This window comes from Pantherophis guttatus, chromosome 15, assembly GCF_059756535.1.
Source record: "Pantherophis guttatus breed Tessera chromosome 15, ASM5975653v1, whole genome shotgun sequence".
Classification (NCBI taxonomy): Eukaryota; Metazoa; Chordata; class Lepidosauria; order Squamata; family Colubridae; genus Pantherophis; species Pantherophis guttatus.
Window position 1 is genome coordinate 17762813 of NC_142077.1, and position 1153433 is coordinate 18916245.

Genomic DNA, 1153433 nt, shown 5'->3' on the forward strand with positions numbered 1-1153433 from the left:
TCTCATTTCAATGGCTGGGGTGAGATTTTAATTTCACAAAGAGGAAAGTTTACACATTTTTAAAATTAAAATAAACAGAATTTCTAAATTCTACATCCTTTCAACCTGTGCAGAAAATAATGTTAAAACTATAAATATTTTAGCTATTTTCTATAAGCTGTTTGACGACACTATTTTCTTTAACGTCCAATTTCACTTCATCTTCCGATCTTTTTGCTCTGCGTCTCCCATAGATTTGCTTAAGGCTGACTTTTATCATTCTTTGCTTTTAATTGCTGTACATCTCATGGATCACACTCTACAGAGCTTAAGAACTTTTTCTACAGAGTTTGATAATTTCTCTCTTTTTTTGGTGTTCACTTTTGATTTTCTTCTTTAAAAGTCTAAGTTTTCCTTTGTTTTTTTTTAAATATATTTTTAAACATTCCTTCATTTTCTCTGACCTTCCCTCCTTCTGATTCTGGGCTGCATCTGAACAGAAGAAATCAGATTTCGCATTCAAATCCTCCGGTTCTTTTTTTAAAAAAAACATTTTATTAGATTATAGAATAAAATACAAAAATAAAAAAACAAAGAGGAAGAAATGGGAGGAGGGGAAAGAGAACGGGGGGAGGGAGAAAAGAAAAGAAAAAGTGCTGACTTCAGACTTCCTCTGTTGCAGTAAAATAAAGCATTACAATCGAATCTCAACTTTTTACTTTTCCATAATAATATAAATGGTTTTGTAAAAGAAAGCAGATTTCACATTCAAATCCTCCAGTTTTCAGGGATGGCAAAAGTCCCGCCTCTCTCTCTCTCTACTGGCTGCTTCTATTCCTGGCCCGCCCCCTTCGTCATGATAACCCTGTAGCCAATCAAACGGGGGGAAGAGACGGTTGCCTGGGAGCTTCCCTGCCCTCAGCCTGATGGAGAACAGGCTGAAGAAGCTAAGCCAAAGGGGGGCGGGGTCAAATAAAGAGCAGAATTCAGAGCTTTGGGGGGGGGATGAGAAAGAGGCAAAACCTCCCAGAATTGCAGAGGGAGGGGGGCTTAAGACCCTTCCCCAGAAAAGGCTGCAATGAAAAGGGTCTCCTCAGCTGGGGGCTCTGGAGGGGCCATGGGGGACCCCCATCTTCCTCAGAGTGATGGAGGGTCCCCTCCAGGGTGAGGCTGTCTGTCTTTTATTCCTCCAGGGCAACCCCGGATCCCCCTCAGAAGACCCAGCCCTGCATGGCTTCTCCCCACAGGAGCCTCTCCTGGAAAGACACGGAGCCCAAGCGAGGCTGGAGAAACCACGGGAGCTGCGTCCCTCCAACATTCAACCCTGGGACCCATAAACCAGTTTAGTCTCTTCCCAGGAATGCCCCAGATCCCCTTCTCCTCCTGGGCTTGTTCCATGGGTCTGGGCTTTGCTTTCCCCCCTGAGTGCCCCATGCATGGAAAGAGGTGGCTGAGCAACATAGGATATGGTCTCCCCCATTTCCAGGACTCAAAATCCAGAAGTTGGATTTTGCAGATCAGCTTTCCATCTGCAACACGAGGGTCCTGAGCTCCCCTTCCCTCCCTCCCCTCCCTACATGGAGAGAGAGGCAGCCTTGATTTCTCCATCTCTTTTCACTTGGCTTTCTCTAACTTCTATCTCCCTCCCCCCCCTCTCCCTGTGATTTTTTTTTAACTCCACAAAGTTCTAAAAACAAGTTTTTCACTAAGATTGATTTTGTTCTAGCAGTCTGGCTACACTATGCCATCAGCTCTTTTGTGCGATGCCCTTGAGCATTAGCTTTCAAAATAAAGTAAATTTTGGCTCCAACTCAGCTGGCAGCTATTTCAGATCTGTGACATACTCTGGCATTAATTGGCCCACAGAGTTTTGTCTTTCATCACTATACAAACAAATATCAGATGTATTTATTTCTTCAGCCACAGGTGCCGTGTATTCCCTGCATGGAGCTCCCAAACCTCTCAATTCTAGATGATGGATTTAATTCCATCTCTGCCCCTGTTATTATGAATCACATGGAGATTATTTCCCTTTCATTTCCCTCCAGAGAATTTCCCAACAATCTCTGACTGCAAGAACTAGCTGAATTATCCAGGGATCCCTCCTGAGAGGGAGAATTATGATAAAAGTTTCAGCTCTGCTGTTTGGCCAAATCCTCCAGGGGAGACTTTGGGCAGAGAAATATGGAGTTTGGGGACAGGCAGAGTCTGTGCTCTTGAATGTACATCTCTCTTCTTTCCAGGTGAAGCTGAGTGTTTCTCTGTGTTGAGAAAAAGCACCTGGATTTTCCACCTTGTGAGAGTCCTTTGATTCTTTTAAATCTTCTTTAGAAACAGGAAAGGGATCCATTGATTCACGCCATGAATTATGGACCTCCTGCTTCTGCTTCTGATGCTGCTTTTGTCCCATCCAGTCTCTGGGAAACTGAGAATGAAATGCCTGCTGAGTTTGGAGAACCAGGATTTGAAACCATGGAGCTACTACAGACCAGGAGACCATCTAATCGGTATAGTCACCAGTGGATCGGAAAGTTTACATATAAAGTTGCTTTTCAACGTGGCTCCTTCTCTTCAGTTTGTTTTCCATGATCTGTAAGTCATTCAGGGTGATGGAGTCCCTCCATTCTAACACTCTCCTTCTTTTCTTTTCTTTATTTTTCATTTATTCCTATATTGGGGAATATGTCTAATTTCCTGAATGATTTTGATTTCCATGGCTTCTCTCTTTGGTCTGATTTTGTGAAAGAGACTCAAAAAGGGGTCTGAAAAAAAGCTGAACGGACTCCAGATTATTTTCCTCTCTCTGTTCAATCCTTAATTTATCATTTGAATAATGAGTTTTATTTAAAGTAGTGGTGGAATCAGTTGTAGTTGCCTCACACCATTTCCATATTTGTGTAACTGATCATTGCTTTTGGATCAATGTTGGTTTAAGGCTCAGTAGACTTGTGGAGGATTATATATATTATATGTAACAAAAGTATTTGTTGTGGCTGTTGTAGTTGCCGTACCTCAGCCCATTTCCATACTTGTGTAACTGATCATTGGTTTTAGATCAATGCTGGTTTAAGGCTTCTGGAGGATTATTTATATTATATATAACAAAAGTATTTGTTGTGGCTGTGGATTATAATAACTTTTTTTTCAATAGGACTTTTTATGAATTTTTGTATTGCTTAAAATTCATTTTCGCCATTCAAATGGTCAACAAGAATTCCCATCTCTTGCGCAATCTCACACTTGGCTACAACATCCATAACAATTATTTCAGCACTTTCCACACTTCAGATGCCTTGCTGGACATGCTCTCCACTGGAGAAGCCAATGTCCCCAACTACAGCTGTGGAAGGAAGGAGAACCTCCTGGCTCTTCTTGATGGAGCCGAGAGAGAGAGATCTCCATCCAGATGTCAACATTAGGAGCCACCTACAAAGTCCCTCAGGTTTGTGTGTGTTTTTCTCCCTCTGGTAAAGGGAAGGGTGGGTGGTGGTGGATGAGCAATAGATGCAATCATGTCTTCTCCATGGAATTCAAGAGCTGCTTTTCTGCATATTAGCAAAAACGTCAATATTTTACCCCATTATGTTCATGTTGAGATTAATCATAAAAGGCCTGAAATGCAAGCAATACATTCCCTGGAGAAGACATTCTACCAACTATTTAACTGATCAAAAAATATCCCTGGTTGTTGGGGCCTCTATTGGCATCTTCATTTTCACACATAAATGATGCCTGCCCTATCCAGTCAGATTGAAGTTGGCAATAATAGCATTTTATCTATCTAAAATGTGGAATAAAAATTACTCTAGCAATTATAGGCCAAATAGACTAGCAGATACTGTGGTTAAAATTTATGCCATGATCCTCTTAGTTAAGCTTGAGAAAAATTCATTCCTTGCAGAAGGTTTTAGGTAGAGTTAAATGCTATATTGATTTTGTAAGAAATAATGCATAAATTAATAATCTAATATTGGCAAAAAGTTTGTCCTGAAATATCTAATCTATATCAGTGAGGTAAAACAAGGTTTGCTGCTTTCTAGATGTTAGTGCAGCATTTGACTCAATAAACAGAGAAATATGATGGAGAAAATGTTTTGCCCTCAAAATGGAGCTCAGCCTGTTGGCCCTGATCCAAGCCCTTGTTTGAGAGGGAGGTTTGGGCTCAATGGAGCCTTGAGAAGAAGGATCTATGCTTACCAAGGGGGAAGGGAAAGAGGCATATTTGAACCCTTGTTCTTCAGTATAGATTTGAATGACTTACTAGGACTAATGCAGGGTCAAAAAACAGATCATAAATAAATGTTATTTCATTTTTTGACAAAAATAACTAAATTAGTGGACCAATGAAATGCAGTGCATGTAGTATACAGTACTTGGATTTCAGAAAGGCTTTGACAAAGTCTTCCACAACCTATTTCTCAGGAAGCTAAAAATATGTGGGATGGACAGCATCACCCCCAGATGGAGTCAGCCTGTGGTCCTCAATGGAACTACGTCTGCATGGAGGGAAACAAGCATTGGGGGACCCCAAGGTTCCATTTTAGGCCCAGTTCTCTTCAACATCTCCATGACTGATTTGGATGAGGGGAGAAATGGAGAAATCATCAAATTTGAAGACAACACTAAAGTGGCAGGAATAGCCAACATCAAAATAGGCTCAAGATCCAGATAGATCTAGGAAGACTTGAATCCTGGGCCTATCTAACAAAATGAAATTCATTGTAGAGAAAAATAAGGTTTTATACTTAGGTTAGAAAAACCAAATGTCCACTTACAGAAGAGGTGAAACCTGGCTCAATAAGTGTAACTGTGAAAGGGATCTTGGAGTCCTAGTGGACAATCACTTAAATATGAGCCAGCAGCAGCTAAAAAAAGCTAATTCAGTCCTAGGTTTCATTAACAGAGGGATAAAATCAAGATCATGTGAAGTATTAGTACTGCTTTATAATGCTTGGCAAGACCACACTTGGAATAGTGCAATTGGTCACCATATTATAAAAAAAATGTAGAGACTCTGGAAAGAGTGCAAAAAAGATGATTAAGGGCCTGGAGACTAAAACATATGAGGAACAGTTGCAGGAATTCAGTATGTCTACTCTAGTGAAAAGGACAAGGGGTGACATCATAGCAATGTACCAATATTTGGGGGGCTGCCACAGAGAAGAGGAGGTCCACCTATTTCCCAAAGTACTAGAAGGCAAGACAAGAAACAATGGAGGGAAACTAATCAAGGAGAGAAACAACCTAGAACTAAGGAGAAATTTCCTAATGGTGAGGAATGGAACGTCTCCCCTTCAGAAATTATGGATGGTCCATCACTGGAGGCTTTTAAGAAGAGACTGGACAGCCACTTGTCTGGAATAGTATAGATAGATACAGATTAACAGAGTTGGAAGGGACCTTGTAGGTCATCTAGTCCAAGCAGACCCTACACCATTTCTGACAGTTGACGGTCCAGTCTCTTCTTGAAAGCTTCCAGTGATGAAGCTCCCACAACTTCTGAAGGCAACTTTATCTCTTTATTTCCAGGTTGAATCTCTCCTTGTTCAGTTTCCATCCATTATTCCTTGTCCGGCCTTTGGGTGCTTTGGAAAACAGCTTGACCCCCTCCTCTCTGTGGCAGCCCCTCAAATATTGGAAGACTGCTATCATGTCTCCCCTGGTCCTTCTCTTCACTAGACCAGCCATGCCCAGTTCCTGCAACCGTTCATTGTATGTTTTAGCCTCCAATCCCCTAATCCTCTTGGTTGCTCTTCTCTGCACTTTTTCTAGAGTCTCAACATCTTTTTTATAGTGTGGTGACCAAAACTGGATGCAGGATTCTAGGTGTGGTCTTACTAAGGCTTTATAGGGTGGTATTAGTTCCTCTCTTGATCTTGATTGTATCCCTCTGTTAATGCAATTTAGGATTGCATTGGCTTTTTTGGCTGCCACTGCACACTCTAGACTCATATTTAATTGGTTGTCCTCTAAGACTCCAGGAACCTCTCACAGTTACTGCTATTATGCCTGGTTTACTGCTTGAACAGGGGGTTGGACTAGAAGACCTCCAAGAGCCCTTCCAACCCTTTTATTTTGTTATAAGTTCTGTTATAGGTATACATGTTTAGCCTGCTAAATTCTTATTGGAATACACTGATTTATACAGATAATGTGATATTATCATACTTACACATTGGATTGTATAGACTTTGATTGTTTTGTCTTAATAATTATTTGATAATTTATAAAGCAAGTTTAAAAGTTATGGTCTTTGTGAAATGACATCCTAGCCATAGATGGTCAGCCATTAGAGCAAGTAACACCTTTCCTTACTTGGGGTTGTTTTCTCTGAGCCTGAATCTTGGCTCCCTCATCATCCAAGGAGCTCAGTTAGAGAAAGGGCAGGAGAGAAAGTGGTGCTTAAATGAAAACCTCATAGCTCTCCAGCTTCCTCAGCCCCAATTATTAAAGTATACGAGGCCCAGTTTTCCCCCATGTTCTTACATTAATCTGATGTTTGGGGCTCCAGAGAGAAACCACCAGCAGAACCAACCCAATCTCAGCTTCTGAGGAGGATCTTGGGGTGGACAAAAGGACTCCAGCTGCTGCCCTCAGAGCAGATTTGGGAATTTACACAATTTCTGCTTTGCCTAAATTCAGAAAATATGGGTATTATTGGCATAAAATGTAATCTATGGAAACTGACAGGCTCTGAAAATTGTGGCTGTTGGAACAGACAAAACTTCAATTAAGGACCAAACTTGGATTATGCAACTGACAAATCTTATTAGGCTTTGAGGTCTGCCTGTTTCTTGTATAACTGGAGAAAGAAGTTAAAAAATTTCCTCCAGAAAGAATCTGGGATAGAGAAGCAAAAAAAGATGCAGCAATCCTTGAAAATTATAATAGGCTCTTTTTTGGAATAGAATATTCCAGTTGGCATTTGCACATGTTAATCTAATTGTGAGAAATTGTAGGGGTGATACAGTAATATGATTTACATTTTTATTGTTTTTTAATTTGCTTATTATTTTCCATTATTATGATACAATCTTGCTAATATTCTGTCTTTAATATTTTAAACAATGTCTGATTAACAATCTATTCTAATACATTTATGAGAACCAGGTTGGATTTATTAAAATCTAATATTTTGGACTTGATCTGTCCCCAAATATAACACAGCATTCTTCATTGCTTTTTCAGATCAGTCATAAAATTGTTTCAGAGGCTCTGAGTGATAAAAGGAAATTCCCCTTTTTCCACTGGATGAATCCTAAAGAAGGGATCCAGTACCCAGCAATTGTCCAAATTCTCCTCCATTTCAGATGGACCCTGATTGGCCTCTTTGCTTCAGACACAGAGAAGGGAGACAATTTCATGAGGATTTTTCCTCCTATGCTTGTCAGGAGTGGAATTTGTGTGGTTGTATCACAACTGTTCTCTACAACTGGACACACAACAGCCCTCAGGGATTCCCTCTCTAAGTGGAGACAAGTCAACGTCTTTGTTCACTTCATAGAAAATGTTTCCATTTGGGAGAGAATTCTTCCTTTCCATGAAACATTTATGTGTCTTCCAGGACCCATTGAAGGGAAAGTCTGGATCCTCACAAATTTTTTTGGGTATAAAATGAACAACCGTAGACTTCTCAAATACATCCATAGTATTTGGAACTTTCGTTATCTGGCAAAAAAAAGGCCAAGAGATTCTGCCTTTGAACCCCTTTTCTTTGTGGAAGAAAAGTTTCAAGATCCTTATTTCCGCTGTTCTCTTTCAAAAAACGTCTTTTCTGTCAAAGGCCGCAGAAGATGCACCCAGGAAGCCCCACTGAAGTCCCAGTGGAAATGGGACAGGATCCGGATCCCAAATGACTACCATGAGTACAGTATCATTCAGACTCTGGCCCAGGCCTTGAATGCCGCTTATTCCTCCAGTTCGAGGAGGAGAAGGAAGGAGGGAGAAAAGAGTTTGGGGTCTCCAAGGCTGCAGCCATGGCAGGTATGGGGTCCTAATATGGATCCATTAATCTGAGATCCTTTGGAGGAGGAATCCAGAGGAGAAGGAGGGGAACCATCTCAACAGATCTGTCCAATTCGATTACTCAGGGAATAATGGTTGCAAAGAGTAGATACCGTGGCATTTTAATATTAAACTCTGCTCATTTGAAAATGCTGTATTCTTTTTTGAAATGAATTCCTGTATTTGTGGGTTTGTGATGAGCATGGTGGAATTTCCCCTTTGTTCCGTCCCCACTGCAGGTGGGTCTGTGTGCAGCTCAAGAGGCAGCTAAACCCCCCTCTTCTCCTCCAGTGAAAGGGAGCCTGGGGTGGATCTGGGTCTTTCATTGGGAGAAAAGGGCACGGAGAAACTGAGGAAGTGCAAAGAGTGAGAATCAAATATAAATAGGAGATAGGCAGCATTAACTAACAGCCAACAAAGAAGCAGCTGGAACCTCTCCAGCGATGCTCCGTGTGAGGGACGGAGGCCTCCGGATGACCATGTGTCTCGGTCAAACCGGCTGCTTCCGTCTCCTCCAAAGGCTGAGAGAAAAGGGAGTCTGGCTTCAGACCATACAGTTAGGCTTATCTGCCCCCGGCCACTAGGTGGGGCTAGAGCAACAACTGCACAATAGATACATGTTGTGGCATGACCACCTTTATAAATTTGGAGGAGACACTGAGACCATCTAGCCCAACCCCTCCTCTCTGCAGGAATCCCACTTAAAGCTTCTCTGACTGATGGCTGCTCAGTCTTTGCACTCAGACAATCTGTGAAGAGGAGACTGAACTTCTCTGCTTTACTGGCTCAGCTCTAAAACAGCTCAAACTTTTATCATATTTTTTTCTCTCCTTCAGCTAAAATCTCCTCTCTTGTAACTGAATTCATTTTTCCACATCTGACACTCTGGAATAATAGTGAGCAGATCTTATGCTTGTGTGTAACCTGTGTCAGTGATTGGAAGAGGGCTGCATCCTCCCTTCTCCAACCGAGAGATTGTGTCAGTTGGAAAAGGGGCTCCCAGACTCCTCCTGATCTTCAGCTCTTCTCCTTGTTCTCTTTCCTCAAGGCTAAGAGCAGCTCCTTTGATCTCTTCCTTGGCTTATTTCTCCTTCCCTGAAGTTCACTTAGATTTTGTGCAAATTCTCCTCCAAGAGTGGTGCCTGCAAGGGGACCTGGTCCTTGAGTTGGGGTCTCCCCTAACCAGAATGTTCACTTCCTGAGATTCTTATGGCTGCATTTGCCTTCTTCCCATGAACATCTCCCTGCTGACTCAGATTCGGTTTCCAGTTAACTACGATTTTGAGATCATTTGCACAAACATAAATATAAAGTTTGGTATCCCTCATCTTTCTTCCAGTCCCTCATTCATGTTCTTATATGAGACTCTATTGTTAGTAAAGTCCTAGTTGTTAAAACTCAGATATTTTTCTATTGCTTTTTACTCATGTACCCTTCTCTGTGTGGTGATGATAAATATTGTTTCTGGAAACTTGATATTCCTCTTATTAAATTTTATTTTATTCAAAAAGGTAAAATACAAGTTTTGGAAAATAAAACTATTACAAAGACAAAACAAAACTGGACAAAATATATATTTTTTAAATTGTGCATTAAAAACAGACAAAAACTTGCATATTGTCCCCCCAGTTGAATACAATACAGCAATAATAGTTTCTCCCCCTTGCAAAATAGGCCCACAGTTATAAACTATATATCTGTTTGCAACTACTTGACTTGTCATCTATCTGCTGTATATAAAAACGGAGTTAACAGGCAATCCAACAATAAAGTTAAATTTAAAAACTTCAAAATTGTCTGTTATCTGCTATTGTATTTAACTCACAGAAAACTTACAGGAGCTTCTTATCTATCACTACAATCATTATCTCTGATTCATCCAGAATCTGTCCAGGGTTAACCACCTTTGTTTGATTCTTAATAATAATTCATTTCCTTAAAATTGTAATTAGGATCTTTCCCAACAACTGCTTTCCATTCCCCAAAGTAATAGGGCCTCCTGTACATTGAAACACAAAGACTCTTAAGACTTGTTTTCCAGTTAAATATGACAAGTCCATTCCCCAATCTCCCTCAATCTTCTTGAAAGAATCCATTTCATCAGTCATCCGTTTTGTCCACTTTGAGTCTTCAGGGTCCATGGCCTCTCCAGCCATCTCCAAGCAGCCTGCCTTCAAACCAGACTCCTCCTTCAGGGATGCCAGCAGGAAATTAAGTTCCAGTCCATCCATCCAATCCATCCGATTCAACAATTGTTGCTTGCTTCTGATTATCGTCTTTAAGTTGATTTGAAACCATTGTTATTTCATCAAACGTTTTAAATGAAGTTTCAAATAAGGCTTGTCAGTTGAAAAGCTTGATATTCTTTAAATGAGATCAAAGTAGGTTACTCTAAGATAGTATTAATTATCGTATTAATGACAACGTAGAAAAATTGATGAGCAATGGCAAATTGTTATCCATCACCTTCTGGTTTCCTAGGAAAGATTAAAAAGAGTTAAAAACTATTTGAGTATCATTTTGAAGACAGTTTTTATCCACTTATTATCCAGCCCTCAGTTTTCTAATCACATCACACAATTGTTTGTGAGTCCTTTATTGAAATCCAATGATATCACCAGAGTTCCCATCATCTATTTAGGAAGTGTAATGATGTGTGAGAATGGCTTTTGGGGTGACTTTTGGGAAGAGAGGCTGCCTAGGGAAGGATCAGAGAAGAGGGGAGAATCCTGCAGCTGCATAATGGGAGAGAAAGAAACTCAGAAAGGATCCTGGCTAACTTTTCAGGCTGAGAAAAGAGTTGGTGGGAGATTTGTTCTTTCAGATCTGCAACATTTTTTTAATATTGCATTACAATTGATTAGAATTAGCACATCTGGAGGTGTTTTCCATCAGGTTGACCAGGGAGAAGATTAGCCTGAGAACTTTCTTCTTAATCAACCCATGCTTTCTGGGAATCAACCTCTTGATTGCAAAGAGTTTATGAATCATCTTTTTTCTTTCTCTGTTCATTTTATTTGTCATCTGCTCTAGAATGTTCCCTATATTTGACCAATTGTATCAATTATGTACTTTTTCTATATTTTGTCAGTATAGGATTGACAAATTTTTCTCAAACTTTTTCATTCACTTATGAAGATGATGACAGTATTTGTATCCTAATTAAGCATATTTGAAGATCCGACAATTGTAGAACAAAGATTCAATGTGGGATAGAAACAAAGTTCTCTGTTTTTCAAATTCCTGGATGTTCCCATTCTAGTTTCATCCCTTTCTGGAGAAGAATGAATTTTGGAATATTTCCCACTTTGAAGTGTACTTGGACCAAAGTGGAGAGATAACAGCAGATCTGACCTTTGGCAGCTACTTGGTTCTCCCCAAGGAGGATCCCAGGAGAGAGATTCTGGCGTATTCTCTGAGACAGAGGCTTACTATCATCCAAGATGCTCTTTCACAGCTGAAGTTGCTCAATAAGGTGGGAGAAATTTTGGTGTCTTTTCTCTGTTTTCCAAAGCCTGAGGTCCCATTTCAAGTGGGCAAAGCCTAGAGTCTCCAGGGTGGTGGTCCTCCCATGCCAGGTGGTGTCATCTCATGGAAGTTCTTCAACAGACGGGACCTAAGTGGAGTGGCTTTGCCATGTTTTATGGAAACCTTTCAAGATCTTACTGGTCAGAGGTTTCTTTCTTCATCACAGTTTAATTTCATATTAAAAAAACTAATAGAATAAAATTTCCTAAATCTTTTATAGTAAACTTTATTATTTTATTTATTTATTTATTTATTATTTAAATTTCTATACCGCCCTTCTCCAGAATAGGACTCAGGGCGGTGAACAGCCAGAGTAAAAAACAATACATACAAAATTTAAAAGCAATTTAAAATAATTAAATATTATTGGCCGTAAATTAAAATAACCCAATTTAAAATCAATTTAAAATTAATTATTAGTTTTAATAAGAATATATCATCATATTTAAATCTTTTTTCAATTCTATCCCTCTAGACTACATTAAATAGAAAAGTATTGTATTTTATTTATTTATTTATTTATTTATTTATTTATTTATTTATTTATTGGTTCAATTTATATGCCGCCCTTCTCCAGAGACTCAGGGCGGCTTACAATGCGTTAAGCAATAGCCTTCATACTTTTGTATATACCTGCTTAGTAGGGCTTTCCCCCCCCCAAGCGGTTCTTTTTTATACAAAGTCAGCTTATTGCCCCCACAATCCGAGTCCTCATTTTACCTACCTCGAAAGGATGGAAGGCTGAGTCAACCTTGAGCCTGGTGAGATTTGAACTTGCAGTAATTGAAGGCAGCTGGTGTATTTATTATAATGTTAAATTCTGAAAGCAAAAGGGAGGAACTAAAGGAAGAACCTGCCAGTTTTACCTCCTGCATCTGTTTAGAAGTAGTCAGAGGTTTCATGTTTACCTCAGTGAAGACCAGAGGCTATTTGTCTCCATCCATTTCTACCTCCATTTTCCATGGACGGAGAGTCCTAACACCTTTTCTTTGGCATTCCTTGTTTTTCTGCTCAGTCCCTGCCTCAGTCCAAATGTGTGGAAAGTTGTCATCCTGGATTTGTCAAGAGGGCTCGAGAAGGAGAGCCAGTTTGCTGCTATGACTGCGTTCCTTGTCCGGAGGGGACCTTCTCCACTCAGGAAGGTGGGTCACACTGAGGAAAATGGGAGGCTTTGTGGAACTGGATCCATCCAGAACAGGGGTGAAATGCTCCCGGTTTGGACCGGATCACCTGATCTGGTAGTGATGGTGGCGGGTGGTTCGGAGAACCGGTAGCAAAAATCCCCGCCCCCCCCATGCCCAACTGAGCCATACAATCATCAGAGGCTTTTTTTTTTTTTACTTTTAAAAGCATTTTTTCTATAACCTCTTCAGCCAAAAAATGCTTTTAAAAGTTTTTTTAAAAAGCCTCTGATGATCGCGTGGCTCAGCTGGGATCATCAAAGGCTTTTAAAAGAAAAAAACCTTTTTTTTCTTTTAAATGCCTCTGATGATCCAAGCTGAATTGCCTGATTGGCAGAGGTTTTTTAAAAAAGCCTCTGCTGATCAGGCAACTCAGCTGTGATCGTCAGAGCCTTTTGAAAGCATTTTTTTACAACCTCTTCGCTGAAGAGGTTGTAGAAAAAATGGTTTTAAAAGTTAAAAAAAATTGGCCACAACCACTCAGTCACATTACCCCACCACCAAGCCATGCCCACAGAACCGGTAGAAACAAAATTTAGATTTCACCACTGATCCAGAACCTTTTCATGAAAGTGCAAGTTAAAAGACAGATCGAAGATCACATGGGTTTTTATTTTTAACCTGCACAATTTCTTATCTAAATGGAAGTAAATCAAAAAGACTTGCAAGGTGGACTTCCGGTTTGGTGTCCCAGCGATGCAGTCAGGGAAATAGCGGGCTCTAATGAGCACCGCAAAAACCCTGACTGACGAACCGCCGCCGATGGGTCTTTGGACCGAACCTGTCTTGTAGGGACAGGGGAAGGAGAGGGGCGCCTCGGATGGCCGAGAGGAACAGGCAAGTTGCTCGGAGGCCGGAGGGAACCCTCTGAGTCAGCAGTGGGGGAGGAAGCCATAGCGGCTGCCACAAAGCTGGGACAAACCGGGAAAAGAATTGTGCAGGAGGAAAGAAGAAAGAAAGAACGATGTGCTTTGAAGCCGGGTGAGTGACACCCACCCAGGCGAGAAACAACGTTAGACTATGGACTTTTACTAATAAGACCCCTAGCCTTAAACAGCGGCTGTAGATTTGTGGGGCTTGAAGATTTTGCAAAGTAACAATAGGGGATAACGACCCATTAAGGAATTTACTTTAGTACTGATTGTTTTGGAAGAATTGGCTATTAACAAACCAGAAAACTGAGTTTTCCTTCAAATTGGAACAGATTTGATCTTTGGAAAAAGAGAAAAGCGACAAATAAGGACTTAACACCTTTAAAAGTTAGATGAAGCGAGGCGAATGGATGGTTATATAATTGCTTCAAAATGGAGATTGCTGTGACTAAGCAAAAAGTGTAAATTGCAGAGACTTGCCTTCTGCTTGAAAAAGAACTATTTTGACTGGCTATTTACCCTGGATTACTTAGAAAATAACTATGGATTTTTGGATTTTGGAGATTCCTATTCTGCCTATGGGTGGTTTTATAAAGAAAGAAGAAAAGAATGGAACTAATAAAATCGAAACTAACTGGCACAGGGACAAAAGAAGTGACGCAGGAACAAAAATAGGGAAACTGATGGATTTTACATGGAACAGACTTTACAATAGAATTAAAATGATATACAGAGTTTCAAACATGGATATATTGATTTTGAAGTGGAATACCTATGGACAGATAGGGAAATGTAGAAATAAAATAGATAAAATTAAAATCTAATGCTTAAATGTCTAAATGTTTAAATGAGTTTTAAATATAAACAGGAGATATATATGGAGAAATAAAGATGGAAAATAAAGGAAGGTAATTAAAATAGAAATTTGATGTTAAGGTGGTTAAAATGATATTTTTATAAAAGCATAAGAGTATATATTGATATGAGACAAACTTAAGAAAATTTATTAGACTATGGGAGAACAAGTGGAGAATATGTTTGATGTAACATGTTTTAATTTTAAACTGTAAACAAAATTGAGAATGGTAAATATGATTAAATGTGAATGATTAATGAACTATTGGATGATAAAATAAGAAACACAGATTTAAGCAACAAATTGTGAATGAATTTAATGTATGTTGGAAATGATCAACATTAAGAAATAGGTTGGGAAACACTCTGAAGAGTATATTTGGAAATAATTAAATAATAGATAAATATATTGAAAAGAAAACACTCAAAACAAGATATGCAGGGTATCAGCCAAATGATCGTTGGAGGTATGGAGGAGAATATGCTGGAAATCAGCCAAAATAAAATATGCTGGAAATCAGCCAAAATAAAAAAATGCTGGAAATCAGCCAAATAACAGTTTGAGTTATGGAGAAGAATATGCTGAAACTCAGCCAAAATAAAATATGCTGGAAATCAGCCAAATAATAGTGGGAGATACAGAGGAGAAAATACTGGAAAATAGCCAAATTAATATGGGGTGAAAAAAAATATGTTGGAAGACAATTAAAATGAAGCAAAACGATTTTGAGATTATTTTGTGTAAAATGAAATGTGTAATAGATGATAAACTCAAGAAAATTGACAAAGTTTAAGATCTAAAGATTGGATGAAATGGGTCCAGATATTAAGAAATACAGCTAGAATTTGATTTATAAAGTGAAATAAAAATATAGCTGTATATATTGGAAATTAAGATTCGTGGTGATAAAATAGTAAGGTAAATACTTAGATCCAGAGGTTATAATATTCTTAAATTTGTGTTTTGATATTGATGTTAAAAGAAGTAATGGAGAAAATTTAGGAAGGAGTTAGAATGAATTTTGATTTATAATTGCATATAAAAATGAATGGAGTTTATTTGGGAATTAAGATTTGTGGTGATATAATAGTATGGCTTAAATTAAGATGTTAGAATTTATGTTAAAAAATTTTGTTTTGATTTGTAATTTTAAAAGACGCAATGAGGAAATTTTGAATGGAGTTTGTTAAAAAATATAAGCGATTGTACCTATCTATGACCGGATCAAGACTTCATTCTTAAAAGATATGTTTTATGTTTATGTTTGAAAAAAATAAAATAAAAAATATTTTAATATTTTTTAATATTAAAATTAATAATTAATATTTTAAAAAATATTTTTAAAAAAAGACTTGGAAGGAGGGGCTGGGAAGAGATGGGAGGAGGGGGTGGCAGACTGGGCAAGCTTTACTAACAGCAGAGGAAATATCTCTTCTGCTTTTTAGTTTGGATATGTGCTGCTAAGTTCACCTTTCTAGGAACATCTCAGTTCTTTGAAACTAGATGAATTGTTTGAGGTCCACCTTCTGAAAGGCCTTGCAATCCACTGTATATTGGCTCCTCCCCTTGAGGATCACTGAGAAGGTGTCACTGGGCCATAATGTGGTGCTGTGGATAGTTATGGGGGGGGGATCTCATTACACAAATATTCTGCCAGTCATGTAGATCAATCAATCAATCAATCAGAATAGAGTAGAAGGGACTTTGGAGGTCTTCTAGTCCAGCCCCCTCCTCAAGCAGGAGACCCTAAACCATTTCAGACAAGTGACTGTCCAGTCTCTTCTTAAAAACCTTCAATGTTGAAGCACCCACAACTTCTGGAGGCCAGCTGTTCCACTGGTTAACTGCTCTCACTGATAGGAAGTTTCTCCTTAATTCTCCTTAAGGTTGCTTCCAGATGTTACAAGATACTGAAGGTATCCTCCAAGTCCAGGATATTAACTGCCATGAGGCAGGACTCAGGATGTTTGTCTAAAAAGATTATATGATTCATTATTAACCTCTAATAATGTAGGTTCCTATGAAGATTCTACACATTACACAGGAAATAATTAAGATCCTAGGACTTCCCTTAACTTCATATACCTAGCTACATTTTTTAATAAAAATATCCTTTTTTAAAAAAACATTTTTTTTATTTTTTAAAATACACAAACATACAATACATCTTATTCGGTCATAAGTAGGTACAATTACTAATTTCTTTTTAACAAAAACTTTTTCCAAATCCCCACTAATTACCATCTTTTTTTTTTAAAGAAAAATGTCTAACTTATATTAATTTACACAAATCAATTACCTTTCTATTATTTCACCTCAAATCTTAATTTCCAAATAACACAACTTAATATTCTATACCATTATTGCCATAAATTCTATCTAATTAAAAATGTCTTAAAACCCATTACCTAAATCTTAAAATCCTTAACCAAATATCATTTCAATTTCTTTTTCTTTTAGCATGGATGGATATATCTTAAAAATATAAATCATCAAGATATTTACACAGTATTTTAACTGTTAACATTTATCATCTTCATTTTACTGTTTATCTCAACATAGTCACCTTTATTTTAACTCTTCATCACAACATAATCATTTCATTATTAATATTAATTCCAGTATAATCATCTCCCAGTATATAATCTTCATCTTAATCATCTTTTTTTGGCTGTTAATATCAGCATAAACTTCTTAAATTTTACTGTTATACCCAGTATAATCATCTTATTTTACTGTCAATCCCAGCATAATTATCTTTATTTTTACTGTTATACCCAGTAGAATCATCTTTATTTTTGCTGCCTATCCCAGCATAATCACTTTTCTTTTATTTTACCATCTATCTATACATTACTTATTCATATTCAATCACATTATCATTATCATCTTTGTAGCACTTTAACATTTATTTATTTATTTATTTATTTATTTATTTATTTATTTTATTTTATTTTATTTTATTTTATTTTATTTTATTGAATTTCTATACCGCCCTACTCCCGAAGGACTCAGGGCGGTGAACAGCCATGAAATAAAACACATACATATACAAAATTTAAAATCGAATTAAATGAATTAAATAAATTTGGCTGAATTAATACCCATAATTTAAAATAATTTAGACATAGTTCTTGCACCAAACACGTCCTTATATAAATTAATAAATTTCTTTTAACCTATTCTGTTCCTCTTATATTCTAACTTCCCTCTTTATTTCAATTTTTATGTATCTATAACAAATTCTTCTCATATTCATATTCATTCTTATCCCTCTTTTAAAACCTCCTTTTTATTATTACTATCCATCTATACACTGCTTTTTCATTTTTAATCACATTGTTTTTATCTTCTTTTTTCCAGCTGTGTGCATCTTATTCTTCATTTCCTTGTCTGTTAGCATATATTCAATTTCAATGTTCTCAATTAAATTCTCCATATATCAATTTAATTCTTTTTCTTCTATTTCAAGCAAATCACATCAATTTTCTTCTTTTGTTCCTGCGCCATTTGACTTCTTTTGTTCCTGCACCAATTAGTCCAATTATAGGAGTTCCATTATATTTTCCCTTTCTTTTCACCAAAGTCCAGCCGCCTGCAGACAAAGAAAAAACAGCTCCACTGCCAAAATCCCATGGTTGTTATCTGTAATATTCACAATGTTCCCAAACAAAGAGCAAGTTACAATGTTTCTTTTGAACCAGAAGGTGTCTCTCTACAATCCACAATTTCCATTAGTCATGCAAATCGCTATTTTGTTTCAATCATATAACATTCCTGCTTGATTCTCTCCTTCTTCTGTGTTTTAAAAATAATAATTCTTTTTTTTCCGCTTCTTTTCATTAAGAGTCCAATTCAAATTTAAAGCTTGATCAGTTTTGAACCAGATCTCAATGTTTATTTTTCCAATTTGGTCTATTCAAATATCAATTTTCAGTCGGGACTTTTTCTTTTCTTTTAAAAATTTAATTCTAAAATCTTCTATGCCCCATAGTTAGTCAGCTGCTGTTTTAAGGCTATGGGTCTTTCAAATAAAAAACCATTACTCCAAACGTTGTTTCTAGCCTGGGTTGGTTGTAACTCACCCTACTTCAAAGAGCATCGTTCCTTTCCGCTTTCCTCCTGCACATCACTTAGCCCGGTTTGTCCCAGCTTCGTGGCAGCCGCCATGGCTGCTGCCCCCCACCGCTTACTTACCGAGAGTTCCCTCCGACTTCCGAGGAACTTCCCTGTTCCTCTTGGTCGTCCGAGGTGCTCTCCTTCTACCCTGTCCCTGCAGGACGGTTCTGGTCCGGAGACCCATCGGCGATGGTTCGGCAGTCGGGGTTTTCGCTGGGCTCCACAGAACCCGCTATTTCCCCAGCTATCTCGCCGCGAAGCCAACCCCCCCCCACCCCCATCCCCAAAAATATTCTTCTTATGCTCTTTTTAATGAAATAGTTAAGAAATACTTCTTGGAAAATGTCTGTGGTATCAGCTATTATCCAAAGAAGATTTTTCTTGCAAGAGAAAAGGACAGAATATTAAACTCTACTCTTCTGCGCATGCGCAAGATGGTGACTTCCCTGTGACTCCGGTATTTTGGGGGGGTGATTATGGCTTCAGGGGGGCCTTGAAGGGCTGAATTTCGATCGCTGCAGCCCTGGCCCAGCTGGAGGAGTGTCGGGGCTCTCTGCTGAGGGGTCTCCGGCTTCTTAGAATGTCCTGGAGGCTCGCGGAGGCTCGCGGAGGCTTGCGGCTTGTGGAGACGGCGAGAGCGGCCCGAAGGAGGAGGGGGCGGCGGCAGACCTCCCATGTTGAAGGCGGCAGAGCCAGGAAGACAGCGTCAGCGCCGCGGCGATGGCGGCGGTGCGGCACCCTTGTCAGGATCCTCGCCAGCCCAATCTGCCCCCTGGACATGTGCTAGGGCGGTGAGGGGGGCGAGGTGAGGACGGGGAGGCTGGCAACGGCGGTGGCGGCGATGCTGGCGGCGTGGAAATGGCGGCCGCCGGCTCAAGGAAGGGGCCACCGCAGTTTGGTCTGTGGGAGTGTTGGAGATGGTGGCAGCTGCTTACTTGTGGCGTTAGATCTCCTGGGTGATTGTGGGGCGTTGTTTGGCCCTTGGTCGTCCCAGAGGCCTTCATGTTGATCTATGAAGGCTGGGCGAGATGAGCAGCATGATTATAAGGAAGATCTGGGGGGATGGGGGAGAGCTGGACCATGACTGAGGGTTTTCCCCCCTCTGGCGTTTGTTGCCTTGGCTCTCCTCTTTCCCCCCCCCATCATCATCTCCTGGACTAGGTGTCATCTTGACCTCCCTGTAGTTTTTTGGTGGCTATGATCTCCACCGTTGAGCCTGCCCTGGACTATGTGGACTGACCTGATCCCATTCTTTCCCTCCATTGAATGGAGGTTTACATCTGGGGATTCAAGTCTTGGTGGAGTGGGTCTACAGCTGCTGTCTCACCTCCGGTTCTCTGGACGATCGTGGTTGACCAGCCGCCGTGAGAGTGGGGCTGGGTCACCCTTCACCGGTTCAAAACAGCATTCTTACTCCTGCCATTGCCGTGAGAGGGCAATGAGGTCCTATGTGTCCCATTGGAATTCTATTGAAGCCTGGCATTTACTCTTGACTGTGATAACATCAAATTGTCCCCTGGCTATTGGCCATGGATTATCACCTCCCCTTGATGTCCAGATGTACTCGGTGAATGACCTTCGTGCCCTGCGAGATTCCCCCCTCTCGCAGGTTTGGCTCTCTTCGTTATCGAGGGCCTATCTTGATGACGGGCGTTGGAGCCCCGAGAGATGGCATGCAGCAAAGAAGAGTTTGAGGGGTTTTTTAAGTGGGTTTTTTAGTGGGTTTTTAACAAACATTTTAAGGGGTTCGGGGGGGATTAGGGTGAGTTCTGGGGGAAATCCAACGGGTTCAAGACCAGCCTTAGCGAAGGGCTGCGACATTAGGGACGTAGAACCGGAGGTCGGGGAGGGGGTTGGAGTTCGATTTGAAGAGGGCTGTTCCATCAGCATAGTGAGTGGGAGGGGCAGATATGGCGGTAGCTGGGGACCACATCATGTTCGGGGAATGCGCACTCGCTATTTTAGAGTGATTGCGCACTCCGGTCCCCAATGCTTTTCTCGTTTCCCAGGCTGTCCAGATCCCCAGGGCCAGAGCCTCCGACTGATGTTATACAACGCCAGATCCGTTGTTAATAAAGCCCCCCTCATTCACGATCTTATTCAGGAGGGGGAGGCGGACCTGGCGGGCATTACGGAGACCTGGTTGGGCCAGGAGGAGGGAGTTCCCCTCGTGGATATATGCCCACCAGGCTTCCGTGCATTTCATCAGCCGAGGGCTCAGGGCAGGGGCGGGGTGGTGGCGGTTATTATAAAGGAAGGTCTGGATCCAAGGGAGACCACTGTTCCACAGATAGCCGGATGTGAGTCCCTCTTTGTAAAGTGGGGTCGTGGAGTACAGATGGGCTTGTTGGTCACGTACCTGGCTCCCTGCCACGTGGCAACGGCCCTGCCCGAGCTGCTTAATGTTATAGCCGAGGTGGCGGAGGACACCCCCAGACTTGTTATTATGGGGGATTTCAACCTGCCATCTATCGGTGAAACGTCTGAGGTGGCTCGAGAGTTCATGGCTTCAATGACGGCCATGGACCTAACTCAGTTAATTCATGACCCCATTCACACAGGGGGACACACTCTGGACTTAGTTTTTGTCTCTGGTCAGTGGTTGAGTGGCCTTGATATAGGGGATATAGCCATCGAACCCTTGTCATGGTCTGACCACTTGCTCCTTCGACTGGACTTTCTAACCGCTGCACCCCGCCGCAGGGAGGTGGAACCGACCAGGTGGTTCCGCCCCAGGCGCCTGATGGACCCTGATAGGTTCCAGATGGAGCTTGGGCCATTTCCTGAGACTCTGGCTCATGACTCGGCTGAAGACCTGGTGGCCGCCTGGGATAGTGCGGCTGCCGGGGCCTTGGACCGTGTCGTGCCTTTGCGGCCTCTGACCCGGCACCGAACTCACCTAGCTCCTTGGTTCTCCGAGGAGCTTAGGGAGATGAAGCACCGGAAAAGACGCCTGGAAAGTAGTTGGAGGACCAGCCGCTCCGAATCCGACCGAACACTGGTGAGGTCTCATATTAAGACCTACCTAGTGGCGATAAAAGCGGCGAAATCTAGCTATTTTGCCGCTCTTATCGCGTCATCAGATAATCGCCCGGCCGCCCTGTTTAGGGTGACCCGCTCCCTCCTCCATCTGGAAGTGCGGGATGACCCCTTGCAGGGCCGAGGTGAGGACTTTGTGCAGTATCTGTATGACAAAATCGCTGTACCAACCAGCGGGCTGAGCCTTGGTACTACAGTGGTTTAAAGCACCCTGTTATTAACACCAGCTGCCTGCAATTTACTGCTGGTTCGAATCTCTCCAAGGCTCAAGGTTGACTCAGCCTTCCATCCTTTCTAAGGTAGGTGAAATGAGGACTCAGTTTGTGGGGGCAATAAGCTGACTTTGTATAAATATACAAAAAGATGAAGGCTATTGCTGAGCACATTGTAAGCCGCCCTGAGTCTTCGGAGAAGGGCGGCATATAAATCAAATTTAAAAAAAAAAAAATAAAAAAAAAATAACAGACCTCCGGATTTTTCGTCGGGCCCTGAAAACCCATTTATTTCAACTAGCGGGGCTGGCTTGAGTTAATTTTAAATTAATTTTAAATTGGGTTATTTTAATTTACGGCCAATAATATTTAATTATTTTAAATTGTTTTTAAATTTTGTATGTATTGTTTTTTACTCTGGCTGTTCACCGCCCTGAGTCCTATTCTGGAGAAGGGCGGTATAGAAATTTAAATAATAAATAAATAAATAAATAAATAAATAAATAAATAAATAAATAAATAAATAAATAAATGTTGCTTTTTTGCTTTCTCAGATACGGAAAAATGCACCAAGTGTCCAGATGATAAATACCCAAATGAGGACAGAGTCCAATGTATCCCCAAAGTCATAACCTTCCTGTCTTATGAAGAACATCTGGGCATCATACAGGTTTCTTTTGCCCTACTCTTGTTCTTAACCACAGGCCTTGTTTTAATCATCTTCATTAAGTATCTAGAAACTCCCCTTGTCAAAGCCAACAACCGGGACCTCTCCTACATCCTCCTGGTCTCCCTCCTGCTTTGCTTCTTCTCTCCTTCTCTCTTCATTGGTCAACCAAGGAAAGCCACCTGCCTTCTCCGACAAACGGTTTTCAGCATCATCTTCTCAGTTGCCGTTTCTTCTCTCTTGGCCAAAACCATCACGGTGGTGCTGGCCTTCCTGGCCACAAAACCAGGAAACCAAGTGATGAGATGGTTGAGGAAGAGTTTGGCCAACTCCATCATCCTTTCTTCTTCTGCTGTCCAAATTATCATCTGCTCCATCTGGCTGGGAGTTTCTCCCCCCTTCCCTGACTCTGACCTCCACTCCCAGCCTGGAGAGATCATCCTGCAATGCAACGAAGGGGCCGTTGTCATGTTCTACGTCACCCTCAGCTACATGGGCTTCCTGGCTGCCATCTGCTTCACGGTGGCTTTCCTGGCCAGGAACCTGCCTGGGGCCTTCAACGAAGCCAAGCTGATCACCTTCAGCATGCTGGTCTTCTGCAGTGTCTGGGTGACTTTTGTGCCCACCTACCTGAGCACCAAAGGGAAATCCATGGTGGCTGTGCAGGTCTTCTCCATCCTGGCCTCCAGTGCTGGTCTGCTGGGCTGCATCTTCATCCCCAAGTGCTACATTATCCTTCTGAGGCCAGACCTCAACACAAAGGAGCATCTTATGGGTAGAACAAATGTAAAAACCTGAGACATAACACCCTAATACTTAAAGGGATTGTAAAATGTTATTTCATTTGAAAGTACACATTAATTATTTCCTCTTAAATTGTATTCAGGAGTCAAAAAAATAATATTGACATGCTTCCAAATGAGAAATGACTGTAATTCTTTTATCTTTTCAGCTCAATAAATTTTGCTAAAGAGAACTGTGTAGAAGTCTGTGAACAGAGAAATTTTCTGTTCAGCAACAGCTACTGAATGTGACACCTTATAAAAAATAATTCAGACACTTCTTCCTACAGCTAAAAGTGTGTGTGAGAGAGAGTGAGGAGGAAAAGAGGCCAGGAGGAAGCTGTGGGAACAGCCTGGTTGCCTGATCCTCTCCGTGAAAATGACAGAATGATGTGAAATGCCATGTTTGACTGGCTCTCAGCTGAGGAGGGAAATCTTCATCTCTCTTATATAATTCTTTCTTGATTTCCTCATAAAAACCTCCTTTGCAGAAAGAATTCAGCAGAACAACCGTCTGGGATTTCAGTTTGGGGTTGTTTTTATTTGTTGTTTGGTACTTTACACCAAAATAAAAAAATAAATAAATAAACTAAAGTGTGTAAAGAAATTTCTGCTGTATACTTTTTCTTTCATCAACCAGAGAAATAAAATAGCAGTTTTCAGGCTGTTTAATTTTCCACTTTACAATTTGTACGTAAAGCATTTCTTGTCTGTGAAGGGCTGGAGAAGACGCCCAGAGAAAGGGGACCTGGAGACTCTCCCCAGGAGGAGGTTGAGGGGATCCTGTCGAAAGGCAGCCGCATCACTGACCAGGTCACAAACCTTCAATGCTGCATAATATTCATCCAGGTCCAAGAAGGGGGTGAATAGAGGGGGGGGGGACTTCCTGGTTTCTAGGGAGAGGCACCCATGGAAGCTGTTCTGCTCTCCAACCACACAGATTGCTCTTCAATTGGGAATCAATGTTTTGTTCTCAGAATGGCTCCTAATTACGAATAATTTGCAAATTTCATTTTAAGGAGCTAAGAAAAGCTCTGATGGATCAGACCAAAATCAGTGTAAGATCCACAGTGACCATACAAATCCCTCTGGTTCTCCCACAAGCAGAAGGCGGAGAGACTTATGGCTTTGCCCAACATGGAACAGGCATTTTCCCACAATTTCACTTTCCTCCATCACACCACACAATATTGGACACTCGGCCATCTCACAGTCTAGGAATCCCCAATTCTGGCATCCCACATTAATCTGAGAAAACATTTTCCATGTTTCACAGCCCCAATCCAAAAGTACTCAGGTGGGATTAGAACTCAGGAGTCTCCTAGGGATCAGCCCAAAGTCACCCAGGAAACTTTCTCGCCTAAGGGAGGATTAGAACTCAGAGCCTCCGAGACCTTGGCTCAAACTCGCCCAGTTGGCTTTCATGCCTAAGGCAGGACTCGAACTCACATTCTAATTCTAATGAGTCTAACGATTGCCTCAAAGTCACCCATGTGGCTTTTATTTGAAAGCTGGTTTTGAAAGTTTGGATCTCTGCCCCTCCCAGGGCACTCCTGGCCCCCCTTATTCCCCCCCCCCAGAACAAAAGGTTCTTTCTGCCGCTGCTTCCCTTCTCCCCTCCCCCGTCGCCCGAACAGACAGCTGTCACTCAAGCCCCCGTCCTGCCGCCTCCCTCCCGCCGCCTTGTCCCCGCAGGAGCCTCCTCGGGGCTGGCCGGGAGCCTCGCCAGGGAGCCGGTGGGGGCGGCTGGACAGGCTTCTTCCCAGCCGGGCTGCAGGTGTGGCGGGCGGGCTCTCCCTGCGCCTCTTCCCTCCCGGGCCACGTCGGGGCTGCAGCTCCAGCGGCCCCCGGATCTGAGAGCGGGAGGGAGGAGCCCCGGGGGAGAGGGGCAGCCGAGGACCCTTCAACCCCCCCCAGGACCCAAAATCCCCCCTTCTGCCTCTGTCAAGGGCTGCGCTGAGGGCCCCCCCCCCAAAATACCCGGATCTTCTGTGTGGGGGGGGGAAGTTGCGGGGGGTGATGGGGAAGCTCATCGTTTTTGCCCCCCCCAAACTACCAAGGGCAACATCTGGGCCAGGTGAGGCTTCGTCCCCCTTGCGGGAGGTACAAGAGATGGCAGCCCTCCAGATGCCTCCCGCCCCTCTTCAGAGACCGAAGCGCTGATCGGAGGAGGCGGTGGGTTGAGGAGGCGCTTAAGAGAAAGGCTGCTTTTCTAGACCTGAAGGGGGGAAATGGGGGGGGCAAGGGATTGGCTGCCCTGACCCTCACCGTAACCCTCCGCGGGTGGGAGGTTGAAGGGGCGACCTCAGGGGAAGGCTGAGCGCTCCGGCTCCTTTCCAAAAAGCCACGAGGGATTTTGGCAGCGCTGGGCAAGGACTCAAAAGTCAGCGGAGGTTGTGTGGCTGGTGAGCCTTGTTCCCACGTTCCCCGGATGCAAAGGGAGTGGGACAGGGAAGGGGCGGGCTGTAAGTTTGGGCAAGGAGAGAGGAGGGTGGGGAGGAGCCTTACTATCCATCCGTCCATCCTCCATCGTCCATCCATCCATCCATCCATCCATCCATCCATCCATCCATCCTCCATCCATCCATCCATCCATCCATCCGTCCGTCCATCCATGTCTGAGACTAGGTTGAGTGTCCATCTCTCTCCATTAAATCCATAAAGAGAAGGTGGCCTTTCTCTCTAATCTCCTGTCAACAGCCTCATCAAGGCCCCCCTGGAGAATTGGGGATTTGCATGGAGTCTGTGTGAGTTGGCGGGAAACGAAGAGGGAAAGAGGGATGGTAAGAGGAGGGGGAGGGGAAGGAGAAGGGAAGGGGAAGAAACCCCCAATCCCCTTTCCTTGTCTTTGGATGATTTTCTAAGTTCAAACACCCGAACAACAATCAGCCTGACCTGCTCAAAACTTCCGAGATCAAAGCAATCCGAAGGCCGCCCTCTTCAGAAGGGACCCCGTGCAGCTGTCTGGGCTTCTGGGCATTTGTAGATTTCTCTCCCTCCCTCCCTCTCCCCCTCCCTCCCCCACCCTCTCCCCCTCCCTCCCGTCTTTTCGGTCCACGGACTTTTCCTCCCTCCTCACGCAGCATATTTGTGACCTTCCCTTACGCAGCAGAGCAAACCCCACCCAGCCAGGCTACCTCAAAACCAGCCCAAAATACCCAGCAGCTGTCAATCATCCCCGGCCACATCGCGTCCCTGCGGCAGTTGAAGAGAAAGGGATCCAGCGGGACGGCCTGTCTGAGAGGTTTGACCGAGGAAGGGAGGGTGGAGGGGCCTCTGCAGATCTCCAGAGCCGGAAGGTCTGACGGGGAGGATCTGGGTCCACCTGAACTCAAACAAAAGGAGGATTTCATGCCCCCCCCCGAATCTGAGCACCTGCCATCTTTTCTATCCTCTCCCAAGACAGAGGAAGCCCCTCCTTCTCCAGATGTTGCTGTCTACAGTTGTGGGAGTGAAAAAGGGCTGAGTTGTCTCTATCACCCCTCCCCCACCTGCAACTTCCCAATAAACCCCACCCCGAGATATGGAGAGGGAGGGGGGGAGGGAGGCAAGGTTCTGGAGTCCCTAGGATTTAGCCCAGCCGCTCTCCACAAAGGCAAAGGGGGAAATGGGGGAGGGTCTGGACTTAGGCACAGCTATTCTATTCTATTCTATTCTATTCTATTCTATTCTATTCTATTCTATTCTATTCTATTCTATTCTACTCTACTCTACTCTACTCTACTCTACTCTCCCCAGAGAAAAAAGAGATTTTAAGCTTTATTATTAATTCAAGAGAATTAAACAAAACCATAAAGGCACAGCCTAAAAAGCATCCATCTCAAGCAAGATGACCCCCAATCTCCCCTAAACTGCCAGGATCTGCTTAAGGACGACAACCAAGAGACCCGAAGGGCGGCCAATTTCCAGAGGACCCAGCGCCAAGCTCCATCCAGAGGCTCCCAAGTCAAAGGCAACTTTGGGGCTTCCATCCCAGTCTGGACTCAGGACCTCCTGCCTGTTTCCAGGGCACCTCAATTGGGGCAGCCCAGCCTGGCTGCATGGAGACCCTGGTTATGGCCCCCTCCCAAATGCCTGAGAAACTATGGAGGAGCTGATGGTTATTTCAACGATCTTGGGGTTCTCTCTTCTCCCAACATCCAATTTCAAGTAGAAGTGAGAGACAAGCAGGTTAGTTCAGAAGGAACTCTAAACTTCTGGAATCTCCTCAGTGTGCAGAAGAAATCAAAATCTCTCATTCAACCCCCTGAACTAAGGATGGTCTTGCACAGTTGTTACTTCAGGGGCCAATCTGGGTTCTGGGGGGAGGAAATTCCAAAGGGCCACAGAGGGTGTTGGGGTCTGTTGGAGGGAATGGGGAGCTCTGCAGGGGCCACAGATGCCCCACTTAAAGAATGCCTCCTCCCTCACCCCTGGACCTCTTTCCATCTGTTGGGCACTTTCAGGGAAAGAGATTTTCCAGCTCTGGACCAAAAAAAATTTGAAATCTGATCTTCCCTCCAATTCTTCTACCGGACAGCATCTCTCCTTCCCAGCTGCCCCAAACCTCCCACCTCAAAATCTCAAAATCTCAAAGGGAAATTGAGGGAAGCCGGTCGGTTCTATAAAAGAAAAGAAATGGGCTAGAACTAGAGGACCCAGGATAGAGAGGAGAGGGAGGGGAGATGGTGGGTTGTGAGGGAGCTGAGTGATCCACTTGATCCCTTTGACCTTGGACAGAGAGATCCAAAGATGATCTCCAGTGCCTGCAAGAAACTCCTGCAGTCTTCCCAGTTCAAGGACATAAAGGCAGTTAAGCCTCCCTTCCCTGTATTTCCTCTTCCCTCCTTCCTCCTCTCTCTCTTTCTCCCTCCCTCCCTCCCTCTCTTCCCCCCTCCCCAAGTCATTCAGCTCCTCTTTCCAAGGTCTTTCACTCCCAGTTTTTCCTTTTCCCTCCACAGACTTTGTCTGGGACACTCCGGATGTCTCTTCCAGCTTCTGACTCTCCATCTTGAAAGACCCACAGTTCCTGGGGGGTCTCTGAGGGGACACCCCCCCTGCATCTCTCCACAGCTGGATGCAAGATTGTGATGTCACACAAAAGGTCCTGAAACCTCTCCTGGGCTGATTGTGGACTGGGCTACATGGGGTCATCCATCAGGGCTCCCTCTGAGGGTCTGCCCAGTGTTTGAGGGGAAGCAACACAGCAGGAGCCCCCCCCAACCTCATTGAAGGAGCTGAGGGAGATCCTGGGAAGGAAGCAGATCTGAAAACGGGATCCAGCAGGTCACTGGTCACCTACTAGACATTTAAAATTAAATTCAACAGCCACAGAGGTCCCAGTTCATCTTTCCTTGCCCACAATGACTTCTCCTCCACCTTTGGCCCTTTGCCTTTTTCAGCAGGAAGCCTCACTTCTGGAGAAAGCCCTGAGATGCCCTCACCCAGCCTGTGTTTCCTAAAAATGCTCCAGGAGCCCCAGAAGCCTTCGTGGAAAGAAGCTTCGACAGAGACTGGCCCTCTGCTTTTAAGCACCCCAAGTCTGGGTTAGGTTTTGACTTTCCCCCTTTGCAACCACATCAGGTGGCAGAGACCTTGGGGGACGCCTGTCAAACTCTGGTTGCCCATCCCCATCTGAAAGGCAGAGGAATTGGAGGATGGAAGCAGGTAACACTAAGGAGACCTCAGCTGCTCCTTGACCTCTCTTCTGACCAAACTTTGAGGGAAAAGCTGGGAATAGCTCCACATTTGATTCTTTGGATTTTAATCGACCGATTGCATTTTCCATTATTGTCACTATTCCTCGATTCCTTTAAATTATAATTTGCCCTCCCTGTTCAACAATTGTCCTAAAGGATCGTTGAGATTATAAGAACTGGAAGACAAACACATGTACAGTATTATGTCCTGTTCTGGAATATACGGTAGCTTCTCTCGAAACCTATATTCCTGCGTGCTGCATTGGAGGATGGAGGCAGAAAGCAGGTCAGGCTGGGAGAAATCCTCTCAATTCTGGAAACCTGCAGAGACCCGGCTGACTCCTTGCACACGGACTGGGCTGCCCCAAACCCCACGTCCTCAGGACGGTCTGGTAGACAGGAGAGAGGTGGGGTCCTCCCCCTCCCCCTCTGTTGAGAGGGGGCTGTTCCGTTTTAACGTAGATGGCCTCTTTGACCCTCTTTCCAACCAGGGGTCTCCTCTGTCCAGAGGGAGGACTTTGTTCTCTCCGAAGACAGCAACAGGGTCCTTTCCCCAGTTCCAAGGAGGTCTCCCCCCATTTGCCCTCTGATTCAGGGGACCCTGAGGGTGCAGATGAACCCCCAGGTGGCCTCAAGGCCTCTCAGAGAGCCCACGGCTGACCTTCACAATGCTAACCACCCAACAGCTGCAAGGAGGAGAGATCCTTCCATTCCCCACCATTCAGTCAGAACCGAAGAAGCTTCTTGGATGAGAAACGAAACGTATTCAAGGGGGAAAAAAAACAAAAAATTCCAGCTGTCTTTTGAAAAGCACCTTTGGGATGTCGCTGAAGATGCCCCAAAGAGGGATGGTGCTTTGTGGATTCTCCGCCCCTCAACCCCAAATGTGAAGGAACCCCCCCCCTTTCTGTGGGTCAGGAAGACATTTTGCCAGTTTTCCTCCAAGGGAAATTTGCATATTCCAGCTGTGGAACAAGAAGCGCTCTTAAAAGAAAAGGCTCCTTTTGATTATTTTTTATTCAGATTATCATGGCATAAAATAGAAAATAAAGGTAGTAAAGAAAGGGGAAAGGGAAAGGCAGATAGAAGAAGGACAGAAAGGAAAGGAAAGGAAAGGAAAGGAAAGGAAAGGAAAGGAAAGGAAAGGAAAGGAAAGGAAAGGAAAGGAAAGGAAAGGAAGAGAGAAGAAGGACAGAATGGGAAAGGAAAGGAAGAGGAGAAAGGAAAGGAAAGGAGTGGAATAAGTAAGGCTGAACAACCAAAGCCTAAAGATCCGGGGACCCCTTTGGCTCAAGCAGTGGGATTCCTGGCCAAGCGAAGGAGGCACAGGCGGAATCGGTGGGGCTGGATTGGGGGGGAGGAAGCATTTTCCTGGAACTTCGGAATAAGGAGCGCCTAGAAAAGCGTAAGAACCAATGAGAATTCTCCCTTCTTTGGCGTCATCGGTCTCCGGGCAGAGTCTCCCCTGACTTCACCTGATGGAAGAGACTTCGGCGCAGAGAGAGAAGCGGAGAAAGGGGGAGGGAGGGGTGAAGAAAGGGGGAGGGGTTCAGGTGAAGCCACAAAGGACTCTGCCCGGAGACCGATGACGCTCAAGCAGGGAGAATTCTCATTGGTGCAACCGCTGGTTCTGGCCCTTCCCACCTCCAAAGTCCGAGATGGACGCTTCCTCCCCCCAGTTCAGACCCCCGATCCCTCCTCTGGGGCCGGAAGCATCTGGCCAGGACACGCGCACACACACACACACACACACACACACACACACACACACACACACACACACACACATACACACGTACACGTTTCATTTCACAGATGAAGATTTCTGCCTAGGACGTGCCCAGAAAAGCGTAAGAACCAATGAGATTTCTCCCTTCTGCGGCGTCATCGGTCTCCGGGCAGAGTCTCCCTTGACTTCACCTGATGGAGGGGAGAGTTGGGCGCAGAGAGAGGAGCGGAGGAAGGGGGAGGGGGATATTTTCAGTCTTGGGGGCCGCAGCTCAAGGGGGGCTCATGCCAGCCCTGCAGGGGAGGGTGGGCTTCCTTTTGCCCTCCCTCCCCCGATCCGGCGTGGAGTGGGGCCGCAGGGGATGACTGAAGGGGAGGCGCAGCCCCACAGCCAGCGAGGCCTTGGGGGTCTCTGAGAGGGCTGCCTGGGGAGTCCTTGGGCGCCTTCACACACACACACACTTTATGATTGGAAGTGCCCCTCCCCCAACCCCCGGGGGTCCCTCCCTGCCCCTCCCGGAAGCTCCTGCCTTTAGCTCCCTTCCTGGCAAAGGGGCTGCCGGAGGGTCTGTGGGGGTTTCGGACCCACCGCAAATTAGAGCTCGGTTTTGGGTTCAAGAACCGCTGTTGGGGATGTCAATGGGGGGGGGGGATAAGAAGGGGGGAAGCGGGAATCCCTGGCTGAGACTCCTGAAGGGAGCAAAGAAAGTGGAGGGTCCCGTCTAGGGCTGCCATGAACCCCCTTGAGCTGCTTCCCCCCCAAAATACCGAACAGATCCCCCCCCCACATACACACACACACATTTCTCTGTTTCTCTCTCTGCTATGAACTCCCTCCTCCTCCTCCAGGTGAAGCCACAAAGGACTCTGCCCGGAGACTGATGACGCTCAAGCAGGGAGAATTCCCATTGGTGCTCCCTCTGATTCTTGTCCTTCCCACCTCCAAAGTCCGAAATCAAAGCTTCCTCCCCCAATTTAGAACCGCCGATTCCTCCTCTGGGGCTGGAAGCAGCTGGACACACACACACACACACACACACACACACACACACACACACACACACACACACACGTTTCATTTCACAGATGAGGGTTTCTGCCCTGGGGAGAGGTTGGGGTGAGGGTGGGGCTGGATGAGAAGAGGGGAGCCGCCCCCCATAGCCAGGGAAGACTTGGGGGTCCTTTTGTTGGGTTGTTGTATATTTTATTCTTCTGCACTGACCCTCCCAGGGATGTTGTGCATGAGAGGGGAGTCCACGTCAGTCTCATCCATCAATGAAGAGAAGGTGGCACTTCTGGGTGGCCTCCTGTCCAGGCGGTCCCAATGAAGGAGGAATTGGCATTCCGTCTGGGTCGCTGCCTGGAAAGAGGAGGGGGAGAGGAGAGAAACCCCTTCCCCTTCCTTTCCCTTTGGGGGAGTCTGGAACTGCAAAGGACTGAAGAGGAATCAGCCTGACCTGCTCAAAGCTTCAGAGGTCAAACCAGGGAGAAGGTTTCCCTCTTCAGAAGGGACCCCAAGTCTTCCGGCCATTCCTTGCTCTCTCTCTCTCTGCCCCCCCCCCTTTCCCTCTCCATCCGGTCTTTTCCTTACCTGCCGTTTTCCTCCCCCATCACCTGCCACCAGGTGTCCTCAGCATATTTGTGAAGTTCCCTTACACAACTCTTATGCAGCAGAGCAAACCCCACCCACAGTCGACCTCAAAACCAACCCAAAATACCCTGGAACTGTCAATCATCCCCAGCCAGATCGAGGTCCCTGCCACAGTTGAAGAAGAAAGGATCCAGCGGGAAGGCCAGTCTGAGAGGTTTGAGGGAGGAAGGGAGGGGGAAGGGGCCTCTGCAGATCCCCAGAGCCGGAAGGTCTGGAGGGGAGGAACCGGGTCCACCTGAACTCGAACAAAAGGAGGATTTCTGCCCCCCCCAAAATCTGGGCAGCTGCATCTTTTCTCTCCTCCCCCAAAGCAGAGGAAGCCCCTCCTTCTCCAGATGTTGCTGTCTACAGTTGTGGGAGTGAAGAAGGGCCCAGTTGTCTCAATCATCTCCCCAAACCTGCAACTTATACACCCGACCCCAAGATCGGGTTTGTGGGGGGGGGCGTTCAGGAGCCCCCAGGCCTCAGCCCAGATGCCGCCCACAAAGGCAGAAGGAGAAAGGGGGAAAGGGGGGTCTGGCCTTGTCCTCGCACTCACGACTAGTGCAGCATCCCGTTGGACACATAGTCACAATTTGGGTGCCTGGCAATCAACATGGATTTATGACAAGTAAAATCAGGGGGCGAAACGGCGTTTGTTTTCGGCTTTTCCAAATCAGCCTGCTGCTGCATCCTACAGGTAGTCCTCCACTTACAACCAGAATTGGGACCAGAAATGGCATTGCTAAGCTAGGCGGTTGCTAAGTCAGTTGTGCTGAATTTTACGATGTTTATTGCCACCGTTGTTAAGCGAATCACTGGGGTTGTTGAGTGAATCCTGCAGTCATGAAACAAACACCGTTTCACCTACTGACTTTACTGGTCATAAATCCATGTTGATTGCCAGGCACCCAAATCCTGACTCTGTGTCCAAGGGGATGCTGCACTAGTCATAAGTGTGAGGACCCATCATAGATGGCTTTTTTAAATGGCCGTGGAACTTGGAACTGTCGCAAAATAAATGGATATAAATCGAGGACTCCCTGTAGCTTTGTAGGGTCCCACTAATGTGGACATCTGGATGGAGATGTCCATCCTGTCAGCTGCATCCAGAGGAGCCGAAGGGAGTGGTCCTTCCTCCCACAACCGTCCCTGGGAACAGGGGCTCCTCCAGTAGAGAGCACGTCCAGCAAGGCCTCTGAAGGGCCAAGTGGATTCTCTTAGTTGTCAGGGAGGTTGTGGCCAAGTGTGAGATTGTGCAGGAGCTGGGGATCCTTATCCACCAATTGAATGGCAAAAATACACCATAGTATATTAAAGTCACTGATAGAGAAGTTCTTTTACACAAAATGCTCATGTTATTCTTATATCATCATGAATAGAAGCAAGAAAATCCTTTTTTTTCCCAATTTAATCCTCTTTGTCTCCACCAGCTGACTGAGTCTCAAGCCAACCCAGATCCAAAACCAGAGGCAAATGGTAGTTACTCATCACCTTGACATTGAATGAGTGTTGAGAAGGTGGGATGGAGATAGTTCTCCACCAGAGTTAAGAGTCACAAACAAACCATTATTTGTAGAAGGACTAATTTTTCTCTGGCCATTAAAGGGAATTCAAAATAATTCAATCCTTAAAATAGAACTATCATAAAAGGAAGAAGATTTTTTTTAATGTGAGAAACATTTACCAATTCTAAAAAAAACCTAATTTGTTTCTATAAGGATCAGGAATTGTGTATCAATCAGCAGTTATAAAAATATGGGGCTGGGCTGTGCAGGGGCCACTACAACTGTTTTAATCACTACTTTAAACAAAAGTTAGCATTCAAGTGATGAACTCAAGTTTGGATGGAGAGAGGAAAATAATCTGGAGTTTTTATGGTTTTTATTCCGTCCCATCTTTGGATTCCAGCGACTTCCAGAAAATAAGAGAAAAAGAGAGAAGCTTTGGAAATCCAGACCATTCAGGAAATTAGACAGGTCCGTCAATACAGGAGTAAGTGAAATAAAGAGAAAAGAAGGAAAGTGTTAGGAATGCAAACAGAGGAAAGGAAACTCCAGCACAGGGAATGATTTAGGAATGAACAAGGAGGAGCCTGGCTGGAAGTCCTTGTTGTATGCAATCTTCTTGTTCAACTGAGGATTCTCCCCATGAGATGGTCTCCTGGCCTGGAAGAGCTTCCCCTTCAGCCTCTCCCATCTCGGGTGGCCCAGGAGAAGCTCCGGGTATTTGGGAGGCTGTTGCCTGGAGGGGATGAGATCTCCCTGGACCAAATTCTCTCCCTCCGACAGCCGAGGCTCTTTTCCATATATATATAAACCACCCAGATTGACCCAGACTCCATACTCACAAACTAGAAACTTGAATTTGATTTGGGTTTTTTTGTCTCTCATTTCAATGGCTGGGGTGAGATTTTTATTTCACAAAGAGGAAAGCTTACACATTTTTTTTAATCAAAATAAAGGAAAATTCTAAATTCTACATCCTTTCAACCTGTGCAGAAAATAATGTTAAAACTATAAATATTTTAGCTATTTTCTATAAACTGTTTGATGACACTATTTTTTTAAACGTCCAATTTCACTTCATCTTCCGATCTCTCTGCTCTGCGTCTCCAATAGATTTCCTTAAGGCTGACTTTTATCATTCTTTGTTTTTGATTGCTGTATATCTCATGGATCACACTCTACAGAGCTAAAGAACTTTTTCTACAGAGTTTGATAAGTTTTCTTTTCTTTTCTTTTCTTTTTTTTGGTGTTCGCTTTTTATTTTTCTTCTGTCAAAGTCTAAGTTTTCCTTTGTTTTTTAAAATATATTTTTAAATATTCCTTCATTTTCTCTGACACTTCCCTCCTTCTGATTCTGGGCTGCATCTGAACAGAAGAAATCAGATTTCGCATTCAAATCCTCCAGTTCTTTTTTTTTTTTTTAATATTTTATTAGATTATAGAGAGGGCCTCCTCAGGGTGCCGTCGGCTAGACAATGCCGGCTGACGACCCCCAGGAGGAGAGCCTTCTCTGTGGTGGCACCTACCCTATGGAACAATCTACCCCCAGAGGTACGAGTGATCTCCGACCTCCGGATTTTTCGTCGGGCCCTAAAAACTTATTTTTTTCAGTTAGCCGGTCTGTCTTGATTTTAGGGTTAGTTTTAAAATTTTAATATTGATTTTAATTGACAAGTTTTAAATTATGGGCCAAATTTATAAATTATTTTAACTTTATTTTTAACTGTGATGTTTGTATAGATGTTTTTATCTTGGCTGTTCACCGCCCTGAGTCCGAAAGGAGAAGGGCGGTATAGAAATTTGAATAATAATAATAATAATAATAATAATAATAATAATAATAATAATAATAATAATATACAAAAAAAAACAAAGAGGAAGAAATGGGGGGAGGGGAAAGAGAAGTGGGGGGAGGAGAAAAGAAAAAAAAGTGCTGACTTCAGACTTCCTCTGTTGCAGTAAAATAAAGCATTAAAATCGAATCTCAACTTTTTAGTTTTCCATAATAATCTAAATAGTTTTGTAAAAGAAAGCAGATTTCGCATTCAAATCCTCCAGTTCTCAGGGATGGCAAAAGTCCCGCCTCTCTCTCTCTCTACTGGTTGCTTCTATTCCTTGCCCGCCCCCTTCGTCATGATAACCCTGTAGCCAATCAAAGAGGAGGAAGAGATGGTTGCCTGGGAGCTTCCCTCCCTCAGCCTGATGGAGAAGAGGCTGAAGAAGCCAAGCCAAAGGGGGGGGGTCAAATAAAGAGCAAAATTCAAAGCTTTGGGGGGGGGATGAGAAAGAGGCAAAAGCTCCCAGAAAGGCACAACACTACTGGCAAGAGATTAAGAGAATAATTGAAGAAACAACGAGGCAAAGTGTAGAAATGAAACCAGAATTCTTTCTATTTGGAATGACCACAACACAGTGTACCAAGGAGATAAAATATCTTACCATCCACATATTGACAGCGGCACATATAGTGTACGCTCAGAATTGGAAATCCGAGATAATACCAACAGAAGAAAAAATAATAACAAAAATAAATGAATGCGCAGAGATGGATAGGCTCACAAAAGAGCTCCAAGATAAAGAGAACACTGACTTTTATTTAGTTTGGCAAAAATGGTACACATAGTTAGAAGGAAGGATAGGGCCAACAACATAGGACACTAGGAGAACATAACTCAAGAATTGTAGAAATAGATACATGAGCCGTAGGATTGTATAAATAAATGGTTAATATGATTGTAGAAAGATACTGCTGAGCTTCTATGAACGTATTAAGGTATAAGCAAGTAAATTTGTAAATAGTATGATTAAGGAAAATTGGTTAAATGGACATTAATCACCGATGCGAAGGTTTTCTAGAAGTTAGTCGATTGACTTTTTGTTAATGTATAAGTGTTTACATGTATTTGTGTTTTATGTTTGTTTATGTTAATAAAAATTAATTAAAAAAAAGAAAGAAAAAAAAGTGCTGACTTCAGACTTCCTCCGTTGCAGTAAAATAAAGCATTAAAATCGAATCTCAACTTTTTACTTTTCCATAATAATCTAAATAGTTTTGTAAAAGAAAGCAGATTTCGCATTCAAATCCTCCAGTTCTCAGGGATGACAAAAGTCCCGCCTCTCTTTCCCTCTATTGGCTGCTTCTATTTCTGGCCCGCCCCCTTCGTCATGACAACCCTGTAGCCAATCAAACGGGGGGAAGAGACGGTTGCCTGGGAGCTTCCCTGCCCTCAGCCTGATGGAGAAGAGGCTGAAGAAGCCAAGCCAAAGGGGGGGGAGGTCAAATAAAGAGCAAAATTCAAAGCTTTGTGGAGGGGATGAGAAAGAGGCAAAAGCTCCCAGAATTGCAGAGGGAGGGGGGCTTAAGCCCTTCCCCAGAAAAGGCTGCAATGAAGAGGCTCTCCTTAGCTGGGGAGTCTGGAGGAGCCACAGGGGACCCCCATCTTCCTCAGAGTCATGGAGGATCCCCTCCAGGGTGAGGTCGGCTGCCTTTTCCTCCAGGGCAACCCCAGATCCCCCTTAGAAGACCCAGCCCTGCATGGCTTCTCCCCACAGCAGCCTCTCTTGGAAAGACACAAGGCCAAGCAAGGCTGGAGAATCCCCAGGGGCTGCGTGTCCCCCCCCCCACATTCAACCTTGGGATCCATATACCAAGTTAGTCTCTTCCCAGGAATGCCCCAGATCCCCTCCTTCTTCCTGGCCATCCTGGGCTTTCTCCATGGGTCTGGGCTTTGCTTTCCCCTCAGTGCCCAGTGCATGGAAAGAGGTGGCTGAGCAACATGGGATATGGTCTCCCCCGTTTCTAGGACTCAGAAGATGGAACCTGGAGGGAGATTTTGCAGATCTGCTTCCCTTCCCCACTATGAGGCTCTCCAGCTTCCTTCTCCCAAGAGGGGCTCCCCATTCAGCAGGGCAGAGTCCTGTCTGGCATCCCTGCAAGAGCCCCCTTGCCTGGCCTGTGCATGGGAAAGGGTAGCAGGGGAACATGGGACATGGGCTTCTGCATTCCCAGGTCTCTGAAGATGGAAGTTGGATTTTAAAGATCAGCTTTCCATCTGCAACACGAGAGTCCTGAGCTCCCCTTCCCTCCCGTCCCCTCCCCACATGGGGTGAGAGGCAACCTTGATTTCTCCAACTTTTTTCACTTGGTTTTTTTCTAACCTCCCTCTCTCTCTCTCTCTCTGATTTTTTTTAACTCCGCAAAGTTCGAAAAACTAGTTTTTCACTTGTTGATTTTGTTCTTAGAGACTGGCTGCACTATTGCATCAGCCCTTTTGTGTGATGCCCTTGAGCATTAGCTTTCAAGATAAAGTAAATTTTGGTTCCAACTCAGCTGGCAGCTATTTCAGATCTATGATATACTATGGCATTAATTGGCCCCCAGTGTTTTGTCTTTCATCACTATGCAAACAAATATCAGATTTCTTTCTTTCTTCAGCCACAGGTATCGTGTATTCCCTCCAGGGCCACTTTCAAGCATGGAGCTCCCAAACCTCTCAATTCTAGATGACCGATTTAATTCCATCTCTGCTCCTGTTATTTTGAATCACATGAGGATTATTTCCCTTTCATTTCCCTCCAGAGAATTTCCCAAGAATCTCCCAGTCCAAGAACTAGCTGAATTATCCAGGGATCCCTCCTGAGAGGGAGAATTATGATAAAAGTTTCAGCTCTGCTGTTTGGCCGAATCCTCCAGGGGAGACTTTGGGCAGAGAAATATGGAGTTTTGGGACAAGCAGAGTCTGTGCTCTTGAATGTACGTCTCCCTCCTTTCCAGCTGAAGCCGAGTGTTTCTCTGTGTTTGAATCAGGAAAGCATCTGGATGTTCCACCTTATGAGAGTCCTTTGATTCTTCTAAATCTTCTTTAGAAACAGGAAAGAGATTGATTGATTCACGCCATGAATTAGGGACCTCCTACTTCTGCTTCTGATGCTGCTTTTCTCCCATCCAGTCTCTGGGAAGCTGAGAATGAAATGCCCGCTGAGTTCGGAGAACCAGGATGGAAAACAACCACAGAGCTACTACAGACCAGGAGACCATCTAATCAGTATAGTCACCAATGGAAAGGAAATACTGCATACAAAGTTGCTTTTCAACGTGGCTCCTTCTCGTCAGTTTGTTTTCCGTAATTCGTAAGTCATTCAGGGTGATGGAGTTGCACTCCCTCCATTCTAACACTCTCCTTCTTTTCTGTTTTTTTTTCCTTCATTTATTCCTATATTGGGGGATATGTCTAATTTCCTGAATAATTTTGATTTCCATGGCTTCTCTCTTTTGTCTGATTTTGTGAAAGAGACTCAAAAAGGGGTCTGAAAAAAAGATGAAAGGACTCCAGATTATTTTCCTCTCTCAGTTCTGTCCTTAATTTATCACTTGAATAATGGATTTTATTTAAAGTAGTGGTGGAATCAGTTGCAGTTGCCGTATCTCAGCCCATTTCCATATTTGTGTAACTGATCATTTCTTTTGGATCAAAGTTGTCTTAAGGTTCAGAAGACTTGTGGAGGATTATATATATTATATATAACAAAAGTATTTGTTGTGGCTGTTGATTATAATAACTTTTTTTTTAATAGGACTTCTTACCAATTTTTTTATTGCTTACTATTCATTTTCAACATTCAACTGGTCAGTAAGAATTCCCAAATCTTCCACAACCTCACACTGGGCTACAACATCCATTATAACTATTTGAGCACTTTCCGCACTTCAGATGCCTTGCTGGACATGCTCTCCACTGGAGAAGCCAATGTCCCCAACTACAGCTGTGGAAGGAAGGAGAACCTCCTGGCTCTTCTTGATGCAGCCGAGAGGGCCATCTCTATCCAGATGTCAACATTAGGAGGCACCTACAAAGTCCCACAGGTTTGTGTGTGTGTTTCTCCCTCTGGTAAAGTGAGGGGTGGGTGGTGGTGGGTGAGCAATAGATGCAATCATGTCTTCTCCATGGAATTCAAGAGCTGCTTTTCTCCATATTAGCAAAAATGTCAATATTTTACCCCGTTATGTTCATGTTGAGATTAATCATAGAAGGCCTGAAATGCAAGCAATATATTCCCTGGAGAAAACTTTCTACTAACTATTTCACTGATCAAAAAATATCCCTGATTGTTGAGGCCTCTATTAGCATCTTCATTTTCACAGATAAATAATGTCTGCCATATCCAGTCGGATTGAAGCTGGCAATAGTAGCATTTTATCCATCTAAAAAGTGCAATAAAAATTACTCTAGCAATTATAGGCCAAATAGATTAGCAGATATTGTGGCTAAAATTTATGCCATGATCCTCTTAGTTAAACTTGAGAAAAATTCATTCCTTGCAGAAGAAGCAGAATGTTTTAGGTAGAGTTAAATGCTATATAGATTTTATACGAAATAATGCATAAATTAATAATCATATATTGGCAACAAGTTTGTCTTGAAATATCTAATCTATATCAGTGAGGTAAAATAAGGTTTGCAGGCTTTCAAGATGTTAGTGCAGCATTTGACTCAATAAACAGAGAAATATGATGGAGAAAATGTTTTGCCCTCAAAATGGAGCTCAGCCTGTTGGCCCTGATACAAGCCCTTGTTTGAGAGGGAGGTTTGGGCTCAATGGAGCCATGAGAAGAAGGATCTATGCTTACCAAGAGGGAAGGGAAAGATGCATATTTGAACCCTTATTCTTCAGTCTAGATATGAATGACTTACTACAACTAATGCATGGTCAAAAAACAGATCATAAATAAAAGTTTTTCATTCTTTGACAAAATTGACTAAATTCTCAATGGAACTACGTCTGCATGGAGGGAAACAAGCATTGGGGGACCCCAAGGTTCCATTTTAGGCCCAGTTCTCTTCAACGTCTTCATGAATGATTTGGATGAGGGGAGAAATGGGGAAATCATCAAATTTGAAGACAACACTAAAGTGGCAGGAATAGCCAACACCCAGAATATAGGCTGAAGATCCAGATGGATCTAGTTAGACTTGAACCCTGGGCCTATCTAACAAAATGAAATTTAATGTAGAGAAAAGTAAAGTTTTATACTTAGGCTAGGAAAACCAAATGTCCACTTACAGATGAGATGAAACCTGGCTCCATAGCAGTAACTGTGAGAGGGATCTGGGAGTCCGAGTGGACAATCACTTAAATATGAGCCAGCAGCAGCTAAAAAAAGCTAATTTAGTCCTAGGTTGCATTAACAGAAGGATAAAATCAAGATCATGTGAAGTATTAGTACTGCTTTATAATGCCTTGGCAAGACAACACTTAGAATAGTGCATCCAGTTTTGGCCACCATATTATAAAAAAGATGTAGAGACTCTGGAAAAAGTGCAGAAAAGATGATTAAGGGCCTGGAGACTAAAACATATGAGGAACAGTTGCAGGAATTCAGTATGTCTAGTCTAGTGAAAAGGACTAAGGGTGACATCGTAGCAATGTACCAAAATTTGGGGGGCTGCCACAGAGAAGAGGAGGTCCACCTATTTCCCAAAGTACTAGAAGACAAGACAAGAAACAATGGATGGAAACTAATGAAGGAGAGAAACAACCTAGAACTAAGGAGAAATTTCCTAATGGTGAGGAATGGAACGTCTACCCTTCAGAAATTGTGGGTGGTCCATCACTGGAGGCTTTTAAGAAGAGACTGGACAACCACTTGTCTGGAATAGTATAGATAGATACAGATTAACAGAGTTGGAAGGGACCTTGTAGGTCATGTAGTCCAAGCAGACCCTACACCATTTCTGACAGATGACGGTCCAGTCTCTTCTTGAAAGCTTCCAGTGATGAAGCTCCCACAATTTCTGAAGGCAACTTTATCTCTTTATTTCCAAGTTGAATCACTCCTTCTTCAGTTTCCATCCATTATTCCTTGTCCGCCCTTTGTCCGCCCTTTGGGTGCTTTGGAAAATAGCTTGACCCCCTCCTCTCTGTGGCAGCCCCTCAAATATTGGAAGACTGCTATCATGTCTCCCCTGGTCCTTCTCTTCACTAGACCAGCCATGCCCAGTTCCTGCAACCGTTCATTGTATGTTTTAGCCTCCAGTCCCCTAATCCTCTTGGTTGCTCTTCTCTGCACTTTTTCTAGAGTCTCAACATCTTTTTTATAGTGTGGTCACCAAAACTGGATGCAGGATTCTAGGTGTGGTCTTACTAAGGCTTTATAGGGTGGTATTAGTACCTCTCTTGATCTTGATTGTATCCCTCTGTTAATGCAATTTAGGATTGCATTGGCTTTTTTGGCTGCCGCTGGACACTCTTGACTCATATTTAATTGGTTGTCCACTAAGACTCCAGGATCCCTCTCACAGTTACTGCTATTATGCCTGGTTTCCTGCTTGAACAGGGGGTTGGACTAGAAGACCTCCAAGGTCCCTTCCAATGCTTTTATTTTGTTATATGTACTGTTATAGGTATGACAGCATGTTTAGCCTGCTAAATTCCTATTGGAATACACTGATTTATACAGATAATGTGATATTCTCATACTTACACTTTGGATTGTATAGACTTGGATTGTTTTGTCTTAATAATTATCTGATAATTAATAAAGCAAGTTCAAAAGTTATGGTCTTTGTGAAATGACATCGTATCCATAGATGGTCAGCCATTAGAGCAAGTAACACCTTTTCTTACCTGGGGTAGTTTTCTCTGAGCCTGAATCTTGGCTCCCTCATCATCCAAGGAGCTCCGTTAGAGAAAGGGCAGGAGTGAAAGTGGTGCTTAAAGGAAAACCTCATAGCTCTCCAGCTTCCTCAGCCCCAATGATTAAAGTATCGGAGGCCCAGTTTTCCCCCATGTTCTTACATCAATCTGATGTTTGGGGCTCCAGAGAGAAACCACCAGCAGAACCAACCCAATCTCAGCCTCTGAGGAGGATCTTGGGGTGGACAAAAGGACTCCAGCTGCTGCCCTCAGAGCTGATTTGGGAATTTACACAATTTCTGCTTTGTCTAAATTCAGAAAATATGGGTATTATTTGCATAAAATTTAACGTATGGAAACTGACAGACTCTGAAAATTGTGGCTGTTGGAACAGAGAAAACTTCAATTAAAGACCAAACTTGGATTATGCAACAGACAAATCTTATTAGGCTTTGAGGTCTGCCTGTTTCTTGTATAACTGGAGAAAGAGATTAAAAAATTTCCTCCAGAAAGAATCTGGGATATAGAAGCAAAAAAAGATGCAGCAATCCTCGAAAATTATAATAGGCCCTTTATTGGAATAGAATACTCCAGTTGGCATTTTCACGTGTTAATCTAATTGTGATCAATTGTAGGGGTGATACAGTAATATGATTTACATTTTTACTGTTTTTTAATTTACTTATTATTTTCCATTATTATGATACAATCTTGCTAATATTCTGTCTTTAATATACTAAACAATGTCTGATTAACAAACTATTCTAATACATTCATGAGAACCAGGTTGGATTTATTAAAATCTAATATTTCGGACTTGATCTGATCCCAAATGTAACACAGCATTCTTCATTGCTTTTTCAGATCAGTCTTGAAATTGCTTCAGAGGCGCTGAGTGATAAAAGTAAATTCCCCTTTTTCTACCGGATGGTCCCCAAAGAAGGATTCCAGTACCCAGCAATTGTCCCACTGCTCCTCCATTTCAGATGGACCCTGATTGGCCTCTTTGCTACAGACACAGAGGAGGGAGAGAATTTCATGAGGATTTTTCCTCCTGTGCTTGTCAGGAGTGGAATTTGTGTAGTTATATCACATCTGTTCTCAACACGTGGATATACAGCATACCTCAGGGATTCCCTCTCTAAGTGGAGACAAGTCAACGTCTTTGTTCACTTCATACAAATTGATTCCATTTGGGAGAGAATTCTTCCTTTCCATTTAACATTTATGCGTCTGCCAGGACCCATTGAAGGGAAAGTCTGGATCTTCACAAATTTTGAAGCGTATCTAATGAATAAGCGCAGACTTCTCAAATACATCCATAGTATTTGGAACTTTGCTTATCTTGCAAAAAAAGGGCCAAAAGATTCTGCCTTTGAACCCCATTTCTTTCTGGAAGGAAAGTTTCAAGATCTTTATTTTCTCTGTTCCCTTTCAAAGAACGTCTTTTCTGTCAAAGGCCGCAGAAGATGCACCCAGAAAGCCCCACTGGAGACCCAATGGAAAGGGAATGGGATCCGGGTCCCAAATGAGTATCACTATTACAGTATCATTCAGACTCTGGCCCAGGCCTTGAATGCTGCTTATTCCTCCAGATCGAAGAGGAGAAGGAAGGAGGGAGAAAAGACTTTGGGGTCTCCAAGGCTGCAGCCGTGGCAGGTATGGGGGTCCCGATATGGATCCATTAATCTGAGATCCTTTGGAGGAGGAATCCAGAGGAGAAGGAGGGGAACTACCTCAACAGATCTGGCCAATTCAATTACTCAGGGAATAATGGCTCCAAAGAGTAGATACCATGGCATTTTGTTTTTGTTTTTTGTTTTGTTTTTTTAAATTAATTTTTTATTCAACATTTATATCTTTAACATCCTTGTTACATTTTTACAGCTTTCCGATACCGACATCTGTAATAATACCTATAGATATTCTTGGTAATTATCTTTGTTTTGTTTTTATTTATTTTCAGGCCTGCTACTATTCCAAATTTCTCTATTTCTAGTAGGAGTTTTTCTCCTGTTTCCAAAGGGTCCTCTAATATAAATGCCATGTTGTTATTGTTGTCTGAAATTTTTTATATACTTCCGCCGGAATTCCATCTGTCCCTGGTGTTTTGTTATTTTTCTGTTTTTTAATTGCCTCTCTTAACTCTGTTAATGTAATTTCCCCTTTCAACATTTCCCTATCTTCATCTGTTATACTTGGCAAGTTCCTCTCCTGTAGGTAATTTATAATATTTTCTTCTTTAATGTTTTCTTGACTATATAGTATTTGAAAATAATTTTGAATAATATTTTCCCCCCCTCAATTCTATGGAGCAAATTTCCTTGCTCGTCTCGTAAATATTGTACCAACTTTTTAGCTTTTTCTTTTTTCAATTTGTGGGCGAGCCATCTCCCTGGTTTATTTGCCGATTCAAAATAGTTTTGTTTTGCCAATTTTCTATTCCTTATCATTTCTTCCTGTTCTAGTATATTAATTTTATGTTTCATTAACTCCATTTCCTTTCTGACTTTCCTGTTTTGGGGATCTTTCTGAAGTGATAATTCTAATTTTTTCAGCTTCTCCAATGTTGACATTCGTTGTTCCTTCTTCTCTTTGTTTCTCCTCACCATATATGCAACAGTTATCCCCCTTATTCATCACCTTCAAGTTTCATAGGAAAGATTAAAAAGGGTTAAAAACTATTTCAATATCATTTTGAAGACAGTTTTTATCCACTTATTATCCAGGCCTCAGGTTTCTAATCACATCACACAATTGTTTGCGAGTCCTTTGCTAAAATCCAGTGATATCACCAGAGTTCCCATAATCTATTTAGGAAGTGTAATGATGTGTGAGAAAGACTTTTGGGATGAGGGGAAGAGAGGCTGCCTAGGGAAGGATCAGAGAAGAGGGGAGAATCCTGCAGCTGCATAATGGGAGAGAAAGAAACTCAGAAAGGATCCTGGCTAACTTTTCAGGCCAAAGCGCTCGCTGCCCCGGCCGACCTAAGAACGATGATTTGGCCGACTCTACAAGACATCCTAAAGGCACACTACGCACCTCAAGCGTCCTCTCTGGTAAAAAGGCATGAATTTTATCAGAGGGACCAGAAAGAAGGGGAGACGATTAGTGAGTTTGTAGCAACCTTATGGGAAATATCCGCCGCATGCGACTTCATGAGTCCGGAAGAGACCATGAGGGACCATCTGGTATTGGGACTGAGAGACCTAACACTATAGAGCAGGCTGCTGGCCAGACCACAAATCACATTCAAGGAGGCTTTGGAAGAAGCATCAGCAACCGAAGCTTCCCAGAAATCCGCGGCAGCTATGAAAAAAATGAAAAACGGGCCACCAGTAAAGGATGAAGCCTCCGTGCATTATGAGGAAGCAGAGACAGAATCGGGGGAAGAAGAAGAGGAGGACGAGGTCCACTATCTACAATCCAGACGTAGGGAAAAGCCACAAGCAAAAGGAAGGAAAGAAATCTGGTGCTCGGGATGCGAAGGAAATCATCCACAATCTGAATGCACATTCTGCAATGCTATATGCCAGCAATGTGAGCGGAAAGGGCACATAGCAAGAGCCTGCAGGGCATCACAGCCAGCATCCAGAAGAAACCGGCCGCCCCGTTCACCACCCAGTAACAAGAGATTCCCATCCGGAGGAAAAAAGCAGCCTTTTGGATGAGGGCAGAGGAGCGAGAACCACAGAGTAGACCGGGGAGAGACCCACCATACCATCGTGGTGGGCCATGCCAGCGCGGAAAAGCAAACAAGATGGCGTTGACCATCCTCAAAGAAGGGAGGCCCTGTAAGATGGAGGTCAACTCAGGGTCCAGCCTATCAATGGTATCATGGACAACGATAAAGAAGCTAATTCCGCACATCACCAGCCGTGATCTAAAACGACAACAGCTAACACTCATCGACTACCAGGGCCTCAAATTCCTGTAGTGGGCACCGGCACGTTCAACATCGCATACAAGAACTTCAAAGCCAAATTGCCTCTCACCATAGTGGACAGAGACAGGCCCAGCCTATTGGGTATGGAGTGGTTCGAACCGCTTGGACTTGCAATTACCGGCATCCACCATATCTGAGATGACGGCTGGAAGGAAGTCCTAATGAAGGAGTTTGCAGAAGTTTTTAACGGCGAGCTTGGCAAGTATAAGGGGTCCCCAATTACCTTTAGCCTAGATCCACAGGTAGCCCCTGTCCGGATAAAGCGCCGAAGGGTCCCATTTGCTCTAAGGCCTAAGATAGATGAGCAACTAGACAAGCTGGTTGCTCAGGGAGTCTTAGAACCTACAGATCACGCAAAGTGGGAAACCCCTATAGTGACACCCATCAAGCCAGATGGGTCAGTACATTTGTGCGGGGACTACAAAAGTACCATTAACAAGGCACTTCAGCAAAACGCATACCCCATGCCTGTAGTGCAGCACCTATTGCATTCGCTGGGCTGGGGAAAGATCTTTGCGAAGCTAGATTTGGCGCAAGCATACCAACAGCTCCCAGTAGACAAGGCCACCGCTGAAGCCCAAATGATCGTCACTCACAGGGGGGCATTTAAATGCAAAAGACTACAATTTGGGGTGAGCGTAGCGTCCAGGTATTCCAGAGCCTGATGGAGCGGCTTCTGCAAGGAATCGACAGAGTTGTCCCTTACTTTGACGATGTCCTCATATCAGCAAAAGACCTAACCCAATTGAAGCCAAGATTGCAGGAGGTACTGGCAAGATTTCAAAAAGTAGGGCTTAAGGTGAAGAGAGACTGCTAGGTGAAGTGCCACCTAGCAGAAAAACAGGTTGAATTCTTGGGGTATCTAATCAACGGGTCGGGGATCAGGCCCACACCCGGAAAGCTGAGAGCCATCAAAGAGGCCCCTACACCCAAGAATAAGATGGAGCTGCAGGCATTTCTGGGGTTGCTTAATTTTTATAATATATTCTTGCCACAGAAAGCGACTACTGCTGAACTGCTCCACTGGCTACTGGACAGAATGGTAGAATGGAGATGGGGGGCTACCGAAAAGAAGGCATTTGAAGACATAAAAAAAAACTATTGACGTTGGACAGAGTACTTGTGCAATACAGCGGGACAGTGCCAATAAGACTAACGTTTGATGCGTCCCCCTTCGGCATTGGAGCGGTATTGAGCCACACCTTGCCAAATGGAAAAGAAGCCCCCACTGCATTTTTCTCTTGGACTCTGTCAAAACCAGAAAGAAACTACAGCCAACTGGACAAAGAAGCATTGGTTGCAGTAGCCGGAATAAAACAGTTTCACGAATACCTCTACGGTCGGAAATTTGAACTCATAACCCGCCACAAACCGCTACTTGGTATCATAGCGGGGGAAAGACCCACACACCCCCATCCTGTCACCCCGAATGCTGAGGTGGATAGAATTCTTGGCTGCCTACAACTATACACTCCAACACAAACCAGGAAAAACGATAGACCATGTGGATGCCCTAAGCAGATGCCCACTTCCAGAAATGGGAGAAGATCCTGCCCCAACAACAACTACACTCCTCATCGAAACCTTGGAGGAAAACCGGATATTGGCAGCAGACATCGCGAGAGCCACCATCAGAGACAGGACATTGGCACGAGTTTTAAATTAGATCTGGAAAGGGTGGCCAGAAGAAGGCGTGGACTCAGAATTCCTGCCATTCAAAAGGAGAGAAAACGAACTCTCGGGGCTGAGGGGTTGTGTACTATGGGGAGACAGGGTCGTCATTCCAAACACACTAAGACAAGGAATACTGAAGCTGCTACATGAAGGACACCCAGGTATCGTGACGATGAAGGCTCTACCTAGGAGCTATGTATGGTGGCCCGGGATGAACAAAGAAATTGAAGCAAGGGTGTCAACCTGCGAGCCTTGCCAAGAATTCCAAGCAGCCTCGAAATCAGCGCCCACCCACGATTTGGAGAACCCGGGAACACCATGGTCTAGACTGCATATCGACTTCGCCGGGCCATGCAAAGGAAACATATTCCTAATTATTGTAGACGCATTCTTGAAATGGTTGGAGGTGGCTCTTATGAAATCAACGACATCAGAAGCCATTATACTAGTGCTAAGAAGGCTATTCGCCACTCTCAACCTACCCGACCTCATAGTCTCCGATAACGGCCCCCAGTTCACAGTGAACTCTTTTGAGATGTTCTTAGCAGAACAAGGGATACGACACGCATTGTCAGCATTGGGAAAACCTTCAACGATCGGATTGGCTGAACGAATGGTCAGATCCACAAAAGAAACGTTAACAAGGTTGGGACCAGGGGACATACAAGCAAATATCGACAAACTACTAGCAATACAACACATCACACCAAGCACCACAACCCACTGGAGCCCAGCAAAACTACTGATGGGAAGGAAATTGAGATCCCCACTAGATAGACTACACCCCCAGTACAGCTCAGAAAAACCAACCGATTCTACGAGCCGAGTCCGGGAGTTCCAGGAAGGAGAGAAAGTCTACGCCAAGAATCTGAACGGAAGCCCCCTCTGGGTACCGGCAGAGATAACACACAAGTAACGGGCCCACTATCATACAGAGTCCAGACGGAAGATGGACAGCACTGGAAGAGGCATATAGACCAACTCAGAGGATGAGTCACGAGAAACGAGAGCGAGCCGGAAAAGGACTGCCAAAAGATTTGGAAAGAAAAAAATACAACGGCAGAAGCGGCGCTACCACAACGGCAAAGAGAAAACTCAAACCCAGATCGAAACACAGGAGACTTAACTGAAGGCCGAGAGGAAGAGCAGGATCCTGGAGAAGAACGCCAAAGACAGCCGAGGGGAGCAGGAAAAGAAATTGAACAGAATAGATCCAACCCAGCCCCAGAGTTCGAGAGAGTTCCAGAGACAGCACCAGGAGAGCAGCAGAACTCGACCTCTCACTCCGAGGACACACAACCGACGGATCTGCGCAGATCCAGTCGAGCCCCACGGTGACCCGCCTACTTGCGGGACTATGTTGCATAGCGGACACCGGATTGGCGGACACTGAGTTAAGTATCGAGTGACAATTCAAATAGTCCTATCAGGAATCAATCCTGAGAGCGGGAACTTTAAATAAGCATCAGTGGCTGAAGCCGGGGACAGCTCCCGTATAAAAGGAGCTGTTGCGGCTGCTAGCGCCATTGCAACTACAGAGTTAAATAAATGTGTAAGCTATACAACGAGTCCTCTCCTTCTTTGCACCCACGATCTAACAAATTGTATCAATTATATACTTTTTAAATATTTTGTCAGTATATCAATTGACAAATTTTTCTCAAACTTTCTTGTTCACGTATGAAGACGATGGCAGTATTTGTATCCTAATTAAGCATATTTGGAGATTAGACAATTGTAGAAGAAAGATACAATGTGGGATAAAAACAAAGTTCTCTGTTTTTCAAATTCCTGGACGTTCCCATTCTAGTTTCATCCCTTTATGGAGAAGAATGATTTTTGGAATATTTCTCGAAGAAAACTGTACTTGGACCAAAATGGAGAGATAACAGCAGATCTGAGCATTGACAGCTTGTTGGTTCTCCCCAAGGGGGGTATCAGGGAAGAGATTCTGGCATATTTTGAAAGACAGAGACTTTCTATCAACCAAGATGCTTTTTCACAGCTAAAGTTGCTCAATAAGGTGAGAGAAATTTTGGTGTCTTTTTTCTGTTTTCCAAAGCCTGAGGTCCCATTTCATGTGGGCAAAGTCTAGAGTCTCCAGGGTGGTTGGCCTCCCATGCCAGGTGGTGTCATCTCATGGAAGCTCTTCAAGAGACGGGACCTAAGTGGAGTGGCTTTGCCATGTTCTATGGAAACCTTTCAAGATCTTACTGGTCAGAGGTTTCTTTCTTCATCACAGTTTAATTTCATATTAAAAAACCTAATAGAATAAAATTTCCTAAATCTTTTACTGTAAATTTTATTATCAGTTTTAATAAGAATATATCATCATATTTAAATCTTTTTTCAATTCCATCCCTCTAGACTACATTAAATAGAAAAGTCCTATATTGCGGTGTTAAATGCCAGAAGCAAAAGGGAGGAACTAACGAAAGAACCTGCCAGAGTCTCATCTCCAAAACCTGTTTGGAAGGAGTCAAAGATTTCATATTTACCTTCATGAAGCCCAGAATCTACTTGTCTAATGTTTATTTTCCCCCATTTTCCATGGATGGAAATCCTAACATATTTTCTTTGGGATTCTTTGTTTTTCTGTTCAGTCCCTGCCTCAGTCCAAATGTGTGGAAAGTTGTCATCCTGGTTTTGTCAAGAGGGCTCGAGAAGGAGAGCCAGTTTGCTGCTATGACTGCGTTCCTTGTCCGGAGGGGACCTTCTCCACTCAGGAAGGTGGGTCACACTGAGGAAAATGGGAGGCTTTGTGGAACTGGATCCATCCAGTTCATGAAAGTGCAAGTTAAAGGATAGATCGCAGCTCACATGGGTTTTTTATTTTTAACCTGCACAATTTCTTATCTAAACAGAAGTAAATCAAAAAGACTTGGAGAGAGATGGGAGGAGGGGGTGGCAGACTGGGCAAGCTTTACTAACAGCAGAGGAAATATCTCTTCTGCTTTTTAATTTGGATATGTGCTGCTAAGTTCACCTTTCTAGGAACATCTGAGATCTTTGAAACTAGATGAATTGTTTCAGGTCCACCTTCTGAAAGACCTTGCAATTCATTGTTTATTGGCCTCCCTTGAGGATCACTGAGAAGGTCTCACTGGGCCATAATCTGGTGCTGTGGATAGTTATGGGGGGAACTCATTACACAAATAATCTTCCAATCATATAGATCAATCAATCAGAAAAGAGCTGGAAGGAACCTTGGAGGTCTTCTAGTCCAGCCCCCTGCTCAAGGAGGAGACCCTATACCATTTCAGACAAGTGACTGTCCATTCTCTTCTTAAAAACCTCCAATGTTGAAGCACCCACAACTTCTGGAGGCCAGCTATTCCACTGGCTAATTGCTCTCACTGATAGGAAGTTTCTCCTTAATTCCAGGTTGCTTCCAGATGTTACAAGATACTGTAGGAATCCTCCAAGTCCAGGACATTAACTGCCATGTGGCAGGACTCAGGATGTTTGCCTAAAAAGATTATATGATTCATTATTAACCTCTAATAATGTAGGTTCCTATGAAGATTCTACACATTACACAGGAAATAATTAATATCCTAGGACTTCCCTCAACTTCATATACCTAGCTACATTTTTAAAGAAAAAAAATATCCTTCTTATGCTCTTTCTAATGTAAAGAAATTCTTCTTGGAAAATGTCTGTGGTATCAGCTGTTTTCCAAAGAAGGTTTCTATTGGAAGAGAAAAAAACAGAATATTAAAGAAATGTTGCTTTTTGTCTTTCTCAGATACACAAAAATGCACCAAGTGCCCGGATGATAAATATCCAAATGAGGCCAGAGTCCAATGTATCTTCAAAGCTATAACTTTCCTGTCTTATGAAGAACTTCTGGGCATCATCCTGGTCTCTTTTGCCCTACTCTTTTTCCTAACCACAGATCTTGTTTTAATCATCTTCATGAAATACAGAGAAACTCCCCTTGTCAAAGCCAACAACCGGGACCTCTCCTACATCCTCCTGGTCTCCCTCCTGCTTTGCTTCTTGTCTCCCCTTCTCTTCATTGGTCAATCAAGGAAAGCCACCTGCCTTCTCCGACAAACAGTTTTTAGCATCATCTTCTCAGTTGCCGTTTCTTCTCTCTTGGCCAAAACCATCACGGTGGTGCTGGCCTTCCTGGCCACAAAACCAGGAAACCGAGCAAAGAGATGGTTGGGGAAGAGCTTGGCCAACTCCATCATCCTCTCTTGTTCTGGAGTCCAAATTCTCATCTGCTCCATCTGGCTGGGAGTTTCTCCCCCCTTCCCTGACTCTGACCTCCACTCCCAGCCTGGAGAGATCATCCTGCAATGCAACGAAGGGGCCGTTGTCATGTTCTACGTCACCCTCAGCTACATGGGCTTCCTGGCTGCCATCTGCTTCACGGTGGCTTTCCTGGCCAGGAGCCTGCCTGGGGCCTTCAACGAAGCCAAGCTGATCACCTTCAGCATGCTGGTCTTCTGCAGTGTCTGGGTGACTTTTGTGCCCACCTACCTGAGCACCAAAGGGAAATCCATGGTGGCTGTGCAGGTCTTCTCCATCCTGGCCTCCAGTGCTGGTCTGCTGGTCTGCATCTTCATCCCCAAGTGCTACATTATCCTTCTGAGGCCAGACCTCAACACAAAGGAGCAGCTCACAGGCAGAACAAATGTGAAAACATGAGACGTAACACCATTATGATATTGGAAAAATTATTAAAGTTTATTTATTTGAAAGGAGATATTCTTTCCATTTAGATAGTATGCAGGAGTCAAAGAAACTCAAATGTATATGTTTCAAATTTGGAAATTGTTGAATTGTTCACAAAGGAGCAGCTTACAGCCAGAAGAAATGTGTAAAAGTGAGACTGAGGAATTTCAACTTTTAACATTTTTCAGTCCAAACATAGAAAATGGTCCAAGCTCTTCTCCATGCATGAGGGGGCCAACTATTTTTCTTGAAATAAGTAAAGGGTGTGTGGAAGATTGTGAGGAGACAAATTTGAACATGTCTAACTCTTCTTCCTCTTCCTCTTTTCCCCACAACAATCGCCCTGTGAGGTGGGCTTGTCTGAAAGAGAGTGTCTGTCCTGAGGTCAGCAAACAGGCTTTCAGGGCTAAGGCAGGACTTGAACTCAGGATCTCTTGCTTCCTAGCCTGATGCCTTAACCATTGTCACTGTTAAGGGAGGGCGGATTTTGGGGAAAGGCCCTGCTGGTCACCACTGCCGCCTCGTCTTCCAGCAGCAGCCCTGAGTCCAGCAGGGCCCTCCAATCCCCAACCCCCACCCCCAAAGGTCTTTCTGGGGTAGAGCAGCCCCATCCGAGAGCAAAGGAGAGAAACTCCTGGACACAGAGAGCCCCTCCCCCCATCACAGCCCCTCCCTCTTGCCAGGGTTCAGGTAAGACTCACTGCCTGTAGGGGGCAGCATAGAGTCTGGCCCTGAAGTCCTAGCTGGGCCCTGGGAATTGAAATCGGGGCCTCCAGGTGATTGGCTCAAAGCCAGTGGTGGGATTCAGTAGGTTCTCATCGGTTTGCTTGAACCGGTAGGTAACCACACCCAGCCACGCCCCTTGCCAATCCCAACCACTCACCGCTGATAAGGCTGATATGTCAGACAATGGCTTTGCCATGTTGCCACCGAGGTGAACCTTCAGCCGAACGGGCAGGTCTGGAGCGGATCTCCCTCCCGTGGTATGCCTCCTCCCGCATTTAATTTTGGAGCCACCCGGGGGAGGGAACCCCCCCACCCTTCACCCCTGAGTCATGATCCCTGCCAACATTATGCAAGCCAGCCCAGCCCAGCCCAAACCCGCGAGCGAAGGAACGATCGCCCTCCCCAGCCGGCTCTCGGCCGCCCTCCACCCGGTCAGGTTGTGGGGGTGCCTGGCCTCCCAGCTGCTCCCCCCCGCCCTCTGGAAGGGCAGCAGCAGCAGCAGCTCCGTCGTCCCAGCAACGCTGCGCAGCCTCTGCGGCCTCCTGTTGGGCTTCCCGGCTGCCTGGGGAGGGAGGGGGAAGGAAGAGGCCAGCCGGCTCTTCGGAAGCACCGCTGGCTCTGCCCTCCTGCCTCCGCTCTTGCACAGGGGGAGGCGGCGCCTTCTCTCCCGGTCAGCAGAGGCTCCTGGGGGGGAAAGGCGGCCGGGGCCGGTCCGAGCTTGGCTGGGAACCTCACGTAACGCCCGGAAGGAATCCTGGTGCTGCAGCCGCCACTCTGGGCGCTAGCCAGGCAGGAGACTGCGAGCTCCGGGGTCTTCCGAGGAGCCCGGCCGAAGGTTCCCCCGCGGAGGCTCCGGGACTCCCGATGACGGGACGGGTCCTTGGGGCCCCCAGGAGCTCCAGCCCAGCCTCCGCCGCAGCCAGTGGCGCAAGGAAGTCCGGCGGGGCTCCTGGAGAGGCAGAGGTGGCAGGAGGCCGATCCGGGGCTGCTTGTAGCACGAAGGTTCCTCCGGGGCTTTGAGGCTCCTGGCTGCAACGGGCAGCAAAGCTGATGCAGCAGCTGGGAAAGGGGGGGGGAGAAAGGGTCCCATTGCAAAGGTACGCGCAGGTCAGAGGGGGGAAGAAATGCCAACTTTGGCCTCCTGGTGTGGTGCGGGGCTTTGGGCAAAGGCTGGAGGGAAGGGCCTCTGGCTCCCTCTCGCCCTCCCTCCCTCCCTGCCCAGCCTCGGGTGATGCAGGCAGAAGCTCCCGCTGCCCTGTCCAAGGCCGCTGTATGTGTGTGTGGGGGGGGGGGACGGACGGGGTCCTGGGGAGGAAGCCATGCTCCCTTGACAGCCGGACCAAAGGATGCAAAGAGCCCCCACCGGCTCCTCCGACAGCGGCCTCGCACAAGGCACCGGGGCTCCGTCTGCAGGCAAGCTGGACCGGGGAGGGGGGAGCCCGAGCGAGCCCTGCGGAGGGAAGGCAGGCAAAGGGCGAGCGAGGGCAGCCGCAGCATCCTGGAGCCCCTGCAATTCCCTCCGATCGGCTCCCCCGCCTCTCCTCTGCCCCCGTCAGCCAGCCTGCCAGCCGGAGGTGAGTCGGGGGGCTTCACTGCGTTCCAGGCGTTTCCCACCCGAAGGGCAGGCCGCCTTTGCCATGGGGGGAGGGGTTTGGGGAAGGCGGGGGGGGGAATGGGGGGGGGCAGAGGAGCCGCTTTCAAGCCATTGGCTTTTGCGGGGTGGAGAGTCTCCCCCCAGGCAGAGGCACCCTGCCCATTTCGGTAGCCCCCCCCCCCTTTCCTAGGGAAAATATTTTTTAAAAAAAATCCCTGCAAATGGTTTGTAAAAAAAACGAGAAGCTTTGCCTCCGCTGGGCGGTAGAGCTGCATCTCTCCTGAGTGCGGAGAGGCTGAGGAGAAGGCTTGGCTGCCTGCCAGAAAGTCTCTCCGGGAGCCTCACCTGTGGCAGAGATGAGACCCTCACCTGGCTCCAGCCCCCGATTCCCCTTCAGCCTTGCCAGATGAGGAGCAGCCCTGGCAGACTCTCCAAGCCTGAAGCAGAAGGGAAGGAGGGTGGGAGAGGGAGACCCAAGCCAACCTCTGTGTGTGTGTGTGTGTGTGTGAGGGAGAGGGAGGGGGGGAGGGGGAGGGAGAGGGAGGGGGAGAAGGAGAGGGAGGGGGGGAGAGGGAGGGGGAGAGGGAGAGGGAGGGGGCTTCCTGGGGGTGCATTTTGGAGAAGCGTCAAGAGAAATGCCAAAAGGAGAATCAGTTTGGGATTAAAGTCCAAATGAAATGGGGTCTTCAGGGAAAGGAGACATGAAGAACTTTCAACTGCAGGATTCTAAAACTCTCCTTGAGAGGAACGTCTGGAGGCAGCTCTCGAACTCCTCAGTCCGGAGGGAGCAAAAGAGGGAGGGTCCCAGTGAGGGTCTCAGCCAGTGGTGGGTTCCAACCGCTATTACCACCGGTTCCCTTCGTCCATGCGCTTTGCCTGCCATCTCCCTGAACTGGGGAGAACCGGGAGCAACCCACCTCTGGTCTCAGCTATTTGGTTTAGGAATAAGAGAATAACAGAGCTTAAAGGGACTTTGGAGGCCTTGTAGTCCAGGGGCCCCCAAACTTGGCAGCTTTAAGGCTTGTGGACTTCAACTCCCAGAATTCCTCAGCCAGCCGTGCTTGAAGTCCACAAGTCTTGAAGCTGCCAGGAGAATTCTGGGAGTTGAATTCTTCTCTGTGGGGGCGGAGCCCAAATTGAAATGTCGCCCCTTGGATCTGGAATGAAAGCTCCAGAGAGTCCAGGTTTCCCTCTCCAGGCCCAGATGATGAAGGGGAGCTGAGAGGGAAACACCACAAAAGATTAAATATTATTCGTATCCAAAAGGCCTTGTGAAAATGTACCTAAAGGAACACAGGGGTCTTTGCCAGCTCAAGGTGTCCTCCCCGCTGCCTGCAGAGGCCAAGTATGGCTTAAGGGTCAGAGTATAGGCTGCCCCCTACAGGCAGTGAGAGGGACCGCTAACTCATGGAAGGACCCGGTGGAGGAAGGACCCTGAGTGCTGACTGGAATTCTGGGAGTTGAAGTCCACACCTCTTCAGGTTGCTAAGGCTGAGAAAAACGCTCTAGTAAACCCTTCACTGGGCAGTTGGACAGATGACCTCTGAGGTCTCTTTCGACTCCATTTGTCCATTATTCTAACTCCTCCCCTCTTTACGGAGGGCAAAAGAATCCTCTCCAAAAAGGGACTTGGGTGACAAAATGGAGGATGCGGGGTCTTTTCCAGCTTTAGCTGTCGCTCTCAGTGCCTGTGGAGGCCAGGTGTGGCTTAAAGGCCAGAGTATAGACTGCCCCCTACAGGCAGTGAGAGGGACAGCTAAAGCGCAGCCTCCTCCATTTTGTGGCGGGAACCTCTAGTAGAAAGAAGGAAAGGAGGAAACTGGATGTAGCTAGAATTCTCTTCATGGCTTTTTTCATCCCTTTTCAGATTCTGTTCTGTGTGTGGAACTTAATCTCTTCTTTTGGCTGCTTGAATAAAGCCCATCTTGGTTGAAGCCCCGGAGTTTCCTCAGGGCCTCCCTGTCTCCCCCTCAGGCCGGCTGAGCCCCTGAGTCCCAAGGCCGGAGCTTCTCCCCTCGATCCCCTCCTGGCTCCCCAGAATTAGAATATTATGAATTACCCCCAGAGAAGCAAATAGCGCTGCTGTTTTCAGATGCACAAAAGGTGTTTGATAACGTGAATTATGGCAATTTATGATAAAACAGTTGAAAATGATGGATTTTGGAGACAGATTCATAAATATGATCCAAACTATATAGAGAGACCAAGCGGGCAAAGGTGAAATGACAAAGAAAATAGAAATCAGAAAAGGAACAAGACAAGGATCCCCTTTATCTCCATTATTATTTATATTGACATTAGAGGTTTTAAATAGAAAAGTGAGACAGGAAAAGGAAATGAGAATAAAAAAAGAAGATTATAAATTACAAGCATTTGCAGATGATTTGGTGTTTATTGGAAGCTCCAATAAAGACAGCGCCAAAACTATAAGAGCAAATAGAAGAATATGGGAAAGTAGCAGGACTGAAAATCAACAAATATAAGACAAAAATATTAGTTAAAAATATGAGAGAAAATCAAAAAAAGGAGATGATAGAGAAACTGGATATCCAAATTGTGAAGAAAGTGAAATATTTGGGCATCCATCTGACATCAAGATATGCAACACTCAAGGAAGACAATTATAAACTGAAAAAACAAATTGAAACAGACCTGGAGAAATGGAGAAACTCGCAATTACCACTAATGGGTAGAATAGCATTAATAAAAATGAATGTATTACCAAAAATATTATTTTTCTTTCAAACTATACCAATAAAACGAGAAAAAAATACTTTGAAGAGCTGAAGAAAATATATATTTACTAAACCTTTACTGCACAAACAACACGCATACCTCACATCAAAAATATGTGTTTGTATGTAAACCATGTATTTCTATGTATGTAACGTGTATATGTAAATATCATGTGCCTGCCATCAATTAGACATTTAGAGGGGTTTTTGTCAAGTTAAGTGTCTAATTCATTCGCATTACTTCCCACCATAGTCCTGCAAGGGTTAACATAACCACATATCCCATCATGCCACCTTACCTCTGACTCCTCCCCCTGGATATAAGAGGCCCCACCACGAGGCCATCCAGCAGTTCCAGATGTGTACCTGCAAGAGATAGAGGAAGGTCAGTGATTGTCAATTGAATGGGCCTAGGAATAGTCCAGGCCTGCAATAAAGAGCTGGACAGAAGATATACCTGTGTCTGGTGAGTTATTGGGCTAGATCCATCACCTTAACATGTTCCATGTTGGGCAAAGCCAGAAGTCTCTCTGCCTTCTGCTTGTGGGAGAACCAGAGGAATTTGTGTGGTCACTGTGAATCTTAGACTGATCTTGGTCTGATCCATCAGAGCTTTTCTTAGCTCCTTAGAATGGAATTTGCAAAGGGATCCTGTTTGCAATTAGGAGCCATTATAAGACATAAAAATTGATTACCAACTGATCAGCAATCTGTGTGGTTAGAGAGCAGAACAGCTTCCATGGGTGCCTCTTCCTAGAAACCTGAAAGTGCCCCCCCCCCCCGTTATTCACCCCCTTGTTGGACCTGGATGAATATTATGCAGCATTGAAGGTTTGTGACCTGGTCAATGATGCGGCTGCCTTTAGCCAGGATCCCCTCAACCTCCTCCTGGGCAGAGTCTCCAGGTCCCCTTTCTCTGGACATCTTCTCCAGCCCTTCACAGATAAACCAGGCATGGAAGAGGAGCAGAGAAAATGCTTTAGGCAGAAATTGTAGAGAGGAAAATTAAATGGCCTGTAAACTGCTATTTTAATTCTCTGGTGGAGGAAAGAAAAAAATACAGTGGAAAATTCTTTACACTTTTCATTTTTTAATTTACTTTATTTATTTATTTATTTTGGTGTGAAATACACACCAAAAAAGAAACAATCCTAAACTGAAATCCCAGACAGCTGTTCTGCTGAATTCTTTCTGCAACGGAGGTTTTTATGAGGAAATCAACAAAGAATTATATAAGAGAGATGAAGATTAATGATCCTTTGGGATAATTGTTGAACAGCCGGGGCAAATTATAATTTAAAGTAACATAAAATGATAAGCAAATAAATCATATTTCTGTCCTAAAGGAGCTAGAGGAACAGTCACAATAGTGAAAACTGATGGGTCAATTAAAATTCAACCAATAAAGCCTATTGCTAGTCCCAGCCTTTTTCCTGAAACTTTGGTCAGAAGAGACATCCATGTAGAGCTGAGGTCTCTTTAGTCTTCTACCTCCATCCTACCATTGATCTGCCTTTAAGAAGGGGATGGGGGACCAGAGTTTGACATGCATCCATCAAGGTCTCTGCCAGCCGATTTGGATGTAAAAACTAAATGCCGAAAGCAAAGATGCAGTCAAGAGTTCGGGTGCTGCAAAGCAGAGCGCCAGTCTTCATGAAAGGGGATTCCCATGAAGGCTTCTATGGCCTCCAGAAGCTTTTTTAGAAAATCCGTGGTGGGTGAGGGCATCTCAGGGCTTTCTCGAGGCTTCCTGCTGCCCTCCGTCCTCCTCCCCCTCTCCATAGAAAAGGCAAAGGGCCAAAGGTGGAGGAGAAGACATTCTGGGCAAGGAAGGATGGACTGGGATCTCTGCTGATCTTAACTTTAATTTTAAAAGTGAGGTGTAGGTAGATGACTTGTGACCCTTCAGATCTGTTTCCTTACGGGGATCCTCCTCAGCCCCTCCACCAAGGAGGGGGCTCCCAATGCGAGGCCTTCCTTCCCTTGAAGGGCTGGGCAGACCCCCAGAGGGAGCCCCCTTGAAGCAGCACCAGACAAAGTCAGCCCAGGAAAGGTTTCCTGGCATGTTGTGATATGTCCTATTCATTGATCCAGCGGTGGGGAGATGCTGGGGGTGCCCCCTCAGAGACCCCTCAGCAACTGGGGACCTTTGAAGAGAAGCTAAAAGGGGGATTCTGAGAGGCCTCAGGCAAAGTCTCTGGCGTAAAAGAAGGGGGGAAATGGGGGTGGAAAACGGAGGGAAGGACCTCCAAGGTTCCCAAGAAGCTCAGCACACAGAAGGTCTTTAACCTGCTAACTGTCTTAAGGAGGGGGAAGGGAAGAGAAAGGGAGGGGGAGAGGGAGAGAGGAAGAGAAGGAGGAGGGAGGGAGAGGAGGGATGGAGGGATGGAAGAGAAAACGAAGGGAAGGGATGCTTAACTGGCTTCCTATCCTTCAACTGTGAACTGTGCAGGAGTTTCTTGCAGGCCCCTTTGAATCTCTCTCTGTCCAAGGTTAATGGGATCAAGTGGATCACTCAGGTCCCCCTCAGTCCATCATCTCCCCTCCTGCTGCTTTCTGTCCTGGATCCTCTGGCCCACTCCTTTCATAACACTGGCTGGCTTCCCTTCATTTCCTGGGAGATTTCTCTTGGGAGGTGGGACATGGGAGGCAGACGGGGCAGCTGGGAAGGAGAGAGGCTGTCCGGTACATGATGTGTGAAAAGATCGGATTCCAAAGGCGGAAAATCTCTTTCCCCCAAAGTGCCCAACTGATGGGGAGAAGGAAGGAAGGAAGGTGGAAAGAAGGCCAGGGGTGGGGTAGGTCTCTGTGGCCCCTGCAGAGTTCCCCATTCACTCCAATGGACCCCAACACTTTCTGTGGCCCTTTGGGATTTCCTCGCCCCAGAACCCTGATTGGCCCCTGGAGTAACAATTGCACAAGAGGGGGGCTGTGCCCATGGCCAGAACCAAAGCCCCTTTGCCTTTGTCAACAGCAGCTGGGCTGAGGCCTGGGGGCTCCCGAACCTCCCCTCCCAGCCCGATCTCGGGGTCAGGTTTATTGGGAATGGAGGTGGGGGGGGTGATTGAGACAACTTGGCCCTTCTTCACTCCCACAGCTGTAGACAGCAACATCTGGACGAGGGGCTTCCTCTGCCTTGGGGAAGGAGAGAAAAGATGCAGCTGCTGAGATTCGGGGGGGGGGGAACCCACTTATTGTTTGAGTTGAGGCGGACCCGGTTCCTCCCCATCCAGACCTCCCGGCTCTGGGAATCTGCAGAGGCCCCTTCATGAGGGCCCTTCAGTCCCTGGAGACCCTCCCTTCCTCTCTCAAACTTCTCAGACTGGCCGTCCCGCTGAATCCCTTTCTCTCCAACTATGGCACCGACCTCGATCTGGCCGTGGATGATTGGCAGCTCCTGGGTATTTTGGATTGGTTTTGAGGTCGACTGGCTGGGTGGGGTTTGCTCTGCTGTGTAAGAGCTGCGTAAGGGAACGTCACAAATATGCTGTGGACACCTGATGGCAGGTGGTGAGGGAAGAAAAATCCATGGACTGAAAAGACGGGAGGGAGGGGGAGAATGTGGGGGGAGAGGATGTGGGAGGGGGGAATCAACAAATGCCTGGAAGCCCAGACAGCCGCAGGGGGTCCCTTCTGAAGAGGGCGGCCTTCCGATTGCTTTGATCTCGGGAGTTTTGAGCAGGTCAGGCTGATTCTCCTTCAGTTGTTTGTACTCAGAAAATCATCCAGTCAAGGAAAGGTCACAGGCTTTCTTTCCCTTCCTGCCCCCTCCCTCCTCCTCTTTCGATCCCTCTTTCTCGTCCCCTCCCCCTCCCTCCCCTCCCCCTTTTCCTTTGATCCCTCTTTCCCTTCCCATCAGTCCACACAGACTTCATGCAGCTTCCTAATTCTCCAGGATGGCCTGGATGAGACCTTTGGACAGGATTTTAAATAGAAATGCCACCTTCTCTTTATTGATTTATTTAACGGAGAGAGATGGACACTCAACCTAGTCTCAGACACACCCGGATGGATAGATGGAGGGATGAACGGAGGGACGGATGGACAGTAAAGCGCCTCCCTGCCCGCCTCTCGCCTTGCCCAAACATACAGCTGTCGTGCCCGCCCCTTGCCTGTCCCTCTCTCTTGCACCCGGCTAAAGTCAGAACAGGGCACACCAGCCACACAACACACCAGCCGCACAAAAGCACACAATACTTCCACTGGCTTTGAAGTCTTTGCGCCACGCTCCCCAAACCCCTCCCTGCTCTTTGGAGAGGAGCCTTAGGGAGCAGCCTTCGCCTGCGGTCGCCCCTTCAATCTCCCACCCGCGGAGGACGCATCGCGCCAATCAACCGACTCCCCCCCCCAATTTTCTCACTTTCCCCCCTTGACGTCTAGAAAACCAGGATTCCTTTTAACGGCTCCATCAAACCAGAAACTCCTCCGATCAGGGCTTCGGTCTCTGAATAACGGGGGGAGGTTCTGCATCTGGAGGGCTGCCATCTTTTGTATCTCCTGCAAGGTGGAGGAAGCCTCACCTGGCCCAGATGTTGCCGCCTGGGGAGCAAAGATGGGTTGAGCTTCCCCATCATCCCCGCAACTTCCCCACAAACAGAGATCCAGGTATTGGGTGGGGGAGTCTGGGAGCGAAGGGGCCTCGGCACAGCCCTTGACAGAGGTAGAAAGGGGGCTTTTGTTATGTTAAAAAAGATCAAGCCAAACAACTACATATAATTAGAATCAGAATATATGTTTTATTTTATTTCTAAAATAATAAGTCTATCCTTTTTCTTTCTATGTACATTACATCACTTGAACACAGACGAGTGGAGAAGGTGAGTACCTTTTATATCAGGTGGGAGGGGGAAGTGGAACATTTCATTATGGGACATGTAGTTAAAATAGAACATGTTATATTGATGATGTTTATTCCAGATTGAAACAGTCTGGTATTTCATCTCAACAGCTTTGCAGTTCTGGGTGGGGAAGGGCCCCTCGGATGCCCCTCCGTGGAGCGCCCCTCCGTGGAGCGCCGCGGTGGGAGTGCCAGGTCAGACAAAGAGCGGGGAAGCCACTAAGAGGGGGAGGGACAAGGAAACCCCCCCTTACATGGATGCAGATAAAAAGGGGGGGATTTACACACACACACACACACACACACACACACACACAGAGGCTACGAAAAGTTTTGCTTCCCTCCCCCAACTTCCTTCCAAGAGCCTCCAACTTTGCAGCTACTGCTGCTTCTCACTTCTCATGCCCCAATGGCTGCAACCTTGGCTGGAGAGCAACCTGGCCCGGAGTTTGGGGAGGGTCGATCTGCTCCTCCCGAGACCGGTGTTACAATCTGATGAGCGGCCGCCCAGCAACGGGAGGTTTCCTGATCGGCTGAGCTGATAGCTCGGCCGGTGGGAGGTGTGAATGTTTTAAAGGGTTTTATTGGCCGCGCGAGCCCAGCTGCAATATAAATAGCGGCTGCGCGCGACCGATGTCAGGTTACGTATTTTAACCCTTGTGTTGTTGCTGGAATAAACCGTGTTGCTTATCTTGGTCTCTTATCCGCCGTTCTCAATTCAGAACAACCGGCTTTCCCGCCGCCCTCTCCGCAGCACCCGTCTGCCTCGCCCACCTTGCAGAGTCGGGGGGGCCTCCCCCTGCAGCCCCCTCGGGTTTCTCCCGCTCCCAGCTCTGGGACCCACGCTCTCCCCTACCCCCAGGTCCTCTGGCCGCTCTCCGCGGTGGGGGAGCTGCAGCCTCTGGAGATGGAGCCCCGACATGGCCCGTGGGGAAGGGGTGCTCACCTGCACACCCGCTCCGGTCCTCCCACTTGCTGCGCTCTGCCCAGCTCCCTGGCAAGGCTCCCGCACAGGCCTGAGGTGGTTTCTGCAGGGACGAGGTGGCAGGAGGGGAGGGGCCTCAGGCAGATCGCCTGCTGAGGGTGCTGCTGCAGGACAGGGACTTGAGTGACAGCTGTCTGTTTGGGCAAGGGGGAGGGGAGAATGGAGGCGCAGCTGCAGGAGGAAACTTTTGTGCTGGGGGGGAGAGAAGGGGGGCAAAGTGTGCCCGTGGAGGGTGCACAGAACCAAAGCCAGACGAAGGATTTTGCTCCACTCACTAAACTTTTAAAACCAGTTTTAAAATAAAAGCCAAATGGGCGATTTTGAGACAATCATCAGGAGATTGTGAGTTCTAGTTCTGCCTTAGGCATGAAAGCCAGCTGGGTGAGTTTGGGCCAAGATCCAGGAGGCTCTGAGTTCTAATCCTCCCATAGGCATGAAGATTTCCTGGGGGACTTTGGGCCAATCACCAGGAGACTCTTGAGTTCCAGTCCTGCCTTAGTACTTTTCGATTGGGGGTATGAAACTTGGAAATATTTTCTCGGATTAATGTTGGATACCAGAATTAGGGATTCCTAGAGTGTCCAATATTGTGTGGTGTGATGGAGGAAAGTGAAATTGTGGGAAAAGACCAGTTCCATGTTGAGCAAAGCCATAAATCTCCGCCTTCTGCTTGTGGGAGAACCCGAGATAATTGTGTGTTTACTGTGAATCTGTTAGAGTTTCTTACAAAAATCAAATCCAGAAGCACACAGAAACTGATTCAGCTGGATTCATTAACTTCTTTATATACACAATAATACATGAAGTAAGTTTACAATACCAGCAGCAGATTCATAGTTTCATTTCAGCTCAGAACAGCAGACAAGTTCACACACTGGTTTCAGTTTCTTTTCTCTGCACAGACTCAGAAGCTGCAGACTAAGACATGCACTGGCTCCAGTCTGTCTCAGCTCTCAATTAACTGACTTAGTTGCTATGCCTATTCATTGGCTGACTTTGTTACCATGTCTTCCCAGTCATGAACATTCTGACAGAATCTTAGACTGACCTTGTTCTGATGCCATCAGAGCTTTTCTTATCTCCTTAAAATAGAATTTGCAAAGGAATTCTACTCACAATTAGGAGTCATTCTGAAACATAAAAATTGATTACCAATTGATCAGTAATATCTATGGTTCGAGAGCAGAACAGCTTCCATGGGTGCCTCTTCCTAGAAAGCTAGAAGTCCCCCCCCCCTCTATTCACCCCCTTCTTGGACATGGATGAATATTATGCAGCATTGAAGGTTTGTGACCTGGTCAATGATGTGGCTGCCTTTAGACAGGATCCCCATAACCTCCTCCTGGGGAGAGTCTCCAGGTCCCCTTTCTATGGGCATCTTGTCCAGCCCTTCACAAACAATACAAGCTTGGAAGAGGAGCAAAGAAAATGTTTTAGGTAGAAATTGTAGAGTGGAAAATTAAAGGACCTGAAAACTGCTATTTTATTTCTCTGGTTGATGAAAGAAAAAAAAATACAGTAGAAATTTCTTTACACATTTTATTTTTTTATTTACTTTTTAAATTATTATTTTGGTGTGAAGTTCATACAAAAATAAAAAACAATGTCAAACTGAAATCCCAGACAGTTGTTCTGCTGAACTCTTTCTACAAAGGAGGTTTTTATGAGGAAATCAAGAAAGAATTATATAAGAGTGATGAAGATTTGCCTCCCCAGCTGAGAGCCAGTCAAACATGGCATTTCACATCATTCTGGCATTCTCACAGAGATGATCAGGCAACCAGGCTGGTGCTTGGTTCCCACAGCTTCCTCCTGGCCTCTCTTCCTGCTCACTCTCTCCCTCTCACACACACTTTTAGCTGCTGTCAGTAGGAACAAGTGCCTCAATTATTTTTTATAATGTGTCACATTCAGTAGCTTTTGCTGAACAACAAATTCCTCTAAATGACTTCTACAGAGTTCTCTTTAGCAAATGTATTGAGCTGAAAGGAAAGGGGGCTACAACAATTTGAATGAACAAGTCATTCAACAATTTCCAATTATGAAACATATAGATATGATTTTCTTGATTCCCCCATACTATCTAAATGTAAAGAATATCTCCTTTCAAATAAAATAAACTTTAATAATTCTTCCAATATCATAACAACATCACCCCCGGAAATACGTAAGATCCCCGACCTCCGGGTATTTCGCTGTGCACTGAAGACCCTGTTGTTCCGCCAGGCCGGGCTATCGACATGATAATTTTAAATTGGGTTATTTTAAATTTCTGGGGTTTTAAATTGAGCCAAATTTATTTAATAATTTTAAATTTTAAATTGATGTTTGTCTTGTGTTTTTAAATAGGCTGTACACCGCCCTGAGTCCTTCGGGAGAAGGGCGGTATAGAAATAAAATTATTATTATTATTATTGGTTAATCTTTAGTGAGATTCACAGCCTTTGAGGCTGGTTAATAGCTCAGCAGCTCGAGTCCTAACCAAGGACCTAGGAGCTGTTAAGGTATCGTCGGAGGATGTAAGCTGTTCCGAGTAAGGTGGTTTTTTGTAGAGTCAAAATGTTCAAGTCCGGCAATTTTAGAATTTCTAAATAGCGGGGTAGCCCTTTGGGTATTGCTCCGAGGGCTCCAATTACAATCGGGACAACACACGATTTCTTTTTCCACAGTCGCTCAACTTCAATTTGTAAGTCCCGGTACTTGGTGATTTTTTCTTGCTGCTTATCTTCAATTCGTGCATCACCAGGTATTGCAATGTCAATGAACCATACTTTTTTCTTTTCAACTATTGTTATGTCAGGTGTGTTGTGGACCAAGTGCCTGTCAGTCTGAATCCTAAAGTCCCACAAGATCTTGAGTTTCTCATTCTCTAAAACTTTCTCAATCTGATGTTCCCAGTGGTTTTTGCTGTACTCAAATCCAAACTTCTGGCACAATTTCCAGTGAATGATCTTAGCAACACGGTCATGGCATTGTAGGTAGTCAGTTTGTGAAATTTTGCTGCACCCACTGATCAGGTGGTCGACTGTCTCATCTTTCTCATTGCATAGGCGGCATTTGCTGTTGGTGGTAACATGTTGAATTTTTGTCTTCATGCAGTTTGTGGCTAGGGCTTGTTCTTGAGCTGCCAAAATAAAGCTTTCTGTTTCTTTTTTCAGTACTCCTGATCTTAACCAGTTCCAAGTTAGTTTCTGGTCAGCTTTGCCTTCAATACTTTTCAAGTATTGGCCATGCAGAGCTTTGTGTTTCCAATTTTCAGCTCGCTGCTCAATTACTGCTTTCTTATATTCTGCTTTTGTTTTAGTTGTCTTTAAAAGGCCTCCTTTATTTACTTCCTTAATCATTGGTTCTTCACTTTTCTGGATGTAATCATTCAAGCTGCATTTTTCTTCTTCCACAGTCTGCTTTACTTGTAGGAGTCCTCGACCACCCTCTGCTCTTGGTAAATATAATCGGTTTTTTTATTATTATTATTATTATTATTATTATTATTATTATTATTATTATTATTATTATTATTATTATTATTATTATTGTGTTACGTCTCATGCTTTTACATTTGTTCTGCCCGTAAGATGCTCCTTTGTGTTGAGGTCTGGCCTCAGAAGGATAATGTAGCACTTGGGGATGAAGATGCAGCCCAGCAGACCAGCACTGGAGGCCAGGATGGAGAAGACCTGCACAGCCACCATGTATTTCCCTTTGGTGCTCAGGTAGGTGGGCACAAAAGTCACCCAGACACTGCAGAAGACCAGCATGCTGAAGGTGATCAGCTTGGCTTCGTTGAAGGCCCCAGGCAGGTTCCTGGCCAGGAAAGCCACCGTGAAGCAGATGGCAGCCAGGAAGCCCATGTAGCTGAGGGTGATGTAGAACATGACAACGGCCCCTTCGTTGCATTGCAGGATGATCTCGCCAGGCTGGGAGTGGAGGTCAGAGTCAGGGAAGGGGGCAGAAACTCCCAGCCAGATGCAGCAGATGGTAATTTGAACTCCAGAACAAGAGAAGATGATGGAGTTGGCCAAGCTCTTCCCCAACCATCTCTTCACTCGGTTTCCTGGTTTTGTGGCCAGGAAAGCCAGCACCACCGTGATGGTTTTGGCCAACAGAGAAGAAATGGCAACTGAGAAGATGATGCTGAAAACTGTTTGCCGGAGAAGGCAGGTGGCTTTCCTTGGTTGACCAATGAAGAGAGAAGGAGACAAGAAACAAAGCTGGAGGGAGACCAGGAGGATGTAGGAGAGGTCCCGGTTGTTGGCTTTGACAATGGGAGTTTCTCGACATTTAATGAAGATGATTAAAACAAGGCCTGTGGTTAGGAAGAAGAGAAGGGCAAAAGAGACCAGGATGATGCCCAGATGTTCTTCATAAGACAGGAAGGTTATGACTTTGGGTATACATTGGACTCTGGCCTCATTTGGGTATTTATCATCTGGACACTTGGTGCATTTTTCCGTATCTGAGAAAGCAAAAAAGCAATATATCTTTAATATTCCCTCCTTTTCTCTTGCAAGAAAAACCTTTGGATAACAGCTGATACCACAGGCGTTTCCCAAGAAGTATTTCTTAACGATTTAATTAAACAGTCACTCCTTTGAAATGGCATAAGGTCTCCTGCTTGAACAGGTGGTAGGACTAAAAGACCTCTAAGGTTCCTTCCAGCTGTAATCTGATTGATTGACTGACTGATTGATTGATTGATTGATTGATCTACATGACTGGCAGACTATTTGTGTAATGAGTTCCCCCCATAACTATCCACAGCACCACATTATGGACCAGTGACACCTTCTCAGTGATCCTCAAGGGGAGGATCCAATTAACAATGAATTGCAAGGTCTTTCATAAGGTGGACCTAAAACAATTCATCAAGTTTCAAAGAACTCAGATTTTCCTGTAAAGGTAAATTTAGCAGCATATATCCAAACTAAAAAGCAAAAGAGATATTTCCTCTGCTGTTAATAAAATTTACCCAGTCTGCCACCTCCTCCTCCCATCTCTTCCACAAGGCCTCCCATTTTCCTCAGTGTGACCCACCTTCCTGAGTGGAGAAGGTCCCCTCCGGACAAGGAACGCAGTCATAGCAGCAAACTGGCTCTCCTTCTCGAGCCCTCTTGACAAATCCAGGATGGCAACTTTCCACACATTTGGACTGAGGCAGGGACTTAGCAGAAAAACAAGGAATGCCAAGGGAAATCCATTAGGACTCTCTGTCCATGGAAAATGGAGGTAGAAATGGATGGAGACAAGTAGCCTCTGGTCTTCACTGAGGTAAACATGAAATCTCTGACTACTTCTAAACAGATGCAGGAGGTAAAACAACTGGCAGATTCTTCATTTAGTTCCTCCCTTTTGCTTTTGGAATTTAACATTACAATAAAGCAACGTTACTTTTTTTTTACTTTATTTATTTATTTACCTTTCTATTTAATAAAAATCTATTTCATAAAGTCTTGAGGGATGGAATTGAAAAAAGATGAAAAAAGTTTTAAGTATGATGGTCAGTGGTGGGTTGTCCCTGGTTCGGACCGGTTCTATAGAACTGGTAGTAAAACTGGTGGGAGGCTCCGCCCACTGACCCTGACGTCATCAGAAGCGATCTGCACACGTGCAGAAGTGAATTGGTAGTAAAGGTAAGTAGAACCCACCTCTGATGATGATATATTTATATTAAAATTGAGAATAAAGTTTATTGTAAAAATTTTAGGAAACTTTTATTCCATTCGATTTTTTAACCATCCTGGAGACTCTAGGCTTTGCCCACTTGAAATGGGACCTCAGGGTTTGGAAAACAGAGAAAAGACACCAAAATTTCTCCCACCTTATTGAGCAACTTTAGCCGTGAAAGAGCATCTTGTTTGACAGAAAGTCTCTGTCTCTCAAAATATGCCAGAACTTCTCTCCTGACATCCTTGGGGAGAACCAATAAACCCCAAATGCCCATATCTGCCGTTATCTCTCCATTTTGGTCCAAGTACATTTTTTTCTGAGAAATATTGAGAAACTCGTTCTTCTCCAGAAAGGGATGAAACTAGAATGGGAACATCCAGGAATTTGAAAAACAGAAAACGTTGTTTCTTATCCCACATTGAATCTTTCTTCCACAATTGTCTAATCTCCAAATATGGTTAAATAGGATACAAATACTGTCATTATCTTCATAAGTGAATGAAAAAGTTTGAGAAAGATTTGTCAATCATATACTGACAAAATGTAGAGAAAATGTTGGCAGGGGGGCAGAGGTTGGTCTCAAAGCGCCTTGTTTGTGGGGTGCCACAAGGGTCGGTCCTCTCGCCGCTCCTGTTCAACATTTATGTGAAGCCGCTGCGTGAGATCATCTGTGGTTTTGGGGTGCGATGCCATCTGTACGTGATGACACTCAGCTGTACATCTCCACCCCAGACCACCCCAATGATGCCCTTGAAGTGATGTCCCAGTGTCTGGAGGCCGTGCGGGTCTGGATGGGGAGGAACAGACTTCGACTTAACCCTTCCAAGACCGAGTGGCTGTGGATGCCGGCGTCCTGATATAGCCAGCTGGTGCCATCGCTGGCTATTGGGGGCGAGTCATTGACCCCCACAGAGGGGGCTCACAACTTGGGTGTCCTCCTGGACACACGACTGTCTTTAGAAGAGCATATGATGGCTGTGGCCAGGGGGGCTTTTTATCAGGTGCGCCTGATACGCCAGTTGCGCCCTTTCTGGATCGGGACTCCTTATGCACAGTCACCCACGCCCTCGTCACGTCTCGCCTGGACTACTGCAACACTCTCTTCATGGGGCTCCCCTTGAGGAGCACCCGGAGGCTCCAGCTGGTCCAGAATGCGGCCGCGCAGGTGATTATGGGAGCGACATGGCACTCCCATGTAACACCTCTCCTGCGTGAGCTGCACTGGCTCCCGGTGGTCTTCCGGGTGCGCTTTAAGGTGTTGGTTCTCATCTTTAAAGCGCTCCATGGCTTAGGGCCAGGGTATTTACGAGACCGCCTGCTGCTTCCGATAACCTCCCACCGGCCAATACGCTCTCACAGAGAGGGCCTCCTCAGGGAGCCGTCGGTCAAGCAATGTCAGCTGGCAGCCCCCAGGGGGAGGGCCTTCTCTGTGGGGGCACCCGCCCTGTGGAACGAGCTGCCTCCTGGAATACGACTGATCCCGGACCTCCATACCTTCCGTAAGGCCCTGAAGATTTATTTATTCCAGCAAGCCGGCCTAGCCTAAATGGTTTTTAATGGGATTTTTAAATTTTATAGATTTGGAGTTTTAAATTGGGTGGCCAATTGATTTAATCTCTTTTAATTATCTTAACTTTTGTATTGTATGTATTTTAATTTTGGCTGTTCACCGCCCTGAGTCCCTTTGGGAGAAGGGCGGTATACAAATTAAATTAATAAATAAAAATAAATAAAATATAATTGACATAATTGGTCAGTTATAGGGAACATTCTAGAGCAGTTGCTAGTTACTTCCACTATTCAAAGTCATTCCATTAGATATCCTCCAGGTTTTCAAGGTTGGTCCTTTAGTAATCTTAAAGTAGATAAGTATAGAACTGTAGATAATACAGCAGACTTCTAGGTGTTGTTCTTCTCTTATCAAAATTTTCCAAGGTTGTTTTATTATTCTAGGAGTATGACATAGTATATATCCATTCACCAGTAGATGGCATCTTCAGCTTAAAAATCAACGTTAAAAATCCACTTTAAAACTATTCTACCAGTTATATATTTTAAGTTGACTCAAACAGAATATTCAATAAACAGTCAGATGTTCAGCATTTTAAAATGCCTGATCAAAGTCATCCCAGTAAGATTTATACATCGAGTCTTTTCGTATTTTATAGCTTTTGCTTATTTCCTGTTAGGGTGCAATTTCTCTCTTCCTCTCCTTAATTGCAACTTAAAAACATTCCAGAGAGCCTCTTTTCCCAGATTGATTTTTTTTTTCCTAAGCAAAAATTAAAATTCACCTCACCCAACTCTAAATCACTGTCCACTCTCACTGCTCCAGCACTATCTTAGTTTCTTTGGCTGCCCTTGATTCACGGCGGCCATGATGGCTGCCTTGTCTTCATCAGAGAGGGAAGAAACTCAAGGTCTAGCAGGAGAGCTGCCGCTCTCCGTGACCTGCAGGGTGCCCCTTGGTGCCCCTACAGGGCGACATTAGCCCTTTGGGGGGCCCTCCAACGAAGAGGATTCAGCGTGGGGGTGCTGAGACCCGCTCCCCTGCGTCGATCTTGCAGCGACATCACTGGAAGTCAAGCAGCAGCCATGTTGAATGCTGTTTCTCTCAGCCACAGCGCTTTCCGGATGGGACTTAGAGGAAAGCAGCAGCTCACTGCTACTAAATTGCACAAAACGCTCTCTCTCCCAGCAAGAGCAGCAATGGAGAGAAGCAGCTGCCGACCCAGAGAGCACTTGGAACATCTCTGCCATCAACCAAGACTCAGCAAGAGACGGCTGCAAGATCTCTCCTGCAGCACTTTCCGGATGGGACTTCTTACAGGTAAGAAGAACCGTCCAGGTCTGGTGCTTCGGCCTGAGGGGCCGTAGTTTGAGGCCAGAGGGGGGCAGCGGCACGTGGGCGGAGGCTCTGGGGCAAGACCAGAGCCGGGGATTGGCACGTTCCCCATCCCCACCGAGGCAAAGGGCAAGTGGGTGGAGGCTTCGGGGCAAGGCCGGAGCCAGGAAATGGTGTGTCCCTGGGTCCCAATCCGACATGAAGGGTGAGTGGGCAGCATACTTATCTTTGGTGAGCAGAGCGGGCGAGGCCTGGAGATTAGCTGGGCCTCATGGTGAAGGGAAGATAATATACAGGGTGGGGTGGGGCGGGGTGAGCGGGGCCAGCTGGTGGTGAAATTTGCCAATTCTCCAAATTGTGCAAAATCTTAACAACCGATTTGCCCGAACTGGTCCAAACCGGCTGAATCCCACCCCTGCCTTGCAATTGAAGGAGAATTTGCAAAAAATCTACATGAACTTCAGGGAAGGACAATGAAGCCAAGGAAGAGATCAAAGGAGCTGCTCTTAGCCTTGAGGAAAGAGAACAAGGAGAAGAGCTGAAGATCAGGAGGAGTCTGGGAGCCCCTTTTCCAACTGACACAATCTCTCGGTTGGAGAAGGGAGGATGCAGCCCTCTTCCAATCACTGACACAGGTTACACACGAGTGTAAGATCTGCTCACTATTATTCCAGAGTGTCAGACACGGAAAAATGAATTCAGTTACAAGAGAGGAGATTTTAGTTGAATGAAAGGAAAAAATATGATAAAAGGATGAGTTGTTTTAGAGCTGAGCCAGTGAAGCAGAGAAGTTCAGTCTCCTCTTCATGGATTATCTGAGTGCAAAGATGGAACAGCCATCAGTCAGAGAAGCTTTAACTGGGATTCCTGCAGAGAGGAGGGGTTGGGCTAGATTATCTCAGGGTCTCCTCCAAATTTATAAAGGCTGTCATGCCACAACAGGTATCTATTGTGCAGTTGTTGCTCTAGCCCCACCTAGTGGCCGGGGGCAGATAAGCCTAAGTGTATGGTCTGAAGCCAGACTCCCTTTTCTCTCAGCCTTTGGAGGAGATGGAAGCAGCCGGTTTGACCGAGACACATGGTCATCCAGAGGCCTCCGTCCCTCACACGGAGCATCCCTGGAGAGGTTCCAGCTGCTTCTTTGTTGGCTGTTAATTAATGCTGCCTATCTCCTATTTATATTTGATTCTCACTCTTTGCACTTCCTCAGTTTCTCCATGCCCTTTTCTCCCAATGAAACACCCAGATCCACCCCAGGCTCCCTTTCACTGGAGGAGAGGACGATTTAGCTGCCTGTTGAGCTGAACACAGACCCACCTGCAGTGGGGACGGAACAAAGGGGAAATTCCACCATGCTCATCACAAACCCACAAATACAGGAATTCATTTAAGAAAGAATACAGCATTTTCAAATCAGCAGAGTTTAATGCTAAAATGCCATGGTATCTACTCTTTGGAACCATTATTCCCTGAGTAATTGAATTGGCCAGATCTGTTGAATTGGTTCCCCTCCTTCTCCTCTGGATTCCTCCTCCAAAGGATCAAAGATTAATGGATCCATATTGGGACCCCCATACCTGCCACAGCTGCAGCCTTGGAGACCGCAACGTCTTTTCGCTCTCTTTCCTTCTCATCCTCAATCTAGAGGAATAAGCGGCATGCAAGGCCTGGGCCAGAGTCTTTATGAGACTGTAATATTTATAGTGATTTGGAATCCGTCTTCTGTTCCTTTTCTCCTGGGTCTCCAGTGGGGCTTTCTGGGTGCATCTTCTCCGCCCTTTAACAGAAAAGATGTTCTTTGAAAGAGAACAGAGAAAATAAAGATCTTGAAACTTTTCTTCCACAAAGAAATTGGGTTCAAAGGCAGAATCCCTTGGCCTATTTTTTGTCAAAAAAACAAAATTCCAAATACTATGGATGTATTTGAGAAGTCTGCGCTTGTTTAGTGTGTACCCTAAAAAATTTGTGAGGATCCAGACTTTCCCTTCAACGATTCCTGGCAAAAGAGTAAGTGTTTCATGAAAAGGAAGGATTCTGTCCCAAATGAACTCATATTCCATGAAATGAACAAAGACGTTGACTTGTCTCCACTGAGAGAGGGAATCCCTGAGGGAAGCTGTGTATCCAGTTGTTGAGAACAGTTGTGATATAACAACACAAATTCCATTCCTGACAAGCACAGGAGGAAAAATCCTCATAAAATTCTCTCCTTTCTCTGTGTCTGAAGCAAAGAGGCCAATCAGGGTCCATCTGAAATGGAGGAGCAGTGGGACAATTGCTGGGTACTGGATCCCTTCTTTGGGGACCATCCGGTAGAAAAAGGGGAATTTACTTTTGTCACTCAGAGCCTCTGAAGCAGTTTCAAGACTGATCTGAAAAGCAATGAAGAATGCTGTGTTACATTTGGAGTCAAATCAAATCCAAAATATTAGATTTTAATAAATCCAACCTGGTTCTCATGAATGTATTAGAATAGTTTGTTAATCAGACATTGTTTAAAATATTAAAGACAGAATATTAGCAAGATTGTATAATAAAAGTGGAAAATAATAAGGAAATTTTAAAAAAAACATTGTAAATTATATTACTGTATCACCCCTACAATTTACAGCAATTAGATTAACATGTGCAAATGCCAACTGAAGTATTCTATTCCAATAAAGGGCCTGTTATAATTTTTGGGAATTGCTGAATTTTTTTCTGCTTCTATATCCCAGATTCTTTGTGGAGGAAATATTTTAGCTTCTTTCTCCAGTTATACAAGAAACAGGGAGACCTCAGTTCCTAATAAGATTTGTCAGTTGTGTAATCCAAGATTGGTCTTTAATTGAAGTTTTGTCTGTTCCAACAGCCACAATTTTCGAAGTCTGTGATTTTCCATAGATTAAATTTTATGCCAGTGCTCATATTTTCTGAATTTAGACAAAGATGAAATTGTGTAAATTCCCAAATCAGCTTTGAGGGCAGCAGCTGGAGTCCTTTTATCCACCCCAAGGTCCTCCTCAGAGGCTGAGATTGGGTTGGTTCTGCTGGTGGTTTCTCTCTGGAGCCCCAAACATCAGATTGATGGAAGAACATGGGGGAAAACTGGGCCTCCGATACTTTAATCATTGGGGCTGAGGAAGCTGGAGAGCTATGAGGTTTTCATTTAAGCACCACTTTCACCCCTTTCTCTAACTGAGCTCCTTGGATGATGAGGGAGCCAAGATTCAGGCTCAGAGACTACATGACCTATAAGGTCCCTTCCAACTCTGTTAATCTGTATCTATCTATACTATTCCAGACAAGTGACTGTCCAGTCTCTTCTTAAAAGCCTCCAGTGATGGACCACCCACAATTTCTGAAGGGGAGACGTTCCATTTCTCACCATTAGGAAATTTCTCCTTAGTTCTAGGTTGTTTCTCTCCTTGATTAGTTTCCATCCATTGTTTCTTGTCTTGCCTTCTAGTACTTTGGAAAATAGGTGGACTTCCTCTTCTCTGTGGCAGCCCCCCAAATATTGGTACATTGCTATGATGTCACCCCTCGTCCTTTTCACTAGACTAGACAGACTGAATTCCTGCAACTGTTACTCATATGTTTTAGTCTCCAGGCCCTCAATCAACTTAGTTCCTTTTTTCTGCACTCTTTCCAGAGTCTCCACATCTTTTTTACCTCATTGATATAGATTAGATATTGCAAGACAAATTTGTTGCCGATATTAAATTATTAACTTATGCATTATTTCTTATAAAATCTATATAGCTTTTCACTCTACCTAAAACCTTCTTGTTCTTCTGCAAGGAATGCATTTTTCTCAAGTTTAACTAAGAGGATCATGGCATAAATTTTAGCCACAATATCTGCTAGTCTAATTGGCCTATAATGGCTAAAGTCCTTTTTATTCCACTTTTTAGCTAGATAAACTGCTACTATTGCCAACTTCAATCCGACTGGATAGGGCAGGCATTATTTATCTGTGAAAATGAAGATGTCAACAGAGGCCTCAACAACGAGGGATATTTTTTGATCAGTTAAATAATTGGTAGAATGTCTTCTCCAGGGAATGGATTGCTTGCATTTCAGGCCTTTTATGATTAATCTCAACATGAACATAATGGGGTAAAATATTGACATTTTTGATAATATGGAGAAAAGCAGCTCTTGAATTCCATGGAGAAGACATGATTGCATCTATTGCTCACCCACCACAACCCACCCCTCACTTTACCAGATGGAGAAAAACACACACAAACCTGCGGGACTTTGTAGGTGCCTCCTAATGTTGACATCTGGATGGAGATCTCCCTCTCGGCTCCATCAAGAAGAGCCAGGAGGTTCTCCTTCCTTCCACAGCCGTAGTTGGGGACATTGGCTTCTCCAGTGGAGAGCATGTCCAGCAAGGCATCTGAAGTGCGGAAAGGGCTCCAATAGTTGTCATGGATGTTGTAGCCAAATGTGAGATTGTGCAGGAACTGGGAATTCTTGTTGACCATTTGAATGGCCAAAATGAATAGTAAGCCATTTTTAAAACTATAAATATTCCTATTGTAAAAAAAATAATATAATCAACAGCAGCAGCAAATACTGTTTTTAATATATAATCTTTCAGAAGCTGACTGAACCTTAAACCAACTTTGATCCAAAACCAATGATCAATTACACAAATATGGAAATTGGCTGAGGTACGGCAACTACAACTAGTTTAACAACTACTTTGAATACAATTCATTATTCAAATGATAAATTAAGGATTGAACTGAGAGAGGAAAATAATCTGCAGTCTGTTCATTTTCAGACCCATTTTTGGATTTGAGTCTTTTTCACAAAATCAGAGAAAAGAGAGAAGCCATGGAAATCAAAATCATTCAGGAAATTAGACATATTCCCCAATATAGGAATAAATGAAAAAAAAAAAAAACAGAAAAAAGGAGAGGGTTAGAATGGAGGGAGTGCAACTCCATCACCCTGAATGACTTACATATAACGGAAAACAAACTGAAGAGACGGAGCAACGTTGAAAAGCAACTTTATACTCAATCTTTTATCTCCACTGAAGACTATACCAATGATATGGTCTCCTGGGCTGTAGTAGCTCCATGGTTTCCCATCCTGGTTCTCCAAACTCAGCGGGCATTTCATCCTCAGCTTCCCAGAGACTGGATGGGACAAAAGCAGCATCAGAAGCAGAAGCAGGAGGTCCATCATTCATGGGGTGAATCAATGAATCCCTTTCCTGTTTCTAAAGAAGAATTAGAAGAATTCAAAGGACTCTCACAGGTTGGAATATGATCCAGTTGCTTTCCTTCTTCAAAGAGAGAGAAACACTCAGCTTCACCTGGAAAGGAGGGAGACGTAGATTCAAGAGCACAGACACTGCCTGTCCCAAAACTCCATATTTCTCTGCCCAAAGTCTCCCCTGGAGGATTCGGCCAAACAGCAGAGCTGAAACTTTTATCACAGTTCTCTGCCTCAGGAGGGATCCCTGGATAATTCAATTAATTATTGGACTCAAAGATTGTTGGGAAATTCTCTGGTGAGAATTGAAAGGGGAAAAATCCTCATGTGATTCATAATAATAGGGGCAAAGATTGAATTAAACTCATCATCTAGAATTGAGAGGTTTGGGATCTCTATGCTTGAAACTGACCCCAGAGGGAATACATGGCACTTGTGGCTGAAAATAAAAAGAAATGTGACATTTGTTGGCATTGTGGTTTAAGAGAAAAATCCCAGGGGCCAGTTAATGCCTGAGCATGTCACAGATCTGAAATAGCTCCCTGTTGAGTCAAAGCCAAAATTTACTTTATTTTGAAAGTTAATGTTCAAGGGAATCACACAAAAGGGCTGATGCAATAGTGTGGCCAGTCTCTAAGAACAAAATCAACTTTAGTGAAAAACTAGTTTTTCGAACTTTGCAGTTAAAAAAAAAGTCAGAGAAAAAGAGAAAGAGAGAGAGGGAGGGAGATGTTAGAAAAAAGCCAAGTGAAGAGAGATGGAGAAATCAAGGCTGCCTCTCACCCCATGTGGGGAGGGGAGCTCAGGACCTTTGTGTTGCAGATGGAAAACTGATCTGCAAAATCCAACTTCCATCTTCAGAGACCTGGGAATGCAGAAGCCCATGTCCCATGTTCCCCTGCCACCCTTTCCCATGCAGAGGCCAGGCAAGGGGTCTCTTGCAGAGATGCCAGACAGGACTCTGCCCGGCTGAGTGGGGAGCCCCTCTTGGGAGAAGGAAGCTGGGGAGCCTTGTGGTGAGGAAGGGAAGCAGATCTGCAAAATCCCCCTCCAGGTTCCATCTTGAGTCCTGGGAAGGGGGGAGACCATATCCCATGTTGCTCAGCCACCTGTTTCCATGCATGGGGCACCCAGGGCAAAGCAAAGCCCAGACCCACGGAGAAAGCCCAGGATGGGCAGGGAGGAGGAGGGGATCTGGGGCATTCCTGGGAAGAGATGAACCTGGTTTATGTGTCGACGCAGCCCCCGGGGTTTCTCCAACCTCTCTTGGGCTCCGTGTCTTTCCAGGAGAGGCTCCTGTGGGGGAGAAGCCATGCAGGGCTGGGTCTCCCAAGGGGGATCTGGGGTTGCCCGGGAGGAAAAGGCAACTGGACTCACCCTGGAGGGGACCCCCCGTTTACTCTGAGGAAGAAAAAAAAGAAAAAAAGGCTGCAATGAAGAGGCTCTCCTCAGCTGGGGGCTCTGGAGGGGCCACAGGGGACCCCCATCTTCCTCAGAGTCACTGAGGGTCCCCTTCGGGGTGAGGCTGGCTGTCTTTTCCCCCAGGGCAACCCTGGATCCTCCTTGGAAGACCCAGCCCTGCATGGCTTCTCCCGCACAGGAGCCTCTCCTGGAAAGACACGGAGCCCAAGCGAAGCTGGAGAAACCCCGGGGGCTGCGTCCCCCCCCAACATTCAACCCTGGGACCCATAAACCAGGTTACTCTCTTCCCAGGAATGCCTCAGATCCCCTCCTCCTCCCTGCCCATCCTGGGCTTTCTCCGTGGGTCTGGGCTTTGCTTTGCCCTTGGTGCCCCATGCATGGAAACAGGTGGCTGAGCAACATGGGATATGGTCTCCCCCGTTTCCGGGACTCAGAAGATGGAACCTGGAGGGGGATTTTGCAGATCTGCTTCCCTTCCTCACCACAAGGCTCCCCAGCTTCCTTCTCCCAAGAGGGGCTCCCCACTCAGCCGGGCAGAGTCTTGTCTGGCATCCCTGCAAGAGCCCCCTTGCCTGGCCTGTGCATGGGAAAGGGTGGCAGGGGAACATGGGATATGGGATTCTGCATTCCCAGGTCTCTGGAGATGGAAATTGGATTTTGAAGATCAGCTTTCCATCTGCAACTCAAGGGTCCTGAGCTCCCCTTCCCTCCCTCCCCTCCCCACATGGGCTGAGAGGCAGCCTTGATTTCTCCATCTCTTTTCACTTGGTTTTTTTCTAACGTCTCTCTCTCTCTCCCTCTCTCCCCCCCTTCTCTCTCTGTCTCTCACTTTTTTTTAACTGCAAAGTTCAAAAAACTAGTTTTTCACTAAAGTTGATTTTTGTGAGAGGGAAAAACCTCTCAACATATTGCTGCAACTAATTGATTGATTGGTTTGAACATTTTGAATGAGCCAATCAGAGCACAGCTTCCTGGCTCTGAGTTTCCCGCACTTTCCAGTGGTCAGTTGGTCAGTATATAAGTGGAGCAGGCCTGCAGCCACTTCAGCGCCTCAGAGCCTCTCAGAGAGAACCTCCAGAGCTGAGTCCCTGCCTTGCTCCTGAGAAGGCCTACAAAGAACGCTGGGCGCCTCCCACGTTTGGGAAGAAGATAAGAGCTAATGGACCTTGCTGAGAGGAGAATCTTTTAGGCTGTTTGATGCCTTCTTGTAGGTTTTGCTTTTATGTGTTTTTATTAAAGTAATTTATCAAGACTCCTCTGTCAACTTTGCATGCTTCAGTGCATTTGTGTGTGTATTGGGCCATGGTCCATTCGTTTACAGAACCCCTCCTTCACACCCTGATTATTAGTTCTGTCAGGAAATCTCTTCTTATTTGTAGGTTGCATTTCTCTTTGCTGGGCTTCCACCCGTTGCTTCTCTTCCTGCCTTCAGGGGCTCCGGGGGATGAATGGAGCCCCTCTTCTCCGTGAGAGCCACCCAAGCATTGGGCGATGCTGTCCCATCCCCTGCAGCCCTTCCCTTCCTTAGACCGGACATTCCCCCTCCCTTCATCCGTCATCCCCTGGTTCAGCCTCCGGACCCCCCACCCTCTTTCTCGCTCTGCTCTGCCCCCTGAGGGAGTCGCCCTTGGAGACTGAGGCTGAGGGGGTTTGGGTTGGGGGAAGAGGTGCAGACTGCCCTGCCCCCCCATCCTGCACCACCCCGCTTCTTTTGGCCCATTGTGCTCCTCCTGTCCGCAGCTGCTGGCTGTGCCCAAGGCCAGACCCCCCCCTTTCCCCCTCTGCCTTTGTCAAGGCGGCTGGGCTGAATCCCAGGGGCTCCCGAACCTCCCGCCCCCGCCTGATCTCGGGGTTGGGTTTATTGGGAAGTTGCAGGTGGGGGGGAGGGGTGATTGCGACAACTGGGCCCTTCTTCACTCCCACAACTGTAGACAGTAACATCTGGAGAAGGAGGGGCTTCCTCTGCCTTGGGGGAGGAGAGAAATAAGGGCAGCTGCCCAGATTCAGGGGGGCAGAAATTCTCCTTTTGTTCAAGTTCAGGTGGGCCCGGTTCCTGCCCTCCAGACCTTCCAGGTCTGGGGATCTGCAGAGGCCCCTTCACGAGGGCCCTTCAATTCAGACCCAGGAGACCCCCCCCTTCCTTGGTCAAACGGCCCAGACTGGCCGTCCTGCTAGATCCCTTCCTCTTCAACGGGGACCTCGATCTGGTCGGGGATGATTGACAGCTCCTGGGTATTTTGGGTTGGTTTTGAGGTCGACTGGCTGGGTGGGGTTTGCTCTGCTGTATTAGAGCTGCGTAAGGGAAGGTCACAAATATGCTGTGGACACCTGGTGGCAGGTGAGGAGGGAGGAAAAGTCCGCGGACCGGAAAGATGGGAGGGGGGGAGGGAGGGGTAAGAGGGGGAAGGAGGGAGGGAAATCAACCAATGCCCAGAAGCCTAGAGAGCTGCACGGGGTCCCTTCTGAAGAGGGCGGCCTTCCGATTGCTTTGATCTCTGGAGTTTTAAGAAGGTCAGGCTGATTCTTCTTCAGGTATTTTTGTAGTTACAAAATCATCCAAAGACAAGGAAAGGTGGGCACGGTTTCTTCCCCTCCCCCTCCTCTTTTGATCCCCCTCTCCCTTCCTCTCCCCCTCCCCTCCCCACCTTTCTCTTCCCCTCCCTCCCCTCCCCCTCCTCTTTCGATCCCCCTTTCTCTTCCCCTCCCCTCCCCATCCCCTTTTGATCCCCCTCTCCCTCCCTCTCCCCCTCCCCTCCCCCTCCTCTTTCGATCCCCCTCTCCCCTCCCCTCCTCTCCCCACCTTTCTCTTCCCCTCCCTCCCCTCCCCCTCCTCTTTCGATCCCCCTCTCCCTTCCAGTCAGTTCACACAGATTTCATGCAAATTCCTAATTCTTCAGGATGGCCTGGATGAGGCCATCGGACAGGAGATGAAATAGAAATGCCACCTTCTATTTGTCTGTCTGTCTGTCTATTTATTTAACGGAGAGAGGTGGACACTCAACGTAGTCTCGGAGAAACACGGACAGACGGACGGACGACGTGTATGAAGGCGCCTCCCCGCCCTCCTCTCGCCTTGCCCAAACATCCCACCGCCCCTTGCCCGCCCGCCTCCCTTTGCACCTGGGAAGGTTGGAACAAGGAACACCCCACTGGCTTTGAAGTCTTTGCTCCGCTTCCAAAACCTCCCGCGGCTCTTTGGAGAGGAGCTGGAGCGCTCAGCCTTCGCCTTCGCCCCTTCGACCTCCCACCCGGGGAGGCCCCGCCACGCTCCGCCACACATCAGTGCCTTCCGCCCTGCCCTTAAAACCTACTTTTTCCAGCAAGCCGGGCTGGCTTAAGAAGAAATTTTTAAAATGTTTTAATTGGTGTGTGATTTTTAAATGTTTGGGCCAAATTTATATATATTTTAATTGTTCTTAATATTTGTAGTTCATGTTCTTAATTCTGGCTGTGCACCGCCCTCAGTCCTTAGGGAGAAGGGCGGTATATAAATTGAAAAAATAAAAAATAATAATAATAAATAAAAACAGTCCCCCCCCGCCTTTTCTCATCCCCCCCCCTCACGTCTAGAACCCCAGGCTTCCTTTTAACCGCCTCTTCAAAGCACAACCTCCTCCAGGCAGGGCTCCAGTTTCTGAAGAACGGCGGGAGGTTCCGCACCTGGAGGGCCCCCCTCTCCTCTCCCCTCGCCTGGCCCAGGTGTTGCCGCCTGGAGGTTGGGGGGCGGAGACGGGCTGAGCTTCCCCACAACAGAGGATGCGGGCCTTGGGGGGGTCCGGGAGGGGCTCAGCGCAGCCCTTGGCGGAGGCAGGAAGGGGCTTCTCAGTCCTGGGGGGGGGAAGGGCCCTCCGGGGCTTCTGGGCAGCAGCTGCCAGGCGGGAGGAGCGCCGGGTCGGAGGAAGAGCGGAGAGGGGACCGAGGGGGGGGGCGGGAGGGACGAGGGGAGCCCCTTATCTGGGTGCAGTTCAAAGGGGCGATTCCTCCTTCCAGGAGCCTCCGACTTCGCCCCTCCGGCCTCTGCGGGGAGCCGGCCGCCCCCCCTCCCCCCCTCCCCGCCCGACGGCCGCCACCTCGGAGGGGGCAAAACCTTCCAGGGAGCCCCGTGGGGGCCGATCCGCTCCCCCCAAGCGCGGCTTCCCCGCCGCCGCCCCCTCCGCAGCGCCCGCCTCGCCCGCCCACCTCGCCGCGTCTGTGGGGAGAGGGAGAGAGGCCCCCCTGCAGCCCCCGGGGGTCCCTCGGAGCCCCACAGGCCGCCCGCCTGCCCTCCCCCCCCGGCTTCTCCCGCTCCCAGATCCTGGGGCCACGCTCGCCTCCCCCGGGTCCTCCGGCCGCTCTCCTCGGTGGGGCCGCCGCAGCCTCTGGAGCCGGAGCCCCGACGTGGCCCGGGAGGGAAGAGGCACCTATCCAGTCCCGCCTTAGTTCTTATTGAATGGGGGTGTGAAAGTTGGAAATATTTTCTCAGATTAATTTGTGATGGCAGAATTAGGGATTCCTAGAGTGTGAGATGGCCGAGTGTCCAATATTGTGTGGTGTGATGGAGGAAAGTGAAATTGTGGGAAAAGACCAGTTCCATGTTGGGCAAAGCCATAAGTCTCCCTGCCTTCTGCTTGTGGGAGAACCAGAGGGATTTGTGTGGTCATTGTGAATTTTAGACTGATCTTGGTCTGATCCATCAGAGCTTTTCTTATCTCCTTAAAATGGAATTTGCAAATTATTTGCAATTAGGAGCCATTCTGAGACCTAAACATTGATTCCCAATTGATCAGCAATCTGTGTGGTTGGAGAGCAGAACAGCTTCCATGGGTGCCTCTTCCTAGAAACCAGGAAGTCCCCCCCTTCCCTCTATTCACCCCCTTCTTGGACCTGGATGAATATTATGCAGCATTGAAGGTTTGTGACCTGGTCAGTGATGCGGCTGCCTTTAGACAGGATCCCCTCAACCTCCTCCTGGGGAGAGTCTCCGGGTCCCCTTTCTCTGGGCATCTTCTTCAGCCCTTCACAGACAAGACAAGCAGAGAAAATGCTTTAGGTAGTAATTGTAGAGTGAAAAATTAAAGGGCCTGAAAACTACAATTTTAATTCTACAGTTGATGAAAAAAAAATACAGTGGCAATTTCTTAATACACTTTAATATTTATTTATTATTTTGGTGTGAAGCACATACAAAAACAAACAAACAAACAAACCAATCCCAAACTGAAATCTCAGACAGCTCTTCTGCTGAACACTTTCTGCAAAGGAGGTTTTATCAGGAAATCAACAAAGCATTATAGAAGAGGGATGAAGATTTCCCTCATCAGCTGAGAGCCGGTCAAACATGGCATTTCACATCATTCTGGCATTCTCACAGAGAGGATCAGGCAACTAGGCTGGTGCTTGGTTCCCACAGCTTCCGCCTGGCCTCTCTTCCTGCTCACTCTCACACACACTTTTAGCTGTAGGAACAAGTGCCCAAATTATTTTTTATAAGATGTCACATTCAGAAGCTGTTGCTGAACAGCAAATTTCTCTGAATGACTCTTACAGAATTCTCTTTATTGAGCTGAAAGGGAAGAGAGCTAGAATTACAGTCATCCAAGAATTTCCCATTTTGAAACATATAGAAATTATTTTCTTTGACTCCTGCATACTATCTAAATGGAAAGAATATCTCCTTTCAAATAAAAGAAACTTTTAACAATTCTTCCAATATCACAATGGTGTTATAGCTCATGTTTTTACATTTGTTCTGGCCGTGAGCTGCTCCTTTGTGTTCAGGTCTGGCCTCAGAAGGATAACGTAGCACTTGGGGATGAAGATGCAGCCCAGCAGACCAGCACTGGAGGCCAGGATGGAGAAGACCTGCACAGCCACCATGGATTTCCCTTTGGTGCTCAGGTAGGTGGGCACAAAAGTCACCCAGACACTGCAGAAGACCAGCATGCTGAAGGTGATCAGCTTGGCTTCGTTGAAGGCCCCAGGCAGATTCCTGGCCAGGAAAGCCACCGTGAAGCAGATGGCAGCCAGGAAGCCCAGGTAGCTGAGGGTGACGTAGAACATGACAATGGCCCCTTCGTTGCATTGCAGGATGATCTCTCCAGGCTGGGAGTGGAGGTCAGAGTCAGAGAAGCGGGGAGAAACTCCCAGCCAGGTGGAGCAGATGATAATTTGGACAGCAGAAGAAGAAAGGATGATGGAGTTGGCCAAGCTCTTCCCCAACCATCTCTTCACTCGATTTCCTGGTTTTGTGGCCAGGAAGGCCAGCACCACCATGATGGTTTTGGCCAAGAGAGAAGAAACGGCAACTGAGAAGATGATGCTGAAGACCGTTTGTCGGAGAAGGCAGGTGGCTTTCCTTGGTTGACCAATGAAGAGAGAAGGAGACAAGAAGCAAAGCAGGAGGGAGACCAGGAGGATGTAGGAGAGGTCCCGGTTGTTGGCTTTGACAATGGGAGTTTCTCGGTATTTAATGAAGATGATTAAAACAAGGCCTGTGGTTAGGAAGAAGAGGAGGGCAAAAGAGACCAGGATGATGCCCAGACGTTCTTCATAAGACAGGAAGGTTATGACTTTGGGGATACATTGGATTCTGTCCACATTTGGATATTTATCATCTGGACACTTGGTGCATTTTTTTGTATCTGAGAAAACAAAAAAGCAACTTTCATTAATATTCTGTCCTTTTATCTTACAAGAAATGCCTTCTTTGGATAAAGAGCCTTGGTAGTACAGGGGTTTAACGCACCCTGTTATTAAGCTGGTTATTAAGACCAGCTGCCTGCAATTACTGCAGGGTTCGAATCTTGCCAAGGCTCAAGGTTGACTCAGCCTTCCATCCTTTCTAAGGTAGGTGAAATGAGGACCCAGTTTGTGGGGGCAATAAGCTGACTTTGTATAAATATACAAAAGGATGAAGGCTATTGCTGAGCACATTGTAAGCCGCCCTGAGTCTTCGGAGAAGGGCGGCATATAAATCAAATTAAAAAAAAAAAAAACAGCCGATACCAGCGGCATTTTCCAAGAAGTATTTATTAAAGATTTCATTAAAAAGAGTATAAGAAGGATTTGTTTAAGAAACGTAGCCAGATATATTAAATTGAGCAAAATTTTAGGGTGTTAATTATTTCCAATGTAATGTGTAGAATCTTCATAGGAACCTACACTATTAGAGGTTAATAATGAATCATATAATCATTTTAGGCAAACATTCTGAGTCCACCTGACAGTTAATATCCTGGACTTGGAGGATACCTACAGCATCTTGTAACACCGAGAAGCAACCTGGAATTAAGGAGAAACTTCCTAACAGTGAAAGCAATTAACCAGTGGAAAGAGCTGGCCTCCAGAGTTTTGGGTTCTTCAACACTGAAGGTTTTTAAGAAGAGACTGGACAGTCACTTGTCTTAAATGGTATAGGTTCTCCTGCTTGAACCGGGGGTAGGACTAGAAGACCTCCAAGGTCCCTTCCAGCTCTATTCTATTCTGATTGATTGATTGATCTACATGACTTGCAAAATATTTGTGTAATGTGTTCCCCCATAACTATCCAGAGCACCAGATTATGGCCCAGTGACACCTTCTCAGTGATCCTCAAGGGGAGGATCCAATATACAGTGGATTGCAAGGTCTTTCAGAAGGTGGACCTAAAACAATTCATCTAGTTTCAAAGAACTAAGATCTGGTGTGAAATCAAGCAGGTTCTAGTTCAAAGGACCGGCAAATACCACCTTTGGCTGGTCCCAGAGTGGGTTGGGAATGGAGATTTTTCAATATCCTTCCCCTGCCACACCCACCAGCGATGCCCACCGAACCGGTATGCAAAAATTTTGCATTTCACCCCTGACTCCAATGTTCCTAGAAAGGTAAATTTAGCAGCACATATCCAAACTAAAAAGCAGAAGAGATATTTCCTCTGCTGTTAGTAAAGCTTGCCCAGTCTGCCTCCTCCTCCTCCCATCTCTTCCCAGCCCCTCCTTCCAAGTCTTTTTGATTTACTTCCGTTTAGATGAGAAATTGTGCAGGTTAAAAATAAAAACCCAGGTGAGCTTCGATCTGTCTTTTAACTTGCACTTTCATGAAAAGGTTCTGGATGGATTCAGTTCCACAAAGCCTCCCATTTTCCCCAGTGTGACCCACCTTCCTGAGTGGAGAAGGTCCCCTCCGGACAAGAAACGTAGTCATAGCAGCAAACTGGCTCTCCTTCTCGAGCCCTCTTGACAAATCCAGGATGACAACTTTCCACACATTTGGACTGAGGCAGGGACTGATCAGAAGAAAAGGAATGGCAAAGAAAATACGTTAGGACTCTCTGTCCATGGAAAATGGAGAGAGAATTGGATGGAGACAAGTAGCCTCTGGTCTTCATTGGGGTAAATATGAAACCTCTGACTACTCCTAAACAGATGCAGGAAGTAAAACAATTGGCAGATTCTTCCTTTAGTTCCTCCCTTTTGCTTTTAGAATTTAACATTACAATAAAGTACTTTTCTATTCAATAAAGTCTAGAGAAATAGAATTGATTTTTTTAAAGTATGATGATATATTCTTATTAAAACTGAGAACAAAGTTTACTGTAAAAGATTGAGGAAGCTTTTATTCCATTAGATTTTTTAATGTAGAGTAAAAACTGTGATGAAGAAAGAAACCTCTGACTAGTAACGTCTTGAAAGGTTTCCATAAACCATGGCAAAGCCACTCCACTTAGGTCCCGTCTCTTGAAGAGCTTCCACCACCTGCCATGGGAGGCCAACCACCCTGGAGACTCTACGCTTTGCCCACTTGAAATGGGACCTCAGGCTTTGGAAAACAGAGAAAAGACACCAAAATTTCTCCTACCTTATTGAGCAACTTTAGCCGTGAAAGAGCATCTTGGTTGATAGTAAGTCTCTGTCTTTCAAAATACGCCAGAATCTCTCTCCTGACATCCTCCTTGGGGAGAATCAAGATGATTTTGATGCCCAGATCTGCTGTTATCTCTCCATTTTGGTCCAAGTACAATTTCCTCTTAGAAATATTCCAAAATTCATTCCTCTCCAGAAAGGGATGAAACTAGAATGGGAACATCCAGGAATTTGAAAAGTAGAAAACTTTGTTTCTTATCCCACGTTGAATCTTTCTTCCACAATTGTCGAATCTCAAGATATGGTTAAATAGGATACAAATACTGCCATTATCTTCATAAGTGAATGAAAAAGTTTGAGAAAAATTTGTCCCTCATATACTGACAAAGCATAGAGAAAATATCATTGACACAATTGATCAATTATAGGGAACATTCTAGAGCAGATGACAGATAAAATGAACAGAGGGGAAAAAAGATGATTCATAAACTCTTTGAAAACAGGAGGTTGATTCCCAGAAAGCATGGGTTGATCAAGAAGAAAGTTGTCAGGCTAATCTTCTCTCTGGTCATCCTGATGGAAAACACCTCCAGATGGAGAGTGGCTGGCTCTGGAGAATTTGATCGCTGAAGAGGGAGCCGGGCTTAGAGAGGGGAGAGGCACTACCGATCAGTGCTTAGTTCTTCATCAACTGATGGAAAAATACATTTCAAATAGACCTGCATCATTCTACGCCTGCTTCAGAGATCTCAAGGCAGCCTTTGATACGGTTCCCAGGACTAAGCTATGGGAGAAGCTGGAAGCTGCCTCAATTGACCACAGGCTTCTTCATCTCTTACCTGCCCTACATACTACAACATCCCTCAAGGTGAGGTGTGATATGCAGGGGTCCCTCTCGAAGTCAGTTAAAACTCAAAAGGGGGTTAAACGGGGGCATTTTGCCCCCCCCCTGCTTTTCAACTTTTACATAACCGGCATGGTAAAATGGCTAAACAAACCAAATCACCCCCCCCCAAAAAAAATAGGTGACCGAAGCATCGCCCTCCTGCTCTATGCAGATGCCCCTGTGATCCTCTCCAGGACACCAGAAGGCCTGAAAAGAGCCTTGCGAGCCCTTCTCCAGCACTGCAATTACAATAAACGGGGCATAAATGATGAGAAAACAAAGATCAAAAAGGCCAAAACTTGATTCATGGTATCTAAATGGCCGCAAAACAGAGCAGGGAAGCCCCTTCAAATCCCTGGGGGTGGCCATTCAGGCCAAGGGTTCAAGAGAGATGCAGCTGCCCTGGGCCAAAGATCAGCCAGCACCATTCTTCATTGTTTCCGCACAAAGGGAGGCTACTATGTCCCTGCTGCTCTTAAGCTTTTTGTGCCCAAGTCGCTAGCACAGCTCCTTTATGGGACGTTGCTCGGACCGTCAGCTTCATGTTTTACATCATTAGAAGTAGTTCAGTCCAAATTCACCAGATCAATTCTCCAGGTGCCACGTTGTGTCTCAAATGCACTTCTGCGCCTGGAGACAGGATTGAGAGAAGACGAAGCAAGAATCCGTATAGCTGTTGTGGCCCACCAGTGGCCAGTGGAGCTGGCAGCAGATTTGGACAGTGAGGAGGTTGGGGAGGGACATGGGCCAGTCCTGGAGTCTGGGGGAGGCTCTGATGAGGGCTCTGTGGTAGTGCGCACACATTTGCGAACCGGTAGGGAAGGTAAGTGAATTTCACCCCTGGATTCTCCCTTCTTCTCTGATCCTTCCCTAGGCAGCCTCTCTTCCCCTCATCCCAAAAGTCATTCTCACCCATCATTGCACTTCCTAAATAGATTAAGGGAACTCTGGTGATATCACTGGATTTCAATAACGGACTCACAAACAATTGTGTGATGTGATTAGAAAACTGAGGGGCGGATGGTATGATAACTAAGTGGATAAAAACTGTCTTCAAAGTGATACTCAAATAATTTTTAATCTTTTTAAATTTTTCCTATGACACCTGAAGGTTCTGTTTGTTTACTTGATTGATTAGTCCATGGGCCAAATCAAAGTGCAGAGTTCCAAACACAAATTACTAAATTACTAAAATCCGATAAAAACAATTTAAAATGAGATTGGAATAGAATACAATAATATATGGATAAATAAACTATGATAAAATTATATTTCAATATCACCCCTTCAGTCTACCCCAATCAGCCCCACATATGCCGATCTCAACTGAGCCATTTTGCTCAAGTACTGAGCTGTATTAAATGTTGTTTTCAAATTCTGGCTGCAGATAAGGTGAGTCGTTTTGATATGGGATTCCCAATGGGTCCTTCGTTTGGTATATGGACCAAGGTACCTGCCTCTCACCCTCTTCTGCAGGCAGCAATCAAATAGGATGTGAGCCAGGTCTTCTGCCTCTGCCACTCTGCAAATGCAGAGACGTCCATTATAAGGTCTAGAGTGGAATCTCCCATATCTGACCATTGTGTCCAGCTGTTTGAATCTCGCTCGCGTAAATCTCTCCCTAAGATGTTTTGGCAGTTGTAACTTTAAATAGTTGTCTAGTTGAAAAGTAGGTTGGTATTTGCTCAGCCATTTCAACTTACCCACCTTACTGAGAATAGCCATGTCATTTTGTGTTTCTATATCCTTAATTCTTTGGGCAGCTGTTTTTTTGAATCGTTCTCCTGTTACGCAAGAGACAGGAAGGCCACAGCTACTTCCACAATTAATCAGTTTAGTGATCCAAGAGGTTTGTGATTGTGAGTTTATCTGCTCCAGTAAGCATAACTTGGGGAGTCTATCAGTCTCCATTTCATTGACTTTGTGCCAGTGGTTATATGCTTTGATCTTGGATAGTGGATGAATTGTATACATTCCCAATTCAGCTCTAACTGCTGCAGCAGATGTCCTTAGATCTACACCCACAATACAGCTCAGGTGCTGGGACTGTGTTTGTTCTAGTACTGTGGTTGAGTAGAAATCCCAAACTTCTGCTCCATACAAGAGCATAGGGGGAACCTTTATATACTTTAATTAATGGGCCAGGGATTGAAGGTTAGGGATAACTTTTTGCTATTGAACATCAATTTTTCTATGTTGTCATTAATACAGTCAAGTTGATAAATCCCCTTCACGCAAGATTTGATCTAAGATGTAGATCCTAGAGTAAGCTAATTTTATGTGATTTAATTTAAAGAATATAAAGTTTTTCTACTTAAAAACCTTATTTCAAACTTATTTCAAAGTTTGATAAAATAACAATGCTTTTAAATCAATTTAAAGATGATAATCAGAAGCAAGCAACAATTGTTGAATCGGATGAATTGGATGGATGGACTCGAACTGAATTTGCTGCTGGCATCCCTGAAGGAGGAGTCTGGTTTGAAGGCAGGCTGCTTGGAGATGGCTGGAGAGGCCATGGACCCTGAAGACTCAAAGTGGACAGAAGGGATGACTGAAGAAATGGATTTTTTTAAGAAGATTGAGGGAGATTGGGGAATGGACTGGAGAACAAGAAGAAGAGCTGAAGATCAGGAGGAGTCTGGGAGCCCCTTTTCCAGTGGTGAGATTCTACCGGTTTGCACCGGTTCAGTAGAATCGGTTGTTAAGTAGTTAAGTAGTTTTAAATAGTTAAGCAGTTTGGAGAACTGGTTGTTAAAAGAAATCTCCTTGTTTTTTTTCTACTTTACAGGGTTAATCCTGTAAAGAATTACAACATTCGGTGTTGTCTCCTAGCCTAATGTTTATTGCCCTGCTTACAGAAACTGCCTCTCCGGCAGTATGCCTAGACTTACTGTTGCTTCCGGTTCCGGAGGTTCTCGGAGGATTTTTTTTTGCTTTACTTTCTTAAAGGGGAAGGGTTGTTTTAAGCTTTTTATACGGCTGTTGGGAGGAAATACTCCCCTGTTGGAGTTCTTCCAGCCAGGGTGCAATGATCAGCACTTTAAAGAAATAATTGAATAACGAAGCAGAAGCTTTTAATGACAAGGAACCAAGATGAGTGACATTCAGCAAGGCTTATTGGCTAGCTAGAAAGATTCACATTCAAATGTGAGTTTCTGACTTTTGGTCTAAAACTGGTTTTGGTGAAGTTTAATTCTGTGTTTAGTGATGAGATAATTTTCCCTAGTTAGCTTTGTTTGGAAGGAAAAATGTTAATCTCTGTTCCTGAAAAGAAGCAGCTTTGGAAATCTGACTAGTTCTGTGTCTATTTGTTCTGGTCATTGGTTTAACAAGCAACAGATAGTCTGTTTGCTCCTTTGCTTCATTCCGGAGAGCTTAAATGACCTCTCTGCTAAAGGGTTTCACTTTATGAGCAAGAGTTGGCTGCTGATAGTTATCACTGCATTTTAACTATTTTAATTCCTCAAGGTGCTCTGGCACCCTGCCTGATTTGTAACTCCAGTTTGCAGGTATTTCTAATCTAATGATTGGTATTTAGGGCAGCTTTTTGCAAGCAAAGAAGCTTCTTGTACAGGTAATCCTTGACTTACAACAGTTACAATGGCACTGGAAAAAGTGACTTATGGCCGTTTTTCACACTTACGACCATTGCAGCAAACTGTCATTAGGGCAAAGAAGCGATGCCACATGACCACTTGGCCACACCCACCTGGTCACATGAAGCACCACAGTTGTGAAATGAGTGACACGGTTGTTAAGAATGCTGCAATGGGCATAAATGATGACCAGTCATAAGTGCGAGGAACGGTCAAAAGTGCCAGGAACTGTCAGAAATCACTTTTTTCAGCCCTCTGGGTAGTCCCTATCTGCATATGGACTACTCAGAGGGCTGAAAAAGTTATTTTTGACCGGTTTTCGCACTTTTGACCAGTCCTCGCACTTATGACTATCCTCAAATTTTACGTGTTTTGCCCTATCTTGTCACCATGGTGAAGAGAAGCAGTTGTGAAATGAGTGACATGGTTGCTAAGAATGCTGAAATGGGCATAAATGTGAGGATAGTCGTAAGTGTGAGGACCAGTCAAAAGTGTGAGGGCCGGTCAGAAATGACTTTTTTCAGCCCTCTGAGTAGTCCCTATACACATAGCCATGGCCACCCGGTCACATGATCAACTAGTCACGCCCACCCGGTTACATGACCTCCAAGCCACACCCATCCAAATAAGCCACGCCGACAGAACCGGTTGTTTAAAAAATTGAATCCCACCACTGCCTTTTTCCAACTGACACAATCTCTCGGTTGGAGAAGGGAGGATGCAGCCCTCTTCCAATCACTGACACAGGTTACACACGAGTGTAAGATCCGCTCACTATTATTCCAGAGTGTCAGACATGAAAAAACGAATTCAGTTACAAGAGAGGAGATTTTAGCTGAAGTAGAGAAAAATATGATAAAAGGATGAGCTGTTTTAGAGCTGAGCCAGTGAAGCAGAGAAGTTCAGTCTCCTCTTCATGGATTATCTGAGTGCAAAGACTGAGCAGCCATCAGTCAGAGAAGCTTTAACTGGGATTCCTGCAGAGAGGAGGGGTTGGGCTAGATGGTCTCAGGGTCTCCTCCAAATTTATAAAGGTTGTCATGCCACAACATGTATCTATTGTGCTGTTGTTGCTCTAGCCCCACCTAGTGGCCGGGGGCAGATAAGCCTAACTGTATGGTCTGAAGCCAGACTCCCTTTTCTCTCAGCCTTTGGAGGAGACGGAAGCAGCCGGTTTGACCGAGACACATGGTCATCCGGAGGCCTCCGTCCCTCACACGGAGCATCTCTGGAGAGGTTCCAGCTGCTTCTTTGTTGGCTGTTAGTTAATGCTGCCTATCTCCTATTTATATTTGATTCTCACTCTTTGCATCTCCTCAGTTTCTCCTTTTCTCCCAATGAAACACCCAGATCCACCCCAGGCTCCCTTTCACTGGAGGAGAAGAGGGGGGTTTAGCTGCCTGTTGAGCTGCACGCAGACCCACCTGCAGTGGGGACGGAACAAAGGGGAAATTCCACCATCCTAATCACAAACCCACAAATACAGGAATTCATTTAAGAAAGCGTTTTCAAATGAGCAGAGTTTAATATTAAAATGCCATGGTATCTACTCTTTGGAACCATTATTCCCTGAATAATTAAATTGGCCAGATCTGTTGAGTTGGTTCCCCTCCTTCTCCTCTAGATTTCTCCTCCAAAGGATCTAAGATTAATGGATCCATATAGGGACCCCCATACCTGCCACGGCTGCAGCCTTGGAGACCCCAAAGTTTTTTCTCCCTCCTTCTTTCTCCTCCTCATTCTGGAGGAATAAGCGGCATTCAAGGCCTGGGCCAGAGTCTGAATGAAACTGTAATATTGATAGTCATTTGGGAGCCTTCCTCTGTTCCATTTCCATTGGGTCTCCATTGGGGCTTTCTGGGTGCATCTTCTGCGGCCTTTGACAGAAAAGACGTTCTTTGAAAGGGAACAGAGAAAATAAAGATCTTGAAACTTTTCTTCCACAAAGAAATTGGGTTCATAGGCAGAATCCATTGGCCTTTTTTTTAGCAGATAACCAAAGTTCAAAATACTGTCGATGTATTTTAGAAGTCTGCGCTTGTTCATTGGATACGCTGCAAAATTTGTGAAGATCCAGACTTTCCCTTCAATGGGTCCTGGCAGACGCATAAATGTTTCATGGAAAGGAAGAATTCTTTCCCAAATGGAATCAAGTTCTATGAAGTGAACAAAGACGTTGACTTGTCTCCACTTAGAGAGGGAATCCCTGAGGGCTGTTGTGTATCCAGTTGTTGAGAACAGTTGTGATATAACCACACAAATTCCACTCCTGACAAGCACAGGAGGAAAAATCCTCATGAAATTCTCTCCATTTTCTGTGTCTGAAGCAAAGAGGCCAATCAGGGTCCATCTGAAATGGAGGAGCAGCTGGACAATTGCTGGGTAGTGGAATCCTTCTTTGGGGAGCATCCGGTGGAAAAAGGGGAATTTCCTTTTATCACTCAGAGCCTCTGAAACAATGTCATCACTGATCTGAAAAAGCAATGAAGAATGCTGTGTTACATTTGGGATCAGATCAAGTCCAAAATATTAGATTTTAATAAATCCAACCTGGTTCTCATGAATGTATTAGAATAGTTTGTTAATCAGACATTGTTTAAAATATGAAAGACAGAATATTAGCAAGATTGTATCATAATAATGGAAAATAATAAGCAAATTAAAAAACAATAAAAATGTAAATCATATTACTGTAACCCACCCCTATAATTGATCACAATTAGATTAACACGTGAAAATGCCAACTGGAGTATTCTATTCCAATAAAGGGCCTATTATAATTTTTGAGGATTGCTGCATCTTTTTCTGTTTCTATATCCCAGATTCTTTCTGGAGGAAATTTTTTAACTTCTTTCTCCAGTTATACAAGAAACAGGCCGACCTCAAAGCCTAATAAGATTTGTCAGTTGCATAATCCAAGTTTGGTCTTTAATTGAAGTTTTGTCTGTTCCAAGAGCCACAATTTTCAGAGTCTTGTCAGTTTCCATAGATAAAATTTTATGCCAATAATACTCATATTTTCTGAATTTAGACAAAGCAGAAATTGTGGAAATTCCCAAATCAGCTCTGAGGGCAGCAGCTGGAGTCCTTTTACCCACCCCAAGATCCTCCTCAGAGGCTGAGATTGGGTTGGTTCTGCTGGTGGTTTCTCTCTGGAGCCCCAAACATCAGATGGATGTAAGAACATGGGGGAAAACTGAGCCTCATATACTTTAATCACTGGGGCTGAGGAAGCTGGAGAGCTGTGAGATTTTCATTCAAGCACCACTTTCACTCCTGCCCTTTCTCTAACTGAGCTCCTTGGATGATGAGGGAGCCAAGATTCAGGCTCAGAGAAAACAACCCCAGGTAAGGAAAGGTTTTACTTGCTCTTGTTGTGGAAATAGGGAATTAAAGAACCATCCCTTCAGGGCAGACAGAATCAGTTTATTTATTTATTGCAATAAAGGATCAAACCTTGGCATTGCTACCATAAAAATGGAGGTCTGACGAAGTATGATTTTCAGCTCAAAGCATTTATACAGTTTCAAACAAAGGATTCTGTGAAGTCAGCAATTCATATGGTCATATACATTTGTCATTTTTAATTGACATTTCCTAATTACTGAGTTTGTTACTATCTTTGCAAAACAGTTATAATTTTTCTAAGAAGTTACTGAAGCATAATATGGTCATCTCCTCTCTCCGACTTTAAAATGTAAATCACCTACACTGTCCTTATCTGTGACAACTGAGAGGCCTTGAAGTAGAAATCCTACTTGGAAGGAATGTGCCTGCCTACGTGCTGGATACAATTAAAGCATTTTCTCTTTTACAATATTAAGAACAAAGAGGGCCCTTCAGTGATCATCTAGTTGGACCTGCTTTTACTTTATTTATTACTTTATTTGTTACTTTCCCACATTACTCTAATGGCTGACCATCTATGGCTATGATGTCATTTCACAAAGACCATAACTTTTAAACTTGCTTTATAAATTATCAGATAATTATTAAGACAAAACAATCCAAGTTATACAATCCAATGTGTAAGTATGATAATATCACATTATCTATATAAATCAGTGTATTCCTATAGGAATTTAGCAGGCTAAACATGTGTACCTATAACAGAACTTATAACAAAATAAAAGGGTTGGAAGAGACCTTGGAGGTCTTCTAGTCCAACCCCCTGTTCAAGCAGGAAACCAGGCTTAATAGCAGTAACTGTGAGAGGGTCCTGGAGTCTTAGTGGACAACCAATTAAATATGAGTCAAGAGTGTGCAGCGGCAGCCAAAAAAGCCAATGCAATCCTAAATTGCATTAACAGAGGGATACAATCAAGATCAAGAGAGGTACAAATACCACCCTATAAAGCCTTAGTAAGACCACACCTAGAATCCTGCATCCAGTTTTGGTCACCACACTATAAAAAAGATGTTGAGACTCTAGAAAAAGTGCAGAGAAGAGCAACCAAGAGGATTAGGGGACTGGAGGCTAAAACATAGAATGAACGGTTGCAGGAACTGGGCATGGCTGGTCTAGTGAAGAGAAGGACCAGGGGAGACATGATAGCAGTCTTCCAATATTTGAGGGGCTGCCACAGAGAGGAGGGGGTCAAGCTATTTCCAAGGAATAATGGATGGAAACTGAACAAGGAGAGATTCAACCTGGAAATAAAGAGATAAAGTTGCCTTCAGAAGTTGTGGGAGCTTCATCACTGGAAGCTTTCAAGAAGAGACTCGACCGTCATCTGTCAGAAATGGTGTAGGGTCTGCTTGGACTAGATGACCTACAAGGTCCCTTCCAACTCTGTTAATCTGCATCTATCTATACTATTCCAGACAAGTGGCTGTCCAGTCTCTTCTTAAAAGCCTCCAGTGATGGACCACCCACAATTTCTGAAGGGGAGACCTTCCATTCCTCACCATTAGGAAATTTCTCCTTAGTTCTAGGTTGTTTCTCTCCTTGATTAGTTTCCCTCCATTGTTTCTTCTCTTGCCTTCTAGTACTTTGGAAAATTGGTTGACCTCCTCTTCTCTGTGGCAGACCCTCAACTTTTGGTTAGAAATTCACATTGGTTATATTATAAATTAAGAAATCAAATTGAAACAGATTTGGAAAAATGAAAAAATTTACAATTATCTTTAATGGGGAGAATAAGCATTAATCAAAATGAATGTATTACCAAGATTGTTGTTTCTTTTCCAAACAATTCCGATAAAGTTGGAGAAAAAAATACTTTGAAAGTTTGAATAAAATTATGTAAATACATATGGCAAGGGAAAAAAGCGAGAATTAACCTTAAATTGCTTCAAGACTCCAGGTTTACAGAAGGATTTGGACTACCAAACTGGAAATTGTATCATCAAGCGGCGATGTTAACATGGATTAAAGAATGGATCTTATTGAGAAATATAAAACTATTGACGTTGGAAGGACTCTACCTACAACTAGGATGGCATGCTTTCTTATGGTATGGAAAAAAATGGATTCATGGATATTTCCAGAGACATTGTGTAAGGAATGGCTTGTTGGTAGTTTGGGAAAGAATGAAAGAAAAACATTATATGGAAGTACCAATGTGGCTTTCAACAATAGAAATGTTGACACATCCAAATACGATTAACATGGACAAGATTGTAAGATATAAAGACATTTTAACAGAGAAGGGAGAATTAAAACAGAAACAAGACTTAGGAAAAAAAGGGATTGAGACTGACTGGTATACACGGCTGCAGATACAATCAAGATATGATAAAGACTTGAAACAATACGGTTTTAATTTGGGGGAATCAGAGTTGGATCAGATAATGGTTGGAAAGGATGAAAAACGATTAAAAGACTGTATAATTATTTGTTGCAAATTAGATTGGAAGGTGATGAGATAAAAGAGACAATGATTACATGGGCGAAAAATTTTGGATATGCAATAGAATTAGAGAAATGGCAACAACTATGGGAAAGGAATTATAAATTGACAATGGCAATTACATATAAAGAAAATCTGTTTTATAGGTGGCATATGCCAGCAGAAAGATTAGCAAAGATGTTTAAGGATAAATCAGCCAAATGTTGGAAATGTTTGCATTTGCCGGGATCATACTATCATATGTGGTGGTCATTTTTTACAGCCACATATTGCTGGCTCATATTTAAGGGATTGTCCACTAGGACTCCAAGATCCCTCTCACAGTTACTGCTATGGAGCCAGGTTTCACCTCATCTGTAAGTGTACATTTGGTTTTTCTAGCCTAAGTGTAAAACATTACTTTTCTCTACAATGAATTTCATTTAGTTAAATAAGCCCAGGATTCAAGTCTATCTCGATCTATCTGGATCTTGAGCCTATTTTGATGTTGGCTATTCCTGCCACTTTAGTGTCATGTGCAAATTTGTTGATTTCCCCATTTCTCCCCTCATCCAAATCATTCATGAAGATGTTGAAGAGAACTGGGCCTAAAATGGAACCTTGGGGTCCCCCACTGCTTGTTTCCCTCCATGCAGACGTAGTTCCATCGAGGACCACAGGCTGAGCCCATCTGGGGGTGATGCTGTCTATCCCACATATTTTCAGGTTCCCGACAAATAGGTTGTGGTTTACTTTGTCAAAGCCTTTCTGAAATCCAAGTACTGTATACTACGTGCACTGCATTTCATTGGTCCACTAATTTAGTCATTTTTGTGAAAGAATGAAATAACATTTATTTATGATCTGTTTTTTGATCCTGCATTAGTCCTAGTAAGTCATTCATATCTAGACTGAAGAACAGGGGTTCAAATATGCATCTTTCCCTTCCCCCTTGGTAAGCATAGATCCTTCTTCTCATGGCTCCATTGAGCCCAAACCTCCCTCTCAAACAAGGGCTTGGATCAGGGCCAACAGGCTGAGCTCCATTTTGAGGGTCATCCATTTTCTCCATCATACTTCTTTGTTTATTGAGTCAAATGCTGCATTAACATCTAGAAAGCAGCAAACCTTGTTTTACCTCACTGATATAGATTAGATATTTGAAGACAAATTTGTTGCCAATATTAGATTATTAATTTATCAATTATTTCTTATAAAATCTATATAGTTTTTCACTCTACCTAAAACCTTCTGCTTCTTCTGCAAAGAATGCATTTTTCTCAAGTTTAACTAAGAGGATCATGGCATAAATGTTAGCCACAATTTCTGCTAGTCTATTTGGTCTATAATTTCTAGAGTAATTTTTATTCCACTTTTTAGATGGATAAAATGCTACTATTGCCAACTTCAATCTGACTGGATAGGGCAGGCATTATTTATCTGTGAAAATGAAGATGCCAATAGAGGCCCCAACAACCAGGGATATTTTTTGATCCGTTTAATAGTTGGTAGAATGTCTTCTCCAGGGAATGTATTGCTTGCATTTCCGGCCTTTTATGATTAATCTCAACATGAACATAATGGGGTAAAATATGGAGAATATGGAGAAAAGCAGCTCTTGAATTTCATGGAGAAGACATGATTGCATCTATTGCTCACCCACCACCACCCACCCCTCACTTTACCAGATGGAGAAAAACACACACAAACCTGTGGGATTTTGTAGGTGCCTCCTAATGTTGACGCCTGGATGGAGATCTCTCTGCTAGCTCCATCAAGAAGAGCCAGGAGGTTCTCCTTCCTTCCACAGCCGTAGTTGGGGACATTGGCTTCTCCAGTGGAGAGCATGTCCAGCAAGGCATCTGCAGTGCGTAAAGTATTCAGATAGTTGTCATGGATGTTGTAGCCCAGTGTGAGATTGTGAAGGAGCTGAGAATTCTTGTTGACCGTTTGAATGGCGAAAATGAATTGTAAGCCATATAAAAAACCATAAAGTTTCCTATTGTTAAAACATGTTGTTATAATCAACAGCAACAACAAATACTTCTTTTAATATTTGTATTCTATGTTTTTTATCTTGGCTGTACACCGCCCTGAGTCCTCAGGGAGAAGGGCGGTATATAAATTGGAAATTAAATTAAATTAAATTAAATTAATATATAATCCTGCAGAAGTTTACTGAGCCTTAAACCAACATTGATCCAAAAGCAATGATCAATTACACAAATATGGAAACGGGCTGAGGTACAGCAACTACAACTGATTCCAACCACTACTTTAAATTCATTATTTAAGTGATAAATTAAGGATTGAAGTGAGAGAGGAAAATAATCTGGAGTCCTTTCAGCTTTTTTCCAGACCTTTTCTGTTCCCCAGGCATCTGGCTCCACTGGGAACAGGCAGATAAACTCTAGCAAACAGGTTACATACAGATCGTTTATTAGGATCAAGGTGAATCATGGTGAGTCATGTTGAGATGCATCCTTATTGCATAATCTCTCCCATTTCCTAGTGTAAAGGGATGGTAGTTCTGACCCCCTATTCAGAAAGCATCTTTCTTTCTTCTGGGGTAATTCCAAATGTCTTTGTTCTTTGTCTTTGTTCTGAAATCCAGGCAGAAAGCCTCAGTGGCCAATCAGCCACACAGATTTGGTCACTTGTCCTGGACTACATTTCCCATAATGCAATCTCTCACTACATCCCCCCAATGCAATCTCTTAAGGGGACAGCTCTTAATCCTTAAGGTAACTAACTCACCACAACTCACTATCTGTAACCGCACAAGACCCATTTTTAGATGTGAGTCTTTTTCACAAAATCAGACCAAAGAGAGAAGCCATGGAAATCAAAATCATTCAGGAAATTAGACATATTCCCCAATATAGGAATAAATGAAACATAAAAAACAGAAAAGGAGAGTGTTAGAATGGAGGGAGTGCAACTCCATCACCCTGAATGACTTACGGATCATGGAAAACAAACTGAAGAGAAGGAGCCACGTTGAAAAGCAACTTTGTATGCAATATTTCATATCCAGTAATGACTATACCAATGAGATGGTCTCCTGGACTGTAAAAGCTCTGAGGTTGTTTTCCATCCTGGTTCTCCAAACTCAGCAGGCATTTGATTCTCAGCTTCCCAGAGACTGGATGGGACACCAGCAGCATCAGAAGCAGAAGCAGGAGGTCCATAATTCATGGGGTGAATCAATCAATCCCTTTCCTGTTTCTAAAGAAGAATTAGAAGAATCAAAGGACTCTCACAAGGTGGAACATCGAGTTGCTTTTTCTCAACACAGAGAAACACTCAGCTTCACCTGGAAAGGAGAGAGACGTACATTCAAGAGCACAGACTCTGCCTGTCCCCAAACTCCATATTTCTCTGCCCAAAGTCTCCCCTGGAGGATTCGGCCAAACAGCAGAGCTGAAACTTTTACCATAATTCTCCCTCTCAGGAGGGATCCCTGGATAATTCAACTAGTTCTTGGATTCAAAGGTTGTTGGGAAATTCTCTGGAGGGAAATGAAAGGGAAATAATCCCCATGTGATTCATAATAACAGGGGCAGAGATGGAATTAAATCGGTCATCTAGAATTGAAAGGTTTGGAGTCTCCATGCTTCAAATTGACCCCAGAGGGAAAACACGGCACCTGTGGCTGAAGAAACAAATAAATCTGATATTTGTTTGCATAGTGATGAAAGACAAAATTCCAGGGGCCAGTTAATACCAGAGCATGTCACAGATCTGAAATAGCTGCCAGCTGAGTTGGAACCAAAATTTACTTTATTTTGAAAGCTAATGCTCAAGGGCATCGCACAAAACGGCTGATGCAATAGTGTGGCCAGACTCCAAGAACAAAATCAACTTTAGTGAAAAACTAGTTTTTTGAACTTTGCAGGGTTAAAAAAAATCTAAGTGTCTCTGCTAACTGCATAGCTGTGGCTGAGGATTATGGGAAACCTGGAACTTGGACTTGGAAAAAGATTCTTTAAAGCAAGCAGCGCCCATGATTTCTCCCAACGCTTGGCAGGAGAGAGAGCTGAAGCCAACCCAGTGAGGGTAATAACCACATTCCCCTTTTAAATGTGGCTTCATAAACACCCAGCAACTCCAGTATACTTAGGCCTGGCCTAACTGGGAACTCTGGAAACCAGCATCCAAAAGCATCTCTGAGGCTCCAAGCAGGAGAAAGAGCATCAAAATCACATGTTAATCTTCTGAACCAGGGGTGAAATGCTACTGGTTCGGACCGGTTCGGCTGAAATGGTAGCGGTGGCGGCGTGTGGTTCGGAGATATGGTAATGGTGGCAGCACGAGGCTTTGCCCACCCACCTGAATGTCGTTACTTCCAGGTTTTAACCAGGAAGCAACCTGTTTTTGACCCTCTGTCCATGTGCAGGAGGCTTTGCGCATGTGCAGAGGGACCAAGCATACACGTGATGCATGCGTGCTCAGAGCGCTTGCTTTCGAACTGGTAGGGAAGGTAAGTAGATTTCACCCCTGCTCTGAACACCCATGGAGAGATCTCTGCAAGCCTCTGTCAAGCTTTGTCCAGACATTGTGGCAAATCACGGACCCCCTCCAGCCACAAGGATTCATTTCTGTCTCTCTCCCATTAGCCCAACTCTATTGCCTGAATGCCGAACCTGGAATTGGTTCACACAATGGGCTAAACAATGTATTGCAGTGGGTTGCGGAAAACCCCAAAGCCAAAAGCAGAGCCTATAAAACGTTTTCCATCCTGTCTGCAGTCTGGCCTGTCTGCGTTGGCCATCATCCCATCGCTGGTTGGGGGTGAATCTAGGGGAGTTCATACAACACCCTTAATCCAGGTTCATGAAGGAGAACTGCTACGTTGGCATAATGGGCCATGCCAGAATGCATCAATCAGATGCCAGGTTAGCGTGATGACCTGCTTCACACATGGACACAGGATGGGGGAAGGTTCCCAGGCACCCAAATGTGTGAAATGGAGTCCACCTATTTCAAAATCTCAGTCCATATTTTCAGGGGCTTCATGGGCGACCAAGGACGAGACCCCTGGTCCTCAGAGGCTCCTTTGGGGATGGAAGGGAGAAGGAGGCCGCTTTGAGATTGGTTCCCTCTAGAACCCAACTCCTTTGCGCCCCCAGACAAGATTCAGGACTGAATCTTCAGCTGCAATGCCCAGCTCAGGTGCACCCAGCTGTCATGGAAAGCCTGGAAACATCTGGATGCCCTTAACATCAGCTGTGGCCCACTCAAGTCAGCCCAGGAAAGAGGGTTCCTTCCCAATCCAGGTTAAGGAGGCCACAGCCTCCCATGCTGGTTAAAGGCCTTTGGTCACTCAGCTCAGTTAATCAACCACCTGGTGAGACATTCAGAGGTCACTCCTGAAAGGGCTCCGCTGTGGGGTCCTGCAAAGGGGACGGAAGGGGTCAGGGCAGTGCTGGGCTTGGCTGAGGAGGGCCAGATCCAATCCTGATCCCCCAAGAGGCCTCGAAAGCCCAGTTTAATCTCCCAAGAAACTCTGCTCCTGCCTCAGCCGGCTATTCTGGCCAGGACCAAGCTGGTTCCTCTTCACACAACCTCTGGCCCCTGGGGGAACAACCCCCACCTGCCAGATCCAAAGCTAGCAACCCAGACTTCGACCCCCCCACCCCATTTCCCCCACCTCAGCCCTTCCCTGAAATGCCAGACGGACCCCTTCTCCATGGGGTGCCCCACTTCCCAGATAAGGAGGAAGAAGCACCTGGCTGCCCCAGGGGGAAATTGGCAGCTGACTGCATTTCCCCACTAGACCCCACCAGCCTCGCCTGGCCTGCAGGTGCCCAGGGCTCACCTGGGAGGGCCACCTGTCCTCACCTGTGACGTCAGAGTCCCTCTCCCTCCCAGCCAATCCCAAGGAGGGCCCCTCCCTCAGAGGAGAGCTTTCCGACAGCACCTGAGCTGCCCAGACCAGATGGGGTGGGGGGCTCTCTCTGCCTCCCTCTCCCCCAGCACCCCTCCCTCACTAAGAAGGGGGGAGGACCTCTTAAAGACCCCTTGGCCCTGCAGGACCCCTGCTTGCCCCCTCCTCACATCACAGCCACCTGCAAAACTCTGTCCACATTCACCCCGTTGGAGGCCGCTCGACTGGCAAGGAGGAAGCCAGGTGCAGGGAGGCCCCTCAGCCTCAGCCAGCCGGGTGTGGAGGTGGTCAGAGAGCCCCCCAGATCTCAGCAAGGTTGCTCAGAAGTGGTTGCCATTGCCTCTTTCCCAGGGCTCTGAGAGAGTGGCTGGCCCAGAGTCTCCTAGCTGGCTCGGTGCCCGAGGCAGGACTAGAACTCAGGGTCCTCTGGGATTTAACAACCACCACACCCAACTGACTCTGGTGAGATCCAGGCAGCCCACTTAACCCGGTCCCTTCCCCTATGGCCACGTTCACATTTGCAACTTTTAACCATGGTTTGTTTCCTGAGGCTGAACCTGTTGGCCGAGGAGTTGGTGGATTATGGGAACTCCGAAGGATCTTAATTCATTGGAGAGAAGCTGAACAAGAGGATACACAGGGAGTCCTCGACTTAAGACAGTTCATTTAGTGACCGTTCAAAGTTACAACAGCCCTGAAAAATGTGAGTTATGACCGTTTTCCACAGTTACGACCTTTGCAGCATCCCCAGGGTCATGTGATCAGAATCCAGATGTTTGGCCACTGATTCATGTTTATGACCCTTATGGCTGTGTCCCAGGGTCACGTGATCCCCTTTTGCGACCATCTCATGAGCAAAGTCAATGGGGAAACCAGATTCACTTAACAACCGGGCTACTAATTTAAGAACTGCGGTGATTCATTTAACGACTGTGGCAAGAAAGGTCATAAAATGGGGCAAAACTCACAATTGTCTCACTTAACAGTAGAAATTTTGGGCTCAATTGTGGTCGTAAATAGAGGACTACCTGTATCGGGGACACTTTTCTTCTCGCAAGGACCACGTTCACACCACACACTTGAGACCAGGCCGGGGTCCTCGCAGCCCCCCTGAGACAAACCAGAGGTCCACGTGGAGCCTCCTCAAAGCCCATAAGAAACTCCGGATGACAACAGCCCCCCCCCCTCCCCTCCTCTGGGGCCTCCCCTGGGACAAAGTCAGGCATTGGGGTGGGCTCATTCCTGACCGAGAAGGGGCTTCCTCCCCTCTGGGCAGAACCCGGCTTCGGTAAGACATGGCTGGGAACATCCTGGAGGAGAACAGAGTCTAATGGCACATCAACCTGGCATTGAAAAACCACAGCTTGAACCCGGAGCCACCCAGGATCTGGCCTCCAGGCCCTGAGAGCGGAATCTGAGGGACGTTGAGTGGGAGAACTTCCAAGTGGTGGACGTGGGATATGGACCCTCCTCTGTTCTTCCCTGTCAGGATGGACCTGCCTGCCCCTTCAGTCCCCGCTCCTCACTCAGCCCCCCAGTTCCCCCTTCTAGGCCAGGAAGTCCATATTAATGTCCTCTCACCCCCGGTGAAGACACCCGATCCCTGAACAATCGATCCAAAGAAAGCAGGAAGGAAGGAGTTCCAACAGCCCCTTCAAACCCCTCGGAGGATTTTGGGTATAGAAAGTCTCAGCCTCAGAGATGGGAAGGTCAAAGGGGTCCCTCCCCCCCCAAGTACATCCCCACAACAGAGGAAGCCCCACCAGATCTCCAACAATCATGTCTCTGGAAATCAGGTTGCACCAACCACCACACTGTGGGCCTCACCACCATCTTTGTAGATGATAAGATGGGTGGCCAATAAATTGAATAAATAGATAGATAGATAGATAGATAGATAGATAGATAGATAGATAGATAGATAGATAGATAGATAGACACAGAGAGAGAGACAGAGAGGTGATAGATCTCAGCTGCAGACCTTACAGTCCATTCTTTATTTAATAAACTAAGAAAGGTCAAAATATAAAGAATCTTAGTGCATTATATGAACCTGGAAATGACAAGAAAAAAAATAAAAACTTCCATTCACTTTATAATTTTCTGCCTATTTATTCAACAATATACTCCACAAATTCTTAATGAGCTTAATGCTTCTTAATGCTTCTTAATGAGCTGTTATCCAAAATTTAATATTGCTAGAAAAAGATGGGAAACGAGCAATTTTAAAGGCAGCTGCAATGTGGATCAATATATGGGATTCTGATATAAAACCGAATTCCAAACAGGCCCCACTCTTAACCTTGGGCAGAGTTGAAGGGCACTGATGGCCTCCTTGGCATTAGAAGACAGGCAACAGGAGAGTTCAACGGCATTGACTTCAAGTGGCCCCAAACTCCATAACTCTGGGTGACCTTCCCAGCAATCTCTGGAGACAAGAGGCCACGTTGAAGGACAGCAGAAGTCAATTGTCTCCTCTATTGAACTATCTTCCCCAGCATCACTTTCTGGACCCCAACAGAACAGGGTCCCCAGGGCTGTATCTGTAATTTTTCACTAACCTGCTTTTCTCCAGCCTCTCCTCTGCACATGGAGCCCTAAAAAGTTTAGGATCCCAAGAGGAGAAGTTGCTTCTCTCTGTAATTATAACCATCTGGGCCTTTGAGACCTGTGATGCTATTTCTCCTGTTTTTGACTTTGATGTAAACATCAGATTGAAGCCACAAGCAAAGGCTCTTGTATGAGAAAAGGATAAATTCCTTGGGTCAACTTCTCTGGGAACACATTTTGGGACAGGTAGAGGCTCTGCTCTTGGTTGTTCCTTTCTCTCCTGTCCAGATGAAACTGAGTCGTTCTCTGTTTATGTCAGGAAAGCTACGGGCACTTCTCAGAGTCTTTGCAGCTTCCCAACCGTTCTTGCTGTTGGTGTTAGAAACAGGAAAAGGATTAATAAAGCTCCATGAATTATGGACCTCCTGATTCTGCTCCTGATGCTGCTGGTGTCCCATCCAGTCTCTGGGAAGCTTAGAAGGAAGTGCCCGCTGAGTTTGGAGCACCAGGATGGAAAACAACCATGGAGCTATTACAGGCCAGGAGACCATCTCATTGGTATAGTCATAACGGAAAAAGTAGTACCAGATATAATGTTGCCTTTCCACAGGGCTCCTTCTCTTCAGTCTCATTCGTAAGTCATTCAGGGTGATGGAGTTGCATTTCCTCCTTTTTCTAATTCTAACGCTCTCCTTCTTTTCTTCTTATTTCACTTTTATATCACATGACCTGCCTGAATGATTTTGATTTCCATGGCTTCCTTCTTTTGTCTTATTTTGTGGAAGAGACTGAAATCCATAGATGGGGTTGAAAAAAACTGAAGGAAATCTAGATTATTTTCCTCTCCCCATTCACTCCTGAGTTCATCACTTGAATTCATTTTGTTTAAAGGAGGGATTGAAACAGTTGTAGTTGCCTCTGCCCAGCCCATTCCCAGATTTCTACAACTGATTATTGGTTTTGGATCAATATCCACTCAAGGCTCAGTAGGCTTGTGGAGGCAAAAAGGAATAAATTCTTTTAAAAAGTTACTTGTTATTAATAATAACATGCATATTTTTTACAGTAAGTTTTTTTATGGTTTTTCAAAAACCCTATGATTAATTTTCACCATTCAACTGGTCAACAAGAACTCCCAGCTCCTGCACAACCTCACACTGGGCTACAACCTCCATGACAACTATTTGAACACTTTCCGCACTTCAGATGCCTTGCTGGACATGCTCTCCACTGGAGAAGCCAATGTCCCCAACTACGGCTGTGGAAGGAAGGAGAACCTCCTGGCTCTTCTTGATGCAGCTAACAGGGGCATCTCCATCCAGGCATCAACATTAGCAGACATCTACAAAGTCCCACAGGTTTGTGTGTGTTTTTCTCCCTCTGGTAAAGTGAGTGGTGGGTGTTAGTGCAGTCCCTGCAGAAGAACAAGAAGGTTTTAAGTAGAGTAAAAAGTTTCATCAAGTTGTATAATAATTAATCAATAAATTAATACTCTAATATTGGCAACAGATTTGTTTTCTAATCTAAGAATGTCGAATTACACAATATATCAGTCGGGTAAACTACAGTTTCCCGACTTTATAGATGTTAGTGCAACATTTGACCCAAAGAACAGAGAAATATGATGGAGAAAATGGAGCCATGAGAAGAAGGATCTATGCTTACCAAGGGGGAAGGGAAAGATGCATATTTGAACCCTTGTTCTTCAGTCTGGATATTAATGACTTACCAGGACTAAGGAAGGATTCTCATGTACATGTCTAAAATGCTAAATTATTTATTTATTTAGCGTATGGCAAAGGTATAATTATTCCGGAGTCTACAATGTTAGTACATTTATTCGTTTCACTGCCAAAGAGTGCGAGTCCATTCAGTTTGTGCCCATGAGCTTCTCTAGGGTTCACCACAGGGGGTGAACCAGCTCCGCACCAGAAAGCCGAGAGGTGTCCTGTGGCATCATCTGGGCCTTCTCTCGCCACCGATGGTGCCTCACAGTTGGGTGTCACATCCGAGCAAGTCCAGCACTGGCAGGGGCCCAGCCATCTGCACGAAACACGGCACATTTCCCACCAAATGTGGGACCTATACTCTGTGCACAATTATTAGGCAAGTTGTATTTTAGAGGATTAATTTTGTTATTGAACAACTACAGTGCTCTCAGTCAATCCAAAATGTTAATAAACCTCAAACCTGAACATTTAAGAAAGTCAAAGTGAGGTTTTGGCTTTCTTAGGAGAATATCTATGTATTCTATTATACTGTTAGTGTGCAGACTTATTATGCAACTAAATGAAAAATGAAAATTTGCCCATCTCACCCGTTTATTTGCATCTGTTAAAATGAGAATAATAAACAAACAACTCAAAATGTACAAATAAACTGAAAGTTCACAAAAAAATAAGTGACCAATATACCCACCCACCTTTTCAGTAACAGTCGTAAGCCTTCCCTTCATGGAGTCTGTCAGTTTCTTCATCGGTTGATGATCCACTTTTTGTGCAGCAGCAACCGCAGCCTCCCAGACCCTCTTCAGAGAGGAATAGAATCAGTGGTGGGTTCTAACCGGCTTTACTCCGGTTCTCTTCATGCAGGCGCTTCGCGCGCGATTGCCACGAATATAATATAATATAGTAAACAACACCTTATCTAGAATTACTTTTCTCTGAGACTGAATCCTGGATCTGCCATCATCAAAGGAGCCCACTTAGAGCAACAGCAGGATTGAATTTACTGCTTAAACTTAAAAAAAAATCATAGCTATCCAGCTTTCTTCCTAATTTATATAATGCCAAAGTTACCCCCCGGGCCTTCAATCGAACTGAAGTTTGGGGCTTAATATCTACCTCTACTGGAACAAACCCAATCACAGCACCTGAGGAGTATTTTGGGGGTGGATAAAAGGACTTCAGGTGCTGACTCAGAGCTGAATTGGGAATTTATACAATTTCTGCTTTGTCTAAAATCAGGGGAAATATAGTCACGTGGAAAAGAAAGTTCACCCTCCTTGAGTTCCATGATTTTATGTATCAGGGCAGCTGATAAAAACCACCTACTCTTTAGCAGTTCTTAAAAGGAGTAACTACAATCTCAGATGAACAACAGTACATGACATATTATACCATCTCCTCATTTATTTTACAAAAAGAAAGCCAAAATGGAGAAGCCACATTTCAAAAACTAAACACACCTTATGATACAATAACTCGTAGAATCCCCTTTAGTAGCAGTAACTCAAAGTAATCCTTTTCTGTTTGACTTTATCAGCCTCTGACATGGTTGTGAGAGAAATTTTGGCCCCCTCTTCTTTACAACTTGGCTTCAATTCATTGAGGTTTGGGGGGCTTTGTTTCTGCACAAACAAGGTCCCACCACCACATTTGAGGTCCCACCACCTCATTTCAATTGGGTTGGGGTCTGGCATTGACTGGGCCATTGCAACGCCTGGATCCTTTCCTTTTTCAGCCATTTGCTGGTGTGCTTGGAGTCATCATCCTCTTGCATGACCCAAAGTCCACCAAGCTTCAGCTGTCAATCAGGTGGCCTCACATTGGACTCTGGAATACTTTGGCACACAGAGGAGTTTATGGTTGACTCAATGATCGCAGGGTGCCCAGGTCCCGTGGCTGCAAAAGAAGCCCAAATCCTCACCCCCTCCACCCTCATGCTTGGCAGTTGGTGTGTTATGGTGCTGATATGCTGTGCGTGGTTTTCACCCACCTGTGGTTTTTTCTGTGCATTATGGCCAAACTTCTCCACTCTGGTCTCGTCTGTCCAAAGGAGAATGTTCCAGAAGTCTTGTGGTCTCTTCAGGTGCAACTTGGGAAACCTCAGCCGTGCTGCCATGTTTGTTTTAGAGAGAAGTTTCCTCCTGGCAACCCTTCCAAACAAACCAAACTTCTTCAGTCTTTTTCTGATTCTGCTGTCAGGAACTGGAACATTTAACAGGCTCACTGAGGCCTGTAGAGTCTCAGGTGGAACTCTTGGTCTTTTTCTGCCATGTCTCTGAGCATTTCACGGTCTGACCTTGGGTGAACTTGCTGGGATGGTCCCTCCTGGGAAGATTGGCAGCTGCCTCGAATGTTTTCCCCTTCTGAACAATCTTCTTTGCTATAGAATGATGGACGTTAAATTGCTTGGAAATGGCTGTGTAACCCTTCCCAGATTGATAGGCAGCAACAATGGCTCCTCTCAGATCACTGCTGGAGTCTTTGCCCTTTGGCATTGTGTTAACACAGACCTCAATGCTGGAGACCAGAAAACTCCTGAAACTTTGGCTTTTATAGAGGCCGTCACACTTGTGATGATCGATTAATCCAGGTCCCTTGATCAGCAGCACCAGGCTTCCTCTCAGCCTCTTCACACCCATGGAAGCAGTCAGGGTGTCCTTAGCCTTTCACACCTGGCTCCTCCATTTCGGCTCTCTTTCTGTAAAATAAAGGAGGACAACTAGATGAGACAGAAATAAATAATAAATAAAAATAATAATTTTAAAAAATCAGAAGATTGCTTCACCAAGAATCTGAAATATTGAATGACAACTGCATAAGAAAGAGAGAGATCAGAGTCTTGGACTGCACATTAGACAAACAACCTATTGGGAAACTTGTGTTAAAGCAACACATTTTCTGTGCAGTCAGAATTAAACATTTACAGCCCTTTATTGGAACGAAACATTCATTTGACATCTTGCATATGTCGATCTGATTGTAATAAATTGTAGGGGTGATACAGAAATATGTTTTATGTTTTTATTCTTATTCTTGTTTATTTTATTTGTTTCTTTTATTCAATTTTCATGTACAGTGTTGTTAATGCTTTGTATTTAATATTCTGTTTCTTGACATGGCATAACAGCTACTCAACAACAATCTATTTAATTTGTTCATCAAAACCAAGTTGAATTTATTAAAAAATAAAGTTGTGGACTTTATCTGACCCCCAATATAACACAACATTCTTCATTGCTTTTTTAGGTAAATCCTGGAACTGTTTCAGAGGCTCTGAGTGATAAAAGTCAGTTCCCCTTTTTCCAGCAGCTGTTCCCCAAAAATGGATTCCACTACCCAGCAGTTGTCCAACTGCTCCTCTACTTCAGATCGACCCTGATTGGCCTCTTTGCTTCAGACACAGAAAATGGAGAGAATTTCATGAGGATTTTGACTCCTGTGCTTGTCAGGAATGGAATTTGTGTGGTTATATCGCAACTGTTCTCAACAACTGGATATACAGCTTCCCTCAGGGATTCCCTCTCTCAGTGGAGACAAGTCAACGTCTTTGTTAACTTCATAGAACATGTTCCCATTACAGACAGAATTCTTCCTTTCCATTTAACACTTATGCGTTTGCCAGGACCCATTGAAGGGAAAGTCTGGATCAATACAGCTTTGGGAGCATATGAATTGAGAAAGCACAGACTTTTCAAATATGTCCATAGTATTTGGAGCTTCGTTTTTCTGCCAAATGAAAGGCCAAGAGATTCTTCTTTTGAACCCCATTTCTTTGTGGAAAGAAAGTTTCAAGATCATTATTTCCGCTGTTCTCTTTCAAAGAATGTCTTTTCTGTCAAAGGCCGCAGAAGATGCACCCAGAAAGCCCCACTGGAGACCCAGGAGAAAAAGGACATGATCTGGATCCCAAATTACCCCCATTGGTACAGTATCATTCAGACTCTGATCCATGCCTTGAATGCTGCCTATTCCTCCAGATCGAGGTGGGGAAGGAAGGAGGGCAAAGAGAGTTTGGGGGCTCCAAGGCTGCAGCCCTGGAAGGTATGGGATCCCTATATGGATCCATTAATCTTAGATCCTTTGGAGAAGGAACCCAGAGGAGAAGGAGGGGAACCTTCTCAACCACATTGTTCTTCAGAAGGTTAACACATTTGGCCAATCTAATTGCTTGACACATAACTTTCTAAGCACCAGACACCATGAGAGATAAATTTTGGTTCTAAACACTGCTAATTTTAAAAGGATGTATGCAGTGGTGGGATTCAGATAATTTAACAACTGGTTCTCTGCCCTAATGATTTCTTCCAACAGCCAGTTTGCCAAACTGCTCAGAAAGTTAACAACCGGTTCTCCCGAATTGGTGCGAACTGGCTGAATCCCACCACTGGATGTATGCATTTTTAAATATATTATTGTTTTATGGTTTTCTGATTCGCATAGTTGAATTTTACCTTTATAACTTTGAAGGACACCCTGAGACCGTCTAGCCCAACCCCTCCTCTCTGCAGGAGTCCCAGTCAAAGCTTCTCTGACTGACGGCTGCTCAGTCTTTGCCTCCTCAGTGAAGGGGAGGCTGAACTTCTCTGCTTTGAGGGCTCAGCTCTGAAATGGCTCCTCTTTTCAGGGTCTTTTTCCTCTCCTTCAGCCAGAATCTCCTCCCTTCTGACTGAGCTCATTGCCCCATTTCCCCTCCTCCCTCTGGAACAACATGGAGGAGATCTGGAGCTTCTGGGCAACTTCTTCCAGTTATTGGAGGAGGGCTGCAGGAGGCAGGATTGGATTTACGACCACAACTGAACTCAACATTTCTGTTGCTAAGCAAGATGGTTGTTAAGTGAGTTTTGCCCTATTTTATGACCTTTCTTGCCCTTTCTTGTTAAGTGAATCACTGCAGTTCTTAAGTCAGTAACATGGTTGTTAAGTGAATCCGGCTTCCCTATTGATTTTGCTTGTCAAAAGTTCTAAAAGGAACTTTTAGAACTGTATAGCATAAGGGGGATATAATAATATTATTAGAAAGAAAGGGTCAGCGTATGGGGGGTGGAGCAAAGGGATGGTAAAGTACTATATAATCTGTTAGGAATTTGGGTTTTATTTTGGAGAAGCCACAGGGGGAGGGGAGGGGGAGGGGGGGTTAGGGAGGAGGGGGGAAGGGGGAAAAATTTGTATTTGAAAAACTTTTTCAATAAAAAAAAAAGTTCTAAAAGGAGATCATGTGACCCTCAAACTCTGCAACCATCGTAAGAGGATGCCAAGAATTCAGATTCTGATCACCTGCAGACCCTGGGGATGCTGCCATGATCGTGGGAAAAACTATCATAAGTCACTTTTTTCAGTGCGTTGTAACTCTGAACGGTCACTAAATGAACAGTTTCTCATAATCATCCTGATGTTTTCTAGGCATTTATGAATAATCTCTTTTTTCCTATGATTTATTTTCTTTGTCACCTGCTCTAGAATGTCCCCTATAACTTATTAATTGCATCAATTATATTTTGTTAATATATATTTTACCAATATATGGTGGAGAAATTTTGGTGAAATGTCTTTGATTTTTATTCATGAAGATAGCAGTAACATCTATTTTTCTAAATAAGCATATTGTGATGTCAGACAACTGTAGAAGAAAAAATCAAATGTATAAAAACTAAATGGGATGATAAAAAGAAGATTTCAGATTTTAAACTTCCTGGATGTTCCCCTTCTAGTTCCATCCTTTCCTGCAGAAGAAGGAAAGGTATTGCAATATTTCTGATAAGAAACTGTACTTGGATCAAAATGGAGATCTAGCAGCAGATCTGGGAATCGGGAGCTCCTTGATTCTCCCCAAGAAGGATCCCATTCAACAGCCAATGGGAACTTTGGAAAGACAGAGACTTACTATCTTCCAAGATGCTCTTTCACGGCTAAAGTTGCTCAACCAGGTGGGAGAAATTTTGGTGTCTTTCCTCTTTTTTCCAAAGATTTATGACCCATTTCATATGGACTAAGCCTAGTTTCCAGGGTCCATGACCTTCACTGGGAATTGAACATGAGGAGTAGAAACCTTATAGTTTCCTTTCTATAGGCCCCTTAGGAGGGTTCAATACTATCGACCAAGCTGTTCTTCAGCTGCTGTAATACTGAAGATTCTTTGTAGCTGGTTCAGCCATGTCCAACCTGGGATGAGAAACCCTCAAGTGCTGGAGGTTGTGTTGTTAAGAGCCTCAGGTTCGCTTGTTCCTTGTCCTGAAAGAGCAAAGCTGAAGGGGATTCTGTTGAAGAAACCCTGAACTGAGGTTTGGACTGAATGAGATGAAATTGGATCATGGCTGGATGGAGCTCCTGGGGTCCCATTGGAGAGAAGCTTCCTCTTGTCCTGCTTAGGGAAAGGCCATTGGGAAATGGTTCCTTGAAAGGGCAGCTCCATGGTCTGTGATGTTTTTAAGTAGTCCAGACCTGGTCAAAGGTAGCCATATCTGTCTTTCTTCCAACTGGGGGGAGCAATTGACCTTCTGCCCCTAGGAAGGAGGTCCAAGACTTTCAGGTCACATAAAATGAGAGTGACCAGTGATTTAATCCCTTGACCCAGAAACCTGAAACACAACTTTGACTCCAAGGTCTCCCTGATATCAGAAGTAATGAGAGGGATTTTGACAGTAAATGTTACTTAATTTGGCCTTTGGACATTAAGAGGGTTCTTCATATGAAAATCCTTGAATGGCCTTGTTTATCTTGAGTGTTAGCTACCTTCAGTCCCTCTGGGCAAAAGGAGTCTCCCAATTTAAATAACATTAAATGCGGGTCTGTCTTTCCATGCCAGTTGGAGTCTCCTAATTGCAGTTCAACACAAAGGACTTTTTCTTGGATAACTGGATGGGCCTCAGAAATATCTCCTCCTGACCCAGGACTCACACTCATGTCCCCTCTGTTGCAGCCAAAGATTTGCAACTTAATCTTTTTCAGGAACACCTTTTTGTGATCTCCCCTCAATCTCACTACAATTCTAGAAACTATGCAGAAACCTTTAGTCTTAATCAGGGGTGAAATGCTCCCGGTTCGGACCGGATTGCCCAATCCGGTAGCGATGGAGGCTGTGGTTCGGAGAACCGGTAGCAAAAATCCCTGCCTCCCCCCCCATGCCCAGCTGAGCCCCACAATCATCAGAGGCTTTTTTTTTACTCTTAAAAGCATTTTTTCTACAACTTCTTTGGCCAAAAAATGCTTTTAAAAGTAAAAAAAAAAAAAGCCTCTGATGATCACGCAGCTCAGCTGGGATCGTCAAAGGCTTTTAAAAGAAAAAAAACCCTTTTTAAAAAGCCTCTGTCAATCAGGCAACTCAGTTTGGATCGTCAGAGCCTTTTGAAAGCATTTTTTAACAACCTCTTTGCCGAAAAGAGGAAAAAATGTAGAAAAAATGTTTTTAAAAGTAAAAAAAAATTGGCCACGCCCACCCAGTCACATTAACCCCCCCCCACCAAGCCACGCCCACAGAACCAGTAGTAACAAATTTTAGATTTCACCACTGGTCTTAAGAAAGGAGAATATTGGTAGCTCAGGACTGACATGAGGGCTCCTTGGTGCTCTCTGAGCTTGCTTGTTTTCTTCCAGGCGTTTCATTACCCAACTAGGTAACATCAGCTATAATTTATGAGGAATTTTTGCTTTGTCTCTTAACGGGGAGACTGTTTTGAACTAGTGTCAAAGGGGAGCAGCTTTGCAAGGCTTTCTGTAGTCCAGGAGAAACCTTTCCAGACCCTACTGGTCAGAAGTCTCCTTTTTAATAACATTTTACTCTACTTAAATAACTCTTTATTAAATAAAATAATTTAATAAATCTTTGAGAATGACTGTATTCAAAAATTTAATATGATCATCATCACCATGGATAGATACTTAGGAAGATACTTACACCCTGGCCAGGGTCTCTTTTCATTTTTACAATTGGGCAGAAGACACCGAAGCAGAGCCAGCCAGACAAACAGGTTTAAAAACAGCTTCTACCCCTTGGCTGTCAGACTCCTAAACACAATCACAATCTCTCCACGTATATATGGAAACGTATGACTAGTTTATTCCCAATCACTTGTATAAGGATTATTCTCTATACTATTTATATTGTATAGGGATGCGGTAGCTCAGTGGCTAAGACGCTGAGCTTGTCGATCAGAAGGTTGGCAGTTCAGCGGTTCGAATCCGTAGTGCCGCGTAATGGAGTGAGCTCCCGTTATTGTCTCAGCTTCTGCCAACCTAGCAGTTTGAAAGCACGTAAAAAGTGCCAGTAGAAAAATAGGGATCACCTTTGGTGGAAAGGGAACAGTGTTCTATGTTGACATTAAGTCATGCCAGCCACATGACCAAAGAGATGTCTTCAGACAGCGCTGGCTCTTCGCCTTATTTATTTATGTTGTCTTGTATTTTTGTTATGGATTGCACCAATAGAGGCTAAACCAATTTAATAGTATACATGATGTACAATGACATAAAGGATGTTATTATTATAGATGAAGAGCGTTTTAATTCAGCCATGAGGAGGAACTGATTGTTTGTCACTTAATGCTTGAATCTTTTCTCAATTCCATCTCTCCAGACTTTATTAAGTAGAACAATTCTTTATTGCAATGTTAAATGCCAGAAGCAAAAGGGAGGAATTAAAGAAAGAAGCTGCCAGGGTCATATCTCCTAAACCTGTTTGGAAGAAGTCAGAGATTTCACAGTTACCTCAGTGAAGCATAGAGGCTACTTATCTAATGTCCATTTCTCCTCCCATTTTCCATGGATGGAGATCCTAACATATTTTCTTTGGCATTCCTTTTCTTCTGCTCAGTCCCTGCCTCAGTCCAAATGTGTGGAAAGTTGCCATCCTGGATTTGTCAAGAGAGCTCGAGAAGGAGAGCCAGTTTGCTGCTATGACTGCATTCCTTGTCCGGAGGGGACCTTCTCCACTCAGGAAGGTGGGTGACACCAGAGGAAAGGAAGGCCTGGTGGAAATGGATTTATCCAGTGCATTTTGATGAAAGTGCAAATTAAAACATGCCTTGAAGCTCAACTCTTTTTTGTGTTTATTCAAAATGCATTAGAAATCCTCCAATTTTATATAGTTAGCTATAAATGTATTAGAAAATTATATTATCATTATTTTCTGTGGAATGGTTAAAGAACAAATCTTGAAAAATGTTGCTGGAATCAGTCCAAACAAAAAAAAGGACTTCTTGAAATGTAAAGGACAGAATATTGAGGAAATATTGCTTTTTCCTTTTCTCAGATACAGAAAAATGCACTAAGTGCCCCGATGATAAATATCCAAATGAGGACAGAGTTCAATGTATCCCCAAAGTTGTAATCTTCCTGTCTTATGAAGAACATCTGGGCATCATCCTGGTCTCTTTTGCCCTCCTCTTCTTCCTAACCGCAGGCCTTGTCTTAATCACCTTTATTAGATACCGAGAAACTCCCCTTGTCAAAGCCAACAACTGGGACCTCTCCTACATCCTCCTGGTCTCCCTCCTGCTTTGCTTCTTGTCTCCTTCTCTCTTCATTGGTCAACCAAGGAAAGCCACCTGCCTTCTCCGACAAACAGTCTTCAGCATCATCTTCTCAGTGGCCATTTCTTCTCTCTTGGCCAAAACCATCACGGTGGTGCTGGCCTTCCTGGCCACAAAACCAGGAAACCGAGTGAAGAGATGGTTGGGGAAGAGCTTGGCCAACTCCATCATCTTCTCTTGTTCTGCTGTCCAAATTATCATCTGCTCCATCTGGCTGGGAGTTTCTCCCCCCTTCCCTGACTCTGACCTCCACTCCCAGCCTGGAGAGATCATCCTGCAATGCAACGAAGGGGCCGTTGTCATGTTCTACGTCACCCTCAGCTACATGGGCTTCCTGGCTGCCATCTGCTTCACGGTGGCTTTCCTGGCCAGGAACCTGCCTGGGGCCTTCAACGAAGCCAAGCTGATCACCTTCAGCATGCTGGTCTTCTGCAGTGTCTGGGTGACTTTTGTGCCCACCTACCTGAGCACCAAAGGGAAATACATGGTGGCTGTGCAGGTCTTCTCCATCCTGGCCTCCAGTGCTGGTCTGCTGGGCTGCATCTTCATCCCCAAGTGCTACATTATCCTTCTGAGGCCAGACCTCAACACAAAGGAGCAGCTCACAGGCAGAATAAATGTAAAAACATGAGATATAACACCCTAATATTTAAAGGGATTGTAAAATGTTCTTTCATTTGAAAGTACACATTAATTATTTCCTCTTAAATGGTATTCAGGAGTCAAAAAAAATCTACATGTTTCCAAATGAGAAATGACTGTAATACTTGTATCTTCTTAGCTCAATAAATTTTGCTAAAGAGAAGTCGAAGTCATTCAGAGAAATTTTCTGTTCAGCAACATCTACTGAATGTGACACCTTATAAAAAATAATTCCGGCACTTCTTCCTACAGCTAAAAGTGTGTGAGAGAGAGAGTAAAGAGGAAAAGAGGCCAGGAGGAAGCTGCGGGAACCAGCCTGGTTGCCTGATCCTCTCTGTGAAAATGCCGGAATGATGTGAAATGCCATGTTTGACTGGCTCTCAGCTGAAGAGGGAAATCTTCATCTCTCTTATTTAATTCTTTCTTGATTTCCTCATAAAAACCTCCTTTGCAGAAAGAATTCAGCAGAACAACTGTCTGGGATTTCAGTTTGGGGTTGTTTTTATTTGTTGTTTGGTACTTTACACCAAAATAAAAAAATAAATAAAAAAACTAAAGTGTGTAAAGAAATTTCTGCTGTATACTTTTTCTTTCATCAACCAGAGAAATAAAATAGCAGTTTTCAGGCTGTTTAATTTTCCACTTTACAATTTGTACGTAAAGCATTTCTTGTCTGTGAAGGGCTGGAGAAGACGCCCAGAGAAAGGGGACCTGGAGACTCTCCCCAGGAGGAGGTTGAGGGGATCCTGTCGAAAGGCAGCCGCATCACTGACCAGGTCACAAACCTTCAATGCTGCATAATATTCATCCAGGTCCAAGAAGGGGGTGAATAGAGGGGGGGGGGACTTCCTGGTTTCTAGGGAGAGGCACCCATGGAAGCTGTTCTGCTCTCCAACCACACAGATTGCTCTTCAATTGGGAATCAATGTTTTGTTCTCAGAATGGCTCCTAATTACGAATAATTTGCAAATTTCATTTTAAGGAGCTAAGAAAAGCTCTGATGGATCAGACCAAAATCAGTGTAAGATCCACAGTGACCATACAAATCCCTCTGGTTCTCCCACAAGCAGAAGGCGGAGAGACTTATGGCTTTGCCCAACATGGAACAGGCATTTTCCCACAATTTCACTTTCCTCCATCACACCACACAATATTGGACACTCGGCCATCTCACACTCTAGGAATCCCCAATTCTGGCATCCCACATTAATCTGAGAAAACATTTTCCATGTTTCACAGCCCCAATCAATTAGAACTAACGTGGGATTAGAACTCAGGAGTCTCCTAGGGATCAGCCCAAAGTCACTCAGGAAACTTTCACGCCTAAGGGAGGATTAGAACTCAGAGCCTCCGAGACCTTGGCTCAAACTCACCCAGCTGGCTTTCATGGGGAGGCAGGACTAGAACTCACAATAGTCTAACGATTGTCTCAAAGTCACCCATGTGGCTTTTATTTGAAAGCTGGTTTTGAAAGTTTGGATCTCTGCCCCTCCCAGGGCACTCCTGGCCCCCCTTATTCCCCCCCCCAGAACAAAAGGTTCTTTCTGCCGCTGCTTCCCTTCTCCCCTCCCCCGTCGCCCGAACAGACAGCTGTCACTCAAGCCCCCGTCCTGCCGCCTCCCTCCCGCCGCCTTGTCCCCGCAGGAGCCTCCTCGGGGCTGGCCGGGAGCCTCGCCAGGGAGCCGGTGGGGGCGGCTGGACAGGCTTCTTCCCAGCCGGGCTGCAGGTGTGGCGGGCGGGCTCTCCCTGCGCCTCTTCCCTCCCGGGCCACGTCGGGGCTGCAGCTCCAGCGGCCCCCGGATCTGAGAGCGGGAGGGAGGAGCCCCGGGGGAGAGGGGCAGCCGAGGACCCTTCAACCCCCCCCAGGACCCAAAATCCCCCCTTCTGCCTCTGTCAAGGGCTGCGCTGAGGGCCCCCCCCCCAAAATACCCGGATCTTCTGTGTGGGGGGGGGAAGTTGCGGGGGGTGATGGGGAAGCTCATCGTTTTTGCCCCCCCCAAACTACCAAGGGCAACATCTGGGCCAGGTGAGGCTTCGTCCCCCTTGCGGGAGGTACAAGAGATGGCAGCCCTCCAGATGCCTCCCGCCCCTCTTCAGAGACCGAAGCGCTGATCGGAGGAGGCGGTGGGTTGAGGAGGCGCTTAAGAGAAAGGCTGCTTTTCTAGACCTGAAGGGGGGAAATGGGGGGGGCAAGGGATTGGCTGCCCTGACCCTCACCGTAACCCTCCGCGGGTGGGAGGTTGAAGGGGCGACCTCAGGGGAAGGCTGAGCGCTCCGGCTCCTTTCCAAAAAGCCACGAGGGATTTTGGCAGCGCCGGATGAGGACTTCAAAGTCAGCGGAGGTTGTGTGGCTGGTCTGCCTTGTTCCCACGTTCCCCGGATGCAAAGGGAGTGGGACAGGGAAGGGGCGGCTGTAAGTTTGGGCAAGGAGAGAGGAGGGTGGGGAGGAGCCTTACTATCCATCCGTCCATCCTCCATCGTCCATCCATCCATCCATCCATCCATCCATCCATCCATCCATCCTCCATCCATCCATCCATCCATCCATCCGTCCGTCCATCCATGTCTGAGACTAGGTTGAGTGTCCATCTCTCTCCATTAAATCCATAAAGAGAAGGTGGCCTTTCTCTCTAATCTCCTGTCAACAGCCTCATCAAGGCCCCCCTGGAGAATTGGGGATTTGCATGGAGTCTGTGTGAGTTGGCGGGAAACGAAGAGGGAAAGAGGGATGGTAAGAGGAGGGGGAGGGGAAGGAGAAGGGAAGGGGAAGAAACCCCCAATCCCCTTTCCTTGTCTTTGGATGATTTTCTAAGTTCAAACACCCGAACAACAATCAGCCTGACCTGCTCAAAACTTCCGAGATCAAAGCAATCCGAAGGCCGCCCTCTTCAGAAGGGACCCCGTGCAGCTGTCTGGGCTTCTGGGCATTTGTAGATTTCTCTCCCTCCCTCCCTCTCCCCCTCCCTCCCCCACCCTCTCCCCCTCCCTCCCGTCTTTTCGGTCCACGGACTTTTCCTCCCTCCTCACGCAGCATATTTGTGACCTTCCCTTACGCAGCAGAGCAAACCCCACCCAGCCAGGCTACCTCAAAACCAGCCCAAAATACCCAGCAGCTGTCAATCATCCCCGGCCACATCGCGTCCCTGCGGCAGTTGAAGAGAAAGGGATCCAGCGGGACGGCCTGTCTGAGAGGTTTGACCGAGGAAGGGAGGGTGGAGGGGCCTCTGCAGATCTCCAGAGCCGGAAGGTCTGACGGGGAGGATCTGGGTCCACCTGAACTCAAACAAAAGGAGGATTTCATGCCCCCCCCGAATCTGAGCACCTGCCATCTTTTCTATCCTCTCCCAAGACAGAGGAAGCCCCTCCTTCTCCAGATGTTGCTGTCTACAGTTGTGGGAGTGAAAAAGGGCTGAGTTGTCTCTATCACCCCTCCCCCACCTGCAACTTCCCAATAAACCCCACCCCGAGATATGGAGAGGGAGGGGGGAGGGAGGCAAGGTTCTGGAGTCCCTAGGATTTAGCCCAGCCGCTCTCCACAAAGGCAAAGGGGGAAATGGGGGAGGGTCTGGACTTAGGCACAGCTATTCTATTCTATTCTATTCTATTCTATTCTATTCTATTCTATTCTATTCTATTCTATTCTATTCTACTCTACTCTACTCTACTCTACTCTACTCTCCCCAGAGAAAAAAGAGATTTTAAGCTTTATTATTAATTCAAGAGAATTAAACAAAACCATAAAGGCACAGCCTAAAAAGCATCCATCTCAAGCAAGATGACCCCCAATCTCCCCTAAACTGCCAGGATCTGCTTAAGGACGACAACCAAGAGACCCGAAGGGCGGCCAATTTCCAGAGGACCCAGCGCCAAGCTCCATCCAGAGGCTCCCAAGTCAAAGGCAACTTTGGGGCTTCCATCCCAGTCTGGACTCAGGACCTCCTGCCTGTTTCCAGGGCACCTCAATTGGGGCAGCCCAGCCTGGCTGCATGGAGACCCTGGTTATGGCCCCCTCCCAAATGCCTGGGAAACTATGGAGGAGCTGATGGTTATTTCAACGATCTTGGGGTTCTCTCTTCTCCCAACATCCAATTTCAAGTAGAAGTGAGAGACAAGCAGGTTAGTTCAGAAGGAACTCTAAACTTCTGGAATCTCCTCAGTGTGCAGAAGAAATCAAAATCTCTCATTCAACCCCCTGAACTAAGGATGGTCTTGCACAGTTGTTACTTCAGGGGCCAATCTGGGTTCTGGGGGGAGGAAATTCCAAAGGGCCACAGAGGGTGTTGGGGTCTGTTGGAGGGAATGGGGAGCTCTGCAGGGGCCACAGATGCCCCACTTAAAGAATGCCCCCTCCCTCACCCCTGGACCTCTTTCCATCTGTTGGGCACTTTCAGGGAAAGAGATTTTCCAGCTCTGGACCAAAAAAAATTTGAAATCTGATCTTCCCTCCAATTCTTCTACCGGACAGCATCTCTCCTTCCCAGCTGCCCCAAACCTCCCACCTCAAAATCTCAAAATCTCAAAGGGAAATTGAGGGAAGCCGGTCGGTTCTATAAAAGAAAAGAAATGGGCTAGAACTAGAGGACCCAGGATAGAGAGGAGAGGGAGGGGAGATGGTGGGTTGTGAGGGAGCTGAGTGATCCACTTGATCCCTTTGACCTTGGACAGAGAGATCCAAAGATGATCTCCAGTGCCTGCAAGAAACTCCTGCAGTCTTCCCAGTTCAAGGACATAAAGGCAGTTAAGCCTCCCTTCCCTGTATTTCCTCTTCCCTCCTTCCTCCTCTCTCTCTTTCTCCCTCCCTCCCTCCCTCTCTTCCCCCCTCCCCAAGTCATTCAGCTCCTCTTTCCAAGGTCTTTCACTCCCAGTTTTTCCTTTTCCCTCCACAGACTTTGTCTGGGACTCTCCGGATGTCTCTTCCAGCTTCTGACTCTCCATCTTGAAAGACCCACAGTTCCTGGGGGGTCTCTGAGGGGACACCCCCCCTGCATCTCTCCACAGCTGGATGCAAGATTGTGACGTCACACAAAAGGTCCTGAAACCTCTCCTGGGCTGATTGTGGACTGGGCTACATGGGGTCATCCATCAGGGCTCCCTCTGAGGGTCTGCCCAGCGTTTGAGGGGAAGCAACACAGCAGGAGCCCCCCCCCCAACCTCATTGAAGGAGCTGAGGGAGATCCTGGGAAGGAAGCAGATCTGAAAAGGGGATCCAGCAGGTCACTGGTCACCTACTAGACATTTAAAATTAAATTCAACAGCCACAGAGGTCCCAGTTCATCTTTCCTTGCCCACAATGACTTCTCCTCCACCTTTGGCCCTTTGCCTTTTTCAGCAGGAAGCCTCACTTCTGGAGAAAGCCCTGAGATGCCCTCACCCAGCCTGTGTTTTCTAAAAATGCTCCGGTAGCCCCAGAAGCCTTCGTGGAAAGAAGCTTCGACAGAGACTGGCCCTCTGCTTTTAAGCACCCCAAGTCTGGGTTACGTTTTGACGTTCCCTCTTTGCAACCACATCAGGTGGCAGAGACCTTGGGGGACGCCCGTCAAACTCTGGTTGCCCATCCCCATCTGAAAGGCAGAGGAATTGGAGGATGGAAGCAGGTAACACTAAGGAGACCTCAGCTGCTCCTTGACCTCTCTTCTGACCAAACTTTGGGGGAAAAGCTGGGAATAGCTCCACATTTGATTCTTTGGATTTTAATCGACCGATTGCATTTTCCATTATTGTCACTATTCCTCGATTCCTTTAAATGATAATTTGCCCTCCCTGTTCAACAATTGTCCTAAAGGATCATTGAGATTATAAGAACTGGAAGACAAACACATGGACAATATTATGTCCTGTTCTGGAATATACGGTAGCTTCTCTCGAAACCTATATTCCTGCGTGCTGCATTGGAGGATGGAGGCAGAAAGCAGGTCAGGCTGGGAGAAATCCTCTCAATTCTGGAAACCTGCAGAGACCCGGCTGACTCCTTGCACACGGACTGGGCCGCCCCAAACCCCACGTCCACAGGACGGTCTGGTAGACAGGAGAGAGGTGGGGTCCTCCCCCTCCCCCTCTGTTGAGAGGGGGCTGTTCCGTTTTAACGTAGATGGCCTCTTTGACCCTCTTTCCAACCAGGGGTCTCCTCTGTCCAGAGGGTGGACTTTGCCCTCTCCGAAGACAGCAACACGGTCCTTTCCCCAGTTCCAAGGAGGTTCCCCCCATTTGCTCTCTGATTCAGGGGACCCTGAGGGTGCAGATGAACCCCCAGTGGCGTCAAGGCCTCTCAGAGAGCCCACGGCTGACCTTCACAATGCTAACCACCCAACAGCTGCAAGGAGGAGAGATCCTTCCATTCCCCACCATTCAGTCAGAACCGAAGAAGCTTCTTGGATGAGAAACGAAATGTTTTCAAGGGAAAAAACTCAAGAAATTCCAGCTCTCTTTTGAAAAGCACCTTTGGGATGTCGCTGAAGATGCCCCAAAGAGGGATGGTGCTTTGCGGATTCTCTGCCCCTCAGCCCCAAATGTGAAGGAACCCTCCCTCTTTCTGTGGGTCAGGAAGACATTTTGCCAGTTTTCCTCCAAGGGAAATTTGCATATTCCAGCTGTGGAACAAGAAGCGCTCTTAAAAGAAAAGGCTCCTTTTGATTATTTTTTATTCAGATTATCATGGCATAAAATAGAAAATAAAGGTAGTAAAGAAAGGGGAAAGGGAAAGGCAGATAGAAGAAGGACGGAAAGGAAAGGAAAGGAAAGGAAAGGAAAGGAAAGGAAAGGAAAGGAAAGGAAAGGAAAGGAAAGGAAGAGAGAAGAAGGACAGAATGGGAAAGGAAAGGAAGAGGAGAAAGGAAAGGAAAGGAGTGGAATAAGTAAAGCTGAACAACCAAAGCCTAAAGATCCGGGGACCCCTTTGGCTCAAGCAGTGGGATTCCTGGCCAAGCGAAGGAGGCACAGGCGGAATCGGTGGGGCTGCATTGGGGGGACGGAGGATTTTCCTGGAACTTCGGAATAAGGAGCGCCTAGAAAAGCGTAAGAACCAATGAGAATTCTCCCTTCTTTGGCGTCATCGGTCTCCGGGCAGAGTCTCCCCTGACTTCACCTGATGGAAGAGACTTCGGCGCAGAGAGAGAAGCGGAGAAAGTGGGGGAGGGGTGAAGAAAGGGGGAGGGGTTCAGGTGAAGCCACAAAGGACTCTGCCCGGAGACTGATGACGCTAAGGCAGGGAGAATTCTCATTGGTGCAGCCGCTGGTTCTGGCCCTTCCCACCTCCAAAGTCCGAGATCGACGCTTCCTCCCCCCAGTTCAGACCCCCGATCCCTCCTCTGGGGCTGGAAGCATCTGGCCAGGACACGCGCACACACACACACACACACACACACACACACACACACACACACACACACACACACACATACACACGTACACGTTTCATTTCACAGATGAAGATTTCTGCCTAGGACGTGCCCAGAAAAGCGTAAGGACCAATGAGATTTCTCCCTTCTTTGGCGTCATCGGTCTCCGGGCAGAGTCTCCCTTGACTTCACCTGATGGAGGGGAGAGTTGGGCGCAGAGAGAGGAGCGGAGGAAGGGGGAGGGGGATATTTTCAGTCTTGGGGGCCGCAGCTCAAGGGGGGCTCATGCCAGCCCTGGAGGGGAGGGTGGGCTTCCTTTTGCCCTCCCTCCCCCGATCCGGCGTGGAGTGGGGCCGCAGGGGATGACTGAAGGGGAGGCGCAGCCCCACAGCCAGCGAGGCCTTGGGGGTCTCTGAGAGGGCTGCCTGGGGAGTCCTTGGGCGCCTTCACACACACACACACTTTATGATTGGAAGTGCCCCTCCCCCAACCCCCGGGGGTCCCTCCCTGCCCCTCCCGGAAGCTCCTGCCTTTCGCTCCCTTCCTGGCAAAGGGGCTGCCGGAGGGTCTGTGGGGGTTTCGGACCCACCGCAAATTAGAGCTCGGTTTTGGGTTCAAGAACCGCTGTTGGGGATGTCAATGGGGGGGGGGATAAGAAGGGGGGAAGCGGGAATCCCTGGCTGAGACTCCTGAAGGGAGCAAAGAAAGTGGAGGGTCCCGCTGCTTCCCCCCCCCCCAAAATACCGAACAGATCCCCCCCCCCACATACACACACACACATTTCTCCGCTTCTCTCTCTGCTATGAACTCCCTCCTCCTTCAGGTGAAGCCACAAAGGACTCTGCCCGGAGACCGATGACGCTCAAGCAGGGAGAATTCCCATTGGTGCTCCCTCTGATTCTTGTCCTTCCCACCTCCAAAGTCCGAAATCAAAGCTTCCTCCCCCAATTCATAACCCCCGATTCCTCCTCTGGGGCTGGAAGCAGCTGGACACACACACACACACACACACACACACACACACACACACACACACGTTTCATTTCACAGATGAGGGTTTCTGCCCTGGGAAGAGGCTGGGGTGAGGGTGGGGCTGGATGAGAAGAGGGGAGCCGCCCCCCATAGCCAGGGAAGACTTGGGGGTCCTTTTCTTGGGTTGTTGTATATTTTATTCTTCTGCACTGACCCTCCGAGGGATGTTGTGCATGAGAGGGGAGTCCACGTCAGTCTCATCCATCAATGAAGAGAAGGAGTCACTTCTGGGTGGCCTCCTGTCCAGGCGGTCCCAATGAAGGAGGAATTGGCATTCCGTCTGGGTCGCTGCCTGGAAAGAGGAGGGGGAGAGGAGAGAAACCCCTTCCCCTTCCTTTCCCTTTGGGGGAGTCTGGAACTGCAAAGGACTGAAGAGGAATCAGCCTGACCTGCTCAAAGCTTCAGAGGTCAAACCAGGGAGAAGGTTTCCCTCTTCAGAAGGGACCCCAAGTCTTCCGGCCATTCCTTGCTCTCTCTCTCTCTGCCCCCCCCCCTTTCCCTCTCCATCCGGTCTTTTCCTTACCTGCCGTTTTCCTCCCCCATCACCTGCCACCAGGTGTCCTCAGCATATTTGTGAAGTTCCCTTACACAACTCTTACACAGCAGAGCAAACCCCACCCAGACAGTTGACCTCAAAACCAACCCAAAATGCCCTGGAACTGTCAATCATCCCCGGCCAGATCGAGGTCCCTGCCACAGTTGAAGAAGAAAGGATCTAGCAGGATGGCCAGTCTGAGAGGTTTGAGGGAGGAAGGGAGGGGGAAGGGGCCTCTGCAGATCCCCAGAGCCGGAAGGTCTGGAGGGGAGGAACCGGGTCCACCTGAACTCGAACAAAAGGAGGATTTCTGCCCCCCCTCTAATCTGGGCAGCTGCGTCTTTTCTCTCCTCCCCCAAAGCAGAGGAGGCCCCTCCGTCTCCAGATGTTGCTGTCTACAGTTGTGGGAGTGAAGAAGGCCCAGTTGTCTCAATCATCTCCCCTAACCTGCAACTTATACACCCAACCCTGAGATCAGGCTGGAGGGGGAGGTTCAGGAGCCCCCAGGCCTCATCCCAGATGTTGCCCACAAAGGCAGAAGGGAAAGGGGGGGTCTGGCCTTGGGCACAGCTCCCCTCGCCCCTCCCTCCATTCGATTCTCAAGGTCTCCAAGGAAGAATCGCCCAAGTCTGGGCTCCATTGTCCAAAGGCATCGGAATGCAATGGGCTTTTGAGGGGCCTGGAGTCTCTCTGGAGCTGGGATGGGATTCTTTAGGAGGATGAAAAGCCTTCTGTGAAATTGTCCCTTCCTTGTGTCTCTTTTCCTGCCTGCTGTGGGCAGGAAAACATAGTGGTTAGTGACGGGTGAGCCATTGGCCCTGCGCCCACCTGGCTGGACCCTGAGCTGAGAAGCTGGCAGGTCATCAGGGAAGGACCTCCCCATCGCCCACACCCCATGGACCCCTCCCTCCCTCCCTCCCTCCCTTTGGGGCAGGGCTGGTTAGCTGGCTCTATTTCAAGATGGAGGCTAAGAACTCTTGAGCCACGTCTTCATTCTTGGCCTTTTGTGGAGGGTTGGAGGGTTCTTCTGAGGGGCTTGTCCAGAGCAACAGAGGCAGGAGAAGACACACAAGTGGGAGGCCGCCACTCAGGATGACTCATTGCAGGGGATTCTTCCTCTTTCCTGGAACTGAGGAGGGAGGCAGGAAGTGGGGGAGGGGAAAGAGCTCCTGGGTGCAATCATGGAGTCCATCTCCAGGAGGGGATCCAGGAGGCGTCTTAATCTGTCCCTGGGATGGATTTCCTCAGCTTGGCAATTTCAGATAGGTCCAACTACAACTCCCAGAATTCCCAGCAGAGCTTTGATTGCATCATCGTGGATGCTTGTGACCGATGGGCCACCCAGCCCTGGGCCTTTTTGGAATTGTAGTGGATGCACATGCTGGATGATGGAAGGGAGAAGGGGGCTCCTGGAGGCCATCCACTCGTGTGCCATTTGCGGACTGGATTCAGGCAAAACATGAGGACGTAAACCCAAAGGAACCAAATTGTGGGCTTCCTATGCTGTTTAATCCAGTGTTTGTCAACTCTGGCAACTGAAATTTATTTATTATCAGTTTTAAATTTTTTGAATTAAGCTGGAGTGGAAAGAAGAAAAGAAGATAAGTATAGAAAAAAGACCATTGCACCACAAGACACAAACACACACACACACACAGAGTTCACAAATCCTTCATCTATGCAAGATGTAAAGGTTTTTGCAAGAGTTTCAGGAAAGGAGACCCATAGTTATAGCAGCCAAAGCCCACTTGACATCTTTAAGTAACTCTTCAGAAGCTGAAATTAAGAGCAGGATTTCCTTGAGGAATCAGCCCACAAATTTCTCCTTCCAAGGTTGGAGATCAAAAGGCAGAGAGGCCATTTCTGTGCTAGACTTGAGATGCCCTTCAAGAGGAGAGGGGCCTGGGCAGTTCCTGGGAGCTACCGGTGTCAGCGTTCCAAATTAGGCTTTCTTCCAGCGCTGACATAACAAGTTGAAGCAGAAAGAGCGGAAGCTTGATTTATTGCTGAGCTGAACTTTTACCTAGTTTTGTATATACAGATAGGGTTTCCTGGGAGACGAGGGTGGGGGCTGCATTCCTGTGAAAAGAACGTGCCGGGATGTAGAGATGGATCTGTATGATGGCCAATGGGACGTGGGGGCTGGAGAGCGGAAGAGGAGGGGGTTGGAAGGAGGGGCCAGTTTGGCTGCAATTTGAGTCAGAAATGTCGGATTCTGCTATGCTTAAAAATAAAATGTTTCATTAGACAGCTTGCGCTTGAGAATGAAGTTTATTCAAGATAGCACCGAAACCTGACAGACAGCCAAACTCTCCTCCAAATCCAGGCTGGCTGAGTTTAAATCATCCCGTTCCCTCCCAGACATCTGGTCGGACGGACTATGGCTGAAGCCAAGCTCTCGGAGGAAAGCCTGCTTCAAGAAACGGGAGGAGCAGAAGCGGTCGTGATTCCAGCCAACTTGGAAAATACAAAGGTAAAAGATAAAGAAAAACCCCTAAGTGAATTGGGAAGGGCGAGCTGGGGATGGGAATGGCAGCGAAGCCCAGACAAGGCAGCACCTCCCCACCCCACAATGAGAGACGAGGCAGAGGACTACCAACACCAAGGCTGGCCCTCCAGAGCTCAGCACAGAGAGGAGAGGGCAGAGAGGGAGGAACCACCCCAGTTCAGAGGGAAATTCGATGGTGACCCAGACAACCTCGCCCAATTCCTCGATTCAGCTGAGATATACATAGAGCGGTTCGGACACCTCTACCCTTTCCCCAGAGCCCTAGTGAATGCTATCTCGGAAGGGCTGGAGGGAGAAGCAAAGAGGTGGTCAGCATCACTCTACAAATACAGGGCCCCCCAGCTACAAAATGCGGATGGGTTCTTGCAACTATTGAGAGCCCGTTATGAGGAGGAGGAGGAGGACCCCTATGTGGAAGACGAGCTCAGAAACCTAATGCAGAGGGGGAAGCCCATCAGAGAGCATATCCGTGAATTCAGGAGAGTCATTGGGACACTGCCTCCCCTACCAGAGCGATTGCTGGTGTATTTTTTTAGAACAAGCCTAGATAAAAGAATTTCCCAAGTGACTGCCTATCGTGACATCCCAAACTGACTCGCTGAATGGTTCCGGGTAGCGATAAAAGTCGACAGAGGGCTGCGGGCGAGTGACACGTCAAAACCACCAGAGTGAAGGGAGAGAGGCCGGATGTCAGCGTTCCAAATTAGGCTTTCTTCCAGCGCTGACATAACAAGTTGAAGCAGAAAGAGCGGAAGCTTGATTTATTGCTGAGATGAACTTTTACCTAGTTTTGTATATACAGATAGGGTTTCCTGGGAGACGAGGGTGGGGGCTGCATTCCTGTGAAAAGAACGTGCCGGGATGTAGAGATGGATCTGTATGATGGCCAATGGGACGTGGGGGCTGGAGAGCGGAAGAGGAGGGGGTTGGAAGGAGGGGCCAGTTTGGCTGCAATTTGAGTCAGAAATGTCGGATTCTGCTATGCTTAAAAATAAAATGTTTCATTAGACAGCTTGCGCTTGAGAATGAAGTTTATTCAAGATAGCACCGAAACCTGACAACCGGTCCAAGTGAAAGTCCAAGGACCTGCTCACTAATGTTGAGCTCCACTGTTATTTTAGGTCTCCCGGAGCTGCAGCAGCAGACACAACATCAAAGGTTCGGTCTCTGGTCTACAAACAGAGCTGCACCTGTGTTGGCAAACACATCTGGGTCCCCATTCTTGGAGGAAGGTGGACTTGTTGCCAAGCATGAATCAGGACCAGGCATTAATTCACATCTGGAGGCCATCAGATTTGGGCAGGCTGTTCTAATTCATTATCAGCAACTAACAGAGACTTAACAGCAATGAATGAACAGGCCCCTGTCCAGCAATTAAAGGTCGGTTCTGTCCTATTTTTTTAGATGTGATCACTGCAACCTCAAAGTGATGGTGCATTTTTTTAAGTCAGAAGAATTGTTCCTTTATCTGAGGAAAGTATTCACTACACGAGGAACAGTCAACTCTATCATATGTCTTTTTAGTCCCCTTCTTGGTAAATTGAATTGCATCAAATCAAATCAAGTTTATTACATCAAAGACCAGAGATCAGAACAAATAAAAAGACTCAAGGAATATCCAGTTAAAAATCCTAGAATGAAATAATAAAGAACAGATAAACTCTAAATTAAAACCACAATTTGGCATCCAATGTCAGTTACACATGGCCTAAGGATATTATAATATCACTCCTTAAACTGTGAGGCCCACAGTCATTAAATCCAAAGGAGGAGTAATGCAAAAGGATTTGCTACCTTAGTTGTGTGAAATAGCTATGGTGGATTATTCCGTGTTTCCCATGAATCCCCAGCGCTGGTGCGGAGGATCTAACCACCTTTGCTGTAACCACAGTCTGTTCCTCCTTAAGCAGCCACTGGAGCTAAGCAGAGTCGGAATGGCCAGGATGCCTATTGGTTATTGGTTTAAAATATCTCCATAGAAAGAGCATCATGTCCAACTGTCTGTCCAGGAGAGGGTGGAGGATTGGGGGAGAGAGGGAGGGAGGGAGGGAGGTGGGGTGGGGGACTTGCTACCTCGTGTGCCAGGTGAGTCTGGCCAGAGCCGGATCTGGGAGCCAGAACTGAGCAGCCGAATAGGCTGAGCAGTCGGGGGCCGAACAGCCCGCAGGAGTGGAGGAGAGAGGAGAGCAGCCAGAAGCTGGAGGGGAGCCCAGGGGTCCCCAGGAGAGGCCGAGGGGGAGCAGAGACCCCCCAGAGGCTGCAAAGGCTGAGGGAGCAGGGGGGCAGAACGGGAGGACAGGGCTGGGTGGAAGGTCTCAGAGGAGGCAGAAGCTCCTGCTGCTCCAGAGCCTCTCAGGGGGAAGCAAGAGAAGGAGGAGGCCATGCCTAACATCTACCTGCACTTTTGCTCCCCCACATCCTCATGCAGACACCCCATACCACCCCATAGATGGCCTCTCCCACCGGTCAGACCAGCACATCCACACCACACCAGACCCAACTCTCAGCCCATAAAGAAACTGGCAAACGTCCCATTCAGCCCCTCTGGCTCTGAGCCTCTGGGGAGCCCCCCAAACATACTTCATCAAGCCCAGGGAACTGAACCAACAGGAACAGTCCAAGAGGGTTGGAAGGGACCTTGGAGGTCTTCTGGTCCAAGCAATGCTCCAGCAGGCTAAGAGTTGAGTCTTTAAGAGAGCTGACTCCAACAAGCTAAGAGAGATCTAACACAATGAAATTCAAAGTAGAGAAAAGTAAAAGTCTTACACTTGGGTAAGAAAAACCGAAAGTACACACACATAGACTGGGTGAAACCAAGCATAATAGCAGTAACTGTGAGAGGATCCTGGAGTCTTAGTGGACAACCAATTAAATATGAGTCAAGAGTGTGCAGCAGCAGCCAAAAAAGCCAATGCAATCCTAAATTGCATTAAAGGAGGGATACAATCAAGATCAAGAGAGGTACTAATACCACCCTATAAAGCCTTAGTAAGACCACACCTAGAATCCTGCATCCAGTTTTGGTCACCACACTATAAAAAAGATGTTGAGACTCTAGAAAAAGTGCAGAGAAGAGCAACCAAGAGGATTAGGGGACTGGAGGCTAAAACATACAATGAACGGTTGCAGGAACTGGGCATGGCTGGTCTAGTGAAGAGAAGGACCAGGGGAGACAGGATAGCAGTCTTCCAATATTTGAGGGGCTGCCACAGAAAGGAGGGGGTGAAGCTGTTTTCCAAAGCACTTGAAGGCCAGACAAGGAATAATGGACGGAAACTGAACAAGGAGAGATTCAACCTGGAAATAAGGAGAAATTTCCTGACAGTGAGAGCCCATCAACCCATGGAACAGAAGTTGCCTTTGGAAGTTGTGGGAGCTTCATCACTGGAAACTTTCAAGATGAGACTGGACTACCATTTGCCAGAAATGGTGTAGGGTTAGTAGAACGTGGAATGCGGAATTTGGAATGTGGAACTCAGAATTCGGAACACGGAATGCGGAATTTGGAACTCAGAACTCGGAATTCGGAATGCGGAATGCAAAATGAGGAACTCAGAACTCGGAACTCGAAATTTAGAATTCAGAATTTGGAATTCCGCATTCCGCATTCCACATTCTACATTCTGCATTCCTCATTCTGAATTCCGGGTTCCGCGTTCCGAGTTCCGAGTTCTGAATTCCGAATTCCGAGTTCTGAGTTCCGAGTTCCAAGTTCTGTATTCCATATTCCGCATTCCGCATTCTGCGTTCCAAATTCAGAGTTCCGCATTCTGTTTTCCAAATTCCAAGTTCCGAGTTCCGAGTTCTGCGTTCCAGGTGGGAGGTGGGCGCAGGCCACAAGGCTGGCTGCAGGGTGAAGCGATCAGATGTGGTAGGTCAGGGGTCTGCAACTTTAAACACTTAACCTTAAACAGTTAAAAACAACCTTAAACCTGGGTGGGCATTGCCAACTCCATATCATTTACTCCCACCCAGTCACATGACCACCGCCAGCCACACCTATTCAGTATTTTCTTTCAAACAGGTATCTCTGTGTGTCTCTTTCATCTCTCTCATCTTTCTTTCTCCACCCATCTATCTCTCCTTCATCTCTCTTTCTCTCCATCTCTCTTTCTCCTCTCCTGCCTGGGCAACGGCGGCAGCACACCATCATGTCACCCCCTCGGCCTGGAGGTGGCATCTTAGGCCTGCGCCCACTGTGTTGTGGCTCCGACCCCCGAGCCCATCTTATCGGAGGAAGAAGGCTCCAAACATGAAGGAGAGGAGCCGGCCAGGCCTCCCTCTCCAGGCCCCTCCTCTCTGGCAACGCCTCAGGTGTCTGCCAAGGGAGAGGAGATTGGCCAGGAGCCAGGTGTCTCCGATGACAGTGACGGTAATAAGTTGTTCCTGGATCCACGCCAACGAAGGCAAGATAAACGTTTGCAGCAGATGAGGAGGCGTGCCAGGGATTAAGCTGAGTCACTGGACCACACCCCACAGGCTATATAAGAGAGTGTGGTGGCCATTTAGACTCTGTGATGGACAAAGCTAACTTCTGGCTAGTCACTTTGTACAACACCGAATCTGCTGAAGTTTCCATGTTTGAGCTGGACTGTTTTGGAAACTGTGTGTATTTGTTGCTGTTATCTGGTGGAGGGACACTGCCTCTTCTTGTAGTAAAGCACTTGGCCGACGGTTATCGTATTGCTGCCAAGTTCCTGATAACGAACCTTGTGTGTGCCAAGTAATACTTTAACCCCCGGCTGGCTGTTTGTGCGTGTGTGGGGACGGGGACAGAACACACTGCGCATGGGCCTTCCCAGCTGTGCATGCAGCCGGCTCTGGTTGCTCTTACTGAACCTCACAATGGGGCAGATGGTGCCCCTCCTCCTCCTGGAGCCCATTACGATGTGGAGCATTGGCTGCAGCCTGGTCAGCCAGTGTTCCGGGGCGGAGAAAAGTCGCACGTCTCCCCCAGCGACTGGATGGAGTAGGGTAGGCTGGCGCCGTGCGGGCGGGAGGCAGCCTCAGAACAGTCCTGCTGGGTCAGTGGCAGGACGAGATGCTTGGATTGGGTAGCCAGCGGCCGCCAGCCGCTGGCCACGCGATCCAAGAGCCTTGCTAGCCACGTGGCTGCTGACCACAGCCTATCCCCATCCAAGCACCTCGCTAGTGAATGGCGGCCAAAGATTTATTTTTTCTTCAGCCACAGGTGCCATGTATTCCCTCTGGGGCCAGTTTCAAGCACGGAGCTCCCAAACCTCTCAATTCTAGATGAGGAATTTAATTCCATCTCTGCCCCTGTTATTATGAATCACATGAGGATTATTTCCCTTTCATTTCCCTCCAGAGAATTTCCCAACAATCTCCAAGTCCAAGAACTAGTTGAATTATCCAGGGATCCCTCCTGAGAGGGAGAATTATGATAAAAGTTTCAGCTCTGCTCTTTAGCCGAATCCTCCAGGGGAGACTTTGGGCAGAGAAATATGGAGGTTTGGGACAGGCAGGGTCTGTGCTCTTGAATGTATCTCTCCCTCCTTTCCAGGTGAAGCTGAGGGTTTCTCTGTGTTGAGAAAAAGCAACTGAACTTTCCACCTTGTGAGAGTCCTTTGAATTCTTCACCTTCTTCTCTAGAAACAGGAAGGAGATTCATTGATTCACACCATGAATTATGGACCTCCTGCTTCTGCTTCTGATGCTGCTTTTGTCCCATCCAGTCTCTGGAAAGCTGAGAATGAAATGCCTGCTGGGTTTGGAGAACCAGGATGGAAACAATCCATGGAGCTTTTACAGCCCAGGAGATCATCTTCTTGGTATAGTCACCACTGGAAAGGAAAGATTGCATACGAAGTTCCTTTTCAACATGGCTCCTTCTCTTCAGTTTGTTTTCCATGATCCGTAAGTCATTCAGGGTGATGGAGTTGCAGTCCCTCCATTCTAACACTCTCCTTCTTTTCTGTTTTTTATTTTTCATTTCTTCCTATATTGGGGAATATGTCTAATTTCCTGAGTGATTTTGATTTCCATGGCTTCTCTCTTTGGTCTGATTTTGTGAAAGAGACTCAAAAGGGGTCTGAAAAAAAGATGAAAGGGCTGCAGATTATTTTCCTCTCTCTGTTCAATCCTTCATTTATCACTTGGATAATGAGTTTTATTTAAAGTAGTGGTGGAATCAATTGTAACTGCCATACCTCAGCCCATTCCCATATTTGTGTAACTGATCATTGCTTTTGGATCAATGTTGGCTTAAGGCTCAGTAGGCTTCTGGAGGATTATATATATTATATATAACAAAAGTATTTGTTGTGGCTGTTGATTATAATAACTTTTTTTTACCATAGGAATTCTTATACTTTTTTACATTTCTCACGATTCATTTTCAACATTCAAATGGTCAACAAGAATTCCCAGTTCCTGCACAATCTCACATTTGGCTACAACATCCATGACAACTATTGGAGCCCTTTTCGCACTTCAGATGCCTTGCTGGACATGCTCTCCACTGGAGAAGCCAATGTCCCCAACTACAGCTGTGGAAGGAAGGAGAACCTCCTGGCTCTTCTTAATGGAGCTAGAAGGGACATCTCCATCCAAATGTCAACATTAGGAGGCACCTACAAAGTCCCACAGGTTTGTGTGTGTTTTTCTCCCTCTGGTAAAGTGAGGGGTGGATGAGCAATAGATTCAATAGATTCATGGAATCCAAGCATATTTGCAAAAAAGTCAATATTTTACCTCATTATGTTCATGTTGAGATTAATCAGAAAAGGCCTGAAATGCAAGCAATACATTCCCTGGAGAAGACATTCTACCAACTATTTAACTGATCAAAAAATATCCCTGGTTGTTGGGGCCTCTATTGGCATCTTCATTTTCACAGATAAATAATGCCTGCCATATCCACTTGGATTGAATTTGGCAATAGTAGCATTTTATCTATCTAAAAAGTGGAATGAAAAGGACTCTAGCAATTACAGACCAAGTAGACTAGCAGATATTGTGGCTAAAATTTATGCCATGATCCTCTTAGTTAAACCTGAGAAAAATGCATTCTTTGCAGAAGAATCAGAAGGTTTTAGGTAGAGTGAAAAGCTAAATAGATTTTATAAAAAATAATGGATAAGTTAAATTGGCAACAAATTTGTCTTGAAATATCTAATCTATATCAGTGAGGTAAAACAAGGTTTGCTCCTTTCTAGATGTTAGTGCAGCATTTGATTCAATAAACAGAGAAATATGATGGAGAAAATGGATGGCCCTCAAAATGGAGCTCAGCCTGTTGGCCCTGATCCAAGCCCTTGTTTGAGAGGGAGGTTTGGGCTCAATGGAGCCGTGAGAAGAAGGATCTATGCTTACCAAGGGGGAAGGGAAAGAGGCATATTTGAACCCTTGTTCTTCAGTCTAGATATGAATGACTTACTAGGACTAATGCAGGATCAAAAAACAGATCATGAATAAATGTTATTTCATTCTTTGACAAAAATGACTAAATTAGTGGACCAATGAAATGCAGTGCATGTAGTATACAGTACTTGGATTTCAGAAAGGCTTTGACAAAGTAAACCACAACCTATTTCTTGGGAAACTGAAAATATGTGGGATAGACAGCATCAGCCCCAGATGGAGTCAGCCTGTGGTCCTCAATGGAACTACGTCTGCATGGAGGGTGTTGCAATATTTTTAGGATCAGACTCAATAATAATAATGAGAGTTAGAGGTTTAAATATATTTCTCTTTAATTATAATAGGCATTCTATATTCACTGAATATTCACAGATAGAAGCAAAGAAAATGGTGAAGGTGGCTCCTTATATATACAAAGGGTGGAGCCAAGAGTGGGAGTGGTGAATTATGAATACATTAAGAGTCAAAGAATAAGTTAACCCCTGATATCCCATATATACATTATTTACACATTAGGGAATAAGGCATTTACATCTGACAAATCCCCCTCTAAATGCCGGTTCGCTATACAACACCAATTACATTCAGATTCAGGACAATATAAGACATACAATTTGGAAGTTAAGTATTTGTGCTGTTTAGAAGGTAAAGGCTTCGTCAATATGTCAGCTAATTGTTCAGAGGTATCACAATGTACTGCTTTGATAAATCCATCTTGAGACAATTGTCTCACATGCTTAAATTTTATATCTATATGCCTGGATCTTTGTCCAATGGCATCGGATCTAGATATTTCAATGGCCGCTTTATTGTCTTCATGCATAACAAAAGGCAAAGCAGGTTTTTTCCAAACATCTGAAATTAAATCATTAAACCATACAAGGTTATTTGCAGCTTTGGATAAACAAACATATTCCGCTTCTGTGGTTGAAGTGGCTACCAGTTCTTGTTTACCAGTGTACCAGTAAACTGGACAGTCATTTAACAGAAAAATATAACCAGAAGTACTTTTTCTGCATGATATATCTCCAGCCCAATCCGCATCTGCGTAACATGTAAGTCTTGGTTCTTTATTATCACTAGGTTCTAATACTAGGCAAAAGTCTAATGTACTTTTCAGATATCTTAAAATTCTTTTGACAGCTTCCCAGTGATACATTGTTGGTTTGCTAACGTGCCTTGATAATAAATTGAGTGGTAATGCAATATCTGGCCTGGTCCAATTAGATATATAAAGAAGTGAACCTATGACTGATCTATAAAATGTATTATCCCTGAATTCAGGGGAAGATTCATCAGTATTTCTAAGGAAATCAGTTTGCATAGGAGTGTCACAGGGTTTGGCATTGTTTAAATTGCATTTGTTTAGAAGTTCAATAATGTTATCTTTCTGAGTAAGTTTGAATCCCCTTCTAGTTTTGTTAATTTGTACACCAAGGTATTTGTTTACTTTACCTAGAGATTTCAACGAGAAATGTTCATTTAACTTGTTTACAAAGATTTCTCTTCTCTCTTTGTGTTTTCCTATATATAAAATATCATCTACATAAATCAATACAAATTCAATGTGATCATCACTCTTTTTGACAAAGAAACAGTTATCAGCAGTGGTAGCGTTGAAATCCATGGTCTTAAGTACTTTTACCAAGCAATCGTACCATCTTTTGCCAGATTGCTTTAATCCGTATAAACTCTTGTTCAATAGCCAAATTTCATTTTTATTAGTGTATTGACTGTGAGGTGCTCTTACATATATTTCCTTATCTAGTTTTGCGTGTAGGTACGCAGTCTGTATGTCATATTGAAATACATCAAGATTGAGTGCGGATGCTACTACTAGAGCTGTTTTAACACTCTCTGTTCTTACTGTGGGGGAGTATGTGTCAGTATAGTCCTCCGGATATTTTTGTGCATAACCTTGTGCAACCAATCTAGCTTTGTATAAGGTATTGCCTCCTTCTAGGTTCTTAATTTTATAAATCCACCTGGTACCAATAATTGTTTTATCTTTGGGTGCAATCGCAGGTGTGAATACATTTAATCCTTGCAAACTTTCCATCTCTTTTTTCATAGCTAGTTCCCATTTTTCCTTTTCTTCACGAGGTAGTTTTAATACTTCCTCATATGTATTAGGTGTTATTTGTTCACCATCCATATGCATTATGTAATCTCTGTATTTATTTGGTATTTGATTTCTGTTGTTCCTAATAGCTCTTTCTGGTTTGCTATGGTAGTCATGTAAATATCTTGCTTCCTTTTTTGTTAATGTGTCTGTCTTTATTTTGTGTTGACTATTTGTCCATGTTTTGGTTTTGTTTTTATTTTTGTTGACATTTTGATTTTCTATTGTCCCTTCCTCACGAGATTTGGTATCTTTGCATTTATTCGGAAATATTTCATTAAGATGTAATTTAGACCAGTTGGCCTGTTCATGGAACACAGCTGTTCTGGAAACTATAAATTTATTATTATTATCAATGAATCTGTACCCTTTGGTGCCAGTTTCATATCCCATAAATCTTAGTCTTCTGGATACGTTTTCTCCCTTTCTTCTCAACTGTTTGGGTATGTGTACGTCTGCAGTGACCCCAAATATGTGCATGTGTGCTAATTTTGGTTTCCTATTATACATCACCTCATATGGTGTCTTATTCACAATACTGGACCAGGTTCTATTTTGAGTGTAATTTGAATAATGTAGGGCTTCTGACCAAAATTGTTTGCCTAAACCAGCATCCTCTAATGTGCATCTAATCATGGTTTGTAATGTGGAATTCTTTCTCTCTGCAATCCCGTTCTGGAACGCAGAAAATGGACTAGACGTGTAATGTAGCATTCCTCTATCCTTTAACCATTGGGAGAATTCTTTAGACATGAATTCACATCCCCTATCTGTCATAATTTGTTTTATTCTGATATTATGTTGTGTTTCTATGCATTTGTAAAATTCCTTAAATTTTTGAAAGGTTTCATCCTTGTGTTTTAATGTGTAAACAAAACCATAGCGACTGTAATCGTCTACTATTGTTAGGAAGTAACGTTTTCTATAAGTGATTGATGGAGTTAATGGGCCAACTAAGTCCATGTGTACTAAGTCAAAAATTTTGTTAGTTGATCTGGTGGATTTTTTTGGCCTGGGACTAGTTTTTAATTTAGTAGATTTACATACTGAGCATTCCAAATAATTTTCACAATTTTTTATTTTGACACCTTCTGCGTGTTCAGTCATTTTTTGTACTACAGGAAAACTTGCATGTCCTAACTTCCTATGTAAGATATGAGCACACTCGTCATGAATTGGTTTACCTATTTTTGGTTTCTTCTCATTGTGTGTATCTGTGTGATCATGAGATATTTTACATTCATCATTGTCACTTACTAATATTTTCATCATCTGCCTCAATACAATCTTCCATATTTGAATCAATGTTATGTAACCATCTTTCTTTTGTTATCAGATAGGGTAGGCCTCCTTTAATCATCACAGTGCCTACATTTGTTTTATTCTTCTCTAAAGTTGCTTTTCCCTTTGAGAAAACTATATTGATGTCAGAATCTCTGCTTAGTTTTATGGCACTTAGTATGTTATGAGGTATTTCTGGTATTAACAATACCCCCTCTATTTTTCCTAGACCAGGCAAGGTCACATTCCCTCTGCCTAATACTTGAACTTTTTCTTGATTAGCTACCTTTATTACAAACTTATCTTCTGTAAATGAAGACAATATATTTTTGTTATTAGTGGTGTGATTAGTTGCTCCAGAATCAATAAGCCAATTATTGTTCTCATTTTGTTGTGTTTTAGTGCTGTCTTGTTTATTTAGTCCATTCAGTGAACCAGATTTTCTCTCTTTTGAATTTTCTCTGCCCCCTCTACTTTCTCTGTAATTTGGTGGGCTTCTATATTTATGTCTATCTGTGGAAGACTGTCTATAATTGTATTTATTCCTATATTCTGACCTATGTCTTTCCTTTGAAATTTTGGGACAATCTCTTCTATTGTGTTCTCTGGACCCACAATTGTGGCATTTAAAAGTTTCATTATATTTTTCTTGGAAAGCTACCTTCCTAAAAGATTTGTGTTCTGTGTGATTGCTATAACGATTTTTTCTTGAATTGTCTTCTGCTATCAATTTGTTAGACAGACTTTCTATTGACAAATATCCTAGATTGATGGTGTCTAAGTGTGACATAAAATTATCCCATGATGAATCAAGTGAGTTGATAATAACACTTTTCATTGTTTGATCTGAAATCACTTCCCCCCTCAAATGCAGCTCAGCTCTTATTTTGTTTAAAGATATTAAATGCTCACTTATGGAAACCCCTGGTTTTACTCTGGAAGAAAAGAAGTCCTTAGACATTCTTGTGGTGGTAGCTACACTATCGCTGTGAAACAAATTAAACATGCATTGAATTATTTCTGAAACAGTTAGATTTGGTTTGATGCTATGATACATTGCAGGAGACACGCTAGATATTATTAAGAAAAATGCCTTATGGTGTAAACAATCTATTTTTAAAGTCCAAGGTCTTCTTGGGGGACTAGTGATAAAAAATAGTAAATTTTCTTTCATAAAGACAACCTGGAGCTGTTGATACCATTCTTGTAAATTAATGCCATCAACCCTAAGTTTTGGGAAGTCACTGGGTAAGTTACCCACATTATTTTGTCCATTACTTACAACCTGAGGTAGTCCGTGGTCTCGCAAGTGTAGGAAATTGCAAAACGGCATGGGGATGCTCGCAACGAGTCTGCGCGGTTCTCTGGCCAGTTCAAGTCTTTCCGGACCGTCTACGTAGTTTCGCACATGCGCGTTGTTCATTTCTTCTTTGACGTCGTCGTGGAAGGTTCTCTCCATTGTAGCTCGCTCGCTCCGCTCCTCTTCAGACGAGTCGGTCTCTGGCTCGGTCTTAGGAGTTCTGATGGCGGCGACTGTTCTTCTCTTTCTTTTGGGTGCGTTGGCACTTGCTTCGGTCTGCGGTGTAGGGCGGAATCGACATGGCTCTCTGGGCTCGGGCGTCGTCGTTCTCGAAGTCAGGATGGGAGCGTGCAGGTCTTGAAGTATCGGCTTGTTCGCTTGCTTCTTCGTTGGCGCTTTGGAAATTTTTAATTTTGGCCCAAATGCAGCAAAAAGCGTCTTCATTGCTGACTTTACTTGGGATTTCGTTAAGTCGTCTTCATTTTCTGATTCTGGCTCTTCCGAAGAGTTTGAATCCTCCTTTTCACTTTCGTTGTCTGATAACGTTTTTCGCGCCAGAAATTTTGAACTGAGCATTTTGATTGGCTCTGCTTCGTTCACTTTGGAGGCTTGTTGAAACCAAGATGGCTGCCATTCAAAATTTCGCGCGGGATCACATTTTTTCTTTTTCATAACGACTTTCTCTGTAGTCATATCACTCACAGTTTTTTGGTCTTTGGGTTTCTCTTTAGCGATGTTTTTCTCTCTCGCTGCTCCGCTGTTCTTCAGCATTTCTTGGAGGTTCGCGATGAGGCTTTCATCATTCTTCTGGCTTTTTAATAACTTCAGTATCTCTGACCTGAGTTCGTTATTTTCTATTTCGATTTCCTCCTGGCCATCATTTTCATTTATTAATTCTTCTTCTTCAGTGGTGTATTCTTCGGATTCTCTCGAAATCGCGTTTGTGGATTCGTTGATTATTTCTTGTTCAGTTTCTATTTCTTTGTTGTAGGCCCTGGTGTTGGGTCTATCTTTCTTAGACATTTTTAGGTATTTATTGAGTCAATTAACCATCCTCTGCTACCAATTTGTTGCAATATTTTTAGGATCAGACTCAATAATAATAATGAGAGTTAGAGGTTTAAATATATTTCTCTTTAATTATAATAGGCATTCTATATTCACTGAATATTCACAGATAGAAGCAAAGAAAATGGTGAAGGTGGCTCCTTATATATACAAAGGGTGGAGCCAAGAGTGGGAGTGGTGAATTATGAATACATTAAGAGTCAAAGAATAAGTTAACCCCTGATATCCCATATATACATTATTTACACATTAGGGAATAAGGCATTTACATCTGACAGAGCGAAACAAGCAGTGGGGGACCCCAAGGTTCCATTTTAGGACCAGTTCTCTTCAACATCTTCATGAATGATTTGGATGAGGGGAGAAATGGGAAAATCAACAAATTTGCACATGACACTAAAGTGGCAGGAATAGCCAACACCCCAGAAGATAGGCTGAAGATCCACATGGATCTAGGTAGATTTGAACCCTGGGGCTATCTAACAAAATGTAATTCAATGTAGAGAAATGTAAGGTTTTACACTTAGGCTAGAAAAACCAAAAGACCACTTACAGATGAGATGAAACCTGGCTCCATAGCAGTAACTGTAAAAGGAATCTTGGAGTCCCACTTAAATATATGCCAGCAATATGTGGCAGCAGCCAAAAAAGCCAACGCAGTCCTAGGTTGCATTAACAGAGTGTTGTGGCTCCGTTGCCTGAGCCTGGGCTATCGACAGATGCAGACTCTGAGAGTGAGGGAGAGGAGTTGGCAAGGCCTCCCTCTCCAGGACCCTCCTCTCTGGCAATGCCTCCGGAGGACACTGAAGGCCAAACGATAGGCTCAGAGCCAAGCACGTCCCCGCAGCCACAGGTGGACAGCGACAAAGGAGGTAAGTGCTCGCTGGACCCTCGGCAGAGGCGCAGGGAGAAGCGTGCACAGCAGAGGGGAAGGAGTGCCAGAGATTAGCTGAGTCACTGGACCACACCCCACAGGGTATAAATGTGGGTGTTGTGGCCGGTTCAGTTTGTGACGAGCAAAAACTGGAAATACTCCATGATCTCTGCGTTACTGGACTTCTGCCTGCTTTATCAGACTGCATTTGGATTAATCCTTGTATTGTTGACACTCTGCCTGTTTTATCGGAATGCTTGCAGTCTAATCTTTGTTTTGTGTGAGTAAAGTCTGAATTGGCAGCTAGCCACTGGGTTGCTGCCAGCTTTATCTTCAAAGAGTTTTGTCGTGTGGCTTATTAACTCCGGGCCGTCTGTGGGGGTGCGGGGACAGAACACAGAGGGATAAAATCAAGATTATATGAAGTATTGATACCCCTTTATAATGCCTTGGCAAGACCACACTTGGAATAACACATTGGTCACCATATTGTAAAAAAAAGATCTGGAAAGAGTGCAGAAAAGAGGAACTAAGATGATTAAGGCCCTGGAGACTAAAACATATGAGGAACAGTTGCAGGAATTCAGTATGTCTAGTCTAGTGAAAAGGACGAGGGGTGACATCATAGCAATGTACCAATATTTGGGGGGCTGCCACAGAGAAGAGGAGGTCCACCTATTTTCCAAAGTACTAGAAGGCAAGACAAGAAACAAAGGATGGAAACTAATCAAGGAGAGAAACAACCTAGAACTAAGGAGAAATTTCCTAATGGTGAGGAATGGAACGTCTCCCCTTCAGAAATTGTGGGTGGTCCATCACTGGAGGCTTTTAAGAAGAGACTGGACAGCCACTTGTCTGGAATAGTATAGATAGATACAGATTAACAGAGTTGGAAGGGATCTTGTAGGTCATCTAGTCCAAGCAGACCCAACACCATTTTTGACAGATGGCAGTCCAGTCTCTTCTTGAAAGCTTCCAGTGATGAAAGTCCCACAGCTTCTGAAGGCAACGTCTGCTCCATTGGTTGATTGCTCTCACTCTCAGTAAATTTCTCCTTATTTCCAGGTTGAATGAGAGGAGGTAGAGCTGATGTTGCGACGGTACAATGGACGATCTTGAAGCTCTGAGATCGCCATCGATATCTCTGCTGCTGGACAGTCCGTTTTGGACCTCACCATCCCGTAGAGATGGTGATAGTGGAGGGCACATCCTGCTGATCCCAGGGACATCGCAAAATCCCTGGTTGATCCAGGAGAAGCCCTTTTTTCCAGCGGTGAAGAGGCAGCCATTCAAGCTGCTGAAGTTGGGACAGCTCCAGAACGGAGGAGATCAGAAAGAAAGTGTGACAGTTTGGTGAGATTTTTAAGGATTTTAATTGAGAGAACACCCTGAGGTTAAAATAAAATTAAAATTGAAGACAGAAGAGGTTAAGCGGTGGAATTAAGCCCGAGTCTAAAGTAGTTATCCCTATTTTTTTTTCAATATATCTTTACGTTTATGGACACTTTTACTTTTTAATTTGGACTGGACTGGATTGAATTGGAGATTTCCATTTTTTTTTTAATTAATAAATTTTTGGTGCCTTTTTGTATAAATTGGTTTTATTCTTTGTTTACTTTTTTACTTTTTTCTTTATTTGATTGTGTATTGGATATAAGAAGGGAAAATAAGTGGAGATAATAAGTAACACTGCCATCTAGTGGATTGGAAGTATTGTGGGTTTTTTTTTAGTTTAAGAAAGTAACAACTGTGTTTCTATGTTACACATCAAGGACTTTATAGATAAGATAGTGGGAAGAACATCAAAGACTGTTCATATGATTGTTTATTCAGGTGTTCTCCTGGGAAACTATCAATGGCAGGAGTCTGAGTTTGAAAAGAAAGAGATTGCAGTGACTCTGGAAAGAGAGCTGTAAATATTATTTGAAACTCAACAAAAGAGTTTTGGTGTATTATACAGTGGTGGATTTTCCCTTCAAGACAAAAGGTTTGTTTTCTTCTTTCTTCTTTTTTCTTTTTTGGTGTTGCTTCTCCGCTTCCCCCTTATTTAATTATCATTAGTTGGACAGTGACCTTTTGGAAGACATTCAACTTTTTCATACACATATAGATTTTTGTCTATGGGCTTTTTTTCCTTTTTTTGGGGTGGGGGGCTTTGTGTTCTTTATCATTCTCCTTCTTTGAATGGAGATTGTTAATGTGGTCAATATCTTTCATTTAACTGGATTAAGGCATACAAGAGCCTGAAGATTTTTTTCTTCCTTTTTACATATAAGTGGATTAAGGTATAGAAGAACCTGAAGATTTTTACTTGTTTAAACTTTTGGCAATCACTATACAGAAATGAGTAGAAAGGCAACAGCTGTTGGCTCTTTCACATCAACTCCTTCCTCTTCGCCATCTGGAGGACAACGATCAATACAGATGATGTTGTAACAGTAAAAGGAGAAGGAACGAGAGAAGGAAAAGGAAGCGACACTGCAGATGATTTGGCAAGGAATTCAAAACATACAATCAAGAGTAGAGAATATTGAACAGAGAGCAGAAAAAATTGAACAAACAACAGAAAAAACAGATGAAAAAGTGGAGAACATACACCAAATGATGAGGAAATATGAGGATAGATTTCAAAAAATTGAAGAAAAGGAAGAACAAAGGGATAAAAAAATTAGAGATATTGACAGTAGATTGGATGAGGTTGAACGAGACAAGAGTGGAATAGGATGGGAGATGGACAAATCAGAATTTTACCTCAGATTTCAAAATATAGAAGAAGAAAAGGGTGAAAACTTGGCAGAAAAAATTGATAGAAATCTTAGCAGAAGCACTAGAAATTTCTAAAGAAAAAATGATGGATGGCATAGATGAGGTATTTCAAGTCTTTACAAGATACGCAATAAGAAATAAGCTACCAAGAGAAGTCCACATAAGATTCACTAAGAAATCAATTAAAATGCAAATACTGCAGATCACAAGAGAGAAAACACTGAAATATAAAGATAAGGAAATTGTGGCTCTGAAACAAATACCAAAAAGAGTGAAAGAGATGAGAAGAGAATATCATTTTCTGACCAAAATACTACTCAAGAAAGGTGTGAATTATGGATGGTTGATACCAGAAGGTCTTGTGTTTACATGGCAACAACAAAAATACAGAATAGATTCAATTGGGCCTCCTCAGGGTGCCGTCCGCCAGACAGTGTCGGCTGGCGACCCCCAGGGGGAGACCCTTCTCTGTGGTGGCACCCACCCTCTGGAACAACCTCCCCCCAGAGATACGTACAATATCAGACCTCTGGATTTTTCGTCGGGCCCTGAAAACTTATTTATTTCAACTAGCCGGGCTGGCTTGATCCCACAGTTTTGGGTTAAATTTTAAGTGATTTTAAATTGGGTTTGTTTTAAATTGCGGCCAAAAATATTTAATTATTTTAAACTGTTTTTAAATTTTGTATGTTTTGTTTTTATTTTGGCTGTTCACCGCCCTGAGTCCTATTGGAGAAGGGCGGTATACAAATTGAAACAAATAAATAAAATAAATAAATAAATTGACAAAGCAAAAGCATTCTAGGCAGAATATCTTAGAGAGAAAGAAGAGGAAAGAGGAAGAGAAGATACATTGATTGAATTGCAAGAAGAATGCTCCGCAATGACTGAAAAAGAAGAAGGCGCAGTGGGTGGCAACATGGAATACAGAGAGCAACGTGAACCAAGGTCTACTAGAGCAATAAACCCTTCTTATAAAATATAAATATGGAAGAGAAAAAATTGATTACAATAAACATAAATGGACTTAACTTAGCCATTAAAAGAAGAAAGATATTTCATAAATTAGAGAAATTAAAGTTTGATATAATTTGTTTACAAGAGGTACATATTAAGAAACAGCATGCACAAATATTGATACAGCCAAAATTAGGGAAAATATTTACTTCATTGCCACAATGTAAAAAAAGAGGAGTTGTTTTATATATTAGAGACACAATCCCAGTGGAGCAAATTTACACAGTTGATGATGGAAGAATCTTGATGGTTGAAATAATAGATAATAATGTGAAAATACTTTTAATAGCAATATACGCTCCAAATGACAACAAAGAAGAATTTTATAGAAAATTACATACAAAAATAATTGAGTTGGATAATGACAATATTTGTATGATGAAGATTTCAATGGCATAGTAGACGAGAAACTAGATTACAATGCACAGAAAACAACAAAGCAAAGTAGAAAGATTCTTTCGAAATCTTTCTTTAAAATGATAGAGGAAACAAATTTGAAAGACGCATGGAGAGAAAGAAATGCAAAAAATAGACAATATACTTTTTATTCAAATAGATATTCATCATGGTCTAGAATAAATATGATATGGACGACAGTGGAATTGACATTTAACATAGAAGAAATTGATATAGAAGCAAGTACCTGGGCAGATCATAATCCAATGATAATGAAATGGAAAGGACAAAGGAGAAGATCTAGATGGACCTTAAATAATACAATATTAAAAGAAAAGGAATTTGTACAGAAAATGGAGAAAGAATTGGCTTTTTTCTTTAAAGAAAATAGAAAAAAGGACACATCAATGCAAAATCTTTGGGATACAATGAAGGCCTATGCTAGAGGCCTGATAATAGACTATACAAGGAAAAGAAATATTAAGAAAAGACAAGCTTATAAAACATTAGAAGATTATTACAAGAAACTTGAAAAAGAATTACAGAAATCTCCACAAAATAAGGACATTAAAATAAAAATGGACACAATTAAACATAAAATGGGATTAATAGAAAAAGAGGATTTAGCACAAAAAATTAGAAGTGCCAAACAGAATTATTTTGAAGATGCAAATAAACCAGGTAGATGGTTAGCATGCAAACTGAAAAAAGAGAGGGAATCAAGAAAAATAACACAACTAGTAGACAACCAAGGGCAAATGAGATATGGGAATAAAGAGAAGAAAAAAATTATACAAGATTATTATAAGAAATTGTATGAACATGAGAATATTGAGGAGGAAGATGTTGAACGATACCTGCAGAAAGCGAATTTACCCCAGATTTCCAAAGACACTGAAATGATGCTAGAAGGAAATATAACAATCATGGAATTAACTGAAGCGCTTAAAAAACAAAAGAATGGGAAGGCAGCAGGCCTGGATGGACTGCCAGCGGAATATTAAAAGACGCTACAGGAATCGTTGGGTCTCCCATTGTTAGAAGTCATGAACGAAGTTATGTTAAAGATGAAAATACCCAAGTCATGGTCAGAAGCATATATTACACCGACCCACAACCAATCAAGAACTATAGGCTCATATCCTTGTTAAATTCAGACCATAAAATCTTCACTTCGATATTGGCAGACAGACTCAAAAGATACTTAAATAATCTCATACACTCTGATCAAAATGGGTTTCTGCCAAAAAGACAGATCAGAGACAATTTGAGGATAATTCTGGACACTTTGGAATATTATGAGGCACACCCTGAAAAACAAATGGCTTTGATGTTTCTAGATGCACAGAAAGCCTTCAATAATGTGAATTATCGAAGCTTCTTCACCCCCAATTATTAAAGTATACGAGGCCCAGTTTTCCCCCATGTTCCTACATCAATCTGATGTTTGGGGCTTCAGAGAGAAACCACCAGCAGAACCAACCCAATCTCAGCCTCTGAGGAGAATCTTGGGGTGGGTAAAAGGACTCCAGCTGCTGCCCTCAGAGCTGATTTGGGAATTTACACAATTTCTGCTTTGTCTAAATTCAGAAAATATGGGTATTGGCATAAAATTTAATCTATGGAAACTGACAGACTCTGAAAATTGTGGCTCTTGGAACAGACAAAACTTCAATGAAAGACCAAACTTGGATTATGCAACTGACAAATCTTATTAGGCTTTGAGGTCTGCCTGTTTCTTGTATAACTGGAGAAAGAAGTTAAAAAATTTCCTCCAGAAAGAATCTAGGATATAGAAGCAAAAAAAGATGCAGCAATCCTCGAAAATTATAATAGGCCCTTTATTGGAATAGAATAGTCCAGTTGGCATTTGCACGTGTTAATCTAATTGTGATCAATTGTAGGGGTGACACAGTAATATGATTTACATTTTTATTGTTTTTTAATTTGCTTATTATTTTCCATTATGATACAATCTTGCTAATATTCTGTCAGATGTAAATGCCTTATTCCCTAATGTGTAAATAATGTATATATGGGATATCAGGGGTTAACTTATTCTTTGACTCTTAATGTATTCATAATTCACCACTCCCACTCTTGGCTCCACCCTTTGTATATATAAGGAGCCACCTTCACCATTTTCTTTGCTTCTATCTGTGAATATTCAGTGAATATAGAATGCCTATTATAATTAAAGAGAAATATATTTAAACCTCTAACTCTTATTATTATTATTGAGTCTGATCCTGAAAATATTGCAACAAACTGGTAGCAGAGGATGGTTAATTGACTCAATAAATACCTAAAAATGTCTAAGAAAGATAGGCCCAACACCAGGGCCTACAGCAAAGAAATAGAAACTGAACAAGAAATAATCAACGAATCTACAAACGCGATTTCGAGAGAATCCGGAGAATACACCACTGAAGAAGAAGAATTAATAAATGAAAATGATGGCCAGGAGGAAATCGAAATAGAAAATAACGAACTCAGGTCAGAGATATTGAAGTTATTAAAAAGCCAGAAGAATGATGAAAGCCTCATCGCGAACCTCCAAGAAATGCTGAAGAACAGCGGAGCAGCGAGAGAGAAAAACATCGCTAAAGAGAAACCCAAAGGCCAAAAAACTGTAAGTGATATGACTACAGAGAAAGTCGTTATGAAAAAGAAAAAATGTGATCCCGCGCGAAATTTTGAATGGCAGCCATCTTGGTTTCAACAAGCCTCCAAAGTGAGCGAAGCAGAGCCAATCAAAATGCTCAGTTCAAAATTTCTGGCGCGAAAAACGTTATCAGACAACGAAAGTGAAAAGGAGGATTCAAACTCTTCGGAAGAGCCAGAATCAGAAAGTGAAGACGACTTAACGAAATCCCAAGTAAAGTCAGCAATGAAGACGCTTTTTGCTGCATTTGGGCCAAAATTAAAAATTTCCAAAGCGCCAACGAAGAAGCAAGCGAGCCCAGAGAGCCATGTCGATTCCGCCCTACACCGCAGACCGAAGCAAGTGCCAACGCACCCAAAAGAAAGAGAAGAACAGTCGCCGCCATCAGAACTCCTAAGACCGAGCCAGAGACCGACTCGTCTGAAGAGGAGCGGAGCGAGCGAGCTACAATGGAGAGAACCTTCCACGACGACGCCAAAGAAGAAATGAACAACGCGCATGTGCGAAACTACGTAGACGGTCCGGAAAGACTTGAACTGGCCAGAGAACCGCGCAGACTCGTTGCGAGCATCCCCATGCCGTTTTGCAATTTCCTACACTTGCGAGACCACGGACTACCTCAGGTTGTAAGTAATGGACAAAATAATGTGGGAAACTTACCCAGTGACTTCCCAAAACTTAGGGTTGATGGCATTAATTTACAAGAATGGTATCAACAGCTCCAGGTTGTCTTTATGAAAGAAAATTTACTATTTTTTATCACTAGTCCCCCAAGAAGACCTTGGACTTTAAAAATAGATTGTTTACACCATAAGGCATTTTTCTTAATAATATCTAGCGTGTCTCCTGCAATGTATCATAGCATCAAACCAAATCTAACTGTTTCAGAAATAATTCAATGCATGTTTAATTTGTTTCACAGCGATAGTGTAGCTACCACCACAAGAATGTCTAAGGACTTCTTTTCTTCCAGAGTAAAACCAGGGGTTTCCATAAGTGAGCATTTAATATCTTTAAACAAAATAAGAGCTGAGCTGCATTTGAGGGGGGAAGTGATTTCAGATCAAACAATGAAAAGTGTTATTATCAATTCACTTGATTCATCATGGGATAGTTTTATGTCACACTTAGACACCATCAATCTAGGATATTTATCAATAGAAAGTTTGTCTAACAAATTGATAGCAGAAGACAATTCAAGAAAAAATCGTTATAGCAATCACACAGAACACAAATCTTTTAGGAAGGTAGCTTTCCAAGAAAAATATAATGAAACTTTTAAATGCCACAATTGTGGGTCCAGGGAACACAATAGAAGAGATTGTCCCAAAATTTCAAAGGAAAGACATAGGTCAGAATATAGGAATAAATACAATTATAGACAGTCTTCCACAGATAGACATAAATACAGAAGCCCACCAAATTACAGAGAAAGTAGAGGGGGCAGAGAAAATTCAAAAGAGAGAAAATCTGGTTCACTGAATGGACTAAATAAACAAGACAGCACTAAAACGCAACAAAATGAGAACAATAATTGGCTTATTGATTCTGGGGCAACTAATCACACCACTAATAACAAAAATATATTGTCTTCATTTACAGAAGATAAGTTTGTAATAAAGGTAGCTAATCAAGAAAAAGTTCAAGTATTAGGCAGAGGGAATGTGACCTTGCCTGGTCTAGGAAAAATAGAGGGGGTATTGTTAATACCAGAAATACCTCATAACATACTAAGTGCCATAAAACTAAGCAGAGATTCTGACATCAATATAGTTTTCTCAAAGGGAAAAGCAACTTTAGAGAAGAATAAAACAAATGTAGGCACTGTGATGATTAAAGGAGGCCTACCCTATCTGATAACAAAAGAAAGATGGTTACATAATATTGATTCAAATATGGAAGATTGTATTGAGGCAGATGATGAAAATATTAGTAACAGTGACAATGATGAATGTAAAATATCTCATGATCACACAGATACACACAATGAAAAGAAACCAAAAATAGGTAAACCAATTCATGACGAGTGTGCTCACATCTTACATAGGAAGTTAGGACATGCAAGTTTTCCTGTAGTACAAAAAATGACTGAACACGCAGAAGGTGTCAAAATAAAAAATTGTGAAAATTATTTGGAATGCTCAGTATGTAAATCTACTAAACTAAAAACTAGTCCCAGGCCAAAAAAATCCACCAGATCAACTAACAAAATTTTTGACTTAGTACACATGGACTTAGTTGGCCCATTAACTCCATCAATCACTTATAGAAAACGTTACTTCCTAACAATAGTAGACGATTACAGTCGCTATGGTTTTGTTTACACATTAAAACACAAGGATGAAACCTTTCAAAAATTTAAGGAATTTTACAAACGCATAGAAACACAACATAATATCAGAATAAAACAAATTATGACAGATAGGGGATGTGAATTCATGTCTAAAGAATTCTCCCAATGGTTAAAGGATAGAGGAATGCTACATTACACGTCTAGTCCATTTTCTGCGTTCCAGAACGGGATTGCAGAGAGAAAGAATTCCACATTACAAACCATGATTAGGTGCACATTAGAGGATGCTGGTTTAGGCAAACAATTTTGGTCAGAAGCCTTACATTATTCAAATTACACTCAAAATAGAACCTGGTCCAGTATTGTGAATAAGACACCATATGAGGTGATGTATAATAGGAAACCAAAATTAGCACACATGCACATATTTGGGGTCACTGCAGACGTACACATACCTAAACAGTTGAGAAGAAAGGGAGAAAACGTATCCAGAAGACTAAGATTTATGGGATATGAAACTGGAACCAAAGGGTACAGATTCATTGATAATAATAACAAATTTATAGTTTCCAGAACAGCTGTGTTCCATGAACAGGCCAACTGGTCTAAATTACATCTTAATGAAATATTTCCAAATAAATGCAAAGATACAAAATCTCGTGAGGAAGGGACAATAGAAAATCAAAATATCAACAAAAATAAAAACAAAACCAAAACATGGACAAATAGTCAACACAAAATAAAGACAGACACATTAACAAAAAAAGAAGCAAGATATTTGCATGACTACCATAGCAAACCTGAAAGAGCTATTAGGAACAACAGAAATCAAATACCAAATAAATACAGAGATTACATAATGCATATGGATGGTGAACAAATAACACCTAATACATATGAGGAAGTATTAAAACTCCCTCGTGAAGAAAAGGAAAAATGGGAACTAGCTATGAAAAAAGAGATGGAAAGTTTGCAAGGATTAAATGTATTCACACCTGCGATTGCACCTAAAGATAAAACAATTATTGGTACCAGGTGGATTTATAAAATTAAGAACCTAGAAGGAGGCAATACCCTATACAAAGCTAGATTGGTTGCACAAGGTTATGCACAAAAATATCCGGAGGACTATACTGACACGTACTCCCCCACAGTAAGAACAGAGAGTGTTAAAACAGCTCTAGTAGTAGCATCCGCACTCAATCTTGATGTATTTCAATATGACATACAGACTGCGTATCTACACGCAAAACTAGATAAGGAAATATATGTAAGAGCACCTCACAGTCAATACACTAATAAAAATGAAATTTGGCTATTGAACAAGAGTTTATACGGATTAAAGCAATCTGGCAAAAGATGGTACGATTGCTTGGTAAAAGTACTTAAGACCATGGATTTCAACGCTACCACTGCTGATAACTGTTTCTTTGTCAAAAAGAGTGATGATTACATTGAATTTGTATTGATTTATGTAGATGATATTTTATATATAGGAAAACACAAAGAGAGAAGAGAAATCTTTGTAAACAAGCTAAATGAACATTTCTCGTTGAAATCTCTAGGTAAAGTAAACAAATACCTTGGTGTACAAATTAACAAAACTAGAAGGGGATTCAAACTTAGTCAGAAAGATAAGATTATTGAACTTCTAAACAAATGCAATTTAAACAATGCCAAACCCTGTGACACTCCTATGCAAACTGATTTCCTTAGAAATACTGATGAATCTTCCCCTGAATTCAAGGATAATACATTTTATAGATCAGTCATAGGTTCACTTCTTTATATATCTAATTGGACTAGGCCAGATATTGCATTACCACTCAATTTATTATCAAGGCACGTTAGCAAACCAACAATGTATCACTGGGAAGCTGTCAAAAGAATTTTAAGATATCTGAAAAGTACATTAGACTTTTGCCTAGTATTAGAACCTAGTGATAATAAAGAACCAAAACTTACATGTTACGCAGATGCGGATTGGGCTGGAGATATATCATGCAGAAAAAGTACTTCTGGTTATATTTTTCTGTTAAATGACTCTCCAGTTTACTGGTACACTGGTAAACAAGAACTGGTAGCCACTTCAACCACAGAAGCGGAATATGTTTGTTTATCCAAAGCTGCAAATAACCTTGTATGGTTTAATGATTTAATTTCAGATGTTTGGAAAAAACCTACTTTGCCTTTTGTTATGCATGAAGACAATAAAGCAGCCATTGAAATATCTAGATCCGATGCCATTGGAAAAAGATCCAGGCATATAGATATAAAATTTAAGCATGTGAGACAATTGTCTCAAGATGGATTTATCAAAGCAGTGCATTGTGATACCTCTGAACAATTAGCTGACATATTGACGAAGCCTTTACCTTCTAAACAGCACAAATACTTAACTTCCAAATTGTATGTCTTATATTGTCCTGAATCTGAATGTAATTGGTGTTGTATAGCGAACCGGCATTTAGAGGGGGATTTGTCAGATGTAAATGCCTTATTCCCTAATGTGTAAATAATGTATATATGGGATATCAGGGGTTAACTTATTCTTTGACTCTTAATGTATTCATAATTCACCACTCCCACTCTTGGCTCCACCCTTTGTATATATAAGGAGCCACCTTCACCATTTTCTTTGCTTCTATCTGTGAATATTCAGTGAATATAGAATGCCTATTATAATTAAAGAGAAATATATTTAAACCTCTAACTCTTATTATTATTATTGAGTCTGATCCTGAAAATATTGCAACATATTCTATCTTTAATATTTTAAACAATGTCTGATTAACAAACTATTCTAATATATTCATGAGAACTAGGTTGGATTTATTAAAATCTAATATTTTGGATTTGATCTGACCCCAAATCTAACACAGCATTCTTCACTGCTTTTTTAGATCAACTATGAAACAGCTTCAGAGGCTCTGAGTGATAAAAGGAAATTCCCTTTTTTCTACCACTTGCTCCCCAAAGAAGGGATCCAGTACCCAGTAACTGTCCACCTGCTCCTCCATTTCAGATGGACCCTGATTGGCCTCTTTGCTTCAGACACAGAAAATGGAGAGAATTTCATGAGGACTTTCCCTCCTATGCTTGTCAGGAATGGAATTTGTGCTGTTATATCACAACGATTGTCAACAACTGGATATACAGCAGCCCTCAGGGAGGCCCTCTCTAAGTGGAGACAAGTCAATGTCTTTGTTCACTTCATAGAATTTGATTCCATTTGGAAGAGAATTCTTCCTTTCCATGAAACACTTCTACATTTGCCAGGACCCATTGAGAGGAAAGTCTGGATCCTCACAAATTTTATAGGGTATCCAATAAAGCAGCACAGAATTCTCAAATACATCCATAGTATTTGGAGCTTTGGTTATCCGACAAAAAAAAGGCCAAGAGATTCTGCCTTTGAACCCCAATTCTTTATGGAAGAAAAGTTTCAAGATCTTTATTTCCGCTGTTCCCTTTCAAAGAACGTCTTTTCTGTCAAAGGCCGCAGAAGATGCACCCAGGAAGCCCCACTGGAGACCGAATGGAAAGGGAACAGAATAAGCTTCATAAGTAACTATCAATATTACAGTATCATGAAGACTCTGGCCCATGTCTTGAATGCTGCTTATTCCTCCAGATCGAGAAGAAGGAAGGAGGGTGAAAATATCTTGGGGTCTCCAAGGCTGCAGCCATGGCAGGTATGGGATCCCAATATGGATCCATTAGTCTTAGATCCTTTCAAGGAGGAATCCATCTCAATAGATCTGGCCAATTTAATTATTCAGGGAATAATGATTCCAAAGAGTAGATACCATGGCATTTTGATATTTTGCACTGCTAATTTGAAAATGCTGTATTCTTTTTTAAACAAAATCCTGTATGTATGGTTTTGTGATTAGCTTCATGGAATTTTACCTTTATAAATTTGGAGGAGACCCTGAGACCATCTAGCCCAACCCCTCCTCTCTGCAGGAATCCCAGTTAAAGCTTCTCTGACTGATGGCTGCCCAGTCTTCTTTGCATTCAGACAATCCATGAAGAGGAGTGAACCTCTTCTGCTTTACTGAGCCTGCTTTACTGGCTCAGTTTTAAAACAGCTTCTCCTCCAAACTTGGTGCCAGCAAGGGGACCTGGTCCTTGAGTTGGGGTCTCCCCAAACCACAACGTTCACTTCCTGAGATTCTTATGGCTTCATTTGCCTTCTTTCCATGAACATCTCCCTGCTGACTCAGATTCTGTTCCCAGTTAACAACGATTTTGAGATCATTTCCACAAACATAAATATCAAGTTTGGTATCCCTCATCTTTCTTCCAGTCCCTCATTCATGTTCTTATATGAGACTCTATTGTTAGTCAAGTCCTAGTTGCTAAAAATCAGATATTTTTCTCCTGCTTTTTACTCATGTACCCTTCTCTGTGTGGAAATCATATTGTTTCTGGAAACTTGATATTCCTCTTATTAAAATTTATTTTATTCAAAAAGGTAAAATACAAGTTATGGAAAATAAAACTATTACAAAGATAAAGCTAAATTAGACAAAACATTTTTTTAAAAATTGTGCATTAAAAACAGACAAAAACATGCATATTGTCCCCCCAGTTGAATACAATACAGCAATAATAGTTTCTCCCCCTTGCAAAATAGGCCCACAATAATAAACTTCTACACATTTACTTGCAACAACTTGACTTGTCATCTATCTGCTGTATATAAAAAACATATTTAACAGGCAATCCAACAATAAAGTTAAATTTAAAAACTTCAAAATGGTCTATTATCTGCTATTCTATTTAACTCACAGAAAATTTACAGGGGCTTCTTATTTACCACGGACCACCACAATCATTATCTCTGATCCATCCAGAATCTGTCCAGGGTTAAACATCATTGTTTGATTCTTAATAATAATACATTTCCTTAAAATTTTAATTAGGTTCTTTCCCAACAACTGCTTTCCATTCCCCAAAGTCAGAAGACCTCCTGTAAATTGAAACACGATGACTCTTAAGACTTGTTTTCCAGTTAAATATGACAAGTCCATTCCCCAATCTCCCTCAATCTTCTTGAAAGAATCAATTTCATCAGTCATCCGTTCTGCCCACTTTGAGTCTTGAGGGTCCATGGCCTCTCCAGCCATCTCCAAGCAGCCTGCCTTCAAACCAGACTCCTCCTTCAGGGATGCCAGCAGCAAATTCAGTTCCAGTCCATCCATCCTATTCAAGAATTGTTGCTTGCTTCTGATTATCGCCTTTAAGTTGATTTAAAACTATTGTTATTTTATTAAACTTTTTAAATGAAGTTTCAAATAAGGCTTGTAAATTGAAAGACTTTATAGTCTTTAAATCACATCAAATTAGCTTATTCTACGATCGTATTAATTACCATATTAATGACAATGTAGAAAAATTAATGACAAATGGCAAATTGTTATCCATCACCTTCAGATTTCATAGGAAAGATTAAAAAGGATTAAAAATTATTTGAGTATCATTTTGAAGACAGTTTTTATCTACTTAGTTATCATACCATCCACCCCTCAGGTTTCTAATCACATCACAAAATTGTTTGTGAGTCCTTTACTGAAATCCAGTTCTATCACCAGAGTTCCCATAATCTATTTAGGAAGTGTAATGATGTGTGAGAATGACTTTAGGGATGAGGGGAAGGATCAGAGAAGAGGGGAGAATCCTGCAGCTGCTTAATGGGAGAGAAAGAAACCCAGAAAGGATCCTGGCTAACTTCTCAGGCTGAGAAAAGAGTTGGTGGGAAATTTGTTCTGCAAAATTTTGTTAATGTCGCATTACAATCAAATAGAATTGGCACATCTGGAGGTGTTTTCCATCAGGATGACCAGGGAGAAGATTAGCCTGACAACTTTCTTCGTGATCAACCCATGCTTTCTGGGAATCAACCTCTTGTTTTCTCTGTTCATTTTATTTGTTATCTGCTCTAGAATGTTCCCTATAATTGATCAATTGTATCAATTATATACTTTCTCTATATTTTGTCAGTAAATGATTGACAATTTTTTCTCAAACTTTTTCATTCACATATGAAGATAATGGCAGTATTTGTATCCTAATTAACCATATTTGGAGATTAGACAATTGTGGAAGAAAGATTCAATGTGGGATAAGTAACAAAGTTCTCTGTTTTTCAAATTCCTGGATGTTCCCATTCTAGTTTCATCCCTTTCTGGAGAAGAACGAGTTTCTCAATATTTCTGAGAGAAAACTGTACTTGGACCAAAATGGAGAGATAACAGCAGATCTGGGTATTGAAAGCTGGTTGGTTCTCCCCAAGGAGGATCCCAGGAGTGAGATTCTGGCGTATTTTCTAAGACAGAGACTTTTTATCAACCCACATGCTCTTTCACAGCTGAAGTTGCTCAATAAGGTGGGAAACATTTTGGTGTCTTTTCTCTGTTTTCCAAAGCCTGAGGTCCCATTTCCAGTGGGCAAAGCCTAGAGTCTCCAGGGTGGTTGGCCTCCCATGCCAGGTGGTGTCATCTAATGGAAGTTCTTCAACAGACAGGACCTAAGTGAAATGGATTTGCCATGTTTTATGGAACCTTTCAAGATCTTACTGGTCTGAGCTTTCTTTCTTTATCATAGTTTTATTCTACATTAAAAAACCTAATGGAATAAAAGTTTCCTCAATCTTTTACAGTAAACTTTGTTCTCAGTTTTAAGATGAATATATCATCATATTTAAATCTTTTTTCAATTCCATCCCTCTTGACTTTATTAAATAGAAAAGTCTTTTATTGTAATGTTAAATTCTGAAAGCAAAAAGGAGAAACTAAAGGAAGAATCTGCCAGTTGTTTTACCTCCTGCATCTGTTTAGAAGTAGTCAGAGGTTTCATATTTACCCCAATGAAGATCAGAGGCTACTTCTCTCCATCTAATTCTCCCTCCGTTTTCCATGGATGGAGAGTCCTAACATATTTCCTTTGGCATTCTTTGTTTTTCTGCTTAGTCCCTGCCTCAGTCCAAATGTGTGGAAAGTTGTCATCCTGGTTTTGTCAAGAGGGCTCGAGAAGGAGAGCCAGTTTGCTGCTATGACTGCGTTCCTTGTCCGGAGGGGACCTTCTCCACTCAGGAAGGTGGGTCACACTGAGGAAAATGGGAGGCTTTGTGGACCTGGATCCATTCAGAACATTTCATGAAAGTGCAAGTTAAAAGACCCATTTAAGCTCAGCTGTATTTTTTTTTTTAACCTGCACAATTTCTTATCTAAACGGAAGTAAACCAAAAAGACTTGGAAGGAGCAGGAGGGACTGGGAAAGAGATGGGAGGAGGGGGTGGCAGACTGGCCAAGCTTTACTAAAAGCAGAGGAAATATCTCCTACGCCTTTTAGTTTAGATTTCAGGGGTGGGTTCTGCTTACCTTTACCACCAGTGATTGCCTATGTCATGTAGATCGATCAATCAATCAATCAATCAATCAGAATAGAGTAGAAGGAACTTTGGAGGTCTTCTAGTCCACCCCCTGTTCAAGTATGAGACTCTATACCATTTCAGACAAGGGATTTCCAGTCTCTTCTTAAAAACCTCCAATGTTGAAGCACCCACAACTTCTGGAGGCCAGCTGTTCCACTGGTTAATTGTTCTCACTGATAGGAAGTTTCTCCTTAATTCCAGGTTGCTTCCAGATGTTACAAGATCCTGTAGGTATCCTCCAAGTCCAGGATATTAACAGCCATGTGGCAGGACTCAGGATGTTTGCCTAAAACGATTATATGATTCATTATTAATCTCTAATAATATAGGTTCTTATGACGATTCTACGCATCACACAGGAAATAATTAACATCCTATGTCTTCACTCACTTTCATATACCTAGCTACATTTTTTAAAAAATATCCTTCTTATGCTCTTTTTAATGAAATAGTTAAGAAATACTTCTTGAAAAATGTCTGTGGTATCATCTGTTATCCAAAGAAGTTTTTTCTTGCAAGAGAAAAGAAAAGAAAATTAAAGAAATATTGCTTTTTTTCTTTCTCAGATATGGAAAAATGCACCAAGTGTCCAGATGATAAATACCCAAATGAGGCCAGAGTCCAATGTATACCCAAAGTCATAACCTTCCTGTCTTATGAAGAACATCTGGGCATCATCCTGGTCTCTTTTGCCGTTCTCTTCTTCCTAACCACAGGACTTGTTTTAATCATCTTCACTAAATACCGAGAAACTCCCATTGTTAAAGCCAACAACCGGGACCTCTCCTACATCCTTCTGGTCTCCCTCCTGCTTTGCTTCTTGTCTCCTTCTCTCTTCATTGGTCAACCAAGGAAAGCCACCTGCCTTCTCCGACAGACAGTGTTCAGCATCATCTTCTCAGTTGCCGTTTCTTCTCTCTTGGCCAAAACCATCACGGTGGTGCTGGCCTTCCTGGCCACAAAACCAGGAAACCGAGTGAAGAGATGGTTGGGGAAGAGCTTGGCCAACTTCATCATCTTCTCTTGTTCTGCAGTCCAAATTATCATCTGCTCCATCTGGCTGGGAGTTTCGGCCCCCTTCCCTGACTCTGACCTCCACTCCCAGCCGGGAGAGATCATCCTGCAATGCAACGAAGGGGCCGTTGTCATGTTCTACGTCACCCTCAGCTACATGGGCTTCCTGGCTGCCATCTGCTTCATGGTGGCTTTCCTGGCCAGGAATCTGCCTGGGGCCTTCAACGAAGCCAAGCTGATCACCTTCAGCATGCTGGTCTTCTGCAGTGTCTGGGTGACTTTTGTGCCCACCTACCTGAGCACCAAAGGGAAATCCATGGTGGCTGTGCAGGTCTTCTCCATCCTGGCCTCCAGTGCTGGTCTGCTGGTCTGCATCTTCATCCCCAAGTGCTACATTATCCTTCTGAGGCCAGACCTCAACACAAAGGAGCAGCTCACAGGCAGAACAAATGTAAAAACATGAGATATAACACCATTATGATACTGGAAGAATTGTTAACGGTTTATTTTATTTGAAGAAAGATATTCTTTCCATTTAGATTGTATGCAGAAGTCAAAGAAAATCATATGTATATGTTTCAAATTTGGAAATGATTGAATCCTTCACAAAGGAGCAGCTTACAGCCGGAACAAATGTGTAAATGAGGAATTCCAACTTTTAACATGTTCCACAGTCCAAACATAGAAAATGATCCAAGCTCTTCTCCATGCATGAGTGGGCCAACTATTTTTCTTGAAATAAATAAAGGGTGTGTGGAAGATTGTGAGGAGACAAATTTCTTGGGAGAAATGGGAGCATGTTAGCAAGACAGAAATATAGAAGGAATGTATGGAGCAACATTGATGCCCTCATTTCTCAGTACATTTCACCCAAACTGCTGTGGCAACGCAACTGAGATGTTTCTTTTTGTTTACACAATAACTCTTTCTTGAGGGTAGCAACAATACAAGGCTGGGGAGGTAACTTGAGTCTTGCTAATTCTGAATATTCATGCTCACATCATCTATTAAATGAAATATGTATGATTATCATTTTCTCCTCCTTTCCTGAAATGTATAAATATGAGTGCATCCTTTTGTCTGCATCATAAATAATGATTGCAGTGAGCCTGGATTATTGGTTTTTTTTTGGGTCCTGTGTTTGATTACATAGAAGATGTTGTCAGCAGTGGGATTCACAATCTTCCATCTGCCACTAGGGACAACAAATGGGGCAGCCCTATAGGGTGAATGTTGTGAGATTGGTCCCATAACCCCTTCCACTGCCACATAAAGGCCACCATAGGAGCTTCTGTCAGACCACAGTCTGTGTCCAATTGTCTTGTGGCTGGAAAGGTTTGTGGTCCCTTCCGTCCCAGTTTCTCAGCCACCCTGGCCCTGCTGTGGGCTCAGCCAAGCGATGTCTGGAGTTATCCAGGAACTGAGGGGGAATTTGGCTTTGCAGAGTGAGTGGGACCCTCTGTTGAAGAATGGAGACTGACCCAGAGGTTCTGTGCAAACTCCCTTTTTTCCTGTTGTCTGAATGGAGGAATTCATCTGATCCCAGGCAGGGAAGGAAGTGGATGATGGGGCTCAGGTAGACTCTGATTGGGGAAGGAATCTTTCCCAAAGAAACAGGGAAACCTGCTGTGTCCCAGGGCTGGGAGGGGGTCCGAAGCCCCCAAAGGCTGAAAAAAAGGGAGTGAGTGAAATCGGAAGATATGATAAAAAAAAACTCTTCCTCCTTCTGAGAAGAGAAATTCCTGTATCTGCACAAGGCTAGGACAGATTCCATGCAAACAGAAGCAGGAAAGACAGTTTTTATTTTTGTTAGATTTTTCCCCAGTGTTTTATTATTTTTTCAAATAACTAAAGGAGGTGAACATCTCCAACTCTTCTTCCTCTTCCTCTTTTCCTCACAACAATCACCCTGTGAGGTGGGCTTGTCTGAAAGAGAGTGTCTGTCCCGAGGTCACCAAACAGGCTTTCAGGGCTAAGGCAGGACTTGAACTCAGGATCTCTTGCTTCCTAGCCTGATGCCTTAACCATTGTCAATGTTAAGGCAGGGCAGATTTTGGGCAAAGGCCCTGCTGGTCCCCACTGCCGCCTCGTCTTGCAGCAGGACCCCAAGTACCCCCCTCCCCCCCCCAGGTCTTTCTGGGGTAGAGCAGCCCCATCCGAGAGCAAAGGGGAGAAACTCCTGGATACAGAGAGCCCCTCCCCCCATCACAGCCCCTCCCTCTTGCCAGGGTTCAGCTAAGACTCACTGCCTGTAGGGGGCAGCATAGAGTCTGGCCCTGAAGTCCTAGCTGGGCCCTGGGAATTGAAATCGGGGCCTCCTGGTGATTGGCTCAAAGCCCCCAGCTGCCTTTGACGCCTAAGGCGGGACTAGAACTCAGAGTCACTTACTGATTGGTTCAAAGTCATTAAAGCCCCACCTTTTCTTGATAGCTTGCAAGATAGGCTGGCCACTGCCTCCTCCTCAACCTACCCCTGGCATTTCCTGGTGGTCTCCCAGCCCTGCTTAAGCTTGTCCAAATCAGACTGCTGCTGCATCCTACAGCTAGTCCTCCACTTACAACCAGAATTGGGACCAGAAATGGCATTGCTAAGCTAGGAGGTTGCTAAGTGAGTTGTGCTGAATTTTAAAAATGTTTATTGCCACCATTGTTAAGCGAATCACTGGGGTTGTTGAGTGAAAAATGCAGTCATGAAACAAACGCCGTTTCGCCCACTGACTTTACTTGTCATGAATCCATGTTGATTGCCAGGCACCCAAATCCTGACTCTGTGTCCAAGGGGATGGTGCCCTAGTCATACGTGCGAGGACCCATCATAGATGGCTTTTTTCAATGGCCGTGGAACTTGGAACTGTCGCAAAATAAATGGATATAAATCGAGGACTCCCTGTAGCTTTGTAGGGTCCCACTAATGTGGACATCTGGATGGAGATGTCCATCCTGTCAGCTGCATCCAGAGGAGCCAAAGGAAGTGGTCCTTCCTCCCACAACCGTCCCTGGGAACAGGGGCTCCTCCAGTAGAGAGCAGGTCCAGCAAGGCCTCTGAAGGGCCAAGTGGATTCTCTTAGTTGTCAGGGAGGTTGTGGCCAAGTGTGAGATTGTGCAGGCTCTGGAATCCTTACCCACCAATTGAATGGCAAAAATACACCATAGTATATTAAAGTCACTAATAGAGAAACTCCTTTACAAAAAATGCTCATGTTATTCTTATATCATCAGGAATAGAAGCAAGAAAATCTTTTTTTTCAATTTAATCCTCTTTGTCTCCACCAGCCGACTGAGTCTCAAGCCAACCCTGATCCAAAACCAGAGGCAAATGGTAGTTACTCATCACCTTGACATTGAATGAGTGTTGAGAAGGTGGGATGGAAATAATTCTCCACCAGAGTTCAGAGTCACAAACAAACCATTATTTGTAGAAGGACTAATTTTTCTCTGGTCGCTAAAGGGGATTCAAAATAATTCAATCCTTAAAATAGAACTATCATAAAAGGAAGAAGATTTTTTTAATGTGAGAAACATTTACCAATTCTAAAAAAATCCTAATTTGTTTCTATAAGGATCAGGAATTGTGTATCAATGAGTGGTTATAAAAATATGGGGCTGGGCAGGGGCCACTACAACCGTTTTAATCACTACTTTAAACAAAAGTTAGCATTCAAGTGATGAACTCAAGTTTGGATGGAGAGAGGAAAATAATCTGGAGTTGTTACGGTTTGTATTCTGTCCCATCTTTGGATTCCAGCGACTTCCACAAAATAAGAGAAAAAGAGAGAAGCTTTGGAAATCCAGACCATTCAGGAAATTAGACAGGTCCGTTAATACAGGAGTAAGTGAAATAAAGAGAAAAGAAGGAAAGTGTTAGGAATGCAAAGAGAGGAAAGGAAACTCCAGCACAGGGAATGATTTAGGAATGAAACTGACAAGGAGGAGCCTGGTTGGAAGTCCTTGTTGTATGCAATCTTCTTGTTCAACTGAGGATTCTCCCCATGAGATGGTCTCCTGGCCTGGAAGAACTTCCCCTTCAGCCTCTCCCATCTCGGAAGGCCCAGGAGAAGCTCCGGGTATTTGGGAGGCCATTGCCTGGAGGAGATGAGATCTCCCTGGACCAAGTTGTCTCCCTCCGACAGCCGAGGCTCTTTTCCATATATATATAAACCACCCAGATTGACCCAAACTCCATACTCACAAACTAGAAACTTGAATTTGATTTGGGTTTTTTTGTCTCTCCCTTCAATGGCTGGGTGAGATTTTTATTTCAGAAATAGGAAAGCTTACACATTTTTTTAATCAAAATAAAGGAAAATTCTAAATTCTACATCCTTTCAACCTGTGCAGAAAGTAATGTTAACACTATAAATATTTTAGCTATTTTCTATAAACTGTTTGATAACACTATTTTTTTAAACGTCCAATTTCACTTCATCTTCCAATCTTTCTTCTCTGCATCTCCAATAGATTTGCTTAAGGCTGACTTTTATCATTCTTTCCTTTTAATTGCTATATATCTCACAGATCTCACTCTACAGAGCTAAAGAACTTTTTCTACAGTGTTTGATAATTTCTCTTTTTTTGGTGTTCCCTTTTTATTTTTCTTCTGTCAAAGTCTAAGTTTTCCTTTGTTTTTTTAAATATATGTTTAAATATTCCTTCATTTTCTCTGACCCTTCCCTCCTTCTGATTCTGGGCTGCATCTGAACAGAAGAAATCAGATTTCGCATTCAAATCCTCCAGTACTTTTTTTTTTTTTAAACATTTTATTAGATTATAGAATAAAATACAAAAATAAACAAAACAAACAAAGAGGAAGAAATGGGGGGGAGGGAGAAAAAAAAAAGCGCTGACTTCAGACTTCCTGTGTTGCAGTAAAATAAAGCATTAAAATCGAATCTCAACTTTTTACTTTTCCATAATAATATAAATGGTTTTGTAAAAGAAAGCAGATTTCGCGTTCAAATCCTCCAGTTCTCAGGGAAGACAAAAGTCCCGCCTCTCTTTCTCTCTAGTGGCTGCTTCTATTCCTGGCCCGCCCCCTTCGTCATGACAACCCTGTAGCCAATCAAAGAGGGGGGAGAGACAGTTGCCTGGGAGCTTCCCTGCCCTCAGCCTGATGGAGAAGAGGCTGAAGAAGCCAAGCCAAAGGGGGGGGGTCAAATAAAGAGCAAAATTCAGAGCTTTGGAGGGGATGAGAAAAGAGGCAAAACCTCCCAGAATTGCAGAGGGAGGGGGGCTTAAGCCCCTTCCCCAGAAAAGGCTGCAATGAAGAGGGTCTCCTCAGCTGGGGGCTCTGGAGGGGCCACAAGGAACCCCCATCTTACTCAGAGTCACGGAGGGTCCCCTCCAGGGTGAGGCTGGCTGTCTTTTCCTCCCGGGCAATGTGGGATCCCCCTTGGAAGACCCAGCCCTGCATGGCTTCTCCCCCACAAGAGCCTCTCCTGGAAAGACACGGAGCCCAAGTGAGGCTGGAGAATCCCCGGAGGCTGCGTCCCCCCAACATTCAACCTTGGAACCCATAAACCAGGTTAGTCTCTTCCTAGGAATGCCCCAGATCCCCTCTTCCTTCCTGGCCATCCTGGGCTTTCTCCGTGGGTCTGGGCTTTGCTTTCCCCTGAGTGCCCCATGCATGGAAAGAGGTGGCTGAGCAACATGGGATATGGTCTCCCCCGTTTCCAGGACTCAGAACATGGAACCTGGAGGGGGATTTTGCAGATCTGCTTCCTTTCCCCATCATGAGGCTCCCCAGCTTCCTCCTCCCAAGAGGGGCTCCCCACTCAGCCGGGCAGAGGCCTGTCTGGCATCCCTGCAAGAGTCCCCTTGCCTGGTCTCTGTATGGGAAAGGGTGGCAGGGGAACATGGGATATGGGCTTCCTCATTCCCTAGTCTCAGAGAATGGAAGTTGGATTTTGCAGATCAGCTTTCCATCTGCAACATGAGGGTCCTGAGCTCCCCTTCCCTCCCTCCCCTCCCTCTCCCCCTCCCCTCCCCACATGGTGTGAGAGGCAGCCTTGATTTCTCCATCTCTTTTCACTTGGTTTTTTTCTAACCTCTCTGTGTTTCTGTCTCTCTGTGTGTTTTTTCAACTATGCAAAGTTGTGATTACTTTTTCATTAAAGTTTAATCTCTTCATCTTTTTCACTTGCTTTTTTTTCTAGTTAGTTTTATTTTTACTTAAATTGATTTTGCTCTAGGAGTTGGTCACACTATTGCATCAGCCCTTTTGTGTGGTGCCCTTGAGCATTAGCTTTCAAAATAAAGTATATTTTGGTTCCAACTCAGCTGGCAGCTATTTCAGATCTGTGACATGCTCTGGCATTAACTGGCCCCTGGAGTTTTGTCTTTCATCACTATGCAAACAAATATCAGATTTATTTGTTATTTCAGCCACAGGTGCCATGTATTCCCTGCATGGAGCTCCCAAACCTCTCAATTCTAGATGCCCCTGTTATTATGAATCACATGAGGATTATTTTCCTTTCATTTCCCTCCAGAGAATTTCCCAACAATCTCTAACTGCATGAACTAGTTGAATTATCCAGGGATCCCTCCTGAGAGGGAAAATTATGGTAAAAGTTTCAGCTCTGCTCTTTGGCCGAATCCTCCAGGGGAGACTTTGGGCAGAGAAATATGGAATTTTGGGACAGGCAGAGTCTGTGCTCTTGAATGTATGTCTCTCTCGTTTCCAGATGAAGCTGAGTGTTTCTCTGTGTTGAGAAAAAGCAACTGGATTTTCCACCTTGTGAGAGTCCTTTGATTCTTCTAATTCTTCTTTAGAAACAGGGAAGGGATTCATTGATTCATGCCATGAATGATGGACCTCCTGCTTCTGATGCTGCTTTTGTCCCATCCAGTCTCTGGGAAGCTGAGAATGAAATGCCCGCTGAGTTTGGAGAACCAGGATGGAAAACCATGGAACTATTACAGGCCAGGAGACCATCTAATCAGTATAGTCACCAATGGAAAGGAAAGATTGCATGCAAAATTGCTTTTCAACGAGGCTCCTTCTCTTCAGTTTGTTTTCCATGATTCGTAAGTCATTGAGGGTGATCGAGTTGCACTCCCTCAATTCTAACACTCTCCTTTTTTTCAGTTTTTTATTTTTCATTTCTTCCTATATTGGGGAATATGTATAATTTCCTGAATGATTTTGATTTCCATGGCTTCTCTCTTTGGTCTGATTTTGTGAAAGAGACTCAAAAAGGGGTCTGAAAAAAAGCTGAAAGGCCTGCAGATTATTTTCCTCCCTCAGTTCAATCCTTAATTTATCACTTGGATAATGAGTTTTATTTAAAGTAGTGGTGGAATCAGTTGTAGTTGCTGTACCTCAGCCCATTCCCATATTTGTGTAACTGATCATTGCTTTTGGATCAATGTTGGCTTAAGGCTCAGTAGGCTTGTGGAGGATTATATATATTATATATAACAAAAGTATTTGTTGTGGCTGTTGATTATAATATTTTTTAAACAATAGGAATTCTTATGTTTTTTCATATGGCTTGATTTTAATTTTTACCATTCAAATGGTCAACAAGAATTCCCAGCTCCTACACAATCTCACACTGGGCTACAACATCCATGACAACTATTGGAGCACTTTTCACACTTCAGATGCCTTGGTGGACATGCTCTCCACTGGAGAAGCCAATGTCCCCAACTACAGCTGTGGAAGGAGGGAGAACCTCCTGGCTCTTCTTGATACAGCTGACCGAGATCTCTCCATCCAGATCTCAACATTAGGAGGCACCTACAAAGTCCCACAGGTTTGTGTGTGTTTTTCTCCTTCTGGTAAAGTGAGGGGTGGGTGGTGGTGGGTGAGCAATAGATGCAATCATGTCTTCTCCATGGAATTCAAGAGCTGCTTTTCTCCATATTAACAAAAACATCAATATTTTACCCCATTATGTTCATGTTGAGATTGATCATAAAAGGCCTGAAATGCAAGCAATATGTTCCCTGAAGAAGACATTCTACCAACTATTTAACTGATCAAAAAAATATCCCTGGTTGTTGGGGCCTCTATTGGCATCTTCATTTTCACACATAAATGATGCCTTCCATATCCAATGAAATGCAGTGCATGTAGTATACAGTACTTGGATTTCAGAAAGGCTTTGACAAAGTAAACCACAACCTATTTCTTGGTAAGCTAAAAATATGTGGGAGAGACAGCATCACCCCCAGATGGGCTCAGCCTGGGTCCTCAATGGAACTACGTCTGCATGGAGGGAAACAAACAGTGGGGGACCCCAAGGTTCCATTTTAGGCCCAATTCTCTTCAACATCTTCATGAATGATTTGGATGAGGGGAGAAATGGGGAAATCATCAAATCTGAAGACAACATTAAATTGGCAAAAGTAGCCAATATCCCAGAAGATAGGCTGAAGATCCAGTTGGATCTAGATAGACTTGAATCCTGGGCCTATCTAACAAACTGTAATTCATTGTAGAGAAAAGTAAGGTTTTATACTTAGGCTAGAAAAACCACTTACAGATGAGGTGAAACATGGCTCCATAGCAGTAACTGTGAGAGGGATCTTGGAGTCTGAGTGGACAATCACTTAAATATGAGCCAGCCATCTGTGGCAGCAGCCAAAAAAGTAAATTCAGTCCTAGGTTGCATTAACAGAGGGATAAAATCAAGATCACATGAAGTATTGGTACTGCTTTATAATGCCTTGGCAAGACCACACTTGGAGTAGTGCATCCAGTTTTAGTCTCCATATTCTAAAAAAGATGTAGACACTCTGGAAAGAGTGCAGAAAAGATGATTAAGGGTCTGGAGACTAAAACATATGAGGAACAGTTTCAGGAATTCAGGATGTTTAGTCTAGTGAAAAGGACGAGGGATGACATCATAGCAATGTACCAATATTTGGGGGGCTGCCACAAAGAAGAGGAGGACCACCTATTTTCCAAAGTACTATAAGACAAGACAAGAAACAGTGGATGGAAACTAATCAAGGAGAGAAACAACCTAGAACTAAGGAGAAATTTCCTAATGGTGAGGAATGGAACGTCTCCCCTTCAGAAATTATGGATGGTCCATCACTGGAGGCTTTTAAGAAGAGACTGGACAGCCTCTTGTCTGGAATAGTATAGATAGATACAGATTAACAGAGTTGGAAGGGACCTTGTAGGTCATCTAGTCCAAGCAGACCCTACAGCATTTCTGACAGATGACGGTCCAGTCTCTTCTTGAAAGCTTCCAGTGATGAAGCTCCCACAACTTCTTTTTTTTTTTATTGAAAAGTTTTAAAATATTTTTACAAACAAATTTCCCCCCCCCTTCCTCCCCCCACCCATTCCCTTCTCCCTCCCCCCCTCCCGACTTTCCAGAGCAAAATACAGGGTATCGCATTTAACAAACATAATCAAACATAAACAAACTAACTATAAGTTCTTAACTCCCCCTTACACTTTAACTCCCCCATACATACCAAAATATAAGAATAGAAGAGTTCACCTAAATATTTCATTCATAAGCTATTTGCAACTTTTTAGTCCCATTTTTGTTTTGAATATAATCAATCCATCTTCTCCATTCCAATATGTATCTTTCATTCGAGCGATCCTTCAAATATGCAGAGATTTTAGCCATCTCCGCCAAATTAGCTACTTTTAACGTCCATTCTTCAATAGTAGGTAGGTCTTCCTTCTTCCAATACTGCGCCACCAAAAGTCTGGCTGCAGTTATTAAGTTCAGAATCAAATTAGTCTCTATAACCGTACAATTATACCCAATAAAAACAACTGTGGAGTAAATTTTATCTTCTTTTTAAGAATATTTTGTATAATCCACCATATCTTAATCCAAAATGCCTTAATTTTTTTACATGTCCACCATATATGATAATACGTTGCATCATCACATTTACATCTCCAGCACGTAGGTTGTAAACTTAGATACATACAAGCTAACTTTTTGGTATCTAAGTGCCATCTATAAAACATTTTGTAAAAATTTTCCCTCAGGTTTTGGGCTTGGGTAAATTTTACATTTCTAACCCATATTTTTTCCCATGTATCCATCATTATTGGTTTCCTGATATTTTGTGCCCATTTTATCATACAGTCCTTCACTAACTCAGTTTCTGAATCTATTTCTATCAATGCATTATACAACCTTTTAATATGCATTAGACTTTGATCCCTAATTTGTTTTATCAAATTTTCCTCATTTTGCAAGATACCAATTTTCTGATCCTCTTTCCATCTCTTGTACAACTGTCCATACTGAAACCAAGTTTGAATTATCCTTTCTTCCTTTAATACCTCTAAAGACTTTAACTGCAATGTACCTCTTTCCATAATAAGAAGCTCTTTGTAAGTAATCACATCTTGTTTCTGTTCTACACTTATATTCTCTATCGTATGTCTAGGTATTGCCCATATAGGTAATTTATTATTTAATTTATATTGATACTTTTTCCATACACGTAGTAATGCATTCCTTAATATATGACTTTTAAAATTCTTGTCCACCTTTTTATCATATAGTAAATATGCATACCATCCATATAACAAATCATATCCCTCAATATTCAATATTCTCTCTTCTGTTGAATTAATCCAATCACTAATTGCTGAGAGGGCAACTGCCTCATAATACAATCTTAAATTAGGCATTTTGAGACCTCTTCTTTCACATATATCTTGCATTATTTTTTGTTTTATTGTCGGTCTCTTTCCTGCCCACACAAAATTAGTAATGCCCTTCTGCCATTCATTCAAATTTCCATCTTTTTTCAATATTGGTATCATTTGAAAAAGGAATAAGAACTTTGGCAAGATATTCATTTTCACTGCAGCTATCCTTCCCAACAACGATAGTTGCAATTTTTTCCAGTTTTCCATCTCTTTCTGTATTTTTTGCCACAACAATTCATAATTATGCTTATATAAGTTTGCATTTGATGTCATAATATAAACCCCTAAACATTTAACCTTTTTTACTGTTTCAAATCCTGTTATTCTTTCTATTTCTTCTTTTTGACTTATAACCATATTTTTAATTATTATCTTTGTTTTCCCTGCATTTATTTTAAATCCAGATACTTGTCCATATTGATTAATTATATCCATTAGACCTATAACCGATTGTACTGGTTGGGTCAAAGTCACAACCAGGTCATTTGCGAATGCTCGTACTCTGTAATCATCATGCCTAATTTTAATTCCCCTTATTTTATCTGAGCCACGTATTTTATTCCGGCCTTTGGGTGCTTTGGAAAACAGCTTGACCCCCTCCTCTCTGTGGCAGCCCCTCAAATATTGGAAGACTGCTATCATCCCTTCCCTGGTCCTTCTCTTCACTAGATCAGCCATGCCCAGTTCCTGCAACCGTTCATTGTATGTTTTAACCTCCAGTCCCCTAATTCTCTTGGTTGCTCTTCTTTGCACTTTTTCTAGAGTCTCAACATCTTTTTTATAGTGTGGTGACCAAAACTGGATGCAGGATTCTAGGTGTGGTCTTACTAAGGCCTTATAGGGTGGTATTAGTTCCTCTCTTGATCTTGATTGCATCCCTCTGTTAATGCAATTTAAGATTGCATTGGCTTTTTTGGCTGCCGCTGCACACTCTTGACTCATATTTAATTGGTTGTCCACTAAGACTCCAGGATCCCTCTCACAGTTACTGCTTTTAAGCCTGGTTTACTGCTTGAACAGGGGGTTGGACTAGAAGACCTCCAAGGTCCCTTCCAACCCTTTTATTTTGTTATAAGTTCTGTTATAGGTACACATGTTTAGCCTGCTAAATTCCTATTGGAATACACTGATTTATACAGATAATGTGATATTATCATACTTACACATTGGATTGTATAGACTAGGATTGTTTTGTCTTAATAATTATCTGATAATTTATAAAGCAAGTTCAAAAGTTATGGCCTTTGTGAAATGACATCATAGCTATAAATGGTCAGCCGTTAGAACAAGTAACACCTTTCCTTACCTGGGGTTGTTTTCTCTGAGCCTGAATCTTGGCTCCCTCCTCATCCAAGGAGCTCCGTTAGAGAAAGGGCAGGAGTGAAAGTGGTGCTTAAATGAAAACCTCTTAGCTCTCCAGCTTCCTCAGCCCCAATTATTAAAGTATACGAGGCCCAGTTTTCCCCCATGAACCAACCCAATCTCAGCCTCTGAGGAGGATCTTGGGGTGGGTAAAAGGACTCCAGCTGCTGCCCTCAGAGCTGATTTGGGAATTTACACAACTTCTGCTTTGTCTAAATTCAGAAAATATGGGCATTGGCATAAAATGTAATCTATGGAAACTGGCAGACTCTGAAAATTGTGGCTCTTGGAACAGACAAAACTTCAATTAAAGACCAAACTTGGATTATGCAACTGACAAATCTTATTAGGCTTTGAGTTCTGCCTGTTTCTTGTATAACTGGAGAAAGAAGTTAAAAAATTTCCTCCAGAAAGAATCTGGGATAGAGAAGCAAAAAAAGGTGCAGTTATCCTTGAAAATTATAATAGGCCCTTTATTGGAATAGATTACTCCATTGGCATTTGCACGTATTAATCTAATTGTGATAAATTATAGGGGTGATACAGTAATATGTTTTACATTTTTTTTATTTTTTTATTTTTTAAAAAATTTGATTTATATGCCACCCTTCTCCGGAGACTCAGGGCGGCTTACAATGCGTTAAGCAATAGCCTTCATACTTTTGTATATTTATACAAAGTCAGCTTATTGCCCCCACAAACTGGGTCCTCAATTTACCTACCTTAGAAAGGATGGAAGGCTGAGTCAACCTTGAGCCTGGTGAGATTCGAACTTACAGTAATTGCAGACAGCTGGTGTTAATCATAATGCTATTAGTCTGCTGAGCCACCAGGCAGACTAATAATTTAATAATAATTTGCTTATTTTCCATTATTATGATACAATCTTGCTAATATTCTGTCTTTAATATTTTAAACAATGTCTGATTAACAAACTATTCTAATACATTCATGAGAACCAGGTTGGATTTATTAAAATCTAATATTTTGGACTTGATCTGACCCCAAATATAACAACATTCTTCATTGCTTTTTCAGATCAGTCATACAATTGTTTCAGAGGATGTGAGTGATAAAAGGAAATTCCCCTTTTTCCACCGGATGTTCCCCAAAGAAGGATTCCAGAACCCAAGAATTGTCCAGCTGCTCCTCCATTTCAGATGGACCCTGATTGGCCTCTTTGCTTCAGACACAGAGAAGGGAGAGAATTTCATGAGGATTTTTCCTCCTATGCTTGTCAGGAATGGAATTTGTGTGGTTATATCACAACTGTTCTCAACAACTGGACACACAACAGCCCTCAGGGATTCCCTCTGTAAGTGGAGACAAGTCAACGTCTTTGTTCACTTCATAGAACATGTTCCCATTAAGGACAGAATTCTTCCTTTCCATTTAACGTTTATGCGTCTGCCAGGACCCATTGAAGGGAAAGTCTGTATCCTCACAAATTTTTGGGGGTATCCAATGAACAAGAATAGACTTCTCAAATACATCCATAGTATTTGGAATTTTGGTTATCTGCCAAAAGAAAGGCCAAGAGATTCTGCCTTTGAACCCCATTTCTTTGTGGAAGGAAAGTTTCAAGATCTTTATTTTCTCTGTTCTCTTTCAAAGAACGTCTTTTCTGTCAAAGGCCGCAGAAGATGCACCCAGAAAGCCCCAATGGAGACCCAATGGAAATGGAACAGAGGAAGGCTCCCAAATGACTATCAATATTACAGTTTCATTCAGACTCTGGCCCAGGCCTTGAATGCTGCTTATTCCTCCAGATCGAGGAGGAGAAGGAAGGAGGGAGAAAAGAGTTTGGGGTCTCCAAGGCAGCAGCCGTGGCAGGTATGGGGGTCCCTATATGGATCCATTAATCTTAGATCCTTTGGAGGAAGAATCCAGAGGAGAAGGAGGGGAACCATCCCAACAGATCTAGCCAATTCAATTACTCAGGGAATAATGGCTCCAAAGAGTAGATACTATGGCATTTTAATATTACACACTGCTCATTTGAAAATGCTGTATTCTTTCTTAAATGAATTCCTGTATTTGTGGGTTTGTGATGAGCATGGTGGAATTTCCCCTTTGTTCCGTCCCCACTGCAGGTGGGTCTGTGTGCAGCTCAACAGGCAGCTAAACCCCCCTCTTCTCCTCCAGTGAAAGGGAGCCTGGGGTGGATCTGGGTGTTTCATTGGGAGAAAAGGGCACGGAGAAACTGAGGAAGTGCAAAGAGTGAGAATCAAATATAAATAGGAGATAGGCAGCATTAACTAACAGCCAACAAAGAAGCAGCTGGAACCTCTCCAGAGATGCTCCGTGTGAGGGACGGAGGCCTCCGGATGACCATGTGTCTTGGTCAAACCGGCTGCTTCCGTCTCCTCCAAAGGCTGAGAGAAAAGGGAGTCTGGCTTCAGACCATACAGTTAGGCTTATCTGCCCCCGGCCACTAGGTGGGGCTAGAGCAACAACTGCACAATAGTTACATGTTGTGGCATGACAACCTGCATAAATTTGGAGGAGACCCTGAGACCATCTAGCCCAACCCCTCCTCTCTGCAGGAATCCCAGTTAAAGCTTCTCTGACAGATGGCTGCTCAGTCTTTCAACTCAGATAATCCATGAAGAGGAGACAGAACTTCTCTGCTTTACTGGCTCAGCTCTAAAACAGCTCATCCTTTTATCATATTTTTTTCTCTCATTCAGTTAAAATCTCCTTTTTTGTAACTGAATTCCTTTTTTCCGTGTCTGACACTCTGGAATAATAGTGAGCAGATCTTACACTCGTGTGTAACATGTGTCAGTGATTGGAAGAGGGCTGCATCCTCCCTTCTCCAACGGAGAGTTTGTGTCAGTTGGAAAAGGGGCTCCCAGACTCCTCCTGATCTTCAGCTCTTCTCCTTGTTCTCTTTCCTCAAGGCTAAGAGCAGCTCCTTTGATCTCTTCCTTGGCTTATTTCTCCTTCCCTGAAGTTCACACGTAGATTTTGTGCAAATTCTCCTCCAAGCGTGGTGCCTGCAAGGGAACCTGGTCCTTGAGTTGGGGTCTCCCCAAACCACACCATTCACTTCCTGAGATTCTTATGGCTGCATTTGCCTTCTTTCCATGAACATCTCCCTGCTGACTCCGATTCTGTTTCCAGTTAACTACGATTTTGAGATCATTTGCACAAATATGCATATCAAGTTTGGTATCCCTCATCTTTCTTCCAGTCCATCATTCGTGTTCTTATATAATACTCTATTGTTAGTAAAGTCCTAGTTGCTTAAAATCAGATATTTTTCTTCTGCTTTTTACTCATGCACCTTTCTCTGTGTCCTAATCATAAATATTGTTTCTGGAAACTTGATATTCCTATTAAATTTTATTTTATTCAAAAAGGTAAAATACAAGTTTTGGAAAATAAAACTATTACAAAGACAAAACAAAACTGGACAAAATATATATTTTTAAATTGTGCATTAAAAACAGACAAAAACATGCATATTGTCCCCCCAGTTTTTTTAAAAAAATTTATTTTAATTTGATTTATATGCCGCCCTTCTCCGGAGACTCAGGGCGGCTTACAATGCGTTAAGCAATAGCCTTCATACTTTTGTATATTTATACAAAGTCAGCTTATTGCCCCCACAAACTGGGTCCTCAATTTACCTACCTTAGAAAGGATGGAAGGCTGAGTCAACCTTGAGCCTGGTGAGATTCGAACTTACAGTAATTGCAGACAGCTGGTGTTAATCATAATGCTATTAGTCTGCTGAGCCACCAGGCAGACTAATAATTTAATAATAATTTGCTTATTTTCCATTATTATGATACAATCTTGCTAATATTCTGTCTTTAATATTTTAAACAATGTCTGATTAACAAACTATTCTAATACATTCATGAGAACCAGGTTGGATTTATTAAAATCTAATATTTTGGACTTGATCTGACCCCAAATATAACAACATTCTTCATTGCTTTTTCAGATCAGTCATACAATTGTTTCAGAGGATGTGAGTGATAAAAGGAAATTCCCCTTTTTCCACCGGATGTTCCCCAAAGAAGGATTCCAGAACCCAAGAATTGTCCAGCTGCTCCTCCATTTCAGATGGACCCTGATTGGCCTCTTTGCTTCAGACACAGAGAAGGGAGAGAATTTCATGAGGATTTTTCCTCCTATGCTTGTCAGGAATGGAATTTGTGTGGTTATATCACAACTGTTCTCAACAACTGGACACACAACAGCCCTCAGGGATTCCCTCTGTAAGTGGAGACAAGTCAACGTCTTTGTTCACTTCATAGAACATGTTCCCATTAAGGACAGAATTCTTCCTTTCCATTTAACGTTTATGCGTCTGCCAGGACCCATTGAAGGGAAAGTCTGTATCCTCACAAATTTTTGGGGGTATCCAATGAACAAGAATAGACTTCTCAAATACATCCATAGTATTTGGAATTTTGGTTATCTGCCAAAAGAAAGGCCAAGAGATTCTGCCTTTGAACCCCATTTCTTTGTGGAAGGAAAGTTTCAAGATCTTTATTTTCTCTGTTCTCTTTCAAAGAACGTCTTTTCTGTCAAAGGCCGCAGAAGATGCACCCAGAAAGCCCCAATGGAGACCCAATGGAAATGGAACAGAGGAAGGCTCCCAAATGACTATCAATATTACAGTTTCATTCAGACTCTGGCCCAGGCCTTGAATGCTGCTTATTCCTCCAGATCGAGGAGGAGAAGGAAGGAGGGAGAAAAGAGTTTGGGGTCTCCAAGGCAGCAGCCGTGGCAGGTATGAGGTTCCGATATGGATCCATTAATCTGAGATCCTTTGGAGGAAGAATCCAGAGGAGAAGGAGGGGAACCATCCCAACAGATCTGTCCAATTCAATTACTCAGGGAATAATGGCTCCAAAGAGTAGATACTATGGCATTTTAATATTACACACTGCTCATTTGAAAATGCTGTATTCTTTCTTAAATGAATTCCTGTATTTGTGGGTTTGTGATGAGCATGGTGGAATTTCCCCTTTGTTCCGTCCCCACTGCAGGTGGGTCTGTGTGCAGCTCAACAGGCAGCTAAACCCCCCTCTTCTCCTCCAGTGAAAGGGAGCCTGGGGTGGATCTGGGTGTTTCATTGGGAGAAAAGGGCACGGAGAAACTGAGGAAGTGCAAAGAGTGAGAATCAAATATAAATAGGAGATAGGCAGCATTAACTAACAGCCAACAAAGAAGCAGCTGGAACCTCTCCAGAGATGCTCCGTGTGAGGGACGGAGGCCTCCGGATGACCATGTGTCTTGGTCAAACCGGCTGCTTCCGTCTCCTCCAAAGGCTGAGAGAAAAGGGAGTCTGGCTTCAGACCATACAGTTAGGCTTATCTGCCCCCGGCCACTAGGTGGGGCTAGAGCAACAACTGCACAATAGTTACATGTTGTGGCATGACAACCTGCATAAATTTGGAGGAGACCCTGAGACCATCTAGCCCAACCCCTCCTCTCTGCAGGAATCCCAGTTAAAGCTTCTCTGACAGATGGCTGCTCAGTCTTTCAACTCAGATAATCCATGAAGAGGAGACAGAACTTCTCTGCTTTACTGGCTCAGCTCTAAAACAGCTCATCCTTTTATCATATTTTTTTCTCTCATTCAGTTAAAATCTCCTTTTTTGTAACTGAATTCCTTTTTTCCGTGTCTGACACTCTGGAATAATAGTGAGCAGATCTTACACTCGTGTGTAACATGTGTCAGTGATTGGAAGAGGGCTGCATCCTCCCTTCTCCAACGGAGAGTTTGTGTCAGTTGGAAAAGGGGCTCCCAGACTCCTCCTGATCTTCAGCTCTTCTCCTTGTTCTCTTTCCTCAAGGCTAAGAGCAGCTCCTTTGATCTCTTCCTTGGCTTATTTCTCCTTCCCTGAAGTTCACACGTAGATTTTGTGCAAATTCTCCTCCAAGCGTGGTGCCTGCAAGGGAACCTGGTCCTTGAGTTGGGGTCTCCCCAAACCACACCATTCACTTCCTGAGATTCTTATGGCTGCATTTGCCTTCTTTCCATGAACATCTCCCTGCTGACTCCGATTCTGTTTCCAGTTAACTACGATTTTGAGATCATTTGCACAAATATGCATATCAAGTTTGGTATCCCTCATCTTTCTTCCAGTCCATCATTCGTGTTCTTATATAATACTCTATTGTTAGTAAAGTCCTAGTTGCTTAAAATCAGATATTTTTCTTCTGCTTTTTACTCATGCACCTTTCTCTGTGTCCTAATCATAAATATTGTTTCTGGAAACTTGATATTCCTATTAAATTTTATTTTATTCAAAAAGGTAAAATACAAGTTTTGGAAAATAAAACTATTACAAAGACAAAACAAAACTGGACAAAATATATATTTTTAAATTGTGCATTAAAAACAGACAAAAACATGCATATTGTCCCCCCAGTTTTTTTAAAAAAATTTATTTTAATTTGATTTATATGCCGCCCTTCTCCGGAGACTCAGGGCGGCTTACAATGTGTTAAGCAATAGCCTTCATACTTTTGTATATTTATACAAAGTCAGCTTATTGCCCCCAAAAACTGGGTCCTCAAGTTGAATACAATACAGCAATAATAGTTTCTCCCCCTTGCAAAATAGGCCCACAGTTATAAACTACACATCTATTTGCAACTACTTGACCTGTCATCTATCTGCTGTATATAAAAAATGTAGTTAACAGGCAATCCAACAATAAAATTAAATTTAAAAACTTCAAAATGGTCTGTTATCTGCTATTGTATTTAACTCACAGAAAACTTACAGGAGCTTCTTATCTATCACTACAATCATTATCTCTGATCCATCCAGAATCTGTCCAGGGTTAACCACCTTTGTTTGATTCTTAATAATAATTCATTTCCTTAAAACTTTAATTAGGATCTTTCCCAGCAACTGCTTTCCATTCCCCAAAGTCACAGGACCTCCTGTAAATTGAAACACAATGACTCTTAAGACTTTTTTCCAGTTAAATATGACAAGTCCATTCCCCAATCTCCCTCAATCTTCTTGAAAGAATCCATTTCATCAGTCATCCGTTCTGTCCACTTTGAGTCTTCAGGGTCCATGGCCTCTCCAGCCATCTCCAAGCAGCCTGCCTTCAAACCAGACTCCTCCTTCAGGGATGCCAGCAGGAAATTAACTTCCAGTCCATCCATCCAATCCATCCGATTCAAACAATTGTTGCTTGCTTCTGATTATCGTCTTTAGGTTGATTTAAAACCATTGCTATTTTATCAAACTTTTTAAATGAAGTTTCAAAAAAGGCTTGCAAATTGAAAAGCTTGATATTCTTTAAATCAAATCAAATTAGCTTATTCTAAGATCATATTAATTACTGTATTAATGACAACATAGAAAAATTGATGACCAATGGCAAATTGTTATTCATCACCTTCAGGTTTCATAGGAAAGATTGAAAAGGGTTAAAAACTATTTGAGTATCATTTTGAAGACAGTTTTTATCCGCTTATTATCCACCCCTCAGGTTTCTAATCACATCACAAAATTGTTTGTGAGTCCTTTACTGAAATCCAGTTCTATCACCAGAGTTCCCATAATCTATTTAGGAAGTGTAATGATGTGTGAGAATGACTTTAGGGATGAGGGGAAGGATCAGAGAAGAGGGGAGAATCCTGCAGCTGCATAATGGGAGAGAAAGAAACTCAGAAAGGATCCTGGCTAACTTTTCAGGCTGAGAAAAGAGTTGGTGGGAAATTTGTTCTGCAAAATTTTGTTAATGTCGCATTACAATCAAATAGAATTGGCACATCTGGAGGTGTTTTCCATCAGGATGACCAGGGAGAAGATTAGCCTGACAACTTTCTTCTTGATCAACCCATGCTTTCTGGGAATCAACCTCTTGTTTTCAAAGAGTTTATGAATCAACTTTTTTTTCTCTGTTCATTTTATTTGTTATCTGCTCTAGAATGTTCCCTATAATTGACCAATTGTGTCAATTATCTCTATATTTTGTCAGTATATGATGGACAAATTTTTCTCAAAGTTTCTTGTTCACTTATGAAGATAATGGCCGCATTTGTATCCTAATTAAGCATATTTGGAGATTAGACAATTGTAGAAGAAAGATTCAATGTGGCATAAGAAACAAAGTTCTCTGTTTTTCAAATTCCTGGATGTTCCCATTCTAGTTTCATCCCTTTCTGGAGAAGAACGAATTTTGGAATATTTCTGAGAGGAAACTGTACTTGGACCAAAATGGAGAGATAATAGCAGATCTGGTCGTACGGGGCTTCTTGGTTCTCCCCAAGGAGGATCCCAGGCGAGAGAGACTGGCGTATTTTAAAAGACAGAGATTTTCTATCGACCAAGATACTCTTTCACTGCTAAAGTTACTCAATAAGGTGAGAGAAATTTTGGTGTCTTTTCTCTGTTTTTCCAAAGCCTGAGGTCCCATTTCCAGTGGGCAAAGCCTAGAGTCTCCAGGGTGGTTGGCCTCCCATGCCAGGTGGTGTCATCTCATGGAAGCTCTTCAACAGATGGGACCTAAGTGGAGTAGCTTTTTGCCATGTTTTATGGAAACCTTTCAAGTTCTTACTGGTCTGAGCTTTTTTTCTTCATCACAGTTTAATTTCATATTAAAAAACCTAATAGAATAAAATTTCCTAAATCGTTTACAGTAAACTTTATTATCAGTTTTAATAAGAATATATCATCATATTTAAAACTTGTTTCACCTCCATCCCTCTGGACTACATTAAATAGAAAAGTATCTTATTATAATGTTATATGCCAGAAGCAAAAGGGAGGAACTAAAGGAAGAATTTGCCAGTTATTATACCTCCTGCATCTGTTTAGAAGTAGTTAGAGGTTTCATATTTATCTCAGTGAAGACCAGAGGCTACTTGTCTAATGTCCATTTCTCCTCCCATTTTCCATGGATGGAGAGTGTTGCAATATTTTCAGGATCAGACTCAATAAAGATAATAGAAGTTAAAGCTTTAAATATATTTCTTTTTAATTATGATAGGCATTCTATATTCACTGAATATTCAAGGTAGAAGCGACGAGAATGGTGAGGGTGGCTCCTTATATATACAAGGGGTGGAGCTAGGAATGGGAGTGGTAAGTTATGAATACATTAAAGTCCAAAGAATAAGTTAACCTCTGATGTTCCATATATACATTATTTACACATTGGAGAATAAGGCATTTACATCTGACAAATCCCCCTCTAAATGCCGGTTCGTTACACAACACCAATTACATTCTGATTCAGGACAATATAATACATATAATTTAGAAGTTAAATATTTGTGTTGTTTAGAAGGTAAGGGTTTTGTTAATATGTCAGCTAATTGTTCAGAAGTATCGCAATGTATTGCTTTAATGAATCCGTCTTGAGACAGTTGTCTCACATGCTTAAACTTTATATCAATATGCCTGGACCTTTGTCCAATTGCATCGGATCTGGATATTTCAATGGCCGCTTTATTGTCTTCATGCATAATAAATGGTAAGGTGGGTTTCTTCCAAACATCAGTGATCAGATCATTGAACCATACAAGGTTATTTGCAGCTTTGGACAAACAAACATATTCCGCTTCTGTAGTAGAAGTGGCTACTAGTTCTTGTTTACCAGTATACCAGTAAACTGGACAATCATTCAATAGAAAAACATAACCAGAAGTACTCTTTCTGCATGATGTATCACCAGCCCAATCTGCATCAGCATAACAAGTAATTTTTGGTTCTCTGTCATTATTGGGTTCCAACATTAAACAAAAATCTAATGTACCCTTCAGATATCTTAGAATTCTTTTGACAGCTTCCCAATGATACAAGGTTGGTTTACTAACATATCTTGACAATAGATTGAGAGGTAATGCAATATCTGGCCTAGTCCAATTAGATATATAAAGGAGTGAACCTATAACTGATCTGTAAAATGTGTTGTCTTTAAACTCAGGGGAAGATTCATCAGTGTTTCTAAGAAAATCAGTTTGCATAGGGGTGTCACAGGTTTTAGCATTATTTAAGTTACATTTGTTTAGGAGTTCGATGATTTTATCTTTCTGTGTAAGTTTGAATCCCCTTTTAGTTTTGTTAATTTGCACACCAAGGTATTTATTCACTTTACCCAGAGATTTCAGTGAGAAGTGTTCATTTAACTTATTTACAAAGATTTCCCTGCTCTCTTTATGCTTTCCAATGTATAAAATATCGTCCACGTAAATTAATACAAATTCAATATGATCATTACTTTTTTTTACAAAGAAACAGTTATCAGCAGTGGTGGCGTTGAAATCCATGGTCTTAAGTACTTTTACCAAGCAATCGTACCATCTTTTGCCGGATTGCTTTAATCCGTACAGACTCTTATTTAATAACCAAATTTCGTTCTTATTAGTGTATTGACTGTGTGGTGCTCTTACATATATTTCCTTATCTAATTTTGCATGTAAGTATGCGGTCTGTATGTCATATTGGAATACGTCCAGATTGAGTGCAGATGCTACTACAAGGGCTGTTTTGACACTCTCAGTTCTCACTGTGGGTGAATATGTATCAGTATAGTCTTCTGGATATTTTTGTGCATAGCCTTGTGCAACTAGTCTAGCCTTGTATAAGGTATTGCCTCCTTCTAAGTTCTTAATTTTATAAATCCACCTGGTACCTATAATTGTTTTATCCTTAGGTGCGATCGCAGGTGTGAATACATTTAATCCTTGTAAACTTTCCATCTCTTTTTCCATAGCTAGTTCCCATTTTTCTCTTTCTTCATGTGGAAGTTTCAATACTTCTTCATATGTATTAGGTGTTATTTGTTCTCCATTCATATGCATTATGTAATCTTTGTATTTATTTGGTATTTGGTTTCTATTGTTTCTAATAGTTCTTTCAGGCTTGCTATGGTTATCATGCAAATATCTAGCTTCCTTTTTTGTTAATGTGTCTGTCTTTATTTTATGCTGACTATTAGTCCAAGTTTTGGTTTTGTTCTTACTTTTGTTAATATTTTGATTTTCTGTTGTTCCTTCCTCGCAAGATATCGTATCTTTACATTTATTAGGAAATATTTCATTAAGGTGCAATTTTGACCAATTGGCCTGTTCATGGAACACAGCTGTTCTGGATACTATAAATTTGTTATTACTATCAATAAATCTGTACCCTTTGGTTCCAGTTTCGTATCCCATGAATCTTAATCTCCTGGATACGTTTTCTCCCTTTCTCCTCAATTGTTTAGGTATGTGTACGTCTGCAGTGACTCCAAATATGTGCATGTGTGATAATTTGGGTTTTCTATTGTACATCACCTCATATGGTGTCTTATTCACAATACTGGACCAGGTTCTATTTTGAGTGTAATTCGAATAATGTAATGCCTCTGACCAAAATTGTTTGCCTAAACCAGCATCCTCTAATGTGCACCTAATCATGGTTTGTAGTGTGGAATTTTTCCTCTCTGCAACTCCATTTTGAAATGCAGAAAAAGGATTGGACGTGAAATGTAACATTCCTCTATCCTTTAACCATTGGGAGAATTCTTTAGACATGAACTCACATCCCCTATCTGTCATAATTTGCTTTATTCTGATATTATGTTGTGTTTCTATACGTTTGTAGAATTCCTTAAATTTCTGAAATGTTTCATCCTTGTGCTTTAATGTGTAAACAAAACCATATCGGCTGTAGTCATCCACTATAGTTAGGAAGTAACGTTTTCTATAGGTAATCGAGGGACTTAATGGACCAACTAAGTCCATATGTACCAAATCAAAAATATTGTTAGTTGATCTGTTAGATTTTTTTGGTCTGGGACTGGTTTTTAGTTTGGTGGACTTACATACTGAGCATTCCAAATAATTTTCACAATTTTTTATTTTGACACCTTCTGCGTGTTCAGTCATTTTTTGTACTACAGGAAAGCTTGCATGTCCTAACTTCCTGTGTAAGATGTGAGCACACTCATCATGAATTGGTTTACCTATTTTTGGTTTCTTTTCCTTGTATGTATTTTTGTGATCATGAGTTATTCTACACTCATCATTGTCACTGTTACTGACATTTTCATCATCTGCTTCAATACAATCTTCCATATTTGAATCAATGTTATGTAAACATCTTTCTTTAGTTATCAGATAGGGTAGACCTCCTTTTATCATTACAGTACCTACATTTGTTTTGTTCTTTTCTATAGTTGCTTTCCCCTTTGAGAAAACTATATTGATATCAGATTCTCTGCTTAATTTTATGGCACTTAGTATGTTGTGAGGTATTTCTGGGATTAATAATACCCCCTCTATTTTCCCTAGACCAGGCAAGGTCACATTTCCTTTGCCTAGTACTTGAACCTTTTCTTGATTAGCTACCTTTATCACAAACTTATCTTCTATAAATGAAGATAATATACTTTTGTTGTTGGTGGTGTGATTTGTTGCACCAGAATCAATAAGCCAATTGTTATTCTCATCCTGCTGTGTTCTGGTGCTGTCTTGTTTATTTAGCCCATTCAGTGACCCAGATTTCCTCTCTTTTGAATTTTCTCTACCCCCTCTACCTTCTTTGTAATTTGGTGGGCTTCTATATTTGTGTCTATCTGTGGAAGATTGTCTGTAATTATATTTGCTCCTATATTCTGGTCTATGTCTCTCTCTTGAGACTTTGGGGCAGTCTCTTCTACTATGTTCCCTGGATCCACAATTGTAGCATCTAAAGGCCTCATTATGTTTATCTTGAAAGACTACTTTCCTAAAAGGTTTGTGGTCTGTTTGGTTACTGGATCGATTTTTTCTTGAATTGTCTTCTGCTATCAATTTGTTAGATAGACTTTCTATGGATAAATATCCCAAATTAATGGTATCTAAGTGTGACATAAAGCTATCCCATGATGGATCAAGTGAATTGATAATAACACTTTTCATTGTTTGATCTGAAATCACTTCCCCCCTCAATTGTAGCTCAGCTCTTATTTTGTTTAGATTTATCAAATGCTCACTTATAGAAATCCCTGGTTTTACTCTAGAGGAAAAGAAATCCTTAGACATTCTTGTGGTTGTAGCTACGCTATCGCTGTGAAATAGATTAAACATGCATTGAATTATTTCTGATACAGTTAGGTTTGGTTTGATGCTATGATACATTGCAGGAGACACGCTAGATATTATTATGAAAAATGCTCTATGATGTAAACAATCTATTTTTAAAGTCCAAGGTCTTCTTGGAGGGCTAGTTATAAAGAATAGTAAATTTTCTTTCATGAAAATAACCTGAAGCTGTTGATACCACTCTTGTAAATTAATGCCATCAATTCTAAGTTTTGGGAAGTCACTGGGTAAGTTACCTACATTATTCTGTCCATTACTTACAACCTGGGGCAGTCCGTGATCTCTCAAGTGCAGGAAATTACAGAACGGCATTGGGATGCTTGCAATGAGTCTGCGCGGTTCTCTGGCCAGTTTAAGTCCTTCTGGGTCGTCTACGTAGTTTCGCACATGCGCGTTGTTCATTTCTTCTTTGGTGGCGTCGTGGAAGGTTCTATCCCTTTCAGCTCTCTCGATCCGCTCCTCCTCAGATGAGTCGGTCTCTGGCTCGGTTTTTGGGGTTCTGGTGGTGGTGACGGTTCTTTTCTTCTTTTTGTGTGCGTTGGTATTCGATTTTGTCTGTGGTGTAGGGCGAAATCGGCATGGCTCTCTGGGCTCGGGCGTCGTCGCTTTCGAAGTCAGGATGGGAGCGTGCAGGTCTTGAGTCGCCGGTTTGATTTCTTGCTTCTTCGTAGATGTCTTGGTAATTTTCAGTCTTGGTCCAAAAGCAGCAAAAAGCGTTTTCATTGCTGATTTTACTTGAGATTTTGTTAAATCGTCTTCACTTTCTGATTTTGGATCATCTGAAGAGTTTGAGACTTCTTTCTCACTTTCTTCGTCTGATAGTGTTTTTCGCGCCAGAAATTTTGAACTGAGCGTTTTGATTGGCTCTGCTCCATTCTCTTTTGAAGTTCGTTGAAACCAAGATGGCTGCCATTCAAAATTTCGCGCGGGATCACATCTTTTCTTTTTAACAACTATTTTCTCAGTAGTCATCTCACTTACGATTTTTTGATCTTTGGGTTTTTCTTTAATGACGTTTTTCTCTCTCGCTGCTCCGCTGTTCTTCAGCATCTCCTGGAGGTCCGCGATGAGACTTTCATCATTCTTTTGGCTTTTTAGTATCTTTAATATCTCTGACCTGAGTTCGTTATTTTCTATTTCGATTTCTTTCTGGTCATTATTTTCACTCATTAGTTCTTCTTCTTCAGTGGTGTATTCTTCGGATTCTCTCGAAATCGCATTGGTGGATTCGTTGATCATCTCTTGATCAGTTTCTATTTCTTTGCTGTAGGCCCTGGTGTTGGGCCTATCTTTCTTGGACATTTTTAATTACTTATTGAGTCAATTAACCATCCTCTGCTACCAGCTTGTTGCAATATTTTCAGGATCAGACTCAATAAAGATAATAGAAGTTAAAGCTTTAAATATATTTCTTTTTAATTATGATAGGCATTCTATATTCACTGAATATTCAAGGTAGAAGCGACGAGAATGGTGAGGGTGGCTCCTTATATATACAAGGGGTGGAGCTAGGAATGGGAGTGGTAAGTTATGAATACATTAAAGTCCAAAGAATAAGTTAACCTCTGATGTTCCATATATACATTATTTACACATTGGAGAATAAGGCATTTACATCTGACAGAGAGTCCTAACACCTTTTCTTTGGCATTCCTTTTCTTCTGCTCAGTCCCTGCCTCAGTCCAAATGTGTGGAAAGTTGTCATCCTGGATTTGTCAAGAGGGCTCGAGAAGGAGAGCCAGTTTGCTGCTATGACTGCGTTCCTTGTCCGGAGGGGACCTTCTCCACTCAGGAAGGTGGGTCACACTGAGGAAAACGGGAGGCTTTGTGGAAATGGATCCTTCCAGAACATTTTCATGAAAGTGCAAGTTAAAAGACAGATCGAAGCTCACATGGGTTTTTTATTTTTAACCTGCACAATTTCTTATCTAAAAGGAATTAAATCAAGAAGACTTGGAAGGAGGGGCTGGGAAAGAGATGGGAGGAGGGATGGCAGACTGGGCAAGCTTTACTAACAGCAGAGGAAATATCTCTTCTGCTTTTTAGTTTGGATATGTGCTGCTAAATTCATCTTTGTAGGAACATCTGAGATCTTTGAAACTAGATGAATTGTTTCAGGTCCACCTTCTGAAAGACCTTGCAACTCATCATTTATTGGCCTCCCTTGAGGATACTGAGAAGGTGTTACTGGGCCATAATGTGGTGCTGTGGATAGTAATGAGGGGAACTCATTACACAAATAGTCTTCCAATCATATAGATCAATCAATCAATCTATCAATCAGATTAGAGTAGAAGGAACTTTGGAGGTCTTCTAGTCCAGCCCCCTGTTCAAGGAGGAGACCCTATACCATTTCAGACAAGTGACTGTCCAGTCTCTTCTTAAAAACCTCCAATGTTGAAGCACCCACAACATCTGGAGGCCAGCTGTTCCACTGGCTAATTGCTCTCACTGATAGGAAGTTTCTCCTTAATTCCAGGTTGCTTCCAGATGTTACAAGATGCTGTAGGTATCCTCCAAGTCCAGGTTATTAACTGCCATGTGGCAGGACTCAGGATGTTTGCCTAAAAAGATTATATGATTCATTATTAACCTCTAATAATGTAGGTTCCTATGAAGATTCTACACATTACACTGGAAATAATTAACATCATATACCTAGCTACATTTTTTAAGAAAAAAAATACCCTTCTTATGCTCTTTTTAATGAAATAGTTAAGAAATACTTCTTAGAAAATGCCTGTGGTATCAGCCGTTATCTAAAGAAGGTTTTTCTTCCAAGAGAAAAGGACAGAATATTAAATATATATTGCTTTTTTGCTTTCTCAGATACGGAAAAATGCACCAAATGTCCAGATGATAAATACCCAAATGAGGATAGAGTCCAATGTATACCCAAAATCATAACCTTCCTGTCTTATGAAGAACATCTGGGCATAATCCTGGTCTCTTTTGCTCTACTCTTGCTCCTAAACTCAGGCCTTGTTTTAATCATTTTCATGAAATACCGAGAAACTCCTCTGGTCAAAGCCAACAACCGGGACCTCTCCTACATCCTCCTGGTTTCCCTCCTGCTTTGCTTCTTGTCTCCTTCTCTCTTCATTGGTCAACCAAGGAAAGCCACCTGCCTTCTCCGACAAACGGTTTTCAGCATCATCTTCTCAGTTGCCATTTCTTCTCTCTTGGCCAAAACCATCACGGTGGTGCTGGCCTTCCTGGCCACAAAACCAGGAAACCGAGTGAAGAGATGGTTGGGGAAGAGCTTGGCCAACTCCATCATCCTTTCTTCTTCTTCTGTCCAAATTATCATCTGCTCCATCTGGCTGGGAGTTTCTCCCCCCTTCTCTGACTCTGACCTCCACTCCCAGCCTGGAGAGATCATCCTGCAATGCAACGAAGGGGATGTTGTCATGTTCTACGTCACCCTCAGCTACATGGGCTTCCTGGCTGCCATCTGCTTCACGGTGGCTTTCCTGGCCAGGAACCTGCCTGGGGCCTTCAACGAAGCCAAGCTGATCACCTTCAGCATGCTGGTCTTCTGCAGTGTCTGGGTGACGTTTGTGCCCACCTACCTGAGCACCAAAGGGAAATCCATGGTGGCTGTGCAGGTCTTCTCCATCCTGGCCTCCAGTGCTGGTCTGCTGGGCTGCATCTTCATCCCCAAGTGCTACATTATCCTTCTGAGGCCAGACCTCAACACAAAGGAGCAGCTCACAGCCAGAACAAATGTAAAAACATGAGATATAACACCATTGTGATATTGGAAGAATTATTAGATTTTCTTTTATTTGAAGGAGATATTCTTTCCATTTAGATAGTATGCAGGAGTTAAAGAAAATCATATGTTTACTGTATGTTTCAAATTTGGAAATTATTGAATTCTTGACAAAGGAGCAGTTTACAGCCAGAAGAAATGTGTAAATGTGAGACTGAGGAATTTCAACTTTTAACATTTTCCACATTCCAAACATAGAAAATGGTCCAAGCTCTTCTGCATGCATGAGTGGGCCAATTATTTTTCTTGAAATAAATAAAAGGTGTGTGGAAGATTGTGAGGAGACAAATTTCTTGGAGAAATGGAAGAATGTTAGCAAGACAGAAATATAGAAGGAATGTATGGAGCAAAGTTGATGCCCTCATTTCTCAGTACATTTCACCCAAACTGCTGTGGCAACTGAGACATTTCTTTTTGTTTACACAATAACTCTTTCTTGAGGGTAGCAACAATACAAGGCTGGGGAGGTAACTTGCTAATTCTGAGTATTCATGCTCACATCATCTATTAAATGAAATATGCATATGTACGATTGTCCTTTTCTCCTCCTTTCCTGGAATGTATAAATATGAGTGCATCCTTTTGTCTGTAAAAATTTCCTCCCACTATTTTTTGGAGGGAAATTCCTCCAATGGACACTGAATAAATAACAATTGTAGTGAGCCTGGATTATTGGGTTTTTGGCTCCTGTGTTTGATTCCAGAGAAACTGGTGTCAGGAGTGGGATTCACAATTTTCCATCTGTCACCAGGGACAACAGATGGGGCAGCCCTACAGGATGAGTATTGAACCCATATTGATCCCATAACCCTTCCCACTGCCACATAAAGGCACCATTGAGGAGTGTGTGTGAGGCCACAATCTGTGTTTAAGTGTCTCTTGTGGCTGGAAAGGTTTGTGGTCCCTTCCGTCCCAATTTCTCAGCCGCCCTGGCCCTGCTGTGAGCTCAGCCGAGCGATGGCCGGAGGCATCCAGGAACTGAGGGGGAATTTGGCTTTGCAGAGTGAGTTGGACCCTCTGTGTGGAAGAATGGAGACTGACCCAGAGGTTCTGTGCAAACTCCCTTTTTTCCTGCTGTCTGAATGGAGGAATTCAGCTGATCCCAGGCAGGGAGGGAAGTGGATGATGGGGCTCAAGCGGACTCTGAGTGGGGAAGGAATCTTTCCCAAAGAAACAGAGAAACCTGCTGTGTCCCAGGGCTGGGAGGGGGTCCGATGCCCCACTGGTGCCCCCAAAGGCTGCAAAAGGAGAGAGTGAAATTGGAAGGGATGACTAAAAAAAACCCTCTTCCTCCTTGTGAGAAGAGAAATTCCTGTATCTGCACAAGGCTGTAACAGAATCCATGAAAACAGAAGCAGGAAAGCCAGTTTTTATTTTTGTTAGATTTTTCCCCAGTGTTTTATTATTTTTACAAATAACTAAAGGAGGTGAACATGTCCAACTCTTCCTCTTCCTTTTTTTCCCACAACAATCACCCTGTGAGGTGGGCTTGTCTGAAAGAGAGTGTCTCTCCCGAGGTCAGCAAACAGGCTTTCAGGGCTAAGGCAGGACTTGAACTCAGGATCTATTGCTTCCTAGCCTGATGCCTTAACCATTGTCAATGTTAAGGCAGGGCGGATTTTGGGCAAAGGCCCTGCTGGTCACCACTGCCGCCTCGTCTTCCGACAGAACCCCAAGTCCCCCCTCCCCCTCCCGGGTCTTTCTGGGGTAGAGCAGCCCCATCCGAGAGGAAAGGAGAGAAACTCCTGGACACAGAGAGCCCCTCCCCCCATCACAGCCCCTCCCTCTTGCCAAGACTCACTGCCTGTAGGGGGCAGCATAGAGTCTGGCCCTGGAGTCCTAGCTGGGCCCTGGGGATTGAAATCGGGGCCTCCAGGTGATTGGCTCAAAGCCCCCAGCTGCCTTTGATGCCTAAGGCGGGACTAGAACTCAGAGTCACTTACTGATTGGCTCAAAGTCACTAAAGCCCCACCTTTTCTTGATAGCAAGATAGGTTGGCCACTGCCTTCTCCTCAACCTACCCCTGGCATTTCCTGGTGGTCTCCCAGCCCTGCTTAAGCTTGTCCAAATCAGACTGCTGCTCCATCCTACAGCTAGTCCTCCACTTACAACCAGAATTGGGACCAGAAATGGCATTGCTAAGCTAGGCGGTCGTTAAGTGAGTTGTGCTGAATTTTACCATGTTTATTGCCACCGTTGTTAAGCGAATCACTGGGGTTGTTGAGTGAATCCTGCAGTCATGACACAAACGCCGCTTCGCCCACTGATTTTCCTGGTCATAAATCCGTGTTGATTGCCAGGCACCCAAATAGTGACCTTGTGTCCAAGGGGATGCTGCACTAGTCGTAAGTGCGAGGACCCATCATAGATGGCTTTTTTCAATGGCCGTGGGACTTGGAACTGTCGCCAAATGAATGGATATAAATCGAGGACTCCCTGTAGGATACTTGGTTAGGGACTGAACCAGCGGTGAAATGTAAAATCAGTTACTACCAGTTCTGTGGGCGTGGCTTGGTGGGGGGGGTAATGTGACTGGGTGGGCGTGGCCAACTTTTTTTAACTTTTAAAAGCATTTTTCAGGTTGTAGAAAAAATGCTTTTCAAAGTAAAAAAAAAAAAAAAGCCTCTGATGATCGCACAGCTGAGCTGGGCTTGTGGGGGGGGGGGGAGGGGGGGCAAAGGGATTTTTGCTACCGGTTCCCTGAACCACCCGCCGCCATCGCTACTGGATCAGGAGATCCGGTCAGAACCGAGAGCATTTCACCCCTGCCTTGGGGGGAGGGGAAACAGGGTCAGGGCCCAGGTGCGAATTATGTGAGCTCAGAGTTGGCTTCCCTTGGTCCGTGCCTACCTGAAGCTCCTAATCAACACCTGGATTTCTTCTGAAGCTCCGCTCGAGGCTCACGATTTAATTAGGGCATCGGTCGGAACCCTGACAGCCTCCCTGAGCCCCATCGTCCACTTCCCAGCTAGCATGAATTACCTTGGCTAAACCAGGTGAAAAAGCCAAGGAAGCCGGCACTTTTCAGACTCCTTGCCGGCCTTTGCGAGACAAACTAATTCAAATCAAATCACAAAATGCACAAAACCAGCCTCTAAATTCCAAAATGCTGCAGAAGAAACTGCATCCAAATCCCCGTCCTGACCGAACCGAGAATCGAAGGCTGTGGTGGCTTCCGCCTCCGTTCAAGCTTCTTTTTGAGCTGCTGGCTTCCCTCTTCCTTCTTCCTCGGATCCTCCCAGCTGAGGACCCAGCGGATCCCTTCCCTGAGATTGGCAAGATCCTGCTGATCTTGCGCAGAATCCAAAGGATTCCCCCTCCTTTGATCTAGAAATTAGAAATCCTCCTGGGTTAAATACCAGGCAGGTAGGAGTTCATACAGGGGATCTTCCTTAGTTTCCCCTAATGAATATAGTACAGGTAAGTCCTCGACTGACAGGAATTCTTTTAGTGACCATTCAAAGTTACAACGGCGTCACTGAAAAAAGGTGACTTATGACCATTTTTTACACTTTCGACCTTTCTAGCATCCCTTTTGATCGCTTGATCAGAATTCAGCCACTTGGCAAATGGTTCGGACTTATGACCGTCGCTGTGTCCCAAGGTCACGGGACCCCCCTCTTGCAACTTTTCCACAAGCAAAATCAAGGGGGAAGCCAGATTCACTTAACAACCATGATACAAACTTCACAACTGCTGTGATTCACTTAACGACTGTGGTGAGAAAGGTCGTAAAATGGGACAAAATTAACTTAACAAGTATCTTTCCTAACAACAGAAATTTGAGGTTCAATTGTGGTCGTAAGTCAAGGACTACCTGTAACTCCTTTTTCATGCAATGTCCTGGTGTCTGATCTTTGTCTCATCCCAGCTATGAACTCAGCCTAAAGTCTCCTCTGATATCCACCGTTTCCCTCGTCTCCTGATAACCCCATTCCTTCCTTCACCCTCCGTTGTGGCTGACATAGTCAATGGGGAGGTGGGGGATCTGGCAGCCCCTCTTAGTTCCTCAAACTGATCTCCCCCCCACCCCCCTTGGATGCTTTCCTCCCAAGGTCCTCCTGGCTGGAGGGGCAGAGAGGAGCCAAGGGCTGGCTTTTCCAGGGGGGTCTGTGGATGGGAGCCTCCCCGGTGCTTCCTAAACCCCTTGAGAAGCTCCTGTTCAATGTAGGCTTCCTGGCCATGAAAAAGAGCATGGAGTGAGTTAGTTCAAGGCCAGTTTGACCTTCCTTTGAAGGACTCTTGGAATCTTGTGCTGCACAATTTATATCAGGAAGGGAAGTTGGGTTCTGCCAGCTGTAGGTTTCTGATTTGGCCATTACTAAGTGAATTACGGGGTGTTTTTTTTTATGCTTCACATGATAATGAGTCTCTTTAGAGCCAGACTTTTACTGTTTTTACTACTTTTATTCGTTTTTCAACACTGCACTGTTGCCCTGCCTGGTGGATGCTCTCAGGACAAACTGTATAAAATATACACCATCCTCATTCAGATACTGTTAAGTCTGCTGTTCTCTATAACCTTCACACAGATCATAAGATTTCTACTGTCCATCATACAAATCAAATGGACAGAAACAGAAGCAATCTGGGCGCCAGGTGCTGAATTCTGTGCAGCCTCCCTCCCCCCACCTGCTGTAAAGTAAGACATCCCCCCAAAATAAGACTGAATATCCATTGTTTTATACTTAAAATGGTCACGAGGGCACAGAACCGGTTGTTAAATTATTTGAATCTCACACCTGCTGGATTTTGTTGAACTCTTTTCCATTGATGGGTGGGGCCATGCAGGCTATAAAAGCTTTAGTGGAAGAGAGAGAGAGGGAGGGAGGGAGAGATGGACCCAAATGAGCTGCTGCGGCCATCCCTTGACAGACCCCAGAACGTCCTTGGAGACCCCTGGAAAGTGACTTTGTTTGTCCTTGGGGTCTATGCATTGGTTGGCCTCTGCGTTTTCTTCCACCAGTGCAGGTAAGTGGCTCCTGATCAGGGGAGTGGCCTCCCCACAACCTGGGGAGCCCTGGGGCACTGAAAGCCTCCCAAAATGTTGGTGGGACTAACAGGAGAAAGGATAGAGTCCCTCAGGGGTGGAAGGGACCTTGGAGGTCTTCTAGTCCAACCCCCAACCTTTTCTTTAAAATCTCCACTAATGGGGCCCCCATTAAGAATAGGTTTATTATCCTTGTTAAGAAAAGAATGTACCAGTCAGTGATATTTTATTCTCTTTTTCTTCTCCAATCCCCAGAAAAAGGGCTACAGAACTGCTGCGGCCATCCAGAGAGAAAGCACCAAAGTTCCTTGGAGACCCTGGAAAGTGACCTTGTTCCTCTTTGGGGTCCGTGCTTGGTTTGGCTTCTGCGTTGAAGGGGTTGCAAGCGTCACCAGAAGCACCAGCTGAAGATGTGGAGGCCGCCATCATCACGGTGGAACCCTACATACCCGAACCCATCAACCCCAAATTCACCATCATTGATGAACGAAGAAGGATGTCAGACATTCTACCTTGCACGACAATGTGATGGTTGGTAAGTGTTCGAACTAATTTGGTTGTCAGTTTTTCTTTATTTTTCTATTTGAAAGATATTGTTATTATTGTTGTTGTTATTTAATTCTTAATGCCTTTTGTTTTGCATTTCTTGCTTTGGGGTTTTGGGTGGGGGTGGTTGGACTATGGAAGCCAACAGGAAAGAAAACTAGGAGCCTTTGATCTTAATTTGGTTGCTCAGTTTTATTAATTGTTTTGTTTCTCGCTTACTGTTTCTTTATTATTAAAATATTCAATCTCTGCTTCTTTTGCCCCAGGACAAACAGCGGCCATGGCTGAGATGCCATCCATCGCATTGTTGACCAGGGCTGAACGTCTGGCATCGTCTTTCATCAATGATGGTGATGTGGGAAGTGATGGATTCCAGTATGGAGGTTCCACCGTGATTGAAGCCGCCTCCTCATCTTCACCTGGTGCTTCTGGTGACACTTGCAACCCCTTCAACGCAGAGGCCAAACCAAGCATGGACCCCAAAGAGGAACAAGGTCACTTTCCAGGGTCTCCAAGGAACTTTGGGGGTTTCTCTCTGGATGGCCGCAGCAGTTCTGTATTTGTAAATATGTATTATACATGCAATATATATAACTATGTAATATACCTTTTCTTCTGTTTGTGTATTTGAGGCTGCAATAAATTAATTTTAAATTCAAGATTGCTCTCTAAATATTTCTTCTTTCAGATCTTCTTTCTTTCAGATTTATTTTGGTCTGATTTTTATTTATTTATTTATTTATTTTGGTGTCTCAGAAACGTCTCAGCATTTTAATGGGGTCTGTAGACTTTCTACCTTGCACGACAATGTGATGGTTGGTAAGTGTTTGAACTAATTTGATTGTCAGGTTTTTCCCATTATGATGATATTATTGTTATTTAATTCTTGGATGGATTCCATTCAAGAGGCGGAAAAACCCAGGTGACTGCAGTCAGTGGACAACTTGGAGGCGGCAAGAAGTGAGTGGACCAAGGACTTGTCCACAAGAAGAGCCCTAGCTGAAGGGAGAGGATTTGGGGTCTCTTGAGGTCACCTGGTGTCCTTGGTTGCTTTGCATTTCCTGCTTTGGGTTTTTGGGTGGGGATGGCTGGCCTTGGAAGCTAAAAAGAAAGAAGAGTGGGAGCCTGGTACTTTTAAATACTAATTAGGTTGCTAAGTTTTATTTATTTATTGCTTCTTGCTTATTTATTATTTTATTATTAAAATATTAAATTGGTGCTTGTTTTGCCCCATGATGAATAACTGCCATCAGTGAAATCCCAAAACAATTGGAGCCCCATTTGGACACCCATGGCATTGACAACCTCACCATCGGTCAATTGCCAAAGGCCGCTTTCCTTGGAAGAGCTGACATCCAATCTGGCTGACGGTGTGAAGAACCACAATCCCCCTGTGAGGCAGGACCTTGACGTGGTTGTGGGGCTTGTGTGCTCAGAGGAAGATGAGGGCTACACCTGAGGTTCAACCATACTGGACAGGACTCATGAGAGGAATCGGACAAAGAATGCCTCTCCCATAAACAATAGGGAAAAACACACATGACAGAAACCCAGGTGGGCTCTCCAGTTGCCCAGGTCAGGAAGGACCGTGCCAGGGGTTCAAATTCCTGGACATCTGGTGGAAAATGACCTGCAGGACTCAAGACTGCTGGCTGAGCATCCAGGGATGGCAGCTGCTGAACCACTGGAAGGAAAGTGTTTTTCCGACTCTCCCCAAGATGGCAGCCAGACTCAGCAGGGTGTTTTTTCCCCTGCTCCTGGTTTCCTCACCTGAACTGGTTCTTTTCTTCCCTTTTTTCTTTTTATGCACTTTTTAATCTAGTTTTATTTATCTTTGGGGGGCTTGTTTGTCATTTTTTTTTCATTTTTTGGAGGTTTTGAATGAAATAAAAAAAATGATTTAAAAAAAAAGAAATGATATGAGAAAAAGTACAAATGAAATCTTAATGAAAGATTCACATTGTAGCTGCCATTCGTTTGTTCTTATATAAAATAGGAGAGCTTGTTAAGTCCTCCTGCTAAAAATTATATATTTTTCTACTGGATTTTACTTATGCACTCTATTAGGAATTCATAGATATTGTTCTAAAAACTGGGTGGTATTTTTAAAACAACATCAAAGTAGCTTTGTCTGAGAGTTGATATAAAGGTTGCATCCTGAAAAAATCCTATTTCTTCAACTATCCTGCCTGTATTAATGACAATATAGAAGAATAGATGGAAAAGATGCTGCACAGGGAATAATCAGATAAGGGGGGAGAGGAGCTCCCAGGTGCATAATTGGCAGAGAAAGAACCTCAGAAAGGACCCTCCCTCACTTTTCAGGCCTCCAAAAGCGTTGGTGGGAGATTTGTACTTTCAGACATGCAAGATTCTCTTATGTGCCCTTCCAATAAAGTAGAGTTACATCATGTTTCCCATCTGATGTACCTGGGAGAAGATGTGGGGGGGCTTGCTACCTAGTGTGCCAGGTGACTCTGGCCAGAGGCGGATCTGGGAGGTCAGATGTGGCTGCTGCAGACTTTTGAGGTGCTTCTGCTTGTTTTCTCTCATATTCTGACTTTCTCAGTTGGCTGGAGTGGCTTTTCTCCACATGGTAACTGTGGTCCATCTCAGCCAGTTCATGCTGTAGACTCTGGAGGAATTTCTTATCTTCTGGCGGAAGGTTCCTCACCTCTACAAGGTCTTTCTCAGAGTCACCTTCTCTTCGTTGAGATGGACACTTGGCTAGTGACCTCATGCAGTTCTTTGTGGAGTTCTTCAATGTATTTCACCAAAGATTTCTTCTCTAGCTCTAACTGATGGCATGATCTTCTGCAGGTTTTCTGCAGGTCTTCCGTTGTGGTCTTAAGTTGATCCACTTTCTCCTGGAGACAGCTGTGCTGATCTTTCATCTATTGATTTTTTTTTCTGGAATTTCTGGGACTGAAAGTCAAAGGAGTCTCTCAGTTCATCAACCTGGAGGTTGGGACCTTCAGTGGTTGCTGAGAGATCGCCCAAGGACATTGACCGTATGACCATTTCTTCCTTGTTGCTGACCTGTTTGAAAAATGGAGAGACACAGTCACATCCTCTCTCAGTTCAGGGCTAATTTTGCTAACCTGCCTTCTCCATTCTGGCTTTTTCCTACGGTTTTGGAGTCCATCATCTTCTGCTAGAATGAGATGCAGGAGGAGTGACGACCCAACAATCTGCAGAGGGGTCTCCTGGCAAAGGAACCTTAAGATATAATCTACCCAGATCTGTTCTCAACTAAAAACCACCAGGTTCAAAATATCATATTTGAGGGCACATCAAGTGAAAACCAGCTCTCTGGAGACGTTCCTAATGCTGGGAAAGGTGGAAGGGAAGAGAAGGAGAGGACAATTTGGGGTAAGGTTAGTGGATTTGATTATTGTGTGGAGGGGTGAACTTTAGGGAGACCTGAAAATCCAGACTGGGGACAGGTCATCTATCTACCTCTTTGGCCACTCAGAGTCCACACAGTTTCAATGCTGTCAATCAATGCAGACGAAGCTCCCTGGAGAGGTCGGTAATGCTGACATGGGTGAAGGAAAGAAAAGAAGGGAAGGATCACTAGTAAGCAGCTATAGTGGGGATGGGGGAAGGTTGGGAGACCCGAAGGACCAGGTTGGGGCAGATCTACATGGAGAAAATCATCTATGGGCTGCTAGGCATCAACATTCAACTTGATGACATAGAATTAATCCATCAATCAGTCAATCAATCAATCAGGCAGGCAGTTGACTTACAAGGTCCCTTTCAGCTGTAGGCTTCTATTGACTACTTCCTTTTCATTGTCATCTTAACCTACAAATAGGGAACAGATGAGGGTTAATACAATCAAATGACAATAGCCTACATCAGTCATTAAATTACACGACAACAACTTTGTGTAAAACCCACAGTCTTGGCCCCTTTAACACATGGATGGTCTTCAACTCCCAGAATTCTGCATGCTGGCTGGTTGGAGAATTCTGGAAGTTGAAGTCTCCCCCCCCCCATACCTTAAAGGGGTCTAGTTCAAGAAACGCCAACAGAATCCCTCAATACTGATCTCTCTTCAAACTATCCTGACTTCCCATTTGATTCCAAGTCCAACTCAAGGCATATTGTTGCTCAAAACCCTCCAAAGGAATCGGTATCGGCTCTCCATCAATTTGGACGTCTTTGTATTGCTATGATTTCTGATAACAGGAAAAGGTGATGACCATTGGAATTAAGACAGATCCCCCACAAGTACTTACGAATCCCATATCTCAGCCACGAAAGCCAGGTGGGTGACCTGGAACCAGTCTCTCTCTCAGCCTTCACAAGGTTGTTTTTGTGGGGATGAAGGAATCTTAGATTCGTTCACTGCCTTGAGCTATTTAGAGAAATAATAAAGGTGGTATAAAAACCTAAGTGTCAGGTATTTTGTCGCCCTTCTTTTGGCCGGCCCCGGTAGCTTTTGGCGGTGGCTTGGAGAAACATTCGGCCGCCCGGTGACCTTCCTTCCCACATTTGAAACAGGTGAAAGGCTTTGACTTGGGCTTGAATTCGGTCATCCCGTCAGTCATCTTGGGTGCCCCCTTACGGTAGAAAGAGGATGACTGGTCCCCCATCCGCCTTCCTCGGAGTTCGCTCCGTTTCAGCTCGATCTCCACATCCTCAGCTATTATGTACCATCTATCCAAATCATCAGGGACCCCTATGTTTCTGCAGTCTCGATATATCTCTTCATTCAATCCATCCTTGAAACTCTCCAAAAGAGCCATTTCTGACCAGCCTGTCATATAGGGTGCCAGTTCACGAAATTCTTGGATATACTCTGCCACCGGCCTCCGGCCCTGCTGAATGCTCTTCATTCTGAGTCTCGCCTTTCGTTCAGCTAAATGGTCTTCAAAACGCCTTCTAAGGGCCCTCATGAACTGGTTGTAATTTCTCAGCAGGAGGGAGTTGTTATTGTGGAGAACCACCATCCACTCAGCAGCTACTCCCTCTAGGGCATTCGCGACGCTTCTGACTTTAGCCGCCTCTGTTTCGTAGTCCTCCCCCCAGTCCTGCATGTGGTTCCACACTTGGGTCAGGAAAAATCCCAAGGCTTTAGGATTCCCATCAAACTTCCCAGGAAGGGGGGGGATTTTTGGCTTTTTACGTCTGCGGGGGGGGGGGGGCTGCAAGGCTGGGGTTCTCTGGCCGGCTGCATCTTTCCCTCGAGCTGCCGAAGCCTGGGATGTTGCCTCCTCAAGCTCTTCCTCTCCCCCGCAGGCTGTCTCTTCTGGCTCTCCCCTGGGGCTTGCTCCCCCCTTCTCCACAGGAATTCCAAAAGACTCACAGTTTTTTCTGCTTTCTTCTACATCACGGAAAAGCTGCAAGGCTTGTTCTATCATGAGACATTCTTTCTGTTCCTGCATCCACACTGCCTCTTTTTTTCGGGGTCTGGAAGTTGTCACTCCCCGGGGGTCCTCCCCCCAGTCCGGCAGTCTCCCCACTCCTTTCGACCATCTGGCTTCCTCCGGCTCCAAGCGGAGTTTTTCCAACCATTCTGCAGTCTCCTTTTCCGACTGGAGGGCGGCTGAACTCACTGCCCCCATCTTCTCTTCTCCCTCACTCCCTCGATCTGACATATTTTAAATTTACAGTCCCCTCGGTTTTTGTCCGGGATGACTGGATGTGACTTCCAGCTTTACCTGGGTTGCTATCTTTTCATATTCAGTAAAAGTACTAAATTCTTCAAAATGCTTGAGTTTGGGGTTTTCTTTCCTGGATACTGAAGGAAGCATACCTGACACTAAGTAATAAAAAATGAAAATAAATGAATACTTGAGTTGCCAAGCCAAATGTGTTTGGGAAATAGCTACTATCTGGCCAATGGAATCACAGTTTAGGTTAACTTCCCCAAATCAGGTCAACCTCTAACTTTGGGGTCACAATCTCAATCCAACTGGGACAGCCTGGAGCCAATTTTTGGGCCTTAAGCCTTGCAGATTTTTTCTAGCACACTTCACTGCCAGCCAGCCAGCCAGCCCCAGCCCCTTTCCTGAGACAAGGACCTTCGACATGGTGGATGAGGAGTTTGGTGACAGGTATGGAGGCTGCAGACATGGCAGGTATCAGCATGTCTGTCGTGTTTGGTTGAACCTCATTTCATTCATTTCCCCCGCTCCTTAATTCTGCCTTAAAGGGGAGGGTCTCTCCCTCCTGAGGAGCCCAGGCGAGGGAGGCCCTGCGATGCCCCCAGTGCTGCCATCCAATCCAGCCACTTTCCAGGGATGCTGAGCAGAGCCTCCATTATGTGGTCCAGACTCCCCAAGGATGCTGGAGGTTGCCAAGGCAACAGCCAGCCAATGAGCTCAGGAGGAGCCTCTGACGTCACAAGCCAAGGCCCTGATTGGCCTGGGCCTGAGATTTGAATAATAACCCCCAACTGCCTGCCTTCACCTGGGGGCGGGGCTTATCCAGGGATGAACCGACTCTGAAGGGGCTTTAAGCCCCGAATTCCCTTCAGCCACAGCGGCTCCTTCTGAGGGGGGAACCGTTGGTCGCCTGGAGAGGTCGGGGAGCCCCAGATTCTGCCCCTTCTGTGGGGATGGAGCCCAAATTGAAATGTCGCCCCTTGGATCTGGAATGAAAGCTCCAGAGAGTCCAGGTTTCCCTCTCCAGGCCCAGATGATGAAGGGGAGCTGAGAGGGAAATACCACAAAAGATTAAATATTATTCGTATCCAAAAGGCCTTGTGAAAATGTACCTAAAGGAACACAGGGGTCTTTGCCAGCTTTAGGTGTCCTCCTCGCTGCCTGCAGAGGCCAAGTATGGCTTAAAAGACCAGAGTATAGGCTGCCCCCTACAGGCAGTGAGAGGGACCACTAAATCATGGAAGGACCCGGTGGAGGAAGGACCCTGAGTGCTGACTGGAATTCTGGGAGTTGAAGTCCACACCTCTTCAGGTTGCTAAGGCTGAGAAAGACGCTCTAGTAAACCCTTCACTGGGCAGTTGGAGGGATGACCTCTGAGATCTCTTTCGACTCCATTTGTCCATTATTCTAACTCCTCCCCTCTTTACGGAGGGCAAAACAATCCTCTCCAAAAAGGGACTTGGGCAACAAAATGGAGGATGCGGGGTCTTTTCCAGCTTTAGCTGTCCCTCTCACTGCCTGTGGAGGCCAGGTGTGGCTTAAAGGCCAGAGTATAGACTGCCCCCTACAGGCAGTGAGAGGGACAGCTAAAGCGTATCGTCCTCCATTTTGTGGCGGGAACCTCTAGTAGAAAGAGGGAAAGGAGGAAACTGGATGTAGCTAGAATTCTCTTCGTGGCTTTTTTCATCCCTTTTCAGATTCTGTTCTGTGTGTGGAGCTTAATCTCTTATTTTGGCTCCTTGAATAAAGTCCATCTTGGTTTAAGCCCCGGAGTTTCCTCAGGGCCTCCCTGTCTCCCCCTCAGGCTGGCTGAGCCCCTGAGTCCCAAGGCCAGAGCTTCTCCCCTCGATCCCCTCCTGGCTCCCCAGAATTAGAATATTATGAATTACCCCCAGAGAAGCAAATAGAGCTGCTGTTTTCAGATGCACAAAAGGCGTTTGACAACGTGAATTATGGCAATTTATGATAAAACAGTTGAAAATGATGGATTTTGGAGACAGATTCATAAATATGGTCCAAACTATATAGAAAGACCAAGTGGCAAAGGGGAAATGACAAAGAAAATAGAAATCAGAAAAGGAACAAGACAAGGATCCCCTTTATCTCCATTATTATTTATATTGAGATTAGAAGTTTTAAATAGAAAAGTGAGACAGGAAAAGGAAATAAAAGGAATGAGAATCAAAAAAGAAGAATATAAACTACAAGCATTTGCAGATGATTTGGTGTTTATCATGGAAGCTACAATAAAGACAGCGCCAAAACTATAAGAGCAAATTGAAGAATATGGGAAAGTAGCAGGACTGAAAATCAACAAATATAAGACAAAAATATTAGTTAAAAATATGAGAGAAAATCAAAAGAAGGAGATGGCGGAGAAACTGGACATCCAAATTGTGAAGAAAGTGAAATATTTGGGCATCCATCTGACATCAAGATGTGCAACGCTCAAGCAAGACAATTATTATAAACTGAAAAAACAAATCGAAACAGACCTGAAGAAATGGAGAAACTTGCAATTACCACTAATGGGTAGAATAGCATTAATAAAAATTAATGTATTATCAAAAATATTATTTTTCTTTCAAACTATACCAATAAAACTGGAGAAAAAAAAATACTTTGAAGAGCTGAAGAAAATAACGTGGAAATATGTGTGACAAGGATAGAGCAAGAATTAACATTAAAATGCTACAAGATGCAAGAACTAGAGGTGCTTGGCTTGGTGGGCGTGGCAGAGGAAGATTACTGCAAAATCCCCATTTCCTCCCGATCAGCTGGGACTCTGGAGGGAGAGAATAAATGGGGGTGGCACCAGTCAGAGGTGCAATTTACCGGTTCCCCAAACTACTCAAAATTTCCGCTACCGGTTCTCCAGAACTGGTCAGAACCGGCTGAAACCCACCTCTGTTCCAGTCCTGCCTTAGTCCTTTTTGATTGGGGGTGTGAAACTTGGAAAAATATTCTCAGATTGATGTGGGATATCAGAATTGGGGATTCCTAGAGTGTGAGATGGCCGAGTGTCCAATATTGTGTGGTGTGATGGAGGAAAGTGAAATTGTGGGGAAATGCCTGTTCCATGTTGGGCAAAGCCAGAAGTCTCTCTGCCTTCTGCTTGTGGGAGAACCAGAGGGATTTGGGTGGTCACTGTGAATCTTAGACTGATCTTGGTCTGATCCATCAGAGCTTTTCTTATCTCCTTAGAATGGAATTTGCAAAGGGATCCTGTTTGCAATTAGGAGCCATTATAAGACATAAAAATTGATTACCAACTGATCAGCAATCTGTGTGGTTAGAGAGCAGAACAGCTTCCATGGGTGCCTCTTCCTAGAAACCAGGAAGTCCACCCCCCCTCTTATTTACCCCCTTCTGCGGGAAGGATGTGTATTTATGTTTGCCAACAAATTGGACTGGAACATGCACACTAGTACACCTTTTTCCTAAAATAGGTGTTGTCAGTGGAGAACATACCATCCCTGTTCCTCTCATGGGGCATGTTCAGAAACAGGCACCAATCCTAGTCCTACTATTAGTAATCATGGGGATAGGAACTGCAGTGGAACAGGTGTAGGTGGAGTGACACACTCAGTAGTACAGTTTCAGCAATTATCAGAGGAGCTCCAAGAAAGCCTGAACCAAATTGCTGGAACCCTGGTAGAAGTCCAAGACCAGATAGATTCATTGGCAGCAGTGGTCCTACAAAATCAACGTGCCTTAGACCTCCTAACCGCAGAGAGAGGAGGTATGTGTGTATTTCTGGGAGAAGACTGTTGTTATTCAATTTTATTTATTGATTAGCCCTTTGGGCCATATCAAGTGCAGAATTACAAAGACAAATCATTACAAAGGTTTGGTAAAACAAATTAAGTAAGATTGGAATAACTCGCAATTAAAATACAATTAAAATAAAATACGATCTAAAATAAAATTGGGATAAAATACAATAATTTAAAGTACCATTTACATATAATTAAAATTATATTATAATGTCGCCCCTGCATCTACCCAATCAGTGTTAACTGCTATTAAAATTACATTGTTAGATCAAGTGGTCATTCTTACAATCTACCGCATTTTGCTGCACCAACTTTGTCCTCCTTCCCATCAACTTTACCACAAATTTAGCAATCCATTTTACCAACTGCAAGTTGGAACCTAACAAACAATATCGCAAAAAGTGCTCTTTAGACTTAGGGGTGCTGGTATAAAAGATCCTGCCCAGTTGGTGTTTCCTCAGGTCTGAATATAAGGGGCAATCAAAAATTACGTGGGACGTTGTTTCAACTTCCCCCGTCCCACATAGACAGACCCTTTCCCTTACAGGAATACCCTTATATCTACCCCAGAGCATATTTGTTCCAAGTTGGTCCAACCTTTTGTAAAGAATCTTCTCAGGACGGGAAACAAAGGCACAGTTAAATATTTTTCTATTTTGAAAATTTGTTTATTGGCTGATAACCAGGGGCAAACTTTTACTGCTGTCACCTGTGCAATATCCAATTGGACACTTATGTCCTTAAATCTCTCTGAAATCCAATTTCGGATCTGCCTATAGTCGTACTGCTGCCAATTTAAAGGGATACCAGAGCTAGATACCTGCTTCAGAACTCTTGATAACCAGTTATTTTTATTACTTGAGATAATCTGCTCCATTAGCGCTAATTTTGGTAACCTGCCTTCCTCCATCTCGATTATTCTCAACCAATAATAAACTGTTGTTTCTATATGAATAAATCAGATGTGGTCAGAGAAATTGCCAAGGAATTGCAGGATAGTGCATCCAAGATAAGTCAGAGGTTACAAACAACTGACAGGTGGTTTTCTTGGTTGCCTGGATCCGGCTGGATTAAACAAATGTTATTCTTGTTGATATGGCTGTGGCAGGCCTAGCTTTTATTCCTTGTGCAATCCCTGTGCTGAAACAGCTATCTATCAGAGCAATGAAAGAGATACAGACCGAGAAGGAATTAGTTTTGACAGAGCGCTTTCTTGAAGATAGAAACTCTGAAACAGATACATATGTAGAAATGGAGTCTGGAAAAGAATGGAGGGAGTACTTCCAAGGATTAATAGAGTGAAGATCAAGAAATACCTATCTCTTGCCTAGATTAGTCATATTTTGTTAGATATTATATGTTAGCTTTGTTTATCTAAAGGAATGGAATAATATTTACTAAAGAGTTGAACATGTAAGGAATGGTGAAAGTTTCTGCATGGAAAAACTTTCAAAGTGGGGAATAATGTAGATAAAAGAAATAATGTGAATAAAAAAAGGAATCATACAGAGTCAGATATATGGGCTCTGGGGGACCCCCTCTATTCACATTATTATAAGGGGAAGACGTGCTTAGATACATGAACTCTGAGAGAACCTCTCTATTCACATTATTATAAGAGAGGAAAGTGCTTGTTGGAAATTACATTAACAAACAGTTAAACCCCATTAAGTGGTAATATATCTTCTGAGACCTAGATGTCACGAAAAGAACCGCCATATGGAAAACATCTGAGTGACCTCACTGTGAATGACACAAAGACCTATATGTTACAAAGAGTTACCTAATCCAATAAATTTACCCAAGGACAGCAGTAACTCTCCCATTAGCAACTACAAGCACTTAAGAAAAGTTGTGTGGCTAAGATAATTTTATAAACTAAAATTAATTGTTTAAATAATTAGATGAACACATTATCCAATGTATGTAACCATATAGGGAAAATCGGATGTATGATCTCATGTTAACCATATATAGAAAATGTATGATCTCACTGAATCCTTTGTCTTAGAAATGTATAAAACCGTTGTATCAGAGTTCTCTGGTTGTTCAAAGCTCCAGGTACAAAACTGGCTCTGAACCTTGCGCAATAAAACTGTCTCTGGCTGACCTAGGAATGTTGCTTGGTCCTTTCATTCCACAACAGTCCCTCCCTCCCCTCCCCACATGGGGAGAGAGGCAGCCTTAATTTCTCCATCTCTTTTCACTTGGCTTTCTCTAACTTCTCTCTCTCCCTCTCTCCCCCCTTCCCCCCTCTCTCTCTGTCTCCCTCTCCCTGTGAATTTTTTTTAACTCTGCAAAGTTTGAAAAACTAGTTTTTCACTAAAGTTGATTTTGTTCTCAGAGACTGGCTGCACTATTGCATCAGCCCTTTTCTGCGATGCCCTTGAGCATTAGCTTTCAAAATAAAATAAATTTTGGTTCCAACTCAGCTGGCAGCTATTTCAGATCTGTGATATGCTCCGGCATTAACTGGCCCCCGGAGTTTTGTTTTTCATAACTATGCAAACAAATATCAGATTTATTTGTTATTTCAGCCACAGGTGCCATGTATTCCCTGCATGGAGCTTCCAAAACTCTCAATTCTGGATTTAATTCCATCTCTCCTCCTGTTATTTTGAATCACATGAGGATTATTTCCCTTTCATTTCCCTCCAGAGAATTTCCCAACAATTTCCAAGTCCAAGAACTAGTTGAATTATCCAGGGATCCCTCCTGAGGGGGAGAATTATGATAAAAGTTTCAGCTCTGCTGTTTGGCTGAATGCTCCAGGGGAGACTTTGGGCAGAGAAATATGGAGGTTTGGGACAGGCAGAGTCTTTTTTCTTGAATGTACGTCTCCCTCCTTTCCAGCTGAAGCTGAGTATTTCTCTGTGTTGAGAAAAAGCAACTGAATGTTCCACCTTGTGAGACTCGTTTGATTCTTCTAATTCTTCTTTAGAAACAGGAAAGGGATTCATTGATTCACCCCATTAATTATGGACCTCCTGCTTCTGCTTCTTATGATGCTTTTGTTCCATCCAGTCTCTGGGAACCTGAGAATGAAATGCCCGCTGAGTTCAGAGAACCAGGATGGAAAACAACCACAGAGCTTTTACAGCCCAGGAGACCATCTCATTGGTATAGTCACCAATGGAGATGTAAGATTGCATAGAAAGTTGCCTTTCAACGTGGCTCCTTCTCTTCAGTTTGTTTTCCATGATCCGTAAGTCATTCAGGGTGATGGAGTTGCACTCCCTCCATTCTAACACTCTCCTTCTTTTCAGTTTTTTATTTTTCATTTATTCCTATATTGGGGAATATGTCTAATTTTCTGAATGATTTTGATTTCCATGGCTTCTCTGTTTTGTCTGATTTTGTGAAAGAGACTCAAAATGGGGTCTGAAAAAAAGCTGAAAGGGCTGCAGATTATTTTCGTCTCTCTGTTCAGTCCTTAATTTATCACTTGAATAATGAGTTTTATTTAAAGTAGTGGTGGAATCAGTTGTAGTTGCTGTACCTCAGCCCATTTCCATATTTGTGTAACTGATCATTGCTTTTGGATCCATGTTGGTTTAAGGCTCAGTAGGCTTGTGGAGGATTATATATATTATATATAACAAAAGTATTTGTTGTGGCTGTTGATTATAATAACTTTTTTTTCAATAGGACTTCTTACGAATTTTTTTATTTCTTACTATTCGTTTTCAACGTTCAACTAGTGAACAAGAATTCCCAGCTCTTCCACAACCTCACACTGGGTTGCAACATCCATGACAACTATTTGAGCACTTTCCACACTTCAGATGCCTTGCTGGACATGCTCTCCACTGGAGAAGCCAATGTCCCCAACTACGGCTGTGGAAGGAAGGAGAACCTCCTGGCTCTTCTTGATGCAGCTGGCAGGACCATCTCCATCCAAATGTCAACATTAGGAGGCACCTACAAAGTCCCACAGGTTTGTGTGTGTGTTTCTCCTTCTAGTAAAGTGAGGGGTGGGTGGTGGTGGGTGAGCAATAGATGCAATCATGTCTTCTCCATGGAATCCAAGAGCTGCTTTTCTCCATATTATCAAAAATTACAATATTTTACCCCATTATGTTCATGTTGAGATTAATCATAAAAGGCCCGAAATGCAAGCAATACATTCCCTGGAGAAGACATTCTACCAACTATTTAACTGATCAAAAAATATCCCTGGTTGTTGGGGCCTCTATTGGCATCTTCATTTTCACAGATAAATAATCCCTGCCCTATCCAGTCGGATTGAAGTTGGCAATAGTAGCATTTTATTTAGATAAACAGGGGTAGTCAACCTTTTTATACCTATACCTATGTATACTTTTTATACTTTTGTATCTCTGTTAGTAGTAAAATTTTCTAACCGCCCACCGGTTCCACAGTAATGGTGATTTTCAGAAATTTAAATTTTCACGGGGAATTTTATGAAAACCTAATGAAAATGTTTTTAAATAATGCTATGAAATTTTTTTTAAAAAGTCAATTAAATTTTTTAAAAAAGGAAAGTGGTTCAGTATCGGACAAAACCCCTACCACCCACCATGAAAGCTGGAATGCCCACTAGTGGGCGGTAGGGACCAGGTTGACTATCACTGATCTAAAATGTGGAATAAAAATTACTCTAGCTGTTATGTCCGCACAGGCGTGAGCAGAGACTTTTCTTCTGCCATGCAGGTGTGGGACATATTTTAATGTTATTGGTTAAGGCTGATAGTTTTCCTTTAAAGGGGGCTATCAGCTGGAAGTTGCATGTTGGTTTTACTGAGTCATTATCTGCAATAAACATTGCTGCTAGAAGTTTGGCTTCTCATCTGTATTCCTACTCCCACACATTCTATTGGCGACGAAGGAGGAATTGCTGGGCCCTGAGCCAAAGTAGAGATAAAAGAGGCACGCGTGAGTGGATACTGTTTGTTTTGGAAAGACAATGGCTAACTCACCACAGTTTGTTCTGTTTGATCCTGAAACACAGATGTGGGACTCTTATCCAATTCTTTTTTATTGTATATTGGAAGCTAATGACTATACCAATATCACAGACAATAGTAAACGAGCACTTTTTTTGAGCATTTGTGGAAAAGAAGTGTTTGAGATGGCGAGGGTCCTCATTGTGCCCCAACACCTGCAGACAGTTCCTTGGGACATATTATTAAGCAAATTGAGGGAACATTATGCTCCTCCACCATCTTGCATTGCTAGAAGACATGCATTTTACCATAGGGACCAGGCGGAGGGTGAGTCTATCAGTTGTTATATTGCAGCCCTCAGGAAAGCAGCTATCTATTGTGAATTTAGCAACTTAGATGAAGCCCTTCAAGAAAGATTGGTCTGTGGGGTTTGGGATGTTCGATTACAGAGATGATTATTGGCAAAACCAACATTAACGCTACAGACAGCAGTAGAGGAGGTGCAAGCTGTTGAATCATCGAATCAATCGATGGAAGAAATACAGAAGCTGGGCAGCCCCCTGGCAGCTAGAAGGGGGGAAACCGTCCATCAGGGAGAGGTGGAATTATGGGAAGACACTGAAGATGAGGGAAATAATCATGATGATGTCCATCTGTTGAGAGCAGCTAGCAAGGAGCATAGATGGACAGAGGATTGAAAGTTGTTGTCCTCGTGTATAGGGTGCGGCAGAAACCACCCAAGAGCTATATGTCGCCATAAAAACACCATTTGTAGACAGTGTGGGAAGAAGGGTCACTTAGCACAAGTTTGCCATGCCGCATTGCTTGCCCCCCCAAATGGACAGACTTCAATTCAAAATAGGGGGGGAGAGTGGCCCACTGAGACTAAGAACCCCAGAGGACAAGTGTTTTACCATTAACACGGATGCGTGTTGTTCAGAAAGGGTGAGCAATCAAACTGGGATTCCAGGAAGTAGTAAAATTTACAATATTCCAGGAAGTAGTAAAATTTAAATTTTCCCACAATAATGGATTCAGTGGAAGTGGATACAGAGTCAACAACAACAATTGTATCCTGGCAGACTCTACAGAAATTGGTGCCACATGGAGCCAAGCGGAAACTTATGCGTAGTTGTATTCGTTTGAGAGATTATCAAGGAAATAACATCCCCATTAAGGGTAGCGGAATGTTCCACGTAGAATATAAAGACTTCTCCAGGCCACTTAAATTGGTTGTTGTTGAAGGCACATTGCCTAATCTCCTGGGACTGGATTGGTTTGCAGCATTGGGGCTAGAGATTACCGGGGTTCATAAAATATAGGGAGAAACCATCGGAGAGTTGAGTAAAGAATTCGCCGATGTGTTTGATGGAAAGTTGGGAGAATATAGGGGTACCTCGATATCCTTCAGTTTGGACCCCAAGGTGGCACCAATAAGAATGAAACTGAGGAGGGTGCCATTTGCACTAAAGTCCAAAGTTGTCGAACAACTAGATAAACTGATTCAGCAAGGCTTACTGGAATCGATGGACAACGCCAAGTGGGAGACCCCTTTTGTGACACCAGTGAAACCAGACGGGTCGGTCCGAATTTGCACGGATTATAAATGTATGTTGAATAGGGCTCTTCAGCATAATGCTTATCTGTTACCAGTGGTGCAGCACTTGTTACATTCATTGGGGGGGGGTTGTAAGATCTTCGCAAAGTTAGATCTTGCCCAAGCGTATCAGCAGCCCCCTGTAGATGATGCCACTGCAGAAGCCCAAACAATCATAACGTATCGGGGGGAGGCGTTCCGTTGTCACTGCCTACAGTTTGGGGCGAGCGTGGCCCCAGGGTTGTTTCAAAGCCTGATGGAACATTTGTTATATAGCATCCCTGGGGTTGTGCCCTATTTGGATGACATGCTCATCTCTGCTACCAACAAAACGGAATTATTTGAATGACTACGACTAGTGCTACAAAGATTTCAAGAGGCTGGACTAAAGGTAAAGAAAGAAAAGTAAATCAAGTCGAGTTCCTGGGATACCTGGTCAATGCATCTGGATTGCACCCCATCAAGGAGAAAGTACAAGCTATATAGGCTGTGCCAACACCAAGGAATAAGAGGGAACTCCAGGTCTTTTTAGGGCTCCTCAATTTCTATAGTGTGTTTTTGTGACAAAAGGCATCTGTTGCTGAACCACTACATCAACTATTGGGAAAAAAGGTGCCATGGGTATGGGGGCGCAGAGAAGCAGCTGCATTTGTGGGGGTAAAAAAATTAATTTCCTCGGATAGCGTCTTAGATCAGTTTAATGAATGTCTGCCGCTAGTCCTGACGTGTGATGCATCCCCATTTGGAGTAGGGGGAGTTTTGAGTCATTGCCTTCAGACAATCGTGAGGCTCCAATAGCATTCTTTTCTAGGACATTATCATCTGCCAAGAGAAACTACAGCCAACTTGATAAAGAGGAGCTGGCTGCGGTGGTGGGAATTAAGAGATTTCACAAATATGTTTATGGAAGGAGATTTGATTTAGTGACAGATCATAAGCCACTTTTGGGACTAATCATGGGGGACCGGCAAACACCACAGGTCCTGTCCCCAAGAATGACGCGTTGGGCAGAATTCTTAGCAGCATATAGTTATCGACTTATACATCGACCCGGCATAGAACTGGGCCATGCTGATGGCCTAAACCGATGTCCGCTACCTAATCTAGTGGAGGATCCAGCTCCAGCAGCATCAGTACTGCTGATTGAGACCATGCCATCCATTCTTGTTACGGCAGCAGAAGTGGCAACCCAGTTGAGAAAAGACTGAACAATCATGCAAGTGTTAAACTGGGTATGGAGGGGATGGCCTAAAGAGACAGGGAGTGCAGAGTTTAAGCCATTCCGGGCAAGGCAATACAAACTTTCAGTGCAGAAGGGTTGCCTATTGTGGGAGAATCGGGTAGTGATACCCTCAAGGCTAAGGAAATCATTATTAGAGATTCTACACGAAGGCTACCCCGGAGTTGTAAGGATGAGGGCGTTGGCCCATAGTTATCTGTAGTGGCCAAATATAGACAGAGATATTGCAGAGCGGGTGGTGTTGTGTCAAGCATGCTAGGAATCGAGACCGGCACCTCCTACAGCACCACCACGGGACTGGGAAACACCAAAAGGCTCCTGGTCTAGAATACATCTCGATTTTGCAGGGCCAATAAAGGGCTTGTCCTTCCTAATTGTTGTGGATGCCTATTCCAAATGGCTGGAGGTAGCCATAATGAGGTCAACCACAACAGATGCTGTTGTGAGAGTATTAAACAAAATGTTTGCAACACATGGGTTGCCGGGCATGTTGGTATCGGACAATGGGCCGCAATTTACGGCAACAGCATTCGAGATATTCCTAGTAAAGCGAGGAATATGTCACACCCTGGTCGCACCATTTCACCCCATGAGTAACGGGTAGATGGAGTGAATGCTGTGAATAACAAAAGAGGCTTTGACTCGAATGGGTCCAGGGGACTATCAGGAAAAACTTGATAAGTATTTGTTCAACCAACACGTCACTCCCTGTGTAGCCACCGGAAAGAGCCCAGCCAAATTACTTATGGGTTGCCATCTGAGAATAAATTTAGATAGAATACATCCCAATTATTTGACAGAAACCCTCACAGACTGGGAAAGTACGGTCAGAACCTTTAAGCAAAGTGATCTAGTATACACCCAGAATTATATTGGTCAACCCATATGGGTGCCGGCACAGATTATATATGTTATGGGTCCCCATTCATACTGGGTGGAGCTTGAGGATGGGCGCCTGTGGCGCCGACATATCAATCAGCTTCGGAGCCGAGTGAGGGGGACAGTCATTAGGGAGCTGGAAGAAATATACTGGGGTGGGAATCTAGAAGAGCGAGAGGAACAACAATGCAGTGAAAGTGTATCTGAAGGGCTGATGCCAGTGCAGAATGAAACACCTGTTATTGAGGGTCCATTGCCATGGAGATCATCTCGCTTCTCCCCATCTCCAACTGAGGGATATCTTCAGGAGGGGCCCCCAGAGAGTATGTGTAAGCCATCTGATGTAGTTGAAGAATCGTCGAGAATGCAGTCGACGTGTGAGGGCCCGACAGAAATACAGGAGAGCCACCAGTTGATGTGAAGCCTCCGTAGACCAATGTATCTGGATGATTATGTTTGTGGTATATGAAGTTTCCCCGAGGAAGGGGCAAGGGGTATTATGTCCGCGCAGGCGTGAGCAGAGACTTTTCTTCTGCCACATAGGTGCGGGACATATTTTAATGTTATTGGTTAAAGCTGATAGTTTTCCTTTAAAAGGGGCTATCAGCTGGAAGTTGCATGTTGGTTCTACTGAGTCATTATCTGCAATAAACATTGCTGCTAGAAGTTTGGCTTCTCATCTGTATTCCTACTCCCACACATTCCACAAGCAATTATCGGTCAATTAGACTAGCAGATATTGTAGCTAAAATTTATGCAAGGATCCTCTTAGTTAAACTTGAGAAAAATGGATTCCTTGCAGAAGAACCAGAATGTTTTAGGTAGAGTGAAAAGCTATATAGATTTTATAAGAATTAATGGATAAGTTAATAATCTAATATTGGCAACAAATTTGTCCTGAAATACCTAATCTATATCAGTGAGGTAAAACAAGGTTTGCTGCTTTCTAGATGTTAGTGCAGCATTTGATTCAATAAACAGAGAAATATGATGGAGAAAATTGATTCCCCTCAAAATGGAGCTCAGACTGTTGGCCCTGATCCAAGCCCTTGTTTGAGAGGGAGGTTTGGGCTCAATGGAGCCATGAGAAGAAGGATCTATGCTTACCAAGGAGGAAAGGAAAGGTGCATATTTGAATCCTTGTTCTTCAGTCTAGATATGAATGACTTACTAGGACTAATGCAGGATCAAAAAACAGATAATAAATAAATGTTATTTCATTCTTTGACAAAAATGACTAAATTAGTGGACCAATGAAATGCAGTGCATGTAGTATACAGTACTTGGATTTCAGAAAGGCTTTGACAAAGTAAACCACAACCTATTTGTCGGGAAACTGAAAATATGTGGGATAGACAGCATCAGCCCCAGATGGAGTCAGTCTGTGGTCCTCAATGGAACTACGTCTGCATGGAGGGAAACAAGCAGTGGGGGACCCCAAGGTTCCATTTTAGGACCAGTTCTCTTCAAAATCTTCATCAACAATTTGGATGAGGGGAGAAATGGGGAAATCATCAAATTTGAAGACAACACTAAAGTGGCAGGAATAGCCAACACCCCAGAAGATAGGCTGAAGATCCAGGTGGATCTAGATAGACTTGAACCCTGGGCCTATCTAACAAAATGAAATTTAATGTAGAGAAAAGTAAGGTTTTATACTTAGGTTAGAAAAAACAAATGTACACTTACAGATGAAGTGAAACCTGGCTCAATAAGTGTAACTGTGAGAGGGATCTTGGAGTCCGAATGGACAATCACTTAAATATGAGCCAGCAGCAGCTAAAAAAGCTAATTCAGTCCTAGGTTGCATTAACAGTGGGATAAAATCAAGATCACATGAAGTATTAGTACCGCTTTATAATGCCTTGGCAAGACCACACTTGGAATAGTGGATCCAGTTTTAGTCTCCATATTATAAAAAAAGATGTAGAGACTCTGGAAAGAGTGCAGAAAAGATGATTAAGGGCCTGGAGACTAAAACATATGAGGAACAGTTGCAGGAATTCAGTATGTCTAGTCTAGTGAACAGGACGAGGGGTGACATCATAGCAATGTACCAATATTTGAGGGGCTGCCACAAAGAAGAGGAGGTCCACCTATTTTCCAAAGTACTTGAAAGCAGGACAAGAATCAAAGGAGAGAAACAACCTAGAACCGTGATGGCGAACCTATGGCACATGTGCCACACGTGGCAGGCGGAGCCATATTACTGGGCACGCCAGCTCAGCTCTGGGGCGCATGCGCGTGTCAGCCAGCTGATTTTCGGGCCTTCTGGGCCCACCAGAAGTAGGGAAACAGGTTGTTTCCTGCCTCTGGAGGGCCTGGGGGCAGGGTGGGGAAGGCCCATTTTTCTTCCTACCTGGCTCCAGATCCTCTCTGTGTATCTGGGAAGGGCGAAAACAGCCTTTCCCACTCCCTTGGAGGCCCCATGGAGGCTGAAAGGGCCCATTTCCCGACTCCCGGTGGGACAGGAAGTGAAGTTTTTTCCTGTCCCCAGCCGCCAGAGACTCCTAGAGAGGCTCCTACAGACTCCTAGAGAGGCTCCTACAGACTCCTAGAGAGGTTCTGGAGGCTGGGGACAGCAAAAAACATCACTTCCTGTCCCACCGAAAGTCGGGAAATGGGCCCTTTCAGCCTCCGTAGGGCCTCCAAGGGAGTGGGAAAGGCTGTTTTAGCCCTTCCCAGATACACAGAGAGGATCTGGAACCAGGTAAGAAAGAAAAACGAGCCTACCAGGCCATCATGTGCCAGGAACAGGGGGGAGGGGGTTGCGCATGCATGCGTATGGGCACGCATGCGTGCGTGACCCTCCCCCACCCCCCCTCTCCTGATACGCGACGGCAAAAAGGTTAGCCATCACTGACCTTGAACTAAGGAGAAATTTCCTAATGGTGAGGAATGGAAGGTCTCCCCTTCAGAAATGGTGGGTGGTCCATCACTGGAGGCTTTTAAGAAGAGACTGGACAGCCACTTGTCTGGAATAGTATAGATAGATACAGACTAACAGAGTTGGAAGGGACCTTGTAGGTCATCTAGTCCAAGCAGACCCTACACCATTTCTGACAGATGACGGTCCAGTCTCTTCTTGAAAGCTTCCAGTGATGAAGCTCCCACAACTTCTGAAGGCAACTTTATCTCTTTATTTCCAGGTTGAATCTCTCCTTCTTCAGTTTTCATCCATTATCCCTTGTCCAGCCTTTGGGTGCTTTGGAAAACAGCTTCACCCCCTATTCTCTGTGGCAGCCCCTCAAATATTGGAAGACTGCTATCATGTCTCTCTTGGTCCTTCTCTTCACTAGACCAGCCATGCCCAGTTCCTGCAACCGTTCATTGTATGTTTTAGCCTCCAGTCCCCTAATCCTCTTGGTTGCTCTTCTCTGCACTTTTTCTAGAGTCTCAGCATCTTTTTTATAGTGTGGTGACCAAAACTGGATGCAGGATTCTAGGTTTGGTCTTACTAAGGCTTTATAGGGTGGTATTAGTACCTCTCTTGATCTTGATTGTATCTCTCTGTTAATGCAATTTAGGATTGCATTGGCTTTTTTGGCTGCCACTGCACACTCTTTGCCTTCTTTTTTTTTTTTGCTGCTGGCTCATATTTAATTGGTTGTCCACTAAGACTCCAGGACCCTCTCACAGTTACTGCTATTATGCCTGGTTTACTGCTTGAACAGGGGGTTGGACTAGAAGACCTCCAAAATCCCTTCCAACCCTTTTATTTTGTTATAAATTCTGTTATAGGTACACATGTTTAGCCTGCTAAATTCCTATTGGAATACACTGATGGATACAGATAATATGATATTATCATACTTAGACATTGGATTGTATAGACTTGGATTGTTTTGTCTTAATAATTATCTGATAATTAATAAATCAAGTTCAAAAGTTATGGTCTTTGTGAAATGACATCATAGCCATAGATGGTCAGCCATTAGAGCAAGTAACACCTTTCCTTACCTGGGGTTGTTTTCTCTGAGCCTGAATCTTGGCTCCCTCATCATCCAAGGAGCTCAGTTAGAGAAAGGGCAGGAGTGAAAGTGGTGCTTAAATGAAAACCTCATAGCTCTCCAGCTTCCTCAGCCCCAGTTATTAAAGTATCTGAGGCCCAGTTTTCCCCCATGTTCTTCCATCAATCTGATGTTTGGGGCTTCAGAGAGAAACCACCAGCAGAACCAACCCAATCTCAGCCTCTGAGGAGGATCTTGGGGTGGGTAAAAGGACTCCAGCTGCTGCCCTCAGAGCTGATTTGGGAATTTACACCATTTCTGCTTTGTCTAAATTCAGAAAATATGGGCATTGGCATAAAATTTAATCTATGGAAATTGACTCTGAAAATTGTGGCTGTTGGAACAGACAAAACTTCAATGAAAGACCAAACTTGGATTATGCAACTGACAAATCTTATTAGGCTTTGAGGTCTGCCTGTTTCTTGTGTAACTGGAGAAAGAAGTTAAAAAATTTCCTCCAGAAAGAATCTGGGATATAGAAGCAAAAAAAGATGCAGCAATCCTCAAAAATTATAATAGGCCCTTTATTGGAATAGAATACTCCAGTTGGCATTTGCACATGTTAATCTAATTGTGATGAATTGTAGGGGTGATACAGTAATATGATTGACATTTTTATTGTTTTTTAATTTGCTTATTATTTTCCATTATTATGATACAATCTTGCTAATATTCTGACTTTAATATTTTAAATGTCTGATTAACAAACTATTGTAATACATTCATGAGAACCAGGTTGGATTTATTAAAATCTAATATTTTGGACTTGATCTGACCCCAAATATAACACAGCATTCTTCATTGCTTTTTCAGATCAATCTTGAAACTGCTTCAGAGGCTCTGAGTGATAAAAGCCAATTCCCTTTTTTCCACCGGATGAATCCCAAAGAAGGATTCCAGTACTCAGCAATTGTCCCCCTGCTCCTCCATTTCAGATGGACCCTGATTGGCCTCTTTGCTTCAGACACAGAAAATGGAGAGAATTTCATGAGGATTTTTCCTCCTGTGCTTGTCAGGAGTGGAATTTGTGTTGTTATATCACAACTGTTCTCAACAACTGGATACACAACAGCATCCCTCAGGGATTCCCTCTCTAAATGGAGACAAGTCAACGTCTTTGTTCACTTTGTAGAATTTGATTCCATTTGGGACAGAATTCTTCCATTCCATTTAAAATTTATGCGTCTCACAGGACCCATTGAAGGGAAAGTCTGGATCCTCACAAATTTTGTAGGGTATACAATGAAAAAGCACAGACTTCTCAAATACATCCATAGTATTTGGATCTTTGATTATCTGTTAAAAGAAAGGCCAATGGATGATGCCTTTGAACCCCATTTCTTTGTGGAGGAAAAGTTTCAAGATCTTTATTTCCACTTTTCTCTTTCAAAGAATGTCTTTTCTGTCAAAGGCCGCAGAAGATGCACCCAGAAAGCCCCACTGGAGACCCAGGAGAAAGAGAACAGGATCCTGATCCCAAATCACTATCAATGTTACAGTATGATGAAGACTCTGGCCCAGGCCTTGAATGCCGCTTATTCCTCCAGATTGAGGAGGAGGAGAAGGAAGGAGGGAGAAAAAACTTTGGGGTCTACAAGTCTGCAGCCGTGGCAGGTATGGGGTTCCGATATGGATCCATCAATCTTAAATCCTTTGGAGGAAGAATCCAGAGGAGAAGAAGGGGAACCATCTCAACAGATCTGTCCAATTCGATTACTCAGGGAATAATGGTTGCAAAGAGTAGATACCATGGCATTTTAATATTAAATTCTGCTCATTTGAAAATGTTGTATTCTTTTTTAAAATGAATTCCTGTATTTGTGGGTTTGTGATTAGCATGGTGGAATTTCCCCTTTGTTCCGTCCCCACTGCAGGTGGGTCTGTGTGCAGCTCAACAGGCAGCTAAACCCCCCTCTTCTCCTCCAGTGAAAGGGAGCCTGGGGTGGATCTGGGTGTTTCATTGGGAGAAAAGGGCACGGAGAAACTGAGGAAATGCAGAGAGTGAGAATCAAAGATAAATAGGAGATAGGCAGCATTAACTAACAGCCAACAAAGAAGCAGCTGGAACCTCTCCAGAGATGCTCCGTGTGAGGGACGGAGGCCTCCGGCTGACCATGTGTCTCGGTCAAACCGGCTGCTTCCGTCTCCTCCAAAGGCTGAGAGAAAAGGGAGTCTGGCTTCAGACCATACAGTTAGGCTTATCTGCCCCCGGCCACTAGGTGGGGCTAGAGCAACAACTGCACAATAGTTACATGTTGTGGCATGACAACCTGCATAAATTTGGAGGAGACCCTGAGACCATCTAGCCCAACCCCTCCTCTCTGCAGGAATCCCAGTTAAAGCTTCTCTGACTGATGGCTGCTCAGTCTTTGCATTCTGACAATCCATGAAGAGGAGACTGAACTTCTCTGCTTTACTGGCTCAGCTCTAAAACAGTCCATCCTTTTATCATATTTTTTTCTCTCCTTCAGCTAAAATCTCTCTTGTAACTGAATTCATTTTTCCGTGTCTGACACTCTGGAATAATAGTGAGCAGATCTTACACTCGTGTGTAACGTGTGTCAGTGATTGGAAGAGGGCTGCATCCTCCCTTCTCCAACCGAGAGATTGTGTCAGTTGGAAAAGGGGCTCCCAGACTCCTCCTGATCTTCAGCTCTTCTCCTTGTTCTCTTTCCTCAGGGCTAAGAGCAGCTCCTTTGATCTCTTCCTTGGCTTATTTCTCCTTCCCTGAAGTTCACACGTAGATCTTTTGCAAATTTTCCTCCAAGCGTGGTGCCTGCAAGGGGACCTGGTCCTTGAGTTGGGGTCTCCCCAAACCAAAACATTCACTTCCTGAGATTCTTATGGCTGCAATTGCCTTCTTTCCATGAACATCTCCCTGCTGACTCAGATTCTGTTTCCAGTTAACTATGATTTTGAAATCATTTCCACAAACATGCCTATCAAGTTTGGTATCCCTCATCTTTCTTCCAGTCCACCATTAATGTTCTCATGTGAGACTCTATTGTTAGTCAAGTCCTAGTTGCTAAAAATCAGATTTTTTTCTATTGCTTTTTACTCATACATCTTTCTCTGTGTCCTAATCATAAATATTGTTTCTGGAAACTTGATATTTTTTTTTTTTTTTTTTTTTAATTTGATTTATATGCTGCCCTTCTCCGGAGACTCAGGGCGGCTTACAATGCGTTAAGCAATAGCCTTCATACTTATTCCTCTTATTAAATTTTATTTTATTCAGGCAATCCAACAATAAAGTTAAATTTCAAAACTTCAAAATGGTCTACTATCTGCTGTTGCATTTAACTCACAGAAAATTTACAGGAGCTTCTTATCTGCCACAGACCACCATAATCATCATCTCTGATCCATCCAGAATCTGTCCAGGTTTAAACATCTTTGTTTGATTCTTAATAATAATGCATTTCCTTTAAAAAATTAATTAGGATCTTTCCCAACAACTACTTTCCATTCCCCAATCTCCCTCAATCTTCTTGAAAGAATCCATTTCTTCAGTCATCCGTTCTGTCCACTTTGAGTCTTGAGGGTCCATGGCCTCTCCAGCCATCTCCAAGCAGCCTGCCTTCAAACCAGACTCCTCCTTCAGGGATGCCAGCAGCAAATTAAGTTCCAGTCCATCCATCCATTCAATCCATCCGATTCAACAATTGTTGCTTGCTTCTGATTTAAATTGATTTAAAACCATTGTTATTTCATCAAACTTTTAAAATGAAGTTTCAAATGAGGCCTGTAAATTGAAAGACTTTATATTCTTTAAATCACATCATATTAGCTTATTCTAAGATTGTATTAATTACTATATTAATGACAACATAGAAAAATTTATGGGAAATGGCAAACTGTTATCTATCACCTTCAGATTTCATAGGAAAGATTTAAAAGGGTTAAAATTATTTGAGTATCATTTTGAACAGTTGATAACTTAGTTATCATACTATCTGCCCCTCAGGTTTCTAATCACATCACGTGAATCTGCCTTTCTTTGGGGGAAGGAGGGGACCCTGGATTACATTTATACTTTACCTTCTACCCCTTTCTTCCCCCCATGTATCTTGTATCCTGCAGCCCATTGATTTATAACCTTTAGCCTGGTGCCTAAGCGGCCTGGCATTTTCTCACCTTTTGGGGAGCGTAAGGGGAGGGGGGGCCATGTGTCGGAAGAGGACCCTGGGAAAGTTCTCTTATCATTTCCTCACACCTATGGGTACAAAAACATCTTCACACCTGTGGATTGGCTGAATCCCCACTGGACTGTTGGGAGGGTTTCTACTTTCCCTTATTCTAACTGTGTTGCCTGAGAGCCCCCAGAGCCTCCTTTGATTCCGTCCTTCCACCACTCCTTCCCAATAAAAGCTTCCTTTTGAAAGGCCAAGTTTCAAGAGTCTGTACTTTCCTGAATGAGGAGGAGAGGCCGGACCTTACAGAGTCCTTTCCTGAAATCCAGATGTCACCAGAGTTCCCATAATCTATTTAGGAAGTGTAATGATGTGTGAGAATGACTTTTGGGATGAGGGGAAGAGAGGCTGCCTAGGGAAGGATCAGAGAAGAGGGGAGAATCCTGCAGCTGCATAATGGGAGAGAAAGAAACTCAGAAAGGATCCTGGCTAACTTTTCAGGCTGAGAAAAGAGTTGGTGGGAGATTTGTCCTTTCAGATCTGCAACATTTTGTTAATGTCGCATTACAATAAATTAGAATTAGCACATCTGGAGGTGTTTTCCATCAGGATGACCAGGGAGAAGATTAGCCTGACAACTTTCTTCTTGATCAACCCATGCTTTCTGGGAATCAACCTGTTGTTTTCAAAGAGTTTATGAATCATCTTTTTTTTTCTCTGTTCATTTTATTTCTTATCTGCTCTAGAATGTTCCCTATAATTGATGAATTGTGTCAATTATATTTTCTCTATATTTTGTCAGTATATGATCGACAAATTTTTCTCCAACTTTTTCATTCACTTTTGAAGATGATGGCAGTATTTGTATACTATTTAACCATATTTGGAGATGAGACAATTGTAGAAGAAAGATTCAATGTGGGATAAGAAACAAAGTTCTCTGTTTTTCAAATTCCTGGATGTTCCCATTCTAGTTTCATCCCTTTCTGGAGAAGAATGAATTTTGGAATATTTCTGACAGGAAACTGTACTTGGACCAACATGGAGAGATAAAAGCAGATCTGGCCATTCAGGCCTTCTTGGTTCTCCTCAAGGAATATCCCAGGATACAGACTCTGACATATTTTGAAAGACAGAGACTTACTATCAACCAAGATGCTCTTTCACGGCTAAAGTTGCTCAATAAAGTGAGAGAAATTTTGGTGCCTTTTCTCTGTTTTCCAAAGCCTGAGGTCCCATATCAAGTGGGCAAAGCCTAGAGTCTCCAGGGTGGTGGGCCTCCCATGCCAGGTGGTGTCATCTCATGGAAGCTCTTCAACAGACGGGACCTAAGTGGAGTGGCTTGCCATGTTTTATGGAAACCTTTCAAGATCTTACTGGTCTGAGCTTTCTTTCTTCATCATAGTTTTATTCTACATTAAAAAACCTAATGGAATAAAAGTTTCCTCAATCTTTTACAGTAAACTTTGTTCTCAGTTTTAAGATGAATATATCATCATATTTAAATCTTTTTTCAATTCCATCCCTCTTGACTTTATTAAATAGAAAAGTCTTTTATTGTAATGTTAAATTCTGAAAGCAAAAAGGAGAAACTAAAGGAAGAATCTGCCAGTTGTTTTACCTCCTGCATCTGTTTAGAAGTAGTCAGAGGTTTCATATTTACCCCAATGAAGATCAGAGGCTACTTCTCTCCATCTAATTCTCCCTCCGTTTTCCATGGATGGAGAGTCCTAACATATTTCCTTTGGCATTCTTTGTTTTTCTGCTTAGTCCCTGCCTCAGTCCAAATGTGTGGAAAGTTGTCATCCTGGTTTTGTCAAGAGGGCTCGAGAAGGAGAGCCAGTTTGCTGCTATGACTGCGTTCCTTGTCCAGAGGGGACCTTCTCCACTCAGGAAGGTGGGTCACACTGAGGAAAATGGGAGGCTTTGTGGAACTGGATCCATGCAGAGTGTTTCCATGAAAGTGCAAGTTAAAAGACAGATCGAAGCTCACCTGGGTTTTTTATTTTTAACCTGCACAATTTCTCATCTAAAAGGAAGTAAATCAAAAAGACTTGGAAGGAGGGGCTGGGAAGAGATGGGAGGAGGGGGTGGCAGACCGGGCAAGCTTTACTAACAGCAGAGGAAATATCTCTTCTGCTTTTTAGTTTGGATTTCAGGGGTGGGTTCTGCTTATCTTTACCACCGGTTCACACAATGGGAGCATGCACGCTTCTGCACATGTTCAGATCTCTTATGATGACGTCCGGTTCGGTGGGCGGAGCCTCCTGCCGGTTTTACTACCGGTCCTTGCAAACCGGTCCAAACCACGGGAAACCCACCACTGTTGGATATGTGCTGCTATGTTTAGCTTTTTAGGAACATCTGAGTTCTTTGAAACTTGATGAATTGTTTCAGGTCCACCTTCTGAAAGACCTTTCAATCCACTGTATATTGGATCCTCCCCTTGAGGATCACTGAGAAGGTGTCACTGGGCCATAATCTGGTGCTGTGGATAGTTATGGGAGGGAACTCATTACACAATTATTCTGCCAGTCATGTAGATCAATCAATCAATCAATCAATCAATCAATCAATCAGAAGAGATCTGGAAGGGACCTTGGAGGTCTTCTAGTCCACCCCCTGTTCAAGTATGAGACTCTATACCATTTCAGACAAGGGATTTCCAGTCTCTTCTTAAAAACCTCCAATGCTGAAGAACACACAACTTCTGGAGGTCAGCTGTTCCACTGGCTAATTGCTCTCACTGATAGGAAGTTTCTCCTTAATTCCAGGTTGCTTCCAGATGTTACAAGATACTGTAGGTATCCTCCAAGTCCAGAATATTAACTGCCATGGGGCAGGACTCAGGATGTTTGCTTAAAATGATTTTATGATTCATTATTAACCTCTAATAATGTAGGTTCCTATGAAGAGTCTACACATTACACAGGAAATAATTAACATCCTAGAACCTCCCTCACCTTCATTAACCTAGCTACATTTTAAAAAAAATATCCTTCTTTTGCTCTTTTTAATGAAATAGCTAGGAAATACTTCTTGGAAAATGCCCATGGTAACAACTGTCATCCAAAAAAGGTATTTCTTGAAATGTAAAAAAAACCCAGTATATTAAAGAAATATTTCTTTTTGGCTTTCTCAGACACACAAAAATGCACCAAGTGTCCAGATGATAAATATCCAAATGTGGACAGAGTCCAATGTATCTCCAAAGTCATAACCTTCCTTTCTTATGAGGAACATCTGGGCATCATCCTGGTCTCTTTTGCCCTATTCTTGTTCTTAATCACAGACTTTGTTCTAATCATCTTTATTAAATACCGAGAAACTCCCCTTGTCAAAGCCAACAACCGGGACCTCTCCTACATCCTCCTGGTCTCCCTCCTGCTTTGCTTCTTGTCTCCTTCTCTCTTCATTGGTCAACCAAGGAAAGCCACCTGCCTTCTCCGACAAACGGTTTTCAGCATCATCTTCTCAGTGGCCGTTTCTTCTCTCTTGGCCAAAACCATCACGGTGGTGCTGGCCTTCCTGGCCACAAAACCAGGAAACCGGGTGAAGAGATGGTTAGGGAAGAGCTTGGCCAACTCCATCATCCTTTCTTCTTCTGCTGTCCAAATTCTCATCTGCTCTATCTGGCTGGGAGTTTCTCCCCCCTTCCCTGACTCTGACCTCCACTCCCAGCCTGGAGAGATCATCCTGCAATGCAACGAAGGGGCCGTTGTCATGTTCTACGTCACCCTCAGCTACATGGGCTTCCTGGCTGCCATCTGCTTCACGGTGGCTTTCCTGGCCAGGAACCTGCCTGGGGCCTTCAACGAAGCCAAGCTGATCACCTTCAGCATGCTGGTCTTCTGCAGTGTCTGGGTGACTTTTGTGCCCACCTACCTGAGCACCAAAGGGAAATCCATGGTGGCTGTGCAGGTCTTCTCCATCCTGGCCTCCAGTGCTGGTCTGCTGGGCTGCATCTTCATCCCCAAGTGCTACATTATCCTTCTGAGGCCAGACCTCAACACAAAGGAGCAGCTCACAGCCAGAACAAATCTAAAAACATGAGATATAACACCATTATGATACTGGAAGAATTGTTAAAGGTTTATTTTATTTGAAAGGAGATATTCTTTACATTTAGATAGTATGCAGCAATCAAAGAAAATCATATTTATGTGTTTCAGAATGGGAAACTGTTGAATGACTGGAATTCTTGTAGTTCCCTTTCCTTTCAGCTCACTAAATCAGCAACAGCTATTGAATGTGACACTTTATAAAAAATAATTTGGGCCCTTGTTCTTCCTGACAGCATCTAAAAGTGTACCTGAGAGAGAGAGAGAGCAAGCAGGAAAAGAGGTCAGGAGGAAGCTGTGGGAACCAGCCTGGTTGCCTGATCCTCTCCCTGAGAATGTCAGAATGATGTGAAATGCAGTGTTTGACTGGCTCTCAGCTGGGGAGGGAAATCTTCATCCCTCTTATATTGTTCTGTCTTGATTTCCTGATTAAAACCTCCTTTGCAGAAAATGTTCAGCAGAACAGCTGTCTGGGATTTCAGTTTGGGGTTTTTATCTTTGTGTATACTTCACACCAAAATAAAAATAAAGTAAATAAAAGAATAAAGTGTATAAAGAAATTTCCACTGTGTTTTTAACTTTCCTTCACCAGAGAAATAAAATAGCAGTTTTCAGGCTGTTTAATTTTCCACTTTACAATTTGTACGTAAAGCATTTCTTGTCTGTGAAGGGCTGGAGAAGGTGCCCAGAGAAAGGGGACCTGGAGACTCTCCCCAGGAGGAGGTTGAGGGGATCCTGTCTAAAGGCAGCCGCATCACTGACCAGGTCACAAACCTTCAATGCTGCATAATATTCATCCAGGTCCAAGAAGGGGGTGAATAGAGGGAAGGGGGGGACTTCCTGGTTTCTAGGAAGAGGCACCCATGGAAGCTGTTCTGCTCTCCAACTACACAAATTGCTGATCAATTGGGAATCAATTTTTATGTCTTATAATGGCTCCTAATTGCAAACAGGATCCCTTTGCAAATTCCATTCTAAGGAGCTAAGAAAAGCTCTGATGGATCAGACCAAGATCAGTCTAAGATTCACAGTGACCACACAAATCTCTCTGGTTCTCCCACAAGCAGAAGGCAGAGAGACTTAAGGCTTTGCCCAACATGGAACTGGTCTTTTCCCACCATTTCACTTTCCTCCATCACACCACACAATATTCGACACTCGGCCATCTCACACTCTAGGAATCCCCAATTCTGGTCTCCCACATTAATCTGAGAAAATATTTTCCAACTTTCACACCCGCAATCAGAAAGTACTAAGGCGGGACTGGAACTCAAGAGCCTCCTGGGGATTGGCCCAAACTCCCCCAAGTGGCTTTCCTGCCTAAGGCAGAGCTAGAACTCCCAATCTCCCAGTGATTGTCTCAAAGTCTCCCATTTGGATTCTATTCTAAAGCTGCTTTGAAAACTTTAGTGAGGGGAGAAAAGTCCCTCGGCTGCCTCTGGTTCTCTGCACCCTCCCCGGGCGCTCCTGGCCCCCCCTTCTCCCCCCCCCAGCACCCAAGGCCCCTCCTGCCCCTGCGCCTCCCTTCTCCCCTCCCCCCTCCCCCCCAACAGACAGCTGTCACTCAAGCGTCCTGTCCCGCTCCCTCGCGCCCAGGTCGGGCAGGGCCACCCCCAGCAAGGGGTCTGCCTGAGGCCCTCCCCTCCCCTCCCCTCCCCACAGGAGCCTCTTCGGGGCTGGCCGGGAGCCTCGCCAGGGAGCCGGTCGGAGAGCAGCGGGCGAGCGAACGCCTGGACGGGCTTCTTCCCAACCGGGCTGAGGGGTGGCTGGCGGGGTTCCCGGCGCCTCTTCCCTCCCGGGCCACGTCGGGGCTCCGGCTCCAGAGGCTGCGGCGGCCCCACCGAGGAGAGCGGCCGGAGGACCCGGGGGAGGCGAGCGTGGCCCCAGGATCTGGGAGCGGGAGAGGACGGCGGTGGGGGGAGGGCAGGCGGGCGGCCTCTGAGGGACCCCCGGGGGCTGCAGGGGGGCCTCTCTCCCTCTCCCCACAGACGCTGCGAGGCGGGCGGGCGGGTGGAGGGGGCGGCGGCGGGGAAGCCGCGCTTGTGGGGAGCGGATCGGCCCCCACGGGGCTCCCTGGAAGGTTTCGCCCCCTCCGAGGTGGCGGCCGTCGGGCGGGGAGGGAGGAAGGGCGCCCGGCTCCCCGCAGAGGCCGGAGGGGCGAAGTCGGAGGCTCCTGGGAGGAGGAATCGCCCCTTTGAGCTGCACCCAGATGAGGGGCTCCCCTCGTCCCTCCCGCCCCCCCCCCCTCAGTCGCTTCCCCGCTCTTCCTCCGACCCGGCGCTCCTCCCGCCTGGCAGCGGCTGCCCAGAAGCCCCGGAGGTCCCTCCCTTCCTCCCCCAGGACTGAGAAGCCCCTTCCTGCCTCCGCCAAGGGCTGCGCTGAGCCCCTCCCGGACCCCCCCAAGGCCCGCAGCCTCTGTGCTGGGGAAGCTCAGCCGTCTCCGCCCCCCAACCTCCAGGCGGCAACACCTGGGCCAGGCGAGGGGAGAGGAGAGGGGGGCCCTCCAGCTGCGGAACCTCCCCCGGTGCTCAGAGACGGAGGCGCTGAGCGGAGGAGGAGGGGGGGGAGGAGGCCGTTCAAGGGAAGCCTGGGGGGGGAGAAAATGGGGGGGGGTCGGTTGATTGGCGGCTCAGCGTGGTGCGTCCTCCGCGGGTGGGAGGCTGGAGGGGCGACGGCAGGCGAAGGCTCCTCTCCAAAGGGCGGGGAGGGGGTCGGGGAGCGCGGCGCAAAGGCTTCGAAGGCAGCGGAGGGGCTGGGGGGCCTCAACCTACTCAACCTAGTAGATACACGGATGGATGGACAGCAAAGCGCCTCCTCACCCCCCCCTTGCCTTGCCCAAAGCCCGCCCCTTGCGTGTCCCCCTCCCTTTGCACCCGGGGAAAGTGGGGACAAGGACACCAGCCCCCCCCACGAAAGTCCTCTCCTTGTAGGGTGTGTGTGGTTCCTTCTCTGCCAATGTCTTTAAACCTTTCTGCCCCAAGCAGGCTGGGCAGGTCCTTCTCCAGGATTGTTCATGGCCCCTGAACGGCTTGAATTTCACAGGGGAAAATCCTCTTCCCAGGACTGGGATGCTCTTTCCTTGATCATGGGGCTGCCTTCTTTATAGCTGCCCGGGAGACTGTGGAGATCTAGGATCCACCATCTATCTCCACACTACACGGCTCTTCCCCAATCTGTACGGTGATGTGCATTTTTCTTTCCTCTATGGGCATCAGAATGCCCTGTTATCCTGTGCGCAAAGGCTCTCTTCGGGAGGAAATTTGTACAGGCCATTGAAACTATTTATTCTAAACAAACGGCAAAAGTAATGATAAATGGAGGATTGACGGATGCGATTGAAATAGAAAAAGGCACGAGAGACAAGGATGTCCTTTATCCCCACGGTTGTTTATATTGACATTAGAAGCTTTAAATAGGCGTGTCAGAGGAGAAAAAGAGAGAAAGGGCATGAAGATTCGAAAGGAAGAAGACAAGCTCCAAGCTTTTGCAGATGATTTGGTTTTTATTATTGAAGAACCATTAACGACAATAAGTAAATTAATAGAAATTATTGGAGATTTTGGAAAAGTAGCTGGTTTGAAAATTAACAAGGATAAAACGAAAGTAATGACTAAAAATATGTTGGAAAAAACAGAAAGAAGAGTTGATGGAGATTTCGAAAATGCAGATCACAAACAAAGTGAAATACTTGGGGATACATTTAACACCAAGATGTAGTGCTCTGAAAGAAAACAATTACAACAAGCTTAAACCACAGATAGGGCAAGATTTGTTGAAATGGGGCAACTTCCAATTGTCTTTGATTGGCAGGATTTCAACCATTAAGATGAATGTCTTGCCTAGAGTCTTGTACAATTCCAATTAAGTTGGATAAAGAATTTTTTATAGACTTAGATAAAATGATAACGAGATATATATGGCAAAGGAAAAAGGCGAGAATAAAGTTAAAGCTGTTACAAGATGCTAAATCAAGGGGGGGCTTCGGTCTGCCCAATTTTGAATGGTACTATCAAGCTGCAAGTTTAACGTGGATAAAAGAATGGATAACTCTGAGGAATACTAGACTATTAAATTTGGAGGGACACGATTTGTTGATGGGTTGGCATGCTTTCTTATTGTATAAAGGAACAAAAATACAAGGGTATTTTAGAAGACATCAAATACATGAAGCTTTTATGGTTGAATTGGGAGAAGGTTAAAAAACTTTATTATTTGAAAATACCTGTTTGGGTATCCACAGCAGAGGCTTTTTCTTAATATTTCGTAATATTTATTGCAAAAGTTTTACAATTACATTTTCACCCCTTTTTTTCACCCCCCCACCTCCCTCCCCAAACTTCCCGTCCTCCCTAGCCCACCCTAACCCTCCCCCCCAGACTTCCCTATTATATACTCATAACTAATAATACTGATATATATACCTGAACCCATCCCTCCCCCTATATAATTTTCCCTCTTTATCTCTTTACATTAAAATATTTCTAATACATTGTTTTCAAATAAAAGCTATTTGGTACTTTCTAGTTTGGTATTTGTTCTGAACATATTCTATCCACCTTTTCCATTCCCATTCATAAGTCTCTTGTGAACAATCTTTTAAATATGCTGAAATCTTCGCCATCTCTGCAAAACTGGCCATCTTCAAAGTCCATTCCTCGATAGTAGGCAAAGCTTCATTCTTCCAATATTTACCTATCAACAATCTTGCTGCTGTTATCATATACTGTCAGATGTAAATGCCTTATTCTCCAATGTGTAAATAATGTATATATGGAACATCAGAGGTTAACTTATTCTTTGGACTTTAATGTATTCATAACTTACCACTCCCATTCCTAGCTCCACCCCTTGTATATATAAGGAGCCACCCTCACCATTCTCGTAGCTTCTACCTTGAATATTCAGTGAATATAGAATGCCTATCATAATTAAAAAGAAATATATTTAAAGCTCTAACTCCAATTATCTTTATTGAGTCTGATCCTGAAAATATTGCAACAAGCTGGTAGCAGAGGATGGTTAATTGACTCAATAAGTAATTAAAAATGTCCAAGAAAGATAGGCCCAACACCAGGGCCTACAGCAAAGAAATAGAAACTGATCAAGAGATGGTCAACGAATCCACCAATGCGATTTCGAGAGAATCCGAAGAATACACCACTGAAGAAGAAGAACTAATGAGTGAAAATAATGACCAGAAAGAAATCGAAATAGAAAATAACGAACTCAGGTCAGAGATATTAAAGATACTAAAAAGCCAAAAGAATGATGAAAGTCTCATCGCGGACCTCCAGGAGATGCTGAAGAACAGCGGAGCAGCGAGAGAGAAAAACGTCATTAAAGAAAAACCCAAAGATCAAAAAACCGTAAGTGAGATGACTACTGAGAAAATAGTTGTTAAAAAGAAAAGATGTGATCCCGCGCGAAATTTTGAATGGCAGCCATCTTGGTTTCAACGAACTTCAAAAGAGAATGAAGCAGAGCCAATCAAAACGCTCAGTTCAAAATTTCTGGCGCGAAAAACACTATCAGACGAAGAAAGTGAGAAAGAAGTCTCAAACTCTTCAGATGATCCAAAATCAGAAAGTGAAGACGATTTAACAAAATCTCAAGTAAAATCAGCAATGAAAACGCTTTTTGCTGCTTTTGGGCCAAGACTGAAAATTACCAAGACATCTACGAAGAAGCAAGAAATCAAACCGGCGACTCAAGACCTGCACGCTCCCATCCTGACTTCGAAAGCGACGACGCCCGAGCCCAGAGAGCCATGCCGATTTCGCCCTACACCACAGACAAAATCGAATACCAACGCACACAAAAAGAAGAAAAGAACCGTCACCACCACCAGAACCCCAAAAACCGAGCCAGAGACCGACTCATCTGAGGAGGAGCGGATCGAGAGAGCTGAAAGGGAGAGAACCTTCCACGACGCCACCAAAGAAGAAATGAGCAACGCGCATGTGCGAAACTACGTAGACGACCCAGAAGGACTTGAACTGGCCAGAGAACCGCGCAGACTCATTGCAAGCATCCCAATGCCGTTCTGTAATTTCCTGCACTTGAGAGATCACGGACTGCCCCAGGTTGTAAGTAATGGACAGAATAATGTAGGTAACTTACCCAGTGACTTCCCAAAACTTAGAATTGATGGCATTAATTTACAAGAGTGGTACCAACAGCTTCAGGTTATTTTCATGAAAGAAAATTTACTATTCTTTATAACTAGCCCTCCAAGAAGACCTTGGACTTTAAAAATAGATTGTTTACATCATAGAGCATTTTTCATAATAATATCTAGCGTGTCTCCTGCAATGTATCATAGCATCAAACCAAACCTAACTGTATCAGAAATAATTCAATGCATGTTTAATCTATTTCACAGCGATAGCGTAGCTACAACCACAAGAATGTCTAAGGATTTCTTTTCCTCTAGAGTAAAACCAGGGGTTTCTATAAGTGAGCATTTGATAAATCTAAACAAAATAAGAGCTGAGCTACAATTGAGGGGGGAAGTGATTTCAGATCAAACAATGAAAAGTGTTATTATCAATTCACTTGATCCATCATGGGATAGCTTTATGTCACACTTAGATACCATTAATTTGGGATATTTATCCATAGAAAGTCTATCTAACAAATTGATAGCAGAAGACAATTCAAGAAAAAATCGATCCAGTAACCAAACAGACCACAAACCTTTTAGGAAAGTAGTCTTTCAAGATAAACATAATGAGGCCTTTAGATGCTACAATTGTGGATCCAGGGAACATAGTAGAAGAGACTGCCCCAAAGTCTCAAGAGAGAGACATAGACCAGAATATAGGAGCAAATATAATTACAGACAATCTTCCACAGATAGACACAAATATAGAAGCCCACCAAATTACAAAGAAGGTAGAGGGGGTAGAGAAAATTCAAAAGAGAGGAAATCTGGGTCACTGAATGGGCTAAATAAACAAGACAGCACCAGAACACAGCAGGATGAGAATAACAATTGGCTTATTGATTCTGGTGCAACAAATCACACCACCAACAACAAAAGTATATTATCTTCATTTATAGAAGATAAGTTTGTGATAAAGGTAGCTAATCAAGAAAAGGTTCAAGTACTAGGCAAAGGAAATGTGACCTTGCCTGGTCTAGGGAAAATAGAGGGGGTATTATTAATCCCAGAAATACCTCACAACATACTAAGTGCCATAAAATTAAGCAGAGAATCTGATATCAATATAGTTTTCTCAAAGGGGAAAGCAACTATAGAAAAGAACAAAACAAATGTAGGTACTGTAATGATAAAAGGAGGTCTACCCTATCTGATAACTATAGAAAGATGTTTACATAACATTGATTCAAATATGGAAGATTGTATTGAAGCAGATGATGAAAATGTCAGTAACAGTGACAATGATGAGTGTAGAATAACTCATGATCACAAAAATACACACAAAGAAAAGAAACCAAAAATAGGTAAACCAATTCATGATGAGTGTGCTCACATCTTACACAGGAAGTTAGGACATGCAAGCTTTCCTGTAGTACAAAAAATGACTGAACACGCAGAAGGTGTCAAAATAAAAAATTGTGAAAATTATTTGGAATGCTCAGTATGTAAGTCCACCAAACTAAAAACCAGTCCCAGACCAAAAAAATCTAACAGATCAACTAACAGTATTTTTGATTTGGTACACATGGACTTAGTTGGTCCATTAAGTCCCTCAATTACCTATAGAAAACGTTACTTCCTAACAATAGTGGATGACTACAGCCGATATGGTTTTGTTTACACATTAAAGCACAAGGATGAAACATTTCAGAAATTTAAGGAATTCTACAAACGTATAGAAACACAACATAATATCAGAATAAAGCAAATTATGACAGATAGGGGATGTGAGTTCATGTCTAAAGAATTCTCCCAATGGTTAAAGGATAGAGGAATGTTACATTTCACGTCCAATCCTTTTTCTGCATTTCAAAATGGAGTTGCAGAGAGGAAAAATTCCACACTACAAACCATGATTAGGTGCACATTAGAGGATGCTGGTTTAGGCAAACAATTTTGGTCAGAGGCATTACATTATTCGAATTACACTCAAAATAGAACCTGGTCCAGTATTGTGAATAAGACACCATATGAGGTGATGTACAATAGAAAACCCAAATTATCACACATGCACATATTTGGAGTCACTGCAGACGTACACATACCTAAACAATTGAGGAGAAAGGGAGAAAACGTATCCAGGAGATTAAGATTCATGGGATACGAAACTGGAACCAAAGGGTACAGATTTATTGATAGTAATAACAAATTTATAGTATCCAGAACAGCTGTGTTCCATGAACAGGCCAATTGGTCAAAATTGCACCTTAATGAAATATTTCCTAATAAATGTAAAGATACGATATCTTGCGAGGAAGGAACAACAGAAAATCAAAATATTAACAAAAGTAAGAACAAAACCAAAACTTGGACTAATAGTCAGCATAAAATAAAGACAGACACATTAACAAAAAAGGAAGCTAGATATTTGCATGATAACCATAGCAAGCCTGAAAGAACTATTAGAAACAATAGAAACCAAATACCAAATAAATACAAAGATTACATAATGCATATGAATGGAGAACAAATAACACCTAATACATATGAAGAAGTATTGAAACTTCCACATGAAGAAAGAGAAAAATGGGAACTAGCTATGGAAAAAGAGATGGAAAGTTTACAAGGATTAAATGTATTCACACCTGCGATCGCACCTAAGGATAAAACAATTATAGGTACCAGGTGGATTTATAAAATTAAGAACTTAGAAGGAGGCAATACCTTATACAAGGCTAGACTAGTTGCACAAGGCTATGCACAAAAATATCCAGAAGACTATACTGATACATATTCACCCACAGTGAGAACAGAGAGTGTCAAAACAGCCCTTGTAGTAGCATCTGCACTCAATCTGGACGTATTCCAATATGACATACAGACCGCATACTTACATGCAAAATTAGATAAGGAAATATATGTAAGAGCACCACACAGTCAATACACTAATAAGAACGAAATTTGGTTATTAAATAAGAGTCTGTACGGATTAAAGCAATCCGGCAAAAGATGGTACGATTGCTTGGTAAAAGTACTTAAGACCATGGATTTCAACGCCACCACTGCTGATAACTGTTTCTTTGTAAAAAAGAGTAATGATCATATTGAATTTGTATTAATTTACGTGGACGATATTTTATACATTGGAAAGCATAAAGAGAGCAGGGAAATCTTTGTAAATAAGTTAAATGAACACTTCTCACTGAAATCTCTGGGTAAAGTGAATAAATACCTTGGTGTGCAAATTAACAAAACTAAAAGGGGATTCAAACTTACACAGAAAGATAAAATCATCGAACTCCTAAACAAATGTAACTTAAATAATGCTAAAACCTGTGACACCCCTATGCAAACTGATTTCCTTAGAAACACTGATGAATCTTCCCCTGAGTTTAAAGACAACACATTTTACAGATCAGTTATAGGTTCACTCCTTTATATATCTAATTGGACTAGGCCAGATATTGCATTACCTCTCAATCTATTGTCAAGATATGTTAGTAAACCAACCTTGTATCATTGGGAAGCTGTCAAAAGAATTCTAAGATATCTGAAGGGTACATTAGATTTTTGTTTAATGTTGGAACCCAATAATGACAGAGAACCAAAAATTACTTGTTATGCTGATGCAGATTGGGCTGGTGATACATCATGCAGAAAGAGTACTTCTGGTTATGTTTTTCTATTGAATGATTGTCCAGTTTACTGGTATACTGGTAAACAAGAACTAGTAGCCACTTCTACTACAGAAGCGGAATATGTTTGTTTGTCCAAGGCTGCAAATAACCTTGTATGGTTCAATGATCTGATCACTGATGTTTGGAAGAAACCCACCTTACCATTTATTATGCATGAAGACAATAAAGCGGCCATTGAAATATCCAGATCCGATGCAATTGGACAAAGGTCCAGGCATATTGATATAAAGTTTAAGCATGTGAGACAACTGTCTCAAGACGGATTCATTAAAGCAATACATTGCGATACTTCTGAACAATTAGCTGACATATTAACAAAACCCTTACCTTCTAAACAACACAAATATTTAACTTCTAAATTATATGTATTATATTGTCCTGAATCAGAATGTAATTGGTGTTGTGTAACGAACCGGCATTTAGAGGGGGATTTGTCAGATGTAAATGCCTTATTCTCCAATGTGTAAATAATGTATATATGGAACATCAGAGGTTAACTTATTCTTTGGACTTTAATGTATTCATAACTTACCACTCCCATTCCTAGCTCCACCCCTTGTATATATAAGGAGCCACCCTCACCATTCTCGTAGCTTCTACCTTGAATATTCAGTGAATATAGAATGCCTATCATAATTAAAAAGAAATATATTTAAAGCTCTAACTCCAATTATCTTTATTGAGTCTGATCCTGAAAATATTGCAACATATACAATATTAATTTTATTTCACCCCGTGTAAAACCCTTAACTATACCCAATAAAAACAATTGTGGAGAAAATTGAATTTTTTTCTTCAAAACATTCTGCATGACCCACCATATTTTTATCCAAAAAGCCTTAACTTTCCTACAGGTCCACCAAACATGATAATACGTAGCATCCAAACATTCACATCTCCAACATTTTGGCTGAACATTAGGGTACATACATGACAACTTTTTAGGATCTAGATGCCATCTATAAAACATTTTATAAAAATTTTCCCTCAAATTCTGCGACTGTGTAAATTTAACATTCTGAACCCAAATTTTTTCCCATGTTTCCAACATCACTGGTTCTTCAAAATTTTGTGCCCACTTAATCATACAATCTTTAACTAATTCCGTTTCTGAATCCCTTTCTAGCAAAACATTGTAAAGCCTTTTAAGCCTTGAGGAGCACCCGGAGGCTCCAACTGGCGCAGAGTGCGGCCGCGCGGGTGGTAATGGGAGCGACATGGCGTTCCCATGTAACACCTCTCCTGCGCGAGCTGCACTGGCTCCCGGTGGTCTTCCGGGTGCGCTTCAAGGTTTTGGTTACCACCTTTAAAGCGCTCCATGGCTTAGGACCCGGGTACTTGCGGGACCGCCTACTACCACCAATAGCCTCCCACCGACCAGTACGCTCCCATAGAGAGGGGCTCCTCCGGGTGCCGTCAGCCAAACAATGCCGACTGGCGGCCCCCAGGGGGAGAGCCTTCTCTGTGGGGGCACCTACTATCTGGAACGAGCTCCCCCCAGAGATACGGAGGATCCCGGATCTGCGCACCTTCCGCCGCGCCTTAAAGACCTTACTATTTCACCAGGCCGGCCTGGCCTAATTTTCCCCCTCTTTTATAAAAGATTTTTAAAATTTTAAATATTTTAAATATTTTAAATATTTTTTAGTATTTATATATTCAATTTTAAATTGGTTTTAAAAGTTTGGGGTTTTAAATTTGTCGGGGCCAAAATTATTTAATTTGATTTTATTCTATTTTTTAAATTTTGTATTGTATGTGTTTTTATTGTTTGGCTGTGCACCGCCCTGAGTCCTTCGGGAGTAGGGCGGTATAGAAATCTAATAAATAATAATAATAATAATAATAATAATAATAATAATAATAATAATAATAATAATAATAATAGATAATAATAATATGCATTGGACCTTTCTCTCTTATATGTCTAACCAATTCTTCCTCATGCAACATAATACCAGTTTTTTGGTCCTCTTTCCATCTCAATTGTAATTGATTATATTGTAACCAGGTTAAATTAATCCCTTCGTCCAACAGTGTCTGCAATGTCTTCAACTGCCATCTGCCCGCATCTGTAAAAAGAACCTCTTTGTATAAAAACCCCCCGAGTGACATTATATTTGTATTCCACAAGGTATGACCAAGATCCAGCCATAGCGGTATTTTATAATCCCATTTGAGTCAGTGCTTCTTCCAAACTCTCATCAAAGAGTCTCTAAGTATATGACTTTTAAATACTTTATCAACTTTGTCATCATAAAATAGGTAAGCATGCCATCCAAATTCAAGATCAAAACTTTCTGCATTCAATATTCCAGCCTTTTTACTTCCAAACCAATCACTTGTTAAAGTTAAAGCTGCTGCATCATAATATAACTGTAGGTTTGGAAGTTTAAGGCCTCCTCTTTCTGGAACATCTTGCATAATTTTCAATTTCACTCTCGGCTTTTTCTCGTTCCAGACAAACTTATTAAGTCCAGTTTGCCAAACTTTCAGTTGTTTATCACTTTTAAGCACCGGAATCATTTGAAACAAAAACAGAAATCTTGGCAAAATGTTCATCTTAACTGCTGCTATTCTTCCAAGTAAAGACAGTTGCAGCTTTTTCCAAGTCTCCATGTCTTTCTGAACCTCTCGCCACAACACCTCATAGTTATTTTGAAACAATTTCATGTTTGATTCTGCAACCTGAACTCCAAGATATTTTACCTTAGGTACAATTTCAAAACCTGCCCTCCTTTCAAACTCATGTTTACGATCTTGTGTCATATTTTTGACTATCATTTTAGTCTTTTTTGAGTTCACTCTAAAACCTGAAACTCTACCATAGTCTTGTATAATGTCGTTCATCAAGATTATTGATTCCATTGGTTGTGATAGGGTAACCACCAGATCATCTGCAAATGCCTTTATTCTATAATCCTCTTGCCTTATCATTATGCCTTTCAAAATTTTTGAGTCCCGTATTATATTTAGCAAGACTTCCAATATTAAAATAAATAAAAGTGGGGACAACGGACATCCCTGTCTTGTTCCTTTTTCAATTTTAAACTCTGTCGTCAAACTTCCATTAATAATAATCTGTGCTTTTTGCTCTTGATAAATTGCTGAGATCGCCTGTATAAATTGGTCCCCAAAGCCCATCTTTTTTAAAGTCTTTAGTAGAAAATTCCAATCCACTCTATCAAAGGCCTTCTCCGCATCCAAAAAAACCAGCACTGCAGAAATCTGTTTATTCTTATCAAGATATTCCAATAAGTCTATTACTTGCCTTACATTGTCCTTCATATATCTGCCCTCAATAAATCCCGCTTGGTCCGCATGAATCACCTTTTGGATTACTGGCATCAACCTGTTGGCTAATACCTTCGCATAAATTTTATAGTCTGTGTTCAAAAGAGATATTGGTCTGTAGTTCTCTGGTTTTTTAGGACCAACTTGTTCTTTTGGTATCAAAGATATATAAGCAGTTGTCCAGGATGGGGGTATTTTACCCCCTTGTTGAATATTGCAAAATAAATCTCTAAGTTGTCCCACCATTTCGGCTTGTAAAGTTTTGTAATACACTGCAGTCAAACCATCCGTGCCAGGAGCTTTGGCTGTTTTTAGCTGTTTAATTGCTGCTGTTATCTCCTCCTCTGTTATAGGATAATTCATTCTTTCCTTTTGTTGATCAGTAATTTTTGTAACTCTCTTATCCTTTAAATATTTTTCTATAAGTCCATTCTGCACCTCTTCTTTGGCATATAGTTTAGTATAATAATCCACAAAAGCTTCTTTAATTAGTTTTTGTTGAAAGATTTCTTTCCCTCCAATATCAATACTATCAATAGTCCGTATACTTTGTTTTTTCCTCAATGTGTAAGCCAACCATCTGCCCGGTTTGTTAGCGTTGCAAAATGTATTATGCTTCGCATATTGTAAACTTGTTGCAACTTGTTCCGCCATAAGCATTTGAAATTGGTCTTTCAAAAGTTTTATAGCACTTCGTATTCTTTCATCTGTTGGATTTTTAATAAGTAACTGTTCTTTATTCTTTATTTCCATTTCCAACTCAGATCTTTTCTTTTGTCGGAGCAGTCTATGTTTAGAGTTCATGTAGATGAGTACCCCTCTCATATAAGCTTTACTTGCATCCCAAACAATTTCAATTGGGGTACCTTTATTCAAATTTATTTCAAAAAATTCTTTCAAGTGCTTTTTAAGTTCTATTGTATTTTTTTCATATCTAAACAAGTTCTCATTTAATCTCCAAGAACGTCTCTCAACCTTATCCATCTCAATTTCTATCCATACAGGGCTATGGTCAGTCAGAGTTCTTGGAAAAATCTTTGTTCTTTTTGTCTTAACAAGTAGATCATTTGACAACAGGATAAAATCAATCCTAGAAAAAGATCTATGTCTATCCGAAAAAAAAGTATAGTCCAATTCATTTGGATTATGTATTCTCCAAACATCTTTTAATTCCATATCTTCTTTCATATCAAAAAAAAGTCTGTGGTAATCTAATTCTAGACTTTGCCAAGCTCTTTTTATCTAGTTTAGAATCAATTACTCCATTCCAGTCTCCCATAATTAAAATAGATCTATAGTCCCATTGCAATATTTTAGTATGTAACATCTTGTAAAAATAATCCTGTTGTTGGTTGGGAGCATAAATTCCAATCAAAAGAATTTGACCATTTGCTGTGAGCAATTCAATTGCTACAAACCTACCATCTTGATCTGCTTCTATAACTTTCGCTGTTAATTTTTTATTTACATAAATAACCACACCATTCTTTTTCTGCAAAGTTGAAGATATATAATGTGCTCCTAGTTTTGAATTTATCAAATATTTTTGATCTTGAGTTGTGATATGCATTTCTTGTAAACATATTATATCATTATTAAATTGTTTCAAATATGTAAATAATTTCTTCCTTTTCTGTGCTGAATTCAACCCATTGACATTCCAAGATAGACACTTAAAGGTCATCAGCCTCTTTCTGGAGCACAGAGCAAAATATTTGAAGTTCATCCGAGAGCTTCGATCTCGCTCCTCCCATAGCTCCACTCTCTTGTACGATACTCTTAACTGCCTTCTTGTCTTGTCTTTCCTGTTGTTGTTGTTGCTTTTGTTTAAGTAGCTTGGATTGGGCTCTAGTTATACGTTGATCTTTAACTTCTGTCAACTGAATCAAATCCAAAATTGGAGAAGAATCCAACAAGGGCTCACTCAGAAAACCTCCTTCTGCACCTTGCACTACTTCTAATTTCTGCTTGGACTGTTCTTGCAATTGCCTCTCTTCACTCTCTTTAATCTCCAAAACTGTGGATGTACGTGGAGATGGTGTTCTTTCCTTAAGAATAGTAGTGTAAAAGTGTTGTGCCTTCTCCACGGTATTCAACCGATACCCTTCTCCCTTGTATCTAAAAATTAACCCAGCTGGTGCGTCCCACCGGAAGGGTATCTGTAAATTTCTCAGTTCCTTAACAAGAAAACCAAATTCTTTTCTGGCTTTCAGCATTTTAGGAGGTAATTCTTTAAAGATTTGAAGTCGTGAACCCCCCACTTGTACAGAAGTATAAAAAGATTTTTGCAGGATATCATTTCTAATTCCTCTTTCTGTAAAGTATATGACCACATCTCTAGGCAGTTGTCTTTGTCTGGCCACCCAAGAGTTCACTCTATAGATTTTATCTATTTTGTGAAATACCACATCAGGATTAACTTGTAGGATCTTGGCCAAGGCTTCAGAACAAACTTGTCTCAAATCCTGTCTCTCCTCCTCTCGAATTCCCCGAAGCCGTATGGCGAATTCCATCGCCCGGAATTGTATCATAACAATCTCATCATCAATTCTCTGCATTTTATTATCAACTTCATCAATTTTATAATCATTGTCTTTCATCTTGACATTAACTTCTGATTTGAATTCTTCAACTTTATAATCAACTTTCCCAATAAATTCTGCCAGGCCAGACGCCACTTCTGATATTTTTTTGGTCACCTTATTTTGATTCTGTTTCACCATGTCTTTGACTTCATTAATTTCCTGCATAAGTTCCTGATGTGATTTTTGAAATTTATCATCTATCTCCTGTTGACATTTTTGAAATTTGTCATCCAGAGTTTTAGAAATAAATTCTTTTAAATCTCCCACATCAAATTCTTTTTTCTGAGTTTGTAGCTGTTGAGCAGGGGGAAGTTGCGTTTGCTGTTTGTGTGTGGGGGATCCCCCCCCAATGCCTTCCCTTCCTGCTTCTTTGAAGCCATCCTGGCTCGTGATCTAGTTTTTCTAAAGAGGGAAGTTCCTTTTCCTTTCCCTCCTGCACAAAGACTTCTAAAAAAGTCCCCCAGATTTGATCAAACAAGGGTTAAAATAAAGCAGAGTCCAATATTGAAAAGGGAAAAAAATTTCCCAGTTATTTCTCTTATAACAAGCAAGGCAGCTTAGTAGCAACTTGGAAACTTTGTAGCAAAACAAAATAACTTCACCAATCCACACTCGCTGGCTCGTTAACTCTGAAGCTAGGTGCCATGTTTTTTCAAAGCACTTTCACTCATTCGCATTGTCTCAGATTGAAAAGTCAACAAAGTGCTAATACTTGCGTTTCCAAATTTCAGGATTCAGGTAGTTTCGCTGTTTATTAATATTTCGTAATATTTAGAAAGGAAGAAACTATCAGGTATAGTGAACTATTGGATGAAAAGGGTGAACTCAAATTAAAACAGAAACTAGAGGAACAGGGATTTAAGATAGATTGGTTTTCATATATGCAGATATTTTCTAGGTATCGAGAAGATTGTAAAGGGTTTTACAATGCTTTGACTAATTTAGATAAGATTTTAATGGGAGCTTATGATTATATTATTAAAAAGTTGTATGGGTTTTTGCTAGAGTTAAAACTGGAAGAAGAACAAGTTAAAGAATCGATGGTAGCATGGGGGAAAAATTTTGGTTATGGGATTGATTTAGAAAAATGGCAAAAATTGTGGTCTCATAATTATAAAATGACAATGTCTACAGCATATAAGGAAAATTTGTATAAGATGTTTTACAGGTGGCACTTATCCCCATCGAGAATCGCCAGAATGTTCCAGAACAAATCGGAGAAGTGTTGGAAATGTCATCAGACCCCAGGATCCTATTACCACATGTGGTGGACATGCCTAGAAGCAAGGAGATATTGGACTAAGATACACATGTGGTTGGAAAAAATGACCAAGAGACACATAGACTTTAAACCAGAGATATTTTTATTAGGGATCTTACCAGAAATATATAACAAAGAACTGCAGTATTTAACTGTGAATCTTCTAACAGCAGCTAGAATTGTATTTGCTAACAATTGGAAAGAAGAAATGATACCTTCGGATGAAGAAATTATTAGGAAAATGTTGGACTGTGCCGCAATGAGTAAACTGACATTTGAAATAAGAGAGCAGGAAGAAAAACAATGTTATTTGATATGGGATTTATTTTACCACTGGGTAGATAACAAAAAATGGTGATATGGAAGCAAATGTTGAAATACTTAAATGATGATACAACTGATATATTTTATGTAAGATTAAATTTTGGATATGCAGCACTATTGTGAAGAGAGGAGAGGGCACTAGGGATGCAAACCGACCGATGTACTGTCTGTACTTCATTGAATGAACGATGTTTGTATGTTTTCTTTTTCTTTTTTTGTTTTAAAATAAAAAATGATTTGGGGGGGGGGAAAGGCTCTCTCTCTTGCGGTTCTGTCTCCTTCCCGCCTGTAGTTTGAGTTTGGTGCCCTCTGGAATCCCCTTTGTTGGGAGGCTGCCTGTGGTTGGGATATGCAGGCAGGCTCGCTCTGCACACTTCTGCAATGTGCCCCCTCTTTTCACACCATTGGCATCTGGTATCCTTAAACCTACAAGCCGACCTGGGGTGATTCCCTTTGCATCCTGCACACCACGGGGTTCCCTGTTGTGCCTCATTTTGCCTCAGCTTTCTCTCTGCTTTGAGTCTATAGATCTCTTTTCTTCTCCTTCTCCTTCTCCTTCTTCCTCTTCTTCTTCTTCCCGCTTCTCTCCTCTTCACCCCCGTCTATGTATCTATAGTCAGCCCCCCTGGAGGAATGGAGACTTCCTGACTTGGGGTTATCGGTCAACGGCTTATCAGAAAGTTCAGCTGCCCTCACCTCTTCCAGTACCTCTTTTAAAGAGAGCTCTTTCTTAGACACTAATTTCCTCTGCAATCTCAGGTCTCTCATGCCCACAAGGACTCTGTCCAGTAGCATTTGATCTACCTTTTCGAATTTGCAACCGGCTGCTATATCCCTCAACTTGGTAACTTAGTCATTAATGGTCTCACCTGGTTGTTTCTCTCTATGGTAAAACTCGAGTCGGTGGGCGAATGGCGATGCTGCGGGGGCATAATGTTCCTCCAGCATTTCTTGTCATTCCTTCCATTCCATGGTTTGATGTTCTTTGGGGCAGCCAGGCTTTCAGCCGTCTTGTACAGGCGGTTGCCACAATAGCTGGGGAACAGGGCTCTCTTTCCTTCGTCCCCAGTTCCTCGCAGGCCATTAGCTTCCAGTAAAATCCTGCATTGTCCCATATATGCGAGCCAGTCATGTTGGTTCGGGTTGAAAGGTTCGGGGGGAGCGTAGGGAGTCATTCTGCCGGCCGGTGTTGGAAGAGAAGGCAATCCGGTTGGAGGGGGGGAATCGCCATTTTGAAACATATCGAAATGATTTTCTTTTCTTGCATACTATCTAAATAGAGAGAATTAATATCTCCTTTCAAATAAAAGAAAATCTAATAATTCTTCCAATATCACAATGGTGTTATATCTCATGTTTTCACATTTGTTCTGCCTGTGAGCTGCTCCTTTGTGTTGAGGTCTGGCCTCAGAAGGATAATGTAGCACTTGGGGATGAAGATGCAGCCCAGCAGACCAGCACTGGAGGCCAGGATGGAGAAGACCTGCACAGCCACCATGGATTTCCCTTTGGTGCTCAGGTAGGTGGGCACAAAAGTCACCCAGACACTGCAGAAGACCAGCATGCTGAAGGTGATCAGCTTGGCTTCGTTGAAGGCCCCAGGCAGGTTCCTGGCCAGAAAAGCCACCGTGAAGCAGATGGCAGCCAGGAAGCCCATGTAGCTGAGGGTGACGTAGAACATGACAACGGCCCCTTCGTTGCATTGCAGGATGATCTCTCCAGGCTGGGAGTGGAGGTCAGAGTCAGGAAAGGGGGCAGAAATTCCCAGCCAGATGGAGCAGATGAGAATTTGGACAGCAGAACAAGAAAGGATGATGGAGTTGGCCAAGCTCTTCCCCAACCATCTCTTCACTCGGTTTCCTGGTTTTGTGGCCAGGAAGGCCAGCACCACCATGATGGTTTTGGCCAAGAGAGAAGAAACGGCAACTGAGAAGATGATGCTGAACACTGTCTGTCGGAGAAGGCAGGTGGCTTTCCTTGGTTGACCAATGAAGAGAGAAGAAGACAAGAAGCAAAGCAGGAGGGAGACCAGGAGGATGTAGGAGAGGTCCCGGTTGTTGGCTTTGACAAGGGGAGTTTCTCCGTATTTAATGAAAATGATTAAAACAAGGCCTGAGTTTAGGAACAAGAGAAGGGCAAAAGAAACCAGGATAATGCCCAGTTGTTCCTCATAAGACAGGAAGGTTATGACTTTGGGGATACATTGGACTCTGTCCACATTTGGATATTTATCATCTGGACACTTGGTGCATTTTTCCATATCTGAGAAAGCAAAAAAGCAATCTATCTTTAATATTCTGTCCTTTTCTCTTGCAAGAAAAAGCTTCTTTGGATAACAGCTGATACCACAGGCATTTTCCAAGAAGTATTTCTTAACTATTTCATAAAAATAGCATAAGAAAGATATATTTTTTTATTAAAAAATGTAGCTGGGTATTTGAAGTTGAGGGAAGTCCTAGGATGTTAATTCTTTCCTCTGTAACGTGTAGAATCTTCATAGGAACCTACATTATTAGAGGTTAATAATGAATCATATAATCGTTTTAGGCAAACATCCTGAGTCCTGCCACATGGCAGTTAATAACCTGGACTTGGAGGATACCTACAGTATCTTGTAACATCTGGAAGCAACCTGGAATTAAGGAGAAACTTCCTATCAGTGAGAGCAATTAACCAGTGGAACAGCTGGCCTCCAGAAGTTGTGGGTGCTGCAACATTGGAGGTTTTTAAGAAGAGACTGAAGAGTCACTTGTCTTAAATGGTATAGGGTCTTCTGCTTGAACAGGGAGCTGGACTAGAAGACCTCCAAAGTTCCTTCTACTCTATTCTGATTGATTGATTGATTGATTGATTGATCTATATGGCAGACTATTTGTGTAATGAGTTCTCCCCATAACTATCTGCAGCACCAGATTATGGACCAGTGACACCTTCTCAGTGATCCTCAAGGGAGACCAATAAAAAATGAATTGCAAGGTCTTTCAGAAGGTGGACCTGAAACAATTCATCAAGTTTCAAAGAACTCAGATGTTCCTAGAAAGGTGAATTTAGCAGCACATATCCAAACTAAAAAGCAGAAGAGATATTTCCTCTGCTGTTAGTAAAGCTTGCCCAATCTGCCACCCCTTCCTCCCATCTCTTCCCAACCCCTCCTTCCAAGTCTTTTTGATTTACTTCCGTTTAGATAAGAAATTGTGCTAAAATTGTGTTAAAAATAAAAAACCAGGTGAGCTTCAATCTGTTTTTTAATTTGGATCCAGTTCCAGAAAGCCTCCCATTTTCCTCAGTGTGACCCACCTTCCTGAGTGGAGAAGGTCCCCTCCGGACAAGGAAGGCAGTCATAGCAGCAAACTGGCTCTCCTTCTCGAGCCCTCTTGACAAATCCAGGATGACAACTTTCCACACATTTGGACTGAGGCAGGGACTGAACAGAAAAACAAGGAATGCCAAAGAAAATATGTTAGGATCTCCATCCATGGAAAATGGGGGGAGAAATAGACATTAGACAAGTAGATTCTGGGCTTCATGGAGGTACATATGAAGTCTTTGACTCCTTCCAAACAGGTGTAGGAGATGTGACCACGGCAGTTTTTTTCTTTAGTTCCTCCCTTTTGCTTCTGGCATTTAATACTGCAATAAAGGACTTTTCTATTTAATGTAGTCCAGAGGGATGGAATTGAAAAAAGATTTAAATATGATGATATATTTTTATTAAAACTGATAATAAATTTTACTGTAAAAGATTGAGGAAACTTTTATTCCATTAGATTTTTTAATATGAAATTAAACTGTGATGAAGAAAGAAACCTCTGACCAGTAAGATCTTGAAAGGTTTCCATAGAACATGGCAAAGCCACTCCACTTAGGTCCCGTCTGTTGAAGAGCTTCCATTAGATGACACCAACTGGCATGGGAGGCCAACCACCCTGGAGACTCTAGGCTTTGTCCACTTGAAATGGGACCTCAGGCTTTGGAAAACAGAGAAAACACACCAACATTCCTCTCACCTTATTGAGCAACTTTAGCCGTGAAAGAGCATCTTGGTTGATAGAAAGTCTCTGTCTCTCAAAATACGCCAGAGCCTCTTCCATGACATCCTTCTTGGGGAGAACCAAGAAGCTGTCAATGCTCAGATCTGCTGTTATCTCTCCATTTTGGTCCAAGTACATTTTTCTGTCAGAAATATTCCAAAATTCATTCTTCTCCAGAAAGGGATGAAACTAGAATGGGAACATCCAGGAATTTGAAAAACAGAAAACTTTCTTACATTGAATCTTTCTTCTACAATTATCTCATCTTCAAATATGGTTAAATAGGATACAAATACTGTCATTATCTTCAAAAGTGAATGAAAAAGTTTGAAAAAAAATTGTCAATCATATACTGACAAATAGAGAGAAAATATAATTTATAATTATAGGGAACATTCTAGAGCAGATGACAAATAAAATGTAAAAGATGATTCATAAACTGTTTGAAAACAAGAGGTTGATTCCCAGAAAGCATGGGTTGATCAAGAAGAAAGTTGCCAGGCTAATCTTCTCCCTGGTCATCCTGATGGAAAACACCTCCAGATGTGCTAATTCTAATTAATTGTAATGCAACATTAACAAAATGTTGCAGATCTGAAAGAACAAATCTCCCACCAACTCTTTTCTCAGCCTGAAAAGTTAGCCAGGATCCTTTCTGAGCTTCTTTCTCTCCCATTATGCAGCTGCAGGATTCTCCCCTCTTCTCTGATCCTTCCCTAGGCAGCCTCTCTTCCCAAAAGTCACCCCAAAAGCCATTCTCACACATCATTACACTTCCTAAATAGATTATGGGAAGACTGGTGATAGAACTGGATTTCAGTAAAGGACTCACAAACAATTTCGTGATGTGATTAGAAACCTGAGGGCTGGATAATAAGTGGATAAAAACTGTCTTCAAAATGAAACTCAAATAGTTTTTAACCCTTTTTAATCTTTCCTATGAAATTTGAAGGTGATGAATAACAATTTGCCATTGGTCATCAATTTTTCTATGTTGTCATTAATACGGTAATTAATACGATCTTAGAATAAGCTAATTTGATGTGATTTAATTTAAAGAATATAAAGTTTTTCTACTTAGAAACCTTATTTGAAACTTCATTTAAAAAGTTTGATAAAATAACAATACTTTTAAATCAACTTAAAGGTGATAATCAGAAGCAAGCTACAATTGTTGAATCGAATGGATTGAATGGATGGACGGACTGGAAGTGAATTTGCTGCTGGCATCCGTGAAGGAGGAGTCTGGTTTGAAGGCAGGCTGCTTGGAGATGGCTGGAGAGGCCATGGACCCTGAAGACTCAAAGTGGACAGAACGGATGGCTGATGAAATGGATTCTTTCAGGAAGATTGAGGGAAATTGGGGAATGGACTTGTCATATTTAACTGGAAAAAAGTCTTAAGAGTCATTGTGTTTCAATTTACAGGAGGTCCTGTGACTTTGGGGAATGGAAAGCAGTTGTTGGGAAAGATCCTAATTAAAATTTTAAGGAAATGCATTATTATTAAGAATCAAAGAATGATGTTTAACCCTGGTCAGATTCTGAATGCATCAGAGATAAGGATTCTGGTGGTCTGTGGTAAATAAGAAGCTCCTGTAGATTTTCTCTGTGTTAAATACAATAGCAGATAACAGACCATTTTGAAGTTTTTAAATTTAACTTTATTGTTGGATTGCCTGTTAAATACATTTTTAATATAGAGCAGATAACAAGTCAAGTAGTTGCAAATAGATGTGTAGTTTATAACTGTGGGCCTATTTTGCAAGGGGGAGAAACTATTATTGCTGTTTTGTATTCAACTGGGGGGACAATATGCAAGTTTTTGTCTGTTTTTAATGCACAATTAAAAAAAATATTTTGTTTAGTTTTGTTTTGTTTTTGTAATAGTTTTATTTTTTGAAGCTTATATTTTACCTTTTTGAATAAAATAATATCAAGTTTCCAGAAACAATATTTATGATTAGGACACAGAGAAGGGTACATGAGTAAAAAGTAATAGAAAAATATCTGATTTTTAGCAACTAGGACTTGACTAACAATAGAGTCTCATATAAGAACATTAATGAGGGAAAGGAAGAAGTATGAGGGATACCAAACTTGATATTGCTATTGCTGAGCACATTGTAAGCCGCCCTGAGTCTTCGGAGAAGGGCGGCATATAAATCAAATAAAAATTAAATAAAAAAAATAAAAATATGCATGTTTGTGAAAATGGTCTCAAAATCGTAGTTAACTGGAAACAGAATCTGAGTCAGCAGGGAGATGTTCATGGAAAGAAGGCAAATGCAGCCATAAGAATCTCAGGAAGTGAATGGTGTGGTTTGGGGAGACCCCGACTCAAGGACCAGCTCCCCTTGCAGGCACCACGCTTGGAGGAGAATTTGCACAAAATCTACGTGTGAACTTCAGGGAAGGAGAAATAAGCCAAGGAAGAGATCAAAGGAGCTGCTCTTAGCCTTGAGGAAAGAGAACAAGGAGAAGAGCTGAAGATCAGGAGGAGTCTGGGAGCCCCTTTTCCAACTGACACAAACTCTCCGTTGGAGAAGGGAGGATGCAGCCCTCTTCCATTCACTGACACACGTTACACACGAGTGTAAGATCTGCTCACTATTATTCCAGAGTGTCAGATGTGGAAAAATGAATTCAGTTACAAGAAAGGAGATTTTAGCTGAAGGAGAGAAAAAAATATGATAAAAGGATGAGCTGTTTTAGAGCTGAGCCAGTGAAGCAGAGAAGTTCAGTCTCCTCTTCATGGATTATCTGAGTGCAAAGACGGAGCAGCCATCTGTCAGAGAAGCTTTAACTGGGATTAATGCAGAGAGGAGGGGTTGGGCTAGATGGTCTCAGGGTCTCCTCCAAATTTATAAAGGTGGTCATGCCACAACATGTATCTATTGTGCAGTTGTTGCTCTAGCCCCACCTAGTGGCCGGGGGCAGATAAACCTAACTGTATGGTCTGAAGCCAGACTCCCTTTTCTCTCAGCCTTTGGAGGAGACGGAAGCAGCCGGTTTGACCGAGACACATGGTCATCCGGAGGCCTCCGTCCCTCACACGGAGCATCGCTGGAGAGGTTCCAGCTGCTTCTTTGTTGGCTGTTAGTTAATGCTGCCTATCTCCTATTTATATTTGATTCTCACTTGTTGCATTTCCTCAGTTTCTCCGTGCCCTTTTCTCCCAATGAAACACCCAGATCCACCCCAGGCTCCCTTTCACTGGAGGAGAAGAGGGGGGTTTAGCTGCCTCTTGAGCTGCACACAGACCCACCTGCAGTGGGGACGGAACAAAGGGGAAATTCCACCATGCTCATCACAAACCCACAAATACAGGAATTTATTTTTAAAAGAATTCAGCATTTTCAATTGAGCAGTATGTAATATTAAAATGCCATGGTATCTCCTCTTTGGGACCATTATTCCCTGAGTAACTGAATTGGCCAGATCTGTTGAGATGGTTCCCCTCCTTCTCCTCTGGATTCTTACTCCAAAGGATCTCAGATTAATGGATCCATATGGGGACCCCCATACCTGCCATGACTGCAGCCTTGGCGACCCCAAACTCTTTTCTCCCTCCTTCCTTCTCCTCCTCGATCTGGAGGAATAAGCGGCATTCAAGGCCTGGGCCAGAGTCTGAATGATACTGTACTCATGGTAGTCATTTGGGATCCGGATCCTGTCCCATTTCCACTGGGACTTCAGTGGGGCTTCCTGGGTGCATCTTCTGCGGCCTTTGACAGAAAAGACGTTCTTTGAAAGAGAACAGCGGAAATAAGGTTCTTGAAACTTTTCTTCCACAAAGTAATGGGGTTCAAAGTTATCATCCATTGGCCTTTCTTTTCCCAGATAACCAAAGTTCAAAATACTATGGATGTATTTGAGAAGTCTGCGCTTGTTTATTTTATACCCTGCAAAATTTGTGAGGATCCAGACTTTCCCTTCAATGGGTCCTGAGAGACGCATAAATGTTAAATGGAAAGGAAGAATTCTCTCCCAAATGGGAACATTTTCTATGAAGTGAACAAAGACGTTGACTTGTCTCCACTTAGAGAGGGAATCCCTGAGGGATGCTCTTGTGTGTCCAGTTGTTGAGAACAGTTGTGATATAACAACACAAATTCCATTCCTGACAATCATAGGAGAAAAAATCCTCATGAAATTCTCTCCATTTTCTGTGTCTGAAGCAAAGAGGCCAATCAGGGTCCATCTGAAATGGAGGAGCAGGTGGACAATTGCTGGGTACTGGATTCCTTCTTTGGGATTTATCCGGTAGAAAAAGGGGAATTGACTTTTATCACTCAGAGCCTCTGAAGCAATTTCAATATTCATCTAAAAAAGCAATGAAGAAAAAGCTGTGTGATATTTGGGGTCAGATCAAGTCCAAAATATTAGATTTTAATAAATCCAACTGGTTCTCATGAATGTGTTAGAATAGTTTGTTAATCAGACATTGTTTAAAATATAAAAGACAGAATATTAGCAAGATTGTATCATAATAATGGAAAATAATAAGCAAATTAAAAAACAAAAAATGTAAATCATATTACTGTATCACCCCTACAATTCATCACAATTAGATTAACACGTGCAAATGCCAACTGGAGTATTCTATTCCAATAAAGGGCCTATTATAAATTTCGAGGATTGCTGCATCTTTTTTTGCTTCTCAATCTCAGATTCTTTTTGGAGGAAATTTTTGAAATTCTTTCTCCAGTTATACAAGAAACAGGCAGACCTCAAATCCTAATAAGATTTGTCAGTTGCATAATCCAAGTTTGGTCTTTAATTGAAGTTTTGTCTGTTCCAACAGCCACAATTTTCAGAGTCTGTCAGTTTACATAGATTAAATTTTATGCCAATGCCCATATTTTCTGAATTTAGACAAAGCAGAAATTGTGGAAATTCCCAAATCAGCTCTGAGGGCAGCAGCTGGAGTCCTTTTACCCACCCCAAGATCCTCCTCAGAGGCTGAGATTGGGTTGGTTCTGCTGGTGGTTTCTCTCTGGAGCCCCAAACATCAGATTGATGTAAGAACATGGGGGAAAACTGGGCCTCCAATACTTTAATCACTGGGGCTGAGGAAGCTGGAGAGCTATGAGGTTTTCGTTTAAGCACCACTTTCACTCCTGCCCTTTCTCTAACTGAGCTCCTTGGATGATGAGGGAGCCAAGATTCAGGCTCAGAGAAAACAACCCCAGGTAAGGAAAGGTGTTACTTGCTCTAATGGCTGACCATCTATGGCTATGATGTCATTTCACAAAGACCATAACTTTTGAACTTGCTTTATAAATTATCAGATAATTATTAAGACAAAACAATTCAAGTCTATACAATCCAATGTGTAAATAGGATAATATCACATTATCTGTATAAATCAGTGTATTCCAATAGGAATTTAGCAGGCTAAACATGTGTACCTAGAACAGAATTTATAACAAAATAAAAGGGTTGGAAGGGACCTTGGAGGTCCTCTAGTCCACCCCCTGTTCAAGCAGTAAACCAGGCTTAATAGCAGTAACTGTGAGAGGTTCCTGGAGTCTTAGAGGACAACCAATTAAATATAAGTCAAGAGTGTGCAGCGGCAGCCAAAAAAGCCAATGCAATCCTAAATTGCATTAATAGAGGGATACAATCAAGATCAAGAGAGGAACTAATACCACCCTATAAAGCCTTAGTAAGACCACACCTAGAATCCTGCTTCCAGTTTTGGTCACCACACTATAAAAAATACGTTGAGACTCTAGAAAAAGTGCAGAGAAGAGCAACCAAGAGGATTAGGGGACTGGAGGCTAAAACATACAATGAACGGTTGCAGGAACTGGGCATGGCTGGTCCAGTGAAGAGAAGGACCAGGGAAGACATGATAGCAGTCTTCCAATATTTGAGGGGCTGCCACAGAGAGGAGGGGGTCAAGCTGTTTTCCAAAACACCCAAAGGCCAGACAAAGGCCGGATGAGGAATAATGGATGGAAACTGAACAAGGAAATAAAGAGATAAAGTTGCCTTCAGAAGTTGTGGCAGCTTCATCACAGGAAGCTTTCAAGAAGAGGCTGGACCGTCATCTGTCAGAAATGGTGTAGGGTCTGCTTGGACTAGATGACCTACAAGGTCCCTTCCAACTCTGTTAATCTGTATCTATCTATACTATTCCAGACAAGTGGCTCTCCAGTCTCTTCTTAAAAGCCTCCAGTGATGGACCACCCACAATTTCTGAAAGGGAGACATTCCTCACCGTTAGGAAATTTCTCCTTAGTTCTAGGTTGTTTCTCTACTTGATTAGTTTCCTTCCATTGTTTCTTGTCTTGCCTTCTAGTACTTTGGAAAACAGGTGGACCTCCTCTTCTCTGTGGCAGCCCCCCAAATATTGGTACATTGCTATGATGTCACCCCTCGTCCTTTTCACTAGCCTAGACATACAGAATTCCTGAAATTGTTCGTCATATGTTTTAGTCTCCAGGCCCTAAATCATCTTTTCTGCACTCTTTCCAGAGTCTCTACATCTTTTTTATAATATGGTGGTTAAAACTGGATGCACTATTCCAAGTGTGGTCTTGCCAAGGCATTATGGAGTGGTACCAATACTTCATGTGATCTTGATTTTATCCCTCTGTTAATGCAACCTAGGACTGAATTAGCTTTTTTGGCTGCTGCCACAGATTGCTGGCTCATATTTAAGTGATTGTCCACTAGGACTCCAAGATCCCTTTCACAGTTACTGCTATAGAGCCAGGTTTCACCTCATCCGTAAGTGGACATTTGGTTTTTCTAGCCTAAGTATGAAACCTTACTTTTCTCTACATTAAATTTCATTTTGTTAGATAGGCCCAGGGTTCAGGTCTACCTAGATCCATCTGGATCTTCAGCCTATCTTCTGTGGTGTTGGCTATTCCTGCCACTTTAGTGTTGTCTTCAAATTTGATGATTTCCCCATTTCTCCCCTCATCCAAATCATTCATGAAGATGTTGAAGAGAACTGGGCCTAAAATGGAAACTTGGGGTCCCCCATTGCTTGTTTCCCTCCATGCAGACATAGTTCCATTGAAGACCACAGGCTGACTCCATCTGGGGGTGATGCTGTCCATCCCACATATTTTCAGCTTCCTGAGAAATAGGTTGTGGAAGACTTTGTCAAAGCCTTTCTGAAATCCAAGTACTGTATACTACATGCACTGCATTTCATTGGTCCACTAATTTAGTCATTTTTTTCAAAAAATGAAATAACATTTATTAATGATCTGGGTTTTTTTTTTTATCCTTCATTACTGCTAGTAAGTCATTCATATTTACACTGAATAAGAAGAAATATTTAGACAAGGGTTCAAATATGCATCTTTCCCTTCCCCCTTGGTAAGCATAGATCCTTCTTCTCATGGCTCCATTGAGCCCAAACCTCCCTCTGAAACAAGGGCTTGGATCAGGGCCAACAGTCTGAACTCCATTTTGAGGGCAAAACATTTTCTCCATCATATTTCTCTGTTTATTGAGTCAAATGCTGCACTAACATCGAGAAAGCAGCAAACCTTGTTTTACCTCACTGATATAGATATTTCAGAACAAATTTGTTGCCAATATTAGATTATTAATTTATGCATTATTTCTTACAAAATCTATCTAGCTTTTAATTTTACCTAAAACATTCTGGTTCTTCTGCAAAGAATGCATTTTTCTCAAGTTTAACTAAGAGGATCATGGCATAAATTTTAGCCACAATATCTGCTAGTCTATTTGGATGATAATTGCTAAAGTCCTTTTCATTCCACTTTTTAGATGGATAAAATAAAAACTATTGCCAACTTCAATCCGAGTGGATAGGGCAGGCATCATTTATGTGTGAAAATGAAGATGCCAATAGAGGCCCCAACAACCAGGGATATTTTTTGATCAGTTAAATAGTTGGCAGAAAGTCTTCTCCAAGGAATTTATTGCTTGCATTTCAGGCCTTTTATGATTAATCTCAACATGAACATAATGGGGTAAAATATTGAGAATATGGAGAAAAGCAACTCTTGAATTCCATGGAGAAGATATGATTGCATCTATTGCTCACCCACCACCCATCCCTCACTTTACCAGATGGAGAAAAACACACACAAACCTGTGGGACTTTGTAGGTGCCTCCTAATGTGGACGCCTGGATGGAGATCTCCCTGTCAGCTCCATCAAGAAGAGCCAGGAGGTTCTCCTTCCTTCCACAGCCGTAGTTGGGGACATTGGCTTCTCCAGTGGAGAGCATGTCCAGCAAGGCATCTGAAGTGTGGAAAGTGCTCAAATAGTTGTCGTGGATGTTGTAGCCAAGCGTGAGATTGTGCAGGAGCTGGAAATTCTTGTTGAACGTTTGAATGTTGAAAATGAATCGTAAGCCATATTCAAAACCATAAAGATTCCTATTGTTAAAACATGTTATTATAATCAAAAGCAACAATAAATACTGTTTTTAATATATAATCCTCCACAAGCCTACTGAGCCTTAAGCCAACATTGATCCAAAAGCAAAGATCAGTTACACAAATACAGGAATGGGTTGAGGTACGGCAACTACAACTGATTCCACCACTACTTTAAATAAAACTCATTATCCAAGTGATAAATTAAGGATTGAACAGAGAGACGAAAATAATCTGCAGCCCTTTCAGCTTTTTTTCAGACCCATTTTTGGATTTGAGTCTTTTTCACAAAATCAGAGAAATGAGAGAAGCCATCGAAATCAAAATCATTCAGGAAATTAGACATATTCCCCAATATAGGAAGAAATGAAAAATAAAAAACAGAAAAGAAGGAGAGTGTTAGAATGGAGGGAGTACAACTCCATCACCCTGAATGACTTACGGATCATGGAAAACAAACTGAAGAAAAGGAGCCACATTGAAAAGCAACTTTATATGCAATATTTCATTTCCACTGAGGATTAAACCAATGAGATGGTCTCCTGGGCTGTAAAAGCTCTGAGGTTGTTTTCCATCCTGGTTCTCCAAACTCAGTGGGCATTTCATTCTCAGCTTCCCAGAGACTGTATGGGACAAAAGCAGCATCAGAGGCAGAAGCAGGAGGTCCATCATTCATGGGGTGAATCAATGAATCCTTTTCCTGTTTCTAAAGAAGAATTAGAAGAATCAAAGGACTCTCACAAGGTGGAAACTCCAGTTGCTTTTTCTCATCACAGAGAAACACTCAGCTTTATCTGGAAAGGAGAGAGATGTACATTCAAGAGCACAAACTCTGCCTGTCCCAAACCTCCATATTTCTCTGCCCAAAGGCTCCCTGGAGGATTCAGCCAAAGAGCAGAGCTGAAACTTTTATCATAATTTTCCCTCTCAGGAGGGATCCCTGGATAACTCAAGGAGTTCTTGGACTTGGAGATTGTTGGGAAATTCTCTGGAGGGAAATGAAAGGGAAATAATCTCCATGTGATTCATAATAACAGGGGCAGAGATGGAATTAAATTGATCATCTAGAATTGAGAGGTTTGGAGTCTCCATGCTTCAAATTGGCCCCAGAGGGAAAACACGGCACCTGTGGCTGAAGAAAGAAAGAAATCTAAGATTTGTTTGCATAGTGATGAAAGACAAAACTCTGGGGGCCAGTTAATGCTGGAGCATGTCACAGATCTGAAATAGCTGCCAACTGAGTTGAACCAAAATTTACTTTATGTTGAAAGCTAATGCTCAAGGGCATCGCACAAAAGGGCTGATGCAATAGTGTGGCCAGTTTCTAAGAACAAAATCAGCTTTCATGAAAAAGTAGAGTTAAAAAAACCACATCCACATACAAAGAGAGAGAGAGAGAGACAGAGAGAGAGAAGTTAGAGAAAGCCAAGTTATACGAGATGGAGAAATCAAGGCTGCCTCTCACTGGAAGGAAGGAAGAGAGGGAGGGACTCTCATGTTCATCTGCAAAGATGAAAAAGCTGATCTTCAAAATCCAACTTCCATCTTCAGAGACCTGGGAATGCAGAATCCCATATCCCATGATCCCCTGCCACCCTTTCCCATGCAGAGGCCAGGCAAGGGGGCTCTTGCAGGGATGCCAGACAGGACTCTGCCCAGCTGAGTGGGGAGCCCCTCTTGGGAGAAGGAAGCTGGGGAGCCTTGTGTTGGGGAAGGGAAGCAGATCTGCAACCCCAGTCCCTGTTCTATCTTCTGAGTCCTGGGAAGGGGGGAGACCATATCCCATGTTGCTCAGCCACATCTTTCCATGCATGGGAAAGCAAAGCCCAGACCCACGGAGAAAGCCCAGGATGGCCAGGGAGAAGGAGTGGATCTGGGGCATTCCTGGGAAGAGACTAACATGATTTATGAGTCCCAGGGTTGAATGTTGGGGGGACACAGCCCCCGGGGTTTCTCCAGCCTCGCTTGGGCTCCGTGTCTTTCCAGGAGAGGCTCCTGTGGGGGAGAAGACATGCAGGGCTGGGTCTTCCAAGGGGGATCCGGGGTTGCCCTGGGGGAAAAAGCAGCCGGCTTCTCCCTGGAGGGGACCCTCCGTGACTCTGAGGAAGATGGGGCTCCCAGTGGCCGCTCCAGACCCTCCAGAGCAGGGGTCACCAACCTTTTGGACCTCAGGGACCACTAAAGACATAATGTTAAATCCCGCGGACCACTAATATGATCTGCCTAATGACCGACTGGGTGGGCGTGGCTAGATGGTCATGTGGCTGGATGGGTGTGGCCAACTCAATGTCACTCATCTTGAGGGGTGTCTCGCCGGCCTCTACTCACCCCTCCCTCCCAGCCACTCCTCACCTTCCCCCCCCCAGGCTCTTTAGGGTCCCAACAGGAAGCAGTTGTTGGAGCTAAGCAGGCACCACGAGAAAGGAGTTGGCAAAACAGCTCAGTTCAAACTGGATCTGACCGAGAAGGAGGCTCAGCAGAAGCACCTCACTGAGGACTAGGAGCATAGGCTTTCCAAGCAGAGGGAAGACCTGCGGGAGTGCAAGGCCAGGTACCGGCGCCTGGAGGCTCAGTGGGCTGAGATGGTCAGCCAGTTCCAGACCATGAGGCTGTCCCACTGGAACAAGGTCCTCCGGCTCTTTGCCACCAGCAGCCCTTCCCTCCAGCCTTTGCCCAACGCCCCACATCAGGAGGCTGAAGCAGACCCCAAGGTGGAATTTCTGCCCCCCTCCGACCCACACAAAAAGACCTGGAAGGGGGAGAGTCTCTGCAGCCATCCCGGCATGGGGGACTGCAAGGAGCTGGGGTGGGCCAAGGTGGGACGGCTGCAGCCCATCCTCAGCAGCAGCAGAACAAACTGCAAGGGAGCTCAGGGGCCGGCCGCGAGAAGTCCCAGGCTCCTGGGAAGATGGGGAAGAGGCTCTCCGGTTCTCTGGGCTCCCACTCAGGCACACTTTGACAACTGGACTGTTTCTCTCTACCCCCCTTTCCTGTTTTGTTTGCTGGATCGATGCAGGGGGACATCAACCTAGCTTGAGACTGTGTGCCCAGACCAGGTGCTTTCTCTCGGCCTCCTGCCCGTCTCTGCTTCTGTCAGGCCTTCGGGTGGGAGGCCCGAGATGAAGCACCTGGTCTGGGCACGCAGCCTTCCAGCAACCTCTTTTGTGTTCCTTCTCTCAAGGAGAAGCTTTGTGGTCGATCTGAGTGAAGGAAAAAAGAAAACAGGCAGACTGACGGTAGCTTGTTGATGTCTGTGGGAAAGTCGGTCCCATACTAGTCACAGGACTGGCCCATTGGTCATCCCGGAGCAGCTCCTCCACCCAGGTGCACCGGCTTGCCTGGATGACCAGCCCAGGAGAAGGAGGCACACCTGGCGCAGCGACATTCCCATCCACGCATAGGCACTTTCGCACTTGCAACTAAAGCCACCTGCGTTCCTCCCTCTCCGCCTGCTGCGATCTCCGCTGAGGTTCTCCACCCCTTCCAGAGTCTGCAAAGGAAGAAAGAGCACTGCTCCTTTGAGGTCTTCCACAGCCCTGGTGGAGGGGAGGGAGGGGGATCCTAGCTGGACACCAGCCACAACACCAACTAAGTTTAACACGTAAACGACCTGGTCATGCCTGTTGTGTGAATGCAGCCTCTGCAATCCCCTCCTCAGGCCCAGGTGCATTGGGAGGGCAGGCGAGTGTAGTGAACAACCAAGGGATTTGGGCAACCTTTACATTGCTGGGATGCCTGCAGGATCCCTGGCTTCTGAGGCCAGCAAGGCCCAACGTTTGGGCTCCGGTGCACTCTTCTCCTCCTGGGCGGCAGGAGTTTCACATGCCACTCATTGAAGCACCTGGATTCCCAGGGAGGGAGGGAGGGGCTGGAGCTACTAAACAGGAGGCCAACTAAGTGCCCGAAAGACCCCATCCCATCACTGGGACTCCGGGCACTTCAGAGAGCGGCATGTGAAACTCCAGCCGGGCTCAAGAGACGGAGTTTGCAGGGACTGATGTGGTGCCCCTGCTGGCTACAAGACAAACGTTCATTGCATGTCTCCAGTCCAGGGGCCATAGTTTGAGGAATATAAAAAATGCAAATAATTTTTCTGCGGACCATTAAAATTTTCTTGTGGACCACCACTGCTCCAGAGCCCCCAGCTGAGGAGACCCTTTTCATTGCAGCCTTTTCTGAGGAAGGGACTTAAGCCCCCCTCTCTCTACAATTCTGGGAGGTTTTCCCTCTTTCTCATCCTCCTCAAAGCTCTGAATTTTGCTCTTTATTTGACACCCCCCCACACACACTTTGGCTTGGCTTCTTCAGCCTCTTCTCCATCAGGCTGAGGGCAGGGAAGGTCCTTGACAACCGTCTCTTCCCCCGTTTGATTGGTTGTGGGTTGTCATGACAAAGGGGGCGGGAATAGAAGCAGCCACTAAAGAGAGAGAGCGGTGGGATTTTTTGTCTTCCCTGAGAACTGGAGGATTTGAATGCAAAATCTGCTTTCCTTTATATTATTATAAAAAAGTAAAAAGTTGAGGTTCAATTTTAATGCTTTAGTTTACTACAGCAGAAAAAGTCTGAAATCAACGCTTTTGTTTTCTTTTCTCCCTCCCCCCTCATTTCTCTTTCCCCTTCTCTCCCCCCCGCCCGTCTCTTCCTTTTTGATTTTGTATTTTTGTACTTTATTCTATAATTAATAAAATGTTTAAAGAGAAAAAAAAAGAACTGGAGGATTTGAATATGAAATCTGCTTTCTTCTGTTCAAATGCGGCCGAGAATCAGAAGGAGGGAAGGGTCAGAGAAAATGAAGGAATATTTAAAAATCTATTTTAAAAAACAAAGGAAAACTTAAACTTTGACAGAAGACAAATCAAAAGGGAACACCAAAAAAAGATAAATGATCAAACTCTGTAGAAAAAGTTGTTTAGCTCTCTAGAGTGAGATCCATGAGATATAAAGCAATTAAAAGCAAAGAATGATAAAAGTCAGCCTTAAGCAAATTATTGGAGACGCAGAGCAGAAAGATCGGAAGATGAAGTGAAATTGGACGTTAAAGAAAATAGTGCCGTCAAATAGCTTATAGAAAATAGCTAAAATAGTTATACTATTAACATTACATTCTGTGCTGGTTGAAAGTATTCAGAATTTAGAATTTCTGTTTATTTTAATTTTAAAAATGTGTAAGCTTTCTTATTTGTGAAATAAAAAACTCACCCCAGCTATTGAAGGGAGAGAGACAAAAAAAATCCCAAATCAAATTCAATTTCTAGTACTTTGTTAGTATGGAGTCTGGGTCAATCCAGTCTTTGGTGGTTCAACAAAAATATATACTGGCAACAATTGGTGGCAGAGGTGGGATTCCTCCAGGAGATCTCTTGGTGCTCCCAGTGCAAAGGAAAAGTGCCTCAGCTGTCGGAGGGAGACAATTTGGTCCAGGGAGATCTCATCCCCTCCAGGCAATGGCCTCCCAAATACCCAGAGTTTCTCCTGGGCCATCCGAGATGGGAGAGGCTAAAGGGGAAGTTCTTCCAGGCAGCAGTGGGATTCAAATTTTTTAACAACTGGTTCTGTGGGCGTGGCCAGGTGGTCGTGTGACTGGGTGGGCGTGGCCAACTCAACATCACTCATGTCAAGGGGCGCTTTGCCCAGCCCCTCCCCTCCTAGCCACCCCTTGTCACCTGCGACCTCAACGTATCTATAGTTCTGTAAAATGTTCACTTTTTTTCGACTTTATTATCTGCATCTATATCCCATACATATACTTTCATGGATAGGCAGGTCACAAAACAGGCTTTTGAGGGGCTGCCAGAAAGAAGGGGGGGGCAATGTATTTTCCAAAGCAGCAGAAGGCAAAAGAAGAAGCAATGGGTGGAAGCTGAACAGAGAGAGAAGCAACCTAAAACTAAGGAGAAACTTCCTGACAGTGAGAAGAATTAAGCCATGGAACTGCTTCTCTTCAGAAGTTCTGGGTGCTCCAACACTTGAGGTGTTCAAGAAGAGACTGGACAGCCATTTCTCTGAAGTGGTCGAGGGTCCCCTCCAAGGTCCCTTCTAAGTATGATTCTGACCCCTTTCCCAGGCCCTCCGCTCAGATCTGGCATCCTCAGTTTTCCTGCCTGAGCAGGGGGTTGGACTAGAACAGGGGTCTTCACACTTGGCAGCTTTAAGACTTGTGGACTTCAAGCATGGCTGGCTGGAGAATTCTGGGAGTTGAAGTCCACAAGTCTTAAAGCTGCCAAGTTTGGGGGCCCCTGGACTACAAGGCCTCCAAAGTCCCTTTAAGCTCTGTTATTCTCTTATTCCTAAACCAAATAGCTGAGACCAGAGGTGGGTTGCTCCCGGTTCTCCCCAGTTCAGGGAGATGGCAGGCAAAGCGCATGGACGAAGGGAACCGGTGGTAATAGCGGTTGGAACCCACCACTGGCTGAGACCCTCACTGGGACCCTCCCTCTTTTGCTCCCTCCGGACTGAGGAGTTCGAGAGCTGCCTCCAGACGTTCCTCTCAAGGAGAGTTTTAGAATCCTGCAGTTGAAAGTTCTTCATGTCTCCTTTCCCTGAAGACCCCATTTCATTTGGACTTTAATCCCAAACTGATTGGCCTTTTGGCATTTCTCTTGACGCTTCTCCAAAATGCACCCCCAGGAAGCCCCCTCCCTCTCCCTCTCCCCCTCCCTCTCCCCCCCTCCCTCTCCTTCTCCCCCTCCCTCCCCCTCCCCCTCCCCCCCTCCCTCTCCCTCACACACACACACACACACAGAGGTTGGCTTGGGTCTCCCTCTCCCACCCTCCTTCCCTTCTGCTTCAGGCTTGGAGAGTCTGCCAGGGCTGCTCCTCATGTGGCAAGGCTGAAGGGGAATCGGGGGCTGGAGCCAGGTGAGGGTCTCATCTCTGCCACAGGTGAGGCTCTCGGAGAGACTTCCTGGCAGGCAGCCAAGCCTTCTCCTCAGCCTCTCCGCACTCAGGAGAGACGCAGCTCTACCGCCCAGCGGAGGCAAAGCTTCTCGTTTTCTACAAACCATTTGCAGGGATTTTTTTTTTTAAAAAAAATTTACCTAAGAAATGGGGGGGGGCTACAGAAATGGGCAGGGTGCCTCTGCCCAGGGGGAGACTCTCCACCCCGCAAAAACAAACGGCTTGAAAGCAGCTCCCCTGCCCCCCCCATTCCCCCGCTGCCTTCCCCAAACCCCTCCCCCCATGGCAAAGGCGGCGTGCCCTTCGGCTGGGAAATGCCTGGAATGCAATGAAGCCCCCCAACTCACCTCCAGCTGGCTGATGGGGGCAGAGGAGAGGCGGGGGAGCCGATCGGAGGGAAAGCGCAGGTGCTCCAGGATGCTGCGGCTGCCCCCGCTCGCCCTTTGCCTGCCTTCCCTCCGCAGGGCTCGCTCGGGCTCCCCCCTCCCCGGTCCAGCTTGCTTGCAGACGGAGCCCCGTTGCCTTGTGCGAGGCCGCTGTCGGAGGAGCCGGTGAGGGCTGGCTCTTTGCATCCTTTTGTCCGGCTGTCGGGGGAGCATGGCTTCCTCCCCAGGACCCCGTCCGTCCCCCCCCCCGACAGCCGGACAAAGCCAGGCAAAAGGCCAGCCCTCACCGGCGCCCAGCTTCTCCGGCAGCGGCCTTGGAAAGGGCAACGGGAGCTTCTGCCTGCATCAACCGAGGATGGGGAGGGAGGGCGAGAGTATGGTGGGACAGGTAACAAATAAAATAAATAAATAAAAAACACGGGTCCAGTTAGATAGTCACTGAAGGGCCCTCTTTGTTCTTAATATTGTAAGAGAGAAATTACTTGCAATTATATTCAGAACACAGGCAGGGACATTCCTTTGCCAGGATGCTTACTTCAAGGCCTCTCAGTTGTCACAGATAAGAACAGTCTACGTGATTTACACCTTGAGGTTAAAGTGACAGAGATGTCCACTTTGTTGTTTCAACAAAAGATAATTTGAAAAATATGCTTCAGTAACTTTTTAGAAGAATTATTATAACTGTTCTGCAAACTCAGTAATTAGGAAATGTCAATTAAAATTGATAAATGTATAGGACCATATGAATTGCTGACTCCACAGAATCCTTTGTTTGAAACTGTATAAAAGTTCTGAGTAGGTAATCATATGGCGTTCAAGCCTCCATTTGAAAGGTTTGATCCTTTATTGCAATAAATAATTAAACTGATTCTGTCTGCCCTAATTGGGATGTTTTCTTAATTTCTCATCTCCACAACATCTCTACAACAAAATTGGCACCCGGCAGAGGGGACTTTGAGAAGCAGAGATTTTTTCTTCCTAGGCGATCTGCCCCAGCGGGACCGGCCTTTTTGCATCGAAGAATCAACAGCCGGCACAAGACTCCTTTGAAAGTCTCTAGAATTCTTCGTTGGGAGACGGCCGTATGCTCGCTGGCGAAGCAGCTTCAGCCAAGGACCCACAAAAGGGCAGACAAGACCCAGTAACTCCGCAGACGGCCGAAGGAAGACAGCGCCTGCCAGGCAAGTAAATCATTTAAACGGGGAAAAAGATAGGTCTGTCTATTTTTGAGACAGAAAGGGGATCTGATCAATCTCCTGAGAGGGGAAAATGGTGTTTTTCAACCCTCTAGATTAGGCTGTGAAGGGAGGATAAACCAACGCAGTTTCTGAAGGTGATGTCGAGCCTCGGTTGGGTCTCGCCATCACTAGGGAGGACGACGAGGAGGGGGCAAGCTGTTGGACTCTCCGGGGGCGTGTCATCAGCTGTTTGAGAAGTCTTTACCACCCGCACACAAAACGAAGCAAACTCTTTCATCGGAGATGGGGGGGGCATGGTGTTTGCAGATGACGCTGCCTTGTGCTGTAACAGAGGCGCGCTCCTCCTACAGGCCAGCTTGAGGAAGGAGGGATGATGTTGACTGTTTGATTGTTAATTGATTTATTGTGCTCCTCCTTCAGGCCAGCTAGGGGAAGGAGGGGTGATGTTAACTGTTTAATTGCCACTTGATTTATTGCTGTGTATATAAAAGGCGCTACACTGCGATTGCGTGTAGCGCTAACTTTAAACCTTGTTTCTGGCTTGTGCCTTTCTCCTGCCTGTGTTTGCTGTGCTGAACCTAATTAAAGGATTGCAACTGCTTTATTCCATTCTGGTGTTGGCTTGTTTCCAGTGCAGTTGGGTGGACTGGCCGAGAGAAAGTTAGCGCTCCCCCCACTCACCAATTTCAACTGCCTACGTTCCCTAGCTGCAGTCTGGTGGGAAAGGCTGTCGGTGATGGCAGAAGGGACGGCGCTGGGTGATTCGGAGTTGGAGGTCCCTCTAGAGGCTGACGTGGAGGAGGTGGTTGTGGAAGAGGAGAAGCTACAAACTGCAACCCCTCATCAACCGGTAGTCAGATCCAAGCTGTGCCAGCCACGTGAGGAGGACTGTGTGGAGACGGCTGGTGCGCAGAGTCAAGGGCTAGACCCTTCGGGACAGATTTCCAGTGGGGGCTGGTGGCCTAGTTCTACTCATACCGGGCCCCAGTGGCCATCTACCCCCCCATTGGGTCCATCATTTAGAGGTTGGCGGGAGAGACGTTGGACAGACGAGGAAGAGGCGGATTGGGGCTATGATAATACAGGGCCTGAATCCAGTGCTATGGATGCCATAAGAGATCGGTTTGGAGAAGGGAGTTTCCGGGACGCCCCGTCTTGGCAACCCTGGGCCGCTGGGGCGGAACCGTTACAAGGCAAGTCTTGGCAGGATGAGGGCCTTTCCCGGCCAGAGGCTCGGTTTCGCATCGCTAGCCCCAAATTCCGAAGGGAACAGGAAACAGGAAAAGGAAAGGGCCAATTCGAAGACCGGGACTACCACCTGCCTAAGAGGGAGGATAGCACCAGGGGCTCCGAACAGCCATCGACCAGAAGAGAGGTAGGAGCTGGAAGGTGGGCACAACGTCCTGTGGGGGAACGGAGGCCCGTTGGAGATCTGAGGAGAGATGGGGAGAACAGACCGCATGTACCACCCCCAGCATGGATCCCGGTTCCTGGGATGTGGGCACCACCTCCAATCTGGGGCCCTCCTGCACTGCAAACCACCTTTGACGGGAGCCCAGACCGTGTGGCGTTGTTCTTAAACCAGGTGGTTAGTCATCTAGACCAGTATGGTCGCTGGTATCCATCACAATGGGCCATGGTGGTAGCCATTACAGCTGTGTTAACTGGTGATGCAGCAGACTGGGTGGCGGGATTACATCGCAACCATGCTAGAGAACTAGTGGACGTGGGTAGGTTCTTGGAAGCTCTCCGGTCTGCTTTTGAGGATGACTCCAGTGTACAAATTGCGGAAGGAGATCTTGTAGCTCTCAAACAGCGGGGTGTTCCTGCAAAGGACTATGTACGTGATTTCCGGAAAATTGCTAGTCGCTTAAGGAACTGGCCCGAACGGATGCTAGTCCAGCAATTTCGGATGGGGCTGGATCGTGAGTTACGTCAAGCCTGTGCGTACCGAGGCCTGGCTCCGCGTCTGGCTGTTTGGTTTAAAGCCGCTATTGAACTGGACATTACACTCCGGGAGTTTAGGCCTCGGTCGGAAGTTAATGTGGGACAGAGACGGGTTCCCACGGAGAGGGCCTCAGAAAAGCTGCCAACCACGCGGATTCAAGTACCTCCGCCCAGCAGCGTCCTACCTGAAAGGTCTCAGCGACCGGTGTTTCGTTGTTTTCGCTGCAATCAGATAGGACACAGAGCGGCTGAATGTCCTGTACCTCCGGTACGAGTACAAACCCGAAAGCCGGCTACGGGGGTAGCGACCAGAGGCCAACCACGGCAGCCACAAGAACGTACCCAAGCACTTCAAGGACCAAAGTCCGTCGTAGATCATCAGGTTCGTGATATTACACCAACCACTGTGGCGGGGAGATTCCCGGTGGTGTCAGGGGACAGTGATGACAACGAGCCGGAGGACCCTATGGTGAGCAAAACTGTGTTCCCTTTTGTCATACCTGTGGTGCTGAGGAATCCCCGAAACACAACGGGTTTCCAGTATGGTGCTTTAATAGACATTGGATGTACCCGTTGTCTGGTGCGGAGAAGTGTGGTGGATGCTCTGGGCCTACAGATAAAAAAGCTAAAAGTTCCTGTGAAGTTCGAACAGATGGACGGGTCATTATTGGGGGGGGGGGCGCCTGCTAACCATGTAACTGAACAAGTGTTGTTGGTGATAGGTGAACATCAAGAGTCCATCCAGTTTATTGTGGTTGAAAAAATGATAGAGCCAGTTATTCTGGGTCTCACATGGTTAGATAAATGGCAACCTCACATCTGGTGGGAGGGAGGTTATCGTAAGCTTAGAATCCCTTTGGGACCTGCTGTCCCGTCCCCTGCTTCTTCAGTGGGACAGTCGAATGAGGGACAGGACAATAGCTGTGCCTCCACAGAGGTGTTGCTTACACCGGACTTTCCTATTGTTTACCAAGACCTTTCAGCCGTGTTTAGTGAAGAGGAATGCGAAGTACTACCCCCCCCCATCGGACTACGGATTGCGCTATCGAGTTGGTGCCTGGGGTTAAGTTACCGAAACCTCGGATGTATTCCATGACCCAACAAGAATTATCCGAGTTATGACAATATATCGACAAAAATTTAGCTCGAGGTTTCATCGTCCCTAGTAGATCTAGGATGGCTGCCCCAGTCTTCTTCAGGGAGAAGAAGGACGTGGGGTTCGGTTATGTGTTGACTTCCGAGATTTGAATGGAGTATGTATAGAACATCTATACCCCCTTCCACTTATGAAGGATTTGTTAGCTGCGCTATCTACAGGACGGGTATTTACAAAACTCGATTTACGGGAAGCGTACTACCGAGTACGTATCAAACAGGGCGATGAATGGAAGACCACTTTTAACTGCCCTCTTGGTAGCTACCAATATAGAGTTATGCCGTTTGGACTTCAAGGTGCTCCAGCGGTGTTCATGCAGCTTATTAACGAAGTTTTGCATGAACATTTGTATAGAGGAGTTCTTGTTTATTTAGACGACATTCTAATATATACGCGCACCTTGGAAGAACACGTTGTGTTAGTCCGTCAGGTTTTAGAGAAGTTGTTAGCGGCTAAACTGTTTATAAAGCTTTCGAAATGTGAGTTCCATAAGTCGAAGATAGATTACCTCGGGTACAGGATCTCAAGCGATGGGATAGAAATGGATCCACGTAAAGTCCAAGCTATAGTTGAGTGGCAAGCACCGAAAACCAGGAAACAACTCCAAAGTTTCCTTGGTTTCGCGAATTTCTATCGCCAATTCGTCCCTGCATTTGCCGCTATAGCACTACCGTTAACAGACCTGTTACACACTAAATCTCCTGTGATAAAACCAAGACCAAACCAGTTATTGCAGTGGACAGCTCAATGTCAAAGTGCGTTTGAACAGTTGAAATATCTTTTTACCAGAGAACCGGTACTTAAACACCCTGATCTGTCTCGTGAATTCATCGTTCAAGCCGATGCTAGTGACGTTGCTGTGGGAGCTGTGTTGCTGCAAAAAGATGAACAGGATAGGATATGCCCTTGTGCTTATACCTCACGTAAATTAAACACCACAGAGCGAGGGTGGGCGATCTGGGAAAAGGAGGCCTTCGCTGTCCGTTGGGCTCTACTTACGTGGCGTCACATCCTGGAAGGGGCTACTATCCCATTTGAGGTATGGACGGACCATAAAAATTTAGAGGCATTACAAACGCCTAGACGTCTGTCCCCAAAACAACTACGCTGGGCACAATATTTTCGAAGATTCAATTTCAGACTCAAATATGTGCCAGCAGGAAAGAACTTCCTCGCCGATGCACTTTCTCGTATGCCACAATATAACAGTAAGCGCGAGGAAGTAGTGGAATCTCTTATACCACCTATTGAGAGTGGGCATGCAGTTGCGGCGGTGTTACGGAAAGAAGCGTCCTTCTTAACGAATCTTCGGATAGCTATCAGCCAGGATACATGGGTAAATCAAAACCAAACGTCAGTAATCTTACGAGATGGATTAGGGTGGAATGGGGATCGTTTATACATTCCAGAACCGCTTCGAACTACAGTTTTAAGACGGTGCCATGATGCCAAACCAGCAGGTCATTACGGTTTCCTTAAAACACTTCACCTGATTAGACGCCAATTTTGGTGGCCACGAATGCGTGGTGAAATTGAACGTTATGTTAAATCGTGCCCCACATGCGCAGCAGCAAAACCATGGTCAGGAAAACCACTTGGTCGATTACAATCGGTGGCTGATCCTAGTCGTCCGTGGGAGGAAGTGGCGATGGATTTTATAGTAGACCTACCGCCCAGCAATGGACATACCGTTATTTGGACAGTAGTAGACCTATTTTCAAAGCAGGCGCATTTTATACCCTGTCGGGGTTTACCATCTGCCCGACGATTGACAGACATGTTTATACAACATATCTACCGCCTTCACGGGGTCCCGAAGCGTATTATATCGGATCGAGGTGTCCAGTTCACCGCCCAGTTTTGGAGATCTTTCATTCACAGGATAGGGTCCACTCAAGGATTAAGTTCAGCCTTCCATCCCAGTACAAATGGAGCAGCTGAACGGGCTAATGCCACTGTGGAACGATATCTACGTTGCTACGTTTCGTATCAGCAAACTGATTGGTCTGCCTTACTCCCGTTCGCTGAAGTCGCGTACAACAATATCAGCCACCGTAGCACGGGATTTTCTCCTTTCCAAATCATCTATGGAAGAGAATTCCCTGCCATACCTGAGGTAGAACCTCCAGCTACAGGGGTATCTACACATTCCGGTTGGGCCGACAAGATCCGACAAACGTGGCCAGCGGTAAAAACGGCACTTCAAAAAGCAGCAAATGAATACAAACTTTATGTTGATAAAAAAAGAGCCGACCCAAAACCGTTTTCTGTAGGGGATCACGTGTATCTATCGACAAAATACTTGAAATTACGATTACCTAGTAGGAAACTAGGTCCCAAATACATAGGTCCTTTTCCTATAATACGTGTGATCAACCTGTCACTGTCATGCTTAAGCTACCTTCACTGTTAGGAAAAATACATCCTGTTTTTCATAGCAGCCTCCTTAAACCTGTCAAAGAGGAAAGGCCCACACATCAGCCTGTTTCCCCGGGACCGAGTCATTCAGATCAATATGAGATAGATAAAGTATTGGATTCACATCTACGTAGAGGCAGGTTACAGTACTTAGTACGGTGGAAGGGTTATCCACTAGCACAAGCATCTTGGGTAGCAGCTCCAGACGTTCATGCCGACCGGTTGCTCCGTCGGTATCATCGTAAATATCCAAATAAACCAGGTCCCAGTGGGTAGAACGGTTGCTATGCTAACATCTTTATTTTATTTCCTGCAGGTGGACTCCTGGTAGAGAGGAGCCGCCTGTCGAGCCTCGGTTGGGTCTCGCCATCACTAGGGAGGACGACGAGGAGGGGGCAAGCTGTTGGACTCTCCGGGGGCGTGTCATCAGCTGTTTGAGAAGTCTTTACCACCCGCACACAAAACGAAGCAAACTCTTTCATCGGAGATGGGGGGGGCATGGTGTTTGCAGATGACGCTGCCTTGTGCTGTAACAGAGGCGCGCTCCTCCTACAGGCCAGCTTGAGGAAGGAGGGATGATGTTGACTGTTTGATTGTTAATTGATTTATTGTGCTCCTCCTTCAGGCCAGCTAGGGGAAGGAGGGGTGATGTTAACTGTTTAATTGCCACTTGATTTATTGCTGTGTATATAAAAGGCGCTACACTGCGATTGCGTGTAGCGCTAACTTTAAACCTTGTTTCCGGCTTGTGCCTTTCTCCTGCCTGTGTTTGCTGTGCTGAACCTAATTAAAGGATTGCAACTGCTTTATTCCATTCTGGTGTTGGCTTGTTTCCAGTGCAGTTGGGTGGACTGGCCGAGAGGTGACTGTTGAGTGTCCAGGGCCTCAGATCGTTGGTAGTGTATTAGAATGGGTGGGAAAAACAGTGTCCAGCGGACACCGTTACAAGGAATGCTAGCCCACTTTCAAACCGCTTTTTCTGAAACTTACAGAGGTCCTCCATGCAATCCTGACAAGTTAAAACACTTCTGCATCAACGTTTGGACAACTTTAGGTGTGAAATGGCCAGCAAGGGGCTCACTCGGTCCAATAATAATTTCAAAGGTGCATAAAATTATAACACAGGAAGGATTTTGGGAACAGTTTCCGTACATTGATCAATGGCAGCTCACTCAAATGGCAAACCCCAAATGGCTTAAAAAGTATCAGTTGTAATGTGTGTGTGTGTGTGTGATGGCAGAACAGAATAGGAAAATCAAACAGGGAGCTAAAACTAAGATTTTCAGCCAGGAAGAGGAGGAAGAGACAAACCGCCCCCCTCCCTATGCTCCCCTTCCTGCAGCACCAAAACAAAACATTCATTCAGCGCAGCCTGCAAACATTCCACCTCGGAAACCTAATTTACAAGTCAAAAGAGAAGTTAAGAGTGAAGGAGAACAAGAGGAGACAGAAAGTCCTGTTAGTTCCCGGACCAGATCTCAAACAAGTCTTAAAAAGGTAGCGATTGTAGCTCCTTTAAGAGAGATGCTGGATCATGGACAGGACCCACAAGGTCAGCCTATAATTAGGTCCTTATTACAATATCAGCCCTTCACAACAACGGATCTTTTGAATTGGAAGCATCAATGGTCCGTTTAGCAAACAATGGTCCGTTTAGCAAAAAACCCTTTGATTTTGTTGACCTCTTCAACACTCTTATGCAAACTCACCGACCCACGTGGGGAGATATCCAATTGCTGTTAAATACATTGCTTTCTATGGACGATAGAGAGAAATTCAAGCTTGCTAAAGGAAAAGTATTAAACCGTGTTAAGGTTATTGTTGTTGTGTTACCAACCAGCAGAGTAGATTGCACAGAGAAACGTTGCTGAGAGCAATGAATAAAAGATAAGCAAACTGGTTTATCAAAAGCTTACTTTATAGTAGAAAAACAGTCTCATAGTCTTTAAACAAATTCCAAGTCTTTGCCAGTAAATCAGTCCAGTAGTTACAGAATCCTCTTACTCAACAAACAGTAGTTGGTTAGAATAACAAACTCACTCTGGTTCACAAACCACGATGGTTGCAGATCCATCCAATGATAATTACAGATAGCAACTCCTCTCAATGGTAGCTTATCATCACAGCAGCATCATAGCAGCAACCTCTCAACAGCATATCATAGCAGCAACTGAACACGTTGCAGTACCTTGCTTAAATATTCTTACAACCAGTAATTATGTGATTACAGCATGACTCAGCATTAAGGCCACATAATACATTTACAGATAAAGTAACAGTACACTTATATTGCCTGGACAACATAGTTAGGCTCAAACCATATCCTAACAAACCGCATGTTTCCTGATGCTAATCAAGTGGCCGCGAAGATAGCAGCTGCCGCAGAAATAGACCCCAACTGGGATAATAACCATCCCCCACATCAAACGCTGCTAAATAACTACCGCCTCTTATGTGTAGAAAGTTTGAGAGAGGCTGCAAAAGGTCCTGTTAATTATGCAAAGACCGCCACTGTTTTGCAGGAAAAAGATGAATCCCCGGAAGCATTTTTAACTCATTTGATTGAATCTTATAAAACTCATACAGGCATAAATGTTGAGGATCCTGCAAACAGATTTATGTTGAATGAAAGGTTTATCAGCCAGAGCGCTCCTGATATCAGACGCAAACTTCAAAAGCTAGAGGGCGCTCTTGGCAAGAATACTTCTGAATTGCTAGAAGTTGCTAAGAAGGTTTATTTGAACAGAGAAAAAGAGGAAGAAAAAAGGCAAGTTGCTAAGGACAGAAAGCAGACGGAAATGTTAGCTTTGGCGCTGGGTGGGGTCGTTTTAGGACCAACTCAGTGCGCATTTTGTGGGGAAAATGGTCATTGGAAGAAAGAATGTCCCCGTAGAAGGATGGAACCCAGAGAAGTATCCTACGGGCGTGGATTTCAGATGGTGAGAGGAAGTCATAGAGGAGGATTTAACGGAAGGTCTGTGAGAGGGAATATGAGAGGAGTTTTCAGAGGAAGAAGAGGAAATGAGAGGCAATTTATTTCACCCAGCCAGTCAACCCAGAATCCAGAAGTTATCGGCTTAGCTGATATGGACTGGGACGATTGAAGCTGCCTCTGCTCCGCGGCTTCACCCTGCCCCCCGGAGCTCTTGATGGATTTATGGGTGGGAAAACATCACGTACGCATGCTGGTTGATACCGGAGCCAGTCGATCAGTAATTAACACACAAGTGGCTCCTTTGTCAGCTAAGAAGATTAGAGTCCAAGGCATTTCTGGCGATGCAGTCACACAGTCTCCTGAAACCAGTTAAATGCAAAGTTGGAAACGGCTTAGTAGAGCATCAATTTTTGTAGATGCCTAATTGCCCAGTTCCACTGATAGGCAGAGATTTGCTTTCTAAACTACAAGCCACTATTTCTTTCAATGATAATGGACAGTACTTAACAGTAACACACCCAGTGGAAGAAACGTGGCGATTAATGCTAATGCAAGACACACTCATTGAAAGCAATTGGGAGAAATTCAATGTTCCTACCTTATGGGCAGAAGACAATCCCCCTGGGCTTGCTATATTTGCATCCCCAGTTGAAGTCAAGCTGAAACCAGGATGCCAGCCCATTAGAGTATCCCAGTATCACATTCCACAGGATGCGGCTACAGCCATCCAAGTCTTAATTGACAAATTCTTAGCTGCAGGCATATTAAGGGAAACTAAATCCCCATGGAACACTGCAATATTACCCATAAAAAAACCAGATGGGGGGTTTAGACCGGCACAGGATCTAAGACCCATCAATAATCGGACTGTAACGCTTCATACAATTATGTCTAATCCATATATTGTACTTGGAACTATCCCTCCTTCAGCAACATGGTTTTCAGTCATAGACTTGAAGGATGCTTTTTTCACAATTCCCTTACATCCTGATAGCCAGGATTTATTTGCCTTTGAGTGGAAAGACCCTAACTCACGTCGCCATTCTCAATATACATGGACTAGGTTGCCTCAAGGGTTTAAAAATTCTCCAACTCTTTTTGGTCAAGCCCTTGCTTTGGACTTACAACACTTTCAGCCAATTCAGGAAGGTGATTGTCTCCTTCAATATGTAGATGATGTCTTAGTGACAGGAACCACACAGGAGAATTGTTTTAAAAATACCCAGATGCTTCTGGAATTACTGAGAGACTGTGGTTACAGGGCTTCCAGAAAGAAAGCACAATTAGTTAAAAAGGAAGTTACATATTTGGGATATAATTTGTCTCAAGGCCAAAGAAACTTGGGCTTACCTAGAAAACAGGCAATTTTACAGCTGCCCCCACCTAAAACCCGAAAGGAATTGAGAGGCATTTTGGGAGTCATGGGCTTTTGCCGTTTATGGGTCCCTAATTTTGCTCTCCTGGCCAAGCCTTTGTATTCATCGACTCGAGGCGCTGAAAACGATCCTTTTGAATGGGGCAAAGAGCAAATAAATTCCTTTGAGCAATTAAAGACACTTCTCACATCCTGCCCTGCTCTCGGATTGCCAGATCTCACTAAGCCCTTCCGTCTCTATGTAGACGTCCGTCATAATGTGGCTTTAGGGGCGTTGACACAACAGCAGGGATCCTGGCACCGGCCTGTAGCTTACTTATCTAAACAACTTGACGCCCCGGCCCAGGGATGGCCGCACTGTCTTAAAATGCTGGCTGCTGTCTCAGAACTTGTGAAAGATACAAACAAACTGACTTTTACTTCAGACGTAGCAGTTTATACATCACATGCTCTGCAAACTATTTTAGAACATAAAGGACATTTGTGGTTGAGTAACCAACGGCTGCATACATATCAAGCACTCTTGCTAGACAATCCTCAAATTACTCTTCATCAATGTGCAACTATTAACCCGGCTACCCTCATGCCAATACCAGATGCATCTCTCCCACTGCATGACTGTTTATATGTTTTAGATCATCAATATTCCTGCAGACCAGATTTAACTGACACCCCTCTTTTACATGCTCAGCTCACTTGGTTTACGGACGGATCCAGTTTTGTAGAACACGGGACTAGATATGCGGGCTATGCAATTGTTAGTATACAAGGGGTCATTGAAAGTTCGTCCCTTCCCGTGGGCACCAGCGCACAAGCAGCAGAATTATGGGCTCTTATCCGTGCATTGGAATTAGCCTCAGGCAAAACTCTTAACGTCTACACTGACAGTAAATATGCCTTTTTGACTATTCAAGCACATGCTGCTATTTATAAAGAAAGGGGCTTCACTGATTCTTCAGGCAAATTAATACAACATGCCTCTTTAATCGAAAGGTTGATCAAAGCTGCAAAGTTTCCCAAGTCTTTAGCTGTTATCCATTGCCCAGGTCATCAGAAGACAGACACCCTCATTGCCCAAGGCAATCGATTTGCTGATAAAGAAGCTAAACTCGCAGCACATCAGCCCATAGACAAAACGAATTCTCATCTCTATTTGGCACATGAAATTGACTCATACATTGAGAAATCCCATCCAACCTATACACCTGTGGAAAGGGAAAAAGCTGTCGGGGATCTCAAAGCCACTCTTGTGAGGGGATGGTACACACTTCCAGACAATCGCCCAGTGGTACCAGTTTCCCTCGCTTGGCCCCTAGTAATGGAAGCACATCAAACATCGCACATCGGCAAAACAGCTTTGGCCCAGCAATTACAGGCTGCTTTTTACATTCCTAATTTGCAGAGCCTGGTGGCCAAGGTCACTTCTCAGTGTTCCACTTGTGCTCAAGTAAATGCCAGGCAAGGACCACGTTTACCTGAAGGACAACAGCCCATCTCTCACTTGCCAATGGACTATTTAGTAGTGGATTTCACTGATATGCCCAGATGCAATGGTTATAAAGCTTTGCTCACTTTTATTGACACGTATTCTGATTGGCTGGAAGCCTTCCCTACTCGAAACAAGTTAGCTATACAAGTTGCACGCTTTCTTTTAAAGGAAATAATTCCAAGATTTGGCTGCCCATCTCACATCAGTTCTGATAATGGCCCTGAATTTGTACAACATATAAATCGCCACTTAGCTGAAGCAGCAGGTGTAAAGTGGAGATATCATTGTTCTTTTCGACCTCAATCGGCTGCAAAACTTGAAAGGGCTCATCGCTCATTGAAAGCAATCATTACCAAGCTGTGTCTAGAAACACATTTGCCATGGCTTCAAGTTTTTCCTATGGCCTTGTACATTTTTAGAACTACCCCACGAACCAAATACCAGTTGTCTCCTTTTGAACTTTTATATGGAAGACCCCCGGCTTTGTTCAAACACCATTTTCAAGGTTGGCCTGACTTAGCTCAGAAAGGGGGAGTGGAAGCCAAGAGATTACTTTTGCAGTTACAACAACATAACAATCATGTTAACCAATTAAGGCATTATATGCAGGAGTGCAGACCACCCCCTATTACAACAGCAGGTCATAATTACAAGCCAGGTGATAGAGTGTGGGTGAAACATTGGAAAGATGAACCTTTAAAGCCTAGATGGAAAGGACCGCATACTGTTGTGATGTGTTCACCTCTTGCAGTTAAAACGCTAGAAGGCAAATCCTGGATCCATTGGACGAGGCTGAAACCGGCGAACCAGGCTGATCCAGTGACGTACGAGGTGATACAGATGGAGAAACCCCTAGTGCTGAGATTTAAAAGGAAGAACACGCCCTGCTGAACCCTACCGGCAACAGGCTCTCTACGCACGGTGGTGATCGCCAGCCCTGCTGAATCACTCCGGAAGCTGATTCTCTACGCACAGCGGAAGATTCATCAGGAGGACAACGACCTTCACAGTGCACATATACATTCTCTTAGCTTTCATATAACTCTTTCATACACATGTTAATGTCATTAGAAGTTTGGGAGTACGCCTTGTGGGTATTTGTTTTTCTAATCTTGCTAGTAATTTTGTTTTACATATATAAGGAACATTTTTGTGGTAGACCTAGGATTTTTCTTGCTACTGCTATATCCCAAACCAACACGCACCACTAACTCTCTCCCTGACCCTGACGTTGTGAGCTACACACCACAGTGATTATGTTTTGCTTATGGCTTTGGACATTATTTGCTCTTGCATTCTCAAGTAACCATGTAGGGAACATTGATTCCCTAGATGACTACACTTTAGGTCAAGTTCACTCACGCCAAAAACGCATTGTATATGCACGAGGTCGTTACCTTAAACCTAAGACAACTCCACCACCTAAGGTTCCTATCTTGACATACCCAGCTGAGGGGGGAGTAGATAAGGAAAATGGGCCTTTGCAACAATTACATAGAGGAGATTATATATCACGGATTCTGGAATTAAGTCAAGATCTTGTTAATCAGTATAACCCTACCCTAGGTGAGAAATGCTGGTTATGTCTATCTGCTGACCCTACATCTTATCATGCTATTCCTGTAAAATCAGAACTTTGGGTTAAAAAAAAGGCTACAATTCTCCTTGAAAGGGATAGTAAAGATAAAGTACCTGTCTCACCAATACAAGGAGATTTTTATGAAGCATTCAAACGATTGGGAAAAAGTTGTCTTCCTATCACAGGCCCAATTGCTACAGGTGTAGACCTCATAAGAACACCTTCTTTGTGTGTAAAGAGACATCAGAAACTTGGTAGGCCTGTAGGATCCCTGACAGATGAACAATGTCAGTCAGTAATATATTTTGGCCCTAAAATAAACTTGGTGGACATAAAATTAACAAAGGGAATTTTTCCCTCTGCTTACCGCAAATTTCAACAAAAGGTTACTTTCACAGCTCCACCTGAACTGAACTTTAGAAAGGAAAAGTGGGGTGGAGGGAATCTGTCCTTTGAAAGTTGTCCAAGACCATTTTGACCTCCAAGATTTCCCCTTTGGTTCAACTTACAGTCCAAATCAGGTTTATGTATCCTTTTTCCACCTGGAAATACTACCTCTCGATATGTTTTTGAAGGTCCAATTCTCAGAGATAAGCAGAAGGACCCTTCACTAGAAGTCCCATTACAACCTTTAGCAGGGATGTTTGTAGCAGGTACTCTAGGTGTTTGGACTAATGAAAACAACCGAAGAATCCATGCCTTTTCCATGAACATCGGAATATGCGTGGAAGAAAAAGGAGTGTTTTTTCTGTGTGGAACTAATGCATATTTGTGCATACCAACAAACTGGACTGGAACTTGTACACTGGCCCACCTTTTTCCTAAAGTAGGTGTGGTCAGTGCAGAGCATGCTATTCTTGTTCCCCTTTTGGGACATGTCCAGAAGAGGGTCCCTATACTCATCCCACTGTTTGTGCTTATAGGCATGGGTACAGCTGTTGGGACAGGTATAGCAGGACTCACACACTCAGTAATCCAATTTAGACAAATCTCAGAAGAGCTACAAGGAAGTTTGAATTGAATTGCTGGCACTTTGATCGAGGTCCAAAATCAGATAGATTCCTTGGCGGCAGTGGTGTTACAAAACCGACGTGCCTTAGACCTCCTGACAGCAGAAAAAGGAGGAACGTGTATATTTTTAGGTGAAGATTGTTGTTTCTACATGAACAAATCAGATGTGGTCAGAGAAGGTACTCGGGAATTGCAGGATAGGGCTTCCAAGATAGGTCAGAGGTTACAAGCTTCTGACATGTGGTTTTCTTGGGTGCCTGGGTCCGGCTGGATTAAGCAAATGATATTTTTGTTCATATGTGCCATCACTGGCTTAGCATTCATTCCATGTGTAATACCACTCCTCAGACAATTATCCATAAGAGCAGTACAGGAGATTCAAGTTGAGAGGGAACTAGCTCTGACAGAGCATTTTCTTAATCAACTTGGTCCCTACCCTGTGGAAGAACCTACAGATTCTGAGGCAGATCCATATGTGGAAATGGAACTGGTGGAAAGATGGAAAGAATCTTCCTAAGACCCAGGAGAGTGGAAACAATCATGTATAATCTTTTATGTGCCTTTATTTCTTATATTTTGTTAGGATTTTTATATTATAGAGTTGTTTATTGGAACTTTTTATACTCAGTAGTTACACTTATAAATAGGTTGTGGAAATTTATGCATAGACAAACTTCCAGAGGGGGGAGAAAAGTAGTAAAGTAATAAATAAAGTAATAAATAAAGTAAAAGCGGGTCCAGCTAGATGATCACTGAAGGGCCCTCTTTGTTCTTAATATTGTAGAAGAGAAAATGCTTGCAAATGTATCCAGCACGTAGGCAAACACATTCCTTTCAAGTAGGATTTGTAAACCAAGGCCCCTCAGTTGTCACAGATAAAGACAGTCTGGTGATTTACATTTTGAAGGTCAGAGAGACAGAGATGACCATATTATTGTTTCAACAAGAAGATAATTTGAATCTATGCTTCAGTAACTTCTAAGAAGAATTATAACTGTTTGGCAAAGATAGTAACAAACTCAGTAATTAAGGTATGTCATTTTGTGTAACAAATGTCTGTGATAATAAGAAATGCTGACTTCACAGAATCCTTTGTTTGAAACTGTATAAAGGCTTTGAGCTGAAAATCATAGGTCGTTCAGACTTCCTTTGGTAACGATACCAGGTCTGATCCTTTATTGCAATAAATAAATAAATAAACTGATTCTGTCTGCCCTGAAGGGATGTTTCTTTAATTCCTTCTTCCACAACACTTTCCCTGGACATCTGGTCCAGCCCTTCACAGAAAATAAATCCTTTACGTACAAATTGTAAAGTGGAAAATTAAACAGTCTGAAAACTGCTATTTTATTTCTCTGGTTGATGAAAGAAAAAATATACAGTGGAAATTTCTTCACACACTTTAGTTTTTTTATTTACTTTGTTTTTTTTTATTTTGGTGTAAAGTACCAAACAACAAATAAAAACAACCCCAAACTGAAATCCCAGAAAGCTGTTCTGCTGAATTTTTCTGCAAAGGAGGTTTTTTTTTTTTTGTTTTAAGTTTTACAAAAAAGAAATACAAATTTTTTTTACCCCCCATGTTCCCCCAACCCTTTCCCCCCTTCATCCCACTCTCCCCCCCAGACTTCCCAGAGCAAAATACAAGGTATTTCATTTAATCAATCATAAACTAGATTAATCTACTTATCCTCAAAGTACTAACTCCCCCCCTGAAACCTTAACTCCACTATAGATAACCTAATACTTCTAATACTAACATTCATTCATAAGCTATTTGATATTTTCTTGTCTGATACTTATTTTGAATATAATCAATCCATCTTCTCCATTCCGATACGTATCTTTCTTGCGTGTGGTCCTTCAAGTACGCTGAGATTTTCGCCATTTCTGCTAGGTTTGTTACTTTCAATATCCACTCTTCAATGGTCTGGCCTAACTCTCCCTTTTAAATTGGCTTTTAAATTGGGTTTTAAATCTCTTTTAGATAAATTGGATGTTTTAATCTTTGAGCCTAAATTATTTAATCTGTTTTTTAATAGTTTTTAACTTTTGTATGTCTTTGTATTTTATTTATGGCTGTTCACCACCCTGAGTCCTTCGGGAGTAGGGCAGTATACAAATATGAAAAATAAATAAATAAATAAATAAATAGTAGGCAAAGAGTCCTTCTTCCAATATTGAGCTACCAGCAGCCTAGCTGCTGATAATAAGTTCAAAATCAATTTAGTCTCTGAAACTGTACAGTCCATAGTTATACCCAATAGAAACAATTGAGGAGTAAATTTCAACCTTCTTTTCAAAATGTTCTGCATCACCCACCAAATTTTTATCCAAAATGCCTTGATTTTCTTACAGGTCCACCATATATGATAATAGGTTGCATCATTACATTCACATCTCCAACATTTAGCTTGCAAATTCGAGTACATACATGATAATTTTTTAGGATCTAAGTGCCATCTATAAAACATTTTATAAAAATTCTCTCTCAAATTTTGTGCTTGCGTAAATTTAACATTTCTGACCCAAATCTTTTCCCACGTTTCCATCTTCACTGATTCCTGAAAGTTTTGTGCCCATTTTATCATACAATCCTTAACCAATTCCGTTTCTGAATCTATTTCCAATAATGCATTGTACAACCTTTTAATATGCATCTGACTTTGATCTCTAATCTGTTTCACCAGATTTTCCTCATTTTGCATAACCCCAATTTTTTGATCCTCCCTCCATCTAGCTTGAAGCTGACCATACTGAAACCAAGTATAAATTATCCCTTCTTCTTTTAATTCATCTAAAGATTTCAGTTGCAACTTACCCCTTTCCAAAAAAAGAAGCTCTTTATAAGTAATCACCTCTGTTTTTTGCTCTATACTTATATTTTCTATTGCATGTCTGGGATTTGCCCATATAGGTATCTTATAGTTCAGCTTATATTGGTACTTTTTCCAAACCCTCAACAATGCATTTCTGAGTATATGACCCTTAAACACTTTATCCACTTTTTTTTCATATAACAAATAAGCATGCCATCCATATAACAAATCATAACCTTCTATGTTTAACATTCTTTCTTCAGTTAAGTTAAACCAAGCACTAATTTGAGATAAAGCAGCTGCTTCATAATACAATCTTAAGTTAGGCATTTTAAGACCTCCTCTCTCACGTATATCCTGTATAATTTTCAGTTTCACTCTTGGTTTCTTCCCAGCCCAGATAAAAGTATTAACCCCTTTCTGCCATTCCATCAGATTTCCATCTTTTTTAAGCACTGGTATCATTTGGAACAAAAATAAAAACCTAGGTAGTACATTCATTTTTATTACTGCTATCCTTCCCAGTAGTGATAGTTGTAACTTTTTCCATTTTTCCATTTCTTTCTGTACTTTTTGCCAAAGAATTTCATAATTATTTTTAAACAATTTCGTATTTGAGGCCGCAATATATATTCCTAGATACTTAACCTTTTTAACTACTTCAAACCCCGTTATTCTCCCTAAATCTTCTCTTTGAGTTATGGTCATATTTTTAGTTATCATCTTTGTCTTGTGTAGATTTACTTTAAATCCAGATACTTTGCCATATTGAGCTACTATGTCCGGCATATAGGGAGCCGCTTCTATAGGTTGAGATAAAGTAAGAACCAGGTCATCTGCAAATGCTCTTAGTCTATAATCCTGCTGTCTAATTACAATTCCTTTTATTTTGTCAGAATCACGTAACTTATTTAACAAAACTTCTAAAGTTAAAATAAACAACAAGGGAGACAAGGGACAACCCTGCCTCGTACCTTTCTCAATTTTAAACACATCTGTTAAACCTCCATTAATAATTATTTGTGCTGTTTGTTCCTGATATATTGCTCTAACTGAATGTATGAAATACTCCCCAAAGTGCATTTTTTCTATTATCTTAAACAGGAATTGCCAATTCAATCAATCAAATGCTTTCTCTGCATCCAAGAATATGAACGCTGCAGGGACCTGGTTATTTTTTTCCAAATATTCCAATAACTTTATAATTTGCCTAACATTATATCTCATCTGCCTCCCTTTTATAAAACCTGATTGATCATTGTGAATAACTTGTTGCATAACTGACATTAATCTATTCGCTAATATCTTAGCAAAAATTTTATAATCCATGTTCAAAAGTGAAATTGGCCTAAAATTTTCAGGTTTGATACAGTTTTGATCTTCCTTCGGAATCAATGAAACAAAAGCTGTTCTCCAAGAGGGTGGAACTCCTCCCCCTGATTGAATTTTACAAAGTAGAGCTCTAAGCGGCTCTACCATTTCAAGCTGTAAGTTCTTATAATAAACAGCTGTTAGTCCATCCGTTCCTGGAACTTTCCCTGTTTTTAATTGCTTAATTGCCGCAACAATCTCCTCAGAAGTTATTGGTTGATTCAATCCTTCCTTCTGTTCCAATGTTAATTCCAAAATATTCCCTTCCTTTAAATATCTATCTATATCTATACCTTGTATTGAGTCCCTAGCATATAACTTTGTATAAAATTCCAAAAAAGCCTTTTTAATCATATTCTGTTGGTAAACTTCCTTACCTCTATATTCTATCTTACTAATGACTCGTGATTTCTGTTTTTTTGTCAACATGTAGGCCAACCACCTACCTGGTTTATTGGAATTACAAAATGTATTATGTTTAGCATATTGTAAACTAGTTGCCACCTGATCAGCCATTAACATATTAAATTGCCCTCTTAGTATATTTATTGTTTCTTTTACTTTCTTATCTCCTGGATTAGAAATAAGTAATTGTTCTTTCTTTTTTATTTCTTCCTCTATCTCTTTACGCTTCTTTTGTTGTTTTAATCTATATTTATTGTTCATATGTATTAAGATACCCCTCATGTATGCCTTGCTAGCATCCCAGACCATTTCCATAGGAGTACCCTTATTCATATTAATAACAAAAAATTCTTTCATTTGTTTTTTAAGCTCCTTTACATTTTCTTCATATCTAAATAAGTTTTCATTTAACCTCCAAGACCTCCTTTCCCCCCTCTCCTGTTCAAATTCAACCCAAACCGGACTATGATCAGTTAAGGTTCTTGGACATATCTTTGTCTTCTTCACCCTGGAAATAAAATCATTTGTGATTAGTATAAAATCAATCCTGGAGAAGGATTGGTGGCTATCAGAAAAAAAAGTAAAATCTTTTTCCTCCAGGTTACGTTCTCTCCAGATAGCTCTCAATTCTATCCATCATATCAAAAAAAGATTTAGGTAATTTTGCACGTGCTGAAGTCTTTGATAAGCTCTTTTTATCTTTCTGCGTGTCAATTACTCCATTCTAGTCACCCATTAAAATAAAAGATTTATAGTCCCATTGTATTATTTTAGTATGTAAAAATTTATAAAACTTGTCTTGTTGCTGATTAGGGGCATATATTCCAATAAAAAGCATTTTTCCAGTCTGTGTTAATAATTCAATTGCAATATATCTTCCTTGATCATCTGCCTCAATTAAATTAGCTGATAGTCCTGTTCTTACATATATAACTAGTCCATTTTTCTTCTCTGGTGCTGATGCCACAAAATTTGTACCTAATCTTGAATTTATCAAATATTTTTGGTCTGATAATCTAATATGTGTTTCTTGCAAGCAAATAACATCATTGTTAAATTGTTTCAAGTAGTGAAATACTTTCTTTCTTTTTTGTGGTGAATTTAGGCCATTGACATTCCAAGATAGGAATTTAGTTGCCATCTTTAGCCTTTCGAAGCCGTATGAGTATCAGCTGAAGCTCCTCCTCCACCTTACTCTTCGGCCTAGCCCCCCCCCCCGCTTCTGTTTTTTGGACTTCTAGAGATAAATCTTAAGATTGTTGCTTTTTTGATTGTTGTTGCAATTTATAAATTGATCGGGTCAGTGTTGTGCTTTCGGGTCTCCCTTCTTAGGTGGTTCCAAAGTTGGGGGTAAACCCCCAAGATCCAAATCTTCTTCCATGATAATTCCTCCAGCTGCAACTTCAGCATAGGTTTGTATCTGTTTTCCATCTTTTTCTTGTTATAACATCTCCGTTTTCTTCCTCCCCCCCCCCAGTGAGGGTGGGTATCCAGCTTTTAAAACATTTACATAGAAATCTTTTGCCTTCCAGACTGTGTTTAACCGGTATCTTTCTCCATTATAAGTCACTATTAGACCAGTTGGAACGTCCCATCTGTATGCCACTTGTTGATTTCTCAACTCATTTACCAGAAAGTCAAAGTCTTTTCTATTTCTCAACATCTTTGGAGGAATCTCTTTCAAAACCACCACCTCTTGCCCAGCCACCTGAATGTTATTCTTGTAAGAAGCTTGTAGAATTTCATTTCTGATCCTCCTACTTTTAAAATAAATCACCACATCTCTTAGCAGCTGTCTTTGTTTTGCCAACCAGGAATTAACCCTGTAAATTTTATCAATTTGAATTGCCACATCTTCTGGTCTTTCTTTAATTATCTCCACCACAGCATCAGCACAAATGTCTTTTAAATTTTCTTTGCTATTTTCCTTCAGGCCTCTCAGTCCAAACTCCATAGATCTTTATTGTAACATTACCAATTCATCATCCACTTTCTCTGTTCTGGTCATGACATCACCCATTTTGCTTTCCAAATTTAAGTTCGCTTCATTAATTTCTTCAACTTTCCCATCAAGCTGAATAAAAAGGTTGGAGAGTCCTGATACAGCAAAAACAATATCCTCTCTTATTTTATTGTGTTCATCTGCAACTGCTTCCTTGATCGAGCTTATATCCTCCTCAATTTTCTTAAATTTCCCTTCAACAAGTAGTGCTAAATTATTCATTGCTTCACTCATTGCTATTGCTTGATTATTCATGGCTTCTTTCATAACTTCCTTAAAATCATTAAGTGCTGCATCTTGACTCTGGGTCTGGCTCTGTGAATCAGCCGGAAATTGTGCTTTCTGTGTCACCACTGACACAACAGGAGAACCTCCCCCTCCTTTAACAACTCCTGGTTTCACTTGTCTAGAAGCCTTTTTTTTTCCCTTTCACCCCCCTCTTTTCTTTAAAAGCCACAAAGTCTTTAAAGATGTTTATAATTTATAGTCTCTAATTTGCCAGGCAAAGTCTCTTTCTTCCACAAATTCTCAGTTCCCAGCAGTTAATAGGCAGCTAATCCACTCTCCCAGAGCAAAGTTCTCAAGCACTTTCGTTTCTGGCTTTCACTTTCAAAACCAAAACAAAGACGCCATCTTCCGCCTCCAGCTTAAGATTCAATTTGAAACAAAGTAACTTCAGAGTTAAGCTCTGTACTTTTAAGGCTTGTTCTCCTGTTTTCTGCTCAGCCTGCGCTTGAAGTCAGTCAAACTCACTTTTAAAAGCAGGATCAGATCGCGGCTTCTCGCTCTGCTTTTGCAGAGTCGTCCTGGCTCTGGAGCTTCTTGGCAGGCTGGCTGAGGAGCTCTCAACCTCCAAGCCTCTGGAAATGTTCCAGAGGGCTTTCAGGGAGCTCTACTCGTGCCCACTGGCTCTCCTCTCCTTCTTTTCCTGAAGGAGAGTTTTTCAGCCGCTAGACAGCCGATTTGCCCTGTCAAAGCGGCTTTTATGGAGACGCAGGGCTGGCGGTCATAAATGACTGTCCACGGAGCCTGCGGTGCCAACCGGAAGTCCCTGTAAAGGAGGTTTTTATGAGGAAATCAAGAAAGAATTATATAAGAGAGATGAAGATTTCCCTTTTCAGCTGAGAGCCAGTAAAACATGGCATTTCACATCATTCCGGCATTTTCACGGAGAGGATCAGGCAACCAGGCTGGTTCCCACAGCTTCCTCCTTGCCTCTTTTCCTCCTCAGTCTCTCATACACACACTTTTAGCTGTAGGAAGAAGTGCCGGAATTATTTTTTATAAGGTGTCATATTCAGTAGCTGTTGCTGCACAGCAAATTTCTCTAAATGACTTCTACACAGTTCTCTTTAGCAAAATTTATTGAGCTAAGAAGATACAAGAATTACAGTCATTTCTCATTTGGAAACATGTAGATATATTTTTTTTGACTCCTGAATACTATTTAAGAGGAAATGATGTGTACTTTCAAATGAAAGAACATTTTACAATCCCTTTAAATATTAGGGTGTTATATCTCATGTTTTTACATTTGTTCTGGATGTAAGATGCTCCTTTGTGTTGAGGTCTGGCCTCAGAAGGATAATGTAGCACTTGGGGATGAAGATGCAGACCAGCAGACCAGCACTGGAGGCCAGGATAGAGAAGACCTGCACAGCCACCATGGATTTCCCTTTGGTGCTCAGGTAGGTGGGCACAAAAGTCACCCAGACACTGCAGAAGACCAGCATGCTGAAGGTGATCAGCTTGGCTTCGTTGAAGGCCCCAGGCAGGTTCCTGGCCAGGAAAGCCACCGTGAAGCAGATGGCAGCTAGGAAGCCCATGTAGCTGAGGGTGACGTAGAACATGACAACGGCCCCTTCGTTGCATTGCAGGATGATCTCTCCAGGCTGGGAGCGGAGGTCAGAGTCAGGGAAGGGGGCAGAAACTCCCAGCCAGATAGAGCAGATGATAATTTGGACAGCAGAAGAAGAAATGATGATGGAGTTGGCCAAGCTCTTCCCCAACCATCTCTTCACTTGGTTTCCTGGTTTTGTGGCCAGGAAGGCCAGCACCACTGTGATGGTTTTGGCCAAGAGAGAAGAAACAGCAACTGAGAAGATGAGGCTGAAAACCGTTTGTCGGAGAAGGCAGGTGGCTTTCCTTGGTTGACCAATGAAGAGTGAAGGAGACAAGAAGCAAAGCAGGAGGGAGACCAGGAGGATGTAGGAGAGGTCCCGGTTGTTGGCTTTGACAAGGGGAGTTTCTCTGTATTTCATGAAGATGATTAAAACAAGGCTTGTTGTTAGAAACAAGAATAGGTCAAAAGAGACCAGGATGATGCCGAGATCTTCTTCATAAGACAGGAAAGTTATAACCTTGGGGATACATTGGACTCTTTTCTTATTTGGATACTTATCATCTGGACACTTGGTGCATTTTTCTGTATCTGAGAAAGCCAAAAAGCAATATGTCTTTAATATTCTGTTTTTTTTACATTTCAAGAAATATCTTTTTTGGACAATGCCTTCTTCCAGGAATATTTTCCAAGATGTGTTGCTTAACCATTCCACAGGAAAAAAAAAGATAATATAATTTTATAATATCTTTATAGCTAAGGAATATGAAATTGGAGGATTTCTAGTGCATTTTGAATAAACAAAAAAAGAGTTGAGCTTCAATGCATGTTTTAATTTGCACTTTCATCGAAATGCTGCAGATAAATCCATTTCCACCAGGCTTTCCTTTCCTCTGATGTCACCCACCTTCCTGAGTGGAGAAGGTCCCCTCCGGACAAGGAACGCAGTCATAGCAGCAAACTGGCTCTCCTTCTCGAGTCCTCATGACAAATCCAGGATGGCAACTTTCCACACATTTGGACTGAGGCAGGGACTAAGCAGAAGAAAAGGAATGCCAAAGAAAATGTGTTAGGACTCTCCGTCCATGGAAAATGGGGGGAGAAATGGACATTAGACAAGTAGATTCTGGGCTTCACTGAGGTAAATATGAAATCTCTGACTCCTTCCAAACAGGTGTAGGAGATGTGACCCTGGAAGGTTCTTCCTTTAGTTCCTCCCTTTTGCTTCTGGCACAACACATTGGAATAATAAAGGACTTTTCGACTTAATAAATTCTGGAAGGATGGAATTGAGAAAAGATTTAAGCATTGTGACAAATGTAAAGGTTCCCCCTCATGACTGTATTAAAAGGCATTCCTCCACTCTTCATCTATCTATCCATGGTGATGATGATCATATTAAATTTTTAAATACAGTCATTGTCAAAGATTTATTAAATTATTTTATTTAATAAAGAGTTATTTAAGTAGAGTAAAACGTTATTAAAAAGGAAACTTCTGACCAGTAGGGTCTGGAAAGGTTTCTTCTGGACTACAGAAAGCCTTGCAAAGCTGCTCCCCTTTGACACTAGTTCAAAACAGTCTCCCCATTAAGAGACAAAGCAAAAATTCCCCATAAATTATAGCTGATGACGTTACCTAGTTGGGTAATGAAACGCCTGGAAGAAAACAAGCAAGCTCAGAGAATATCAAGGAGCCCTCATGTCAACCCTGAGCTACCAATATTCTCCTTTATTAAGACTGAAGGTTTCTGCACAGTTTCTAGAACTGTAGTGAGATTGAGGGGAGATCATGAGAAGGTGTCCCTGAAAAAGACTGAGTCGCCAATCTTTGGCTGCAACAGAGGGGACATGAGTGTGAGTCCTGGGTCAGAAGGAGATATTTCTAAGGTCCATCTAGTTAGCCATCTAGTTATCGGGAAGACCTTTTCTTGAACTAAAGTTGTGTTTCAGGTTTCTGGGACAAGGGATTCTCTCACTGGTCACTGTCATTTTACGTGAACTGAAAGCCTTGGACCTCCTTCCTAGGGGCAGAAGGCCAATTGCTCCCCACCAGTTGGGTGAAAGACAGATATGGCTACCTTTGACCAGGTCTGGACTACTTAAAAACATCACAGACCATGGACCTTCCCTTTGAGGGAACCATTTCCCAATGGCCTTTCCCTAAGCAGGACACGAGGAAGCTTCTCTCCCAATGGGACCCCCAGGAGCTCCATCCAGCCATGATCCAATTTCATCTCATTCAGTCCAAACCTCAATTCAGGGTCTCTTCAACAGAATCCCCTTCTGCTTTGCTCTTTCAGGACAAGGAACAAGCGAACCTGAGGCTCTTAACAACACAACCTCCAGCACTTGAGGGTTTCTCATCCCAGGTTGGACATGGCTGAACCAGCTACAAAGAGTCTTCAGTATTACAGCAGCTGAAGAACAGCTTGGCCAATAGTACTGAAGGCTCCCAAGTGTCTATAGAAAGAAAACTATAAGGTTTCTACTCCCCATGTTCAATTCCCAGTGAAGGTCATGGACCCTGGAAACTAGGCTTAGTCCACATGAAATGGGTCATAAATCTTTGGAAAAAAGAGGAATCACACCAAAATTTCTCCCACCTTGTTGAGGAACTTTAGCTGTGAAAGAGCATCTTGGAAGATAGTAAGTCTCTGTCTTTCCAAAGTCCCCATTCGAAGTTCGATGGGATCCTCCATGGGGCGAATCAAATGGCTCAGGATTGACAGATCTGCTTCTACATCTCCATTTTGATCCAAGTAGAGTTTTATAATGGAAATATTACAATACTCATTCTTCTGCAGGAAAGGATGGAACTAGAAGGGGAACATCCAGGAAGTTTAACATCTGAAAGCTTTTTTAAAAAAAATCCCATTTAGCGTTTACACATTTGAATCTTTTTTCTACAGCTGCCTAACATCAAAATATACATTTAGAAAAATAGGCGTTACTCCCTTCATAAATAAAACAAAAGTTCAGCAAATTGCTCAACCCTATATTGGCAAAATATATATTAACAAAATATAATTGATGCAATTGGTAAATTATAGGGGACATTCTAGAGCAGATGATAAATAAAATGAATCATAGGAAAAAAATTATTTATAAACGCCTGGAAAACATCAGGTTGATTACGAAAAATGGTTCATTTAGTGACCATTTCAAAATTACAACGGCACTGATCATTTTCCCAGGATCATGGCAGCATCCCCAGGGTCTCCAGGTGATCAACATCTGATTACTTGGCATCCACTTATGATGGTTACAGCATTTTAGGGTCTCCTGATCTCCTTTTGCGAGTTCTGACAAGCAAAATCAATAGGGAAGCCAGATTCACTTAACAACCATGTTAACAACTGCGATGATTCACTTAAGAAGAAAAGGCAAGAAAGTCATAAAATAGGGCAAAACTTACTTAACGACCGTCTTGCTTAGCAACAGAAATGCTGAGCTCAACTGTGGTCGTAAATCCCATCCTGCCTCTTCCAATAACTGGAAGAAGTTGCCCAGAAACTCCAGATCTCCTCCATGTTGTTCCAGAGGGAGGAGGGGAAATGGGGAAATGAGCTCAGTCAGAAGGGAGGAGATTCTGGCTGAAGGAGAGGAAAAAGACCCTGAAAAGAGGAGCCATTTCAGAGCTGAGCCCTCAAAGCGGAGAAGTTCAGCCTCCCCTTCACTGAGGAGGCAAAGACTGAGCAGCCGTCAGTCAGAGAAGCTGGGACTGGGACTCCTGCAGCGAGGAGGGGTTGGGCTAGATGGTCTCAAAGTGTCCTTCAAAGTTATAAAGGTAAAATTCAACTATGCTAATCACAAGCCCATAAAGACATGAGTGTATTTAAAAATGCATACACCCTTTTAAAATTCAGGGGCCTGGTGGCTCAGCAGACTAAAAGCATTGTGATTAACACCAGCTGTCTGCAATTACTGTAAGTTCGAATCTCACCAGGCCCAAGGTTGACTCAGCCTTCCATCCTTTCTAAGGTAGGTGAAATGAGGACCCAGTTTGTGGGGGCAATAAGCTGACTTTGTATAAATATACAAAAGTATGAAGGCTATTGCTTAATGCATTGTAAGCCGCCCTGAGTCTCCGGAGAAGGGCGGCATATAAATCAAATTTAAAAAAAAATAAAAAATTAACTGCGTTTAGAATCAAACTCTATCTGTCGTGGGGCCTGGTGCTTAGAAGATGATGTCTCCAGCAATCAGATTGGCCCAACCGTTGATCTTCTGAAGCCCAATGTGGTTGAGAAGGTTCCCTCCTTCTCCTTTGGGCTCCTTCTCTGAAGGATCTAAGATTGATGGATCCATATTGTTAGAAATAGGAAAGCAGCAATAAAGCCGGTTTGTGGGGGCAATAAGCTGACTTTCTATAAATATATACAAAAGTATGAAGGCTATTGCTTAACGCATTGTAAGCCGCCCTGAGTCTCCGGAGAAGGCGGCATATAAATCAATTTTTTTAAAAAAAATTAGCACAGCCCCCCCATCCCCAAGGCTCTCCCCACTTCTCTTCTCTCCGTATACCAATGACTGCATCTCTAAGGATCCATCTGTTAAACTACTGAAGTTCGCAGGTGACACAACAGTGATCGGCCTCATTCGAGACAATGATGAATCTGCATACAGACGGGAGGTTGAACAACTAGCCTCGTGGTGCGACTGGAACAATCTGGAACTGAACACACTCAAAACCGTAGAAATGGAGGTAGACTTTAGGAGAAACCCTCCCATACTTCCACCTCTCACAATACTAGACAACACAGAATCCACAGTAGAGACCTTCAAAATTCTAGATTCTGCCATATCACAACACTTAATGATAGTCATAGGGTTATAATTATAGTCATTAAGTGTTTGACCTTATGATTCTTGATGAACGTATCTTTTCCTTTTATGTACACTGAGAGCCTATGCACCAAGACAAATTCCTTGTGTGTCCAATCACACTTGGCCAATAAAAAAATTCTTTTCTATTCAAATCCACCCGGATCAAAGAATGCAAGAGATTTTATGCCCTTCCTCCCGTCACTCAACACTGTCCTGCTTCCCCATTGGCTGAAGGACTAGCAAGCTCTCGGCCTATGCGGAGCTCCTTTTCAACTCCTGGCCTTATTTTCCCCAGCAACCCCCTGTCTCCATGGCCTGGTGTGATTCTGCATCAGTAACTTTCCATTGCTCTTTTGCGTAAATCGGTTATATTTTGAAATGTGTCCATTAAGCTCTTGCTCAGAAATCCCTCCCCCCTTTTCTTTCTAGACTTTTCCGAACCACTTTGTTCACTCTAAGAACAATACCATTTTAACTAGTTTTTCAAAAAAATCCTTAATATTCTAGTTCTTTATTTTCTTTATTTATTACGCAGAAGTGGAAGCTGTAATGAAACATTATTTTAGAAGCAATTCTTCATATCCCACAATATCGGAACTCCCATACCTGCCACGGCTGTAGCCTTGGAGCCCCCAACCTCCCTTCACCCTCCTTCCTTCCCCTCCTCCATCTGGAGGAATAGGCAGCGTTCAAGGCCTGGACCAGAGTCTGAATCATACTGTAGAAAATGTAATCATTTGGGATCTCTCTTCTGTCCCATTTCCACTGGGTGTCCAGTGGGGCTTTCTGGGTGCATCTTCTGCGGCCTTTGACAGAAAAGACGTTCTTTGAAAGAGAACAGAAAAAATAATAATCTTGAAACTTTTCTTCCACAAAGAAATTGGATTCAAAGGCTTCATCCATTGGCCTTTCTTTTAACAGATAACCAAAGATCCAAATACTATGGATGTATTTGTAAAGTCTATGCTTTTCCAATGTTAATCTTCCCAAAGCTGTATAGATCCAGACTTTCCCTTCAATGGGTCCTGGGAGACGCATAAGTGTTAAATGGAAAGGAAGGATTCTGTCCTTAATGGGAACATTTTGTATGAAGTGAACAAAAACGTTGACTTGTCTCCACTTAGAGAGGGAATCCCTGAGATATTCTGTATAACCAGTTGTTGAGAACAGTTGTGATATAACAACACAAATTCCACTCCTGACAAGCATAGGAGCGAAAGTCCTCATGAAATTCTCTCCCTTCTCTGTGTTTGAAGCAAAGAGGCCAATCAGGGTCCATCTGAAATGGAGGAGCAGGTGGACAATTGCTGGGTACTGGAATCCTTCTTTGAGATTCATCCGGTGGAAAAAGGGGAATTTCCTTTTATCACTCAGAGCCTCTGAAACAATTTTACGACTAATCTGAAAAAGCAATGAAGAAAGCTGTGTTATACTGGGGGTCAGATAAAGTCCAAAACTTTATTTTTTAATAAATTCAACTTGGTATTGATGAATAAATTAAGTAGATTATTGTTGATTAGCAGTTATGCCATATCAAGAAACAGACTATTAAGCACAGTGTTAACAACACTGTATATAAAAATGGAGCACAAGAAACAAATTAAATAAAAAAGAATAAGAATAAAAAAACATATTTCTGTATCACAACTTATTGCCATCAGACCCACATGTCTATGGAGATTCTCAGTCGTCCAGGTTCTTCAGCTCTGAATGAGAAGCAAAAGGTCCTCAAAGAAAAACCAGAAAGTCCAGTTGCCTCTTGAAAAAAACAACTTTGGGACAATCAGATCCAGATGTGCAGGTGTCAAGTGAGCGTTTCGTTCCAATAAAGGGCCGTATTATATCTTTAATTCTGACTGAACAGCAAATGTGTTGCTTTAACACAAGTTTCCCAATAGATTGTTTGTCTAATGTGCAGTCCAAGGCTCTCATCTCTCTCTTTCTTATGCAGTTGACATTCAATATTCCAGATTCATGGTGAAGCAATATTTGCTTATTTATTTATATACCACCTTGATCATTTCTGGGCTGTTCTCTAGTTACACAAGAGATAGGGAGACCACAGCTCCTAATATAATTTGTCAGATGCATCATCCTAGAGAGCTTTATGTGAAATTCTGCATCTTCTATCCCAGAGAACTTGGGGAACTCTGTCAGGTTCCAGAGGTTTAATTGTACACTCAGAAATTCAGCCATGTGGAAAAGGAAGGAGACCCTCTGTGAGGTCCCTGGTTTCATGTATCTGGACAGAGGAAAAAGCATCTGGTCTTCAGTAGTTCTTAAAAATAGGTAAATGCGATGGCACCGCAGGCTTCGATGGCTGCTCCTTTTGGAGTGCTAGCCCCGGGATCTTGTTAAAGCCGCTAGAACAGCGAAAATCAGCTGTCTAGTGGCTTGGAAACTTTCCCCTCGGGAAAAGGGGGTAAAGAGAGCAGCCAGGCTTAGGTAGAGCTCCCCAAGAGCCCCAGGAACAATTCTGGGGGCTTGAAGGGTGAGAGCTCCCTGGAAGCCTGACACAAGCTTTGGACCCTGGACGTTTCTGTTTTAAGCAGAACAAGACGCCGCGACCACTCCTGCAACAATCTTGCAACATACTGGATACAAAAGCAGGCAGAGCGAAGCCAGGAGGGACTCTAATTGCAAGTACTAAACTTTAACTCCTGTGTATTGAATACTTCCTTCTTGATTGCCAAGGAAAGAAAGTGAAAGGAAATGGCGCCGAGTCTTAATTGGGCATGGTAATGAAAGTTAACTGTAAAGTACTCTTCAGTGCTGACAGCCCTTGCTGATAATAATTGAAATTTGTTTTAAAAGAAAGAAGAATTAAATTGGACTGCAGATAAATTCAAAACTTACTGAGGACTGGAAACTAATTGGAAATTAAGCTGATTTATTGGACTTTGTTCTGGCTGTTGTAAAAGTTTTAAATTGAAACTGAAAATTGGAAAATGGCTTCCAGGCAAATAAAAACTGCTGTACCCAAAAGTACTGGGAGCTCTCCTGCCCCACCATCTAAACCGCAATCTTTGTCAGCCCCAGTAGAACCACAGGTTTTAACACTGGAAGCCTTGCAGCAAGCTTTAAAGCTACAAGCCTTTACTTTAGAGGGGAAAATTACCTCTGCCTTTGAGGAAAAAATGAAGGAGGTGACTGAAAAAATGAACATGGTGACTGAAGAGATGGTAGAAATTAAAGACGTAATTCAAGCTCGGAACAAGGAAATTAGAGAAGACATTATCTTTGCATTTCAGGGTTTGGCAAGCCATATTGAAGGGTTAGATGAAAGACTAGAGGAAATTAATCAATCCAACGTGAACCTGGAGAACAAAATGGGGGAGGTTCAGGCACAGATGGAGAGGGCAGATTTAGAGGTGATGATGATACAATACAGGTCGATGGAATTTGCCATAAGAGTAAAAGGTCTGAAAGAAAATAACCAAGAGAACCTGAGAGAGATTTTTGCAGAAGCCTTTGTACAGATAACTGGGGAAAGAAAGGAAGATCTGGAATGGCAAATTGACAAAAATTTATCGTGTAAATTCATGGGTGGCCAGACAGAGAAATTTACCAAGAGACATTGTAATCTACTTCACAACAAGGAGGATAAGAAATGAAATTCTACAGGCTTCTTATAAAAACAAACTCCAAGTGGCAGGGCAGGAGGTTTTAACATTGAAAGAAATCCCCCCCAAAATGTTGAGAACAAGGAAGGACTATGCCTTTTTGGTGGAAGAACTCAGAAAGCGCCAGATACAGTATAGATGGGAGGTTCCAACTGGAATGGTGGTGAATTATTCAGGACAGAGATATCGTCTTAATACAGTATGGAAGGCAAGAGATTTTTACTCCAACGTATTAAAGGCTGGAGGTTCATCTTCCCCAGAAACTAGAAGTAGAAAGGAAGCAGAGGGAGCAAGAAAGGGAGAGAAAGAAGTTATGCAGGCCCAGGCCCAGGCTCAAGGAGGGGCCTTGATTGCTGAAGAAGATTTATCACAACTTACGAGCTCGGCCCAACACCTGGAGCTATTTGGCAAAACAGAGGAACCAAAGGACCAAAGGCAGACTCAAGCAGCAACTAAACGTAAAGAGGAATTAAAGGTGCAGCAAGCCCAGATAAAAATACAAGAAACTACAAAAACAGAAGCAGTGATGGGGGTGGGGGGAGCAAGGCCGAAGATCAAAGTGAAAGATGACCTTCAGCTAATGCTTCAAAAGCTTCAAATTGCCAAAGATGGCAAATAAATTCCTAACTTGGAATGTCAATGGTTTAAACTCACCGCAAAAGAGGAGGAAAATATTTCACTACTTGAAACAGTATAAAAATGACATTATTTGCTTACAAGAGACACATATTAGAACGAAAGATCAAAAATATTTAATAAATGCAAGGTTGGGGACACATTTTGTAGCATCTGCCCCAGAAAAGAAAAACAGTATAGTTATATACCTAAAAAAAGGCTTAATAGCTAAATTAACTGAAGCAGATGTGCAAGGAAGATATATTGCAATTGAAACTTTAATAGAAGGGAAAAACACTTTTGATTGGAATATATGCACCAAATCAACAACAAGAAAATTTCTACAAGATTTTACATGCTAAATTAATACAATGGGACTACAAATCGTACATATTGATGGGAGATTGGAATGGAGTTTTGGATACTAAAAAGGACAAAAAAGGATCTTTGCAAAATACTCAAAGGCATGCCAGATTGCCTAAATCCTTTTTTGATATGACAGAAGACATGGAGTTGAGAGATATTTGGCGAGAGAGGAATGTAGAAGAAAAAGATTTTACTTTTTTTTCTGATAGACCAGTCATTTTCTAGGATTGACTTTATATTAATTACTAATGACTTCCTTTCCAGGGTGAAGAAAACGAAGATATGTCCAAGAACATTAACAGATCATAGCCCAGTTTGGATGGAATTAGAACATGAAAAGGGACCCAGGAAGTCCTGGAGGCTGAATGAAAATTTGTTTAGATATGAGGAAAATGTAAAAGAACATAAAAAATGTATGAAAGAATTTTTTGTTATGAACATGCATAAAGGTACATCTATGGAAATGGTTTGGAATGCAAGTAAAGCATATATGAGAGGTATTTTAATATATTTGAACAATAAATATAGACATAGACAGGAAAAAAATGGAAGGAACTAGAAGAGGAAATAAAAAATAAAGAGCAAGTATTAATATTAAATCCAACAGACAAGAAAATAAAAGAAGCAATCAATTTATTGCGAGGGCAATTTAATATGTTGATGGCAGACCAGGCGGCAACTAATTTGCAATATGCCAAACATAATACTTTTTGTAATGCTAACAAACCAGGTAGATGGTTGGCATATTTGCTTAGAAAAAAACAAAAGTCATGTACCATAGAGAAAATAGAATATAAGGGTAAAGAGGTGTATCAGCAAAATATGATTAAAAAAGCATTTTTAGAATTTTATACGAAGTTGTATACTAGTGATAAGATCCAAGGTACAGATATAGACAAATATCTACAGAGGGAGAATATCTCTATAGTCTCAGAAGAGCAAAGGGAAGGTTTGAATCAATTGATAACCTCTGAAGAAATTGTTTTAGCAATTAAACAACTGAAAGTGGGAAAAGCCCCTGGGACAGATGGATTGACAGCTGTTTATTATAAGAGTCTGCAGACAGAAATGGTGGAACCACTTAAAGAATTATTTAACAAAATACAAACTGGAGGAGAAGTGCCTCCTTCCTGGAGAACAGCATTTATTTCCTTGATCCCAAAGGAAGACCGATCATACTCAGCCCAAAAACTATAGACCCATATCACTTTTAAACACAGATTATAAGATTTTTACTAAAATACCAGCAAATAGGCTGATGCCAGTTATGCAACAAATGATTCATAATGATCAAACTGGTTTTATTAATAGGAGATATATGAAAAGTAATGTAAGGCAAATAGTTAATATATTGGAGTATTTGGGAAAGAACAACTAGGTCCCTGCGGTGCTTATATTTTTAGATGCAGAGAAAGCGTTTGATCGATTGAATTGGAATTTTTTACTGAAAATAATTGAAAAGATTCAGTTTGGAGAGTATTTTACACAATCTATTAAGGCAATATATCAGCAACAAACAGCCCAAGTAATAATTAATGGTAGTTTAACAGAAACTTTTAACATAGAAAAAGGAACAAGACAAGGATGTCCCTTATCTCCATTACTGTTTATTTTGATTTTGGAACTTCTGTTGAATAAAATACGTGGCTCAGATAAAATAAGGGGAATTAAAATTAGGCATAATGATTATAGAGTACGAGCATTCGCAGATGACCTGGTTGTGACTTTGACCCAACCAGTACAATCGGTTATAGATCTAATGGATATAATTAATCAATATGGACAAGTATCTGGATTTAAAATAAATGCAGGGAAAACAAAGATAATAATTAAAAATATGGTTATAAGTCAAAAAGAAGAAATAGAAAGAATAACGGGATTTGAAACAGTAAAAAAGGTTAATATTTAGGGGTTTATGTTATGACATCAAATGCAAAATTATATAAGCATACTAATGAATTGTTGTGACAAAAAATACAGAAAGAGATGGAAAACTGGAAAAAATTGCAACTATCGTTGCTGGGAAGGATAGCTGCAGTGAAAATGAATATCTTGCCAAAGTTCTTATTCCTTTTTCAAATGATACCAATATTGAAAAAGATGGAAATTTGAATGAATGGCAGAAGGGCATTACTAATTTTGTGTGGGCAGGAAAAAGACCGAGAATAAAACAAAAAATAATGCAAGATATACATGAAAGAAGAGGTCTCAAAATGCCTAATTTAAGATTGTATTATGAGGCAGTTGCCCTCTCAGCAATTAGTGATTGGATTAATTCAACAGAAGAGAGAATATTGAATATTGAGGGATATGATTTGTTATATGGATGGCATGCATATTTACTATATGATAAAAAGGTAGACAAGAATTTTAAAAGTCATATATTAAGGAATGCATTACTACGTATATGGAAAAAAGTATCAATATAAATTAAATAATAAATTACCTATATGGGCAATATAGACATATAGACATATATTGTCTAAACCTAGACATACAATAGAGAATATAAGTGTAGAACAGAAACAAGATGTGATTACTTACAAAGAGCTTCTTATTATGGAAAGAGGTACATTGCAGTTAAAGTCTTTAGAGGTATTAAAAGAAGAAAGGATAATTCAAACTTGGTTTCAGTATGGACAGTTGTACAATAGATGGAAAGAGGATCAAAAAATTGGTATCTTGCAAAATGAGGAAAATTTGATAAAACAAATTAGGGATCAAAGCCCAATGCATATTAAATGGTTGTATAATGCATTGATAGAAATAGATTCAGAAACTGAGTTAGTGAAGGACTGTATGATAAAATGGGCACAAAATATCAGGAAACCAATAATGATGGATACATGGGAAAAAATATGGGTTAGAAATGTAAAATTTACCCAAGCCCAAAACCTGAGGGAAAATTTTTACAAAATGTTTTATAGATGGCACTTAGATCCCAAAATGTTAGCTTGTATGTATCCAAGTTTACAACCTACGTGTTGGAGATATAAATGCGATGATGCAACGTATTATCATATATGGTGGACATGTAAAAAAATTAAGGCATTTTGGATTAAGATATGGTGGATTATACAAAATATTCTTAAAAAGAAGATAAAATTTACTCCACAGTTGTTTTTATTGGGTATAATTGCAGATTGTACGGTTATAGAGACTAATTTGATTCTGAACTTAATAACTGCAGCCAGACTTTTGGTGGCGCAGTATTGGAAGAAGGAAGACCTACCTACTATTGAAGAATGGACATTAAAAGTAGCTAATTTGGCGGAGATGGCTAAAATCTCTGCATATTTGAAGGATCGTTCGAATGAAAGATACATATTGGAATGGAGAAGATGGATCGATTATATTCAAAACAAATATGGGACTAAAAAGTTGCAAATAGCTTATGAATGAAATATTTAGGTGAATTCTTCTATTCTTATATTTTGGTATGTATGGGGGAGTTAAAGTGTAAGGGGGAGTTAAGAACTTATAGTTAGTTTGTTTATGTTTGATTATGTTTGTTAAATGCTATACTCTGTATTTTGCTCTGGGAAGTTGAGGGGGGGGGAGGGAGAAGGGAATGGGTGGGGGAGGAAGGGGGGGAAATTTGTTTGTAAAAATATTTTAAAACTTTTCAATAAAAAAAAGAGGAGGTAAATGCAACCTCAGGTGAACAGCAACACAGGAGATATAACACCCTGTCCTCCTTTATTTTACAGAAAGAGCCGAAATGGAGGAGCCAGGTGTGAAAGGCTAAGGACACCCTGACTGCTTCCATAGGTGTGAAGAGGCTGAGAGGAAGCCTGGTGCTGCTGATCAAGGGACCTGGGTTAATCGATCATCACAAGTGTGACGGCCTCTATAAAAGCCAAAGTTTCAGGAGTTTTCTGGTCTCCAGCATTGAGGTCTGTGTTAACACAATGCCAAAGGGCAAAGACTCCAGCAGTGATCTGAGAGAAGCCATTGTTGCTGCCTATCAATCTGGGAAGGGCTACAAGGCCATTTCCAAACAATTTAATGTCCATCATTCTATAGCGAAGAAGATTGTCCAGAAGGGGAAAACATTCGAGGCAGCTGCCAATCTTCCCAGGAGGGACCATCCCAGCAAATTCACCCAAGGTCAGACCGTGCAATGCTCAGAGACATGGCAAAAAAAGACCAAGAGTTCCACCTGAGACTCTACAGGCCTCAGTGAGCCTGGTAAATGTTCCAGTTCCTGACAGCAGAATCAGAGAAAGACTGAAGAAGTTTGGTTTGTTTGGAAGGGTTGCCAGGAGGAAACTTCTCTCTAGAAAGAACATGGCAGCACGGATGAGGTTTCCCAAGTTGCATCTGAAGAGACCACAAGACTTCTGGAACATTCTCCTTTGGACAGACGAGACCAGAGTGGAGAAGTTTGGCCATAATGTACAGAGCCACGTTTGGTGGAAACCACACACAGCCTATCAGCACCATGACACACCAACCGCCAAGCACGGAGATGGAGGGGAGAGGATTTGGGCTTCTTTTGCAGCCACGGGACCTGGGCACCCTGCGATTATTGACTGGGCCATGGACTCCTCTGTCTACCAAAACATTCCAGAGTCCAATGTGAGACCATCTGTCTGACAGCTGAAGCTTGGTGGACTTTGGGTCATGCAAAAGGCTGATGACCCCAAGCCGACCAGCAAGTGGCTGAAAAAGGAAAGGATCCAGGCGTTGCAATGGCCCAGTCAATGCCAGGCCCCAACCCAATCGAAATGAGGTGGTGGGGCCTCCAGAGAGCTGTGCAGAAACAAACCCCCACAAACCTCAGTGAACTGTTGTAAAGAAGAGGGGGCAAAAATTCCTCCCACAAGGATATGAGAGGCGGATAAAGTCATACAGAAAAGGATTATTTCAAGTTGTTGCTGCTAAAGGTGATTCTACAAGCTATTGTATCATAAGGTGCATTTAGTTTTTCAAACATGGCTTCTCCGTTTTGGCTTTCTTTTTGTGAAAGAAATGATCACATGGTGTAATATGTCCTATTTTGTTCTTCATCTGAGGTTGTATTTACCTCCTTTTAAGAAGTGCTAAAGAGCAGGTGGTTTTTATCCGATGTCCTGACACATAAAATCGTAAGAACTCAAAGAAGGCGAACTTTCCTTTTCACATGACTGTATTTCCTCTGATTTTAGAGAAAGACGAAATTGTGTAAATTCCCAACTCAGCTCTGAATCAGCACCTGAAGTCCTTTTATCCACCCCCAAAATACTCCTCAGGTGCTCTGATTGGGCTTGTTCCAATAGAGGTAGATATTAAGCCCCAAACTTCAGTTCAATAGAAGGGCTTGGGGGTAACTTTGGCATTATAAACTCATCTAATAATTGGGGAGAAAGCTGGATAGCTATGATTTCCTTTTCCAGGTTCATCATTTAAACTTTAAATTCAGTCCTGCCATTGCTTTAGGTGAGCTCCTTTGATGATGGCAGATCCAAGATTCCATCTCAGAGAAAAGTGACACTGAGTAAAGAAAGGTGTTACTTGCTGCATTGGCCACGTTTGTTTTCCAAAGACCAAAACTTTTGACTTTGATTGATCAATAATCAGAATTATTATCTCAGTAGGAGCCACCTTTTCTCCAGAGTCCACGCCAGAGGTCAGCAACCTTAAACAGTCCAAGAGCCACTTGGACCTGTTTCCTACAGAAAAAAACCACACCGGGAGCCACAAAACCTGGGTGGGTGTGGCCAACTCAATGTCAGTCACTCCCACCCAGTCACTTCCACTTCCACCTCCACCCTGTCCCATCCAGCCACACAACCATTCTCTATGTCTCTCTCCCCCTCTCCCCTCTCTTTCTGTATCCCTGTGTCTCTCCCTCTCCCTCTCTTCCCCTCTCACCTGCTCTCTATGTATCACTCTGTATGTGTCTCTCTATGTCTCTCTTTCTCTCTGTGTGTGTCTCCCCCCTCCCTTTGGGCGACCGTCCTCCTCCTCCCACTCTCCTCTCATGACTCCCTGGCCGGGAGCAAAGGACAGCAAAGGGGTGTGTGGGGTGGGCGGCCGCTCGCTTAAGGAGGGTCTTAACAGGACACGGCTTCTCTCCTGCACTAATGCTCCAGTCATCGCCTGGCCATGTCATCACCCACCCCTGGCAGCTCTTTGGCCGTGCGCGGAGGGAGTGTCTTTCCTGAGGGAGGAACTTGAACTCTGTTGAGGCCATTGAAAAGTTCTTGTGGATGTGTCATAGTTGCATATTAGGAAGTCATGGGAATTGCCAAAGCAATGTGTTCCTCTCTCTCTTGTCCGACATAGATAGGAATTACCTTGGGGATTTGTGCTGCCATTTCAAAGTGAGGTGTTTCCATTCCTCTCACATTATTGATTGGCCCCGCCCCTCTTATTTCGTTTTTTGGACTCCATCCCGAAGCAGCAGGAAGTGAAGGCTGCCTTAGGTGCAAATGTGGCATGAAGGCAGGTCCAGGGCACCTTCGCTCCTTCACCCTCCTCCTCCTCCTCCTCTCGTAACCCCCTGGCCAGCTGTGGCTGAGCTGGGAGCATGCGATTTTTAAGCATAAAACATAAAACACATCTTTTTAGAGCAAGGGTTTGATCCGGTATAACATAAGTATGTTCCAAACCATACTGGTAAATTTGGACAATTTTTTTTCCCCAGAATTGAATAAATATATTAGGAAATTCATCTGGGTGGGGGGGAAACCTAGGATCTCACTTAGAATTTTACAGGAAAAAAGGAGCGGGGGGGGGGGGGTTTCGGACTCCCTGATTGGGAAATATGTTATAAGGCAGCTAATTTAGTGTGGATAAGGGAATGGGTCATCTTAGAAAACAAAAGAATCCTAACTCTGGAAGGCCACGATTTGCAGAGAGGGTGGCACGCTTACCTATGGGATAAAGACAGGGGGGAAAAAAAACATAATTTCATAGGCACAAAATTAGGGACACACTAATACAAACTTGGACTGAGATTAGGCAACGGCAATATATGAAAGTCCCGAAGTGGCTTTCTATAATGGAGGCCTCGCTACATCCCAGTATGCTGGGAATGGAGAAAATGTGTAGATATAAGGACATTCTGGATGGCGGAGGAAATCTCAAATCCAAGGATTCTTTGAGAGAACAAGGTATTCATATTGACTGGTGACTTACACCAGTAAGTGACTGGTGGTCTAGATATCAAAAAGATAAGGAGGAATTCGGTGCAGAAATAGGATCAAATGGATTTGATAAGGTTTTGATGGGAACGGGAAAAAAATGTTGGCCAAATTATACAATTATTTATTAGAATACGATAGGGTGGAGGAGGTGGTTAAAAATCAAATGACTGCGTGGGCAAAGAACATTGGGCATAGTATAAATTTGAATGATTGGGAAACTATCTGGAATAAGAACTTTAAATTGACTAGAGCAGTAACGTATAAAGAGAATCAATATAAAATGCTATACAGGTGGCATTTAGCCCCCGCAAGATTAGCCAAAATTTACCCAAATACAAATTCAAATTGTTGGAAGTGTGGCCACCGCCAGGGTACCTTCTTCCATATGTGGTGGACATGCCCTGAAGCAATGAAATACTGGAAAAAGATTCGGAAATGGATACAAGAAATAGTTGGAGAAGACATTGATTTGGCACCGGAAACATTTCTCCTGGGAATATTAAAAAGGGCCTATGGCAAAAAAAAGAGGTATCTAATAATACACATTACTACAGCTGCCAGACTGATATATGCACAATATTGGAAAGAAAAGGGATTACCACCAGAAGAGCATATAATTAGAAAAGTATTTGACTGCGCAGAGATGAGTAAACTAACTTATGAGATAAATGAGGATGAAAATTCGGATTACTATATGGTATGGGAAGGGTGGTATAAATGGATGGATGATAAAATAAAGGAAGGAGTAAGGGATGGTGTGATCACTAAAAGGAATAAGTAATTTAAGAGACACCATGTATATATCCTGTATATATGTACAAACACTGCTTAACCGATGCTAGTAGAATTGTAATATTATGTAACTTGATAAAATTAAAAAAAATTAAAAAAAACATAAGTATAAGTTCCATATTTCATCCATTAACATCTTAAAGAAAAAAAAGGGAAAAAAAGAACAAATCTAAACCCAATTTTTATCATTCCGTCTAGCATCTTATTCTAGCATTTGACATTCTACTATGTAATCACCCTAAAACTCCAAATCTAAACAGGTCTTTATAATATTCACTTATCATTTTAACAATCAGTATTTCATATATTTTCCTTACCTCAAAGACCCAAATCAAATCAATGTTTCTTTTAAATCACATCTAATAACCAACATAAAATATTTTACTCCTCTCTTAAAAACATTTCAAAATAATTCACTTTAAAAATTTTTCCACATTTCCACCTATAATTTATTATACCCAAAATATTGCTGCACTAACATCTATAAAAGCTAGAAAACTGTGGTTTACCCGACTGACATATTGTGTAATTAGATACTTCAAAACTAATGTGTTGACAATATTAGATTATTAATTGATTGATTATTATACAACTTTATGAAACTCTTTACTCTACTTAAACCTTTTTGGTCTTCTGCAAGGAATTCACTTTTGTTCCACCCAATCTCAAATTTACTCAAGAGGAACAAGCAATATATTTATTTATTTATTTATTTATTTATTTATTTATTTATTTATTTATTTATTTATTTATTTATTTATTAAATTTCAGCCACAATATCTATTAGTCTAACTGGCTTGTAATTGCTAGATTCCTTTTTATTCTATTTTTAAATATATATATATATATAGATGCTACTATTGCCAGCTTGAATACAACTGCATATGGCAGGTGTTATATATATATATATGTGAAAATCAACATGCCAATAGTTTATCCACAAATAGGATATTTTTTGAATAGCTGGGAGAAAATCCTCTTCAATGACCTTATTGCTTTTCAGGCCTTGTATGAGAAATTTGAACAAGAACGTAAGAGAAAAAAACATATCTGACATGTTTACTAATATGGAGAAAAGCAGCTCTTGAATTCCATGGAGAAGACATGATTGCATCTATTGCTCACCCACCCCTCACTTTACCAGAGAGAGAAAAAAGATACACAAACCTGTGGGACTTTGTAAGGTGCTGCTAATGTGGATGCCTGGATGGAGATGTCCCTGTCAGCTGCATCAAAAAGAGTCAGAAGGTTCTCCTTCCTTCCACAGCCGTAGTTGGGGACATTGGCTTCTCCAGTGGAGAGCATGTCCAGCAAGGCATCTGAAGTGCGTAAAGAGCTCAAATGGTTGTCATGGATGTTGTAGCCCAGTGTGAGGTTGTGCAGGAGCTGGGAGTTCTTGTTGACCTCTTGAATGTTGTAAATGAATGATAGGGTGTATATAAAACGGTAAGAAAGCACACTGTAGAAAAATGTTCAAGTAATTATCAACAGTAACAACAAACATATTAAAAGAATTTATTCCTTTTTGCCTCCACAAGCCTACTGAGTCTTAAGCCAATATTGACCCAAAACCAATAATTGGTTATAGAAATCTGGGAATGGGCTGGGCAGAGGCAACTACAACTCTTTCAGTCCCTCCTTTACACAAAATGAATTCAAGTGATGAATTCAGGAGTGAACGGGGAGAACGGAAAATAATCTGCATTGCCTTCAGGTTTTTATAACCCCATCTTTGGATTTGAGTCTTTTCTACAAAATAAAAAAGGAGGCAAGTTATAGAAATCAAAATCATTCAGGAAATTAGACAAGTCCTGCAATATAAAAGTAAGTGAAATAAGAAGAAAAGAAGGAGAGTGTTAGGAGGGGATGCAGCTCCATCACCCTGAATGACTTACGCATGAGAAGGTATTGGAGCACTGTGGAAAGGCAATATTATAGGCGATATTAGTGTTTCAGTTGTGACTATATCAATGAGATGGTCTCCTGGCCAGTAAAAGCTCCACGGTTGTTCTCCATCCTGGTGGTCCAAACTCAGAGGGCATTTCATTCTCAGCTTCCCAGAGACTGGATGGGACACAAACAGCAGCAGAAGCAGAAGAAGGAGGTCCATAATTCATGGAGCTTTCTTAATCCTCTTCCTGTTTCTAACACCCACAGCAGGAACAGTTGGGAGAATTCAAAGCACTCTCAGAAGATGGAAATGCCAGCGACTTTCCTGACATAAACAGAGAAACACTCAGCTTCACCTGGAAAGGAGAGAAATGTACAGTCAAGAGCACAGATCTTGCCTGTCCCAAAACTTGTTCCCACAGAGCTTGACAAATTTATCCTTTTCTGATACAAGATCCTTTGCATATGGCTTCAATCTGCTCTCTCTATCACAGGTATGGAGATCTCCAAGGCCCAGATAATCATTATTAATTAAGGGAGAAGCAACTTCTCCTCTTGGGATCCTGAGCTTCTTCTGGGCTCCATGTGCAGAGGAGAGGATGGAGAAAAGCTTGTTTGTGAAAAGCCACAACTACACTCCTGGGGTCAATTCCTGTCGTGGTTGTGGTGTCAGATCCCTAAAAGTGATACTGCCATTCAAGTGGAGGAAGGGGGGATGTGGATTCGATTTACTAGCATGGCCTGTGTCATCAGATATTTTACAACCTATATCCTGGCGCCAAGGAAGCCTGAGATTCCCTTTACCTGCAGGAATTTATATGATAGCCATGTGGGTTGTCTCACTTTAAAGGGAAGTGGTGGGAATGCATGTTTGTTCGGGTTCTCAAAGGAAATAGTAAAGAAAACATCTTCACACTTGTGTATTGGCTGAAATCTGCATTCTGACCTAAAGGGAGGGGTCTCTACCACTTTAATCCTACTTGTCTTGCCTAAGGGTATTCAGATCTTGCTTTACCTGGATGGCTTTCCCTTCTGCTTAATAAAAGAAATCCTTTTGAACAACTACGTTTCAAGAGTTCTCATATTCTTAATTTGGAAGGAGAGGCGATCCTTACATGTGGTCCTTTCTGTCAGGACGTGTTAGGAAAGTGATGCTGGAGAAAGATAGTCCAATAACAAGGGAATTGACCTCTGCTGTCCTTCAACCGGGTCTCTTGTCTCCAGGGATTTGCAGGAGAAGGTCACAGAGAAGTATGGAGTTTGGTGCCACTCTAGGTTGGTGACCCTTAACTCTTGTGCTGCCTTTCTTCTTAATGCCAAGGAAGCAATCAGTCCCCTTGGATTCTGCCTAAGGTGAAGACTGGGATCTCTTTGGGCTTTTCTTTTATATCAGAACTTCATAAATTGGAGCTGATTTTAAAAAGTGGGACCCCTATGACTTTCCCATCTCTGAGGCTGTGGGGTGAAGCCCCCTTCCCTAAAAAGCCTCCGAGTGCTTTGAAGCTGCTCTTGAGGCACCTGAGTCCCTGGTTCATTGGGATCCATTGTTGACGGATTGTGTCTCTTCTCTGGATGAGGAAGACGGAGACGTCCCCCTTTGCCCAGAAGGGAGAATTGGTGAGGGGGCTGATCTGAAGGGAGAGGAGGGTCCCCATCCCAGGTTCTCCTCTCAGGGCCTGGCTAGGAGGTCCTGGGGAGCTCTGGGTGGAAGGCCAGGCGGAGGCCTGGGAAGGGGCTCCTCTCCTCCCAGAGGGTCTCTGCCGGGTCTCCCTGGAGCCTGGAGGGGCCCAGAGAGGAGGGAGCCAGAGACGGGGGCCCAGGAGAGGCCCAGGGGAGGGGGGCAGGGGCGGCTGGGGCCGCTTTCCTCTCAGGGAGGCCGGGGGGACCTTTCCCCACACTGGGCGGAGGAGAGTCTGGGCTGAAGAGGAGCCTCACAGGAGGAAGAGCCTCTCCGGCTTCTCTCCCATGGTCTCCATCCAGGCTCCCACCTTCCTCCCCCCCTGGAGAAAGTTTAGGCCTGGATGGCCTTGAAGTAGTCCGCCTCCCTCCCTCCCGACCTCAGCTTAGTTAGTGCAGAAGATCCTCTCCTCCCATAAGGCCCTGCCTGTTCCTGCCCCCTTTGCCTCCCCTCTCGACTTCAGCCCTAAGAATAGGAAACGTCTGGAAGTCTCTCCCCTTCGACCCTCCAGTGCCTCCCCTGGACCCCCCCCGCTTCTCCAGAGGTCCCTAAGGTCCCCCAGCCCCCCTCCCCCTCCCCCTCCCCTTCCTCCTCCCCCTTCCCTTCCCTCTCCCCCTCCCTCCCCTCCCCCACCCTTTCCCACTCCCTCCTCTCCTCCTCCCCCTCCCTTCCCTCTCCCCCTCCCTTCCCCCTCCCCCTCCGACCATCCCCCCTTTTCTTCTATGTACCCTGAGAGCTTCTGCACCAAAGACAAATTCCTTTGTCTCCAATCACACTTGGCCAATAAAAAAAATTCCATTCCTATTCCTATTCCTATTTCTTATTCTATTCTATCCTATCCTATTTGTACTCATTTCATGTGTTTATGGCTATGTTTTGCTATTTATTTCCATTTATTTTGGCCATTTTATAATGTCCATGTCTATGTTTATACTGATACTTGTTTCCTTGTACTTGCTGACAAATTAAATAAATAAATAAAATAATAAATAAATAAATAAGCGAAGGGGGTTGGCGGGATGTGTGAACCGGATCAGAGTTTGGCATTCAGGGAAAAGAGGTGGGAGAGTGGCAGAGGGACAGAGAGGTGTCTTTAGAGATCGGGGGGGTTGGGGGTTTTCAATGATTTCACACAATTTCTGGACAAACCTTGATAAGAGACTTGCAGAGCTTTGTGGTTGTGTGTTCAGAGGATCGAATTGGTGACTTTGTATCAGCCGGATCTCCAGCCTGGGATTCTCCTAAGATGCATGCTTGCTATCGGTTGCCATAGTAACGGGGAGGGGGGGTATTTTGGCATTTGGGTTGGGGGGCTGAGCTGGTGAGGTGGAGACCCCTCTGAACTAAAAGGGAGTTTTGCTCTCATGAATGACTGAGCTGCTGAGTGGAGTTGTTTACACCCAGTCAAGGCCAACCGTCCTAGGACTCCAGGTGGATGAAAACACCTGAAGATGGGCTCCACAAGACACTATGGGGGTTGGACTTTCAGCCTGGGTCCCTGGGGGGGGGACGGGATTTGGGGAAATTTTCAACGTGTAACTTTCAAGCCTTTTGAATCAGATCTTGCCTTGCTTTTGCCGCTACCATCTCAAACTCAGTAAAAGGACCTTTTCTCTACTTCAATGGAGTCGGGGGGGGGGGTCTTTCTCGGGTTTTGAACGGAGGCAGGCCTGATACTTTGATTCCCCTCCTCCCACTTGGAGCCCCAGAGATGGCTTTGGATGCTGGTTTCCAGAATTCCCAGTGAGGCCATGGCTCAGGATACTGGGGCTGCTCCCCAGAGCAGAAAGGCTGGGCGTGAATCCCATCAAACTGAAGAAGGGAGAATGTGGCTGTGACCCTCCCTGGGTTCCCTTCTCTCTCTCTCTCTCTCCTGCCAGGCGTTGGGAGGAAGAATGGAGGCTGCTGCTTTCATGAGGCTTTTTCCAAGTCCTTTGCTCAATGTTGGCTTAGAGAGTTCTAAGAACCAACCAGGATGGCTTCCAAACCAGGATCAGGTCTTAAGAGTTATAAGTCAGTCCAATTAATTGTGGCACTTCTGATGGCCATAACAAATCACAGTTTCTGCATTATGAAGCTGTCCAAGGGATGATGGTCTCTTCAGGTGTCTGTTGTTTTTCAAAATGGAGGCAACATGTGGAGAGTTGTTGGCCTGCATCCATGTTTTTCAAACTTTAAGATGAATGGACTTCAACCCCCAGAATTCCCCACCCAACAATGCAGGGACTTCATCATGCTGGCCAGAAAATTCTGGGAATTAAAAGTCCATTCATCTTAAAATTCCAAGTTTGAAAAATGCAGCTCTACATTCCTCCCTTCTATAAGGAGTTAAAACCCTGCACCAAGAATTGGCTAACTCACACGTTGCTCAATAAGCCAGACACATTTTTTTCTCCCTCTCTCTTCCGGACAATCCCAGATCCCCCTTGGAAGACCCAGCCCTGCATGGCTTCTCCCCCACAGGAGCCTCTCCTGGAAAGACACGGAGCCCAAGTGAGGCTGGAGAAACCCCGGGGGCTGCGTCCCCCCAACATTCAACCCTGGGACCCATAAACCAGGTTCGTCTCTTCCCAGTGTGGGAAGCCCCCCCCCACTCCTAGAAGAATGAAATATTTTGGGAAATATGAAAAAGGGAGAATATTATATTTCACCAAAGGAGAAATGGAGAAAGAGGCTTTTAAAGACAGAAAGCAGACTCGGTCTTTAGAATTCACCCACCACCATTTAGCAGAAGACACAGAGCTCACTACATGGCACAATTTCCTAAGGGCATTTCAGGCATTGCACAACCCCTCCCCCTCCCCCCAGCAGCATTTCAGGACCTGCACAAAATCCTGGCATTCGTCCAGCTAGTTGTTCAGCTGGTCCAGAGCTCTGGTGGTTCTGCTTCATCAATCAATGGACCTTCTCCCCAAGGAGCCTCCATTTTATTTCCAGCGTCTTTCTCCGGATTGGAACTGAACCAGATGGATTTTCACTTCCAACACCAGGAATGGCGGGGTGGAGGGTGGGGAGCTGCCCCAGATCCCCTCCTCCTTCTTGGCCATGCTGGGCCTTCTCTAGGGGTCTGGGCTTTGCTTTCCCCCGAGTGCCTCATATATGGAAAGAAGTGGCAGTGGAACATGGGATATGGTCTCCCCCGTTTCCAGGACTCAGAAGATGGAACCTGGAGGGAGATTTTGCTCTGCTTTCCTTCCCCAACACGAGGCTCCCCAGCTTCCTTCTCCTAAGAGGGGCTCCCACTCATCCAGGCAGAGTCCTGTCTGGCATCCCTGCAAGAGCCCCCTTGCCTGGCCTGGGCATGGGAAAGGAAGGCAGGGGAACATGGGATATGGGCTTCCTCATTCCTTGGTCTCAGAGAATGGAAGTTTGAAGGGGATTTTGCATAACAGCTTTCCATATCCCTCCCTCCCTCCCTCCTTTAAAGGGGTGAGTGGCTTCCTTTATTTCTCCATCTCTTTTCACTTGGTTTTCTCTCACTTCTCCCTCTCTCTGTTTGTCTGTGCATGTGGGTTTTTTTTCCAACTATGCAAAGTTCTGATAAGTAGTTTTTCACTATTTTTTCATTTAGTTCTTAGAGTCAGGCCACACTATTACATCAGCCCTTTTGTCATTGAGCATCAGCTTTCAAAGTAAAGTAAAGTTTGGCTCCAACTCAACAAGCAGATCCGTGACATGCTCAGGCATTAACTATCCCCCCAAGGTTTTCTCTCTAATTGCTATGCCAACAAATGTCACATTTCTTTTTATCTTCAGCCACAGGTGCCGTGAATTCCCTCTGGGGCCAATTTCAAGGCTGTAGATCCCAAAGCTCTCAATTCTAGATGACAGATTTAATTCCATCTCTGCTCTATCATTATGAACCACATGGGAATTATTTCCCTCTCACTTCCCTCCAGAGAAACGTCCAACAATCTCTGAGTTCAAGAACTAGTTGAATTATCCAGGGATCCCTCCTGAGAGGGAGAATTATTACCCTCCAAGTTTCTGCTCTGCTCTTTGGCCGAATCCTCCCGGGAGACTTTGGGGAGAGACCCAGGGAGTTGGGGGCAGCTTCTCTCTTCTCCCCCCCTGGCCCCAAAGGCCCCGAATGGAAAACTTTCCTGCCAGAGAACCTGGCTTCAGGCAAAAAGTTTCACTGAACAATTTCAGACTCTGGACTTCCCTCCCCACTGAAGATCAGGGCTGCCTGGATCCCTTCCCATCAAAGGGGGCTACTCTGGGGAAAAGAAGAGCTGAGGGCAAAGGGAGCCCCCTTTCTGCCACCCAGGATCACCCCAGAAAAGATCCCCCTTTTCCATTTTCCCAAAAGAGAGCTCTGCTTTCTTCCAATTGGTGCAAGTTTCTTCTTGAGTCCCTTGTATTGTCCCCCTTCAACGCCCCCCCTGCAAGCCCTTCTTTATCATGTAGAAGGGTTGGGGGTCCTGGGCCTTCCAGATGTGGTGGGGTAAGAACTTTCTCCCTCTTCCACTGGGGAAATTGGCTGGGAATGGTACCTTTGGGGCTTCTCCAGATGTGGAAGAGAGACGTCACTTTGCTCGGCAGGGTAGTTATCAATATTCTACTCTGAGATTTGGGATAGTTTGTGTCTGTGTGAAAGGGGGGGGAGGCCAAAGAGAAAGAAACACTAGAACAACCCCAGAACTCCACCCTCCAACAGATATCCTGGACCACAAAACCCATAATTCTCTCTTAATACCAGACTTCTCCCCCCCACCCCCTGGGAGAATCCACCGTTCCTTTCCCATGGGGAGGGGCAGCCAGGCCCTTTTAGCAGCACCTGCCAGAAAGGCCCCTTGTAGCCTCCCCCCAACAGCCCCCCAAAAAAACCCCCGGTGGCACCCATCCGAACAGTTCAACGCAGGGAAAAGGAGGGCGCAGAGTGGAGCCAGATTGCCTCGTGAGTCCCCCCCCCTCAGAACCCCCCCAGCTTGAGGGAAGCCTCCGAGCCTTGCTTACAGAACACCCTGGAGAAGTGGCCTCCATGGCTTCAGAGGACAAACGGAGCATGCGCGAGAGAATGTTGCCCGCAGTCGCTCCTGGATGGAGGGGGAAGAATTCCAAATGGGAGGATCTTTTGCAAGGAAACTGGAACTCCTTTCCGCTCTAGGACTCAACACCTCTCTGGCCTTAACCCTTGCAATGCGCCTCAATCAGACCAGCATAAATGAGGCGGCCTATGTACATGGACTAAAGACTGTCAATTGGCGTCTCCTCTGTGTCCCCCTCATACACTCCCCCCACCCATCAGATCTAACCCCGCTTGGATGGCGGCATGAAGGAGGCAAAAGGCACGTCTCTCGCAAGCAGAGCTGCCATGGCCGGCAGGGACCAGAAGGGGGAGCCCTCCGTAAGCGGTGAAGTCCTGGCAGCCTGCGACCCTCAAAAGAGAACTCAGCATGCGCATCTGCCCTTTTTCTGTCTCTGCTTCTCTCGCTCCCCCGCCTGATGGAAAGACATGTGGGTCCCCTCTCCCCCCTGCCCTTTGCACCCAGACACCTTCCAGCCCCCCCCTACAGGGCCAAGAGGCTGCAAGAGGGCCTGGCAGGAGGGAGGGGCCAGGAGGAGCATCCCCAGGGTCCCACCAGATGAAAGGCTGCAGGGGGGGATTCTTGCAAGGAGGGGGGTTTCCTATCTCCTCCCAGCCACAATCACAGCCAACACAGGAATTTCTCTCCTTTTAGGCTTTTTTTCCTCTCCCTGCCAGGAATGTTTGGATGCTCTTTGGGAGCACCAGGAAGGAATCCCTCCTGCCCTTTGGGGGTGTCCCCAGCATTGCTGGGGAGACCCCCAAAGTGATCACTGACCCCCGGACAATCCAGGATTTCCCTGCAGGAAAGGAGCTGCTGGCAGCATTGCTGGGGGTTTCTTGCTGGGAGGGGGGGTGTTTTGGGACCCCTCCTGGGAGGGAGAGAGATACAAGCCTTCCCCTCCCTCTGTGTGTGTATGTGTCTGTGTATCTGTCTGGGGCCCTTATGGCACTCCAGCAGAAAGTTGGGTGGGTCAATCCTCTCCAAGACTTGGGTGGGGGGAGGTTGGGGGACCCTCATGGGAGGGAATGGGATCTAAGCCCCCTACTGTTACATCTGTCAATTAGTCTGCCTGCCTGGCCCCTTATGGCCCCTCAGCTGGACTGTGAGGTTACTGGGCTAATCCCGTCCAAGACTCAGCCTGGCTGGATCCCCCTCCCCTCCGCAGGAGGGAGGCCAAAAGGGAGGGAGAAGGTTGGGAAGGGCCGTTTCTGTCCAACTCCAAGGAAGGGAGCTCTGGGCAGACTCCCTCCGTCCACTTAGGGGACCCACTTGGGACCCCAGAGAGGGATGCTTGCCTGGTCCTGAAGAGCCAGCCTGGAGGGACCAGAGATCCCAGGCACTTTGGACGCCCTTCTCAACCAGAGACCCTGGAAGAACCGCTGGTGCTGGCCCAAAGGGATGGAGGCGGATTCTGTGCCTGGAGCAGGTGGGCAGAGGCCCCGGAATGTGCTGCTGGCTGCCCCGAACCCTTTCAGATCAAGAGAAATGAGAAAAGTCCCCCTTTGCAAAGCCAAAGGAGAAAACAGCCTAGCCAGGACTGTGTTGGGGGAAATGCTAGTTATTTGGGGGTAAGAGGGGCAGCTGCATCCCATTGGATTGCACCCCCGAAAATACTCTTTAACCTGGAGGTGATCCGTGGGATCGGTTGGAGAGAGGAAAGGATCTCGTGTGACAAGGAAAGCTTCTCCCTGTCTGGAGGGGTAAAGAGCTCCTGGAACAGGCCGAGGGAATTCCTGGTCTCCAGAAACCACTTTCCTCTTGGCAGGTCCAGGAGGTTCCATGTCAGCCCCATGGAAAAGGGGCTTTGCAGGGCAGCAGAGGTGGGGAAAAGCCCCCCCCGTCATTCTGGGAAATGGGCCTCTTGGGAAGCTCTGGCCAAGCCTCAGGACAAACAATCCACAGGAAGGAACCACACAAGTTTTGGTCTACAACATCCCCACTTCAAGAGTTGTGTTACCCGGAGGGGCCCTGGGAAAACAGCGGCTGCCTCCACCATCCTTTGTGGCTGAAGCGGGAAGACCCCAGAAGCTCAGATGGGACACCTGGGGGTCCCGGAGCAGCTCTGGCCATCCTGTCCCTGGAGACCAGAGCTGGATTTGGGACGGGGGAGGGGAGACCTTTCCCCAGCAGAAGGCTTCTTCCTCAGCCCGGAAGAGGAGGAGGAGCCGCAGGGGGAGGATTCCCAACAAGGAATAAGAGCTGATCCGTTTTCCTGCATCTTCCATGCCTCCCTGCTGGTCTTTCCTGGGACGGAGGCCGGAAAGAAAAAATCTCTCTTCCCCTTTGCTTTGCCCGGATTGTTTCCCTTCTCCCGGCTGGCTCAGAGCTGGCAAAATGGGGTTCGAATTCAGCCCTTCTTGGCTGCTGCCTTTGACTCCCCCTTTTCTTGGCTTCCAGGTGAAGAGGCTGTCATGGAGGGGACCCCTCCCACGCAAGAGGGAACCTGTACGCCCCTCCCCCCAACAACCACACTCTGTGTGTGTGTGTGTGTGTGTGTGTGTCTCCCTGGGGGATCTAACTCGGGACTCATCCCAGGGGAGGAAGGGCTCCGTCTGAAGGCAGCAAAGTCCCAGGACTTCCCACCTGCCTCCATTCATCCCCTTCTGTCACAGTCGCACTCTGGCCCTTTGTGCGCGATTGTGTGTCTTTGTGTCAAATCTCGCTTCACCATTTGGGAAGGAGGCTTCCAAATAAGTCTATAGACGACAATGGAGGCCAGAATTTTATGTTGCTAAATAAGGCAGTCGTTAAGTGAGTTTTGCCCCATTTTACAACCTTTCTTGTCACAGTTGTTAAGTGAATCACCACAGTTGTTAAGTGAATCACCACAGTCCTTAAGCAAATCTGGCTTCCCATTGACTTTGCTTGCCAGAAGGTCCCAAAGGCCATCACCTGAGTCCGAGACACTACGACCGTCATAACTTTGAGACAGTTACCAAGCATCTGAGTTTTGGTCCCGTGACCATGGGGATACTGCAATAATTGTAAGTGTGAAAAAGGGTCATAAGTCCTTTTTTAGTGTCCTCATAACTTTGAACCGTCACTAAATGAAATGTTGTAAGTGGAGGTCCCTTTGTTCTTTGTCCACCGCTGTTTCAGCAGAGACACAACTGTCCTCGCAGCTGCCTTCTGCCTCAGTCGGAGTCCCCAGATGCTCTCCAAGGGCAGCCCCACAGAGAGAGCTCTGCAGTAGTCCATCCTGGGGGCGAGCAGGGCATGAGTGGCCGTGAAGGGAGCCAGGTGGCCCAGGAAAGGAAGCAACTGGGGCAAAACCCAAAACTCTGCCATGGCCCCTCCTAACTACGGCTGCCCCTTGATCCTCAGGCAGGAGTTGTGGCTCCAGAAGGACCCCCAGATCAGGCCCTGGGGGGGGTCTGGGCTGGTGCCCCCCATTCATCCATCCTCAGAGGTGATAAAGTCCCAGAACCAAAAGGAGAAAACAACTCAGGAGCCCCCTTCACTCCTGCCAGGTTCAGCTGAAGGTTTTGTCCCCCATCCAAAGTGCTGGGACCTTCAGGCGCCTGGAGAAGGACCCTGGTCTCTCTTCCCGGGACCCTTTTGTCTTCCCAAAGAGAGGAAAGGAAAGTTGTGGTTGCTCCAAGAAGCAAAGTCTCCCCTTGTGGAGGGGCAGAAACAAGGACGAGGAGGGGGCTTTATAGAAGCAGGAGGGGCTCCTGGAGGAAAAGCTCCTTCAGGCCCCATTTCACTCCCCTCTGCAGGAGATGGAAAAAAGGTTTATGGTTTCTTAGAGGTGACTTTTTCCTCTTTAGTCCGGTCTTTCCTGCCACTCCCTCATTCTCTGAGTCTAACGGAAGTGGGACCCACTTAGGAATAGAGACAAATCAGTTTCTCCTGTGGCCGACAGGAAAGGCCCAGCAAGGAGGCCTTAAATTGTCTGGGATGGAGTCAGAAGGAAAACAACCTCAGGATCCTCCAATTATAAGCAGAGAAGAAAAATATAGTGGTGGTGGTAAAAGAAGACACACAAAGTAGGTAGATGGATCTCTTGTTCTTCTATTTTAATGGGAGTTTCTTTATTTGTGTCTAGGAGTGGATGAGCCAAATCTTGCAAGGAACTGGACGTAACCCGGGAGGAGAGTCCCCTCCATCTCAATGGGGACCTCAAAAGGCCAGATGAAAAGCAGCCAGAGAGCCAAGAGGAGAAACCATTTCAACCCTTGATGGGTGGAAAGAGTCTCAGGAAGAGGAGATCCCTCCCTTCCCATCAAAGGATCCCCTCAGGAGGAAACCAGATCCATGCACGGAGTGTGGAAAGTGTTAAGTGTGGGTCGAGTGAAGAGGCAGGGCTCTCGGCTAAGACAACAGCTCGTTTATTTGGTAGACTGGTAGAAAAAGTGAGTGAGTGAATGTCCAGCAGCTCCTCTTTTAAAGGGAGCTGTCTGACAGCTCAGCCACTGAGATCTCTTGAATTTCCCACCTGTAGTGTGAACCAATCAATTTAAACCACCTGTCAGATCCCTAAAAGTGATACTGCCAATCAATTGGGAGAAGGGGGAGACTTGGATTCAATTTACTAGCATTCCCTGTGTCAACAGATATTTTACAACCTATATCCTGGCGCCAAAGAGCCCTGAGATCCTCTTAACGTGGAGGAATGTTTATGATAGCCATGTGGGTTGTTTCACTTTAAAGGATAACAGTGGGAATGCATGTTTGTTCGGGTACTCAGGGAAACTAGTAAAGAAAACATCTTCACACTTGTGTATTGACTAAAATCTGCATTCTGACTAAAAGGGAGGGGCTTCTACTGATTCAATCCTACTTGTCTTGCCTAAGGGTATTCAGCTCTTTCTTTAACTGGGTTGCTATCACTTCTGCTTAATAAAAGGATCCTTTTGAACTATCACGTTTCAAGAGTCTTTACTTTCTTAAGTTGGAAGGAGAGGCAATCATTACAGATGGAGAAGAGGCTGAAGAAGCCAAGCCAAAAGAGTGGGGGGTCAAATAAAGAGCAAAATTCAAAGCTTTGGGGGGGATGAGAAGGAGGCAAAAGCTCCCAGAATTGCAGAGGGTGGGGGGGGGCTTAAGCCCCTTCCCCAGAAAAGACTGCAATGAAGAGGGTCTCCTCACTTGGGGGCTCTGGAGGGGCCACAGGGGACTCCCATCTTCTTCAGAGTCATGGAGGGTCCCCTCCAGAGTGAGGCCGGTCACCTTTTCCTCCTGGGCAACCCTGGATCCCTCTTGGAAGACCCAGCCCTGCATGGCTTCTCCTCCACAGGAGCCTCTCCTGGAAAGACACAAAGCCCAAGTGAGGCTGGAGAAACCCCAGGGGCTGCGTCCCCCCCCCAACGTTCAACCCTGGGACCCATAAACCAGGTTGGTCTCTTCCCTGGAATGCCCCAGATCCCCTCCTCCTTCTTGGCCATCCTGGGCTTTCTCCGTGGGTCTGGGCTTTGCTTTCCCCTGAGTTCCCCATGCATGGAAAGAGGTGGCTAGGCAACATGGGATATGGTCTCCCCTGTTTCCAGGACTCGGAAGATGGAACCTGGAGGGAGATTTGCAGATCTGCTTCCCTTCCCCACCACGAGGCTCTCCAGCTTCCTTCTCCCAAGAGGGGCTCCCCACTCAGCCCGGCAGAGTCCTGTCTGGCATCCCTGCAAGAGTCCTTGCCTGGCCTCTGCATGGGAAAGGGTGGCAGGAGAACATGGGCTTCTGCATTCCTGGGTTACTGAAGATGGAAGTTGGATTTTGAAGATCAGCTTTCCATCTACAACACGAGGGTCCTGAGCTCCCCTTCCCTCCCTCCCTCCCTCCCCACATGAGGTGAGAGGCAGCCTTGATTTCTCCATCTCTTTTCACTTGGTTTTTTTTCTAACATCCTTCTCTCTCTCTCTCTCCCTCCCTCCCTCCCTCTCCCCCCCTCTCTCATTTTTTGTTAACTATGCAAAGTTCGAAAAACTAGTTTTTCACAAAGTTGATTTTGTTCTTACAGACTGGCCACACTATTGCATCAGCTCCTTTGTGCGATGCCCTTGAGCATTAGCTTTCAAAATAAAGTAAATTTTGGTTCCAACTCAGCTGGCAGCTATTTCAGATCTGTGACATGCTCCGGCATTAACTGTCCCTCTGAGTTTTGTCTTTCATCACTATGCAAACAAATCTCAGATTTCTTTCTTTCTTCAGCCACAGGTGCCATGTATTCCCTCCAGGGACACTTTCAAGCATGGAGCTCCCAAAACTCTCAATTCTAGATGACCGATTTAATTCCATCTCTGCCCCTGTTATTATGAATCACGTGGAGATCATTTCCCTTTCATTTCCCTCCAGAGAATTTCCCAACAATCTCCAAGTCCAAGAACTACTTGAATTATCCAGGGATCCCTCCTGAGAGGGAGAACAGTGATAAAAGTTTCAGCTCTGCTGTTTGGCCGAATCCTCCAGGGGAGAGTTTGGGCAGAGAAATAGGGAGTTTTGGGACAGGCAGAGTCTGTGCTCTTGAATGTATGTCTCTCTCCTTTCCAGGTGAAGCTGAGTGTTTCTCTGTGTTGAGAAAAAGCAACTGAATCTTCCACCTTGTGAGACTCGTTTGATTCTTCTAATTCTTCTTTAGAAACAGGAAAGGGATTCATTGATTCACCCCATGAATGATGGACTTCCTGCTTCTGCTTCTGATGCTGATTTTGTGCCATCCAGTCTCTGGTAAACTGAGAATGAAATGCCCGCTGAGTTTGGAGAACCAGGATGGAAAACCATGGAGCTACTACAGACCAGGAGACCATCTAATCGGTATAGTCACCAATGGAAATGAAATACTGCATAGAAAGTTGCTTTTCAATGTGGCTCCTTCTCTTCAGTTTATTTTCCATGATCCGTAAGTCATTCAGGGTGATGGAGTTGCACTCCCTCCATTCTAACACTCTCCTTCTTTTCTTTTCTTTTTCTTCATTTATTCCTATATTGGGGAATATGTCTAATTTCCTGATTATTATTTTTTTTTATTATTTGATTTATATGCCGCCCTCCTCCGGAGACTCAGGGCGGCTTACAATACGTTAAGCAATAGCCTTCATACTTTTGTATATTTATATAAAGTCAGCTTATTGCCCCCACAATCCGGGTCCTCATTTTACCTACCTTAGAAAGGATGGAAGGCTGTGTCAACCTTGAGCCTGGTGAGATTTGAACTTGCAATAATTGCAGGCAGCTGATGTTAATAACAGTGCTTTAGTCTGCTGCGCCACCAGGGCTTTTGATTTCCATGGCTTTTCTCTTTGGTCTAATTTTGTGAAAGAAACTCAAAAATGGGTCTGAAAAAAAGCTGAAAGGGCTGCAGATTATTTTCCTCCCTCAGTCTAATCCTTAATTTATCACTTGGATAATGAATTGTATTTAAAGTAGTGGTGGAATCAGTTGTAGTTGTCGTACCTCAGTCCATTTCCATATAAGTGTAACTGATCTTTGCTTTCGGATCAATGTTGGTTTAAGGCTCAGTAGGCTTGTGGAGGATTATATATATTATATATAACAAAAGTATTTGTTGTGGCTGTTGATTATAATAACTTTTTTTTTTAATAGGACTACTTACGATTTTTATTTTTGCTTACTATACATTTTCGTCATTCAAATGGTCAACAAGAATTCCCATCTCTTACACAACCTCACACTTGGCTACAACATCCATAACAACTATTTGAGCGCTTTCCACACTTCAGATGCCTTGCTGGACACTCTCTCCACTGGAGAAGCCAATGTCCCCAACTACGTCTGTGGAAGGAAGGAGAACCTCCTGGCTCTTCTTGATGGAGCTGACAGGGAGATCTCCATCCAGATGTCAACATTAGGAGGCACCTACAAAGTCCCTCAGGTTTGTGTGTGTGTTTCTCCTTCTGGTAAAGTGAGGAATGGGTGGTGGAGGATGAGCAATAGATGCAATCATGTCTTCTCCATGGAATCCAAGAGCTGCTTTTCTCCATATTATCAAAAATGTCAGTATTTTACCCCATTATGTTCAAGTTGAGATTAATCAGAAAAGGCCTTAAATGCAAGCAATACATTCCCTGGAGAAGACATTCTACCAACTATTTAACTGATCAAAAAATATTCCTGGTTGTTGGGCCTCTATTAGCATCTTCATTTTCACAGATAAATAATGCCTGCCCTATCCAGTTGGATTGAAGTTGGCAAGAGTAGCATTTTATCTATCTAAAATGTGGAATAAAAAGGACTCTAGACCAAATAGACTAGCAGATATTGTGGCTAAAATTTATGCCATGATCCTCTTAGTTAAACTAGAGAAAAATTCATTCCTTGCAGAAGAACCAGAAGGTTTTAGGTAGAGTTAAATGGTATATAGATATACCATTAAATATGCCATATAAATCCAATAAATAATAATAATAATAATAATAATAATAATAATAATAATAATAATAATAATGCACAATTTAATAATCTAATATTGGCAACAAATTTGTCCTGAAATATCATATTTCATATTGACTCATATTTAATTGGTTGTCCGCTAAGACTCCAGGATCCCTCTCACAGTTACTGCTATTATGCCTAGTTTACTGCTTGAACAGGGGGTGGACTAGAGGACCTCCAAGGTCCCTTCCAACCCTTTTATTTTGTTATATGTTCTGCTATAGGTACACATGTTTAGCCTGCTAAATTCCTATTGGAATACACTGATTTACACAGATAATGTGATATTATCATACTTACACATTGGATTGTATAGACTTGGATTGTTTTGTCTTAATAATTATCTGATAATTTATAAAGCAAGTTCAAAAGTGATGGTCTTTGGGAAATGTTCATGTCTTGGATAGACTACAAGAAAGCATTTGATTCAGTTCCCCATAGCTGGATCAAGAAATGCCTGGAAATATTAGGCATCAGCAGCAACATACAAAAATTCATGGAATCTTCAATGAACCTCTGGAAAACAAAACTTATGGCTAATGAAGAAGAACTGGGTGAAGTTGAAATTAAACGAGGCATTTTCCAGGGCGATTCCCTTTCACCCCTACTTTTTATACTCTCAATGCTACCACTGACAATCATTTTGAAGAAGATGAACTGTGGATACGAACTTGCAAAGAAAGGACTGAAAATCTCACACTTGATGTACATGGATGATTTGAAGCTGTTTGGTAAAACAAAAGCTGAACTGAATTTATTAATTGAAAACACAAAAGAATTCAGCCAAGACATTGGTATGCAGTTTGGAATTGACAAATGTGCAACAATAGCAACCAAAGCAGGCAAGATCATAGAAGAGGATGGAATAGAACTAGAGAATGAAGAAATGATAAAGGCAGTAAAATCAGAAGAAGGCTACAAGTACTTGGGAATTTTAGAAGCCTCTGACTTAATGCATAATAAAGTCAAGGAATTAACTTCAGCCAAGTACATTCGACGAATTCGTAAGATATTAATGTCCAAATTGAGTGGAGGAAACATCATAAAAGCCATAAATACCTGGGCTATACCTGTGATTAGATACTCTGCAGGAATAATTGACTGGACCCAGATGGAGTTAGACAATTTGGACAGAAAAACAAGGAAGCTTATGACAATGAATCATTTATTTATTTATTTATTTATTTGTTTAAATTTCTATACCGCCCTTCTCCAAATAGGACTCAGGGCGGTGCACAGCCTAAGTAAAAACAAAACATACAAAATTTAAAAAACAGTATTAAAATAATTAGATATTCTGGCCGTAAATTAAAACAACCCAATTTAAAACCAATTTAAAATTTAGCTCAAGCCAGCCCAGCTAGTTGAAATAAATAAGTTTTCAGGGCCCGATGAAAAATCCGGAGGTCTGTTATTATACGTAACTCCGGGGGAAGGTTATTCCAGAGGGTGGGCGCCGTCACAGAGAAGGCTCTCCCCCTGGGGGTCGCCAGCCGACATTGTCTGGCGGACGGCACCCTGAGGAGGCCCACTCTGTGCGAGCGTACTGGCCGGTGGGAGGCTATTGGTGGCAGTAGGCGGTCTCGTAAGTACCCCGGCCCTAAGCCATGGAGCGCTTTAAAGGTGGTCACCAACACCTTGAAGCGCACCCGGAAGACTACCGGGAGCCAGTGCAGCTCGCGCAGGAGAGGTGTCACATGGGAGCGCCTCGTCGCCCCCATAATCCCCCGCGCGGCTGCATTCTGGACCAGCTGGAGCCTCCGGGTGCACCCCAGGGGGAGCCCCATGTAGAGAGCGTTGCAGTAGAATCATGCCTTGCACCCTAAAAGTGATGTTGACCGATTATATTTACCAAGAGCAGAGGGTGGTCGAGGACTCCTACAAGTAAAGCAGACTGTGGAAGAAGAAAAATGCAGCTTGAATGATTACATCCAGAAAAGTGAAGAACCAATGATTAAGGAAGTAAATAAAGGAGGCCTTTTAAAGACAACTAAAACAAAAGCAGAATATAAGAAAGAAGTAACTGAGCAGCGAGCTGAAAATTGGAAACACAAAGCTCTGCATGGCCAATACTTGAAAAGTATTGAAGGCAAAGCTGACCAGAAACTAACTTGGAACTGGTTAAGATCAGGAGTACTGAAAAAAGAAACAGAAAGCTTTATTTTGGCAGCTCAAGAACAAGCCCTAGCCACAAACTGTATGAAGGCAAAAATTCAACATGTTACCACCAACAGCAAATGCCGCCTCTGCAATGAAAAAGAAGAGACAGTTGACCACCTGATCAGTGGGTGCAGCAAAATTTCACAAACTGACTACCTACAACGCCATGACCGTGTTGCTAAAATCATTCACTGGAAATTGTGCCAGAAGTTTGGATTTGAGTACAGCAAAAACCACTGGGAACATCAGATTGAGAAAGTTTTAGAGAATGAGAAACTCAAGATCTTGTGGGACTTTAGGATTCAGACTGACAGGCACTTGGTCCACAACACACCTGACATAACAATAGTTGAAAAGAAAAAAGTATGGTTCATTGACATTGCAATACCTGGTGATGCACGAATTGAAGATAAGCAGCAAGAAAAAATCACAAAGTACCGGGACTTACAAATTAAAGTTGAGCGACTGTGGAAAAAGAAATCGTGTGTTGTCCCGATTGTAATTGGAGCCCTCGGAGCAATACCCAGAGGGCTACCCCGCTATTTAGAAATTCTAAATTTGCCGGACTTGAACATTTTGACTTTACAAAAAACCACCTTACTCGGAACAGCTTACATCCTCCGACGATACCTTAACAGTTCCTAGGTCCTTGGTTAGGACTCGAGCTGCTGAGCTATTAACCAGCCTCAAAGGCTGTGAATTTCACTAAAGATTAACCAATAAATAATAATAATAATAATAATGCACAATTTAATAATCTAATATTGGCAACAAATTTGTCCTGAAATATCATATTTCATATTGACTCATATTTAATTGGTTGTCCGCTAAGACTCCAGGATCCCTCTCACAGTTATTGCTATTATGCCTAGTTTACTGCTTGAACAGGGGGTGGACTAGAGGACCTCCAAGGTCCCTTCCAACCCTTTTATTTTGTTATATGTTCTGCTATAGGTACACATGTTTAGCCTGCTAAATTCCTATTGGAATACACTGATTTACACAGATAATGTGATATTATCATACTTACACATTGGATTGTATAGACTTGGATTGTTTTGTCTTAATAATTATCTGATAATTTATAAAGCAAGTTCAAACGTGATGGTCTTTGGGAAATGACATCATAGCCATAGATGGTCAGCCATTAGAGCAAATAACACCTTTCCTTACCTGGGGTAGTTTTCTCTGTGTTAGATCGTGGGCGCAAGAAGGACTGGACACGCAATAGAATTAAACACTTTTATTAGCTTCGTAAATAGCGATGGGAATGCTGGCCGCAGCAGCTCCTTTTATAGCTAGGAGCTGTCCACGGCTTCAGCCACTGACATTACTCTGAATCTCCCGCTCCCATTCCTGATTGGTCCGTTCAAATCTGCCATTCAATACTCAACACCCCTCCCCTCTAGTCAGCATAACCAATCCTGAAGTCTCTAGGCTATGTAGTCACGTAAGTAGGCGGGTTGTCTCGGTGTGCGACTAGACCTGCGCAGAGCAGTCGTCCCAGCGTTCTTGGAGTGAGAGGTCTGTGACTCTGCTGGCTCTGCCTCCGGAACTCTCTCGAACTTGCTCGCTGGTATGGACTTATTTCCTTGGATGTTACTTCCTTCCTTCCCCAGACGACCTGGTGGACTGTCACTGGCGTTCTCCTCTTGAACTTCAGGTAAGTATCCGCTGTCTCTTCTTGGGTTTGAGTCTTTTCCTGTGCTGTCTTGTGGTTATGCCTGTGGTAGGGCCTGGTTCCTTTCTGTGCATTTTTCCTTCCTTTGCTCTTGGGCATTTTCTGGTGGGCCTTGTTCATTTCTGGCCACTCGGCCTCTGATCTGGTCGATGTGCCGCTTCCACTGTTGGCCATCCTCGGTCTGTAATCTGTAAGCCAGTGGTCCTGTGAATTGGGTTATTTCTCCCGGTATCCATAGGGGGTTACCGTTGAAGTTCTTAGCGTAGATTTTGTCCCCCACTTGGAATTGCCAGATCCTGCTTGTGGAATCGGTTGGTTTTTCCGTGCTGTACTGTGGGTGCAGCCTGTCTAATGGGGATCGTAACTTCCTCCCCATTAATAATTCCACCAGGCTTCGGTGTGTGGATGCGCTCGGTGTAATGTGCTGGATGGTCAGTAATTTGTCTATTTTGGCCTGCATGTCCCCAGGCCCCAGCCTTGCCAAAGTTTCCTTGGTCGTTCTCACCATCCTTTCAGTAAGCCCGTTCGTGAATGGTTTCCCCAGTGCTGATAATGCGTGTCGGATTCCTTGGCTGGCCAGGAACATCTCGAACGCATTAGCTGTGAACTGGGGCCCATTGTCTGACACCAACAAGTCGGCCAGCCCATGTGTTGCTAACAATCTTCTTAAAACTCGGATGACGGCCTCCTTGGTTGTCGATGGCATTAGGCAAACCTCCAGCCATTTGGAGAACACATCCACTATTAATAGGAACATGTTGCCCTGGCATGGCCCGGCAAAGTCTATATATATTCTGGACGAGGGTGTTCCCGGATTCTCCCAATTGTATGTGGGTGCAGTGTGTGGTGCTGGTCATGACTCTTGGCAGGGTGTGCAGGTTGCCAACCATGCCTCTATCTCCTTATCCATTCCAGGCCACCACACATAGCTTCTTGCCAATGCTTTCATCTTCACGATTCCCAGGTGCCCCTCGTGTAGCATGTTTAAAATGTCCTGCCTTAGCACCCTGGGAATTATGACTCTGTCTCCCCACAATATGCACCCTTTTAATCCCGACAGCTCGGTCTGCCTTGATTTGAATGGTTGGAATTCTGCATCCACATTCGCTTCCGATAACAGACAATTAAAAACATTTTAAAAAGTGTTAGGCCAGCCCGGCTTGCTAGAAAAAGAAGGTTTTAAGGGCACGGCGGAAGGCACTGAGGTCTTGGATTCTCCTTATCTCTGGGGGCAGCTGATTCCAGAGGGTAGGTGCCCCCACAGAGAAGGCCCTCTCCCCGGGGGTCATTAGCCTACATTGTTTGGCTGATCGGCCCCCCGAGGAGGCCCTCTCTGTGGGAGCGCACAGGTCGATGGGAGGCCATCGGTAGCAGCAGGCAATCTCAAAGATAACTTATGGTCGGTGATAAGTTCGAATTTCTGCCCATACAAATACTCATGGAACCTCTTTATTCCAGCTACTGCAGCCAATGCTTCCTTATCTAATTGGCTGTAGTTCTTTTCCTTGCGGCCCTTTGTTCATCTTTTTCATGGCTGCTGCGGATTTCTGGGATGCTTCTGATGCTGTGGTTTCTTCCATCGCTTCTTTGAAAGTTATTTGCAGCTTGGCCAGTAGTCTACTCTGCAATGTGAGGTCTTTTAACCCCAACACTAGCCGATCCCTCATAGCTTCTTCTAAGTTGGAAAAGTCACAGGCTGCAGCTATCTCCCTCAGGGTCGCAAGGAATTCACTTATTGATTCCCTTTCCCTCTGATCCCTCCAGTAGAATTCATGTCTCCTTACCAGGGATGAAGCTTGGGGAGCGTAGTGTGCCTTTAGGATGTTTTGTAGAGCCGGCCAGGACATTATTCTTAGCTCGGTCGGGGCTGCGAGCACTTTTGCCATCTTGAATACGGCGGCACCGCAATGCGTGAGGAATATAGCTCTTTTTCTTTGTTCCGACAGGCTCAATAGATTGTTCCCCTCCAGGAACACATGGAATCTTTCCATGTAAGATTCCCAGTCTTCTCCAGCTTGGTTGAAAGGTGCGGGTGGGCTGATAGAAGGCATGGTGATAGCCGATGATCTGACTGGTGTTAGTAGTCGTTGATTTGGATGGCTGACGATTGCTTGTTGGAGGTTCAGTGCTTCGTTCTTTGTCCTTCAGAATCCCACCTTCGTCGCCAGTGTTAAATAGTGGGTGCAAGAAGGACTGGACACGCAGTAACGGTAAATACCTTTATTAGCTCCGTAAATCGCAATGGCAATGCTGGCTGTGGCAGCTCCTTTTATAGCTAGGAGCTGTCCACGGCTTCAGCCACTGACGTTACTCTGAATCTCCCGCTCCCGTTCCTGATTGGTCCGTTCAAATCTGCCATTCAATACTCAACACTCTGAGCCTGAATCTTGGCTCCCTCATCATCCAAGGAGCTCAGTTAGAGAAAGGGCAGGAGTGAAAGTGGTGCTTAAATGAAAACCTCTTAGCTCTCCAGCTTCCTCAGCCCCAATTATTAACGTATACGAGGCCCAGTTTTCCCCCATGTTCTTACATCAATCTGATGTTTGGGGCTCCAGAGAGAAACCACCAGCAGAACCAACCCAATCTCTGAGGAGTATCTTGGGGTGGCTAAAAGGACTCCAGCTGCTGCCCTCAGAGCTGATTTGGGAATTTACACAATTTCTGCTTTGTCTAAATTCAGAAAATGTGGGCATTGGCATAACATTTAATCTATGGAAATTGACAGACTCTGAAAATTGTGGCTGTTGGAACAGACAAAACTTCAATTAAAGACCAAACTTGGATTATGCAACTGACAAATCTTATTAGGCTTTGAGGTCTGCCTGTTTCTTGTACAACTGGAGAAAGAAATTAAAAAATTTCCTCCAGAAAGAATCTGGCACATAGAAGCACAAAAAGATTCAGCAATCCTCGAAAATTATAATAGGCCCTTTATTGGAATAGAATACTCCAGTTGGCATTTGCACGTGTTAATCTAATTGTGATAAATTGTAGGGATGATACAGTAATATGATTTACATTTTTATTGTTTTTTAATTTGCTTATTATTTTCCATTATTATGATACAATCTTGCTAATATTCTGTCTTTAATATTTTAAACAATGTCTGATTAACAAACTATTCTAATACATTCATGAGAACCAGGTTGGATTTATTAAAATCTAATATTTTGGACTTGATCTGATCCCAAATGTAACACAGCTTTCTTCATTGCTTTTTCAGATCAAAGTTGAAATTGCTTCAGAGGCTCTGAGTGATAAAAGGAAATTCCCCTTTTTCCACCAGATGAATCCCAAAGAAGGATTCCAGTATTCAGCAATTGTCCACCTGCTCCTCCATTTCAGATGGACCCTGATTGGCCTCTTTGCTTCAGACACAGAAAATGGAGAGAATTTCATGAGGATTTTTCCTCCTGTGCTTGTCAGGAGTGGAATTTGTGTGGTTATATCACAACTGTTCTTAACAACTGGATATACAGCATCCCTCAGGGATTCCCTCTCTAAGTGGAGACAAGTCAACGTCTTTGTTCACTTCATAGAAGATGATTCCATTTGGGAGAGAATTCTTCCTTTCCATTTAACATTTATGCGTCTGCCAGGACCCATTGAAGGGAAAGTCTGGATCCTCACAAATTTTGCAGGGTATCGAATGGACAAGCGTAGACTTCTCAAATACATCCATAGTATTTGGAACTTTGGTTATCTGAAAAAAAAAAGGCCAAGAGATTCTGCCTTTGAACCCCATTTCTTTGTGGAAGAAAAGTTTCAAGATTTTTATTTCCGCTGTTCTCTTTCAAAGAACGTTTTTTCTGGCAAAGGCCGCAGAAGATGCACCCAGAAAGCCCCACTGGAGACCCAGTGGAAATGGAACAGGATCCGGGCCCCAAATGAGTATGAATATTACTGTATGATGAAGACTCTGGCCGAAGCCTTGAATGCCGCTTATTCCTCCAGATTGAGGAGGAGGAGAAGGAAGGAGGGAGAAAAAACTTTGGGGTCTACAAGGCTGCAGCCATGGCAGGTATGGGGGTCCCTATATTGATCCATTAATCTTAGATCCTTTGGAGGAGGAATCCAGGGAATCAACTCAACAGATCTGGCCAATTCAATTACTCAGGGAATAATGGTTCCAAAGAGTAGATACCATGGCATTTTAATATTAAACTCTGCTCATTTGAAAATGCTGTGTTCTTTTTTTAAATACATGTATTTGTGGGTTTGTGATGAGCATGGTGGAATTTCCCCTTTGTTCTGTCCCCACTGCAGGTGGATCTGTGTGCAGCTCGACAGGCAGCTAACCCCCCCCCCTCTTCTCCTCCAGTGAAAGGGAGCCTGGGGTGGATCTGGGTCTTTCATTGGGAGAAAAGGGCACGGAGAAACTGAGGAAATGCAAAGAGTGAGAATCAAATATAAATAGGAGATAGGCAGCATTAACAGCCAACAAAGAAGCAATTGAAACTTCTCCAGCGATGCACCGTGTGAGGGATGGAGGCAGTAGGGGGATTCAATTTTTTTAACAACCGGTTCTGTGGGCATGGCTTAGTTGGGGGTGTGGCTAGCTGGTCATGTGACTTGGTGGGCGTGGCTAGCTGGTCATGTGACTGGGTGGGCATGGCTGGCTGGTCATGTGACCGGGTGGGCGTGGCTATCTACATAGGGACTACTCAGAGGGCTGAAAAAAGTCATTTCTGACTGGTCCTCGCACTTTTTTTTTTTTATTGCAAAAGTTTTACAATTACATTTTCACCCCTTTCCCCCCCCACCTCCCCCCCCAAACTTCCCAACCTCCCTAACCCTCCCTAACCCTCCCCTCCCCCCAGACTTCCCTATAATATACTCATAACTGGTAAAAAGAAAACACAACAACAAAAAAAACCCCCTTAATATAACACTTATATGTAAACTTGAACCCCTCCCTCCCCTGTATAATTTTTCTCTTTACCTCATTACATTAAAATATTTCTAATTTTTTCTAATATTTTCAAATAAAAGCTATTTGATACTTTCTAGTTTGATATTTGTTCTGAACATATTCTATCCACCTTTTCCATTCCCATTCATAAGTCGCTTGTGAACAATCTTTTAAGTATGCTGAAATCTTCGCCATCTCTGCAAAACTGGCCATCTTCAAAGTCCATTCCTCGATAGTAGGCAAAGCTTCATTCTTCCAATATTTACCTATCAACAATCTTGCTGCTGTTATCATATACAATATCAGTTTTGTTTCACCCGATATAAAACCCTTAACTATACCCAATAAAAACAATTGTGGAGAGAATTGAATTTTTTTCTTCAACACATTCTGCATAACCCACCAAATTTTTATCCAAAAAGCCTTAACTTTCCTACAGGTCCACCAAACATGATAATACGTAGCATCCAAACATTCACATTTCCAACATTTTGGCTGAACATTAGGGTACATACATGACAACTTTTTGGGATCTAAATGCCATCTATAAAACATTTTATAGAAATTTTCCCTCAGGTTCTGCGACTGTGTAAATTTAACATTCTGAACCCAAATTTTTTCCCATGTTTCCAACATCACTGGTTCTTCAAAATTTTGTGCCCACTTAATCATACAATCTTTAACTAATTCAGTTTCTGAATCCCTTTCTAGCAAAACATTATAAAGCCTTTTGATATGCATTGGACCTTTCTCTTTTATATGTCTAACCAATTCTTCCTCATGCAACATAATACCAGTTTTTTGGTCCTCTTTCCATCTCAATTGTAATTGATTATATTGTAACCAAGTTAAATTAATCCCTTCGTCCAACAGTGTCTGCAATGTCTTCAGCTGCCATCTGCCCACATCTGTAAAAAGAACCTCTTTGTATAAAAACCCCCCGAGTGACATTATATTTGTATTCCACAAAGTATGACCAAGATCCAGCCATAGCGGTATTTTATAATCCCATTTGAGTCGATGCTTCTTCCAAACTCTCATCGAAGAGTCTCTAAGTATATGACTTTTAAATACTTTATCAACTTTGTCATCATAAAATAAGTAAGCATGCCATCCAAATTCAAGATCAAAACTTTCTGCATTCAATATTCCAGCCTTTTTACTTCCAAACCAATCACTTGTTAAAGTTAAAGCTGCTGCATCATAATATAACTGTAGGTTTGGAAGTTTAAGACCTCCTCTTTCTGGAACATCTTGCATAATTTTCAATTTCACTCTCGGCTTTTTCTTGTTCCAAACAAACTTATTGAGTCCAGTTTGCCAGACTTTCAATTGTTTATCGCTTTTAAGCACCGGAATAATTTGAAACAAAAAAAGAAATCTTGGCAAAATGTTCATCTTAACTGCCGCTATTCTTCCAAGCAGAGACAGCTGCAGTTTTTTCCAAGTCTCCATGTCTTTCTGCACCTCTCGCCACAACACCTCATAGTTATTTTGAACCAATTTCATGTTTGATTCTGCAACCTGAACTCCTAGATATTTTACCTTAGGTACAGTCTCAAAACCTGCCCTTCTTTCAAGCTCATGTTTACGATCTTGTGTCATGTTTTTAGCTATCATTTTAGTCTTTTTTGGATTCAGTCTAAAACCTGAAACTTTACCATAGTCTTGTATAATGTCCTTCATCAGGATTATTGATTCCATTGGTTGTGATAGGGTAACAACCAGATCATCTGCAAATGCCTTTATTCTGTAATCCTCTTGCCTAATCATTATACCTTTCAAGATATTAGAGTCCCGTATTGTGTTTAGCAAGACTTCTAGTGTTAGAATAAATAAAAGTGGGGACAACGGACATCCCTGTCTTGTTCCTTTTTCAATTTTAAACTCTGTTGTCAAACTTCCATTAATGATGATCTGTGCCTTTTGCTCTTGGTAAATTGCTGAAATCGCCTGTATAAATTGATCCCCAAAATCCATCTTTTTTAAAGTCTTTAATAGAAAATTCCAATCCACTCTATCAAAGGCCTTCTCTGCATCCAGAAAGACCAGCACTGCAGGAATCTGTTTATTCTTCTCAAGATATTCCAATAAATCTATTACTTGCCTTACATTATCCTTCATGTGTCTGCCCTCGATAAATCCCGCTTGATCATCATGAATCACCTTTTGGATTACTGGCATCAACCTGTTGGCTAATACTTTCGCATAGATTTTATAATCTGTATTCAAAAGAGATATTGGTCTATAATTCTCTGGTTTTTTAGGACCGACTTGTTCTTTTGGTATCAAAGATATATAAGCAGTTGTCCATGATGGGGGTATTTTACCCCCTTGTTGAATATTGCAAAATAAATCTCTGAGTTGTCCCACCATTTCAGCTTGCAAAGTTTTATAATACACTGCGGTCAAACCATCCGTTCCAGGAGCTTTGGCTATTTTTAACTGTTTAATTGCTACTATTATCTCCTCCTCTGTTATAGGATAATTCATTCTTTCCTTTTGTTGATCAGTAATTTTTGTAACTCTTTTATCATTTAAATATTTTTCTATAAGTCCATTCTGCACCTCCTCTTTGGCATATAGTTTGGTATAATAGTCCACAAAAGCTTCTTTAATTAATTTTTGTTGAAAAATTTCTTTCCCTCCAATATCAATACTATCAATAGTCCGTATACTTTGTTTTTTCCTCAATGTGTAAGCCAACCATCTGCCCGGTTTATTAGCGTTACAAAATGTGTTATGCTTCGCATATTGTAAGTTTGTTGCAACTTGTTCCGCCATAAGCATTTGAAATTGGTCTTTCAAAAGTTTTATAGCACTACTTATTCTTTCATCTGTTGGATTTTTAATGAGTAACTGTTCTTTATTCTTTATTTCTATTTCCAGTTCAGATCTTTTCTTTTGTCGAAACAGTCTATGTTTAGAGTTCATGTAGATAAGTACCCCTCTCATATAAGCTTTACTTGCGTCCCACACAATTTCAATTGGGGTACCTTTATTCAAATTTATTTCAAAAAATTCTTTCAAATGCTTTTAAAGTTCTGTTGTATTTTTTCATATCTAAACAAATTCTCATTTAATCTCCAAGAACGTCTCTCAACCTTATCCATCTCAATTTCTATCCATACTGGGCTATGGTCAATCAAAGTTCTTGGAAAAATCTTTGTTCTTTTTGTCTTAACAAGTAAGTCATCTGTCAACAAAATGAAGTCAATCCTAGAGAAGGATCTGTGTCTGTCAGAAAAAAAAGTGTAGTCCAATTCTTTTGGATTATGTATTCTCCAAACATCTTTTAGTTCCATATCTTCTTTCATGTCAAAAAAGGTCTGTGGTAATCTGATCCTAGACTTTGCCAAACTCTTTTTATCTAATTTAGAATCAATTACTCCATTCCAGTCTCCCATAATTAAAATAGATCTGTAATCCCATTGCAGTATTTTAGTATGTAACATCTTATAGAAATGGTCCTGTTGTTGATTGGGAGCGTAAATTCCAATCAGAAGAATTTGGCCATTTGCTGTAAGCAATTCAATTGCTACAAACCTACCATCTTCATCTGCTTCTATAACTTTAGCTGTTAACTTTTTATTTACATAAATAACCACACCATTCTTTTTTTTGCGAAGTTGAAGATATAAAATGTATTCCTAGTTTGGAGTTTATCAAATATTTTTGATCTTGAGTTGTGATATGCATTTCTTGTAAACAAATTATATCATTATTAAATTGTTTCAAATATGTAAATAATTTCTTCCTTTTCTGTGCTGAATTCAACCCGTTAACATTCCAAGATAAACACTTAAACATCATCTTCATCTTTCTGAAGCAAAGAGCAGAATAATCGAAGGTCATCCGAAAGCTTCGATCTCGCTCCCCCCATGGCTCCAGTCTCTTGTGCAGTATTCTTAACTGCCTTCTTGTCTTGTCTTTCCTGTTGTTGTTGTTGCTTTTGTTTAAGTAACTTAGCTTGAGCTCGAGTTATACGTTGATCCTTAACTTCAATCATCCGAACCGGGTCCAAGATTGGAGAAGATTCCAGCAAAGGCTCATCCAGAAAACCTCCTTCTGCGCCTTGCATTTCCTCTAATTCCTGCTTAGACTGTTCTTGCGATTCTCGTTGAGGTTGCTTCTCTTCACTCTCCTTAATCTCCAAAACTGTAGATGTACGTGGAGATGGTGTTCTTTCCTTAAGAATAGTAGTGTAGAAGTGCTGTGCCTTCTCCACGGTATTCAAACGATATCTTTCTCCCTTATATCTGAAAATTATACCAACTGGGGCGTCCCACCGGAAAGGTATCTGTAAATTTTGCAATTCCTTAACAAGAAAGCCAAATTCTTTTCTAGCTTTCAGCATTTTAGGAGGTAATTCTTTATAAATTCCAATTTGTGAGCCCCCCACTTGCACAGAAGTGTAAAAGGATTTTTGCAGGATATCGTTTCTTATTTCTCTATCTGTAAAATATATGACCACATCTCTAGGTAATTGTCTTTGTCTGGCCACCCAGGAATTCACTCTGTAAATTTTGTCTATTTTGTGAAAAACCACATCAGGATTAACTTGTATAATCTTGGCCAGGGCCTCAGAACAAACTTGTCTCAAATCCTGTCTTTCCTCCTCTCGAATTCCTCGAAGCCGTATAGCAAACTCCATTGCCCTGAATTGTACCATGACAATCTCGTTTTCAACTCTTTGCATTTTATTGTCAACATCAGCAATTTTATAATCATTGTCTTTCATCTTAACATTAACTTCTGATTTAAGTTCTTCAACTTTAAAATCAACTTTCCCAATAAATTCTGCCAGGCCAGATGCCACTTCTGATATTTTTTTGGTCACCTTGTTTTGGTTCTGTTTCACCATATCTTTAACTTCATTAATTTCCTGCATAAATTCCTGATGTGATTTTTGAAGTTTATCATCTATCTCCTGTTGAGATTTTTGAAATTTATCATCCAAAGTTTTAGAAATAAATTCTTTTAAATCTCCCACATCAAATTCTTTTTTCTGAGTCTGTAGCTGTTGAGCAGGGGGAAGCTGCGTTTCATGTTTGTGTGTGGGGGATCCCCCCCCTGTTGCCTTCCCTTCCTGCTTCTTTGAAGCCATCCTGCCACGTAGTCTAGTTTTTCTAAAGAGGGAAGTTCCTTTTCCTTTCCCTCCTGCACAAAGACTTCTAAAAAAGTCCCCCAGATTTGATCAGATAAAAGCTGAAGTAAAGCAAAGTCAAGTATTGAAAAGGGAGAAATTTTTCACTTGTTTCTCTTATTACAAACAAGGCAACTTTGTAGCAACTTGGAAACTTTGTAACAAAGCAAGATAACTTCACCAATCCACACTCGCTGGCTCATTAACTCTAAGGCTGAGCGCCATGTTTTTTCAAAGCACTTTCACTCATTCGCATTTTTCTCAGATTAAAAAGTCAACAAAGCGCTAATACTTGCGTTTCCAAGTTTCAGGGTTCAGGTAGTTTCGCTGTTTATTAAGGCTGGTTCTTTTCGCTTTGAGTTTCCTGCAGCCGGCTTGTTCTGCAAAAGCAGAATCGTCCCATGTCGCCCGGAGTTTCAGCAGGTTGGGAGGGAGCCGCGCCTGTTCTCTCCCCAGAAACAATTCCCTGGGGGGTTACAGGGGCTCGACCTGTGCCCTGCGATCTCTGCTTCAACAATCCTGAGGATTTTGAAGTTTTCGAGCCGCTTCTGGGTCGCGAAGCGGCTCTACAGGCGGCGGGGCTGGCGGAGCTTCAAAAGGCACCGCCGTCGCCGAAGACAAGGAAACCGGAAGTCAGGTCCTCGCACTTTTGATCGGTCCTCACACTTATGACCATCCTCACATTTATGCTCGTTGCGGCATTCTTAACAACCGTGTCACTCATTTCACAACTGCTTCTCGTCATCACAGTGACAAGATAGGGCAAAAACGTAAAATGTTGAGGACAGTCGTAAGTTCGAGGACTGGTCAAAAGTGCGAGGACCAGTCAAAAATAACTTTTTCAGCCCTCTGAGTAGTCCATATGCACAAAAGGACTACCCAGAGGGCTGAAAAAAGTGATTTCTGACAGGTCCTCGCACTTTTGACCAGTCTTCGCATTTATGACTAGTCATCATTTATGCCCATTGTAGCATTCTTTTTTTTATTTTTTTATTTATTTCTTTACAAACAAAGTATTTATTCACATACAGATCGTGACGGGAGCTTTACACAATATATTAACTTCAGTCAAAATATACAAATAAGATATAAAATCTATACTAACCTTATCTTCTTTTTAGTCTATTATTCAACCATTGGTCCCAGCATTGAAAATATGCGGAATCCTTTTGATCTCTCAAAATTTTTATTAACCTGTCAGCTTTTGCATATTCCATAATTTTTCCCAAAATCAAATCTTCAGCCGGCAAGTCTTTCCCTTTCCAATATTGAGCAAAGCATATTCTTGTTGCAGTTATGATATATACAATCAAACACCATGTATTCGTGCCTATCTTATCTGGCCTTATATTTAATAGATAGTATTCTGGTTTTAGTTGTAATTTATATCCAGTGATTTCTAATATCCATCCCTGTATAAGTCTCCAAAGCTCAATTACCTTGGGGCAGGTCCACCATACGTGAAAATAAGTACCTATCTCCCCACATTTCCAACAGTTTGGGGAGAGTCCTGGGAACATTTTGGATAGTCGGGCAGGAGGGAGATGCCATCTATACACCAACTTATACAAGTTTTCTTTGTAAGTGGTTGCCACCAGGAGTTTCAGTTGTTTCGTCCATATTTCTTCCCATTTTACCAACTCAGTTGAGTAACCAATATTTCTTCCCCAGGCAATCATTGAATCTTTAACAGTCTCATCCCCTATCCAGTAATTTATTAAGAGTTTATAAATCTTGGATAACATTCTTTCCTCCTTTCCTAATATAATATTATCTATTTCTTGCTGGGTCATATCTATGCCACCTTTTTCCTTGTCTTTCTTATGTTTAGAGCTGATCTGGGCATAAAACCACCAATCCAATTCTATTCCCTGAAGATCTAACTCAGTTCTTGTTTTTAAACGGCCTTGAGCATCCAATAGCTCCCGATAAGATAGGTGTTTTTCTTTATTGTAAAGTGAGCTATATGTTATAGCTTCTAGTGAGACCAACCAAGACGGGGTCAAGAAGTAGAATTTACCCTTATTTATTTATTTGTTTGTTTAAATTTCTATACCGCCCTTCTCCAAATAGGACTCAGGGCGGTGCACAGCCTAAGTAAAAACAAAGCATACAAAATTTAAAAAACAGTATTAAAATAATTAAATATTCTGGCCGTAAATTAAAACAACCCAATTTAAAATCAATTTAAAATTTAGCTCAAGCCAGCCCAGCTAGTTGAAATAAATAGGTTTTCAGGGCCCGACGAAAAATCCGGAGGTCTGTTATTATACGTAACTCTGGGGGAAGGTTATTCCAGAGGGTGGGCGCCATCACAGAGAAGGCTCTCCCCCTGGGGGTCACCAGCCGATTTTTCTCCATGTTTCAATTAAGATGTTCCTTAGATAATGACTTGCAAAGCGCATATATTTTTTAACCTTATCTTGCCAAAGAAAATAGTGCCAACCCTGTTGTAATCCCGAACCTTCCAGAATCAACAATCGTCTTCTTCTCAGCAGGATCCATTCCCTTATCCAAACTAAGTTTGCAGCCTGATAATAATATTCCCATTTTGGTAAGCTGAATCCCCCTCTTTCTTTCACCTCTTGGAGCATTTTAAGTTTAATTCTTAAGCATTTTAAGTTTAATTCTTAAGACTTTTCTATTTTATCAAGCTGGCCTGGCCTAAATCTTCCCCCTTTTTAAATGTGGAAATTTTAAATTTTTAAATTTTAAATTCGTCTTTTTATAGGGGTATGGGTAAGGCATTTTAAATTGGGGAGCCATCTTAGATTTAATTCTGTTTTAAACGTATTTTAATTGTTTATATTGTATGTTTTTAACTTTGGCTGTGCACCGCCCCGAGTCCTTCGGGAGAGGGGGCGGTATAAAAATCTAATAAATAAATAAAATAAATAAATAAATAAATTCTGGGCTTTTTATTTTGCCAGATAAATTTAAGGACACATTGATTTAGCTTTTTAAAGAAATTGTTGTCTAATCTAGCTGGTGCTGTATAAAATAGATATGTCCATTTTGGGAGGATATAGGATTTTATAATCGCGATCCTACCTAATAGAGACGTCTGAAGGTTCTTCCATTTCTCTAAGTCTTGTTCTGTTCGTTGAAGTAATTTCAAGTAATTATCTTCTTTGATTGTTGAGCATTTGGCTGTTAATATAATACCTAGATATCGTAATTTATTGACAATTTGAAATCCCAAATTCGCTTCTAATTCCTTCCCCTGCTTTGTTGTTAAATTTTTAATGATAACCTTCGTTTTTTCCTTATTTATTTTTAAGCCCACTACATTTCCGTATTTTTCTAACTCATAGATCAAATTTGGGCCCGATAGAATAGGATCTTCCAATATAAATACTAGGTCATCGGCATATGCTTGGACCTTATATTGTTGGTCCTTAATATACAATCCTTTTATCCCCGAGTTGCACCTAATTTCCCTCAATAAAGGTTCTAATGTTAGGATGAATAGCAACGGAGAAAGCGGGCACCCCTGTCTAGTTCCTTTCTCGATGCAGATTTGTTCAGATACATCTCCATTAATTAAAATTTTGGCAGACTGCTTTGAATAGATTGTTCAAATTGCCCGGATAAACCTTTCCCCAAATTGCATGTGTTGTAATAAGCCCACTAAAAAACTCCAGCTCACTTGGTCAAAGGCTTTTTGCGCATCCACAAAAACCAAAGCCAGTTGTGTTGCAATATTTTTAGGATCAGACTCAATAATGATAATAAAGATTAGAGGCTTAAATATATCTCTCTTTAATCTTAACAGGCATTCTATATTCACTGAATATTTACAGATAGAAGCAAGGGAAATGGTGAGGGTGGCTCCTTATATATACAAAGGGCGGAGTCAAGGATGGGAGTGGTGAATTATGAATACATTAGGAAACAAAGAATAAGTTAACCCCTGATATCCCATATATACATTATTTACAGGTTAGGGAATAAGGCATTTACATCTGACAAATCCCCCTCTAAATGCCGGTTCGCTATACAACACCAATTACATTCAGATTCAGGACAATATAAGACATATAATTTTGAAGTTAAATATTTGTGCTGCTTAGAAGGTAAAGGCTTCGTTAATATGTCAGCTAATTGTTCAGAGGTATCACAATGCACTGCTTTGATAAATCCATCTTGAGACAATTGTCTCACATGTTTAAACTTTATATCTATATGCCTGGATCTTTGTCCAATGGCATCGGATCTGGATATTTCAATGGCTGCTTTATTATCTTCATGCATAACAAAAGGTAAAGCAGGTTTTTTCCAGACATCTGAAATCAAATCATTAAACCATACAAGGTTATTTGCAGCTTTGGATAAACAAACATATTCCGCTTCTGTGGTTGAAGTGGCTACCAGTTCTTGTTTACCAGTGTACCAGTAAACTGGACAGTTATTTAACAGAAAAATATAACCAGAAGTGCTCTTTCTGCATGATATATCTCCAGCCCAATCCGCATCTGCGTAACAAGTAAGTTTTGGCTCTTTGTCATTACTAGGTTCTAATACTAAACAAAAATCTAATGTACTTTTTAGATACCTTAGGATTCTTTTGACAGCTTCCCAATGATACATAGTTGGTTTACTAACATGTCTTGACAATAGATTGAGAGGTAATGCAATATCTGGTCTGGTCCAATTAGATATATAAAGAAGTGAACCTATGACTGATCTATAGAATGTATTATCTTTAAATTCAGGGGAAGACTCATCATTGTTTCTAAGGAAATCAGTTTGCATGGGAGTGTCACATGGTTTAGCATTGTTTAAATTGCATTTGTTTAGAAGTTCAATAATTTTATCTTTCTGAGTGAGTTTGAATCCCCTTCTAGTTTTGTTAATTTGTACACCAAGGTATTTGTTTACTTTACCTAGAGATTTCAACGAAAAATGTTCGTTTAGCTTATTTACAAAGGTTTCTCTTCTCTCCTTGTTTTTTCCTATATATAAAATATCATCTACATAAATTAACACGAATTCAATGTGATCATCACCTTTTTTTACAAAGAAACAGTTATCAGCGGTGGTAGCGTTAAAATCCATGGTCTTAAGTACTTTTACCAAACAATCATACCATCTTTTGCCAGATTGTTTTAACCCATATAGACTTTTGTTCAATAGCCAGATTTCATTCTTATTAGTGTATTGACTGTGTGGTGCCCTTACATATATTTCCTTATCTAGTTTCGCGTGTAAGTACGCAGTCTGTATGTCATATTGGAATACATCAAGATTGAGTGCAGATGCCACTACCAGAGCTGTTTTAACACTCTCTGTTCTCACTGTGGGAGAGTATGTGTCAGTATAGTCCTCCGGATATTTTTGTGCATAACCTTGTGCAACTAATCTGGCTTTGTATAGAGTATTGCCTCCTTCTAGATTCTTAATTTTATAGATCCACCTAGTACCTATGATTGTTTTATCTTTAGGTGCGGTCGCAGGTGTGAATACATTTAATCCTTGCAAACTTTCCATCTCTTTTTTCATAGCTAGTTCCCATTTTTCCTTTTCTTCATAAGGGAGTTTTAATACTTCCTCATATGTATTAGGTGTTATTTGTTCACCATCCATATGCATTATATAATCTCTGTATTTACCTGGTATTTGATTTCTGTTGTTTCTAATAGCTCTTTCAGGTTTGCTATGGTTGTCATGCAAATATCTTGCTTCCTTTTTTGTTAATGTGTCTGTCTTTATTTTGTGCTGACTATTTGTCCAAGTTTTGGTTTTGTTTGTATTTTTGTTGATATTTTGATTTTCTATTGTTCCTTCCTCACAAGATTTTGTATCTTTGTATTTATCTGGAAATATTTCATTAAGATGTAATTTAGACCAATTTGCTTGTTCATGGAACACAGCTGTTCTGGAGACTATAAATTTGTTATTATTATCAATGAATCTGTATCCTTTGGTGCCTGTCTCATATCCCATAAATCTTAATCTTCTGGATACGTTTTCTCCCTTCCTTCTCAACTGCTTAGGTATATGTACGTCTGCAGTGACTCCAAATATGTGCATGTGTGCTAATTTGGGTTTCCTATTATACATCACCTCATATGGTGTTTTATTCACAATATGGACCAGGTTCTATTTTGAGTGTAATTTGAATAATGTAAGGCCTCTGACCAAAATTGTTTGCCTAAACCAGCATCCTCTAATGTGCATCTAATCATGGTTTGCAGTGTGGAATTCTTTCTCTCTGCAACCCCATTTTGGAACGCAGAAAATGGACTAGACGTGAAATGTAGCATTCCTCTATCCTTTAACCATTGGGAGAATTCTTTAGACATGAATTCACATCCCCTATCTGTCATAATTTGTTTTATTCTGATATTATGTTGTGTTTCTATGCGTTTGTAGAATTCCTTAAATTTCTGAAAGGTTTCATCCTTGTGTTTTAATGTGTAAACAAAACCATAGCGACTATAGTCATCTACTATTGTTAGGAAGTAACGCTTTCTATAAGTGATTGATGGAGTTAATGGACCAACTAAGTCCATATGTACTAAATCAAAAATTTTGTTAGTCGATCTGTTGGATTTTTTTGGTCTGGGACTAGTTTTTAGTTTAGTTGATTTACATACTGAGCATTCCAAATAATTTTCACAATTTTTTATTTTGACACCTTCTGCGTGTTCAGTCATTTTTTGTACTACAGGAAAACTTGCATGTCCTAACTTCCTATGTAAGATGTGAGCACACTCATCATGAATTGGTTTACCTATTCTTGGTCTCTTCTCTTTGTGTGTATTTGTGTGATCATGAGATATTTCACATTCATCATTGTCACTGTTACTAACATTTTCATCATCTGCCTCAATACAATCCTCCATATTTGAGTCAATGTTATGTAACCATCTTTCTTTTGTTACTAGATAGGGTAGGCCTCCTTTAATCATCACAGTACCAACATTTGTTTTGTCCTTCTCTAAGGATGCTTTCCCCTTTGAGAAAACTATATTGATGTCAGAATCTCTACTTAGTTTTATGACACTTAGTATGTTATGAGGTATTTCAGGGATTAACAATACCCCCTCTATTTTTCCTAGACCAGGCAATGTTATGTTTCCTCTGCCTAATACTTGAACCTTTTCTTGATTAGCCACCTTTATTACAAACTTATCTTCTGTAAATGAAGATAGAATATTTTTGTTATTAGTGGTGTGATTGGTTGCCCCAGAATCGATAAGCCAATTATTGTTCTCATTTTGTTGTGTTTTAGTGCTGTCTTGTTTATTTAGTCCATTCAGTGAACCAGATTTTCTCTCTTTTGAATTTTCTCTACCCCCTCTATTCTCTCTGTAATTTGGTGGGCTTCTATATTTATATCTATCTGTGGAAGACTGTCTATAATTGTATCTGCTTCTATATTCTGGCCTATGTCTCTCCTTTGATATTTTGGGACAGTCTCTTCTATTGTGTTCCCTGGACCCACAATTGTGGCATTTAAAAGTTTCATTGTATTTTTCATGGAAAGCTACCTTCCTAAAGGGTTTGTGTTCTGTGTGATTGCTAGAACGATTTTTTCTTGAATTGTCTTCAGCTATCAATTTGTTAGATAGACTCTCTATGGATAAATATCCTAGATTGATGGTGTCTAAGTGTGACATAAAACTATCCCATGATGAATCAAGTGAATTGATAATAACACTTTTCATTGTTTGATCTGAAATCACTTCCCCCCTCAGATGCAGCTCAGCTCTTATTTTGTTTAGAGATATCAAATGCTCACTTATGGAAACCCCTGGTTTTACTCTAGAAGAAAAGAAATCCTTAGACATTCTCGTAGTGGTAGCTACACTGTCGCTGTGGAATAGATTAAACATGCATTGAATTATTTCTGAGACAGTTAGGTTTGGTTTGATACTATGATACATTGCAGGAGATACGCTAGATATTATTAAGAAGAATGCTCTATGATGCAAACAATCTATTTTTAAAGTCCAAGGTCTTCTTGGAGGACTAGTGATAAAGAATAGTAAATTTTCTTTCATAAAGATAACCTGGAGCTGTTGATACCACTCTTGCAAATTAATGCCATCAACTCTAAGTTTTGGGAAGTCACTGGGTAAGTTTCCCACATTATTTTGTCCATTACTTACAACCTGAGGTAGTCCGTGATCTCGCAAGTGCAGGAAATTGCAAAACGGCATAGGGATGCTCGCAACGAGTCTGCGCGGTTCTCTGGCCAGTTCAAGTCTTTCCGGACCGTCTACGTGGTTTCGCACATGCGCGTTGCTCATTTCTTCTTTGGCATCGTCGTGGAAGGTTCTTTCCATTTCAGCTCGTTCGCTCTGCTCCTCTTCAGACGAGTCGGTCTCTGGCTCGGTTTTAGGAGTTCTGATGGCGGCGGCTGTTCTTCTCTTTCTCCTGTGTGCGTTGATATTTGATCCGGTCTGCGGCGTGGGGCGGAATCGGCATGGCTCTCTGGGCTCGGGCGTCGTCGCTCTCGAAGTCAGGATGGGAGCGTGTAGGTCTTGAGGTATCGGCTTGTTCTTTTGCTTCTTCGTTGGCGCTTTGGAGATTTTTAATTTTGGCCCAAATGCAGCAAAAAGCGTCTTCATTGCTGATTTTATTTGGGATTTGGTAAAATCGTCTTCGCTATCTGATTCGGGTTCTTCTGGAGATTTCGAATCTTCCTTTTCACTTTCGTTGTCAGATAACGTTTTTCGCGCCGGAAATTTTGAACTGAGCATTTTGATTGGCTCTGCTTCGCTCCCTTTGGAGGCTTGTTGAAACCAAGATGGCTGCCATTCAAAATTTCGCGCGGCATCACATCTTTTCTTTTTCATAACGACTTTCTCTGTAGTCATATCACTCACAGTTTTTTGGTCTTTGGGTTTCTCTTTAGCGATGTTTTTCTCTCTCGCTGCTCCGCTGTTCTTCAGCATTTCTTGGAGATTCGCGATGAGACTTTCATCATTCTTCTGACTTTTTAATATCTTTAATATTTCTGACCTGAGTTCGTTATTTTCTATTTCGATTTCCTCCTGGTCATTATTTTCATTTATTAGTTCTTCTTCTTCTGTGGTGTACTCTTCGGATTCTCTCGAAATCGCGTTTGTGGATTCGTTGATTATTTCTTGTTCAGTTTCTATTTCTTTGCTGTAGGCCCTGGTGTTGGGCCTATCTTTCTTAGACATTTTTAATTATTTATTGAGTCAATTAACCATCCTCTGCTACCAGTTTGTTGCAATATTTTTAGGATCAGACTCAATAATGATAATAAAGATTAGAGGTTTAAATATATCTCTCTTTAATCTTAACAGGCATTCTATATTCACTGAATATTTACAGATAGAAGCAAGGGAAATGGTGAGGGTGGCTCCTTATATATACAAAGGGCGGAGTCAAGGATGGGAGTGGTGAATTATGAATACATTAGGAAACAAAGAATAAGTTAACCCCTGATATCCCATATATACATTATTTACAGGTTAGGGAATAAGGCATTTACATCTGACAAGTTGTTTATCAATGTGGGTTTCATAATGTTCCAAAACATTCATGATTATTCTCACGTTGTCTCTAATCTGCCTACAGGGTAAGAAGCCATTTTGATCTTCATGTATAGATTGACTTAGGAAACCTTTTAGCCTCTCTGCTAATACTGCCGCAAATAGTTTGTAGTCTGGGTTAAGGAGCGAAATAGGTCTATAATTCTGGATTAGGGATAAATCACTACTATCCTTCGGCAAGAGGGTTATTAATGCTTCTGACCAGGAGTTCGGGATCTTTCCCTCCCGGATTACCCCATTAAATAGGTCTGTCATGTAAGGGTTTAAGACTTCCCAAAGTGCCTTATAATATTCTATCGGGAGACCATCCGTACCGGGAGTCTTTCCTGTTTTTTGTTTTCCCATAACCCTTTCAATTTCCCCTTCCATTATCTTCCTGTCCAGTATTTCCCTAGACATATCCGATATTTTAGGTAGGTCAGATTCTTCCAGGTATTTCCTTATTTCCTGCTCAGGCTTATCTTCTTTTCTATATAAGTCGGTATAAAATTCCTGCACTATTCTTTTCTTCCCTTCTTCCCCTGTGATCCAATCACCATTTCCATCTCTCAAGTTGTGAATTCTACTCTTTTCCTTTTCTTTTTTTAAACGGTATGTAAGCCATCTTCCCCTTTTTATTTGCATTTTCAAATTGTCGTTGTTTCATCCACCTAATTTTTTTTTCTAAATCCTCTTGGTCTAGTAAATTAATTTGGTGTTGCACTAATTTCAAATTCATATTAAGTTTTCTATTGTTTGGGTCCTGTTGCAACACAACCTCACTTCTTGTCAGGTCTTCTAATAATTTGTCTCGTTTAGCCTTCTCCTTCTTCCGTTTCCCAGCTGTATAATTTATCACTAAACCCCGAAACACTGCTTTAGCTGTTTCCCATACATTTAAAAAGTTTGCATCTTCATTATTATTTTCCCGGAAGAAAAAACCCATCTCCTTCTTTACATAAGTTAAAAATTGTTCGTCTTTGAGGACCCTCACATCCATTCTCCACCTAGGCCTTGTTTTCAACCCTCCCCATGATATCAAGAGTGGATTATGGTCTGCCCACTCATTGACACCTATCTCTACTTTCTGTGTTCCCTGCCGCAATTCCCCCGACATCCAAGCCGCATCTATCCGCAACCAAGATGAGTGCCTGGCAAAGAAGTATGTGTATTGTCTATCTTCTGGATGTTTTTCCCTCCAAATGTCTTTAAGTTCAAATTCTTCTTGTATTTGATGGCAAATAGTAGGCAGTCTTTTCTTTACAGAGCTCTTTTCCCCCTCCTGTTTCCTGTTTTCAGTTATATAGTCTTTATCTTTATCATCTATGGTGTTAAAGTCCCCCACTACACAAATGTGTGAGTAATCATATTCTACCAATTTACTATAGAGACTCTGAAAAAAGTCTTTCTGATTCCCATTGGGTGCATAAATACAAACCAGTAAGCATTTTTTACAACAAATTTCTACTTCAATCATTAGAAGTCTCCCTTCTTCATCTGCAAAAATTAATTTCGAGTTTATATGCCTTTGGACATAAATTGCTACTCCTCTTTTTTAGTTTCCGCTAAAGACGTATATAATTGACTCAGTTTGGTATAATTCAATAAATAAAGATGTACTTCTTGAAGGCATATTATATTCAGACATGCTTTTATTAATTTATTAAAAATCTTTTTTCTCTTATTTGGGCTATTCAGCCCATTGATGTTAATTGACAATAGACGAATTTCCTCCCCCATCCCTTCTCCCTTCTGTTGCCCTTACTTGCCTTCTGCTTGGAGTTTCTTTTTTGTTTGTCTTGTTTCTCCCTGGCTCAGTCCCTCAACTCCTATCTCTGGCTCTATTTGCGTCTGTCCTCTTCCTTTCTTTCTCCCGCCTAGCTGTTCTGGTTCCCCTCTCTCTTCCTACACTAATAATTCTTCCCCACTCTTGCTCTCCGACTCTTCTCCCACATCCGATTCTGAGGGGTTCATATATCTGATAAGAAAATCTCTGGCATCTCTAAGGTTGTCAATTCTCACTTTTTTATCTGCCCACGTAAATTGTAACCCTTCTGGTAATAGCCACCTATATAGCACTCTGTGTTTTCTTAGTTGAGCAGTTAAGAAATGATAATTTCACCGTAATTCCCATACCCGTCTGGGGAGTTGTTTCAGAATTATCAGTTGTTTGTCTTTATATGTTACCGTTTTGTCTCTGGACTTCAAAATCACTTCTTCCCTAAGTGCTTTCTTGGATAACCTAACATGGACCTCTATCGGAAGTTTCTGCCTCCTGGCGTAACTCATATGTACACGGAAAACATCATCAATATCTCTCAGAACATCTTCCTTAGCTATCTCCAGAATCCCAGCCAGAATGTCTGCCACTATATCTCTTAGAGGCTCCCCCTGTTCTTCCACCACATTTTGTATCCTCAGATAAAAAGCTGATCTTTCCATCTCGAGAAAAATAAATTTTTTTTCGAGGGCCCTATTCACCAAGAACTGCTCTCTTTCATTTCCATCCAGTCTCTCCTCACATTGTCCCACTCTCTTCTCTACATCTTGTACTTTACTCTCCTGTTGTGTCAACGCCCCCTGCACACCTTCCAGTCTCTTGTTCAACATTTTAATATCATTTCTGACAGCTCCCAGCTCCCCTTTAAGATCTGATGTTAAGTCCTCTAAGTTTTTGGAGATAACTTCTTGGTTTTTTGTCATCACCTCGTACATTGTCTGCAATATGTTCTGTAGATTTGATAGTGATGGAGGTTTCCCTGCAGCAGCTAGATCATCCAAAGATTGGATGATCCTGTCACACCCCATTGTAGCATTCTTAACAACTGTGTTACTCATTTCATAACTGCTTCTCTTCACCATGGTGACAAGATAGGGCAAAAACATAAAATGTGAGGACGGCCATAAGTTCGAGGACCGGTCAAAAGTGCGAGGACCAGTCAGAAATGACTTTTTTCAGCCCTCTGAGTAGTCCCTATGCAGATAGCCATTACCACCAGGTCACATGACCAGCTAGCCATGCCCACCCAGTCACATGACCACCAAGCCACACCCCCAACTAAGCCATGCCCACAGAACCGGTTGTTAAAAAATTGAATCCCACCACTGCATATAACCAACTGGCACAAAGTCAATGAAATGGAGACTGATAGACTCCCCAAGTTATGCTTACTAGAGCAGATAAACTCACAATCACAAACCTCTTGGATCACTAAACTGATTAATCTTGGAAGTAGCTGTGGCCTTCCTGTCTCTTGCGTAACAGGAGAATAATTCAAAAAAACAGCTTCCCAAAGAATTAAGGATGTAGAAGCACAAAATGACATGGCTATTCTTAGTAAGGTGGGTAAGTTGAAATGGCTGAGCAAATACAAACCTACTTTTCAACTAGACAACTATTGAAAGTTACAACTGCCAAAACATCTTAGGGAGAGATTTACGCGAGCGAGATTCAAACAGCTGGACACAATGGTCAGATATGGGAGATTCCACTCTAGACTTGATAATGGAGGTCTCTGCATTTGCAGAGTGGCAGAGGCAGAAGACCTGGCTCACATCCTATTTGATTGCTGCCTGCATAAGAGGGTGAGAAGCAGGTACCTTGGTCCATATACCAAAGGAAGGACCCATTGGGAATCCGATATCAAAACGACTCACCTTATCTGCAGCCAGAATTTGAAAACAATATTTAATGCAGCTCAGTACTTGAGCAAAATGGCTCGGTTGAGATCGGCATTTGTGGGGCTGACTGGGGTCGACTGAAGGGGTGATATTGAAATATGATTTTATCCTATTTTATTTATCCATATATTATTGTATTCTATTCCAATCTCATTTTAAATTGTTTTTATCAGATTTTAGTAATAATTTGTGTTTGGAACTCTGCACTTTGATTTGGCCCATGGACTAATCAATCAAGTAAACAAAGATAATCTTCCGGTGTCGTAGGAAAAATTTAAAAAGACTAAAAATTATTTGAGTATCATTTTGAAGACAGTTTTTATCCACTTAGTTATCATACCAGCTGCATGTTTCTTGAACCCTTGACCTGAATGGCCACCCCCAGGGATTTGAAGGTGGTACCTGCTCTATTTTGTGGCCACTTAGATACCATGAATCAAGTTTTGGCCTTTTTGATCTTTGTTTTCTCATCATTTACGCCCAGTTGATTGTAATTACGGTACTGGAGAAGGGCTCGCAAGGTTCTTTTCAGGCCTTCTGGTGTCCTGGAGAGGCTCACAGGGGCATCTGCATAGAGCAGGAGGGCGATGCTTCGGTCACCTATTTGTTTTGGGGGGGGGGTGATTTGGTTTGTTTAGCCATTTTACTATGCCAGTTATGTAAAAGTTGAAAAGCAGGGGGGGCAAAATGCCCCCATTTAACCCCCTTTTGAGTTTTAACTGACTTCGAGAGGGACCCCTGCATATCACACCTCACCTTGAGGGATGTTTTAGTATGTAGGGCAGGTAATAGATGAAGAAGCCTGTGGTCAGTTGAGGCAGCCTCCAGCTTCTCCCATAGCTTAGTCCTGGGAACAATATCAAAGGCTGCCTTGAGATCTATAAAGGAGGCGTAGAATGATGCAGGTCTATTTGATACGTATTTTTCCATCAGTTGATGAAGAACTAAGCACTGATCGGTAGTGCCTCTCCCCTCTCTAAGCCCGGCTCCCTCTTCAGCGATCCAATTCTCCAGAGCCAGCCACTCTCCATCTGGAGGTGTTTTCCATCAGGATGACCAGGGAGAAGATTAGCCTGACAACTTTCTTCTTGATCAACCCAGGCTTTCTGGGAATCAACCTCTTGTTTTCAAAGAGTTTATGAATTATCTTTTTCCCCTCTGTTCATTTTATTTGTCATCTGCTCTAGAATGTTCCCTATAATTTACCAATTGTGTCAATTATATTTTCTCTCTATTTTGTCAGTATATGATGGACAATTTTTTCTTAAACTTTCTCATTCACTTATGAAGATGATGACAGTATTTGTATCCTATTTAACCATATTTGGAGATTAGACAATTGTAGAAGAAAGATTCAATGTGGGATAAGAAACAAAGTTTTCTACTTTTCAAATTCCTGGATGTTCCCATTCTAGTTTCATCCCTTTCTGGAGAAGAATGAATTTTGGAATATTTCCAGCATTAAATTGTACTTGGACCAAAATGGAGAGTTGACAGCAGATCTGATCATCAAAATCTTCTTGGTTCTCCCCAAGGGGGATCCCAGGAGAGAGATTCTGGCGTATTCTCTAAGACAGAGACTTACTATCATCCAAGATGCTCTTTCACGGCTAAAGTTGCTCAATAAGGTGGGAGAAATTTTGGTGTCTTTTCTCTGTTTTCCAAAGCCTGAGGTCCCATTTCAAGTGGGCAAAGCAGGGGTGAAATGTTACCAGTTTGCTCTGGTTTAGGCAAACCGGTAGTACCGTATTTTCCGGCGTGTGACTGGGCGTATAAGACGCCCCCCCCCAATTTTCCTGTTAAAATATAGGGTTTGGGCTACACTCGCCATGTAAGACTACCCGCACACCAAATAAAAATTAAAAAACATCAGATTTGATTTCAATATGGTAATTTTAATTCAAATGCTTATGACATGCAGGTACTTAGCAGGAAAACTGTCACTTATAAACATATAATTGACTTGGCGTGGCCAAGTCAATGTCACTTCTTTGCCCTTTTTTAACCTATAAAACACAACACAACACAACTGGCTCACCCACAATGTAAAAGCAGCTGTGCTAGACCTAAAATGGCCCCTGCAACAAGCAGGAACCTCACACAGCCACAAAAAGCCCCAAAAACCAACTTTCACACTTTACACACACAAAATTCCACATACAGCTTTGTGAGATTTTGTGTGTTTGTGTAGTTAGAGTGAAAAGCTACAGAAACATACTAAATCTCAGAAAGCTGCACAAATATTATTTTAATTTATTTTTATTTTTATATAAAAGCAGCTAAATTTAAAACTTCCTAAACTTTAAATGGCTAGGTCTAAAAAAACAACAACTAAAAAACCTCCCAATTAACCATTTTTTTTAAAGCTCCCAAAGGGGGAAAAAAGTTACCCAATAGAGCAGGGGTCTCCAAACTTGGCAACTTTGAGACGTGTGGACTTCAACTCCCAGAATTCCTCAGCCAGTTTTGCTGGCAGTTGAAGTCCACAAGTCTTAAAGTTGCCAAGGTTGGAGACCCCTGCAGTAGAAGGTACAAGGCAGGCAGGAAGACAGGCAGGCAGATAGAGCTGTTCACTGATGAGCTTGATTGCAGGCAGGGAGATTCAGTTGCTTGCTGATGCAATGGATTGCAGGTATTGCGACCAGCAGCTAAGGTAAGCAAGCTGGAGGCTGGGGGTGGGGGTGGGGGGGATTTTTGCTACCAGTTAGCAGGCAACTCAGCTGGGATCGTCAGAGCCATTTAAAAGAAAAAAAAAGGCTCTGATGATCGCGCGGCTCAGTTGGGCATGGGGGGTGGGGGCAGGGATTTTTGCTACCGGTTCTCCTCTTCTCTCCAGCGTATAAAATGACCCCCGACTTTTGAGAAGATTTTCATGTGTTAAAAAGTCGTCTTATACGCCGAAAAATATGGTAATAAAAACAATCAGTTCGGGCAAACTGGTAGTAAAAAATACTTTTAAAAGGTAAAAAAAGGTTCCAACGATTGCGCAGCACAGCTGTGATCATCAGAACCTTTTTTTTTTTACCTTTTAAAGCAATTTTTTACTACCTATTCGCCCGAACCGTTGGTAAAAAAAATGCTTTAAAAAAGTAAAAAAAAAAAAGAAAAGTTGGCCAAGCCCACACAGTCACATGACCACCCCAAGCCACGCCCACCAAGCCACGCCCACAGAACCGGTAACAACAATTTTTACATTTCACCACTGGGGCAAAGCCTGGAGTCTCCGGGGTGGTTGGCCTCCCATGCCAGGTGGTGTCATCTCATGGAAGCTCTTCAAGAGACGGGACCTAAGTGGAGTGGCTTTGCCATGTTTTCTGGAAACCTTTCAAGACGTTACTAGTCAGAGGTTTCTTTCTCCATCACAGTTTTACTCTACATTAAGATTATTTATTTATTTATTAGTTCGATTTATATATGCCGCCCTTCTCCAGAGACTCGGGGCGGCTTACAATGCATTAAGCAATAGCCTTCATACTTTTGCATATACCTGCTTAGTAGGGCTTTAAAAATCTAATGGAATAAAAGCTTCCTAAAATTTTTACAGTAAACTTTGTTCTCAGTTTTAATAAGAATATATCATCATACTTAAAAAAATATCAATTCCATCTCTCTAGACTTTATTAAATAGAAAATTACTTTATTGTAATGTTAAATTCTAAAAGCAAAAGGGAGGAACTAAAGGAAGAATCTGCCAATTGTTTAACCTCCTGCATCTGTTTAGAAGTAGTCAGAGATTTCATATTTACCCCAATGAAGATCAGACGCTACTTATCTCCATCCATTTCTCCCTCCATTTGAGTCCTAACACCTTTTCTTTGGCATTCCTTGTTTTTCTGCTCAGTCCCTGCCTCAGTCCAAATGTGTGGAAAGTTGCCATCCTGGATTTGTCAAGAGGGCTCGAGAAGGAGAGCCAGTTTGCTGCTATGACTGCGTTCCTTGTCCGGAGGGGACCTTCTCCACTCAGGAAGGTGGGTCACACTGAGGAAAATGGGAGGCTTTGTGGAACTGGATTGACAGATCGAAGCTCACCTCGTTTTTTATTTTTAACCTGCACAATTTCTTAGGTAAATGGAAGTAAATCAAAAAGACTTGGAAGGAGGGGCTGGGAAGAGATGGGAGGAGGGGGTGGCAGACTGGGCAAGCTTTACTAACAGTGGAGGAAATATCTCTTCTGCTTTTTAGTCTGGATATGTGAAGCTAAGTTTACCTTTCTAGGAACCTCTGAGATCTTTGAAACTAGATGAATTGTTTCAGGTCCACCTTCTGAAAGACGTTGCAATTCATTGTTTATTGGCCTCCCTTGAGGATCACTGAGAAGGTGTCACTGGGCCATAATCTGGTGTTGTAGATGGTTATGGGGGGAACTCATTACACAAATAATCTGCCATATAGATCGACCAATCAATCAATCAATCAATCAATCAATCAATCAGAATAGAGTAGAAGGAACGTTGGAGGTCTTCTAGTCCAGCCCCCTGTTCAAGCAGGAGACCCTAGACCATTTCAGACAAGTGACTGTCCAGTCTCTTCTTAAAAACCTCCAATGTTGAAGCACCCAAAACTTCTGGAGGCCAGCTGTTCCACTGGTTAATTCCTCTCACTGATAGGAAGTTTCTCCTTAATTCCATATGGCTTCCAGATGTTACAGGATACTGTAGGTATCCTCCAACTCCAGGAGATTAACTGCCATGTGGCAGGACTCAAGATGTTTGCCTAAAAATATTATATGATTCATTATTAACCTCTAATAATGTAGGTTCCTATGAAGATTCTACACATTACACAGGAAATAATTAACATCCTAGAACCTCCCTCAACTTCCTATACCTAGCTATATTTTTTAATTAAAAAAATCCTTCTTATGCTCCTTTTAATGAAATAGTTAAGAAATACTTCTTGGAAAATGCCCATGGTAACAGCTGTCATCCAAAAAAAGTATTTCTTGACATGTAAAAAAACCAGTATATTAAAGAAATATTGCTTTTTGGCTTTCTCAGATACACAAAAATGCACCAAGTGTCCAGATGATAAATATCAAAATGTGGACAGAGTCCAATGTATACCCAAAGTCATAACCTTCCTGTCTTATGAAGAACTTCTGGGCATCATCCTTGTCTCTTTTGCCCTTCTCTTCTTCCTAACCACAGGCCTTGTTTTAATAATCTTCATTAAATACCGAGAAACTCCCCTTGTCAAAGCCAACAACCGTGACCTCTCCTATATCCTCCTGGTCTCCCTCCTGCTTTGCTTCTTGTCTCCTCTTCTCTTCATTGATCAACCAAGGAAAGCCACCTGCCTTCTCCGACAAACAGTTTTCAGCATCATCTTCTCAGTTGCTGTTTCTTCTCTCTTGGCCAAAACCATCACGGTGGTGCTGGCTTTCCTGGCCACAAAACCAGGAAACCGAGTGAAGAGATGGTTGGGGAAGAGCTTGGCCAACTCCATCATCTTCTCTTGTTCTGCTGTCCAAATTATCATCTGCTCCATCTGGCTGGGAGTTTCTCCCCCCTTCCCTGACTCTGACCTCCACTCCCAGCCTGGAGAGATCATCCTGCAATGCAACGAAGGGGCCGTTGTCATGTTCTACGTCACCCTCAGCTACATGGGCTTCCTGGCTGCCATCTGCTTCACGGTGGCTTTCCTGGCCAGGAACCTGCCTGGGGCCTTCAACGAAGCCAAGCTGATCACCTTCAGCATGCTGGTCTTCTGCAGTGTCTGGGTGACTTTTGTGCCCACCTACCTGAGCACCAAAGGGAAATCCATGGTGGCTGTGCAGGTCTTCTCCATCCTGGCCTCCAGTGCTGGTCTGCTGGGCTGCATCTTCATCCCCAAGTGCTACATTATCCTTCTGAGGCCAGACCTCAACACAAAGGAGCAGCTCACAGGCAGAACAAATGTAAAAACATGAGATATAACACCATTATGATATTGGAAGAATTGTTAAAGTTTTTTTTAATTGAAGGGAGATATTCTTTCCATTTAGATAGTATGCAGCAGTCAAAAAAAATCATATGTATATGTTTCAAATTTGGAAATTATTGAATTCTTCACAAAGGAGCAGCTTACAGCCAGAAAAAATGTGTAAATGTGAGACTGAGGAATTTCAACCTTTAACATTTTCCACAGTCCAAACATAGAAAATGGTCCAAGCTGCTCTGCATGTATGAGTGAGCCAACTATTTTTCTTGAAATAAATAAAGGGTGTGTGGAAGATTGTGAGGAGACAAATTTCTTGGAGAAATGGGAGCATGTTAGCAAGACAGAAATATAGAAGGAATGTATGGAGCAACGTTGATGCCCTCATTTCTCAGTACATTTCACCCAAACTGCTGTGGCAACGTAACTGAGACATTTCATTTTGTTTACACAATAACTCTTTCTTGAGGGTAGCAACAATACAAGGCTGGGGAGGTAACTTGCTAATTCTGACTATTCATGCTCACATCACCTATTAAATGAAATATGCATATGTACGATTGTCCTTTTCTCCTCCTTTCCTGGAATGTATAAATATGAGTGCATCCTTTTGTCTGTAAGATTTGCTCCCACTATTTTCTGGGGAGAAATTCCTCCAATGGACACTGAATAAATAACAACTGCAGTGAGCCTGGATTGTTGGTTTTTTGGCTCCTGTGTTTGATTCCAAAGAAATTGGGGTCAGGAGTGGGAGTCACAATCTTCCATCTGCCACCAGGGACAACAGATGGGGCAGCCCTATAGGGTGAGGGTTGTGAGATTGATCCCATAATTCTTCCCACTGCCACATAAAGGCACCATTGAGGAGAGTGTGTGAGACCACAGTCTGTGTCCAAGTGTCTCTTGTGGCTGGAAAGGTTTGTGGGGTGTTTGTGGTCCCTTCCGTCCCAATTTCTCAGCCGCCCTGGCCCTGCTGTGAGCTCAGCCGAGCGATGTCTGGAGGTATCCAGGAACTGAGGGGGAATTTGGCTTTGCAGAGTGAGTGGGACCCTCTGTGTGGAAGAATGGAGACTGACCCGAAGGCTCTGTGCAAACTCCCTTTTTTCCTGTTGTCTGAATGGAGGAATTCAGCTGATCCCAGGCAGGGAGGGAAGTGGATGATGGGGCTCAAGCAGACTCTGATTGGGGAAGGAATCTTTCCCAAAGAAACAGAGAAACCTGCTGTGTCCCAGGGCTGGGAGGGGGTCCGATGCCCCCACTGATGCCCCCAAAGGTTGCAAAAAGGGAGAGAGTGAAATTGAAAGGGATGATGGAAAAAAAGAACTCTTCCTCCTTGTGAGAAGAGAAATTCCTGTATCTGCACAAGGCTGTGACAGATTCCATGCAAACAGAATCAAGAAAGCCGGTTTTTATTTTTGTTAGATTTTATTTTCATTGATTTATTATTTTTTCAAATAACTAAAGCAGGTGAACATGTCCAACTCTTCTTCCTCTTCCTCTTTTCCCCACAACAATCACCCTGTGAGGTGGGCTTGTCTGAAAGAGAGTGTCTGTCCCGAGGTCAGCAAAGAGGGTTTCAGGGCTAAGGCAGGACTTGAACTCAGGATCTCTTGCTTCCTAGCCTGCTGCCTTAACCATTGTCACTGTTAAGGCAGGGCGGATTTTGGGCAAAGGCCTTGATGGTCACCACTGCCGCCTCGTCTTCCAGCAGGACCTCTTAATCCCTCCCCCTCCCGGGTCTTTCTGGGGTAGAGCAGCCCCATCCAAGAGCAAAGGAGAGAAACTCCTGGACACAGAGACCCCCCCAACCCCTCGGGTTCTGGAGGTGGGTCCTTGCAATAGTCATTGTCATTAAGTGAGTATTTCCGACATCGGCTGGTCACTCTGCAGGTCCCAGAGGAATGAAAGCCCCCCTGCCCTTGGTGTGGTGGGATCAGCCCCATGAATTGGACGGCTGCATCCAGGCGGTTTTCTTGAGAGCAGGAGAGGTCGGCCTCTGCCTTTTTCTCTCTCTCTGCTTTTTCATTTTTTTCTCAGTTTATAATATAAAATGCAGAAATGCAGGAGAAAATGGGAGGGAAAATGGGGGAGGGAAAAGGGAGAAAAAGCTTCCGACTCCCTTCTCCACCGAACCCTGGCATCTCCTGGTGGTCTCCCAACCCTGTTTAAATCCAAGCCTGCTTCAGCTTTTCCAGATCCGTCCGCTGCTGCATTCTTAAGATAAGTCCTTGACTTAAGACCAATATTGCAATTGCTAAGCTGGGCGGTTGTTAAGTGAGTTGCTCTCAGTTTTGCAATGTTTCTGCCATGCTTATTAAGCAAATCTCTGCATTGTTTAGTGAATCAGGTGGTCATTAAGCAAGTTCAGCTTCGACCTTTGATGTTGCTTGTCGTATTTCCGTGCCCGTTGTCAGGAGCGTGTGACCATGGGGATGCTGCTTTCAGTCATACGTGCGAGGACCCGTCATAGATCCCTTTTTTCAGGGCCATCAGAACCTGGGACTCTCCTGGTTGTAAGCAGAAGACGACTACGGGGTCCTTGATTAGGGACGGTGTGAAATTGAATCCCTGCGTTTCTTCAGCCACCTTCTCACCATGGCTTCTTCAGCTGAATGATCCCTGATCCTTCCTCCCATTTCTCTTCCAACTCCTCTTCAGCTGGGCCTGGAGAGGAAAGCCTGGATTCCCTGGCTCTCTAATGCCGGACTCCAGATACAAGGGACCACCTTTTAATTTGGACTGCACCCCCAAACAAGGGGAACAACCTGTGGCTTCCCAGCTCTCCAGACAACTGACAGCTGTCCGTTCAGATGGACGAGCTCTGATTGACGGGATTCAGGGCTTCCTTGTAAGAGCCCTTTAAGATTCAGTGGATAAGCCCCGCCCCCAGGTGAAGGCAGCCGTTGGTGGTTATTATTCAAATCTTAGGTCCCGGCCAATCAGAGCCTTGGCTTGTGACATCAGAGGCTCCTTTTAATCTCATTGGCTGGAGCTCACCATGGCAACCTCCAGCATCCTTGGGGAGTCTGGACCACATCATGGAGGCTCTGCTCAGCATCCCTGGAAAGTGGCTGGATTGGATGGCAGCACTGGGGGCATCGCAGGGCCTCCCTCGCCTGGGCTCCTCAGGAGGGAGAGACCCTCCCCTTGAAGGCAGAATTAAGGGGGGGGAGATGAGTGAAATGGGGTTCAACCAAACATGACAGACGTGCTGAGACCTGCCGTGTCTGCAGCCTCCGTACCTGTCACCAAACTCCTCATCCACCATGTCGAAGGTCCTTGTCTTGGGAAAGGGGCTGGGGCCGGGCGGCTGGGGGGCAGCGATATGAACTAGGGAAAAAAATGGCTTCGGGATGTCCCAGTTGGAGAGGCATTGAGACCCCAAAGCTGGAAACTGACCTGGGGAAATTAAGCTAAAAAGGGATTCTGTTGGCCAGATGTAGTTATTTCCCAAACAGACTCAGCCTGGTGATTGACTTATTGATATATTTTTATTTTTTATTGCTTAGATTTTTTATCCACCTTTATTGTTTCTCTAAATAGCTCAAGGCATGAACATACTGAAGATGCCTTTGTCTTCACAACAACCTTGTGAGGTAGGCTACGGCTGAGAGGGAGGGACTGGCCCAAGGTGACCCTCCAGATTTTCGTGCCTTGGATGGGGCTGGTAAGTACTTGGAGGGGGGGGCTCTTTCCTAATCCGAATGGTCACCTCCTCCTTTCCCTGTGATCAGAAGCCCCCTAGCAGTGCCAGAGATGGCCGAATTGATCGATCGCTGATTCTGACCCCTTTGGAGAGTTTCAATAGATGAGATGCCTCGAATTGGAGCCAGAATCAAGTGGGAAATCAGGACAGTTTGAAGGGAGACCAGTTGTGATGGATTGTGTCAGTGTTTCTCAAACTGGGCCCCTTGAAGGCATCTGTGGACTTAAGGCCGGTTAGCAAAATGTCCCTGAACTGAGAGAGGAAGTGACTGTGTCTCTCCATTTTTCAAACAGGTCAGCACCAGGGAAGAAAAGGTCCTTTAGGGAAGATCCTTGGGGAATCTCTCAGCGAGCAGTGATGGCCTCCATCTCCAGATTAACCAGCTGAGTGGTTCCTTTGACTTTCAGATCCAGGAATTCAAGAAAGACAAACAACGGATGGAAGGTCAGCACAGTTGTCTCAAGCAGACATTGGATCAACTTCAGACCACAACAGAAGACCTGCAGAAAACTCTGCTGAAGAACAAAGGAAGGTTGGACCATGCCAACACGATGATCCCCCAGTTAGAGCTAGAGAACAAATCTTTGGTGAAACACACTGAAGAACTCCAGAAAGAAATGTCTGAGGTTACTAGTCAAGTGGCCTTCCTCAGAGTTGAGAAGGCTGCCTTAGAACCTCTGAGAAACTCCTCAAAGAGGTCTGGAACCTTCTTAAGGACTTAAGAGGCACCTCTAGAGTCTTCAGCATAGACTGGCTGAGATGCACCAAGGTTACTTTATGGAAAAAAGCCACTCCAGCCAACTGAGGCAGAAACTCACCCCTCTTCAGAATGTGAGGGGAAATGAGAAGAAGCACCTCAACAATCGGCATCAGCAGCAGACCTCTGTTTACCAGGCCACAATGGAAGACCAGCAGAAAACTCTGGAGGACAAGAGAGAAGGAGTGAACCAGGTCAGAATGGCCATCCAAGAACCAGAGCTGCAGAACAGGCGTTTGAAGAAAGTCAGAGAAGGTCTCCACAGAGAGGTCACCAGCCAAGGGGGCTTCTTCAGAAATGATGTTGGCAATCCTGAGTGACCAGCACATGGCAGAACTTTGCTGACACTCTCTCCCCATAGCTGGAATGGAGGAATGGGGGCCTTTTACCCATTTGAGAAAGAAAAGAGACTCTTCCCTTCCTTTCCCTTGAGTTGCCACCCAGTGTGCCAGGGGAGTCATGGGAGCCCCACCCTTACCAGGGGAAGCCCCTCCCTTAACCCCACCTTACCAGTCACTGCAGGACTGCCAGATGAGCTGAAAGCCTCCCAGCCACCCAGCATCAGGCCCTGGAGCTTCTCACTCACCCTGCCTACTGACCCAGCTACTGCTGGGCACGTCTCGGCTGCGGCATGCCCCAGGCAGGGTGAGTGAGAAGTGCCCCACCGGCCAGCCACTGAAGCTCCGCCACTGCAGGAGAGAGGGAGAGAGAGAGAGAGAGTGAGAGAGAGAGATCCGATCCAACCTTGGAGGGCTGGTGGTGATGTTCCCTCTCTCTCTCTCTCTCTCTCTCTCTCTCTCTCTCTCTCACACACACACACACACACACACACACACACACACACACACACTGGTCTCTCACCCCCCATCCCCCCATGGCAGCGACATCCCTTCACTAACCTGCTTTCCAGCTCCGTTCTCCGCTGAGCATGCGGGGGAAGAAGTCTGTGGGACTCTGGTAAAAAAACCCACCATAATTGAGACCTTCCAACTTTTCAGGCAAAAAAAAAAAAAAAATCTCGCAAAGTTTGAAGGTCTCAACTGTTTCTTTTACTGGAGTCCGAGACTTCTGTCCGTTCCCTGCATGCGCAGCGGAGAACGGAGCTGGAAAGCAGGTTAGTGAAGGGATGAGGCTGCCTTGGGGGTGGGAGTGGGGGGGGGCTAAGGGACCTCTGTTTGTGTGTGTATATTTGGGTGTGTGTGTTTGTGTGTGTGTGTTTGTGTGTGTGCGTGTGAGAGAGAGGGAGAGAGAGAGCATATTGCTGCCAGCCCTGGATAACTCTCCGAGGTTGAATCTCTCTCTCTCTCTCTCATACACACACACACTGTCCTTTATTTGGGATCGCAGCACAGAGGCCTCTCCCAAAAGCTGAAGCCTTCGGATGGAACATTTTGGGGACGTCCTGTGGTCCCAAGGAAAGAACGATTGGTAGGAAAATGTGGGGGGGGGAGGAGGAGGTTTGCTCCGAAGCGACAGCAGAACGTTGCACTTGGGAGGCTCCACGGGTAATACCGGTATTGGATTGCACGTCCTGCTCCAGTGAGAGGGGGGGCATGCAGGGGACTCGGTGGCCAGGGAAGACGGGGTTTTGGGGTGCAAAGGAAGAAGGGATGATCTCCCTTTCCCTCCTCCATTTCGCTGCAGGGCCGCCATGGAGCTCATGCAGGGGAGCGTGACTGCTGGCGAAGGGGGCCCTGGCAGGCAGGCGGCTGGGGAGGTGCTCCAGAGATCTGGGCCGAGTTGCCCGGCCCTCGCTGGCTCAGCTGATTCACGGGCTGCAATTAAGGGGCCGAGCCTCCATGGAGTGACCGGGGAAGGGAGGGGCTGCCTCCTGTGCTGGCCATGCCCTCCCCTTCACTTATATTAGGCCCACCCTCAAAAAATCAGGCTAGGACTTATTTTCGGGGTAGGTCGTATTTTCTGGGAAACACGGTATTTCTTACCTGTCCAGTTGTTCCAGCAACTCTTGGTTCTTCCTGAGGAGCTCCTGGCTCTTCCCAGCTTCCTTCAGAACCCTGCAGTGGAGATGGAGGTTTTGGAGTTCCAACATCTGGATTCTGTAAAATAGGAAGACAAGAGGGAAATGAGCCCCCTCAGGTCTTCCCTTGAATCATCAAACCCTTTTAAAATGAAAACTAACTAAAATGCCTGGCACTTCCTTTGTTTTACCCAGCCTTACGTTTTAATTAAAAAAAAAAGTCGCTGGGTGAGATCATCCGTGGTTTTGGGGTGAAGTATCATCAGTATGCAGATGATACTCAGCTATACATCTCCACCCCGGACCACCCCAATGATGCCCTTAAAGTGATGTCCCAGTGCCTGGAGGCTGTACGGATCTGGATAGGGAGGAACAGACTCAGGCTCAACCCATCCAAGACCGAGTGGCTGTGGTTTCCGACGTCCCGATATAGTCAGTTGGTGCCATCACTGACTATTGGGGATGAGTCGTTGGCCCCCACGGAGAGGGTTCGCAACTTAGGCGTCCTCTTGGACTCACGGCTGTCTTTAAAAGAACACTTGACGGCTGTGGCCGGGAGGTCTTTTTATCAGGTTCGCCTGATTCGCCAGTTGCGTTCCTTTCTGGATCGGGACTCGTTAAATACGGTCACTCATGCCCTCGTCACTTCACGCCTGGACTACTGTAATGCTCTCTACATGGGGCTCTCCTTGAGGAGCACCCGGAGGCTCCAGCTGGTCCAGAATGCGGCCGCGCGGGTAGTTATGGGAGCAGCATGGCGCTCCCATGTGGCTCCCCTCCTGCGCGAGCTGCACTGGCTCCCTGTGGTCTTCCGGGCGCGCTTCAAGGTCTTAGTTACCACCTTTAGAGCGCTCCATGGCTTAGGACCGGGGTACTTACGAGACCGCCTTCTGCCACCAATAGCCTCTCACCGCCCAGTACGCTCCCATAGAGAGGGGCTTCTCAGGGTGCCGTCAGCCAAACAGTGTCGACTGGCGGCCCCCAGGGGGAGAGCCTTTTCTGTGGGGGCACCCACCATCTGGAACAAGCTCCCCCCAGAGATACAGAAGATTCCGGATCTGCGCACTTTCCGCCGTGCCCTCAAAACATTCCTGTTTCAGCAGGCCGGCCTGGCCTAACTTTCCCTTTATATTGCTTTTTGATTTTATTTTAAACTGGGATGTCTTGAATTATCTAGGACCAGAGTGTTTAGTATATTTTAATTGGTTTTTGTTTAATTAACATTTGTATTACATGTATTTTTTATCGTTCGCTGTTCACCGCCTTGAGTCCCTCAGGAATAGGGCGGTATATAAATTTAATAAATAAATAAATAAATAAATAAATAAATAAATAAATAAATAAATAAATAAATAAATAAATAATTACTTGAGTTTTGCCATTTCTGTTGCCACAGCTACAGTGCCAAGTTCTTCTCACAGGAACCAAAGCAGGAAGGATTTCAATGATTTATTAGGCACTTCAGAAATGCTCAGAAAAACTGACAAATCGGTAGATCCTGTCTACATCGCCACCATATTCTGAAGGGATTTGATTCGCTTCTTCAGTCTTCACAACATTATTTAAGTGCAAATGAATAAATGTTTACTTTCAGTATTTAGCATTACATAATCTACAAGTACCACAAAGGAATCTTCAGATCTTAAAACCTTTCCCCCCCCCTTTTTTGGCTTTCATACCAGAAAAGGCAGCAACCAATTCAAAACAATTTCCAAACTTTCTAATGGGGACAGAAGGGGGAGAAGACTGAACTGGTGAGAGCCGAGGGGGAGCCGAGAACTGAGGTCAGTGAGCAGCAGAGGAGGAGATCAAAGCAGGGACCTCCTAAATTCAGAGGATTTGGCCAGGAAAAGTCCCTGTCAAGAGATTCATGATGTCTCCCACCCATCCAGGCAACGTAATTCAACGCAGAACGTTGTGTAACGTGTGTCCAGGGTAGGGAGCTAAGGAGAATTGAATAGGAAATCCTGGAAGAGAAAGTCAGGGTTTCTCACCTCCGCAGTTTCTCCTCCACCTCCCTGCAGAGTTCTGCGTTCTTCTCCGAAAGCTGGGCGTTTTGACGCAGGAGTTCCTCAGTCAGGGAGAACGACTTGTGCTTTCTGTTGCTGTAAATAGGAAAACCAGAGAGAAATTAGACCCTTAAGTTTTTTACTTGACTCATCAAACATTTTCTTCCACTGAAAAATATTAAAAATACCTTTATGTTTGTGTCGGTGTATAAATTCAGTCTTGCTATTTCTACCAACAATCCTTTTACCATTTATTGGGTCTTTTAGACAGGCTCCATAAAAATGGCCAATGGGTACAGTTTGAGGGATTTTTGATAAACCTCCAGGGTAGTCTTAAGGGATTTGATTAGTGACTTAATATTTAAGTCACTTCTTAAAGTGACTTAATCACTTTAGTCACATAGTCACATAAATCTTAGTCATCAACTAAGGTTTAATGTGTTGATAAGAGTTGTTTATAAGAGTTGGATTATTTAAGTTTTTACTTCAGTATTTAGCAAAGAAAGTCTACACACCCCTATTAAAAGGCCAGGTTTTGGAAATGTAAAATAAAAAATCAGACCAAGATAAATCACTTCAGAGTACTTCCTCCTTTAACATAACATATAAGATGTACAATTCAAGTCGAAAAACAAACTGAAATCTTTGAAGGGAAAAAATTGATGTTAAATAGGTGAAAAATCCATTAAGGGGACTCTGCTCAAGCCCCCATCGAGTTCAGCTGTTGAGTAGGGGGTTTCTGACATTTCTTCAGGTGCCTCTTACAGCAACAGCCTTGGTCTCCACATCTTCTAAGCCACCAAAGTCACCAGGCTCACAGGGAAGCATTATTTGCTATGTGAGAGAATTGATCTCTCAGCCCAGGGGTGAAATCTAACAGGTTCTGGAGAACTGGTAGCAGAAATTTTGAGCACTTTGGAGAACCAGCTAATATCACCTCTGGCTGGCCCCAGGAGTGAGGAGGGAATGGGGATTTTGCAGTATCCTTCCCCTGCCACACCCACTGAGCCACGCCCACCGAGCCACACCACGCCCACCAAAGCCACACCCCCAGAACTGGTAGTAAAAAAATTTGGATTTCACCACTGTCTCAGCCTGATTCGTTCACATAATAAAAGGATAATGTGAAGATTTGCCATCCTTAGTAATGGACACTTAGACCATTCCCCAGAAGATTTAGACTGCTTACCTGAGGGGGGCGGGGGGTGATGGACCGCTGAGGAGGAGGCCCTTTTTGGATGGGGGGCAGCTGGCTGGCACCTGAAGCCTTCTGCTGAAAAGCCATGGAGGTCATGAGGACGTTGGGCCTGGACACAAGGGAGACCCCCAAGCCCAGTTAACACAGGCACCCTGGGTCCTATAGATGGGTTGGAACTATATAGTACATATCTCCGTGTGCCTCCGTAAGCCCAAGTCCAGCGTCTCTTCTGGTACCACTGGGGAAAAAAATAGACTTCTTTAAAAACACAAACTTATTGACTGCGATTAAAGACATTCATTTTTTCAGCCACAGTTTGATCTGGGTTCTTTATTCCCCAATATTAGGAGCCAGCTGATACTTCTGGCATCTAAACTCTTCACCCTTCCTGCTCAAGTTAAGGAGATAGTGTTGTTCTTTAATTGAATTCTACCTCTATTTGTAGACTTTCCCTTCCTTTTCATTACAGGGTTGAGTAATTACTATTCTAACTGCTAAAGTATATAAAGCCCCCCTCATTTGTGATCTTATTCAAGAGGGGGGAGCGGACCTGGCAGGTATCACGGAGACCTGGTTGGGCCATGAGGGGGGAGTTCCCCTCGTGGAGATGTGCCCATCAGGCTTCCGTGCATTTCATCAGCCGAGAGCTCAGGGCAGGGGCGGGGGGGTGGCGGTCATTTTAAAAGAAGGTCTTGATCCGAGGGAGACCACTGTACCTCAGATAGCCGGATGTGAGTCCCTTTTTGTGAAGTGGGGTCATGGGGTGCAGATGGGTCTGTTGATCACGTACCTGGCTCCCTGCCACGTGGCAACGACCCTGCCCGAACTCCTCAATGTTATAGCCGAGGTGGCGGCTGATACCCCCAGACTTGTGGTCATGGGGGATTTCAACCTGCCATCCATCGGTGAGACATCTGAGGTAGCTCGGGAGTTCATGGCTTCCATGACGGCCATGGACCTGACCCAAGTAATTCACGGCCCTACTCATATGGGGGGACACACTCTGGACTTAGTTTTTATCTCTGGTCAGTGGTTGAGTGGCCTTGATATAGGGGATGTAGCTATTGAACCCTTGTCATGGTCTGACCACTCGCTCCTTCGACTTGACTTTCTGACCGCCGTACCCCGTCGCAGGGAGGCGGAACCGACCAGGTGGTTCCGCCCCAGGCGCCTGATGGACCCTGATAGGTTCCAGATGGAGCTTGGGCCATTTCCTGAGACTCTAACTCATGACTCGGCTGACGACCTGGTGGCCGCCTGGGATAGGGCAGCTGCCGGGGCTTTGGACCGGGTCGTGCCTTTGCGGCCTCTGACCCGGCACCGAACTCACTTAGCTCCTTGGTTTTCCGAGGAGCTGAGGGTGATGAAGCGCCGGAAAAGACGCCTAGAGAGCGGTTGGAGGGCCAGTCGTTCCGAGTCTGACTTGACACTGGTAAGGTCTCATATTAAGACCTACCTAGTGGCGATAAAAGCGGCGAAATCTAGCTATTTTGCCGTTCTTATTGCATCATCAGATAACCGCCCAGCTGCCCTGTTTAGGGTGACCCGCTCCCTCCTCCATCTGGGAGCGCGGGAGGACCCCTTGCAGGGCCGAGCTGAGGATTTTGTACAGTATCTGGATGATAAAATAACTCAGATTCGGGAAGACTTGGCCGCCAACTGGGTTAGTTCAGACGAGACGACTGAGGCAGGCCTTGAGAGTGTTATCTGGGAGGAGTTCGATCCTGTGGCTCCCGAGGACGTGGACAGGATCTTGGGGCGGCTGAACGCAACCACATGTTTATTGGACCCGTGTCCCTCCTGGTTGGTGCTGGCTTCCCGGGAGGTTACACGAGGCTGGCTCCAGGGGATTATTAACGCTTCTTTGAGCGAGGGTGTCCTGCCGGCCGCCTTGAAAGAGGCGGTGGTGAGGCCTCTCCTCAAGAAGCCATCCCTGGACCCGGCTGTTTTGGCTAACTATTGTCCAGTCTCCAACCTTCGCTTTATTGCGAAGGTTGTTGAGAGTGTGGTGGCGCGACAGCTTCCCCAGTACCTGGATGAAGCTGTCTATCTGGATCCACTCCAGTCCGGCTTCAGACCTGGGTACAGCACGGAAACGGCATTGGTCGCGTTGGTGGATGATCTCTGGAGAGCCCGGGATAGGGGTTCTTCCTCTATCCTGGTCCTATTAGACCTCTCAGCGGCTTTTGATACCATCGACCATGGTATCATGTTGCGCCGGCTGGAGGGACTGGGAGTGGGGGGCACCGTTTTGCGGTGGTTCTCCTCCTATCTCTCCGACCGGTCGCAATCCGTGTTGACAGGGGGGCAGCGGTCGACCCCAAGGCGCCTTGTTTGTGGGGTGCCGCAAGGGTCGGTCCTCTCGCCCCTCCTGTTCAACATTTATGTGAAGCCGCTGGGTGAGATCATCCGTGGTTTTGGGGTGGAGTTCCATCAGTACGCTGATGATACTCAGCTGTACATTTCCACCCCAGACCATCCCAATGATGCCTTGGAAGTGATGTCCCAGTGCCTGGAGGCCGTGCGGGTCTGGATGGGGAGAAACAGGCTTCGACTCAACCCTTCCAAGACCGAGTGGCTGTGGCTGCCGGCGTCCCGGTATAGCCAGCTGACGCCATCGCTGGTTATTGGGGGCGAATCATTGGCCCCCACGGAGAGGGCCCGCAACTTGGGTGTCCTCCTGGATGCGCGGCTGTCTTTAGAAGGGCATATGACAGCCGTGGCCAGGGGGGCTTTTTGTCAGGTTTGCCTGATACGCCAGTTGCGCCCCTTTCTGGACCGGGACTCCCTACGCACGGTCACTCAAGCACTCGTCACTTCTCATCTGGACTATTGTAACGCTCTCTACATGGGGCTCCCCTTGGGGTACACCCGGAGGCTCCAACTGGTGCAGAATGCGGCTGTGCGGTGGATTATGGGAGCGACGGGGCGCTCCCATGTGACTCCTCTCCTGCGCGAGCTGCATTGGCTTCCGGTGGACTTCCGGGTGCGCTTCAAGGTGTTGGTGATCACCTTTAAAGCGCTCCATGGCTTAGGGCCAGGGTACTTACAGGACCGCCTTCTGCCACCAATAGCCTCCCACCGGCTGGTTCGCTCCCACAGAGAGGGCCTCCTCAGGGTGCCATCGGCCAGACAATGCCGGCTGACAACCCCCAGGAGGAGAGCCTTCTCTGTGGTGGCACCTACCCTATGTAACAATCTACCCCCAGAGATACGAGTGATCTCCGACCTTCGGATTTTTTGTCGGGCCCTAAAAACTTATTTTTTCCAGTTAGCCGGTCTGTCTTGATTTTAGGGTTAGTTTTAAAATTTTAATATTGATTTTAAATTGACAAGTTTTAAATTATGGGCCAAATTTATAAATTATTTTAACTTTATTTTTTAACTGTGATGTTTTGTATAGATGTTTTTATCTTGGCTGTTCACCGCCCTGAGTCCGAAAGGAGAAGGGCGGTATAGAAATTTGAATAAAGTAAAGTAAAGTAAAGTCAAGTGTTATAATAAGCCTCTCTTTAATTTCATCCTACCTCTATTTGAGAACTTCCTCTTCATTCTCATCCATTGTAGGAAATTGCCTGCCATTGTCACAGAGGAAATGCTCTTTCCTTCAGCACTCAACCCCTTGGGTGACCCAGAGCAGCCCAGGAGACCTTCTATGACACGGGCTACGATGTCACAACCTTTGGCCCAGCTGTGGGGAGAGGCCAGGGGTGCCCCTTGGCAGCTCTGGGCCTTCCAGGAGGAAGGGGTTGCAAGCCCAGATAGAGATCCTGGGAGGTCTCAGGCAAAGTCTGTGGAATAAAAAAAGAAATTTTTTTCTTTCTAGAATATTTCTTATTCTATTCTATTCTATTCTATTCTATTCTATTCTATTCTATTCTATTCTATTCTATTCTATTCTATTCTATTCTATTCTATTCTATTCCATTCCATTCCATTCCATTCTATTGTATTTCATTCCATTCCTGTTTCTACTCTATTCTATCCTATTCTAGTTCTATTCTATTTCTAAGGATCAGGAATTGTGTATTAATCAGCAGTTATAAAAATATGGGACTGGGCTGGGCAGGGGCCACTACAACTGTTTTAATCACTACTTTAAACAAAAGTTAGCATTCAAGTGATGAACTCAAGTTTGGATGGAGAGAGGAAAATAATCTGGAGTTGTTACGGTTTTTATTCCATCCCATCTTTGGATTCCAGCGACTTCCACAAAATAAGACAAAAAGAGAGAAGCTTTGGAAATCCAGACCATTCAGGAAATTAGACAGGTCCGTTAATACAGGAGGAAGTGAAATAAAAAGGAAAGAAGGAAAGTGTTAGGAATGCAAAGAGAGGAAAGGAAACTCCAGCACAGGGAATGACTCAGGAATGAAACTGACAAGGAGGAGCCTGGTTGGAAGTCCTTGTTGTATGCGATCTTCTTGTTCAACTGAGGATTGTCCCCATGAGATGATCTCCTGCCCTGGAAGAGCTTCCCCTTCAGCCTCTCCCGTCTCGGAAGGCCCAGGAGAAGCTCCGGGTATTTGGGAGGCCATTGTTTCAGAAATAGGAAAGTTTACACATTTTTAAAATTAAAATAAACAGAATTTCTAAATTCTACATCCTTTCAACCTGTGCAGAAAGTAATGTTAACACTATAACTATTTTAGCTATTTTCTGTAAGCTGTTTGACGACACTATTTTCTTTAACGTCCAATTTCACTTCATCTTCCGATCTTTTTGCTCTGCGTCTCCAATAGATTTGCTTAAGGCTGACTTTTATCATTCTTTGCTTTTAATTTCTGTACATCTCATGGATCACACTCTATAGAGCTAAAGAACTTTTTCTACAGAGTTTGATAATTTCTCTTTTTTTGGTGTTTGCATTTTATTTTTCTTCTGTCAAAGTCTAGGTTTTCCTTTGTTTTGTAAAATATATTTGTAAATATTCCTTCATTTTCCCTGACCCTTCCCTCCTTCTGATTCTGGGCTGCATCTGAACAGAAGAAAGCAGATTTCGCATTCAAATCCTCCAGTTCTTTTTTTAAAAAAATAACATTTTATTAGGTTATAGAATAAAATACCAAAACAAAACAAAAAAAACCCAAAGAGGAAGAAATGGGAGGAGGAGAAAGAGAAGTGGAGGGCAGAGAAAAAAGAAAAAAAGTGCTGACCTCAGACTTCCTCTGTTGCAGTAAAATAAAGCATTAAAATCAAATCTCAACCTTTTACTTTTCCATAATAATATAAATGGTTTTGTAAAAGAAAGCATCCAAATCCTCCAGTTCTCAGGGAAGACAAAAGTCCTGCCTCTCTTGCTCTCTACTGGCTGCTTCTATTCCCATCCCCTTCATCATGACAACCCTGTAGCCAATCAAAGAGGGGGAAGAGCTGGTTGCCTGGGAGCTTCCCTGCCCTCAGCCTGATGGAGAAGAGGCTGAAGAAGCCAAGCCAAAGGGGGGGCATCAAATAAAGAGCAAAATTCAAAGCTTTGGGGGGGTGAGAAAGATGCAAAACCTCCCAGAATTGCAGAGGGAGGGGGGCTTAAGCCCCTTCCCCACAAAATGAAGAGGGTCTCCTCAGCTGGGGGCTCTGGAGGGGCCACAGGGTACCCCCATCTTCCTCAGAATCATGGAGGGTCACCTCCACGGTGGGACAGGCTGCCTTTTCCCACAGGGCAACCCCGGATCCCCCTTGGAAGACCCAGTCCTGCATGGCTTCTCCCCCACAGGAGCCTCTCCTGGAAAGACTATGGAGCCCAAGCGAGGCTGGAGAAACCCCCGGGGCTGCGTCCCCCCAACATTCAACCCTGGGACCCATAAACCAGGTTAGTCTCTTCCTAGGAATGCCCCAGATCCCCTCCTCCTCCCTGGCCATCCTGGGCTTTTTCCGTGGGTCTGGGCTTTGCTTTCCCCCTGAGTGCCCCATGCATGGAAAGAGGTGGCTGAGCAACATGGGATATGGTCTCCCCCATTTCCAGGACTCAGAAGATGGAAGTTGGATTTTGCAGATCAGCTTTCCATCTGCAACACGAGGGTCCTGAGCTCCCCTTCCCTCCTTTCTTCCCCATCCCTTCCCCACATGGGGAGAGAGGCAGCCTTGATTTCTCCATCTCTTTTCACTTGGCTTTCTCTAACTTCTCTCTCTCCCTCTCTCCCCCCTTCCCCCCCTCTCTCTCCCTGTCCCTGTGATTTTTTTTAACTCTGCAAAGTTCGAAAAACTAGTTTTTCACTAAGGTTGATTTTGTTCTTACAGACTGGCTGCACTATTGCATCAGCCCTTTTCTGTGATGCCCTTGAGCATTAGCTTTCAAAATAAAGTAAATTTTGGTTCCAACTCAGCTGGCAGCTATTTCAGATCTGTGACATGCCTTGGCATTAACTGGCCCTTGGAGTTTTGTCTTTCATAACTATGCAAACAAATATCAGATGTATTTATTTCTTCAGCCACAGGTGCCGTGTATTCCCTCCGGGGCCACTTTCAAGCATGGAGCTCCCAAACCTCTCAATTCTACATGACCGATTTAATTTCATCTCTGCCCCTGTTATTATGAATCACATGGGGATTATTTCCCTTTCATTTCCCTCCAGAGAATTTCCCAACAATCTTTGACTGCAAGAATTAGCTGAATTATCCAGGGATCCCTCCTGAGAGGGAGAATTATGATAAAAGTTTCAGCTCTGCTCTTTGGCCGAATCCTTCAGGGGAGGCAGAGAAATATGGAGTTTTGGGACAGGCAGAGTCTGTGCTCTTGAATGTACGTCTCTCTCATTTCCAGATGAAGCTGAGTGTTTCTTTGTGTTTGAAGAAGGAAAGCAACTGGATATTCCACCTTGTGAGAGTCCTTTGATTTTTCTAATTCTTCTTTAGAAACAGGAAAAGGATTCATTGATTCACCCCATGAATTATGGATCTCCTGCTTCTGCTTCTGATGCTGCTTTTGTCCCATCCAGTCTCTGGGAAGCTGAGAATGAAATGCCTGCTGAGTTTGGAGAACCATGATGGGAAACAACCGGAGAGCTTTTACAGCCCAGGAGACCATTTCATAAGTATAATCACCACTGGAAATAAAATATTGTATATAAAGTTGCTTTTCAATGTGGCTCCTTCTCTTCAGTTTGTTTTCGATGATCCGTAAGTCATTCAGGGTGATGGAGTTGCAGTCCCTCCATTCTAACATTCTCCTTCTTTTCAGTTTTTTATTTTTCATTTATTCCTATATTGGGGAATATGTCTAATTTCCTGAATGATTTTGATTTCCATGGCTGAAAGGGCTGCAGATTATTTTTGTCTCTTTATTCAATCCTTAATTTATCACTTGGATACTGAGTTTTATTTAAAGTAGTGGTGGAATCAGTTGTAGTTGCTGTACCTCAACCAATTCCCATATTTGTGTAACTGATCATTGCTTTTGGATCAATGTTGGCTTAAGGCTCAGTAGGCTTGTGGAGGATTATATATATTATATATAACAAAATTATTTGTTGTGGCTTTTGATTATAATAACTTTTTTTTCAATAGGAATTATAAAGAATTTTTATATTTCTTAATATTCATTTTCAACATTCAACTGGCCAACAAGAATTCCCATCTCTTCCACAACCTCACACTTGGCTACAACATCCATAACAACTATTTGAGCACTTTCCACACTTCAGATGCCTTGCTGGACACGCTCTCCACTGGAGAAGCCAATGTCCCCAACTATAGCTGTGGAAGGAAGGAGAACCTCCTGGTTCTTCTTGATGCAGCTGGCAGGGACATCTCCATCCAGATGTCAACATTAGGAGGCACCTACAAAGTCCCACAGGTTTGTGTGTGTGTTTCTCCTTCTGGTAAAGTGAGGGGTGGGTGGTCGTGGGTGAGCAATAGATGCAATCATGTCTTCTCCATGGAATTCAAGAGCTGCTTTTCTCCATATTAGCAAAAATGTCAATATTTTACCCCATTATGTTCATGTTGAGTTTAATCATAAAAGGCCTGAAATGCAAGTAATAAATTCCCTGGAGAAGATATTCTAGCAACTATTTAATTGATCAAAAAATATCCCTGGTTGTTGGGGCCTCTATTGGCATCTTCATTTTCACACATAAATGATGCCTGCCCTATCCACTCAAATTGAAGTTAGCAATAGTAGCATTTAACCTATCTAAAATGTGGAATAAAAATTACTCTAGCAACTATAGGCCAAATAGATATTGTGGGTAAAATTTATACCATGATCCTCTTAGTTAAACTTGAGAAAAATTCATTCCGTGCAGAAGGTTTTAGGTATAGTTAAATGCTATGTAGATTTTGTAAGAAATAATGCATAAATTAATAATCTAATATTGGTAACATGTTTGTCTTGAAATAGTTAATCTATATCAGTGAGGTAAAACAAGGTTTGCAGGCTTTCTAGATGTTAGTGCAGCATTTGACCCAATAAACAGAGAAATATGGAGAAAATGTTTTGCCCTCAAAATGGAGCTCAGCTGTTGGCCCTGATCCAAGCCCTTGTTTGAGAGGGAGGTTTGGGCTCAATGGAGCCATGAGAAGAAGGATCTATGCTTACCAAGGGGGAAGGGAAAGAGGCATATTTGAATCCTTGTTCTTCAGTCTAGATATTGTCATAAGTAAATGCCTTATTCTATAACAAGAGATATGTATATATGTACAGGATATTAAGAGTTAATTTATTCCTCCTCCTTTAATGTATTCATATGTAATCACCCCCATCCTTGACTCCTCCCCTTTGATATAAATAGAGAATGCTTTTACCTCATGCTTGCTTCTCACTGTAAAATCTGACAGAACAAGTAGAATGCCTGTTATGAATAAACTCTTCTTTAACTGAAGAAAAATACTTCTGAATTTATTATTGAGTCTGATCCTCAAAATATTGTAACAAACTGGTAGCAGTCGATGGTTGAACTGACTCAATAAAATCCAACATGCCTAAAAAAGAAAGACCCAACACCAGGGCAAATGATAAAGAAACAAAAACAGATCACGAAATGATCGACGAACCAATAAATATAACAATCAAAGAATCTGAAGATAACACCACAGACATCGAAGAAACAGCAGATGAAACCGACAACCAAGAAGAGAACGAAATAAAAGACAAAGACCTCAGATCGGAGATACTGAGGCTAATAAAAAGTCAAAAAGATGACCACAAACTCATCGCGGAACTCCGAGGCTTCTTGGAAGAAAACGGAGCAGCGAGAGAAAAAGACATTGAAAAAGCCAAACCCGAAAATACAAAAATGGTGAGTGAACCTACAACGAAAGAAAAAATGACCAGAAGCAAGACCAGAGGTCCCGCTCAAAATTTTGAAAGGCAGCCATCTTTTCTTCAACCGGCCACAGAAATGAACACGGCTGAACCAATCAGAATGCAACATTCAAAAACTCTGGCGCGAAAAAACACAAAAAATAACAAAAAATATATTTATTCTTCTGAAGAGTCAGAAACAGATACAGAAGAATCATCCACCGAACAAGAAATCGAAACACCCATGAGAAAACTATTTAAAACATTTGGCACAAGTCTAACAATTTCAAAAGAATCGATAAAAGCCGATAATGCAAAAATACAAAAGAGACGAAGAAATAAACAGACACCTCAAAGCCTGCACGACTCGATCCGGACAACGATGATGACGACGCCTGAACCCAGAGGGCCCTGCGAACTTTCCCCCACACCGCAAACGATCCAAAGAACAAAATACCCCAAGCAAGAAAGCTCCAAAGAGAAGAGACGAACCACAGCTGCCAGCAGAACACCCAAGATCGAGCCGGAGACCGAATCATCAGAAGGAGAGCACTACGAGGGAGCTACAGCAAAGAGAACCTCTCCCAGCGGCTTCAGCAGAGAAATGACCAACGCGCATGCGCAGATGAACACAGAGAACTACAATGAACTTTATGAAGAAGGAGAACCTCTCAAGCTCATCAGCAGAATACCCACACCATTCTGCAATTTTCAACATCTACAGGACCATGGACTACCCACAGTTGTAAGTAGTGGGAATAATAATATTGGGAATCTACCCAGTGATTTCCCAAAACTTAGAATTGATGGCATCAACTTACAGGAATGGTGTCAACAAATTCAGGTTGTCTTTATGAAAGAAAATTTATTATTTTTTATAACCAATCCTCCCAAAAGACCTTGGACTCTAAAAATGGACTGCCTGCATCACAGAGCATTCTATTTAATAATTTCTAGCATATCACCTGCCATGTACTACAGTATTAAGCATAATCTTACTGTTTCAGAAATAATTCAATGCATGTTTAAATTGTTTCACAGTGAAAGTGTAGCAACAACCACTAGGATGTCTAAAGATTTCTTTTCAGCCAAATTAAGATCTGGAACCACCATAAGTGAACATTTAATATCCTTAAACAAAATCAGAGCAGAATTACATCTAAGAGGAGAAATAATATCAGAACAGACAATGAAAAGCGTTATCCTTAACTCATTAGATTCATCATGGGATAACTACATATCACACTTAGACTCAATCAATCTAGGATACTTATCCATAGAAAGTCTGTCAAACAAGTTAATAGCTGAAGATAATTTGAGGAAAAGTAGATACAATGCATACACAGAACACAGACAGGCAAAAAGAGTAGCCTTCCAAGAGAATCACCAAAAAACAATTGAATGTTACAATTGTGGATCCAGAAAACACTCTAAGGGAGATTGCCCCATGTTTCATAGGGAAAGACAAAACCGTGACTATAGGGGTAGATATCAAGACAGGCAATCATCTATTGATAGATACAGATATAGGGACTCCCCAAACTACAGAGAACGCAGAAAGGATAGAGATAATTCAAGGGATAGGAAATCAGGATCATTAAATGGATTAGATAAACATAACGATGTCATCACACAAAAATCAAAAAATAATGCTTGGCTCATAGATTCAGGGGCGACTAATCATACAACAAATAACAAGAAAATACTGTCTTCATTCACAAATGATAAATTTATGATAAGAGTAGCCAATCAAGAAAATGTTCAAGTCATAGGGAAAGGAAATGTAAATATACCTGGTTTGGGTAAAATAGAGGGGGTATTGTTGATACCAGAAATATCACATAACATACTTAGTGCAGTGAAATTAAGCCAAGATTTCAACATAAATATAATCTTCTCTGGAGGAAAAGCAATACTAGAAAAGAATGGGACTAAATTGAATAGTGTAATTATCGAAGGGGGTCTACCCTTTCTTGTAACAGAAGATAAATGGTTGCATAACATTAATGCAAACACTGATGACGACATTAACATAGACAGTGAACATAGTAACAACAATGACAATGAAGAACCCAAAACACACTATAATCACAAAGACACACCCACTAGTGATACACACAATAACAAAAGGCCCAATATAGGCAAACCAATTCATGATGAATGTGCACACATGTTGCATAGAAAATTGGGACATGCAAGTTTCCCTGTAATACAAAAAATGATTGAACATGCTGATGGCGTTAAAATAAAGGATTGTAAAAACTATTTAGAATGCTCAGTATGTAAATCATCAAAACTCAGAACTAACCCAAAACCAAAAAGGGCAACAAGAACCTCTAACCAAATTTTTGATCTGGTACATATGGATCTGGTTGGTCCATTAACACCATCCATCACATACAAAAAAAGATATTTCCTAACTATTGTAGATGACTATAGCCGTTATGGATTTGTTTATACTTTAAAACACAAAGATGAAACTTTCCAAAAATTCAAAGAATTTTACAAACGTGTAGAAACACAACACAATATCAAAATAAAACGAATCATGACAGATAGGGGATCCGAATTCATGTCTAAAGAATTCTCACAATGGATAAAAGACAAAGGAATGCTACACTTCACGACTAGCCCATTTTCTGCGTTTCAAAATGGTACAGTAGAACGAAAAAACTCGACACTGCAAACCATGATTAGATGTACATTAGAAGATGCTGGTTTAGGAAAACAATTCTGGTCAGAAGCATTACTATATTCAAACTATACCCAAAATAGGACCTGGTCTAGCATACTAAATAAAACACCATACGAAGTGATGTACAATAGGAAACCTAAAATTTCACACATGCACATATTTGGGGTTACAGCAGACGTACACATACCAAAACAATTAAGACGTAAGGGAGATAACGTATCCAGAAGGCTTAGATTCATGGGATATGAAACAGGCACAAAAGGATATAGATTCATTGACAGTAATAACAAATTCATAGTCTCAAGAACAGCAGTGTTTCATGAACAGGCCAACTGGTCTAAGATACATCTTAACGAGATAATCCAAAATACTAAACCAAACATTAAACAACAAGACAGAATAGAAAGAGAGAAACATGAACATAACACACATGATGACAAAAACAAAACATGGACAGGTAACCACACCAGGATAAAAACAGATTCATTAACCAAAAAGGAAGCAAGATATCTACACGATAATGAGAGCACTCCAATAAGAACAATCAGGTGTAACAGAAGACAATTACCTAATAAGTATAAGGATTATATAATGTGTGTGAATGACGAGATACCAACACCTAACACATATGAGGAAGTGTTAAAACTTCCCATGGAAGAAAAAGAAAAATGGGAATTAGCCATAACAAAAGAAATGAACAGCTTGCGTGAATTAGGTGTATTTACACCAGTCCCTGCACCTAAGAACAAGACAATTATAGGCACCAGATGGATATTCAAAATCAAAGATTTAGAAGAGGGTAATAAATTATATAAAGCTAGATTAGTCGCACAAGGTTACGCTCAAAAATATCCTGAGGATTACACTGACACATACTCTCCCACTGTAAGAACTGAAAGTGTTAAGACAGCTTTAGTCATAGCGGCTATACTCAATCTTGATGTCTTTCAATATGATGTGCAGACTGCATACTTACATGCAAAACTCGACAAAGAGATATATGTAAGGGCACCTCATAGCCAATGTACAAACAGAGATGAGATCTGGTTACTTAACAAAAGCTTGTACGGATTAAAACAATCCGGCAAGCGTTGGTATGAATGTCTTGTCAGCGTGCTTAAAAATATGGATTTCAAAGCCACAACTGCAGACAATTGCTTTTTTGTTAGAAAGGAAGGTGAATCATTAGAATTTGTGTTAATCTATGTGGATGATATTTTGTATATAGGCAAACATAAAGAAAAGAAAGACTTATTTGTATCCAGACTAAGTGAACATTTCTCTTTAAAGTCGCTAGGAAGGGTAAACAAATACCTTGGAGTTCAAATCAATAAGACAAGAAAGGGATTCAAATTATCTCAGAGAGATAAAATTATAGAACTTCTGGAAAAATGCAATTTAAGAGATGCCAAACCTTGCGATACTCCTATGCAGACTGATTTTTTAAGGAATATGGATGAATCTTCGCCTGAATTCGAGAACAATACATTGTATAGATCAATTATTGGTTCTCTCTTGTATATATCTAATTGGACCAGGCCTGATATAGCTCTGCCACTTAATTTATTATCTAGACATGTAAGTAAGCCACTTATGTATCATTGGGAAGCAGTCAAACGAATACTAAGATATCTAAAGCACAGCATAGATTTCTGCCTACTCTTAGAACCCAATAATATTAAAGAACCTATTATCACCAGTTACGCTGATGCAGACTGGGCAGGTGACATCAAATGTAGAAAGAGCACCTCAGGTTATGTATTATTTTTAAATGGTTGCCCAATATTCTGGTACACTGGGAAACAAGATTTAGTAGCGACTTCCACTACAGAGGCAGAATACGTCTGTTTATCTAAAGCCTCAAATAATTTAGTATGGTTTAATGATTTATTATCTGATATTTGGAAAAATCCAATACTACCATTTGTCATACATGAAGATAATAAGGCAGCTATAGAAATATCAAGATCTGACGCCATTGGTCAAAGATCCAGACATATAGATATCAAATTTAAACACGTCAGACATTTATCTCAGGATGGATTCATTAAAGCAATCCACTGCGAAACCTCAGAACAAATAGCTGATATATTAACTAAACCTTTACCTTCTAAACAACACAAATACTTGACATCAAAATTACAAGTACTATATAGCTCTGAATCCGAATGCAATCATTGTTATATATCGAATCGGCATTTAGAGGGGGATTTGTCATAAGTAAATGCCTTATTCTATAACAAGAGATATGTATATATGTACAGGATATTAAGAGTTAATTTATTCCTCCTCCTTTAATGTATTCATATGTAATCACCCCCATCCTTGACTCCTCCCCTTTGATATAAATAGAGAATGCTTTTACCTCATGCTTGCTTCTCACTGTAAAATCTGACAGAACAAGTAGAATGCCTGTTATGAATAAACTCTTCTTTAACTGAAGAAAAATACTTCTGAATTTATTATTGAGTCTGATCCTCAAAATATTGTAACAGATATGAATGACTTACTAGGACTAAATCAGGGTCAAAAAACAGATCATAAATAAATGTTATTTCATTCTTTGACAAAAATGACTAAATTAGTGGACCAATGAAATGCAATGCATGTAGTATACAGTACTTGGATTTCAGAAAGGCTTTGACAAAGTAAACCACAATCTATTTCCTGGGAAGCTGAAGATATGTGGGATAGACAGCATCACCCCCAGATGGAGTCAGCCTGTGGTCCTCAATGGAACTACGTCTGCATGGAGGGAAACAAGCAGTGGGGGACTCCAAGGTTCCATTTTAGGCCCAGTTCTCTTCAACATCTTCATGAATGATTTGAAGACAACACTAAAGTGGCAGGAATAGCCAACACCCCAGAAGATAGGCTGAAGATCCAGATGGATCTAGGTAGACTTGAACCCTGTGGCTATCTAACAAAATGAAATTTAATGTAGAGAAAAGTATGGTTTTATACTTAGGCTAGAAAAACCAAATGTCCACTTACAGATTAGGTGAAACCTGGCTCCATAGCAGTAACTGTGAGAGGGATCTTGAAGTCTGAGTGGACAATCACTTAAACATGAGCCAGCAATCTATAGCAGCAGCCAAAAAAGTCATTGCAATTCTAGGTTGCATTAACAGAGGGATAAAATCAAGATTGTATGAAGTATTGGTACCGCTTTATAATGCCTTGGCAAGACCACACTTGGAATAGTGCATCCAGTTTTAGTCTCCATATTATAAAAAAGATGTAGAGACTCTGGAAAGAGTGCAGAAAAGATGATTAAGGGCCTGGAGAATAAAACATATGAGGAACAGTTGCAGGAATTCAGGATGTCTAGTCTAGTGAAAAGGACGAGGGGTGACATCATACCAATGTACCAATATTGGGGGGGCTGCCACAGAGAAGAGGAGGTCCACCTATTTTCCAAAGTACTAGAAGGCAAGACAAGAAACAATGGATGGAAATTAATCAAGGAGAGAAATAACTAGAACTAAGGAGAAATTTCCTAATGGTAAGGAATGGAACGTCTCCCCTTCAGAAATTGTGGGTGGTCCATCACTGGAGGCTTTGAAGAAGAGACTGGACAGCCTCTTGTCTGGAATAGTATAGATAGATACAGATTAACAGAGTTGGAAGGGACCTTGTAGGTCATCTAGTCCAAGCAGACCCTACACCATTTCTGATAGATGATGCTCCAGTCTCTTCTTGAAAGCTTCCTGTGATGAAGCTCCCACAACTTCTGAAGGCAACTTTATCTCTTTATTTCCAGGTTGAATCTCTCCTTGTTCAGTTTCCATCCATTATTCCTTGTCCGGCCTTTGGGTGCTTTGGAAAATAGCTTGACCCCCTCCTCTCTGTAGCAGCCCCTCAAATTTTGGAAGACTGCTATCATGTCTCCCCTGGTCCTTCTCTTCACTAGACCAGCCATGCCCAGTTCCTGCAACCGTTCATTGTATGTTTTAGCCTCCAGTCCCCTAATCCTCTTGGTTGCTCTTCTCTGCACTTTTTCTAGAGTCTCAACATCGTTTTTAATAGTGTGGTCAAAACTGGATGCAGAATTCTAGGTGTGGTCTTACTAAGGCTTTATAGGGTGGTATTAGTACCTCTCTTGATCTTGATTGTATCCCTCTGTTAATGCAATTTAGGATTGCATTGGCTTTTTTTTCTGCCGCTGCACACTCTTGACTCATATTTAATTGGTTATCCACTAAGACTCCAGGATCCCTCTCACAGTTACTGCTATTATGTCTGGTTTACTGCTTGAACAGGGGGTTGGACTAGAGGACCTCCAAGGTCCCTTCCAATCCTTTTATTTTGTTATAAATTCTGTTATATACACATGTTTAGCCTGCTAAATTCCTATTGGAATACACTGATTTACACAGATAATGTGATATTCTCATACTTACACATTGGATTGTGTAGACTTGGATAGTTTTGTTTTAATAATTATCTGATAATTTATAAAGCAAGTTTAAAAGTTATGGTCTTTGTGAAATGACATCATAGCCATAGATGGTCAGCCATTAGAGCAAGTAACACCTTTCCTTACCTGGGTAGTTTGCTCTGAGCCTGAATCTTGGCTCCCTCACCATCCAAGGAGCTCAGTTAGAGAAAGGGCAGGAGTGAAAGTGGGGCTTAAATGAAAACCTCATAGCTCTCCAGCTTCCTCAGCCCCAATGATTAAAGTATTGGAGGCCCAGTTTTCCCCCATGTTCTTACATCAATCTGATGTTTGGGGCTCCAGAGAGAAACCACCAGCAGAACCAACCCAATCTCAGCCTCTGAGGAGGATCTTGGGGTGGACAAAAGGACTCCAGCTGCTGCCCTCAGAGCTGATTTGGGAATTTACACAATTTCTGCTTTGTCTAAATTCAGAAAATATGGGCATTGGCATAAAATTTAATCTATGGAAACTGACAGACTCTAAAAATTGTGGCTGTTGGAACAGACAAAACTTCAATGAAAGACCAAACTTGGATTATGCATCTGACAAATCTTATTAGGCTTTGTGGTTTGCCTTTTTCTTGTATAACTGGAGAAAGAAGTTAAAAAATTTCCTCCAGAAAGAATCTGGGATAGAGAAGCAAAAAAGATGCAGCAATCCTTGAAAATTTTAATAGGCCCTTTATTGGAATAGAATACTCCAGTTGGCATTTGCATGTGTTAATGTAATTGTAATAAATTGTAGGGGTGATACAGTAATATGATTTACATTTTTATAGTTTTTTTATTTGCTTATTATTCTCCATTATTATGATACAATCTTGCTAATATTCTGTCTTTAATATTTTAAACAATGTCTGATTAACAAACTATTCTAATACATTCAGGAGAACCAGGTTGGATTTATTAAAATCTAATATTTTCGACTTGATCTAATCCTAAATGTAACACAGCATTCTTCATTGCTTTTTCAGATCAAAGTTGAAACTGCTTCAGAGGCTCTGAGTGATAAAAGTAAATTCCCCTTTTTCCACCAGATGAATCCCAAAGAAGGATTCCAGTACCCAGCAATTGTCCACCTGCTCCTCCATTTCAGATGGACCCTGATTGGCCTCTTTGCTTCAGACACAGAAAATGGAGAGAATTTCATGAGGATTTTTCCTCCTATGCTTGTCAGGAATGGAATTTGTGTGGTTATATCACAACTGTTCTCAGCAACTGGATACACAACAGCCCTCAGGGATTCCCTCTCTAAGTGGAGACAAGTCAACGTCTTTGTTCACTTCATAGAATTTATTTCCATTTTGGAGAGAATTCTTCCTTTCCATTTAACATTTATGCGTCTGCCAGGACCCATTGAAGGGAAAGTCTGGATCCTCACAAATTTTGCAGGGTATCCAATGAACAAGCGTAGACTTCTCAAATACATCCATAGTATTTGGAACTTTGGTTATCTGGGAAAAGAAAGGCCAATGGATTCTGCCTTTGAACCCAATTTCTTTGTGGAAGAAAAGTTTCAAGATCTTTATTTCCGCTATTCTCTTTCAAAGAATGTCTTTTCTGTCAAAAGCCGCAGAAGATGCACCCAGAAAGCCCCACTGGAGACCCAGGAGAAAAGGAACAGGTTCCAGATCCCAAATAACTATCAATGTTACAGTTTCATTCAAACTCTGGCCCAGGCCTTGAATGCCGCTTATTCCTCCAGAATGAGGAGGAGGAGAAGGAAGGAGGGAGAAAAGAATTTGGGGTCTCCAAGGCTGCAGCCATGGCAGGTATGGGGGTCCCAATATGGATTCATCTAATCTTAGATCCTTTGGAGGAGGAATCCAGAGGAGAAGGAGGGGAACCATCTCAACAGATCTGGCCAATTCTCAGGGAATAATGGTTCCAAAGAGTAGATACCATGGCATTTTGATATTAAACTGTGCTAATTTGAAAATGCTGTGTTCTTTTTTAAATAAAATTCCTGTATTTGTGGGTTTGTGATGAGCATGGTGGAATTTCCCCTTTGTTCTGTCCCCACTGCAGGTGGGTTTGTATGCAGCTCAACAGGCAACTAACCCCCCCTCTTCTCCTCCAGTGAAAGGGAGCTTGGGGTGGATCTGGGTGTTTCATTGGGAGAAAAGGAGAAACTGAGGAAATGCAAAGAGTGAGAATCAAATATAAATAGGAGATAGGCAGCATTAACTAACAGCCAACAAAGAAGCAGCTGGAACCTCTCCAGGGATGCTCCGTGTGAGGGACGGAGGCCTCCGGATGACCATGTGTCTCGGTCAAACCGGCTGCTTCCGTCTCCTCCAAAGGCTGAGAGAAAAGGGAGTCTGGCTTCAGACCATACAGTGAGGCTTATCTGCCCCCGGCCACTAGGTGGGGCTAGAGCAACAATAGCACAATAGATACATGTTGTGGCATGACAACCTTTATAAATTTGGAGGAGACCCTGAGACTATCTAGCCCAGTGGATCTCAACCTGGGAGTCGCGACCCCTTTGGGGGTCGAACGGCCATTTCACAGGGGTCGCCAAAGCCCTCTCTCGCCCCCCCCGCCTTCACTCACCCTCACCCTCTGCCCACTCCCAATCTATTGCTGCCTCCGGAGTCCCAGCTGATGGCTAGAGGGAAAAAAAACTTTAAATTCTTGTCGCGGGGCTTCAAAGAGCTAGCTGCAAAGAGGTAAATTCCTGGAGCAGATTTTTTTCCCCCTAGCTATGCTGAAAAAGCAAAATTGAAAGTAAACAGGCTGCAACATGACAAAATGAGGCAGAGAGATTTCTTTTTCTTTTTCCTCACCAAAAAAGGTAGGTGCAAAACTACAAACAATGGGAAATTTAGGGCAAGAGGAGGTTCAAGATTTTAAAACACAGAAGAAAAAAAGCTCTATTTAACTAGGGAATTGTAATAATTGAGATACTATTAATTGTATATTTCTGAAAGCAGAAATGGTTAAGTTGTGGTTTGGAGGAATATATGGGGGAAATTATTTGGTTTATTATTATTGGTAAATATAATTAATTGATTTGTAAGAAATTGGATTGCATGGAAATAATTGGAATATTCATGTTCATATTGATTAATATACAAAAAAGATAGTTATATAACTAATTGATTTATATTAAAATGTTGAATTTGTATTAAACAACTGTATTACATAATTAACCAATGTGAGGATGGATATAAAAATAGATGACAATGGGAAGGGGTATAATATAGAATAGAAGGGAAAAATTGAATTTGATTAAGATTAGAGATGAGGATGAAGGGTAATATTGGTTTTTTAAAAAAATAGATTTATTTTATTTATTTTTATTTTATATTGGATTTCTATACCGCCCTTCTCCCTAAGGACTCAGGGCGGTGTACAGCCAGATTAAAAAACATGCAGAACAAATATTAAAAACAATTAAAAGATATATAAATTTGGCCCAATTAAAACTCATTTACCAATTAAAAACGTTTAAAACATTTAAAAACAGTTAAAAATTTCATCTTAAGCCAGCCCGGCTTGTTTAAATAAATGGGTTTTAAGGGCGCGACGGAAGGCACTGAGGTCTTGGATTCTCCTTATCTCTGGGGGGAGCTGATTCCAGAGGGTAGGTGCCCCCACAGAGAAGGCCCTCCCCCTGGGGGTCACCAGCCTGCATTGTTTGGCTGATGGCACCCCGAGGAGGCCCTCTCTGTGGGAGCGCACGGGTCGCTGGGAGGTCGTCGGTAGCAGCAGGCGGTCTCGCAGATAGCTAGGCCCTATGCCATGGAGCGCTTTAAAGGTGATAACCAACACCTTGAAGCGCACCCGGAAGACAACTGGGAGCCAGTGCAGCTCGCGCAGGAGCGGTGTTACATGGGAGCGCCATGCTGCTCCCGTCACTACCCGCGCTGCTGCGTTCTGGACCAGCTGGAGCCTCCGGGTGCTCCTCAAGGGGAGCCCCATGTAGAGAGCGTTGCAGTAGTCAAGGCGAGAGGTGACGAGGGCATGAGTGACTGTGCACAGGGAATCCCGATCAAGAAAGGGCCGCAACTGGCGAATCAGGCGAACCTGACAAAAGGTCCCCCTGGTTACAGCCGTCAGATGTTCCTCCAAGGACAGCTGCATATCCAGGAGGACTCCCAGATTGCGAGCCCTCTCTGTGGGGGCCAATGACTCGCCCCCAATAGTCAGTGATGGAGTCAACTGACTATATCGGGATGCCGGGAGCCACAGCCACTCAGTCTTGGAAGGGTTGAGCTTGAGCCTGTTCCTCCCCATCCAGATGAGGAATAAATATGGTAAAAAGGAAATATAGAAATTGTAAATTTAATTGAAATGACTAAATACTGCATTGGAAGAAATATCCTTCTGGGTTCTGCTCCAAGTGGGGAAAAAGACACTGGAAACATGGAGACTGCTTGGAAAGATGGTTTAATGGTGGACAGGATCAATGGCTTGATGGGGCCCATTGTGTTAGTTTCTGTTGCTATTGTGTTGCAAATGTCCTTTGACAAAGGATTGACTTTCTGCCTCTGGCCCATTAACAAAGGGTGGGGGGCAGGAAGGTGGGAGCTGCTTTGTCTGTAAAATATGCTTCTCCATTTCTCACCCAGGTAGGGAAATATAATATTCTGCCTTTTTAATATTTTCCAAAATATTTCATTTTTCTAGGAAAGGGGTGGGTGCTAACTTCCTACAACTGTTTAAATTTGTGAACCGGCCAAATACTCTGTTCAAAGAAAATACGTTGTATGTTTGTATGTGTGTTTCTAATTATTGCTATTTATTCCTATTTGTTCTCTTTTATTCTTTAAAGTTTAACAATTCATTCTTTATCTTAATATCTTAATATTTGTTTGGGGTTGGCTTTCTTCCCTTTCATCTTTTTTATTGTACAGCAATCTTTCTCCTCAAACCTACCACCTCTCTCTTTTCTTTCTTTCTTACTTTCTCTTCCCCCCTTCTTCTTCTTCTCCCTACTTCTTCTTTCTTTCTCCTTCTCCTCCTCTCTTCCTCCCTCTCTTACCTTCCCTCCTCCTCTAATTTCCCTTCCCTTCCTTCATCCCTCTCTATTGCTGTATCCTTTTATGCATATGGACTACTCAGAGGGCTGAAAAAGTTATTTTTGACTGGTCCTCGCACTTTTGACCAGTCCTCGAACTTACGACTGTCCTCACAATTTACGGTTTTTGCCCTATCTTGTCACCATGGTGAAGAGAAGCAGTTGTGAAATGAGTGACACAGTTGTTAAGAATGCTGCACAGGCATAAATGTGAGGATGGTCATAAGTGAGAGGACCAGTCCAAAGTGCGAGGACCTGTCAGAAATTACTTTTTTCAGCCCTCTGAGTAGTCCCTATACACATAGCCATGGCCATCCGGTCACATGACCAGCTAGCCACGCCCACCCAGTCACATGACCTCCAAGCCACGCCCACAAAATAAGTCACGCCCACAGAACTGGTAGTAAAAAAAATTTAGAACCCACCCCTGGTTGGGGGTCACCACAACATGAGGAACTGTATTAAAGGGTCGTGGCATTAGGAAGGTTGAGAACCACTGCTCTAGCCCAACCCCTCCTCTCTGCAGGAATCCCAGTTAAAGCTTCTCTTGATGGCTGCTCCGTCTTTGCACTCAGACAATCCATGAAGAGGAGATTGAACTTCTCTGCTTTATTGGCTCACCTTTAAAACAGCTCATCCTTTTATCATATTTTTCCTCTCATTCAGCTAAAATCTCCTCTCTTGTAACTGAATTCATTTTTCTGTGTCTGACACTCTGGAATAATAGTGAGCAGATCTTACACTCGTGTGTAACCTGTGTCAGTGATTGGAAGAGGGCTGCATCCTCCCTTCTCCAACCGAGAGATTGTGTCAGTTGGAAAAGGGGCTCCCAGACGCCTCCTGATCTTCAGCTCTTCTCCTTGTTCGATTTTGAGATCATTTCCACAAACACACCTATCAAGTTTGGTATCCCTCATCTTTCTTCCAGTCCATCATTCGTGTTCTTATAGGAGATTCTATTGTTAGTCAAGTCCTAGTTCCTAAAAATCAGATATTTTTCTACTACTTTTTACTCATGCACCTTTCTCTGTGTCCTAATCATAAATATTTTTTCTGGAAGCTTGATATTCCTCTTATTAAATTTTATTTTATTCAAAAAGGTAAAATACAAGTTTTGGAAAATCAAGCAATTACAAAGACAAAAAAACCCCCTACACAAAACATTTTTTTAAAAAATTGTGCATTAAAAACAGACAAAAACATGCATATTGTCCCCCCAGTTGAATACAATACAGCAATAATAGTTTCTCCCTCTTGCAAAATAGGCCCACAATTATAAACTACACATCTATTTGCAACTACCTGACTTGTCATCTATCTGCTATATATAAAAAAAGGAGTTAACAGGCAATCCAACAATAAAGTTAAATTTCAAAACTTTAAAATTATCTGTTATCTGTTTTTGTATTTAACTCTCAGACAATTTGCAGGGGCTTCTTATCTACCACAGACCACCACAATCATTATCTCTGATCCATCCTGAATCTGTTCATGATTCAATATCTTTGTTTGATTCTTAATAATATTTCATTTCCTTAAAACTTTAATTAGGATCTTTCCCAGCAACTGATTTCCATTCCCCAAAGTCACAGGACCTCCTGTAAATTGAAACTCAATGACTCTTAAGATTTGTTTTCCAGTTAAATATGACAAGTCCATTCCCCAATCTCCCTCAATCTCCTTGAAAGAATCCATTTCTGCAGTCATCCGTTCTGCCCACTTTGAGTCTTGAGGGTCCATGGCCTCTCCAGCCATCTCCAAGCAGCCTGCCTTCAAACCAGACTCCTCCTTCAGGGATGCCAGCAGCAAATTCAGTTCCAGTCCATCCATCCATTCAATCCATCCGATTCAACAATTGTTGCTTGCTTCTGATTATCATCTTTAAGTTGATTTAAGACCATTGTTATTTCATCAAACTTTTTAAATGACGTTTCAAATAAGGCTTGTAAGACTTTATATTCTTTAAATCACATCAAATTAGCTTATTCTAAGATCGTATTAATTACTGTATTAATGACAACTTAGACAAATTGATGACCAATGGCAAATTGTTATCCATCACCTTCAGGTTTCATAGGAAAGATTTAAAAGGGTTAAAAATTATTTGTGTATCATTTTGAAGACAGTTTTTATCCACTTAGTTATCATACCATCCGTCCCTCAGGTTTCTAATCACATCACACAATTGTTTGTGAGTCTGTCAGATCCGTGAATCTGCCTTTCTTTGGGGGAAGGAGGGGACCCCGGATTACATTTATACTTTACCTTCTACCCCTTTCCTCCCCCCCATGTATCTTGTATCCTGCAGCCCATTGATTTATAACCTTTAGCCTGGCGCCTAAGCGGCCTGGCATTTTCTCACCTTTTGGGGAGCGTAAGGGGAGGGGGGGCCATGTGTCGGAAGAGGACCCTGGGAAAGTTCCCTTATCACTTTCTCAGAGCCGCGGGTACAATAACATCTTCACACCTGCGGATTGGCTGAATCCCCACTGGACTGTTGGGAGGGTTTCCACTTTCCTTTATTCTAACTGTGTTGCCTGAGGGCCCTCAGAGCCTGCTTTGATTCCGTCCTTCCACCACTCCTTCCCAATAAAAGCTTCCTTTTGAAAGGCCAAGTTTCAAGAGTCTGCACTTTCCCGAATGAGGAGGAGAGGCCGGACCTTACAGAGTCCTTTCCTGAGATCCAGTGATGTCACCAGAGTTCCCATAACCTATTTAGGAAGTGCAATGATGTGTGAGAATGACTTTTGGGATGAGGGGAAGAGAGGCTGCCTAGGGAAGGATCAGAGAAGAGGGGAGAATCCTGCAGCTGCATAATGGGAGAGAAAGAAACTCAGAAAGGATCCTGGCTAACTTTTCAGGCTGAGAAAAGAGTTGGTGGGAGATTTGTTCTTTCAGATCTGCAAAATTTTGTTAATGTCACATTACAATTAAGTAGAATTAGCACATCTGGAGGTGTTTTCCATCAGGATGACCAGGGAGAAGATTAGCCTGACAACTTTCTTCTTGATCAACCCATGCTTTCTGGGAATCAACCTCTTGTTTTCAAAGCGTTTATGACTCATCTTTTTTTTTTCTCTGTTCATTTTATTTGTCATCTGCTCTAGAATGTTCCCTATAATTGACCAATTGTGTCAATTATATTTTCTCTATATTTTGTCAGTATATGATTGACAAATTTTTCTCAAACTTTTTCATTCACTTTTGAAGATAATGACAGCATTTGTATCCTAATTAACCATATTGGGAGATTACACAATTGTAGAAGAAAGATTCAATGTGGGATAAGAAACAAATTCTGTTTTTCAAATTCCTGGATGTTCCCATTCTAGTTTCATCCCTTTCTGGAGAAGAATGAATTTTGGAATATTTCCAGCATTAAACTGTACTTGGACCAAAATGGAGAGATAACAGCAGATCTGGCCTTTCAGGCTTCCTTGGTTCTCCCCAAGGGGTATCCCAGAGAAGAGACTCTTGCATATTTTCAAAGACAGAGACTTACTATCAGAGGAGGTGCTCTTTCACTGCTAAAGTTGCTCAATAAGGTGAGAGAAATTTTGGTGTCTCTTCTCTGTTTTCCAAAGCCTGAGGTCCCATTTTAAGTGGGCAAAGCCTCGAGTCTCCAGGGTGGTCCAGGGTGGTTGGCCTCCCATGACAGGTGGTGTCATCTAATGGAAGTTCTTCAACAGATGGGACCTAAGTGGAGTGGCTTTGTCATGTTTTATGGAAACCTTTCAAGATCTTACTGGTCAGAGGTTTCTTTCTTCATCATAGTTTTATTCTACGTTAAAAAATCTAATGGAATAAAAGCGTCCTCAAATTTTTACAGTAAACTTTGTTCTCAGTTTTAATAAGAATATATCATAATACTTAAATCTTTTTTCAATTCCATCTCTCTTGACTTTATTAAGTAGAAAAGTACTTTATTGTAATAAATTGAATTTATTGTTAAATTCTGAAAGCAAAAGGTAGGAATTAAAGGAAGAATCTGCCAGTTGTTTTATCTCCTGCATCTGTTTAGAAGTAGTCAGAGATTTCCTATTTACCTCAGTGAAGACCAGAGGCTACTTGTCTCCATCCATTTCTACCTCCATTTTCCATGGATGAAGAGTCCTAACATATTTTCTTTGGCATTCCTTGTTTTTCTGCTCAGTCCCTGCCTCAGGCCAAATGTGTGGAAAGTTGTCATCCTGGGTTTGTCAAGAGGGCTCGAGAAGGAGAGCCAGTTTGCTGCTACGACTGCGTTCCTTGTCCGGAGGGGACCTTCTCCACTCAGGAAGGTGGGTCACACAGAGGAAAATGGGAGGCTTTGTGGAACTGGATCCATCCAGGACCTTTTCATGAAAGTGCAAGTTAAAAAATAGATTGAAGCTCACCTGGGTTTTTTATTTTTAACCTGCACAATTTCTTATCTAAAGGGAAGTAAATCAAAACGACTTGGAAGGGGAGGCTGGGAAAGAGATGGGAGGAGGGGGTGGCAGACTGGGCAAGCTTTACTAACAGCAGAGGAAATATCTCTTCTGCTTTTTAGTTTGGATATGTGCTGCTAAATTCACCTTTCTAGGAACATCTGAGATCTTTGAAAGTAGATGAATTGTTTTAGGTCCACCTTTTGAAAGACCTTGAAATCCACTGTATATTGAATCCTCCCCTTGAGGATCACTGAGAACATGTCACTGGGCCATAATCTGGTGCTGTGGATAGTTATGGGGGGAACTCATTACACAAATAGTCTGCCAGTCATGTAGATCAATCAATCAATCAATCAGAATAGAGTAGAAGGAACTTTGGAGGTCTTTTAATCCTACCTCCTGTTCAAGCAGGAGACCTTATACCATTTCAGACAAGTGACTGTCCAGTCTCTTCTTAAAAACCTTCAATGTTGAACCACCCACAACTTCTGGAGGCCAGCTGTTCCACTGGTTAATTGCTCACACTGATAGGAAGTTTCTCCTTAATTCCATATTGCTTCCAGATGTTACAAGATACTGTAGGTATCCTCCAAGTCCAAGATATTAACTGCCATGTGGCAGGACTCAGGATGTTTGCCTAAAAAGATTATATGATTCATTATTTACCTCTAATAATGTAGGTTCCTATGAAGATTCTACACATTACACAAATAATTAACATCCTAGGACTTCCCTCAACTTCATATATCTAGCTACATTTTTAAAGGAAAAAAGATATCCTTTTTATGCTCTTTTTAATGAAATAGTAAAGAAATTCTTCTTGGAAAATGTCTGTGGTATCAGCTGTTATCCAAAGAAGGTTTTTCTTGCAAGAGAAAAGGACAGAATATTAAAGAAATATTGCTTTTTTTCTTTCTCAGATACGGAAAAATGCACCAAGTGTCCAGATGATAAATATCCAAATGTGGACAGAGTCCAATGTATCTCCAAAATTATAACCTTCCTGTCTTATGAGGAACAACTGGGCATTATCCTGGTCTCTTTTGCCCTATTCTTCTTCCTAAACTCAGGCCTTGTTTTAATCATCTTCATTAAGTATATAGAAACTCCCCTTGTCAAAGCCAACAACCGGGACCTCTCTTTCATCCTCCTGGTCTCCCTCCTGCTTTGTTTCTTGTCTCCTCTTCTCTTCATTGGTCAACCAAGGAAAGCCACCTGCCTTCTCCGACAAATGGTTTTCAGCATCATCTTCTCAGTTGCTGTTTCTTCTCTCTTGGCCAAAACCATCACGGTGGTGCTGGCCTTCCTGGCCACAAAACCAGGAAACCGAGTGAACAGATGGTTGGGGAAGAGCTTGGCCAACTCCATCATCCTTTCTTCTTCTGCTGTCCAAATTATCATCTGCTCCATCTGGCTGGGAGTTTCTCCCCCCTTCCCTGACTCTGACCTCCACTCCCAGCCTGGAGAGATCATCCTGCAATGCAACGAAGGGGCCGTTGTCATGTTCTACGTCACCCTCAGCTACATGGGCTTCCTGGCTGCCATCTGCTTCACAGTGGCTTTCCTGGCCAGGAACCTGCCTGGGGCCTTCAACGAAGCCAAGCTGATCACCTTCAGCATGCTGGTCTTCTGCAGTGTCTGGGTGACTTTTGTGCCCACCTACCTGAGCACCAAAGGGAAATACATGGTGGCTGTGCAGGTCTTCTCCATCCTGGCCTCCAGTGCTGGTCTGCTGGGCTGCATCTTCATCCCCAAGTGCTACATTATCCTTCTGAGGCCAGACCTCAACACAAAGGAGCAGCTCACAGCCAGAACAAATGTGAAAACATGAGATATAACACCATTGTGATATTGGAAGAATTGTTAAAATTTATTTTATTTGAAAGGAGTTATTCTTTCCATTTAGATAATATGCGGGAATCAAAGAAAATCATATCTATATGTTTCAAATTTGGAAATTATTGAATTCTTCATAAAGGAGCAGCTTACAGCCAGAAGAAATGTGTAAATGTGAGACAGGAATGTCAACTTTTAACATTTTCCACACTCCAGATGTAGACAATGATCCACGCTGTTCTGCATGAATGAGTGGGCCAACTATTTTTCTTGAAATAAATAAAAGGTGTGTGGAAGATTGTGAGGAGACAAATTTCTTGGAGAAATGGGAGCGTGTTAGCATGCCCTCATTTCTCAGTACATTTCACCCAAACTGTTGTGGCAATTGAGACGTTTCTTTTTGTTTACGCAATAACTCTTTCTTGAGGGTAGCAACAATACAAGGCTAGGGAGGTAACTTGAGTCTTGCAAATTCTGAATATTCATGCTCACATCATCTATTAAATGAAATATGCATATGTATGATTGTCATTTTCTCCTCCTTTCCTGGAATATATAAATATGAGTGCATCCTTTTGTCTGTAAGATTTCCTCCCACTATTTTCTGGGGAGAAATTCCTCCAGTGGACACTCAATAAATGTCAGAGTAAATGTCTAATTCTCCCAGGCAGGGGCTGGCACCTCCCCATATCCCATCATACCCCCTTACCTCACACTCCTCCCCTGGTATATAAAAGGGTCCTACACGTGGGCATCCAGCAGTTCCAGATGTGTGCCTGCAAAGACAAGACAGAGGTCAGTGACCTTTATCCTGAATTGGGCCTAGGAGGACTCTAGGCCTAGAATAAAGAATCAATGAAGAGATACCATTGTCTCCTGTGAGTTATTGGGTTAGATCCATCCAGCACTAACAAATTGGTAGCAGAGGATGGTTACCCATAACTCTAAAGAATGACTGAACAAGCCGTTCACTCTGATAAGAAGAGCAGAGTAAACACCAGGGCATTCACCAAGAGGATGGCTGCTCAACTGACACCCAAAGGTGCCATGCCAAGAGCCACCCCAGCTGGAAGTGGACAGGACATCGAGCTGGGCCCACTCCTCTGCAAAGAGAGACCACGGGAGGAAGCAGATGACCATGAAAGAGAAGGGCCACAAGAGGAAGACGAACTGAGAATGGCCCTGCTGAAAATGATGGAAGCGCCCATCAGCAATGGAGAGCTCATCACGAAACTCCAAGGCCTCCTAGAAACCCATGGAGCAATGATGAGCACCCAAGAAGACGCCAGCCCGGTAAGGGAAAGGGAAGAGGATTCCCGCGCAGAAACCCCGGACATAGAGGGGCTCAGTTTTGCGCCAATTTCCCGGTGGCCATCTTGGAATGGCCAGTAACCAATGGGAAGCCGGGATTTGAATCCAATGGCGGGAAACAGCCAAGGCCCCAAAACAAATGGGGGGCATCCAGAAAACAACTGCAATAGACAAGTCCAAGTAAATCAGAAATTGCCTAGCGTGCTCGAGATAGAAAAAGCAATGGAGACTCTAGCAGCAGCCTTTGGCTCCGCATTCAAGCCTCCTGCACCAACCACAAGCTGCAAGGAAAACCTCGAGGGCCAAGAAGGCACCAGAGTGACCACCGGCTTCGAGACACCAACTCTATCACTACCAAAGGGGGCAACGTGCTTCCACGACGAACAAGAAACCCCGACCGCCTATGGAGCAGAACAAAGGCAGGACTCGAACTCACCACCCGCCTCACTAACTATGAGGGATCCAAGAGAAGAGAGACGTGCCAGCTACCTACCTGCTCTGCGACCTCTGCCAGGCTTCTCCAACCGACCAGGGGCCAGCACATCCGGATCAGGACCAGCCATTGCCACCGCCGCTGCTGCTGCGCCACTGATCCTCAAAAGTTCTCGACTTACGACCGTTTCGATCCCGAGCCTCCAGCCATTCTTTGCCAGGGACTACACAGCCCAGCAGCGACTTCCAGGGTCCCACGATGCATCCAGACCCACCAGGGGTGAGTCAAGGGCTCCACCAGCAGGCCTAGGCCTAGGCCTGAGAACTGCAGCCATGAGCTCCCCTCCAGCCGGCCTCCAGCATGAAATGGGCCTCGCACATGCTCAGACGCCACCTGCAGGAAGAGAAGGGAGGAACATAGAGATAAGTCAGAACATAGAGACAAGTCAGTACAGACTAGCCATTCCCATGCCATATTGTGAGTTCCCTCACTCACAAAACCATGGACAGCTACCCTCTGTAAGTAACCATTCTAACAATTCTGGGGCTTTATCTGTCAACTTTCCCAAACTGCAAATAGATGGAAAAAATCTTCTAGAGTGGAGTCAACAGCTGCAGATAGTTTTTATGAAAGAAAACTTACTTTTCCTAATATCAGATCCACCCCTGAAACCCTGGACTTTTGAAATTGACTGTAACCACCACAGGGCTTTTTGTATTTTGTTAACCAGTATTTCTCCAACTTTGTACCCAAGCATAGGGAATCACATGACAGTGCATGAAGTGACACAAAAACTTTATAACCTTTTTTACAGCAGAAGTAGAGCAACCACAACTAGGATTTCCAGAGAATTCCATTCTGCCAGACTTTGACCAGGGGTCCCCATGAGTGAACACCTCTTAAAACTTAACGCAACCAGGACTGAATTAATGCATAGGGGTGAAGCAATCACTGAGAAGAGTATGATGAGTACAGTCATAAACTCTTTAGACAGTAGCTGGGACAACTTTGTGATGCAATTGGACAGCCTCAGTCTAGAACACTTAACATTAGACACACTCACTAACCGCCTTATTGCAGAGGATAATTTAAGGAGGGACCGCCACATGTCAAGAAGGGACCCCAGACCCACCAAAAGGGTTGAGTTCCAGGACAGGGGAAAGGTTGCCCCAAAGTGTTTTTCCTGTGGGTTCAGGAATCATTTAAGGAGGGATTGCCCCAGAGGTGATAGGGACAGAGGATATAGAGAGAGACGGTCACCAGACCGCAGACATTTCAGGGAACGGGGACGTGGGTGGTCACCCAACCCTAGAAAAAGCAGTGAACGCAGGGATGCTTCCAGAGATAGCAACCCAGGGACCATGTACGGCTTCAGGCATGGTAAAGCAGACCCCAAGCAGGGGACAGATGAGAACATGTGGCTTCTGGATTCAGGAGCCACTAATCATACAACACACAACCCCAATCTATTGACCTCCCTCGTAGAGACAGACTTCAAGATCAGAATGGCTAACCAGAGCACAGCCAAGGTCATAGGGAGAGGGAATGTACATATACCAGGGGTTGGGGAAATAGAGGGGGTACTGTACATGCCAGAAATACCGCACAATGTCTTAGCCATTGCAAAGCTCACAACAGACACAGACACAGAGGTAACATTCAAGGAAGGTAGGGTACAGATACTCAACCAAGGAAAAAGGGTTGGCAAGGTAACCACACATGATGGATTACCGTACTTTACACCCAGTGAGAACAACGAGGGAAGTATAAACACAAGCATCACCCATGACCAGGGGGAAGACACTGAAACTAGAGGGGGACCCCAGGAGGAAACAAACACTGTGTCACCAGGCAAAAACAAGGTATCCGTGGGAAAACCCATCCATGACAATTGTGCCCACCTCCTTCACAGAAGGCTAGGACATATCAGTTTCCCGGTTGTAGAAAAAATGCTAGGATGTACAGAGGGTTTGAAAGTAAAGGACTGCAAAAATTATTTGGAGTGTTCAGTGTGTAAATCTTCAAAGATTAAGGTCAAAGCGAGGCCCAAAAGGTCAGAGCGCACAACTGACCACCCATTTCAGCTAGTACACATGGATTTAGTGGGACCACTGAGACCTTCCATTGGACACAGGAAAAGGTTTTTCTTAACCATAGTAGACGACTACAGCAGGTATGGCTATGTGTACTCTCTCAAGCATAAAAATGAGACATTCCAAAGGTTCAAAGACTTTTATAAAAGGGTGGAACTACAACATGGGGCGAAAATCAAACAGATAATGACTGACCGGGGCACAGAATTCATGGCCAAGGACTTTGCAAAATGGTTAAGGGAGAGGGGCATATTGCATTTTAGCTCCACCCCTTTTTCCCCATTCCAGAATGGGGTCTCAGAACGAAAAAACAGATTGCTCCAAACAATGATGAGGTGTGTTTTGGAGGACGCTGGAATGAACCAATTATTCTGGTCAGAGGCACTACACTATTCAAATTACACACTAAACAGGTTGTGGTCAAGCTCAATCAATAAAACCCCATACGAACTAATGTACAATAGAAAACCCAACCTAGCCCACCTACACGTATTTGGTGCCCCAGCTGATGTCCACATTCCCCGACAGCTAAGGAAGAAGGGAGAAAAGGTGTCAAAAAGACTAAGGTTCGTGGGCTATGAGCCTGGAACAAAGGGATTCAGATTTGTGGACTGCAATAACAAATTCATTGTGTCCAGGTCTGCGGAATTCCATGAGCACTCAAATTGGTCAAAGCTCCACTGCAATGACATTTTCCTTGGCAGAGACATGCAACCACATAACCAAAGTGACAAAGAACTGACCACCAGGGAGCCAGAGGAAACTGAAACAGACAGACCCAAACACCAAGAACTGAAAGCCGAGGAATGGAAAGAAGGACACCCCACACTGAACCTAGATAGCCTCACCGAAAAAGAAGCCGAATGCCTGCATGAAGCAGATACGCCTCCAGACAGACCAACTAGATCCAGTAGGAACAAGTTACCAAAGAGACTAGAAGATTACGTCATGTCCATACACACAGAGCATTTCACACCCAGTTCCTACGAAGAGATGCTCGGCCTCCCCGAGGAAGAAAGGGAAAGGTGGAAGCAAGCCATGGAAAAGGAGATGGAGAGCCTCCGAGAACTACAGGTATACTCGCCAGCTCAAGCACCTGAGAACAAAAAGCCAATTGGGACCAAGTGGGTGTTCAAAGTCAAAACACTCAAAGACAACAAAACGCTCTACAAAGCGAGGTTGGTCGCACAAGGCTTCGTCCAAAGGTACCCGGAAGACTACACGGATACCTACTCCCCCACAATCAGAGCTGAGAGTGTCAAGAGCGCCCAAGTAATTGCCACCATCCTAGGGCTGGAAGTATTCCAATTCGACGTGCAAACCACATATCTACACGCAGAATTGGATAAGGAGATCTATGTTAAGGCCCCACCAGGATACAACGATGGGAAGGACAACACATGGCTCCTGAACAAAAGTTTATATGGACTCAAACAGTCTGGCAAGAGGTGGTACGACTGTCTAGCCAAAGCTCTCAACACCATGGGCTTCAAAGCCACCTCTGCAGACAAATGTTTTTTCACAAAGAGAGAGGGAGGAGCATTCGAAGGTGTTCTTGTGTATGTGGATGATATATTCTACATAGGGAAGCAAAGGACCAAATGCGATAAATTTGCTACCGAGTTAGGAAATCATTTCTCTCTGAAGTCACTAGGGAAGATAGACAAGTACCTAGGGGTGCAAGCGATTAAGACTGACAAAGGCTTCCGGATCTCACAAAGAGAGAAAATCATGGAACTGTTATCCAAATGCAACATGTCAGGGGCAAAACCCTGCGAGACACCCATGCAACTGGACTTCATAAGGAGCATGTACAATGAAGCTGAACCCTTCGTTGACAACAAGCTGTACAGGTCGACAATAGGCTCGCTACTCTACATCGCCAACTGAACGAGGCCTGACATCGCTCTGGCCGTCAATCTACTGTCCAGACACGTGAGCAAGCCCACCGTCCTGCACTGGGATGCCATAAAAAGACTGCTCAGGTACCTGAAACACAGTGTTAACGCCCAGCTGTGCCTCGAACCAGACCTGTCCAAGAAACCCAAGTTAACCTGCTATGCAGACGCTGACTGGGCCGGGGAGGCCAAAAGTAGAAAAAGCACTTCCGGGTACGTAGTCTTCTTAAACAATTGCCCTATACATTGGTATACGGGAAAACAGAAGCTGGTGGCCACTTCTACCACCGAAGCCGAATTCGTCTGCTTATCAAAAGCCGCAAATAACCTAGTGTGGTTTGATGATTTACTTACTGACATCTGGGCCGAACCAACATACTCCATAGTCATACATGAAGACAACAAGGCGGCTATAGAAATATCAAAAGCAGATGCCGTGGGACAGAGATCAAAGCACATAGACATAAAATATAAACACGCTAGGCAATTCTCAGAAATGGGGTTCATTAAAGCCATATACTGTGACACTGAACAAAAAACAGCAGACATACTCACAAAGCCACTACCTCAAAAGCAACACGCATATCTCACATCAAAAATATGTGTATATTTGTAGATCATGTGTTTTATGTGCCTAACATGTATGTTCACAGATATCATATGTCCGCCATTAATTAGACATTTAGAGGGGGATTTGTCAGGGTAAATATCTAATTCTCCCAGGCAGGGGCTAGCACCTCCCCATATCCCATCTAACCCCTTACCTCAGACTCCTCCCCTGGTGTATAAAAAGGTCCTACACGTGGGCTCCCAGCAGTTCCAGATGTGTGCCTGCAAAGACAAGACAGAGGTCAGTGACCTTTACCCTGAATTGGGCCTAGGAGGACTCCAGGCCTAGAATAAAGAATCAATGAAGAGATACCATTGTCTCCTGTGAGTTATTGGGTTAGATCCATCCAGCATTAACAAACCAGCCTTCCTTTTAAGCGCCTCCTCAACTCACAGCCTCCTCCGATCAGGGCTTCGGTCTCTGAAGAGTGGCAGGAGGTCCCCTGCCACCTACATCTGGAGGGTTGCCATCTCTTGTGTCTCCCGCAAGGTGTACGAAGCCTCACTGGCCCAGATGTTGCCGTCGGTAGTTGGGGGGGGAAGACGGGCTGAGCTTCCCCATCACCCCGCACAACTTCCCCATGCACAGAAGATCCGGGTATTGGGGGGGGGGGTTTGGGAGCAAAGGAGCCTCAGCGCAGCCCTTGACAGAGGCAGAAAGGGGGATTTTGGGTCCAGGGAAGGGCCCTCGGCTGCCCCACCAAGGCTTCTGGGCAGGCAGCTGCCAGGCAGGAGGAGTGCCGTGGTAGGCGTGGCCGGTGGGGCGAGGGACAAAGGAAGCCCCTTTCACTGGAGGCAGATCAAAAGGGGGGATTTACACCCACCCGCTCGCCGGCCTCGCTGCCTGCCTTGCAGAGTCTGTGGGGAGACGGAGAGAGGCTCCCCCTGCAGCCCCCTCGGGGTCCCGCCTGGGTTCAGACCCCCCGAGGCCTCCCGCCTGCCCCTCTCCCCCGGGGCTCCTCCCACTCTCAGATCCGGGGGCCTCTGGAGCCGGAGCCCCGACTTGGCCCGGGAGGGAAGAAGCGCAGGGAGACCCTGCCCACCACACCTGCAGCCTGGCTGGAAAGAAGACTGTCCAGCCACTCGCCCGCCCGCCCGCTGCGCTCCCACCGGCTCCCTGGCGAGGCTCCCGGCCAGCCCCGAGGAGGCTTCTGTGGGGACAAGGCGGGGGGAGGGGAGGCGGCTCAGGCAGACCTGGGCGTGAGGGAGGCGGCAGGAAAGGGGCTTGAGTGACAACTGTCTGTTCGGGCGACGGGGGAGGGGAGAAGGGAAGCAGCGGCAGAAAGAACCTTTTGTTCAGGGGGGGGAATAAGGGGGGCCAGGAGCTCCCTGGGAGGGAGCAGAGATCCAAACTTTCAAAACCAGCTTTCAAATAAAAGCCACATGGGTGACTTTGAGACAATCATTAGACTATTGTGAGTTCTAGTCCTGCCTCAGGCATGAAAGCCATCTGGGTGAGTTTGAGCCAAGGTCTCGGAGGCTCTGAGTTCTAATCCTCCCTTAGGCGTGAAAGTTTCCAGAGTGACTTTGGGCTGATCCCTAGGAGACTCCTGAGTTCTAATCCCACCTTAGTACTTTTGGATTGGGGCTGTGAAACATGGAAAATATTTTCTCAGATTAATGTGGGATGCCAGAATTGGGGATTCCTAGACTGTGAGATGGCCGAGTGTCCAATATTGTGTGGTTTGGAGGAGGAAAGTGAAATTGTGGGAAAAGACCACTTCCATGTTGGGCAAAGCCATAAGTCTCTCTGCCTTCTGCTTGTGGGAGAACCAGAGGGATTTGTGTGGTCACTGTGAATCTTAGACTGATCTTGGTCTGATCCATCAGAGCTTTTCTTAGCTCCTTAAAATGGAATTTGCAAATTATTCACAATTAGGAGCCATTCTGAGAACTAAACATTGATTCCCAATTGATCAGCAATTTGTGTGGTTGGAGAGCAGAACAGCTTCCATGGGTGCCTCTCCCTAGAAACCTGGAAGTCCCCCCCCTCTATTCACCCCCTTCTTGGACCTGGATGTAATTACGTACAAATTGTAAAGTGGAAAATTAAACAGCCTGAAAACTGCTATTTTATTTCTCTGGTTGATGAAAGAAAAAATATACAGTGGAAATTTCTTTACACACTTTAATTTTTTTATTTACTTTATTTTTTTATTTTGGTGTAAAGTACCAAACAACAAATAAAAACAACCCCAAACTGAAATCCCAGACAGTTGTTCTGCTGAATTCTTTCTGCAAAGGAGGTTTTTATGAGGAAATCAAAAAAGAATTATATAAGAGAGATGAAGATTTCCCTCTTCAGCTGAGAGCCAGTCAAACATGGCATTTCACATCATTCTGACATTCTCAGGGAGAGGATCAGGCAACCAAGCTGGTTCCCACAGCTTCCTCCTGGCCTCTTTTCCTGCTCTCTCTCTCACACACACACTTTTAGCTGTAGGAAGAAGTGCTGGAATTATTTTTATAAGGTGTCACATTCAATAGAACAGAAAATTTCTCTGAATGACTCTTACAGAGTTCTCTTTATTGAGCTGAAAGGGAAGAGAGCTAGAAGAATTCCAGTCATTCAACAATTTCCCATTTTGAAACATACAAGTTTTATTTGACTCCTGAATACTATTTAAGGGGAAATAATTAATGTGTACTTTCAAATGAAAGAACATTTTACAATTCCTTTAAATATTAGGGTGTTACGTCTCAGGTTTTTATATTTACTCTGCCTGTGAGCTGCTCCTTTGTGTTGAGGTCTGGTCTCAGAAGGATAATGTAGCACTTGGGGATGAAGATGCAGCCCAGCAGACCAGCACTGGAGGCCAGGATGGAGAAGACCTGCACAGCCACCATGGATTTCCCTTTGGTGCTCAGGTAGGTGGGCACAAAAGTCACCCAGACACTGCAGAAGACCAGCATGCTGAAGGTGATCAGCTTGGCTTCATTGAAGGCCCCAGGCAGATTCCTGGCCAGGAAAGCCACTGTGAAGCAGATGGCAGCCAGGAAGCCCATGTAGCTGAGGGTGACGTAGAACATGACAATGGCCCCTTCGTTGCATTGCAGGATGATCTCTCCAGGCTGGGAGTGGAGGTCAGAGTCAGGGAAGGGGGGAGAAACTCCCAGCCAGATGGAGCAGATGATAATTTGGACAGCAGAACAAGAAAGGATGATGGAGTTGGCCAAGCTCTTCCCCAACCATCTCTTCACTCGATTTCCTGGTTTTGTGGCCAGGAAGGCCAGCACCACCGTGATGGTTTTGGCCAAGAGAGAAGAAACGGCAACTGAGAAGATGATGCTGAAAACTGTTTGTCGGAGAAGGCAGGTGGCTTTCCTTGGTTGACCAATGAAGAGAAGAGGAGATAAGAAGCAAAGCAGGAGGGAGACCAGGAGGATGTAGGAGAGGTCCCGGTTGTTGGCTTTGACAAGGGGAGTTTCTCGGTATTTAATAAAGATGATTAGAACAAGGCCTGTGATTAAGAACAAGAGTAGGGCAAAAGAAACCAGTATGATGCCCAGATATTCTTCATAAGACAGGAAGGTTACAACTTTGGGAATACATTGGACTCTGTCCTCATTTGGATATTTATGATCTGGACACTTGGTGCATTTTTCTGTATCTGAGAAAAGGAAAAAGCAATATTTCCTCAATATTCTGTCCTTTACATTTCAAGAAGTCCTTTTTTTGTTTGGACTGATTCCAGCAACATTTTCCAAGATGTCTTCTTTAACCATTCCACAGAAAATAATGATAATATAATTTTCTAATACATTTATAGCTAACTGTATGAAATTGGAGGATTTCTAGTGGATTTTTAATAAACACAAAAAAGAGTTGAGCTTCAAGGCATGTTTTAATTTGCACTTTCATCAAAATGCTCTGGATAAATCCATTTCCACCAGGCCTTCCTTTCCTCTGGTGTCACCCACCTTCCTGAGTGGAGAAGGTCCCCTCCGGACAAGGAACGCAGTCGTAGCAGCAAACTGGCTCTCCTTCTCGAGCCCTCTTGACAAATCCAGGATGACAACTTTCTACACATTTGGACTGAGGCAGGGACTAAGCAGAAAATCAAGGAATGCCAAAGGAAATGTGTTAGGATCTCCCTCCATGGAAAATGGGGGGAGAAATGGACATTAGACAAATAGATTCTGGGCTTCACTGAGGTAACTATGAAATCTCTGACTCCTTCCAAACAGGTGTAGGAGATGTGACCCTGGCAGGTTCTTCCTTTAGTTCTTCCCTTTTGCTTCTGGCAAAACACATTGCAATAAAGGTCTTTTCTACTTAATAAAGTCTGGAGAGATGGAACTGAGAAAAGATTGAAGCATTAAGTGACAAACAATCAGTTCCTCCTCATGGCTGAATTAAAATGCTCTTCATCTATAATAATAATAACATCCTTTATGTCATTGTACATCATGTATACTGTGAAATTGGTTTAGCTTCTACTCAACCTCCAGCACTTGAGGGTTTCTCATCCCAGGTTGGACATGGTTGAACCAGCTACAAAGAGTCTTCAGTGTTACAGCATCTGAAGAACAGCTTGGTCAATAGTACTGAAGGCTCCCAAGTGGCCTATAGAAAGAAAACTATAAGGTTTCTACTCCCCATGTTCAATTCTCAGTGAAGGCCATGGACCCTGGAAACTAGACTTAGTCCACATGAAATGGGTCTGAAATCTTTGGGAAAAACAGGAATCACACCATAATTTCTCCCACCTGGTTGAGCAACTTTAGCTGTGAAAGAGCATCTTGGTAGATATTAAGTCTCTGTCTTTCCAAAGTCCCCATTAGCTGTTCAATGGGATCTTCCTTGGGGAGAATCAACCAGCTCATGATTGCCAGATCTGCTGCTACATCTCCATTTTGATCCAAGTAGAGTTTCATAATGGAAATATTGAAAAACTGATTCTTCTGCAGGAAAGGATGGAACTAGAAGGGGAACATCCAGGAAGTTTAAAATCTGAAAGCTTTTTTTAAAAAAACCCATTTAGCCTTTACACATTTGAATCTTTTTTCTACAGCTGTCTAACATCAAAATATACATTTAGAAAAATAGGTGTTACTACCTTCATAAATAAAACAAAAGTTCAGCAAATTGCTCAACCATATATTGGCAAAATATATATTAACAAAATATAATTGATGCAAGTTATAGGGGTTATGATGGTAAGTTATAGGGGACATTCTAGAGCAGATGATAAATAAAATGAATCATAGGAAAAAGATTATTCATAAATGCCTGGAAAACATCAGGTTGATTATGAAAAATGGTTCATTTAGTGACCATTCAAAGTTACAACAGCACTGAAAAAAGTGACATGATAGTTTTTCCCAGGATCATGGCAGCATCCCCAGGTGATCAACATCTGAATTCTTGGCATCCACTTATGATGGTTGCAGCGTTTTAGGGTCGCCTGATCTCCTTTTGCGACTTCTGACAAGCAAAATCAACAGGGAAGCCAGATTCACTTAACAACCATGTTAACAACTGTGATGATTCACTTAAGAAGAAAAGGCAAGAAAGTCATAAAATAGGGCAAAACTTACTTAACGACCATCTTGCTTAGCAACAGAAATGCTGAGCTCAACTGTGGTCGTAAATCCCATTCTGCCTCTTCCAATAACTGGAAGTGAAGCGGGATTCACTAATCCCAAATTAGTCAGGAGACAAGACCACAGAGATCCAGAGAAAACAGGCTTTATTGAATATTGCTAGCAATAGGCCCAGTGCAGTAACCTGACAAATACTGAGCCCCGAGCAACGCCCTGAGGCAGGTTTTATAGGTTTCATGATCATAGCATACTTCAGTTCCTCAATATGCATACATACAGATAGTTAAACTGGAAAAGTACAAATACAGAAGTAACCTGGAAAAGTACAAAAGCAGAAGTATATGGGTATACAATACGTGCCAGTTACACAATTACAATGGTTACAACATTATAGTTACGACAGATTGCTACAAATGTCAAGTTCCCTTCTAGGAGTACAGATGTAGGAGAAAGGGCAATACATTTATAGATGCGCTATAAATGATATAAAAGCAAGGCCTTTAAGATACATACTGTTAGGATACACCATATGAGGGGCTCTCCTTCATTCCCCCCTGTTGAGACTTTGCCAAGTCATACAATTACTGCAAAGTTTCATTTTCGATGTTACTTTCCTCGATAAGTTTCTGGTATTCCCACCAGGCCATGGCTCGGGCCGTCTCACGAATGCGCTGAGCTGGATCCATAAGACCAATGATAGGAATATGTAAGAGGTGGTTGACTAAGGGCTGTGAGAACCGTAGGAGTTGCCGTTAGGGTATAGACCCGTTGGCCAGAGGAATTGGAATAGAAGAATCCCTCAAGAACTTGTTCAATAACAACTATGTCACAAATAAGGGCACAGTCAATACACAAAACACAATCAATACAATGGGAACAGCAGCAGGAATCACAGGGGCAGGGGCAAAACCAGCACATGAAATCAAGGCAATGCCGATGGGACTTGCCTCCCAGAGCGCAGGGTGAAGCGAGGAGCGTTGCCCGTGCGATGGGTATTAGCCTCCGGAGTAATACCTGCAGGGGGTTCCTCTTCGGCTCCCGTTCGTAGAGGGACAGCTTCCGGAGTGTCACCAGAAGGGGCAGCCACAGGTGCAGCGCGTGGACCTGATTAACCACATCCCAGGCCATGTGGCCTGGGAGGAAAACACGAGAATCGGGCAAGACCCACCAACCCCCCTGTTGGGAAGCATCGAGTTCACGGGCTTGGGCAAGTTCAGATGCACTATAATGAGGCTGCATAGATTCTGGGGGGTCCCATAAGGCGAGGCAGTGCACCTGCGGGTTGAAAGGTCGCAACGCTGCATGGCGAGCCTCCCGGTCAGCCTTATGGTTACCCAGTTGTGTGTCCGAGGGTGATTTCTGATGGCCCCTACAGTGCATGACAGCCACCTTGCGAGGGGCCCAAACACTGTCCAGCAGGCGGAGGATTTGTGGACCATACTTGATGTCCTTTCCCCCTGCTGTAATAAGTCCCCTCTCTTTATACAATGCCCCGTGGACTTGAACAGTTAAAAAAGCATATTTTGAATCTGTGTAAATGTTAACATCCATATTTTGAGATAGTTCAAGGGCTCTAGTTAAAGCATGGAGCTCCGCCAACTGTGCACTAGTACCAGGAGGGAGGGGTTCGGCTTCCCATATATCAGTAAGGGTAACAACAGCATATCCAGCCTTGCGAACCCCATCCAGAAGGAAACTAGTGCCGTCAGTGTACAGTACATAGTCAGGACGGGGAAGTGGGACATCTGACATATCAGGGCGGCTGGCATATGTTTCCCCAATAGTCTGAATACAATCATGGGCTGCATCAAGATCAGGTTCAGGAAGGAGAGTTGCAGGATTTAAGGAAGTAGATTGCTTTAGAACAATCATGGGGTTGTGAGTTATCAGGCCTTGGTATTTAAGCATTCGGGGATTGGTTAACCACAAATGGCCTTTTGTTTCCAAGACAGCCTTCAAGGCATGAGGGGTTTGTATTTCAAGTTCCTGGCCAAAGGTGAGCTTGGACGACTCTTGAGTAAGAAGGGCCGTGCCAGCAACAGCCTTGAGACAGGCAGGCCAACCCCTCGCAACAGGATCCAGCTGCTTGGAAAGATAGGCTACAGGGCGATGCCAGGTTCCTAACCTTTGGGTGAGAACCCCGACAGCAACATTTTGTTTAGTATCCACAAATAACTGAAAAGGTTTGTCTAAGTCTGGCAAGCCCAAACTGGGGGCTTGCATCAGAGCATGTTTTAAACTTGAGAAACTTTTCTGTTCCTCTTTTCGCCAGAGGAGCGGCTCTCGGTCACTGCCTCTGGTAGCCTCATATAGGGGTTTTGCAAGGAGGCTAAAGTTAGGAATCCAAATACGGCAAAACCCAGCAGCCCCCAGAAACCCCCGGAGTTCCTTTTTGGTCCGTGGGGTGGGGAGGCGGCAAATAGCTTCCTTTCTTTCATGACCCAAGGTGCGTTTTCCAGGCTCAATATCATAGCCCAAGTATCTAACTTTTTGCAAAACCAATTGTGCCTTTTTCCGAGAAGCCTTATAGCCCAGTCGCTGTAGAAGGTGTAGGAGATCATAAGTGTTTTGCCAGCATATGTCCTTTGTCTGGCCAGTGACCAGCAGGTCATCAACATACTGCAACAAGACCTCCGGCTTGGGGAGGTTCAAAGCTTCCAAATCAGCTGCGAGGGCATTCCCAAACAGAGTGGGGGAGTTCTTATAACCTTGAGGCAACCTGGTCCAAGTATACTGCTGTTTACGACCAGTAGCCGGATTTTCCCACTCAAAAGCAAAGAGATGCTGACTCTTTTTATGGACTGGGATGGTAAAGAATGCATCCTTAAGGTCTATGACCGAAAACCATGACGCAGTCTGGGGAATCAAGCCCAGAATAACGTACGGATTTGGGACCAAAGGATGAATGGTCACGGTAGCGGCATTTACTGGCACTAAATTTTGAACCGGACGGAAACGGCCATCCCCCTTAGGAATAGGTAAGATCGGGGTGTTCCAGGCCGATTCAGTAGGGACCAGAATGTCATGTGCCAGATAGAGATCAATTACTCCCTGTATAGCTTGCATAATGTGTCTAGGGTAAGCCCGTTGACGAAGGCGAATTGGATGTTTGGCAGGGAGCTCCTCAACAACAATGGGCGTCTGATGGCGAGCAAACCCAGGGGGGTTGTCCTCAGCCCACAAGGAAGGGACATTAAAATCCTCCCAACCGGAGTCTGCTACGATTTCATGTAAAGCCATTAAGCGCCATGCTTCCTCCTGGGGAACGTCCACCGAGACCTTGCCATATGTCAAAGAAGTAGAACCGTCCGGCTCAAAAGAAATCTGAGCCCTTAATTTACTCAACAAGTCTCGCCCCATAAGGGGAAGAGGGCACTCCGGCATGTAAACAAATTGAGTTATCGTTTTACCCCCCGTGTGACAAATTAGGGGGTTGAGGAATGGGCGTTTGATTGGCTGGCCTGCGGCCCCCCGGACCGTGATGGTATGCGAGGAGGGCTGGGCCAAGGGTTTGGTTATGACGGATCGGGTAGCCCCTGTGTCTACAAGGAAGGGAATTGGCTTGCCTCCAATTGTGAGACTGACCATGGGTTCAGGGAGGCATGCCGAGCCCGGTCCGTTTCAGTCCCATTCCTCGACTTCGGCCAGACCAATGAGGGGGGTATTGGACGCCCCTCGTCCCCTCCCTCGAAAGGGTCTGCCTCATCCACCTCGGCCGTCTCGGGCATAACCTCCCCGATTTCCTTCCTTGGCACGTTCCAGTTCTTTTTCAGGGCATTCTCCCTTCCAGTGGCCAAATCGCTTACATATGGCACACCGATTTGGGTCCAGGGGTCCCCCTGACCCCCGGCTCCGATTCCGCCCCAGGGGTCCCCCTGACCCCTGGCCCCTTGGGCCGCCCCAGGGGTCCCCTGACCCCTCAAGCCTCTACCCAGTCTTGGCCCATCTCGGGTGGCAGGCCCGCTCATCAAAGCTGCAGCAAGCAATTCTGCCTTTTTATGCATTTTTTGCTCCTGCTTCTGTTCCTCAATTTTGTCCCTATTTGCAAAAACTTTCCTCGCCACTTCCATCAGTTCACTCATTGATTTCCCAAGAGCTCCCTCCAATTTCTGCAATTTTCGCCGTATGTCAGGGGCTGATTGAGAAATGAAGGCCATTGCCAACATGCGAGCATTTTCAGGCTGAGTAGGGTCTATGGGGGTGTACATTCGGTAAGCATCTAACAGTCGGGCATAGAAGGCTTCCGGGGCTTCACTAGCACCTTGGATCACCAAAGAAGGTTTTGACATGTTGGTAGTGGGTTTCCCCGCCACCTGGATTACCTGCACCACAAGGCGCTGGTAATCCTGAAGGGACCTAAGATCCTCGATCTTATAAGGGTCCCATCTTGGATCCTCAGAGGGAAAATTTCTAGCCACCCAGCGTTCAAAAGTCATATCCCGGGCTTGCATAGTTCCTTTTAAGATTTTAAGGGCGGCATTCCTAATCTTTTCCCTCTCTTCCGGATTGAAGATGGTACTCATCAACTGCTGTAGATCCCTCCAAGTTGGATTGTGGGTATCTACAATAGTTTTAATCAAATCAGTAACCTCTGCTGGTTTGTTACAAAACGGACCATAATGCATTTTCCAGTTTAAAAGGTCCGAGGAAGTAAATGGGACGTGTTGAAACACAGAGACAATTACAGGCTCTCTGTTTGGTTCAACGACGGACTGATCTACCCTCCTGAGAGGGCTCAGGATCAGCTTCCTCACTCTGCCTGGTATTCTTTGAGTGAGTTCGATCAGCTATGGGGCCTTCCTGTTCCCCAAGGGGCAACTTCTGTCCCCCCACTGCTCCTTCTAATTCATCAGAGGAGGGGGTGATCTGTTCGCTTTTCTGGGTTTGTCGCTCCTTTGGGCGGGCCCCCTTGTCCGCTCCATCCAAACTGGTTTGGGCGGAGCGGTCAGCTGGGCTTGGTACCCCCGGTGAGTCGGGGATGCCCAAGTCATCGAGGGCTCTCAGGAAGGTATCAGCTCCTTCCCCTGCACTGCTAGAAACTGAGGTGCTTGCCCTAAAGCCTATTTGTCCCTCCCCCCGAGGGAGATATGGCGGCGGATTGGGCAGCTCCTCTGGGCAGCTAGGAAGGATGGTGGGGATTGTTTTTTCCTTTTATATGGCAAGGTGCGGGAAACCAATAATCTACACCTTGCAGCTTTGCACTTTTGTAGCCAAATGGGGGGATGTTGTACTAGAGTAAGCCAGACATCGATGTATGGGGCTTGGTCAGGATGTCCTGTGGTGGGGTGGAAGACCCTCTGGTGTACTTGTAGTACTATCCCTAGGTCCAGCGACCCTGCTGCTGGCCAGCCTACTCTGAGTTCTGGCCAGTCCACCTCACAGAACACCCGCAACCGCTGCCTACTCCATCTTATGCCGTAATCCTGGCTAATATAGGCATCTTTGAAATGTTTTAACATACATGCCAAGGGGGTCAAAGGCGTACTTCCACCTCCACCCATTTTCCTCCCAGGGCACCAGACAAGACAAATAGGTAAAGGGGTGTGGGAAGAAGGTAAGGGGTCCTTCTTTCCCAGGAAAACACGAAGGATTCTCAATCACTCTTCCCCGGCCGCCAGCCCCGGACACTCAACGGTCACTGGACGGAATCGCGGGGTACACTCACACCAGTCGTGCACGACAAACCTCCCACCTTGGGGTCCCTCTGACCCTGGGGTCCCCCTGACCCCTCGTACCTTCAGGGAAAGGGTGATCAGGCACTTCCCCCCCACTCCTCCACCCGTCCAGTGGCCAGTTACATATGCTCCCTCCCCCTGAGGGAGCTTGGCCCTAGACCGGCTAGTGGTTATTCCCCTGGGTGACTCTTACCTTCCCAGCAACCCCCCGTTGTCTGGATATACAGGCTGGTCCCTAGCCCAGGGGTTCAGGTACTTGCCTGCCGGCGTCCTTTTCTTCTTCCTCCAGCTGGATTGAAACTTGCCTGGTCTCGTGGTCTCTCTCTCAGGCGGTTCTTGGAAACGTCAACCGACACTGCGAAGGGCTGGCCCCACGGGGAAGCCCCTCGGACTAAAAGAGTCCGATGGCGCCTGGGACTTTCCCCGATCCTCCGAGTCCCCTACAGTGTGGCGACGATCCAGAGGAATCTAAAAGTTCCGTTGTCTCCTGGCTGGCTCGCCAGAAATGAAGCGGGATTCACTAATCCCAAATTAGTCAGGAGACAAGACCACAGAGATCCAGAGAAAACAGGCTTTATTGAATATTGCTAGCAATAGGCCCAGTGCAGTAACCTGACAAATACTGAGCCCCGAGCAACGCCCTGAGGCAGGTTTTATAGGTTTCATGATCATAGCATACTTCAGTTCCTCAATATGCATACATACAGATAGTTAAACTGGAAAAGTACAAATACAGAAGTAACCTGGAAAAGTACAAAAGCAGAAGTATATGGGTATACAATACGTGCCAGTTACACAATTACAATGGTTACAACATTATAGTTACGACAGATTGCTACAAATGTCAAGTTCCCTTCTAGGAGTACAGATGTAGGAGAAAGGGCAATACATTTATAGATGCGCTATAAATGATATAAAAGCAAGGCCTTTAAGATACATACTGTTAGGATACACCATATGAGGGGCTCTCCTTCAGAAGAAGTTGCCCAGAAGCTCCAGATCTCCTCCATGTTGCTCCAGAGGGAGGTGGGGGAAATGGGGAAATGAGCTCAGTCAGAAGGGAGGAGATTCTGGCTGAAGGAGAGGAAAAAGACCCTGAAAAGAGGAGCCATTTCAGAGCTCAGCCCTCAAAGCAGAGAAGTTCAGCCTCCCCTTCACTGAGGAGGCAAAGGCTGAGCAGCCGTCAGTCAGAGAAGCTTTGGCTGGGACTCCTGCAGAGAGGAGGGGTTGGGCTAGATGGTCTCAAAGTGTCCTTCAAAGTTATAAAGGTAAAATTCAACTATGCTAATCACAAAACTATAATGAGATGAATGTATTTAAAATGCATGCATCCTTTTAAAATCAACTGTGTTTAAAACCAATCTCTATCTCTAGTGGGGCCTAGTGCTTAGAAGATGATGTCTCCAGCAATCAGATTGGCCCAACTGTTGACTTTCTGAAGCCCAATGTGGTTGAGAAGGTTCCCCTCCTTTTCCTTTGGGTTCCTTCTCTGAAGGATCTAAGATTGATGGATCCATATTGTTAGAAATAGGAAAGCAGAAATAAAGCAAGGAAGGCAATCTGGTACCCAAAAGGAGCAAAAGTTTATCAAAGCATCTGCAATTAGCACAGCCCCCCAACCCGCCCCCACAAGGCTCTCCCCACTTCTCTTCTCTCCGTATACCAATGACTGCATCTCTAAGGATCCATCTCTTAAACTACTGAAGTTCGCAGGTGACACAACAGTGATCGGCCTCATTCGAGACAATGATAAATCCGCATACAGACGGGAGGTTGAACAACTAGCCTCGTGGTGCGACCGGAACAATCTGGAACTGAAGACACTCAAAACTGTAGAAATGGTGGTGGACTTTAGGAGAAACCCTCCCATACTTCCACCTCTCACAATACTAGACAACACAGAATCCACAATAGAGACCTTCACATTTCTAGGTTCTACCATATCACAAGATCTAAAATGGAGACCCAACATCAAAAACGTCATCAAAAAAGCTCAACAAAGAACGTTCTTTCTGCGCCAACTCAGGAAGCTCAAACTGCCCAAGGAGCTGCTGATCCAGTTCTACAGAGGAATTATTGAGTCTGTCATCTGCACCTCCATAACTGTCTGCTTTGGCTCTGCAACCCAACAAGACAGACACAGACTTCAGACAATAATTAGAACTGCAGCTTCAATTACAAAACAGGGTGTGGGTTGGTTACAAATCTTTTGTGCATCTTCACCAAATTCATAGCTTAAAATTTACAGTTTACCTAAATTCTCATATATCGACCTAGTTATAGGTTATTATCCTCATTTTTAAAAAAAATTTTATTAAATTTTATTTCTTTAAAAAATAATACAAACAGAAGATTTATCGACAAACAGATCGCGGTGAGAACATTACACAATACATTACATTAAATCTGAATATACTGATCAAAAAAAGTAAAAGTCTAATCTAACATTATCCTCTTTTTATTCTATCATCTAACCAAACATACCGTAGGTCCCAACATTGGAAATATGCGGAATCTTTTTGATCGCTTAAAATTTTAGTTAGCCTATCAGCTTCTGCACATTCCATGATTTTCCCTATAATATCTTCAGACGGTAGGTCTTTACCCTTCCAGTTTTGGGCGAGGCATATTCTAACCGCAGTTGTGATATAAACAATCAAATACCATTTGTTAGTGACTATTTTATCTGGCCTGATGTTTATTAAGTAAAATTCAGGTTTCAATTGTAATTTGTGTCCAGTAATTTCTAACAACCACCTCTGGATGAGTTTTCAAAGTTCAGTTACTCTGGGGCAAGTCCACCATACATGGAAGTAGGTACCTAGCTCCCCACACTTCCAACAATTTGGGGAGAATCCAGGAAACATTTTGGATAGTCGAGCAGGAGGAAGGTGCCACCTGTATACCATCTTGTACAAATTTTCCTTATAAGTGGTAGCCATCAAAAATTTTAATTGTCTAGACCAAATTTCTTCCCATTTTGCTAAATCAATTGAGTGACCAATATTCCTCCCCCAGGCAATCATTGAGTCTTTGAAGATCTCATCACCTATCCAACGGATAATTTAAAAATTATAAATCTTAGCTAGCATTTTTTCCTCCTTCCCTAATATAATCTTATCTAATACCTAATACGTATCAATACCTCCTTGCTCCTCATCCTTTTTATATTTGGAGTTAATCTGATCATAAGACCACCAATCCAATTCTGTTCCTTGTAGGGCTAGTTCGGTTCTTGTTTTTAAACAGCATTGGCTATCAAGCAGCTCGCAGTAAAGTAGATGTTTTTTCTTTATTATATAGTAGAGTATATGTCATGGCTTCTAGCGGGACCAGCCAGGAGGGGATCAGAGAGTAAAATTTATCTTTGATTTTCCTCCATGTTACAATTAAAATATTCCTCAAATAATGGCCTGCAAAGCACGCATGTTTTTTTACCCTCTCCTGCCAAAGGAAATAATGCCAACCATGTTGCAACCCCGAACCTTCCAGAATGAACAGCCGTCTCCTTCTCAACAAAATCCAATCCCTTACCCAAACTAACTTTGCGGCCTGGTAATAATACTCCCATTTAGGCAAACCAAATCCCCCTCTGCCCTTCACCTCTTGGAGCATTTTAAATTTAATTCTAGGTTTTTTATTCTGCCAAATATATTTAAGGACACACTGATTGTTTAAAAAAATTGTTGTCCAATCTAGCTGGGGCTGTGTAAAATAAATAAATCCATTTTGGGAGAATATAAGATTTTATGACCACGATCCTGCCTAATAGAGAGACCTGCAACTTCTTCCACTTCTCTAAGTCTTGTTCCGTTTGTTGGAGAAGTTTCAAATAATTATCCTCCTTAATTGTCGAACACTTAGCAGATAGTAGATTGCCTAAATACCGTACTTTTTTTAGCAATTTGGAATCCCAAATTCAATTCTATTTCCTTCCCCTGATTTGTTGTCAGATTTTTAATCAAGACCTTGGTTTTTTCCTTGTTTACTTTTAGGCCTGCCACAGCTCCATATCTTTCTAATTCATAAATTAACTTCGGGCCCGATACAAAAGGATCTTCCAGTATAAACACAAGGTCATCAGCATACGCTTGTAATTTATACTGCTGGTTCTTGATATGTAGTCCTTTTATTCCTGAATTTCATCTAATTTCCCTCAATAACGGTTCCAATGTTAATATAAATAGAAGCGGAGAAAGTGGGCATCCCTGTCTAGTACCTTTCTCAATACGGATTTTTTCAGATACATTCCCATTAATCAGAATTTTTGCAGACTGTTTTGAATAAATTGCTCAGATTGCCTGAATAAAATTATCCCCAAATTGCATATAATGTAGCAGGCCAAGTAAAAAGCACCAACTCACTTGATCAAAAGCTTTTTGCGTGTCCAAGAAGACCAAAGCCAGCTGCTTATCAGAGTGAGCTTCATAATATTCTAGATTATTCATAATTATTCTCATATTGTCTCTAATTTGCCTGCAAGGTACAAAGCCGTTTTGGCCTTCGTGGATAAATTGGTTCAGAAATCCTCTTAATCTGTCTGCCAATATCGCAGACATAATAAGAACATAATCCTCTTTGGATTATATGGGGAGATTTGAAAACAAGGCCCAGATGGAGAATAGATGTGAGGGTTCTTAAAGATGAGCAATTTTTAATTTATGCAAAGAAGGAGATGGAATTTTTCTTCCAGGAAAATAATACTGAGGACACAAACTTTCCGAATATATGGGATACAGCTAAAGCAGTGTTTCGGGTTTTAGCAATAAATTATATAGCTGGGAAACGGAAGAAGGATAAGGCTAAACAGGATAAGCTATTAGGGGATTTGGCAAGAAGTGAGGCTGCATTGCAACAGGATCCAAATAGCAAAGAATTGGGTATGAATTTGAAATTGGCGCATCATCAAATTAATCTTATAGACCAGGAGGACCTAGAAAAGAAAATCAGATGGATGAAACAGAGACAGTTTGAAAGTGCAAATAAACCGGGAAGGTGGCTTACGTATCGAGTAAAAAAAGAGAAGGAAAAAAGTAGAATTCATAACTTGAAAGATGATAACAGTGATTGGATTGTAGAGGAAGAGGGGAAGAAAAGAGTAGCGCAGGAATTTTTCACTGATTTATATAGAGATGAAGAGAAATCCGATGATGAAATAAGGAAATATTTAGAAGAGTCCGACTTACCGAAAATTCTGGATATGTCCAGAGAAATATTGGATAGAGAATTTATGGAAGGAGAAATTAAAAGAGTCTTAGGGAAACAAAAAACAGGGAAGACCCCTGGAATGGATGGCCTTCTGATGGAATGTTATAAGGCATTATGGGAAGTTCTAGGCCCTCATATGGTAGAATTATTTAATGGGATAATTCGGGAGGGATTGACTCTGGATTGCTGGACAGAAGCACTAATAACCCTCCTGCCGAAGGAAGGTAATGACTTATCTCTGATCCAGAACTACAGACGGATCTCACTTCTCAATGCAGGTTATTATCCTCATTAATCATTTATTTGACTATGGCTATTTCTTCCCTCAATATTATTCAAAATATTCTAAGATTTGAGTTAATTTTCATTATAACATTCATTTCATCCTCCTAGATTTACCCAATAATAATACATCTTTATCTTATATTTCACATAATTCTATAATTCTTGTATTGTGAAGATCTCTACCATATTTTATTTCCATATTTCTTTATTTAACCATTGATAAAATAGGTCCCATATCTTAGAGTATTGTTTATCTTCTTCTTCTCTAATTTCAAATATCAATTTGCTCATTTCAGCACATTCCATTATTTTCTTAATAACTTCATCCTGTGTTGGTATTTTCTCATTTTTACAATTTTTAGCAAATACAATTCTAGCCACTGTTAGTATATCTCAACTCTCTATTATATATTTCGGGTACAATCCCCAATAAAAAAAATGTCTGGTTTAAAATCTATGTGTTTTTTTGTCATTTTTTCCAACCATGTGTGGATTTTAGTCCAGTATCTTTTGGCTTCTACACATGTCAACTACATATGGTAATATGAACCTGGTATCTGATGACATTTCCAACATTTTTCAGATTTATTCTTGAAAAGCCTGGTGGCGCAGCTGACTAAGTGCAGTTAAAGTGGCACCAGCTGCCTGCAATTACTGCAAGTTCAAATCTCACCAGGCTCAAGATTGACTCAGCCTTCGAGGTAGGTAAAGGATTGTGGACCCGGATTGTGGGGGCAATAAGGTGACTTTGTATAAAAAAGAACACCGCTTAGGGGCCCCCGAAAGCCCTACTAAGCATCGAACCAATAAATAAATAAATAAATAAATAAATAAATAAATAAATAAATAAATAAATAAATAAATAAATAAACAAACAAACATTCTAGCTATTCTCGTCGGGGGTAGATGCCACCTGTAAAACATCTTCTACAAATTTTCTTTATATGCAGTTGACATTGTCATTTTGTAATTTTGCGGCCATAATTTTTGCCATTTCTCTAACTCAATTCCATGTCCAAAAATTTTCCCCCAAGCAATCATTGCTTCTTTAACTTGTTCTTCTTCCAACTTGACCCTAATAAATATCCATATAATTTTTTAATTACGTTTTCATCAATACCTGTTAAAATTTTATCTAAATTAGTCAAATTATTGTAAAAACCTTCTGTCTCAAAATCTTTATCATATCTAGAATGTATTTGCAAATAGTAAAATCAATTCATCTTTATACCTTGTTCTTCTAATTCTTGCATAGATTTAAGTTCACCCTTTTCATTCAATAATTCACTATATCTAACAATTTGTTCCTTTCTAAATGTTATAGAATATCAGAATGCTTCAATAGTTGATAACCAGACTGGAATTTTGTGAGAGAAAAAGTTCCCTCACAGTTGCTGTGCCTATTAATGACTTTTGGCTTAGATATTTGAATAAGCCAATCAGAGTGCAGCTCCTAGCTTTGAATCTCTCGGGCTTTTCTAACTGCCACTGAGACAGTATATAAGGAGCTGCTTGCCAGCAGACAAAGCAGTTCGGGATCAGAGGCAGAGCTGAAGTCACTAAAGCCTCCTCCTTCTGAGGAAGGAAGACCCGGACTCCAATCGCACAGAGTGATTGTAGAAAGAGCTGACTGGACACTGCAAAAGGAAACTGACTACTGATATTCTTTTATAGACTTTGTTTTACTTAATAAAAACAGTTTAGTTTGAACTCTTCTGAGACCTGCCAGTTTGGTGAATTGTAAATAGATAAGGTTGCAGTCTATCAACCCTCCATAACAAATTTTTAAATAATGTTGTCTTTTGATCTTCTCCCAGTTTAATAGCAAGGCCTCAGGTATAAAATGTCGTCTAAAATACCCCTGCTCCGACAAAGAGAAGATGTATCTTATCGAAAATTGTTAAAGCCAAAGTGGATATAGCATGTTTGCAAGAAACTCATATTAAGCTATCTCAATCGAATTTATTGAAATGTCCAAAAGTAAGGAAATTATTTGTAGCGGCTACGGAAGAGAGAAAGAGAGGAGTAGCAATTTATGTAAAGGAACATCTCTAGCCGAAACAATTATTCACAGATGAGGAAGGAAGAATGCTACTATTGGAAGTGGAATTATTGCATAGTAAAGTATTACTAGTAGAAATTTATGCTCCTAATACCAAACAGGGATCTTTCTTTCGGAGAGTACGACGGGAAATTTGAGATTTGGAATATGAGCAAATATGTCTCTTGGGCGACTTCAATGCAGTAATTAATAAAACACGAGATTATAAGACGGGGAAAAATGCAAAAGGGGAAAATAGAGGACAGGACAAGAGGATTTACCTATTATTCCCCCAGGCATAAATCGTGGTCCAGGCTGGATATGATTTGGTTGTCGCAAGAGCTTAGCACTCAAGTGATGGAGGTCAAGATCATGCCGAATGATTGGGCGGACCATAACCCAGTATTAGCTGTTCTAAAGAAGTAAGGGAAGAATAGGAAGAGATGGATGATGAGACTGGAGATTTTGAAAGAACCTGAATTTATACAAAAATTAAAGACAGAAGTGGCCCTCTTTTTTCAAGAAAATAGGATGCCAGGAATGTCCCTTCAGACAGTATGGGATACTGCTAAAGCCTTTATAAGGGGTATGATTATTAAATATATGGCCATTAAACATAAAAAAGAAGAACAAGATAAGGGTGAGATATTGAGTAAATTAAAAAAGGCTGAGGAACAATTGCAATGTAAACCTCTGAATCTGGAAGCAAAAGAACAGATAATGTTGTTGAAACATCAATTTAACCTGTTAGACCTGGATATGATGAAAGATAAGATAAAGGGGGCAAAGCAGAAACATTTCGAGACAGCCAATAAACTAGGAAGATGGCTTACATTTAGATTAAAAAAGGAGAAACAGAGTAGACGAATTGAGCAACTAGAAGATAAGGATGGGAATTTAATAAGAGATAAGGGAGGGAAAGAAAGGATTGCGGTGGACTTCTATAAGGAATCATATAAGAAGGAGGAGATCCAGGCAGGAGAGATGAAAAAATATATAGAGAATTCAGACTTACCTAGGATATCTGATTTGGCAAAACAAATTTTGGAAGAGGAAATTACTCTAACGGAGATTGAAAAAGCAATAAAGAAGCAAGAGAATTCAAAAACACCGGGTACAGATGGATTCCCGACTGAATTATATAAAGCATTGTTTGAATTAATGGGGGAACACATGAAAGATTTATTTAATGAGGTGTTGGGAAAAGCAGAAATCCCCCACTCATGGAGGGAGGCCAATATTAGTTTAATACTTAAGGAAGATCCACCACCAACAGATATAAAAAACTATAGACCAATTTCCCTCCTGAACTCAGATTACAAAATATTTACAGCAATTTTAGCAAATAGACTGAAAGGCTTTTTAAATGAATTTATACATATTGATCAAAACAGGTTTTTACCATCACAACAATTACGAGATAATCTGAGAATTATGTTAAATGTACTTGAATATTATGAAAACCATCCAGGCAAACAGGTTGCTTTAGTTTTTATTGATGCCCAGAAAGCATTTGATAGGGTCATTTGGGAGTTCATATTATTACAATTAAAGCATATGGGTTTTGGACAAAGATTTATAAATGCAATCAAAGCCATCTCTTCTAAACAGACTGCCAGATTATTGATAAATGGTGATTTGAGGGAAGAATTTTCTATTGGTAAGGGTACAAGACAAGGCTGTCCTCTCTCCCCCCTACTCTTTATATTGTCGTTAGAGACCCTACCGCGTAAAATAAGGAATGAAGAAGGAATAAAAGGCTTTAAAATTAGGGATCAGATATACAAAACTCAAGCCTTTGCAGACGATATGGCTTTTATTTTGGAAGATCCTATAAGCTCTTGTCTATCTTTGTTGGAGAAAATTGAAGAATTTGGGGCTGTAGCGGGCTTGCTAATTAACAAAAAGAAGACAAATATTCTAACCAAAAATATTCTAGAGAAAGGTAAACAGGATTTAGAGGAAGCAACAGGACTTAAAGTGGTCAGTAAAATCAAATACTTGGGAATCGAGTTAACGGGTAGATGCTCGAGCATCCAGGAGGATAATTATATTAAATTATTAACTCAAGTAAAGAAAGATCTAAACAAATGGGGTAAAATTCAATTGTCACTCCTTGGACGGGTAGCAACAATAAAATCCTATGTTTTTACCCAAATTCAACTTTCTCTTCCAAACGGCGCCAGCGAATTTACCCAAAAACTTTTTTATAGATCTAAATCAGGCTGTAAATTTATATGGCAGGGGAGGAAACCCCGAATTTAAAAGAAATGATGCAAGAGATGAAAGAAAGAGGGGGTCTGGGCCTACCATGTTGGGGAAATTATTATTCAGTTGCTTTATTAGTGTGGGTCAAAGAATGGATTGCTTTAAATAATAACTGTCTTCTTAGGATAGAAGGCCATGACTTACAACAAGGTTGGCATATGACGCTCTGGCGAAATAATACTCCACAAAGTAAATGGTTTACTCGGCACTATATAAGGAACATTTTAATTCGAAATTGGAAGAAGGTTAGTAAAAAATATTATATTAAAACACCGTGTTGGATATCACCTTTGGAAGCTCTGACGTATCCCAAACTATTTAATTTGGCGAAAAAATTAACGTATAAAGATCTGTTGAATGCACGTGGAAAGCTAAAGTCAAAACAGGAGTTGAATTTTCAGGGATTTCAATTGGATTGGTGGAATTACCTGCAGATCCAATCAAAATATAAAAGAGATCGAGCTAGAAATGGCATAAATGTGGAGCTGCAGGAGTTAGATAAAATTCTGTTAGGCCAGGAAAAAGGCATGATCTCCAAATGCCATAAACGGTTAATGAAGATAGAGATTGGTGAGGAAATAATAAAAGATACGATGATTGCCTGGGGGAAAAACTTTGGTTATTCAACTCACCTTGAAAAATGGCAAGAGGTGGGGAAATATGAGATTGGTAGTATCTACCACACATAAAGAAAATATTTATAAGATGTTATACAGATGGCATCTTCCGCCAGATAGATTGGCAATAATGTTTAATGGACAGTCCACTGGATGTTGGAAATGCGGATTTGAACGCGGTACCTATTATCATCAATGGTGGATGTGTCCAGAAGCAATTAAATTTTGGGGAAAAATTAAAACATGGCTGAAAGAAATCCTAAACCAGGAGTTTGAACTGCGTCCAGAGACGTGCTTGCTTGGCTCCAAACCAGAAAATGTTAAAAAAGATTTGTGGTACCTCATACTACACATCATCACTGCAGCAAGAATAACATTTGCTCAATTCTGGAAAGATAAAAATATCCCACCTGATGAAGCAATAATAAAGAAGATTTTGGATTGTGCGGAAGCAGATAGATTAACCAAAAAACTGAAAGATAGAGACCAAACGCAAACATGTTTATCTTGGGAAAAATGGTATAATTGGCTATCGAAAAGAACATCGAAACTAAATTAGAAGATTATAAATAGACATTGTATTTACTGACAATATTTTATTGTATATTTAAAGTGAGGTCGGATAGACCTGATTGATTCAAAAATTCAAAATAGGTCGTTTCGTCTCCTCCAGAATGTAGTATGAATTTATTGTATAGGTTCGTACTAAATATTTGATTACGGATGTATTATTTATATGTATTTATGTTCTTTATTTTGTTCTCTTGTTTTGTTATTTGTTTGATGTGTTGTTGTCTTTTTTTAACTATAAATGTAAATAAAGATTATTTTTTTTAAAAAAATAAAATACCCCTGCGTTTTTGTTCCCTTGTACCATAAAAAAGCGTGCCATCCCAACAACAAATCATGTCCTTCTAAAGTCAATAATCTAGTATTTCTTAACATTATCCATTCCTTAATCCACATCAGACTTATTGCTTGATAGTATAATTCCCAATTAGGCAGGCCAAATCCTCCTCGTATTCTAGCATCTTGCAACAATGTTAGCTTTATCCTCGCTTTTTTGCCCTGCCAAATGTATATCAACACTATTTTATTTAAATCTTCAAAATTCTCTTTCTCCAACCTAATTAGAATTGTCTGGAACAAATATAGGATCCTGGGTAATATATTCATCTTAATCTTTGATATTCTCCCTATTAGTGATAGTTGTAAATTTTCCCACTTTGCCAAGTCTGTCACTATCTGTTGTTTGAGTTTATTATAATTGTTCTCTTTGAGTGCACTACATCTTGCTGTCAAGTATATCCCCAAGTACTTAACCTTATTTGTGACCTGCATCTTCAATACTTCTGCCAGTCCTTTTTGTTTTATTGACATATTTTTGTCAAAATCTTCGGGGTTTTTTTTTATTTTTCTTTTCTTTTTTTTCTTTTAATTTGATTTATATGCCGCCCTTCTCCGGAGACTCAGGGCGGCTTACAATGCGTTAAGCAATAGCCTTCATACTTTTGTATATTTATACAAAGTCACCTTATTCCCCCCACAATCTGGGTCCTCATTTTACCTACCTTAGAAAGGATGGAAGGCAGAGTCAACCTTGAGCCTGGTGAGATTTGAACTTGTAGTAATTGCAGGCAGCTGATGTTAAAGCAGTGCTTTAGTCTGCTGTCTTTATTTACTTTCAAACCTGCTACTTTTCCATATTCTCCTATCTCGTCTATTTTGTAATTGAAGATGGTTTTATATGTTTGTTTAAAAATAAAAAAAAATAAAAAAAAAATAGAACTGCAGAAAAAACAATGGCTACCAACCTGCCTTCCATTGAGGACCTGTATACTGCAGGAGTCAAAAAGAGAGCTGGGAAAATATTTACAGACCCCTCGCATCCTGGACATAAATTGTTTCAACTTCTACCCTCAAAATGATGCTACAGAGCACTGCATACCAGAACAACTAGACACAAGAACAGTTTTTTCCCCAATGCCATCACTCTGCTAAACAAATAATTCCCTCAACACTATCAATTTACTAAGTCTGCACTACTATTAATCTTCTCATCATTCCTATCACCCATCTCCTCCCACTTATGACTGTATGACTGTAACTTTGTTGCTGGTATCCTTATGATTTATATTGATATTGATTGTTTCTTGATTGCTTATTTGTACCCTATAGAATAGAATTTTTATTGGCCAAGTGTGATTGGACACACAAGGAATTTGTCTTGGTGCATATGCTCTCAGTGTACATAAAAAGAAAAGATACGTTCACCAAGAATCATAAGGTAGAACACTTAATGATGGTCATAGGGTTATAATTATAGTCATTAAGTGTTCGACCTTATGATTCTTGATGAACGTATCTTTTCCTTTTATGTACACTGAGAGTCTATGCACCAAGACAAATTCCTTGTGTGTCCAATCACACTTGGCCAATAAAAAATTCTATTCTATTCAAATCCACCAGGTGGACCTGGATCAAAGCATGCAAGAGGTTTTATGCCCTTCCTCCTGTCACTCAACCCTGTCCTGCTTCTCTATTGGCTGAAGGACTAGCAAGCTCTCGGCCTATCTGGAGCTCCTGTTCAACAATATGGCCTTATTTTCCCCAGCAACCCCCTGTCTCCATGGCCTGGTATGATTCTGCATCACTAACTTTCCATTGTTCTTTTGCATAAATCGGTTATATTTTGAAATGTGTCCATTAAGCTCTTGCTCAGAAATGCCTCCCCCCTTTTCTTTCTAGACTTTTCTGAACCACTTTGTTCACTCTAAGAACAAGACCATTTTAACTAGTTTTTCAAAAAAATCCTTAATATTCTAGCTCCTTATTTTCTTTATTTATTACGCAGAAGTGGAAGCTGTAATGAAACATTATTTTAGAAGCAATTCTTCACATCCCACAATATCGGGACCCCCATACCTGCCACGGCTGCAGCCTTGGAGCCCCCAAAATCTTTTCTCCCTCCTTCCTTCCCCTCCTCCATCTGGAGGAATAGGCAGCATTCAAGGCCTGGGCCAGAGTCTGAATGAGACTGTAGAAAAGGTAATAATTTGTGATCTTTCTTCTGTTCTTTTTCTCCTGGGTCTCCAGTGGGGCGATTTCGGTGCATCGTCTGCGGCCTTTTACAGAAAAGATATTCTTTGAAAGAGAACAGCGGAAATAAAGATCATGAAACTTTTCTTCCACAAAGAAATGGGGTTCAAAGGAAGAATCTCTTGGCCTTTCTTTTCCCAGATAAGTAAAGATCCAAATACTATGGATGTATTTGAAAAGTCTGTTCTTTTTCAATGTTAATGTTCCCAAAGTTGTATAGATCCAGACTTTCCCTTCAATGGGTCCTGGGAGACGCATAAGTGTTAAATGGAAAGGAAGAATTCTCGCTGTAATGGGAACATTTTCTGTGAAGTGAACAAAGACGTTGACTTGTCTCCACTTAGAGAGGGAATCCCTGAGGGATGCTGTGTATCCAGTTGTTGAGAACAGTTGTGATATAACCACACAAATTCCATTCCTGACAAGCACAGGAGGAAAAATCCTCATGAAATTCTCTCCCTTCTCTGTGTCTGAAGCAAAGAGGCCAATCAGGGTCCATCTGAAATGGAGGAGCAGTGGGACAATTGTTGGGTACTGGATCCCTTCTTTGGGAAGCATCTGGTGGAAAAAGGGGAATTTGCTTTTATCATTCAGAGCCTCTGAAGCAATTGTATGACTGATCTGAAAAAGCAATGAAGAAAGCTGTGTTATATTGGGGGTCAGATAGTCCAAAACTTTATTTTTTTAATAAATTCAACTTGGTATTGATGAGCAAATTAAATATGTTATTGTTGATTAGCAATTTTGCCATATCAATAAACAGAATATTAAGCACAGAGTGTTAACAACACTGTATATAAAAATGGAGCACAAGAAACAAATTAAATAAAAAAGAATAAGAATAAAAAATATATTTCTGTATCACAACTTATTCCAATCAGACCCACATGTCTATGGAGATTCTTAGTTGTCCAGGTTTGTCAGCTCTGGATGAGAAGCAAAACGTCTTCAAAGAAAAACCAGAAAGTCCAGTTGCCTCTTGAAAAAAGCACCTTTGGGACAATCAGATCCAGATGTGCAGGTGTCAAGTGAGCATTTCGTTCCAATAAAGGGCCATATTATGTCTTTAATTCTGACTGAACAGCAAATGTGGTGCTTTAACACAAGTTTCCCAATAGGTTGTTTGTCTAATGTGCAGTCCAAGTCTCTCATCTCTCTCTTTCTTCTGCAGTTGACATTCAATATTCCAGATTCTTTGTGAAGCAATCTTTTGATTTTTTTAAATTATTATTTTTATTTATTATTTATTTCTGTCTCATCTAGTGATACAAAGAGATAAGCTCCTAATATAATTTAGGAGTTATGGATTATGCAATTTCAGTTGCATAATCCTAGAGAGCTTTATTTGAAATTCTGCATCTTCTAACCCTGAGAACTTGGGGACTCTGTCAGGTTCCAGAGGTTTAATTGTACACTAAGAAATTCAGCCCTGTGGAAAAGGAAGGAGACCCTCTGTGAGTTCTGTGGTTTCATGTATCAGGACACAGTAAAAAGCATCTGGTCTTCAGCAGTTCTTAAAAGGAGGTAAATGCAACCTCAGGTGAACAACAACAACACAGGAGATATAACACCCTGTCCTCCTTTATTTTACAGAAAGAGCCGAAATGGAGGAGCCAGGTGTGAAAGGCTAAGGACACCCTGACTGCTTCCATAGGTGTGAAGAGGCTGAGAGGCAGCCTGGTGCTGCTGATCAAGGGACCTGGATTAATCAATCATCACAAGTGTGACGGCCTCTATAAAAGCCAAAGTTTCAGGAGTTTTCTGGTTTCCAGCACTGAGGTCTGTGTTAACACAATGCCAAAGGGCAAAGACTCCAGCAGTGATCTGAGAGGAGCCATTGTTGCTGCCTATCAATCTGGGAAGGGTTACACAGCCATTTCCAAGCAATTTAAAGTCCATCATTCTATAGCAAAGAAGATTGTTCAGAAGGGGAAAACATTTGAAGCAGCTGCCAATCTTCCCAGGAGGGACCATTCCAGAAAGTTCACCCAAGTTCAGACCATGCAATGCTCAGAGACATGGCAGAAGACCCAAGAGTTCCACCTGAGACTCTACAGGCCTCAGTGAGCCTGTTAAATGTTCCAGTTCCTGACAGTAGAATCAGAGAAAGACTGAAGAAGTTTGGTTTGTTTGGGAGGGTTGCCAGGAGGAAACTTCTCTCTAAAAAGAAGATGGCAGCACATCTGAGGTTTCCCAAGTTGCATCTGAACAAACCACAAGACTTCTGAAACATTCTCCTTTGGACAGACGAGACTAGAGTGGAGAAGTTTGGCCATAATGCACGGAGCCACGTTTGGTGGAAATCACACACAGCATATCAACACCATGACACACCAACTGTCAAGCATGGAGATGGAGGGGTGAGGATTTGGGCTTCTTTTGCAGCCACGGGACCTGGGCACCCTGCGATCATTGACTGGGCCATGGACTCCTCTGTCTACCAAAACGTCCCAGAGTCCAATGTGAGACCATCTGACTGACAGCTGAAGCTTGGTGGACTTTGGGTCATGCAAAAGGCTGATGATCCCAAGCAGACCAGCAAGTGGCTGAAAAAGGAAAGGATCCAGGCGTTGCAATGGCCCAGTCAATGCCAGACCCCAACCCAATTGAAATGAGGTGGTGGGGCCTCCAGAGAGCTGTGCAGAAATAAACCCCCTACAAACCTCAATGAACTGTTGTAAGGAAGAGGGGGTCAAAATTCCTCCCTCAACATTGTGAGAGACTGATAAAGTCACACAGAAAATGATTACTTCAAGTTGTTGTTGCTAAAGGTGATTCTACAAGCTATTGTATCATAAGGTGCATTTAGTTTTTCAAACATAACTTCTCCGTTTTGGCTTTCTTTTTGTGAAAGAAATGATCACATGGTGTAATATGTCCTATTTTGTTGTTCGTCTGAGGTTGTATTTACCTCCTTTTAAGAAGTGCTAAAGAGCAGGTGGTTTTTATCCGATGTCCTGATACATAAAATCGTAAGAACCCAAAGAGGGTGAACTTTCCTTTTCACATGACTGTATTTCCTCTGATTTTAGAGAAAGGGGAAATTGTGGAAATTCCCAACTCAGCTCTGAATCAGCACCTGAAGTCCTTTTATCCACCCCCAAAATACTCCTCAGGTGCTGTGATTGGGCTTGTTCAGTAGAGGTAGATATTAAGCCCCAAACTTCAGTTCAATTGAAGGGCTTGGGGGTAACTTTGGCATTATATACTCGTCTAATAATTGGGGAGAAAGCTGGATAGCTATGATTTTCTTTTCCAGGTTCACCTTTAAATTTTAAATTCAATCCTGCCATTGCTTTAAGTGAGCTCCTTTGATGATGGCAGATCCAAGATTCCGTCTCAGAGAAAAGTGACACTGAGTAAAGAAAGGTGTTACTTGCTGCATTGGCCACATTTGTTTTCCAAAGACCAAAACTTTTGACTTTGATTTATCAATAATCAGAATGATTATCTCAGTAGGAGCCACCTTTTCTCCAGAGTCCACGCCAGGGGTCGGCAACCTTAAACACTCAAAGAGCCACTTGGACCTGTTTCCTACAGAAAAAAAAACCACACCGGGAGCCACAAAACCTGGGTGGGCATGGCCAACTCAGTCACTCACTCCCACCCAGTCACTTCCACTTCCACCCTGTCCCATCCAGCCACGCAACCATTCTCTATGTCTCTCTCCCCCTCTCCCCTCTCTTTCTGTATCCCTGTGTCTGTCCCTCTCCCTCTCTTCCCCTCTCACCTGATCTCTATGTATCACTCTGTGTGTCTCTCTCTGTGTCTCTCTTTCTCTCTGTGTGTGTCTCCCCACCTCCCTTCAGGCAACCATCCTCCTCCTCCCCCTCTCCTCTCATAACTCCCTGGCCGGGAGCAAAGCGCAGCAAAGGCACATGCGGGGTGGGCAGCCGCTCGCTTAAGGAGGGTCTTAACAGGACACGGCTTCTCTCCTGCACTAATGCTCATGTCATCGCCTGGCCATGTCATCGCCCACCCCTGGCAGCTCTTCGGCCGTGCGCGGTGGGAGCGTCTTTCCTGAGGGAGGAACTTGAACTCTGTTGAGGCCATTGAAAAGTTCATGTGGATGTGTCATAGTTGCGTATTAGGAAGTCATGGGAATTGCCAAAGCAATGGGTTCCTCTCTCTCTTGTCCAACATAGATAGGAATTACCTTGGGGATTTGTGCTGCCATTTCAAAGTGAGGAGTTTCCATTCCTCTCCCATCACTGGTTGGCCCCGCCCCTCTCATTTCGTTTTTTGGACTCCATCCCGAAGTGGCAGGAAGCGAAGGCTGCCTTAGGTGCAAATGTGGGATGAAGGCAGGTCCAGGGCAGCTTCGCTCCTCCACTCTCCTCCCCTCCTTCTCCTCTTGTGACCCCCCTGGCCAGCTGTGGCTGAGCTGGGAGCATGCTCACACATGGGGAGACCCTCCTTAAGTGAGCCACTGCCCGCCCCGTGCCCACCTTTCCTGAGCTTTGGCGCTCGCTTGAGGAGAGGAGGGTCTCCCTGTGCCTGCGCACACTCCCAGCTCAGCCACAGCTGGCCAGGGGGTCACAAGAGGAGAAGGAGGGAAGGAGAGTGCAGGAGCAAAGCTGTTCTGTACCTGCCTTCATGCCACATTTGCACATAAGGCTGCCTTCGCTTTCTGCCGCTTCGCTAACCCACAGGATAATTGTCCTTTACTATCAGTTTAAACCAACGTGTATTTAGCAAGTAGGAGCCTCAGTGGCTTAAAGGCACTGGATCTGTTCCGGCAGTTCGAGTTCTACCACTGCATGGTGGGGTGAGCTCCCTTCACTTGCCTCAGCTTCCGCCCACCTACCGTGTTTCCCCGAAAATAAGACCCTGTCTTATATTTTTTGAACCCCGAAATAAGGGCTTGGCCTTATTATTGGGGGGGGGGTGTTTCTTATTATTTTGGAGGTGCAGGAGGCAGCAAGCGTGGCCATCTCATGGCTGCTGCTGTGTTGCGCTGCTATGGCAGAGCAACACAACCACTCATCAGCTGTTCGCTGGGACAACCAAAGGTGGGAATCTCCCTGATGTTCTTGGCACTTGCCCACTTTCCATCCATCCATCCATCCATCCATCCATCCATCCATCCATCCATCCATCCATCCCTCGCCTACAAACCCCAGCCCCGCTCCTGCCTCTCTGTCGGGCAACTCCCGACTAGTAGGTAAATAGGTACCACTTTGGTGGGAAATGTGGCATGTTTGGTACAGATGTCAGGCCCCTAACAATGCTGGACTTGCTTGGATGTGACACCCAACTGTGAGGCACCATCGGTGGCGAGAGAAGGCCCAGATGATGCCACAGGACACCTCTCGGCTTTCTGGTGTGGAGCTGGTTCACCCCCTGTGGTGAACCCTGGAGAAGCTCATGGGCACAAACTGAATGGACTCGCACTCTTTGGCAGCGAACCAAATACTATGTACTAACATTGTAGACTCCTAGCTAATTATACCTTTGCCATATGCTAAATAAGTAAATATTTTAGCACTTTAGCCATATACCCGAGAATCCTTCCTTAGTCCTGGTAAGTCATTAATATCCAGACTGAAAAACAAGGGTTCAAATATTCATTCTTCTGTGTTACCCCTTGGTAAGTATCGATCCTTTTTCTCGTGGCTCCATTGAGCCCCAACCTCCCTCTCAAACAAGGGCTTGGATCAGGGCCAACAGGCTAGTTACACTTTGCAGGCAATCAATTTCCTCCATCATATTGATCTGCTCTTTGTGTCAAATGCTGCACTAACATCTATAAAAGCTAGAAAACTGTGTTTTACCCGACTGACATGTTGTGTAATTAGATACTTCAAAATTAATCTGTTGACAATATTAGATTATTAATGGATTGATTACTATACAACTTTTTACTTTACTTAAACCTTTTTGTTCTTCTGTAAGGAATTCACTTTTGTTCCACCCAATCTCAAATTTACTTAAGAGGAACAAGCAATATATTTCAGCCACAATATCTATTAGTCTAACTGGCTTGTAATTGCTAGATTCCTTTTTATTCCATTTAAATATATATATAGATGCTACTATTGCCAGCTTGAGTACAACTGCATATGGCAGGTGTTATATTTATGTGAAAATCAACATGCCAATAGTTTATCCACAAATAGGATATTTTTTGAATAGCTGAAGAGCCGGGAGAAAATCCTCTTCAATGACCTTATTGCTTTTCAGGCTTTGTATGAGAAATTTGAACAAGAACGTAAGAGAAAAAAACATAACTGACATGTTTGCTAATATGGAGAAAAGCAACTCTTGAATTCCATGATTGCATCTATTGCTCCCCCTCCACTCACTTTACCAGAGAGAGAGAAAACACACACACAAACCTGTGGGACTTTGTAACGTGCTGATAATGTTGATGCCTGGATGGAGATGTCCCTCTTAGCTACATCAAGAAGAGCCAGAAGGTTCTCCTTCCTTCCACAGCCATAGTTGGGGACATTGGCTTCTCCAGTGGAGAGCATGTCCAGAAAGACATCTGAAATGCGGAAAGTGTTCAAAGAGTCGTCATGGAGATTGTAGCCCAGGGTGAGATTGTGCAGGAGCTGGGAGTTCTTGTTGACCTCTTGAATGTTGAAAATGAATGATAGGGTGTATAAAAAACCATAAGAAATCACACTGTAAAAAAATGTTCAAGTAATTATCAACAGTAACAACAAACGTATTAAAAGAATTTATTCCTTTTTGACTCCACAAGCCTACTGAGTCTTAAGCCAATATTGATCGAAAACTAATAATCGGTTATAGAAATCTGGGAATGGGCTGGGCAGAGGCAACTACAACTCTTTCAGTCCCTCCTTTAAAGAAAATGAATTCAAGTGATGAATTCAGGAGTGAAAGGGGAGAGGAAAATAATCTGCATTGCCTTCATCTTTGGATTTCTTTCTTTCTTTCTTTCTTTCTTTCTTTCTTTCTTTCTTTCTTTCTTTCTTTCTTTCTTTCTTTCTTTCTTTCTTTCTTTGTTCGATTTATATGTCGCCCTTCTCCGGAGACTCAGGGCAGCTTATAAAGCAATAGCCTTCATACTTTTGTATATACCTGCCTAGTAGGGCTTTCGGCCCCCAAGCGGTATTCTTTTTTATACAAAGTAGCTTATTGCCCCCACAATCCGGGTCCTCATTTTACCTACCTCGGAAGGATGGAAGGCTGAGTCAAGCTTGAGCCTGGATCAAAATAAAATAAAATAAAATAAAACAAAATAAAATAAAAAAGGAGGCAAGTTATAGAAATCAAAATCATTCAGGAAATTAGACAAGTCCTATAATATAGAAGTAAGCAAAATGAGAAGAAAAGAAGGAGAGTGTTAAAACTGCAAATGGAGGGGATGCAGCTCCATCACCATGAATGACTTACAGATGAGAAGGTACAGAAGGAGCACTGTGAAAAGGCAACATTATAGGCACCCCTAGTGTTTCAGTTAAAACTGCACCAATGAGATGGTCTCCTGGCCGGTAAAAGTTCAATGGTCTTTTTCCATCCTGGTGCTCCAAACTCAGAGGGCATTTCATTCCAAGCTTCCCAGAGACCAGCTGGGACATCAGCAGCATCAGAAGCAGAAGCAGGAGGTCCATAATTCATGGAGCTTTATTAATCCTCTTCCTGTTTCTAACACCCACAGCAGGAACAGTTGGGAGAATTCAAAGCATTCTCAGAAGATGGAAATGCCAGCGACTTTCCTGACATAAACAGAGAAACGCTCAGCTTCACCTGGAAAGGAGAAAAAGGTACAATCAAGAGCACAGATCCTGCCTGCCCCAAAACTTGTTCCAACAGAGCTGGACTGAACAAATTTATCCTTTTCTGATACAAGATCCTTTGCTTATAGCTTCAATCTGCTCTCTCTATCACAGGTATGGAGATCTCCAAGGCCCAGATAATCATTATTAATTACAGGGAGAAGCAACTTCTCCTCTTGGGATCCTGAGCTTCTTCTGGGCTCCATGTGCAGAGGAGAGGCTGGAGAAAAGCTTGTTTGTGAAAAGCCACAACTACACTCCTGGGGTCAATTCCTGTAGTGCGTCAGCGTCCCAGCACTGACATAGAAAAGGGAGGAGAAGCCTGAACTTTTGCCTGCTAAATCCCTTTGAAGATTCGGTCTCCTCGGAGATGGGGAGGGGGGGAGACATTCCTGTGATCTGACGAAGAAGGAATCAGGAAAGTGACTTGGAAGATAGCCAATGAGAAGCAGAGAATTGGGGATCGGAAAGGGAGGCATTGGGGGGCAAAGGTCAGTACTGACTGCAAAAGAGTCAGGATCAGATTGCTGTGCTCGAATAAAGAGAAAATTTCCTTAAAGATCGGCAGTTTGGAAATTCATTTATTTTTGAGATAGCATCGAAACCTGACATAGTGGTTGTGGTACTTCCTGTCAGGACGTGTTAGGAAAGTGATGCTGGAGAAAGGTAGTTCAATAACAAGGGAATTGACCTCTGCTGTCCTTCAACCGGGTCTCTTGTCTCCAGGGACTTGCAGGAGAAGGTCACAGAGAAGTATGGAGTTTGGTGCCACTCCAGGTTGGTGACCCTTAACTCTTGTGCTGCCTTTCTTCTTAATGCCAAGGAAGGATTCAGTCCCCTTGGATTCTGCCTAAGGTGAAGAGTGGGGCCTGTTTGGGCTTTTCTTTCATATCAGAACTTCATAAATTGGAGCTGATTTTGAAAAGTGGGACCCCTCTGACGTTCCCATCTCTGAGGCTGTGGGGTGAAGCCCCCTTCCCTAAAAAGCCTCCGAGTGCTTTGAAGCTGCTCTTGGGGCACCCGAGTCCCTGGTTCATTGGGATCCATTGTTGACGGATTGTGTCTCTTCTCTGGATGAGGAAGGCAGAGACGTCCCCCTTTGCCCAGAAGGGAGAATTGGGGAGGGGTCTAATCTGAAGGGAGAGGAGGGTCCCCATCCCAGGTTCTCCTCTCAGGGCCTGGCTAGGAGGTCCTGGGGGGCTCTGGGTGGAAGGCCAGGCGGAGGCCTGGGAAGGGGCTCCTCTCCTCCCGGAGGGTCTCTGCCGGGTCTCCCTGGAGTCTGGAGGGGCCCAGAGGGGAGGGAGCCAGAGAGAGACGGGGGCCCAGGAGAGGCCCAGGGGAGGGGGGCAGGGGCGGCTGGGGCCGCTTTCCTCTCAGGGAGGCTGGGGGGACCTTTTCCCACACTGGGCGGAGGAGAGTCTGGGCTGAAGAGGAGCCTCGCAGGAGGAAGAGCCTCTCCGACTTCTCTCCCATGGTCTCCATCCAGGCTCCCACCTTCCTCCCCCCCTGGATCCAGAGGCTTCGGGGCCCCCAAAGAGCTTCCTGGGCCGATCGGCCAGCAGGTCCCCCTGAGGAGAGAAGCCAGGATGGAAGCTCTGAGGGGGGAAGGGAGGCCTGGCCCTTCCTCTCCCCTCGGCTCCCCCAGCTCTGCCTCGGCCTCTGCCCAGCAATGGAACCAGAAGGAAGAAGGTGGAGGCTTTAGATCCTCTGCTGATGGAGGAGGAAAATAAATATTATATATACATATGTGAAAAAGAGGGAAAAATCCTTCATTCCCTGGTTGCCCCCCAGTGTCCCATATCCCCCTCCTGCCCCCATGAAATCAGGGAAAAGGGGATGGGGGGGTTGGGCCTCCCCCCCTTGGGGGCCCTTCAGTGGAGGTCATCTGTCTGAGTGTCCAGTGCAGGGCCTCCCAGGGCAGGTGGCTCAACCTCAGCAAAGGCCTCTGGACTTCAACTCCCAGAATCCCCTGTCCAGCACTCGGGGTCCTCTTTCCACGCTTTAGCTTTCCCTCATGCTGCCTGTAGGGGGCAGCCTGCAGTCTGGCCTTTCAGCCCTAGCTGGCCCCCACAGGCAGCGAGCAGGACAGCTAAAGCGGACAAAGACCCCGCAGGGTCCTCCATTTTGTGGCCTCTTTTTTTCCTGAGGCGATTCTCCCTCCCTCCATTTTGAGGGGAGAAAAACGCTGAGGGGAAATTTTCGGAGTCGGGAAGGTTCCCCAAAGGGGGGGTAGGGGGGTGGGGGGGGGAGACCAGGGCAGGTGCCTAATGGAAGAATTACAGGACTGCTGTTCATCTTTTCTGCACTTTCCACTTAAAACGAGAAGCCGGAATAATCCTCCTGCTTGATCTTCCAACCCTGATTAAACCAAAGCAGCGTCAATGAAGAAGGGAAAGAAAAATGACTCTGTGTGAGGCTTCAGGACAAACACACCCAAATAGACACGTAGGAGGAGAACAGAGTCAGGAGAGTTAAAGGCCTCGTCCTTTTTTCCGGCTGTTTGGGGAGGAAAGAGACGAACTTTCTCTCCATCCATTCCTTCTTCTCCCAGACTGAACCCTCCTCACTCCATCCTTTATTCCAGGGACCTTTAAAGAAAAAAATAAGCCCTGATTATCACCCTGAAAATCAATGGGAACCTTGAAACTGGAAACCTTCATGGAGACTTCCAGAGATCTCTCCGTGTCTCTTCAGAGGATCCACCAGTCACTTTGATTCTCCTCCTCCCACTTGGAGCCTCAGAGATGGCTTTGGATGCTGGTTTCCAGAATTCCCAGTGAGGCTATGGCTCAGGATACTGGGGCTGCTCCCCAGAGCAGAAAGGCTGGATGTGAATCCCATAAAACTGAAGAAGGGAGAATGTGGCTGTGACCCTCCCTGGGTTCCCTTCTCTCTCTCTCTCTCTCCCCTGCCAGGCGTTGGGAGGAAGAATGGAGGCTGCTGCTTTCAAGAGCCTTTTTCCAAGTCCTCTTTATGGATCTCTGTCCTGCCTAAATGGAGTGAATTCCCATCCGCCTCTTCCAAATGCATGGACTTCAACACCCATCATCCTCAGCCACGGCTATGTCGTTAGCAGATGCCAAAGATGGAGGTTCGGAGGAGGCTGTTCTGTCCCCCAAGGAGGAGCCGGTGGGCTCAGTGGTTACAGCCACAGAGAGAAAGAGCCAAGGAGGCTCTCCTGGAAGGTCCTGCCAGCCATTCCTGGTCCAGGGAGGTTTTGGGCCTGAGAGCCTCACTTGGAATATCTGGGAAGGTTTTGTGACTCTGCCTGAGTCTGAAGGGCCAGGAAGGGGCTGAATTCACAGGGCATCTCAGGCTTTGCTCAAGGTTGGCTTAGAGATTTCTAAGAACCAACCAGGACGGCTTCCAAACCAGGATCAGGGTCTTAAGAGTTATAAATCAGTCCAATTAATTGTGGCACTTCTGATGGCCATAACAAATCACAGTTTCTGCATTATGCAATCACTGGTGGTCTCTTCAGGTGTGCTTGTTCTTTTCCAAAATGGAGGCAACATGTGGAGAGTTGTTGGCCTGCATCCGTGTTTTTCAAACTTTAAGATGAATGGACTTCAATCCCCAGAATTCCCCACCCAACAATGCAGGGACTTCATCATGCTGGCCAGGAAATTCTGGGAATTAAAAGTCCATTCATCTTAAAATTCCAAGTTTGAAAAATGCTGGTCTACATTCCTCCCTTCTATAAGGATTTAAAGCCCTGCACCAAGAATTGGCTAACTCACACGTTGCTCAATAAACCAGACACAATTTTTTTTCTCCCTCTCTCTCCCTCTCTCTCCCGGGCAACCCCGGATCCCCCTTGGGAGACCCAGCCCTGCATGGCTTCTCCCCCACAGGAGCCTCTCCTGGAAAGACACGGAGCCCAAGGGAAGCTGGAGAAACCCCGGGGGCTGCATCCCCCCAACATTCAACCCTGGAACCCATAAACCAGTTTCGTCTCTTCCCAGTGTGGGAAGCCCCCCCCCCACTCCTAGAAGAATGAAATATTTTGGGAAATATTAAAAAGGCAGAATATTATATTTCCCTAAAGGAGAAATGGAGAAAGAGGCTTTTAAAGACAGAAAGCAGACTCGGTCTTTAGAATTAACCCACCACCATTTAGCAGAAGGCACAGAGCTCACTACATGGCACAATTTCCTAAGGGCATTTCAGGCATTGCCCAACCCCTCCCCTCCCCACCCTCAGCAGCATTTCAGGACCTGCACAAAATCCTGACCTTCGTCCAGCTAGTTGTTCAGCTGGTCCAGAACCCTGGTGGTTCTGCTTCATCAATCAATGGACCTTCTCCCCAAGGAGCCTCCATTTTATTTCCAGTGTCTTTCTCCGGATTGGAACTGAACCAGATGGATTTTCCCTTCCAACACCAGGAATGGGGGGTGGAGGGTGGGGAGCTGCCCCAGATCCCCTCCTCCTTCCTGGCCATCCTGGGCCTTCTCTATGGGTCTGGGCTTTGCTTTCCCCCTAGTGCCTCATATATGGAAAGAAGTGGCAGTGGAACATGGGATATGGTCTCCCCCATTTCCAGGACTCAGAAGATGGAAGTTGGAGGGAGATTTTGCTCTGCTTTCCTTCCCCAACATGAGGCTCCCCAGCTTCCTTCTCCCAAGAGGGACTCCCCACTCAGCTGGGCAGAGTCCTGTCTGGCATCCCTTGCAAGAGCCCCCTTGCCTGGCCTCTGCATGGGAAAGGGTGTCAGGGGAACATGGGATATGGGCTTCTGCATTTCCAGGTCTCTGAAGATGGAAGTTGGATTTTGTAGATCAGCTTTCCATCTCCAACACGAGGGTCCTGAACTCCCCTTCCCTCCCTCCCCTCCCCACATGGGCTGAGAGGCAGCCTTTTTCTCCATCTCTTTTCACTTGGTTTTTTTCTAACGTCCCTCTCTCTCTCTCTGATTTTTTTTTAACTCTGCAAAGTTCGAAAAACTAGTTTTTCACTAAAGTTGGTTTTGTTCTTAGAGACTGGCTGCGCTATTGCATCAGCCCTTTTCTGCGATGCCCTTGAGCATTAGCTTTCAAAATAAAGTAAATTTTGGCTCCAACTCAGCTGGCAGCTATTTCAGATCTGTGGCAGGCTCTGGCATTAACTGGCCCCCGGAGTTTTGTCTTTCATCACTACGCAAACAAATATCAGATTTATTTGTTATTTCAGCCACAGGTGCCAAGTATTGCCTGCATGGAGCTCCAAATATTCTCAATTCTAGATGATGGATTTAATTCCATCTCTGCTCCTGTTATTTTGAATCACATGGGGATTATTTCCCTTTCATTTCCCTCCAGAGAATTTCCCAACAATCTTTGACTGCAAGAACTAGTTGAATTATCCAGGGATCCCTCCTGAGAGGGAGAACTGTGATAATAGTTTCAGCTCTGCTGTTTGGCCGAATCCTCCAGGGGAGACTTTGGGCAGAGAAATATGGAGTTTTGGGACAGGCAGAGTCGGTGCTCTTGAATCTACGTCTCTCTCCTTTCCAGATGAAGCTGAGTGTTTCTCTGTGTTCGAATCAGGAAAGCATCTGTTTATTCCACCTTATGAGAGTTTTTTGATTCTTCTAATTCTTCTTTAGAAACAGGAAAAGGATTCATTGATTCACCTCATGAATTATGGACCTCCTGCTTCTGCCTCTGATGCTGCTTTTGTCCCATCCAGTCTCTGGGAAGCTGAGAATGAAATGCCCGCTGAGTTTGGAGAACCAAGATGGAAAACAACCACAGAGCTTTTACAGACCAGGAGACCATCTAATCAGTATAGTCATCAGTGGAAGGGAAAGATTGCATACAAAGTTGCTTTTCAACGTGGCTCCTTCTCTTCAGTTTGTTTTCCATGATCCGTAAGTCATTCAGGGTGATGGAATTGCAGTCCTTCCATTCTAACACTCTCCTTCTTTTCTGTTTTTTATTTTTCATTTCTTCCTATATTGGGAAATATGTCTAATTTCCGGAATGATTTTGATTTCCATGGCTTCTCTCTTTTGTCTGATTTTGTGAAAGAGACTCAAAAAGGGGTCTGAAAAAAAAGCTGAAAGGCCTGCAGATTATTTTCCTCCCTCAATTCAATCCTTAATTTATCACTTGAATACATTTTTTTTATTTAAAGTAGCAGTGGAATCAGTTGTAGTTGCCATACTTCAGCCCATTTCCATACTGTGTAACTGATCATTGCTTTTGGATCAATGTTGGTTTAAGACTCAATAGGCTTCTGGAGGATTATATATATTATATAAAACAAAAGTATTTGTTTTGGCTGTTGAATATAATAACTTTTTTTTTTCAATAGGACTTCTTACGATTTTTCTTATTGCTTACGATACATTTTCAACATTCAACTGGCCAACAAAAATTCCCATCTCTTGCACAATCTCACACTTGGCTACAAAATCCATAACAACTATTTGAGCACTTTCCACACTTCAGATGCCTTGCTGGACATGCTCTCCACTGGAGAAGCCAATGTCCCCAACTACAGCTGTGGAAGGAAGGAGAACCTCCTGGCTCTTCTTGATGGAGCTAAGAGGGACATCTCCATCCAGATGTCAACATTAGGAGGCACCTACAAAGTCCCACAGGTTTGTGTGTGTTTTTCTCCCTCTGGTAAAGTGAGGGATGGGTGGTGGTGGGTGAGCAATAGATGCAATCATGTCTTCTCCATTGAATTCAAGAGCTGCTTTTCTCCATATTAGCAAAAACATCAATATATTTCTCCAATTTGTTCATCTTGAGATTAATCATAAAAGGCCTGAAATACAAGCAATACATTCCCTGGAGAAGATATTCTACCAACTATTTAACTGATAAAAAAGGTTCCATTTTAGGCCCAGTACTCTTCAACATCTTCATCAATGATTTGGATGAGGGGAGAAATCATCAAATTTGAAGACAACACTAAAGTGTAATGGCTTAATGGGTGTTTTAAATTACTTGAACTATTTTAATTTAAATTTTAAATTGGTTTTATCGGGGTTTTATCGCTGACCAAGTTTATATAATTCTCTTAATTTGGTTTTTAAAGTGTTGATTTGTTTTTGTATTGTTTTAACATGGCTGTACACTGCCCTGAGTCCTTCGGGAGAAGGGCGGTATAGAAATCTAAACAATAAACAAACAAACATACAAACAAACAAACAAACAAATAAATAAACTGGCAGGAATAGCCAACAACCCAGATGGATGAAGATCCAGATGGATCTAGATATACTTGAACCCTGGGCCTATCTAACAAAATGAAATTTAATGTAGAGAAAAGTAAGGTTTTATACTTAGAATAGAAAAACCAAATGTCCACGTACAGATGAGGTGAAACCTGGCTCAATAAGTGTAACCGTGAGAGGGATCTTGGAGTCCGAGTGGACAATCACTTAAATATGAGCCAGCAGCAGCTAAAAAAGCTAATTCAGTCCTAGGTTGTATTAAGAGAGGGATGAAATCAAGATCACATGAATTATTGGTACCGCTTTTTAATGCCTTGGCAAGACCACACTTGGAATAGTGCATCCAGTTTTAGTCTCCATAATATAAAAAAGATGTAGAGATTCTGGAAAGAGTGCAGAAAAGATGATTAAGGGCCTGGAGACTAAAACATATGAGGAACAGTTGCAGGGATTCAGTATGTCTAGTGTAGTGAAAAGGACGAGGGGTGACATCATAGCAATGTACCAATATTTGGGGGGCTGCCACAGAGAAGAGGAGGTCCACCTATTTTCCAAAGTACTAGAAGGCAAGACAAGAAACAATGGATGGAAACTAATCAAAGAGAGAAACAACCTAGAACTAAGGAGAAATTTCCTAATGGTGAGGAATGGAAGGTCTCCCCTTCAGAAATTGTGGGTGGTCCATCACTGGAGGCTTTGAAGAAGAGACTGGACAGCCACTTGTCTGGAATAGTATAGATAGATACAGATTAACAGAGTTGGAAGGGACATTGTAGGTCATCTAGTCCAAGCAGACCCTACACCATTTCTGACAGATGACGGTCCAGTCTCTTCTTGAAAGCTTCCAGTGATGAAGCTCCCACAACTTCTGAAGGCAACTTTATCTCTTTATTTCCAGGTTGAATCTCTCCTTGTTCAGTTTCCATCCATTATTCCTTGTCCAGCCTCCAAGTGCTTTGGAAAATAGCTTGACCCCCTCCTCTCTGTGGCAGCCCTTCAAATATTGGAAGACTGTTATCATGTCTTTCCTGGTCCTTATAAGTTCCGTTAAAGGTACACATGTTTAGCCTGCTAAATTGCTATTGGAATACACTGATTTATACAGATAATGTCATATTATCATACTTAGACATTAGATTGTATAGACTTGGATTGTTTTGTCTTAATAATTATCTGATAATTTATAAAGCAAGTTCAAAAGTGATGGTCTTTGGGAAATGACATCATAGCCATAGATGGTCAGCCATTAGAGCAAGTAACACCTTTCCTTACCTGGGGTTGTTTTCTCTGAGCCTGAATCTTGGCTCCCTCATCATCCAAGGAGCTCAGTTAGAGAAAGGGCAGGAGTGAAAGTGGTGCTTAAATGAAAACCTTTTAGCTCTCCAGCTTCCTCAGCCCCAATGATTAAAGTATCTGAGGCCCAGTTTTCCCCCATGTTCTTACATCAATCTGATGTTTGGGGCTCCAGAGAGAAACCACCAGCAGAACCAACTCAATCTCAGCCTCTGAGGAGGATCTTGGGTTGGGTAAAAGGACTCCAGCTGCTGCCCTCAGAGCTGATTTGGGAATTTACACAATTTCTGCTTTGCCTAAATTCAGAAAATATGGGCATTGGCATAAAATTTAATCTATGGAAATTGACTCTGAAAATTGTGGCTGTTGGAACAGACAAAATTTCAGTTAAAGACCATACTTGGATTACTCAACTGACAAATCTTATTAGGCTTTGACGTCTGCCTGTTTATTGTATAACTGGAGAAAGAAGTTAAAAAAATTCCTTCAATACAGCATATAAGGAAAATTTGTATAAGATGTTTTACAGGTGGCACTTATCCCCATCGAGAATAGCCAGAATGTTCCAGAACAAATCAGAGAAATGTTGGAAATGTCATCAGACCCCAGGATCGTATTACCACGTGTGGTGGTCCTGCGTAGAAGCAAGGAGATATTGGACTAAGATACACACGTGGTTGGAAAAAATGACTTCGAGACATATTGACTTTAAACTTGAGATATTTTTATTAGGGATTCTTCCCGAAATATACAACAAAGAATTGCAGTATTTAATCGTGAATCTGTTAACAGCAGCTAGAATTGTATTTGCAAAACATTGGAAAGAAGAAACGATACCTAAAGATGAAGAAATTATTAGGAAAATGTTAGTCTGTGCCGAAATGAGTAAATTGACATTTGAAATAAGAGAACAGGAGGAAAAACAATGTTATTTGATATGGGATTTATTTTACCAATGGGTAGATAATAAAAAATGGTGATAAGCTAGCAAATGTTGTATTTTTTAAGTGATAAATGTAAGTAGATTATTTCTTATAAGAATAAATTTTGAATAGATAGGGATACTTAGAAGAGTGGTTAGGGCACAAAGGATATTAACTGACTGACGTACTGTCTGTATTTGTTTGAAAGAATGATGTTTGAATGTTTTATTTTTGTTTTTGTTTTTTTTGTTCTAAAATAAAAATCATTTGGAAAAAAAAATTCCTCCAAAAAGAATCTGGGATATAGAAGCAAAAAAAGATGCAGCAATCCTCGAAAATTATAATAGGCCCTTTATTGGAATAGAATACTCCAGTTGGCATTTGCACGTGTTAATCTAATTGTGATCAATTGTAGGGGTGATGCAGTAATATGATTTACATTTTTATTGTTTTTTAATTTGATTATTATTTTCCATTATTATGATACAATCTTGCTAATATTCTGTCTTTAATATTTTAAACTATGTCTGATTAACAACTATTCTAATACATTCAGGAGAACCAGGTTGGATTTATTAAAATCTAATATTTTGGACTTGATCGGACCCCAAATATCACAGAATTCTTCATTGCTTTTTCAGATCAGTCTTAAAACTGCTTCAGAGGCTATGGGTAATAAAAGGAAATTCCCCTTTTTCCACCGGATGAATCCCAAAGAAGGGATCCAGTACCCAGCAATTGTCCACCTGCTCCTCCATTTCAGATGGACCCTGATTGGCCTCTTTGCTTCAGACACAGAAAACGGAGAGAATTTCATGAGGATTTTTCTTCCTATGCTTGTCAGGAGTGGAATTTGTGTGGTTATATCACAACTGTTCTCAACAACTGGATACACAACAGCCCTCAGGGATTCCCTCTCTAAGTGGAGACAAGTCAACGTCTTTGTTCACTTCACGGAATATGTTTTCTTTTGGAGCAGAATCCTTCCTTTCCATTTAACATTTATGCGTCTGCCAGGACCCATTGAAGGGAAAGTCTGGATCCTCACAAATTTTCTATATTTTCCAAAGAACAAGCACAGACTTCTCAAATACATCCATAGTATTTCGAACTTTGGTTATCCGTTAAAAGAAAGGCCAACGGATGATGCCTTTGAACCCAATTTCTCTGTGGAAGAAAAGTTTCAAAATTATTATTTTTTCTGTTCTCTTTCAAAGAATGTCTTTTCTGTCAAAGGCTGCAGAAGATGCACCCAGAAAGCCCCACTGGAAACCCAGGAGAAAAGGAACAGAAGATGGATCCCAAATAACGACAATAATTACAGTGTGATGAAGACTCTGGCCCAAGCCTTGAATGCCGCTTATTCCTCTAGATCGAGGAGGAGGAGAAGGAAGGAGGGAGAAAAGAGGTTGGGGTCTCCAAGTCTGCAGCCGTGGCAGGTATGGGGGTCCTGATATGGATCCATTGATCTTAGATCCTTTGGAGGAGGAATCCAGAGGAGAAAGAGGGGAACCATCTCAACAGATCTGGCCAATTCAATTACTCTGGGAATGATGGTTCCAAAGAGTAGATACCATGGCATTTTAATATTACACACTGCTCATTTGAAAATGCTGTATTCTTTTTTAAATGAATTCCCGTATTTGTGGGTTTGTGATTAACATAGTGGAATTTCCCCTTTGTTCCGTCCCCACTGCAGGTGGGTCTGTGTGCAGCTCAACGGGCAGCTTAACCCCCTCTTCTCCTCCAGTGAAAGGGAGCCTGGGGTGGATCTGGGTGTTTCTTTTTTCTTTTTAGAAATTTTATTAAATTTATAAACATATATACATTAACATTTACATTAACCTCGGATGTGCAGTGGTTATAACTATGTACAAAAATACATTTCTGGTGTCATTTTAATTACTTTTTACTTTTATTTAAGTCACCTTTTTTTCCTTCCTTTCATTTTATCATTCATCCATTCATACCACCTTCCCCACACAGTATAATATTCTGAATTCTCATCATCGTTTATTTCATAGGTTAATTTGGTCACCTCTGCGCACTCCAGTATTTTCCTAATTATAAGCTCTTCTGGCGGTTGGGTTTTCTTTTTCCAATATTGTGCGTAGGCCAGTCTGGCAGCTGTAATTATGTGTGTCAGCATTCCAAATTAGGCTCTCTTCCAGTTCTGACATGAAGACATGAAGCAAAGACCAGAAGCGCTGATTTATTGCTGAGATGAACTTTTACCTAGTTTTCTGCATGCAACAGATAGGGTTTCCTGGGGAACGAGGGTGGGGGCCACATTCCTGTGAGAAGTACGTGCCGGGACGTAGAGATGGATTTGCATGATGGCCAATGGGACATCGGGCTGGAGAGCGGAAGAGGAGGGGGTTGGAAGGAGGAGCCAGTTTGGCAGCAATTAGAGTTAGGAATGTCGGCTATTTCTGTTCTTAATAAAAAGTGATTTATTAGAGACTCTGCGCTTGATAATGGAACTCATTTAAGACAGAACCGAAACCTGACAGACTGCCAAACTCACTCAAAGCCAGGCTGGCTGAGTTTAAATCATCCCGTTCCCTCCCAGACGTATGGTCGGATTGGAGGTTATCCCCCGACACTATGGCTGAAGCGAAGCTCTCGGAGGAAAGCCTGCTTCAAGCAACGAGTGGAGGAGAAGCGGTCGTGACTCCAGCCAGTTTGGAAACTACGAAGGCTCAACTCTCCCCGCCTTCCTTCTCGGAAAAACCTCAAACAAAGAAGCCTGAATCAGATAAGTACCCGGGGACTGTGCCAAAAGCTTCAGAGGCGGAATTCCCCTTTCCCAACGTGAGAGATAAGGGAAAACCTCTAAGTGAATTGGGCAGAGCTTCCTGGCTATGGGAGTGGGAACAAGCCAGAAAACAAAGTAAGCGCCAAGAAATTCTAAGGAAGCCACTCGAAAGCCCCATAGATGAGTTGAAAGAAAAATTTGACCGTGCCACCCTTCAGGGGGAGGAACTATCCTGCAGACCCAAAGAAAAGAGAGAACCAGTCTGGGCTGTGGACCCGAGAGGACGTAGGCCAAGGCGCAGCCCTTCCCCCCCTCACAGCAGGAGGAGAAGGAGCCCAACGATGCATCCATGGGTCCCCCCCCTCCCAGAAAGCAGCAAAGCCTAGATGAGGCAGCACCTCCCTACCCCAGGATGAGAGGCGAGGCAGAAGTCTTTCAACACCGAGGGGGGCCCTACACAGCTCAGCACAGAGAGGAGAGGGTAGACAGGGAGGAGCCACCCCAGTTCAGAGGGAAGTTCGACGGTGACCCAGACAACCTCGCCCAATTTCTCGATTCAGCTGAGATATACATAGAGTGTTATGGACACCTTTTCCCTTTCCCTAGAGCCCTAGTGAATACCATTTCGGAAGGGCTGGAGGGAGAAGCAAAGAGGTGGTCAGCATCCCTCTATAAAAACAGGGCCCCCCAGCTGCAAGATGCGGATGGGTTCTTGCAACTATTGAGAAACCGTTATGAGGAGGAGGAGGACGACCCCTATGTGGAAGATGAGCTCAGAAACCTAATGCAGAAGGGGAAGCCCATCAAAGAGCATATCCGTGAATTCAGGAGAGTCGTTGGGACACTACCTCCCCTACCCGAGAGATTGCTGGTGTACTTTTTTAGGACAAGCCTAGATAAGAGAATTTCCCAAGTGACTGCTTATCGTGACATCCCAAACCGACTCTCTGAATGGTTCCGGGTAGCGATAAAAGTCGACAGAGGGTTGCGGGCGAGCGACACGCCGAAACCACCCGAGGGAAAGGAGAGAGGTCGATCAGACCAAGGGCCACTCAACAGACGGGAACCCCTAACATCACAGCCCTCCCACAGACCAACTGCCCCACGGAGCTCACTGAAATGCTACCGATGTGGGGGGAGCGGCCACATAGCAGCAAGATGTGGAACGCCTAGACCGGGACCAGCTCCACCGCCCAAAGCATGACCGGAACGAGGGCCCAAGCGCGCCACCCACGTGTCGCGGGAAAACCCCCAAAGCCCGGAGTTTTTCGCTCACCTGACCGAAACCAGAGGAACCCCAGATGAGGGAGATCAGTTCCCTGAACTCTACGACACAGAGGACGAAGGCGAAGACGACCCAATGGTGAGTGGACCTGTCCATCCTTTTCTTTTCCCCATACGCTTAACAGCCCCCAAAACAGGGGCCCAAGAGACTTTCCAAGCCCTAATAGACTCTGGTAGCACACGGTGCCTGAAATTCAGTTCTGAAATTGGGAATCCGAGCTAAACAGCTCAAACAACCAATTCGTTTTGAGCAAGTTGATGGGTCCCTAGTGGGGGGAGCGTACGCCACACACTTGACCGAACCCGTGAGACTAGAACTAGCAGATCACTGGGAGACGATCCGCTTCATAATAGCCCCCAAGATGACAGAACCAGTCATATTGGGACTCTCGTGGTTGGACAAATGGGGTCCAATCATTTGGTGGCAAGAGGGGACCCGCAGATTGAGAATAGCAAAGGGGCCCCAACCCCTGCCGCCCCGACCAGAAGAATTCCCTCCCACGCTGAGACCCCAAAGCAGCCCCCCACCACAAAACAAAACACCACCAACACAAGGGTCCCTCCCAGAAGGTACAGTAAAGCAATTAGCAGCCGCACCCACCACCGCTTGTAATGCAGATCAGATCCCAGGGGAGTACCAAGACCTTGCCGAAGTATTCAGCGAGGCCGACTGTGACATTCTGCCCCCCCCACCGCGAGACCGATTGTGCCATCGAGATTATCCCGGGAGCGAAACTACCCAAACCAAAAATGTATGCCATGACGCCCCGAGAAATGCAGGAAATGCAGCACTACATAGACAAAAACTTACAAAGGGGATTTATTGAGCCAGTAAAACCAAGAGTAGCGGCGCCGGTCATGTTTAAAGAGAAAAAGGACGGCTCCATGAGATTGGTGGTCGACTTTCGAAGTATCAACGCTGTATGCGTACAAAACTTGTACCCCCTCCCCCTCATGAAAGACATGCTAGCCCACCTAGCCAAAGGGAAGATTTTCACCAAACTAGACCTTCGAGAAGCTTATTACCGGGTATGCATAAAGGCAGGGGATGAATGGAAAACAGCGTTCAACTGCCCCCTGGGTAGTTTCCAGTTTAAAGTAATGCCCTTTGGTTTGCAAGGAGCCCCAGCAGTATTCATGCAGTTAATAAATGAAGTTTTACGTAAACACCTTTACAAAGGGGTCCTCGTCTACCTGGACGATATTCTTATCTACACGGAGACCATAGACGAACACATACCCCTCGTCCGCCAAGTACTGAAAAAACTGCTACAGGCAAACCTATATGTCAAACTGTCAAAATGCGATTTTCACCAATCACGGCTAGACTACCTGGGCTACCGAGTATCAAACGAGGGGATAGAGATGGACCCAGCCAAGGTCCAATCAGTTCTACAATGGCAACCCCCTCGCACCCGCAGACAACTGCAAAGTTTTCTAGGCTTTGCAAATTTCTACAGACAATTCATCCCCTCATTCGCGAAGATTGCCAAGCCTTTGATGGACCTCCTAAAGACAGGAAGTTCAGCGATGAAACCTCGCCCAGGACAACCCTTACAGTGGGACCTGACCTGCCAACAGGCGTTCGAGACACTAAAAGGATTGTTCGCGAAAGAACCTGTCTTAAAACACCCGGATCCGGAACAGCCTTTTGTCATCCAAGCAGACGCAAGTGATGTGGCAGTAGGAGCCGTGTTACTCCAAAAGAACAACCAAGGTGATCTACAACCCTGCGCCTACACCTCCCACAAACTCACCGATACGGAGAGGCGATGGGCTGCGTGGGAGAAGGAAGCATTTGCAGTAAGATGGGCCTTGTTGACCTGGCGGCACCTACTAGAGGGAGGCCAGAAACCATTTGAAGTCTGGACTGATCATAAAAACCTAGAGGCCCTAAAAACCCCACGAAAACTGTCTCCCAGGCAAGTGCGGTGGGCACAATACTTCAATCGTTTCAATTTCGAGCTTAAGCACATCCCAGGAGGGAGAAATTTCCTGGCTGACGCCCTCTCCCGGATGCCCCAATACAACAGTGAGCGGGAGCAGGTAGTGAATGCCATCATCCCCTCCACCCAAGCTGCGGCCCAAGTGATCACCAGACGGCAACGACGTGACCAGCAAGGCCAACTTGCTAGCGACTTAACTGCAAAATTAAAAAATGAAATGCTGACAGACCCCTGGTATCGGGACAATCAACATCTCTTAACAAAAAGAGATGAACTAGCTTGGAGGGGGACAAAGCTCTATGTCCCACAAAGTTTACGCATCCTGATTCTCAAGAGGAGCCATGATGTTAAACCAGCAGGACACTTCGGGTTCCTAAAGACTTTGCACCTAGTACGAAGGCAGTTCTGGTGGCCACATATGAGAAAGGACATAGACAGTTATGTAAAAAGCTGCACCATTTGTGCCACAATGAAGACAAGGCCAGGGTGCCCGCCTGGATTGTTGCAACCAGTAGCTGAGCCAACAAGACCATGGGAGGAGATTGCAATGGACTTTATAGTAGACCTACCGAGAAGCAGTGGAAATACAGTGATCTGGACTGTAATAGACTTATTGTCCAAACAGGCACACTTCATTCCTTGTAGTGGACTGCCTTCAGCCCGTCAGTTATCCAAATTGTTCCTGAAGCACATTTACCGCCTACATGGAGTCCCCAGGAGAATCATTTCCGACAGAGGGGTCCAGTTCACAGCAAAGTTCTGGAGGGAGTTTCTACGATCCATAGGTTCATCCCAAGGGCTCAGCTCAGCATTTCACCCGAGCACCAATGGGGGGGCAGAAAGACTGAACGCTATGATAGAACAGTATTTAAGATGCTACGTCGACTACCAGCAGTCCAATTGGGCAGACCTCCTATCTTTTGCGGAGGTTGCATATAATAATGCTGTCCACAGCAGCACGGGGCTAACCCCGTTCAAAATAGTGGGTGGCATGGATTTTGTTCCCATGCCAGAATACCCGAGGGAGCCCCCTTCCTCAGTCAGTTTGACCGACTGGATGGCAATGTTGAGACAAACTTGGGAAAATGTTAAGAGGGCGCTGGCAAAGGCGGCTCAATCTTATAAGGACCAAGCAGACAAGCACCGAACTCCCCAAAGACCATTTCAGCTGGGAGAGAAAGTTTACCTCTCCACCAAGTACTTGAGACTTAGACTCCCGAGCAGGAAATTGGGCCCAAAATTTATAGGACCATTTCCTATAATAAAAATAATCAACCCCGTTACAGTGCAATTGCAGTTGCCACGGCTTTTGGGGAAAATTCACCCCGTTTTTCACAGTAGCCTTCTAAAACCTGTAGTGGGGTCTACTTTAAGGCCAACTCCACGTGAACCCCCTGGGCCCCTGGTTATTGGGGGCCAAACGCACTACGAGGTGCAGCGGATTCTTGATTCAAGATGGCACAGGGGGCGCTTCCAGTACTTAATTAAATGGAAGGGTTACCCATTGTCAGAGGCTTCTTGGGTGAAGAGCGCAAACATCCAAGCTGATTGTCTTATAGCAAAATTCCATGCAGACCACCCGGGAAAGCCGGGAGGGGGGGGTGCACAGCCGGGGAGGGGCTGATGAGACTAATCTTGTTGTGTTTTCCCTATGGGATAGGTGATGTCACAGAAGTGAAGGGAGAGGGGCCAGATGTCAGCGTTCCAAATTAGGCTCTCTTCCAGCGCTGACATAACAAGATGAACTTTTACCTAGTTTTGTATGTACAGATAGTGTTTCCTGGGAGACGAGGGTGGGGGCTACATTCCTGTGAAAAGAACGTGGCGGGAGGTAGAGATGGATCTGCATGATGGCCAATGGGACATTGGGGTTGGAGAGCGGAAGAGGAGGGGGTTGGAAGGAGGGGCCAGTTTGGCTGCAAAAATGAAGTCAGGAATGTCGGCTTTTTATGTTCTTAAATAAAAATGATGCATTAGAGAGATTGCGCTTGAAAATGAAACTTATTTAAGATAACACCGAAACCTGACATCAACATTAAAACATTCAATAAATAGTAGAAAGCAACAAGTAGTAGCAATGATCAAACAGTGATGATGCAGAGAGAACAGGTAAAGAGTAGCAGCAAATAAGCAGATAAAATGATATAGTCCCTAAACATGATTCAAGCTTCCCCTTAAGTACATTGGCTACAGAGTTTAGCCAATCAAGATACAGAATGATGCAATACAGTCTTAAAGCAATATAATATCTTTTGACTGCAAACATATTGTATATTAATGGTTTATATATTGCCTGACCAACTAGTTAGACAATAGCCATTTTCTAACAGGACTCTCCTCCCGGGTTACGTCCAGTTCCTTGCAAGATTTGGCTCATCCACTTCTAGACACAAATAAAGAAACTCCCATTAAAATACAAGAACAAGAGATCCGTCTACTTACTTTGTGTGCCTTCTTTTACCACCACCAATATATTTTTCCTCTCTGCTTATAATTGGAGGACCCTGAGGTTGTTTTCCTTCTGACTCCGTCCCAAACAATTTAAGGCCTCCTTGCTAGGTCTTTCCTGTCGGTCACAAGAGAAACTGATTTGTCTCTATTCCTTTTTTAAAAAAATATTTTTATTATTAAAATATAAACAAAAATATAAAGACAATACAAAGACAAACAAAACCCCACCACCTACAAAACCCACACCACATTCTACATATATACTTTTTGTCATCAATAGAATATATAATATATTACTTTACGTATTAATGAGAGAATAGTATTAGACTCTTAATTCAAATGTTTTAAATTAAAAATAATCTTGCATCTTCTCTGTATTCATCTCCTACTATTAATCTTTCACCCTATTTTCTGTCATCTACAGTTGTACTGATTTTCCTTTCCAGCCATTGGTACCATTGGTGCCACACAAGATAATAGTCACTTTCTTCCTTATCCTGGAGTTCCAGCGTCAATTTATCCATTTCGGCACATTCTGTTATCTTTGAGATGATTTTATCTTTGGTTGGGAGTTGGTCTAATTTCCAGTTTTGAGCGAACAGTAATTGTGCTGCTGTCAAAATATGTATAATAAGGTATTTCGTCTCTTTGGTGTATTGTGCTGCTATCATGCCGAATAAAAAGAATTCTGGGCAATCTTCTACTTGTAGGTTCGTTATTTCCTCAATGATTTTCTTTATGTCTTGCCAATATTGTTGAGCCTTCGTACATTTCCACCAAGCATGATAATATGTCCCCTTTTTTGTTTTATACTTCCAACAGAGCGAGGAGGCATTCGGGTATATTTTGGCTAATCGAGCCGGTGGTAGGTGCCATCTGTAAAACATTTTGATAAGATTCTCTTTATAAGATGTGGCCCTTGTCATTTTGATGTTTTGTTTCCACAATTTCTCCCAATTTGCCAATTGAATATTATGCCCTATGTCCCTAGCCTACCTTATCATGTTTTCTTTTACTGTTTCTTCTAATAATTTGTATTTAAAAAGATAGTTGTATATTTTGGTTATCATCTTTTGTTCTGCACCTTGTAAAATCTTGTCCAATTCATTCAGGTTGTTCGAGATTCCATATTGTTTTTTGTCTACTGTGTATCTTGAGTGTATATGGGTATGGGGCCACCAATCAATATTTATGCCACAATTTTGAAGTTGGTGTCTTGGAATAAGTTCGCCTTCCTGGTTTAATAGGTCTTGGAACCGCATCATCTTTCCTATCTCGAGAGTGTTTGGATGTATCAATGCCTCCATCGGGGACCACCGTTTTGGTATTCTGGTGTAATGATTTTTCTTAATTTCCTGCCAAATCTTAAGTAGTGAAGCTCGAATTATATGTCATTAGAAATACATATGTCATTTGTCCGGTCCGTCCCATAAGAAAGCATGCCATCCTCGTGTTAAATCGAAGCCTTCTAAATATAGAGTTCTTTTATTGTCCAATTTCATCCATTCTTTAATCCAGGTCAGCCCTGATGCCTTATAGTAGAGTTCCCAATCTGGTATTGCTAGGCCTCCTTTGTCTCATGAATCTTGTAAAGCTTTGATCTTAATTCTGGCCTTCTTTCCCTGCCATATATAAGTCATTATTGTTTTATTAAGGTTCTTGAAAAAAATCTCTTCCCAGATGTATTGGTATTACTTGGTATAGGTATAATACTCTTGGTAATATGTTCATTTTTATTGAGGCAATTCTGCCCATCAACGACAGTTGTAATCTATTCCAAATTTCCAAATCTTTTTTAATTTGTTTTAGTAATTTAGTATAATTGTCGTCTTTGATCGTAGTTGCTTTTGCCGTCAACCAAATACCTAAGTATTTTATTTCTTTACTATTTGGATTCCTAATCCTTCTTCTAATTTCAACCTCTGTATCTGAGTCATATTTTTCGTCAGTACTTTCGTTTTTTGTTTATTTATTTTGAGGCCTGCGACTTCCCCGTATTCCTCTATCATTGCCATCAGCCTGGGTCCAGATAGTTTTGGGTTTTCCAGAATGAAAGATTACATCATCTGCGAAGGTGAGCAGTTTGTACTCCTCTCCCCAAATCCTGAGACCTTTAATATCTTCCTCCTTCCTGATTTCGTTTAGTAAAACTTCCAATGCTATTATAAATAATAAGGGTGACATGGGACATCCTTGTCGTACTCCTTTCTGAATATAAAAAATTTGTGTCATATTGCCATTTATTGAGATTTTTGCTGTTTGGTAAGAATAGATCTTTTTTAATCAATTTGAGAAATTTCTCTCCACAAACATTGTAAGTGTTGTATTGTAAGAAAGGACCAATTTAAATTATCGAAGGCCTTCTTGGCGTCGAGAGATATTAGAGCCACTTCTTTGTCTATCTTCTGATCATAATATTCCAAAATATTTATCATCGTTCTCAAATTGTTTTTAATCTGTCTCCTAGGTATGAAGCCATTTTGGTCTGGATGTATGCATTTGTGAATTATTGCTTTGAGTCTCTGTGCCAGTATTGACACTTTTTGTCTCTATTCCTAAGTGGGTCCCACTTCCGTTAGACTCAGAGAATGAGGGAGTGGCAGGAAAGACCGGACTAAATAGGAAAAAGTCACCTCTAAGAAACCATCAACCTTTTTTTCCATCTCCTGCAGAGGGGAGTGAAATGTGGCCTGAAGGAGCTTTGCCTCCAGGAGCACCTTCTACTTCTATAAAGCCCCCTCCTCCCTGAGCTGGTGGCCTCGTCCTTGTTTCTGCCCCTCCACAAGGGGAGACTTTGCTTCTTGGAGCACCCACAACTTTCCTTTCCTCTCTTTGGGAAGACAAAGGGGTCCCGGGAAGAGAGACCAGGGTCCTTCTCCAGGTGCCTGAAGGTCCCAGCGCTTTGGATGGGCGACAAAACCTTCAGCTGAATCTGGCAGGAGTGAAGGGGGCTCCTGAGTTGTTTTCTTCTTTTGGTTCTGGGACTTTATCACCTCTGAGGATGGATGGGGGGCACCAGCCCAGACCCCCCCCAGGGCCTGATCTGGGGTCCTTCTGGAGCCACAACTCCTGCCTGAGAATCAGGGGGCAGCCATGGTTGGGGGGGGGTCATGGCAGAGTTTTGGGTTTTGCCCCAGTCGCTCCCTTTCCTGGGCCACCTGGCTCCCTTCACGGCCACTCATGCCCTGCTCACCCCCAGGATGGACTACTGCAGAGCTCTCTCTGTGGGGCTGCCCTTGGAGAGCATCCGGGGACTCCAACTGAGGCAGAAGGCAGCTGCAAGGACAGTTGTGTCTCTGCTGAAACAGCAGTGGACAAAGAACAAAGGGACCTCGACTTACAACGGTTCTTTTAGTGACGGTTCAAAGTTACGAGGACACTAAAAAAGGACTTATGACCCTTTTTCACGCTTACAATTATTGCAGTATCTTCATGGTCATGGGATCAAAACTCAGATGCTTGGTAACTGTCTCAAATTTATGACGATAGGAAGATAGGAAATCCCCCTCCTTGCAAGACCCCCTCCTCCCCACTGCAGCCTTCCCTCTGGTGGGACCCCCTTCCTTGGGATGCTCCTCCTGGCCCCTCCCTCCCTGCCAGGCCCCCTTGCAGCCTCTTGGCCCCAGAGGGGGGGCTGGGTGGGTGTCTGGGTGCAAAGGGCTGAGGGGAGGGGACCCCCGTGTCTTTCCATCAGGTGGGGGAGTGAGAGAAGCAGAGATGGGCAAAAGGCATGCTCAGTTCCCTTCTGAGGTTTGCAGGCTGCCAGGACTTCACTCCCTGTGGAGGGAGCCCCCTGATGGTCCCCGCCGGCCACGGCAGCTCCGCTTGCAGGAGACGCGCCTTTGCCTCCTTCGCGCCACCATCCAAGTGGGGTTGAGATCTGATGGGTGGGGAGGGTGGATGACAGGACACAGAGGAGAAAAGCCCCAACGCCAACTGACCGCCTGTAGTCTGCATACATAGGCCACAGCATCTACGCTGGTCTGACTGAGGCTCAGCGCAAGGGTTAAGGCCAGAGAGGTTTTGAATCCTAGAGTGGAAAGGAGTTCCAGCTTCCTTGCAAAAGATCCTCCCACGTGGAATTCTCCCCCCTCCATCCGGGAGTGACTGCGGGCAACGCTCTCTTGGGCATGCTCCGTTTGTCCTCTGAAGATGCCAAGGCCGCTTCTCCCAGGCGTTCTGCGTGTGAGGCTCGGAGGCTTCCCTCAAACTGGGGACTGGGGGGGGGGAAGGAGAGGTAATCTGGATCAACTCTGCCCCCCTGCAAGGAGGCGGGGCCAGGGGAACTTGGCCCCTCCCTTTTCCCTGCCTTGAACTGTTCGGATGGGCGCTGCAGGGGGTTTGAGAGGGCTGTGGGGAGGCTACAAGGGGCCTTTTTGGGTCCCCCCTTTGGCAGAGTGGGGGGGGGGAAGGAGGGATTCTTGGTGGGCGCTGCTAAAAGGGCCTGGGTGCCCCTCCCCATGGGAAAGGAGCAGTGGATTATCCCATGGGGGAAGAGAGGAGAAATCTGGTATTAAGAGGGAATTATGGGTTTTGTGGTCCAGGATATCTGTTGGAGGGTGGAGTTCTGGGGTTGTTCTAGCATTTCTTTCTTTTTCCCCTCCCCCTCTCTCACACAGACACAAACTATCACAAATGGCAGAGTAGAATTATTGATAATTACCCAGCCCAGCAAAGTGATGTCTCCCTTTCACATCTGGAAGAGCCCCAAAGGTCCCATTCCCCAGTGGAAGAAGGGGAAAGTTCTTACCCCACCACATCTGGAGGGCCCAGGACCCCCAACTCTTCTACACCATAAAGAGGGGCTAATGGGGGGGCGGTGAAGGGGGACAATACAAGGGACTCGAGAAGAAACTTGCACCCATTGGAAGAAAGCAGAGCTCTCTTTTGGGAAGATGGAAAAGGGGGATCTTTTGGGGGGTGATCCTGGGTGGCGGAAAGAGGGCTCCCTTTGCCCTCAGCTCTTCTTTTCCCCAGGGAAGCCCCCTTTGATGGGAAGGGATCCAGGCAGCCCTGATCTTCAGTGGGGAGGGAAGTCCAGAGTCTGAAATTGCTCAGTGAAACTTTTTGCCTGAAGCCAAGTTCTCCAGCAGGAAAGTTTTCCATTCGGGGCCTTTGGGGCCAGGGGGGAGAAGAGAGAAGCTGCCTCCGACTCCCTGAGTCTCTACCCAAAGTCTCCCAGGAGGATTGTGCCAAACAGCAGAGCAGAAACTTGGAGGGTAATAATTCTCCCTCTCAGGAGGGATCCCTGGATAATTCAACGAGTTCTTGAACTTCGAGATTGTTGGGCATTTCTCTGGAGGGAAGTGAGAGGAAAATAATCCCCATGTGGTTCATAATGATAGAGCAGAGATGGAATTAAATCTGTCATCTAGAATTGAGAGCTTTGGGATCTACAGCCTTGAAATTGGCCCCAGAGGGAAAACACGGCACCTGTGGCTGAAGATAAAAAGAAATGTGACATTTGTTGGCATAGCAATTAGAGAGAAAACCTCGGGGGACAGTTAATGCCTGAGCATGTCACGGATCTGCTTGTTGAGTTGGAGCCAAACTTTACTTTACTTTGAAAGCTGATGCTCAATGACAAAAGGGCTGATGTAATAGTGTGGCCTGACTCCAAGAACTAAATGAAAAAATAGTGAAAAACTACTTATCAGAACTTTACATAGTTGGGAAAAAAACCCCACATGCACAGACAAACAGAGAGAGGGAGAAGTGAGAGAAAACCAAGTGAAAACAGATGGAGAAATAAAGGAAGCAACTCACCCCTGGAAGGGAGGGAGGGATATGGAAAGCTGTGATGCAGAATCCCCTTCAAACTTCCATTCTCTGAGACCAGGGAATGAGGAAGCCCATGTCCCATGTTCCCCTGCCTCCCTTTCCCATGCCCAGGCCAGGCAAGGGGGCTCTTGCAGGGATGCCAGACAGGACTCTGCCTGGATGAGTGGGGAGCCCCTCTTGGGAGGAGGAAGCTGGGGAGCCTCGTGTTGGGGAAGGAAAGCAGAGCAAAATCTTCTGAGTCCTGGAAATGGGGGAGACCATATCCCATGTTCCACTGCCACTTCTTTCCATATATGAGGCACTAGGGGGAAAGCAAAGCCCAGACCCAAAGAGAAGGCCCAGGATGGCCAGGAAGGAGGAGGGGATCTGGGGCAGCTCCCCACCCTCTACCCCCCCATTCCTGGTGTTGGAAGGGAAAATCCATCTGGTTCAGTTCCAATCTGGAGAAAGACGCTGGAAATAAAATGGAGGCTCCTTGGGAAGAAGGTCCATTGATTGATGAAGCAGAACCACCAGGGCTCTGGACCAGCTGGACAACTAGCTGGACGAAGGCCAGGATTTTGTGCAGGTCCTGAAATGCTGCTGGGGGGGGAGGGGTTATGCAATGCCTGAAATGCCCTTAGGAAATTGTGCCATGTAGTGAGCTCTGTGTCTTCTGCTAAATGGTGGTGGGTGAATTCTAAAGACCGAATCTGCTTTCGGTCTTTAAAAGCCTCTTTCTCCATTTCTCCTTTAGGGAAATATAATATTCTGCCTTTTTCATATTTCCCAAAATATTTCATTCTTCGGGGGAGGGGGAGCTTCCCACACTGGGAAGAGACGAAACTGGTTTATGGGTCCCAGGGTTGAATGTTGGGGGGACGCAGCCCCCAGGGTTTCTCCAGCCTCACTTGGGCTCCGTGTCTTTCCAGGAGAGGCTCCTGTGGGGGAGAAGCCATGCAGGGCTGAGTCTTCCAAGGGGGATCTGGGATTGTCCGGAAGAGAGAGGGAGAAAAAAATGTGTCTGGCTTATTGAGCAACGTGTGAGTTAGCCAATTCTTGGTGCAGGACTTTAACTCCTTATAGAAGGGAGGAATGTAGAGCTGCATTTTTCAAACTTGGAATTTTAAGATGAATGGACTTTTAATTCCCAGAATTTCCTGGCCAGCATGATGAAGTCCCTGCATTGTTGGGTGGGGAATTCTGGGGATTGAAGTCCATTCATCTTAAAGTTTGAAAAACACGGATGCAGGCCAACAACTCTCCACATGTTGCCTCCATTTTGAAAAACAACAGACACCTGAAGAGACCATCATCCCCTTGGCGGGCTTCATAATGCAGAAACCGTGAATTGTTATGGCCATCAGAAGTGCCACAATTAATTGGACTGACTTATAACTCTTAAGACCCTGATCCTGGTTTGGAAGCCATCCTGGTTGGTTCTTAGAACTCTCTAAGCCAACATTGAGCAAAGGACTTGGAAAAAGCCTCATGAAAGCAGCAGCCTCCATTCTTCCTCCCAACGCCTGGCAGGAGAGAGAGAGAGAGAGAGAAGGGAGCCCAGGGAGGGTCACAGCCACATTCTCCCTTCTTCAGTTTGATGGGATTCACGCCCAGCCTTTCTGCTCTGGGGAGCAGCCCCAGTATCCTGAGCCATGGCCTCACTGGGAATACTGGAAACCAGCATCCAAAGCCATCTCTGGGGCTCCAAGTGGGAGGAGGGGAATCAAAGTGTCAGGCCTGCCTCCGTTCAAAACCCGAGAAAGACCCCCCCCCCCGACTCCATTGAAGTAGAGAAAAGGTCCTTTTACTGAGTTTGAAATGGTAGCGGCAAAAGCAAGGCAAGATCTGATTCAAAAGGCGTGAAAGTTACAGGTTGAAATTTTCCCCAAATCCCATCCCTCCCCCCCCCAGGGACCCAGGCTGAAAGTCCAATCCCCGTCCCACATAGTGTCGTGTGGGGCCCATCTTCAGGTGTTTTCGTCTATCTGGAGTCCTAGGACGGTTGGCCTTGACTGGGTGTAAACAACTCCACTCAGCAGCGAAGTCATTCATGAGAGCAAACCTCCCTTTTAGTTCACATGGGTCTCCACCTCACCAGCTCAGCCCCCCCAACCCAAATGCTGTGCCCCCCCCCCTGTTACTATGGCAGCCGACAGCAAGCATGCATCCAAGGAGAATCCCAGGCTGGAGATCCGGCTGATACAAAGTCACCAATTCCATCATCTGAACACACAACCACAAAGCTCTGCAAGTCTCTTATCAAGGTTTGTCCAGGAATTGTGTGAAATCACTGAAACCCCCAACCCCCCCCCCCCCCGATCTCTAAAGACGCCTCTCTGTCCCTCTGCCACTATCCCACCTCTTTCCCCTGAATGCCAAACTCTGATCCGGTTCACACATCCCGCCAACCCCCCTTCGCTTATTTGTTTGTTTGTTTATTTATTTATTTATTTATTTAATTTGTCAGCAAGTACAAGGAAACAAGTATCAGTATAAACATAGACATGGACACATAAAAAAATGGCACAAAAAAATGGATATAAATTAGCAAACCACAGCCATAAATACAAGAAATGAGTACATATAGGATAGGATAGGACAGGACAGGAAAGAATAAGAATAAGAATAAGAATAAGAATAAGAATAAGAATAAGAATAGAATAGAATAGAATAGAATAGAATAGAATAGAATAGAATAGAATAGAATAGAATAGAATAGAATAGAATAGAATAGGAAATAGGATAAGAATAGAATAGAATAGAATTCTTTATTGGCCAAGTGTGATTGGAGACAGAAGGAATTTTTCTTTGGTGCAGAAGCTCTCAGGGTACATAAAAGAAAAGGGGGGATGGTCGGAGGGGGAGGGGGAAGGGAGGGGGAGAGGGAAGGGAGGGGGAGGAGGAGAGGAGGGAGTGGGAAAGGGTGGGGGAGGGGAGGGAGGGGGAGAGGGAAGGGGAGGGGAGAGGAAGGGCCAGGCCTCCCTTCCCCCCTCAGAGCCTCCATCCAGGCTTCTCTCCTCAGGAGGGACCTGCTGGCCGATCGGCCCAGGAAGCTCTTTGGGGGCCCCGAAGCCTCTGGATCCAGAGGGGGAGGAAGGTGGGAGCCTGGATGGAGACCATGGGAGAGAAGCCGGAGAGGCTCTTCCTCCTGCGAGGCTCCTCTTCAGCCCAGACTCCCCTCCGCCCAGTGTGGGGAAAGGTCCCCCCCGGCCTCCCTGAGAGGAAAGCGGCTCCAGCCACCCCTGCCCCCCTCCCCTGGGCCTCTCCTGGGCCCCCGTCTCTCTCTGGCTCCCTCCCCTCTGGGCCCCCCCAGGCTCCAGGGAGACCCGGCAGAGACCCTCCGGGAGGAGAGGAGCCCCTTCCCAGGCCTCTGCCTGGCCTTCCACCCAGAGCCCCCCAGGACCTCCTAGCCAGGCCCTGAGAGGAGAACCTGGGATGGGGACCCTCCTCTCCCTTCAGATCAGCCCCCTCCCCAATTCTCCCTTCTGGGCAAAGGGGGACGTCTCCGTCTTCCTCATCCAGAGAAGAGACACAATCCGTCAACAATGGATCCCAATGAACCAGGGACTCAGGTGCCCCAAGAGCAGCTTCAAAGCACTCGGAGGCTTTTCAGGGAAGGGGGCTTCACCCCACAGCCTCAGAGATGGGAACGTCAGAGGGGTTCCCCTTTTTAAAATCAGCTCCAATTTATGAAGTTCTGATATGAAAGAAAAGCCCAAACAGGCTCCACTCTTCACCTTAGGCAGAATCCAAGGGAACTGAATCCTTCCTCGGCATTAAGAAAAAAGGCAGCACGAGAGTTAAGGGTCACCAACCTGGAGTGGCACCAAACTCCATACTTCTGGGTGACTTTCCCCTGCAAGTCCCTGGAGACAAGAGACCCGGTTGAAGGACAGCAGAGGTCAATTCCCTTGTTATTGGACTATCTTCCTCCAGCATCCCTTTCCTGACACGTCCTGACAGGAAGGACCACAACCAATACAGGAATTGACCCCAGGAGTGTAGTTGTGGCTTTTCACAAACAAGCTTTTCTCCATCTTCTCCTCTGCACATGGAGCCCAGAAGAAGCTCAGGATCCCAAGAGGAGAAGTTGCTTCTCCCTGTAATTAATAATGATTATCTGGGCCTTGGAGATCTCCATACCTGTGATAGAGAGAGCAGATTGAAGCCATATGCAAAGGATCTTGTATCAGAAAAGCATAAATTTGTCAAGCTCTGTGGGAACAAGTTTTGGGACAGGCAGGATCTGTGCTCTTGATTGTACCTTTTTCTCCTTTCCAGGTGAAGCTGAGTGTTTCTCTGTTTATATCAGGAAAGTCGCTGGCATTTCCATCTTCTGAGAGTGCTTTGAATTCTCCCAACGGTTCCTGCTGTGGGTGTTAGAAACAGGAAGAGGATTAATAAAGCTCCACGAATTATGGACCTCCTGCTTCTGCTTCTGATGCTGCTGGTGTCCCATCCAGTCTCTGGGAAGCTTAGAATGAAATGCCCGCTGAGTTTGGAGCACCAGGACGGAAATACACCATTGAGCTTTTACAGACCAGGAGACCATCTCGTTGGTATAGTTTTAACTGAAACACAAGTATCACCTATAATGTTGCCTTTCCACAGTGCTCCTATACCTTCTCATGCGTAAGTCATTCACGGTGATGGTTGCATCCCCTCCATTTGCAGTCCTAACACTCTCCTTCTTTTTTGTCTTATTTCACTTACTTTTATATTATAGGACTTGTCTAATTTCCTGAATGATTTTGATTTCTGTAATTTGCCTCCTTTTTTATTTTGAAGAAGAGACTCAAATCCAAAGATGGGGTTATAAAAACCTGATTATTTTCCATTCTCCCCGTTCACTCCTGAATTCATCACTTGAATTCATTTTGTGTAAAGGAGGGACTGAAACAGTTGTAGTTGCCTCTGCCCAGCCCTTCCCATGTTTCTATAACTGATTATTGGTTTTGGATCAATATTGGCTTAAGACTCAGTAGGTTTGTGGAGGCAAAAAGGAATAAATTATTTTAAAAAGTTTGTTGTTACTGTTGATAATAACTTGAACATTTTTCCACAGTACATTTTCTTCTAGTTTTATATACACCCTACTATTCATTTTCAACATTCAAGAGGTCAACAAGAACTCCCAGATCCTGCACAACCTCACACTGGGCTACAACATCCATGACAATTATTTGAATACTTTACACACTTCAGATGCCTTGCTGGACATGCTCTCCACTGGAGAAGCCAATGTCCCCAACTACGGCTGTGGAAGGAAGGAGAACCTTCTGGCTCTTTTTGAGGCAGCTGACAGGGAAATCTCCATCCAGATGTCAACATTAGCAGCACCTTATAAAGTCCCACAGGTTTGTGTGTGTTTTTCTCTATCTGGAAAAGTGAGTGGTGAATGAGCAATAGATGCAACCATATCTTCTCCATGGAATTAAAGAGTTGCTTTTCTCCATATTAGCAAACAAGTCAGTTATGTTTTTTTCTCTTATGTTGTTGTTCAAATTTCTCATACAGGACCTGAAAAGCAATAAAGTCATTGAAGAGGATTTTCTCCCAGCTACTCAGCTATTCAAAAAATATCCTATTTGTGGATAAACTATTGGCATATTGATTTTCACATAGATATAACGCCTGACATATGCAGTTGTATTCAAGCTGGCAATAGTAGCACCTATATATAGGTGAAACTTGAACAGTTAGAATATCATGCAAAAGTTCATTTATTTCAGTAATACATTCAATAATGAATTTCTTAGTATACAATTAAATCTCTAGAACCTGACAGAGTCCCCAAGTTCTCTGGGTTAGAAGATGCAGAATTTCAAATAAAGCCCTCTTGGATTATGCAACTGACAAATTATATTAGGAGCTGTGGTCTCCCTATCTCTTGTGTAACTAGAGAAGAAGCCCAGAAATAATCAAGGTGGTAGATAAATAAATAAGCAAATATTGCTTCACCAGAATCTGGAAGATTGAATGTCAATTGCATAAGAAAGAGAGAGATGAGAGTCTTGGACTGCACATTAGACAAACAACCTATTGGGAAACTTGTGTTAAAGCAACACATTTGCTGTTCAGTCAGAATTAAAGATATAATACGGCCCTTTATTGGAACGAAACTCTCACTTGACACCTGCACATCTGGATCTGATTGTCCCAAAGGTGCTTTTTTCAAGAGGCAACTGGACTTTCTGGTTTTTCTTTCTTTTTTTTTTTTATTGCAAAAGTTTTACAATTACATTTTCACCCCTTTTTCCCCCCCCACCCCCCCAAACTTCCCAACCTCCCTAACCCTCCCCTCCCCCCAGACTTCCCTATAATATACTCATAACTCGTAAAAAAAAAAAAACCTTAATATGACACTTATGTATAAACTTGAACCCCTCCCTCCCCTGTATAATTTTTCTTTTTACCTCATTACATTAAAATATTGCTAAAACATTATTTTCAAATAAAGGCTATTTGATACTTTCTAGTTTGATATTTGTTCTGAACATATTCTATCCATCTTTTCCATTCCCATTCATAAGTCTCTTGTGAACAATCTTTTAAGTATGCTGAAATCTTCGCCATCTCTGCAAAACTGGCCATCTTCAAAGTCCATTCCTCAATAGTGGGCAAAGCTTCATTTTTCCAGTATTTACCTATCAACAATCTTGCTGCTGTTATCATATACAATATCAGTTTTGTTTCACCCGATATAAAACCCTTAACTATACCCAATAAAAACAATTGTGGAGAGAATTGAATTTTTTTCTTCAACACATTCTGCATGACCCACCAAATTTTTATCCAAAAAGCCTTAACTTTCCTACAGGTCCACCAAACATGATAATACGTAGCATCCAAACATTCGCATCTCCAACATTTTGGCTGAACATTAGGGTACATACATGACAACTTTTTGGGATCTAAATGCCATCTATAAAACATTTTATAGAAATTTTCCCTCAGGTTCTGCGACTGTGTAAATTTAACATTCTGAACCCAAATTTTTTCCCATGTTTCCAACATCACTGGTTCTTCAAAATTTTGTGCCCACTTAATCATACAATCTTTAACTAATTCAGTTTCTGAATCCCTTTCTAGCAAAACATTATAAAGCCTTTTGATATGCATTGGACCTTTCTCTTTTATATGTCTAACCAATTCTTCCTCATGCAACATAATACCAGTTTTTTGGTCCTCTTTCCATCTCAATTGTAATTGATTATATTGTAACCAAGTTAAATTAATCCCTTCGTCCAACAGTGTCTGCAATGTCTTCAGCTGCCATCTGCCCACATCTGTAAAAAGAACCTCTTTGTATAAAAACCCCCCGAGTGACATTATATTTGTATTCCACAAAGTATGACCAAGATCCAGCCATAGCGGTATTTTATAATCCCATTTGAGTCGGTGCTTCTTCCAGACTCTCATCAAAGAGTCTCTAAGTATATGACTTTTAAATACTTTATCAACTTTGTCATCATAAAATAAGTAAGCATGCCATCCAAATTCAAGATCGAAACTTTCTCCATTCAATATTCCAGCCTTTTTACTTCCAAACCAATCACTTGTTAAAGTTAAAGCTGCTGCATCATAATATAGCTGTAGGTTTGGAAGTTTAAGACCTCCTCTTTCTGGAACATCTTGCATAATTTTCAATTTCACTCTCGGCTTTTTCTCGTTCCAGACAAACTTATTGAGTCCAGTTTGCCAGACTTTCAATTGTTTATCACTTTTAAGCACCGGAATCATTTGAAACAAAAAAAGAAATCTTGGCAAAATGTTCATCTTAACTGCTGCTATTCTTCCAAGTAGAGACAGCTGCAGTTTTTTTCCAAGTCTCCATGTCTTTCTGCACCTCTCGCCACAACACCTCATAATTATTCTGAAACAATTTCATGTTTGATTCTGCAACCTGAACTCTTAGATATTTTACCTTTGGTACAATCTCAAAACCTGCCCTCCTTTCGAGCTCATGTTTACGATCTTGTGTCATGTTTTTAGCTATCATTTTAGTCTTTTTTGGATTCAGTCTAAAACCTGAAACTTTACCATAGTCTTGTATAATGTCCTTCATCAGGATTATTGATTCCATTGGTTGTGATAGGGTAACAACCAGATCATCTGCAAATGCCTTTATTCTGTAATCCTCTTGCCTAATCATTATACCTTTCAAGATATTAGAGTCCCGTATTGTATTTAGCAAGACTTCTAGTGTTAGAATAAATAAAAGTGGGGACAACGGACATCCCTGTCTTGTTCCTTTTTCAATTTTAAACTCTGTTGTCAAACTTCCATTAATAATGATCTGTGCCTTTTGCTCTTGATAAATTGCTGAAATCGCCTGTATAAATTGATCCCCAAAATCCATCTTTTTTAAAGTCTTTAGTAGAAAATTCCAATCCACTCTATCAAAGGCCTTCTCTGCATCCAAAAAGACCAGCACTGCAGGAATCTGTTTATTCTTCTCAAGATATTCCAATAAATCTATTACTTGCCTTACATTATCCTTCATGTATCTGCCCTCGATAAATCCCGCTTGATCATCATGAATCACCTTTTGGATTACTGGCATCAACCTATTTGCTAATACTTTCGCATAGATTTTATAATCTGTATTCAAAAGAGATATTGGTCTATAGTTCTCTGGTTTTTTAGGACCGATTTGTTCTTTTAGTATCAAAGATATGTAAGCTGTTGTCCATGATGGGGGTATTTTACCCCCTTGTTGAATATTGCAAAATAAATCTCTAAGTTGTTCCACCATTTCAGCTTGCAAAGTTTTGTAATACACTGCGGTCAAACCATCCGTGCCAGGAGCTTTGGCTGTTTTTAACTGTTTAATTGCTACTATTATCTCCTCCTCTGTTATAGGATAATTCATTCTTTCCTTTTGTTGATCAGTAATTTTTGTAACTCTTTTATCGTTTAAATATTTTTCTATAAGTCCATTCTGCACCTCCTCTTTGGCATATAATTTGGTATAATAGTCCACAAAAGCTTCTTTAATTAATTTTTGTTGAAAGATTTCTTTCCCTCCAATATCAATACTATCAATAGTCCGTATACTTTGTTTTTTCCTCAATGTGTAAGCCAACCATCTGCCCGGTTTATTAGCGTTACAAAATGTATTATGCTTCGCATATTGTAAGTTTGTTGCAACTTGTTCCGCCATAAGCATTTGAAATTGGTCTTTCAAAAGTTTTATAGCACTGCATATTCTTTCATCTGTTGGATTTTTAATAAGTAACTGTTCTTTATTCTTTATTTCTGTTTCCAATTCAGATCTTTTCTTTTGTCAAGACAGTCTATGTTTAGAGTTCATGTAGATAAGTACCCCTCTCATATAAGCTTTACTTGCGTCCCACACAATTTCAATTGGGGTACCTTTATTCAAATTTATTTCAAAAAATTCTTTCAAATGCTTTTTAAGTTCTGTTGTATTTTTTTCGTATCTAAACAAGTTCTCATTTAATCTCCAAGAACGTCTCTCAACCTTATCCATCTCAATTTCTATCCATACTGGGCTATGGTCAGTCAAAGTTCTTGGAAAAATCTTTGTTCTTTTTGTCTTAACAAGTAAGTCATCTGACAACAAAATAAAATCAATCCTAGAGAAGGATCTATGTCTGTCAGAAAAAAAAGTGTAGTCCAATTCTTTTGGATTATGTATTCTCCAAACATCTTTTAGTTCCATATCTTCTTTCATGTCGAAAAAGGTCTGTGGTAATCTGATCCTAGACTTTGCCAAACTCTTTTTATCTAATTTAGAATCAATTACTCCATTCCAGTCTCCCATAATTAAAATAGATCTGTAGTCCCATTGCAGTATTTTAGTATGTAACATCTTATAGAAATGGTCCTGTTGTTGATTGGGAGCATAAATTCCAATCAAAAGAATTTGGCCATTTGCTGTAAGCAATTCAATTGCTACAAACCTACCATCTTCATCTGCTTCTATAACTTTAGCTGTTAACTTTTTATTTACATAAATAACCACACCATTCTTTTTTTTGCGAAGTTGAAGATATAAAATGTATTCCTAGTTTGGAGTTTATCAAATATTTTTGATCTTGAGTTGTGATATGCATTTCTTGTAAACAAATTATATCATTATTAAATTGTTTCAAATATGTAAATAATTTCTTCCTTTTCTGTGCTGAATTCAACCCGTTAACATTCCAAGATAAACACTTAAACATCATCTTCATCTTTCTGAAGCAAAGAGCAGAATAATCGAAGGTCATCCGAAAGCTTCGATCTCGCTCCCCCCATGGCTCCAGTCTCTTGTGCAGTATTCTTAACTGCCTTCTTGTCTTGTCTTTCCTGTTGTTGTTGTTGCTTTTGTTTAAGTAACTTAGCTTGAGCTCGAGTTATACGTTGATCCTTAACTTCAATCATCTGAACCGGGTCCAAGATTGGAGAAGATTCCAGCAAAGGCTCATCCAGAAAACCTCCTTCTGCGCCTTGCATTTCCTCTAATTCCTGCTTAGACCGTTCTTGCAGTTCTCGTTGAGGTTGCTTCTCTTCACTCTCCTTAATCTCCAAAACTGTAGATGTACGTGGAGATGGTGTTCTTTCCTTAAGAATAGTAGTGTAAAAGTGCTCTGCCTTCTCCACGGTATTCAAACGATATCTTTCTCCCTTGTATCTGAAAATTATACCAACTGGGGTGTCCCACCGAAATGGTATCTGTAAATTTTGCAATTCCTTAACAAGAAAGCCAAATTCTTTTCTAGTTTTCAGCATTTTAGGAGGTAATTCTTTATAAATTCCAATTCGTGAGCCCCCCACTTGCACAGAAGTGTAAAAGGATTTTTGCAGGATGTCATTTCTTATTTCTCTATCTGTAAAATATATGACCACATCTCTGGGCAATTGTCTTTGTCTGGCCACCCAAGAATTCACTCTGTAAATTTTATCTATTTTGTGAAAAACCACATCAGGATTAACTTGTAGAATCTTGGCCAGGGCCTCAGAACAAACCTGTCTCAAATCCTGTCTTTCCTCTTCTCGAATTCCTCGAAGCCGTATGGCAAACTCCATTGCCCTGAATTGTACCATCACAATCTCATTTTCAACTCTTTGCATTTTATTGTCAACATCAGTATTTTATAATCATTGTCTTTCATCTTAACATTAACTTCTGATTTAAGTTCTTCAACTTTAGAATCAACTTTCACAATAAATTCTGCCAGGCCAGACGCCACTTCTGATATTTTTTTGGTCACCTTGTTTTGATTCTGTTTCACCATATCTTTAACTTCATTAATTTCCTGCATAAATTCCTGATGTGATTTTTGAAGTTTATCATCTATCTCCTGTTGAGATTTTTGAAATTTATCATCCAAAGTTTTAGAAATAAATTCTTTTAAATCTCCCACATCAAAATCTTTTTTCTGAGTCTGTATCTGTTGTACTGGGGGAGGCTGTGCTTTATGTGTGGGAGATCCACCTCCTGTTGCCTTCGCTTCCTGCTTCTTTGAGGCCATCCTGCCACGTAGGCTGGTTTTATTAAAAAGGGAAGTTCTTCTTCCTCTCCCACCTCCACAAAGACTTCTGAAAAAGTCCCCCAGATTTAATCAAATAAGAACCAAAATAAAGCAAAGTCCAGTATTAAAAAAAGGAGAAATTTCTCTCTTATTTCTCTTGTTGCAAGCGAAGCAACTTCGTAGCAGTTTAGAAACTTTGTAACAAAGCAAGATGAGTTCAGCAATCCACACTCGCCAGCTCGTTAGCTCTAAGGCTAAGCGCCATGTTTTAACAGTTCACTTTCACTCATCCGCATTTTTTCACTCAGATTAGAAAGCCAAGAAAACTCTAATACTTGCGATTCCGAGTTTCAGGGTTCAAGTAACAGTATGCTGCTTATTAAGGCTAGTTCCTTTTCTTTCAGTTTAAAGTTTCCTGTAGCCGGCTTGTTCTGCAGAAGCAGACTTGTCCCACGCCGCCCGGAGTTCCAGCAGGTTGAATGGGAGCCGCTCCTGTTCCCTCCCCAGAAACTATTCCCTGGGGGGGTTGCAGGGGCTCAACCTGTGCCCTGCGATCTCTCTTCAAAAATCCTAGAGATTTTTGAAGTTTTTGAGCCGCTTCTTAGTCGCAAAGCGGCTCTACAAGCGGCGGGGCTGGCGGAGCTTCAAAAGGCACCGCCGCCGCCGAAGACAAGGAAACCGGAAGTCTGGACTTTCTGGTTTTTCTTTGAAGACCTTTTGCTTCTCATCCAGAGCTGAAGAACCTGGATGACTGAGAATCTCCATAGACATGTGGGTCTGATTGCAATAAGTTGTGATACAGAAATATGTTTTTTATTCTTATTCTTTTTTAATTTGTTTCTTGTGCTCCGTTTTTATATACAGTGTCGTTAACAGTGCTTAATATTCTGTTTCTTGATATGGCATAATTGCTAATCAACAATAATCTATTTAATTTGTTCATCAATACCAAGATGAATTTATTAAAAAATTAAAGTTTTGGACTTTATCTGACCCCCAATTATAACACAACTTTCTTCATTGCTTTTTCAGATCAGTAATAACCTTGTTTCAGAGGCTCTGAGTGATAAAATGAAATTCCCCTTTTTCCACCAGTTTCTCCCCAAAGAAGGGATCCAGTACCCAGGAATTGTCCAAGTGCTCCTCCATTTCAGATGGACCCTGATTGGCCTCTTTGCTTCAGACACAGAGAAGGGAGAGAATTTCATGAGGATTTTTCCTCCTGTACTTGTCAGGAGTGGAATTTGTGTGGTTATATCACAACTGTTCTCAACAACTGGATACACAGCAGCTCTCAGGGATTCCCTCTCTAAGTGGAGACAAGTCAACGTCTTTGTTCACTTCATAGAATATGAGTTCATTTGGGGCAGAATTCTTCCTTTCCATTTAACACTTATGCATTTGCCAGGATCCATTGAAGGGAAAGTCTGGATTTATACAGCTTTGGGAAGATTAATTTTGACAAAGCACAGACTTTACAAATACATCCATAGTATTTGGAACTTTGCTTATCTGTTAAAAGAAAGGCCAATGGATGATGCCTTTGAACCGAATTTCTTTGTGGAAGAAAAGTTTCAAGATTATTATTTCCTCTGTTCTCTTTCAAAGAATGTCTTTTCTGTCAAAGGCTGCAGAAGATGCACCCAGAAAGCCCCTCTGGAGACCCAGGAGAAAAAGAACAGAAGAAAGATCACAAATTATCCCCTTGTGTACAGTCTCATTCAGACTCTGGCCCAGGCCTTGAACGCTGCCTATTCCTCCAGATGGAGGAGGGGAAGGAAGGAGGGCAAAGGGAGGTTGGGGGCTCCAAGGCTGCAGCCGTGGCAGGTATGGGGGTCCTGATATTGTCAGATATGAAGAATTGCTTCTAAAATAATGTTTCATTACAGCTTCCACTTCTGCATAATAAATAAAGAAAATAAAGAACTAGAAAGTTAACGAACTTTTTGAAAAACTAGTTAAAATGGTATTGTTCTTACAGTGAACAAAGTGGTTCAGAAAAGTCTAGAAAGAAAAGGGGAGGCTTTCTGACCAATAGCTTAACAGAAATATTTCAAAAATAAACAATTTATGCAAAAGAACAATGGAAAGTTAGTGATGCAGAATCACACCAGGCCATGGAGACAGGGGGTTGCTGGGGAAAATAAGGCCAGGAGTTGAACAGGAGCTCCGGATAGGTCGAGAACTTGCTAGTCCCCAGCCAATGGGGAAGCAGGACAGTGTCGAGTGACAGGAGGAAGGGCATAAAACCTCTTGCATGCTTTCATCCGGGTCCACCTGGTGGATTTGAATAGAATAGAATTTTTGTTGGCCTAGTGTGATTGGACACACAAAGAATTTGTCTTGGTGCAAATGCTCTCAATCAGGGGTGAAATCTAATTTTTTTTGCTACCAGTTCTGTGGGCATGGCTTAATTAGTGGGTGGGGCTTGGTGGTAAGGTGATTGGGTGGGCGTGGCCAAGTCAATGTCACTTCTTTGCCCTTTTTTAACCTATAAAACACAACACAACACAACTGGCTCACCCACAATGTAAAAGCAGCTGTGCTAGACCCAAAATGGCCCCTGCAACAAGCAGGAACCTCACACAGCCACAAAAAGCCCAAAAAACCAACTTTCACACTTTACACACACAAAATTCCACATACAGCTTTGTGAGATTTTGTGTGTTTGTATAGTTAGAGTGAAACACTACAGAAACACACTAAATCTCAGAAAGCTGCATAAATATTATTTTATTTTAATTTATTTTTATTTTTATATAAAAGCAGCTAAATGTAAAACTTCCTAAACTTTAAATGGCTAGGTCTAAAAAAAGAACAACTATAAAAAACCCCAATTAATTATTTTTTTTAAAGCTCCCAAAGGGGAAAAAAACTTACCCAATAGAACAGGGGTCTCCAACCTTGGCAACTTTAAGACTTGTGGACTTCAACTCCCAGAATTCCTCAGCCAGCTTTTTTGGGAGTTGAAGTCCACAAGTCTTAAAGTTGCAGATAGAGCTGCTCACCGATGAGCTTGATTGCAGGCAGGGAGATTCAGTTGCTTGCTGATGCAATGGATTGCAGGCATTACAGCAAGTGAAGCAAGGCAGGCAGGCTTTGCGACCAGTAGCTAAGGTAAGCAAGCTGGAGGCTGGGGTGGAGGGTGGGGGGAAGAAACTTTTTTTCTTTTAAATGGGTCTGACAATCCAAGCTGAGTTGCCTGATTAGCAGGCAACTCAGCTGGGATCATCAGAGTTTGGATCCTCAGAGCTTGGCTCAGGCTCTGATGATCGCGCAGCTCAGTTGGGCATGGGGGGGCGGGGGCAGGGATTTTTGCTACCGGTTCTCTGAACTGCCCACCGCCACTGCTACCTACTCGCCCGAGCCGATCCGAACCGGGAGCATTTCACCCCTGCTCTCAGTATACATAAAAGGAAAAGATACGTTCATCAAGAATCATAAGGTACAACACTGAATGACTATAATTATAACCCTATGACTATAATTAAGTGTTCTACCTAATGATTCTTGGTGAATGTATCTTTTCCTTTTAGGTACACTGAGAGCAAATGCACCAAGACAAATTCCTTGTGTGTCCAATCACACATGGCCAATAAACAATTCTATTCTATAGGGTACAAATAAGCAATCAGGAAACAATCAATATCAATATAAATCATAAGGATACAGCAACAAAGTTACAGTCATGCAGTCATAAGTGGGAGGAGATGGGAGGTGGGAACGATGAGAAGATGAATAGTAGTGCAGACTTAGTAAATAGTTTGACAGTGTTGAGGGAATTAGTTGTTTAGCAGAGTGATGGCGTTTGGGAAAAACCTGACCTTGTGTCTAGTTGTTCTGGTGTGCAGTGCTCTATAGCCTCGTTTTGAGGGTAGAAGTTGAAACAATTTATGTCCAGGATGTGAGGGGTCTGTAGATATTTTCACAGAACTCTTTTTGACTCCTGCAGTATACAGGTCCTCCATGGAAGGCAAGTTGGTAGCCATTGTTTTTTCTGCAATTCTATTTTTTTTTTGAATTTTTTTTTTTAAACAAACCATCTTCAATTACAAAATAGACGAGATAGGAGAATATGGAAAAGTAGCAGGTTTGAAAGTAAATAAAGACAAAACGAAGATTTTGGCAAAAATATGTCAATAAAACAAAAAGGACTGGCGGAAGTATTGAAGATGCAGGTCACAAATAAGGTTAAGTACTTGGGGATATACTTGACAGCAAGATGTAGTGCACTCAAAGAGAACAATTATAATGAACTCAAACAGCAGATAGTGACAGACTTGGCAAAGTGGGAAAATTTACAACTATCACTAATAGGGAGAATATCAAAGATTAAGATGAATATATTACCCAGGATCCTATATTTGTTCCAGACATTCCCAATTAAGTTGGGGAAAAAGTATTTTGAAGATTTAAATAAAATAGTGTTGATATACATTTGGCAGGGCAAAAAAGCGAGGATAAAACTAACATTGTTGCAAGATGCTAGAATACGAGGAGGATTTGGCCTGCCTAATTGGAATTATACTATCAAGCAACAAGTCTGATGTGGATTAAGGAATGGATAATGTCAAGAAATACTAGATTATTGACTTTAGAAGGACATGATTTGTTGTTGGGATGGCACGCTTTTTTATGGTACAAGGGAACAAAAATGCAGGGGTATTTTAGAAGACATTTTATACCTGAGGCCTTGCTATTAAACTGGGAGAAGATCAAAAGACAACATTATTTAAAAATTTCAGTCTGGTTATCAACTATTGAAGCATTCTCATATTCAATAACATTTAGAAAGGAACAAATTGTTAGATATAGTGAATTACTGAATGAAAAGGATGAACTTAAATCTATGCAAGAATTAGAAGAACAAGGTATAAAGATGAATTGGTTTTCCTATTTGCAAATACATTCTAGATATGATAAAGATTTTGAGACAGAAGGTTTTTACAATAATTTGACTAATTTAGATAAAATTTTAACAGGTACTGATGAAAACGTAATTAAAAAATTATATGGATATTTATTAGAGGTCAAGTTGGAAGAAGAACAAGTAAAAGAAACAATGATTGCTTGGGGGAAAATTTTTTGACATGGAATTGAATTAGAGAAATGGCAAAAATTATGGTCGCAAAATTACAAAATGACAATGTCAACTGCATATAAAGAAAATTTGTAGAAGATGTTTTACGGGTGGCATCTACCCCCGACGAGAATAGCTAGAATGTTCAAGAATAAATCTGAAAAATCTTGGAAATGTCATCAGATACCAGGTTCATATTACCATATGTGGTGGACATGTGTAGAAGCCAGAAGATACTGGCTAAAATTCACACATGGTTGGAAAAAATGACAAAAAAAAAAAATACATAGGTTTTAAACCAGAGATTTTTTTATTGGGGATTGTACCTGAAATATATAATAGAGAGTTGAGATATCTGATTGTGAATGTATTAACAGTGGCTAGAATTGTATTTGCTAAAAATTGGAAAAATGAGAAAATACCAACACAGGATGAAGTTATTAAGAAAATAATGGAAGGTGCTGAAATGAGCAAATTGATATTTGAAATTAGAGAACAAGAAGATAAACAATACTATAAGATATGGGACCTATTTTATCAATGGTTAGATAAAAAAAATATGGAAATGAAATATGGTAGAGATCTTCACAATACAAGAATTGTAGAATTATGTGAAATATAACATAAAGATGTATTATTATTGGGTAGATCTAGGAGGATGAAATGAATGTTATAATGAAAATTAACTCAAATCTTAGAATATTTTGAATAATAATGAGGGAAGAAATAGCCATAGTCAAATAAATGATTAATGAGGATAATAACCTATATACTTAGGGCATTGTTAGCCGCACTTCTTCATAGGGTTTATGTGTGTTTTTCCTCTAGCCAGGTTTTCCCTACGTAACCAAGGTTTTTCTGCAGCCCCAGCTCAGTAGAATCACATCCACTAGATTCTGGGCTTTTTTCTTTCTAGCAGCCAGCAGAAAAAACGTAGGGAAACGTAGGAAAATAGCTACTATACCTTTACAGGGAGGATACATAAGATGTGGGTGTGGCCTACTGATGAAAGCAAACGAGCTGGAAATAGATCTATATAGGTCTCCCACCTAGCAGGAAGAGCTTGCCGGCTGCTAGAAAAGAAAAAAGCCCAGAATCGAGTGGATATGATTCTACTGAGCTGGGGCTGCAGAAAAACCTTGGTTACGTAGGAAAAACCTGGCTAGAGGAAACACACACACACACACACACACACACACACACATAATATATATAAATATATATAAATAAATTTATATTAATAAATATAAATAGTGCTATCCCAGTCTCCCATAAGTCACAGAAGAAACAACATAAAATGTCTGACAGGTCTGAAAGTGATGAATAGAGATTTCATCCCACCATGGCCATTTTAACATCTTTCAACATAGGAAAAAACCCTGATTGCAAAAATATCGCACATTTATACCTATGAATCAAAAGAAATATATATATATATATATATATATATATATATATATATATATATATATATATATATATATATATATATATATATATATATATATATATATATATATATATATATATATATATATATGTTTTCTCAGGTTTTCGCGGGTGTTTGTATGTAGGTCTTTGGTTATTCGGGTCTTCTCCCACGTAAAATTGGAAGTGTCTTGGCGACGTTTCGACGAAGTCTCATTCGTCATCTTCAGGCTGGTGTTCTCGGCTTCGTGCTTCCAGGAGCAATGTGAGATCGCAGCTGTCTCTTCCTTTTAACTGCTAGTGGAGGTGTGAGCTGATTGGGTGGGGACTTGGCTGTGTTCTGATTGGGTGGAGGTGTGTTCTGATTGGTTAGGGGCTTGTAGCTCCAGCTCAGTAGAATCTCATCTACTCGGTTCTGGGCTTTTTTTCTTTTCTAACACCTAGCAAGCTCTCACTGTGAGAGCTACAGCTCTCTACTGAGCTGGAGCTACAAAAAAACCTTGGCTACGTAGGGAAAACCTGGCTAGAAGAAAAACACACATAAACCCTACGAAGAAGTAAGAAATATATATATATATATATATTAGGTTAATGATATGAGAATTTAGGTAAACTGTAAATTTTAAGCTATAAAGTGAAGATGCACAAAAAACTTGTAACCAACCGACACACTGTTTTGTAACTGAAGCTGTAGTTCTAATTATCGTCTGAAGTCTGTGTCTGTCTTGTTGGGTTGCAGAGCCAAAGCAGACAGTTATGGAGGTGCAGATGACAGACTCAATCATTCCTCTGTAGAACTGGATCAGCAGCTCCTTGGGCAGTTTGAGCTTTCTGAGTTGGCACAGAAAGAACATTCTTTGTTGAGCTTTTTTGATGACGTTTTTGATGTTTGGTGTCCATTTTAGATTTTGCGATATGGTAGAACCTAGAAATTTGAAGGTCTCTACTGTGGATACTGTGTTGTCTAGTATTGTGAGAGGTGGAAGTATGGGAGGGTTTCTCCTAAAGTCTACCACCATTTCTACGGTTTTGAGTGTCTTCAGTTCCAGATTGTTCCGGTCGCACCACGAGGCTAGTTGTTCAACCTCCCGTCTGTATGCAGATTCATCATTGTCTTGAATGAGGCCGATCACTGTTGTGTCACCTGCGAACTTCAGTAGTTTAACAGATGGATCCTTAGAGATGCAGTCATTGGTATACGGAGAGAAGAGAAGTGGGGAGAACACACAGCTTTGGGGGGTTTGGGGGGCTGTGCTAATTGCAGATGCTTTGATAAACTTTTGCTCCTTTAGGGTACCGGATTGCCTTCCTTGCTTTATTGCTGCTTTCCTATTTCTAACAATATGGATCCATCAATCTTAGATGCTTCAGAGAAGGAACCCAAAGGAGAAGGAGGGGAACCTTCTCAACCACATTGGGCTTCAGAAGATCAACGGTTGGGCCAATCTGATTGCTGGAGACATCATCTTCTAAGCACCAGGCCCCACGACAGATAGATTTTGGTTTTAACCGCAGTTAATTTTAAAAGGATGTATGCATTTTTAAATACACTCATGTCTTTATGGGTTTGTGATTAGCATAGTTGAATTTCACCTTTATAACTTTGAAGGACACTTTGAGACCATCTAGCCTGTCAGATGTAAATGCCTTATTCCCTAATGTGTAAATAATGTATATATGGGATATCAGGGGTTAACTTATTCTTTGACTCTTAATGTATTCATAATTCACCACTCCCACTCTTGGCTCCACCCTTTGTATATATAAGGAGCCACCTTCACCATTTTCTTTGCTTCTATCTGTGAATATTCAGTGAATATAGAATGCCTATTATAATTAAAGAGAAATATATTTAAACCTCTAACTCTTATTATTATTATTGAGTCTGATCCTGAAAATATTGCAACAAGCTGGTAGCAGAGGATGGTTAATTGACTCAATAAATACCTAAAAATGTCTAAGAAAGATAGGTCCAACACCAGGGCCTACAGCAAAGAAATAGAAACTGAACAAGAAATAATCAACGAATCCACAAACGCGATTTCGAGAGAATCCGAAGAATACAGCACTGAAGAAGAAGAATTAATAAATGAAAATGATGACCAGGAGGAAATCGAAATAGAAAATAACGAACTCAGGTCAGAGATATTGAAGTTATTAAAAAGCCAGAAGAATGATGAAAGCCTCATCGCGAACCTCCAAGAAATGCTGAAGAACAGCGGAGCAGCGAGAGAGAAAAACATCGCTAAAGAGAAACCCAAAGACCAAAAAACTGTGAGTGATATGACTACAGAGAAAGTCGTTATGAAAAAGAAAAAATGTGATCCCGCGCGAAATTTTGAATGGCAGCCATCTTGGTTTCAACAAGCCTCCAAAGTGAACGAAGCAGAGCCAATCAAAATGCTCAGTTCAAAATTTCTGGCGCGAAAAACGTTATCAGACAACGAAAGTGAAAAGGAGGATTCAAACTCTTCGGAAGAGCCAGAATCAGAAAGTGAAGACGACTTAACGAAATCCCAAGTAAAGTCAGCAATGAAGACGCTTTTTGCTGCATTTGGGCCAAAATTAAAAATTTCCAAAGCGCCAACGAAGAAGCAAGCGAACAAGCCGATACTTCAAGATCTGCACGCTCCCATCCTGACTTCGAGAGCGACGACGCCCGAGCCCAGAGAGCCATGTCGATTCCGCCCCACACCGCAGACCGAAGCAAGTGCCAACGCACCCAAAAGAAAGAGAAGAACAGTCGCCGCCATCAGGACTCCTAAGACCGAGCCAGAGACCGACTCGTCTGAAGAGGAGCGGAGCGAGCGAACTACAATGGAGAGAACCTTCCACGACGACGCCAAAGAAGAAATGAACAACGCGCATGTGCGAAACTACGTAGACGGTCCGGAAAGACTTGAACTGGCCAGAGAACCGCGCAGACTCGTTGCGAGCATCCCCATGCCGTTTTGCAATTTCCTACACTTGCGAGACCACGGACTACCTCAGGTTGTAAGTAATGGACAAAATAATGTGGGAAACTTACCCAGTGACTTCCCAAAACTTAGGGTTGATGGCATTAATTTGCAAGAATGGTATCAACAACTCCAGGTTGTCTTTATGAAAGAAAATTTACTATTTTTTATCACTAGTCCCCCAAGAAGACCTTGGACTTTAAAAATAGATTGTTTACACCATAAAGCATTTTTCTTAATAATATCTAGCGTATCTCCTGCAATGTATCATAGCATCAAACCAAATCTAACTGTTTCAGAAATAATTCAATGCATGTTTAATTTGTTTCACAGCGATAGTGTAGCTACCACCACAAGAATGTCTAAGGACTTCTTTTCTTCCAGAGTAAAACCAGGGGTTTCCATAAGTGAGCATTTAATATCTTTAAACAAAATAAGAGCTGAGCTGCATTTGAGGGGGGAAGTGATTTCAGATCAAACAATGAAAAGTGTTATTATCAATTCACTTGATTCATCATGGGACAGTTTTATGTCACACTTAGACACCATCAATCTAGGATATTTATCCATAGAAAGTCTATCTAACAAATTGATAGCAGAAGACAATTCAAGAAAAAATCGTTATAGCAATCACATAGAACACAAATCTTTTAGGAAGGTAGCTTCCCAAGAAAAATATAATGAAACTTTTAAATGCCACAATTGTGGGTCCAGGGAACACAATAGAAGAGATTGTCCCAAAATTTCAAAGGAAAGACATAGGTCAGAATATAGGAGTAAATACAATTATAGACAGTCTTCCACAGATAGACATAAATATAGAAGCCCACCAAATTACAGAGAAAGTAGAGGGGGCAGAGAAAATTCAAAAGAGAGAAAATCTGGTTCACTGAATGGACTAAATAAACAAGACAGCACTAAAACGCAACAAAATGAGAACAATAATTGGCTTATTGATTCTGGGGCAACTAATCACACCACTAATAACAAAAATATATTATCTTCATTTACAGAAGATAAGTTTGTAATAAAGGTAGCTAATCAAGAAAAGGTTCAAGTATTAGGCAGAGGGAATGTGACCTTACCTGGTCTAGGAAAAATAGAGGGGGTATTGTTAATACCAGAAATACCTCATAACATACTAAGTGCCATAAAACTAAGCAGAGATTCTGACATCAATATAGTTTTCTCAAAGGGAAAAGCAACTTTAGAGAAGAATAAAACAAATGTAGGCACTGTGATGATTAAAGGAGGCCTACCATATCTGATAACAAAAGAAAGATGGTTACATAACATTGATTCAAATATGGAAGATTGTATTGAGGCAGATGATGAAAATATTAGTAACAGTGACAATGATGAATGTAAAATATCTCATGATCACACAGATACACACAATGAGAAAAAACCAAAAATAGGTAAACCAATTCATGATGAGTGTGCTCACATCTTACATAGGAAGTTAGGACATGCAAGTTTTCCTGTAGTACAAAAAATGACTGAACACGCAGAAGGTGTCAAAATAAAAAATTGTGAAAATTATTTGGAATGCTCAGTATGTAAATCTACTAAACTAAAAACTAGTCCCAGGCCAAAAAAATCCACCAGATCAACTAACAAAATTTTTGACTTAGTACACATGGACTTAGTTGGCCCATTAACTCCATCAATCACTTATAGAAAACGTTACTTCCTAACAATAGTAGACGATTACAGTCGCTATGGTTTTGTTTACACATTAAAACACAAGGATGAAACCTTTCAAAAATTTAAGGAATTTTACAAACGCATAGAAACACAACATAATATCAGAATAAAACAAATTATGACAGATAGGGGATGTGAATTCATGTCTAAAGAATTCTCCCAATGGTTAAAGGATAGAGGAATGCTACATTACACGTCTAGTCCATTTTCTGCGTTCCAGAACGGGATTGCAGAGAGAAAGAATTCCACATTACAAACCATGATTAGGTGCACATTAGAGGATGCTGGTTTAGGCAAACAATTTTGGTCAGAAGCCTTACATTATTCAAATTACACTCAAAATAGAACCTGGTCCAGTATTGTGAATAAGACACCGTATGAGGTGATGTATAATAGGAAACCAAAATTAGCACACATGCACATATTTGGGGTCACTGCAGACGTACACATACCTAAACAGTTGAGAAGAAAGGGAGAAAACGTATCCAGAAGACTAAGATTTATGGGATATGAAACTGGCACCAAAGGGTACAGATTCATTGATAATAATAACAAATTTATAGTTTCCAGAACAGCTGTGTTCCATGAACAGGCCAATTGGTCTAAATTACATCTTAATGAAATATTTCCAAATAAATGCAAAGATACAAAATCTCGTGAGGAAGGGACAATAGAAAATCAAAATATCAACAAAAATAAAAACAAAACCAAAACATGGACAAATAGTCAACACAAAATAAAGACAGACACATTAACAAAAAAGGAAGCAAGATATTTGCATGACAACCATAGCAAACCTGAAAGAGCTATTAGGAACAACAGAAATCAAATACCAAATAAATACAGAGATTACATAATGCATATGGATGGTGAACAAATAACACCTAATACATATGAGGAAGTATTAAAACTCCCTCGTGAAGAAAAAGAAAAATGGGAACTAGCTATGAAAAAAGAGATGGAAAGTTTGCAAGGATTAAATGTATTCACACCTGCGATTGCACCTAAAGATAAAACAATTATTGGTACCAGGTGGATTTATAAAATTAAGAACCTAGAAGGAGGCAATACTCTATACAAAGCTAGATTGGTTGCACAAGGTTATGCACAAAAATATCCGGAGGACTATACTGACACGTACTCCCCCACAGTAAGAACAGAGAGTGTTAAAACAGCTCTAGTAGTAGCATCTGCACTCAATCTTGATGTATTTCAATATGACATACAGACTGCGTATCTACACGCAAAACTAGATAAGGAAATATATGTAAGAGCACCCCACAGTCAATACACTAATAAAAATGAAATTTGGCTATTGAACAAGAGTTTATACGGATTAAAGCAATCTGGCAAAAGATGGTACGATTGCTTGGTAAAAGTACTTAAGACCATGGATTTCAACGCTACCACTGCTGATAACTGTTTCTTTGTCAAAAAGAGTGATGATTACATTGAATTTGTATTGATTTATGTAGATGATATTTTATATATAGGAAAACACAAAGAGAGAAGAGAAATCTTTGTAAACAAGCTAAATGAACATTTCTCGTTGAAATCTCTAGGTAAAGTAAACAAATACCTTGGTGTACAAATTAACAAAACTAGAAGGGGATTCAAACTTACTCAGAAAGATAAGATTACTGAACTTCTAAACAAATGCAATTTAAACAATGCCAAACCCTGTGACACTCCTATGCAAACTGATTTCCTTAGAAATACTGATGAATCTTCCCCTGAATTCAAGGATAATACATTTTATAGATCAGTCATAGGTTCACTTCTTTATATATCTAATTGGACTAGGCCAGATATTGCATTACCACTCAATTTATTATCAAGGCACGTTAGCAAACCAACAATGTATCACTGGGAAGCTGTCAAAAGAATTTTAAGATATCTGAAAAGTACATTAGATTTTTGCCTAGTATTAGAACCTAGTGATAATAAAGAACCAAAACTTACATGTTACGCAGATGCGGATTGGGCTGGAGATATATCATGCAGAAAAAGTACTTCTGGTTATATTTTTCTATTAAATGACTGTCCAGTTTACTGGTACACTGGTAAACAAGAACTGGTAGCCACTTCAACCACAGAAGCGGAATATGTTTGTTTATCCAAAGCTGCAAATAACCTTGTATGGTTTAATGATTTAATTTCAGATGTTTGGAAAAAACCTGCTTTGCCTTTTGTTATGCATGAAGACAATAAAGCAGCCATTGAAATATCTAGATCCGATGCCATTGGACAAAGATCCAGGCATATAGATATAAAATTTAAGCATGTGAGACAATTGTCCCAAGATGGATTTATCAAAGCAGTGCATTGTGATACCTCTGAACAATTAGCTGACATATTGACGAAGCCTTTACCTTCTAAACAGCACAAATATTTAACTTCTAAATTGTATGTCTTATATTGTCCTGAATCTGAATGTAATTGGTGTTGTATAGCGAACCGGCATTTAGAGGGGGATTTGTCAGATGTAAATGCCTTATTCCCTAATGTGTAAATAATGTATATATGGGATATCAGGGGTTAACTTATTCTTTGACTCTTAATGTATTCATAATTCACCACTCCCACTCTTGGCTCCACCCTTTGTATATATAAGGAGCCACCTTCACCATTTTCTTTGCTTCTATCTGTGAATATTCAGTGAATATAGAATGCCTATTATAATTAAAGAGAAATATATTTAAACCTCTAACTCTTATTATTATTATTGAGTCTGATCCTGAAAATATTGCAACATAGCCCAACCTCTCCTCTCTGCAGGAGTCCCAGTCAAAGCTTCACTGACTGACGGCTGCTCAGTCTTTGCCACCTCAGTGAAGGGGAGGCTGAACTTCTCTGCTTTGAGGGCTCAGCTCTGAAATGGCTCCTCTTTTCAGGGTCTTTTTCCTCTCCTTCAGCCAGAATCTCCTCCCTTCTGACGGAGCTCATTGCCCCATCCACCCCCCCCCAACCCCCATCTGGAGCAACATGGAGGAGATCTGGAGCTTCTGTGCAACTTCTTCCAGTTATTGGAAGAGGCAGGATGGGATTTACGACCACAACTGAGCTCAATATTTCTGTTGCTAAGCAAGACGGTCATTAAGTAAGTTTTGCCCTATTTTATGAGCTTTCTTGCCTTTTCTTGTTAAGTGAATCACTGCAGTTGTTAAATCAGTAACATGGTTGTTAAGTGTATCTGGCTTCCCTGTTGATTTTGCTTGTCAGAAGTCACGAAAGGAGATCAGGCGACCCTAAAACTCTGCAACTATCATAAGTGGATTCCAAGAATTCAGATCCTGATCACCTGGGGATGCTGCCAGGATCCTGGGAAAAACTACTATGGCACTTTTTTCAGTGCCGTTGTAACTTTGAAATGGTCACTAAATGAACCATTTTTCATAATCAACCTGATGTTTTCCAGGCATTTATGAATAATCTTTTTTTCCCTATGATTCATTTTATTTATCATCTGCTCTAGAATGTCCCCTATAACTTATTAATTGCATCAATTATATTTTGTTAATATATATTTTGCCAATATATGGTTGAGCAATTTGCTGAACTTTTGTTTTATTTATGAAGGTAGTAACACCTATTTTTCTAAATAAGAATATTTTGATGTTAGACAGCTGTAGAAAAAAGATTCAAATGTGTAAAAGCTAAATGGGATTTTTTAAAAAAGCTTTCAGATTTTAAACTTCCTGGATGTTCCCCTTCTAGTTCCATCCTTTCCTGCAGAAGAATGAGTATTGCAATATTTCTGAGAGAGAACTCTACTTGGATCAAAATGGAGATGTAGCAGCAGATCTGATTATTGTGAGCTGGTTGATTCTCCCCAAGGGGGATCCCATCGAAGTTCAAATGGGGACTTTGGAAAGACAGAGACTTACTATCCATCGAAAAGGTCTTTCACAGCTAAAGTTGCTCAACCAGGTGGGAGAAATTTTGGGGTCTTTCCTCTTTTTTTCTAAAGATTTGGGACCCATTTCATGTGGACTAAGCCCAGTTTCCAGAGTCCATGACCTTCACTGAGAATTGAACATGGGCAGTAGAAACCTTATAGTTTCCTTTCTATAGACCACTTGGGAGCCTTCAGTACTATCGACCCAACTGGGGGGGAGCAATTGGCCTTCTGCCCCTAGGAAGGAGGTCTAAGGCTTTCAGTTCACGTAAAATGACAGTGACCAGTGAGAGAATCCCTTGTCCCAGAAACCTGAAACACAACTGTAGTTCAAAGAAAAGGTCTTCCTGATATCAGAAGTAAGGAGACAGATTGTGACAGGAAATGCTACTTAGATTTGGCCTTTGCTAATTAAGAGGGCTCTTCATCTGAAAATGAATGGCCTTGTTGATCTTGAGTGTTAGCCACCTTCAGTCCCTCTGCTTGAAAAGGACTCTCCAAATTCAACTACTATTAAATGTGGGTCTGTCTTTCCATGCCAGTTGGAGTCTCTTAATAGGAGTCCTTCAACACAAAGGACTTTTTCTTGGATAACTGGATGAGCCTCAGAAATATCCCCTCCTGACCCAGGACTCACACTCATGTCCCCTCTGTTGCAGCCAAAGGTTTGCGACCTTTTTCAGGGACACCTTCTCATGATCTCCCCTCAATCTCACTACAGTTCTAGAAACTATGCAGAAACCTTCAGTCTTAATAAAGGAGAATATTGGTAGCTCAGGACTGACATGAGGGCTCCTTGGTGCTCTCTGAGCTTGCTTGTTTTCTTCCAGACATTTCATTACCCAACTAGGTAGCATCATCAGCTATAATTTATGAGGAATTTTTCCTTTTTAACTGGGAGACTGTTTGGAACTAGTGTCAAAGGGGACCAGCTTTGCAAGGCTTTCTGTAGTCCAGAAGAAACCTTTCCAGACCCTACTGGTCAGAAGTTTCCTTTTTAATAACGTTTTACTCTACTTAAATAAATCTTTATTAAATAAAATAATTTAATAAATCTTTGACAATGACTGTATTTAAAAATTTACTATGATCATCATCACCATGGATAGATAGATGAAGAGTGGAGGAATGCCTTTTAATACAGTCATGAGGGGGAACCTTTACGTTTGTCACAATGCTTAAATCTTTTCTCAATTCCATCCTTCCAGACTTTATTAAGTAGAAAAGCCTTTTATTATTCCAATGTATTGTGCCAGAAGCAAAAGGGAGGAACTAAAGGAAGAACCTGCCAGGGTCACCTCTCCTACACCTGTTTAGAAGGAGTCAGAGATTTCATATTTACCTCAGTGAAGCATTGAGGCTACTTGGCTAATGTACATTTCTCCTCCCATTTTCCATGGACGGAGAGTCCTAACACATTTTCTTTGGCATTCCTTGTTTTTCTGCTCAGTCCCTGCCTCAGTCCAAATGTGTGGAAAGTTGTCATCCTGGATTTGTCAAGAGGGCTCGAGAAGGAGAGCCAGTTTGCTGCTACGACTGCGTTCCTTGTCCGGAGGGGACCTTCTCCACTCAGGAAGGTGGGTCACACCAGAGGAAAGGAAGGCCTGGTGGAAATGGATTAATCCAGAGCATTTTGATGAAAGTGCAAATTAAAACATGCATTGAAGCTCAACTCTTTTTTTGTTTATTTAAAATGCACTAGAAATCCTCTGATTTCATATTCCTTAGCTATAAAAGTATTAGAAAATTATATTATCATTTTTTTTTCCTGTGGAATGGTTAAACAACATATCTTGGAAAATATTCCTGGAATCGGGTTTTGTCCAAAAAAGTTATTTCTTGAAATGTAAAGGACAGAATATTGAGGAAATATTGCTTTTTCCTTTTCTCAGATACAGAAAAATGCACCAAGTGTCCAGATGATAAATATCCAAATAAGAACAGAGTCCAATGTATCCCCAAAGTTATAACTTTCCTGTCTTATGAAGAACTTCTGGGCATCATCCTGGTCTCTTTTGCCCTACTCTTCTTCCTAACCACAGGCCTTGTTTTAATCATCTTCATTAAATACCGAGAAACTCCCCTTGTCAAAGCCAACAACCGGGACCTCTCCTACATCCTCCTGGTCTCCCTCCTGTTTTGCTTCTTGTCTCCTCTTCTCTTCATTGGTCAACCAAGGAAAGCCACCTGCCTTCTCCGACAAACAGTTTTCAGCATCATCTTCTCAGTTGCCGTTTCTTCTCTCTTGGCCAAAACCATCACGGTGGTTCTGGCTTTCCTGGCCACAAAACCAGGAAACCGAGTGAAGAGATGGTTGGGAAAGAGCTTGGCCAACTCCATCATCTTCTCTTGTTCTGCTGTCCAAATTATCATCTGCTCCACCTGGCTGGGAGTTTCTGCCCCCTTCCCTGACTCTGACCTCCACTCCCAGCCTGGAGAGATCATCCTGCAATGCAACGAAGGGGCCGTTGTCATGTTCTACGTCACCCTCAGCTACATGGGCTTCCTGGCTGCCATCTGCTTCACGGTGGCTTTCCTGGCCAGGAATCTGCCTGGGGCCTTCAACGAAGCCAAGCTGATCACCTTCAGCATGCTGGTCTTCTGCAGTGTCTGGGTGACTTTTGTGCCCACCTACCTGAGCACCAAAGGGAAATCCATGGTGGCTGTGCAGGTCTTCTCCATCCTGGCCTCCAGTGCTGGTCTGCTGGGCTGCATCCTCATCCCCAAGTGCTACATTATCCTTCTGAGGCCAGACCTCAACACAAAGGAGCAGCTCACAGGCAGAATCAATGTAAAAACATGAGACGTAATCTATTAGAATATTTAAAGAATGGTGAAAGTTCCTTTTATTTGAAAGAAGGCAGTAATTATTCCAATTTAAATAGTATATTTTGAAATGGGAAATGGTTGAATGACTGGAATTATTGCATTATTCATCCCAATAAATCTAACTAAGGAGAAATCTGTGAAAGTCATTCAGAGGAATTTAATATTTTGCAGCTCCCAAGAACAGCTTATAATTTGAGCAAAATTATTGGGCTCCTGGGGGGGGGGCAAGGTGGGAGGGGCGGGGAGGGGGCTCCAGCCGAGAGGACGAGGGCCCCGAAAGCGAAAGTGACAAAAGAAAGAGAAGTAGGAAGGAGAGAAAAAGGAGGGGGAGGGGAGGAGCAGCCCCGTCTTCTTAACTGGCTTCCAGAGGCCCGCCAAGCAAGGCTGCTGGGGGGGGGGGAATTGGGGCCTTTGCTAGGCACGGGGTTCCCTCTGAAGCACAACCAAAGCCAAAGTGGCCCAGAAAAGCTGTGATCTCCCTGGTCTTCCCCTGAGGGGATGGGGCCTTCTTGCAGGGGCTGTGGAAGTGCCCCTCCCTCCTTTCTTGCCCCTGGGCTGCACTCCCTTGGCTGCCCTCCACAGTTCCCTCTGGAGTGAGTCGGTCTTCAACGTCCCCTTCGGCTCTCCTGGGCCCCATCTTCCCCCACGGGGAGTCCAGGCCGTCTCTGCCACTCAAGGCGTTTTCGTCTGATTCTTCTGCGCTGCGTTGAAGGCAGTCAGGTCCGACTCGGCGGTTGCTCCTGGGCGCTTCCCTACCTGGACAGAGCCAGACCTCCTGGGAAGCCATGCCTGGAGCTTGGGGGGGCTGCTCACTCTCCCTGCATGGAGGCTGCCTGAGGTGGCCTAGTGGTCCAAGGAGCAGCCTAGGAACGGAGAGATTCTGGGTTCAAATCCCACCAGCTGGGGGGCTCTGGGCCAATCGCTGATCCCAGTCAGCCTTTGCCCCCCTGTGATCAAGACACAACCCTCCCCACTAATGGAGTAGCAAGAGTAATGGGTGAATCCTCTTGGACACCCCAGAGTCAGCGACCAACACAACAACAATGGTGTGGCGGTAGACCGGGGACCATCCAGAGGAGACACCCTGCAGCACCCCAACAAGGTCACCCAGTGTCACCCCAGGGGCAGAGACCAACACAACAACAGCGAGACGGTAGACCGGGGACATGCCACTGAGGGAACCCCTCAACATTCCGGCGAGGGCAGCCAACGCCACCCCGGTGAGGGAGACCTCCACCAACCCAGCACAGCAGACCCACGGCACCCCAACAACAACAAACAACAACCTGACGAGGAAGGCTGAAACCACCCCTGCGAGGAGGGCCTCCACCACCCTGGCGAGGGAGGCCTGCACCACCCCGGCGAGGGAGGCTAACAGCATCTTTGTACCCACATGCAGCAACGACTCACCAGGCAACGCCATCCCAGAAGAGAGGGCCTCTGCCACCCGTGCGAGGGAGGCCTGCACCACCCCGGCGAGGTCAGACAAGTGACACCGCGACCTGGCAGTCACCAAGGGAAGTCATTGGCCTCAACCGAGGGACACCCATACCAGAGCCAGCCAAGACAGAGGGACCCGAGACCCCGATCGGATCCCACCACCACCGACCTGGTAAAGATCAAGGGGAATACCAGGGACTTACCGGGTTTCAGCAGTTCCCCACCGGTCAGTGACGACGGTCGGCGACAGGAAGTCGATCACCCAGGCCAGGAGGAAGACCAGCATCACCAGCAGACAGAGGTCCGAGACCCGGCCGGAGGTGCAGGGGCAGAGCCTGCACACTCGATGGCCGAATCCTGTCTGGTTCCAGGGAGGGAGCCAGTGGACACAGGAGCCCCACCTGTCCAGGATGACAGCGAAGCTCAACTGGGACTGTGCAGGTCATCTAGGACTGTTCGGCGTCCTGCGTACCTGCGCGACTACGTACTAGATGGACTTGATGGACAGACTAAGAACTAGGGGGGGAGGAGTGTTATGTCCTTTTAAGGACATCCGCCGGGGATTGGCCAAATCCACTGGCGGGAAATTCAAATAGCTGTCAGGGGGCGGTGCGACTGCCGGAGTGAATATAAGGAGAGCTCCGGCAGCACAGCGCCAATCTGTTCTTATTGAATAAAAGGTACTGAATGGACCTGAGCTCGTCGCGTCTTCTTTTCCTGCGCCTGATCTAACACTCTGTTCATGGGGAAGTTGCGGAGATGATGGGGAAGCTCAGCCCTTCTTCGATCCCCACACTACAGGCGGCAACATCTGGGCCAGGTGAGGCTTCATCAGCATTGCGGGAGAGACGAGAGATGGCAGCCCTCCCGCCCGTTATTCAGAGACCGGAGCCCTGATCGGATGGGAGTCGGTTGATTGGTGGTGCAGAGTGATGCGTCCTCCACGGGTGGGAGGTTGAAGGGGCGACCGCAGGCAAAGGCTCCTCTCCAAAGAGCAGGGAGGGGGTTGGGGAGCGCGGCGCAAAGACTTCAAAGGCAGCGGAGCTTTTGTGTGGCTGCTGGGCCCTGTTCCGACTTTCCCCGGGTGCAAAGGGAGGGGGACAGGCAAGGGGCGGGCGTCATGGCTCTATGTTTGGGCAAGGCGAGAGGTGGGGGCAGGGAGGCGCCTTACTGTCCATCCATCCATCTGGGTGTGTCTGAAACTAGGTTGAGTCTCCAACTCTCCCCTAAATCAATAAAGGGAAGGTGGCATTTCTCTTTAATCTCCTGTCCAACGGCTTCATCCAGGCCATCCTGGAGAATGATTTTGTAACCACAAACAGCTGAAGAAGAATCAGCCTGACCTGCTCAAAACTTCAGTGATCAAAGTAATCCGAAGGCTCTTCAGAAGGGGCCGCATGCAGCTGTCTGGGCTTCTGGGCATTGGTTGATTTCCCTCCCTCCCTCCCTCCCTCCCTCCCTCCCATCTTTTCGGTCCATGGACTTTTCCTCCCTCCTCATCTGCCACCAGGTGTCCGCAGCGTATTTCTCACGTTCCCTTACGCAGCTCTTACGCAGCAGAGCAAACCCCACCCAGCCAGGCTACCTCAACAACCAACCCAAACTACCCAGGAGCTGTCAATCATCCCCGGCCAGACCGAGGTCCCTGCCACAGTTGGAGAGGAAGGGACCCAGCAGGACAGCCAGCCTGAGCCGTTTGGCAGAGGAAGGGAGGGTCTCCTGGGACTGAAGGGCCCTCGTGAAGGGGCCTCTGCAAATCCCCAGATTTGCGGGGAGGAGGTCTTGGGGGAGGAACCGGGTCCGCCTCAACTCGAACAAAAGGCAGATTTCCCCCCCCCAAAAAAATCTGGGCAGCTGCCCTCTTTTCTCTCCTCCCCCAAGGCAGAGGAAGCCTCTCCTTCTCCAGATGTTGCTGTCTACAGTTGTGGGAGTGAAGAAGAGCCAAGTTGTCCCAATCACCCCTCCCCCCATCTGCAGCTTCCCAATAAAGATCAGTGGGGGGGTGAGGCCTCAGGCCTCAGCCCAGCCCCCGTTGACAAAGGCAGAGGGGGAAGGGGGGAAAGGGGGGGTCTGGCCTTGAGCACAGCTCCCCTCGCCCCTCCCTCCATTCGCTTCTCAGCCAGCAGCTGCCGGGCAGAAAGAGCACAGCAAGGGGTGGGTGGGTTGGACGGGCTTCCTCCTAAACCGGCTGCAGGATGGAGGTGGGGGGCAAGGGCAGCCTGCACCTCTTCCCTCCCCCACCCCAAAACCCCTCGGCCTCAGTGGGCAGAGCAGAGTGAGAAAGAGGGTGGGGGGTCTGGAGGCTGAACCAGGGGGTGACGGATGAAGGGACGGGGAATGTCCGGTCTAAGGAAGGGAAGGGCTGCAGGGGATGGGACAGCATCGCCCAATGCTTGGGTGGCTCTCAGGGAGAAGAGGGGCTCCATTCATCCTCCGGAGCCCCTGAAGGCAGGAAGAGAAGCAACGGGTGGAAGCCCAGCGAAGAGAAATGCAACCTGGAAGTCAGGAGAGATTTCCTGGGAGTGAGAACTAATAATCAGGGGAAGAGTTTGCACCCCAGAAGTTGTGGCTGCTCCATTGAGGGAGGTTTTCAAGAAGAGATTGGACAAGCCTTTCTCTGGAATTATGGTGGGACAGGTAACAAATAAAATAAAATAATAAATAAACACGGGTCCAGCTAGATAATCACTGAAGGGCCCTCTTTGTTCTTAATATTGTAAGAGAGAAATTGCTTGAATTATATTCAGAACACAAGCAGGGACATTCCTTTGCCAGGATGCTTACTTCAAGGCCTCTCAGTTGTCACAGATAAGAACAGTCTACGTGATTTACACCTTGAAGGTCAAAGTAACAGAGATGTCCACTTTGTTGTTTCAACAAAAGATAATTTGAAAAATATGCTTCAGTAACGTTTTAGAAGAATTATTATAACTGTTCTGCAAACTCAGTAATTAGGAAATGTCAATTAAAAATGATAAATGTATAGGACCATATGAATTGCTGACTCCACAGAATCCTTTGTTTAAAACTGTATAAAAGTTCTGAGTAGGTAATCATATGGCGTTCAAACCTCCCCTTGAAAGGTTTGATCCTTTATTGCAATAAATAATTAAACTGATTCTGTCTGCCCTAATTGGGATGTTTCTTAATTTCTCATCTCCACAACATCTCCACAACAGAATCCTTTAGCATCTCCGGCTTGAACAGGGGGTTGGTCTTGAGGACCTCCAAGGTCCTGTTCTGTTCTGTTCTTCTCTGTTCTGTTCTGTTCTGTTGTACTCCATTCTGAATAAGGAGTATTAATTCAAGTGAATTAAACAAAAATGTAAACACCCAGCCTAAAAAAGCAAGAGATTGGGGTTCCATCCTATGCAAGATGATCCCCAATCTCCCCTAAACTGCCAGGATCTGCTTAAGGACAACAACCGAGAGACCCGAAGAGGACAACCAATTTCCAGAGGACCCAGCGCCAAGCTCCATCCAGAGGCTCCCAGTTCAAAGGCAACTTCGGGCCTCCATCCCAGTCTGGACTCAGAACCTCCTGCCTGTTTGCAGGGCATCTCAACTGGGGGAGCCCAGCCTGGCTGCATGGGGACCCTGGTTATTGCCTGGGAAACTATGGAGGAGCTGATGCTTATTTCAACGATCTTGGGGTTCTCTCTTCTCCCTCACCCCAATTTCAAGTAGAAGTGAAAGACAAGCAGGTTAGTTCAGAAGGAACTCTAAACTTCTGGAATCTCCTCAGTGTGCAGAAGAAATCAAAATCTCTCATTCAACCCCCTGAACTAAGGATGGTCTTGCACAGTTGTTACTTCAGGGGCCAATCTGGGTCCTGGGGGGAGGAAATTCCAAAGGGCCACAGAGGGTGTTGGGGTCTATTGGAGGGAATGGGGAGCTCTGCAGGGGCCACAGATGCCCCCCTTAAAGAATGCCTCCCCCCTCACCCCTGGACCTCTTTCCATCTGTTGGGCACTTTCAGGGAAGGAGATTTTCCAGCTCTGGACCAAAAAGATTTTGAAATCTGATCTTCCCTCCAATTCTTCTACCGGACAGCATCTCTCCTTCCCAGCTGCCCCAAACCTCCCACCTCAAAATCAATCTCAAAGGGAAATTGAGGGAAGCCAGTTGGTTCTATAAAAGAAAAGAAATGGGCTAGAACTAGAGGACCCAGGATAGAGAGGAGAGGGAGGGGAGATGGTGGGTTGTGAGGGAGCTGAGTGATCCACTTGATCCCTTTGACAGAGAGATCCAAAGATTATCTCCAGTGCCTGCAAGAAACTCCTGCAGTCTTCCCAGTTCAAGGACATAAAGGCAGTTAAGCCTCCCTTCCCTGTATTTTCTCTTCCCTCCTTCCTCCTCTCTCTCTCTTTCTCCCTCCCTCCCTCCCTCTCTTCCCCCCTCCTCAAGTCATTCAGCTCCTCTTTCCAAGGTCTTTCACTCCCAGTTTTTCCTTTTCCCTCCACAGACTTTGTCTGGGACTCTCCGGATGTCTCTTCCAGCTTCTGACTCTCCATCTTGAAAGACCCACAGTTCCTGGGGGGGGGTCTCTGAGGGGACACCCCCCCCCATCTCTCCACAGCTGGATGCAAGATTGTGACATCACACAAAAGGTCCTGAAACATCTCCTGGGCTGATTGTGGACTGGGCTACATGGGGTCATCCATCAGGGCTCCCTCTGAGGGTCTGCCCAGTGTTTGAGGGGAAGCAACACAGCAGGAGCCCCCCCCAACCTCATTGAAGGAGCTGAGGGAGATCCTGGGAAGGAAGCAGATCTGAAAAGGGGATCCAGCAGGTCACTGGTCACCTACTAGACATTTAAAATTAAATTCAACAGCCACAGAGATCCCAGTTCATCTTTCCTTGCCCACAATGACTTCTCCTCCACCTTTGGCCCTTTGCCTTTTTCAGCAGGAAGCCTCACTTCTGGAGAAAGCCCTGAGATGCCCTCACCCAGCCTGTGTTTCCTAAAAATGCTCCGGTAGCCCCAGAAGCCTTCGTGGAAAGAAGCTTCGACAGAGACTGGCCCTCTGCTTTTAAGCACCCCAAGTCTGGGTTACGTTTTGACTTTCCCTCTTTGCAACCACATCAGGTGGCAGAGACCTTGGGGGACGCCCGTCAAACTCTGGTTGCCCATCCCCATCTGAAAGGCAGAGGAATTGGAGGATGGAAGCAGGTAACACTAAGGAGACCTCAGCTGCTCCTTGACCTCTTCTGACCAAACTTTGGGGGGAAAGCTGGGAATAGCTACACATTTTATTCTTTGGATTTTAATTGACCGATTGCATTTTCCATTATTGTCACTATTCCTCGATTCCTTTAAATTATAATTTGCCCTCCCTGTTCAACAATTGTCCTAAAGGATCATTGAGATTATAAGAACTGGAAGACAAACACATGTACAGTATTATGTCCTGTTCTGGAATATACGGTAGCTTCTCTCGAAACCAATATTCCTGCGTGCTGCATTGGAGGATGGAGGCAGAAAGCAGGTCAGGCTGGGAGAAATCCTCTCAATTCTGGAAAGCTGCAGAGACCCGGCTGACTCCTTGCACACGGACTGGGCTGCCCCAAACCCCACGTCCTCAGGACGGTCTGGTAGACAGGAGAGAGGTGGGGTCCTCCCCCTCCCCCTCTGTTGAGAGGGGGCTGTTCCGTTTTAACGTAGATGGCCTCTTTGACCCTCTTTCCAACCAGGGGTCTCCTCTGTCCAGAGGGAGGACTTTGTTCTCTCCGAAGACAGCAACAGGGTCCTTTCCCCAGTTCCAAGGAGGTCCCCCCCCATTTGCCCTCTGATTCAGGGGACCCTGAGGGTGCAGTTGAACCCCCAGGTGGCCTCAAGGCCTCTCAGAGAGCCCACGGCTGACCTTCACAATGCTAACCACCAAACGGCTGCAAGGAGGAGAGATCCTTCCATTCCCCACCATTCAGTCAGAACCGAAGAAGCTTCTTGGATGAGAAGCGAAACGTATTCAAGGGGGAAAAAAAACAAAAAATTCCAGCTGTCTTTTGAAAAGCACCTTTGGGATGTCGCTGAAGATGCCCCAAAGAGGGTGCTTTGCGGATTCTCTGCCCCTCAGCCCCAAATGTGAAGGAACCCTCCCTCTTTCTGTGGGTCAGGAAGACATTTTGCCAGTTTTCCAAGGGAAATTTGCATATTCCAGCTGTGGAACAAGAAGCGCTCTTAAAAGAAAAGGCTCCTTTTTATTATTTTTTATTCAGATTATCATGGCATAAAATAGAAAATAAAGGTAGTAAAGAAAGGGGAAAGGGAAAGGCAGATAGAAAAAGGAAAGGGAAGGGAAGGGAAGGGAAGGGAAGGAGCCAGAAGCTCGACGGGCCCCGCAACCGCACAGGCGGAATCGGAGGGAGGGGGTGAAGAAAGGGGGAGGGGTTCAGGTGAAGCCACAAAGGACTCTGCCCGGAGACCGATGACGCTCAAGCAGGGAGAATTCTCATTGGTGCAGCCGCTGGTTCTGGCCCTTCCCACCTCCAAAGTCCGAGATCGACGCTTCCTCCCCCCAGTTCAGACCCCCGATCCCTCCTCTGGGGCTGGAAGCATCTGGCCAGGACACGCACACACACACACAGACACAGACACACGTACACGTTTCATTTCACAGATGAAGATTTCTGCCTAGGACGTGCCCAGAAAAGCGTAAAGACCAATGGGAATTCTCCCTTCTTTGGCGTCATCGGTCTCCGGGCAGAGTCTCCCTTGACTTCACCTGAGGGCAGAGAGTTGGGCGCAGAGAGAGAAGCGGAGGAAGGGGGAGGGGGATATTTTCAGTCTTGGGGGCCGCAGCTCAAGGGGGGCTCATGCCAGCCCTGGAGGGGAGGGTGGGCTTCCTTTTGCCCTCCCTCCCCCGATCCGGCGTGGAGTGGATGACTGAAGGGGAGGCGCAGCCCCACAGCCAGCGAGGCCTTGGGGGTCTCTGAGAGGGCTGCCTGGGGAGTCCTTGGGCGCCTTCACACACACACACACACACACACGCACGCACACGTCTTTTATTTCACAGATGAGGGTTTCTGCCCTGGGAAGAGGTTGGGGTGAGGGTGGGGCTGGATGAGAAGAGGGGAGCCGCCCCCCATAGCCAGGGAAGACTTGGGGGTCCTTTTGTTGGGTTGTTGTATATTTTATTCTTCTGCATTGACCCTCCCAGGGATGTTGTGCATGAGAGGGGAGTCCACGTCAGTCTCATCCATCAATGAAGAGAAGGTGTCACTTCTGGGTGGCCTCCTGTCCAGGCGATCCCAATGAAGGAGGAATTTGCATTCCGTCTGGGTTGCTGCCTGGAAAGAGGAGGGGGAGAGGAGAGAAACCCCTTCCCCTTCCTTTCCCTTTGGGGGAGTCTGGAACTGCAAAGGACTGAAGAGGAATCAGCCTGACCTGCTCAAAGCTTCAGAGGTCAAACCAGGGAGAAGGTTTCCCTCTTCAGAAGGGACCCCAAGTCTTCTGGCCATTCCTTGCTCTCTCTCTCTCTGCCCCCCCCCTTTCCCACTCCATCCGGTCTTTTCCTTACCTGCCGTTTTCCTCCCCCATCACCTGCCACCAGGTGTCCTCAGCATATTTGTGAAGTTCCCTTACACAACTCTTATGCAGCAGAGCAAACCCCACCCACAGTCGACCTCAAAACCAACCCAAAATACCTTGGAACTGTCAATCATCTCCGGCCAGATTGAGGTCCCTGCCACAGTTGAAGAGGAAGGGATCTAGCAGGACGGCCAGTCTGAGAGGTTTGCGGGAGGAAGGGAGGGGGAAGGGGCCTCTGCAGATCCCCAGAGCCGGAAGGTCTGGAGGGGAGAAACCGGGTCCACCTGAACTCGAACAAAAGGAGTATCACGAGTGTTTCCAGGATTGCTGTGGCCATCTGCCTACTCACAAACAGTATGGTTTTAATCAAGCCATCTGCTGTTGGCAATTACCTGCAAGCCTTCCCCGCCCTAGTTAATTGCAGGTTAACTCCCTATATAAGCAAGGACCTTTTGCTTGCTACCCGGGCCTAGTCTGATCTAGGCCTAAATGCACAGCTCCTGCAGGAAGCTTGTTGCAATGCCGCAGATGGGAGAAGAATGCAGATAAGGACTCCAGACGCCGCTACAGAGAGACTCCCACGGATGCTTGCCTTTTGCTGTTTTGTAGCACGCAAGCTATCATCGGGACTGCTGTTGCTGGACCTTCTTCCTCCCACAAGCTTCAAGCAATGTTTGCTTTTTGAACTGTTTTTACTTCAGGTGACTTTCAGCTGTGAAGCTCGTGCTGCTCCCATCATGATGGCCTTGATGATGTATCGACGCCGAAGCTGCTTACCTTCATGCTAGCTTTATTCTTTTGTGAACTGTTTTCGGTATTGTGGAGAGGGATCTAGGGAGATAGCCTTGCTTCACATACCCAGATAAGACTTTGTTTTTAATGTGTCTCCTTAAAGACATAGTGCTTTTTAAATGTTTTAAAGTAAATTATATTTTTACACAAGACGCCTCTGTCAGAATCATTTCAGTCTCAGTGTGTTTACTCATGAGCTGGTTCACGGTCCGGGGTACCCCTCAACCCCATTTCGTCACAGTTGGTAGCAGAGGATGGTTTAACGAACTTACGCTCATGTGGTAACGCGCTAGACTGGAATATCTGCAGTTGAATAGATGTTGACTAGGGCAGCAGCAGCAGCACAAAGTATGAAGTCACAAACTGAACTGTCTGGGGCTCAGGCCAAAAATGTTTTGGCTGAAAACCCCCAAACTCTAATTGATTTAGAGAATAGTGGAGCTATAAGTTTTGGAGCAGAGGCCTCAACTCCTGAAGGGCCTAAGATAGTGAATAAACCATCATCACCAAAAGAGGTAGAGACTGGAAGAACGCCACTTCAGGTCTTGAAAACAAATACAGAGGTGGATGATGAGTTTAGGAAGGCAATCCTTCAGTTTTTAGGTTTGCCCACAGTAAGTCAGAACCCGACTGCTGATTCTAGTGAATTATTAAAGAATTCAGCCGTGAAAGGAAAGAAGATCGAAGTCCTACAAAACACCGGATCGGTAAGAGACTTTCAATCTTTTCCTAAAACCCCCACCTCAGACCATAAGTGGGTAATGGGGGATAACAGACTGCCTGATTCAAATGTTCCTGCTTCTTTGTTAAACCAGCATGGCCAAGTTGACATTGCGCCACCTGCTGTTGAAGCCATCATAGATCAGGCTATAAAGACTTTAGCTCCCTTGATGACATCAGTGACTTCTGCTAAAAATTTAAGAGACTCTCATGTTGAGCGTAAGGTTGCAAGTGTGATAGAGACTTTGGCAACCATTTTAGGTGATGGTTTGCAGGCACCATCGGCTCAACAAATAGGAGCTGCGCATCCCAAAGCCCCCCTGATGTCTGCGACTAATTCAGCGCATGCCACGAGTGGGATATATCCATCCGTGACGACATCGACATCCAGGACGGTTCCGGAGGCTACCTCAACTGAAGATAGGAATTTGGGAGCGCGTCCAAAAATTCCTAGAGATGTGCACCAGAGAGGACCCTCAAGTTTTTGTGATCAAGCCAGGATGAGTTTTGCATCCGCACAACGTGAAGTTTTAATCCCTCCCATTGGGGAGGAACGATCGTCAGAATGCCAGATGGAAGACACTGTGCTGTGTGCTTCCATTCCAATGCCTTATTGCCCGTTCCAGGACGGACCACATTTTGAACATCAATTAATGTCTATTTCCATGTTTAATAATGTACAGGTCCTTCCTCCTAATTTTAAAAGTTTAAGTGTGGGTGGAGGAAATTTTAAGGAATGGGTTAAAAGTATTCAAGTAATTTTAATGAAAGAAAATGTTTTATCGTTGCTGTTAAAACCCCCACCTAGACCATGGTCCTTAGAAGTTGATATTTTACACCATAAGGCCTTTTGTATTTTATTGATGTCCATTAACCCTGCACTATATCCCAGCATACCTAGTAACCTGACCGTAACAGAAGTTTGGGTGAAACTACATAAGCTATTTTGTTCAAAAAGCTCCCATGTTACAAACAGAGTTTATAGGGAGTTCTATTCCGCAAAGTTGAAGGCGGGAGTAGATATTAATGAACACTTATGTGAGTTAAACAGGTTAAGGCAGGAATTGATGTTGAGGGGGGAAACAGTGTCTGAACAAACCCTCATTACTGTTATACTCAATTCCCTTGACCCTAGCTGGGATAATTTTATATCGCAACTGGATAATGTTAGTTGTAATAACTTATCTTTAGAAGTGTTATCTGGCAGACTGATTGCTGAAGATAACTTGCGAAAATGCAGGGCGGCTTTTCACAAAAAGGAAAAACCTTTAAGAAGGCCCGATAGTTCAGATAGAGCATATACTATCGGAGAATGCTTCAATTGTGGTTCAAGAGAACATTATAGAAGGGATTGCCCACAAAATGTGAATGCTAGGGCATGTTCAAAGGCACCTTCTGATAATAAATGTAAAAGGAGGCCATTGCCTCCTGGTAGAAAGCCAAGTATAGATGTTCCTAACCACAGAAGGGGTAAAAAGCCAAATGGAGGCAACAAAGGGAACAATCCCAGGTTTAATGATAGCTCTGTAGGTATAGTGGAAACTACTGAGTCAGAGCTTACAAGGGAACAGCGAGAGCAACTATGGTTAATGGACAGTGGAGCCAGTAACCATGTTGTCAGTGACCGAAGGTTGTTTGCTAATATGAGAAGGCATCAATCCATGGTCAAAGTTGCAAACGGTAAAAAGGTGAATGTTGTTGGCATTGGAGATGTTTATATCCCTGGGATAGGGGAGATTCACGGAGCATTGTATGTACCAGAGATAGATCATAATCTGCTAAACCTGATGAGGATATCTGAGAACCCTAGAGTGGAGATTCTGTTCTCAGGAGGAACAGCTGTGATCAAAAACAACAAATGTGTGATTGGGGAGGTTTTGAAGATAGGTGGCTTGCCTTATTATTCCCCCAATACGAATGCTGAGTCCTGCAGTGATAGCAATTATGCTATCTCATTTGGTAGTAACAATGAATCACAGTTAGAACTAGGTGATGAGGATCAAGACTTTCACCAGAGGAAGCCTTGTAAAGACAAATGTAAAGTTAATAAAAAGTTTTTAAATTTTAACTTAGAGTCAGATAGTAGGAAACCTGAAAATGCTAATGCAATTGCTACAGGTGAGCCGCTGCATAGTGAATGTGCTCACTTGATGCATCGTAGATTAGGTCATGTGAGTTTTCCTATAGTAAAAAAGGTAACCGAACACTCAAGGGGAACCAAGATCAATGATTGTAACACATTCCTAGACTGTTCAATTTGTAGGAGTGCAAAGTTGAAGGCGAAATCTGCGCCCAAGAAGTCTCAGAGGTACTCTGAACACCCATTTCAGCTCGTCCACATGGATTTGGTGGGTCCATTTGCACCTTCCGTGGGTAAGAGACGGTACTTTCTTACCATAGTAGACGACCATAGCAGATTTGGATTCGTTTTTCCCCTAATGTCCAAGAGTGAAACGTTGACTAAGTTTAAGGAATTTTGTAACTTAGTCCAGAACCAGCACCAGGTCAGAGTTAAGAAGATCTTAACTGACAGGGGGACTGAATTTAATTCCAGGCAGTTCTCCAGCTGGTTGAGGAGTAAAGGCATAGTCCACTTACGCACCGCGCCTTACTCTAAGTTTCAAAATGGCGTTGCAGAACAGCGCAGCGATGTATTACAAACTATGATGCGGTGCGCCCTAGAGGATTCCGGACTAGACTTCGCGTACTGGGTAGAAGCAGTTAGATACGCGAATTACACCTTGAACCGAGTGTGGTCTAGTGTAGTGCAGAAGACCCCATACGAGGTGCTATACGGCCATAAGCCTAGCTTGGCACACCTCCATGTTTTCGGGGTGATGGCCGACGTTCATGTCCCGAAGGAGCTCAGGAGAAAGGGAGACCCAATCTCTGTTAAACTGAGATTTGTTGGTTATGAGCAGGGCTCCAAGGCATTTAGGTTTGCCTACCCTAACGGGAAATTAATGATATCAAGGTCTGCCACTTTTCACGAAGGGGCCAACTGGAGTAAGATCCATGCCAATGAGATTCTTACTCGGAACCCTTCCCGTAGTCGTCATAGGCAATCGGAGGATGTATCGGAAAACCTACCCGAGGATAGGGATACATCTGGTTCTGGGAAGCGTGCATCCCAGGCACCCTTGAAAAGGGTATTGAAGCGCAAGATGGGGGTAGCCAGGAAGGATAGACGCCCAGCTTCTGAGATGCATAGTGATAGTCACGAGGTAGATGACTCATCGGATGACTCTGATGTAAGTGACTCCCCTAAAGGCAGACCAGTTAGGGTTACCAGGGGCAATAAGCCTAAGAGGTACGACGACTTTGTTACCTCAGTCGACCAGGTTTTGGCCACCCCTCAGAGATATGAGGATGTGTTGGCCTTACCTGACCATGAACGACAGAAGTGGCTGGCCGCCATGGATACAGAATTAGACAGCCTGAGAAGGCTTGATGTATTCATGCCAACAAGATTGCCCAAGGACAAGAGGGTGATCGGCACCAGGTGGCTTTTCAAGCAAAAGCCCATTGAAGGTGGGGGCTTTATCTATAAGGCGAGACTAGTGGCGCAGGGATTTTCGCAGAGATTCCCTGACGATTATCAGGACACCTTCTCGCCCACGGTGCACCCTGAGAGCGTGAGAACAGCTCTCACCATCGCTACCATGCGAGGCGAACATGTATATCAGTTCGATATTCAGACCGCGTACCTGCACGCCCAGTTAGACAAAGAGCTGTACGTGAGGATTCCTCAGGGAGTAAGCCATCGGGAAGACGATGTGTGGTTGTTGAACAAGAGCCTATATGGCTTAAAACAATCTGGTAAGCGATGGTACGAGTGTCTCACAAAAAGCCTGAGAGAGATGGGTTTTTTACCATCATCAGCTGACGAGTGTGTTTTTGTCAAGGAAGATCAGGGCATTAGGGAAACAGTACTGTTGTACGTCGATGACATACTATATATTTGTAGATCAGAGAACAGGCTTAAGAAGTTCTCTGAGGACCTAAGTAAGAGTTTCGCCCTAAAACCATTAGGTCACATTAGCAAATTTTTAGGGGTGCAATTCGTAAAAACCGAGAAGGGGTTTCGGCTCTCTCAGGAAGATAAGATTCAGGAATTGCTTAAAAAGTGTAGCATGGTAGAGGCGAAGCCATGCGATACCCCTATGGCAACAGACTTCCTTAAGAATATGTACACTGAGAGTACGGAGTTTGAGGATAAGACCCTTTACAAGTCCGTGATTGGGTCGTTGTTGTACATTGCAAATTGGACTAGACCAGACATCAGTCTAAGTGTAAATGTGTTATCTAGACATTCTGAACATCCCACACAGTACCATTGGAGCGGAATCAAACGACTCCTGAGATATTTAAAAGGTACTGTGAACTATTCATTGTTATTGGAACCAGAAGCAACTAGAGAATTAAGATTGAGTTGTTTTTCGGATGCCGATTGGGCAGGGGATGTTAGATCTAGAAAAAGTACCTCGGGGTACATTGTATACCTAAATAGTAGCCCCGTGTATTGGTACTCTGGGAAGCAGAAGTTAATTGCAACCTCCACAGCGGAAGCTGAGTATGTGAGTTTGTCCAAAGCTTCCAATAACCTAGTTTGGTTTGATGATCTTCTGGTAAGTTTATGGAGGCAGCCCATGCAACCTATAAAAGTTTATGAGGATAACATGGCTGCCATTAACATATCGGAAGCCGATGCTGTAGGCCAGAGATCGCGCCATATTGATATTAAAATCAAACATGTGAGGCAATTGGTGAAAACAGGTTTCATTAAGACTGTGTATTGTGAAACCAAGGAACAGGTAGCGGACGTGTTTACCAAACCGCTGCCCCGTGACCAACACCTCTATCTTCTGGGAAAAATGTCGATGGCTATGTGAATGTACTTACCATTGATGTATATATGTACCCAATGTAGAATGTATGTTTGTTAACCAGTCAAATAGCCGCAGAGAAGGGGATTGTCACGAGTGTTTCCAGGATTGCTGTGGCTATCTGCCTACTCACAAACAGTATGGTTTTAATCAAGCCATCTGCTGTTGGCAATTTCCTGCAAGCCTTACCCGCCCTAGTTAATTGCAGGTTGACTCCCTATATAAGCAAGGACCTTTTGCTTGCTACCCGGGCCTAGTCTGATCTAGGCCTAAATGCACAGCTCCTGCAGGAAGCTTGTTGCAATGCCGCAGATGGGAGAAGAATGCAGATAAGGACTCCAGACGCCGCTACAGAGAGACTCCCACGGATGCTTGCCTTTTGCTGTTTTGTAGCACGCAAGCTATCATCGGGACTGCTGTTGCTGGACCTTCTTCCTCCCACAAGCTTCAAGCAATGTTTGCTTTTTGAACTGTTTTTACTTCAGGTGACTTTCAGCTGTGAAGCTCGTGCTGCTCCCACCATGATGGCCTTGATGATGTATCGACGCCGAAGCTGCTTACCTTCATGCTAGCTTTATTCTTTTGTGAACTGTTTTCGGTATTGTGGAGAGGGATCTAGGGAGATAGCCTTGTTTCACATACCCAGATAAGACTTTGTTTTTAATGTGTCTCCTTAAAGACATAGTGCTTTTTAAATGTTTTAAAGTAAATTATATTTTTACACAAGACGCCTCTGTCAGAATCATTTCAGTCTCAGTGTGTTTACTCATGAGCTGGTTCACGGTCCGGGGTACCCCTCAACCCCATTTCGTCACAAGGAGGATTTCTGCCCCCCCCTTGGGCACCTGCATCTTTTCTCTCCTCCCCCAAAGCCAAGGAAGCCCTTCCTTCTCCGGATGTTGCTGGCTACAGTTGTGGGAGTGAAGAAGGGCCCAGTTGTCTCAATCGTCTCCCCTCACCTGCAACTTATACACCCGACCCTGAGATCCGGGTGGAGGGGGAGGTTCAGGAGCCCCCAGGCCTCATCCCAGATGTCGCCCACAAAGGCAGAAGGGAAAGGGGGGGTCTGGCCTTGGGCACAGCTCCCCTCGCCCCTCCCTCCATTCGATTCTCAGGGTCTCCAAGGAAGAATCGCCCAAGTCTGTGCTCCATTGTCCAAAGGCATCGGAATGCAATGGGCTTTTGAGGGGCCTGGAGTCTCTCTGGAGCTGGGATGGGATTCTTTAGGAGGATGAAACACCTTTGGTCAAATTGTCCCTTCCTTGTGTCTCTTTCCTGCCTGATGTGGGCAGCAGGAACTGGCATGGGGGTCAGTGACGGGTGAGCCATTGGCCCTGCGCCCACCTGGCTGGACCCTGAGCTGAGAAGCTGGCAGATCATCAGGGAAGGACCTCCCCATCGCCCACACCCCATGGACCCCTCCCTCCCTCCCTCCCTCCCTCCCTTTGGGGCAGGGATGGTTAGCTGACTCTATTTCAAGATGGAGGCTAAGAACTCTTGAGCCACGTCTTCATTCTTGGCCTTTTGTGGAGGGTTGGAGGGTTCTTCTGAGGGGCTTGTCCAGAGCAACAGAGGCAGGAGAAGACACACAAGTGGGAGGCCGCCACTCAGGATGACTCATTGCAGGGGATTCTTCCTCTTTCCTGGAACTGAGGAGGGAGGCAGGAAGTGGGGGAGGGGAAAGCGCTCCTGGGTGCAAACATGGAGTCCATCTCCAGGAGGGGATCCAGGAGGCGTCTTGATCTGTCCCTGGGATGGCTTTCCTCATCTTGGCAATTTCAGATAGGTCCAACTACAACTCCCAGAATTCCCAGCAGAGCTTTGATTGCATCATCGTGGATGCTTGTGACCTATGGGCCACCCAGCCCTGGGCCTTCTTGGAATTGTAGTCGATGCACCTGCTGGATGATGGAAGGGAGAAGGGACTCCTGGAGGCCATCCATTCGTGTGCGATTTGCGGACTGGATTCAGGCAAAACATGAGGACGTAAACCCAAAGGAACCAAATTGTGGGCTTCCTATGCTGTTTAATCCAGTGTTTGTCAACTCTGGCAACTGAAATTTATTAATTATTAGTTTTAAATTTCTTGAATTAAGCTGGAGTAGAAAGAAGAAAAGAAGATAAGTATAGAAAAAAGACCATTGCACCACAAGACACAAACACACACACACACACAGAGTTCACAAATCCTTCATCTATGCAAGGTATAAAGGTTTTTGCAAGAGTTTCAGGAAAGGAGACCCATAGTTATAGCAGCCAAAGCCTACTTGACATCTTGAAGTAACTCTTCAGAAGCTGCAAGTAAGAGCAGGATTTCCTTGAGGAATCAGGCCCACAAATTTCTCCTTCCAAGGTTGGAGATCAAAAGGCAGAGAGGCCATTTCTGTGCTCTCTCCATCAAGATCCAGAGAGCTGAGATGCCCTTCAAGAGGAGAGGGGCCTGGGCAGTTCCTGGGAGCTACCGGTCCAGGTGAAAGTCCAAGGATCTGCTCACTAATGTTGAGCTCCGCTGTTATTTTAGGTCTCCCGGGGCTTCAGCAGCAGACACAACATCAAAGGTTCGGTCTCCGGTCTACAAACGGAGCAGCACCAGTGTTGGCAAACACATCTGGGTCTTTCTCTGAGGAAGGTGGACTTGTTGCCAAGCATGAATCAGGACCAGGCATTCATTCACATCTGGAGGCCATCAGATTTGGGCAGGCTGTTCCAATTCATTATCAACCACTAACAGAGACTTAACAGCAATGAATGAACAGGCCCCTGTCCAGCAATTAAAGGTCGGTTCTGTCCTATTTTTTTAGATGTGATCACTGCAACCTCAAAGTGATGGTGCATTTCTTTAAGACACAAGAATTGTTCCTTCATCTGAGGAAAGTATTCACTACATGGGGAACAGTCAACTCTATCATATGCCTTTTTAGTCCCCTTCTTGGTAAATCGAATTGCATCAAATCAAGTTTATTACATCAAAGACCAGAGATCAGAACAAATAAAAACACTCAAGGAATATCCAGTTAAAAATCCTAGAATGAAATAATAAACAGATAAACTCTATATTAAAATCACAATTTGACATCCAGTATCAGTTACACATGGCCTAAGGATATTATAATATCACTCCTTAAACTGTGGGGCCCACAGTCATTAAATGCAAAGGAGGAGTAATGCAAAAGGATTTGCTACCTTAGTTGTGGGAAATAGCTATGGTGGATTATTCCGTGTTTCCCATGAATCCCCAGAGCTGCTGCGGAGAATCTAGCCTCCTTTGCTGTAACCACAGTCTGTTCCTCCTTAAGCAGCCACTGGAGCTAAGCAGCCTCGGAATGGCCAGGATGCCTATTGGTTATTGGTTTAAAATATCTCCATAGAAAGAGCATCATTTCCAACTGTCTGTCCAGGAGAGGATGGAGGATTGGGGGAAGGAGGGAGGGAGGGAAGGAGGGAGGGAGGGAGGTGGGGTGGGGGACTTGCTACCTCGTGTGCCAGGTGAGTCTGGCCAGAGCCAGATCTGGGAGCCAGAACTGAGCAGCCGAATAGGCTGAGCAGTCGGGGGCCGAACAGCCTGCAGGAGAGGAGGAGAGAGGAGAGCAGCCAGAAGCTGGAGGGGAGCCCAGGGGTCTCCAGGAGAGGCCGAGGGGGAGCAAAGACCCCCAGAGGCCACAAGGCTGAGGGAGCAGGGGGGCAGAACGGGAGGACAGGGCTGGGTGGAGGGTCTTGGAGGCAGGCAGAAGCTCCTGCTGCTCCAGAGCCTCTCAGGGGAAAGCAAGAGGAGGAGGAGGCCATGCCTAACATCTACCTGCCCTTTTGCTCCCCCACATCCTCATGCAGACACCCCATACCACCCCATAGATGGCCTCTCCCACCAGTCAGACAAGCCCATCCACACCACACCAGACCCAACTCTCAGCCCATAAAGAAACTGGCAAACCTCCCATTCAGCCCCTCTGGCTCTAAGCCTCTGGGGAGCCCCCCAAACATACTTCATCAAGCCCAGGGAACTCAACCAACAGGAACAGTCCAAGAGGGTTGGAAGGGACCTTGGAGGTCTTCTGGTCCAAGCAATGCTCCAGCAGGCTGAGAGTTGAGTCTTCAGGAGAGCTGACTTCAACAAGCTAAGAGAGATCCAACAAAATGAAATTCAAAGTAGAGAAAAGTAAAAGTCTGACACTTGGGGAAGAAAAACCGAAAGTAGACATATAGACTGGGTGAAAGCAGGCTTAATAGCAGTAACTGTGAGAGGATCTTGGAGTCTTAGTGGACAACCAGTTAAATATGAGCCAGCAGCAAAAAAAAAAAAGGCAATGCAATCCTAAATTGCATTAACAGAAGGATATAATCAAGAGAGGTACTAATACCACCCTATAAAGCCTTAGTAAGACCACACCTAGAATCTTTCATCCAGTTTTGGTCACCAGACTAGAAAAAAGATGCTGAGACTCTAGAAAAAGGGCAGAGAAGAGCAACCAAGAGGATTAGGGGACTGGAGGCTAAAACATGCAATGAAGGTTGCAGGAACTGGGCATGGCTGGTCTAGTGAAGAGAAGGACCAGGGGAGACATGATAGCAGTCTTCCAATATTTGAGGGGCTGCCACAGAGAGGAGGGGGTCAAGCTGTTTTCCAGGGCACCTGAAGGCCGGACAAGGAATAATGGATGGAAACTGAACAAGGAGAGGTTCAACCTGGAAATAAGGAGAAATTTTCTGACAGTGAGAGCAATCAATCCACGGAACAGAAGTTGCCTTCAGAAGTTTGTTTGTTTGTTTGTTTTTTTATTTATTTATTTATTTATTTATTTATTTATTTATTTATTTATTTATTTATTTATTATTCAAATTTCTATACCGCCCTTCTCCTTTCGGACTCAGGGTGGTGAATAGCCAAAATAAAACATTTATACATAAAGTACGATTAAAAATAGATTTAAAATAATTTAAAATAAATAAAAAGAAGTTGTGGGAGCGTCATCACTGGAAGCTTTCAAGAAGAGACTGGACTGCCACCTGCCAGAAATGATGCAGGGTCTCCAGCTTGGGGGGAAGGGGGTTGGACCAGATGACCTCCAAGGTCCCTTCCAACTCCGTTAATCTGTTTCTAGTTTCTGGAGAGACTGGGAAGGATTCCACGTGTGAATGACCTATACGGTGAATGCAGAAATGCTTAATTCCTTCTTTGAATCTCTTTTTAGGAAAATAGAAAACAAAACAAAATATGAAAAGGACACCGAGAGAGATAGAATCGGGATACAATTCCAAATAGGCACAAAATTCCTAAGGTGGCTGACCAACCGGACACAGTGAGTGGTCCTTCATGGAGCTACATCTACATGGGGGGGGGAAGCATTCGGTGGGGTCCCTCAAGGTTCTGCCTTGGGCCCAGGACTCTTCCACCTCTTCCTCAAAGATCTACGTGAGGGGACAGAAAGGAAAGTCATCAGGTTTGCAGATGGCACCGAGCTTGTGGGAATTATTAGAACATCAGCTCAATTATCCAGAAGGATCTTGACAGACTTGAACGTTGGACCCCACCTAGCAAGATGCATTCACTGGTGAGAAAAGCCGGGATCTGCAGGATCCTTAGCAGGAATCCCCAATGCCTAGCTACAGAACAGGCGGCACCTGGCTCAGCAGTGGTCCCTGTGGAAGGATCTCCTGGCAAAGCACTTGAGGATCTGCCAGAACTCTGCTGCAGCTGACAAATGAGGCCAAGGCAGCCTTAGGCAGCCATAAAAAGAGGGGTAGATCCAAGATGGCGAGAAGTTCTGGTACCGCTTTATGTCTCACTGGTCAGACCACCCTCGGAATACTTTGTCCAATTCTGGTCACCCCAGAAAAGAAAAAGTTGTGGAGATTCTGAAGAAAAGAGGAACAAAGATGATTTAAGGTCTGGAGTCTAAATCACTTGATGGACAGTTGAGGGAGTTTGCTATGTCTGGCTGAGACAAGGTGGGAAGGATTGGGCAGCCATGATAGAATCTTCCGGCACTTTCAGGGGCTCTGACAGAGAAGAGGGGAGGGGCTTCATCTCCAGAGCACTGGAGGGAAGGACAAGAGGAAACAGGTGGGAGTTTGTTAAAGAGAGACCCAATCTGGAAGTCAGGAGACATTTTTCATACAGTAGGAAGAATCTAGCAATGGAATCGGTTGCCTCCCAAAGGAGTGAGGGCTCCATCTCTGGAAGTTTCCAGAGTGGACAAGAGAACCGGAGGGTATAAAGTTCCTGCCTTGAGCAGAGGGTTGGACTAGAAGACCTCCAAAGTCCCTTCCGGTCCTATCAATCTATCTCCTATGTTCTACCATCCCCAAGATGACTTCTCCACCCACCGGCCACTGACCAGCTCTAGTTGGCCTTGGTGGCCCCCGGCTTCCCCCTCCTGTTGCTCCTCTCTTGCAGCCTCTGGAGCAGCAGGAGTTTCTGCCTGCCCCCGAGACCCTCAACCCAGCCCTGTCTTCCAGCTCTGCCACCAGCTCCATCAGCCTTGTGGCCTCCGGGGGTCTCTGCTGCCTCTGGGCATCTCCTGCAGACCCCTCAGCTCCCAGTTCGGCTTCTAGCTGTTCTCCTCTCTCCTCCTCTCCTGCGGCTGCCCTGCTCCCAGCTGCTCGGCTCCTTCGGGTGCTCAGTTCTGGCTCCCAGATCCAGCTCTGGCCAGACTCTCTGCTCTCCCCACAGCAGAGCCCTCACCTTCATCACTGCTGCCCCTCGGCCTCAGCTGGCACTCCGGAGGTTGGATCTGCTGGGTAGCTGGGAGGCTTTCAGCTCAGCTGACAGTCCTGCAGTGACTGGTAAGGTGGGGTTAAGGGGGGGGGCTTCCCCTGATAAGGGTGGGGCTCCCATGACTCCCCTGGCACACTGGGTGGCAAGTCAAGGGAAGGGAGGGGAAGAGTCTTTTTTCTTTCTCAAATGGGTAAAAGGCCCCCATTCCTCCATTCCAGCTATGGGGAGAGAGTGTCAGCAAAGTTCTGCCCTGTGCTGGTCACTCAGGAGTGCCAACATCATTTCTGAAGAAGCCCACTTGGCTGGTGACCTCTCTGTGGAGATCTTCTCTGACTTTCTCCAAACGCCTGTTCTGAAGCTCTGATTCTTGGATGGCCATTCTGACCTGGTTCATCCTTCTCTGTTGTCCTCCAGAGTTTTCTGCTGGTCTTCCATTGTGGTCTGGTAAACAGAGGTCTGCTGCTGATGCCGATTGTTGAGGTGCTTCTTCTCATTTCCCCTCACATTCTGAAGAGGGGTGACTTTCTGCCTCAGTTGGATGGAGGGGCTTTTCTCCATAAAGTAACCTTGGTGCACCTCAGCCAGTTCATGCTGAAGACTCTAGAGGTGCTTCTTAAGTTCTTAAAAAGGTTCCAGACCTCTTTGAGGAGTTTCTCAGAGGTTCTAAGGCAGCCTTCTCAAGTCTGAGGAAGACCACTTGACTAGTAATCTCAGACATTTCTTTCTGGAGTTCTTCAGTGTGTTTTACCAAAGATTTGTTCTCTACCTCTAACTGGGGGATCATCATGTTGGCATGGTCCAACCTCCCTTTGTTCTCCAGCAGAGTTTCCTGCAGGTCTTCTGTTGTGGTCTGAAGTTGATCCAATGTCTGCTTGAGACAACTGTGCTGACCTTCCATCCGTTGTTTGTCTTTCTTGAATTCCTGGATCTGAAGGTCAAAGAAATCTCTCAGCTGGTTAATCTGGAGATGGAGGCCATCACTGCTCGCTGAGAGATGCCCCAAGGATCTTCCCTCAAGGACCTTTTCTTCCCTGGTGCTGACCTGTTTGAAAAATGGAGAGACACGGTCACTTCCTCTCTCAGTTCAGGGGACATTTTGCTAACCGGCCTTAAGTCCACAGATGCCTTCAAGGGGCCCAGTTTGAGAAACACTGACAGAATCCATCACAACTGGTCTCCCTTCAAACTGCCCTGACTTCCCATTTGATTCTGGCTCCAATTCGAGGCATCTCATCTATCGAAACTCTCCAAAGGAGTCAGAATCAGCGATTGATCAATTCGGCCATCTCTGGCACTGCTAGGGGGCTTCTGGTCACAGGGAAAGGGGGAGGTGACCATTCGGATTAGGAAAGAGCCCCCCCTCCAAGAATTTACCAGTCCCATCCAAGGCACGAAAGCCTGGAGGGTCACCTTGGGCCAGCCCCTCCCTCTCAGCCATAGCCTATCTCACAAGGTTCTTGTGAGGGCAAAGGCGTCTTCAGTATGTTCATGCCTTGAGCTATTTAGAGAAACAATAAAGGTGGATAAAAACCTGAGTAATAAAAAATAAAAATATATAAATAAGTCAATCACCAGGCCTAGTCTGTTTGGGAAATAACTACGTCTGGCCAATGGAATCCCTTTTTAGGTTAATTTTTCCATGTCAGTTTTCAGCTTTGGGGCCTCAATGCCTCTCCAACTGGGACATCCGGAAGCCAATTTTTTCCCTAGTTCATATCGCTGCCCCCCAGTCGCTCGGCCCCAGCCCCTTTCCCGAGACAAGGACCTTCGAGATGGTGGATGAGGAGTTTGGAGACAGGTATGGAGGCTGCAGACACGGCAGGTATCAGCACGTCTGTCGTGTTTGGTTGAACCCCACTTCACTCATCTCCCCCCAATTAATTCTGCCTTAAAGGGGAGGGTCTCTCCCTCCTGAGGAGCCCAGGCGAGGGAGGCCCTGCGATGCCCCCAGTGCTGCCATCCAATCCAGCCACTTTCCAGGGATGCTGAGCAGAGCCTCCATGATGTGGTCCAGACTCCCCAAGGATGCTGGTGGTTGCCATGGTGAGCTCCAGCCAATGAGCTCAGGAGGAGCCTCTGACGTCACAAGCCAAGGCTCTGATTGGCCTGGGCCTGAGATTTGAATAATAACCCCCAACCGGCTGCCTTCACCTGGGGGCGGGGCTTATCCACTGAATCTTAAAGGGCTCTTGCAAGCAAGCCCTGAATCCCGTCAATCAGAGCTCGTCCATCTGAACGGACAGCTGTCAGTTGTCTGGAGAGCTGGGAAGCCACAGGTTGTTCCCCTTGTTTGGGGGTGCAGTCCAAATTGAAACGTTGTCCCTTGTATCTGGAGTCCGGCATTAGAGAGCCAGGGAATCCAGGCTTTCCTCTCCAGGCCCGGCTGAAGAGGAGTTGGAAGAGAAATGGGAGGAAGGATCAGGGATCATTCAGCTGAAGAAGAGATGGTGAGAAGGTGGCTGAAGAAACGCAGGGATTCAATTTAACACCGTCCCTAATCAAGGACCCCGTAGTCGTCTTCTGCTTACAACCAGGAGAGTCCCAGGTTCTGATGGCCCTGAAAAAAGGGATTTATGACGGGTCCTCGCACGTATGACTGAAAGCAGCATCCCCATGGTCACACGCTCCTGACAACGGGCACGGAAATACGACAAGCAACATCAAAGGTGAAAGCTGAACTTGCTTAATGACCACCTGATTCACTAAACAATGCAGCGATTTGCTTAATAACCATGGCAGAAACATTGCAAAACTGAGAGCAACTCACTTAACGACCACCCAGCTTAGCAATTGCAATACTGGTCATAAGTCAAGGACTATCTTAAGAATGCAGCAGCGGATTGATCTGGAAAAGCTGAAGCAGGCTTGGATTTAAACAGGGTTGGTGACCACCAGGAGATGCCAAGGTTTGGTGGAGAAGGGAGTCGGAAGCCAAGGCCTTTTCTTTCTTTTTCTCCTTCTCCCTCCCCCATTTTTCCTACCATTTTCTCCTTCATTTTATATTATAAACTAAGAAAAAAATAGAAAAGCAGAGAGAGAGAAAAAGGCAGAGGCCGACCTCTCCTGCTCTCAAGAAAACCGCCTGGATGCAGCCGTCCAATTCATGGGGCTGATCCCACCACACCAAGGGCAGGGGGGCTTTCATTCCTCTGGGACCTGCAGAGTGACCAGCTGAAATACTCACTTAATGACAATGACTATTGCAAGGACCCACCTCCAGAACCCAAGGCGTTGGGGGGGAGCTATTTGTGTCGAGGAGTTTCTCTCCTTTGCTCTCGGATGGGGCTGCTCTACCCCAGAAAGACCCGGGGGGGAGGGGATGACTTGGGGTCCTGCTGGAAGACGAGGCAGCAGTGGTGATCAGCAGGGCCTTTGCTCAAAATCCGCCCTGCCTTAATAGTGACAATGGTTAAGGCATCAGGCTAGGAAGCAAGAGATCTGAGTTCAAGTCCTGCCTTAGCCCTGAAAGCCTGTTTGCTGACCTCGGGAAAGACCCTCTCTTTCAGACAAGCCCACCTCACAGGGTGATTGTTGTGGGGAAAAGAGGAAGAGGAAGAAGAGTTGGACATGTTCACCTCCTTTAGTTATTTGTAAAAATAATAAAACACTGGTGGAAAATCTAACAAATACAAAAACCAGCTTTCCTGCTTCTGTTTGCAGGGAATCTGTCACAGCCTTGTGCAGATACAGGAATTTCTCTTCTCACAAGGAGGAAGAGTTTTTTTATCATCCCTTCCAATTTCACTCACTCCCTTTTTTTCAGCCTTTGGGGGCATTGGACCCCCTCCCAGCCCTGGGACACAGCAGGTTTCCCTGTTTCTTTGGGAAAGATTCCTTCCCAATCAGAGTCCACCTGAGCCCCATCATCCACTTCCCTCCCTGCCTGGGATCAGCTGAATTACTCCATTCAGACAACAGGAAAAAGGGAGTTTGCACAAAATCTCAGGGTCAGCCTCCATTCTTCCACACAGAGGGTCCAACTCACTCTGCAAAGCCAAATTCTCCCTGGCTTCCTGGATACCTCCGGCCATCGCTCGGCTGAGCTCACAGCAGGGCCAGGGTGGCTGAAAAATTGGGACAGAAGGGACCACAAACCTTTCCAGCCACAAGAGACTCTTAGACACAGACTGTGGCCTCCCACACACTCCTAAATGGTGCCTTTATGTGGCAGTGGGAAGGGTTATGGGCTCAATCTCACAACACTCACCCTATAGGGCTGCCCCATCTGTTGTCCCTGGTGGCAGATGGAAGATTGTGAATCCCACTCCTGACACCAGTTTCTGTGGAATCAAACACAGGAGCCAAAAAAAACCAATAATCCAGGCTCACTGCAGTTATTATTTATTTAGCATCCATTGGAGGAATTTCCCTCCAGAAAATAGTGGGAGGAAATCTTAAGACAGAAGGATGCACTCATATTTATACATTCCAGGAAAGGAGGCGAAAAGGACAATCATACATATGTATATTTCATTTAATAGATGATGTAAGCATGAATATTCAGAATTAGCAAGACTCAAGTTACCTCCCCAGCCTTGTATTGTTGCTACCCTCAAGAAAGAGTTATTGTGTAAACAAAAAGAAACATCTCAGTTGCGTTGCCACAACAGTTTGGGTGAGATGTACTGAGAAATGAGGGCATCAACGTTGCTCCATACATTCCTTCTATATTTCTGTCTTGCTAACATGCTCCCATTTCTCCAAGAAATTGGTCTCCTCACAATCTTCCACACACCCTTTATTTATTTCAAGAAAAATAGTTGGCCCACTCATGCATGCAGAAGAGCGTGGATCATTTTCTACGTTTAGAGTGTGGAAAATGTTAAAAGTTGAAATTCCTCAGTCTCACATTTACACATTTCTTCTGGCTGTAAACTGCTCCTTTGTGAAGAATTCAATAATTTCCAAATTTGAAACATATACATACGATTTTCTTTGACTCCTGCATACTATCTAAATGGAAAGAATATCTCCTTTCAAATTCTTCCACTATCATATTTGTTTATATCTCATGTTTTTACATTTATTCTGGCTGTGAGCTGCTCCTTTGTGTTGAGGTCTGGCCTCAGAAGGATAATGTAGCACTTGGGGATGAAGATGCAGCCCAGCAGACCAGCACTGGAGGCCAGGATGGAGAAGACCTGCACAGCCACCATGTATTTCCCTTTGGTGCTCAGGTAGGTGGGCACAAAACTCACCCAGACACTGCAGAAGACCAGCATGCTGAAGGTGATCAGCTTGGCTTCGTTGAAGGCCCCAGGCAGATTCCTGGCCAGGAAAGCCACCGTGAAGCAGATGGCAGCCAGGAAGCCCATGTAGCTGAGGGTAACGTAGAACATGACAACGGCCCCTTCGTTGCATTGCAGGATGATCTCTCCAGGCTGGGAGTGGAGGTCAGAGTCAGGGAAGGGGGCAGAAACTCCCAGCCAGGTGGAGCAGATGATAATTTGGACAGCAGAAGAAGAAAGGATGATGGAGTTGGCCAAGCTCTTCCCCAACCATCTCTTCACTCGGTTTCCTGGTTTTGTGGCCAGGAAGGCCAGCACCACCATGATGGTTTTGGCCAAGAGAGAAGAAACGGCAACTGAGAAGATGATGCTGAAAATCATTTGTCGGAGAAGGCAGGTGGCTTTCCGTGGTTGACCAATGAAGAGAGAAGGAGACAAGAAACAAAGCAGTAGGGAAACCAGGAGGATGTAGGAGAGGTCCCGGTTGTTGGCTTTGACCAAAGGAGTTTCTCGGTATTTCATGAAAATGTTTAAAACAAGCCCTGTGGTTAGAAACAAGAATAGGGCAAAAGAGACCAGGATGATGCCCAGAAGTTCTTCATAAAACAGGAAAGTTATAACTTTGGGGATACATTGGACTCTGGCCTCATTTGGATATTTATCATCTGGACATTCAGTGCATTTTTTGGTATCTGAGAAAGCCAAAAAGCAATATTTTTTTAATATTCTGTCCTTTCATATTTCAAGAAATACTTTTTTTGGACAATGCCTGATTCCAAGAACATTTCCAAGATTTGTTGCTTAACCATTCCACAGAAAAAAATGATAATATATTTTTCTAACAGCTATATAGCTAAGGTATATGAAATTCGAGGATTTCTAGTGCATTTTTAAAAAAGGAAGAAAAGAGTTGAGCTTCAATGCGTGTTTTAATTTGCACTTTCATCAAAATGCTGCGGATAAATCCATTTCCACCAGGCCTTCCTTTCCCCTGGTGTCACCCACCTTCCTGAGTGGAGAAGGTCCCCTCCGGACAAGGAACGCAGTCGTAGCAGCAAACTGGCTCTCCTTCTCGAGCCCTCTTGACAAATCCAGGATGACAACTTTCCACACATTTGGACTGAGGCAGGGACTGAGCAGAAGAAAAGGAATGGCAAAGAAAAGAGGTTAGGACTCTCCGTCCATGGAAAATGGGAGGAAAAAAGGACATTAGCCAAGTAGCCTCTATGCTTCACTGAAGTAAATATGAAATCTCTGACTCCTTCTAAACAGGTGTAGGAGATGTGACCCTGGCAGGTTCTTCCTTTAGTTCCTCCCTTTTGCTTCTGGCACAACACGTTGGAATAATAAAGGACTTTTCTACTTAATAAAGTCTGGAAGGTTGGAATTGAGAAAAGATTTAAGCATTGTGACAAAGTTAAAGGTTCCCCCTCATGACTGTATTAAAAGGCATTCCTCCACTCTTCATCTATCTATCCATGGTGATGAGGATCATATTACATTTTTAAATACAGTCGTCAAAGATTCATTAAATTATTTTATTTAATAAAGATTTATTTAAGTAGAGTAAAAGGTTATTAAAAAGGAAACTTCTGACCAGTAGGGTCTGGAAAGGTTTCTTCTGGATTAGTTCACTAGTTCAAAACAGTCTCCCCGTTAAGAGGCAAAGCAAAAATTCCTCATAAATTATAGCGGATGATGTTACCTAGTTGGGTAATGAAACGCCTGGAAGAAAACAAGCAAGCTCAGAGAGCACCAAGGAGCCCTCATGTCAACCCTGAGCTACCAATATTCTCCTTTATTAAGACTGAAGGTTTCTGCATAGTTTCTAGAACTGTAGTGAGATTGAGGGGAGATCATGAGAAGGTGTCCCTGAAAAAGATTAAGTTGCAAATCTTTGGCTGCAACAGAGGGGACATGAGTGTGAGTCCTGGGTCAGAAGGAGATATTTCTGAGGCCCATCCAGTTAGCCAAGAAAAAGTCCTTTGTGTTGAAGAACTCCTATTAAGAGACTCCAACTGGCACGGAAAGACAGACCCACATTTAATAGTAGTTGAATTTGGAGACTCCTTTTCAAGCAGAGGGACTGAAGATAGCTAACACTCACGATCAACAAGGCCATTCATTTTCAGATGAAGAGCCCTCTTAACTATCAAAGGCCAAATCTAAGTAGAATTTCCTGTTACAATCTGTCTCCTTACTTCTGAATCAGGAAGACCTTTTCTTTGAACTAAAGTTGTGTCTCAGGTTTCTGGGACAAGGGATTCTCTCACTGGTCACTCTCATTTTATGTGACCTGAAAGTCTTAGACCTCGTTCCTAGGGGCAGAAGATCAATTGCTCCCCCCAGTTGGGTGAAAGACAGATAGGGCTACCTTTGACCAGGTCTGGACTACTTAAAAACATCACAGACCATGGACCTGCCCTTTGAGGGAACCATTTCCCAATGGCCTTTCCCTAAGCAGGACAAGAGGAAGCTTCTCTCCAATGGGACCCCCAGGAGCTCCATCTAGCCATGATCCAATTTCATCTCATTCAGTCCAAACCTCAATTCAGGGTCTCTTCAACAGAATCCCCTTCAGCTTTGCTCTTTCAGGACAAGGAACAAGCGAACCTGAGGCTCTTAACAACACAACCTCCAGCACTTGAGGGTTTCTCATCCTAGGTTGGACATGGCTGAACCAGCTACAAAGAGTCTTCAGTATTACAGCAGCTGAAGAACAGCTTGGTCGATAGTGCTGAAGGCTCTCAAGTGGCCTATAGAAAGGAAACTATAAGGTTTCTACTCCCCATGTTCAATTCCCAGGGAAGGTCATGGACCCTGGAAACTAGGTTTAGTCCACATGAAATGGGTTCGAAATCTTTGGAAAAAACAGGAATTACACCAAAATTTCTCCCACCTGGTTGAGCAACTTTAGCTGTGAAAGAGCTCTTTGGTGGATAATAAGTCTCTGTCTTTCCAAAATCCCCATTCGAACTTCGATGGGATCCCCCTTGGGGAGAATCAACCAGCTCACAATTGCCAGATCTGCTGCTACATCTCCATTTTGATCTAAGTAGAGTTCTCTCTCAGAAATATTGCAATACTCATTCTTCTGCAGGAAAGGATGGAACTAGAAGGGGAACATCCAGGAAGTTTAAAATCTGAAAGCTTTTTTAAAAAATCCCATTTAGCCTTTACACATTTGAATCTTTTTTCTACAGCTGCCTAACATCAAAATATACATTTAGAAAAATAGGTGTTACTACCTTCATAAATAAAACAAAAGTTCAGCAAATTGCTCAACCCTATATTGGCAAAATATATATTAACAAAATATAATTGATGCAATTGGTGGGGGGACATTCTAGAGCAGATGATAAATGAAATGAATCATAGGAAAAAAGATTATTCATAAATGTCTGGAAAACATCAGGTTGATTATGAAAAATGGTTCATTTAGTGACCATTTCAAAGTTACAACGGCACTGATCATTTTCCCAGGATCATGGCAGCATCCCCAGGGTCTCCAGGTGATCAGGATCTGAATTCTTGGAATCCACTTATGATGGTTGCAGAGTTTTAGGGTCACCTGATCTCCTTTTGCGACTTCTGACAAGCAAAATCAACAGGGAAGCCAGATTCACTTAACAACCATGTTACTGACTTAACAACTGTGATGATTCACTTAAGAAGAAAAGGCAAGAAAGTCATAAAATAGGGCAAAACTTACTTAATGACAGTCTTGCTTAGCAACAGAAATATTGAGCTCAGTTGTGGTCGTAAATCCAATCCTGCCTCTTCCAATAACTGGAAGAAGTTGCACAGAAGCTCCAGATCGCCTCCATGTTGCTCCAGAGGGAGGAGGGGAAATGGGGCAATGAGCTCCGTCAGAAGAGAGGAGATTCTGGCTGAAGGAGAGGAAAAAGACCCTGAAAAGAGGAGCCATTTCAGAGCTGAGCCCTCAAAGCAGAGAAGTTCAGCCTCCCCTTCACTGAGGAGGCAAAGACTGAAGAGCCGTCAGTCAGAGAAGCTGGGACAGGGACTCCTGCATAGAGGAGGGGTTGGGCTTGATGGTCTTTATAACTTTGAAGTTATAAAGGTAAAATTCAAACCCATAAAGACAATAATTTATTTAAAAATGCATGCATCCTTTTAAAATTAACTGTGTTTCGAACCAAAATCTATCTGTCGTGGGGCCTGGTGCTTAGAAGATGATGTCTCCAGCAATCAGATTGGCCCAACCGTTGACCTTCTGAAGCCCAATGTGGTTGAGAAGGTTCCCCTCCTTCTCCTTTGGGTTCCTTCTCTGAAGGACCTAAGATTGATGGATCCATATTGTTAGAAATAGGAAACCAGCAATAAAGCAAGGAAGGCAATCTGGTACCCAGAAGGAGCAAAAGTTTATCAAAGCATCTGCAATTAGCACAGCCCCCCAACCCCCCCAAGGCTGTGTGTTCTCCCCACTTCTCTTCTCTCCGTATACCAATGACTGCATCTCCAAGGATCCATCTGTTAAACTACTGAAGTTCGCAGGTGACACAACAGTGATCGGCCTCATTCGAGACAATGATGAATCCGCATACAGACGGGAGGTTGAACAACTAGCCTTGTGGTGCAACCAGAACAATCTGGAACTGAAGACACTCAAAACTGTAGAAATGGTGGTGGACTTTAGGAGAAACCCTCCCATACTTCCACATCTCACAATACTAGACAACACAGTATCCACAGTAGAGACCTTCAAATTTCTAGGTTCTACCATATCGCAAGATCTAAAATGGACACCCAACATCAAAAACGTCATCAAAAAAGCTCAACAAAGAATGTTCTTTCTGCATCAACTCAGAAAGCTCAAACTGCCCAAGGAGCTGCTGATCCAGTTCTACAGAGGAATTATTGAGTCTGTCATCTGCACCTCCATAACTGTCTGCTTTGGCTCTGCAACCCAACAAGACAGACACCGACTTCAGAGGATCATTAGAACTACAGCTTCAATTACAAAACAGTGTGTCAGTTGGTTACAAGTCTTTTGTGCATCTTAACCAAATTCATAGCTTAAAATTTACAGTTTACCTAAATTCTCATATCATTAACCTAATATGTGTGTGTGTGTGTGTGTGTGTGTGTGTGTGTGTGTGTGTGTTTATGTTTTCCTCTAGCCAGGTTTTTCCTACGTTACCAAGGTTTTTCTGCAGCCCCAGCTCAGTAGAATCACATCCACTCGATTCTGGGTAATAAATACTTGCAGCCTGAATGAACACACTCTGAGGCGACATCCAACAGCAACCTTTTATCTTTATTAACGAACTACAGTTCGTTACAAAGCATAGCAACAACAACTCCCGCACTTGCCAGCTCCTTTTATACTGAGCTGTCAACGTCTTAACCAATCAGAACAGTTGGAGCAACCAGCCCTTCCACTAGGGGACGCACCTTCACTTTCTTAATATGTAACACTCCTTCCCCCTATAATTGCGCATGCGTTGCCATCAATCACAAATGTAGTCCCTTAAATACGCCGGTCGACGCCGGACCCGCCCTGAACGTCTAGGCTCCACCCCTTCAGCTAAGGTGGGCGGTGGGTTCGAGTACTCAGCACAACTCGGCTCCTCCCCTTGGGGTCTGGAATTTAAGGCTTCCCCTTCCTCCTGCCTAATCTGGTCATTGGCAGGTAAGTGTTCCGATCTTTCCTGGCCTGGGGTGGGTGTGTCAGCTGGAGTCAGGTCATCAGGGTCCTCAGCTGTTGGAGCGGAAGAGCCTACCCCTCATTCTCACTGCTAGATTGACCTGACACAATTCGCCGCGACCTCAATTGGTCCTTATGGCGTTTCCAAATCCTCCCCTGATCCACCTCTATGTGGTAGGAACAGAGTCCCAATATGCTTATGATCTTACCCGGCAGCCATAACGGCTGTCCACCATAGTTTCTGGCGTAAACCAGGTCCCCCAGTTGGAATGGTCGGTATCTACTGTGAGAATCTAACGGTTTGCTCGGGCAATAAAGAGGGTGCAACCGGTCTAACTGTGTGCGCAGTTTGCGGCCCATTAAAAGCTCAGCCGGGCTTTTATTTGTCAGTTGGCATGGCGTGGTATGTTGCGCCAATAAGTATTCCTCCACCCTTTCTAACCAACTCCCCGGTCCTATTTTTGTTAAAGCCTCTTTTGCTGAACGCACAGCTTGCCAGGAACTCCTGAAACGCTGTGGACATAAATTGGGCCCCATTGTCCGACACTAACACGTCGGGCAGCCCATGGGTGACAAACAATTGGCGTAGAGATCTAATTACGGCATCCGAAATGGTGGAACGCATGTGTACAACCTCTACCCACTTTGAAAATGCGTCCGCAACCACCAAGAACGACTGACCCTGCATAGGTCCAGCCAGATCTATATGCAACCGAGACCAGGGGGCCCTCGGTTCCTCCCACACCTGTGGCTGGTCCTTGACTGGCATTGCCATTTGGCTTTGGCACTGCGAGCATGTAGAGACCCATTCTAAGATGTCCCTATCTAGGTGTGGCCACCATATGTAACACCTGCCTAAAGCCTTCATGCGCACCACCCCTGGGTGGCCCAGGTGTAACTTTTTCAATAATGAGTGCCTGAGGGGGGGAGGAATCACCACACGATGTCCCCACAACAAACAGCCGTTCTGGGTGGACAACTCAAATTGTCTCAAAGCATAGGGAGAAGGGACTGGGCGGCCAACCCCGGGCCATCCAATCGAGGACTGTGGATAGGGTTCGGTCTTTCGCCAATAGAGGGGCAACCTCTGCGGCGGTGACAGGCAGCATGGAGTCTTCTATCAGGAACACCGAAGAGGCAGGTACCGGGTCTGCGAGGAGAGCAGGAAGGGGACAGCGGCTCAGTGCGTCAGCGTGCGCGATGTCTTTGCCTGGCCGATGAATCAACTTGTACGAGTAGGCGGCCAAGAACACGGAGTAATGAGTCATTCGAGGTGACAATATCTGCAGGGCTAAGCGGTCGCCGGCCAGGATGCCCAGAAGGGGCTTATGGTGGGTGTATAAATCAAACGAGCGACCGTACAGATAATGGTGGAACCGTTTGACACCGGCCACTAATGCGAGGGCTTCTTTATCGATTTGAGAGTAGTTCCGTTCCGCCGGGGCCAAGGTTTTGGAAAAATATGCTATAGGCAATTCCCGGCCATCGGGGAATTTATGGCTTAGAACTGCGCCTACCCCGTACGGAGACGCATCACAGGCGAGAGTCAGCGGAAGATGATGACAGAATTGCGTAAGGACTGCGTTAGAGGCAAGTAGGCGTTTAACGGAGTGGAAAGCAGTTCGTTCCCTGGCACCCCACTTCCAGGCCGCCCCGCGGTCCAATAAACAGTGCAATGGTTCCGCTACCGAGGCTTTATGCGGGAGGAAGACCGCGTAAAAATTCAAAAGTCCAAGAAAGGCCTGAAGGTTGGCTTTGCAACGTGGAGGCGGGGCATCCATGATGGCAGATGTCTTGGCAGCTGTTGGGTGAATGCCGGTGCTATCCACCAGAAACCCTAAGAACTCCACCTGGAGTACTGCAATGTGACATTTAGCTTTGTTCACTTTGAGACCGGCGTTGCTAAATTGGCGAAGGACCTGGCGAAGTCTGTCCATCAACTCTGGTGTGCTGGTTGCGGAAACCAGAACATCATCAAAGTAGGGTACAACCCCGGGGATTCCATGTAGCAGTCGTTCCATCATGCTCTGGAAAATCCCCGGGGCGACACTGACCTCAAATTGTAGGCGGCGACAACGGAACGTCCCTCCGGTGCATCACGATGGTTTGCACCTCTGCCGTTTTCCTGACTCGATGCGTCGCCAATCCTACTTCTGGGTAACTTGATTGATGATTGGGTGTACTGAGTGCCTATCAAAGTTTCTGTAGCCTTGGTACCGCCCCTTGTGACATTAACCCTTCAGTCTTTTTCACTCAGTGAAAGGGAGTACATCTCAGTGCCTATTCTCCACAGAGAACTTTTCCTTTTTTGTAATCTGTTTGGCTTTAAAATTCAATTTTCTGTACTTTCTGGATTTTTTCTATTTTGGATGCTATTTGGAGGCTTCAGGAGTCGCGGTATTCGGCGTTTGTGGCTAAATTGCCGATCCACCATTTTATCTCTTCATCTTGTGAGTCTGAGGCGCAAGTGGCGGTTTCGGCAGGAATTAAACTGCCGATCCAGCCCGCCTTCCCTAATCGCCGCAAGACAGCTGAGAGGCGCTTTTTGAAGCAGCCCTGCTGTAGGACGTCTGCGGATACCGTGTGAAGTGTCAGAGAGCCGGCCTGGTGGTTTGTGAGTACGGCCGGTAGCATACCGCTCATGGCGGCGTTTGCCTGCAACCTTATAAGTTCCTGGGGGTGCGGTTGGTAGTTGCGCTGATTTCGTGAGGTAATGGATCAGCTTCCACACATGTATTTTTGGGCATTATTGGCTTTGGTTCTCAGGGTCCCTGCGGAATACTTGCATACCCTGCTGCTTTCCCAATGGCGTGGTAACGGTTGTGCTTCCCGCCATTTTATTTTTCAAATGATTGCCCGCTATTAATGCTTTGCTTGTCTGTTTGTGATTGTGGGAAACTGGGGGTTTGCTCCCACCAATTGTTTTATTGCATTAAGAATTTTGGAAGTCTAATTTTGCCTTTTCTCTCTTTTTATGAGGTTTGGCATAGCGGTTTTTCTTTCCAGAATTGCCCTGCGGTCGCCATTTTGCTGAGGTCTCCACAGACAGCTTCCTGACAAAGTGCTGCGTGGCCTGCTAGCAAGATTTTGCAGCCACCTTCTTTTTCGCCCTTCTGACTACCTGGCGATTCATTGGCAGAAGGGAAGTGATTAATTCTAGTTCCTTATTATTAATCCATCTGTATATATATATATATATTTTCCCCAAAAAACCCAACCCAATAATAATAATAATCAAATCAAATCAATCCTTCTGATAATTGATTTCTTAATTTGTTGACCATTCACTTTAAAGTCATTTGATATATATTTTTACAAAAAAAATAAATAAATCTCAAATTAATTGCTGATTTCTTGGGCACATTTCTAAGTCTTCTTTGTGTATCAAGTCCTTTTATACTGTTTATTGAGAGTTATGGGTGATTCCCCTATGTCATCAGATGTTGAAAGGGAAGCTTCCCCTCGCAGGGCTCCTCCTCCCAAGTCTCCTGGTAAAAGAAAGGCCAAAACCAGGGGTGTAGTTAAAGCTGTCACAAAGCCTGTTCCAGCCGAAGCTGTTGTAGACAAGCAAGCTGCCAGTTTGCATAATGCTCTTGAAAAGCAGTTCAACAAGGCTCAGGCTGCTTTACAATCTGGAGAATCTGCTACATCACATGATGAGGACACTCTAGCTCAGCCATCTGGGCATCCTATGTCTGATTCTTCTGAGGCCAACTTGCCTGCTTGGCCACAGGGCGACATTCTTCTCGTACCTCAAGGACACGATCTGCTCTGTACACAGGGTGATCTTGTTATCCATCCATCTCCGGTGCAGTTGCCATCTGGGGCTCCAGATCCTGTCGCCGGTCCTTCCACGTCACAGCCTAATCTGATGACTACTTCTGTTCCGGGTCAAGTATTTGATTTTCAAGCTATGCTTTCCCAAGCATTTACAAATTTTTTATAGACTACTTTTCAACATTCTTCAATGCAGTCTTCAGCTGTGGCTTCAACCGGGCCAGTGCATTCTGCCTCTGCACCTCAACCTTCTACATCCAAGTCCGCGTCTAATGCCCATGGTTTAGAAGGTCCGGATTATGAGGAGGATTATTTTGATGACTTTGAGATGTCTGAGGACGATGAGCCTTCGTCCGACAGACCTCCTTTTCCGGGGCTCTTCAAACCGGCCCTTTTTTCTTCTTTGTTGCGTAAGGCCAAGGCGGCCGCTAATATGGGCAAAGTCATTGACCCTCCTTCTGCCTCACAGGACCAACTGTCTGTGTCTGATTCATTGTTCAAAATGCCTCAACCTGAGCATGAGTATATCCCTTTTCCGGATTTGTTTGGCCAGGTAATCCAACGTCCTTGGGAACGTCCCGGATCCTTGGCTGGTCCGTCGGGCCATAACAAGCGTATGTATTGTGCCACTCCAGACCTGGACTCCTTGCTGCAATTACCATCCATAGAGGAACCGGTGGCTAGTCTCATATCCTCTTCGGTCCTAGCTGGTGATGTCGGGGATGGACTGCAAATGGAGGACAAGTGTGCTGAACTATCGTGCAGAAAAACGCATCAAGAGGCGGCATGGGCAATTCGAGCGGCCACTGCAGCCTCATTTTTTAATAGGGCATCTCTTATTTGGCTTCGCCAATTACGGGACAGGGTGCCTCCAGAGGAGGCCAGAATTCAACAAGATATCACCAAGTTACTGGCTGCGGCTGAATTTGCAGCTGACGCTTCCTTGGATGCAGCAAAGTTCGCTTCAAGGGCCCTTACATCATCTGTTGTTTCTCGTCTTCTATTGTGGCTCAGGCAGTGGCGTGCTGACAATAAGTCCAAGTGGAAACTTACTACTGCTCCATTCAAGGGCTCCTCCCTATTTGGGTCAGCTTTGGACTCCATCCTTGTAGAGGGCCGCGACAAAAGGAAGGTGCTGCCCACATCCTTCAGAAGACTGGATCGAAGAGCTTCTCCTTACGGCCGGCAGTCCTTTCGGGCAGATTCCAACTCCAGCGGATCCTATTACAACCGATCCTACAATCAGGGATACGTCTCCTCAGCAAGTAGATCTTCCTTTCGTGACCGAGGAAGACACCAGACCACTTTCCGTAGACCATTCGGTGGTTCTGGGTCAAAAGTCTTCTGTCGAGGAAAATGACTTCCTGCCTCTCGTGCCGGTGGGGGGCCGTCTTCAGGCATTTTTCCATCAATGGGAGTCCACTTCCACAGATGCCTGGATTCTTCACACTGTCACACATGGCCTCAAATTGGAGTTCCTCTCCTCCCCATCGGATCGCTTCCTTCCATGTCCAACATCAGACAATCCCCTGAAACGTCAACTCATGCTACTCGAGATTCAACACTTGTTAGAAATACAGGCCATAGAACCGGTCCCCATTGACCAACTTGGGACCGGCTACTATTCAATTTTGTTCCTAGTTCCCAAAAGTTCGGGGGGCTGGAGAGGTATACTGAACCTCAAGGACCTGAATCCCTTCATTTTATATCGACGTTTCAAAATGCATTTGCTTCAAACAATTCTTGCATGCATAAGACGGGGAGACCTGATGCAATTTGTAGACATCAAGGAGGCGTATCTTCACATACCTATTCACCCAGACCACAGGCGATACCTCCGTTTCGCCTTCGAAGGACGCCATTTTCAGTACAGGGCCATGCCGTTTGGACTTACGTCAGCGCCCCGAACATTCACGAAAATACTAGCAGCTCTCTCGGCGTCTGTCCAGGAGCGTTCCATCCACATGGTCTGTTATCTGGACGATGTGTTGATCCTGTCATCCTCCAAGATCCAAACAGACAAGGACAGGCAGGTGGTCCTTCAGACTCTTCAGTGCCATGGATTTGTACTCAATCTTCCAAAGAGCCAGTTAATTCCAAGGTCTCGTATTCTCCATCTGGGATCTGTTATAGATTCCCTTCAAGGAATGGTCTTCCTGTCTCTGGACTGGCAAGCGAATATCAGGGACCTGGTGTGACAGGTGATTCTTCAACCAAAGGTGACTGTTTTGCTCCTATCCCAGTTGTTGGGAAAGTTCATCTCATGCATTCAAATAGTGCCGTGGGCTTGTCGCCATTTTCGCCTCCTTCAATGGTTCCTCCTGTCATTCCAAAGGACGGGACAGGCAGACTCTCTACTCAAAGTCACAGTTCCGGACACCGTCAAGACATCGCTACACTGGTGGGAATCCACAGCTCTGCAATGCGGGACTGTTTTTCTGGAACCTCCTCGTGTCACTGTAATGACAGATGCCAGTCTTCATGGTTGGGGGGCCCACCTGGACTCACACATTGCACAGGGCACCTGGGCTCCGTCCGAACTATGACACAGTATCAACTTCTTGGAACTCCGGGCGGTTCGACTTGCACTTCTGTCTTTCCAGCTTCATGTCTACAACAAACACGTCTTAATTCTGACAGACAATGTCACCACAAAGGCGCATGTCAACAGACAGGGGGGCACGCAATCCAAGATCCTGATGGCGGAGACAGAACGGCTGATGGCTTGGGCAGAGGCCAATGTTTTTTCAATAAAGGCAGAACACATTTCCGGCACCAGCAACCTGCAGGCCGATTACCTCAGCAGGAAACATCTGGATCCCTCAGAGTGGCAACTACATCCCCGCCTCTTTCACGACCTCACTCTCAGGTTCGGCAATCCGATTGTGGACCTCTTTGCGACTCCTCGGAATGCTCAGCTCCCCAGATATTCCACCAGATTCCTGTCTCCCACCGCAGAAGGCCACGATGCTCTCCGCTGCCCATGGTCTAATGTATGCCTTTCCCCCGATTCCAGTCCTGCCACGGCTCATCCGGAAGATTCTATCAGAAAAGGCCGAGATTCTGCTGGTAGCTCCTTACTGGCCGAGGAGGCCGTGGTTCGCTGATCTGAAGGGCCTGTCAGTCGGACCGCCTTGGCGAATCCCCAGGGACCAGTTGATACTTCTACAAGGCATGATTCAACATCCAGACCCAGACGTGTTAAAGTTGACCGTCTGGCACTTGAAAGCATCATCCTAAGGAAGGACAATATACCATCAAATACCATTTCAACTATTCAGGCAGCCAGGCGTCCTTCAACTATTTGAACTTATAACGCATCTTGGTCCTCCTTTGCCAGATGGTGTTCTACCAAGCTTGTAGACCCTACTTCACCAACAATTTCGGAAATTTTACAGTTTCTTCAATCGGGTCTGGACAAAGGTTTGGCCCCTTCTACTCTTCGACAGCAAGTGGTGGCCTTGGCCACTGTTTTACCTGGTGAAGGTCGTCAATCTCTCTCTCAAAATTCCAAGATTAAGGCCTTTTTAAGAGGAGCTGCCAATTTATCACCTCTGGTGATCCACCGTTTCCCGACTTGGAATTTGACATTAGTTTTGCAGGCCCTCACATCCGATCCATTCGAGCCCTTGGCCTCAGCCTCATTACGTTATTTGACCCTAAAAATGGCTTTTCTTCTGGCAATAACCTCTGCTAGGAGGGTTTCAGATATTGCTGCTCTGTCGATTCGTCCCGATCTCTGTGTGTTTTTCCCAGATAGGGTCGTTCTTAGACTGGATCCGGCCTTCATACCCAAAGTGAACTCCAAATTTCATAGAAGTCAGGAAATTACGCTCCCTAATTTCTGCCCTGACCCCCGCCATCCTTTAGAGAGACAGTGGTATACTTTAGACGTCCGTAGGGCCTTACAGCGTTATATTAAGCGCACTGCTTCTTTTAGAAGAACAGAGGCCTTACCGGTGTCTTTTTTACCAGCTTCCATGGGACAGAAAGTCTCTTCTCATACTGTAGGTCGGTAGCTAAAAGCCTGTATCTCAACTGCTTACCATTTGCAGGGCAGGGCTGTGCCTGGTGGCATTGTCCCCCATTCCACTCGAAGTGCCGCTACCTCGGCGGCTTGGGCCTCACAAGTGTCTGTGGATGACATTTGTAAGGCGGCGACGTGGTTGTCTTTGTCTTCCTTTGTTTGCCATTATCGTTTAGACTCCTTTGCTTCTGCTGATGCTGCCTTTGGCAGATGAGTTTTACAATCTGTAATATCCACCCAGGGACAGCCAGTGGCTCGACCCCTCCCAGACAATGAGTAAACTTGGGTATGTCCCAGAAGTAGGATTGGCGGCGCATCGAGTCAGGAAAATGGACGTTGTCCTACCTGAACGTCCCTTTTATGCTCGATGCACCGCCAATCCGGCCGACCCGTTTGTCGACCATGGCTGCTGTGGGTGGTGTGTGTTTTTCTTTTGTTTCCTTTTCTGCAGCGTTGCTTCTGTGATCCTGCTTTTGGATTATTCTGACCATGGGTCGGTGTCGTCCTCGTTATCTGCTTCGTGAAAAAGACTGAAGGGTTAACGTCACAAGGGGCGGTACCAAGGCTGCAGAAACTTTGATAGGCACTCAGTACACCCAATCATCAATCAAGTTACCCAGAAGTAGGATTGGCGGCGCATCGAGCATAAAAGGGACGTTCAGGTAGGACAACGTCCATTTCATCGTCCACCCTTAACTGCTGGTATGCCTGGGCCAGGTCTAGCTTGGCGAACACAGATCCCTGGCCCAGGGAATGTAGCAGGTGCTGCACTACCAGAACTGGGTAGGCGTGGCCGAGGAGTGCCTTATTTAATGTCACCCGGTAGTCAGCACAAATTTGGATCCAGCCATCTGCTTTTATAGGTGTAACAATCGGCGTCTCCCAACGGGCAAATTCTACTGGTTCGAGCACCCCTTGCGATATTAGTTTATCCAGTTCCGCATCTGCCCTCAATTTCAGTGCAAAAGGCACACGGTGTGGTTTGAGCCGCCGCGGGGGAACCTGTGGGTCCAGGCTAAATGATACAGGGGTGCCCTTATAACAACCCAGTTTGCCATCGAAGACTGATGGAAACTCGTGGATTAGAGTGTCTAGGTCGGTTGACCGGATGGCATTCACCCCACGAATGGTGAGCCCCAATGCCTCGAACCAATTCAATCCAAGCAAGCTCGGTAACGGGGATTCTACCACCACCAATGGAAGGCGGCCAGTGAACCCCTTAAATTTAACTCTGAAATGTCCAGAACCGATTATTGGAATAGGGGTACCCTGGTTGTCTCGTAAGTACAGGTGACAAGGTGCGAGGCGGCTTTTAGCTATACGAGGAACGAGCTGCTTCAAAGTACTCCATGAGACGATGGACGTCGCCAAGCCCGTGTCCACCTCCATCAGGCAGGGCCGTCCTTCAATTGAGACTGTTAAGCATATTTTCTGACGGACAGGCAGCTTAGCACCAGGATATACCATATTCACTCCCCCCATCTCTCGGCCCCATGAAAAATGGCCTCCTTGGGCACCCGCTCTTCTCAACGGCGCCCGCAATAACCTCTGAGGGGGGGGCGGGGGCGGCGCTGCTGGTTGCGGCGATCTGCAAACCCTGGCGATATGGCCCCTGCGACCACAACGGCGACAAATTGCCTCATTAAAACGGCAAACGGAGCGTGGGTGTTTTCCCCCACAGCTCTTGCAGTCCCCTTGCATCAACTTTGCTTGCCTGCTCGGCTGCTGTGTTTCTTTAATCCGGTCGACGTCCCCCTCTAGATTCTCTTCTCTGTCATCGCTCCACTCATCAGCGTTATAATGAATAGCCTCACATTTTTGTTTAATAAATGACTGTTGTTTAATAAATGACTGTTGGCCCCGGGGAAGGTCGGCGAGGGAGAGAGTGGCTAGCTCAGCGGCACATCAAGGGCCTCTTGGAATGTCAGCTCGGGTTTAGCAATCAGGCCCCATTTAAGATTCTCGTCCCTCACGCCGCTGACCAGTCTATCTAATAAATAGTCATCTAAGTCCACAAATTGGCAATGTCTCGCTGCTTTCCTTAGGGCCGCCACATACTGACTAATTGACTCCCCCTCAGCCTGATCCCGATGATAAAAATGCTGCCTTCTCGCAATCCAGGACGGTGCCGGGGCATAATGTTTTTTTAATTTAAGCATGAAGTCCTCCCAGTTACCAGCGTGAATGGACTGAGGGGCCATTAAAGTCATAGCTGTCTTGAACATTTCAGGCCCACAGAAGCTTAAAAAATACGCACGCTTCCGTTCACTAGACAAGTCCCGATAATCATTGGCTATTCAAACCGGGCTACATATGCCTCCCATGACTCCGTCTTAGGGTTGAACGGGGCAAAATTATGTGAAGCAGCCATTCCCTCCTCAGATCTCTGCGTTAACGTCACGAGAGGACTTTCTCTGTTAATGCAGACTCTCAGACTGCCCGGACACGCTTCTTTTTACTCACGGATGGCCGCCAATACGCATCCCATCCTCGTCGCCACTAATAAATACTTGCAACCTGAATGAACACACTCTGAAGCAACATCCAACAGCAACCTTTTATCTTTATTAACGAACTGTAACAAGCATAGCAACAACAACTCCCGCACTTGCCAGCTCCTTTTATACTGAGCTGTCAACGTCTTAACCAATCAGAACAGTTGGAGCAACCAGCCCTTCCACTAGGGGACGCACCTTCACTTTCTTAATATGTAACACTGGGCTTTTTTCCTTTCTGGCAGCCAGTATTCCTGCTTGTTGCGGGGCCATTTTGGGTCTAGCACAGCTGCTTTTACATTGTGGGTGAGCCAGTTGTGTTGTGTTGTGTTTTGTAGGTTAAAAAAGGGCAAAGAAGTGACATTGACTTGGCCACGCCCACCCAGTCACCTTATCACCAAGCCCCGCCCACTAATTAAGCCACGCCCACAGAACCGATAGCAAAAAAAATTAGATTTCACCCCTGACTGAGAGCGTATGCACCAATACAAATTCCTTGTGTGTCCAATCACACTTGGCCAACAAAAATTCTATTCTATTCAAATCCACCAGGTGGACCTGGATGAAAGCATGCAGGAGGTTTTATGCTCTTCCTCCCGTCACTCAACACTGTCCTGTTTCCCCATTGGCTGGGGACTAGCAAGCTCTCGACCTATCCAGAGCTCCTGTTCAACTCCTGGCCTTATTTTCCCCAGCAACCCCGTCTCCATGGCCTGGTGTGATTCTGCATCACTAACTTCCCATTGTTCTTTTGCATAAATTGTTTATTTTTGAAATGTTTCCTGTTAAGCTATTGGTCAGAAAGCCCTCCCCCACTTTTCTTTCTAGACTTTTCTGAACCACTTTGTTCACTGTAAGAACAATACCATTTTAACTAGTTTTTCAAAAAGTTCCTTGACTTTCTAGTTCTTTATTTTCTTTATTTATTATGCAGAAGTGAAAGCTGTAATGAAACATTATTTTAGAAGCAATACTTCATATCCCATAATATCGGAATCCCATACCTGCCACGGCTGCAGCCTTGGAGCCCCCAACCTCCCTTCGCCCTCCTTCCTTCCCCTCCTCCATCTGGAGGAATAGGCAGCGTTCAAGGCCTGGACCAGAGTCTGAATGAGACTGTACACAAGGGGATAATTTGTGATCTTTCTTCTGTTCCATTTCCATTGGGTCTCCAGTGGGGCTTTCTGGGTGCATCTTCTGCGGCCTTTGACAGAAAAGACGTTCTTTGAAAGAGAACAGCGGAAATAAAGATCTTGAAACTTTTCTTCCACAAAGAAATGGGGTTCAAAGGCAGAATCCATTGGCCTTTCTTTTGCCAGATAACCAAAGTTCCAAATACTATGGATGTATTTGTAAAGTCTGTGCTTTGTCAAAATTAATCTTCCCAAAGCTGTACAGATCCAGACTTTCCCTTCAATGGATCCTGGCAAATGCATAAGTGTTAAATGGAAAGGAAGGATTCTGTCCTTAATGGGAACATTTTCTATGAAGTGAACAAAGACGTTGACTTGTCTCCACTTAGAGAGGGAATCCCTGAGGTATGCTGTAAATCCAGTTGTTGACAATCGTTGTGATATAACCACACAAATTCCACTCCTGACAAGCATAGGAATAAAAATCCTCATGAAATTCTCTCCCTTCTCTGTCTCTGAAGCAAAGAGGCCAATCAGGGTCCATCTGAAATGGAGGAGCACTTGGACAATTCTTGGGTACTGGAATCCTTCTTTGGGGAGCATCTGGTGGAAAAAGGGGAATTTCCTTTTATCACTCAGAGCCTCTGAAACAAGGTTATTACTGATCTGAAAAAGCAATGAAGAAAGTTGTGTTATATTGGGGGTCAGATAAAGTCCAAAACTTTATTTTTTAATAAATTCAACTTGGTATTGATGAACAAATTAAATAGATTATTGTTGATTAGTAATTATGCCATATCAATAAACAGAATATTAAGCACAGAGTGTTAACGACACTGTATATAAAAATGGAGCCCAAGAAACAAATTAAATAAAAAAGAATAAGAATAAAAAAACATATTTCTGTATCACAACTTATTACAATCAGACCCACATGTCTATGGAGATTCTCAGTCGTCCAGGTTCTTCAGCTCTGGATGAGAAGCAAAAGGTCTTCAAAGAAAAACCAGGAAGTCCAGTTGCCTCTTGAAAAAAGCACCTTTGGGACTATCAGATCCAGATGTGCAAGTGTCAAGTGAGAGTTTAGTTCCAATAAAGGGCCATATTATATCTTTAATTCTGACTGAACAGCAAATGTGTTGCTTTAACACAAGTTTCCCAATAGGTTGTTTGTCTAATGTGCAGCCCAAGACTCTCATCTCTCTCTTTCTTATGCAGTTGACATTCAATATTCCAGATTCTTGGTGAAGCAATATTTGTTTATTTATTTATCTACCACCTTGATTATTTTTGGGCCTGTTCTCTAGTTACACAAGAGATAGGGAGACCACAGCTCCTAATATAATTTGTCAGTTGCATAATCTTAGAGGGCTTTATTTGAAATTCTGCATCTTCTAACCCAGAGAACTTGGGGACTCTGTCAGGTTCCAGAGATTTAATTGTACACTAAGAAATTCATTATTGAATGTATTACTGAAATAAATGAACTTTTGCATGATATTCTAATTTTTCGAGTTTCACCTGTATATAGGTGCTACTATTGCCAGCTTGAATACAACTGCATATGGCAGGCGTTTTATCTATGTGAAAATCAACATGCCAATAGTTTATCCACAAATAGGATATTTTTTGAATAGCTGAATAGTTGGGAGAAAATCCTCTTCAATGACCTTATTGCTTTTCAGGCCTTGTATGAGAAATTTGAACAAGAACGTAAGAAAAAAAAAACACAACTGACATGTTTGCTAATATGGAGAAAAGCAACTCTTGAATTCCATGATTGCATCTATTGCTCACCCACCACTCACTTTACCAGAGAGAGAAAAACACACACAAACCTGCGGGACTTTATAAGGTGCTGCTAATGTTGACATCTGGATGGAAATTTCCCTGTCAGCTGCCTCAAGAAGAGCCAGGAGGTTCTCCTTCCTTCCACAGCCGTAGTTGGGGACATTGGCTTCTCCAGTGGAGAGCATGTCCAGCAAGGCATCTGAAGTGTGTAAAGTATTCAAATAGTTGTCATGGATGTTGTAGCCCAGTGTGAGGTTGTGCAGGAGCTGGGAGTTCTTGTTGACCCCTTGAATGTTGAAAATGAATAGTAGGGTGTATATGTCAGATGTAAATGCCTTATTCTCCAATGTGTAAATAATGTATATATGGAACATCAGAGGTTAACTTATTCTTTGGACTTTAATGTATTCATAACTTACCACTCCCATTCCTAGCTCCACCCCTTGTATATATAAGGAGCCACCCTCACCATTCTCGTCGCTTCTACCTTGAATATTCAGTGAATATAGAATGCCTATCATAAATAAAAAGAAATATATTTAAAGCTTTAACTTCTATTATCTTTATTGAGTCTGATCCTGAAAATATTGCAACAAGCTGGTAGCAGAGGATGGTTAATTGACTCAATAAGTAATTAAAAATGTCCAAGAAAGATAGGCCCAACACCAGGGCCTACAGCAAAGAAATAGAAACTGATCAAGAGATGATCAACGAATCCACCAATGCGATTTCGAGAGAATCTGAAGAATACACCACTGAAGAAGAAGAACTAATGAGTGAAAATAATGACCAGAAAGAAATCGAAATAGAAAATAACGAACTCAGGTCAGAGATATTAAAGATACTAAAAAGCCAAAAGAATGATGAAAGTCTCATCGCGGACCTCCAGGAGATGCTGAAGAACAGCGGAGCAGCGAGAGAGAAAAACGTCATTAAAGAAAAACCCAAAGATCAAAAAATCGTAAGTGAGATGACTACTGAGAAAATAGTTGTTAAAAAGAAAAGATGTGATCCCGCGCGAAATTTTGAATGGCAGCCATCTTGGTTTCAACGAACTTCAAAAGAGAATGGAGCAGAGCCAATCAAAACGCTCAGTTCAAAATTTCTGGCGCGAAAAACACTATCAGACGAAGAAAGTGAGAAAGAAGTCTCAAACTCTTCAGATGATCCAAAATCAGAAAGTGAAGACGATTTAACAAAATCTCAAGTAAAATCAGCAATGAAAACGCTTTTTGCTGCTTTTGGGCCAAGACTGAAAATTACCAAGACATCTACGAAGAAGCAAGAAATCAAACCGGCGACTCAAGACCTGCACGCTCCCATCCTGACTTCGAAAGCGACGACGCCCGAGCCCAGAGAGCCATGCCGATTTCGCCCTACACCACAGACAAAATCGAATACCAACGCACACAAAAAGAAGAAAAGAACCGTCACCACCACCAGAACCCCAAAAACCGAGCCAGAGACCGACTCATCTGAGGAGGAGCGGATCGAGAGAGCTGAAAGGGAGAGAACCTTCCACGACGCCACCAAAGAAGAAATGAGCAACGCGCATGTGCGAAACTACGTAGACGACCCAGAAGGACTTGAACTGGCCAGAGAACCGCGCAGACTCATTGCAAGCATCCCAATGCCGTTCTGTAATTTCCTGCACTTGAGAGATCACGGACTGCCCCAGGTTGTAAGTAATGGACAGAATAATGTAGGTAACTTACCCAGTGACTTCCCAAAACTTAGAATTGATGGCATTAATTTACAAGAGTGGTATCAACAGCTTCAGGTTATTTTCATGAAAGAAAATTTACTATTCTTTATAACTAGCCCTCCAAGAAGACCTTGGACTTTAAAAATAGATTGTTTACATCATAGAGCATTTTTCATAATAATATCTAGCGTGTCTCCTGCAATGTATCATAGCATCAAACCAAACCTAACTGTATCAGAAATAATTCAATGCATGTTTAATCTATTTCACAGCGATAGCGTAGCTACAACCACAAGAATGTCTAAGGATTTCTTTTCCTCTAGAGTAAAACCAGGGGTTTCTATAAGTGAGCATTTGATAAATCTAAACAAAATAAGAGCTGAGCTACAATTGAGGGGGGAAGTGATTTCAGATCAAACAATGAAAAGTGTTATTATCAATTCACTTGATCCATCATGGGATAGCTTTATGTCACACTTAGATACCATTAATTTGGGATATTTATCCATAGAAAATCTATCTAACAAATTGATAGCAGAAGACAATTCAAGAAAAAATCGATCCAGTAACCAAACAGACCACAAACCTTTTAGGAAAGTAGTCTTTCAAGATAAACATAATGAGGCCTTTAGATGCTACAATTGTGGATCCAGGGAACATAATAGAAGAGACTGCCCCAAAGTCTCAAGAGAGAGACATAGACCAGAATATAGGAGCAAATATAATTACAGACAATCTTCCACAGATAGACACAAATATAGAAGCCCGCCAAATTACAAAGAAGGTAGAGGGGGTAGAGAAAATTCAAAAGAGAGGAAATCTGGGTCACTGAATGGGCTAAATAAACAAGACAGCACCAGAACACAGCAGGATGAGAATAACAATTGGCTTATTGATTCTGGTGCAACAAATCACACCACCAACAACAAAAGTATATTATCTTCATTTATAGAAGATAAGTTTGCGATAAAGGTAGCTAATCAAGAAAAGGTTCAAGTACTAGGCAAAGGAAATGTGACCTTGCCTGGTCTAGGGAAAATAGAGGGGGTATTATTAATCCCAGAAATACCTCACAACATACTAAGTGCCATAAAATTAAGCAGAGAATCTGATATCAATATAGTTTTCTCAAAGGGGAAAGCAACTATAGAAAAGAACAAAACAAATGTAGGTACTGTAATGATAAAAGGAGGTCTACCCTATCTGATAACTAAAGAAAGATGTTTACATAACATTGATTCAAATATGGAAGATTGTATTGAAGCAGATGATGAAAGTGTCAGTAACAGTGACAATGATGAGTGTAGAATAACTCATGATCACAAAAATACATACAAGGAAAAGAAACCAAAAATAGGTAAACCAATTCATGATGAGTGTGCTCACATCTTACACAGGAAGTTAGGACATGCAAGCTTTCCTGTAGTATAAAAAATGACTGAACACGCAGAAGGTGTCAAAATAAAAAATTGTGAAAATTATTTGGAATGCTCAGTATGTAAGTCCACCAAACTAAAAACCAGTCCCAGACCAAAAAAATCTAACAGATCAACTAACAATATTTTTGATTTGGTACATATGGACTTAGTTGGTCCATTAAGTCCCTCAATTACCTATAGAAAACGTTACTTCCTAACTATAGTGGATGACTACAGCCGATATGGTTTTGTTTACACATTAAAGCACAAGGATGAAACATTTCAGAAATTTAAGGAATTCTACAAACGTATAGAAACACAACATAATATCAGAATAAAGCAAATTATGACAGATAGGGGATGTGAGTTCATGTCTAAAGAATTCTCCCAATGGTTAAAGGATAGAGGAATGTTACATTTCACGTCCAATCCTTTTTCTGCATTTCAAAATGGAGTTGCAGAGAGGAAAAATTCCACACTACAAACCATGATTAGGTGCACATTAGAGGATGCTGGTTTAGGCAAACAATTTTGGTCAGAGGCATTACATTATTCGAATTACACTCAAAATAGAACCTGGTCCAGTATTGTGAATAAGACACCATATGAGGTGATGTACAATAGAAAACCCAAATTATCACACATGCACATATTTGGAGTCACTGCAGACGTACACATACCTAAACAATTGAGGAGAAAGGGAGAAAACGTATCCAGGAGATTAAGATTCATGGGATACGAAACTGGAACCAAAGGGTACAGATTTATTGATAGTAATAACAAATTTATAGTATCCAGAACAGCTGTGTTCCATGAACAGGCCAATTGGTCAAAATTGCACCTTAATGAAATATTTCCTAATAAATGTAAAGATACGATATCTTGCGAGGAAGGAACAACAGAAAATCAAAATATTAACAAAAGTAAGAACAAAACCAAAACTTGGACTAATAGTCAGCATAAAATAAAGACAGACACATTAACAAAAAAGGAAGCTAGATATTTGCATGATAACCATAGCAAGCCTGAAAGAACTATTAGAAGCAATAGAAACCAAATACCAAATAAATACAAAGATTACATAATGCATATGAATGGAGAACAAATAACACCTAATACATATGAAGAAGTATTGAAACTTCCACATGAAGAAAGAGAAAAATGGGAACTAGCTATGGAAAAAGAGATGGAAAGTTTACAAGGATTAAATGTATTCACACCTGCGATCGCACCTAAGGATAAAACAATTATAGGTACCAGGTGGATTTATAAAATTAAGAACTTAGAAGGAGGCAATACCTTATACAAGGCTAGACTAGTTGCACAAGGCTATGCACAAAAATACCCAGAAGACTATACTGATACATATTCACCCACAGTGAGAACTGAGAGTGTCAAAACAGCCCTTGTAGTAGCATCTGCACTCAATCTGGACGTATTCCAATATGACATACAGACCGCATACTTACATGCAAAATTAGATAAGGAAATATATGTAAGAGCACCACACAGTCAATACACTAATAAGAACGAAATTTGGTTATTAAATAAGAGTCTGTACGGATTAAAGCAATCCGGCAAAAGATGGTACGATTGCTTGGTAAAAGTACTTAAGACCATGGATTTCAACGCCACCACTGCTGATAACTGTTTCTTTGTAAAAAAGAGTAATGATCATATTGAATTTGTATTAATTTACGTGGACGATATTTTATACATTGGAAAGCATAAAGAGAGCAGGGAAATCTTTGTAAATAAGTTAAATGAACACTTCTCACTGAAATCTCTGGGTAAAGTGAATAAATACCTTGGTGTGCAAATTAACAAAACTAAAAGGGGATTCAAACTTACACAGAAAGACAAAATCATCGAACTCCTAAACAAATGTAACTTAAATAATGCTAAAACCTGTGACACCCCTATGCAAACTGATTTTCTTAGAAACACTGATGAATCTTCCCCTGAGTTTAAAGACAACACATTTTACAGATCAGTTATAGGTTCACTCCTTTATATATCTAATTGGACTAGGCCAGATATTGCATTACCTCTCAATCTATTGTCAAGATATGTTAGTAAACCAACCTTGTATCATTGGGAAGCTGTCAAAAGAATTCTAAGATATCTGAAGGGTACATTAGATTTTTGTTTAATGTTGGAACCCAATAATGACAGAGAACCAAAAATTACTTGTTATGCTGATGCAGATTGGGCTGGTGATACATCATGCAGAAAGAGTACTTCTGGTTATGTTTTTCTATTGAATGATTGTCCAGTTTACTGGTATACTGGTAAACAAGAACTAGTAGCCACTTCTACTACAGAAGCGGAATATGTTTGTTTGTCCAAAGCTGCAAATAACCTTGTATGGTTCAATGATCTGATCACTGATGTTTGGAAGAAACCCACCTTACCATTTATTATGCATGAAGACAATAAAGCGGCCATTGAAATATCCAGATCCGATGCAATTGGACAAAGGTCCAGGCATATTGATATAAAGTTTAAGCATGTGAGACAACTGTCTCAAGACGGATTCATTAAAGCAATACATTGCGATACTTCTGAACAATTAGCTGACATATTAACAAAACCCTTACCTTCTAAACAACACAAATATTTAACTTCTAAATTATATGTATTATATTGTCCTGAATCAGAATGTAATTGGTGTTGTGTAACGAACCGGCATTTAGAGGGGGATTTGTCAGATGTAAATGCCTTATTCTCCAATGTGTAAATAATGTATATATGGAACATCAGAGGTTAACTTATTCTTTGGACTTTAATGTATTCATAACTTACCACTCCCATTCCTAGCTCCACCCCTTGTATATATAAGGAGCCACCCTCACCATTCTCGTCGCTTCTACCTTGAATATTCAGTGAATATAGAATGCCTATCATAAATAAAAAGAAATATATTTAAAGCTTTAACTTCTATTATCTTTATTGAGTCTGATCCTGAAAATATTGCAACAGTATATAAAACTAGAAGAAAATGTACTGTGGAAAAATGTTCAAGTTATTATCAACAGTAACAACAAACTTTTTAAAAGAATTTATTCCTTTTTGCCTCCACAAACCTACTGAGTCTTAAGCCAATATTGATCCAAAACCAATAATCGGTTATAGAAACATGGGAATGGGCTGGGCAGAGGCAACTACAACTGTTTCAGTCCCTCCTTTAAATAAAATGAATTCAAGTGATGAACTCAGGAGTGAACGGGGAGAAGAAAATAATCTGCATTGCCTTCAGGTTTTTTAACCCCATCTTTGGATTTGAGTCTCTTCTACAAAATAAAAAAGGAGGCAAATTATAGAAATCAAAATCATTCAGGAAATTAGACAAGTCCTATAATATAAAAGTAAGTGAAATAAGACAAAAAAGAAGGAGAGTGTTAGAATGCAAATGGAGGGGATGCAACTCCATCACCGTGAATGACTTACGCATGAGAAGGTATAGAAGGAGCAGTGTGGAAAGGCAACATTATAGGTGATACTTGTGTTTCAGTTAAAACTATACCAACGAGATGGTCTCCTGGTCTGTAAAAGCTCAATGGTGTATTTTCATCCTGGTGGTCCAAACTCAGCAGGCATTTTCTTCCAAGCTTCCCAGAAACTGACTGGGACACCAGCAGCATCAGAAGCAGAAGCAGAAGCAGGAGGTCCATAATTCGTGGAGCGTTATTAATCTTCTTCCTGTTTCTAACACCCACAGCAGGAACAGTTGGGAGAATTCAAAACACTCTCAGAAGATTGAAATGCCAGCGACTTTCCTGATACAGAGAAACACTCAGCTTCACTTGGAAAGGAGAAAAGGGTACAATCAAGAGCACAGATCCTGCCTGCCCCAAAACTTGTTCCCACAGAGCTTGACTGAACAAATTTATCCTTTTCTGATACAAGATCCTTTGCTTATGGCTTCAATCTGATGTCTCTATCACAGGTATGGAGATCTCCAAGGCCCAGATAATCATTATTAATTACAAGGAGAAGCCACTTCTCCTCTTGGGATCCTGAACTTCTTCTGGGCTCCATGTGCAGAGGAGAGGATGGAGAAAAGCTTGTTTGTGAAAAGCCACAACTACACTCCTGAGGTCAATTCCTGTAGTGGTTGTGGTCCTTCCAGTCAGGATGTGTCAGGAAAGTGATGCTGGAGAAAGATAGTCCAATAACAAGGGAATTGACCTCTGCTGTCCTTCAACCGGGTCCCTTGTCTCCAGGGACTTGCAGGAGGTCACCCAGAAGTATGGAGTTTGGTGCCACTCTAGGTTGGTGACCCTTAACTCTTGTGCTGCCTTTCTTCTAAGGCTGAGGAAGCAATCAGTCCCCTTGGATTCTGCCTAAGGTGAAGAGTGGGGCCTCTTTGGGCTTTTCTTTTATGTCAGAACTTCATAAATTGGAACTGATTTTAAAAATGGGGGGCCCCTATGATGTTCCCATCTCTGAGGCTGTGGGGTGAAGCCCCCTTCCCTAAAAAGCCTCCGAGTGCTTTGAAGCTGCTCTTGGGGCACCTGAGTCCCTGGTTCATTGGGATCCATTGTTGACGGATTGTGTCTCTTCTCTGGATGAGGAAGACGGAGACGTCCCCCTTTGCCCAGAAGGGAGAACTGGGGAGGGGGCTGATCTGAAGGGAGAGGAGGGTCCCCATCCCAGGTTCTCCTCTCAGGGCCTGGCTAGGAGGTCCTGGGGGGCTCTGGGTGGAAGGCCAGGCGGAGGCCTGGGAAGGGGCTCCTCTCCTCCCGGAGGGTCTCTGCCGTGTCTCCCTGGAGCCTGGAGGGGCCCAGAGGGGAGGGGGCCAGAGAGAGACGGGGGCCCAGGAGAGGCCCAGGGGAGGGGGGCAGGGGCGGCTGGGGCCGCTTTCCTCTCAGGGAGGCCGGGGGGACCTTTCCCCACACTGGGCGAAGGAGAGTCTGGGCTGAAGAGGAGCCTCGCAGGAGGAAGAGCCTCTCCGGCTTCTCTCCCATGGTCTCCATCCAGGCTCCCACCTTCCTCCCCCCTGGATCCAGAGGCTTCGGGGCCCCCAAAGAGCTTCCTGGGCCGATCGGCCAGCAGGTCCCCCCTGAGGAGAGAAGCCAGGATGGAGGCTCTGAGGGGGGAAGGGAGGCCTGGCCCTTCCTCTCCCCTCGGCTCCCCCGGCTCTGCCTCGGCCTCTGCCCAGCAACGGAACCAGAAGGAAGAAGGTGGAGGCTTTAGATCCTCTGCTGATGGATGAGGAAAATAAACAATTTATATATATATATATATATATATATATATGTTAAAAAAGAGGGAAAAATCCTTCATTCCCTGGTTGCCCCCCAGTGTCCCATATCCCCCTCCTGCCCCCATGAAATCAGGGAAAAGGGGACGGGGGATTTGGGCCTCCCCCCCCTTGGGGGCCCTTCAGTGGAGGTCATCTGTCCGAGTGTCCAGTGCAGGGCCTCCCAGGGAAGGTGGCTCAACCTCAGCAAAGGCCTCTGGACTTCAACTCCCAGAATCCCCTGTCCAGCACTCGGGTCCTCTTTCCACGCTTTAGCTGTCCCTCACGCTGTCCCTACAGTCCGGCCTTTCAGCCCCAGCTGGCCCCCACAGGCAGTGAACAGGACAGCTAAAGAGGCCAAAGACCCCGCAGCGTCCTCCATTTTGTGGCCTCTTTTTTCCTGAGGCGATTCTCCCTCCCTCCATTTTGAGGGGAGAAAAAAGCTGAGGGAGATTTTCTCTCCTCTCCAGCCAGGAGTCGGGAAGGTTCCCCAAAGGGGGGGAGGGAGGTTGGGGGAGGGGAGATCTGCAGCCCCTCCCGGTTCTTTTGGGGGAGCCCCAGAGGATCCCAGGCACAGAGGGGCCCCCAGAGATCATCCAGCCAGACCCCGGCCCAAGCAGGAGCCCCTCCGCCCTCCTGGAGGTTTCCCTCCGGGGCCTCCGAGCTGCCTGTGGGCCCTTTGAGGGCAGCCTGTGTGGGTGGGTGTGGAGGAGGCCTGCAGAGCGGAGGACCAGGGGCCTCATCCTGGGTCGGCCATGGAGGCCCTGAAAACAGGGACTGAGATTCCGAAATAGGCTCCCTCCGTTTCCCTCGTTCTGGTGGGGGGGAACCTTCCCCTCCCTCCCTCCCTCCTTCCTTCCCTCCCTCCCTCCCTTCATCCTCCCTCCCTTCATCCTCCCTCCCTCCCTGTGTGGCTGAGGCTGAGCCCCGGTCCGGTTGCTGCCTTTGGGCCCTTTGAGGACTCCTGTGGCCCCCACAGCCCTCCTCTCCCCTCCCCCTGGACTCGGGGCCTCCTGTGGCCTCCCTGGCCCCCCCTCGGATCAGGCAGGGGACGATGGGCCTTTGCAGGTGGGACGGAGGGCTTCTGGATCCGGGGCTCTGGGCAGCACCTGCAGGGCTTGGAGGGAGCCGTGGCTGAGCCCATTTCCCCCCAAGTTTCCTCCCTTGAAGGCTCTGCTCCCAAGTGGGGCCTGCGAAACCTTGGCCAGGTGTGTCCTTGGAGGCTGCCTGGAGCCCTGGCTGTCTTTGGGAGGCCGAGGCCTTAGAGAGGCTCCAGAGGCCTTTCACGAGGAGAGTCTCTGCTCCCCATGGAAGCCCTCGGAGCCCTCAGAAGAGAGAAAGTTTAGGCCTGGATGGCCTTGAACTAGGCTGCCTCCCTCCCTCCCTCAGAATAGTTAGTGCAGAAGATCCTCTCCTCCCATTAGGCCCTGCCTGTTCCCGCCCCCTTTGCCTTCCAGTGCCATATTATCCCCTTCCAACCACAGGCCTCCCCTCCCCTCCCCTCTCGACTTCAGCCCTAAGAATAGGAAACGTCTGGAAGTCTCTCCCTGATCCTCTCCCCTTCCACCCTCCCCTGCCTCCCCTGGACCCCCCCCCCACTTCTCCAGAGGTCCCTAAGGTCCCCCAGCCCCCCTCCCCTCCCCCTCCCCCCTCGACTGTCCCCACTTTTCTTTTATGTACCCTGAGAGCTTCTGCACCAAAGACAAATTCCTTCTGTCTCCAATCACACTTGGCCAATTAAAAAAAAAATTATTCTATTCCTATTCCTATTCCTATTCCTATTTCTTATTTTTATTCTTATTCTTATTCTTATTCTTATTCTTATTCTTATTCTTATTCTTATTCTTATTCTTATTCTTATTCTTATTCTAATCCTATCCTATCCTATCCTATCCTATCCTATCCTATCCTATATGTACTCATTTCATGTGTTTATGGCTATGTTTTGCTAATTTATATCCATTTATTTGTGCCATTTTTTATGTGTCCATGTCTATGTTTAAACTGATACAAGTTTCCTTGTACTTGATGACAAATTAAATAAACAAACAAACAAACAAACAAATAAGCGAAGGGGGGTTGGCGGGATGTGTGAACCGGATCAGAGTTTGGCATTCAGGGGAAAGAGGTGGGATAGTGGCAGAGGGACAGAGAGGCGTCTTGAGAGATTTGGGGGGGGGGGGTGTTCAGTGATTGCCCACAATTTCTGGACAAACCTTGATAAGAGACTTGCAGAGCTTTGTGGTTGTGTGTTCAGAGGATGGAATTGGTGACTTTGTATCAGCTGGATCTCCAGCCTGGGATTCTCCTTGGATGCATGCTTGTTATAAGCTGCCATAGTAATGGGAGGGGGTGGGGTACGGCATTTGGGTTGGGGGGCTGAGCTGGTGAGGTGGAGACCCATCTGAACTAAAAGGGAGGTTTGCTCTCATGAATGACTGCGCTGCTCAGTGGAGTTGTTTACACCCAGTCAAGGCCAACCGTCCTAGGACTCCAGGTGGACGAAAACACCTGAAGATGTGCCCCACACGACACTATGTGGGACGGGGATTGGATTTTCAGCCTGGGTCCCTGGGGGGGGGGAGGGATGGGATTTGGGGAAACTTTCAACCTGTAACTTTCAAGCCTTTTGAATCAGATCTTGCCTTGCTTTTGCCGCTACCATTTCAAACTCAGTAAAAGGACCTTTTCTCTACTTCAATGGAGTCGGGGGGGGGGGTCTTTCTCGGGTTTTGAACGGAGGCAGGCCTGACACTTTGATCCCCCTCCTCCCACTTGGAGCCCCAGAGATGGCTTTGGATGCTGGTTTCCAGTATTCCCAGTGAGGCCATGGCTCAGGATACTGGGGCTGCTCCCCAGAGCAGAAAGGCTGAACGTGAATCCCATCAAACTGAAGAAGGGAGAATGTGGCTGTGACCCTCCCTGGGTTCCCTTCTCTCTCTCTCTCTCTCTCTCTCCTGCCAGGTGTTGGGAGGAAGAATGGAGGCTGCTGCTTTCATGAGGCTTTTTCCAAGTCCTTTGCTCAATGTTGGCTTAGAGAGTTCTTAGAACCAACCAGGAGGGCTTCCAAACCAGGATCAGGGTCTTAAGAGTTATTAGTCAGTCCAATTAATTGTGGCACTTCTGATGGCCATAACAAATCACGGTTTCTGCATTATGCAATCACTGGTGGTCTCTTCAGGCGTCCTTGTTCTTTTCCAAAATGGAGGCAACATGCGGAGAGTTGTTGGTCTGCATCCGTGTTTTTCAAACTTTAAGATGAATGGACTTCAATCCCCAGAATTCCCCACCCAACAATGCAGGGACTTCATCATGCTGGCCAGAAAATTCTGGGAATTAAAGTCCATTCATCTTAAAATTCCAAGTTTGAAAAATGCAGCTCTACATTCTTCCCTTCTATAAGGAGTTAAAGTCCTGCACCAAGAATTGGCTAACTCACACGTTGCTCAATAAGCCAGACACAATTTTTTCCCTCTCTCTCTCTCCGGGCAACCCCGGATCCCCCTTGGAAGACCCAGCCCTGCATGGCTTCTCCCCCAAAGGAGCCTCTCCTGGAAAGACATGGAACCCAAGGGAAGCTGGAGAAACCTGGGGGCTGCATCCCCCCAACATCCAACCCTGGACCCATAAACCAGTTTCGTCTCTTCCCAGTGTGGGAAGCCCCCCCCCCCACTCCTAGAAGAATGAAATATTTTGGGAAATATGAAAAAGGCAGAATATTATATTTCCCTAAAAGAGAAATGGAGAAAGAGGCTTTTAAAGACAGAAATCAGACTCGGTCTTTAGAATTAACCCACCACCACTTAGCAGAAGACACTACATGGCACAATTTCCTAAGGGCATTTCAGGCATTTAACAACCCCTCCCCCCCCAGCAGCAGCATTTCAGGACCTGCACAAAATCCTGGCATTTGTCCAGCTAGTTGTCCAGCAGGTCCAGAGCCCTGGTGGTTCTGCTTCATCAATCAATGGACCTTCTTCCCAAGGAGCCTCCATTTTATTTCCAGCGTCTTTCTCCGGATTGGAACTGAACCAGATGGATTTTCCCTTCCAACACCAGGAATGGGTGGGGGGGGGGGAGGATGGAGGGGGGGAGCTGCCCCAGATCCCCTCCTCCTTCCTGGCCATCCTGGGCCTTCTCTAGGGGTCTGGGCTTTGCTCCCCCCCCCAAGTGAAATGGAAAGAATATATGGAGAGAAGTAGCAGTGGAACATGGGATATGGTCTCCCCCATTTCCAGGACTCAGAAGATGGAACCTGGAGGGAGATTTTGCTCTGCTTTCCTTCCCCAACATGAGGCTCCCCAGCTTCCTTCTCCCAAGAGGGGCTCCCCACTCATCCAGGCAGAGTCCTGTCTGGCATCCCTGCAAGAGCCCCCTTGCCTGGCCTGGGCATGGGAAAGGGAGGCAGGGGAACATGGGATATGGGCTTCCTCATTCCCTGGTCTCAGAGAATGGAAGTTTGAAGGGGATTTTGCATAACTGCTTTCCATATCCCTCCCTCCCTCCCTCCCTCCTTTCCAGGGGTGAGTTGCTTCCTTTATTTCTCCATCTCTTTTCACTTGGTTTTCTCTCACTTCTCCCTCCCTCTGTTTGTCTGTGCATGTGGGGTGTTTTTCCAATTATACAAAGTTATGATAAGTAGTTTTTCACTATTTTTTCATTTAGTTCTTGGAGTCAGGCTACACTATTACATCAGCCCTTTTGTCATTGAGCATCAGCTTTCAAAGTAAAGTAAAGTTTGGCTCCAACTCAACAAGCAGATCCGTGACATGCTTGGGCATTAACTGTCCCCCGAGGTTTTCTCTCTAATTGCTATGCCAACAAATGTCACATTTCTTTTTATCTTCAGCCACAGGTGCCGTGTATTCCCTCTGGGGCCAATTTCAAGGCTGTAGATCCCAAAGCTCTCAATTCTAGATGACAGATTTAATTCCATCTCTACTCTACCATTATGAACCACATGGGGATTATTTCCCTCTCACTTCCCTCCAGAGAAACGCCCAACAATCTCGGAGTCCAAGAACTCGTAGAATTATCCAGGGATCCCTCTTGAGAGGGAGAATTATTATCCTCCGAGTTTCCTCTCTGCTCTTTAGCCGAATCTTCTAGGGGAGACTTTGGGCAGAGACCCGGGGAGTTGTGGGCAGCTTCTCTCTTCTCCCCAAAGGCCCCGAATGGAAAACTTTTCCTGCTGGAGAACTTGGCTTCAGGCAAAAAGTTTCACTGAACAATTTCAGACTCTGGACCTCCCTCCCCACTAAAGATCAGGGCTGCCCGGATCCCTTCCAATCAAAGGGGGCTTCCCTGGGGAAAAGAAGAGCTGAGGGCAAAGGGAACCCTCTTTCTGCCACCCAGGTTCACCCCCCAAAAGATCCCCCTTTTCCATCTTCCCAAAAGAGAGCTCTGCTTTCTTCCAACGGATGCAAGTTTCTTCTTGAGTCCCTTGTAATGTCCCCCTTCAACACCCCGCCCGCAAGCCCCTCTTTATGGTGTAGAAGGGTTGGGGGTCCTGAGCCTTCCAGATGTGGTGGGGTAAGAACTTTCCCCTTCTTCCACTGGGGAATGGGACCTTTGGGGCTCCTCCAGATGTGAAAGGGAGACATCACTTTGCTGGGCTGGGTAGTTATCAATATTCTACTCTGCCATTTGTGATAGTTTGTGTCTGTGTGAGAGGAGGGGGAGGGGAAAAAGAAAGAAACGCTAGAACAACCCCAGAACTCCACCCTCTAACAGATATCCTGGACCACAAAACCCATAATTCCCTCTTAATACCAGATTTCTACCCCCTCCCCCCATGGGATAATCCACTGCTCCTTTCCCATGGGGAGGGGCACCCAGGCCCTTTTAGCAGCGCCCTCCAAGAATCCCTCCTTTCCCCCCCTCTGCCAAAGGGGGGACCCAGAAAGGCCCCTTGTAGCCCCCCCACAGGCCCCTCAAACCCCCCGCGGCGCCCATCCAAACAGTTCAAGGCAGGGAAAAGGGAGGGGCCAAGGAGCCTTGGTAGTACTAGGGTTTAAGGCACCCTGTTATTAAGCTGCTTAAGACCAGCTGCCTGCAATTACTGCAGGGTTCGAATCTTGCCAAGGCTCAAGGTTGACTCAGCCTTCCATCCTTTCTAAGGTAGGTGAAATGAGGACCCAGTTGTGGGGGCAATAAGCTGACTTTGTATAAATATACAAAAGGATGAAGGCTATTGCTGAGCACATTGTAAGCCGCCCTGAGTCTTCGGAGAAGGGCGGCATATAAATCAAATTAAAAAAAAAAAAAAAAAAGTTCCCCTGGCCCCGCCTCCTTGCGGGGGGGCAGAGTTGAGCCGGATTACCTCTCCTTCCCCCCCCCCACTCCCCAGTTTGAGGGAAGCCTCCGAGCCTCACGCGCAGAACGCCCGGGAGAAGCGGCCTTGGCAGCTTCAGTGGACAAACGGAGCATGCGCAAGAGAGCGTTGCCCACAGTCACTCCCGGATGGAGGGGAGAGAATTCCACGTGGGAGGATCTTTTGCAAGGAAGCCAGAATTCCTTTCTGCTCTAGGACTCAACACCTCTCTGGCCTTAACCCTTGCGCTGCACCTCAGTCAGACCGGCATAGATGCTGTGGCCTATGTATGCAGACTACAGGCGGTCAGTTGGTGTTGGGGCTTTTCTCCTCTGTGTCCCGTCATCCACTCCCCCCACCCGTCAGATCTCAACCCCGCTTGGATGGCAGTGCGAAGGAGGCAAAGGCGCGTCTTCTGCAAGCGGAGCTGCTGTGGCCGGCGGGGACCACCAGGGGGCTTCCTCCGCAGGCGACGAAGTCCTGGCAGCCTGTGAGCCTCAGAAGGGAACTGAGCATGTGCCTGTGCCCTTTGCCCATCTCTGCTTCTCTCGCTCCCTCAACTGATGGAAAAACACGGGGGTCCCCTCCCCTCAGCCCTTTGCACTCAGACGCACCCCCAAACCCCCTCCGGGGCCAAGAGGCTGCAAGGGGGCCTGGCAGGGAGGGAGGGGCTTGGAGGAGCATCCCCAGGAAGGGGTTCCCACCAGATGGAAGGCTGCAGTGGGGGGGGGTCTCCTATCTCCTCCCAGCCACAATCACAGCCAACGCAGGAATTTCTCTCCTTTTAGGCTTCTTTTCCTCTCCATGCCAGGAAAGTTTGGATGCTCTCTGGGAGCCCCAGGTAGGAATCCCTCCCACCTTTTGGGGGTCTCCCCAGCATTGCCAAGCAAAGGGTGGGTGGCCATTGTCCCCCCCCCCACTTCCCCCCTGGAAAATCCAGGATTTCCCTGCAGGAAAGGAGCTGCTGGCAGCGTGTCTGGGTTTATTATTATTATTATTATTATTATTATTATTATTATTATTATTATTATTATTATTATTATTATTATTATTATTATTATTATTATTATTATTATTATTATTATTATTAGATTTATATGCTGCCCTTCTCTGGAGATTCAGGGTGGCTTACAATGTGCTCAGCAATAGCCTTCATCCTTTTGTATATTTATACAAAGTCAGTTTATTGCCCCCACAAACTGGGTCCTCAGTTTACCTACCTTAGAAAGGATGGAAGGCTGAGTCAACCTTGAGCCTGGCGAGATTCAAACTTACTTTAATTGCAGACAGCTGGTGTTAAATTACAGTGCCTTTGTCTGCAGAGCTATCCAGGTTCCCTGCAGGAGGCTGGGAGGGGGGCATTTTGGGACAAACCCCCCCGGGAGGGAGATAGAGACAAGCCTTCCCCTCCCTCTGTCTGTGTGTGTCTGTGTGTCTGTCTGGGGCCCTTATGGATCTCCAACAGAAAGTTGGGAGGGTCAATCCAAGACTCAGGTGGGGGGAGGTTGGGGGACCCTCGTGGGAGGGAGTGGGATCTAAGCCCCCCACTATTACATCTGTCAATCAGTCTGCCTGCCTGGCCCCTTATGGCCCCTCAGATGGACTGTGAGGTTGATGGGCTAATTCCGTCCAAGACTCAGCCTGGCTGGATCCCCCTCCCCTCCGCAGGTGGGAGACCAGAAGGGAGGGAGAAGGTTGGGAAGGGCCGTTTCTGCCCAACTCCAAGGAAGGGAGCCCTGGGCAGACTCCCTCCATCCACTTAGGGGACCCACTTGGGACCCCAGAGAGGGATGCTTGCTTGGTCCTGAAGAGCCAGCCTGGAGGGACCAGAGATCCCAGGCACTTTGGACGCCCTTCTCAACCAGAGACCCTGGAAGAACCGCTGGTGCTGGCCCAAAGGGCTGGAGGCAGATTCTGTGCCTGGAGCAGGTGGGCAGAGGCCCCAGAATGTGCTGCTGGCTGCCCTGAACCCTTTCAGATCAAGGGAAATGAGAAAAATCCCCCTTTGCAAAGCCAAAGGAGAAAACAGCCTAGCCAGGACTGTGTTGGGGGGAATGCTGGTTATTTGGGGGGAAGAGGGGCAGCTGCATCCCATCGGATTGCACCCCCCAAAATACTCTTTCACCTGGAGGTGATCCGTGGGATCGGTTGGAAAGAGGAAAGGATCTCGTGTGACAAGGAAAGCTTCTCCCTGTCTGGAGGGGTAAAGAGCTCCTGGAACAGGCCGAGGGAATTCCTGGTCTCCAGAAACCACTTTCCTCTTGGCAGCTCCAGGAGGTTCCATGTCAGCCCCATGGAAAAGGGGCTTTGCAGGGCAGCAGAGGTGGGAAAAGCCCCCCCCATCCTTCTCGGAAATGGGCCCCTTGAGAAGCTCTGGCCGAGCCCCCACTTCAAGAGTTGTGTTACCTGGAGGGGCCCTGGGAAAACAGCAGCTGCCTCCACCATCCTGTGTGGCTGAAGCAGGAAGACCCCAGAAGCTCAGATGGGGCCCCTGGGGGTCCCAGAGCATCTCCGGCCATCCTGTCCCTGGAGACCAGAGCTGGATTTGGGACGGGGGAGGGGAGACCTTTCCCCAGCAGAAGGCTTCTTCCTCAGCCCGGAAGAGGAGGAGGAGCCGCAGGGGGAGGATTCCCAACAGGGGAGAAGAGCTGATCCGTTTTCCTGCATCTTCCATGCCTCCCTGCTGGTCTTTTCTGGGACGGAGGCCGGGAAGAAAAAATCTCTCTTCCCCTTTGCTTTGCCCGGATCGTTTCCCTTCTCCCGGCTGGCTCAGAGCCTGCAAAATGGCAGCAGAGAGTTCGAATTCAGCCCTTCTTGGCTGCTGCCTTTGACTCCCCCTTTTCTTGGCTTCCAGGTGAAGAGGCTGTCAGGGAGGGGACCCCTCCCAGGCAAGAGGGAACCTGCACAGCCCCCCCCCAACAGCCACACTCGTGTGTGTGTGTGTGTGTGTGTGTGTGTGTGTGTGTGTGTGTGTGTGTTTGTGTGATCTCCCTGGGGGATCTAACTTGGGGCTCATCCCAGGGGAGGAAGGGATCCGTCTGAAGGCAGCAAAGTCCCAGGACTTCCCACCTGCCTCCATTCATCCCCTTCAGTCACAGTCGCACTCTGGCCCTTTGTGTGTGATTGTGTGTCTTTGTGTCGAATGTCACTTCACCATTTGGGAAGGAGGCCTCCAAATAGGTCCTCATCTTATGACCACAATGGAGCCCAGAATTTTATGTTGCTAAATAAGGCAGTCATTAAGTGAGTTTTGCTCCATTTTACAACCTTTCTTGCCACAGTTGTTAAGTGAATCACCACAGTTGTTAAGTTAGCAACACGGTCGTTAAGCAAATCTGGCTTCCCACTGACTTTGATTGCCAGAAGGTCCCCAAAGGCCATCATCTGAGTCCGAGACACTACGACCGTCATAAATTTGAGACAGTTACCAAGCATCTGAGTTTTGATCCCATGACCATGGGGATACTGCAATAATTGTAAGTGTGAAAAAGGGTCATAAGTCCTTTTTTAGTGTCCTCGTAACTTTGAACCATCACTAAATCAACCGTTGTAAGTCAAGGTCCCTTTGTTCTTTGTCCATCGCTGTTTCAGCAGAGACACAACTGTCCTTGCAGCTGCCTTCTGCCTCAGTCGGAGTCCCCAGATGCTCTCCAAGGGCAGCCCCACAGAGAAAGTTCTGCAGTAGTCCATCCTGGGGGCGAGCAGGGCGTGAGTGGCCGTGAAGGGAGCCAGGTGGCCCAGGAAAGGGAGCGACTGGGGCAAAACCCAAAACTCTGCCATGGCCCCTCCTAACTACGGCTGCCCCCTGATCCTCAGGCAGGAGTTGTGGCTCCAGAAGGACCCCCAGATCAGGCCCTGGGGGGGGGGGTCTGGGCTGGTGCCCCCCATTCATCCATCCTCAGAGGTGATAAAGTCCCAGAACCAACAGGAGAAAACAACTCAGGAGCCTCCTTCACTCCTGCCAGGTTCAGCTGAAGGTTTTGTCCCCCATCCAAAGTGCTGGGACCTTCAGGCGCCTGGAGAAGGACCCTGGTCTCTCTTCTCGGGACCCCTTTGTCTTCCCAAAGAGAGGAAAGGAAAGTTGTGGGTGCTCCAAGAAGCAAAGTCTCCCCTTGTGGAGGGGCAGAAACAAAGACGAGGAGGGGGCTTTATAGAAGCAGGAGGGGCTCCTGGAGGAAAAGCTCCTTCAGGCCGCATTTCACTCCCCTCTGCAGGAGATGGAAAAAAGGTTTATGGTTTCTTAGAGGTGACTTTTTTCTCTTTAGTCTGGTCTTTCCTGCCACTCCCTCATTCTCTGAATCTAACGGAAGTGGGACCCACTTAGGAATAGAGACAAATCAGTTTCTCTTGGGACCGACAGGAAAGGCCCAGCAAGGAGGCCTTAAATTGTCTGGGACGGAGTCAGAAGGAAAACAATCTCAGGGTCCTCCAATTATAAGCAGAGAAGAAAAATATAGTGGTGGTGGTAAAAGAAGACACACAAAGTAGGTAGATGGATCTCTTGTTCTTCTATTTTAATGGGAGTTTCTTTATTTGTGTCTAGGAGTGGAGGAGCCAAATCTTGCAAGGAACTGGACGTAACCAGAGGAAAAGCATCCAGAGAGCCAAGAGGAGAAACCATTTCAACCCTTGATGGGTGGAAAGAGTCTCAGGAAGAGGCAATCCCTCCTTCCCATCAAAGGATCCTCTCAGGAGGAAACCAGATCCATGCACGGAGTGTGGAAAGTGTTAAGTGTGGGTTGAGTGAAGAGGCAAGACTCTCGGCTAAGACAACAGCTCGTTTATTTGGTAGACTGGTACAAGAAGTGAGTGAGTGAGTGTCCGGCAGCTCCCTCTTTTAAAGGGAGCTGTCTGACAGCTCAGCCACTGAGATCTCTATAATTTCCCACCTGTAGTGTGAACCAATCGATTTAAACCACCTGTCAGATCCCTAAAAGTGATACTGCCAATCAATTGGGAGAAGGAGAAGGCTTGAATTCAATTTACTTAGCATTGCCTGTGTCAACAGATATTTTACAACCTATATCCTGGCATCAAAGAGCCCTGAGATTCTCTTAACGTGGAGGAATGTTTATGATAGCCATGTGGGTAGTTTCACTTTAAAGGATAACGGTCGGAATGCATGTTTGTTCAGGTTCTCAGGGAAACTAGTAAAGAAAACATCTTCACACTTGTGTATTGGCTAAAATCTGCATTCTGACTTAAAGGGAGGGGTCTCTACTGCTTTAATCCTACTTATCTTGCCTAAGGGTATTCAGCTCTTTCTTTAACTGGGTTGCTATCACTTCTGCTTAATAAAAGGATCCTTTTGAACTATCATGTTTCAAGAGTCTTTACTTTCTTAAGTTGGAAGGAGAGGCAATCATTACAGATGGAGAAGAGGCTGAAGAAGCCAAGCCAAAGGGGGGGGGGGTCAAATAAAGAGCAAAATTCAAAGCTTTGGGGAGATGAGAAAGAGGCAAAAGCTCCCACAATTGCAGAGGGAGGGGGCTTAAGCCCCTTCCCCAGAAAAGGCTGCAATGAAGAGGATCTCCTCAGCTGGTGGCTCTGGAGGGGCCACAGGGGACCCCCAACTTCCTCAGAATCACGGAGGGTCCCCTCCAGGGTGAGGCTGGCTATCTTTTCCCCCAAGGCAATCCTGGATCCCCCTTGGAAGACCCAGCCCTGCATGGCTTCTCCCCACAGGAGCCTCTCCTGGAAAGACACAGAGCCCAAGCGAGGCTGGAGAAATCCTGGGGGCTGCGTCCGCCCAATATTCAACCCTGGGACCCATAAACCAGGTTGGTCTCTTCCCTGTAATGCACCAGATCCCCTCCTCCTCTCTGGCCATCCTGAGCTTTCTCCGTGGGTCTGGGCTTTGCTTTCCCCTGAGTGCCCCATGCATGGAAAGAGGTGGCTGAGCAACATGGGATATGGTCTCCCCCGTTTCCAGGATTCAGAAGATGGAACCTGGAGGGAGATTTGCAGATCTGCTTCCCTTCAGAAGTCAACGTCTTTATTCATTTCATAGAAAATGTTTCCATTTGGGAGAGAATTCTTCCTTTCCATTTAATATTTATGCGTCTGCCAGGACCCATTGAAGGGAAAGTCTGGATCCTCACAAATTTTCTACAGTATCCAATAGACAAGCGCAGACTTCTCAAATACATCCATAGTATTTTGAACTTTAGTTATCTGACAAAAAAAAGGCCAAGGGATTCTGCCTTTGAACTCCATTTCTCTGTGGAAGAAAAGTTTCAAGATCATTATTTCCGCTGTTCTCTTTCAAAGACCTTTTTTTCTGTCAAAGGCCGCAGAAGATGCACCCAGAAAGCCCCACTGGAGACCCAGAAGAAAAGGAACAGAGGAAGGTTCCCAAATCACTATCAATATTACAGTATCATTCAGACTCTGGCCCAGGTCTTGAATGCTGCTTATTCCTCCAGATCGAGGAGGAGAAGGAAGGAGGGAGAAAAGACTTTGGGGTCTCCAAGGCTGCAGCCGTGGCAGGTATGGGGGTCCCTATATGGATCCATCAATCTTAGATCCCTTGGAGGAGGAATCCAGAGGAGAAGGAGGGGAACCATCTCAACAGATCTGTCCAATTCAATTACTCAGGGAATAATGGTTCCAAAGAGTAGATATCATGGCATTTTGATATTAAACTCTGCTCATTTGAAAATGCTGTATTCCTTCTTAGATGAATTCCTGTATTTGTGGGTTTGTGATTAGAATGGTGGAATTTCCCCTTTGTTCCGTCCCCACTGCAGGTGGGTCTGTGTGCAGCTCAACAGGCAGCTAACCCCCCCTCTTCTCCTCCAGTGAAAGGGAGCCTGGGGTGGATCTGGGTGTTTCATTGGGAGAAAAGGGCACGGAGAAACTGAGGAGATGCAAAGAGTGAGAATCAAATATAAATAGGAGATAGGCAGCATTAACTAACAGCCAACAAAGAAGCGGCTGGAACCTCTCCAGGGATGCACTGTGTCAACTAGGTGCGGCTAGAGCAACAACAGCACAACAGCACAACAGATACATGTTGTGGCGTGACAACCTTTATAAATTTTGAGGAGACCCTGAGACCATCTAGCCCAACCCCTCCTCTCTGCAGGAATCCCAGTTAAAGCTTCTCTGACTGATGGCTACTCAGTCTCTGCATTCAGACAATCCATGAAGAGGAGACTGAAATTCTCTGCTTCACTGGCTCAGCTCTAAAACAGCTCATCCTTTTATTATATTTTTTTTCTTTCATTCAGTTAAAATCTCCTCTCTTGTAACTGAATTCCTTTTTCTTTGTTTGACACTCTGGAATAATAGTGAGCAGATCTTACACTCGTGTGTAACATGTGTCAGTGATTGGAAGAGGGCTGCATCCTCCCTTCTCCAACCGAGAGTTTGTGTCAGTTGGAAAAGGGGCTCCCAGACTCCTCCTGATCTTCAGCTCTTCTCCTTGTTCTCTTTCCTCAAGGCTAAGAGCAGCTCCTCTGATCTCTTCCTTGGCTTATTTCTCCTTCCCTGAAGTTCACACGTAGATTTTGTGCAAATTCTCCTCCAAGAGTGGTGCCTGCAAGGGGACCTGGTCCTTGAGTTGGGGTCTCCCCTAACCAGAATGTTCACTTCCTGAGTTTCTTATGGCTGCAGTTGCCTTCTTTCCATGACCATCTCCCTGCTGACTCAGATTCTGTTTCCAGTTAATTACGATTTTGAGATCATTTCCACAAACATAAATATCAAGTTTGGTATCCCTCATCCTTCTTCCAGTCCCTCATTAATGTTCTTATATGAGACTCTATTTTTAGTCAAGTCCTAGTTGCTAAAAATCAGATATTTTTCTATTGCTTTTTACTCATACATCTTTCTCTGTGTCCTAATCATAAATATTGTCTCTGGAAACTTGATATTCCTCTTATTAAATTTTATTTTATTCAAAAAGGTAAAATACAAGTTTTGGAAAATAAAACTATTACAAAGACAAAACAAAATTAGACAATTTTTTTTAAAAAAATGTGCATTAATAACATACAAAAACTTGCATATTGTCCCCCCAGTTGAATACAATACAGCAATAATAGTTTCTCCCCCTTGCAAAATAGGCCCACAGTTATAAACTACACATCTATTTGCAACTACTTGACGTGTCATCTATCTGCTGTATATAAAAAACGAAGTTAACAGGCAATCCAACAATAAAGTTAAATTTCAAAACTTCAAATTTCAAAACTGTCTATTATCTGCTATTGTATTTAACTCAGAGAAAAATTACAGGAGCTTCTTATCTACCACAGACCATAATCATTACCTCTGAGCCATCCAGAATCTGTCCAGGATTAAACATCATTGTTTGATTCTTAATAATAATGCATTTCCTTAAAATTTTAATTAGGATCTTTTCCAAGAACTGCTTTCCATTCCCCAAAGTCACAGGACCTTCTGTAAATTGAAACTCAATGACTCTTAAGATTTGTTTTCCAGTTAAATATGACAAGTCCATTCCCTCAATCTTCTTGAAAGAATCCATTTCTTCAGTCATCCGTTCTGCCCACTTTGAGTCTTCAGGGTCCATGGCCTCTCCAGCCCTCTCCAAGCAGCCTGCCTTCAAACCAGACTCCTCCTTCAGGGATGCCAGCAGCAAATTCAGTTCCAGTCCATCCATCCATCCGATTCAACAATTGTTGATTGCTTCTGATTATCGCCTTTAAGTTGATTTAAAACCATTGTTATTTTATCAAACTTTTTAAATGATGTTTCAAATAAGGCTTGTAGAAAAATTGATGAGCAATGGCAAATGGTTATCCATCACCTTCAGGTTTCCTAGGAAAGATTTAAAAGGGTTAAAAATTATTTGTGTATCATTTTGGAGACAGTTTTTATCCACTTAGCTATCATACCATCCGCCTCTCAGGTTTCTAATCATACCACAAAATTGTTTGTGAGTCCTTTACTGAAATCCAGTTATGTCACCAGAGTTCCCATAATCTATTTAGGAAGTGTAATGATGGGTGAGAATGACTTTTGGGATGAGGGGAAGAGAGGCTGCCTAGGGAAGGATCAGAGAAGAGGGGAGAATCCTGCAGCTGCATAATGGGAGAGAAAGAAACTCAGAAAGGATCCTGGCTAACTTTTCAGGCTGAGAAAAGAGTTGGTGGGAGATTTGTTCTTTCAGATCTGCAACATTTTGTTAATTTTGCATTAAAATTAAATAAAATTAGCACATCTGGAGGTGTTTTCCGTCAGGATGACCAGGGATAAGATTAGCTTGACAACTTTCTTCTTGATCAACCCATGCTGTCTGGGAATCAACCTCTTTATTTTCAAAGAGTTTATGAATCATCTTTTTTTCTCTGTTCATTTTATTTGTCATCTGCTCTAGAATGTTCCCTATAATTGATCAGTTGTGTCACTTATATTTTCTCTATATTTTGTCAGTATTTGATTGACAATTTTTTCTCAAACTTTTTCATTTACTTTTGAAGATAATGGCAGTATTTGTATCCTAATTAAGCATATTTGGAGATTAGACAATTGTAGAAGAAAGATTCAATGTGGGATGAGAAACAAAGTTTTCTGTTTTTCAAATTCTTGGATGTTCCCATTCTAGTTTCATCCCTTTCTGGAGGGATGAAATATTTCAATATTTCCAGCATTAAACTGTACTTGGACCAAAATGGAGAGATAACAGCAGATCTGGGCATTAAAATTTTCTTGGTTCTCCCCAAGGAGGATGTCAGGAGAGAGATTCTGGCGTATTTTGAAAGACAGAGATTTACTATTCACCAAGATGCTTTTTCAAAGTTAAAGTTGCTCAATAAGGTGGGAGAAATTTTGGTGTCTTTTCTCTGTTTTCCAAAGCCTGAGATCCCATTTCCAGTGGGCAAAGCCAGGATGGTTGGCCTTCCATTGCAGTTGGTGTCATCTAATGGAAGTTCTTCAACAGACGGGACCTACTGTATTTTTTGGAGTATAAGATGCACCTTTCCCCCCCCCCAAAAAAAGAGGCTGAAAATTTGGGTGAGTCTTATACTCCGAATGTAGCTTTTTCGAAGTTTTTTTTCCGGCCCTAACGAGGTGCCAGCCAAGTGAAGCGCTCTCCCCCCCGTGCTTTGCCTGCTTCTCTCATTGCTGCTTCCTCTCAGCTGTGCCTTAAAAGCTGTTTTTCATCCCCAAGCAAGGAATAAAAAGTCAGCAAACTAATGTGCTGAGCTGACCAGACTAAGGACGCTAGCCAGATGAGTACCTGGTAGGAAGATTTCCCCCCCACATTTTCCTCCCCCAAAATTAAGCTGCGTCTTATACTCCGAAAAATACGGTAAGTGGAGTAGCTTTGCCATGTTTTATGGAAACCTTTCAAGATCTTACTGGTCAGAGGTTTCTTTCTTCATCACAGTTTAATTTCGTATTAAAAAATCTAATGGAATAAAAGTTTCCTAAATATTTTACAGTAAACTTTTTTCAATTCCATCCTTCTTGACTTTGTTAAGTAGAAAAGTACTTTATTGTAATGTTTAATTCCAAAAGAAAAAGGGAGGAAATAAATGAAGAATCTGCCAGTTGTTTTACCTCCTGCATCTGTTTAGTCAGAGGTTTCATATTTACCTCAGTGAAGACCAGAAGCTATTTGTCTCCATCCATTTCTCCCCCCATTTTCCATGGATGGAGATCCTAACATATTTTCTTTGCCATTCCTTGTTTTTCTGCTCAGTCCCTGCCTCAGTCCAAATGTGTGGAAAGTTGTCATCCTGGATTTGTCAAGAGGGCTCGAGAAGGAGAGCCAGTTTGCTGCTATGACTGCGTTCCTTGTCCGGAGGGGACCTTCTCCATGCAGGAAGGTGGGTCACACTGAGGAAAATGGGAGGCTTTGTGGAACTGGATCCATCCAGAACCTTTTCATGAAAGTGCAACTTGAAAGACAGATTGAAGCTCACCTCATTTTTTATTTTTAATCTGCACAATTTCTCATCTAAAAGGAAGTAAATCAAAAAGACTTGGAAGGAGGGGCTGGGAAAGAGATGGGAGGAGGGGGTGGCCGACTGGGCAAGCTTTACTAACAGCAAAGGAAATATCTCTTCTGCTTTTTAGTTTGGATATGTGCTGCTAAGTTTACCTTTCTAGGAACCTCTGAGATCTTTGAAACTAGATAAATTGTTTCAGGTCCACCTTCTGAAAGACCTTTCAATCCACTGTATATTGGATCGTCCCCTTGAGGATCACTGAGAAGGTGTCACTGGGCCATAATGGGGTGCTGTGGATAGTTATGGGGGGAACTCATTACACAATTATTCTGCCAGTCATGTAGATCAATCAATCAATCAATCAACAAATCAGAAAAGACCTGGAAGGGACTTTGGAGGTCCTCTAGCCCAGCCCCCTGCTCATGCAGGAGACCCTATACCATTTCAGAGAAGTGACTGTCCAGTCTCTTTTTAAAAACCTCCAATGTTGAAGCACCCACAACTTCTGGAGGCCAGCTGTTCCACTGGCTAATTCCTCTCACAAAGGAAGTTTTTCCTTAATTCCAGGTTGCTTCCAGAGGTTACAGGATATTGTAGGAATCCTCCAAGTCCAGGATATTAACTGCCATGGGGCAGGACTCAGGATGTTTGCCTAAACAGATTATATGATTCATTATTTACCTCTAATCATGTAGGTTCCTATGAAGATTCTACACATTACACAAGAAATAATTAACATCCTAGGACTTCCCTCAAGTTCATATACCTAGCTACATTTTTTAAAAAATATCCCTCTTATGCTCTTTTTAATGAAATAGCTAAGAAATACTTCTTGGAAAATGTCCATGGTAACAGCTGTCATCCAAAAAAGGTATTTCTTGACATGTAAAAAAAACCCAGTATATTAAATAAATATTGCTTTTTGGCTTTCTCAGACACACAAAAATGCACCAAGTGTCCAGATGATAAATATCCAAATGTGGACAGAGTCCAATGTATCCCCAGAGTCATAACCTTCCTTTCTTATGAGGAACATCTGGGCATCATCCTGGTCTCTTTTGCCCTATTCTTGTTCTTAATCACAGACCTTGTTTTCATCATCTTCATGAAATACCGAGAAACTCCCCTTGTCAAAGCCAACAACCGGGACCTCTCCTACATCCTCCTGGTCTCCCTCCTGCTTTGCTTCTTGTCTCCTTCTCTCTTCATTGGTCAACCAAGGAAAGCCACCTGCCTTCTCCGACAGACAGTCTTCAGCATCATCTTCTCAGTGGCCGTTTCTTCTCTCTTGGCCAAAACCATCACGGTGGTGCTGGCCTTCCTGGCCACAAAACCAGGAAACCGAGTGAAGAGATGGTTGGGGAAGAGCTTGGCCAACTCCATCATCCTTTCTTCTTCTGCTGTCCAAATTATCATCTGCTCCACCTGGCTGGGAGTTTCTCCCCCCTTCCCTGACTCTGACCTCCACTCCCAGCCTGGAGAGATCATCCTGCAATGCAACGAAGGGGCCGTTGTCATGTTCTACGTCACCCTCAGCTACATGGGCTTCCTGGCTGCCATCTGCTTCACGGTGGCTTTCCTGGCCAGGAACCTGCCTGGGGCCTTCAACGAAGCCAAGCTGATCACCTTCAGCATGCTGGTCTTCTGCAGTGTCTGGGTGACTTTTGTGCCCACCTACCTGAGCACCAAAGGGAAATACATGGTGGCTGTGCAGGTCTTCTCCATCCTGGCCTCCAGTGCTGGTCTGCTGGGCTGCATCTTCATCCCCAAGTGCTACATTATCCTTCTGAGGCCAGACCTCAACACAAAGGAGCAGCTCACAGGCAGAACAAATCTAAAAACATGAGATATAACACCATTATGATACTGGAAGAATTGTTAAAGGTTTATTTTATTTGAAAGGAGATATTCTTTACATTTAGATAGTATGCAGCAATCAAAGAAAATCATATTTATATGTTTCAGAATGGGAAACTGTTGAATGACTGGAATTCTTTTAGCTCCCTTTCTTTCCAGCTCACTAAATCAGCAACAGCTACTGAATGTGACACTTTATAAAAAATAATTTGGGCCCTTGTTCCTACTGACAGCATCTAAAAGTGTGCCTGAGAGAGAGAGAGAGCAAGCAGGAAAAGAGGTCAGGAGGAAGCTGTGGGAACCAGCCTGGTTGCCTGATCCTCTCCCTGAGAATGGCAGAATGATGTGAAATGCAGTGTTTGACTGGCTCTCAGCTGGGGAGGGAAATCTTCATCACTCTTATATTGTTCTGTCTTGATTTCCTGATTAAAACCTCCTTTGCAGAAAGAATTCAGCAGAATTGCTGTCTGGGATTTCAGTTTGGGGTTTTTATCTTGGTGTATACTTCACACCAAAATAAAAATAAATAAAAGAAATAAAAGAATAAAGTGTATAAAGAAATTTCCACTGTGTTTTTAACTTTCCTTCACCAGAGAAATAAAATAGCAGTTTTCAGGCCCTTTAATTTTCCACTCTACAATTTCTACCTAAAGCTTTTTCTCTGCTCCTTTTCCAAGCTTGCCTTGTCTGTGAAGGGCTGGAGAAGATGCCCAGAGAAAGGGGACCTGGAGACTCTCCCCAGGAGGAGGTTGAGGGGATCCTGTCTAAAGGCAGCCGCATCACTGACCAGGTCACAAACCTTCAATGCTGCATAATATTCATCCAGGTCCAAGAAGGGGGTGAATAGAGGGGGAAGGCGAGAACTTCCAGGTTTCTAGGAAGAGGCACCCATGGAAGCTGTTCTGCTCTCCAACCACAGATTGCTGATCAATTGGGAATCAATGTTTATGTTTCAGAATGGCTCCTAATTGCAAATAGGATCCCTTTGAAGCTCAGTCTAAGATCCACAATGAACACTCTGGTTCTCCCACAAGCAGAAGACAGAGAGACTTATGGCTTCACCCAACATGGAAAAGGCATCTTCCCACAATTTCACTTTCCTCCATCAAACCACACAGTTTTGGACACTCAGCCATCTCACACTCTAGGAATCCCCAATTCTGGTCTCCCACATTAATCTGAAAAAATATTTCCAAGTTTCACACCCGCAATCAAAAAGCACTAAGGCGGGACTGGAACTCAAGAGTCTCCTGGGGATTGGCCCAAAGTCACTCGGGAAGATTTCATACCTGTGGGAAGGTTAGAACTCAGAGCCTCCTGGACCTTGGCCCAAACTCCCCCAAGTGGCTTTCATGCCTGAGGCAGAGCTAGAACTCCCAATCTCCCCGTGATTGTCTCAAAGGCGCCCATTTGGCTTTTATTTTAGAGCTGCTTTGAAAACTTTAGTGAGGGGAGAAAAGTCCCTCGGCTGCCTTTGCTTCTCTGCACCCTCCCCGGGCGCTCCTGGCCCCCCTTCTCCCCCCCCAGCACCCAAGGCCCCTCCTGCCCCTGCGCCTCCTGGCTCCCCCCTTGCCTCGCCCAGACAGACAGCTGTCACTCAAGCCCCTGTCCTGCAGCGCCACCCCCAGCAGGCGATCTGCCCGAGTCCCTCCCCTCCCGCCGCCTCGTCCCCGCAGAAGCCGCCTCAGGAGCCGGTCGGAGGGCAGCGGGCGGGCGGGCGGGCGGGCGAGTGCCTGGACGGGCTTCCTCCCAGCCACGCTGCGTGGGTGATTGGCGGGTCTCCCTGCGCTGCTTCCCTCCCAGCCACGTCGGGGCTCCGTCTCCAGAAGCTGCGGCGGCCCAGCCGAGGAGAGCGGCCCGCGGAACTGGGGGCAGGAGAAGCTCCGGGCGGCCTCTGGGGCTCGGAGCCCCCCGGGAAGCCTCCCTCCCTCCCCGCAGACTCTGCCAGGCGGGCGGGCGGGGGCGGCGGCGGGGGCGTCTCGGGAGGAGAGGAGCTGCCCCCGCCGGACTCCGGGCCAGGCTGCAGCCGTCGGGCGGGGAGGGAGGGAGGGGGGGAGGGGGGGCTCCGGCTCCACTCCAGGACAGGCGAGGCAGGAGCAGCAGCAGCTGCACAGGTGGAGGCTCTCGGAAAGGGGGGGGTCTTCTGGTGGCCGTGGCTGTGTGAGAGAGAGAGAAAATCCCCCCCCCTTTTTTTACTTGAATTCCGGCAAAGGGGCTCCCTTTGTCCCTCCCGCCCCCTCAGTCCCTCCTCCGCCCTGCCCCTCCCACCCCGGCGCCCCTCCTGCCTGGCAGCTGGGAAAGCCCTGGAGGGGCAGCCGAGGCCCTCCCCCCCCAGGACTGAAAAGCCCCCCCCTGCCCCTGGTTCCCCCCCCCTTCAGAGCCCTGATCGGAGGAGTTGGTGGTTTGGTGGGACGGTGCAAAGAAAGGTTTCCAGACCTCAAGGGGGGGAGGGGAGGGGAGGGGGGAAAGGCGGGGGGAGGCTCCCCACAGGACAGCCAGGGGTTCGGGCAGCGCGGGGCAAGGTCTCCGAAGGCAGCGGAGGGGCTGCGGTGCCCCGTTCCCACTTTCCCCGGGTGCAAGAGGGCGGGGCGGGCAAGGGGCGGCCGCCACGGCTCTAGGTTTGGGCAGGGCGAGGGGGAGGCGGGGAAGCACCTTACTGTCCATCCGTCCATCCGTGTCTGAGACTAGGTTGAGCGTCCGTCTCTCTCTCCGCTAAACCAACAAAGGGAAGGTGGGGTTTCTATTTAGCCTCCTGTCCAACGGCCTCATCCAGGCCCTCCGGGAGGAGGAGGAATCTGCGGGAAACGAGAAGGAAAAGAGGGATTGAAAGAGAAGGAGGGAAGGGAGGGGGAGGGGAGGGGAGGGGAGGAAACCCCCAATCCCCTTCCCTTGTCTTTGGATGATTTTCTAAGTTCAAACACCCGAACAAGAATCTGCCTGACTTGCTCAAAACTTCCGAGATCAAAGCAATGGGAAGGCCGCTCTCTTCAGAAGGGACCCCCTGCAGCTGTCTGGGCTTCTGGGCATTGCCTGATTTCCCTCCCTCCCTCCCCCTCTTCCCCCTCCCTCCCGTCTTTCCTGCCCATGGACATTTCCTCCCTCCTCACCTGCCACCAGGTGTCCACAGAGTATTTGTCACCTTCCCTTACGCAGCTCTTACCCAGCAGAGCAAACCCCACCCAGACAGCCAACCTCAAAACCAACCCAAAGTACCCAGGAGCTGTCAATCATCCCCGGCCAGATCGAGGTCCCTGCCACAGTTGAAGAGGAAGGGATCCAGTGGGACGGCCGAGGAAGGGAGGGTCTCCTGGGACTGAAGGGGCCTCTGCAGATCCCCAGAGCCGGAAGGTCTGGACAGGGAGGAACTGGGTCCGCCTCAACTCGAACAAAAGGAGGATTTTTGGGGGCCCTGAATCTGGGCAGCTGCATCTTTTCTCTCCTCCCCCAAGGCAGAGGAAGCCCCTCCTTCTCCAGATGTTGCTCTGTACAGTTGTGGGAGTGACGAAGGGCCCAGTTGTCCCAATCACCCCTCCCCCCCACCTGCAACTTCCTAATAAACCCAACTCTGAGATCGGAGGGGGGGGGGTTGGGAGCCCAGCCGCCATTGAAAAAGGCAGAGGGGGAAAGGGGGTTTCTGGCCTTGGGCACAGCTCCCCTTGCCCCTCCCTCCATTCGCTTCTCAGCCAGCAGGGGGCAGGAGGAGCGCAGCAGGCGAGGAAAGACGGGGGTGGGGGTGGGGGTTGGATGGGTTTCCTCCCAGGCTGGATGCAGGATCGGGGAGGCAAGGGCAGTCTGCGCCTCTTCCCCCAACCCAAAAACCCCTCGGCCTCCGTGGGCAGCGCAGAGCAAGAAAGAGGGTGGAGGGTCCGGAGGCTGAACCAGGGGGTGACGGATGAAGGGACGGGGAATGTCCGGTCTAAGGAAGGGAAGGGCTGCAGGGGATGGGACAGCATCGCCCAATGCTTGGGTGGCTCTCAGGGAGAAGAGGGGCTCCATTCATCCTCCGGAGCCCCTGAAGGCAGGAAGAGAAGCAACGGGTGGAAGCCCAGCGAAGAGATATCCAACCTACAAATAAGGAGAAATTTCCTGACAGGGAGAACTAATAATCAGGGGAAGAGTTTGCATCCCAGAAGTTGTGGCTGCTCCATTGAGGGAGGTTTTCAAGAAGAGATTGGACAAGCCTTTCTCTGGAATCCTTTGGCATCTCCGGCTTGAACAGAGGGTTGGTCTTGAGGACCTCCAAGGTCCCTTTCAAATTCTATCCTATCCTATCCTATCCTATCCTATCCTATCCTTTCCTTTCCTTTCCTTTCCTTTCCTTTCCTTTCCTTTCCTTTCCTTTCCTTTCCTTTCCTTTCCTTTCCTTTCCATTCTCCTTTCTTCCTCCACCTCCTCCTCTCCTATCATATTCTCTAGTGAATAAAGAGATTTTAAGCTTTATTATTAATTGAAGCAAATTAAACCAAAATGCAAATGTGAAGCCTAAGAAAAATAGGCGAAGTAGGATGATACCCAGCCTCCCCCAAACGTTTCTTACTGAGGACAATCAAGAGACCTGAAGGGTGACTAATTTCCAGAGGACCCAGCGCCAAGCTCCATCCAGAGGCTCCCAGGTCAAAGGCAACTTTGGGGCTTCCATCCCACTCTGGACTCAGGACCTCCTGCCTGTTTGTAGGGCACCTCAACTGGGGGAGCCCAGCCTGGCTGCATGGGAACCCTGGTTAAGCAGGTTAGCTCAGAAGGAACTCTTAATTTAGGGAATCTTCTTAGTGTTCAGAAGAAAGCAAAACCTGTCATTTGGAACAGGCAGCTGTCACTCAAACCCCTGTCCTGCCCCTCTCCCTGACGCCCAGGTCGGGCAGGGCCACCCCCCCCGGCGCGGGGAGGGTTGGGGGCTCCTGGAAGGGGAGACGAGGGGTGGGGAGCCAACCATCTCTTGCGTGGGAGGGGGGAGATCTCAGTATCCCCCCCCTTTCCTTTTCCTTGCCTCGATCCCGGTAAGGCCAGAAGAGCAGAAGAGCTTTTCATCGGCTATAGATTCAGCTGTCTCAATTCTGCCCCTCCCCCCATCTGGAAAGCCCCCCACTTTCTTCCCCCTCCCCCCATAGTGGCTTCCCCGAGCCGGCGCTCCTAGGGCGGTGCTCCTGCCTGGCAGCTGCCTGCTGAGCAGCCAGCGGAGAGTCAGCCGAAGACCAACCCCCCCCAAAGGCCCCTTTCTCCCTCGGCCTTTCTCAGCGGCTGCGCCCAGGCCCAGGAACTCCCGGAGCCCCCAGTTCGACCGTCTCTTTGCTGGGCAGTTGCCGGGGGAGGATGGGGAAGGCTCAGCTAGTGAGGGCAACACCTGGGCCAGGTGGGGCTTCTTCTGACTTAAGGGGGATGCTGAAGGCGGCAGCCCTCGGGGCACAGGGGGCCTGGAACCGGCCTTTGCTTCGGGGTGAGGGGAGCCAGTTCCTCCCGGTCCAGACCGTCCCAGGCATCTCCCTCCGGCCATTCGGCAATGCCCGCGAATAGCATTGCTCACCCACCGGGTTCAGCGGCTGCTGCTGCCTTTGATGAACGCCGGCGTTTTGCGAGACCTTTGGGCGAAGACTTTTGGGGGAACAGGAGGGCGCAGGAGGAGGCCCTTCTGGAGATCCCCCGGAGCACGGAGGGAGAGGAAGCAGCTCCCATCGCTCAGAAGGAAAGGGACAGGAGGGGGCCGGGAGACTTAAGGGACTCCCCACTCTCTCTCTGAGGGTCCCTGCCCGCCTCCCCGAGCCAGAGAGGGGGAATCCCTCCAGATCCCCTCCTTTCTCGCGTGTCCTCCGGGAAGATCAAGCAAGCTGCCCCTCCCGTCTCTCCCCCCCCATTATTCCACCCTGGAATTCAGCAGCAGCTGACACTCATTCCCCCCACCACCCCCAATTCTTTCGAGACCTTGTCATGTATAAATGCCTCACTCATACCAAATGAGAAAGTATGTCTTGGGATGACTAGGGTTAATCCTTTCCCCTCTTCTGAATGTATCATTCCCAAACCACTCCCTACCTTTAATCCCGCCTCCTTGATATAAAAGGTGGAGTAAATCTCTCCTTCTGTCTTCTTCCTTCAATCACTCTGTGAATGAAGAATGACATCTATAAATAAAATATCTTCTGATTGAATAAAACAAGCCTGAGCATATTATTGAGTCTGATCCTCGAATTATGGCAACAATATGGTAGCAGAGGATGGTTTGATGACTCAATAAAAAGCAGACATGCCAAAGAAAGAAAACTCCAGAAACAAAAAGGAAAGACCCAACACCAGGGCACACACCAAAGAAATGGAAACAGATCAGTGAAATTACAATGAAAATGACAAAAGAACCCGAAAACCTCACTACAGACGAAGAGGTAATCGATGAATCCAGCGACCAAGAAGCAAGCGAGACAGAAAGCAACACACTTAGATTAGAAATACTAAGACTACTAAAGAGCCAAAAAGACGACAAAAATCTCATCGCGAACCTCCAAGACATCATGAAGGATAGCGGAGCAGCGAGAGAAAACTACACCAACACATCAGAGCCAAAAGACCACGAACTGGTAAGCGACTTACACATAGACGAAAATATGACTAAGGCAAAGGCTAGTGATCCCACGCAAAATTTCAAATGGCAGCCATCTTTGATTTGTCAGCCCGCCAAAATGACTGACCCAGAACCAATCAGAAAGCAGAGTTCAAAATGGCCGGCGCGAAAAACTACACAGCAAGAAAAATAAAAAAGAAAAATTCTACTGATCAGAAGAATCAGACACAGACACCGAAGAGACACCAACTGAACTACAAATCGAAATAGCTATGAAAACACTTTTCGCAGCCTTCGGTCCGAATTTAAAAATTTCAAAAGAACCACCAAAAACGCCAAAGACAGCCAATCAAATAACAAAGAAAAGACAAACTGTAAGCTCTAAACAAGAAGATACAGAAACAAACAAACAAACGTCCCAGCATCGATTAAAATCAACTCCGATCCGACCGACGAGGCCACTAACACCTGAACCCAGAGGATCATGCAAGTACTCACCCACACCACAGACACTTCCGGGAGCCAGAGACCTCAGCCAGGACGATTACAAAGAAAAAGGACAAGCCCCGCTTCACATCTGGACACCCAAAGCCGAACCAGAAAGCGAATCTTCAGAGGAAGACCACTACGAGGGAGCTACAGCGGCGAGGCCCTTCCCCGACAGCTTCAGGAACAAAATGATCTATGCGCATGCACAAATACATCCAGACGAACATAGAAGCAGTAAAGAGCAGAAAGAACCGTTCAGACTAGCCGCGAGTATTCCTACACCATTCTGCAATTATCAGCATATACAGGACCATGGACAGCCACCAGCTGTAAGTAATGCAACAAATAACATTGGAAATTTGCCTAGTGATTTTCCCAAATTAAGGATAGACGGTGTTAATTTACAGGAATGGAGTCAACAACTCCAGGTTGTTTTTTTAAAAGAAAATTTATTATTTTTCATAACTAACCCTCCTAAAAAACCATGGACACTAAAATTGGACTGCCTACATCACAGAGCATTTTATTTACTAATCTCCAGTATCTCACCTGCTATTTATCATAGTATTAAGCATAACTTAACTGTTTCAGAAATAATTCATTGTATGTTTAAACTGTTTCATAGTGAGAGTGTAGCAACCACAACTAGAATGTCTAAAAACTTTTTCTCAGCCAGGATAAAATCTGGAACTATTATAAGTGAACATCTATTATCACTAAACACTACTAGAGCAGAACTACATTTAAGAGGAGAAATAATATCTGACCAGACAATGAAAAGCGTCATTATTAATTCATTAGACTCATCATGGGACAACTTCATATCACATCTAGATACAATTAACTTAGGCTATCTATCTATAGAGAGTTTATCAAACAGACTAATTGCTGAGGATAATTTGAGAAAAAGCTGCTAAAATATACATAAAGAGCATAGACAAGTCAAAAGAGTAGCATTCCAAGGCAGGCACCAGGACACAATAGAGTGTTATAACTGTGGGTCTAAAGAACATTACAGAAGAGACTGCCCAAAACTTCCTAGAGAGAGACAAAGACATGACACAAGAAACAGATATCATGATAGACAATCATCCATTGACAGATATAGACACAGAAATTCACCAAACTTTAGAGAACATAGAGGGGGCAGAGACAGCTCAAGGGACAGGAAGTCTGGGTCATTGTATGGAATAGATAAACACACTAAAATCAAAAATCAAGACACAAAAGACAGTGCTTGGCTCATTGATTCCGGAGCAACAAATCATACAACACATGATAAGAAAATATTATCTTCTTTCATTGAAGATAAATTTTTAATTAAAGTAGCAAACCAAGACGAAGTTCAAGTTGTCGGAAAAGGAAATGTAGAATTACCCGGCCTAGGGAAAATAGAGGGGGTACTATTAGTACCTAAAATACCCCATAACATTCTCAGTGCAATAAAATTAAGCAGGGAGTCTAACATAGACATAACATTTTCAAAGGGAAAAGTAACATTAGAAAGAAACAAAACAAACATAAGCAACATAATTATCAAGGGAGATCTACCATATTTAATTACAGAAGAAAAATGGCTACACAACATAAATTCAAACATAGAATCAAACACCAACACAGAAATAGAAGATGGTATAGATAGTGACAGTGAAGAACGTGAAACAGAACATGGTGATGAAACTATACCAGATAACAACACATACACATACAGGAAACCCATAATTGGAAAGCCAATTCATGATGAGTGTGCGCACATATTACATAGAAAGTTAGGACATGCCAAGTTTCCTGTAATACAAAAAATGAGTGAACATGCTGAAGGTATTAAAATAAAAGACTGTAAAAATTACTTGGAATGTTCAGTATGTAAATGTTCAAAATTGAAAACCAAGCCCAGGCCCAAAAAGGCAACAAGGTCAACAAATCATATTTTCAATCTAGTACATATGGATCTAGTTGGTCTATTAACCCCATCAATTTTGAAAAGAATCGGAAAAGACGCCTGGAGAGCAGTTGGAGGGCCAGCCGTTCTGAATCTGACCGAACACTGGTAAGGTCTCATATTAAGACCTACCTGGTAGCAATAAAAGCGGCAAAATGTAACTATTTTTCCGCTCTTATTGCGTCATTAGATAATCGCCCGGCCGCCCTGTTTAGGGTGACCAGCTCCCTGCTCCAACAGGAAGCGCGGAAGGACCCCTTGGAGGGTAGAGCCGAGGACTTTGTACAATATTTGTATGACAAAATCGCTCAGATTCGGGAAAATTTGGACTCTGACTGGGTAGATTCGGGAGGGAGGATGGAGGCAAGTCTTGAGAATATTATCTGGGAAGAGTTTGATTCTGTGACTCTGGAAAACGTGGACAACATACTGGGCAGACTAAGCGCGGCCACATGTTTATTGGACCCGTGTCCCTCCTGGCTGGTGCTGGCCTCTCGGGAGGTTACACGAGGCTGGCTCCAGGGGATTATAAATGCTTCCTTGAGAGAGGGTGTCTTCCCTGCTGCCTTGAAGGAGGCGGTGGTGAGGCCTCTCCTCAAGAAGCCTTCTCTGGACCCAGCAGTGTTGGCTAATTACCGTCCAGTCTCCAACCTTCGCTTCATTGCGAAGGTTGTTGAGAGTGTGGTAGCACGACAGCTTCCTCAGTACTTGGATGAATCGGCTTATCTAGATCCGTTCCAGTCGGGCTTCAGGCCTGGATACAGCACGGAAACGGCATTGGTCGCATTGGTAGATGATCTCTGGAGGGCCCGGGACAGGGGTTGCTCCTCTATCCTGGTCCTATTAGACCTCTCAGCAGCTTTTGATACCATTGACCATGGTATCATGCTGCACCGGTTGGAGGAGTTAGGGGTGGGAGGCACCGTGTTGCGGTGGTTCTCCTCCTTTCTATCTGATCGGTCGCAGTCTGTGTTGACAGGGGGGCAGAGGTCGACCCCGAAGCCCCTTGTATGTGGGGTGCCACAGGGGTCGGTTCTCTCACCCCTTCTGTTCAACATTTATGTGAAGCCGCTGGGTGAGATCATCCGTGGTTTTGGGGTGAAGTATCATCAGTATGCTGATGATACTCAGCTATACATCTCCACCCCGGACCACCCCAATGATGCCCTTAAAGTGATGTCCCAGTGCCTGGAGGCTGTACGGATCTGGATGGGGAGGAACAGACTCAGGCTCAACCCATCCAAGACCGAGTGGCTGTGGTTTCCGACGTCCCGATATAGTCAATTGGTGCCATCACTGACTATTGGGGATGAGTCATTGCCCCCCACGGAGAGGGTTCGCAACTTAGGCGTCCTCTTGGACTCACGGCTGTCTTTAGAAGAACACTTGACGGCTGTGGCCGGGAGGTCTTTTTATCAGGTTCGCCTGATTCGCCAGTTGCGTCCCTTTCTGGATCGGGACTCGTTAAAAACGGTCACTCATGCCCTCGTCACTTCACGCCTGGACTACTGTAATGCTCTCTACATGGGGCTCCCCTTGAAGAGCACCCGGAGGCTCCAGCTGGTCCAGAATGCGGCCGCGTGGGTAGTTATGGGAGCATCATGGCGCTCCCATGTGGCTCCCCTCCTGCGCGAGCTGCACTGGCTCCCTGTGGTCTTCCGGGTGCGCTTCAAGGTCTTAGTTACCACCTTTAGAGCGCTCCATGGCTTAGGACCGGGGTACTTACGAGACCGCCTTCTGCCACCAATAGCCTCTCACCGCCCAGTACGTTCCCATAGAGAGGGGCTTCTCAGGGTGCCGTCAGCCAAACAATGTCGACTGGCGGCCCCCAGGGGGAGAGCATTTTCTGTGAGGGCACCCACCATCTCGAACGAGCTCCCCCCAGAGATACAGAAGATTCCGGATCTGCGCACTTTCCGCCGTGCCCTCAAAACATTCCTGTTTCAGCAGGCCGGCCTGGCCTAACTTTCCCTTTATATTGCTTTTTGATTTTATTTTAAACTGGGATGTCTTGAATTATCTAGGACCAGAATGTTTAGTATATTTTAATTGTTTTTTTTATTATTAACGTTTGTATTACATGTATTTTTATCGTTTGCTGTTCACCGCCCTGAGTCCCTTAGGAATAGGGCGGTATATAAATTTAATAAATAATAATAATAATAATGATGATGATAATAATAATAATAATAATAATTACATACAAAAAATGATATTTTCTTACTGTTGTAGATGACTTCAGTCGTTATGGTTTTGTCTACACTCTAAGACATAAAGATGAAGCATTCCAAAAATTTAAAGAATTTCATAAGCGTGTAGAGACACAACATCACATACATATCAAACAAATCATGACAGACAGAGGGTCTGAATTCATGTCAAAAGAATTCTCTCATTGGCTTAAATCAAAGGGAATGGTGCACTTCAGCTCTAGTCCTTTCTCAGCTTTTCAAAATGGAGTAGTAGAACGACGGAACTCGACATTACAAACCATGATTAGATGTACATTAGAAGATGCAGAATTAGGTAAGCATTTCTGGTCAGAAGCCCTGGTATATTCCAATTATGCACTCAACCGACTTTGGTCTAGCGTCATAAACAAAATGCCATACGAATTGATGTATAACAAAAAACCTCAGATAGCTCATCTGCATGTGTTTGGAGTTACAGCAGATGTACATATACCAAAACAATTACGACGTAAGGGAGACAAGGTATCCAGAAGGCTTAGATTCATGGGTTATGAAATGGGCACAAAAGGATATAGGTTTATTGACAGTAACAACAAATTCATAGTTTCTAGGACTGCTGTATTTCATGAACAAACAAATTGGTCCAAATTACATCTCAATGAAATACTTCCAATAACAAGGCCCAACGTTAATCAACAAAATAAAACTAAGAAAAAGGAACAGACATACAATACACAGGAAAACAATACTAAATTATGGATAGGAAATCGTCCCAAAGTCAAAATAGATTCTCTAACACAAAAGGAGGCGAGATACTTACATGATAATAATGATAGACCAGAGAGGACAATTAGATGTAACAGAAATCAAGTACCTGAACGTTTCAAAGACTATATAATGCACATACACAATGAACCAACAACTCCAAACACTTATGAAGATGTATTAAAACTCCCTTTAGAAGAAAGAAACAAATGGGAACTAGCCATGACTAAAGAAATGGACAGCTTACGGGAACTTAACGTATTCACTCCAGCCCCAGTTCCAAAGGATAAAACAATCATAGGCACTAGGTGGATATTTAAGATTAAAAATTTGGAAGAGGGTAACACACTATATAAAGCACGATTAGTAGCACAGGGTTTTGCCCAAAGATATCCTGAGGATTATACCGACACATACTCTCCTACAGTGAGAACGGAGAGTGTTAAGACAGCTTTAGTGATAGCTTCAGCACTCAATCTTGAAGTTTTTCAGTATGATATACAAACTGCATATCTATATGCCAAACTTGATAAAGAAATTTATGTAAGAGCTCCACACAGCAAAGACACAAATAAAAATGACACATGGTTGTTGAACAAAAGTCTATATGGATTAAAACAATCCGGCAAACATTGGTACAAATGTCTGGTTAATGTACTTAAAGCCATGAACTTTAATGCCACAACAGCCCTGGGGGAAAAGACAGCCAGCCTCACCCCGAAGGGGACCCTCAGTGACTCTGAGGAAGATGGGGGTCCCCTGTGGCCCCTCCAGAACCCCCAGCTGAGGAGAGCCTCTTCATTGCAGCCTTTTTTTCTTTTTTTTCTTCCTCAGAGTAAACGGGGGGTCCCCTCCAGGGTGAGTCCAGTTGCCTTTTCCTCCCGGGCAACCCCAGATCCCACTTGGAAGACCCAGCCCTGCATGGCTTCTCCCCCACAGGAGCCTCTCCTGGAAAGACACGGAGCCCAAGAGAGGTTGGAGAAACCCCGGGGGCTGTGTCCCCCCCAACATTCAACCCTGGGACCCATAAACCATGTTAGTCTCTTCCCAGGAATGCCCCAGATCCCTTCATCTTTCCTGGCCATCCTAGGCCTTCTCTGTGGATCTGGGCTTTGCTTTCCCCTGGGTGCCCCATGCATGGAAAGAGGTGGCTGAGCAACATGGGATATGGTCTCCCCCCTTCCCAGGACTCAACATGGAACCTGGAGGGGGATTTTGCAGATCTGCTTACCTTCTCCACCACAAGGCTCTCCAGCTTCCTTCTCCCAAGAGGGGCTCCCCACTCAGCCGGGCAGAGTCCTGTCTGGCATCTCTGCAAGAGCCCCCTTCCCTGGCTTCTGCATGAGAAAGGGTGGCAGGGGAACATGGGACATGGGCTTCTGTATTCCCAGGTCTCTGAAGATGGAAGTTGGATTTTGCAGATCAGCTTTTTCATCTGCAACACGAGGATCCTGAGCTCCCCTCCCCACATGGGGTGAGAGGCAGCCTTGATTTCTCCATCTATTTTCACTTGGCTTTTTTCTAACTCCCCCCCCCCTCTGATTTTTTTTAACTCTGCAAAGTTCGAAAAACTAGTTTTTCACTAAAGTTTATTTTGTTCTAAGAGACTGGCTGCACTATTGCATCAGCCCTTTTGTGTCTTGCCCTTGAGCATTAGCTTTCAAAATAAAGTAAATTTTGGTTCCAACTCAGCTGGCAGCTATTTCAGATCTGTGACATGCTCTGGCATTAACTGGCCTCTGGGATTTTCTCTTTAATCACTATGCAAACGAATATCAGATTTCTTTCTTTCTTCAGCCACAGGTGTCGTGTATTCCCTCTGGAGCCAATTTGAAGCATGGAGACTCCAAACCTCTCAATTCTAGATGACCGATTTAATTCCATCTCTGCCCCTGTTATTATGAATTACATGAGGATTATTTCCCTTTCATTTCCCTCCAGAGAATTTCCCAACAATCTCCAAGTCCAACAACTAGTTGAATTATCCAGGGATCCCTCCTGAGAGGGAGAATTATGATAAAAGTTTCAGCTCTGCTCTTTGGCCGAATTCTTCAGGGGAGACTTTGGGCAGAGAAATATGGAGTTTTGGGACAGGCAGAGTCTGTGCTCTTGAATGTACGTCTCTCTCCTTTCCAGCTGAAGCTGAGTGTTTCTCTGTGTTGAGAAAAAGCAACTGGATGTTCCACCTTGTGAGAGTCCTTTGATTCTTCTAATTCTTCTTTAGAAACAGGAAAAAGATTCATTGATTCACGCCATGAATTATGAACCTCCGGCTTCTGCCTCTGATGCTGCTTTTGTCCCATCCAGTCTCTGGGAAGCTGAGAATGAAATGCCTGCTGAGTTTGGAGCACCAGGATGGAAAACCATGGAGCTACTACAGACCAGGAGACCATCTAATCAGTATAGTCACCAGTGGAATGGAAAGATTGCATACAAAGTTGCTTTTCAACGTGGCTCCTTCTCTTCAGTTTGTTTTCCATGATCCGTAAGCCATTCAGTGTGATGGAGTTGCAGTCCCTCCATTCTAACACTCTCCTTTTCTGATTTTTATTTATCATTTATTCCTATATGAATTTATTTATTTATTGGTTCAATTTATATGCCACCCTTCTCCGGAGACTCAGGGCAGCTTACAATGCGTTAAGCAATAGCCTTCATACTTTTGTATATACCTGCTTAGTATGGCTTTCGGCCCCCCCTAAGCGGTGTTCTTTTTTATACAAGGTCAGCTTATAGCCCCCACAAACCTGGTCCTCATTTTACCTACCTCGAAAGGATGGAAGGCGGAGTCAATCTTGAGCCTGGTGAATATTGGGGAATATGTCTAATTTCCTGAATGATTTTGATTTCCATGGCTTCTCTCTTTGGTCTGATTTTGTGAAAGAGACTCAAAAAGGGGTCTAAAAAAAAGCTGAAAGGCCTGCAGATTATTTTCCTCCTTCAGTTCTATCCTTAATTTATCACTTGAATAATGAATTTTATTTAAAGTAGTGGTGGAATCAGTTGTAGTTGCTGTACCTCAGCCCATTTCCATATTTGTGTAACTGATCTTTGCTTTTGGATCAATGTTGGCTTAGGGCTCAGTAGGCTTGTGGAGGATTATATATATTATATATAACAAAACTATTTGTTGTGGCTGTTGATTATAACAACTTTTTTTTTCAATAGGACTTCTTACGATTTTTATTATTGCTTACTATTCATTTTCAACATTCAACTGGTCAACAAGAATTCCCATCTCTTGCACAATCTCACATTTGGCTACAACATCCACGACAACTATGTGAGCCCTTTCTGCACTTCAGATGCCTTGCTGGACATGCTCTCCACTGGAGAAGCCAATGTCCCCAACTATGGCTGTGGAAGGAAGGACAACCTCCTGGCTCTTCTTGATGGAGCTGACAGGGAGATCTCCATCCAGATGTCAACATTAGGAGGCACCTACAAAGTCCCACAGGTTTGTGTGTTTTTCTCGGCCTGGTAAAGTGAGGGGTGGGTGGTGGTGGTGGGTGAGCAATAGATCCAATCATGTCTTCTCCATGGAATTCAAGAGCTGCTTTTCTCAATATTAGCAAAAATGTGAATATTTTACCCCATTATGTTCATGTTGAGATTAATCATAAAAGGCCTGAAATGCAAGCAATACATTCCCTGGAGAAGATATTCTAACAACTATTTAACTGATCAAAAATATCCCTGGTTGTTGGGGCCTCTATTGGCATCTTCATTTTCACGCATAAATGATGCCTGTCCTATCCACTCAAATTGAAGTTGGCAATATTAGCATTTTACCTAGTACTCAGTACTCTTCAACATCTTCATGAATGATTTGGAGGAGGGGAGAAATGGGGAAATCATCAAATTTGAAGACAACACTAAAGTGGCAGGAATAGCCAACACCCCAGAAGATAGGCTGAAGATCCAGATGGATCTAGGTAGGCTTGAACCCTGGGCCTATCTAACAAATTGTAATTCATTGTAGAGAAAAGTAAGGTTTTATACTTAGGCTAGAAAAACCAAATGTCCACTTACAGATGAGGTGAAACCTGGCTCAATAACTGTAACTGTGAAAGGGATCTTGGAGTCCTAGTGGACAATCACTTAAATATGAGCCAGCAGCAGCTATAAAAGTCAATTCAATCCTAGGCTGCATTAACAGAGGGATAAAATCAAGATCACATGAAGTATTGGTACCGCTTTATAATGCCTTAGCAAGACCACACTTGGAATAGTACATCCAGTTTTAATCTCCATATTATAAAAAAGATGTAGAGTCTCTGGAAAGAGTGTAGAAAAGAGGAACTAAGATGATTAAGGGTCTGGAGACTAAAACATATGAGGAACAGTTGCAGTAATTCAGGATGTCTAGTCTAGTGAAAAGGAGGAGGGGTGACATCATAGCAATGTACCAATATGTGAGGAGCTGCCATAAAGAAGAGGAGCTCCATCTATTTTCCAAAGTACTAGAAGGCAAGACAAGAAACAATGGATGGAAACTAATCAAGGAGAGAAACAACCTAGAACTAAGGAGAAATTTCCTCATGGTGAGGAATGGAACGTCTCCCCTTCAGAAATTGTGGGTGGTCCATCACTGGAGGCTTTTAAGAAGAGACTGGACAGCCACTTGTCTGGAATAGTATAGATAGATACAGATTAACAGAGTTGGAAGGGACCTTGTAGGTCATGTAGTCCAAGCAGACCCTACACCATTTCTGACAGATGACGGTCCAGTCTCTGCTTGAAAGCTTCCAGTGATGAAGCTCCCGCAACTTCTGAAGGCAAGTTTATCTCTTTATTTCCAGGTTGAATCTCTCCTTGTTCAGTTTCCATCCATTATTCCTTGTCCGGCCTTTGTCCGGCCTTTGGGTGCTTTGGAAAACAGCTAGAACCCCTCCTCTCTGTGGCAGCCCCTCAAATATTGGAAGACTGTTATCATGTCTCCCCTGGTCCTTCTCTTCACTGGACCAGCCATGCCCAGTTCCTGCAACCGTTCATTGTATGTTTTAGCCTCCAGTCCCCTAATCCTCTTGGTTGCTCTTTTCTGCACTTTTTCTAGAATCTCAACATCTTTTTTATATTGTGGTGACCAAAACTGGATGCAGGATTCTAGGTGTGGTTTTATTAAGGCTTTATAGGGTGGTATTAGTACCTCTCTTGATCTTGATCGTATCCCTCTGTTAATGCAATTTAGGAGTGCATTGACTTTTTTGGCTGCCGCTGCACACTCTTCACTCATATTTAATTGGTTGTCCACTAAGACTCCAGGATCCCTCTCACAGTTACTGCTATTATGCCTGGTTTACTGCTTGAACAGGGGGTGGAGTAGAAGACCTCCAAGGTCCCTTCCAACCCTTTTATTTTGTTATAAATTCTGTTATAGGTACACATGTTTAGCCTGCTAAATTCCTATTGGAATACACTGATTTATACAGATAATGTGATATTATCATACTTACACATTGGATTGTTTTGTCTTAATAATTATCTGATAATTTATAAATCAAGTTCAAAATTTATGGTCTTTGGGAAATGACATCATAGCCATAGACGGTCAGCCATTAGAGCAAGTAACACCTTTCCTTACCTGGGGTTGTTTTCTCTGAGCCTGAATCTTGGCTCCCTCATCATCCAAGGAGCTCAGTTAGAGAAAGGGCAGGAGTGAAAGTGGTGCTTAAATGAAAACCTCATAGCTCTCCAGCTTCCTCAGCCCCAATGATTAAAGTATCTGAGGCCCAGTTTTCCCCCATGTTCTTACATCAATCTGATGTTTGGGGCTCCAGAGAGAAACCACCAGCAGAACCAACCCAATCTCAGCCTCTGAGGAGGATCTTGGGGTGGACAAAAGGACTCCAGCTGCTGCCCTCAGAGCAGATTTGGGAATTTACACAATTTCTGCTTTGCCTAAATTCAGAAAATATGGGTATTATTGGCATAAAATGTAATCTATGGAAACTGACAGACTCTGAAAATTGTGGCTGTTGGAACAGACAAAACTTCAATTAAAGACCAAACTTGGATTATGCAACCGACAAATCTTATTAGGCTTTGAGGTCTGCCTGTTTCTTGTATAACTGGAGAAAGAAGTTAAAAAATTTCCTCCAGGAAGAATCTGGGATAGAGAAGCAAAAAAAGATGCATCAATCCTGGGAAATTATAATACCGTATTTTCCGGCGTATAAGACGACTTTTTAACCCAGGAAAATCATCTCAAAAGTCGGGGGTCGTCTTATACGCCGGGTACCCGAATCTGAGTTGCTGGCGCTGACTGATGACACTTTGGGAGCGCCGGCAACATTGAGGGGAAGCTGTACTCTGAATTAGTTCCAACCTACAAGAGGTGCCAGGCAGTGCGCGGCCCACGAGAAAGGAACGCGTCCCCACTCTACCCCGGAATTCGGGTCACCTTCCTTCCTTTCCCAGCAGTCCACGGTGAAAGCGGCGGCGCGGTCGACCTGGGCCAGCGCCTTGCACACCTGGCTCTGAGTCTCCATTATGAGAAGCTCCATGCGACTTCGCATGTCTCCGCCCCAGTCGCGCAGCTCTCGCAATCCGCTCACTGGAGGAGCCATGAAGTGCTCGCACCGCCTTGCCAGATCTTCCTCGTCCTCCTTTCCCCATGGCTTTTCCCGTTGTAATTGCTGCTGCTGCTGCTGCCGCCGAGGCTGCTCCTTCATCTCCGCCCACCGCACCAGACCCAGCCCGGCCAGCACCGCCGTGGCTCCCGCAGTCCAAGAAGATCGGCACCTGGGCTCGCAGGCGAAGGGTGGGAGTGCGCAGCGATCGACGCTGATCGCAGCCACCCACCATCGCCCCAACGGGAAGAACCGCCCGGCAGCGATTCCAAGGAGCCCGAAGCGAACATCCTGGAGCAGCACGGGCTGGCCCAGAGGCTTAAACCCCGGGAGCCCAGGTGCCGAACCCCGCACAGCAGAAAAGACATGACAGCCGGTGCCCAGTTCGTTCTGCAGCCGTCCGGATCAGCGTCCGGGCTCGCAGGCAAAGGGTGGGAGTGCGCAGCGCATTTTCCTGGCTTGGCGCCGATCCGGACGGCTGCAGAACGAACTGGGCACCGGCTGTCATGTCTTTTCTGCTGTGCGGGGTTCGGCACCTATGCTCCCGGGGTTTAAGCCTCCGGGCCAGCCCGTGCTGCTCCAGGATGTTAGCTTCAGGCTCCTTGGAATCGCTGCCGGGTGGTTCTTCCCGTTGGGGCGATGGTGGGTGGCTGCGAGCCTGGAAGAGGTGGTGAAATGCAGAGCAATACCTCGTGGGGAAGGAGTCCGCCGTGGCTCCCGCAGTCCAAGCGACGCCGATCGCTGCCACCCACCATCGCCCCAACGGGAAGAACCGCCCGGCAGCGATTCCAAGGAGCCCGAAGTGAACATCCTGGAGCAGCACGGGCTGGCCCAGAGGCTTAAACCCCGGGAGCCCAGGTGCCGAACCCCGCACAGCAGAAAAGACATGACAGCCGGTGCCCAGTTCGTTCTGCAGCCGTCCGGATCAGCGTCCGGGCTCGCAGGCAAAGGGTGGGAGTGCGCAGCGCATTTTCCTGGCTTGCTTACCTTAGCTCAGTGGTTGGGGGGGTCAAACAACCCTTTCACAGGGGTTTTGATGGTGGTGCAATACAGAAAAACGAGCGCGCAGCCTTCGCCATCCGGAATGAATGGTGCTGTTGTGGCGGTGGGGGAGGGGGCGGCAGAAGCGGGAAGAAGCGGCGTTTGTGATGGCTGGAAGCTGTGGGAGTGAAGCACAACTTTCATTTGTACGGCAGCAGCATTCCGCCTTGGTATATTTGTGTCAGGAGTGGCGCAAGGCAGCCTTTGTTTCCTGCTGCCTGGGACTCAGAGTGGTAAATGGCGTCTGATCCGGAGAGCTGCTGGATTTTGCTCTCTAATCCGGATGCCAAATCGGCCCCCTGCAAACTCTCGTCTCTCAAGGAGCGCTCCCTGAAGCGGGGCTGGAAACTTTGGTTGGACTGCTTGAGAGAGGAGAGCTTGCAGGGGGGCGATCTGATGTCTGCAATGGAGAGCGGCATCCGGCTTTTTCTCTCCGCTGTAAGAGCGCTGTAAGAGTGGCAGCCCTCATCTCCTAATGCTTGGGACTGCAAAATCCAGCTGCTCCCTGGACCAATCACCATTTACCGCTCCGAGTCCCAAACATTAGGAGATGAGGGCTGCCGTTCTTACAGCGCTCTTACAGCGGAGAGAAAAAGCCGGATGCCGCTCTCCATTGCAGACAACAGATCGCCCCCCTGCAAGCTCTCCTCTCAAGCAGTCCAACGAAAGTTTCCAGCCCCGCTTCAGGGAGCGCTCCTCGAGAGACGAGAGTTTGCAGGGGGCCGATTTGGCATCCGGATTAGAGAGCAAAATCCAGCAGCTCTCCGGATCAGACGCTATTTACCGCTCTGAGTCCCAAGCAGCAGGAAACAAAGGCTGCCTTGCGCCGCAAATATAGCAAGGCAGAATCCTGATGCTGCACTTTCAGCAGACAGATGAGGGCTGCCTTGGCCATCGGCTGGCGCAAATATACCAAGGCGAATGCTCATGCCGCACAAGTTCAAGTAGTGCTTCGCTCCCACACTTCTTCCGGCCCTCAGTCTCTCAGGGAGATGCTTGACTTCCTCTCAGCCCCAAGACACTGGCTGGCCCATGAGATGAGAGAGAGAGAGAATGAGAGAGAAAGAGAGAATCAGAATAAGACAGAGAGAGAAAGAGACAAAGAATGAAAGAGAGAGAAAGACAGAATGAAAGAGAATGAGAGAAAGAGACAGAGAGAATCAGAGAGAGAGAGTGAGAGAGAGAGAATGAGAGACAGAGAAAGAGACAGAATCAAAGAGAACCAAAGAATCAGAGAGAGAATGAGAGAGAGGGAGAGAAAATGAAAGAGAATCAGAGTGAGAGAATCAGAATGAGAGGGAGAGAGTGGGGAGAGAGAGAAAGAGGGGGAGAGAGAAAGAGAATGAGAGAGAAAGTGGGAGAGAGAGAAAGAGAAAGAGCGGGAGGGAGAAAGAGAAAGGGGGGGAGAGAAAGGGGGACAGAGAGAAAGAGAGAATGAGAGAGAGTGGGGGGAGAGAAAGAGAGTGGGAGAAAGAGAGAGAGAAAGGGGGGAGAAAGAGAATGAGAGAGAAAGAGTGGGAGAGAGAGAGAAAGAATGAGAAAGAGGGGAGAGAAAGGGAAAGAGTGGGGGAAAGAAAGAATGAGAAAGAGAGGGGGAGAGAGAAAGAGAATGAGAGAGGGGGAGAGAGAAAGAGAGAATGAGAAAGAGTGGGAGAGAAAGAAAGAGAGGGAGAGAGAGAGAAAGCGAAAATGAGAGAGAGAGACAGAGAGGATGGAGAGTGCCTGAAGGACCCCATCCCGTACTGGGAGTCCAGGTGCTTCAGCAAGCGGGGCACTGGATTCGTATTAGTGGTCTGCGAAATTTAAAATTATGAAGTTGGTGGTCCCTGAGGTCCAAAAGGTTGGGGACCCCTGGCCTAAGACCATCGGAAAACACATATTTTTGATGGTTTTAGGAATAACTTTATCGTTGGGGGTCACCACAACATGAGGAACTGTATTAAAGGGTCGCGGCATTAGGAAGGTTGAGAACCACTGCCTTAGCTGCTTGCCTTGCTTCGCTTGCCTGAATCCATTCCATCAGCAAGCAACTCCCTGCCTACAACCAAGCAGGCAGGGAGTTGTGGACTTCAACTCCCAGAATTCTTCAGCCAGCAAAACAAAGCTGGCTGAGGAATTGTGGGAGTTGAAGTCTACAAGTCTTAAAGTTGCCAAGGTTGGAGACCCCTGTTCTATTGGGTACGTAAGTTTTTTTCCCCTTTGGGATCTTTAAAAAAAAATAGTTAATTGGGTTTTTTTTAAGTTCTTTTTTAGACCTAGCCATTTAAAGTTTAGGAAGTTTTAAATTTAGCTTTCATATAAAAATAAAATAAAATAAAATAAAATAATATTTGTGCAGCTTTCTGAGATTTAGTGTGTTTCTGTAGTGTTTCACTCTAACTACACAAACACACAAAATCTCACAAAGCTGTATGTGGAATTTTGTGTGTGTAAAGTGTGAAAGTTGGGTTTTTGGGCTTTTTGTGGCTGTGTGAAGTTCCTGCTTGTTGCAGGGGCCATTTTGGGTCTAGCACAGCTACTTTTACATTGTGGATGAGCCAGTTGTGTTGTGTTGTGTTGTGTTGTGTGTGTGTAAAGCGTGAAAGTTGTTTTTTTGGGCTTTTTGGGGCTGTGTGAGGTTCCTGCTTGTTTCAGGGGCCATTTTGGGTCTAGCACAGCTGCTTTTACATTGTGGGTGAGCCAGTTGATGTTTTTTTAATTTTTATTTGGTGTGCGTTGGAAGAGGGATAGTCTTATACGGCGAGTATAGCCCAAACCCTATATTTTAACAGGAAAAGTAGGGGGTCGTCTTATACGCCCAGTCGTCTTATACGCCGGAAAATACGGTAGATCCTTTATTGGAATAGAATACTCCAGTTGGCATTTGCACGTGTTAATCTAATTGTGATAAACTGTAGGGGTGATAAAGTAATATGGTTTACATTTTTATTGTTTTTTAATTTGCTTATTATTTTCCATTATTATGATACAATTTTGTTAATATTCTGTCTTTAATATTTTAAACAATGTCTGATTAACAAACTATTCTAATACATTCAGGAGAACCAGGTTGGATTTATTAAAATCTAACATTTTGGACTTGATCTGACCCCAAATATAACACAGCTTTCTTCATTACTTTTTCAGATCAGCCATACAATTGTTTCAGAGGCTCTGAGTGATAAAAGGAAATTCCCCTTTTTCTACCATATTCTCCCCAAAGAAGGATTTCTGTACCCAGCAATTGTCCACCTGCTCCTCCATTTCAGATGGACCCTGATTGGCCTCTTTGCTTCGGACACAGAGAAGGGAGAGAATTTCATGAGGATTTTTCCTCCTGTGCTTGTCAGGAGTGGAATTTGTGTGGTTGTATCACAACGATTGTCAACAACTAGATATACAGCATCCCTCAGGGAGGCCCTCTCTAAATGGAGACAAGTCAACGTCTTTATTCATTTCATAGAAAATGTTTCCATTTGGGAGAGAATTCTTCCTTTCCATTTAATATTTATGCGTCTGCCAGGACCCATTGAAGGGAAAGTCTGGATCCTCACAAATTTTCTACAGTATCCAATAGACAAGCGCAGACTTCTCAAATACATCCATAGTATTTTGAACTTTAGTTATCTGGGAAAAGAAAGGCCAATGGATGATGACTTTGAACCCCATTTCTTTGTGGAAGAAAAGTTTCCAGATCTTTATTTTCTCTGTTCTCTTTCAAAGACCTTTTTTTCTGTCAAAGGCCGCAGAAGATGCACCCAGAAAGCCCCACTGGAGACCCAGGAGAAAAGGAACAGGATCTGGATCCCAAATCACTATCACTATTACAGTATGATAAAGACTCTGGCCCAGGCCTTGAATGCCGCTTATTCCTCCAGATCGAGGAAGAGAAGGAAGGAGGGAGAAAAGACTTCGGGGTCTCCAAGGCTGCAGCCATGGCAGGTATGGGATCCTGATATGGATCCATTAATCTTAGATCCTTTGGAGGAGGAATCCAGAGGAGAAGGAGGGGAACCAACTCAACAGACCTGTCCAATTCAATTGCTGAAGGAATAATGGTTCCAAAGAGTACATACCATGGCATTTTTATATTACACACTGCTCATTTGAAAATGCTGTATTCCTTCTTAGCTGAATTCCTGTATTTGTGGGTTTGTGATGAGCATGGTGGAATTTCCCCTTTGTTCCGTCCCCACTGCAGGTGGGTCTGTGTGCAGCTCAACAGGCAGCTAAACCCCCCTCTTCTCCTCCAGTGAAAGGGAGCCTGGGGTGGATCTGGGTGTTTCATTGGGAGAAAAGGGCACGGAGAAACTGAGGAAATGCAAAGAGTGAGACTCAAATATAAATAGGAGATAGGCAGCCTTAACTAACAGCCAACAAAGAAGCAGCTGGAACCTCTCCAGCGATGCTCCGTGTGAGGGACGGAGGCCTCCGGATGACCATGTGTCTCGGTCAAACCGGCTGCTTCCGTCTCCTCCAAAGGCTGAGAGAAAAGGGAGTCTGGCTTCAGACCATACAGTTAGGCTTATCTGCCCCTGGCCACTAGGTGGGGCTAGAGCAACAACAGCACAATAGATACCTGTTGTGGCATGACAGCCTTTATAAATTTGGAGGAGACCCTGAGACCATCTAGCCCAACCCCTCCTCTCTGCAGGAATCCCAGTTAAAGCTTCTCTGACTGATGGCTGCTCCGTCTTTGCATTCAGATGATCCATGAAGAGGAGACTGAACTTCTCTGCTTTACTGGCTCAGCTCTAAAACAGCAAATTCTCCTCCAAGCGTGGTGCCTGCAAGGGGAGCTGGTCCTTGAGTCGGGGTCTCCCCAAACCAGAACTTTCACTTCCTGAGATTCTTATGGCTGCATTTGCCTTCTTTCCATGAACTTCTCCCTGCTGACTCAGATTCGGTTTCCAGTTAACTATGATTTTGAGATCATTTTCACAAACATACATATGAAGTTTGATATCCCTCATCTTTCTTCCAGTCCACCATTCATGTTCTTATATGAGACTCTGTTGTTAGTCAAGTCTTAGTTGCTGAAACTCAGATTTTTTCTATTGCTTTTTACTCATGTACCCTTCTCTGTGTCCTAATCATAAATATTGTTTCTGGAAACTTGATATTCCTCTTATTAAATTTTATTTTATTCAAAAAGGTAAAATACAAGTTTTGGAAAATAAAACTATTACAAAGACAAAACAAAATTAGAAGAAACATTTTTTTAAATTGTGCATTAAAAAGAGACAAAAACTTGCATATTGTCCCCCCAGTTGAATACAATTCAGCAATAATAGTTTCTCCCCATTGCAAAATAGGCCCACAGTTATAAACTATACATCTATTTGCAACTACTTGACCTGTCATCTATCTGCTGTATATAAAAAACGTAGTTAACAGGCAATCCAACAATAAAGTTACATATCAAAACTTCAAAATTATCTGTTATCTGCTATTCTATTTAACTCACAGAAAATTTACAGGAGCTTCTTATCTACCGCAGACCATCACAATCATTATCTCTGATCCATCCAGAATCTGTCCAGGGTTAAACATCATTGTTTGATTCTTAATAATAATGCATTTCCTTAAAATTTTAATTAGGATCTTTCCCAACAACTGCTTTCCATTCCCCAAAGTCACAGGACCTCCTGTAAATTGAAACACAAAGACTCTTAAGACTTGTTTTCCAGTTAAATATGACAAGTTCATTCCCCAATCTCCCTCAATCTTCTTGAAAGAATCCATTTCTTAAGTCATCCCTTCTGCCCACTTTGAGTCTTCAGGGTCCATGGCCTCTCCAGCCATCTCCAAGCAGCCTGCCTTCAAACCAGACTCCTCCTTCAGGGATGCCAGCAGCAAATTCAGTTCCAGTCCATCCATCCAATCCATCTGATTCAACAATTGTTGCTTGCTTCTGATTATCGTCTTTAAGTTGATTTGAAACCATTGTTATTTTATCAAACTTTTTAAATGAAGTTTCAAAAAAGGCTTGTAAGTTGAAAGACTTTATATTCTTTAAATCACATCAAATTAGCTTATTCTAAGATCGTATTAATTACCGTATTAATGACAACATAGAAAAATTGATGAGCAAATTGTTATTCATCACCTTCAAATTTCATAGGAAAGCTTAAAAAGGCTTAAAAACTATTTGAGTATCATTTTGAAGACAGTTTTTATCCACTTATTATCCAGCCCTCAGGTTTCTAATCACATCACAAAATTGTTTGTGAGTCCTTTACTGAAATCCAGTGATATCACCAGAGTTCCCATAATCTCTTTAGGAAGTGTAATGATGTGTGAGAATGACTTTTGGGATGAGGGGAAGAGAGGCTGCCTGGGGAAGCATCAGAGAAGAGGGGAGAATCCTGCAGCTGCATAATGGGAGAGAAAGAAACTCAGAAAGGATCCTGGCTAACTTTTCAGGCTGAGAAAAGAGTTGGTGGGAGATTTGTTCTTTCAGATCTGCAACATTTTGTTAATGTTGCATTACAATTAATTAGAATTAGCACATCTGGATGTGTTTTCCATCAGGCTGACCAGGGAGAAGATTAGCCTGACAACTTTCTTCTTGATCAACCCATGCTGTTTGGGAATCAACCTCTTGTTTTCAAAGAGCTTATGAATCATCTTTTTTTTCTCTCTGTTCATTTTATTTGTCATCTGCTCTAGAATGTTCCCTATAATTGACCAATTGTATCAATTATATTTTCTCTCTATTTTGTCAGTATATGATTGACAATTTTTTTTCAAACTTTTTCATTCACTTTTGAAGATAATGGCAGTATTTTTTTTAAAAAAATGATTTATATGTCGCCCTTCTCCGGAGACTCAGGGCGGCTTACAATGCGTTAAGCAATAGCCTTCATACTTTTGTATATTTATACAAAGTCAGCTTATTGCCCCCACAATCCGGGTCCTCATTTTACCTACCTTAGAAAGGATGGAAGACTGAGTCAACCTTGAGTATTTGTATCCTATTTAACCATATTTGGAGATGAGACAATTGTAGAAGAAAGATTCAATGTAAGAAATAAAGTTTTCTGTTTTTCAAATTCTTGGATGTTCCCATTCTAGTTTCATCCCTTTTTGGAGAAGAACGAATTTTGGAATATTTCTGACAGAAAACTGTACTTGGATCAAAATGGAGAGATAACAGCAGATCTGGGCATTGACAGCTTGTTGGTTCTCCCCAAGGAGTCTCCCCGAGAAGAGGCTCTGGCGTATTTTGAGAGACAGAGACTTGCTATCAACCAAGATGCTCTTTCACAGATAAAGTTGCTCAATAAAGTGAGAGAAATTTTGGTGTCTTTTCTCTGTTTTCCAAAGCCTGAGGTCCCATTTCAAGTGGCCAAAGCCTAGAGTCTCCAGGCTGGTTGCCTTCCATGCCAGGTGGTGTCATCTAATGGAACTTCTTCAACAGACGGGACCTAAGTGGAGTGGAAGTGTTTTAGGAAAATCTTTGAAGATCTTACTGGTCAGAGGTTTCTTTCTTCATCACAGTTTAATTTCATATTAAAAAAATCTAATAGAATAAAAGTTAAAATAAAAAAAATAAAAAGTTAGAATAAAAGACCTACCGTATTTTTCGGAGTATAAGATGCACCATTTCCCCCCCCCCAAAAAAAAGATGCTGAAAATTTGGGTGCGTCTTATACTCCAAATGTAGCTTTTTCAAAGCTTTTTTTTCAGCCCTAATGAGGCGCCAGCCGAATGAAGCGATCTCCCCCCGTGCTTTGCCTGCTTGTCTCATTGCTGCTTCCTCTCAGCTGTGCCTTAAAAAGCTGTTTTTCATCCCCAAGCAAGGAATAAAAAACCAGCAAGCTAATCTGATGAGCTGACCAGACTGAGGACGCTAGCCAGATGAATACCTGGTAGGCAGATTCCCGCCCCCCATTTTCCTCCCCAAAAAGGAAGCTGCGTCTTATACTCCTAAAAATACGGTAAGTGGAGTGGCTTTGCCATGTTTTATGGAAACCTTTCAAGATCTTACTGGTCAGAGGTTTCTTTCCTCATCACAGTTTAATTTCGTATTAAAAAATAAAATAAAAGTTTTCTAAATATTTTACAGTAAACTTTCTTCTCGGTTTTAATAAAATATATCATCATACATAAATCTATTTTCAATTCCATCCCTCCTGATTTTTATTAAATAGAAAAGTCCTTTATTGCAGTGTTAAATGCCAGAAGCGAAAGGGAGGAATTAATTGAAGAATCTGCCAGTTGTTTTACCTCCTGCTTCTGTTTAGAAGGAGTCAGAGGTTTCTTATTCACCTCAGTGAAGACCAGAGGCTACTTGTCTCCATCCATTTCTACCTCCATTTTCCATGGACGGAGAGTCCTAACATATTTTCTTTGGCATTCTTTGTTTTTCTGCTCAGTCCCTGCCTCAGTCCAAATGTGTGGAAAGTTGCCATCCTGGATTTGTCAAGAGGGCTCGAGAAGGAGAGCCAGTTTGCTGCTACGACTGCGTTCCTTGTCCGGAGGGAACCTTCTCCACTCAGGAAGGTGGGTCACACTGAGGAAAATGGGAGGCTTTGTGGAACTGGAACCAAATTCAAAAACAGATTGAAGCTCACCTGGTTTTTTTATTTTTAACCTGTACAATTTCTTATCTAAATGGAAGTAAACCAAAAAGACTTGGAAGGAGGGGCTGGGAAGAGATGGGAGGAGGGGGTGGCAGACTGGGTAGGTTTTACTAACGGCAGAGGAAATATCTCTTCTGCTTTTTAGTTTGGATATGTGCTGCTAAGTTTACCTTTCTTTTTTTTTTAATATTTTTTATTGTAATTTTTTCTTTGCCAAAAGATTAATATGTGGTCAAACAGACAGTGTCATTAATTATAGAAATTGGATTAACACTTCGTATAAACACCACACTATATACATATGTAAATACCTCTTCAACTTCCATATAAATATTATCTATTTTTATTTCTGTTCTCTAGCCACCTATCCCATTTTTCCCACACCGCATAGTATTCTGAATTATCTTTTTCTCTTAATTCTAAAGTTAATTCGTTCATTTCAGCACATTCGAATACTTTTTGAATAATCAGTCCATCTGATGGTAGGTTGTGTTCTTTCCAATATTGCGCAAATGCGATTCTTGCTGCAGGAAGTATATGTAGAATTAACTTATTTCTAAGTTTTCCTTTCTAGGAACATTTGAGGTCTTTGAAACTTGATGAATTGTTTCAGGCCCACCTTCTGAAAGGCCTTTCAATCCACTGTATATTGGATCCTCCCCTTGAGGATCACTGAGAAGGTGTCACTGGGCCATAATCTGGTGCTGTGGATAGTTATGGAGGGAATTCATTACACAAATATTCTGCCAGTCATGTAGATCAATCAATCAATCAATCAATCAGAATAGAATAGAATAGAGCTGGAAGGGACCTTAGAGGTCTCTTAGTCCACCCCATATACCCTAAACCCATGATGTGCGGGGGATGGGGTGTGCGCAGGGATGGGAGGCACGCGCTATGCGCTGGGGCACATGCCATGCACAGCGTGCACACACAGGGGCCGTGTGCGCATTGCATTTTGGGGGTTCAGGCACACGCACACACATTCGCGCACGCACACACTTTGGGCACACGGTCCAGAAAAGGTGAGCCATCACTGCCCTATAACATTTCAGACAAGTGACTGTCCAGTCTCTTCTTAAAAACCTCCAATGTTGAAGCACCCACAACTTCTGGAGGCCATCTCTTTCCACTGGTTAATTGTTCTCACTGCTAGGAAGTTTCTTCTTAATTCCAGGTTGCTTCCAGATGTTACAAGATGCTGTAGGTATCCTCCAAGACCAGGATATTAACTGCCACTCAAGATGCTTGCCTAAAAAGATTATATGATTCATTATTTACCTCTAATAATGTAGGTTCCTATGAAGATTCTACACACACTTCCTGTTTGCTGCTGGCCGCCGCCAGACGTTCCTTAGGGATCGTCAGCTTCCACTGCCTGTTAGAGCCGCCTTCACAACGGAACGGCGGCTCGAAAAAACTCCGTTCCCATGAGGAAACGGAGATAGAGCCGGCAGGGGTGGGTAGAACTCTCTGCAGAGTCCCAAAAGTTTTTCTTTTACTTTTGGGATGGAGCGGATGAGATGCCCCATATCCCCAGCCGTTGCTCCGGGCTTTGGGAGACCTCTGCTAATGCAGAGCCAGGCGTCAAAAGCAAGCTTGCGAATTTGACAGATTACTCAAAGAAAATGTGAGCTGGACCTGTAATACTGAAGCGCAAGTATTTTACTTATCTTTTAAAAATTACTTAAGAGAATAGAGGAAGAGAAAGAGGAAAAAAGTTTCTTTTTAAAATGGCGTCTGCCGCGGCTGGAGAAGAGTTTGAGAGGGAAAGTTCTTCCGTTTTTTATTATTACAATGTAGCGGAATAAATACCACTGGCTACATTTGTAGACAAAACTCCGCTCCTGTTTTTGTTTTTCTCTTTTTTCCCTGGAGGCTTGAGTGTTGCTGGCTGGAAGTCTTTTGTCTTGTTTTTTTTTTTTTTTTCTTCTTCTAACAAAGCCTGCTTAGGCGGAAACATGGCACTGAGGCTTGTGAAGTCAGACAAACAAATAGGTGGGGGGGATTCCCCCACCAAGAATTTAAAGCAATATGTTTTAACTCTTCAGTCCCAGAAACCTGATTTTAATATAATAGAATTTCTCTTAGAGGAGATTGAAAGAAGGGATGAGATTGTGAATCAGCAACTTGAAAAATTTAAGCAGGAAACTAAGGAATTGGTGAAATCCAAGTTTGACTTTTTGCAGCAAAAAATTTTAAAATTGCCAGAATTCATGATTCGGTTGGATACAAATACTAATTTACTAGAGTCAAAAATGGATGAAATTCAAGATAAATTGGACAATAGATTTCAAAAAATTGAAAATGATTTGTTAAATATTCAGGATTATAGTTCAGAAGAAAAATTTAAAATGGATGCTGACCAAAAGTCTGGTAATGTAGAATATCTGGAACAGAGGATTCAAAAAGAGGTTCTAAAGATACAATATAATTTCACAGAATATGCAATAAGACTTAGAGGTTTGCAGGAAAATAACAGAGATGACTTAAGGAAAATATCTTCTGAATTTCTAGCTGGGATTTTAAAGATTCAACCTGAGGAAGTGTTTTGTAGGATTGACAGAGCTTATCGAATAAACTCTTGGACTGCCAAGCAAAGGCAATTGCCTAGAGATGTGGTAATCTATTTTTCAGATAAAGAAATTAGGAATAAAATTGTGCAAAATTCCTTCAATTCTAATTTGCAATTGTATGGAAGAAAGATTTGGATTTACAAGGAACTCCCACCTAAGATATTAATGGAAAGGAAGAAATTTGGCTTTCTGGTGTCTGAGTTAAAAAGGAGAAATATTCAATTCCGGTGGGACGTCCCAGTTGGTATTATATTGAGATATCAAGGAGAAAGATACCAGTTAAATACTGTTGAAAGGGCGGAAGAATTTTATCAAAATAGGTTGAAAATGAATTTAACGTCTTCAGATATAATACAGGATAAGCAGAAGGAGCTGGAACTAAAGACAGAGACTGTACCAGATAAATTGCCTTTGGATTTATCGGATACCCCAGCTGGATTATCTACAAATTTGAGAGAAGTGCCATCTGATTTTAATGTGATGACTTATCAAGGCAAGGACAAGCATGGAAACCAATTAGAGGATATACAAGGGATAAAAAAGAAATGCGAGACACAAAAAATTAGGATGGAGGTCAAACCCACAAAAAGAAAACAAAAAAAGAAATAGGTTGTACAAAAATAGAAATTTCTAACCCAAGCAACAGTGAAGCCAGTGATTTTAAAATATGAATGATTATGTGAAAACATAGAGGAGGCGACATATTGGTCAATATCATCCTGAGGATAGTGGCAGATCTCTGCATTGCCGTAATTTTGGGACATGGAAAGAGCCTCAAATTGATGGTTTTGAATTATCTATTTTGAAACTTCTTTTTGTGTTGATAAATATATTATAATTATCTTGAATTATAAGGCAAGAGAATCACATTGGGACATGCAGAAGATCGGGTTGTTACCCAATACGATGATGGAAATTAATAATCCTGATGAAACCCACAATTATTATTATATGGAATACAATTATAATGTCACTCGGGTGGTTGTTTTTACTTTTATATATATAAGAAGATGTTTACTACTGATGGGGGCAGATATGATTGGAGATCTTGAATAAACTGTTGCATCCGCAAGCTATGTCACCCTATTATGGATGTTGGTTTTAACAATCCAGTGGAAAGACTTCAAGAAGATATTATATGGACTATAAATTTAAAGTTATTGTCTTTTCTTTTTTTTATTTAGATATAATGGAATATATATATATATATATTTTTAAGTAGTGTGGGTAGTGAATTAAAGATATCAAGAATTGTTGTGTATGGTAAATTTGTAAGACAGTGGGTGAATAAGCTAGCTACAGACTGATTAGTTTAAGAAAAGGGATTTTTAAGTGATACATTTAGGGGAGTGGAGGAAATGGATAGAGTGGAATAAATGTTAAATTAGATTTTATGGGGAGCCCGCTTTGAAATGTTATTAAAGTAGGACTTATTGTATAGTTTTAAAGTGGAAGGTGGTTTTGAATTGTTGCAATAATGCATAGATATAAAACACTATTATGCTAAATTAGAGTTATTTTATAATAGTTATAGTATAATGTGTTTGTTTTTTTTTGTTTTGTTTTTTTTTTCTCTTCTTCTTTTCTGAAATGTATGGATAAAGGGGGATTTATAATACTTTTAGTAAGTAAAGGTCAGTATTTTGAGGAGGGAGTAAGTAATCTGTTATGAATTAGGGTTTTTTTTTGTTACGAAGAAGTCACAGGGGGGGAAGGGTGGGGAGGGGGGGTTAGGGAGGGGGGGGAGGGGGGGGGAAAAGGGGGAAAAATTTGTATTTGAAAACCTTTTCAATAAAAAAAAAAAAAAAAAAAAAGATTCTACACATTACACAGGAAATAATTAACATCCTAGGACTTCCCTCAACTTCGTATACCTAGTTACATTTTTTTAAAAAATCCTTCTTATACTCTTTTTAAAGAAATCTTTAATAAATACTTCTTGGAAAATGCCACTGCTATCAGTTGTTATCTAAAGAAAGCATTTCTTGTAAGATAAAAGGACAAACTATTAAGGAAAGTTGCTTTTTGGCTTTCTCAGATACAAAAAAATGCACCAAGTGCCCAGATGATAAATATCCAAATGTGGACAGAGTCCAATGTATCTCCAAAGTTATAACCTTCCTGTCTTATGAAGAACTTCTGGGCATCATCCTGGTCTCTTTTGCCCTTCTCTTCTTCCTAACCACAGGCCTTGTTTTAATCATCTTCATTAAATACCGAGAAACTCCCATTGTTAAAGCCAACAACAGGGACCTCTCCTACATCCTCCTGGTCTCCCTCCTGCTTTGCTTCTTGTCTCCTTCTCTCTTCATTGGTCAACCAAGGAAAGCCACCTGCCTTCTCCGACAAATGGTTTTCAGCATCATCTTCTCAGTTGCCGTTTCTTCTCTCTTGGCCAAAACCATCACAGTGGTGCTGGCCTTCCTGGCCACAAAACCAGGAAACCGAGTGAAGAGATGGTTGGGGAAGAGCTTGGCCAACTCCATCATCTTCTCTTGTTCTGCAGTCCAAATTATCATCTGCTCCATCTGGCTGGGAGTTTCTGCCCCCTTCCCTGAGTCTGACCTCCACTCCCAGCTTGGAGAGATCATCCTGCAATGCAACGAAGGGGCCGTTGTCATGTTCTACGTCACCCTCAGCTACATGGGCTTCCTGGCTGCCATCTGCTTCACGGTGGCTTTCCTGGCCAGGAACCTGCCTGGGGCCTTCAACGAAGCCAAGCTGATCACCTTCAGCATGCTGGTCTTCTGCAGTGTCTGGGTGACTTTTGTGCCCACCTACCTGAGCACCAAAGGGAAATCCATGGTGGCTGTGCAGGTCTTCTCCATCCTGGCCTCCAGTGCTGGTCTGCTGGGCTGCATCTTCATCCCCAAGTGCTACATTATCCTTCTGAGGCCGGACCTCAATACAAAGGAGCAGCTCACAGGCAGAACAAATCTAAAAACATGAGATATAACACCTTTATGATATTGGAAGAATGGTTAAAGTTTCTTTTATTTAAAAGGAGATATTAATTCTTTCCATTTAGATCGTATGCAGGAAAAGAAAAAAATATCTGTTTCAAAATGGGAAACTGTTGAATGATTGGAATTCTTGTAGCTCCCTTTCTTTTCAGCTCAATAATTTTTACTAAAGAGAACTCTGTGAAAGTCATTCAGAGGAATTTGCTATTCAGCAACAGCTACTAAATATGACATCTTATAAAAGATGTGAGCACTTGTTCCTACTGACAGCAGCTAAAAGTGTGTGTGTGAGAGAGAGTGAGGAGGGAAACAGGCCAGGAGGAAGCTGTGGGAACCAAGCACCAGCCTGATCACCTCCGTGAAAATGCTGGAATGATGTGAAATGCCATGTTTGACTGGCTCTCAGCTGGGGAGGCAAATCTTCATCCCTCTTATATTATTCTTTCTTGATTTCCTCATAAAAACCTCCTTTGCAGAAAGTGATCAGCAGAAGAGCTGTCTGGGATTTCAGTTTGGGATTGTTTTTATTTTGGTATGTACTTCACACCAAAATAATAATAAAAGAATGAAGTAAATAAAAAATAAAATGTATAAAGAAATTTCCACTGTATTTTTTTTTCTTTCATTAACCACAGAAATAATAGAGCAGTTTTCAGAGCCTTTAATTTTGCACTCTACAATTTCTACCTAAAGCATTTTCTCTGCTCCTCTTCCAAGCTTGTCTTGTCTGTGAAGGGCTGGAGAAGATGCCCAGAGAAAGGGGACCTTGAGACTCTCCCCAGGAGGAGGTTGAGGGGATCCTGTCTAAAGGCAGCTGCATCATTGACCAGGTCACAAACCTTCAATGCTGCATAATATTCATCCAGGGCCAGGAAGGGGGTGAACAGAGGGGGGGGGACTTTCTGGTTTCTAGGAAGTTCAAATCTCACCAGGCTCAAGGTTGACTCAGCCTTCCATCCTTTCAAAAAAAAAAAAAAGAGGACCCAGATTATGGGGGCAATAAACTGACTTTGTATAAATATACAAAAGTATGAAGGCTATTGCTTAACGCATTTTAAGCCGCCCTGAGTCTCCGGAGAAGGGCGGCATATAAATTAAAGTCAATTAAAAAAAAAGAAAAAGGAGGCACCCATGGAAGCTGTTCTGCTCTCCAACCACAGATTGCTCTTCAATTTAGGCCTCAGAATGGCTCTTAATTGTGAATGGGATCCTTTTGTGAATTTCATTTTAAAGATAATAAGAAAAGCTCTGATGGATCAGACTAAGATCAGTCTAAGATTCACAGTGACCACACAGATCCCTCTGGTTCTCCCACAAGCAGAAGGCAGAGAGACTTATGGCTTTTCCCAACATGGAAAAGGCATCTTCCCACAATTTCACTTTCCTCCATCACACCACACAATATTGGGCACTCGGCCATCTCACACTCTAGAAATCCCCAATTCTAGTATCTGAGAAAATATTTCCAAGATTCACACACCCAATCAAAAAGGACTAAGGCGGGACTGGAACTCAAAGGTCTCCTGGTGATTGGCTGAAAGTCCCTCAGAAAGTTTTCATGCCTAAGGGAGGATTAGAACTCAGAGCCTCCTAGACCTTGGCTCAAACTCACCCAGCTGGCTTTCATGCCTGAGGCAGGACTAGAACTCACAATCTCCTAATGATTGTCTCAAAGTCACCTATTTGGCTTTTATTCTAAAGCTGGTTTTAAAAGTTTAGTGAGTGGAGCAAAGTCCCTCGGCTGTCTTTGGTTCCCGCACCCTCCCCAGGCAGTCCTTGCCCCCCCCACAGCACCAAAGGCTCCTCCTGCAGCTGCACCTCCCTTCTCCCCTTCCCCCTCACTGAAACAGACAGCTGTCACTCAAGCGTCCTGCCCCGCTCCGTCGTGCCCAGGTCAGGCAGGGCCACCCTCCACAGGCAGTCTGTCTGAAGCCCTTCCCTCCCGCCGCCTCGTCCCCGCAGAAGCCTCCTCCGTGCTGGCCAGGAGCCTCACCAGACTCACGAGTGACTCAATGGGTTCCTCCCAGCTCGGCTGTGGGGTTGGAGGGGATGGGCTTCCTGTGCCTCTTCCTCCTGGGCCACATCGGGGCTCCGTCTCCAGAGGCTGCGGAGAGAGAGAAGCGGAGAAAGTGGGAGGGGGGAGACTCTGCCCGGAGACTTGCACAATTGTTACTTCAGGGGCCAATCGGGGTTCTGGGGAGAGGAAGTTCCAAAGGGCCACAGAGGGTGTTGGGGTCTGTTGGAGGGAATGGGGAACTCTGCAGGGGCCACAGAGCCCCCCCCAAAGAATGAGGCCCCAACCCCTGGCCTTCTTTCCACCTTCCTTTCTTCCTTCTCACCATCATTTGGGCACTTTGGGGGAAAGAGATTTTCCGCCTTTGGAATCCAATCTTTTCACACATCATGTACCGGACAGCCTCTCTCCTTCCCAGCTGCCCCGTCTGCCTCCCATGTCCCACTTCCCAAGAGAAATCTCCCAGGAAATGAAGGGAAGCCAGTCAGTGTTATGAAAGGAGTGGGCCAGAGGATCCAGGACAGAAAGCAGCAGGAGGGGAGATGATGGACTGAGGGGAATCTGAGTGATCCACTTAATCCCATTAACCTTGGACAGAGAGATATTCAAAGGTGCCTGCAAGAAACTCCTGCAGTCTTCACAGTTCAAGGATAGGAAGCCACTAAAGCTGTTGCGAAATTTTGAGGATCTGACTCAATAAATGATTCAAGAGTGAAGTATTCAAATATAACACTTTTTATTTACAGTAGGCATTCTATATTCTCTGAAGTATTGTAGATAGAAGCAAGGAGGAGGTGCATACAGCCCCTTATATATTTACAAGGCGGAGCAAAGGAGGGGAGTGGTTACATATGAATATATTAAGGGAGAAAGAATAAATTAACCCCTAATACCCCATGTATATACAATTCACCTATAAGAGAATAAGGCATTTACTTGTGACAAATCCCCCTCTAAATGCCGATTCGATATATAACAATAATTACATTCAGATTCAGAACAGTACAGAACTTGTAATTTAGAAGTTAAATATTTGTGTTGTTTAGATGGCAAAGGCTTAGTCAAAATATCAGCTATTTGCTCTGAAGTTTCGCAATGAACTGCTTTAATAAATCCATCCTGGGATAATTGTCTCACGTGCTTGAATTTTATATCTATATGTCTAGATCTTTGACCGATAGCATCAGATCTAGATATTTCAATAGCAGCTTTATTATCTTCAGGTATGATAAATGGTAATGAAGGATTTTTCCAGATATTTGATAATAAATCTGTCAGGTTTCGGTTCTGTCTTAAATAAGTTCCATTATCAAGCGCAGAGTCTCTAATAAATCACTTTTTATTAAGAACAGAAATAGCCGACATTCCTAATTCTAATTGCAGCCAAACTGGCTCCTCCTTCCAACCCCCTCCTCTTCCGCTCTCCAACCCGATGTCCCATTGGCCATCATGCAGATCCATCTCTACGTCCCGGCACGTACTTCTCACAGGAATGTGGCCCCCACCCTCGTCCCCCAGGAAACCCTATCTGTTGCATGCAGAAAACTAGGTAAAAGTTCATCTCAGCAATAAATCAGCGCTTCTGGTCTTGGCTTCATGTCTTCATGTCAGAACTGGAAGAGAGCCTAATTTGGAATGCTGACATCCGGCCCCTCTCCCTTCACTTCTGCGACATCACCTATCCCATAGGGAAAACACAAGAAGATTAGTCCCATCAGCCCCTCCCTGGCTGTGCACCCCCCCTCCCGGCTTTCCCGGGTGGTCTGCATGGAATTTTGCTATAAGGCGATCAGCTTGGATGTTTGCACTCTTCACCCAGGAAGCCTCTGACAATGGGTAACCCCTCCATTTAATTAAGTACTGAAGGCGCCCCCTGTGCCATCTTGAATCAAGAATCCGCTGCACTTCGTAGTGCGTTTGGCCCCCAACAACCAGGGGCCCAGGGGGCTCACGTGGCGTTGGCCTTAAAGTAGTTTTAGAAGGCTACTGTGAAAAACAGGGTGAATTTTCCCCAAAAGCCGTGGCAACTGCAATTGCACTGTAACGGGGTTAATTATTTTTATTATAGGAAATGGTCCTATAAATTTTGGGCCCAATTTCCTGCTCGGGAGTCTAAGTCTCAAGTACTTGGTGGAGAGGTAAACTTTCTCTCCCAGCTGAAATGGTCTTTGGGGAGTTCGGTGCTTGTCTGCTTGGTCCTTATAGGATTGAGCCGCTTTTGCCAGCGCCCTCTTAACATTTTCCCAAGTTTGTCTCAACATTGCCATCCAGTCGGTCAAACTGACTGAGGAAGGGGGCTCCCTCGGGTATTCTGGCATGGGAACAAAATCCATGCCACTCACTATTTTGAACAGGGTTAGCCCCGTGCTGCTGTGGACAGCATTATTATATGCAACCTCCGCAAAAGATAGGAGGTCTGCCCAATTGGACTGCTGGTAGTCGACGTAGCTTCTTAAATACTGTTCTATCATAGCGTTCAGTCTTTCTGCCCCCCCATTGGTGCTCGGGTGAAAAGCTGAGCTGAGCCCTTGGGATGAACCTATGGATCGTAGAAACTCCCTCCAGAACTTTGCTGTGAACTGGACCCCTCTGTTGGAAATGATTCTCCTGGGGACTCCATGTAGGCGGTAAATGTGCTTCAGGAACAGTTTGGATAACTGACGGGCTGAAGGCAGTCCACTACAAGGAATGAAGTGTGCCTGTTTGGAGAATAAGTCTATTACAGTCCAGATCACTGTATTTCCACTGCTCCTCGGTAGATCTACTATAAAGTCCATTGCAATCTCCTCCCATGGTCTTGTTGGCTCAGCTACTGGTTGCAACAATCCAGGCGGGCACCCTGGCCTTGTCTTCATCGTGGCACAAATGGTGCAGCTTTTTACATAACTGTCTACGTCCTTTCTCATATGTGGCCACCAGAACTGCCTTCGTACTAAGTGCAACGTCTTTAGGAACCCGAAGTGTCCTGCTGGTTTGACATCATGGCTCCTCTTGAGAATCAGGATGCGTAAACTTTGTGGGACATAGAGCTTTGTCCCCCTCCATGCTAGTTCATCTCTTTTTGTTAAGAGATGTTGATTGTCCCGATACCAGGGGTCTGTCAGCATTTCATTTTTTAATTTTGCAGTTAAGTCGCTAGCAAGTTGGCCTTGCTGGTCACGTCATTGCCGTCTGGTGATCACTTGGGCTGCAGCTTGGGTGGAGGGGATGATGGCATTCACTACCTGCTCTCGCTCACTGTTGTATTGGGGCATCCGGGAGAGGGCGTCAGCCAGGAAATTTCTCCCTCCTGGGATGTGCTTAAGCTCGAAATTGAAACGATTGAAGTATTGTGCCCACCGCACTTGCCTGGGTGACAGTTTTCGTGGGGTTTTTAGGGCCTCTAGGTTTTTATGATCAGTCCAGACTTCAAATGGTTTCTGGCCTCCCTCTAGTAAGTGCCGCCAGGTCAACAAGGCCCATCTTACTGCAAACGCTTCCTTCTCCCACGCAGCCCATCGCCTCTCCGTATCGGTGAGTTTGCGGGAGGTGTAGGCGCAGGGTTGTAGCTCACCTTGGTTGTTCTTTTGGAGCAACACGGCTCCTACTGCCACATCACTTGCGTCTGCTTGGATGACAAAAGGCTGTTCCGGATCCGGGTGTTTTAAGACAGGTTCTTTCGCGAACAGTCCTTTTAGTGTCTCGAACGCCTGTTGGCAGGTCAGGTCCCACTGTAAGGGTTGTCCCGGGTGAGGTTTCATCTCTGGACTTCCTGTCTTTAGGAGGTCCGTCAAAGGTTTGGCAATCTTCGCGAATGAGGGGATGAATTGTCTGTAGAAATTTGCAAAGCCTAGAAAACTTTGCAGTTGTCTGCGGGTGCGAGGGGGTTGCCATTGTAGAACTGATTGGACCTTGGCTGGGTCCATCTCTATCCCCTTGTTTGATACTCGGTAGCCCAGGTAGTCTAGCCGTGATTGGTGGAAATCGCATTTTGACAGTTTGACATATAGGTTTGCCTGTAGCAGTTTTTTCAGTACTTGGCGGACGAGGGGTATATGTTCGTCTATGGTCTCCGTGTAGATAAGAATATCGTCCAGGTAGACGAGGACCCCTTTGTAAAGGTGTTCACGTAAAACTTCATTTATTAACTGCATGAATACTGCTGAGGCTCCTTGCAAACCAAAGGGCATTACTTTAAACTGGAAACTACCCAGGGGGCAGTTGAACGCTGTTTTCCATTCATCCCCTGCCTTTATGCGTACCCGGTAATAAGCTTCTCGAAGGTCTAGTTTGGTGAAAATCTTCCCTTTAGCTAGGTGGGCTAGCATGTCTTTCATGAGGGGGAGGGGGTACAAGTTTTGTACGCATACAGCGTTGATACTTCGAAAGTCAACCACCAATCTCATGGAGCCGTCCTTTTTCTCTTTAAACATGACCGGCGCCGCTACTCTTGGTTTTACTGGCTCAATAAATCCCCTTTGTAAGTTTTTGTCTATGTAGTGCCGCATTTCCTGCATTTCTCGGGGCGTCATGGCATACATTTTTGGTTTGGGTAGTTTCGCTCCCGGAATAATCTCGATGGCACAATCGGTCTCACGGTGGGGGGGCAGAATGTCACAGTCGGCCTCGCTGAATACTTCGGCAAGGTCTTGGTATTCCCCTGGGATCTGATCTGCATTACAAGCGGTGGTGGGTGCGGCTGCTAATTGCTTTACTGTACCTTCTCGGAGGGACCCTTGTGTTGGTGGTGTTTTGTTTTGTGGTGGAGGGCTGCTTTGGGGTCTCAGCGTGGGAGGGAATTCTTCTGGTCGGGGCGGCAGGGGTTGGGGCCCCTTTGCTATTCTCAATCTGTGGGTCCCCTCTTGCCACCAAATGATTGGACCCCATTTGTCCAACCACGAGAGTCCCAATATGACTGGTTCTGTCATCTTGGGGGCTATTATGAAGCGGATCGTCTCCCAGTGATCTGCTAGTTCTAGTCTCACGGGTTCGGTCAAGTGTGTGGCGTACGCTCCCCCCACTAGGGACCCATCAACTTGCTCAAAACGAATTGGTTGTTTGAGCTGTTTAGCTCGGATTCCCAATTTCAGAACTGTGGGTAGGCTGATTACGCACCGTGTGCTACCAGAGTCTATTAGGGCTTGGAAAGTCTCTTGGGCCCCTGTTTTGGGGGCTGTTAGGCGTATGGGGAAAAGAAAAGGATGAACAGGTCCACTCACCATCGGGTCGTCTTCGCCTTCGTCCTCTGTGTCGTAGAGTTCGGGGAACTGATCTCCCTCATCTGGGGTTCCTCTGGTTTCGGTCAGGTGAGCGAAAAACTCCGGGCTTTGGGGGTTTTCCCGCGATATGTGGGTGGCGCGCTTGGGCCCTCGTTCCGGTCGTGCTTTGGGCGGTGGAGCTGGTCCCGGTCTAGGCGTTCCACATCTTGCTGCTATGTGGCCGCTCCCCCCACATCGGTAGCATTTCAGTGAGCTCCGTGGGGCAGTTGGTCTGTGGGAGGGCTGTGATGTTGGGGTTTCCCGTCTGTTGAGTGGCCCTTGGTCTGATCGACCTCTCTCCTTTCCCTCTGGTGGTTTCGGCGTGTTGCTCGCCCGCAACCCTCTGTCGACTTTTATCGCTACCCGGAACCATTCAGAGAGTCGGTTTGGGATGTCACGATAAGCAGTCACTTGGGAAATTCTCTTATCTAGGCTTGTTCTAAAAAAGTACACCAGCAATCGCTTGGGTAGGGGAGGCAGTGTCCCAACGACTCTCCTGAATTCATGGATATGCTCTTTGATGGGCTTCCCCTTCTGCATTAGGTTTCTGAGCTCGTCTTCCACATAGGGGTCGTCCTCCTCCTCCTCATAACGGTTTCTCAATAGTTGCAAGAATCCATCCGCATCTTGCAGCTGGGGGGCCCTGTTTTTATAGAGGGATGCTGCCCACCTCTTTGCTTCTCCTTCCATGTCAGGGCATTTATTAATCCCATGTTTGGCTCTGGGACTAATTACCCTGGTTTAAAGGAGGAGATGAATCGAGGCTTATTCCAAGTTGCACTATTCTGATAAAGAAACGCGAAGAAAAGGTTTCTAATAAAACTCATTTATTTGTTATAAAGAAAATAAAACACCTCACTAACTAAGAAAAGTTAATTGTTACATTTTTGAAAATAATTCTTGCCGGCTATCTGAGCCGGACCTCTGGCAAGAGAACAAAGGAAAAGTGTGAAGGAATGTGGGTGGATGCGGAAACACGTAGCTTACTGATAAGAAGTTGGCAAAGCTACGGAGAGTCTGACAGTCCAGAAATAATGAGCTCAGCTGGTAAATAAAATAACGCAGTGACATTCCCCTTCTTTTGCCAGTTGAGCGAATATCAGTACATCATCAAATAAGGCACATCTTCTCACGCAGATACTCGTGTTGAGCTGCTGGAAGTGGTTTGTTGAGCATATCAGCAATTTGATCATGTGTAGATACATATTGCATTTTGACAAAACCTTTTTTCACTAAATGTTTTATGTTTTGGTAACGAATGTCAATGTGTCTGGACCTAGAACCTGTAAAATGAGATTCAGAAATATAAACCACCGATTCATTGTCTTCCATCACTGTGATCGGTCGGATCGGGTGTGTCCAGATATCTGTGACTAAAGCATCAAACCAAGTTAGGGAATTACATGCATCTGAAACACAAGCATATTCAGCTTCAGTAGATGAACAAGAAACAAAATTCTGTTTACGTACTTGCCAATAAACAGGACATCCATTTAAGAACATCATATAACCTGAAGTACTTTTGCGTGATTTCTTATCACTTGCCCAATCAGAATCTGCATAACAACATAATTCTGCATAATCAGGATGTGTTGGTTCTGACAATAACTTCATGTGTTTAGTGTATTTTAGGTATCTTAATAATTTCTTAATACATGTCCAATGAAACTGTTTTGCCTTACCTACGTGTCAAGATAAGAGATTAACACTAAGTGCAATGTTGGGTCTGGTCCAACTACTAATGTACAATAGTGACCCAATGACTGAACGATAAAGTGTTTGATCCTCGAACTCAGGACTTTCTTCTTGTGTCAAGTTGTGAAAATCTGTTTGCATGGGTGTCTTTGTTGTGTTAGCATCTTTCATGTTGCAATGATGCAAAATTTGTTCAATTTTATCTTCTTGTGAAAGACAAAACCCCTTCTGTGTTTTTTCAATCTGAACACCTAAATAAGTGCTAATATGACCTAATGATTTCAATGTGAAGTATCTCTGCAAAGCTTTGGCAAAAATTTCACTCATTTGCTTATTTGGACCAATATAAACAATATCATCAACATAAACAAGAACTATCTCATATGCATTGTTAGATCTTTTTGTGAACACGCACTCATCAGTTTCGGACTTAATAAAGCCCATTGAATTTAGTTTGTCAGTAAGACATAAATACCACATTAAACCAGATTGTTTCAGACCATAGAGACTTTTGTTTAGGAACCAGGTATCCCCTTCTTGCTGTCGGAACCCTGGAGGACTTCTCACGTAGATCTCTTCATCTAGGTCTGCATGTAGATAAGCCGTGTCAACATCAAACTGGAAAACTTCTAAACCAAGGATAGTTGCAGTTGCTAAAGCAATTTTTACACTCTCAGTTCTGACTGTGGGTGAGTAGGTATTTGTGTAGTCCTCAGGATAACGTTGAGCGAAACCCTGAGCTACGAGTCTGGCCTTGTACAGTGACTCACCATTTGGTTTCTTTTTGATTCTGTAGACCCATCGAGTGCCAATGACCTTTTTGTTTGCTGGAGGTTTTGCAGGTGTAAATACTTTAAGTTTCTTTAGACTGTCCATTTCAACCTGCATTGCATCATACCATTTGTCTTGCTCTGAATCAGGGAGCTGCTTGATTTGTGTGAAATTATCAGGTGGAAGTGTAACATTGCAAATCAAAGGCAAGGGTGCTTTTGTCAGTTGCCAAGAATATCGTTGTGGAGGGATCCCTTTTGTGGCCCTCTTAGAACGTCTTGGAACAACTGTCCAATCTTCTTCTGCTTCGTCCTCGTCCTCACTTTCGTCGCCAGCGTCAGCATCCGCGGCTTGCGAAGACGGAGCATCGGGTTGAGAAGAATCAGTGGAATCTTGATCATCAATCTGTGTAGCATCAGCAGTATCATCTCTAGGAAAATAAACTCCAGGATCATTGGAATGAATCCTGGACCAGTCAATATCTTCCTCAAAATTAGCAGATTGGGAAATCACAATTGCATGTTTAGAGTCAATAAATTTGCTCCATTTTGAATTATCATCAATACCCATAAATCTCAGTCTCTTTGCTGCTGGACTTCCTTTTCTTCTTTGAGCTAAGGGAATGTTCACCATAGCATATGAACCAAAAATATGGATGTTTTTAAGATCGGGCTTGTAGCCATACAACATGAAGAAAGGAGTCTGATTTGTTACACTGCTCCAAGTACGGTTGACAATGTAATTTGCATACTTGATAGCTTCACCCCAGTATATCTTACCAAGGTTGGCGTCTTCTAGGAGACAACGCATCATGGTTTGCAGTACCCCTTGTCTTCGTTCTGCGACTCCATTATGAGCCGGTGTGTAAGGCGCCGAAGTCTGATGAAGAATTCCATTCTTACGCATCCAGTCCTGGAAACGCTGAGACATGAACTCGGCACCACGATCACTCTGGATTCTGGCGATGCGAACTTGGTGTTGGGTAGAAACAAGGGTTGCAAAGTCTTTAAAGATCTGAAAGGTCTCTGATTTTTCTTTCATAGGATATACATATCCATATCTAGAGTAATTATCAACAATTGTTAGAAAATATTTTCTACCACCAAATGATGGTGGGAAAGGACCAACTATGTCAATGTGAACCAAATCAAAAATGCGTGTTGACAGGCGTGTAGCACGTTTGGGAATGGCTGCTGCTTTGGATTTGGCCTTCTTGCATACAGCACAATCCAAAAACACCTTACACCCCTTTAGATCCAAACCTTTTGCGAACTCCGGCATCTTCCTAAGAACACGGAAACTGGCATGCCCCAATCTTCTATGCCATTTGTGGATACACCTGGAATGCAAAGGTTTACCAGTTAGTGAATTCTCAACATTAACATTTTTATGCGGAACCTCAGGCTTGCTCTGAGCAACCTGTTTACCAATTCTATTTTTGTTGGCTTTAGGAGCCTTAGGGGTAGCAACAGGATCTCTCTCTGGAGCATCTCTATCTGGGCCTGTGCCTTCCCTTTTTGGAGTTTGCATATTTGCCTGTGTTTGTGTTTTAGGCTTTGGCTTTAAGTAATAAACACCACCAATTAATATGGTTTCAGCAACAATATCTCCATCTTTAACTATGTAACTTGCTTTTTCAAGGTGGTGAACTTGGAACTTTAACATTCTAGACAAGTGACACTGACTAAGCAAATTACTGGTTGCTGTTGGTATGTAATAAACATCAGGAATGAATGCATCGAGCTCTTCAACATAAACAGTTCCTTTTCCTTTGACCTGACAAGGATGATTTGAAAAAGAATAAAGTTCACGTAGTTCTGGTTCAGGCTCGTGCATCTCTGTGAAAAGTTCCTTTCTGTAGGTAACATGCAATGCTGCACCACTGTCCAAAGTCCACAGGAGTCGTCTGTCGTACTCTGGTTGAGGTTGTGGATCATTGGTTAAAGCCAGTGTAGCGAGTGGAGTTTGTGGATCACGCCGGGGACCACGACGACCTTGTCTACCGCCTCTGCCTCTGCCTCTGGAATCTGTTCCTCTGGGCTGGTGCGTGACGGGAGCTGGAACTCGTTGGGGACAATCCCGGGTGGCATGTCCCACACGATTGCAGGTGTTGCATCTTGGCATCCTTGGAGCGTAGGTCCTTCCTCGGAAGGGGCGTCTAGCTGGAGCTCTTGATGCGGGTGGTCCTCTCAAGTGTGGCGTGGCCAACATGAATGCCTCTTCTTCAATTAAAAGTCTACAGACATTGTCCACTGTGCGTTGAGCAATTGGGACTTGGTTAATTTTTGTAACAGCATCTTTCCATTCATAATTCAAAGAGTTAATAATGATGCTGATCATTTGAATATCTTCAATGTTATGGCCTCTTTCTCTCAATTCTGTTCTCAGACCTTTCAGTTTGGTCAAATGTCCTCCAATTTGTTCACCGGGTTTCAATCTCGAACCGTGGAGTTCAGACATGAGTAAACATGAAGATTCAATTGAGATAGGCCTGTAGCAATTTTCCAATTCAGCCCAAATTTGTCGGGCTGTTGTATTTGGTGGAAAAGTGACCTGCAGTTCAGTATCCATGGACATCAATAATGTTGTACGAGCCCTTATCTCTAGATCTCGTATTGCAAAGTCCCATGGTTGTGCAGGAGGGTTAAAAACCATAAAATGAGTGCCTTCTCTAAGAAGCAATAGTGTAATCTCACTGACCCAGGCTTTGTAATTGTGTCCTGACATTTTTAGTTTTGACTCACCAGTTAGTGGAGAGACAGAAAATGCCTGGTGAGGAGCCTGCACTTGGTATGCTGGCTGTGCTGGCAGAAATGCCTGTGGTATTTGCTGTGCCTGTTGTGGACCTAAAAATGGTCTTGGTTGTGCCATTGGAGGTGGGCCAGGAGGTGGCCCTATTTGCACTTGTGGCTGGGGCACATATGCAGGCATTTGTAGCTGCTGTGGCTGATGCACTGGAATCTGCTGTATTCCAGTTGCCATTTGTGCTTGAGCTGCAATATTGGCATGACCTGCTGGAGATGCAATCATTTGCCTTTGCTGTGTTCCATCTAAAAAGGCACCATCACCACCAGGGGGTGTTGGAGTTTGAGCCCGTGGAGACACTTGTGGCGTTTCAGCTTGAATCTCTGAGTGAGTTAGAGACAGGTTTGCCAGGGTCTGCTGTAGTAATTTAAAATGTTCATCTAAGCTCCTTTCTCTTTCAGCTTCCTGTAGTAAATTACTTTCGCCAGCAGATGGTGCTGCACCTTTAGCTTCAGGCAGCTCAGTTTCAAGAAATGATTGCGTGGCAGGTTTATATGTAACTTGATCAGGGAGACTTTCATGTGACGTATGCAGTGCCCTCTGTCTTAATTGGCCTGACACAGAATCCACCAGGGGGAGTGTCTTTGGCTCTGAGCAAGAAGACAAGATGGCCTCTTTTGAAAATCTTAAGTCACGGGATTCTTCCTTATCATGCTCAAGCATAAACAAATCTCTCTTAAATCGAGACAGTTCATTTTCATAATATTTTACATGCTCACGATAGGATTTGATGGCCATCTCACGCTGGGTGAGCTCAGGGCTTTGAGAAGAATAATGAATTACTTCTCTCTCTGCGTGGGGGTGAAAAAGCTTCGCCGTTTGTGGAAACTTTCTTGGCCTGGCACCAAGCACATCGTAATCTGTGGGCTCTGGTAGAATAGATTCATAGCATGCAAATTGAGAAGAAAAAGCTACCGACCTCAGTCGCAGTTCATTATCTTCAAAAGCAGCTGTTCTGATATCTGTCCTTTGATGTGTTTCCGAAAGCATTTTCAGATCTTCTTCACCCATGGCACCTTCTTGTTCCAATTGCGTAGCCGTAGCAAGAGGCTGGAATCTTGAGGGCGTTACTATCTCCTGTTCTTCTTCCAAAGAGGATAAAGCTCTATGCTTCATTTTTCCTTTTTTCTTCTTCTGTTTCGGCATCTTAGCAAAATAATTAGCGTACCTCAGTAGCTAAAAACTAATTGCCTATGCGCTCTTATCAGAAGTAACAAAAACAAGGAAAAAGCCATAAATCAGACCATCCTCGTGCTACCAGAATGTCAGGGCATTTATTAATCCCATGTTTGGCTCTGGGACTAATTACCCTGGTTTAAAGGAGGAGATGAATCGAGGCTTATTCCAAGTTGCACTATTCTGATAAAGAAACGCGAAGAAAAGGTTTCTAATAAAACTCATTTATTTGTTATAAAGAAAATAAAACACCTCACTAACTAAGAAAAGTTAATTGTTACATTTTTGAAAATAATTCTTGCCGGCTATCTGAGCCGGACCTCTGGCAAGAGAACAAAGGAAAAGTGTGAAGGAATGTGGGTGGATGCGGAAACACGTAGCTTACTGATAAGAAGTTGGCAAAGCTACGGAGAGTCTGACAGTCCAGAAATAATGAGCTCAGCTGGTAAATAAAATAACGCAGTGACATTCCAGCCCTTCCGAAATGGCATTCACTAGGGCTCTAGGGAAAGGGAAAAGGTGTCCAAAACGCTCTATGTATATCTCAGCTGAATCGAGAAATTGGGCGAGGTTGTCTGGGTCACCGTCGAACTTCCCTCTGAACTGGGGTGGCTCCTCCCTGTCTACCCTCTCCTCTCTGTGCTGAGCTGTGTAAGGCCGGCCTCGGTGTTGAAAGTCCTCTGCTTCGCCTCTCATCCTGGGGTAGGGAGGTGCTGCCTCAGCTAGGCTTTGCTGCTTTCTGGGAGGGGGGGGGACCCATGGATGCATCGTTGGGCTCCTTCTCCTCCTGCTGTGAAGGGGGGAAGGGCTGCGCCTTGGGGAGGGGCTGCGCCTTAGGGAGGGGCTGCGCCTTAGGGAGGGGCTGCGCCTTGGCCTGCGCCCTCTCGGGTCCACAGCCCAGACTGGTTCTTTCTTTTCTTTGGGTCTGCAGGATGGTTCCTTCCCCTGAAGGGTGGCACGGTCAAATTTTTCTTTCAACTCATCTATGGGGCTTTCGAGTGGCTTCCTTAGAATTTCTTGGCGCTTACTTTGTTTTCTGGCTTGTTCCCACTCCCATAGCCAGGAAGCTCTGCCCAATTCACTTAGGGGTTTTCCCTTATCTCTCACGTTGGGAAAGGGAAATTCCGCTTCTGAAGCTTTTGGCACAGCCCCTGGGTACTTATCTGATTCAGGCTTCTTTGTTTGAGGTTTTTCCGAGAAGGAAGGCGGGGAGAGTTGAGCCTTCGTAGTTTCCAAACTGGCTGGAGTCACAACCGCTTCTCCTCCACTCGTTGCTTGAAGCAGGCTTTCCTCCGAGAGCTTCGCTTCAGCCATAGTGTCGGGGGATAACCTCCAATCCGACCATACGTCTGGGAGGGAACGGGATGATTTAAACTCAGCCAGCCTGGCTTTGAGGGAGTTTGGCTGTCTGTCAGGTTTCGGTTCTGTCTTAAATAAGTTCCATTATCAAGCGCAGAGTCTCTAATAAATCACTTTTTATTAAGAACAGAAATAGCCGACATTCCTAATTCTAATTGCAGCCAAACTGGCTCCTCCTTCCAACCCCCTCCTCTTCCGCTCGCCAACCCGATGTCCCATTGGCCATCATGCAGATCCATCTCTACGTCCCGGCACGTACTTCTCACAGGAATGTGGCCCCCACCCTCGTCCCCCAGGAAACCCTATCTGTTGCATGCAGAAAACTAGGTAAAAGTTCATCTCAGCAATAAATCAGCGCTTCTGGTCTTGGCTTCATGTCTTCATGTCAGAACTGGAAGAGAGCCTAATTTGGAATGCTGACATCATCATTAAACCATACAAGATTATTGGATGCTTTAGACAAACAAACATATTCAGCCTCGGTTGTTGATGTAGCTACTAAATCCTGTTTTCCAGTGTACCAGTAAACTGGACAATCATTGAGGAAGAATATATAACCTGATGTGCTTTTTCTACATATGGTATCACCTGCCCAATCCGCATCAGTGTAGCAAATGAGGATGGGCTCTTTGACATTGTTAGGTTCCAGTAGTAAACAGAAGTCTAAGCTATGCTTTAGGTACCTTAATATTCTTTTGACGGCTTCCCAATGGTACATTAAAGGTTTGCTAACGTACCTGGATAACAGATTGAGGGGCAAAGCAATATCAGGTCTAGTCCAATTGGAGATATATAAGAGGGAACCAATAACTGATCTGTAAAGTGTATTATCTTTAAACTCAGGGGATGACTCATCTATGTTTCTTAGGAAATCTGTTTGCATAGGAGTGTCACAAGTTTTAGCATCATTTAAATTACACTTGTTTAGGAATTCTATAATTTTATCCTTTTGGGAAAGTTTAAATCCTTTTTTGGTTTTACTAATTTGAACTCCAACATATTTATTTACCTTTCCCAACGATTTTAAAGAGAAATGTTCATTTAGTTTTGTTGCGAATGTATCTCTTTTTTCTTTGTGTTTACCTATGTACAAAATATCATCCACATAAATTAATACAAATTCTAAGGAATCATTTTCCTTTTTGACAAAAAAACAGTTGTCTGCAGTGGTGGCATTGAAATTCATAGTTTTGAGTACTTTGACTAGACATTCATACCATCGTTTGCCAGATTGTTTTAATCCGTACAAACTTTTATTCAATAACCAAGTTTCATTTTTGTTTGTGTATTGACTATGAGGTGCTCTTACATATATCTCTTTATCAAGTTTTGCGTGTAGATACGCAGTCTGTATGTCATATTGAAATACATCAAGGTTAAGTGCAGATGCTATAACTAAAGCTGTCTTGACACTCTCAGTTCTTACAGTGGGAGAGTATGTGTCTGTGTAATCCTCAGGATATTTTTGAGCATAACCTTGTGCAACTAATCTAGCTTTATATAATGTGTTACCTTCTTCCAGATTTTTAATTTTGTATATCCATCTGGTACCTATAATAGTTTTATCCTTAGGTGCAGGGGTAGGTGTAAATACATTTAATTCTCGTAAACTGTCTATCTCCTTAGTCATGGCTAGTTCCCATTTTTTTCTTTCCTCAGTGGGGAGTTTTAATACTTCCTCGTATGTGTTTGGTGTTGATACTTCACTATCCATGTACATTACGTAATCCTTATACTTGTTTGGCATTTGATTTCTGTTACTTCTGATTGTTTTTTCTGGCTTGCTATCGTTATTGTGTAGGTATCTTGCCTCCTTTTTTGTTAATGAATCTGTCTTTATTCTGTTTTGACTATTTGTCCAGGTTTTAATTTTGTTTCTATGTGTGTTGTGACTGTGTTCCTCTCTATCTATTTTGTCTTGATGCTTAGTATCTAAATTTGTAGTTGGGAATATTTCATTAAGATGTATTCTAGACCAATTGGCCTGCTCATGAAATACAGCTGTTTTAGAAATTATAAATTTGTTGTTATTATCAATAAATCTGTACCCTTTTGTGCCTGTTTTGTATCCCATGAACCTAAGTCTTCTGGATACGTTCTCTCCTTTACGCCTCAATTGTTTTGGTATGTGTACATCCGCTGTGACTCCAAATATGTGCATGTGTGTTATTTTGGGTTTTCTCTTGTACATTAATTCGTAAGGTGTCATGTTTATAATGCTGGACCAAGTTCTATTTTGTGTATAATTGGAATATTGTAATGCTTCTGACCAGAATTGTTTTCCTGAGCCAGCATCTTCTAATGTGCATCTAATCATGGTTTGTAATGTCGAGTTCTTTCTCTCTACTACTCCATTTTGAAATGCTGAGAAAGGGCTAGACGTGAAATGTAGCATCCCTTTGTCTTTTAGCCATTAGGAGAATTCTTTGGACATGAATTCAGATCCCCTATCTGTCATGATTTGCTTTATTTTAATATTATGTTGTGTTTCTACACGTTTGTAAAACTCTTTAAATTTTTGAAATGTTTCATCTTTGTGTTTCAAGGTGTAGACAAATCCATAACGACTATAGTCATCTACAATAGTCAGAAAGTAACGTTTTCTATATGTGATTGATGGTGTTAATGGGCCAACCAGATCCATATGTACCAAATCAAAAATTTGATTAGTTGATCTTGTTGCCTTTTTTGGTCTAGGACTAGTCCTGAGTTTTGTGGACTTACATACTGAGCATTCCAAATAGTTTTTACAATTTTTTATTTTAACACCTTCAGCATGTTCAATCATTTTTTGTACTACAGGAAAACTGGCATGCCCCAATTTCCTATGCAAAATATGTGCACACTCATCGTGAATTGGCTTTCCAATTGTAGGTTTTTTGTCATTGGATGTGTCATTCATAGATGTGTCTTTGTGACTATGAATTGTTTCATGTTCCTCATTATCACTGTTGCTATTATCCTCATTTTCTATGTTGGCATCAATATTGTGTAACCATTTCTCTTTTATAACCAAATATGGTAAACCTCCTTTGGTAATCACATTACCCAAGCTTGTTTTATTTTTCTCTAGTGTTGCTTTTCCTTTTGAAAAAACTATATTTATGTCAGAATCCCTACTTAGTTTTATTGCACTAAGTATGTTATGAGGTATTTCTGGTATTAACAATACCCCCTCTATTTTTCCTAGACCGGGTAAGTTTATATTTCCTCTACCAACAACTTGTACTTTTTCTTGATTGGCTACCTTAATTACAAAGTTATCTTCTATAAATGAAGATAGTATATTTTTGTTATGTGTTGTATGATTAGTTGCTCCAGAATCAATGAGCCAATCATTGTCATCTGAATGTTGTATGTCGGTTGTATTGTGTTTATTTAGTCCATTTAGTGATCCAGACTTTCTATCTCTTGAATTATCTCTGCCCCCTCTATGCTCTCTGTATTTAGGTGGGCTTCTATATCTATGTCTATCAATGGATGATTGTCTGTTATGGTATCTACTGCTATAGTCATGTTTTTGTCTTTCTCTAAGGAATTTGGGACAATCTCTTCTACAATGTTCCTTGGATCCACAGTTGTGACATTCTATTGATTCTCTAAATTTTTCTTGAAATATTACTCTCTTACTCTGTCTGTGTTCTGTGTAATTATTATAGCGACTTCTTCTTGAATTATCTTCATCTATTAGCTTATTTGATAAGTTCTCTATGGATAAGTATCCTAAATTAATTGTGTCTAAGTGTGATATATAGTTATCCCACGAAGGGTCTAATGAGTTAATGATAACACTTTTCATTGTTTGATCTGAAATTATCTCTCCCCTTAAATGCAGCTCTGCTCTGATTTTGTTTAGAGATATCAAATGTTCACTTATGGTAACCCCTGGCTTTATCCTAGCTGAGAAGAAATCTTTAGACATTCTTGTAGTAGTTGCTACACTTTCGCTATGAAATAATTTAAACATGCATTGAATAATTTCTGAGACAGTCAAATTATGCTTAATACTGTGATACATAGCAGGAGATATACTAGATATTAATAGGAAGAATGCTCTGTGATGCAGGCAGTCCAATTTTAGAGTCCAAGGTCTCTTGGGGGGGTTAGTTATAAAGAATAATAAGTTCTCTTTTAGAAAAACAACCTGAAGTTGTTGACACCATTCCTGCAAATTAATACCATCTATTCTCAGTTTTGGGAAATCATTGGGCAAGTTCCCAACACTATTAGTTCCATTACTTACAACTGGAGGCAGTCCGTGATCTTGCAGATGTTGGTAGTTGCAGAATGGTGTGGGTATGCTTGCAATGAGTCTGAATGGCTCTTTCTGTTCTTCATGTCGTCCGTAGTTGTCTGCGTGTGTTTGCGCATGCGCGTTGCTCATTTCGCTTCTGAAGCTGTCGGGAGAGGTTCTCGCCGCTGCAGCTCCCTCGTAGTTCTCCTCTTCCGATGATTCGGTCTCCGGTTCGATCTTGGGTGTCCAGGTGACGGCAGACGTTTGTTTCTTTTCGTTGAAATAGTTCTTGTTGAGATTTCTGGTTCCTGGAATTGTCTGTGGCGTGGGAGAGTATTTGCAGAATTCTCTGGGTTCAGGTGCCAGTGCTCTCGTCGTTCGGATAGAAGCGGGTTGATTCTGGGGTGTTTGCTTGCTTGCTTGTCTTTTCTTCATTTCTTGATTGCTAGCTTTTGTTGATTCTTTAGTAATTCTTAATTTTGGGCCAAATGTTGTAAAGAGAGTTTTCATTGTTGATTTTATTTGCATTTTGATTGAAGTTTCTTCGATGTCTGTGTCAGATTCTTCTGAAGAGTAGATTTTTTCTTTTTCGCCTTTTGCACTATGCAGGGTTTTTCGCGCCAGACATTTTAAATTCTGTCTTCTGATTGGCTCTGCTTCACTCATCTTAGTGGTCTGTTGAAACCAAGATGGCTGCCATTCAAAATTTTGTGTGGGACTGTTAGTCTTCTTTTTAGTTATATTCTTATCTACAGGCAATTCGCTCACCATTTTTGATTCTTTAGATTCATCTGTTACGATGTGTTTCTCTCTCGCTGCTCCGCTGTTTTTTATGATGTCTTGGAGGTTCGCGATGAGATTTTCGTCATCCTTTTGACTTTTCAAAAGTCTCAGTATCTCTGACCTGAGTTTGTTGTTTTCTATCTCATCTTCTTCTTGGTCATCAGCTTCATCAATTATTTCCTCGTTGTCTGTAGTGCAGTCTTCAGATTCTTTTGATATTATAGTTGTGGATTCATCGATCATTTCTTGATCCTTGAGCCTGGTGAGATTCGAACTTGCAGTAATTGCAGGCAGCTGGTGCTAATTAACAGCACTTTAGTCTGCTGCGCCACCAAGTTACATACACCTAACTTTTAAAATGAAGTTTAAGATCAGGAGAGATCCCAGTCCATCCTTCCTTGCCCGGAATGTCTTCTCCTCCACCTTTGGCCCTTTGCCTTTTCTATGGAGAGGGGGAAGAGGACGGAGGGCAGCAGGAAGCCTAGAGAAAGCCCTGAGATGCCCTCACCCACCCCGGATTTTCTAAAAAAGCTTCTGGAGGCCATAGAAGCCTTCATGGAAATCCCCTTTCATGAAGATTGGCGCTCTGCTTTGCAGCACCCGAACTCTTGACTGCATCTTTGCTTTCGGCATTTAGTTTTTACATCCAAATCGGCTGGCAGAGACCTTGATGGATGTCTGTCAAACTCTGGTCCCCCATCCCCTTCTTAAAGGCAGATCAATGGTAGGATGGAGGAAGAAGACTAAGGAGACCTCAGCTCTACATGGATGCCTCTTCTGATCAAAGTTTCAGGAAAAAGGCTGGGACTAGCAATAGGCTTTATTGCTTGAATTTTAATTGACCCATCACAGTTTTCACTATTGTGACTGTTCCTCTAGCTCCTTTAGGACAGGAATATGATTTATTTGCTCACCATAATTTGCCCCGGCTGTTCAACAATTATCCCAAAGGATCATTAATCTTCATCTCTCTTATATAATTCTTTGTTGATTTCCTCATAAAAACCTCCGTTGCAGAAAGAATTCAGCAGAACAGCTGTCTGGAATTTCAGTTTAGGATTGTTTCTTTTTTGGTATGTATTTTACACCAAAATAAATAAATAAACAAATTAAAGTAAAAAATGAAAAGTGTAAAGAATTTTCCACTGTGTTTTTTTCTTTCCTCAACCAGAGAATTAAAATAGCAGTTTACAGGCCCTTTAATTTTCCTCTCTACGATTTCTGCCTAAAGCATTTTCTTTATCTGTGAAGGGCTGCAGAAGATGCCCAGAGAAAGGGGACCTTGAAACTCTCCCCAGGAGGAGGTTGAGGCGATCCTGTCTAAAGGCAGCCGCATCACTGACCAGGTCACAAACCTTCAATGGTGTATAATATTCATCCAGGTCCAAGAAGGGGGTGAATTGAGGTGGGGGGGGGCACTTTCAGGTTTCTAGGAAGAGGCACCCATGGAAGCTGTTCTGCTCTCCAACCACACAGTTTGTTGATCAATCGGGAATCAATGTTTATGTCTTATAATGGCTCCTAATTGCAAACAGGATCCCTTTGCAAATTCCATTCTAAGGAGATAAGAAAAGCTCTGATGGATCCGACCAAGATCAGTCTAAGATTCACAGTGACCACACAAATTCCTCTGGTTCTCTCACAAGCAGAAGGCAGAGAGATTTGTGGCTTTGCCCAACATGGAACTTGTCTTTTCCCACAATTTCACTTTCCTCCATCAAACCACACAATATTGGACCATCTCACACTCTAGGAATCCCCAATTCTGATATCCCACATCAATCTCAGAACTTTTTTCCAAGTTTCACTCCCCCAATCAAAAAGTACTAAGGCAGGACTGGAACAGAGGTGGGTTTCAGCAGGTTCTGACCAGTTCTGGAGAACCGATAGCGGAAATTTTGAGAAGTTTGGGGAACTGGTAAATTGCACCTCTGACTGGCACCACCCCCAACTATTCTCTCCCTCCAGAATCCCAGCTGATCGGGAGGAAATGGGGATTTTGCAGTAACCTTCCTCTGCCACGCCCACCAAGCCAAACAACCTCTAGTTCTTCCATCTTGTAGCATTTTTATGTTAATTTTTGCTCTCTTTCCTTGCCACACATATTTCCATGTTATTTTCTTCAGCTCTTCAAAGTATTTTGTCTCCAGTTTTATTGGTATAGTTTGAAATAAAAATAATATTTTTGGTAATACATTCATTTTTATTAATGCTATTCTATGTCAGCGTCTCACCGCTGGCATAGAGAGGAGAGAGATAAGCCCTGAACTTTTGCCTGCTAAATCCCTTTGAAGCTGGGTCGTCGTGGAAATGAAGGGAGGGGGGACATTCCTGTGAAATGACGAGACAAGAAGTCAGAGAGTAACTTGGAAGATAGCCAATGAGAAGCAGATAATTGGGGATCGGAAAGGGAGGATTGGGGGACAAAAGGTCAGTCTTGTCCGCATCGAGTCATGATCCGGTTGCTGTGCTCAATTAAAGAGAAGATTTCCTTAAAGATTGGCAGTTTGGAAATTCATTTATTTTGAGATAACATCGAAGTCTGACATTCTACCCATTAGTGATAATTGCAAGATTCTCCATTTCTCCAGTCTGTTTTGATTTGTTTTTTCAGTTTATAATGATTGTCTTCCTTGAGCATTGCACATCTTGATGTCAGATGGATGCCCAAATATTTCACTTCCTTCACAATTTGGATGTCCAGTTTCTCCGTCATCTCCTTCTTTTGATTTTCTCTCATATTTTTAACTAATATTTTTGTCTTATCTTTGTTGATTTTCAGTCCTGCTACTTTCCCATATTCTTCTATTTGCTCTAATAGGTTTGGCACTGTCTCTATTGGAGCTTCCATGATAAACACCAAATCATCCACAAATGCTTGTAGTTTATATTCTTCTTTTTTGATTCTCATTCCTTTTATTTCCTTTTCCTGTCTCACTTTTCTATTTAAAACCTCTAATGTCAATATAAATAATAATGGAGATAAAGGGGATCCTTGTCTTGTTCCTTTTCTGATATCTATTTTCTTTGTCATTTCACCTTTGCCACTTGGTCTCTCTATATAGTTTGGATCATATTTATGAATCTGTCTCCAAAATCCATCATTTTCAACTGTTTTATCATAAAGTGCCATAATTCACGTTGTCAAACACCTTTTGTGCATCTGAAAACAGCAGCGCTATTTACTTCAATGGGGGTAATTCATAATATTCTACTTCTGGGGAGCCAGGAGGGGATCTGAGGGGAGAAGCTCTGGCCTTGGGACTCAGGGGCTCAGCCGGCCTGAGGGGGAGACAGGGAGGCCCTGAGGAAACTCCGGGGCTTCAACCAAGGTGGACTTTATTCAAGGAGCCAAAAGAAGAGATTAAGTTCCACACACAGAACAGAGTTTAGAAAGGGATGAAAAAAGCCACAAAGAGAATTCTAGCTACATCCAGTTTCCTCCTTTCCCTCTTTCTACTGGAGGTTCCCGCCACAAAATGGAGGAGGCTGCACTTTAGCTGACCCTCTAACTGCCTGTAGGGGGCAGTCTATACTCTAGCCTTTAAGCCACACCTGGCCTCCGCAGGCAGCGAGAGGGACAACTAAAGCTGGAAAAGACCCCGCATCCTCCATTTTGTCGCCCAAGTCCCTTTTTGGAGAGGATTCTTTTGCCCTCCGTAAAGAGACGAAGAGTTAGAATAATGGACAAATGGAGTCGAAAGAGACCTCAGAGGTCATCCCTCCAACTGCCCAGTGAAGGGTTTACTAGAGCGTCTTTCTCAGCCTTAGCAACCTGAAGAGGTGTAGACTTCAACTCCCAGAATTCCAATCAGCACTCAGGGTCCTTCCTCCACTGGGTCCTTCCACTCACCGCCTATAGGGGGCAGCCTATACTCTGGCCTTTTAAGCCATACTTGGCCTCTGCAGGCAGTGAGGAGGACACCTAAAGCTGGCAAAGACCCCTGTGTTCCTTTAGGTACATTTTCACAAGGCCTTTTGGATACGAATAATATTTAATCTTTTGTGGTGTTTCCCTCTCAGCTCCCCTTCATCATCTGGGCCTGGAGAGGAAAACCTGGACTCTCTGGAGCTTTCATTCCAGATCCAAGGGGCGACATTTCAATCTGGGCTCCGCCCCCACAGAAGAATTCAACTCCCAGAATTCTCCTGGCAGCTTCAAGACTCCTGGACTTCAAGCACGGCTGGCTGGAGAATTCTGGGAGTTGAAGTCCACAAGTCTTAAAGCTGCCAAGTTTGGGGGCCCCTGGACTACAAGGCCTCCAAAGTCCCTTTAAGCTCTGTTATTCTCTTATTCCTAAACCAAATAGCTGAGACCAGAGGTGGGTTGCTCCCGGTTCTCCCCAGTTCAGGGAGATGGCAGGCAAAGCGCATGGACGAAGGGAACCGGTGGTAATAGCGGTTGGAACCCACCACTGGCCGAGACCCTCACTGGGACCCTCCCTCTTTTGCTCCCTCCGGACTGAGGAGTTCGAGAGCTGCCTCCAGACGTTCCTCTCAAGGAGAGTTTTAGAATCCTGCAGTTGAAAGTTCTTCATGTCTCCTTTCCCTGAAGACCCCATTTCATTTGGAATTTAATCCCAAACTGATTCTCCTTTTGGCATTTCTCTTGACGCTTCTCCAAAATGCACCCCCAAGAAGCCCCCTCCCCCTCCCCCTTTCTCCCTCCCTCTCCCTCCCCCTCCCTCTCCCCCTTTATCCCTCCCTCTCCCCCTCCCCCTCCCTCTCCCCCTCCCTCTCCCTCACACACACACACACACACACAGAGGTTGGCTTGGGTCTCCCTCTCCCACCCTCCTTCCCTTCTGCTTCAGGCTTGGAGAGTCTGCCAGGGCTGCTCCTCATCTGGCAAGGCTGAAGGGGAATCGGGGGCTGGAGCCAGGTGAGGGTCTCATCTCTGCCACAGGTGAGGCTCCCGGAGAGACTTCCTGGCAGGCAGCCAAGCCTTCTCCTCAGCCTCTCCGCACTCAGGAGAGATGCAGCTCTACCGCCCAGCGGAGGCAAAGCTTCTCGTTTTTTTTACAAACCATTTGCAGGGATTTTTTTTAAAAAATATTTTCCCTAGGAAAGGGGGGGGGGGCTACCGAAATGGGCAGGGTGCCTCTGCCCAGGGGGAGACTCTCCACCCCGCAAAAGCCAATGGCTTGAAAGCGGCTCCTCTGCCCCCCCCATTCCCCCCCCCGCCTTCCCCAAACCCCTCCCCCCATGGCAAAGGCGGCCTGCCCTTCGGGTGGGAAACGCCTGGAACGCAGTGAAGCCCCCCGACTCACCTCCGGCTGGCAGGCTGGCTGATGGGGGCAGAGGAGAGGCGGGGGAGCCGATCGGAGGGAATTGCAGGGGCTCCAGGATGCTGCGGCTGCCCTCGCTCGCCCTTTGCCTGCCTTCCCTCCGCAGGGCTCGCTCGGGCTCCCCCCTCCCCGGTCCAGCTTGCCTGCAGACGGAGCCCCGTTGCCTTGTGCGAGGCCGCTGTCGGAGGAGCCGGTGGGGGCTCTTTGCGTCCTTTGGTCCGGCTGTCAAGGGAGCATGGCTTCCTCCCCAGGACTCCGTCCGTCCCCCCCCCCCGACAGCCGGACAAAGCCAGGCAAAAGGCCAGCCCTCACCGGCGCCCAGCTTCTCCGGCAGCGGCCTTGGACAGGGCAGCGGGAGCTTCTGCCTGCATCACCCGAGGCTGGGGAGGGAGGGAGGGAGGGCGAGAGAGCCAGAGGCCCTTCCCTCCAGCCTTTGCCCAAAGCCCCGTGCTGCACCGGGAGGCCGAAGTTTGCATTTCTTCCCCCTCCGACCCGCACGTACCTTGGGACCCTTTCTCTCCCCCCCCCCTTTCCCAGCGGCTGCATCGGAGGGACGAGCCGAGCTTTGCTGCCCGTTGCAGCCAGGAGCCTCAAAGCCCCGGAGGAACCTTCGTGCTACAAGCAGCCCCGGATCGGCCTCCTGCCACCTCTGCCTCTCCAGGAGCCCCGCCGGACTTTCTTGCGCCACTGGCTGCGGCGGAGGCTGGGCTGGAGCTCCTGGGGGCCCCAAGGACCCGTCCCGTCATCGGGAGTCCCGGAGCCTCCGCGGGGGAACCTTCGGCCGGGCTCCTCGGAAGACCCCGGAGCTCGCAGTCTCCTGCCTGGCTAGCGCCCAGAGTGGCGGCTGCAGCACCAGGATTCCTTCCGGGCGTTACGTGAGGTTCCCAGCCAAGCTCGGACCGGCCCCGGCCGCCTTTCCCCCCCAGGAGCCTCTGCTGACCGGGAGAGAAGGCGCCGCCTCCCCCTGTGCAAGAGCGGAGGCAGGAGGGCAGAGCCAGCGGTGCTTCCGAAGAGCCGGCTGGCCCCTTCCTTCCCCCTCCCTCCCCAGGCAGCCGGGAAGCCCAACACGAGGCCGCAGAGGCTGCGCAGCGTTGCTGGGACGACGGAGCTGCTGCTGCTGCTGCCCTTCCAGAGGGGGGGGGGGATAGCTGGGAGGCCAGGCTCTCCCAAAACCTGACCGGGCGGATGGCGGGTTTGGGCTGGGCTGGCTGGATGGCTTGCACATGGTGGCAGGGATCATCGCTCAGGGTGGGGTTGGGGGTGGCTCCAAAATTAAATGCACAGGAGGGAGACCCGCTCTAGACCTGCTCGTTCGGCCAAAGGCTGACCTTGGGGGCAACATGGCAAAGCCATTCTCAGACATATCAGCCTCATCCGAGGCGAGTGGCTGGGAGGGACAAGGGGAGTGGCTGGGCTTGGTTAGCTACCGGTTTGGGCGAACCAACTGAATCCCACCACTGGCTTTCACCCAATCACCAGGAGGCCCCGATTTCAATTCCCAGGGCCCAGCTAGGACTTCAGGGCCAGACTCTATGCTGCCCCCTACAGGCAGTGAGTCTTACTGAACCCTGGCAAGAGGGAGGGGCTATGATGGGGGAGGGGCTCTCTGTGTCCAGGAGTTTCTCTCCTTTGCTCTCGGATGGGGCTGCTCTACCCCAGAAAGACCGGGAAGAGGGGGGGACTTGGGGCTTCCTGCTTTGCTTTTGCCCAAAATCTGCCCTGTCTTAACATTGACAATGGTTAAGGCAGCAGGCTAGGAAGCAAGAGATCCTGAGTTCAAGTCCTGCCTTAGCCCTGAAAGCCAGCTGGGTGACCTCGGGACAGACACTCTCTTTCAGACAAGCCCACCTCACAGGGTGATTGTTGTGGGGAAAAGAGGAGGAAGAAGAAGAGTTGGACATGGTCACCTCCTTTAGTTATTTGTAAAAATAATAAAACACTGAGGAAAAATCTAACAAAAATAAAAACCGGCTTTCCTGCTTCTGTTTGCATGGATTCTGTCACAGCCTTGTGCAGATACAGGAATTTCTCTTCTCACAAGGAGGAAGAGTTTTTTTTTTAATCATCCCTTCCAATTTCACTCACTCCCTTTTTTTGCAGTTTTGGGGGCATCAGACCCCCTCCCAGCCCTGGGACACAGCGGGTTTCCCTGTTTCTTTGGGAAAGATTCCTTCCCCAATCAGAGTCCGCCTGAGCCCCATCATCCACTTCCCTCCCTGCCTGGGATCAGCTGAATTCATTCAGACAACAGGAAAAAGGGAGTTTGCACAGAACCTCTGGGTCAGCCTCCATTCTTCAACAGAGGGTCCCACTCCTCAAAGACAAATTCCCCATCAGTTCCTGGATACCTCCAGACATCGCTCGGCTGCGCTCACAGCAGGGCCAGGGCGGCTGAGAATTGGGACGGAAGGAACCACAAACCTTTCCAGCCACAAGAGACACTCAGACACAGACTGTGGTCTGACAGAAGCTCCTATGATGCCTTTATGTGGCAGTGGGAAGGGTTATGGGATCAATCTCACAACACTCACCCTATAGGGCTGCCCCATCTGTTGTCCCTGATGGCAGATGAAAGATGGTGAATCCCACTCCTGACACCAATTTCTGTGGAATCAAACACAGGAGCCAAAAACCCAATAATCCAATCTCACTGCAGTTGTTATTTATTCAGTGTCCAATGGAGGAATTTCCCTCCAGAAAATAGCAGGAGGAAATCTTAAGACAGAAGGATGCACTCATACTTATACATTCCAGGAAAGGAGGAGAAAAGAACAATCATACATATGCATATTTCATTTAATAGATGATGTGAGCATGAATATTCAGAATTAGCAAGACTCAAGTTACCACCCCAGCCTTGTATTGTTGCTACCCTCAAGAAAGAGTTATTGTGTAAACAAAAAGAAACGTCTCAGTTGCGTTGCCACAGCAGTTTGGGTGAAATGTACTGAGAAATGAGGCCATCAACGTTGCTCCATACATTCCTTCTATATTTCTGTCTTGCTAACATGCTCCCATTTCTCCCAGAACTTTGTCTCCTCATAATCTTCCACACACCCTTTATTTATTTCAAGAAAAATTGTTGGCCCACTCATGCATGGAGAAGAGCTTGGACCATTTTCTATGTTTGGACTGTGGAAAATGTTAAAAGTTGAAATTCCTCAGTCTCACATTTACACATTTCTTCTGGCTGTAAGCTGCTCCTTTGTGAAGAATTCAAAAATTTCCAAATTTGAAACATATACATATGATTTTCTTTGACTCCTGCGTACTATCTAAATGGAAAGAATATCTTTCAAATTCTTCCAATATCACAATGGTGTTATATCTCATGTTTTTACATTTGTTCTGCCCGTAAGATGGTCCTTTGTGTTGAGGTCTGGCCTCACAAGGATAATGTAGCACTTGGGGATGAAGATGCAGCCCAGCAGACCAGCACTGGAGGCCAGGATGGAGAAGACCTGCACAGCCACCATGGATTTCCCTTTGGTGCTCAGGTAGGTGGGCACAAAAGTCACCCAGACACTGCAGAAGACCAGCATGCTGAAGGTGATCAGCTTGGCTTCGTTGAAGGCCCCAGGCAGGTTCCTGGCCAGGAAAGCCACCGTGAAGCAGATGGCAGCCAGGAAGCCCATGTAGCTGAGGGTGACGTAGAACATGACAACGGCCCCTTCGTTGCATTGCAGGATGATCTCTCCAGGTTGGGAGTGGAGGTCAGAGTCAGGGAAGGGGGGAGAAACTCCCAGCCAGGTGGAGGAGATGATAATTTGGAGAGCAGAAGAAGAAAGGATGATGGAGTTGGCCAAGCTCTTCCCCAACCATCTCTTCACTCGGTTTCCTGGTTTTGTGGCCAGGAAGGCCAACACCACCGTGATGGTTTTGGCCAAGAGAGACGAAACAGCAACTGAGAAGGTGAGGCTGAAGACTGTTTGTCGGAGAAGGCAGGTGGCTTTCCTTGGTTGACCAATGAAGAGAGAAGGAGACAAGAAGCAAAGCAGGAGGGAGACCAGGAGGATGTAGGAGAGGTCCCGGTTGTTGGCTTTGACAAGGGGAGTTTCTAAGTATTGAATGAAGAGGATCAAAACAAGGCCTGTGATTAAGAACAAGAACAGGGCAAAAGAGACCAGGATGATGCCCAGATATTCTTCATAAGACAGGAAGGTTATGACTTTGGGGACACATTGGACTCTGGCCTCATTTGGGTATTTATTGTCTGGACACTTGGTGCATTTTTCTGTATCTGAGAAAGCAAAAAAGCAATATATCTTTAATATTATGTCCTTTTCTCTTGCAAGAAAAACCTTCTTGGATAACAGCTGATACCACCAGGCATTTTCCAAGAAGTATTTCTTAGCTATTTCATTAAAAAGAGCATAAGAATGATATTTTTTTAATTAAAAAATGTAGCTAGGTATATGAAGTTGAGGGAGGTTCTAGGATGTTAATTATTTCCTGTGTAATGTGTAGAATCTTCATAGGAACCTACATTATTAGAGGTAAATAATGAATCATATAATCTTTTTAGGCAAACATCCTGAGTCCTGTCACATGGCAGTCAATTTCCTGGACTTAGAGGAAACCTACAGCATCTTGTAACACCTAGAAGCAACCTGGAATTAAGGAGGAACTTACTATCAGTGAGAACAATTAACCAGTGGAGCAGCTGGCTTCCAGAAGTTTTGGGTGCTTCAACATTGGAGGTTTTTAAGAAGAGAATGGACAGTCACTTGTCTGAAATGGTCTAGGTTCGCCTGCTTGAGGAGTGGGTAGGACTAAAAGACCTCTAACGTTCCTTCTAGCTCTATTCTGATTGATTGATTGATTGATTGATTGATTGATTGATTGATCTACATGACTGGCAGACTATTTGTGTAATGAGTTCCCCCCATAACTATCCACAGCACCAGATTATGGCCCAGTGACACCTTCTCAGTGATCCTCAAGGGAGGCCAATAAACAATGAATTGCAACGTCTTTCAGAAGGTGGACCTGAAACAATTCATCTAGTTTCAAAGATCTCAGAGGTTCCTAGAAAGGTAAACTTAGCAGCACATATCCAGACTAAAAAGCAGGAGAGATAATTCCTCTGCTGTTAGTAAAGCTTGCCCAGTCTGCCACCCCCTCCTCCCATCTCTTCCCAGCCCCTCCTTCCAAGTCTTTTTGATTTACTTCCGTTTAGATAAGAAATTGTGCAGGTTAAAAACAAAAAACCCATGTGAGCTTCAATCTGTCTTTTAACTTGCACTTTCATGAAAAGGTTCTGGATGGATCCAGTTCCACAAAGCCTCCCATTTTCCTCAGTGTGACCCACCTTCCTGAGTGGAGAAGGTCCCCTCCGGACAAGGAACGCAGTCATAGCAGCAAACTGGCTCTCCTTCTCGAGCCCTCTTGACAAATCCAGGATGACAACTTTCCACACATTTGGACTGAGGCAGAGACTGAGCAGAAAAACAAGGAATGCCAAAGAAAAGGTGTTAGGACTCTCCGTCCATGGAAAGTGGAGGTAGAAATGGATGTAGACAAGTAGCCTCTGGTCTTCACTGAGGTAAATATGAAATCTCTGACTACTTCTAAAGAGATGCAGGAGGTAAAACAACTGGCAGATTCTTCCTTTAGTTCCTCCCTTTTGCTTTTGGAATTTAACATTACAATAAAGTACTTTTCTATTTAATAAAGTCTTGAGGGATGGAATAGAAAAAAATATTTAAGCATGATGACATATTCTTATTAAAACTGAGAACAAAGTTTACTGTAAAAATTTGAGGAAGCTTTTATTCCATTAGATTTTTTTAATGTAGAATAAAACTATGATGGAGAAAGAAACCTCTGACCAGTAAGATCTTGAAAGGTTTCCAGAAAACATGGCAAAGCCACTCCACTTAGGTCCCGTCTCTTGAAGAGCTTCCATGAGATGACACCACCTGGCATGGGAGGGCAACCACCCTGGAGACTCCAGGCTTTGCCCACTTGAAATGGGACCTCTGGCTTTGGAAAACGGAGAAAAGACACCAAAATTTCTCTCACCTTATTGAGCAACTTTAGCCGTGAAAGAACATCTTGGTTGATAAAAAATCTCTGTCTTACAAAATACCCCAGAGTCCCTAGCTTGGGACCCTCAGGGAGAACGAAGATGCTGTCAAACATCAGATCTGCTGTTATCTCTCCATTTTGGTCCAAGTACAGTTTTCTTTCAGAAATATTGAAAAACTCGTTCTTCTCCAGAAATGGATGAAACTAGAATGGGAACATCCAGGAATTTGAACAGCAGAAAACTTTTTTTCTTATGCCACATTGAATCATTCTTCCACAATTGTCTAATCTCCAAATATGGTTAAATAGGACACAAATACCATGGCTTAGGACCTGGTTATCTACGGGACCGCCTACTACCACCAATAGCCTCCCACCGGCCAGTACGCTCTCATAGAGAGGGACTCCTCCGGGTGCCGTCAGCCAAACAATGTCGGCTGGCAACCCCTAGGGGGAGAGCCTTCTCTGTGGGGGCACCTACCATCTGGAATGAGCTCCCCCCAGAGATACGGAGGATCCCGGATCTGCGCACCTTCCGCCGCGCTGTGAAGACCTTTTTATTCCATCAGGCGGGCTTGGCCTAATCTCTTCCCTTTTTAAACATGTAAATTTTAATCTGTTTTTAAATTATTGGGGTGTTTTAAATTTGTCTGGGCCAAAATGATTTAATCTGATTTTATCTGGTTTTTTAAATTTTTTGTATCTATGTTATTTTATTGTTTGGCTGTTCACCGCCCTGAGTCCTTCGGGAGTAGGGCGGTATACAAATCAAATAAAACAAACAAACATAAACATAAACATAAATACTGCCATTATCTTCAGAAGTGAATGAAAAAGTTTGAGAAAGATTTGTCAATCATATACTGACAAAATATAGAGATAATTGACAAAATTTGTCAATTATAAGCAACATTCTAGAGCAGATGACAAATAAAATGAACAGAGGTGGAAAAAGATGATTCATAAACTCTTTGAAAACAAGAGGTTGATTCCCAGAAAGCATGGGTTGATCAAGAAGAAAGTTGTCAGGCTAATCTTCTCCCTGGTCATCCGGATGGAAAACACCTCCAGATGTCCTAATTCTACTTGATTGTAATGCGACATTAACAAAATTTTGCAGATCTGAAAGAACAAATCTCCCACCAACTTTTTTCTCAGCTTGAAGAGTTACCCAGGATCCTTTCTGAGTTTCTTTCTCTCCCATTATGCAGCTGCAGGATTCTCCCCTCTTCTCTGATGCTTCCCCAGGCAGCCTCTCTTCCCCTCATCCCAAAAGTCATTCTCACACATCATTACACTTCCTAAATAGATGATGGGAACTCTGGTGATATCACTGGATTTCAGTAAAGGACTCACAAACAATCGTGTGATGTGATTAGAAACCTGACGGGTGGATTGTATGATAACTAAGTGAATAAAAACGTCTTCAAAATGATACTCAAATAATTGTTAACCCTTTTTAATCTTTCCTATGAAACCTGAAGGTGATGGATAACAATTTGCCATATGTCATCAATTTTTCTATGTTGACATTAATACAGTAATTAATACGATCTTAGAGTAAGCTAATTTGATGTGATTTTTAGTATAGTATAGTTTATTGAATAGCCCAAAGGCCTTTTCAAACAAAACAGAAAAGAAAAAGGGAAAAAGAGTAAGCTAATTTGATGTGATTTTAAAGACTATAAAGTCTTTCAATTTACAAGCCTTAATTGAAACTTCATTTAAAAAGTTTGATAAAATAACAATAGTTTTAAATCAACTTAAAGACGATAATCAGAAGCAAGCAACAATTGTTGAATCGTATGGATTGGATGGATGGACTGGAACTTAATTTCCTGCTGGCATCCCTGAAGGAGGAGTCTGGTTTGAAGGCAGGCTGCTTGGAGATGGCTGGAGAGGCCATGGACCCTGAAGACTCAAAGTGGGCAGAACAGATGACTGAAGAAATGGATTCTTTCAAGAAGATTGAGGGAGATTGGGGAATGGACTTGTCATATTTAACTGGAAAAAAGTCTTAAGAGTCATTGTGTTTCAATTTACAGGAGGTCCTGTGACTTTGGGGAATGGAAAGCAGTTGTTGGGAAAGATCCTAAGTAAAAATTTAAGGAAATGAATTATTATTAAGAATCAAACAAAGGTGGTTAACCCTGGACAGATTCTGGATGGATCAGAGATAATGATTGTAGTGATAGATAAGAAGCTCCTGTAAGTTTTCTGTGAGTTAAATACAATAGCAGATAACAGACCATTTTGAAGTTTTTAAATTTAATTTTATTGTTGGATTGCCTGTTAACTCCGTTTTTTATATACAGCATATAGATGACAAGTCAAGTGGTTGCAAATACAGTCAGGTCCAGAAATATTGGGACATCGACACAATTCTAACATCTTTGGCTCTATACACCACCACAATGGAGTTGGAATGAAACAAACACAATGTGCGTTAACTGCAGACTGTCAGCTTTAATTTAAGGGTATGTACATCCAACTCAGGTGAACGGTGTAGGACTTACAGCAGTTTGCATATGTGCCTCCCACTTGTTAAGGGACCAAAAGTCATGGGACAGAATAATAATCATAAATCAAACTTTCCCTTCTTAATACTTGGTTGCAAATCCTTTGCAGTCAATCACAGCCTGAAGTCTGGAACGCATAGACATCACCAGACGCTGGGTTTCATCCCTGGTGATGCTCTGCCAGGCCTCTACTGCAACTGTCTTCAGTTCCTGCTTGTTCTTGAGGCATTTTCCCTTCAGTTTTGTCTTCAGCAAGTGAAATGCATGCTCAATGGGATTCAGGTCAGGTGATTGACTTGGCCATTGCATAATATTCCACTTCTGTCCGTTCAAAAACTCTTTGGTTGCTTTTGCAGTATGCTTTGGGTCATTGTCCATCTGCACTGTGAAGCACCATCCAATGAGTTCTGCAGCATTTGGCTGAATGTGAGCAGATAATATTGCCCGAAACACTTCAGAATTCATCCTGCTGCTTTTGTCAGCAGTCACATCATCAATAAATACAAGAGAACCAGTTCCATTGGCAGCCATACATGCCCACGCCATGACACTACCACCACCATGCTTCACTGATGAGGTGGTATGCTTAGGATCATGAGCAGTTCCTTTCCTTCTCCATACTCTTCTCTTCCCATCATTCTGGTACAAGTTGATCTTGGTCTCATCTGTCCATAGGATCTTGTTCCAGAACTGTGAAGGCTTTGTTAAATGTTGTTTGGCAAACTCTAATCTGGCCTTCCTGTTTTTGAGCCTCACCAATGGTTTACATCTTGTGGTGAACCCTCTGTATTCACTCTGGTGAAGTCTTCTCTTGATTGTTGACTTTGACACACATATACCTACCTCCTGGAGAGTGTTCTTGATCTGGCCAACTGTTGTGAAGGGTGTTTTCTTCACCAGGGAAAGAATTCTTCGGTCATCCACCAAAGTTGTTTTCCGTGGTCTCCCGGGTCTTTTGGTGTTGCTGAGCTCACCGGTGCATTCCTTCTTTTTGAGAATGTTCCAAACAGTTGTTTTGGCCACGCCTAATGTTCTTGCTATCTCTCTGATGGCTTTGTTTTGTTTCTTCAGCCTAATGATGGTTTGCTTCACTGATAGTGACAGCTCTTTGGATCTCATCTTGAGAGTTGACAGCAACAGATTCCAAATGCAAATAGCACACTTGAAATGAACTCTGGGCCTTTTATCTGCACATTGTAATTGGGGTAATGAGGGAATATCACACACCTGGCCATGGAACAGCTGAGAAGCCAATTGTCCCATTACTTTTGGTCCCTTAACAAGTGGGAGGCACATATACAAACTGCTGTAAGTCCTACACCGTTCACCTGAGTTGGATGTACATACCCTCAAATTAAAGCTGACAGTCTGCAGTTAACGCACATTGTTTTTGTTTCATTCCAACTCCATTGTGGTGGTGTATAGAGCCAAAGATGTTAGAATTGTGTTGATGTCCCAATATTTCTGGACCTGACTGTATGTGTGTAGAAGTTTATAATTTTGGGCCTATTTTGCAAGGGGGAGAAACTATTATTGCTGTATTGTATTCAACTGGGGGGACAATATGCATGTTTTTGTCTGTTTTTAATGCACAATTTTTAAAAAATGTTTTGTCTAGTTTTTTTTTTGTCTTTGTAATAGTTTTATTTTCCAAAACTTGCATTTTACCTTTTGAATAAAATAAAATGTAATAAGAGGAATATCAAGTTTCCAGAAAAATGTTTATGATTTCCACACAGAGAAAAGTGCATGAGTAAAAAGCAGTAGAAAAATATCTAGTTTTCAGCAACTAGGACTTGACTAACAATAGAGTCTCATATAAGAACATGAATGATGGACTGGAAGAAGGATGAGGGATACCAAACTTGATATGCATGTTTGTGAAAATGATCTGAAAACTGGAAACAGACTATGAGTCAGCCGGGAGATGTTCATGGAAAGAAGGCAAATGTAGCCATAAGAATCTCAGGAAGTGAATGTTCTGGTTTAGGGAGACCCCAACTCAAGGACCAGGTCCCCTTGCAGGCACCACGCTTGGAGGAGAATTTGCTGTTTTAGAGCTGAGCCAGTGAAGCAGAGAAATTCAATCTCCTCTTCATGGATTGTCTGAATGCAAAGACTGAGCAGTCATCAGTCAGAGAAGCTTTAACTGGGATTCCTGCGGAGAGGAGGGCTTGGGCTAGATGGTCTCAGGGTCTCCTCCAAATGTATGAAGGTTGTCATGCCACAACATGTATCTATTGTGCTGTTGTTGCTGTAGCCCCACATTATATTTGATTCTCACTCTTCGCACTTCCTCAGTTTCTCCGTACTCTTTTCTCCCAATGAAACATCCAGATCCACCCCAGGCTCCCTTTCACTGGAGGATAATAGGGGGTGTTAGCTGCCTGTTGAACTGCAAACAGACCCACCTGCAGTGGGGACGGAACAAAGGGGAAATTCCACCATCCTCATCACAAACCCACAAATACAAGAATTTATTTAAGAAAAAATACAGCATTTTCAAATGAGCAGAGTTTAATATTAAAATGCCATGGTATCTACTCTTTGGAACCATTGTTCCCTGAGCAATTGAATTGGACAGATCTGTTGAGTTGGTTCCCCTTCCTTCTCTGGATTCCTCCTCCAAAGGATCTAAGATCAATGGATCCATATAGGGATCCCATACCTGCCATGGCTGCAGCCTTCGAGACCCCAAACTCTTTTCTCCCTCCTTCCTTCCCCATCTCGATCTGGAGGAATAAGCAGCTTTCAAGGCCTGGACCAGAGTCTGAATGATACTGTAAAAGTAATAGTGATTTGGGGCCTGGATCCTGTTCCTTTTCTCCTGGGTCTCCTGTGGGGCTTTCTGGGTGCATCTTCTGCGGCCTTTGACAGAAAAGACATTCTTTGAAAGAGAACAGCGGAAATAAAGATCTTGAAACTTTTCTTCCACAAAGAAATGGGGTTCAAAGGCAGAATCCCTTGGCCTTTCTTTTGGCAGATAACGAAAGTTCAAAATATTATGGATGTATTTGAGAAGTCTATGCTTGTTTAATTTATAATCTACAAAACTTGTGAGGATCCAGACTTTCCCTTCAATGGGTCCTGGCAGATGCATAAATGTTAAATGGAAAGGAAGAATTCTCCCCCAAATGGAAACATTTTCTACGAAGTGAACAAAGACGTTGACTTGTCTCCACTTAGAGAGGGAATCCCTGAGGGCTGTTGTGTATCCAGTTGTTGAGAACAGTTGTGATATAACAACACAAATTCCACTCCTGACAAGCATAGGAGAAAAAATCCTCATGAATTTCTCTCCATTTTCTGTGTCTGAAGCAAAGAGGCCAATCAGGGTCCATCTGAAATGGAGGAGCAGGTGGACAATTGCTGGGTATTGGATTCCTTCTTTGGGATTCATCCGGTGGAAAAAGGGGAATTTGCTTTTATCACTCAGAGCCTCTGAAGCAATTGTATGACTGATCTGAAAAAGCAATGAAGAATGCTATGTTATATTTGGGGTCAGATCAAATCCAAAATATTAGATTTTAATAAATCCAACCTGGTTCTCCTGAATGTGTTAGAATAGTTTGTTAATCAGACATTGTTTAAAATATTAAAGACAGAATATTAGCAAGATTGTATCATAATAATGGAAAATAATAAGCAAATTAAAAAACAATAAAAATGTAAATCATATTACTGTATCACCTCTACAATTTATCACAATTAGATTAACACGTGCAAACTGGAGTATTCTATTCCAATAAAGGGCCTATTATAATTTTCGAGGATTGCTGCATCTTTTTTTTGCTTCTCTATCCCAGATTCTTTCTGGAGGAAATTTTTTAACTTCTTTCTCCAGTTTTCTACAAGAAACAGGCAGACCTCAAAGCCTAATAAGATTTGTCAGTTGCATAATCAAAAGTTTGGTCTTTAATTGAAGTTTTGTCTGTTCCAACAGCCACAATTTTCAGAGTCTGTCAGTTTCCATAGATTACATTTTATGCCAATAATACCCATATTTTCTGAATTGAGACAAAGCAGAAATTGTGTAAATTCCCAAATCAGCTCTGAGGGCAGCAGCTGGAGTCCTTTTGTCCACCCCAAGATCCTCCTCAGAGGCTGAGATTGGGTTGGTTCTGCTGGTGGTTTCTCTCTGGAGCCCCAAACATCAGATTGATGGAAGAACATGGGGAAAAACTGGGCCTCAGATACTTTAATCATTGGGGCTGAGGAAGCTGGAGAGTTGTGAGGTTTTCATTTAAGCACCACTTTCACTCCTGCCCTTTCTCTAACTGAGCTCCTTGGATGATGAGGGAGCCAAGATTCAGGCTCAGAGAAAACAACCCCAGGTAAGGAAAGGTGTTACTTGCTCTACTGGATTACCCTCAAATAGGCATCTATGGCTATGATGTTGTTTTCCAAAAACCATCACTTTTGAACTTGATTTATTAATTATCAGGTAATTATTATGACAAAAGAAATCAAGTCTTCTTCACAGGGTATACAATCCAATATTTAAGTGTGATAATATCATATTATCAGTGCAATCAGTGTGTTCCAATAAGTCTTTAGCAGGCTAAACATGTGTACCTATAGCAGAACATATAACAAAATAAAAGGGTTGGAAGGGACCTTGGAGGTCTTCTAGTCCATCCCCCTGTTCAAGCAGGAAACCAGGTATAATAGCAGTAACTGTGAGAGGGATCCTGGAGTCTTAGTGGACAACCAATTAAATATGAGTGAAGAGTGTGCAGCGGCAGCCAAAAAAGCCAATGCAATCCTAAATTGCATTAACAGAGGGATACAATCAAGATCAAGAGAGGGACTAATACCACCCTATAAAGCCTTAGTAAGACCACACCTAGAATCCTGCATCCAGTTTTGGTCACCACACTATAAAAAAGATGTTGAGACTCTAGAAAAAGTGCAGAGAAGAGAAACCAGGATGATTAAGGGACTGGAGGCTAAAACATACAATGAACGGTTGCAGGAACTGGGCATGGCTGGTCTTGTGAAGAGAAGGACCAGGGGAGACATGATAGCAGTCTTCCAATACTTGAGGGTCTGCCACAGAGAGGAGGGGGTCAAGCTGTTTTCCAAAGCACCCAAAGTCCAGACAAAGGCCGGAGAAGGAATAATTGATGGAAACTGAACAAGGAGAGATTCAACCTGGAAATAAAGAGATAAAGTTGCCTTCAGAAGTTGTAGGAGCTTCATCACTGGAAGCTTCCAAGAAGAGACTGGACCATCATCTGTCAGAAATGGTGTCGGGTCTGCTTGGACTAGATGACCTACAAGGTCCCTTCCAACTCTGTTAATCTGTATCTATCTATACTATTCCAGACAAGTGGCTGTCTAGTCTCTTCTTCAAAGCCTCCAGTGATGGACCACTCACAATTTCTGAAGGGTAGACGTTCCATTCCTCACCATTAGGAAATTTCTCCTTAGTTCTAGGTTGTTTCTCTCCTTGTGTAAGGATCGCCTCTCCTTCTAACTTCAGAAAGTAAGAACTCTTGAAACGTGTTTGTTCAAAAGGATTTCTTTTATTAAGAAGAAGTGACAGCCATCCAGATAAAGCACGATCTGAATACCCTTAGGCAAGACAAGTAGGATTAAAGCAGTAGAGGCCCCTCCCTTTAAGTCAGAATGTAGATTTTAGCCAATACACAAGTGTGAAAATGTTTTCTTTGCTAGCTTCTCTGAGAACTTGAAAAAACATGCATTCCCACCATTATCTTTTAAAGTGAAACAACCCACATGGCTATCATAAACATTCCTCCACGTTAAGAGGATCTCAGGGATCTTTGGCGCCAGGATATTGGTTGTAAAATATCTGATGACACAGGCCATGCTAGTAAATTGAATCCAAGTCTCCCCCTTCTTCCAATTGAATGGCAGTATCACTTTTAGGGATCTGACATGCTACCCTCCTTAGAAACCAAAAGGATCCACCTGTAAAACAAATATACACAATATTTCATGATAGTATATTAACAAGGGTTGTTAGGATATTGGGAGTGAAATTTTCTCAGTAAAATTGGAGCCCTAACATGGTGTTTAGTGACCCATTCATTGTGTGCTGATGGTAAATGTTTCCAAGCAACTAAGTATTGGATTTTCCCTCTGTGGATCCTAGAATCAGGGATTCCCTTGATCTCAAAGTGTTGTTCATGTTCAATCATGATGGGAACAGGTGGTGTAGATGCAGGTGGTCTGAGGGATGAGGTTACTTTTTGTTTGAGTAAACTGATATGGAATACTGGGTGGATCTGCCTGAGTGTCTTTGGAAGAAGTAGCTCAACTGCTACTGGATTGATGATTCTAGTGATGGGGAAAGGTCCAATGAACTTTGGCCCTAGTTTCTTTGATGGTTGTAATGATTTCAGGAATTTTGTAGATAAGTATACTCTGTCTCCAATATGAAAAGGTTTGGGTTCCATGCTTTTCTTGTCAGCTTGAATCTTAAAAGCTTCTCTAGCTTCCTGTAAGGCTAATCTAACCACTGGCCACATGTTTTGCAAATTATCCATACACTCCTTAAGTGAGGGGATGGTTGGTTCTTCCGTGGGTTGTTTAATTTAATTTAATTTAATTTAATTTAATTTAATTTAATTTAATTTAATTTAATTTAATTTAATTTAATTTAATTTAATTTAATTTAATTTAATTTAATTTAATTTAATTTAATTTAATAATTTAATTTAATTTAATTTAATTTAATATTTAATTTAATTAAATTAATTTAAATACCGCCCTTCTCCCGAAGGACTCAGGGCGGTATACAGCCAATCTAATAAAAACAAAACAATATGAATATTAAAAACAATATTAAAATAGATTAAATTCATTTTGGCCTAAAACAATTTAAAATCATATATAAAATCCCCCAGAACAAGACAAATTGAAATCAAAATTAAAATCAATTCAAAATTGAGGAAGTTAGGCTAGCCCGGCTTGATGGAAAAACAGCGTCTTGAGGGCCCGCCGGAAGGTGCGCAGGTCCGGAATCCTCCGGATCTCTGCACCATTCCACAGGGCTGGTGCTCCCACAGAGAAGGCTCTCCCCCTGGGGGTCGCCAGCCGGCACTGCCTGGCTGACGGCACCCTGAGGAGTCCCTCTCTGTGGGAGCGTACTGGCCGGTGGGAGGCAATTGGCGGCAGTAGGCGGTCTCAAAGGTATCCTGGTCCTATGCCATAGAGCGCTTTAAAGGTGGTCACTAACACCTTGAATCGTACCCGGAAGACCACCGGCAGCCAGTGCAGCTCGCACAGGAGGGGGGTCACTTGAGAGTGCCACCTCGCTCCCATAACCACCCGCACGGCCGCATTCTGGACCAGTTGGCGCTTCCGAGTACTCTTTAAGGGGAGCCCCATGTAGAGAGCATTACAGTAGTCCAGGCGGGATGTAACAAGGGCCTGAGTGAATGTGCATAAGGAGTCTCGATCCAGGAAGGGATGCAACTGGCGTATCAGGCGAACCTGATAAAAAGCCCCCCTGGCCACGGCCATCACATGGTCTTCTAAGGACAGCCTAGTGTCCAGGAGGACTCCCAAGTTGCGAGCCCTCTCCTTGGGGGACAGATGTTCACCCCCAATAGTCAGTGATGGTGTCATCTGACTATATCGGGAAACCTTCCTTTTCCAACAAGCCGGGCTGGCCTAATTCTTTTTAAGTGTTTTTAATTGTTTTGTTTATTGTTTTAATTAATGGGGCCAAATTTATATATATATTTTAACTGTATTTTAATATTTGTATTTGATGTTTTTATTTGGCTGTTCACCGCCCTGAGTCCTCAGGGAGAAGGGCGGTATACAAATTAAAAACAAATAAAAAACAAATAAATAAATAAAACACCGGAAACCACAGCCACTCGGTCTTGGAGGGGTTGAGCCTGAGCCTGTTGCTGCCCATCCAGACCCGTACGGCTTCCAGACACCGGGACATCACTTCCAAGGCATCACTGGGATGGTCCAAGGCATCACGGGGTGGAAATGTACAGCTGAGTATCATCAGCGTACTGATGGAAGATCACCCCAAAACCACGGATGATCTCACCCAGCGGCTTCATATATATGTTGAACAGGAGTGGCGAGAGGACTGACCCTTGTGGCACCCCACAAGTGAGGCGCCTTGAAGTCAACCTCTGCCCTCCTGTCAACACAAACTGTGACCGGTCAGAGAGGTAGGAGGAGAACCACCATAAAACGGTGCCTCCAACCCCCAACTCCCCCAGCCAGCGCAGTAAGATACCATGGTCGATGGTATCAAAAGCCGCTGAGAGATCTAATAGGACTAGGACAGAGGAGCAACCTCTGTCCCGAGCCCTCCAGGGATCATCCAGCAGCGCGACCAATGCCGTTTCCATGCTGTACCCAGGTCTGAAACACGACTGGAACGGGTCTAGATAGACAGTTTCATCCAGGTACCGAGGGAGCTGTCGCCCCACCACACTCTCAACAACCTTCACCACAAAGCGAAGGTTGGAGACTGGACAGTAGTTTGCCAAAACAGCCGGGTCCAGAGAGGGCTTCTTGAGGAGAGGCCTCACCACCGCCACTTTCAAGGTGGCGGGAAAAGAAGCGTTGGTAATCCCCTGGAGCCAGCCTTGTGTAACCTCCCGGGAGGCCAGTACCAGCCAGGAGGGACACGGGTCCAACAAACATGTAGCGGTGCTAAGCCCACTCAGAACCCTGTCCATGTCCTTGGGAGCAACAGAGTCAAACTCCTCCCAGATAACGTTCTCAAGACCGCCCTCCCACACCCCATCTGAAACCACCCAGTCGGAGTCCAGGCCATCCCTAATCTGAGCGATTTTATCGTGCAGATATTGCACAAAATCCTCGGCCTTGCCCTGCAAGGGGTCTTCCCGAGTTCCCTGTTGGAGTAGGAAGTGGGTCACCCTGAACAGGGTGGCCGGGCGGTTATCTGCTGATGCAATCAGAGTGGAGAAGTACCTAGACTTTGCCACCCTGATCGCCACTAGGTAGGTCTTGATATAAGACCTCACCTGTGTCCGGTCGGATTCGGAACGGCTGGTCCTCCAACCACTCTCTAGGCGTCTTTTCCGGCACTTCATCTCCCTCAGCTCCTCAGTAAACCAAGGAGCTAAGTGAGCGCAACACCAAATCAGTGGCCGCAAAGGCACGATGCAGTCCAAAGCCCCAGCCACCTCCCTATCCCAGGAGGCCACCAGGTCTTCAGCCGAATCATGTGCCATCACATCCGGGAATGGCCCAAGCTCCATCTGGAATCCATCTGGATCCATCAGGCGCCTGGGGCAGAACCATTTCATTGGTTCTGCCTCCCTGCGGCGGGGTGTAGCAGTATGAAAATCAAGCAAAGGAGAGAATGATCCGACCATGACAAGGGTTCTATTCCTATTTCCCCTATATCTAGGTCATTCAACCACTGACCAGAGATAAAAATCAGATGCAGAGTGTTTCCCCCCGTGTGAGTGGGGCCATGACTTACTTGAGTTAAGTCCATGGCCGTCATGGAAGCCATGAACTCCTGAGCCGCTGCAGACGTCTCGCCGACAGATGGCAGATTGAAGTCTCCCATCACCATCAACCTGGGAGTCTCCACCGCCACCCTGGCTATTACGTCATACAAGTAGATACAAGTCATACAAGCTCAGGCAGGGTCGCTGTCATATGGCAGGGAGCCAGGTACGTAAGCAGCAGACCCAATTGCCCACCACAGCCCCACTTCACAAGGAGGGACTCACAACCGGCTATCTGAGGTACAGTGGCCTCCCTTGGAACAAGATCCTCTTTTATAATAACCGCTACCCCCCCACCCCTTCCCTGAGCCCTTGGCTGGTGGAAAGCCCAGAAACCTGGTGGGCACATCTCAACGAGGGGGAATCCCCCCTCTGGGCCCAACCAGGTCTCCGTGACACCTGCCAGGTCCGCACCCCCTCCCGAACCAGATCACAAATGAGGGGGGCTTTATTGGTCATGGACCTGGCATTACACAACAACAGCCTCAGGCCTGGGTCCCGGGGATCCGTGCAACCCAGATCCCGAGAGGAGCACTGGGGGTCGGGGCGCACCACCGCTTGTAACCAGCAAGTGAGTGCCTCTGAGACACGATGTGGCCGCCTACTCCCACCATACCTGCCCCTCCCACTCACAGTACCAATGGTCAAGCCTTCCTTAGTTCCCAATTTCGCACCTCCCGCATCGCCCTCCGCCCGGTCACCGCCCCCCTCCTGTGGGGTTTCCCCCAACCCCACATAACCACCCCCCCTTAAAATTCCCCCTAAAAATCTCCTCATGAGACCCCTCAACCCCTTTGTTGCATCATGCCACCTCTCAGGGTTCCAAAACCCGTCCTTAAGGTGGGCCCTCGATAGCGAGGAGGGCCAGGCCTGCGAGAGGGGGGAGTCTCGCAGTGCCAAGAGTTCGGCTGCGGTATATGTCATTCAGTTGGGCGGTAAGTGAAGGATGGCAGGGGGACCGATGATCTATGGTAGTGTAACAGTCCATTATTTCCAGTGGACTCCACTGCCCTCTCACAGCAGTAGGAGGAGTCTCCAGGCAGTTCCACATAGTCCTGAGGGCAATGTCCAAGCTGTCGTCTCATGGCGGCTGCCTGGCTGATGTAAAAAATTGATGACCCGGCCCATCTGACATGGCTACTTCCTCACTGATCTCATAATGGCTGTCCTACATCTTCTCCCACTAGGGGTCAAGTTGTAAAAAGATACACCATTCAGCAGGTACCACTCCCCCGGGGGAGAAAGACAGATTGTCCGGAGGCAGGGGGGTGGATGACAGTCCTTTTTTTTTTCTCCCAGAGGCCAGGTCGATGATACACCCGTCACACGCTCCAGTATTTGCCACATAATCAGGGCGGGAGAGGGAGAGGGGGAGGGCAAGGGGGGGAACATCCAAGGGGACCAGAAACCGATCGACCTCCAGCCCCCTCTGACCCCATATCTCTTCCACCCTCCACCCTTCATGGCTTCAATCTCAGGTCTCCAGAGTCAATGCAGGACCGGTGTTAAAGTCCTGCTTCCCAGCCCAAACCTTCTGAGGTAGAGTTCCCACACAGACTTCCTCTGTCAGCCTCTATCGGCCTCTGTTGGCCTCTGCCTCCACCACGAGCCTCCACCTCCAGTTCCTCATATCGACATCACGGTTGTGGCCGCCATTGCCCACCGCCGCTGGCCACCGCGCCAGCCACACCAGGATCCCAGCAGAATCTTTTCCCCCCATCCACATCCCCAGGTCTCCAAAATGTTTGGGGGGGATCCGAGGGGGTCGCCAGGTCCCTGCGCTACCATCACAGCTGCCATCGCAGCCGGCATCGCCGCCGCCGCCCTGGCCACCGCTTTCTCCGACACCGGGAGGCTCCTGTTGATCCGGCGTCTTGGTTACAGCCACCATTGCCCGCCGCCGCCAGCCACCGCATCAGCCTCACCAGGATCCCAGCAGAATCTTCCCCCCCTCCACACCCCCAGGTCTCCAAAATGTTCGGGGGAGATCCGAGGGGTTCGCCAGGTCCCTGCGCTGCCGTCGCAGCCGCCATCGCAGCCGCCACCCTGGCCACCACTTCCTCCGACACTGGGAGGCTCCTGTTGATCCGGAGGCTAGGCCGTCTCTCCCCCGGCGCTCCCGGCACTCCCGGAGCTCCACATACCCAGCCACTGGTGTTTCGGGGGAAGAAAAAGACCTTCCCCCGCTGGGTGGGGTCCCCTAACTGGGGCTAGGGGTGGTGATGTTCATGCCATCCCCCAAAGGGCCCCCCATTGTCCGATCTTCAGCTTACTCGCAACGCAATCTTCTTACTGCCGCCAATTTGGCGCATGCGCAGATGGTTCAGTTCAGGCATGGGGCTGAAATCCTGGCCTGTCGCTACTCTAAAAGGGGTAAAACCAGTGCTTGAATGTACAGCATTATTAAACGCAACTTCAGCAAAAGGCAAAAGTTCGGTCCAGTTATCCTGTTGAAAATTAATGAAACATCTTAAATATTGTTCTAGCACTGAGTTCAAAATTTCAGAATTACCATTAGTACACGGATGAAAGGATATGCTCAACCCCTGGCCAGTACCAAGTAAGCCCAAAAACGCCCTCCAAAAGTTGGAGGTGAATTGAGCCCCTCTGTCGGAGATGATCCTTTGTGGAGCACCATGAAGTTGATAAATGTGTATTAGGAATAATTCGGCTAAACTTTTAGCAGTTGGGATCTTTTGGCAGGGTATAAAATGTGCCTGTTTTGAAAATAGGTCTGTCACAACCCAAATAACAGTATTTCCCTCACTGTTTGGCAATTCCACAATGAAATCCATAGCGATCTCTCTCCAAGGCGCTGAAGGATCAGCTACCTTCTGCAATAGACCTGGGGATTTCCCCTGGCGTCTTTTTGCTGCTGCACAAATGGGGCAGCTAGCTACATAGCTTTCTATGTCCTTTTTTAGTGATGGCCACCAAAATTGTCTTTTAATCAGGTGTAAAGTTTTCACAAACCCAAAATGTCCAGCTAATTTGGAGTCATGGCACCGTACCATTAAGCATAGTCTTTGGCTTGCAGAGACATACAACTTCCCTCCCACTCAAGCCAAGTCTTCTTTCATCAGACAGCTGGATTTGTTGTTCAAAAACCATTCATCAGTGGCCAATGCTTGTTTAAAAGTATGGGTGGTGTCATTGCCCATCAATGTCTCTTGTTTTGCCTGGGATCTGGTGACTACTTTAGCGGCTAGTTGATTGTTTTTTCTTTTTGTTGTTGTTGTTGTTTTTTTAATTTGATTTATATGCCGCCCTTCTCCGGAGACTCAGGGCGGCTTACAATGTGCTCAGCAATAGCCTTCATACTTTTGTATATTTATACAAAGTCAGCTTATTGCCCCCACAAACTGGGTCCTCATTTCACCTACCTTAGAAAGGATGGAAGGCTGAGTCAACCTTAAGCCTTGGAGAGATTCGAACCAGCAGTAATTGCAGGCAGCTGTGTTAAAAACAGGGTGCTTAGACCACTGTACCATCAATTGCACAATGGGTTTGATTACGTCTGACTTTGCACTATTGTATTGCGGTTTTCTGGATAGCACATCCATCAGAAAGTCCCCCCCCCAGGAGGTATTTTAGAGTAAAATCAAACCGTTTTAAATACTGAGCCCATCGTACTTGTTTTGGGGAGAGTTTCCTTGGGGTCTTTAGGGCTTCTAGATTTTTATGATCAGTCCAGACTTCAAAAGGGGTCTTACTGCCTTCTAGGAAGTGCCACCAGGTTAACAACGCCCAACGAACTGCATAAGCCTCTTTCTCCCAAATGGCCCACCTTTGCTCAGTTTCATTCAACTTTTTGGATGTGTAAGCGCAGGGTTGTAGTTGGTCTTGCTCATTCTTCTGAAGCAGGACCGCTCCTATTGCCACATCGCTGGCATCTGTTTGTATGACAAATGGTTTCTCCGTGTCTGGGTGTTTTAGAATTGGTTCTGCTGAGAACAGCCATTTAAGTTTTTCAAATGCCGCCTGGCATTCCATAGTCCAGTTCAATGGCTGCTTTGGTTTAGGATTGTCCTCCCCCTTTGTTTTTAAGAGCGTGGTGATGGGGAGGGCAATCTGAGTGAAAGCAGGGATAAACTGGCGGTAAAAGTTGGCAAAACCCAAGAAGCTCTGTAGCTGTTTATGCATGCATGGAGGCTCCCAATCAAGTACAGCCTGCACTTTTAGAGGATCCATCTCAACCCCCTGGTGTGAAATGCAGTATCCCAAATAGTCAATCTTCTCTTGGTGGAATTCACATTTGGAAAGTTTGGCATAAAGTTTGGCAGAGCGGACTTTGTTTAAAACCGCCCTGACTAGTTTTACATGTTCTGCTTTGGTCTCGGTATAGATTAAAATGTCATCCAAATAGACCAGGACCCCTTTATATAAATGCTGATGCAGCACTTCATTTATTAACTGCATAAACACTGCAGGGGCTCCTTGCAACCCAAAGGGGAGCACCTTGAATTGGTAGCAGCCAAGGGGGAGGGTGTTAAATGCTGTTTTCCACTCATCCCCCTCCTTAATTCTGACATGGTAGTAAGCCTCCCTTAAGTCCAGCTTTGAAAAAAATTTCCCTTTAGCGAGGTGTGCTAGCATATCTTTCATAAAGGGGAGGGGATACATGTTCTCCACACTGATCACATTTAGGGTCCGAAAGTCAATGCAGAGACGTTTTGAGCCATCTTTTTTCTCTCTAAAGAGCACTGGAGCTGCAATTTTTGGCTGGGCTGGCTTGATGAAACCCCTTGCTAGGTTTTTCTCAATAAATGTTCTCAGCTCTTCCAACTCCCTCGGTGACATGCTGTAAATCTTGGGTTTAGGGAGTTTTGCGCCAGGTAAGATTTCTATTGCAGTCAGTGGTGCAGTGGGGGGAGGGGAGCTCATCTGAGGCTTTTTCGCTAAAAACCTCAGCCAAATCCTTGTACTCTATGGGTATGCCCTCAGTTGGTATGGCGTGACCAGGCATGGCTGTTTCTCGATCCTCTGCCCCCTCAGTTCCTTTATGTGGATTCTCAGCAAAAGTCACATTCCTCTGAAATTTTATGATGCCTTGTTTCCAATTGATTTTTGGGTTCCATTTTTTCAGCCATGCAAGGCCCAGAACCAACGGCCATTCCATGCCAGGTGCCACTATAAAGGTAAGCCTTTCCTTGTGGCTTCTGATGCCTATATGTAGAGGCTCGGTAGCAAAAGAAGCTGGCTCTCCTCCTGCTATTGACCCATCTAGTTGGCAGAAAGCGATGGGTTTTTTCAGCTTTTTTACGTTAATCCCTAACTTCCCTACTAGGGATGGGCTGATCAAACAACGGGTGCACCCTGAGTCCACTAGAGTGGAGATATTTATCTCCCTGTTCTGGTTTGGGATAAATAGTGTAAGCGGTTTAATTGGTTTGCTTACCAGTGGTTGATCATCTGGATCGCTTCCAAACGAGTGTGATTCCTCCTGTTCAGATGCCAGGGTTTCCTCCCCAAAGAGGGGAGGGGATGGGAATTCTACGGTCTCCTTGCTCCTCAGGGCAGTCTCCTTCCCACGCCGACCCAGTTTTGCAGGGCCCTCCTCCAGTGGGTGGTTCCGGGCGGGTGTTTGTGAATGACACTCTGCAGCTTGGTGCTCCTCTTTTCCACACTTGAAACAGGCTGAAAATCTCGGAGAAAATGTGGTTTGTGATTTATGGGGATCTTGCTTCCATTGGGGTGAGGATTTCTTCCATGCTCTCCCCCCTCAATACTGGTTTCTGGCCATATCGATCTCAGCTTCTTCGGCAGTGACGTACCATTCATGTAGGTGATTCGGTGCCCCTCGGGCCACGCAGGCATTGTATAGATCATCACTCAGCCCGTCCTTGAAGCAGCTCACCAAAATATCTTCTGGCCATTGCACACAACACGCGAGGTCCCGGAATTCTTCAGTATACTCTGCTACTGGCCGTTGTCCCTGTTTCACCACCTTAATGCGGTCCCGGGCTTTGCGGTCTGCTAGTGGGTCCTAAACCGGTGTCGCAGGGCCATCATGAAATGGTTGAAATCCCGCAGTTCTGGGGCGTTGGCGTTATGTAGGGTCACCATCCATCTGGCGGCAGCACCCTCTAGGGCTAGGGTCACAACTCGCACTCGGGATCCTTGGGTTTGGAAATCACACCCGTACTCTTGCATGTAGGTTAGCACATGTGCCACAAAGGAACCTAATTGTTGTGGATTCCCATCAAACTTCACTCCAAGGGGGGGAGTTTCTCTTTCCAGTTGCGGGAGTCAGGGCTGGTTGGGAATGGGCGCTGCTGCCTGGGGGGGAGGGTTTTCTGGGTTTTCTCCCACTGCTGCTGCGCCATCTGCTCGATAGGTAGGCTCCAGGAGAGGGGTGCCTCCTGTGGCATCATCCGCGACTGCTGCCCTTTCCGCGCCCTTTGGTTGTTCTTCTGGCCCCCTTCGGATATTGAGATTTTCCAAAGTTTCCATCACCAATTGGGTTATATGCCTCTTCAGATAGTCCTCCCTTAGTGGAGTTTCGGTCAGTCCCCCCTGGTCAGCAAGGGCTTCTAGTTCCAGTTTCCACCCCGGTTTTCGGTTGCCACGGTTGAGGGTGACTCCTCTGGTTCTCTCATCCCAGCCATCTTTCTTCCTGATGCCAATTGACCATCAGGGCTTTTCAGGATTCTCCAGGGTTATCTCATCCTCTCCGATGGGGTGCATGAAACAGGCATCTGACTGGGTGGCAGTTGCTGTCTCTCCCCAGCAATCGGTTTCTCCCAGCTCTCTGCTTCGTTCAGACATGGTTTGCAAGGTCCCCTCAGTAAAGCGAAGTGCCAGGCTGCCGATGTTGTCTCAACATTGCCGATCTCGCCTGGCTCCTTGGTTCACCGAGGAGCTGAGGGAGATGAAGCGCCAGAAAAGACGCCTAGAGAGCAGTTGGAGGGCTAGTCTTTCTGAATCAGACCAGACACTGGTAAGATCTCATATTAGGAATTACCTAGTGGCGATAAAAGCAGCAAAATCAAGCTGGCCTGGCCTAAATCTTCTCCCTTTTAAGTGTAAATTTTAATTTGTTTTAAATTACTGGGTATTTTAAATTCAGCCAAATTATTTAATTCATTTTATTCGATTTTAAATTTTTTGTATATATGTGTTTTACTTCATGGCTGTTCACCACCCTGAGTCCTTTGGGAGTAAAATAATAAAATAAATAAATAAATAAGTCGCATTTCAAATGTACAGTCTTTGATAAAAATCATCATTTATTGAGCACAACGATCTTTCCCTAGCTCATTTGGTGCCAAGACTAATTTCCTGGCGTGAAACCCTCCCTTTCCTTTTTCCCCGTCTGTGCTTTCCATTGGCCATCTTCCAAGTCACTCTGTCAGTGCTCTACTATCTCAGCTCAAAGGAATGTCCCCTCTCCCTCTCGTCTCCCAGGAGATGTTGCCTCTAGAGAAAATAAGTAGGTGAAAAGTCAAATGCCCCCTTCTTCTCCTCCTATGGCAGCATTGAAGCAAATGCAGTTTGCAATGCTGACAATTTATATCTAAGACCTATAATCTTTTACTATCAAGCTTTATAGCCAAGGAGATAGTAAAGGATACGATGATAGCCTGGGGGAGAAACTTAGGAAAACCGATGCAACTTGAAGAATGGCAGGGAATATGGAATAGATCAATGAAATTGACACTATCAGCGGCATTTAAGGAGAACTTTTACAAAATGATTTATAGGTGGTACCTCCCACCAGCTAGGATAGCTAAAATGTTCCCTGAAACTTCGGACAAATGTTGGAAGTGTAATTTGGCCAGGGGTACTTTTTTTCACCAGTGGTGGACCTGCCCTCAGATCAGGAAATTTTGGGAAAAGATTCAAAAATGGATGAATGAGATTACAGGTGCAAAGTTTCCCCTAACTCCAGATGCTTACTTACTCGGAATCAAACAAAAAGACGTGGGCAAACAAGATTGGCACTTATTTATCCATATTACAACAGCAGCGAGAATGGCACTTGCCCAGCAATGGAAAAATACAAACACAGAGATCAACTTATAATAAATAAGATATTGAATTGTGCCGAATTGAACAAATTAACGTATTTAATTTGAGAGAGAAAAAAGAATCCATATATTACAGTAATTGGGAACGCTGGTATACATGGTTAAAGAAGAGGACAAACAGAGTAAACAATAGAGTATTAAATACTTAGTTATAATTTGATAGCGTCTGGTATTCAAAATAGTCAATGTTATCTGAACAAAAAGATTTACCGGGATGTAACTATGAATAGGTATCTGGGGGATGTTATGACCCCCAGTCAGTCCTTTTTTGTGGTTGTCTCTATGTATTGTGTTGTTTATATGTTTTTTTATTTGTAAATAATTAATAAAGATTATTTAAAAAAAAAAGATTTTGGCTTGGGCCCTGTCTTCCCCACTGCTGCCTTTGGTGCCCCCTTGTGGAATGAGGAGGATGGCTGATCCCAAGTGCGGCCACCACGGATCCGGCTTCGGGCCAGGTCGATCTCCATGTCTGCTGCCGCTACGTACCAGCTCTGCAGATCTTCGGGGACCCCCCGCGCCCGGCAATCTTTGTAGATGTCCTCATTCAACCCATCTTTATAACTCTCTAATAGGGCCACTTCTGACTACCCTCTCATGAAGGGTGCCAGCTCGCGGAACTCCTGGGTGTACTCCGCCACCGATCTCCGGCCCTGGCAAATGCCCTTCATTCTGATTCTCACCTTTCGCTCGGCCAAGGGGTCCTCAAAATGTGTTCTGAGGGCTCTCATAAATTGGTTGTAATTTCTCAGCAGGGGGGAGTTGTCATTGTGAAGGTCCACCATCCATTCAGCTGCTACTCCTTCTAGGGCTTTGGTAACGCACCTCACTCGTGCCGCATCCGACAAGAAGTCCTCCCCCCAGTCCTGAATATGGTTCCACACTTGGGTCAGGAAAAACCCCAAGGTCTTCGGATCTCCTCCGAACTTTTCTGAGATGGGGGAAATCTTGGGCTTTCTCTGCCTCTGGGGTGGAGCCTGTACTGCCGGGGCCCCTTGGGCTGCTGCATCTCTCTCCTGAGCTCTGGAGGCTTGAGATGTTCCTTCCCCAACTTGCTCTTCCTCTCCCCCACAAGCAGTGGTCTCTGGTTCATCCCCGGGGTGGTCTCCCCCCTTCCCAGTTGGGTAAACATACCTCTCCCAACTTCGGCGGTTTTCATCTGCATCTCTCAGAAGTTGCATAGCCTGGGCAATCATGAGGCTTTCTTTCTGCTCCTGCATCCATGAAGGTTTCCCCCTCCCCCCATTCCCCCTCCCCTCTGCCTCAGATCTTGCTTAATGTCAGGCAGGTTTCACCTCATCTGTAAGTGGACATTTGGTTTTTCTAGCCTAAGTATAAAACCTTACTTTTCTCTACATTCAATTTCGTTTTGTTAGATAGGCCCAGGGTTCAAGTCTACCTAGATCCATCTGGATCTTGAGCCTATCTTCTGGGGTGTTGGCTATTCCTGCCACTTTAGTGTTGTCTTCAAATTTGATGATTTCCCCATTTCTCTCCTCATCCAAATCATTCATGAAGACGTTGAAGAGTACTGGGCCTAAAATGGAACCTTGGGGTCCCCCACTGCTTGTTTCCCTCCATGCAGACGTAGTTCCATTGAGGACCACAGGCTGACTCCATCTGGGGCTGATGCTGTCTTTCCCACATATTTTCAGCTTACCAAGAAATAGGTTGTGGTTTACTTTGTCAAAGCCTTTCTGAAATCCAAGTACTGTATACTACATGCACTGCATTTTCACTGGTTCACTAATTTAGTCATTTTTGTCAAAGAATGAAATAACATTTATTTATGATCTGTTTTTTTTATTCTTCATTACTCCTAGTAAGACATTCATATCTACACTGAATAATAAGGGTTCAAATATGCCTCTTTCCCTTCCCCCTTGGTAAGCATAGATCCTTCTTCTCATGGCTCCATTGAGCCCAAACCTCCCTCTCAAACAAGGGCTTGGATCAGGGTGTCAAGTATTTACAAGCCATTGGGCACATGTGTCATACAGACACTAGTGGAGGCAGAAAGTGCCCCCACCCCTATGTGGAAAGGAGGGGCTTACACTGAGTATAAAACCCCCTCTAACCTTTCCACCATGCTCTCTTTTTATGTTTGTTCTCCATGAGACATGATCTTTGATAAGGGTAGTCACACACGCTGTGTGCCCCCTATCCTAATGGATATTAAGACAGCCTTTGTATATAGTTAATATGCTTTGTTATATGAATAAATACATTTATCACATTTATTCATGCATCTGCCTTTGGACTCTTCTATGCTCCTGGGTGTTTCTACAATCCCAATTTTCACAGAATGGTAGCAGAGGGAATGGTAGCAGAACTCCACTCCAGGAGCTGCTGAAAAGGCAAGATGCCCTCCAAAATAACCTGTGAGAGAAGCTCTCCTGTTGTGACCAGAGGCCTTCAACGGAGGAGAACTTCACAGCAGCCCCAGACTGAATCAACGATGGAAAACATTGAAGGGGGTTTCCATCCAGCTACACCCTGGCAGCCAGAGGCCACCCAGATACAGCACAAGATCCCAGGGGCTGAGCCAGGCAATGTTGGAGAAGGCTTCTTCAGCACTGACGAAGAGGGGGCAGAAGGACAAGATGAAAGCCTGGACAGGCAAGTGGCTGAGATGTCAGAAGAGGAGTGCCGAGCAGTGCTCATTTTCCTCCTGAAGACAAGGGCAGCAGCCAGAAAGAGGCCTGAGAAGGCAGCACCAGAGATGCCTGCCATCCCAGTAAGGACTCCCCTGCCTGATCTCTCCAAGATGGCGCCTGCCTCCAGAGAGACTCCCCCCAAGTTTCCCGCCAAACAAAATGGCCGCCAGGCCACTTCCGTAGGCAACTTCCTCCAAGATGGCGGCTCCCCTGGGCACTTTGCCAGAACCACGAGCCAGGCCATCCCCAGCTCCACAGCCCAGGCCTACAACGCCAGCCAGTCAGTTCAGCATTCCAGCGGCCCAGAGGACCACTTCGAACCCACAAGCCCCTTGCCAGGCCCCGCCTGCCAAGACAAACATCAAAGAGGCCATAGAGGCCCTGGTCGCTGCCCTGGAACTTATGGAGCATGCTCCATTTCCTGCATGTGCCCAGTTGCTGAAGGACTACAAGAAGGAGCCAGACCTAAGCAATCGATCCCAGTCTTAGGGATCCCAATGCCATTCACAACACGCTCTTTTCAGCCATTTGAACAACTCCCCATGCAGTTTAATGGCAATAATTTTGTAACTTTGCCAAATAATTTTGAAAAATTACATTTAAGTGGTCAGAATTTTAAAAAATGGTGTAAAGAGATTGAGATAATTCTCTTAAGAGAAAATACTCTGGACATGATCAAAAGACCACCCCCTTTACCTTGGAGCCCTGAAATTGAGTTCCTGCATAAAAGAGCTTACACAACCCTGTTAAGTTCTATAGACACAGCTCTGTATGCCAGTCTTTCAGATGGACTCACAGCTCAGGAAGTTTGGACTGCCCTATATAATTTGTTCCATAGTGACAATATGGCTGCAACCAGCAGATTGTCAAGAATTTTCCACAATTATAAATTCAAACCTGGTGTCAAAATGGGGGAACATTTGGCAACACTTAAAGCCATGAGGGATGAGCTTATATAGAGGGGGGAGCCTGTTTCTGAATCCACTTTAATTAGTGTGATGTTGAACTCCCTAGACAAATCCTGGAGTCCCTTTATTATTTCTCTAGAAGGGGTTTCTAGGGAACAAAGAAATATAGAATACTTTTCTGGCCGCTTTATTGAGGAAGATTTAAGGCGCAGAGATGAGGAACAACAAGAAATGAAGGAGGCATATCACAGGCCTAGGCCTCAGAGGAGGCGCCAGGACACAAGTGAAAGGATTAATACCCTTCCCACCTGCTTTGACTGTGGCATGCAAGGTCACTTTAAAAGGGAGTGCCCTCGCTCTAGGGCCAACACGGCTGGACTTAAGCACAATAAAAATAAAAGAGGCCGTGGAAGAGGGGGAGGTGGTCATAAAGGATACCAATTCTGTAGTGTCACAGGTGACAATCCCACCTCCCAGGTACAGGATGCTGAGGGGCTGTGGCTTCTTGATTCAGGTGCATCAATGCATATAGCCAACACGAAGCAATGATTTAAGGTTTTACACCCACTCAAGTCCTCAGTAAAAGTTGCCACTGGGAACAAGGCAGAGGTAACTGGGGAAGGCGTGATCAATGTGCCTGGTATAGGAGATGTCACAGGGGCACTGTATGTTCCCTCAGTCAAGAACAACCTTTTAAGTATCTTAAAATTGACTGAGGATAAAAATGTAAAACTGGTTTTTGAGAAGGGTGGAGGTTATGTTTTCAAATGTGGGGGTGTTGTTGGCGATATTGTAAAAATCAACAATTTGACTTATTTTCCCCCAAAAGCAAAGGTCAAAAGGCACAAGAAACCTAACAAGAGGGCTCAGGGAGCTAACGCCCAGATAGAGCAGAAAGCTTCTGTGCCAGCCCCCAGGTTGTCCAAACTCAAGGACCCTGGACCTTAAACCAATGAAGCTTTTAAACCAGTTCCTAGGACATCCAAAACCATTAAGGCTGAGCCCATTAAGCTCACAACTCCTCAGCCAACCCTGAGGAACTCTAAGGTGACCATTAATCCAGTGCCTACTCTCATTACTAAACAGACCAAGGCTTGTAATGGTAAGATACATAAGGTTGACAAAGTATGCATGGGTAAACCTTTACATTTGGATTGTGCTCATATATTACACCGCAGGCTCAGCTATGCCAGCTTCCCGGTTATTAAGAAAATGCAAGATTTTTCTGATGGGCTTAAGATAAAGAATTGTAATACCTATTTGGAATGTGCCATCTGTAAGGCAGCAAAATCTAAAACTGCTGCTATACCTAAGGTCTCTTCCCGTCGTGCAAGGTACCCTTATCAGCTGGTACACATGGATTTGGTTGGTCCTTTTAGACCCTCCCTTGGCAAGGGGCATTATTTTTTAACAGTAGTAGATTATTACTCTCGTTATGGCCATGTATTTATTTTAAAGGACAAAACTGAAGTCTTTACCAATTTCAAATATCTTTACAACCAGATCCAAACGCAACACAAGGTGTGCATAGCTCAGGTAGGGGAACTGAGTTTACATCCAGGACTTTTGAAAAGTGGATGAAGGAGAGAGGTATCCTCCATTTTAAATCATTGCCTCAAACGCCTTCGGAGAATGGCATTGTAGAAAGGAGAAATGGCGTGCTGCAGAATGTCATGAAGTGCCTACTTGCAGATGCCGACATGAGCCAAGTTTTTTGGGCAGAAGCGGTCAAAATGGCTAATTATCTAGTCAACAGGATGTGGAGTAGTGCCATTGACCAAACCCCATACTTCCTAGTCCATGGAAGGAAACCTAGCCTCTCACACCTGAGAATTTTTGATTCCTATGCCTGGGTCCATATTCCCAAGCACCTCAGAAGAAATGGGGGTAAGGCATCAAGGAGGCTCAGATTTATAGGTTATGCAACCGGCAGCAAGGCCTCTAGGTTTGTAGACAAAAATAACCTTGTCATTGTCTCTAGATCAGCTTCCTTTGAGGAGGGGTCAAATTGGTCAAAAATTCATTCCAATGAACCCGGTTATTCCCCTATTAGAAGCAACACTGAACAAGCAGCACCACCTGAAGAGGATGAACCAACAAACTCCAAACAACTGACCAGCGAAGATCCGGATGGTGATGAATCCCTACCTGACTCTGACGATTCAGACAAGGACTCCCTAGGTGACTTCACACCTCCTGCCTCACCTAAACGACCATATCTTCACAGCGCCTGGGACAGAGGCCCGCCCCATTTTGATTGGAAAGATACCTCCGGCAGCTCCAATTCTGACACCGATGCTCCGGATGTCAATGATGATGGTGAGTGGCAATTTCCCAGATGATCAAAATGCTCCAATAAAGGGGTGCCACCCAAAAGGTTGGACATTGGCTGTGTTGCCTCAGTCAACAGCGTTACCATGGCCCCTAAAACGTACATAGATGTCCTCCAGCTTCCCGAGGAAGAACAGCGCAGGTGGAGGGTGGCAATGGAGCGGGAAATGGACAGTCTCAAAAAATTAAAAGTTTTCATCCCCATGTAAGTCCCCAAAAAGAGGAAAGCAATTGGCACCCGTTGGGTCTACAAGGTCAAGCCAATGCCCAACAACAAACTCCTCAATAAGGCCCGGCTGGTAGCACAAGGCTACGCACAGCGCTACTTGCAGGACTTTGATGAAACATACTCCCCCACCGTGAGAGCGGAAAGTGTGAGGACTGCTTTGGTCACTGCAGCAGCACATGGGGAACACATTTTTCAATTCATTGTGCAAACTGCTTATTTACACACACATCTAAAACAAGAAATTTACGTCAGAGGTGCCCCCGGATTCCAGCAGCAGGAAGGCCACACCTGGCTTCTGAAGAAAAGTTTGTACAGCCTCAAACAATCAGGCAGACTGTGGTACAAATGCCTGACTAAAACTCTCAAATCACTGGGTTTCCATCCATCTCCAGCTGATAAATGTACCTTCACAAGGGATACCGAAGGGGGGCTCGAGAAAGTCCTAGTGTATGTTGATGACCTTTTATATATAGGGCCTGACAAGGGGGGATGTATTATATTTGCCAGAACCCTACAAAAAAAGTTCACTCTAAAGTCTTTAGGATATGTGGACAAGTACCTAGGCGTACAAATCAGCACTACACCAAAAGGTTTTGCTCTCTCCCAAAAGGAGAAGATAGAGGAACTCTTGGTGAAATGTAAAATGGAAGATAGCAAGCCAACGGCTATCCCAATGCAGACCGACTATTATGGATTGGCACACAAGGATAGCCCAGAGTTCCAAAATAATACTCTATTTAGGTCAGTGGTCGGCTCATTACTATATATAAGTAACTGGAGCCATCCAGATATTGCCCTGGCTGTAAACCTGCTATCCAGACAATCCTACCCAGTTCCACTGGTTGGCCATTAAAAAGCTATTAAGGTATCTCAAGACCACAGCAGATTATGTGCTTTGCTTGGAACCTGAGAATAGAGACAAGGCCCAATTAAAATGCTTCGTGGATGCGGACTGGGCCGGAGATACCAAGACACATAGGAGTACTTCGGGCTTCTTGGTACTATTAAATGAGGCACCCATCCATTGGCATGTGGGGCAACAGAAATTTGTTTCGGGGTCCACCGCTGAGGCCGAATATGCATGCTTATCAGAGGCAGGGAACGATCTGATATGGTTTGATGCCTTAATTTCTAGCATCTGGACACCATCGACTTTGCCCATCCAAATTATAGAAGACAACACCGGGGCCATAGGCATTGCCAAAGCCTATGCGGTGGGAAAAAGGTCCAGACATATTGATATCCGCTATCAAAATGTTAGGCAACTAGTAGAGATGGGGTTTATATCTTTATCACATTGTCAGACCAAATATCAAACAGCTGATATTTTCACAAAACCTCTACCAGCAGATAGGCACAAAGATCTGTGTAAAAAGTTATGTCTCACAGGGTAAAATCTGTTGTGCATTGCATTTGTATGTTTGCATGCCATTGGCTCGCAAGGAGGGGAACTGTCAAGTATTTACAAGCCATTGGCACATGTATCATACAGACCCTAGTGGAGGCAGAAAGTGCCCCCACCCCTATGTGGAAAGGAGGGGCTTACACTGAGTATAAAACCCCCTCTAACCTTTCCACCATGCTCTCTTTTACGTTTGTTCTCCATGAGACATGATCTTTGATCAGGGTAGTCACACACGCTGTGTGCCCCCTAACCTAATGAATATTAAGACAGCCTTTGTATATAGTTAATATGCTTCGTTATATGAATAAATATATTTATCACATTTATTCATGCATCTGCCTTTGGACTCTTCTATGCTCCTGGGTGTTTCTACGATCCCAATTTCCACACAGGGCCAATAGGCTGAGCTCCATTTTGAGGGCCATCCATTTTCTCCATCATATTTCTCTGTTTATTTATTTATTTATTTTTATTTATTTAATTTGTATACCGCCCTACTCCCGAAGGACTCAGGGCGGTGAACAGCCAAGCAATAAGATACATAAATACAAAAATTTAAAAAACCAGTTAAAATCGAATTAAATCATTTTTTGGCCCAGACAAATTAAAACACCCCAATAATTTAAGAACAGATTTAAAATTTATGTATTAAAAGAGGGAGGAGATTAGGCCAAGCCTGCTTGATGGAATAAAAGAGTCTTCACAGCGTGGCGGAAGGTGCGCAGATCCGGGATCCTCCGTATCTCTGGGGGGAGATCATTCCAGACGGTAGGTGCCCCCACAGAGAAGGCTCTCCCCCTAGGGGTCGCCAGCCGACATTGTTTGGCTGACGGCACCCGGAGGAGTCCCTCTCTATGAGAGCGTACTGGCCGGTGGGAGGCTATTGGTGGTAGTAGGCGGTCCCGTAAATAACCAGGTCCTAAGCCATGGAGCGCTTTAAAGGTGGTAACCAAAACCTTGAAGCGTACCCGGAAGACCACCGGGAGCCAGTGCAGCTCGCGCAGGAGAGGTGTCACATGGGAGTGCCATGACGCTCCCATTACCACCCGCGCGGCCGCACTCTGCGCCAGTTGGAGCCTCCGGGTGCTCCTCAAGGGGAGCCCCATGTAGAGAGCATTACAATAGTCCAGGCGGGAGGTGACGAGGGCATGAGTGACTGTGCGTAACGAGTCCCGATCCAGAAAGGGACGCAACTGACGAATCAGGCGAACCTGATAAAAAATCCTCCCGGTCACGGCCGTCAAGTGCTCTTCTAAAGACAGCCGTGAATCCAGGAGGACGCCCAAGTTGCGAGCCCTCTCCGTGGGGGCCAGTGATTCGCCCCCAATAGTCAGAGATGGCGTCAACTGACTATACCGGGACGTTGGAAACCACAGCCACTCGGTCTTGGATGGGTTGAGCCTGAGCCTGTTCCTCCCCATCCAGATCCGTACGGCCTCCAGGCACCGGGACATCACTTCAAGGGCATCGTTGGGGTGATCCGGGGTGGAGATGTACAGCTGGGTGTCATCAGCGTACTGATGGTACTCCACCCCGAAACCACGGATGATCTCGCCCAGCGGCTTCACATAAATGTTGAACAGGAGAGGCGAGAGGACCGACCCTTGCAGCACCCCACATATGAGGGGCCTCGGGGTCGACCTCTGTCCCCCTGTCAACACAGACTGCGACCGGTCAGAGAGAAAGGAGGAGAACCACCGTAACACAGTGCCTCCCACTCCTAACTCTTCCAACCGGTGCAGCATGATACCATGGTCGATGGTATCAAAAGCCGCTGAGAGATCTAACAGGACCAGGACAGAGGAGCACCCCCTGTCCCGAGCCCTCCAGAGATCATCAACCAACGCGACCAATGCCGTTTCCGTGCTGTACCCGGGCCTGAAACCTGACTGGAACGGATCCAGATACGTTGTTTCATCCAGGTGCTGGGGGAGCTGTTTCGCGACCACACTCTCAACAACCTTCGCCACAAAACGAAGGTTGGAGACCGGACGATAATTTACCAACATTGCCGGGTCCAGGGATGGCTTCTTGAGGAGAGGCCTCACCACCGCCTCTTTCAAGGCAGCAGGAAAGACACCCTCACCCAACGAAGCATTTATAATCCCCTGGAACCAGCCTCGTGTCACCTCCCGAGAAGCCAGCACTAACCAGGAGGGACACGGGTCCAATAAACAAGTGGTCGCGTTCAGTCTACCCAGAATCCTGTCCACATCCTCAGGGGTCACAGGATCAAACTCATCCCAGATAACATTCTCAAGACCTGCCCCTGTCCCTCCTCCTGAGACTACCCAGTCGGAGTCCAGATCTTCCCGAATCTGAGTGATTTTGTCATACAGATATTGAACAAAATCCTCGGCTCTACCCTCCAAGGGGTCCTCCCGCACTTCCTGGTGGAGCAGGGAGCGGGTCACCCTGAACAGGGCGGCCGGGCGATTATCTGATGACGCAATAAGAGCAGCAAAATAGCTACATTTCGCTGCTTTTATCGCCACTAGGTAAGTCCTAATATGAGATCTTACCAGTGTCCGGTCCGATTCGGAACGGCTGGCCCTCCAACTGCTCTCTAGGCGTCTTTTCCGGCGCTTCAACTCCCTCAGCTCCTCGGTAAACCAAGGAGCTAAATGAGATCGGCGCCGGGTCAGAGGCCGCAAAGGCACGACCCGGTCCAGAGCTCCAGCGGCCGCCCTATCCCAGGCGGCCACTAGGTCTCCAGTCGGGGCGTGTGCCAGAGCCTCAGGGAATGGCCCAAGCTCCATCTGGAACCTGTCAGGTTCCATCAGGCGCCTGGGGCGGAACCATCTTACCGGCTCCGCCTCCCTGCGGCGGGGTGTAGCGGTTCGAAGGTCGAGACGAAGGAGAGAGTGATCCGACCATGACAAGGGCTCGGTGACTATATCCCCTATCTCAAGATCACTCAACCACTGTCCAGAGACAAAAACCAGATCCAGCGTGTTTCCCCCCGTGTGTGTAGGGCCATGAATTAACTGGGTCAGGTCCATAGCTGTCATGGAAGCCATGAACTCCCGAGCCACCTCAGACGCCTCGCCCACGGACGGTAGGTTGAAATCCCCCATGACCATAAGCCTGGGGGTATCAACCGCCATTTGAGTCAAATGCTGCACTAAAATCTTGAAAGCCTGCAAACCTTGTTTTACCTCACTGATATAGATTAGATATTTCAAGACAAACTTGTTGCCAATATTAGTTTATTAACATGCATTATTTCTTACAAAATCTATACAGCATTTAACTCTACCTAAAACCTTCTGCAAGGAATGAATTTTTCTCAGCTTTAACTAAGAGGATCATGGCATAAATTTTAGCCACAATATCTATTTGGCCTATAGTTGCTAGAGTAATTTTTATTCCACATTTTAGATGGATAAAATGCTACTATTGCCAACTTCAATCCAACTGGAGAGCAGGGATTATTTATCAGTGAAACTGAAGATGCCAACAGAGGCCCCAACAACTATTTGATGTTTTTTGATCAGTTAAATAGTTGGTAGAATGTCTTCTCCAGGGAATGTATTGCTTGCATTTCAGGCCTTTTATGATTAATCTCAACATGAACATAATGGGGTAAAATATTGACATGTTCACTAATATTCTGAAAAGCAGCAGATGAATTCCATGGAGAAGATATTGGATCTATTGCTCATCCATCACCACCCACCCCTCACTTTACCAGAAGGAGAAACACACACACAAACCTGTGGGACTTTGTAGGTGCCTCCTAATGTTGACATCTGGATGGAGATCTCCCTGTCAGCTGCATCAAGAAGAGCCAGAAGGTTCTCCTTCCTTCCACAGCTGTAGTTGGGGACATTGGCTTTTCCAGTGGAGAGAATGTCCAGCAAGGCATCTGAAGTGTGGAAAGTGCTCAAATAGTTGTTATGGATGTTGTAGCCAAGTGTGAGGTTGTGGAAGAGATGGGAGTTCTTGTTGGCCAGGTGAATGTTGAAAATGAATAGTAAGCAAAAATAAAAATCGTCAGAAGTCCTATTGGAAAAAAAAAGTTATTATAATCAACAGCCACAACAAATACTTTTGTTACATATAATATATATAATCCTCCACAAGCCTACTGAGCCTTCAACCAATATTGATCCAAAAGCAAAGATCAGTTACACAAATATAGAAATGGGCTGAGGTACGGCAACTACAACTGATTCCACCACTACTTTAAATTCATTATTCAAGTGATAAATTAAGGATTGAACAGAGAGGAAAAGAATCTGCAGGCCTTTCAGCTTTTTTTCAGACCCCTTTTTGAGTCTCTTTCACAAAATCAGACAAAAGAGAGAAGCCATGGAAATCAAAATCATTCAGGAAATTAGACATATTCCCCAACATAGGAATAAATGAAAAATAAAAAAGAGAAAAGAAGGAGAGTGTTAGAATGGAGGGAGTGCAACTCCATCACCCTGAATGACTTACGGATCATGGAAAAGAAACTGAAGAGAAGGAGCCACGTTGAAAAGCAATTTTGAATGCAATCTTTCCTTTCCATTGGTGACTATACCAATGAGATGGTCTCCTGGTCTGTAGTAGCTCCATGGTTTCCCATCCTGGTTCTCCAAACTCAGCGGGCATTTCATTCTCATCTTCCCAGAGACTGGATGGGACAAAAGCAGCATCAGAGGCAGAAGCAGGAGGTCCATCATTCATGGGGTGAATCAATGAATCCCTTTCCTGTTTCTAAAGAAGAATTAGAAGAATCAAAAAAACTCTCACAAGGTGGAACATCCAGTTGCTTTTTCTCAACACAGAGAAACACTCAGCTTCATCTGGAAAGGAGAGAGACATAGATTCAAGAGGACAGACTCTGCCTGTCCCAAACCTCCATATTTCTCTGCCCAAAGTCTCCCCTGGAGGATTCGGCCAAACAGCAGAGCTGAAACTTTTATCATAATTCTCCCTCTCAGGAGGGATCCCTGGATAATTCAAGTAGTTCTTGCAGTCAAAGATTGTTGGGAAATTCTCTGGAGGGAAATGAAAGGGAAATAATCCCCATGTGATTCATAATAACAGGGGCAGAGATGGAATTAAATTGGTCATCTAGAATTGAGCGGTTTGGGAGTTCCATGCTTGAAAGTGGCCCCGGGGGAAATACACGGCACCTGTGGCTGAAGAAACAAATAAATCTGATATTTGTTTGCATAGTGATGAAAGACAAAACTCCAGGGGCCAGTTAATGCCGGAGCATGTCACAGATCTGAAATAGCTGCCAGCTGAGTTGGAACCAAAATTTACTTTATTTTGAAAGTTAATGCTCAAGGGCATCGCACAAAAGAGCTGATGCAATTGTGTGACCAGATTCCTAGAACAAAATCGACTTTAGTAAAAAAAAACTAACTAGGAAAAAAAATGAAAAGAGATGAAGAGACTAAACTTTAATGAAAAAGTAGTTATCAGAACTTTGCATAGTTGAAAAAACACACAGAGAGACAGAAACACAGAGAGGTTAAAAAAAATAGCCAAGTGAAAAGAGATGGAGAAATCAAGGCTGCCTCTCACCCCATGTGGGGAGGGAGGGAGGGAGGGAAGGGGAGCTCAGGACCTTTGTGTTGCAGATGGAAAGCTGATCTGCAAAATCCAACTTCCATCTTCAGAGACCTGGGAAGGCAGAAGCCCATATCCCATGTTGCTCAGCCACCTCTTTCCATGCACTCAGGGGGGGAAACCAAAGCCCAGACCCACAGAGAAAGCCCAGGATGGCCAGGAAGGAGGAGGGGATCTGGGGCATTCCTGGGAGACGTCAATGCGGAGAAGCAGCCAAAGATTCTTACTTACTTACTTAGCAACGACAACAACTGCTTTGATGCCAGGAAAATCTCACTCTGGAAAGACACCCATAATTTGGGGCAGCTGGGGTGGCGGAGGGGCTGCACTCCCTGCCCAAAAGGTTCGCCATCACAGTCCTCAAACATCAACTGTCATTTTATGTAAATCTTCATCCATTGTGTTGTAGGAAAGACAGGACCAGGCCAAGCTCTTCAATGTAGGAAAGCTTTATTTGCGCAGGTTCAAACAGCAAAAGCATATCAAAATGTTTGAACCCCGAAGGATTTGCAAGAACAAGCATTTATACTTCTGAATACGTGTACATAAGCAAGGGTGTTACCTTTGACATATATGGTAAGATAGGGAACTAGAAAACACTTGCTACAGACCTTTGGTATTGATAATTAGGAGAAGGGAGTAACATATGTTATCACAGTATTACATGGACAGGATGTTAAGATGAATGACAGGATACGTCTGTCTGGGTCAGCTAGATGAAAATACTTTCTTGCCAATACAGCTGTTTTTACCAACCAGAGAAGAGGAACTACTTGTCTTGACCAAACTTATATTTGCTAACAATGGTACAGACCAAAGTTTGGCCTATCTCAATTGGAATTGATAGTATATGTACGAATACGGGTAATTTTGTGCCTAAGAACAACAACAGTAATAATATACATACTAAGGGTTTTTTCTTCTTCTTCTGGAACTTTATTTTACAAAATCAGGGATTTTATTGTAGTACAATAAATTTTAGTAGTAAGCTTTCTAATCTTCTAATTTTCAGCTCTTCTTCCATCCCTTAAGGGCAGATTCTTCATCCTGGAATCATGTTTTGGCTCTAATGTTACTTTATCTTGCTCGATGAAAGAAATAAAGTTTTGAATGTAAGTAGAGATCAGGAAATCTCTACTTTCTCCGTCTCTGCCATGGATGGTCTGAGAAAGTCAGTGTCTCACCTCCTCAGTCGCTCCGTGAAGTCCTTTCTCATATTCTCCTTTTCTTCGATCAAAGCCCTTTTCTCACTTACGAGGCTCTCAATTTTATGCTGGAGTTCCAGTCTCTCGTTCCTCATCACACTTGTGTTTGTTTCTTTTCTGTAAGTTTAGAAGACCGGAGAGAAATTAGCCTTCTAAGTTTTTTGCTTCGATCACCAAGCATAATTACTGTAAATTCTCAATTATTTTTTCCCTTCATTTGCTTCTATCTTATATACATAAACATATACACACACACAGATATACACTTATTTCCTTTTGACCGCCCAAAAAACGGCTAGGGCTTCTTTTTTGGGGTGGGGGTCATATTTCCAGTCCCAGGAGGCATGGATAAGTTGCCCCTCACACCTCCTTGCCTAACTGTCTTACCAGCAGCTTACTCTGTGAAACAGCTGATCTGCGGGTGGGCTGCTGCCGGCGGCTTCAAGGAGCACGGCCGCTTTTGCAGCCTCAATCTACAGGCTCCGGGCACACAGCTATGCTGAGCCTGGCGGTCTTTGGGCCTAGCAGCCTCCAGTACCTTCCGCCGGAGCTACTCCACGCAGAGATGAGAAGAGAGCTACAGCACCTGTCAGGGCCCGAAGTGAGCCAGGCTCAGCATGGCTGTAAGCCCGATTCCTGCAGCACCGAATAGGCAGGCAGGCCAGCGCTCAGCAGCCCAAAGGCAGCAGTGGGCGAGGCGACATAGGCAGCACAGCTCCACCGGCGGCTGCTCCAAAAGGGGCCCTGGCAGACTGGCAGCCCAGCAGGGCTGATGAGAGCAGAGCTGCCAGGAGGGCAAAGAGGCCCCGTGACACCAGCAGCAACAGGGGCAGCTGCTTGGCGGCCAGTACGGGGCATGCCGCAGCCGAGACATGCCCAGCAGTAGCTGAGCCAGTAGGCAGGGTGAGTGAGAAGCGCCCCACCGGCCAGCCACTGAAGCTCCGCCACTGCGAGAGAGAAGGAGAGAGGGAGAGAGAGAGATCCGATCCAACCTCGGAGGGCTGGTGGTGATGTTCCCTCCCTCCCTCCCTCCCTCCCTCCCTCCCTCCCTCCCTCTCTCTCTCTCTCTCTCACACACACACACACACACACACACACACAGGTCCCTCACCCCCCCATCCCCCCATGGCAGCCTCATCCCTTCACTAACCTGCTTTCCAGCTCCGTTCTCGGCTGAGCACGTGGGGCAAGAAGTCTGTGGGACTCTGGTAAAAAAACCCACCATAATTGAGACCTTCCAACTTTTCATGCAAAAAAAAAAAAAAAAAAATCTCGCAAAGTTTGAAGGTCTCAACTGTTTCTTTTACTGGAGTCCCAGACTTCTGTCCGTTCCCTGCATGCGCAGCGGAGAACGGAGCTGGAAAGCAGGTTAGTGAAGGGATGAGGCTGCCTTGGGGGTGGGAGTGGGAGGGGGGCTGAGGGACCCCTGTTTGTGTGTGTGTGTGTGTTTGTGTGTGTGTGTGTTTGTGTGTGTGTGTGTGTGTGACAGAGAGGGAGAGAGAGAGCACATTGCTGCCAGCCCTGGATAACTCTCCGAGGTTGAATCTCTCTCTCTCTCTCATACACACACACACTGTCCTTTATTTGGGATCGCAGCACAGAGGCCTCTCCCAAAAGCTGAAGCCTTCGGATGGAACATTTTGGGGACGTCCTGTGGTGCCAAGGAAAGAACAATTGGTAGGAAAATGTGGGGGGGGAGGAGGAGGTTGCTCCGAAGCGACAGCAGAGCGTTGCACTTGGGAGGCTCCACAGGTAATACCGGTATTGAATTGCACGTCCTGCTCCAGTGAGAGTGGGGGCATGCAGGGGGCTCGGTGGCCAGGGAAGACGGGGTTTTGGGGTGCAAAGAAAGAAGGGATGATCTCCCTCCTCCATTTCGCTGCAGGGTCGCCATGGAGCTCATGCAGGGGAGCGTGACTGCTGGCGAAGGGAGCCCTGGCAGGCCGGCGGCTGGGGAGGTGCTCCAAAGATCTGGGCCAAGTTGCCCGGCCCTCGCTGGCTCAGCTGATTCATGGGCTGCAATTAAGGGGCCGAGCCTCCATGGAGTGACTGGGGAAGGGAAGGGCTGCCTCCTGTGCTGGCCACGCCCTCCCCTTCACTTATATTAGGCCCACCCCAAAAAAATCAGGCTAGGACTTATTTTTGGAGAAGGTCGTATTTTCGGAGAAACACGGTATTTCTTACCTGTCCAGTTGTTCCCGCAGCTCTTGGATCTCCCCGAGGAGCTCCTGGTTCTCCCCAGCTTCCTTCAGAACCCTGCAGTGGAGATGGAGGTTTTGTTGCTCCAACATCTGGATTCTGTAAAATAGGAAGACAAGAGGGAAATGAGCCCCCTCAGGTCTTCACCCGAATCATCAAACCCTTTTAAAATGAAAACTAACTAAAATGCCTGGCACTTCCTTTGTTTTACCCAGCCTTACTTTTTAATTACTTGAGTTTTGCCATTTCTGTTGCCACAGCTACAGTGCCAAGTTCTTCTCACAGGAACCAAAGCAGGAAGGATTTCAATGATTTATTAGGCACTTCAGAAATGCTCAGGAAAACTGACAAATCGGTAGATCCTATCTACATCTCCAGCATATTCTGAAGGGATTTGATTCGCTTCTTCAGTCTTCACAACATTATTTAAGTGCAAATGAATGAAGTTTTACTTTCAGTATTTAGCATTTCATAATCTATAAGTACCACAAAGGAATCTTCAGATCTTAAAACCTTTTTTTCCCCCTTTTTTTGGCTTTCATACCAGAAAAGGCACCAACCAATTCAAAACAATTTCCAAACTTTCTAATGGGGACAGAAGGGGGAGAAGACTGAACTGGGGAGAGCCGAGGGGGAGCCGAGAACTGAGGTCAGTGAGCAGCAGAGGAGGAGATCAAAGCAGGGACCTCCTAAATTCAGAGGATTTGGCCAGGAAAAGTCCCTGTCAAGAGATTCATGATGTCTCCCACCCATCCAGGCAACGTAATTCAACGCAGAACGTTGTGTAATGTGTGTCCAGGGTAGGGAGCTAAGGAGAATTGAATAGGAAATCCTGGAAGAGAAAGTCAGGGTTTCTCACCTCCGCAGTTTCTCCTCCACCTCCCTGCAGAGTTCTGCGTTCTTCTCCGAAAGCTGGGCGTTTTTACTCAGGAGCTCCTCATTCAGGGAGAACGACTTGTGCTTTCTGTTGCTGTAAATAGGAAAACCAGAGAGAAATTAGACCTTTAAGTTTTTTACTTGACTCATCGAACATTTTCTTCCATTGAAAAATATTAAAAATACCTTTATGTTTGTGTCGGTGTATAAATTCAGTCTTGCTATTTCTACTAACAATCCTTTCACCATTTATTGGGTCTTTTAGAAAGGCTCCGTAAAAATGGCCAATGGGTACAGTTTGAGGGACTTTAGATGCACCTCCAGGGTAGTCTTAAGGGATTGGATTAGTGACTTAAATATTAAGGTTTAATGTGTTGATAAGAGTTGTTTATAAGAGTTGGATTACTTAAGTTTTTACTTCAGTATTTAGCAAAGAAAGTCTACACACCCCTATTAAAAGGCCAGGTTTTGGAAATGTAAAAGAAAAAAACCAGACCAAGATAAATCCCTTCAGAGTACTTCCTCCTTTAACATAACATATAAGATGTACAATTCAAATCAAAAAACAAACTGAAGTTGTGAGAGAAAACTTCTCTCATGGTTTGCTGTGCCTATTGATTGGCTTTGATTGGTTTCTGGTTTGAATGTTTGAATGAGCCAATCAGAGCGCAGCTGTTGACTCTGAGTTTCCCGGGCTTTGTAACTGACACTCACTCGGCCTATAAGGAGCTGCTCTGGCTGCTGAGAGCACACATGGCACATGGCACATTGCTTTCTTACTACTCTCCCGGGTCCCACACAAGAGCTGCAGTCACTTAGCCTCCTTCTCAGGAAGGAAGATCCTGGGCTCCAACCGCATGGAGCAACTGCAAAGAGAGCTGAATGGACATGGCTGAGAGGGAGATCACTACTGATGTTCTTTGTAGATTTTGTTTTCTTTGCTTTTATTAAACTAGTTTGTTTTAAACTCTTCTGGCTCGCCTGTTTGGTGCATTTGTAAGCGGATAAGTCTGAGGTCTATAAAACCTCCACAACAGAAATCTTTGAAGGGAAAAAACTGATGTTAAATAGTAGTCATTAAGTATGTGAAAAACCCGTTAAGGGGACTCTGCTCAAGCCCCCATCGAGTTCAGCTGTTGAGTAGGGGGTTTCTGACATTTATTCAGTTGCCTCTTACAGCAACAGCCTTGGTCTCCACATCTTCTAAGCCACCAAAGTCACCAGGCTCACAGGGAAGCATTGGGGGGGGCAGCATCCTGCTCTGGGGCTGCTTTTCTTCCGCTGGAACTGGGGCTCCAGCCAAGGAGAGGGAATTGTGAACAGTTCCAAGTCTCAGTCAATTTCGGCACAAAACCTTCTGGCTTCTGCTAAAATGCTGAAGATGAAGAGGAATTTCCCCCTTTCGATGCCACAAGGACCCAAACCAGGCCTCCAAGTCAACACAACAATGGCTTCCCTACAAGGAGATTGAAGTTTCGGAATGGCCCTGGCAGAGCCCTGGACCCGAATCCAAGTGGAGACCTGGGGAGGGGACCGGAAGAGGGCTGGACACAGGAGAATCTGACAATTTTGGAGCCCTTTTGCAAGGAAGAGTGGGCAAAGATTTCCAAGGCAAGATGTGCCATGCAGATCGGCTCTAAGGCCGAAAGACTGGATGCTCTCGTAAAATCCGAAGCAGTTTCAACAAAGGATTCTTTTAAAGGAGGCCTCTTTATGCAGCCACGTTCCTGTAAGTTTTGTATTCTCATTTTTCCTCCTAAAAGATTTCCGTTTTTCAATTGAATTGTATAGCTTACGTGTTATATTAAAGGTGGGGAGAAAAGGAAGAGATTTATCTTGGGGTGATTTGTTTTACTTGTCAAAATCTGGGCATTTTGTCAGAGGTGTGTAGACATTCAATATCCGTTGAGGGAAGTCACCCCCCTCCTAGAAGAATGAAATCTTTTGAGAAATATTTAAAAAGGCAGAATATTATATTTCTCTAAAGGAGAAACATGTTTCTAAAGACAGAAACTAGCTCCCTCTCCCCAGCAGATGTTTGGTGCCCATGAAGAAAGACTGGGTCCTCCTATCTACAAGACAAAAGACCTTCAGCTCCAGGGTGAGGGGATTAAGACATGACCCTCCAGGACATAATAGGATCATCCAGTAGCAGACCTCCCTGCATTGCAAAATCTCCTAAAGACGTTGCATCACCCAGCAAACTTCAACCAAACTTATCTCAGACAAACATGACCCCACATGGCCCCATTGGAGTCTGGCAACAGCCAAAAGCATACATGTTCCTGCACAGGAACAGGAAGCTCAAGTTCAAAGCCCAAGAGAAGGTATCAATATCCCTGACTCTCCACTCTACGTGGTCAGCTGCCCAGAATCACAAACCACCACGTGGTTCTGCTTCATCAGTAAAGGGACCCACTTTCCGATCAGCTTCCAGCCTCCATTTTGTCTCCAGGGTCTTCCTCCCGTCTTGGAACTGAGCCAGATGGATATTTGTTCCAACAATTTGGCTCCCCAAGATGGGATTCCAAGCTAACCTGACCAACGGACCTTCCCCGGGTAATCCTCCCTTGCTGGACGGACCCATTGAGTCTCTGGGTGGATTTTTCCTGGAGCTTGGCCGTTTGGAACAGGGTAGTAAAGGGAGGTTTGAGTTTTGAGCTGAGTCCCTCTAAATTTTAACATTAGAGCCCAGAAAAGTGAGGGAAATGTGTATCTCTCCATGCCTGTGTGCAGTGGTGGGATTCAAAATTCTGTGGGCATGGCTTGATTGGTGGGCGTGGCTTGGTGGTCATGAGACTGGGTGGGTGTGGCTTGGTGGGCATGTTTTGTGGGCGTGGCTTGGTGGTCAGGTGACTGGGTGGATGTGGCTGATTGGTCATGTGACTGGGTGGGCGTGGCTAATTTGACGTCACTCATGTCAAGGGTTAGGGTTAGGGTGCCTGGCCTCTCCTCACCACAAAGGCCTCAACGAGATACAATTTCCCTGTCTATTTATTTCCTACTACTGAACATCCAAAATATACTATGTAATCCTATGTACATATGCCATATGTGTACATACATATTACATAGTATAGAGTGTGTATAGGCACACAAAAAGATACATTAGCTACTATACTTACTGTATGTGTATGTGCACACACACACACACACACACACACACAGCTCTTCTAAAACTATACACATTCAACCTCACTTACTGCATTTGGGAAACCCCCCCCCCAGAGTCCACTTTCTGCCACCCATTTAACTGTAACTTCTGTACATTAGAACATGACAGACGCCTTCAGATCTTCTTCCCTAGCCTGACTGTTAGAGCCAGGTGATGTCATGGAGGGAGTAAAATGTGGTGAAACTCACTTAACAACACTCTAGCTTAGCAACCAAAATTTTGGGCTTAATTGTGGTCATAGTCAAGGACTATCTCTGCCTTCCTCTGCATGGCAGCCTTGTCCTAGTAAACTCCTTGTCCTTTCTGGCACTTTTCCTCTCTGTTAGAGGCACCCAAATAATCCAGACGATATAAGGTTTCCTGCTGCAGCAGGAGGTTGGACTAGATGGCCTCTAAGGTCCCTTCCAGCCCTAGATTGCTGTCCTGTTTCAAAGCGTCTTCTGAAGCCACTTCTAGTGCCACGGTTTGTGGTCCTTCCTTCCTTCCTCTTCTCTCTCTCTCTCCCTTCCTTCCTTTCTTTCTCTTTTTCCTTTTTTTTTCTTTCTTTCACATTCTTTCTTTGTCTCTTTCTCTTTCTTTCTTTCTTTCTTTCTTTCTCTCTTTCTCTTTCTTTCTCTCTTTTTCTTTCTTTCTCTTTCTTTCTTGTCTCTCTCTCTCTTTCTTATCTCTCTCTCTCTCCCCTCCCTTCCCTCCCTCCTTCCTCCTTCAAAGGCTAGGAAAGAGAGACCCACCCGAGACACGCGAGGTGGGAGGCCCGAGAGAAAGCGCCTGGTCTGGGCACACCGCCCTCCATGATGAAGCCCTTCCCAGGGAGCAAAGCAAGGACTTACCGATCCTGATCCTGATGGTGAGCTCCAGCCACGGCAGCGGTGGCGGAAGGAGAGCTCCAGAGCGGTGGCAGTGGTGCTCCGGGAGGGCAGCCCTCAGGGCCCCGGGAAAGCGCACAGCCAGGAGTTGCCACTTTGGGTCCTCCCAGTCCAGAAAACGCTGCAGGCAGCAGAGCTTTCCTGTTGGGAGTGAAGTCGGACCCAAAGCTGAATTTCGCTGTGCTGCGAAAGACTCTTTCCCATTCTCAGCAAGAGCAGCAGGGGAAAGAAGCAGCCGCTGACCCAGAAAACACGCCCACAAAATAAGCCACGCCCACAGAACCCGTAGGGAAGATGTTTCGATTTCGCCCCTGTTCTCCTGCCTTTCAGCCCTGCACAGATAACTCTGCAACCTGTGGAATCCAGAATTTTATATTTTATATTTTTGAGATGCAATGTAGACTTACGTGGCATTCTTCTCCCTCGCACTCCTCATCGGTTCCCCCCCCCCCGGATGTTGTAGGAGCCTGGAAAAGTTAAAATAAATAACAGGTGTGGAATATACTTATAAATCAGCTCACTCACCCTCCGCTATCCCAACCCTCACATCTTATTATGACATGAACAATTTCTCAGGTATAACTCTCCTGGTTAAAGAAAAATGGGGTTTTCACAAGGTTATTTGCTATGTGAGAGAATTGATCTCTCAGCCCAGGGGTGAAATCTAACAGGTTCTGGAGAACCAGTAGCGGAAATTTTGACCAGTTCGGAGAACCAGCAAATATCACCTCTGGCTGGCCCCAGGAGTAAGGAGGAAATGGGGATTTTGCAGTATCCTTCCCCTGGAGTGAGGAGGGAGTGGGGATTTTGCAGTATCCTTCCCCTGCCACGCCCACCGAGCCACGCCCACCGAGCCACGCCATGCCCACAGAACTGGTAGTAAAAAAATTTGGATTTCACCACTGTCTCAGCCTGATTCGTTCACATAATAAAAGGATAATGTGAAAATTTGCCATCCTTAGTAATGGACACTTAGACCATTCCCCAGAAGATTTAGACTGCTTACCTGAGGGGGGCGGGGGGTGATGGACCGCTGAGGAGGAGGCCCTTGTTGGTTGGGGGGCAGCTGGCTGGCACCTGAAGCCTTCTGCTGAAAAGCCTTGGAGATCATGAGGACGTTGGGCCTGGACACGAGGGAGACCCCCAAGCCCATTTTACAGAGGCACCCTCGGTCCTATAGATGGGTTGGAACTACATATTACATACCTCCGTGTGCCTCCATAAGCCCAAATCCAGTGTCTCTTCTGGTACCACTGGGGAAAAAAATAGACTTCTTTAAAAACACAAACTTATTGACTGTGATTAAAGACATTCATTTTTTCAGCCACAGTTTGATCTGGGTTCTTTATTCCCCAATATTAGGAGCCAGCTGATACTTCTGGCATCTAAACTCTTCACCCTTCCTGCTCAAGTTAAGGAGATAGTGTTGTTTTTTAATTGTATTCTACCTCTATTTGTAGACTTTCCCTTCCTTTTCATTACAGTGTTGAGTAATTACTATTCTAACTGCTAAAGTCAAGTGTTATAATAAGTCTCTTTTTAATTTCATCCTACCTCTATTTGCGAATTTCCTCTTCATTCTCATCCGTTGTAGGAAATTGCCTGCCATTGTCAGAGAGGAAATGCTCTTTCCTTCAGCACTCAACCCCTTGGGTGACCCAGAGCAGCCCAGGAGACCTTCTATGACACGGGCTACGATGTCACAACCTTTGGCCCAGCTGTGGGGAGAGGCCAGGGGTGCCCCTTGGGCAGCTCTGGGCCTCCCAGGAGGAAGGGGTTGCAAGCCCAGATAGAGATCCTGGGAGGTCTCAGGCAAAGTCTGTGGAATAAAAAAAGATTTTTTTTTCTTTCTAGAATATTTCTTATTCTATTCTATTCTATTCTATTCTATTCTATTCTATTCTATTCTATTCTATTCTATTCTATTCTATTCTATTCTATTCTATTCCATTCCATTCCATTCCATTCCTGTTTCTACTCTATTCTATCCTATTCTAATTCTATTCTATTTCTAAGGACCAGGAATTGTGTATCAATCAGCAGTTATAAAAATATGGGGCTGGGCTGGGCAGGGGCCATTACAACTATTTTAATCACTACTTTAAACAAAAGTTAGCATTCAAGTGATGAACTCAAGTTTGGATGGAGAGAGGAAAATAATCTGGAGTTGTTACGGTTTTTATTCTGTCCCATCTTTGGATTCCAGCGACTTCCAGAAAATAAGAGAAAAAGAGAGAAGCTTTGGAAATCCAGATCATTCAGGAAATTAGACAGGTCCGTTAATAGAGGAGGAAGTGAAAGAAAAAGGAAAGAAGGAAAGTGTGAGGAATGCAAAGAGAGGAAAGGAAACTCCAGCACAGGGAATGACTTGGGAATCAAACTGACAAGGAGGAGCCTGGTTGGAAGTCCTTGTTCTATGCGATCTTCTTGTTCACCTGAGGATTCTCCCCATGAGATGGTCTCCTGGCCTGGAAGAGCTTCCCCTTCAGCATCTCCTGTCTCGGGTGGCCCAGGAGAAGCTCCGGGTATTTGGGAGGCCGTTGCCTGAACAGAAGAAATCAGATTTCGCATTCAAATCCTCCGGTTCTTTTTTTAAAAAAAACATTTTATTAGATTATAGAATAAAATACAAAAATAAAAAAACAAAGAGGAAGAAATGGGAGGAGGGGAAAGAGAACGGGGGGAGGGAGAAAAGAAAAGAAAAAGTGCTGACTTCAGACTTCCTCTGTTGCAGTAAAATAAAGCATTACAATCGAATCTCAACTTTTTACTTTTCCATAATAATATAAATGGTTTTGTAAAAGAAAGCAGATTTCACATTCAAATCCTCCAGTTCTCAGGGATGGCAAAAGTCCCGCCTCTCTCTCTCTCTACTGGCTGCTTCTATTCCTGGCCCGCCCCCTTCGTCATGACAACCCTGTAGCCAATCAAACGGGGGGAAGAGACGGTTGCCTGGGAGCTTCCCTACCCTCAGCCTGATGGAGAAGAGGCTGAAGAAGCCAAGCCAAAGGGGAGGGGAGTCAAATAAAGAGCAAATTTCAAAGCTTTGAGGGGGAAGAGAAAAGGGCAAAACCTCCCAGAATTGCAGAGGGAGGGGGGCTTAAGACCCTTCCCCAGAAAAGGCTGCAATGAAAAGGGTCTCCTCAGCTGGGGGCTCTGGAAGGGCCATGGGGGACCCCCATCTTCCTCAGAGTGATGGAGGGTCCCCTCCAGGGTGAGGCTGTCTGTCTTTTATTCCTCCAGGGCAACCCCGGATCCCCCTCAGAAGACCCAGCCCTGCATGGCTTCTCCCCACAGGAGCCTCTCCTGGAAAGACACGGAGCCCAAGCGAGGCTGGAGAAACCACGGGAGCTGCGTCCCTCCAACATTCAACCCTGGGACCCATAAACCAGTTTAGTCTCTTCCCAGGAATGCCCCAGATCCCCTCCTCCTCCTGGGCTTGTTCCATGGGTCTGGGCTTTGCTTTCCCCCCTGAGTGCCCCATGCATGGAAAGAGGTGGCTGAGCAACATAGGATATGGTCTCCCCCATTTCCAGGACTCATAATCCGGAAGTTGGATTTTGCAGATCAGCTTTCCATCTGCAACACGAGGGTCCTGAGCTCCCCTTCCCTCCCTCCCCTCCCTACATGGAGAGAGAGGCAGCCTTGATTTCTCCATCTCTTTTCACTTGGCTTTCTCTAACTTCTATCTCCCTCCCCCCCCCTCCCTGTGATTTTTTTTTAACTCCACAAAGTTCTAAAAACAAGTTTTTCACTAAGATTGATTTTGTTCTAGCAGTCTGGCTACACTATGCCATCAGCTCTTTTGTGCGATGCCCTTGAGCATTAGCTTTCAAAATAAAGTAAATTTTGGCTCCAACTCAGCTGGCAGCTCTTTCAGATCTGTGACATACTCTGGCATTAATTGGCCTTCGGAGTTTTGTCTTTCATCACTATACAAACAAATATCAGATGTATTTATTTCTTCAGCCACAGGTGCCGTGTATTCCCTGCATGGAGCTCCCAAACCTCTCAATTCTAGATGCTCCTGTTATTATGAATCACATGGAGATTATTTCCCTTTCATTTCCCTCCAGAGAATTTCCCAACAATCTCGGACTGCAAGAACTACTTGAATTATCCAGGGATCCCTCCTGAGAGGGAGAACTGTGATAAAAGTTTCAGCTCTGCTCTTTGGCCAAATCCTCCAGGGGAGACTTTGGGCAGAGAAATATGGAGTTTGGGGACAGGCAGAGTCTGCTCTTGAATGTACGTCTCTCTCCTTTCCAGGTGAAGCTGAGTGTTTCTCTGTGTTGAGAAAAAGCACCTGGATTTTCCACCTTGTGAGAGTCCTTTGATTCTTTTAAATCTTCTTTAGAAACAGGAAAGGGATCCATTGATTCACGCCATGAATTATGGACCTCCTGCTTCTGCTTCTGATGCTGCTTTTGTCCCATCCAGTCTCTGGGAAACTGATAATGAAATGCCTGCTGAGTTTGGAGAACCAGGATTTGAAACCATGGAGCTACTACAGACCAGGAGACCATCTAATCGGTATAGTCACCAGTGGATCGGAAAGTTTACATATAAAGTTGCTTTTCAACGTGGCTCCTTCTGGTCAGTTTGTTTTCCATGATCCGTAAGTCATTCAGGGTGATGGAGTTGCAGTCCCGCCATTCTAACATTCTCCTTCTTTTCTGTTCTTTATTTTTCATTTATTCCTATATTGGGGAATATGTCTAATTTCCTGAATGATGTTGATTTCCATGGCTTCTCTCTTTAGTCTGATTTTGTGAAAGAGACTCAAAAAGGGGTCTGAAAAAAAGCTGAACGGACTCCAGATTATTTTCCTCTCTCTGTTCAATCCTTAATTTATCATTTGAATAATGAGTTTTATTTAAAGTAGTGGTGGAATCAGTTGTAGTTGCCTCACACCATTTCTATATTTGTGTAACTGATCTTTGCTTTTGGATCAATGTTGGTTGAAGGCTCAGTAGGCTTGTGGAGGATTATATATATTATATGTAACAAAAGTATTTGTTGTGGCTGTTGATTATAATAACTTTTTTTTCAATAGGACTTTTTATGAATTTTTGTATTGCTTAAAATTCATTTTCGCCATTCAAATGGTCAACAAGAATTCCCATCTCTTGCGCAATCTCACACTTGGCTACAACATCCATAACAATTATTTCAGCACTTTCCACACTTCAGATGCCTTGCTGGACATTCTCTCCACTGGAGAAGCCAATGTCCCCAACTACAGCTGTGGAAGGAAGGAGAATCTCCTGGCTCTTCTTGATGGAGCTAGAAGGGGCATCTCCATCCAGATGTCAACATTAGGAGCCACCTACAAAGTCCCTCAGGTTTGTGTGTGTGTTTCTCCTTCTGGTAAAGTGAGGGGTGGGTGGTGGTGGATGAGCAATAGATGCAATCATGTCTTCTCCATGGAATTCAAGAGCTGCTTTTCTGCATATTAGCAAAAACGTCAATATTTTACCCCATTATGTTCATGTTGAGATTAATCATAAAAGGCCTGAAATGCAAGCAATACATTCCCTGGAGAAGACATTCTACCAAATATTTAACTGATCAAAAAATATCCCTGGTTGTTGGAGCCTCTATTGGCATCTTCATTTTCACACATAAATGATGCCTGCCCTATCCAGTCAGATTGAAGTTGGCAATAATAGCATTTTATCTATCTAAAATGTGGAATAAAAATTACTCTAGCAATTATGGGCCAAATAGACTAGGAGATACTGTGGTTAAAATTTATGCCATGATCCTCTTAGTTAAGCTTGAGAAAAATTCATTCCTTGCAGAAGAAGCAGAAGGTTTTAGGTAGAGTTAAATGCTATATAGATTTTGTAAGAAATAATGCATAAATTAATAATCTAATATTGGCAACAAATTTGTCCTGAAATATCTTATCTATATCAGTGAGGTAAAACAAGGTTTGCTGCTTTCTAGATGTTAGTGCAGCATTTGACTCAATAAACAGAGAAATCTGATGGAGAAAATGTTTTGCCCTCAAAATGGAGCTCAGCCTGTTGGCCCTGATCCAAGCCCTTGTTTGAGAGGGAGGTTTGGGCTCAATGGAGCCGTGAGAAGAAGGATCTATACTTACCAAGGGGGAAGGGAAAGATGCATATTTGAACCCTTGTTATTCAATCTAGATATGAAATGACTTACTAGGACTAATGCAGGGTCAAAAAACAGATCATAAATAAATGTTATTTCATTCTTGGACAAAAATGACTAAATTAGGGGACCAATGAAATGCAGTGCATGTAATACACAGTACTTGGATTTCAGAAAGGCTTTGACAAAGTAAACCACAACCTATTTCTTGGGAAGCTGAAAATATGTGGGATAGACAGCATCACCCCCAGATGGAGTCAGCCTGTGGTCCTCAATGGAACTACGTCTGCATGGAGGGAAACAAGCAGTGGGGGACCCCAAGGTTCCATTTTAGGCCCAGTTCTCTTCAACATCTCCATGACTGATTTGGATGAGGGGAGAAATGGAGAAATCATCAAATTTGAAGACAACACTAAAGTGGCAGGAATAGCCAACATCAAAATAGGCTCAAGATCCAGATAGATCTAGGAAGACTTGAATCCTGGGCCTATCTAACAAAATGAAATTCATTGTAGAGAAAAATAAGGTTAGAAAATACTTAGGTTAGAAAAACCAAATGTCCACTTACAGAAGAGGTGAAACCTGGCTCAATAAGTGTAACTGTGAAAGGGATCTTGGAGTCCTAGTGGACAATCACTTAAATATGAGCCAGCAGCAGCTAAAAAAAGCTAATTCAATCCTAGGTTTCATTAACAGAGGGATAAAATCAAGATCATGTGAAGTATTAGTACTGCTTTATAATGCTTGGCAAGACCACACTTGGAATAGTGCAATTGGTCACCATATTATAAAAAAAATGTAGAGACTCTGGAAAGAGTGCAAAAAAGATGATTAAGGGCCTGGAGACTAAAACATATGAGGAACAGTTGCAGGAATTCAGTATGTCTACTCTAGTGAAAAGGACAAGGGGTGACATCATAGCAATGTACCAATATTTGGGGGGCTGCCACAGAGAAGAGGAGGTCCACCTATTTCCCAAAGTACTAGAAGGCAAGACAAGAAACAATGGAGGGAAACTAATCAAGGAGAGAAACAACCTAGAACTAAGGAGAAATTTCCTAATGGTGAGGAATGGAACATCTCCCCTTCAGAAATTATGGATGGTCCATCACTGGAGGCTTTTAAGAAGAGACTGGACAGCCACTTGTCTGGAATAGTATAGATAGATACAGATTAACAGAGTTGGAAGGGACCTTGTAGGTCATCTAGTCCAAGCAGACCCTACACCATTTCTGACAGTTGACGGTCCAGTCTCTTCTTGAAAGCTTCCAGTGATGAAGCTCCCACAACTTCTGAAGGCAACTTTATCTCTTTATTTCCAGGTTGAATCTCTCCTTGTTCAGTTTCCATCCATTATTCCTTGTCCGGCCTTTGTCCGGCCTTTGGGTGCTTTGGAAAATAGCTTGACCCCCTCCTCTCTGTGGCAGCCCCTCAAATATTGGAAGACTGCTATCATGTCTCCCCTGGTCCTTCTCTTCACTAGACCAGCCATGCCCAGATCCTGCAACCTTTCATTCTACGTTTTAGCCTCCAGCCCCCTAATCCTCTTGGTTGCTCTTCTCTACACTTTTTCTAGAGTCTCAACATCTTTTTTATAGTGTGGTGACCAAAACTGGATGCAGGATTCTAGGTGTGGTCTTACTGAGGCTTTATAGGGTGGTATTAGTTCCTCTCTCGATCTTGATTGTATCCCTCTGTTAATGCAATTTAGGATTGCATTGGCTTTTTTGGCTGCCGCTGCACACTCTAGACTCATATTTAATTGGTTGTCCACTAAGACTCCAGGATCCTCTCACAGTTACTGCTATTATACCTGGTTTACTGCTTGAACAGGGGGTTGGACTAGAAGACCTCCAAGGTCCCTCCCAACCCTTTTCTTTTGTTATAAGTTCTGTTATAGGTATACATGTTTAGCCTGCTAAATTCTTATTGGAATACACTGATTTATACAGATAATGTGATATTATCATACTTACACATTGGATTGTATAGACTTTGATTGTTTTGTCTTAATAATTATTTGATAATTTATAAAGCAAGTTTAAAAGTTATGGTCTTTGGGAAATGACATCCTAGCCATAGATGGTCAGACAATAGAGCAAGTAACACCTTTCCTTACCTGGGGTTGTTTTCTCTGAGCCTGAATCTTGGCTCCCTCATCATCCAAGGAGCTCAGTTAGAGAAACAACAGGGGTTGTTCCTCTGTCCTGGTCCTGTTAGACCTCTCAGCGGCTTTTGATACCATCGACCATGGTATCATGCTGCACTGGCTGGAAGAGTTGGGGGTGGGAGGCACCGTGTTGCGGTTGTTCTCCTCCTTTCTCTCCGACCGGTCGCAGTTTGTGTTGGCAGGGGGGCAGAGGTCGACCTCGAGGCCTCTTATTTGTGGAGTGCTGCAGGGATCGGTCCTCTTGCCCCTTCTGTTCAACATTTATGTGAAGCCGCTGGGCGAGATCATCCATGGCTTTGGAGTGAGATACCACCAGTACGCTGATGACACCCAGCTGTACATCTCCACCCCAGGCCACCCCAACGATGCCCTTGAAGTGATGTCCCAGTGCCTGGAGGCTGTGCGGATCTGGATGGGGAGGAACAGGCTCAAGCTCAACCCTTCCAAGACTGAGTGGCTGTGGCTCCCGGCATCCCGATATAGTCAGTTGACGCCATCACTGACTATTGGGGGCAAGTCGTTGGCCCCCACAGAGAGGGCTCACAATCTGGGAGTCCTCCTGGATATGCAGCTGTCCTTGGAGGAACATCTGACAGCTGTTGCCAGGGGGACCTTTTGTCAGGTTCGCCTGATTCGCCAGTTGCGGCCCTTTCTTGATCGGGATTCCCTGTGCACAGTCACTCATGCCCTCGTCACCTCTCGCCTTGACTACTGCAACGCTCTCTAAATGGGCCTCCCCTTAAAGAGCACCCGGAGGCTCCAACTGGTCCAGAATGCAGCAGCGTGGGTAGTGACGGGAGCAGCATGGCGCTCCCATGTAACACCGCTCCTGCGTGAGCTGCACTGGCTCCCGGTGGTCTTCTGGGTGCGCTTCAAGGTGTTGGTTATCACCTTTAAAGCGCTCCATGGCATCGGGCCTAGCTATCTTCGAGACCGCCTGCTGCTACCGACGACCTCCCATCGACCCGTGCGCTCCCACAGAGAGGGCCTCCTCAGGGTGCCATCAGCCAAACAATGTAGGCTGGTGACTCCCAGGGGGAGGGCCTTCTCTGTGGGGGCACCTACCCTCTGGAATCAGTTGCCCCCAGAGATAAGGATAATCCATGACCTCAGTGCCCTTAAAACCCATTTTTTCAAGCAAGCCGGGCTGGCTTAAGAAGAAATTTTTAAATGTTTTAATTGGTAGTGAGTTTTAATTGGGCCAAATTTATATATCTTTTAATTGTTTTTTAATATTTGTACTGCATGTTTTTAATTTTGGCTGTACACCACGCTGAGTCCTCAGGGAGAAGGGCGGTATAGAAATTTAAAAATAAATAAATAAATAAATAAAAAGGGCAGGAGTGAAAGTGGTGCTTAAATGAAAACCTCACAGCTCTCCAGCTTCCTCAGCCCCAATGATGAAAGTATCGGAGGCCCAGTTTTCCCCCATGTTCTTACATCAATCTGCTGTTTGGGGCTTCAGAGAGAAACCACCAGCAGAACCAACCCAATCTCAGCTTCTGAGGAGGATCTTGGGGTGGGTAAAAGGACTCCAGCTGCTGCCCTCAGAGCTGATTTGGGAATTTACACAATTTCTGCTTTGCCTAAATTCAGAAAATATGGGTATTATTGGCATAAAATGTAATCTATGGAAACTGACAGGCTCTGAAAATTGTGGCTGTTGGAACAGACAAAACTTCAATTAAGGACCAAACTTGGATTATGCAACTGACAAATCTTTTTTTTTTTATTGAAAAGTTTTACAAAAAGTTTACATATTTCCCCCCCCTTCCCTACCTCAACCTCCCCCCTCCCCCCCTCCCCTTCCCAGAACAAATTACAGGGTATAAACTTCAACAATCATAATCAATCCTTGTTGCAATATTTTCAGGATCAGACTCAATAGATTTAGCAAGAGTTAAAGGTTTAAATATACCTCCTTTTATTTACATTAGGCATTCTATATTCACTGAATATTCACAGATAGAAGCAAGGAAAAGGGTGCAAACAGCTCCTTATATATACAATGGGTGGAGCTAAATATGGGAGTGGTGAAATATGAATACATTAAGAAGTGAAGAATAAATTAACCCCTGATACCCCGTTCATATACTATTTACACATTAGAGAATAAGGCATTTACATCTGACAAATCCCCCTCTAAATGCCGATTCGTTATGCAACACCAATTACATTCAGATTCAGGACAATACAAAACATACAACTTAGAAGTTAAGTATTTATGCTGCTTAGAAGGTAAAGGCTTTGTCAATATGTCAGCTAATTGTTCAGAAGTATCACAATGCACTGCTTTAATAAATCCATCCTGAGATAATTGTCTCACATGTTTAAATTTTATATCTATGTGTCTGGACCTTTGTCCAATGGCGTCAGATCTAGATATTTCAATAGCTGCTTTATTGTCTTCATGCATAACAAAAGGCAAAGCAGGTTTTTTCCAAACATCTGAAATTAAATCATTAAACCATACAAGGTTATTTGCAGCTTTAGATAAACAAACATATTCTGCTTCTGTCGTTGAAGTGGCCACTAATTCTTGTTTACCAGTGTACCAGTAAACTGGACAGTCATTTAAGAGGAATATATAACCAGATGTACTTTTTCTACATGAGGTGTCTCCAGCCCAGTCCGCATCTGCGTAACATGTAAGCTTTGGTTCTTTATTATCGTTAGGTTCCAACATTAAACAAAAGTCTAGTGTACTTTTCAGATATCTTAATATTCTTTTAACAGCTTCCCAGTGGTACATTGTTGGCTTGCTGACATGTCTGGATAATAAATTGAGAGGTAAAGCGATATCTGGTCTTGTCCAATTAGATATATAAAGAAGTGAACCTATGACTGATCTATAAAATGTGTTATCTTTGAATTCAGGGGATGATTCATCAGCATTTTTTAGAAAGTCAGTCTGCATAGGAGTATCACAAGGTTTGGCATCACTTAGATTGCATTTGTTTAAGAGCTCTATGATCTTATCTCTCTGAGTAAGTTTGAATCCTCTTTTAGTTTTATTAATTTGAACACCAAGATATTTGTTTACTTTGCCTAAAGATTTCAATGAGAAATGTTCATTTAACTTAGTTACAAAAGTTTCTCTTCTCTCTTTATGTTTTCCTATGTATAAAATGTCATCCACATAGATCAATACAAATTCTATGTAATCATCACCCTTTTTGACAAAGAAACAGTTATCAGCAGTGGTAGCATTGAAGTCCATGGTTTTAAGTACTTTTACTAAACAATCATACCATCGTTTACCAGATTGTTTTAACCCGTATAAACTCTTGTTCAACAACCAAGTCTCATTCTTGTTTGTGTATTGACTGTGAGGTGCTCTTACATATATTTCCTTATCTAGTTTTGCGTGTAGATACGCAGTCTGTATGTCATATTGGAATACATCGAGATTGAGTGCTGATGCTACCACTAGAGCTGTTTTGACACTCTCAGTTCTTACTGTGGGGGAATACGTGTCAGTATAGTCCTCCGGATATTTCTGTGCATAACCTTGTGCAACTAGTCTAGCTTTGTATAGGGTATTGCCTCCCTCTGAGTTCTTAATTTTATATATCCACCTGGTACCAATAATTGTTTTATCTTTTGGTGCAATTGCAGGTGTAAATGCATTTAATCCTTGTAAGCTTTCCATCTCTTTTTTCATTGCTAATTCCCATTTTTCTTTTTCTTTACGAGGGAGTTTTAACACTTCCTCATATGTATTAGGTGTCGTTGACTCACCATCCATATGCATTATGTAATCCTTGTATTTATTTGGCATCTGATTTCTGGTGTTTCTAATTGTTTTTTCAGGTTTACTATTGTTATCATGCAAATATCTTGCTTCCTTTTTTGTTAGTGTGTCTGTCTTTATTTTGTGTTGGCTATTTGTCCATGTTTTGTTTTTGTTTTTATATTTGTTGATATTTTGCTTTTCTATAGTCCCTTTCTCTTGAGATTTTGTATCTTTGTTGTTACTTGGAAATATTTCATTAAGATGTGTTTTAGACCAGTTGGCCTGTTCATGGAACACAGCTGTTCTGGAGACTATAAATTTGTTATTATTATCAATGAATCTGTACCCTTTAGTGCCTGTCTCATATCCCATAAATCTGAGTCTTCTGGACACGTTTTCTCCCTTTCTTCTTAATTGCTTAGGTATGTGTACGTCTGCAGTGACTCCAAATATGTGCATGTGTGCCAATTTTGGTTTCCTATTATACATCACTTCATATGGTGTCTTATTTACAATGCTGGACCAGGTTCTATTCTGTGTGTAATTGGAATAATGTAGGGCTTCTGACCAGAATTGTTTGCTTAAGCCAGCATCTTCCAATGTGCATCTAATCATGGTTTGTAATGTTGAGTTCTTCCTCTCTACAATCCCGTTCTGGAACGCAGAAAATGGACTAGATGTGTAATGTAACATTCCTTTGTCCTTTAACCATTGGGAGAATTCTTTAGACATGAATTCACATCCCCTATCTGTCATGATTTGTTTTATCTTGATATTGTGTTGTGTTTCTATACGTTTATAAAATTCTTTAAATTTTTGAAAGGTTTCATCTTTGTGTTTTAATGTATAAACAAATCCATAGCAGCTATAATCGTCTACTATGGTCAAGAAGTAACGTTTTCTATAAGTGATTGATGGAGTTAGTGGACCAACTAAGTCCATGTGTACTAAATCAAAAATTTTGTTGGTTGATCTAGTAGATTTTCTTGGCCTGGGGCTAGTTTTTAATTTTGTAGATTTACATACTGAGCATTCCAGATAGTTTTCACAATTTTTTATTTTAACACCTTCTGCGTGTTCAGTCATTTTTTGTACTACAGGAAAACTGGCATGTCCTAACTTCCTATGTAAGATGTGAGCACACTCATCATGAATTGGCTTACCTATTTTTGGTTTTTTTTTATTGTGTGCATCTTTATGATCATGAGATATTTTACATTCATCATTGTCACTGTTGCTAATGTTTCCATCATCTACTTCAATACAATCTTCCATATTTGAATCAATGTTGTGCAACCATCTTTCCTTTGTTATTAGATAAGGTAGGCCTCCTTTAATCATCACAGTGCCTATATCTATTTTATTTTTCTCCAAAGTCGCTTTTCCTTTAGAAAAGACAATGTTAATATCAGAATCCCTACTTAGTTTTATGGCACTTAGTATGTTACAAGGTATTTCAGGTATTAGTAATACCCCCTCTATTTTTCCTAGACCAGGCAAGGTTACATTCCCTCTACCTAATACTTGAACCTTTTCTTGGTTAGCTACCTTTATTACAAATTTATCTTCTACAAATGAAGACAATATATTTTTGTTATTAGTGGTGTGATTAGTTGCTCCAGAATCAATAAGCCAATTATTGTTCTCATTCTGCTGTATGTTAGTATTGTCTTGTTTATTTAATCCATTCAGTGAACCAGATTTTCTATCCTTTGAATTATCTCTGCCCCCTCTATTCTCTTTGTAATTTGGTGGGCTTCTATATCTATGTCTTTCCATGGAAGACTGTCTATAATTGTATTTGTTTCTATATTCTGATCTATGTCTTTCTTTTGAAATTTTGGGGCAATCTCTTCTATTGTGTTCCCTGGATCCACAGTTGTGACATTTAAATGTTTCATTATATTTTTCTTGGAAAGCTACTTTCCTATATGGTTTGTGTTCTATGTGGTTGTTAGAACGATTCCTTCTTGAATTGTCTTCTGCTATTAATTTATTGGATAGGCTTTCTATGGATAAGTATCCTAGATTGATTGTGTCTAAATGTGACATATAATTGTCCCATGATGGATCAAATGAGTTGATAATAACACTTTTCATTGTTTGGTCTGAAATCACCTCCCCCCTTAAATGCAGCTCAGCTCTTATTTTGTTTAAAGATATTAAGTGCTCACTTATGGAAACCCCTGGTTTTATCCTAGATGAAAAGAAATCTTTAGACATCCTTGTGGTGGTAGCTACACTGTCACTGTGAAACAAATTGAACATGCATTGAATAATTTCTGAAACAGTCAGATTTTGCTTAATGCTGTGATACATTGCAGGAGATACACTAGATATTAATAAGAAAAATGCTCTATGGTGTAAACAGTCTATTTTTAGAGTCCAAGGTCTTTTTGGGGGACTAGTGATAAAAAACAGTAAGTTTTCCTTCATAAAGACAACCTGGAGCTGCTGATACCATTCTTGCAAATTAATGCCATCTATCCTTAGCTTTGGGAAGTCACTGGGTAAATTTCCGACATTATTAGGTTCATTACTTACAACCTGAGGTAGTCCGTGGTCTCGTAAATGCAGAAAGTTACAAAACGGCGTGGGGATGCTCGCAACGAGCCTGCACGGTCTCCTCATCGATTCATGTCTTCCCGGACCGTCTGCGTAGTCTTGCGCATGCACGTTGTCCATTTCTTCCTTGAAGTCGTCGTGAGAGGTTCTCCTCGTTGCGGCTCGCTCGTTCTGCTCCTCCTCAGACGAATCGGTCTCTGGCTCGATTTTGGGAGTCCTGACGATGGCGGCTGCTCTTCCTCTTCTTTTGAGGGCGTAGGTGCTTGCTTCGGTCTGTGGCGTGGGGCGGTATCGGCAGGGCTCTCTGGGTTCGGGGGTCGACGCTCTCGTAGTCAGGATGGGAGCGGGCAGGTCTTGAGGCATTGGCTTGCTCGCTCGCTTCTTCGTTAGCTTTTTAGTAATTTTTAGTTTTGGCCCAAATGCAGCAAAAAGCATTTTCATTGCTGATTTTATTTGATTGTTTGTTGAATCACCTTCACTTTCTGATTCTGATTCTTCTGAGGTGTTTGAATCTTCTTTTTCGTTTTCGTTGTCTGATAATGTTTTTCGCGCCAGAAATTTTGAATTGAGTTTTCTGATTGGCTCTGCTTCGCTCACCCTGGAGGTCCGTTGAAACCAAGATGGCTGCCATTCAAAATTTCGCGCGGGATCACCGTTTTTCTTCTTCACAATAATTTTTTCTGCAGTCATATCACTCACTATTTTTGGGTCTTTTGATTTTTCATTAGTGATGTGCTTCTCTCTCGCTGCTCCGCTGTTCTTCAGCATATCTTGGAGGTTCGCGATGAGGCTTTCATCATTCTTCTGGCTCTTCAATAGTTTTAATATCTCTGACCTGAGTTCGTTATTCTTTATTTCGATTTCCTCCTGGTCATCATTTTCATCTATTATTTCTTCATCTTCAGTGGTGTATTCTTCGGATTCTCTCGAAATCGCGTTTGTGGATTCGTTGATTATTTCTTGTTTTGTTTCCATTTCTTTGCTGTATGCCCTGGTGTTGGGCCTATCTTTCTTAGACATTTTTAAATTTTTATTGAGTCAATTAACCATCCTCTGCTACCAGCTTGTTGCAATATTTTCAGGATCAGACTCAATAGATTTAGCAAGAGTTAAAGGTTTAAATATACCTCCTTTTATTTACATTAGGCATTCTATATTCACTGAATATTCACAGATAGAAGCAAGGAAAAGGGTGCAAACAGCTCCTTATATATACAATGGGTGGAGCTAAATATGGGAGTGGTGAAATATGAATACATTAAGAAGTGAAGAATAAATTAACCCCTGATACCCCGTTCATATACTATTTACACATTAGAGAATAAGGCATTTACATCTGACAATCCTAATCTAAACAATTATGACATTTCACATCTCTTGTTTCTTCAATTCCCTAATTACCCGCCTAGCTTTATTACTTAAAGACACACTAAATATCTATATAATCATTCATAACCTATCTGCAATTTCTTATTCCGATATTTATTTTGAATATAATCTATCCACCTTCTCCAGTCTCTTAAATATCTTTCATTTGAATGATCCTTCAGATACGCCGAGATTTTTGCCATTTCCGCTAGATTTATAACTTTCATTGTCCACTCTTGGATTGTAGGTAAATCTTGCTTCTTCCAATATTGTGCCACCAACAGTCTTGCTGCAGTTATTAAATTCAAAATCAATTTAGTCTCTATAATTGTACAATCCGTAACTATACCCAAAAGAAACAGCTGTGGTGTAAATTTCAACCTCTTTTTAAAAATATTTTGTAAAATCCACCAGATTTTAATCCAAAACGCTTTAACCTTTTTACATGTCCACCAAATGTGAAAATAAGTAGCATCCTCACAATTACATCTCCAACATTTTGGTTGTACATTCGGATACATACGAGATAACTTTTTTGGATCTAGATGCCATCTATAAAACATTTTATAAAAGTTCTCCCTTAAATTTTGCGCTTTGGTAAATTTCACATTTGTTACCCATATTTTCTCCCACGTTTCCATCATTATTGGCTGTTCAAAATTCTGCGCCCATTTTATCATACAGTCCTTAACTAGCTCTGTTTCCGAGTCCATCTCTATCAGTATATTATACAATCTTTTTATATGCATTGGGCTTTGATCTCTAATTTGTTTAATTAAATTTTCATCACTTTGTATAACACCAGTTTTCTGGTCTTTTCTCCATCTGGCTTGTAATTGTACATATTGAAACCATGTTTGAATTATTTTCTCCTCTTTCAACACATTCACAGATTTTAATTTTAATATACCTCCCTCCATAATGAGAATATCTTTATACGTAATTACATCCTGTTTGCATTCTATACTCGTATTCTCTATTGCGTGCCTGGGTGCTGTCCATATAGGTATTTTTTCATTTAATTTATATTGATATTTCTTCCAGACACGCAATAAAGCATTTCTCAGTATATGACTCTTAAATGCTCTGTCCACCCTTTTTTCATACACTAAACAGACAAAACTTCAATTAAAGACCAAACTTGGATTATGCAACTGACAAATCTTATTAGGCTTTGAGGTCTGCCTGTTTCTTGTATAACTGGAGAAAGAAGTTAAAAAATTTCCTCCAGAAAGAATCTGGGATAGAGAAGCAAAAAAAGATGCAGCAATCCTTGAAAATTATAATAGGCTCTTTTTTGGAATAGAATATTCCAGTTGGCATTTGCACGCGTTAATCTAATTGTGATAAATTGTAGGGGTGATACAGTAATATGATTTACATTTTTATTGTTTTTTAATTTGCTTATTATTTTCCATTATTATGATACAATCTTGCTAATATTCTGTCTTTAATATTTTAAACAATGTCTGATTAACAATCTATTCTAATACATTTATGAGAACCAGGTTGGATTTATTAAAATCTAATATTTTGGACTTGATCTGTCCCCAAATATAACACAGCATTCTTCATTGCTTTTTCAGATCAGTCATAAAATTGTTTCAGAGGCTCTGAGTGATAAAAGGAAATTCCCCTTTTTCCACCGGATGAATCCTAAAGAAGGGATCCAGTACCCAGCAATTGTCCAAATTCTCCTCCATTTCAGATGGACCCTGATTGGCCTCTTTGCTTCAGACACAGAGAAGGGAGACAATTTCATGAGGATTTTTCCTCCTATGCTTGTCAGGAGTGGAATTTGTGTGGTTGTATCACAACTGTTCTCTACAACTGGACACACAACAGCCCTCAGGGATTCCCTCTCTAAGTGGAGACAAGTCAACGTCTTTGTTCACTTCATAGAAAATGTTTCCATTTGGGAGAGAATTCTTCCTTTCCATTTAACGTTTATGCGTCTGCCAGGACCCATTGAAGGGAAAGTCTGGATCCTCACAAATTTTTTTGGGTATAAAATGAACAACCGTAGACTTCTCAAATACATCCATAGTATTTGGAACTTTCGTTATCTGGCAAAAAAAAGGCCAAGAGATTCTGCCTTTGAACCCCTTTTCTTTGTGGAAGAAAAGTTTCAAGATCCTTATTTCCGCTGTTCTCTTTCAAAAAACGTCTTTTCTGTCAAAGGCCGCAGAAGATGCACCCAGGAAGCCCCACTGAAGTCCCAGTGGAAATGGGACAGGATCCGGATCCCAAATGACTACCATGAGTACAGTATCATTCAGACTCTGGCCCAGGCCTTGAATGCTGCTTATTCCTCCAGTTCGAGGAGGAGAAGGAAGGAGGGAGAAAAGAGTTTGGGGTCTCCAAGGCTGCAGCCATGGCAGGTATGGGGTCCTAATATGGATCCATTAATCTGAGATCCTTTGGAGGAGGAATCCAGAGGAGAAGGAGGGGAACCCACTCAAGAGATCTTCCAATTCAATTACTCAGGGAATAATGGTTCCAAAGAGTAGATATCATGGCATTTTGATATTAAACTCTGCTCATTTGAAAATGCTGTATTCTTTCTTAAATGAATTCCTGTATTTGTGGGTTTGTGATGAGCATGGTGGAATTTCCCCTTTGTTCCGTCCCCACTGCAGGTGGGTCTGTGTGCAGCTCAACAGGCAGCTAACCCCCCCTCTTCTCCTCCAGTGAAAGGGAGCCTGGGGTGGATCTGGGTGTTTCATTGGGAGAAAAGGGCATGGAGAAACTGAGGAGATGCAAAGAGTGAGAATCAAATATAAATAGGAGATAGGCAGCATTAACTAACAGCCAACAAAGAAGCAGCTGGAACCTCTCCAGCGATGCTCCGTGTGAGGGACGGAGGCCTCCGGATGACCATGTGTCTCGGTCAAACCGGCTGCTTCCGTCTCCTCCAAAGGCTGAGAGAAAAGGGAGTCTGGCTTCAGACCATACAGTTAGGCTTATCTGCCCCCGGCCTCTAGCTGCACAACTGCACAATAGTTACATGTTGTGGCATGACAACCTTTATAAATTTGGAGGAGACCCTGAGACCATCTAGCCCAACCCCCTCCTCTCTGCAGGAATCCCAGTTAAAGCTTCTCTGACTGATGGCTGTTCAGTCTTTGCATTCAGACAATGCATGAAGTGGAGACTGAACTTCTCTGCTTTACTGGCTTAGCTCTAAAACAGCTCATCCTTTTATCATATTTTTTTCCTTTCATTCAACTAAAATCTCCTCTCTTGTAACTGAATTCATTTTTCTGTGTTTGACACTCTGGAATAATAGTGAGCAGATCTTACACTCGTGTGTAACCTGTGTCAGTGATTGGAAGAGGGCTGCATCCTCCCTTCTCCAACCGAGAGTTTGTGTCAGTTGGAAAAGGGGCTCCCAGACTCCTCCTGATCTTCAGCTCTTCTCCTTGTTCTCTTTCCTCAAGGCTAAGAGCAGCTCCTTTGATCTCTTCCTTGGCTTATTTCTCCTTCCCTGAAGTTCACACGTAGATTTTGTACAAATTCTCCTCCAAGCGTGGTGCCTGCAAGGGGACCTGGTCCTTGAGTTGGGGTCTCCCCAAACCACACCATTCACTTCCTGAGATTCTTATGGCTGCATTTGCCTTCTTTCCATGAACATCTCCCTGCTGACTCAGATTCGGTTTCCAGTTAACTGCGATTTTGAGATCATTTTCACAAACATAAATATCAAGTTTGGTATCCCTCATCTTTCTTCCAGTCCACCATTAATGTTCTTATATGAGACTCTATTGTTAGTCAAGTCCTAGTTGCTAAAACTCAGATATTTTTCTATTGCTTTTTACTCATACACCCTTCTCTGTGTCCTAATCATAAATATTGTTTCTGGAAACTTGATATTCCTCTTATTAAATTTTATTTTATTCAAAAAGGTAAAATACAAGTTTTGGAAAATAAAACTATTACAAAGACAAAACAAAACTGGACAAAATATATATTTTTTAAATTGTGCATTAAAAACAGACAAAAACTTGCATATTGTCCCCCCAGTTGAATACAATACAGCAATAATAGTTTCTCCCCCTTGCAAAATAGGCCCACAGTTATAAAATATATATCTATTTGCAACTGCTTGACTTGTCATCTATCTGCTGTATATAAAAACGGAGTTAACAGGCAATCCAACAATAAAGTTAAATTTAAAAACTTCAAAATTGTCTGTTATCTGCTATTGTATTTTACTCACTGAAAACTTACAGGAGCTTCTTATCTATCACTACAATCATTATCTCTGATTCATCCAGAATCTGTCCAGGGTTAACCACCTTTGTTTGATTCTTAATAATAATTCATTTCCTTAAAATTGTAATTAGGATCTTTCCCAACAACTGCTTTCCATTCCCCAAAGTCACAGGACCTCCTGTACATTGAAACACAATGACTCTTAAGACTTGTTTTCCAGTTAAATATGACACGTCCATTCCCCAATCTCCCTCAATCTTCTTGAAAGAATCAATTTCATCAGTCATCCGTTTTGTCCACTTTGAGTCTTCAGGGTCCATGGCCTCTCCAGTCATCTCCAAGCAGCCTGCCTTCAAACCAGACTCTTTCTTCAGGGATGCCAGCAACAAATTAAGTTCCAGTCCATCCGACCATCCAACCCATCCAATTCAACAATTGTTGCTTGCTTCTGATTATCGTCTTTAAGTTGATTTAAAACCATTGTTATTTCATCAAACGTTTTAAATGAAGTTTCAAATAAGGCTTGTCAGTTGAAAAGCTTGATATTCTTTAAATGAGATCAAAGTAGGTTACTCTAAGATAGTATTAATTATCGTATTAATGACAACGTAGAAAAATTGATGAGCAATGGCAAATTGTTATCCATCACCTTCTGGTTTCCTAGGAAAGATTAAAAAGAGTTAAAAACTATTTGAGTATCATTTTGAAGACAGTTTTTATCCACTTATTATCCAGCCCTCAGTTTTCTAATCACATCACACAATTGTTTGTGAGTCCTTTACTGAAATCCAGTGATATCACCAGAGTTCCCATAATCTATTTAGGAAGTGTAATGATGTGTGAGAATGACTTTTGGGATGAGGGGAAGAGAGGCTGCCTAGGGAAGGATCAGAGAAGAGGGGAGAATCCTGCAGCTGCATAAAGGGAGAGAAAGAAACTCAGAAAGGATCCTGGCTAACTTTTCAGGCTAAGAAAAGAGTTGGTGGGAGATTTGTTCTTTTAGATCTGCAACATTTTGTTAATGTCGCATTACAATCAAGTAGAATTAGCACATCTGGAGGTGTTTTCCATCAGAATGACCAGGGAGAAGATTAGCCTGAGAACTTTCTTCTTAATCAACCCATGCTTTCTGGGAATCAACCTCTTGATTGCAAAGAGTTTATGAATCATCTTTTTTTCTCTGTTCATTTTATTTTCATCTGCTCTAGAATGTTCCCTATATTTGACCAATTGTATCAATTATGTACTTTTTCTATATTTTGTCAGTATAGGATTGACAAATTTTTCTCAAACTTTTTCATTCACTTATGAAGATGATGACAGTATTTGTATCCTAATTAAGCATATTTGAAGATCCGACAATTGTTGAACAAAGATTCAATGTGGGATAGAAACAAAGTTCTCTGTTTTTCAAATTCCTGGATGTTCCCATTCTAGTTTCATCCCTTTCTGGAGAAGAATGAATTTTGGAATATTTCCCACTTTGAAGTGTACTTGGACCAAAGTGGAGAGATAACAGCAGATCTGACCTTTGGCAGCTACTTGGTTCTCCCCAAGGAGGATGTCAGGAGAGAGATTCTGGCGTATTCTCTGAGACAGAGGCTTACTATCATCCAAGATGCTCTTTCACAGCTGAAGTTGCTCAATAAGGTGGGAGAAATTTTGGTGTCTTTTCTCTGTTTTCCAAAGCCTGAGGTCCCATTTCAAGTGGGCAAAGCCTAGAGTCTCCAGGGTGGTGGGTCTCCCATGCCAGGTGGTGTCATCTCATGGAAGTTCTTCAAGAGACCTAAGTGGAGTGGCTTTGCCATGTTTTATGGAAACCTTTCAAGATCTTACTGGTCAGAGGTTTCTTTCTTCATCACAGTTTAATTTCATATTAAAAAAACTAATAGAATAAAATTTCCTAAATCTTTTATAGTAAACTTTATTATTTTATTTATTTATTTATTTATTATTTAAATTTCTATACCGCCCTTCTCCAGAATAGGACTCAGGGCGGTGAACAGCCAGAGTAAAAAACAATACATACAAAATTTAAAAGCAATTTAAAATAATTAAATATTATTGGCCGTAAATTAAAATAACCCAATTTAAAATCAATTTAAAATTAATTATTAGTTTTAATAAGAATATATCATCATATTTAAATCTTTTTTCAATTCCATCCCTCTAGACTACATTAAATAGAAAAGTATTGTATTTTATTTATTTATTTATTTATTTATTTATTTATTTATTTATTTATTTATTTATTTATTTATTTATTGGTTCAATTTATATGCCGCCCTTCTCCAGAGACTCAGGGCGGCTTACAATGCGTTAAGCAATAGCCTTCATACTTTTGTATAGACCTGCTTAGTAGGGCTTTCCCCCCCCCCAAGCGGTTCTTTTTTATACAAAGTCAGCTTATTGCCCCCACAATCCGAGTCCTCATTTTACCTACCTCGAAAGGATGGAAGGCTGAGTCAACCTTGAGCCTGGTGAGATTTGAACTTGCAGTAATTGAAGGCAGCTGGTGTATTTATTATAATGTTAAATTCTGAAAGCAAAAGGGAGGAACTAAAGGAAGAATCTGCCAGTTGTTTTACCTCCTGCATCTGTTTAGAAGTAGTCAGAGGTTTCATATTTACCTCAGTGAAGACCAGAGGCTATTTGTCTCCATCCATTTCTACCTCCATTTTCCATGGACGGAGAGTCCTAACACCTTTTCTTTGGCATTCCTTGTTTTTCTGCTCAGTCCCTGCCTCAGTCCAAATGTGTGGAAAGTTGTCATCCTGGATTTGTCAAGAGGGCTCGAGAAGGAGAGCCAGTTTGCTGCTATGACTGCGTTCCTTGTCCAGAGGGGACCTTCTCCACTCAGGAAGGTGGGTCACACTGAGGAAAATGGGAGGCTTTGTGGAACTGGATCCATCCAGAACAGGGGTAAAATGCTCCCGGTTTGGACCGGATCACCTGATCTGGTAGTGATGGTGGCGGGTGGTTCGGAGAACCGGTAGCAAAAATCCCCGCCCCCCCACCATGCCCAACTGAGCCATACAATCATCAGAGGCTTTTTTTTTTTACTTTTAAAAGCATTTTTTCTATAACCTCTTCAGCCAAAAAATGCTTTTAAAAGTTTTTTAAAAAAGCCTCTGATGATCGCGTGGCTCAGCTGGGATCATCAAAGGCTTTTAAAAGAAAAAAAACCTTTTTTTCTTTTAAATGCCTCTGATGATCCAAGCTGAATTGCCTGATCGGCAGAGGTTTTTTAAAAAAGCCTCTGCTGATCAGGCAACTCAGCTGGGATCATCAGAGCCTTTTGAAAGCAATTTTTTACAACCTCTTCGCCAAAGAGGTTGTAGAAAAAATGGTTTTAAAAGTTAAAAAAAATTGGGCACAACCACTCAGTCACATTACCCCACCACCAAGCCATGCCCACAGAACCGGTAGAAACAAAATTTAGATTTCACCACTGATCCAGAACCTTTTCATGAAAGTGCAAGTTAAAAGACAGATCGAAGATCACATGGGTTTTTATTTTTAACCTGCACAATTTCTTATCTAAATGGAAGTAAATCAAAAAGACTTGCAAGGTGGACTTCCGGTTTGGTGTCCCAGCGATGCAGTCAGGGAAATAGCGGGCTCTAATGAGCCCCGCAAAAACCCTGACTGACGAACCGCCGCCAATGGGTCTTTGGACCGAACCTGTCTTGTAGGGACAGGAGAAGGAGAGGGGCGCCTCGGATGGCCGAGAGGAACAGGCAAGTTGCTCGGAGGCCGGAGGGAACCCTCTGAGTCAGCAGTGGGGGAGGCAGCCATGGCGGCTGCCACAAAGCTGGGACAAACCGGGAAAAGAATTGTGCAGGAGGAAAGAAGAAAGAAAGAACGATGTGCTTTGAAGCCGGGTGAGTGACACCCACCCAGGCGAGAAACAACGTTAGACTATGGACTTTTACTAATAAGACCCCTAGCCTTAAACAGCGGCTGTAGATTTGTGGGGCTTGAAGATTTTGCAAAGTAACAATAGGGGATAACGACCCATTAAGGAATTTACTTTAGTACTGATTGTTTTGGAAGAATTGGCTATTAACAAACCAGAAAACTGAGTTTTCCTTCAAATTGGAACAGATTTGATCTTTGGAAAAAGAGAAAAGCGACAAATAAGGACTTAACACCTTTAAAAGTTAGATGAAGCGAGGCAAATGGATGGTTATATAATTGCTTCAAAATGGAGATTGCTGTGACTAAGCGAAAAGTGTAAATTGCAGAGACTTGCCTTCTGCTTGAAAAAGAACTATTTTGACTGGCTATTTACCCTGGATTACTTAGAAAATAACTATGGATTTTTGGATTTTGGAGATTCCTATTCTGCCTATGGGTGGTTTTATAAAGAAAGAAGAAAAGAATGGAACTAATAAAATCGAAACTAACTGGCACAGGGACAAAAGAAGTGACGCAGGAACAAAAATAGGGAAACTGATGGATTTTACATGGAACAGACTTTACAATAGAATTAAAATGATATACAGAGTTTCAAACATGGATATATTGATTTTGAAGTGGAATACCTATGGACAGATAGGGAAATGTAGAAATAAAATAGATAAAATTAAAATCTAATGCTTAAATGTCTAAATGTTTAAATGAGTTTTAAATATAAACAGGAGATATATATGGAGAAATAAAGATGGAAAATAAAGGAAGGTAAGTAAAATAGAAATTTGATGTTAAGGTGGTTAAAATGATATTTTTATAAAAGCATAAGAGTATATATTGATATGAGACAAACTTAAGAAAATTTATTAGACTATGGGAGAACAAGTGGAGAATATGTTTGATGTAACATGTTTTAATTTTAAACTGTAAACAAAATTGAGAATGGTAAATATGATTAAATGTGAATGATTAATGAACTATTGGATGATAAAATAAGAAACACAGATTTAAGCAACAAATTGTGAATGAATTTAATGTATGTTGGAAATGATCAACATTAAGAAATAGGTTGGGAAACACTCTGAAGAGTATATTTGGAAATAATTAAATAATAGATAAATATATTGAAAAGGAAACACTCAAAACAAGATATGCAGGGTATCAGCCAAACGATCGTTGGAGGTATGGAGGAGAATATGCTGGAAATCAGCCAAAATAAAATATGCTGGAAATCAGCCAAAATAAAAAAATGCTGGAAATCAGCCAAATAACAGTTTGAGTTATGGAGAAGAATATGCTGAAACTCAGCCAAAATAAAATATGCTGGAAATCAGCCAAATAATAGTGGGAGATACAGAGGAGAAAATACTGGAAAATAGCCAAATTAATATGGGGTGAAAAAAAATATGTTGGAAGACAATTAAAATGAAGCAAAACGATTTTGAGATTATTTTGTGTAAAATGAAATGTGTAATAGATGATAAACTCAAGAAAACTGACAAAGTTTAAGATCTAAAGATTGGATGAAATGCGTCCAGATATTAAGAAATACAGATAGAATTTGATTTATAAAGTGAAATAAAAATAGAGCTGTATATATTGGAAATTAAGATTCGTGGTGATAAAATAGTAAGGTAAATACTTAGATCCAGAGGTTATAATATTCTTAAATTTGTGTTTTGATATTGATGTTAAAAGAAGTAATGGAGAAAATTTAGGAAGGAGTTAGAATGAATTTTGATTTATAATTGCATATAAAAATGAATGGAGTTTATTTGGGAATTAAGATTTGTGGTGATATAATAGTATGGCTTAAATTAAGATGTTAGAATTTATGTTAAAAAATTTTGTTTTGATTTGTAATTTTAAAAGATGCAATGAGGAAATTTTGAATGGAGTTTGTTAAAAAATATAAGCAATTGTACCTATCTATGACCGGATCAAGACTTCATTCTTAAAAGATATGTTTTGTTTATGTTTGAAAAAAATAAAATAAAAAATATTTTAATATTTTTTAATATTAAAATTAATAATTAATATTTTAAAAAATATTTTTAAAAAAAGATTTGGAAGGAGGGGCTGAGAAGAGATGGGAGGAGGGAGTGGCAGACTGGGCAAGCTTTACTAACAGCAGAGGAAATATCTCTTCTGCTTTTTAGTTTGGATATGTACTGCTAAGTTTACCTTTCTAGGAACCTCTGAGTTCTTTGAAACTATATGAATTGTTTGAGGTCCACCTTCTGAAAGACCTTTCAAGCCACTGTATATTGGATCCTCCCCTTGAGGATCACTGAGAAGGTGTCACTGGTCCATAATGTGGTGCTGTGGATAGTTATGGGAGGGATCTCATTACACAAATATTCTGCCAGTCATGTAGATCAATCAATCAATCAATCAGAATAGAGTAGAAGGGACTTTGGAGGTCTTCTAGTCCAGTCCCCTCGTCAAGCAGGAGACCCTATACCATTTCAGACAAGTGACTGTCCAGTCTCTTCTTAAAAACCTTCAATGTTGAAGAACCCACAACTTCTGGAGGCCAGCTGTTCCACTGGCTAATTGATGTCACTGATAGGAAGTTTCTCCTTAATTCCATATTGCTTCCAGATGTTACAAGATGCTGTAGGTATCCTCCAAGTCCAGGATATTAACTGCCATGAGGCAGGACTCAGGATGTTTGTCTAAAAAGATTATATGATTCATTATTAACCTCTAATAATGTAGGTTCCTATGAAGATTCTACACATTACACAGGAAATAATTAAGATCCTAGGACTTCCCTCAACTTCATATACCTAGCTACATTTTTTAATAAAAATATCCTTTTTTAAAAAAAACATTTTTTTTTATTTTTTTAAATACACAAACATACAATACATCTTATTCGGTCATAAGTAGGTACAATTACTAATTTCTTTTTAACAAAAACTTTTTCCAAATCCCCACTAATTACCATCTTTTTTTTTTAAAGAAAAATGTCTAACATATTAATTTACACAAATCAATTACCTTTCTATTATTTCCAAATAACACAACTTAATATTCTATACCATTATTGCCATAAATTCTATCTAATTAAAAATGTCTTAAAACCCATTACCTAAATCTTAAAATCCTTAACCAAATATCATTTCAATTTCTTTTTCTTTTAGCATGGATGGATATATCTTAAAAATATAAATCATCAAGATATTTACACAGTATTTTAACTGTTAACATTTATCATCTTCATTTTACTGTTTATCTCAACATAGTCACCTTTATTTTAACTCTTCATCACAACATAATCATTTCATTATTAATATTAATTCCAGTATAATCATCTCCCAGTATATAATCTTCATCTTAATCATCTTTTTTTGGCTGTTAATATCAGCATAAACTTCTTAAATTTTACTGTTATACCCAGTATAATCATCTTATTTTACTGTCAATCCCAGCATAATTATCTTTATTTTTACTGTTATACCCAGTAGAATCATCTTTATTTTTGCTGCCTATCCCAGCATAATCACTTTTCTTTTATTTTACCATCTATCTATACATTACTTATTCATATTCAATCACATTATCATTATCATCTTTGTAGCACTTTAACATTTATTTATTTATTTATTTTATTTTATTTTATTTTATTGAATTTCTATACCGCCCTACTCCCGAAGGACTCAGGGCGGTGAACAGCCATGAAATAAAATACATACATATACAAAATTTAAAATCGAATTAAATGAATTAAATAAATTTGGCTGAATTAATACTCATAATTTAAAATAATTTAGATATAGTTCTTGCACCAAACACGTCCTTATATAAATTAATAAATTTCTTTTAACCTATTCTGTTCCTCTTATATTCTAACTTCCCTCTTTATTTCAATTTTTATGTATCTATAACAAATTCTTCTCATATTCATATTCATTCTTATCCCTCTTTTAAAACCTCCTTTTTATTATTACTATCCATCTATACACTGCTTTTTCATTTTTAATCACATTGTTTTTATCTTCTTTTTTCCAGCTGTGTGCATCTTATTCTTCATTTCCTTGTCTGTTAGCATATATTCAATTTCAATGTTCTCAATTAAATTCTCCATATATCAATTTAATTCTTTTTCTTCTATTTCAAGCAAATCACATCGATTTTCTTCTTTTGTTCCTGCGCCATTTGACTTCTTTTGTTCCTGCACCAATTAGTCCAATTATAGGAGTTCCATTATATTTTCCCTTTCTTTTCACCAAAGTCCAGCCGCCTGCAGACAAAGAAAAATCAGCTCCACCACCAAAATCCCACGGTTGTTATCTGTAATATTCACAATGTTCCCAAACAAAGAGCAAGTTACAATGTTTCTTTTGAACCAGAAGGTGTCTCTCTACAATCCACAATTTCCATTAGTCATGCAAATCGCTATTTTGTTTCAATCATATAACATTCCTGCTTGATTCTCTCCTTCTTCTGTGTTTTAAAAATAATAATTCTTTTTTTTCCGCTTCTTTTCATTAAGAGTCCAATTCAAATTTAAAGCTTGATCAGTTTTGAACCAGATCTCAATGTTTATTTTTCCAATTTGGTCTATTCAAATATCAATTTTCAGCGGGACTTTTTCTTTTCTTTTAAAAATTTAATTCTAAAATCTTCTATGCCCCATAGTTAGTCAGCTGCTGTTTTAAGGCTACGGGTCATTCAAATAAAAAACCATTACTCCAAACGTTGTTTCTAGCCTGGGTTGGTTGTAACTCAACCTACTTCAAAGAGCATCATTCCTTTCCGCTTTCCTCCTGCACATCACTTAGCCCGGTTTGTCCCAGCTTTGTGGCAGCCGCCATGGCTGCTGCCCCCCACCGCTTACTTACCGAGAGTTCCCTCCGACTTCCGAGGAACTTCCCTGTTCCTCTTGGTCGTCCGAGGTGCCTCTCCTTCTACCCCGTCCCTGCAGGACGGTTCTGGTCCGGAGACCCATCGGCGATGGTTCGGCAGTCGGGGTTTTCGCTGGGCTCCACAGAACCCGCTATTTCCCCAGCTATCTCGCCGCGAAGCCAACCCCCCCCCACCCCCCATCCCCAAAAATATTCTTCTTATGCTCTTTTTAATGAAATAGTTAAGAAATACTTCTTGGAAAATGTCTGTGGTATCAGCTATTATCCAAAGAAGATTTTTCTTGCAAGAGAAAAGGACAGAATATTAAACTCTACTCTTCTGTGCATGCGCAAGATGGTGACTTCCCTGTGACTCCGGTATTTTGGGGGGGGTAATTATGGCTTCAGGGGGGCCTTGAAGGGCTGAATTTCGATCGCTGCAGCCCTGGCCCAGCTGGAGGAGTGTCAGGGCTCTCTGCTGAGGGGTCTCCGGCTTCTTAGAATGTCCTGGAGGCTCACGGAGGCTCGCGGAGGCTTGCGGCTTGTGGAGATGGCAAGAGCGGCCCGAAGGAGGAGGGGGCGGTGGCAGACCTCCCATGGTGAAGGCGGCAGAGCCAGGAAGACAGCGTCAGCGCCGCGGCGATGGCGGCGGTGCGGCACCCTTGTCGGGATCCTCGCCAGCCCAATCTGCCCCCTGGACATGTGCTAGGGCGGTGAGGGGGGCGAGGTGAGGACGGGGAGGCTGGCAACGGCGACGGCGGCGATGCTGGCGGCGTGGAAATGGCGGCCGCCGGCTCAAGGAAGGGGCCACCGCAGTTTGGTCTGTGAGAGTGTTGGAGATGGTGGCAGCTGCTTACTTGTGGCGTTAGATCTCCTGGGTGATTGTGGGGCGTTGTTTGGCCCTTGGTCGTCCCAGAGGCCTTCATGTTGATCTATGAAGGCTGGGCAAGATGAGCAGCATGATTATAAGAAAGATCTGGAGGGATGGGGGAGAGCTGGACCATGACTGAGGGTTTTTCCCCCCTCTGGCGTTTGTTGCCTTGGCTCTCCTCTTTCCCCCCCCCCCCATCATCATCTCCTGGACTAGGTGTCATCTTGACCTCCCTGTAGTTTTTTGATGGCTATGATCTCCACCGTTGAGCCTGCCCTGGACTATGTGGACTGACCTGATCCCATTCTTTCCCTCCATTGAATGGAGGTTTACATCTGGGGATTCAAGTCTTGGTGGAGTGGGTCTACAGCTGCTGTCTCACCTCCGGTTCTCTGGACGATCGTGGTTGACCAGCCGCCGTGAGAGGGGGGCTGGGTCACCCTTCACCGGTCCGAAACAGCATTCTTACTCCTGCCATTGCCGTGAGAGGGCAATGAGGTCCTATGTGTCCCATTGGAATTCTATTGAAGCCTGGCATTTACTCTTGACTGTGATAACATCAAATTGTCCCCTGGCTATTGGCCATGGATTATCACCTCCCCTTGATGTCCAGATGTACTCGGTGAATGACCTTCGTGCCCTGTGAGATTCCCCCCTCTCGCAGGTTTGGCTCTCTTCGTTATCGAGGGCCTATCTTGATGACGGGCGTTGGAGCCCCGAGAGATGGCATGCAGCAAAGAAGAGTTTGAGGGGTTTTTTAAGTGGGTTTTTTAGTGGGTTTTTAACAAACATTTTAAGGGGTTCGGGGGGGATTAGGGTGGGTTCTGGGGGAAATCCACAGGGTTCAAGACCAGCCTTAGCGAAGGGCTGCGACATTAGGGACGTAGAACCGGAGGTCGGGGAGGGGGTTGGAGTTCGATTTGAAGAGGGCTGTTCCATCAGCATAGTGAGTGGGAGGGGCAGATATGGCGGTAGCTGGGGACCACATCATGTTCGGGGAATGCGCACTCGCTATTTTAGAGCGATTCCCAATGCTTTTCTCGTTTCCCAGGCTGTCCAGATCCCCAGGGCCAGAGCCTCCGGCTGATGTTATGCAACGCCAGATCCATTGTTAATAAAGCCCCCCTCATTCACAATCTTATTCAGGAGGGGGAGGCGGACCTGGCGGGCATTACGGAGACCTGGTTGGGCCAGGAGGGGGGAGTTCCCCTCGTGGATATATGCCCACCAGGCTTCCGTGCATTTCATCAGCCGAGGGCTCAGGGCAGGGGCGGGGTGGTGGCGGTTATTATAAAGGAAGTTCTGGATCCAAGGGAGACCACTGTTCCACAGATAGCCGGATGTGAGTCCCTCTTTGTAAAGTGGGGTCGTGGAGTACAGATGGGCTTGTTGGTCACGTACCTGGCTCCCTGCCACGTGGCAACGGCCCTGCCCGAGCTGCTTAACGTTATAGCTGAGGTGGCGGTGGACACCCCCAGACTTGTTATTATGGGGGATTTCAACCTGCCATCTATCGGTGAAACGTCTGAGGTGGCTCGAGAGTTTATGGCTTCCATGATGGCCATGGACCTTACTCAGTTAATTCATGACCCCATTCACACAGGGGGACACACTCTGGACTTAGTTTTTGTCTCTGGTCAGTGGTTGAGTGGCCTTGATATAGGGGATATAGCCATCGAACCCTTGTCATGGTCTGACCACTCGCTCCTTCGACTGGACTTTCTAACCGCTGCACCCCGCCGCAGGGAGGTGGAACCGACCAGGTGGTTCCGCCCCAGGCGCCTGATGGACCCTGATAGGTTCCAGATGGAGCTTGGGCCATTTCCTGAGACTCTGGCTCATGACTCGGCTGAAGACCTGGTGGCCGCCTGGGATAGTGCGGCTGCCGGGGCCTTGGACCGTGTCGTGCCTTTGCGGCCTCTGACCCGGCACCGAACTCACCTAGCTCCTTGGTTCTCCGAGGATCTTAGGGAGATGAAGCGCTGGAAAAGACGCCTGGAAAGTAGTTGGAGGACCAGCCGCTCCGAATCCGACCGAACACTGGTGAGGTCTCATATTAAGACCTACCTAGTGGCGATAAAAGCGGCGAAATCTAGCTATTTTGCCGCTCTTATCGCGTCATCAGATAATCGCCCGGCCGCCCTGTTTAGGGTGACCCGCTCCCTCCTCCATCTGGAAGTGCGGGATGACCCCTTGCAGGGCCGAGCTGAGGACTTTGTGCAGTATCTGTATGACAAAATCGCTCAGATTCGGGAAGGGCTGGCCTCTGACTGGGTATGTCCGGACGGGATGACTGAGGCAGGTCTTGAGAGTGTTATCTGGGGGGAGTTCGATCCTGTGGCTCCCGAGGACATGGACAGGGTCCTGGGACAGCTGAACGCAACCACATGTTTATTGGACCCGTGCCCCTCCTGGTTGGTACTGGCTTCCCGGGAGGCGACACGAGGCTGGCTCCAGAAGATTGTTAACGCTTCTTTGAGCGAGGGGGTCCTGCCGGCCGCTTTGAAAGAAGCGGTTGTGAGGCCCCTCCTCAAGAAGCCCTCTCTGGATCCGGCTGTTTTGGCTAACTATCGTCCAGTCTCCAACCTTCGCTTTGTTGCGAAGGTTGTTGAGAGTGTGGTGGCGCAACAGCTTCCCTGGTACCTGGATGAAGCTGTCTATCTAGACCCGCTCCAGTCCGGCTTCCGGCCTGGGCACAGCACGGAAACGGCATTGGTCGCATTGGTGGATGATCTCTGGAGGGCTCGGGATAGGGGTTGCTCCTCTATCCTGGTCCTGTTAGACCTCTCAGCAGCTTTTGATACCATCGACCATGGTATCATGTTGCACCGGTTGGCGGGGTTGGGGGTGGGGGGCACCGTTCTGCGGTGGTTCTCCCCCTACCTCTCTGACTGGTCGCAATCTGTGTTGACAGGGGGGCAGGGGTCGACCCCGAGGCACCTTGTTTGTGGGGTGCCACAAGGGTCGGTCCTCTCGCCCCTTCTGTTCAACATTTATGTAAAACCGCTGGGTGAGATCATCCGTGGCTTCGGGGTGGAGTTCCATCAGTACGCTGATGACACCCAGCTGTACATCTCCACCCCAGGCCACCCCAACGATGCCCTTGAAGTGATGTCCCAGTGCCTGGAGGCCATGCGGGCCTGGATGGGGAGAAACAGGCTCCGACTCCACCCCTCCAAGACCGAGTGGCTGTGGCTTCCGGCGTCCCGATATAGCCAGCTGACGCCATCGCTGGCTATTGGGGGCGAATCACTCGCCCCCACGGAGAGGGCTCGTAACTTGGGCGTCCTCCTGGATGCATGGCTGTCGTTAGAAGATCATTTGACGGCCGTGGCCAGGGGAGCTTTTTATCAGGTCCGCCTGATACGCCAGTTGCGCCCCTTTCTAGATCGGGACTCCCTACGCACAGTCACTCAGGCACTCGTCACTTCCCGCCTGGACTACTGCAACGCTCTCTACATGGGGCTCCCCCTGGGGTGCACCCGGAGGCTCCAACTGGTCCAGAACGCAGCCGCGCGGGGGATTATGGGGGCGACGAGGCGCTCCCATGTAACACCTCTCCTGCGTGAGCTGCACTGGCTCCCGGTGGTCTTCCGGGTGCGCTTCAAGGTGTTGGTGACCACCTTTAAAGCGCTCCATGGCTTAGGGCCGGGGTACTTACGAGACCGCCTTCTGCCACCAATAGCCTCCCACCGGCCAGTACGCTTGCACAGAGTGGGCCTCCTCAGGGTGCCGTCCGCCAGACAATGTCGGCTGACGACTCCCAGGGGGAGAGCCTTCTCTGTGGTGGCGCCCACCCTCTGGAACAACCTCCCCCCAGAGATACGTACAATAACAGACCTCCGGATTTTTCATCGGGCCCTGAAAACCCATTTATTTCAACTAGCGGAGCTGGCTTGAGTTAATTTTAAATTGATTTTAAATTGGGTTATTTTAATTTACGGCCAATAATATTTAATTATTTTAAATTGTTTTTAAATTTTGTATGTATTGTTTTTTACTCTGGCTGTTCACCGCCCTGAGTCCTATTCTGGAGAAGGGCGGTATAGAAATTTAAATAATAAATAAATAAATGAATAAATAAATGTTGCTTTTTTGCTTTCTCAGATACGGAAAAATGCACCAAGTGTCCAGATGATAAATACCCAAATGAGGACAGAGTCCAATGTATACCCAAAGTCATAACCTTCCTGTCTTATGAAGAACATCTGGGCATTATACAGGTTTCTTTTGCCCTACTCTTGTTCTTAATCACAGGCCTTGTTTTAATCATCTTCATTAAGTATCTAGAAACTCCCCTTGTCAAAGCCAACAACCGGGACCTCTCCTACATCCTCCTGGTCTCCCTCCTGCTTTGCTTCTTCTCTCCTTCTCTCTTCATTGGTCAACCAAGGAAAGCCACCTGCCTTCTCCGACAAACGGTTTTCAGCATCATCTTCTCAGTTGCCGTTTCTTCTCTCTTGGCCAAAACCATCACGGTGGTGCTGGCCTTCCTGGCCACAAAACCAGGAAACCAAGTGAAGAGATGGTTGAGGAAGAGTTTGGCCAACACCATCATCCTTTCTTGCTCTGCTGCCCAAATTCTCATCTGCTCCATCTGGCTGGGAGTTTCTGCCCCCTTCCCTGACTCTGACCTCCACTCCCAGCCTGGAGAGATCATCCTGCAATGCAACGAAGGGGCCGTTTTCATGTTCTACGTCACCCTCAGCTACCTGGGCTTCCTGGCTGCCATCTGCTTCACGGTGGCTTTCCTGGCCAGGAACCTGCCTGGGGCCTTCAACGAAGCCAAGCTGATCACCTTCAGCATGCTGGTCTTCTGCAGTGTCTGGGTGACTTTTGTGCCCACCTACCTGAGCACCAAAGGGAAATCCATGGTGGCTGTGCAGGTCTTCTCCATCCTGGCCTCCAGTGCTGGTCTGCTGGGCTGCATCTTCATCCCCAAGTGCTACATTATCCTTTTGAGGCCAGACCTCAACACAAAGGAGCATCTTATGGGTAGAACAAATGTAAAAACATGAGACATAACACCCTAATACTTAAAGGGATTGTAAAATGTTATTTCATTTGAAAGTACACATTAATTATTTCCTCTTAAATAGTATTCAGGAGTCAAAAAAATAATATTGACATGCTTCCAAATGAGAAATGACTGTAATTCTTTTATCTTTTCAGCTCAATAAATTTTGCTAAAGAGAACTGTGTAGAAGTCTGTGAACAGAGAAATTTTCTGTTCAGCAACAGCTACTGAATGTGACACCTTATAAAAAATAATTCAGACACTTCTTCCTACAGCTAAAAGTGTGTGCGTGAGAGAGTGAGCAGGAAAAGAGGTCAGGAGGAAGCTGTGGGAACCAGCCTGGTTGCCTGATCCTCTCCGTGAAAATGACAGAATGATGTGAAATGCCATGTTTGACTGGCTCTCAGCTGAAGAGGGAAATCTTCATCTCTCTTATTTAATTCTTTCTTGATTTCCTCATAAAAACCTCCTTTGCAGAAAGAATTCAGCAGAACAACCGTCTGGGATTTCAGTTTGGGGTTGTTTTTATTTGTTGTTTGGTACTTTACACCAAAATAAAAAAATAAATAAAAAACTAAAGTGTGTAAAGAAATTTCTGCTGTATATTTTTTCTTTCATCAACCAGAGAAATAAAATAGCAGTTTTCAGGCTGTTTAATTTACACTTTACAATTTGTAGGTAAAGGATTTCTTGTCTGTGAAGGGCTGGAGAAGATGCCCAGAGAAAGGGGACCTGGAGACTCTCCCCAGGAGGAGGAGGAGGGGATCCTGTCTAAAGGCAGCCGCATCACTGACCAGGTCACAAACCTTCAATGCTGCATAATATTCATCCAGGTCCAAGAAGGGGGTGAATAGAGGTGGGGGGGGGACTTCTAGCTTTCTAGGAAGAGGCACCCATGGAAGCTGTTCTGCTCTCCAACCACACAGATTGCTGATCAATTGGGAATCAATGTTTAGTTCTCAGAATGGCTCCTAATTGCAAATAATTTGCAAATTCCATTTTAAGGAGATACAAAAAGCTCTGATGGCTCAGACCAAGATCAGTCTAAGATTCACAGTGGCCACACAAATCCCTCTGGTTCTCCCACAAGCAGAAGGCAGAGAGATTTATGGCTTTGCCCAACATGGAACTGGTCTTTTCCCACAATTTCACTTTCCTCCATCAAACCACACAATATTGGACACTCGGCCATCTCACACTCTAGGAATCCCCAATTCTGGCATCCCACATTAATCTGAGGAAATATTTTCCATGTTTCACAGCCCCAATCAATTAGAACTAACGTGGGATTAGAACTCAGGAGTCTTCTAGGGATCAGCCCAAAGTCACTCAGGAAACTTTCACGCCTAAGGGAGGATTAGAACTCAGAGCCTCCGAGACCTTGGCTCAAACTCACCCAGCTGGCTTTCATGGGGAGGCAGGACTAGAACTCACAATAGTCTAACGATTGTCTCAAAGTCACCCATGTGGCTTTTATTTGAAAGCTGGTTTTGAAAGTTTGGATCTCTGCCCCTCCCAGGGCACTCCTGGCCCCCCTTATTCCCCCCCCCAGAACAAAAGGTTCTTTCTGCCGCTGCTTCCCTTCTCCCCTCCCCCGTCGCCCGAACAGACAGCTGTCACTCAAGCCCCCGTCCTGCCGCCTCCCTCCCGCCGCCTTGTCCCCGCAGGAGCCTCCTCGGGGCTGGCCGGGAGCCTCGCCAGGGAGCCGGTGGGGGCGGCTGGACAGGCTTCTTCCCAGCCGGGCTGCAGGTGTGGCGGGCGGGCTCTCCCTGCACCTCTTCCCTCCCGGGCCACGTCGGGGCTGCAGCTCCAGCGGCCCCCGGATCTGAGAGCGGGAGGGAGGAGCCCCGGGGGAGAGGGGCAGCCGAGGACCCTTCAAACCCCCCCAGGACCCAAAATCCCCCCTTCTGCCTCTGTCAAGGGCTGCGCTGAGGGCCCCCCCCCCAAAATACCCGGATCTTCTGTGTGGGGGGGGGAAGTTGCGGGGGGTGATGGGGAAGCTCATCGTTTTTGCCCCCCCCAAACTACCAAGGGCAACATCTGGGCCAGGTGAGGCTTCGTCCCCCTTGCGGGAGGTACAAGAGATGGCAGCCCTCCAGATGCCTCCCGCCCCTCTTCAGAGACCGAAGCGCTGATCGGAGGAGGCGGTGGGTTGAGGAGGCGCTTAAGAGAAAGGCTGCTTTTCTAGACCTGAAGGGGGGAAATGGGGGGGGCAAGGGATTGGCTGCCCTGACCCTCACCGTAACCCTCCGTGGGTGGGAGGTTGAAGGGGCGACCTCAGGGGAAGGCTGAGCGCTCCGGCTCCTTTCCAAAAAGCCACGAGGGATTTTGGCAGCGCCGGATGAGGACTTCAAAGTCAGCGGAGGTTGTGTGGCTGGTCTGCCTTGTTCCCACGTTCCCCGGATGCAAAGGGAGTGGGACAGGGAAGGGGCGGCTGTAAGTTTGGGCAAGGCGAGAGGAGGACGGGGAGGCGCCTTACTATCCATCTGTCCATCCGTCCATCCATCCATCCATCCATCCATCCATCCTCCATCCTCCATCCATCCATCCATCCGTCCGTCCATCCATGTCTGAGACTAGGTTGAGTGTCCATCTCTCTCCATTAAATCCATAAAGAGAAGGTGGCCTTTCTCTCTAATCTCCTGTCAACAGCCTCATCAAGGCCCCCCTGGAGAATTGGGGATTTGCATGGAGTCTGCCTGAGTTGGCGGGAAACGAAGAGGGAAAGAGGGATGGTAAGAGGAGAGGGAGGGGAAGGAGAAGGGAAGGGGAAGAAACCCCCATCATCTTTCCTTGTCTTTGGGTGGTTTTGTAAGTTACAAATAGCTGAAGAAGAATCAGCCTGACCTGCTCAAAACTTCCGAGATCAAAGCAATCCGAAGGCCGCTCTCTTCAGAAGGGACCCCGTGCAGCTGTCTGGGCTTCTGGGCATTTGTAGATTTCTCTCCCTCCCTCCCTCTCCCCCTCCCTCCCGTCTTTTCGGTCCACGGACTTTTCCTCCCTCCTCACGCAGCATATTTGTGACCTTCCCTTACGCAGCAGAGCAAACCCCACCCAGCCAGGCTACCTCAAAACCAGCCCAAAATACCCAGCAGCTGTCAATCATCCCCGGCCACATCGCGTCCCTGCGGCAGTTGAAGAGGAAGGGATCCAGCGGGACGGCCTGTCTGAGAGGTTTGACCGAGGAAGGGAGGGTGGAGGGGCCTCTGCAGATCTCCAGAGCCGGAAGGTCTGACGGGAGGATCTGGGTCCACCTGAACTCAAACAAAAGGAGGATTTCATGCCCCCCCCCCCGAATCTGAGCACCTGCCATCTTTTCTATCCTCTCCCAAGACAGAGGAAGCCCCTCCTTCTCCAGATGTTGCTGTCTACAGTTGTGGGAGTGAAAAAGGGCTGAGTTGTCTCTATCACCCCTCCCCCACCTGCAACTTCCCAATAAACCCCACCCCGAGATATGGAGAGGGAGGGGGGAGGGAGGCAAGGTTCTGGAGTCCCTAGGATTTAGCCCAGCCGCTCTCCACAAAGGCAAAGGGGGAAATGGGGGAGGGTCTGGACTTAGGCACAGCTATTCTATTCTATTCTATTCTATTCTATTCTATTCTATTCTATTCTATTCTATTCTATTCTACTCTACTCTACTCTACTCTACTCTACTCTACTCTACTCTACTCTACTCTACTCTACTCTACTCTACTCTACTCTCCCCAGAGAAAAAAGAGATTTTAAGCTTTATTATTAATTCAAGAGAATTAAACAAAACCATAAAGGCACAGCCTAAAAAGCATCCATCTCAAGCAAGATGACCCCCAATCTCCCCTAAACTGCCAGGATCTGCTTAAGGACGACAACCAAGAGACCCGAAGGGCGGCCAATTTCCAGAGGACCCAGCGCCAAGCTCCATCCAGAGGCTCCCAAGTCAAAGGCAACTTCGGGGCTTCCATCCCAGTCTGGACTCAGGACCTCCTGCCTGTTTCCAGGGCACCTCAATTGAGGCAGCCCAGCCTGGCTGCATGGAGACCCTGGTTATGGCCCCCTCCCAAATGCCTGGGAAACTATGGAGGAGCTGATGCTTATTTCAACGATCTTGGGGTTCTCTCTTCTCCCAACATCCAATTTCAAGTAGAAGTGAGAGACAAGCAGGTTAGTTCAGAAGGAACTCTAAACTTCTGGAATCTCCTCAGTGTGCAGAAGAAATCAAAATCTCTCATTCAACCCCCTGAACTAAGGATGGTCTTGCACAGTTGTTACTTCAGGGGCCAATCTGGGTTCTGGGGGGAGGAAATTCCAAAGGGCCACAGAGGGTGTTGGGGTCTATTGGAGGGAATGGGGAGCTCTGCAGGGGCCACAGATGCCCCCCTTAAAGAATGCCCCCTCCCTCACCCCTGGACCTCTTTCCATCTGTTGGGCACTTTCAGGGAAAGAGATTTTCCAGCTCTGGACCAAAAAGATTTTGAAATCTGACCTTCCCTCCAATTCTTCTTCCGGACAGCATCTCTCCTTCCCAGCTGCCCCAAACCTCCCACCTCAAAATCAATCTCAAAGGGAAACTGAGGGAAGCCGGTCGGTTCTATAAAAGAAAAGAAATGGGCTAGAACTAGAGGATCCAGGATAGAGAGGAGAGGGAGGGGAGATGGTGGGTTGTGAGGGAGCTGAGTGATCCACTTGATCCCTTTGACCTTGGACAGAGAGATCCAAAGATGATCTCCAGTGCCTGCAAGAAACTCCTGCAGTCTTCCCAGTTCAAGGACATAAAGGCAGTTAAGCCTCCCTTCCCTGTATTTCCTCTTCCCTCCTTCCTCCTCTCTCTCTTTCTCCCTCCCTCCCTCCCTCTCTTCCCCCCTCCTCAAGTCATTCAGCTCCTCTTTCCAAGGTCTTTCACTCCCAGTTTTTCCTTTTCCCTCCACAGACTTTTCCTGGGACTCTCCGGATGTCTCTTCCAGCTTCTGACTCTCCATCTTGAAAGACCCACAGTTCCTGGGGGGTCTCTGAGGGGACACCCCCCCTGCATCTCTCCACAGCTGGATGCAAGATTGTGATGTCACACAAAAGGTCCTGAAACCTCTCCTGGGCTGATTGTGGACTGGGCTACATGGGGTCATCCATCAGGGCTCCCTCTGAGGGTCTGCCCAGTGTTTGAGGGGAAGCAACACAGCAGGAGCCCCCCCCAACCTCATTGAAGGAGCTGAGGGAGATCCTGGGAAGGAAGCAGATCTGAAAACGGGATCCAGCAGGTCACTGGTCACCTACTAGACATTTAAAATTAAATTCAACAGCCACAGAGGTCCCAGTTCATCTTTCCTTGCCCACAATGACTTCTCCTCCACCTTTGGCCCTTTGCCTTTTTCAGCAGGAAGCCTCACTTCTGGAGAAAGCCCTGAGATGCCCTCACCCAGCCTGTGTTTCCTAAAAATGCTCCGGTAGCCCCAGAAGCCTTCGTGGAAAGAAGCTTCGACAGAGACTGGCCCTCTGCTTTTAAGCACCCCAAGTCTGGGTTACGTTTTGACTTTCCCTCTTTGCAACCACATCAGGTGGCAGAGACCTTGGGGGACGCCCGTCAAACTCTGGTTGCCCATCCCCATCTGAAAGGCAGAGGAATTGGAGGATGGAAGCAGGTAACACTAAGGAGACCTCAGCTGCTCCTTGACCTCTTCTGACCAAACTTTGGGGGGAAAGCTGGGAATAGCTACACATTTTATTCTTTGGATTTTAATTGACCGATTGCATTTTCCATTATTGTCACTATTCCTCGATTCCTTTAAATTATAATTTGCCCTCCCTGTTCAACAATTGTCCTAAAGGATCATTGAGATTATAAGAACTGGAAGACAAACACATGTACAGTATTATGTCCTGTTCTGGAATATACGGTAGCTTCTCTCGAAACCAATATTCCTGCGTGCTGCATTGGAGGATGGAGGCAGAAAGCAGGTCAGGCTGGGAGAAATCCTCTCAATTCTGGAAAGCTGCAGAGACCCGGCTGACTCCTTGCACACGGACTGGGCTGCCCCAAACCCCACGTCCACAGGACGGTCTGGTAGACAGGAGAGAGGTGGGGTCCTCCCCCTCCCCCTCTGTTGAGAGGGGGCTGTTCCGTTTTAACGTAGATGGCCTCTTTGACCCTCTTTCCAACCAGGGGTCTCCTCTGTCCAGAGGGAGGACTTTGTTCTCTCCGAAGACAGCAACAGGGTCCTTTCCCCAGTTCCAAGGAGGTCCCCCCCCATTTGCCCTCTGATTCAGGGGACCCTGAGGGTGCAGTTGAACCCCCAGGTGGCCTCAAGGCCTCTCAGAGAGCCCACGGCTGACCTTCACAATGCTAACCACCCAACGGCTGCAAGGAGGAGAAATCCTTCCATTCCCCACCATTCAGTCAGAACCGAAGAAGCTTCTTGGATGAGAAGCGAAACGTTTTCAAGGGAAAAAACCCAAGAAATTCCAGCTCTCTTTTGAAAAGCACCTTTGGGATGTCGCTGAAGATGCCCCAAAGAGGGATGGTGCTTTGCGGATTCTCCGCCCCTCAACCCCAAATGTGAAGGAACCCTCCCTCTTTCTGTGGGTCAGGAAGACATTTTGCCAGTTTTCCTCCAAGGGAAATTTGCATATTCCAGCTGTGGAACAAGAAGCGCTCTTAAAAGAAAAGGCTCCTTTTGATTATTTTTTATTCAGATTATCATGGCATAAAATAGAAAATAAAGGTAGTAAAGAAAGGGGAAAGGGAAAGGCAGATAGAAGAAGGACGGAAAGGAAAGGAAAGGAAAGGAAAGGAAAGGAAAGGAAAGGAAAGGAAGAGAGAAGAAGGACAGAATGGGAAAGGAAAGGAAGAGGAGAAAGGAAAGGAAAGGAGTGGAATAAGTAAGGCTGAACAACCAAAGCCTAAAGATCCGGGGACCCCTTTGGCTCAAGCAGTGGGATTCCTGGCCAAGCGAAGGAGGCACAGGCGGAATCGGTGGGGCTGGATTGGGGGGGAGGAAGCATTTTCCTGGAACTTCGGAATAAGGAGCGCCTAGAAAAGCGTAAGAACCAATGAGAATTCTCCCTTCTTTGGCGTCATCGGTCTCCGGGCAGAGTCTCCCCTGACTTCACCTGATGGAAGAGACTTCGGCGCAGAGAGAGAAGCGGAGAAAGGGGGAGGGAGGGGTGAAGAAAGGGGGAGGGGTTCAGGTGAAGCCACAAAGGACTCTGCCCGGAGACTGATGACGCTAAGGCAGGGAGAATTCTCATTGGTGCAGCCGCTGGTTCTGGCCCTTCCCACCTCCAAAGTCCGAGATCGACGCTTCCTCCCCCCAGTTCAGACCCCCGATCCCTCCTCTGGGGCTGGAAGCATCTGGCCAGGACACGCGCACACACACACACACACACACACACACACACACACACACACACACACACACACACACACACATACACACGTACACGTTTCATTTCACAGATGAAGATTTCTGCCTAGGACGTGCCCAGAAAAGCGTAAGGACCAATGAGATTTCTCCCTTCTTTGGCGTCATCGGTCTCCGGGCAGAGTCTCCCTTGACTTCACCTGAGGGCAGAGAGTTGGGCGCAGAGAGAGGAGCGGAGGAAGGGGGAGGGGGATATTTTCAGTCTTGGGGGCCGCAGCTCAAGGGGGGCTCATGCCAGCCCTGGAGGGGAGGGTGGGCTTCCTTTTGCCCTCCCTCCCCCGATCCGGCGTGGAGTGGGGCCGCAGGGGATGACTGAAGGGGAGGCGCAGCCCCACAGCCAGCGAGGCCTTGGGGGTCTCTGAGAGGGCTGCCTGGGGAGTCCTTGGGCGCCTTCACACACACACACACTTTATGATTGGAAGTGCCCCTCCCCCAACCCCCGGGGGTCCCTCCCTGCCCCTCCCGGAAGCTCCTGCCTTTCGCTCCCTTCCTGGCAAAGGGGCTGCCGGAGGGTCTGTGGGGGTTTCGGACCCACCGCAAATTAGAGCTCGGTTTTGGGTTCAAGAACCGCTGTTGGGGATGTCAATGGGGGGGGGGATAAGAAGGGGGGAAGCGGGAATCCCTGGCTGAGACTCCTGAAGGGAGCAAAGAAAGTGGAGGGTCCCGTCTAGGGCTGCCATGAACCCCCTTGAGCTGCTTCCCCCCCCAAAATACCGAACAGATCCCCCCCCCACATACACACACACACATTTCTCTGTTTCTCTCTCTGCTATGAACTCCCTCCTCCTCCTCCAGGTGAAGCCACAAAGGACTCTGCCCGGAGACCGATGACGCTCAAGCAGGGAGAATTCCCATTGGTGCTCCCTCTGATTCTTGTCCTTCCCACCTCCAAAGTCCGAAATCAAAGCTTCCTCTCCCAATTTAGAACCGCCGATTCCTCCTCTGGGGCTGGAAGCAGCTGGACACACACACACACACACACACACACACACACACACACACACACACACACGTTTCATTTCACAGATGAGGGTTTCTGCCCTGGGAAGAGGCTGGGGTGAGGGTGGGGCTGGATGAGAAGAGGGGAGCCGCCCCCCATAGCCAGGGAAGACTTGGGGGTCCTTTTGTTGGGTTGTTGTATATTTTATTCTCCTTCACTGACCCTCCCAGGGATGTTGTGCATGAGAGGGGAGTCCACGTCAGTCTCATCCATCAATGAAGAGAAGGTGGCACTTCTGGGTGGCCTCCTGTCCAGGCGATCCCAATGAAGGAGGAATTGGCATTCCGTCTGGGTCGCTGCCTGGAAAGAGGAGGGGGAGAGGAGAGAAACCCCTTCCCCTTCCTTTCCCTTTGGGGGAGTCTGGAACTGCAAAGGACTGAAGAGGAATCAGCCGGACCTGCTCAAAGCTTCAGAGGTCAAACCAGGGAGAAGGTTTCCCTCTTCAGAAGGGACCCCAAGTCTTCTGGCCATTCCTTGCTCTCTCTCTCTCTCTGCCCCCCACTTTCCCACTCCCTCCGGTCTTTTCCTTACCTGCCGTTTTCCTCCCCCATCACCTGCCACCAGGTGTCCTCAGCATATTTGTGAAGTTCCCTTACACAACTCTTACACAGCAGAGCAAACCCCACCCAGACAGTTGACCTCAAAACCAACCCAAAATGCCCTGGAACTGTCAATCATCCCCGGCCAGATCGAGGTCCCTGCCACAGTTGAAGAGGAAGGGATCTAGCAGGACGGCCAGTCTGAGAGGTTTGAGGGAGGAAGGGAGGGGGAAGGGGCCTCTGCAGATCCCCAGAGCCGGAAGGTCTGGAGGGGAGGAACCGGGTCCACCTGAACTCGAACAAAAGGAGGATTTCTGCCCCCCCCCAAAATCTGGGCAGCTGCATCTTTTCTCTCCTCCCCCAAAGCAGAGGAAGCCCCTCCTTCTCCAGATGTTGCTGTCTACAGTTGTGGGAGTGAAGAAGGGCCCAGTTGTCTCAATCGTCTCCCCTCACCTGCAACTTATACACCCGACCCTGAGATCCGGGTGGAGGGGGAGGTTCAGGAGCCCCCAGGCCTCATCCCAGATGTCGCCCACAAAGGCAGAAGGGAAAGGGAGGGTCTGGCCTTGGGCATAGCTCCCCTCGCCCCTCCCTCCATTCGATTCTCAGGGTCTCCAAGGAAGAATCGCCCAAGTCTGGGCTCCATTGTCCAAAGGCATCGGAAGGCAATGGGTTTTTGAGGGGCCTGGAGTCTCTCTGGAGCTGGGATGGGATTCTTTAGGAGGATGAAAAGCCTTCTGTGAAATTGTCCCTTCCTTGTGTCTCTTTTCCTGCCTGCTGTGGGCAGGAAAACATAGTGGTTAGTGACGGGTGAGCCATTGGCCCTGCGCCCACCTGGCTGGACCCTGAGCTGAGAAGCTGGAAGGTCATCAGGGAAGGACCTCCCCATCGCCCACACCCCATGGACCCCTCCCTCCCTTCCTTTGGGGCAGGGCTGGTTAGCTGGCTCTATTTCAAGATGGAGGCTAAGAACTCTTGAGCCACGTCTTCATTCTTGGCCTTTTGCGGAGGGTTGGAGGGTTCTTCTGAGGGGCTTGTCCAGAGCAACAGAGGCAGGAGAAGACACACAAGTGGGAGGCCGCCACTCAGGATGACTCATTGCAGGGGATTCTTCCTCTTTCCTGGAACTGAGGAGGGAGGCAGGAAGTGGGGGAGGGGAAAGAGCTCCTGGGTGCAAACATGGAGTCCATCTCCAGGAGGGGATCCAGGAGGCGTCTTAATCTGTCCCTGGGATGGCTTTCCTCATCTTAGCAGTTTCAGATAGGTAGAGTAAAGACCATTGTGCCACAAGACACAAAGACACACAAACACACACACAGAGTTCACAAGACCTTCATCTATGCAAGGTATAAAGGTTTTTGCAAGAGTTTCAGGAAAGGAGACCCATAGTTATAGCAGCCAAAGCCCACTTGACATCTTTAAGTAACTCTTCAGAAGCTGCAAGTAAGAGCAGGATTTCCTTGAGGAATCAGCCCACAAATTTCTCCTTCCAAGCTTGGAGATCAAAAGGCAGAGAGGCCATTTCTGTGCTCTCCCCATCAAGATCCAGAGAGCTGAGATGCCCTTCAAGAGGAGAGGGGCCTGGGCAGTTCCTGGGAGCTACCGGTCCAGGTGAAAGTCCAAGGATCTGCTCACAGATATTTATACCTGAGTCTTCATTTATACCTGAGTCTTCGGAGAGGGGCGGCATATAAATTGAATTAAAATAAAATAAAAAATAAAATAAAATAAAATAAAAATAAATATCCATTCATTTTGCGACAGTTCCAAGTTCCACGGCCATTAAAAAAAAGCCATCTATGATGGGTCCTCACACTTACGACTAGTGCAGCATCCCCTTGGACACATGGTCACGATTTGGGTGCCTGGCAATCAACAAGGATTTATGACAAGTAAAATCAGTGGTTGAAACGGTGTTTGTTTCATGACTGCAGGATTCACTCAACAACCCCAGTGATTCGCTTAACAACTGGCAATAAACATGGTAAAATTCAGAAAAACTTCACTTAACGACCGCCTAGCTTAGCAATGGCATTTCTGGTCCCAATTCTGGTCATAAGTCAAGGACTACCTGTAGGATGCAGCAGCAGGCTGATTTGGAAAAGCTCAAGCAGGGCTGGATTAAAGCAGGGTTGGGAGACTGTTAAATTGGGTGAGTGAAGAGGCGGAAGCAAGGACTTTCATGTATGGTGTGAATTCAGCAAAAGCTACAGCAACACAGCTCCCTTTATATACCTTGCTGGCCTGGGAGCTGACCAATCACAATAGACCGTTTAAACTTCCCACCAAAACTATATACATTACAGGGACCTCCAGGAAATGCCAGGGGTAGGTTGAGGAGAAGGCAGTGGCCAACCCCTCTTGCAACCTATCAAGAAAAGGTGGGGCTTTAGTGACTCTGAGCCAATCAGTAAGTGACTCTGAGTTCTAGTCCCGCCTTAGGCATCAAAGGCAGCTGGGGGCTTTGAGCCAATCACCTGGAGGCCCCGATTTCAGTTCCCAGGGCCCAGCTAGGACTTCAGGGCCAGACTCTATGCTGCCCCCTACAGGCAGTGAGCCTTAGCTGAACCCTGGCAAGAGGGAGGGGCTGTGATGGGGGGGGAGGGGCTCTCTGTGTCCAGGAGCTTCTCCCCTTTGCTCTCGGATGGGGCTGCTCTACCCCAGAAAGACCCGGGGGGGGGGAGGGATTAAGAGGTCCTGCTGGAAGACGAGGCGGCAGTGGTGACCAGCAGGGCCTTTGCCCAAAATCCACCCTGCCTTAACATTGACAATGGTTAAGGCATCAGGCTAGGAAGCAAGAGATCCTGAGTTCAAGTCCTGCCTTAGCCCTGAAAGCCTGTTTGCTGACCTCGGGAGAGACACTCTCTTTCAGACAAGCCCACCTCACAGGGCGATTGTTGTGAGGAAAAGAGGAAGAGGAAGAAGAGTTGGACATGTTCACCTCCTTTAGTTATTTGAAAAAATAATAAAACACTGGAGAAAAAATCTAACAAAAATAAAAACTGACTTTCCTGCTTCTGTTTGCATGGATTCTGTCACAGCCTTGTGCAGATACAGGAATTTCTCTTCTCACAAGGAGGAAGAGTTTTTTTTTTAACCATCCCTTCCAATTTCACTCCCTCCCTTTTTTCACAGCCTTTGGGGGCACCAATGAGGCAGGGGTAGGTTCTAAAAATTTCTACTACCGGTTCTGTGGGCGTGGCTTGGTGGTCATGTGACTGGGTAGGCGTGGCCAACTGAATGTCACTCACATCAAGCGGTGCCTCGCCTGGCCCCTCCCCTCCCAGCCATTCCTTGTCACACCCAGCCTCAACGTATCTCTAGTTCTGTCAAAATGTTGTTCACCTTTTTTCACCTTTATTATCTACATACTAGAGATGCACTTTCCTGGACCACGGAAAGGAGGAAATGGCTCCCATGCTTTGCCCAAGAGCGTGATAGGCAGCCGGCTTTGAAGGGGCTGCCAGAAAGAATGTATTTTCCAAAGCCCCAGAAGGCAAAAGAAGAAGCAAAGGATGGAGACTGAAGAAAGAGAGAAGCAACCTAAAACTAAGGAGAAACTTCCTGACAGTGTGAATCAATAGAGGTGCAGAAATATTTCAGGCATAATTTCACATATAAAATAGCCATTCGTGTAATGCAACCTGCCTATTGTTCAAAACAGTCATTGCTATTATGGCTGATGTTTGACAGCCAGCCTAAAAGTCAAAGATCACAAGAGTGCTTCTTTCTCTGTATGTATACGAAACATCACATACCAGGAATAGCGTATTAAGATGGAGTTATGCAATGGTGGATTTCAAAATTTTTGACGACTGGTTCTGTGGGTGTGGCTTGGTGGGTGTGGCGTGACAGGGGAAGGTTACTGCAAAATCCCCATTCCCTCCCCACCCCACTCACCTGCTCTAGGAAGGAATCAAACTCCCCCCTCTTCATTTCCCCAAATAAAATATTACTCATAGGAAAAGCAAGGAAAAATCAAGCTGCTAAGAAGGAACCTCCCTGATACTCATTCCACATTCCTGCCAGCTGCATAAAGGAAACTTTGTAAGAACAAAACAGCTACTGGTGCTTAGAGATAATAGAAAGTGGAAGCTGGAAGTTCGGCTCCATTTACAAGCAGGCAGAAAACTCATTCAAGACAAGATAATTCACAATGGAAATTGCCCAAACCTTTTTAGAAACACAAAGCCCATGTTGCACAAACCCCAAAACTTCAAAAACATAGAACCATATAAGAAGTCCCCCTCTTATCCAGTTTGTTGTTCAGCTGACCCAGAAACGAACTTCTGAATGTCACTTCACTTCTGCAAACAAAAACTTCCCTCCAGCAGCTGCTTCTTGGCTTCTCAATTTAAAGTGACGGTGTCTTGATTTTTTTTCTCTTCTTTCTCAAGTGAACCCTGGTTTTTTTCCTTCTAGCCGATCAGCTGGGAGTCGAGAGGCAGTGAATAGATTGGGGGTGGTGCCAGGCAGAGGTGGTATTTACCGGTTCTCCGAACTACTCAAAATTTCCACTACCAGTTCTTGCAGATCGGGGAGAACCGGTAGCTACCCACCACTGCAGTGGGGGCATCGGACCCCCTCCCAGCCCTGGGACACAGCAGGTTTCCCTGTTTCTTTGGGAAAGATTCCTTCCCCAAGCAGAGTCTGCTGGAGCCCCATCATCCACTTCCCTCCCTGCCTAGGAGCAGCTGAATTCCTCCATTCAGACCATAGGAAAAAAGGAGTTTGCACAGAACCTCTGGGTCAGCCTCCATTCTTCAACAGAGGGTCCCACTCACTCTGCAAAGCCAAATTCCCCCTCAGTTCCTGGATACCTCCAGACATCAATTGGCTGAGCCCACAGCAGGGCCAGGGCAGCTGAGAAATTGGGACGGAAGGGACCACAAACCTTTCCAGCCACAAGAGACACTTGGACACAGACTGTGGTCTGACAGAAGCTCCTATGGTGGCCTTTTATGGCAGTGGGAAGGGTTATGGGATCAATCTCACAACACTCACCCTATAGGGCTGCCCCATCTGTTGTCCCTGGTGGCAGATGGAAGATTGTGACTCCCACTCCTGACACCAGTTTCTGTGGAATCAAACCAGGAACCAAAAAACCCAATAATCCAGGCTCACTGCAGTTGTTATTTATTCAGTGTCCACTGGACGAAGTTCTCCCCAGAAAATAGTGAGAGGAAATCTTACAGACAGAAAGATGCACTCATATTTATACATTCCAGGAAAGGAGGACAAAATGACAACCATACATATGCATATTTCATTTAATAGATGATGTGAGCATGAATATTTGCAATTAGGGAGACACAAGTTACCTCCCCAGCCTTGTATTGTTGCTACCCGCAAGAAAGAATTATTGTGTAAACAAAAAGAAACCTCTCAGTTGCGTTGCCACAGCAGTTTGGGTGAAATGTACTGAGAAATGAGGGCATCAACGTTGCTCCATACATTTCTTCTATTTTTCTCTCTTGCTAACATGCTCCCATTTCTCCAAGAAATTTGTCTCCTCACAAACTTCCACACACCCTTTATTTATTTCAAGAAAAATAGTTGGCACACTAATGCATGGAGAAGAGCTTGGACCATTTTCTATGTTTGGACTGTGGAAAATGTTAAAAGTTGAAATTCCTCAGTCTCACATTTACATATTTTTTTCTGGCTACAAGCTGCTCCTTTGTGAAGAATTCAATAATTTCCAAATTTGAAACATATACATATGATTTTCTTTGACTCCTGCATACTATCTAAATGGAAAGAATATATACTTTCAAATAAAATAAATTTTAACAATTCTTCCAATATCACAATGGTGTTATATCTCATGTTTTTACATTTGTTCTGGCTGTGAGCTGCTCCTTTGTGTTGAGGTCTGGCCTCAGAAGGATAATGTAGCACTTGGGGATGAAGATGCAGCCCAGCAGACCAGCACTGGAGGCCAGGATGGAGAAGACCTGCACAGCCACCATGGATTTCCCTTTGGTGCTCAGGTAGGTGGGCACAAAAGTCACCCAGACACTGCAGAAGACCAGCATGCTGAAGGTGATCAGCTTGGCTTCGTTGAAAGCCCCAGGCAGATTCCTGGCCAGGAAAGCCACCGTGAAGCAGATGGCAGCCAGGAAGCCCATGTAGCTGAGGGTGACGTAGAACATGACAACGGCCCCTTCGTTGCATTGCAGGATGATCTCTCCAGGCTGGGAGTGGAGGTCAGAATCAGGGAAGGGGGGAGAAACTCCCAGCTGGATGGAGCAAATGACAGTTTGGCCAGCAGAACAACAAAGGATGATGGAGTTGGCCAAGCTCTTCCCCAACCATCTCTTCACTCGGTTTCCTGGTTTTGTGGCCAAGAAAGCCAGCACCACCGTGATGGTTTTGGCCAACAGAGAAGAAATGGCAACTGAGAAGATGATGCTGAAGACCGTTTGTCGGAGAAGGCAGGTGGCTTTCCTTGGTTGACCAATGAAGAGAGAAGGAGACAAGAAGCAAAGCAGGAGGGAGACCAGGAGGATGTAGGAGAGGTCCCGGTTGTTGGCTTTGACAAGGGGAGTTTCTCGGTATATAATAAAGATGATTAAAACAACGCCTGAGTTTAGGAAGAAGAGTAGAGCAAAAGAGACCAGGATGATGCCCAGATGTTCTTCATAAGACAGGAAGGTTATGACTTTGGGGGTGCATTGGACTCTGGCTTCATTTGGGTATTTATCATCTGGACACTTGGTGCATTTTTCCATATCTGACAAAGCAAAAAAGCAACATTTCTTTAATATTCTGTCCTTTTCTCTTGCAAGAAAAACCTTCTTTGGATAACAGCTGATACCACAGACATTTTCCAAGAAATACTTCTTAACTATTTCATTAAAAAGAGCATAAGAAAGATTTTTTTTTTCTTTAAAAATGTAGCTAGGTATATGAAGTTGAGGGAAGTCATAGGATGTTAATTATTTGTGTAATGTGTAGAATCTTCATAGGAACCTACATTATTAGAGGTTAATAGTCAATCATATAATATTTTTAGGCAAACATCCTGAGTCCTGCCACATGGCAGTTAATATCCTGGACTTGGGGGATAACTACAGTATCTTGTAACATCTGGAAACAACCTGGAATTAAGGAGAAACTTCCTATCAGTGAGAGCAATTAACCAGTGGAACAGCTGGCCTCCAGAAGTTGTGGGTGCTTCAACATTGGAGGTTTTTAAAAAGAGACTGGACAGTCACTTGTCTGAAATGGTTTAGGGTCTCCTGCTTGAATAGGGGGCTGGACTAGAAGTCCTCCTTCTACTGTATTCTGATTGATTGATTGATCTACATGACTGGCAGACTATTTGTGTAATGAATTCCCCCCATAACTATCCATAGCACCAGATTATGGCCCAGTGACATCTTCTCAGTGATCCTCAAGGGAGGCCGATAAACAAGGAATTGCAAGGTCTTTCAGAAGGTGGACCTGAAACAATTCATCTAGTTCCAAAGATCTCAGATGTTCTTAGAAAATTAAATTTAGCAACACATATCCAAACTAAAAAGCAGAAGAGATATTTCCTCTGCTGTTAGTAAAGCTTGCCCAGTCGGCCACCCCCTCCTCCCATCTCTTTCCCAGCCCCTCCTTCCAAGTCTTTTTGATTTACTTCCTTTTAGATGAGAAATTGTGCACGTTAAAAATAAAAAATGAGGTGAGCTTCAATCTGTCTTTCAACTTGCACTTTCATGAAAAGGTTCTGGAGGGATCCAGTTCCACAAAGCCTCCCATTTTCCTCAGTGTGACCCACCTTCCTGAGTGGAGAAGGTCCCCTCCGGACAAGGAACGCAGTCATAGCAACAAACTGGCTCTCCTTCTCGAGCCCTCTTGACAAATCCAGGATGACAACTTTCCACACATTTGGACTGAGGCAGGGACTGAGCAGAAAAACAAGGAATGCCAAAGAAAATATGTTAGGACTCTCCATCCATGGAAAACGGAGGTAGAAACGGATGGAGACAAGTAACCTCTGGTCTTGACTGAGGTACATATGAAATCTCTGACTCCTTCCAAAGATGTGTAGGAGATGTGACCCTGGCAGGTTTTTTCTTTAGTTCCTCCCTTTTGCTTCTGGCATTTAACACTGCAATAAAGGACTTTTCTATTTAATGTAGTCTAGAGGGATGGAATTGAAAAAAGATTTAAATATGATGATATATTCTTATTAAAACTGATAATAAAGTTTACTGTAAAAGATTTAGGAAACTTCTTTCCATTAGATTTTATAATATGAAATTAAACTGTGATGAAGAAAGAAACCTCTGACCAGTAAGATCTTAAAAGATTTTCCTAAAACATGGCAAAGCCACTCCACTTAGGTCCCGTCTCTTGAAGAACTTCCATTAGATGACACCATCTGGCATGGGAGGCCAACCACCCTGGAGACTCTAGGCTTTGCCCACTTGAAATGAGACCTCAGGCTTTGGAAAACAGAGAAAAGACACCAACATTTCTCTCACCTTATTAAAGAACTTTAGCCATGAAAGAGCACCTCCTCTGATAGTAAATCTCTGTCTTTTAAAATACGCCAGAGTCTCTTCCATGACATCCTCCATGGAGAGAACCAAGAAGCTGTCAATTCTCAGATCTGCTGTCATCTCTCCATTTTGGTCCAAGTACAGATTTCTGTCAGAAATATTCCAAAATTCGTTCTTCTCCAGAAAGGGATGAAACTAGAATGGGAACATCCAGGAATTTGAAAAACAGAGAACTTTGTTTCTTATCCCACATTGAATCTTTCTTCCACAATTGTCTCATCTCCAAATATGCTTAATTAGGATACAAATACTGCCATCATCTTCATAAGTGAATGAAAAAGTTTGAGAAAAATTTGTCAATCATTTACTGACAAAATATAGAAAAAGTATATAATTGATACAATGGGTCAAATATAGGGAACATTCTAGAGCAGATGACAAATAAAATGAACAGGAAAAAAAAGATGATTCATAAACTCTTTGAAAACAAGAGGTTGATTCCCAGAAAGCATGGGTTGATCAAGAAGAAAGTTGTCAGGATAATCTTCTCCCTGGTCATCTTGATGGAAAACACCTCCAGCTGTGCTAATTCTAATTAATTGTAATGCAACATTAACAAAATATTGCAGATCTGAAAGGACAAATCTCCCACCAACTCTTTTCTCAGCCTGAAAAGTTAGCCAGGATCCTTTCTGAGTTTCTTTCTCTCCCATTATGCAGCTGCAGGATTCTCCCCTCTTCTCTGATCCTTCCCTAGGCAGCCTCTCTTCCCCTCATCCCAAAAGTCATTCTCACACATCATTACACTTCCTAAATAGATGATGGGAACTCTGGTGACATCACTGGATTTCAGTAAAGGACTCACAAACAATTGTGTGATGTGATTAGAAACCTGAGGTCTGGATAATAAGTGGATAAAAACTGTCTTCAAAATGATACTCAAATAGTTTTTAGGAGCAGGAGAAGAGGGAAAGAAAGTAAGAAGGAGGGAGGAGAGGGAGAGGGAAGAGACTGAGAAGAAAGATTGCTGTATAACAAAAAAGAAGAAATGGAAGAAAGGCAACCCTAAACACACATATGAAGATATGAAGATAAAGAAGAAATCATTAAAAAAAATAAAAGAGAATAGATGTGAACAAACAGAAAAATTAGAATTCGAGAGCAAATGAAGATGTTGTTTATATAAATAAATATAGAAATATTGAGATATGAATTAAAGAAAAAATAGGGAAGGAAGATTTTAGCAAAAATTGTAATTGAGTAAAATGTGTTTGAACTTGAAAAACTGAATAAGATAAAATAAGGCCAATATTCTGTTCAAAAAAAGATGCGGGTGAATGCGAGGGGGGGGGAATCAATAAAACTTGATTTTAAAAAAATGATACTCAAATAGTTTTTAACCCTTTTTAATCTTTCCTAGGAAACCTGAAGGTGATGGATAACAATTTGCCATTGGTCATCAATTTTTCTATGTTGTCATTAATACGGTAATTAATACGATCTTAGAGTAAGCTAATTTGATGTGATTTAAAGAATATAAAGTCTTTCAACTTACAAGCCTTATTTGAAACTTCATTTAAAAAGTTTGATAAAATAACAATGGTTTTAAATCAACTTAAACGCGATAATCAGAAACAAGCAACAATTGTTGAATCAGATGGATTGGATTGAATTGAATTGGATTGGATTGGATGGATGGACTGGAACTGAATTTCCTGCTGGCATCCCTGAAGAAAGAGTCTGTTTTGAAGGCAGGCTGCTTGGAGATGGCTGGAGAGGCCATGAAGACTCAAAGTGGACAGAACGGAAGACTGAAGAAATGGATTCTTTCAAGAAGATTGAGGGAAATTGGGGAATGAACTTGTCATATTTAACTGGAAAACAAGTCTTAAGAGTCATTGTGTTTCAATTTACAGGAGGTCCTGTGACTTTGGGGAATGGAAAGCAGTTGTTGGGAAAGATCCTTATTAAAATGTTAAGGAAATGCATTATTATTAAGAATCAAACAAGAATCAAACTGTATGGTCTGAAGCCAGACTCCCTTTTCTGTCAGCCTTTGGAGGAGACGGAAGCAGCCAGTTTGATCGAGACACCTGGCCATCCGGAGATGGCCTCTGTCCCTCACATGGAGCGTCGCTGGAGAGGTTCCAGCTGCTTCTTTGCTGGCTGTTAGTTAATGCTGCCTATCTCCTATTTATATTTGATTCTCACTCTTTGCATCTCCTCAGTTTCTCCGTGCCCTTTTCTCCCAATGAAACACCCAGATCCACCCCAGGCTCCCTTTCACTGGAGGAGAAGAGGGGGGTTTAGCTGCCTGTTGAGCTGCACACAGACCCACCTGCAGTGGGGACGGAACAAAGGGGAAATTCCACCATGCTCATCACAAACCCACAAATACAGGAATTCATTTCAAAAAAGAATACAACATTTTCTGTATTCACATTTAGCAGTGTGTAATATCAAAATGCCATGGTATCTATTCTTTGGAACCATTATTCCCTGAGTAATTGAATTGGCCAGATTTGTTGAGATGGTTCCCCTCCTTCTCCTCTGGATTCCTCCTCCAAAGGATCTAAGATTAATCTATCCATATTGGGACCCCCATACCTGCCATGGCTGCAGCCTTGGAGACCCCAAGATCTTTTCTCCCTCCTTCCTTCTCCTCCTCAATCTGGAGGAATATGCAGCATTCAAGGCCTGGGCCAGAGTCTTCATGAGACTGTAATATTGATACTCATTTTGGATCCTTATCCTGTTCCATTTCCATTGGGTCTCCAGTGGGGCTTTCTGGGTGCATCTTCTGCGGCCTTTGACAGAAAAGACGTTCTTTGAAAGAGAACAGCGGAAATAAGAATCTTCAGACTGATCTTTCAGAAAGAAAAGGGGTTCAAAGGCAGAATCTTTTGGCCTTTTTTCCCCCAGATAACCAAAGTTCCAAATACTATGGATGTATTTGAGAAGTCTACGATTGTTCATTGGATACCGTAGAAAATTTGTGAAGATCCAGACTTTCCCTTCAATGGGTCCTGGCAGACGCATAAATGTTAAATGGAAAGGAAGGATTCTGTTCCAAATGGACTCATATTCTATGAAGTGAACAAAGACGTTGACTTGTCTCCACTTAGAGAGGGAATCCCTGAGGGATGCTGTTATGTATCCATGTGTTGAGGACAGTTGTGATACAACCACACAAATTCCATTCCTGACAAGCACAGGAGGAAAAATCCTCATGAAATTCTCTCCATTTTCTGTGTCTGAAGCAAAGAGGCCAATCAGGGTCCATCTGAAATGGAGGAGCAGGTGGACAATTGCTGGGTACTGGAATCCTTCTTTGGGGAACAGTTGGTAGAAAAAGGGGAATTTCCTTTTATAACTCAGAGCCTCTGAAGCAGTTTTAAGAGTGATCTGAAAAAACAATGAAGAATGCTGTGTTACATTTGGGGTCAGATCAAGTCCAAAATATTAGATTTTAATAAATCCAACCTGGTTCTCCTAAATGTATTAGAATAGTTTGTTAATCAGACATTGTTTAAAATATTAAAGACAGAATATTAGCAAGATTGTATCATAATAATGGAAAATAATAAAAAAATTAAAAAACAATAAAAATGTAAATCATATTACTGTATCACCCCTACAATTCATCACAATTAGATTAACACGTGCAAATGCCAACTGGAGTATTCTATTCCAATAAAGGGCCTATTATAATTTTCAAGGATTGCTGCATCTTTTTTTGCTTCTATATCCCAGATTTTTCTGGAAGAAATTTTTTAACTTCTTTCTCCAATTATACAAGAAACAGGCAGACCTCAAAGCCTAATAAGATTTGTCAGTTGCATAATCCAAGTTTGGTCTTTAATTGAAGTTTTGTCTGTTCCAACAGTCACAATTTTCAGAGTCTGTCAGTTTCCATAAATTAAATTTTATGCCAATGCCCATATTTTCTGAATTTAGACAAAGCAGAAGTTGTGTAAATTCCCAAATCAGCTCTGAGGGCAGCAGCTGGAGTCCTTTTACCCACCCCAAGATCCTCCTCAGAGGCTGAGATTGGGTTGGTTCTGCTGGTGGTTTCTCTCTGGAGCCCCAAACATCAGATTGATGTAAGAACATGGGGAAAACTGGGCCTCAGATACTTTAATAATTGGGGCTGAGGAAGCTGGAGAGCTATGAGGTTTTCCTTTAAGCACCACTTTCACTCCTGCCCTTTCTCTAACTGAGCTCCTTGGATGATGAGGGAGCCAAGATTCAGGCTCAGAGAAAACAACCCCAGGTAAGAAAAGGTGTTACTTGTTCTAATGGTTGACCATTTATGGCTATGATGTCATTTCCCAAAGACCATAACTTTTGAACTTACTTTATAAATTATCAGATAATTATTAAGACAAAACAATTCAAGTCTATACAATCCAATGTCTAAGTATGATAATATCACATTATCTGTATAAATCAGTGGATTCCAACAGGAATTTAGCAGGCTAAACATGTGTACCTATAACAGAACTTATAACTAAATAAAAAGGTTGGGAGGGACCTTGGAGGTCCTCTAGTCCGACCACCCATTCAAGCAGTAAACCAGACATAATAGCAGTAACTGTGAGAGGGATCCTGGAGTCTTAGTGGACAACCAATTAAATATGAGTGAAGAGTGTGCAGCGGCAGCCAAAAAAGCCAATGCAATCCTAAATTGCATTAACAGAGGTATACAATCAAGATCAAGAGAGGTACTAATACCACCCTATAAAGCCTTAGTAAGACCACACCTAGAATCCTGCATCCAGTCTTGGTCACCACAATATAAAAAAGATGTTGAGATTCTAGAAAAAGTGCAGAAAAGAGCAACCAAGAGGATTAGGGGACTGGAGGCTAAAACATACAATGAACGGTTGCAGGAACTGGGCATGGCTGGTCCAGTGAAGAGAAGGACCAGGGGAGACATGATAGCAGTCTTCCAATATTTGAGGGGCTGCCACAGAGAGGAGGGGGTCAAGCTATTTTCCAAAGCGCCCAAAGGCCGGACAAAGGCCGGACAAGGAATAATGGATGGAAACTGAACAAGGAAAGATTCAACCTGGAAATAAAGAGATAAAGTTGCCTTCAGAAGTTGTGGGAGCTTCATCACTGGAAGCTTTCAAGAAGAGACTGGACCGTCATCTGTCAAAAATGGTGTAGGGTCTGCTTGGACTAGATGACCTACAAGGTCCCTTCCAACTCTGTTAATCTGTATCTATCTATACTTTTCCAGACAAGTGGCTGTCCAGTCTCTTCTTAAAAGCCTCCAGTGATGGACCACCCACAATTTCTGAAGGGGAGACGTTCCATTCCTCACCATTAGAAAATTTCTCCTTAGTTCTAGGTTGTTTGTCTCCTTGATTAGTTTCCATCCATTGTTTCTTGTCTTGCCTTCTAGTACTTTGGGAAATAGGTGGACCTCCTCTTCTCTGTGGCAGCCCCCCAAATATTGGTACATTGCTATGATGTCACCCCTTGTCCTTTTCACTAGAGTAGACATACTGAATTCCTGCAACTGTTCCTCATATGTTTTAGTCCCCAGGCCCTTTAATCATCTTAGTTCCTCTTTTCTGCACTCTTTCCAGAGTCTCTACATCTTCTTTATAATATGGTGACCAAAAGTGGATGCACTATTCAAAGTATGGTCTTGCCAAGTCATTATAAAGCGGTACCAATACTTCATGTGATCTTGATTTTTTCCCTCTGTTAATGCAACCTAGGACTGAATTGACTTTTATAGCTGCTGCTGGCTCATATTTAAGTGATTGTCCACTTAGACTCCAAGATCCCTCTCACAGTTACTGCTATTGAGCCAGGTTTCACTGTTGATCTGTTTTTTGACCCTGCATTAGTCCTAGTAAGTCATTCATATCTATACTGAATGAAAAGGGTTCAAATGTGCATCTTTCTCTTCCTCCTTGGTAAGCATAGATCCTTCTTCTCATGGCTCCATTGAGCCCAAACCTCCCTCTCAAACAAGGGCTTGGATCAGGGCCAACAGGCTGAGCTCCATTTTGAGGGCAAAACATTTTCTCCATCAGATTTCTCTGTTTATTGAGTCAAATGCTGCACTAACATCTAGAAAGCAGCAAACCTTGTTTTACCTCACTGATATAGATGAGATATTTCAGGACAAATTTGTTGCCAATATTAGATTATTTATTTATGCATTATTCCTTATAAAATCTATATAGCTTTTAACTCTACCTAAAATCTTCTGGTTCTTCTGCAAGGAATGAATTTTTCTCAAGTTTAACTAAGAGGATCACGGCATAAATTTTAGCCACAATATCTCCCTGTCTATTTGGCCTATAACTGCTGGAGTAATTTTTATTCCACATTTTAGATAGGTAAAATGCTACTATTGCCAACTTCAGTCCGACTAGATAGGGCAGGCATTATTTATATGTGAAAATGAAGATGCCAATAGAGGCTCCAACAACCAGGGATATATTTTGATCAGTTAAATAGTTGTTAGAATATCTTCTCCAGGGAATGTATTGCTTGTATTTCGGGCCTTTTATGATTAATCTCAGCATGAACATAATGGGGTAAAATATTGAGATTTTTGCTAATATGGAGAAAAGCAGCTCTTGAATTCCATGGAGAAGACATGATTGCATCTATTGCTCACCCACCACCACCCACCCCTCACTTTACCAGGTTGAGAAAAACACACACAAACCTGTGGGACTTTGTAGGTGCCTCCTAATGTTGACATCTGGATGGAGATGTCCCTCTCGGCTCCATCAATAAGAGCCAGGAGGTTCTCCTTCCTTCCACAGCCGTAGTTGGGGACATTGGCTTCTCCAGTGGAGAGCATGTCCAGCAAGGCCTCTGAAGTGCGGAAAGTGCTCATATAGCTGTTATGGATGTTGTAGCCCAGTGTGAGATTGTGCAAGGGATGGGAATTCTTGTTGACTACTTCAATGTTGAAAAGGTATATTATGCAATACAAACATTTGTAAGAAGTCCTATTGAAAAAAAAGTCATTATAATCAACAACCACAACAAATACTTTTGTTATATATAATATATATAATCCTCCACAAGCCTACTGAGCATTAAACCAACATTGATCCAAAAGCAATGATCAGTTACACAAATATGGAAATGGGCTGAGGTACAACTACAACTGATTCCACCACTACTTTAAATAAAATTCATTATTCAAGTGATAAATTAAGGATTGAACTGAGAGCGGAAAATAATCTGGAGTCCTTTCACCATTTTTTGAGACTCATTTTTGGATTTGAGTCTCTTTCACAAAATCAGACTAAAGAGAGAAGCCATGGAAATCAAAATCATTCAGGAAATTAGACATATTCTCCAATATAGGAATAAATGGGAAAAAAATAGAAAAGAAGGAGAGTGTTAGAATGGAGGGACTGCAACTCCATCACCCTGAATGACTTACGGATCATGGAAAACAAACTGAAGAGAAGGAGCCACGTTGAAAAGCAACTTTGTATGCAATCTTTCCTCTCCACTGGTGACTATACCAATGAGATGGTCTCCTGGGCTGTAGTAGCTCTGTGGTTGTTTTCCATCCTGGTGCTCCAAACTCAGCGGGCATTTCATTCTCAGCTTCCCAGAGACTGGATGGGACAAAAGCAGCATCAGAAGCAGAAGCAGGAGGTCCATCATTCATGGGGTGAATCAATGAATCCCTTTCCTGTTTCTAAAGAAGAAGTAGAAGAATTCAAAGGAGTCTCACAAGGTGGAATATGATCCAGTTGCTTTCCTGATTCAAACACAGAGAAACACTCAGCTTCACCTGGAAAGGAGGGAGACGTAGATTCAAGAGCACCAACCCTGCCTGTCCCAAACCACCATTTTTCTCTGCCCAAAGTCTCCCCTGGAGGATTCGGCCAAAGAGCAGAGCTGAAACTTTTATCATAATTTTCCCTCTCAGGAGGGATCCCTGGATAATTCAGGTAGTTCTTGCAGTCAAAGATTGTTGGGAAATTCTCTGGAGGGAAATGAAAGGGAAATAATCCCCATGTGATTCATAATAACAGGGGCAGAGATGGAATTAAATTGATCATCTAGAATTGAGAGGTTTGGTAGTTCCATGCTTGAAAGTGGCCCCCGAGGGAATACACGGCACCTGTGGCTGAAGAAACAAATTTGTTTGCATAGTGATTAAAGAGAAAATCTCAGAGGCCAGTTAATGCCGGAGCACTTCACAGATCTGAAATATCTGCCAGCTGAGTTGGAACCAAAATTTACTTATGTTGAATGCTAATGCTCAAGGGCATCGCACAAAGGGGCTGATGCAATAGTGTGGCCAGTTTCTAAAAACAAAATCAGCTTTAATGAAAAAGTAGAGCTAAAAAAATCACATCCACATATAAACAGAGAGAGAGAGCGAGAGAGAGCGAGAGAGCTAAGTTATAAGAGATGGAGAAATCAAGGCTGCCTCTCACTGGAAGGAAGGGAGGGAGGGACTCTCATGTTCACCTGCAAAGATGAAAAAGCTGATCTTCAAAATCCAACTTCCATCTTCAGAGACCTGGGAATACAGAAGCCCATGTCCCATGTTCCCCTGCCACCCTTTCCCATGCAGAGGCCAGGCAAGGGGGCTCTTGCAGGGATGCCAGACAGGACTCTGCCCGGCTGAGTGGGGAGCCCCTCTTGGGAGAAGGAAGCTGGGGAGCCTCGTGGTGGGGAAGGGAAGCAGATCTGCAAAATCCCCCTCCAGGTTCCATCTTCTGAATCCTGGAAATGGGGGAACCCAAGTCACATGTTGCACTTCTACCTCTTTCCATGCATGGGGCACCCAGTGGAAAGCAAAGCCCAGACCCACAGAGAAGGCCCAGGATGGCCAGGAAGGAGGAGGGGATCTGGAGCATTCTTGGGAAGAGACTAACCTGGTTTATGGGTCCCAGGGTTGAATGTTGGAGGGATGCAGCCCCTGGGATTTCTCCAGCCTCACTTGGGCTCTGTGTCTTTCCAGGAGAGGCTCCTGTGGGGGAGAAGCCATGCAGGGCTGGGTCGGGGGTTGCCCTGGGGGAAAAGGCAGCCGGCCTCACCCTGGAGGGGACCTGCGGGAGTGCAAGGCCAGGTACTGGCACCTGGGGGCTCAGTGGGCTGAGATTGTCAACCAGTTCCAGACCATGAGGCTGTCCCACTGGAACAAGGTCCTCCAGCTCTTCGCCACTAGCAGCCCTTCCCTCCAGCCTTTGCCCAATGCCCCACATCAGGAGGCTGAAGCAGACCCCAAGTTGGAATTTCTGCCCCCCTCCGACCCACACAAAAAGACCTGGAAGGGGACTTCTCTTGGTAATTTATTTCATATCTAGTATATACACGATACGTCTCATCAATACCATCAAACATTTTTTCTTTAGTAATTTCTAACACTTCGGACAAGATTTCTGTCATTTTTTGCACCAAATTTTCTCCTTTTTCTTCTTCCACATTTTTAAATCTTAGGTAGAATTCTGATTTATCCATCTCCCAACCTAATCCATTCTTGTCACGCTCAACCTCTTCGAATCTGCTATCCATATCTCTAATTTTTTAATCACTTTGTTCCTCCTTTTCTTCAATTTTTCCAAGTCTGTCCTCATATTTCTTCATCATCTGTTGTATATTCTCCACTTTTCCATCTGTTTCCCCTGTTCTTTGTTCAATGTTCAATGTTCTCTATTTTTAGTTTTATATCTTGTATTCCTTGTAGAATCATCTGCATTGTATCCTTGTCTTTTTCATGTTCCTTATCTTTTTCCTGCTGCAACATTGCCTGTATTGATCGTTGTCCTCCCACTGGTGATGAAGAGGGGGTCGATCCAGCAGAGCTGACAGCTGCTGCTTTTTTACTCATTTCTATAGATATTCCAAATCAAGGCAGTAAAATAAAAAAAATAAAAAAATAGAAGTGTTAGATAGAACTATTTTGAAGATGCTAATAAACCAGGCAGGTGGCTAGCATATAAATTGAAAAGAGAGAGAGAATCAAGGAAAGTAACACAATTATTAGATGAATATGGACAAATGAGATTTGGGAATGATGAGAAGAAAAATATTATACAAGACTATTATAAAAACTATACAGAGGAAGAAAGTGTTAAACAATATTTACAGAAGGCGAATTTACCCCAGATTTCAAAAGATACTGAGATGATGTTAGAAGGAAATATAATGATGATGGAACTGACTGAAGCACTTAAAAAACAAAAGATTGGGAAGGCGCCAGGTCCAGATGGATTGCCTGCGGAGTATTATAAGACTCTTCAGGAAACACTGAGTCTCCCATTACTAGAAGTTATGAATGAAGTAATGTTAAAGAAGGAAATACCCAAAACATGGTTAGAAGCAGGGGTGAAATCTAATTTATTTTACTACCGGTTCTGTAGGCGTGGCTTAATTAGTGGGCGGGGCTTGGTGGTAAGGTGACTGGGTGGGTGTGGCCAAGTCAATGTCACTTCTTTGCCTTTTTTAACTTACAAAACACAACACAACACAACTGACTCACCCACAATGTAAAAGCAGCTGTGCTAGACTCAAAATGGCCCCGCAACAAGCAGGAACCTCACACAGCCACAAAAAGGCCAAAAAAAACCAACTTTCACACTTTACACACACAAAATTCCACATACAGCTTTGTGAGATTTTGTGTGTTTGTGTAGTTAGAGTGAAACACTACAGAAACACACTAAATCTCAGAAAGCTGCGCAAATATTATTTTATTTTAATTTATTTTTATTTTTATATAAAAGCAGCTAAATTTAAAACTTCCTAAAATTTAAATGGCTAGGTCTAAAAAAAAGAACAACTAAAAAAAAACCCCAATTAACTTTTTTTTTAAAGCTCCCAAAGGGGAAAAAATCTTACCCAATAGAACAGGGGTCTCCAACCTTGGCAACTTTAAGACTTGTGGACTTCAATCCCAGAATTCCTCAGCCAGCTTTGCTGGGAGTTGAAGTCCGCAAGTCTAGGCAGGAAGGCAGGCAGGCAGAAAGAGCTGCTCACCAATGAGCTTGATTGCAGGCCGGGAGATTCAGTTGCTTGCTGATGCATGGATTGCGATCGTCATGCGATCAGCAGCTAAGGTAAGCAAGCTGGAGGCTGGGAGAGGGGGAGAAAAAAAGAAACTTTTTTTCTTTTACATGGCTCTGGAGATCCAAGCTGAGTTGTCTGATTCAGACAACTGGGATGTCAGAGCTTGGCTGATCAGATCCATTTAAAAGGAAAAAAAAGGCTCTGATGATCGCGGGGCTCAGGTGGGCATGCGGGGTGGGGGCAGGGATTTTTGCTACCGGTTCTCCGAACTGCCTGCCGCCATCGCTACCTACTCGCCCGAGCCAGTCCGAACCGGGAGCATTTCACCCCTGGTTAGAAGCATATATTACACTTATCCCAAAGGAGGATGCTGACCCACAACAAATCAAGAACTATAGGCCTAGGACTTCCGGTTGGCTCCACGAGCCTCGAAGACATTCTTTTACGAGCGTCCGTTCCCCGGTTCCATTAAAGCCCCAGAACAGCCGACAAACAGCTGTCTGGAGGCTTGGAATCCTCTCCCTCGGCAAAGGGGAGAGAGAAGAGCAGGCAGGTGGAGGTAGATCCTCCCTGAACACCCTAGGACAGACCCTGGGGCACGAAGGGTGCGCGCTCCCTAAAAGCCTGTCAAGCCGCTCCGGACCAGGGACATCTCCGCTAATTAGCGGATTTAGAAGCCGCGACCAATTTTGCTGAATGGAAATGAGGGAATCAACATCTTGAACTAATAGCAGGCGGAACGAGCAAGGAGAAATCAGACTGCAAGTATCTTTTACCTAACTCCAATGTCTATAGCCTCCTTTGGAAGTAATTACTTAGCACTTTGCAACAAAATGGCGATTGAAGCTTGAAAGGGCGGGGGAAACTGAAAGCTACAGGAAAAGTTTTGTTTTGCTGGCAGCCCTTCGCCTGAAAAGAGCTTTTGCGCTGACAGGAGGAGGATTTTAAACGCTAATTAATACTGGGAAATCTTTTGAGGAACTTTTCTTTCTGGCTCTGACTAAATACAAAGACCAATTCTAAACTGGAAATGGCCTCAAAGTCTGTAAAAACTGTTCCCACTAAAGGAACTGGGAGTGCTGGTAGCTCCCCAGCTCATATTCCTAGATTACAAGCCCCTGCTCCTCCAGCAGATCCACAGATTTTAACGTTGGAAGTGTTACAACAAGCCCTTCAAGCTACCCAAACCAAAATTGTTAATGTGATTGATGAAAAAATCAAGGAAACTAATGAAAAAATACAGACTGTGTCAGATGAGATTGCAACTCGGAATCAGAATATTAGGGATGATATATTAATGGCATTTAAGTGTTTGGCAGGCAATATTGAAATGGTGGATAATAAAGTTGAGGAAATTAAACAATCTTCAGAAATTTTGGATAGTAAATTAGGAGAAGCCCAAAACAGAATTCAAAGGGCTGAAGATGATGTAACAATGATACAATACAGAGACATGGAATTTGCTTTAAGATTCAGAGGGGTGAAGGAGAATAAACAAGAGAACTTGAAAGAAATGATGTCAGAGGCATTAGCACCGCTGGTGGGGGAGTCAAAAAATGATCTGGGCTGGCAGATTGACAAGCTGTACCGCGTTAATTCTTGGGTTGCTAGACAGAAACATTTACCAAGAGACATTGTGATATATTTTACTACAAGGAGAGTACGTAATGAAATCCTACAGGCTACTTTTAAAAACAAGCTTCGGGTTGAAGGCCAGGAAGTGATGACAATGAAAGAAATCCCCCCTAAGATCTTGAGAGCTAAAAGGGAGTATGCTTTTCTGGTGGATGAACTGAGAAAACGCCAGATACAGGACAGATGGGAGGTGCCAACTGGACTAGTGGTGACCTACTCAGGAGAGAGACATCGGCTTAATACAATTTGGAAAGCAAGAGATTTTTATATAAATGTATTAAAGGCTGGCACACCCAAATCAACTAAATCACCAGAAGGCAAAAGAAAGAAGGAAGTAATGGAAGATGAGACAGAAGAGCTCTTGACAGTAGTTCAGGGGGGAGCTTTGGCTGGTCAAGAAGAAATATTACAAATTCAAATGGCTGCTCAAGAGTTGGCGCTAATTGATTTATCGTAGGAACCAAAGGATCAAAGACAGACCAGATCGGTGACAGCTAGACTTAAGGAAGAATTAAGACAGCAACAATCCCAGATGGCAACTCAAGAAATGACCCAAGATACTACTAAAACAGGAGCAGTGGGGGGAGCAAGACCTAAAACTCAAATGAGATTAGATCACCAGGATTTGCTCCAGAGGCTCCAAAGGCCCAGAGATGGGAACTAGATTTCTGACTTGGAATGTTAATGGTCTAAATTCACCACAAAAGAGGAGGAAAATTATCTGAAACAGTTTAAAAATGAAGTAATTTGCTTACAAGAGACTCATATAAGAATACAAAATCAAAAATATTTGATAAATGCAAGACTTGGTACACATTATGTAGCAGCAGCACCAGAAAAGAAAAATGGAATAGTTATATATCTGAAAAGAGACTTAGTTGCTAAATTAATTGAAGCAGATAACCAAGGAAGATTTTTAGCAACAGAACTTTTAATAAAAGGAGAAAAAATACTTGTAATCGGAGTTTATGCCCCGAATCAACAACAAGAAAACTTTTATAATTTACTACACTCGAAATTGACACAGTGGGCATATAAAACTTGTATCCTGTTAGGGGACTGGAATGGTGTTTGGGACGTTAAAAAAGACAAGAAGGGACCTAAACAAAATGTGTTAACAAGAGCAAAACTGCCCAAAGCGTTTTGGGAAATGATGGATGATTGGGAGTTGAGAGATATTTGGTGTGAAAGAAACCTGGAAGAAAAAGATTTTACTTTTTTCTCAGACAGACATCAATCCTTTTCAAGGATTGATTTTATATTAATTACTAATGATCTTTTATCTAGGGTGAAGAACACAAAGATTTGCCCAAGAACATTGACAGACCATAGTCCAGTTTGGCTGGAATTGGAGTATGGAAAAGGGCCTAGGAGGTCCTGGAGGTTAAATAATAATTTGTTTAGGTATGAAGAAAATGTAAAAGAGTGTAAAAAATTTATGAAAATTTTTTTTTGTTATGAATATGCAAAAGGGCACATCTATGGAAATGGGATGGGATGCAAGTAAAGCATATATGCGAGGAATTTTGATATATTTGAATAATAAATACAGAAAGAAACAGAATTAGAAGATGAGATTAGTAAACAGGAACAGGCCTTAATAGCTAATCCAACAGATAAAAAAATCAAAGAGGCAATCAATTTATTGAAAGGTCAATTTAATATGTTAATAGCAGATCAAGTGGCAACTAATTTACGATATGCAAAACATAATACTTTTTACAATGCCAATAAACCAGGCAGGTGGTTAGCATACTTGTTAAGGAAAAAGCAAAAATCAAGGACAATAGAGAAAATAAAATATAAGGGTAAAGAGGTTTATGAGCAACAATTGATTAAAAAAAATTTTTTTTAGAGTTTTATTCGAGGCTGTATACTGGTGATAAAATTAAAGATATAGATATAGATAGATATTTGCAGAAAGAGAATATTTATACAATTTCAAATGAGCAGAGGGATAGTTTAAATCAATTGATAACTTCCGAGGAAATTGGGCTAGCAATTAAGCAGTTGAAAGTGGGTAAAGCTCCTGGGACAGACGGTTTGACAGCTATTTATTATAAAACTCTACAGGAGGAAATGGTGGAACCATTGAAAGAATTATTTAACAATATACAACAGGGAGGAGAGGTACCTCCAACTTGGAAGACAGCATTTATCTCGTTGATCCCAAAAGAAGGGCATGATGATACAGATCCTAAAAATTATAGGCCGATTTCATTATTAAATACAGACTATAAGATATTTGCTAAAATTTTAGCAAATAGATTAATGATAGTTACGCAGCAAATGATTCACCATGATCAAACTGGTTTTATAAATGGCAGACAAATAAAGAGTAATGTAAGGCAAATTGTGAACTTATTAGAGTATCTGGGAAGGAACAACCAGGTCCCCGCAGTTCTAGTGTTTTTGGATGCTGAGAAAGCCTTTGATAGATTGAATTGGCAATTTTTATTAAAATTAATAGAAAGGATGCAATTTGGAAAACAATTTGTACAATCTATTAAGGCAATATATCAAAAACAAACAGCGCAAATAATAGTTAATGGTGGTTTAACAGATGCTTTTAACATAGAAAAATGAACAAGGCAAGGCTTTCCCTTGTCTCCGTTATTGTTTGTTTTGACGCTAGAAATTTTATTAAGCAAGATACGTGAGATGGATACAATAAAGGGAATTAAAATTAGACAGCATGAGTACAAGGTACGAGCATTTGAGGATGACCTGGTCGTTACCTTAACCCAACCGGTACAATCGATCACAGCCTTGATGGATATAACCTGCTTATATGGACAAGTATCTGGTTTTAAAATAAATGCAGCTAAAACAAAAATAATAGCTAAAAATATGGTTAGGAGCCAAAAAGAAGAGATAGAAAGGTTAACAGGATTTGAAGTAGTTAAGAAGGTTAAATATTTGGGGGTTTATATTATGATTGCAAATATGAAATTATATCAGTACAACTATGAACCATTATGGCACAAAATACAGAAAGAGATGGACAACTGGAAAAAATTACAACTGTCTTTGCTGGGAAGGATAGCCGCTGTAAAAATGAATATTTTACCAAAATTTCTATTTCTCTTTCAAATGATACCTATACTTAAAAAAGATGAAAATCTGAAGGAATGGCAGAAGGGCATAAATAAATTTGTGTGGGCAGGGAAGAAACCACGAGTTAAACAAAAGATATTGCAAGATACTCGTGAAAGAGGTGGCCTTAAGATGCCCAATTTAAGACTGTACTATGAAGCCGCTGCCCTCTCAGCAATCACAGACTGGATAAACCTAACGGAGGAAGAGATATTGAATATTGAAGGATATGGTTTGGTATATGGCTGGCATGCTTACTTAGTGTATGACAAGAAAGTAGATAAGACTTTTAAAAGTCATATATTAAGAAATGCTCTATTGCGTGTCTGGAAAAAGTATAAATATAAATTAAATGATAGGTTACCAATATGGACAGTACCCAGACACACGATAGAGAACATAAATTTAGAGCAAAAGCAAGATAAGATTACATATAAGGAACTCCTCTATAAGGAAGGAGTCAGATTACAATTAAAATCTATGGAGCAATTAAGAGACGAAGGGATTATTAAGACTTGGTTTCAGTATGGACAGTTGCTGCCCAGATGGAGAGAAGATCAAAAACCTGGTATTTTGCAGCAGGATGAGAATTTGATAAAGCAAATAAGAGATAAAGGTCAAATGCATATAAAAAGGTTGTATAATGCATTAGTGGAAATAGATTCAGAAACAGATTTAGTTAAGGACTGTATGATAAAATGGGCACAAAATGTAGGTGAACCAATAACGATGGAAACATGGGAAAAGATATGGGTCAGAAATGTAAGATTTACGCAAGCACAAAATCTAAGGGAGAATTTTTACAAAATGTTTTATAGATGGCATTTAGATCCAAAAAAACTAGCTTGTATGTATCCAAACTTACAACCCAAGTGTTGGCGATGTGAGTGTGAAGATGCTACATATTTTCATATATGGTGGACATGTAAAAAAATTAAGGCTTTTTGGATAAAAATATGGTGGATTATTCAAAACATTTTGAAGAAAAAAATTAAAATTTACACCACAGTTTTTTCTGTTGGGAATAGTTACGGATTGTACTGTAATAGGGACTAAGCTGGTTTTGAACTTAATAACGGCTGCCAGGTTACTGGTGGCACAGTACTGGAAGAAGGAAGATCCACCCACCATTGAGGAATGGACGTTAAAAGTTGTGCATTTGGCAGAAATGGCAAAAATTTCATCATATCTTAAAGACCATTCAAATGAGAGATATATATCGGAATGGAGAAGATGGATTGATTATATACAGAAGAAGTATCCGAATAAGAAGATTCATATAGCTTATGAATGAAATAATTTTAAGTAGTTTATGTTTGTTTTTCTTGAGTTATAAGGAGTTAAGGACCTAGGGAGAATATGAAATGTAATAATTTGTTAGCATATTTTAGTTTTTGATTTGTGAATGCTATACCCTGTGCTTGTTCTGGGAAGTCTAGGGAGGGGGTTGGGGGGAGGAAGGGGAAGGGAGGGTGGGAAGGGGGAGGGCGGGGTTGAGGGGGGAAGGGTGGGGGGTGAAAATGTTTGTATTTCTTATAAAACTTTTCAATAAAAAAAAAAGTACTATAGGCCTATATCTCTACTAAACTCAGACAATAATGTTGAGTCCTCGCACTTACGATGAGGTCCTCGCACTTACGATGTGCGGCCCTGATTGGCTAAGACGCACCATCCAGCCGGTGGGAGAATACTAAATCCTTATTGGTTGTTGGCTTGACACCTATGGTATAAATAGCTGTCAAACGCCTAGCTCTTTGCTCTGTTTCTCTCTACCTGTTCTATTAGCAATAAACGTTCCTGTTTGACTTTACCTGGTCTCGCCTCAGTTACTGACCCCGGGTTGCCCTATAGAGCACTGGCGACGAAGGATGGGATTCTGAGGACAGAGACAGGTGGTCTACATCTGAAGTCACTAGCGCTAAGCCGAAGCGCTCAGCTGAGTCACTACACGACGAGATGTCCTGTGAGAGGAAAAATTCCCCTCAGAAATAGAGCCCATCCGTCTAAAGGATGGCACTTCCAACATTCGCCCCCTTCAACCAGGCTACAGAAACCTGGAAATCGTATGAGGCACGGTTCGAATGTTTCTTGGAGGCGAATGACTACATGGGGCTGTCCAGCAGCCAGAAAAGGGCGCACTTCTTAAATGCCTGTGGTCCTGAGATGTTCTCTGTCGCCATGGCCCTGCTAGCCCCGGTTCCAGTACAGTCGGTGCCATGGGAGGTCCTGAAGGAAAAGCTCAAGCACCACTACGAGCCCACCCCCTCGCGCATCGCCCGCAGGTACGTTTTCAGGCAAATTTTGCAAGCAGAGGGACAGTCCATTAACCATTACATCGCCTCCCTCAGAACTGCTGCTCTAAATTGCGAATTTGCTGACCTAGAAGACTCTCTGCTGGAGCAGTTCGTGTGCGGTGTGAGGGACCAGAGGGTGCAGCGTCATTTACTCGAGAGAAAGGAGATCACCCTCACAACTGTCATTGAAGAGGCGCAGGCTTGCGAATTATCAAGCAAGTCCACTTTAGAGATCCGCAAATCGCAAACCAGCGCCCCTATCCACAAGCCCAGCACCGTCCACTCTGAAGAACTAGACCCTGAGGTAGCTGAAGAAGAGGATGATGAAGTTAGCTGCCTCAGAACAGTCAAAAGGACAGGGAAACCCCCCAAACAAGGTCTTCGCAGGGTCTCCCTGTCAAGGATGCGGAGAATCACATCCTAGAGCGGCTTGTCGCTTTAAGACCACCATCTGCCGCAGATGTGGTAAAAAAGGACACTTGGCAAGAGTCTGCCAGGCCAATCTGCTTGGCACACCATCCAAGCCATCTAGCAGACCATTCCAGAAAGGGCTGAAGCCGGGCGGTGACTGTTTTGCCATTTCCAAGGCCAACAACGTCCCTGCGAGGTCGGCCCGCCAAGAAAAAATCAGTCCCAACAAGAAAATTTACCTCACGGTGACCCCTTGCCGGATGGAGCTGGATACAGGGTCATCCAAATCCCTAATCTCCTGGGACACCCTGAAGCAGCTAGCTCCAAAAATGCGCAAAAGCACTCTCCTGTCAAGCCAAGTTCACTTCAGAGACTACCAAGGCAACGACATTCCTATCCTAGGTGGCGCCAATCTCTTGGTGGAACACAGAACCTTCACGGCAAGCTACCCCTGCTCATCGTGAGACCCTCTGCCCAGCCTGCTTGGACTTGACTGGTTTGGCGCTCTGGGGCTAGGCATCACAGGCATCCATTCCACCACCCCGCATGACTTTGAAGACATCCTGGCAGAATTCGCAGACATCTTTAACGAAGGCTTGGGTAAATATAAGGGTTCACCTATCACCCTCAATCTAGATCCCAAGATTGCCCCTATTAGGCTTAAGCCTCGCTGAGTGCCTTTTGCGCTCAAGCCCCTCGTTGACAAGGAGTTAGACAAACTCATAGCCCAGGGCATCCTAGAGCCCACAGACCACGCCCCCTGGGAGACCCCTATTGTCATACCTATCAAACCTGACGGGTCAATCCGCATCTGCGCGGATTACAAAAATACCGTCAATAAGGCGCTCCAGGCCAATCCATATCGAGTGCCCGTAGTGCAACACTTGTTGCACTCCCTGGGCAAGGGCTCCATTTTTGCCAAACTGGACATGGCGCAAGCTTACCAACAGCTCCCCGTTGATTCGACCACAGCTTCCGCCCAAACAATTGTTACACACCGGGGAGTTTTCCTTTGCCACCGTCTCCAGTTTGGCATCAGCATTGCCCTGGGCATTTTTCAGGGCCTTATGGAGCAACTCCTTCAGGGGCTGCCTGGAGTCGTTCCATACTTCGATGACGTCATCATCTCAGCCTCTAGCCCAGTAGACCTCAAAGGGAAGCTAAGGACCGTACTGCGCCGTTTTCAAACGGTTGGCCTCAGGCTCAAAAAAGAGAAATGCAGGATTGGGGTGCCCCAGGTAGAGTTTCTAGGCTATCTAATAGATGCATCAGGCATACACCCCACACCATCTAAGACAGCTGCCATCAGAAGGGCCCCCACCCCCACTAATAAAACAGACCTGCAAGCCTTCCTTGGCCTCTTAAATTTCTACAGCTCCTTCCTCCCTCACAAGGCCACTGTAGCTGAACCCCTTCACTGCCTCTTAGACAAAAAGACCCCTTGGCATTGGGGCACCCGAGAAGCCACTTCCTTCTCTGCAGTCAAATCTCTTTTGACATCTGAGGCAGTCCTCGTCCAGTACACGGACAGCCTCCCCTTAATCTTAGTAGCAGACGCTTCCCCCTTTGGCATTGGGGCAGTCCTCAGCCACGTCCTCCCTGATGGCACTGAAGCCCCAAAAGCCTTTTACTCCCGCACGCTCTCCTCCACGGAGCACAATTACGGGCAAATTGATAAGGAAGCGCTGGCTGCAGTGGCAGCCATCAAGCGCTTCCACAAATACTTATATGGCTGTCCGTTCACTCTTGTGATGGACCACAAGCCCCTTCTAGGCATACTGGCCGGCAACATTGCAACACCCCAGGTTCTCTCCCCCCGCGTGTCACACTGGGTCGAATTCCTGGCTGCCTATTCTTACACCCTCCTTCACTGCCCTGGCAAGCACCTTGCTCATGCTGACGCTCTCAGCCGCTGCCCCCTTCCCATCTCTGTATATGACCCTTCTCCTATCTCTCCTGTCCTTCTCATTGACTCTTTACACCTGCCAATCACCGCTGCTGACGTCGCAGCCCACTCTGCCAAGGACCCTCCTGTCCGCAGAGTTTCAGACTGGGTGCGCAGGGGATGGCCACCAGGTAATGTGGGACCTGAGTTCAAACCCTACCATATTAGGCAGCACGAGCTATCTGTGCTGCGAGGGTGCCTGCTATGGGGCGATAGGGTTGTAGTGCCCGCCAAACTACAACAGCCAGTCCTAGAAGCCCTGCACGAAGGACACCCGGGCATAGGGAGAATGAAGTCCCTAGGATGCAGCTACGTCTGGTGGCCAAACTTTAACCACGCTGCCGCCCAGTGGGTTGCAGGGTGCCAACCCTGCCAACTCTCTAGACCAGTGGCCCCGCTGTCCCAGTTAAGGAGTGGGAAATGCCCAAGTCGCCCTGGTCAAGGATCCATGTGGATTTTGCCGGGCCATTCCATGGGCAAACATTTCTAGTGGTGGTAGACGCCTATTCTAAGTGGGTAGAGGTAGTCACCATGGCATCTACCACGTCTGCTGCACTCATAAGAACCCTACAAAGACTCTTTGCCACCCATGGGCTGCCAGACGTCATTGTCTTGGACAATGGCCCCCAGCTATCCTCCGCAGCCTTCCAAGTGTACTTGGCAAGCCACGGGATTCGCCATGCCAGGGTGGCACCCTTTTGCCCTGACAGCAACGGGCTGGCAGAGAGAGCCGTGAGGTCCGCCAAAGAGACCCTGTCACGTTACGGCCATGGGGAATGCAAGAGAAACTGACCCGCTACCTGTTGGCGCAACATGTAACTCCATGCCCCTCGACCAACAGGAGCCCCGCGGAACTTTTGATGGGCTGATGCCTCCACACTGACCTCGACCGCCTTCACCCTTCCTTCGCCTCAGAAAAGCCCCCAGACTCTACTGGCCGGCACCGCAGCTTCATCGTGGGTGACCCTTCATCGCCCCAGAACTTTGGGGGCGAGCCAAGGTGGCTTTCCGGAACTATTGAACAAATCACTGGACCCTACTCTTACCAGGTCTGGCTGCAAGATGGCCGGCTATGGCATCACCATATAAACCAACTAAGAGCTCACTTAACGCCCAGGCCGGAACCCCCAGCCGACCTGGAAAACAGTGCAACAAGCCCAGTCCCTGACTACATACCAACATTCCCTGACTCAAACCCGCCTCCGGAACCAGATTTACCATTCCAGCCACCCGCCGAGGAAGTTGACGTCAGGGTGCCAGACAAGTCGCAGGGAGTTCCGTTGATACCAGGGACTCCTCCAGCTCCTGCCGCCGCCGAACCCGAACTGCGCAGATCAACCCGGCCACGCAGGCACCCTGCCTACCTGGCCAACTACGCCTACTCTGTCCAAGGGGGAAGGGGTGTTGAGTCCTTGCACTTACGACGAGGTCCTCGCACTTACGATGCGCGGCCCTGATTGGTTAAGACGCACCATCCAGCCGGTGGGAGAATACTGAATCCTTATTGGTTGTTGGTTTGACAACTATAGTCTAAATAGCTGTTAAATGCCTAGCTCTTTGCTCTGTTTCTCTCTACCTGTTCTGTTAGCAATAAACATTCCTGTTTGACTTTACCTGGTCTCGCCTCAGTTACTGACCCCGGGTTGCCCTACAGAGCAATGTGAGTGGGAAGTGTCATGTGTATTGGTATGGTGAGGTGGGTGGTGGGTGTCAGGGGTACGGTTGGGATGATTGTCAGGGTCAGGTCTCGATGAGGATTGAGGTAGTTGAGTCGTGGGTGAGGATGATGTAAAGGAATCTGGAATAAGAAAAGGTAAATCATTAATGACAGAAATATTAGCAATAATAGTGTTATCATGTTTGGATTTTATAAAACTGTGTTGATCATCAAGAGATGCTTTAAAATCTATTTTACCTAATTTTGAAGTACTCAAAATATTGTGGCCAAAGGTAGGTGTATAGAGCACTTGACTAATTTTCCCTATACCGGGTATAAAGATAGATCCTTCATATTCAACTGCATTGGAAGTACCATTTGCTGCTGTAATTGAAATACTGGTTGGGTGAATATCATATAATATGGATTTGACATTGGTGGTATGGTGTATGCTTCCAGAATCGATGACCCATAGGTGCGTAGTGTCACGCAGGTATTGTTGGGTGTTGGGAAAGATGCCGAATGTTTGGGATTCGGAGTTAGAATATTATAGATTGTTCAGTATGTTGTCCCCTTCTGTCTTTATAATCGTTGTGTGTGGGACTCTTTCTAATGTAAAATTCATTGTGCATGGATCTTTTAGGTTCAGTATGTTCTTTGATAGTATGATTTCTTTTGTTAGTCTTGTCTGTAGGGGTGTATCCCCTTGTATCATGAGTGTGGGTGGTGTTGTCATCGTGTGGAGGATGGGAGTTGTAGGTATGATGATGTCCTCTATAGTTACAATAATTAAAATTATTTTGATATTGAGAGGGGTGTTTCTGCCAGTTTTGGTAGAATGGTTTGTGTGAAGAATGTGAAGGATGGGAATCATGTTTAGGGTAAAAAGGGTGGTCAAAAGAAGTAGGGTATGTATCAGTATGATAGAGTCTTCTATCTTCGTCTATTAATTTGGATTTGATTTCAGCGACAGTGTACATGTGGGGGGGTAAGGAGTGGAGACTATTAATGAATCCTGACCAACCAGGAATGTGTTTAATAGAATTGAAAATGATACCAATCATGGCAGTTTCAGGTACAGGATGATTGCGTTGAATCAGTTGTTTTCGCATGGATTCGAGGTGGAAAAGATGTTTGGCCATAGATGTGCCAGGTTTATATACGGTGCTATAAAAATGGAGCCTTGGTAGTACAGTGGTCTAAAGCACCCTGTTATTAAGACCAGCTGCCTGCAATTACTGTAGGTTCGAATCTCGCCAGGCTCAAGGTTGACTCAGCCTTCCATCCTTTCTAAGGTAGGTAAATTGAGGACCCAGTTGTAGGGGCAATAAGCTGACATTGTATAAATATACAAAATATACAAAAGAATGAAGGCTATTGCTTAGCACATTGTAAGCCACCCTGAGTCTCCGGAGAAGGGCGGCATATAAATCAAATTTTAAAAAAAAGTCACTGGCAAGAGTAGCGATAGTTGTAGGCAAGGGTTTGTTGTAATGGTTTTGTAAGTATTGCCATACTTCTTGTGCAGTAAAACCTGTAGGTATAGAATGAACAATATCACTTTCTAAAGTTGACATAAGAGTGACATAAACACTATTGTGAAGAAAAGTTAAGTCAGATGACCAAGGTTTAGTAGGGGGAGATTCAATAATAAGAAATGTGCCTTCTCTTAAAAGATGTAAATGAGTTTCTTGTTCGCAAGTAGGGAAATTATTACCTGAGGTTTGTAATTTTTTGAAGTTTGGTGATAAAGGTAATGGGCCATGTTGTTTAAAATGTTGCAAAACAGTTTCAATTTCTAAAGATAAATTTACATTAGTAGGTAAAGACAAAGAATTATTAGTTTCAATATTTAAATCATTACAGTTTACAGTAATAGAAGGCTGAAATGAGTTACTGTCAGCAGAGATAGGTAATTGAACGTCGGATTGTTGATTGGAGTCATTGGGTGTGAGAGAAGATGTTGCAAGTGATTCAACGATAGGAGGAATAATGGAGGTGGTGGTTGTAGTTTGATTCGGAAGAGCTGCTGCGACGGCGTCGGCTGCTGTAGAAGTTAGGTTGGCTTTTGATGCAAAGGCTGCAAAAATCGTGTGAATTTGTTGTTTGGACGGGGCATCTGTAGTGTTGGAGGCGGCAGCGGCAGTGGCGGCATCTTCAGCGATAAGGGGGGAGTGAGGCAGCGGCTGCAAAGACTGAAAAGGATCTTTTTACATTGGAAACAATATTGGTATCAGTAGAAATATATGCAGCTGTTGCAGCTGCAGCGGTATAGATGGGGAGGTCTGCAGCGGCAGCAAAAATAGAAAAGTTCTGAAAAATTTTTTAAAAAATTGGGAGGATTCGAACTCGATGCTCTGGATGAAGAAGATAGGGAATCAGTCTGAATATCTCCAGTTGTGGGGTGGGTAGTAGGATGTATGGGGGTAAGGGGGTTGGATGAGACCTTGTGGTCTGAAGTGGTAGACGTCATTTTGTTTAAAGTGTGGTCATATAAATTGTCAGCCATTTTGTGGACCGCATGGTGGAGTATAGGGGTGGCCATTTTGTCGGCCATTTTTGAAGCCATGCTTTCGGGGAAGGTGGAGGCCATTTTGGAAGCAATAAAGTCAATAGGTGGGGAGGGAGGATTTTTAATAAAATGGGTGTTTAAAAAGTCAGTCTGGGAATCTATGGGTTGAAGTAAAAAATTGTTGCTTACCAGGTCTGGTGAGGTTGAAAGGGTGTTTAACAGTTCAAGAGTTCTTTGAGGAGTTCATCCTGCATTTAGCAGGCCTGTCGCATGTAAAGCTTGATATAAATGCTGTTTTGGAGAAGCTTGAGAAAATAAAAGTTGGTCTGAAGTTATAGGGTTCGAACATACAAGGGATTCAGAAGGTTGAAGTCCTTGATGATAGTCATGAGGTGGAGTAGAATTGAGATCGAAGCAAGGTTGTAAGCATGGGTCTGTTCTTTCGGTGTTCGGGTGAGGAGGAGAAAAAAAAAATTGGTTCCTTTCGTAAAGAGGTTTGTACTTGCCGCGTAGCTTCAATAGAAAGTTTTTTTAGTCTTTTGGATAATGATTGGTGCTGTTTTGTTAAGGATATGGTTAATGCATCAATCTCTTGTAAAGATAATTCGTTCAGGTTCAAGGTTTCCATGTTAGGAAAAATAATTCTATGATTTTAAAATTTACAAAAAAAATTCATAGACCTGAGCAATAATTTTTCATTGTCTGCTACCATTTGTCAGATATATATTGATGGTCGTGCTCATTTGGTTCTATGAGAAAGTTATTTGGTCAATACAGCTTGAGGTTGAAAAGTTGTTTTATTATTTACAAAATATATACATGCATACAATAATGAACAGGGTCTCCTGTTGCACCTTTTACCCTAACTGTATGACTCAGATGTTGAGAGGAGAGAGAAGTTCATGTGTTGTCTCGCTGAGAGATAGATGAGAGAGAGAGAGAGAGAAAAAAAAAGGGAAGATATCCAAGTGGTTTCTGGGTAAGAGTCCAATAAGAGAGTTCATTGGCTGATATAGTCACATGTGATGTCTGTAAAGACTTAACCCCTTCTAGTCTCTGGTGCATCATATGCAGGCAATATTCTGACAGCCTTATTGTAGATTCTAGTCCAAAAGTGAATGTAGCATTGTCAGATTGACAGAAGTTTCAGTTCATTTCCCCTAAGATTCTAATCCTCGTAATGACATACAGGGAATCATGGAGAAGCATACTGAGTGTCGGGTTCCAATTAATGTACCCTTCACAAACTGAACTCTGAGGCATTCCGTTTCCTCAAAGAACAAATTTATTTAGATACATCATCTTGGCACAAACTGGTGGAAAGCCAGTGCTAAAGTTTCCCGTGCTTTCCACCCCACTTAAAGTAAAGGTTTCTCATTTTTCCAAAACAATATGTCACACTCTCCAATCGGGATAAGGGCTGGTTGTTTGGTGACTTCTCTCCTCCTGCTCTGGCCAGCCGGCCGTTGGAATGTATCTGACTCATCGGCTAACTATGTTGCTTTGGCTGAAGACTCCATCCACCTCTGCTCTCCCCCTTCAGCTCCAAACTGCGTCAACCTGAATTCACGTGAGAATAACCCGTGATAGAAACAAATCTCCCCACCGGAAAGGAACCGGCCACTGCCTGGTCAGATTCAGGCTTGACACTGAGTTCCATGGTTCATGAACTGGGATGGAAAGAAGCAGCAAGTGGCTGCCATGCAACTCTGAATGTTATCACCTCTATCCTTCCAACTGTGAGGCTTCAGCAACCCTGGTGCATCACCAGAAATCTCCTTTGCCGCCTTTGGAAAAATGAATGCTTAGCCAAAAACAAATAGGTATCTGACAGGTATGTCTGTAAAGTTGTCTCCCTCTTAGGAACTTGTGAACACGATGGGTACCTCAAAGCGCTGTTGGATGGCATCGTCCACAAGGCTGCGTGCAGGGAGCCACCTGTGGTGATTGCAGTCCAGCCGGTCTAAGAATTCGTGGCCCACCAGCATCATGGCCTTCTGGAACCCAGCCTGGAAAAGAAGCATGGATTTGGCAATTACACTCTCAATCCAGGGACGTTTTTAATTTGGAGCCATGCAATCTGTGCCATGTGGTTATAGGAGGGGACCCTGCTAGCCACTTTCTCTCTCTCTGCATTCCTCAGACAAACCCTCATCTGGCCGCCTCTTTCCTCTTAGCAGCAGAGACATCTGTGAGCTGCTTACATAAAGAGGTACCATGTCAGAATTTCCCAAATACAGGGAGTCCTCGACGTACGATCACAATCGACCACAAAATTTCTGTTGCTAAGTGAGTCATTTGTTGTTGTCCCACTTTATACGATGTTCCTTGCTACAGCTGTTAAGTGAATCCCTGCAGTTGTCCAGTTAGTGATGTGGCTGTTAAGTGAATCTGGCTTCCCTCCTGAAGGTCGCAGAAGGGGATCACATGACCCCAGGACACGGCAACGGTCATAAATACGAACCAGTTGCTAAGCCTCTGAATTTTGATCACGTGACCATGGGATGCTGTGACGGTCATTAAGTGTGAAAAATCAGGCAACCAGGCTGGTGCTTGGTTCCCACAGCTTCCTCCTGGCCTCTTTTCCTGCTCACTCTCTCTCTCACGCACACTTTTAGCTGTAGGAATAAGTGCCCAAATTATTTTTTATAAGGTGTCGCATTCAATAGCTGTTGCTGAACAGCAAATTTCTCTGAATGACTCTTATAGAGTTCTCTTTATTGAGCTGAAAGGGAAGAGAGCTAGAAGAATTCCAGTCATCCAAGAATTTCCCATTCTGAAACATATAGATACGATTTCCTTTTCCTGCATACTATCGAAATGGAAAGAATATCTCCTTTCAAATAAAAGAACCGTTAACAATTCTTCCAATATCACATTTGTGTTATATCTCATGTTTTTACATTTGTTCTGCCTGTGAGCTGCTCCTTTGTGTTGAGGTCTGGCCTCAGAAAGATAATGTAGCACTTGGGGATGAAGATGCAGCCCAGCAGACCAGCACTGGAGGCCAGGATGGAGAAGACCTGCACAGCCACCATGGATTTCCCTTTGGTGCTCAGGTAGGTGGGCACAAAAGTCACCCAGACACTGCAGAAGACCAGCATGCTGAAGGTGATCAGCTTGGCTTCGTTGAAGGCCCCAGGCAGGTTCCTGGCCAGGAAAGCCACCGTGAAGCAGATGGCAGCCAGGAAGCCCATGTAGCTGAGGGTGACGTAGAACATGACAACGGCCCCTTCGTTGCATTGCAGGATGATCTCTCCAGGCTGGGAATGGAGGTCAGAGTCAGGGAAGGGGGGAGAAACTCCCAGCCAGACGGAGCAGATGAGAATTTGGATAGCAGCAGAAGAAAGGATGATGGAGTTGGCCAAGCTCTTCCCCAACCATCTCTTTGCTCGGTTTCCTGGTTTTGTGGCCAGGAAAGCCAGTACCACCGTGATGGTTTTGGCCAAGAGAGAAGAAACGGCAACTGAGAAGATGATGCTGAAAACTGTCTGTCGGAGAAGGCAGGTGGCTTTCCTTGGTTGACCAATGAAGAGAGAAGGAGACAAGAAGCAAAGCAGGAGGGAGACCAGGAGGATGTAGGAGAGGTCCCGGTTGTTGGCTTTGACAAGGGGAGTTTCTCGGTATTTCATGAAGATGATTAAAACAAGGCCTGAGTTTAGGAACAAGAGTAGAGCAAAAGAGACCAGGATGATGCCCAGATGTTCTTCATAAGACAGGAAGGTTATAACTTTGGGGATACACTGAACTTGGTCCTTATTTGGGTATTTATCATCTGGACACTTGGTGCATTTTTCCGTATCTGAGAAAGCAAAAAAGTAATATATCTTTAATATTCTGTCCTTTTCTCTTGCAAGAAAAACCTTCTTTGGATAACAGCTGATACCACAGGCATTTTCCAAGAAGTATTTCTTCACAATTTCATTAAACAGTCACTCCTTTGAAATGGCATAAGGTCTCCTGCTTGAACAGGGGGTAGGACTAAGAGTCCTTCAAGGTTCCTTCTAGCTCTATTCTGATTGACTGATTGATTGATTGATTGATCTACATCAGGGATGTCAAACTCAAGTCCATGCAGCCCTCCCAAGCTCCACTTTCACTGGCAGAGCACTCAGGCCACCACAGGCACCCTTGACATGAGTGACATCGAGCTCGCCAGCCCCCCAGACACGCCCACCTCGGCCCCCCAAGGACAAACATAATCCTGATGTGGCCCTCAATGAAATTGAGTTTAACACCCCTGATCTACATGACTGGCAGACTATTTGTGTAATGAATTCCCCCCATAACTATCCACAGCACCACATTACGGACCAGTGAGACCTTCTCAGTGATTCTCAAGGGGAGGCCAATATACAGATTACAGATCAACAGAGTTGGAGAGGACCTTATAGGTTATCTAGTCCACTCCTCCCTGCCTAAGCAGAGACCCTACACTATTTCTGACAAATGGCAGTCCAGTCTCTTCTCGAAAGCCTCCAGTGATGAAGCTCCCACAACTTCTGAAGGCCTTTCAGAAGGTAGACATATAACAATTCATCAAGTTTCAAAGATGTTCCTAGAAAGGTGAACTTAGCAGCACATATCCAAACTAAAAAGCAGAAGAGATATTTCCTCTGCTGTTAGTAAAGCTTGCCCAGTCTGCCACCCCCTCCTCCCATCTCTTTCCCAGCCCCTCCTTCCAAGTCTTTTTGATTTAATTCTGTTTAGATAAGAAATTGTGCAGATTAAAAAAAACAATGACAGGTGAGCTTCAATCTATTTTTTAACTTGCACTTTCATGAAAAGGTTCTGGATGGATCCAGTTCCAGAAAGCCTCCCATTTTCCTCAGTGTGACCCACCTTCCTGCATGGAGAAGGTCCCCTCCGGACAAGGAACACAGTCGTAGCAGCAAACTGGCTCTCCTTCTCGAGCCCTCTTGACAAATCCAGGATGGCAACTTTCCACACATTTGGACTGAGGCAGGGACTGAGCAGGAAAACAAGGAATGCCAAAGAAAATATCTTAGGATCTCCATCCATGGAAAATGGAGGTAGAAATGGATGGAGACAAGTAGCCTCTGGTCTTCACTGAGGTCAATATGAAACCTCTGACTACTTCTAAACAGATGCAGGAGGTAAAACAACTGGCAGATTCTTCATTTAGTTCCTCTCTTTTGATTTTGGAATTTAACATTGCAATAAAATACTTTTCTATTTAATAAAGTCTAGAGGGATGGAATTGTTTTTTTTAAAGTATGATGATATATTCTTATTAAAACTGAGAACAAAATTTACTGTAAAAGATTTAGGAAGCTTTTATTCCATTAGATTTTTTAATGTAGAGTAAAAACTGTGATGAAGAAAGAGACCTCTGACCAGTAAGATCTTGAAAGGTTTCCAGAAAACATGGCAAAGCCACTCCACTTAGGTCCCGTCTCTTGAAGAGCTTCCATGAGATGACACCACCTGGCATGGGAGGCCAACCACCCTGGAGACTCCAGGCTTTGCCCCAGTGGTGAAATGTAAAAATTGTTGTGACTGGTTCTGTGGGCGTGGCTTGGAGGGTCATGTGACTGGGTGGGCTTGGCCAACTTTTTTTTTTTTTACTTTTTTAAAGCATTTTTTTTTTACTACCAGTTCGGGCGTATAGGTAGTAAAAAAATGCTTTAAAAAGTAAAAAAAAAGGTTCCGATGATCACAGCTGTGCTGCGCGATCGTTGGAATCTTTTTTTTCCCCCTTTAAAAGTATTTTTTACTACCAGTTTACCCGAACTGGTAGTTTTTATTACTACCGGTTTACCTAAACCAGAGCAAACCGGTAGCATTTCACCCCTGCTTTGCCCACTTGAAATGGGACTCAGGCTTTGGAAAAAAGAAAAAAGACACAAATTTCTCCCACCTTATTGAGCAACTTTAGCCATGAAAGAACACCTTCTCTGATAGTAAGTCTCTGTCCTAGAGAATACGCCAGAATCTCTCTCCTGACATCCCCCTTGGGGAGAACCAAGAAGCTCTCAATGGCCAGATCTGCTGTTATCTCTCCATTTTGGTCCAAGTACAGTTTCCTCTCAGAAATATTCCAAAATTCATTCTTCTCCAGAAAGGGATGAAACTAGAATGGGAACATCCAGGAATTTGAAAACTTGAAAACTTTGTTTTTTATCCCACATTGAATCTTTCTTCCACAATTTTCTAATCTCCAAATATGGTTAAATAGGATACAAATACTGCCATTATCTTCATAAGTGAATGAAAAGGTTTAAGAAAAATTTGTCCATCATATACGGACAAAATAGAGAGAAAATATAATTGATACAATTCGTCAATTAGAGGGAACATTCTAGAGCAGATGACAAATAAAATGAAGAGAGAAAGAAAAAAGATGATTCATAAACTCTTTGAAAACAAGAGGTTGATTCCCAGAAAGCATGGGTTGATCAAGAAGAAAGTTGTCAGGCTAATATTCTCCCTGGTCATCCTGATGGAAAACACCTCCAGATGGAGAGTGGCTGGCTCTGGAGAATTTGATCGCTGAAGAGGGAGCCGGGTTTAGAGAGGGGAGAGGCACTACCGATCAGTGCTTAGCTCTTCATCAACTGATGGAAAAATACATATCAAATAGACCTGCATCATTCTACGCCTGCTTCATAGATCTCAAGGCAGCCTTTGATACGGTTCCCAGGACTAAGCTATGGGAGAAGCTGGAAGCTGCCTCAATTGACCACAGGCTTCTTCATCTATTACCTGCCCTACCTGACCATCTGCAGCCAGCAATGGCTTCCCATCGCCCGGCATTCTCACAGGGAGGGCTTTCATCGGGTGCCGTCGGCTAGACAATGTCAGCTGGTGGCCCCCAGGGGTAGAGCCTTCTCTGTGGGCGCGTCCACTCTTTGGAATCAACTCCCCCTGGGGCTTCGGTTGGCTCCTGACCTTCGCACCTTCTGCCGCGAATTAAAAACATGGCTGTTCACATCGCCCAGCCTGGACTGAGGGGGTTTTTGATTATTTTAATTGGTTTTAATATATGTTTAAACTATATATTTATACACCCAGTTTGTGGGGGCAATAAGCTGACTTTGTATATGGGTCATTCGTTTGGTATATGGACCAAGGTACCTGCCTCTCACCCTCTTATGCAGGCAGCTATCAAATAGGATGTGAGCCAGGTCTTCTGCCTCTGCCACTCTGCCAATGCAGAGACCTCCATTATAAGGTCTAGAGTGGAATCTCCCATATCTGACCATTGTGTCCAGCTGTTTGAATCTCACTCGCGTAAATCTCTCCCTAAGATGTTTTGGCAGTTGTAACTTTAAATAGTTGTCTAGTTGAAAAGTAGGTTTGTATTTGCTCAGCCATTTCAACTTACCCAACTTACTAAGAATAGCCATGTCATTTTGTGCTTCTATATCCTTAATTCTTTGGGCAGCTGTTTTTTTGAATTGTTCTCCTGTTACGCAAGAGACAAGAAGGACACAGCTACTTCCACGATTAATCAGTTTAGTGATCCAAGAGGTTTGTGATTGTGAGTTTATCTGCTCTAGTAAGCATAACTTGGGGAGTCTATCAGTCTCCATTTCATTGACCTTGTGCCAGTGGTTAAATGCTTTGATCTTGGATAGTGGATGAATTGTATACATTCCCAATTCGGCTCTAACTGCTGCAGCAGATGTCCTTAGATCTACACCCACAATACAGCTCAGGTGCTGGGACTGTGTTTGTTCTAGTACTGTGGTTGAGTAGAAATCCCAAACTTCTGCTCCATACAAGAGCATAGGGGTAACCTTTATATACTTCAATTAATGGGCCAGGGATTGAAGGCTAGGGATAACTTTTTGCTATTGGACATCAATTTTTTTATGTTATCATTAATACGGTCAAGTTGATAAATCCCCTTCACGCAAGATTTGATCTAAGATGTAGATCCTAGAGTAAGCTAATTTGATGTGATTTAATTTAAAGAATATAAAGTCTTTCAACTTACAAGCCTTATTTGAAACTTCATTTTAAAAGTTTGATAAAATAATAATGGTTTTAAATCAATTTAAAGGTGATAATCAGAAGCAAGCAACAATTGTTGAATCAGATGGATTGGATGGATGGACTGGAACTGAATTTGCTGCTGGCATCCCTGAAGGAGGAGTCTGGTTTGAAGGCAGGCTGCTTGGAGATGGCTGGAGAGGCCATGGACCCTGAAGACTCAAAGTGGGCAGAATGGATGACTGAAGAAATGGATTCTTTCAAGAAGATTGAGGGAGATTGAGGGAATGGACTTGTCATATTTAACTGGAAAACAAATCTTAAGAGTCATTGACTTTCAATTTACAGGCCGTCCTGTGACTTTGGGGAATAGAAAGCAGTTGCTGGGAAAGTTCCTAATTAAAGTTTTAAGGAAATGAATTATTATTAAGAATCAAACAAAGATATTGAATCATGAACAGATTCATGATGGATCAGAGATAATAATTGTGGTGGTTTGTGGTACATAATAACCCCCTGCAAATTTCTGAGAATTAAATAGAATAGCAGATAACAGACAGTTTTGAAGTTTTGACATTTATTTATTTATTTATTTTTGGATTACCTGTTACCTACATTTGTTATATACAGCAGACAGATGATAAGTCAAGTGGTTGCAAATTTATCGGTAGAAGTTTATAATTGTGGGCCTATTTTGCAAGGGGGGAAAATGTATATCTGTCAATATTCAACTGGGGAATAATATATGGGTATGTGGTTTTATCTGTTTTTAATGCACAATTTTTTAAAAAATGTTTCATCTAATTTTGTTTTGTATTTGTAATAGTTTTATTTTTTGAAGTTTATATTTTATCTTTTTGAATAAAATAAAATTTAATGAGAGGAATATCAAGTTTCCAGAAACAATATTTATCATTAGCACACAGAGAAGGGGGCATATGTAAAAAGCAATAGAAAAATATCTGATTTTTAGCAACTAGGACTTGACTAACAATAGAGTCTCATATATAAGAACATGAATGATGGACTGGAAGAAAGATGAGGGATACCAAACTTGATATTTATGTTTGTGAAAATGATCTGAAAATCGTAGTTAGCTGGGAACAGAATCTGAGTCAGCAGGGAAATAAATGTCCATGGAAAGAAGGCAAATGCAGCCATAAGAATCTCAGGAAGTGAACGTTCTGATTAGGGGAGACCCCAACTCAAGGACCAGGATCCCTTGCAGGCACCAAGCCTGGAGGAGAATTTGCTGTTTTAGAGCTGAGCCAGTAAGGCAGAGAAGTTCAGTCTCCACTTCATGGATTATCTGAGTGCAAAGACTGAGCAGCCATCTGTCAGAGAAGCTTTAACTGGGATTCCTGCAGAGAGGAGGGGTTGGGCTAGATGGTCTCAGGGTCTCCTCCAAATTTATAAAGGCTGTCATGCCACAACATGTAACTATTGTGCTCTTGTTGCTGTAGACCCACCGAGTGGCCGGGGGCAGATAAGCCTAACCGTATGGTCTGAAGCCAGACTCCCTTTTCTCTCAGCCTTTGGAGGAGACGGAAGCAGCCGGTTTGACCGAGACACATGGTCATCCGGAGGCCTCCGTCCCTCACACGGAGCATCCCTGGAGAGGTTCCAGCTGCTTCTTTTGTTAGATCCGGCGCAGGGAAAAGAAGACTGGACCAGCTCGATACATAAAGCAACTTTTATTCATTACAAAGTAACGAGTCAAGACTGCTGGCGCGCTGCCGGAGCTCTCCTTATATTCGCTCCCGGCAGACGCACCGCCCCTTGACAGGGATTCAAATCTCCCGCCCGATGGCTGGCAGCCAATCAGGGCGGATGTCCTTATAAGGACATAACACTCCTCCCCCCTTAGTCCGAAATGTCAATCTCATTCACAAACGTTACGTAGTCGCGCAGGTACGCCGGACGCCTCGGCACCCTAGCTGACCTGCGCAGTCTCACTTCTCCTCCGTCTCCGGCCTGGAAGGACGGGGCTCTTTCGTCTCCTGGTTCCCTCTCCGGAACCGGGCTCGGTTCGGCTGTCGAGTGAGCGGGGCCACCCCCAGCGCCTCCGGCCGGACCGCAGACCTTGGATCGCTGGTCCTGGTGGTCTTCCTCCTGTCCTGTGGATCTCTCGCCTCGCCTCGGCTGCTCGGTTCCGACCCGGGAAGAGCGTCTGAGTCTCGGTAAGTCCATTTCTTGCTCTTCCCTGGTCTCCCGGGCGCTGTGGTTCGGTCTCGGTCTGGCTTGCTGCCGCTCGGGTGGCGGTTCCGCTCGGTTCGGGTGGTGCTGGCTCTCGTTGTTGTTGTTGTGCCGTCCGACCTCGCAGGGGTGGCGTTGGTCCCCTCGGTTGGGCTGGCGTCGGTCTACCTTGTCTGGCTGGCGGTGGTCGACCTGGTCGGGGTGTTGTTGCGGTGCTACCTCCGCGGGGCGGCGGAGGTCTCCCCTGCCGGGGTGGTGCAGGTCTCCCTGGCCGGGTTGTTGTCGACTTCCCCTTCCCCCTAGTCCCTGGTCTACCGTTGGTTGGTGCCTGGGGCCATCCTGGTCGGGGTGTCGTTTCTTGGCTGTCTCTTGTGATGGGCGGGGGTCCCCCACGTCGGTGAGTAGTGTGCCACCCTCGCCCGTGGGTCGTGGGTTGCCCGTCTTGGCTGGGTCCCGGTCTACTCGCCTTGAACTGCAGTCTCCCCTGCCGGGCTGGCATGGGCTGCTGTCACTGGTGGGGTGCGTTGCTCCTCCTCTGGGCAGGTCCCGGTCTACCTGCGGGCTGGGTTGGTGGTCCCTGGCCTTGCTGTGCCCGGTGCCCACCTGGCTGGGTTGTTGTTGCCATCCTCCGTGCGGTTGGCCCCGGTCTACCTCGCTGGGCTGCCGGCGTGACAGCATCTGGTAGTGGGCTGGGCCGACCTTGACGGGGTGGTGCTGCTCTGCCTCGCAGGGGTGTGGTAGGCCTACCTCGTCGGGGTGTCGTAGGCCTACCTCGCCGGGTTGTTGTAGGCCTACCGGGTCTGGGTGTGGTAGGCCTACCTCGCTGGGGTGTTGGAGGTCTACCTCATCGGGGTGTTGTAGGCCTCCCTCGTCAGGCTGGTTTTCATGCGCTGCCCCCCACCTTTTTCGGAGTTGGTCGATGTGACGTCTCGCGAACTGTCCATCTTCCAACTCGACGATGTATGATTTGGGGCCGGTTGTGCTGGCAATCTTCCCCTTCAGCCACTTAGGAGAGCCGCTGAAGTTCAGCGCGAAAATTGAATCTCCGTTGCTGAAGGCGCGAAGCGGGCGGCTGGCGGTTGCGGTCACTTCCGGGCTGTATTGGGGGTGCAGCCGGTCCAAGGGTGACCTCAACCTTCTGCCCATCAACAGTTCGGCCGGGCTCTTGTGGGTGGTGGCGTGTGGCGTGATGTGCTGGGTGAGGAGGAAATTGTCTATGCGCTCTTGCCAGTCCCCCGGGCCCATCTTGGTGAGGGCCTCTTTGGTCAGTCGGACCATGCGTTCCGCTTGTCCGTTTCCGGCCGGCCTGTAAGGGGCGGACAGGGCGTGGCAGATGCCCAGTCCCGCCAGGAAGGATTCCATGGCCAAGGATGTGAGCTGGGGGCCGTTGTCTGAGACCAGCACATCCGGTAGACCATGAGTGGCGAAGAGACGGCGCAGGGCTCGGATCGTCGCGTCCGTTGTGGTAGATGCCATGGGCACCACCTCGAGCCATTTGGAGAAGGCATCTACCACGATGAGGAGGTGTCGCCCCTGCATCGGACCCGCGAAGTCAATGTGGACCCTCGACCAGGGGTTGCCGGGGGTCTCCCACTTCGCGACCTCGGATTGCGGCGGCGCTGGGCGAACTTCTTGGCACGGGTCACATCTGGAGACCCATTGTTCAATGTCTTTGTCCATGGATGGCCACCAGACATAACTCCGTGCCAGTGCCTTCATGCGGACGATGCCCGGGTGCCCCTTGTGCAAGGTCTCCAACGTTCGCCGTTGCAGAGTGCTTGGAATCAGCACCCTGTCTCCCCATAGCAGACAGCCCTTCATGGTGGACAGCTCCTCCTGTTTCCTGGCGAACGGGCTGAATCTTTCCTCTGGCTTTCCCGACGGCCACCCTCTGAGGATCCAGGATTTCACTGTGCGGAGTGTGGGGTCCTTTTGGGTGTGGACGGCCACATCTGCGGATGACACCGGGCAGCTGGCGTCGTCATCAATGTGCAGTAGGTGGAGTGTGGGGGCTGGGTCTTCGACCGGCTTCTTCGACGGGCATCTGCTGAGGGCGTCGGCGTTTCCTATGGCTGTGCCTGGCTGGTGCACGAGCCTATAGGAGTAGCCCGCTAGGAAGATTGCCCATCTCGTCATTCTCGGGGACATGAAGGTCGGGGTTGGTTGGTCGCCTGCGAGGAGTCCCAGGAGAGGCTTGTGGTCTGTGACTATGGTGAAGCTTCTTCCGTAGAGGTATTCGTGGAAGCGCTTCACTCCAGCCACGATGGCCAGGGCTTCTTTGTCCAGCTGGCTATAGTTCCGTTCTGCGCCGGACATGGTCTTTGAGAAGTACGCGATTGGGGCTTCCGAGCCATTGGGCAGTTCGTGGCTGAGGACTGCCCCCACCCCGTAAGGCGATGCGTCGCAGGTCAGTCTGATGGGAAGCGTCTCGCTGTACTGAATGAGTACGCTTTTGGACGTCAATAGTCCTTTGATGGCCCGGAATGCCGCTTCCTCTTCCTGGCCCCACTTCCAGGAAGCCGATTTTCCCAGCAGGCAGTGGAGTGGCTCAGCAACTGTGGCTTTCTGTTTTAAAAAAATGGCGTAAAAGTTGAGCAACCCAAGGAAAGCCTGAAGCTCCGTTTTGTTTTTTGGGCTTGGAGCTTCATGGATTGCTTCCACTTTTGATTTGGTGGGGTGGATGCCTGTGCTATCAATGAGGAAGCCCAGGAACTCGACTTCCTGTACTCCTATGATGCACTTGTCCCGCCTGACCCTCAAACCCTTGGCCTTGAACCGCTGCAGGACAAGCCTGAGCCTTTCAAGGAGTTGGGTTCTTGAGTCACCGGAGATGAGCACATCATTGAAGTAAGGCACCACCCCTGGAACGCCTTGGAGAAGGCGTTCCATCATGGATTGGAAGATGCCAGGGGCAGCGCTGACTCCAAATTGGAGGCGGTTGCATTTAAATGCCCCTCTGTGCGTGACAATTGTTTGAGCCTCCGCCGTTTTGTCATCCACTGGCAGTTGCTGGTAAGCCTGGGCCAGGTCCAGTTTCGCGAAAATTGATCCAGATCCCAGGGAATGCAGCAGATGTTGCACCACTGGGACTGGGTATGCGCTCTGTGCCAACGCCTTGTTGATGGTACAACGGTAGTCAGCACAGATGCGCACGGACCCATCATGCTTCAGTGGGGTCACAATGGGGGTCTCCCATGAGGCATGATCGATCGGTTCCAGGACGCCCTGGGCGATCAGCTTATCCAGCTGCTCATCTACTTTAGGCCGCAGGGCAAATGGAACTCGGCGGGGCTTGAGCCTGATTGGGGTGATTCCCTTGTCCAGATTAAAGGAGATTGGCCTCCCCACAAATTTCCCCAGTTTACCATCGAAGACTTCTTTGAACTCTTCGATGATGGAGTCGAGTTCGTCCCTGCGGATCTCGTGGATGCCCTGAAGTGAAAGTCCCAGCGGCTTGAACCACTCCACACCCAACAGGTTCGGTCGGCTGTGCTGCACAATGGTGATGGGTAGCTTTCCATTGAAGTCGTTGTACTTCACCCGGATTGTGGCTCTGCCTAGGATTTCAATGGGGTTCCCGTTGAAGTCCACAAGTCTCGCCTTCGGGGTTTTCAGCTGGGTCCTTTTGTATGCCGGGTTCAGCTGCTGTAGGTGCTGCCAGTCCATGATGGAGTAGGCGGATCCGGAGTCTACCTCCATCTTGCACGGAGACCCCTCTGCTAGCAGCGTCACGTGGAACTTGGTGGTTCCCTCGTCGCTTGTGTGAGCAATGGTGGTGGTCTGGTGCACCGTCCTGTTGCGGGGATATTCCTCCTCCCCGCGCCGGGACTGGTTTGAGGACCGTTTGGATGTCCTCTGGTTATCTTTGCGATTTTCCCTGAATCGTTGTCTGGGTGGTTCCGGGGCTGGATCTGTGGCTCTGCAGGCCTCTGCGATGTGGCCCCTCTTCAGGCATCGGCGGCAGGTCGCGTCCCTCCATCTGCAGTTTGCCCTGGGGTGGTCGCCTCTGCAGCTGCCGCATCGTTCTCCCCGGTCGCCATGCTGTGGGTTTTCCCGCCTGGGAGGGCGGGACACCTTGTGGACGGCCATTTCCTCATCAGACTCGGATTGAGTAGTTGCCTCGTCTGATGAGGTCGGGCCCGACTTGTGGATCTTATGGATCCCCCTTGCTTTTACCATCGCGACGGCTGCTTGCTCAGACGTTTCAGCCGCCGTTGCCTCGTCGAGGACATCTTTGAGCGGAATCTTCTTCCGGCTGAGGAACTTCTTCTGCAGCCCCACATCTCGCATTCCAAACACAATGCGGTCCCGGATGGCATTGTCCACATTGTCGAACTCGCAGTTGGCAGCGATTTGGCGAAGCGCTGCCACGAATTCCTTGATGGATTCACCTTCCCGCTGGTTTCTTTGCTGGAAGGTGAACCTGTTTGCGATGGGGGTGCCTGTAGGTGCATAGTGCTCCTGTAGGACTTCCTGCAGGTCGTTCCAGGACATCTCCTCGATGTCCCTGGGTGCCACGAGGTCAATCGCCATCTCCAGAACGTCCGATTCGCAATGAGCCAGGAAGAGGGCTCTTTTTCTCTCCTCATCGAGGTTCTGGTATCCATTGCCTCGCAGGAACTGCCGGAATCGGACCATGTATGACCTCCACTTCTCCCGGGATGGGTCGAACGGGTTCAGCGCGGTCATCGGGGCTTGCGGGGTGGCCATTCTGGAAGATCGCTGTGGTGTGGTGATTTTGTTCGGTGGGCGATCGTGCCAAGAGTCTTGTGAAGGTTCTTCTCTCTAGTCCTTCGTCGCCAGTGTTAGATCCGGCGCAGGGAAAAGAAGACTGGACCAGCTCGATACATAAAGCAACTTTTATTCATTACAAAGTAACGAGTCAAGACTGCTGGCGCGCTGCCGGAGCTCTCCTTATATTCGCTCCCGGCAGACGCACCGCCCCTTGACAGGGATTCAAATCTCCCGCCCGATGGCTGGCAGCCAATCAGGGCGGATGTCCTTATAAGGACATAACATCTTTGTTGGCTGTTAGTTAATGCTGCCTATCTCCTATTTCTATTTGAGTCTCACTCTTTGCATTTCCTCAGTTTCTCCGTGCCCTTTTCTCCCAATGAAACACCCACATCCACCCCAGGCTCCCTTTCACTGGAGGAGAAGAGGGGGGTTTAGCTGCCTCTTGAGCTGCACACAGACCCACCTGCAGTGGGGACGGAACAAAGGGGGAAATTCCACCATGCTCATCACAAACCCACAAATACAGGAATTCATTTAAGAAACAATACAGCATTTTCAAATGAGCAGAGTTTAATATCAAAATGCCATGGTATCTACTCTTTGGAACCATTATTCCCTGAGTAATCGAATTGGACAGATCTGTTGAGGTAGTTCCCCTCCTTCTCCTCTGGATTCCTCCTCCAAAGGATCTAAGATTAATGGATCCATATCAGGGACCCCCATACCTGCCATGGCTGCAGCCTTGGAGACCCCAAACTCTTTTCTCCCTCCTTCCTTCTCCTCCTCGATCTGGAGGAATAAGCGGCATTCAAGGCCTGGGCCAGAGTCTGAATGATACTGTAATCTTGGTAGTGATTTGGGAGCCTTCCTCTGTTCCTTTTCCATTGGGTCTCCAGTGGGGCTTTCTGGGTGCATCTTCTGCGGCCTTTGACAGAAAAGACGTTCTTTGAAAGAGAACAGTGGAAATAATAATCTTGAAACTTTTCTTCCACAAAGAAATAAGGTTCAAAGGCAGAATCCCTTGGCCTTATTTTCCCCAGATAAGCAAAGTTCCAAATACTATGGATGTATTTGTAAAGTCTACGATTCTTCATTGCATACTCAAAAAAATTTGTGAGGATCCAGACTTTCCCTTCAATGGGTCCTGGCAGACGCATAAACGTTAAATGGAAAGGAAGAATTCTCTCCCAAATGGAACCAAGTTCCATGAAGTGAACAAAGACGTTGACTTGTCTCCATTTAGAGAGGGCCTCCCTGAGGTATGCTGTATATCCAGTTGTTGAGAACACTTGTGATATAACCACACAAATTCCACTCCTGACAAGCACAGGAGGAAAAATCCTCATGAAATTCTCTCCATTTTCTGTGTCTGAAGTAAAGAGGCCAATCAGGGTCCATCTGAAATGGAGGAGCAGCTGGGCAATAACTGGGTACAGGATCCGTTCTTTGGGGAACATTTGGTGGAAAAAGGGGAATTTCCTTTTATAACTCAGAGCCTCTGAAGCAATTGTATGACTGATCTGAAAAAGCAATGAAGAATGATGTGTTATATTTGGGGTCAGATCAAGTCCAAAATATTAGATTTTAATAAATCCAGCCTGGTTCTCATGAATGTATTAGAATAGTTTGTTAATCAGACATTGTTTAAAATATTAAAGACAGAATATTAGCAAGATTGTATCATAATAATGGAAAATAATAAGCAAATTAAAAAACAATAAAAATGTAAATCATATTACTGTATCACCCCTATAATTGATCACAATTAGATTAACACGTGCAAATGCCAACTGGGGTATTCTATTCCAATAAAGGGCCTATTATAATTTTTGAGGATTGCTGCATCTTTTTTTGCTTCTAAATCCCAGATTCTTTCTGGAGGAATTTTTTTTTATTGCAAAAGTTTTACAATTACATTTTCACCCCACTTTCCCCCCCCCAACCCACCCCTCTCTCCCCATCCTAACCCCCCCAACCCCCCTAACCCTCCCCCTCTGACTTCCACAGAATATAATCCCATCAAAATCCCCTTTTTTTTATAAAAACCTGAACCCCTCAAGCCCCCTTATAATTTTTTCTCTCTTCACAATTCATACATTTCTATTTTTATATAACTTTCAGTGAAAAACAATTTGATACTTCCTAACTTGGTATTTTTTCTGCACATAATCTATCCACTTTTTCCATTCCCATTCATAAGTCTCTTGTGAGCGATCTTTTAAATATGCTGAAATCTTTGCCATCTCCGCAAAACTGGCCATCTTGAAAGTCCATTCTTCAATGGTGGGTAAAGCTTCATTTTTCCAATATTTACCTATTGATAATCTCACTGCTGTTATCATGTACAATATCAACTTAGTTTCATCCAATGTAAAACCCTTTACTATACCCAATAAAAACAGTTGTGGAGAAAATTGAATTTTTTTCTTCAAAACATTCTGCATAACCCACCATATTTTTATCCAAAAAGCCTTGACTTTCTTGCAATTCCACCAAACATGATAATATGTAGCATCTAGACTATCACATCTCCAACATTTTGGCTGAACATTAGGATACATACAGGATAATTTCTTGGGATCTAAATGCCATCTGTAAAACGTTTTATAGAAATTTTCCCTCAAATTCTGCGATTGCGTAAATTTAACGTTCTGAACCCATATTTTCTCCCATGTTTCCAACATCACTGGTTCTGCAAAATTCTGTGCCCATTTAATCATACAATCTTTAACCAATTCAGTTTCTGAATCCCATTCTAACAAAACATTGTAAAGCCTTTTAATATGCATTGGACCTTTCTCTTTTATATGTCTAACCAATTCTTCCTCATGCAACATAATACCAGTTTTTTGGTCCTCTTTCCATCTCAGTTGAAGTTGATTATACTGTAACCAGGTTAAGTTAATCCCTTCGTCCAACAGTGTCTCTAATGTCTTTAGTTGCCATCTGCCCGCATCTGTAAAAAGAACTTCTTTATATACCCCCCCCCCGAGTGACATTATATTTGTATTCCACATAATATGACCAAGATCCAACCATAGCGGTATTTTGTAATCCCATTTAAATCGGTGCTTCTTCCAAACTCTCATCAACGAATCTCTAAGTATGTGGCTTTTAAATACTTTATCCACTTTGTTTTCATAAAATAAGTAAGCATGCCAACCAAAATCAAGGTCAAACTTTCTATATTCAATATTCCAGTCTTTTTCCTTCCAAACCAATCGCTTGCTTGAGTCAAAGCTGCTGCTTCATAATATATCTGTAGGTTTGGGAGTTTAAGGCCTCCCCTTTCTGGAGCATCTTGCATAATTTTTAATTTCACTCTTGGTTTTTTCTCGTTCCAAACAAACTTATTCACTCCACTTTGCCATTCTTTCAGTTGTTTATCACTTTTAAGCACCGGAATCATTTGAAACAAAAAAAGAAATCTTGGCAAAATGTTCATCTTAACTGCTGCTATTCTTCCAAGTAATGAGAGCTGCAGCTTTTTCCAAGTCTCCATATCTTTTCGTACATCTCGCCATAACACCTCATAATTGTTTTGAAATAGTTTCATATTTGATTCTGCAACCTGAATTCCTAGATATTTAACCTTTGGTACAATCTCAAAGCCTGCCATCCTTTCAAATTCATGTTTTCGATCTTGTGTCATATTTTTGACTATCATCTTAGTTTTTTTCTGGTTCAGTCTAAATCCTGATACTGTACCATAATCTTTTATAATGTCTTTCATCTGGATTATTGATTCCATCGGCTGTGAAAGGGTAACAACCAGGTCATCTGCAAATGCCCTTATTCTGTAATCCTCTTGCCTTATCACTATACCTTTCAAGCTGTTCGAATCCCGTATTGTATTCAACAAGACTTCTAGTGTTAAAATAAATAACAAAGGGGATAACAGACAACCTTGTCTTGTTCCTTTTTCAATATTAAAATCTGTTGTTAAATTTCCATTAATAATAATCTGTGCCTTTTGCTCTTGGTAGATTGCTGAAACCGCTTGTATAAATTGATCCCCAAAGTCCATCTTTTTCAAAGACTTTAATAGAAAATTCCAATCCATTCTGTCAAAGGCCTTCTCCGCATCCAAAAAAACCAGCACTGCAGTGATCTGTTTATTCTTCTCAAGATATTCCAATAAATCTATAACTTGCCTTACATTGTCCTTCATATATCTACTCTCTATAAATCCCGCTTGATCATCATGAATCACCTCTTGAATTACTGGCATCAACCTGTTGGCTAGTACTTTTGCATAAATTTTATAATCATTATTCAGAAGAGATATTGGTCTATAGTTCTCCGGTTTTTTAGGACCTGCTTGCTCTTTTGGTATCAAAGAAATATAAGCTGTTTTCCATGATGGGGGTATTTTACCCCCTTGTTGTACGTTACAAAATAAGTCTCTAAGTTGTTCCACCATTTCTGCTTGCAAAGTTTTATAATACACTGCAGTCAAGCCATCTGTTCCCGGAGCTTTGGCAGTTTTCAGTTGTTTAATTGCTGCAATTATTTCCTCCACTGTTACAGGGTGATTCATTCTTTCCTTTTGTTGATTAGTAACTTTTGTAACTCTTTTATTTTCTAAATATTTTTCTATAAGTCCATTCTGTATATCATCTTTAGCATATAGTTTAGTATAATAATCTACAAAAGCTTCTTTAATTAATTTTTGTTGATAAATTTCTTTCCCTCCAATATCAATACAGTCGATAGTCCGCATACTCTGTTTCTTCCTTAATGTATAGGCCAGCCATCTGCCCGGTTTATTGGCATTACAGAATGTATTATGCTTTGCGTATTGTAAATTTGTTGCAACTTGATCCGCCATAAACATTTGGAATTGATCTTTCAAATGTTTTATAGCTCCACGTATTCTTTCATCTGCTGGATTTTTGATAAGTAACTGTTCTTTTTTCTTTATTTCTGCTTCAATTTCTAATCTTTTCTTTTGTCTATTCAGTTTATGTTTAGAATTCATATGAATGAGTACCCCTCTCATATACGCTTTACTTGCATCCCAGACAATTTCAATAGGGGTACCCTTGTTCAAATTAATTTCAAAAAATTCTTTCATCTGCTTCTTAAGTTCTATTATATTTTTTTCATATCTAAATAAATTTTCATTTAATCTCCATGATCTTCTCTCAATTTTTCCAATCTCAATTTCTATCCATACTGAACTGTGATCAGATAAAATTCTTGGAAAGATTTTAGTTCTTTTTGTTTTAACAAGTAAATCATTTGATAATAAAATAAAATCAATCCTTGAAAAGGATCTGTGTCTATCAGAAAAAAAGTATAGTCCAAGTCTTTTGAGTTGTGTATTCTCCAAACATCTTTTAATTCCAGTATTCTATTGGAATACTATTCTAGAGTATTCTAGAGTATTCTATTCCAATAAAGGGCCTATTATAATTTTCGAGGATTGCTGCATCTTTTTTTGCTTCTAAATCCCAGATTCTTTCTAGAGGAAATTTTTTAACTTCTTTCTCCAGTTATACAAGAAACAGGCAGAACTCAAAGCCTAATAAGATTTCTCAGTTGCATAATCCAAGTTTGGTCTTTAATTGAAGTTTGTCTATTCCAACACCCACAATTTTCAGAGTCTATCAGTTTCCATAGATTAAATTTTATACCAATAATACCCATGTTTTCTGAATTTAGACAAAGCAGAAATGGTGTAAATTCCCAAATCAGCTCTGAGGGCAGCAGCTGGAGTCCTTTTGCCCACCCCAAGATCCTCCTCAGACACTGAGATTGGGTTGGTTCTGCTGGTGGTTTCTCTCTGAAGCCCCAAACATCAGATTGATGGAAGAACATGGGGGAAAACTGGGCCTCAGATACTTTAATAATTGGGGCTGAGGAAGCTGGAGAGCTATGAGGTTTTCATTTAAGCACCATTTTCACTCCTGCCCTTTGTCTAACTGAGCTCCTTGGATGATGAGGGAGCCAAGATTCAGGCTCAGAGAAAACAACCCCAGGTAAGGAAAGGTGTTACTTGCTCTAATGACTGACCATCTATGGCTACAATGTCATTTCAGAAAGACCATAATTTTTGAACTTGCTTTATAAATTATCAGATAATTATTAAGACAAAACAATCCAAGTCTATACAATCCAATGTGTAAGTATTATAATATCACATTATTTGTATAAATCAGTGTATTCCAAGAGGAATTTAGCAGGCTAAACATGTGTACCTATAACAGAACTTATAACAAAATAAAAGGGTTGGAAGGGACTTTGGAGGTCCTCTAGTCCAACCCCCTGTTCAAGCAGTAAACCAGGCGTAATAGTTATAGTTTATAGTTTATAGTTTATTTGATTTGTATACCGCCCTACTCCCGAAGGACTCAGGGCAGTGAACAGCCAACAATAAAATACATAAATACACAAAATTTAAAAACCCGATAAAATCAAATTAAATTATTTGGCCCAGACAAATTAAAATACCCCAATAATTTAAAAACAGATTAAAATTTACGTATTTAAAAAGGGAAGAGATCAGGCCAAGCCCGCTTGATGGAATAAAAAGGTCTTCACAGCACGGCGGAAGGAGCGCAGATCCGGGATCCTCCGTATCTCCGGGGGGAGCTCATTCCAGATGGTAGGTGCCCCCACAGAGAAGGCTCTCCCCCTAGGGGCCGCCAGTTGACACTGTTTGGCTGACGGCACCCGGAGGAGTCCCTCTCTATGAGAGCGTACTGGCCGGTGGGAGGCTATTGGTGGTAGTAGGCGGTCCCGTAAATAACCAGGCCCTAAGCCATGGAGTGCTTTAAAGGTGGTAACCAAAACCTTGAAGCGCACCCGGAAGACCACCGGGAGCCAGTGCAGCTCGCGCAGGAGAGGTGTTACATGGGAGCGCCATGTCGCTCCCATTACCACCCGCGCGGCCGCACTCTGCGCCAGTTGGAGCCTCCGGGTGCTCCTCAAGGGGAGCCCCATGTAGAGAGCATTACAATAGTCCAGGCGGGAGGTGACGAGGGCATGAGTGACCGTGCGTAACGATAGCAGTAACTGTGGGAGGGATTCTGGAGTCTTAGTGGACAACCAGTTAAATATGAGACAAGAGTGTGCAGCAACAGCCAAAAAAGACAATGCAATCCTAAATTGCATTAACAGAGGTATACAATCAAGATCAAGGGAGGTACTAATACCACCCTATAAAGCCCTAGTAAGACCACACCTAAAATCCTGCATCCAGTTTTGATCACCACACTACAAAAAAGATGTTGAGACTCTAGAAAAAGTGCAGAGAAGAGCAACCAAGAGGATTAGGGGACTGGAAGCTAAAACATACAATGAACGGTTGCAGGAACTGGGCATGGCTGGTCTAGTGAAGAGAAGGATCAGGGGAGACATGATAGCAGTCTTCCAATATTTGAGGGGCTGCCACAGAGAGGAGGGGGTCAAGCTGTTTTCCAAAGCACCCAAAGGCCGGACAAAGTCCAGACAAGGAATAATGGATGGAAACTGAACAAGGAGAGATTCAACCTGGAAATAAAGAGATAAAGTTGCCTTCAGAAGTTGTGGGAGCTTCATCACTGGAAGCTTTCAAGAAGAGACTGGACCGTCATCTGTCAGAAATGGTGTAGGGTCTGCTTGGACTAGATGACCTACAAGGTCCCTTCCAACTCTGTTAATCTGTATCTATCTATACTATTCCAGACAAGTGGCTGTCCAGTCTCTTCTTAAAAGCCTCCAGTGATGGACCACCCACAATTTCTGAAGGGTAGACGTTCCATTCCTCACCATTAGGAAATTTCTCCTTAGTTCTAGGTTGTTTCTCTCCTTGATTAGTTTCCCTCCATTGTTTCTTGTCTTGCCTTCTAGTACTTTGGAAAATAGGTGGACCTCCTCGTCTCTGTGGCAGCCCCCCAAATATTGATACATTGAGGACCACAGGCTGAGCCCATCTGGGGGTGATGCTGTCTATCCCACATATTTTCAGGTTACCAAGAAATAGGTTGTGGTTTACTCTGTCAAAGCCTTTCTGAAATCCAAGTACTGTATACTACATGCACTGCATTTCATTTGTCCACTAATTTTTGTCAAAAAATGAAATAACATTTATTCATGATCTGTTTTTTGATCCTGCATTAGTCCTAGTAAGTCATTCATATCTAGACTAAATAATAAGGGTTCAAATATGCATCTTTCCCTTCCTCCTTGGTAAGCATAGATCCTTCTTCTCATGGCTCCATTCAGCCCAAACCTCCCTCTCAAACAAGGGCTTGGATCAGGGCCAACAGGCTGAGCTCCATTTTGAGGGCCATCCATTTTCTCCATCATATTTCTCTGTTTATTGAGTCAAATGCTGCACTAACATCTAGAAAGCCTGCAAACCTTGTTTTACCTCACTGATATAGATGAGATATTTCAAGACAAATTTGTTGCCAATATTAGATTATTAATTTATGCATTATTTCTTATAAAATCTATTTGGTTTTTAACTCTACCTAAAACCTTCTACTTCTTCTGCAAAGAATGCATTTTTCTCAAGTTTAACTAAGAGGATCATGGCATAAATTTTAGCCACAATATCTGCTAGTCTATTTGGCCTATAATTGCTAGCGCCTTTTTTATTCCACATTTTAGATGGATAAAATGCTACTATTGCCAACTTCAATCTCAGTGGATAGGGCAGACATCATTTATCTGTGAAAATGAAGATGCCAATAGATGCCCCAACAACCAGGGATATTTTTTGATCAGTTAAATAGTTGGTAGAATATCTTCTCCAGGGAATGTATTGCTTGTATTTCAGGCCTTTTATGATTAATCTCAACATGAACATAATGGGGTAAAATATTGAGATTTTTGCTAACATGGAGAAAAGCAGCTCTTGAATTCCATGGAGAAGATATGATTGCATCTATTGCTCACCCACCTCCACCCACCCCTCACTTTACCAGAGGGAGAAAAACACACACAAACCTGTGGGACTTTGTAGGTGCCTCCTAATGTTGACATCTGGATGGAGATGTCCCTGTAAGCTGCATCAAGAAGAGCCAGGAGGTTCTCCTTCCTTCCACAGCCGTAGTTGGGGACATTGGCTTCTCCAGTGGAGAGCATGTCCAGCAAGGCATCTGAAGTGTGGAAAGTGCTAATATAGTTGTTATGGATGTTGTAGCCAAGTGTGAGATTGTGGAAGAGATGGGAATTATTGTTGGCCAGTTGAATGTTGAAAATGAATTTTAAGCAATAAAAAAATTTGGAAGAAGTCCTATTGAGAAAAAAAAAACCAAGTTAGGAAGTATCAAATTGTTTTTCATTGAAAGTTATATAGAAATAGAAATGTATGAATTGTGAAGAGAGAAAAAATTATAGTGGGCTTGAGGGGCTCAGGTTTTTTATAAAAAAAGGGGACTTTGATGGGATTATATTCTGTGGAAGTCAGAGGGGGAGGGTTAGGAGGGGTTTGGGGGGGTTAGGGTGGGGAGGGAGGGGTGGGTTGGGGGGGAAAGTGGGGTGAAAATGTAATTGTAAAACTTTTGCAATAAAAAAAAGAAAAAAAAATTATTATAATCAGCAGTCACAACAAATAGTTTTGTTATATATAATATATATAACCCTCCACAAGCCTACTGAGCCTTAAACCAACATTGATCCAAAAGCAAAGATCAGTTACACAAATATGGGAATTGATTGAGATAGAGCAACTACAACTGATTCCACGATTACTTTAAATACAATTCATTATCCAAGTGATAAATTAAGGATTGAAAAGAGAGAGGAAAATAATCTACAGGCCTTTCAGCTTTTTTTCAGATCCTTTTTTGAGTCTCTTTCACAAAATCAGACCAAAGAGAGAAGCCATGGAAATCAAAATTATTCAGTAAATTAGACATATTCCCCAATATAGGAAGAAATGAAAAATAAAAAACTGAAAAGAAGGAGAGTGTTAGAATGGAGGGACTGCAACTCCATCACCCTGAATGACTTACGGATCATGGAAAACAAACTGAAGAGAAGGAGCCACATTGAAAAGGAACTTTGCCTGCAATCTTTTCGTTCCACTAGTGACTATACTGATTAGATGGTCTCCTGGGCTGTAAAAGCTCCGTGGTGGTTTCCCATCCTGGTTCTCCGAACTCAGCGGGCATTTCATTCTCAGCTTCCCAGAGACTGGATGGGACAAAAGCAGCATCAGAAGCAGAAGCAGGAGGTCCATAATTCATGGCGTGAATCAATCAATCCTTTTCCTGTTTCTAAAGAAGAAGTAGAAGAATTCAAAGGAGTCTCACAAGGTGGAATCTCCAGTTGCTTTCCTAATTCAAACACCGAGAAACCCTCAGCTTCATCTGGAAAGGAGAGAGACGTAGATTCAAGAGCACAGACCCTGCCTGTCTCAAAACTCCCTATTTCTCTGCCCAAAGTCTCCCCTGGAGGATTTGGCCCAACAGCAGAGCTGAAACTTTTATCATAATTCTCCCTCTCAGGAGGGATCCTGGATAATTCAAGTAGTTCTTGCAGTCAAAGATTGTTGGGAAATTCTCTGGAGGGAAATGAAAGAGAAATAATCTCCATGTGACTCATAATAACAGGGGCAGAGATGGAATTATATCCATCATCTAGAATTGAGAGGTTTGGGAGCTCCATGGTTGAAAGTGGCCCCGGAGGGAATACACGGCACCTGTGGCTGAAGAAAGAAAGAAATCTGATATTTGTTTGCCTAGTGATGAAAGACAAAACTCGGGGGGCCAGTTAATGCTGGAGCATGTCACAGATCTGAAATAGCTGCCAGCTGAGTTGGAAGCAAAATTTACTTTATTTTGAAAGCTAATGCTCAAGGGCATTACAATTGTAAGCAGATTAAGGGAAGCCAGTCAGTTTTATGAAAGGAGTGGGCCAGAGGATCCAGGACAGAAAGCAGCAGGAGGGGAGATGATGGACTGAGGGGGAGCTGATTGATCCACTTGATCCCATTAATCTTGGACAGAGAGTGATTCAAAGGTCATCTCTAGTGCCTGCAAGAAATTCCTGCAGTCTTCACAGTTGAAGGATAGGAAGCCAGTTAAGCATCCCTTCCCTTCGTTTTCTCTTCCATCTCTCCTCTCCCTCCCTCCTCCTCCTCCTCTCTCCCTCCCCCTCCCTTTCTCTTCCCTTCCCCCTCCTTAAGACAGTTAGCAGGTTAAAGACCTTCTGTGTGCTGAGCTAATTGGGAACCTTGGAGGTCCTTCCCTCCATTTTCCACCTCCGTTTCCCCCCCTTCTTTTACGCCAGAGACTTTGCCTGAGGCCTCTCAGAATCTCCCTTTTAGCTTCTCTTCAAAGGTCCCCAGTTGCTGAGGGGTCTCTGAGGGGGCACCCCCAGCATCTCCCCACCGCAGGATCAATGAATAGGACATATCACAAAATGCCAGGAAACCTTTCCTGGGCTGACTTTGTCTGGTGCTGCTTCAAGGGGGCTCCCTCTGGGGGTCTGCCCAGCCCTTCAAGGGAAAGAAGGCCTCGCATTGGGAGCCCCCTCCTTGTTGGAGGGGCTGAGGAGGGTCCCCGTAAGGAAACAGATCTGAAGGGTCACAAGTCATCTACATACTTATTTATTTATTTATTGGTTATTTATTGGTTCAATTTATATGCCGCCCTTCTCCGGAGACTCAGGGCGGCTTACAATGCGTTAAGCAATAGCCTTCATACTTTTGTACATACCTGCTTAGTAGGGCTTTCAGCCCCCCCAAGCAGTGTTCTTTTTTATACAAAGTCAGCTTATTGCCCCCACAATCCGGCTCCTCATTTTATCTACCTCGAAAGGATGGAAGGCGGAGTCAACCTTGAGCCTGGTGAGATTCGAACTTGCAGTAATTGCAGGCAGCTGGTGCTAATTAACAGCACTTTAGTCTGCTGCGCCACCAAGTTACATACACCTAACTTTTAAAATGAAGTTTAAGATCAGGAGAGATCCCAGTCCATCCTTCCTTGCCCGGAATGTCTTCTCCTCCACCTTTGGCCCTTTGCCTTTTCTATGGAGAGGGGGAAGAGGACGGAGGGCAGCAGGAAGCCTAGAGAAAGCCCTGAGATGCCCTCACCCACTCTGGATTTTCTAAAAAAGCTTCTGGAGGCCATAGAAACCTTCATGGGAATCCCCTTTCATGAAGACTGGCGCTCTGCTTTGCAGCACCCGAACTCTTGACTGCATCTTTGCTTTCGGCGTTTAGTTTTTACATCCAAATCGGCTGGCAGAGACCTTGATGGATGCATGTCAAACTCTGGTCCCCCATCCCCTTCTTAAAGGCAGATCAATGGTAGGATGGAGGTAGAAGACTAAAGAGACCTCAGCTCTACATGGATGTCTCTTCTGACCAAAGTTTCAGGAAAAAGGCTGGGACTAGCAATAGGCTTTATTGGTTGAATTTTAATTGACCCATCACAGTTTTCACTATTGTGACTGTTCCTCTAGCTCCTTTAGGACAGGAATATGATTTATTTGCTTACCATAATTTGCCCCGGCTGTTCAACAATTATCCCAAAGGATCATTAATCTTCATCTCTCTTATATAATTCTTTGTTGATTTCCTCATAAAAACCTCCGTTGCAGAAAGAATTCAGCAGAACAGCTGTCTGGGATTTCAGTTTAGGATTGTTTCTTTTTTGGTGTGTATTTCACACCAAAATAAATAAATAAACAAAGTAAAGTAAAAAATGAAAAGTGTAAAGAATTTTCCACTGTGTTTTTTTCTTTCCTCAACCAGAGAATTAAAATAGCAGTTTACAGGCCCTTTAATTTTCCTCTCTACGATTTCTGCCTAAAGCATTTTCTTTATCTGTGAAGGGCTGCAGAAGATGCCCAGAGAAAGGGGACCTTGAAACTCTCCCCAGGAGGAGGTTGAGGCGATCCTGTCTAAAGGCAGCCGCATCACTGACCAGGTCACAAACCTTCAATGGTGTATAATATTCATCCAGGTCCAAGAAGGGGGTGAATTGAGGTGGGGGGGGACTTCCAGGTTTCTAGGAAGAGGCACCCATGGAAGCTGTTCTGCTCTCCAACCACACAGTTTGTTGATCAACCGGGAATCAATGTTTATGTCTTATAATGGCTCCTAATTGCAAACAGGATCCCTTTGCAAATTCCATTCTAAGGAGATAAGAAAAGCTCTGATGGATCCGACCAAGATCAGTCTAAGATTCACAGTGACCACACAAATTCCTCTGGTTCTCTCACAAGCAGAAGGCAGAGAGATTTGTGGCTTTGCCCAACATGGAACAGGCATTTTCCCACAATTTCACTTTCCTCCATCAAACCACACAATATTGGACCATCTCACACTCTAGGAATCCCCAATTCTGATATCCCACATCAATCTCAGAACATTTTTCCAAGCCTCCCCACAAATTTCCCCAGTTTACCATCGAAGACTTCTTTGAACTCTTCGATGATGGAGTCGAGTTCGTCCCTGCGGATCTCGTGGATGCCCTGAAGTGAAAGTCCCAGCGGCTTGAACCACTCCACACCCAACAGGTTCGGTCGGCTGTGCTGCACAATGGTGATGGGTAGCTTTCCATTGAAGTCGTTGTACTTCACCCGGATTGTGGCTCTGCCTAGGATTTCAATGGGGTTCCCGTTGAAGTCCACAAGTCTCGCCTTCGGGGTTTTCAGCTGGGTCCTTTTGTATGCCGGGTTCAGCTGCTGTAGGTGCTGCCAGTCCATGATGGAGTAGGCGGATCCGGAGTCTACCTCCATCTTGCACGGAGACCCCTCTGCTAGCAGCGTCACGTGGAACTTGGTGGTTCCCTCGTCGCTTGTGTGAGCAATGGTGGTGGTCTGGTGCACCGTCCTGTTGCGGGGATATTCCTCCTCCCCGCGCCGGGACTGGTTTGAGGACCGTTTGGATGTCCTCTGGTTATCTTTGCGATTTTCCCTGAATCGTTGTCTGGGTGGTTCCGGGGCTGGATCTGTGGCTCTGCAGGCCTCTGCGATGTGGCCCCTCTTCAGGCATCGGCGGCAGGTCGCGTCCCTCCATCTGCAGTTTGCCCTGGGGTGGTCGCCTCTGCAGCTGCCGCATCGTTCTCCCCGGTCGCCATGCTGTGGGTTTTCCCGCCTGGGAGGGCGGGACACCTTGTGGACGGCCATTTCCTCATCAGACTCGGATTGAGTAGTTGCCTCGTCTGATGAGGTCGGGCCCGACTTGTGGATCTTATGGATCCCCCTTGCTTTTACCATCGCGACGGCTGCTTGCTCAGACGTTTCAGCCGCCGTTGCCTCGTCGAGGACATCTTTGAGCGGAATCTTCTTCCGGCTGAGGAACTTCTTCTGCAGCCCCACATCTCGCATTCCAAACACAATGCGGTCCCGGATGGCATTGTCCACATTGTCGAACTCGCAGTTGGCAGCGATTTGGCGAAGCGCTGCCACGAATTCCTTGATGGATTCACCTTCCCGCTGGTTTCTTTGCTGGAAGGTGAACCTGTTTGCGATGGGGGTGCCTGTAGGTGCATAGTGCTCCTGTAGGACTTCCTGCAGGTCGTTCCAGGACATCTCCTCGATGTCCCTGGGTGCCACGAGGTCAATCGCCATCTCCAGAACGTCCGATTCGCAATGAGCCAGGAAGAGGGCTCTTTTTCTCTCCTCATCGAGGTTCTGGTATCCATTGCCTCGCAGGAACTGCCGGAATCGGACCATGTATGACCTCCACTTCTCCCGGGATGGGTCGAACGGGTTCAGCGCGGTCATCGGGGCTTGCGGGGTGGCCATTCTGGAAGATCGCTGTGGTGTGGTGATTTTGTTCGGTGGGCGATCGTGCCAAGAGTCTTGTGAAGGTTCTTCTCTCTAGTCCTTCGTCGCCAGTGTTAGATCCGGCGCAGGGAAAAGAAGACTGGACCAGCTCGATACATAAAGCAACTTTTATTCATTACAAAGTAACGAGTCAAGACTGCTGGCGCGCTGCCGGAGCTCTCCTTATATTCGCTCCCGGCAGACGCACCGCCCCTTGACAGGGATTCAAATCTCCCGCCCGATGGCTGGCAGCCAATCAGGGCGGATGTCCTTATAAGGACATAACATCTTTGTTGGCTGTTAGTTAATGCTGCCTATCTCCTATTTCTATTTGAGTCTCACTCTTTGCATTTCCTCAGTTTCTCCGTGCCCTTTTCTCCCAATGAAACACCCACATCCACCCCAGGCTCCCTTTCACTGGAGGAGAAGAGGGGGGTTTAGCTGCCTCTTGAGCTGCACACAGACCCACCTGCAGTGGGGACGGAACAAAGGGGGAAATTCCACCATGCTCATCACAAACCCACAAATACAGGAATTCATTTAAGAAACAATACAGCATTTTCAAATGAGCAGAGTTTAATATCAAAATGCCATGGTATCTACTCTTTGGAACCATTATTCCCTGAGTAATCGAATTGGACAGATCTGTTGAGGTAGTTCCCCTCCTTCTCCTCTGGATTCCTCCTCCAAAGGATCTAAGATTAATGGATCCATATCAGGGACCCCCATACCTGCCATGGCTGCAGCCTTGGAGACCCCAAACTCTTTTCTCCCTCCTTCCTTCTCCTCCTCGATCTGGAGGAATAAGCGGCATTCAAGGCCTGGGCCAGAGTCTGAATGATACTGTAATCTTGGTAGTGATTTGGGAGCCTTCCTCTGTTCCTTTTCCATTGGGTCTCCAGTGGGGCTTTCTGGGTGCATCTTCTGCGGCCTTTGACAGAAAAGACGTTCTTTGAAAGAGAACAGTGGAAATAATAATCTTGAAACTTTTCTTCCACAAAGAAATAAGGTTCAAAGGCAGAATCCCTTGGCCTTATTTTCCCCAGATAAGCAAAGTTCCAAATACTATGGATGTATTTGTAAAGTCTACGATTCTTCATTGCATACTCAAAAAAATTTGTGAGGATCCAGACTTTCCCTTCAATGGGTCCTGGCAGACGCATAAACGTTAAATGGAAAGGAAGAATTCTCTCCCAAATGGAACCAAGTTCCATGAAGTGAACAAAGACGTTGACTTGTCTCCATTTAGAGAGGGCCTCCCTGAGGTATGCTGTATATCCAGTTGTTGAGAACACTTGTGATATAACCACACAAATTCCACTCCTGACAAGCACAGGAGGAAAAATCCTCATGAAATTCTCTCCATTTTCTGTGTCTGAAGTAAAGAGGCCAATCAGGGTCCATCTGAAATGGAGGAGCAGCTGGGCAATAACTGGGTACAGGATCCGTTCTTTGGGGAACATCTGGTGGAAAAAGGGGAATTTCCTTTTATAACTCAGAGCCTCTGAAGCAATTGTATGACTGATCTGAAAAAGCAATGAAGAATGATGTGTTATATTTGGGGTCAGATCAAGTCCAAAATATTAGATTTTAATAAATCCAGCCTGGTTCTCATGAATGTATTAGAATAGTTTGTTAATCAGACATTGTTTAAAATATTAAAGACAGAATATTAGCAAGATTGTATCATAATAATGGAAAATAATAAGCAAATTAAAAAACAATAAAAATGTAAATCATATTACTGTATCACCCCTATAATTGATCACAATTAGATTAACACGTGCAAATGCCAACTGGGGTATTCTATTCCAATAAAGGGCCTATTATAATTTTCGAGGATTGCTGCATCTTTTTTTGCTTCTAAATCCCAGATTCTTTCTGGAGGAATTTTTTTTTATTGCAAAAGTTTTACAATTACATTTTCACCCCACTTTCCCCCCCCCAACCCACCCCTCTCTCCCCATCCTAACCCCCCCAACCCCCCTAACCCTCCCCCTCTGACTTCCACAGAATATAATCCCATCAAAATCCCCTTTTTTTTATAAAAACCTGAACCCCTCAAGCCCCCTTATAATTTTTTCTCTCTTCACAATTCATACATTTCTATTTTTATATAACTTTCAGTGAAAAACAATTTGATACTTCCTAACTTGGTATTTTTTCTGCACATAATCTATCCACTTTTTCCATTCCCATTCATAAGTCTCTTGTGAGCGATCTTTTAAATATGCTGAAATCTTTGCCATCTCCGCAAAACTGGCCATCTTGAAAGTCCATTCTTCAATGGTGGGTAAAGCTTCATTTTTCCAATATTTACCTATTGATAATCTCACTGCTGTTATCATGTACAATATCAACTTAGTTTCATCCAATGTAAAACCCTTTACTATACCCAATAAAAACAGTTGTGGAGAAAATTGAATTTTTTTCTTCAAAACATTCTGCATAACCCACCATATTTTTATCCAAAAAGCCTTGACTTTCTTGCAATTCCACCAAACATGATAATATGTAGCATCTAGACTATCACATCTCCAACATTTTGGCTGAACATTAGGATACATACAGGATAATTTCTTGGGATCTAAATGCCATCTGTAAAACGTTTTATAGAAATTTTCCCTCAAATTCTGCGATTGCGTAAATTTAACGTTCTGAACCCATATTTTCTCCCATGTTTCCAACATCACTGGTTCTGCAAAATTCTGTGCCCATTTAATCATACAATCTTTAACCAATTCAGTTTCTGAATCCCATTCTAACAAAACATTGTAAAGCCTTTTAATATGCATTGGACCTTTCTCTTTTATATGTCTAACCAATTCTTCCTCATGCAACATAATACCAGTTTTTTGGTCCTCTTTCCATCTCAGTTGAAGTTGATTATACTGTAACCAGGTTAAGTTAATCCCTTCGTCCAACAGTGTCTCTAATGTCTTTAGTTGCCATCTGCCCGCATCTGTAAAAAGAACTTCTTTATATACCCCCCCCCCGAGTGACATTATATTTGTATTCCACATAATATGACCAAGATCCAACCATAGCGGTATTTTGTAATCCCATTTAAATCGGTGCTTCTTCCAAACTCTCATCAACGAATCTCTAAGTATGTGGCTTTTAAATACTTTATCCACTTTGTTTTCATAAAATAAGTAAGCATGCCAACCAAAATCAAGGTCAAACTTTCTATATTCAATATTCCAGTCTTTTTCCTTCCAAACCAATCGCTTGCTTGAGTCAAAGCTGCTGCTTCATAATATATCTGTAGGTTTGGGAGTTTAAGGCCTCCCCTTTCTGGAGCATCTTGCATAATTTTTAATTTCACTCTTGGTTTTTTCTCGTTCCAAACAAACTTATTCACTCCACTTTGCCATTCTTTCAGTTGTTTATCACTTTTAAGCACCGGAATCATTTGAAACAAAAAAAGAAATCTTGGCAAAATGTTCATCTTAACTGCTGCTATTCTTCCAAGTAATGAGAGCTGCAGCTTTTTCCAAGTCTCCATATCTTTTCGTACATCTCGCCATAACACCTCATAATTGTTTTGAAATAGTTTCATATTTGATTCTGCAACCTGAATTCCTAGATATTTAACCTTTGGTACAATCTCAAAGCCTGCCATCCTTTCAAATTCATGTTTTCGATCTTGTGTCATATTTTTGACTATCATCTTAGTTTTTTTCTGGTTCAGTCTAAATCCTGATACTGTACCATAATCTTTTATAATGTCTTTCATCTGGATTATTGATTCCATCGGCTGTGAAAGGGTAACAACCAGGTCATCTGCAAATGCCCTTATTCTGTAATCCTCTTGCCTTATCACTATACCTTTCAAGCTGTTCGAATCCCGTATTGTATTCAACAAGACTTCTAGTGTTAAAATAAATAACAAAGGGGATAACAGACAACCTTGTCTTGTTCCTTTTTCAATATTAAAATCTGTTGTTAAATTTCCATTAATAATAATCTGTGCCTTTTGCTCTTGGTAGATTGCTGAAACCGCTTGTATAAATTGATCCCCAAAGTCCATCTTTTTCAAAGACTTTAATAGAAAATTCCAATCCATTCTGTCAAAGGCCTTCTCCGCATCCAAAAAAACCAGCACTGCAGTGATCTGTTTATTCTTCTCAAGATATTCCAATAAATCTATAACTTGCCTTACATTGTCCTTCATATATCTACTCTCTATAAATCCCGCTTGATCATCATGAATCACCTCTTGAATTACTGGCATCAACCTGTTGGCTAGTACTTTTGCATAAATTTTATAATCATTATTCAGAAGAGATATTGGTCTATAGTTCTCCGGTTTTTTAGGACCTGCTTGCTCTTTTGGTATCAAAGAAATATAAGCTGTTTTCCATGATGGGGGTATTTTACCCCCTTGTTGTACGTTACAAAATAAGTCTCTAAGTTGTTCCACCATTTCTGCTTGCAAAGTTTTATAATACACTGCAGTCAAGCCATCTGTTCCCGGAGCTTTGGCAGTTTTCAGTTGTTTAATTGCTGCAATTATTTCCTCCACTGTTACAGGGTGATTCATTCTTTCCTTTTGTTGATTAGTAACTTTTGTAACTCTTTTATTTTCTAAATATTTTTCTATAAGTCCATTCTGTATATCATCTTTAGCATATAGTTTAGTATAATAATCTACAAAAGCTTCTTTAATTAATTTTTGTTGATAAATTTCTTTCCCTCCAATATCAATACAGTCGATAGTCCGCATACTCTGTTTCTTCCTTAATGTATAGGCCAGCCATCTGCCCGGTTTATTGGCATTACAGAATGTATTATGCTTTGCGTATTGTAAATTTGTTGCAACTTGATCCGCCATAAACATTTGGAATTGATCTTTCAAATGTTTTATAGCTCCACGTATTCTTTCATCTGCTGGATTTTTGATAAGTAACTGTTCTTTTTTCTTTATTTCTGCTTCAATTTCTAATCTTTTCTTTTGTCTATTCAGTTTATGTTTAGAATTCATATGAATGAGTACCCCTCTCATATACGCTTTACTTGCATCCCAGACAATTTCAATAGGGGTACCCTTGTTCAAATTAATTTCAAAAAATTCTTTCATCTGCTTCTTAAGTTCTATTATATTTTTTTCATATCTAAATAAATTTTCATTTAATCTCCATGATCTTCTCTCAATTTTTCCAATCTCAATTTCTATCCATACTGAACTGTGATCAGATAAAATTCTTGGAAAGATTTTAGTTCTTTTTGTTTTAACAAGTAAATCATTTGATAATAAAATAAAATCAATCCTTGAAAAGGATCTGTGTCTATCAGAAAAAAAGTATAGTCCAAGTCTTTTGAGTTGTGTATTCTCCAAACATCTTTTAATTCCAGTATTCTATTGGAATACTATTCTAGAGTATTCTAGAGTATTCTATTCCAATAAAGGGCCTATTATAATTTTCGAGGATTGCTGCATCTTTTTTTGCTTCTAAATCCCAGATTCTTTCTAGAGGAAATTTTTTAACTTCTTTCTCCAGTTATACAAGAAACAGGCAGAACTCAAAGCCTAATAAGATTTCTCAGTTGCATAATCCAAGTTTGGTCTTTAATTGAAGTTTGTCTATTCCAACACCCACAATTTTCAGAGTCTATCAGTTTCCATAGATTAAATTTTATACCAATAATACCCATGTTTTCTGAATTTAGACAAAGCAGAAATGGTGTAAATTCCCAAATCAGCTCTGAGGGCAGCAGCTGGAGTCCTTTTGCCCACCCCAAGATCCTCCTCAGACACTGAGATTGGGTTGGTTCTGCTGGTGGTTTCTCTCTGAAGCCCCAAACATCAGATTGATGGAAGAACATGGGGGAAAACTGGGCCTCAGATACTTTAATAATTGGGGCTGAGGAAGCTGGAGAGCTATGAGGTTTTCATTTAAGCACCATTTTCACTCCTGCCCTTTGTCTAACTGAGCTCCTTGGATGATGAGGGAGCCAAGATTCAGGCTCAGAGAAAACAACCCCAGGTAAGGAAAGGTGTTACTTGCTCTAATGACTGACCATCTATGGCTACAATGTCATTTCAGAAAGACCATAATTTTTGAACTTGCTTTATAAATTATCAGATAATTATTAAGACAAAACAATCCAAGTCTATACAATCCAATGTGTAAGTATTATAATATCACATTATTTGTATAAATCAGTGTATTCCAAGAGGAATTTAGCAGGCTAAACATGTGTACCTATAACAGAACTTATAACAAAATAAAAGGGTTGGAAGGGACTTTGGAGGTCCTCTAGTCCAACCCCCTGTTCAAGCAGTAAACCAGGCGTAATAGTTATAGTTTATAGTTTATAGTTTATTTGATTTGTATACCGCCCTACTCCCGAAGGACTCAGGGCAGTGAACAGCCAACAATAAAATACATAAATACACAAAATTTAAAAACCCGATAAAATCAAATTAAATTATTTGGCCCAGACAAATTAAAATACCCCAATAATTTAAAAACAGATTAAAATTTACGTATTTAAAAAGGGAAGAGATCAGGCCAAGCCCGCTTGATGGAATAAAAAGGTCTTCACAGCACGGCGGAAGGAGCGCAGATCCGGGATCCTCCGTATCTCCGGGGGGAGCTCATTCCAGATGGTAGGTGCCCCCACAGAGAAGGCTCTCCCCCTAGGGGCCGCCAGTTGACACTGTTTGGCTGACGGCACCCGGAGGAGTCCCTCTCTATGAGAGCGTACTGGCCGGTGGGAGGCTATTGGTGGTAGTAGGCGGTCCCGTAAATAACCAGGCCCTAAGCCATGGAGTGCTTTAAAGGTGGTAACCAAAACCTTGAAGCGCACCCGGAAGACCACCGGGAGCCAGTGCAGCTCGCGCAGGAGAGGTGTTACATGGGAGCGCCATGTCGCTCCCATTACCACCCGCGCGGCCGCACTCTGCGCCAGTTGGAGCCTCCGGGTGCTCCTCAAGGGGAGCCCCATGTAGAGAGCATTACAATAGTCCAGGCGGGAGGTGACGAGGGCATGAGTGACCGTGCGTAACGATAGCAGTAACTGTGGGAGGGATTCTGGAGTCTTAGTGGACAACCAGTTAAATATGAGACAAGAGTGTGCAGCAACAGCCAAAAAAGACAATGCAATCCTAAATTGCATTAACAGAGGTATACAATCAAGATCAAGGGAGGTACTAATACCACCCTATAAAGCCCTAGTAAGACCACACCTAAAATCCTGCATCCAGTTTTGATCACCACACTACAAAAAAGATGTTGAGACTCTAGAAAAAGTGCAGAGAAGAGCAACCAAGAGGATTAGGGGACTGGAAGCTAAAACATACAATGAACGGTTGCAGGAACTGGGCATGGCTGGTCTAGTGAAGAGAAGGATCAGGGGAGACATGATAGCAGTCTTCCAATATTTGAGGGGCTGCCACAGAGAGGAGGGGGTCAAGCTGTTTTCCAAAGCACCCAAAGGCCGGACAAAGTCCAGACAAGGAATAATGGATGGAAACTGAACAAGGAGAGATTCAACCTGGAAATAAAGAGATAAAGTTGCCTTCAGAAGTTGTGGGAGCTTCATCACTGGAAGCTTTCAAGAAGAGACTGGACCGTCATCTGTCAGAAATGGTGTAGGGTCTGCTTGGACTAGATGACCTACAAGGTCCCTTCCAACTCTGTTAATCTGTATCTATCTATACTATTCCAGACAAGTGGCTGTCCAGTCTCTTCTTAAAAGCCTCCAGTGATGGACCACCCACAATTTCTGAAGGGTAGACGTTCCATTCCTCACCATTAGGAAATTTCTCCTTAGTTCTAGGTTGTTTCTCTCCTTGATTAGTTTCCCTCCATTGTTTCTTGTCTTGCCTTCTAGTACTTTGGAAAATAGGTGGACCTCCTCGTCTCTGTGGCAGCCCCCCAAATATTGATACATTGAGGACCACAGGCTGAGCCCATCTGGGGGTGATGCTGTCTATCCCACATATTTTCAGGTTACCAAGAAATAGGTTGTGGTTTACTCTGTCAAAGCCTTTCTGAAATCCAAGTACTGTATACTACATGCACTGCATTTCATTTGTCCACTAATTTTTGTCAAAAAATGAAATAACATTTATTCATGATCTGTTTTTTGATCCTGCATTAGTCCTAGTAAGTCATTCATATCTAGACTAAATAATAAGGGTTCAAATATGCATCTTTCCCTTCCTCCTTGGTAAGCATAGATCCTTCTTCTCATGGCTCCATTCAGCCCAAACCTCCCTCTCAAACAAGGGCTTGGATCAGGGCCAACAGGCTGAGCTCCATTTTGAGGGCCATCCATTTTCTCCATCATATTTCTCTGTTTATTGAGTCAAATGCTGCACTAACATCTAGAAAGCCTGCAAACCTTGTTTTACCTCACTGATATAGATGAGATATTTCAAGACAAATTTGTTGCCAATATTAGATTATTAATTTATGCATTATTTCTTATAAAATCTATTTGGTTTTTAACTCTACCTAAAACCTTCTACTTCTTCTGCAAAGAATGCATTTTTCTCAAGTTTAACTAAGAGGATCATGGCATAAATTTTAGCCACAATATCTGCTAGTCTATTTGGCCTATAATTGCTAGCGCCTTTTTTATTCCACATTTTAGATGGATAAAATGCTACTATTGCCAACTTCAATCTCAGTGGATAGGGCAGACATCATTTATCTGTGAAAATGAAGATGCCAATAGATGCCCCAACAACCAGGGATATTTTTTGATCAGTTAAATAGTTGGTAGAATATCTTCTCCAGGGAATGTATTGCTTGTATTTCAGGCCTTTTATGATTAATCTCAACATGAACATAATGGGGTAAAATATTGAGATTTTTGCTAACATGGAGAAAAGCAGCTCTTGAATTCCATGGAGAAGATATGATTGCATCTATTGCTCACCCACCTCCACCCACCCCTCACTTTACCAGAGGGAGAAAAACACACACAAACCTGTGGGACTTTGTAGGTGCCTCCTAATGTTGACATCTGGATGGAGATGTCCCTGTAAGCTGCATCAAGAAGAGCCAGGAGGTTCTCCTTCCTTCCACAGCCGTAGTTGGGGACATTGGCTTCTCCAGTGGAGAGCATGTCCAGCAAGGCATCTGAAGTGTGGAAAGTGCTAATATAGTTGTTATGGATGTTGTAGCCAAGTGTGAGATTGTGGAAGAGATGGGAATTATTGTTGGCCAGTTGAATGTTGAAAATGAATTTTAAGCAATAAAAAAATTTGGAAGAAGTCCTATTGAGAAAAAAAAAACCAAGTTAGGAAGTATCAAATTGTTTTTCATTGAAAGTTATATAGAAATAGAAATGTATGAATTGTGAAGAGAGAAAAAATTATAGTGGGCTTGAGGGGCTCAGGTTTTTTATAAAAAAAGGGGACTTTGATGGGATTATATTCTGTGGAAGTCAGAGGGGGAGGGTTAGGAGGGGTTTGGGGGGGTTAGGGTGGGGAGGGAGGGGTGGGTTGGGGGGGAAAGTGGGGTGAAAATGTAATTGTAAAACTTTTGCAATAAAAAAAAGAAAAAAAAATTATTATAATCAGCAGTCACAACAAATAGTTTTGTTATATATAATATATATAACCCTCCACAAGCCTACTGAGCCTTAAACCAACATTGATCCAAAAGCAAAGATCAGTTACACAAATATGGGAATTGATTGAGATAGAGCAACTACAACTGATTCCACGATTACTTTAAATACAATTCATTATCCAAGTGATAAATTAAGGATTGAAAAGAGAGAGGAAAATAATCTACAGGCCTTTCAGCTTTTTTTCAGATCCTTTTTTGAGTCTCTTTCACAAAATCAGACCAAAGAGAGAAGCCATGGAAATCAAAATTATTCAGTAAATTAGACATATTCCCCAATATAGGAAGAAATGAAAAATAAAAAACTGAAAAGAAGGAGAGTGTTAGAATGGAGGGACTGCAACTCCATCACCCTGAATGACTTACGGATCATGGAAAACAAACTGAAGAGAAGGAGCCACATTGAAAAGGAACTTTGCCTGCAATCTTTTCGTTCCACTAGTGACTATACTGATTAGATGGTCTCCTGGGCTGTAAAAGCTCCGTGGTGGTTTCCCATCCTGGTTCTCCGAACTCAGCGGGCATTTCATTCTCAGCTTCCCAGAGACTGGATGGGACAAAAGCAGCATCAGAAGCAGAAGCAGGAGGTCCATAATTCATGGCGTGAATCAATCAATCCTTTTCCTGTTTCTAAAGAAGAAGTAGAAGAATTCAAAGGAGTCTCACAAGGTGGAATCTCCAGTTGCTTTCCTAATTCAAACACCGAGAAACCCTCAGCTTCATCTGGAAAGGAGAGAGACGTAGATTCAAGAGCACAGACCCTGCCTGTCTCAAAACTCCCTATTTCTCTGCCCAAAGTCTCCCCTGGAGGATTTGGCCCAACAGCAGAGCTGAAACTTTTATCATAATTCTCCCTCTCAGGAGGGATCCTGGATAATTCAAGTAGTTCTTGCAGTCAAAGATTGTTGGGAAATTCTCTGGAGGGAAATGAAAGAGAAATAATCTCCATGTGACTCATAATAACAGGGGCAGAGATGGAATTATATCCATCATCTAGAATTGAGAGGTTTGGGAGCTCCATGGTTGAAAGTGGCCCCGGAGGGAATACACGGCACCTGTGGCTGAAGAAAGAAAGAAATCTGATATTTGTTTGCCTAGTGATGAAAGACAAAACTCGGGGGGCCAGTTAATGCTGGAGCATGTCACAGATCTGAAATAGCTGCCAGCTGAGTTGGAAGCAAAATTTACTTTATTTTGAAAGCTAATGCTCAAGGGCATTACAATTGTAAGCAGATTAAGGGAAGCCAGTCAGTTTTATGAAAGGAGTGGGCCAGAGGATCCAGGACAGAAAGCAGCAGGAGGGGAGATGATGGACTGAGGGGGAGCTGATTGATCCACTTGATCCCATTAATCTTGGACAGAGAGTGATTCAAAGGTCATCTCTAGTGCCTGCAAGAAATTCCTGCAGTCTTCACAGTTGAAGGATAGGAAGCCAGTTAAGCATCCCTTCCCTTCGTTTTCTCTTCCATCTCTCCTCTCCCTCCCTCCTCCTCCTCCTCTCTCCCTCCCCCTCCCTTTCTCTTCCCTTCCCCCTCCTTAAGACAGTTAGCAGGTTAAAGACCTTCTGTGTGCTGAGCTAATTGGGAACCTTGGAGGTCCTTCCCTCCATTTTCCACCTCCGTTTCCCCCCCTTCTTTTACGCCAGAGACTTTGCCTGAGGCCTCTCAGAATCCCCCTTTTAGCTTCTCTTCAAAGGTCCCCAGTTGCTGAGGGGTCTCTGAGGGGGCACCCCCAGCATCTCCCCACCGCAGGATCAATGAATAGGACATATCACAAAATGCCAGGAAACCTTTCCTGGGCTGACTTTGTCTGGTGCTGCTTCAAGGGGGCTCCCTCTGGGGGTCTGCCCAGCCCTTCAAGGGAAAGAAGGCCTCGCATTGGGAGCCCCCTCCTTGTTGGAGGGGCTGAGGAGGGTCCCCGTAAGGAAACAGATCTGAAGGGTCACAAGTCATCTACATACTTATTTATTTATTTATTGGTTATTTATTGGTTCAATTTATATGCCGCCCTTCTCCGGAGACTCAGGGCGGCTTACAATGCGTTAAGCAATAGCCTTCATACTTTTGTACATACCTGCTTAGTAGGGCTTTCAGCCCCCCCAAGCAGTGTTCTTTTTTATACAAAGTCAGCTTATTGCCCCCACAATCCGGCTCCTCATTTTATCTACCTCGAAAGGATGGAAGGCGGAGTCAACCTTGAGCCTGGTGAGATTCGAACTTGCAGTAATTGCAGGCAGCTGGTGCTAATTAACAGCACTTTAGTCTGCTGCGCCACCAAGTTACATACACCTAACTTTTAAAATGAAGTTTAAGATCAGGAGAGATCCCAGTCCATCCTTCCTTGCCCGGAATGTCTTCTCCTCCACCTTTGGCCCTTTGCCTTTTCTATGGAGAGGGGGAAGAGGACGGAGGGCAGCAGGAAGCCTAGAGAAAGCCCTGAGATGCCCTCACCCACTCTGGATTTTCTAAAAAAGCTTCTGGAGGCCATAGAAACCTTCATGGGAATCCCCTTTCATGAAGACTGGCGCTCTGCTTTGCAGCACCCGAACTCTTGACTGCATCTTTGCTTTCGGCGTTTAGTTTTTACATCCAAATCGGCTGGCAGAGACCTTGATGGATGCATGTCAAACTCTGGTCCCCCATCCCCTTCTTAAAGGCAGATCAATGGTAGGATGGAGGTAGAAGACTAAGGAGACCTCAGCTCTACATGGATGTCTCTTCTGATCAAAGTTTCAGGAAAAAGGCTGGGACTAGCAATAGGCTTTATTGGTTGAATTTTAATTGACCCATCACAGTTTTCACTATTGTGACTGTTCCTCTAGCTCCTTTAGGACAGGAATATGATTTATTTGCTTACCATAATTTGCCCCGGCTGTTCAACAATTATCCCAAAGGATCATTAATCTTCATCTCTCTTATATAATTCTTTGTTGATTTCCTCATAAAAACCTCCGTTGCAGAAAGAATTCAGCAGAACAGCTGTCTGGGATTTCAGTTTAGGATTGTTTCTTTTTTGGTGTGTATTTCACACCAAAATAAATAAATAAACAAAGTAAAGTAAAAAATGAAAAGTGTAAAGAATTTTCCACTGTGTTTTTTTCTTTCCTCAACCAGAGAATTAAAATAGCAGTTTACAGGCCCTTTAATTTTCCTCTCTACGATTTCTGCCTAAAGCATTTTCTTTATCTGTGAAGGGCTGCAGAAGATGCCCAGAGAAAGGGGACCTTGAAACTCTCCCCAGGAGGAGGTTGAGGCGATCCTGTCTAAAGGCAGCCGCATCACTGACCAGGTCACAAACCTTCAATGGTGTATAATATTCATCCAGGTCCAAGAAGGGGGTGAATTGAGGTGGGGGGGGACTTCCAGGTTTCTAGGAAGAGGCACCCATGGAAGCTGTTCTGCTCTCCAACCACACAGTTTGTTGATCAACCGGGAATCAATGTTTATGTCTTATAATGGCTCCTAATTGCAAACAGGATCCCTTTGCAAATTCCATTCTAAGGAGATAAGAAAAGCTCTGATGGATCCGACCAAGATCAGTCTAAGATTCACAGTGACCACACAAATTCCTCTGGTTCTCTCACAAGCAGAAGGCAGAGAGATTTGTGGCTTTGCCCAACATGGAACAGGCATTTTCCCACAATTTCACTTTCCTCCATCAAACCACACAATATTGGACCATCTCACACTCTAGGAATCCCCAATTCTGATATCCCACATCAATCTCAGAACATTTTTCCAAGTTTCACTCCCCCAATCAAAAAGTACTAAGGCAGGACTGGAACAGAGGTGGGTTTCAGCAGGTTCTGACCAGTTCTGGAGAACCGATAGCGGAAATTTTGAGAAGTTTGGGGAACTGGTAAATTGCACCTCTGACTGGCACCACCCCCAACTATTCTCTCCCTCCAGAATCCCAGCTGATCGGGAGGAAATGGGGATTTTGCAGTAACCTTCCTCTGCCATGCCCACCAAGCCAAACAACCTCTAGTTCTTGCATCTTGTAGCATTTTTATGTTAATTTTTGCTCTCTTTCCTTGCCACACATATTTCCATGTTATTTTCTTCAGCTCTTCAAAGTATTTTGTCTCCAGTTTTATTGGTATAGTTTGAAATAAAAATAATATTTTTGGTAATACATTCATTTTTATTAATGCTATTCTATGTCAGCGTCTCACCGCTGGCATAGAGAGGAGAGAGATAAGCCCTGAACTTTTGCCTGCTAAATCCCTTTGAAGCTGGGTCATCGTGGAAATGAAGGGAGGGGGGACATTCCTGTGAAATGACGAGACAAGAAGTCAGTGGAGTGACTTGGAAGATAGCCAATGAGAAGCAGATAATTGGGGATCGGAAAGGGAGGGATTGGGGGACAAAAGGTCAGTCTTGTCCGCAACGAGTCATGATCCGGTTGCTGTGCTCAATTAAAGAGAAGATTTCCTTAAAGATTGGCAGTTTGGAAATTCATTTATTTTGAGATAACATCGAAGTCTGACATTCTACCCATTAGTGATAATTGCAAGATTCTCCATTTCTCCAGTCTGTTTTGATTTGTTTTTTCAGTTTATAATGATTGTCTTCCTTGAGCATTGCACATCTTGATGTCAGATGGATGCCCAAATATTTCACTTTCTTCACAATTTGGATGTTCAGTTTCTCTGTCATCTCCTTCTTTTGATTTTCTCTCATATTTTTAACTAATATTTTTGTCTTATCTTTGTTGATTTTCAGTCCTGCTACTTTCCCATATTCTTTTATTTGCTCTAATAGGTTTGGCACTGTCTCTATTGGAGCTTCCATGATAAACACCAAATCATCCGCAAATGCTTGTAGTTTATATTCTTCTTTTTTGATTCTCATTCCTTTTATTTCCTTTTCCTGTCTCACTTTTCTATTTAAAACCTCTAATGTCAATATAAATAATAACGGAGATAAAGGGGATCCTTGTCTTGTTCCTTTTCTGATTTCTATTTTCTTTGTCATTTCACCTTTGCTGCTTGGTCTCTCTATATAGTTTGGATCATATTTTTGAATCTGTCTCCAAAATCCATCATTTTCAACTGTTTTATCATAAATTGCCATAATTCACGTTGTCAAACGCCTTTTGTGCATCTGAAAACAGCAGTGCTATTTGCTTCTCTGAGGGTAATTCATAATATTCTAATTCTGGGGAGCCAGGAGGGGATCTGAGGGGAGAAGCTCTGGCCTTGGGACTCAGGGGCTCAGCCGGCCTGAGGGGGAGACAGGGAGGCCCTGAGGAAACTCCGGGGCTTAAACCAAGATGGACTTTATTCAAGGAGCCAAAAGAAGAGATTAAGTTCCACACACAGAACAGAATCTGAAAAGGGATGAAAAAAGCCACGAAGAGAATTCTAGCTACATCCAGTTTCCTCCTTTCCCTCTTTCTACTGGAGGTTCCCGCCACAAAATGGAGGAGGCTGCGCTTTAGCTGTCCCTCTCACTGCCTGTAGGGGGCAGCCTATACTCTGGTCTTTAAGTGTTCTATCTCCGTCCCCACACACACACAAACAGCCAGCCGGGGGTTAAAGAATTACTTGGTGCACACAAGGTTCGTTATCAGGAACTTGGCAGCAATACGATAACCGTCTGCCAAGTGCTTTACTTCAAGAAGAAGGAGTTTTCCTCCACCAGATAAACACCAACAAATACACACAGTTTTCAAAACAGTCCAGCTCAAACAGAAACCTTCAGCAGATTCAGGCGTTGTACAAAGTGACTAGCCAGAAGTTAGCTTTGTCCGTCACAGAGTCTAAATGGCCACCACACTCTCTTATATAGCCTGTGAGGTGTGGTCCAGTGACTCAGCTTAATCCCTGGCACGCCTCCTCATCTGCTGCAAACGTTTATCTCGCCTTCATTGGCGTGGATCCTTAGAAATAGAATAGAACTAGAATAGGATAGAATAGAGTAGAAACAGGAATGGAATGGAATGGAATGGAATGGAATAGAATAGAATAGAATAGAATAGAATAGAATAGAATAGAATAGAATAGAATAGAATAGAATAGAATAGAATTAGAGTAGAGTAGAGTAGAAACAGGAATGGAATGAAATACAATGGAATGGAATGGAATGGAATGAAATGGAATAGAATAGAATAGAATTAGAATAGAATAGAATAGAATAGAATAGAATAGAATAGAATAGAATAGAATAGAATAGAATAGAATAAGAAATATTCTAGAAAGAAAAAATTTCTTTTTTTATTCCACAGACTTTGCCTGAGACCTCCCAGGATCTCTATCTGGGCTTGCAACCCCTTCCTCCTGGAAGGCCCAGAGCTGCCCAAGGGGCACCCCTGGCCTCTCCCCACAGCTGGGCCAAAGATTGTGACATCGTAGCCCGTGTCATAGAAGGTCTCCTGGGCTGCTCTGGGTCACCCAAGGGGTTGAGTGCTGAAGGCATTTCCTCTCTGACAATGGCAGCCAATTTCCTACAATGGATGAGAATGAAGAGGAAGTTCTCAAATAGAGGTAGGGTGAAATTAAAGAGAGACTTATTATAACACTTGACTTTAGCAGTTAGAATAGTAATTACCCAACCCTGTAATGAAAAGGAAGGGAAAGTTTACAAATAGAGGTAGAATACAATTAAAAAACAACACTATCTCCTTAACTTGAGCAGGAAGGGTGAAGAGTTTAGATGCCAGAAGTATCAGCTGGCTCCTAATATTGGGGAATAAAGAACCCAGATCAAACTGTGGCAGAAAAAATGAATGTCTTTAATCGCAGTCAATAAGTTTGTGTTTTTAAAGAAGTCTATTTTTTTCCCCAGTGGTACCAGAAGAGACACTGGATTTGGGCTTATGGAGGCACACGGAGGTATGTAATATGTAGTTCCAACCCATCTATAGGACCCAGGGTGCCTGTGTTAACTGGGCTTGGGGGTCTCCCTCGTGTCCAGGCCCAACGTCCTCATGACCTCCAAGGCTTTTCAGCAGAAGGCTTCAGGTGCCGGCCAGCTGCCCCCCATCCAACAAGGGCCTCCTCCTCCTCAGCGGTCCATCACCCCCCGCCCCCCTCAGGTAAGCAGTCCAAATCTTCTGGGGAATGGTCTAAGTGTCCATTACTAAGGATGGCAAATTTTCACATTATCCTTTTATTATGTGAACGAATCAGGCTGAGACAGTGGTGAAATCCAAATTTTTTTACTACCAGTTCTGTGGGCGTGGCTTTGGTGGGCGTGGTGTGGCTCGGTGGGCGTGGCTCGGTGGGTGTGGCAGGGGAAGGATACTGCAAAATCCCCATTCCCTCCTCACTTCTGGGGCCAGCCAGAGGTGACATTTGCTGGTTCTCCGAACTGCTCAAACTTTCTGCTACCGGTTCTCCAGAACCTGTTAGATTTCAGCCCTGGGCTGAGAGATCAATTCTCTCACAGAGCAAATAATTTTTTCTTTAACCAGGAGAGGTTATACCTGAAAAATTGCTCCTGTCATAATAAGATGTGAGGGTTGGGATAGCGGAGGGTGAGTGAGCTGATTTATAAGTATATTCCACACCTGTTATTTATTTTAACTTTTCCAGGCTCCTACAACATCCGGGGGGGAACCGCTGAGGAGTGCGAGGGAGAAGAATGCCACGTAAGTCTACATTGCATCTCAAAAATAGAAAATATAAAATTCTGGATCAGTGTGATCTGCTTCCACAGGTTGCAGAGTTATCTGTGCAGGGCTGAAAGGCAGGAGAACAGGGGCGAAATCAAAACATCTTTCCTACGGGTTCTGTGGGCGTGGCTTATTTTGTGGGCGTGTTTTCTGGGTCAGCGGCTGCTTCTTTCCCCTGCTGCTCTTGCTGGGAATGGGAAAGAGTCTTTCGCAGCACAGCGAAATTTAGCTTTGGGTCCGACTTCACTCCCAACAGGAAAGCTCTGCTGCCTGCAGCGTTTTCTGGACTGGGAGGACCCAACGTGGCAACTCCTGGCTGTGCGCTTTCCCGGGGCCCTGAGGGCTGCCCTCCCGGAGCACCACTGCCACCGCTCTGGAGCTCTCCTTCCGCCACCGCTGCCGTGGCTGGAGCTCACCCTCAGGATCAGGATCGGTAAGTCCTTGCTTTGCTCCCTGGGAAGGGCTTCATCATGGAGGGCGGTGTGCCCAGACCAGGCGCTTTCTCTCGGGCCTCCCACCTCGCATGTCTCGGGTGGGTCTCTCTTTCCTAGCCTTTGAAGGAGGAAGGAGGGAGGGAAGGGAGGGGAGAGAGAGAGAGAGAGAGTGAAGAAAGAGAGAGAGAGGCAAGAAAGAAAGAAAGAAAGAAAGAAAGAAAGAAAGAAAGAAAGAAAGAAAGAAAGAAAGAAAGAAAGAAAGAAAGAAAGAAAGAAAGAGAAAGAGACAAAGAAAGAATGTGAAAGAAAGAAAAAAAAGGAAAAAGAGGAAGAAAGAGGAAGGAAGGGAGAGAGAGAGAGAAGAGGAAGGAAGGACCACAAACCGTGGCACTAGAAGTGGCTTCAGAAGATGCATTGAAACAGGACAGCAATCTAGGGCTGGAAGGGAACTTAGAGGCCATCTAGTCCAACCCCCTGCTCCAGCAGGAAACTTTATATCGTCTGGATTATTTGGGTGCCTCTAACAGAGAGGAAAAGTGCCAGAAAGGAGAAGGAGTTTACTAGGACAAGGCTGCCATGCAGAGGAAGGCAGAGATAGTCCTTGACTATGACCACAATTGAGCCCAAAAATTTGGTTGCTAAACAAGAGCGTTGTTAAGTGAGTTTCACCCCATTTTACTCCCTCCATGACATCACCTGGCTCTAACAGTCAGGCTAGGGAAGAAGATCTGAAGGCGTCTGTAATGTATCTTCCTTCCTGAGAAGGAGGCTAAGTGACTGCAGCTCTTGTGTGGGACCCGGGAGAGTAGTAAGAAAGCAATGTGCCATGTGCCATGTGTGCTCTCAGCAGCCAGAGCAGCTCCTTATAGGCCGAGTGAGTGTCAGTTACAAAGCCCGGGAAACTCAGAGTCAACAGCTGCGCTCTGATTGGCTCATTCAAACGTTCAAACCAGAAACCAATCAAAGCCAATCAATAGGCACAGCAAACCATGAGAGAAGTTTTCTCTCACAACTTCAGTTTGTTTTTCGACTTGAATTGTACATCTTATATGTTATGTTAAAGGAGGAAGTACTCTGAGGGGGATTTATCTTGGTCTGGTTTTTTTATTTTACATTTCCAAAACCTGGCCTTTTAATAGGGGTGTGTAGACTTTCTTTGCTAAATACTGAAGAAAAAACTTAAGTAATCCAACTCTTGTAAACAACTCTTATCAACACATTCAACCTTGATATTTAAGTCACTCATCAAATCCCTTAAGACTACCCTGGAGGTGTATCTAAAGTCCCTCAAACTGTACCCGTTGGCCATTTTTACGGAGCCTTTATAAAAGACCCAATAAATGGTGAGAGGATTGTTGGTAGAAATAGCAAGACTGAATTTATACACCGACACAAACATAAAGGTATTTTTAATATTTTTCAATGGAAGAAAATGTTTGATGAGTCAAGTAAAAAACTGAAGGGTCTAATTTCTCTCTGGTTTTCCTATTTACAGCAACAGAAAGCACAAGTCGTTCTCCCTGAATGAGGAGCTCCTGCGTCAAAACGCCCAGCTTTCGGAGAAGAACGCAGAACTCTGCAGGGAGGTGGAGGAGAAACTGCGGAGGTGAGAAACCCTGACTTTCCCTTCCAGGATTTCCTCTTCAATTCTCCTTAGCTCCCTACCCTGGACACACATTACACAACGTTCTGCGTTGAATTACGTTGCCTGGATGGGTAGGAGACATCATGAATCTCTTGACAGGGACTTTTCCTGGCCAAATCCTCTGAATTTAGGAGGTCCCTGCTTTGATCTCCTCCTCTGCTGCTCACTGACCTCAGTTCTCGGCTCCCCCTCGGCTCTCCCCAGTTCAGTCTTCTCCCCCTTCTGTCCCCAATAGAAAGTTCGGAAATTGTTTTGAATTGGTTGGTGCCTTTTCTGGGATGAAAGCCAAAAAAAGGCGGGGGGGGGGGAAAGGTTTTAAGATCTGAAGATTCCTTTGTGGTACTTATAGATTATGAAATGCTAAATACTGAAAGTAAACATTCATTCATTTGCACTTAAATAATGTTGTGAAGACTGAAGAAGCGAATCAAATCCCTTCAGAATATGCTGGAGATGTAGATAGGATCTACCGATTTGTCAGTTTTCCTGAGCATTTCTGAAGTGCCTAATAAATCATTGAAATCCTTCCTGCTCTGGTTCCTGTGAGAAGAACTTGGCACTGTGGTAACAGAAATGGCAAAACTCAAGTAATTAAAAAGGAAGGCAGGTAAAACAAAGGAAGTGCCAGGCATTTTAGTTAGTTTTCATTTTAAAAGGGTTTGATGATTCGGGTGAAGACCTGAGGGGGCTCATTTCCCTCTTGTCTTCCTATTTTACAGAATCCAGATGTTGGAGCAACAAAACCTCCATCTCCACTGCAGGGTTCTGAAGGAAGCTGGGAAGAACCAAGAGCTCCTCAGGGAGAATGAAGAATTGCGGGAACAACTGGACAGGTAAGAAATACCGTGTTTCTCCGAAAATACGACCTTCCCCAAAAATAAGTCCTAGCCTGATTTTTTTGGGGTGGGCCTAATATAAGTGAAGGGGAGGGCGTGGCCAGCACAGGAGGCAGCCCCTCCCTTCCCCAGTCACTTCATGGAGGCTCGGCCCCTTAATTGCAGCCCATGAATCAGCTGAGCCAGCGAGGGACGGGCAACTCGGCCCAGATCCTTGGAGCACCTCCCCAGCCGCCGGCCTGCCAGGGCTCCCTTCGCCAGCAGTCGCGGTTTCCTGCATGAGCTCTGTGGCGGCCCTGCAGCGAAATGGAGGAGGGAGATCATTCCTTCTTCCTTTGCACCCCAAAACCCCATCTTCCCTGGCCACCGAGCCCCCTGCATACCCCACTCTCACTGGAGCAGGACGTGCAATCCAATACCGGTATTACCCATGGAGCCTCCCAAGTGCAACGTTCTGCTGTCACTTCGGAGCAACCTCTTCCTCCCCCCCCCCACATTTTCCTACCAATTGTTCTTTCCTTGGGACCACAGGACGTCCCCAAAATGTTCCATCCGAAGGCTTCAGCTTTTGGGAGAGGCCTCTGTGCTGCGATCCCAAATAAAGGACAGTGTGTGTGTGTATGAGAGAGAGAGAGAGAGATTCAACCTCGGAGAGTTATCCAGGGCTGGCAGCAATGTGCTCTCTCTCTCCCTCTCTGTCACACACACACACACACACACACACACACAGAGGTCCCTCAGCCCCCCCCACTCCCACCCCCAAGGCAGCCTCATCCCTTCACTAACCTGCTTTCCAGCTCTGTTCTCCGCTGCGCATGCAGGGAACGGACAGAAGTCTCGGACTCCAGTAAAAGAAACAGTTGAGACCTTCAAACTTTGCGAGATTTTTTTTTTTTTTTTGCATGAAAAGTTGGAAGGTCTCAATTATGGTGGGTTTTTTTACCAGAGTCCCACAGACTTCTTGCCCCGCATGCTCAGCGGAGAACGGAGCTGGAAAGCAGGTTAGTGAAGGGATGTCGCTGCCATGGGGGGATGGGGGGTGAGAGACCCGTGTGTGTGTGTGTGTGTGTGTGTGTGTGTGTGTGTGAGAGAGAGAGAGAGAGAGAGAGAGAGAGAGAGAGAGAGAGAGAGAGAGAGAGAGAGAGAGAGAGAGAGAGAGAGAGAGAGAGAGAGAGAGAGAGAGAACATCACCACCAGCCCTCCAAGGTTGGATCGGATCTCTCTCTCTCTCTCTCTCCCTCTCTCCTGCAGTGGCAGAGCTTCAGTGGCTGGCCGGTGGGGCGCTTCTCACTTACCCTGCCTGGGGCATGCCGCAGCCGAGATGTGCCCAGCAGTAGCTGGGTCAGTAGGCAGGGTGAGTGAGAAACTCCAGGCCCTGATGCTGGGTGGCTGGGAGGCTTTCAGCTCAGCTGGCAGTCCTGCAGTGACTGGTAAGGTGGGGGTAAGGGAGGGGCTTCCCCTGGTAAGGGTGGGGCTCTCATGACTCCCCTGGCACACTGGGTGGCAACTCAAGGGAAGGGAGGGGAAGGGTCTCTTTTCTTTCTCAAATGGGTAAAAGGCCCCCATTCCTCCATTCCAGCTATGGGGAGAGAGTGTCAGCAAAGTTCTGCCCTGTGCTGGTCACTCAGGAGTGCCAACATCATTTCTGAAGAAGCCCACTTGGCTGGTGACCTCTCTGTGGAGATCTTCTCTGACTTTCTCCAAACGCCTGTTCTGCAGCTCTGATTCTTGGATGGCCATTCTGACCTGGTTCATCCTTCTCTGTTGTCCTCCAGAGTTTTCTGCTGGTCGTCCATTGTGGTCTGGTAAACAGAGGTCTGCTGCTGATGCCGATTGTTGAGGTGCTTCTTCTCATTTCCCCTCACATTCTGAAGAGGGGTGACTTTCTGCCTCAGTTGGCTGGAGAGGCTTTTCTCCACAAAGTAACCTTGGTGCATCTCAGCCAGTTCATGCTGCAGACTCTAGAGGTGCTTCTTAAGTTCTTAAGAAGGTTCCAGACCTCTTTGAGGAGTTTCTCAGAGGTTCTAAGGCAGCCTTCTCAAGTCTGAGGAAGCCACTTGGCTAGTAACCTCAGACATTTCTTTCTGGAGTTCTCCAGTGTGTTTCACCAAAGATTTCTTCTCTACCTCTAACTGGGGGATCATTGTGTTGGCATGGTCCAACCTTCCTTTGTTCTCCAGCAGAGTTTTCTGCAGGTCTTCTGTTGTGGTCTGAAGTTGATCCACAGTCTTCTTGAGACAACTGTGCTGCTCTTCCATCCGTTGTTTGTCTTTCTTGAATTCCTGGATCTGAAAGTCAAAGGAATCTCTCAGCCGGTTAATCTGGAGATGGAGGCCATCACTGCTCTCTGAGAGATTCCCCAAGGATCTTCCCTCAAGGACCTTTTCTTCCCTGGTGCTGACCTGTTTGAAAAATGGAGAGACACGGTCACTTCCTCTCTCAGTTCAGGGGACATTTTGCTAATCGGCCTTAAGTCCACAGATGCCTCCAAGGGGCCCAGTTTGAGAAACACTGACAGAATCCATCACAACTGGTCTCCCTTCAAACTGCCCTGACTTCCCACTTGATTCTGGCTCCAATTCGAGGCATCTCATCTGTCAAAACTCTCCAAAGGAGTCAGAATCAGCGATCGATCAATTCGGCCATCTCTGGCACTGCTAGGGGGCTTCTGATCACAGGGAAAGGGGGAGGTGACCATTCGGATTAGGAAAGAGCCCCCCCCTCCAAGGACTCACCAGTCCCATCCAAGGCACGAAAGCCTGGAGGGTCACCTTGGGCCAGTCCCTCCCTCTCAGCCGTAGCCTACCTCACAAGGTTGTTGTGAAGGCATAGGCGTCTTCAGTATAGTCATGCCTTGAGCTATTTAGAGAAACAATAAAGGTGGATAAAAAATAAAAATATATAAATGTCAATCACCAGGTCTAGTCTGTTTGGGAAATAACTACATCTGGCCAACGGAATCCCTTTTTAGGTTAATTTTTCCATGTCAGTTTTCAGCTTTGGGGTCTCAATGCCTCTCCAACTGGGACATCCCGAAGCCAATTTTTTCCCTAGTTCATATCGCTGCCCCCCAGCCGCCCGGCCCCAGCCCCTTTCCCGAGACAAGGACCTTCGACATGGTGGATGAGGAGTTTGGTGACAGGTATGGAGGCTGCAGACACGGCAGGTATCAGCACGTCTGTCGTGTTTGGTTGAACCCCATTTCACTCATCTCCCCCCCTTAATTCTGCCTTAAAGGGGAGGGTCTCTCCCTCCTGAGGAGCCCAGGCGAGGGAGACCCTGCGATGCCCCCAGTGCTGCCACCCAATCCAGCCACTTTCCAGGGATGTTGAGCAGAGCCTCCATGATGTGGTCCAGACTCCCCAAGGATGCTGGCGGTTGCCATGGTGAGCTCCAGCCAATGAGCTCAGGAGGAGCCTCTGACATCACAAGCCAAGGCTCTGAATATCCACCAGCCAGCAGCCTTCACCTGGGGGCGGAGCTTATTCATGGATGAGCCAATCCGGAAGGGGCTTGGAGCCCCCAATTCGCTTCAGCCGGATCGGCTCCTTCTGAAGGGGGAACCGTCGGTCGCCTGGGGAGGTCGGGGAGCCCCGGATTCTGCCCCTTCTGTGGGGGTGGAGCCCAGATTGGGAATGTTGTCCCTTGGATCTGGAATCTGGTATTAGAGATCCAGGGGATCCAGGTTTTCCTCTTCATGCCCAGATGATGAAGGGGAGGTGAAAGGGAAATAGGCCTAAAAGATCAGATGTGATTCATTTGAAAAGGCCTTGTGAGAAGGTGCCTAAAGAAACATGGGATCCAATTTTGTACAGTCCCAAACAGTCCCTACAGGAAGTCCTCGATTTATAGCCATTCATTTTGCGACAGTTCCAAGTTCCACGGCCATTAAAAAAAAGCCGTCTATGATGGGTCCTCGCACTTACGACTAATGCAACTTTCCCTTGGACACATAGTCGCTATTTGGGTGCCTGGCAATCAACACAGACAAGTAAAGTCAGTGGGCGAAACGCCGTTTGTTTCGTGACTGCAGGATTCACTCAACAACCCTAGTGATTCGCTTAACAACTGTGGCAATAAACATGGTAAAATTCAGAGAAACTTCATCTAGCCACCGCCTAGCTTAGCAATGGCATTTCTGGTCCCAATTCTGGTCGTAAGTGGAGGACTAGCTGTAGGATGGAGCAGCAGTCTGATTTGGAAAAGCTTAAGCAGGGCTGGGAGACCTCCAGGAAATGCCAGGGGTAGGTTGAGAAGAAGGCAGTGGCCAACCTATCTTGCTATCAAGAAAAGATGGGGGCCCTTTAATGACTTTGAGCCAATAGTAAGTGACTCTGAGTTCTAGTCCCGCCTTAGGCATCAAAGGTAGCTGGGGGCTTTGAGCCAATCACCAGGAGGCCCCGATTTCAATTCCCAGGGCCCAGCTAGGACTTCAGGGCCAGACTCTATGCTGCCCCCTACAGGCAGTGAGTCTTACTGAACCCTGGCAAGAGGGAGGGGCTGTGATGGGGGAGGGGCTCTCTGTGTCCAGGAGTTTCTCTCCTTTGCTCTCGGATGGGGCTGCTCTACCCCAGAAAGACCCGGGTGGTGGTGGGTGGACTCAGGGCTGCTGCTGGAAGACGAGGCGGCAGTGGGGACCAGCAGGGCCTTTGCCCAAAATCCGCCCTGCCTTAACATTGACAATGGTTAAGACAACAGGCTAGGAAGCAAGAGATCCTGAGTTCAAGTCCTGCCTTAGCCCTGAAAGCCTGTTTGCTGACCTCTGGACAGACCCTCTCTTTCAGACAAGCCCACCTCACAGGGTGATTGTTGTGGGGAAAAGAGGAAGAGGAAGAAGAGTTGGAGATGTTCACCTCCTTTAGTTATTTGAAAAAATAATAAAACCTGGAAAAAGTCTAACAAAAATAAAAACTGTTTGCATGGAATCTGTCACGGTCTTGTGCAGATAAAGGAATTTCTCTTCTCAGAAGGAGGAAGAGTTATTTTTATCATCACTTGGACACAGACTGTGGCCTCCCACACACTCCCATACGGTGCCTTTATGTGGCAGTGGGATGGGATCAATCTCACAACCCTCACCCTATAGGGCTGCCCCATCTGTTGTCCCTGGTGGCAGATGGAAGATTGTGAATCCCACTCCTGACACCAGTTTCTGTGGAATAAACAGAGGAGCCAAAAAACCAATAATCCAGGCTCACTGCAGTTGTTATTTATTCAGTGTCCACTGGAGGAATTTCTCCCCAGAAAATAATGGGAGGAAATCTTACAGACAAAAGGATTTATTTATTTATTTATTTATTATTCAAACTTCTATACCGCCCTTCTCCTTTCGGACTCAGGGCGGTGAACAGCCAAAATAAAAACATTTATACATAAAGTTACAGTTAAAAATAGATTTAAAATAATTATGCACTCATATTTATACATTCCAGGAAAGGAGGAGAAAAGGACAATCATACATATGCATATTTCATTTAATAGATAATGTGAGTGTCACTGCGTTTTTGTATTTACCAGATGAGCTCTTATTTTTGGACTTTCAGACTTACCGTAGTTTGCCAAAACTCTTATCAGTAACTACTGTGCATGTCTACATTCCTTTCTTCTTCTCTAAAAACTTTTCTATGTTATCCAGCCAAGAGAGGTAGTCGGGAAAGCTTCCAAGATGTAACCTAATTTAGATAGTGAGATGTTCTTATTTCTTTACAAATAAATATGAGTTTTTCTTAGAAAATATACCTTTGGTTTATTTTTTTTAAAGTATACACAAGGAAAATGCCACGATTCACCTCTAACTCAGGCAATTACCCCAGGAAGGTAACGGGGCTGATTGCCGCTCTGACAATGAGCATGAATACTCAGAATTAGGGAGACTCAAGTTACCTCCCTGGCCTTGTATTGTTGCTACCCTCAAGAAAGAGTTATTGTGTAAACAAAAAGAAACATCTCAGTTGCGTTGCCAAAGCAGTTTGGGTGAAATGTACTGAGAAATGAGGGCATCAATGTTGCTCCATACGTTCCTTCTATAGTTCTGTCTTGCTAACATTCTTCCATTTCTCCAAGAAATTTGTCTCCTCACAATCTTCCACACACCCTTTATTTATTTCAAGAAAAAGAGTTGGCCCACTCATGCATGAAGAAGAGCTTGGACCATTTTCTATGTTTGGACTGTGGAAAATGTTAAAAGTTGAAATTCCTCAGTCTCACATTTACACATTTCTTCCGGCTGTAAGCTGCTCCTTTGTGAAGAATTCAATAATTTCCAAATTTGAAACATAGATATATGATTTTCTTTGACTCCTGCATACTATCTAAATGGAAAGAATATCTCCTTTCTAATAAAAGAACCGTTAACAATTCTTCCAATATCATAACGATGTTATATCTCATGTTTTTACATTTGTTCTGCCTGTGAGCTGCTCCTTTGTGTTGAGGTCTGGCCTCAGAAGGATAATGTAGCACTTGGGGATGAAGATGCAGCCCAGCAGACCAGCACTGGAGGCCAGGATGGAGAAGACCTGCACAGCCACCATGAATTTCCCTTTGGTGCTCAGGTAGGTGGGCACAAAAGTCACCCAGACACTGCAGAAGACCAGCATGCTGAAGGTGATCAGCTTGGCTTCGTTGAAGGCCCCAGGCAGGTTCCTGGCCAGGAAAGCCACCGTGAAGCAGATGGCAGCCAGGAAGCCCATGTAGCTGAGGGTGACGTAGAACATGACAACGGCCCCTTCGTTGCATTGCAGGATGATCTCTCCAGGCTGGGAGTGGAGGTCAGAGTCAGGGAAGGGGGGAGAAACTCCCAGCCAGATAGAGCAGATGATAATTTGGACTGCAGAACAAGAGAAGATGATGGAGTTGGCCAAGCTCTTCCCCAACCATCTCTTCACTCGGTTTCCTGGTTTTGTGGCCAGGAAGGCCAGCACCACCGTGATGGTTTTGGCCAAGAGAGAAGAAACGGCAACTGAGAAGATGATGCTGAAGACCGTTTGTCGGAGAAGGCAGGTGGCTTTCCTTGGTTGACCAATGTAGAGAAGAGGAGACAAGAAGCAAAGCAGGAGGGAGACCAGGAGGATGTAGGAGAGGTCCCGGTTGTTGGCTTTGACAATGGGAGTTTCTCGGTATTTAATAAAGATGATTAAAACAAGGCCTGAGTTTAGGAACAAGAGAAGGGCAAAAGAAACCAGGATAATGCCCAGAAGTTCTTCATAAGACAGGAAGGTTATAACTTTGGGGGTGCATTGGACTCTGGCCTCATTTGGATATTTATCATCTGGACACTTGGTGCATTTTTCAGTATCTAAGAAAGCAAAAAAAGCAATATTTCTTTAATATTCTGTCCTTTTATTTTACAGAAAATACCTTCTTTGGATAACACCTGATACCACAGGCATTTTCCAAGAAGTATTTCTTAATGATTTCATTAAACAGTCAGTCCTTTGAAATGGCATAAGGTCTCCTGCTTGAGCAGGGGGCTGGACTAGAAGACCTCCAAGGTTCCTTCCAGCTCTTTTCTGATTGATTGATTGATTGATTGATTGATTGATTGATTGATCTACATGACTGGCAGACAATTTGTGTAATGAGTTCCCCCCATAACTATCCACAGCACCACATTATGGCCCAGTGACACCTTCTCAGTGATCCATAAGGGAGGCCAATAAACAATGAATTGCAAGGTCTTTCAGAAGGTGGACCTGAAACAATTCATCAAGTTTCAAAGATCTCATATGTTCCTAGAAAGGTGAACTTAGCAGCACATATCCAGACTAAAAAGCAGAAGAGATATTTCCTCTGCTGTTAGTAAAGCTTGCCCAGTCTGCCTCCCCCTCCTCCCATCTCTTTCCCAGCCCCTCCTTCCAAGTCTTCTTGATTGACTTCCTTTTAGCTAAGAAATTGTGCAGGTTAAAAATTAAAAAATACAGCTGAGCTTAAATGTGTCTTTTAACTTCCACTTTCATGAAAATGTTCTGGATGGATCCAGGTCCACAAAGCCTCCCATTTTCCTCAGTGTGACCCACCTTCCTGAGTGGAGAAGGTCCCCTCCGGACAAGGAAGGCAGTCATAGCAGCAAACTGGCTCTCCTTCTCGAGCCCTCTTGACAAATCCAGGATGACAACTTTCCACACATTTGGACTGAGGCAGGGACTGAGCAGAAATACAAGGAAAGAAAAGAAAAGGTGTTAGGACTCTCCGTCCATGGAAAATGGAGGGACAAATGGATGGAGACAAGTAGCCTCTGGTCTTCACTGAGGTAAATATGAAACCTCTGACTACTTCTAAACAGATGCAGGAGGTAAAACAACTGGCAGGTTCTTCATGTAGTTCCTCCCTTTTGAGTTTGCAATTTAACACTGCAATAAAGGACTTTTCTATTTAATGTAGTCTAGAGAGATGGAATTTTAAAAAGATTTAAATATGATGATATATTCTTAATAAAACTGATAATAAAGTTTACTGTAAAAGATTTAGGAAATTTTATTCTATTAGGTTTTTTAATATGAAATTAAACTGTGATGAAGAAAAAATAGCTCAGACCAGTAAGATCTTGAAAGGGTTCCATAAAACAAGGCAAAGCCACTCCACTTAGGTCCCGTCTGTTGAAGAACTTCCATGAGATGACACCACCTGGCATGGGAGGTCAACCACCCTGGAGACTCTAGGCTTTGCCCACTTTAAATGGGACCTCAGGCTTTGGAAAACAGAGAAAAGACACCAATATTTCTCCCACCTTATTGAGCAACTTTAGTAGTGAAAGAGTATCTTGGTCGATAGAAAATCTCTGTCTTTTAAAATACGCCAGAGACTCTGTCTTGGGATATTCCTTGGGGAGAACCAAGGAGGCCTGAATGGCCAGATCTGCTGTTATCTCTCCATTTTGGTCCAAGTACAGTTTCCTCTCAGAAATATTCCAAAATTCATTCTTCTCCAGAAAGGGATGAAACTAGAATGGGAACATCCAGGAATTTGAAAAACAGAAAACTTTGTTTCTTTTCCCACATTGAATCTTCCTTTTACAATTGTCTAATCTCCAAATATGCTTAATTAGAATACAAATATTATCATTATTTTTATAAGTGAATGAAAAACTTTTGAGAAAAATGTGTCTATTATATACTGACAAAGCATAGAGAAAATATCATTGACACAACTGATCAATTATAGGGAACATTCTAGAGCAGATGACAAATAAAATGAACAGAGGAAAAAAAAGATGATTCACAAACTCTTTGAAAACAAGAGGTTGATTCCCAGAAAGCATGGGTTGATCAAGAAGAAAGTTGTCAGGCTAATCTTCTCCCTGGTCATCCTGATGGAAAACACCTCCAGATGGAGAGTGGCTGGCTCTGGAGAATTTGATTGCTGAAGAGGGAGCCGGGTTTAGAGAGGGGAGAGGCACTACCGATCAGTGCTTACTTCTTCATCAACTGATGGAAAAATACGTATCAAATAGACCTGCATCATTCTACGCCTGCTTCATAGATCTCAAGGCAGCCTTTGATACGGTTCCCAGGACTAAGCTATGGGAGAAGCTGGAAGCTGCCTCAATTGACCACAGGCTTCTTCATCTATTACCTGCCCTACATACTAAAACATCCCTCAAGGTGAGGTGTGATATGCAGGGGTCCCTCTCGAAGTCAGTTAAAACTCAAAAGGGGGTTAAATGGGGGCATTTTGGCCCCCCTGCTTTTCAACTTTTACATAACTGGCATGGTAAAATGGCTAAACAAACCAAATCACCCCCCCAAAAAATAGGTGACTGAAGCATCGCCCTCCTGCTCTATGCAGATGCCCCTGTGATCCTCTCCAGGACACCAGAAGGCCTGAAAAGAGCCTTGCGAGCCCTTCTCCAGTACTGTAATTACAATCAACTGGGCATAAATGATGAGAAAACAAAGATCAAAAAGGCCAAAACATTCTTTTTTTTTTTAATTTATAAACTTTATTAACAAATTAAAAAAAACACATAAAACACAATTGACAAAAACAAAGAAAAATACATTATACAATAAACAACTTCTGGCGGTGACGACATCGTGAGCTGGGTGAGGAAACGGCAGCTGCCGTCTCTGGAACCCCAACTTTCTTTGATAGAAGCTCTTTAGGAGCTTTTCTGATCCCGTAGAGATCGGGAAATAAGAGAGGAAGTCTTAAAGCCCCTGGACGCAGCGCTAGCGTCGGAGGGGAAATGGGACAAACCCCTCAAATCTATTGGAGAAGAAGTCCGCCCCTCGGGTGAACAGGAGCGATGGCGGCTGCCTAGAGTGAAGCTAATGAGAGAAAGCGGTTTCGAGTGGCAGAGCGAAGTGGAGAATCCTTAGAGGAGAGACGCGATGAAGAGAAACGTGGAGGAGAAGGGGCGTGATCTGATGAACCAACCTGCAGCGGCGATTGAGGAGAGGAGCACATAAACCAGGTCAGAACAGCAGTGAGAGGAAGTATAACCTCGTGGAGTGACTAAGTTGTTCTTTGAGAACGTGGGACTCTAAGACTCTAAAAAGCAGCCGAGCAGTGGTGGTATAAGCACGAAAGAAGAAGACAAATTAAAAGTAAAAGAACTCTAAAATTCAAGGTGAGTTGTTGAATGCTAAGTTGCCTATTGGTGCCATTGAAGATTGCAGTGATAAGATGGAAAGGGAGAGAAGTTGCTTTGAACAGAACGCGGGAGTAGCCATATTTAAGTCACTGAAGAGATTGGACTAAAGATTGGACTAAAAACGTTAAGTACGATCAAAAAGGGGGGAGTAACTTTTCTAGACTCTCTATCTGCCAATAAGTTGGACACATTGTATATATTGTATAGATAGCAAATTATCAGACATTGTAAAGTGATAACAGGAATACACATCACAACTTAAAACTTGCAGAATTTACAATTTATAATTGAAAACTTATTTACTTATTTATTAATCTATATATCAATTTATTCAAGTCATAAACTTTAAATATAGATTGTGTTATGATTTTATAGAATCTGAAAAAATAGGAAGGGGATTGAATGAAATTTAACTAAGATTTTTTGATTGGCATTGTAAAATAAGAGGTGAGAATTGATTGAATATTAATTAATTAATTAATTATTAATTAATTATTGATTTAGTAAAGTTGGCTGTTTAGTAAATGATCATTGGGGGATTAAAGTGTGATTAAAGTGTGATAGTTAATAAGAATAGAAGCAAACCTAGCTGCAGAAGTTAAAGAAACAGAGGATAGAAAATCAGCGCATAAAAATTATATGTTAGCCTGGGAAAATTTCTCTCGAGCATTAAAGATGTCAACAATATCCACTATAACGAAAACAGGGAAAAAACCAGCTGTAAATACTACAACGGTGGCAGCATCACCAATACAACAAAAAACATTAGATAGTATGGTAGTAAAAGAAAAGGAGAAAGAAAAAATGGAAATGACATTAAATACTATGCAAAGCATGTTTTCGATGATACAGGAAACGCTACTAAAAACACAAGAAAAGATGGCAGAGAACCAGGAAGAAATGAGATCACTACACAGAGAAATCAAAAATGAAATTGGAGAAGTTAGGGGAGATATTAAAAATATGAATGATAGAATTGGAGACATTCAACAATCAATAACCGGAACAAAGAATTAGGAAAGCAGAAGCTAAAATAGACTCAGTAGAGATGAAAGTAGAGAAAATGAAACAGAAAACAGCTCAAATAAATAATGAACTGTCCGACTCCTTAGCAACTCTCGACATGGAAAAAGCTTCATATTTTCTGCGGTTCCAAAATATATCAGAAGAGAAAGATGAAGATCTTGGTGAGAAAATGGCAGAGATAATAGCAGAAATAACAGAAAAAGACAAGCAGGATATACAGGGACAATTAGACGAAATCTACCATGTCCATACAAACTACATAAGAAGGCATCGGTTGGCAAGAGAAGTACATGTCAAATTCTCAAAAAGATCAATTAGGGACAAGGTATATATGAAATCCAGAGGAGGGACGTTGACATACAAAGGCAAGGAAATTATAATCCTAAAACAAATATCCCGAAGAATCAGGAATCAGAGTCAACAATACCAGTTCCTAACAAATCAGCTGAATAGACACAAAATAGCCTTCAGATGGCTAATACCGGAAGGGATTCTGGCTACGTGGGAAGATAAAAAATACAAAATAGATACACTAGAGAAAGCAAGAGAGTTTTATGATTCACACTTTAATCAGGAAGACGACCAAGACAATAAAGAGGAAATAGAAAGTAGAAGCCAAGAAGTTCAATTAGAAGCAATACAAGAGAAGGAAGTAAGGACAAGACAAGAAAAAGAAAGAGAGGAGAGAGAAGGTGTGAGGACGAAAACACGGATGGAGACAAGGAATACAAAAAAACAGCTACATTAGATAATGGAAGAGGCCCTGAAACTTTATTTGGTAAATATTAACGGCCTGAATGTATCCAAAAAAAAAAAAAAAAAGATCCCAAACTTTTACAAAACTACAAAAAATAGGAGCAGATGTGACATGTCTCCAGGAAGTACATATAAAAAAAAGACACCAAAAAATCTTAGAAAATTCCAAATTAGGGAAATTATATACATTGTTGGCCTCAAAAAAGAATAGGGGAGTGGCGGTATATGTTAAAGACTGGATCCTTTTGAAATAAAAATATGCAGACGAAGATGGCAGAACAGTCATGATTGAATTATTATTGGAAAATAGGAAAATACTGCTAGTAGTAATATATGCACCGAATCAAAACCAACATGAATTTTTAAGGGCATACACAATAAAATAGTTGAGCTGGAATACGAAGATATTCGTTTAATTGGCGATTATAATGCGATAGTAGATGTGAAAAAAGATGATAAAACGGGTAAAAAGAACAAGAAAAAAAAAGAGATTCTTCCTAAAGAATTCTTCGATATGACCAAAGAACTAAATTCGAGAGATGTTTGGAGGGAAACCCATGAAGACCAGAACCAATTTACTTTCTACTCGCACCCCCACCAATCCCGGTCCAGGATTGACATGGCGTGGATGACCACAAATATCAGAAATGGGGTGGAAAAAATAGAAATAGAAGCGAATCACTGGGCAGATCATAACCCAATACTGGTAAATTGGAAAGGAGTTAAAAGATTCAGAAGATGGACAATGAATCAAAGAAATTGCAAACAAGTAGATTTTTTTTTTTTTAATTTGATTTATATGCCGCCCTTCTCCGGAGACTCAGGGCGGCTTACAATGCATTAAGCAATTTAAAGAAATGCTAGAAAAAGAATTAGATCTGTTCTTTAAAATAAACAAGAAAGAGGATACCTCTATTCAGAATACATGGGACACTGCAAAAGTGTATATAAGGGGCTTGATTATAGTTTACAAAGGGAGAAAGAACAAAGAAAGAAAACAACAGTTAAATAAATTCCAGGAAGATTTAAAAAATATAGAACATGAACTCCAACAACATCCCCAAAATAAAAAGATAAAGGAAGAGTGGAAAGCAATAAAACACAATTTAAATTTGATGAACGAAAAAGAACTAGCACAGAAAATAAAAATGGCCAAGCAGAACTATTTCGAATTTGTGAACAAAACAGGAAGATGGCTGGCCTATAGACTGAAAAAGAACAGAGATAAAAGAATGATATACCAACTTAGAGATTCACAAGGGGAAATTCATTATAGCAGGAAAGGGGAAAAAGAAATCATCCAGACGTTCTATACTGATTTATACAAACAAGAAGAAGTAGAAGTAGAAAAGATAAAACAGTACATACAAGGATCGGATATGCCACCAATCACAGATGAACAATGAGAAGTATTAAATAAACCGATAACTATGTTGGAATTGGATACAGCACTGAAAAAACTAAAAAATAACAAAACCCCGGGACCTGATGGACTTCCGGGGGAATTATATAAGTCTGTGCAGGAAACAATAGGAGAGATTATGTTGGAGGTATACAATGAGGCCTTAGAGAAGGCAAAAATTCCATGGACCTGGACGGAGGCAATAATTACTATCATTCCTAAGGAAGACACTGACCCTCAATTAATCCAGAATTATAGACTGATATCTTTACTAAACACAGACTACAAAGTGTTCACCATAATTATAGCAGAAAGACTTTAAAAAGTATTGAACAATTACATACATTTGGACCAAAATGGATTTCTACCAGGCCGCCATATTAGGAATAACATGAGAGTGATAATAAACGCGCTTGAATACTATGAAGCCCACCCGGAGAAACAATCTGCGCTGGTTTTCCTTGATGCCCAAAAAGCATTCGATAATTTAAATTGGAAATTCCTAAAAGAACAGTTAAAGAATATGCAATTGGGGCCAAATTTGGAAAATATTATAGGGAAAATATATACAAAACAAACAGCGAAGGTAATTGTGAATGACTGACCAATTTGACATAACAAAAGGGGTCAGACAAGGCTGTCCGCTTTCCCCTCTATTGTATATCTTATCTTTGGAGATCTTGTTAAAAAAAATTAGGGAGGACCAAGAAATTAAAGGATTAAAAGTGAGACGAGAAGAATACAAGACCCAGACTTTTGCCGATGATCTCGTACTCATAGCAGAAGAACCACTAGAAGTAATACCAAAACTCCTTAAGAAAATAGAAGACTATGGAGAGGTGGCCGGGTTAAAGATAAATAGAAATAAATCAAAATTACTAGTTAAAAATCTGACAAAAATTCAGGAGACAGATTTGGAAAAAAGTATACAAATTCAAGTGACTAATAAAATTAAATATTTAGGTATTTGGCTGTAACCAAGAATATCCTCTATAAAAGAAAATAATTATGATAAACTAATAACACAGATAAAAAAAGATTTGGATAATTGGAAAAGTTTACAAATCTCATTTATGGGAAGAATTTCCACTATCAAAATGAATGTATTACCAAAATTGTATTTGTTCCAGGTGGCGCCAATTAAATTAGAAAAAAACTTTTTTGCGAGCTTAAACAAGTTAATTTCTAAATTTATTTGGCAGGGAAAGCGCCCACGAATAAAACTAAAATTACTCCAAGACTCTAAGGAAAGAAGAGGAACAGCACTTCTGGATTGGGAACTTTACCACCAAGCGGCAGGACTAGCATGGGTTAAAGATTGGATGGAGTTGAGTAACAGTAGAATATTAACCATTGAAGGCCATGATCTACAAATGGGCTGGCATTCCTTTTTATGGGGCCAAAACTTGATTCATGGTATCTAAATGGCCACAAAATAGAGCAGGGAAGCACCTTCAAATCCCTGGGGGTGGCCATTCAGGCCAAGGGTTCAAGAAAGATGCAGCTGCCCAGGGCCAAAGATCAGCCAGCACCATTCTTCATTGTTTCCGCACAAAGGGAGGCTACTATGTCCCTGCTGCTCTTAAGCTTTTTGTGCCCAAGTCGCTAGCACAGCTCCTTTATGGGACGTTGCTCAGACCGTCAGCTTCATGTTTTACATCATTAGAAGTAGTTCAATCCAAATTCACCAGATCAATTCTCCAGGTGCCACGTTGTGTCTCAAATGCACTTCTGCGCCTGGAGACAGGATTGACAGAAGCCGAAGGAAGAATCCGTGTAGCTGTTGTGGCCCACCAGAGGCCAGTGGAGCTGGCAGCAGATTCGGACAGTGAGGAGGTTGGGGAGGGACATGGGCCAGTCCTGGAGTCTGGGGGAGGCTCTGATGAGGGCTCTGTGGTAGTGCGCACACATTTGTGAACCGGTAAGGAAGGTAAGTGAATTTCACCCCTGGATTCTCCCCTCTTCTCTGATCTTTCCCTAGGCAGCCTCTCTTCTCCTCATCCCAAAAGTCATTCTCACCCATCATTGCACTTCCTAAATGGATTATGGGAACTCTGGTGATATCACTGGATTTCAGTAACAGACTCAGAAACAATTGTGTGATTAGAAAACTGAGGGGTGGATGGTATGATAACTAAGTGGATAAAAACTGTCTTCAAAGTGATACTCAAATAATTTTTAATCTTTTTAAATTTTTCTTATGACACCTGAAGGTTATGTTTGTTTACTTGATTGATTAGTCCATGGGCCAAATCAAAGTGCAGAGTTCCAAACACAAATTATGACTAAAATCTGATAAAAACAATTTAAAATGAGATTGGAATAGAATACAATAATATATGGATAAATAAAATATGATAAAATGATATTTCAATATCACCCCTTCAGTCTACCCCAATCAGTCCCACAAATGCCGATCTCAACCGAGCCATTTTGCTCAAGTACTGAGCTGTATTAAATGTTGTTTTCAAATTCTGGCTGCAGATAAGGTGAGTCGTTTTGATATGGGATTCCCAATGGGTCCTTCCTTTGGTCTATGGACCAAGGTACCTGCCTCTCACCCTCTTATGCAGGCAGCTATCAAATAGGATGTGAGCCAGGTCTTCTGCCTCTGCCACTCTGCCAATGCAGAGACCTCCATTATAAGGTCTAGAGTGGCATCTCCCATATCTGACCATTGTGTCCAGCTGTTTGAATCTCACTCGCGTAAATCTCTCCCTAAGATGTTTTGGCAGTTGTAACTTTAAATAGTTGTCTAGTTGAAAAGTAGGTTTGTATTTGCTCAGCCATTTCAACTTACCCACCTTACTAAGAATAGCCATGTCATTTTGTGCTTCTACGTCCTTAATTCTTTGGGCAGCTGTTTTTTTGAATCGTTCTCCTGTTACGCAAGAGACAAGAAGGCCACAGCTACTTCCACAATTAATCAGTTTAGTGATCCAAGAGGTTTGTGATTGTGAGTTTATCTGCTCTAGTAAGCATAACTTGGGGAGTCTATCAGTCTCCATTTCATTGACTTTGTGCCAGTGGTTAAATGCTTTGATCTTGGATAGTGGATGAATTGTATACATTCCCAATTCAGCTCTAACTGCTGCAGCAGATGTCCTTAGATCTACCCCCACAATACAGCTCAGGTGCTGGGACTGTGTTTGTTCTAGAACTGTGGTTGAGTAGAAATACCAAACTTCTGCTCCATACAAGAGCATAGGGGGAACCTCTATTTACATTAATTAATGGGCCAGGGACTGAAGGTTAGGGATAACTTTTTGCTATTGGACATCAATTTTTCTATCTTATCATTAATATGGTCAAGTTGATAAATCCTCTTCACGCAAGATTTGATCTAAGATGTAGATCCTAGAGTAAGATAATTTGATGTCATTTAATTTAAATATTATATAAAGTTTTTCTACTTAAAAACCTTATTTGAAACTTAATTTAAAAAGTTTGATAAAATAACAATGGTTTTAAATCAACTTAAAGGCGATAATCACAAGCAAGCAACGATTGTTGAATAAGATGGATTGGATGGATGGACTGGAACTGAATTTGCTGCTGGCATCCCTGAAGAAGGAGTCTGGTTTGAAGGCAGGCTGCTTGGAGATGGCTGGAGAGGCCATGGACCCCGAAGACTCAAAGTGGGCAGAACGGATGACTGAAGAAATGGATTCTTTCAAGAAGATTGAGGGAGATTGGGGAATGAACTTGTCATATTTAACTGGAAAACAAATCTTAAGAGTCATCGTGTTTCAATTTACAGGAGGTCCTGTGACTTTGGGGAATGAAAAACAGTTGCTGGGAAAGATCCTAATTGAAGTTTTAAGGAAATGAATTATTATTAAGAATCAAACAAAGATATTGAATCGTGAACAGATTCAGGATGGATCAGAGATAATGATTGTGGTGGTTTGTGGTTCATTAGAAGCCCCTGCAAATTGTCTAAGAGTTAAATATAATAACAAATATCAGACAGTTTTGAAGTTTTGAAATTTAATTTTTTTTGTTTTTTGATTGCCTGTTAACTACATTTTTCATATACAGCAGACAGATGACAAGTCAAGTGGTTGCAAATATATCGGTAGAAATTTATAATTGTGGGCCTATTTTTCAAGGGGGAGAAATGTACATCTGTCAGTATTCAACTGGGGAACAATATATGTGTATGTGGTTTTATCTGTTTTTAATGCACATTTTTTTAAAAAAAATGTTTCATCTAATTTTGTTTTGACTTTGTAATAGTTTTATTTTTGGAAGTTTGTATTTTAACTTTTTGAATAAAATAAAATTTAATGAGAGGAATATCAAGTTTCCAGAAACAATATTTATCATCAGCACACACAGAAGGGTGCATATCTAAAAAGCAGTAGAAAAATATCTGATTTTTAGCAACTAGGACTTGACTAACAATAGAGTCTCATATAAGAACATGAATGATGGACTCGAAGAAAGATGAGGGACACCAAACTTCAAATGTATGTTTGTGAAAATGATCTCAAAATCGTAGTTACCATGTTTTTCGGAATATAAGATGCACCAGAGTATAAGAAGCTGAGGTGAGGAAAAGAAAACAAAGAAATCTCCCTCTGCCTCTGAGCAATTTTGCCTCGTTGCAGCAAAAAGCCTGCTTTACTTTCATTTTCATTTTCAGCATAGCTTGATTAGCACAAGGAAAAAAAAATCTGCTCCAGCAATTTACCTCTTTGCAGCAAGCAGCAGAGCCCTGCACAAAACAGCTGAGAGCAAATGAGCTAAGTATTGGGAGGCTGATCCAATCAACTTGTGCTAATTAGGCTGTGCTGAAGCTGAAAGGAGCTATTTTTTCTTGCTATTTGCTTGCAAGGAGGCAGAGGCCAAAGGGTGGGGGCCAGTGGGTCAGCAGGGCTACATTTGGTGTATAAGATGCACCTAAATTTTCACCCCCTCTTAGGGGGGAAAAAGGTGCATCTTATACTCCAAAAAATACAGTAACTGGAAACAGAATCTGAGTCAGCAGGGAGATGTTCACGGAAAGAAGGCAAATGCAGCCATAAGAATCTCAGGAAGTGAACGTTCTGGTTTGGGGAGACCCCAACTCAAGGACCAGGTCCCCTTGCAGGCACCAAGCCTGGAGGAGAATTTGCTGTTTTAGAGCTGAGCCAGTAAAGCAGAGAAGTTCAGTCTCCTCTTCATGGATTGTCAGAATGCAAAGACTGAGCAGCCATCAGTCAGAGAAGCTTTAACTGGGATTCCTATAGAGAGGAGGGGTTCAGCTAGATGGTCTCAGGGTCTCCTTCAAATTTATAAAGGTTGTCATGCCACAACGTAACTATTGTGCAGTTGTTGCTGTAGCCCCACCTAGTGGCCGGGGGCAGATAAGCCTAACTGTATGGTCTGAAGCCAGACTCCCTTTTCTCTCAGCCTTTGGAGGAGACGGAAGCAGCCGGTTTGACCGAGACACCTGGTCATCCGGAGGCCTCCGTCCCTCACACGGAGCATCGCTGGAGAGGTTCCAGCTGCTTCTTTGTTGGCTGATAGTTAATGCTGCCTATCTCCTATTTATATTTGATTCTCACTCTTTGCATCTCCTCAGTTTCTCCGTGCCCTTTTCTCCCAATGAAACACCCAGATCCACCCCAGGCTCCCTTTCACTGGAGGAGAATAGGGGGGTTTAGCTGCCTGTTGAGCTGCACACAGACCCACCTGCAGTGGGGACGGAACAAAGGGGAAATTCCACCATCCTCATCACAAACCCACAAATACAGGAATTCATTTAAGAAAGAATACAGCATTTTCAAATAAGTGTGTAATATAAAAATGCCATGTTATCTACTCTTTGGAACTATTATTCCCTGAGTAATTGAATTGGACAGATCTGTTGAGATGGTTCCCCTCCTTCTCTTCTAGATTCCTCCTTCAAAGGATCTAAGATTAATGGATCCATATCGGAACCCGATAGGAGCCTTGGTAGTACAGTGGTTTAATGCACCCTGTTATTAACACAGCTGCCTGCAATTTCTGTAGGTTCGAATCTCTCCAAGGCTCAAGGTTGACTCAGCCTTCCATCCTTTCTAAGGTAGGTTAAATGAGGACCCAGTTTGTGGGGGCAATAAGCTGACTTTGTATAAATATACAAAAAGTATGAAGGGTATTGCTTAACGCATTGTAAGCCGCCCTGAGTCTCTGGAGAAGGGCGGCATATAAATCAAATAAAAAAAAAAACAAAACCCATACCTGCCACGGCTGCAGCGTTGGAGACCCCAAAGTCTTTTCTCCCCCCTTCCTTCCCCTCCTCAATCTGGAGGAATAAGCGGCATTTAAGGCCTGGGCCAGAGTCTTCATCATACTGTAATGATGGTAGTAATTTGGGCCCCACATCTTGTTCCTTTTCTCCTGGGACTCCAGTGGGGCTTTCTGGGTGCATCTTCTGCGTCCTTTGACAGAAAAGACGTTCTTTGAAAGAGAACAGCGGAAATAATAATCTTGAAACTTTCCTTCCACAAAGAAACGGGGTTCAAAGGCAGAATCTTTTGGCCTTTCTTTTGCCAGATAACCAAAGTTCCAAATACTATGGATGTATTTGAGAAGTCTGCGTTTGTTCATTTTATACCCTATCAAATTTGTGAGGATCCAGACTTTCCCTTCAATGGGTCCTGGCAGACGCATAAATGTTAAATGGAAAGGAAGAATTCTGCCCCAAATGGAATCCATTTCCATGAAGTGAACAAAGACGTTGATTTGTCTCCACTTAGAGAGGGAATCCCTGAGGTATGCTGTGTATCCAGTTGTTGAGAAACGTTGTGATATAACCACACAAATTCCATTCCTGACAAGCACAGGAGTAACAATCCTCATGAAATTCTCTCCCTTCTCTGTGTCAGAAGCAAAGAGACCAATCAGGGTCCATCTGAAATGGAGGAGCAGGTGGACAATTGCTGGGTACTGGAATCCTTCTTTGGGGAGAATATGGTGGAAAAAGGGGAATTGACTTTTATCACTCAGAGCCTCTGAAGCAATGTCATGACTGATCTGAAAAAGCAATGAAGAATGCTGTGTTACATTTCTGATCAGATCAAGTCCAAAATATTAGATTTTAATAAATCCAACCTGGTTCTCATGAGTCTGTCAGTTTCCATAGATTAAATTTTATGCCAATGCCCATATTTTCTATTTGTAGACAAAGCAGAAACTGTGTAAATTCCCAAATCAGCTCTGAGGGCAGCAGCTGGAGTCCTTTTACCCACCCCAAGATCCTCCTCAGAGGCTGAGATTGGGTTGGTTCTGCTGGTGGTTTCTCTCTGAAGCCCCAAACATCAGATTGATGTAAGAACATGGGGGAAAACTGGGCCTCCCACAGTTGATTAATCTCAACATGAACATAATGGGGTAAAATATTGAGATTTTTGCTAATATGGAGAAAAGCAGCTCTTGAATTCCACAGAGAAGACATGATTGCATCTATTGCTCATCCACCACCACCCACCCCTCACTTTACCAGAAGGAGAAACACACACACAAACCTGCGGGACTTTGTAGGTGCCTCTTAATGTTGACGTTTGGATGGAGATCTCTCTCTTCTCTCCATCAAGAAGAGCCAGGAGGTTCTCCTTCCTTCCACAGCTGTAGTTGGGGACATTGGCTTCTCCAGTGGAGAGCATGTCCAGCAAGGCATCTGAAGTGTGGAAAGTGCTCCCATAGTTGTTATGGATGTTGTAGCCAAGTGTGAGATTGTGCAAGAGATGGGAATTCTTGTTGGCCAGTTGAATGTTGAAAATGAATAGTAAGCAAGAAAAAAATTCGTAAGAAGTCCTATTGAAAAAAAGTTATTATAATCAACAGCCACAACAAATACTTTTGTTATATATAATATATATAATCCTCCACAAGCCTACTGAGCCTTAAACCAACATTGATCCAAAAGCAAAGATCAATTACACAAATATGGGAATGGGCTGAGGTACGGCAACTACAACTGATTCCACCACTACTTTAAATAAAATCCATTATTCAAGTGATAAATTAAGGATTGAACTGAGGGAGGAAAATAATCTGCAGGCCTTTCAGCATTTTTTCAGACCCCTTTTTGAGTCTCTTTCACAAAATCGGACCAAAGAGAGAAGGCATGGAAATCAAAATCATTCAGGAAATTGGACATATTCCCCAATATAGGAATAAATGAAGAAAAAAAAAAACAGAAAAGAAGGAGAGTGTTAGAATGGAGGGAGTGCAACTCCATCACCCTGAGTGACTTACGGATCACGGAAAACAAACTGAACAGAAGGAGCTACGTTGAAAAGCAACTTTGTATGTAATCTTTCCCTTCCACTGGTGAATATACCAATGAGATGGTCTCCTGGTCTGTAGTAGCTCTGTGGTTGTTTTCCATTCTGGTTCTCCAAACTCAGCTGGCATTTCATTCTCAGCTTCCCAGAGACTGAATGGGACAAAAGCAGCATCAGAGGCAGAAGCAGGAGGTCCATAATTCATGGATCAATCAGTCAATCTCTTTCCTATTTCTAAAGAAGATTTAGAAGAATCAAAGGACTCTCACAAGGTGGAACATCCAGTTGCTTTCCTTCTTCAAACACAGAGAAACACTCAGCTTCACCTGGAAAGGAGAGAGACATACATTCAAGAGCACAGACTCTGCCTGTCCCAAAACTCCATATTTCTGTGCCCAAAGTCTCTCCTGGAGGATTCAGCCAAAGAGCAGAGCTGAAACTTTTATCATAATTCTCCCTCTCAGGAGGAATCCCTGGATAATTCAAGTAGTTCTTGGACTTGGAGATTGTTGGGAAATTCTCTGGAGGGAAATGAAAGGGAAATAATCCCCATGTGATTCATAATAACAGGGGCAGAGATAGAATTAAATCCATCATCTAGAATTGAGAGGTTTGGGATCCATGCTTCAAATTGGCCCCAGAGGGAATATACAACACCTGCGGCTGAAGAAACAAATAAATCTGATATTTGTTTGCATAGTGATGAAAGACAAAACTCCAGGGGCCAGTTAATGCTGGAGCCTTCCACAGATCTGAAATAGCTGCCAGCTGAGTTGGAACCAAAATTTACTTTATTTTGAAAGCTAATGCTCAAGGGTATCGCACAAAAGGGCTGATACAATAGTGTGGCCAGACTCCAAGAACTTTAGTAAAAAAAAAAAAAAAACCTAACTAGAAAAAAAACAAGTGAAAAGAGATGAAGAGATTAAACTTTAATGAAAAAGTAGTTATCAGAACTTTGCATAGTTGAAAAAACACACAGACAGACAAGGATTTCCGGTTGATGCCACGGCGATTCAGTTGGGGAAATGGCGGGGCTCTCACGAACCCCGCAAAAACCCCGACTGTCGAGCCACCGCCGACAGGTCTGTGGATTGACCCTGTCCTGTAGAGACAGGGGGAAAGAGAGGGACCCCTTGGATGGCCGAGAGGAACGGGCAGGTTCCTCGGGGCCGGAGGCAGCCCTCTGAGTCAGTGGTGAGGGAATGGCAGCCGTGGCGGATGCCTTGAAGCCGGGGCCAACTGGAGAAGCATCGTGCTGGAGGAAGAAGGAAGAGAAAGAGCGAAGTGTTCAGAAGCCGGGTAAGAGAGACCCAACCCAGGTGGGAACAGCGCTTAAATAATGGATATTTACAAGTGTGCCCCTAGCCTTAATTAGCGGCTATAGACTATCGGGGCAAGAAGATTTAGTAAAATACTTTACAGAAGGAAAAGACCCATTAATGAATCATTGCTATTACCAATTTGGAATGATCGGGTGTTTTTTTTGGAAAGCTACAAAACTTTGAAAATCTTTCTTTTTCAAATGGGAATGGATTATCTTTGAAGAGAGAAAGAGGAAAGAGGCGATAAACAGGAACTTTTTAAAACAAGGGGAAAAGACAAGCAGATAACTATACAATAGACAGAATGGAGATGCCGTGACTCAGTCATGGCAGTCATGGAGTCGAAGCAGAGCCAATTTATGAGAGTTTTTATTCTATAATGGACTTCAGTAGGCAAGAAACAGACCAGCATTTATAATACAACAGCATCTATTGACTTAAAACTGGAACTGAGGAACTGCAGGCAAATCCCTGTAATTGATACTCTGGGACCACACAGGGCCTCAACCAATCACAAGCCTTGAAAAAGCCCCATTAAGCTATTAGAAATGGTGTCTGCATTTAAAAACCCAGGCAGAGAATTTCTCCCCTTTCTCTGCCCTTAAATACCATCAAACGAGACTGCTGCTCAGGTCTGGACCTGAGCAGCAAAAACATAGGGAGCTGACAGAGGGATGTTTCCACAACAACAGCAACACACACACAACCCGCCCCCCCAGCATCTCAACACAAAGGGAATCAAACTGGAGGCTGAGCAAGAGTTGCATCAGTGAGTCTTGCTCAGTCCTCTAGCTTAGCTGAGCTTCCATAGGAAGAGGCAGTCTTCCTCTTCCTATGAGAGATGATGGGGGGGGCGGTTCCTTCACATTTGGGGTTGAGGGGCGGAGAATTGGAAGGAGCCGGGTCGTACAGTCATTCCAAGCAAGAGAGATGCGAGTTTCAAGGAAGGAAATCGTGTTTTTTCTCCCATAAAGTGAAGCTGCGCCTTTCCCGAGAGAGCCGAGCGGAGGATTTCCCCGGGAAAGTGGGGTGAGCCTGGGGAGACGGTAGGAGGGATCCCTGCAGATCCTCTCCGCCTCTTCCTGATTTAGCTTCCTTTTGGATTGGGGGGTGTCTGTGACCCCCAAGTCCTCACTAGCTGTGGGGCTTCCCCTCCCCCCTTGGGATCCAGTGCAGGAACTCTTCCTTCGGCAGCCTCTTCCTCTGGGAAATGAAATGGGCGTCTGGGTCAGAGGCTTCCAGACAGGGGTGAAATGGGAATTTTGAGCAGTTTGGAGAACCGGCAAAGTCCACCTCTGCCTGGCCCCAGAGTGGGGAGGGAATGGGGATTTTGCAGTATCCTTTCCCCAGGAGTGGGGTGGGAATGGAGATTTTGCAGTATCCTTCCCCTGCTGCGCCCACCGAGCCATACCACGCCCACCGACCCACGCCCACAGAACCGGTAGTAAAAAAAAATGAATTTCACCACTGCTTCCAGCCCCAGAGGAGGAATCCCCGGTTCTGCATTGTGGGGAGGAAGCGTTGATCTCGGACTTTGGGGGTTGGAAGGGCCAGAACCAGTGGCAGCACCAATGGGAATTCTCCCTGCTTGAGCGTCATCGGTCTCCGGGCAGAGTCCTTGGGGGCTTCACCTGAAGGAGGGGAGAGAGAAGCGGAGAAAGTGGGAGAGGGGATTTTGGCCTGAGGAACCGCATGGAACTCTCTCCTGCATTGGGTGAAGTCAAGGGAAAGTCTGCCCGGAGACCGATGACTCTCAAGAAGGGAGAATTCCCATTGGTCCCCCTGTTCTTTCTGGATCCTCCCAATTCTGAAGTTGGAGGCAGCCCCATTCTGGGCTAGGCAGCCTTTCTGCGATCCCTTCGCGGAGAGGGGGAACCGGCGGGAAGTTCCACTGCCTGAGCCAAAAGGATGTACAGGAGCTTGAGACAGATCGTTTTCTCAAGGGGGGGAGAGGGGGCTCCATTTTTAAAAGCCTATGGGAACCTGCATAGCAATAATAGCCTGCCCTCTCGTGGCCACTTGGAATGTGGCAGGCTTTAAGTTTAAGGTAAGTAAAAGGAATGGGGGTACAGAAGGGGGAAACGGGAGATGGAGTTGGGCTCTGAACCCTCTTATCTCACTGGAGGCAAAACGGGGTGCAAAGCCCATCAAGGTAAATGAAACCCTTTGCTTTAAAAGTCTTATGGAATGGAAATGGCCTGCCACCTGCTGGCCACCTGGAATATGGCAGGTGATGTAAAGAAACAGATATGATAATAAAAAAAGCTGTAAGCATAGCATGGCTAATTATGAGAAATGCTGCGTGATATTCTTTCCTGATGCTCCATCAAGTCCTTGTGTATGTTGAGACCTTATCAAACTAAGAGACTGAGCAGAAGAGATCTCAAAAACACAGAGAGTGACAATTATGGGGAGAAGCAACTTCTCCGTTTGGGATCCTGAGCTTCGTCTGGGAGAAGAGAGGCTGGAGAAAAGCATGGGAGCGAAAGTCACAGATAAACTGCTGGGGACTCTGTTCTACGGTAGTTGTGGTCCTTCCTGCCAGGACACTTTAATGTCAGCATTCCGAGTAATTCATCTGCCAAAAGCAGAAATTCAAGGCAGGTAGCTTCCTCAAAGAACATGTTTATTGGATACATCCTTTCGGCACAGCCAGTGAAAACCAACTCTAAATGTTGCTGGGGATTTTTGCCTAATTAAAGGAACAAATGTTTCCCTCCCCAGATGCCACCAGTCACATTGTCCAATGTAAGTAGCTGGCAGGCTGCTTGGTCACTCCTCCCCTCCTTCAACTGCCACCGGTTAGAATGACCTTGGTTCCCACAAGAAAACTTTTTGTTTTGACTGCAGTCAGTCGATCTACTTCCCCTTCCCTTCCCCCTTTCAGAGTTCGTGGCAACTATGAGGCAGCAAAAGATGGCTTCAGCCAGGCTCGCTTCAGAGTTGACACGCAGCTTCCGAGATCTGCAAGTGGGCATCACACACCATCTAGAGCAGTAGCTCTCAACCTTCCTAATGCTACGACCCTTTAATATAGTTCCTCATGTTGTGGTGACCTCCAACAATAAAATTATTCCTAAAACCATTGAAAATATGTGTTTTCTGATGGTCTTAGGCGACCCCTGTGAAAGGGTCGTTTGACCCCCAAAGGGGTCCCGACCCACAGGTTGAGAACCATTGATCTAGAGGCTACCATGTGAGGACAAGTCATGCATTGCAAAGTCTGCTTGCAGCTGGGAGACACTTCTAATTAATCTACCGGATCCGCTGCATGGATTGCCCGTGACATGTAGGAGAGACAGGGAGGAAGCTAACCACCAAAATTGCAAGTACACCAAGGAAGCAGTCAGATGAGGAGACCTGAACTTAATGGTAGCCTCACTTTGCAATGAATGAGAACATGCATTCAATTCCGCAGCAACTAAGATTGTTGGTGGAGTAAGTACAAAAATAGCCAGGGAAATGATTGAAGCCTGGGAAATGGGCGCTTTGTCAGTCAACAGGAGTGCTGATTTACCACCAATTTATCAGGTACTTAGGAACTAAGGAATCAGCAGCCAACGACTTAATAGTTGGCCATCAACACCCGAATCAACCAATGAAAAGCCACATGCAACCAGGCACCACATAAATACTATGAATGGGAGAGGCCAGAGCAGAGATTCTGGTAGAGAGACGTTCCCTGAGGATGAGTTAACCCTCGGAAGGAAACTCAGAAACTCTGATCCCGGTGATCGACCCAGATTGGATCCTGCAATCTGAAATCTTTTAGGGATGGGAAATACGACCATAAGTAGAATACTGTGGAAGTGTCCAGGGTCAGCTCAAGTCCATGAAAATTTACTCATTTCTCACTTTTACTCTTTCTAATATACCCCATAAATGGTTGAAACATCGTTTTCTTAAGGAGAAACTGCTGATGGTTACAGCAGAAATACAAAAACTGAATTGCTAAACACACAGACACAAAACACACAGTTATGTTTCATATTTTTTTAATTTAAGAAAAAGTTTCACATTTCAAGAGAAAAAAGCAAGGAGGCCAATTTCTCTCTGTGCTTCCTAATTTACAGGAAGACCATGGAAATTTCAAGGCTGAGGTCAGAAAAAGAGGAGCTCTCCAGCTGAAGAACAAGGAGCTTACGATGAACAATGTCCAACTCATTGCAGAAAAGGAGGAGCTCTGCAAAGGTTTGGAAGAGAAACTGAGCAAGGGAGCAATTTAAAATGAAGATTAACAACAGCAGAGATGCAAGCCCATCCTCCCTTGCCCAGAATATCTTCTCCTCCACCATTGGCCCTTTGCCTTGCTTTTTGGGTGAACTGGGGGGGGGGGTGGAGAGGATGAAGGGCAGCAGGAAGTCTCCCTTCTAGAGGAAGCCCAGAGATGTCCTCACCCACCCCAAAACCTATCTCCCTCCCTTTCCCGTATATCTCTCTTCCCCTCCTCCTGCCCCTTCTCTCCCACTCCGTCCCCGTCCCCCTCCTCCCCCCCTTTGCCCTCCTCCCTTCCCCCTCCCCACCCCTTCGTCATCATCCTCTGCCTCAGCAACATCCAGCCCTCCCTGAAAAGAGCAGGAGAAGTGCAGAATAACATCGTCTCCTTGCTCAACTTCTACACAAAAGAGAGGTCAACAACGTCGTTGTATTGTTGTATTGTTGCATTGTTGCATTGTTGTTTATATGTTTGTTTCTATTTCTTTTTAATCAATAAAAAATTTTAAAAATTAAAAAAAAAGTAAAAACTGGAAAAGTCTGGCTCTAAGAGGATCATGATCATCTGAAGCGTAAAAAAACTCACACAGCCTGTAATTCCCTGAGTAATGGCCGAATCAGATACCTCTAGATGGCAGGACCCAACTTTCCTTCCCAATATAAATGGACCTTCTGTGCAGCACAAGATTCCAAGAGTCTTTCAAAGGAAGGTCAAACTGGCCTTGAACTGAGCCGCTCCCTGCTCACCCACCCCAAAACCTATCTTCCGATTTTCCAAATGAAAATGTTCATGCTAGGACTTTCCCTTCTAGGTGCCAATCATTATTATAATATGACAGGCAGCTTTCTCAGCACATGTCATAAGACGTTGGCTGGGCTGTCCTGGCTCATTCTCAACTGCTACACTGAAGAAATGGCTGGAAACTTTTTTTATAGACTCAACAAAAAAGTCCAGCGGAGAAACAGAGGTAGGAGGCAATTAAAAGACAGAGTTATTATCTACTTAAGTTTAGCAGCAAGTGTGAAGAGATTAGATGCCAGAAATATCAGCTGGCACCTAAGATTTGAGAATAAAGAACCCAGATGGTGTAAGAATGATTGTCAATAAGTTTGTGTTTTTAAAGAAGTCTATTTTTTTTCTAGTGGTACCAGAAGAACAGCTGGACTTTGGCCTCTGGAGACACACCGACGTATGTACTATATAGTTACAGCCAATATCTAGGACCCAAACCATGAAAGTAAACATGGCTCTTTCAGATGAGGGGGCCTGGATTAACTGGGCTTGAGGGTTTTCCCTGTGCTCAGGCCCAACTTCCTTACAATCTCCATGGCTTTTCAGCAGAAGACTTCATGGGCCAGCCAGTTGCTCCCAATATATGAAGGTCCTCTCCCTCAGCGGTCCATCACCCCCCCCCCCATACCCCTCATGTAAGCAGTCTAAATCTTCTGGGGAATGTTTTGAGTGTCCATTACTAAGTATGACAAATGATCATTTTATTATATGAAGGAATCAGGCTGAGAGATCAATTCTCTCCCTTAACAAATAACCTTTTCTTTTAAGCAGGAGAGGCTAGCTGCAGGGAGCTGGAGGGGAGGCAGAGGAGGTAAGAAAGGGCCAGGTATTTTGAGGGAGTTTTCATTTTAAACAAGTTGGATGGTTGGAGTGAAAACCTGAGGAGGCTAATTTCGCTCTTGTCTTCCTCTTTTACAGAATAAATATTTTGGAACAACAGCTGGCATTTGAGAAAGAGGAGTACAAGAGCCTCCTCTGCAGAGTTCTGCAGCACGCTGGGGAGAAAAGGGAGCTCCTCACGGAGATTAAAACTCTCCAAGAACAGCTGGAGAGGTGAGAAATATTTAGAAGGGAATCCTTCCTTCCTTGCTTCCATGAATCGATGCGTTGGAGGAAGAGGTAGAACGAGAAAGAAAGGAATATAAAAGCTTCCTCTGTAGAGTTCTTCAACAAGCTGGCAAGAAACAGGAGCTCCTCACGGAAAACAAAAGACTGAAGGAACAACTGGACAGCTGAGAAACATTTAGTATCACCTATCATGAGAGGGCTAATTTCTGTCTGCTCATAATTTACAGAAATGCAATGTTATTTGAGGAGATGGTGCAGGAAAGAGGGCAGCTAAAAGAAGAACTAAAGGCCTTAAAATCAAAAACTTGAAGTTGAGCGAGGAGAAGGCGAACCAAATTTACACCATGGTATATTAAAGTCACTAATAGAGAAGCTCCTTTACAAAAAATGCTCATGTTATTATTGTATCATCATGAATAGAAAGAACAAAATCCTCTTTTTTGTCCCAATTTAATCTTCAAATAACCTTTTCTTTTAACCAGGAGAGGCTACACCTGAGAATTCGTTTCATGTCGTAATAAGATGTGAGGGTGAGGATAGTGGAGGGTGGGTGAGCTGATTTAAATAGAAGGGAATATGCTGATCTATGCTGGTGCATCTATGCTCCCCTCCTTTCCCTCCTCACCAAGGAGAAATGATTCTCTGTCTCAGCCACATCCAGCCATCCCTGAAAAGGGACAACAGAAGAACATGGTCTCCTCGCTCAACTTCCATAGGTTGTTATTGCTTTATCTTGCTATTTCTCAGTTATTAATACAGTTATTATCATTAACACAGTTATTATTCTTATTATCATCATTATTGTCATTGTTATTTCATTAGTCCTGGAACTGACCAGACTTGAATGACCGGAGTGTCCAACAGTGGCTCATGTCTGCACTTTTGTCTTATCACTTCACATGTGTGCAGCAGGGGAGCCCAAACACTGGGAGCTCCTGAACAAATCTTCCCAGCTTCATAAAACCGACGCAGAACTCTGCAGGGAGCTGGAGGAGAGCCACAGGAGGTGAGAAAGTGCCAGGAATTTTTTAGGGAGTTCTAAGCAGGTTGGATGGTTGGAGTGAAAACCTGAGGGGGCTAATTTCGCTCTTATCTTCGTCTCTTACAGAATAACAGCTTGAATTGGAGAGACAGGAGTACAAGAGCCTCCTCTGCAGAGTTCTGCAACTAGCTGGGGAGAAACAGGAGCTCCTCATGGAGAACAAAACTCTCAAGGGACAACTGGAGAGATGAGAAATTTTTAGAAGGGAATCCTGACATTCTTTCAAATTCATCCCTCCCTCCCTCCCTCATCTATCATGAGAGGGCTAATTTCTGCTTTTCTTAATTTACGGAATTCAAAAATGTTGAATGAAATGGCGGAGGAGCGAGTTCAGTTAAAAAAGGAAAATAAAGACCTTAAAATCAAGAACTGGAAGTTGAGCGAGGAGAAGGCGACCATCCTGCGGAATTTCAGGGAGAGGCTGAGGAGGTGAGAAACACGTAGACAGCAGCCCTGACTGAGGGAGGGAGAGGACCAGGATTCCTTGAAGCCGCTTAGAACTGACTTTCTAAACAAATGAGATCTCCTCCAGCCAATCCTGATCCAGGAGGAGGACTTGAGGAACTTGGAAAAGCTCCCGAGGAATCCCAAAATGGATTGAAACATCTATTGTACTACAAATATCCCTAATTTTGTAAAATAAAGTTCCAAAAGAAGGAGAAAACTTACGAATGTCTGGCTCCTGACACTTTTAGTCCTACATGTATAAAGCTAGGTCTACTATGAGGAGCTCCTGAAGGAAAATTTCCAGCTTGTGGAAGACAACACAGAACTCTGGAGGGAACTGGAGGAGAAACAGAGGAGGTGAGAAATTTTCTGACAGCATCCTTGACTTTCATTGTTGGTCCAAATTTATCTCTAACCTTGTGATTTTTCTAGAGAGAAAGAACTGAGGAAGAACCTCTGCAGGTGACTGATGTACAGAGACCAGCTGGTACCACTTAATAGTACAGAGTCCAAAAGAAACACAAGGGCAGACATTAGAACAATGGAAGACAAGAGAGAAAGTCTTGAAGACGTGAAACCTTTGATGCTGCCGTATAAACCGGAGAAGGAATGGCTGAAAGCTTCTGGGGAGAATCTCAAAGCCAAGAAAGCCCCACAGAGGCTTCTTCTCAGCCATCCAGAGACTCCCTGGCAGGAAGACTCTTCTGGCATCCCTGGTCAACCTTCCAAAGGAAGGTCCTGGAGCCTCCAGAGGGGTTGGCTGGATGTATCCATAATTCTTCTCCAAGAAAAAGGAGCAGAAACACCTCATTGAAATGTGCAGAAATGGAGGGAAGCATCTGTTCAAGCCATTCAAGATCGACAGATGTCTATGGTGGAGATCCACACTCCATGAATTGAGGTGATCTTCCTTCCGAGGGGATCCTTTGATGGAAAGTGAGGGATCTCCTCTTCCTTTTTCCTCCCATTGAGCACTGAAATGGCTTCTCCTCTTGCCTTTTTGGCTGCTGTTCCTCAGGCCTTTGAGGTCCCAATGGAGCTGGATAGGACTCTCCTTCCAGGTCACGTCAGACATCAGATTTGGCTCTGAATCATTCTCATCAACTCCCTGATAAAAATAAAGAAAAGCCCATTAAAATGCAAGAATGAGAGATCCGTCTATGTAAATGGTGTGTTTGTAGCATTGGGTTCCTGCATGGGGGATGGGGTTGGACTAGATGACCATGAAGATGCCTTTCAAAGCTTACATTCTATGATTCTCTGAATGCCTGCAATACAGGTAGTCCTTGACTTATGACCATTCATTTAGCAAGGTTGAAAGTTATGACAAAGCTGAGAAACACAACTTAGAAGGCAAATCCTCACAATGTCCCTGTTTAGGCCTGGAGACTGAACCATAGGAAGAACAGCTGCAGGTTTTGGGTCTGGCTAGTCTGAAGAAAAGAAGAATTAGGGGTGATGTGATAGCAGTATTTCAATATCTGGGAGGCTGCCACAAAGAAGACGGGGTCAAATTATTCTCCAGAGCACCAGAGGGCAGGACAAGAAACAACGGATGGAAACTGAACAAAGAGAGAAGCAGCCTGGAATTAAGGAGAAACTTCCTAACAGGGAGGACAAGTGGCCCGTGGAACTGCCTGCCTCCAGAAGTTGTGGCTGCTTCATCCCTGGAGGTTTTTCAGAAGAAACTAGACAGTCACTTTTTCTGAGATCATTTAGGTTCTCCTGCTTGAGCAGAGGGCTGGACTAGAAGACCTCCAAGGTCCCTTCCAGCTCTATTCTATTCTATTCTATTCTATTCTATTCTATTCTATTCTATTCTATTCTATTCTATTCTATTCTATTCTGGAGGTGGAGGCCTCAGACACAGCCGGTCCCCCATTTTCTGGGCTGCTCTCTCATCAGCCCCCAGGAAGATCAAGACCGTTAAGACAGGACGACCCCTGAGAATTTCAGGAGTTGGTACATTCCAACGGTTCTCTGACTACCCAGAATCCCCCTGTCCAAGTGGTTCAGACCAAAGAAGAAGCAAAAACCCTCAGCTAATAAAAAAGTAAACACCGTTGCCATGACTACATCTACAGGCATCGACCTTGAGATTATCAAAGAGAATAGAATTAGAATTAGAATAGAATAGAAAATGCGGAATGGAATAGAATAGAATAGAATAGAATAGAATAGAATAGAATAGAAAATATGGACTAGAATAGAATAGAATAAAATAGAATAGAAAATGCGGAATAGAATAGAATAGAATAGAATAGAATAGAATAGAAATAATAGAAAAGAAAATACAGAATAGGATAGGACAGGATAACTTTATTGTCACTTTAAATGTACACTAATCAGCATACATTAAAATGGAATTTTGTTGCATAGAGCTCTCAAAGGGCTGCCATCTCCAATGTACACTACATAATCATGACGAAATAAATAAATAAATAAATAAATAAATAAATAAATAAATAAATATTATGCATATACCCACATACACACCTATATTATATGACACAGAGAAACATCACAGTCTTGTTCGGATGTGTACATGTACCTGGTGAGAAAAAGGCATCCTGAGTTTCCCAGGCGGAGGGCATCGGGAGTAAAGCCCCTACAGAATCGGGGAGTCCTGCTGGAAATCCTTGGAAACCCCCTCCCAGAGGGGAGCCAGAGTGGGTGGGTGGGGTCTCCAACAATGCTTCGATATCGATATCTAATTTATATTGTAAGCCTCCCTGAGTCTCCGGAGAAGGGCAGCACATAAATCGAACAAATAAATATGTCAGATGTAAATGCCTTATTCTCCAATGTGTAAATAATGTATATATGGAACATCAGAGGTTAACTTATTCTTTGGACTTTAATGTATTCATAACTTACCACTCCCATTCCTAGCTCCACCCCTTGTATATATAAGGAGCCACCCTCACCATTCTCGTCGCTTCTACCTTGAATATTCAGTGAATATAGAATGCCTATCATAAATAAAAAGAAATATATTTAAAGCTTTAACTTCTATTATCTTTATTGAGTCTGATCCTGAAAATATTGCAACAAGCTGGTAGCAGAGGATGGTTAATTGACTCAATAAGTAATTAAAAATGTCCAAGAAAGATAGGCCCAACACCAGGGCCTACAGCAAAGAAATAGAAACTGATCAAGAGATGATCAACGAATCCACCAATGCGATTTCGAGAGAATCCGAAGAATACACCACTGAAGAAGAAGAACTAATGAGTGAAAATAATGACCAGAAAGAAATCGAAATAGAAAATAACGAACTCAGGTCAGAGATATTAAAGATACTAAAAAGCCAAAAGAATGATGAAAGTCTCATCGCGGACCTCCAGGAGATGCTGAAGAACAGCGGAGCAGCGAGAGAGAAAAACGTCATTAAAGAAAAACCCAAAGATCAAAAAATCGTAAGTGAGATGACTACTGAGAAAATAGTTGTTAAAAAGAAAAGATGTGATCCCGCGCGAAATTTTGAATGGCAGCCATCTTGGTTTCAACGAACTTCAAAAGAGAATGGAGCAGAGCCAATCAAAACGCTCAGTTCAAAATTTCTGGCGCGAAAAACACTATCAGACGAAGAAAGTGAGAAAGAAGTCTCAAACTCTTCAGATGATCCAAAATCAGAAAGTGAAGACGATTTAACAAAATCTCAAGTAAAATCAGCAATGAAAACGCTTTTTGCTGCTTTTGGGCCAAGACTGAAAATTACCAAGACATCTACGAAGAAGCAAGAAATCAAACCGGCGACTCAAGACCTGCACGCTCCCATCCTGACTTCGAAAGCGACGACGCCCGAGCCCAGAGAGCCATGCCGATTTCGCCCTACACCACAGACAAAATCGAATACCAACGCACACAAAAAGAAGAAAAGAACCGTCACCACCACCAGAACCCCAAAAACCGAGCCAGAGACCGACTCATCTGAGGAGGAGCGGATCGAGAGAGCTGAAAGGGAGAGAACCTTCCACGACGCCACCAAAGAAGAAATGAGCAACGCGCATGTGCGAAACTACGTAAACGACCCAGAAGGACTTGAACTGGCCAGAGAACCGCGCAGACTCATTGCAAGCATCCCAATGCCGTTCTGTAATTTCCTGCACTTGAGAGATCACGGACTGCCCCAGGTTGTAAGTAATGGACAGAATAATGTAGGTAACTTACCCAGTGACTTCCCAAAACTTAGAATTGATGGCATTAATTTACAAGAGTGGTATCAACAGCTTCAGGTTATTTTCATGAAAGAAAATTTACTATTCTTTATAACTAGCCCTCCAAGAAGACCTTGGACTTTAAAAATAGATTGTTTACATCATAGAGCATTTTTCATAATAATATCTAGCGTGTCTCCTGCAATGTATCATAGCATCAAACCAAACCTAACTGTATCAGAAATAATTCAATGCATGTTTAATCTATTTCACAGCGATAGCATAGCTACAACCACAAGAATGTCTAAGGATTTCTTTTCCTCTAGAGTAAAACCAGGGGTTTCTATAAGTGAGCATTTGATAAATCTAAACAAAATAAGAGCTGAGCTACAATTGAGGGGGGAAGTGATTTCAGATCAAACAATGAAAAGTGTTATTATCAATTCACTTGATCCATCATGGGATAGCTTTATGTCACACTTAGATACCATTAATTTGGGATATTTATCCATAGAAAATCTATCTAACAAATTGATAGCAGAAGACAATTCAAGAAAAAATCGATCCAGTAACCAAACAGACCACAAACCTTTTAGGAAAGTAGTCTTTCAAGATAAACATAATGAGGCCTTTAGATGCTACAATTGTGGATCCAGGGAACATAATAGAAGAGACTGCCCCAAAGTCTCAAGAGAGAGACATAGACCAGAATATAGGAGCAAATATATTTACAGACAATCTTCCACAGATAGACACAAATATAGAAGCCCACCAAATTACAAAGAAGGTAGAGGGGGTAGAGAAAATTCAAAAGAGAGGAAATCTGGGTCACTGAATGGGCTAAATAAACAAGACAGCACCAGAACACAGCAGGATGAGAATAACAATTGGCTTATTGATTCTGGTGCAACAAATCACACCACCAACAACAAAAGTATATTATCTTCATTTATAGAAGATAAGTTTGTGATAAAGGTAGCTAATCAAGAAAAGGTTCAAGTACTAGGCAAAGGAAATGTGACCTTGCCTGGTCTAGGGAAAATAGAGGGGGTATTATTAATCCCAGAAATACCTCACAACATACTAAGTGCCATAAAATTAAGCAGAGAATCTGATATCAATATAGTTTTCTCAAAGGGGAAAGCAACTATAGAAAAGAACAAAACAAATGTAGGTACTGTAATGATAAAAGGAGGTCTACCCTATCTGATAACTAAAGAAAGATGTTTACATAACATTGATTCAAATATGGAAGATTGTATTGAAGCAGATGATGAAAGTGTCAGTAACAGTGACAATGATGAGTGCAGAATAACTCATGATCACAAAAATACATACAAGGAAAAGAAACCAAAAATAGGTAAACCAATTCATGATGAGTGTGCTCACATCTTACACAGGAAGTTAGGACATGCAAGCTTTCCTGTAGTACAAAAAATGACTGAACACGCAGAAGGTGTCAAAATAAAAAATTGTGAAAATTATTTGGAATGCTCAGTATGTAAGTCCACCAAACTAAAAACCAGTCCCAGACCAAAAAAATCTAACAGATCAACTAACAATATTTTTGATTTGGTACATATGGACTTAGTTGGTCCATTAAGTCCCTCAATTACCTATAGAAAACGTTACTTCCTAACTATAGTGGATGACTACAGCCGATATGGTTTTGTTTACACATTAAAGCACAAGGATGAAACATTTCAGAAATTTAAGGAATTCTACAAACGTATAGAAACACAACATAATATCAGAATAAAGCAAATTATGACAGATAGGGGATGTGAGTTCATGTCTAAAGAATTCTCCCAATGGTTAAAGGATAGAGGAATGTTACATTTCACGTCCAATCCTTTTTCTGCATTTCAAAATGGAGTTGCAGAGAGGAAAAATTCCACACTACAAACCATGATTAGGTGCACATTAGAGGATGCTGGTTTAGGCAAACAATTTTGGTCAGAGGCATTACATTATTCGAATTACACTCAAAATAGAACCTGGTCCAGTATTGTGAATAAGACACCATATGAGGTGATGTACAATAGAAAACCCAAATTATCACACATGCACATATTTGGAGTCACTGCAGACGTACACATACCTAAACAATTGAGGAGAAAGGGAGAAAACGTATCCAGGAGATTAAGATTCATGGGATACGAAACTGGAACCAAAGGGTACAGATTTATTGATAGTAATAACAAATTTATAGTATCCAGAACAGCTGTGTTCCATGAACAGGCCAATTGGTCAAAATTGCACCTTAATGAAATATTTCCTAATAAATGTAAAGATACAATATCTTGCGAGGAAGGAACAACAGAAAATCAAAATATTAACAAAAGTAAGAACAAAACCAAAACTTGGACTAATAGTCAGCATAAAATAAAGACAGACACATTAACAAAAAAGGAAGCTAGATATTTGCATGATAACCATAGCAAGCCTGAAAGAACTATTAGAAACAATAGAAACCAAATACCAAATAAATACAAAGATTACATAATGCATATGAATGGAGAACAAATAACACCTAATACATATGAAGAAGTATTGAAACTTCCACATGAAGAAAGAGAAAAATGGGAACTAGCTATGGAAAAAGAGATGGAAAGTTTACAAGGATTAAATGTATTCACACCTGCGATCGCACCTAAGGATAAAACAATTATAGGTACCAGGTGGATTTATAAAATTAAGAACTTAGAAGGAGGCAATACCTTATACAAGGCTAGACTAGTTGCACAAGGCTATGCACAAAAATACCCAGAAGACTATACTGATACATATTCACCCACAGTGAGAACTGAGAGTGTCAAAACAGCCCTTGTAGTAGCATCTGCACTCAATCTGGACGTATTCCAATATGACATACAGACCGCATACTTACATGCAAAATTAGATAAGGAAATATATGTAAGAGCACCACACAGTCAATACACTAATAAGAACGAAATTTGGTTATTAAATAAGAGTCTGTACGGATTAAAGCAATCCGGCAAAAGATGGTACGATTGCTTGGTAAAAGTACTTAAGACCATGGATTTCAACGCCACCACTGCTGATAACTGTTTCTTTGTAAAAAAGAGTAATGATCATATTGAATTTGTATTAATTTACGTGGACGATATTTTATACATTGGAAAGCATAAAGAGAGCAGGGAAATCTTTGTAAATAAGTTAAATGAACACTTCTCACTGAAATCTCTGGGTAAAGTGAATAAATACCTTGGTGTGCAAATTAACAAAACTAAAAGGGGATTCAAACTTACACAGAAAGACAAAATCATCGAACTCCTAAACAAATGTAACTTAAATAGTGCTAAAACCTGTGACACCCCTATGCAAACTGATTTTCTTAGAAACACTGATGAATCTTCCCCTGAGTTTAAAGACAACACATTTTACAGATCAGTTATAGGTTCACTCCTTTATATATCTAATTGGACTAGGCCAGATATTGCATTACCTCTCAATCTATTGTCAAGATATGTTAGTAAACCAACCTTGTATCATTGGGAAGCTGTCAAAAGAATTCTAAGATATCTGAAGGGTACATTAGATTTTTGTTTAATGTTGGAACCCAATAATGACAGAGAACCAAAAATTACTTGTTATGCTGATGCAGATTGGGCTGGTGATACATCATGCAGAAAGAGTACTTCTGGTTATGTTTTTCTATTGAATGATTGTCCAGTTTATTGGTATACTGGTAAACAAGAACTAGTAGCCACTTCTACTACAGAAGCGGAATATGTTTGTTTGTCCAAAGCTGCAAATAACCTTGTATGGTTCAATGATCTGATCACTGATGTTTGGAAGAAACCCACCTTACCATTTATTATGCATGAAGACAATAAAGCGGCCATTGAAATATCCAGATCCGATGCAATTGGACAAAGGTCCAGGCATATTGATATAAAGTTTAAGCATGTGAGACAACTGTCTCAAGACGGATTCATTAAAGCAATACATTGCGATACTTCTGAACAATTAGCTGACATATTAACAAAACCCTTACCTTCTAAACAACACAAATATTTAACTTCTAAATTATATGTATTATATTGTCCTGAATCAGAATGTAATTGGTGTTGTGTAACGAACCGGCATTTAGAGGGGGATTTGTCAGATGTAAATGCCTTATTCTCCAATGTGTAAATAATGTATATATGGAACATCAGAGGTTAACTTATTCTTTGGACTTTAATGTATTCATAACTTACCACTCCCATTCCTAGCTCCACCCCTTGTATATATAAGGAGCCACCCTCACCATTCTCGTCGCTTCTACCTTGAATATTCAGTGAATATAGAATGCCTATCATAAATAAAAAGAAATATATTTAAAGCTTTAACTTCTATTATCTTTATTGAGTCTGATCCTGAAAATATTGCAACAAAATATACAACCCCTTTGGCCTCTTTGGTCATTAAGTGAGTCCGGCTTCTCCCGTTGACTTGGATTGTCAGAGGCTGGCTGGGAAAGCTGGCTGGGAAACCTCTGGACCACAAAGACTTTGGAATCCGATCTTTCCCTAAATGATGGACCGGACCGGATCTCTCCTTCCCAGCTGCCCCGCCTGCCTCCAATGTCCCACCTCACCAAATAAATCTCCAAGGAAATTAAGTGAAGCGAGTCCGTTTTATGAGAGGAGTGGGCTAGAGGATCCAGGAGGGAAAGGGGGGAAGGAGGGGAGAGGGTGGACTGAGAGGGAGATGAGTGATCCACTTGATCCCTTTAACCTTGGAGAGAGAGATTGAAAGGTCCTCTCTTGGGTCTGCAACAAACCACTGCAGCCTTCATAGTTTGTTTATTTTTATTTATTTTTTATTCATTTTGTTTTATTTATTTGTCAAGCAGGTATTAGATAAAAGATATAAGTATAAACATGATTATGAATGCAGGAAATGGATACGAATAAATGGGGGCAGTAGGACAAGGACGGAAGGCACGTTGGGGTGCTTATGCACGCCCCTTACAGACCTCTTAGGGGGGTCATAATATTATAATATTATGATATTGTACTGTATTGTATAATATTATACTATTACAATGATATTGTAATATCATAATATTGCAATATTAGCACTTAGCGGAACATTCTGTGGGCTCCGTTCTCCTGGGAGCCTTGGGGGGCCTCCCCTCCATCTTTCACCCCCCCCATTTCCTCTTTTCCTTCCAGACCTCTCGGGGTCTCTCTGTTAGCGCGTGTGAGGCTCCCTATGGAAAGGCCCACCGTTGCTGGAGGGGGCAGCCTGGCATCTGCCCACAGCTGGATCAGAGACGATGACATCACAGCACGTGTCATAAGACCTTGGCCGGCTGTCCTGCCTCATTCTCAACTGCTACCACTGCAGGGATGGCAGGAAATTTCTTTTATCGTTTCCAGAAAAAGGTCCAGCGGAGAAATAAAGGTAGGATACAATCAGTGGTGGGATTCAGAAAATTTAACAAATGGTTCTGTGCCCTAATGACCATTTTAAGTATAAAAAAAGTATCTTAAGTCTTATTTTGGGGGAATGTCTTACTTTAGAGCAGGTGGGGGGTGGGGCCTGTGGATAATGAGAAGGAAGGAAGGAAGGAAGGAAGGAAGGAAGGAAGGAAGGAGGGAGGGAGGGAGGGAGGGAGGGAGGGAGGGAGGAAGGAAGGAAAGAAAGAAAGAAAGAAAGAAAGAAAGAAAGAAAGAAAGAAAGAAAGAAAGAAAGAAAGAGGGAGGGAGGGAGGGAGGGAGATTCCGACAGAATCGGGGTTGAAATCAGAAGGGGCTGACCAGGGGTGGGTTCTAAATTTTTTTACTACCGGTTCCCTGGGCGTGGCTTATTTTGTGGGTGTGGCTTGATGGTCATGTGACAATTCTTTAGGATTTAGCAGAGGCTTTTAACTGGTAGCCCAGTAGCCCAGCCCAGACCCCCTTGGGATCAACCCGCAGCCCCCCCTGCCTCCTCAGGCGGTGGAGCGGGTGGGGGGGATGCTTTTCAAGAAGGCACAAGGAGGGCTGAGAGCTAAGATTTGGTCCAGAACCAACCCCAACAGGAAGGTCTCTTATTTGCTCCTTGTACTCCTTGGCTTTGCATTTTTAACAGGTCATAAATTAAATTTCTGATGACGTAACAATGGCTCATAACTCTCCTTTCTAGACAGCTCTTCTCATGTCTAAAAGCAAGAGACTCTTCTCCATCTTTTCTCTGGAGGACCATTTAATCCAGAGCCTTTTAATTCCAGAAGTCCAAGTTTAAAGAATGGACTTCTGGAATTAAAGCTCCATTTTTTAGCTAAAACTTAATTCACACCTGTTAGTTTTGCTTGAGCAGTGTGAACAATTGACAGTGGGATCCTCCAAAGCAGGGGTGGGTTCTAATTTTTTTTACTACTGGTTCTGTGGGCGTGGCTTATTTTGTGGGTGTGGCTTGGAGGTCATGTGACCGGGTGGGCGTGGCTAGCTGGTCATGTGACTGGGTGGCCATGGCTATGTGTATAGGGACTACTCAGAGGGCTGAAAAAAGTCATTTCTGACAGGTCCTCGCACTTTTGACTGGTCCTCACACTTATGACCATCCTCACATTTATGCCCGTGCAGCATTGTTAACAACCATGTCACTCATTTCACAACTGTTTCTCTTCTCCATGGTGACAAGATAGGGCAAAAACGTAAAATGTGAGGACAGTTGTAAGTTCTAGGACTGGTCAAAAGTGCGAGGACCAGTCAAAAATAACTTTTTCAGCCCTCTGAGTAGTCCATATGCACAAAAGAATACAGCAATAGAGAGGGATGAAGGAAGGAGAAGAGAGGAAGGAAGAGAAGGGAGGAAGGAAGGGAAGGGAAATTAGAGTAGGAGTGAGGGTAAGAGAGGGAGGAAGAGAGGAGGAGAAGGAGAAAGGAAGAGGAAGTAGGGAGGAGAAGAAGAGGGGGAAGAGAAAGTAAGAAGGAAAGAAAAGAGAGAGGTGGTAGGTTTGAGGAGAAAGATTGTTGTACAACAAAAAAGATGAAATGGAAGAAAGGCAACCCCAAACAAATATATTAAAATAAAGAATGAATTGTTAAACTTTAAAGAATAAAAAAGAACAAATATGAATAAATAGCAGTAATTAGAAACACACATACAAACATACAATGTATTTTCTTTGAACAGAGTATTTGGCCGGTTCACAAATTTAAACAGTGTTTAGTCATTTCAATTAAATTTACAATTTCTATATTTCCTTTTTTGCCATATTTATTCCTTATCTATTTTTTAAAAAAACCAATATTACCCTTCATCCTCCTCTCTAATCTTAATCAAATTCAATTTTCCCCTTCTATTCTATATTATACCCCTTCCCCTTGTCATCTATTTTTATATCCATCCTCACATTGGTTAATTATGTAATATTACAGTTGTTTAATACAAATTCAACATTTTAATATAAATCAATTAGTTATATAACTATCTTTTTTGTATATTAATCAATATGAACATAAATATTCCAATTATTTCCATGCAATCCAATTTCTTACAAATCAATTAATTATATTTACCAATAATAATAAACCAGATAATTTCCCCCATATATTCCTCCAAGCCACAACTTAACAATTTCTGCTTTCAACACAATATACAATTAATAGTATCTCAATTATTACAATTCCCTAGTTAAATAGAGCTTTCTTTCTTTTGTGTTTTAAAATCTTGAACTCTCCTCTTTTGCCCTAAATTTCCCATTGTTTGCACCTACTTTTTTTGGTGAGGAAAAAGAAAAGAACTCTGCCTCTGCCTAATTTTCCAACATTGCAGCAAACAGCAAAGCCAACCGCCTGCTTTACTTTCAGTTTCGTTTTCAGCTTCATTTGCACAAGGAGAAAAAAAATCTGCTCCAGCAATTTAGCTCTTTGCAGCAACAGAGCCCTCTGCAAAACAGCTGAGAGCAAATCAGCTGAGAGTTGGGAGGCCGATCTAATCCATGAGCTAATTAGCCTATGCTGAAGATGAAAGGAGTTGTTTTTTCTTACTGTTTGCTTGCAAGGATAACTGCACAGGCCAAAGGGTGGGGCTACCCTCCTTGCCTCTTACCGCCCCCCTAAGGCATCCCACCACCCCCCAGGGAGCAGTACTGCCCACTTTGGGAACCACTGGTCTACTCATTTGTTTTAACACTGATCAGCTGTAGGGCGGCCTTTTGAAGCCCCACAGCAAGAGTTTAAACAGTTTTTTCCCTTCTAGCCGATCAGCTGGGACTCAGGAGGCAGCAATAGATTGGGGATGGGGCCAAATAAAAGTAAGAATAATGTGGGGGGGGCAGAGGAGGGGGGGGCACAGTCGGTTCCATGAATCATATCGTCACCACTACCAGCTCAGCGGAACTGGGCCCAACCGGAAGGAACCCACCACTGCTGCAGATCCTCTCCACCTCTTCCTGGATTAGCGGAGGGCTTCCCATCGCTTCCCATCAGATTGGGGGTTTCTGTGACCCCCAAGTCATCCCTGGCTGTGGGGTGCACCTCCCCTCTTCTCATCCAGTGCCACCCAATCCCCAAACTCTTCCTCCGGCAGAAATCTTCCTCTGTGAAAGGAGGAGCATCCATCCCGGCCAGATGCTTCCAGGCCCAGAAGAGGAAGGGGGGGTCTGAATTGGGGGTGGAAGCGTTGATCTCGGACTTTGGAGGTGGGAAGGGCCAGAACCAGCAGCAGCACCAATGGGAATTCTCCCTGCTTGAGCGTCATCGGTCTCCGGGCAGAGTCCTTGGGGGCTTCACCTGAAGGAGGAGAGCCAGTTCTGCAGAGAGAGAGAGAAGCGGAGAAAGTGGGAGGGGGGATCTTGGCCTGAAGAACCGAGCGGAACTCTCTCCTGCATTGGGTGAAGTCAAGGGAAACTTTGCCCAGAGACTGATGATGCTAAAGGAGGGAGAATTCCCATTGGTCCCCCTGTTCTTTCTGGACCCTCCCAATTCCGAAGTTTGAGGCAGCCCCATTCTGGGCCAGGCAGCCTTTCTGCAGTCCCTTTGCTTTGCGGAGAGAGGGAACCGGTGGGAAATTCCACTGCCTGAGCCAAAAGGGTCTACGGCAGGGGTGAAATGCTCCCGGTTTGGACCGGATTGCCTGATCCGGTAGTGATGGAGGCAGGTGGTTCGGAGAACCGATAGCAAAAATCCCTGCCCCCCCCCACATGCCCAACTGAGCCGTGTGATCCTCAGAGGCTTTTTTTCTTTTAAATGCCTCTGACGATCCAAGCTGAGTTGCCTGACCGTCAGAGGCATTTAAAAGAAAAAAAGCCTCTGACGATCAGGTAACTCAGCTGGGATCGTCAGAGCCTTTTGAAAGGATTTTTTACAACCACTTCGCCGAAGAGGTTGTAGAAAAAATGGTTTTAAAAGTTTTTTAAAAATCGCCACGCCCACCCAATCACATTACCCCACCACCACCAAGCCACGCCCACAGAACCAGTAGTAACAAATTTTAGATTTCACCCCTGGTCTACGGGATCTTGAGAAGATCATTTTCTCAGGGGGTGGGGGGGACCCTCAGGAGGGGAAGGGCCAGGCGGGGCCAGGTGAGAGAGGCCAGGAGGCGGGGCCAGGTCGAGGCAATGTCAATAAGTTTGTGTTTTTAAAGCTATTTGTTTTCCAGTGGTTCCAGAGGAGCAGCCCGTCCTGTGGAAACGGGGACCGACGGAGGTATGTCATATTTATTTCTTTAATTGTTTCTCAACACTTACCCAATGGGACCCAAACCCTGGAAGTCAAAATGGCTCTTTTGGGTGAGGGGGCCTGGATTAACCGGGCTTGAGGGTTTTTCCTGGGCTCAGGCCCAACGTCCTCATGGCCTCCATTGCTTTTCAGCAGACGAATTCACGGGCCGGCAACCTGCCCCCTATCAAGGAAGGTCCTCCCCCTCAGCGGTCCTTTACCACCCGCCCCCCCCAAGGTAAGCAGTCTAAATCTTCTGGGGCAGGGGTGGGTTCTAATTTTTTTTACTCCCGGTTCTGTGGGTGTGGCTTATTTTGTGGGCGTGGCTTGGTGGGGGTTAATGTGACTTGGTGGGCATGGCCAACTTTTTTTTTTTAACTTTTAAAAGCATTTTTTCTACAACCTTAAGAGGTTGCAGAAAAAAAATGCTTTGAAAAGCCTCTGACAATCAGGCAACTCAGCTGGGATCGCCAGAGGCTTTTAAAGGCATTTTTTCCCCTACAACCTCTTCAGCTGAAGAGCTTGTAGGAAAAATACTTTTCAAAGCCTCTGACGATATATATATTTCACGGCTGTTATTTTAACTTTTCCAGACTCCTGCAACATCTGGGGGGCGACCGCTGAGGAATCCGAGGGAGAAGAGTGGCACGTAAGTCTACATTTTACCTAAAGAATATAAAATATAACATTTATTTTTTAGATGAATCCTTTGTTGAAACACCTTTGGATTTTATGAGAGCATCTAGTCTTTTGGCCTTAGAGAGCCGATCTTGCCAGGGAAATCTTTGCCCACTCTTCCTTCAAAAGGGCTCCAAAATTGGAACATTGGGCGCTATCTAACAAAATGAAATTCAAGGGTGAAAAAAGTGAGGTTCTACATTTAGCCAAGAAAAACAAAATGCATAGGAACAGTATATGGGGCACCTCGCTCAACAGGAGTAACTCTCAGAGGGATCTTGGAGTCCTAGTGGACAACAGTTTAAACAGGAGCCAGGCGTGTGCAGCAGCTGCCAAAAAAGCCAACCCAGTTCCAGGCTGCATCAATCAAGACCACGTGAAGGGTTAATGCCACTTTTTAAGGCCTTGGTAAGGCCACACTTGGAATATTGCATCCAGTTTTGGTCTCCACGATGTAAAAAGGATGTGGAGACTCTAGAAAGAGTGCAGAGAAGAGCAACGAAGAAGATGAGGGGACTGGAGGCTAAAACATAGGAAGAACGGTTGCAGGAACTGGGTGTGTCTAGTTGAATGAAAAGAAGGACCAGGGGAGACATGACAGCAGTGTTCTCAGGGGCCGCCACAAACAAGAGGGAGTGAATCTATTCTCCAAAGCTCCCGAGGGCAGGACAAGAAGCAGAGGATGGAAACTCTTCAAGGAGAGAAGCAACTTAGAACTAAGGAGAAATTTCCTGACAGTGAGAACAATCAATCAGTGGAACAACTTGTCTCCAGAAGTTGTGGCTGCTCCAACACCGGAAGTTTTTAAGAAGATGTTGGATAACCATTTCTCTGAAGTGGTGGAGGGTTTCCTGCCTGGACAGGGGGGTGGACCAGAAGACCTCCAAGGTCCCTTCCAACTCTGTTGTTGCTGTTGTTATAATTATAATTATATGAAATTGTCAGATTTGGGAGGGGGTCTTCTGCTGTGCCCAGCTCTCTTCCGGTCCCCTTCTAAATCTCTGGATTAGATTCCGAGCCCGGATCATTCATTTGATCTTCTTGTAGGGAAGCCACTGTTGTGTGGTGTGTTTTGGGGCAATCTCTGTAGGGTGGAAGGCATGCAAACGCCAGTCTGTTCGAGGGAGTAGTTGTTTTATAATCTAACCTTTGTGCTTTCAGCCCTTTGTTCTTTGCAATTGACCTGTTTGTGCATTTCTACAACGTCCTGGGCTTTTCCTAAGCTTTGTTTTTCTTTACTCTGCCTGTTTGGTGGTTTCTATATCTTTGCCTGGGTTCTGGTGTGTTGTAAATGTTCTTTTTCTTCACCTGTCTGAGGTTCGGATGACCTCGGTTTCCCTCCTTTGGATGGTTGCTTTAGAGCCTTTTTCCTATTCTAATGTGCTTAGAGTTCTTAGTTGTTTGTATTTGGTTGCAGTTTGTTATCGATTTGGTTTCTAGTTCAGCTTTTAATGGTAAGTGTGTCCCAATAGGGGTTCTTCAGATAATAAGATCTCAGAGCATTTCCCTTCCTACAATGCAACGAAGGGACTTGTTGGGCAATTCCGATGGTGGCTGAGGGCTAATCCTACCTTTGCTCAGAATATCCTGTCTTGAATGGATGACCAAATCTGTATTTGTAAAGGTTGGCCCCTTAGTTTCTACTGAAAGAAAGAGGTACTCGCCTTCTTTCCAAGCAGCCTTTGAGCTCAGAACTCAAAACCCCTTTAAAGCCCTTGTTCCCAACGGCCAAGGTCTGCGAAAAATCCATCCACGGACCCAATGGGTCTGTGCCAGGAAGGGAGGCTTACCCGGGCCAGGTCCGTTGCTCAGGTGAGTTTGAAGTCCCATCTTGGGGAGCCAAACTGATGGAAGAAATATCCCTCTGGTTCAGTTCCAAGCTGGGAGAAAGACACTGGAAACATGGAGGCTGATTGGAAAGATGGTTTATTGATGGACAGGACGACATGGGTTTGAAGTCCTGGGCAGCTGAGCACATGGAGTGGAGAGTCAGGGGTATTGATACCTTCTCTTGGGCCTTGAACTTGAGCTTGCTGTTCCTGTGCAAGAACATGTATTCTATTGGCTGTTGTCAGACTCCCATGGAGCCATGTGCAAATCCGCGGAGTTTGTCTGAGATATGTTTGGTTGAAGCTTGGGCTGATGCAATGGCCTTAGGAGATTTTGCAATGCAGTGAGCTCTGCGGTTAGATAATCCTATTATGTCCTGGAGGGCCATGTCTTAATCCCAAAACCCTGGAGATGGGTCTTTTGTCTTGTAGATAGGATGGCCCAGTCTCTCTTCATGGGCACCAAGTATCTGCTGGGGGCAGGGATTTCTATTTCTCTTTTAGGGGAAATATAATACTCTGCCTTTTTAATATTTCATTCTTCTGGGAGGGAGTGGCTTCCCACAATGGTTATAGCATTGTTTCCTGTAAGGAGAGATTTCTGATTGTTGCAGTAGAAATGGCAACACCGAATTTATGCACACACACAAACATAAAGGTATTTTTAAAATATTTTTCAATTGAAGAAAACGTTTGATGATTCTGGTAAAAATAATCAAGGGACTAATTTCTCTCCGGTTCTCGTATTTACAGCAAAACTCCGAAGGAGGAGCTCCCGCACAAATCTCCCCAGCGTCAGACCACCAATGCAGAACTCTGCAGGCAGCTGGAGGAGAGCCACAGGAGGTGAGAAAGGGCCAGGTATTTTTAGGGAGTCTTAATTTCAAGGAGGTTGGATGGTTGGGGTGAAAACCTGAGGGGGCTAATTTTGCTCCTGTCTTCGTCTCTTACAGAATCGAAACTTTGGAACAACAGCTGGCATTTGAGAAAGAGGAGTACAAGAGCCTCCTCTGCAGAGTTCTGCAGCACGCTGGGGAGAAAAGGGAGCTCCTCACGGAGATTAAAACCCTCCAAGAACAGCTGGAGAGGTGAGAAATATTTAGAAGGGAATCCTTCCTTCCTTGCTTCCTTCCATCTGTCCGTCTATCTATCTATCTATCTATCTATCTATCTATCTATCTATCTATCTATCTATCTATCTATCTATCATGAGAGGCCTAATTTCTGCTTTTCTTAATTTACAGGAATTCAAAAATGTTTGAAGAAATGATGCTAGAAAGAGTCCAACTGAAAGAAGAAGTAAAAGACCTTAAAATGAAGAACTGGAAGTTGAGCGAGGAGAAGGCGACCATCCTGCGGAATTTCAGGGAGAGGCTGAGGAGGTGAGAAGCATGTGGACAGCAGCCCTGACTGAGGGAGGGAGAGGACCAGGATTCCCTGAAGCAGCTTGGTTGAAGCAGGATTCCAGGGTGAAGAACCTGCCCTATAAGGGATGGAGGGAGAGAGGAAAATTAGAATGGGGAGGCCACATTTGATCACTTATGACAAAATCTCCCTTTCTCCTTCTTCCAGAGGCAGAGACTGAAGAGGCTGGAAGATCAGGAAGATCCTCTTCCTCCCCCTCCCCCTCCCCCTTCCTTTCCCTCCTCCCTCCTTCCCATCCCCCTCCCCTTCCCCCTCCTCCCCTTCCCCATTCTCCACCCCCTCCTCCCCCTCCCTCTCCTCCCCCTCCCTTTTCCATATATCCCTCTTCCCCTCCTCCTGCCCCTTTTCTCTCTCCCCATCCCCCTCCTCCTTCTCCCCCCTCCCTCTCCTCCCCTTCCCCTCCTTCCCCTCCCTCACCCCTTCCTCACCATCCTCTGCCTCCCTGAAAACATCCTACACTCCCTGGAAAGAGCAGGACAAGGGAATACCATCGTCTCCTCGCTCAACTTCCCTAGATTGTGATTGATTGTGATTGTTTTATTTTTATTTTAGTTATTATCAGTTATTGTTATATTCCAGTTATATTTTACAGTTATTATCAGTTATTGTTATATTACAGTTATATTTTACAGTTATTATGAGTTGTTGTTATATTACAGGTATATTTTATAGTTATTATCATTAATAAAAATTATTATTGTTATCATCATCATTATTGTCATTGTCGTTATTTCAACAGTCGTGGATATGACCAGGCTTGACAAGTGTGCAGTAGGAGGCCCCAAACCCTGGGACGGCTGTCGTGGTAGGAGAGGTCTGTCCTGACCCTTCCCTGTCCCTACGGTAGATCCCCTCATGTGGACATCTGGATGGAGATGTCCATCCCGTCAGCCGCATCCAGAGGAGCCGAAGGGAGTGGTCCTTCCTCCCACAACCGTCCCTGGGAACAGGGGCTCCTCCAGTAGAGAGCACGTCCAGCAGGGCCTCTGAAGGGCCAAGTGGATTCTGAGAGTTGTCAGGGAGGTTGTGGCCAAGTGTGAGATTGTGCAGGCACTGGGGATCCTTACCCACCAATTGAATGGCAAAAATACACCATAGTATATTAAAGTCACTAATAGAGAAGCTCCTTTACGACAATTGCTCATGTTATTCTTATATCATCATGAATAGAAAGCATAAAAATCCTCTTCCCCCCCCCCAATTTAATCTTCTTTGTCTCCACAAGTTGACTGAGTCTCAAGCCAACATTGATCCAAAACCAGAGGCACATGATAGTTACCCATCAACTTGACATTTTAATGAGAGCGGAGAAGGTGGGAGGGAGATAGTTCTCCACCAGAGTTAAGAGTCACAAACAAACCATTATTTGTAGAAGGACTAATATTTATCTGGCCACGAAAGGGGATTCAGAATAATTCAATCACTAAAACAGAACAATCATAAAAGGAAGAGGATTCTTTTATTGTGAGAAACATTTACCGAGTCTTTAAAAAAAACTACTTTGTTTCTATAAGGATCAGGAATTGGGTATCCATGAGAGCTTATAAAAATAGGGAGCTGGTCTTTGCAGAGGCCACTACAACCGTTTCAATCGCTACTTTAAACGACAGTTAGCATTCAAGTGATGAACTCAAGTTTGGATGGAGAGAGGGAAATCATCTGGAGTTCTTACGGTTTCTGTTCCGTCCCGTCTTTGGATTTCAGCGACTTCCACAAAATAAGATGAAAAGAGAGAAGCTTTGGAAATCCAGGCCATTCAGGAAATTAGACAGGTCCTATAATACAGGAGTAGGTGAAATAAAAAGGAAAGAAGGAAAGTGTTAGGAATGCAAAGAGAGGAAAGGAAACTCCAGCACAGGGAATGACTTAAGAAGGAAAGTGACAAGGAGGAGCCTGGCTGGAAGTCCTTGCTGTATGCGATCTTCTTTTTCACCTGAGGATTATCCCCCTTGGTTTACTAAATAAATCAGTCTTTTACAACAAAGGCTGTTAATTAATTGCATTAACAGCCGCCAAGAATTCAAAGAATAATAACTGAAAGCTTACTATGATTGGCAGAATGCCCAGAAGCAATTTGCAGGAAGCTGATAAGATAAGCAAGACAAGACAGGAGGGTATGTGAATGAAGTTGTTCCCTGGAAATTGCTTCAGTCGGAGTTCCTCCTTAAATAGGCTAAGGGAGTGGCCAATTAGCCCCAAGCCTTCCTCTCTAGGAGACCTCCTCCTGAGGAGCCACTCCTGCCTTTTGGCAGCTCTGCACCAGTGCATCAGGAACAGACTCCTCCTCTTCGTCCTCTTCACTTAAGGGAGCTTCTGAAGGCTCTGGCTGAATCCCTGCCTCTGGCACCACATCTCTGGCACCACATCTTCTCCAGCCTCCTCACTGTCCGACTCGAAAGTCAGCTGCACAGGCTGCTGGCGCAGCACCGCACCAGCCTCCTCGCTGTCTGAGTCAGCTATTAGCTGCACAGGCCGCGTACGGGCCACAACAGCTGGGTGACTATGGGCCAGTCACTCTCAGCCCAAAATTTCAAGCTCAGGGAACAAGCTAGCCATCAATTCCAGTTTCTCAATCAATTCCTATTGCAACCAATGAGCAATCAACTCAGGGGTGCAATTCAGTGGGTTCTGACAGGTTCTGGAGAACCGGTAGCGGAAATATTGAGTAGTTCGGACAACGGGCAAATACCACCTTTGGCTGGCCCCAGAGTGGGGTGGGAATGGGGATTTTGCAGTATCTTTTCTCCAGGAGTGGGGAGGAAATGGAGATTTTGCAGTATCCTTCCCCTGCCACGCCCACCAAGCCACGCCCACAGAACTGGTAATAAAAAATTTCAATTCGACCACTGAATCAACTTGGTACCAAAAGAAAGAAAAAAAGAAAGAGAGAGAGAGAGAGAGAGAGAGAGAGAGAGAGAGAGAGAGAGAGAGAGAGAGAGACGGAGGGAGGGAGGGAGGGAGGGAGATTCTGGCACAATCGGGGTTGAAATTGGAAGGGGCTGACTCGTCCAGAAGGGGGATCCTAACCCACAGAAAGGAAGGAAGGAAGGAAGGAAGGAAGAAAGAGGGAGGGAGGGAGGGAGGGAGATTCTGCCACATTCCGGGTTGAAATCAGAAGGGGCAGACTCGTCCAGACGTTCTGAGAGAGAGAGAGAGAGAGAGAGAGAGAGAGAGAGAGAGAGAGAGAGAGAGAGAGAGAGAGAGAGAGACGCGTGTTTGAAGGAAGGAAATCGCGTTTTCCTTCCGCGAAGCGAAGCGGCGCCTTTCCCGAGAGAGCGGAGCGGAGGATTCCCCCGGGAAGTGGGTGGGGGGAGGGGGAGCTTGGGGGGGGGGGCAGAGTCCTTGGGGGCTTCACCTGGAGGAGGAGGGAGTTCGTCGCAGAGAGGGAAGCGGGGAAATGGGGAGGGGGATCCATGCGGTATTGGGGGGGTGCAGCTCAAGGGGGGGTTCATGGCAGCCCTAGACGGGACCCTCCCCTTCCTTTGCTCTCTTCAGACTCTCAGCCAGGGATTCCCGCTCCCCCCTCCTTCTCCCCCCCCCCCGAGATTCCCCACAGCGAGGCCTGAACCCAAAACCGAGCTCGCTCAGAGACCCCCAAGTCCCCGCCGGCTCTGGGGCTGCGTCCCCGCTTCGGTCATCCTCTGCAGCCCCACTGCACGCCTGATCGGGTGGGGGGAGGGCCAAAGGACGCCCACCCTCCCCTGCAGGGCTGGCCTGAGCCCCCCTTGAGCTGCGCCCCCCCAAGACTGACAAGATTCCCCCTCCCTCCGCTTCTCTCTCTGCGCCCGACTCGCCCCTCCAGCAGGTGAAGTCGACGGAGACTCTGCCCGGAGACCGATGACGCTGAAGAAGGGAGGATTCTCATTGGCCCTTCCGCTTAGTGGCCCGTATAGCCTGCTTGCTCCTTTCCTTCGGCCTTTCTCTGCCCATCCGGCGTTTCTCAGGCATTGCGTCGTCTGAAGCCCCATTCCGCCTGAACCACAATCCTATCCTATCCTATCCTATCCTATCCTATCCTATCCTATCCTATCCTATCCTATCCTATCCTATCCTTCTCCCTCTCCTTCCCCTCCCACTCCCATCCCTTGCCATCCCTCCCCTCCCCTCCCCTCCCCTCCCCTCCCCTCCCCTGCCCTGCCCTGCCCTGCCCTGCCCTGCCCTGCCCTTCTCTTCTCTTCTCTTCTCTTCTCTTCTCTTCTCTTCTCTTCTCTTCCCTTCCCTTCCCTTCCCTTCCCTTCCCTTCCCTTCCCTTCCCTTCCTTTCCTTCCTTTTCCCCTTTACTCCATCCTTCTCCTTTCCCTTCCCTTCCCTTTCCTCTCCCTCTCCCTCTCCCTCCCCTTCCCCTCCCACTCCCATCCCTTGCCATCCCTCCCTCCCCTCCCCTCCCCTTCCCTTCCCTTCCCTTCCCTCCCCTTCCTTTTCTCTTCTCTTCTCTTCTCTTCCCTTCCCTTCCCTTACTTTCCCTTTACTCCATCTTCTCCTTTCCCTTTCCCTTTTCTTTATTACCTTTATTTTCTATTTTATGCCATAATAATCTTAATAAAAATAATAATAATAATACGAGCCTTTTGTTTTAGGAGCGCTTCTTGTTGCACAGCCTCAATATGGAAATTCCTGGGGCGAAAAAACCTCATCCCAATTCCACTCTCCATCTGCCCTTTTCTACTGGCAAAACGTCTTCCTGACCCACAGAAAGAGGGGCGGTTCCTTCCCATTTGGGGGTGAGGGGCGGAGAATGGGAAGGAGCCGGGTCCTCCAGTCATGCCGAGCAAGAGAGACGCGACTTTCAAGGAAGGAAACGGTTTTTTCTCCCGTAAAGCGAAGCGGCGCCTTTCCCGAGAGAGCCGAGCGGAGGATTTCCCCGGGAAAGGGGGGAGAGCCTGCAGATCCCCTCCGCCTCTTCCTGAGTTAGCTTCCCTTCGGATTGGGGGGTGTCTGTGTCCCCCAAGTCCTGGCTGGCTGCGGGGCTTCCCCTCCCCCCTTGGCATCCCGTGCAGGGACTCTCCCTTGGCAGCCTCTTCACCTGGGGAATGAAATGGGCGTCTGGGTCAGAGGCTTCCAGCCAGGGCTGAAATGGACATTTGGAGCAGTTTGGAGAACCGGCAAAGTCCACCTCTGCCTGGCCCCAGAGTGGGGAGGGAATGGGGATTTTGCAGTATCCTTCCCCTGCCACGCCCACCAAGCCACGCCCACCAAGCCAGGCCCACAGAACCGGGGGGGGGATTTGAATTTCACCACTGGATCGGAATCCCCGGTTCTGCATTTGGGGGGAGGAAGCGTTGATCTTGGACTTTGGGGGTAGGAAGGGCCAGAAGAAGCGGCAGCACCAATGGGAATTCTCCCTGCTTGAGCGTCATCGGTCTCCGGGCAGAGTCCTTGGTGGCTTCACCTGAAGGAGGAGAGCCAGTTCTGCAGAGAGAGAGAGAAGCGGAGAAAGTGGGAGGGGGATCTTGGCCTGAAGAACCGCATGGAACTCTCTCCTGCATTGGGTGAAGTCAAGGGAAACTTTGCCCAGAGACTGATAATGCTAAAGGAGGGAGAATTCCCATTGGTCCCCCTGTTTTTCTGGACACTCCCAATTCCAAAGTTGGAGGCAGCCCCATTCTGGGCCAGGCAGCCTTTCTGCCATCTCTTCACTTTGCGGGGAGAGGGAACCGGTGGGAAATTCTACTGCCTGAGTCAAAATATTGCTTAACGCATTGTAAGCCGCCCTGAGTCTCCGGAGAAGGGCGGCATATAAATCAAATTAAAAAAAAAAAAAAAGGATCTACGGCAGGGGTGAAATGCTCCCGGTTTGGACCGGATCTCCCAATCCAGTAACGATAGAGGTGGGTGGTTCGGAGAACTGGTAGCAAAAATCCCTTCCCACCCCCATACCCAGCTGAGCCGCGCGATCATCAGAGGCTTTTTTTCTTTTAAATGCCTCTGACGATCCCAGCTGAGTGGCCAAGTCATCAGAGGCATTTAAAAGAAAAAAAGCCTCTGAGGATCAGGCAACTCAGCTGGGATCGTCAGAGCTTTTTGAAAGCATTTTTTTACAACCTCTTCACTGAAGAGCTTGTAAAAAAATGGTTTTAAAAGTTTAAAAAATGGCCACGCCCACCCAGTCACATTACCCCACCACCACCACGCCACGCCCACAGAACCGGAAGTAAGAAATTTTAGATTTCACCCCTGGTCTACGGGATGTTGAGACAGAGGAGTTCAAGAGCTGCCTCTAGACATTCCTTTCAAGGAGAGTTTTAGAAACCTGCAGTTGAAAGTTCTTCATGTCTCCTTACCCTGAAGACTCCATTTCATTTGGAATTTAATCCCAAACTGATTGGCTTTTTGGCATTTCTCTTGACGCTTCTCCAAAATGCATCCCCAAGAAGCCCCATCTCTCTCCCCCTCTCCCTCCCTCTCCCTCTCCCTCTCCCCCCCCCACAGAGAGAGAGAGAGGTTGGATTGGGTCTCTCTCCTTCCCTTCTGCTTCAGGCTTGGAGAGTCTGCCAGGGCTGCTCCTCATTTGGCTGAAGGGGAATCGGGGGCTGGAGCCAGGTGACGGTCTCATCTCTGCCACAGGTGAGGCTCTCAGAGAGACTTTCTGGCAGGCAGCCAAGCCTTCTCCTCAGCCTCTCTGCACTCAGGAGAGATGCAGCTCTACTGCCCAGCGGAGGCAAAGCTTCTCGTTTTCTACAAACCATTTGCAGGGATTTTTCTAAAAAATATTTTCCCTAGGAAAGGGGGGGGGCTACCAAAATGGGCAGGGTGCCTCTGCCTAGGGGGAGACTCTCCACCCCAGAAAAACCAATGGCTTGAAAAACGGCTCCTCTGCCCCCCCCCCCATTTCCCCGCTGCCTTCCCCAAACACCTCCCCCATTGCAAAGGTGGCATGCCATTCTGGTGGGAAATGCCTGGAACGCAATGAAGCCCCACAACTCACCTCCATCTGGCAGGCTGCCTAATGGGGGGAGAGGAGAGGCGGGGGAGCTGCCTAGCTAGCACCCAGATTGGCGGCTGCAACACAAGCATTCCTTCCGGGCTTTATGTGAGGTTCCCAGCCAAGCTCGGACTGGCCCCGGCCACCTTTCCCACCCAGGAGCCTCTGCTGATCAGGAGAGAAGGCGCTGCCTCCCCCTTTGCAAGACTGGAGGCAGGAGGGCAGAGCCAACGATGCTTCTGAAGAGCCGGCTGGCCTCTTTCTTCCCCCTCTCTCCCCAGGCAGCCGGGAAGCACAACACGAGGCCGCAGAGGCTTTGCAGCGTTTCTGGGACGATGGGAGCTGCTGCTGCTGCTGCCCTTCCAGAGGGTTGGGGGGGGACAGCTGGGAGGCCAGGCACCCCCACAACCTGACCGGGCAGGCAGGCGGCCGAGTGCCAGCTGGTGGAGGGCAATCGTTCCTTCGCTCGCGGGTTTGGACGACCTCCGGAATGCCATGTAATAGCCGTTCCATTATGCTTTGAAACAGCCCCGGGGCCACGCTTACCCCAAACTGCAGCCGGTTGCACTTAAATGCACCCCTGTGGGTAACAATCGTTTGGGCCTCTGCCGTGGCAGTTGTTGGTACGCCTGGGCCAAGTCCAGTTTTGCAAAGACCCTACCTTTCCCCAACGAGTGCAGCAGATGTTGTACTACGGGGACCGGATATGCGCTTTGTTGCAGGGCCCTATTTAATGTGCACTTATAGTCAGCGCATATTCTAATAGACCCATCCGGTTTCATCGGGGTCACAATCGGGGTCTCCCATGTGGCATGATCTACTGGCTCAAGTATCCTTGGGCAATAAGTTTATCTAATTGCTCATCCACTTTTGGCCTCAGCACGAACGGAACTCTTCGATACTTAAGCCAAATGGGAGCCACCCCGGGGTCTAGATTAAAGGAAATGGGTTTCCCCTTATAGTTACCTAATCTGCCATCGAACACGTTGGCGAATTCTTGAAATATGTCTTTGTGTTCCCCACTGCTGATCTGGTGCAGGCCCACAATGTCCAGGTTGAGGGGTGCGAACCATTCTACCCCTAGCAAGGTCAGTCTATCTTTCTCCACCACTGTGAGCTTAAGGCACCCACTGAACTCCTTGAATTGTACCTTGACTTCGGCTCTTCCTAGGACTTTAGTCGTGTTTCCTTGGAAGTCGTTCAGCCTGATGGATTGGGGTTGCAGTTTTCCTCGCTGGTATTTGGGGTTGAGGCGACGCAACGTTGTCCACGAGATGATCATGAAGAATGATCCCATATCCAGCTCCATGTTGCAGTCCCCGCCCTCAATGTTGACCGTTGCATGGAACTTTCTACCTACGCAGGCATCTGAGTGGCCGACGGTTGTCTGGTTGATACTTTTCCCATCTGGAAATCTCTTGTCTCTGCAACGCTCCTTGGTTTTCCCCAGTCGGTAGGTTTCACCCCGTTGTCTCGGGAGGGCGGGTGTGGGTTGCGATGCCCTGCATGCTTCTGCGATGTGCCCCTTCCTCTGGCAGCCCCTGCATACCGTGTCCTTGAATCTGCAGTCCGCTCGGCTGTGGAACGCCATGCATCCAGCGCATCGAGGGGTTTCTTGCTCCCACCTCTTGGGGCTTACTCGCCTGTCGTGATGGACGCGGTGTATGGAGTTCCCTCTCTCCCTGTCGTCGTCGCTTTCGGACCCGTTGGATGACTCCCCCTCTTCACATTGGGTTAAGTGGACTCCGCTCCTCCTGCAGATGTCTGCGGCCGAGCTTTCTGACGATTCTGTGGCTCGGGCTGCCTCTAATGCATCTTTGAATGTGGCGCCCCTCTTTATTAACAGCTTCTTTTGCAAATTCAGGTCTCTCATCCCCAATATAATTCGGTCTTTCATCATTTCCTCCGGGTTTATAAACTCACATTTGCCGGCGATCTCCCTCAGGTTGGCCACAAATTCGTTAATTGTTTCGCCTTACTTCTGACAACGACTGTAGAATTCATTCCAGCTGATCATGGGAGTTGCCGCGGGCGCGTAATGATCACGGAGCGTGCTCTGCAGAGTGGTCCACGTGATGGACTCGATGTCTGCTGGTGCCACGAGGGTTTGAGCCATCTTGAAGACTTTTGGCCCGCAGTACGTTAGGAACAGAGCCCGCTTACGATTGTCTGGAAGATCCTGGTAGTTGTTCACCTCCAGATACATTCGGAATTGGCACATGTAGGTTTGCCATTCCTCTGCCTTCGGGTCGAACACCGCGGGCGCTTGGGACGGGTTTGCAGCCATCGTGTGATTCGGAGGTTGTTGCTCTTCGCTCCCGGTGGCGATGGATTGTCCGAGTTTTCCCGTGCGATCCCACCTTCATCACCAGTGTTAGATTCGCACACGGAAGCACGACTCGGACCCGAAATCCGTTACAACAACTTTATTCAGAACACTTCCAAAACCGAATTAACACGAGGCAGCCGAGGCTTGCCTTTTTAAACCGTTCTATTGTTCACCTTCTAGCCATTGACATCGCTTCTAATTTCCCGCTGTGGCTCTTAGCCAATCCACGGCGGCTTACCTCCTTATATTGTGCGCTCGCACGTAACATGGACAAAGCTTGATAGAGGCTTCCAGAGATCTCTCCATGGGTGTTCAGAGGATCAACTGGTGACTTCGATGCTCTTTCTCCTGCTTGGAGCCTCACAGATGTTTTTGAATGCTGGTTTCCAGTATTCCCAGTTAGGCCAGGCCTAAGAATACTGGAGTTGCTGGGTGTTTATGAAGCCAAATTTAAAAGGGAAATGTGGTTGTTGCCCTCACTGGGTTGGCTTCTCCTGCCAAGCCTTGGGAAAAATAATGGGTGCTGCTTGCTTTAAAGAGGCTTTTTCCAAGTCCAAGTTCCAGGTTTCCCATAATCCTCAGCCACAGCTATGCAGTTAGCAGAGACAGTTAGATTTTTTAAACTCTGCAAAGTTCGAAAAACTAGTTTTTCATTAAAGTTGATTTTGTTCTAGGAGTCTGGCCACACTATTGCATCAGCCCTTTTCTGTGATGCCCTTGAGCATTAGCTTTCAAAATAAAGTAAATTTTGGTTCCAACTCAGCTGGCAGCTATTTCAGATCTGTGATATACTCTGGCATTAACTGACCCCTGGGATTTTCTCTTTAATCACTATGCAAACAAATATCAGATTTCTTTCTTTCTTCAGCCACAGGTGCCGTGTTTTCCCTCTGGGGCCACTTTCAAGCATGGAGCTCCCAAACCTCTCAATTCTAGATGACCAATTTAATTCCATCTCTGCTCCTGTTATTATGAATCACATGGAGATTATTTCCCTTTCATTTCCCTCCAGAGAATTTCCCAACAATCTTTGAATCCAAGAACTACTTGAATTATCCAGGGATCCCTCCTGAGAGGGAGAATTATGATAAAAGTTTCAGCTCCGCTGTTTGGTCAAATCCTTCAGGGGAGACTTTAGGCAGAGAAATATGGAGTTTTGGGACAGGCAGAGTCTGTGCTCTTGAATGTACGTCTCTCTCCTTTCCAGGTGAAGCTGAGTGTTTCTCTGTGTTGAGAAAAAGCAACTCGATGTTCCACCTTGTGAGAGTCCTTTGATTCTTCCAATTCTTCTTTAGAAACAGGAAAGGGATTCATTGATTCACCCCATGAATTATGGACCTCCTGCTTCTGCTTCTGATGCTGCTGGTGTCCCATCCAGTCTCTGGGAAGCTGAGAATGAAATGCCCGCTGAGTTTGGAGAACCAGGAAGGAAAACAACCACAGAGCTTTTACAGGCCAGGAGACCATCTCATTGGTATAGTAACCAGTGGAAATCAAATATTTCTTAAAAAGTTGCTTTTCAATGTGGCTCCTTCTCTTCAGTTTGTTTTCCACGATCCGTAAGTCATTCAGGGTGATGGAGTTGCACTTTCTCCATTCTAACACCCTCCTTCTTTTCAGTTTTTATTTTTCATTTATTCCTATATTGGGGAATATGATTAATTTCCTGAATGATTTTGATTTCCATGGCTTCTCTCTTTGGTCTGATTTTGTGAAAGAGACTCAAAAAGGGGTCTGAAAAAAAGCTGAAAGGGCTGCAGATTATTTTCCTCTCTCAGTCCAATTCTTAATTTATTACTTGAATAATGAATTTCATTCAAACTAGTGGTGGAACCAGTTGTAGTTGCTGTATTTCAGCCCGTTTCCATATTTGTGTAACTGATCATTGGTTTTGGATCAATGTTGGCTTAATGCTCAGTAGGCTTGTGAATGATTCTATATTAAAAGAAGTATTTGTTGTTGCTGTTGATTATAATGTTTTTTTACAATAGGGATTATTATGGTTTTTTATATGGCTTACAATACATTTTCACCATTCAAATGGTCAACAAAAATTCCCAGTTCCTGCACAATCTCACACTTGGCTACAACATTCATGACAACCATTTGAGCGCTTTCCGCACTTCAGATGCCTTGCTGGACATTCTCTCCACTGGAGAAGCCAATGTCCCCAACTACAGCTGTGGTAGGAAGGACAACCTTCTGACTCTTCTTGATGGAGCTAGTAGGGCCATCTCCATCCAGATGTCAACATTAGGAGGCACCTACAAAGTCCCACAGGTTTGTGTGTGTGTTTCTCCCTCTGGTAAAGTGAGGGGTGGGTGGTGGTGGATGAGCAATAGATGCAATCATGTCTTCTCCATGGAATTCAAGAGCTGGTTCTCTCTATATTAGCAAAAATGTCAATATTTTACCCCATTATGTTCATGTTGAGATTAATTATAAAAGGCCTGAAATGCAAGCAATACATTCCCTGGAGAAGATATTCTACCAACTATTTAATTGATCAAAAAATATCCCTGGTTGTTGGGGCCTCTATTGGCATCTTCATTTTCATAGATAAATAATGTCTACCATATCCACTTTGTTAGAAGTTGGCAATAGTAGCATTTTATCTTTCTAAAAAGTGGAATAAAAAGGATTCTAGCAATTATAGATCAAATAGACTAGCAGATATTGTGGCTAAAATTTATGCCATAATCCTCTGAGTTAAACTTGAGAAAAATTCATTCCTTGCAGAAGATTCTGGGTAGAATTAAATGCTATATAGATTTTGTAAGAAATAATGCATATTCATAATCTAATATTGGCAACAAGTTTGTCTTGCAATATCTAATCTATATCAGTGAGGTAAAACAAGGTTTGCAGGCTTTCTAGATGTTAGTGCAGCATTTGACTCAATAAAGAGAAAATTGTGATGGAGAAAATGTTTTGCCCTCAAAATGGAGCTCAGCCTGTTGGCCCTGATCCAAGCCCTTGTTTGAGAGGGAGGTTTGGGCTCAATGGAGCCATGAGAAGAAGGATCTATGCTTACCAAGGGGGAAGGGAAAGATGCATATTTGAACCCTTCTTATTCAGTGTAAATATGAATGACTTACTAGCAGTAATGAAGGATTAAAAAACAGATCATTAATAAATGTTATTTCATTCTTTGACAAAAATGACTAAATTAGTGGACCAATGAAATGCAGTGCATGTAGTATACAGTACTTGGATTTCAGAAAGGCTTTGACAAAGTAAACCACAACCTATTTCTCAGGAAGCTGAAAATATGTGGGATAGACAGCATCACCCCCAGATGGAGTCAGCCTGTGGTCCTCAATGGAACTACGTCTGCATGGAGGGAAACAAGCAGTGGGGGACCCCAAGGCTCCATTTTAGGCCCAGTTCTCTTCAACATCTTCATGAATGATTTGGATGAGGGGAGAAATGGGGAAATCATCAAATTTGAAGACAACACTAAAGTGGCAGGAATAGCCAACACCCCATAAGATAGGCTGAAGATCCAGACGGATCTAGGTAGACTTGAACCCTGGGCCTATCTAACAAACTGTAATTCATTGTAGAGAAAATTAAGGTTTTATACTTAGGCAGGAAAAACCAAATGTACACTTGATGAGGTGAAACCTGGCTCCATAGCAGTAACTGTGAGAGGATCTTGGAGTCTAAGTGGACAATCACTTAAATATGAGCCAGCAATCTGTGGCAGCAGCCCAAAAAGCTAATTCAGTCCTAGGTTGCATTAACAGAGGGATAAAATCAAGAATACATATGAAGTATTGGTACCGCTTTATAATGCCTTGGCAAGACCACACTTGGAATAGTGCATCCAGTTTTAGTCTCCATATTATAAAAAAGATGTAGAGACTCTGGAAAGAATGCAGAAAAGATGATTAAGGGCCTGGAGACTAAAACATATGAGGAACAGTTGCAGGAATTCAGTATGTCTAGTCTAGTGAAAAGGACGAGGGGTGACATCATAGCAATGTACCAATATTTGGGGGGCTGCCACAGAGAAGAGGAGTCCTCCTATTTTCCAAAGTACTAGAAGGCAAGACAAGAAACAATGGAGGGAAACTAATCAAGGAGAGAAACAACCTAGAACTAAGGAGAAATTTCCTAATGGTGAGGAATGGAACGTCTCCCCTTCAGAAATTGTGGGTGGTCCATCACTGGAGGCTGTTAAGAAGTGACTGGACAGCCACTTGTCTGGAATAGTATAGATAGATACAGATTAACAGAGTTGGAAGGGACCTTGTAGGTCATCTAGTCCAAGCAGACCCTACACCATTTCTGACAGATGACGGTCCAGTCTCTGCTTGAAAGCTTCCAGTGATGAAGCTCCCACAACTTCTGAAGGCAACTTTATCTCTTTATTTCCAGGTTGAATCTCTCCTTGTTCAGTTTCCATCCATTATTCCTTGTCCAGCCTCCAAGTGCTTTGGAAAATAGCTTGACCCCCTCCTCTCTGTGGCAGCCCCTCAAATATTGGAAGACTGCTATCATGTCTTCCCTGGTCCTTCTCTTCATTAGACCAGCCATGCCCAGTTCCTGCAACCGTTCATTGTATGTTTTAGCCTCCAGTCCCCTAATCCTCTTGGTTGCTCTTCTCTGCACTTTTTCTAGAGTCTCAACATCTTTTTTATAGTGTGGTGACCAAAACTGGATGCAGTATTCTAGGTGTGGTCTTACTAAGGCTTTATAGGGTGGTATTAGTACCTCTCTTGATCTTGATTGTATCCCTCTGTTAATGCAGTTTAGGATCACATTGGCTTTTTTGGCTGCCGCTGCACACTCTTCACTCATATTTAATTGGTTGTCCACTAAGACTCCAGGATCCCTCTCACAGTTACTGCTATTATGCCTGGTTTACTGCTTGAATGGGGGGTTGGACTAGAGGACCTCCAAGGTCCCTCCCAACTTTTTTATTTAGTTATAAGTTCTGTTATAGGTACATGTTTAGCCTGCTAAATTCCTATTGGAATACACTGATTTATACAGATAATGTGATATTCTCATACTTACACTTTGGATTGTATAGACTTGGATTGTTTTGTCTTAATAATTATCTGATAATTTATAAAGCAAGTTCAAAAGTTATGGTCTTTGTAAAATGACATCATAGCCATAGATGGTCAGCCATTAGAGCAAGTAACACCTTTCCTTACCTGGGGTTGTGTTGCAATGTTTTCAGGATCAGACTCAATAAATCATTTAAGAATTAATAGTTCAAATATATCTCTCTTTATTTACACAAGGCATTCTATATTCACTGAATATTCACAGATAGAAGCAAGGAATGAGTGCGTGCAGCTCCTTATATATACAATGGGTGGAGCTAGATATGGGAGTGGTGAAGTATGAATACATTAAGAAGTGAAGAATAAATTAACCCCTGATATCCCGTTCATATACTATTTACATATTGGAGAATAAGGCATTTACTTGTGACAAATCCCCCTCTAAATGCCGATTCGACATGCTACACCAATTACATTCAGATTCAGAACAATACAAAACATATAACTTAGAAGTCAGGTATTTATGTTGCTTAGATGGCAAAGGTTTTGTTAATATGTCAGCTAATTGTTCTGATGTCTCACAATGCACCGCTTTAATAAATCCATCCTGAGATAACTGTCTCACATGTTTAAATTTTATATCTATATGTCTGGACCTTTGTCCAATGGCGTCAGATCTAGATATTTCGATAGCCGCTTTATTATCCTCATGCATGACAAAAGGCAAGGCAGGTTTTTTCCAAATGTCAGAAATTAAGTCATTAAACCATACAAGGTTATTTGCTGCTTTAGATAGACAAACATATTCTGCTTCTGTTGTTGAAGTGGCCACTAAATCTTGTTTGCCAGTGTACCAGTAAACTGGACAACCGTTAAGGAGGAATATATAACCAGATGTACTTTTTCTGCATGAAGTGTCTCCAGCCCAATCTGCATCTGCGTAACATGTGAGGTTTGGCTCCTTGACATTATTAGGCTCTAATATCAAACAAAAATCTAAGGTATTCTTTAAATATCTTAATATCCTTTTGACAGCTTCCCAATGGTACATTGTTGGTTTGCTGACATGTCTGGACAACAAATTGAGGGGTAAAGCGATATCAGGTCTGGTCCAATTGGAAATGTAAAGAAGGGAGCCTATGATTGATCTATAGAATGTGTTATCTTTGAACTCAGGGGATGATTCATCTGCATTCCTTAGAAAGTCAGTCTGCATAGGAGTGTCACAGGGTTTGGCATCGCTTAGATTACATTTGTTCAAGAGCTCTATGATCTTATCTCTCTGGGAAAGCTTGAATCCCCTTCTAGTTTTACTAATTTGAACACCAAGATACTTATTTACTTTGCCTAAAGATTTCAGTGAAAAATGTTCATTTAGCTTTGTTACAAATGTTTCTCTTCTTTCTTTATGTTTACCTATGTACAAAATGTCATCCACATAGATCAATACAAATTCTATGTAATCATCACCCTTTTTAACAAAAAAACAGTTATCAGCAGTAGTAGCACTGAAATCCATAGTTTTAAGTACTTTTACTAAACAATCATACCATCGTTTACCAGATTGTTTTAACCCGTATAAACTTTTGTTTAATAACCAAGTCTCATTCTTGTTTGTGTATTGACTGTGAGGTGCTCTTACATATATTTCCTTATCTAATTTTGCGTGTAAATACGCAGTCTGTATGTCATATTGGAATACATCGAGATTGAGTGCTGATGCTACAACTAGAGCTGTTTTGACACTCTCAGTTCTTACTGTGGGGGAGTATGTGTCAGTATAATCCTCGGGATATTTCTGTGCATAACCTTGTGCAACTAATCTAGCCTTGTATAAAGTATTGCCTCCCTCTAAATTTTTAATTTTATATATCCACCTAGTGCCAATAATAGTTTTGTCCTTTGGTGCAATTGCAGGTGTAAATACATCTAATCCTTGTAAACTTTCCATCTCTTTTGTCATTGCTAATTCCCATTTTTCTTTTTCTTTAGGAGGAAGTTTTAACACTTCCTCATATGTATTAGGTGTCGTTGATTCTCCGTTCATATGCATTATATAATCCTTGTACTTATTTGGCATTTGATTTCTGGTGTTTCTAATTGTTTTTTCAGGTTTACTATTATTATCATGCAAATATCTTGCTTCCTTTTTTGTTAATGTATCTGTCTTTATTTTGTGTTGACTGTTTGTCCATGTTTTGGTTTTGTTTCTATGTTTGTTGTCATTTTGCTTTTCTATAGTTTTTTTTTCTTGGGGTTTTGTATCTGTGTTGTTGCTTGGGAATATTTCATTAAGATGTATTTTAGACCAGTTGGCCTGTTCATGGAACAAAGCTGTTCTGGAAACTATAAATTTGTTATTATTATCAATGAATCTGTATCCTTTTGTACCTGTCTCATATCCCATAAATCTAAGTCTTCTAGACACATTTTCTCCTTTTCTTCTTAATTGGTTTGGTATGTGTACGTCTGCAGTGACTCCAAATATGTGCATGTGTGCTAATTTTGGTTTCCTATTATACATCACTTCGTATGGTGTCTTATTTACAATGCTGGACCAAGTTCTATTTTGTGTGTAATTGGAATACTGTAGGGCTTCTGACCAGAATTGTTTGCTTAAGCCAGCATCTTCCAATGTGCATCTAATCATGGTTTGTAATGTTGAGTTCTTTCTGTCTACAATTCCGTTTTGGAATGCAGAAAATGGGCTAGATGTGTAATGTAACATTCCTTTGTCCTTCAGCCATTGGGAGAATTCCTTAGACATGAATTCACATCCCCTATCTGTCATGATTTGTTTTATTGTGTTGTGTTTCTACGCGTTTGTAAAATTCTTTAAATTTCTGAAAAGTTTCATCTTTATGTTTTAATGTGTAAACAAATCCATAACGACTATAATCGTCCACAATGGTTAAGAAGTAACGTTTTTTTATAAGTGATTGATGAAGTTAGTGGACCAACCAGGTCCATGTGTACTAAATCAAAAATTTTGTTGGTTGACCTTGTTGATTTTCTAGGCCTGGGACTAGTTTTGAGTTTTGTAGACTTACATACTGAGCATTCCAAATAGTTTTCACAATTTTTTATTTTAACACCTTCTGCGTGTTCAGTCATTTTTTGTACTACAGGAAAACTGGCATGTCCTAACTTCCTATGTAAAACATGAGCACACTCATCATGAATTGGCTTACCTATTTTTGGTTTTTTCTCATTATGTGCATCCTTGTGATTATGAGCTACTTTACATTCATCATTGTCACTGTTACTAATGTTTCCATCATCTAGTTCAATACAATCTTCCATATTTGAATCAATGTTGTGTAACCATTTCTCCTTTGTTATTAAATAAGGTAGGCCTCCTTTAATCATTACTGTACCTATATCTATTTTATTTTTCTCCAAGGTCGCTTTTCCTTTTGAAAACATAATATTAATATCAGAATCTCTGCTTAGTTTTATGGCACTTAGTATGTTATGAGGTATTTCAGGTATTAGTAATACCCCCTCTATTTTTCCTAGGCCAGGTAAGATTACATTTCCTCTACCTATTACTTGGACCTTTTCTTGGTTAGCTACCTTTATTACAAATTTATCTTCTACAAATGAAGATAATATACTTTTATTATTAGTGGTATGATTAGTTGCTCCAGAATCAATATGTCAGGTTTCGGTGCTATCTTGAATAAACTTCATTCTCAAGCGCAAGCTGTCTAATGAAACATTTTATTTTTAAGCATAGCAGAATCCGACATTTCTGACTCAAATTGCAGCCAAACTGGCCCCTCCTTCCAACCCCCTCCTCTTCCGCTCTCCAGCCCCCACGTCCCATTGGCCATCATACAGATCCATCTCTACATCCCGGCACGTTCTTTTCACAGGAATGCAGCCCCCACCCTCGTCTCCCAGGAAACCCTATCTGTATATACAAAACTAGGTAAAAGTTCATCTCAGCAATAAATCAAGCTTCCGCTCTTTCTGCTTCAACTTGTTATGTCAGCGCTGGAAGAAAGCCTAATTTGGAACGCTGACATCCGGCCTCTCTCCCTTCACTTCTGCAACATCACCTATCCCATAGGGAAAACACAACAAGATTAGTCTCATCAGCCCCTCCCTGGCTGTGCAGCCCCCCCTCCCGGCTTTCCCGGGTGGTCTGCATGGAATTTTGCTATAAGGCGATCAGCTTGGATGTTTGCGCTCTTCACCCAGGAAGCCTCTGACAATGGGTAACCCTTCCATTTAATTAAGTACTGAAGGTGCCCCCTGTGCCATCTTGAATCAAGAATCCGCTGCACTTCGTAGTGCGTTTGGCCCCCAACAACCAGGGGCCCAGGAGGTTCACGTGGCGTTGGCCTTAAAGTAGACCCCACTACAGGGTTTAGAAGGCTACTGTGAAAAACGGGGTGAATTTTCCCCAAAAGCCATGGCAACTGCAATTGCACTGTAACGGGGTTGATTATTTTTATTATAGGAAATGGTCCTATAAATTTTGGGCCCAATTTCCTGCTCGGGAGTCTAAGTCTCAAGTACTTGGTGGAGAGGTAAACTTTCTCTCCTAGCTGAAATGGTCTTCGGGGAGTTCGGTGCTTGTCTGCTTGGTCCTTATAAGATTGAGCCGCCTTTGCCAGCGCCCTCTTAACATTTTCCCACGTTTGTCTCAACATTGCCATCCAGTCGGTCAAACTGACTGAGGAAGGGGGCTCCCTCGGGTATTCTGGCATGGGAACAAAATCCATGCCACTCACTATTTTGAACGGGGTTAGCCCCGTGCTGCTGTGGACAGCATTATTATATGCAACCTCCGCAAAAGATAGGAGGTCTGCCCAATTGGACTGCTGGTAGTCGACGTAGCATCTTAAATACTGTTCTATCATAGCGTTCAGTCTTTCTGCCCCCCCATTGGTGCTCGGGTGAAATGCTGAGCTGAGCCCTTGGGATGAACCTATGGACCGTAGAAACTCCCTCCAGAACTTTGCTGTGAACTGGACCCCTCTGTCGGAAATGATTCTCCTGGGGACTCCATGTAGGCGGTAAATGTGTTTCAGGAACAGTTTGGATAACTGACGGGCTGAAGGCAGTCCACTACAAGGAATGAAGTGTGCCTGTTTGGAGAATAAGTCTATTACAGTCCAGATCACTGTATTTCCACTGCTCCTCGGTAGGTCTACTATAAAGTCCATTGCAATCTCCTCCCATGGTCTTGTTGGCTTAGCTACTGGTTGCAACAATCCAGGCGGGCACCCTGGCCTTGTCTTCATCGTGGCACAAATGGTGCAGCTTTTTACATAACTGTCTACGTCCTTTCTCATATGTGGCCACCAGAACTGCCTCCGTACTAGGTGCAGAGTCTTTAGGAACCCGAAGTGTCCTGCTGGTTTAACATCGTGGCTCCTCTTGAGAATCAGGATGCGTAAACTCTGTGGGACATAGAGCTTTGTCCCCCTCCATGCTAGTTCATCTCTTTTTGTCAAGAGATGTTGATTGTCCCGATACCAGGGGTCTGTCAGTGTTTCATTTTTTAATTTTGCAGTTAAGTCACTTGCAAGTTGGCCTTGCTGGTCACGTCGTTGCCGTCTGGTGATCACTTGGGCCGCAGCTTGGGTGGAGGGGATGATGGCATTCACTACCTGCTCCCGCTCACTGTTGTATTGGGGCATCCGGGAGAGGGCATCAGCCAGGAAATTTCTCCCACCTGGGATGTGCTTAAGCTCGAAATTGAAACGATTGAAGTATTGTGCCCACCGCACTTGCCTGGGCGACAGTTTTCGTGGGGTTTTTAGGGCCTCTAGGTTTTTATGATCAGTCCAGACTTCAAATGGTTTCTGGCCTCCCTCTAGAAGGTGCCGCCAGGTCAACAAGGCCCACCTTACTGCAAACGCTTCCTTCTCCCACGCCGCCCATCGCCTCTCCGTATCAGTGAGTTTGCGGGAGGTGTAGGCGCAGGGTTGTAGATCCCCTTGGTTGTTCTTTTGGAGTAACACGGCTCCTACTGCCACATCACTTGCGTCTGCTTGGATGACAAAAGGCTGTTCTGGATCCGGGTGTTTTAAGACAGGTTCTTTCGCGAACAGTCCTTTTAGCGTCTCAAATGCCTGTTGGCAGGTCAGGTCCCACTGTAGGGGTTGTCCCGGGCGAGGTTTCATCGCTGGGCTTCCTGTCTTTAGGAGGTCTGTCAAAGGTTTGGCAATTTTCGCAAACGAGGGGATGAATTGTCTGTAGAAATTCGCAAAACCTAGAAAACTTTGCAGTTGTCTGCGGGTGCGAGGGGGCTGCCATTGTAGAACTGATTGGACCTTGGCTGGGTCCATCTCTATCCCCTCATTTGATACTCGGTAGCCCAGGTAGTCTAGCCGTGATTGGTGGAAATCGCATTTTGGCAGTTTGACATATAGGTTTGCCCGTAGCAGTTTTTCCAGTACTTGGCGGACGAGGGGTATATGTTCGTCTATGGTCTCCGTGTAGATAAGAATATCGTCCAGGTAGACGAGGACCCCTTTGTAAAGGTGTTCATGTAAGACTTCGTTTATTAACTGCATGAACACTGCCGGGGCTCCTTGCAATCCAAAAGGCATTACTTTAAACTGGAAACTACCCAGGGGGCAGTTGAATGCTGTTTTCCATTCATCTCCTGCCCTTATGCGTACTCGGTAATAAGCTTCTCGAAGGTCTAGTTTGGTGAAAACCTTCCCTTTAGCTAGGTGGGCTAACATGTCTTTCATGAGGGGGAGGGGGTACAAGTTGTGTACGCAAACAGCATTGATACTTCGAAAGTCGACCACCAGTCTCATGGAGCCGTCCTTTTTCTCTTTAAACATGACCGGCGCCGCTACCCTTGGTTTCACTGGCTCAATAAATCCCCTTTGTAAGTTTTTGTCTATGTAGTCCCGCATTTCCTGCATTTCTCGGGGCGTCATAGCATACATTTTAGGTTTGGGTAGTTTCGCTCCTGGGATAATCTCGATGGCACAATCGGTCTCGCGGTGGGGGGGCAGAATGTCACACTCGGCCTCGCTGAATACCCCTGCAAGGTCTTGGTACTCCCTTGGGATCTGGTTTGCGTTACAAGCGGTGGTGGGTGCGGCTGCCAATTGTTTTGCTGCACCTTCTGGGAGGGGCCCTTGTGTTGGTGGTGTTTTCTTCTGTAGTGGAGGGCTGCTTTGGGGTTTCAGCGTGGGAGGGAATTCTTCTGGTCGGGGCGGCAGGGGTTGGGGCCCCTTTGCTATTCTCAGCCTGCGGGTTCCCTCTTGCCACCAAATGATTGGGCCCCATTTGTCAAGCCATGAGAGTCCCAATATGACTGGTTCTGTCATCTTGGGGGCTATTATGAAGCGGATCGTCTCCCAGTGATCTGCGAGTTCTAGTCTCACGGGTTCAGTCAAATGTGTGGCATACGTTCCTCCCACTAGGGACCCATCAACTTGCTCGAAGCGAATTGGTTGTTTGAGCGGTTTAGCTCGGATTCCCAATTTTAGAACTGTGGGTAGGTTGATTAGGCACCGTGTGCTACCCGAGTCTATTAGGGCTTGGAAAGTCTCTTGGGCCCCTGTTTTGGGGGCTGTTAGGCGTATGGGGAAAAGAAAAGGGTGGACGGGTCCACTCACCATCGGGTCATCCTCGCCTTCGTCTTCCGTGTCATAGGGTTCGGGGAACTGATCTCTCTCGTCTGGGATTCCTCTGGTTTCGGTCAGATGAGCAAAAAACTCAGGGATTTGGGGAGCTTCCTGCAGTACGTGGGTGATGCGCTTGGGCCCTCGTTCCGGCCGTGCTTTGGGTGGTGGATCGGGTCCCGGTCTAGGCGTTCCACATCTTGCTGCTATGTGGCCGCTTCCCCCACATCTGTAGCATTTCAGTGGGCTCCGTGGGGCAGTTGGTCTGTAGGAGGGCTGTGATGTTGGGGTTTCTCGTCTATTGAGTGGCCCCTGGTCTGGTCGGCCTCTCTCCTTTCCCTCTGGTGGTTTTGACGTGTCACTCGCCCGCAGCCCTCTGTCGACTTTTATCGCTACCCGGAACCATTCAGCGAGTCGGTTTGGGATGTCACGATAGGCAGTCACTTTGGAAATTCTTTTATCTAGGCTTGTTCTAAAAAAATACACCAGCAATCGCTCTGGTAGGGGAGGCAGTGTCCCAATGACTCTCCTGAATTCACGGATATGCTCTCTGATAGGCTTCCCCCTCTGCATTAGGTTTCTGAGCTCGTCTTCCACATAGGGGTCCTCCTCCTCCTCCTCATAACGGGCTCTCAATAGTTGCAAGAACCCATCCGCATTTTGTAGCTGGGGGGCCCTGTATTTGTAGAGTGATGCTGACCACCTCTTTGCTTCTCCCTCCAGCCCTTCCGAGATAGCATTCACTAGGGCTCTGGGGAAAGGGTAGAGGTGTCCGAACCGCTCTATGTATATCTCAGCTGAATCGAGGAATTGGGGGAGGTTGTCTGGGTCACCATCGAATTTCCCTCTGAACTGGGGTGGTTCCTCCCTCTCTGCCCTCTCCTCTCTGTGCTGAGCTCTGGAGGGCCAGCCTTGGTGTTGGTAGTCCTCTGCCTCGTCTCTCATCGTGGGGTGGGGAGGTGCTGCCTTGTCTGGGCTTCGCTGCCATTCCCATCCCCAGCTCGCCCTTCCCAATTCACTTAGGGGTTTTTCTTTATCTTTTACCTTTGTATTTTCCAAGTTGGCTGGAATCACGACCGCTTCTGCTCCTCCCGTTTCTTGAAGCAGGCTTTCCTCCGAGAGCTTGGCTTCAGCCATAGTCCGTCCGACCAGATGTCTGGGAGGGAACGGGATGATTTAAACTCAGCCAGCCTGGATTTGGAGGAGAGTTTGGCTGTCTGTCAGGTTTCGGTGCTATCTTGAATAAACTTCATTCTCAAGCGCAAGCTGTCTAATGAAACATTTTATTTTTAAGCATAGCAGAATCCGACATTTCTGACTCAAATTGCAGCCAAACTGGCCCCTCCTTCCAACCCCCTCCTCTTCCGCTCTCCAGCCCCCACGTCCCATTGGCCATCATACAGATCCATCTCTACATCCCGGCACGTTCTTTTCACAGGAATGCAGCCCCCACCCTCGTCTCCCAGGAAACCCTATCTGTATATACAAAACTAGGTAAAAGTTCATCTCAGCAATAAATCAAGCTTCCGCTCTTTCTGCTTCAACTTGTTATGTCAGCGCTGGAAGAAAGCCTAATTTGGAACGCTGACACAATAAGCCAATTATTGTTCTCAGTTTGCTGTATGTTAGTGTTGTCTTGTTTGTTTAGTCCATTCAGTGAACCAGATTTTCTATCCTTTGAATTATCTCTGCCCCCTCTATGCTCTTTATAATTTGGTGGGCTTCTATATCTATGTCTATCAATGGAAGACTGTCTATAGTTGTATTTATTTCTGTGTTCTGACCTATGTCTTTCTTTTGGAATTTTGGGGCAATCTCTCCTATTGTGTTCCTTGGATCCACAGTTGTGGCATTTAAATGTTTCATGATATCTTTCTTGAAAAGCTACCTTTCTATATGGTTTGTGTTCTATGTGGTTGTTAGAGCGACTCCTCCTTGAATTGTCTTCAGCTATTAACTTATTGGATAGACTTTCTATGGATAAGTATCCTAGATTGATTGTGTCTAAATGTGACATATAATTATCCCATGATGGGTCAAGTGAGTTGATGAAACACTTTTCATCGTTTGGTCTGAAATCACCTCCCCCCTTAAATGCAGTTCAGCTCTAATTTTGTTTAAAGATATTAAATGTTCACTTATGGAAACCCCTGGTTTTATCCTAGAAGAAAAGAAATCTTTAGACATTCTTGTGGTAGTAGCTACACTATCACTGTGAAATAAATTGAACATGCATTGAATAATTTCTGAGACAGTCAGATTTTGCTTAATGCTGTGATACATTGCAGGAGATACACTAGAAATTAATAAGAAAAATGCTCTATGGTGTAAGTAGTCTAACTTTAGAGTCCAAGGTCTTTTTGGGGGACTAGTGATAAAAAACAGTAAGTTTTCTTTCATAAAGACAACCTGGAGCTGCTGATACCATTCTTGTAAATTAATGCCATCTATTCTCAGCTTTGGGAAGTCACTGGGCAAGTTTCCGACATTATTGGGTCCATTACTTACAACCGGGGGTAGTCCGTGGTCTCGTAAATGCTGGAAATTACAAAACGGCGTGGGGATGCTCGCAACGAGTCTGCACGATCCTTTCAGCAACTCATGTCTTCCTGGACCGTCTGCGTAGTCCTGCGCATGCGCGTTGCTCATTTCATTCCTGGAGTCGTCGTGAGAGGTTCTCGTCATCGCGGCTCGCTCGCTCTGCTCCTCCTCAGATAAATCGGTCTCCGGCTCAATCTTGGGAGTCCTGACAATGGCAGTTGTTCTTTTTCTTCTCTTGAGAGTGTTGGTGCTTGCATCGATCTGCGGTGTGGGGCGGTATCTGCAGGGCTCTCTGGGTTCAGGCGTCAGTGCTCTCGTCGTCAGGATGGGAGCGGGTAGATTTTGAGGCTTTGGTTTGCTCGTTTGCTTTCTAGTTGATTTTTCGGTAATCTTTAGTTTCGATCCAAATGCAGCAAAAAGCGTTTTCATTGCTGACTTTATTTGTATGTCTGTTGAATCACCTTCACTTTCCGATTCTGATCCTTCTGAGGTGTTTGACTTTTCTTTTTCATTTTCGTTATCTAGTAATGTCTTTCGCGCCAGAAATTTTGAACCAAGTTTTCTGATTGGCTCTGCTTCGCTCACTCTGGAGGTCTGTTGAAACCAAGATGGCTGCCATTCGAAATTTTGCGCGGGATCACCGTTTTTCTTCTTCACAGCGTTTTTGTCTGTAATTGTATTACTCACTATTTTTGAATCCTTTGGCTTTTCAGTAGCGATGTGCTTCTCTCTCGCTGCTCCGCTGTTTTTCAGCATATCTTGGAGGTTCGCGATGAGGCTTTCATCGTTCTTCTGGCTTTTTAACAGTCTTAATATCTCTGACCTGAGTTCGTTGTTTTCTATTTTGTTTTCCTCTCGGTCATCATTTTCATTTATTATTTCTTCGTCTTCAGTGGTGTATTCTTCAGATTCTCTCGAAATCGCATTTGTGGACTCATCGATTATTTCTTGATCCGTTTCCATTTCTTTGCTGTATGCCCTGGTGTTGGGTCTATCTCTCTTAGACATATTTAAGTTTTTATTGAGTCAATTCAACCATCCTCTGCTACCAGCTTGTTGCAATGTTTTCAGGATCAGACTCAATAAATCATTTAAGAATTAATAGTTCAAATATATCTCTCTTTATTTACACAAGGCATTCTATATTCACTGAATATTCACAGATAGAAGCAAGGAATGAGTGCGTGCAGCTCCTTATATATACAATGGGTGGAGCTAGATATGGGAGTGGTGAAGTATGAATACATTAAGAAGTGAAGAATAAATTAACCCCTGATATCCCGTTCATATACTATTTACATATTGGAGAATAAGGCATTTACTTGTGACAGGTTGTTTTCTCTGAGCCTGAATCTTGGATCCCTCATCATCCAAGGAGCTCAGTTAGAAAAAGGGCAGGAGTGAAAGTGGTGCTTAAAGGAAAACCTCATAGCTCTCCAGCTTCTTCAGCCCCAATGATTAAAGTATCGGAGGCCCAGTTTTCCCCCATGTTCTTACATCAATCTGATGTTTGGGGCTCCAGAGAGAAACCACCAGCAGAACCAACCCAATCTCAGCCTCTGAGGAGGATCTTGGGGTGGGTAAAAGGACTCCAGCTGCTGCCCTCAGAGCTGATTTGGGAATTTACCCAATTTCTGCTTTGTCTAAATTCAGAAAATATGGGCATTGGCATAAAATTTAATCTATGGAAACTGACAGACTCTGAAAATTGTGGCTGTTGGAACAGACAAAACTTCAATTAAAGACCAAACTTGGATTATGCAACTGACAAATCTTATTAGGCTTTGAGGGCTGCCTGTTTCTTGTATAACTGGAGAGAGAAGTTAAAAAATTTCCTCCAAAAGAATCTGGGATAGAAAAGCAAAAAAAGATGCAGCAATCCTCGAAAATTATAATAGGCCCTTTGTTGAAATAGAATACTCCAGTTGGCATTTTCATGTGTTAATCTAATTGTGATCAATTGTAGAGGTGATACAGTAATAGGATTTACGTTATTTATAGTTTTTTAATTTGTTTATTATTTTCTACTTTTATTATACAATCTTGCTAATATTGTCTTTAATATTTTAAACAATGTCTGATTAACAAACTAATACATTCATGAGAACCAGGTTGGATTTATTAAAATCTAATATTTTGGATTTGATTTGACTCCAAATATCTGTAAAGTAACTGTTTACTCATTCTAACAGTAACAGTAACCGAGTTGGAAGGGACCTTGGAGGTCATCTAGTCCAAACTCTTGCTCACACAGGAGACCTAAACTAGGGATTCAAACTGCCAACCATTTCTGATCGACAAGCTCGGGGTCTTAGCCACTGAGCCACCTAGTCAGGCTTATTATAAAAATATGAGCCAGCAATCTGTTGCAGCAGCTAAAAAAGCCATTGCAATTCTAGGCTGCATTAACAGAGGGATAAAATCAAGATCACATGAATTATTTGTATGGCTTTATAATGCCTTGGCAAGACCACACTTGGAATAGTGCATCCACTTTTAGTCTCCATATTATAAAATGATGTAGAGACTCTGGAAAGAATGCAGAAAAGATGATTAAGGGCCTGGAGACTAAAACATATGAGGAACAGTTGCAGAAATTCAGTATGTCTAGTCTAGTGAAAAGGACGAGGAGTGACATAATAGTAATGTACCAATATTGGGGGGCTGCCACAGAGAAGAGGAGGTCCACCTATTTTCCAAAGTACTAGAAGGCAAGACAAGAAACAATGGAGGGAAACTAATCAAGGAGAGAAACAACCTAGAACTAAGGAGAAATTTCCTAATGGTGAGGAATGGAACGTCTCCCCTTCAGAAATTGTGGGTGGTCCATCACTGGAGGCTTTGAAGAAGAGACTGGACAGCCACTTGTCTGGAATAGTATAGATAGATACAGATTAACAGAGTTAGAAGGGACCTTGTAGGTCACCTAGTCCAAGCAGACCCTACACCATTTCTGACAGATGACGGTCCAGTCTCTGCTTGAAAGCTTCCAGTGATGAAGCTCCCACAACTTCTGAAGGCAACTTTATCTCTTTATTTCCAAGTTGAATCTCTCCTTCTTCAATTTCCATCCATTATTCCTTGTCCAGCCTCCAAGTGCTTTGGAAAATAGCTTGACCCCCTCCTCTCTGTGGCAGCCCCTCAAATACTGGAAGACTGCTATCATGTCTTCCCTGGTCCTTCTCTTCACTAGACCAGCCATGCCCAGTTCCTGCAACCGTTCATTGTATGTTTTTGCCTCCAGTCCCCTAATCCTCTTGGTTGCTCTTCTCTGCACTTTTTCTAGTGTCTCAACATCTTTTTTATAGTGTGGTGCAGAGGTGGGTTGCTACCGGTTCGGACTAGTTCGGGAGAACTGTCAGTGGAAATTTGGCACGTTTTCCAGAACCGTTAGTGACCTTTGGCTGGCCACGCCCCCGAACCAGTTCCCGCTCACTCACCCCACCCGCCTAATGCTCGCCCGCCCCGCCCAGCCACTACTTGCAGAATCTACCCCCATACTTCTGCTCACCACTGCTGGCAAAGGTAAAGCCGAAGGGCACGGGTGGCCGGGGGTGGGAGAGCTGGTGGAGGGGTGATACCAGCAGCGGGTGGTGGACCGATGCACGCAGGGAGGGAGGGAAGCGCACGGGAGATTGCAGCAGTGGAGCTCTTCCCGTGCATTTCCCCCAGCCGGCCTGCCCTGCGAAGGAAGCATGCGGGAGATCCTAGCTGCAGTTTACTCATGAGCAACATTGACTAGGAGAAGCAGGGAGAAAGGCCAATAAATAAATAATTTTATTTCTATACCACCCTTCTCCCGAAGGACTCAGGGCGGTGTACAGCCTATTAAAAGCACAAAGACAAACATCAGTTAAAAATAATTAAAATTATTACATAATTTCGGCTCAGATTTAAAACCCCAAAAATTTAAAACACCCAATGTAAAAATCATTACATTGATAGCCCGGCTTGGCGGAACAGCAGGGTCTTGAGGGCACAGCGAAATACACGGAGGTCGGAGATCTTACGCATTTCCGGGGGCAGTTCATTCCACAGGGCAGGGGCTCCCACAGAGAAGGCCCTCCCCCTGGGTGTCGCCAGCCGACATAACTTGGCCGATGACACCCTGAGGAGACCCTCTCTGTGGGAGCAGACTGGCCAGTGGGAGGCTATTGGTGGGAGAAGTCGGTCTTGAAGGTACCCGGGTCCTATACCATGGATCGCTGTAAAGGTGATGACCAGTACCTTGAATCGCACCCGGGAGCCAGTGCAGCTTGCGCAGGATGGGTTTCACGTGGGCACAATGGGTTGCGCCCATAACCACCCGCGCGGCCGCATTCTGGACCAGCTGGAGCCTCCTAGTGCTCTTCAAGGGGAGCCCCATGTAGAGAGCATTACAATAGTCCAGCCGGGAGGTGACAAGGCGTCCCGGTCCAGAAAGGGTTGCAATGGTGCTCATGAGTAAACTGAGGCTCCTAAGGGGGGGGGTCAAGCCTCCCCGCCCACAACATCTTCACCTGAGGGCATCTCTGGCAGCCACTTCCTGTGCCTCCCGTCCCGGGCTCTTCCTGGGAAGAGGCAGGAGGTGGCGGTTTCTTTCGCTGCCTGCGAGCTGCTGGCTGCCTCTAATCTGCAGTTTACTTGTGAGCAAGTTTACTCCTGAACATGGTGCTCACGAGTAAACTGCAGATTACAGGAAGCCGGCAGATGGCTGGCTTACTCGCTCTGCTGCTCGCCTGGCAGAGCGCACTCTGGCAGCTCCAGGTGGTCCCTCAGCCGTTGTGTGCAGGGAAAAACCTTGCAAAGTAAAGGAAAACTTCTCCTGAGTGCGAGAAGTTAATTGCCTCGCACTCCCTGCACACAATGGCTTAGAGATGAGCCAGAGCTGCCACTCTCTGGTAAAATGTGCCTCTCGCAGTGGGGTGCTATTTGGGGTGGCAGGTGGGGCAGGGGATGGGGGGGAGTTCAGCAAGCTTTGCTGTGCTCCCCTCTCCCTGCCGGCCAGTGCCGTTGCATGCAGCCGCTGCGCTGGGACTGATAGGGGCCGTAGCCGCCCTCTCCTGTCTTTCTCCAGCTGGGCGTGAAAAAAAAGGAGGGGGACTTCACACACAAAAGAGAATTCTCTCCTTTGGTACCAGAGCCAAAGATAAAAGAAAGTGGTGGGGAGAAAAAGAGGGAGGGGAGGAACAGGGGAAGGGCATTTTTTTCCTTGTTTTAACTCCTTCCCAGCTTCTGCTTTCTCTGCTCAGCAGCACAGATTTCTTTTTTCTTTAAGGTTAGTCCCCTCCTTCCCAGGGAGAGAAAAAGAAGGCAGCGTGGGATGGTGGGGGGTGGGAGCGGGGGTCTTCTTAGTCCCGGCTGGGACTAAGAAGACTTAATGTCTGGTTAAAATGGGGAGTACTTCCGTTTAAAGAAGAAAAGCATAGCTCAGGCTATTGCTATGATTTTTTGCTCCTATATTTGTTGTTTAGGTATAAATTTTGTTAATGTAGAAATTTTACTTACAGCCTATTAAACAAGGGAGCTAGCTGTCTGCCTGCAATCGTGTGTATCTATTAGGAGTAATTCCCACTGAAAGAGACGAGCCTTACTGCCAAGTAAACATGCATAGGCTTTACATTGAGAGATAGGGTATCGATTAGTATGAGGTGTGTTAGAGAAATGAGAACTTCTGTAACAACAGATACTTTGTGCCAAGACCAGGTGTGTGTGTGTGTGTGTGTGTGTGTGTGTGAGTGAGTGAGAGAGAGAGACAGAAAGAGACAGACAGAAAGAAAGAAAGGGAAGGAGAGAGAGATAGAAGGGAAAGAAAGAGGAAGGAAGGGAGAGAGAGAAAAAAACTGTGCTATTATTTTTAATTGTTCCATTATGTGTTAATATTTTACACTGTCCCTACACCTAGAGTGATTTTACAGCCTTTCTTTTGCCCAGGGCTACCACATATTTTTCAGGGATTTACATGCATTCAGTGACTATAGTCCAGAGCATAAATATGTTTATTTTGTACATGAGGTTGCATAAGTCCATCTTAATACGCTATTCCTGGTATGTGATGTTTTGTATACATACAGAGAAAGAAGCACCCTTGGGATCTTTGACTTTTAGGCTGGCTGTCAAACATCAGCCATAATAGCAATGACTGTTTTGAACAATAGGCAGGTTGCATTACACGAATGGCTATTTTATATGTGAAATTATGCCTGAAATATTTCTGCACCTCTATTGATTCACACTGTCAGGAAGTTTCTCCTTAGTTTTAGGTTGCTTCTCTCTTTCTTCAGTCTCCATCCTTTGCTTCTTCTTTTGCCTTCTGGGGCTTTGGAAAATACATTCTTTCTGGCAGCCCCTTCAAAGCCGGCTGCCTATCACGCTCTTGGGCAAAGCATGGGAGCCATTTCCTCCTTTCCGTGGTCCAGGAAAGTGCATCTCTAGTATGTAGATAATAAAGGTGAAAAAAGGTGAACAACATTTTGACAGAACTAGAGATACGTTGAGGCTGGGTGTGACAAGGAATGGCTGGGAGGGGAGGGGCCAGGCGAGGCACCCCTTGACATGAGTGACATTGAGTTGGCCACGCCTACCCAGTCACATGGCCATCAAGCCACACCCACTGTCACATGACCATCAAGCCACGCCTACAAAATAAGCCACGCCTACAGAAGCGGTAGTAAAAAAATTTAGAAGCCACCCCTGGTGTGGTGACCAAAACTGGATGCATTATTTTTTGTCAAAATCTTCGTTTTATCTTTATTTATTTTCAAACCTGCCACCTTACCAAATTCTCCTATTTTGTCTATCAATTTATTTATTGATTCAAGTGGATCTTCCAATATAAACACCAGGTCATCCGCAAATGCTTGCAATTTATACTCTTGATTCCGGATTTTCATTCCTTTTATTTCTTTTACTTCTCTAATATTTCTATTTAGTACCTCTACCACCACAACAGTGGTGACAGTGGGCAACCTTGTCTCGTTCCTTTTTGTATTTCAATAGCTTCTGTCAATTCTCCATTTATCATCACTTTTGCTATTTGTTTATCATATATAGTTTCTATTGCTTGCATAAATTTCCTCCCAAAGCCCATCTGTTTCAGTTGTAAAAACATAAATTGCCAATTCACATTCTCAAAAGCTTTCTGTGCATCTAAAAACATCAAAGCCATTTGCTTTTCCGGATGTGCCTCATAATATTCCAAAGTATCCAGAATTATCCTCAAATTATCTCTCATCTGTCTTTTTGGTAAGAATCCATTTTGATCTGAATGTATAAAATTATTTAAGAATCTTTTAAGTCTTTCTGCCAATATCGTAGCAAAGATTTTATAATCTGAATTTAGCAAGGATATAGGCCTATAGTTCTTAACTTGTCAGTGTCCTCTTTCGGGATGAGTGTAATATATGTTTCTAACCATGTTTTGGGTATTTCCTTCTTTAACATTACTTTGTTCATGACTTCTAACAACCGGGGACTCAGTGCTTCCTGAAAAGTCTTATAATACTCCACGGGCAATCCATCTGGATCTGGCGCCTTCCCAATATTTTGTTTTTTAAGTGTTTCTGTCAATTCCATCATCATAATATTTCCTTCTAGCATCATCTCAGTCTCTTTTGAAATCTGTGGTAAATTTGCCTTTTGCAGATACTGTTCAACTTTTTCCTCCTCTATGTTTTCTTTTTCATATAGTTTTTTACAATACTCTTGTATGATGTTTTTCTTCTCATCATTCCAAAATCTAATTTGTCCTTGTTCATCTAATAATTGTGTTATTTTTCTTGATTCTCTCTCCTTTTTCAATTTGTATGCTAGCCACCTGCCTGGTTTATTGGCATTCTCAAAATAATTCTGTTTAGCACTTCTAATTTTTTGTGCTAAATCTTCTTTTTCTATTAATCCCATTTTATGTTTGGTTATGTCCATTTTCCTTTTAATGTCCTTTTTTTGCGGAAATTTTTGTAATTCTTTTTCATATTCCTTGTATCATTTTATATGTTTGTCTTTTCTTAATATTTCTTTTTCGTGTATAGTCAATTGTCAGGCCTCTGGCATAGGCTTTTATAGTATCCCACAGATTCTGCGTAGATGTATCCTCTTTTCTATTTTCTTTAAAGAAGAAAGCCAATTCTTTCTCCATTTTCTGTACAAATTCCTTTTCTTTTAGTACTGTAGTATTTAAAGTCCATCTGGATCTTTTCCTTTGTCCTTTCCATCTCATCATCATTGGATTGTGATCTGTCCAAGTATTAGCCTCAATATCAATTTCTTCTATATTTGAAGCCAAATCCATTGCCATCCATATCATATCTATTCTAGACCAGGATAAATGTCTATTCGAATAAAAGGTATATTGTCTATTTTTTTATATTTCTTTCTCTCCATATATCTTTTAAGTTTATTTCCTCTATCATCTTAAAGAAGGATTTCGGCAAAGTTCTACTTTGTTTTGTTATCTTTTGTGGATTGTAGTCCATTTTCTCATCCACTATTCCATTAAAGTCTCCCATCATACAAATATTGTCATAGTCCAGCTCTAATAGTTTCATATGTAGTTTTCTATAAAAGTCATAACAACATAAAAATATGTTAAAAAAACAAAAAGAAAAGCTGGTGGAAGTATCAAGGATGCAGGTCACGAATAAGGTTAAATATTTGGGGATACACTTGACAGCAAGATGTAGTACACTTAAGGAGAATAATTATAATAAGCTCAAGCAGCAGATGGTGACAGATTTGGCTAAATGGGAGAATTTGCAATTATCACTGATAGGGAGAATATCAACTATTAAAATGAATATATTGCCTAGAATTTTATATCTGTTTCAGACAATTCCAATTAGGCTGGGAAAAGAATATTTTGAAGATTTAAATAAAATTGTATTGAAATACATTTGGCAGGGTAAAAAGGCGAGGATAAAACTAAAGTTGCTAGAGCAAGAGGTGGCTTTGGTTTACCAGACTGGGAATTATATTATCAAACTAGTAATCTGATGTGGATCAAAGAATGGATAATGTTAAGAAATACTAGATAGTTGACCTTAGAAGGACATGACTTGTTGGGCTGGCATGCTTTTTTTGTGGTATAAGAGCACAAAAACACAGGGTTACTTTAGAAGACATATTATAAGAGAGTCTTTCTTATTAAATTGGGAGAAGATTAAAAGATATCATTACTTAAAAATACCAGTCTGGCTATCTACTATTGAAGCATTCTCATACTCAATAACATTTAGGAATGTTATTGTTAGATATTGTGAATTATTGAATGAAAAGGGTGAACTTAAAACAAAGCAAGAACTGGAAGAGCAAGAGATAAAAATGGATTGGTTTTCATATATGCAAATACAGTCTAGATATGATAACGGAGGGCTTTTATAGTAATTTGACGAACTTAGATAAAATTTTAACAGGTTCTGATGACCATGTAATTAAAAAACTTTATGGTTGTTTATTAGAAGTAAAATTAGAAGAAGAACAAGTTAAAAAAACAATGATTGCCTGGGGGGAAATTTTTGGTTACGGGATTGAACTAGAGAAATGGCAAAAATTGTGGTCAGAAAACTATAAAATGACAATGTCAACAGCATATAAAGAGAATTTGCATAAGATGTTTTACAGGTGGCATTTACCCCCGGCGAGAATAGCCAGAATGATTAAGAATAAATCAGAGAAATGTTGGAAGTGTCATCGGATCCCAGGTTCATATTACCACATGTGGTGGACTTATATAGAAGCTAAAAGATTTTGGACTAAAATTCACACATGGTTGGAAAAAATGATAAAGAAACATATTGATTTTAAACCGGAGATATTTTTACTAGGGATCTTACCAGAAACATATAATAGAGAACTGAGATATTTAATAGTGAATGTATTGACTGCGGCTAGAATTGTATTTGCTAAAAATTGGAAGGGCGAGAAAATACCGTCGGAAGATGAAGTTATTAAGAAGATTATGGAATGTGCTGAAATGAGTAAATTGACATTTGAAATTAGAGAACAAGAAGACAAGCAATATTATAAGAATATGGGATTTATTTTATCAATGGCTAGAGAATAAAGCATGGAAATGAATTATGAAATATGGAACAAATGTAATAATATAATATATGAAAAGGGCTTCTTTTTTTGTTTTCTTATGGGATGAAAATGCTGTTGTTAAATGACAAATGAGAATAATAATACAAAGAAATACAGTAGATTGATAAATATGAGCAATTAGACAATTCATAAATTAGGAATATGGGATTAAGCACAAAAGATCTGTAACCGATCAATACACTTTCTGCAGTTGTAATGGATGATTTTGCTTTATGTTTGACTTTTGTTTAAAAATAAAAAATTCAGATGCAAAAAAAAAAACTGGATGCATTATTCTAGGTGTGGTCATACTAAGGCTTTATAGGGTGGTATTAGTACCTCTCTTGATCTTGATCGTATCCCTCTGTTAATGAAATTTAGGATTGCATTGACTTTTTTGGCTGCCGCTGCACACTCTTCACTCATATTTAATTGGTTGTCCACTAAGACTCCAGGATCCCTCTCACAGTTACTGCTATTATACCTGGTTTCCTGCTTCAACAGGGGGTTGGACTAGAAGACCTCCAAGGTCCCTTCCAACCCTTTTATTTTGTTATAAATTCTGTTATAGGTACACATGCTTAGCCTGCTAAATTCCTATTGGAATCCACTGATTTATACAGATAATGTGATATTATCATACTTAGACATTGGATTGTATAGACTTGGATTGTTTTGTCTTAATAATTATCTGATAATTTATAAAGCAAGTTCAAAAGTTATGGTCTTTGTGAAATGACATCATAGCCATTAGAGCAAGTAACACCTTTCCTTACCTGGGGTTGTTTTCTCTGAGCCTGAATCTTGGCTCCCTCCTCATCCAAGGAGCTCAGTTAGAGAAAGGGCAGGAGTGAAAATGGTGCTTAAATGAAAACCTCATAGCTCTCCAGCTTCCTCAGCCCCAATTATTAAAGTATACGAGGCCCAGTTTTCCCCCATGTTCTTACATCAATTTGATGTTTGGGGCTTCAGAGAGAAACCACCAGCAGAACCAACCCAATCTCAGCCTCTGAGGAGGATCTTGGGGTGGGTAAAAGGACTCCAGCTGCTGCCCTCAGAGCTGATTTGGGAATTTACACCATTTCTGCTTTGTCTAAATTCAGAAAATATGGCTATTATTGGCATAAAATTTAATCTATGGAAACTGACAGACTCTGAAAATTGTGGCTGTTGGAACAGACAAAACTTCAATTAAAGACCAAACTTGGATTATGCAACTGACAAATCTTATTAGGCTTTGAGGTCTGCTTGTTTCTTGTATAACTGGAGAAAGAAGTTAAAAAATTTCCTCCAGAAAGAATCTGGGATATAGAAGCAAAAAAAGATGCAGCAATCCTCTAAAATTATAATGGCCCTTTATTGGAATAGAATACTCCAGTTGGCATTTGCACGTGTTAATCTAATTGTGATAAATTGTAGGGGTGGGATACAGTAATATGATTTACATTTTTATTGTTTTTTAATTTGCTTGTTATTTTCCATTATTATGATACAATCTTGCTAATATTCTGTCTTTAATATTTTAAACAATGTTTAATATTTTAACAAATTATTCTAATACATTCATGAGAACCAGGTTGGATTTATTAAAATCTAAACTTTTGGACTTCATCTGACCCCAAATATAACACAGCTTTCTTCATTACTTTTTCAGATCAGCCATACAATTGTTTCAGAGGCTCTGAGTGATAAAAGGAAATTCCCCTTTTTCTACCATATTCTCCCCAAAGAAGGATTTCTGTACCCAGCAATTGTCCACCTGCTCCTCCATTTCAGATGGACCCTGATTGGCCTCTTTGCTTCGGACACAGACAAGGGAGAGAATTTTATGAGGATTTTTATTCCTATGCTTGTCAGGAATGGAATTTGTGTGGTTATATCACAACTGTTCTCAATACGTGGATATACAGCATCCCTCAGGGATTCCCTCTCTAAGTGGAGACAAGTCAACGTCTTTGTTTATTTCATGGAATATGAGTCCATTTGGGAGAGAATTCTTCCTTTCCATTTAACATTTATGCGTCTGTCAGGACCCATTGAAGGGAAAATCTGGATCGTCACAAATTTTCTATGGTATACACTAAACAAGCGTAGACTTCTCAAATACATCCATAGTATTTGGAACTTTGGTTTTCTGGTAAAAAACAGGCCAAACGATTCTGCCTTTGAACCCTATTTGTTTGTGGAAGTAAAGTTTCAAGATCCTTATTTCCGTTGTTCTCTTTCAAAGAACGTCTTTTCTGTCAAAGGGCGCAGAAGATGCACTCAGGAAGCCCCAATGGATTCCCAGAAGAAAAGGGACAGGGTCGGGATCCCAAATCACTATGTATATTACAGCCTCATGAAGACTCTGGCCCAGGCCTTGAATGCCGCTTATTCCTCCACATCGAGGAGGAGAAGGAAGGAAGGAGAAAAGACTTTGGGGTCTCCAAGGCTGCAGCCGTGGCAGGTATGGGGGTCCCAATATGGATCCATTAATCTTTGATCCTTTGGAGGAGGAATCCAGAGGAGAAGGAGGGGAACCACCTGAACAGATCTGTCCAATTCAATTGTTCAGGGAATAATGGTTCCAAAGAGTAGATACTGAAGTGGTTTGGGAATAACGAGAGGCACAACCAAGCAAGTGACAACAGCTCTTTAATATACAGTGAGACTTCAGCAAAAACTCAGAGGCTGCAGCCCTCCTTATATACAATCCAGGAGGGACTGTCAGCCAATCAGAAACTTAGGCAGGTTTGAATTTCCCGCTGAAAAGTATCAATACATAACACCCTTCCCTTCCCAGAAGGGACTAACATTCAAATATTTACATAAGTGCACACAAAATCTCACAGGTGCCCAGGCCGAGTTCTCGTCCTAGTTGACCTGCGCAGTTCAGTGTTTGGTGGGGCGTCGAGCTGGTCGGAGGGACTTTCTGTCTCTCCCGGCTCCGCCAATGGAACCTCCTGGATTTTGTTCGGGGTGTGGTTATCCCCGGCTGGGAGTGGCGACTCACTGGGGCAGCGCTGGAACCAGGGCTTGTCAGCTAAGTATTCTCGCGAACCCGGGCTTGAGTTAGCTGTTTTGGGAAAGTTGTTGTAGTTAGGTTCGGAGATGTCTAAATTGATGTTTGCTTCGCTGACTACCCTTTTTCTAAGTTGGTCTATGTGGCGCTTCCAGAGTCTGTCTACCCCCACGTCTACCGTGTAGGATTTTGGGTCTGTTATGCCCACTATGGTTCCTGCAACCCATAGAGGTCCGCTGGCATAATTGCGAGCGAACACCGGGGACCCAACCTGAAACTGTCTTAGCCCAGAGGTCTCTCCCTTGAAATTTTCATGCGAGTAGTTAGGGTGAAGCCTATCTAACACGCACCGAAGCTTCCTGCCCATGAGGAGCTCTGCAGGGCTTCTCCCTGTGGCGGTGCATGGTGTGGCATGCTGGACAGCTAAGAATTGGTCTATCCTGGCCTGCCAGTCCCCGTTATCTAGTCTGGACAGTGCTTCTTTGGCCGTTCTTACAAAACGTTCGGCCAATCCATTAGAAGCCGGGTGGAACGGGGCCGATAGGACATGGCGGATGCCCAGTCCAGCCAAGTAGCCCTCAAAAAGGGTTGCCGTGAATTGCGGGCTGTTATTAGATACCAGGGTATCCGGCAGGCCGTGGTTGGCAAACAGCTTCCTTAGGACCTTGATTACTGCCTCGGCTGTGGTTGAAGGCATTAAGATTATTTCGAGCCATTTTGAGTAGGCATCGACTACAATTAAAAACGTTTGCCCATGAAAGGGACCGTCAAAATCAATGTGGATCCTCCCCCATGGCCCTTTTGGTTTCTCCCACTCTTGGATGGGCGCTACTGGGGGATCAGGACAAGACTCCTGGCAGGGTCTGCACTTCCCCACCCACTCGGAGATAACTTGGTCCATGTTGGGCCACCAAACATAGCTGCAGGCTAAGCTTTTCATTCTAAGGATGCCCGGATGCCCTTCGTGCAGCAATTCTAAGACCCTTGTTCTTAGTTTTGATGGTACTACCACCCTGTCGCCCCACAACAGACAACCCCCTTGCATAAACAGTTCGTTTCGTTTGTTCACATAACCTTGGTATTCCCCCCCGTCCACTTTGACTGGCCACCCCTTCAGAACCCAACCCATCACAGTGCGAATGATTGGGTCCCTAGCTGAGGCTTTCGCCACCTCGGCAGAGGAGATAGGTCCCAAAGTTAAAGTGTCCAGCAGAAGGACGGAGGCTTCTGGTGTTGGGTTGGTCAGTAAGTCAGGTAGGGGGCAGCGGCTGAGGGCATCTGCGTGACCTAAGGTTCGTCCGGGTCGATGGACAAGCTGATACGAATAGGCCGATAGAAAAATAGCCCATCTGGTCAAACATGGAGAAAGAGCAGCGGGGGTGGGCCTATCGCCTGCCAAAAGTCCTAGCAAGGGCCGGTGATCAGTCACAAGTTCGAATTGCTGGCCATAGAGGTATTCGTGGAACTTTTTAACCCCCGCAATTGCAGCCAGAGCTTCTCTGTCCAATTGACTATAGTTTCGCTCTGCGCTCGACAGGGTGCGAGAGTAAAACGCAATGGGCGCCTCTAGGCCGTTCAGCAGTCTATGGCCTAGGACGGCACCAACTCCTACGGGGGAGGCGTCACAAACCAATACAAGCGGTAGCGCTGCGTTGTATTGGATTAGGAAACTGTCTTCCGATAGAAGTCTCTTTACTGCCTCAAAAGCGGCTGCTTGTGGTTTCCCCCAGACCCATGGTACGTTCTTCCCCAATAGTTTGTGTAGGGGATCTGCGATGGTGGCCTTGTCTTTCAGAAACATTGAATAAAAATTGAGCAGTCCAAGGAAGGCTTGGAGCTCTGCTTTGGTCTTGGGGGTAGGTGCGCTCTTAATAGCTCTCACCTTGCTTTCGGTAGGGTGGATGCCTGTGCCGTCCACCCTGTACCCCAAAAATTCAACGGAGGGGACTGCAATCATGCACTTATTTTTCTTCAATTTGAGTCCCGCTTCTCTAAATCTGAACAGGATGTTTCTAACTCTGTCCCCTAGCTGTCGTTCGTCCTGAGCGCTGACTAGGATGTCATCAAAATATGGCACCACCCCGGGAAGCCCTTGCAGAAGGCGCTCCATGGTGCTTTGAAATAGGCCGGGTGCAACGCTCACCCCAAACTGGAGCCTGGTGCATTTGAATGCACTCCTATGAGTTACAATTGTCTGCGCCTCTGCCGTGGCGTCGTCAACTGGCAGTTGTTGATAGGCCTGAGCCACGTTTAGTTTAGCAAAAAATTTTCCGGGCCCCAGGGAGTGTAGTAGATGATGCACGATAGGCGCTCGGCTGCAAAGCCTTGTTGATCGTGCACTTGTAGTCGGCGCAAATTCTAATTGAGCCGTCCGACTTAACTGGGGTCACTATGGGGGTTTCCCATTTTGCATGGTCAACGGGAACCAAAATCCCTTGTTTAATTAATTTGTCCAGTTCCGCATCGATCTTTGGTTTCAATGCAAAAGGCACCCGTCTTGCTTTGAGTCTTATTTGGGCTACGTTGGGGTCTAAATTAAGAGAAATAGGGGTCCCCACATACTTGCCCAACGTGTCCCCGAAAACGTCCGGGAACTCGGTCAGGAGACTGTCCTTTAGTGATGACTTGAACATCTGGTGGACGCCGGTGAAGCCCATGCCGAGGGCTCAGAACCACCCCATGCCCAGAAGGCTAGGGAGCTACTTCGTGACGATGGTCAGCGGCAGGTCTCTTTCGTAGTCTCCGTAGGTGACTCGAAACGTGCCCACACCTTCGAGGGGGACTCGGTTCCCCTGGTAGTCTAGGATGCGCAGTCTCTGCTTGGAGAGCTGGTCCTTCCGGAACGACGGCAGGAGAGTCTTTAGGGTCGCCCATGACATTATGGAGAGAGCTGATCCGGTGTCGATCTCCATCGAGCATGGCTTGCCGTTGATTTCGACCACCGTGCTGACTTTGTCCTCGATTGCCGTGCTGGCCTGGTCTATGTGTATGCTGCGGCCATCTCGCGGTTCAATTTCACACCGTTTTTTCGCGCCGCCATCTCTCATTGGATGCTTCTGGCGCATTGATTCTGGTTGGCTGCGGTGCTCATGTGGTTGGTGTTTTCTGGGCAGAATGGCTCTACAGACTTGCGCCAGGTGCCCTTTCTTCTCGCAACGCCTGCAAATAGCCTCTCTGTATTTGCAGGACAGTCTATCATGATGCCCGCCACAGCTGGGACAGCTTCGCTGGGGGCTGCCCGTGTCTTTTCTCTGGTGCTCCGTTCGGAAGACGTCCTCATCTGACTCGGACTCCGAGCTGGATCCAGCGTCTTCCCTATGCACCAGGGCAGACTTGGGACTGTCTTTGCTGGTCAGCAGACGCTGCAGCATTTCTGCAGCTTTTGTGGAGGCTTCATGAGCCCTGGCCTCGTCTAGGGCTCCAGCAAGCGTTAAATCAGGCTTGGCGAGCAGGCGCCGTTGTAGCCTAATGTCCCGAACGCCACAGATTAGTTGCTCAAGCAACGCATCGTCCAAGTCCCTATAGTCGCAATGAGTTGCGGCTTTTCTCAGGCTGGCCATGTACGCGCTGACCGGTTCTCCCTCTCGTTGAATGCGCTGTCTGAGTTGGTATCGTTGCACGAACTTGGAGGTCACGGGAGCGTAGTGAGCCTGGAGCGTGGCCATCAGGGTGTCCCAGGAGACGGTCTGGACCGGCATTGGCTCACACAGTGACTCTGCCATCTCGAACACGTCCGGTCCGCAGTGGCTTAGGAAGAGGGCTCTCTTCCGATTAGCGGAGAGCCCTTGCATGTCGCTGGCTTCGAGCGAGCATTCAAACCTCGTTAGGTACGAGACCCATTTTTCGCGGGTCGGATCAAAAGGCTTGGGCGGAACGTAGGCAGACATGTTCGGTATGCCTCCTGTAGTTTGCCTCGTCGCCTTGCTGAAGCTCGTGGTCTCACTGGTTCGCTTCTTGTGACCTCTATCCCATCCTCGTCGCCAATGAAGTGGTTTGGGAATAATGAGAGGCACAAGCAAGCTAATGACAACAGCTCTTTAATATACAGTGAGACTTCAGCAAAAACTCAGAGGCTGCAGCCCTCCTTATATACAATCCAGGAGGGACTGTCAGCCAATCAGAAACTTAGGCAGGTTTGAATTTCCCGCTGAAAAGTATCAATACATAACAGATACCATGGCATTTTAATATTAAACTCTGCTCATTTGAAAATGCTGTATTCTTTCTTAAATGAATTCCTGTATTTGTGGGTTTGTGATGAGGATGGTGGAATTTTCCCCTTGTTCCGTCCCCACTGCAGGTGGGTCTGTGTGCAGTTCAACAGGCAGCTAAACTCCCCTCTTCTCCTCCAGTGAAAGGGAGCCTGGGGTGGATCTGGGTGTTTCATTGGGAGAAAAGGGCACGGAGAAACTGAGGAAATGCAAAGAGTGAGAATCAAATATAAATAGGAGATAGGCAGCATTAACTAACAGCCAACAAAGAAGCAGCTGGAACCTCTCCAGAGATGCTCCGTGTGAGGGACGGAGGCCTCCGGATTACCATGTGTCTCGGTCAAACCGGCTGCTTCCGTCTCCTCCAAAGGCTGAGAGAAAAGGGAGTCTGGCTTCAGACCATACAGTCAGGTTTCTAATCATACCACAAAATTGTTTGTGAGTCCTTTACTGAAATCCAGTGATGTCACCAGAGTTCCCATAATCTATTTAGGAAGTGTAATGATGTGTGGGAATGACTTTTGGGATGAGGGGAAGAGAGGCTGCCTAGGGAAGGATCAGAGAAGAGGGGAGAATCCTGCAGCTGCATAATGGGAGAGAAAGAAACTCAGAAAGGATCCTGGGTAACTTTTCAGGCTGAGAAAAGAGTTGGTGGGAGATTTGTTCTTTCAGATCTGCAACATTTTGTTAATGTTGCATTACAATCAATTATAATTAGCACATCTGGATTTGTTTTTCATCAGGATGACCAGGGAGAAGATTAGCCTGACAACTTTCTTCTTGATCAACCCATGCTTTCTGGGAATCAACCTCTTGTTTTCAAAGAATTTATGAATAATCTTTTTTCATTCTCTGTTCATTTTATTTGTCATCTGCTCTAGAATGTTCCCTATAATTGATCAATTGTGTCAATTATATTTTCTCTATATTTTGTCAGTATATGATGGATAAATTTTTCTCAAACTTTTTCATTCACTTTTGAAGATAATGACAGTATTTATATCTCAATTAAGCATATTTGGAGATTAGACAATTGTAGAAGAAAGATTCAGTGTGGGATAAGAAGCAAAGTTTTCTGTTTTTCAAATTCCTGGATGTTCCCATTCTAGTTTCATCCCTTTCTGGAGAAGAATGAATTTTGGAATATTTCTCGAAGAAAACTGTACTTGGACCAAAATGGAGAGATAAAAGCAGATCTGAGAATTGACAGCTTATTGGTTCTCCCCAAGGAGTCTCCCAGAGAAGAGACTGTGGCGTATTTTAAAAGACAGAGATTTGCTATCAGAGAAGGTGCTCTTTCACAGATAAAGTTGCTCAATAAGGTGAGAGAAATTTTTCTGTCTTTTCTCCGTTTTCCAAAGCCTGAGGTCCCATTTCCAGTGGGCAAAGCCTAGAATCTCCAGGGTGGTTGGCCTTCCATGCCAGTTGGTGTCATCTAATGGAAGTTCTTCAACAGACGGGACCTACCGTATTTTTCGGAGTGTAAGATGCACCATTTTCCCCCCCCTAAAAGAGGCTGAAAATTTGGGTGCGTCTTATACTCCAAATGTAGCTTTTTCTAAGATTTTTTTCAGCCCTAACGAGGCGCCAGCTGAGTGAAGCGATCTCCCCCCGTGCTTTGCTTGCTTCTCTCATTGCTGCTTCCTCTCAGCTGTGCCTTAGAAGCTGTTTTTCATCCCCAAGCAGGGAATAAAAAACCAGCAAGCTAATGTGCTGAGCTGACCAGACTAAGGACGCTAGCCAGATGAGTACCTGGTAGGCAGATTTTCCTCCCCTGTTTTCCTCCCCAAAAACGAAGCTGTGTCTTATACTCCGAAAAATGCGGTAAGTGGAGTGGCTTTGTCATGTTTTATGGAAACCTTTCAAGATCTTACTGGTCAGAGGTTTCTTTCTTCACGACAGTTTAATTTCGTACTAAAAAATCTAATGGAATAAAAGTTTCCTAAATATTTTACAGTAAACTTTCTTCTCAGTTTTAATAAGAATATATCATCGTACATAAATCTTTTTTCAATTCCATCCCTTTAAACTACATTAAATAGAAAAGTCCTTTATTGTAATGTTAAATTCTGAAAGCAAAAGGGAGGAACTAAAGGAAGAACCTGCCAGTTGTTTTACCACCTGCATCTGTTTAGAAGTAGTCAGAGGTTTCTTATTTACGCCAATGAAGACCAGAGGCTACTTGTCTCCATCCATTTCTCTCCCATTTTCCATGGACGGAGAGTCCTAACACATTTTCTTTGCCATTCCTTGTTTTTCTGCTCAGTCTCTGCCTCAGTCCAAATGTGTGGAAAGTTGTCATCCTGGATTTGTCAAGAGGGCTCGAGAAGGAGAGCCAGTTTGCTGCTATGACTGCGTTCCTTGTCCGGAGGGGACCTTCTCCACTCAGGAAGGTGGGTCACACTGAGGAAAATGGGAGGCTTTGTGGAAGTGGATCCATCCAGAGGATTTTCATGAAAGTGCAAGTTAAAAAACAGATTGAAGCTCACCTGTATTTTTTTATTTTTAACCTGCACAATTTCTTATCTAAACGGAAGTAAACCAAAAAGAGTTTGAAGGAGGGGCTGGGAGAGAGATGGGAGGAGGGGGTGGCAGACTGGGCAAGCTTTACTAACAGCAGAGGAAATACCTCTTCTGCTTTTTAGTTTGGATACGTGCTGCTAAGTTTACCTTTCTAGGAACATCTGAGTTCTTTGAAACTAGATGAATTGTTTCAGGTCCACCTTCTGAAAGACCTTGTAATCCACTGTATATTGGATCCTCCCCTTGAGGATCACTGAGAAGGTGTCACTGGTCCATAATCTGGTGCTGTGGATCGTTATGGGGGGAACTCATTACAGAGATATTCTGCCAGTCATGTAGATCGATCGATTGATCGATCGATCAATCAGAATAGAATAGAGCTGGAATGGATCTTGGAGTCTCTTAATCCACCCTATACCATTTCAGACAAGTGACTGTCCAGTCTCTTCTTAAAAACCTCCAATGTTGAAGCACCCACAACTTCTGGAGGCCAGCTGTTCCACTGGGTAATTGCTCTCAGTGATAGGAAGTTTCTTCTTAATTCCAGGTTGCTTCCAGATGTTACAAAATGCTGTAGGTATTTTCCAAGTCCAGGATATTAACTGCCATGTGGCAGGACTCAGGATGTTTGCCTAAAAAGATTATATGATTCATTATTAACCTCTAATCATGTAGGTTCCTATGAAGATTCTACTCATTACACCAGAAATAATTAACATCCTAGAACCTCCCTCAACTTCATATACCTAGCTACATTTTCTAATTAAAAAAAATATCCTTCTTATGCTCTTTTTAATGAAATAGCTAAGAAATGCTTCTTGAAAAATGCCCATGGTAACAGCTGTCATCCAAAAAGGGTATTTCTTGAAATGTAAAAAAACCAGTATATTAAAGAAATATTGCTTTTTTGTTTTCTCAGATACAGAAAAATGCACCAAGTGTCCAGATGATAAATATCCAAATGAGGCCAGAGTCCAATGTATCCCCAAAATTATAACCTTCCTGTCTTATGAAGAATTTTTGGGAATCATCCTGGTCGCTTTTGCCCTAATCTTGTTCTTAATCACAGACCTTGTTTTAATCATCTTCATTAAATACCGAGAAACTCCCCTTGTCAAAGCCAACAACCGGGACCTCTCCTACATCCTCCTGGTCTCCCTCCTGCTTTGCTTCTTGTCTTCTTCGCTCTTCATTGGTCAACCAAGGAAAGCCACCTGCCTTCTCCGACAAACAGTCTTCAGCATCATCTTCTCAGTTGCCGTTTCTTCTCTCTTGGCCAAAACCATCACGGTGGTGCTGGCTTTCCTGGCCACAAAACCAGGAAACCGAGTGAAGAGATGGTTGGGGAAGAGCTTGGCCAACTCCATCATCCTTTCTTCTTCTGCTGTCCAAGTTATCATCTGCTCCAACTGGCTGGGAGTTTCTCCCCCTTTCCCTGACTCTGACCTCCACTCCCAGCCTGGAGAGATCATCCTGCAATGCAACGAAGGGGCCGTTGTCATGTTCTACGTCACCCTCAGCTACATGGGCTTCCTGGCTGCCATCTGCTTCACGGTGGCTTTCCTGGCCAGGAACCTGCCTGGGGCCTTCAACGAAGCCAAGCTGATCACCTTCAGCATGCTGGTCTTCTGCAGTGTCTGGGTGACTTTTGTGCCCACCTACCTGAGCACCAAAGGGAAATACATGGTGGCTGTGCAGGTCTTCTCCATCCTGGCCTCCAGTGCTGGTCTGCTGGGCTGCATCTTCATCCCCAAGTGCTACATTATCCTTCTGAGGCCAGACCTCAACACAAAGGAGCATCTTACGGGCAGAACAAATGTGAAAACATGAGATCTAACACAAATATGATAGTGGAAGAATTGTTAAAAGTTTATTTTATTTGAAAGGAGATATTCTTTCCATTTAGATAGTATGCAGGAGTCAAAGCAAATCATATGCATATGTTTCAAATTTGGGAATTATTGAATTCTTCACAAAGGAGCAGCTTACAGCCAGAAGAAATGTGTAAATGTGAGACTGAGGAATTTCAACTTTTAACATTTTCCACACTCTAAACGTAGAAAATGGTCCAAGCTCTTCTGCATGTATGAGTGGGACAACTATTTTTCTTGAAATAAATAAAGGGTGTGTGGAAGATTGTGAGGAGACAAATTTCTTGGAGAAATGGGAGCATGTAGCAAGACAGAAATATAGAAGGAATGTATGGAGCAACGTTGATGCCCTCATTTCTCAGTACATTTCACTCAAACTGCTATGGCAATGCAACTGAGAGGTTTCTTTTTGTTTGCACAATAACTCTTTCTTGAGGGTAGCAACAATGCAAGGGTCGGGAGATAACTTGAGTGAATATTCATGCTCACATCATCTATTAAATGAAATATGCATATGTCTGATTATCATTTTCTTCCCATTTCCTGGAATGTATAAATTTGAGTGCATCCTTTTGTCTGTAAAAATTTCCTCCCACTATTTTCTGGGGAGCAATTCCTCCAATGGACACTGAATAAATAACAACTGCAGTGAGCCTGGATTGTTGGTTTTTTGGCTCCTGTGTTTGATTCCACAGAAACTGGTGTCAGGAGTTGGATTCACAATCTTCCATCTGCCACCAGGGACAACAGATGGGGCAGCCCTATAGGGTGAGTGTTGGGAGATTGGTCCCATAACCCTTCCCACTGGCATAAAAGGCCACCATAGGAGCTTCTGTCAGACCACAGTCTGTGTCCAAGTGTCTCTTGTGGCTGGAAAGGTTTGTGGTCCCTTCCGTCCCAATTTCTCAGCCACCCTGGCCCTGCTGTGAGCTCAGCTGAGCGATTGCTGGAGGTATCCAGGAACTGAGGGGGAATTTGGCTTTGCAGAGTGAGAGGGACCCTCTGTGTGGAAGAATGGAGGCTGACCCTGAGATTTTGTGCAAACTCCCTTTTTCCTATTGTCTGAATGGAGGAACTCAGCTGATCAAGCAGGGAGGGAAGTGGACAATGGGGCTCAGTCAGGCTGTCAGGGTTGCAACCGATGCCCTAATTAAATCATGAGCCTCAAGCTGAGCTTCAAAAGAAATCCAGTTATTGATTAGGAGCTTCATGTAGGCACGGACCAAGTGAAGCCAACTCTGACCTCACATAATTCGCACCTTGGCTCTGACCCTGTAGTGGAATGGAAGGACTAAAAAACATTCCCAGGCCAGTCAGAGACATTTTATTGCGCAAGGTTCAGAGCCAGATTTGTACCTGAAGCTTTGAACAAAGAAAGAACTCCGATACAATGGTTTTTATACATTTCTAAGACAAAGGATTCAGTGAGATCATACATTTTCCATATATGGTTAATCATGAGATCATACATCCGATTTTCCTTCTATGGTTACATACTCTGTTAATAAGTTCATCTAATTACTTAAAGCATTAATCTTAGTTTACAAAATTATCTTAGCCACACAACTTTTCTTAAGTGCTCTGAGTTGCTAATGGGAGAGTTACTACTGTCCTTGGGTAAGTTCATTAGATTAAGTAACTCTTTGTAACATATAGGTCTTTGTGTCATTCACAGTCAGGTCACTCAGATGTTTTTTCCATATAGCAGTCCTTTCCGTGACATCTAGGTCTCAGAAGATATATTACCACTTAAAAGGGTTTAACTGTTTGTTAATGTAATTTCCAACAAGCACTTTCCTCTCTTATAATAATGTGAATAGAGAGGGTCTCTCAGAGTTCATATATCCAAGCACATCTTCCCCTTTTAATAATATGAATAGAGAGGGTCCCCCAGAGCCCATATATCTGACTCTGTATGATTCCTATTTTATTCACATTATTTCTTTTATCTACATTATTCTTTATTTGCTATTTACCTCATTCCCCCCTGTGGAAGTTTTTCCATGCATAAACTTCCATTACTTCCTACACAACACTCTATGTCCCTTAATACACAAAGCCAACATATAATATCCCACAACATATGACTAATCTAGGCAAGAGATAGGTATTTCTTGATCTTCACCCTATTAATCCTTGGAGGTACTCCCTCCATTCTTTTCCCAGACCCTATTTCGACATATGTGTCTGTTTCAGAAACTTTTTTCTTCAAGAAAGTGCTCTGTCAAAACTAATTCCTTCGCAGTCTGTATCTCTTTCACTGCTCTGATAGATAGCTGTTTCAGCACAGGGATTGCACAAGGAATAAAAGCTAGGCCTGCACAAGGAATAAAAGCTAGGCCTGCCACAGCCATATCAACAAGAATAACATTTGCTTAATCCAGCTGGATCCAGGCAACCAAGAAAACCACCTGTCAGTTGTTTGTAACCTCTGACTTATCTTGGATGCCCTATCCTGCAAATCCTTGGCAACTTCTCTGACCACACCTGATTTATTCACATAGAAACAACAATCTTCTCATACCTCCTCTCTCTGCAGCCACAAGGTCTAAGGCACGTCGATTTTGTAGGACCACTGCTGCCAATGACTCTATCTGGTCTTGGACTTCCACCAGGGTTCCAGCAATTTGGTTCAGGCTTTCTTTTGATAATTGCTGAAACTGTATTACTGAGTGTGTTACCCCACCTACACCTGTTCCACTGCAGTTCCTATCCCCATGATTACTAATAGTGGGACTAGGATTGGTACCCATTTCTGAACATGCCCCATGAGAGGAACAGGGATGGTATGTTCTCCACTGACAACATCTATTTCAGGAAAAAGGACTACTAGTGTGCATGTTCCGGTCCAATTTGTTGGCAAACATAAATATGCATCCCTTTCACATAAGAAGATTTACGGAAAAAGCATGTGCTCGGTTGTTCCTTGCATTAGTCCAGACCCCCAAAAGCCCCCACCACAAACATTCCCGTCAGCGGCTGTAATGGGGCTTTTAGTGAAGGGTCCTTTTGCTTATCTGTGAGGATTGGACCTTCAAAAAGATACCGGGAGGTAGTATCCCAGGGGGAAAGAAGACACATACACCTGTGTTGGACCTAATGGAGAACCAGATAGTGAAGCGAGGGGGCTGAAACAGACTAGTGCACCTTTCCTTGGATACCTTCCAGGACCTCTTCCATCCTCCCCATTTTGTGATGATGGCAGCTGGTGGTGATGAGAAAGTGAGTGGTGTGCAGAAGGAAAAAAGATCTTTGGTTAGTTTTACATCCCTAAGGTTCATTCTAGGATCAAGGTACACTTCTGATGGACATTGTTCTTTTATCAGGGATCCTATAGGCCTACCAGGTTTCTGATGTCTCTACACACAGGGAAGGTGACCCTATGATTTAACCAGGTTTCGACCCAATTCCAGTATCCCTGATATGCAATCTCCTCTTTTCAATTGTTGTAGGGGCCCTTCTATTCCCCCCTGTACCGGGATTGTTAAACTCTTAACCTTAGGTCTAGGAGTTGGTTTAGGAATAAGGTACCCACTCCACCTTCTGATGCCACGTTGTTGGCGGGAGTGGACTTGACCCAAAGTGTCCCCATTCAGTGTCTTGATGCTGCTAGGTCCCCTGGGATTCTTGACATCTTCAAATCCTTCCGCAGAGACAAGGGGAATTTCTTGAACATCCACACAACCTGGGGAACTACTGTTCAAGCTAGCATCACTCACTAGACCCTTGGCTAATAGTACCCACAACCCCAAATAAATCATAGTGACTTTATTCCCACACCCACAAGGCCTTAAGAGCGCAAGACCCGAAGTTTACAAGTTCACCATGTTAGGAAGAGGGTTAGGGATATGTGTAACTTGGGGTAGGGCAATATCAATTGTATTAAAACAATACCAACAGAAGGGCTAAAGTAGCTGTTGCCCAAGGTCCCCACACCCCAATCTTCCTCAACCATGAGTGTTTTTAATAAGTGCTTACTGGATACTATCACTGTTAATGGGTTTTACATTACAAACTACAGTCATGGAATGTTGTCTTCCTCCGTTCCAAGCTTCGGCCGTGCGTAGAGAACCAGCTTCCGGGGTGGTTCAGCAAAGCTTGACGATCACCACCGTGCGTGGAGAGTCCGTTGCCGGTAGGACTCAGCAGGGTGTATCCTTCTTGAACCTCAACACCAACGGCCGGTCAGTTGTTGTCACCTGGTATGTGACTGGATCACTTTGGTCTGCGGGCTTCAGTCTCGTCCAGTGGATCCAGGACCGTTCTCCTAAGATCTTAAAAGCACAATTACAAAACCAATACATCTGGGAGAGAGTGCAAAGGGATCTGAGCAGTTGTAGTCCTCTTCAGTTGGGAAACAGCATAGGCAACCACTCAATCCTTCCACTCCTTTGGGGCTGGCATGGGCCCTTTCACTTCCTTCCAGGAACATCCAATCATCATGGTGGAATTTATGGACTGGAAACTTCAAAGGTGGTGTTTGGGCTAATAGTCCTTGTTTCCTAAAAACTTTAAAATATCTGGACAGTTTATACACATATTGTTTCAATACTTTGTCTCTGGTTTCCAGAAAATTAATGCATATGCTTCCTGTAGTGAAAACTACTCCAAACAACAGTTCATATGATGATAATCTTTCTAGGTTGGGTATAATAAAACTCTTGACACCACTGTTGCTGTAGCATTTCTGCAGAGAAAAGCTTCAACCCACCCTGTGAGGTGGTCCACTATGACCAATAAATATTTTACTCTCCCCACTTTTGGCAATTCTGTAAAATCCACATGAATACATTGAAATGGTCTTAAAGCTGGTGGTCTCCCACCCATCTGTTGTTTCCTAACAGCTTGTTCATTCACCTTTTTACAAATCAAACATTTGTTTATAATTGATGTTACTAAAGGATATATCCCAATACAACCATAGCTTTTTAAAAGTTCATCTACAATAGCTTGAATTCCCCAATGATTCCACCCATATTTTGCCAAATGAATGCACTATCCCAAATGCATACAGTATCCAGCATCCAGCATCCAGTATCCCCCCTCCCCCCCCTTTTTTTTTTTAATGTGCCGCCCTTCTCCGGGAGACTCAGGATTATAATGCATTAAGCAATAGCCTTCATAAAGTCAGCTTATTGCCCCCACAAACTGGGTTCTCAATTCACCTACCTTAGAAAGGATGGAAGGCTGAGTCAACCTTGAGCCTGGTGAGATTCGAATTGACAGTAATTGCAGACAGCTGGTGTTAAATTACAATGCATTTGTCTACTGAGCTATCCAGGCTCCCTGTCCATAGAGCTTAATTTAATGAATACAATTCAAAGGTTTGAGCAGACCAATTTCGAGGCAAACCCCTTGTTTCCAGGATTTTTCCGTACTCCCCCTTCCACCCTAGAGGAACCATTTATACAAATTGCTTCTCCTTTCTCCAGGGGGTGTTCCTCCAAATCAGGTCGTATTTTTGTTTGTAAATCAATCACTTCAGCACCATAATGTTCTAATCCAAACTGATCCATTGATCTGGTGTTGGCTAAGAACTGTGCTTGATTCAAATTGTGATTTGTAGTTACAATCAAGTCTGTCTGCTGCATTAAAATTGTTTCATTTGTGTTTTTGTGTGTGTGTGTGTGTGTGTGTGTGTGTGTGTGTGTGTGTTTTCAAAGAGATTGAATGGCTTTTCCAAGTTTGGTAAACTTAATACAGGAGCCTTGGTCAAAGCTTGTTTCAAATTTTCAAGGCTCCCTCTTTCATGTCCCTCCCATTTCAAACTCCAAGGTCCAGATACAATTAATTTTGCATAGAACTATCTTAATTTTTGCTTGTTTATAGATAGAGGCTGAGATGCTACTCCTGTCGGAAGGAAAAAGAAGCCTTTCCCTTTAAGAATTGTTGAAAGGCAGAGCTTTCCCTTCCTGAATTCAAAACTCCCGGCTGGGAGATTACTTCGAAATGATTGGAGGTCAGCTGCTTGAGAGTAGAATCAGTTTATTGTTTCTGGGGAGGCAGGCAAGAAACAAACACAAGCACAGCGTTCGGAGGCTAGCCTGTCATAACTGTAAGAGTAACCATTTGTCCCTTTTTCCCCCAAAAAAACCATCTTTTGATTTGGCGTGTGAATTCTTTGTTTTGTGTGTGTGTGGTTTTATAGTGGTTAAATCCTGTCTTTGTTTGTGATCAGGTTCTTCTGTCCTGGATCTGGCAAATAAGTAATAGTTTTATAGTTCACTCTCTGTTTTTCCTAACCTTTTGTAGTTGTTCGTTCCCTATAATTATTCAGCTTGCCATCTCTGTGTTTTAGTGAATATCTCTCTTTTATAAACAAATTAGCTCCTTCTTCGAAAGGAACAACAATCAAACAAACAAATCTGAAATATATTTGGATCAAACTTTAGCTTCAATTCTCTGCCTTTAGTAAAATGCAAGTCAGATTAAAAAAAATCTTTCAAAATCATTTCTTTTATATAGGTTTAATTAAGCATTTTAAACCTCAAATTTCCAGAAAAAAATAAAATCAAAATTGTATTCAGAGCAGAAAAGCTTTCGTATGCAAATTAAAGAGATCAGCAGCAAAAACCACGTTAGCCGATCTTTCCCCCTCCTTTCTCTGCTCTTTCAGCAGAGAGAGAGATGTCCGCTGAAAAAAAAATCCAACAGCCCACCCTTTTCCTGCTTCTCACTTCCAAAGGAAAAAAGAGGGGGGGAGAGGAAAAAAAAATGTTTTACAGCAGGCAATCAAGCAGGCAACCTGCTTCATTCAGCATTCTTCCAACAAAGCAACACATTCTGCATTTCTCTCTAACCTCCATCATTCACAGACATTTCCCACAAATTATATGAAGGGGAAGTAAAGTGCATTTTCACCAACTTTTACCCTCAAGACACTTCACATTCACGCTGCAATCAAACTGCATACACCAATCTCACATGCAAAAATCTCACTTCATGCAAACCAATCATTACAATTATTCAAACACAAGTTTACTTAATTTGCTAGCCAGCCAAACAATCAAATTCAATTCCATTCAATTTTACACACTATCATTATATATATGTATATATATATTTAACAGAAATCACACCAAATTGATCAAGTCAAATTATCTGACACTTCCCATTTAGACAGGCTTTACCTCTTTACGGCCTGCTAAACCCCAGGTGGGAAGAACAGTAAACAATGTCTTGTTTATTCTTAGTTAAGAATGGCAATTTATCAGAAACTTTATAACACTGCAATTAGTTCTTTTCTCTTACCACACATAAGATCACACATTTTTTTAAAAAAACTTTTATTGCATAAGGTTTTATTTCTCCCCTTTCTTTAGTTTTCATCAAACAGACCCTAGCAAACTCTGCCTGATACTTGAGTAATTAAGGGGTTTTTTCTTTTTGTCTTCCACTGATCAATATTATTACCACCCATTCCAACAACACTACCCCTGGCTCACGACGCTGGACGTTCCGACAGTCGTCTATGAGAACCGCAGAGGTTTAACCATCCGCACAATCCCACACAATACTTAATTCCACAATACTTAAATACTTAATTCCAGAGACTTCAGGACGCCACCTGGTCTCCTGGGGGGGAGTGATCAGGTCCCCTCTGCCACCCCTTTAACAGGTGTGTACCTCTAAACAGAGAGACTTTAACTCTCTGATTTATACTTACCTGTTTTCTTTTTCCTTTCTTTCTTTCTTTCTTTCTTTCTTTTCTTTTCTTTAAGGTCTCTGTGTCTGGCTAACCTTTAAGGATCCTTGACTAGCCTGTTTCGCCAGCGGGTTACGGCACCTCCTCACCGAAAGGTTCCATGGACTTCAAAGGAGTCCTAATGGCCGGCCAGTGGATTTTCCTTGGGGAGGCGTCGGTTCCGCTGGGGCAGGCTGTCTGGCAGAACAAAAGTTCTTTGTTCTCTAGTCCCATCTGGGAGGGTGCCATAAATGTAGTGGAATGGAAAGACTAAAAAACATTCCCAGGCCAGTCAGAGACAGTTTATTGCGCAAGGTTCAGAGCCAGATTTGTACCTGAAGCTTTGAACAAAGAAAGAACTCTGATACAATGGTTTTTATACATTTCTAAGACAAAGGATTCAGTGAGATCATACATTTTCCATATATGGTTAATCATGAGATCATACATCCGATTTTCCTTCTATGGTTACATACTCTGTTAATAAGTTCATCTAATTACTTAAAGCATTAATCTTAGTTTACAAAATTATCTTAGCCACACAACTTTTCTTAAGTGCTCTGAGTTGCTAATGGGAGAGTTACTACTGTCCTTGGGTAAGTTCATTAGATTAAGTAACTCTTTGTAACATATAGGTCTTTGTGTCATTCACAGTCAGGTCACTCAGATGTTTTTTCCATATAGCAGTCCTTTCCGTGACATCTAGGTCTCAGAAGATATATTACCACTTAAAAGGGTTTAACTGTTTGTTAATGTAATTTCCAACAAGCACTTTCCTCTCTTATAATAATGTGAATAGAGAGGGTCTCTCAGAGTTCATGTATCCAAGCACATCTTCCCCTTTTAATAATATGAATAGATAGGGTCCCCCAGAGCCCATATATCTGACTCTGTATGATTCCTATTTTATTCACATTATTTCTTTTATCTACATTATTCTTTATTTGTTATTTACCTCATTCTAATACATTCATGAGAACCAGGTTGGATTTATTAAAACCTAATATTTTGGGCTTGATCTGACCCCAAATATAACACAGCATTCTTCATTGCTTTTTCAGATCAGTGATGTCATTGTTTCAGGGGCTCTGCGTGATAAAAGGAAATTCCCCTTTTTCCACCGGATGCTCCCCAAAGAAGGATTCCAGTACCCAGCAATTGTCACACTGCTCCTCCATTTCAGATGGACCCTGATTGGCCTCTTTGCTACAGACACAGAGAATGGAGAGAATTTCATGAGGATTTTTCCTCCTGTGCTTGTCAGGAGTGGAATTTGTGTGGTTATATCACAACTGTTCTCAACAACTGGACACACAACAGCCCTCAGGGATTCCCTCTCTAAGTGGAGACAAGTCAACGTCTTTGTTCACTTCATGGAACTTGATTCTATTTGGGAGAGAATTCTTCCTTTCCATTTAACATTTATGTGTCTGCCAGGACCCATTGAAGGGAAAGTCTGGATCCTCACAAATTTTATAGGGTATTCAATGAACAAGCGCAGACTTCTCAAATACATCCATAGTATTTGGAACTTTAGTTATCTGACAAAAGAAAGGCCAAAGGATGATGCCTTTGAACCCCATTTCTTTGTGGAAGAAAAGTTTCAAGATCATTATTTTCTCTGTTCTCTTTTAAAGAAGGTTTTTTCTGTCAAAGGCCGCAGAAGATGCACCCAGAAAGCCCCACTGGAGACCCAGGAGAAAAGGAACAGGATCTGGATCCCAAATGACTACCAACGTTACAGTCTCATGAAGTCTCTGGCCCAGGCCTTGAATGCCGCTTATTCCTCCAGATTGAGGAGGAGAAGGAAGGAGGGAGAAAAGAGTTTGGGGTCTCCAAGGCTGCAGCCGTGGCAGGTATGGGGGTCCCAATATGGATCCATTAATCTTAGATCCTTTGGAGGAGGAATCCAGAGGAGAAGGAGGGGAACCAACTCAACAGATCTGTCCAATTCGATTACTCAGGGATTAATGGTTCCAAAGAGTAGACACCATGGCATTTTAATATTAAACTCTGCTCATTTGAAAATGCTGAATTCTTTTAAAAATGAATTCCTGTATTTGTGGGTTTGTGATGAGCATGGTGGAATTTCCCCTTTGTTCCGTCCCCACTGCAGGTGGGTCTGTGTGCAGCTCAACAGGCAGCTAAACCCCCCTCTTCTCCTCCAGTGAAAGGGAGCCTGGGGTGGATCTGGGTGTTTCATTGGGAGAAAAGGGCAGGGAGAAACTGAGGAGATGCAAAGAGTGAGAATCAAATATAAATAGGAGATAGGCAGCATTAACTAACAGCCAACAAAGAAGCAGCTGGAACCTCTCCAGGGATGCTCCGTGTGAGGGATGGAGGCCTCCGGATGACCATGTGTCTCGGTCAAACCGGCTGCTTCCGTCTCCTCCAAAGGCTGAGAGAAAAGGGAGTCTGGCTTCAGACCACACAGTTAGGCTTATCTGCCCCCGGCCACTAGGTGGGGCTAGAGCAACAACAGCCCAATAGATACATGTTGTGGCATGACAACCTTTATAAATTTGGAGGAGACCCTGAGACCATCTAGCCCAGTGGTTCTCAACCTTCCTAATGCTGCGACCCTTTAATACAGTTTCTCATGTTGTGGTGACCCCCAACCAGGGGTGGGTTCTAAATTTTTTTAATACTGGTTCTGTGGGCATGGCTTATTTTGTGGGTGTGGCTTGGAGGTCATGTGACTGGGTGGGCGTGACTAGTTGATCATGTGACCGGGTGGCCATGGCTATGTGTATAGGGACTACTCAGAGGGCTGAAAAAAGTCATTTCTGACAGGTCCTCGCACTTTTGACTGGTCCTCACACTTACGACCATCCTCACATTTATGCCTGTGCAGCATTCTTAACAACCATGTCACTCATTTCACAACTGCTTCTCTTCACCATGATGACAAGATAGGGCAAAAAATGTAAAATGTGAGGACAGTCGTAAATTCGAGGACTGGTCAAAAGCGCGAGGACCAGTCAAAAATAACTTTTTCAGCCCTCTGAGTAGTCCCTGTGCACAAAAGGACTACCCAGAGGGCTGAAAAATGTGATTTCTGACAGGTCCTCGCACTTTTGACCGGTCTTCGCAGTTATGACTGGTCATCATTTATGCCCATTGTACAATTCTTAACAACCATGTCACTCATTTCACAATTGCTTCTCTTCACCATGGTGACAAGATAGGGCAAAAACATAAATTGTGAGGACAGTCGTAAGTTCGAGGACTGGTCAAAAGTGCGAGGACCAATAAAAAATAACTTTTTCAGCCCTCTGAGTAGTCCATATGCATAAAAGGATACAGCAATAGAGAAGGATGAAGGAAGGGAAGGGAAATTAGAGTAGGAGTGACGGTAAGAGAGGGAGGAAGAGAGGAGGAGAAGGAGAAAGGAAGAGGAAATAGGGAGGAGAAGAAGAGGGGGGAAGAGAAAGTAAGAAAGAAAGAAAAGACAGAGGTGGTAGGTTTGAGGAGAAAGATTGCTGTACAATAAAAAAGATGAAAGGGAAGAAAGCCAACCCCAAACAAATATTAAGATATTAAGATAAAGAATGAATTGTTAAACTTTAAAGAATAAAAGAGAACAAATAGCAATAAATAGCAATAATTAGAAACACACATACAAACATACAACATATTTTCTTTGATCAGAGTATTTGGCCGGTTCACAAATTTAAACAGTTTGTAGGAGGTTAGCACCCACCCCTTTCCTAGAAGAATGAAATATTTTGGGAAATATTAAAAAGGCAGAATATTATATTTCCCTACCTGGGTGAGAAATGGAGAAGCATATTTTACAGACAAAGCAGCTCCCACCTTCCTGCCCCCCACCCTTTGTTAATGGGTCAGAGGCAGAAAGTCAATCCTTTGTCAAAGGACATTTGCAACACAATAGCAACAGAAACTAACATAATGGGCCCCATCAAGCCATTGATCCTGTCCACCATTAAACCATATTTCCAAGCAGCGGGGCATTTCGGTTTCCTAAAGACTCTGCATTTAGCACGGAGACAGTTTTGGTGGCCCCACATGAGAAAAGACGTAGACAGCTATGTAAAAAGTTGTACCATCTGTGCCACGATGAAAACCCGACCAGGAAGGCCCCCGGGGCTGCTGCAGCCAATAGCTGAAACGTCAAGGCCATGGGAGGAGATTGCTATGGACTTCATAGTCGAACTGCCGAGGAGCTGCGGAAACACATTGATCTGGACTGTAATAGACTTATTCTCCAAACAGGCACATTTCATACCCTGCAGCGGACTACCCTCAGCCCGCCAATTGGCCAAACTATTCATGAAACACATCTACCGCCTGCACGGAGTACCCAGAAGAATCATCTCCGATCGAGGTGTCCAGTTTACAGCGAAGTTCTGGAGGGAATTCCTTCAATCCATAGGATCATTCCAAGGCCTCAGCTCAGCGTTTCACCCAAGCACCAATGGGGGGGTGGAGAGATTGAATGCCATGATAGAGCAGTACCTGAGGTGCTACGTTGACTACCAACAATCGAACTGGGCGGACCTCTTATCGTTTGCGGAGGTCGCATATAACAATGCTGTCCACAGTAGTACAGGACTAACCCCATTTAAGATAGTGAGTGGCATGGATTTCGTCCCCATGCCAGAGTACCCAAGGGAACCTCCTTCCTCAGTTAGCCTGACTGAATGGATGGCAATGCTGAGAGAAACCTGGGAGAACGTCAAGAAGGCATTAGACAAGGCGGCACGGTCTTATAAGAAACAAGCAGATAAGCACCGAGCCCCCCAAAGGCCGTTCCGAGTAGGGGAGAAGATCTACCTCTCCACCAAGTATTTAAGACTCAGACTCCCGACCAGGAAACTGGGCCCGGAATTCATAGGACCATTTCTGATAGTGAAAATAATCAACCCGGTTACAGTACAATTGTAGTTGCCCCGGTTACTAGGGAGGATACACCCCGTTTTTCACAGTAGCCTATGGTAGGGTCAACTTTAAGGCCAGTGCCACGTGACCCCCCAGGACCCTTGATTATTGGAGGCCATACCCACTATGAAGTACAGCGAATTCTTGATTCGAGGTGGCACAGAGGGCGCCACCAATACTTAATTAAGTGGAAGGGTTACCCCTTGTCAGAAGCTTCCTGGGTGAAGAGCACAAACATTCAACCTGACCGCCTTATAGCTAAATTCCATGCAGATCACCCGGACAAGCCGGGAGGGGGTGGGACACACTCTCGGACGGGGTAAAAGTACTAAACTTGTTGTTTGTCTTGTGCAGGCCTCACTGGGAGAGTGAAGGGAGAGGGGCCGGATGTCAGCACCTCAGAACTAACATAGAAATGGGAGGAGAAGCCTGAACTTTTGCCTGCTAAATCCCTTTGAAGATTCGGTCTCCTCAGAGATGGGGAGGGGGGAGGCATTCCTGTGACCTGACGAAGAAAGGAATCAGGAAAGTGACTTGGAAGATAGCCAATGAGAAGCAGAGAATTGGGGATCGGAAAGGGAGGGATTCGGGGGCAAAGGTCAGTACTGACTGCGAAGAGTCAGGATCAGGTTGCTGTGCTCGAATAAAGAAAAAAATTCCTTAAAGATCGGCAGTTTGGAAGTTCATTTATTTTGAGATAGCATCGAAACCTGACACCAAGAGCACAAAGGGTCACAAGGACAAACAAGTACTAACCCCTCTTAGGGGAATCAAAAGATGGAAGATTGGAAATTATTATCAATGAATGTAAATGGACTGAACGAGAGCAAAAAGAGGAGACAGATATTTACAAAACTAGCTAAAGAAAACATTGACATCATATGCCTCCAGGAAGTTCATATACGGAAACAAGATGAAAAATACCTAGAATACAGCAAATTAGGGAAAACATTTACAGCACTAGCGGGGAAAAAAAAAGAGGAGGATAGCAATATATATCAAGGGAGGGATTGCCGCAGAACAAATTTACGCAGACCCCAAAGGAAGAACATTAATGATAGAAATAAAGAGAGGAAACCTACCAATATTACTAGTAGCCATTTATGTGCCTAATAAAAAACAGGGAGAATATTACAAAAAACTACATGAACGAATATGTAAAATGAAATACAGGAATGCATAGTGGGTTACTTTAATGGGATAATAGACATAGAAAAAGATCCCAGATACCTTCAAAGATATGGCCCAGGAACTACAACTACAGGATGTATGGAAAGAAATGAACAAAACCAAGAAACAATACACATTCTATTCGAATCCGCATCAATCATGGTCCAGGATAGATATGGCCTGGATGACCATGGAGCTAAGGAAGGACATAAAAGAAATCGAAATTGCACCAAATGTATGGGCGGACCATAATCCAATAATAGTAATATGGAAAGGCCACCAAAAACAAAAAAGATGGATGATGGACAAAGAGATTATAAAAGATAAAGACTACACAGAAATGATCAAGAAAGAAATGAACATATTTTTCCAAATAAATACGAGAGAACAAACATCACTTCAAAATCTATGGGACACCATCAAAGCCTACATAAGAGGTTTAACAATTTCCTATAAAGCAAAGAAAAATAGAGACAAACAGCAATGGAAAGATAATCTATTGACAGAACTTGGAAAATACGAAGCAGAACTACAGAAAGAACCCCACAGTAAAATGGTTAAAGAAAAAATAAATCTTACAAGACATAAAATAAATCTAGCCACAACAACAGAAATAGCGAGGAAAATTAAAATGGCAAAACAAAATCAATTTGAACATGCAAATAAAATAGGACATTGAGGGGCTTACAAACTAAAAAAAGAAAAGGAGAAAAGAACAATACATCAACTACAGGACGAACAAGGACAAATGTACCACAGGAATGAGGATAAAAAAAGAATTGCAAAGAACTTTTTTCAGAATCTATACACACAAGAAGAAATTTGAGAAGAAGATGTTAAAGAATAGTTAAGTAAAAAATAAGAGAATAATTGAAAGAACAGGGTACAGACATTGATTGGTGGCTGTACTTACAAATAAAATCAAGATATAAGATGGACATGAAAAAATTTGGAATCCAAAAAGAGCCGAACGAATTGGATAAAATTCTATTGGGAATAGATGATAAATTAATAACTAAAATTTATAATTATCTACTAAAATATAAATTGGAAGAAGAAGTGGTGAAAGAGAATATGATTACATGGGCAAAAAACTTCAGATATAATATTGAACTTGACAAATGGGAAAAAATATGGAGAGTAAATACCAAACTGACAATATGTGTACCCTATAAGAAAAATATCTATAAAATGTTCTACAGGTGGCACCTCCCTCCTGCACGCTTGGCAAAGATGTTTCCTAACACTTCACAAGATTGTTGGAAATGCAGATCACAAAAAGGGACATACTATCATATGTGGTGGTCATGCCAAAAAGCAAAAGAAATTTGGAAAATGATCCAAAAACAATTAGAAGAAATTATTACCCAGAGAGTTCCATTGAAACCAGAAACATACCTATTAGGAATATTAACAAATAATTATGAAAAAGAAATACAATATTTGATAAATCATATCCTGACAGCACCAAGAATTACATTCGCGCAAACTTGGAAATTAGAAGACACACCATTGGAGGACAAAATAATACTAAAAGTAATGGAATGTGCAGAGATGGACAGGCTTACCAAAGAAATACAAGAAAAAGAAGATACGGAATACTACCTGGTTTGGCAACGATGGTACGACTGGTTGGAGAAAAGGAAAAGGAAATAAAAAATAGGACCATACAAAAAAAGAGACAGATTAGCAAGACAGAAAGGGAATACCAACTAAGGAAACAATAAATTAAGAAATAAATTTAAAATATCGTTATATAATGAAAGATGTAGAAATACATATAAAGAAATATAGAATACCGATGTAACTTTCTTTTTCTATTTAGGCTCAAGTTGCAAGACTTGATTTAAATGTATATTTTGTCTATGTTGTGTATTGTCATAACTGTATTTGTTTGTCTGTTTTTTCTTTTTGTTAGTTTGTTTTTAATCAAATAAAACTTTAAAAAAAACAGGGAGAATGTTACAAAAATACATGAACGAATATGTAAAATGGAATACAGGAATATTTGCATAGTGGGTGACTTTAATGGGATAATAGACATAGAAAAAGATTACAAGAGCGGCAAAGACAATAAAAAAGAGAGAGAGAAGTTACCTAAAACCTTTTTCAATTTGATAGAAGAACTAAATTTAATAGATATTAGGAGGACCCTACACCCAAATGAGAGAATATACACTTTTTACTCGAATCCCCAATCGTCATGGTCCAGAATAGACATTATGTGGGTAAATAAAGAATTAGGACTGGAAATTGAAACAGCAGAAATTAACCCTAAGATATGGGCAGATCATAACCCCCTAGAAGTAAAATGAAAGACCCCCAAAAGAATGAAGTTCAGGAGATGGAGATTAAATTTACAAATTTTAAGAGAGAAGGAATATATAGAAAAGATAATGGGAGAATTGAAAATATTCTTTAAAGAAAATGAAAATCAATATACATCCTGAATTAATCTATGGGATACGATGAAAGCGTATTTAAGGGGGATAACAATAACATATATTGCATATAAGAATAAAGAAAAATGGAAGGCACACAACACCCTTCAGGAAGAAATTGGAGATGTGGAAAAGAAACTACAATTAAGTCCAGGAGATAAAGTGATGAAAGAGAAATTGACAATGTTGAGGCACAAAATGAACATATTAGATCAGGAGGAAATGGCGAATAAGATTAGGCAATCCAAGCAATATTATTTTGAAAATGCAAACAAGTCGGGTAGATGGCTGGCCTATAAATTAAAGAAAGAAAATGAAAGGCAGATCATCCAACAATTGGAAGACACGAAGGGAAATTTACAGAATAAAGAAGAAGATAACTTGAAATTGCCCAAGAATATTACACAGACCTTTATAATAATGAGGATGTATCAATAGAAAAGATTGAAAAATATTTATTGGAGGAAGAGCCCCCGCTGGTAAGAGAGGAGGAGAGAGAAAGGTTGAATAAAAAAATTACAATTGAAGAATTAAGAGCGGCAATTTCAAAACTTAAAAATAATAAAACACCAGGCCCAGATGGTCTCCCAGGAGAAATATACAAAAAATTTGATGAAATAATAACACCACAACTATTTGAGATATGCAATGAGGCCCTATTGGAAGCAAAAATACCCGATTCGTGGAGGAAGCTTATATCACACTATTGCCAAAAGAAGGTACTGACCAAAAACAAATAAGAAATTACAGACCAATTTCCCTCCTAAATACGGATTATAAAATTTTTATGAACATAATTGCAGAAAGAATGAAAAGAATATTAAATTCCATGATACACCCAGACCAGAATGGTTCTTACCTGATAGACAAATTAGGAATAACATAAGAATAGTTGTGGATACTCTCGAATATTATGAAGCCCATCCGGAGAAGCAAATGGCTCTGGTATTTTTGGACGCCCAAAAGGCCTTTGATAACCTTAATTGGAAATTCATGATTGAACAAATTAAATTAATGAAATTTGGAACCAATTTTGAGAAAATGATAGAAACAATGTATAAATTACAAAGGGCAAGAATAATAATAAATGGGGACATGAGAAATACATTTCAAATTAAGAAAGGTGTAAGACAAGGGTGTCCATTATCACCACTGCTATTCATTTTGACAGTAGAAACACTGTTAAATAGAATTAGGGAAAAGAACGAAATAAAAGGATTAAAGATCAGGGGAGAGGAGTATAAGATACAGACCTTCGCGGATGATGTAGTGCTTATCATAGAGGAACCTTTAGAAACGGGCCAAAGAATTTTGGAGGAAATAAGAAAGTATGGGGAGGTATCTGGATTTAAATTGAATAAAGGGAAAACTAAAATGTTGGTCAAAAACCTGACAGAAAGGCAAAAGAATGAATTAGAAAAGAAATTAGATTTACAAACTGTAAAAAAAATTAAATATTTAGGGATATGGATATCAGCAAGATGTTCAACCTTGAAAGAGGATAATTATATTCCTCTGATTAAAAAAATAAAACAGGATTTGGAAAAATGGGGGAAATTGCAACTATTACTTTTGGGCAGGATAGCATCGATTAAGATGAATATCCTGCCCAAATTACTGTATTTATTCCAAACGACACCTGTTATCTATTTTTTAAGATAAAAAATTCTTTATAGAAATTAATAAAATAATTAGGAAATTTATTTGGGCCTGGAAAAAACCAAGAATTAATTTGAGGTCACTACAAGACAATAGAAGCAGGGGAGGCTTTGGGCTACCAGCATGGGAAGTATACTACAATGCGGCCACCCTAGTATGGATAAGGGAATGGATCAATCTAAGAAATAAAATAATTCTAGTGTTGGAAGGGCATGACCTACAAAAAGGATGGCATGCCTTTTTGTGGGACATAAAGAAAAAGATGAAAACTTACTTTCACAGACATAGGATAAGAGAAGTATTAATAAGAGTTTGGGATGAAATTAGAAGAAAACAATACATGAAAATTCCGAACTGGCTTTCAATGATGGAAGCCATGATTTACCCAAATACATTAGAGATTAATAAAATAATTAGCTATCAAGAGCTTCTAGATAATCAAAGGAATCTTAAAACCAATCAAGCTCTAGGCAAGCAGGGGAACCATATTGACTGGTGGCCTTACTTGCAAATTCAATCAAGGTATAAAAAAGATAAGGAAGAAATCGGCATTGAGGTGGAAACAAATAGATTAGATAAATTATTGATATGGCCCAGAAAAAAAAGTATTATCCAGCCTATATAATTATCTACTAGAATTCGATTGGGTGGAAGAGTTAGTAAAAGAGCCAATGATAGCATAGGCTAAAAATGTCGGACACAATATAATAATAATAACTTTTATTTGCGGTCACAGACCAAAATACAAATATAGTTACAAAAGAACATGGGGAAAGTAACATCATAAACAGTTGGCTACCAAAAGCCTTGGCTGAGAGGAATTTTTTGTTTTTTTTAAATCTTTTTTTTATTATTAAAAAGTTTTTTGTTTTGTAAACAAACATACATACAATGTATGATCAATCAATCAGTGTATCATCTGAATACATCTTTTTTCATCTTACTCCTCCAATATTTATCATATCTTGATATTATCATTTCATTTGTTGTGACATTTCCCTCACATTTATTTTTCTATTAGTACATTTATCTATTCAACAATTTTATCCCAACCCAACCCTCGACCCCCCTCCCCATCCCGACTTTCCAGAGCAAAAACAGAGTATAACATTTAACAAGCAAAAGCTAAAATATACTAACCTACTACAAAGTTCAAAACTCCCTCACACTCTTTAACTCCCCTTTTACAAATTCATCAACCTCCCTTTTGTAAATTCTCAAAATCAATTGGGTTAAATTCTTTCTTCCTGAATATAAAAGCCTTTTTCTTCGTGTGTAATCCAGTAATTTTAACAATATTACAAGCGTTAACAAACACTGATAAGTTTCATTTTCACCCCTCAAACACCATTCTTTTTCAACATTACTCCCTAATAAGATTCTAAATTAAACATTTATCCTCTTTATTCCTTCATAAACCAATTGTCAATTTCTAACTATTCAGCATTAAAAATTCTAAATTAAACATTTAAAAACTTTAAACATTTTATCACATATACCTTTTAAAATAGTATAATCTTATTTTAAAAGTCTCTTAATACATCAATAAGAACTTTTTAATTCATTTCTCAAAATATAAATTTCAAAACCTTCAAGAAACTATCCCTTAAATTTTTAATTAACCATTTTAACACCTCAACGACTTTTAAAAAGTTAACCATTTTCTCCTCCTGTATATAAAAGCCTTTTTTCCTTGGTATGTAATCCAGTAACTTTAACAATGTTACAAGCGTTAACAAACACTGATAAGTTTCCTTTTCACGCCCTCAAACACCATTCTTTTTCACCATTGCTCCCTAATAAGATTCTAAATTAAACATTTATCCTCTTTAATCCTTCATGAACCAATTATCAGTTTCTAACTATTCGGCATTACTCCCTTATAAAATTCTAAATTAAACATTTTAAAACATATACCTTTTAAAATACTATAATCTTATGTTAAACACTCTAAAAGTCTTTTAATGCATCAATAAGACAGTCTTAATTCATTTCTCAAAATATAAATTTCTTCAAAATATAACCCTCAAAAGGCTATCCCTTAAATTATGTCCAAAACTAATTATAATAAAACACTTCCTTTATATCATTGTCTTAAGATAAACTTTAAAAATACTGGTTTAATTAAACTTTTCAAATTATTACTAAAATCCTCCCCAAAAAAGATTAATCTTCAATTCTTCCTTTCTTTCTATATTTTTTCCAGTCCTTCTTCTTCAATAATACTTTCTTCAACATTGCTCCTCCTCCTGCTTTTATTTTCAAGAATTTTTGAATTTGAATTTGAGGTTGATGTATCTTTGAGATTCTTTCTCTTCTTGAAATTATTCCATTTAATTTAAAACCCCCATAAATCTCTCTCAAGTCCTCCTGATTAGACTCTTCCAAATTCCTTTGCTTTTCTCTCTTGATCTGGAAAGCATCCTTTTTATTTTCCAAAGTCACATTAAACTGAATTTCTGCCCCTTCTTCTTCCAACAACCCACTGCTGTCTGACAAACCTTGAAGTATCGATGCTGTATTCTCCTTAGTCTCTTTATTTTGAGTCAAAACAATTTCCTCTTTCTGAGACCTTTCATCAAAAAAACCTTTCAGTCTTTCCAGTAAAGCAGAGGTTTGTGACTCAAAAATTTCTCATAGTATGACTCTTATTTGTGTATTTGCTGGTGTGTGTAATGATAGTCCTTCAGCACTTTCAAAAGTACCAGCCATTTTTTTTCCTGTTTTATTCAGCTCTCAATTCAAAGTCCAATTATTCACACAATTTAGAAATGTAAATTAGTTGAAATCATCATAGTCTTTTCCATTCCTCCACTTTAAATCTTTTCCTAATGTGTAGTCCGGTAGTTTTAAGAATGTTGCAGGCGTTAACAAGCACTTTCACTAGTAAGTTTCGTTTTCACGCCCTCAGGCGCCATTTTTTCCTCTTTTTAAACGGAGTTAAAGCTCAATACTTGCATTTTGTTGTTCTCCTGATTTGCTCTGCCAGCATCCAAAGTCACAATTTCTTATAATACTTAAAATTGCCTTGCTGGTGTGGTCGCGATGCCTCGGTCTGCAAAGAGCAGACTCATCCCAGATCTGGAGCTAATGAAGGGCTTTCAGGGAGCTCTCACCCTGCAAACCCCAGGCTTAAAAAAAAAAACCTGGGGGTCTAGGGGAGCTCTACCCAGACCCTTCTGCTCTTCTCTCCCCCTTTTTCCCAGGGGGAGAGTTTCGAGCCGCTAGACAGCTGATTTTCGCTGTTCTAGCGGCTATACGGAATCATGGGGCTGGAGCTCCTAACGGAGCATCCATTCGGCGTTCGCGGAGCCACCGGAAGTTGCTGAGAGGAATTTTTTAAGAATTTTTTAATCTTAAAAAAAATTTAGAAACCTGAAAAGTAATGTGTGAGGAGCCATCCCCTAAACAATATAAGGTCAAATTACTAGCATTGGATCCAGAGAGATCTGTTTCTAGGAGAGACAGTAATTTAGACCTGCCTGCGTTATACATAGGGCAGTATAAAAGAACATGCTCCACAGTTTCAACTCAGCTCTATCACAGGGGCATAACCGCTCACTTATCGGGAGCCTCTTGAATCATCCATCCAGCAATGCTGAGGGCAAAACGTTGAAACGAGCAAGGGAGAAGACTCTTCTATACTTAGGGATGGTTAAAGTGTAAAAATATGAGGCCATCCTCAGTCCATAATTGTTAAATTGGCTGAAGATCAGAGGGGGCGGACACAATATTAATTTGGATGAATGGGAGACGATCTGGAATAGAAATTATAGATTAACGAAAGCGGCAAAGAAAATAAATATAAAATGCTATATAGGTGGCATTTAGCGCCCACGAGATTAGCGAAAATATATCCAAACGTAAGCCCCAAATACTGGAAATGTGGATATCACCAAGGTACCTTCTTCCACGTGTGGTGGTCCTGCCCTGAAGCGAAAAGGTTTTAGAGAAAAATTCAAAATTGGCTACAAGAATTAACCAAAGAAAAAATTGAATTGTTACCTGAAATATTTCTCCTGGGAGTACTAAAGATGAAACAAAAAAGATATTTAATCATACATATTCTTACAGCTGCCAGAATAGCCTATGCCCAATTCTGGAAGGGGAAAGACACACCACCAGAGGAACACATTATTCAAAAGATTCTACAATGTGCCGAAATGAATAAGTTGACATTAGAATTAAACGAGAAAGAATACTCTGAATACTATATGGAGGATTGGTATAGGTAGGTGGGTTGACAATCGAATAAGGGATGGATAAAAGACAATGTAAATAGTAAGACACATATGTAAATTACGATATATTACAAAAGATTAACTAATCTAACCTGTACAGAAAAAACACTGCTGGTCCGATTGTATTGTATTGTATCATAATAAATTTCTAATAAAACAAAACAAAAACAAAAAAAACCCAGATAATTTTGAAGTTTTGAAATTTAACTTTATTGTTGGATTGCCTGTTAAATACATTTTTTATATACAGCAGATAGATGACAGGTCAAGTAGTTGCAAATAGATGTGTAGTTTATAATTGTGGGCCTATTTTGCAAGGGGGAGAAACTATTATTGCTGTATTGTATTCAACTGGGGGGACAATATGCAAGTTTTTGTCTGTTTTTAATGCACAATTAAAAAAAATATTTTGTCTAATTATTTTTGTCTTTGTAATAAGTTTTATTTTCCAAAACTTTTATTTTACCTTTTTGAATAAAATAAAATTTAATAAGGGGAATATCAAGTTTCCAGAAACAATATTTATCATTAGCACACAGAGAAGGGTACATGAGTACAAAGCAATAGAAAAAAAAATCTGAGTTTTAGCAACTAGGACTTGACTAACAATAGAGTCTCATATAAGAACACGAATGATGGACTGGAAGAAAGATGAGGGATACCAAATTTGATAGCCATGTTTGTGGAAAAGATCTCAAAATCATAGTTAACTAGAAACAGAATCTGAGTCAGGCAGGGAGATGTTTATGGAAAGAAGGCAAATGTAGCCATAAGAATCTCAGGAAGTGAATGTTCTGGTTTGGGGAGACCCCAACTCAAGGACCAGGTCCCCTTGCAGGCACCACGCTTGGAGGAGAATTTGCACAAAATCTACGTGTGAACTTCAGGGAAGGACAATGAAGCCAAGGAAGAGATCAAAGGAGCTGCTCTTAGCCTTGAGGAAAGAGAACAAGGAGAAGAGCTGAAGATCAGGAGGAGCCCCTTTTCCAACTGACACAATCTCTGGGTTGGAGAAGGGAGGATGCAGCCCTCTTCCAATCACTGACACACATTACACACAAGTGTAAGATCTGCTCACCATTATTCCAGAGTGTCAAACATGGAAAAATGAATTCAGTTACAAGAGAGGAGATTTTAGCTGAATGAGAGAAAAAAATATGATAAAAATTTGAGCTGTTTTACAGCTGAGCTAGTTAAGCAGAGAAGTTCAGTCTCCTCTTCATGGATTATCTGAGTGCAAAGACTGAGCAGCCATCAGTCAGAGAAGCTTTAACTGGGATTCCTGCAGAGAGGAGGGGTTGGGCTAGAATCTAGCCGCTAGATGGTCTCAGGGTCTCCTCCAAATTTATACAGGTTGTCATGTCACAACATATATCTATTGTGCTGTTGTTGCTCTAGCCCCACCTAGTGGCCAGGGGCAGATAAGCCTAACTGTATGGTCTGAAGCCAGACTCCCTTTTCTCTCAGCCTTTGGAGAAGATGGAAGCAGCTGGTTTGATCGAGACACATGGTCATCCCGAGGCCTCCATCCTTCACACGGAGTATCGCTGGAGAGGTTCCAGCTGCTTCTTTGTTGGCTGTTAGTTAATGCTGCCTATCTCCTATTTATATTTGATTTCCACTCTTTGCATTTCCTCAGTTTCTCCGTGCCCTCTTCTCCCAAGGAAACACCCAGATCCACCCCAGGCTTCCTTTCACTGGAGGAGAATAGGGGGGTTTAGCTGCCTGTTGAGCTGCACACAGACCCACCTGCAGTGGGACGGAACAAAGGGGAAATTCCACTATGCTCATCACAAACCCACTAATACAGGAATTCATTTAAAAAAGAATACAGCATTTTCAAATTAGCAGTTTGTAATATCAAAATGCCATGGTATCTACTCTTTGGAACCATTATTCCCTGAGTAATTGAATTGGACCGATCTGTTGAGTTAGTTCCCCTGGATTCCTCCTCCAAAGGATCTAAGATTAATGGATCCATATTGGGACCCCATACCTGCCACGGCTGCAGCCTTTCAGTCCCCAAGTTCTTTTCCCCCTCCTTCCTTCTCCTCCTATTAGATCTGGAGGAATAAGCAGCATTCAAGGCCTGGGCCAGAGTCTTCATGACACTGTAATGTTGATAGTCATTTCGGGTCCTTCCTCTGTTCCTTTTCTCCTGGGTCTCCAGTGGGGCTTTCTGGGTGCATCTTCTGCGGCCTTTGACAGAAAAGACGTTCTTTGAAAGAAAACAGCGGAAATAAGGATCTTGAAACTTTTCTTCTACAGAGAAATGGGGTTCAAAGGCATCGTCTGGCCTGTCTTTGAATACAAAACCAAAGTTCAAGATACTATGGAAGTATTTGAGAAGTCTGCGCTTTCTTAGTGTATACAGTATAAAATTTGTGAGGATCCAGACTTTCCCTTCAATGGGTCCTGGCAGACGCATAAACGTTAAATGGAAAGGAAGGATTCTCACCCAAATGGAATCAAGTTCCATGAAATGAACAAAGACGTTGACTTGTCTCCACTTAGAGAGGGAATCCCTGAGGGATGCTGTTTTGTATCTAGTTGTTGAGAACAGTTGTGATATAACCACAAAAATTCCACTCCTGACAAGCATAGGAGTAAAAATCCTCATGAAATTCTCTCCCTTCTCTGTGTCTGAAGCAAAGAGGCCAATCAGGGTCCATCTGAAATGGAGGAGCAGTAGGACAATTGCTGGGTAGTTGAATCCTTCTTTGGGATTCATCCGGTGGAAAAAGGGGAATTTCCTTTTATCACTCAGAGCCTCTGAAACAATTGTATGACTGATCTGAAAAAGCAATGAAGAATGCTGTGTTATATTTGGGGTCAGATCAAGTCCAAAATATTAGATTTTAATAAATCCAACCTGGTTCTCATGAATGTATTAGAATAGTTTGTTAATCAGACATTGTTTAAAATATTAAAGACAAAATATTAGCAAGATTGTATCATAATAATGGAAAATAATAAGCAAATTAAAAAACAATAAAAATGTAAATCATATTACTGTATCACCCCTACAATTGATCACAATTAGATTAACACGTGCAAATGCCAACTGGAGTTTTCTATTCCAATAAAGGGCCTATTATAATTTTCGAGGATTGCTGCATCTTTTTTTGTTTCTATATCCCAGATTCTTTCTGAAGGAATTTTTTTTTTAAAACAATTTTTTTTTATTTTTCCAACAAAAAACTCTTAAACACAAAATACATCTTTTGAGAGCAAAGGTTTGGTCCGGTCATAAGTAGGTACAATTGCTCACACTTCTTTAACAAATGTGATTCCAAGTTTCATCCGTTTACATCTTTAAAATAAAAGTCAAACCACAAATTTTTTATTACAAATTCTAACATCTTAATCTAAACATTTAGCATTCTATTGTATCACTATAAATCTTAATTCCCAAATAGATACAGCTCATTTTTATATACCATTTTTAGTTTCCAAATAAACACAATTCTAATTTTTATATCATTTTACAAATCAAAATTCCATATATATTCCTTAATCTCAAGATCCATTTCATTAAATCTCTATCTTAACTTCTATTGGTATACATCTAATTTTCTTAGGCTTATCACCAATTACACCTCATTTTACATAAAATCATTTCAAAATCAGTTCACATCAGTTAATTATCATTCAGTCTCTTCTTTTTCACCCCAATTAATTTCCAACATTTTTATATTTAGGCTATTTTCCATCCTATTCTCCTCCACGTCTCCATCCATTTATTTTGTCTGGTTCCCAGTATATTTTTATTTTGGCTGGTTTCCAGCATATTCTCCTCCACTCTTGAGTCTATTGTTTGGCTGATTCACAGCATTTTTATTTTAGCTGTTTTCCAGCATAATTTCCTCCATTCCTCCCGCTGATTACCAGCATATTCTGGCTGATTCACAGCATATTGCGTGGGCTATTTTTCAGCATATTCTCCTCCACGTCTCCCACCAGTTTAGAATAGAATGGTCTTACATCAAATATATTCTCCACATATTCTCTCCTGAGCTATAAATTTTTCTTGAATTTATCCCATATACATACATAATCTTACTTTTCTATAAAAACATCATTTTTATCCATCTTAGAATCAGTTTTCTATATTTATTAATCCATACGCACCTGTTGATATTCCAAATTCATTTAAGCATTTAAATGTTATATTTTCATTTAATCAAACTATTTTATATTCTTATTTCACAACCAAATTTATATATGTATGTATGTATGTATGTATGTGTATATATATATATATATATATATATATATATATATATATATATATATATACACATACATACATACATATATTTTTTTAACCATAAATATTCCATTTCAAATTCAATATTGCCAAATTTAAAAGAAAAAAAAAAGAAGAAAAACACCTCTTATCAATATTCAAACTTCATTTAAACATTTAAACATTACATTTCTCTTTTATGTTCTTATCTCACAACCAAATGTATTCTATTTCTTCCTTTCCCCATCTGTCCATAAATATTCCCTTTCAAATTCCGTGTTGTCAAATTTAAAGCTCTTTAAAAAAAATTTAAAAAACTTTTTTTTTAGTTCTTTTGTAGCATCTATTCCATATAAAGTCCATTTTCTTCCCTTCTTTTGTTGCTGCGCCATTTTCTTTTGTTCCTGCGCCTGTTAGTTTCAATTTTAATAGTTCCGTTTTATTTCTTCTTTCTTTCCACCAATAAAACCACCACTAGACAGATTGGGAATTCCCAAAGGCAAACACTCTTGGTTATTTTCAAAATAATCCAATTTAAGTAGTAGAACACATTGTTTCTCTTTCAGCCAAAAGCAATCTGCAATTCACACTTTCACTTAGTCACGGCAATCCTCCCTTTTGTCAATTATATGGTCATCCGCTTGTCTCTTTTCTTTTAGCTATTAAAGTTATCAGGTTCCTATTCATCGCTTTTTTCTTTCTCCAGAAGTAATCTATTCCAATTTTAAAAAGTTTCTAAATTTTCTGACTTTTTTCAATAGACGATTATTCCAAATCGGTCAGTAGTAAACTAAGCTCTTTGCCCTGGAGGAAATTTTTTAACTTCTTTCTCCAGTTATACAAGAAACAGGCAGACCTCAAAGCCTAATAAGATTTGTCAGTTGCATAATCCAAGTTTGGTCTTTCATTGAAGTTTTGTCTGTTCCAACAGCCACAATTTTCAGAGTCTGTCAGATTCCATAGATTAAATTTTATGCCAATGCCCACATTTTCTTAATTTAGACAAAGCAGAAATTGTGTAAATTCCCAAATCATCTCTGAGGGCAGCAGCTAGAGTCCTTTTACCCACCCCAAGATACTCCTCAGAGGCTGAGATTGGGTTGGTTCTGCTGGTGGTTTTTCTCTGAAGCCCCAAACATCAGATTGATGTAAGAACATGGGGGAAAACTGGGCCTCAGATACTTTAATAATTGGGGCTGAGGAAGCTGGAGAGCTATGAGGTTTTCATTTAAGCACCACTTTCACTCCTGCCCTTTCTCTAACTGAGCTCCTTGGATGATGAGGGAGCCAAGATTCAGGCTCAGAGAAAACAACCCCAGGTAAGGAAAGGTGTTACTTGCTCTATTGGCTGACCATCTATGGCTATGATATCATTTCACAAAGACCATAACTTTTGAACTTGCTTTATAAATTGTCAGATAATTATTTATTTTTTATTTTATTTTATTTTATTTTGAATTTGTATACCGCCCTTCTCCCTGAGGACTCAGGGCGGTGAACAGCCAAGTAAAAACATCAAATATAAATATTAAAATACAGTTAAAATATACATATATAAATTTGGCCCCATTAATTAAAAACAATAAACAAAACACTTAAAAACACTTAAAAAAATTAGGCCAGCCCGGCTTGCTGGAAAAGGAAGGGCACGGCGGAAGGCACCGAGGTCTTGGATTCTCCTTATCTCTGGAGGCAATTGATTCCAGAGGGTAGGTGCCCCCACAGAGAAGGCCCTCCCCCTGGGGGTCAGCAGCCTGCACTGTTTGGCTGATGGCACCCTGAGGAGGCCCTCTCTGTGGGAGCGCACGGGTCGATGGGAGATCGTCGGTGGCAGCAAGCGGTCTCGAAGATAGCTAGGCCCTATGCCATGGAGCGCTTTAAAGGTGATAACCAACACCTTGAAGCGCACCCGGAAGACCACTGGGAGCCAGTGCAGCTCGCGCAGGAGCGGTGTTATATGGGAGCGCCAGGCTGCTCCCGTCACTACCCGCGCTGCTGCATTCTGGACCAGTTGGAGCCTCCGGGTGCTCCTCAAGGGGAGCCCCATGTAGAGAGCGTTGCAGTAGTCAAGGCGAGAGGTGACGAGGGCATGAGTGTCTGTGCACAGGGAATCCCAATCAAGAAAGGGCCGCAACTGGCGGATCAGGCGAACCTGACAAAAGGTCCCCCTGGTTACAGCCGTCAGATGTTCCTCCAAGGACAGCTGCCTATCCAGGAGGACTCCCAGATTGCGAGCCCTCTCTGTGGGGGCCAACGACTCGCCCCCAATAGTCAGTGATGGAGTCAACTGACTATATCGGGATGCCGGGAGCCACAGCCACTCAGTCTTGGAAGGGTTGAGCCTGAGCCTGTTCCTCCCCATCCAGATCCGCACAGCCTCCAGGCACTGGGACATCACTTCAAGGGCATCGTTGGGGTGGCCTGGGGTGGAGATGTACAGCTGGGTGTCATCAGCGTACTGGTGGTATCTCACCCCAAAGCCACAGATGATCTCGCCCAGGGGCTTCACATAAATGTTGAACAGGAGGGGCGAGAGGACCGACCCCTGAGGCACTCCACATATAAGAGGCCTTGAGGTCAACCTCTGCCCCCCTGCCAACACGAACTGCGACCGGTTGGAGAGAAAGGAGGAGAACCACCGTAATACGGTGCCCCCCATCCCCAACTCTTCCAACCGGTACAGCATGATACCATGGTCAATGGTATCAAAAGCCGCTGAGAGGTCTAACAGGACCAGAACAGAGGAACAACCCCTGTCCCGAGCCCTCCAGAGATCATCAACCAACGCGACCAATGCCGTTTCCGTGCTGTGTCCAGGCCTGAAACTGGAACGGATCTAGATAGGATGTTTCCTCCAAGAATTGTGGAAACTGTCGCGCGACCACACTCTCAACAACCTTCGCCAGGAAGCGAAGGTTGGAGACAGGACGATAGTTGGCCAATATTGCCGGATCCAGGGACGGCTTCTTGAGGAGAGGCCTCACCACCGCTTCTTTCAAGGCGGCGGGGAAGTGACCCTCACTCAACGAAGCGTTGATAACACCCTGGAGCCAGCCTCGTGTAACCTCCCGGGAGGCCAGTACCAACCAGGAGGGACACGGGTCCAGTAAACATGTGGCCGCACTAAGTCTCCCCAAAATCCTGTCCACATCATCCAGAGTCACAGCATCAAACTCCTCCCAGGTAACATTCTCAAGACTATTCCTCGTCACCCTGCCCTGATCTACCCAGTCAGAGTCCAAATCCCCCCGGATCTGAGCGATTTTGTCATACAGGTATTGTCCGAAATCCTCTGCCCTGCCTTCCAAGGGATCCTCCCGCGCTCCCGGATGGAGCAGGGAGCGGGTTACCCTGAACAGGGCGGCCGGACGATTCCCTGATGACGCAATAGAGGCGGAAAAGTAATTAAACTTTGCCGCCTTTATCGCCACTAGGTAGGTCTTAATATGTGACCTTACCAGTGTTCGGTCAGATTCAGCGAGACTGGCCCTCCAACCGCTCTCTAGGCGTCTTTTCCGGCGTTTCATCTCCCTCAGCTCCTCGGTGAACCAAGGAGCCACGAGGGATCGACACCGGGTCAGAGGCCGCAAAGGCACGACTCGATCCAAGGCCCCACCAGCCGCCCGATCCCAGGCAGCTACCAGGTCCTCGGCCGAGTCGTGTGCCAGATCTTCAGGAATTGGCCCAAGCTCCGTCTGGAACCTATCAGGATCCATCAGGCGCCTGGGGCGGATCCATCTAATTGGGTCCGCCTCCCTGCGGCGGGGTGTAGCGGTTCGAAGGTCCAGACGAAGGAGTGAGTGATCTGACCATGACAAGGGTTTCATGTCTATATCCCCTATAATAAGACCACTCAACCACTGGCCAGAGACAAAAATCAGGTCCAGCGTGTGTCCCCCCCTGTGAGTGGGGCCATGAACTAACTGGGTCAGGTCCATGGCCGTCATGGAAGCCATGAACTCCCGAGCCATCTCCGACGTTTCACCAACAGACGGCAGATTGAAATCACCCATGACCATAAGCCTGGGTGTATCAACTGCCACCGTGGCTATCACATCGAGTAGCTCGGGCAGGGCCGTTGCCATGCGGCAGGGAGCCAGGTACGTAAGCAGCAAGCCCATCTGAACCCCATGACCCCATCTCACAAAGAGGGACTCACATCCGGCAATCTGTGGCACAGTGGTCTCCCTCGGACCCAGACCTTCGTTAATAATAACCGCCACCCCCCCACCCCTCCCCTGGGCCCTCGGCTGATGGAATGCTCTGAAGCCTGGTGGACACATCTCAACCAGAGGGACCCCGCCCTCCGGGCCCAACCAGGTCTCCGTAATACCCACCAGGTCTGCTCCCCCCTCTTGAATAAGATTGTAAATGAGGGGGGCCTTATTTACCACGGACCTGGCGTTGCACAGCATCAGCCGGAGGCCCAGGTCCTGAGTATCTGAGCCACCTAGTATCCAAGGGGAGCCTTGAGGACCGGGGCGTGCAATCGCTCTCAAGTAGCGAGTGCGCACCCCCGGCACAAGATAAGGTCCTCTGCTCCCGCCATATCTGCCCCTCCCATCCACCGTGCTGATGACATCCCCAATCCCTTGTCCTGCGCCCTCCAGACCGTTACCCTGTGCCAGGCTGGGCCCTGACCTAGGTGGATTACCCCCCCCATCCCCTTTGGTCACCCTCCCAGTTCCCCTTAAAAGATTATTAAAAACCCTAATTAAAAAACCCCTCAATCCCCGCTTTAAAACATGCCACCTCTCGGGGCTCCAAAGCCCGTCCTTAAGGTAGGCCTTCGATAGAGTGGAAGGCCATCGCCGCGAGAGGGGGGCATCTCGCAGCGCAAGCAAATCTGCCGAGGTATAAGCCATACAAGTATGATGAGATGGAAAAGGGGAACCTTGGATGTCAGCGAAATTTAAAGATAGTCATTGAGGTGAGAGATGGCAAAAAAGGCTGGCCAGGATGAAGCTGGGGCCCCTTCACTCTCTCACAGTGATGGGGCGACCAGATCAGATGGTTGCAGTGCAGGCAGATGGCCACAGCCGTTCTCTCACCGCGGCTGGATGTAAAAGGCCAACAATAGTCACTCTCTCCCTGCAGATGGAGCAGCAGTCCTTGACCTAGACTCTCAGCTTCTCCCTCCAGCCTGCAATCTCTCCTCCCCCGAGCCAAGGCCTAAAGGTGGAAATCGGGCGGCAGGAATAAACTAGCCAGCAGCAGAAGGAGATAGAGAACAAACATAAAAATCCAGGAGGGTGATAATAAAGTCCCAGAGTCAGTAGTGATGGAAAAATGGGCCGACCTAATAGAGAGTCCAGGTAGCAACGGGGAGGAGGCCATTTTCATAGGGGGGGGGGGGCAAATCCAAGGGGGAAACCAGATGGTAATTGGAAATCCCCCTCTATCACTCCCCAACTCCCTTCGATGTTCCGGGCCAAATCACCCCCAATAGTCCTGCCCGTTTTCTCCGAGCAAATTCTGCCACGATCTTCCCAGGTCTCGGTCCATGTAGGGGGTTTTCAGGCGCAGCTGACCGCTGGGCCATACACCCCAAACCTCAAATCTGGGCTAAATAACTGTTTGAAGCGGCCAACAGGCCTCCGAGCCTCCGGGTGCCGGGTCCATCGCCTTCCCGCACCCCCCCTCCCCCGGCAGCCCAGCTTTTTTTTTTTTCGGCCACCATCAAATCGAAGGGAGGCTTGGGTCGCTATAGATGATTCCCTCAGCTCCCTCAGTTCTCCATCCGGCTCAGTTAGACTCCCCAGACCACCTTAACTCCTTCACCTCCTACAGTCAGTCCGTAGGATGAAATGCCCGATCTCTGGGGCTCCGCAGCTGTGGAGTCATCGCCGCCGCCGCCCTCCTTACAGCGCTCCGATTACGTCTCCTCGCTGTAGCTCTGCCATCCCAGGGCCAATCCCGATAAGGGATGGCACATCCGAACCGTCAGACCATCGGCATGCTGAACGTGGGGCTCAAGATCACTAAAACAGCCTCCGACGTTTCCAAAGTTCTCCTTTTCCCCATCAACCTCAACAGCGACCCCCTCGGAGGTCCGCCATCTTACGCATGCGCAGGGAATGAGAATATCACATTATCTGTATAAATCAGTATATTCCAATAGGAATTTAGCAGGCTAAACATGTGTACCTATAACAGAACTTATAACATAATAAAAGGGTTAGAAGGGACCTTGGAGGTCCTCTAGTCTGACCCCCTGTTCAAGCAGTAAACCAGGCATAATAGCAGTAACTGTGAGAGGGATCTTGGAGTCTTAGCAGAAAACCAATTAAATAAGAGTCAAGAGTGTGCAGCGGCAGACAAAAAAGCCAATGCAATTTTAAATTGCATTAACAGAGGGATACAATCAAGATCAAGAGAGGTACTAATACCACCCTATAAAGTCTTAGTAAGACCAAAACTAGAATATTGCATTCATTTTTGGTTACCACACTATAAAAAAGATGTTGAGAGTCTAGAAAAAGTGCAGAGAAGATCAACCAAGAGGATTAGGGGACTGGAGTCTAAAACATACAATGAATGGTTGCAGGAACTGGGTGGCCTCTGACCCAGTGCCGGTCTCACCTGGCTCTTTGGTTCACCGAGGAACTGAGGGAGATGAAGCATCGGAAAAGACGCCTGGAGAACAGTTGGAGGGCCAGCCTTTCTGAATCCGACCGAACACTGGTAAGATCTCATATTAAGACTTACCTAGTGGTGATAAAAGTGGCAAAATGTAACTATTTTGCCACTCTTATTGCATCATCAGATAATCGCCTGGCCGCCCTGTTTAGAGTGACCCGCTCCCTGCTCCACCAGGGAGCGTGGGAGGACCCCTTGGAGGGCAGGGCCGAGGACTTTGTGCAGTATCTGTATGACAAAATTGCTCAGATTCGGGAAGACTTGGACTCTGACTGGGTAGATTCAGGAGGGATGATGGAGGCAGGTCTTGAGAATGTTATCTGGGAAGAGTTTGATCCTGTGACTCCCGAAGACGTGGACAGGATTCTGGGTAGACTGAATGCAGCCACATGTTTATTGGACCCGTGTCCCTCCTGGTTGGTGCTGGCCTCTCGGGAGATGACACGAGGCTGGCTCCAGGGGATTATAAATGCTTCATTGAGTGAGGGTGACTTTCCCACCGCCTTGAAAGAGGCGGTGGTGAGGCCTCTCCTCAAGAAGCCTTCCCTGGACCCGGCAGTGTTAGCAAATTATCGTCCAGTCTCCAACCTTCGCTTTGTGGCGAAGGTTGTTGAGAGTGTAGTGGCGCGACAGCTTCCCTAGTACCTGGATGAAATGGTTTATCTGGATCTGTTCCAGTCGGGCTTCAGGCCTGGGTACAGCACGGAAACGGCATTGGTCGCGTTGGTTGATGATCTCTGGAGGGCTCAGGACAGGGGTTGTTCCTCTGTCCTGGTCCTATTAGACCTCTCAGTGGCTTTTGAGACCATCGACCATGGTATCATGCGGCACCGGTTGGAAGAGTTGGGGGTGGGGGGCACCGTGTTGCGGTGGTTCTCCTCCTTTCTCTCCGACTGGTCGCAGTCTGTGTTGGCAGGGGGGCAGACGTCGACCCCGAGGTGCCTTATATGTGAGGTGCCACAAGGGTCGGTCCTCTCGCCCCTTCTGTTCAACATTTATGTGAAGTCACTGGGTGAGATCATCCATGGTTTTGGGGTGAAGTACCATCAGTACGCTGATAATACTCAGCTGTACATCTCCACCCCGGACTACTCCAATGATGCCCTTGATGTCATGTCCCGGTGCCTGGAGGCCGTGCGGATTTGGATGGGAAGGAACAAGCTCAGATTCAACCCTTCCAAGACCGAGCGGCTGTGGTTTCCGGCGTCCCAGTATAGTCAGCTGGCTCCATCGCTGACTATTGGGGGTGAGATCTTGTCCCCCTCAGAGAGGGTTCGCAACTTGGGTGTTCTCCTGGATGCACGGCTGTCCTTGGAAGATCATATGACGGCTGTAGCCAGGGGAGCTTTTTATCAGGTTCGCCTGATACACCAGTTGCGTCCCTTTCTGGACCGGGATGCCCTGCGCATGGTCACTCATGCCTTCATCACGTCCCGTCTGGACTACTGTAACACTCTCCACATGGGGCTCCTCTTGAAGAGCGCTCGGAGGCTCCAACTGGTCCAGAATGCAGCCGCGTGGGTGGTTATGGGGGCAACTCGGAGCAACTCGGTTATGGGGGCAACCCTCCTGCGCGAGCTGCACTGGCTCCCAGTGGTCTTCCGAGTGCAATTCAAGGTGTTGGTCACCACCTATAAAGCGCTCCATGGCTTAGGACTGGGGTATATACGAGACCGCCTGCTGCCAGCAACAGCCTCCCACCGGCCAATACGCTCCCACAGAGAGGGGCTCCTCAGGGTGCCGTCAGCCACCCTGTTCCAACAAGCCAGCCTGGCCTAATACGATTTTTAGAATGGGTGTATGTGTATTTTAATCTATGGGCCAAATTTTTATATATTCAATTTTAAATTGTTTTAAATTTTGTATATTTATATGTGTTTTAATATGGCTGTACACCACCCTGAGTCCTTCGGGAGAAGGGCGGTATAGAAATCAAATAAATAAATAAATAAATAAATAAATAAATAAATAAATAAATAAATAAATGAATGAATGAATGAATGAATGAATGAATGAATGAATGAATGAATGAAAGAATGGTCTAGTGAAGAGAAGGACCAGGGGAGACATGATAGCAGTCTTCCAAAATTTGAGGGGCTGCCACAGAGAGGAAGGGGGTCAAGCTATTTTCCAAAGCACCCAAAGGCCAGGCAAGGAATAATGGATGGAAACTGAACAAGGAGAGATTCAATCTGGAAATAAAGAGATAAAGTTGCCTTCAGAAGTTGTGGGAGCTTCATCACTGGAAGCTTTCAAGAAGAGACTGGACCGTCATCTGTCAGAAATGGTGTAGGGACTGCTTGGACTAGATGACCTACAAGGTCCCTTCCAACTCTGTTAATCTGTATCTATCTACACTATTCCAGACAAGTGGCTGTCCAGTCTCTTCTTAAAAGCCTCCAGTGATGGACCACCCACAATTTCTGAAGGGTAGATGTTCCATTCCTCACCATTAGGAAATTTCTCCTTACTTCTAGGTTGTTTCTCTCCTTGATTCGTTTCCATCCATTGTTTCTTGTCTTGTCTTCTAGTACTTTGGAAAACAGGTGGACCTCCTCTTCTCTGTGGCAGCCCCCCAAATATTGGTACATTGCTATGATGTCACCCTTAATCCTTTTCACTAGACTAGACATACTGAATTCCTGCAACTGTTCCTCATATGTTTTAGTCTCCAGGCCCTTAATCATCTTTTCTGCATTCTTTCCAGAGTCTCTACATCATTTTATAATATGGAGACTAAAACTGGATGCACTATTCCAAGTGTGGTCTTGCCAAGGCATTATAAAGCCATACAAATAATTCATGTGATCTTGATTTTATCCCTCTGTTAATGCAATCTAGAATTGCAATGGCTTTTTTGGCTGCTGCCACAGATGGCTGGCTCATATTTAAGTGATTGTCCACTAGGACTCCAAGATTCCTCTAATAGTTACTGCTATGGAGCAAGGTTTCACCTAATCTCTTAGTGTACATTTGGTTTTTCTAGCCTAAGTATAAAACCTTACTTTTCTCTACAATGAATTACAGTTTGTTAGATAGGTTCAAGTCTATCTAGATCCATCTGGATCTTTAGCCTATCTTCTGTGGTGTTGGCTATTCCTGCCACTTTAGTGTTATCTTCAAATTTGATAATTTCCCCATTTCTCCCCTCATCCAAATCATTCATGAAGATGTTGAAGAGAACTGGGCCTAAAATGGAACCTTGGGGTCCCCCACTGTTTATTTCCCTCCATGCAGACGTAGTTCCATTGAGGACCACAGGCTGACTCCATCTGGAGGTGATGCTGTCGATCCCACATATTTTCAGCTTCTCGAGAAATAGGTTGTGGTTTACTTTGTCAAAGCCTTTCTGAAATCCAAGTACTGTATGCTAAATGCACTGCAATTCATTGGTCCACTAATTTAGTCATTTTTGTCAAAGAATGAAATAACATTTATTTATGATCTGATTTTTGACACTGCATTAGTCCTAGTAAGTCATTCATATATAGACTGAAGAACAAGGGTTCAAATGCATCTTTCCCTTCCCCCTTGGTAAGCATTGATCTTCCTTCTCATGGCCCCATTGAGCCCAAACCTCCCTCTCAAACAAGGGCTTGGATCAGGGCCAACAGGCTGAGTTCCATTTTGAGGGCAATCCATTTTCTCCATCATAATTTTCTTTTTATTGAGTCAAATGCTGCACTAACATCTAGAAAGCAGCAGCAGCAGCATCTAGTTTTACCTCGCTGATATAGATTAGATATTTCAGGACAAATTTGTTGCCAATATTAGATTATTAATCTATCCATTATTTCTTATAAAATCTATATAGCATTTAACTCTACCTAAAACATTCTGGTTCTTCTACAAGGAATGCATTTTTCTCAAGTTTAACTAAAAGGATCATTGCATAAATTTTAGCCAAAATATCTGCTTGTCTATTTGGCCTATAATTGCTAGAGTATTTTTTATTCCACTTTTTAGATGGATAAAATGTACTATTGCCAACTTCAATCCGATTGGATAGGGCAGGCAACATTTATGTGTGAAAATGAAGATGCCAATAGAGGCCCCAACAACCAGGGATATTTTTTGATCAGTCAAATAGTTGTTAGAGTATCTTCTCCAGAGAATGTATTGCGTGCATTTCAGGCCTTTTATGATTAATCTCAACATGAACATAATGGGGTAAAATATTGACGTTTTTGCTAATCTGGAGAAAAGCAGCTCTTTGATTCCATGGAGAAGACATGATTGCGTCTATTGCTCACCCACCACCACCCACCCCTCACTTTACCAGAAGGAAAAACACACACACAAACCTGCGGGACTTTGTAGGTGCCTCCTACTGTTGACATCTGGATGGAGGTGGCCCTACTAGCTCCATCAAGAAGAGCCAGGAGGTTCTCCTTCCTTCCACAGGCATAGTTGGGGACATTGGCTTCTCCAGTGGAGAGCATGTCCAGCAAGGCATCTGAAGTGTGGAAAGTGCTCACAAAGTTGTCATGGATGTTGTAGCCAAGTGTGAGATTGTGCAAGAGATGGGAATTCTTGTTGACCAGTTGAATGTTGAAAGCGAATAGTAAGCAAAAATAAAATTCAGAAGAAGTCCTATTGAAAAAAAAGTTATTATATTCAACAGCCACAACAAATACTTTTGTTATATATTCTATATATAATCCTCCACAAGCCTACTGAGCCTTAAACCAACATTGATCCAAAAGCAATGATCACTTACACAAATATGGAAATGGGCTGAGGTACAGCAACTACAACTGATTCCACCACCACTTTAAATAAAATTCATTATTCAAGTGATAAATTAAGGATTGAACTGAAGGAAGAAAATAATCTGCAGGCCTTTCATCTTTTTTTCAGACCCCTTTTTGAGTCTCTTTCACAAAATCAGACCAAAGAGAGAAACCATGGAAATCAAAATCATTCAGGAAATTGGACATATTCCCCAATATAGGAATAAGTGAAAAATAAAAAACAGAAAAGGAGAGTGTTAGAATGGAGGAAGTGCAACTCCATCACCCTGAATGACTTACGAATCATGGAAAACAAACTGAAGAGAAGGAGCCACATTGAAAAGCAACTTTGCATGCAATCTTTCCTTTCCACTGGTGACTATACTGATTAGATGGTCTCCTGGTCTGTAAAAGGTCTGTGGTGGTTTTCCATCCTGGTGCTCCAAACTTAGCGGGCATTTCATTCTCAGCTTCCCAGAGACTGGATGGGACAAAAGCAGCATCAGAGGCAGAAGCAGGAGGTCCATAATTCATGGCGTGAATCAATGAATCCCTTTCCTGTTTCTAAAGAAGAAGTAGAAGAATTCAAAGGACTCTCACAAGGTGGAACATCCCATTGCTTTTTCTCAACACAGAGAAACACTTAGCTTCACCTGGAAAGGAGAGAGACATACATTCAAGAGCACAGACTCTGCCTGTCCCTAAACTCCATATTTCTCTGCCCAAAGTCTCCCCTGGAGGATTCGGCCAAAGAGCAGAGCTGAAACTTTTACCATAATTCTCCCTCTCAGGAGAAATCCCTGGATAATTCAACTAGTTCATGCAGTTAGAGATTGTTGGGAAATTCTCTGGAGGGAAATGAAAGGGAAATAATCCCCATGTGATTCATAATAATAGGGGCAGAGATGGAATTAAATTGGTCATCTAGAATTGAGAGGTTTGTGAGCTCCATACTTGAAAGTGGTCCCGGAGGGAATACACGGCACCTGTGATTGAAGAAACAAATAAATCTGAGATTTGTTTGCATAGTGATTAAAGAGAAAATCCCAGGGGCCAGTTAATACCAGAGCATGTCACAGATCTGAAATCGCTACCAGCTGAGTTGGAACCAAAATATATTTTATTTTGAAAACTAATGCTCAAGGGCATTGCACAAAAGGGCTGATGCAATAGTGCGGCCAGTTTCTAACAACAAAACCAACTTTAGTGAAAAACTAGTTTTTAGAACTTTGCAGAGTTAAAAAAAAATCAGAGAGAGAGAGAGAGAGAGACGTTAGGAAAAAAACAAGTGAAAAAAGATGGAGAAATCAAGGCTGCCTCTCACCCCATGTGTGGAGGGGAGGGAGGGAAGGGGAGCTCAGGACCCTCGTGTTGCAGGTGGAAAGCTGATCTGCAAAATCCAACTTCCATCTTCAGAGACCTGGGAATGTGGAAGCCCATGTCCCATGTTCCCCTGCCACCCTTTCCCATGCACAGGCCAGGCAATAGGGCTCTTGCAGGGATGCCAGACAGGACTCTGCCCGGCTGAGTGGGGAGCCCCTCTTGGGAGAAGGAAGCTGGGGAGCCTTATGGCCTTATGGGAGGAGAGGATCTTCTGCACTAACTAAGCTGAGGTCGGGAGGGAGGGAGGCGGCCTAGTTCAAGGCCATCCAGGCCTAAACTTTCTCTCCTCTGAGGGCTTCCATGGGGAGCAGAGACTCTCCTCGTGAAAGGCCTCGGCCTCTGAAATACAGCAAGGGCCCACAGGCAGCTCGGAGGCCCCGGAAGGAAACCTCCAGGAGGGCGGAGGAGCTCCTGCTTGGGCCAGGGTACGGCTGGATGACCTCTGGGGGCCCCTTTGGCCATGGGATCCTCTGGGGCTCACCCGAAAGAACCGGGAGGAGCTGCCATCTCCCCTCCCCCCAACCCCCTCCCCCCTTTTGGGGAACCTTCCCGACTCCTGGCTGGAGAGGAGAGAAAATCTCCCCTCAGCTTTTTTCTCCCCTCAAAATGGAGGGAGGGAGAATCACCTCAGGAAAAAAGAGGCCACAAAATGGAGGACGCTGCGGGGTCTTTGGCCTCTTTAGCTGTCCTGCTCGCTGCCTGTGGGGGCCAGCTGGGAATGAAAGGCCGGACTGTAGGCTGCCCCCTACAGGCAGTGTGAGGGACAGCTAAAGCGTGGAAAGAGGACCCCGAGTGCTGGACAGGGGATTCTGGGAGTTGAAGTCCAGAGGCCTTTGCTGAGGTTGAGCCACCTGCCCTGGGAGGCCCTGCACTGGACACTCGGACAGATGACCTCCACTGAAGGGCCCCCAAGGGGGGAGGCCCAACCCCCCATCCCCTTTTTCCTGATTTCACAGGGGCAGGAGGGGGATATGGGACACTGGGGGGCAACCAGGGAATGAAGGATTTTTCCCTCTTTTTTAACATATATATAATATTTATTTTCCTCCTCCATCAGCAGAGGATCTAAAGCCTCCACCTTCTTCCTTCTGGTTCCGTGGCTGGGCAGAGGCCGAGGCAGAGCCGGGGGAGCCGAGGGGAGAGGAAGGGCCAGGCCTCCCTTCTCCCCTCAGAGCCTCCATCCTGGCTTCTCTCCTCAGGGGGGACCTGCTGGCCGATCGGCCCAGGAAGCTCTTTGGGGGCCCCGAAGACTCTGGATCCAGGGGGGGAGGAAGGTGGGAGCCTGGATGGAGACCATGGGAGAGAAGCCGGAGAGGCTCTTCCTCCTGCGAGGCTCCTCTTCAGCCCAGACTCTCCTCCGCCCAGTGTGGGGAAAGGTCCCCCCGGCCTCCCTGAGAGGAAATCGGCCCCAGCCGCCCCTGCCCCCCTCCCCTGGGCCTCTCCTGGGCCCCCGTCTCTCTCTGGCCCCCTCCCCTCTGGGCCCCTCCAGGCTCCAGGGAGACCTGGCAGAGACCCTCCGGGAGGAGAGGAGCCCCTTCCCAGGCCTCCACCTGGCCTTCCACCCAGAGCCCCCCAGGACCTCCTAGCCAGGCCCTGAGAGGAGAACCTGGGATGGAGACCCTCCTCTCCCTTCAGATCAGCCCCCTCCCCAGTTCTCCCTCCTGGGCAAAGGGGGATGTCTCTGCCTTCCTCATCCAGAGAAGAGACACAATCTGTGAACAATGGATCCCAAGGAACCAGGGACTCAGATGTCCCAAGAGAAGCTTCAAAGCACTCGGAGGCTTTTTAGGGAAGGGGGCTTCACCCCACAGCCTCAGAGATGGGAACATCATAGGGGTCCCACTTTTTAAAATCAGCTCCAATTTATCAAGTTCTGATATAAAAGAAAAGCCCAAACAGGCCCCACTCTTCACCTTAGGCAGAATCCAAGGGGACTGATTGCTTCCTTGGCCTTAGAAGAAAGGCAGCACAAGAGTTAAGGGTCACCAACCTAGAGTGGCCCCAAACTCCATACTTTGGGTGACCTTCTCCAGCAGACTCTGGGGACAAGAGACCTGGTTGAAGACAGCAGAAGTCAATTCTCTTGTTATTGAACTATCTTCCTCCACCAGCACTTCCCTGACATGTCCTGACATGAAGGACCACAACCACTACAGGAATTGACCCCAGGAGTGTAGTTGTGGCTTTTCCAAACAAGCTTTTCTCCAGCCTCTCCTCTGCACATGGAGCCCAGAAGAAGTTCAGGATCCCAAGAGGAGAAGTTGCTTCTCCCTGTAATTAATAATGATTATCTGGGCCTTGGAGATCTCCATACCTGTGATAGAAAGAGCAGATTGAAGCCATATGCAAAGGATCTTGCATCAGAAAAGGATAAAAATTTGTTAGATCAAAGTCTGTGGGAACAAGTTTTGGGGCAGGCAGGATCTGTGCTCTTGATTGTACCTTTCTCTCCTTTCCAGGTGAAGCTGAGCGTTTCTCTGTTTATATCAGGAAAGTCGCTGGCATTTCCATCTTCTGAGAGTGCTTTGAATTCTCCCAACTGTTCCTGCTGTGGGTGTTAGAAACAGGAAGAGGATTAATAAAGCTCCATGAATTATGGACCTCCTTCTTCTGCTTCTGATGCTGCTGGTGTCCCATCCAGTCTCTGGGAAGCTGAGAATTAAATGCCCTCTGAGTTTGGACCACCAGGATGGAAAACAACCATGGAGCTATTACAGGCCAGGAGACCATCTCATTGGTATAGTCACAACTGCAACACAAGTATCACCTATAATTTTGCCTTTCCACAGGGCTCCTTCTATACCTTCTCATGCGTAAGTCATTCAGGGTGATGGAGTTGCATCCCCTCCATTTGCAGTCCTAAGACTCTCCTTCTTTTTTGTCTTATTTCACTTACTTTTATATTATAGGACTTGTCTAATTTCCTGAATGATTTTGATTTCTATAACTTGCCTCCTTTTTTATTTTGTAGAATAGACTCAAATCCAAAGATGAGGTTAAAAAACCTGAAGGCAATCCAGAGTATTTTCCGTTCTCCCCGTTCACTCCTGAATTCATCACTTGAATTCATTTTGTTTAAAGGAGTGATTGAAACAGTTGTAGTTGCCTCTGCCCAGCCCATTCCCAGATTTCTATAACCGATTATTGGTTTTGGATCAATATTGGCTTAAGACTCAGTAGGTTTGTGGAGGCAAAAAAGAATAAATTATTTTAAAAAGTTTGTTGTTACTGTTGATAATAACTTGAACATTTTTCTACAGTATGCTTTCTTACCATTTTACATTCACCCTACCATTCATTTTCAACATTCAAGTGGTCAACAAGAACTCCCAGCTCCTGCACAACCTCACACTGGGCTACAACATCCATAACAACTATTTGAACACTTTACGCACTTCAGATGCCTTGCTGGACATGCTCTCCACTGGAGAAGCCAATGTCCCCAACTACAGCTGTGGAAGGAAGGAGAACCTCCTGGCTCTTCTTGATGCAGCTGGCAGGGAGATCTCCATCCAGGCGTCAACATTAGCAGCACGTTACAAAGTCCCACAGGTTTGTGTGTGTTTTTCTCTCTCTAGTAAAGTGAGTGGTGGGTGAGCAATAGATGCAATCATGTCTTCTCCATGGAATTCAAGAGTTGCTTTTCTCCATATTAGCAAACAGGTCAATTATGTTTTTTTCTCTTACGTTCTTGTTCAAATTTCTCATACAAGGCCTGAAAAGCAATAAGGTCATTGAAGAGGATTTTCTCCCAGCTATCCAGCTATTCAAAAAATATCCTATTTGTGGATAAACTATTGGCATATTGATTTTCACATAGATATAACACCTGCCATATGCAGTTGTATTCAAGCTGGCAATAGTAGCATCTACAGGTATATTTAAAAATGGAATAAAAAGGACTCTAGCAATTACAAGCCAGTTAGACTAATAGATATTGTGGCTGAAATATATTGCTTGTTCCTCTTGAGTAAATTTGAGATTGGATGGAACAAAAGTAAATTCCTTGCAGAAGAACAAAAACGTTTAAGTAGAGTAAAAAATTTCATAAAGTTGTATAGTAATAAATGAATTAATAATCTAATATTGTCAACACATTAGTTTTGAAGTATTTAATTATACGATAAGCGCATCTTACCTGCCTTGCAGCTCTGTCGTGTGTCTCACTCTTGTCTGCAGGCAAACACGTTGTAGGGTAAAACCAAACTTCTCGCGAATTCAATCAAAATTGAACTCGCAAGAGGTTCTTTTTACCCTACAAAATGTTTGCCTGCAGACAAGAGCGAGACATGCGACAGAGCTGCAAGGCAGGTAAGATGCGCATCTTGTGTCTCCCCAGTCCCTGGTGAGGGGAAGGAGAAGAGACAGAAAGAGGAGCAAGCCACGTCTCACCCCACGTGTCTTGCTTCTCCCCCGCCCAACATGCCACCCCTCGCGATTAAGAGCTGGGTGCTGTGGAAAAGGGAGCCGGGTGGGTGCAGACTTTGGGCGTCTGGGGCTGCCAGAAGTCACCCGGCAGAGAGGCGGGAGCGGGGCAGGAATTTGCAGGTGAGGGATGGATGGATGGATGGGAGGCGGGCGAGTGCCAAGAACACCGGGGAGATTCCCACCTTTGGTTGCCCCAGCGAACAGCTGATGAGCGTTGCCACAGCCGCACAACACAGGAGCAGCCATGAGGTGGCCACGCTCGCCGCCTCTTGAAACCCCAAAATAATAACCCCCCCCCAATAATAAGGCCAAGCCCTTATTTCAGGGTTCAAAAAAATATAAGACAGGGTCTTATTTTGGGGGAAACACGGTAGGTGGGCAGAAGCTGAGGCAATGATGGGAGCTCACCCCGCCATGCAGTGGTAGAACTCAAACTGCCGAAACAGATCCAGTGTCTTTAAGCCACTGAGGCTCCTACTTGCTAAATACATGTTGGTTTAAACTGATAGTACAGGACAATTATCCTGTGGGTTAGATTGCGTAGACCAGGGGTCAGCAACCCGCGGCTCCGGAGCCACAAGTGGCTCTTTGGGCCCTCTGCCCCGGCTCTCTGTCCCATCACTGGTTGGCCCCGTCCCTCATTTCTTCTTTGCACTTCAGCCCGAAGCGGCAGGAAGCGAAGGCAGCCTTATGCGCAAATGTGGCATGAAGGCAGGTATGGAGCAGCTTTGCTCCTGCACTCTCCTTCCCTCCTTCTCCTCTTGTGGCCCCCTGGCCGGCTGTGGCTGAGCTGGGAGCGTGCGCAGGCACAGGGAGACCCTCCTCTCCTCAAGCAAGCGCAATAGCTCAGGAAAGGTGGGTGCGGGGAGGGCAGTGGCTCAATTAAGGAGGGCCTCCCCATGCGTGCGCATGCTCCCAGCTCAGCCACAGCTGGCCAGGGGGTTACGAGAGGAGGAGGGGGAGGAGGGTCCCTGGAGAGTGCAGGAGCGAAGCTGCCCTGGACCTGCCTTCGTCCCACATTTGCACCTAAGGCAGCCTTCGCTTCCTGCTGCTTCGGGATGGACTCCAAAAAACGAAATAAGAGGGGCGGGGCCAACCAGGGATGGGAGAGGAATGGAAACGCCTCACTTTGAAATGGCAACACAAATCCCCAAGGTAATTCCTGTCTATGTTGGACAAGAGAGAGAGGAAGACATTGCTTTGGCAATTCCATGACTTCCTAATACGCAACTATGACACATCCACAAGAACTTTTCAATGGCCTCAACAGAGTTCAAGTTCCTCCCTCAGGAAAGACGCTCCCTCCGCGCACGGCCAAAGAGCTGCCAGGGGTGGGCGATGACTGGAGCATTAGTGCAGGAGAGAAGCCATGTCCTGTTAAGACCCTCCTTAAGCGAGCGGCCGCCCACCCCATACCCCCCTTTGCTGCCCTTTGCTCCCGGCCAGGGAGTTATGAGAGGAGAGGGGAAGGAGGACGGTCGCCCGAAGGGAGGGGGGGAGACATACACACACACATACAGAGACATAGAAAGACATAGAGAGACACACATACAGAGTGATCCATAGAGAGCAGGTGTAAGGATTGCTTCTCCTTCCAACTTAAGTAAAGACTCTTGAAACATGATAGTTCAAACACAAGTGTGAAGATGTTTTCTTTACTAGTTTCCCTGAGAACCCGAACAAACATGCATTCACACCGTTATCCTTTAAAGTGAATTTTTCCCCCCAACGTGCTATACATGTGGGTCTGATTGCAATAAGTTATGATACAGAAATATGATTTTTTATTCTTATTCTTTTTTATTTAATTTGTTTCTTGGGCTCCATTTTTATATACAGTGTTGTTAACACTGTGCTTAATATTCTGTTTATTGATATGGCATAATTGCTAATCAAAAATAATCTATTTAATTTGTTCATCAATACCAAGTTGAATTTATTAAAAAATAAAGTTTTGGACTTTATCTGACCCCCAATATAACACAACTTTCTTCATTGCTTTTTCAGATCAGTCATACAATTGCTTCAGAGGCTCTGGGTGATAAAAGGAAATTCCCCTTTTTCCACCAAATGAATCCCAAAAAAGGATTCTACTACCCAGCAATTGTCCAGCTGCTCCTCCACTTCAGATGGACCCTGATTGGCCTCTTTGCTTCAGACACGGAAAATGGAGAGAATTTCATGAGGATTTTTCCTCCTGTGCTTGTCAGGAGAGGAATTTGTGTGGTTATATCACAACTGTTCTCAACAACTGGATACACAACAGCCCCCAGGGATTCCCTCTCTAAGTGGAGACAAGTCAACGTCTTTCTTCACTTCATGGAATATGAGTTCATTTGGAAGAGAATTCTTCCTTTCCATTTAACATTTATGCGTCTGCCAGGACCCATTGAAGGGAAAGTCTGGATCTATACAGTTTTGGGAACATTAACATTCGAAAAGCACAGACTTCTCAAATACATCCATAGTATTTGGATCTTTAATTATCTGTTAAAAGAAAGGCCAATAGATTCTGCCTTTGAACCCCATTTCTTTGTGGAAGGAAAGTTTCAAGATTATTATTTTCTCTGTTCTCTTTCAAATAATGTCTTTTCTGTCAAAGGCCGCAAAAGATGCACCCAGAAAGCCCCACTGGAGACCCAGGAGAAAGAGAACAGAAGAAATGTCCCAAATCGTTACCTTTTCTACAGTCTCATTCAGACTCTGGTCCAGGCCTTGAACGCTGCCTATTCCTCCAGATGGAGGAGGGGAAGGAAGGAGGGCGAAGGGAGGTTGGGGGCTCCAAGGCTGCAGGCGTGGCAGGTATGGGGGTCTCAATATTGTCAGATATGAAGAATTGCATCTAAAGTAATGTTTCATTACAGCTTTTGCTTCTACGTAATAAATAAAGAAAATAAGGAACTAGAATATTAAGGATTTTTTTGAAAAACTAGTTAAAATGGTATTGTTCTTAGAGTGAACAAAGTGGTCCAGAAAAGTCTAGAAAGAAAAGGGGGGAGGGATTTCTGAGCAAGAGCTTAATGGACACATTTCAAAATATAAACAATTTATGCAAAAGAACAACGGAAAGTTACTGATGCAGAATCACACCAGGCCATGGAGACAGGGGGTTGCTGGGGAAAATAAGGCCAGGAGTTGAAAAGGAGCTCCGGATAGGTCGAGAGCTTGCTAGTCCTTCAGCCAATAGAGAAGCAGGACAGGGTTGAGTGACAGGAGGAAGGGCATAAAACCTCTTGCATGCTTTGATCCGGGTCCACCTGGTGGATTTGAATAGAATAGAATTTTTTATTGGCCAAGTGTGATTGGACACACAAGGAATTTGTCTTGGTGCATAGGCTCTCAGTGTACATAAAAGAAAAAGATACGTTCATCAAGAATCATAAGGTCGAACACTTAATGACTATAATTATAACCCTATGACTATCATTAAGTGTTGTGATATGGTAGAACCTAGAAATGTGAAGGTCTCTACTGTGGATTCTGTGTTGTCTAGTATTGTGAGAGGTGGAAGTATGGGAGGGTTTCTCCTAAAGTCTACCACCATTTCTACGTTTTGAGTGTCTTCAGTTCCAGATTGTTCCGGTCGCACCACGAGGCTAGTTGTTCAACCTCCCGTCTGTATGCGGATTCATCATTGTCTCGAATGAGGCCGATCACTGTTGTGTCACCTGTGAACTTTAGTAGTTTAACAGATGGATCCTTAGAGATGCAGTCATTGTTATACGGAGAGAAGAGAAGTGGGGAGAACACACAGCCTTGGGGGGCTTGGGGGGCTGTGCTAATTGCATGTGCAAGATGGCGACTTCCCTGTGACTCCGGTGTTTCGGGGGGGTGATTATGGCTTCAGGGGGCCTTTGAAGGGCTGAATTTCGATCGCTGCAGCCCTGGCCCAGCTGGAGGAGTGTCGGGGCTCTCTGCTGAGGGGTCTCCGGCTTCTTAGAACGTCCTGGAGGCTCGCAGAGGCTCGCAGAGGCTCGAGGCTTGTGGAGACCACAGGACGGCGAGAGCGGCCCGAAGGAGGAGGGGGCGGCGGCAGACCTCCCATGGCGAAGGCGGCAGAGCCAGGAAGACGGCATCAGCGCTGCGGCGATGGCGGCGGTGCGGCACCCTCGTCGGGATCCTCGCCAGCCCAATCCGCCCCCTGGACATGTGCTAGGGCGGTGAGGGGGGCGAGGTGAGGACGGGGAGGCTGGCAACGGCGGCGGCAGCGATGCTGGCGGTGTGGAAATGGCGGCCGCCGGCTCAAGGAAGGGGCTGCCGCAGTTTGGTGTGTGGGAGTGTTGGAGATGGTGGCAGCTGCTTACTCGTGGCGTTAGATCTCCTGGGTGATCGTGGGACGTTGTTTGGCCCTTGGTCGTCCCAGAGGCCTTCATGTTGATCTATGAAGGCTGGGCAAGACGAGCAGCATGATTATAAGGAAGATCTGGAGGGATGGGGGAGAACTGGACCATGACTGAGGGTTTTCCCCCCCTCTGGCATTTGTTGCCTTGGCTCTCCTCTTTTCCCTCCCATCATCTCCTGGACTAGGTGTCATCTTGACCTCCCTGGAGTTTTGTTGACTGCTATAATCTCCACCGTTGAGCCTGCCCTGGACTATGTGGACTGACCTGATCCCATTCTTTCCCTCCATTGAATGGAGGTTTACATCTGGGGATTCAAGTCTTGGTGGAGTGGGTCTACAGCTGCTGTCTCAACTCCGGTTCTTTGGTCGATCGTGGTTGACCAGCCGCCATGAGAGTGGGGCTGGGTCACCCTTCACCGGTTCAAAACAGCATTCTTACTCCTGCCATTGCCGTGAGAGGGCAATGAGGTCCTATGTGTCCCATTGGAATTCTATTGAAGCCTGGCATTCACTCCTCTTGACTGTGATAACATCAAATTGTCCCCTGGCTATTGGCCATGGATTATCACCTCCCCTTGATGTCCAGATGTACTCGGTGAATGACCTTCATGCTCTGCGAGATTCCCCCCTCTCGCAGGTTTGGCCCTCTTCGTTATCGAGGGCCTATCTTGATGACGGGCGTTGGAGCCCCGAGAGATGGCATGCAGCAAAGAAGAGTCTGAGGGGTTTTTTAAGTGGGTTTTTTAGTGGGTTTTTAACAAAAATTTTAAGGGCTTCGGGGGGGATTAGGGTGGGTTCTGGGGGAAATCCACCGGGTTCAAGACCAGCCTTAGTGAAGGGCTGCGACATTAGGGATGTAGAACCGGAGGTCGGGGAGGGGGTTGGAATTCGATTTGAAGAGGGCTGTTCCATCAGCATAGTGAGTGGGAGGGGCAGATATGGTGGAAGCTGGGGACCACATCACATTCGGGGAATGCGCACTCGCTATCTTAGAGCGATTGCACACTCCGCTGTAATCCCCAATGCTTTTCTCGTTCCCCAGGCTGTCCAGATTCTCAGGGCCAGAGCCTCCGGCTGATGTTATGTAACGCCAGGTCCATTGTTAATAAAGCCCCCCTCATTCACGATCTTATTCAGGAGGGGGAGGCGGACCTGGCGGGCATTACGGAGACCAGGTTGGGCCAGGAGGGGGGAGTTCCCCTCGTGGATATATGCCCACCAGGCTTCCGTGCATTTCATCAGCCGAGGGCTCAGGGCAGGGGCGGGGGGGGGTGGTGGCGGTTATTATAAAGGAAAGTCTGGATCCAAGGGAGACCACTGTTCCACAGATAGCCGGATGTGAGTCCCTCTTTGTGAAGTGGGGTCGTGGAGTACAGATGGGCTTGTTGGTCACGTACCTGGCTCCCTGCCATGTGGCAACGGCCCTGCCCGAGCTGCTTAACGTTATAGCCGAGGTGGCGATGGATACCCCCAGATTTGTTATCATGGGGGATTTCAACCTGCCATCTATCGGTGAAACGTCTGAGGTGGCTCGAGAGTTCATGGCTTCCATGACGGCCATGTACCTTACTCAGTTAATTCATGACCCCACTCTCACAGGGGGACACACTCTGGACTTAGTTTTTGTCTCTGGTCAGTGGTTGAGTGGCCTTGATATAGGGGATATAGCCATCGAACCCTTGTCATGGTCTGACCACTCGCTCCTTCGACTGGACTTTCTAACCGCTGCACCCCACCGCAGGGAGGCGGGACCGACCAGGTGGTTCTGCCCCAGGCTCCTGATGGACCCTGATAGGTTCCAGATGGAGCTTGGGCCATTTCCTGAAACTCTGGCTCATGACTCGGCTGAAGACCTGGTGGCCGCCTGCTGGGGCCTTGGACCGTGTCGTGCCTTTGCGGCCTCTGACCCGGCACCGAACTCACCTAGCTCCTTGGTTCTCCGAGGAGCTTAGGGAGATGAAGCGCCGGAAAAGACGCCTGGAGAGTAGTTGGAGGACCAGCCGCTCTGAATCCGACCGAACACTGGTGAAGTCTCATATTAAGACCTACCTAGTGGCGATAAAAGCGGCGAAATCTAGCTATTTTGCCGCTCTTATCGCGTCATCAGATAATCGCCCGGCCGCCCTGTTTAGGGTGACCCGCTCCCTCCTCCATCTGGAAGTGCGGGATGACCCCTTGCAGGGCCGAGCTGAGGACTTTGTGCAGTATCTATATGACAAAATCGCTCAGATTCGGGAAGGGCTGGCCTCTGACTGGGTATGTCCGGACGGGATGACTGAGGCAGGTCTTGAGAGTGTTATCTGGGGGGAGTTCGATCCTGTGGCTCCCGAGGACATGGACAGGGTCCTGGGACGGCTGAACGCAACCACATGTTTATTGGACCCGTGCCCCTCCTAGTTGGCTCCAGCTGGTCCAGAACGCGGCCGCGCGGGGGATTATGGGGGCGACGAGGCGCTCCCGTGTGACACCTCTCCTGCGCGAGCTGCACTGGCTCCCTGTGGTCTTCCGGGTGCACTTCAAGGTGTTGGTGACCACCTTTAAAGCGCTCCATGGCTTAGGGCCAGGGTACTTACGAGACCGCCTCCTGCCACCAATAGCCTCCCACCGGCAAGTACGCTCGCACAGAGTGGGCTTCCTCAAGGTGCCGTCCGCCAGACAATGTCGGCTGGCGACCCCCAGGGGGAGAGCCTTCTCTGTGGTGGCGCCCACCCTCTGGAACAACTTACCCCCAGAGATACGCATGATACCAGACCTCCGGATTTTTCGTCGGGCCCTGAAAACCCATTTATTTCAACTAGCTGGGCTGACTTGAGTTAAATTTTAAATTGATTTTAAATTGGGTTGTTTTAATTTACGGCCAAAATATTTAATTATTTTAAATTGTTTTTAAATTTTGTATGTATTGTTTTTTACTTTGGCTGTTCACCGCCCTGAGTCCTATTTGGAGAAGGGCGGTATAGAAATAAGAACAAATAAATAAATAAATAAACTTTTGCTCCTTTAGGGTACCAGATTGCCTTCCTTGCTTTATTGCTGCTTTCCTATTTCTAACAATATGGATCCATCAATCTTAGGTCCTTCAGAGAAGGAACCCAAAGGAGAAGGAGGGGAACCTTCTCAACCACATTGGGCTTCAGAAGATCAACGGTTGGGCCAATCTGATTGCTGGAGACATCATCTTCTAAGCACCAGGCCCCACAACAGATAGATTTTGGTTTTAAACGCAGTTAATTTTTTTTTTTTTAATTTGATTTATATGCCGCCCTTCTCCGGAGACTCAGGGCAGCTTACAATGCGTTAGCAATAGCCTTCATACTTTTGTATATTTATACAAAGTCAGCTTATTGCCCCCACAACTGAGTCCTCATTTTACCTACCTTAGAAAGGATGGAAGGCTGAGTCAACCTTGAGCCTGGGGAGATTCGAACTTACAGTAATTGCAGACAGCTGGTGTTAATCACAATGCTTTTAGTCTGCTGAGCCACCAGGTCCCTGAATTTTAAAAGGATGTATGCATTTTTAAATACACTCATGTCTTTATGGGTTTGTGATTAGCATAGTTGAATTTTACCTTTATAACTTTGAAGGACACTTTGAGACCATCTAGCCCAACCCCTCCTCTCTGCAGGAGTCCCAGTCAAAGCTTCTCTGACTGACGGCTGCTCAGTCTTTGCCTCCTCAGTGAAGGGGAGGCTGAACTTCTCTGCTTTGAGGGCTCAGCTCTGAAATGGCTCCTCTTTTCAGGGTCTTTTTCCTCTCCTTCAGCCAGAATCTCCTCCCTTCTGACTGAGCTCATTGCCCCATTTCCCCTCCTCCCTCTGGAGCAACATGGAGGAGATCTGGAGTTTCTGGGCAACTTCTTCCAGTTATTGGAAGAGGCAGAATGGGATTTACGACCACAGTTGAGCTCAGCATTTCTGTTGCTAAGCAAGATGGTCGTTAAGTAAGTTTTGCCCTATTTTATGACTTTCTTGCCTTTTCTTCTTAAGTGAATCATTGCAGTTGTTAACATGGTTGTTAACTAAATCTGGCTTCCCTATTGATTTTGCTTGTCAGAAGTCAGAAAAGGAGATCAGGCGACCCTAAAACGCTGTAACCATCATAAGTGGATGCCAAGAATTCAGATGTTGATCACCTGGAGACCCTGGGGATGCTGCCATGATCCTGGGAAAATGATCAGTGCCGTTGTAACTTTGAAATGGTCACTAAATGAACCATTTTTCATAATCAACCTGATGTTTTCCAGACATTTATGAATAATCTTTTTTCCTATGATTCATTTCATTTATCATCTGCTCTAGAATGTCCCCTATAATTTACCAATTGCATCAATTATATTTTCTTAATATATGTTTTGCCAATATAGGGTTGAGCAATTTGCTGAACATTTGTTTTATTTATGAAGGGAGTAACGCCTATTTTTCTAAATGTATATTTTGATGTTAGACAGCTGTAGAAAAAAGATTCAAATGTGTAAACGCTAAATGGGATTTTTTAAAAAAGCTTTCAGATGTTAAACTTCCTGGATGTTCCCTTTCTAGTTCCATCCTTTCCTGCAGAAGAATGAGTTTTGCAATATTTCCATTATGAAACTCTACTTGGATCAAAATGGAGATGTAGCAGCAGATCTGGCAATCCTGAGCCATTTGATTCTCCCCAAGGAGGATCTCATCAAACTTCAAATGGGGACTTTGGAAAGACAGAGACCTAATATCCACCAAAGAGCTCTTTCACAGCTAAAGTTGCTCAACAAGGTGGGAGAAATTTTGGAGACTTTCCTCTTTTTTCTAAAGATTTATGACCCATTTCATGTGGACTAAGCCTAGTTTCCAGGGTCCATGACCTTCACTGGGAATTGAACATGGGGAGTAGAAACCTTATAGTTTTCTTTCTATAGACCACTTGGGAGCCTTCAGCACTATCGACCAAGCTGTTCTTCAGCTGCTGTAATACTGAAGACTCTTTGTAGCTGGTTCAGCCATGTCCAACCTGGGATGAGAAACCCTCAAGTGCTGGAGGTTGTGTTGTTAAGAGCCTCAGGTTTGCTTGTTCCTTGTCCTGAAAGAGGAAAGCTGAAGGGGATTCTGTTGAAGAGACCCTGAATTGAGGTTTGGACTGAATGAGATGAAATTGGATCATGGCTGGATGGAGCTCCTGGGGGTTCCATTGGGAGAGAAGCTTCCTCTTGTCCTGCTTAGGGAAAGGAGGTTGGGAAATGGTTCCCTGAAAGGGCAGGTCCATGGTCTGTGATGTTTTTAAGTAGTCCAGACCTGGTCAAAGGTAGCCATATCTGTCTTTCACCCAACTGGGGGGGGGGGAGCAATTGGCCTTCTGCCCCTAGGAAGGAGGTCCAAGACTTTCAGGTCACATAAAATGAGAGTGACCAGTGAGAGAATCCCTTGTCCCAGAAACCTGAAACACAACTTTAGTTCAAAGAAAAGCTCTTTCCGATATCAGAAGTAAGGAGACAGATTGTGACAGGAAATGCTACTTAGATTTGGCCTTTGATAGTTAAGAGGGCTCTTCATCTGAAAATGAATGGCTTTGTTTATCTTGAGTGTTAGCTATCTTCAGTCCCTCTGCTTGAAAAGGAGTCTCCAAATTCAACTACTATTAAATGTGGGTCTGTCTTTCCATGCCAGTTGGAGTCTCCTAATTGAAGTTCTTCAACACAAAGGACTTTTTCTTGGATAACTGGATGGGCCTTAGAAATATCCCCTTCTGACCCAGGACTCACAGTCATGTCCCCTCTGTTGCAGCCAAAGGTTTGCGACTTAATCTTTTTCAGGGAACCTTCTCATGATCTCCCCTCAATCTCACTACAGTTCTAGAAACTATGCAGAAACCTTCAGTCTTAATAAAGGAGAATATTGGTAGCTCAGGACTGACATGAGGGCTCCTTGGTGCTCTCTGAGCTTGCTTGTTTTCTTGCAGGAGTTTCATTACCCAACTAGGTAACATCATCAGCTATAATTTATGAGGAATTTTTGCTTTGTCTCTTAACGGGGAGACTATTTTGAACTAGTGTCAAAGGGGACCAGCTTTGCAAGGCTTTCTGTAGTCCAGAAGAAACCTTTCCAGACCCTACTGGTCAGAAGTTTCCTTTTTAATAACATTTTACTCTACTTAAATAAATCTTTATTAAATAAAATAATTTAATAAATCTTTGACAATGACTGTATTTAAAAATTTAATATGATCATCATCACCATGGATAGATAGATGAAGAGTGGAGGAATGCATTTTAATACAGTCATGAGGAGGAACCTTTACATTTGTCACAATGCTTAAATCTTTTCTCAATTCCATCCTTCCAGAATTTATTAAGTCGAAAAGTCCTTTATTATTCCAACGTGTTGTGCCAGAAGCAAAAGGAAGGAACTAAGGGAAGAACCTTCCAGGGTCACATCTCCTAGATCTGTTTGGAAGGAGTCAGAGATTTCATATTTACCTCAGTGAAGCATAGAGGCTACTTGTCTAATGTCCATTTCTCTCCCCATTTTCCATGGATGGAGAGTCCTAACACATTTTCTTTGGCATTCCTTGTTTTTCTGCTCAGTCCCTGCCTCAGTCCAAATGTGTGGAAAGTTGTCATCCTGGATTTGTCAAGAGGGCTCGAGAAGGAGAGCCAGTTTGCTGCTATGACTGCGTTCCTTGTCCGGAGGGGACCTTCTCCACTCAGGAAGGTGGGTGACACTGGAGGAAAGGAAGGCCTGGTGGAAATGGATTTATCCACAGCACTTTGATGAAAGTGCAAATTAAAACATGCCTTGAAGTTCAACTCTTTTTTGTGTTTATGTAAAATGCACTAATCCTCCAATTTCATATAGTTAGCTATAAATATATTAGAAAAGTATATTATCATTATTTTCTGTGGAATAGTTAAAGAACACATCTTGAAAAATATTGCTGGAATCAGTCCCAAAAAAAAAAAGGACTTCTTGAAATGTAAAGGACAGAATATTGAGGAAATATTGCTTTTTCCTTTTCTCAGATACTGAAAAATGCACCAAGTGCCCCGATGATAAATATCCAAATGTGGACAGAGTCCAATGTATCCCCAAAGTTGTAACCTTCCTGTCTTATGAAGAATATCTGGGCATCATCCTGGTCTCTTTTGCCCTTCTCTTCTTCCTAACCACAGGTCTTGTTTTAATCATCTTCATTAAGTATTTAGAAACTCCCCTTGTCAAAGCCAACAACCGGGACCTCTCCTACATCCTCCTGGTCTCCCTCCTGCTTTGCTTCTTGTCTCCTTCTCTCTTCATTGGTCAACCAAGGAAAGCCACCTGCCTTCTCCGACAAACGGTCTTCAGCATCATCTTCTCAGTTGCCGTTTCTTCTCTCTTGGCCAAAACCATCATGGTGGTGCTGGCCTTCCTGGCCACAAAACCAGGAAACCGAGTGAAGAGATGGTTGGGGAAGAGCTTGGCCAACTCCATCATCTTCTCTTGTTCTGCAGTCCAAATTATCATCTCCTCCACCTGGCTGGGAGTTTCTCCCCCCTTCCCTGACTCTGACCTCCACTCCCAGCCTGGAGAGATCATCCTGCAATGCAACGAAGGGGCCGTTGTCATGTTCTACGTCACCCTCAGCTACATGGGCTTCCTGGCTGCCATCTGCTTCACGGTGGCTTTCCTGGCCAGGAAGTTGCCTGGGGCCTTCAACGAAGCCAAGCTGATCACCTTCAGCATGCTGGTCTTCTGCAGTGTCTGGGTGACTTTTGTGCCCACCTACCTGAGCACCAAAGGGAAATACATGGTGGCTGTGCAGGTCTTCTCCATCCTGGCCTCCAGTGCTGGTCTGCTGGGCTGCATCTTCATCCCCAAGTGCTACATTATCCTTCTGAGGCCAGACCTCAACACAAAGGAGCAGCTCACAGCCAGAACAAATGTAAAAGCATGAGACGTAACACCCTAATATTTAAAGGGATTGTAAAATGTTCTTTCATTTGAAAGTACACATTAATTATTTCCTCTTAAATAGTATTCAGGAGTCAAATAATAATAATATCTACATGTTTCCAAATGAGAAATAACTCTAATTCTTGTATCTTCTTAGCTCAATAAATTTTGCTAAAGAGAACTGTGCAGAAGTCATTCAGAGAAATTTGGTGTTTAGCAACAGCTACTGAATGTGACACTTTATAAAAAATAATTCAGACACTTCTTCCTACAGCTAAAAGTGTGTGTGAGAGAGAGTGAGCAGGAAAAGAGGTCAGGAAGAAGCTGTGGGAACCAGCCTGGTTGCCTGATCCTCTCCGTGAAAATGCCAGAATGATGTGAAATGCCATGTTTGACTGGCTCTCAGCTGAAGAGGGAAATCTTCATCTCTCTTATATAATTCTTTCTTGATTTCCTCATAAAAACCTCCTTTGCAGAAAGAATTCAGCAGAAGAACTGTCTGGGATTTCAGTTTGGGGTTGTTTTTATTTGTTGTTTGGTACTTTACACCAAAATAAAAAAATAAAGTAAATAAAAAAATTAAAGTATGTAAAGAAATTTCCACTGTATATTTTTTCTTTCATCAACCAGAGAAATAATATAGCAGTTTTCAGGCTGTTTAGTTTTCCACTTTACAATTTGTACGTAAAGCATTTCTTGTCTGTGAAGGGCTGGGCCAAATGTCCAGAGAAAGGGGACCTTGAGACTCTCCCCAGGAGGAGGTTGAGGGGATCCTATCTAAAGGCAGCCACATCATTGACCAGGTCACAAACCTTCAGTGCTGCATAATATTCATCCAGGTCCAAGAAGGGGGTGAATAAGAGGGGGGGGGCACTTTCAGGTTTCTAGGAAGAGACACCCATGGAAGCTGTTCTGCTCTCCAACCACACAGATTGCTGATCAATTGGGAATCAATTTTTATGTCTTATAATGGCTCCTAATTGCAAACAGGATCACTTTGCAAATTCCATTCTAAGGAGATAAGAAAAGCTCTGATGGATCCGACCAAGATCAGTCTAAGATTCACAGTGACCACACAAATTCCTCTGGTTCTCTCACAAGCAGAAGAAGGCAGAGAGACTTATGGCTTTGCCCAACATGGAACTGGTCTTTTCCCACAATTTCACTTTCCTCCATCAAACCACACAATATTGGACACTTGGCCATCTCACACTCTAGGAATCCCCAATTCTGATATCCCACATCAATCTCAGAACATTTTTCCAAGTTTCACACCCCAATCAAAAAGTACTAAGGCAGGACTGGAACAGAGGTGGGTTTCAGCAGGTTCTGACCAGTTCTGGAGAACCAGTAGCGGAAATTTTGTGTAGTTTGGGGAACCAGTAAATTGCACCTCTGACTGGCCCCACCCCCATCTATTCTCTGCCTCCAGAGTCCCAGCTGATCAGGAGGAAATGGGGATTTTGCAGTAACCTTCCTCTGCCACGTCCACCAAGCCAAGCAACCTCTAGTTCTTGCATCTTGTAGCATTTTAATGTTAATTCTTGCTCTTTCCTTGCCACACATATTTCCACCTTATTTTCTTCAGCTCTTCAAAGTATTTTTTTCTCCAGTTTTATTGGTATAGTTTGAAAGAAAAATAATATTTTTGGTAATACATTCATTTTTATTAATGCTATTCTACCCATTAGTGGTAATTGCAAGTTTCTCCATTTCTCCAGGTCTGTTTTGATTTGTTTTTTCAGTTTATAATAATTGTCTTCCTTGAGCGTTGCACATCTTGATGTCAGATGGATACCCAAATATTTCACTTTCTTCACAATTTGGATGTCCAGTGTCTCTGTCATCTCCTTCTTTTGATTTTCTCTCATATATTTAACTAATATTTTTGTCTTATCTTTGTTGATTTTCAGTCCTGCTACTTTCCCATATTCTTCTATTTGCTCTAATAGTTTTGGCGCTGTCTCTATTGGAGCTTCCATGATAAACACCAAATCATCTGCAAATGCTTGTAATTTATATTCTTTTTTTATTTTCATTCCTTGTTCCTTTTCTGATATCTATTTTCTTTGTCATTTCACCTTTGCCCGCTTGGTCTCTCTATACATAGTTTGGATCCTATTTATGAATCTGTCTCCAAAATCCATCATTTTCAACTGTTTTATCATAAATTGCCATAATTCACGTTATCAAACACCTTTTGTGCATCTGAAAACAGCAGCGCTATTTGCTTCAATGGGGGTAATTCATAATATTCTAATTCTGGGGAGCCAGGATGGGATCTGAGGGGAGAAGCTCTGGCCTTGGGACTCAGGGGCTCAGCCGGCCTGAGGGGGAGACAGGGAGGCCCTGAGGAAACTCCGGGGCTTAAACCAAGATGGGCTTTATTCAAGCAGCCAAAAGAAGAGATTAAGTTCCACACACAGAACAGAGTTTGAAAAGGGATGAAAAAAGCCACAAAGAGAATTCTAGCTACATCCAGTTTCCTCCTTTCCCTCTTTCTACTAGAGGTTCCCGCCACAAAATGGAGGAGGCTGCGCTTTAGCTGTCCCTCTCACTGCCTGTAGGGGGCAGTCTATACTCTGGCCTTTAAGCCACACCTGGCCTCCGCAGGCACTGAGAGGGACAGCTAAAGCTGGAAAAGACCCTGCATCCTCCATTTTGTTGCCCAAGTCCCTTTTTGGAGAGGATTCTTTTGCCCTCCGTAAAGAGGGGAGGAGTTAGAATAATGGACAAATGGAGTCGAAAGAGACCTCAGAGGTCATCCCTCCAACTGCCCAGTGAAGGGTTTACTAGAGCGTCTTTCTCAGCCTTAGCAACCTGAAGAGGTGTGGACTTCAACTCCCAGAATTCCAGTCAGCATTCAGGGTCCTTCCTCCACCGGGTCCTTCCATGATTTAGTGGTCCCTCTCACTGCCTGTAGGGGGCAGCCTATACTCTGGCCCTTAAGCCATACTTGGCCTCTGCAGGCAGTGAGGAGGACACCTAAAGCTGGCAAAGACCCCTGTGTTCCTTTAGGTACATTTTCACAAGGCCTTTTGGATACGAATAATATTTAATCTTTTGTGGTGTTTCCCTCTCAGCTCCCCTTCATCATCTGGGCCTGGAGAGGAAAATCTGGACTCTCTGGAGCTTTCATTCCAGATCCAAGGGGCGACATTTCAATCTGGGCTCCATCCCCAGAGAAGGGGCAGAATCTGGGGCTCCCCCGACCTCTCCAGGCGACCAACGGTTCCCCCCTCAGAAGGAGCCGCTGTGGCTGAAGGGAATTTGGGGCTTGAAGCCCCTTCAGAGTCGGTTCATCCCTGGATAAGCCCCGCCCCCAGGTGAAGGCAGGCAGTTGGGGGTTATTATTCAAATCTCAGGTCCAGGCCAATCAGAGCCTTGGCTTGTGACGTCAGAGGCTCCTCCTGAGCTCATTGGCTGGCTGTTGCCTTGGCAACCTCCAGCATCCTTGGGGAGTCTGGACCACATAATGGAGACTCTACTCAGCATCCCTGGAAAGTGGCTGGATTGGATGGCAGCACTGGGGGCATCGCAGGGCCTCCCTCGCCTGGGCTCCTCAGGAGGGAGAGACCCTCCCCTTTAAGGCAGAATTAAGGAGCGGGGGAAATGAATGAAATGAGGTTCAACCAAACACGACAGACATGCTGATACCTGCCATGTCTGCAGCCTCCATACCTGTCACCAAACTCCTCATCCACCATCTCGAAGGTCCTTGTCTCCAGAAAGGGGCTGGGGCTGGGGCTGGGTGGCTGGCGGTGAAGTACACTAGGAAAAATCTGCAAGGTTTAAGGCCCAAAAATTGGCTTCAGGCTGTCCCAGTTGGATGAAGATTGTGACCCCAAAGCGAAAGGTTGACCTGCTTAATGATTTGGGGAAATTAACCTAAACTGTGATTCCGTTGGCCAGATAGTAGTTATTTCCCAAACACACTTGGCTTGGCAACTGAAGTATTCATTTATTTTCATTTTTTATTAATTAGGTCTTTATACCGCCTTTATGATTTCTCTAAATAGCTCAAGGCAGTGAACCTATCTAAGATTCCTTCATTCCCACAAGACCAACCTTGTGAAGGCTGAGAGAGGGACTGGCTCCAGGTCACCCATCTGGCTTTCGTGGCTAAGATGAGACTCGTAAGTACTTAGGGGGGGGGGTTGACTTAATTCCAATGGTCATCACCTTTTCCTGTTATCAGAAATCATAGCAATACAAAGACATCCAAATTGATGGAGAGCCGATATCGACTCCTTTGGAGGGTTTTGAGCAATGACATGCCTTGAGTTGGACTCGGAATCAAATGGGAAGTCAGGAGAGTTTGAAGAGAGATCAGTATTGAGGGATTCTGTTGGCGTTTCTTGAACTAGGCCTCTTTAAGGTATGGGGGGGGGGAGACTTCAACTCCCAGAATTCTCCAACCAGCCAGCATGCAGAATTCTGGGAGTTGAAGACCATCCATGTGTTAAAGGGGCCAAGACTGTGGTTTTTACACAAAGTTGTTGTCGTGTAATTTAATGACTGATGTAGGCTATTGTCATTTGATTGTATTAACCCTCATCTGTTCCCTATTTGTAGGTTAAGATGACAATGAAAAGGAAGTAGTCAATAGAAGCCTACAGCTGAAAGGGACCTTGTAAGTCAACTGCCTGCCTGTCTGATTGATTGACTGATTGATGGATTAATTCTATGTCATCAAGTTGAATGTTGATGCCTAGCAGCCCATAGATGATTTTCTCCATGTAGATCTGCCCCAACCTGGTCCTTCGGGTCTCCCAACCTTCCCCCATCCCCACTATAGCTGCTTACTAGTGATCCTTCCCTTCTTTTCTTTCCTTCACCCATGTCAGCATTACTGACTTCTCCAGGGAGCTTCGTCTGCATTGATTCACAGCATTGAAATTGTGTGGACTCTGAGTGGCCAAAGAGGTAGATGGATGACCTGTCCCCAGTCTGGATTTTCAGGTCTCCCTAAAGTTCACCCATCCACACAGTAATCAAATCCACTAACCTTATCCCAAATTGTCCTCTCCTTCTCTTCCCTTCCACCTTTCCCAGCATTAGGAACGTCTCCAGAGAGCTGGTTTTCACTTGATGTGCCCTCAAATATGATATTTTGAATCTGGTGCTTTGTAGCTGAGAACCGATCTGGGTAGATTATATCTAAAGGATCCTTTGGCAGGAGACTCCTCTGCAGATTGTCCATTGGGTCTTCACTCCTCTTGCATCTCATTCTAGCAGAAGATGATGGACTCCAAAACCGTAGGAAAAAACCAGAGTGGAAAAGGCAGGTTAGCAAAATTGGCCCTGAACGGAGAGAGGATGTGACTGTGTCTCTCCATTTTTCAAACAGGTGAGCAACAAGGAAGAAATGGTCAATATCCTTGGGAGATCTCTCAGTGACCACTGATGGTCCCAACCTCCAAGTTGATGAACTGAGAGACTCCTTTGACTTTCAGTCCCAGAAATTCCAGAAAAAAAAATCAATAGATGAAAGATCAGCACAGCTCTCTCCAGGAGAAAGTGGATCAACTTAAGACCACAACAGAAGACCTGCAGAAAACCTGCAGAAGATCATGCCATCAGTTAGAGCTAGAGAAGAAATCTTTGGTGAAATACATTCAAGAACTCCACAAAGAACTGCATGAGGTCACTACCCAGCTGTCCATCTCAATGAAGAGAAAGCTGACTCTGAGAAAGACCTCAAAGAGGTGAGGAACCTTCTGCCAGAGGTTAAGAAGCAGCTCCAGAGTCTACAGAATGAACTGGCTGAGATGGACCACAATTACCATGTGGAGAAAAGCCATTACAGCCAACTGAGAAAGTCGGACTATGAGAGAAAACAAGCAGAAGCACCTCAAAAGTCTGCAGCAGCCACATCTGACCTCCCAGATCTGGCTCTGGCCAGAGTCACCTGGCACACTAGGTAGCAAACCTCCCCCCCCCCCACATCTTCTCCCAGGTATATCAGATGGGAAACATGATGTAACTCTACTTTATTTGAAGGGCACATAAGAGAATCTTGCATGTCTGAAAGTACAAATCTCCCACCAACGCTTTTGGAGGCCTGAAAAGTGAGGGAGGGTCCTTTCTGAGGTTCTTTCTCTGCCAATTATGCACCTGGGGGCTCCCCTCCCCCCTTACCTGATTATTCCCTGTGCAGCATCTTCTCCATCTATTCGTCTATATTGTCATTAATACAGGCGGGATAGTTGAAGAAATAGGATTTTTTCAGGATGCAACCTTTATATCAACTCTCAGACAAAGCTACTTTGATGTTGTTTTAAAAATACCACCCAGTTTTTAGAACAATATCTATGAATTCCTAATAGAGTGCATAAGTAAAATCCAGTAGAAAAATATATAATTTTTAGCAGGAGGACTTAACAAGCTCTCCTATTTTATATAAGAACAAACGAATGGCAGCTACAATGTGAATCTTTCATTAAGATTTCATTTGTACTTTTTCTCATATCATTTCTTTTTTTTTTAAATCATTTTTTTTATTTCATTCAAAACCTCCAAAAAATGAAAAAAAAATGACAAACAAGCCCCCCAAAGCTAAATAAAACTACATTAAAAAGTGCATAAAAAGAAAAAAGGGAAGAAAAGAACCAGTTCAGGTGAGGAAACCAGGAGTAAGGGAAAAACCCCTGCTGAGTCTGGCTGCCATCTTGGGGGGAGTCGGAAAACCACTTTCCTTCCAGTGGTTCAGCAGCTGCCACCCCTGGATGCTCAGCTAGCAGTCCTGAGTCCTGCAGGTCATTTTCCACCAGATGTCCAGGAATTTCAACCCCTGGCACGGTCCTTCCTGACCTGGGCAACTGGAGAGCCCACCTGGGTTTCTGTCATGTGTGTTTTTCCCTATTGTTTATGGGAGAGGCATTCTTTGTCCGATTCCCCTCATGATTCCTGTCCAGTATGGTTGAACCTCAGATGTAGCCCTCATCTTCCTCTGAGCACACAAGCCCCACAACCATGTCAAGGTCCTGCCTCACAGGGGGGATTGTGGTTCTTCACACCGTCAGCCAGATTGGATGTCAGCTCTTCAAAGGAAAGCGGCCTTTGGCAATTGACCGATGGTGAGGTTGTCAATGCCATGGGTGTCGAAATGGGGCTCCAATTGTTTTGGGATTTCACTGATGGCAGTTATTCATCATGGGGCAAAAAAAGCACCAATTTAATATTTTAATAATAAAATAATAAATAAGCAAGAAGCAATAAATAAATAAAACTTAGCAACCAAATTAATATTTAAAATTACCAGGCTCCCACTCTTCTTTCTTTTTAGCTTCCAAGGCCAGCCATCCCCACCCAAAAACCCAAAGCAGGAAATGCAAAGCAACCCAGGACACCAGGTGTCCTCAAGAGACCCCAAATCCTCTCCCTTCAGCTAGGACTCTTCTTGTGGACAAGTCCTTGGTCCACTCACTTCTTCCCGCCTCCAAGTTGTCCACTGACTGCAGTCACCTGGGTTTTTCCGCCTCTTGAATGGGATCCATCCAAGAATTAAATAACAATAATATCATCATAACGGGGAAAAACCTGATAACCAAATTAGTTCAAACACTTACCAACCATCACATTGTCGTGCAAGGTAGAAAGTCTACAGACCCCATTAAAATGCTGAGACGTTTCTGAGGTTTCTGAGACACCAAAAAAAAAAAAAAAAATCAGACTAAAATAAACCTGAAAGAAAGAAGATCTGAAAGAAGAAATATTTAGAGAGCAATCTTGAATTTAAAATGAATTTATTACAGCCCCAAATACAAAAAAGAAACAGAAAATAAAAGATATAATACATAGTTATATATATATTTACAAATACAGAACTGCTGCGGCCATCCAGACGGAAACCCCCAAAGTTCCTTGGAGACCCTGGAAAGTGACCTTGTTCCTCTTTGGGGTCCTTGCTTGGTTTGGCCTCTGCGTTGAAGGGGTTGCAAGTGTCACCAGAAGCACCAGCTGAAGATGAGGAGGCGGCCTCCATCACTGTGGAACCTCCATACTGGAATCCATCACTTCCCACATCACCATCAATGATGAAAGACGATGCCAGACGTTCAGCCTTGGTCAACAATGGGATGGTTGGCATCTCAGCCGTGGCCGCTGTTTGTCCTGGGGCAAAAGAAGCACAGATTGAATATTTTAATAATAATGAAACAGTAAGCAAGAAACAAATCAAAACTGAGCAACCAAATTAAGATCAAAGGCTCCTGGTTTTCTTTCCTGTTGGCTTCCATAGTCCAACCACCCCCACCCAAAACCCCAAAGCAAGAAATGCAAAACAACAAAAGGCATTAAGAATTAAATAACAACAACAATAACAGAATATCTTTCAAATAGAAAAATAAAGAAAAACTGACAACCAAATTAGTTCAAACATTTACCAACCATCACATTGTCGAGCAAGGTAGAACGTCTGACATCCTCCTCCGTTCATCAATGATGGTGATGTTGGGGTTGATGGGTTCCGGTATGTAGGGCTTCACCATGATGATGGCGGCCTCCACATCTTCACTTCGTTGCTCTAGTGACACTTGCAGCCACCTTTTTCTGGGGATTGGAGAAGAAAAAAAGAATAAAATATAACTGACTGGTAAATTGTTTCTTTAGCAATGATAATAAGGCTTATTCTTAATGGGGGCTCCATTACTGGAGGTTTTCTAGAAAAGATCAGAAAACCATTAGGGGGTTGGACTAGAAGACCTCTGAGGTTCCTTCCAGCCCTGAGGGACTCTATCCTTTCTCCTGTTAGTCCCACCAACATTTTGAGGGGCTTCCATTGCCATAAGGCTCCCCAGGTTGTGGTGAGGCCACTCCCCTGATCAGGAGCAACTTACCTGCACTGGTGGAAGAAAACGCAGAGGCCAACCAATGCATAGACCCCAAGGACAAACAAGGTCACTTTCCAGGGGTCTCCAAGGACGTTCTGGGGTCTGTCAAGGGATGGTCACAGCAGCTCATTTGGGTCCATCTCTCTGTCTCTCTGATCCACTCAAGCTTTTATAGCCTGCATGGCCCCACCCATCAACGGAAAAGAGTTCAACAAAATCCAGCAGGTGTGAGATTCAAATAATTTAACAACCGGTTCTGTGCCCTCATGACCATTTTAAGTATAAAAAAATGGATATTAAGTCTTATGTTGGGGGGATGTCTTACTTTACAGCAGGTGGGGGGATGGAGGCTGCACAGAATTTAGCACCTGGCGCCCAGATTGCTTCTGTTTCTGTCCATTTGACTCGTACGATGGACAGTAGAAATCTTATGATCTGTGTGAAGGTTATAGAGAACAGCAGACTTAACAGTATCTGAATGAGGATGGTATATATTTTATACAGTTTGTCCTGAGAGCATCCACCAGGCAGGGCAACTGTGCAGTGTTGAAAAACGAATAAAAGTAGTAAAAACAGTAAAAGTCTGGCTCTAAAGAGACTCATTATCATCTGAAGCATAAAAAAAACACCCTGTAATTCACTTAGTAATGGCCGAATCAGAAACCTACGGCTGGCAGAACCCAACTTCCCTTCCTGATATAAATTGTGCAGCACAAGATTCCAAGAGTCCTTCAAAGGAAGGTCAAACTGGCCTTGAACTAACACACTCCATGCTCTTTTTCATGGCCAGGAAGCCTACATTGAACAGGAGCTTCTCAAGGGGTTTAGGAAGCACCGGGGAGGCTCCCATCCACAGACCCCCCTGGAAAAGCCAGCCCTTGGCTCCTCTCTGCCCCTCCAGCCAGGAGGACCTTGGGAGGAAAGCATCCGTGGGGGGGGGGGGGAGAGATCAGTTTGAGGAACTAAGAGGGGCTGCCAGATCCCCCCCCCATTGACTATGTCAGCCACAACGGAGGGTGAAGGAAGGAATGGGGTTATCAGGAGACGAGGGAAACGGTGGATATCAGAGGAGACTTTAGGTTGAGTTCATAGCTGGGATGAGACAAAGATCAGACACCAGGACATTGCATGAAAAAGGAGTTACAGATAGTCCTTGACTTACGACCACCATTGAACCTCAAATTTCTGTTGTTAGGAAAGATACTTGTTAAGTTAATTTTGTCCCATTTTACGACCCTTCTCACCACAGTCGTTAAGTGAATCACAGCAGTTGTGAAGTTTGTATCACGGTTGTTAAGTGAATCTGTCTTCTCCCTTGATTTTGCTTGTGGAAAGGTTGCAAAAGGGGGTCCCGTGACCTTGGGACACAGCGACGGTCATAAGTCCGAACCATTTGCCAAGTGTCTGAATTCTGATCAAGCGATCATGGGATGCTAGAAAGGTCGAAAGTGTAAAAAATGGTCATAAGTCACCTTTTTTCAGTGACGCCGTTTTAACTTTGAACGGTCACTAAATGAATTCCTGTCAGTCGAGGACTTACCTGTACTATATTCATTAGGGGAAACTAAGGAAGATCCTCTATATGAACCCGTACCTGCCTGGTATTTAACCCAGGAGGATTTCTAATTTCTAGATCAAAGGAGGGGGAATCCTTTGGATTCTGCGCAAGATCAGTAGGATCTTGCCAATCTCAGGGAAGGGATCCGCTGGGTCCTCAGCTGGGAGGATCCGAGGAAGAAGGAAGAGGGAAGCCAGCAGCTCAAAAAGAAGCTTGAATGGAGGCGGAAGCCACCACAGCCTTCGGTTCTCGGTTCGGTCAGGACGGGGATTTGGAGGCAGTTTCTTCTGCAGCATTTTGGAATTTAGAGGCTGGTTTTGTGCATTTTGTGATTTGATTTGAATTAGTTTGTCTCGCAAAGGCCGGCAAGGAGTCTGAAAAGTGCCGGCTTCCTTGGCTTTTTCATCTGGTTTAGCCAAGGTAATTCATGCTAGCTGGGAAGTGGACGATGGGGCTCAGGGAGGCTGTCAGGGTTCCGACCGATGTCCTAATTGAATCGTGAGCCTCGAGCGGAGCTTCAGAAGAAATCCAGGTGTTGATTAGGAGCTTCAGGTAGGCACGGACCAAGGGAAGCCAACTCTGAGCTCACTTAATTCGCACCTGGGCCCTGACCCTGTTTCCCCTCCCCCCAAGGCAGGGGTGAAATGCTCTCGGTTCTGACCGGATCTCCTGATCCAGTAGCGATGGCGGCGGGTGGTTCAGGGAACCGGTAGCAAAAGTCCCTGTGCCCCCCCTCCCCCCCCCACAAGCCCAGCTCAGCTGTGCGATCATCAGAGGCTTTTTTTTTTTTTTTACTTTTAAAAGCATTTTTTCTACAACCTGAAAAATGCTTTTAAAAGTTAAAAAAAAAAAAAGTTGGCCACGCCCACCCAGTCACATTCCCCCCCCCACCAAGCCACGCCCACAGAACTGGTAGTAACAAATTTTACCTTTCACCACTGGTTCAGTCCCTAACCAAGTATCCTACAGGGAGTCCTCGATTTATATCCATTCATTTGGCGACAGTTCCAAGTCCCACGGCCATTGAAAAAAATCCATCTATGATGGGTCCTCGCACTTACGACTAGTGCAGCATCCCCTTGGACACAAGGTCACTATTTGGGTGCCTGGCAATCAACACAGATTTATGACCAGGAAAATCAGTGGGCGAAGCGGCGTTTGTTTCATGGCTGCAGGATTCACTCAACAACCCCAGTGATTCGCTTAACAACGGTGGCAATAAACATGGTAAAATTCAGAAAAACTTCACTTAGCGACCGCCTAGCTTAGCAATGCCATTTCTGGTCCCAATTCTGGTCGTAAGTGGAGGACTAGCTGTAGGATGGAGCAGCAGTCTGATTTGGAAAAGCTTAAGCAGGGCTGGGAGACCACCAGGAAATGCCAGGGGTAGGTTGAGGAGAAGGCAGTGGCCAACCTATCTTGCTATCAAGAAAATTAGGTGGGGGGCCTTTAATGACTTTGAGCCAATCAGTAAGTGACTCTGAGTTCTAGTCCCGCCTTAGTCATCAAAGGCGGCTGGGGGCTTTGAGCCAATCAACTGGAGGCCCCGATTTCAATTCCCAGAGCCCAGCTAGGACTTCAGGGCCAGACTCTATGCTGCCCCCTACAGGCAGTGAGTCTTAGCTGAACCCTGGCAAGAGGGAGGGGCTGTGATGGGGGGAGGGGCTCTCTGTGTCCAGGAGTTTCTCTCCTTTGCTCTCGGATGGGGCTGCTCTACCCCAGAAAGACCCGGGAGGGGGAGGGGGCACTTGGGGTCCTGCTGGAAGACGAGGCAACAGTGGTGACCAGCAGGGCCTTTGCCCAAAATCCGCCCTGCCTTAACACTCACAATGTTTAAGGCATCAGGCTAGGAAGCAAGAGATCCTGAGTTCAAGTCCTGCCTTAGCCCTGAAAGCCTGTTTGCTGACCTCGGGACAGACCCTCTCTTTCAGACAAGCCCACCTCACAGGGCGATTGTTGTGGGGAAAAGAGGAAGAAGAAGAAGAGTTGGACATGTTCACCTCCTTTAGTTATTTGAAAAAATAATAAAACACTGGGGAAAAATCTAACAAATATAAAAACTGTCTTTCCTGCTTCTGTTTGCATGGATTCTGTCATAGCCTTGTGCAGATACAGGAATTTCTCTTCTCACAAGGAGGAAGAGTTTTTTTTTTAATCATCCCTTCCAATTTCACTCACTCCCTTCTTTTGTAGCCTTTGGGGGCACCAGTGGGGGCATCGGACCCCCTCCCAGCCCTGGGACACAGCAGGTTTCTCTGTTTCTTTGGGAAAGATTCCTTCCCCACTCAGAGTCCGACTGAGCCCCATCATCCACTTCCCTCCCTGCCTGGGATCAGCTGAATTCCTCCATTCAGACAACAGGAAAAGGGGAGTTTGACAGAGCCTCCAGGTCAGCCTCCATTCTTCCACATGGAAAGGTCACTCTGACCCCCCCCCAAGCCAAATTCCCCCTCGGTTCCTGGACTCCTCCAGACATCGCTCGGCTGAGCTCACAGCAGGGCCAGGGCGGCTGAGAATTGGGTTGGAAGGGACCACAAACCTTTCCAGCCACAAGAGACACTTGGACACAGACTGTGGTCTGACAGAAGCTCCTATGGTGGCCTTTTATGGCAGTGGGAAGGGTTATGGGATCAATCTCCCAACACTCACCCTATAGGGCTGCCCCATCTGTTGTCCCTGGTGGCAGATGGAAGATTGTGAATCCCACTCCTGACACCAGTTTCTGTGGAATCAAACACAGGACCCTAAAACTCCAATAATCCAGGCTCACTGCAGTTGTGATTTATTTAGCGTCCATTGGAGGAATTTCCCTCCAGAAAATAGTGGGAGGAAATATTTACAGACAAAAAGATGCACTCATATTGTTAGTTATCACCTTTAAAGCGCTCCATGGCTTAGGACCTGGGTACCTACGAGACCGTCTTTTGCCACCAATAGCCTCCCACCGACCAGTTCGTTCTCACAGGGAGGGACTACTCAGGGTACCGTCAGCCAAATTATGTCGACTGGCGACTCCCAGGGGGAGGGCCTTCTCTGTGGGGGCTCCAACCCTTTGGAATGAACTGCCCCCGGAGATACGGAATATCCCTGATCTCCGTGCTTTCCGCCGTGCCCTCAAGACCCTGATGTTTCAACAGGCGGGGCTAAACATATGAACATGTGAATGATTTTTTAAATGTTATCTAATTCTGGGTTTTATTTAATCGACCAAACTAAGTAACAATTTTAATTAGCAATTTTATGATGTTTGTGTGTCTATATTTTTCTTGACTGTACACCGCCTTGAGTCCTACAGGAGAAAGGCGGTATAGAAATATAATAAATAAATAAATAAATAAATAAATAAATAAATAAATAAATAAATAAATAAATAAATAAATAAATATTTATACATTCCAGGAAAGGAGGAGAAAAGGACAATCATACATATGCATATTTCATTTAATAGATGATGTGAGCATGAATATTCAGAATTAGGGAGACTCAAGTTACCTCCCCAGCCTTGTATTGTTGCTACCCTCAAGAAAGAGTTATTGTGTAAACAAAAAGAAACCTCTCAGTTGCCACAGCAGTTTGGGTGAAATGTACTGAGAAATGAGGGCATCAATGTTGCTCCATACATTCCTTCTATATTTCTGTCTTGCTAACATGCTCCCATTTCTCCAAGAAATTTTTCTCCTCACAATCTTCCACACACCCTTTATTTATTTCAAGAGAAATAGTTGGCCCACTCATGCATGCAGAACAGCTTGGACCATTTTCTATGTTTGGACCAGGGGTGAAATGCTCCCGGTTCGGACCGGCTTGGGCGAGTAGGTAGCGATTGCGGCAGGCAGTTCAGAGAACGGGTAGCAAAAATCGCTTCCCCCCCAGCCTCCAGCTTGCTTACCTTCACTCTTTGGACTGAATCCTGAGCTGCTGGTTGCAATGCCTGCCTTGCTTTGCTTCCTCTAATCCCTGCAATCCATTGCATCAGCAAGCAATTGAATCTCCCTGCCTGCAGTCAAGCTCATCGGTGAGCAGCTCTATCTGCCTGCATGCTTGCCTGCCTTGTCCCTTCAATTGGGTAAGTTTTTCCCCCCTTTGGGAGCTTTAAAAAAAATAGTTAATTGGGGTTTTTTTTTAGTTGTTCTTTTTTAGACCTAGCCATTTAAAGTTTATGAAGGTTTAAATTTAGCTGCTTTTATATAAAAATAAAAATAAAAAAATAAAATAATATTTGTGCAGCTTTCTGCGATTTTGTGTGTTTCTCTAGTGTTTCACTCTAACTACACAAACACACAAAATCTCACAAAGCTGTATGTGGAATTTTGTGTGTGTAAAGTGTGAAAGTTGGTTTTTTGGACTTTTTGTGACTGTGTGAGGTTCCTGCTTGTTGCAGGGGCCATTGTGGGTCTAGAACAGCTGCTTTTACATTGTGGGTGAGCCAGTTGTGTTGTGTTGTGTGTGTGTAAAGTGTGAAAGTTGATTTTTTGGGGGCTTTTTGTGCCTGTGTGTGGTTTCTGCTTGTTGCAGGGGCCATTTTGGGTCTAGCACAGCTGCTTTTACATTGTGGGTGAGCCAGTTGTGTTGTTTTGTATTGTGCTGTGTATGTGTAAAGTGTGAAAGTTGGTTTTTGGGGCTTTTTGTGCCTGTGTGAGGTTCCTGCTTGTTGCAGGGGCCATTTTGGGTCTAGCACAGCTGCTTTTACATTGTTGGTGAGCCAGTTGTGTTGTGTTGTGTTTTGTAGGTTAAAAAAGGGCAAAGAAATGATGTCGATTTGACCACACCCACCTAACCAGCAAGCCACACCCACCCAGTCATCTGACCACCAAGCCCCACCCAATAATTGAGGCACACCCACAGAACTGGTAGCGAAAATTTTTAGATTTCACCCCTGGTTTGGACTGTGGAAAATGTTAAAAGTTGAAATTCCTCAGTCTCATATTTACACATTTCTCCTGGCTGTAAGCTGGTCCTTTGTGAAGAATTCAATGATTTCTAAATTTGAAACCTATACATATACATGATTTTCTTTTACTCCTGCATACTATCTAAATGGAAAGAATATCTCCTTTCAAATAAAAGAAACTTTAATAATTCTTCCACTATCATATTTGTGTTATATCTCATGTTTTTACATTTGTTCTGGCTGTGAGCTGCTCCTTTGTGTTGAGGTCTGGCCTCAGAAGGATAATGTAGCACTTGGGGATGAAGATGCAGCCCAGCAGACCAGCACTGGAGGCCAGGATGGAGAAGACCTGCACAGCCACCATGGATTTCCCTTTGGTGCTCAGGTAGGTGGGCACAAAAGTCACCCAGACACTGCAGAAGACCAGCATGCTGAAGGTGATCAGCTTGGCTTCGTTGAAGGCCCCAGGCAGGTTCCTGGCCAGGAAAGCCACCGTGAAGCAGATGGCAGCCAGGAAGCCCATGTAACTGAGGGTGACGTAGAACATGACAACGGCCCCTTCGTTGCATTGCAGGATGATCTCTCCAGGCTGGGAGTGGAGGTCAGAGTCAGGGAAGGGGGGAGAAACTCCCAGCCAGATGGAAGAGATGATAATTTGGAGAGCAGAACAACAAAGGATGATGGAGTTGGCCAAACTCTTCCCCAACCATCTCTTCACTCGGTTTCCTGGTTTTGTGGCCAGGAAGGCCAACACAACTGTGATGGTTTTGGCCAAGAGAGAAGAAACGGCAACTGAGAAGATGATGCTAAAAACCGTTTGTTGGAGAAGGCAGGTGGCTTTCCTTGGTTGACCAATGAAGAGAGAAGGAGACAAGAAGCAAAGCAGGAGGGAGACCAGGAGGATGTAGGAGAGGTCCCGGTTGTTGGCTTTGACAATGGGAGTTTCTCGGTATTTCATGAAGATAATTAAAACAAGGCCTGAGTTTAGGAAGAAGAGTAGGGCAAAAGAGACCAGGATGATGCCCAGATGTTCCTCATAAGACAGAAAGGTTATGACTTTGGGGATACATTGGACTCTGTCCACATTTGGATATTTATCATCTGGACACTTGGTGCATTTTTGTGTATCTGAGAAAGCCAAAAAAACAATATTTCTTTAATATACTGATTTTTTGTCAAGAAATACCTTTTTGGGATGACAGCTGTTACCATGGGCATTTTCCAACAAGTATTTCTTAGCTATTTCATTAAAAAGAGCATAAGAAGGATATTTTTTAAAAAATGTAGGTAGGTATATGAAGGTGAGGGAAGACATAGGATGTTAATTATTTCCAGTGTAATGCATAGAATCTTCATAAGAACGTATAATATTAGAGGTTAATAATGAATCATATAGTCAGACATCATGAATCCTGCCACATGGCAGTTAATCTCCTGAATTTGGAGGATACCTACAGTATCTTGTAACATCTGGAAGCCATATGGAATTAAGGAGAAACTTCCTATCAGTGAGAACAATTAACCAGTGAAAAGAGCTGGCCTCCAGAGGTTGTGGGTTCTTCAACATTGGAGGTTTTTGAGAAGAGACTGGACAGTCACTTGTCTGAAATGGTATAGGGAGGTAGGGTTAAAAGACCTCCAAGGTGCTTTCCTGTTCTGATTATTGATTGATTGATTGATCTACATGACTGACAGAATATTTGTGTAATGAGTTCCCTCCCATAACTATCCACAGCACCAGATTATGGCCCAGTGACACCTTCTCAATGATCCTCAAGGGGAGGATCCAATATACAGTGGATTGCAAGGTCTTTCAGAAGGTGGGCCTAAAACAATTCATCAAGTTTCAAAGAACTCAGGTGTTCCTAAAAAGTTAAAAATAGCAGCACATATCCAACAGTGGTGGGTTTCCCCTGGTTTGGACCGGTTCGCAAGGACCAGTAGTAAAACCGGCAAGAGGCTCCGCCCACCGAACTGGACGTCATCATAAGAGATCTGAACATGTGCAGAAGCGTGCATGCTCCCATTGTGAACCGGTGGTAAAGGTAAGCAGAACCCACCACTGAAATCTAAACTAAAAGGCATAAGAGATATTTGCTCTGCTGTTAGTAAAGCTTGCCCAGTCTGCCAACCCCTCCTCACATCTCTTTCCCAGCCCCTCCTTCCAAGTCTTTTTGATTTACTTCCTTTTAGCTATGAAATTGTGCAAGTTAAAAATAAAAAACCAGGTGAGCTTCAATCTGTTTTTTAATTTGGATCCAGTTCCACAAAGCCTCCCATTTTCCTCTGCGTGACCCACCTTCCTGAGTGGAGAAGGTCCCCTCCGGACAAGGAACGCAGTCGTAGCAGCAAACTGGCTCTCCTTCTCGAGCCCTCTTGACAAATCCAGGATGACAACTTTCCACACATTTGGACTGAGGCAGAGACTGAGCAGAAAAACAAGGAATGCCAAAGAAAAGATGTTAGGACTCTCCGTCCATGGAAAATGGAGGTAGAAATGGATGGAGACAAGTAGCCTCTGATCATCATTGGGGTAAATATGAAACCTCTGACTACTTCTAAACAGATGCAGGAGGTAAAACTGGCAGGTTCTTCATTTAGTTCCTCCCTTTTGCTTTTGGTATTTAACATTACAATAAAGTATTTTTCTATTTAATAAAAGTCTTGAGGGATCGAATTGGAAAAAGATTTAAGCATGATGATATATTCATGTTAAATCTGAGAACAAAGTTTACTGTAAAAGATTGAGGAAACTTCTATTCCATTAGATTTTTTAATATGAAATTAAACTGTGATGAAGAAAGAAACCTCTGACCAGTAAGATCTTGAAAGGTTTCCATAAAACATGGCAAAGCCACTCCACTTAGGTCCCGTCTCTTGAAGAACTTCCATGAGATGACACCACCTGGCATGGGAGGCCAACCACCCAGGAGACTCCAGGCTTTGCCCACTTGAAATGGGACCTCAGGCTTTGGAAAACAGAGAAAAGACACCAACATTTCTCCCACCTTATTGAGTAACTTTAGCCATGAAAGAGCACCTCCTCTGATAGTAAATCTCTGTCTTTTGAAATATGCCAGAGCCTCTGTCTTGGGATATTCCTTGGGGAGAACCAAGGAGGCCTGAATGCCCAGATCTGCTGTTATCTCTCCATTTTGATCCAAGTACAGTTTCTTCTCAGAAATATTGAAAAATTCATTGTTCTCCAGAAATGGATGAAACTAGAATGGGAACATCCAGGAATTTGAAAAACAGAAAACTTTGTTTCTTATCCCACATTGAATCTTTCTTCTGCAATTGTCTAATCTCCAAATATGGTTAAATAGGATACAAATGCTGTCATTATCTTCATAAGTGAATGAAAAGGTTTGAGAAAAAATTTGTCAATCATATACTGACAAAATATAGAGAAAATATAATTGACACAATTGATCAATTATAGGGAACATTCTAGAGCAGATGACAAATAAAATGAACAGAGAAAGAAAAAAGATGATTCATAAACTCTTTGAAAACAAGAGGTTGATTCCCAGAAAGCATGGGTTGATCAAGAAGAAAGTTGTCAGGCTAATCTTCTCCCTGGTCATCCTGATGGAAAACATCTCCAGATGTGCTAATTCTACTTGATTGTAATGCGACATTAACAAAATGTTGCAGATCTGAAAGAACAAATCTCCCACCAACTCTTTTCTCAGCCTGAGAAGTTAGCCAGGATCCTTTCTGAGTTTCTTTCTCTCCCATTATGCAGCTGCAGGATTCTCCCCTCTTCTCTGATCCTTCCCTAGGCAGCCTCTCTTCCCCTCATCCCAAAAGTCATTCTCACCCATCATCACACTTCCTAAATAGATTATGGGAACTCTGGTGGTATCACTGGATCTCAGTAAAGGACTCTGTAAGGTCCGGCCTCTCCTCCTCATTCAGGAAAGTACAGACTCTTGAAACTTGGCCTTTCAAAAGGAAGCTTTTATTGGGAAGGAGTGGTGGAAGGACGGAATCAAAGGAGGCTCTGGGGGCCCTCAGGCAATACAGTTAGAATAAAGGAAAGTAGAAACCCTCCCAACAGTCCAGTGGGGATTCAGCCAATCCGCAGGTGTGAAGATGTTTTTGTACCTGCGGCTCTGAGAAAGTGATAAGGGAACTTTCCCAGGGTCCTCTTCCGACACATGGCCCCCCCTCCCCTTACGCTCCCCAAAAGGTGAGAAAATGCCAGGCCGCTTAGGCGCCAGGCTAAAGGTTATAAATCAATGGGCTGCAGGATACAAGATACATGGGGGGAGGAAAGGGGTAGAAGGTAAAATATAAAGTATAAATGTAATCCAGGGTCCCCTCCTTCCCCCGAATAATGGCAGATTCACGGAACTGACATGCTGCCCTCCTTAGAAAAAAGGAGAGTCCACCTGGAAAGACACAAGAAAACAAATGATACAATAGGTATCTACGATGGTTTGTTTGGATATTTAAGGTACTAGCAGCCTAGTAGTGTATTGAAAGTGGTTTTCCATTCGTCCCCTTCCCTTATTCTGATGGGGTAATATGCCTCGCGTAAGTCCAATTTAGAGAAGATCCTCCCCTTGGAGAGGTGTACCAACATGTCCTTCATGAGGGGGAGGGGATATATGTTCTCTACGCTCACCGTATTTAAATTTCTATACTCCACGCAAAGGCGCAAAGTGCAGTCCTTTTTCTAACGGAACAACACTGGGGCCGCAATTTTTGGTCGGGTAGGTTTGATAAATCCCCTCACCAGATTTTTGTTGATGAATGTTCTCAGTTCCTCAAGTTCCTGAGGGGACATGCAATACATTTTTGGCTTTGGAAGTTTGGTCCCTTGTAGAATTTAATGGCAGTGTGTGCCGCGGTTGGGGGCGGGGGGAAGTTCGTCAGAGCATTCCTCGCTGAAGACCTCGGCTAGGTCCCTGTACTCTTTTGGGATGCCCTGAGTTGGCATAGCCCGGCTGGGCATGGCCGTTTCTTTGCTCCCCCACTTTCCGGGTTTCTTCTCTCGCTCATCTGTGAATGTCACATGCTTTTGGAATTTTATGGTCCCTTGTTTCCAGTTTACTTTAGGGTTGTTTCATGTGAGTCCCAGAACTAACGGCCATTCCATGCCAGGGGCTGCTATGAATGTCAGAGTCTCATTATGGTCCCCCATGCTTATCTGCACAGGCTCTGTGGCCAAAATGGCAGGCTCCTCCTTGCTACTGACCCATCAAACTGGCAGAAAGCGATGGATTTTTTAACTTTCTCAGATGGATCGCTAGTCTCCTTACTAGAGTTGGGCTAATTAGGCATCGGATGCACCCCGAATCCAGTAGTGCCAAGATTTTCTCCCCCTTCCTTCAGCTGGGGATGAACAGTCTTAGGGGTAGGGTGAGTGGTTCAATTGGGTCACTTACCAGTTGGTCATCTTCTGGATTGCTTTCGGGTGGACTCTGGTCCTCCCACTGGGGTGCCGGAGTTTCTTCCCCTGGGGTTGAGGAGAGTCAAAACTCCACGGCCTCTCAGCTTCTTAAGGCAGTCTCCTTTCCTTGGGGGGTTGAGTTTGTCAGCTTCCCTCTGGATGGCCACTCGGGCTTTCTGGTGGGAGTTTTTGAATGGCATTCTGCTGCTTCCTTTCCACACTTAAAGCAAGTTGATGGCCTCGGTGCTAGGTGGATTTTGGCTTGAATGGCTCTCTTTTCCCCTGGGGTGGGGATCTTCTTCTGACCCTTCCTGCTTGGTATTGGTTTCTGGCCATGTCGATCTCGGCTTCCTCTGCCATGAGGTACCATTCATATAAGCGGTTAGGGGCCCCTCGGGCTAAGCAGGCGATGTACAAGTCGTCATTCAGTCTGTCTTTGAACCAGCTCACCAGAATGTCTTCCAGCCAGTCCACTCGGCATGCGAGGTCTCGGAACTCCTCGTTTATTCAGCTACTGGCCGGAGACCTTGCTTCATGATTCTGATGAGATCACGGGCTTTGCAATCCACTAGTGGGTCCTCGAACTGACATCACAGGGCCATCATGAAACAGTCAAAGTTTCACAGCTCAAGGACATCAGTGTTGAGGAGCGTTACCATCCACTGAGCAGCTGCCCCTTCTAAGGCCATGGTCACTATTTGAACTTATGCCCCTTGGGTGGGGAAGTTCTGGCTGTATTCCTGCATGTATGTGAGGACTTATTTATTTATGTATTTATGTGTTTATGTGTTTATGTGTTTATTTATTTAATTTATATACCGCCCTTCTCCCAGAAGGACTCAGGGTGGTGTACAGCCAGAATAAGCACACAGATATAAAATTTAAAAACAATTTAAGAAATATTAAATAGTTTGGCCCATATCTAATTAAAATAAAACTACCCATTTTAGACATTTAAAATTAAGTTAATGATTAAAAAATTTAAAAGAATTAGGCCAGCCCAGCTTGTTGGAATAAAAGCGTCTTGAGGGCCCGGCGGAAGGCGCGCAAGTTGGAATCTCCACATCTCGGGGGGCAATTCATTCCAGAGGGCAGGAGCCCCCACAGAGAAGATTCTCCCCCTGGGGGTCGCCAGCCGACATTGCTTGGCCGATGGCACCCGGAGGAGCCCCTCTCTGTGGGAGCGAATTGGCCGGTGGGAGGCTATTGGTAGAAGAAGGCGGTCTTGTAAATACCCCGGTCTTAAGCCATGGAGTGCTCTGAAGGTGGTAACCAATACCTTGAATCGCACCCGGAGGGCCACCGGAAGCCAGTGCAGCTCGTGCAGGAGAGGTGTTACATGGGAGTGCCATGACACTCCCATAATCACCTGCGCAGATGCATTCTGGACCAGTTGGAGCCTCCGGGTGCTCTTCAAGGGGAGCCCCATGTAGAGAGCATTACAGTAGTCCAGGCGGGAAGTGATGAGGGCATGAATAACCGTGCGTAGGGAGTCCCGATCCAGAAAGGGATGCAACTGGCGAATCAGGCAAACCTGATAAAAAGCCCTCCTGGCCACGGCCATCACATGTTCTTCTAAGGACAGCCGTGCATCCAGGAGGACACCTAAGTTGTGAGCCCTCTCTGTGGGGGCCAATGACTCGCCCCCAATAGTCAGAGAAGGCACCAACTGACTATATCGGGATGCTGGAAGCCACAGCCACTCAGTCTTGGATGGGTTGAGCTTGAGCCTGTTTCTCCCCATCCAGATCCGAATGGCCTCCAGACACTGGGACATCACGTCAAGGGCATCATTGGGGTGGTCCAGGGTGGAGATGTACAGCTGAGTGTCCTCAGTGTACTGGTGGAACAGCACCCCGAAACCACAGATGATCTCACCCAGCGGCTTCACATAAATGTTAAACAGAAGGGGCGAGAGGACCGATCCCTGAGGCACTCCACAAATGAGAGGCCTTGAGGTCGACCTCTGCCCCACTGTCAACACAAACTGCGACCGGTCAGAGAGAAAGGAGGAGAACCACCGCAGCACGGTGCCTCCCATTCCTAACCCCTCTAACCGGCGCAGCATGATACCATGGTCGATGGTATCAAAAGCCGCTGAGAGATCTAATAGGACCAGGACAGAGGAAAAACCCCTATCCCGAGCCCTCCAGAGATCATCAACCAATGCGACCAATGCTGTTTCCGTGCTGTACCCAGGTCTGAAACCCGACTGGAACGGATCAAGATAGACCGTTTCATCCAGGTACTGGGGAAACTGTCGCACCACCATATTCTCAACAACCTTCACCACAAAGTGGAGGTTGGAGACTGGACAATAATTCGCTAAAACAGCCGGGTCCAGGGAGGGCTTCTTGAGGAGGGGCCTCACCACCGCCTCTTTCAAGGTGGCGGGAAAGCAACCCTCACTCAAAGAAGCATTGATAATCCTCTGGAGTCAGCCTTGTGTAACCTCCCGGGAGGCCAGCACCAACCAGGACAGACACGGGTCCAATAAACATGTGGCCACGCTAAGTCTACCCAGAATCCTGTCCACGTCTTCGGGAGTCACCGGGTCAAACTCCTCCTGGATAACACTCTCAAGACCTTCCTCCATCACCCTGTCTGAACCTACCCCATCAGAGTCCAAGCCTTCCCGAATTTGAGCGATTTTGTCATGCAGATACTGTACAAAATCCTCAGCTCTACCCTCCAAGGGGTCTTCCCGTGCTCCCAGATGGAGCCTGGGGGGCCGCCAAAACCTCTAATCAGCTTGCCTTCTGGACTCTGGATCAGCCGCCACAGAAGGTAAGCAGCCTGAACAAAGAGGTGGTGGTGGGGGAGGAAGGTGGCTAGGGCCAGGGCCGCTAAAGGAGGGGAAATGGGGGTGACAGGCAAAGGGAGGGCAAGGAGAGATAGGTGGAAATTCCCTACCTTTCCTAACTTTTCCTGTGGGTGTGGCTAAGTGGGGGAGTCATGTGACTGAGTGGGTGTGGGCATGAGTGACATCAAGTTGGCCATGCCCACTCAGTCACATGCCGCCACACCTAGCCACACCCACCGAACCAGTAGCGAAAATTTTTGAAACCCACCACTGGACAGAATAAAGATGAAATTCCATGATGCTAATAACAAATTCAACCATACAGGAATTTATTTAAGAAAGAATACAGCATTTTCAAATGATCAGTGCAAAATATTAAAATGCCATGCTATCTATTTTTTGGAACCATTATTCCCTGAGTAACTGAATTGGCCAGATCTGTTGAGATGGTTCCCCTCCTTCTCCTCTGGATTCCTCCTCCAAAGGATCTAAGATTAATGGATCAATATTGGGACCCCCATACCTGCCACGGCTGCAGCCTTGGAGACCCCAAAGTCTTTTCTCCCTCCTTCCTTCTCCTCCTCCACCTGGAGGAATAGGCGGCATTCAAGGCCTGGGCCAGAGTCTGAATGAGGCTGTAATATTGATAGTAATTTGGGAACTTTCTACTGTTCTCTTTCTCCTGGGTCTCCAGTGGGGCTTTCTGGGTGCATCTTCTGCGGCCTTTGACAGAAAAGACGTTCTTTGAAAGAGAACAGAGAAAATAATGATCTTGAAACTTTTCCTCCACAAAGAAATGGGGGTCAAAGGCAGAATCCCTTGGCCTTTTTTTTGTCAGAAAACCAAACTTCCAAATACTATGGATGTATTTGAGAAGTCTGCGCTTGTTCATTTCATACCCTTCGAAACTTGTGAGGATCCAGACTTTTTCTTCAATGGGTCCTGGCAAATGCATAAGTGCTAAATGTAAAGGAAGAATTCTTCCCCAAATGGAATCATGTTCTATGAAGTGAACAAAGACGTTGACTTGTCTCCATTTAGAGAGGGAATCCCTGAGGGCTGCTGTATATCCAGTTGTTGACAATCTTTGTGATATAACAGCACAAATTCCATTCTTGACAAGCATAGGAGGGAAAGTCCTCATGAAATTCTCTCCCTTCTCTGTGTCTGAAGCAAAGAGGCCAATCAGGGTCCATCTGAAATGGAGGAGCAGTTGGACAATTACTGGGTACAGGATCCCTTGTTTGGGATTCATCCGGTAGAAAAAAGGGAATTGACTTTTATCACTCAGAGCTTCTGAAGCAGTTTCCAGATTGATTTAAAAAAGCAATGAAGAATGCTATGTTATATTTGGGGTCAAATCAAATCCAAAATATTAGATTTTAATAAATCCAACCTGGGTCTCATGAATGTATTAGAATAGTTTGTTAATCAGGCATAGTTTAATTAAAGACAGAATATTGGCAAGATTGTATAATAAAAGTGGAAAATAATAAACAAATTAAAAAACTATAAATAATGTAATTCATACTACTCTATCACCCCTACAATTTATTGCAATTAGATTAACATGTGTAAATGCCAATTGGAGTATTCTATTCCAATAAAGGGCCTATTATAATTTTTGAGGATTGCTGCAACTTTTTTTGCTTCTCTATCCCAGATTCTTTGTGGAGGAATCTTTTTAGCTTCTTCTCCAGTTGTACAAGAAATAGGCAGACCTCAAAGCCTAATAAGATTTGTCAGTTGCATAATCCAAGATTGTTCTTTTATTGAAATTTTGTCTGTTCCAACAGCCACAATTTTCAGAGTCTGTCAGTTTCCACAGATTAAATTTTATGCCAACAATACCCATATTTTCTGAATTTAGACAAAGCAGAAATTGTGGAAATTCCCAAATCAGCTCTGAGGGCAGCAGCTGGAGTCCTTTTACCCACCCCAAGATCCTCCTCAGAGGCTGAGATTGGGTTGGTTCTGCTGGTGGTTTCTCTCTGAAGCCCCAAACATCAGATTGATGTAAGAACATGGGGGAAAACTGGGCCTCAGATCCTTTAATAATTGGGGCTGAGGAAGCTGGAGAGCTATGAGGTTTTCCTTTAAGCACCATTTTCACTCCTGCCCTTTCTCTAACTGAGCTCCTTGGATGATGAGGGAGCCAAGATTCAGGCTCAGAGAAAACAATCCCAGGTAAGGAAAGGTGTTACTTGCTCTAATGGCTGACCATCTATGGCTATGATGTCATTTCCCAAAGACCATAACTTTTGAACTTGCGTTATAAATTATCAGATAATTATTAAGACAAAACAATCCAAGTCTTCTTCACAGGGTATACAATCCAATGTGTAAGTAGGATAATATAACATAAATCAGTGTGTTCCAATAGGAATTTAGCATGATAAACATGTGTACCTATAATAGAACTTATAACAAAATAAAGGGACCTTGGAGGTTTTCTAGTCCAACCCCCTCAAGCAGGAGCCCTTATACACATATAGACTGGGTGAAACCAGGCTTAATAGCAGTAACTGTGAGAGGGATTTATTAATTTATTTATTTATTAATTTTATTTCTATACCGCCCTTCTCCCGAAGGACTCAGGGCGGTGTACAGCCTGATTAAAAGCACAAAGACAGACAAAATTTAAAAATAATTAAAATTATTAAATGATAGGCTCAATTTAAAACCCCAAATTTAAAATCTCATTTTTAAAAACCAATTAAAATCTTTACCTTGACAGCCCAGCCTGGCGGAACAACAAGGTTTTGAGGGCACAGCGAAATACACAGAGATCAGAGATTTTACGAATCTCTGGGGGCAGTTCATTCCAAAGGGCAGGGGCTCCCACAGAGAAGGCCCTCCCCCTGGGTGTCGCCTGCCGACATAATTTGGCTGATGGCACCCTGAGGAGACCCTCTCTGTGGGAGCGGACTGGCCGGTGGGAGGCTACTGGTGGCAGAAGATCGTCTCGGAGGTATCCGGGTCCAATGCCATGGAGCGCTTTAAAGGCGGTAACCAACACCTTGAATTGCAGCCGGAAGACCACTGGGAGCCAATGCAGCTCATGCAGGAGGGGTGTCACATGGGCACAACGAGTTGCACCTATAACCACCCGCGCGGCCGCATTCTGGACCTCCGGGTGTTTTTGAAGGGGAGCCCCATGTAGAGAGCATTGCAGTAGTCCAGTCGGGAGGTGACAAGGGCGTGAGTGACTGTGCGCAAGGTGTCGTGATCCAGAAAGGGCTGCAACTGGCAGATCAGGCGAACCTGATAAAAAGCCCCCCTGGCCACGGCCGTCATATGTTTTTCTAAAGACAGCTGTGCGTCCAGGAGGACACCCAGATTGTGAACCCTCTCTGTGGAGGGTAAAAATTCACCCCCAATAGTCAGCGATGGCACCAGCTGACTATATCGCGACGCCAGGAACCACAGCCACTCAGTCTTGGAGGGGTTGAGTCTGAGCCTATTTCTCCCCATCCAGACCCGCACGGCCTCCAGGCAGCGAGACATCACATCAAGGGCATCGTTGGGGTTGTCTGGGGTGGAGATGTACAGCTGAGTATCATCAGCGTACAGATGGACTCTCAGCCCAAAACCACGGATGATCTCACCCAGTGGCTTCACGTAAATGTTGAACAGAAGAGGCAAGAGGACCGACCCCTGCGGCACTCCCCATGAAAAGCACTTCGAAGTCGACCTCTGCCCCCCTGTCAACACGAACTGCGAGCAGTCAGAGAGGAACGAGGAAAACCACCGCAATATGGTGCCCCCTATTCCTAACCCCCTCAACCGCTGCTGCATGATAACATGGTCGATGGTATCAAAAGCCGCTGAGAGATTTAACAGGACCAGGACAGAGGAAAAACCCCTATCCCGAGCCCTCCAGAGATCGTCCACCAACGCGACCAATGCTGTTTCAGTGCTGTACCCCTGTCTGAAGCCTGACTGGTACAGGTCCAGATAGATAGCTTCATCCAGGTGCCCGGGCAGTTGTCGTGCCACCACACTCTCAACAACCTTCACCACAAAACAAAGTCTTAGTGGACAACCAATTAAATATGAGTCAAGAGTGTGCAGTGTAGCCAAAAAAGCCAATGAAATCCTAAACTGCATTATCAGATGGATATAATCAAGATCAAGAGAGGTACTAATAACACTCTATAAAGCCTTAGTAAGACCACACCTAGAATACTGCATCCAGTTTTAGTCACCACACTATAAAAAAGATGTTGAGACTCTAAAAAAAATGCAGAGAAGAGCAACCAGGATGATGAGGGGACTGGAGACTAAAACATATGAAAAAGGTTGCAGGAACTGGGCATGGCTGGTCTAGTGAAGAGAAGGACCATGGGAGACATGATAGCAGTCTTCCAATATTTGAGGGGCTGCCACAGAGAGGAGTGGGTCAAGCTATTTTCCAAAGCACCCAAAGGTCGGACAAAGGCCGGACGAGGAATAATGGATGGAAACTGAACAGGGAGAGATTCAACCTGGAAATAAAGAGATAAAGTTGCCTTCAGAAGTTGTGGGAGCTTCATCACAGGAAGCTTTCAAGAAGAGGCTGGACCGTCATCTGTCAGAAACGGTGTAGGGTCTGCTTGGACTAGATGACCTACAAGGTCCCTTCCAACTCTGTTAATCTGTATCTATCTATACTATTCCAGACAAGTGGCTGTCCAGTCTCTTCTTAAAAGCCTCCAGTGATGGACCACCCACAATTTCTGAAGGGTAGACGTTCCATTCCTCACCATTAGGAAAGTCCTTCTTATTTCTAGATTGTTTCTCTCCTTGATTAGTTTCCATCCATTGTTTCTTGTCTTGCTTTCTAGTACTTTGGAAAATAGGTTGACCTCCTCTTCTTTGTGGCAGCCCCCCAAATATTGGTACATTGCTATGATGTCACCCTTAGTCCTTTTCACTAGACTAGACATACTGAATTCCTGCAACTGTTCCTCATATGTTTTAGTCTCCAGGCCCTTAATCATCTTTTCTGCACTCTTTCCAGAGTCTCTACATCTTTTTTATAATATGGAGACTAAAACTGGATGCACTATTCCAAGTGTGGTCTTGCCAAGGCATTATAAAGCAGTACCAATAATTCATGTGATCCTGATTTTATCCCTCTGTTAACGCAGCCTAGGACTGAATTAGCTTTTTTGGCTGCTGCCACACATTGCTGGCTCATATTTAAGTGATTGTCCACTTAAAATAAAGAGAAAAAAGAATACACATTCTATTCTAGTCCACATCAATCATGGTCTAGAATAGACATGGTATGGATGATGAAAGAACTTAGAAAAGATGTAGAAGAAGTGGAAATAATGACAAATATGTGGGTAGATCATAACCCAGTAAAAGTAATATGGAAAGGACAATGGACAAGAAAAAGATGGATGATGAATAAAGAAATATAAAAAGATAAAGAATACATTCAGATGACTGAAAAAGAAATGAACATATTCTTCAGGATAATCACAAAAGAGGAAACTTCTCTTCAAAATCTATGGGATATGGCAAAAGCATACATAAGAGGTCTAACTATTGCATATATGGTGAAGAAAAATAAAAACAAACAGGAACGAGACAACCTGTTAAAAGAGCTTAAAGAATGCGAATCTGACCTACATAAAACGACCAAAGGAAAAATAAATTTGATAAAACATAAAATTAATTTGACCACACAAATAGAGATAGCATGGAAAATTAAGTCAGCAAAGCAAAACCATTTTGAATGTGCAAATAAAACGGGATGTTGGTTGGCGTATAAACTGAAAAAAGAAAAAGAGAAAAGAACGATACACTAATAACAAGATGGGAAAGGAGAGACGCATTATAGAAATGAGGATAAAAAAAATATAGCAAAACTTTTGCTCATATTTTGCTATATGAGCAAGAGGAGATATTTGAAGAAGACATTAAACAATATTTAAATAAATCAGATCTAAGGGAATTAGAAGAGACACACAGGGAAATATTGAATAGACCAATTAGTATGATTGAATTAATGGAGGCAAGGAAAAAATAGAAAAATAATAAAACTCCAGGTCCAGATGGCACCCCAGCAGAATTTTATAAGTCTTGTCAACAACCACTAGATGAAATTATTCTCGAAACTTTTAATGATGCATTTTTGAAGGCCAAAATACCCAATTCTTGGATGGAAGCCATTATCATGCTTATCCCAAAAGAGGAGACAGACCAATCACAAATCAAAAATTATAGACCAATATCGTTACTAAATGTAGACTACAAATTATTTACATTGATTATTGTGGAAAGACTAAAAAAAGTAATAAACGAATATATTCACTCTGATCAGAATGGCTTTCTGCCAAAAAGACAAATAAAAAATAATATGAGAATTATAATTGATGTATTGGAATACTACTAAGCAAACCCAGATAAACAAATCGCACTAATATTCTTGGATGCACAAAAGGCCTTTGACAATATAAATTGGAAATTTCTTACTTTACAGTTGGAAAATATGAAATTTGGCGATAAATTTGTAAATATGATAAAGAAAATATACTCATCTCAAACAGCAAAAATAAATAATAAACGGAGATATGACTGAACAATTTATAATAACAAAAGGAGTGAGATAGGGATGCCCTCTATCCCCTTTATTGTTCATATCATATCCTTAGAGATACTGTTAAATGAAATTAGAAGAAACAAGGAAATAAAAGGACTGAAAGTTAAAAAAGAGGAATATAAACTTCAAGCCTTTGCCGATGACTTGGTCTTCATCATAGAACAGCCAATATCGACAGGACCCAAATTTTTATCACGAATAGAAGAATATGGGAAGGTAGCAGGACTCAAAATTAACAGGCAAAAAACAAAGGCATTAACGAAAAACCTCACAAAACAACAAGAGAAAGAACTAGAAGACAGACTGGGTATACAAATGACAAAAAAAGTAAAATATCTAGGAATATGGCTAACAAACAAAGGATCATCGATTAGAGAAGATAACTACAACAAATTAACAAGACAGATAAAGAAAGATCTAGAAATCTGGAGCAAACTACAGTTATCATTTCTTGGGAAGATAGCCTCAGTTAAAATGAATGTGCTACCAAGAATGTTATTTTTATTCCAAGTGATACCGATAAAATTGGGGAAGAATTTTTTTTAAAGATTTTAACAAACTTATAGCGAATTACATTTGGCAGGTGAAGAAAGCAAGGATCAAAATAAAACATTTACAAGACACGAGAGAGAGAGAGAGAGGAGGATTAGCACACCAAGACTGGGAAACATATTACAAATCAATTTCATTGATATGGATTAAAGATTGGATGGAACTAAAAAACAAAAGAATATTTTCATTAGAGGGGTTCGAGCTACAAAGAGGATGGCATGCTTTCTTCTGGGAGGGAAAAAGTAGACAGCATGGATATTTTCAATGACATTTGATCAGGGAAGCATTGCTACATATAAAAAAATTATAAAAATTATAATTATAATAAATAAATAAATAAATAAATAAATAAATAAATAAATACATACATACATACATACATACATACATACATACATACAGACATGGCAGGGGATAAAAAAGAAACATAATGACAAAATTCCGGAATGGCTATCCACTATGGAGGCACAAATCTACCCAAATGGTCTAGATATTGGCAAAATGAAAACTTACAAAGATCTGTTGAATAATCAAGGGGAATTAAGAAAAAGACAGGAATTGAAAGAATTGGGTACAGACATTGATTGGTGGCCCTATATGCAAATAAAATCTAGATACAGGACAGATTTGGCACAATTTGGATTTCAAAAGGGAACATACGAATTAGATAAAATTCTTCATGGAACAGAGGATAAATTGATAAAAAAATACCCTATAATTATTTATTAAGATACAAATTGGAAGAAGAGATAGTTAAAGAAAATATGATAATTTGGGTGAAAAAAATTTGATACAATATTGAATTAGATAAATGGGAGAAATTATGGAATATAAATTACAAACTAACAATGTCTGTACCTTATAAAGAAAATATGTATAAAATGTTTTATAGGTGGCATCTCCCACCTGCCAGATTGGCAAAGATGTTTCCAAATGCCTCCCCGCTATGTTGGAAATGTAAACATCAAAAAGGAACTTATTATCACATGTGGTGGTCCTGCCAAAAGGCAAAACAAATTTGGCAAACAATTAAAACACAAATAGAAGAAATTATAAATCAACAAATAGAAATGAGGCCAGAAACTTTTTTACTGGGAATAATTACCGGGTCATGTGAAAAAGAAATAAGATACTTAATTATTCACATAATGACAGCAGCACGAATAGTTTTCGCCCAAAACTGGAAAAACAATGACATACCATCAGAAGACAAAATGATTAGAAAAATTATGGAGTGTGCGGAAATGGATAAACTCACAAAGGAGATACAAGAAAAAGATGAAAGAGATTATTACTTAGTCTGGGAGAAATGGTATAAATGGTTGGAGGAAAAAGGGGGAAAAAGTGGGGGGACAAAAGAAAACTAAACAATGGTTAATTAGGTGGAGAAATATGGAAACAAATGGGAAGATATAAATTGTGGAAAGGAAACTAGGTACCTGTTTATGTTAAATGTAAATAAAATATTTAGATTAAGAGAATATATATATATGATATACTAGAAATATATGTATAAAAGATAGATTAAGATAAGAAAGAGAAAATGTATAAATATAGATTACTGATGTGAAGATGTTGAAAAGAAGATGTAAATATCTGTTTTTGTTTGTTTTTTATTTGTTTGTTTGTTTTTTAAAAAATGTTTAATAAAAATTATTTTAAAAAAATAAAAAATAAAGCCATACAATACTTCATGTGATCTTGATTTTATCCCTCTGTTAATGCAACCTAGGACTGAATTGGCTTTTTTGGCTGCTGCCACACATTGCTGGCTCATATTTAAGTGATTGTCCACTAGGACTCCAAGATCCCTTTCACAGTTACTGCAATTGAGCCAGATTTCACCTAATCTGTAAGTGTACATTTGGTTTTCTAGCCTAAGTGTAAAACCTTACATTTCTCTACATTGAATTTCATTTTGTTAGATAGGCCCAGGGTTCAAGTCTATCTAGATCCAGCTAGATCTTCAGCCTATCTTCTGACACTAACTTTAGTGTTGTCTTCAAATGTGATGATTTCCCCATTTCTCCCCTCATCCGAATCATTCATGAAGATGTTGAAGAGAATTGGGCCTAAAATGGAACCTTGGGGTCCCCCACTGTTTGTTTCCCTCCATGCAGACGTAGTTCCATTGAGGACGACAGGCTGAGCCCATCTGGGGGTGATGCTGTCTATCCCATATATTTTTAGCTTACCAAGAAATAGGTTATGGTTTACTTTGTCAAAGCCTTTCTGAAATCCAAGTACTGTATACTACATGCACTGCATTTCACTGGTCCACTAATTTAGTCATTTTTGTCAAAGAATGAAATAACATTTATTTATGATCTCTTTTTTGATCCTGCATTAGTCCTAGTAAGTCATTTCATATCTATACTGACTAACAAGGGTTCAAATACCCAGCTTTCCCTTCCCCCTTGGTAAGCCTAGATCCTTCTTCTCATGCCTCCATTGAGCTCAAACCTCCCTCTCAAACAAGGGCTTGGATCAGGGCCAACAGTCTGAGCTCCATTTTGAGGGCAAAACATTTTCTCCATCATATTTCTCTGTTTATTGAGTCAAATGCTGCACTAACATCTAGAAAGCCTGCAAACCTTATTTTACCTCACTGATATAGATTAGATATTTCAAGACAAACTTGTTGCCAATATATGATTATTAATTTATGCATTATTTCATATAAAATCTATATAGCATTTAACTCTACCTAAAACATTCTGTTTCTTCTGCAAGGAATGAATTTTTCTCAAGTTTAACTAAGAGGATCATGGCATAAATTTTAGCCACAATATCTGCTAGTCTATTTGGTCTATAATTGATAGAGTCCTTTTTATTCACATTTTAGATAGATAAAATGGTACTATTGGCAACTTCAATCTGAGTGGATAGGGCAGGCATTATTTATGTGAAAATGAAGATGCCAATAGAGACCCCAACAACCAGGGATATTTTTTGATCAGTTAATAGTTGTTAGAATATCTTCTTCTTGCTTGCATTTCAGGCCTTTTATGATTAATCTCAACATGAACATAATGGGGTAAAGTATTGACATTTTTGCTAATATGCAAAAGCAGCTTTTGAATTCCATGGAGAAGACATGATTGCAACTATTGCTCACCCACCACCATCCACCCCTCACTTTACCAGATGGAGAAAAAGACACACAAACCTGTGGGACTTTGTAGGTTCCTCCTAATGTTGACATCTGGATGGAGATCTCCCTCTCGGCTCCATCAAGAAGAGCCAGAAGGTTCTCCTTCCTTCCACAGCCATAGTTGGGGACATTGGCTTCTCCAGTGGAGAGAATGTCCAGCAAGGCATCTGAAGTGCGTAAAGTGCTCAAATAGTTGTCATGGAGGTTGTAGCCAAGTGTGAGATTGTGCAAGAGATGGGAATTCTTGTTGACCATTTGAATGTTGAAAATGAATAGTAAGCCGTATGAAAAACTATAAAAATCCCTATTGTAAAAAAAAAAAGTGTTATTATAATCAACAGCAACAATACCTTTTTTAATATATAATCCTCGAGAAGCCTACTGAACCTTAAGCCAACTTTGATCCAAAAGAAATGATCAAATATGGAAATTGGCTGAGGTATGGCAACTACAAGTGATTCCACCACTACTTTAAATAAAATTCATTATTCAAATGATAAATTAAGGATTGAACTGAGAGAGGAAATCTGCAGCCCTTTCATCTTTTTTCCAGACCCCTTTTTGAGTCTCTTCTACAAAACAAGACAAAAGAGAAAAGCCATGGAAATCAAAATCATTTAGGAAATTGGACATATTCCCCAATATAGGAATAAATGAAAAATATAAAAGAGAAAGGGAGGGTGTTAGAATGGAGGGAGTGCAACTCCATCACCCAGAATGACTTACGGATCATGGAAAACAAACTGAAGAGAAGGAGTCATGTTGAAAAGCAACTTTATACCCAATCTTTCATTTCCAGTGAGGACTATACCAATGAAATGGTCTCCTGGGCTGTAAAAGCTCTGTGGTTGTTTTCCATCCTGGTGCTCCAAACTCAGCGGGCATTTCATTCTCAGCTTCCCAGAGACTGTATGGGACAAAAGCAGCATCAGAGGCAGAAGCAGGAGGTCCATCATTCATGGCGTGAATCAATGAATCCCTTTCCTGTTTCTAAAGAAGAATTAGAAGAATTCAAAGGACTCTCACAAGGTGGAACAACCAGTTGCTTTTTCTCAACACAGAGAAACACTCAGCTTCACCTGGAAAGGAGAGAGACGTACATTCAAGAGCAGACTCTGCCTGTCCCAAAACTCCATATTTCTCTGCCCAAAGTCTCCCCTGGAGGATTCAGCCAAACAGCAGAGCCGAAACTTTTACCATAATTCTCCCTCTCAGGAGGGATCCCTGGATAATTCAACTAGTTCTTGCAGTCAAAGATTGTTGGGAAATTCTCTGGAGGGAAATGAAAGGGAAATAATCCCCATGTGATTCAAAATAACAGGGGCAGAGATGGAATTAAATCGGTCATCTAGAATTGAGAGGTTTGGGAGCTCCATGCTTGAAAGTGGCCCCAGAGGGAATACACGACACCTGTGGCTGAAGAAACAAATAAATCTGATATTTGTTTGCATAGTGATTAAAGAGAAAATCCCAGAGGCCAGTTAATTCCAGAGTATGTCACAGATCTGAAATAGCTGCCAGCTGAGTTGGAGCCAAAATTTACTTTATTTTGAAAGCTAATGCTCAAGGGCAACACAGAAGGGCTGTGTAAGGATCGCCTCTCCTTCCAACTTAAGAAAGTACGAACTCTTGAAACGTGGTTGTTCAAAAGGATTTCTTTTATTAAGCAGAAGTGAAAGCCATCCAGCTAAAGCACAATCTGAATACCCTTAGGCAAGACAAGTAGGATTAAAGCAGTAGAGACCCCCTCCCTTTAAATCAGAATGCAGATTTTAGTCAATACACAAGTGTGAAGCTGTTTTCTTTATTATTTCCTCTGGGAACCCGAACAAACATGCATTCCCACCATTATACTTTAAAGTGAAGCAACGCACATGGCTATCATATAAATTCCTCCAAGTGCCGTCGGCTAGACAATGTCGGCTGGTGACCCCCAGAAGTACAGTAGAGCTTTCTCTGTGGGGGCTCCCACCCTTTGGAATCAACTCCCCCTGGGGCTCCGGTTGGCCCCTGACCTTCACACCTTCCGCTGCGAACTAAAAACATGTCTGTTCACATTGCCCAGCCTGGACTGATGGGGTTTGGATTATCTTAATATGTTTAATATGTGTTTAATATGTATTTTAACATGTTTTATCTGGTTTGATTTTAATTGTTGTGAGCCGCCCTGAGTCCTATGGAGATAGGGCGGCATACAAATCAAATAAATAAATTAATAATAATAATAATAATAATAATAATAATAATAATAATAATAATAATAATTGTAATTGTAATTGTAATTGTAATTGGAGCCCTTGGAGCAATACCCAAAGGGCTACCCCGCTACTTAGAAATTCTAAATTTGCCGGACTTGAACATTTTGACTTTACAAAAAACCACCTTACTCGGAATAGCTTACATCCTCCGACGATACCTTAACAGTTCCTAGGTCCTTGGTTAGGACTCGAGCTGCTGAGCTATTAACCAGCCTCAAAGGCAGTGAATCTCACTAAAGATTAAATAATAATAATAATAATAATAATAATAATAATAATAATAATAATAGGAATCTCAGGCCTCTGGCACCAGGATATAGGTTGTAAAATATCTGTTGACACAGGCCATGCTAGTAAATCAAATCCAAGTCCCCCCTTCCTCCAATTGAATGGCAGTATCACTTTTAGGGATCTGACATGCTACCCTCCTTAGAAAACAAAAGGGTCCACCTGTAAAAAAAACAAAACAAAAAAAAATATACACAAGATTTCAAGATTTCATGATAGTAGATCAACAAGGCTTGTTAGGGTATTGGGAGTGAAATTTTCTCAATAAGATTGGAGCCCTAACATGGTGTTTAGCGACCCATTCATTGTGTGCTGGTGGTAAATGTTTCCAAGCAACTAAGTATTGGACTTTCCCTCTGTGGATCCTAGAGTCCAGGATTTCCTTGATTTCAAAGTGTTGTTCACCTTCAATCATGATGGGAACAGGTGGTGTAGATGCAGGTGGTCTGAGGGATGAGATTACTTCTCGCTTGAGTAAACTGATATGGAATACTGGGTGGATCTGCCTGAGTGTCTTTGGAAGAAGTAGTTCAACTGCTACTGGATTGATGATTCTAGTGATGGGGAAAGGTCCAATGAACTTTGGCCCTAGTTTTTTTGATGGTTGTAATGATTTCAGAAATTTTGTAGATAAGTATACTCTGTCTCCAATATGAAAAGGTTTGGGTTCCATCCTTTTCTTGTCAGCTTGAACTTTAAAAGCTTCTCTAGCTTCCTGTAAGGCTAATCTAACCACTGGCCATGTGTTTCGCAAATTATCCATCCACTCCTTAAGTGAGGGGATGGTGGGTTCTTCCGTGGGTAGTTCAGACATGGGGCTGAAATCCTGGCCTGTTGCTACTCTTAAAGGGGGTAAAACCAGTGCTTCGATGTACAGCATTATTAAACGCAACTTCAGCAAAAGGCAAAAGTTCGGTCCAGTTATCCTGTTGAAAATTAATAAAACATCTTAAATATTGTTCTAGTACCGAGTTCAAAATTTCAGAATTACCATTAGTACACGGATGAAAAGATATGCTCAACCCCTGGCCAGTACCAAGTAAGCCCAAAAACGCCCTCCAAAACTTGGAGGTGAATTGAGCCCCTCTGTCGGAGATGATCCTTTGTGGAGCACCATGAAGTCGATAAATGTGTATTAGGAATAATTTGGCTAAACTTTTAGCAGTTGGGATCTTTTGGCAGGGTATAAAATGTGCCTGTTTTGAAAATAGGTCTGTCACAACCCAAATAACAGTATTTCCCTCACTGTTTGGCAATTCCACAATGAAATCCATCGCGATCTCTCTCCAAGGCGCTGCAGGTTCAGCTACCTTCTGCAATAGACCTGGGGATTTCCCCTGGCGTCTTTTTGCTGCTGCACAAATGGGGCAGCTAGCTACATAGCTTTCTATGTCCTTTTTTAGTGATGGCCACCAAAATTGTCTTTTAATCAGGTGTAAAATTTTCACAAACCCAAAATGTCCAGCTAATTTGGAGTCATGGCACCGTACCATTAAGCATAGTCTTTGGCTTGCAGGGACATACAACTTCCCCCCCACCCAAGCCAAGTCTTCTTTCATCAGACAGCTGGATTTGTTGTTCAAAAACCATTCATCAGTGGTCAATGCTTGTTTAAATTTTGGGTGATGTCATTGTCTGTCACTGTTTCTTGTTTTTCCTGGGATCTGGTGACTACTTTAGCGGCTAGTTGACTGTTTTGTACTATAGGTTTGATTACGTCTGACCTTGCACGAATGTATTGCGGTTTTCTGGATAGCGCATCCGCCAGAAAGTTTTTCCCCCCCAGGAGATATTTTAGAGTAAAATCAAACCGTTTAAACTACTGAGCCCATCCTATTTGTTTTGGGGAGAGTTTCCTTGGGGTCTTTAGGGCTTCTAGATTTTTAGGAAAATCTTCTAGGAAGGCATCTTTTAGGAGGCACTTCTAGGAAGTGCCTCCAGGTTAACAATGCCCAACGAACTGCATAAGCCTCTTTCTCCCAAATGGCCCACCTTTGCTCTGTCTCATTCAATTTTTTGGATGTGTAAGTGCAGGATTGTAGCTGGTCTTGATCATTCTTCTGAAGCAGGACTGCTCCTATTGCCACATCGCTGGCATCTGCTTGTATGACAAATGGTTTCTCCGTGTCCAGGTGTGGTAGAATTGGTTCTGCCGAGAACAGCCGTTTAAGTTTTTCAAATGCTGCCTGGGATTCCATAGTCCAGTTCAATGGTTTCTTTGGTTTAGGGTTGTCCTCCCCCTTCGTTTTTAAGAGCTTGGTGATGGGGAGGACAATCTGAGCGAACGCAGGTTGGCGGTAAAAGTTGGCAAACCCCAGGAAGCTCTGTAACTGTTTATGTGTGCGTGGAGGTTCCCAATCAAGTACAGCCTGCACTTTTAGAGGATCCATCTCAACTCCCTGGTGTGAAATGCGGTACCCCAAATAGTCAATCTTCTCTTGGTGGAATTCACATTTGGAAAGTTTGGCATAAAGTTTGGCAGAGCGGAGTTTGTTTAAAACCGCCCTGACTAGTTTTACATGTTCTGCTTTGGTCTCGGTATAGATTAAAATGTCGTCCAAATAGACCAGGACCCCCTTATATAAATGCTGATGCAGCACTTCATTTATTAACTGCATAAACACTGCAGGGGCTCCTTGCAACCCAAAGGGGAGCACCTTGAATTAGTAGCAGCCGAGGGGGATGTTAAATGCCGTTTTCCACTCATCCCCCTCCTTAATTCTGACCTGGTAGTAAGCCTCCCTTAAATCCAGCTTTGAAAAAATTTTCCCTTTAACGAGGTGTGTAAACATATCTTTCATAAGGGTGAGAAGATACATGTTCTCTACACAGATTGTATTCAAATTACGAAAATCAATGCAGAGACGTTTTGAGCCATCTTTTTTCTCTCTAAAGAGCACTGGAGCTGCAATTTTTGGTCGGGCTGGTTCGATGAAACTCCTTGCTAGGTTTTTCTCAATAAATATTCTCAGCTCTTCCAACTCCCTCGGTGACATGCTGTACATCTTGGGTTTAGGGAGTTTCACACCGGGTAAGATTTCTATTGCACAGTCAGTGGCACGGTGGTGGGGGGAGCCTAAATCCTTGTACTCTATGGGTATGCCCTCAGTTGGTATGGCGTGACCAGGCATGGCTGTTTCTCGATTCTCTGCCCCCTCCGTTCCTTTATGTGGATTCTCAGCAAAAGTCACATTCCTCTGGAAATTTATGATGCCTTGTTTCCAATTGATTTTTGGGTTCCATTTTTTCAGCCATGCAAGGCCCAGAACCAACGGCCATTCCATGCCAGGTGCCACTATAAAGGTAAGCCTTTCCTCGTGGCTTCCGATGCCTATATGTAGAGGCTCAGTAGCAAAAGAAGCTGGCTCCCCTCCTGCTATTGACCCATCTAGTTGGCAGAAAGCAACGGGGGTTTTCAGCTTTCTTACGTTAATCCCTAACTTCCCTACTAATGTTGGGCTGATCAAACAACGGGTGCACCCTGAATCCACTAGAGTGGGGATATTTATCTCCCTGCCCTGGTTTGGGATAAATAGTCTTAAGGGGAGGGTAAATGGCTTAATTGGTTTGCTTACCAGTGGCTCATCATCTGGATCGCTTCCGAATGAGTGTGATTCCTCCTGTTCAGATGCCAGGGTTTCCTCCCCAAAGAGGGGAGGGGATGGGACTTCTATGGTCTCCCTGCTCCTCAGGACAGTCTCCTTCCCACGCCAACCCAGTTTTGCAGGGCCCTCCTCCGGTGGGTGGTTCCGAGTGGGTGTTTGCGAATGACACTCCGCACTTTTCCACACTTGAAACAGGCTGAAGATCTCGGAGAGAATGCAGTTTGTGGTTTGAGGGGCTCGTGCTTCCATTGGAGTGGGGATTTCTTCCATGCTCACCCTGCTCAATACTGGTTTCTGGCCATATCGATCTCAGCTTCTTTGGAGGTGACATACCATTCATGTAGGTGATTCGGTGCCCCTCGGGCCACACAGGCATTGTATAGATCATCACTCAGCCCGTCCTTGAAACAGCTCACCAAAATATCTTCCGGCCAGTGCACACGACACGCGAGGTCCCAGAATTCTTCAGTATACTCTGCTACTGGCCGTCGCCCCTGCCTCACCACCTTAATGCGGTCACGTGCTTTGCGATCTGCCAGTGGGTCCTCGAACCGACTCACAGGGCCATCATGAAATGGTTGAAATTCCGCAGTTCTGGTGCGTTGGCATTATGTAGGGTCACCATCCACCTGGCAGCGGTACCCTCTAGGGCTAGGGTCACAACTCGCACTCGGGAGCCTTGGGTTTGGAAATCACACCCATACTCTTGCATGTAGGTTAGCACATATGCCATAAAGAATCCTAATTGTTGCGGATTCCCATCAAACTTCACCCCAAGGGGGGGAGTTTCTCTTTCCAGTTGCAGGACTCGTAGGTGGTTGGGAATGGGTGCCGGTGTGCGTGTAGCCTGGGGGGGGGAGGGGTTGCTGGGTCTTCTCCCGCTGCTGCTGTGCCCTTTGCTCGATAGGCAGGCTCCAGAAGGGGGGTGCCTCCCGTGGCATCATCTACGACTGCTGCCTTTTCAGTGCTCTTTGATTGTTGTCCTGGCTCCCTTCGGATGTTGAGATTTTCCAAAGTTTCCATCACTAATTGGGTTATATGCCTCTTCAGATAGTCCTCCCCCAGGGGTGCTTCAGTCAGTCCCCCCTGGTCAGTAAGGGCTTCTAGTTCCAGTTTCCACCCCGGTTTTCGGTTGTCACAGTTGAGGGTGACTCCTCTGGTTCTCTCATCCCAGCCGTCTTTCTTCCCGATGCCAATCGACCAGCAGGGCTTTTCAGGATTCCCCAGGGTTACCTCATCCTCTCCGATGGGGTGCACGAAACAGGCATCCGACTGGGTGGTGGTTGCTGTCTCCCCCCAGCAATCGGTTCCTCCCAGCTCTCTGCTTTGTTCAGACATGGTTTGCAAGGTCCCCTCAGTAGAGCGAAGGTTGCTTCTCTGGGTTGACCATTTTGCAGATCGTGCTTTCTGTAAGGATCGCCTCTCCTTCCAACTTAAGAAAATGAGAACTCTTGAAACATGGTTGTTCAAAAGGATTCTTTTATTAAGCAGAAGTGACAGCCATCCAGTTAAAGCAAGACCTGAATACCCTTAGGCAAAGCAGTAGGATTAAAGCAGTAGAGACCCCTCCCTTTAAGTCAGAATGCAGATTTTAGACAATACACAAGTGTGAAGATGTTTTCTTTACTAGTTTCTCTGAGAACACGAACAAACATGCATTCCCACCATTTACTTTAAAGTGAAACAACCCACATGGCTATCATAAAACTTCCTGCAGGTAAAGGGGATCTCAGGGCTCTTTGGTGCCAGGATATAGGTTGTAAAATATCTGTTGACACAGGCAATGCTAGGGAATCGAATCCAAGTGTCCCCCCCTCCTCCGATTGAATGGCAGTATCACTTTTAGGGATCTGACAGCTTCCTTCTCCCAAGAGGGGCTCCCCACTCAACCGGGCAGAGTCCTGTCTGGCATCCCTGCAAGAGCCCCCTTGTCTGGCCTGTGCATGGGAAACGTTGGCAGGGGAACATGGGATATGGGCTTCTGCATTCCTGGGTTACTGAAGATGGCAGTTGGATTTTGAAGATCAGCTTTCCATCTGCAACACGAGGATCCTGAGCTCCCCTTCCCTCCCTCTCTTCCCCTCCCCTCCCCACATGGGGTGAGAGGCAGCCTTGATTTCTCCATCTCTTTTCACTTGTTTTTTCTAACTTCTCTCTCTCTCTGTCTTTGTCTCTCCCTGATTTTTTTAACTCTGCAAAGTTCAAAAAACTAGTTTTTCATTAAAGTTGATTTTGTTCTTGGAGTCTGGCCACACTATTGCATCAGCCCTTTTGTGTGGTGCCCTTGAGCATTAGCTTTCAAAATAGAGTAAATGTTGGTTCCAACTCAGCTGGCAGCTATTTCAGATCTGTGACAGGCTCCAGCATTAACTGGCCCCCGGAGTTTTGTCTTTCATCATTATGCAAATAAATCTCAGATTTCTTTCTTTCTTCAGCCACAGGTGCCGTGTATTCCCTCCGGAGCCACTTTCAAGCATGGAGACCCCAAACCTCTCAATTCTAGATGACCGATTTAATTCCATCTTTGCCCCTGTTATTATGAAAGACATGAGGATTATTTCCCTTTCATTTCCCTCCAGAGAATTTCCCAACAATCTCTGACTGCATGAACTAGTTGAATTATCCAGGGATCCCTCCTGAGAGGGAGAATTATGATAAAAGTTTCAGCTCTGCTCTTTGGCCAAATCCTCCAGGGGAGACTTTGGGCAGAGAAATATGGAGGTTTGGGACAGGCAGAGTCTGTGCTCTTGAATGTACGTCTCTCTCCTTTCCAGATGAAGCTGAGTGTTTCTCTGTGTTTGAAGAAGGAAAACAACTGGTTCATATTCCACCTTGTGAGAGTCCTTTGATTCTTCTAATTCTTCTTTAGAAACAGGAAAGGGATTCATTGATTCATCCCATGAATTATGGACCTCTTGATTCTGCCTCTGATGCTGGTTTTGTCCCATCCAGTCTCTGGGAAGCTGAAAATGAAATGCCCGCTGAGTTCGGAGAACCAGGATGGAAAACCACCACAGAGCTTTTACAGCCCAGGAGACCATCTAATCGGTATAGTCACCAGTGGAACGGAAACATTGCATACAAAGTTGCTTTTCAACGTGGCTCCTTCTCTTCAGTTTGATTTCCATGATCCGTAAGTCATTCAGGGTGATGGAGTTGCAGTCCCTCCATTCTAACACTCTCCTTCTTTTCTAATTTCCTGAATGATTTTGATTTCCATGGCTTCTCTCTATGGTCTGATTTTGTGAAAGAGACTCAAAAAGGGGTCTGAAAAAAAGCTGAAAGGGCTGCAGATTATTTTCCTTCCTCAGTTCAATCCTTAATTTATCACTTGGATAATGAATTTTATTTAAAGTAGTGGTGGAATCAGCTGTAGTTGCTGTACGTCAGCCCATTTCCATATTTGTGTAACTGATCATTGCGTTTGGATCAATGTTGGTTTAAGGCTCAGTAGGCTTGTGCAGGATTATATATATTATACATAACAAAAGTATTTGTTGTGGCTGTTGATTATAATAACTTTTTTTTTCAATAGGACTTCTTACAGTTTTTATTATTGCTTAATATTCATTTTCAAGATTCAACTGGTCAACAAGAATTCCCATCTCTTCCACAATCTCACACTTGGCTACAACATCCATAACAACTATGTGAGCACTTTCCACACTTCAGATGCCTTGCTGGACACTCTCTCCACTGGAGAAGCCAATGTCCCCAACTACGGCTGTGGAAGGAAGGAGAACCTCCTGGCTCTTCTTGATGCAGCTAACAGGGGCATCTCCATCCAGACTTCAACATTAGGAGGCACCTACAAAGTCCCGCAGGTTTGTGTGTGTTTTTTTCCATCTGGTAAAGTGAGGAGTGGGTGGTGGTGGGTGAGCAATAGATGCAATCATGTCTTCTCCCTGGAATTCAAGAGCTGCTTTTCTCCATCTTAGGAAAAATGTCAATATTTTACCCCATTATGTTCATCTTGAGATTAATCATAAAAGGCCTGAAATGCAAGCAATACATTCCCTGGAGAAGATATTCTAACAACTATTTAACTGATCAAAAAATATCCCTGGTTGTTGGGGCCTCTATTGGCATCTTCATTTTCACACATAAATGATGCCTGCCATATCCACTCAGATTGAAGTTGCCAATAGTACAATTTTATCTATCTAAAATGTAGAATAAAAATTATTCTAGCAATTATAGGCCAAATAGACTAGCAGATATTGGGGCTAAAATTTATGCCATGATCCTCTTAGTTAAACTTGAGAAAAATTCATTCCTTGCAGAAGGTTTTAGGTAGAGTTAAATGCTATATAGCTTTTGTAAGAAATAATGCATAAGTTAATAATCTAATATTGGCGACAAATTTGTCTTGAAATATCTCATTTATATCAGTGAGGTAAAACAAGGTTTGCTGCTTTCTAGATGTTAGTGCAGCATTTGACTCAATAAACAGAGAAATATGGAGAAAACGTTTGGCCCTCAAAATGTACCAATATTTGAGGGGCTGCCACAAAGAAGAGGAGATTCACCTATTTTCCAAAGTACTAGAAGGAGCCTTGGTGGCGCAGCAGACTAAAGTGCTGTTAAAACTAGCACTTAACTGCCAGCTGCCTGCAATTACTGCAAGTTCAAATCTCACCAGGCTCAAGGTTGGCTCAGCCTTCCATCCTTCCAAGGTAGGTAAAATGAGGACCCGGATTGAGGGGGCAATAAGCTGACTTTGTATAAAAAAGGACACCGCTTAGGGGGGGCCGAAAGCCCTACTAAGTAGGTATATACAAAAGTATGAAGGTTATTCCTTAATGCATTGTAAGCTGCTCTGAGTCTCCGGATAAGGGCGGCATATAAATCGAACTAATAAATAAATAAATAAATAAATAAATAAATAAATAAATAAATAAATAAATAAATAAACAAACAAACAATGGATGGAAACTAATGAAGGAGAGAAACAACCTGGAACTAAGGAGAAATTTCCTAACTGTGAGGAACGTCTCCCCTTCAGAAATTGTGGGTGGTCCATCACTGGAGGCTTTTAAGAAGAAACTGGACAGCCACTTGTCTGGAATAGTATAGATAGATACAGATTAACAGAGTTGGAAGGGACCTTGTAGGTCATCTAGTCCAAGCAGACCCTACACCATTTCTGACAGATGACGGTCCAGTCTCTTCTTGAAAGCTTCCAGTGATGAAGCTCCCACAACTTCTGAAGGCAACTTTATCTCTTTATTTCCAGGTTGAATCTCTCCTTGTTCAGTTTCCATCCATTATTCCTTGTCCGGCCTTTCTCCAGCCTTTGGGTGCTTTGGAAAATAGCTTGACCCCCTCCTCTCTGTGGCAGCCCCTCAAATATTGGAAGACTGCTATCATGTCTCCCCTGGTCCTTCTCTTTTTTTTTTTTTTTTTTTATTGCAAAAGTTTTACAATTACATTTTCACCCCCTTTTTTTTTTCCCACCCCCCCACCTCCCTCCCCAGACTACCCGTCCTCCCTAACCCTCCCTAACCCTCCCCCCCCCAGACTTCCCTATTATGTACTCATAACTAATAACACTGATATATATACCTGAACCCATCCCTCCCCCTACATAATTTTCCCTCTTTGTCTCTTTATATTAAAATATTTCTAATACATTGTTTTCAAATAAAAGCTATTTGATACTTTCTAATTTGGTATTTGTTCTGAACATATTCTATCCACCTTTTCCATTCCCATTCATAAGTCTCTTGTGAACAATCTTTTAAATATGCTGAAATCTTCGCCATCTCTGCAAAACTAGCCATCTTCGAAGTCCATTCCTCGATAGTAGGCAAAGCTTCATTCTTCCAATATTTACCTATCAACAATCTTGCTGCTGTTATCATATACAATATTAATTTTGTTTCATCCCGTGTAAAACCCTTAACTATGCCCAATAAAAACAATTGTGGAGAAAATTGAATTTTTTTCTTCAAAACATTCTGCATGACCCACCATATTTTTATCCAAAAAGCCTTAACTTTCCTACAGGTCCACCAAACATGATAATACGTAGCATCCAAACATTCACATCTCCAACATTTTGGCTGAACATTAGGGTACATACATGACAACTTTTTAGGATCTAGATGCCATCTATAAAACATTTTATAAAAATTTTCCCTCAAATTCTGCGACTGTGTAAATTTAACATTCTGAACCCAAATTTTTTCCCATGTTTCCAACATCACTGGTTCTTCAAAATTTTGTGCCCACTTAATCATACAATCTTTAACTAATTCTGTTTCTGAATCCCTTTCTAGCAAAACATTGTAAAGCCTTTTAATATGCATTGGACCTTTCTCTCTTATATGTCTAACCAATTCTTCCTCATGCAACATAATACCGGTTTTTTGGTCCTCTTTCCATCTCAATTGTAATTGATTATATTGTAACCAGGTTAAATTAATCCCTTCGTCCAACAGTGTCTGCAATGTCTTCAACTGCCATCTGCCCGCATCTGTAAAAAGAACCTCTTTGTATAAAAACCCCCCGAGTGACATTATATTTGTATTCCACAAGGTATGACCAAGATCCAGCCATAGCGGTATTTTATAATCCCATTTGAGTCGGTGCTTCTTCCAAACTCTCATCAAAGAGTCTCTAAGTATATGACTTTTAAATACTTTATCAACTTTGTCATCATAAAATAGGTAAGCATGCCATCCAAATTCAAGATCAAAACTTTCTGCATTCAATATTCCAGCCTTTTTACTTCCAAACCAATCACTTGTTAAAGTTAAAGCTGCTGCATCATAGTATAACTGTAGGTTTGGAAGTTTAAGGCCTCCTCTTTCTGGAACATCTTGCATAATTTTCAATTTCACTCTCGGCTTTTTCTCGTTCCAGACAAACTTATTAAGTCCAGTTTGCCAAACTTTCAGTTGTTTATCACTTTTAAGCACCGGAATCATTTGAAACAAAAACAGAAATCTTGGCAAAATGTTCATCTTAACTGCTGCTATTCTTCCAAGTAAAGACAGTTGCAGCTTTTTCCAAGTCCCCATGTCTTTCTGAACCTCTCGCCACAACACCTCATAGTTATTTTGAAACAATTTCATGTTTGATTCTGCAACCTGAACTCCAAGATATTTTACCTTAGGTACAATTTCAAAACCTGCCCTCCTTTCAAACTCATGTTTACGATCTTGTGTCATATTTTTGACTATCATTTTAGTCTTTTTTGAGTTCACTCTGAAACCTGAAACTCTACCATAGTCTTGTATAATGTCGTTCATCAAGATTATTGATTCCATTGGTTGTGATAGGGTAACCACCAGATCATCTGCAAATGCCTTTACTCTATAATCCTCTTGCCTTATCATTATGCCTTTCAAAATTTTTGAGTCCCGTATTGTATTTAGCAAGACTTCCAATGTTAAAATAAATAAAAGTGGGGACAACGGACATCCCTGTCTTGTTCCTTTTTCAATTTTAAACTCTGTCGTCAAACTTCCATTAATAATAATCTGTGCTTTTTGCTCTTGATAAATTGCTGAAATTGCCTGTGTAAATTGGTCCCCAAAGCCCATCTTTTTTAAAGTCTTTAGTAGAAAATTCCAATCCACTCTATCAAAGGCCTTCTCCGCATCCAAAAAGACCAGCACTGCAGAAATCTGTTTATTCTTATCAAGATATTCCAATAAGTCTATTACTTGCCTTACATTGTCCTTCATGTATCTACCCTCAATAAATCCCGCTTGGTCCTCATGAATCACCTTTTGGATTACTGGCATCAACCTGTTGGCTAATACCTTCGCGTAAATTTTATAGTCTGTGTTCAAAAGAGATATTGGTCTGTAGTTCTCTGGTTTTTTAGGACCAACTTGTTCTTTTGGTATCAAAGATATATAAGCAGTTGTCTAGGATGGGGGTATTTTACCCCCTTGTTGAATATTGCAAAATAAATCTCTAAGTTGTCCCACCATTTCAGCTTGTAAAGTTTTGTAATACACTGCAGTCAAACCATCCGTGCCAGGAGCTTTGGCTGTTTTTAGCTGTTTAATTGCTGCTGTTATCTCCTCCTCTGTTATAGGATAATTCATTCTTTCCTTTTGTTGATCAGTAATTTTTGTAACTCTCTTATCCTTTAAATATTTTTCTATAAGTCCATTCTGCACCTCTTCTTTGGCATATAGTTTGGTATAATAATCCACAAAAGCTTCTTTAATTAGTTTTTGTTGGAAGATTTCTTTCCCTCCAATATCAATACTATCAATAGTCCGTATACTTTGTTTTTTCCTCAATGTATAAGCCAACCATCTGCCCGGTTTATTAGCATTGCAAAATGTATTATGCTTCGCGTATTGTAAACTTGTTGCAACTTGTTCCGCCATAAGCATTTGGAATTGGTCTTTCAAAAGTTTTATAGCACTTCGTATTCTTTCATCTGTTGGGTTTTTAATAAGTAACTGTTCTTTATTCTTTATTTCCATTTCCAACTCAGATCTTTTCTTTTGTCGGAACAGTCTATGTTTAGAATTCATGTAGATAAGTACCCCTCTCATATAAGCTTTACTTGCATCCCAAACAATTTCAACTGGGGTACCTTTATTCAAATTTATTTCAAAAAATTCTTTCAAATACTTTTTAAGTTCTATTATATTTTTTTCATATCTAAACAAGTTCTCATTTAATCTCCAAGAACGTCTCTCAACCTTATCCATCTCGATTTCTATCCATACAGGACTATGATCAGTCAAAATTCTTGGAAAAATCTTTGTTCTTTTTGTCTTAACAAGTAGATCATTTGACAACAAGATAAAATCAATCCTAGAAAAAGATCTATGTCTATCAGAAAAAAAAGTGTAATCCAATTCATTTGGGTTATGTATTCTCCAAACATCTTTTAGTTCCATATCTTCTTTCATATCAAAAAAGGTCTGTGGTAATCTAATTCTAGACTTTGCCAAGCTCTTTTTATCTAATTTAGAATCAATTACTCCATTCCAATCTCCCATAATTAAAATAGATCTGTAGTCCCATTGCAATATTTTAGTATGTAACATCTTGTAAAAATAATCCTGTTGTTGGTTGGGAGCATAAATTCCAATCAAAAGAATTTGACCATTTGCTGTAAACAATTCAATTGCTACAAATCTACCATCTTGATCTACTTCTATAACTTTTGCTGTTAATTTTTTATTTACATAAATAACCACACCATTCTTTTTCTGCGAAGTTGAAGATATATAATGTGCTCCTAGTTTTGAGTTTATCAAATATTTTTGATCTTGAGTTGTAATATGCGTTTCTTGTAAACATATTATATCATTATTAAATTGTTTCAAATATGTAAATAATTTTTTCCTTTTCTGTGCTGAATTCAACCCATTGACATTCCAAGATAAACACTTAAAGGTCATTAGCCTCTTTCTGGAGCGCGGAGCAATATGCTTGAAGTTCATCCGCGAGCTTCGATCTCGCTCCTCCCATAGCGCCAATCTCTTGTGCAGTGCTCTTAACTGCCTTCTTGTCTTGTCTTTCCTGTTGTTGTTGTTGCTTCTGTTTAAGTAGCTTGGATTGAGCTCTAGTTATACGTTGATCTTTAACTTCAGTCAACTGAATCAAATCCAAAATTGGAGAAGAATCCAGCGATGGCTCACTCAGAATACCTCCTTCTGCACCTTGCACGTTTTCTAATTCCTGCTTAGACTGTTCTTTCAATTGCCTCTCTTCACTCTCCTTAATCTCCAGAACTGTAGATGTACGTGGAGATGGTGTTCTTTCCATAAGAATAGTACTGTAAAAGTGTTGCGCCTTCTCCACGGTATTCAACCGATATCCTTCTCCCTTATATCTGAAAATTACCCCAGCTGGTGCATCCCACCGGAAGGGTATCTGTAAATTTTTCAATTCCTTAACAAGAAAACCAAAGTCTTTTCTAGCTTTCAGCATTTTAGGAGGTAACTCTTTAAAAATTACAAGCCGTGAGCCCCCCACTTGTATAGAAGTGTGAAAAGATTTTTGCAGGATATCATTTCTAATTTCTCTCTCAGTAAAGTATATGACCACATCTCTGGGTAATTGTCTTTGCCTGGCCACCCAAGAGTTCACTCTGTAAATTTTATCTATTTTATGAAATACCAAATCAGGATTAACTTGTAAAATCTTAGCCAGGGCTTCAGAGCAAACTTGTCTCAAGTCCTGTCTTTCCTCCTCTCGAATTCCCCGAAGCCGTATGGCAAATTCCATCGCCCGGAATTGTATCATAACAATCTCATCTTCAATTCTCTGCATTTTATTGTCAACTTCATCAATTTTATAATCATTGTCTTTCATCCTAACATTAACTTCTGATTTAAATTCTTCAACTTTAAAATCAACTTTCCCAATAAAATCTGCCAGGCCAGACGCCACTTCTGATATTTTTTTGGTCACCATAATTTGATTCTGTTTCACCATGTCTTTAACTTCATTAATTTCCTGCAAAAATTCCTGATGTGATTTTTGAAGTTCCTGTTGTGATTCTTGAAATTTATCATCCAAAGTTTTAGAAATAAATTCTTTTAAATCTGCCACATCAAATTCTTTTTTCTGAGTTTGTAACTGTTGAGCAGGGGGAAGTTGCGTTTGCTGTTTGTGTGTGGGGGATCCCCCCCCTAATGCCTTCCCTTCCTGCTTCTTTGAAGCCATCCTGGCTCGTGATCTAGTTTTTCTAAAGAGGGAGGTTCCTTTTCCTTTCCCTCCTGCACAAAGACTTCTAAAAAAATCCCCCAGATTTGATCAAACAAGGGTTAAAATAAAGCAAAGTCCAATATTGAAAAGGGAAAAGATTTCCCAGTTATTTCTCTTATAACAAGCGAGGCAGCTTAGTAGCAACTTGGGAACTTTGTAGCAAAACAAAGTAACTTCACCAATCCACACTCACTGGCTCGTTAACTCTGAAGCTAGGCGCCATGTTTTTTCAAAGCACTTTCACTCATTTGCATTTTCTCAGATTGAAAAGTCAACAAAGTGCTAATACTTGCGTTTCCAAATTTCAGGATTCAGGTAGTTTCGCTGTTTATTAAAGCTAGTTCTTTCGCTTTAAGTTTCCTGCAGCCGGCTTGTTCTGCAGAAGCAGAATCGTCCCACGCCGCCCGGAGTCTCAGCAGGTTGGAAGGGAGCCGCGCCTGTTTCCTCCCCAGAAACGATTCCCTGGGGGGTTACAGGGGCTCGACCTGTGCCCTGCTATCTCTCCTCCAACAATCCTCAGGATTTTGAAGTTTTCGAGCCGCTTCTCGATCGCGAAGCGGCTCTACAGGCGGCGGGGCTGGCGGAGCTTCAAAGAGCGCCGCCGTCGCCGAAGACAAGGAAACCCCTGGTCCTTCTCTTCACTAGACCAGCCATGCCCAGTTCCTGCAACCGTTCATTGTATGTTTTAGCCTCCAGTCCCCTAATCCTCTTGGTTGCTCTTCTCTGCCCTTTTTCTAGAGTCTCAACCTCTTTTTTATAGTGTGGTGACCAAAACTGGATGCAGGATTCTAGGTGTGGTCTTACTAAGGCTTTATAGGGCGGTATTAGTACCTCTCTTGATATTGATTGTATCCCTCTGTTAATGTGATTTAGGATTGCATTGGCTTTTTTGGCTGCCGCTGCACACTCTTGACTCATATTTAAGTGGTTGTCCACTAAGACTCCAGGATCCCTCTCACAGTTACTGCTATTATGCTTGGTTTACTGCTTGAACAGGGGGTTGGACTAGAAGACCTCCAAGGTCCCTTCCAACCCTTTTATTTTGTTATAAGTTCTGTTATAGGTACACATGTTTAGCTTGTTAAATTCCTATTGGAATACACTGATTTACAGAGATAATGTGATATTATCATATTTACACATTGGATTGTATAGACTTGGATTGTTTTGTCTTAATAATTATCTGACAATTTATAAAGCAAGTTCAAAAGTTATGGTCTTTGGGAAATGACATAATAGCCATAAATGGTCAGCCATTAGAGCAAGTAACACCTTTCCTTACCTGGGGTAGTTTTCTCTGAGCCTGAATCTTGGCTCCCTCATCATCCAAGGAGCTCAGTTAGAGAAAGGGCAGGAGTGAAAGTGGTGCTTAAAGGAAAACCTCATAGCTCTCCAGCTTCCTCAGCCCCAATTATTAAAGTATCTGAGGCCCAGTTTTCCCCCATGTTCTTACATCAATCTGATGTTTGGGGCTCCAGAGAGAAACCACCAGCAGAACCAACCCAATCTCAGCCTCTGAGGAGGATCTTGGGGTGGGTAAAAGGACTCCAGCTGCTGCCCTCAGAGCTGATTTGGGAATTTACACCATTTCTGCTTTGCCTAAATTCAGAAAATATGGGCATTGGCATAAAATTTAATTTATGGAAACTGACAGACTCTATAAATTGTGGCTGTTGGAACAGACAAAACTTCAATGAAAGACCAAACTTGGATTATGCAAATGACAAATTTTATTAGGCTTTGAGGTCTGCCTGTTTCTTGTATAACTGGAGAGAGAAGTTAAAAAATTTCCTCCAGAAAGAATCTGGGATAGAGAAGCAAAAAAAGGTGCAGCTATCCTTGAAAATTATAATAGTTCCTTTATTGGAATAGGATATTCCAGTTGGCGTTTGCATGTGTTAATCTAATTGTGATGAATTGTAGGGATGATACAGTAATATGATTTACATTTTGATTGTTTTTTAATTTGCTTGTTATTTTCCATTATTATGATACAATATTGCTAATATTCTGTCTTTAATATTTTAAACAATGTCTGATTAACAAACTATTCTAATACATTCATGAGAACCAGGTTGGATTTATTAAAATCTAATATTTTGGACTTGATCTGATCCCAAATGTAACACATCATTCTTCATTGCTTTTTCAGATCAGTCATGACATTGTTTCAGAGGCTCTGAGTGATAAAAGGAAATTCCCCTTTTTCCACCATATTCTCCCCAAAGAAGGATTCCAGTACCCAGCAATTGTCCACCTGCTCCTCCATTTCAGATGGACCCTGATTGGCCTCTTTGCTTCAGACACAGAAAATGGAGAGAATTTCATGAGGATTTTTTCTCCTATGATTGTCAGGAATGGAATTTGTGTTGTTATATCACAACTGTTCTCAACAACTGGACACACAAGAGCATCCCTCAGGGATTCCCTCTCTAAGTGGAGACAAGTCAACGTCTTTGTTCACTTCATAGAAAATGTTCCCATTTGGGAGAGAATTCTTCCTTTCCATTTAACATTTATGCGTCTCTCAGGACCCATTGAAGGGAAAGTCTGGATCCTCACAAATTTTGCAGGGTATAAAATAAACAAGCGCAGACTTCTCAAATACATCCATAGTATTTTGAACTTTGGTTATCTGGGAAAAGAAAGGCCAATGGATGATGACTTTGAACCCCATTACTTTGTGGAAGAAAAGTTTCAAGAACCTTATTTCCGCTGTTCTCTTTCAAAGAACGTCTTTTCTGTCAAAGGCCGCAGAAGATGCACCCAGGAAGCCCCACTGAAGTCCCAGTGGAAATGGGACGGGATCCGGATCCCAAATGACTACCATGAGTACAGTATCATTCAGACTCTGGCCCAGGCCTTGAATGCCGCTTATTCCTCCAGATCGAGGAGGAGAAGGAAGGAGGGAGAAAAGAGTTTGGGGTCTCCAAGGCTGCAGCCATGGCAGGTATGGGGGTCCTGATATGGATCCATTAATCTGAGATCCTTTGGAGGAAGAATCCAGAGGAGAAGGAGGGGAACCATCTCAACAGATCTGTCCAATTCAGTTACTCAGGGAATAATGGTTCCAAAGAGTAGATAACATGGAATTTTAATATTACATACTGCTCAATTGAAAATGCTGAATTCTTTTAAAAATGAATTCCTGTATTTGTGGGTTTGTGATTAGGATGGTGGAATTTCCCCTTTGTTCCGTCCCCACTGCAGGTGGGTCTGTGTGCAGCTCGACAGGCAGCTAAACCCCCCTCTTCTCCTCCAGTGAAAGGGAGCCTGGGGTGGATCTGGGTGTTTCATTGGGAGAAAAGGGCACGGAGAAACTGAGGAAGTGCAAAGAGTCAGAATATAAATAGGAGATAGGCAGCATTAACTATCAGCCAACAAAGGAGCAGCTGGAACCTCTCCAGTGATGCTCCGTGTGAGGGACGGAGGCCTCCGGATGACCATGTGTCTCGGTCAAACCGGCTGCTTCCGTCTCCTCCAAAGGCTGAGAGAAAAGGGAGTCTGGCTTCAGACCATACAGTGAGGCTTATCTGCCCCCGGCCACTAGGTGGGGCTACAGCAACAACAGCCCAATAGATACATGTTGTGGCATCCTTTATAAATTTGAAGGGGACCCTGAGACCATCTAGCCCAACCCCTCCTCTCTGCAGGAATCCCAGTTAAAGCTTCTCTGACTGAGGGCTGCTCAGTCTTTGCATTCAGATAATCTATGAAGAGGAGACTGAACTTCTCTGCTTCACTGGCTCAGCTGTAAAACAGCTCATCCTTTTATCATATTTTTTTCTCTCCTTCAACTAAAATCTCCTCTCTTGTAACTGAAATCATTTTTCTGTATCTGACACTCTGGAATAATAGTGAGCAGATCTTACACTCGTGTGTAACCTGTGTCAGTGATTGGAAGAGGGCTGCATCCTCCCTTCTCCAACCGAGAGATTGTGTCAGTTGGAAAAGGGGCTCCCAGACTCCTCCTGATCTTCAGCTCTTCTCCTTGTTCTCTTTCCTCAAGGCTAAGAGCAGCTCCTTTGATCTCTTCCTTGGCTTATTTCTCCTTCCCTGAAGTTCACACGTAGATTTTGTGCAAATTCTCCTCCAAGCGTGGCGCCTGCAAGGGGACCTGGTCCTTGAGTTGGGGTCTCCCCTAACCAGAATGTTCACTTCCTGAGTTTCTTATGGCTGCATTTGCCTTCTTTCCATGTACATCTCCCTGCTGACTCAGATTCTGTTTCCAGTTAACTACGATTTTGAGACCATTTTCACAAACATGCATATTTTTATTTTTTTTATTTAATTTTTATTTGATTTATATGCCGCCCTTCTCCGAAGACTCAGGGCGGCTTACAATGTGCTCAGCAATAGCAATATCAAGTTTGGTATCCCTCATACTTCTTCCTTTCCCTCATTAATGTTCTTATATGAGACTCTATTGTTAGTCAAGTCCTAGTTGCTAAAAATCAGATATTTTTCTACTACTTTTTACTCATGTACCCTTCTCTGTGTCCTAATCATAAATATTGTTTCTGGAAACTTGATATTATTTTATTCAAAAAGGTAAAATATAAGCTTCAAAAAATAAAACTATTACAAAAACAAAACAAAACTAAACAAAATATTTTTTTTAATTGTGCATTAAAAACAGACAAAAACTTGCATATTGTCCCCCCAGTTGAATACAAAACAGCAATAATAGTTTTGTCAGATGCAAATGCCTTATTCCCTAATGTGTAAATAATGTATATATGGGATATCAGGGGTTAACTTATTCTTTGTTTCTTAATGTACTCATAATTCACCACTCCTACTCTTGGCTCCACCCTTTGTATATATAAGGAGCCACCTTCGCCATTTTCCTTGCTTCTATCTGTGAATATTCAGTGAATATAGAATGCCTACTATAATTAAAGAGAAATATATTTGAATCTCTAACTCTAAATAATATTATTGAGTCTGATCCTAAAAATATTGCAACAAACTGGTAGCAGAGGATGGTTAATTGACTCAATAAATAACTAAAAATGTCTAAGAAAGATAGGCCCAACACCAGGGCCTACAGCAAAGAAATAGAAACTGAACAAGAAATAATCAACGAATCCACAAACGCGATTTCGAGAGAATCCGAAGAATACACCACTGAAGAAGAAGAACTAATAAATGAAAATGATGGCCAGGAAGAAATCGAAATAGAAAATAACGAACTCAGGTCAGAGATACTAAAGATTTTAAAAAGCCAGAAGAATGATGAAAGCCTCATCGCGAACCTCCAAGAAATGCTGAAGAACAGCGGAGCAGCGAGAGAGAAAAACATCGCTAAAGAGAAACCCAAAGACCAAAAAACTGTGAGTGATGTGACTACAGAGAAAGTCGTTATGAAAAAGAAAAGATGTGATCCCGCGCGAAATTTTAAATGGCAGCCATCTTGGTTTCAACAAGCCTCCAAAGTGAGCGAAGCAGAGCCAATCAAAATGCTCAGTTCAAAATTTCTGGCGCCAAAAACGTTATCAGACAACGAAAGTGAAAAGGAGGATTCAAACTCTTCGGAAGAGCCAGAATCAGAAAATGAAAACGACTTAACGAAATCCCAAGTAAAGTCAGCAATGAAGACGCTTTTTGCCGCATTCGGGCCAAAATTAAAAATTTCCAAAGCGCCAACGAAGAAGCAAGCGAACAAGCCGATGCTTCAAGACCTGCACGCTCCCATCCTGACTTCGAGAACGACGACGCCCGAGCCCAGAGAGCCATGTCGATTCCGCCCTACACCGCAGACCAAAGCAAGTGCCAACGCACCCAAAAGAAAGAAAAGAACAGCCGCCGCCATCAGAACCCATAAGACCGAGCCAGAGACCGACTCGTCTGAAGAGGAACGGAGCGAGCGAGCTGCAATGGAGAGAACCTTCCACGACGACGTCAAAGAAGAAATGAACAACGCGCATGTGCGAAACTACGTAGACGGTCCGGAAAGACTTGAACTGGCCAGAGAACCGCGCAGACTCGTTGCGAGCATTCCCATGCCGTTTTGCAATTTTCTACACTTGCGAGACCACGGACTGCCTCAGGTTGTAAGTAATGGACAAAATAATGTGGGTAACTTACCCAGTGACTTCCCAAAACTTAGAGTTGATGGCATTAATTTACAAGAATGGTATCAACAGCTCCACGTTGTCTTTATGAAAGAAAATTTACTATTCTTTATCACTAGTCCCCCAAGAAGACCTTGGACTTTAAAAATAGATTGTTTACACCATAAGGCATTTTTCTTAATAATATCTAGCGTGTCTCCTGCAATGTATCATAGCATCAAACCAAACCTAACTGTTTCAGAAATAATTCAATGCATGTTTAATTTGTTTCACAGCGATAGTGTAGCTACCACCACAAGAATGTCTAAGGACTTCTTTTCTTCCAGAGTAAAACCAGGGGTTTCCATAAGTGAGCATTTAATATCTTTAAACAAAATAAGAGCTGAGCTGCATTTGAGGGGGGAAGTGATTTCAGATCAAACAATGAAAAGTGTTATTATCAACTCACTTGATTCATCATGGGATAGTTTTATGTCACACTTAGACACCATCAATCTAGGATATTTGTCAATAGAAAGTCTATCTAACAAATTGATAGCAGAAGACAATTCAAGAAAAAATCGTTATAGCAATCACACAGAACACAAACCTTTTAGGAAGGTAGCTTTCCAAGAAAAATATAATGAAACCTTTAAATGCCACAATTGTGGGTCCAGAGAACACAATAGAAGAGATTGCCCCAAAATCTCAAAAGAAAGACATAGGTCAGAATATAGGAATAAATACAATTATAGACAGTCTTCCACAGACAGACATAAATATAGAAGCCCACCAAATTACAGAGAAAATAGAGGGGGCAGAGAAAATTCAAAAGAGAGAAAATCTGGTTCACTGAATGGACTAAATAAACAAGATAGCACCAAAACGCAACCAAATGAGAACAATAATTGGCTTATTGATTCTGGAGCAACTAATCACACCACTAATAACAAAAATATATTGTCTTCATTTACAGAAGATAAGTTTGTAATAAAAGTAGCTAACCAAGAAAAAGTTCAAGTACTAGGCAGAGGGAATGTGACCTTGCCTGGTCTAGGAAAAATAGAGGGGGTATTGTTAATACCAGAAATACCTCATAACATACTAAGTGTCATAAAATTAAGCAGAGATTCTGACATCAATATAGTTTTCTCAAAGGGAAAAGCAACTTTAGAGAAGAATAAAACTAATGTAGGCACTGTGATGATTAAAGGAGGCCTACCCTATCTGATAACAAAAGAAAGATGGTTACATAACATTGATTCAAATATGGAAGATTGCATTGAGGCAGATGATGAAAATATTAGTAACAGTGACAATGATGAATGTAAAATATCTCATGATCACACAGATACACACAATGAGAAGAAACCAAAAATAGGTAAACCAATACATGACGAGTGTGCTCATATCTTACATAGGAAGTTAGGACATGCAAGTTTTCCTGTAGTACAAAAAATGATTGAACACGCAGAAGGTGTCAAAATAAAAAATTGTGATAATTATTTGGAATGCTCAGTATGTAAATCTACTAAATTAAAAACTAGTCCCAGGCCAAAAAAATCCACCAGATCAACTAACAAAATTTTTGACTTAGTACACATGGACTTAGTTGGTCCATTAACTCCATCAATCACTTATAGAAAACGTTACTTCCTAACAATAGTAGACGATTATAGTCGCTATGGTTTTGTTTACACATTAAAACACAAGGATGAAACCTTTCAAAAATTTAAGGAATTTTATAAACGCATAGAAACACAACATAATATCAGAATAAAACAAATTATGACAGATAGGGGATGTGAATTCATGTCTAAGGAATTCTCCCAATGGCTAAAGGATAGAGGAATGTTACATTACACATCTAGTCCATTTTCTGCGTTCCAAAACGGGATTGCAGAGAGAAAGAATTCCACACTACAAACCATGATTAGATGCACATTAGAGGATGCTGGTTTAGGCAAACAATTTTGGTCAGAAGCCCTACATTATTCAAATTACACTCAAAATAGAACCTGGTCCAGTATTGTGAATAAGACACCATATGAGGTGATGTATAATAGGAAACCAAAATTAGCACACATGCACATATTTGGGGTCACTGCAGACGTACACATACCCAAACAATTGAGGAGAAAGGGAGAAAACGTATCCAGAAGATTAAGATTTATGGGATATGAAACTGGCACCAAAGGGTACAGATTCATTGATAATAATAATAAATTTATAGTTTCCAGAACAGCTGTGTTCCATGAACAGGCCAACTGGTCTAAATTACATCTTAATGAAATATTTCCGAATAAATGCAAGGATACCAAATCTCGTGAGGAAGGGACGATAGAAAATCAAAATATTAACAGAAGCAAAAACAAAACCAAAACATGGACAAATAGTAAACACAAAATAAAGACAGACACATTAACAAAAAAGGAAGCAAGATATTTGCATGACTACCATAGAAAACCAGAAAGAACTATTAGGAACAACAGAAATCAAATACCAAATAAATACAAAGATTACATAATGCATATGTAACAATGGTGAACAAATAACACCTAATACATATGAGGAAGTATTAAAACTACCTCGTGAAGAAAAAGAAAAATGGGAACTAGCTATGAAAAAAGAGATGGAGAGCTTACAAGGATTAAATGTATTCACACCTGCGATTGCACCCAAAGATAAAACAATTATTGGTACCAGGTGGATTTATAAAATTAAGAATCTAGAAGGAGGCAATACCTTATACAAAGCTAGATTGGTTGCACAAGGTTATGCACAAAAATATCCGGAGGACTATACTGACACATACTCCCCCACAGTAAGAACAGAGAGTGTTAAAACAGCTCTAGTAGTAGCATCCACACTCAATCTTGATGTATTCCAATATGACATACAGACTGCGTACCTACACGCAAAACTAGATAAGGAGATATACATAAGAGCACCTCACAGTCAATACACTAATAAAAATGAAATTTGGCTATTGAACAAGAGCTTATACGGATTAAAGCAATCTGGCAAAAGATGGTACGATTGCTTGGTAAAAGTACTTAAAACCATGGATTTCAACGCTACCACTGCTGATAACTGTTTCTTTGTCAAAAAGAGTGATGATCACGTTGAGTTTGTATTGATTTACGTAGATGATATTTTATATATAGGAAAACACAGAGAGAGAAGAGAAATCTTTGTAAACAAGTTAAATGAACATTTCTCGTTGAAATCTCTAGGTAAAATAAACAAATACCTTGGTGTACAAATTAACAAAACTAGAAAGGGTTTCAAACTTACTCAGAAAGATAAGATTATTGAACTTCTAAACAAATGTAATTTAAACAATGCCAAACCCTGTGACACTCCTATGCAAACTGATTTCCTTAGAAATACTGATGAATCTTCCCCTGAATTCAAGGATAATACATTCTATAGATCAGTAATAGGTTCACTTCTTTATATATCTAATTGGACCAGACCAGATATTGCATTACCACTCAATTTATTATCAAGGCACGTTAGTAAACCAACAATGTATCACTGGGAAGCTGTCAAAAGAATTTTAAGATATCTGAAAAGTACATTGGACTTTTGTCTAGTATTAGAACCTAGTGATAACAAAGAACCAAGACTTACATGTTACGCAGATGCGGATTGGGCTGGAGATACATCATGCAGAAAAAGTACCTCTGGTTATATTTTTCTGTTAAATGACTGTCCAGTTTACTGGTACACTGGTAAACAAGAATTGGTAGCCACTTCAACCACAGAAGCGGAGTATGTTTGTTTATCTAAAGCTGCAAATAACCTTGTATGGTTTAATGATTTAATTTCAGATGTTTGGAAAAAACCTGCTTTGCCTTTTGTTATGCATGAAGACAATAAAGCGGCCATTGAAATATCTAGATCCGATGCCATTGGACAAAGATCCAGGCATATAGATATAAAATTTAAGCATGTGAGACAACTGTCCCAAGATGGATTTATCAAAGCAGTACATTGCGATACCTCTGAACAATTGGCTGACATATTGACGAAGCCTTTACCTTCTAAACAGCACAAATACTTAACTTCCAGATTGTATGTATTATATTGTCCTGAATCTGAATGTAATTGGTGTTGTATAGCGAACCGGCATTTAGAGGGGGATTTGTCAGATGCAAATGCCTTATTCCCTAATGTGTAAATAATGTATATATGGGATATCAGGGGTTAACATTCTTTGTTTCTTAATGTACTCATAATTCACCACTCCTACTCTTGGCTCCACCCTTTGTATATATAAGGAGCCACCTTCGCCATTTTCCTTGCTTCTATCTGTGAATATTCAGTGAATATAGAATGCCTACTATAATTAAAGAGAAATATATTTGAATCTCTAACTCTAAATAATATTATTGAGTCTGATCCTAAAAATATTGCAACAAGTTTCTCCCCCTTGCAAAATAGGCCCACAGTTATAAACTACACATCTATTTGCAACTACTTGACTTGTTATCTGCTCTATATTAAAAATGTATTTAACAGGCAATCCAACAATAAAGTTAAATTTAAAAACTTCAAAATGGTCTGTTATCTGCTATTGTATTTAACACAGAGAAAATCTACAGGAGCTTCTTATTTACCACAGACCACCAGAATCCTTATCTCTGATGCATTCAGAATCTGACCAGGGTTAAACATCATTCTTTGATTCTTAATAATAATGCATTTCCTTAAAATTTTAATTAGAATCTTTCCCAACAACTGCTTTCCATTCCCCAAAGTCACAGGACCTCCTGTAAATTGAAACTCAATGACTCTTAAGACTTGTTTTCCAGTTAAATATGACAAGTCCATTCCCCAATCTCCCTCAATCTTCCTGAAAGAATCCATTTCTTCAGTCATCCGTTCTGTCCACTTTGAGTCTTCAGGGTCCATGGCCTCTCCAGCCACCTCCAAGCAGCCTGCCTTCAAACCAGACTCCTCCTTCAGGGATGCCAGCAGGAAATTAAGTTCCAGTCCATCCATCCATTCAATCCATTCGATTCAACAATTGTAGCTTGCTTCTGATTATTGCCTTTAAGTTGATTTAAAACCATTGCTATTTTATCAAACTTTTTAAATGAAGTTTCAAATAAGGTTTCTAAGTAGAAAAACTTTATATTCTTTAAATTAAATCACATCAAATTAGCTTATTCTAAGATCGTATTAATTACCGTATTAATGACAACATAGAAAAATTGATGACCAATGGCAAATTGTTATTCATCACCTTCAAATTTCATAGGAAAGATTAAAAAGGGTTAAAAACTATTTGAGTTTCATTTTGAAGACAGTTTTTATCCACTTATTATCCAGCCCTCAGGTTTCTAATCACATCACGAAATTGTTTGTGAGTCCTTTACTGAAATCCAGTGATATCACCAGAGTTCCCATAATCTATTTAGGAAGTGTAATGATGTGTGAGAATGGCTTTTGGGGTGACTTTTGGGAAGAGAGGCTGCATAATGGGAGAGAAAGAAGCTCAGAAAGGATCCTGGCTAACTTTTCAGGCTGAGAAAAGAGTTGGTGGGAGATTTGTTCTTTCAGATCTGCAACATTTTGTTAATGTTGCATTACAATTAATTAGAATTAGCACATCTGGAGGTGTTTTCCATCAGGATGACCAGGGAGAAGATTAGCCTGGCAACTTTCTTCTTGATCAACCCATGCTTTCTGGGAATCAACCTCTTGTTTTCAAACAGTTTATGAATCATCTTTTACATTTTATTTGTCATCTGCTCTAGAATGTTCCCTATAATTATAAATTATATTTTCTCTCTATTTCTCAGTATATGATTGACAATTTTTTTTCAAACTTTTTCATTCACTTTTGAAGATAATGACAGTATTTGTATCCTATTTAACCATATTTGAAGATGAGACAATTGTAGAAGAAAGATTCAATGTAAGAAAGTTTTCTGTTTTTCAAATTCCTGGATGTTCCCATTCTAGTTTCATCCCTTTCTGGAGAAGAATGAATTTTGGAATATTTCTGACAGAAAAATGTACTTGGACCAAAATGGAGAGATAGCAGCAGATCTGAGCATTGACAGCTTCTTGGTTCTCCCCAAGGAGGATGTCATGGAAGAGGCTCTGGCGTATTTTGAGAGACAGAGACTTACTATCAACCAAGATGCTCTTTCACGGCTAAAGTTGCTCAATAAGGTGAGAGGAATGTTGGTGTGTTTTCTCTGTTTTCCAAAGCCTAAGGTCCCATTTCAAGTGGACAAAGCCTAGAGTCTCCAGGGTGGTTGGCCTCCCATGCCAGGTGGTGTCATCTAATGGAAGCTCTTCAACAGACGGGACCTAAGTGGAATGGCTTTGCCATGTTTTATGGAAACCTTTCAAGATCTTCCTGGTCAGAGGTTTCTTTCTTCATCACAGTTTAATTTCATATTAAAAAATCTAATGGAATAAAAGTTTCCTCAATCTTTTACAGTAAAATTTATTATCAGTTTTAATAAAAATATATCATCATATTTAAATCTTTTTTCAATTCCATCACTCTGGACTATTAAATAGAAAAGTCCTTTATTGCAGTGTTAAATGCCAGAAGCAAAAGGGAGGAACTAAAGAAAAAAACTGCCGTGGTCACATCTCCTACACCTGTTTGGAAGGAGTCAAAGACTTCATATGTACCTCCATGAAGCCCAGAATCTACTTGCCTAATGTCTATTTCTCCCCCCATTTTCCATGGATGGAGATCCTAACATATTTTCTTTGGCATTCCTTGTTTTTCTGCTCAGTCCCTGCCTCAGTCCAAATGTGTGGAAAGTTGTCATCCTGGATTTGTCAAGAGGGCTCGAGAAGGAGAGCCAGTTTGCTGCTATGACTGCGTTCCTTGTCCGGAGGGGACCTTCTCCACTCAGGAAGGTGGGTCACACTGAGGAAAATGGGAGGCTTTCTGGAACTGGATCCAAATTAAAAAACAGATTGAAGCTCACCTGGTTTTTTATTTTTAACCTGCACAATTTCTTATCTAAAAGGAAGTAAATCAAAAAGATTTGGAAGGAGGGGCTGGGAAGAGATGGGAGGAAGGGGTGGCAGACTGGGCAAGCTTTACTAATAGCAGAGGAAACATCTGTTCTGCTTTTTAGTTTGGATATGTGCTGCTAAATTCACCTTTCTAGGAACATCTGAGTTCTTTGAAACTTGATGAATTGTTTCAGGTCCACCTTCTGAAAGACCTTGAAATTCATCGTTTATTGGCCTCCCTTGAGGATCACCGAGAAGGTGTCACTGGTCCATAATCTGGTGCTGCAGATAGTTATGGGGAGAACTCATTACACAAACTGTCTGCCAGTCATGTAGATCAATCAATCAATCAATCAATCAGAATAGAGTAGAAGGAACTTTGGAGGTCTTCTAGTCCAGCCCCCTGATCAAGCAGGAGACCCTAGACCATTTCAGACAATTGACTGTCCAGTCTCTTCTTAAAAACCTCCAATGTTGAAGCATTCACAACTTCTAGAGGCCATCTCTTTCCACTGGTTAATTGCTCTCATTGTTAGGAAGTTTCTCCTTAATTCCAGGTTGCTTCCAGATGTTACAAGATGCTGTAGGTATCCTCCAAGTCCAGGTTATTAACTGCCATGTGGCAGGACTCAGGATGTTTGCCTAAAAAGATTATACGATTCATTATTTACCTCTAATAATCTAGGTTCCTATGAAGATTCTACACATTACAGAGGAAAGAATTAACATCCTAGGACTTCCCTCAACTTCATATACCCAGCTACATTTTTTAATAAAAAAATATATCTTTCTTATGCTATTTTTATGAAATAGTTAAGAAATACTTCTTGGAAAATGCCTGTGGTATCAGCTGTTATCCAAAGAAGCTTTTTCTTGCAAGAGAAAAGGACAGAATATTAAAGATAGATTGCTTTTTTGCTTTCTCAGATACGGAAAAATGCACCAAGTGTCCAGATGATAAATATCCAAATGTGGACAGAGTCCAATGTATCCCCAAAGTCATAACCTTCCTGTCTTATGAGGAACAACTGGGCATTATCCTGGTTTCTTTTGCCCTTCTCTTGTTCCTAAACTCAGGCCTTGTTTTAATCATTTTCATTAAATACGGAGAAACTCCCCTTGTCAAAGCCAACAACCGGGACCTCTCCTACATCCTCCTGGTCTCCCTCCTGCTTTGCTTCTTGTCTTCTTCTCTCTTCATTGGTCAACCAAGGAAAGCCACCTGCCTTCTCCGACAAACAGTTTTCAGCATCATCTTCTCAGTTGCTGTTTCTTCTCTCTTGGCCAAAACCATCACGGTGGTGCTGGCTTTCCTGGCCACAAAACCAGGAAACCGAGTGAAGAGATGGTTGGGGAAGAGCTTGGCCAACTCCATCATCCTTTCTTGTTCTGCTGTCCAAATTCTCATCTGCTCCATCTGGCTGGGAGTTTCTGCCCCCTTTCCTGACTCTGACCTCCACTCCCAGCCTGGAGAGATCATCCTGCAGTGCAACGAAGGGGCCGTTGTCATGTTCTACGTCACCCTCAGCTACATGGGCTTCCTGGCTGCCATCTGCTTCACGGTGGCTTTCCTGGCCAGGAACCTGCCTGGGGCCTTTCAACGAAGCCAAGCTGATCACCTTCAGCATGCTGGTCTTCTGCAGTGTCTGGGTGACTTTTGTGCCCACCTACCTGAGCACCAAAGGGAAATCCATGGTGGCTGTGCAGGTCTTCTCCATCCTGGCCTCCAGTGCTGGTCTGCTGGGCTGCATCTTCATCCCCAAGTGCTACATTATCCTTCTGAGGCCAGACCTCAACACAAAGGAGCAGCTCACAGCCAGAACAAATGTAAAAACATGAGATATAACACCATTGTGATATTGGAAGAATTATTAGATTTTCTTTTATTTGAAAGGAGATATTAATTCTCTCTATTTAGATAGTATGCAAGAAAAGAAAATCATTTCAATATGTTTCAAAATGGCGATTCCCCCCCTCCAACCGGATTGCCTTCTCTTCCAACACCGGCCGGCAGAATGACTCCCTACGTTCCCCCCGAACCTTTCAACCCGAACCAACATGACTGGCTCGCATATATGGGACAATGCAGGATTTTACTGGAAGCTAATGGCCTGCGAGGAACTGGGGACGAAGGAAAGAGAGCCCTGTTCCTCAGCTATTGTGGCAACCGCCTGTACAAGACAGCTGAAAGCCTGGCTGCCCCAAAGAACATCAAACCATGGAATGGAAGGAATGACAAGAAATGCTGGAGGAACATTATGCCCCCGCAGCATCGCCATTCGCCCACCGACTCGAGTTTTACCATAGAGAGAAACAACCAGGTGAGACCATTAATGACTAAGTTACCAAGTTGAGGGATATAACAGCCGGTTGCAAATTCGAAAAGGTAGATCAAATGCTACTGGACAGAGTCCTTGTGGGCATGAGAGACCTGAGATTGCAGAGGAAATTAGTGACTAAGAAAGCGCTCACTTTAAAAGAGGTACTGGAAGAGGTGAGGGCAGCTGAACTTTCTGATAAGCCGTTGACCGATAACCCCAAGTCAGGAAGTCTCCATTCCTCCAGGCGGGCTGACTATAGATACATAGACAGGGGTGAAGAGGAGAGAAGCAGGAAGAAGAAGAAGAGGAAGAAGAAGAAGGAAAAGGAGAAGGAGAATAAGAAGAGGAAGAAGAAGGAAAAGGAGAAGAAGAAGAAGAAGAAGAGGGAGAGGGAGAGGGAGAGGGAGGAGGAGGAGAAGAGATCTATAGACTCAAAGCAGAGAGAAAGCTGAGGCAAAATGAGGCACAACAGGGAAACCCGTGGTGTGCAGGATGCAAAGGGAATCACCCCAGGTCGGCGTGTAGGTTGAAGGATACCAGATGCCAATGGTGTGAAAAGAGGGGGCACATTGCAGAAGTGTGCAGAGCGAGCCTGCCAGCATATCCCAACCACAGGCAGCCTCCCAACAAAGGGGATTCCAGAGGGCACCAAACTCAAACTACAGGCGGGAAGGAGACAGAACCGCAAGAGAGAGAGCCTTTCCCCCCCCCCCAAATCATTTTTTACTTTAAAACAAAAAAAGAAAAAGAAAACATACAAACATCGTTCATTCAATGAAGTACTGTCTGTAGTGCATCCCTAGTGCCCTCTCCTCTCTTCACAATAGTGCTGCATATCCAAAATTTAATCTTACATAAAATGTATCAGTTGTATCATCATTTAAGTATTTCAACATTTGCTTCCATATCACCATTTTTTGTTATCTACCCAGTGGTAAAATAAATCCCATATCAAATAACATTGTTTTTCTTCCTGCTCTCTTATTTCAAATGTCAGTTTACTCATTGCGGCACAGTCCAACATTTTCCTAATAATTTCTTCATCCGAGGGTATCATTTCTTCTTTCCAATTTTTAGCAAATACAATTCTAGCTGCTGTTAGGAGATTCACAATTAAATACTGCAGTTCTTTGTTATATATTTCTGGTAAGATCCCTAATAAAAATATCTCTGGTTTAAAAGTCAAACCAGCTACTTTTCCAAAATCTCCAATCATTTCTATTAATTTACTTATTGTTGTTAATGGTTCTTCAATAATAAAAACCAAATCATCTGCAAAAGCTTGGAGCTTGTCTTCTTCCTTTCGAATCTTCGTGCCCTTTCTCTCTTTTTCTCCTCTGACACGCCTATTTAAAGCTTCTAATGTCAATATAAACAACCGTGGGGATAAAGGACATCCTTGTCTCTCGTGCCTTTTTCTATTTCAATCGCATCCGTCAATCCTCCATTTATCATTACTTTTGCCGTTTGTTTAGAATAAATAGTTTCAATGGCCTGTACAAATTTCCTCCCGAAGAGAGCCTTTGAGCACAGGATAACAGGGCAGTCTGATGCCCATAGAGGAAAGAAAATGCACATCACCGTACAGATTGGGGAAGAGCCGTGTAGTGTGGAGATAGATGGTGGATCTCCACAGTCTCCTGGGCAGCTATAAAGAAGGCAGCCCCATGATCAAGGAAAGAGCATCCCAGTCCTGGGAAGAGGATTTTCCCCTGTGAAATTCAAGCCGTTCAGGGGCCACGAACAATCCTGGAGAAGGACCTGCCCAGCCTGCTTGGGGCAGAAAGGTTTAAAGACATTGGCAGAGAAGGAACCACACACCCCCTACAAGGAGAGGACTTTCGTGGGGGGGGGGGCTGGTGTCCTTGTCCCCACTGTCCCCGGGTGCAAAGGGAGGGGGACACGCAAGGGGCGGCCGCCACGGCTCTGTCTTTGGGCAAGGCAAGAGGGGGGTGAGGAGGCGCTTTGCTGTCCGTCCATCCATCCATCCATCCATCCGTCTGTCTACTAGGGTGAGTAGGTTGAGGCCCAGCAGCCCCCCAGCCCCTCCGCTGCCTTCGAAGCCTTTGCGCCGCGCTCCCCGACCCCCTCCCCGCCCTTTGGAGAGGAGCCTTCGCCTGCCGTCGCCCCTCCAGCCTCCCACCCGCGGAGGACGCACCACGCTGCGCCGCCAATCAACCGACTCCCCCCCCAATTTTCTCCCCCCCAGGCTTCCCTTTAACGGCCTCCTCCCCCCCACCTCCTCCGTCTCTGAGCACCGGGGGAGGTTCCGCACCTGGAGGGCCCCCCTCTCCTCTCCCCTCGCCTGGCCCAGGTGTTGCCGCCTGGAGGTTGGGGGGCGGAGACGGCTGAGCTTCCCCAGCACAGAGGCTGCGGGCCTTGGGGGGGTCCGGGAGGGGCTCAGCGCAGCCCTTGGCGGAGGCAGGAAGGGGCTTCTCAGTCCTGGGGGGGGGACCTCCGGGGCTTCTGGGCAGCCGCTGCCAGGCGGGAGGAGCGCCGGGTCGGAGGAAGAGCGGAGAGGGGACCGAGGGGGGGGCGGGAGGGAGGAGGGGAGCCCCTTATCTGGGTGCAGCTCAAAGGGGGGATTTACACAAACACACACACACACACACACACAGCCACAAAAAGCCGCCGCAGCCTCTGGAGCCAGAGCCCCGACGTGGCCCGGGAGGGAAGAGGCGCCGGGAGCCCCGCCAGCCACCCCCGCAGCCCGGTTGGGAAGAAGCCCGTCCAGGCGTTCGCTCGCCCGCTGCTCTCCGACCGGCTCCCTGGCGAGGCTCCCGGCCAGCCCCGAAGAGGCTCCTGTGGGGACGAGGCGGGGGAGGGGAGGGGAGGGCCTGAGGCAGACCCCTTGCTGGGGGTGGCCCTGCCCGACCTGGGCGCGAGGGAGCGGGACAGGACGCTTGAGTGACAGCTGTCTGTTCGAGGGAGGGGGGAGGGGAGAAGGGAGGCGCAGGGGCAGGAGGAGCCTTGGGTGCTGGGGGGGGGGGAGAAGGGGGGCCAGGAGTGTCCGGGGAGGGTGCAGAGAAGCAAAGGCAGCCGAGGGACTTTTCTCCCCTCACTAAAGTTTTCAAAGCAGCTTTAAAATAAAAGCCAAATGGGCGCCTTTGAGACAATCACTGGGAGATTGTGAGTTCTAGCTCTGCCTTAGGCAGGAAAGCCAGTTGGGGGAGTTTGGGCCAAGGTCCAGGAGGCTCTGAGTTCTAATCTTCCCACAGGCATGAAATCTTCCCGAGTGACTTTGGGCCAATCCCCAGGAGGCTCTTGACTTCCAGTCCCGCCTTAGTCCTTTTTGATTGCGGGTGTGAAAGTTGGAAATATTTTCTCAGATTAATGTGGGAGACCAGAATTGGGGATTCCTAGAGTGTGAGATGGCCGAGTGTCGAATATTGTGTCGGGTGATGGAGGAAAGTGAAATGGTGGGAAAAGACCACTTCCATGTTGGCCAAAGCCATAAGTCTCCCTGCCTTCTGCTTGTGGGAGAACCTGAGAGATTTGTGTGGTCACTGTGAATCTTAGACTGATCTTGGTCTGATCCATCAGAGCCTTTCTTAGCTCCTTAAAATGAAATTTGCAAATTATTCACAATTAGGAGCCATTCTGAGAACTAAACATTGATTCCCAATTCATCAGCAATCTGTGTGGTTGGAGAGCAAAACAGCTTCCATGGGTGCCTCTCCCTAGAAACCTACAAGTGCCCCCACCCCTCTATTCACCCCATTCTTGGACCTGGATGAATATTATGCAGCATTGAAGGTTTGTGACCTGGTCAGTGATGCGGCTGCCTTTAGACAGGATCCCCTCAACCTCCTCCTGGGGAGAGTCTCCAGCTCCCCTTTCTCTGGGCATCTTCTCCAGCCCTTCACAGACAAGAAATGCTTTATGTACAAATTGTAAAGTGGAAAATTAAACAGCCTGAAAACTGCTATTTTATTTCTCTGGTTAATGAAAGAAAAAATACACAGTTGAAATTTCTTTACACGCTTTAGTTTTTTTATTTACCTTTTTATTATTATTTTGGTGTGAAGTACACACCAAAATAAAAACAATCCCAAACTGAAATCCCAGAGAGCTGATCTGCTGAACAGTTTCTGCAAAGGAGGTTTTTATGAGGAAATCAAGAAAGAATTATATAAGAGAGATGAAGATTTCCCTCTTCAGCTGAGAGCCAGTCAAACATGGCATTTCACATCATTCCTGCATTTTCACAGAGAGGATCAGGCAACCAGGCTGGTTCCCACAGGTTCCTCCTGGCCTCTTTTCCTCCTCACTCTCTCACACACACACTTTTAGCTGCTGTCAGTAGGAACAAGTGCTCACATTTTTTATAAGGTGTCATATTTAGTAGCTGTTGCTGAGCAGCAAATTCCTCTGAATGATTTTCACAGAGTTCTCTTGAGCAAGATTTATTGAGCTGAAAAGAAAGGGAGCTACAAGAATTCCAATCATTCAACAGTTTTCCATTTTGAAACAGATTTTTCTTTTCTTTTCCTGCATACGATCTAAATGGAAAGAATTAATATCTCCTTTCAAATAAAAGAAAATCTAACAATTCTTCCAATATCATAATGGTGTCATATCTCATGTTTTTAATTTGTTCTGGCCGTGAGCTGCTCCTTTGTGTTGAGGTCTGGCCTCAGAAGGATAATGTAGCACTTGGGGATGAAGATGCAGCCCAGCAGACCAGCACTGGAGGCCAGGATGGAGAAGACCTGCACAGCCACCATGGATTTCCCTTTGGTGCTCAGGTAGGTGGGCACAAAAGTCACCCAGACACTGCAGAAGACCAGCATGCTGAAGGTGATCAGCTTGGCTTCGTTGAAGGCCCCAGGCAGGTTCCTGGCCAGGAAAGCCACCGTGAAGCAGATGGCAGCCAGGAAGCCCATGTAGCTGAGGGTGACGTAGAACATGACAACGGCCCCTTCGTTGCATTGCAGGATGATCTCTCCAGGCTGGGAGTGGAGGTCAGAGTCAGGGAAGGGGGGAGAAACTCCCAACCAGCTGGAGCAGATGATAATTTGGACAGCAGAAGAAGAAAGGATGATGGAGTTGGCCAAGCTCTTCCCCAACCATCTCTTCATTCGGTTTCCGGGTTTTGTGGCCAGGAAGGCCAGCACCACCGTGATGGTTTTGGCCAAGAGAGAAGAAATGGCAACTGAGAAGATGATGCTGAAAACCGCTTGTCGGAGAAGGCAGGTGGCTTTCCTTGGTTGACCAATGAAGAGAGAAGGAGACAAGAAGCAAAGCAGGAGGGAGACCAGGAGGATGTAGGAGAGGTCCCGGTTGTTGGCTTTGACAAGGGGAGTTTCTCGGTATCTAATAAAGGTGATTAAGACAAGGCCTGCGGTTAGGAAGAAGAGGAGGGCAAAAGAGACCGGGATGATGCCCAGATGTTCTTCATAAGACAGGAAGATTACAACTTTGGGGATACATTGAACTCTGTCCTCATTTGGATATTTATCATCGGGGCACTTAGTGCATTTTTCTGTATCTGAGAAAAGGAAAAAGCAATATTTCCTCAATATTCTGTCCTTTACATTTCAAGAAGTCCTTTTTTTTGTTTGGACTGATTCCAGCAACATTTTTCAAGATTTGTTCTTTAACCATTCCACAGAAAATAATGATAATATAATTTTCTAATACATTTATAGCTAACTATATAAAATTGGAGGATTTCTAATGCATTTTGAATAAACACAAAAAAGAGTTGAGCTTCAATGCATGTTTTAATTTGCACTTTCATCAAAATGCACTGGATAAATCCATTTCCACCAGGCCTTCCTTTTCTCTGGTGTCACCCACCTTCCTGAGTGGAGAAGGTCCCCTCCGGACAAGGAATGCAGTCATAGCAGCAAACTGGCTCTCCTTCTCGAGCTCTCTTGACAAATCCAGGATGGCAACTTTCCACACATTTGGACTGAGGCAGGGACTGAGCAGAAGAAAAGGAATGCCAAGGAAAATATGTTAGGATCTCCATCCATGGAAAATGGGAGGAGAAATGGACATTAGATAAGTAGCCTCTATGCTTCACTGAGGTAACTGTGAAATCTCTGACTTCTTCCAGACAGGTTTAGGAGATATGACCCTGGCAGCTTCTTTCTTTAATTCCTCCCTTTTGCTTCTGGCATTTAACATTGCAATAAAGAATTGTTCTACTTAATAAAGTCTGGAGAGATGGAATTGAGAAAAGATTCAAGCATTAAGTGACAAACAATCAGTTCCTCCTCATGGCTGAATTAAAACGCTCTTCATCTATAATAATAACATCCTTTATGTCATTGTACATCATGTATACTATGAAATTGGTTTAGCCTCTATTGGTGCAATCCATAACAAAAATACAAGACAACATAAATAAATAAGGCGAAGAGCCAGCGCTGTCTGAAGACATCTCTTTGGTCATGTGGCTGGCATGACTTAATGTCAACATAGAACACTGTTCCCTTTCCACCAAAGGTGATCCCTATTTTTCTACTGGCACTTTTTACGTGCTTTCAAACTGCTAGGTTGGCAGAAGCTGAGACAATAACGGGAGCTCACTCCATTACGCGGCACTACGGATTCGAACCGCTGAACTGCCAACCTTCTGATCGACAAGCTCAGCATCTTAGCCACTGAGCTACCGCATCCCTATACAATATAAATAGTATAGAGAATAATCCTTATACAAGTGATTGGGAATAAACTAGTCATACGTTTCCATATATACGTGGAGAGATTGTGATTGTGTTTAGGAGTCTGACAGCCAAGGGGTAGAAGCTGTTTTTAAACCTGTTTGTCTGGCTGGCTCTGCTTCGGTGTCTTCTGCCCAATTGTAAAAATGAAAAGAGACCCTGGCCAGGGTGTAAGTATCTTCCTAAGTATCTATCCATGGTGATGATGATCATATTAAATTTTTGAATACAGTCATTCTCAAAGATTTATTAAATTATTTTATTTAATAAAGAGTTATTTAAGTAGAGTAAAATGTTATTAAAAAGGAGACTTCTGACCAGTAGGGTCTGGAAAGGTTTCTCCTGGACTACAGAAAGCCTTGCAAAGCTGCTCCCCTTTGACACTAGTTCAAAACAGTCTCCCCGTTAAGAGACAAAGCAAAAATTCCTCATAAATTATAGCTGATGATGTTACCTAGTTGGGTAATGAAACGCCTGGAAGAAAACAAGCAAGCTCAGAGAGCACCAAGGAGCCCTCATGTCAGTCCTGAGCTACCAATATTCTCCTTTCTTAAGACCAGTGGTGAAATCTAAAATTTGTTACTACTGGTTCTGTGGGCGTGGCTTGGTGGGGGGGGTTAATGTGACTGGGTGGGCGTGGCCAATTTTTTTTTACTTTTAAAAACATTTTTTCTACATTTTTTCCTCTTTTCGGCAAAGAGGTTGTTAAAAAATGCTTTCAAAAGGCTCTGACGATCCAAACTGAGTTGCCTGATTGACAGAGGCTTTTTAAAAAGGGTTTTTTTTTCTTTTAAAAGCCTTTGACGATCCCAGCTGAGCTGCGTGATCATCAGAGGCTTTTTTTTTTTTTTTACTTTTAAAAGCATTTTTTGGCCAAAGAAGTTGTAGAAAAAATGCTTTTAAGAGTAAAAAAAAAGCCTCTGATGATTGTGGGGCTCAGCTGGGCATGGGGGGGGAGGCAGGGATTTTTGCTACCGGTTCTCCAAACCACAGCCTCCATCGCTACCGGATTGGGCAATCCGGTCCGAACCGGGAGCATTTCACCCCTGATTAAGACTAAAGGTTTCTGCATAGTTTCTAGAACTGTAGTGAGATTGAGGGGAGATCACAAAAAGGTGTTCCTGAAAAAGATTAAGTTGCAAATCTTTGGCTGCAACAGAGGGGACATGAGTGTGAGTCCTGGGTCAGAAGGAGATATTTCTGAGGCCCATCCAGTTATCCAAGAAAAAGTCCTTTGTGTTGAACTGCAATTAGGAGACTCCAACTGGCATGGAAAGACAGACCCGCATTTAATGTTATTTAAATTGGGAGACTCCTTTTGCCCAGAGGGACTGAAGGTAGCTAACACTCAAGATAAACAAGGCCATTCAAGGATTTTCATATGAAGAACCCTCTTAATGTCCAAAGGCCAAATTAAGTAACATTTACTGTCAAAATCCCTCTCATTACTTCTGATATCAGGGAGACCTTGGAGTCAAAGTTGTGTTTCAGGTTTCTGGGTCAAGGGATTAAATCACTGGTCACTCTCATTTTATGTGACCTGAAAGTCTTGGACCTCCTTCCTAGGGGCAGAAGGTCAATTGCTCCCCCCAGTTGGAAGAAAGACAGATATGGCTAACTTTGACCAGGTCTGGACTACTTAAACACATCACAGACCATGGAGCTGCCCTTTCAAGGAACCATTTCCCAATGGCCTTTCCCTAAGCAGGACAAGAGGAAGCTTCTCTCCCAATGGGACCCCCAGGAGCTCCATCCAGCCATGATCCAATTTCATCTCATTCAGTCCAAACCTCAATTCAGGGTCTCTTCAACAGAATCCCCTTCTGCTTTGCTATTTCAGGACAAGGAACAAGCGAACCTGAGGCTCTTAACAACACAACCTCCAGCACTTGAGGGTTTCTCATCCCAGGTTGGACATGGCTGAACCAGCTACAAAGAGTCTTCAGTATTACAGCAGCTGAAGAACAGCTTGGTCAATAGTAATGAACCCTCCTAAGGGGCCTATAGAAAGAAAACTATAAAGTTTCTACTCCCCATGTTCAGTTCCCAGTGAAGGTCATGGACCCTGGAAACTAGGCTTAGTCTGCATGAAATGGGTCATAAATCTTTGGAAAAAAGAGGAAAGACACCAAAATTTCTCCCACCTTGTTGAGCAACTTTAGCCGTGAAAGAGCACCTTGGTAGATAGTAAGTCTCTGTCTTTCCAAAGCCCCCATTGGCTGTTGAATGGGATCCTTCTTGGGGAGAATCAAGGAGCTCCCGATTCCCAGATCTGCTGCTAGATCTCCATTTTGATCCAAGTACAGTTTCTTATCAGAAATATTGCAATACCTTTCCTTCTTCTGCAGGAAAGGATGGAACTAGAAGGGGAACATCCAGGAAGTTTAAAATCTGAAATCTTCTTTTTATCATCCCGTTTAGTTTTTATACATTTGATTTTTTCTTCTACAGTTGTCTGACATCACAATATGCTTATTTAGAAAAATAGATGTTACTGCTATCTTCATGAATAAAAATCAAAGACATTTCACCAAAATTTCTCCACCATATATTGGTAAAATATATATTAACAAAATATAATTGATGCAATTGGTAAGTTATAGGGGACATTCTAGAGCAGGTGACAAAGAAAATAAATCATAGGAAAAAAGAGATTATTCATAAATGCCTAGAAAACATCAGGATGATTATGAGAAACTGTTCATTTAGTGACCGTTCAGAGTTACAACGCACTGAAAAAAGTGACTTATGATAGTTTTTCCCACGATCATGGCAGCATCCCCAGGGTCTGCAGGTGATCAGAATCTGAATTCTTGGCATCCTCTTATGATGGTTGCAGAGTTTGAGGGTCACATGATCTCCTTTTAGAACTTTTTTTTTTATTGAAAAAGTTTTTCAAATACAAATTTTTCCCCCTTCCCCCCTCCTCCCTAACCCCCCTCCCCCTCCCCTCCCCCTGTGGCTTCTCCAAAATAAAACCCAAATTCATAACAGATTATATAGTACTTTACCATCCCTTTGCTCCACCCCCCATACGCTGACCCTTTCTTTCTAATAATATTGTTATATCCCCCTTATGCTATACAGTTCTAAAAGTTCCTTTTAGAACTTTTGACAAGCAAAATCAATAGGGAAGCCGGATTCACTTAACAACCTTGTTACTGACTTAAGAACGGCAGTGATTCACTTAACAAGAAAGGGCAAGAAAGGTCATAAAATAGGGCAAAACTCACTTAACAACCATCTTGCTTAGCAACAGAAATGTTGAGTTCAGTTGTGGTCGTAAATCCAATCCTGCCTCCTGCAGCCCTCCTCCAATAACTGGAAGAAGTTGCCCAGAAGCTCCAGATCTCCTCCATGTTGCTCCAGAGGGAGGAGGGGAAATGGGGCAATGAGCTCAGTCAGAAGGGAGGAGATTCTGGCTGAAGGAGAGGAAAAAGACCCTGAAAAGAGGAGCCATTTCAGAGCTGAGCCCTCAAAGCAGAGAAGTTCAGCCTCCCCTTCACTGAGGAGGCAAAGACTGAGCAGCCGTCAGTCAGAGAAGCTTTGACTGGGACTCCTGCAGAGAGGAGGGGTTGGGCTAGACGGTCTCAGGGTGTCCTTCAAAGTTATAAAGGTAAAATTCAACTATGCGAATCAGAAAACCATAAAACAATAATATATTTAAAAATGCATACATCCAGTGGTGGGATTCAGCCAGTTCGCACCAATTCGGGAGAACCGGTTGTTAACTTTCTGAGCAGTTTGGCAAACTGGCTGTTGGAAGAAATCATTAGGGCAGAGAACCAGTTGTTAAATTATCTGAATCCCACCACTGCATACATCCTTTTAAAATTAGCAGTGTTTAGAACCAAAATTTATCTCTCATGGTGTCTGGTGCTTAGAAAGTTATGTGTCAAGCAATTAGATTGGCCAAATGTGTTAACCTTCTGAAGAACAATGTGGTTGAGAAGGTTCCCCTCCTTCTCCTCTGGGTTCCTTCTCCAAAGGATCTAAGATTAATGGATCCATATAGGGATCCCATACCTTCCAGGGCTGCAGCCTTGGAGCCTCCAAACTCTCTTTGCCCTCCTTCCTTCCCCACCTCGATCTGGAGGAATAGGCAGCATTCAAGGCATGGATCAGAGTCTGAATGATACTGTACCAATGGGGGTAATTTGGGATCCAGATCATGTCCTTTTTCTCCTGGGTCTCCAGTGGGGCTTTCTGGGTGCATCTTCTGCGGCCTTTGACAGAAAAGACATTCTTTGAAAGAGAACAGCGGAAATAATGATCTTGAAACTTTCTTTCCACAAAGAAATGGGGTTCAAAAGAAGAATCTCTTGGCCTTTCATTTGGCAGAAAAACGAAGCTCCAAATACTATGGACATATTTGAAAAGTCTGTGCTTTCTCAATTCATATGCTCCCAAAGCTGTATTGATCCAGACTTTCCCTTCAATGGGTCCTGGCAAACGCATAAGTGTTAAATGGAAAGGAAGAATTCTGTCTGTAATGGGAACATGTTCTATGAAGTTAACAAAGACGTTGACTTGTCTCCACTGAGAGAGGGAATCCCTGAGGGAAGCTGTATATCCAGTTGTTGAGAACAGTTGCGATATAACCACACAAATTCCATTCCTGACAAGCACAGGAGTCAAAATCCTCATGAAATTCTCTCCATTTTCTGTGTCTGAAGCAAAGAGGCCAATCAGGGTCCATCTGAAGTAGAGGAGCAGTTGGACAACTGCTGGGTAGTGGAATCCATTTTTGGGGAACAGCTGCTGGAAAAAGGGGAACTGACTTTTATCACTCAGAGCCTCTGAAACAGTTCCAGGATTTACCTAAAAAAGCAATGAAGAATGTTGTGTTATATTGGGGGTCAGATAAAGTCCACAACTTTATTTTTTAATAAATTCAACTTGGTTTTGATGAACAAATTAAATAGATTGTTGTTGAGTAGCTGTTATGCCATGTCAAGAAACAGAATATTAAATACAAAGCATTAACAACACTGTACATGAAAATTGAATAAAAGAAACAAATAAAATAAACAAGAATAAGAATAAAAACATAAAACATATTTCTGTATCACCCCTACAATTTATTACAATCAGATCGACATATGCAAGATGTCAAATGAATGTTTCGTTCCAATAAAGGGCTGTAAATGTTTAATTCTGACTGCACAGAAAATGTGTTGCTTTAACACAAGTTTCCCAATAGGTTGTTTGTCTAATGTGCAGTCCAAGACTCTCATCTCTCTCTTTCTTATGCAGTTGTCATTCAATATTTCAGATTCTTGGTGAAGCAATCTTCTGATTTTTTAAAATTATTATTTTTATTTATTATTTATTTCTGTCTCATCTAGTTGTCCTCCTTTATTTTACAGAAAGAGAGCCGAAATGGAGGAGCCAGGTGTGAAAGGCTAAGGACACCCTGACTGCTTCCATGGGTGTGAAGAGGCTGAGAGGAAGCCTGGTGCTGCTGATCAAGGGACCTGGATTAATCGATCATCACAAGTGTGATGGCCTCTATAAAAGCCAAAGTTTCAGGAGTTTGCTGGTCTCCAGCATTGAGGTCTGTGTTAACACAATGCCAAAGGGCAAAGACTCCAGCAGTGATCTGAGAGAAGCCATTGTTGCTGCCTATCAATCTGGGAAGGGTTACACGGCCATTTCCAAGCAATTTAACGTCCATCATTCTATAGCGAAGAAGATTGTTCAGAAGGGGAAAACATTCGAGGCAGCTGCCAATCTTCCCAGGAGGGACCATCCCAGCAAGTTCACCCAAGGTCAGACCGTGAAATGCTCAGAGACATGGCAGAAAAAGACCAAGAGTTCCACCTGAGACTCTACAGGCCTCAGTGAGCCTGGTAAATGTTCCATTTCATGACAGTAGAATCAGAAAAAGACTGAAGAAGTTTGGTTTGTTTGGAAGGGTTGCCAGGAGGAAACTTCTCTCTAAAACAAACATGGCAGCACGGCTGAGGTCTCCCAAGTTGCATCTGAACAGACCACAAGACTTCTGGAACATTCTCCTTTGGACAGACGAGACCAGAGTGGAGAAGTTTGGCCATAATGCGCAGAAAAAACCACAGGTGGGTGAAAACCACGCACAGCATATCAGCACCATAACACACCAACTGCCAAGCATGAGGGTGGAGGGGGTGAGGATTTGGGCTTCTTTTGCAGCCACGGGACCTGGGCACCCTGCGATCATTGAGTCAACCATAAACTCCTCTGTGTGCCAAAGTATTCCAGAGTCCAATGTGAGGCCACCTGATTGACAGCTGAAGCTTGGTGGACTTTGGGTCATGCAAGAGGATGATGACTCCAAGCACACCAGCAAATGGCTGAAAAAGGAAAGGATCCAGGCGTTGCAATGGCCCAGTCAATGCCAGACCCCAACCCAATTGAAATGAGGTGGTGGGACCTCAAATGTGGTGGTGGGACCTTGTTTGTGCAGAAACAAAGCCCCCCAAACCTCAATGAATTGAAGCCAAGTTGTAAAGAAGAGGGGGCCAAAATTTCTCTCACAACCATGTCAGAGGCTGATAAAGTCAAACAGAAAAGGATTACTTTGAGTTACTGCTACTAAAGGGGATTCTACGAGTTATTGTATCATAAGGTGTGTTTAGTTTTTGAAATGTGGCTTCTCCATTTTGGCTTTCTTTTTGTAAAATAAATGAGGAGATGGTATAATATGTCATGTACTGTTGTTCATCTGAGATTGTAGTTACTCCTTTTAAGAACTGCTAAAGAGTAGGTGGTTTTTATCAGCTGCCCTGATACATAAAATCATGGAACTCAAGGAGGGTGAACTTTCTTTTCCACGTGACTATATTTCCCCTGATTTTAGACAAAGCAGAAATTGTATAAATTCCCAATTCAGCTCTGAGTCAGCACCTGAAGTCCTTTTATCCACCCCCAAAATACTCCTCAGGTGCTGTGATTGGGTTTGTTCCAGTAGAGGTAGATATTAAGCCCCAAACTTCAGTTCGATTGAAGGCCCGGGGGGTAACTTTGGCATTATATAAATTAGGAAGAAAGCTGGATAGCTATGATTTTTTTTTAAGTTTAAGCAGTAAATTCAATCCTGCTGTTGCTCTAAGTGGGCTCCTTTGATGATGGCAGATCCAGGATTCAGTCTCAGAGAAAAGTAATTCTAGATAAGGTGTTGTTTACTATATTATATTATATTCGTGGCAATCGCGCGCGAAGCGCCTGCATGAAGAGAACCGGAGTAAAGCCGGTTAGAACCCACCACTGATTCTATTCCTCTCTGAAGAGGGTCTGGGAGGCTGCGGTTGCTGCTGCACAAAAAGTGGATCATCAACCGATGAAGAAACTGACAGACTCCATGAAGGGAAGGCTTACGACTGTTACTGAAAAGGTGGGTGGGTATATTGGTCACTTATTTTTTTGTGAACTTTCAGTTTATTTGTACATTTTGAGTTGTTTGTTTATTATTCTCATTTTAACAGATGCAAATAAACGGGTGAGATGGGCAAATTTTCATTTTTCATTTAGTTGCATAATAAGTCTGCACACTAATAGTATAATAGAATACATAGATATTCTCCTAAGAAAGCCAAAACCTCACTTTGACTTTCTTAAATGTTCAGGTTTGAGGTTTATTAACATTTTGGATTGACTGAGAGCACTGTAGTTGTTCAATAACAAAATTAATCCTCTAAAATACAACTTGCCTAATAATTGTGCACAGAGTATAGGTCCCACATTTGGTGGGAAATGTGCCGTGTTTCGTGCAGATGGCTGGGCCCCTGCCAGTGCTGGACTTGCTCGGATGTGACACCCAATGTCACATGAGGCACCATCGGTGGTGAGAAAAGGCCCAGATGATGCCACAGGACACCTCTCGGCTTTCTGGTGTGGAGCTGGTTCACCCCCTGTGGTGAACCCTAGAGAAGCTCATGGGCACAAACTGAATGGACTCGCACTCTTTGGCAGTGAAACGAATAAATGTACTAACATTGTAGACTCCGGAATAATTATACCTTTGCCATATGCTAAATAAATAAATAATTTAGCATTTTAGACATGTACATGAGAATCCTTCCTTAGTCCTGGTAAGTCATTAATATCCAGACTGAAGAACAAGGGTTCAAATATGCATCTTTCCCTTCCCCCTTGGTAAGCATAGATCTTCTTCTCATGGCTCCATTTTCTCCATCATATTTCTCTGTTCTTTGGGTCAAATGTTGCACTAACATCTATAAAGTCGGGAAACTGTAGTTTACCCGACTGATATATTGTGTAATTCGACATTCTTAGATTAGAAAACAAATCTGTTGCCAATATTAGAGTATTAATTTATTGATTAATTATTATACAACTTGATGAAACTTTTTACTCTACTTAAAACCTTCTTGTTCTTCTGCAGGGACTGCACTAACACCCACCACTCACTTTACCAGAGGGAGAAAAACACACACAAACCTGTGGGACTTTGTAGATGTCTGCTAATGTTGATGCCTGGATGGAGATGCCCCTGTTAGCTGCATCAAGAAGAGCCAGGAGGTTCTCCTTCCTTCCACAGCCGTAGTTGGGGACATTGGCTTCTCCAGTGGAGAGCATGTCCAGCAAGGCATCTGAAGTGCGGAAAGTGTTCAAATAGTTGTCATGGAGGTTGTAGCCCAGTGTGAGGTTGTGCAGGAGCTGGGAGTTCTTGTTGACCAGTTGAATGGTGAAAATTAATCGTAGGGTTTTTGAAAAACCATAAAAAAACTTACTGTAAAAAATATGCATGTTATTATTAATAACAAGTAACTTTTTAAAAGAATTTATTCCTTTTTGCCTCCACAAGCCTACTGAGCCTTGAGTGGATATTGATCCAAAACCAATAATCAGTTGTAGAAATCTGGGAATGGGCTGGGCAGAGGCAACTACAACTGTTTCAATCCCTCCTTTAAACAAAATGAATTCAAGTGATGAACTCAGGAGTGAATGGGGAGAGGAAAATAATCTAGATTTCCTTCAGTTTTTTTCAACCCCATCTATGGATTTCAGTCTCTTCCACAAAATAAGACAAAAGAAGGAAGCCATGGAAATCAAAATCATTCAGGCAGGTCATGTGATATAAAAGTGAAATAAGAAGAAAAGAAGGAGAGCGTTAGAATTAGAAAAAGGAGGAAATGCAACTCCATCACCCTGAATGATTTACGAATGAGACTGAAGAGAAGGAGCCCTGTGGAAAGGCAACATTATATCTGGTACTACTTTTTCCGTTATGACTATACCAATGAGATGGTCTCCTGGCCTGTAATAGCTCCATGGTTGTTTTCCATCCTGGTGCTCCAAACTCAGCGGGCACTTCCTTCTAAGCTTCCCAGAGACTGGATGGGACACCAGCAGCATCAGGAGCAGAATCAGGAGGTCCATAATTCATGGAGCTTTATTAATCCTTTTCCTGTTTCTAACACCAACAGCAAGAACGGTTGGGAAGCTGCAAAGACTCTGAGAAGTGCCCGTAGCTTTCCTGACATAAACAGAGAACGACTCAGTTTCATCTGGACAGGAGAGAAAGGAACAACCAAGAGCAGAGCCTCTACCTGTCCCAAAATGTGTTCCCAGAGAAGTTGACCCAAGGAATTTATCCTTTTCTCATACAAGAGCCTTTGCTTGTGGCTTCAATCTGATGTTTACATCAAAGTCAAAAACAGGAGAAATAGCATCACAGGTCTCAAAGGCCCAGATGGTTATAATTACAGAGAGAAGCAACTTCTCCTCTTGGGATCCTAAACTTTTTAGGGCTCCATGTGCAGAGGAGAGGCTGGAGAAAAGCAGGTTAGTGAAAAATTACAGATACAGCCCTGGGGACCCTGTTCTGTTGGGGTCCAGAAAGTGATGCTGGGGAAGATAGTTCAATAGAGGAGACAATTGACTTCTGCTGTCCTTCAACGTGGCCTCTTGTCTCCAGAGATTGCTGGGAAGGTCACCCAGAGTTATGGAGTTTGGGGCCACTTGAAGTCAATGCCGTTGAACTCTCCTGTTGCCTGTCTTCTAATGCCAAGGAGGCCATCAGTGCCCTTCAACTCTGCCCAAGGTTAAGAGTGGGGCCTGTTTGGAATTCGGTTTTATATCAGAATCCCATATATTGATCCACATTGCAGCTGCCTTTAAAATTGCTCGTTTCCCATCTTTTTCTAGCAATATTAAATTTTGGATAACAGCTCATTAAGAAGCATTAAGAAGCATTAAGCTCATTAAGAATTTGTGGAGTATATTGTTGAATAAATAGGCAGAAAATTATAAAGTGAATGGAAGTTTTTATTTTTTTTCTTGTCATTTCCAGGTTCATATAATGCACTAAGATTCTTTATATTTTGACCTTTCTTAGTTTATTAAATAAAGAATGGACTGTAAGGTCTGCAGCTGAGATCTATCACCTCTCTGTCTCTCTCTCTCTGTCTATCTATCTATCTATCTATCTATCTATCTATCTATCTATCTATCTATCTATCTATCTATCTAATTATTCAATTTATTGGCCACCCATCTTATCATCTACAAAGATGGTGGTGAGGCCCACAGTGTGGTGGTTGGTGCAACCTGATTTCCAGAGACATGATTGTTGGAGATCTGGTGGGGCTTCCTCTGTTGTGGGGATGTACTTGGGGGGGGGGGACCCCTTTGACCTTCCCATCTCTGAGGCTGAGACTTTCTATACCCAAAATCCTCCGAGGGGTTTGAAGGGGCTGTTGGAACTCCTTCCTTCCTGCTTTCTTTGGATCGATTGTTCAGGGATCGGGTGTCTTCACTGGGGGTGAGAGGACATTAATATGGACTTCCTGGCCTAGAAGGGGGAACTGGGGGGCTGAGTGAGGAGCGGGGACTGAAGGGGCAGGCAGGTCCATCCTGACAGGGAAGAACAGAGGAGGGTCCATATCCCACGTCCACCACTTGGAAGTTCTCCCACTCAACGTCCCTCAGATTCCGCTCTCAGGGCCTGGAGGCCAGATCCTGGGTGGCTCCGGGTTCAAGCTGTGGTTTTTCAATGCCAGGTTGATGTGCCATTAGACTCTGTTCTCCTCCAGGATGTTCCCAGCCATGTCTTACCGAAGCCGGGTTCTGCCCAGAGGGGAGGAAGCCCCTTCTCGGTCAGGAATGAGCCCACCCCAATGCCTGACTTTGTCCCAGGGGAGGCCCCAGAGGAGGGGAGGGGGGGGCTGTTGTCATCCAGAGTTTCTTATGGGCTTTGAGGAGGCTCCACGTGGACCTCTGGTTTGTCTCAGGGGGGCTGCGAGGACCCCGGCCTGGTCTCAAGTGTGTGGTGTGAACGTGGTCCTTGCGAGAAGAAAAGTGTCCCCGATACAGGTAGTCCTCTATTTACGACCACAATTGAGCCCAAAATTTCTACTGTTAAGTGAGACAATTGTGAGTTTTGCCCCATTTTATGACCTTTCTTGCCACAGTCGTTAAGTGAATCACTGCAGTTCTTAAATTAGTAGCCCGGTTGTTAAGCGAATCTGGTTTCCCCATTGACTTTGCTCGTGAGATGGTCGCAAAAGGGGATCACGTGACCCTGGGACACAGACATAACGGTCATAAACATGAATCAGTGGCCAAACATCTGGATTCTGATCACGTGACCCTGACGATGCTGCAAAGGTCGTAACTGTGGGAAACGGTCATAACTCACATTTTTCAGTGCTGTTGTAACTTTGGTCGCTAAATGAACTGTCATAAGTCGAGGACTCCCTGTGTATCCTCTTGTTCAGCTTCTCTCCAATGAATTAAGATCCTTCGGAGTTCCCATAATCCACCAACTCCTCGGCCAACAGGTTCAGCCTCAGGAAACAAACCATGGTTAAAAGTTGCAAATGAGAACGTGGCCATAGGGGAAGGGACCGGGTTAAGTGGGCTGCCTGGATCTCACCAGAGTCAGTTGGGTGTGGTGGTTGTTAAATCCCAGAGGACCCTGAGTTCTAGTCCTGCCTCAGGCACCGAGCCAGCTAGGAGACTCTGGGCCAGCCACTCTCTCAGAGCCCTGGGAAAGAGGCAATGGCAACCACTTCTGAGCAACCTTGCTGAGATCTGGGGGGCTCTCTGACCACCTCCACACCCGGCTGGCTGAGGCTGAGGGGCCTCCCTGCGCCCGGCTTCCTCCTTGCCAGTCGAGCGGCCTCCAACGGGGTGAATGTGGACAGAGTTTTGCAGGTGGCTGTGATGTGAGGAGGGGGCAAGCAGGGGTCCTGCAGGGCCAAGGGGTCTTTAAGAGGTCCTCCCCCCTTCTTAGTGAGGGAGGGGTGCTGGGGGAGAGGGAGGCAGGGAGAGCCCCCCACCCCATCTGGTCTGGGCAGCTCAGGTGCTGTCGGAAAGCTCTCCTCTGAGGGAGGGGCCCTCCTTGGGATTGGCTGGGAGGGAGAGGGACTCTGACGTCACAGGTGAGGACAGGTGGCCCTCCCAGGTGAGCCCTGGGCACCTGCAGGCCAGGTGGGGCTGGTGGGGTCTAGTGGGGAAATGCAGTCAGCTGCCAATTTCCCCCTGGGGCAGCCAGGTGCTTCTTCCTCCTTATCTGGGAAGTGGGGCACCCCATGGAGAGGGGTCCCTCTGGCCTTGCAGGGAAGGGCTGAGGTGGGGGAAATGGGGTGGGGGGGTCGAAGTCTGGGTTGCTAGCTTTGGATCTGGCAGGTGGGGGTTGTTCCCCCAGGGGTCAGAGGTTGTGTGAAGAGGAACCAGCTTGGTCCTGGCCAGAATAGCCGGCTGAGGCAGGAGCAGAGTTTCTTGGGAGATTAAACTGGGCTTTCGAGGCCTCTTGGGGGATCAGGATTGGATCTGGCCCTCCTCAGCCAAGCCCAGCACTGCCCTGACCCCTTCCGTCCCCTTTGCAGGACCCCACAGCGGAGCCCTTTCAGGAGTGACCTCTGAATGTCTCACCAGGTGGTTGATTAACTGAGCTGAGTGACCAAAGGCCTTTAACCATCATGGGAGGGTGTGGCCTCCTTAACCTGGATTGGGAAGGAACCCTCTTTCCTGGGCTGACTTGAGTGGGCCACAGCTCATGTGAAGGGCATCCAGATGTTCCCAGGCCTTCCAGGACAGCTGGGTGCATCTGAGCTGGGCATTGCCCACAGTCAGTCCTGAATCTTGTCTGGGGGCGCAAAGGAGTTGGGTTCTAGAGGGACCAAATCTCAAAGCGGCCTCCTTCTCCCTTCCATCCCCAAAGGAGCCTCTGAGGACCAGGGGTCTCGTCCTTGGTCGCCCATGAAGCCCCTGAAAATATGGACTGAGATTTTGAAATAGGTTGACTCCGTTTCACACATTTGGGTGCCTGGGAACCTTCCCCCATCCTGTGTCCATGTGTGAAGCAGGTCATCACGCTAACCTGGCATCTGATTGATGCATTCTGCCATGGCCCATTATGCCAACGCAGCAGTTCTCCTTCATGAACCTGGATTAAGGGTGTTGTATGAACTCCCCTAGATTCACCCCCAACCAGCTATGGGATGATGGCCAACGCAGACAGGACAGACTGCAGACAGGATGGAAAACGTTTTATAGGTTCTGCTTTTGGCTTTGGGGTCTTCCGCAACCCACTGTAAAACATTGTTTAGCACATTGTGTGAACCAATTCCAGGTTTGGCATTCAGGCAATAGAGTTGGGCTAATGGGAGAGAGGCAAAAATTTATTTTATTTTATTTATTTATTTATTATATTTCTATACCGCCTTTCTCCCGTAGGACTCAAGGTGGTGTACAGTCAAGAAAAATATAGACACACAAACATCATAAAATTGCTAATTAAAATTATTACTTAGTTTGGTCAATTAAATAAAACCCAGAATTTTCATTTCCCTCCAGAGAATTTCCCAAGAATCTCTGACTGCAAGAACTAGTTGAATTATCCAGGGATCCCTCCTGAGAGGGAGAATTATGGTAAAGGTTTCAGCTCTGCTGTTTGGCCGAATCCTCCAGGGGAGACTTTGCGCAGAGAAATATGGAGTTTAGGGACAGGCAGAGTCTGTGCTCTTGAATGTACGTCTCTCTCCTTTCCAGGTGAAGCTGAGTGTTTCTCTGTGTTTGAAGAAGGAAAGCATCTGGATCATATTCCACCTTGTGAGAGTCCTTTAAATTCTTCTAATTCTTCTTTAGAAATAGGAAAGGGATTGATTGATTCACCCCATGAATTATGGACCTCCTGCTTCTGCTTCTGATGCTGCTTTTGTCCCATTCAGTCTCTGGGAAGCTGAGAATGAAATGCCAGCTGAGTTTGGAGAACCAGGATGGAAAACAACCTCAGAGCTTTTACAGTCCAGGAGACCATCTCATTGGTATAGTCATTACTGGATATGAAATATTGCATACAAAGTTGCTTTTCAACGTGGCTCCTTCTCTTCAGTTTGATTTCCATGATCCGTAAGTCATTCAGGGTGATGGAGTTGCACTCCCTCCATTCTAACACTCTCCTTTTCTGTTTTTTATGTTTCATTTATTCCTATATTGGGGAATATGTCTAATTTCCTGAATGATTTTGATTTCCATGGCTTCTCTCTTTGGTCTGATTTTGTGAAAAAGACTCACATCTAAAAATGGGTCTTGTGCGGTTACAGATAGTGAGTTGTGGTGAGTTAGTTACCTTAAGGATTAAGAGCTGTCCCCTTAAGAGATTGCATTGGGGGGATGTAGTGAGAGATTGCATTATGGGAAATGTAGTCCAGGACAAGTGACCAAATCTGTGTGGCTGATTGGCCACTGAGGCTTTCTGCCTGGGTTTCAGAACAAAGACAAAGAAGAAAGACATTTGGAATTACCCCAGAAGAAAGAAAGATGCTTTCTGAATAGGGGGTCAGAACTACCATCCCTTTACACTAGGAAATGGGAGAGATTATGCAATAAGGATGCATCTCAACATGACTCACCATGATTCACCTTGATCCTAATAAACGATCTGTATGTAACCTGTTTGCTAGAGTTTATCTGCCTGTTCCCAGTGGAGCCAGATGCCTGGGGAACAGAAAAGGTCTGGAAAAAAGCTGAAAGGACTCCAGATTATTTTCCTCTCTCACTTCAATCCTTAATTTATCACTTAAATAATGAATTTAAAGTAGTGGTTGGAATCAGTTGTAGTTGCTGTACCTCAGCCCGTTTCCATATTTGTGTAATTGATCATTGCTTTTGGATCAATGTTGGCTTAAGGCTCAGTAAACTTCTGCAGGATTATATATTAATTTAATTTAATTTAATTTAATTTCCAATTTATATACCGCCCTTCTCCCTGAGGACTCAGGGCGGTGTACAGCCAAGATAAAAAACATAGAATACAAATATTAAAAGAAGTATTTGTTGTTGCTGTTGATTATAACAACATGTTTTAACAATAGGAAACTTTATGGTTTTTTATATGGCTTACAATTCATTTTCGCCATTCAAACGGTCAACAAGAATTCTCAGCTCCTTCACAATCTCACACTGGGCTACAACATCCATGACAACTATCTGAATACTTTACGCACTGCAGATGCCTTGCTGGACATGCTCTCCACTGGAGAAGCCAATGTCCCCAACTACGGCTGTGGAAGGAAGGAGAACCTCCTGGCTCTTCTTGATGGAGCTAGCAGAGAGATCTCCATCCAGGCGTCAACATTAGGAGGCACCTACAAAATCCCACAGGTTTGTGTGTGTTTTTCTCCATCTGGTAAAGTGAGCGGTGGGTGGTGGTGGGTGAGCAATAGATGCAATCATGTCTTCTCCATGAAATTCAAGAGCTGCTTTTCTCCATATTCTCCATATTTTACCCCATTATGTTCATGTTGAGATTAATCATAAAAGGCCTGAAATGCAAGCAATACATTCCCTGGAGAAGACATTCTACCAACTATTAAACGGATCAAAAAATATCCCTGGTTGTTGGGGCCTCTATTGGCATCTTCATTTTCACAGATAAATAATGCCTGCCCTATCCAGTCAGATTGAAGTTGGCAATAGTAGCATTTTATCCATCTAAAAAGTGGAATAAAAATTACTCTAGAAATTATAGACCAAATAGACTAGCAGAAATTGTGGCTAACATTTATGCCATGATCCTCTTAGTTAAACTTGAGAAAAATGCATTCTTTGCAGAAGAACCAGAAGGTTTTAGGTAGAGTGAAAAACTATATAGATTTTATAAGAAATAATTGATAAATTAATAATCTAATATTGGCAACAAATTTGTCTTCAAATATCTAATCTATATCAGTGAGGTAAAACAAGGTTTGCTGCTTTCTAGATGTTAATGCAGCATTTGACTCAATAAACAAAGAAGTATGATGGAGAAAATGGATGACCCTCAAAATGGAGCTCAGCCTGTTGGCCCTGATCCAAGCCCTTGTTTGAGAGGGAGGTTTGGGCTCAATGGAGCCATGAGAAGAAGGATCTATGCTTACCAAGCGGGAAGGGAAAGATGCATATTTGAACCCCTGTTCTTCAGTCTAGATATGAATGACTTACTAGGACTAATGCAGGATCAAAAAACAGATCATAAATAAATGTTATTTCATTCTTTTACAAAAATGACTAAATTAGTGGACCAATGAAATGCAGTGCATGTAGTATACAGTACTTGGATTTCAGAAAGGCTTTGACAAAGTAAACCACAACCTATTTGTCGGGAACCTGAAAATATGTGGGATAGACAGCATCAGCCGCAGATGGAGTCAGCCTGTGGTCCTCAATGGAACTACGTCTGCATGGAGGGAAACAAGCAGTGGGGGACCCCAAGGTTCCATTTTAGGCCCAGTTCTCTTCAACATCTTCATGAATGATTTGGATGAGGGGAGAAATGGGGAAATCAACAAATTTGCACATGACACTAAAGTGGCAGGAATAGCCAACATCAAAATAGGCTCAAGATCCAGATAGATCGAGATAGACTTGAATCCTGGGCTTATTTAACTAAATGAAATTCATTGTAGAGAAAAGTAATGTTTTACACTTAGGCTAGAAAAACCAAATGTACACTTACAGATGAGGTGAAACCTGGCTCCATAGCAGTAACTGTGAGAGGGATCTTGGAGTCCTAGTGGACAATCCCTTAAATATGAGCCAGCAATATGTGGCTGTAAAAAATGACCACCACATATGATAGTATGATCCCGGCAAATGCAAACATTTCCAACATTTGGCTGATTTATCCTTAAACATCTTTGCTAATCTTTCTGCTGGCATATGCCACCTATAAAACAGATTTTCTTTATATGTAATTGCCATTGTCAATTTATAATTCCTTTCCCATAGTTGTTGCCATTTCTCTAATTCTATTGCATATCCAAAATTTTTCGCCCATGTAATCATTGTCTCTTTTATCTCATCACCTTCCAATCTAATTTGCAACAAATAATTATACAGTCTTTTAATCGTTTTTCATCCTTTCCAACCATTATCTGATCCAACTCTGATTCCCCCAAATTAAAACCGTATTGTTTCAAGTCTTTATCATATCTTGATTGTATCTGCAGCCGTGTATACCAGTCAGTCTCAATCCCTTTTTTTCCTAAGTCTTGTTTCTGTTTTAATTCTCCCTTCTCTGTTAAAATGTCTTTATATCTTACAATCTTGTCCATGTTAATCGTATTTGGATGTGTCAACATTTCTATTGTTGAAAGCCACATTGGTACTTCCATATAATGTTTTTCTTTCACTCTTTCCCAAACTACCACAAGCCATTCCTTACACAATGTCTCTGGAAATATCCATGAATCCATTTTTTTCCATACCATAAGAAAGCATGCCATCCTAGTTGTAGGTAGAGTCCTTCCAACGTCAATAGTTTTATATTTCTCAATAAGATCCATTCTTTAATCCATGTTAACATCGCCGCTTGATGATACAATTTCCAGTTTGGTAGTCCAAATCCTTCTGTAAACCTGGAGTCTTGAAGCAATTTAAGTTTAATTCTCGCTTTTTTCCCTTGCCATATGTATTTACATAATTTTATTCAAACTTTCAAAGTATTTTTTTCTCCAACTTTATCGGAATTGTTTGGAAAAGAAACAACAATCTTGGTAATACATTCATTTTGATTAATGCTTATTCTCCCCATTAAAGATAATTGTAAATTTTTTCATTTTTCCAAATCTGTTTCAATTTGATTTCTTAATTTATAATATAACCAATGTGAATTTCTAACCAAAAGTTGAGGGTCTGCCACAGAGAAGAGGAGGTCAACCAATTTTCCAAAGTACTGGAAGGCAAGACAAGAAACAATGGAGGGAAACTAATCAAGGAGAGAAACAACCTAGAACTAAGGAGAAATTTCCTAATGGTGAGAAATGGAATGTCTCCCCTTCAGAAATTGTGGGTGGTCCATCACTGGAGGCTTTTAAGAAGAGACTGGAGAGCCACTTGTCTGGAATAGTATAGATAGATACAGATTAACAGAGTTGGAAGGGACCTTGTAGGTCATCTAGTCCAAGCAGACCCTACACCATTTCTGACAGATGACGGTCGAGTCTCTTCTTGAAAGCTTCCAGTGATGAAGCTCCCACAACTTCTGAAGGCAACTTTATCTCTTTATTTCCAGGTTGAATCTCTCCTTGTTCAGTTTCCATCCATTATTCCTTGGAAATAGCTTGACCCCCTCCTCTCTGTGGCAGCCCCTCAAATATTGGAAGACTGCTATCATGTCTCCCCTGGTCCTTCTCTTCACTAGACCAGCCATGCCCAGTTCCTGCAACCGTTCATTCTATGTTTTAGCCTCCAGTCCCCTAATCCTCTTGGTTGCTCTTCTCTGCACTTTTTCTAGAGTCTCAACATCTTTTTTATAGTGTGGTGACCAAAACTGGATGCAGGATTCTAGGTGTGGTCTTACTAAGGCTTTATAGGGTGGTATTAGTACCTCTCTTGATCTTGATTGTATCCCTCTGTTAATGTGATTTAGGATTGCATTGGCTTTTTTGGTTGCCGCTGCACACTCTTCACTCATATTTAATTGGTTGTCCACTAAGACTCCAGGATCCCTCTCACAGTTATTGCTATTATGCCTGGTTTACTGCTTGAACAGGGGGTTGGACTAGAAGACCTCCAAGATCTCTTCCAACCCTTTTATTTTGTTATAAGTTCTGTTATAGGTACACATGTTTAGCCTGCTAAATTCCTATTGGAATACACTGATTTATACAGATAATGTGATATTCTCATACTTACACATTGGATTGTATAGACTTGGATTGTTTTGTCTGAATAATTATCTGATAATTTATACAGCAAGTTCAAAAGTTATGGTCTTTGTGAAATGACATCATAGCCATAGATGGTCAGCCATTAGAGTAATGTGGGAAAGTAACAAATAAAGTAATAAATAAAGTAAAAGCAGGTCCAACTAGATGATCACTGAAGGGCCCTCTTTGTTCTTAATATTGTAAAAGAGAAAATGCTTTAATTGTATCCAGCACGTAGGCAGGCACATTCCTTCCAAGTCGGATTTCTACTTCAAGGCCTCTCAGTTGTCACAGATAAGGACAGTCTAGGTGATTTACATTTTAAGGTCGGAGAGAGGAGATGACCATATTATGCTTCAGTAACTTCTTAGAAAAATTATAACTGTTTTGCAAAGATAGTAACAAACTCAGTAATTAGGAAATGTCAATTAAAAATGACAAATGTATATGACCATATGAATTGCTGACTTCACAGAATCCTTTGTTTGAAACTGTATAAATGCTTTGAGCTGAAAATCATACTTCGTCAGACCTCCATTTTTATGGTAGCAATGCCAAGGTTTGATCCTTTATTGCAATAAATAAATAAACTGATTCTGTCTGCCCTGAAGGGATGGTTCTTTAATTCCCTATTTCCACAACAAGAGCAAGTAAAACCTTTCCTTACCTGGGGTTGTTTTCTCTGAGCCTGAATCTTGGCTCCCTCATCATCCAAGGAGCTCAGTTAGAGAAAGGGCAGGAGTGAAAGTGGTGCTTGAATGAAAACCTCATAGCTCTCCAGCTTCCTCAGCCCCAATGATTAAAGTATCTGAGGCCCAGTTTTCCCCCATGTTCTTACATCCATCTGATGTTTGGGGCTTCAGAGAGAAACCACCAGCAGAACCGACCCAATCTCAGCCTCTGAGGAGGATCTTGGGGTGGACAAAAGGACTCCAGCTGCTGCCCTCAGAGCTGATTTGGGAATTTCCACAATTTCTGCTTTGTCTAAATTCAGAAAATATGAGTATTATTGGCATAAAATTTTATCTATGGAAACTGACAAGACTCTGAAAATTGTGGCTATTGGAACAGACAAAACTTCAATTAAAGACCAAACTTGGATTATGCAACTGACAAATCTTATTAGGCTTTGAGGTTGGCCTGTTTCTTGTATAACTGGAGAAAGAAGTTAAAAAATTTCCTCCAGAAAGAATCTGGGATATAGAAACAGAAAAAGATGCAGCAATCCTCAAAAATTATAATAGGCCCTTTATTGGAATAGAATACTCCAGTTGGCATTTTCACGTGTTAATCTAATTGTGATCAATTATAGGGGTGGGTTACAGTAATATGATTTACATTTTTATTGTTTTTTAATTTGCTTATTATTTTCCATTATTATGATACAATCTTGCTAATATTCTGTCTTTCATATTTTAAACAATGTCTGATTAACAAACTATTCTAATACATTCATGAGAACCAGGTTGGATTTATTAAAATCTAATATTTTGGACTTGATCTGATCCCAAATGTAACACAGCATTCTTCATTGCTTTTTCAGATCAGCCGTACAATTGTTTCAGAAGCTCTGAGTGATAAAAGGAATTTCCCCTTTTTCCACCAGATGAATCACAAAGAAGGATTCCAGTACTCAGCAATTGTCCCGCTGCTCCTCCATTTCAGATGGACCCTGATTGGCCTCTTTGCTTCAGACACAGAAAATGGAGAGAATTTCATGAGGATTTTTCCTCCTGTGCTTGTCAGGAGTGGAATTTGTGTGGTTATATCACAACTGTTCTCAACAACTGGATACACAACAGCCCTCAGGGATTCCCTCTCTAAGTGGAGACAAGTCAACGTCTTTGTTCACTTCATAGAACTTGGTTCCATTTGGGACAGAATCCTTCCTTTCCATTTAACATTTATGCGTCTGCCAGGACCCATTGAAGGGAAAGTCTGGATCTTCACAAATTTTGCAGCGTATCCAATGAACAAGCGCAGACTTCTAAAATACATCGACAGTATTTTGAACTTTGGTTATCTGCTAAAAAAAAGGCCAATGGATTCTGCCTATGAACCCAATTTCTTTGCGGAAGAAAAGTTTCAAGATCTTTATTTTCTCTGTTCCCTTTCAAAGAACGTCTTTTCTGTCAAAGGCCGCAGAAGATGCACCCAGAAAGCCCCAATGGAGACCCAATGGAAATGGAACAGAGGAAGGCTCCCAAATGACTATCAATATTACAGTTTCATTCAGACTCTGGCCCAGGCCTTGAATGCCGCTTATTCCTCCAGAATGAGGAGGAGAAAGGAGGGAGAAAAAACTTTGGGGTCTCCAAGGCTGCAGCCGTGGCAGGTATGGGGGTCCCTATATGGATCCATTAATCTTAGATCCTTTGGAGGAGAAATCTAGAGGAGAAGGAGGGGAACCAACTCAACAGATCTGGCCAATTTAATTATTCAGGGAATAATGGTTCCAAAGAGTAGACACCATGGCATTTTAATATTCAACTCTGCTCATTTGAAAACGCTTTCTTAAATGAATTCCTGTATTTGTGGGTTTGTGATGAGCATGGTGGAATTTCCCCTTTGTTCCGTCCCCACTGCAGGTGGGTCTGCGTGCAGCTCAACAGGCAGCTAAACCCCCCTCTTCTCCTCCAGTGAAAGGGAGCCTGGGGTGGATCTGGGTGTTTCATTGGGAGAAAAGGGCAAGGAGAAACTGAGGAGATGCAAAGAGTGAGAATCAAATATAAATAGGAGATAGGCAGCATTAACTAACAGCCAGCAAAGAAACAGCTGGAACCTCTCCAGGGATGCTCCGTGTGAGGGACGGAGGCCTCCGGATGACCATGTGTCTCGGTCAAACCGGCTGCTTCCGTCTCCTCCAAAGGCTGAGAGAAAAGGGAGTCTGGCTTCAGACCATACAGTGAGGCTTATCTGCCCCCGGCCACTAGGTGGGGCTAGAGCAACAACTGCACAATAGATACATGTTGTGGCATGACAAACTTCATAAATTTGGAGGAGACCCTGAGACCATCTAGCCCAACCCCTCCTCTCTGCAGGAATCCCAGTTAAAGCTTCTCTGACTGATGGCTGCTCAGTCTTTGCATTCAGACAATCCATGAAGAGGAGACTGAACTTCTCTGCTTCACTGGCTCAGCTCTAAAACAGCTCATCCTTTTATCATATTTTTTCTCTCCTTCAGCTAAATTCTCCTCTCTTGTAACTGAATTCGTTTTTTCATGTCTGACACTCTGGAATAATAGTGAGCGGATCTTACACTTGTGTGTAACCTGTGTCAGTGATTGGAAGAGGGCTGCATCCTCCCTTCTCCAACCGAGAGATTGTGTCAGTTGGAAAAAGGCAGTGGTGGGATTCAATTTTTTAAACAACCGGTTCTGTCGGCGTGGCTTATTTGGATGGGTGTGGCTTGGAGGTCATGTAACCGGGTGGGCGTGACTAGTTGATCATGTGACCGGGTGGCCATGGCTATGTGTATAGGGACTACTCAGAGGGCTGAAAAAAGTCATTTCTGACCGGCCCTCACACTTTTGACTGGTCCTCACACTTACGACTATCCTCACATTTATGCCCATTTCAGCATTCTTAGCAACCATGTCACTCATTTCACAACTGCTTCTCTTCACCATGGTGACAAGATAGGGCAAAACACGTAAAATTTGAGGATAGTCATAAGTGCGAGGACTGGTCAAAAGTGCGAAAACCGGTCAAAAATAACTTTTTCAGCCCTCTGAGTAGTCCATATGCAGATAGGGACTACCCAGAGGGCTGAAAAAAGTGATTTCTGACAGTTCCTGGCACTTTTGACCGTTCCTCGCACTTATGACTGGTCATCATTTATGCCCATTGCAGCATTCTTAACAACCGTGTCACTCATTTCACAACTGTGGTGCTTCATGTGACCAGGTGGGTGTGGCCAAGTGGTCATGTGGCATCGCTTCTTTGCCCTAATGACAGTTTGCTGCAATGGTCGTAAGTGTGAAAAACGGCCATAAGTCACTTTTTCCAGTGCCATTGTAACTGTTGTAAGTCAAGGATTACCTGTACAAGAAGCTTCTTTGCTTGCAAAAAGCTGCCCTAAATACCAATCATTAGATTAGAAATACCTGCAAACTGGAGTTACAAATCAGGCAGGGTGCCAGAGCACCTTGAGGAATTAAAATAGTTAAAATGCAGTGATAACTATCAGCAGCCAACTCTTGCTCATAAAGTGAAACCCTTTAGCAGAGAGGTCATTTAAGCTCTCCGGAATGAAGCAAAGGAGCAAACAGACTATCTGTTGCTTGTTAAACCAATGACCAGAACAAATAGACACAGAACTAGTCAGATTTCCAAAGCTGCTTCTTTTCAGGAACAGAGATTAACATTTTTCCTTCCAAACAAAGCTGACTAGGGAAAATTATCTCATCACTAAACACAGAATTAAACTTCACCAAAACCAGTTTTAGACCAAAAGTCAGAAACTCACATTTGAATGTGAATCTTTCTAGCTAGCCAATAAGCCTTGCTGAATGTCACTCATCTTGGTTCCTTGTCATTAAAAGCTTCTGCTTCGTTATTCAATTATTTCTTTAAAGTGCTGATCATTGCACCCTGGCTGGAAGAACTCCAACAGGGGAGTATTTCCTCCCAACAGCCGTATAAAAAGCTTAAAACAACCCTTCCCCTTTAAGAAAGTAAAGCAAAAAAAAATCCTCCGAGAACCTCCGGAACCGGAAGCAACAGTAAGTCTAGGCATACTGCCGGAGAGGCAGTTTCTGTAAGCAGGGCAATAAACATTAGGCTAGGTGACAACAACGAATGTTGTAATTCTTTACAGGATTAACCCTGTAAAGTAGAAAAAAAACAAGGAGATTTCTTTTAACAACCAGTTCTCCAAACTGCTTAACTATTTAAAACTACTTAACTACTTAACAACCGATTCTACTGAACCGGTGCAAACCGGTAGAATCTCACCACTGGAAAAGGGGCTCCCAGACTCCTCCTGATCTTCAGCTCTTCTTCTTGTTCTCCAGTCCATTCCCCAATCTCCCTCAATCTTCTTTAAAAAATCCATTTCTTCAGTCATCCCTTCTGTCCACTTTGAGTCTTCAGGGTCCATGGCCTCTCCAGCCATCTCCAAGCAGCCTGACTTCAAACCAGACTCCTCCTTCAGGGATGCCAGCAGCAAATTCAGTTCGAGTCCATCCATCCAATTCATCCGATTCAACAATTGTTGCTTGCTTCTGATTATCATCTTTAAATTGATTTAAAAGCATTGTTATTTTATCAAACTTTGAAATAAGTTTGAAATAAGGTTTCCCAAGTTATGCTTACTAGAGCAGATAAACTCACAATCACAAACCTCTTGGATCACTAAACTGATTAATTGTGGAAGTAGCTGTGGCCTTCCTGTCTCTTGTGTAACAGGAGAACAATTTTAAAAAAAACAGCTGCCCAAAGAATTAAGGATGTAGAAGCACAAAATGACATGGCTATTCTTAGTAAGGTGGGTAAGTTGAAATGGCTGAGCAAATACCAACCTACTTTTCAACTAGACAACTATTTAAAGTTACAACTGCCAAAACATCTTAGGGAGAGATTTACGCGAGTGAGATTCAAACAGCTGGACACAATGGTCAGATATGGGAGATTCCACTCTAGACCTTATAATGGAGGTCTCTGCATTTGCAGAGTGGCAGAGGCAGAAGACCTGGCTCACATCCTGTTTGATTGCTGCCTGCATCAGAGGGTGAGAGGCAGGTACCTTGGTCCATATACCAAAGGAAGGACCCACTGGGAATCCCATATCAAAACGACTCACCTTATCTGCAGCCAGAATTTGAAAACAACATTTAATGCAGCTCAGTACTTGAGCAAAATGGCTCGGTTGAGATCGGCATTTGTGGGGCTGATTGAGGTAGACTGAAGGGATGATATTGAAATATAATTTTATCATATTTTATTTATCCACATATTATTGCATTCTATTCCAAACTCATTTTAAATTGTTTTTATCGGATTTTAGTAATAATTTGTGTTTGGAACTCTGCACTTTGATTTGGCCCATGGACTAATCAACCAAGTAAACAAAGATAATCTTCCGGTGTCGTAGGAAAAATTTAAAAAGGTTAAAAATTATTTGAGTATCACTTTGAAGACAGTTTTTATCCACTTAGTTATCATACCAGCTGCATGTTTCTTGAACCCTTGGCCTGAATGGCCACCCCCAGGGATTTGAAGGGGCTTCCCTGCTCTATTTTGTGGCCATTTAGATACCATGAATCAAGTTTTGGCCTTTTTGATCTTTGTTTTCTCATCATTTATGCCCAGTTGATTGTAATTACGGTACTGGAGAAGGGCTCGCAAGGTTCTTTTAAGGCCTTCTGGTGTCCTGGAAAGGATCACAGGGGCATCTGCATAGAGCAGGAAGGCGATGCTTCGGTCACCTATTTTTTTTGGGGGGGGGGTGATTTAGTTTGTTTAGCCATTTTACCATGCCGGTTATGTAAAAGTTGAAAAGCAGGGGGGGCAAAATGCCCCCGTTTAACCCCCTTTTGAGTTTTAACTGACTTCGAGAAGGACCCCTGCATATCACACCTCACCTTGAGGGATGTTGTAGTATGTAGGGCAGGTAAGAGATGAAGAAGCCTGTGGTCAATTGAGGCAGCTTCCAGCTTCTCCCATAGCTTAGTCCTGGGAACCGTATCAAAGGCTGCCTTGAGATCTATGAAGCAGGCGTAGAATGATGCAGGTCTATTTGATATGTATTTTTCCATCAGTTGATGAAGAACTAAGCACTGATCGGTAGTGCCTCTCCCCTCTCTAAACCCGGCTCCCTCTTCAGCGATCAAATTCTCCAGAGCCAGCCACTCTCCATCTGGAGGTGTTTTCCATCAGGATGACCAGAGAGAAGATTAGCCTGACAACTTTCTTCTTGATCAACCCATGCTTTCTGGGAATCAACCTCCTGTTTTCAAAGAGTTTATGAATCATCTTTTTTCCCCTCTGTTCATTTTATCTGTCATCTGCTCTAGAATGTTCCCTATAATTGATCAATTGTGTCAATGATATTTTCTCTATGCTTTGTCAGTATATGAGGGACAAATTTTTCTCAAACTTTTTCATTCACTTATGAAGATAATGGCAGTATTTGTATCCTATTTAACCATATCTTGAGATTCGACAATTGTGGAAGAAAGATTCAACGTGGGATAAGAAACAAAGTTTTCTACTTTTCAAATTCCTGGATGTTCCCATTCTAGTTTCATCCCTTTCTGGAGAGGAATGAATTTTGGAATATTTCTAAGAGGAAATTGTACTTGGACCAAAATGGAGAGATAACAGCAGATCTGGGCATCAAAATCATCTTGATTCTCCCCAAGGAGGATGTCAGGAGAGAGATTCTGGCGTATTTTGAAAGACAGAGACTTACTATCAACCAAGATGCTCTTTCACGGCTAAAGTTGCTCAATAAGGTAGGAGAAATTTTGGTGTCTTTTCTCTGTTTTCCAAAGCCTGAGGTCCCATTTCAAGTGGGCAAAGCGTAGAGTCTCCAGGGTGGTTGGCCTCCCATGGCAGGTGGTGGAAGCTCTTCAAGAGACGGGACCTAAGTGGAGTGGCTTTGCCATGTTTTCTGGAAACCTTTCAAGATCTTACTGGTCAGAGGTCTCTTTCTTCATCACAGTTTTTACTCTACATTAAAAAATCTAATGGAATAAAAGCTTCCTCAATCTTTTACAGTAAACTTTGTTCTCAGTTTTAATAAGAATATATCATCATACTTTAAAAAAATCAATTCTATTTCTCTAGACTTTATTGAATAGAAAAGTACTTTATTGTAATGTTAAATTCTAAAAGCAAAAGGGAGGAACTAAAGGAAGAATCTGCCAATTGTTTTACTTCCTGCATCTGTTTAGGAGTAGTCAGAGGTTTCATATTTACCCCAATGAAGACCAGAGGCTACTTGTCTCCATCCAATTCTCTCTCCATTTTCCATGGACAGAGAGTCCTAACGTATTTTCTTTGCCATTCCTTTTCTTCTGATCAGTCCCTGCCTCAGTCCAAATGTGTGGAAAGTTGTCATCCTGGATTTGTCAAGAGGGCTCGAGAAGGAGAGCCAGTTTGCTGCTATGACTGCATTCCTTGTCCGGAGGGGACCTTCTCCACTCAGGAAGGTGGGTCACACTGGGGAAAATGGGAGGCTTTGTGGAACTGGATCCATCCAGAACCTTTTCATGAAAGTGCAAGTTAAAAGACAGATCGAAGCTCACCTGGGTTTTTATTTTTAACCTGCACAATTTCTCATCTAAACGGAAGTAAATCAAAAAGACTTGGAAGGAGGGGCTGGGAAGAGATGGGAGGAGGAGGAGGCAGACTGGGCAAGCTTTACTAACAGCAGAGGAAATATCTCTTCTGCTTTTTAGTTTGGATATGTGCTGCTAAATTTACCTTTCTAGGAACATTGGAGTCAGGGGTGAAATGCAAAATTTTTGCATACCGGTTCGGTGGGCATCGCTGGTGGGTGTGGCAGGGGAAGGATATTGAAAAATCTCCATTCCCAACCCACTCTGGGACCAGCCAAAGGTGGTATTTGCCGGTCCTTTGAACTAGAACCTGCTTGATTTCACACCAGATCTTAGTTCTTTGAAACTAGATGAGTTGTTTTAGGTCCACCTTCTGAAAGACCTTGCAATCCACTGTATATTGGATCCTCCCCTTGAGGATCACTGAGAAGGTGTCACTGGGCCATAATCTGGTGCTCTGGATAGTTATGGGGGAACACATTACACAAATATTTTGCAAGTCATGTAGATCAATCAATCAATCAGAATAGAATAGAGCTGGAAGGGACCTTGGAGGTCTTCTAGTCCTACCCCCGGTTCAAGCAGGAGAACCTATACCATTTAAGACAAGTGACTGTCCAGTCTCTTCTTAAAAACCTTCCACTGGTTAATTGCTTTCACTGTTAGGAAGTTTCTCCTTAATTCCAGGTTGCTTCTCGGTGTTACAAGATGCTGTAGGTATCCTCCAAGTCCAGGATATTAACTGTCAGGTGGACTCAGAATGTTTGCCTAAAATGATTATATGATTCATTATTAACCTCTAATAGTGTAGGTTCCTATGAAGATTCTACACATTACATTGGAAATAATTAACACCCTAAAATTTCGCTCAATTTAATATATCTGGCTACGTTTCTTAAACAAATCCTTCTTATACTCTTTTTAATGAAATCTTTAATAAATACTTCTTGGAAAATGCCGCTGGTATCGGCTGTTTTTTTTTTTTATTTGATTTATATGCCGCCCTTCTCCGAAGACTCAGGGCGGCTTACAATGTGCTCAGCAATAGCCTTCATCCTTTTGTATATTTATACAAAGTCAGCTTATTGCCCCCACAAACTGGGTCCTCATTTCACCTACCTTAGAAAGGATGGAAGGCTGAGTCAACCTTGAGCCTTGGCAAGATTCGAACCCTGCAGTAATTGCAGGCAGCTGGTCTTAATAACCAGCTTAATAACAGGGTAGCCTGTACTACCAAGGCTCTTTATCCAAAGAAGGCATTTCTTGTAAGATAAAAGGACAGAATATTAATGAAAGTTGCTTTTTTGTTTTCTCAGATACAAAAAAATGCACCAAGTGTCCAGATGATAAATATCCAAATGTGGACAGAATCCAATGTATCCCCAAAGTCATAACCTTCCTGTCTTATGAAGAACGTCTGGGCATCATCCTGGTCTCTTTTGCCCTCCTCTTCTTCCTAACCACAGGCCTTGTTTTAATCATCTTCATTAAATACCGAGAAACTCCCATTGTCAAAGCCAACAACCGGGACCTCTCCTACATCCTCCTGGTCTCCCTCCTGCTTTGCTTCTTGTCTCCTTCTCTCTTCATTGGTCAACCAAGGAAAGCCACCTGCCTTCTCCGACAAACGGTCTTCAGTATCATCTTCTCAGTTGCCGTTTCTTCTCTCTTGGCCAAAACCATCATGGTGGTGCTGGCCTTCCTGGCCACAAAACCAGGAAATCGAGTGAAGAGATGGTTGGGGAAGAGCTTGGCCAACTCCATCATCCTTTCTTCTTCTGCTGTCCAAATTATCATCTGCTCCACCTGGCTGGGAGTTTCTCCCCCCTTCCCTGACTCTGACCTCCACTCCCAGCCTGGAGAGATCATCCTGCAATGCAACGAAGGGGCCGTTGTCATGTTCTACGTCACCCTCAGCTACCTGGGCTTCCTGGCTGCCATCTGCTTCACGGTGGCTTTCCTGGCCAGGAACCTGCCTGGGGCCTTCAACGAAGCCAAGCTGATCACCTTCAGCATGCTGGTCTTCTGCAGTGTCTGGGTGACTTTTGTGCCCACCTACCTGAGCACCAAAGGGAAATCCATGGTGGCTGTGCAGGTCTTCTCCATCCTGGCCTCCAGTGCTGGTCTGCTGGTCTGCATCTTCATCCCCAAGTGCTACGTTATCCTTCTGAGGCCAGACCTGAACACAAAGGAGCAGCTCACGGCCAGAACAAATGTAAAAACATGAGATATAACACCATTGTGATATTGGAAGAATTGTTAAAAGTTTATTTTATTTGAAAGGAGATATTCTTTCCATTTAGATAGTATGCAGGAGTCAAAGAAAATAATTTCTATATGTTTCAAAATGGGAAATTCTTGGATGACTGTAATTCTTCTAGCTCTCTTCCCTTTCAGCTCAATAAAGAGAATTCTGTAAGAGTCATTCAGAGAAATTTGCTGTTCAGCAACAGTTTCTGAATGTGACATCTTATAAAAAATAATTTGGGCACTTGTTCCTACAGCTAAAAGTGTGTGAGAGAGTGAGCAGGAAGAGAGGCCAGGCGGAAGCTGTGGGAACCAAGCACCAGCCTAGTTGCCTGATCCTCTCTGTGAGAATGCCAGAATGATGTGAAATGCCATGTTTGACCGGCTCTCAGCTGGTGAGGGAAATCTTCATCCCTCTTCTATAATGCTTTGTTGATTTCCTGATAAAACCTCCTTTGCAGAAAGTGTTCAGCAGAAGAGCTGTCTGAGATTTCAGTTTGGGATTGGTTTGTTTGTTTGTTTGTTTTTGTATGTGCTTCACACCAAAATAATAAATAAATATTAAAGTGTATTAAGAAATTGCCACTGTATTTTTTTTTCATCAACTGTAGAATTAAAATTGTAGTTTTCAGGCCCTTTAATTTTTCACTCTACAATTACTACCTAAAGCATTTTCTCTGCTTGTCTTGTCTGTGAAGGGCTGGAGAAGATGTCCAGAGAAAGGGGACCTGGAGACTCTCCCCAGAAGGAGGTTGAGGGGATCCTGTCTAAAGGCAGCCGCATCCCTGACCAGATCAGAAACCTTCAATGCTGCATAATATTCATCCAGGTCCAAGAAGGGGGTGAATGGCGGGGGGGGGGGACTTCCTGGTTTCTAGGGAGAGGCACCCATGGAAGCTGTTCTGCTCTCCAACCACACAGATTGCTGATCAATTGGGAATCAATGTTTAGGTCTCAGAATGGCTCCTAATTGCAAATAATTTGCAAATTCCATTTTAAGGAGATAAGAAAAGCTCTGATGGCTCAGACCAAGATCAGTGTAAGATTCACAGTGACCACACAGATCCCTCTGGTTCTCCCACAAGCAGAAGGCGGAGAAACTTATGGCTTTGCCCAACATGGAACTGGTCTTTTCCCACCATTTCACTTTCCTCCATCACACCACACAATATTCGACACTCGGCCATCTCACACTCTAGGAATCCCCAATTCTGGTCTCCCACATTAATCTGAGAAAATATTTCCAACTTTCACACCCGCAATCAAAAAGGACTAAGGCGGGACTGGAAGTCAAGAGCCTCCTGGGGATTGGCCCAAAGTCACTCGGGAAGATTTCATGCCTGTGGGAAGATTAGAACTCAGAGCCTCCTGGACCTTGGCCCAAACTCCCCCAACTGGCTTTCCTGCCTAAGGCAGAGCTAGAACTCACAATCTCCCAGTGATTGTCTCAAAGGCGCCCATTTGGCTTTTATTTTAAAGCTGCTTTGAAAACTTTAGTGAGGGGAGAAAAGTCCCTCGGCTGCCTTTGCTTCTCTGCACCCTCCCCGGACACTCCTGGCCCCCCTTCTCCCCCCCCCAGCACCCAAGGCTCCTCCTGCCCCTGCGCCTCCCTTCTCCCCTCCCCCCTCCCTCGAACAGACAGCTGTCACTCAAGCGTCCTGTCCCGCTCCCTCGCGCCCAGGTCGGGCAGGGCCACCCCCAGCAAGGGGTCTGCCTCAGGCCCTCCCCTCCCCTCCCCCGCCTCGTCCCCACAGGAGCCTCTTCGGGGCTGGCCGGGAGCCTCGCCAGGGAGCCGGTCGGAGAGCAGCGGGCGAGCGAACGCCTGGACGGGCTTCTTCCCAACCGGGCTGCGGGGGTGGCTGGCGGGGCTCCCGGCGCCTCTTCCCTCCCGGGCCACGTCGGGGCTCTGGCTCCAGAGGCTGCGGCGGCTTTTTGTGGCTGTGTGTGTGTGTGTGTGTGTGTTTGTGTAAATCCCCCCTTTGAGCTGCACCCAGATAAGGGGCTCCCCTCCTCCCTCCCGCCCCCCCCTCGGTCCCCTCTCCGCTCTTCCTCCGACCCGGCGCTCCTCCCGCCTGGCAGCGGCTGCCCAGAAGCCCCGGAGGTCCCCCCCCCAGGACTGAGAAGCCCCTTCCTGCCTCCGCCAAGGGCTGCGCTGAGCCCCTCCCGGACCCCCCCAAGGCCCGCAGCCTCTGTGCTGGGGAAGCTCAGCCGTCTCCGCCCCCCAACCTCCAGGCGGCAACACCTGGGCCAGGCGAGGGGAGAGGAGAGGGGGGCCCTCCAGGTGCGGAACCTCCCCCGGTGCTCAGAGACAGAGGAGGTGGGGGGGAGGAGGCCGTTAAAGGGAAGCCTGGGGGGGAGAAAATTGGGGGGGGAGTCGGTTGATTGGCGGCGCAGCGTGGTGCGTCCTCCGCGGGTGGGAGGCTGGAGGGGCGACGGCAGGCGAAGGCTCCTCTCCAAAGGGCGGGGAGGGGGTCGGGGAGCGCGGCGCAAAGGCTTCGAAGGCAGCGGAGGGGCTGGGGGGCTGCTGGGCCTCAACCTACTCACCCTAGTAGACAGACGGATGGATGGATGGATGGATGGACGGACAGCAAAGCGCCTCCTCACCCCCCTCTTGCCTTGCCCAAAGACAGAGCCGTGGCGGCCGCCCCTTGCGTGTCCCCCTCCCTTTGCACCCGGGGACAGTGGGGACAAGGACACCAGCCCCCCCCCCCCCCACGAAAGTCCTCTCCTTGTAGGGTGTGTGTGGTTCCTTCTCTGCCAATGTCTTTAAACCTTTCTGCCCCAAGCAGGCTGGGCAGGTCCTTCTCCAGGATTGTTCATGGCCCCTGAACGGCTTGAATTTCACAGGGGAAAATCCTCTTCCCAGGACTGGGATGCTCTTTCCTTGATCATGGGGCTGCCTTCTTTATAGCTGCCCAGGAGACTGTGGAGATCCACCATCTATCTCCACACTACACGGCTCTTCCCCAATCTGTACGGTGATGTGCATTTTCTTTCCTCTATGGGCATCAGACTGCCCTGTTATCCTGTGCTCAAAGGCTCTCTTCGGGAGGAAATTTGTACAGGCCATTGAAACTATCTATTCTAAACAAACGGCAAAAGTAATGATAAATGGAGGATTGACGGATGCGATTGAAATAGAAAAAGGCACGAGAGACAAGGATGTCCTTTATCCTCACTGTTGTTTATATTGACATTAGAAGCTTTAAATAGGCGTGTCAGAGGAGAAAAAGAGAGAAAGGGCATGAAGATTCGAAAGGAAGAAGACAAGCTTTTGCAGATGATTTGGTTTTTATTATTATTGAAGAACCATTAACGACAATAAGTAAATTAATAGAAATTATTGGAGAGTTTGGAAAAGTAGCTGGTTTGAAAATTAACAAGGATAAAACGAAAGTAATGACTAAAAATATGTTGAAAAAACAGAAAGAAGAGTTGATGGAGATTTCAAAAATGCAGATCACAAACAAAGTGAAATACTTGGGGATACATTTAACACCAAGATGTAGTGCTCTGAAAGAAAACAATTACAACAAGCTTAAACCACAGATAGGGCAAGATTTGTTGAAATGGGGCAACTTGCGATTGTCTTTGATTGGCAGGATTTCAACCATTAAGATGAATGTCTTGCCTAGAATCTTGTACAATTCCAATTAAGTTAGATAAAGAATTTTTTATAGACTTAGATAAAATGATAACGAGATATATATGGCAAAGGAAAAAGGTGAGACTAAAGTTAAAGCTGTTACAAGATGCTAAATCAAGGGGGGGCTTCGGTCTGCCCAATTTTGAATGGTACTATCAAGCTGCAAGTTTAACGTGGATAAAAGAATGGATAACTCTGAGGAATACTAGACTATTAAATTTGGAGGGACATGATTTGTTGATGGGTTGGCATGCTTTCTTATGGTATAAAGGAACAAAAATACAAGGGTGTTTTAGAAGATATCAAATACGTGAAGCTTTATGGTTGAATTGGGAGAAGGTTAAAAAACTTTATTATTTGAAAATACCTGTTTGGATATCCATAGCAGAGGCTTTTTCTTATCCCGTAATATTTACAAAGGAACAAACTATCAGGTATAGTGAACTATTGGATGAAAAGGGTGAACTCCAATTAAAACAGAAACTAAAGGAACAGGGATTTAAGATGGATTGGTTTTCATATATGCAAATATTTTCTAGGTATCGAGAAGATTGTAAACAAGAAGGGTTTTACAATGCTTTGACTAATTTAGATAAGATTTTAATGGGAGCTGATGATCATATTATTAAAAATTTGTATGGGTTTTTGCTAGAGTTAAAACTGGAAGAAGAACAAGTTAAAAGAATCGATGGTAGCATGGGGGAAAACATTTTGGTTATGGGATTGATTTAGAAAAATGACAAAAATTGTGGTCTCATAATTATAAAATGACAATGTCTACAGCATATAAGGAAAAATTGTATAAGATGTTTTACAGGTGGCACTTATCCCCATCGAGAATCGCCAGAATGTTCCAGAACAAATTGGAGAAGTGTTGGAAATGTCATCAGACCCCAGGGTCCTATTACCACATGTGGTGGACATGTCTAGAAGCAAGGAGATATTGGACTAAGATACACATGTGGTTGGAAAAAATGACCAAGAGACACATAGACTTTAAACCAGAGATATTTTTATTAGGGATTTTACCAGAAATATACAACAAAGAATTGCAGTATTTAATCGTGAATCTGTTAACAGCAGCTAGAATTATATTTGCAAAACATTGGAAAGAAGAAATGATACCTTCGGATGAAGAAATTATTAGGAAAATGTTGGACTATGCCGAAATGAGTAAACTAACATTTGAAATAAGAGAGCAGGAAGAAAAACAATATTATTTGATATGGGATTTATTTTACCACTGGGTAGATAACAAAAAATGGTGATATGTAAGCAAATGTCGAAATACTTAAATGATGATACAACTGATATATTTTATGTAAGATTAAATTTTGGATATGTAGCACTATTGTGAAGAGAGGAGAGGGCACTAGGGATGCAAACCAACCGATGTACTGTCTGTACTTGATTGAATGAACGATGTTTATATGTTTTCTTTTTCTTTTTTTGTTTTAAAGTAAAAAATGATTTGGAAAAAAAAAGAAGAAAGAATTATATAAGATTTCCCTCCCCAGCTGACAGCCAGTCAAACATGGCATTTCACATCATTCCGGCATTTTCACGGAGGGGATCAGGCAACCAGGCTGGTGCTTGGTTCCCACAGCTTCCTCCTGGGCTCTTCTCCTACTCATTCTCTCTCACAAACACACTTTTAGCTGCTGTCAGTAGGAACAAGTGCTCACATTATTTTCTATAAGTGTCCCATAAAGTAGCTGGCAAATTCCTCTGAATAACTTTCAGAGTTCTCTTTAGCAAGATTTATTGAAAGGGGAGGGAACAACAAGAATTCTAGTAATTTGACTTCCAGTTTGCTGTTTGTTGCTGCCAGACGTTCCTTTGGGATCGTCAGCTTCCACCGCCTTCACAACGGAATGGCGGCTCGAAAAAACTCCGTTTCCATGAGGAAACGGAGATAGAGCCGGCAGGGGTGGGTAGAACTCTCTGCGGAGTCCCAAAAGTTTTTCCTTTACTTTTGGGACGGAGCGGATGAGATGCCCCGTATCCCCAGCCGCTGCTCTGGGCTTTGGGAGACCTCTGCTGATGCAGAGCCAGGCGTCAAAAGTAAGCCTGCAAATTTAACAGATTACTCAAAGAAATGTGAGCTGGACCTGTAATACTGAACCGCAAGTATTTTACTGATTTTTTAAAAAAAATTACTTAAGAGAGAGGAGGAAAAGAAAGAGGAAAAAAAGCCTTTTAAAATGGCGTCGGCTGGAGGAGAGGCTGAAAGGGAAAGTCCTTCCGTTTTCTATTACTACAATGTAGCGGAATAAATACCACTGGCTACATTTGTAGACAAAACTTCGCTCCTGTGTCTTTTTCTCTTTTTTTTTCCCTTGGAGATCTGATATTGTTGTTGACTGGAAAGAAGTCTTTCTTGCTTTTTTTTAACAAAGCCTGCCTGGGCGGAAACATGGCACTGAGACTCATAAAGTCAGATAAACAAGAAGGGGGGGGGATTCCCCCACCAATAATTTAAAGGAACAAGTCTTAACTCTTCAGTCTCAGAAACCTGATTTTAATATAACAGAATTTTTTATAGAGGAGATTGAAAGAAGGGAGGAGATTGTGAATCAGCAACTTGAAAAATTTAAGCAGGAAATTAAAGAAATTAAAGAATTGGTGAAATCTAAGTTTGATTCTTTGGACAAAAAATTCTCAAAAGTGGTTAATGGTTTTACAGAATTTATGATACAGTTGGACACAAATACTAATGTACTAGAGTCTAAAATGGAAGAAATTCAAGATAAATTGGACAATAGAATTCAAAAAATTGAAAATGATTTGATAAACACTCAGGATAATAGCTTAGAAGAAAAACCTAAAATGGATGCTGATCAAAAGTATGGTAATGCAGAAAATCTGCAACAGAAGATTGAAAAAGAGATTTTAATGGTACAATATAATTTCACAGAATATGCGATAAGATTAAGAGGTTTGCAGGAAAATAATAGAGATGATTTAAGGAAAATATCTTCTGAATTTCTAGCTGGGATTCTAAAGGTTCAACCTGACGAAGTGTTTTGTAGGATTGACAGAGTTTATCGAATCAACTCCTGGATTGCCAAGCAAAGGCAATTGCCTAGAGACGTGGTGATTTATTTTACAGATAAGGAAATTAGGAATAATATCGTGCAAAAATTCCTTCAATTCTAATTTGCAATTGTATGGAAGAAAGATTTGGATTTACAAGGAACTCCCACCTAAGATATTGATGGAAAGGAAGAAATTTGGTTTTCTGGTGAATGAGTTAAAAAAGAGAAATATTTCATTCAGGTGGGACGCCCCAGTTGGTATTATATTTAGATACCAAGGAGAAAGATATCAGCTGTTGAAAGAGCGGAAGAATTTTATCAAAATAGGTTGAAAATGAACTTAACATCTTCAGGTATAATACAGGATAAGCAGAAGGAGCCGGAAATAAAGGTAAAATATCGAATTATAGAGACTGTACCAGATGAATTGCCTTTGGATTTATTGGATACCCCAGCTGGACTATCTACAAATTTGAGAGAAGTGGCATCTAATTTTAATGTGATGACTTATCAAGGCAAGGATAAGCATGGAAACCTACTAGGGGATATACAAGGGATAAAAAAGAAACATGAGATACAAAAACAAAACCAACAAGACCAATCTACAAAGCAGAATAAAAACCGACCAGATGATACACAATTTGTAGAAAGGAAACCAGGATGGAAACCAAACCCACAAAAAGAAAAGAAAAAGAGAAATAGGTGGCATAAAAATAGAAATTTTTAAATTAGGCAACAGTGAAGCCAGTGACTTTAAAATATGAATGATTATGTGTAAACACAGAAGAGGCGACGTATTGGTTAATATCATCCTGAGGATTGTGGCAGATCTCTGCATGGCCGTAATTTGGGGACGTGAAATGAGCCTTAAACTGATGGATTTGAATTATCCATTTTGGAATTTCTTTTTGTGTTGATAAATATATTATATTATCTTGAATCACAAGGCAAGAGAATTATGCTGGGGCATGCAGAAGATCGGGTTGTTACCCACTACGATGATGGGAATTAATAATCCTGATGAAACCCACAATTATTACTATATGGAATATAATTATAATGTCACTCGGGTGGTTGTTGTTACTTTTATACATATAAGAAGATATTTACTACTGATGGGGGCAGATATGATTGAAGATCCTGAATAAACTGTTGCACCAGCAAGCTATGTTACCCGATTATGGATGTTGGTTCTACCAATCCAGTGGAAAGACCTCAAAGAAGATACTATATGGATTATAAATTTAAAGTCATTGTCTTTTCTTTTTTTTTATTTAGATATAATGGAAAATATAGACACATATTTTTAAGTAGTGTGGGCAGTGAATCAAAGATATTAAGAAATGTTGTGTATGGTAATTTTGTATGATAGTGGGTGAATAAGCTAGTTAGTAGATTGATTAGTCTAAGAAAAGGGATTTTTAAGTGATATATTTAGGGGAGTGGAGGAAATGGATAGAGTGGAATAAATGTTAAACTAGATTTTATGGGAAAGGCGGCTTTGAAATGTTATAGTAACATATATAGAAGATTAAATGTTAAAGTAGGACTTATCATATAGTTTTAAAGTGGAGAAGTTATTCTATAATGTTATAGTATAATGTCTTTTTTTTTTCCTTTCTTTTCTCTTTTCTGAAATGTATGGATAAAGGGGGATGTTATAATATTAATAATATTTTTAGTAAGTAAAGGTCAATATCTAGGGGAGGGAGTAAGTAATCTGTTATGAATTAGGTTTTTTTTTTGTTATGAAGAAGTCACAGGGGGGATGGGTGGGGAGGGGGGGTTAGGGAGGGGGAGGGAGAGGGGGAAAAAAGGGGGGAAAATTTGTATTTGAAAACTTTTTCAATAAAAAAAAAGAATTCTAGTAATTCAAAAATTTCCATTGTGGAACATTTAGATATCATTTTCTTTGATTCCTGTATACTATCTAAATGGAAAGAATATCTCCTTTCAAAGAAAAGAAACTTTAACAATTCTCCAATATTGCAATGGTGTTCTAACTCATGTTTTTACATTTGTTCTGGCTGTGAGCTGCTCCTTTGTGTTGAGGTCTGGCCTCAGAAAGATAATGTAGCACTTGGGGATGAAGATGCAGCCCAGCAGACCAGCACTGGAGGCCAGGATGGAGAAGACCTGCACAGCCACCATGGATTTCCCTTTGGTGCTCAGGTAGGTGGGCACAAAAGTCACCCAGACACTGCAGAAGACCAGCATGCTGAAGGTGATCAGCTTGGCTTCGTTGAAGGCCCCAGGCAGATTCCTGGCCAGGAAAGCCACCGTGAAGCAGATGGCAGCCAGGAAGCCCATGTAGCTGAGGGTGACATAGAACATGACAACGGCCCCTTCGTTGCATTGCAGGATGATCTCTCCAGGCTGGGAGTGGAGGTCAGAGTCAGGGAAGGGGGGAGAAACTCCCAGCCAGGTGGAGCAGATGATAACTTGGACAGCAGAACAAGAAAGGATGATGGAGTTGGCCAAGCTCTTCCCCAACCATCTCTTCACTCGGTTTCCTGGTTTTGTGGCCAGGAAAACCAGCACCACCGTGATGGTTTTGGCCAAGAGAGAAGAAACTGCAATTGAGAAGATGAGGCTGAAAACCGTTTGTCGGAGAAGGCAGGTGGCTTTCCTTGGTTGACCAATGAAGAGAGAAGGAGACAAGAAGCAAAGCAGGAGGGAGACCAGGAGGATATAGGAGAGGTCCCGGTTGTTGGCTTTGAGAAGGGGAGTTTCTCGGTATTGAATGAAGAAGATCAAAACAAGGCCTGTTGTTAGGAACAAGAGGAGGGCAAAAGAGACCAGGATGATGCCCATATGTTCTTCATAAGACAGGAAGGTTATAACTTTGGGGATACATTGGACTCTGTCCACATTTGGATGTTTATCATCTGGACACTTGGTGCAAATTTGTGTATCTGAGAAAGCCAAAAAATAATATTTCTTTAATATTCTATCATTCTATCTTTCAACAAAGATCTTAAACTGATAGCAGAATCAATTTCCAAGATGTGTTCCTTAACAATCTCATCAAAAGAATAGGTATTTTCAAACAAATGTAGAGCAAAGTCTATGAAACTGGAGGAAGTCCTAGGATGTTAATTATTTCCTGGTTAATGTGCAGAATCTTCATAGGAACCTACATTATTAGAGGTTAATAATGAATCAGCTAATCTTTCTAAGCAAACATCCTGAGACCTGACCCATGGCACTTCTTAATATCAGAGGGTTCCTATCCTGGGATATCTAATTGGCTGTCAGAATATCTGTGTAATGAGGTTCCCCCATAACTGCCCACACTACCTCCCTGTGGACCAGCAACTCGGAGATCCTCAAGGCAAGGCCCATGTAGAAGGTATCATAGTAATCCTTCCAGGTGATGGACCTAAGAGAGTTCTTCAAGTTTCAAAGAACTCGGATGGTCCCAGAGAGTTAAATGTGGTAGGAAACATCCACACTAAAGAGAAATTTTCACTTGAAATCGGAATAGATAGGTTTGAGCCAGCCACTATCTCTCAGCTCCCATCTCTTCCCAACCCCTCCTTCAAAGTCTTTTTGATTTACTTCCTTTTAGGTAAGAAATTATGAAGGTTAAAAATAAAAAATGAGGTGAGCTTCAATCTGTCTTTTAACTTCCACTTTCATGAAAATGTTCTGGAGGGATCTAGTTCCACAAACCTCCCATTTTCCTCAGTGTGACCCACCTTCCTGAGTGGAGAAAGTCCCCTCCGGACAAGGAACGCAGTCATAGCAGCAAACTGGCTCTCCTTCTCGAGCCCTCTTGACAAATCCAGGACGACAACTTTCCACACATTTGGACTGAGGCAGAGACTAAGGAGAAAAACAAAGAATGCCAAAGAAAAGGTGTTAGGACTCTCCGTCCATGGAAAATGGAGGTAGAAATGGATGGAGACAAGTAGCGTCTGATCGTCATTGGGGTAAATATGAAATCGCTGACTCCTTCCAAACAAATGCAGGAGGTAAAACAACTGGCAGATTCTTCATTTAGTTCAATGGAATTGAAAAAAGTTTACTGTAAAATATTTAGGAAACTTTTATTCTGTTAGATTTTTTAATATGAAGTTAAATTGTGATGAAGAAAGAATCCTCTGACCAGTAAGATCTTGAACGGTTTCCATAAAACATGGCCAAGCCACTCCACTTAGGTCCCATCTGTTGAAGAGCTCCATGAGATGACACCACCTGGCATGGGAGGCCAACCACCCTGGAGACTCTAGGCTTTGCCCACTTGAAATGGGACCTCTGGCTTTGGAAAAGAGAGAAAAGACAGCAAAATTTCTCCCACCTTATTGAGCAACTTTAGCTGTGAAAGAGCATCTTGGTCGATAGTAAGTCTCTGCCTTTCAAAATATGCCAGAGTCACTTTCCTGACATCCTCCTTGGGGAGAACCAAGAAGATTTTGATGAAAAGATCTGCTGTTATCTCTCCATTTTGGTCCAAGTACAGTTTTCTTCGAGAAATATTCCAACATTCATTCTTCTCCAGAAAGGGATGAAACTAGAATGGGAACATCCAGGAATTTGAACAACAGAAAACTTTGTTTCTTATCCGACATTGAATCTTTCTTCCACAATTGTCTAATCTCCAAATATGGTTAAATATGGTTAAATTGCCCAAGAAATTTTAGAGGAAGACCAATTAATGAATATGCCCGAACATACAATGTCAATTTTAACAGAAAGAGATGTAATTCCAGGCAGAGATATTATGATAGGATCCCTAGTAATCAAAGATTAAGTATTAACTCAAGACGCAAGAAATCACCTAGTCCAAGAAGGGGTAGAGTATCCGAAAGAGAAAATGATAGGAATAATAGTGAATCTGTAAAAGGATTCAGGGATATTGATCCCATCTTTAACATGAGTAAGAAAGGAAATTACTGGTTATTAGACTCTGGAGCTACGTCACATAGTTCATGTGTAAAAGAATTTTTTTTTTTAATTTGATTTATATGCCGCCCTTCTCCGAAGACTCAGGGCGGCTTACAATGTGCTCAGCAATAGCCTTCATCCTTTTGTATATTTATACAAAGTCAGCTTATTGCCCCCACAACTGGGTCCTCATTTCATCTACCTTAGAAAGGATGGAAGGCTGAGTCAACCTTGAGCCTTGGCGAGATTTGAACCCTGCAGTAATTGCAGGCAACTGGTCTTAATAACCAGCTTAATAACAGGGTGCCTTAAACCCCTGTACTACCAAGGCTCTTTTACTTCCTTCAACAAAATGTCATTCAACATAAAAGTAGCCAATCAAAAACTCCTAAAAGTTGATGGGAAAAGAAATGTTCATATTCCAGGTATTGGTAATGTAAGCGAAGTTCTTTTCATACCAGAAATACCTTACAATGTTCTTGCTATTGTAAAATTAAGTAAAGAAACAAAACTAGAAGTATTATTCAGAGATGGTAATGTATTGTTAACTAACAATGGAAAAGAAGTTGGAAACATAGTCATATCAGGAAGACTACCTTACTATATACCATCTCACGAGTCTTTTGAACAGATAAATGCTAACTTTAGTAACGAAGATTAAAATAGTGATGGTGTAGAGGAAAAAGAAGGGGAAGAGAACATAGATGACAATTGTAATACTGATGACTATGGAAAAGAAGGGGAAGAGAAATTAGATGATGGTTGTAATACTAATGATTGTAACACAGAAGGGGAAAATAGTAACAATGTTGATAACATTGATGTTGAACATGTTGTAACTGAACCAATCAATAACAAATGTATTTTTATCGGTAAACCTATACATGATAATTGCGCCCACCTATTACACCGAAGATTGGGACACATTGGTTTCCCGATTATAAGAAAGATGTTAAACTGTTCAAAGGGTCTTAAAGTAAACAACTGTGATAATTATTTAGAGTGTTCTATTTGTAAAAGCTCAAAATTAAAAAAACAGACCCCGACCAAAGAAATCTATAAGGAGCACCACACACATTTTTCAGCTGGTGCACATGGATATAGTAGGCCCATTGAAGCCTTCAATTGGCAACAAACGTTTCTTCCTTTCGATTGTCGACGATCATAGTAGGTACGGTTTTGTGTACACCCTCAAACACAAAAGCGAAACATTTGAAAAATTCAAAGAATTTTATAAGAGAGTCAAAACTCAACATAATATCAAAGTCAAACAGATAATGACAGACAGAGGTTCTGAATTCATGTGCAAAGAATTTGTTAATTGGATTAACAAAAATGGTTTGATACATTACAAAACTTCACCGTTTTTGGCATATCAAAATGGAGTAGTTGAACGCAGAAATGATGTTTTACAGAGTATGGTTAGGTGTGTGTTGGAAGTCACAGGATTAAGTTTTTCATATTGGGGAGAGGCCATTCTATATTTAAATTATATGTTGAATAGGTTATGGTCTAGAGTAATTCAAAAAACCCCATATGAAATCATGCAAACCGAAATTATCTCACTTTCACGTTTTTGGGGTAATGGCCAACATACATATTCCCAAACAACTTAGAAAAATGGGGACAAAATCTCAAAAAGACTGAGATTCGTAGATTATGAGTCCAAAACCAAAGCATATAGATTTATGGACAACAATCATAAAATAATAATTTCAGGATTGGCGAATTTTGATGAAAATGCAAATTGGAGCAAAATACATTCAAACAAAATCATAATAGACAAAAACACACATATAAAGGTAATCAAACACAATCAAAATCTCACATACACATCAACAAATCAATCAAATGTAAAATAGCAACTAAGGATTGGAAAGAAGGCCATCACATTTATTTATTTATTTATTTATTTTTCAAATTTATATGCCGCCCTTCTCCCGTAGGACTCAGGGCGGCTCACAAAATAAAAACAACACAACAGTCCAAATACTAAGATTAGTCAATTTAAAATCCCCAGACAATTAAAAAACCTCATGGCAAATCAGGGAATTTGCTGAAAAAGCCATGTCTTCAGCTCGGCGTGGAAAGTGCATGGAAACATCATTAATACATGAGACATTGATAAAGAGGACACCAACAAATCATCTGAAAATACTAATAATGCAGACAAAAACATCAGAAGATCACCTAGATCAAACACACTTAAAATCTTAAAGGACTATGTGATGTCCATTAATTGTGATGTCACTATGCCCAAAAACTATGAGGACATTTTGACTCTTCCCGAGGAGGAACAAATAACGTGGAAAAACGCCATGCAAAAAGAGATGGATAGTATAAGGGCACTAAAAGTATATACACCAGCTACAGTTCCAAAACACACAAAAAAAATTGGAACACGATGGGTATTCAAAATAAAACATTTAGAAGATAACAAAAATTTATATAAGGCAAGACTTGTAGCACAAGGGTTTTCTCAAAGATTTCCAGATGATTACACAGATACCTATTCTCCTACAGTCAGGTCAGAAAGTGTAAAAACCGCACTAATCATTGCATCAATTCTAAATGAACATGTGTTTCAATTTGATGTACAGACAGCGTACTTACATGCACAACTAGATAAAAAAAATTATGTCAGAGCACCACCAGGAATTGACCAAGATGAGGGCAAAACATGATTATTAAAGAAAAGGCTCTATGGTCTGCAACAATTGGGTAAGCGTTGGTATGATTGTCTTTCTAAAACACTTAGGTTGTTAGGTTTCACCGCAACATCAGCTGACAAATGTGTGTTTGTCAAGAGAGATCAAGATTCCTATGAAAAAGTATTGGTATATGTTGACGATATTTTGGATATTGGTAAAAGTAAATCCAAGCGTGATCAATTTGCTCAAAAGCTCAATGAACATTTTTCACTAAAATCATTAGGAAAGATTGATAAATACCTGGGAGTTCAAATTACCAAAACTGAGAATGGTTTCATACTATCCCAAAAAGAAATTTTTTTAGAATTGTTATTGAAATGCAACATGACCAATGCTAAACCATCTGATACGCCTATGCAGGCTGATTTTATAAGAAATATGTATAATGATGATGAAATTTTTAATGAAAATACACTATATCAATCAACAATCGGTTCATTGCTCTATATAGCTAATTGGACCATACCCGATATATCTCTCCCTGTCAATTTACTATCTAGACATGTAAATAACCCGAAGATATGTCACTGGAAAGCTGTTAAAAGTATCTAAAACATACAATGAATGCCACATTAACACTCACCCCAAACATATCCAAGTCACCAATACTCTCATGTTATGCAGATGCAGATTGGGCTAGTGACATTAAAATGAGAAAAAGCACCTCAGGTTATGTCATATATTTAAATGAAAGCCCAATACATTGGTACATGGGAAAACAAAAGCTTGTATCAACCTCAACTACAGAAGCAGAGTTCATATGTTTGTCGAAAGTGGCAAACAATTTAATATGGTTCGATGATTTAATGATAGACATTTGGAAAGAGCCTGCATATCCAATAATCATATGGGAAGACAACAAAGCCGCCATTGACATATCTAAAGCTGACGCAATTGGTCAAAGATCCAGACATATAGACATTAAATATAAACGTGAGACAGTTATCAGAAATGGGATTTATAAAGGTGGTACATTGTAAAACGAAAGAACAAACCGCAGATATATTAACTAAACCACTACCATCAAATCAGCATATGTATTTAACAAAGAGACTATGTGTAAATATATAAATAGTGTATTATAGTTACAGTACTTGTAATTATTTCGATTAAACCAATCTGGTATTAGAAGGGGTATTGTTGAGATGAGTGTTTTAATCTGGAATAAACATTACCAATATAACATGTTCTATTTAAACTACATGTCCCATAATGCAATGTTCCACTTTCCCCTCCCACCTGATATAAAAGGTAATCACCTTCTCTTTGTGCTTCACTCTCGTTTGTGTACCAGTGATACATTGTACCTAGAAAGAATGTCAATGGATAGACTTAATAGTTTAGAAACAAAATAAAACATATATTTTGATTCTATTTATATTGAGTTGTTTGGCTTGATCCTTTTTAACAAAACAGGGGTAACCTTTATATACTTTAATTAATGGGCCAGGGATTGAAGGTTAGGGATAACTTTTTGCTATTGGATATCAATTTTTCTAGGTTATCATTAATACAGTCAAGTTGATAAATCCCCTTCACACAAGATTTGATCTAAGATGTAGATCCTAGAGCAGTGATGGCTAACCTTTTTGCCATCACGTGCCAAAAGCGGAGGGAGCGCGGGGAGGTTGCCCATGTGCGTGCCCACACCCATAATTCAATGCGCCCTGCGCATGTGTGCACACCTCCCCCCCGCTTTTAACACGCAATGGCATGGTGGGCCCAGTACGCCCGTTTTTCACCCTCCCCGGGCTCCAGAGGATTTCTAGGAGCCTGGGGAGGGCGAAAACGGCCTTCCCCACACATCCTGGAGGCCCTCCGGAGGCGGGAAACAGCCCATTTCCCAACTTCCGGTGGGACCGGAAGGCCCAAAAATCAGCTGGCCAGCGCACGCATACACGCTGGAGCTGAGCTATGGCAATGCTCACGTGCCCACTGATATGTGTCCGTGTGCCACCTGTGGCACCCGTGCCATAGGTTCGCCATCATGGTCCTAGAGTAAGCTAATTTGATGTGATTTAATTTAAAGAATATAAAGTCTTTCAACTTACAAGCCTTATTTTAAACTTCATTTAAAAAGTTTGATAAAATAAGAATGGTTTTAAATCAACTTAAAGATGATAATCAGAAGCAAGCAACAATGGTTGAATCAGATGGATTGGATGGATGGACTGGGACTGAATCTGCTGCTGGGATCCCTGAAGGAGGAGTCTGGTTTGAAGGCAGGATGCTTGGAGATGGCTGGAGAGCCATGGACCCTGAAGACTCAAAGTGGACAGAACGGATGACTGATAAAATGGATTATTTCAAGGAGATTGAGGGAGATTGGGGAATGGACTTGTCATATTTAACTGGAAAACAAATCTTAAGAGTCATCGTGTTTCAATTTACAGGAGGTGCTGTGACTTTGGGGAATGGAAAGCAGTTGCTGGGAAAGATCCTAATTAAAGTTTTAAGGAAATGAATTATTATTAAGAATCAAACAAAGATATTGAATCATGAACATATTCATGATGGATCAGAGATAATGATTGTGATGGTCTGTGGTAGATAAGAAGCCCCTGCAAATTGTCTGAGAGTTAAATATAATAGCAGATAACAGACAGTTTAAGTTTTGAAATTTAATTTTTTTTTTAATTTTATTTATTTATTTATTTTTGGATTGCCTGTTAACCAAGGGTGAAATCCAGCAGGTTCTGACAGATTCTGGAGAATCGGTAGTGGAAATTTTGAGTAGTTTGGGGAACCGGCAAATACCACCTCTGGCTGGCCCCAGAGTGGGGAGGGAATGGGGATTTTGCAGTATCCTTTCCCTGCCATGCCCACGAAGCACACCACACCAGAACCGGTAGTAAAAAATTTTAGATTTCACCACTGCTGTTAACTATATATATATATATATATATTTTAAATACTTTATTGAATTTTCCAATTTTTTAAAAAGACAATGTACAATCACAATCTTGATCCGAGGTGCAATGTTTACACATTTCATAGATCAAACATTAAGTGAATTTCATCCATAGCTATACAATATACAGTTCTATACAATTCTCTACATTTCTATACAATTAAGTCCATTTCGGGTGTCTAACAAATCGTAGCCTATTATCATATTTTTATCCTATTCTTTAACCAGTTATACCAAATTCCCCATATTTCATAGTACTTGAAGTTCTCTTCATTTTTTAGCTCGCTCGTCAATTTAGCCATCTCTGCGCACTCTAGAATTTTATTTATTAATGCTTCTTCAGAGGGGGTAGAGTTGGATTTCCAGAGTTTCGCAAAGGCTAATCTAGCCGCAGTAATAATTTGAATTGCCAATTGGGTTTTATTGTTGTCGAGACCATCTTCAATCATACCTAGGAGGAAGGATTCCGGGGCCAGGGCTATCTCTTGTCCCATTATTTCCGAGAGCCAGAGTCGGATCTTTAACCAAAACTTTTTGGTCTCAGGGCAAGTCCACCACAGATGGTAAAAGGTGCCGACCGTCTTTCCACATTTCCAACATAAAGCAGAAGAATTTGGAAATATTTTGGCCAGCCTGTCCGGGGCTAGGTACCACCTATGCAGCATTTTGTAGTGATTTTCCCTGAATGTTACCGATTTCGTTATTTTGAGATTTTTGTTCCAAGCTATCTCCCAGTCATTGAAATTAAGGCCATATCCTAAATTTTTCTCCCAAATGCTTAGCTGATTTTTAGCTATCTTCTCAGCTCTATCCTCATCTAATATAAAGTTATAGATTTTCGATAGCATTTTCTTATCTGGTCCCCAAATAATTTTGTCAAAATATCCATATTTCATTTCAATACCACGTTTATCTCTATCTTCTTGAAATCTAGACTTAATCTGAAGATATTTCCACCAATCCAGAATAAACCCCTGGTCCCTCAGCACTTCCAAGGGCTTGAGCTTCCCTTCTTCATCCAAGATATCCTTATATGTGCCCATTTTATAGTTCTCTCTTCTATTTGGGGCCACTAGAGCAAGTAGGAGAAATGTACATCTGTCAGTATTCAACTGGGGAACAATATATGCGTATGTGGTTTTATCTGTTTTTAATGCACAATTTTTTTAAAAAAAACATTTCATCTAATTTTTGTCTTTGTAATAGTTTTATTTTTTAAAGTTTATATTTTACCTTTTTGAATAAAATAAAATTTAATGAGAGGCATATCAAGTTTCCAGAAAAATATTTTTCATCAGCACACACAGAAGGGTGTATATGTAAAAAGCAGTAGAAAAATATCTGATTTTTAGCAACTAGGACTTGACTAACAATAGAGTCTCCTATAAGAACATTAATGGTGGACTGGAAGAAAGATGAGGGACACCAAACTTCATATGTATGTTTGTGAAAATGATCTCAAAATCGTAGTTACTGTATTTTTCGGAATACAAGACCCTTTTACCTACCTTTTTTGGTGAGGAAAAGAAGAAAAAGAAATCTCCCTCTGCCTCTGAGAAATTTTACCTCGTTGTAACAAACAGCAAACAGCCTGCTTTACTTTCATTTTCGTTTTCAGCATAGCTTGATTAGCACAAGGGAAAAAAAATCTGCTCCAGCAATTTACCTCTTTGCAGTAACCCAGCAGAGCCCTGCAGAAAACAGCTGAGAGCAAATCAGCGGAGAGTCGGGAGGCTGATCCAATCAACTTGAGCTAATCAGTCTGTGCTGAAGCTGAAAAGAGCTGTTTTTTCTTGCTGTTTGCTTGCAAGGAGGCAGAGGGCAAAGGGTGGGGGCCAGTGGGTGGGCAGGGCTATATTTGGTGTATAAGACCCATCTAAATTTTCACCCCCTTTTAGTGGGGAAAAGGTGCATTTTATACTCTGAAAAATACGGTAACTGGAAACAGAATCTGAGTCAGCAGGAAGATGTTCATGGAAAGAAGGCAAATGCAGCCATAAGAATCTCAGGAAGTGACCATTCTGGTTTGGGGAGACCCCAACTCAAGGACCACGTCCCCTCGCAGGCACCACACTTGGAGGAGAATTTGCTGTTTTAGAGCTGAGCCAGTGAAGCAGAGAAGTTCAGTCTCCTCTTCATGGATTATATGCAGAGACTGAGCAGCCATCAGTCAGAGAAGATTTAACTGGGATTCCTGCAGAGAGGAGGGGTTGGGCTAGATGGTCTCAGGGTCTCCTCCAAATTGATAAAGGTTGTCATGCCACAACATGTATCTATTGTGCAGTTGTTGCTCTAGCCCCACCTAGTGGCCGGGGGCAGATAAGCCTCACTGTATGGTCTGAAGCCAGACTCCCTTTTCTCTCAGCCTTTGGAGGAGACGGAAGCAGCCGGTTTGACCGAGACACATGGTCATCCGGAGGCCTCCGTCCCTCACACGGAGCATCCCTGGAGAGGTTCCAGCTGTTTCTTTGTTGGCTGTTAGTTAATGCTGCCTATCTCCTATTTATATTTGACTCTCACTCTTTGCATTTCCTCAGTTTCTCCGTGCCCTTTTCTCCCAATGAAACACCCAGATCCACCCCAGGCTCCCTTTCACTGGAGGAGAAGAGGGGGGTTTAGCTGCCTGTTGAGCTGCACACAGACCCACCTGCAGTGGGGACGGAACAAAGGGGAAATTCCACCATGCTCATCACAAACCCACAAATACGGGAATATATTTAAGAAAGAATACAGCATTTTCAAATGAGCAGAGTTTAATATCAAAATGTCATGGTATCTACTCTTTGGAACCATTAATCCCTGAGTAATTGAATTGGACAGATCTGTTCAGTTGGTTCCCCTCCTTCTCCTCTGGATTCCTCCTCCAAAGGATCTAAGATTAATGGATCCATATCGGGACCACCATACCTGCCATGGCTGCAGCCTTGGAGACCCCAAAGTCTTTTCTCCCTCCTTCTTTCTCCTCCTCGATCTGGAGGAATAAGCGGCATTCAAGGCCTGGGCCAGAGTCTTCATCATACTGTAACAGTGATGGTCATTTGGGATCCGGATCCTGTCCCTTTTCCCCAGTGGGGCTTTCTGGGTGCATCTTCTGCGGCCTTTGACGGAAAAGACGTTATTTGAAAGAGAACAGAGAAAATAATGATCTTGAAACTTTCCTTTCACAAAGAAATGGGGTTCAAAGGCAGAATCCTTTGACCTTTCTTTTGGCAAATAACCAAAGTTCCAAATACTATGGATGTATTTGAGAAGTCTACGCCTGATCATTGCATACCCCAAAAAATTTGTGAGGATCCAGACTTTCCCTTCAATGGGTCCTGGCAGACGCATAAATGTTAAATGGAAAGGAAGAATTCTTTTCCAAATGGAATCAAGTTCCATGAAATGAACAAAGACGTTGACATGTCTCCACTTAGAGAGGGAATCCCTGAGGGCTGTTGTGTATCCAGTTGTTGAGAACAGTTGTGATATAACAACACAAATTCCATTCCTGACAAGCACAGGAGGAAAAATCCTCATGAAATTCTCTCCATTTTCTGTGTCTGAAGCAAAAAGGCCAATCAGGGTCCATCTGAAATGGAGGAGCAGGTGGACAATTGCTGGGTACTGGAATCCTTCTTTGGGGAGAATTTGGTGGAAAAAGGGGAATTTCCTTTTATCACTCAGAGCCTCTGAAGCAATGTCATGACGGATCTGAAAAAGCAATGAAGAATGCTGTGTTACATTTGGGGTCAGATCAAGTCCAAAATATTAGATTTTAATAAATCCAACCTAGTTCTCATGAATGTATTAGAATAGTTTGTTAATCAGACATTGTTTAAAATATTAAAGACAGAATATTAGCAAGACTGTATCATAATAATGGAAAATAATAAGCAAATTAAAAAACAATAAAAATGTAAATCCTATTACTGTATCACCCCTACAATTGATCACAATTAAATTAACGCGTGCAAATGCCAACTGGAGTATTCTATTCCAATAAAGGGCCTATTATAATTTTTGAGGATTGCTGCATCTTTTTTTGCTTCTATATCCCAGATTTTTTCTGGAGGAAATTTTTAAACTTCTTTCTTCAATTATACAAGAAACAGGCAGACCTCAAAGCCTAATAAGATTTGTCAGTTGCATAATCCAAGTTTGGTCTTTCATTGAAGTTTTGTCTCTTCCAACAGCCACAATTTTTAGAATCTGTCAGTTTCCATAGATTAAATTTTATGCCAATAATACCCATATTTTCTGAATTTAGAGAAAGCAGAAATTGTGTAAATTCCCAAATCAGCTCTGAGGGCAGCAGCTGGAGTCCTTTTACCCACCCCAAGATCCTCCTCAGAGGCTGAGATTGGGTTGGTTCTGCTGGTGGTTTCTCTCTGGAGCCCCAAACATCAGATTGATGTAAGAACATGGGGGGAAACTGGGCCTCAGATACTTTAATCATTGGGGCTGAGGAAGCTGGAGAGCTATGAGGTTTTCCTTTAAGCACCACTTTCACTCCTGCCCTTTCTCTAACTGAGCTCCTTGGATGATGAGGGAGCCAAGATTCAGGCTCAGAGAAAACAACCCCAGGTAAGGAAAGGTGTTACTTGCTCTAATGGCTGACCGTCTATGGCTAGGATGTCATTTCACAAAGACCATAACTTTTGAACTTGCTTTATAAATTGTCAGATAATTATTATGACAAAACAATCCAAGTCTATACAATCCAATGTGTAAGTATGATAATATCACATTATCTATGTAAATCAGTGTATTCCAATACGAATTTAGCAGGCTAAACATGTGCACCTATAACGGAACTTATAACAAAATAAAAGGGTTGGAAGGGACCTTGGAGGTCTTCTAGTCCAACCCCCTGTTCAAGCAGTAAACCAGGCATAATAGCAGTAACTGTGAGAGGATCCTGGAGTCTTAGTGGACAACCAATTAAATATGAGTGAAGAGTGTGCAGCGGCAGCCAAAAAAGACAATGCAATCCTAAATTGCATTAACAGAGGGAGACAATCAAGATCAAAAGAAGTACTGGACTGGAAGCTGACATTGCGGTGAGACGGACAGGAATTGCTGGGGCGCCAGAATTCCTGCTAAAAACTATGCTTCTGGATGGTCCATTTCGGACCCCACAGTTTAGTTTTGACTGTGCTAGTGGAGAGCACATCCTGTGGATCCCAAGGACACTGCAAAGTCCCTGGTTGACCCAGGAAAGCTCTTTTTCTAGCGGCGGAGCAGCAGTCATTGTGGCTGCCGAGGCTGAGGCAGTTTCAGGAAGAGGGAAAGGAATGACAGCGAATCGGACCGATGAGAGAGTTTTACTTTTTTAAATGATACAAAGAACACCCTAAAGGAAAAAAGATTTGGAAATTGGAGACTGGGAGTAAGAGAGGAGAAGCAACAAACTGAATTGGAAATAATCTTTTCTTTTTAACACCCAATTATTCAATTTGAAAGACTTAAGTGTTTTACTTTCACTATTGACCATGACTAGATTGAAAGTGAGAAGATTAGCAATGTTATTTTTTTTTTAATTTTGCCTTTTTAAAAGAAAATAATTGAAGAAACTGGTTTGATTACTTAGATGGAAGCTTTATTCTTTTTTTTTCTCCTTCTTTTTGTATCTTTTTATTAATTTCAAAGGGAAAAGGTTTGGACTTTAAAACAGGAAAGATGGGAGAGTGTTTAATACTGCCACCTACTGGTAATAAAGATATTTTATTTCTATTTTTCTTTAAGTAACAGTCTAGAGATTCATTGTAGCCATAATTAAGTGGCTCTGTACTAGCTGAGACCTTCTGAGCATGCGTGAAGATGGAGGCTCATAGGTGAAGCTCCAATGCCTCAGGGGAGAAGTAGGGCCTGTTGAGGACTCTCGGGGACCCGAATATCAGCTGTTAGCCCCGGCCCAGCAAGAGGAATGTGTGGGCGGCCTGTTGTGAGCTGTTAAGCTCCCCTGGACAATCGGCGTGGGCGGCTGGAGCCGAAAAACGCCGCGAGGCTATGGCGGCGGCGAACGGGAGGCTGGAGCAAGGTTGGGGCGGCGCCGGTTTGCCTTGGTGCCCCTCCCAGCAGCGGCCGGAGCAGGGAGGGGTGTGGGGAGACAGCAGCTCGTTGGAGCGTCGCTGGACACCCCCCCCGGAAAAGCACCCCGACATGGTTCCCGGCTGTCAGCAGCGGCTGCGACAGATGGAGTGGCGGCTGCGGTGGCTGGGGATGAAACAACGGCCGCTGGGGCGGTGCTGGGTGGAACGGCGCTACCCTGGCTGTTTTCAGACCGACTTTAGCCCTTTCTACCAGGGTCGGTTATTTACTGCGGAGGGGAGGAAGGGAAGAACGCAGTCTGACCGGTTGCTGACTCCTGAAGACCCCTGAAGACCGAGGACTTAAAGGGGATTAGAAGACCCTATGGAAACTGGGGGTTTGGCAAAGTTGGGTGACTGGCCTGCCTCCCCCTGGCCTGTATCCATTTTCCCCTCCCCAGCCCCAATCCCCGCCGCGGCCTGATTATGGACGTGGTTGGGGCTGTGGCCGTTTGATCTGGACCTTATCTGCACCGGCACTGGACTGCATTGGACTTATTGGACCACTGACCTGACCTGACTATAATTGACCCCCGGTTTCCGGCTATATCATCAGTCCCAGTCACATTCATAATGCCTTGCTGTGAGGAGAGGCTTAAGCCTGGGTGTGGTCACCGAGGGAGTCACCTTGCTGTTATTGCCACTGAATTAGACCTGTCGATACCAGCCGCCGTGAGAGGATGGCTTGGTCATTGCTTTTTGGGGAATCGGCTTGAGACTCCTCTCCACTGCTGTGAGAGGACAGTGGAGTCCCGGTTTTGATATGCGCCAAAATGGTGAACTGTCTCTCCTGGACCTTTAAATGTACCATCATTGAATCCTTAGCCTTATTCCATTTCCCCAGGCGGACTTGCAGGAATGTATTCACCAGCTGAGCTCTTTGCCTTGCGAGACTCCCCCCTCTCGCAAACCTGGCCTTTCACGTTATCGAAGGCCTACCTTGATGAAGGGCTTTGGAACCCAGAGAGGTGGCATGTTGCGAAGAGGGGGTTGAGGGGTTTTTTATATAAAGTTTTAACAAATGTCTTAAGGGGTTCCGGGGGGGGGAGGGTTGGATCAGAAGTAAGGCCATGGGTATGGGAGATAACCCACTAAGGGGAGGGCCAGGTATGGCTGTGGAGCACGGTGCGGGGGGTGGGGGGCTGGGGTCGAGGGGGGGGCTAAAGTTCATCCAGATAAAGTTTTTACCATCAGTACTGTGGGTGGGAGGGGTAGATATGGTGGGAGCAGGGGGCCATATCATGTTAGGGGAGCGCGCGCCCGCTGTCTTCGAGTGGTGGCGTGCTCCGGCCCCCAAAGCTCCACTCGTTCTCCAGGTGGCGCAGATCCTCAGGGCCCTGGCCTCTGTGTGATGTTATGCAATGCCAGGTCTGTAGTAAATAAAGCCCCCCTCATTTGTGATCTTGTTCAGGAGGGGGGAGTGGACCTGGCAGGTATTACGGAAACCTGGTTGGGCCAAGAGGGGGCGGTCCCTCTCGTTGAAATGTGCCCACCAGGTTTCCGTGCATTCCATCAGCTGAGGTTGCAGGGTATGGGCGGGGGGGTAGCGGTTATTATTAACGAAGGTCTGAGACCGAGGGAGGCCACTGTTCCTCAGACAGCCGGCTGTGAATCCCTCCTTGTGAAATGGGGTCACGGGGTTCAGATGGGTTTGTTGATCATGTACCTGGCTCCCTGCCATGTGGCAGCAGCCCTGCCCGAGCTACTCAGCGTCATCGCTGTGGTGGCGGTTGAGACCCCTAGGCTTATGGTCATGGGGGATTTCAACTTGCCGTCCATCGGTGAGGCATCTGAGGTGGCTCGGGAGTTCATGGCTTCCATGACAGCCATGGACCTGACCCAGTTAATTCATGGCCCTACCCACACGGGGGGAAACATGCTGGATCTGGTTTTTGTCTCTGGACAGTGGTTGAGTGATCTTGAGATAGGGGATATAGTTACCGAGCCCTTGTCATGGTCAGATCACTCTCTCCTTCGTCTTGACATCCGAACCGCTGCACCCCGCCACAGGGAGGCGGAGCTGGTAAGATGGTTCCGCCCCAGGTGCCTGATGGAACCTGATAGGTTCCAGATGGAGCTTGGGCCATTTCCTGAAGCTCTGGCACACGCCTTGGCTGGAGACCTAGTGGCTGCCTGGGATAGGGCGGCCGCTGGAGCTCTGGACCAGGTCGTGCCATGGCGGCCTCTAACCCGGCGCCGATCTCATTTGGCTCCTTGGTTTACCGAGGAGCTAAGTGAGTTGAAGCGCCGGAAAAGATGCCTAGAGAGTATTAGAGGGCCAGTCTTTCAGAATCGGACCGGACACTGGTAAGATCTCATATTAGGAATTACCTAGTGGCGATAAAAGCAGCGAAATGTAGTTATTTTGCTGTTCTTATTGCATCATCAGATAACCGCCCGGCCGCCCTGTTTAGGGTGACCCGCTCCCTGCTCCACCAGGAAGCACGGGAGGACCCCTTGGAGGGTAGAGCCGAGGATTTTGTTCAGTATCTGCATGACAAAATCACTCAGATCTGGGAAGATTTGGACTCCGACTGGGTAGTCTCAGGGGGAGGGACTGGGGCAGGTCTTGAGAATGTTATCTGGGATGAGTTTGATCCTGTGACCCCTGAGGACATGGACAGGATTCTGGGTAGACTGAACACAACCACTTGTTTGACCCATGCCCCTCCTGGTTAGTGCTGGCTTCCCGGGCGGTGACACGAGGCTGGTTCCAGGGGATTATAAATGCTTCGCTGGGTGAGGGTGTCTTTCCTGCCGCCTTGAAAGAGGCGGTGGTGAGGCCTCTCCTCAAGAAGCCTTCCCTGGACCCAGCAGTGTTGGCTACTTATCGTCCAGTCTCCAACCTTCGTTTTGTGGCGAAGGTTGTTGAGAGTGTGGTTGCGCAACAGCTCCCCCAGTACCTGGATGAAACGACGTATCTGGATCCGTTCCAGTCGGGCTTCAGGCCTGGGTACAGCATGGAAACGGCATTGGTCGCGTTGGTTGATCATCTCTGGAGGGCTTGGGACAGGGGCTGCTCCTCTGTCCTGGTCCTATTAGATCTCTCAGCGGCTTTTGATACCATCGACCATGGTATCACGCTGCACCAGCTGGAAGAGTTAGGGGTGGGGGGCACTGTTCTACGGTGGTTCTCCTCCTTTCTCTCTGACCAGTTGCAGTCTGTGTTGGCAGGGGGGTAGAGGTCATCCCCGAGGCCCCTCATATGTGGGGTGCCACAAGGGTCGGTCCTCTCGCCCCTTCTGTTCAACATTTATGTAAAGCCGCTGGGCGAGATCATCCGTGGTTTCGGGGTGAAGTTCCATCAGTACGCTGATGATACTCAGTTGTACATCTCCACCCCAGACCACCCCAACGATGCCCTTGAAGTGATGTCCCGGTGTCTGGAGGCTGTGCGGATCTGGATGGGGAGGAACAGGCTCAGGCTCAACCCATCCAAGACCGAGTGGCTGTGGTTTCCGATGTCCTGATATAGTCAGTTGACGCCATCGCTGACTATTGGGGGCAAATCGCTGACCCCCACGGAGAGGGCTCGCAACTTGGGTGTCCTCCTGGATTCACGGCTGTCTTTAGAAGAGCACTTGATGGCCGTGACTGGGAGGATTTTTCATCAGGTTCACCTGATCCGCAAGTTGCGTCCCTTTCTGGATTGGGACTCCCTACACACAGTCACTCATGCCCTCGTCACCTCCCGCCTTGACTATTGTAACACTCTCTACATGGGGCTCCCCTTGAGGAGCACGCGGAGGCTCCAACTGGCGCAGAGTGTGGCCGCGTGGGTTGTTATGGGAGCAACATGGCGCTCCCGTGTAACACCACTCCTGCGTGAGCTGCACTGGCTCCCGGTGGTCTTCCGTGTGCACTTCAAGGTTTTGGTTACCACCTTTAAAGCGCTCCATGGCTTAGGACCTGGTTATTTATGGGACCGCCTACTACCACAAATAGCCTCCCACCGGCCGGTACGCTCTCATAGAGAGGGTCTCCTCCGGGTGCCGTCAGCCAAGCAGTGTCAACTGGCGGCCCCCAGGGGGAGAGCCTTCTCTATGGGGGCACCCACTATCTGGAACGAGCTCCCCCCGGAGATACGGAGATCCCGGATCTGCGCACCTTCCGCCGTGCTCTTAAGACCCTCTTATTCCAGCAAGCCAGTCTGGCCTAATTTTTCTCCCCTTTCTTTTAAATTTTAAATTTTAAATTGAAATTTTAATTTGTTTTAAATTTATTGGGATTTTAATTGTCGTGGGCCAATATTATTTAATTTGGTTTTAAATTGTTTTTAACTTTTGTATTTCTGTATTTTATCCTGTGCCTGTTCACCGCCCTGAGTCCTTCGGGAGTAGGGCGGTATACAAATTTAATAAAACTCAAAACTTTCACTATTGACCGGGACTGGATTGAAAGTGAGAAGATTAGCAATGTTTTTTTTTTTTTTTAATTTTGCCTTTTTAAAAGAAAATAATTGAAGAAACTGGTTTGATTACTTAGATGGAAGCTTTATTCTTTTTTTTTCTCCTTCTTTTTGTATCTTTTTATTAATTTCAAAGGGAAAAGGTTTGGACTTTAAAATAGGAAAGATAGGAGAGTGTTTAATACTGCCACCTACTGGTAATAAAGATATTTTATTTCTATTTTTCTTTAAGTAACAGTCTAGAGATTCATTGTAGCCATAATTAAGTGGCTCTGTACTAGCATCCTGATAAGAGTGGAGAACATCTGAGAAAGTGAATCTGTATTGTTTATACAGGTGTCTCTCTTGTATTTGCGTGGAGTAGGAGCCTAGAAATATTGTTGATGGCTTTTGTTCTCTTTTGAGCTGCTACTTGCTTTTCTCTTATTTTTTTTAAACTTGTGGCTTCTAAGAAATCACTCTCTGAATGCTTTCCAGATATAAATGTGCCTGAAGGACTTTCTTTTTTTAATTTTTCTTTTCTTTTTTGTTGTTTCTATTTTCTTTTTATATCTCTCATTTTCATTGTTTTTGGGATTTTTTATAACGGTATTGGATTAAGGTATTCAAGAGCCTGAAGATTTCAGCTTTTTGTTATATTTTTTTCATACTTTTTTGTTTTTTCCTTTTGTTTGTTTGTTTGTTTGTTTTATTAGATTTATATACTGCCCTACTCCTGAAGGACTCAGGGCGCTGAACAGCCATAAAGTAAAACACATAAATACAAAATTTAAAAGCAGAATAAAACAGAATTAAACAATTTGGCCCAAGACAAATTTAAAACACCCCAATAATTAATATTAATAATATTAAGCAATAACAATATTTGCTTAATTGGAGACTTCAATGGAGTGGTAGACCCAAATAAAGACTATAAAAGACCTAAAGGCCAAAAGAAAAGGAGGAAAACCTACCAAAACCCTTCTTTGAGATGATGGACGAACTGAACTTGGTAGACATCTGGCGAACCTTACACCCATACAAAAGACAGTATACTTTCTACTCAAACCCCCAAAAATCCTGGTCCAGAATCGATATGATGTGGGCAAGTAGAAATGTAGGAATGGATATCATGTCAGCCGAGATTCCACCCAATATCTGGGCGGACCACAATCCATTGGAGATTAAATGGAGGAGCGAATATAAAAAGGGTAATAGCCGATGGAGATTAAATATGCAATTCTTCCAGGATAAACAAAATATTGAGAGAATTAAGGGAGAATTAAAGACCTTCTTTGAAGAAAACGAAAAGGAACCAACCGATCGAGGAATAATTTGGGATACAATGAAGGCGTTCTTAAGAGGATTGGCAATAGCCTATGGTGCACACAAAAATAAAGAAAAAAGGGAGACCCAGAAGAGACTGTCGGAAGAATTGCAGAAAGCAGAGAAGGAAGTACAACAGAACCCGGACAACGAAACGGCAAAAGAAAATTGGATGTCATATGGCACAGAATAAATATAATTGACGAGGAAAAATTGGCATATGAAATTAAACGATCTAAACAATACCACTTTGAAAATGCCAATAAGTCGGGCAGATGGTTGTCCTATAGAATTAAAAAAGAAAAAGAGAAAGGGATTATTTACCAATTAGAAGACCAAGAGGGCCATATCATTAATACGGAAGAAGACAAATTAGAGATCATTCGTGAGTATTATTCTACCCTGTATAAGGAAGAAGACATCTCCAAAGAAAAAGTAGAGCAATATTTATTGGAAAAAGACCTTCCAGTGATTGGAGAGGAAGAAAGAGAGATGTTAAACAAAGAAATCACAAGGACAGAGTTGAAGACCGCGATAGCTAAATTGAAAAAGAACAAATCACCGGGACCAGACGGACTCCCAGCGGAACTATACCAAAATTTAGACTTAGAGGATATCCTCCTACCGAAATTATTAGATATTTTCAATGAGGCTTTGATAAAATCTAAAATCCCAGAATCATGGAGGGAGGCGTATGTCACACTTCTGCAAAAAGAAGGAACAGATTCTTCCCTCGTTAAATTGATAAAAAACTATAGACCGATTTCCCTCCTTAACACTGACTATAAAATCTACATCAGTATTATGGCGGAAAGGTTAAAGGTAATTTTAAATAAGATAATACATAGCGACCAAAATGGATTCCTACCAGGGAGGCAAATAAGAAACAATATAAGAACAGTTCTAGATGTGCTAGAGTACTAGGAGGAACACCCTGATAAAGAACTGGCGCTGGTCTTTTTAGACGCCCAAAAGGCCTTTGATAATTTGAACTGGGAATTTATGAAGCAACAAATTAACAAAATGGGATTCGGATACAATTTTATGAATACAATAAATGTGATCTATGAGAAACAAAGGGCCAACATATTAGTGAACGGAAAACTAACAAAAACCTTCCAAATCAGAAAAGGGGTGAGACAGGGATGCCCCTTATCACCGCTTTTATTTATCTTGGCATTAGAAGTGTTACTAAAAAGGATCAGAGAAAATAAGCAAATTAAGGGACTTGAAATTAGAAAGGAAACATATAAAACCCAAGCCTTTGCGGATGATGTGGCATTAATTATGGAGGAACCATTAGAAACAGGCATTCAAATTTTGGAAGAAATTGGTAAGTATGGAAAGGTGGCAGGGTTCAAGTTAAATAAATCGAAAACTAAAATGTTAACGAAAAATATGACTGAAGATCAAAAGAAATTGTTGGAGGAGTCAATGGGGATACAAATTGTAAAGAAAATAAAATATCTGGGAGTATGGATCTCAATAAAATGTTCGGCCATCAAAGAGGACAATTACATACCTCTAGTTAAGAATATCAAACAAGACCTAGAAAAATGGGCAAAGCTCCAGATATCCTTCCAAGGGAGGATCGCTGCAATCAAAATTAGCGTCTTACCAAAGATGCTATATTTATTCCAAACTGCCCCAGTTAAATTAGACAGGAAATTTTTTGGGGAACTAAATTCTATTATTAGGAAATTTATTTGGGGAGGGAAGAAACCTAGAATTGCAATTAGAAATTTACAAGATAAAAAAGACAAAGGGGGGCCTTGGATTACCAATCTGGGAAATATATCAAAAAGCAGCAAATTTAGTATGGCTAAAAGAATGGGCAACGTTGAGAAATAAAAGAATCTTGACACTGGAGGGGCATGATCTCCAGAAGGAATGGCATGCCCACTTATGGGACACAGAGAAAAGAAAAGGAGCATACTTCTACAAACATAAAATTAGAGATACTCTAATGTCAACATGGGCAGAAATAAGGCGAAAACAGTATACTCAAGTTCCCAGATGGTTATCAACGATGGAGGCAATTATCTATCCAAATGTATTGGAATTGGGCAAAACAGCGAATTATAAAGAAATATTAGATGGGACAGGAAATCTTAAGATGATGGAAGAATTAAAAGAACTGGGCACACATATAGATTGGTGGACATACACACAAATCAAATCAGGACACAAAAAAGATAAAGAAGAGTATGGCATAGAAATAGGTACCAATGGCTTTGATAAAATATGGATGGGCACGGACAATAAAATTTTGGCTAAACTTTACAACTATCTGGTAGATTATGATCTGATGGAGGAAGTAGTTAAGGATCCTATGATAGCCTGGGCTAAAAATTTCAGACAAACAATAAATTTGAACGAGTGAGACCAAATCTGGGATAATAATTTAGAAATGACTAGGGCAACAACTTATAGGGAAAATCAATACAAGATGATATACAGATGGCACCTAGCACCGGCCAGGATTGTTAAAATTTATCCAAATATGGCCCCAAATTCTTGGAAGTGCGACTATCAGCAAGGTACTTATTATCATTGCTGGTGGACATGCCCACAAGCTAAAAATGTTTGGAGGAGGATACATAAATGGGTGTCAGAAATAATAGGAGAAAAAAATCGAATTAGAACCAAAAATATTTCTCCTGGGAATCTTAAAGAAAGAAATCACAAGAAAAAAGAAATACCTCATTACACATATAATAACAGCAGCGAGAATCTCTTTTGCTCAACACTGGAAGGAGAAAAAGTTGCCATCTGAAGAGCACGTAATCAGAAAAATACTAGATTGTGCCGAAATGAATAAACTGACACTAGAAATCAATGACAGAGAAGAAACTGACTATTACAGTGTTGGGACATGTGGTACAAGTGGCTGAAGAAAAGAAAAGTGAAGTGAATTTGAGAGAGATAAAGGAGTCTGGAAGGGTGATTAGCTAGATGGGTATATGGATAGGAGGTATACTACCGTAGGAGGATATAAAAGGGAGTAAGGATGCAATTTTATGAAAAAGAGAGGTAATTCTAGGTATCAAATTATAACAGTAAGAAATCCTACAGATAATACTCTTGAATTGAGACAATGAATTAATACCATGTAAATGACAATGTAATTAATGCAAAGCTATTACTGTGTATATATATATATATATATATATATATATATATATATATATATATATATATATATATATATATATATATATATATTAACACCATGTAACCGGAAATAGTGAAATTGTACCGTAATTCTTTAATAATAAAAATTAAAAAAAAAATTGAAAAAAGAAAGAGAATCAAGAAAAATAATTCAACTAGTTGATAATCAAGGACAAAGTAAATTTGGAAATAAAGAGATGGGGAAAATAATACAAGAATATTATAGTCAACTCTATAAAAGAGAGATAATAGAAGAGGGGAAAGTGGCAAAGTACTTACAAGAAGCAAAATTACCTCAGATTCCCACAGATACTGAGGAAATATTGGAAGGAAACATAACAATGATAGAGTTAACAGAAGCAATTAAGAAGCAAAAGAATGGGAAGGCACCAGGACCAGATGGCTTACTGGCTGAATACTATAGGGCATTACAAGAACCTTTGGCTCTCCCATTATTAGAGGTTATGAATGAAGTGATGACAAAGAAGGAAATACCCAATTCATGGACTGAGGCATATATTACGCTGATACATAAAGAAGACACAGATCCGCAACAAATCAAAAATTACAGAGCTACATCTTTGTTAAACTCGGATTATAAAATTTTTGCTTCAATATTGGCAGACAGTTTAAAGAGCTACTTGAACAATTTTATACATATAGACCAGAATGGATTCCTCCCAAAAAGACAAATTTAAGAGACAATATAAGAGTAATTTTAGATATACTAGAATACTATGAAGCTCACCCCGAAAAACAGATGGCTTTGAAATTTTTAGACGCTCAAAAGCTTTTGATAATGTTAATTGGCGATTTATGACACTTCAAATGGGAGAGATGGGTTTTGGTAGGAAATTTATCCAGGCAATTGAAGCTATATACAATAAGCAGACTGCAAAAGTAATAATTAATGGAGAGATGACTGAAGCTATTGAGATAGAAAAAGGTACAAGACAGGGATGCCCGTTATCACCATTTTTGTTTATATTGACGTTGGAAGTTTTAAATAGAAACATCAGAGAAGAAAAAGAAATAAAAGGCATGGAAATCCAAAAAGAGGAATACAAATTGCAAACTTTTGCTGATGACCTGGTCTTTATAATAGAAGAACCATTAAAAACAATAAATAAACTGAAAGAAACTATAGGTGAATTTGGGAAAGTAGCAGGCCTGAAAATTAATAATTATAAAATGAAGATAATGACTAAAAATATGTTGAAAAAACAAAAAGAAGAACTGATTGAGATATCAAAGATGCAAGGTAAAATATTTGGGGATACATTTGACAGCAAGATGTGGTGCACTTAAAGAAAATAATTATAACAAGCTTAAACAACAGATAGGGCAAGATTTGGTGAAATGGGGAAACTTGCAATTATTATTGATTAGTAGGATTTCAACTATTAAGATGAATATTTTACCTAGAATTCTGTACTTATTTCAGACAATTCCAATTAAGTTGGGGAAGGAATTTTTTGAGGATTTCAATAAAATGATATTGAAATATATTTGGCAGGGGGAAAAGGCGAGGATAACGTTAAAGTTGTTACAAGATGCTAAAATGAGAGGTGGCTTTGGTTTACCTAACTTTGAACTTTATTATCAAGCAGCATGTTTAATGTGGATTAAAGAATGGATAACTTTGAGAAATACAAGATTATTGAACTTGGAGGGTCATGATTTATTGATGGGTTGGCATGCTTTCTTATGGTATAAGGGTGCAAAAATACAGGGGTATTTTAGAAAACATCAGATACAGGAAGCTTTATTGTTGAATTGGGAGAAGGTCAAAAAGCAATATTATTTGAAAATTCCAGCTTTTACATATTTGATAGTATTTAAAAAGGAACAAATTGTTAGGTATAGTGAACTATTGAATGAAAAGGATGAACTTAAACTGAAGCAAGAACTAGACGATTTGGGATATAAGATGGACTGGTTTTCATATATGCAAATACGCTCTAGATATGAAGAAGATCTTAAACAAGAAAGTTTTTATAATGGTTTAACTAATTTAGATAAGATTTTAATGGGCTCTGACGACCATGTAATTAAAAAAATTATATGGTTATTTGTTCAAAATGAAATTGGAAGAAGAACAAGTTAAAGAATCAATGATAGCTTGGGGGAAAAATTTTGGTCATGGTATCGATTTAGAGAATTGGCAAAAACTGTGGTTGCATAATTATAAGATGACAATGTCTGCAGCATATAAGGAGAATTTGTATAAGATGTTTTACAGGTGACATCTACTCCCAGCAAGGATAGCCAGAATGTTCAAGAACAAATCGGAGAAATGTTGGAAGTGTCACCAGACGCCAGGAACATACTACCATATGTGGTGGACATGTGGAAAAGCAAAGAGATATTGGACTAAGATTCATACGTGGTTGGAAAAAATGACAGAGACATATTGATTTTAAACGAGAGATATTATTATAAGGGATCTTACCAGAGACATTTAATAGAGAACTGCAATATTTAATTGTGAATGTCTTAACAGCGGATAGAATTGTATCTGCAAAAAACTGGAAAGGAGAGAAAATACCTACTGATGAAGAAATTATTAAGAAAATGATGGAGTGTGCCGAAATGAGTAAACTGACATTTGAAATTAGAGAACAGGAAGATAATCAATATTATTTGATATAGGGCTTGTTTCATTGTTGGATAGATAATAAAATATGGAGATTAAATATGATATATGAAGTGAAATTAAGATAAAATGTGTAAAAATTTGTGTTTTTTTAGGAGAAAAGAAGTATGTGTCATATATTGATATTTTGAAGATTTTGTGAGCACGAAAGGATTTTAACTGACCGAAACGCTGTCTGTAATTGTTTGAAAGGATGATGCTTTCATGTTGGTTTTATTTGAAAATAAAAAAAAAAATACAAAAAAAAAAAGGTACTAATACCACCCTATAAAGCCCTAGTAAGACCACACCTAGAATCCTGCATCCAGTTTTGGTCACCACACTATAAAAAAGATGTTGAGAGTCTAGAAAAAGTGCAGAGAAGAGCAACCAAGAGGATTAAGAGACTGGAGGCTAAAACATACAATGAACGGTTGCAGGAACTGGGCATGGCTGGTCTAGTGGAGAGAAGGACCAGGGGAGACATGATAGCAGTCTTCCAATATTTGAGGGGCTGCCACAGAGAGGAGGGGGTCAAGCTATTTTCCAAAGCACCCAAAGGCTGGACAAGGAATAATGGATGGAAACTGAACAAGGAGATGTTCAACCTGGAAATAAAGAGATAAAGTTGCCTTCAGAAGTTGTGGGAGCTTCATCACTGGAAGCTTTCAAGAAGAGACTGGACCGTCACCTGCCAGAAATGGTGTAGGGTCTGCTTGGACTAGATGACCTACAAGGTCCCTTCCAACTCTGTTAATCTGTATCTATCTGTACTATTCCAGACAAGTGGCTGTCCAGTCTCTTCTTAAAAGCCTCCAGTGATGGACCACCCACAATTTCTGAAGGGGAGACGTTCCATTCCTCACTGTTAGGAAAATTCTCCTTAGTTCCAGGTTGTTTCTCTCCTTGATTAGTTTCCATCCATTGTTTCTTGTCTTGCCTTCTAGTACTTTGGAAAATAGGTGGACCTCCTCTTCTCTGTGGCAGCCCCCCAAATATTGGTACATTGCTATGATATCATCCCTCGTCCTTTTCACTAGACTAGACATACTGAATTCCGGCAACTGTTCCTCATATGTTTTAGTCTCCAGACCCTTAATCATCTTTTCTGCACTCTTTCCAGAGTCTCTACATCATTTTATAATATGGAGACTAAAACTGGATGCACAATTCCAAGTGTGGTCTTGCCAAGGCATTATAAAGCAGTACCAATAATTCATGTGATCTTGATTTTATCCCTCTGTTAATGCAACCTAGGATTGAATTAGCTTTTTTAGCTGCGGCTGGCTCATATTTAAGTGATTGTCCACTAGGACTCCAAGATCCTTTTCACAGTTACACTTATTGAGCCAGGTTTCACCTCATCTGTAAGTGTACATTTGGTTTTTCTAGCCTAAGTATAAAACTTTACCTTTCTCTACATTAAATTTCATTTTATTAGATAGACCCAGGATTCAAGTCTCCCTAGATCGATCTGGATGTTCAGCCTATCTTCTGGGGTGTTGGCTATTCCTGCCACTTTAGTGTTGTCTTCAAATTTGATGATTTCCCCATTTCTCCCCTCATCCAAATCATTGATGAAGATTTTGAAGAGAACTGGGCCTAAAATGGAACCTTGTGGTCCCCCACTGCTTGTTTCCCTCCATGCAGACATAGTTCCACTGAGGACCACAGGCTGAGCCCATCTGGGGGTGATGCCGTCTATCCCACATATTTTCAGCTTCCTGAGAAATAGGTTGTGGTTTCTTTGTCAAAGCCTTTCTGAAATCCAAGTACTGTATACTACGTGCACTGCATTTCACTGGTCCACTAATTTAGTCATTTTTGTCAAAGAATGAAATAACATTTATTAATTATCTGTTTTTTGACCCTGCATTAGTCGTAGTAAGTCATTCATATCTAGACTGAATAATAAAGGTTCAAATACAAACCTTTCCCTTCCTCCTTGATAAGCATAGATCCTTTTTCTCATGGCTCCATTGAGCCCAACGCCCCCCCTCAAACAAGGGCTTGGATCAGGGCCAACAGGTTGAGCTCCATTTTGAGGGCAATCAATTTTCTCCATCATATTTCTCTGTTTATTGAGTCAAATGCTGCACTAACATCTAGAAAGCAGCAAACCTTGTTTTACCTCACTGATATAGATTAGATATTTCAAGACAAACTTGTTGCCAATGTTAGATTATTAATTTATGCATTATTTCATACAAAATCAATATAGCATTTAACTCTACCTAAAACATTCTGGTTCTTCTGCAAGGAATGGATAGGGCACGCATCGTTTATCTGTGAAAATGAAGATGCCAATAGAGGCCCCAACAACCAGGGATATTTTTTGATCAGTTAAATAGTTGGTAGAAAGTCTTCTCCAGGGAATGTATTGCTTGAATTTCAGGCCTTTTCTGATTAATCTCAACATGAACATAATGGGGTAAAATATTGATGTTTTTGTTAATATGGAGCTCTTTGATTCCATGGAGAAGACATGATTGCATCTATTGCTCACCCACCACCACCCACCCCTCACTTTACCAGAAGGAGAAACACACACACAAACCTGTGGGACTTTGTAGGTGCCTCCTAATGTTGACATCTGGATGGAGATCTCCCTCCTGGCTCCATCAAGAAGAGCCAGAAGGTTCTCCTTCCTTCCACAGCCATAGTTGGGGACATTGGCTTCTCCAGTGGAGAGAATGTCCAGCAAGACATCTGAAGTGCGTAAAGTGCTCCAATAGTTGTCATGGATGTTGTAGCCCAGTGTGAGATTGTGCAGGAGATGGGAATTCTTGTTGGCCAGTTGAATGTTGAAAATTAATAGTAAGCAATAATAAAATTTGTGAGAAGACCTATTAAAAAAAAGTTGTTATAATCAACAGCCACAACAAATACTTTTGTTACATATAATATATATAATCCTCCACAAGCCTACTGAGCCTTAAACCAACATTGATCCAAAAGCAAAGATCAGTTACACAAATATGGGAATGGGTTGAGGTAAAGCAAGTACAACTGATTCCACCACTAATTTAAATAAAACTCATTATCCAAGTGATAAATTGAGGATTGAACTGAGGGAGGAAAATAATCTGCAGCCCTTTCAGCTTTTTTGCAGACCCCCTTTTGAGTCTCTTTCACAAAATCAGACCAAAGAGAGAATCCATGGAAATCAAAATCATTCAGGAAATTAGACATATTCCCCAATATAGGAAGAAATGAAAGATTAAAAACAGAAAAGGAGAGTGCTAGAATGGAGGGAGTGCAACTCCATCACCCTGAATGACTTACGGATCACGGAAAACAAACTGAAGAGAAGGAGCGACGTTGAAAGGCAACTTTGTACGCAATCTTTCCGTTCCAGTGGTGACTATACTGATTAGATGGTCTCCTGGGCTGTAGTAGCTCTGTGGTTGTTTTCCATCCTGGTTCTCCAAACTCAACGGGCATTTCATTCTCAGCTTCCCAGAGACTGGATGGGACAAAAGCAGCATCAGAGGCAGAAGCAGGAGGTCCATAATTCATGGGGTAAATCGATGAATCCCTTTCCTGTTTCTAAAGAAGAATTAGAAGAATCAAAGGACTCTCACAAGATGGAATATGATCCAGATGCTTTACTGATTCAAACACAGAGAAACACTCAGCTTCATCTGAAAAGGAGAGAGACATACATTCAAGAGCACAGACTCTGCCTGTCCCAAAACTCCATATTTCTCTGCCCAAAGTCTCCCCTGGAGGATTTGGCCCAACAGCAGAGCTGAAACTTTTATCACAGTTCTCCCTCTCAGGAGGGATCCCTGGATAATTCAACTAGTTCTTGGACTTGGAGATTGTTGGGAAATTCTCTGGAGGGAAATGAAAGGGAAATAATCCCCATGTGATTCAAAATAACAGAAGCAGAGATGGAATTAAATCCATCATCTAGAATTGAGAGTTTTGGGAACTCCATGCAGGGAATACATGGCATCTGTGGCTGAAATAACAAATAAATCTGATATTTGTTTGCCTAGTGGTGAAAGACAAAACTCCAGGGGCCAGTTAATGCCAGAGCCTGCCACAGATCTGAAATAGCTGCCAGCTGAGTTGGAACCAAAATTTACTTTATTTTGAAAGCTAATGCTCAAGGGCATCGCAGAAAAGGGCTGATGCAATAGTGCAGCCAGTCTCTAAGAACAAAATCAACTTTAGTGAAAAACTAGTTTTTAGAACTTTGCAGAGTTAAAAAAAATCACAGGGAGAGGGAGAGGGAAAGGGGTGGGGAGAGAGGGAGAGAAGTTAGAGAAAGTCAAGTGAAAAGAGATGGAGAAATTAAGGCTGCCTCTGTCTCCATGTGGGGAGGGGAGGGAGGGAGGGAAGAAAGGAGGGAAGGGGAGCTCAGGACCCTCGTGTTGCAGATGGAAAGCTGATCTGCAAAATCCAACTTCTATCTTCTGAGACCTGGGAAGGGGGGAGACCATATCCCATGTTGCTCAGCCACCTCTTTCCACGCATGGGGCACTCAGGGGGGAAAGCAAAGCCCAGACCCACGGAGAAAGCCCAGGATGGCCAGGAAGGAGGAGGGGATCTGGGACCTTCCTGGGAAGAGACTAACCTGGTTTATGGGTCCCAGGGTTGAATGTTGGGGGGACGCAGCCCCCGGGGTTTCTCCAGCCTGGCTTGGGCTCCGTGTCTTTCCAGGAGAGGCTCCTGTGCGGGAGAAGCCATGCAGGTGTCAGACATGCCCCAACTCCATTTTCATAGAGAAAGGTACTTTTACTGAGTATGAACTGAATGCAGCCAAAGGAAAGCAAGGTCTGAAGCAAAAGGCACAAAAATTACATATAGAAAGCACCCCCAAAGCCTTCCCCCCACTGTCCAGTATAAATCATCCAATCCACAATTCCCCAGGGGTCAAGTGGGTGCAACGTCTGGTGGTGCCATCCTCCTGCTATGCCACGGCAGTTGACTTTGAGTTGTTATCAGCTTCAAAGAAATGCTAAAGCAAAGTTTCTCTCTTCTTCTTCACCAGCCCCCTCCCCAAGAATTCCAATAGCTGCCCCCTCCCCCCGTTTCATGGCAGCCGAGCAAGCAATGAAAAAGCGGAGGCTGACATTCGGCCCTCCTGCAGAAGAGATATTATCCCTATAAGAAAACCAAAATGACAGAAAACAGATAATTACAGAATTAAAAGCATGACAATAAGAAATAGATTAAGGTTTATCAGGATATTTGGGGGGCCGGAAGCTGATGCCGCTGCGAGATGGACGGGAATTTCTGGGGCTCCAGAATTCCTGCCGATGACTCCACTGGCTGGACGGTCCATCTCGGACCCCACAGTCCGAGCTTTGACTGTAGTAGTGGAGAGCACATCCTGTGGATCCCAGGGGACATCGCAAAGTCCCTGGTTCTTTTTCTGGCATCGGAGCAGCAGTCCCTGAGGCTGCCAAGGCTGGGGCAGTTTCAGGAAGAGAGAAAGGAATGACAGCGAATCAGCTCGGTGAGAGAATCTTTACTTCTTCAAATGATACAAAGAACACCCTAAAGGAAAAAGATTTTTGAAGCTGGAGATAGAGAGTAAGAGAGGAGAAGCGGCGGAATGATCTGGGAAAAGTTTTTCTTTTAACACCCAATTATCTAATTTGAAAGACTTAATTGTTTCACTTTCACTATAGCCCGGGACTGGACTGAGAAGTGAGAAGATTAGCATTGCTAATTTTTTAAACTCTGCCTTTTTAAAAGAAAACAATTGAAGAGATTGGTTTGACTGCTTAGACGGACACTTTTTTCTTTTTTTTCTTTTTCTTTCCTTTTCCTTTTTCTCCCTTTGTAATTCTGTATTAATTTTAAACAGAAAAGACCTAGACTTTAAAATAATAAAATATTTAAAATAGGGAAGTTAGGAGAGTGTTTAATACTGCCACCTACTGGAAAAGATATTTGGTTTCCATGTTTTTTTAAGTTACAGCTCAGAGATACACTGTAGCCATAATATAAGGGACTCTGTACGATCATTCTTTTTCCTACAGACTTTGATCTTTTTTAAAATCTGTTTTTAGTTTCTGTTTTCTATTCTTGTTCTCTCAAAGTTTTAATTTTTCTTTCGTTTTTAAATATATCTTTTAAACGTTGCTTTATTTTCTCCATCTTGTCTCTCCTTCTGATTCTGGGCTTCATCTGAGCAGGATTTCCTAAAAGAAAGCAGATTTCGCATTCAAACCCTCCAGTTCTCAGGGAAGACAAAAATCCTGCCTCTTTAGTGGCTGCTTCTATTCCCAACCCCTTCATCATGACTATGGTGACCAGACATCCCGCTTTTGGCAGGACAGTCCCGATTTTTAGCAATTTGTCCCGCGTCCCGCAGCGTTTTAAAAAAGTCCCAATTTTTGGAAAGAATGCAGGACAAGCTAGGGAATGTTGGGAGAACGGGACGGGAATATACAGTTTTCACTTACCCTCACCCTCTGCCTCTGTTGGATCGCTGGTCCCCGTTCGCTTACCGCGCCCACCCCCAATCTATTGCTGAGTCCTAGCTGATGGCTAGAGGGAAAAAAACTGTTTAAATTCTTGCCGCAGGGCTTAAAAAGGGCCGCCCTACAGCTGATCAGTGTTAAAAGAAAACAAATGAGTAGACTGGTGCCTGCAAAAATAGAAAAAACAGCCCCTTTCAGCTTCAGCATAGGTTAATTACCATAAATTGATTTGATCAGCCTCCCGACTCTCAGCTGATTTGATCTCAGCTGTTTTGCAGAGGGCTCTGTTGCTAGCTAGCTGCAAAGAGGTAAATTGCTGGAGCAGATTTTTTTTCCCCTAGCTATGCTGAAAAAGTGAAACTGAAAGTAAAGAGGGTCTTTGCTGCAACATGACAAAATGAGGCAGAGAGAGATTTCTTTTTCTTTTTCTTTTTCCTGACCAAAAAAGGTAGGTGCAAAACTGCAAACAATGGGAAATTTAGGGCAAGAGAGGAGGTTCAAGATTTTAAAACACAAAAGAAAAAACGCTCTATTTAACTAGGGAATTGTAATAATTGAGATACTATTAATTGTATATTGTGTTGAAAGCAGAAATGGTTAAGTTGTGGTTTGAAGGAATATATGGGGGAAATTATTTGGTTTATTATTATTGGTAAATATAATTAATTTGTAAGAAATTGGATTGCATGGAAATAATTGGAATATTCATGTTCATATTGATTAATATACAAAAAAGATAGTTATATAACTAATTGATTTATATTAAAATGTTGAATTTGTATTAAACAACTGTATTACATAATTACATAATTAACCAATGTGAGGATGGATATAAAAATAGATGACAATGGGAAGGGGTATAATATAGAATAGAAGAGAAAAATTGAATTTGATTAAGATTAGAGATGAGGATGAAGGGTAATATTGTTTTTTTAAAAAATAGATGAGGAATAAATATGGCAAAAAGGAAATATAGAAATTGTAAATTTAATTGAAATGACTAAACACTGTTTAAATTTGTGAACCGGCCAAATATTCTGTTCAAAGAAAATACATTGTATGTTTGTATGTGTGTTTCTAATTATTGCTATTTATTCATATTTGTTCTCTTTTATTCTTTAAAGTTTAACAATTCATTCCTTATCTTAATATCTTTCTATTTGTTTGGGGTTGCCTTTCTTCCATTTCATCTTTTTTATTGTATAGCAATCTTTCTCCTCAAACCTACCACCTCTCTCTTTTCTTTCCTTCTTACTTTCTCTTCCTCCCCCTCTTCTTCTCCTCCCTACTTCCTCTTCCTTTCTCCTTCTCCTCCTCTCTTCCTCCCTCTCTTCCCCTCACTCCTACTCTAATTTCCCTTCCCTTCCTTCATCCCTCTCTATTGCTGTATCCTTTTATGCATATGGACTACTCAGAGGGCTGAAAAAGTTATTTCTGACTGGTCCTCGCACTTTTGACCAGTCCTCGAACTTACGACTGTCCTCACATTTTACATTTTTGCCCTATCTTGTCACTATGGTGAAGAGAAGCAGTTGTGAAATGAGTGACACGGTTGTTAAGAATGCTACAATGGGCATAAATGATGACCAGTCATAAGTGCGAAGACCGGTCAAAAGTGCGAGGACCTGTCAGAAATCACTTTTTTCAGCCCTCTGGGTAGTCCTTTTGTGCATATGGACTACTCAGAGGGCTGAAAAAGTTATTTTTGACTGGTCCTCACACTTTTGACCAGTCCTCGAACTTACGACTGTCCTCACATTTTACATTTTTGCCCTATCTTGTCACCATGGTGAAGAGAAGCAGTTGTGAAATGAGTGACACGGTTGTTAAGAATGCTACAATGGGCATAAATGTGAGGATGGTTATAAGTGTGAGGACCAGTCAAAAGTGCGAGGACCTGTCAGAAATGCCTTTTTTCAGCCCTCTGAGTAGTCCCTATAGTATACACATAGCCATGGCCACCCAGTCACATGACCTCCAAGCCACACCCATAAAATAAGCCACGCCCACAGAACTGGTAGTAAAAAAAATTTAACCCCCCCCCTCCCGGTCAATGGTGTCCCTCTTTACCAATGTTAAAATCTGATCACCTTAGTCATGACAACCCTGTAGCCAATCAAATGGGGGGAAGAGACGGTTGCCTGGGAGCTTCCCTGCCCTCAGCCTGATGGAGAAGAGGCTGAAGAAGCCAAGCCAAGTGGGGGGGACGGTCAAATAAAGAGCAAAATTCAGAGCTTTGGGAGGGATGAGAAAGAGGCAAAACCTCCCAGAATTGCAGAGGGAGGGGGGCTTAAGCCCCTTCCCCAGAAAAGGCTGCAATGAAGAGGCTCTCCTCAGCTGGGGGCTCTGGAGGGGCCACAGAGGACCCCCATCTTCCTCAGAGTCACAGAGGGTCCCCTCCAGGGTGAGGTTGGCTGCCTTTTCCTCCTGGGCAACCCCGGATCCCCCTTGGAAGACCCAGCCCTGCATGGCTTCTCCCCCACAGGAGCCTCTCCTGGAAAGTCACGGAACCCAAGCGAGGCTGGAGAAACCCCGGGGGCTGCGTCTCCCCCCCAACATTCAACCCTGGGACCCATAAACCATGTTAGTCTCTTCCCAGGAATGCCCCAGATCCCCTCCTCCTCTATGGCCAGCCTGGGCTTTCTCCATGGGTCTGGGCTTTGCTTTGCCCTGGGTGCCCCATGCATGGAAAGAGGTGGCTGAGCAACATGGGATATGGTCTCCCCCCTTCCCAGGACTCAGAACATGGAACCTGGAGATCTGCTTCCCTTCCCCAACATGAGGCTCCCCAGCTTCCTTCTCCCTAGAGGGGCTCTCCACTCAGCCGGATAGAGTCCTGTCTGGGATTCCTGCAAGAGTCCCCTTGTCTGGCCTCTGCATGGAAAAGGCTGGCAGGGGAACATGGGACATGGGCTTCTGCATTCCCAGGTCTCTGAAGATGAAAGTTGGATTTTGAAGATCAGCTTTCCATCTGCAACACGAGGGTCCTGAGCTCCCCTTCCCTCCCCTCCCCTCCCCTCATGGGGTGAGAGGCAGCCTTGATTTCTCCATCTCTTTTCACTATTTTTTTCTAACTTCTCTCTCTCTCCCTTCCTCCCTCCCTCCCACCCTCTCTCTCTCTCTGATTTTTTAAACTGCAAAGTTCGAAAAACTAGTTTTTCATTAAAGTTGATTTTGTTCTTGGAGTCTGGCCACACTATTGCATCAGCCCTTTTGTGCGATGCCCTTGAGCATTAGCTTTCAAAATAAAGTAAATTTTGGTTCCAACTCAGCTGGCAGCTATTTCAGATCTATGGCAGGCTCCGGAATTAACTGGCCCCTGGAGTTTTCTCTTTCATCACTAGGCAAACAAATATCAGATTTATTTGTTATTTCAGCCACAGATGCCATATATCCGTGCATGGAGCTCCCAAAACTCTCAATTCTAGATGACTGATTTAATTCCATCTCTGCCCCTGTTATTATGAATCACATGGGGATTATTTCCCTTTCATTTCCCTCCAGAGAATTTCCCAACAATCTCCAAGTCCAAGAACTACTTGAATTATCCAGGGATCCCTACTGAGAGGGAGAACTATGGTAAAAGTTTCAGCTCTGCTGTTGGGCTGAATCCTCCAGGGGAGACTTTGGGCAGAGAAATATGGAGTTTTGGGACAGGCAGAGTCTGTGCTCTTGAATCTATGTCTCTCTCCTTTCCAGATGAAGCTGAGTGTTTCTCTGTGTTTGAATCAGGAAAGCAACTAGATCATATTCCATCTTGTGAGACTCCTTTGAATTCTTCCAATTCTTCTTTAGAAACAAGAAAGGGATTCACAGATTCACGCCATGAATGATGGACCTCCTGCTTCTGCCTCTGATGCTGCTTTTGTCCCATCCAGTCTCTGGGAAGCTGGGAATGAAATGCCCGCTGAGTTTGGAGAACCAGGATGGAAAACCACGGAGCTTTTACAGACCAGGAGACCATCTGATCAGTATAGTCACCAGTGGAAATAAAATATTGCGTACAAAGTTGCTTTTCAACGTGGCTCCTTCTCTTCAGTTTGTTTTCCATGATCCGTAAGTCATTCAGGATGATGGAGTTGCTGTCCCTCCATTCTAACACCCTCCTTCTTTTCTGTTTTTTATTTTTCATTTCTTCCTATATTGGGGAATATGTCTAATTTCCTGAATAATTTTGATTTCCATGGCTTCTCTCTTTGGTCTGATTTTGTGAAAGAGACTCAAAAAGGGGTCTGAAAAAAAGGTGAAAGGCCTGCAGATTACTTTCATCTCTCTGTTCAATCCTTAATTTGTCACTTGAATAATGAATTTTATTTAAATTAGTGGTGGAATCAGTTGTAGTTGCCGTACCTCAGCCCATTCCCATATTTGTGTAACTGATCTTTGCTTTTGGATCAATGTTGGTTTAAGGCTCAGTAGACTTGTGGAGGATTATATATATTACATATAACAAAAGTATTTGTTGTGGCTGTTGATTATAATAACTTTTTTTTCAATAGGACTTTTAATGAATTTTCTTATTGCTTAATATTAATTTTCAACATTCAACTGGTCAACAAGAATTCCCATCTCTTGCACAATCTAACACTTGGCTACAACATCCATAACAATTATTTGAGCACTTTCCACACTTCAGATGCCTTGATGGACATGCTCTCCACTGGAGAAGCCAATGTCCCCAACTACAGCTGTGGAAGGAAGGAGAACCTCCTAGCTCTTCTTGATGGAGCCAGGAGGGAGATCTCCATCCAGATGTCAACATTAGGAGGCACCTACAAAGTCTCACAGGTTTGTGTGTGTGTTTCTCCTTCTGGTAAAGTGAGGGGTGGGTGGTGGTGGGTGAGCAATAGATGCAATCATGTCTTCTCCATGAAATTCAAGAGCTGCTTTTCTCCAAGTTAGCAAAAATGTCAATATTTTACCCCATTATCTTCATGTTGAGATTAATCATAAAAGGCCTGAAATGCAAGCAATACATTCCCTGGAGAAGACTTTCTACCAACTATTTAACTGATCAAAAAATATCCCTGGTTCTTGGGGCCTCTATTGGCATCTTCATTTTCACACATAAATAATGCCTGCCATATGCACTCAGATTGAAGTTGGCAATAGTAGCATTTTATTCATCTGAAAAGTGGAATAAAAATTACTCTAGCAATTATAGGCCAAATAGACTAGCAGATACTGTGGCTAAAATTTATGTCATGATCCTCTTAGGTAAGCTTGAGAAAAATTCATTCCTTGCAGAAGGTTTTAGGTAGAGTCCTAGTGGACAATCGCTTAAATATGAGCCAGCAGCAGCTAAAAAATCTAATTCAGTCCTAGGTTGCATTAACAGAGGGATAAAATCAACATCACATGAAGTATTGGTACCATATTATAATGCCTTGGCAAGACCACACTTGGAATAGTGCATCCAGTATTAGTCTCCATATTACAAAAAAGATGTAGAGACTCTGGAAAGAGTGCAGAAAAGATGATTAAGGGCCTGGAGACTAAAACATATGAGGAACAGTTGCAGGAATTCAGTATGTCTAGTCTAGTGAAAAGGACTAAGGGTGACATCATAGCAATGTACCAATATTTGGGGGGCTGCCACAGAGAAGAGGAGGTCCACCTATTGTCCAGAGTACTAGAAGGCAAGACAAGAAACAATGGAGGGAAACTAATCAAGGAGAGAAACAATCTAGAACTAAGGAGAAATTTCCTAATGGTGAGGAATGGAACGTCTCCCCTTCAGAAATTGTGGGTGGTCCATCACTGGAGGCTTTTAAGAAGAGACTGGACAGCCACTTGTCTGGAACAGTATAGATAGATACAGATTAAGGGAGTTGGAAGGGACCTTGTAGGTCATCTAGTCCAAGCAGACCCTACACCATTTCTGACAGATGACGGTCCAGCCTCTTCTTGAAAGCTTCCAGTGATGAAGCTCCCACAACTTCTGAAGGCAACTTTATCTCTTTATTTCCAGGTTGAATCTCTCCTTGTTCAGTTTCCATCCATTATTCCTTGTCTGGCCTTTGTCCAGCCTTTGGGTGCTTTGGAAAATAGCTTGACCACCTCCTCTCTGTGGCAGCCCCTCAAATATTGGAAGACTGCTATCATGTCTCTCCTGGTCCTTCTCTTCACTAGACCAGCCATGCCCAGTTCCTGCAACCGTTCATTGTATGTTTTAGCCTCCAGTCCCCTAATCCTCTTGGTTGCTCTTCTCTGCACTTTTTCTAGAGTCTCAACGTCTTTTTTATAGTGTGGTGACCAAAACTGGATGCAGTATTCTAGGTGTGGTCTTACTAAGGCTTTATAGGGTGGTATTAGTTCCTCTCTTGATCTTGATTGTATCCCTCTGTTAATGCGATTTAGGATTGCATTGTCTTTTTTGGCTGCCGCTGCACACTCTTCACTCATATTTAAGTGGTTGTCCACGAAGACTCCAGGATCACTCTCACAGTTACTGCTATTATGCCTGGTTTACTGCTTGAACGGGGTTGGACTAGAAGACCTCCAAGGTCCCTTCCAACCCTTTTATTTTGTTATAAGTTCTGTTATAGGTACACATGTTTAGCCTGCTAAATTCCTATTGGAATACACTGATTTACACAGATAATGTGATATTATCATACTTAGACATTGGATTGTATAGACTTGGATTGTTTTGTCTTAATAATTATCTGATAATTTATAAAGCAAGTTCAAAAGTTATGGTCTTTGTGAAATGACATCCTAGCCATAGACGGTCAGCCATTAGAGCAAGTAACACCTTTCCTTACCTGGGGTTGTTTTCTCTGAGCCTGAATCTTGGCTCCCTCATCATCCAAGGAGCTCAGTTAGAGAAAGGGCAGGAGTGAAAGTGGTGCTTAAATGAAAACCTCATAGCTCTCCAGCTTCCTCAGCCCCAATTATTAAAGTATATGAGGCCCAGTTTTCCCCCATGTTCTTACATCCATCTGATGTTTGGGGCTCCAGAGAGAAACCACCAGCAGAACCAACCCAATCTCAGCCTCTGAGGAGGATCTTGGGGTGGGTAAAAGGACTCCAGCTGCTGCCCTCAGAGCTGATTTGGGAATTTACACCATTTCTGCTTTGTCTAAATTCAGAAAATATGGGCAGTGGCATAAAATTCAATCTATGGAAACTGACAGAGTCTGAAAATTGTGGCTGTTGGAACAGACAAAACTTCAATTAAAGACCAAACTTGGATTGTGCAACTGACAAATCTTATTAGGCTTTGAGGTCTGCCTGTTTCTTGTAGAAAACTGGAGAAAGAAGTTAAAAAATTTCCTCCAGAAAGAATCTGGGATATAGAAGCAAAAAAAGATGCAGCAATTCTCAAAAATTATAATAGGCCCTTTATTGGAATAGAATACTCCAGTTGGCATTTTCACGTGTTAATCTAATTGTGATCAATTGTAGGGGTGATACAGTAATATGATTGACATTTTTATTGTTTTTTAATTTGCTTATTATTTTCCATTATTATGATACAATCTTGCTAATATTCTGTCTTTAATATTTTAAATAATTTCTGATTAACAAACTATTCTAATACATTCAGGGGAATCAGGTTGCATTTATTAAAATCTAATATTTTGGACTTGATCTGATTTCAAATGTAACACAGCATTCCTCATTGCTTTTTCAGATCAGTCTTAAATCTGCTTCAGAGGCTCTGAGTGATAAAAGTCAATTTCCCTTTTTCCACCGGATGAATCCCAAAGAAGGGATCCAGTACCCAGCAATTGTCCACCTGCTCCTCCATTTCAGATGGACCCTGATTGGCCTCTTTGCTTCAGACACAGAAAATGGAGAGAATTTCATGAGGACTTTCCCTCCTATGCTTGTCAGGAATGGAATTTGTGTTGTTATATCACAACTGTTCTCAACAACTGGATACACAACAGCCCTCAGGGATTCCCTCTCTAAGTGGAGACAAGTCAACGTCTTTGTTCACTTCATAGAAAATGTTTCCATTTTGGAGAGAATTCTTCCTTTCCATGAAACATTTGTGCGTCTGCCAGGACCCACTGAAGGGAACATCTGGATCCTCACAAATTTTTTTGGATATACAATGAACAAACATAGACTTCTCAAATACATCCATAGTATTTGGAACTTTGGTTATCTGCCAAAAAAAAGGCCAAAGGATTCTGCCTTTGAACCCCATTTCTTTGTGGAAAAAGAGTTTCAAGATTATTATTTCCACTGTTCTCTTTCAAAGAACGTCTTTTCTGTCAAAGGCCGCAGAAGATGCATCCAGAAAGCCCCACTGGAGACCCAGGAGAAAAGGAACAGAAGACGGATCCCAAATCAATATCATGATTACAGTTTCATGAAGACTCTGGCCCAGGCCTTGAATGCCGCTTATTCCTCCAGATCGAGGAGGAGGAGAAGGAAGGAGGGAGAAAAGAGTTTGGGGTCTCCAAGGCTGCAGCCGTGGCAGGTATGGGGGTCCTGATCTGGATCCATTAATCTTAGATCCTTTGGAGGAGGAATCCAGAGGAGAAGGAGGGGAACCACCTGAACAGATCTGTCCAATTCAATTACTCAGGAAATAATGGTTCCAAAGAGTAGACACCATGGCATTTTAATATTACACACTGCTAATTTGAAAATGCTTTATTCTTTTTAAAATGAATTCCTGTATTTGTGGGTTTGTGATAAGCATGGTGGAATTTCCCCTTTGTTCCGTCCCCACTGCAGGTGGGTCTGTGTGCAGCTCAACAGGCAGCTAAACCCCCCTCTTCTCCTCCAGTGAAAGGGAGCCTGGGGTGGATCTGGGTGTTTCATTGGGAGAAAAGGGCATGGAGAAACTGAGGAGATGCAAAGAGTGAAAATATAAATATAAATAGGCGATAGGCAGCATTAACTAACAGCCAACAAAGAAGCAGCTGGAAACTCTCCAGCGATGATCCGTGTGAGGGACGGAGGCTGTCTCTGGATGACCATGTGTCTCGGTCAAACCGGCTGCTTCCGTCTCTTCCAAAGGCTGACAGAAAAGGGAGTCTGGCTTCAGACCATACAGTTAGGCTTATCTGCCCCTGGCCACTAGGTGGGGCTAGAGCAACAACTGCACAATAGAGGAGACCCTGAGGCCATCTAGCCCAACCCCTCCTCTCTGCAGTAATCCCAGTTAAAGCTTCTCTGACTGATGGCTGCTCAGTCTTTGCACTCAGACGATCCATGAAGATGAGACTGAACTTCTCTGCTTCACTGGCTCTGCTCTGAAACAAGTCATCCTTTTATCATATTTTTTTCTCTCATTCAGCTAAAATCTCTCTTGTAACTGAATTCATTTTTCTGTGTTTGACCCTCTGGAATAATAGTGAGCAGATCTTACATTCATGTTTAACGTGTGTCAGTGATTGGAAGAGGGCTGCATCCTCCCTTCTCCAACCGAGAGATTGTGTCAGTTGGAAAAGGGGCTCCCAGACTCCTCCTGATCTTCAGCTCTTCTTGTTGTTCTCTTTCCTCAAGGCTAAGAGCAGCTCCTTTGATCTCTTCCTTGGCTTATTTCTCTTTCCCTGAAGTTCACACGTAGATTTTCTCCTCCAAGAGTGGTGCCTGCAAGGGGACCTGGTCCTTGAGTTGGGGTCTCCCCAAACCACAACGTTCACTTCCTGAGATTCTTATGGCTGCATTTGCCTTCTTTCCATGAACATCTCCTTTTTGACTCAGATTCTGTTTCCAGTTACCATATTTTTCGGAGTATAAGTCATACCTTTTTCCCCCCTAGGTGGGAGACCTAAATAGATTCTACTGAGCTGGAGCTACAAAAAACTTTGGTTACGTAGGGAAAACCTTGCTAGGAGAAAAACACACATAAACCCTACGAAGAAGTAAGAAAATTGGTATTGTACCTTTACAGGGAGGATACATAAGATATGGGTGTGGCCTACTGATGAAAGCAAACAAGCTAGAAATGGATCTATTTAGGTCTCCCACCTAGCAGTAAGAGCTTGCTAGCTGTTAGAAAAGAAAAAAAGCCCAGAATCGAGTGGATGTGATTCTACTGAGCTGGAGCTACAAAAAACCTTGGTTATGTAGGGAAAACCTGGCTAGAAGAAAAACACACATAAACCCTACGAAGAAGTAAGAAAATTTATATATATAAATTTATATATATATGTAGGGGTTAATCCTTGACATATCAATTGTCCCTCCCACTGACTCCTCCTTACCTTTGACTCCTCCTTCTGTGTATATATACTGATGTTCTGGACTGCGAGCTTAGCTTGCCTGATGTTCTCCTGTGATAGAAACCAAGAAATAAATACTGTTTAAACTCTCATGACTTGCATCCTGATTATTGAGCCTATATAAAAGAAATAATAGCAACAGATTGGTAGCAGAGGATGGTTTGAAGGCCCAACCAATCCAAAGATGCAAGAAACTCCAAAGCTGGATGAAGGTAAAAGAAGACCTATCACCAGATCACTCAAAAAAAGAATAGCAGCTCAACTAACTCCTACAGAAACCACATTGAAAGAAAAGGCGGAGAAAGACGAGAGATTTTCCAATACTGAGATACTGCCAGACATCATGGAACAACAAACCAAAAATGAAGATACTCCCTCAATCATCAAAAAAGAGGATGACATGAAAAAGAAAATAATTAAACTGATAGAAGAAATCCCGAATGATCCAAATCTGTTAGCAAAACTCCACAATCTCATAGAAAATCACGGAGCAGCGACAGATGAGGAGGAAGATGAATCCAGCCGAGATGAAGAAAGCGAGGTAGGAAAACCAAATACTAACTGTATAACTGACGATGAAGCCGGCGACAATTTCGCGCCTTTTTCATGGAGGCCATCTTGCATGACAAACTCATTAAAGATGGCCGACCAGCAGCCAATGGGATTTCAAAATTAGAATCCCAAGGTGGGAAGCGGGGCCTACGAAAAAAACACCTACCAAACAACAGAAACAAACGATAAACTATTAAAGGATGATTCATCTAGCCCGCCTTTCACGCTAGAAATAAATAATGCCATGCGAGTATTAACCGCGGCATTTGGAAAAAAACTAAAATTACCAGACCCACAGCCAGATGATCAGAGAAAACCCACTAAACCTACCTATGACAAACAACAAACTGAATTAAACTACATAAAAGAAGAAGCTGCCACACGCAAAAAGACTTAAAAGCCGCCACCCACCGAAACCAGCTGCCAGGCGCACTCGTGAACCGCTCAAGAACCCAGAAATAAAAGATCATGCTCACCGATCAGAAGACATCACGCTGAGCAGTCAATGTATCCCGATGTTGATGATCCAGACCAGGCCCAGTTCTGCAGCCGCGCAGAGGAACAGAGCCGCCGGACCCTCTGCGATGACTTCGCTGACCAGCAGAGCAGCAGGAATGCCCCGGCGACTCGAATGACCTCCCAGGCGACCATCGACTACCTGAGGCCTCCCAGAGTCGAGGCAGAAGAACATCCTGATGAATGGGGCCTTCTCCCGAGAGCCGCGAGCACAGGATCCTTCCTCGGTGACTGCTGGAGAAAAATGAGCTCCGAGAATGTGCAGAACATCTCTACAAGAAAAAAATGAAGAAAGCATAGACACAAGTCGGTACAGATATACCTCTAGCATTCCAACACCATATTGTGAGTTCGCTAAAGACCTAAACCATAGACAGCGACAGACTGTAAGTAATTCTTCACACAACCCAGGGGCTTTACCAGCAGATTTTATAAAATTAAAACTAGATGGATCAAACTTATTGGAATGGAGTCAACAGCTCCAAGTCATATATTTAAGAGAAAACATGTTATTTTTTATTAATGATCCTCCCAGCAAACCCTGGACTTTTGAACTGGACTGTTTACATCATAAGGCTTATTATATTCTCATTGCCACTATATCACCTAGCATTTACCCTAGCATTGAACACAACTTAACTGTTTCTGAAATATTTCAAAAATTGTTTAACTTGTTTCACAGTAAGAGTGTTGCCACAACAACCAGGATTTCTAGGGAGTTTCACTCTGCCAGGCTAAAAAGTGGAACACCCGTGAGTGAACATATTTTAAATTTAATTGCCACAAGAGCTGAGCTTAGTCAAAGAGGGGAAAATATTTCAGAGGGGAGCTTAAAGAGTATAATAATCAACTCATTAGATTCTACTTGGGATAACTACATAACCCTGTTAGACAGTCTCAGTTTGGAGAACCTATCATTGGAAACACTTACAAACAAACTCATCTCAGAGGATAATCTGAGAAGGGAACGTTCCATGAACCACAGGGAAAGTAGGACTACAAAGAAGGTAGAGTTCCAAAGCAGAGGTAGATATGCACTTGAGTGTCAGATATTGCGGTTCAAAGAACCATTATATGAGAGACTGTCCAAAACATACAAGAAATAGGGACCAATCATATCGCAGGGAGAGGTCAGATAGAAGAGTTAACTTCTCAGACAGACATTCACCAGATTACAGATATAAATGTAGAGACTCACCCATCACAAAAGATAGAAAACGTTACAGAGACAATTATAAGGACGATAGACATGGATCATTATATGGACTAGGGGATAACAAACCCACACAAACAGAATCAAGTAACACATGGCTCATTGACTCTGGAGCCACTAACCATACCACCAATAATAAGGAACTTCTCAATGATTTCATGGAAAAGAATTACCATGTTAAGGTGGCTAATCAAGACAAAGTCTTAGTGAAAGGGATAGGCAACACACACATCAAAGGCATAGGGAAAATAGAGGGGGTATTGTTTATTCCTGAAATCCCACATAACATATTAGCTACCCTTAAATTAAGTGAAGAAAAAGAGATAGAAATTACATTCAAGAATGGAAAAGTGTATATGACTAAAAACAAAAGGAATATAGGAAATATTGTTACCAAAGAGGGATTGACATACTTTCACCCAAAAGATGACGAAGCAGCACACACAAACATACTGTTAGGAAACAAAAAATATAAGACAAGTATTCATGAAGGTACTGAGTATGACATGAAAAATGACCACACTGATGATAATGTTTCTATTGAGAAAATATCCAATGGTAAGCCAATGCATGATGAATGCGCACATTTATTCCATAGGAAGCTGGGACATGCCAGTTTCCCTGTTATTCAAAAAATGTTAGAATGTTCTGATGATATGAAAGTAAAAAATTGTAAAAATTATTTAGAATGTTCTGTGTGCAAATCTTCAAAACTCAAAAACAAACCTAGGCCAAGAAAGGCCACACGGATCACACATTCAATCTTCCAACTGGTACATATGGACTTAGTTGGTCCCATGAAGCCATCAATTAAGTATAGAAAGAGATATTTCCTGACCATAGTAGATGACTTCAGCAGATATGGCTTCGTATACACACTCAATCAGAAAAACGAAGTGTTTAAAAAAATTAAAGAATTCCACAAAAGAGTAGAGACCCAACATAATATAAAAATCAAGCAAATAATGACAGATAGGGGATCAGAATTTTTGTCAAAAGAATTTTCCAATTGGCTAAGAATGCAGGGAATACTCCATTTCAAATCTTCACCTTTTTCCGCATTCCAGAATGGAGTCGCGAAATGCAAAAATGGTTTATTACAAATCATGGTTAGATGTGTGTTAGATGATGCAGGACTAGAAAAAAATTTTTGGGCCGAAGCACTTACATATTCAAATTACATCATAAATAGATTATAGTCTAGCATAATTGGCAAAACACCTTACGAAATCATGTATGGCAGGAAACCTAAAATTGGTCATCTACATATATTCGGTGTCACTGCTGATGTCTATGTTCCAAAACAATTAAGACGCAAAGGAGAAAAAGTGTCAAAAAGATTAAAATTCATGGGATATGAATCAGGGACCAAAGGGTACCGATTTATAGACAAAAATAATAAATTCATAATATCTGGAATGGCTGTATTCCACGACCATGCATATTGGTCCAAAATACATCTAAATGAATTATGCCCTGAAGTTGAAAACACAATAGACACACATAAAAAACACATACCATATGTGACTGAATTCAAAACACAAAAAATTAACAAACCCAGACACCAAGAGATAACAACTAGAGAATGGAAAAGGAATCACCCCATCATACAAGTAGATACACTAACTAAGAAAGAAGCAAGATATATGCATGATACTGAGGCACCTCCCAATAGACCCATCAGATCCAACAGAAACACAGTACCAAAAAGATTAGAAGACTACATACTATCTATCAATGCATACAATAAACACCCAGTACATATGAGGAAATACTAAAATTACCACAAGAGGAGAAGATCAAGTGGGAACAAGCAATGAAAAGGGAGATGGATAGCTTAAAGGAATTAAATGTATATACATACGCAAAACCACCTGCAGGTAAGACTCCCATTGGAACTAAATGGATATTCAGAATTAAGGAACTAGAAAATAATGAATTTTTATACAAAGCTAGACTAGTGGCTCAAGGGTTCGCGCAACGGTTCCCAGATGATTATGTAGATACGTACTCTCCCACAGTGAGGTCAGAGAGTGTCAAAAGCGCACTAACAATAGCATCCATTCTGAATTTAGAAGTTTACCAGTTTGATGTACAAACTGCTTATTTACATGCTGACCTTGACAAAGAAATATATGTGAGAGCACCCCCCGGAAATAATATACAGAAAGGAGAAATTTGATTATTAAATAAGAGTTTATACGGATTAAAACAATCCGGAAAAAGATGGTATGAGTGTTTGGCAAAGATACTTAGAGAAATGGGTTTTTCAGCCACGTCCGCAGATTTATGCTTCTTTATCAAAAAAGGGGAAAATTCAACAGAATATGTACTCATCTATGTTGATGACATTTTATATTTTGGGCAACACAAACATGGATGTGATGAATTCGCTGAAAAATTGGGGAAACATTTTACGTTGAAAACCTTGGGGAAAGTAAATAAATATCTGGGCATTCAAATTGATAAGACCAAAGGAGGATTCAAATTATCTCAAAAAGAAAAAATATTAGAACTTTTACAAAAATGCAACATGATTGATTCAATAAGAAACAACGTTCTCTGTTTTACAAATTCCTGGATGTTCCCATTCTAGTTTCATCCCTTTCTGGAGAAGAATGAATTTTGGAATATTTCTGACAGAAAACTGTACTTGGACCAAAATGGAGAGATAACAGCAGATCTGGGCATTAAAATCTTCTTGGTTCTCCCCAAGGAGGATGTCAGGAAAGAGACTCTGGCGTATTTTGAGAGACAGAGACTTACTATCAACCAAGATGCTCTTTCACAGCTAAAGTTGCTCAATAAGGTGGGATAAATTTTGCTGTCTTTTCTCTGTTTTCCAAAGCCTGAGGTCCCATTTCAAGTGGGCAAAGCTTGGAGTCTCCAGGGTGGTTGGCCTCCCATGTCAGTTGGTGTCATCTAATGGAAGTTCTTCAAGAGACGGGACCTAAGTGGAGTGGCTTTGCCATGTTTTATGGAAACCTTTCAAGATCTTACTGGTCAGAGGTTTCTTTCTTCATCACAGTTTAATTTCATATTAAAAAATCTAATAGAATAAAAGTTTCTTCAATCTTTTACAATAAACTTTGTTCTCAGTTTTAAGATGAATATATCACCATACTTAAATCTTTTTCCAATTCCATCCCTCAAGACTTTATTAAATGGAAAAGTCCTTTATTGTAATATTAAATTCTGAAAGCAAAAGGGAGGAACTAAAGGAAGAATCTGCCAGTTGTTTTACCTCCTGCATCTGTTTAGAAATAGTCAGAGATTTCATACTTACCTCAGGTTACTGAGGCTACTTATCTCCATCCATTTCTACCTCCATTTTCCATGGACAGAGAGTCCTAACACCTTTCCTTTGCCATTCCTTTTCTTCTGCTCAGTCTCTGTCTCAGTCCAAATGTGTGGAAAATTGTCGTCCTGGATTTGTCAAGAGGGCTCGAGAAGGAGAGCCAGTTTGCTGCTATGACTGCGTTCCTTGTCCGGAGGGGACCTTCTCCACTCAGGAAGGTGGGTCACACAGAGGAAAATGGGAGGCTTTGTGGAACTGGATCCATCCAGAACATTTTCATGAAAGTTAAAAGACAGATTGAAGCTCACCTGGGTTTTTTATTTTTAACCTACACAATTTCTTATCTAAATGGAAGTAAATCAAAAAGACTTGGAAGGAGGAGCTGGGAAAGAGATGGGAGGAGGGGGTGGCAGACTGGGCAAGCTTTACTAACAGCAGAGGAAATATCTCTTCTGCTTTTTAATTTGGATATGTGCTGCTAAGTTTACCTTTCTAGGAACATCTGAGATCTTTGAAACTAGATGAATTGGTCAGGTCCACCTTCTGAAAGACCTTGCAATGCATTTTTTATCGGCCTCCCTTGAGGATCACTGAGAAGGTGTCACTGGTCCATAATTTGTTGCTGTGGATAGTTATGGGGGGAACTCATTACACAAATAGTCTGCCATACAGATCGATCAATCAATCAACCAAAATAGAGTAGAAGGAACTTTGGAGGTCTTCTAGTCCAGCCCCCTGTTCAAGCAGGAGACCCTAAACCATTTCAGACAAGTGACTGTCCAGTCTCTTCTTAAAAATCTCCAGTGTTGCAGCACCCACAACTTCTGGAGGCCAGCTGTTCCACTGGCTAATTGCTCTCACTGATAGGAAGTTTCTCCTTAATTCCAGGTTACTTCCAGATGTTACAAAATACTGTAGGTATCCTCCAAGTCCAGGATATTAACTTCCATGTGGCAGGTCTCAGGATGTTTGCCTAAAAAGATTATATGATTCATTATTAACCCCTAATAATGTAGGTTCCTATGAAGATTCTACACATTACACAGGAAATAATTAACATCCTAGAACCTCCCTCAACTTCATATACCTAGCTACATTTTTTAAGAAAAAAAATATCCTTCTTATGTTCTTTTTAGTGAAATAGTAAAGAAATTCTTCTTGGAAAACATCTGTGGTATCAGCTGTTATCCAAAGATGATTTTTCTTGCAAGAGAAAAGGAAAGAATATTAAAGAATTATTGCTTTTTTGTTTTCTCAGATATGGAAAAATGCACCAAGTGTCCAGATGATAAATACCCAAATGAAGCCAGAGTCCAATGTATCCCCAAAATTATAACCTTCTTGTCTTATGAGGAACAACTGGGCATTATCCTGGTCTCTTTTGCCCTACTCTTCTTCCTAAACTCAGGCCTTGTTTTAATAGTATTCATTAAATACCGAGAAACTCCCCTTGTCAAAGCCAACAACCGGGACCTCTCCTACATCCTCCTGGTCTCCCTCCTGCTTTGCTTCTTGTCTCCTTCTCTCTTCATTGGTCAACCAAGGAAAGCTGCCTGTCTTCTCCGACAAACGGTTTTTAGCATCATCTTCTCAGTTGCCGTTTCTTCTCTCTTGGCCAAAACCATCATGGTGGTGCTGGCCTTCCTGGCCACAAAACCAGGAAACCGAGTGAAGAGATGGTTGGGGAAGAGCTTGGCCAACTCTGTAATCCTCTCTTGTTCTGCTGTCCAACTTGTCATCTGCTCCATCTGGCTGGGAGTTTCTGCCCCCTTCCCTGACTCTGACCTCCACTCCCAGCCTGGAGAGATCATCCTGCAATGCAACGAAGGGGCCGTTGTCATGTTCTACGTGACCCTCAGCTACATGGGCTTCCTGGCTGCCATCTGCTTCACGGTGGCTTTCCTGGCCAGGAACCTGCCTGGGGCCTTCAACGAAGCCAAGCTGATCACCTTCAGCATGCTGGTCTTCTGCAGTGTCTGGGTGACTTTTGTGCCCACCTACCTGAGCACCAAAGGGAAATACATGGTGGCTGTGCAGGTCTTCTCCATCCTGGCCTCCAGTGCTGGTCTGCTGGGCTGCATCTTCATCCCCAAGTGCTACGTTATCCTTCTGAGGCCAGACCTCAACACAAAGGAGCAGCTCACAGGCAGAACAAATATAAAAACATGAGATATAACACAAATGTGATATTGAAAGAATTGTTAAAAGTTTCTTTTATTTGAAAGGAGATATTCTTTCCATTTAGATAGTAGGCATGAATCAAAGAAAATCATATGTATATGTTTCAAATTTGGAAATGATTGAATCCTTCACAAAGGAGCAGCTTACAGCCAGAAGAAATGTGTAAATGTGAGACTGAGGAGTTTCAACTTTTAACATTTTCCACAGTCCAAACATAGAAAATGGTCCAAGCTGCTCTGCATGTATGAGTGAGCCAACTATTTTTCGTGAAATAAATAAAGGGTGTGTGGAAGATTATGAGGAGACAAATTTCTTGGAGAAAGGAGAGCATGTTAGCAAGACAGAAATATAGAAGGAATGTATAGAGCAATGTTGATGCCCTCATTTCTCAGTACATTTCACCCAAACTGCTGTGGCAACGTAACTGAGATATTTCTTTTTGTTTACACAATAATTCTTTCTTGAGGGTAGCAACAATACAAGGCTGGGGTGGTAACTTGAGTCTTGCTAATTCTGAATATTCATGCTTACATCATCTATTAAATGAAATATGAATATGTATGATTGTCATTTTCTCCTCCTTTCCTGGACTGTATAAATATGAGTGCATCCTTCTTTCTGTAAGGTTTCCTCTCACTATTTTCTGGAGGAAAATTTCTCCAATGGACACTGAATAAATAACAACTGCAGTGAGCCTGGATTATTGGGTTTTTTAGGTCCTGTGTTTGATTCCGGAGAAACTGGTGTCAGGAGTGGGAGTCACAATCTTCCATCTGCCACCAGGGACAACAGATGGGGCAGCCCTATAGGGTGAGTGTTGTGAGATTGATCCCATAACCCTTCCCACTGCCACATAAAGGCCACCATAGGAGCTTCTGTCAGACCACAGTCTGTGTCCAAGTGTCTCTTGTGGCTGGAAACGTTTGTGGGGTGTTTGTGGTCCCTTCCATCCCAATTCTCAGCCCCCCTGGCCCTGCTGTGAGCTCAGCCGAGCGATGTCTGGAGGCGTCCAGGAACTGAGGGGGAATTTGGCTTTGCAGAGTGAGAGGGACCCTCTGTGTGGAAGAATGGAGGCTGACCCAGAGGCTCTGTGCAAACTCCCTTTTTTCTGTTGTCTGAATGGAGGAATTCAGCTGATCCCAGGCAGGGAGGGAAGTGGATGATGGGGCTCAGGTGGACTCTGATTGGGGAAGGAATCTTTCCCAAAGAAACAGAGAAATCTCCTGTGTCCCAGGGCTGGGAGGAGGTCCAGGGCCCTCACTTGTGTTTCCATAGGCCTCAAACGAAAGGGAGGCTCTGAAATTGGAAGGGATCATACAAAACAACTTTTCCTCCCAGGTGGGAAGAGAAACAGCCCCAGATGTGAATCCAAGGACCCCAATAATCAGCGCAGGGAAAGAAAAGGGGAGGCTGGACAGGAACACTCTCCAATTCCAGACACGGACTGAGTTCAGACAGATCATGATCTGAAGGGGAAACGTCAGAATCTCTGGGAGAAAAGCAAGTGGGAGATTTCTCCACTCTGGGGGTCTCTCAGTGGGATCCACAGGGGCTCCTGATGGTTTTGGGAACACCGGTGGGGAACTCCGTGTCTGGCTGAATGTCTGAAGCAGTGGACAGAATCAGACTCAGCGGTCATCCTGTGCCCAGGGCAATGCTCAAAAACAGTGGGTGGAGGGGGGGTCTCGGGGGGGGCTTCTTTCGGCTTGAGATTGGTGGGGTCAGTCTGGGTGCAAATGGAGATGTTAAAAATCCCCTCTGCCCTCCAATCCTCCCCTTGATCTGCTGGCCAGTCCGACTTCCGGAGAGATGGGGGTGGCCAGTCTTTGGGCCTCCTGGAGGGATCCAGAGGAGAGTGGGGGAGGGGGCAGTGAGAGGCCTTCTGGCCGTAAAAGGAGGACGGGCGAAGACCCCTTTGGAGAAGGAGCCGCATTCGGCTGTGGAGGAGCAGATGAGGGGTTCCAGAGGGAGTGGAGGAGCATGGGGGGGGGGAGGGGATTTTTTCTATTTTTCACATTTCTTAAGAGCCCACGTCCCTCCCTGCTCTGTGAGAAAATCAGCTCGAGTGCAGACAACAAAATCACAAACACACACACACACACACACACAAACACACACAAACATTGGGAGAGATTTTTGAATAATTATGAAAAATTAGCCATGTTTTCCACCCACCGAGGACTGAAATGGCTCCTCCTCTTGGCTGTTTGGCTGCTTCTCCTCAGGCCTTTGAGGCCCCAATGGAGCTGGATACGACTCTCCTTCCAGGTCACGTCCAGTTCCTTGCAAGGACATCAGATTTGGCCCCGAATAATTCTCATCAACTCCCTGATAAAAATAAAGAAAATCCCATTAAAATACAAGAATGAGAGATCCGTCTATGTCAATTGTGTATTCGTGGCATTGGGTTCCTGCACGGGGGAGAAGGTTGGACTAGATGGCCATGAAGGTCTCCTCTCACAGCTTCCATTCTGGGATTCTCTGAATGTCTGCAATACTTATGACCATTCATTTAGCAATGGTTGAAAGTGACGACAAAGCTGAGAATCACAACTTAGAAGCAGATTGTTACAGTGTCCCTGCAGTCACGTGATCGCAATCCAGGCATTCGGCAACTGGCTCACATTGACGATAGTTGCAGGGTCCCAGGGTTACGTGGTGGCCATTTGCCATCTTCTCATGGCTTCCAACAGGCAAAGTCAACGGGGAAGCCAATGGGGAAGGTTGCAAGCCACGGTCAGGGGAAGTCTCACTTTATGACGAGTTTCTCTGTCCCAACTGTGGTTGAAAGTCAAGGACTTCCTGTACTATGTCTTTCTAAAAGGAGAAATCAGGTTGTGGGACTCCCCAGAATACCATTAATTCTTTGAGAGGCAGTGAGGCCCCCAGGTTGAATCCCCCCCTCAAACCTGCCCCCCTGGGAATGGCTGCCTGGTTCCCCAGAGAAGCCGGAGGGAGATTTTGGTCCAGGTGAAGCAGGAGGAAGTTTCTTTCTTTCTTTTTTTTTTCAATTTTAAAAACAAACTTTATTCAATATAAAAAGATAAAAGATTGTACAAAACGTTCTTAACTCTAAAAAAGAAAGTACAATTCTAAATTACATATATACTAAAACTAACAAACAGGATTATCTATCTATATTTGAACATGTAAATATATATATACATTAACCTTGATTTCTTAATGACGATTTGTTACCCTTGATTTCTTACTGTGTTTGACTTTAGTTTTTTTTCCATCGATTGATCCATTCATACCATCTGTCCCATATTTTGTAATACTGTGAGTCTTCCTTGTTGTTTAATTTTAAAGTTAATATATCCATTTCTGCACATATAAATATTTTTTGGATTATTTGTTGTTCTGTTGGCAACTGTTCTAATTTCCAAGTTTGGGCTAGGGTTAATCTAGCCGCTGTAATTATATGTAATGTGATGTATTTTATTTCTTTTCTACTACTTTTTTTAAGTATGCCTAATAAAAAAAATTCAGGTTTTAGGTCAATCTCTTCTTCTGTTATTTCTGTTATCCATATTCTAATTTTCATCCAAATTTTTTTAATTTTTGGGCAAAGCCACCAAAGATGATAAAAGGTTCCCGGTGACTGTCTGCATTTCCAACGCATCGGATTACAATTTGGGTACATTTTTGCCAATCTAGCAGGGGCTAACTACCACCTATACCACATCTTGTAGTGGTTCTCTTTGTACGTTGTTGCCTTTGTTATTCTACAATTATTTTCCCATATCATTTCCCACTCTTCTAATTGTATATTTCTTCCAATGTTCCTAGCCCAAGCTATCATTTGGCCTTTGACTATGTTTTCTGCCAGGTCGAACTCTAGTAGGTATTTATAGATCTTTGAAATTAATTTTCCCTCTTTAGTTTCTAATAATTTATCTAATTGGTTAGATTTTATTTCAACTCCTCCTTCTTCACTGTCTTTTTTATATCTAGTTTGTATTAGTAAATACGGCCACCAGTCTATTTCTATGCCCTGGTCCCTGAGCTCTTGGCGAGATTTGAGTCTCCCATTAATATCCAGAATTTCTTTGTATCTTATTATTTTTTGAGTAGCTGGTGCGTTGAGGTATATTGTATTGGGGTGCATTGTTGCCTCTAATGTAGATATCCAGCCTGGGACTTACGTCATATAGTGCTTACGTTTAATTTCCAGCCGTGTCAATTAGTGAATTTCTTATTATATGGTTTTTAAAATGTTTGTAAGTTTTGTTTGTAAGGATTCCCTGTTCCTGCCTGAACCGGATCTGAATAAGCGCATGATTTGCATAACGACCTCCATGAAAACGGTAATAAATTGGCTCTGCTTCGACTCCATGACTGCCACGACTGAGGGCAGAAATTCCAGTGGTCGTAAGTCAAGGACTGCCTGTGAATAGAATTGGGGGAGGAGGGAGGATTGGCCTGAATTTTGAAGCAGGCAATAAGGGGGCCAGGAGCTTTGGGGCCCTTCGGTTGCCCAGTGCAGGTCATCTGGGGAAGGTCTTCTCCCTCTGGGCCTCCAGGGCAGGGCTGCTGGGCTGCACCTTCCTCCCCAAATGTTGCAGGGTTTTACTAAGACTGGACCTGAACACAATGGGAAACCTCAGAGTAAAAGTGGAATAGAAAACCTGAAGTCTCTGGATTTTTTCCCCCAGGAATGTAATTCCATCTAATCCATTTAATGGGTTTCAAGGAATCTAAAATGTCCTTGATATGCCATAGTTTGGGGTGAGATATTCAAAGCTCTCTGCAGAGGGAAGGTTTTATGAGTCTATTTTGAATCAGAATAGAGCTGGAAGGGACCTTGGAGGTCTTCTAGTCAACCCCTTGCTGCGTTGGCTGTGATGGGGGCTTGGAGTTATTATGAATCACATCAGGATTATTTCCCTTTCATTTCCCTCCAGAGAATTTCCCAACAATCTCCAAGTCCAACAACTAGTTGAATTATCCAGGGATCCCTCCTGGGAGGGAGAATTATGATAAAAGTTTCAGCTCTGCTCTTTGGCCGAATCCTCCAGGGGAGACTTTGGGCAGAGAAATATGGAGGTTTGGGACAGGCAGAGTCTGTGCTCTTGAATGTACGTCTCTTTCCTTTCCAGGTGAAGCTGAGTGTTTCTCTGTGTTTGAAGAAGGAAAACAACTGGTTCATATTCCACCTTGTGAGAGTCCTTTGATTCTTCTAATTCTTCTTCAGAAACAGGAAAGGGATTCATTGGTACATGCCATGAATGATGGACCTCCTGATTCTGCCTCTGATGCTGCTTTTGTTCCATTCAGACTCTGGGAAGCTTGGAATGAAATGCCCGCTGAGTTCAGAGAACCAGGATGGAAAACCATGGAGCTACTACAGACCAGGAGACCATCTAATCAGTATAGTCACCAGTGGAACGAAACCATTGCATATAAAGTTGCTTTTCAACGTGGCTCCTTCTCTTCAGTTTGTTTTCCATGATATGTAAGTCATTCAGGGTGATAGAGTTGCACTCCCTCCATTCTAACACCCTCCTTCTTTTCTCTTTTTATTTTTCATTTATTCCTATATTGGGGAATATGTCTAATTTCCTGAATGATTTTTATTTCCATGGCTTCTCTCTTTGGTCTGATTTTGTCACAAGGGGTCTGAAAAAAAACTGAAAGGGTTGCAGATTATCCCTGTTTGATCCTTAATTTATCACTTGGATAATGAATTTTATTTAAAGAAATCATTGAAACAGTTGTAGTTGCCGTATCTCAGCCCATTTCCATATTTGTGTAACTGATCATTGGTTTTGAATCAATGTTGACTTAAGGTCAGTAGGCTTGTGAAGGACTATATTTATTATATATAACAAAAGTATTTGTTGTTGCTATTGATTATAATAACAATTTTTTACCATGGGAATTCTTATAGTGTTTTATATGGCTCACAGTACATTTTTGCCATTCAAATGGTCAACAAGAATTCCCAACTCCTTCACAATCTCACACTGGGCTACAACATCCATAGCAACTATCTGAGCACTTTACGCACTTCAGATGCCTTGCTGGACATGCTCTCCACTGGAGAAGCCAATGTCCCCAACTACGGCTGTGGAAGGAAGGAGAACCTTCTGGCTCTTCTTGATGCAACTAAAAGGGAGAACTCCATCCAGATGTCAACATTAGGAGGCACCTACAAAATCCCACAGGTTTGTGTGTGTTTTTCTGTATCTGGTAAAGTGAGGGGTGGGTGGTGGTGGGTGAGCAATAGATTCAATCATGTCTTCTCCGTGGAATCAAAGAGCTGCTTTTCTCCACATTAGCAAATATGTCAATATTTTACCCCATTATCTGAGATTAATCAGAAAAGGCCTGAAATGCAAGCAATACATTCCCTGGAGAAGACATTCTACCAACTATTTAACTGATCAAAAAATATCCCTGGTTGTTGGGGCCTCTATTGGCATCTTCATTGTCACAGATAAATAATGCCTGCCCTATCCAGTTGGATTGAAGTTGGCAATAGTAGCATTTTATCCATCTAAAATGTGGAATAAAAAGGACTATAGACCAAATAGACTAGCAGATATTGTGGCTAAAATTTATTCCATGATCCTCTTAGTTAAATTTGAGAAAAATGCATTCCTTGCAGAAGAAGCAGAATGTTTTAGGTAGAATGAAATGCTATATAGATATTATAAGAAATAATGCATAAATTAATAATCTAATATTGGCAACCAATTTGTCTTGAAATATCTCATCTATATCAGTGAGGTAAAACAAGGTTTGCTGCTTTCTAGATGTTAGTGCAGCATTTGACTCAATAAACAGAAAATTATGATGGAGAAAATGTTTTGCCCTCAAAATGGAGCTCAGCCTGTTGGCCCTGATCCAAGCCCTTGTTTGAGAGGGAGTTTTGAGCTCAATGGAGCCATGAGAAGAAGGATCTATGCTTACCAAGGGGGAAGGGAAAGATGCATATTTGAACCCCTGTTCTTCAGTATAGATTTGAATGACTTACTAGGACTAATGCAGGGTCAAAAAACAGATCATAAATAAAAGTTATTTCATTCTTTGACAAAAATGACTAAATCAGTGGACCAGTGAAATGCAGTGCACGTAGTATACAGTACTTGGATTTTAGAAAGGCTTTGACAAAGTAAACTACAGGCTATTTCTAGGGAAGCTGAAAATATGTGGGATAGGCAGCATCACCCCCCAGATGGAGTCAGCCTGTGGTCCTCAATGGAAGTACGTCTGCATGGAGGGAAACAAACAGTGGGGGACCCCAAGGTTCCATTTTAGGCCCAGTTCTCTTCAATGTCTTCATGAATGATTTGGATGAGGGGAGAAATGGGGAAATCATCAAATTTGAAGACAACACTAAAGTGGCAGGAATAGCCAACACCCCAGAAGATAGGCTGAACATCCAGATCGATCTAGGGAGACTTGAACCCTGGGCCTATCTAACAAACTGTAATTCATTGTAGAGAAAAGTAAGGTTTTATACTTAGGCTAGAAAAACCAAATGTCCACGTACAGATGATGTGAAACCTGGCTCAATAAGTATAACGTGCGAGGGATCTTGTAGTCCTAGTGGACAATCACTTAAATATGAGCAAGCAGCAGCTAAAAAAGCTAATTCAGTCCTAGGTTGCATTAACAGAGGGATAAAATCAAGATCACATGAATTATTGGTACTGCCTTATAATGCCTTGTCAAGACCACATCCAGTTTTAGTCTCCATATTATAAACAAGATGTAGAGACTCTGGAAAGAGTGCAGAAAAGATGATTAAGGGCCTGGAGACTAAAATATATGAGGAACAGTTGCAGGAATTCAGTATGTCTAGTCTAGTGAAAAGGACGAGGGGTGAAATCATAGTAATGTACCAATATTGGGGGGGCTGCCACAAAGAAGAGACGGTCCTCCTATTTTCCAAAATACTAAAGGTAAGACAGGAAACAATGGATGGAAACTAATCAAGGAGAGAAACAACCTAGAACTAAGGAGAAATTTCCTAATGGTGAGGAATGCAATGTCTACCCTTCAGAAATTGTGGCTGGTCCATCACTGGAGGCTTCTAAGAAGAGACTGGACAGCCACTTGTCTGGAATAGTATAGATAGATACAGATTAACAGAGTTGGAAGGGACCTTGTAGGTCATCTAGTCCAAGCAGACCCTACACCATTTCTGGCAGATGACGGTCCAATCTCTTCTTGAAAGCTTCCAGTTATGAAGCTCCCACAACTTCTGAAGGCAACTTTATCTCTTTATTTCCAGGTTGAAGCTCTCCTTATTCAGTTTCCATCCATTATTCCTTGTCTGCCCTTTGGGTGCTTTGGAAAACAGCTTGACCCCCTCCTCTCTGTGGCAGCCCCTCAAATATTGGAAGACTGCTATCATGTCTCCCCTGGTCCTTCTCTTCACTAGACCAGCCATGCCCAGTTCCTGCAACCGTTCATTGTATGTTTTAGCCTCCAGTCCCCTAATCCTCTTGGTTGCTCTTCTCTGCACTTTTTCTTGAGTCCCAACATCTTTTTTTATAGTGTGGTGACCAAAACTGGATGCAGGATTCTAGGTGTGGTCTTTCTAGGGCTTTATGGGGTGGTATTAGTACCTCTCTTGATCTTGATTGTATCCCTCTGTTAATGTAATCTATGATTTACATTGTTTTTTAATTTGCTTATTATTTTCCATTATTATGATACAATCTTGCTAATGTTCTGTCTTAGTATTTTAAACAATGTCTGATTAACAAACTATTCTAATACATTCATGAGAATCAGGTTGGATTTATTAAAATCTAATATTTTGGACGTGATCTGATCCCAAGTATAACACAGCATTCTTCTTTGCTTTTTCAGATCAGTCATGACATTGTTTCAGAGGCTCTGAGTGATAAATGGAAATTCCCCTTTTTCCACCAGATTCTCCCCAAAGAAGGATTCCAGTACCCAGCAATTGTCCACCTGCTCCTCCATTTCAGATGGACCTTGATTGGCCTCTTTGCTTCAGACACAGAGGAGGGAGAGAATTTCATGAGGATTTTTCCTCCTGTGCTTGTCAGGAGTAGAATTTATGTTGTTATATCACAACTATTCTCAACAACTGGATATACAGCATCCCTGAGGGAGTCCCTCTCTAAGTGGAGACAAGTCAACGTCTTTGTTCACTTCATGGAATATGATTCAATTTGGGATAGAATTCTTCCTTTCCATGAAACATTTATGCGTCTGCTAGGACCCATTGAAGGGAAAGTCTGGTTCCTCACAAATTTTGCAGGATATGAAATGAAGAATCGTAGACTTCTCAAATACATCCATAGTATTTGGAACTTTGGTTATCTGTTTAAAAAAAGGCCAAGGGATTCTGCCTTTGAACCCCATTTCTTTGTGGAATATCAGTTTCAAGATTATTATTTCCGCTGTTCTCTTTCAAAGAACGTCTTTTCTGTCAAAGGCCGCAGAAGATGCACCCAGAAAGCCCCAATGGACACCCAGAAGAAAAGGAACAGAGGAAGGATCCGAAATGACTATCAATGTCACAGTCTGATGAAGACTCTGGCCCAGGCTTTGAATGCCGCTTATTCCTCCAGATCGAGGAGGAGAAGGAAGGAGGGAGAAAAGACTTTGGGGTCTCCAAGGCTGCAGCTGTGGCAGGTATGGGGGTCCCGATATGGATCCATTAATCTGAGATCCTTTGGAGGAGGAATCCAGAGGAGAAGGAGGGGAACTACCTCAACAGATCTGGCCAATTCAATTACTCAGGGAATAATGGTTCCAAAGAGTAGATACCATGGCATTTTGTTTTTGTTTGTTTTTTGTTTTGTTTTTTTAAATTAATTTTTTATTCAACATTTATATCTTTAACATCCTTGTTACATTTTTACAGCTTTCCGATACCGACATCTGTAATAATATCTATAGATATTCTTGGTAATTATCTTTGTTTTGTTTTTATTTATTTTCAGGCCTGCTACTATTCCAAATTTCTCTATTTCTAGTAGGAGTTTTTCTCCTGTTTCCAAAGGGTCCTCTAATATAAATGCCATGTTGTTATTGTTGTCTGAAATTTTTTATATACTTCCGCCGGAATTCCATCTGTCCCTGGTGTTTTGTTATTTTTCTGTTTTTTAATTGCCTCTCTTAACTCTGTTAATGTAATTTCCCCATTCAACATTTCCCTATCTTCATCTGTTATACTTGGCAAGTTCCTCTCCTGTAGGTAATTTATAATATTTTCTTCTTTAATGTTTTCTTGACTATACAGTATTTGAAAATAATTTTGAATAATATTTTCCCCCCCTCAATTCTATGGAGCAAATTTCCTTGCTCATCTCATAAATATTGTACCAACTTTTTAGCTTTTTCTTTTTTCAATTTGTGGGCGAGCCATCTTCCTGGTTTATTTGCCGATTCAAAATAGTTTTGTTTTGCCAATTTTCTATTCCTTATCATTTCTTCCTGTTCTAGTATATTAATTTTATGTTTCATTAACTCCATTTCCTTTCTGACTTTCCTGTTTTGGGGATCTTTCTGAAGTGATAATTCTAATTTTTTCAGCTTCTCCAATGTTGACATTCGTTGTTCCTTCTTCTCTTTGTTTCTCCTCACCATATATGCAACAGTTATCCCCCTTATTCATCACCTTCAAGTTTCATAGGAAAAATTAAAAAGGGTTAAAAACTATTTCAATATCATTTTGAAGACAGTTTTTATCCACTTATTATCCAGGCCTCAGGTTTCTAATCACATCACACAATTGTTTGCGAGTCCTTTGCTAAAATCCAGTGATATCACCAGAGTTCCCATAATCTATTTAGGAAGTGTAATGATGTGTGAGAAAGACTTTTGGGATGAGGGGAAGAGAGGCTGCCTAGGGAAGGATCAGAGAAGAGGGGAGAATCCTGCAGCTGCATAATGGGAGAGAAAGAAACTCAGAAAGGATCCTGGCTAACTTTTCAGGCCAAAGCGCTCGCTGCCCCGGCCGACCTAAGAACGATGATTTGGCCGACTCTACAAGACATCCTAAAGGCACACTACGCACCTCAAGCGTCCTCTCTGGTAAGAAGGAATGAATTTTATCAGAGGGACCAGAAAGAAGGGGAGACGATTAGTGAGTTTGTAGCAACCTTACGGGAAATATCCGCCGCATGCGACTTCATGAGTCTGGAAGGGACCATGAGGGACCATCTGGTATTGGGACTGAGAGACCTAACACTATAGAGCAGGCTGCTGGCCAGACCACAAATCACATTCAAGGAGGCTTTGGAAGAAGCATCAGCAACCGAAGCTTCCCAGAAATCCGCGGCAGCTATGAAAAAAATGAAAAACGGGCCACCAGTAAAGGATGAAGCCTCCGTGCATTATGAGGAAGCAGAGACAGAATCGGGGGAAGAAGAAGAGGAGGACGAGGTCCACTACCTACAATCCGGACGTAGGGAAAAGCCACAAGCAAAAGGAAGGAAAAAAATCTGGTGCTCGGGATGCGAAGGAAATCATCCACAATCTGAATGCACATTCTGCAATGTTATATGCCAGCGATGTGAGCGGAAAGGGCACATAGCAAGAGCCTGCAGAGCATCACAGCCAGCATCCAGAAAAAACCGGCCGCCCCGTTCACCACCCAGTAACAAGAGATTCCCATCCGGAGGAAAAAAGCAGCCTTTTGGATGAGGGCAGAGGAGCGAGAACCACAGAGTAGACCGGGGAGAGACCCACCATACCATCGTGGTGGGCCATGCCAGCGCGGGAAAAGCAAACAAGATGGCGTTGATCGTCCTCATAGAAGGGAGGCCCTGTAAGATGGAGGTCAACTCAGGGTCCAGCCTATCAATGGTATCATGGACAACGATAAAGAAGCTAATTCCGCATATCACCAGCCGTGATCTAAAACGACAACAGCTAACACTCATCGACTACCAGGGCCTCAAATTCCTGTAGTGGGCACCGGCATGTTCAACATCGCATACAAGAACTTCAAAGCCAAATTGCCTCTCACCATAGTGGACAGAGACAGGCCCAGCCTATTGGGTATGGAGTGGTTCGAACCGCTTGGACTTGCAATTACCGGCATCCACCATATCTGAGATGACGGCTGGAAGGAAGTCCTAATGAAGGAGTTTGCAGAAGTTTTTAACGGCGAGCTTGGCAAGTATAAGGGGTCCCCAATTACCTTTAGCCTAGATCCACAGGTAGCCCCTGTCCGGATAAAGCGCCGAAGGGTCCCATTTGCTCTAAGGCCTAAGATAGATGAGCAACTAGACAAGCTGGTTGCTCAGGGAGTCTTAGAACCTACAGATCACGCAAAGTGGGAAACCCCTATAGTGACACCCATCAAGCCAGATGGGTCAGTACATTTGTGCGGGGACTACAAAAGTACCATTAACAAGGCACTTCAGCAAAACGCATACCCCATGCCTGTAGTGCAGCACCTATTGCATTCGCTGGGCTGGGGAAAGATCTTTGCGAAGCTAGATTTGGCGCAAGCATACCAACAGCTCCCAGTAGACAAGGCCACCGCTGAAGCCCAAATGATCGTCACTCACAGGGGGGCATTTAAATACAAAAGACTACAATTTGGGGTGAGCGTAGCGCCCAGGTATTCCAGAGCCTGATGGAGCGGCTTCTGCAAGGAATCGACAGAGTTGTCCCTTACTTCGACGATGTCCTCATATCAGCAAAAGACCTAACCCAACTGAAGCCAAGATTGCAGGAGGTACTGGCAAGATTTCAAAAAGTAGGGCTTAAGGTGAAGAGAGACTGCTAGGTGAAGTGCCACCTAGCAGAAAAACAGGTTGAATTCTTGGGGTATCTAATCAACGGGTCGGGAATCAGGCCCACACCTGGAAAGCTGAGAGCCATCAAAGAGGCCCCTACACCCAAGAATAAGATGGAGCTGCAGGCATTTCTGGGGTTGCTTAATTTTTATAATATATTCTTGCCACAGAAAGCGACTACTGCTGAACTGCTCCACTGGCTACTAGACAGAATGGTAGAATGGAGATGGGGGGCTACCGAAAAGAAGGCATTTGAAGACATAAAAAAAAATATTGACGTTGGACAGAGTACTTGTGCAATACAGTGGGACATTGCCAATAAGACTAACGTTTGATGCGTCCCCCTTCGGCATTGGAGCGGTATTGAGCCACACCTTGCCAAATGGAAAAGAAGCCCCCACTGCATTTTTCTCTCGGACTCTGTCAAAACCAGAAAGAAACTACAGCCAACTGGACAAAGAAGCATTGGTTGCAGTAGCCGGAATAAAACGGTTTCACGAATACCTCTGCGGTCGGAAATTTGAACTCATAACCCGCCACAAACCGCTACTTGGTATCATAGCGGGGGAAAGACCCACACCCCCCATCCTGTCACCCCGAATGCTGAGGTGGATAGAATTCTTGGCTGCCTACAACTATACACTCCAACACAAACCAGGAAAAACGATAGACCATGTGGATGCCCTAAGCAGATGCCCACTTCCAGAAACGGGAGAAGATCCTGCCCCAACAACAACTACATTCCTCATCGAAACCTTGGAGGAAAACCGGATATTGGCAGCAGACATCGCGAGAGCCACCATCAGAGACAGGACATTGGCGCGAGTTTTAAATTAGATCTGGAAAGGGTGGCCAGAAGAAGAGGGGACTCAGAATTCCTGCCATTCAAAAGGAGAGAAAACGAACTCTCGGGGCTGAGGGGTTGTGTACTATGGGGAGACAGGGTCGTCATTCCAAACACACTAAGACAAGGAATACTGAAGCTGCTACATTAAGGACACCCAGGTATCGTGACGATGAAGGCTCTACCTAGGAGCTACGTATGGTGGCCCGGGATGAACAAAGAAATTGAAGCATGGGTGTCAACCTGCGAGCCTTGCCAAGAATTCCAAGCAGCCTCGAAATCAGCGCCCACCCATAATTTGGAGAACCCGGGAACACCATGGTCTAGACTGCATATCGACTTCGCCGGGCCATGCAAAGGAAACACATTCCTAATTATTGTAGACGCATTCTTGAAATGGTTGGAGGTGGCTCTTATGAAATCAACGACATCAGAAGCCATTATACTAGTGCTAAGAAGGCTATTCGCCACTCTCAACCTACCCGACCTCATAGTCTCCGAGTCTCATATAGTCTCATATAACGGCCCCCAGTTCACAGCGAACTCTTTTGAGATGTTCTTAGCAGAACAAGGGATACGACACGCATTGTCAGCATTGGGAAAACCTTCGACGAACGGATTGGCTGAACGAATGGTCAGATCCACAAAAGAAACGTTAACAAGGTTGGGACCAGGGGACATACAAGCAAATATCGACAAACTACTAGCAATACAAGACATCACACCAAGCGCCACAACCCACTGGAGCCCGGCAAAACTACTGATGGGAAGGAAATTGAGATCCCCACTAGATAGACTACACCCCCAGTACAGCTCAGAAAAAACAACCGATTCTACGAGCTGAGTCCGGGAGTTCCAGGAAGGAGAGAAAGTCTACGCCAAGAATCTGAACGGAAGCCCCCTCTGGGTACCGGCAGAGATAACACACAAGTAACGGGCCCACTATCATACAGAGTCCAGACGGAAGATGGACAGCACTGGAAGAGGCATATAGACCAACTCAGAGGACGAGTCACGAGAAATGAGAGCGAGCCGGAAAAGAACTGCCAAAAGATTTGGAAAGAAAAAAATACAACGGCAGAAGCGGCGCTACCACAACGGCAAAGAGAAAACTCAAACCCAGGTCGAAACACGGGAGACTTAACTGAAGGCCGAGAGGAAGAGCAGGATCCTGGAGAAGAACGCCAAAGACAGCCGAGGGGAGCAGGAAAAGAAATTGAACAGAATAGATCCAACCCAGCCCCAGAGTTCGAGAGAGTTCCAGAGACAGCACCAGGAGAGCAGCAGAACTCGACCTCTCACTCCGAGGACACACAACCGACTGATCTGCGCAGATCCAGTCGAGCCCCACGGTGACCCGCCTACTTGCGGGACTATGTTGCATAGCGGACACCGGATTGGCGGACACTGAGTTAAGTATCGAGTGACAATTCAAATAGTCCTATCAGGAATCAATCCTGAGAGCGGGAACTTTAAAGAAGCGTCAGTGGCTGAAGCCGGGGACAGCTCCCGTATAAAAGGAGCTGCTGCGGCTGCTAGCGCCATTGCAACTACGGAGTTAAATAAATGTGTAAGCTATACAACGAGTCCTCTCCTTCTTTGCACCCACGATCTAACAAATTGTATCAATTATATACTTTTTAAATATTTTGTCAGTATATCAATTGACAAATTTTTCTCAAACTTTCTTGTTCACGTATGAAGACGATGGCAGTATTTGTATCCTAATTAAGCATATTTGGAGATTAGACAATTGTAGAAGAAAGATACAATGTGGGATAAAAACAAAGTTCTCTGTTTTTCAAATTCCTGGACGTTCCCATTCTAGTTTCATCCCTTTATGGAGAAGAATGATTTTTGGAATATTTCTCGAAGAAAACTGTACTTGGACCAAAATGGAGAGATAAAAGCAGATCTGAGAATTGACAGCTTGTTGGTTCTCCCCAAGGGGGGTATCAGGGAAGAGATTCTGGCATATTTTGAAAGACAGAGACTTTCTATCAACCAAGATGCTTTTTCACAGCTAAAGTTGCTCAATAAGGTGAGAGAAATTTTGGTGTCTTTTTTCTGTTTTCCAAAGCCTGAGGTCCCATTTCAAGTGGGCAAAGCCCAGAGTCTCCAGGGTGGTTGGCCTCCCATGCCAGGTGGTGTCATCTCATGGAAGCTCTTCAAGAGACGGGACTTAAGTGGAGTGGCTTTGCCATGTTCTATGGAAACCTTTCAAGATCTTCCTGGTCAGAGGTTTCTTTCTTCATCACAGTTTAATTTCATATTAAAAGCCTAATAGAATAAAATTTCCTAAATCTTTTACTGTAAATTTTATTATCAGTTTTAATAAAAATATATCATCATATTTAAATCTTTTTTCAATTCCATCCCTCTAGACTACATTAAATAGAAAAGTCCTATATTGCAGTGTTAAATGCCAGAAGCAAAAGGGAGGAACTAACGAAAGAACCTGCCAGAGTCTCATCTCCAAAACCTGTTTGGAAGGAGTCAAAGATTTCATATTTACCTTCATGAAGCCCAGAATCTACTTGTCTAATGTTTATTTCTCCCCCATTTTCCATAGACGGAGAGTCCTAACACATTTTCTTTGGGATTCTTTGTTTTTCTGCTCAGTCCCTGCCTCAGTCCAAATGTGTGGAAAGTTGTCATCCTGGATTTGTCAAGAGGGCTCGAGAAGGAGAGCCAGTTTGCTGCTATGACTGCGTTCCTTGTCCAGAGGGGACCTTCTCCACTCAGGAAGGTGGGTCACAGTGAGGAAAATGGGAGGCTTTGTGGAACTGGATCCATCCAGAACATTTTCATGAAAGTGCAAGTTAAAGGATAGATCGCAGCTCACATGGGTTTTTTATTTTTAACCTGCACAATTTCTTATCTAAACGGAAGTAAATCAAAAAGACTTGGAGAGAGATGGGAGGAGGGGGTGGCAGACTGGGCAAGCTTTACTAACAGCAGAGGAAATATCTCTTTTGGTTTTTAGTTTGGATTTGTGCTGCTAAGTTCACCTTTCTAGGAACATCTGAGATCTTTGAAACTAGATGAATTGTTTCAGGTCCACCTTCTGACAGACCTTGCAATTCATTGTTTATTGGCCTCCCTTGAGGATCACTGAGAAGGTGTCACTGGTCCATAATTTGTTGCTGTGGATAGTTATGGGGGGAACTCATTACACAAATAGTCTGCCATACAGATCGATCAATCAATCAACCAAAATAGAGTAGAAGGAACTTTGGAGGTCTTCTAGTCCAGGCCCCTGCTCAAACAGGAGACCCTAGACCATTCCAGACAAGTGACTGTCCAGTCTCTTCTTAAAAATCTCCAGTGTTGCAGCACCCACAACTTCTGGAGGCCAGCTGTTCCACTGGCTAATTGCTCTCACTGATAGGAAGTTTCTCCTTAATTCCAGGTTACTTCCAGATGTTACAAAATACTGTAGGTATCCTCCAAGTCCAGGATATTAACTTCCATGTGGCAGGTCTCAGGATGTTTGCCTAAAAAGATTATATGATTCATTATTAACCCCTAATAATGTAGGTTCCTATGAAGATTCTACACATTACACTGGAAATAATTAACATCCTAGGACTTCCCTCAACTTCATATACCTAGCTATATTTTTTAAGAAAAAAAATATCCTTCTTATGCTCTTTTTAATGTAAAGAAATTCTTCTTGGAAAATGTCTGTGGTATCAGCTGTTTTCCAAAGAAGGTTTCTATTGGAAGAGAAAAAAACAGAATATTAAAGAAATGTTGCTTTTTGTCTTTCTCAGATACACAAAAATGCACCAAGTGCCCGGATGATAAATATCCAAATGAGGCCAGAGTCCAATGTATCCCCAAAGTCATAACCTTCCTGTCTTATGAAGAACTTCTGGGCATCATCCTGGTCTCTTTTGCCCTACTCTTTTTCTAACCACAGATCTTGTTTTAATCATCTTCACCAAATACAGAGAAACTCCCCTTGTCAAAGCCAACAACCGGGACCTCTCCTACATCCTCCTGGTCTCCCTCCTGCTTTGCTTCTTGTCTCCCTCTCTCTTCATTGGTCAACCAAGGAAAGCCACCTGCCTTCTCCGACAAACAGTTTTCAGCATCATCTTCTCAGTTGCTGTTTCTTCTCTCTTGGCCAAAACCATCACGGTGGTGCTGGCCTTCCTGGCCACAAAACCAGGAAACCGAGTGAAGAGATGGTTGGGGAAGAGCTTGGCCAACTCCATCATCCTTTCTTGTTCTGCTGTCCAAATTATCATCTGCTCCATCTGGCTGGGAGTTTCTCCCCCCTTCCCTGACTCTGACCTCCACTCCCAGCCTGGAGAGATCATCCTGCAATGCAACGAAGGGGCCGTTGTCATGTTCTACGTCACCCTCAGCTACATGGGCTTCCTGGCTGCCATCTGCTTCACGGTGGCTTTCCTGGCCAGGAACCTGCCTGGGGCCTTCAACGAAGCCAAGCTGATCACCTTCAGCATGCTGGTCTTCTGCAGCGTCTGGGTGACTTTTGTGCCCACCTACCTGAGCACCAAAGGGAAATCCATGGTGGCTGTGCAGGTCTTCTCCATCCTGGCCTCCAGTGCTGGTCTGCTGGGCTGCATCTTCATCCCCAAGTGCTACATTATCCTTCTGAGGCCAGACCTCAACACAAAGGAGCAGCTCACAGGCAGAACAAATGTGAAAACCTGAGTTACAGTATAACACAAATGTGATATTGAAGAATTGTTAAAAGTTTCTTTTATTTGAAAAGAGATATTCTTTCCATTTAGATAATATGCAGGAGTCAAAGAAAATCATACATATATGCAATGGTGGGATTCTAGGCGGTTTGGCCAAACCGTTTGTTAAATTGCTGGCTCGCCCCGCCTCTTGCCAATAAATAGTGGGGGCAGAGCGAGGGGCGGGTGAGCCAGTAATTTCATTTCATTTTATTAGATTTAACAAATGGTTCGTGGTTTTTTTGTAATTTATTGGCCTTGCAGTAGTGGTGGGTTGCTACTGGTTCTCCCTGGTTCACAAGGACTGGTAGCAGTAATTTGGGCTGGTTCGGAGAACCGTTAGTAATTGCTGGCTGGCCATGCCCCCAAACCGGTATGCTCGCTCGCCCCGCCCCCCTCCACCCAGTCACTCCTCACTTATACTGTGTGAGTCCTTGCTGAAATACTGAAGTACTGCGCCTGCCAGGTAAGCCTGCGAGTCGTGGCCTACCTAGCTGCCCCTGCCACCCCCCGCCCCCACCACCCCAGCCTGCCTCCCCTACTCCCTTCCCCGCAGCCCGTAACCCTGCCATGCTTCCCTGCCTTCCACGCGGCCTTCCTAGCATCCCCAAGACCAGCTTGCGAAGGCAGGCCAGCAGACCTGGCCACGGGGACTGCCGGGAAGGCAGGCAACTGTGTCAGGGCCACCTGGCTGTGGGGAAGAGAGCTAGCAGCTTCCTTCCTTCCCCGAAGTCCTGCCATGCTTGCCTGCCTTCCACGCTGCCTTCCTGGGGTCCCCATGGCCACCTTGCCACCCACCCCACCCCGCTTCCGTTTTACCTTTCTTTAACGCGCCCCGCTTCTCTCCCAAACCTTGGGAGACGGCGTCCTCCATGCAGCAAAGCCCTCGAGGGGGAAAAGAAAAAAACAAACCTTGGCCTCTTGAAGGCTTCGAACCTGTGTGTGTGTTTGGCAGTACTGAAGGAAGCCACGTGAAGGGAGCCCGCTGGATAACCACGCCGGCTGCGATCGGCCCCTTGCCTTCCGCTGCCGCCTCCACCTCTGCCTCTTCCTTCTCTCTGCTAACAGAAGTCAGAGAGGAAAAGGCAGTTGCTTCGCCAAGCGTTTCTCTGCATTTCATCCCAAGTCAGCCGCCCTCACTGGAAACGCGGAGAAACACTCAGCAAAGCAACTGCCTTTCCCCCTCCGACTTCTGTTGGCAGAGAGAAGGAAGAGGCAGAGAGAAGGAAGAGGCAGCGGAAGGCAAGGGGCCGATTGCGTGGCTCACTTCAGCGCCACCAAACACACACACCCCTTCAAAGCCTTCAAGAGGCTTCAGAGGCCAAGGCTTTTCTTTTCTTTTCCCCCTCCTGCAGCCACCTCAAGGGTTTTGTGGCGCGGAGGACGCCGTCTCCCAAGGTTTGGGGCGGGAAGCGGGACACGTTAAAGAAAGGTAAAAGGGAAGCGGGGTGGGGTGGGATCCTCTTCCAAGCGCAGATGGTTCCTCCTTTAATATCTGGTCCTGCACTTGACCTGGCCGGACAGCCCCCCCTCCCCCCAGCGCCCTCCTGCCTGTCCTTCCTTCTCCTGACAGGCTGAGGAGACCAAAGGTCCGGCGGGGGGCGGGGGGGGCTTTGTTGCTCAGGCCGAGAAGCAACATGAGAGAGAGGGAGCCAGATTTGCTGGCTGAGGAACTCTGGGAGTTAAAGTCCAAAGACTAAATGTTGCCAAGGTTGGAGACCCCTGCCCTAGACCTAAGGTGACCAGATTTTAACATTGGTAAAGAGGGACATTGTGGGCGTGGCTTATTTTGTGGGCGTGGCTAGCTGGTCATGTGACTGGGTGGGCGTGGCTAGCTGGTCATGTGACCGGGTGGCCATGGCTATGTGTATAGGGACTACTCAGAGGGCTGAAAAAAGTCATTTCTGACAGGTCCTTGCACTTTTGACTGGTCCTCACACTTATGACCATCCTCACATTTATGCCCGTGCAGCATTCTTTACAACCATGTCACTCATTTCACAACTGCTTCTCTTCACCATGATGACAAGATAGGGCAAAAATGTAAAATGTGAGGACAGTCGTAAGTTCGAGGACTGGTCAAAAGTGCGAGGACCAGTCAAAAATAACTTTTTCAGCCCTCTGAGTAGTCCATATGCATAAAAGGATACAGCAATAGAGAGGGATGAAGGAAGGGAAGGGAAATTAGAGTAGGAGTGAGGGTAAGAGAGGGAGGAAGAGAGGAGGAGAAGGAGAAAGGAAGAGGAAGTAGGGAGGAGAAAAAGAGGGTGGGGGGAAGAGAAAGTAAGAAGGAAAGAAAAGAGAGAGGTGGTAGGTTTGAGGAGAAAGATTGCTGTACAATAAAAAAGATGAAAGGGAAGAAAGCCAACCCCAAACAAATATAAAGATATTAAGATAAAGAATGAATTGTTAAACTTTAAAGAATAAAAGAGAACAAATATGAATAAATAGCAATAATTAGAAACACACATACATACAATGTATTTTCTTTGAACAGAATATTTGGCTGGTTCACAAATTTAAACAGTGTTTAGTCATTTCACTTAAATTTACAATTTTTATATTTCCTTTTTGCCATATTTATTCCTCATCTATTTTTAAAAAAAACAATATTACCCTTCATCCTCCTCTCTAATCTTAATCTAATTCAATTTTTCCCTTCTATTCTATATTATACCCCTTCCCATTGTCATCTATTTTTATATCCATCCTCACATTGTTTAATTATGTAATTATGTAATACAGTTGTTTAATACAAATTCAACATTTTAATATAAATCAGTTATATAACTATCTTTTTTGTATATTAATCAATATGAACATGAATATTCCAATTATTTCCATGCAATCCAATTTCTTACAAATCAATTAATTATACTTACCAATAATAATAAACCAAATAATTTCCCCCATATATTCCTCCAAACCACAACTTAACCATTTCTGCTTTCAACACAGTATACAATTAATAGTATCTCAATTATTACAATTCCCTAGTTAAAAAGAGCTTTTTTTTCTTTTGTGTTTTAAAATCTTGAACTCTCCTCTTTTGCCCTAAATAATTTCCCATTGTTTACACCTACCTTTTTTGGTGAGGAAAAGGAAAATAAATCTGCTGCCTAATTTTCCAACGTTGCAAGCAAACAGCAAAGCCAACAGCCAGTTTCACTTTCGTTTTGAGCTTGGTTTGCACAAAGAGGAAAAAAAAACTGCTGGAGCAATTTAGGAAGAGCAGAGCCCTGCGCAAATCAGCTGAGAGGGGGAAGCCGAGCTAATCAACCTAGGGCGGCCCTTTGAAGCCCCGCGGCAAGAGTTTAAACAGGTTTTTTCCCTCTAGCCAGCAGCGGGGATTCAGGAGGCAGAATGAAAAATCGGGACTTTTTAAAAACGCCGCGGGACGCGGGATAAATTGCTCAAAAGCGGGACTGTCCCGCCAAAAGCGGGACGTTTGGTCACCTTACCTAGACCACTTTAGGAGCAAAGTGGTGGGTTTTGCTGGCATTTCAGGAGGAAAGGGAGGGAGGGAGGGAGAGAAATAGAAAAAGAGACAAAGGAAGAGACAAAGAAAGAAAGAGAAAGAAGGAAAGAGGGAGAGAGAAAGAAAAGAAAGAGACAAAGAGAGAGAAAGAGAAACAGAAGGAAAGAAAGAAAGAAAAGAAAGAAAAAAGAAAGAAAGGGAGAGAGAGAGAGAGAGAAAAGAGAGATTAAGAAAAAAAGACAAAGAAAGAGGAAGGGTGAGAGAGAAAGAGAAAAAGAAAGAAGAGAAAGAAAGAGGAAGGAAGGGGGAAGAGGGAGAGAAAGAGAGAGAAAAGGAAGGAAGGACCACAAACCCTGGCACTAGATGTGGCTTCAGAAGATACGTTGAAACAGGATAGCAATCTAGGGCTGGAAGGGACCTTAGAGGCCATCTAGTCCAGCCCCCTGCTCCAGCAGGAAACCTTCCTGGATTATTTCGGTGCCTCTAACAGAGAGGAAAATTGTCAGAAAGGAGGAGTTTACTAGGACAAGGCTGCCACACAAAGTTATTTTTGACTGGTCCTTGCACTTTTGACCAGTCCTTGAACTTACGACTGTCCTCACATTTTACATTTTGCACCCTATCTTGTCACCGTGGTGAAGAGAAGTAGTGGTGAAATGACTGACACGGTTGTTAAGAATGCCTCAACGGGCATAAATGTGAGGATGGTCATAAGTGCGAGAACCGGTCAAAAGTGTGAGGACCGGTCAGAAATGACTTTTTTCAGCCCTCTGAGTAGTCCCTATGCACATAGCCACGCCCACCCAGTCACATGTCCAGCTAGCCACACCCACCCAGTCACATGACCAGCTAGCCACATCCACCCAGTCACATGACCACCAAGCCACAGCCCCAACTAAGCCACGCCCACAGATCCGGTTGTTAAAAAAATTGAATCCCACCACTGTGTATATGTTTCAAATTTGGGATTTTTTGAATTCTTCACAAAGGAGCAACTTTCAGCCAGAAGAAATGTGGAAATGTGAGACTGAGGAATTTCAACTTTTAACGTTTTTCACAGTCCAAACATGGAAAATGGTCCAAGCTCTTCTCCATGCATGAGTGGGCCAACTATTTCTCTTGAAATAAATAAAGGGTGTGTGGAAGATTGTAAGGAGACCAATTTCTTGGAGAAATGGGAGCATGTTAGCAAGACAGAAATATAGAAGGAATGTATGGAGCAACGTTGATGCCCTCATTTCTCAGTACATTTCACCCAAACTGCTCTGGCAACGCAACTGAGACGTTTCTTTTTGTTTACACAATAACTCTTTCTTGAGGGTAGCAACAATACAAGGCTGGGGAGATAACTTGAGTCTCCCTAATTCTGAGTATTCATGCTTACATCATCTATTAAATGAAATATACATATGTACGATTGTCCTTTTCGCCTCCTTTCCTGGAATGTATAAATATGAGTGCATCCTTTTGTCTCTAAATATTTCCTCCCACTGTTTTCTGGAGGGAAATTCCTCCAGTGGACACTGAATAAATAACAACTGCAGTGAGCCTGGATTATTGGGTTTTTTAGGTCCTGTGTTTCATTCCAGAGAAACTGGTGTCAGAAGTGGGATTCACAATCTTCCATCTGCCACCAGGGACAACAGATGGGGCAGCCCTATAGGGTGAGTGTTGTGAGATTGATCCCATAACCCTTCCCACTGCCACATAAAGGCACCATTGAGGAGTGTGTGTGAGACCACAGTCTGTGTGTCTAAGAGTCTCTTGTGGCTGGAAAGGTTTGTGGTCCCTTCCGTCCCAATTCTCAGCCTCCCTGGCCCTGCTGTGAGCTCAGCCGAGCGATGTCTGGAGGCATCCAGGAAGCCAGGGAGAATTTGGCTTTGCAGAGTGAGAGGGACCCTCTGTGTGGAAGAATGGAGGCTGACCCTGAGATTTTGTGCAAACTCCCTTTTTCCTGTTGTCTGAATGGAGGAATTCAGCTGATCCCAGGCAGGGAGGGAAGTGGATGATGGGGCTCAGGTGGACTCTGATTGGGGAAGGAATCTTTCCCAAAGAAACAGAGAAACCCTCTGTGTCCCAGGGCTGGGAGGGGGTCCAATGCCCCCAAAGGCTGACAAAAAGGGAGTGAGTGAAATTGGAAGGGATGATAAAAAAACTCTTCCTCCTTGTGAGAAGAGAAATTCCTGTATCTGCACAAGGCTGTGACAGATTCCATGCAAACAGAAGCAGGAAAGCTGGTTTTTGTATTTGTTAGATTTTCCACCAGTGTTTTATTATTTTTACAAATAACTAAAGGAGGTGAACATGTCCAACTCTTCCTCTTCCTTTTTTTCCCACAACAATAACCCTGTGAGGTGGGCTTGTCTGAAAGAGGGTCTTTCCCGAGGTCAGCAAACAGGCTTTCAGGCCTAAGGCAGGACTTGAACTCAGGATCTCTTGCTTCCTAGCAATGTTAAGGCAGGGTGGATTTTGGGCAAAGGCCCTGCTCGTCCCCACTGCTGCCTCATGTTCCAGCAGAACCACAATCCCCCCCCCGGGTCTTTCTGGGGTAGAGCAGCCCCATCCGAGAGCAAAGGAGAGAAACTCCTGGACACAGAGAGCCCCCCCCACCCCTCGGGTTCTGGAGGTGGGTCCTTGCAATAGTCATTATCATTAAGTGAGTATTTCCGACATCGGCTGGTCACTCTGCAGGTCCCAGAGGAATGAAACCCCCCTGCCCTTGGTGTGGTGGGATCAGCCCCATGAATTGGACGGCTGCGTCCAGGCGGTTTTCTTGAGAGCAGGAGAGGTCGGCCTCTGCCTTTTTCTCTCTCTCTGCTTTTTCATTTTTTTCTCAGTTTATAATATAAAATGCAGAAATGCAGGAGAAAATGGGAGGGAAAACGGGGGAGGGAAAAGGGAGAAAAAGCTTCCTGCTCCCTTCTCAACCGAACCCTGGCATCTCCTGGTGGTCTCCCAACCCTGTTTAAATCCAAGCCTGCTTCAGCTTTTCCAGATCAGTCCACTACTGCATTCTTAAGATAGTCCTTGACTTACGATCAGTATTGCAATTGCTAAGCTGGGTGGTCGTTAAGTGAGTTGCTCTCAGTTTTGCAATGTTCCTGCCATGGTTATTAAGCAAATCTTTTTTGTGAAACACATGGTCATTAAGCAAGTTCAGTTTCAACCTTTGATGTTGCTTGTCGTATTTCCGTGCCCGTTGTCAGGAGCGTGTGACAATGGGGATGCTGCTTTCAGTCATAAGTGCGAGGACCCGTCATAGATCCCTTTTTTCAGGGCCATCAGAACCTGGGACTCTCCTGGTTGTAAGCAGAAGACGACTACGGGGTCCTTGATTAGGGACGGTGTGAAATTGAATCCCTGCGTTTCTTCAGCCACCTTCTCACCATCTCTTCTTCAGCTGAATGATCCCTGATCCTTCCTCCCATTTCTCTTCCAACTCCTCTTCAGCCGGGCCTGGAGAGGAAAGCCTGGATTCCCTGGCTCTCTAATGCCGGACTCCAGATACAAGGGACAACGTTTCAATTTGGACTGCACCCCCAAACAAGGGGAACAACCTGTGGCTTCCCAGCTCTCCAGACAACTGACAGCTGTCCGTTCAGATGGACGAGTTCTGGTTGACGCGATTCAGGGCTTGCTTGCAAGAGCCCTTTAAGAGTCGGCTCATCTGTGGATAAGCCCCGCCCCCAGGTGAAGGCAGCCGTTGGTGGTTATTTTTCAAATCTTAGGTCCCGGCCAATCAGAGCCTTGGCTTGTGATGTCAGAGGCTCCTCCTGAGCTCATTGGCTGGAGCTCACCATGGCAACCACCAGCATCCTTGGGGAGTCTGGACCACATCATGGAGGCTCTGCTCAACATCCCTGGAAAGTGGCTGGATTGGATGGCAGCACTGGGGGCATCGCAGGGCCTCCCTCGCCTGGGCTCCTCAGGAGGGAGAGACCCTCCCCTTTAAGGCAGAATTAAGGGGGGGAGAGACGAGTGAAATGGGGTTCAACCAAACACGACAGATGTGCTGATACCTGCCGTGTCTGCAGCCTCCGTACCTGTCACCAAACTCCTCATCCACCATCTCGAAGGTCCTTGTCTCGGGAAAGGGGCTGGGGCCGGGAGGCTGGCGGGCAGCGACATGAACTAGGGAAAAAATTGGCTTCGGGATGTCCCAGTTGGAGAGGCATTGAGACCCCAAAGCTGGAAACTGACCTGGGGAAATTAACCTAAAAAGGGATTCCGTTGGCCAGATGTAGTAATTTCCCAAACAGACTAGGCCTGGTGATTGACTTATTTATATATTTTCATTTTTATTGCTTAGATTTTTATCCACCTTTATTGTTTCTCTCAATAGCTCAAGGCATGAACATACTGAAGACGCCTTTGCCCCCACAACAAGCTTGTGAGGTAGGCTACGGCTGAGAGGGAGGGACTGGCCTAAGGTGACCCTCCAGGCTTTCGTGCCTTGGATGGGGCTGGTAAATCCTTGGAGGGGGGGCTCTTTCCTAATCCGAATGGTCACCCCCCCCTTTCCCTGTGATCAGAAGCCCCCTAGCAGTGCCAGAGATGGCCGAATTGATCGATCGCTGATTCTGACTCCTTTGGAGAGTTTTGATAGATGAGATGCCTCGAATTGGAGCCAGAATCAAATGGGAAGTCAGGACAGTTTGAAGGGAGACCAGTTGTGATGGATTGTCTCAGTGTTTCTCAAACTGGGCCCCTTGAAGGCATCTGTGGACTTAAGGCCGATTAGCAAAATGTCCCCTGAACTGAGAGAGGAAGTGACCGTGTCTCTCCATTTTTCAAACAGGTCAGCACCAGGGAAGAAAAGGTCCTTGAGGGAAGATCCTTGGGGAATCTCTCAGAGAGCAGTGATGGCCTCCATCTCCAGATTAACCAGCTGAGAGATTCCTTTGATTTTCAGTTCCAGGAATTCAAGAAAGACAAACAACGGATGGAGCAGCAGCACAGTTGTCTCAAAAAGACTGTGGATCAACTTCAGACCACAACAGAAGACCTGCAGAAAACACTGCTGAAGAACAAAGGAAGGTTGGACCATGCCAACATGATGATCCCCCAGTTAGAGGTAGAGAAGAAATCTTTGGTGGAACACACTGAAGAACTCCAGAAAGAAATGTCTGAGGTTACTAGCCAAGTGGCCTTCCTCAGAGTTGAGAAGGCTGCCTTAGAACCTCTGAGAAACTCCTCAAAGAGGTCTGGAACCTTCTTAAGAACTTAAGAAGCACCTCTAGAGTCTGCAGCATGAACTGGCTGAGATGCACCAAGGTTACTTTATGGAGAAAAGCCCCTCCAGCCAACTGAGGCAGAAAGTCACCCCTCTTCAGAATGTGAGGGGAAATGAGAAGAAGCACCTCAACAATCGGCATCAGCAGCAGACCTCTGTTTACCAGGCCACAATGGAAGACCAGCAGAAAACTCTGGAGGACAACAGAGAAGGAGTCAACCAGGTCAGAATGGCCATCCAAGAATCAAAGCTTCAGAACAGGCGTTTGGAGAAAGTCAGAGAAGGTCTCCACAGAGAGGTCACCAGCCAAGTGGGCTTCTTCAGAAGTGATGTTGGCAATCCTGAGTGACCAGCACATGGCAGAACTTTGCTGACACTCTCTCCCCATAGCTGGAATGGAGGAATGGGGGCCTTTTACCCATTTGAGAAAGAAAAGAGACCCTTCCCCTCCCTTCCCTTGAGTTGCCACCCAGTGTGCCAGGGGAGTCATGGGAGCCCCAGCCTTACCAGGGGAAGCCCCTCCCTTAACCCCACCTTACCAGTCACTGCAGGACTGGCAGCTGAGCTGAAAGCCTCCCAGCCACCCAGCATCAGGCCCTGGAGCTTCTTACTCACCCTGCCTACTGACCCAGCTACTGCTGGGCACATCTCGGCTGCGGCATGCCCCAGGCAGGGTGAGTGAGAAGCGCCCCACCGGCCAGCCACTGAAGCTCTGCCACTGCAGGAGAGAGGGAGAGAGAGAGAGAGAGAGAGATCCGATCCAACCTTGGAGGGCTGGTGGTGATGTTCTCTCTCTCTCTCTCTCTCTCTCTCTCTCACTCACACACACACACACACACACACACACACACACACACACACACACACAGGTCCCTCACCCCCCCATCCCCCCATGGCAGCCTCATCCCTTCACTAACCTGCTTTCCAGCTCCGTTCTCCGCTGAGCACGTGGGGCAAGAAGTCTGTGGGACTCTGGTAAAAAAACCCACCATAATTGAGACCTTCCAACTTTTCAGGCAAAAAAAAAAAAAAAAAAAAAAATCTCGCAAAGTTTGAAGGTCTCAACTGTTTCTTTTACTGGAGTCCGAGACTTCTGTCCGTTCCCTGCATGCGCAGCGGAGAACGGAGCTGGAAAGCAGGTTAGTGAAGGGATGAGGCTGCCTTGGGGGTGGGAGTGGGGGGGGGCTGAGGGACCTCTGTTTGTGTGTGTGTGTATGTTTGTGTGTGTGTGTGTGTGTGTGTGTGTGTGTGTGTGTGTGTGTGTGTGTGTGACAGAGAGGGGGAGAGAGAGCACATTGCTGCCAGCCCTGGATAACTCTCCGAGGTTGAATCTCTCTCTCTCTCACACACACACACACTGTCAGATGTAAATGCCTTATTCTCTAATGTGTAAATAGTGTACAAACAGGGTATCAGGGGTTAACTTATTCTTCACTTCTTAATGTATTCATAATTCACCACTCCCACATATAGCTCCACCCATTGTATATATAAGGAGCTACCTACACCCTTTCCCTTGCTTCTATCTGTGAATATTCAGTGAATATAGAATGCCTATTGTAAATAAAAGAATATATAGTTAAATCTTTAACTCTTGCTAATCTTATTGAGTCTGATCCTGAAAATATTGCAACAAACTGGTAGCAGAGGATGGTTAATTGACTCAATAAAAAACTTTAAAATGTCTAAGAAAGATAGGCCCAACACCAGGGCCTACAGCAAAGAAATGGAAACGGAACAAGAAATAATCAACGAATCCACAAACGCAATTTCGAGAGAGTCCGAAGAATACACCACTGAAGACGAAGAAATAATTGATGACCAGGAGGAAATCGAAATAGAGAATAACGAACTCAGGTCAGAGATATTAAAACTATTAAAAAGCCAGAAGAATGATGAAAGCCTCATCGCGAACCTCCAAGATATGCTGAAGAACAGCGGAGCAGCGAGAGAGAAAAACATCACTAATGAAAAGCCTAAAGACCCAAAAGTAGTGAGTGATATGATTGCGGAGAAAATCATTACAAAGAAGAAAAACGATGATCCCGCGCGAAAATTTGAATGGCAGCCATCTTGGTTTCAACAGGCCTCCAAGATGAGCGAAGCAGAGCCAATCAGCAAGCTCAATTCAAAATTTCTGGCGCGAAAAATGTTATCAGACAACGAAAACGAAAAAGAAGATTCAAACACCTCAGAAGAATCAGAACCAGAAAGTGAGGAAGATCCAACAAAACACCAAATAAAATCAGCAATGAAAACGCTCTTTGCTGCATTTGGGCCAAAACTGAAAATTACTAAAAAGATGCCGAAGAAACGAGCGAGCAAGCCAATGCCTCAATACCTGCCCGCTCCCATCCTGACTACAAGAGCGCTGATGCCCGAACCCAGAGAGCCCTGCCGATACCGCCCTACGCCGCAGACCGAAGCAAGCACCAACGCCCTCAATAGAAGAGGAAGAGCAGCCACCGTCGTCAGGACTCCCAAAGTCGAACCAGAGACCGACTCGTCTGAAGAGGAGCAGAGCGAGCAAGCCGCAATGGGGAGAACCTTCCACGACGACGCCGAAGAAGAAATGAACAACGCGCATGCGCGAAACTACGCTGACGGTCCGGGAAGACATGAACTGGAGAGAAGACCATGCAGATTCGTAGCGAGCATCCCCACGCCGTTTTGCAATTTTCTGCATTTACGAGACCACGGACTACCTCAGGTTGTAAGTAATGGACCCAATAATGTCGGAAATTTACCCAGTGACTTCCCAAAACTAAGGGTTGATGGCAGTAATTTACAAGAATGGTATCAACAGCTCCAGGTTGTCTTTATGAAGGAAAACTTACTGTTTTTTATCACTAGTCCCCCAAAAAGACCTTGGACTCTAAAAATAGATTGTTTACACCATAGAGCTTTTTTCTTAATAATATCTAGTGTGTCTCCTGCAATGTATCACAGCATTAAGCCAAATTTGACTGTTTCAGAAATTATTCAATGCATGTTTAATTTGTTTCACAGTGACAGTGTAGCTACCACCACAAGGATATCTAAAGATTTCTTTTCGTCTAGGGTAAAACCAGGGGTTTCCATAAGTGAACATTTAATATCTTTGAACAAAATAAGAGCTGAACTGCATTTGAGGGGGGAGGTGATTTCAGACCAAACAATGAAAAGTGTTATTATCAACTCACTTGATCCATCATGGGACAATTTTATGTCACATTTAGACACAATCAATCTAGGATATTTATCCATAGAAAGTCTATCCAACAAATTGATAACAGAAGATAATTCAAGAAGGAATCGTTCTAACAATCACACAGAACACAAACCATATAGGAAAGTAGCTTTCCAAGAAAAATATAGTGGAACATTTAAATGTCATAATTGTGGATCCAGGGAACACAATAGAAGAGATTGCCCAAAATTTTTAAAAGAAAGATATAGATCAGAATACAGAAACAAATACGATTATAGACAGCCTTCCATAGAAAGGCATAGATATAGGAGCCCACCAAATCACAGAGAGAATAGAGGGGGCAGAGACAATTCAAAGGATAGAAAATCTGGTTCACTGAATGGATTAAATAAACAAGACAACACTAACACACAGCAAAGTGAGAACAATAATTGGCTTATTGATTCTGGAGCAACTAATCACACCACTAATAACAAAAGTATATTGTCTTCATTTGCAGAAGATAAATTTGTAATTAAGGTAGCTAACCAAGAAAAGGTTCAAGTATTAGGTAGAGGAAATGTAACCTTGCCTGGTCTAGGAAAAATAGAGGGGGTATTACTAATACCTGAAATACCTCATAACATATTAAGTGCCATAAAACTAAGCAGAGATTCTGACATTAACATTGTCTTTTCAAAAGGAAAGGCAACTTTGGAAAAGAATAAAATAAATGTAGGCACTGTGGTGATTAAAGGAGGCCTACCTTATCTGATAACAAAAGAAAAATGGTTACATAACATTGATTCAAATATGGAAGATTGTATTGAAATAGATGATGAGAATGTTAGCAACAGTGACAATGATGAATGTAAAATATCTCATGATCACACAGATGCACACAACGATAAGAAGCCAAAAATAGGTAAACCAATTCATGATGAGTGTGCTCACATCTTACATAGGAAGTTTTCCAGTTTTCCAGACATGCCAGTTTTCCTGTAGTACAAAAAATGACTGAACACGCAGAAGGTGTTAAAATAAAAAATTGTGAAAATTATCTGGAATGCTCAGTATGTAAATCTACAAAACTAAAAACTAGTCCCAGGCCAAGAAAATCTACTAGATCAACTAACAAAATTTTTGATTTAGTACACATGGACTTAGTTGGTCCATTAACTCCATCAATCACTTATAGAAAACGTTACTTCCTGACAATAGTGGACGATTATAGCCGCTATGGATTTGTTTATACATTAAAACACAAAGATGAAACATTTCAAAAATTTAAAGAATTTTACAAACGCATAGAAACACAACACAACATCAAAATAAAACAAATTATGACAGACAGAGGATGCGAATTCATGTCTAAAGAATTCTCCCAATGGTTAAAAGACAAAGGAATGTTACATTACACATCTAGTCCATTTTCTGCGTTCCAAAACGGGATTGCAGAGAGAAAAAATTCCACATTACAAACCATGATTAGATGTACATTGGAAGATGCTGGCTTAAGCAAACAATTCTGGTCAGAAGCCTTACATTATTCAAATTACACACAAAATAGAACATGGTCCAGCATTGTAAATAAGACACCATATGAAGTGATGTATAATAGAAAACCAAAATTAGCACACATGCATATATTTGGAGTCACAGCAGACGTACACATACCTAAACAATTAAGAAGAAAGGGAGAAAATGTGTCCAGAAGACTCAGATTTATGGGATATGAGACTGGCACTAAAGGGTACAGATTCATTGATAGTAACAACAAATTTATAGTCTCCAGAACAGCTGTGTTCCATGAACAAGCCAACTGGTCTAAATTACATCTTAATGAAATATTCCCAAATAAATATGAAGATACAAAACCTCATGAGAAAGGGACTATAGAAAAGCAAAATATCAACAAATATAAAAACAAAACCAAGACTTGGACAAATAGCCAACACAAAATAAAGACAGACACACTAACAAAAAAGGAAGCAAGATATTTGCATGATAACGATAGTAAACCCGAAAAAATCATTAGAAACACCAGAAATCAAATGCCAAATAAATACAAGGATTATGTAATGCATATGGATGGTGAACCAACAACACCCAATACATATGAGGAAGTGCTAAAACTTCCTCGCGAAGAAAAAGAAAAATGGGAATTAGCAATGAAGAAAGAGATGGAAAGTTTACAAGGATTAAATGTATTTACACCTGCAATTGCACCTAAAGATAAAACAATTATTGGTACCAGGTGGATATATAAAATTAAGAATTTAGAGGGAGGAAATACTCTATACAAAGCTAGATTAGTTGCACAGGGTTATGCACAGAAATATCCGGAGGACTATACTGACACGTATTCCCCCACTGTAAGAACAGAGAGTGTCAAAACAGCTCTAGTGGTAGCATCAGCACTCAATCTTGATGTATTCCAATATGACATACAGACTGCGTACCTACACGCAAAACTAGATAAGGAAATATACGTAAGAGCACCTCACAGTCAATACACAAACAGAAATGAGACTTGGTTGTTAAACAAGAGTTTATACGGGCTAAAACAATCTGGTAAACGGTGGTATGATTGTTTAGTAAAAGTACTTAAGACCATGGACTTCAACGCTACCACTGCTGATAATTGTTTCTTTGTCAAGAGGGGTGATGATTACATTGAATTTGTATTGATTTATGTGGATGACATTTTATACATAGGAAAACATAAAGAGAGAAGAGAAACTTTTGTAACTAAATTAAATGAGCATTTCTCGTTGAAATCTTTAGGCAAGGTAAACAAATACCTTGGTGTCCAAATTAATAAGACAAAAAGGGGATTCAAACTTACCCAGAGAGATAAGATCATAGAACTTTTAAATAAATGCAACTTAAACAATGCCAAACCTTGTGATACTCCTATGCAAACTGACTTTCTAAGAAATACTGATGAATCTTCTCCCGAATTCAAGGACAACACATTTTATAGATCAATCATAGGTTCACTCCTTTATATATCTAATTGGACTAGACCAGATATCGCTTTACCACTCAATTTATTATCCAGGCATGTCAGCAAACCAACAATGTATCACTGGGAAGCTGTTAAAAGAATTTTAAGATATCTAAAAAGTACACTAGACTTTTGTTTAATGTTAGAACCTAATGATAATAAAGAACCAAAGCTTACGTGTTATGCAGATGCAGATTGGGCTGGAGACATCTCATGCAGAAAAAGTACATCTGGTTATGTATTTCTCTTAAATGACTGTCCAGTTTACTGGTACACTGGTAAACAAGAACTAGTGGCCACTTCAACGACAGAAGCGGAATATGTTTGTTTATCCAAAGCCGCAAATAACCTTGTATGGTTTAATGATTTAATTTCAGATGTCTGGAAAAAACCTGCTTTGCCTTTTGTTATGCATGAAGACAATAAAGCAGCCATTGAAATATCTAGATCTGATGCCATTGGACAAAGGTCCAGACATATAGATATAAAATTTAAACATGTGAGACAATTATCTCAGGATGGATTTATTAAAGCAGTGCATTGCGACACTTCAGAACAATTAGCTGATATATTGACAAAGCCTTTACCTTCTAAGCAGCACAAATATTTAACCTCTAAGTTGTATGTTTTGTATTGTCCTGAATCTGAGTGTAACTGGTGTTGTATAACGAATCGGCATTTAGAGGGGGATTTGTCAGATGTAAATGCCTTATTCTCTAATGTGTAAATAGTGTACAAACAGGGTATCAGGGGTTAACTTATTCTTCACTTCTTAATGTATTCATAATTCACCACTCCCACATATAGCTCCACCCATTGTATATATAAGGAGCTACCTACACCCTTTCCCTTGCTTCTATCTGTGAATATTCAGTGAATATAGAATGCCTATTGTAAATAAAAGAATATATAGTTAAATCTTTAACTCTTGCTAATCTTATTGAGTCTGATCCTGAAAATATTGCAACACACACTGTCCTTTATTTGGGATCGCAGCACAGAGGCCTCTCCCAAAAGCTGAAGCCTTCGGATGGAACATTTTGGGGATGTCCTGTGGTGCCAAGGAAAGAACAATTGGTAGGAAAATGGGGGTGGGGGGGGAGGAGGAGGTTTGCTCCGAAGCGACAGCAGAGCGTTGCACTTGGGAGGCTCCATGGGTAATACCGGTATTGGATTGCACGTCCTGCTCCAGTGAGAGGGGGGCATGCAGGGGGCTCAGTGGCCAGGGAAGATGGGATTTTGGGGTGCAAAGGAAGAAGGAATGATCTCCCTCTCCCTCCTCCATTTCGCTGCAGGGCCGCCATGGAGCTCATGCAGGGGAGCGCGACTGCTGGCAAAGGGGGTCCTGGCAGGCCGGCGGCTGGGGAGGTGCTCCAGAGATCTGGGCCGAGTTGCCCAGCCCTCGCTGGCTCAGCTGATTCACGGGCTGCAATTAAGGGGCCGAGCCTCCATGAAGTGACCGGGGAAGGGAAGGGGTGCCTCCTGTGCTGGCCATGCCCTCCCCTTCACTTATATTAGGCCCACCCTCAAAAAATCAGGCTAGGACTTATTTTCGGGGTAGGTCGTATTTTCTGGGAAACACGGTATTTCTTACCTCTCCAGTTGTTCCCGCAGCTCTTCGTTCTCCCTGAGGAGCTCCTGCTTCGCTCCAGCTTCCTTCAGAACCCTGCAGTGGAGATGGAGGTTTTGGAGTTCCAACATCTGGATTCTGTAAAATAGGAAGACAAGAGGGAAATGAGCCCCCTCAGGTCTTCCCTTGAATCATCAAACCCTTTTAAAATGAAAACTAACTAAAATGCCTGGCACTTCCTTTGTTTTACCTGCCTTCCTTTTTAATTACTTGAGTTTTGCCATTTCTGTTACCACAGTGCCAAGTTCTTCTCACAGGAACTAAAGCAGGAAGGATTTCAATGATTTATTAGGCACTTCAGAAATGCTCAGAAAAACTGACAAATCGGTAGATCCTATCTACAACTCCAGCATATTCTGAAGGGATTTGATTCGCTTCTTCAGTCTTCACAACATTATTTAAGTGCAAATGAATGAATGTTTACTTTCAGTATTTAGCATTTCATAATCTATAAGTACCACAAAGGAATCTTCAGATCTTAAAACCTTTCCCCCCCTTTTTTGGCTTTCATACCAGAAAATTCAAAACAATTTCCAAACTTTCTAATGGGGACAGAAGGGGGAGAAGACTGAACTGGGGAGAGCCGAGGGGGAGCCGAGAACTGAGGTCAGTGAGCAGCAGAGGAGGAGATCAAAGCAGGGACCTCCTAAATTCAGAGGATTTGGCCAGGAAAAGTCCCCGTCAAGAGATTCATGATGTCTCCTACCCATCCAGGCAACGGAATTCAACGCAGAACATTGTGTAATGTGTGTCCAGGGTAGGGAGCTAAGGAGAATTGAAGAGGAAATCCTGGAAGAGAAAGTCAGGGTTTCTCACCTCCGCAGTTTCTCCTCCACCTCCCTGCAGAGTTCTTTGTTCTTCTCCGAAAGCTGGGCGTTTTGACGCAGGAGCTCCTCAGTCAGGGAGAACGACTTCTGCTTTCGGTTGCTGTAAATAGGAAAACCAGAGAGAAATTAGACCCTTCAGTTTTTTACTTGACTCATCAAACATTTTCTTCCATTGAAAAATATTAAAAATACCTTTATGTTTGTCTCGGTGTATAAATTCAGTGTTGCTATTTCTACCAATAATCCTTTCACTATTTATTGGGTCTTTTAGAAAGGCTCCGTAAAAATGGCCAACGGGTACAGTTTGAGGGACTTTAGATACACCTCCAGGGTAGTCTTAAGGGATTGGATGAGTGACTTAAATATTAAGGTTTAATGTGTTGATAAGAGTTGTTTATAAGAGTTGGATTACTTAAGTTTTTTCTTCAGTATTTAGCAAAGAAAGTCTACACACCCCTATTAAAAGGCCAGGTTTTGGAAATGTAAAAGAAAAAAAACCAGACCAAGATAAATCCCTTCAGAGTACTTCCTCCTTTAACATAACATATAAGATGTACAATTCAAGTCGAAAAACAAACTGAAGTTGTGAGAGAAAACTTCTCTCATGGTTTGCTGTGCCTATTGATTGGCTTTGATTGGTTTCTGGTTTGAACGTTTGAATGAGCCAATCAGAGCGCAGCTGTTGACTCTGAGTTTCCCGGGCTTTGTAACTGACACTCACTCGGTCTATAAGGAGCTGCTCTGGCTGCTGAGAGCACACATGGCACATGGCACATTGCTTTCTTACTACTCTCCCGGGTCCCACACAAGAGCTGCAGTCACTTAGCCTCCTTCTCAGGAAGGAAGATACATTCCAGACGCCTTCAGATCTTCTTCCCTAGCCTGACTGTTAGAGCCAGGTGATGTCATGGAGGGAGTAAAATGGGGTGAAACCTACTTAACAACGCTCTTGCTTAGCAACCAAAATTTTGGGCTCAATTGTGGTCATAAGTCAAGGACTATCTCTGCCTTCCTCTGCATGGCAGCCTTGTCCTAGTAAACTCCTTCTCCTTTCTGGCACTTTTCCTCTCTGTTAGAGGCTCCCAAATAATCCAGACGATATAACGTTTCCTGCTGCAGCAGGAGGTTGGACTAGATGGCCTCTAAGTTCCCTTCCAGCCCTAGATTGCTGTCCTGTTTCAATGCATCTTCTGAAGCCACTTCTAGTGCCACGGTTTGTGGTCCTTCCTTCCTCTTCTCTCTCTCTCTCCCTTCCTTCCTCTTTCTTCCTCTTTTTCCTTTTTTTTCTTTCTTTCACATTCTTTCTTTGTCTCTTTCTCTTTCTTTCTTTCTTTCTTTCTTTCTTTCTTTCTTTCTTTCTTTCTTTCTTTCTTTCTTGCCTCTCTCTCTCTTTCTTCACTCTCTCTCTCTCTCTCTCCCCTCCCTTCCCTCCCTCCTTCCTCCTTCAAAGGCTAGGAAAGAGAGACCCACCCGAGACATGTGAGGTGGGAGGCCCGAGAGAAAGCGCCTGGTCTGGGCACACCGCCCTCCATGATGAAGCCCTTCCCAGGGAGCAAAGCAAGGACTTACCGATCCTGATCCTGAGGGTGAGCTCCAGCCACGGCAGCGGTGGCGGAAGGAGAGCTCCAGAGCGGTGGCAGTGGTGCTCCGGGAGGGCAGCCCTCAGGGCCCCGGGAAAGCGCACAGCCAGGAGTTGCCGCTTTGGGTCCTCCCAGTCCAGAAAACGCTGCAGGCAGCAGAGCTTTCCTGTTGGGAGTGAAGTCGGACCCAAAGCTAAATTTCGCTCTGCTGCGAAAGACTCTTTCCCATCCCCAGCAAGACCAGCAGGGGAAAGAAGCAGCCGCTGACCCAGAAGACACGCCCACAAAATAAGCCACGCCCACAGAACCCGTAGGGAAGATGTTTCGATTTCGCCCCTGTTCTCCTGCCTTTCAGCCCTGCACAGATAACTCTGCAACCTGTAGAAGCAGATCACACTGATGCAGAATTTTATATTTTATATTTTTGAGATGCAGTGTAGACTTACCTGGCATTCTTCTCCCTCGCACTCCTCAGCGGTTCCCCCCCAGATGTTGTAGGAGCCTGGAAAAGTTAAAATAAATAACAGGTGTGGAATATACTTATAAATCAGCTCACTCACCCTCCGCTATCCCCAACCCTCACATCTTATTATGACATGAACAATTTCTCAGGTATAACCTCTCCTGGTTAAAGAAAAAATTATTTGCTATGTGAGAGAATTGATCTCTCAGCCCAGGGTGAAATCTAACAGGTTCTGGAGAACCGGTAGCGGAAATTTTGACCAGTTCAGAGAACCAGCAAATATCACCTCTGGCTGGCCCCAGGAGTGAGGAGGGAGTGGGGATTTTGCAGTATCCTTCCCCTGGAGTGAGGAGGGAATGGGGATTTTGCAGTATCCTTCCCCTGCCACGCCCACCGAGCCACGCCCACCGAGCCACACCACGCCCACCAAAGCCACGCCCACAGAACTGGTAGTAAAAAATTTTGGATTTCACCACTCTCAGCCTGATTCGTTCACATAATAAAAGGATAATGTGAAGATTTGCCATCCTTAGTAATGGACACTTAGACCATTCCCCAGAAGATTTAGACTGCTTACCTGAGGGGGGCGGGGGGTGATGGACTGCTGAGGAGGAGGCCCTTGTTGGATGGGGGGCAGCTGGCCGGCACCTGAAGCCTTCTGCTGAAAAGCCATGGAGGTCATGAGGACGTTGGGCCTGGACACGAGGGAGACCCCCAAGCCCAGTTAACACAGGCACCCTGGGTCCTATAGATGGGTTGGAACTATATAGTACATACCTCCGTGTGCCTCCATAAGCCCAAGTCCAGCGGCTCTTCTGGTACCACTGGGGAAAAAAATAGACTTCTTTAAAAACACAAACTTATTGACTGCGATTAAAGACATTCATTTTTTCAGCCACAGTTTGATCTGGGTTCTTTATTCCCCAATATTAGGAGCCAGCTGATACTTCTGGCATCTAAACTCTTCACCCTTCCTGCTCAAGTTAAGGAGATAGTGTTGTTTTTTAATTGTATTCTACCTCTATTTGCAGACTTTCCCTTCCTTTTCATTACAGGGTTGGGTAATTACTATTCTAACTGCTAAAGTTATAATAAGTGCTAAAGTGCTATAATAAGCCTCTCTTTAATTTCATCCTATCTCTATTTGCGAATTTCCTCTTCATTCTCGTCCGTTGTAGGAAATTGCCTGCCATTGTCACAGAGGAAATGCTCTTTCCTTCAGCACTCAACCCCTTGGGTGACCCAGAGCAGCCCAGGAGACCTTCTATGACACGGGCTACGATGTCACAACCTTTGGCCCAGCTGTGGGGAGAGGCCAGGGGTGCCCCTTGGGCAGCTCTGGGCCTTCCAGGAGGAAGGGGTTGCAAGCCCAGGTAGAGATCCTGGGAGGTCTCAGGCAAAGTCTGTGGAATAAAAAAAGAATTTTTTTCTTTCTAGAATATTTCTTATTCTATTCTATTCTATTCTATTCTATTCTATTCTATTCTATTCTATTCTATTCTATTCCATTCCATTCCATTCCATTCCTGTTTCTACTCTATTCTATCCTATCCTATTCTAGTTCTATTCTATTTCTAAGGATCAGGAATTGTGTATCAATCAGCAGTTATAAAAATATGGGGCTGGGCTGGGCAGGGGCCACTACAACCGTTTCAATCACTACTTTAAGCAAAAGTTAGCATTCAAGTGATGAACTAAAGTTTGGATGGAGAGAGGGAAATAATCTGGAGTTGTTATGGTTTTTATTCCATCCCATCTTTGGATTCCAGCGACTTCCACAATATAAGAGAAAAAGAGAGAAGCTTTGGAAATCCAGACCATTCAGGAAATTAGACAGGTCCGTTAATACAGGAGGAAGTGAAATAAAAAGGAAAGAAGGAAAGTGTGAGGAATGCAAAGAGAGGAAAGGAAACTCCAGCACAGGGAATGACTCAGGAATGAAACTGGCAAGGAGGAGCCTGGTTGGAATGTGATCTTCTTGTTGTATGCGATCTTCCTGTTCAACTGAGGATTCTCCCCATGAGATGGTCTCCTGGCCTGGAAGAGCTTCCCCTTCAGCCTTTCCCATCTTGGGTGGCCCAGAAGAAGCTCCGGGTATTTGGGGGGCCGTTGCCTGGAGGGGATGAGATCTCCCCGGACCAAATTCTCTCCCTCCGACAGCTGAGGCTCTTTTCCTTTGCACTGGAAACACTTAGAGATCTCCTGGAGCAATCCCACCTCTGCCACCAATTGCTGCCAGTATATATATATTTTAAACCACCAAAGACCAGATTGGCCCGCACTCCATACTCACAAAGCACTAGAAACTTGAATTTGATTTGGGTTTTTTTGTCTCTCCTTTCAATGGCTGGGGTGAGATTTTTATTTCACAAATAGGAAAGCTTACACATTTTTAAAATTAAAATAAACAGAAATTCTAAATTGTAAATCCTTTCAACCTGTGCAGAAAGTAATGTTAACATTATAACTATTTTAGCTATTCTCTATAAGCTGTTTGGCGACACTATTTTTTTAAAGGTCCAATTTCACTTCATCTTCCGATCTTTCTGCTCTGCGTCTCCAATAGATTTGCTTAAGGCTGACTTTTATCATTCTTTGCTTTTAATTTCTGTACATCTCACGGATCACACTCTACAGAGCTAAACAACTTTTTCTATAGATAGCTTATATTTTTTTTGGTGTTCGCTTTTTATTTTTCTTCTGTCAAAGTCTAAGTTTTCCTTTGTTTTCTTTTAAATATATTTCTAAATATTCATTCGTTTTCTCTGACCCTTCCCTCCTTCTGATTCTGGGCTGCATCTGAAAAGAAGAAATCAGATTTTGCATTCAAATCCTCCAGTTCTTTTTTTTTTTTTTTAAACATTTTATTAGATTATAGAATAAAATACACACACACACACAAAAACAAACCCAAGCAGAGGAAGAAATGGGGGGAGGGGAAAGAGAAGTGGGGGGAGGGAGGAAAGAAAAAAAAGTGCTGAGTTCAGACTTCCTCCATTGCAGTAAAATAAAGCATTAAAATTGAATCTCAACTTTTTACTTTTCCATAATATAAATGGTTTTGTAAAAGAAAGCAGATTTCACATTCAAATCCTCCAGTTCTCAGGGACGACAAAAGTCCCGCCTCTCTTTCTCTCTAGTGGCTGCTTCTATTTCTGGCCCGCCCCCTTCGTCATGACAACCCTGTAGCCAATGAAACGGGGGGAAGAGACGGTTGCCTGGGAGCTTCCCTGCCCTCAGCCTGATGGAGAAGAAGCTGAAGAAGCCAAGCCAAAGGGGGGGGTCAAATAAAGAGCAAAATTCAAAGCTTTGTGGGGGGGATGAGAAAGAGGCAAAAGCTCCCAGAATTGCAGAGGGAGAGGGGCTTAAGCCCCTTCCCCAGAAAAGGCTGCAATGAAGAGGCTCTCCTTAGCTGGGGGGTCTGGAGGGGCCACAGGGGACCCCCATCTTTCTCAGAGTCATGGAGGGTCCCCTCCAGGGTGAGGTCGGCTGCCTTTTCCTCCAGGGCAACCCCGGATCCCCCTTAGAAGACCCAGCCCTGCATGGCTTCTCCCCCACAGGAGCCTCTCCTGGAAAGACACGGAGCCCAAGGAAGGCTGGAGAAACCCCGGGGGGCTGCGTTCCCCCAACATTCAACTCTGTGACCCATAAACCAGGTTAATCTCTTCCCAGGAATGCCCCAGATCCCCTCCTCCTCCCTGGCCATCCTGGGCTTTCTCCATGGGTCTGGGCTTTGCTTTCCCCCCTGAGTGCCCCATGCGTGGAAAGAGGTGGCTGAGCAACATGGGATATGGTCTCCCCCCTTCCCAGGACTCAGAAGATGGAAGTTGGATTTTACAGATCCGCTTTCCATCTACAACACAAAGGTCCTGAGCTCCCCTTCCCTCCTTTCTTCCCTCCCTTCCCCACATGGGGTGAGAGGCAGCCTTGATTTCTCCATCTCTTTTCACTTGGCTTTCTATAACTTCTCTGTTTTTCTCTCTCTCTCTCCCTCTCCCCCTCTCTCTCCCTCTCCCTCTCCCTCTCCATGTGATTTTTGTTTAACTCTGCAAAGTTCGAAAAACTAGTTTTTCACTAAAGTTGATTTTGTTCTTAGAGACTGGCTGCACTATTGCATCAGTCCTTTTGTGTGGTGCCCTTGAGCATTAGCTTTCAAAATAAAATAAATTTTGCTTCCAACTCAGCTGGCAGCTATTTCAGATCTGTGACATGCTCCAGCATTAACTGGCCTCTGGGATTTTCTCTTTAATCATTATACAAAAAAAAATTCAGATTTATTTGTTATTTCAGCCACTGGTGCCATGTATTCCCTGCATGGAGCTCCCAAAACTGTAAATTCTAGATGATGGATTTAATTCCATCTCTGCTCTTGTTATTTTGAATCACATGGGGATTATTTCCCTTTCGTTTCCCTCCAGAGAATTTCCCAACAATCTCCAAGTCCAAGAATTACTTGAATTATCCAGAGATTTCTCCTGAGAGGGAGAATTATGATAAAAGTTTCAGCTCTGCTGTTTGGCGGAATCCTCCAGGGGAGACTTTGGACAGAGAAATATGGAGTTTTGGGACAGGCAGAGTCTGTGCTCTTGAATGTACATCTCTCTCCTTTCCAGGTGAAGCTGAGTGTTTCTCTGTGTTGAGAAAAAGCAACTGGTTGTTCCACCTTGTGAGAGTCCTTTGATTCTTCTAATTCTTCTTTAGAAACAGGAAAGGGATTCATTGATTCACCCCATTAATTATGGACCTCCTGCTTCTGCTTCTGATGCTGTTTTTGTCCCATCCAGTCTCTGGGAAGCTGACAATGAAATGCCCGCTGAGTTCGGAGAACCAGGATGGAAAACAACCACGGAGCTTTTACAGCCCAGGAGACCATCTCATTGGTATAGTCCTCACTGGAAGTGAAATATTGCATATAAAGTTGCTTTTCAACGTGGCTCCTTCTCTTCAGTTTGTTTTCCATGATCTGTAAGTCATTCAGGGTGATGGAGTTGAACTCCCTCCATTTTAACACTCTCCTTCTTTTCTGTTTTTTATTTTTCATTTATTCCTATATTGGAGAATATGTCTAATTTCCTGAATGATTTTGATTTCCATGGCTTCTCTCTTTGGTCTGATTTTGTGAAAGAGACTCAAAAAGGGGTCTGAAAAAAAGCTGAAAGGCCTGCAGGTTATTTTCCTCTCTCTGTTCAATCCTTAATTTATCACTTGAATAATGAGTTTTATTTAAAGTAGTGGTGGAATCAGTTGTAGTTGCTGTACCTCAGCCAGTTTCCATATTTGTGTAACTGATCATTGCTTTTGGATAAATGTTGGTTTAAGGCTCAGTAGGCTTGTGGAGGATTATTTATATTATATATAACAAAAGTATTTGTTGTGGCTGTTGAATATAATAACTTTTTTTTCAATAGGACTTCTTACAATTTTTTTTATTTCTTACAATTCATTTTCAACATTCAACTGGTCAACAAGAATTCCCAATTCTTGCACAATCTCACACTGGGCTACAACATCCATGACAACTATTTGAGCACTTTCCACACTTCAGATGCCTTGCTGGACATGCTCTCCACTGGAGAAGCCAATGTCCCCAACTACGGCTGTGGAAGGAAGGAAAACCTCCTGGCTCTTCTTGATGCAGCTGACAGGGAGATCTCCATCCAGATGTCAACATTAGGAGGCACCTACAAAGTCCCGCAGGTTTGTGTGTGTTTTTCTCCTTCTGGTAAAGAGTGGCGGAGGGTGGTGGTGTGTGAGCAATAGATGCAATCATGTCTTCTCCATGGAATTCAAGAGCTGCTTTTCTCCAGATTAGCAAAAACATCAATATTTTACCCCATTATGTTCATGTTAAGATTAATCATAAAAGGCCTGAAATGCAAGCAAAACATTCCCTGGAGAAGACATTCTAACAACTATTTAACTGATCAAAAAATATCCCAAACAGACTTCCTGTTTGCTGCTGGCCGCCGCCAGACGTTCCTTTGGGATCGTCAGCTTCCACTGCCTGTCAGAGCCGCCTTCACAACGGAACGGCGGCTCGAAAAAACTCCGTTCCCATGAGGAAACGGAGATAGAGCCGGCAGGGGTGGGTAGAACTCTCTGCAGAGTCCCAAAAGTTTTTCTTTTACTTTTGGGATGGAGCGGATGAGATGCCCCATATCCCCAGCCGCTGCTCCGGGCTTTGGGAGACCTCTGCTAATGCAGAGCCAGGCGTCAAAAGCAAGCCTGCGAATTTGACAGATTACTCAAAGAAAATGTGAGCTGGACCTGTAATACTGAAGCGCAAGTATTTTACTTATCTTTTAAAAATTACTTAGGAGAATAGAGGAAGAGAAAGAGGAAAAAAGTTTCTTTTTAAAATGGCGTCTGCCGCGGCTGGAGAAGAGTTTGAGAGGGAAAGTTCTTCCGTTTTTTATTATTACAATGTAGCGGAATAAATACCACTGGCTACATTTGTAGACAAAACTCCGCTCCTGTTTTTGTTTTTCTCTTTTTCCCCTGGAGGATTGTTGCTGGCTGGAAGTCTTTTGTCTTGTTTTTTTTTTTTTTTCTTCTAACAAAGCCTGCTTAGGCGGAAACATGGCACTGAGGCTTGTGAAGTCAGACAAGCAAATAGGTGGGGGGGATTCCCCCACTAAGAATTTAAAGGAACAAGTTTTAACTCTTCAGTCCCAGAAACCTGATTTTAATATAATAGAATTTCTCTTAGAGGAGATTGAAAGAAGGGATGAGATTGTGAATCAGCAACTTGAAAAATTTAAGCAGGAAACTAAGGAATTGGTGAAATCCAAGTTTGACTTTTTGCAGCAAAAAATTTTAAAAGTGTCAGAATTCATGATTCGGTTGGATACAAATACTAATTTACTAGAGTCAAAAATGGATGAAATTCAAGATAAATTGGACAATAGAATTCAAAAAATTGAAAATGATTTGTTAAATATTCAGGATTATAGTTCAGAAGAAAAATTTAAAATGGATGCTGACCAAAAGTCTGGTAATGTAGAAAATCTGCAACAGAGGATTGAAAAAGAGGTTCTAAAGATACAATATAATTTCACAGAATATGCAATAAGACTTAGAGGTTTGCAGGAAAATAACAGAGATGACTTAAGGAAAATATCTTCTGAATTTCTAGCTGGGATTTTAAAGATTCAACCTGAGGAAGTGTTTTGTAGGATTGACAGAGCTTATCGAATAAACTCCTGGACTGCCAAGCAAAGGCAATTGCCTAGAGATGTGGTAATCTATTTTTCAGATAAAGAAATTAGGAATAAAATTGTGCAAAATTCCTTCAATTCTAATTTGCAATTGTATGGAAGAAAGATTTGGATTTACAAGGAACTCCCACCTAAGATATTAATGGAAAGGAAGAAATTTGGCTTTCTGGTGTCTGAGTTAAAAAGGAGAAATATTCAATTCCGGTGGGACGTTCCAGTTGGTATTATATTGAGATATCAAGGAGAAAGATACCAGTTAAATACTGTTGAAAGAGCGGAAGAATTTTATCAAAATAGGTTGAAAATGAATTTAACGTCTTCAGATATAATACAGGATAAGCAGAAGGAGCTGGAACTAAAGACAGAGACTGTACCAGATAAATTGCCTTTGGATTTATCGGATACCCCAGCTGGATTATCTACAAATTTGAGAGAAGTGCCATCTGATTTTAATGTGATGACTTATCAAGGCAAGGACAAGCATGGAAACCAATTAGAGGATATACAAGGGATAAAAAAGAAACGCGAGACACAAAAAATTAGGATGGAAGTCAAACCCACAAAAAGAAAACAAAAAAAGAAATAGGTTGTACAAAAATAGAAATTTCTAACCCAAGCAACAGTGAAGCCAGTGATTTTAAAATATGAATGATTATGTGAAAACATAGAGGAGGCGACATATTGGTCAATATCATCCTGAGGATAGTGGCAGATCTCTGCATTGCCGTAATTTTGGGACATGGAAAGAGCCTCAAATTGATGGTTTTGAATTATCTACTTTGAAACTTCTTTTTGTGTTGATAAATATATTATAATTATCTTGAATTATAAGGCAAGAGAATCACATTGGGACATGCAGAAGATCGGGTTGTTACCCAATACGATGATGGAAATTAATAATCCTGATGAAACCCACAATTATTATTATATGGAATATAATTATAATGTCACTCGGGTGGTTGTTTTTACTTTTATATATATAAGAAGATGTTTACTACTGATGGGGGCAGATATGATTGGAGATCTTGAATAAACTGTTGCATCAGCAAGCTATGTTACCCTATTATGGATGTTGGTTTTAACAATCCAGTGGAAAGACTTCAAGAAGATATTATATGGACTATAAATTTAAAGTTATTGTCTTTTCTTTTTTTATTTAGATATAATGGAATATATATATATATATATTTTTAAGTAGTGTGGGCAGTGAATTAAAGATATCAAGAATTGTTGTGTATGGTAAATTTGTAAGACAGTGGGTGAATAAGCTAGCTACAGACTGATTAGTTTAAGAAAAGGGATTTTTAAGTGATACATTTAGGGGAGTGGAGGAAATGGATAGAGTGGAATAAATGTTAAATTAGATTTTATGGGGAGCCCGCTTTGAAATGTTATTAAAGTAGGACTTATCGTATAGTTTTAAAGTGGAAGGTGGTTTTGAATTGTTGCAATAATGTATAGATATAAAACACTATTATGCTAAATTAGAAGTTATTTTATAATAGTTATAGTATAATGTGTTTGTTTTTTTTTGTTTTTTTTCTCTTCTTCTTTTCTGAAATGTATGGATAAGGGGGGATTTATAATACTTTTAGTAAGTAAAGGTCAGTATTTTGAGGAGGGAGTAAGTAATCTGTTATGAATTAGGGTTTTTTTTTGTTACGAAGAAGTCACAGGGGGGGAAGGGTGGGGAGGGGGGGTTAGGGAGGGGGGGAGGGGGGGGAAAAAGGGGGAAAAATTTGTATTTGAAAACCTTTTCAATAAAAAAAAAAAATATATCCCTGGTTGTTGGACATCAATTGGCATCTTCATTTTCACAGATAAATAATGCCTGCCCTATCAAATCAGATTGAAGTTGCCAATAGTAGCATTTTATCCATCTAAAATGTGGAATAAAAATTACTCTAGCAATTATAGGTCAATTAGACTAGCAAATATTATGGCTAAAATTTATGCCATGATCCTCTTAGTTAAACTTGAGAAAAATGCATTCCTTGCAGAAGAACCAGAATGTTTTAGGTAGAGTTAAAAGCTATATGGATTTTATAAGAAATAATGGAAAATATAATAATCTAATATTGGCAACAAATTTGTCCTGAAATATCTAATCTATATCAGTGAGGTAAAACAAGGTTTGCTGCTTTCTAGATGTTAGTGCAACATTTGACTCAATAAAAAGAAAATTATGATGGAGAAAATGTTTTGCCCTCAAAATGGAGCTCAGCCTGTTGGCCCTGATCCAAGCCCTTGTTTGAGAGGGAGGTTTGGGCTCAATGGGGCCATGAGAAGGAAGATCAATGCTTACCAAGGGAAAGATGCATATTTGAACCCTTGTTCTTCAGTCTATATATGAATGACTTACTAGGACTAATGCAGGGTCAAAAAACAGATCATAAATATATGTTATTTCATTCTTTGACAAAAATAACTAAATTAGTGGACCAATGAATTGCAGTGCATTTAGCATACAGTACGTAAATTTCAGAAAGGCTTTGACAAAGTAAACCACAACCTATTTCTCTGGAAGCTGAAAATATGTGGGATAGACAGCATCAGCCCCAGATGGGCTCAGCCTGTGGTCCTCAATGGAACTACGTCTGCATGGAGGGAAACAAGCAGTGGGGGACCCCAAGGTTCCATTTTAGGCCCAGTTCTCTTCAACATCTTCATCAATGATTTGGATGAGGGGAGAAATGGGAAATCATCAAATTTGAAGACAACACTAAAGTGGCAGGAATAGCCAACACCCCAGAAGATAGGTTGAAGATCCAGATGGATCTAGGTAGACTTGAACCCTGGGCCTATCTAACAAAATGAAATTGAATGTAGAGAAAAGTAAGGTTTTATACTTAGGCTAGAAAAACCAAATGTATACTTACAGATGAGGTGAAACCTGGCTCAATAAGTGTAACTGTGAGAGGGATCGTGGAGTCCTAGTGGACAATCACTTAAATATGAGCCAGCAGCAGCTAAAAAAGCTAATTTAGTCCTAGGTTGCATTAACAGAGGGATAAAATCAAGATCACATGAAGTATTGGTACCGCTTTATAATGCCTTGGCAAGACCACACTTGGAATAGCGCATCCAGTTTTAGTCTCCATATTATAAAAAAGATGTAGAGACTCTGGAAAAAGTGCAGAAAAGATGATTAAGGGCCTGGAGATCAAAACATATGAGGAACAGTTGCAGGAATTCAGTATGTCTAGTCTAGTGAAAAGGACGAGGGGTGACATCATAGCAATGTACCAATATTGGGGGGGCTGCCACAGAGAAGAGGAGGTCCACCTGTTTTCCAAACTACTAGAAGGCAAGACAAGAAACAATGGATGGAAACTAATTAAGGAGAGAAACAACCTAGAACTAAGGAGAAATTTCCTAATGGTGAGGAATGGAACATCTCCCCTTCAGAAATTGTGGGTGGTCCATCACTGGAGGCTTTTAAGAAGAGACTGGACAGTCACTTGTCTGGAATAGTATAGATAGATACAGATTAACAGAGTTGGAAGGGACCTTGTAGGTCATCTAGTCCAAGCAGACCCTACACCATTTCTGACAGATGACGGTCCAATCTCTTCTTGAAAGCTTCCAGTGATGAAGCTCCCACAACTTCTGAAGGCAACTTTATTTCTTTATTTCCAAGTTGAATCTCTCCTTCTTCAATTTCCATCCATTATTCCTTGTCCGGCCTTTGTCCGGCCTTTGGGTGCTTTGGAAAATAGCTTGACCCCCTCCTCTCTGTGGCAGCCCCTCAAATATTGGAAGACTGCTATCATGTCTCCCCTGGTCCTTCTCTTCACTAGACCAGCCATGCCCAGTTCCTGCAACCGTTCATTGTATGTTTTAGCCTCCAGTCCTCTAATCCTCTTGGTTGCTCTTCTCTGCACTTTTTCTAGAGTCTCAACATCTTTTTTATAGTGTGGTCACCAAAACTGGATGCAGGATTCTAGGTGTGGTCTTACTAAGGCTTTATAGGGTGGTATTAGTACCTCTCTTGATCTTGATTGTATCCCTCTATTAATGCAATTTTGTCTTAATAATTATCTGATAATTTATAACGCAAGTTCAAAAGTTATGGTCTTTGGGAAATGACATCATAGCCATAGATGGTCAGCCATTAGAGCAAGTAACACCTTTCCTTACCTGGGGTTGTTTTCTCTGAGCCTGAATCTTGGCTCCCTCACCATCCAAGGAGCTCAGTTAGAGAAAGGGCAGGAGTGAAAGTGGTGCTTAAATGAAAACCTCATAGTCTCCAGCTTCCTCAGCCCCAAATTATTAAAGTATAGGAGGCCCAGTTTTCCCCCATGAACCAACCCAAACTCAGCCTCTGAGGAGTATCTTGGGTGGGCAAAAGGACTCCAGCTGCTGCCCTCAGAGCTGATTTGGGAATTTACACCATTTCTGCTTTGTCTAAATTCAGAAAATATGGGCATTGGCATAAAATTTAATCTATGGAAACTGACGGACTCTGAAAATTGTGGCTGTTGGAACAGACAAAACTTCAATGAAAGACCAAACTTGGATTATGCAACTAACAAATCTTATTAGGCTTTGAGGTCTGCCTGTTTCTTGTATAACTGGAGAAAGAAGTTAAAAAATTTCCTCCAGAAAGAATCTGGGATATAGAAGCAAAAAAAGATGCAGCAATCCTCGAAAATTATAATAGGTCCTTTATTGGAATAGAATACTCCAGTTGGCATTTGCATGTGTTAATCTAATTGTGATAAATTGTAGGGGTGGGATAATGAAATATGATTTACATTTTTATTGTTTTTTAATTTGCTTATTATTTTCCATTATTATGATACAATCTTGCTAATATTCTGTCTTTAATATTTTAAATAATGTCTGATTAACAAACTATTCTAATATATTAATGAGAATCAGGTTGGATTTATTAAAATCTAATATTTTGGATTTGATCTGACCCCAAATATAACACAGCATTCTTCACTTCTTTTTCAGATCAGTCATACAACTGGTTCAGAGGCTCTGAGTGATAAAAGGAAATTCCCCTTTTTCCACCATATTCTCCCCAAAGAAGGAATCCAATACCCAGCAATTGTCCACCTGCTCCTCCATTTCAGATGGACCCTGATTGGCCTCTTTGCTTCAGACGCAGAGAAGGGAGAGAATTTCATGAGGATTTTTTCTCCTGTGCTTGTCAGGAGTGGAATTTGTGTGGTTATATCACAACTGTTCTCAACAACTGGATATACAGCTTCCCTCAGGGATTCCCTCTCTAAGTGGAGACAAGTCAACGTCTTTGTTCACTTAATAGAATTTGATTCCATTTGGGAGAGAATCCTTCCTTTCCATTTAACACTTACACGTCTGCCAGGACCCATTGAAGGAAAAGTCTGGATCCTCACAAATTTTGCAGGGTATCTAATGAGCAATCGTAGACTTCTCAAATACATCCATAGTATTTGGAACTTTGGCTATCTGTTAAAAGAAAGGCCAAGGGATTCTGCCTTTGAACCCTATTTCTTTGTGGAAGAAAAGTTTCAAGATCTTTATTTCCGCTGTTCAAAGAACGTCTTTTCTGCCAAAGGCCGCAGAAGATGCATCCAGAAAGCCCCACTGGAGACCCAGGAGAAAAAGGACATGAACCAGGCCCCAAATGACCCTCATCTTTACAGTATCATGAAGACTCTGGCCCAGGCCTTGAATGTTGCTTATTCCTCCAGATGGAGGAGGAGAAGGAAGGAGGGAGAAAAGACTTTGGGGTCTCCAAGGCTGCAGCCGTGGCAGGTAAGGGAACCCAATTGAATCCATTAATCTTAGATCCTTTGGAGGAGGAATCCAGAGGAGAAGGAAGGGAACCAACTCAACAGATCTGTCCAATTCAATTACTCAGGAAATAATGGTTCCAAAGAGTAGATACCATGGCATTTTAATATTACACACTCCTAATTTGAAAATGCTGTATTCTTTTTTAAATGAATTTCCGTATTTGTGGGTTTGTGATGAGCATGGTGGAATTTCCCCTTTGTTCCGTCCCCACTGCAGGTGGGTCTGTGTGCAGCTCAACAGGCAGCTAAACCCCCTCTTCTCCTCCAGTGAAAGGGAGCCTGGGGTGGATCTGGGTGTTTCATTGGGAGAAAAGGGCACGGAGAAACTGAGGAAATGCAAAGAGTGAGAATCAAATATAAATAGGAGATAGGCAGCATTAACTAACAGCCAACAAAGAAGCAGCTGGAACCTCTCCAAGGATGCTCCGTGTGAGGGACGGAGGCCTCCGGATGACCATGTGTCTCGGTCAAACCGGCTGCTTCCGTCTCCTCCAAAGGCTGAGAGAAAAGGGAGTCTGGCTTCCGACCATACAGTTAGGCTTATCTGCCCCCGGCCACTAGGTGGGGCTAGAGCAACAACAGCACAATAGATACATGTTGTGGCATGGCAACCTTTATCAATTTGGAGGAGACCCTGAGACCATCTAGCCCAACCCCTCCTCTCTGCAGGAATCCCAGTTAAAGCTTCTCTGACTAATGGCTGTTCCGTCTTTGCACTCAGATAATCCATGAAGAGGAGACTGAACTTCTCTGCTTCACTGGCTCAGCTCTAAAACAGCAAATTCTCCTCCAAGTGTGGTGCCTGCAAGGGGACGTGGTCCTTGAGTTAGGGTCTCCCCAAACCAGAACGTTCACTTCCTGAGATTCTTATGGCTGCATTTGCCTTCTTTCCATGAACATCTCCCTGCTGACTCTGATTCTGTTTCCAGTTAACTATGAATTTGAGATCATTTTCACAAACATACATATGAAGTTTGGTGTCCCTCATCTTTCTTCCAGTCCATCATTCATGTTCTTATATGAGACTCTGTTATTAGTCAAGTTGTAGATATTTTTCTACTGCTTTTTACATATACACCCTTCTGTGTGTGTTGATGATAAATATTGTTTCTGGAAAC

General features: G+C 43.6%; 16 protein-coding genes, 7 long non-coding RNA genes and 1 pseudogene across 26 annotated transcripts; 9 read left to right on the plus strand and 15 right to left on the minus strand.

Annotated features, from left to right (window-relative positions):
• Positions 1-20097: 20097 nt before the first annotated feature.
• Positions 20098-21225, plus strand: LOC148112025 (uncharacterized). The gene is given in 2 exon segments (XM_087879351.1): positions 20098-21078; positions 21081-21225. Coding segments are annotated over 2 exon segments (1056 nt in total). The 3' UTR covers positions 21156-21225.
• A 45920-nt stretch (positions 21226-67145) lies between these two features.
• Positions 67146-77420, minus strand: LOC148112026 (vomeronasal type-2 receptor 26-like). The gene is made up of 6 exons (XM_087879221.1): positions 77073-77420; positions 76348-76636; positions 73690-74484; positions 69419-69628; positions 68635-68761; positions 67146-68056 (listed from the first exon to the last, which is right to left on the minus strand). Exons 1-6 carry the CDS (start codon positions 77297-77299, stop codon positions 67146-67148), a joined length of 2559 nt encoding a protein of 852 aa, XP_087735347.1. The 5' UTR covers positions 77300-77420.
• Positions 77421-110580: 33160 nt separating this feature from the next.
• LOC148112027 (uncharacterized) lies at positions 110581-560473 on the minus strand. Of its 4 annotated transcripts, none has more exons than XR_015730030.1 (3): positions 559678-559887; positions 559117-559259; positions 110581-110751 (listed from the first exon to the last, which is right to left on the minus strand). It is a non-coding gene; the product is annotated as an uncharacterized LOC148112027 (long non-coding RNA). The 4 variants fall into 4 exon arrangements; XR_015730027.1 differs by lacking the exon at positions 110581-110751 and adding an exon at positions 551559-552469; XR_015730029.1 differs by lacking the exon at positions 110581-110751 and adding an exon at positions 551559-552469 and having other exon boundaries at positions 559122-559259; positions 559678-559886.
• LOC148112028 (uncharacterized) lies at positions 128892-134330 on the plus strand. Its single transcript, XR_015730032.1, has 2 exons — positions 128892-129593; positions 130751-134330. It is a non-coding gene; the product is annotated as an uncharacterized LOC148112028 (long non-coding RNA).
• On the plus strand, positions 135280-226342 carry LOC148112029 (vomeronasal type-2 receptor 26-like). Its single transcript, XM_087879372.1, has 7 exons — positions 135280-135506; positions 135950-136238; positions 155698-156361; positions 174610-175088; positions 181398-181610; positions 187987-188113; positions 224931-226342. The coding sequence occupies exons 1-7, from the start codon at positions 135280-135282 to the stop codon at positions 225839-225841; spliced, it is 2910 nt and encodes a 969-aa protein (XP_087735498.1). The 3' UTR covers positions 225842-226342.
• On the minus strand, positions 246360-256262 carry LOC132711236 (vomeronasal type-2 receptor 26-like). The gene is made up of 5 exons (XM_087879473.1): positions 255968-256262; positions 255237-255525; positions 250673-251470; positions 247122-247334; positions 246360-246538 (listed from the first exon to the last, which is right to left on the minus strand). Exons 1-5 carry the CDS (start codon positions 256195-256197, stop codon positions 246398-246400), a joined length of 1671 nt encoding a protein of 556 aa, XP_087735599.1. The 5' UTR covers positions 256198-256262; the 3' UTR covers positions 246360-246397.
• LOC148112030 (uncharacterized) lies at positions 294318-295917 on the plus strand (annotated as a pseudogene).
• LOC148112031 (vomeronasal type-2 receptor 26-like) lies at positions 421733-430109 on the minus strand. Its single transcript, XM_087879219.1, has 3 exons — positions 429454-430109; positions 428427-428718; positions 421733-422709 (listed from the first exon to the last, which is right to left on the minus strand). The coding sequence occupies exons 1-3, from the start codon at positions 429669-429671 to the stop codon at positions 421885-421887; spliced, it is 1335 nt and encodes a 444-aa protein (XP_087735345.1). The 5' UTR covers positions 429672-430109; the 3' UTR covers positions 421733-421884.
• Positions 435290-436401, plus strand: LOC132710537 (uncharacterized). The gene is made up of 2 exons (XR_015729915.1): positions 435290-435684; positions 436131-436401. It is a non-coding gene; the product is annotated as an uncharacterized LOC132710537 (long non-coding RNA).
• On the minus strand, positions 527015-537751 carry LOC148112032 (vomeronasal type-2 receptor 1-like). Its single transcript, XM_087879373.1, has 4 exons — positions 537657-537751; positions 537116-537189; positions 529049-529287; positions 527015-527876 (listed from the first exon to the last, which is right to left on the minus strand). The coding sequence occupies exons 1-4, from the start codon at positions 537749-537751 to the stop codon at positions 527034-527036; spliced, it is 1251 nt and encodes a 416-aa protein (XP_087735499.1). The 3' UTR covers positions 527015-527033.
• Positions 544253-548998, plus strand: LOC148112033 (uncharacterized). Its single transcript, XR_015730031.1, has 2 exons — positions 544253-544523; positions 548226-548998. It is a non-coding gene; the product is annotated as an uncharacterized LOC148112033 (long non-coding RNA).
• Positions 560474-571331: 10858 nt separating the features above from the next.
• On the plus strand, positions 571332-580843 carry LOC148112034 (vomeronasal type-2 receptor 26-like). Its single transcript, XM_087879220.1, has 2 exons — positions 571332-571859; positions 579142-580843. Exons 1-2 carry the CDS (start codon positions 571722-571724, stop codon positions 580048-580050), a joined length of 1047 nt encoding a protein of 348 aa, XP_087735346.1. The 5' UTR covers positions 571332-571721; the 3' UTR covers positions 580051-580843.
• Positions 580844-593460: 12617 nt separating this feature from the next.
• On the minus strand, positions 593461-598062 carry LOC148112035 (uncharacterized). Its single transcript, XM_087878852.1, has 2 exons — positions 597334-598062; positions 593461-593813 (listed from the first exon to the last, which is right to left on the minus strand). The coding sequence occupies exons 1-2, from the start codon at positions 598060-598062 to the stop codon at positions 593796-593798; spliced, it is 747 nt and encodes a 248-aa protein (XP_087734978.1). The 3' UTR covers positions 593461-593795.
• Positions 598063-620774: 22712 nt separating this feature from the next.
• On the minus strand, positions 620775-627492 carry LOC148112036 (vomeronasal type-2 receptor 26-like). Its single transcript, XM_087878975.1, has 3 exons — positions 626701-627492; positions 621508-621717; positions 620775-620921 (listed from the first exon to the last, which is right to left on the minus strand). Exons 1-3 carry the CDS (start codon positions 627430-627432, stop codon positions 620781-620783), a joined length of 1083 nt encoding a protein of 360 aa, XP_087735101.1. The 5' UTR covers positions 627433-627492; the 3' UTR covers positions 620775-620780.
• A 28069-nt stretch (positions 627493-655561) lies between these two features.
• LOC148112037 (uncharacterized) lies at positions 655562-664122 on the minus strand. Its single transcript, XM_087878853.1, has 6 exons — positions 663976-664122; positions 662934-663174; positions 660283-660472; positions 658912-659022; positions 658038-658151; positions 655562-655970 (listed from the first exon to the last, which is right to left on the minus strand). The coding sequence occupies exons 1-6, from the start codon at positions 664120-664122 to the stop codon at positions 655829-655831; spliced, it is 945 nt and encodes a 314-aa protein (XP_087734979.1). The 3' UTR covers positions 655562-655828.
• Positions 664123-737278: 73156 nt separating this feature from the next.
• On the minus strand, positions 737279-764949 carry LOC148112038 (uncharacterized). Its single transcript, XM_087878854.1, has 5 exons — positions 764642-764949; positions 763632-763920; positions 756119-756211; positions 741686-741808; positions 737279-737428 (listed from the first exon to the last, which is right to left on the minus strand). Exons 1-5 carry the CDS (start codon positions 764866-764868, stop codon positions 737279-737281), a joined length of 882 nt encoding a protein of 293 aa, XP_087734980.1. The 5' UTR covers positions 764869-764949.
• A 5161-nt stretch (positions 764950-770110) lies between these two features.
• On the minus strand, positions 770111-779673 carry LOC148112039 (vomeronasal type-2 receptor 26-like). Its single transcript, XM_087878855.1, has 3 exons — positions 779366-779673; positions 778356-778644; positions 770111-770935 (listed from the first exon to the last, which is right to left on the minus strand). The coding sequence occupies exons 1-3, from the start codon at positions 779590-779592 to the stop codon at positions 770111-770113; spliced, it is 1341 nt and encodes a 446-aa protein (XP_087734981.1). The 5' UTR covers positions 779593-779673.
• Positions 779674-793063: 13390 nt separating this feature from the next.
• On the minus strand, positions 793064-810041 carry LOC148112040 (vomeronasal type-2 receptor 26-like). The gene is made up of 4 exons (XM_087878856.1): positions 809520-810041; positions 797550-797676; positions 796194-796828; positions 793064-793189 (listed from the first exon to the last, which is right to left on the minus strand). The coding sequence occupies exons 1-4, from the start codon at positions 810000-810002 to the stop codon at positions 793064-793066; spliced, it is 1371 nt and encodes a 456-aa protein (XP_087734982.1). The 5' UTR covers positions 810003-810041.
• An 84-nt stretch (positions 810042-810125) lies between these two features.
• Positions 810126-811614, minus strand: LOC148112041 (uncharacterized). Its single transcript, XR_015729939.1, has 3 exons — positions 811539-811614; positions 810806-811094; positions 810126-810314 (listed from the first exon to the last, which is right to left on the minus strand). It is a non-coding gene; the product is annotated as an uncharacterized LOC148112041 (long non-coding RNA).
• Positions 811615-820622: 9008 nt separating this feature from the next.
• On the minus strand, positions 820623-839991 carry LOC148112042 (uncharacterized). The gene is made up of 3 exons (XR_015729912.1): positions 839887-839991; positions 838098-838272; positions 820623-821565 (listed from the first exon to the last, which is right to left on the minus strand). It is a non-coding gene; the product is annotated as an uncharacterized LOC148112042 (long non-coding RNA).
• On the plus strand, positions 829512-837881 carry LOC148112043 (uncharacterized). Its single transcript, XM_087879374.1, has 5 exons — positions 829512-830035; positions 834224-834270; positions 834876-834931; positions 837543-837635; positions 837743-837881. Exons 1-5 carry the CDS (start codon positions 829981-829983, stop codon positions 837879-837881), a joined length of 390 nt encoding a protein of 129 aa, XP_087735500.1. The 5' UTR covers positions 829512-829980.
• Positions 839992-943573: 103582 nt separating the features above from the next.
• Positions 943574-946672, plus strand: LOC117657612 (uncharacterized). The gene is made up of 4 exons (XR_015730026.1): positions 943574-943788; positions 944060-944210; positions 944650-944707; positions 945425-946672. It is a non-coding gene; the product is annotated as an uncharacterized LOC117657612 (long non-coding RNA).
• An 8900-nt stretch (positions 946673-955572) lies between these two features.
• LOC148112044 (vomeronasal type-2 receptor 26-like) lies at positions 955573-964876 on the minus strand (the record flags this gene model as incomplete). Its single annotated transcript, XM_087878857.1, has 4 exons — positions 955573-956485; positions 957657-957783; positions 958366-958578; positions 964085-964876. Coding segments are annotated over 4 exons (2043 nt in total), but the record flags the coding sequence as incomplete, so codon positions are not given.
• Positions 964877-1080499: 115623 nt separating this feature from the next.
• On the minus strand, positions 1080500-1095170 carry LOC132711331 (uncharacterized). The gene is made up of 4 exons (XM_060690021.2): positions 1094883-1095170; positions 1093837-1093905; positions 1081804-1081898; positions 1080500-1080684 (listed from the first exon to the last, which is right to left on the minus strand). Exons 1-4 carry the CDS (start codon positions 1094894-1094896, stop codon positions 1080500-1080502), a joined length of 363 nt encoding a protein of 120 aa, XP_060546004.2. The 5' UTR covers positions 1094897-1095170.
• Between the last annotated feature and the right edge of the window lie 58263 nt (positions 1095171-1153433).

What these genes read in the sequence shown, in the direction of transcription:
- LOC148112026 (XM_087879221.1), bottom strand. Translation starts at nt 77,299, where the DNA reads ATGATGGACCTCCTGCTTCTGCTTCTGATGCTGCTTTTGTCCCATCCA. An exon ending in GCACCTACAAAGTCCCGCAG is followed by an intron (nt 74,485 to 76,347) that starts GTTTGTGTGTGT and finishes ATTGCTTTTCAG; the next exon opens with ATCAGTCTTGAAACTGCTTC. An exon ending in GGCTAAAGTTGCTCAATAAG is followed by an intron (nt 68,762 to 69,418) that starts GTGGGAGAAATT and finishes TTTTCTGCTAAG; the next exon opens with TCCCTGCCTCAGTCCAAATG.
- LOC148112029 (XM_087879372.1), top strand. Translation starts at nt 135,280, where the DNA reads ATGGACCTCCTGCTTCTGCTTCTGATGCTGCTTTTGTCCCATCCAGTC. An exon ending in CAAGGCAGCAGCCGTGGCAG is followed by an intron (nt 175,089 to 181,397) that starts GTATGGGGGTCC and finishes TTCCCATTCTAG; the next exon opens with TTTCATCCCTTTCTGGAGAA. An exon ending in GACCTTCTCCACTCAGGAAG is followed by an intron (nt 188,114 to 224,930) that starts GTGGGTCACACT and finishes TGGCTTTCTCAG; the next exon opens with ACACACAAAAATGCACCAAG.
- LOC132711236 (XM_087879473.1), bottom strand. Translation starts at nt 256,197, where the DNA reads ATGATGGACCTCCTGCTTCTGCCTCTGATGCTGCTTTTGTCCCATACA. An exon ending in GCACCTACAAAGTCCCACAG is followed by an intron (nt 251,471 to 255,236) that starts GTTTGTGTGTGT and finishes TTGCTTTTTTAG; the next exon opens with ATGAATATTGAAATTGCTTC. An exon ending in GGCTAAAGTTGCTCAATAAG is followed by an intron (nt 246,539 to 247,121) that starts GTGAGAGGAATG and finishes TTTTCTGTTCAG; the next exon opens with TCCCTGCCTCAGTCCAAATG.
- LOC148112031 (XM_087879219.1), bottom strand. Translation starts at nt 429,671, where the DNA reads ATGGACCTCCTGCTTCTGCTTCTGATGCTGCTGATGTCCCAGCTGGTC. An exon ending in CCTTCTGTACCTTCTCATCT is followed by an intron (nt 428,719 to 429,453) that starts GTAAGTCATTCA and finishes ATTTTTTTACAG; the next exon opens with TGTGATTTCTTATGGTTTTT. An exon ending in CACGTTACAAAGTCCCACAG is followed by an intron (nt 422,710 to 428,426) that starts GTTTGTGTGTGT and finishes TTGCTTTTTCAG; the next exon opens with ATCAGTCATACAATTGCTTC.
- LOC148112032 (XM_087879373.1), bottom strand. Translation starts at nt 537,751, where the DNA reads ATGGAGGACGCTGCGGGGTCTTTGGCCTCTTTAGCTGTCCTGTTCACT. An exon ending in GGCCGGACTGTAGGGACAGC is followed by an intron (nt 537,190 to 537,656) that starts GTGAGGGACAGC and finishes TTCTCTCCTCAG; the next exon opens with GGGGGACCTGCTGGCCGATC. An exon ending in CACCTTATAAAGTCCCGCAG is followed by an intron (nt 527,877 to 529,048) that starts GTTTGTGTGTGT and finishes TTGCTTTTTCAG; the next exon opens with ATCAGTAATAACCTTGTTTC.
- LOC148112034 (XM_087879220.1), top strand. Translation starts at nt 571,722, where the DNA reads ATGCTCTCCACTGGAGAAGCCAATGTCCCCAACTATGGCTGTGGAAGG. An exon ending in GCACCTACAAAGTCCCACAG is followed by an intron (nt 571,860 to 579,141) that starts GTTTGTGTGTTT and finishes TTACTTTTTCAG; the next exon opens with ATCAGCCATACAATTGTTTC.
- LOC148112035 (XM_087878852.1), bottom strand. Translation starts at nt 598,062, where the DNA reads ATGGAAGGAGAAGCAAAGAGGTGGGCAGCATCCCTCTATAAAAACAGG.
- LOC148112036 (XM_087878975.1), bottom strand. Translation starts at nt 627,432, where the DNA reads ATGAATCCCAAAGAAGGAATCCAATACCCAGCAATTGTCCACCTGCTC. An exon ending in GAAGGCTGCAGCCATGGCAG is followed by an intron (nt 621,718 to 626,700) that starts GTATGGGATCCC and finishes TTCCCATTCTAG; the next exon opens with TTTCATCCATTTCTGGAGAA. An exon ending in GGCTAAAGTTGCTCAATAAG is followed by an intron (nt 620,922 to 621,507) that starts GTGAGAGAAATT and finishes TTTTCTGCTCAG; the next exon opens with TCTCTGCCTCAGTCCAAATG.
- LOC148112037 (XM_087878853.1), bottom strand. Translation starts at nt 664,122, where the DNA reads ATGGGCTTGGGGGTCTCCCTCGTGTCCAGGCCCAACGTCCTCATGATC. An exon ending in ATTTTAGCAGAAGCCAGAAG is followed by an intron (nt 659,023 to 660,282) that starts GTTTTGTGCCGA and finishes TCCTATTTACAG; the next exon opens with CAACAGAAAGCACAAGTCGT. An exon ending in CTGCGGGAACAACTGGACAG is followed by an intron (nt 655,971 to 658,037) that starts GTAAGAAATACC and finishes CTAAACTTACAG; the next exon opens with AAAAGAAACAAACACAAGTG.
- LOC148112038 (XM_087878854.1), bottom strand. Translation starts at nt 764,868, where the DNA reads ATGGACCTCCTGCTTCTGCTTCTGATGCTGCTTTTGTCCCATCCAGTC. An exon ending in CAGTTTGTTTTCCATGATCC is followed by an intron (nt 763,921 to 764,641) that starts GTAAGTCATTCA and finishes TTTTCTCAATAG; the next exon opens with GACTTCTTCCAAATTTTTTT. An exon ending in CCATCCAACAGCGCTTTGAG is followed by an intron (nt 737,429 to 741,685) that starts GTACCCATCGTG and finishes TTCTTATTCCAG; the next exon opens with ATTCCTTTACATCATCCTCA.
- LOC148112039 (XM_087878855.1), bottom strand. Translation starts at nt 779,592, where the DNA reads ATGGACCTCCTGCTTCTGCTTCTGATGCTGCTTTTGTCCCATCCAGTC. An exon ending in CAGTTTGTTTTCCATGATCC is followed by an intron (nt 778,645 to 779,365) that starts GTAAGTCATTCA and finishes TTTTCTCAATAG; the next exon opens with GACTTCTTCCAAATTTTTTT. An exon ending in GCACCTACAAAGTCCCACAG is followed by an intron (nt 770,936 to 778,355) that starts GTTTGTGTGTGT and finishes TTGCTTTTTCAG; the next exon opens with ATCAGTCATACAATTGCTTC.
- LOC148112040 (XM_087878856.1), bottom strand. Translation starts at nt 810,002, where the DNA reads ATGGAAATGGATTCCATTTGGGGCAGAATTCTTCCTTTCCATTTAACA. An exon ending in CAACGCTGCAGCCGTGGCAG is followed by an intron (nt 797,677 to 809,519) that starts GTATGGGTTTTG and finishes ATTTCTGCTCAG; the next exon opens with TCCCTGCCTCAGTCCAAATG. An exon ending in TGGCTGCCATCTGCTTCACG is followed by an intron (nt 793,190 to 796,193) that starts GTGGCTTTCCTG and finishes CTCTAATACCAG; the next exon opens with ATTCCAGATCCAAGGGACAA.
- LOC148112043 (XM_087879374.1), top strand. Translation starts at nt 829,981, where the DNA reads ATGGCAGGAAATTTCTTTTATCGTTTCCAGAAAAAGGTCCAGCGGAGA. An exon ending in CCGAGGGAGAAGAGTGGCAC is followed by an intron (nt 834,932 to 837,542) that starts GTAAGTCTACAT and finishes TCGTATTTACAG; the next exon opens with CAAAACTCCGAAGGAGGAGC. An exon ending in CTGGAGGAGAGCCACAGGAG is followed by an intron (nt 837,636 to 837,742) that starts GTGAGAAAGGGC and finishes CGTCTCTTACAG; the next exon opens with AATCGAAACTTTGGAACAAC.
- LOC132711331 (XM_060690021.2), bottom strand. An exon ending in CACAGAAGGAGGAGTCAAAG is followed by an intron (nt 1,081,899 to 1,093,836) that starts GTAAGGAGGAGT and finishes TCTCCCGCACAG; the next exon opens with GAGCCTCTCCTGGAAAGACA. An exon ending in CCCTGGGACCCATAAACCAG is followed by an intron (nt 1,080,685 to 1,081,803) that starts GTTAGTCTCTTC and finishes TGTCCCATCCAG; the next exon opens with TCTCTGGGAAGCTGAGAATG.